The 1,079,721-nt window shown below is 34.2% G+C and overlaps 7 protein-coding genes, 3 long non-coding RNA genes and 1 pseudogene across 27 annotated transcripts; 8 read left to right on the top strand and 3 right to left on the bottom strand.

The window, feature by feature from the left end:
- The first annotated feature begins 6,636 nt into the window (after positions 1 to 6,636).
- On the top strand, positions 6,637 to 12,739 carry LOC109609741 (protein quiver-like). 2 transcript variants are annotated; one of them, XM_025409629.1, is made up of 6 exons: positions 6,637 to 6,963; positions 7,059 to 7,138; positions 8,473 to 8,612; positions 10,710 to 10,757; positions 11,741 to 11,884; positions 12,200 to 12,739. In XM_025409629.1, exons 3-6 carry the CDS (start codon positions 8,588 to 8,590, stop codon positions 12,418 to 12,420), a joined length of 438 nt encoding a protein of 145 aa, XP_025265414.1. In that variant the 5' UTR covers positions 6,637 to 6,963; positions 7,059 to 7,138; positions 8,473 to 8,587; the 3' UTR covers positions 12,421 to 12,739. The 2 variants fall into 2 exon arrangements, with proteins under 2 accessions (XP_025265414.1, XP_019882557.1); XM_020026998.2 differs by having other exon boundaries at positions 6,637 to 7,138.
- Positions 12,740 to 20,857: 8,118 nt separating this feature from the next.
- On the top strand, positions 20,858 to 26,766 carry LOC105249474 (annotated as a pseudogene).
- Positions 26,767 to 33,844: 7,078 nt separating this feature from the next.
- On the bottom strand, positions 33,845 to 48,551 carry LOC105249475 (histidine decarboxylase). 10 transcript variants are annotated; one of them, XM_025408979.1, is made up of 17 exons: positions 42,839 to 43,110; positions 42,570 to 42,654; positions 42,411 to 42,443; positions 41,036 to 41,322; positions 40,290 to 40,544; positions 39,471 to 39,614; positions 38,265 to 38,331; positions 37,990 to 38,152; positions 36,934 to 37,004; positions 36,595 to 36,614; positions 36,270 to 36,368; positions 35,895 to 36,115; positions 35,606 to 35,715; positions 34,990 to 35,160; positions 34,688 to 34,764; positions 34,430 to 34,547; positions 33,845 to 34,363 (listed from the first exon to the last, which is right to left on the bottom strand). In XM_025408979.1, the coding sequence occupies exons 1-17, from the start codon at positions 42,845 to 42,847 to the stop codon at positions 34,029 to 34,031; spliced, it is 2,265 nt and encodes a 754-aa protein (XP_025264764.1). In that variant the 5' UTR covers positions 42,848 to 43,110; the 3' UTR covers positions 33,845 to 34,028. The 10 variants fall into 10 exon arrangements, with proteins under 10 accessions (XP_025264764.1, XP_025264777.1, XP_025264778.1 ...); XM_025408992.1 differs by having other exon boundaries at positions 34,029 to 34,363; positions 42,834 to 43,110; XM_025408993.1 differs by lacking the exons at positions 42,570 to 42,654; positions 42,839 to 43,110 and adding an exon at positions 48,405 to 48,551 and having other exon boundaries at positions 34,029 to 34,363.
- A 13,759-nt stretch (positions 48,552 to 62,310) lies between these two features.
- Positions 62,311 to 157,111, top strand: LOC105249476 (probable nuclear hormone receptor HR3). 3 transcript variants are annotated; one of them, XM_025409727.1, is made up of 10 exons: positions 96,890 to 97,755; positions 103,024 to 103,789; positions 136,164 to 136,391; positions 142,691 to 142,856; positions 143,255 to 143,481; positions 146,922 to 147,284; positions 149,034 to 149,306; positions 149,789 to 150,013; positions 150,280 to 150,623; positions 154,827 to 157,111. In XM_025409727.1, the coding sequence occupies exons 2-9, from the start codon at positions 103,666 to 103,668 to the stop codon at positions 150,537 to 150,539; spliced, it is 1,866 nt and encodes a 621-aa protein (XP_025265512.1). In that variant the 5' UTR covers positions 96,890 to 97,755; positions 103,024 to 103,665; the 3' UTR covers positions 150,540 to 150,623; positions 154,827 to 157,111. The 3 variants fall into 3 exon arrangements, with proteins under 3 accessions (XP_025265516.1, XP_025265512.1, XP_025265509.1); XM_025409731.1 differs by lacking the exons at positions 96,890 to 97,755; positions 103,024 to 103,789 and adding an exon at positions 62,311 to 63,515; XM_025409724.1 differs by lacking the exons at positions 96,890 to 97,755; positions 103,024 to 103,789 and adding an exon at positions 135,261 to 135,653.
- Positions 157,112 to 181,580: 24,469 nt separating this feature from the next.
- On the top strand, positions 181,581 to 183,101 carry LOC105257977 (dynactin subunit 6). Its single transcript, XM_011268957.3, has 5 exons — positions 181,581 to 181,751; positions 182,173 to 182,343; positions 182,417 to 182,544; positions 182,739 to 182,881; positions 182,954 to 183,101. The coding sequence occupies exons 1-5, from the start codon at positions 181,705 to 181,707 to the stop codon at positions 183,053 to 183,055; spliced, it is 591 nt and encodes a 196-aa protein (XP_011267259.1). The 5' UTR covers positions 181,581 to 181,704; the 3' UTR covers positions 183,056 to 183,101.
- An 11,861-nt stretch (positions 183,102 to 194,962) lies between these two features.
- On the top strand, positions 194,963 to 210,378 carry LOC105257975 (homeobox protein GBX-2). Of its 2 annotated transcripts, XM_011268956.3 has the most exons (5): positions 194,963 to 196,811; positions 199,257 to 199,574; positions 208,460 to 208,773; positions 209,117 to 209,620; positions 210,200 to 210,378. In XM_011268956.3, the coding sequence occupies exons 1-4, from the start codon at positions 196,532 to 196,534 to the stop codon at positions 209,585 to 209,587; spliced, it is 1,383 nt and encodes a 460-aa protein (XP_011267258.1). In that variant the 5' UTR covers positions 194,963 to 196,531; the 3' UTR covers positions 209,588 to 209,620; positions 210,200 to 210,378. The 2 variants fall into 2 exon arrangements, with proteins under 2 accessions (XP_011267258.1, XP_025265430.1); XM_025409645.1 differs by having other exon boundaries at positions 209,117 to 210,378.
- A 19,990-nt stretch (positions 210,379 to 230,368) lies between these two features.
- Positions 230,369 to 250,857, top strand: LOC105248297 (ankyrin repeat domain-containing protein 16). Of its 2 annotated transcripts, XM_025409021.1 has the most exons (4): positions 230,369 to 231,047; positions 231,384 to 231,647; positions 232,409 to 232,618; positions 250,778 to 250,857. In XM_025409021.1, exons 1-4 carry the CDS (start codon positions 230,720 to 230,722, stop codon positions 250,810 to 250,812), a joined length of 837 nt encoding a protein of 278 aa, XP_025264806.1. In that variant the 5' UTR covers positions 230,369 to 230,719; the 3' UTR covers positions 250,813 to 250,857. The 2 variants fall into 2 exon arrangements, with proteins under 2 accessions (XP_025264806.1, XP_011251329.2); XM_011253027.3 differs by lacking the exon at positions 250,778 to 250,857 and having other exon boundaries at positions 232,409 to 232,870.
- LOC105248296 (latrophilin Cirl) lies at positions 238,524 to 559,001 on the bottom strand. 3 transcript variants are annotated; one of them, XM_025409009.1, is made up of 18 exons: positions 558,815 to 559,001; positions 484,105 to 484,233; positions 299,759 to 299,806; positions 283,922 to 284,108; positions 263,498 to 263,604; positions 261,419 to 261,605; positions 260,425 to 260,603; positions 258,903 to 259,544; positions 256,876 to 257,287; positions 256,166 to 256,391; positions 255,900 to 256,065; positions 255,595 to 255,809; positions 255,296 to 255,399; positions 253,995 to 254,039; positions 252,081 to 252,249; positions 250,837 to 251,058; positions 243,959 to 244,156; positions 238,524 to 241,603 (listed from the first exon to the last, which is right to left on the bottom strand). In XM_025409009.1, the coding sequence occupies exons 1-18, from the start codon at positions 558,969 to 558,971 to the stop codon at positions 240,782 to 240,784; spliced, it is 4,215 nt and encodes a 1,404-aa protein (XP_025264794.1). In that variant the 5' UTR covers positions 558,972 to 559,001; the 3' UTR covers positions 238,524 to 240,781. The 3 variants fall into 3 exon arrangements, with proteins under 3 accessions (XP_025264794.1, XP_025264795.1, XP_025264798.1); XM_025409010.1 differs by lacking the exon at positions 299,759 to 299,806; XM_025409013.1 differs by lacking the exons at positions 299,759 to 299,806; positions 558,815 to 559,001 and adding an exon at positions 550,861 to 551,525.
- On the top strand, positions 551,691 to 734,763 carry LOC105255345. The gene is made up of 4 exons (XR_889515.2): positions 551,691 to 552,458; positions 552,532 to 552,638; positions 611,616 to 612,092; positions 733,654 to 734,763. It is a non-coding gene; the product is annotated as an uncharacterized LOC105255345 (long non-coding RNA).
- On the bottom strand, positions 694,670 to 812,827 carry LOC105255346. 2 transcript variants are annotated; one of them, XR_889519.3, is made up of 4 exons: positions 812,724 to 812,827; positions 812,034 to 812,234; positions 727,026 to 727,109; positions 694,670 to 695,340 (listed from the first exon to the last, which is right to left on the bottom strand). It is a non-coding gene; the product is annotated as an uncharacterized LOC105255346 (long non-coding RNA). The 2 variants fall into 2 exon arrangements; XR_889518.3 differs by lacking the exon at positions 812,724 to 812,827 and adding an exon at positions 812,520 to 812,600.
- Positions 812,828 to 895,700: 82,873 nt separating this feature from the next.
- Positions 895,701 to 897,299, top strand: LOC109610307. The gene is made up of 3 exons (XR_002192742.2): positions 895,701 to 895,883; positions 896,913 to 896,985; positions 897,274 to 897,299. It is a non-coding gene; the product is annotated as an uncharacterized LOC109610307 (long non-coding RNA).
- Positions 897,300 to 1,079,721: the final 182,422 nt, after the last annotated feature.

Here is a 1,079,721-nt window from a genome sequence, read left to right as displayed (position 1 = left end):
TTCTTCACACCGTCTTTTTCTCTCTCTTTCTCTCTTTATTACAGAGCCTGATTCTTTACCTATGCACTCTTCTCTCGTTTTTTTCTTTCTTTGACAGCACAACTTTCTCGTAGATACTTTGTCCGTTAGTTATTCTAACAAAACATTCTCATATTCAAAGTGACGAGGAAGCGTTGAATCTATGATAGAAGGCGAGCTTGTATTATAGAAAGACTACTATACTTTAGATAGCATGATTGCAGCATGCACATCCAACAGACAGCATTAACAGATGCAGAAAGAAGCGGCCAGGATGAGCAACGAGGATGACATTTTTGAATTCTGGAAGTTATCACAATATATGCGCACGTTTTTCGAAACGGGAATAAGTCTCGTAAAAAAACATTTTCTATCCAAAAATCTTAAAGAATTTCTAATTCATCGACATATCAAAATTATAAAGTTTAGAAGGATTAAAATTTCAATACAGCTACACAAACTCTTTGAAACTTTAAATCGCGAGAAATCTTGAATTTTAGTTCTAAAAATTTAAGAATTGTTTTATATAAAAGTTCGATTTAAAATTTGGAAACTTAAAAAGTCTAAATTTTAAAGATGAAAGATAAATTTCTAAGTATGACACATTTCTAAATCTTCTCTAAAAAAGAGTGCTCAAGACTATAAATCGATATAGTTGAAGAAATATAGATAAAGTTGCAATTAGAAGAAAAGTCGCGTCATAGACAAAAATGAAAATAAGTGCATGGATTGTAGCGTTACAAGGCTGTACGAATTATGGAAAGTCAGCGCAGAAATATTTTATATTTAATCGCAAAAGCTTTAATCATAAATCTGAATTTATTAAATTTGCACATAAAGATTAATATAAAATGTCTCATGTATGTACTTATAATCATATAATTTTGGAGAAGAATGGGCGAGTAGGGAACATACAAAAAAAAGTGAAAGAGGAAAAAATTATTCAAATCCAATTATATAATTATTTTCTTCTTCTAAGAAAAGATATATATTTCTCTTTCTCAATTTCATATAAACGTCTTCTATTTGTGTTTAGAATGTAATGCTTTATAAAATAATTTAACTTAATTGTTAAATAACTATTTCCATTACTATTTCAGATAAGAAATATTAAACTTACGTTTAATTATGATCTAGTATGCAAGGAATAACTTTGTCGTTTGATTTTCACATAACCGTACAGCAACATCTTGCATGAGATTGCATGTCGTTATTATTCTTGCGTGTGAACGAGTATTCCACTTCCACTGATCAATGATGGAAAGCGAACAGCGTTTACGCACTATTATATAAATTCTATTATATAAATTCTATTATATAAATTCTTAAATATTATTATGTACCTTATCAAATTATGTACGCGATTAATGAAATCTAAAAAATTCAAAGTTTTTTTCACGTTCATGCAGATCCGAAAAAATTATACCGCTGTTTCTTTCTACCCATGACTCGTTCGAATGCAATAACAACAAGAACAATAACAGCATTCACAAAAATAACAATTATAACAACTAAATAACCCACGATACCTTCCACCCCGACTGCAACGCAAAACAGACGAAAAGCAAAGCACAACGTGGGCCTTCAGCTTCGTTTGTGTCGCAATTAACGAGCCTATCGCTTCTGATAAAAATCATATTCAGTTGCTAAATCGAGCTTAGTCTCACTCGATCAGATCTCAACTATTCAGCAGAGAAAACTATTGAATCATCTATTCGTGGCGCTCAAATCTACCCATCGATTATGTACAACTTTATTTACATATAACTTAGCTAATATTTGTCGATAAATGATGAAATGTTTATAAAATAATTTTATTTCTTAACGTGTAATAAAACATAATCATGTCAAGTCGTCTTTTCACCGTTAAAAATGTTATGCCAAAGTGCAAAAAATTTAAATGTCACCGATTGCCACTCGATGATGATGCAATCATCCTCTCTGCCGAATGCAAACGTCGATCGTCGAAATCGCTCGAGACTGGCACGGCCAAGCTGAACGCGCATGTCCTCACAGAGAGGCTTTCGAAGCGGAGCCTCTTGCCAAATAAGCTTCGGTGCTTGCTTGACCGATGGCGAGCAGACCGATGTTTCTCTGGCAAGCCATGCGGCTCGTGTCGCGTCATTTGTTCATTGTCGCACGCGCGGCTGCGAGGCTACCCGTTCTATATTTCTCGTCGCGATTTATACCACTCTTATATCTCTTCTCTAACCCTTTAGGTTTCCTCTATTCCTTCAATTAATTTCATCCAGCATCCTTTGATCTCTCAATCTAAACGCTTTATTCATGTCAGATATAAGCACTCTTTGCGCGAGGAAACTGCTCTAGTTGAATTATATTAATTATACATACTTGCTTTTTCAATAACCATACAAAATGATATTATTCTTCTCATATGAAGATGTCTTTGACTTAAATAAAAATTGTTACGTGATATTTAAAGTTTATTTATGGCTATAAATAAATTTATCTGTGTATGGACAAGAATGTTTCTTACATAATCTAAATGTCATTATTTATATACATCTTATTGCAAAATTAAAGATTATACGATTATAATTTATAAAAGAATAATGAAAACTTAAGTTCTACTTAATTAAAGTATTGTTGAAAATAAAATTGATTAATCTTATAACTGATTAATCTTTAATTATAAAGTATTGCTGTCTAGTTTATAAATTCTTTCTTGAATAATTCTGAATCGTAGTCTTAATCAAAATACAGATACACACAGTTTCTTAAAAAACACGTACAATTTTAAATTAATTTTTCAATGAATTCAAAATATTTATCTCTCTGACTAACAATTTTATATATATATACATATATAAAACATGTTTAAAAAGTTAGTAAAGAAATGTTGAAAAACAGTGGAAAGAGCACGTTTCCTCGTTTCCGAGACATGGAAATTTTGATGTCGAATCTCTTGCTGCTTACTATTAATAATCGGTATTAAACCTGGCCTCGCAGCTGAAAAGTATCCACGTGTATAACTAGTAAATTAGTCTATTTGCAATATGGATTATTTAGCATATCAATGATAAACAAAAACAAATATAGATATAAGAAAGAATATTTTAATCCTTTAACTCAATAACTTAAATTTCTAATTTTATGTATTAAAAATGTATTTCTCTTAAAAATTGAGGAAAATACAATTTTGCATAAATCAAGAAGTGAATTCAAATTAACAGTTAAAGGATTAATTTTTGGAATACATTGTATTAATATATTTTACTTCTATACGAACATAAATGTGCGATTGTATAACTGTATAAGTATATATAAGAGATAATTGAAAGAAATAACTTTCATTTTATAATAATATATCATAAAATTATATCATAAAATATGTTAAAATGTGAAGTGACGATAAACATATCCTTCGTTCTCGAATCGTTAAATAATTAATATATTTTACCATATCATACATATATTATATCAAAAGATATAATTACCATATCAATAGGCTTTTAATATACATATATATATATAACTTATGTTACATCTTATTTGTAAATGTAGAAGACCATGAACATTATATACAATATGTTTCTGTTATCGCTTATATTGATAAAATGTAAAATGACGATAAATCCTTTGTCCTCGAATCAAATAATTAATATATCTCGAATTAAATAATTAATGTATTTTACCATATCAATAGGCTTTAATCTATTTTTGTGAATTTCTATAAGAAATATCGACTTAACTCCTATTAGTTAAATCCAGCTAAATCTTATTTTTATATAACAAAGAAAAATTTCTCTTATTCGAACGTATTTGTAGTTTTAATCTCTTTGCTTTTATTATTATGGTATATTCTGTCGCAAATTTGTAAATAGCTTTGCAAGCAAAAAGAAGAAATGTTTGTTAAGTTATATAATAAATTAACGAAAAAAGTGTTAAATATATATGCAAGATTTTGAATTTAATGATTGTAAATATAAAATAATTCTTAGATGAGAGATAATTTATTAATAACTTAATGCTCAATTTTGTATCGTCACTTTTGTAGCGAATAGTTTAAAAAATTATAATATTATACTTCTTGCAAAAAATTTAATGAAAATGTTATATTAAGTTGCTGGATATTGTAGAATTAAATAAATTTTCTTAATTCCAGATATTTTAACAATATATTTACATTGATTATTAATATTAGTATATTTATTTATTATTTATCTTTCTATAAACTTTTAGAGACTATTTTATAATATTATATATTACTTATTAATACTCCTCACAATCCAGATTTAATCAACTTTAAATTAATTTAAAAATAATACGTATATGTATATATGTAATCTAATTTATATATTTTATATCTAGTTGATTTAAATATTATATATATATTGTAGATAAAAGATATAAGAAGAAATGATTACATAGAATATTCTGATTTGTATATATATGTGTTATAAATAAAAGATGTTATGAAAATATTTTTTAATTCCTGTAAATATATCGATCATTTTTAACTTAAAATTTATTAATTTTTTAAAATCTGTATATATATGTATATATGTATATATATAATATTAATTTTTTAATATAATGTTAATTAAAATAAATAAATATTTTTTGCAGAAATTTTTAGACAGATGCATCTACGATACATTAAAACATGAAAATATACTATTTATATGTTTTAATATATATTTCTAGGGTTTTTAATATATATTTCTTACACACACAAAAGGATTAAAAAGTTCGGATAATAATCAATATACATATTATATATTCGGATAATTATCAATATATTAAATATTTTGTCATATGCATTTCAGTATTTGATTTCATACGGTTTTTTTTTAAATATTACATTCTACGCCATTTTGACACACACACACACATACTACAGTATTCAAAATAAAATATTACTTCTTTTTTTATATGTTATTCTTTTAGTACATTCATATAAAGTCAATACTTCAGCGTTTCATAGATTTATTAATTTTAATAAACAATATAATTTTCTCAATTATATATTTTTAAATTAATTAATAAATTTTACAAAATTTATTGATATGTACGCATTTATCAAATCTTTAACTTTTCTTTTTCATTCAGAAGCATTCCCTCCTTCAAAAAATTATAAAATTTAAGATAGATATTTTGTAAAATCGATATTTTTAAGATTTTTTAAACTAATTTTTAAGTTAATCTTTTAATTAGTTACGAGTTCTATTCTATTTTAAGATTTACTTAGTGAGACAATGTAATTTATTCATTATTAATTCCACTTGATATCAGCTAATGATATATTGCAAAAATAATTTTAAATTATTAGATTGTAAAAAGTGGCTTCAAGTGTAATTTGATGTGTAAAATAGTAACATTTTTTATAGAATTCCTTATTACTATGTCTCCTTCCTTACTGTTATGTCTCCTTCATTCCTTTTTCCTTCCCTTTTTCTCGCAAAACTCGAACGGATTTTTAATCATTTATATAGGGCGCGCTGACTACCAATAGCAATTATAGTTTTATTTCTGAGAAAGCCTGCGTTGGCCGAAGGGATAATAACAATGTTAGCACCATTGTTTTTGGCATCAGTACTGATTAATGTATTATCTATTACTATGTAACTAGAACCAATCTTGCGACAGTTATTTTCTCAGATGCTTTGGAATTATCAAATTCCATCCAATTATTATGAGCAAGATTTATTTGTAAAAGTCATATTATAGATCATGCAATGTATCATTTTATAATTATTTATAGTAATCAATATATCATTATCAGAGTCACTTCATCGACATCGGATATTGATTCACACGTCCCAATATATACTTATCTTCTTTCATTAATGGAAGGAGAAGCTTTTCGGAAGGAGAAGCCAAAAGTGGAGCAGCAAATGTATCCTTGAGAAATACACAATATTTATTACATATAATTTTATACAAAGTAACATATAAAAGTTCATTAAATTTTGTACAAAATAATATATAAAAGTTCAATAAATAAAAATAAATAAAAATTAATAATAAATTTAAGGTGAAAATATAATGAAATTTATTTTTAATGAAAGATTTTATTAAAGATTAAATTTATTTATTTAAAAAAACCTACGTAAATAGAAAAAATAGGTAAATAATAAAAATTTGTTTTTTTGTATTATTTTTTATGTGTGTGTGTGTGTATAATTATTCAAAATAATAATAAATTTAATAATCATAAATCTTTCATTTAAATCTATCTAAATTAAAAAAATAATTCGATTGTATAATAGAAGTATAAAATCATATTATTCTCATTATGTTTCCATAGCAAATTATCTTATTTTTTATATTTTTTAATTTTTTATTTATCATTTTTTTATCTTTTATTTAATTTAATAGACTTTAGTAGTACTTAATTTAATAGAGTTCTTAATTCTTTCATTTTTTGGCTTTCAAATTTCTGGAAATCTATATCGCAGAATGCGCAGGCGTTATTCTTCAATGGACGGACCCTCTTACTTTCGTCTATATAGAATTAATCCTGACATTTTCTTTTATTAAATTAACCTGAATAAATTTTTTAATTCATTAATTCTACGGCTGATAAAGAAAAAACTTTTATGATAACTTCCATTTTCCAAGCTTCATATTGAATAGTATCAGCAAAAGTTATTGTGTTACCATGCATGTATCGTGTAGCAGCAAGCTTTGTCGATATAGTTACCGCAATGAGAGTACGTGGCATGGACTGGCATCATATTGATCGACCTGAATTCGCGCTTTAATCGGCGTCGACTCGCTCGCTTGTCAGTTCCCAGAAAGCATCTGTGTACTCCGCTTTTACAGCATAATTGTGGCCTCGCACCATGACATCTGACGAAACTGCATCGTGCTGCATCGTGCCCAGGCGTTAGACTCATTTCGCCATCGCCATGCATCGGTGATGTAGACTCATCAATAGACGCGTTAAGGTGTTCGAGCTTGAAGAGAGTGTACAGAAAGGTGCCAGATATTGTTACAAAGTCGACAATCGAAGATCAAGACAATTCGAAATGACACTAATTAATCAATAAATGAAAATGAATTTTGTGTGTTAGGCATCTTCTAAGAAAAGGATACCAGTGTCTGCCACTTCTGACGAAAATTTAAACTTGGATTTAGTGTTAAAGAAGAAAAAGTATGTGCAAACAAATTTATAAATGCATTAAAAAATCTGTTTTACAGCTTGAATATTAATAACGCAAAAAAATATTTTTTTTCGATTGCATACAATATTAAGATTTTGTACAGCTTTAACCATATGTTTTACTGAATATAATTAACTAAACATTCTTTACCTTATTATTATTAACATAAAATGATACAAAATAATTTTGCATATGAATAATGTATATATTTAAAAAAAGTTACATGAGATTTTATATCTGTTAAATCTCTGTATGTTTTGAAGTGATTAAATAAACAATGTTTAAAACTTTTACTAGAATAGAAATTTTAGTAAAATAAAGAAATAAGGAAAAATTTAACGTGGTACAGGAGAAAATTCTAAAACATTTGTGTTAATTCTAAAACATTTGTGTTAATTCTTATGAAAAAATTACATTATTTGATTTAATTTTTATCAATTCTTTTTTAATTCACATATTTTTTATTAAACAGTAATATTTACCCCAAAAATTTATAATTAGAATATTTTATGTTATAAAATTCACAATCTATTTTAGCAAATAATGTACTCTTTTGATATGTAATTTATCTGATCTTATCTTGATAATGTAATTTAAATGTAAAAGTATTTAAATATTTAATTTACTATTATAGCATGATATTTAAATCACTATTAGCATAATATTTAATATTTAACTCACTATTATCTAACATTAATTTACTGTTATCTACAGAATTATCACGAAATTCCATATTGCTGAGCCTCGTGACTATTTAAACAATTTATTGCGTCATTATCTCATTCAGCTGCTAAATGCCTTAAGTTAAGTACTCAATTATGACAATATGCACGCATATACATTCTCAAATATGCACGCATATACATTTAAAACAGAAAACATAAAAAACACGTAAAATAATAAGAAATTACCAACTAATTTAAAATATTATTTTAACAAAATTTTATGAATTTTTATTTATTAGATATACACATATACATATAATACATATAATAATTTATTATTTTAATATATATAAACATGTACAAAACATATTTATTAAAATATTAATTAAATTATATTAAGTAACAGTAACGAAAAAAACATTTTTTATTAATGCAAAAAAGTCACATTAACAAAATATTCTAATAAATAAATAGAGTAACAACTAATTCACATAATTATTCTAATTACAATTTCACAATCATTACTGTCTTAAAAGCTTACATTAAAATCAATAAAAAATATTTATAAATGATATTCTGACATAAACATCTACATCTACGAATTTTTAAAGATTTGCTTTAAATTTAAATTTTTTTAAGATTGATTTGCGTAATTTCAGCAAGATTATCTGAAATAACGGCCGAATCAACTCGCATTAATCAAGCACTGTTTGATACTTGAGAAAGTCTCTATAACACAAAGCTAGACGAGATATAAAAACATCCGCCGTCAGGATGTGGACAAATCACTTGATAGTGGGTAAGTGCGTCCTCCACGAGCTTTTCATTTAATATTGAAAAACATTTTTCTATATATCTCTCTCAGGAAGAGCATAAAAATAAGCTTCTCATTTGCGCAAGTATTGAAGCATATTTAATGTCTAGTTTCTGTAGTTTAAAATTGAAGAACAACTAAATAATTTTATTGCTTGGAATTTTTAAGACAAAAAATATCATAAGCAAATCTCAAACCATATATTAAAGTTTAGGGTATATTTTTTTGAGTGCAAATTTTTTAAATTGAAGTATAAATAATCGTGATTAATCATACATCAAGACGTCGTTAATTCTGGAAAAGTTTAACTAATAAATTGGTACAACTCTTATTTGCAATTGCTATAAATCTTATTACGAGTCTAGTTCGTAAATGTTACGTATTCGATTAAGCAACACGCGTATGGCCGCTGCTTCAGTGCTGCTAGGTACGTGGACACATACGTACGTAATATCCATGAAAATAATCCACATTTAAAAATAATCTAAAGAACTTTATAAAAGATGGAAATGAATATTATAATATTTCTTAATTACTTATTTAAAAATAATTGTTAAAAAGAATTTATTATAAAAATAATTGTTAAAAAGAATTTATTTTAGAATTTATAATTTAAAATAGATTTTAGAAATTATAATTTTCTATGAATTTTTTATTGAAAAAACGAATTCTTTAGATTTAATCAAATGCGGAAATATATTTTCGGAAAAGTGTGTCAGGCATCTCCCAAGTTTTTTTGTTTATTAATATAAGTACTTTTGATTAGGTATTTTCATCCTATTTTATCCTATTCAATATGAAAAAAACCTACAAAATATATTGTAAAATATAATAACATAATAAATATTTTGCAAATATATTTTAATATTTCTATTTTATTTGTATTTTTATACTTCCACACATCTATCACATTTAATGTTCGATATTTCATATACGAGAAACCTTCCATAGGAAGAACTTATATTTCTCATAAATTATATTGGACTTGATATATATCGAACAATCATCAAAAGTTGTCACGAAAAGAATATTGATTCAATTTATTTACAACGCTATAACGTACTTATAACCATAAATTCGTATTCTATATTAACCAGCAAATTATGAATAAAATCCAATTTTTCCTACTAATTTAAATAATTCCTACACATATATCCTACGGAAGCTTTAACCATTTGCTCTTTTACATTTATTATGCACGCTTATTAAAAGCATGTAAAAGAATAGAACCTGAAAGTTTAATTTCTTTTGCATCGTTCTAGATATATGTTAGATTACACATATATATATATATATATATATATATATATATATATATATATGTGTAATTTTTATTAAAATGTATTAAGATATATCTCTTTCATTATATATATTATATATGAAATCTCTATCTCTTATTATTTCAATCTAATTTTTCAAGATTATTCTATAAACATATAAAACAAAATGTATTTTTCTCTTTTGTGATCGACCAAAAGTGCGATCGAATTTAATCTTTAGAATACAGCACATATTACGCATTATTTATTACGCATTATTTATTACGCATTATTATTCTATACTTTGCTCTATATATTGTATGTTTTGTGTATTCAATTTGTTCCTATACTGTATGAATCATGTCATATTTTATATTCTGTCTTCTCAGTCATTTAGCACTAGAGAGAAATTTTTTATTATATATTAACTCATAAGTTTTATTATATATTAACTCATATAAGTTTTTATTATATATTAACTCATAAGAATAAAAAGCTAGCTTCAAATTATACGATTTAGCAATTCTGGACGTGTCTGCTGCACAATTCTTCTTTGATCAATCGAATGATAGCATTATTAGATAGCACAGCGGTTAACCATCATTAATACCAATACGCTAGAGCCAGTAGTGGTTGTAGTGATAGTCGCAGCCATCGTAGCCTGGCTATATAATAGCGCTATATAATAGTATGGCGATTTATAGATACACATAGATATACATAGATTTATATATACACATATACATCGAATTACTTAAATTGGTAATCTATGTATACACATATACGTATTGCCTAAATGCAATAACCGATCTTTCGTTTTCAGCGTCAATTTTACTCGCAGTTGCCAACGTCTGTCGTGCGAAATGCCAGTGTGAGTGATTAAGACAGCTTACTTTCCTAAGTGTGCCCGTGCCGTGTCGTCAGACTCGTTCGCTAGGGACTAGAGAAGTTCGATGTGTCCGCGCCCAAGTGTCTCTCATCAGAGAATTTAATCCCAAAATATCCTCGTGGGAGTAGCATTCTCCGTCAAAAATTAATCGGCCGAGTTTGTTTTCGCCTAGAACTGGACGAGGAATATGGGAAATTTATTTGTTGCTAAAAATTTGTTACTTGAGGACTATTTTAATAATCGGATGTGTTGAATTTTATTTCCGATAAATTAGAAATAAAATCACAAGTCTCAATCAACATAGTTTAATTATTCTTATCCAATCTCTTATCGAGCACAGCTTCTTTATTGTGCCATGAAAAGCGAACACTGCCTCATATTTATTTTTTAAAGCTTACGCGCGCGCGGGCGCGCGTAAGCTTTAAAAAATCGACATACAAAAAATCTTACATGAGAAGATGTGCACTTGGAAAGCGATGTGTCCGTGGAGTAAAAATCTCTAACCTTTAGATATTTCAATCAGCGAGATGACAAATCGAGATTAAATAATTTATTTAAACTGAATAATTCCTAATCGTGATTTTAAATTTGTTAGCTGATTTAAAATCATTGTTTTTTATTTTTTAGTATTATAACCGCTTATTTAGTGCTAAATATAATTGTTTAGAATAAAGTTTACTACAAATTTATGCATTATATATCGTGTATTATTAATATATATCCTATTTTACAAATATTTGTTATAAATATAATACTAAAAAGCGATATTTAATACTAAACCTGGAGAAAATATATCTATAAATATATCTATAATCAAAATATATCTATAAAAATCTGTAAAAAAATTGAACATTTTTATGAAAAACTGTGGCTGTAGATGAATTATTAAGTTTCGACTTCGTGTACATTCTTTTCCGAGTGCGATAAAGGCGATGTATAATTTCTGAGAATGCCTCTATTCGCAGCTCGCATTGATTGTTACGAGTGCGACTCATGGACGGAGCCTAAATGCAAGGATCCTTTCAACTACACTGCTCTACTCAGGGACCAACCGCCCTTGCTGTCCTGTGAGGGATGCTGCGTAAAAATGGTCCGCTACGAGAAATTATGTAATTGTTAAACTTTTCTATAAAAGATTTGTTCTAGAGAGCATACCATTTTCTATATTAGATTAAATTTTAATTGACTAGATTTCAAGAGATATAATTGAATAGATCTATCAAGAGGAAAATTTAACTAAAGAATCTGACGGATTTTTCACATACTATAAATAATATATAATTATTTTATTATAATAAAAAGTAAAATAAATTTTAAAAACATTAAAGATATATTTTTTATTATATTATCAATTATATGAATATGTTTATGTGAAATCGTGATTATATAAGAAAGAATTTAATGTTTATCATTCTCTTTTGCAGCGTACAAAATCATAAAAAGGACCTGCACCTCGCAACTACAAATGAATTTATTCATGGTGGACCACGTGTGCATGATGGAAAGCGGTCGCGGCACTGGTCACATGTGCTTCTGTGAGGAGAATAAATGCAATCGTGTATCCCCGACCTCGCGCTTAAATCCCGTACTCCTGCTGATCCTGTCGTTTATCCTTGTTCTACGCTCGGCCATCTTAGAAGACTAAGCTTGCTTTATAGAACGTTGCAATGAACACTATTAACTCGATCCATCCATCGCAGTTGCGTCCAATCATATCATTGTGTCCATCCTTCGTAGAGATTCTAGCAAGTCTATAACACGACCACTCATCGGAACGAACGATCGAGTTGGCTTCGATCATGAAGGCTAGACCCTTCGAGATATAAAAGAAAGAAATAGCCAACAGATAGTAAACAGTAGTGGATGATTGACGTTTCGCTGTAGTTATTAAGTTTGTGAACTCACTCTTTCGAACACACGTCATCAATCCATTCACATAATCGCGTGTAGAAATATAAAATATAACATGTATATATAATATATATGTATAATATACATATATATATATAATATATATGTAAACATATATGTATATATAATATATAATATGTATATATATATTATATTTATGATATAAAAATTTTATCAAATTTGCATATCTTGTAATAGATAATAGATGCATAACTGAAAATGCGGATGCTAAGATGAGCTTCATACATATTGAGCAAAAAAGAAAAAAAAATATATATATATATGTTAATTTAACATTATAGTGCATAATAAAATCTTTTATAAGAATACATGAAAAAATAAATATTATTTTTGCTAATAGATCTATTATCCATATATCTGTCTATCTATATATATATAGATAGATAGATAGATAGATAGATAGATATATGGATATATGGATAATAGATCATATCAGCAAAAATAATATTTATTTATGTATTCTTATAACAGATTTTATTATGCATTATAATGTTAAATTAATTTTACATTATATTTTTAGAAAAAAGAATCTGAAAAAAGCTGAAAAGAACTAATATTAATTTGCTTTCTTCGAAACTGGTCGTATTATATAATTGTAATATTAAATTTCATAATATATGATTAACAAAAACAAAACAAGAAATTCAATTTTCTTCAATTATTTGTGATAATTGCACAATTTATGTGCATCGTTCGTTCCGATCATTGGCCTTACAATTAGATAGCATCGAGAATAAGCGTTTCTTGCATAGCAATCATACCGACTGTCCAATCTATTTCTCTGACGAGTTTCAGTCCTTTGTTAGTTGCTCTTTGAGCAGGCACGCATTTTTGCAATGCATTCGTGATATAAGCTCTGAGGAAAGAATTTTATTAAAAAAAAGAGTATATAAAATAAATGCCTAAAATATAAAATATTGAATATACATAATACATCTCTATTGAATATTGAATATTAAATAAGCTTTTTGAATGATAGATCTAAATTACGTTTGTAATATAAAACGCAGATAATAATTTATTAGAGAAAGTATTTTCGATTTTTACAATAATTTTCTGATATATAGCATATTACTCCGAGTTATTTATCTACATAAATTATGTAACTTTGCATTTTTTCCCTATTTAAAGTAAATATTTTTAATGCTTTATATATTTAACTATCATAATGTACTATAAATTTTAATTATATTGCTCAATTTTAGAGTTAAGAAAAAGCATCCTATTTATAAATTAACAAGTAAAATCGAAAGATTGAAAAAATTATCATCAATATTCGCTCAAATTGAACTCCTTCTTCGGCGTTATTGTTGCATGTATTCAACCATCGTCTGAGAACATCGATGATGGATTAAACATTTATCCTAATAGTACTATTACTGAGAGAAAAGCCAATGTTGATACTCTTTTCGATTTTTTATCACAAGAATGCATCCATTGTATTGTTTTTCTCATTCTAATGCGACAATGTTCGACGCGACTAGTCGAGTTGCATACAATGCGAGAACTTATTGAAGACCACAATATAATTGCACGACATTAAATGCCGATCTATAATAAGATATAGAATTTACAAAAATATTTGCATGAGAATATCAAGAAATTTTTAATTTTTAAATAAAATTAGAGAAATGAGTTAAAAGATTATTAATTTAAAATTTATGATTTTTTTTTCATGCAATGATGCAAATTATATATATATATATATATATATATATATATATATATATTTTTTTTTTTTTTTTTTGTTTGAGAAACAAATTACTATAATTCTTCAAGATCTAAAATTAGAATTTTAATGATAAATGCATATAAAACAGAGAAAGAAAATGAATAGACATTTTTTCGAATTATATTTCTATGTTTATGTTGCTTTATACTTCCATAATTTTTTGCTATCTATTTAATAAATTTAGTAATACACAGAGTTTACATCGTATGTACAATATGTTAATCCTTAAATAATTATTACATAGTGATAATGATGATATTGTAAAGAAAAACGGCGCTCATTTAAGCAAATTTAATCAATTAATCAAAAGCTTCCACGATTCCACAATTACAATTCTCACTCATTATTCTTCACAACGTCTTTCTCTCTCTTTCTCTCTTTATCACAGAGCCTGATTAATTATAATTCCTATGCACTCTTCTCTCGTTCTTTTCATTCTTCAACAGCATACTTTCTTGTACTTTGCCCGTTCGTTATTCTAATAAGACATCCTCATACTCAATATGACGAGAAAACATTGAGTCTATGATAGAAGGCGGGCTTGTATTATAGAAAGACTACTTTAGATAGCATGGTTACCGCATGCACATCCAATAGACAGTACCGACAGATGCAGAAAGAATTGACCGAGACGAGCGACGAGGATGACATTTTTGAATTTGAATTTGAAATTATCAAAATATATATATGCGCACGTTTTTTGAAACAGGACTAAGTCTCCTAAAAAAGTGTTCTGTCTAAAAAATCTTAAACAATTTCTAATTCATCGAGACATATAAAAATATAAATTATAAAGTTCAGAAAGTTAAAATTTCAACACTGCTACTCAAAATTTCGAGTTTTAATTCTAAAAATTTAAGAATTGTATCAAGAATATAACAGTTGGAATTTAAAACTTTGACTACTTAAAGAGTCTAGAAATTTCAAAAATAAAAGCAAAATTTTAACAATATAAAAATTTTTTAAATCTTCTAAAAACGGGCGCACACTCAAGGATATAAATCAATATACCCTTTTATAGATATAGATGAAATTACAATTAGAAGAAATATCATGTTATAGACGAAAATGAAATTAAGTGCATGCATTGTAGCATTCACAAGGCTGTACGAATTATGGAAAGTCAGCGCAGAAAAATTTTATTTTTAATCGTAATAGCTTTAATCATAAACCTGAATCTATTAGATTTGCACATAGTAAAAATTAATATAGAAGTTATTTCCAACGATCCTTTAATATAGAAGATTTCATGTGTATATATATGTAATACGTTTTTGGGAAAAGATCGAGAATAGCCATATATAAAAAAAAAAAGAAAAAGAAAAAGGAAAAAGTTACTCGAATCACATTATATAATTGATTTCTTCTCTTTTAAGCAAAGATTCTTCTTTCTCAATTTCATATAAAAATGTCATTTTAATATATTTGTAGGATGTAATGCTTTATAAAATAACTTAATTGTTTAAATAACTGTTTTCATTACTATTTTAGAAAAAAAATATATACAAATATAATTAACTATTTAAATATTATCTAGAGTGCAGGGAACAATTCTGACGCGTTCGACTTTCAAATAACCGCACAGCAACATCTTGCATGAGATTGCATGATCCCGTTATTATTTTTGTGTGTGAACGAGTATGTTCCACTTTCAAAGTCAATGGTCGAAAATGAACAGCATTTATGCATTAAATTCTTAATCTTATTACTATATATGTGCATTATCAAATTTTATACGAGTTATATAGGCGATCAGTAAAATCTAAAAGATTTAAAATTCTCTTCACGCTCATGCAAATCCAAAAGGAACATACTGCTGTTTCTTTCTACCTATGACTCTAAATGCAATAACAACAAAAACAAAAACAGCAAAAATAATAACAACAATTATAACAACTAATTAACCTACGATACCTTCCACTCCGACGAATGCAACGCAAAACAGACAAAAAGCAAAGTACAATGTGGGCCTTCAGCTTCGTTTATGCCGCAATTAAGCTTCTGATAAAAATCATATTCAATTGCTAAATCAAATTTAATCTTATTCGATTAGAATCTCAATAAAGAAAACTGTTGAATCATCGATTCATGACATTTTAATCTAATACATTGATTATATAAACTTTATTTATATATAATATATATAATATTATTCAAAATTTCTTTTATAATAATATTATAATAATTTTATTTTTAAACGGCATGCAAATCACAGTCATGACAAGTCATCTCTTCATAGTTAAAAATATTATGCAAAAGTGAGTGCAAAAAAAATGAGTGAAAAAAAATTATTTAAATATTATTTATTTCAATATCAATTTATTTAAATATTACCAATTCCTACTTGATGATGGTGTAATCGTCGCCTCTGCCAAATGCAACGATTGATCGACAAAATCGCTCGAAACTGGCAAGGCCAAGCTGAATGCGCATGTCCTCACAGAGAGGCTTTCGAAGCGGAGCTTCTTGCCAAATAAGTTTCGATGCTTGCTTGACCTATGGCAAGCAGACCAATGTTTCTCTGGCAAGCCATGCGGCTCGTGTCGCGTCATTTGTTCATTGTCGCACGCGCGGCTGCGAGGCTACCCATTTACATTTCTATCGTGATTTATGTTCTTATATCTCTCCTCTAACCATTTAGGTTTCATCTGTACCTTCAATTAATTTCATCCAGTATTCTTTAATCTCTCAATCTAAGGCGATTTGTTTTATATGTTAGATATAAGCGCCCTTTGCGCGAGAAAACTGCTCGAGTTAAATTATGCTAATTATATTTGATTTTCAATAGCTATCTCACAAATTAATATTGTTCTTATCTTATGAAAATGGGTTTTCTTGATTTAACCAAAAATTGTTACATAATAATTCAAACTTATTTGTATCTATAAGTATATTTATTTATGTATTGATAAGAATGTTTCTTACACATAATATAAATATCACTATTTATATACATCTTATCGCAAAATTAAAAATTATACTTAATTAAGCTTTACTTAATTAAAATATTGTCATTTAGTTTACTAATTCTTCCTTGAATAATTATAATAGTCTTCTAATCTAAAACATACATGAGACTTCCTAAAAATCCATATATATGTATATCAAATTTTAAAATAATTTTCTAATTCAGAATCCAGCTAGTTATCTCTGATTAGCACTTTTTTATCATTCTATCATAATTATAAATATGTTTAAAAAAAATTGAAAAACTGATAAGTATTAAAAAACAAACAAATAAAAAGAACATGATCTCGTTTCGCAACAAAAATTTCGATCAAATTTTCGCTTACTAATAATAATCAGTATTAAACCTGGCCTCGCAGCTGAAAACTATCCACGTATATAAAGTAATAAATTAATCTATTTGCAATATGGATTATTTACATAAGCAACGACACGCAAGAACAAATGTAGAGATATAAGAAATATTATAATATAGAGATATAAGTATATTTTTTAATCCTTTAACCCAATAAGTTAAATCTCTAATTTTTGTTATAAATATGATTAGAAATATATTTAATTTTTTTATAAATTGAAAAAATACAATGTTACATAAATCAAGAAGTTAATTCAAAATAACGGTTAAAGGATTAATTTTTGGAATAATATTCCTATAATATATTGTACTTCTATACGATACATTTTTGTGATAGTATAATTGTATAAGTATATATATATGTGAGGTAATTGAAACAAGTACTTTATTATAATATATTATAAAGTTATGTAACATGTGTTACATCTATAAAGTTATATAACATGTGTTACATCTTATTTGCAAATATAGAAATAAGGGAGACAATATAAATATTATGTATATTTATATATAATTCTGTTATCGTCGATATATATATTGATAAAATGTAAAATAGCGATAAACATGTTTTTCGATTTTAAATCGTTAAATAATTAACATATTTTATCACATCAATAGACTTCAATCTATTCTTTTGTAAATTTCCATGAAAAATATTGACTTGATTCCTATTAATTGAATCCAACTAAATCTTATTTTTCATAGTATAACAAAAAAAAATTTCTTTATTTAAATATATTTATAGTATTAATCTCTTTGCTCTTGTTATTATGGCATATTCTGTCGCAAATTTGTAAAAAATAACTCTGCAAGTAAAAGAGGAAATATTTTTTAAGTTAGATAATTAAATTGACGAAAATGAGTTATATCTGCTATAATTTTGAATTTAATGATTGTAAATATAAAATAATTCTTAAATGAAATGTAATTTATTAATAATTTAATGCACAATTTTGTATCATTACTTGTATGGCAAATAATTCGAAAAAATTATAACATTATACTTCTTGCAGAGTTTAATAGAAATGTTATATCATAAATTGCTGTAGATATTGTAAAATTAAAGAAATTTACTCTCAATTCCAAATATTAACAATACATTTACATCGAATATTATTATATTTATTTGTCTCTTCATCAACTATTAAAAATTATTTCATAATATTATATTGTTTATGTTATATTATTTATGTTATATTATTAGGTATATATCTACGATAAAATATATACTATATATAAAATATATAAAATAAAGTAATATATATAAAATATATACTATTTATTTGTTTTAATATTTTTAGGATCTTACAAAGAATTAAAGACTGCGGATAACAATCAATATACAACATAAGTATTATGTCATATTATGCATTTATTTAATTTTATATGTTTTACAAATATTGCATTCTACATCGTTTTGATCACTACAATTTTTCTGATGAAAATCACAACAATATTGAAAATAAAACATTACTTTTTAAAACATTTCTTTTTTTAACATTTTTATCATGTTAATCTTTTAGTATATTTATATAAAGTTAATACTTTAACACTTTATAGATTTAGTTATTTTAATAAACAATTTTTTTAATTACATATTTTTAAATTGATTAATTAATAACTTTTACAAAATTAATATGTTCCATCTATTCATCAAATTTTTAACTTTTTTTTCTGACACAGAAACATTCCATCCAAAATTGTAAAACACAAAACACGTGTTTTTTAAGGGAGATATTTTAGATCTTTTAATTATATCAAGATTAATCTTCTAATTAATCATAAATTATTCTATTATTTCTAAAACTTAGCAAGAAATGTAATTATTCTTATTACTAATTTCACTTGATATCAGCCAATAATATTGTAAAAATAATTTCAAATTATTAAATTGCAAATGCAAAAAATGGCTTTGAATGCTAATGAATATGTCTTTTAATGTATGAAGAAGTGTAATAAATTACAAAATTTAAATTTGTGACATGTATATTAATAATTACATTTATTACAGAATTTCTTATTGCATTTTTCTCACTTCCCTTTCCTTTCTCTCTCAAGTTCTAAATTATTTTATTATCTGTAGTTATTGTCTTATAGAGTCGATAGCAACTGTAGTTTCATTTCTGGGAAAGCCTACATTGGCCGAAGGGATGATTATCCTGTTATCATCATTGTTTTCAATATCGATATATCGGATATATTGTTTTCAGTATCGGACTAGTGCGTTCAGTATCGTTTACTATTGCTTAACTTAAATTGTTTAACTTGTCTTTTCACAGTTTCTTACATGTTTTGAAATTGTTAGATTCCATCTAATTATTATGAGCAAAGAATTTATATGTAGTACTTATAATATGAATTTTGCAATGTGTCATACTTTATTTTTATTACTTATAATAGCATATACCATTATCAGACTCGCTCAGTTAAGATATTGATTCATATGGCTCGGTGTATTTATTTTCTTTTATTAATGATAATTTGGAAGAAAGAGCCAAAAGTGCAAACTTATCCTTAAAAGACATATGTCCACAATATTATTTATTCAATATATTTTTATATGTATAAAGAGTATTCAACATATATAAAAATAAAAATTAGTAACTTAAATATATCTTATACGAATCAGATTCATATGAGAATTCAATAAAAATTGTTTGCCTGATATTTATGATTTATTTCACGAATATAACGATGTATGGCTAAAATGACAAACACGAAATGATACATCGATTTATAAATATACGAATATTAATTATGAAAAACATGGACATTACGAGTAGATACATATATTTTCTTATTTCTGTAATTTTATTTAATTAGAATATATTCAAAATTCGCATTGTCGAATATACATTTTACACACATATTAACATATCTCTAATAAATATAGTTAGAGTTCATTTCAAATTGCACATAGTACTACTATGCATATTTTGTCAAAAAACAGCAGCTTCGTTGATATAGTTAGCGATAGCACGTGGACTAACGTTATATTGATCGAATCTACTTGAATCGGAGCGTCGACTCGTACGCTTGTCAGTTTCCTAAAGACATCTATGTACCTTGGTATAATCGCGGCTGCGTAGTCGCACCATGGCATCTCACGAAACTGCATCATGCTGCATCGTGCCCTAGTTAGATTCATTTCGCCATCACCATGCACCGGTGATGTAACTCGTCGATAAATGTGCTGTGTCCAAGCTTGAAAAGAAAGGTGCTCGATATCTTTACAAAATTGACAATCGAAAATCAAAACAACCCAAACTTGCGAAGGATGACAGTAACTAGTAGACGAAAATAGATTTTGTGTTAGGCATTTTCTAAGAAAAGAATATCAGTGTTTGCAAGAAAATTGAAACTTCTGGATTCAGTGGTGTAAAAAAGAAGAAGTATGTGCAAATTTAAATCTATAATACATTAAAAAATCTGCTTTATAACCTGAAAACGCGAAAGTTTACGATTACAATACAATATTCTAATTTTGAATAACTTAATTATATGTTTCGCTAAATATAGTTAATTTAACATTTTTTTTATCTATTATTATTAACATAAAATAATACAAGATGACGTTGCATATGATAATATGAATATTTAAAAAGAGTTATATATGACACTTTATAACTATAAAATCTGTATATGTTTTGAAGTGATTAAATAAGTAATTTTTAAATATAAAGAATATAAAGAAATAAATAAGAAAAATTTAATATGGTACAGAAAAAAATTAAGTCTAAAACATTTATTAATTCTTATGAAAGAATTATATTATTTGATTTAATTTTTGTCAATTCTTTTTTAATTCACGTAGTAATTATAGTTTTTACTGAGTGATAATTTTTACAAGTTTACGAGTAAAATATTTTATTGCATAAAATTAAGTTTATTTAACAAATAATGCATTTATTTGATATGTAATTTATTATGATTGATACTATAGTTTAAGTGTAAAAGTATTTATATATGTTTAACATAATATTTAATTTATTATTGTCTAAAATTAATCTACCATTATATACAGAATTATTACAAAATTCCATATTACTGAATAATTATTTGCCTCGTGATTTAAATAATTTATTGCGTTTATCTTATTCAACTAATTGCCTTAAATATTTAATTATAACAGTTCTCTAATATGTGCGCATAAACATTCAAAACAAAAAACGCAAAATAATAAAACATTAATTAATTTAAAATGTTGTTTTAAAAAAAGTTTCATCAATTTTTCTTTATTAGACATATATAATACATACATATATAACACATACATACATGCAATACATATAATAATTCATTATTTTAATATATATACGAAACATATTTATTAAATTAAATTACACTTATTGTTAGTAACAATAAAGAAACACATTTTTTATTATCTTTATCTTTTAATCTTCATCTTTTGCAAAAAATGTCACATGAACAAAATATTTTAATAAATAAGTCGGATAACAATTAATTCACATATTTATTCTAATTTCACAATTATTTCTATTTCAAAAGTTTACATTAAAACAATAAAAAATTTATAATAAAAGTATTTATATTATAAATGATATTCTAACACTAATCTAGATCTACAAATTTTTAAAGACCTGCTTTAAAAATCTAAATTTTTTATTTATATTTTATAAAATTAATTACGTAATTTTTCAGCAAGATTGTTTAAAATAAACGGCCAAATCAACTCATCAAGCACCGTCCGATACTTGAAAAAGTCTCAATATGACACAAAGCTAGACGAGGTATAAAAATATCCGCCGTCAGGATGTGGACAAATCTCTTAATAGTAGGTAGGTGTGTCCTCCACAAACTTTTCATTTAATACCGAAAAACATTTTTCTACGTATCTCTCTCAGGAAGATAGCATTAAAATAAGTCTCTCATTTGCGCAAATATTTAATTATATATTTAATGTCTAGTTTTTATAGTTTGAAGTTGAAGAACAACTAAATAATTTTATTGCTTGAAATTTTTAAAACAAAAAAATATCATAAGCAAATGTCTAACCATATATTAAAATATAGGGTATATTTTTCTTTGGATGCAAATTTTAAATTAAGAACATATAATCTTAATTGATTACATCAAGACGTCGTTAATTTTGGAAAAATTTAATTTAATAAATTTGTATAATTTTTATTTACAATTGTTATAAATCTTATTACAAATCTAGATCATAAATATTATTATGTATTCGATTAATCAACACGCGTATAGTCCCTTCCTCCGTGCTGCTAGGTACATGGTACGTACATCCATGAGAAAAATCCGCTTGAAAATAATCTAAAGGACTGAGTATAAAAGATGGATATATATTAATATTATATTGTTTCTTAATTCGTTAAAAATAATTATATTAAAAAAATAGATGTTAAAATTTATAGTTTTTTACAAACTTTATATTGAAAACGAATTCTTTAGATTTAATCAAATGCGGCGATTTATGTTCTGAAAAGTGTGTCTGTCAGGCATCTCCAAATTTTTCTATTTATTAATTACAAATACTTTTGACTGAATATTTTATTCCATTCAAATGAATTTTTCCATTCCTATGAAAATAACCTGCAAAATATGTATTATAATATATAATAACGTAATAAATATATTTTACAAGTATATTTTAATATTTATAATTTTATTTATAATTTTATTTGTATTTTTATACTTACTTATGTATTCCGGACATCTGTAACATTTTTTATTCCATTTTTAAGAAACTTTTCATATACGAGAAATCTTTATATTATATCTTTCCCACAAATTATGTCAGCTTTGTCATTTCAATATACCAGCCAGAATTTGACAACAGTTATCAAAAGTTGCCAGGATAAGAATATCGATCCAATTCACTCATATTTTTACAATATTTTGCTATAAATCACACTTTATGTTCTATATTAGACAGCAAATGAAATGCAATCTTTCCCATTAATTTAAAAAATTCTTATACATATATCCCACAGAAATTTTTAATAGTTTGCTTTGTTGTATCTAATGTACATGCGTATTAAAAGTATGTAAAAAATATAGAATCCAAAAGTTTAATTACTATATATATATATCAATACATTTTAATAAAAGTTATATATATATATATATATATATATATATATATAACTTTTATTAAAATGTATTGAGATATACCTCTTTATTATATACATTATATATAAAATCTCTATCTCTTATTGTGTCAATCTAATTTTTTAAGATTATTCTATAAGCATATAAAATAAAATGTATTGATCAGCCAAAAATGCGGTTGAATTTAATCTTAAGAATACAGTACACATTATGCATCATTTATTATTCTATACTTTGTTCTATATATGATATGCTTTGTGTTATTCAATTTACATTCCTATATTGTATGCATCATATGCTTTGTGTTATTCAATTTACATTTCTACATATATTATATACATCTTATATATATATCATACTTCATATTCATATATGCCATATTTTTTATCCTTTATATTATATTTTCGGCCATCAAGCACCGGACAGAAATTTTTATATATTTACTCATAAGTGTGTTTTATAAAGAAGTCTAGCAAGCTTCGAATATATTTAGCAAATCTGGACATGTCTGCCGCACAATTCCTCAATCAAGTAATAGCATTATTAGATAGCGCAACTATCAGCGGTTCCCAACATCATTATATATATATATATATATATATATATATATATATATATATACATTAGGGCCGAATAGAGGCAGTAGTGATTGTAGTGATAATCACAGCCACTGTAGCCCGGCTGTATAATAGCGCTAATACTGTCGCTTGTGTTATCAGATTTATATATACACATATACATCGAATTAATTAAACTAGTAATCAGCGTATCAACACACATTGTCTAAATGCAATAACCGATCTTTCGTTTTCAGCGGCAATTTTACTCGCGGTTGCCAACGTCTGTCATGCGGATTGCCAGAGTGAGTTGTTAAGCCAGCTTACTCTCCTAGGAGTGCTCGTATCGTATCGTCGAACTCCGTTAGGCACTCGAAGCTCGATGTGTCGCACCCAAAGACTTTTATCAGAGTATTTATTTTCAGGAAGAAAGACTTTCAGGGAAGAAACATTCTCTGCCGAAAATTAATCGGCCGAGTTTGTTTCCTGAACTGGACGAGGAACGCACAAAATTCATTTATTACTAAAAATCTCTTGACAGGCTATAACAATCGGATGTGTTGAATTCTATTTTCGGTAAACCATAAATAAAATCGCAATTATCAAATCGATAATTTAATCCTATTCTCGTCCAGTTTCATCCAGTTTCGTCCAGCGCATAGCTACGTCAATACTCGCGTTTCTTTTTGTGCTGTGAAAAGCGAACTTTGCCTCATATTTATTTTTTAGAACTTATGCGCACGCGGACGTCCATCGATGCAAAAAATCTTACATGAGATGCACTTGAAAAGTGATGTGTCCACGGAGTAAAAATCTGATATCTCTAGATCTCAATCAGCACGACTAGATAACAAGTCCAGATAAAATAATTTACCTAAATTCTTAATCTATTATAATAATTCTTAATCTTACATATTGATTTAATTTATTACCTAAAATCATTTTTTTAAATCTCTTTTTAATCTATTATAACTACTTATTTAATGCTAAATGTGAGTGTCAATTCAAATTTACATAAATTTGTTTATTATATCATGCCTATGATTAATATGTACTTTATTTTACAAATATATTTATAATAAATATAATAATAAAAAGTGACATTAAATACTATTATGGAGTCAAAAATCTGTAAAAATCTGTAAAGAAAATGAGCATTGTTACAAAAAGTTGTGGATAATCACATAAATGAATCATTAAACTTTGACTTCGTGTACATTCTTTTCCGAGTGCGATAAAAGTGATACGTGATTTTGAAAATGTCTCTATTTGCAGGTCGATCCCTTATCTGTTACGACTGCGACTCAAGATCGGATTCCAGATGCAAAGGTCCTTTCAACGACACTATACGACCCAGTGAACAACTACCCGTGATGAGCTGTAACGGATGCTGCGTGAAAATGGTCAGCAACGTGAATACATGTGAATATTTAACTTTTTGCTATAAAAAATTATTCTAGAAAATATACAAATTTCTATATTATTCTAGGTTTTAGATTAAATTTTTTATTGACTAGATAAATATTTTTATTGACTAAATTTAAAAATTTAATCAAAAGAATCTGATGATTTTTACATGTAATAATTAATAAATAATTATATCTTAATAATATATTTTATTATAATAAAAAATATATTTTATTATAATAAATAATTTATATTATAATGAATCATTAGTAGTATAAATTTCAAAGATATATTAAAGATATATTAAAGATATAGCTTTTATTATATTATAAATTATATAGATGTGTTTATTATGTTGAATCATGATTATATAAGAAGTTAATTGTCGCTTATCGTTCTCTTCTCGCCTACAGCGAATGAAATCGTGAAGAGAACCTGCACCTCGGAATTTGACATAAACTTATTCATGGTAAAGGATGGAACGTGCATGATGGAAAGTACCCGCACTGGTCACATGTGCTTCTGTGAGGCGGATAAGTGCAATCATGTATCCCCGATCTCACGCTCGAATCCCATACTCCTGCTGATCCTATCGACAATCTTTGTTCTACGCTCGGCCGTTTTAGGAGCCTTCAGCTTGCTTTGTAGAACATTGCAATCCTCATACGTGTTGTATATCACTAATTAATTCGATCCACCTAGTGGCGTCCAACCTTATTCTTCGTAGAGATTCTAGCGAATCAACAACACACTCGTCGGAACGAACGATCGAGCAGGCTTCGATCCTAAAGGCTAAACCCTTCGAGATGTAAAAGAAAGAAATAGCCAAAAGAAAGTTAAAAATAGTTGACGTATCACTGTAATTATAATTTTGTGCCTCTTTCAAACGCGCGTTATCGATCCAACCACACACAATCGCGTGTAGAAATATAAAATATATATTTCTATAATATAAATATTTTATCAAAATTACATATCTTACATAAATTTAATAGATAATAGATCCCTAATAGAGACTTTAAATCTTGAAATGAACTTGATACATATTGTACGATACATATTGTACGATACATATTGAAGAAATTATAAATAGATATATATGTATAGTAAATCTCTGCAAAAATAATATTTATTCATCTTATAAGAGATTTTATTATGCATTATAATAAATAATTAAATTAATTTTACATTATATTTATAGCAAATATAATCTGAAAAAGTAGCTGAAAAAGAGCTACATTATTTCCATTCTATGAAACTTGATCGTATATAATTGCAATAATGAATATTATGATATATGATTAACAGAAACAAAATTCAATTTTCTCCTACTGTGAGAGTTGCACAATTTTTGTGCATCGTTCGTTCCGATCATTGGTCTTATTGTTAGATACCATAGGAAATATTTAAACGTTTCTTATGTAGCAATAATCCCGATATTCCAATTGATTTCTCTGACAATTTGGATAAGAGTTCGAGTTCTTTGTTAGTTGCTCTTTGAGCAAGCATGGCTAAGATCTTTGCAATGCATTCGTCATAAGCTATAAAAAAAAAATTTTATTAAAAAAAGATAGAGTATATAAAATAAATGTTTAAAATACGAAGAAAATTGAATATTCATTATATTAACTATTAAATGTACCTCTATTGAACATTAAAAATTAAATCTGTTTAAATGATAGATCTAAACTATATTTGTAATATAAAACGGAGATAATACAATAATCTATTAGAGAAAATATTTTCGATTTTCTGATATATAGTATACAAATTATTCAGAGTTATTTATCTACATAAATTGTGTAACTTTGCATTTTTTTTTTTATTTAAATACAACATTTTTGATGCTTTATATACTTAACTATCATAATGTGTTATAAATTTTAATTACACCTCTCAATTTTAGAATTAAGAGAAACGTTTCATTTATAAATCAATAAGTAAAATCGAAATTCAAACTGAATCATCAATATTCATTGAAATTAGATTCCTTTCTGTATTATTGTTTCATTTATTCAATCGTCATCTGGAAGAACAAAGATAATTAATTAATTTATAATCCTTAATACTACAAAATGATAAACCAATATGGATACTCTAATTTTTTCTCACGAAATTGTACTGTATTGTTTCTCTTATTCTAATGCTATAATGTTCGTGTAATTTAACAAAATATATGCATGAATATTCAAAAAATTTTTAGGATTTAAATAAAATTAAATAAATGAATTAAAGTTTTATGAATTCAAAAATTATAATTTTTTTCACGCAATAATAGAAATAATGTATAAAAATATTAATTATTAAATAAAATATTAAAAATATTTAAAAATAAGCGAATATAATTCTTTGAAATAATTAGAATTTTAGTGATAATATATATATATTATCACTAAAATTCTAATATATATATATATATATATATATATATATATATATATATAACAATATATATATATAACAAAACAGAGAAATAAATTGAATAGACATCTTTCTCAATTATATCTTCGCGTTTATGTTTATTACTTTATATATGCGTTATTTCTTGCAATTGTCTATTTAATAAACTTAGTATCGCACATAAAATATGTTAATCCAAAAATAATTATTATGACGATAACGACGATATTATAAAGAAAAACAGTGCTTATTCGTCAAGAAAATTTAATCAATTTAGCAAAGAGCTTCCTTGTTTCCACTCAATCACAACTCTCACTCACTGTTCTTCACACCGTCTTTTTTTCTCTTTCTCTCTTTCATACAATACACTCTTTTCTCATTCTTTTCATTCTTCACCGGCACAACTTTATGATAGATACTTTGCTCGTTCGTTATTCTAGTAATTTTCATGCTCGAAATGACGAGGAAGCAGAATCTATGATGAAAAGGCAAACTTGTATTATAGAATAACTACTTTAGATAGCATGATTACAGCATGCACATCCAAGACAGCACTGACAGACGCAGAAAGAATCGGCCGGAACAAACTACGAGAATAATGTTTTGAATTTCGGAAATTATCAAAATATATATACAAATGTATATAAATATGTATACATATATACCCATGTTTTTTGGAATTTTTAATACGTCAACATATAGAAAAGTTCAAAAAGATTAAAATTTCAATTCGCTACTCAAAACTCTTTAAAACTTTAAAAATGTTGAAAAATTTCGTATTTTAATTTTAAAAATTTAAGAATTTTTTCAGGTATATAAAAAAGTTGAATTTAAAATTTGGAAACTTAAAAAATCTAAAAATTTAAAAAGTAAAATTCTAACAATATAAAAATTTTCTGAAAACGGACGCATACTCGAGCATAATCGATACAATAATGAAATTGCAACTAGAAGAAAAATTGGATCATAGACGAAAATGAAGTTGAATGCATGGATTGTAGCATTTACAATGCTGTACAAATTATAAAAAGTCAGCGTAGAAAAATTTTATTTTTAATCGCGATGACTTTAATCATAAACTTGAATTTTACATAGTATAGATTAATATAGAGTCTCTCATATATGTACATATCATATATTTTTGAACAAAGATGAAGAATAGAAAACATACAAAAAAAAGAGAAAAGAAAAAATCATATTCAAATTCTGTTATATAATTGATTTCTTCTCTTAAGTAAAGATATTCCTTTTTATCAATTTCATATAAAAATATTTTTTACATATATATTTGTGATGTAATGCTTTATAAAATAGTTTAGTTTAATTGTTTAAATAATTATTTCCATTTCAGATAAAAAATATACTTACGTTTAACTATGATCTATACAAGGAATAGTTTTAACGCATTCGACTTTCAAACAACTGCAACATCTTGCATGAAATTGCATGACCCCGTCGTTATTATTCTTGTGTGTGGATGAGTATTCTACTTCTAGTCAGAGATCAAAAACGAACGACATGCCCACTAAATTCTTAAATCTTATTACATGTACATTATCGAATTATATACAAGTTAGTATAGGCGATCATTGAAATCTAAAAGATTCAAAATTTTGTTCACGCTCGTGCATATCCAAGAATTATATCGCTGTTTTTTTCCTATACGAGTCACCTATGACTCGTTCGATTGCAATCGCAACAAGAATAATAACAGCATTCTTAAAATTAATAGTTGTAACAATTGAATAACCTGTGATAGCTTCCACTGATGAATGCAACATAAAATAGACGAAAAACAAAGCGCAATGTGGGCCTTCAGCTTCGTTTCTACCGCAATTAAGAAGCTTCTGATAAAAATCATACTCAGTTGCTAAATTAAGCTTAATCCTATCGAACAGATCTCAACCATATAAGCAAAGAAAACTATTGAATCATCGACTCGTGGCATTCGAATCCGGTATATTGGTTATATACCGCTTTATTTATATATAATGCAAAATTTTATTTAGCTGGTATTTATCGATTATATGAAATGTATTGGTAAAATAATTTTATTTTTAATCGGGATACAAATCATGGTCATCAAGTCATCTCTTAACAATTAGGAATATCATGCAAAAATGAATACAAAAAATTTCAATGACATCGATTGCCACTCGATGATAATGCAATCCTCGCCTCTACCGAATGCAACCGTCCATCGATGAAATCGCTCAAGACTGGCACGGCCAAGCTGAACGCGCACGACCTCACAGAGAGGCTTCCGAAACGAAGCCTCTTGCCAAATATGCTTCGGTATTTGCTTGATTGATGGCGAGCAGACCGATGTTTCTCTGGCAAGCCATGGGGCTCGTGTCGTGTCATTTGTTCATTGTCGCACGCGCGGCTGCGAGGCTATCTATTTACGTTTCTATTGCGATCTATGCTCCTATATCTCTCCTCTAATCATTTAGGTTTCTTCTGTACCTTCAATTAATTTTATCCAGCATCCTTTGATCTCTCAATCTAAGGTGATTTGTTTTATATATTAAATATAAGCGCCTTCGCGCAAGAAAACTGCTCGAGTTGAATTATGCTAATTATATTTGATTTTCAATAGCTAGTTCAAAAACTGATATTGTTTTTCTTTTACGAGAATGAATTTCATTGAATAAATTTCTTTGAACAAAAATTTCTTTAAAACAAAAATTATTATGTGATATATTGTATTTCAAACTTATTTATATTTGTAAATATATTTATTTATGTAGATTCAAGAATGTTTCTTATACATAAGAAAGTGTTACACTATTCACGTCACATCTTGATAAAAGAATGAGTGCTAAACTAAATAAAGTTTTACCTAATTAAAGTATAGTTATCTAGTTTATTAATTCTCTCTTGAATAATTCTGAATCATAGCTTAGGTTCTTAGCTAATTCTGAATCATGTCAATGTGTCAAAATACATAGGGTATTTCCTAAATATACATATATATATAGATCAAATCTTAAAATAATTTTCCAATGAATTCAGAATCTAGTTATTCAGCTAGTTATTTCTGCTTAACCAGCTAGAGTATTAGAAATTTTTTATCATTCTATCATGATCATAAATATTTTTAAAAAATTAGCTGAGAAATGTTGAAAAACAAATGAGTGAAAGGAGCAGGTTTCCTCGTTTCACATCTGGGTCGCAACGGAAACATGAAAATTCCAGTATCGAATCCTCGCTTACTAGTAATAATCAATATTAAATCTAGCCTCGCAGCTGAAAAGTATCTACGTTATAACTAGTAAATTAGCCTATTTATGATATGAATTATTTAACATAGCAATGTAAGGACAAATATAGATATAAGTAAGAATATTTTAATCCTTTAACTCAATAACTTAAATTTCTAATTTTATGTATTAGAAATTTGATATTTGTCCTACGATAAATGAAACAAAATATAATGTTGCGTAAAATAAGATGTGAACTCAAAATAACAGTTAAAGGATTAATATTTGGAATATATTGTATTCCTATAACATATTGTTCTATGCGCTACACGTATACGATTGTATAATTGTATAAATATATATGTATTAGAAACAAATTAAAAAAGTATATATATATATATATATATATATATATATACTTTCATTTTATTGTAATATATCATAAAGTTGACATGTGTTACATTTTATTTGTAAATGTAGAAATAAAAGGCGATGTGAATATTATATATAATATATTTCTATTATCGCCGATGATAAAATATAAAATAATGATAAACATATCCTTTGTTCTCAAGTGATTAATTAATTAACATATTTTACCACATTAATAGGTCTTAATCTATTTTTATAAATTTCGATAAAAAATATCGATTTAACTCGACTTAAATAATAATTTAAATTTAGCTAAATTTTACTTTTATGAAATAACAAAGAAACGTTTTTCTTATATGTATTTATAATATTAATCTGTTCGCTTTCATTATTACAACATATTCTGTCACAAATTTGTAAATAATTTTGCAAGTAGAAAGAGAAAATACTTTTTAAGTTATATAATAAACGAAAAAGTGTTAAACATACATATATTCCATGATTTTAAATTTAGTAATTGTAAATGTAAAATAAATCTTACAAGAAAATTAAATTAAATTATTCTTAATTTATTAAAAACTTAATATTCAATTTTGTATCATTCCTTATCATATTAATAATTCATCTATATTAAATATTAATATTATTATATTTATTTATTTCTTTATAATTCTTATTAAGTTTAAAAATTATTTTATAATTTTATGTTATATTACTCAATGCCAATCTAAGTTTAATCGATTTTAAATGTTAAATATTAAATTTTAAATTAAATATTAATTTAAAAATGACACATATGCTATAAATATGTGTGTGTGTGTGTGAGTGTGTGTGTGTGTGTAATAATAACTTATATATTTTATATCTAAGTAATTCTCTAATAAATAAATCTAAATATTATGTGTGTGAATGTATATACAAGTGTATATACAATATATATATATATATATATATATATATATATATAGTGTAAACAAAAGGTATAAGTAGACACACGATTACACAGAATGATCTATTTAATTTGTATACATAAATAATGTATACATAAATGTATTATAAATAAATAAATGTTACGAGAATATATTTTTTGTAACTCTTGTAGATATATAATATAATTATTTTTAAATTAATGTTTATTAATTCTTTAAAAATCTTTATATAATAATTAATTAATAATTAATTTTTTTAATGCAACGTTAAATATTTTTGCAGAGACTTTTATGTTTATTTCTACTAATATAAATTAATTTTAATCGCCGTTTAATTTACTTTTCCTTCTAATTTTTAGAATTAGAATAAGATGAAAAGCAAATTAAATCAAGATTAAAATTAATCTACATTGGTAGAAATGATCATTAGTCAGATACATATCTACGATAAAATATGTATTGTTTATTTATATATTTTAATATATTTTTAAAATCTTATACACATAAAGATTAAAGAGAGTGCGGTAATAATTAATATACTATTAAATATTTTGTCATATTATGCATTTATTTGATTTCATACGTTTTTTACAAATATTGCACTCTACGCCATTTTGATCACTACAATTTTTCTAATGAGTAACAAAAACTACAACAATATTATAATCTCCGTTGATGCCTCCGAGATGAATAAAATAAATAATTAAAATAAGTAAAATAAAATAAATAAAATAAAACATAATTTATTTCTTTCATGTTATTCTTTTAGTACATTCATATACGTAAAGTCAACATTTCAACGCTTTATAAATTTAATTATTTTAATAAACAACATAATTCTCAATTAAATTGTTAAACTCAATTAAATTGTTAACTAATTAAAAAATTAATAAATTAAACAAATAACTTTTATAAAATTAACTAATTAAAAAATTAAATAAATAACTTTTAAAAAATTTATTAATATGTATGCATCTATTTATTAAATCTTTAACTTTTCTTTCTCATTCAGAAACATTCTATTTTTCAAAAAATTGTAAAATATGTACGTAATTTTAAGATGTAGGTATTTTTAAGATTTTAATGATTTCGAAGTTAATCTTCTAATTAATCATAAATCATATATTATTCTATTATTTCTAAGATTTACTTAATCAGACAATATAACTTATTCATTACTAATTCCACTTGATATTAGCTAATGATATGTTGCAGAAATAATTTTAAATTATTGCAAATGCATTAAAGTGGCTTCGAGTGCACATAAATATACTTTTTAACGTATGAAGAATAGGTAATGCCGAACTAATTACTGACGTGTAGGGTAGTGACCACATTTTTTACACAATTCCTTGTTGCCATCGTCTTCTTCACTTCCTTTCCCTTTCATCCACTTCTCTCTTAAAACTCGAACAGGTTCTAAATCTGTATAGGGCCGACTACCAATAGCAGCTATAGTTTCACTTCTGGGAAAGCCTACGTTGGCCGAAGGGATGATTACCGTGTTATCATCATTGTTTTCGGCATCAGTACTGACTAGTGCGCCGTTTACTACTACGTAATTCGAACCAGCCTTCGACAGTTTATTCTCGTATGCTTTGGAACTGTCAGATTCCACCCAATTATTATGAGCAAGTGATTTATCTGTAATAATCATATTAGATTACGCATATATCATATTATTTTTATTATTTATAATAATCGATATACCATTATCAGATTCGCTCATTTTCTCGACATCAGATTCGCATGCCCCGGTATATTCATCTTCTTTCATTAACGGTAATTCGGAAGGAGAAGCCAAAAGTGGACGGCTGCAAACATATCCCTAGAAAATACATGTTCACAATATTATTTAGTTATTCAGTATAATTTCATATATATAATTTCATATATATCATATATATTTCATATATGTAAAGTGTTCAACATATAAAAATAAAAATTAGCAATTTAAGTATTAAGTACCTGGACGAGATCCATGCGAGAATCCAATGAAAACTGTTTCCCTGACATAAGTATCCCGCGAATACGACGACGTATGGCTAAAATAACAAACACAAAATAATATGTAGGAATATTATGAAAAAAATATAGACATTACGAATATATGTATATATTTTCTTATTTTTTAATTCTATTTAATTAGAACATTCGAATTGTATTGACGAATATATTTTTACATGCATATTAACATTTCTCTAATAAACACAGTTATTTTATAGTTTTACGGTTCATTTTAAAAATCGTATAATATGTTGAATATTTACCTGGACTATCCTTTGCCTCGATATTAATCTTCCCAAAAGTCTTCATGCATTCTTCAAATACATCGGCTGTGTCATATATGGCAGCAAAGCTACCATTCACAATTTTTGGTGACATCGGTGAATTGGCCAATAATAAGCTCGATCCAAAATTTTCATTCTTCTGTTTCGTATCTTCATGTCATTAAAATTAATTTTATATATTAATTTTATTATATATTTATTTTATAATAAGATATTACTTACTTATTTTAACTTACTTATTTAACTCATTTTACTCATTGTCAGTCATCTTTTATATAGAAAATAATTTTAATTTATCATGCTTTATCACGCAAATGAAACATGCTTTATTAAACAAATATAACATGATATACAATCTTTTTAGACATGCGCATTTATTTTATATATGCATATCGATTCATGATGTTTTTATTTATATCTCTATTTCATCTTAATGCAAATTGCTTTTTTTAAAAGAACACCTTAAAATTATTATTATTATTATTATTATTATTATTATTATTATTATTATTATTATTATTATTATTATTATTATTATTATAGATTTTTGCCTGTGAAGTCTCTTGAAGATATTTGAATCCTAATTTGTTATTACCTGCGAGAGGAACTCTGGCTCGTACCGGTGATTCGGAAGTATCACCTAAAATTTCGTTCGCGGTATTTCGTATTTCCGCCCAATCCCTTACAATATCTTGATTTGTTGTGCTGTAAGAATAAGTTTTTATTTATAAATATATTACGATAAAAACATGCATTAAAATATATATATAAAATATATATATTTATTTAAAAAATAGCATCTACTCAAAAAATACTTGAATTATGAATAGTTTAATCTTAATCCTTGATTTAATGTAATTATATTGAAAAACACAGAGACGTACTTTGTCGAAGTAACTGTAAACCTGATGACATATTTCCCATGCAAGGCGGCTGGTACGCAATGTAATCGACCCCGCGAATTAAGCTTCTTTAACAAACGTTCAGTCAAAGTGTTCTCACCGCGAAGACGGAAGACCACCAAGCCAAGATGTCTTGGAGCAGTAATTTCGAAACGGGCATCAGCAAAGACTAGAGCTTCAAACTTTTGTGCTAATCTCACGCCCTTTGAATTTAATATTTTCAAACTTATATGTATGTAACTTATATACAAAATTAAGAAAACGCTAATCAAATTTAAGGTAATTTTATTTTTTAAACATTTTTTATTAGATTAATTTCTTAATAAGAAATGTATATATTTATTTGATATTATTTACTTCTCTTATATGTTTCTGCAATCCCGTAATTCCGTAATTTCTGATAACGAACCACAGTTTTAGAGCCCTAAATCTCTTGGATAGAGGAATTTGCCAGTGCTAAAATTAATATTGAAATAAAGAATAAGTAACAATTAAAAATTTACATATGTTATTTATTTCTTTTAAAAATAAATTATATAATATCAAAAAGTATTTTATTATATGTATAATATGTACAAATAAAATTCTTGTTAATTTTCCCTTATTTTTTACATATAATCTTTTTTCCTTATTTTATGATAAATTATTATAAAACATTTTTTTATAATATGTTATTGCTTACCATATAATCGATAGCAAGACCTATTAAAGGAAAATTTTATATTAGAATTTTATGTTTAGTATTAAAATACACGTAATTAATATTTAAAAAAAGATAAAGATATTTAATAATATAAATGCTTATTTAATATTTACACATATAATACTATACAAAAAACTTCATATATATATATATATATATATATATATATATGAAAAATAATTATAAATAATATAAATTATAAATAACAAAGATAATAGAGAAGAATAAAAGATTTAAAATAGAGGTATTTTTCTAATAATTTATAATTAATTTTTTGTAGAATATTAAAGTAGAATTTATTAAATTACAAAAATTGACCTGAATTTTCATGTTTCAAATACAGCGGATCCACATTAAAAGTTCTGTGCAGCGCCTGACTGTTTTTTACCCTGAAAATAAAAAAAATATACGTCAAAGAGAAATCAATACCTGATTTTCTCAATTTATGCATATTCATTATATATTCAATAGATGTAAAATGTGCTTTTTTAACTCGCTGTATGCTTTGCTTACATTTTCTAAAGTATATTTTATTTAATCACGTGCGACATTAACGGTTACATTATTTACAAAAACATAGTAATAATAATAATCACAAAAAACATAATAATAATCATCATTTTTTTAAAAAGATTTAATATAATTCTTGATAACCTTATACACATATCTTGGTAACATTCATTATTTGATTCTGGATTGTACAATATATCGGAAATATATTTGAACAGATTTTCCAGATGTAATCATCTTATAATTATTTGCAATCAGATTTTACATTTTACAAATTAAATCATTGTCATCTAGTGAAATAAAATAAACTTTTTACATAACTTATATTGTTTAAGTGAATGAATTTGCGCAAAGAGACTATAATTTAATAAATATATCGCAATTCAAAACGATAAAAAATGTTATTAATTTGTGATTTGAAGCTATCGGCTTTAAACGTAATTCAAATAATATTCCGAAAGATTGTGAACTGCGTTCGATCGTTGAAAGCTTCGAAAGGAAATTGCGGAAGGAACAGAAAAAGATGACCGTACCTCCGCAATTCAACTAATAAAATGAAAATCAAAAAATGGTAGATAATCTCTCAAAGAACGTGACTTACTTTCTTAAATTTAATCATGTATAATTAATTAATGATATATATATATATATATATATATATATATATATATATATAATAAAAAGTGCAAATTTTGATATATTGTGATAATTTTCTTTAGAAATTATAGATAAAAATTTAATTATTTAAACCAAATTTATTATGCAAATATTTAGATTATTAATGCTGGAACAATTAAAAAAATTATTTCGTTTTCATAACATATTTTCACTGAGAAGATAAATACATTATGATATTGCTCGTACCACATGGCTGTGCAATCAAAATGGACCATGAGCCACTTGCTTGGATTGAAAGCAATCGAATCGGTGAGTTCCACCCCTTGAAGCCAACCGCGAAATTCAGGACACACAAAAGCGCTACCTGCATAAGCCGCATCGACGTGTAACCATAAACCGTTTTGTTGACCTATAATAATAGCGTTAAATATTTAAAAATTACTATAACACATTTTTAAAATATTTGTAAAAACAAACTAGTTATAAACATAACTGATACTTTAAGTAAATTTGATACTCACATATTGGTCCAATTTCTTTCAGATTATCGAAAGAACATGCTCCAGTCGTACCTAAAGTTGCGCATACCTATGCAAAGTCATATACATCATGTGCAAAATAGATTTTTTTATATAATTGAGAAGACAATAAATTATTTTTTTTGCAATGTCTAATTTATTTTAAAATTTCTAAAACTTCTTACTTACTTCTTCTTAATAAATTCAAAAACGTATTTCTCAAAATGATACAATTTCAAAATATATATAATAAATATATATAACAGTATCTACTATTTGTTTCAAAATCTATTTTCCTTATCAATTTTAATCATATTATCATTATATTTTGTCTATTTCTTATGATAGAAATAGATATTAAAAGAATTGACTGTTAATCAAACATCTCTTACCAAAAAAACTAAATAAATATAATGATTGACTAAATAAACTCCAGAAAAATATTATTCGGCGAAAAGTCTCGATTATAATAAGTATTTTTATCGTGGGCACTTGTAAAACTCAAATCGGACTAGGAGATTCCTATGGGACTAACTAGCGACGAGCCAGCTTAACTCATGGAACCCACGCTTGTCTGGAGATATAATTGGCGGACTGGCCGAACTATATGTATACTTATACTACTAGTTTGTAAAGGTTTGCGTTCGCGACGCATTAGTAATCGCAGATTTAGTATTTGTTCCGGTATTATTATTAGAATCTGCTATGTTACAATCTACTACGACCTACAAATTTTTAATAAGAAAGTCACATAATAAAATAAATAATAAAATAGAAAAGAAAAATATTATTTGATGAAAATAATAAATTATTTATTAAGTAAATAATAAAATCAAAAACAATAAGTAATCTAATAATCAGAAGATGTTTTATGTTTTTTAATATAGAGAAAGAAATAAAGAAAAGGAGGGAGAATACAGAATAAATATATATATAATATATAATAAAAAAAATTGTTTAATATAAAAATAAGAGTACGTAAATTAATTAATTAATCAATTTGTTATTATTATTATTATATCAAAATTTTAATAATTCAAAACAATCACAAATAAAATAAGATTTTATATTTGATAATTTGATTAATAGATAGATTGTACCAAATATAATTAGTAAACTGTTTGAATACAAATATTAAATATTAAATATATCAAAAATTTTTTAATGCAGCAGAAATATGTAGCAGAAATAGTATTTATAAAAACTTACGAAAAAAGGAAGCAGTCCTTCAGCTTGATCACGCTTTAATGCTTCAATTAAAGCATCTCCTCTCATACTGAATTCACTATCGGATTCGATATATCGCATTCGAACCAGTCCTATAAGTCCAGCTTTTTCCACGCTCGAATGTGCCTATTAAATAAATAACAACAAAAATATAGAATAATTTATAACAAAGTAAATGTCTTTTTAAATTATTAAATCTTTTGTTTAAAGAAATATTCTTTTATAAAAAAAATATTTGATTTATTATTCTGCGCAAAAATTTTGATTAATAAAATTTTGATTTTAATTCCAACTCTTTTCATAAATCAGATTTTAAAGTTATCTTCATAAGAGTTAAAACTCAAATATAATATTTTTATTTAACATTTTAATACTGTTAATAATTTAATGTAGAATTTAAAAACACATTTCAAAAATAATTTTCAAAAAAAACGCTTTTTATTTATTTCACATTTCATTTATTTATTAAAGACAATTTTAAATTGTTTTAATATATTCGAGAGGAAACTTATTTCAATAGTATACATTTCCATCTATCTATGTAATATATCTAAGTGCATTTTAAAGAGCTCTTAAAAGAACACCTTGAGATTTCTTTCTTATGTTATATTTCTTTCTCGCAATATGTAGTATTTATCATTCTCACTGTTATTATTTCTTTTCTCGTTACTTTTATGCGATTATTCCCAACCGTCGCATACATTTAAATAAAGTGTCAGAGAAGAATTTGCGTTCTCTTACTTTGTCTTAGATGCATTTTTATATTTCATAGATTACTTAATCAAGACTGCGACTACAGACCTGATCTGAGCAGTATGCAACTAGTCGCGAATTGATCTCTGTCGCTAAAAGGTCTGGTTCATTTTCCTGCACGTCTCTGATAGCTCTGGTTCTGGCTGCAAGTAAGCACACTAGTGTCGCTTCTGACGCCGTCGTTTGAATGACGCCGCCACCAGAACCGCCAGGTCGATGCAAAAAATCTTCAGGCAGTCCGATCATTTTGCCTAACCAATTCATGACAATCGTTTCTAACTCGGTACACGCTGGACTGGAAGCCTATATAAATAATATCTTATCTTAAATTTAAATCAAGATGATCAAGATGATTAATCATCTCGATATCATTGATATGAATATCATATCAAGACGATTATTTCTTTGAAAGCTTATAGATTTAAATTCTTCTGATATATTAATTCGCACGCAATTACTCTCTATAGTATTAATTAAATAATTAAAACGTATTAATATATTATATGTGAGATAAGCTTTAAACAATTGTACAAAAGACATAAATTATGTGTTTTAAGTCCCGTAATATTTCGTTAAGTATTCCACTCATATATGGCAAATCTTAAATATATTAGATTCTAAATAGAAATAAAAAACCGTATTTTTAAAAAATATTAATCGATCTCTTTATTAATTTAAAAAAATTCGATATACGATTATTGTCAACTATATTTGCGAAATGACAAAAATTGTTATATACTAATTATTTTAAATATAAAAAAATTAAAAAAAAGAAGATACAAAATTGTACTTACCCAGGTGAAACCCAGACAGTTTATTGCATCAGCCAGCATGTCGCCCAACAAACTGGCAGGTGAATTCAGAGCTGGAAAGTAAGCATGCATATGCGGACTCTGCCAATGTGTCACGCCTGGCATAATGCATCTCTCAATGTCAGCAAATATGTTCTCCCAAGACTCGCCGTCTACTGGAGCCGATGCCGGCAAGACATTTCTCAAATATCCAGGCGAAACTGCTGGATAAACGCGTCGATAACGGATATTTTCCAAGTAATCAGCGATGTAATCTACCATTTCCTTTCCTGCAAAATTTTTAAACAACATACAATTATTTTAGAGAAGAGAATTGCAACAAAACTACTAGAATTTAAAATTGTAGTGGTAAGCATTGTAAGCAAACTGTAGAAATTGAGTTTGTGAATCCTCTTCGTTTAAAATTTGATGTATTTGTCATTATCTTGTAGCTAAATGCAATCGAACAGAAACAAAAGATATATTGAGGTATCGAAAAGCTATTCTATGCCAAAGAAAAGCCAAGAATTTTCAAAGGTGACACTATTTCGCACAATCGAAATTCTTTGTTTAAAAAACGTATTTGGAAAACGTAATTGTACGTAATTGTTCTTTTTTATATATAGCGTCTTAAACAAAAGATTGTTAAAATAGACTTTAAGACAAGTATCAGAATAGTTTTTAAAGTTATTTTTTCTCTATCCTTTTACTTACTTTAACTTATATTATGTTATATTTATTTATTAATTTACTCTATTTTTTTATAAGCATTCCAAAAAAAAGATAATTTATTATATTCATTGTTATTGCTAACAATTATCGATAAACACATAATCTTGTATTGTAGTATAAAATGATATGTATTATATTGTCAACTCTAATTTAACAGGACCGATGAACAGAACGATCGACCGAGATTGAAATAACGGGAGAAAAGCGAGTCACGCCAAGTCTCGTAGTTCCGAAGCGGAAGATTTAGATTGTAACGTCATGATGTTGTATTGGAAACAATATCGCACCTATAAAGCCTCTACCAATTCTATCGGTAATCTCTATTTATTGATGCTGTTTCAACGTCGTGTAATCATTGCTCTGAAATGGCTTGATTTATTCATCGCAATAGATCCCATGCATTTGATTCTGATTTATACTGATTCATATTAATAATGAAATCTTTTAATCTTGAAATTTTTTGTAAAATATCACACATATCACTTTAACTTGTTTTTCTTCCAATATCTAAGTGTATTTATAGAATTATACAATTAAATGTCATTTTATATGAATAATCGCTGATAGATAAATTTAAATAATAATCTCATAAATTTTTATTATTTTCAATATTATTATGTATGTTTATGTACATATATTTACTTACCATGTTTGCGATACTCTTCCAAATTCATTCTATCTGCAACAAAAATAATGTAAAAATACAATTAGGATTATTAAAAGTCTTAGATACATATTTTAATATAAGTATGATAATATTGTAGTAAAAAATTAATTTCTTATTTTTAGAAAACACTATAAAGACCTTTTATGTTGCAATTGATTGATGATAACGTTCGAGAAAATACGTAAACAAAGAACTCCGTCCCCCAGAAAAAGTTGGAAACAAACTAAATGTCAGAAGTAACATTTTCTTGGAAAAATATTGTAACGTAGTTCAAAGATAATGATATACGTAATTACAAATAATTTCTATAATAAAAAAATGTAAAAATAAGAATTTACATCAAAATTATGTTTTTCTATGTGATATTTTTTACGTCACTTCCAATTTATTCACTAATCGTACCTTACAGATAACATGTGATGATTCTTTATCAGTTCAGATCACGAAAATTACTGTACACTCGGCAACCAAAATGCCTTAACACCTGAATTTGCCCGTGTTAAGGCATATTCGGACGACGTACTTCCACCCTATTATAATTGCGCATCATGACTATTTAATATCTGGCAACGATGTTTCAAAGCGATTTTACGCAAAATTCAAACTAATGTGTGACATATCTGAAAAAGTGGTTATATGTCAAATATGTCAAAATGTATATGATTAGAAAATAAGTAATGCACATTAATTATATAAAATATTAAAATAAAATACATTAAATATATAAAAAATATAGCATGATATGAATTACACATATTAATGCCAGTTTTTTATTGTGTGTCGCAGATTTGAGGATGAGCGACTGCTGTTCAAATATAAAAACTTAATATGTGTAATTCATATCACACTTTATATTTTTTATATATTTAATATATTTTATTTTAATATTTTATATAATTAATGTGCATTACTTATTTTCTAATCATATACATTTTGACATATTTGACATATGTCAAACCACTTTTTCAGATATGTCACACATTAGTTTGAATTTAAAATCACTTTGAAACATCGTTGCCAGATATTAAATAGTCATGACGCGCAATTATAATAGAGTGGAAGTACGTCGTCCGAATATGCCTTGACACGGGCAAATTCAGGTGTTAAGGCATTTTGGTTGCCGAGTGTACATTGATGGACACGTACTCTTCAACTCTGAAGTGAGCTGATAAGGAAATTAATTGAAACTTTCATTTACTTTCAGAAGATTCAAAGACCCGTAAAATTTACTCGTAATAAGGTGTTTACATGATCATCGTCGACTCACAAGAGAACGAACAACGTTGACATAGCATGAAAATTCGCGATGCAATTTCTACGGATTCATCATCGATCGCGGTAACGTCACATCTGTCGAGCTTCTTTAGGATTTCGTCACGGCCTAAAATCTAGATCAGTCATCATAAAATCTTTATTAATACAACAGTGACGTATTTAAGCATCGTATACAATTACATATACATCAAATACAGTCATATATTTTAGTTAAAATTTAATATGTTTTATATATCTTTGACACTTTCAATTATTTGTTTGAGAACAAATACATCTACTTGTTTATTTTCTCGAGTTAACTATTTTGCGATATTTCTTATTTCAGAAATTGAAAGGAAGCTTTTTATATTTTTAATAATATTAGAAATCTATAAAAAATCGTGATAGACAAGCTCCCTGCAAACTATATTAAAACATAATCTATATAAGTTGTTTCAACTATTGATTGATCATATTGCTTGTTAATCAATACTGAAGAAATGTATACTGAATAAAGGAAAATAACTTTTTATTAGACATAATTATTACAATTTTTTAAATTTATTTAATTTATTTATTCATCGTGTTCTTATGTTAATTTTTTTAATTTAATTGTATAAGATAGATGTGTAGAGATAAATTGAGATCGCATTATGCTTTTGTAAATAATGCTTAATTTTGTTTGATAAAATACAAAATTCTACTTTTATTACTACCAGTGTTCACTATTTGGCAGCTTGTTCGCATTAACATAAATAAATTCGTGAAAGTTTTTAGTCGATTTATTTCATTTATTGATATACAAATAATTCTTAACGATTTATTTACAATCAAATGAGTTATTAAATCATTTTGGTGCCAAAAATCAAATTAATAATTTCACATTTATTTTTTCAAATAATCTGCGCATTAAAAGTCTTATATTTACTAAAAATAGCAGAATTTAATAAAAAATTTATATTGTAAATATTACGTTACACTCTCATGTTATATAATTTATTTAAACATTACGTCCATTTCATGTTATTTTTTTATATTTTGTCACTACATTATTGATAAAGCTTTTCCCACGCAAAATATAAAATATTTCAAAATTATGAATAAGTCATATTTTAAACTCTCTTCCTCTTTCTCTTTTCTTTTTATTTTTTTTTTTTTTATATTTCTCTCTTCTTTTTTTCTCTTTTATATTTATTTTGTATATAGTAATATACGTAGAATAAATAATTAATACAAGTAAAAGATTTTTTAAAAATATACGAAAACACGATCAATCTTTAAAAAATAAAAAAACAAGAATTAAAGTCTTTTTCTGTATTTATCGAAATTTATAATTTATAATTTATGCGCATTTATACATTCACACACACACACACACATATAAAAGAACCATCCACAAAAAAATATATTATCTGTATAATCGAAATCACTAAAGTCATTATGCGGATGTATTTTATTTATACACATCTAATGTATCGTTGTTTACTATCGCACAGCGTGATTTTAATAATACATACATTGACATAACACAATTCGAAAATTACGTTTACTTATTTTTTGCGGTAAAAATAAGATAAATAATAATTTAATAATTTTTGCTTGATATTTAAAAGCAGTAACAATAAAAATAATTATATACATTAATTATTTTTGATTGATTAAATTTTTACATCTTTTAGAAGTTATGAAAAAGACTAATAAATAAGGCTTTATCTAATGAATTGTAAGCATCTACCATGTAATAATTGCAATGAAAAAAATATCTCATACTAGGCAACAACAGATACTACGTAACTTTCCCTAAAACAATATTATAAATAAGATTTATATGCATATAGAGTTAGTATCGATCTTGATTTAGATTCAAAATAACTACGCATGTCGATTATCAAATAAATATTTTTTATAACTTCATAATGTAAGTATTATTTTTACTTTCTATTTCTTATTTTCCATTTTTAATCTTAATATATATAAATTAATAATGATAAATTAATAATTAGAGTATATTCTCAAAAAAGAGAAAAAATAGATAAGAACATTACACAAATACAATCTGTAACTTAAATTATAAAGTTTTTCATGTTTTGCGTTTTCTGAAAATAACATGATTCAAATCATCTTAGATTCTTATTAAATATATTAAATAAATATATTAAATAAATATGTTAAATAATAAATTGAGAAAGCGCTCTTCTGACCATAGGTAAGAGATCGCATCTTTGACGAGACGACCCGCCTCGTAGATGTGGAAAGAATTGCGGGACGAGCGTGGAATAGAAAATCGAACCGGTCGCAGGCAACAGCGAGGATCTAAAGCCAGAATGACGCCCGGCGATATTAAAAGCTCGTCCTTCCTCTGTTTCCGCTTCCGACTTTTGTAATTTCCCGTAGCTTTCACCATCGCAGCGCGGTTTGCCGAGGGATTTATCCGCGACGCCGTCGACCGCCCGCGGATTCTCCTCCAATGATTCGCGATTCAACGCGGAAAATGCTAGTAAGTGCCAGTTAGGCAACGGTACTATCAAATCGCTTCGGTGATAATCGAATAATTTAATGTCAAATTATCAAAGTTTGAGAATATACGCATAAGCCAAGTTATCTTCGTATTTAATTATTAATATAAATTGAATCTTTAGCAAAAAAAAATATATTTTTAATAAATTATGGAAAGTGAAGAGAAATTTATATATATTTTATATACAGAAAGTCCCAGTACAATATTGTTCTTGTATTTATTCTGTTTGCGTCCGTGAGATCTCTGTTTATATCGATTTTATTGCGACTTTGATTTATGTTTTGTTTTTATAATTTTCCGTTAATTTCAAATTTTTTCTGTTAGACATTGATAATGATCCGAACGGGATCGAAACGTACGTCTGTCGTTTTAATTAAGCGATCAACTGATTATTTTTATATGAACATGTGTTGACTTATTATATATTAAAATTTTCTTTTAATTGTAGCTATCATTAATCTAGCGTAGTGGCTTTTTTGCCTGTTTTGCTCTATTCATTTTGTTTAATAAATTATATTCCGGAAATAATATTCCGGAAGTTGTCACGCACTCTGTATATAACACGTATAAAAATGATAACAAATGTATCGCTGTACAATCAAAGATACCTAACAACTTTTACCTTCAGATAAATTTTTCTATTTTTCAAATAAAATGACAATTCATATATATTGAATTATATTTATTATAATTACATTTATATAATAATATTATAATTTATATTTATATTTATATATTATATTTATATATTTATATTTATATAATTACTATTATTATCATTTCCATTTTACTCTGTACAGAGTGTTCGTAAAAGTCGGAGTCAAATTTATATAATGTTTTTTAATGGAGTCTAGTAAATTATATAAATTTGTACATATGTTAAAAAATGAAAAATATTTAAGAAATTAAGAATTATAAGCATTTTCAAAGATTCGTGAACAAAATTATTTTCATAATTTGTTAGATGAAATTGCTGATAATTCTCAGTTTTTATTTACTTACTCGATTTCATATTATATATAATTTCGATTTACGCACATATAGATATCTTTTTTTCAAGATTTAATATAAACAATATAATTATAATATAAACAGCAGAAATTAATCTAAATATTATAAATATATATTAAGCGACGAAGAAGCTAATAAGAATGCAATATAAGATTCTGAACGCCAAAATAAAAACGAGAATAAAATTTTAGAAAATTATATGATAAATATATTTAATAATTTTTTTATGTTAAAATTTTTACTTTTGCTTAATATGTTATTTCTATTTTTGCGTCATTACAACGGAAACCGAGGGAAGTTTCCTTTAAGATACTTTCTAGAGAAAATTTATACTTGATCTTCGCAACAAAAATATATATTTTGCCATGAATGTATACGTATAAGTATTACGATTCGAAGCAATGTTTCTCTGTATACATCCGACGAAGAATGTCACGCCAAATGGCTGTTAAGTATAAAAAAAAGATCTAATCTAAATCTAATCTATGTAAATAAGTGGGTAAATTGCTACGTAAAGATGAAAAATGTTAATGACCTATCGAAATGTGGCTTTACACAGAAAATGATAAAAAAAAGAGGATAAACTAATAGTACGGATATTTACGAACAATACTCGTCTATTACTGCATAAGTAAGCGACATTGCAATAAAAAGTATAAATATATTAATAACAATAAGAAGACATTTACGTATCTATAATGAATATATATAATGAAATATTGAAGCAAAGTAAAAAAAAAATTGCTTGGGCATCAAAAAATATGGAATTGGGATAAGTAATTTTTTCTGATGAAACTTCCTTTTAGGCAAATAATTCTATCACTTAAACTTGATGTAAATAGTTCGACAAATTTGATTGATCTGGACATCTTTATCTCAAGAATATACTATAAAATGAGTGGAAAGTGTCTCAGAGATGCCAGGCAATTATTGATGAAGGCGACTGGACACATTATTAATAATAAAGCATCGCAATTTTAATCAAGTAGTATGCGTGTATTTTTTCCAATTCATTACAATAAATTACTAGTTATGCTAAACACGCTCTTATATAACAGATAAGTATTTTCTTCAACTAATTCGAATTAGACAAAGCTATAAAAACGTTTTGGCAACTTCATATATGCATTCATATTTAGAAAGCACAAGAAAGCTTTTACTATGCGTTAATTTATTTGTGATCGACTGACCTGATCAAAAGTCCCACGTCGATTATTCAAATCGCCGACGAATTGAGCTAGGAATATGACTTGAAGTAGCACAATACAGGAAATACCGTCGTGGTCACCTGTCGGATGCCTCTCTTCTTCGTCCTCGAGCAGAATATATCTGCGACGGAAGCGAATCAGCGGAATGCGTGTCGCTCAACAAGTGGCTGCTTTTATACAGCCGCGCGCTCCGCGCGATTCCGTACGATTCCTCTGATAGCGCAAGCGTAACGAGGAAGCTAGAAACCAAGGAATCCTGCCATATTACTTAGTATTCCTTTAAAATTAATTTATTGCACCTGGAGATTTTACTTATTGCAATAAACATAAGAGTTTTTTTATACACCATTAAAAAAGTTCCAAGAATCAAAAAAATTAACATCTCTCGGCAGATTTACATATAATGTCTCAAAAAGAACATATTTCTCCATGTACTAATACTGAAAATCTTATACTAATATGTAACATTATATCACACATTTAAAATTACAAAAAGATTAAAAAACCTAATATTTACACGCTAATATATAAAGTTTTATAGAAATTTTATATCTTATGACAAAAATTTATTTCATAACTTATTCTATTTTATATCATTAATTAATTGTATTACGTAATATATTATGTAATATATTATGTAATATATTATGTAAATATTATGTAATAGAACGATGATCACATATTGTATGTAAGTTATAAATGTAAAGTTATAAAATAATTTCCTAGATATTTTATATTATATGATATATAAATTTTATTTATAAGATAATCAATATATATGTCAACAAAATTATATTTGTTTCATTTTTATATTCATAATCAATATATTTTTAATTTCATAATAAATATTTAATGCTTTTATCATATTAATTAATTGGCAATTCGCCAATAGTAAGAAAATTGATAAATAGAGAGTACATGACATTTTTCAATTTTAAATTATATTAATATTGTTCTACGCATAAATAACGCTACAATTTTATGTTTAATAAGCAATATTATTTTTAATATGTTAGTATATCATTTTGTACTTTAAAGATAAAAGTGCATATTCTCTTTTTTTAATGAAACTATTGATAAAGTTTTATATCTTAAAATGTTTACGTAAAATTTTATATTATTTATTAAAATTGTACATTTTAATACATAAAGCATTTTACAGAATAATATTTTTATATTTTTATATTTATTCTTATTTTATATGATATTTTGTAATATATAAAATAAAACAAGCGAAATAAAATTGTATATTCGCGTCTTGAATTCTTTTTTTATGCTTATCTTTCTAATTAAAAATTGCATTATTAAATAAAAAAAATTCGAAAAATTAATTTACTACAAAATTATTATATTACAATATATATGTCAATACATCATTTGCTTTGTAAAAATATCCGTACTTTTAATATATATAATTATACATAATTAACATAATAATAACAAAGTGATAATCTTTTAATCGCTTCATTTCGATAAGCGCGCGCTTTTCCGTAAATTGTGCACGTCAATGCGTATTTAAAGTATCGATTGATATAACTTCATGATATAAATAAAAAGTTTTCGAGTTCCCCAAAACCGAGTACAATAAAATATTTTCACTAAATAAAAGATTTCACTAAAGAGTTTTAATAAGAGTTTCACTTGCCTGATTTTTATCTTCTAAAACTCGAGATAAAATTAAAAGAAAAAAACTGATGTAAAGTACAATACAATTGTACAATTACAAACGGTCGTATATATAATTTTTGTATGTTTGGAGAGCAGACATTTACATAGAAATATTAAAGCTTTTGGATATATCATATAATATATATTATAATAAAAAAATAATATATATTGTGGTAAAAAAATTAATAAGTATTTTAATAGAATATTATTCTTAAATATTTTAAATAGAATATTATTTTTAATATTGTTACGCGTCCAAGTCGCTATGGATCCTGTAGTTAAGAAGATTGTTTATCAATAACGACGGTTAGCTAAGTCGAAGAATAGCTGTCAAACTAGCCGGACACGTTTACGTATACATGTCGTTATTGTGTTTATTCCTGTTTTTATTCGTTATTTGTGTGTGTTCCGTGTTTCCTTAAAGTTCTTCATTATTCCTAAGAGTGTCTTATTATTTAATACGGTTCGCGAGTGCCGATTACGTAGTACGCGCTTCGATATATCGAAGTCTTCGCTCTGGGCGTAACAATATATAAAATAGAGAGTTAGAGCTATAATTTTTCTCCAAAAATTACAACAAAATGTATAATAATTATTTTTAAATTATTTTATTTTTTATATTAACTATGCGATACTTCTAGAAAAAACACAAAGAGTAACATATGTAAATATCGATATAAATCGATAAACTGAATCGGATATAAAAGTGTTAAATTATGCATTATATGTAATACGCAATGCAACAGAAAGAAGAAGAAGAGGAATTTGTATCCTAAACACTGCTTTACGGATATGCTTTTACGGATATGCTTTTATTTGGCATCGCTTTGACAAATTAACAAGTGCTTCAAGATCAACAGAAACTTTATACACAAATATATAAGCAAATCGATATCAATCGTTAATAATTATAATTGAGCATAATATTTGATATTATGCAAATGAGATCAAGCTTATCGAACAGCACAATCAAATCAGATATTGTTCCAAATATGTAAAATGATAATTACACCCACCAAAATTCGCGAAATGTCGAACTTTATAGCATTTGATCTGTTTTGACATTGTGTGTGAAACCATATATTTATATATTAATTTTTTTTATTTGCGAATAATGATAATAAAAATAAGAATGTACAAAACAATGCATTATACAATCGAAAATAAGAACAGAATTGATAAGTATGTTAATAAATAAATAAAACTTTATATATTATTCTTTGTAATGCAATATCTCTTAAGAAAATGAAGAGAAAAATAAATATTTCCTTCAAATAGGCACAAACATAATACTATGTGTAATATAATACAGTCGAACAGTATTATAATTTATATTATATATAAGTATAATAATGAATCTTATATGATACAAGTTTTTAGAATTATTCTTTTATAGTTATAATAGTTTTATAGTTTATAATTTATAAAAATTTTGTTAATTATAACAATCATAATAATTTTATTTATATCATTTATGATATAATGATGTGTCATCGAATTTTATCTGATAAACATTTAAAGACACGTGCATGCATACACGCATGCATCATGCACGATAATGTAGTGAAAGGACAAATGGTGCGCGCGTAGCACGTGCAATATTGTGCAATAGTAAATTGTACGTGTGTAACATATTTTTGTTATATAAAAATAATATATATATATATATATATATTAATTTTTAAAAAAATTTTACTTTCTCGAAAACATAAGCGATAAAATGCAAATTAAAAAGTATTTAAAAACAGATATTTATATTTAACAGAAATAATATATTTTATTTATTTTAAGAAATATAATTTAGAAATTATTAATAAAAATACTTTTTGCGTTTTAAATGTTGTGACAATAATATTGAATATAATAAAAACAATTTATTTTCTTTAAAGTCGGTAACATAGCATGTAGAAACACGACAGAAGATAATCGTACTATTACCTTCTCACCGAGTATACCTGGATCTTTCGTTCTTTGCTCGTCGATGGCGCGTCAGTTATGAAACATTCTTTCTTAGAAATTAAAGCCTTATTGATAAAGTCTCATAAATTTTATGAAATGTTTTGTTTAAGATAAATAATATTTATAAACGTTAGATTTTTATACATAAAGAATTTCCAACATTCATTTTATAATAATTAGTTTATATATAAAGCAATTTACTAAAAACATCTGTTGATACATAATTATTATTATTACAATACATAAGTGTTTTCAGGAATATTCTTTTTTCTTTCTTTCTCTCCAAAATCTATGCCATTTTTTATTCTTATTTAAGATATAAAATAACTTTATTAAAGGATCATTCTTTAATATAGATAATATCTTATATCGATTCTTATTCAATAATTTTTACTTATATACATAAGATACAAAATTCAGTGCCATAAAATAATATTTTGCATTATTATATTTGAGAAAGAATTGATATTTTATTTCTGTTTAGTTTTTAAATCCTTTTAAACAGATATAAAAATAAAAAAATTGGAAATTACATCGAAAATCATTCATATACAAAATACAGATTTCTCATAACTTTGCTTCAAACGTATGTTTATTTTTGGGAAAAAAGATATATTTTATAATATTATAATATGTAAAATAATAAAATGTAAAATTGTATATATTTCAGACATTTATATACTTCAAGGTACGATAATATAAAGAAAACACGGCAATTGTAAGGGCACATCCTGATCATACGCGTCCCAACTTTACGAAGAATGAAGTGTGATGTACATAGTACAAGACGTTAGACGATTTACATATTTATGTACAGACTTATTACTCCCCTTCCCTTTGAAGCCAGAGCATATACGGCTGTTCATACTTACAACTGCCGTACGAGGCATTACAAGCGGGTGCGATGTACCGTTGGATCGCCGTGGGCGTCACAGTTCTCCTCTTTCTCTGCTGCTAGTTTCTTCTTATTTCTGTCTCTATCCCAGCATGCGTCCCGTTCGAAACATAATTCTCGGATTCGAAGAATCGAACATCAGTGATGATGCTTAATCATGTCCAAAATTACAGGGCGCACAGTTTGTACGAGCATTTCGATTAGGGTTACAACCGTAATTAGAATCAAATGTATCAATATCTAACTTTTTTTTCGAAACCTGAATGCCGATATTATAAAAAGAAACACGGGATAAAAATATAAAAATTTTTATGTTCAATCAATAGAGAAATAATAAAACATTAAAACAGTGAAGCTTTTTCGAAGTTAATTGAACATATTTGACTTTTGATCGAATATCATCAAAAGGATCAAAAGTGATACATAACATATATTTAAATGAAGGTTGTTTAAAAATATTAGACAGAATTATAAGGTGCATTTTTTTAAAAGGATATTGTTTAAAAGGATATTGTTTGTATTGAACTCTAATGATATCATTAATTTTGCTTGCAATATTTGATAAATTGAAGCAAAAATATCACAAATAGAAAATCCGCTATCGCTGTTTATTATTTTTCAATGGAAACTTTTTATGATGAGAAATAATATAAGTTTAATTAATAGTTTAGTCCGCTAAATTAGTAGCATATAAGATATAACGAAATTTTTAATTGCAAGATGTGATGCAATTATTTCAATCTTTTGTGCAACGATAATTTCATTGCTTTTAGATTTGTAATAATATATATACATAAGTACTGCAATCTCTCTCTCTTATAATTTTATTATTATGTTATATTATAAATAAAAATTTAAATAATTTGATGTTTTAATACAAAGAAATATTTAATAAAAATTTTAAAATGTACGTACATATACAAAATAAAAGAAGCATTCTGTTAAATTTAACTTTATCACTTACAGGCCGACTATTACATGTATAATACTGTGAAACAATTAAAACTGTATAATGAAGAATTCTCAATGAAATGGTCGAAACCGAAAAAAAAACGCGTGAAGCCAATTTAAAAAGCAGTTTTTATTATACGCGTGGAGACGAACGGTCCGTGATGGTGAACGAGCAGGCAACAAACGACCGACCATGAACTTCGCAGATGACGTACGTAAAATGTATGGTCAGTGATACATTTCTTCCAAAAAATGCGATTAGTCATTTTTTTACACGTACTACATCGAACTTGAAGTATGTCAATATATCATGACGTAAAAATCTAAAAAATGACATAATAGCATACATTAATGAGATGTAAGATAGAATGACGAGATTTAGTGACAGAAAATATTGCATAAGTCTTTGAAAATTAAGAAACTATACTCTAAGAAGTTTTATAAATTTCTAGAATTTTCATGAGAAAATAGAAAAAAAATATTATTATACCGACTAAATTAAATTTTGAATGTATTTATTTAAATAATACAACTTTATACGTTTTAAAAATTTTCCCATTTTTTATTACTATAAAAAAAAATTTTATTATCACAATAATTCTTATTACTAAAGTAATGAGGCTATCGCGAGTTGGTACCGGCAACATACAGTTTGATTTACTTGATGATGCCTATAACAAAGTTGTCTCATCAAATTAATATTGGAAATTTGCAAATTGTCGTCAAGAAAATTAATGATTTTATTGAGCTGAGTTAATATCAGTTTAAAAAATATCCAAAGTAAAATTGTAGAGAGAGAGACGAATTAATCATAAACTATGTACTAGCGATAGACATAAATGATCGACTGTAAATTTCAAAGTTAAAAATATCAGAGTTCTTAAGCAACTATAGTGTAAAGACCTTCAAATTTCCGATATCCGAAATACGCGACTTTGCCAACTGTCTTTATTATGATCAACCGTTAAATACATCTTTTTCGATTACGTTAAAACGATGTAGAGCGTTAAAACATATAGAGTGAAAAGATCATCTTTTTAGAAATGCTAAAAGAGTTTCTTGATTTTTAAAAATAAACTGACAGTTATTACGATGCTAAAAAAAGTTAAAAGAAAAATGTATATATATTGCATCAGTATAATATATAAGTCCATAAAATATCGCTTATGTTTTACAATAGTTTTTTATTAAATCAGGAAAAAATGAAAAAATTTTTCGATTCATCTCATATACTTTACAACTATAAAACTTTAGAGATATGGATATGATATGAAGAATTTATATCAGAAGAAAAAAGAGCAAAATAAATATATACATATAATTTGACATTATAAATTTATTAAAACTATAAAATATATAAAACAGTGACATGAATAATGACATAATAATGATAAAAATAATAACAATAAATTATATTTCACAGCAAATCGTCACAATTATACTTTTCAGCTTCTGTAATAAATTTTTTAAAAAATTCTCATTCTACATCTTCATTTTAAATAACGTTTGGAATTAAAAGCTTTAAAATTAAAAATAGCTCAAACAAATATATCTTCAAAATTACTTAAACTTTTAACGTCGTGCTGAAATATGTAGCTAAACAAAACTTCGGTGCTGCTAACATCTGAATCGTTACATCTCGGCGGAGGGAAATAAACAGATTGTTATTGCTTTACGGCGCTCTATAGCGGCGCGATATTATCATAAAATACCGCTTCCCGAGCTATCGGTCACGGTATCCCACGGAAAATTAAAAAACGAGCTCCCCGTACGCGCGCGATAGCCACGAATTACGACTGTCCGTGAACCCCGAGGATGATTTCATCGACGGTGGGGATGCTGTACCGCTATGTGTTACATCGTCGATCTCCACTTCGCGTCCCCCGCCCGCCCTCCTTGCACTCGGTGCCCCCTCTTCTCATCACAATTTTCGCAGTCGGGGGCACAACGGTTACGTTTTACCGTTGCGAGCCGTTCGTTCGCTCGCGCGCGGTATCCGTGCTGCGGTTGCGGCTTGGCGTCCGGTATCTTCGCTCTCCAGCACGCCTACTCGCGCGAGAAGCGTGGTTTTGCGCGCGCCTGATTCAGCGATATAGCTCCCGCGCATATTTCAGCATCGGCAGATTTAAGTCGGATTCGCACTAGACGAAGCAGAACAAAGAGACGATGAAAAAGCGTTAATTATTAAATTTTCCTTCCATTTTTCATCAGATTTCTTATAGAATTATAATTAATTAAATAATGCTTCTTTATTGATATTCGCCTGAACTCGGCTTGAACGTCCATTTGAACCAAAAATTCTCAGACATGCTTCAATCATCTTACTCGAGACTATCGCAAGATGTAAAAAAATGTCATCCATCAAACACATTTGTTTTTCTTCAATTATGATAATTTATTGACGCAATATGCATTTTTTTATTAGGAAAGTTCTTAACGAATTCTTGCGAGCGTTATTCGTATTTAAGCAAATGTAATCTTGTATACATGCTAACTCGAGCACGCAAATTTTTACATAGCACGTCTGAATTTTTCTCAATTAAAGCGCGTAAAAAACTCAGATAAAAATTATAAAAAATGCTCGCTGAAAATTGACGAACATAATTATGCTATTAATAAAATATATATAATTTTCACAGAGAGAAAGCAACTTTATGAAGAGGATATTTCTCTCTGGTAATGCTAACTTCAATAAGCTTCTGTACTATGTTTACGTGTTACGTCAATAAACGTCGACATATTACGTATGATCTTTATTCATTGTTGCACGTAACAGCATCTGTATGGGTCAAGAGAAACGAGCGGCTCCAAGAGAGCGGAATCGAAGAGAAAGAAGACCTTCACCTTCGAGCGACTCGGCGAAGCTTTCCTACGAGAGATCCGCCAATAGCACACTGCCAGCTCGGCTACCGCGGGGTTGCGCGCGACTCGAATCGATCGTCGTTTCCGGTAACATCAACGTCGTACCCTCGTCGGTCGTAGAAAAAAATCAAAAAAGCCATCCATCGTTAGCGTAAAATGTCATTGAACTTGAGAAAACAAAAATCTATCCAAATCTTTTTGATGTCAACGCTTCGCAAAAAAAAAGAGATATATATTATATTAAAATTAATATTTCAATTAAATGAAAAAATATTAACTTTTTAAATTATAATATATAAAAAGTAAGAATTACATTTAAAAATTTCTACATATTTGTATGTATTATTACATATTCTACTCGTCGAATAATCGAAGTAATCAACGATATCAAAAGTCGATCGGTATCAATATATACTCCTATTAAAATAAGCAAAATTGAGGGAAGAAGTAAAGGATCATAGGTAGAACGTGAATGCTCGTACGGCTACAAAATTTATTAAGCCTGTCAGAAATGAAAAAAAAGAACGGTAGAGCATACACGTATACGGATACGAAGATCTCTACAACTAAATACCTGGTAGTAAGCGTTTCACCGAGAGTCGGGCTAGCCTTGGGTTTGGCGCCAAAGACCGGCCTGAGGTCAATGACCATCGGAATATTCACGTTCGACCGGCGGACGATCGCGGGCTCGGTCCAAGCGATTCCTCGAGATTATCGCGCGTTCAAGGGTACGACGAATCGATTTCGCCGAACGGCAAATCTTGATTCTCTCGCCATTGACGTAAAATATCTCCTTTCTTATAATGCTTTTTTGCACTGGCTGTTTCTTTTTTAAATATCCTAGATGAAAAATAAAATCGAAGTTAGTTACTAAAATAAGAAATAAATAATGGGGAAGAGAGGGAGAATTCACAGATCGAACATTTCTTATGCGAATGATATATAGAAAATATTGTAGAGAATTAAATTCTGCCTAAATCTGAATAATAATAAAATAATATTTTAATTTTATTAAAATATTATTTTTTAAATATTATTTTAATTAAATATTGATATAAATATTAATTTATTATATATTAATTATAATTATAATTATATTGCATATTAATATGTAATGTCAATTTGAATATAATGTTCAATATGATTATTACACTGTGATTATTACAATATGATTTACACTTTATTTAACGAAAGTTTTAACTTGAATATAAATCTGAACACACACATTTCATCATAAATTAATATTTTTAAGGAATACATATATTCCTACATTTTGAACTTTATGACAATCTTATTCTACACCTTAACGAAATTAGATGTTATTTAGAATAATGATGATTTCCTAGTAAATAGATATATAGAAATTCCTAGTAGATAGATCATAGTAGGTAGATCCTATTACCTGACCAGTTTTCTCGAGTCTGAATCCACTTGATTATTACCTGTAGAGACATTTTAAAATCTATTATGTATGCAACACGTCCATCGACAATATAAAAAATATTTCATTAACATATGGAGAGAATTGTCGATAAAATTTAGAACTTTATGAACATGTCAATCTCTTTGCAGGTACTTCTTATGCGTAATCTAAAAAAAAATTTTGCAATTTTTAAAGAACTTCTTAAATGTTTTCTTCTTGGTATAATTATTAATTACAATTATTTTTTCATTATTACATATTTAGCATAAATATAATAAGATAAAGTATTCCGCTCTCTACAATATTAATATTACAAATACAAAATTTTAAAAAAATCTGAATTTTTCTTACATTTTTACATATTCCCAATTAAATCTAAAATAGAAAATATAATAGTTAATGGTTACAAATTATTGAAAGGTTATAAATATTTTTTATAATAAATTTAAATTATACAATTAAATTCTTTCTATGCGATCATGTTTTCTCATCGCGAAATAGAATAACAACTGTACGAGAAATCTGCGTGAAACAATTAATTTTTTTTACTAGTGCATGAATGCACTAAGATTTCTTCTGCAATTAATTGACAGCAAGTGTATAATTCAACAACTAACCACGTTTAAAGCAATTCATTAAAAACATTTACTTATGATATAGGTAACTAACTTACACAAATAATTATTCAATTGAGCAAAGAGCTATTTCCAATAGAAACCGAAGCGATAATAAATTTATAATTTATTATTCTATTTTCCGATGTTTTTTAAATAATTCTTTCTTACTTCTTTTTAATACTATATTTGGTATAATACTCTATTTTGAATGTATCTCGCATCGCTTTGAAATTGTCGCTGATGTATTATTTATTTTTGGATTAACAATATGCATTAATGCACAAATAACAGGACTGAGAGATTAAAGTATAATAAGAAATCATATACATTCAATCATTTATTAATAAATAATTTGAAATTCAAGATATAAGGTATAAATATTCTGCATACATATATTTTTTAACGCACTAAATATTTCCATAGCGACAATAACCTTAGGTGTTACTTGATTTTCGCTTATTGTAATACATAGCGCAATAATAATTAAATTCCATCTTGTTATTTCTACCATAAGATTCGAATAACCAATATTATAACAACTCCATCTGTTATAATACTTCTAGACATTTAAATTATTTTTATAACAAATACTAAGAGTCAAACGTAATCAATCTATTACAATTATTTTAATTAACGATAAACGAATCATAAACGTATCAATAAATATAAATGACTATTTATTCAAGCAGATATATTGCGCAATTTATTAATTTGAAATAGGAATCGAAGTAAAAGAATAGAAATTGTGATATTTATATAAATGTCAATTATATTACTTTAACGTTGTTAACTCAAATGTATTGCGTTACGTTTTAAATTTTTCTCCGACATATAATTTGTTATCATTATCATTTCCAAATTAAGAAATAACACACGGATATATAATAATAATCGGATAATAATCGGATCAAATAATTTAAGTAATGAGAAATCATGATATACTGATTCATTTATTATTAATCAATTAAAAATGTGACGAATGAAATATTCAGCGGCAAAATTATAAATATTTATAAAACGTAAAATATTTGATATTAAATAAAAATGCTCCGGAAAAAGAAATCTGTCACATAATACATCGTTATATATTCAAAACCGTCCTGCTATAGCTTATATGGCGAAATGTAATATTGTATTTAAAAAGCGATCGTTTTTTATGAAAATTAAAATTACATAAATTAATTAAAATTATAAAATAAGTGATAATTAATATTAAAATTAATATAATCCTCCAAAAATTACACTTTGATGTTGGAGGGAAGACTTAGTATCTGGAAGGTTTATCCTGAAAGGGACGTTAAGTACTCAAGTTTTTAACATTTTCGATTGATATTGCATTTCGTGTTTTCATTAATTCAAGTGTCGTATAAATGTCGCGTAATTTAAGTTCGGGAGTGCCATGCAAAGTCTCGTGCGTCCGAATTCGGGAGTGTCATTTAAAGTGTCGGGTATGTGAATCAACAAAGTCTGGTGATCTTGACATTTTAAGGAGAGGAGGAAGCTTAGGATACATATCAGACATCGTCAGAGTAATCCTAGGGTAAATAATTTATTACTTGTATATCATTTATTTATTAATCGCGTATAATTTGATATGTTTTCTAGAATGATTTAAACAAAAGAGAAAAAGCTTTTTATATAAAAACTTTTTCTATAATCCCCTTCTTTATAAAATAAATTCTGTTTAATAAGAAGTAAGATCTTATCAGAATTTATAAAATTAATCCATTAATATCTACTTATTAATATAAAATTCAATGCAATAGAATATTAATATTTTGAAATATTAATTATTTTGGACATTACTCCAATTTGAATCTACTATTTATATGTTACAAAACAACGTAGCTTCAATATTTTCAACTCGACTATTGCACATTGGTGAGTGACAAACCTTTATTTTATATTTTAACAAATTTATGGAGATCGTAGATATAAATTGTAGATTATAAATAAACCTGTTACTTTAAAATGGATGGGTTAAAACAGATTAGATTGAGCATTTCATCCTGAATATATGATTTGTCGATTTATCGCGCATACAAGGATGTATTCGCATACGTAAAACGGCAAAAGAGAGCACGTGGTCTCAATATCATTTATATATATGCATATATCATGATTTATATTGATACCAATATTTTATCTTATACGATGAAAAATTAGTTATAAGATATATGCCAATTGATAATTTCTTATGTTTTTTACCAAGCATTCTGTACAATAGAACTTTAATAAAAGCAATTTAAAAAAATAGCATAAAAATCATCATTATCAAAATTGATATCTTTATTTAGACAATATTAATATACAATACAAATTAGACCTGATTAAATTTTCGAATTTGCTTCTTGAATAAAAATCAAAAAATATAAGAACGAGAACATGTAATGTAAAATAAAATTATAACAAGTTTCAAACATGATTTTTTTACATAAAGATTTTATTTAAGTTTCTTCATGTTTATATGAACATTAAAAAAAAGATATTCACGCATATATTTACATATTTTAAATATAGTTTAATGTTTCTCTCTTTCTTTATATAATCTTATTATATGTAATCTAAGGATGAAATATAGAAATTGATGCAAGAAAGTAATACTCACACACAAGTATTTTTTATATTATATTATATATATATATATATATATATATATATATATATATACACACACACAATCAATCTCAATTATCTTTGATTTTGATTATCATCATTGATTTCTTATTTTACTAAACATCGAGACTGCATATCTTTGATTAATCCGCGTACTTAATGTATGACGGATCCGGCAAGATATCAAACTTGAAGAGGGTAGCATACTATGGCGAATAACGGTGAACGGCGCGATCGGGCGACGTATGTCACGGAAGAGAGCGTGCATGGGGAAGCGGAGGCGACAAGACTGTGAAATAAAAAAAACAAAAAACATGGTGAAGCGAATACAGTAGATAGCCAAGGAAGACGAAAGACAAAAAGAAGAAAAAAAAGAATCGATAAGCAAGCGAGAACCATCACAGGAAAAGAATAGAGAGACAGAGTAGGAAGAAAGTCGCAAAAGGAGAAAGAGAGAAGAAAAATATGAGAAAGCGGAACAAGAAAGCGTGAGAAGAAAGTAGGGAGCGAGAGATTCAAGCCAAGAGGACCAACGAAAAAGGAGGAGAGCAAAGACGGAGCAAGAGCGCAAGAAAAATGGAGAAGGATGAAAAACGAAGAAGATGAAGGAGGAAGAGGAGGCAAAACATAAGAGGACCACAGGGAGGAAGACGATCGTTTTGGTGGGGAATGAAGAAAGACCGCTCGCTTATGCTACCGCTCTGGTAGGGGCACGCGAATGACGGCGAACCGGTGGTGGAGGCGGAAGAATGAACTGGTGAACCTACGTAGAAGGGGCAGGGTGATGGTAGCGGCGGCGGCGGCGGTGGCAGCCGACGGTGGTGAGGGCACGACGATGAGCAACACCGTGCGCGAGCACCTGTGGATCACCGTGGTAGAGTCACTCACCAGCTACCACCACCGGACCACCGCCGAACCTCGAGGAGAATAGGTAGAACCGAACGGAAACGGACGCGCAACGGAACGTACGAAGAGACCGCGGCAGAAAAATTCCCGAACAAGAAAGTCTCGCATAAAAAGAAAAAAGGAAACACTCGGCAATTCTTAAATAATGCAAAAATAGTAGGCGATAATCGCGACTAACAGCGCCACGACGATCTTAATAATAGTTCACCATCGAAGAGGCAAAAATCACTTCCTGATCGCGTGTGTGAGGCTTTAGTTTTCTTGAGAAGATAAACGAGAATTGGTTGGTGATTATTTATTACGGAAATAATTCTTTTAGACAAAGGAAGATTAAAGCAGCCGAAATTGTAAAAGAGTACATCAAATACTATGAGTGCAAATTTGGAATTACAGTGATACGCGCGCAAGCGCGTAAGAATACGGCAGTTCATATATACATTGAATGTGACCTCTGAAAGATTAAAGGATTTGATTACAATCTATATTGGATTTTCCATCCCGTGCTGTCGCGATTTATCGATTCTTAATCACGTCAATTCCGGTTTCAAAAGTAGTAGTTGTGGTCAATGACGTCTTGTGGGAACGCATCGTATTCGCAGAGAGCAACGAACTCCAACGATTCGTCATCGAAATTTAATCGATATGAAGCTGATTTTATGCAATTTGTGAGCATTTAATTTATCGAGCTGATTCGAAATATTGTGTGATAGTTAATTAAAAGGATCAATTAAATCTGGAAAGACTGAAAGAGAGATCATAAAATTGAGGCCTATATAGCAAAAACTTATATTCGCATCTTTGAAATTGAAACAGTGCGACAGAAGAAGAAGAAAAAAAAAGAATAAGATCGAATGTACGAGCGACCGAATAGGAATCCAAGAAAGTGGAGGATAAAACTGTGATCGATTCTGGATCGAGCGTCGCGACGCTCGATATCAATATGTGGCGGATACGCGTTCTTTAATCTCTGATCTTAAGGAGAGAAATGTGAATGTAGTTGAATGACCAGTGAGAAACCGATTGAAGGGACGAACCGAAAAGGACGGAATTATTCTTAACGCGAGCAGTGATTAACGGATTTGCTTAAGTGGGTGATAAGTGAGAAAGTCGAGGTGAGATAAGGGCGATTTTTGGGAGAGGCGACGTGGTGAATACCAGGATATGCGAGCTCTACAAGATGCCTAGCACTATAAGAGGTGAGTGACACGTCAGTTTATCAAAATAAAATTTTATACAAGTCTCATACGAGAATGTTTTGTGATATTTTTTGTGAAATGAAGTATTCTTTAATTACAACATGTCAATCTATCAACGATAATTACAATATATTAATTAATTTCGTGCAACGTTATACATAATTATTGCGTAAAATTTTACTTGTTTTCAATAATATCGCGGTAAAATTTATTCCTAAAAAGGCGTAAAAGGTGAAAGACTTCGGAGAATTTCACGATATAAGCAAATCCGAGTGTGTAGATTTAATGGACGCCATCAAAGATTCACACGGCATCGATTCTTTGAGCGCTTTAACCCCTTTTGTTGCGGCCGACTAATCTAACGGAGAAGAGGCTCGCATCTTTTTTGCGAAATACTGACTTGATCACTGTTATAAAAAACATACTATACATCGTCTATTGTGTGTGTGCAACTAACAATGTCATGTTCTCGTAAACATCGCGGTAAATTGATGGAATGAAAGCTTGATGAATCGTTCGTCAAACATCTGCTGATATCTCAGAATTATTGACATAAATTTTTTAGTCGAATCGTCTATAATAGTAATGTTTTTTTCATGATATTTATTTACTTTGCATTATACACGTTTAATTCTTTGTGGCATAATGATCGTATAATTTATCCGTTCATAAATGTTTCTAGCCTTCCTAAACAAATTATTTTACAAACATTGTTGTTTTTTATTAGCTAAATTTTTAATCCTTTATAAGCCGTGTAAAGTTCATGAAATAATATTCATTTTTATATATTGTAAGAAATTATAATGATGTCAAAAAGAGAAAAGACTCTCTATATAATATGTACGGTCTTAAATGATGAAAAATTTTACATCAATGTTCAATTTTTGCATTTTACCTGAATTTATAGACTAGGAAAGATGAATTATAGTTTGAAGTTATAAATTTGCTTTTATCCATTTTGAAGAGATTAATAGTAAATCAATCTAGAATTATTCAAGAGTATAGAGAAACAATAAAATAAAAATATTAAATTATAATGAAAAGGAATACTAATAACAGAGAAATAGGCTCGTTCGCAAAAGGTAGCAGTACGCGATGTTGCGGTCATGATGGCAGGGTCACTCGAGGTCAGTAACATACTGACGACGTGGTCGCGTAATCCGCGACGCTCTTCTGAGATCTATCGAGTATGCGCTCTTTATTTGATCCGCGAGCATCTACTTCTTGAAATTTATTTAGCTTAACAATTATATCAATCTTAATTATGAAAATGGCTAAACTTTTCTTATTTATTTATAAAAATTGAGGATAGCTTATTTCTCATCAATGACAGAATATTCTACCACTACAGTCGCATAATAAATTAATGCGATTTAAAAAATTATTATTATATTAATGACATTTCAGAGATATGAATTGTAAATGATACAGATTTAGAAAATTGATTAAATTTTCACGAAAAATTAATTATGCAATTGCTTGAAAAACGCAAAATCCTAAAAGATACCTTTTTTTCAAACTTATATAATTCTACATTCACGTGCAAATGTCGCAATTGCTATTGATTCTATCCCTTGATAATTACGATATAGCATCATGTGCTGATTGATCCCATATGAATAATTACAATTAATTATAATTTCGAATATCTCCTTTGCAAATACGATAATTTTAGTCAATTCTATTCAAAAATAATTATTTTGCTATGTAATATTTAATATGCGTTCTATTATATCTGAAAAACAGCAGATATAATTAATTTAATAATATCAACTGATCGGATTTAATGCATAAAGATGTATTATAGAAATTTAATACATAGAGATATAGTAATAATACATAGAGATATAGTAATATATGTTATTAACACATTATATTAATAAACCGTCTATTTGTGTGCTGCGTCATAATAAATACGATATGATTAAGTCGATTGGTGATTTTTCTCTTGCCGCAAATTATATTGACATTTTTAACCAATCTTATCAGAATTATAAGAAAATTAAGTAAGAAATATAATAATTTTAATGTTATTTAAAATTTGGATTTGCATTTTCATAATAATTAGCGATTCGTTATAAAGGTTTAAATGCTAAAATGAGATATTAAATGATTTAGGATTAATTTAGAAATATATACTAAAATTATTTAGTTTCCTCTATTATGTGTCGAAATATTTGACTAATATATTATTAATTTATTTCATTAAAGAAAGAATATGTTAACAAATTATAAAGACGAAATAATAAAATAATATAATATATAATGAAATATTTTTTATAAATTAATTAATAATATATGTAATAATATATTAAATTGTATAATAGAAATAATATAAAACAATATAAAATAAATATAAAAAATCTAAGAAAAAATCAGGAAACGAAAATAAAACCACGTAAATCGGATTTTGTACATTCATAGACATAAAAGCTAAAAAACAAGATAGATATGTTGATATTAAATCGAATATATGCAAAAGCAGATATGTACATTAAATTATATTAATTGACTGAAAGCGATGAAGCTATCTAGTCATTATAAAACCTCCATATGAAGATAAAGATAAGCAGACGGAACAAGATATGCACAATACAACTTTAGTACTATAGAAATATTTTTTATAGAGATATTTTTAAAAAACATATCGTGTGAGTAAAAAACAAATAGGTTGCAAAGTATTAAAACGATAACCAATAACTTAAAATTATTAAATAAATCACCAGAATTATTGAAGAAGTAGGTTTAGATTCCAAGAAATATTACGTAATCAAAAACTGAGCAACATGGGAAGAGGAAATAAACGGAATGAGGGGGGAAACCTCGAAAAGGTAGAGAAAGGGTGAGGAAGGAGCGAAGGAAAGGACAGATAATGAAAGGCGAGATTCTCTTTCTGCGACAGGTGGTAAAGACCTTGGTAAACTTAAGGGCGTTGCGATCGATTACCTAACTGGGGACGGCCATGAAGAGGATTTCGGTTCCCGATGCGGCCCAGACCCCGATGAGCCGGCGGCGCCCATCGCCCGCTTGCCGAACTAAGCGTCGACAGGCTTGCTGCTCGGTACACGAACAAAAGCAAGGGTCAATGAACCCTCCAAACGTATACCGCACGCACGCACGCACGCACGCACGCACGTGATCCCACCACGCATTCATGCGCGCCCGCTCTCCGTCTTTGTCCTCGGCACTCTCCCCCATTTTTCTTTATCCTTATCGCAAAATGCGATATGAACGATGTCGTGGAAATTTTGACGTTGGCAAGCCGGAAAAAGATTTATTTTAGTCGGTAAAAATAGGAGTTAAATTATGGATAAGCAAGAGAGCTCCATTATGCGAGATAGGTGAAATTATGACCTAGCTTCATACGATTTTGTATGTTGGCTTTTCATGAGTTGAAATGATACATTTCATGCAAATTACGACAAAAATTCAGAGTTGTCACGTTTTAAAAAACGAACAAAATTATATTGCAATGACGTGCAATCAAATGTAGATATTTAGCATGGAATGTAAAAAAAAATAAATTCGCAAATTTGTGACATACAGCGATTTTTTTTGTATAATTTTCTCTCCATGTATATTTTAATATAATAATTGTAAAATTGAGAAAAAACTAAATAGCCATAAACTTGATTTTTTCGCAAATAAGTAATTAATTTTATATACATAAATTTTTTATTTTTACACTTATCTTTCTATTAGATTTTTCAGTTTATATATATATACTTCAATTTTGTTAGTTTTTTCGGTACTTTCAGATTGTATGAAAATCAAGTCTTGATCAAGTCTGATTGTGATAGACAGAAAACGAAGCGTACGAATACAGTTCATTACTTGTTAAAACAGGATCAATTCTGCTGCTGTAAAATCAATCATCAGAATTTATCTACCTCGCTGTTTGAGATAGTTAGATACATACAAGCCCCTCATCAATGCAAATGTTTTCGTTTTATTGAGTTTTTAATTAATACCACTTCAAAAATAAAAGTACTCCAATAATTAAAAATTAATGATATTTACGAATATAATATTGTTGAATTAATCATTGATCAAATATATTAATTAATTTTATCATTTGTAATTTCAATAATTAAAATAGCGATTGCAATATTTGCTATCATGCTTCTTACATTAGAGAATAATCTTTTTGAATATGAATTGAAAATGAATTAAAAACATCTTAGAGAGCAACTTCTTAAAAAACCGCCAATTTTTTGGATTATGATTTATTCATATTTTATTATAAAGACATATGTATGTATTATATCGATGAACAAACGTACATTCGTCAAATTTGCTATCATTTCAAAGGATCTAAAATCACCCCATTAAGCTACAATCTTCCAGAATGCGTGGGAATGAAAGAGGGCGGTAACCCCGGATATTTATTTATAACGCCGCAAGGCATAAGTACGGTCTAACCGATGTAAAGACATTAACCCAAGCACGTCGCATCGCGCACATCGAAACGCACGGAGGGTATAAGCAGGCGATGAACCAAACCTGTATATGTCGATGAGAGCCTCTACCCAAATTACGCTGCCGTGTACCGTTATGGTAGGCCCATGACCGAGCCACTCTGAGTGATTTCAAGCAAGTCCAAACGATCCTTGCAAGTACTTCTTCCCGTACCTCGAGGAACAATCAAAAGACGCATGCATCACGCAAAAGACTTATTGTAAATCATATTAGGAAAAAGGTATATTTACACTATATAATAGAAAAAGAAAGAAAGGAGATTATTTACTCATTTTATTTAGAAAAAGTGTGTTTGTATGATTTATATTAAATTAAATTTATATTAAATATTAAAATAAATTGATTTTAAAACGTAAATTTCTTTACTATTAAACAGAAATATATAAAGTGATGAGTTACTACTAATTTATCTTAATGATATATAATATAGATTTGATGAATTTGAATTTTTTCCCGAGGTATTAATAAATTAATAACAAATTTAACTCTTTAACTACAGATATGCATTTATACTGTCGTCTATTAAAGTTAAAGGGTTAATTAATAAAACATAACAAAAAACAAATGTTAATTTTGTTAATATAAACCTATCTTTCGCAAAGAGAGCACTAATCTATGTTCATGTTGATATGATAAATCATTTATACCCCAGCAAACGAGGGCTATCATTATAATTTTAGAATTCCCATTACGTGACCCTAAACGTGACTAGAGATACAATCGATACTACGAAACCATTCAAATATTAATAGAAACTGTCTTTTCTTTATTTCGCAGTTTGTGCATCACGAGTCTTTTTTTATTTTAAAAAGTTAAACAACTAATTGTTATCAATCATTATTGAATAAATAAATATTCTATAACAAACTGAAATTGACAATGAACTCTCAAGTAGTTGAATGAAAATTATATTACTTTAATGTGCTTCAATAAATATTTCAAAACTATTTTTAACGATAGCAATTTCGAAAGTGAGGTCGATCGATATTTAAAGGTACCGATATCTTTATCCCTACCAAATGCAGCATCGATACTTTCACTCAAGTTCAAATATCGATATCCCGCGTATCGGAGTAGTAAACCCGCGAGTGACGCGTGCGTACATACATTATGCGAGCATGCGTAGCTACGCGCGTAATTGCGCCACTCGTCGCGCGTCCACCTACCTACCTACCTACCTACCTACCTACCTACCCACCTACCTACCTACCTACCTACCTACCTACCTACCTACCTACCTACCTACCTATCTACCTACCTACCTACCTACCTACCTACCTACCTACCTACCTACCTAACTCAAAACCAGACTCCTTCGCTCCTTAGTTCTCCAGTCATTGAACTCGCGCGACTCGTTCAACCTACCAGCTGTTTCTTACTACTCCACCCCCACCCGCGTCTCGTGTCTCATCTTTCCCTCATCCTTCGCTTCACTCTACTACTACTACTACTAGGATATACCGTTCCATTCTGAGTCGACCCTGGACTGTGTCTCTTTCAACATCTTCACGATGATGTACACTTTCCGACCTACCCTTGTGCGAAAAGTTTAAGAATAAGATACAAATCTCTCTCGTTCTTTCCCCCTCTCTGCATCTTACTCTTACGAAACTTTAAATTCTTTTAGAGATTCAGAATTATTGCCACAAATTTGCAATATATATTTCATAATGTTTATTATAAAATTTATCGTATATTTTTGCGTTAATTACTCCAATATACTTTTATATTATAGGAGCAATAGTATTATCTTTTAATTAAAAAAAAGGGAAAAACATTTTTAGAAACAAAACTACGTGAAAAATAGAATATATAAAAAAATAGAATACATTTTAGTATAAATTAAATTTAAATAAATAATCTTTCTATTGTTGTTTTACCTATCATTTATATCGAGTGCATAATATACATATCTTGATGTATGAGACTACAATAAAAATTTACTTGGATTAAAAATCATACTTAGATTAAAAATCATATATTAATTACTTTCTTTAAAGGATGTAAAAAGTGATGAAAATTCTGCTTCCGATCATGCACTCCAAACAAGTCTTTCGCATCTTGACTATCGAAAAGAAAAGAACATATGCGCGAACTTCCAGATTCTCATTCAATAAGACTCGAACGGGAAAGTCCGTTAGTTCGAGTGTGAGTTCGTTGCCCGTTAATGTTATACCGATCGACAGAGAATTTAGAGATGAAGCGATTCCGATTTCTTTACTATAATTAGCTCTTCCGACAATAATCGATAAATCACGTGGAGATTTATTGGCGTAAAAGAAACTTGTATCAATGTTCAATCAGGATTATAAATTAATTAATTAATTAACTAGCGCTAATGCCAAATAATAATCAAGTGAATTATATATGATTGGCTTTAATATTTCTCTTTTAATATTTCCAACGAACACCGTTATATAAAATGTATCTTATTATGAAGAGAAATATATGTATATATTTACATACGAGTCACTTTAATATCATATTTTTAAAAATCTAGTGTTAGAAAAAACACTTCTTTATCTCAAAAATTCCGATAATTAAAAATAGAAAGAATTTTATTAAGCTATACAAAATCAAAAGCAAAAAAATTTAATTGGAACAGAATTATAGAAATATTTCTTTCCTTTAGAAAAACTGAATTAAAATTTAAAATTCAAAAGAGAAGAGAGACTTTCTCATATGGTTCAAAGCCATTGCAAAACGCATTTGGAGAGAGATGGAACACGCGATAGCAAGAATCGACTCGTAACGAGCTCGGTCACTGCCACGTTCTATCCATGACTCATAGAACGATATCTCCTCTCTTCTGGAGTCAATTCTCATTGCTGTTCGCGCTTAAGGTCGCGAAGGGGAAGGTCGAGCCCACGTTCAACGCCCTTTCACGTACTTTTTTATTCTATCCGATGCACGCAATAGTGATGTAGGGTAACTGAATGATAATGGATATCTAATTAGATATTAATTGTGTTAACAAGACAATTAGGATTTAATAATTTTTCTAAAATAAATTTTTTTAACTATTTCATTTTGAGATTATTTATTTATATATCATATATATTATACATATATTTATATATCTTATATATCATATTTATATTATTAATATTTTATTAATCACGTACGATATATGGGATTATCGGATGGAATCTGGGATATCTTGAATTCGTTTTTATTAGATCATAATGCGCGTTCAAATATATGTATCTATATTTGTTTTTGTGTGTATTTTTCCTTTTTAAATACATAAATTAACACAAGAGAAACAACAATGATATTTTAAATCTTCTCAATTTTTTTAATAACAAAAACTTAGAATACAAAATGGAACAGATTTAATGCCATTAAATCAACTTAAGGTCTTGATAAAAACTTAAGGTGATAAAATAGCGAGACTCTGAGATAATTGAATCATGTATATATCTATGGAAATGCACAAGTCAATGTATAGAACATAATAATTTCTAAATATTGTATATGCGTATCCTAATATTTTAAAATCCATCGTATTTTTATGAGTCATTTATTTTAAAATATTAATAAGTCATTTTTACTAATATTTATAAATATTTATAAGTCATTTTTATAAGTCATTATTACTCATTTTTATAATTATTTTTCTCTCTTTCTGTGTTTTTCTCTCTCATATGTAGATAAAATTTTTTCAAAATTAATCACACACACAGTCGTGCACATAAACATACATAAATTCATTAATTTTTTATAATAATAATTACATTACCATTTATAATTACAATTATTATAATTACATTAACATTTTTTATAATAATAATAATATTCATTTTTTGACGAATGTTAAGAAAAGCCCCTTCTCGAAATAGGTGAGAGTTTGTCGTATCAAAAATCGCGATTCGATTGCCGAATCAAAGCCATCGCGGGCCGAAAGAGCGACGCGAGAGCGAGTCGTCGCGTCGGCAGGTATTCGATAGCACCGCAAGGGTCATTGACCGCAGGTGTTACGCACCCGTTTGCTCGAACCGCTCGGTTTGTCCTCACCACAGCCGAAACTCGCGTTCGCCCGCTCCTATCCGGAAGATCATCGAAATTCGCGGACGCGAACCATGTAATGTACTCCCTTTACGATTTCCTGCAAAGACAAATCTTGCGTTGCTTTAAGAATATCTTCAGGAAGCAAAGATAACATGATAACTAATCATGAAAGAAACCTGTAAATAGTCAATACTGTGGATTATCGGTAAATCAAACACATGAATCAATGAAAAGATTCAGATTAATTTTATTACATTTTAATGAAGCATATTTGAAGATATATGAAATAAATAATTCAAAATATATTTTTATTATCTTTTAATTATGAATTGTTAACGGTTGCATTCTTTTGCGATGATGTAATGAGAAAATTAAATATGGAAAAATGATGTCCGAAAACCTAGACAGATTCTCCATACACACATATTATATTTAATAAACGATTTATAATAAATTGCGAATAAATATATCAATCATAATCTTGTCAACCTTTAGAAATCTAATATTAGCATCAAAACAATGAACGAGGTATAATCTCATATCATAGCCTTCGCAATGAACACGCAAACGCGTTTACCTTCTCATTGTCAGACATTCCCTTTGCCCATCGAAAAAAACTCTAGCAAAGAATGGCCCGGAAGGAAACCCGTAGGCGTTAGTAATTAACCCTTTGTCTTCAATGTATCTACAGAATGATATACTCAACTTTGTATAGTTCTTTGCACGCGTGCCTATTATAGCGCGATGTACAATATACACGACGGCACATCAATCACGAGGGCCTGCGCGTGATGGCTGTCGCGTGATTGAACCGCGAGGGGGGTCGACAAAAATTCCTGACGGTATCTACGCGGAACAAAGAGAAGGATTGCGGCGCGCCTCATAAGACACAAAGAATGAACAGCGGGATGAACGGCGAGAACTTTAGGCAAGTCCGCGGCAAAGTCACCGGCCGTGGCTCACCTCCACGAGTGCTCACCTCCACAAACCTCGTCCAGAGGACGTTGACCCTGTCGTCACCACGTGGCGGGAGAGCGATGTCTCTTCTTCGCGTCGGAGCACCTTACCTGCCTGATTTGAAACAACCACCCGGCCGTCAACCTTCCTAGGGCCGTTCGTTTATCTTCATCTACCTCCCGCTCTTTCTGACTCCTTTCCTCTTTGTCACTCCTTTGTCCAAACTCTTTTGGCATATAAGCCTACTGGTATTCGTGTCTATCTGTACGTAGGCAGGTCACGTAGTTGAGAACAAATTAGCGATGACGTAATAAAATTGATTGTGATTTAAATTAGAAGATATAATGCTTTCTTTTACAAAAAAAGGTTGGCAGTTTAAGGCCATATTAATTCGAAATCGTTATCTCGATTCGATCGCAAGCTATTTATGTTAAATTATATTTACGATCCAGTATTTGTCAAATACAAATCTGGAAAATTTTATTACGAGTAAATTATATAATTAATATACTGAAGAACAAATTGGCATTTATTTAAAATTTTTATAAATTACTAGAAATGAAATATTATAATGTTGAAAAATTTGCTTCAATTTTAATCTAAATATAATAATTAAAAATTATTAAAAAATCCATATTCCAACTATTTAAATTATTATTTATAATAACATTAGTAGAACTAATTTAGAAAGAGAACTAACACACACAATATCAAATATTTATTTTAATCGACTCGATAAGAAAAAAATGTCTCTTGACTTAAATACAAATCATTTATCTCTCATTAGCGACCATTGAATTAGATTGCTCTGTTTGCAAACTGTCGACTTAATAAGAATACTGGATAGCAAAAAACAAAAACTAATTTTACGATGACGAGGCGAATTATACGAGAATATTTCAGTGCAAGTGATGTCAGCAATCCGCGATACAAAAATACTCACGTCATCATTAGTATATCGTGTCGCAGCGATTGCATCTGCATTTTTTCCACTTCCGCGACGCTATTTCCAAGCGTCGCATTCCGTTTAGTACGTGTCAGCGACACGGAGATACTCGGCGGCGTTCGCGCCAGAGAGTATCGAGATGGAGACGAATGACCGGAACCCACGCGTATTCCTTTATCAGGCGAGAATCTTCCGTGGCCTCCCTTACTTCCGCCTTTACACATCGTTTCTATCTCGAGCTGATAGAAGCAGGATCCGCGAGATCGTTGAACGAAACCGAAGGCACCTGCAAAGAATCGAAGAATTATAGATCCAATAATCTCTAAAGAGCATCTATAAAACGAAGATCCATTGGTGGGATCCGTAATACTGTTAATATAAAGACATACTATGAAAGAGATAGCTGGGAGGATTTAATAATTTATACATGTAAGATTCGTGAAATAAGAAATATGTGAATAATCATCGAATCATTTATTGATTCAATGATATCGAAAATAAATTTAAAATAATAATCTATTCTTAGAATCATAAAAATATCTTATCAATAAATATAAATAAATATAAAAACACAGAAAGAGTGAGGCATATATGAAGAAAATGAATAAATTGATATAAGCATTGAGTAAAAAAGCATGCCTGTAAAAAATTAAATAAATTTGTAGAATAAAAAAAATTGTTTATAATAGAGATTCAAGGAAATAAATCAAGTATTTATTTATGCAATCAAATTTGAGATTGATACACTTGAAACTGTTTGTTCTGCAAACATTTTTCTCTAAATCTCATTAAACTTTAATTTAAGAAACGCTTGGATTTTTTTCAGATTGAAATTAATTAAATGCTCCGCCAGATGCAATTCATCAATATTCAACTTGAAATCATTCTGATCGCCGACAAACAAAATTCCACGCTCATTTATGATCGCACGTGATGTAATATGCACCGATCGTTTTCCCTGGCGCGCAACCTGCCGAATTCCGTATGCTAGCTTTGTTTTCTTGCGCTCTTCCCGGGCGCGCAGGGTCGACGATCCTCCGGAGGATGATTATTAAGCGCGGTCGCGTTGCGTGGACCTTTGGTAAACGGCCGCGGTTCGTGCAGCAAAGTGCACTGACCGCAGATAGAAACACGTGGACGCGGACCGCCGGCAGGCAGACGTAGGATGTGGGAAGGAGAGGTCCGGGTCGAGGGGTGGGATGACTGGGCCGGAGGGAGTTGTGGAAGGGCCTGGTGATTTTAACCGAAGCCTTTGCGCCAGCAGAAAGGATCAACAGCGAATTTGCGAAATGTTTAACGAAGCATCGCGTCATTCGTTGACACGTCGCGTCGTTTGATTTTGTACACACGTAAAAGATAATAGTGACTAAGAACAAACGATGTCTCTTGAGCGATAACGGTACATCAATTCGAACGGTAAAAAACATTCTTTGACAATTTATAAATCAACGCAGGAGGAAAAAATATTAAATGGCTAAAAAAATAAGATGTAAAATTATGTAAAAATAATTGAGTATCTTGGAGGTAAATTTTTCAATTACAAATTGATCTGTAAAATAATTAGAAGATTATAAATTACAATATTTTTCGATTGAAAAACTTTGAAAAGTCTATTTCATTCAAAGAATTTTAATTAAATACAAATGTAATCCAAAATATTATTAATATCACATGTTATACATAATATATAACTTTAATATAATTTAATATTTCGTCTACAAGTTTATTACTCCCATTTATAATGAGCTGTGAGTGTTTGCATATAAAACTTGAGAAAATATTAGAAAATAAAATGGAAGGGATTGATGGAAAAAATTTCGTTACCTAGCATAAGGGAAGCGATTCGTTGCACGCGATGAGAACTTATCAGGACACGCATCGGCTCGCATAAAACCAAACATCCGCAAATCGGAATCGTATTCACGCACGCACGCGCGCACGCATGAAAAGCTTAACGGCAAATGGTATAAAACTAGCGGGAATCTATGATTCTAACCCACTCTCCTTGATTCATGCGGAAAGTCAACGGCTGTTTTGGCCCGATTTACTTCTACGAACTCAATCGTGCTAAATGCTAAGCGCATTTCGAAGTCGCACACACGTGTCTACTTTTATTCCTCAAATCAATCTAGATTAAATTTAAGAAATATTAAACTTTAGTTAATCTTCTTTAAAAAATATTTATTTCGTTTTAACAAAATATTATTTTTATTTTAAGAAATGATGGCAATCTTATTTATTGAATCTAATTTAATATGATTTATTAATTTTATTTAAAAGACATTCTTAAAATAATTAATTATACTTAATTTTACTTAATTATACTTAATTTTTATTTTATTTAAATTTCAAATCTATTTAACAATGAATATTTTGTAATATATATTTTTCGACACACACACACACACAAGATCTCTTAATTTATTTCTAGCAAACAATTTACTGCAAATTATAAAAACTTAATTATTTTTTGTTATTAATATTAATATTAACTTATTAATAATAAAATATTAACTTATATTCACCACATTTTAAAATATCTGTCACGATATAAATATTTCGATACTTAAAGTATCTTCAGTGTATTTCCGAAAAATAGATCAAAGCCAAACGTAACAATATGTACCGTTTCGCGACATCGAAGAAATAGAAATAGAATTTCACACACGTTAAGAATACTAATTTAAAACACGCAGAGTTCATCTCCTCACGAGAGAGAAGCGCATTTGTCCTTCCTTTCTCCTTTACCCCTTTCTCTGTCGTCCTTTGTGCGTCTTCCTAACCACGCCAGTTCTCTATCGTTGTGACGTAACATCGCAAGGTCTTACGGTATCTCCGACAAACGGGCCCACATTACGTGAGTATCCGTACACGCGACCCGCATGTACGTAAATATCTGCGTAAAAGAAATTCCGCTAGCCGTCGTTTCTCTTCACGTATCCTTCTAAGAGCGCAAGCGATCTCTTTTATTTATTTAGATATAATATATATTGTATATAGAAAAAAATTACATAAAAAAATCATTAAAAATGTAATTTCTTTATGAATTTAATTTTCCAAACTTAAAGCAATAATTATTTATACATGTATACATTTCGACAGGTGTTAATTTGAATAAAGAATTTATTTTATATTAGAGATACGCAAATCTAAAATTGCCAAAGGGTTTATTTCTGGTACATCTATTTATGACTTACAATGTATAAAAATATAATTTATAATAATTTTTGCCCCAATTTAAAATATAAGTATTCTTAAAGAAAAAAAAATAATATATTCAAGACAGAAGTAAAGGGTTTTTTTCCACAAAGCAAGCTTCTAATGAGATGTATCAATTCTCCTTTGATCAATGGCCGCACCAGCCGCGCGGCGAGTTCATCGGCTGCTGTTATTCGGCGATCGGTGAGCGCGGCTGCCCGACAGGTGAGCGGCACGACGCACACACACGCGTACACACACATATGTGAGATACAGTTAGGAGTACCGTTCTGAAAATGCAACGGCTCTCGCGTCGGGCCTCGATGCGAGCCTCCTCGGGACTCGGAGGAGAGGGATCATTTCGCGCGTGGTTCCCCTCCTTTCGCATCCATCCCGGAGACGGTTTTAATGCGAAACGGACACGCTCGAGTTGCAGATCCGTTCGAAAGGGTGCGCGATAACGCGCGATATGAGGTGATTTGCGAAAACGGAGAGAGAAATGCTCGAAATTAAGAAGATCTGATACTAAAAGATCTTCATTAATCTCTCTTCAACTATAAGCAAAAATAATTTATTTTTAATATATATATATATATATATATATATATATATTAAAAATAAATATATATATATATATATATATATATATATATATATATTGAATAAATATATGTCAAAAACAAATTACTTGTTTATAAATATATCCTCATATTATATAATTTATTTTCAAATTGTTGTAACAATAATATTTTAACTTGACAAGATATTATTAGATATATCTTGCATATGAATTAAAAATTATTTAACAAGAATTTCAATCAGAATTCTTCCAAGATATTATTAAATATATCTTGCATATGAATTAAAAATTATTTAACAAGAATTTCAATCAGAATTCTTCCAATGGTAAAGATATTGCAAATTTCGATACTTTTCGACGAATGCGCTGATGTCGTCCCACTTTGCCTTGTCGATTATTTATTAATAGAAAACCAAGTATTGAATAATACGAAATCGCTGTCGTTTGTATTTGAATCGTGTCCATCACCGAAAGAGAAAATGTCGGTAGCAATGGAGTTTTCGTGGCGGGGGAAACAACAGACAGGCAGTATCGCAGCCTGTCCTATCGTTTATCCGATAAGACTATCCTCCAACGAACTCGGGCTAGTAACGCGATCGAAGGAAGGGTAGCGAAGTCGCGCGGGAGTCGCACATGCGCGAGGGTGCACTACCTCCGAATCGTGCAAAGGCCGCTTTACGCTAGTTGATTCATTCACTAGACCTCCAGCGTGCGATTTAATCCCATAGTAACGCTATTTCAATATATTTGCTATCATATTTTAAATGTAAATATTAATTTATGAAAAATCTATCGCGTTAAAAAAACGTAAGAACATATATAATAAGAATTCTTATATAAATGTGTAGATTATGTGTGATATAAGAAAGTATAAATATAAATATTATATGCATATATTATATTTTATACGAATCCTTGAGAGCAAAAAATCACAGCAATAGATAAAGAATTATAAAGTATATATTCAAACGAAAAATAGAAATCAATTAATGGTATAATGATATAAATAATAATTTTTTTTCTCATTCATTCATTCATTCGATCAATCATTTGTTATACAGTTATATATCGCTGTTTTATTCTATTATTTATCTGCCTTCCTTGTTTCACATCGTAACTTAAATGGTAACGATGCTTTAGCACGAGAAAAATCCTTTCACCTCGCCATAAATATTGCACGGGGGTGAAAATCCTTCGCTATAGCTAGTGTAATCCGGGCGGGGTGGCGATGGCGAGGGTTCCGGGGGCGCAACGGGGCTGCTCGGGGGCGAGTCAAGTTCCCGGATGCCATCTGGTGACGGTCGATGCAAGCACGAGCCACTGGTGCCCCGCAAAGTGCATAACGCCGAAACGAAAGGAAGGCAGGAAGGAAGGAAGATAGGAAGGTTTTGAGCCCGGGACGAGGACTCGACGAGCTCCTTCCTCGACGACGAATCCGGGAGTACACAGAGTCGCTCATCCTGCGCGCGAGTCGCTTGCGATTTCCAACGAAAAACGTAACGTGCCTTTATTCGCGAGCTGCGAGCCTCCGCTTCCATCATCGGTGAACACGACGGACGATGACGTGAAGCCACGAGGCGCTCGAATCAACCCTGAGCCTGTCGCGCTTTCCTGATGTTATCTTCAACAACATCCGAGTGCATCAACTCGCTTCTCCTGGCATCAAGCTTCGCCGATAATCGCACAAGGAGCTAAACATTTGACATCAGATGCGAGCAAGCACCTCGGGGGATGATATTTGTTGATCATCAACGAGAATAACGCATCTCACTAACATTCCGAAGAACTTGGACAGCGAATACCGTCGATGATACCGAAGGATATGCGAGAACGACAAGTGGTTCGCGGTGTGGATGTCCTTGGCAGTGTGGTGATCGATCAAGGATCATGTCAGTGATCGACGAGATTGACGTGACGGCAACTATCGACGGGAGAGGAACATCGCGACACGGATAACCGCGCTCGAGGAACGATCACGAAACAGCGGTGGTAGCGTTTCGTCGCGAGTGCTAAAGTATTTTATCGCGTGCGAGGTTGCTGGTCGAGGTGGTGAGATATCGACCGTAGTCGCCGAATTAATCGTCGAAGGTCGCGAGCCGTCTCGCTCCTTCATCATTCTCCGATCGACGATGTTCTTCGATCAATGATATCCGCAAAGAGCAAGCCAGCAACCGACAACCATGATCGGACATGGATCCTCGAGGGATGCCTGTCGACCTGCCGATCGCGCGAGATCACGAGCGCCTTCGTTGAAGCGGAGCCTCTTGAATTTCTCGAATCGGATCCAACCTATCTCGAGCTACCCGTGATGACATAAATCAAACGATTCCAATAACGAGTTTTGTTAAGACATCACATTTATCACAGTCATCACAATTAACCTGCCGATAAATACGACTTGTAAATGAAGGAAAAAGTGGAAAGGTGAGACTGTCCTGACGTATTCATCTTCTTCAAATATTTCTCTCGTCGAAACTCGCAATAAAAATCAATCAGCTATTCCGTGTGACGCGCTTCGTTGATGCAACTTTATAGAAGCCGCAATCGTTAAAATCGATCGTTGCAATTGTTGTATCGTTAAAGAAAACCGATTTCTACGTGGGAATATAAAAAAAATTGTTATGTATATATGAATAATCGATTGTTCTCGGAGTAAACTATTGTTAAAGATTTCTCGTGTTTCGGCGATAGTATACTTGCACCTCTTCATCTCTCCAGTCGGTTGTACAGATCGAACTCGCGCCGGGTCTAAGAACTTCGACCGCTACGCTCCCTCGCTGTTTCGAGGCTGCGCGTGAAGGAAACGCGTGGTTGAATCGAAGCGACCCTCTCCGAACGAGACCCACTGACCTATCGACTCGACAGGCTGCCACTCGAGGCCGCCCCAACTACCCCTATTTCATACTTTCCTCCCTCATGTTTGTTGTCGTTGCTCCTTCCTTCTTGATCCGAATCTCGATTTCACCTGTCTTCGGATGCATAAAAATATCGCTCGCTTCGTTCACGAGAATGGAAATGACGCTTTCTCCCTTAAGTGCCCGAAATTAAAAATGATGAGAATTTCACTAGTGTACAGTGATACCGAATAATCTTCCGGAATCCGCCTTTCTTAACCTTCGTCAACCATCATCTTTCCTCATTCTTTAAAGCTGATAAATTGATTGGATCTCGAAGATGAGTCGAAACGAATGTTTGGTCGCATTTGCTGAAAAATCGATCGAAAACACATATACCGAGAGCGAAATTCTCCCAGACGATGGCGCATTAAGTCGACACATTGTAAAAGCGTGGCGCACCGATACAAGTCGTTAATGACAATCTAAATGAACATAAGAAAATAGAAGACTATCATAGAAATCAATCAAACACGAGCGACAATGAAAGCTTAACAAGCACGAAAACAACGGAATATCCTGCGCTTCAAGAAGAAAGATTTAAAGAGACCTTGAAATGTTCAGACGACGATTCCAATGGTTTGGAATAGATGTAAATAAATTGATCTAATCTGCAATAATACGCGAATATCCATACATGGACAAGAATATAATGGGATAGAAGCTCAAAGCACTTCGTACTTCCCGGGCAATATCGAAAGCGACTGACTATTCAAACAGTTCACTCATTTCATCTTGTCGCTGGCCTCGACGCAACGCAACAACAACGACGTCTTCGACAATTATCATACGTAGAAATGCCATAATTTGTAGTTTTGCTGGAAGCAAATATTCGCGCGAAAAATGGCTGAAAGCGCTGCGAGTCCGGGTACCGTACACGTTGCTGCAAACAGTCCGCAGCAGCAGCAGCAACAACAGCAGCAAACACAACAACAATCGCAACAACAACAACAACAACAACCGCAACAACAGCAAACGCAACAACCTCCGGATATAAGCAGTTCGCAGCTGACGTCCCCACCGATCACAGGAACAGGTATGAAAATGAATAGAATCGTTAGAATGTTTCTTTAATCTTGATGTTAGCGCTTCATTTTTGAAAAAAGTATGAGGCAATGTTCATTATTTAAACGATGATAAAACAGTAGGAGTGCGATTAGGAATAGTAATAGATAAAAATGTTGATTCAAGAAACGCAAGAAGATATAATGCATGATTGAAGGTTTTACGAAAGTATAATTGATGGTTTGTGTAGATATAATTATTCGATAATTTAAAAGACATAAGGGATATTTGAAAAGCGATGAAGAACCTGTTTGAATATTTCTTAGACATTTACTTTGTCTGGATTATTTTCGGACATGTCGTATTTTGCAACATTAAATTGCTTTTGAAAATTATCGCTTTGACAAGCACCGATTTAAACTTTCATAAAGAAAGAGGAGCCAGATTTCTCCAGCCATTTGCTACTGAAACATATGGTCGGTAAATCATATTTAACTCGAGAGAGAGGACATCTTAGGCTTTCATTATTAATAAAAAGAAGACACCTTCGGCGTTTCGCGATCTGTATTTTAAAATCGATACCGTGCGAGGACTGGAGGCCACGTCGGGTCCACGATTTCGCTCGCGTAACCGCGTAATCGCGTTGGCGTAACGCGGACCATTACCAGCACGCGAATCGCGACGAGACAGAGCGGCTCTCGCCGGTTCTTGTACGGATGACGAGGGACGGCGACGGCGTCGGCGTCGGCGGCGGTGACAGAGAAAGGAGCAGCGCGCGCGCAACAAGCGAGAAGGAGAGAGCCCGAGTCGCTTTAGCGGATCTGTCGGTCGAGTAACGGAACGCCGGCGAGTACCGCTAGCACCGGCTCTGACGCGGTTACCGGACACCGTTACTTTGCCGATGCACGAGTGGCCCCCACGTGCCGCCGCCTCTCCCATCATCCGCGTCGCGCTCACTCTAAGGCTCTCCCTCGCGACCTGACGAGCACGAATACGCAGAGGAAAGGTGAGACCCGGTGGGAAAATTCGACGTACTCTTAGACACTAAAGCAATTTTTCTCCTTTAACGTGTCGTCTTTTTGCTAGCATTTGAATTCTGCGTAAATCCTTATATAGGTAATAGAATATAAATAAATGGGGAAAAAATAGTTTTTTGTCAAAATTGACATGCAATTGCATTTTTATAGCTTTCGTAAAGAAAATATGTTTCATGATTTTACAAGATGCGTGAATTTTCACTAGACACACGCACAATTAATTACTAAATCTGTACGTGTAAAAATAAATTGATATATTTTTTTGGATAAATGTAATGACACTTGTGTAGGAAAATAAGCCGATAATTAGTTGCGACACGTTTTTATAAGAGAAAAAAAATAATTCTAAATTGTTTCTACATAAAAATTGCTAAAATATATGCGAGTGTTTTTGCGAACAATTAAAGCTTCAAAACAAAAGACCTTTGTCTTGTTTTCCTTCTCAAAATTGTGTGATAAAAAAGCAGCTTGTTACGAGTATATTATACTACAACACGATGTAAAATATACAATAGTTCTATATTAAGGCTGAGCAACTTATTGATTTGCTTCTGATATTTTTGATTATTATTAGAATATCATAACCAATGTCTTTTTTCACATTTTTCACATTTTTCATCGATAATAATTAGCAAAAAGTGGATAAATAATATCCTATTTTTTATACAATATTCTTATATTAAATATATATTATGTATTAATTAGTATATTTGATTTAACGTATATTTGACATTTTAACGTATATTTAATACGAAGAAAAAATATTTCAGAAAGAAACTACTACTAGGTTTAATATTAATTTTTTTTAAATATTACATTAACGTGTGTAATCACATTTAAAATGCTGAGTAGCTGAAATACCACTCAACGCAAACAAAATTTCCGGCTGTCAGATATTTGAGGATGATTAACACTTTCTTGACGTTTTTAAGAATTAAATTTATGATATTTACCGCTACGTTTTATGTATGTGTAAAGATTACTTAGCCACTTGTCTATAGGATATTTATAAATAATGATCAGTCATAAGGTTGATATTAAAATATAATAGCTAATACACGCGAGAGATTATAATTATTATAACATTACATCAATAATCGGCAATCTATAGTTCTTACGTGACGCATTAGGAATACGTCAATAAATAGCGCATTGATTTTATATGACGTAGCAATATGTCAATGACACAAAGATAGTTCCACCAACGCTATTTAGCGGTGGTGTAGCTGAACCTTCTCTTTTTCTCCGTCTATATTATAATGAAAATTACGATCCAGGAGGGAGGACAGATCGATTTAAAAACTACAATTAATATTAATTCATGCTGAAACGAACATGGCCAATAATAATACATCAATCGGGAAGACACACTTTAACGGTGTATAATTGTTATCCATCCAACACAATTATCAACACATAAAGAAAATTACCGTTCGCCTCAGTAATCAGAAAGCATCAAACGCGGATAAATCAGCCATTCGATGAAAATAAGTGTCATTAAGTCGAGATTCGCGATCAGGAGAGATTGTGTCACGATCGCTTTTAAGACGATACTTATCATGAAAGCCTGTCTGCGCTCGTTTAATGCACGTCGAGTTTAAGAGACGTTGCACCGGTAGGGGCGTGAATACCGCTTATCCGACATAAATAATTTTTCCCGACAACGGTTTCGACAATCACGACAAGATTCGCGCAACCACTGTCACGCGTCAAAAGCGCCGTCTTGATCGTGTCGCATGCGCCGCGTAAAATTACGCGTAACGGAAAAGATGAGCTGCGAGAAAACGTGATCGCGTGTCCCGCAGGGTCTAGGGGTTAGGAGGTCAGGCTCCTTGTCGTTTTTACCGTTCGTGTCCGGGAGAATTCCCCGGTGCATTCCCCGACGGTATCACTATTATCGTTATTATTATTGTTAGCCTCGACTTCCCTGGCTGAATCAGCCAGCTCCGTTAACGTAACTGATTGCGGGAACGATGCGATTTAAACTCGGTGGTAGCAATGCACGACAAGTTCTTGTTATTATTGCTAGTTTCAATTACCGTCGATGTTATTAGTACTCTCGGAAGAATAGTCATTGTTCTTGATTTTGATTTTCAGTCGTGAGTTTTGCGCACGTGCTTGTTTCAAAAATAATTGCAATTTTCTTTCAATAATGAAATATGCATGGATATTAGAAATTATGACAATTTTATTATGAGCTCATTCTCTTTAGTAAAATATATGCAACATTCGAAATAAAAATTGTCCGAGTTTACCTTGTATAAAAGAGGCAAAATGCATTTCTTTTTACCGGGAAAAAAGGAATTATACGTAATTAGTTTAAAAATATTTTTAAATTTAAAAGTACACAAAGAAGTATGCCATTTCAGATAATCAGTTTAAATTTAAATTTTCTCAGTCTAAATCTCATATTTAAATTACTTATTTAAATACAGATTTAAATTATGATAATAAAATGTGAAACGTATAAATGATAGGGAGGATTTTATTTTCCTGTATATCAAAAGTTTTATTTTAAACGGAGACAGTCACATGTATCAATTTAATGTATCAGTCTGTCGAGGAAAATTTACGTCGGTATATAACGAGCTTATCCGAAGCTTTATGCAGTAATAGTATGTTCGAGCGAAGCCCCGCATTGCGCAAATCGCATGCGACCATGACGTGGTCTTGGCCTCTTCATTCGCGTAAAATTAATATTAACAATAATCTTATTTTTCAAATACATTCGTATAAAAAATACATTTTTTATCCTACCACAATATCATTTTCATTTGAATAGCGCTTTTAATCATTAGTTTATTTTAAGCTTGCAACTAACAAAGCTTTTCAAAAAAATCGAAATTATCTACTTTTCCAACACAAAGCATAAGCTCCTATTTATTTAATAATTAATTTAATTAATTATTAAATTAATTATTATATTAATATAATTATATGAATTCTATTTAATTAATAATTAATTTTATATTTCGTGCTTTTTCCATCAAATATTGAGGTAGATAGTAAAGATTAAATTTCATCCGGAAATGTCGCAAATTTTAACTCCGTCAACAACATATTTTTTTTCTTTATAATACGCATGATGAAGAAACATGTTGCTATTATAATTAACGCTTACTCTAATTTGCCACCTTGTTAAGAGCTCTAGAACTCTTTAATAAATTTTATCGTGCGCGTATCAGATACCGTTTGAAAAAAAAACACGGGGAAAACATTCGAGGAATAAGGAGACTCACGTCCGTCAAGTTGCGAGCGCGTGGCTCGATCCTCTCGCGGATGTCTCCAAGTCATCCCCCTGCTCGTCCTTCTCTTCCTCCAGCGTTCGTCACCTATCCCCACTCGTGTGTACACTCACGTGTTACGTGGCGCACGCGACGACAGTAGGCCAAGGGTTCAATGACCGGCAGCCTTGCAAGGCCGGTCGCCTCGGCTTCGCTCGGCTCGGCTCGGCTCGGATTCGATTCGACTTGATCGGCAGCGCCCGGACGGACTGATAGCGTACCCGATTGCTCGATAGTCGTATCGACCGCCGCGAATTTACCGTCGATTCTCGTTCTTACCGGCAGGACGGCGATGGAGCTCGGACGCGGCCAGTCGCTGGAGATCGCCTGGAAAGAAATTTGACGTGACAATAAAAATGAATTATCAATCATATCATTACATCGTATCATTACATCGTATCATTACATCGTATCAATCGTATCGTTACATTTTTCTCCGAATTCTCAAGGTATTATTTAGACGCAAAGTCCAAAATGACAGCAAAGTGCGAAAATGTCAATAAATATCCTCGCAGGTCTCTTTTAAAAATGTCCTCGAGAAACGCTATAAGAGTAAAGCACTCGTGCAAGGCAGAAATTGTCGAGATAAATATTTTGCATCATAGTCGAGCATGGGACGGCGAGGGGAGAGGAAGGGGGAAGGAGGTTACCTTTTCGCGCCGACGAATCCAACCTAGCATGGATGTTGAGAGAAACGTGAGTTGCTCCAACGGACACGTTCTCGCTTGGCGATTCACACGGCAACCGCGAGTGCGTCGAGTCGGAACGTCGGTTGCGAGACGAAACTTCCGATTGCGACACTCCTCGCCGACAAGGATCCCCGAGAGAAGGATACGCGAGAGAAGATGAGACGAGCGGCGAGATTTGACGTTTGAAAGCGCGCTCGATCGATCGATTCTGTCGGATTGACGCAAATGCTCGGAACGAGGGAAAAAACGATACATGTTTCACTTGACAATTTTTTGCAGTTTCACAGGTTTTTTTGCAGTTTCACAGGTTTTTTTGCAGTTTCACAGGTTTTTTTTTCTATTTATTTTAGTCGCGACTCTGCGGTTTAAAATTTGAAACGTCAAACTGTCAAGGGTTTGTTCTTTTTAGGTGCACTGCTGCACTAGTGCAGTAAGTTGGAAAGAGACAAACATATTTTCTTTCACTCTAATTGCACAGTGCAGCTAAATTGCTAGCAGTGCAATTGCTCTAGTGCAGCTAAAAAAACAGGCCCCAAGTGTCAACTGCGGACTCGTCCGAATGTTGCCGAGGGTCTTTCGGCAATTTCAAACGCATCGCGCTCATGTTGCGCATTTTACATTGCACTTGATTGTGTTCGGATGGATTCGGAAGTCATCGGCTCCGCCGATGTTGGCGCTTTCGGCAGTTTCAAACGGTTCGGACATGATGCGCGTCTTTAGTTATGCTCAAGCATTATTTCGGTAAATTTTCAGTGAATATTGCTTATTTGTGTTGGATTGAATGATTGTGCGCGAGCGTTATTTCGGTAAATTTTCAGTGAGTATTGTCTACTTGTGTTTGATTGAACGTTACTTTGTACTTCTGATACGTCGTACAATTGTGGAAAGAATCAATTCGAATGCCACTCCGGCATCTTACACAATCAATCTAACCTATCTATACTAATTCGCATACTCTTATACGTAAGCTTGATATTACTTCGTTTTACATTACTTTACTTAAACTGTTTAGAAGTTTGATAATCTTTATGAAGTTTTGCCTGACTTGTAAGTGATGTGAGGGAAAGTTAGAAATATTACGTGTTACATTGAACTCTTTAAATAGTTATACATATATTTATATGTACATATTGGACATGTTATATTATATGATTCTGTTTGATTCAGGTTTCATATCTTTTGCGCTGAAATATTTTTCAGTTTATTTATTTATATCTTCGACTGCCGCTATAATTATCTAAAAAATTGTTTTATATATACTTTTATATATATTTAACTTAATTAATTTAACATGTCTAACATTCCGACTGTTTAAATATACATTTTTAAGTTTATGATTTATTTTTATTTTCAGATTTTTAATTTATTTTAACTTATTATAATCGTTCCCGACATCTCTTATATTATTTTTGTAACGTGTTTTATGAGCCTTGCTAACAATTATTTAAATTTAATTTATGTAAAATGCAAGATTGAAATATATGGTTATAATTTTTTGTATTCGATGTAAATTTTAATGTTCTAATATATAATCGCATGTTGTTTTAACAACTTATTTGGCTTTTTTTTATTTTCAATTTGATTTTTTTTTATCATCGAGCCTATATGATCTTTAGTCTAATTTATATTAGATACATTAATAGATTATAAACTATCTTACAATTATATATATACATTGATTTTTTATTAATTATCTTTCTTTTCTACTAAAATTACAAGCAAAATTAATTTTTATTGCAAAGTAATCTCTATAATTAAGCGATAAACCTAGTTTTTTCATTTCATATTAACATGTTTTTTCTTCTATTTCAGGTAAGACCATTACTTTCATGTGTTTATATTCGAGCCACGTACGGCGACTAGTGAGACCAGACTTTGCAGTGAGTACATTCATATATTAACAAATACAGCTCTCTACAAAACATTTAAAATTTTTCTGATATTATTTTCTGAACAATTCTCGTGTGATAAACTATATGAATAAATTTAAGAATTTATAAAGATCAATTTATAAAGATTTAAATTTAGAAATGTATGAAGATTAAGTTACAAAGATCAATTTATAAAGATTTAAATTTAAGAATTTATAAAGACTAATTTATAAAGATTAAATGGTGGAAAGTAATATCAAAAATTGAAATTATCGATGAATAAGCACACATGTAGCTGGAATTTGTAAAAGAGGAGAGCGCATTATTATTCAACTCAGAAAGGATTAAGCAATGTATTACGATAGAAAAGATATATGCTAAAATATAATATAACACACACATACACAGTAAATCAAAACACACCCGCCGGCTTAGCCGATGGCGTTTGAAAATAGATCGAGAAATGATAAAATGCAACCGTGTCGATGAGTATTTGCGCAATAATTGTAGATAGATTTATGCTAGATGGGATCTTGTTGTGAAAACGAACGACTTGCGGATCGCGACGATGTAAAATGTGCCTTGGTAGAAATATCGGTTAATCGGTTGCTTGAATCGCGCGATCTCAAAGTATCGGCTCGACATTGACTGGTCTAGTCACTTTCTATGCTTGTTACGCGCACGATTATTTCTGAAGTGTTATGACGCGACCCCAAAAAGAAACGCGTTGCAAAAGAAACGCTAGTATTTTTTGCGTAAGTTTATTCTATATATTGAAGCAAATCTTAATTCCATTGACATTTTGTTGCCTTCGTTTTTAACAGAAGTTTCTTAAGGCGATCTCTCATTGTGAAGCAACTTAAGACTATTATGTAGACTATTATGTTTTTTAATCATATTTTTATTATATATTTAAATCTTACGAAGATATAATCTAGTAAATTAATATTATCCATTTATTTTACATATTAAAAATTATACATTATTATATTATATCTTGAAGAAAAATGCAAATTAATGCAGATGGCACAACATATATCAATCAGCAAACGCTTCGCAAATAAAAAATTAATTATAGGGGCAAGCAAAAATTATTTAAATTCGTATCTCTTTTTTTGATTATGTTGTTCAAGAATACACGCTCCATTTTTTCTACGAGTTACGCAATCTGTGAAAAAACGAGAGGGGCCTAACTGACAAAAATGGACCCGGGTTGATCGGGCTCCGACCCGGGCCCGGGCCCGGAAATGATTTTGACGCCGCGGGCGGGGAAAGCTCGACTAGCTTGACAGACGTTTCTCTACCTTGCTCTCGCGCCTTCTTCGAAAGCCGGATTTACGCTACTGAGATTGCCACCAGCTAAGCCCCGAGTGTACATCGACAACATAATGAAGGGTGATTGAAATGTCGCGCAATCCGAATATTTATTACTTGCTTGCATGTAGTATATCGTTTATTAGAAAACCATGAAGCTATTTCATGTCAGATAAACTGTTGGAAACGTGCAGTTGATCTACAAATCCATCGTATCTTTATGCACTGCTTTATATTGGTATAAATTTGTTAAATAATTTATACTAAGCGACGTGGGAAAAATTCTTTATAGATTTGCCTTTATATATGATTTTATATGCCATATAAAAATGATAGGAATTATCGACTTTTAATTTCGTATTTTTTCGATATTATGTCATAAAAAATTCCACAATATATTTTTGATCAGCTGCGCAAATCTCTTATTGCATGTTATCTATCATATCTTTCTTTTAAAGACATATGAGACGAATAATATTTAAATTTTACCAAATCTTCTATCAGAGACTGAGAGACAGATAGATTTTTAATGCGATTGATCGAGCGTGCTCCAAGACAACTTGATTCTTAACGTCAAAGATTTTTGATCGCATAATCTTTTGAAAGATCTTTAGTCTACTCGAATCTTTTTTTAATCGCAGAACGTAAAGGGAGGTCGGCGAGATAAAGTTTCATACACATGTATTGCGAATATGTCGTTGACGTTTCAGCAACTGAGAGCGTCTCGAAACGAACGAGAAAGAGAGAGAGAGAAAGACCCAGATTTCATTTTCGTTGATGAGCTTGGCATCGGTCCAGCTCGTCTAAATATATATCCCCTTTTTCTCCATCTTTCTCTCACCTTCTCCTTCTCATTTTCGTCGGAAACGGATCCTTTTCGATTCTCGAAATTATCAAAGAAGGCTGAGAGCACTGGGAATTATCCTAATAATCCTAATAATGAATCGGAATATTGTGGAAATGGAGATTTAGAATTTAAGATATACTGAATCTACAGTAACGCAATTTTTATAAAAGCATAATAATAAAAAAATTTCTTAATTGATTTTGATTTAAATTACTATCAATATACAAATAATATTCAATTACAGATAAATATCAGTAGGTAATGAATGCTGTTAAGTTTTTTCAAAAACTTTATCAACTTTCTCGAAAGTAATTCGGCGAAGGAGTAAAATTTCTCTCAGAAACGTGATTTCGAAAAACAGAAAGAATAGAAAATTGCCGATGTACCGTGACCCATCATCTGCCGATTTCTCCGGATATGGCGAATGTAAAAAATGCATTAAAAAAATAAAGGTTTCAATATTCCGAATTCACTTTGCGTTGAGAGAGGCGGGCGGGTCCGTTTTGTCGGCTCGTACAACGGTATTCGAGAGGACCGCTTGTCAACCGCCTCGTTGTCGTAACGTAATTTACGACGGAATTCGCGTTTGGAAATTTCACCTTACTACTTGTACGCACGTTTACCGCGCTGCGGGTCCCGCCGAAAGAGCGCAATGAACCCGAATGAGAAAGCAGCTCTCTGTCCAACTGTGCGCGCCGATTTTGGTTTTAACATGTTCGTTAGTTCGCAACAAAGCTTGCTGGTCGAAGAAAATACACGACTTGGAGACTTTCGACCTTGAGATACTCGTGCGCGAGTTCGATATGACGGCTTTTTCAATGAGCATGGTTACTGCGCTCCAATAATTTTCGAGTAAACGCGGAAAATATCTCGCGAAACGGGTTTGTGCATTTTCTGTAATTGAACTTTATATGCGGCGTTTTACCTTTGACTCTATAAGTTTGATGGCGACAAATGCTCGATTGAAATGAAGGAAATTGAGTAATTTCGGGAACAATATGTGAGAAAATGAAATTTTTGCCTTGATGAACTTGATGCGTGTTAAATTAAATTGATTCTACCTTTTTTCACTTTCTACTTTTCAACGTAAATTATTCATTGCAATGTGCGCGAAATGAGTTATTTTTATTAATTTATTCTTTTAATATCCATAAAATAATAAATATTTTTGTTCATCTTCTTTTATGAGCGATTCTATTATTTTCATTTAATTTCTGTATTTACTGCCAACCCGTTAAAACATTTAGCTATTTTTGTTCATAAATACTTTGCCCTCGAAGTGAATAAATCTGTCATACGTGTCATACACGTAATCGCTAACACAACAAATGGCAATATTAAACGCTCCAAGCTCGGTCCCAATCGTATGCTGGAAAGTTTCCCTCGGCTCTATTTCAGCAGCATCGCGTCGCAAATTCACGTACTTTCACGGCGCGATTGCGCCATCGCGGCGATTCCACGGCAAGGTTTTCGGCGGCGATTTACAACGACGGGAATGACAATGGCGTCGCAAAAAGTTGGCACGCGCAACAGCCGCGGGTAACGCGATTCTAACGGTACACCCCTGTGCGCTTTCAGCGTGGTCTACCAACCTACTGTGCCTACCTATCTGCCTACCTACTTACCTACCTACATACCTATACACATCCTTCGCTCTTTGTGGTGCCTAGGCCCGCATCGATCCCACTTATATGTATAACGCGTACATGACTATCGATCGCGCCGCCCCGACTTGCCTCGCCTCGCCTTCTTCCCTCTCGCATGGGGAAAAGGTGAAACGAAAAAAGCCCTCGGCCACCCCCGCCCACCTTCCATGTCGATCGCGATGAGGAACGTTAGATCCCGCCACCCTCATGTCACGTTGCACCTCGGTCGCATTATGTTTACATCGGTGTCGCAACGATGCCGGGGGTTGCTACCCTAAGCAGAACGTAAGCTATGTCGTAATATCTAGGCTGCTCATAATGGAGAATATAAGTTATTATTAACGGAGAGAAAATCTTAAATGAATTTTCTGATTTTGAATCGAGAGATTTCTAATCAAGCATATTATTTAAAACATAATTTGATTCGTTTTTTGGCAACGTCAATTGATCGTGAAACAAATACAATATTTACTTCTTATCTTAATTTTTTTAATGAAAAAATATTTCTCGCTAATGATTGATTATACCTTTCTAGGAAATTAATAAGTGTTTTACTATAATATATCCTCTTAACTCAACTGAAGCATCATTAATTTAACTTAAGCCTCAAATGAATAAGCCAATAATTGAAAAAGAAACAACACAATTTTCAGGAAAATTGACTTGTTTCTAAAATAAATAATTATTATTATTTACGATATAATTTTGAACATGAATCAAACTGGTGCGTGGAACTTTAAAAAGCGCCGATAATTATTATTTGGCAGTCCTGCATTTATCTGTTTTTTTTATTTTAATTACAAATTTTGCAGCAACAATTATTTATAATAACTAAATAAAATTATAATAATAAATAATATTAATTCTTAAATGTATAAGTAGAACAATGATAGTATAATAATGATTAGCTCTGCCTCTCGCATCATTTAAATTGTACATATTTTAAGAATTAACATGTCTCTCTCTCTCTCTCTCTCTCTCTCTCTCTCTCTCTCTCTCTCTCTCTCAAATGTTGAAAGGAAACAACATGTATAATAATTTGTACCGGAACCTATAATAACGGAATTTCGTGTTGATAGGCGAAATACTGATGAAACTCTCAATTCCGACTCCGAAACCGCAATGTCCTCGACCGTTCGAGCCATCGCTCTTTTATGTCCGGTTTTAAGCCACATGGGTCATTGACAGTGGATGCGCGTAAATAACTGTAATTTGTCGTTTCCATCGCACAGAGATAACCGGTACAAAATTACGTCACAGTCTTTTACCAAACTCGCGCGATTCCACGCCCATATAATCGGTAAAATGGTGAAAATTCACAATAACAGTATCATGCCATAATAATATATGATTGTCCTATTACGTTACATCATATTATATCATTCTTAATTAATGCATTTATTTAGTTTGCATATTTTAGGAATTTTTACTTAGATTAAGCTTGTGAAAAAATGATAAGACATGTCTTTCTGATGTCATATTTTATGTTAATGAATTGGAAAGCTATGTTTTAATTATTTTTTATTACATACCTTTGTAATGACTATAGAGAAAAAAGCATTCAACTGAAAATGAATTATGGAATCTCTTTAATATTTCGCAACATATTTGCGAAGATTAGACTTGCAATTGTAATAATTCAATTTAACCTGATTCTTTTAATTCAGTCATAATTTCTATAGTAATTTAATATTAATATTTTTTTTAATTACATAACAATTTCAAATGATAAATAGTAAATAGTAAGATAAGAAAAGATTATTTATTTTTTAATTAAAAAAATATAAATGATTGAGAAATTATTGTTTAACTATCCGCATTTATATCTTAAATTTGAATAAATTTCATTCAATTTAGAGCCCCCGTCATTTAAATAATTTCATAATTTGAGATTATGATTGTTATTTAGATAATTCCGGATATTTAGAAATACCATGTTCGATTACATTGAAATTTGAACAATTCGAATCCGAACAATCGATAGTACTTTCGATTCGCGCAGACATAGCACCGGATGGGTTTTATATATCACAATTTCAAGAATTCTGGTTTTACTTTTTTTTAAACCAGATAATGGGGGATCAGATAATGGAGAACTTCTTCTCTTTCGTTCGGTCCGATCGATTCGATCGCGCCGCCGTCTTCCCACGTACCTGCGGAGAATCCGTCGTCTGGAATAATGCGCGAAACGACATAAACTTGAGTGGGAGGGAGTGAACGACCTAACGGTGCGATATCGAGTGTCGGACGCTTTTGTACAATCAAGAAAAGATTCTATATATGTAATTCGATTAGCGAGTGAAGATGAACTGTTATGCCAAAAAATGCTACCATGATTATGCAAATTTAAAATTTTGAATCAAGCTATCGTGCTGAATAAAGTTGCACCAATTGCTTACGATAAAATATAAAATTAGAAACACATATTTTATTCAAATTAAATATTGATTATTGAAATATTAATATGAGAAAACGCATAAAAAACTACACAAATGTGGAAATAGGAAAATTATTGACAGTAATCAGTTGAGAAAGAAAAATAAATAAGCAACAAAATGTTTATTTTGAAAAGAAAAATAATACCAGAGGAGAAAATATGTAAAAAGAAAAGACTGGAGCAAGATCAAAGAAGAGAAATTCTGTGTGGAACGGTGGTTAGAATTTATTTACTGCCATGACGATCGTTAGGTTTCTTTGAGCCATTTACATTATCAATTTATATCTCAGAAACTGTTTCGACTCTCGTTATTAGATTTTGACCACCTCTTTTCTGCCTCCTCTCATATCTCAGCGCATGATTCATTATGTTATAGACAAACGCTCGTTGAAAATATTCCACGCTTTTGCCAAGTTTTCCAGCAATTTTCCTAATTCATTTTCCTAATCATTTTAATTTATTCATAATTAACTTTACTTAAATATTAAAGTCATTAATTCAATTTTAACTCTTCTATTGTTATTACAAAACATTATGAAATTATTCCAAACATTTCTTTCCTGAATTTTAACTTCAAATAAAAATTAATTTTAAATATTCACTTTCATTATGTTACTCTGCGTATGATGTAATATACGTCTCTTCTTTTCAATAAGATGATAATAAAAGATGTATTTAATATCGAAACGCACAAAACTGGTGGAAAACTACTTTAAAGAAAGGAAAAAGATGGTATGATCATTACTCGAAATGAAGGTGAAGATACATTCGAGTGATGTGTTCGATATAATTTATGATCTTTACTCGCATAAATCACTAATGTCTTCTTGAAATTTTCATCAGCGTTTTGTTCCCGATAATCGAACACAGTCGAGTCCCGCTCTCTGCTCTAATGAAATCAAGATTCAGTAGATTAGACTTAATGATAGTAGGAATGACGACGACGACGCCTTTCTATTAAGCGAATAACACCTTGTCGCGGCGACGATGACAGCGGCATCCCTACCGATCGATCGCTTCTGAGATCGATCGTGGCGCGGTGAGTGCGTGCGCCATCCTGTAACCGGCCTCGCTGCTCATAGACAGAAAGTAAACGCTTTTATAACTCCCTCCCTATCTCCCCCTCCACCCCTTTGTCACGCATATGTGTTACATTTACGATGAAATCGTTCTTTATTATATTTATTAGCGCGCGACGAAGAGCTGACATAATCGGGACGCCGAGTAAAAAAACGTGCTTTAGACGAAGTCTTATTAATAATTTTGAAGATTTGCTCGTTACATGATTATTTTAATACATCTCAAAAAGATTGCTTAACTAAAAAAGCTTCATATAAATAATTTGTCTTTAAATTCAAATGAGATTTTATATAATGCATCTTTATGAATGATTCTTGTCAAAAAAAATTTGTAACTAACACGCGAACGTGGAGAGAAGCTTGTTACAATCGCGAAAATAATATTAGCAGCTATAAAGTGATATCAGCAGCTCTTTTTCATGTATGATTACGTTACAACGATGTAATGTAGCATATTGCACGTATCAGAACTTTTCAAGCTGAAGTCTCACTTCAAAAGCTCATATTTTTGTTACAAACATCCTGTCGCAGAGAATCACCCTTTATAATCAGGATCATTAACATCGAAAGGGCTAACACCTCGCGATCAGAGCGTCATCCGCGTCCGTGCGGAAGACTCCGGAAAGTATCGAAGGGAGCATGGGCCGCGGCTAGACCTACCCCAACGTGATCCTGTTTACAGCGACCCTACCACCCTTTTCCTCTCGCATCTCCTCAGTCACGACTTATCTGAAAACCCACCACCTTCCCTTCCGTTCTCACCCTTTCGCCTCATTCTTCCCTCCCGTTATGAGAGTTTCCTTACTCACGACGCGCCTTCTCTTCTTTCCTCCTCCCTCGCATCCCCTCCGCATTCCTTTCACCCTTCCTCACGCCTGTCTCCCACTTTATGCCCTGCGCGCTTAGCCCTCCTTACTATCGCGCTCACGCTTTCTTCGTCCCTCTCGCTCACTCTCTCCTCAACCGGCCCGCAAAACGCGAAAGACAGACAGAGAGACATTGGCAAGGAGGGAGGGAGGGGAAGAGAGAGAGGGAGCGAGAGGGCAAACGGTGGGGCTGGCTCTCTCCGGTCTTGCGCGACGCGCACCAGTCAACCCAGAGCCACGGTCGCGCGACAGCCACGGTGTCCGTTAAAGGGATCGTTCGCGGTCGACACAGTTCGCGATTTCTTTCAAGTGCCTCGCGAAATTTCTCCCTGTCCCTGTCATCCCGCGCAAACGCCCTTCATTCGACCCCTCGTGCGCCCGGTGCGTCTCGGAGTGATCCGCCAAGTGATCTCCCCCCCGATCAGCGCGCGCTGTCCGGCATCCGCGGAGTAACCGGCGTTCGCGAAGCGCAATCTCCCGAGATCCTCCCGCGCGTCGCCCAAGATCGCCGCAGTCACCCCCGCGTCCCCGCGTAAGGGACCGATGGCACGCGGCGAGCCGAGGCCCGTCCTCGCGGCTGCTTGGTCCGCGTGCGACCCTTACGCGCGGATAGTCGGGATGCGGTGGGACTGCTCGTGACTGTCCGCCCGAGAGTGCGCCAGTCGACGACGCCCCGCGTCGTGCACGTCCGGACGGACAGGGTCCATCGGAGTGCTCGTGATCGCCCGTAATCGTCATCTTGGTCTTCGTGTCGCGCGCGCCCCTGGACACTGTCGTGATCGCACGTCGTTCGTAATCCGGCGGTGCCGCGACGAGAGGGAAAAAGAGGAGTATCGACGTTTTCTCGTGCCGGCGCCGGGGTACCACCCCTTGCGCGCGGGAGGACAGTAGCGGCCGGCCCGCCGCGCGGCGCGTCAGTGAAAGTGAGTGATGCGAACGCGTTCGCCAACGTGGAGTAGAGGGAGAAGCGAGTGCGAGCAAGTGTCACCGCGACTTCTTCGGGGTTGCCCCCGCATTATTTTATGATACCTCGAGGCGCGTCCTCGAGGATCGCTGCGACGTTACGGAATTGTTCAGTTCGACGAACGACGACGACAGTGGTGGGTCGCGGGATAAAACGCACCCCTCCGATTCGTTTCGTGCCGATTCACCCTCTCTCTGGGGAGGAGGTGTTTCTCTTGGGAGGAGCAATGCGTCATAACGGTGCCAGACAGCGACGTAGAAATAGATCCTCTGGAGTAGAGTGCATTAGCTTTCGCATCAATGAAAACTTTATGCCATCGAATAGGGTTATACTATCTGTCCTCTGTACGAGAAACCATATCGAACAATCATTTTAGGAATAGAAATCTCAAAAGAGGGAAAACAAATATTTTTAATATTATTTCAATATAGTGATAAAATTAATTTCTTGTCGTATTTCTTATGTTCAGATAATTAACTGAATTGTGCAGATTATTTTGCTATTCACAATTTTATAAATATATATGAGGCCTCTCATATATTTTTGCTAAATATTCATACATTACATATTTTGCTAAACACGAATATCTGACTCTGGTTTGTAAATATTAAATTAACGCTATTACATTTAGCACTGGATAGTAGGACAGCCATATTTAGTACAAGGAATGCAATCAAGGCATAAGATTGATTTTTTTATTACGGGAAGATTCGAAATTTCGTGTAGCATCGTAAAAAAGTGTAATTTATTCCCCAATATCTTATAGAAACATGATGCAAATTCAATTAACGAGTCTTTTCTCTTAAAAAAATTCACTCTCCACTCATGAGAGCTTGTTGACGTTATAAAATATTAATGACGTGTTTTTCATTTTTACGTTATCGATCTCTTCTACGCTTCTCTTATTTTCTCATATCTTCAATCATCCACGGTTTCGCGATGTGTTTGTCTCTCTCGACAGACTCTCGTCTCTTTGCTTCTATCGCTTTTTCTCGCTCTCCCTCCCGTCTTCTCGCCCACTCCAGCATTTACCTCCCGGTTATGAATATTATTAAGTAATACCTACATCGCACGCACAGCGATACAGACGCGCGACTGTATGCATTTACATGTATGCGTGCACGCACACGCGCGCGCGCGTGTTGCACGCAGGCGAACAGAAAAGTGCGGGTTCTCATTCTGCAGATATATTGCATTCGCGAGATAACATAAAGAAATTTATTCCTTTCTGAATACAAATGGATACGAAGAAGAACTAGAAACTCTTGTGATATAATAACGAATTTTGTGTCTTTGTGCGTGTCTTAAATCAGGTGGGAATCAATATTAAAAATATGTGCATAAAAAGGATATCCGGCGCTTTTACGTAACTTTGAATTTTTATTACTTGGCGAATTTAATATCGCTTATCTTCTAAGGAAAATTTTTCATAAACGTTTTAATGTTAATTTTATTCTTCAATACTTTAAAAAAATTTCAATAGATATATTTATGAAATGTTTTTTTAGAAATATTTTTTTACTTTCAACTCTTTTTTTATCAAAAAAATAAAACTCTATTTATATTTTTGCTTTTTCTATCATGCACTTTGGGAAAAAACTCTTTTACATCAAGTCTTGAAAAATAAAGAAAAATTGAGGCCAATAATTGGTTCTTTTTCTTATTATTGATTTTTTAATGTAAATTTTATAAGCATCAGAAAGATTTGTAAGAAAGATCTATATTTAGTATTTTGAAAAGTGCCTGAATCGATATATGCGCAAAATTTATATGCGATATCAGCAGTACACGGAGTAATTTGTATGGTATAATCATAGAATGTATATTAGAAGATAGACTATATATATATATATATTCCCGTTGTTATCTATAACGGTGTCCTCGCGAAACGAGCGGAAGTATTCATGTGACGTGATGGGATGAAGACGATAAGAAACATAAAATTATAAAGTATTTTAAAGTGTTAGCTGACGTTAATGAAATCATGTTTCTTAAATAACGGTTAAACATATTGATGACTAAAATATCATTTAATAATTTAATAATTTTTGTAAATTTTTAATTAGTTTTCATAAATTTTTAGTAGCTTTATTTATTATGCCTTTTTTATCAAGTAAAGATCAGATTTGAAATTAAGCGAAGAATAAGAAATTCATTTATGAATAGTTCAGTTTTAAATAAATCCATAATTGTTCTTGCTTTAATTTGATGCAAATTTTCATAAAACATATTTGTTAATTTGTGAATGCATGTTATATATTTTAATTACCGTTCATATATATTACATGTCATTTGTCATACATGTGTATGATTTTATTTGTATAATTAAAAATGTGCGCGTATTATTTTTATCGTCTTCAAATCGCATGAAATCAATTATTTACATAGGATCAGGTCCGACAACTGTTTGATAGTTGCCTCCGCTGAATGTACGAAACAAGTAAAATACTCAATAAGTCACTTAGATCGAGACAGGTGGGGGATAAATATGAGTCGCGTGCACACGGTCAGGTCACCTGTGCATGTGTTTGTCTCTCTCTCTCTCTCTCTCTCTCTCTTTCTCTTTTTTTCTCTTTCTGTCTCCTTCTCTCTTTCTTGTCTTTTTCTCGTGATAATGGCGATGCCGTAATAACGACGCCGACATACTCGTGCCAGAACCGAAGTATACGCTCGATGTATACGACCTAAATAAGATGCGATGCCCCCCCAGGGCGAAAGTAATTCACACGCGCGAACAAGAGCTCGCACGCCCGCGCGCCGTACTTCACCGACTTTTAGTTCTTATTCGCGCTGCAGTTCTAAGATAATATTTGAAACTTTTCATTAGCATACATTACGACTTAAGTGAAAACAATCACGATCATTACCTCATTTTATTTATTTTGTTATATTAATTTAACATCGCGAAATATTATATATTTTTTATATTATTGAAGAGAAGAAGGTAATTGTAATATAAATATAAATAACATTTTAGAAAAAATAACGTTAATAATATTATTAATAATAATATTTTATCAAGAAAAATATACAATTAAATTTCACCTTGTTCTTCTAATATCTTCATATAATATGCACTATATTTTTCACATATAAAGATAAGTAAAGATAAAAGATACATACAAAGCAAATTAAAATTGTTAGCTATTCGTTGGACATAAAATATATATAATGACATTTATTATTGAAATTATAATTTTTCTGATCATTCAATTTGATCATGATAATTGAAATCATAATAATTGAGAAGCTTGAATGAAAATAAGAATTTATTAAAATAATTTATTAGTTAAAATTATTACGGTAAAATTATACAATAAATCGGATTTAAAGCAGCTTACATCCTTTTGCGATAGATTGGACAACGCGATCTTTTGCTAATCCAGGAAAATACGCGGTAGATCTAAAGCGAAGAACAGATAGAACGAAGGAGATAGAGATTGAGAGGGAGCATCGAGTCAGTAGGCTAGTGGGAACATAAACCGTACGTACGGTACCGCGAGCCCTCTTCCTCTTTCCCTCTATCTCTTGTACTTTCCGCCTTCCTTCCTCTTCTCTCGCAATTTTCTCCTTTCATTGTGGTCAGCGGACATCCACGTTCATATATAACGGTGATTTTAGTATTCTTGAGAATAGCGTTTCCCAAGCGGTTGTAAATCGAGAATTCTCTCTTCACAAGACTCACAAAATTATAATAATAATAATATCTCTTTCTAATTTATGAATAATATATAGCTGTTTAGATCTGCTTATTTCCTTAGATTATTGAACGCTATTACATTAATTATTAACAGCTGGATCTTTTGAGTCTGTAGATAAATCTCTTAAAAAAGTAAATTATATAAGTAAAGTATTTTTAATTTGCATATTTAAATCTTTACATTTTAATCTACTAATCCTCCTGAAATTGTTTGGTTTTCCGTCGTCAAAAATAAAACATTAAACATTTGGAACGTATAAACTGACATATCCTTTCGATAGATTAAAGATTCATTGCATAAAATTTGAATTGCACAAATAAAGTTGAATAAAATCAAGAATCAATCTTCCGATTTCGCTGCACGATCGGCGTGTACATTTTTTTGGGACACCCTGTATGGGTGGGTGGTTGGGAAACAGGCTCGCAAAGCTCGGCCGGTGGTCGCCGAGCTTCGCTCGATAGCGAAGCACGGTTCCCCTCGACGCGAGTTCTCCGCTGCTTGCAACGCGGTTGGGATTAAAGGGGAACCATCACGGTGCATGGAAATGCAGGATCGATGCGCCAGGAGTCGGCCTCTTTTTCACGAGATCGATCGTTCAAGATTAATGACGTGTCGTCAAGTTTTATATACTTGCCACTTAAATTCTTTACTTTTTTCAATCTTAAACAATCCTGTTTCAACTGCCTTTATTTAATAGCTATTTTTATCTTTTATATTTTTTGTAATCGAATGTTTGCAATCTTTAATTTTTAAATGCATTATAATGTGTATCTTTAGTACACATGTATTGATTTCCGAAAGCTTTTTGATTAAAGAATTGGCTATAAAATATTCTTGAAATCTTTATGCTCGAGAAATTGAAACAGAAAACACATATACATATATATATAAGTTGATTTTTGTATTTGCTGTTATTACCTCTTATCTAGATTGCATATCATAAAAGCGATTTTCGATTGCCTTTTTAGAAAGTTGATTCGAAAACTTTCGAAAGTATTACATAACGTCTTACAATTTAAATTTTGTGTCGGTGTTTCTACGAATTGATCATTTTATTCATCTGTAATTCGTCGCAATTTCCTCATGACGTATCTCTAGAGAATTTTCTTTTAATTGTCAATTTTGCGAATGTAGTTCGTTGTCTGGCGAAATTTTAATCTTCCTCCGTTCGAATTGAAATAGCACGAAACGATTCGATGGTGTGTCCGATCAAGCATGAGTTAATCTTATATTTGATGTTTTCAATCCTCTTTCGTTTTTCTCATACACTTATTGAAACTGTGGAAATAAAATGAAATTACATTAAATCAGAGATTTTTGCAACGGAGGTCTGATTATATCGGATTAATCTAAATGCATGTAAAAATATATCATGTTGAATTTTATGGAAAAATAAAATTAATAAAATTAAAGTAAGATAATAGCATAAAAAGAGAGGCAAAAAAATATGTAAAATGGATTAAAAATTAGAAATTCCACACAAAGTTTTTATTTGACATAATTTTTATCTGTATTAATTCCCAAGATCTAATTAATAAATAAATTTCACACAATGTATATAAGTTCATACAATGCAGTAAAGAGTCTGCTAATATTTTTAGTCACTTGCAAATTTCCATTAGCAACAAAATTACAAAGAGGCTATAAAACATCATATGTACGACAACTCTCGCATAATCGGCGCGATGACAACTTCCTTCCAGATCGAGAACTAGAAGGGAAATTCGACGGAGCCATGTCACGTCGTCGGGAGTTCGCGCGATTCCCGATGACAGCAACGACGGTTACGTGGACAACGGTTACGGAAAACGCGTCAACGATCGCGATAACAGCAAACGAAGTGAGCGCAACAACATTAACGACCACGACGAGTACTCGACTCGGCGTGCTACGACTTCGGGGCGATTAAGAGCGAATACCATCGTTACAATCATTAAGCCAACGACGATTTTTACGTACGAGGGGGTGAGTGATAGTACGCGATAAATCGTGTCACGTTGCACTATCATTGGGGTGGCGTGGAGGAGGCGGAGAAGGAGGGGGAGGAACAAGAAGAAGAAGAAGAAGAAGAAACAGAAAAAAGAAAAGGACGGAAATACAAACTTTATGACTGATGAATCGACCAATAGCATAGTAATCGCGAGTGCCGCTTCATAGTAGACAGATCGTCCTTTAAAGAGCAGTGGCGCATCGACCCTGTAACGGGAGCGAGAGGAATCTTCAGGGGGTTAACGCGGTTACGCGACCGCGAATGTTACATCGGGCCGGCAAAGGACGCCCGGTGATTCAACAGGGCATCAGCCTGGCAAACGTCGGCCCACGACACCGTCACCACGGCGTTCAACATGTTCGAGATGTGGAGCGCGGTGAGTTCCAAGCTGGAACACTCCGCGACCTCCTCAGGCTCGCCGTTGCCGTTGACCTCGCACGCGCCCCAAACACCGCACACCTCGTCGGGGAGCATAAAAGGTAAATGACTCGATTGCGAGATTAAAGTGGACGATACGATGGTTTATTTAAAAAATATTTAAACTTGTAAGATTCAGACAAATTACGAGTTAATCGATCGCTAAATGACTTTAATGTTCCTTTTTCCTATTTGCATCATAAATGAGATAATTTAGATGAGAATAGCGATCTGGGAATTATCTAACTTGAAATCTAGAGCTATCAACGGCCGTTAATCTTGATAGATTTTTCACTTAGTTTTAAGAAAATATTAATCAGATCAGATACGTAACATTATTAAAAGTAATGAATATTTATACATGTCTGTAAAATTTATAAAAGTCTGAAATATTTTAATTGATTTAATCTCGGGCATTTGAATTTCTAGATCTTAAAATTATATCGAGGCACAAAAACGAAATATTGGCATATTGAGATATTGGGATACTCGATCTTTACCCTTTATACTCATATATTATCTACATGACGAAATAGAACGCGATGTCTGATCGCTATTCGACGTGATTATAAAATCCCATTAATCACGCGTGCGCCGAACGTTGTAATAAATCTCTCGTTACACATCGCTTTGGCACATCCATTTGTGACTGGATTGTTCGCTTACGTTTTTAATATCCACTTATAAAACAACAGATAGTCAATACCAAATATTATCTCTTGTGAATTAATCAGCATACTAATCTATAACATAAAGTGGTGCGCTCGTCTAATAATATTTAAATTAATCGATGAAAATTATTCTCTAAAACGAAATAATACAAGAAATAAAAATAATAGAATATTAAAAATACAATATATTGTTTTAATATTATTATCACTAAAATATGAATTACATTTATTAATTGTCATCAGTTGCGAACATCGGTGCCAATGCAATTCGCCCGGTTTAAAAATATATTGATGCACGACTATCGTAATCGACACTCTATATGCATACTATTGCATACTATTATTAAGAATCTTGATTAGAATCGTAGCGTACGTATGATGATGCTTCTTTCATGTTTATTTAACTATTCAAATATAAAATAAATTTTGCTCATATATAAAAATTAAAAAAAGAAGGGAGAAAATATTAAATACATTTATTAAATTAATTTTTTTACCTAAATTAATTATTTTAATGCATTTGCTAAACATACAGAAACAAAAAAGTGAAGCAGAAGAGAAGATAGAGAAATTTATAATAGCAATACATTAACTTAATATTCCCATAATATATTTATGTGTATATGAGATTAATATGCTACATATATTTAACATATTAATTTAATATGCTGCGTATTATGATACATTATAACATCAGTATATAGGTTGTAATTAATTTATAATTATTACTATAGCGTGAACCAGTTTTGCAATGAAAATAGATCAGCAGTATTACCGTGAAAATAAATTTTAATCAAAATGTTCTGTAATGTAAATTTTAATCAATTCAGTATTATTTCCCCTTAAAATAGTTATAGAAATAGATTACTTTTATTTACATCTCTCGCTCGAGCGATATTTTGAGGTTGACAGGAGACGTGAAGGATAATAAATCTTAAAATAAATCTATTTATGGGGGCGACGCAAAATCTGCCGACAGACGATTCACCTCCTCTTCGCCAATATTACCAGCTGGCCTCACACGGGTATTCTTCTTACGGGGTTTTGCGCAACCCGTTCTTACGTGGATACTTTCGCTTTGCATAATTCGCTCGGCATCGTGCGTTTCGATCGAGTATTCGTATTCGGGACGACCACGAGGCTCAATATCGTAAACTTCCACACGTCTTTAGACATCTCGTAATAAGTATGAATTGTTCCTCTCTCTCTTTCTTCTTTTTTAGAATTTTTTTATTTCAATAATCTTTTATACATGCACGATCAATCGTGACTTTTTTTAAACTGATCCTCTTCAGAATATTTTGAATATTGAAGTTGCAAATTAAATCTTATATAAAATATTTAAGCAAAGTAAAAAATTCGAAAAAATAATGATTATAAGAAAATGTGGACTGTTGTTTTTACACTTAACGACTTCTTTAATAATATTAGATTATCTTGAATAATATTAGCTCCGTTTTCGTGTTAATTAAATTAACCTACTTTTTGTTTCACGGATTTCCAAAAAAATCAACTCCTGTGTCATAATATCAATATAGAATAATAATAGACAGATGCATAAATTAGGCAGATAGCGCACATAGTAATAATACTGCACTGATTTCATAATTAAAACCTTTGAACCATATGTATTATATATTGTTACCGATAATTATATTGTATATTGTCAATGGCAATTGATAGTAATTGATACAATAATGCGATTATCCAAAGAATATCTCTAATAAGAATGCAAATATATACATTGCATATATATTTCAAATAATATTATACACACAATAATATTATACACATCTCATAGTTTCATCGTCTTTTATTTATAATTGTTGTAAGTAATTATTTTATGAAAAATTTGATGACAATTAATTGATTATAATTAACAAATTTTATTATAATTAATATTAAATATTATTTCCTATATTTATAAACATTTAACATAAATTTTAGGTATGTTTTTAGATAATTTTCAATTTTTAAACTCTTTCGTATGTGTTAAAATAAAATGTATATTTATATGAACTATAAGCTATTTTAGTAATTTGACATTTTATGGAAAATATAAAAAAAGTCAAAAATATTAAAAAATATATTTCAAATTAATCAGAATTGACAGCAATTGCAGAGAATTTAACATAATGTGCGAAAAATATGCTAAAGAATTGAAGCTTTTTATAACTTTTAATGTAGAGAGCTATTTATAATATTTAATACCATCTTTAAAGATTATTTATAATCTTTAACAGAAAGTATAGAAAATCAATTGTGTGTGTAATACCTAAAATTCCATAGATATTAAATAAAAATATAATATAAAACAAATAATATTACTTTTAATAAATTATAATATAAATTATAACATAAAAGTTTTTTGTTAATTGGCTTTAATTATGATACGGACTAGAATTTTTAATTATATTGTGTAAAAAATGTATATTACAATTGTATGTTATAAAAAGCTTTAAAATAGTAAGAAAATCAAATATTTCTAATATTTTTAAAAATTTAAACACACTTTAACAAGAATCATTAAAGCATTCTCGACAAATTAATTCATATTTAATTAACGTAATCAAGATCAAAGCGTAATAGAATTATCAATTAATTAGAAAATTTCTTATACAGATAAATAACAAAAATTATGTTTTTTACTAATATCGCACTGATTTATAATGAACTAATGCTATTTCTAATTAAATGTAGTTAGATATCATGACTCATACTTTTGATCTATATTGAACATGATCACGAAAATCTTATATTCGATGTAAATTGTTACAGTGTGTTTAAATAATTAATCACTTAATACTTGCTTACACAACATTACACATAAATAATGCAAAGTAAAAATATGTTACAACTTTAATATAATATCGAGATATGTTAACTTTATATTATATTTCCATTATATTTTTTTCTTTACATTTGCGATATTTTTTATGAAAGATTTATTAGCGCCTGATATATATTTATCCAGGTATTTAAGAGAACCTTTTTTTTTTGACGAGTACTTTGATATTTATTTGATTCCTTAAGTGGTTAAGACGATGACGCGCGAAATGAGGGATCACGGCGAAACGACGATGGTGTACATCGACGATGATTTCGCAACGAAAAACCTTCGAACCGGTTCGTCCGCTCCGAAAATGCGCGCCACCGTTCACCGCACGAGTGTATCTCACGTGGCCATAGCTTTCACCTGCAAAAAATATCCTGGCCGATACCCGACGACGAAGTCAATCGAAAGTTCGTTGTCGTTGTCGTTGTCATCGATGTCTCACAACAACGCGTCACGTCGTCTTCGTCGAAATGGGGAGAGCGTCCTCCAACTTTTCCCTTTCGCGTCGTTGGGAATTTCAATGTAATGCCATCGTTCGCGAAGGGTTAGACAAACAGATTGATGGCAATTTTACGTGAAATCTAGGACAAGCCCCTTGAGAGCTATAAGTAAGATATTTACATGACTAAAGTGTGGCAATAAGCTATGATAAGTCGTAGAAAAAAAAAAGAAAAAACGATCAAAGAAAGAGAAATGCAAATACAAAGAGTAGCTATGTAGACACTCAAAGCATATAACTCCTTTGGCTTATTTGAGAAGCATCTAAGAGCACAAAGATAGGCCAATTAAAACCAATTAAAATCATTAAATAATAATATTGAAATGATTTTTTAAAATGCCAAATTATTATAAATAATAAATAATGACTGACATTTAATTATCATGAAATCGTTAAAAGTAACAATGTTATCATTGGCAATACCCACACATGCATATATTCATACATATATTATCTCATTTATTCAAACGTTTTAATTATCTCCTTGACCTAATAATTACACAGGCATATTCGCAAATGTACACGTGTACGTTAATTAATTCGTATGTACGTAAACGAATCGTCAATCAGTTAATCTCTCGATCAAAAGGCAGGAGATAACGTGAAGATGCGGATGAAGTTGCATTACGAAATAGGCGAAAGTGATAAAATAGTATTACTGACGGCAAAAAAAAAATAAAGAATGCATTCTTCTCGGTTGGAAGTTGTTTACAGCAATTATCTTGCGTTGCAAGTACTCGATTGCGCGTTTTTTATCTCGTAATAACGCGATGATAATTCGTCCGCGATGCGAAAGTCAATCGGCGACGCGTGGAGCGGAATCGCTCGCTATTATTATTTGAAATTGTACGCTGCTCTGCTAATAAAATATCATGGACTAATTTATTCCTGGAACGGCGCAATGAAATTTATTTCTATGTAACGTCGTCGTGCAAAGTACAATTATTCTCGATATAGCATTCACTGCGTTCTTGTTACCGACTTACGGTGAAATATTTTCTCGTCGTTTATTTTATGTAAGCGCTATTTAATATTTTATTCGCGTTACATTATAGCTGAATTTTCTTTCAGATTTGCGCGCGCAAAAACACCTGAAAGATTTATTTATAAGATAAATCTGCACAGCTCTTTATTTTCTCTTAGTACATCTATTTTTCGTAGTATTCTCTTCTAAAGATATCGTTAAAATCGTTAAGAGGAAAATTGAAAAATTCAACTGCGCTTGCAATTATATAGATAAATAATACGAATAATTGTTAGTGGGAAATAAAAATAAAAGTAAAATAAAAATAAAAATAAAATAGTGAGCTATATATAAATATCATTACAGTAACACAATGACAAGAACTAACTATTCTTTTCTTGTCTTTTTCATTTTATATGTTATCTTTACATATATTAATATAATTTCATGCTTCATCACTATTCATCCATATTTCAATACAGATACAATAACGAGCAATCAATTAATACTAGCATATGACATGATTAGCATATAGAATTACTATGTTGCATTATATAATCTTGCGCAAAAATTAATTTAACGTTCACGAAATCTATTGCATTTACGCATAAAATCTATCGGTTTCTTCCAACAAATTTTATTCCGAATTACGAGAATTATATTTATTTAGAATTGTATTACTTTTTGAGCAGAAAGTCGATGCGTGGTTGAATTAATACACATAATTAAACAGAAAACGACACTGCTAAATAATAACATACACGGGTATAAACAAAAATGGTTTCTCGCGAAATCGCCGATGTAGTCGTTACCGTCGCTGCTACTGCAGCTGCGGCTGCAGTTACGAGGTAGGTGGTAGTGGTGATAGTGATGGTGGTGGTGGTGGTGGTGGTGGTGGTGGTGGTGGTGGCGTCGGCGACGACGGAGGAGGACGGAGGAGGAACGGAAGCGTGGGTTCCCAGATCGATAGTTGCACGGCCGTGCAACCGACGGGCGCTTCTCGTCGTGTCGACGTCGACGACGACGACGGCGACGACGACGACGACGACGACGACGACGATGCCGACGACGATGCCGCCTCCACCGCCACCGTCATCAACGACGGCGAAACGTCGATATGCTCGCACGTGCACCGTTTCCGCATCGTCCGAAAGCACGAGCGTTTCTCTCCGCTGGGAGATAAAAGGCGGGGTAAAGAGGGAAACGAGACGAGAGGGACTGGGAGGAGCAGAGGGAGATGTAAAACAATGCTCTACTGCCGTTTTGTAATATCTCCCATTCGCTGTGACGAGAGAGACGAGGCTTTCCGGCTCGTCGATGCAAACTCTCTGTGTTAATGGAGTGCAAGAATCTCCAGCTCGTGAATAGCATCGGCTTTTCGTAAATATGATGGAACGATAAGGCGAGGAAAAGAAATTGCTGATTTTTAATTTCAGCCTATTATAAACTAACGAGTCGTTACTACGATATTTGTTTCTGGAAAGAGAATACACAATTAAAATTTTTCTTCTAATAGAAACTGAACGAACGCGCATTTAATTTCTATTAAATATCTAGTTTAATTTTTTATACTTTACATTATGTTTCCAGCCTTTTAATATTTCTGTTTACGTTTAATTTATGCAACGCATTATCGTAATCATAAAATAAAAAATGTAATATAGTCGGTTTATTACAATCTCATTTGTTTATGTAATGTGTACACACAAATATTTGAAATATTCAAGAATGGCGGAGAATCAACAATCCTAGTAGCAATCCACTTGCTGAAAATTGTAGCTTTACAGCAAGGCAAAAATTTAGCGGAAGCTTGCAAATCGCGGAATATGATATGGAAAAAGCCCGGTAATGCGCCTTGCGAGACGTGAACGAGTTCAGTATAGTTTTTACTTCCTGTGCTGTCGTGCGTTGAAAATGTGGGGAATCACTGGTATAATGCGTCGACGAGTCTCGAGATCCTCGAGAAGGAAGTTACGGAACGACGTGCATGCGCCTTGGGAGCGAGCGTGAAGCTCCTTAAAGCGGGATATCCCGATATCGCGGTGGCTTTTCGACGGACTTTTACATTTGTGCTACGGGACTCCAACAATGATCAATATTATGATCGCGATCTAAGTAAAGTCTAAGATATATAAGTCTAAGATTAATAGAAAAATTAATAGAAAAATTTTACACTTTATTATTTCTTTATGATATTTTCATCCTCAAACGCAGAGAAATAGCGACATTTATTAAGAGGAATCTAGAGATCTACGCGCGAATTTCCAGGTAATAATATATACGTAATGAAAATATATATGCTCCGCTTGAAATTATTCCGCTAAATGCTCTCATAAATGGAGTCCTCTTGGTATCGATTAAGGGCGAGAAAGGGGAGCGCAGAAAAGGGAAGATCATCGATCGACTGCACGGTCTCTGCGTGCTACGATGCGATCGGATGTAGGACAACATTGCGAGCATCTTGGCTCGTCGACATCGTTACCGATTTAGACCTATCTGTTCGAACATACCTATGCGAGCGTTGTATCATTAGGCTTGTTAGTAACGTCCTTGGAACTGATCGTCGATCTATCTCCAGTAGAGCATTGGGAAAAACCGAGATTGATTGTGCACCGAGCACTTTGCGTGCATAACTTTTCCCTTGGCAGTGCCGCTTCTTTCAGACAGATTAAATGTTAAATAATATGAGGAAAATATTTCAGAAATGATAATTAGATTAAAAATTATTATATAGGATATAGTATAAATCGTGTAAGAATAAATTGTAAATTATTCCTCTATATTACGTGGGAAATAAAATTGTGTGATATTAATTTATAATAATATATAGAATAAAACAATTTTTCGTATCATATTTTTCCCTGCTGAAATACATCAATAATATTGTAACGTTAAAAAATTTAACTAAAGTAAATTTTCAATTTGTTTAAGAAAAAGCTATGATTTTCAGAGATTAAAAGTTTTTGATCTTTTGTTGTATAATTTTTATATTCAAGATTTATTTATTAAGATTTGTAATTATTTACGAGAAAAGATAATCTTGACATAAACTTTTACTAAACAAAACACCGCCGCATTCTTTGAAGAAAATGCTGTTAAAGTTTGATGTAAATCTTACATAACATACATCTACACATACACATACACATATATTGCAAGAGGGAGGCACGGTCGCTTTTACAGAGAGGGTTGCCACCGAGACTGTAGAGGGAAGCGGGAGAGGACGAGGAACGGAAGCAGAGCAGGGCAGGGCAAAGCTTTAAATACCCCATAAGATTGAGAAATCGATCGACTTCATCCGTTTACACGAATGTAGAATTTCTAAAACAAGAGAGATTCTGGAATATATTAAAATAGATAAAATTTGTTTCTCTGTCTAAAATATTATTAGTAAAGTATAATAATAGTAGTATAAATATGCACAGGGCGTTCCAATTTTATAAAAATTATCCTAGTTTAAAGATTTTAAGGACAGTTTTTTTGAAAATCAAATTTAATTTATTATGTCAGTGTAAAAATACAGAAAACTGAAATCATTAAAACTTCAATAATTCAAGAAATATACCCTATATTTTTGCAATATTTAAATGAATTTATATATTTAAATGAAGAAGTTCTATTGAAATTATATAAATATATATATTTATTTATTTATTTATTTATTGCATAAATAAAAATTATATTTCCATGGTATATCGCGATTCAATTAAAGTGAGATAAAAATCAAATAAAACAAAACACTATCAAAGTACTTCCAATTCATTTCTAATGAATAGGAAGTGTTCTCTTTTATAGATGTTATAACTTCATTGAAGAGGGGATCAGTCTCCTAAATCGTTAACACGCACTTTTCACCGCAGCAAAAGCCGGATCGCGCGCGGGGGTGGATTGCGCTTTCAACTGTGCGACGGATGATGCATGCTTGTAACGGAAGTGCGGAGAGGACGGCGCGGAACGGGGGTTGCGCAGGGTGGAGAAATCGATTCCGGGGAGCGTCGTGTTTACTCAACGTCCGCGTCGCGGCGCATTGTGTCGTTGCGATTTCGCGCTCGAGCACGCCAACTTTGTATTTTTCAAGCCTGCGTATACCTGTGTTGCACGCGCCACAAAGAGCGACAGTGGAATAGAAGCGGAATAGAGGATAGAGTTTATTGACTATCTTATATGACTTTTCATTGAGATGTTTCACACAGAGAGAACCTTAAAAGGAATTATTCGTGTTTACAGAAAAGATATAAAAGTGATAAATATAAATGTTTTTTACACACTAAAAAATAAAAATGAAACTTGACGCAAGGTTTATTTTACACTCTTTAATTATATTTGTTACATTTATTAATAAAAAATAGAAATATATGAGATTAAATATCCAGGCCACACAATTATATTGAAATAGCAAAAGTTTAAGATTGAAATAATGTTATAAGAGATTTTCAGTTAATATTAAATGGCTCAAAAATAAAAGAAGAGAAAAATTAATTATGTTTTTCTAATAATACGTAAGAAAAATAAAACTATTAATAGAATATATAAATCTCTTAACATAAACGTAATGAAATAAAATTAATAAAGAAAAAGTATAGAAAAAAAGTAATTTAATTTAAGATGAAATATCTCTATTTAAAGATCTCTCGAATGAGCAGAGAAAAAAGAAAGAGACAAGACCAAGTGAATGGTAGAGGGGATCGAGAGAAAGACTGCTGGTTTATGTAATCGCATCCTGCGTGAATATGATAGTCGGATCTCGTCCCGGCGCTTATTTACGTACAAACTACGCAACGTGACTGTCTTTTTTATCGGGGCCATAGCAGAGGTGTTGCGTAGCAAGGGGACTTTAAACGGTACTATAAAAAAAAACAAGAAAGAGAGAGAGCTCGCGATCGTTATCCCGTTGTTACCGCCGTTAAGCTCCTATCAATAATTATAGCGATTAGCGAAAGCACCGCTTGGACCATTGATCTTTCTGAAGGTAATTCCCATTCTCCAGTGATATTATGTCATTGCGTCTCCCCTGTCACGACCGATGTCCAATGTCATAATACAAATCACTCTGAAATCAGAATAATAATTTCAACACGCTCATCATGATGATTCAAATCGTGTGGAATATAACTTGATATTTCTAACTTTCAACAGATTTTCAAAACTCAAAAGATATTGAAAAAAAGAGGGATTTTTTAAAATTGCAAACTCTTCGATAATCTCCCCCAGGTTCTTTTTAAAGAAAATTTGAGAAATTAAAATAAAGCTCGTGTAATTCAAATAACAATACGCTTTGAGATCTTTGATTGTGTCACAGCTTTTTAACAGTCAACATTAGATCAATACTGTGAAACGAGAACGGTCGTTCTATAACTCGGAGGTGAAAGAACGAATATCCTATATACGTGCATGTTCAACATTTCCTGCCTTCTGCTTGCAAGTATAGAATAGCATCGATTGTTCTCAAATGTCTTGATAATTAGAAGATATTCTCATCTTTTTTTTAGTATCTACCGTTAATAGAAAACACAATTCGTATTTGTAGGACAAGATTATTTTTCCAAACAGTCCATCAAAAATGTCATTTTTATCTTCATTTCGCCTTTTTACGCGCAAAGAACAAAAGATGTAACATGTTGAAAAAAAATATCTATCACAGGAAGATTAAAAAATAGACAAAAAAAATAATTGTCATCTGACCAAAAGGATAGAGATGGAGCAGCCAAATGGAGAATACATAGCGCAGCGTAATACCTGTCGCATAATTCCATCGCTATACCGCAATGACACCTGCCATTTTCGCCTTCGGCTACGTGCAAGAATATTTCGCAACCTAGCGCGACTTGCGATTTCCTTCGTCGTTTCGCGCGGTAAAGAAACAAACTGCGGGGACATATTTTGCTGAATCTAATTAATCGAGTGATAATTCCGTACATGAAAATCGAATTATTATTCGAAGCATTTAAATCAATATATGACAAATGTGACACAACGCAATAATTGTATATACTAATGTAACTGTTGTATCGTAGAGCTATATCGAGTCAATATTTATGATAGGATTATTAGATTAGTAATTTAGGAGAATTTATATTTAATCTCAGTACTTGCGTACACATTGAAATAGTTTTATTTATATAGTATTGTTATTTAGATTACACATTGCGTGATAATGTCCCTCTCTTATCTCTTCATTTTAAATTAATACTATTATACGATACAAAACTGTATCAATTGTTGCCTCGAGTTTATACACATTGAAAAAAAAAATACGCGTTATCCAGAATAAACGTAGATAAAAATTGTATACGACATATATACATTATAAATATTATTACAATATTTCATTTAGTATTTTATTGAATATTAATTTTACATTTCATATTTTACTTATACAAAGATTTTATATTCTATGTTTTATTTGGGCCAAAATTGCATACTTGTTATGCATATTTTCTCGTATAAACGATATAATTTTTCATATAAAAAATATATTTACATTTTTTCATATAAAATATATGATTTTACATTTTATACTTTTTCTCATCTCAATCTCTATGTTTTTTTACATTTTCTTCTATCTTATAATATATCTTATAATATACACCGCGCTAATATATAAAATATCTTAAAGTTCACGTTTCAATGTAAATTTTTAACGCTTCGTTCCATAATTGTAAACAGCGGGAACAATGTCGATGAAAAAGACATCACATCTCAATAACAATAATATCGCAGCTTTCGCCGGCGTGTTGTACGCCGCCGGCGGCGGCTCGATACAAAATCGAACGTGTTGTTGCGAGGAGGAGAGGATCGAGAACCACTGTGCGAGCAGCCTTGGCTGAAGTTGTCGAACCCGCGACCCAGTTACACGCTCGCGCCAACACACGCGCGCGTCTCACCCACACCTCTCGAAGGTGCATGCACTGTGCAGTGCGCGCCGATGCGCGCACGCTGCAGCTCCCCTCGCAAGTGCCCCCTCGCTGTGTCCCCCCCGTCCCCGTCCTCGCTCCCGCCGCGTCCCGCCGCTTTGCGCTCGCTCGCTCGTCCCCCGTCCCACTTTCCGCCTGTCTCTTCTCTCTCTCTTCGCACGCACCGCACACGCACACCACGCGGCATCATCGCCGTCATCGACTTTCCTCCGACTTTCGGCCTCTCCTCCGTATCCGTAGGCGACCGACGCCCCGCGTCGCGTCACTGCGGCTCCCAAAAAGGTGCATCGCATCACCGGGTATCTGATAATGGAAATCGCTACGTCGGTCCTCGGCGCAGCAGCACCGGTTTCGTATTTCGAGGCACGCGTGCGGACCGTTCGATCGCAATTATGTGCAATTTTATATCGGTTTTCGCGATGTCGAGAGAAATATATATTTGTTTCTCTTTGACATAGTTTTACATTTATTCGATGCTATCAGGAATTTTCATTTATTTATGGACATGAGGTAATGATTGTTTTATGAGAATACAAAGTGTAATTAACATAAAAATTAAATTTATTAAGTTGGAGAAAGAGTTTCTTTCTCTTTTGTAATTTAATACATTTTCTTTAATAGTTAATTAATATGTGCTTTCTTTAACTATTCGATCTTTATAAATTGAAAACTCGAGGACTTGACCTGATATTTCCAGATAATAAGACGCTTTTGTATTATCATTTTATCTTGCGTTATAATTTGCTGAAAATAATGAAAAATTTTTAAATTCTTTAAAAGTAAAAATCACTCTCCTTAAAATGAATATGTCGATATTACTAATAATTCTACATCTGTTTATGCGTAATTAGATATTCTTTTTTCTTTCTCTCATATTTTTTCAATAAATTCTTATATCTTTTTTCTAGAAAATATGTTTAATAGTTGAAATTACTAGATAACGCTCTTACTTATGTTTAATGTCTGTACATATTGTGGATGCTCAGTACTGCTGCATAATAAAAGTTTTTTTTTAAGTCTCTTTAACAAGTTACAAGAAATAGCTCATATTTTCTCATATATTTGTGTATTGGATGTTTATTAATGCAATAAATTATCTTTTCCGTAATTTTTGTATAATAGTGTTCTCTCTCTTTATAATTTAGTGTACAAGAATAATAAATTTATATGTCAAAATTCTGAAAAAATTGAGTTTATAAATAAACATACGATACCTAATATCCAAGAAGAATAAAACAATCTTATGCAAATGTAATAATATTTTAAAAATGATAAGATTTTGTCAATTCTTCATTCTGTGCTATTAAATCACTGAATTCTGTCTACGTCACTTTTCTCCTTCCTTGTGTTTCTTTCTTTTCTGTCACAGTTTATCGGACATTTCTTAAATATTAAATAATATTTTAAAAATACATACACAACATCTTTAATGTTTTTTTTTAAATTTTGTAAGTCATAAGTTATCAATATTACGATATCAGTCATCCTATAAAGAGATATTTTTTAGAAGATACGTGATATGAATATATGTGTATGTTACGAATGCATACATATTACATATGTATATGTAATCTGTACATGTTATCTATAACTTTATTATTGCTTTTCATCGTGTATAAATAAAACCCGTGAACACATGTACACAAAATTGCATCTAATGGTATAATAACAAAAATTGTATTAAAGAAAATGAAAACCCATTACCGCATTATTAAGTAGAAATGAACATTGTGTAACACGATTTTTCCACGGCATTCTAGTATAATATTAAAAAGTTAACACTGTATGCGCTCTTCGGAATATAAAATACCTCACTCTGCTTTTTTAACTTCGTGGTTAACCTACATTCTACGGGTAACGAGGGCGTCTACCAATATTAAAGTACATTTATTCGCGTACTTTTTATCGATCGTGAGTTTCGATCGACTTCTCAAGTATATATCTTTACAAGAACGATGCAATGTATCATTTTTGAATGAATTTATATCCTCGATATTTTTATATTTAACATACACCATCTCATTAAAGTAACTCAAATTAAGATATTAAATTCCAAAATGTGAAATTTTCATAGAAATTTTATATCTTCGCAGACTGATATATATTTGCATTCATTAAAATTTATAAATTATGTATATTAAATTTCTCCTCTTGAAAACTATTTATATTATAAGTGTGACACCGCATCGATTATCTCGTATAAAATATTGCTCGGCTTTATTCATTATTGTAAAATATTTGACACGTTTAAATTGAATTTAATCGTCATTTATGTAGTCCATATAAATTTGAGTTGAACAGTTTATGACATTTTTTAATATAGCGATATTCAATTATATTGCTTCTAACCAGCTTTCTAAAAATTTCTTCTAATAAAAGTTACTAATTTTTGGCACAGATGATGTGTTTCAAAATTTACAATGCAATGGTTTATTACATTGTCAACTTGTAATGCTCGTTTTTTATTGTTCGTTTGTTTGTAATCAGGCCTAATGAGGAAAATGTTTAGAGTAGTAATGCATATCACATCGCTGTCAGAGACGTTCGCGCGATCGACCAATTACAACATTGATTACACATGCACGCCCACGCATTTGCACGTAATGCATAAGCCCTGTCATCGGCTTCCCGACAATCACACACACCTTTACAAAATCGTAGCGATCACTCGATAATGAAAGAATTATCGATTAGATATGTCTTCATTCTCTTTGCTCTTTATAAATTTTTTAAACATAAATTATTTTAATGAATGAACTAATTTTTTTCGAAACTTGGCAGAAATATATTATTCTCTCAAATCGTTATTAGTTACACGAATAGAGCCTATTTCAATCATTATTACTTAAACGTATGTAACTTATAAAATCTCATTTTTATAAAATTTATAAAATATATAATATATAAAATATGATTTTTCACATCGCAATTTTAATAAACAACGGACCATTTTTCTTACATCTTCAATATCTGCGAAAAATGCTTGATCGTTTAAGTAAGAAATTGCGCAAGAATGATAGAACATAAAGAAATACGCGTGTATTGGTCATTTCGAGACCTAGTAAAGTTATTAATAGATAATAATGAGGAAAAGGGACGGATTCATTCCGGAAGTTTCTTCTCGTGCCGAATTCCCTGACGGACGATGCGGTTGACGTAGAACGTGAGAGTTCGCAAGTGACGCGTGGGTGGATGCAGGTATGTAGGTACATGAGAAACGGTGTAGGCGAAGCATTGCATTGCCGCCACGTAATATTCAATCGCGCATTTCACCCGCGCATTATGAATCTTTGTTTTGTGACGAAGGCGACGATGCATTAGCGATTCCAATTGAACCTGATCTAACATTAATTATTTCTGATTTTCTATGATAATTAAAGATTTACGATGCATTTAAAGTGTATTTGTAGAATCTACAGTTTGCACAGATAAACTTATGAAGATAAAGACGCGTGATTAATTTTCTACATTGCAAAATAAAGAATATTTATATATCACTAGATAAAAAATATATTTTATATCAAAATTTATCGAGATCATAAATTCATACTAATTTTTATGAGATCTGAAATTCAATAAAGTAAAATTAAATTTACAAGATTCAATAAAATTTACAAGATTCAATTCAATAAAGTAAAATCAAATTTACGGTAATTTTATCAGATGTTATGAATGTTTCAGGGGTTTTTTTATATTGAAATTCGCTCCCTCTCTCTTTCTCTCTCTCGGTTTCTTTTATCTATAAACTTCATTTCTAGATCATTCATAATCTTTTCTTGAGCGAGCTTGATGCGGTTTATTGAAATAAAAATACTGGAATATCGCGTGTTTAATAAAATCCCATACGTATGCCACACGCACAACATACATATACATACATGGCGCTCGCTGCCAACTATTACTGACATAGCCGACGATGCTCGTACCTCGTTATTGCGCATGGAATCGCGATGTGAATGCGAAATCGCCGAGGTCTGTTCCGTGAACACGCGCTTTTCGCAGAACCCAAAGTCGCGTTTTGCCCGAGGCTGCGACGATGCGTTGCGACACGAGTGGAGTACGAAGTTATAATCCGGCGCGGTGTAAAAAGGGGAAAACGTATTCTCCGAGGGGACGGAAACGCGAAACGCGCTTCTCGCGTTACGCAATCCTGGGTCGAGCAACGGCCGACTGTCTTTTTCTACCAGACGCCGAGCGGATTTAGGATGATCGGTCTTGTTGCTCCATTTGTTCTTTCTCTTTCTGAATTGTGGGATGATACAATCGCAGATTTTGTAACATATTCCGCAGGATACATCTCAATTACGTATTTCATTGCGTAAGCTTGTAATTTCCAATCTTTTAATTTTTTATTTACTTATAGTTACTTATAGTTATTTGTAAGTTTGTCTCTTTTTTATCATAGCTTATTTTATGCACAATGGAATATGATAAAATAAAATTAGAAGAAATATTTTGAAAAAAAGATTATTCTATATTTTTATCTTAATAATAAGCTCTATTGTATATATTATATTTCGTTAATAAAAATTAATAGATGATACAATATTAAATTGATTTTGTTTCCACAAATTTAAAATTAATAATAAATGGTTACTATATAAATACTCAAATATTGGTTGTAGCGAATACTCATGTAAAATCGAAATCAGTATTTCTTCAATGTTGTTTTTTATTATTTAACATGTACAATATATTATATTATATTATTTACATGCCTTCAACATTTCATACACCATGACAAATATTTTTCCGAGAAATATTGTTCCAATAATTAACTATGTTTTATTACGGAAAAGTTCTTTTCTTATTTCAATCCAACGTAGAATCATTAGGGATCATTTACTACATGAAAACAACGCCAGGAGGTATCCTAAAAATAAATTTTTCTTGATTGTATTTAATAGAAAATAATGTTCATCTTTTGAAGAGTAGAAAACGCAATTTTTGTTAATTTGATCTTCTCATAATGAGGCTAAATTGTGCGTGAGTACTAATTTACTTCACTGTAGTTTGATTTGCGAATGACAATAGAGCGGACGGCTCTTTGATGGCATAATTCACCTGCGTGCTCATGTACACGTAATATGTATTCAAATATCCCGATTGTGTGCCCAATATTAAATGCACGTGGGTCGCAAGCACGTCGATGCGGGCGTGCTTTCTAAATTTCACCGCGCACATTTCGCACGTCGATCACTCGTGTTATCGTGCAAATGAAAGCGACTTCAGGGTCGCATAAACTGAAAAGACGAAACAAAAAGTTTGCAATCGGTGAACGCTCTCTTGACATTTCGTATATAGGGTATTCCAATAAATCTGTATTTTAAAAGATATTTTAAGATACAGATATTTTGTCGCACATTTATAGACTGAGATAATAAAAATTGTATAGAAGCAAAATACGAAGTTATTTTAAATTGAAAATAAAGTCAAATACATGAAACAAATTAATTAAAAATGCTTTATTTAAAAAAATTATTCTTTTAGATATAATTTTTAAAATATTTAATATTAAAGATATTAAAATTGTGAAGAGGATTTAATTAAATTTTTCTAAGAACAAATTCGTTAAAAAGAATTTTTCAAAATTTGTCAAAGAATTTGTTGTACTTTATTATTATTACACAGTTTCTCTGAGATACCTTGTATAGATTTTTCACTTTTCGAAGGCTCGTTAAATCTACGCAATGTTCGATTTCACTCGACGGAATAAAACTGCATAGTAAATCAAAATAATAAAATATTATCTTTTCGCTTGTATAAAGCTGAAGATGCAGCGACATGTAAGAAGATTACGTTCGAGTCCTTGACACACATAAAAGAAATCGTTGCAAAAGGGTGGAGCGCAAAAAGGCTTTTCACGTCGCGTTTGGAGATCCGATTGAAATCGGAGAACGCGAAGTTCTCAGTGAAGTCGCGTAGATGATAGACCTTGGAGAATTCTGTGGTGCAGAACGCGAAAAGGGGCGCAGATTCAAACAGCAAGAAAATCTGCATGATTATTTCATAACTTAATGCGTTACATAGTTTGTATGTTAGAATATTAATATACGTAAAGAGTCGTACTTCTTCAGAAGATATTTTCTCGATTTTATATTTTCCGACTTTATTTAAGAATACAATATCGTTCATGCAAACTTTGGAGAAATTTGAAAATCCCAATTAAGCCATCATTATATATGAAAGAGGAAGATACAAGAATATGTTTGTTTAGACATTGATAATTAATTGATATATAATTTTACAAAATAATATATATAAAATATATATATTATACATAAGATATACAAGTTTCTAATTTTTACTTTATTCTTAATTAGGAAAAGATCAAATAGTCTCTTTAGATTTGTTCTTAAGAAAAAACAGCTTATGCAAACATACAATTCTAATCGATGGAATCGATGGAATCGATAAATATTTTTATTTATATAAATATATCAAAAAATAATACGAAGAATATCAAATAATAATAAATAAAGCATACTGGTATTATATTATACCATATATTACGATATATAATAACATTCGCCACAATCACGTAAATGCCATATAAATTCGAAATTCAAGTATTTATCGAATTAACATATCAACTGTGAAATCAGCTTAATATATCAAATATTCATTTATTACTATATAACAAGATATATATATATATATATATATATATATATATATATATATTTCTCTTACATAAACAAAATTGCATAAATGTTTCTGCGCTACAAAGTCGGAATGCGAAATAATTAAAATCGATTAATACCCGTTAATAGTTTTAACGACAGTCGGCTGGATTACTTAATAAAGTACTATACCACGTGTGCTATTATTATGACAAATGATTGACATACGATGGATTGCAACAGATAACACGTCCGTCATAAATATTCACATTTTTTTTTCCCTAGAGCTCCAAAGCCTCGGCGTCCATATACGCGTGGATGTCGGGGGGATTAACGTGGCATAAGAAAAAAGAAAAAATTGCGAAGGAAAGGATCGCGCGAGGAGAAGCGCAAAAGGAAGAACGCTCGCGCATCGCCGTCCACGCGGCGAGTAGTGACGGCCAGCAGTAGTAACGGCGATGTGGGTCAGCCGCGGGGCGGCCGCGCGGGGCCCCCTAAGGGGGGCCGCCGAGGATCGACGAGAACGGCCGAGCGGCAATCACGTTGCGCGCATCTGGGTCAGCGGCGTAACGGCGCAGGCGTGATGCAGACTCCCGGTCGTTCACCGTTGACCAAGTTACTAACCTTCCGACACCCGGTCGCCCGCTCGTTTCTCTCCTCGTATTGACCGCCGGAAAAACGTTGACTTTTCGCACGCGGGGGGTGAGGAGGGTACCCGAGGGGGAAGAGGGGAGGGGGAGGGAAAGAACTGGACATCGCTCGCTTTTACGTCCGTTGACGCGACCTGTGCATCTCGCTCTTTCTCACTCTCCTTCTTCTTTTCCGTTCCTCCACTTTTGCCTACCCCCTTTTTCCGCGCTTACATCCGGTAATTGTTCGATATCGATTTCGGGATCGGTTTTCCCTTTCGTCATCCGAGTTGCTCCTCTCTCTGGTACAGAGATGCTTTTTTTCTTTTATCTATTTTGGATGAGTGTAATGGCATAATTGAAAGGGTCTTAGGACTACTATTTATAGAGAAGAAAAGAGATTAATATCTACCCTTTCTTTGCGAATTTAAAATGAATTCGTGATTTCGAAGGCGCGTGTCATTGTTTCGATATGCAATCGAAGTGAGATTTCATCGACATTGAATTGTTACGGCTCGATACCCACCAATGACTCGTTGCATGATTCGTACCGTCTCTATTCGTCGATCGCATGATGATGAGGAATACAATGCAATGACATAAAACACGTGTATAATTGTGTACAATAAAACCCTTTCATTAACGTGAGAAATACATCACATCTCAAATGATTCATATCTATTTTTCACGTCAAAGAGAGAGAATCATTCTTCATTAAATTAATCGAGTCTAACGAAATCTGACCTGACACAGTTTTCATCATTTTTCTTATTCATATAATCTAAATTAAAACTTAAAATAGAAAAATCTATTATTTGAACAAAAAATAACTGAATTTTTGAGCGACAAATGTTAGACAATAATATTCAATAATTGATCAATAATACTTATTTAAAAAATTTTCAAGATATAGTAAAGATAAAGATGATTTTATTAAATTTAAGATTGAGATAAACGATATTATATAAATGCTAAAAATAAAGAGCTTTAGATAAGCTACTTTGCTGGGTATTTCGAGACAAAAAAAAGAAAACTTCAAGAAAAATTCTTCTCTTACGCGATATCTCGACGCTTTTATAAATACTTGCAGTTTTTATAATACTTACAGTATCAATTAGAGTATTGTGTCTTGAAATAATTTTATTTAAAGAAATATAAATCACACTTTTATAATCAGAATTTTATGTCAAGCCTTCAATCATGCTAGAGTTCGAAATTGCGAGATCTAATGTTCTGCAGAAATTGATTGAATTGAAGTTATATTATCTTGTTCTCTTGAAGGAGGGGCTTGAATTTTATATATCCACTTCCTGACTATAGCCTATGCGGCTATCGCAATAGGGCGATGAGAGTACACATAAAGAACAATAGGTACCTATGTCGATGGAATTATGAAATACGTCTTCCTCATTGCACGAAGAGTAGATAATATGAAACTATATTGCGTCGATATATGCCGTCGTCGAAGCAACCGTCGTCTAAAACCGCGAACCGAGTTGTCAATGAGTGCGACGTGGACATACGCTTTATTACAGTATAGTACAGTGAGCCCCCCATACGTTTGTCACTATTGAATTCGTACTAAGATTTGTTGCGCTCTTTTAATTGGCTTTTGTTTATTTGTTTTTATTAATCGAAGTTTTTCTCTCTTCCTCTCTCTCTCTCTCTCTCTTTACAAATTAGCTATGATTTATGTACGTGTCGGACAGATAATTTATATCGCATTCTATAAGATTTTATTTAATTATATGTTTTATTTATAAAAAGTTCATTCGGACAATTTTTTATCCTTATTGATTTTTATTGAAATTTTATATAATTTCGTTTAAAGGTAGAATATAATTTAAGAAATATTTAATGTATGTGTGTGTGTGTGATTTTGTATCAAAGATTTCGAACATTTGTTAAATTTTGTACATTAAACGCGCGATATGGAATGTAGGATTTATTGTGCAAACAAAGGTTTACATAATCCATGATCTGTGAAAAGTAAGGTCTCTGTCGCGCTGGAAATGCTTGGACGAATCAACGACCGATATAATCAAAGTCTTAGCACACGAGAGAACAAAATGCCAAAAAGTAAAGGTCAACGTTCCGCAGATGACGACGCGCTCAGTATAACACAATCTAACACAGTCGTCTCGAGCATTGAAATGCGGCAAGAGCGATTGCTCGCAATAAAATGAAATTTTATTTATATTTTCATCTTGACAATTCTTAAAACTCGATCATATGTTTAATAAATTGCTGCAAAAGTACTTATTATTATTATTTCGCGAAAATCAATAGAATTATATCCTAAGAATGCGTCGATGTATTCAAAAAAATTATGCAGAATATCTTGTATTTATTCTATTGCTTTGTATTCCTTGAGATGTATACATTGTTTTGAATATAAAAATACATCGTCGTTGATACACTTAACGGATAGATTGATTGTGCGTGCATAGCGTTCTCCAGGAAGCTGAACTGAAATAGATTCGCAATATACGTCCGGACACATTCATAACGGTGCTGTTTAGACGCGTGTTCACTACAGTATTATATGAAACAGCTATTCGCGTCTCGCCCGGCCCAAATCCGAAGATCATTTCGAATGCCGGACGATCTTGGCAGCGAGTGATCTTTCGATCGGCTGCGTGTACGTGTATCACTGTGAGACTATCGGTGTCGCAAGCATTACCACATCTGGGGCCTCTCTTAAGGAAACTGTAACAAGTCATTTTTGTTCGCGATCGAGCGAAAGAAAGAAAGATAGATAGGAGAGAGAAGAGAAAGAGCATGAGAGTAATCGTGCTTCGTGTGTCTTCAAAGCTCATCTATTCGATTGCATCTCTCATAAACTGGGGCAAAATCGAGAGAGTTGCATAACTCTCTGAAGATCAGTTATCATTATACCGATCAGTCGGCGTTGAGCTTCTGGCCGGAACCGTTCGCAGAATAATATTATTAACTCTTTGTTTTTCTCTCTACTCATGTCCAATGTTTTTCTCTCTACTCATGTCCAATGTTTTCCGTGAAAAACATGACGCGGTTGCCTGAATTTTTATTTTCTGTGAAAAGTGGTTCTATGAAAAAAAAACATTTTATTAATAATATTTTATAAATATCAAAAAAATGTTTGCAAGATATACAAAATAAAAAGGTGTAATATACAAGAGATATTTTGCTTTTACTTTATTTTATTAAAAGTTAAATAAGTTTAAAAAATTAAAGACAGAAAATGTAAAAGTGATTCTCGAAAGCGGTTAAACATTAATTATTACAAATTATTGCTGTGAAATTTAATTTCGATGAATATTGTATAAACTACTAGAGAGTATCTGAAGAATATATAAAATCTTCATTATTGCATTTAAAAGTGATCTTATCACATTTATTTTTTATATTTCAATAACTTGATAATTTCATCGCTTTAATATTTGAAAATAATTTAAAATATTCTCTCTCTCGCTCTCTTTCTCTCGTTTTCTCTCTCTCTTGATTCAAAAAATTAAATACGTATTATTGGATTTATAATTAACTTCGTTGTAGTAGTCACTTCATGCGTATGTAGCCAAGAGATAATTAAGAAATATAATATTCATTTATTATTACATTTGTTTAATGACATGCATAATTTTATAAACGTCATTTAACTTTATATTATTTGCCACATTACTTTTTTAAGTTCTTGCTTGACAGAATTATAAACGATGAATCTGAAAATTACAAAATTAGCAAATGTAGGTCATTTGATGAGAAAGCTTTAATTCTTGAATCTTAAAATCAAATCAATATTTAAAATCTAGATTTAACTTTGTAATAATCTATACTATAATCTATACTATAATCTATATTATACTAATCTATACTATATTAATGATGAATGTTTATCGGTGTAACTAATCAAAGTTCATCATTTTTATGGTTATATGTCATTATTTATATGTAAAAAACTCGAAAAAGTCATATCCATTAACAAGTTTCGATCTCTAACAATTTATATTAAACAAAGATATTATTTCCAACAGAATCAACGTCTCTCTTGCGAAAGCTTTTTTCTAGAGCATATTACAGAGCTGAATATAATAACAAATGTGTCGATCATTGATATAAAATTGTAATATTACTCTTATTTACAGATTTAACTTTTGAAATTCATCATATTAATAATGTCATCGCAACTTAAAAGAATAACTGGAGCACTTAAAGTTTAATCTCAAAAGCTAATATGCCATTTTTAGTATGCATAGATCTGTGCTCTCATGATTTAATTTTAAACCTCGAATGTCGCTATTACAAGACTTACAAGCATTTGCCATGCTCGATTTCTTGTGTTATAGTACAATTCCTAGAGTGCGATTCATGAAACCAGTGCATGGTCGTAGCGAGTGCACACACACACACACACACACAGACACACATATACACACATAAATATACACACACATACACATACAGTGAATCTCGACCCGAATGTAGGTCAGAACGCGAAGCAATCGGTATGAAAGTAAGTCGTAGTACGCGACAGAGAAAATGTATTTATTTATACATGATAATCCTTTAAGAATATACGTCTCTTGATATATAATCTGTGAACATTATTGTTAACTCATAAAACAAAAGATATACATACTCATAATAATAATATTTGCACACCAATAAATAAAAAAACTTAAACATTATAATATAAAAATTAATAAAATACAAAATGAAAGAAAGAAAAGTAACAATAAAATATGACACATATTCATAGACATTATTTATATGTACAAAAAATTCGAAGAAGTCATAATTTTAGTTTAGTTTCCTGAAATTAATCTGTCTAAGGAAAATCCAAAGTTATAGAAACAACAGGTTATAGAAACAAGTTATAGAAACACAAGTTATAGAAACAACTTACAAGTTAATTAAAAATAAATTATTTTATTATAATTACAATTAATCATATGATCTCTTGAATTAAAGTTTGAGATAATATTGCAGATATTACCTAACAAATAAAAAAAAAACGCATAGTAATATACGGGAACATATTCTACATCGATATATCACTATAATGTATCAATTTTCTCCATCAATTAAATGTATTTAGAATTTTATATGAAAAAGCCCGATGATTATATACTCATGTTACCAATATAATGCGGGACAGAAAAAAATAGCATTATCTGCTGACGTCGAGTTTGCATCAATTATCGTTGCGATGTTATCAATAAATATTCAGAATTGATATCTATTTAGAGGCAAAGCTTCTTTTTCCAATCAAATGAGATAAAATGATATTAATGGATTCGTTTTTTATCGCGTTATAATAATCTCCATATCATATTTGGTGATTAATAGCGGATTGATCCGAACGTTTTAACACATTCAGATGATTTTTCAAGATATTTAATTTCTTATGAAATTCACCTGATTTAAAGAATTTCTATTTAAATTTTCATTCGTGTTTAACGATTTTATATATTATTCAAGTTCCAATTATATATACATCATTTTTAAAATTTAATAAAATAATCTGATATTGGTACATGGTATCGTTGAATTTTTATTAATCATCGTGTTACGGGCACAAACTAGGTCTCTCATTAATAGCCAGAAGAATAGATAAAATGATATTAAAATGCAAATTGATACAAAAATTTAAAAAAATTATATTTTATTTAAAAAAGAGTATGATGAGAAAATACATACAAGAATTTTTTGTTGGATTTAATTAATTAATTTTTATTTATTATTATTTCTAAAGTGACAAAAGCGAAATATCTGTCGTGTCTTGGATCCACCTGAAATCAGATATTTAATTTTATGAGTTACATTTATATATAATATATTATAAATATAATCCACAAAATTATATAATATATAGTAGAATTATATTTTAAAATACAATGTGTACATAAATTATGTACATATATTCTTTCTTCCTCCCTCTATTTAATAGTCGTCTGAAATTTATATTTTCTTGAAAAAAAAATGAAAGAAATTGTATCTTTAGTATGATCAATTTCTACGCGTAGTATTTTACATTCCTACATTCTCTTCCATTTCGTCGCTGAAATGGGTTAACAAGGATAGCAGTTTAGTCATCACGATCTGCGTCGTCGAAATCTCGGCGTATCGCCTACGATCGTTCGCCAAACAATGCGCGTCGCTCGTACGACGGATAATAGCCCGAGAGAGAGTCGTTGAACCTCGCGAGCTTTCCGAGATGACGAGCGTATTGCTATACCGCGGTTACAGCATTACGCGCGGACTTGGCACGAATTACGCGTTCGACGTTTATTATACCGCTCGGAAACGCCTGTCTTAAAGTTCGTCGTCTCGGGACCGGTCAGAAGTGACGTCAGCCCTCTGCGTGTCGCGTGAATGCGAGCGAACGAGCGGCGACGTTAACCCTTTGCACTCGCTCATATCTACGTTACATTCGAATCGTTACGCACCCGACTCTGAAAAATGGTTCCATCTTGTGTTATGCCTCAGTTGTACGACTCAATATTTGTGTAAATTGGGTGACGGAATAATCAAAGTTATTAATTACAAGTGATTGTTTGAGTAATTAGCACGCACACATGGCGCATCGATAACATTTTTATACACTTTTCATACATGATATTTCTTTTTAAATTTTGATATAGTCTATATATACGTGATGTTTACAGACTCTTTACATTGATGACATTAAAGACTTATAAATAACAATATTATGACATTAAAGACTTATAAATAACGATAGATATCTCTTTCTTTCGGTGGCGACTAGAAAACTTGTATTAATCTATGATATTTAAAATACATGCGATATTAAAATCTTTACGATCTTACGTCAAAAATGTATATCAAAGATTTACGATCAAAAAGTAGATCCAGATGCTTTAGATTAATCCAAATTAATTTATTATACGTGAAAAATTTTTAATACCAAATTATTGCGATTGGTAAGCGATAAATTTAATGATAATCGTTATCTCGCCCGTTTCCTAAACAACAAGCAATGTAAATAAACGGAATCAGTATATGCATCAGCCACTGGCACCCATCTCGTTATCAAAAGCTGGCTTATCTACTTTATCCGCGCAATCTTACATGTTGAATTCCACGGCAAGAAAGGCGAACCGACAACAACGACGACGATAGTGACGACGCCTTGCAATCGCCGACTCGCGCGCATGCATATCGTCGTCGCGCGAATATTTATTTGCGAAATGTATTTATAGAGTATTACGCGGCGCAGGTTGGCAACCTCGTGTGCACGGTTATGCAATAAATGAGCGAAGGAGCGAAAGGGACACGGCGAGGGGGAGAGTGGAGGAAATCACTCAGAGTGAGCGGCGAGTGCGAGAAGAGAGAGGACGGGGAGGTGAGCGAGGACAATGGGGAACGATGAGGTAGGAGGAGAACGGCGGTGAGGGAACGAAGAGAGAAGGAAGGAGTAAAATGGCGTGGAAAGAACGGCGCAGTGGGGAGATGGAGGGGATGAAACGCGTGTTCGGGAAAGAATAGAGAGAGAAAGAGAGTCGTAATGAAGGAAAAATGAAAGGAAAGAGGGAAGGGAAATAGTTGCAATGATAAAGTACCGAATAAGGGATGGGATGACCGTGATGTGAACGTAAGTAGAAAGGAATGAAGGATCAGATAATAATGTCAGAAAAAAACCTTCTAATGTATGAAAGAAGAATTTCTGTAGATGCTACTAGTTTACGAAACACGAGAATACAGATGGTGTCACATAAGAAGGATCAGCTGATCGGAACGAAGCGAATTTAATATTTAAAAACAAAAAGAAAATGTATTAAATTGATGAGGAATGTCACTCATTTATACACAATGTGTAAACATGCTGGTAAAATTGATAAAATAATTAGAATTATTTGTATAGTTTATATATATGTATAAAAATGATATTAAATATATAAGAAAAATTTGTCACTTATCTCTCATTTGTTTGTTAAACAATTTGACAAGTAAATAAAAAATAAGGTTCTTCCTTTATTTACAGTCATATTTCGTGTCATTGAATCGAAATAAGGAATCTTTATCACGCATTACGAAAAAAAATTCATTCAAGATATCTTAAAAGAAAGGCAAATACTGTTTATATTCTCATCCCTTGTTTTCGCCGGCAAGTCGCTCGTTCTGAAGAAAAAAAGAAAAAAAAAGAAAAACAAGAATCGCGACGGTATCCCCGCCACGAAAACCCCCAAAATTACGCGAGCCGCGTTTCCGATGCGGGAAACACGATACGCGCATGCATTTAGGTAGCACGCCAGTGACCTTAACAAGGCGCGCTAATAAAGCAAACGCGTCGCACGAGTCGAGATCAGAAAGCGCGCGCTGCACGCTCGTAATCCGGCCGGCGCGGCTTTCGGTCCTTTCCGACGCGGATCGGCCGTCGCCGACAACGTTCGGTAGTCTTCGCGGGGGCGGTGGGGGTCGTTTTGCCGTCAAAAGGGTGGGAGATGGTGTCAGATGGAAAGACGGGGGGGAAGGGGGGTGGAGGGAGCAAAGGGTGAGGCACTCGGCCATCATCAGCGGAGGCGCGTAGTTCAGTGACCCTCCGCGTCGTCGCGTGAAGAAGGGGGGGCGCGGGGAGTTCTGACATATTGTGAGATGCCAGCCCGCTAACGCCGGTCCCCGAAAAACATCTCCCTCCGTCTCCCTCCCTCCCTCTATCTCTCTCTCGCTCTTTCCTTCCTTTGATTCACGCTCGCCCCGTCTCCGTCTCTCTCGTTTTCTCTCTCTCTCTCTCTCTTTCTCTCTTCTGTTCGCGAGGCGCGGGCAAACACGCGCTCTATCTCTCCATCTTTTTCCCTCTCATTCACTCCTTCCTCGTCCGACACGTTTACTGCCGGCGCGGCTCGTCAAAACCCCCGAAATATTCATACCGTCAGTCGTGAACTTTCCGCGAGTTTTTCCAGCCGTGTGCGCGAACGTGAGCGAGGAGGTCGGTGTTCTCTTCGTGAGAGAGAAGGATGCGAGAGAGAGAGAGAGAGAGGACGCTCGCTCGTTTACACGCATTACTCCGGGTGTCTCCCGAAATTCCCGATCGACCGAAGAGAAATGATCGCGGCCGCGAGTGTCTCGATGCCATACGACGCGTGTTAACATATATAATATACGGACATTCTCTCGCCCTCCTCTCCCTTTCCCAGATCTCGTCTCCTCCACTTTGCTTCATCTCCTATTCGTCATTGCACCAGTTTCTCCGAGACACTCTCCGAGATTTTCTCGTCGTTATCATCTCTTTCAGACACGCGGGCAAACGGAAGCGCGATCCATCGACGAGAATCGATTTGCGAAAGTGACCTTCTCTTTGTCTTTTTCCTCTTTTCGTCGATTTTACGTTCTCCATCGGCTCGTCAGATAAAAATCGTGATTACGTACAAGTGTACGCGGCCTGTGCGTGTGCGTGTGCGTGTCATGTGAAACGTATGCGACACAGAGTGTAAACGAGTTGTGCGACTAGAAGGTCTCCAGGTGAAAGATACCGCGAGGAAGAGCGCGTGTGCACGCGTGCATATGCGTGATCCCGTGCTTTTCTGTCGCGCTTGCGCGAGTTGCACGCACTTTGGACGAAAGACTGTTCATCTCTGAGGAGATTCAGGATTCGACGAAAATCAAATTTCACTCTGCAATGGGAAGTTTATGTCCAATATTATTGATGTACTCTACGCGCGATGTGGCATGTGAAATTGTTTCTATTTCATATTGCGTCTATCAATGTGGAAAAACGTGCATAAATTCTATGGTTTTGCGAGAATTTCCAGAAATTTTATCTTCAAGCGTTTATTCGTCTTGATCGACAATTAAGCATAATGATCTTGAAACATATTTTAAAAATGACGGTTTGATGATTTTGTCCGAGATAATTTAAAAAATATAATCTTACACACACATATATATATAGATAATTCTATTTTCCAAAATATGTTCTCGATATCGTAATTATATTATAATAGTTTCCGCGAAAAAGTTACATAAATTAATTTGTAGGAAATTATAATTTATAGGAAATTCATTTATATATCATAAATACACTTGACACTGCATCTCTTAAATTCGGTTGAATAAACCTTATTATAACAAAGAAAGTAGTCGAGTTATAGCTCGAAAAATTAAAATAAAATATATAGATTAACAGCAGAAAATATCTGGAGTAAGACAATCATATGTATATATCACTCATGTAATTAAGATTTACGTATTTCAAAATGCAATTGCATTAAATGTTGAACAATCTGTATATTTAGATCAGATAAAAGAAATCATATAATTACGCTTTATTCAGCTTTAGCACAAATACATATTATATTGTCGTAATAAATAATGTAATTTAAAAAAAGAAACAAAAAATGTCACTACAATATAAAAAAAGCAAAAGATAAATCGAAGAGAAAATCATATCGCTAGACTTATATAAAACTACTAAATAAAAGAAGAATTCCTCGTGGAATTAATTATTTATCATTATTAAACATTATTATCGAGGCAAATTGAAGAAAATAAAGCTTGATGATATAATGCCATATAATTTTCAAAAAGAAATCTCAAAAATACTCCTCGCAAGTAATAGATATAACGAACAAAATCAATTACATGATACGTGCTCCATTTTATTACACTGCTGCGGATATTAAATTCGATACATCGTTCAACGTTATTCTATATCTGCCATAAAGCAAGAGATCATGTGTCGTTTTCGCGTTTATTATTATTATTTAATGGACATTTCATTTAAAAATTATATCGAATAGAAATCTCGATGTGTATCGACGTTATATCGGCGATCGTTTCGATTTCGGGAGTTCCGGGTATAGCGCTGTCCGTTGTGCCGCTGCACTCTCCGCATGACGCACGTCGAAGATGCGAGCGTGCCGGGTGACTGTACTCTGGGTTCATCGTTCTCGGTTATGTAATGTTCGGCCGGGTATACGTATGGTGCAAGCGCCTCGACGCTCTGCTCGTGGCGCTAGAGTTGCCGGACGCGAGAGGCGCGATACATCCAAACGGCCGCGACCGGCCGCACGCACCGAAACCACGCATGCTTCACGCACACGCGTGTGAATCGTCTTATATGCGTATCTCTCGAGCCCGCTCCGTCCGCCCTTTTTTTCGCCTCGCGAAATCGTTTTCCTGTTGCCGCGCGCCACCCGAGTTTCGTGCCTTCGTTTTTTCGACCTCGGGAATCGCCGATTCCCTTGGCAAGTTGAAAGAATAAATCGTGTTGCGAATGGAAAATTTGCTTTCACATTCCTTCGTTTTAATGCGTAAAAGATATACGCTTTATGTTAGAAATATGTGTGAATTCAATTTAAAAAACTGCAGAAACGATTAAAATTTGTCAATATTTAATCAAAAGATTATACTTTCTTTTCGATTTATCGATCATTCGAAAAAGATTTCTCAATTTCTCAATTTGATATTTCAATAACCAAAGAGATGTAGTTTGTGTATTAATATTTACTAAAAAGAATTAAATTATGATAGCACAATGTCTGTCTAGATATTATTATCTTCTTTATTGTTGATAAGCGAACGAAGAATTGGAATCGAATTCTAGCAGATAACGATAATAGACTTTGACACTCGTAAAATTATCTCGCTTATATAGAAATATTATTTTTCGCAAAAACTTAGACACAATATTCAATCTTTTTATATATATATATATATATATATATATATATATATGTGTTCGAAATTATTATTATAATAATCCTCTTATTTTGAATTTATTTATCCTCTTATTTTGAATTTATTTATCCTCTTATTTGAATTTATTATATTCCTCTTATTTTATCTAATTATTTGTCCCCTAAGAATGTATATTCTGACATTTTATAATAAATAAATTAGATTCAGTTAACGAGATAAATACACAATTGAACGTTAAAATATTACATACTAATATATAGAAAAAAAGAACATTCTTCTTTTGAAAATATATTTAATTTTAACATGGAAATGAGATTATATTGCGTTAATTAAAGAAAAATATAATTGCTTGAATAATTACTTCCTTAAATAAAGCCATTTTATATAGTTCAATCAAGAAAAATATATTCTTATGATTTAAGATCTAATTTTCTTGAATGGAAAAGAAACAATATTAGATAGAAAATTACATTTTTAAATCAAAGATTATATATAATTTTCTTAAAGTAGAATTAAATAATTATATATTCTTGAAGTGACAATTACAATATTAAAATAAGACTATAATATTGTTGAAATTTAAAATTATTAAATTTTTCTTCTGAGAAGATTATAAATTGTTGCGTATATACGAAACAAGGAACGCATTAATTTAAGTATATAAGTTTTGATTTGACACTTTTTTTCTGTGTACCAATTTAATTCTGGAAATCTTTTTCATCAATTCCATTTAAAATACTTGATAAAAAAGCAAGTTATCAAACTGCAGCAATTGCTACACTTTTTTTTTTTAGAATACCATACAAAACGCAAATGTGAAATTTAATTGGGTGATTTTGCAAAGACTAATTAAGAAATAATCAAAGACGTCCGTTTGACGGACGACCGATCGCAATCACGTGCGCGGGTCTTCAAAGGGAGAATCGAGCCGCGAAAAATAAATTGTCCCCACGATAAATCGTAAATGAAATCAGCAAGAAAGATCCGTAAATGGAAGGAAGTCTGTCAGGATTTGGCGGGCCTACGTGGGGTGCGGACAGTACGAGTCCTCAATCGACGGAAAGATCGAGAGACAGATCCGCGCAGCCTCCCACCAGCGCTGGCAGCGCGATCCTCGACGATCGTAGATTGCCAGCCAATTCGATACGAGGTAGAATATTAAGGAAAAATAAAATTAGAAAAAAAAACGCAATCAAATTGTTGATTCAAATGCGTAACATATGATACATTTTATCGTGACTTATGAAATACATTGAATTTATTGGAATTTATATTGATTTTAATTCCGAAACACACATAATTTAGAAAATTGTCATTTGCTAAAAAATTTTTTTTACTATCTTATAAAGGAAGAAAAGATACTTTTATTAGATCCTTAAAATAAGGTTTACAATATTTCAATATGTATAATAGAATTTTTTTAAGTTTTATATTAATTAAGCGAAACAAAAAAGAAATGTAAGATTGAAATAAAAAAGAGAGAGGAAGATTATATGCAAATGTAACTCACTGGTTGGTACATCATTAAATACACACGTGTGAATTTTGAAGCTCTCTCGATGTAAAATAAACAGATTGCGACGAGCTGTAAAGTTTTCCACAAGACATCTTGTCGCAGCGGACCTCATAATTAAAATATTCGTTTCTTTTATGATTGCAGCCCAGATCGAGATAATCCCGTGCAAGGTTTGCGGGGACAAGAGCAGTGGCGTGCATTACGGCGTGATCACCTGCGAGGGCTGCAAGGGCTTCTTCAGGCGGTCGCAGTCGTCAGTCGTCAACTATCAATGTCCGCGGAACAAGAATTGTGTGGTCGACCGTGTAAACAGAAACCGGTGCCAGTACTGTCGGTTGCAAAAGTGCCTACGCCTCGGCATGTCAAGAGATGGTGAGTGCTCTCGACTGTTTCTTTCGTCACCTTCTTTCAAAAAAACGAATAGTCTTGTCATTCTGCGTGAATTTTGAATGGCAAGTTTTAGAGACAGGCTCATCGTATAAAAATTATGTCTATTCGATAAAATATTTTATTTTTTCCTTCAGATATTCATACATATACAACTGTTTTTTCGTTTGCAAAAAAAAATCAATCAATAATAGAAAAGATAAGAAAAAACAATCATTATAATATATTTATAACATCAATCTTGGAATAATTTAAAATCGATATTTTTTGCGATTCTCATGTCAATCGGTATCAAATAACAATATATGAGTTTTTTTACGATATATAAGTTCTATGGGGTTCGCGTGAAACATAGTTCAGCGTCACACGAGCTCTTTAAAAAGCTTCTTTGTTTGAAAGACTATCGCGCATGGACGCGATATTGCGACATACGCGAACAACACCGATGCCTGATATTTACTCAACGCAGATAATAACGCAATATAAACGAGTGACGAGAAAAAATCCGCAAAATGTATATAGTATTTTGACGAAGTTAATTTTTTGTCTAATTCAAAAAACTCAATTCTAATTTTACTTAGATTTAAAATCATTTGGAAACATGCTATTCGTGTGTCCTAAACTCAAGTCTTGAAAGCTATACAATTAATCTAGAATTAATTAATTTAGAATTCAATAGCAAAATATTGTATTACAATATTAAGATCTTTAAATTTTTAGTGAATTAAGTAACGAGCAGAAACTGATTGATTCTTAGTTATTGCATAATGCAACGTCAATAAACGGCGCGATCCATTCATGTAAAAAAATCAGAGAAACGTCAACGAATGACGAAGGCAGTTAGATACACGCGGATTGCAACGAGAGACTACGCGTGCCAAACCGGGGTGCACGACCCCTTATCAGGGATTCGTCTTTCCTCCCCGCGGCGAGTCATCGCTGCCTTATCGGAGCGAGCCACGAACTGTCTTCGGCGTGTTAAACCGCCACGTTTGTGTATCCGCTGTCCAAAGCCTATTCTCGAAAGCGGCTACGATATTAATAGACAAGGCCGTCAAGACGAATCGAGAGACGGAAGATACCTCGTGAGTGGACGGATAAAACCTATCGGAACGAAGACATGGTGGTTATCTCAACCAATTGTTATCTCAACAATTCTAGATCTAAGTAACAAAGTCTCATACAAATTTCTATTTTTTTTAATTTACTAATGCCATTAAAGACGACGCAGATATCTTATCGCATTATTTTGTTACCGAAAGACAAATATTAATATAAATAATCTATTACACATTATTATTTTGGAACTGTATTCTAACATCTACATATATTATATTCTGACATCTACATATATTGTTTTTTCTCAGGATAGTTTTACGATCATCTTGCTAAGAGAAGAATTAAATATTTAGTATTTTTTATGTAGTTTTCAAGAAATTTATCTAAAACCGGATTTATCTAAAGTTATAACCGGAAATTTTCACTCTTTACAATGAAATTCAATAAAAATATCAAATAAATCGTAGTACGAAATTGAAATCTTATTATATAAATGATATAATTTATGTCGTAATGGAAGTTATATTTAAAGTTATTATTATTAATTATTATTGTTAATTAAATTCTTATTTCCAGAGTAGAATATACTTCCAATTAAACTCCTCTTTTTAGAAAATATAATAAGTTAAAGTTACAATTAAGTGTTTCTCCAATATTGAAGTTCTATCACCTTTTGTAATAATGACAAAATAGATATCAGTTTTATAAAAAAAATAAATTTAAATAAAACTAAAATAATACAAATATAACAATAAAGATAAACTTATTTTAAGTATCTCAAAATTTATCAAAAATTTTAAAAATAAATTTAAAACTTTGTTAAGGAATTATTATCTTAAGTATGAAATATAAATATAAATTCATATAGCTATAAACAACACAGATATTAGATATCTCTCTCAATCATTTTTGTGATAATCAGCTAAATTGATTAATAAAATGATAAAACGTGAACTTTTATTCGTTGTATTGTAATGATCAAAATCGTTCGCTCGAGATGTATCAGATGCACACAGAGGATGGTACACATGGACATAGAGGAGACGATGAACCGGATTCTTATCAACACGAACACCATTGACATGTGCGCGATTATCACGGCAGATACATATAACGTTTCAAAAGATATACATCAAAAATGGGAATTTATTTTACAGTGTGTTATGAAGTATTATCTATAGACGATGTCAGTTTTACGTGGTTATTCTAGCTATTAGTAGCTATTAGTAATTATTCTAGTTATATTGTTCAAAAAATTTATATAATAAATTTGAAGATAAATCTTAAAATCTTTTAGTCGAAAATAAATGTAATTTTTTTATTGTATTATTATGGAATGCATTTTTTATCACAAAACTAATAATGCACTCATAAAGCTTGTTGCAATGTAATTACAGGGCGATTTAGAAAGTAAAACTGACATTTCCTATTTAAACTTTTGACCCGAGGAAATTTTGATTACAGATATTTTTCAAAACTAGTATTATTTGCCATTTTTTTTATATATATCATCAGCAAAACAATAGTATCGATTGAACAAATTTGTTCTGTTCTTCGATGTCGCCAAGCTTTTCTATACCGCTCGATAAATAAGCTCGATCTGGCTTGCAGAGGTGCGTCATAAATTTTATATATGCGCGAGCTATTTTTGTGGCGTTCGTGATTGTTACTTCCGTGAATTTAAATCGAGCATCAAACGTTCAAAAATTTTTGAAATATCGTAGATTACATTCAATATAGTTTATATAAGAAACTGTTAATAAAAAAAATTATTAGTTACAAATTAAAGAGAAACTGTTAATAAAAAAAAATTATTAATTACAAATTAAAGAACAAGATGAAACAACAACAAAATATGTATTTATTATAATTAAATTAAAAAATCTTTGTTTCAATAGCAATATGACATTATTATTGATTTTTTATGATTAATTTGTTAAATGATTTGTTAATTTGTTTTATGATTAATTTGTTAATTTGTTAAATGATTGCTATTTATTTTAAAATTTAATCAAGAGTTTTAAATTATTTTAAACAAATCTTGATATAATTAATATTCTATTAAATTTATAGAAAATGAAAATGCAGTCAGTTAAAAGATAATATCTCTTATTAATAAAAGTGGCTTTGTGTGATGATGATACATTCTGCATAATTTAAAAATTTATTTCATTTTAATTATATATCTTTTCAATTCTTTTTTTGTATTCTTTTGCATAAATTAAATTTATGTATTGTTTATGTATAATTATAATATGATTAATAATAATTATAATATTTTTGGTATATTATTACATTAACTTTATCATTCATTTTATATTTATTATTATTATAATATTTAATTTTGTGTAATATTAAATAAATAATATCGTCTAGTCAGGTGATATTTAGCCGCGATATTCGGGCGTGACCGCAATTTCCTGCTTTTCGGTCAATTATCATGGCTTTTTTATCTGACTATGGATAAATAATATTGTTGACGGTGGTCAACAACATGTACGATTTATACTTGTTGAAAGGCCAGCTTGTTGAAATTATTTCCCCTTCGAAGATAAAACGAATAAATAATTGATAAAATTTAACGTATAATCAAAAATTATACGTGTTATTTATATTAATTATATAAAAACAAAAAAATACGCTAGATTTTTAACGAATCATTTATTATATACTTGTGAAATTATTGATAATTAAACAGATTATTTAAACAGATTATTATTTTTTAGCATTTCTTTTGGAGATATCTACATATGTGTGTTGAATATAAATAAAAATGTTATTTGCGATAATAGAATACAATGCTTAAAATAAAAAGAAATTTAGACTTCATACAGAAATTTACATTTCTGAATGAAATTACAATATTTGAGATTTATTAAAATGATTTTTATTTATTCTAACAGTTAAAATCTCATATTTAATATTTCAGATTTTAACTATTAATGTATCATTAAATTATTACATAGATATTACATAGATATTATATATATATATATATATATATATATATATATATAGACTTTAATTTTTATTACAGAAATAAATTTATACATATTTTAAATAAATTGAGAATAATTATGATAAATTGCGGAATTATTTCAAATTAGTGATAATTAATTAATTAATTAATTAAATAGTTTCGCTTTAATGTATTTTATTTATTGCCTTTAAATTTGTTATATCATCTAAAATTATGTTGAATCATCTAAAATTAGATTTATTTAAATTTTACCAATTTCGATTTTTGTTTATAATAATGCATAGAGATAAATAGATAGAGAAAAAGAGAAATATGCCTACCCTAACCTTGTGAAAAATTCAAAAACATTTTTTAATAAATAAGAATTCACTGTCAGATTGAAAGGATTAAACTAGAAATCAGTATTGAAGTTTGTCTCGCCATACATTTCAGATTCAGTATCGCTTTATTTACCCTCCGGCGCGATAAGCAGCAAACACATCGTTTCTACTGGACGCGCGCATGTATATAGAATACCAGAAAGTGCATCGTAAGCTACCGGTTGGTGTGCATACTCTTCCTGTTGCCATCTCCGTCTCTCTCTCCTTCGTCTCGTTTTCTCGTTCACACTTTATTCGCGTTCGGTCGATCACCCTCCTCTTCCTCCCTCTCCTCGCCGTGCCTCTGCACGATAGTTGTTCGGTTAGTCAGTCGCTGACGTCGCTATCCCCCTTATCAACCTCTCGGCCTCCGGTCGTCATTCGAACCCTCAACCACCCTCGTGATAAGCACAAGCGTGATTGTATGCACACCGGGATACATTGAAAATGCATTAATATTGTAGATATAACCGAAATATTTTATTTTTTACTAATTATATTAAAGAAAACCCCAGATTATTTTTTCAAATTTTTTTCTTATCAAATCAATTTATTCTGTTTTTTCTGAGCGCTGTTTTTTTACCAATTTTTTATTTAATATTAAATAAAAATATTTCATTGATTGGTATTAAATACAAAAATTTATATATAATATTATATATATGATTTTTTTAATTAAAAAAAAATATTTTGCTATTTATGACAAACTTCTAATTATCAATTGCTTCTAAAAGAAGCAAGCCGGCTCCAGAATTATTACCAAAAGAAAACAAATTTCCAAGATGGTTAAAAATATTAATACGTGAAATATATCTATGCGTAACATTATGGATATCTCTAATATTGTGTTACGCTTTCGAAACGCGCATGTTTGCCCGAACAGTTTGCGTGTGTGACATCATTGGGTGGGTGCGTCGCGACCAGACGATAGCGTCGCCGAAGAAGACGAGGAGGACGCGGCGAGGCTCTTCCGCGTTCCTCGCCGAGCCTTCTTCGCGACGAGGAAGGGACCAACCGGTCTGCCAACCGACAAACAGTGAAGATCGCGTGCGATTTGATCTCGATCGATCCACCCGAAAACAGTCGTTAGATTTTATCGTCTCGTGACAAACTGTCACGTCAGTAGTTCCTCCTATCTGATCTCTATGATTGTAAATAGTGATAATAAATTTGTAAAAATGGAGCGAGAAGGAGGGAAGGAATAGTGGAAAGAGAGATAATCGGAACGGAACATTTGGCGCTATTCGATTATGCATACTTTATCCTATGTAGAAGAATTGTGCGGAATTAAAATAAAATTTTTACATCGCCTGTATAACTTAGTATAATAAGCGTAAAATGGAATAGGAATCAATATCTACAAGGTTGTGGTAAAAAATTTATGCGTAGTATGGTAAGACTGTTTTGATCTATAGAGTGCATTAAAATGTTGAATCATACGTTATTTTTTGCCGAAAATTCTTGCAATAAAATTTATATTTAGAATCCGTATTTTGCTATATTCAATGTAATTAAAATAATCAGGAATCATAATCGACAAGTGAAATAATAGAAAATCGTCAAAGAAGCATTTCATTGTGTAACGATTTTTGTTTAAAGAATCTTAAATCCTATTCAATGTGAGAGAACATAAAACAATGAAGCTTTAAGAGCATTTTACAAAAAGTATTTTTTTTTAATATATAATAATCTGCACACAGATATATATATATCTACAGATATATATATATATATATATATATATATATATATATATATATTTATATAAATGATTATATTTTTAAATTATCTTATTGAATCATCACAAAGAAAAAATCATTATTAATATTCATCTAATTTTGTTTAGTCCGGTAAAATTTTAATGAAACTCTTTGCTTCGTTCACAGCCGTTAAATTTGGGCGCATGTCGAAGAAACAACGGGAGAAGGTCGAAGATGAAGTTAGATTCCACAGGGCACAAATGAGGGCGGCCTCGGAGACGGCACCGGACAGCAGTGTATTCGAGCATCAGACACCAAGCAGTTCGGATCAACACCATCCCTATAATGGCGGGTAAGCACGAGATTGAAACTTTATATTAAAATAATGCGATGTCAAAATTACATCAGATTGCATAATAAAACTTAATTAAACTTTTGCTCATATATCTATGATTTATAAAATTATATATGTGCATAAAATTATTTATATAAATATTTAGAAAATATATAAAATTATTTATAATATTTTTTTATTATTTATAATATTTATAAAATTATAAAAATCTACAATTTATAAAAGAAATATAGAAATAGCTTGACATACTATCATGATATAAATTTAAATATGAATATTATTGAATATTCTTATTGTGAGTTGAATATTCTTATGAATATTCTTATTTTCTTGCACTTCTCGTCACACGACGAGGAGGACGATTCACACGTGGACCCGACATTTGTCTGCGACAGGTACACGTACGGCGGTAGCGAATACACGTCGTCAGGACCCGGCACCGGCGGTTACACGAATTACAATCACCAGGCGATGACGAATTACGAGCTTAGCGCTGACTACGTCGACAGCACGACGACCTACGATCCTAGGCCGACGCAGACACAGGTCGCGGATACCGTCGCGCCCGATACACCTTCGGCTGTCACAGCGACCGGGGTGCTCCCCAGCGTAGTCACCACCGGTAAGTAAAACTTTATCCGCGATTTCCAACACATACGCGGACCAATTAAATCGTTCGTTAATTCCGACACGTCATCATTGGCCTAGATCATCATTGGAATAGATATATAAAAGATATTATCATATGTTTAATTCAATCATGTTAATCAATATGTTTGTGATTATATATTACACATATCTATACGCACATAAAGGCGCATGATAAAATGTAATTTAGAAATAAAAAAAAGTCTTATAAGATAAAAATTAATTTTATTTTTACAACTGAGATTGCAAATTTTTCGATAGTCTGGAAAATGCGGATTTTCCAGAATCACATCATAACTTTTCTTAATTATAAATAGCAAAGAATATAAAAAGAGATGTGATTTTTTTCAACATTAATAAGTTGTTGAAACAGTGGAGATTAAAAGATTTTTTTTGAAATTACATTTTACGAATAATAAAGATAGCTTGTTCTTTAGCTGGTTCCAAGTAAACTTTACTTTAAGGGAATCTTAAATTGGCGCTTAGTTATAAAGGTATTTAATGAGAAAAGTTTCCAAGTTATCAAAAAAGAAATTGTCCAATCAAATTTCCATAAAAGAAATCATTTTTTATTGTACAAAGAATTATTAAAGAAATTCAATTTTTTCTGCAAATAAATATAATAATATTTCTCTTTATAATAAAAATATTACATACATAAATTCATGAAATTCTATTAAAAAGTTTTATTATAATTAAAAATTAAGAGTATTTTTTTATTTTATTTTACTACAAAAATAAAAATACAAAAGACTGATACATATATTAGAATTCTCCCTGATTTATAAAGATTTACTTTTTTGACACACGTTAATCTTTTGCATTATAATATTATTATCATGAAAATGCATAATTTCTTACGTAAAATGATAGGAGGGAATTGCAATAAGATAATCAAACTAAAGAAATGGTAGTTTTGCAAGTTTTCGATACATTTCTCTTTTATGTAAATATTTTATATCATCGTAGATTTATTCGATGCATTATGCAAGGAACGAATTTGGTGCGCATTAGGGTTATGTAAAAGATTATTTTAATAAGTACGCATTAAATTGGATCTTGTATAATGTGGGCGCGACTCTTAAGTTCTCGCTTCGTAACCGGCACGCTAAATGCATTTCGGAGCACTGTCATTAACTCGCAATTAATTGCGTTCACTCCTTTAATATCACAGAGTTCATGCTATCGATCTTATCATCGATAATTATTTCTTAGACAAAACCACATTTCTTATTCAAATATTCTCCGTGTTCCATTATGCGACAAACTTTTTCACAGTATCCACATAAATATTTTCTTCAATGTTTTCATATTATTTTTTTTTAATTTTATTTTGTAATTTTTAGTTATGTGTAATGTAATAATTAACAATAATTTAAAATATATCTATTAACATTATTAATTGTTAATAGTTATAAATATTGTTGCACAAATTCTCTACGTAATAATAATAATATTTTTAATTTATTCACATATTTATGCAATATTAATTTATAGTTTTTGTATTTTACATTACTAGTATTATTATAAATATAACTTAGTTAACACACACATACACACATTATCAAAACACATACACACATTATCAAAACACTTACCATTTTTTATAAATTGACTCATAAAATTATATCTGTAACTTTCGTTAAGATTATAGTTTATGCAAATAATTTATATTAAGCGATTCATTTTTTTATATTTTGTTATCTATTAAAGATATTTTAATCTGGTATATTATATAATTCATTAATGTACTGATAATAATGTGATATTATATTGGGAAATCGTATTTCAAGTTTTCAGTCACAAAATTGATTACGTCTTTCGAGTTAATTTAAATTTAATCAACAAAACTTGTAATGTATTAATTTCATTTAACTCAGAATCTGAATTCGATTCAGTATAGTGACGAAACTTTGCATGAAATCGAAATGAATAAATGATGCAACCGGCTAATACAATATTTATCACTAATTGTCGAATATTTTGAGTAAAGCGAAAAATTAAACTATAAAAATTATATTACGTATATTATAATGATTAATTAAACAGAGAAATTCTTATTTTTCTAATTTAAAAAACAAATTTAACGCGTATGAAAGTTTATAAAGAAATTATATATTTCCTCTTTAAAAGAGATTAAAAAAATTATAACGATTTAAAAAATTACTAAAATATTACTAAAAAATTTATATTTTTTCTGTTGTTACGAGATATTAGTTTTATGCAATTTAATAATATAAAAAATGTTTGAAATAATAAAAATTTAATAAAGAGAATATACTGATTTTACGTTTACAATCGCTTGGTCGTTCGTTGTTAATCTGAATCTTGTTCAGTTTCTTTTTTTGTAACTTTTATTTATTATAAATATTCTTATCACTATCTGTTTATCATCCTTATTACCTAAATCACTAGCTTATACAATATCCTACAACAGTACAGCATCAAATGATCAGTCTTCATATATTTCATAACGTTAAAATCTGTTATTATGTTAAATATTACATGTAAAATTTTCCTAGTTAGAATATTATATAATAAAGTAGAAATTATTACTTAGGACAAAGTTATGTCGCAAAATAGACCACATATCTACTAAAGATAAACATTATCATTAAACATTTAAACGTTATTGTATAATAAAAGAAATAATTTGTTATTGTATAATGTGGATTACGTGTTATTCAGATTTGTCGATGACTATAATATATCATAGTATACTTATCTTTTTTTATTAAGAAACTCATTCCAAACTTCAATCGAAGCTTTATGTGAAGCTTTACAGATGCTTCAATAACAGTTTAAACTTCAGTTCGATTATACCTAGAATAATTATACATAGGACTCATACAACTTTATACTCCAGAAAATTATTAATTATTAACTATTACTATTTAATAGAATTTTATTTATGAAGTTACATCTTTTTTATACGTAAATAGTGACTATTGAAACGACAAACTCTATTTAATATTGATAACTTTGGAATTATAAATAATTAATATGTTCAAATATTCAAAATATTTCTTAAGAAAAATTTGTCAAGTGTCTTAGAAATAATGTTCTTTTCTTTTATTGAAATGTCCCGTAAGAACAGAGCCTATCTTTAGAATTCTGGGAGTTTTAAAAAAGATAAGACCTAAGGGAAACTGTACATATATATTTCTCTTTTTCCCTCTTTTTCTCTATACACTACTTTTAATAAATGGCAAAAAAGGAGACACACTATATTTCCCACAAAACTGCATACTTTACATAAAAGGGAAATAAAACACGTGTCTGGTTTGCCCAGGCGTAAGATAGGCCCTGCATAGGATTCATTCACACAGGGCTGAAATATTTAGACCTATTCGGCCCAAATCCCTCCCGAGACCAATTCAAGCCCTCGTGAACTTTGACTTTTCGGCGCATCAGGCAAGTCTCTGTCCGCCTCGACGACCGGGAGCAGCGCGGGGGGTGGAGGTACCGGCAGTAGCGGCAGCGGTAGTGGTGGTGGTGGTAACGGTGGTGGCGGTACTAGTAGCGGTAGTAATAGTGGTAACAGCGGTTCCACCGCAACTACCGGAGGGGCTGCCGGGGGTGGCAGCGGCTCGCTAAGCGGCGGCGGAATCGTCGCCGTGAAGCAGGAGACCACTGTCGAGCTCGCCGGCCTGGGCCATGGCTCGTACACGATGGTCGACTCGACGACTTTCCTAAGCGGCCAGCAGCAAAGGGTCAGCAACCCATCTGAGGACGACGAAGTGCCGAGTCTGCCCAGTATGTCCCATGCGATGAGATGTGAGGTTACGTTTGTGTCCCTTTGCATGGGCATGCGATCATCCCTTCGATTAGCCTCCCTACTTGCTTGCCAATCCCCTGCAAAAAAGTTCTCGAGGACCGACGAAATTGGGAGAAGATTATGAGATTGTATTTCTAGGAATTTCTGTGTTGGAGGATTTATTTTATTATATGTATCTTTAAATATTCCTTTTTTTTTTGTATTAATGAATGTTTCGGTGAAAACTGTCTTATACAGATATTATATATATTTACTAGATACAAGTCATATATATGAGAAATTGATAGATAAGCTGATTAAAATTTTTAAAAAATTATTAATTTAGATAATATAATATCTATACCGGTTTTTTCATTAAAATTTAATTGAAATTCATTGAAATTTTGAAGTATATTTACATTGAAACATAGCGCATTTTGAAAATTGATAATTTTAAGTAAGATAAATTAATTACATTATAATAAAATCATGAGGAAGGGTGATTCGAAACGAAATGCATTGATCAACATGGAAACTAGTTTAGCCTTATGAAAAATTCATAAAGAGTTGTTTAAAACTGGAGACTTGCTTGCTCTTTTATGTTAAAAGTTGCGGCTATCTGTATCTATCTGTTCATATGATAAAATTTTTAAACGTTTCTGTATTGAGTGTATTGAGTGTTTAAATTACAATTATATGTTAAAAATGTTAGTCCTCTGAAACTTTATCTCGAAACTTGGATTTTTGCATCATGCAATACATTATTATTAAACGTTCAAATATATATGTATATTATTTGTATATATTAATTTGAGATATTTCATGTTTATCCACGCTTTGAATGTTTTGTACATGTTTTTTACAATTATACTCTTGAAGAAAATGTAAATGATTTGGCATTCATAAATCTTTAATTCTTTGTGTGTATATATTGTATATATGTGTACATCTTGCATATATGTATTTATAATTATGTGAATAATTTAAAATTTTTTAAAATTGTATTCTACAAAATTTTGTACATCTCTATTTTACATATCATAATTGTTCAAAATGTAAATTTCATTTTCTTTTCTATTTGTATTTATCTAGAGCTACATTTCTTATTTGAAAATGTTTCTTGATTCAATGTGCATATATACCAAGAGTAAGTAAATGTACTATGATTTTTCTAAAAATGAAAAACATATATTTCGAAATTAATTTCCTATATAAATTTGTTATATAAGTAAATGTCATATATTTTCATAAATATTACATTTTTTCATTATATACATATCTTTGATTTTATTCAAATAGTCATAATATCTAGCAATTATAACTATGTTGTATGAGATCTACACGCATGTCTTCTGCATGAATTGCCTATAAATTATACAAACATCTTTTGCATTATCCTTTACATAAGAGATTATCTAAATCCTTTTGTTCTAACTATCTTACATTATTATGCTTGTAATTAGACTAACTTTATAACCAATTTTACTTTAAAATGTCTTTTTATAAGAAAAATAATAAGTTGCTGTAATATTTAAGAAAATAATTTATCTAATATTGACAAAAAAATAATTAATACGATGATTACATGTAAATAATTTGTATGACAAAGGATTAATATATAACGTACGCTTGCACGCTTAAAATTTCTATTTAAGATCTTTTTTGTTTGCCGAAAAAATATAAATCTTTCTACCATTTCTTTTTTATATATAAAACGTATCTATAAGAAAAGGAACGAATTACGAGCGGGAAATACGTTAAATCTGCAGATCCGGCACAGATCAGCGAGCTTCTCTCGAAAACGATAGCGGACGCGCACGCAAGGACATGCCTAGTATCTACGGACCAGATCCAGGAGTCCTTCCGGAAACCCGCCGACTACAATAAATTGATCTATTATAAAGACATGGGGCACGAGCAGCTCTGGTTGGAATGTGCTCAGAAACTAACCACCGTCATCCAGCAGATCATCGAGTTCGCCAAAATGGTCCCTGGATTCATGAAGCTCTCGCAAGACGACCAGATTGTTTTATTAAAGGCCGGTACGTAACTGCACCTGGTATAAGCCCTTTATCGTCTACTGGCGATAAAGCTTTATTCTTCTTTCGCGTGATTTAACGCGCAAATTTTGTGTAAGAAGAAGGTTAATCTGAAGATTCTATTCTATTTTTAATTCTAAAATGGGATAGGTAAGTAATTGCATTATTACCTCATTACTTGCTTAATGCAATTATGGTAACAATTTTAATATTTTTTTAACGTAAAATCAATATTCATTTCATTAGTGGAAACAATTTAATGTCGATCAAAAGTTTGTTGAGAATTTTCCTTAAATCTTCTTTAATCCCTTAATCTTCTTTAAGCAATGAATTAATAGCAATATTGTAAAATGCTGAATATATAATCGTCTCTTATTTCATTAGAATAATGAAGATAACGTCCTTTCAAAAGGATTAAATAAGTGAAGATAAAGAAAGCGCGATTATGCGCTGGAATATGCTGATATCCTGTTAAAATGTAACAGGTTCCTTCGAGCTGGCTGTGCTACGAATGAGCAGGTACCTCGATCTCCAGCAAAACTGCGTCCTATACGGCGATATCTTGCTGCCGCAAGAGGCATTTTATACGACGGATACGGCGGAAATGAAGCTTGTTTCCTACGTATTCGAGCTGGCCAGAAGTATCGCAGAACTGAAGCTCACCGAAACCGAGTTGGCACTCTATAGCGCGGCTGTTCTACTTAGCCCTGGTAAATGACACATGCGACATACGGAATGTCTCATCGGATAAATTTTATTTTTTTTTTTTAATTATAATCGCAAAATATCATTAAATTCAAATTTCACTGAATTCAATACTCGCATTTATATGTTTGCCCCATCACATGTCTACCTATTTTATTCTATCGAATTTTATATAACTGCGAATAATGCGATAATATCATTTCATATTTCAATTTTTTACTCTATCATTCGAACAGCATCACAGTAGACTGACTTACGATACGTTGCGTAGATCGACCGGGACTCAAGTGTCTGGGGGACATCAATAGGCTGTCACAGGCGGTGATAAGAGCGTTGAGGTCAGAACTTGATCGGAATCACATGACGCCGATCAAGGGCGATGTGACCGTGTGCGACGCGATCCTCGCCAAGATTCCGCAGCTACGGGAGATCTCGCTACTGCACATGGATGCGCTGGCTAAATTCAAGCGATCGCAGCCGCACCTCGAGTTTCCGGCCCTCCACAAGGAGCTCTTCAGCGTCGACAGCTGAACGAGCGACGCGGCACGGAGTGTCATCCCGGCGCTGCCGAGTGGACAGGAGCGCGAGTAGCGTCGCGGATCTTGCTCGGTCAAGGTGAGTCCGACCATCCCGGAAGAGAGATAACCGACGATCTCGCGGCCCGGGGAACCGGAAGTGGCGACGCTTCCTAGGAAGAATCCGCGAGCCGCCTTGAATGAGAACAAACTCGATGATAAAAGGCACGGTGACATGTCGTTGACAGATCGAAAGATCGATCTGTCTCGCCGCGAAGCGATTTAATGGGAGTTATTGCCTCGTGTCGAGAATAGTAACAGAGGCAACGTGAATTATGGCAGTCGCTTACGTTACGTTAGCTTGTTCGATTCCGAACTTTCGGATTCGGAAATATGTGCTTTTAAGACAATTTATTGAGAGCGGGTGCTCGGAAAGGCGAGAAACGATGTCGGCTAATGCTTATCTGGATTCTAGAATTTAGGGTTGAGCTCATTGTCACATTTCACATTTAATATTAAATGTGACTTTACATATTTTACCCCATAACTGTAATAAATATGATCACTAAATAAATTCATTAAATAAATAAAATTTGAATGACCGTATTTAGCATCAAGTTTATTAAATAAATTCAAATTGTAGTTTTTCTCTTTCTCTGCAAGATGGTTATCCAAAATAATCATCCAAAATAAGATCATTTAAAATATATTTGAAGTAAATAATATAAAATAAACAAATTTAAAATTGCTCGTTATTTGCGTTTTGAGAAATGCGCAAAAGTGATTTTAACACAAGGCCTAAAGGGCAAAAAATATAAAAATTTCAACAATTTTGAGATTAATGTGAAATTTCTAAAATATAAAATAATACTGATAGCTATTAATTATTATAACATGTTGAATAAATAGATAAAAGTAGAGAAACGGTATATTTTCAAAATCCAGATAAGAATATAATTTTTTACACTGATTGGTATTTTATGTAGAAAAAAGTAATTTAAATTACACTTATTTATTCAGCAATTTTGTATTAATTTTGTTATGTTTCTAAATACGTATTATAATTTCGAAACTTTTTAAATATATTGAAATATATACGTCTTTTATTTTATCAAAATTAAATTTACTAAAGTTATATTAACGATAAAAATACAAACGGACTTGTATATGAGAAGTTCTAATAAATTGATGAAATTCATTGATGAAATAAAAGACAAAATTAGAACTATCGTGCACACATAAATATCAATGTATGAAAATAATCATGTTTTTTAACGAGATGCGATAACAGGACATTTTTTAAATTTTTTATATATTTTATTTTATATTTATTTAATTTTGTAAATGTTTGCAGAATAAGAAAAGACGAAGAAACATCAAAAACAAATATAAATATAAATATTCTTTTATATGATAACAATATTCAAGATCTTTTATATAATTTATTATATATGTGAGGAAACTAAAAAAATAAATAAGAATAAACATGTTTTTCTTAAGAGTTGATAATATTTTGAACTCTCTTTTTTTATCGTATCAATATACAATATAAAATATACAATATACAATATAAAATATTATCATGAGTTTAATATATTATCATATGAATACACAAGGAAAATATACTATATTTTTCAAATTGTTAATATAACTTTTCATTGCAAATAAATAATTGTTTGACATCGCTTTTTACAAACTCGCTTATTCGAGTACCAATGCAATGAATATTCGAGAGTCTTACATAGTCGTTCTACATTGTGTATATCTTTTTTATTGTTTAAATTACAAAAAATCTTTTAGAAAATAGGAAAAATGGGCGAACTCGTGGGCGCACGTACAAATCTTTTTACAACATTTCAATTTATGCGATAAATATGATATAATAAACAAGAAAAAGAATATTGTGCACGTTTTAACCCTTTAATCGGTAAATTATACTTGTTTAAAATTGGAAAAAGCTAACATTTTTTTATCTAATTTATCTTTGTTTTACAAAGATAAAATATAATATAACATTTGAAAAGTTAAAATTTATAAAAGTTACATTTTCTAAAATATAAATAATCATAATTTATTTTTTTATTATAATTTAATAGTAATAATTAACAACAATTTATCACTTGCTACATAATGTTCTTGAAATTGAGACAAAATGAAACATTACCGTTAAAAGGGTTAAAATTAATATTAATCAATTAGAAAAAAATAATTTGTAAATATGCTTATATATGATTAGCATCAATCTAAAGTAGATCGACTCTGTTTCTCCTTCGCAAACGTCCTCAAATCTTTCATCTGTCAAAAATATGAATTCTTAGCTTCAATACACATTCATATAGTAATATTATACTAGTACATACATCAGTTCTTTAAAAAGAAAATCTTTTTTATAAATATTAAACTCTAATCTAATATTATCTGGACGTCTTGAATGAGAAATCAAAGGGAAATTACAAATATAATAATGGTGAATGAATATGATTAAAGGTTGAATCGGATTTTAATCGTTCATAACACATTAATTTTATAGTTTTACATCAATCTATTTTAGCAATTGTATTTTGATGTGATATTTCGATGAAAAAAGTTATTTGTCACTCATTTTCTCTAGAACACGAATTTTTAATTTGAATCTGATTCATCCTCCTAAATCTTATTTATTCGATTATTCTCTCTAAACCAGTTTGAATGAATTTTAAATGATTAGCCTACCGGATAGCGTATGCGGTTCATAGAGCGAACTAACTTATTTTTGTTTGTTGTTAAATTTTGTCCGAATTTTAATACTGAATATTATGTTAAACTTTATATACGTCTATGTATTTTAAGCTGTTTCTCCGCGCGTTCAAAGTCATTACGATTAATGTATTACGATTGACTCGACGATGTACTCGAATCTAAAGATTATAGTAGATAATGTAAGTAATAATTGTAAAGATATAAATTTGTTTTAATGTCAGTATGAGTTATAATGTCGATAAGTTTATGTTAATATCGATATGAGGAAATTTTACTGCCAGTAATTGGATTTAAAATTACAGAATATCTCAAAAAAATGTATCTAATACTTTTTGATCTTTAAATATGTGATTTTCCATTGATAAAAATTTTATTGTAAAATCTAATTACAAAATTAATTATAATTTTCATTTTTTATTTGAATTAGCCTTGTATAGAACTTATACATCTATAACTGTGAATATTTTATTATAACAAATATTTAATTAAAAGCAATTTTCATTCAAGTTTCTTTCAGTAAATTATTTTATATATTACGACAATCTTTTTTGGGATGTTCTGTATTTTTCGCTCGCATAATAAAATTATGTTCGATATCTAATTTGTTATGTCAATTATATATTGTAGAAAATGATATTGTTATGCAAAATATGTATATTATTCGAGATCGAAACTTTTGGCCTTTAAGTCAAATTAAATGTCCGGTAGGCTTTCAAATATTTGTCACGATAGACTGTCTTTTATTGTTAGATAAATTATTAAATAATGCCTCTCTCGAGAGGCAACCGATTGGTTGCCTATCATCCTTGGTCGGATGATTCTTCCTAGGAAACGTCAAGATGAGCACGCTAAAGGTAAATTTAGGAAAATAGGAAAAATATTATAGTAGAATATCACGCGAGAAAAACACATCGAACTGAATAGAACGCTGGTACATGGTCTCGCCAAAATCGTTGATAGAATTTTATATAATAGCAAAATTTTGCAACTTATAATTTTCTTATTTCAAATTTTATCTACAAATTGACGGAATGAAAAGAATGATAAGATATAATGTGCAATAGATAATTTTTTTGAGATAAAAAATTTAGAATGGTGAATATAGTCTTCGAAACAAATTTTACATGATTAAAGGTAAAAAAGTATTGTAATTCTACTTTTGATGAAAAAATACGTGTCTTACAGAGCTTAATTTTTGCACGATTATTCTTATACAGACATCTTAGGATAAAGTTTAAAAATACAATAGAGTTCAACTTTCGGCATCAATTACAATTTTTTTTTCTTAAGTAAAAGAAAGCAAGAAAAATATGTTTGCCTCAATCTCTTTAAATTTACTTGAAAATTTGATTTTACTTGTTTCCTATTCATATTGTTAGTACATGCTATAACATGATATCCAATCTTAAAATGGAGTATATACTAATTATACTACGTATATACCGCATATTTGGTTACTATTCGTTGTTTCTCTCTTAATTTTTCTTCGAAGAACATGCATTGATAATCTTGAAGCAAAATTGGCGAATTGATTTAAGTTATCACTTTGTCCAATCACGCGTAGATCATCTACTGGTGTCCGGCGTATCGCGAACATCTCATGCGCATCCTTCACGGCGATGACGACGATGACAACGTCAGGAACATATATACAACTTGTCGACTGAATAGTTCTATACTCATACGGTGCTTACGACAGGGAGCAAACCAGGTACAAGCGTTGTTTAATCATATATTCGTCTCCTTTCTGTTGCAGATAATTTCCTTCGTAATGAACGTATTGGGCCTTAAATAAACATAAAAACATTGTTATAAAGTATACATAAAAAGCAACATAAAGTATATACAGAAGAAATATATATATATATATATACATAAATATATATATATAAATATAAATATATAAATATATACATAGTGTGGATGCGTATGTGTATATGCGCGCGCGATACGTCTCACCGACGCAAAGGTGTATACACATACGCACATGTCGTTATAAGATTACATTATATAGATAAAGAAAAAAATTGCGAATATTATATGCGTGCGAAGCGAACGAGCGAGCGAGCGAGCGAAAGCGAGAGAATGTGCGTGTGTAAGCGAGAGAAATGGACGAATACGAGTGAATATGAGAGAGAGCGAGAGAACTGAAATATCGGTTGTTACGATACATACATAAAGTATCTATTGTATTAATTAAAAAAAAAGAAAAAATAGTAGAAAGAAGGAAGAGAGAGGAGGAGAGGGAAACGGTGATTAACCAAGTCCTGCTTAGGCGGTCCTAGGACGAGTATAGAATAATATAATATTATAATTGAGAAAATTGGCATTTTTTTATGGGAAGAAAATCTCGATCGGGCCACTCGTGCGACATAGAGACCGATATTATCACACTGTCGAACAGAGAGCGAGCAAACCCAGCGAATAGCGTCGGCGAAGGGTAGAGCTTAAATTGCTGAAGGCGAGGAACCGTGGAACCGCGTCAAAGTTGGGTGTAATTAAACACGATAATGGCGATAAAATGAGAATGTTTTTATCACGTTTTAGAATTTTCTCTCAACTTTTGCTCAATCATCTCTTACGTCCCAGTTTTATCTCGCCTTTGCCATTAATTGTTATATTTGTATCCTGCTCGTCAATCGCAGACAAAGAGTAAAATTTAGTACAAAAGAAATTTACGCGTGATTGTATTAATAATAAAATATAGATATGCGATAATATGACGTATAAAGGATAACATTTTTTAAAGCGTTAAAAATTAAGAGAAATGTAAAAGAAAACTGTCAAAATTACAAAAAGAGGAAATTTAGAAACGAGCAAGAGAGAAAAGAGGGACAAGAAATTTAAAAGCAAGATACAGAAGTCGAAGGCATAAAGAATCGATAACAAAAAATTAAAAGTATCTTAAGAACTTATGAAAACATGATCATTAATCGCCATTATCGTAGTCAACTTGTACGAGCTGTGAGATGATCAAAGCCTCTTCTCTCCGCTCGTATGCCGGTAAAGGACGCGTCGCTTCGCTAAATATTCAAATAAGTTTTACTAAGTGAAGACATAACTAAAGAAGCAACTATAAAGCACCGTATTCTATTTAAAGATATGACAGAACTAGATCTAGAGCTACCCTTTTAATCACGATCATCTTAACACGTATTATATACATCGTCGATTCGATACTTGAAATTTCTTTTAACTTAGCAAGAATATTCGAATAAACGCGTCCTTACAATTAAGCTTAAATGCAAAAATCGGCAGCGGTCACGCGTTCCGCCGTCGTCGCGACTTCGAGTAGTGATTCGAGTATAGTTCTGAAGCTACTTTATATATAGCATAAATACATATATATAAATAAAAAATATATATATAAATTAATAAATATATAAATATATAAATAATTAAATAAATATATATATAAACACTATACATATGGGAGTATATTTCAAGGAGCGGAACGATCGAGATTCGGCGGCCCTCGCGAGATTAATAAGAATGATAAGCTGTAGACAGAGATTCTTCGTCCCTGGACCAACTTAGCCGGATCCACACGAATAACGATGACACGTAACACGCTCACGAGGATCCACACATACATGCATACATATGCAGATACACGCAGATACAAAGAGAAAGAAAGGGAGTGAAAGAGAGAGAGAATGAAAGTGAGAGCGAGAGAAAAATATTATATGAATTGACGCGCGGATGTGTAACTTTCACGGATGCAGGCGTAGATAGAGCTAATCGACCGCATTATGCGCGCGCATTAAAAACGTTTTTGGTACTGTACGGCACTTGTATGACGCGTCTCTTTATACGTAAATCCGTATACTTCTTATGGATAAAAAAAAACATACAATAGCCCGTCGTCGCGCGCTGAGACACCCTCACGAAGCGTTTATATACGCACCGTCACCGGCTTTCCTCGCTGTCGTCGATCATTGATCGAAGATCAGGATGGAGATTGAGAAGGATTTAATAAGGGCTCGCTGTTATTCATCGACACTTTCGCGACCGCCCGCTTATTTTTTAAAAAATTACATTGTTGGACGCCGGACCGATTAAAATGCATTCATACGCCTTCGCGTCGTTGCTAAGTATAAAATTATGTTGCTAAGAGGCAGGCTGGAATTAAAATAAAGGTATTCGTACGCCATCATCTTTCTGCTATAAATAATAAGAGTATTTGTAAGTCACACCTTGTGCTTTTATTATAAATATTCTTAACTTGATATATGTATATATATACACACCCACGCATATATATATATATATATATATATATATATATATATATATATATATGAGAGATACGAGATATTTAAACTCTTTAAGAATCTTAAAGATATATAGAGAGAGCTTGTAATATATCGGTTTAAAGAATAATGCTATATATATATATATTTAAAATTGCAACACAGTTTGATTTAAGAGTTACTTATAGCGATGACGTGCGAATACTGTGTGTCTCATTCTATGGTGAATTTGTTTAAGGTAAATTATGAATATTGCAGCTAATTATGTAAACCCTAAACGGTATAAGCGGGGTATGACAGATCGTTTTTAATTATAGAAATTATCATTCATAGCGCTATTATTATTTGTTTGTATTTATATAAAGTTTACTAAATATAAATAAATAAAATCTAATTTCTACTCATATAAATCACGAACATCTTTTATTTTTCTGCTGTAGGTGTATATAAGTATTTATTATTATAAAATCTTCGCAGTATGTTGTGTGTTCGTCTGTCGCGTTCGGCCTTTTTTTTTATAATTACGTAAGTAAAATAATCTATACTGTTTAGGGTAACGCAGTCTTCAACAGTTATCAACATATACCCATTATAGTTTCTTTTCGAAAGTTTATATAATGGTGATGAAATAATGTCAGAAAAAAACCAGAGTCAGAGATTTGTACTAAAAATTCTGAATATTTTTTTTGACATTTGACTTGTCTCATAACGATATTAAGATAGTTATACTCCACTTATATTTGTATTTAGTGTAACACACACAATTCTACATAAATATAATATAATAATTGTGATGTTTAATGGGTTGGAAATGTATCGATATGAAAACTGCATAAATTTGTAGTTAAATCAGCGGTTGCGAAAGTGTTAAGAATGTATTGTTATTAGCTCTTTATAGTTCGATTATTATGTATTTATATATTATTATTATTTGCTCGAATGACAGGATTATTAAAACTACACATTAAAACAAATACTTACACTCAGCTTGGATGATAACTTGCAATTTTTAAATATGCAATGACTTCGTAATTTTTATTAAATGAATTATTGTTATTTACGAATGATAACGTGAATTTAATAGTAATTTAATATCATAACAAACATATTAGATTTGCTCATGATAGAATGTATTGATTCCATAGAATGTTAATATTTTATTATCCAATTAAATTTGAAAAAAATTGGAAGGTACTAATCTTGAAAAGAAGATCTCAAATTTTATATTGTGTTTGATGCATATAGTTTTAATATTTTTACATTATAAAATTTTTAATTAATTTCTTCCCTTCTTTGAGTTATTAAATTTTTTGAAATTTTAGTTTTTCTGAATCTTTGATCATTAAGTACATTTTATTCTTTAAATTGTTATATTATTCGTTTCTTGCATTCTCGGATTTTGATTAAAAGAGTTTTTTTTAGTTTTAAAGTCATTACTAGGGCAATAAAAGACGAGGAAATAGATTATTTTGATCTTAATTGGAACACTGCTAATTATTATTTTAGAAACTTGAAATTATTTTAAATGTTTAATATGAAAATGAATAAACAAATATTTGTTGCTGTCTTTAAAATATCATTTTAAGATGGTTTCGAAAATAAGATGAAATTAAGCAATCACAATACGATAAATTGTAATTAGATTATTAAAGGATAACTCTCTCGGATGCATATACAGAGTCAATTTGTTCTAAAATATTATAATTTTTACTTACAATGAAGAATTATATACACTTGCATTCATTTTATTTAAATTACACTATTTGCTAAATCAAATTTTAATTAATAATATAAGTATAAATCTTTGATACGGAAAGTGCATAATTTTCTTTTATTTTTATGAGAGTTAAAAGCGTATAAATATCATAAATGAAAGAAGAAAGGCAGCTCTAGTTATTTTATATTACTTTCATATTAATAAATTTTTAATAGATTAGCAATGTATTTACATTATACAATATTTTTTCCTACAAATGCAAAGACAAAAATTAATTTTTTCAAATTTTAGGAACTTTTTGAGTCAATCTCGCGCTATTGATTAATAAAAAAAAGAATAATTGTTTATTCTTCTCGAATAAGCTTGTGTCTTTTTTAATTTAACACAACATGCAAGAAGAAGACTTAATAATAAAGACTTAATATACATCCGAGAGGCACGAATGCGATTGAAAAAGGATCGACGAGAGCGACGGCGAATCCGTCACGGTGCGCCGACTGACACGCTTTCGGACGGTTGCATATACTTATAGCGAAAAATTACGAGAATGCATATTATTCTGCCGATTAACGAATAAGTGCGTAGGATTCGTTTAATTGTAGATCGAACACGTACACAGTCATGTTACGCGCGAGTGCAAAATGCATACCATCTACGATACCCTTCTTCGCTCACATCTTTATCCCCTTATTCAAGAGCAACACACACATACACACGTGCACACACAACATACACAGACACACATGTACACAGAACGTACGCGTATACGAATACACATAATTACACATACACAAAATACACACGCGTATAATAAGGCGCAACACGTACACGCGCACGCACGTTGCAATTAGACGTTATTATCGCAATTTGGAGTTAAATTTTATAATATATAATATATAAAAAATATATATAATAAATAAAAGTTGACGGATAATATAGAGTTATATTAAATATCTAAACGAAGATACTCGTGTGTTTCTCATGTGTGAATATATTATCCCTTTTGTTGCGCAATCACAATCGAAATTTCCCTTCTCTCTCATATCCTTAGAATAGCTTAAGTAGATAGAATACTATAGTATTTGCACACACCAACAATGTTTTCACTGTACGTTCTTCAATTCTTATCATATTATGGTTAAACTAATTTTTTTTACTTATGTCTTAATAAATATTATTTAATGTCTTAACAAAAAAGTAGTTAACATATTAGATTTATATATTCAATCTAATAAATATCTCACATTGACTTCTGAAATTTATTTATTCAACTCTTACTACGTAAGAGTTATTTATGTGATGAGATATAAAATAACTCAAATATATGTATACTTTTTTCTTTACATTCTTTACATAAAAAGAAATTTATTTCTTTACATAAAAAGAAAGAATAAGTTAGGATTATTTTTATTGTAACTGCTTTTTTAGTTTAATATTTAAGGAAAAGTAGTGAAAAAATCTTAAATTTACTTATTATCTTTATTTATACAAAATTGTAACGATGTTTCAATCTTCTTTTATTGTTCAATACTTTTCAAAAATTATTTTAAAAGTTATCTTTATTTTTATAAAATAAGTAATTCAAGCAATTTCTAAACTACTTAATTATAATCAATATTAATGTATGCAGTGAATAGTAATAGTTGTAACTTGAGAAAATTTTTAATTAGCGACTTATAATAACAATTTTTTAATACAATCACATATTGGCAACAATATCGATATAAATATGTTTAGTCGACTTGTGTGTATTGTTAAAAGTAAATTTTTATTTTATAAATAAAATACATATAGAAGTAGCTATTAATATCACAAATATATTCAATTTTAGTTTTATGCATATTTCATTTATCGACAAATTATCTAATATTATTTTTTGTACAAAAAATTCTTAAGAATTCTTCAAGCAATGTTTTTTTTTAGCGTCAACATTTGAAGAAATTTTTAAATTTTGCGTATCACTATCGAAAAATAACGTGATATATCGATGTATCGATATCAAGCAATTACTTTGCACAGCCAGAGAGAAGACTGATTGTGAAAGGTGTCATGGCCCGCTTTTAGGTGATAGCTGAAAGCGATACGCCCTCTGTTAATCTAAAAAACGAGGACATGAACTACAAAGCCAAAGTCCACGAAAGTTCTCAGAGGGTAACATATATGTGCACAATTTCTGATTCTGTTCCGTGCTATGTAAAAAATACCTGTAGTACACGAAATGCCTATGTACACGAAATGCCATCAGTGCTGTATAGTAAAACGCATATGTATATAAATATAAATAAATTTTTAATTTTAATTTTTTAAATAAATTTTGTGGTCCTCTCTCTCTCCCTCTTTCTCTCTCTTTCTCTCTCTACACATACACAAATAAACACACACACATATAATATATATATGTATATATAGTATGACACTACAACTTTATTCTGAAATATCTGCGTTATGTTTAGAAATATATACATATATATATATATATATATATATATATATATATATATATATATATATATATATATTCAATTTAAAACATTACATGAAATACACGCGCTGGAATTACATACATATATTCTATGTGTACATAAATACAGATATATTATCTCTTTTCGAAAGATATGTTAACATTGAAAAATTTAAATATAATATATATTAAATTAATTGATTCATATCTATTTACGTCATATCACAAAGTAAGAAGTTAAAATTTGACTTCAATCCTGAAAAATACTGTGATCTTTCAATGTAATGTTCAAACATAAAATAAATACTTTTCTATACATTCAATGTCATATTTATATATTTTTATTTACAAAAAAACAAAATGTCTGTTGTGGAATAAAAACCTTTTTAACTGTATTTCTATAAATCTTTTTAATTAGCAGTAAAATAATCTTTGATATTTATCAATCATTTTTTTTAATTACTTAAAAATTTAATTATTAATACATGTATAGAATTTGTTAAAGTAATCACTGATTCTTCTGAAGCTTTTATAATTAAGATTCGAAAAATATAGATGTTGCAAAATATTTTAAATATCTCTTCCTTTATATAAAATATAAAGAATTCATATGTTCTATTCTAATATAGTCAACATTATTTATATACTTTTATTATAATTTTCTTACCAGCATAATATTTTTATGCTTAATATTTTATAATATACTAAATTATAAAATATAATATACTAAATTATAATATAATATACTAAATTATAAAAAACTAAATACTAAATTCCCCAATATTATTTAAACCTACATTTCCTGATTATTTAAAAGATACATAATATATTAATCATATAATAGCCCTAACAATCCTCTACTTTTTGAAAGGAAAGTTAAAAAATCTTAATGATTTAATAACCCTAACAATCCTATTTCTCGATTAAGTGAAATTATTCGAGGAAAGCCTATCTCTAATCACGTATATTTTAATTACATTTTGTACTGGATATACATTCTGCGCGGCCGGCATCACCAAGTGCCACGTTGCACAAGGCGCGAGTACGTCGCAAAAGCAACGATTCGATAAAACATCCCAGTTAGTTGGCGTCGGAAGGAGAGACTCGTTGACAAAAACGAAATTGGGATTTTGAAAACGCGAAAACGCGATAACGCGAGAATGCTATAACGCGAAAACGCGGTTACGAAGCGCAGCCGTCCGCAGCACGTTGACGGCACCGACGACGCGAAAGGGTACTTAGCTTCCCTTTCAAGCACCTTAAGATTTATCATAAATAGAAAAATTTAAGATAAATCTCAAGACACCATCCAAGTACTAAGCCCTCCCACCGCGACAAGGTGTACCCCATGGGAGGGTTATATTATATATAATTTTATATATAATATAAATTTTATATATAATTTTATATATAATTTTATATATAATATAAATTTTATATATAATTTTATATATAATATAATATATACAATTGCAGCATTTATTTTGCAATATAGTATATAAATTTAAATTTGCATAACAAGACCGTAAAACAAAATCATTAGCACGGTATTGTTTATGTCGGATATTATGTTATTCATTGTTGAAATTCATTATTAAAATATAATATAATTTGAAATGTAATACAACATAATTTAACAATTTTTTTTTTTTTTTTTTTTACGTGGGGAAAATGCTCCTTATGCACACCCCGACGGGACCGCTAAATAGGACCTATTTAGCGGTCCCGTCGGGGTAGTGTTGGGCTCTCCCCGCCGCCATTTTAACGGCAGGGACTACCAACTAAAAACCCCACGCGCCTTTCCTTAGTCTTCCAACGCGCAAGTCCCTGGAACCATGTGCATAAGGAGCATTATATGGAGTAGCCCTAACAAACTACTATCCTATTATATGTTCATAATATTCACTATATTCAATATTATATACATTCAATATATATTCACAAATATCTGAAAAAAATAATTATCTTAATATCTTCGATATTAAACTTTAATAATATAAGCTGTTTAGATAAATTTATATAAATAAAATTAATGAAATACAATTAATGAAATTATATATATCTCAAAATATATATAAATATATAAATATATAAATATATAAATTTTATAAAAATTATTATTTAAATTAAAATTTTAAATACATAAATGCACAAACATCTATATATAAGAAAATAAACATATAAATTTTATATAAAAATTATTATTTAAATTAAAACTTTAAATACATAAATACACAAACATCTATATATAAGAAAATAAACATATAAATTTTATATAAAAATTATTATAATTTAAACTAAAACCTTAAATGTATATATAAGTATTAAGTATATAAATTTTGTAAAAATTACTATTTAAATTAAAACCATAAATATATAAATAAATGAATATATAAATTTTCGAAAAGTTATTATTTAAAAATATTATTTAAATTAAAATTTTTTTTGAAATTTTAATAATAAATCTTTTCCTATAAATTCTATTCACTCTTTAATATCTATTCTTTAATATCATTCTTAATTCTATTTTAAATCTTTCAATTTCTATATTTAAAAATAACTTATAAATTCATAAATATACGAAATTTATTATTCATATTACTAAAAAATAGCTTAATATATAAATTTATATTTTAAATTTTAAATTTTTCATATAAAATTTCGTATTACATAAAAATACATAAATTTCGTATTACATAAAAATACATAAAATTTCGCAAAAAAATTTGTATTACTATACAAATTATTGAGTGTTATCAATTTAATTTTCATCCTCATATAAATAAAATACCTATAAAAAAACACTCAAAAAATATTGATCCCTTAAAAATTCTTAATATTAATATTAATATAATTATTGAAATATTTATATTTGTTTTCCCTAATATTATTTAAACCTACATTTCCTGATTCCTTAAAAGATACATAATATAAAATCAGCTAAATTAATCACATAATAGCCCTAACAATCCTCTACTTTTTGAATGGAAAATTAAAAAATCTTAATGATCACCTAATAGCCCTAACAATCCTATTTCTCGATTAAGTGAAATTATTCGAGGAAAACCTATCTCTAATCACGTATATTTTAATTACGTGCCCTAATTACATTCTCTAACCGCATGCCCTAACCGCGTGAATAAATGTCCGACATTACGTACTATTGTACGTAAAACTTTTCTTCAGGCCAGTTGAACTTACTTTTCGTTGATTCTGGCCACTTTCTCGCTCGATCTCTAATCAGAGATCGAAAAAGGAGATAAACACTCCTTCTTTTGCCGATTAATTACCGGCAAATGAGCGTAAATATTTCACACTCATCGTAACGATCGCTCGATTTTACGATCGTTTCTTAAATATTTGAATATAACTTTATTTTAACTCAAATAAAGCCAAATTACTACAAATTTCTATATACTATATTTTCTAATAAAATATAAAATTCATGTATGTGTATAACTTTTATGATATTACAAATTATTTAATTAATTAATCGTTTGGCTTTATTTTAAGTTAAAGTAAAATTTAAAAACAATATCTACAAACAAATTCTACAATGGATGAGCTATGATATAAGAAATTAGAATAAAATAAGTGCGCGTTAGAAGAATAAAGTAGTATCAAAAATTGATAAAATTGTTAAAATTATTAATGCGTGCTCTTGATTTAATAAACTTGTCAAGTCTTTACAAAAAAAATTTCTTTTCTTGATTCTCTTTTTTAAATTAATACTTCAATATATTTTCGCAATAGATGCAAAGCATTTCGAAAGAATTTATTAAAAGTTATTTAATTTAATCTATCCTAGCTCATCCATTTTAAGGCAACGGACTTACTCTACAATTCACAATCTACAATCTACAATCTACAATCTACAATCTACAATCTACAATCTACATCTACAATCTCTACGAATCCGTTACCTTAAAGTTAAATAAAAGTTTTTCTCACTCACCGACACTGATGCGCAACAGCGGAGTTATAATTATCGAAGCTACGTTGTCTGTAACATACAAATATAAAATTCATTTATATTAATGCTCATAAAATGCAATCAATATTTCAAAAAATTTTTATCGCGCGGAATTTTATATCCGATGTGTAAAATAATAAGCAGATAGTCACTCATGGAAAAATTTTATAAATTTTTGAAACTGTTTTTTAAACAGAAATTTTATAATGTGTGGAAAATTTTTATAAAATTTTAAAACTATTTTTTAAGAAAGTTTTTTAAAAAGTTTTATATAACTTTTATAAAAATCTTTCTCTCTAATTTTCTCTTTAATTCATTTAAATAATAAGATCGAATTATTATGCGTACGATTTATAACAATTGATATACAAATAATAAATATTCACCATCAGGTTGCTCCGCCGATGCAAGATGCCTCTCCCAGGCCTCCTCCTCCTCTCATGTTGTTGACGCGCGATACTTTCAACGGCACTCCCGCACTCACGAGCGATATTTTTATATCGCTATTTTCGTTATTTTACGCGCGATACTAAACGGCACTCCCGCACTAATTCGGTACGATTAAAAATTTTGTCGCGCAATGTATATATTTAATATATATATACTTTGTCCGACACTCCCGGTTTCGGTACGAGCGAAAATCCCATTTCATTTCGCGAGAATCAATTTCGAGCCAACAGGTCGGGAATGCAACGATACAACGAGCAAAGATTAGGCCCGAACCGGAAAGAAGACGAAACGATTGACGGAATAGAGGAAAATAAAATTCACCAGCTCTTTTTCGCGCATAATTATCCTATCTCGTATCGAACCTGGACCCGCTAAGCACGATTTCAAGTGACCCGCACGGATGCTATATCACTAGCGCAGTACACAAGGCTGATAGACGGTAAAAGAAGAGAATACCCACATTTTTTAAAAGCTAACATTCAGCAATTTAGAAAATGGGGAGGCAACCCCTTTTAGCGAGCGAAAATCGTGCCTAGGGGAATCCACTCGACTCCTCGACAGGGTTAACACACGCTAGGCGTATGGCTGTAGAGTAGACGAGCAAAGAGAAGGGACCCATTGACGACCATTTCGAACAATCGATCGAGTTCTAACCGATTCGGGCCAAATCAATTGACGAAGCAGAGCGTGTTCATCACTAAGCCGATCGAGCGCGAAGCATCGAACCCGCGCGCCCATGTACATTTTGTACTGGACATACGTTCTGCGCGGCCGGCATCACCAAGTGCCACGTTGCACAAGGCGCGAGTACGTCGCAAAGCAACGACTCGATGAAACATCCCAGTTAGTTGGCGTCGGAAGGAGAGACTCGTTGACAAAAACGAAATTGGGATTTTGAAAACGCGAAAACGCGATAACGCGAGAATGCTATAACGCGAAAACGCGGTTACGAAGCGCAGCCGTCCGCGGCACGTTGACGGCACCGACGAAAGGGTACTTAGCTTCCCTTTCAAGCACCTTAAGATTTATCGTAAATAGAAAAATTTAAGATAAATCTCAAGACACCATCCAAGTACTAAGCCCTCCCACCGCGACAAGGTGTACCCCATGGGAGGGTTATATTATATATAATTTTATATATAATATAAATTTTATATATAATTTTATATATAATTTTATATATAATATAAATTTTATATATAAATTTATATATAATTTTATATATAATATAATATATACAATTGCAGCATTTATTTTGCAATATAGTATATAAATTTAAATTTGCATAACAAGACCGTAAAACAAAATCATTAGCGCGGTATTGTTTATGTCGGATATTATGTTGTCGTTAATTCATTGTTGAAATTTTTAACATATTAATGTATCTCATATATCTAACGTATTAATGTATCGTAAGATTAAAAGATTCAAATAATTATATGTTGTCATACATAACTATTGTTTAATTAAAAAAGATTTAATTACTAAAAAGAATATTTAAAGCATTGATCAAAATGCAGTTAATTCTAATATTGTTAAAGAAATATTATAATAAGCATCAATGATCGATATCATAATATAATTAATTCTCTTATCCACTTTTACGTATCCCATGTTTCAATTTTTGTTCGCAGTAATAATGAATAATTGCGATTCGATAAAGATATCTTTCATATCGCTAATTAATTTCTAATTAATTAATTTTTATTAAATTTAAAGTAAATTATGTTTCGATACTAATCGTAATCGTGTCTAGCAAAAAAATTACAATATACGAAGCGTTTCTTACCACTACTTTATTAGAGCCACCGTACGAATGATGACAAAGCGGCAACGTATAACGCGCTACTGTTTATATTTTATATTGTCAAAGACGAACATTTTGTTGTCGATAATTCGTTACCGAAATATTTTATACATTATAAAATATACAGTAACGTGGAATATTAAATTATGAAAGTATTTAATTTATTGATTAAAATTGATTATTTATCAATCAATTCACGGAGTCTTTTGTTATGCTAATTATTTGCATCTATAATTCGATTGTTTTACTTCGCATTCTCTCACATTCGAAATTATATTTAGATTATCAAGTAGAACGATAAAGTAACACGGATAAAATATATTTATGATTCTAAATATTAAAATATTAATTATTATGCATAAAAATCGCAATTATCGAGGTGATTATTTAATATTTTGGATCTTTATAATTTAATCGATTTTCGATTAACTTGTGTATTTAATTAACAATGATTAAGAAAATTTAACGCATTGGTCGAAATATAGTTAATTCTAATATTGTTAAAGAAATGTTACAATAAGCATCATTGATCGATATCATAACATAATTAATTTTTTTATCCTCTTTTACGTATCCCGTGTTTCAATTTTTGTTTCCAGTAATAAATGATTGCGATACGATAAAGATTTATCGTTGCAATACAGTTTCATGTCGTTAATTAATTTTTAATTATATTTTAAATATATTTTGTATTTCCAAAATCGAACGCCGTATTATCGATAATTTGCTGAAATATTTTATAAATTGTAAAATATACATTAACGCAAAATATTAAGATAATGGAGTATTTTACTGATTAAAATTGATTATATATTAAATAAATTTGTCCGTAAAAATCCCAATTATCAAAGTGATTATTTTATATTTCAGATCCCTATAATTTAATCAATTTTCGATTAAATTGTGTATTTAATTAACAATGATTGAGAAAATTTAAAGCATTGGTCGAAATATATTTAATTCTAATATCATATTCTAATATTATAAAGAAATATTGTAATAAGTTTCGATAATCGAAATATCGCAACATAATCTCTTATCCTCTTTTATGTATAACCTGTTTAACAAGAAAAATTATAATATACGTAGCGTTTCTCACCACAACTTTATTACTCCAGAATCACTGTGCGAATGATGACAATGCGGTAACGTATAGAGCGCTACTGTTTATATTTTATATTACCAAAGTTGAACGCCGTATTATCGATAATTTGCTGAAATATTTTATAAATTGTAAAATATACATTAACGCAGAATCTTAAGTTAATGAAGTATTTTAATTTATTGATTAAAATTGATTATTTATTAAACAATTTATCACGGAGCCTTTCGTTATGCTAATTATTTGTATCTATAATTCGATTGCTTTACTTCGCGTTCTCTCACATCCTAAATTATATTTAGATTATCAAGTAGAACGATAAAGTAATACGAACGAAATATATTTGTGATTCTAAATATTAAAATAATAATTATTGTCCGTAAAAATCCCAATTATCAAAGTGATTATTTCTTATTTCAGATCCCTATAATTTAATCAATTTTCGATTAAATTGTGTATTTAATTAACAATGATTGAGAAAATTTAAAGCATTGGTCTAAATAAATTTAATTCTAATATCATATTCTAATATTATAAAGAAATATTGTAATAAGTTTCGATAATCGAAATATCGCAACATAATCTCTTATCCTCTTTTATGTATAACCTGTTTCAATTTTTGTTCCCAGTAATGAATGATTGCAATACGATAAAGATTTATCGTTGCAATACAGTTTCATATCGTTAATTAATTTTTAATTAATTCACATTTATTAATATTCTTAGCAAATTATGTTTCAAGACTAATCATAATCGTGTTTAACAAAATATTATAATATACGAAGCGTTTCTCACCACAACTTTATTACTCGAGAGTCACTATGCGAATGATGACAAATCAATAACGTATAGAGCGCTGTTGTTTATATTTTATATTGCCAAAGTCGAACGCCGTGTTATCGATAATTTGCTGAAATATTTTATAAATTGTAAAATATAGTACATTAACGCAGAATCTTAAGTTAATGAAGTATTTTAATTTATTGATTAAAATTGATTATTTATTAAACAATTTATCACGGAGCCTTTCGTTATGCTAATTATTTGTATCTATAATTCGATTGCTTTACTTCGCGTTCTCTCACATCCTAAATTATATTTAGATTATCAAGTAGAACGATAAAGTAATACGGACGAAATATATTTGTGATTCTAAATATTAAAATAATAATTATTGTCCGTAACAATCCCAATTATCAAAATGATTATTTCATATTTTAGATCTCTATAATTTAATCAATTTTCGATTATTAAATTGTGTATTTAATTAACAATGATTGAGAAAATTGAAAGCATTGGTCGAAATATATTTAATTCTATTATTATATTCTAATATTATACAGAAATATTGTAATAAGTTTCGATGATCGAAATATCGCAACATAATCTCTTATCCTCTTTTATGTATAACCTATTTCAATTTTTAATCGCAGTAATGAATAATTGCGATACGATGAAGATTTCTCGTTGAAGATTTATCGTTGCAATACAGTTTCATGTCGTTAATTAATTTTTAATTAATTAACATTTATTAATATTCATAGCAAATTATGTTTCAAGACTAATCATAATCGTGTTTAACAAAAAAAATTACATTATACGAAGCGTTTCTCACCACAACTTTATTACTCGAGAGTCACCGTGCGAATGATGACAAAGCGCTAACGTATAAAGCGCTACTGTTTATATTTTATATTGCCAAAGTTGAACGCCGTATTATCGATAATTTGCTGAAATATTTTATAAATTGTGAAATATACATTAACGCAGAATCTTAAGTTAATGAAGTATTTTAATTTATTGATTAAAATTGATTATTTATCGATCAATTCACGGAGTCTTTTGTTATGCTAATTATTTGCATGTATAATTCAATTGTTTTAGTTCGTGTTCTCTCACAATCCAAATTATATTTAGATTTTGAAGAACGATAAAATAACACAGATGAAATATATTTGTGACTCTAAGTATTAAAATAATAATTATTGTCCGTAAAGATCGCATTCATCGAAATGATTATTTAATATCTTGGATTACTATCATTTAATCGATTCTCTATTAAATTGTATATTGTTTAATTAACAAGGATTGAGAAAATTTAAAGCATTGATCGAAATATATTTAAGTTTAATATTATTAAAGAAATAATATAATAAGCATCGATGATCGAAAGATTATGTTTAATTCTCCTATCCCTTTTTATGTATTTTCTGTTTCAATTTTTAATCGCGGTAATGAACGATTCGATAAAGATTTAACTGTATCGTTGCGATACAGTTTCATGTCGTTAATTAATCTTTAATTAATTAATTTTTGTCAATATTTATAGTAAATTATGTTTCGATACTAACCGTAATCGTGTTTAGTAAAAAAATTACAGTATACGAAGCGTTTCTTATCACTACTTTACTCGAGAGTCACCGTGCGAATAATGACAAAGCCGTAATATAGCGCGCTACTGTTTATATTTTACATTGCCAAAACATCGAATTGCTCGAACATCGTGTTATCGATAATTCGTTATCAAAATATTTTATATATATTATAAAATATATTGTACATTAACGTGAAATATTAAATTATAGAAGCATTCTAAGTTATGGATTAAAATTGATTATTTATTAAACAATTTGTCGGGGTCTTATGCTAATTATTTGCATATATTATTTGATTGTTTTACTTCATGTTACTTCATTTTACTCCGTATGTTCCAAACTTCCTTTCTTCTCTTACGTATCTTTCGTTATTTCTTTTTGTGGCATTCACTCACTCACGAAAACACGATTTAATTATAATTAATCAAATACGTGGCGCACTTTGCACGAAATTCAATAATCATACAAAATAATTATACGAAACTTATATACGCACTTAAATGATAAAAGAGCAACATGACCTTTACACGAGATTAAAATCATTCGCTACTTGCTACAGCAATGCGTATGCTACTGATACGCATATTATATGCTGTATAATATACGAATTATAAGAATGAAAATATTAAAATAATAAATAAAGTTGTGATAGCAGTCATTTAATTAATAATTAATTTATGTTCACATTTTAGAAAAATTTGAAGTTTAGTTGTTTGATTGTAACGCAAAATATTAAATTGTAGAAGTTTTTATATGTATAGATTAATTAAATGATTATTTATTATTTAAACAATTAATTAGTATCAGCGTACGAAGCGTTTCGTATCATTATTTATTGCTTGAATATCATCGAGCAAATGATAACAAAACTGTAATATATAAACAATAATAATAAACGCACTACTCTTGCCAAAGTCATGATTTTATTGATAATTCATTGTCGAAATATTTTATGTACTATAAAATACACACGCATAGAATATTGAATTATAGAAGTATTTTAATTGATTGATTAAAATTGATTATTTATTAAACAATTTATTCATTATGGAATCCTTTATGCATAAAATATTTAAATATATTATTGTGAAGCAGTTTATGAAATATTACTATCTATGTAAAAGTGTTAAATAATATAAGAATATTTTATTATTGATATTTTAAGTATATTAAAATAAGATAATCCAGAATATTTTATATATATGTTATACTAATATAATTTAAAAACTTAAATAATTTAGATAATTTACAATGAGAGAGAGAGAGAGAGAGAGAGAGAGGGAGGGAGAGGGAGAGGGGGAGAGGGAAAGAGAGAGAATCGTTATTGAGAAAACATGCAATATATAATATGATCTGAATATAAATGACATATATATATATATATATATATATATATATATATATATATATAATCTGAATATAAATGATAAATATAAATGATAAATAATTTATAAACTATTTACCGGATAATGTTGCTTAGTACGTGGTCCAGTGCTTTTTAGACTTGCTTTTCCTCTCCTTCACTATTTTTTCGTTGCACTCACTTTCTCTCCTGAAAACAATATTAGTTAATTAATATTAGTATACGCAAAAATCGCGAGACATTTTGCACGGCATTCCCGATCGCGTAGTAATTACAATTAAAAGTTTAGCAAGTACTAATTATAATTATCCTAGCGAATTATGTTTTAGTACTAGTCATAATTGTGTTTTATCGTTAGAGAAAAAATTTAATAATATACGAAGTATTTCGCACCTTACTCTTCGAATGTTGCCGTGTGAATGATATCAAGACCGTACATGTAAACACAGCGCGTCATACGCCGCCAAGACCGACCGTGTTATTATCCATTCACTGCTGATATATTTCACGTACTTTAACATATACACGAAATGTTAAAATGTCTAAAAGTTTTAGATTACATGGATTAATTAAATAATATTTGTTAATTTAATGTATCGCAAAGCTTTTTATTATGTTAATTATTTCGATTTATGATTCGATTGTTTTGCTGTGCGTTTTGATTCTAAATTAAATAATTAAATTTTAAATAATTGAAAAATAGAACGAGATAAAGCGTCGCGGGAATTATATTTTATTCTATAAATATTAAAGTAATAATTTCTTCTTGTAAAAATCAATCTTAGATAAACTATAATTTATTATTTTAGATTTCTATTTCTATGATTCTTACTTGATTAAATGAATAAATTACATGAAATATGCGCTTCAAGAACTTTCTGCGATATTTTGCGATATTTATAGGCGCAGTGTAATATTAATTATTTAGGGATAGTATAGGTTCAATGCGATATTTTGAGATATTTTGCGATATTTTGTGATATCTTGGAACGAAGATTATTATTCTGTATTTAGAGGTAATTTAGATTTATTTATATTGCGATATTTTGTGATTTTTATGAGCTCAGTGAAATATTAATTATCTTCGCATTGTAAAGATTTAATTACAATGGTAACACGAAGTAAAACAATCGAATTATAAATGCAAATAATTATGAAATACGCATAACGAAAGACTTCATGATAAATAGTTTAATAAATAATCAATTAATCTTAATCAATAAATTAAAATACTTTTATACTTTAATATTCCTTGCGCAAATATTTTATATTACAGAAAATATTTCTGCAACGAGAAAATTATCTATAACACCGTGTTCGATCTTGATAAACAGCATTGCGCTATTGTTAATATCTTACGTGGCTTATTATCATTCGCACAGTGACCTTCGAGTAGTGACGTAAGAGACGTTTCACATATTATCAAATTCTCTCTCTACATAGTCAACCTTGGCAATATAAACAATACCGCGGTAATGTTGCTGACTTACGATCATTCGGTCAGTGACTCTCGAGCAGTGAGGTAGTGATGTGAGACGTTCCATATATTATCAAATTCTTTCTCTAACCACAATTGCAAGTGCAATGAGGAACTTTTCATGAACGAGTGTAAGTGCAACGAGGAATTCAAATGAATGCAACGAGAATTAGAGTGCCATGAGGACAAAGTGAAACAAAAAAAAAAGAAGGTCTTGAAAATGAATGGATCAATAAGATATGATGTAAGTCATTAATATTTTTATAAGTTATAAAATTTATATAGTATATTATAAAAATAATTATATATTATATATAAAATTATATATAATATAATATAACCCTCCCATGGGGTACACCTTGTCGCGGTGGGAGGGCTTAGTACTTGGTGCCTTGAGGTTTATTTTAAATTTTTCAATTTATGATAAATGTTAAGGTGTCTGAATAGGAAACTAAGTACCCTTTCGCGTCGTCGGTGCCGTCAACGTGCTGCGGACGACAAGCGCTTCGTCAACGCGTTAAGTATATACATATTAGGGAGTGCCATTAAAGGTATATACATATTAAATATATACATCGCGCGATCAAATACAAAATTTTTTTCGCATCGAAATAGTGGGGGAGTGCCGTTCAGTACCACGCGTAAAATAACGAAAATAGCGATATAAAAATATCGCTCGCGAATGCGGGAGTGTCGTTAAAAGTATCGCGCGCCAACAACACGAGAAGAGGAGGAGGCCTGGGAGAAGCATCCTGCACCGGCGGAACAATCTGATGGTAAATATTATTATTTATATATTAATTGTTATAAATCATTAACTTGTTATACATGAATAATTCGATCTTATTATTTAAATGAATTAAAGAGAAAGATTTTTATGAAAGTCATATAAAATTTTCTATTCAAAAAACAGTTTCAAAAATTTATAAAATTTTTTCGTACGTGTTTATCTGCTTATTTTACACATCGGATATAAAATTCCGCGCAATAAAAATTTTTTTAAACATTAATTGCATTTTGTGAGCATTATTATAAATGAATTTTATATTTGTATGTTACAGAAAACTAACTTCGGTAACAACAACTCCGCTGTTGCGCATCAGTGCTGGTGAGTGAAAAAAAATTTTATTTAACTTTAAGGTAACGGATTCGTAGAGATTGCACATGTAGATGTAGACGTAAATTGTAGATTGTAGATAAATCCGTTGCCTTAAAATGGATGAGCTAGGATGAATTAAATTAAATAAATTAAATTAAATAATTAAATTAAATTAAATTAATTAAATTAAATAATTTTAATAAATTTTTTCGAACTTACGCTTTGCATCTATCGCGAAAATATATTGAAATATTAATTTAAAAAAAGAGATCAAGAAAAGATTTTGTTGTAAAGATTTTGTCTAATTTATTAAATAAAGGACATTGCTTTAACAATTATCAATTTTATCCATTTTTGATGCTAATTTATTCTTATAATACGCACTTATTTTCTGTTTGCTCATAGCTCATCCATCGTAGAATTTATTTGTAGATATTGGTTTTAAACTTTATTTTAACTTAATATAAAGCCAAATGATTAATTAATTAAATAATTTGTAATATGATAAATGCACATATTAATTTTATATTTTATTATAAAATATAATTTATAGAAACTTGTAAAAATTTGTAGTAATTTGGCTTTATTTCAATTAAAATAAAGTTATATTCAATATTTAACGAGCGATCATGAAATCGAACGATCGTTACTAAATGAGCGTAAATATTTTACGTTCTTTTAGGTAATTATCCGGCAAAAGAAGGAATAATTGTCTCTGTCTTCGATCTCTGATTAGAGATCGAGAAAGAAAGTGGCCAGGATCAACGAAAGATAGGTTCAACTGGCCTGAAGAGTACGGTTAGAGTATGCGGTTAAGGCACGCGGTTAGGGCACGCGATTAGGGCATGTGACTAAAATATATACAATATATATATACATGATTAGGTGAGGTGATGATTAGAGATAGATTCCTCAAATTTCGAATAATTTTAGTCAGGAAGGATTGTTAAGGCTATTAAGTAAAATTATTAGAATTCTTCTATTGATATTAGGGTTGATAGGGCTCTTAAAATCATTAGAATTCTGTAATAGTAGGATTGTTAGGGCTATAAAGTAAGATTCATTCTTTCTTTTAATATTCAAATAATCCTAATTAAAATTATTTTAATTAAGTTGAATTTATTTTTGAATTTATATATATATATATATATATATAAAGGCATGTGAGGTATATTAATCGTTTAATAAATAATTAATCTGTGTGTGTGACTTTAAAAATATACTTGTATATAAATTCAATTTTCGTATATGTATGTCATAGTACGCGTAAAATATTTCGGCAGCGAGGTGAGTAACACGACGTTCGGCCTTGATGACGTAGCGCTGTATTGTTTTCATAGGCGAAGACCTTGTATCATTCGCACGGCGACATTCCAGTAGTAAAGTAGTGGTACGGAACACTTCGTATTATTGAATTATTTTTCTAACAGTGCGATCGCGATTAATATCGAAATATAATTCCATACGACTATTACAATTAACAATTAATTAACTCTTAATAAATAACATGAAACTATATGGCGATGATACATCCATCGAAACGCGATCCTTCATTATTCCAAATAAAAATTGAAACAAAAGAGGCAAAAATTATAAATACATAGACAACCTTATATTATTCACACGACATTCCAACGGCAAAGTAGTGATACAAAACGCTTCGTATTATTGAATTCTTTTCCTAAACGCGATCGCGATTAGTATTGAAATATAATTCGCTACGACTATTGTAGAGCGAATCGTACTTCATTATCCATTATACGATATATTAATGTGCGTTTCTCGTAATTATTCCGCGATCGGGTGTGCCGTGCAAAAGTCTCGCGATCGTTTCTATAGTATATGACTAAATATAATTAATTGTTTGTTCGCGAGTGAATATGAGTGCTATGAGGAAACAGCAAGGGATGTAGAAGAAAAAAGAAGGACATCTGAAAAAGTATCGAACACTCAGAGAGCAGTGAAGCAGTCAGAGAGATATGCGGTGAGTAATTTCTAAAAATTATTTATTATTATTATTATTAGTGAGTAATTTATAAAAATTATTTATTTATTATTATTATTTATATATGTATTATTTTCAAAATAGCTATATTGGTATTATATATATATATATATGTTAAAGTACGTAAAATATTTCGATGACGATCATATTAAAAATAAATTAACTTATGATAAAGATCATGAAAATGTATCGCAACGATATATCTTTATCGAATCGCAATCATTAATTACTGCGAATAAAAATTGAAAAAGGAAATATAAAAGAGGATAAAGAAATTAATTTGATTATGATCTTTCGATTATTGATGCTTATTATAATAATTTCTCTAACAATACTTATTAAAATTGAATAAATTTCGACCAATGCTTTAAATTTTCTTAATCGACAATCATTCATAGAATATTTCAACGATGTTTTATGACTTACGATCATTCGCACTTTGAACAATAAAGTTGTGACGTTTCATATATTATCAAATTCTCTCTCTACATAATCAATCTTGATCAATCTGGATATAAACAGTACCGCGGTAATGTTTCTGACCTACGATCATTCCCTCAGTGGCCTTCGAACAGTGAGGTAGTGATGTGAGACGTTCCATATATTATCAAATTCTTTCTCTAACAATTATTTTGAACATTGCTTTATATAATAGATTTTTTCTCTTATCTTTTATATTTTTATTTATAGTTTATATTTGCGAATTAAAATTTATATAGTTTATTACAAAATTAATTATATATTACATTATATATAAAATTATATATAATATAATATAACCCTCCCATGGGGTACACCTTGTCGCGATGGGAGGGCTTAATACTTGGATGGTGCCTTGAGGTTTATTTTAAATTTTTCAATTTATGATAAATCTTAAGGTGCCTGAAACTAAGTACCCTTTCGCGTCGTCGGTGTCGTCAACGTGCCGCGGACGACAAGCGCCGTCAACGCGTTAAGTATATACATATTAGGGAGTGCCGTTAAAGGTATATACATATTAAGTATATACATCGCGCGATCAAATATAAAATGTTTAATCGCATCGAAATAGTGCGGGAGTGCCGTTCAGTATCGCGCGTAAAATAACGAAAATAGCGATATAAAAATATCGCTCGCGAGTGCGGGAGTGTCGTTAAAAGTATCGCGCGCCAACAACATGAGAGGAGGAGGAGGCCTGGAAGAGGCATCGTGCACCGGCGGAACAATCTGATGGTAAATATTATTATTTATATATTAATTGTTATAAATCATTAACTTGTTATACATGAATAATTCGATCTTATTATTTAAATGAATTAAAGAGAAAGATTTTTATGAAAGTCATATAAAATATTCTATTCAAAAAACAGTTTCAAAAATTTATAAAATTTTTCCGTACGTGTTTATCTGCTTATTATTTTACACATCGGATATAAAATTCCCCGTAATAAAAATTTTTTTAAACATTAATTGCATTTTGTGAGCATTATTATAAATGAATTTTATATTTGTATGTTACAGAAAACTAACTTCGATAACAACAACTCCGCTGTTGCGCATCAGTGCTGGTGAGTGAAAAAAACTTTTATTTAACTTTAAGGTAACGGATTCGTAGAGATTGCACATGTAGATGTAGACGTAAATTGTAGATTGTAGATAAATCCGTTGCCTTAAAATGGATGAGCTAGGATGAATTAAATTAAATAAATTAAATTAAATAATTAAATTAAATTAAATTAATTAAATTAAATAATTTTAATAAGTTTTTTCGAACTTACGCTTTGCATCTATTGCGAAAATATATTGAAATATTAATTTAAAAAAAGAGATCAAGAAAAGATTTTGTTGTAAAGATTTTGTCTAATTTATTAAATAAAGGACGCGCTTTAACAATTATCAATTTTATCAATTCTTGATGCTAATTTATTCTTATAATACGCACTTATTTTCTGTTTGCTAATAGCTCATCCATCGTAGAATTTATTTGTAGATATTGGTTTTAAACTTTATTTTAACTTAATATAAAGCCAAATGATTAATTAATTAAATAATTTGTAATATGATAAATGCACATATTAATTTTATATTTTATTATAAAATATAATTTATAAAAATTTGTAAAAATTTGTAGTAATTTGGCTTTATTTCAATTAAAATAAAGTTATATTCAATATTTAACGAGCGATCATGAAATCGAACGATCGTTACTAAATGAGCGTAAATATTTTACGCTCTTTTGCCGGTAATTATCCGGCAAAAGAAGGAGTAATTATCTCTGTCTTCGATCTCTGATTAGAGATCGAGAAAGAAAGTGGCCAGGATCAACGAAAGATAGGTTCAACTGGCCTGAAGAGTACGGTTAGAGTATGCGGTTAAGGCACGCGATTAGGGCACGCGATTAGGGCATGTGACTAAAATATATATATATACATGATTAGGTGAGGTGATGATTAGAGATAGATTCCTCAAATTTCGAATAATTTTAGTTAATCAGGAAGGGTTATTAAGGCTATTAAGTAAAATCATTAGAATTCTTCTATTGATATTAGGGTTGATAGGGCTCTTAAAATCATTAGAATTCTGTAATAGTAGGATTGTTAGGGCTATTAAGTAAGATTCATTCTTTCTTTTAATATTCAAATAATCCTAATAAAATCCTAATAATTAAAATTATTTTAATTAAGTTGAATTTATTTTTAAAAACGTTGTAAAAATAAATATAACATGTTTTAAAAATAAAAACGTTTTAAAAGTGAAATTTAAATTCATATCAAAATTATCTTCAGAAATATTAAAGAAATTGCAAATTTGTAATTATTAACGTTTAAGAAATAACATAATATAACATGTTATATTTTATTTTAAAAGTTAAAAATATATGTGTATCAAATCAAATATAATATTAAATTCAAATGTTAATGCTATCAAATTATTATATCGATATTATTAAATATTTGAATAAATAAAATATTATTATTTGATATTGATAGCATCATAAATTTGTAAATATTAAATTGTAAATAGTTATAATTGTAAATAGTTATAATTGTATTTTAATTATAATCTAACATTAATATTTTAATTGTAAAATATAATACAATTATGACTATAATTATATTATATGAAATTGTGTTTACGATTGTAAATTCTTATGCAAATTATACGAAAAATTATCGAAAGTATACATGTAATGATTACATAATAGTAATTAACATAATAGTAATTCATTAAATTAAAGTATTTGTTTCTGAAGTATATATATATTTTTGGAATATTCATAAAAGAGTAACTGTTTGTATTTTCATGTCAAAGAGGCATTAATAAATTCGGAAAATTCAGAAAATATTTCGATAGACTCCATAGGAAGGAATAAGCATGACAAATGATGATAATCCCTAGATTTTAACACCAAGGAATATACAATAAACCATAATAATCCAAGAACTCGAAGAAGAAAATAATAGATAATAGAAATAGATAATAGAAATGCATAATGATTGGAAATGATTAGAAATTAAAAGACAGTATGAATACAACCTATTTATTAATAGTAATACTATTTTGTAATTATATTAAATTTTATAATTTAGTACATTGTATTATATAAAATATTAAGCATAAAAATATTATGCTGATAAGAAAATTATAATAAAAGTATATAAATAATGTTGACTATATTAGAATGGAACATATGAATTCTTTATATTTTATATAAAGGAAGAGATATTTAAAATATTTTGCAACTATATTTTTCGAATCTTAATTATAAAAACTTTAAAACAATCAATGATTAATTTGACAAATTCTATACATGTATTAATAATTAAATAAGTAATAAATAAATAAGTAAATAATTAATAATATAATAACTTTTTTAAATACTTTTTTAAATTTTAATAAATATCAAAGATCAGTTTATTGCTAATTAAGATTTATAGAAATAACGGTTAAAAATGTTTTTATTCCACAGCAGACATTTTGTGTTTTGTAAATAAAATATATAAACATGGCAATGAATATAGAAAAATATTTATTTCATCTTTGAACATTACATTGGAAGATTACAGTATCTTTCGCAATTGCATAATTTATTTACTATCAATTTATATACATGAATGTCTTGTTATACTCTGATGCTACCGGCATTTCATGCACATAGCACGGAACGAAACCAGAAATTGTGCACATGATACCCTCTGAGAACATTCATGGACATTGGCTTTGTAGTTTATGTCCACGTTTTCAATGTCCATAGAGGAAGTATCGCTTTCAGGGATCACCTAAAAGTAGGCCATGACATCTCTCAGTTTTTTCTCTGGCACAGCTTTGCATCACCAGCAGAGAATTGTCATCTGTCATTGGAGTCAAACTGTTATCGTAAATGGATGGGAAAACAACTTCTAATTCTTCCGGCTATCGCCGCGCGAAGTAAGTTTAATAATAATTACATTAATTATATAATATTACAGTAATGAATTTTAATATTTATTAATAGTTATCATTTCATCTTACGACGTTAAATCGTATTTTGAGGTTAGCTTGCTGCTTCCTAACCCGATTACACATATTTATAACAAATCAATATGTAAATATTAAACGTATTAAAAAAAGTTTGAAAATCGATAGGCAGAAATATTTTCATATAAGAATTATATGCAGTGCTTAATATATTAAAGAAACTAAATAAAGAAAAAAAAGAGAACATACTACATATAACTAATTAAAACTACATAAACTAAATAACTATTTTATCAATGAAATTTTTATACAAAAGAAATAATAGAATAAATAATTATATGTTTATAATAATATAATAAATAATTATATGTTTGCAATTATAATTTTATAGCTTGAAAATTGCACCTGGCGCAGTAGTATGCGAAGAAAGTATTCTGAAAGGAGATATTTCCATCGGTGCAAAAACTATAATCCATCCCAGAGCATGCATTCTGGCAGAGGCTGGTCCAATTATCATAGGAGAAGGTAATATAATCGAAGAAATGGCAACTATAGCCAACAGGTATGTTTAATATATTATTATAATATTTATATTCAACATGTAGTTTCCTACTAATATCTTATATACCTTGCAGATCACCTCCTGATGTTCCGGAATCCGCAACAGTACCAGTACAGATAATAGGAAATTATAATGTTTTTGAAACTGATTGTATGTGTGAATCATTTAAAGTTGGAGATAACAATATTTTGGAAGCAAAAGGTATATATAATACTTAGACAATTCATTTTTCAATATATATAAACAAATTGTGCCGATTGTGATATTTAATCATACATATATAAAATAGAACTAATATATTATGTCAGAAAATGATTTAATCACTCAATAAGATTTACAAAAATTTTATATAATTTTTATGTGCATTTTGCAAATAATTTTTTTTTGTTTAAAAGCTCATGTTGGTCGAGAAATTGAATTAACCAATGGATGCGTAATTGGGGCTGCATGTTCTTTGACTGAACGAGAAATTGTACCCGAAAATATGATAGTATATGGAAGTCAGAATCAACGAAGGGAAATGAATGACAAGCCATATGTGAGCATTATATATTATTATTTTTATTATTTCATAACACAACATTTGATCTTTTTCTATTGTATTAATCAGCCTCAGATTGGACAGTTGGATTTTCTGCTAAAAGTGCTCCCAAACTATCATCATTTTCGCAAATCGAACATGAAGCCAAAGCTTGGGGCTAATAATATGTAATATTCAATTTTTTATAATCATAAAACGAGAGAAAGCGAGAGTATAACTTTTGCATCAATTGTATTATATTTATTACACATACTTTATGATTATTCATGATTAATCAAAGAGAAGGGGAAACAAAATATATATGCATATATAAATATATAAATATATATATATATATATATATATATATATATATTTATTTATTTATTTATTTATTTATAAATACTACATAATCTTTTTGTAATAATTTATTATTATAAATATAATATATAAGCACAGTTTAGCAAATTTTGTAGAAAATTAAATATATATTATAAGAAAAAGAAAGGAAAGAGGGAGTTATTAAATATATAAATTAAATATATATACATATTAAATAATTAATGCTGATATTAAAAATAGCTAATTTGTTTTTATCAAAATGAAAACAAATAAAAGATCAATAAATCATAAAAGCATTCCTACAAATTCAATTTCTTCATTAAAGATGGCACTAATATTCAATTCTGTGAACTTTCTGTGGAAATTCTCTATATCAGTTTTTGTTCCTCAACAATTTCTTTTAATATTTATCTTATTACAAATCTGAACTGCTTTATTTAAATTAGAAATATTTGAATTTTTCTATAATGATATATTAATATATATAGTTCAAGATTACAATTAAATTACTTTCTTAAAATGAAGAGAAAAAAAAGTCAATTTAACAATATCTTTTGTCATTCTAATACATTGTATTAATGTATGCAATATTAATACAAGCAAAAAAAGTAACAAATATTATTATTAGTAAATAAATGACTAAAAGTTTTTGTATTTGTTGCTCGATTAGTCATATTGAGCTATTTTCGATTTTCCACACAAAAAAATAAAAAGAACCCTCATTTCTTTTTCACAATGAGCGGAAATACGAATAGAAATATTAGCCACTCCGTCTCTTAACCAACTCTCCAGAGAATTTAACGGCGTAATGCTAAACGCTACATCTATGAATATGAATTAGCATCTCGTCGAGGGGGTTGGTTGCGAATCATTTACCGCTTCCGTCAGCTTAGTGAAACGTGCCAGTGATTATCAAACTCTTCTTCATATTTGAGTTTATACTTACAAAGACATAACGTATTTTGCATTAAAATTGGAAAAATTATAATAGACGATCGAAATTTAACAATGAATCAAAATGTTACATCTTGATAAATCAATAAGCAATTTAATTTTAATATATAGAATATAAATCTTTGAAGTCTTTGAAGTATATTTTTCTAGATTTAAACATAAAAAGAAAAAAATTAATAGAAAAAATTCTTGAAAGCTATATAAATTATTTAATACGAAAGTTTACTTAAGAAAAAAATTGGTAATCATCTTTTCATAATGTTAACAGCTGAAATTTTTTGGAAACAATTCTGGATGTTAATTTTATCAATCACAAAGTCAGACACCGACTTAAGTATTCCGACAAAACAAAGTAGTCACAAGCGCGCCCTTACTTTAATGATCGGCCGCGGCAACCCCCCGTGACGTAACTCTTGTCGCGAAAGTGGTGACTCGAGAGAGCTGTCATATTTTGACGTCCGCAGCGGGCGTCGGAGAAAAGAGAGAAAGGGTGCGAGAAAGAGACATGGAGAAAATGAGAAGAAAAAGATTATTTTCCGAGGGGGTTGAATCCGCAGCCGTGGACAATCGCGAAGAAGAAGCTAACGAGGAAAGAGAACTCTAAATGCTTTCCTGACGAATTTACGTAATCTCTTTTCGCCGGCGTCATTTCATGCTTCTCTTTTACGTTTAATTTATTTAATAATTCGCAAGAAGGAATGCAATATTTTTATTTGATAACATTTTTTAAACAAAAGAATGTCTGCAAAAATTTATTTTTATCAAATAGTATCAGTGGATTCTTTCTTTTTATCACTGATCCAATTTCAATCAATGTAATTTAATAAGACAATACATTAAATGATCAACAGAGTTTAGTAATAAAATTTATTGAAGAAAATATATGTAAGGAAATATTTTGATACTTTAATTGGAAATAAAGATACAAATCATCCGGACAATTACACAGAAGCTAACTACGTGTGTACAAATGAAAATTAAATATAAATTAAATATAAGACAAAAAAATATGAATATGTAAAGTAATCGCGTAAAAATGAACACACATCGCACTTGGAAATAAACTGTGTACATTACTTTTAACTGACATGAGAGATTCGATTGAGGGGTCGAGGTTTGAGCACCGAATTAGGCGTGCTGTCAAAAGTCGCTCGAGCGATTGTCATGATCGCGAGCGGTGCGTGCGAACGATAATAATCGGCGGACAGCCCTTGGGGTGTGTTTTGATTTTGACCACCACGATCGTCGACTGCTGCTATCACACACTTACAGAATATCTGCGCAACTAAACTAGGAGAAAGATAGATAGAGAGAGACTTTTCGAAGGATAGGAAGAGAAAAGAGAAACCGAAACAACCCCCTCTCGCGTCCTGATCTCCTCGACGTTCCAGTCTCGCAAATTGACGTCCGCAGACATGAACCCCGCTCGTCCAATGCCAAACGAGAGTGACGAGCGTTGCGAATCCACGACTCGCTTAACATTTCCATTGTGAGCGCCATCCCCAGGGTTCAAGAGGCGGAAAGAACGGGGGAAGAAGCGGGGAGATGTGTTGAAAGAGAGAAACTCATCGCGCGCGCGCGATGCTGTCGAGGATTATAATAATTGCGAATTAACATCAGTAATCGGCCGCCAAAGTTGATCGATGGATATCGTTAAGCACGGATTGCTCGAGTCATCATACAGAATTTTCGCGTGCAATCGATGAAAACAAATTTTATTAAGAAGCTAGTTGAACTTACTTTTATATAAATAAGTAAATTTTTTTATTAATATCGATGTAATCGATGAATAATATATTATTTTTATTTTTTACAAAAGATTAATTCTATTTAATTAATTTATTGATTTAAATGCTAAATAAATGGATTATTACTCTGGAAATCCGTCGCACATAATTTACAGATATTAATACTAATTTTGGAACATATCTTTATTTATATTTATCATGGGATAATTTTAATAATTTTCTTTCAAAAATACAAATTTATGATAATAAAAAAGTTTTATTTATTATGGTTAAATAAATCAAGAGACAGGCGTGATTTGTTTCAATCAGTTTGTAGACTGTACAAGGGAGACAAAAGGGAAGATGAGAGATGCGTAACAGAGAAATATGTAATCTACATTGGCGCCGACAAAATTTCCCTGACGAATTACACGCGAAAAATTAATAACAGCCCATTAAAGTTAAAACGTAAATATTATTTTTATTTAAAAAAATTATTTTAACTGTATAATAAAAATACATTGCGTTGAATGCATTAATACATGTTATCATATATATAATGCAGTTCTTAACCATGTCAAAAATTTCAATTTGCTTCCAATAAATTAAAAATTCCGGTTTCGATTTCGTCGAAATTCGCGAAAAATGAAGACGTATCATAAGCGACTTTTCCCCATTTTTTGAATATTTTCTACAGATTAAGGGGTGCGAGTGCAATTTTCGCACCCTTTTCTCGCTGCGCCTATGACAGGTCTCGATGCAATGATGAATGATTGGATCGCGACAATGAATAATATTCGACGGGCGACGGTTAAACGCAGGAGCAGATCGGATCGGGCCCGCCTACGAAAAGGTGGAGGAGGCCCAGGACGCGCGGACAAACCATCCGTAAAATCCGAAAGGGAGCCGCCACGGCGCGGAGAGGCACGGGGATGGAAAGGCGGGGGAGGAAGGGGGGCCGCCCGGGTGACTCTGTGACGCGATTATGCTAACGAAGTTGTTCCATTGTAGCGCTGTTTACAGCGACGCGCGCATTAAGGCTACGGAACAATGGGACGACCGCGATGGAGAATCCTCGGAAACCAGGACGCGCCAGGACGAGAGAGTTATCTCGCTAACGAACGACTCGACTTCATCTCGATCATCTTGAGCGAGAGAGAGATAAATCATTTTTATCCTTGTTAAGAGCTGCACTGATAAAGAACGTCAATTTTGTAATTCCTCACAATTATTTTAATTTTCTCAAAAAAAAAGAGAAAAAAGGAAAGAAATATTTTAGACAATTTTGAAAAATATCAATTATAAAATAAAACGCGGTATTCATTTTTGTCCTGGCGCATTCCGAGTCCTTGCAACGAATGCGTTCCTTCACGAATCCGCGAGATAAGCGAGTTTTAACGGCATCAAAATTCTCGGCGGGATTCGCAGATAGAGGTCCAGGAAATCGTCGAAATTCTACGTGGTGTAAGAGGGGGGCCCCCGACTTCATCGCGTCTGGTTACCCCCTACCGAGGCGCCACTTGACTCGTATTTAACTTTCAAATATATTTTATGCCTTTTGCATTTCAATACTCCCGTGTATTCTCCGCGGAATCCGCCGTCCCACTTCTCCTCTTCCACCCTCTTCGCTTAGATTCGGTTGCGTACACATTTACGGACGCTATACATACATATTATAATGAATATATAAGTTATATAGAAATATCAAAGTCGTAATATATTATCGGTATAAATAGAATATATCATTTATTAATTTTTTAAGTCTGAGAGAGAGAGACAATAAAAGAAAAAATAATATAAAAATTCAACTCCATAAGTTTGAAGATAGTATTTTAATTACAATTTTATTTAGACTTATATTAATTAAATTTAAATATCTTAAATAATTCATTCATTGAATCCTATATAAACAGTGTAATGTTATTAACAAGAAAATATATTAAATTTTTCGCTCTTTAACCAAACGATAAATTAACTTATTATACATTTGTATTATTATGTGCATATAAATGTTCAAGAAAACTATTCGTCAAGATTATACACGCATTGGGCGTTTTCCAGCTAGCGACACAGAGAACACAGTGTATCACTTCAACCTTGTTGATTGCCGAATGTAAACAAGGATGAAATGATTCACTGTGTTACACTGTGTCCTCTGTGTCGCTAGCTGGAAAACGCCCATTGTAATTTCTAATAATTAAATCTTTGGTAAGTTCTGAAAAAAATCAATTGATAATCAGAATAAATGTATTTAGATAAATCATGTTGCGGGAGATATATAAAACGATTCATTACGATATTTCTGGGAGAAATAAAGATTGTTAGAGATACAAAAACAACAAAAGGATGTTGTAAATGGATTAAAAAGATTTTCCGACAAGCGATGAAAAAGATAGTCGCTAGAACATTGTCGTCGCGACGACACGAGTAATTCATACTCGAACGAACCCAGCATTTATGTGTCCACCGAAGCGCGACGACATTTCGACGGGATTATTTGTAGGATCTGGCCGCATCCTCGACGTTTCCAACTGATCCTTTGTGCTTGGATGCTTGGCTTTCAACGATCAAGCGAGGGTGCAGGGAGTGATAATTTTACGAGACCTCCTGATTTATATACAAATTGTCATTAACCCGCTAAAGACTATTTTCTTCAAATTATATAGTGAAATTAAAAATCTCAATAATTCCTAAATCGGGCAATATAATTAATTCCTATATAGGGCAATATAATTTAAGAACGGAAATTCTTTAATTTAGAAACAATTGATGAAAATATTTGCTTTTAATTTAACGTTTTAAAAAAAAATTATATTCTTCACTTGCAGCTATTTAGAGATAAAAATTTATTCATATATTAAATATTCACAGAACCAATAATATGACGGTAATTTTATAAAAATATTATCACAAGTCAGATTTAAGAATTTAAAAGACTTCCTTTCTGAAATAAGATATTTATACTATACGTAATTAAAAAAAATCTGAACTGACTGTTTGATAGAAGAACTGAAGTTTTCCGACTTCCGTTTTAAGAGTCTCCGTTCACTAAATAGAATTTTAAATACGGAAGTGTCACGGATCAGTGTCATCCACTTACACCCTCGCTTATTCGAAGATATAAGCACTGAGTGGGCGGATAACGATATTTTTTCCTTGGAAGACACGAAGGGAATGTCGACAGAATTGGTGTGTGTGTGGCTGTCGGTGCACTTCAAAGGGCAACGTGCATTCAGATGCATCGAGCGGACCGAGACTGGACTGCTTCAAGGATAGACTTCTTACCAGATAATCTCCCTCTTTCTCTCACTCATCTTGTGCGTTACCTTCATGTACAGGATGTTTCACGAGAGTAATGTCTCAAAAAAAATTAAAGACATTATCAATTTATTAATATTTTTTTAATGAAAATAAAAGCTTCCCTAATATTTTTGTATATATTTAATATTTCTGAAAGGTACTGCATAGAACATCCTACATGTATTCATATATGTGTAGATTTGTGCGTGTGTAAATTTATACATAAATGAATATTATAGATAAACAACGAAAAAATGAACAAATTGTATTTAAAAAAATTTTTTTCTTATAAATTTTGAAAAGAATCATAGAAAAAAACGAAAAAAAATATATATTATATATATATATATATATATATATATATATATATATATATACGTTTATATTACATGTTTCTGAAAGATATATGTCTAGACTGTTTTTTGTGAAACATCTTATACGCACACACATGCAAATTGATGAAGGATACGAGAAGCGCGTACGTGCACGCATATGTGGTAACACGTACAATGAAGTGCGGGGACGGAGACGTGTAGATGGCATTCTTCTAATTTGCCGGCGGGACTTTGTCGGCTAATCAATCGGTTGCCTGATTACCATGCTTTACAGTAACCACCATAAAAGAGAGAAAGTGCTCGTCTCGAGCTATCTTGCGCCCGAATATAACCGACTACTCGTGCGTGTGGGCTCTTTGTATTTTTAACCGATATCTTGTATGATGTAAAATGGAAAGTTATAGATGAAAAATTTATAAATCCGATAATTTATAGATTAGATTTATAAATTTATAGAAGTGTGTCCGCAAATTTAGTGCAATGAATTCATATATTTTTTTTTATTTTGAAAAGACAAGCGAAAAAGAATATAACCGACTGCTTGTGCGTGTGGGCTCTTTGTATTTTTAACCGATATCTTGTATGGCGTATGATGGAAAGTTATAGATGAAAAATTTATAAATCCGAATTTAGATTAGATTTATAAATAGATTATAAATAGATTTATAAATAGATTATAAATAGATTTATAAATAGATTTATAAATAGAAATTAGATTAGATTTATAAATTTACAGAAGTGTATCCGCAAATTGAGTGCAATGAATTCATATATTTTTTTACTTTGAAAAGACAAGCGAAAAAATATAATCCATCCCCGGAAATAGTTTTTCGATACAAGCATGTTTTTCGATACAAGCATGTTTTTCAAATATAAAGATTTTCCACATTTAATTTTATCTTTTGCTCGACGATCGAATAAAACAGAATATAAATCTGTGAAAAATCAGCTGTAAAACTAGCGCGGACGAGAGCGACCGCTGAAAAATGAAACTTAAAAGCTTTTTGTCAGTAGCAATATCGTTCTCTCAAAGTTTCATGCATTCCGTTACCATGTCGGACGTGTTAATCACCTTATTGCTTTAATACGAAAAAACGACCAGCGACAAAGAGCGACGTCTTTAAATCACCGAAGGCGGTCTCGTGGTTGAAACGCTAAACGGCGTATGCCTAAATCAAGTTAATCGTACGGGGCGCGACTAAACGGGGTGCTATATTGAGACGTGCAAGAAGTACGAGTATCCTCGACGTGAAATGGGACGCGCTTGCGATTACGCGTGAAATGAATGCGGCGATGCATGCGACCATCGCGCGTGCATGCGTGTATATATATATATATATACATGCGTAAACAGCCGTGGAGAGATGCTGGAGCGACGCTTCATTCTTCGCTTTGCCTCAAGTTCATAGTTATTATCGGATTATTAGAAACAGACTCGATCAAAATAGACGACCAAGTAATTTCGGCTTCAACACGCGAATCGCGTGGACGCGTAAAATAGACGGCTCGCTAATTTGCGCGTAACTCGACGAGACTCCCCCCTCATCCCTCGCCCACATCGGCGGCGGATCCGGCGATTTAATCCATTACGCGAGGGAGGGGATGCTTCTCGGTTTTCGCGACGCCCACTAATTTGCTAACCATCGATTTTGACCAGCACGCACATCCGCGCGCACCGCCAATCGCGAACCTGGCCTTTCTCTCTCTCTCGTTTTGCGTCGCTATGTTTAGAAACGCACGCGCGGAATACTCTTTAGCGCTTAACAGTCGGCTAACCGTCGCCTATCTCCGCCCGCGAGTGATGGATTAACGACAGAGCCGGTCATTCACAAGAACCTACCGTGATTTTCAGAGAAACGCGAACTGCTCGTGTGCGACACTCGAAATTATCATATAATTATATGATGGGCAATTTTGAAAAAAATAAAATAAAATTAAGATTTTTATCAAAGTAATTTCCCCTCATTTTCTTCATCCTACAAACTGGATAATAAGTATTAAATTCGCTTAGTCTACATTAATAAACATTTATATTAATTATCACTGTATTTGACATCTAATATAAGAAGCTAAGCATTCTTTCTCAATTTTATATTTAAATTTTAATTTATATATTCGACTTTAAATATGCGTTTCGAGGATAGTGAAAATTAACAGAGACTTTACATTGAAGCAGATCAGAATTAAACATGTTATTTAATAGCATCGCGATTTCGAAATAAAAAAAATGGCCAGGAAACGGGGAGGGCATGAAGACGGATTCTGGCTGCAAGAGAGACGCAAACGGAAGATGCGTGCTGGGACAAATTGGCCGTCGGACGCGATTGGTGGCGGCACCGAAAACCGCAGCAAAAAGCGAGCAAATAGCGCCCAAGAGCACCCAAGAGAGGCGCGCGCGCGCGCATCACCCTTCTCTCCCTCACGCTTCTCGGCCCTCTCGGGCCGCGTAACTAACGGCAGGCAATTAAAACTCGGCCGGCCGCGAGCGTTTAAGCGTCGACATTTCCGTTCACACGTGCGTAACGAGTCGAGCGGGACGCGCACCGACGCCTCCGCCGCGCAAAAAGACGCGGACCGAGCGTCGCTTCGCTCCGCTGTCCGCGAAGCGAGCAGCGAGACGAGATTTAAGGCCGTCTGAGCATTCACGGTCGAAGCGTGTCTCTCCTGCGTTCTTATGTTGTGCGCGAACAGCAGCCGCGCACATGGCGGCTCGTAGAACCCGGGGTTGAACGTTTCTCTTTATTCATGTGATGTATGACGGTCGCACACAATGTAACTGGAGGATTTTCAGTTTTATCGCTAACGAATATGACGGAAATTGCGCACCGGCTGAGATTTAATGCAATTGGAATCTGGCGAGGTTACAAGAATCTATTATAGAAATCTCTCTTTAGACGTGTCAAAATTATTATTACGCTCTGACTTGAATCGTCCATTGAAACGCGCTCATACTCGATATACGTGAGCTTCGATTCTTTTATACGTAACTTTCGAAATTATCTTCCGGGATTCAGCGCGATTTACAGGTACGATTCTTTTTGTAGAGCGCATACTGTTGATTTAATTTATATTGTTTTTTCATTAAATATCTGAAAAAAATATAAAATTATTCTTTGTATTCTGCAGCGCCGACCTGGCGCGTGCCTCGCATTTTCTACTGCGCGACATGGTCTGTCCCAATTTGTCAGTGACTACTTGTAGGGTGAAACTCGTCTGGCCGATTGCCACTCCTTGAAACACAGATGAAATTTATAGTCGTTCGCTCTTTCTCCGGGGATGATGTATCAGATAAAACGTGTTTGTAAAAACAATTTGCTTCTTTGTTCTCCAATATCACAGTAATGTGCATACAATGCGGCGAAATATTTCGATAAGTAGTTTATAGTGAGTTTCCTAAAATTTCCAAAAAATTTCAGCATAATTTATCTGTTGACGTTTATACATATTACATATATATTTTATCGAGATTAATTCTTAAAAGAAGTTTACAAATTCCTATTTCGAGTGATCACTTTGTTCTTAACTGACAGAGGAGGTCGACTACCAGAGCAAACTACGTTAAACACCTTTCATCGCTGGCGTAATTCCTTTATCTCTCTTCCTGCCTCTGTGTGTCCCTTCTCTAATTTTACAAGGCGTTAAGTGCCACTTTGTCGAGCTTTGTGCTCGATTCTTTAGCTTCGCCAATACTCATTTCCGCCTTTCTGTCGCGTAAATGAGTGCAAACGTTTGCCATAAACTTCTCTGACGACAGCTCGTAAAACTACATCCGTTATGTTCGAATTCGTGAAAGAGTATTAATAATCGTAAAATATTGTTACATTATTAAGAAATATCATTCAAATATGTATAAACATCTCTATCTTTGTTAGAGCTAAAATAAATTATTAGATAATAATATATTTAATTTAATTGTAGGTATATGTATACGAGTTTAAATATATGCTTACATCAAAACATTATAAAAATATTTTATTTAAGAGAATACTTTAAATATAATTAGATTCTTTCAGAATTAACAGATCAATATTAATAATAAATGCGGTAAATTAAATGAAAGAAATTAGACATATGATACATATGGACATGAATAAGAATGAATTAAGTATAATCGAATGATATAAATACAATATTTGGGAATAAATATTAGAGAAACATGTATTTTATTAAATGAAGATGTACATATTTCGAAATTTTAAATTTAACCAAAGATATAAATATAAAGACCTATGCGCACGAAAATAATTATATATTAGGTAACTTTAGAATCCAATTAAAGTGACGGCAAGCTAACGAGTATCAAAATAGTGTCGTTATTATAGTGATCCATCGATTAGCCGGCTCAGAGCCACCAACGACGTAAACGATGCGTGGGCGTAATCCATCCTAAAATTCGACGTGTACGCAAATACGCGTGAAGTAACAAGTATAATATTTCTAATGACGTTGCAGCATAATTCATAATTTAATAATTATGGTTTCCCAAATTTATTAGAACAGAATATATCTTTCTGTATGTTAAAATAACGTAATTTTATTAAAGAAGGCGCTTAATAGTTAATCAATATTAAAATTGTAATATTAAAATTATAATATTATAGACAATATTTGTTTTCTAATAAAAAACAACTTATTTTTGCTGAAATAATTAAAAAAGTTTTACATGTATAAAAATTATAGTATGTAGCATATATTAAAATACACAACATATTAAAATATTTAGAAGAAATTAGAAAGGCACAAGACAATTGGAGGACCATGTAATAATGACTTTAAATAATGTTTCACAAATAGGGAAGTCATGTCAATTTTTCTGTGAACAAATGAAGCAAGACACTAATTTTGTGCTTGTTTGAAAATATCTTTTGGGGGATGGCACGAAGGATAACTTAATGGGGAACATGTTGAGGATACAAAATAGACCGTGAAAGAGAGCTCATTAACGTCGATTCATGTCTACGAGAAAGTGCAATTAGTCAATTATCTGTCAAAGTTATTTTCAACTTTGTCATTTATAAGTTACCCTCATAATTTAAATATGTGAGATTTAGTGAAGTTTAGTAATCTGTAAAAATCAATACGTAGTATTATATAAAATATCACATATTACGTATTTATTACTTATGTAATATCTCTATATTTTTATAGATAATCTAAATCAACATTGGCAGATGATTATTTATTAATGCTGGAGAGAAAAATATTTTACTAGAATAGCTTTCTCTCTCGAAAAATGAACACTAAATTTTTTTTTTAAATTGCTCTTCTCACGAACAATTTTCGAGATTTTAATTTTCTGGATGATGCTCTCGAAGATTTCATCTTTTCAATCATTATCCCGGAAATCATGTTTAGTTAGGGAACATTAATTACGTCGTCACAGCGATCACATGACATTTAAAAATGGATCCTATACCACGACTGTCCCGAACTGTCCACCGTTTCCAATCTCGAAGCATCCGAATGCAAGCATCTCGGATCAAAAACCTGGCACCAAGATGGTGGGTCAGCCAACGATAGGCGCGGCCGGACGACTGTTGGTTCGCATGCAACCAATCAGGGTCGAATGAAGGTCGGTACGGCGCAGCTACCCCATCCACCACACCGGAACCGCGCATGCTGGGGGATCACGAATTAAAATACCTTGCTCTATACCCTCGGCAGTCGCCCGTCGACCCGTGTGCCATACGGTTGCCGTCCGATATCGGTATAGTTTCATCTCGGTGCACACATAGTTTCGTGGGTGCCATCATCAACAAGTAGTGCGGAATTGTTTATAGTCGAGAAAGTTGCCAAATGAAAGAGAAGAGAAAAAAATCTAGAAAGATGGACACAAGCAATTCTAGAACTTCTCAACGAGTATTATCATAATTTAAGCCCACCTACAAATTTGTGCTGATGATTAAACTCTGCCAGGTTTTTGCAGATGGTTAACACTATTTTTTATTAGCCTTTGTAATATTGGTTGATAATTTAACGCTTAGTACGAATGTAGCAAGGATCCGATGACAGTTATTCATATTTTATTATTGCCCTAGACAAGTTGAACTAATTATCTATCAGTTTTATTCAAAATCGCCATAATATATGCAAAAGCCAAAAATTACATTTAAATAATAAAGCGCGAAAAGGAGATCACATGAATGCATTTATAGTAATCGAATTCTATGTTTTACATGGCAGATCTTATTTCCAAATACCATCTAATTTTAATTAAATATCACACGTCTAATTTTCACAAACTTGTATTATAATTACAATAATCGATAGTGTTTCTGCAAATCACGAAGACAGCGAAGAGTGTAATAAATTTTTACTTTTTACATAAAATTGTAACCAGTGCCAAAGTACATGTTAAATGTAAATACACATCGGAAATTGTTAAATTGTGAAACATCGATGGTTTTCTCTCACGGAAGATATCGTCAATGAAGGGAAATTATCATTGACGCGTTGACCATGTTGAATTAAAAGACTACGATTTTTTAGTCTCATAATAGATATTTATATGTTACATATATTGTTACATATATTTGGATATTGTGTAGAACAGAAAAGCAAAAAGCAGACAGTTGACAGTAAAGATTATCCACTGTAACTCGCTATAAAATGTGCCATAGCTATTATAATGCAATGCAAGGCAGAATAAAACAGAAAATTATAAAACAATTATTAATACAAATCTATTGATGTACCTTAAGCGCGCCTGAACAATAATTGACAACGCCAAGCTTATATTGAAACGACTCAATACTCACAACTTGAATAAAGCAAATCCGACATTGATGCGGATCTCATTCAGATTCGGCGCATAATTAAATCTACGCGATTCAGCTTCCTAAAACTCGAGACACGAAATTCGTCAGAAGACGGAAAGACGACGCTTTGAGAAGCGGCAATTTCTGCGCACGAAAAAGGAAGATATGCTATCTATGTAACATCGAATCGAGATCGCGGCTCTCGATTTTTCCGACACCCATCGGTTGACAGCATCAGGTCCAGCTCGAGTCATGGACGCAAGTGTGGAGGAAACCGAGCTCGACGTCGGATCGGCGAGCGACGAGCTGGAGTCGTCGGTTGCGGAAGTGAAGCTCGCCCGACGTCCGACGCCGCGACCCTTCACGATCGAGAGTCTGATCGGTGGCGCGCGCGAGGATCACGATGCTGGTATTGTCGTCGCGCGGGATGACCGGACGAACGGCAGCGAGGAGGAAGAGCACCGGGACCGGGAGTATCAGCTCTATCAGAGGCATTACCTGGCGACCGCTACGGCGAATACGCTGCCCTCAGGTGAGTGCTCTCTTTTCCTTCTTTATTCCTCGCCATTGATGGAAATTAATCTGAAAATTTAATTTTATATTTACGAATTTATTCTCTGTGAGAAGGATATTGAATGTAAAAGTGAGTACAATTAATCGAAATGCGAGTACAATTAATCGAAATTTTCCGACGACAAAGTGATTATTCGTTATGACTATTTGAATGAATTATTACTGTAAAATAAGAAAGAAGATTTTGCACTTCAAGAAAAAATTATAAATAGAAATTATAAATGGAAAAAATTGTAAATTAAGATTTTTGCTTTTATTATGTGGAGCATTTTTGTCCTTATATTTCTTAAAGAATCGATTGGAAGCAATTTATAAATTTGAAATTATTTTATAAGTACTCTTCGGACGAAAATAATGCAAAAGAGTGTGCGAAAAGTTAATATCGTGACTGCGGCTTAAAATACAGCGGCTACAAATACATAAAAATGAACGAATCGATAACTGCAGAAAAGAGCGTGTTACCACGTCTGTGTTCCGACAATTCATTCAGTTTTCGTCAATATATTTTCTTCAATGATAAAATTGTTAGGAAACAATTTGAAATCTCACGTCAAATATATGTGTGTATAATTATAAATGTTATTATAAATAAATTATATATAATAAAACTTTTTTTTATTAAAACAGCTAATTTTATAAGAGATATTAAGATTGTGAAATCTTGATATCTGTACAATGGAAGAGCTTATTGATCCACTAAATTTTTAAATGTTTGCATCTTATACTCTTTTAAGTGATATCAGTGTATTATCATTGATAAGTAGTGCTTTCAATTATAAATACGAGTATAGCACTAGAATTACTGATAGCGAATGATTTGCATGTGAAATATTAATCTTCGATGAAATCTTGTCATCGTTTCAATCGATGATATATTCGGTTTAAAAAAATACATATTATGCATATTTTCTATCAATTTTTATTTTAATTACAGACGAACAATGAAACTAATAAATGCCTCAAACATGAAACAATAACATTTATCTATTATAATCTTTAACAAGTCATCGTAAGAATTTTCATTGTGGAAAGAAAAATTCTTCATTCATGCATATGGTGGAATCGTTAAAAATTAAATTATGCAGGATTCTCATACAATCTTTATTACTTTTCCGTCGGGAGAATTATATACCGATTTAGCCAGCAATGGCTGATATCATGAATGATATAAAACGCGAGCAAATATATTAGAAATGCATATGATTAAATATTATGCTTTTTACATATATATATTTGTTAAAAATTAAATACTATGTATATTTGTCAAACATTGCATTTTGCAGTTTGTTGGCTTTGGATGAGATATAACTATTAATATTTTTGATTATTTAATGCAATATACGTGCAGATAGATAATGATACAATCACTATAAGAGATTATTCTATCGAGTCAAAGGCGCCACGATGTCTAAGCGATGCTCCAAAACGTGAAAAGATACCAGGTGCTGGCGACGTTTTGCGGACTATAATCTGCGATCATGGATATGCTTATAATTGAAACCTTTGAAACCTATTGTTTCTTCTTCTATTCAACTTATTGTAGTATGACGCAGTTAACTCTAAGTTATATCATTAAACATTAACTTGTAACCACGAAATTATATATATATATATAATTTCGTTGATACAAAAAAAAATTGAATTGCTATGAATTTAATGAAGAAAAATATATGTCATACAAAGTCATAATTAGTGTTAATTAAAAGAGAGTTACAATATATATATGAAAATCAAAATCTAAAATTACTTTAAAAAATAAAGCAGTTGCATAATTTATAAATAGCAACAATGAATATGTGAATGCAAATATGAATTTAAGAAATAAAAAATATGTTCAAGAAAATAAAAGTTAAATGTAAGAATAAATATTTAGCAAACAAAGAAACATTTTATTAAACATTTGTTAACAAGACTAAAAGTAAAACATGAAATTTGATTAATCCTGCAATTACATTCATTTGTATTAATGGATGTTGGAAAGATCGAAGTCATAAATGAAGACATTGATAGAATATTTAACGAAGAGATATTAAATTTTACATTAAAATAATCAAATTACATGTCTTCGTGATTTGAAATATACTTTCACTATTTAACTCTAAGAAACGAAGAATGCAATAAGAGAAATGCTAAGTAAAAATTTTAAATTGTTATTTTAAATGCGGTTAAAAAACATACTCAAAATATTCGATAATCTATTTTTATACATTTAAATTATTATTAACAGTAATTAACAATCCCATTGAGAATTAAAATTAAAATTATTGAATCAAGTTTGTTCAAAAATAGACCGCTCTGGTTTAGATAGAATCTGAATAAATCTATCGACAATTTACTTCTATATCCATCTACCCGAATCTACCGATCATCTAAACCATCTAAATCCATCAACCCTTCTACGCAGGTTTCGGCGTGCCACTGGGTCTGTACAGTGCCTGGCTACCGATGCGGATGTACGGCGGCAGCGGTGCATCCGGCGTCCCGATGCTGCCGCCGCAACATCCGTCCGCCGGCTATCCGGCTCATCCGGAGCTGCATCAGAGCCGGTTGCCACAGCTCTCCGCGTCAGCGTCCGGTCATCCGCAGGGATACTACCCCTTGGATGGTTGCCGTCGCACGGGGAGTCAGCGTGCCCTCAGTAGCTTCACCGACAGCGAAGACGAGGACGGCAGCATCGGTTCGCCGGCGTCGCCGGCGCACGATCTCTCCAAGTCGCGACACGGTAAGCTACACAGTTTTAACCCTTCCCCTTAACATTCTTTTTTATTTTCATGAAGAAGATTGTAAGCGCGAGAGAGATAAAAGCAAATGATTTGTTTTTAGGAATAATAATTCATAATGCAATAAATGACAAGAAAATTTGCGGGCTGTTTACAAAGTTAAGATGGCAAATAATTTATTTTTAGGAATAATGGTTTTGTAATAAAAACAATATAACGAGAGAATTTGCGGCGGGCCAGAGTGCTGTTTGGATTGGCAGAGTCTTCTTTCAGTGAAGAAATATGTTTGATATAGCATTTCATCTCCCCTTCTCTCAAATTAATCGTCCGCATCTCGGGTTTAAATATATATAATCCAAATAATTTAAATTAAATTAAATTAAATATAGTTTATAATAATCTTATAAATAAGTGAATAAATTTTTTTGTTGTATCATCTTTCAAAAATGGGCGAGATAAAAAGATGCGTGAAAGTTATACATATATATATATATATATATATATATATATATATATATGTGTAGAAAACATAGAACACATGTTAATAACATGCAATGCTGAATATAACTCGCCACAAAGTTAGTAGTAACTTGTTATAAATGCAGAAAGTGCTTTGGAACAGTCTTAGTTTTCTAAGAGAGCACATGTAAGTGCTTTGATTATCTTATAGTGATAGATTATATGGTAATAACACTATGTATATTACATAATTTTAAATCTTTTGATAGTGCGGTAATTTAAAGTTAGCGAAAATATGTCGATCCATATATAAATTCTGAATTCTGACAATTTTCCATCTTGTTCGGCTATTAACTTAATACAACAAATTAATTTTGCATGAGAAGTGTGGTATCTTTACCGTAATATAATTTTAGGAAGAAATATCATTTAAATCGTAATATGATTATTTAATAATTAAGCGATGAATGGTGCAGGAACAAATATTGCCGTCAAAGCAATGGTCTCTAAAGAGGGGCGCAGAATGATCTATGGATCCAATCGCGAAACGGGAGAAATCGGCGGGTTCGACTGTTAAGTGTTTACAAATTCCGATGGCGTGTCTTTGGTCACGATCGCAGTCGCCACGATCGACCGCAAAGGATCGAGATACACGGTAGCGTGCATAAATTATCACGGTCTCGTGGCCTGATCTCTTATGTGTACAGACATATGTGAATGTATGAAATATTATGATACTTCTGAATATCCTGGCCGAATTTTCTCTAATGTATCTTCCATAAATTCCAATCTTCTCGTATTTTTCGGAGATTTTCTAGAAATATAATATTTAATAGATGATCGCAAAGTTAAAATATAGTGAAGAAATACTTTGAATATCTCAAGAATATATATTTTTCGTAAAATAAAACTCAAATGAAAGGGGCGAGAAATAAAATCGGAATAAATAAATATAACTTAAAACGATAACATGCCTAAAGAGTTAGTTTTAAAAAAGGACGGAAAATCATTTTTTCTTTTCAAGAATTTTTAGACAATATCTTGCAGATATAGTTCTTCGAAAAGGCGCCGCTGGATGATCGCCGAAAGTCGAAGGGTACGTGATCGTCGATCACGTATTTTCGTGGGGACAATTCCGATGGTGTACAGGCGCGCGCATTTATTCGTGGCCGGACACACTTTTTATTGATGTACCGCCGACCGGCGGCGATTTCGTATGCGAGACGAAATGACTTCGGGGAACCTGTCATCGGTCATTTATGACGCACCGCGCCGAACCGGTGCGTCCGATCGTCACGATGAGGCGCGATCGCGACGTTCCACGAATTCGTCGCGATCCACCTACGTGTGAGCATTGCATTCTCGTACAATGCGTGGATTACCAATCCTGATCTTGCTCTGATGAGAATCAATGGAATGGGAAAAAATTAAAAAAATAATTCGAATACATTAAATATCAATTTCTGAAACTAATTTTACTACGATTGATATCCCAATATCCTGGAATCAAAAATCAGATATGAATTTAAGAATTAAGATTCTAAATTTGAATAGCAATGTATGAGTCAAGTATTGAAAAATACAAAAAAATCAATAAGTATAAATTAAGAAATAAAAATCTCTGAGACTCAATAAAGTATATAATTTTTCGAAGCAACAAGATAAATGAAGGAAGAAGGAAGAATATTAAAAAAATTAAATTATAGAAAAAATCATGTTGCACTTTGAACAGCTCTGTACTGAAAGAATTTTAATATTTTTCAATGAATTATGTAATTACAATACAATTCAAAAGAATAATTTATTTTTTTTACAAGGCCGTTCCTACTAAATTATAATGTTACTAATTATAATTGTATGTTATAGTGTATCATATGTGAATCTTTAATTTAAAATGCATAAGATAAAATACTATTTAAATTCTGCAAAAAAGAATTGGCACTTCTTTATTTTTGAAATATATAATTTCAATTTTGACTATTCTATTAATTAATCTTTTAATCTTTTAATTAATTCTTTTGATTAATCTTAACTATTAATAGAAACAAATAAATTGGCTTGTAAGAAATGCGTGATAGAATGAACGTTAGTGCCATCAAGCATATGCATTGTGCATGCTTTCTCGATCGGTTTTATTCTTGATGAGCAGTGAATTTTTATACAGTCTACGAACGGACAGTTATTTTAATGCGATCGTCGATCGAGACGATGCGTCATAAATACACAACGGCGCAGCTAAGATTTTATCGATTGTCGGAGCTATTATCCAATATGACGAGAAGTTAAAAATAACTCTTCCTTTTATAATGTCTAAGATCTTCAAATTGTTCGATTATACAATTTCTGCAACTGAGATTGGGAGGTATTGAAATTTTTATTGGAAGGTATTGGAGTATATTGAAAGATAATACTTTTAATAGGGCAGTCTACTAAGTGTCTTCTGGTGTATATTGAATTCTTCTTCTATAAAAATAACTTATGTCGAGTAATCTCTTTCGTATATTATTTTGTTAATTTTAATAAAGTTTGCTTTATATAATTAAATTTTCTTATATAATTAAATTTTCTTATATAATTAAATTTTCTTCAAGAATATTATTTTTCAATATTATATCAATCAGAATTTTTGAATGATACATTTTTAAAATGTGTACACGTTTTATTACTTTAAAAGAAAAATCTCAAAATCCTGGACATACAGATTTGGATTCCATTACTTAGAGATACAAAAATATCGAATCCATCACGTAGATGTATTGAAGATTGGATTAGTAAGACAAGTACTTTGAAATGAGAACAAGTCTCGCGCGCGCGCGCGATATTCAGTAGCGAATTATTTATTGTTGGCCTAGAAAGTGTGTTAACAGCGTTTTCATCGTAAGAACATGAAAATTGACTATGTAAATGGAAATGTGAAAGAGTCAAAAAAACGAAGCTCTTGACTGTTTATAAAAAATTTAGAGTTCCATTCACACGGCGACATGAAACGATTCTATTCTCTATCGCTTCGAAAAATCAAAAAAATCCATGAAAATTTATGTAAATCCCGTTTTTTACTTCGTTGAATTTACTGATAGATTAAATAATTCTTTGCATGATAAATTGGCTTACTTGTCACATAATGTAAAATTTAAACCCAAACTAACTGTTTCTAGATATATCTGTAAGCCACTTACAAAAATATTACTACTACTGCTGAAGAAAAAAATCCGACGAATTGTCTGATTGTGAGGATATTATGATTGGTGACGCTATCAGATTATATCAATATTCTGACGCAATTGTTTTATAATATCTTATAGCAAAATATTATAATAAAATTAATTTTTGTAATTTATCTAGATTATCTGTGAACGATCAAAATTGAAACGTTTTTTACGTGTTACTTATCTTGTCTTTTGTGATTACGATAATCTAAAAGAATTCAAAGTTATGTTTATTGGAAACAGTTTTAAGGTAGCGTTCTGTTAATTTTCCTCTATAGCGAGAATAAGACTAATTAATTAAGTGTAATTACTATAATCGCTCGTTTCCTTTACTCTGTATTCGAATCTAATTTGATGACGTTCAAACAGCACACAAGAAGATAATCATCGAATGTCACTTGAATTTTAATCGCACTCACCGATTTTGCGACGGAATGCCGATTAGCGTATCGTGCATCGGAAGGATCATATTTCGATTTGGCATGCGAGACGAAAGGTCCTTTTAGACCACGTCATTCGTCATTCATAGCCGTCAGGACGACGACTAAGATTATATGAAGGATCGGCTTCGAGCCAGTAACGTGTAACAAAGTGGCTGTCGCGTCGCTATGAATGGAAGCCGTCAATTTTGCCGCGACGTTGAGCATCGTGTGATATTTATAATGCCAGCGTTGCAGAATTAACAACTGGTATAATCCAGGCTATAACTGCCGGCGACTCGGCGACTCGGCGATTCGACAATTATCTAGTGCATAAGAAGCATTTATAGAAAAAATCTGTCGATAAATGTGATGTAACCGAGATTGTGAGAATGAAAAAACTCTCAAAATTATAAAGTGGAATGTACATGCATTATTTAATTGCGACAAATAGTTTCGTGTCATTTTCATCCAGCAAAGACAATCTCTTTCATTTTTTAAAGCATTACATATTACATAGAAGGAAATACATTTTCTTTGAGATGTTCTTGATTGTTTATATTTTATCTTCAAAAATTATTAATTTTAAATTATCTCTTGGGAAATCATTTTACTATCAAAAATTAATTTTAAAATTTTTCGATCTTTTTTTCTTTATCTCTCTGTTTTTTTCTCTGTATGTTAAATATTATGTTACAATTTTATTTTATTTTTTCCTCTGTATGTTAAATATCATATTACAATTTTATTATGTTACAATTATATATATTTTATTCACATGTTCGATTTTCATATTTTACTGTCTAAGAACGCTTGTAATATATTCGCAGCATGCGAATATAATAAATGCAGGAAGAGGAAAGAAGACAAAACGACATTTCGCTATATCGATCGTCGCAACGCTCGGTAACGTCATCATACGGTGCATACTGGCAGAGCGACCGTTAATAAGCCCGATTGAAATTTCATGTCGCGTATCCAAAAATACATTTACTCAGAGTCATACACGAGCGAGCGAATGAGCGCTTCCTACGATCCGATCCTGATAATTGCTTCCGGCGAAGCTCGCCGATCGATCGCGTCGGGCGCTATATCGGGGGCTGCGATCGAGCAAATTATTCTCGAATCAGGTCGCGAATCTCGCCTGTTTCCTTAACGCTTAATCAGCGGATTTATTTCTCACACACGGCTGGAATCATACACGAATATCGAAATCTACCGCTAAGTTGCAAAAATAGGAGAAGTGCAGTGATATAATTAAAAGTGTTCAACGAAAGGATGATAAGATATTTATGTGATGCTATAGATATTATGTCCTGAATCCTTCATATTTGTTTTCATAATAATAATGTTTGCATAATTTTTCAACGATCACGCTAATGCTGAATGTATAAGAAGAAATATGTACATAAGCTACGATTATAATCAAACCCACGCGAGCTCTTTGCATTTTTATCTGTGGAGACCACAGATGCATAAATTGTTTCCTCGACTACTTGGTATCCGCACTTGCAATCGAACGAAAGCACTCGACCCCCGGACATTTTTTTTGCTTTTCCCGCAGTTTTCCTGGTCGGTGAAATTTCGTTATTCATTGCCCGATTGTGGTGAGCCTGCGGCGCGTCCGACACGATATGGGAGGATCGCATCTTGGTCCGTAAAGAACCGCACCATACTTGTCGCGAAAAAAAAGAACGGTACCCCTTGGTAACGACGATACCAAGATTGGCACGATTCTGCCGATCAATTGTGGAACCTTGCATCATTATGCGAGACATTATATAACCGCGGAATAATTGGATTAATTTTATTGTATTTTTAAAAAAATTGAAGAATCGTGAACTCAAAGAATTGTTAACTTTTAAAGGATCAAAGAATTTTAAAATTTTAAAATCAAGAATTTCTCCCTTAAGAAAATACTTTTCAAAAAATTAAAAATTCAAGAATTCTAAAATCATTTAAAATTCAAAACATTTTATTGTTTAAAAAAGATACTTTAATTCTAATATATTTTGAGATATTTTATATGTATCAGAAATTTATAATCAAGATATTTATATCAGGAAAAAATTTTTTAAAGTATGTAAAATATTTTCCTGATAAAAATATTTTCCGTATAAAAAAGAATCAGCTGACGAAGAAATAGTTGAGAGAATGAAAACAATGAAAGTGGGTAAATTGCGAAAATTAACCCGACACAAATAGTCAATGAATTAAGGATAAAGATCTTTAAATGATTTAATTTCCGGCTATTTCATCATTGACAGATTTCAATAATTGCTCTTTACCAATGGTTAAATAAAATATGAGCTCTGATAACGTCAGCTATTTTCGCCGATTATTATTATGTATGACGAATCGATAACATTGTAATATTACGTTAAGTATATAGATATCAGCAGCTTTTCTTAGTGAAATCGATAAAGATGCCGCGACCCAATTAATCTGTTGCGTGTTCGTGTAATTGGCGGGTAAATTTGCAACCTAATCGATCCATGTGAGCAAATTAACCTCTTATAAATAAAATAATATTTCGCTCGTATTATAAAACTTACATAACTTTACATAACTATATACTTAATATCACACAACTATCTACATAACTATATTACATAATTTTATATTTATTAAATTGAATCCATATATATTCTAAAAAAATATTTTTTTTTAGATAAAAATATTTTTTTTTGTGTCTGTATTGTAGGTGCACACATGTATGTATGGAATATTTGACAAATATTTTTTTAAAGATAAATTTTTCTAAAGACAAATATTTTTTACAGATAAATTAACAATTTAATGAAAATAAAAAAAATTGATACAATTTACACTTTAAAAATAACTTATAAACTAGAATAATTTGGAATTTATTTTATTAGAATTGATTTAATGTAAAATGTATTTATACAAACTAAATCATTATTTATACAAACTAAATCTTTTTATTTTTATGTAAAATTTCTTTTCTCTTTCTGTTGGAAAAAGACACATTTAATGATTTTTTCGCGAGTGAATCAATATTGTGTTCATTCACCGATTTCACGTCGCCTTCATCTGTTCGCTACAAGAGCCGAATTGCCAGCTTCAAACAAGCGAAAGCGATTTCATTGTCGTGTTTAAGTTTCGAGTTATAGCCTCGCTCCAATAACTCTATTCGCTAAAGGAGTATGGTCCGCTAAACGAGGATGTAACAATGTCGTGCTTCCAGATCGATTCCGCCGCAAAGTGTAAAGACGGGAAGCAAGGGACAACGCCCGTGTACACTCGCGGAAGCGTATCGTTCGTCTAATCGAAACCTTCTGAATAAGTTAGCGATTGAAGAGTGCATCAAACCGACGGTGGTGGAAAGTTTGCGCGCTCCTGTAAGTGCGCGATCCGCGAACTTCGGGATAAGAAAGACGCGAATCGCGACCGATGAATAACTCAAGCTAACCATAGCCAAGTTGACCGTTGACAACGAACTTTAGCAGGAAATAATGCGCCCGCAAATAACGATCGGCTCTTGATCATGCGACTCGACCATATGGGAAAAGTTGTGCGAATCACGTGCGGTTGCTTACTTGAGAAAATACGACGAGGAGAAAACCTATATGATTCTATTTATACTATTTCTCTCTGAGGGAAATGGACTGCATGTACATAGGTCTTAATACCTATTAATTTATCTATTGGAATATAACTTTAGATCTAATAGAACGTGGGTTCTGATGTTTTGATTTTTCAAATAAAGAGCATAAAATTTTCAATAAAGCATCTATGTAAATTTTAGTTATATTATTTTAGTAAATTTTAATAATTTATCTTTATATTTTTATATTATTTTTAGAAAGCTAAATAAATATTGATTTATTCATCGATCTCTAAAATATTATAGAAAATAAATTGCATAATTTCTTTTTTTTATTAAATTTTTGAAAAATTCTTAATGTATTTTTGATTGGAACTCTGTCTCGTTTCTTCCTTTTATATAAAAAGCCTCTAATTGTTATGTTAATATTAAAGACAACCTTCAAATTGTTTCCTCCGACATCTGTGAATTAATGCGAATTCTGTTTTTTATTCAGTCGACCGTCGATCAGTCAAGCGCAAGCCATTTATACTACTATATAACCACGCTGTAGGAATAATTTTCAATAAATGATAACCCGACGGAGTCATCAAACTCCACAGTAACTTTGTTTCGTATCTCGGTGCATATTGCATGTCGCGCTCGGTTGTCTCGCGGATGAAAGAAAAAAAAACTCTGTACGGGAAATTACGGACGAGAGAACGTTGCCGACGATCGAAGAGCGCAACTTTTATGAAGGAACGACCAATCTGCTCCGCATATTAAATAGCCGCCAGGCTATACATACCGCGGCGATGTACTCTCGATAGCGATAAAGTCCCTTGATGACTTAATATATCTCGAGTTATTGTGGATTATAACCCTTCTATCTAAAAATTGTGCATTTTAAAATCATTTCTTAGGACGATTATATTTTTTGAATGTTGAATATAATTTTTATTTGTTCTTAATAATTCAATTGTGAGTTTATCATAGAAATAATATTTTGATTAAAAAGCATGTTATATTTTCTATTCGTATCTATGCTTGCAACAAATATTTAAACGATGCGCACACATATTGACAGAATATAAAAATATAACGCAAATTAATTTAGTGACAAATTATTTTACCATTAGTTTTAAATTTTTTTGGCACATATATTTCGATGAATTAATTAGATTTAAAATTTTGATATTTTATATAAAAGAAATATGCAATTTGACAGATGCTTCATAATCATCCACGTGTTGCAGGATCCGAGAACGATCGTGTATCAGCTGAGAGCGACGAAGAGGGTGGTGGGGCTGCGGGTTCCGGCGAGGGTCACGACATTTCCGATGGTGGTGTTGGCGGCATCGGCAATGTCACCACAAGTCCCAGCAGGTCCTTAGAGAACGGGCAAAATTCGTCAACGTCGAACACCGGTGGCAACAAGGCCCGACGGCGACGTACCGCGTTCACTTCGGAACAGCTGTTAGAGCTGGAGCGCGAGTTCCACGCAAAGAAGTACCTGAGCCTGACAGAGCGTTCGCATATAGCGCACGCGCTGAAGCTGTCGGAAGTGCAGGTCAGTGCTGAACACGATAAGTCAATGAGCTATACATACAATTAGAATTTGATGTTAAAGAATAATTCATTTAATTAATTAAACATTCAAAATTAAGACTTAAATGTTGAATATAATTCTCGCAATCTGGAGGATATTGAGAATTTATAGAAATGTCAAAAATAATTTATAATACAGAAAACGTATCATCTTGAATGAAATAGCTAAAGTTAATTGCTCTTTAAATACATTTTATAAATATATTTATGTGCATGTGTGTGTTAATTATTTTATTATATGCAATTTGGTTCTTCTCTCTATCGCGAAAGAACTTGCTTTTCAAATCAACATAACTCTGGCGCAGGTGAAGATCTGGTTCCAGAATCGACGTGCCAAGTGGAAGCGGGTGAAGGCCGGGTTGAGCGGCGGCGGCGTCGGCGTCGGTTCGACGGCGACGTCGGCTATAACGCCCTCCGGCGCTTCTGGTCGCCACAATGGTACCGCTGGCCAACACACCGGCTCAGGTACCAGAATCGTAGTGCCGATACCAGTGCACGTGAGCCGTCTGGCTGTCAGATCGCATCATCATCATCTGGAGAAGTGCGCGAGGGCACCGCGAGCGAGGCCAACACCATCATCGGGCGAGAGCGCATCACCGGGAGCGGGGTCGGTGTTGGGTGACACCTTGGGACTAGTAAACTCATCAGTGAACCTGACTGGCCAGGTGCAGCCGCCACTGGGAGCCGGTATGGGAGTAGAGATCGGGGTTGGAGGTGGTTTGAGGGCCTTTGCGGTGCCAGCGCATCGAGCTGGTCTCGGATCCTCCGGGAGGTAGTGAACGTCGTGCGGATGATGAATTGGACTCCTGGTACGTTAAGACGCGAAAGAAAGAGATAGAGGTAAAATGATAATCGGTGTAGAATGTGCGCGCGACAAAATGAAATCGGATGTCCTCGATATGAATACCTATCAATCAAGAGTTAAAAATCAACCACGATAAATGTGAAAAATTACGAAAAGATGAATACTTATATCTTGACAGATATATCTTTCTTTTATAATTTTTGTTATATGTTAATTATTCGCCGAGACAGGAGGATTTTTCATTGAAATTAAATTAAGCATGCATGACTCGCTTGCTAACAATAGAATGGAATTTTTCTATCAAATATTTTCTATCTTTTAAATGTTTCTTTAATTATTTAAATTATTTCTCTACTTAATTCATTTTCTGTCGCATCGGTTTAAATATTCTAAATGCGCAAGAAAGTCATTTCGATCATATTGCTCGAGCGCTCGATATCCTTTTCCGACTTCATAGCGCGCATTGTAAATAGTAAGTCCTAGAAGTTTGTAAATATATACATGTATACCAGGTAGATAGTAATTCCGCATAAACATCGTAGCTCGTATTTGTAGATAGTTTACATTAAGCAGTGGGTTTCAGCCTGGCGAGCAACTATTACGTGGCGGCAATACCGCGTATCGATCAGCCGTGCGATCATCGCAGCTGTATTACAACGACGAAACGTTACAACGAGGCGGAAGCGCACAAAATGTCGGGCTATAGACTTGCATACGTTGTAATATCGTGTCGGCAATAAAACGTGCGACTATAATTCGAAATATCATTTTGCTTTCTACCTTATGCCTACTCGGTGCGCAATTATGTTAATCTAAGAATTAATTAATTAAAAGAGTATCACTTTACTTATCCTCTTGATAATTAAAAATATTTGCATAATAAAAGAAATTTATACATGCGGATTGTTTCATCGCAATAAAATCGAAAGGAGATATCTTCTCCTCTTCCTTAAAGCTATTTTAAGGGTTGGATTGACAATTTATAATATTCTAATTTTATTGAGGACAGATAAAAATCTTTGAAAATCAAGACTTGCAATACTGGATGGTATGAACAATCTTAATTTATTTTAGAATAAATTATAGAATTTTGAGATAACGTCTTGAAGAATCTCTCAAAGTTCTTGACTTTTATATTTACATTTTCCCAGAATTTATCTCGCAGATTTCGATTCAAAAGATCGATTGACAGAGATTGCTAATCGCAAGGGTTCCTGCGTTTGTCTTGTTTTGACAATTTTGTTGCGGTTCTCGAGGGGGCCTCCGGCCGCCCCAGGTCGACTCATCGTCATCGGGTGCTCCCACGGGATCGGATCGTCATCTCAAATCGGTGGATTGCGCATTTTTGCAGGCTGCGTCGCGTGCGGGCCCCGAGTCTCTGAATAGGGCTCCACGGACGAAATCGGGGCCCCCTTCGCTTACCTCGTAGGCGTGACCCCATATGCCAGGTTCGACCGGGCCGCTGCAACTGCAGGACGATGCAAAACACGTCAATGTGTCAGCCGGCTAATTCGATTTAGCCTTCTTTGACTCGGAATAGCCGTGACTTTTGAAACGGAAACGGCGATAAAAATATAAGAGTTTTTCTCAGCGCGCAAATTAATTGAGCATCAACTATTGATCATCAATAATTGATGACAGGTGATTTTATCTTCTTAGGTAAGTAACAAGGGTACATAATAAAGAAGTCTAATTATTAATATTGTATAGTTGCACTCTTTTTAAAATATATCGACATGTTAATTTTTAACAAAAATGTGTTAATTTTTAACAAACATGTTAATTTTTAAATTGCGATAATAATTATTGTAAAAAGGCGTCTTCTTATTTTTATGCATTCCTATTTTTATTTTCTTATTGTGTTTTCTACAACTGATATATAGTACAAATCAATCATAATAATAGCATGAATGTGTATTAAAATCATTGTTCATCAGTGATAAAAAAGTCTATCAAAAACGTTAACCTAAAATAACAACATGTACATGAATTAATCGAACTTGAAGTGAGAGAACAGAAATATGCGCTGTAACAAAGATAGAAATAATTAATCTTGGACGAAATTCTTCGCGCAAAAAAGAAACTAGAAACATCTTTCATAAGTTATAATAATGTCCAACAAGAGAATGTCAAAAAATTGCAGAAGATGACAGGGAAAAAAACGAAAGGTCGCCGGGGTAGTTGAAGGGGGGGCTTGAAGGGGGTCCGAAGAAGTAGAACGGGGGGATCGTATACAGTGTACACAATAGCAAGGCAGAGTGCATTACGGTTAATACACGAAAAGGACCGGCGCGGTCGTTTAGCCAGCGATCTCGGCAGTTACTGCGCCTCGCGCGAGGGATAAATCATCTCTCCCGACGCTGCCACGCCTACCTAGAGGACGCGGAAAGAGCGACTCTCCCCTATAGAGCGTAGTAACGTACGACGGGCGGTGGACGACGACGTTACCACGTTCTTTGCGGTCGATGAGAACGAGCCGACGGTTTCCGGGAGAGGCGGAAAACTAATAATCGTCCGCGGACGCGCTCCGGAAGGCGATACCGAGACTGCGGCGGCGACGCTGACCTCGATTGACATCGTCGTTGCATAGGGCGAGGGTCGAAGTTAGTCGATAGAGAACAGCGAAACCAAATTTAACAATTTTCAGACTCGACCGCTCCCTGTCGTTACATTTCCAACGATTAAAATTGAAAAGCTTTCAACTGTTCTTTTCAATTATTAAAAAAAAACGTATTTTTCAATCAATCTCCCGAGAGATTTAGATGGTTCATAAATTTGTGTAACAAAAGTTATGATAAAAATGTCATTAATATTAATTGTTGAGATACATGATTCGAATGTTTTATTCTGTTCATAACAATGTAGCCATTGAAGAAGGAAAGTATGAAAGAAGCATTTATATTAAGATCTAATTATTGATGATGTTTAAAAATTATAATGTAATTTTTAATTAATTTCCTAAACCTAATCAATAGTGCGCGTTTTTTCTTATTAATATGCCATATATAATTTCCCTATATTGAAAATTGTAAAAAATTTAAAACAGATTGTAGTTAATTATATATAGTACAGATATACAAAAATAAATAATTTAAGTAATTATAAAATTGAACTGCTAAACGAGAGTCACTGTTTATTTCGAAACTAAGAATGTATTGTTAACTACATTAAATGAATCGCTGAATATGGTATAAATATCAATGATATAATGGTATAAATATCAGAGTTTTGATGGGAAGTGTATGAAAGATATTGTGTGTGAAAGAGAGAGAAAGAGAGAGGGAAAGAAGATATCTAATATAAACCTAGTTGCTTTTTTTAATGCGATGCTTTTTTATTACTTTATAAGAAATAAAATTTAAAGTTTTTTCATAAATAATAATAAAACGAGGTTTTTTATTATTTATGAACGAAACAGTTTTCTCGTCAATAATAATAAAACAAAAAATATTCGGTTGGATAAAATGTGTATTTGGACTGATTGTTATTTATCTAATTTATACTGTTACGCGTGTGCAATTTTTCCCACTAATTCAAGACACTACAATTGAATTAAATAATCCTCTATGATCACTCGCTGGAATTTACACTGTTTGTATGATTTAAATACCAGTACCAAAACGTAAGAGTGGAAGGAACGTTTTAATCCGCGCGTTCGCCATGGGCGTGTCAAAGAGTCAACCGCGGGAGAATAACGCGATCTATTTCCCACACTCGTTGCCGCGACTGAGAGAGGAGAAATTTTCCCATTTTTCCCGAAAGGGCCGTGAAATTGGGCGGACAAATCACGGCTCGAGAGAGCGTAGCGAATGCCCGCAATTCGTGTCCTCTCACGCTGTTCCGGACGTCTGTCGAATGGCCTATCTATAGTTGACTCTCATTCTATCCGTATAATTTGTTCTTTTCAGGAAGAGGTCTTCACATTTAATTGCGATAAATTTATTTTAATGCTGAAAATTGGCTCTAACAAATTAATGATTAATTTCGTCAGCGATCAGTAACTCTAATCATAATTTAAAAATAACTTGTTATTTATAAATAATTCTTATTAGTTTGTCGCAAATTATGGACGAGAAATTAATTTCTAATTTAGATTAGATTACCACATTACTATTTTAATAAAATAAATCTGAATAAAGTTCAATTTTCTTTTTCATTTTCTTTGAAGATAAGATTTTAAGAGCGAATATGTCCTTTGTCGGGCATTAAAGTCGCCAAATTCTAACATATGAATCGTGAATTCTGTATTTTCACTTTAAATCTAAAGCCAATATTTATATTATATATTTGATATTATAAACTTAGCCAATAATATGTAATAATTAATTTATAATAATGTGGATACGCGATCCTCAAACTGAAATCGAAAAATTTAAGTTGTTGCAGAAAATAAATTGAATACATGTTTCGTGTAAAATAATTTTAAATATAGAATACATTCTATTTCTAGTTTTATCTGTTTTATTCTTGTATTTTTCTTCATCAAGCGTAGTCATATATATTTTTATGTAATTTAAATAGTCAATAAATGTTTAGATTGTTAATGTCAAGCTTTGTTCAATAACAAATATAAGACGATCTAAGTTTGCTCGTAAAAAATAAATCATATAATTCCTGTTTTTTTAAAATTAGTTTAATTCATGCTTTTTTACTTTTTCTATTTTTATATTGTTTTTCTGGCTTTAATCTATTATTTCCAGACACTCATTTAATTACTAAATATCAAACTGTCAGTATCAAATTTATCCAAGTTAAATGTGCGTTTGCAAGAATTTATGTAAGTACACAGTAAAAAACATTTTGTATTTCTGTTAAAATTTTCTCGTGTAAAAACTTTTGTGTTAAATTTTTAACATACTCTTATGTTAATGTAACATATTATCATTGCGTTATTTTGACATTTCTGTGTTGAGTTAATATTCACCGTTTCTAAGAGTTAAAACAACACAATTAATATGTAAATACACGAATTTTTGATGAAATATGTTAAAATGAACAATTAAGTTGTGTTATTTTTTTCTCTATAACAGTTTTCATATGTTAAACGACATATCTCTTCTGTTATTTATCATAAAAATGTAAGAATAACATTTTCTTTTAATTAAATTTAACATTATAAATATGTTAATTTAACATAAACTTTATTTCTAGATAAAATTTAAATGTTACACTTTTGTGTTATTTTTTTAAACATATTACTTGTGTTATTTATTTACATACTTGCCTTCTGTTAAATTAACATTAAAATTAGAGTGGATAAATTGGGACATGTGAAATATGTTAAATTTAACACAAAATTTTTTACTGTGTAGTCATTTATCAGACTAATTACATTAGCAATACTTGTGTGATATATTTAGTTTAAAAATCTAATTATTCATTCATAAAATAAAAAATTAAGTAAATTTTTAAATTCAAATAGTAATTCAAAGCAGTGTTAATAGTAATTCTAAGTAATGTTATTTTACTTAGAGATATATGCTTTAATAATAAATTAAAAAAAAATTTTTAAATCAATAAAATATAGTAAAAAGAATAAAAGATAATATATTTAACGATTATTAGACAAAATCGATATAATTAAACAAGTAGAACAAATAATAAAAGCCGAAGAACAAGAAGTACAATATAATTAACTCAAAAATTTGATTTTTCCTTCGCAAAATTAGAAAGGTAACCGCGTGCGCAGGGAGGCGCATAAATTAAGTTTCAAACAATTAAAGTAATCTTTGCCGCGGAAAGCTCGAGACTTCCTATGGAAGAAAATCTCGCATTTTTTGCAATATACTGACTTAAAAGTTCTCGCGCACATTTCTTGCTTAAGAATTTCATTTTGTGACTATTTATTATGATCGCTCTACACGTCGTTGCACTTAGCAAAACGATTATGCGACTTCACGAGCGTGCAGCTTTAATTCGTTTTATGATATCGCGCATATATTTATGTCGGGTGCATGAGCTAGCTGGAAATATAAAGCATATCGTAATGACCGATCGCGAAAATTAATTTTGAATTAACAAGCATAATGATTAAGATCAAAATTTATGTGTCTCATGAATAATTGATCTAATAATCGTTTGATACGTAAAAAAAACTAACATTTTTTTGCATATAACAGCATATTTGCACACAATATTATATGAGCTATAATACATTATTAAATAGATTTTTTATATCCAGTAAGATCCGTCACAAATCTTTTTATACAAAATTCAGGAAATGCTATTTATATCATTATTCAACATAATTCAGATAATATATTAAATGATTAAAAGAAAATTGCACAAAATGATGAATATTCTCAACTACTCGTCTACTCCAGCAAACAGCAATTAAAAAAAAAACAAGAGAGACGGAGAAAGAAAAGGAGCGAGAGGAGGAAAGGTGAACGGAGAATGGAAGGAGATCGAGGGGTGACGCGGAGCTGCAGGGAGAGTGGGGGATTCGGGTGAAGGGGAAAAGGGGAAAATTTAATGTTCCCCTCCAGTGGGTGACTCGAGGGTGTAATTGCCGTAGTGGGCGGAACGGAGAGAGCATAGCACCAAGGGGCGTGGTTCGTTGATTACACCACGTTGATACTGATATCCTGGCTACCAACTTCCTCCATCCAGCTCTGTTCGGGCACCGTGCGTCTCCCGTGCTCTCTCCGTACGTCTTACCGCATAGAATCGTCGTGATGATGACGACGACAACGACGTGGTGACAGCTGCTGCTACGAAATCTCGTCGACGCCGCTTAGATGGTTTTCTCTATCTTCTCTTCTCTCGTCGACTTTGGATGGATCTTATCGATTATGTTTCTTGTATGCATTTCATTCGTTTCGATAGAACCTTCGAAATTCTGGAGCAACGTTGCATTTTAATGGCTATTATTAAAATTATATAATTATTAAAACATTTAGAATATTTTGTCTTTAAAATAACTGGAGAGATACATAATTAATGATTCATTATGATTCATTATGATTCTTTTTTTGTCTGTATATATTATATCAACTATAAATATAAATGATTATGGCAAATACGGAATAGTTAAAGCACCAAACATAACAATCTCTTAAATAAAAGATTGCGTTCGCGTGGATTCGCATAAAAAACTTTTATGGAAAAAAACTCTCGGCAACTTGCTGATACAAATACCAATCAAACAAATTATGCCGATAAACGGAGGACGCGAACAGCCAGGGATAAATAAAGAAACGGGCGTTGCGCGATCGAGGGCTGAGAGGCGATCGTCGACTCGACGAACGAGACGTGGCCGTCCGCGCTATCGGCGATCCACGCCCCGCTGACTGGACTGTTTTTTATTACACCACCGCACCCGAAAGATCGACCCGGAGCCGCAGGAAGTTTCCTCTTTCATCGGACGGGGCGAGGGACACACGCGCAAGAGAGGATCTCGCGAGGCGGGGGTGGACGAGTAAGCGCTAGAGTTCTGCGTCCAATCCATCCGGTCGGGTCTGCCGGCGGCTAAATCGAGAGCGCGGAAACGAGGTGGTTGGAAAAGCCACCCCTTCCTTCCTACATATGTGTCTGTAACGACATACTTTTGATCGACGTGGAAACGCTGACTACCTCAATATTAAAAAGTGAATACTGAAATATTTTATTTTGATACTGAAATATTTTATTTCAATACTGAAATACAAGTCCGTACACAAAACCAAGAAAAAAGATACATACATATATCTCGATATGTTTCAAATTGCAATTCTACAACGAGATCTTCGAATGCATCTTTACTTAATGCACGCCGCAAATTATTAGCGGAACGATCTACTGGCCGGATTAAATTCGAATAGGATCGACGAGCGGACTCGTAACTTTTTCACAGTGTCATCGCCAACGCGCTTTCGATTTCCGCCCGGTCATCGAGTCTCATTTAAAGAGGAGGCGATCCTTGTTAAGCGGCAAAACCGAGAGAGATCGACTGCCTGACCCCCCGGGCGATACGCCCACTCGATACCGCGCTTTGATCCACGGACAAATATCTTCTCGTTTGCCATTCAGCTTCTCGCGTTTGCTATTTAATCGAGCCAAACTGCACCATGCAGTGTTACCGCAATACGACATAGATATTCAAATATTTAATGAGTAGATGCTGATAATAAAATTGCTTCTCGCAAAGTAATAGCTCTATTGCTAAATAATTTGTTTAATCTCAATCACTTCTATTGCATGGCAAACAAATAAAGTTATGTAAGAGATGGATGTGTAGTATATGATTTATTTGTTGTCATTTGATAAAATTCAAGAAGCATAAACATTAGTCGCCATAACAAAGTTGTTCTGTCCGACTTCGTATTTTGAGAATGATTTCGCAGCTAAAGAGAATCAAAATTCTTTCGTAAGCAATGCCGCCGCCTCATGAACGCTGTCTGCATATCAAGCCATGCATACGTTACATGTATGTGTGTTATCTTTCTTTTGTACGCACATTGTAAATCTGTCTTAATCTTCAAGCATTCTTGCAAAAATTATTTTTTTTTTAATTTTTAAACTTAATTATTAAGAAACACACACACACACGCACGTATATATATGCATATGATAAATACATTGTGTATTTCTCCTTGTCTTTGTCCAAGTTACACTCTAAATTAATTAAAAATGGATTTAAACATATCATATACATACTGAAAATTATTTGGACACGTGACATTCAACAATCGATACAAGCGACCGAGCATGAAGCGGGCGAATGAATTAATGATGTTAACCGCTGGTGTCTGATTACCGTGCGCTTTCGGACACGCCGGCTCGGTTAAGACGAAGAGGAACAGGGGTGTCGAAGGGGCGAGCATTAGCGCCTCGTTTATTATTCATGTGCGAGAGTTAAGAGAACGCGAACATATATCTACCTACCTATTCGTAATTTTCGTGCGACACGAATTTCGTTTCGACGCGTGCACGCGGGGAAATTGTCGCTCACGCGCTCGCGTTTCACCCCTGGGAGCGTTTCATTTGTGCACCCTGCGGTAAGGTTGTCCACCCGTGCATAGCTTTTGATATTCGTTGAATGGGAACTCGTTGTTGTGAAAGCCTAACGCGAAGATGTAAAAATTTATTGCAAGCGATTTGTGTAGGAAGAGATCGATTTATGTGCAAATTTTACGAGAAGAATAGAATAATAAGTATTGTTTTTAAATAACAGGTTAATGATTTAATAAAGAATGTATAATAATCTAATTTATTATTGTAAAAGTCCACAGATTGTAAATTTAATAAAAAATTTATAGCGAATAAATATAATTTGCAATATAAAAAGATATTTATGAATTGGAAATGTCATTCCAACTTTACACAGTCTGATAATATTAATTTTCTATTTCCAGTATATTATTAAAATAATTTTCTCTATTTTTAAAGCAATTACGAGAAATTGTAAATGCACGCAATCTAATTTTTATTAATTTTAGGAATAATTTGAGAGGGTTAAAATGCATTGAAGTAAAGTGCACATAAAAATGCACGAGGATTCCTTGCGATATACGGGATCTTTGGACCTGGGCGAGAATACCTACACGGGGCGCATTAAAGTAATGGGTGTGACCGCGATGGTATCGTTCGATTTGTTTAAATAATCGAACGTTTCAGGACCGGACAGCATATCTTCATGTCGGCATCTAGCCAGCCAATATGTATGATAATTTTGACATGCCTACACCTCATAATGGAGCCCGACTATGTGCTGCACGTCCTTGGTCTCCGTTGCTTTAGTCTCGTTTTGTGTCTCTACGTCTCCTCTTGTATACAATTAGAAGATCAAAATGAAAATCATAAAATCCTCGAAGAAATCTCGAAAAGAGATGTCAATATATGTGTGTTCTTTATTCTTTTGATTATATAAATTTATAGTATTATTGGCGTCTCTGAACCAATTTGTTCATTGACGAATTGATTAAATTCTTCTTTCTTTTATTGGCAGTATCGTGTGTCAAAACATGTGAATCTTAATTAAAGATATCCTATAATTTTTCAATCAAAAACACATCGAAAAGAATATAAGATGAAAAAATAATTAAAAACAATAAAAATTAATTAGATTATATCTGGAACGTTAAATTCAATTAGTGCAATTTATACAGTTAATGTCTAAATTAATACATGACAAATATGTAATATAAAATTTACAAAAAAGTTATATAGCGAGCTTTATAAATTTTGTTTATATATGCGTTATACATATATGTATAAAAGAAATTTCTTTTTTTTAATTAGGCTATATTTTTTAGGCAAATATAATTTTCTTATTAATTGAGAAGAACATTTATTTTATTTCTTTTTCTCTGTAAAAAATGTTAATTTTAATGAAAATGTATTTATTATTTAATAAATATATGTAATAATTTTATTATAATATAAGTTTTATTTACATATTACATTCAATATACTTTACAATTAATAAATATTTAAAATGAATCAATAATGTATTATCATACATATAAATGAAAAAATTAGCTATTTAATAAGAATTAAACTTATCAATGTGTTGTCAAATTTATTTCTACCTCCTTCCATAATAGATAGCATATACAGCTTGATTAGTGCGAGAAATCATTAGCATTCTTAGTTTATGTATTTATTTTAATTTATAGATTTATGTTAATTTATAGATTAATTAACTTATATTTTAATATTAAAAAAATATAAAATTTGATATATATTTTAAAAACATTAAATGGCATGTTTTCCTTAATATTTGCAGCTGATATGAAAGGTTCCTCCTTTTACTGAAAGTGAATGTGACTAAAGCTTTCTCAACTATACAGTCGGCAAGAGATTTTCACAAGATACACTCCGCTAAATGTAAAAAAAAATTAAATGCGAGTTATAATAATTATTTTTAATTAGTTAGCAATTAATCTATCAATTAACAATTAAATGCACAAAAGTAAAACTGTTTAAGACTTTTATTTTACTTATCAACAAATGAAGAAATTTTATCTTACCAACAAAGGAAAAAATTAAAATATTTTGATAAAATTTATTTAATAGTTCATAAATGTAATACGAAGGGAATCATCAAAAATATATTGAGATATCCTCTACAAAATTAATAATTTTTTCTTTTTAACATTTTATCAAAAAAATTTTAATAATTATAATAAAATTGCTTAATATCGATTAAATAAATATTGATTACGTAATTAAAAAGTACATCAATATGAACTGCAACAAAATATATTTATATTTGATATATTCTTTTAAATGGAAAACAAAATAAAACAAAAGATGAAAATTGTAAATTATAAATTATTATCGTATCATATTTGTTATATTTATTTAATAATCACAGACAATAATAACCCATACAGCATATTATACTAAAAGATAATTTTAAAAAAAAGATGACATAAAAAAGACAATAATATGTGGCACGTGTTCTTCCCCGCTATACAGCGAGCCACTCTTAACTTATCTCGTATTTAATATTTATCACGAAATGTATATAAAGAATTAGTAATTATTATAAGATCTGAAGCATATTTTTGCCTTTTACGAGCAGTAATGCCAGAAAGAGAATACTGCTCGCACGCATCAATCAGAGAGAACCACATCAGAGAGAAGACTGAGAGATGTCATGGCCCGCTTTTAGGTGATCCCTGAAAACGATACTCCGTCTGTGAACATTAAAAACGTGGACATGAACTACAAAACAAATGTCCACGAATGTTTTCAGAAGGTAACATATATGTCCCTCTGATAATATAAATAATATAAATAAAAATATAAATAATTTAATTAATAACAATTTATTATATAAAAATATTATTATGTCTCTCTTTTTACTATTATTTATATTGTATATTTCTATTATATACTTATATTATATATTTATTTATTTATGTGTCTTCTTTTTCTTTTTCTCAACATCATTTATTATTTATTTAGTTCGCTCTAAGTCTTTTAAAATGCAAAACTAAATATTATAAAATTTGACTTCGGAAAAGTACAATAAAACAATCGTAATAATTTCATATTCTATTGTCTAATATTTTCTAATATGTAATATAATAATACGCCGTTAAATTTCTTTTCTATAGATACGATCGTGATCAACATCGGAAAATTATTTATTATAACAATAGATTAATTAATTTTTATAAATAACATAATAATTCATATCTATACATACATATATATATATATATATATATATATATATATATATATATATATAAAGGCATGTGAGATATATATTAATCGTTTAATAAATAATTAATCTGTGTGACTTTAAAAATATACTTGTATATAAATTCAATTTTCGTATATGTACGTCATAGTACGCGTAAAATATTTCGGCAGCGAGGTGAGTAACACGACGTTCGGCCTTGATGACGTAGCGCTGTATTGTTTTCATAGGCGAAGACCTTGTATCATTCGCACGGCGACATTCCAGTAGTAAAGTAGTGGTACGGAACACTTCGTATTATTGAATTATTTTTGTAACAGTGCGATCGCGATTAATATCGAAATATAATTCCATACGACTATTACAATTAACAATTAATTAACTCTTAATAAATAACATGAAACTATATGGCGATGATACATCCATCGAAACGCGATCCTTCATTATTTTAAATAAAAATTGAAACAAAAGAGGCAAAAATTATAAATACATAGACAACCTTATATTATTCACACGATATTCCAACGGCAAAGTAGTGATACAAAACGCTTCGTATTATTGAATTCTTTTCCTAAACGCGATCGCGATTAGTATTGAAATATTAATCGAAATATAATTCGCTACGAAATATAATTCGCTACGACTATTGTAGAGCGAATCGTACTTCATTATCCATTATATGATATATTAATGTGCGTTTCTCGTAATTATTCCGCGATCGGGTGTGCCGTGCAAAAGTCTCGCGATCGTTTCTATAGTATATGACTAAATATAATTAATTGTTTGTTCGCGAGTGAATATGAGTGCTATGAGGAAACAGCAAGGGATGTAGAAGAAAAAAGAAGGACATCTGGAAAAGTATCGAACACTCAGAGAGCAGTGAAGCAGTCAGAGAGATATGCGGTGAGTAATTTCTAAAAATGATTTATTATTATTATTATTAGTGAGTAATTTATAAAAATTATTTATTTATTATTATTATTTATATATGTATTATTTTCAAAATAGCTATATTGCTATTACATATATATATATATATATATATATATATATATATATATGTTAAAGTACGTAAAATATTTCGATGACGATCATATTAAAAATAAATTAACTTATGATAAAGATCATGAAAATGTATCGCAACGATATATCTTTATCGAATCGCAATCATTAATTACTGCGAATAAAAATTGAAAAAGGAAACATAAAAGGGAATAAAGAAATTAATTTGATTATGATCTTTCGATTATTGATGCTTATTATAATAATTTCTCTAACAATACTTATTAAAATTGAATAAATTTCGACCAATGTTTTAAATTTTCTTAATCGACAATCATTCATAGAATATTTCAACGATGTTTTATGACTTACGATCATTCGCACTTTGAACAATAAAGTTGTGACGTTTCATATATTATCAAATTCTCTCTCTACATAATCAATCTTGATCAATCTGGATATAAACAGTACCGCGGTAATGTTTCTGACCTACGATCATTCCCTCAGTGGCCTTCGAACAGTGAGGTAGTGATGTGAGACGTTCCATATATTCAAATTCTTTCTCTAACAATTATTTTGAACATTACTTTATATAATAGATTTTTTCTCTTATCTTTTATATTTTTATTTATAGTTTATATTTGCGAATTAAAATTTATATAGTTTATTACAAAATTAATTATATATTACATTATATATAAAATTATATATAATATAATATAACCCTCCCATGGGGTACACCTTGTCGCGGTGGGAGGGCTTAGTACTTGGATGGTGCCTTGAGGTTTATTTTAAATTTTTCAATTTATGATAAATCTTAAGGTGCCTGAATAGGAAACTAAGTACCCTTTCGCGTCGTCGGTGTCGTCAACGTGCCGCGGACGACAAGCGCTTCGTCAACGCGTTAAGTATATACATATTAGGGAGTGCCGTTAAAGGTATATACATATTAAGTATATACATCGCGCGATCAAATATAAAATTTTTAATCGCATCGAAATAGTGCGGGAGTGCCGTTCAGTATCGCGCGTAAAATAACGAAAATAGCGATATAAAAATATCGCTCGCGAGTGCGGAAGTGTCGTTAAAAGTATCGCGCGCCAACAACATGAGAGGAGGAGGAGGCCTAGGAGAGGCATCTTGCATCGGTGGAGCAACCTGATGGTGAATATTTATTATTTGTATATTAATTAATATCAATTGTACGGATAATAATTCGGTCTTATTATTTAAATGAATTAAAAAAAATAAAGAAAAAGATTTTTATAAAAGTCATATAAAATTTCTGTTTAAAAAACAGTTTCAAAAATTTATAAAATTTTTCCATGCGTGACTATCTGCTTATTATTTTACACATCGGATATTAAATTCCGCGCGATAAAAATTTTTTAAAATATTAATTACATTTTGTGAGCATTATTATAAATGAATTTTATATTTGTATGTTACAGAAAACTAACTTCGATAACAACTCCGCTGTTGCGCATCAATGCTGGTGAGTGAAAAAAACTTTTATTTAACTTTAAGGTAACGGATTCGTAGAGATTGCACATGTAGATGTAGACGTAAATTGTAGATTTTAGATAAATCCGTTGCCTTAAAATGGATGAGCTAGGATGAATTAAATTAAATAAATTAAATTAAATAATTAAATTAAATTAAATTAATTAAATTAAATAATTTTAATAAGTTTTTTCGAACTTACGCTTTGCATCTATCGCGAAAATATATTGAAATATTAATTTAAAAAAAGAGATCAAGAAAAGATTTTGTTGTAAAGATTTTGTCTAATTTATTAAATAAAGGACACGCTTTAACAATTATCAATTTTATCAATTTTTGATGCTAATTTATTCTTATAATACGCACTTATTTTCTGTTTGCTCATAGCTCATCCATCGTAGAATTTATTTGTAGATATTGGTTTTAAACTTTATTTTAACTTAATATAAAGCCAAATGATTAATTAAGTAAATAATTTGTAATATGATAAATGCACATATTAATTTATATTTTATTATAAAATATAATTTATAGAAATTTGTAAAAATTTGTAGTAATTTGGCTTTATTTCAATTAAAATAAAGTTATATTCAATATTTAACGAGCGATCATGAAATCGAACGATCGTTACTAAATGAGCGTAAATATTTTACGCTCTTTTGCCGGTAATTATCCGGCAAAAGAAGGAGTAATTATCTCTTTCTTCGATCTCTGATTAGAGATCGAGAAAGAAAGTGGCCAGGATCAACGAAAGATAGGTTCAACTGGCCTGAAGAGTACGGTTAGAGTATGCGGTTAAGGCACGCAGTTAGGGCACGCGATTAGGGCATGTGACTAAAATATATATATATATATATATATATATATATATATATACATGATTAGGTGAGGTGATGATTAGAGATAGATTCCTCAAATTTCGAATAATTTTAGTTAATCAGGAAGGATTGTTAAGGCTATTAAGTAAAATCATTAGAATTCTTCTATTGATATTAGGGTTGATAGGGCTCTTAAAATCATTAGAATTCTGTAATAGTAGGATTGTTAGGGCTATAAAGTAAGATTCATTCTTTCTTTTAATATTCAAATAATCCTAATTAAAATTATTTTAATTAAGTTGAATTTATTTTTGAATTTATATATATATATATATATATATATATATATATATATATAAAGGCATGTGAGATATATATTAATCGTTTAATAAATAATTAATCTGTGTGACTTTAAAAATATACTTGTATATAAATTCAATTTTCGTATATGTACGTCATTGTACGCGTAAAATATTTCGGCAGCGAGGTCAATAACACGACGTTCGGCCTTGATGACGTAGCGCTGTATTGTTTTCATAGGCGAAGACCTTGTATCATTCGCACGGCGACATTCCAGTAGTAAAGTAGTGGTACGGAACACTTCGTATTATTGAATTATTTTTCTAACAGTGCGATCGCGATTAATATCGAAATATAATTCCATACGATTATTACAATTAACAATTAATTAACTCTTAATAAATAACATGAAACTATATGACGATGATACATTCATCGAAACGCGATCCTTCATTATTCCAAATAAAAATTGAAACAAAAGAGGCAAAAATTATAAATACATAGACAACCTTGTATTATTCACACGACATTCCAACGGCAAAGTAGTGATACAAAACGCTTCGTATTATTGAATTCTTTTCCTAAACGCGATCGCGATTAGTATTGAAATATAATTCGCTACGACTATTGTAGAGCGAATTGTACTTCATTATCCATTATACGATATATTAATGTGCGTTTCTCGTAATTATTCCGCGATCGTGTGCCGTGCAAAAGTCTCGCGATCGTTTCTATAGTATATGATTAAATATAATTAATTGTTTGTTCGCGAGTGAATATGAGTGCTATGAGGAAACAGCAAGGGATGTAGAAGAAAAAAGAAGGACATCTGGAAAAGTATCGAACATTCAGAGAGCAGTGAAGCAGTCAGAGAGATATGCGGTGAGTAATTTTTAAAAATTATTTAGTATTATTATTATTAGTGAGTAATTTATAAAAATTATTTATTTATTATTATTATTTATATATGTATTATTTTCAAAATAGCTATATTGGTATTATATATATATATATATATATATATATATATATATATATATATACATGTTAAAGTACGTAAAATATTTCGATGACGATCATATTAAAAATAAATTAACTTATGATAAAGATCATGAAAATGTATCGCAACGATATATCTTTATCGAATCGCAATCATTAATTACTGCGAATAAAAATTGAAAAAGGAAATATAAAAGAGGATAAAGAAATTAATTTGATTATGATCTTTCGATTATTGATGCTTATTATAATAATTTCTCTAACAATACTTATTAAAATTGAATAAATTTCGACCAATGCTTTAAATTTTCTTAATCGACAATCATTCATAGAATATTTCAACGATGTTTTATGACTTACGATCATTCGCACTTTGAACAATAAAGTTGTGACGTTTCATATATTATCAAATTCTCTCTCTACATAATCAATCTTGATCAATCTGGATATAAACAGTACCGCGGTAATGTTTCTGACCTACGATCATTCCCTCAGTGGCCTTCGAACAGTGAGGTAGTGATGTGAGACGTTCCATATATTCAAATTCTTTCTCTAACAATTATTTTGAACATTGCTTTATATAATAGATTTTTTCTCTTATCTTTTATATTTTTATTTATAGTTTATATTTGCGAATTAAAATTTATATAGTTTATTACAAAATTAATTATATATTACATTATATATAAAATTATATATAATATAATATAACCCTCCCATGGGGTACACCTTGTCGCGGTGGGAGGGCTTAGTACTTGGATGGTGCCTTGAGGTTTATTTTAAATTTTTCAATTTATGATAAATCTTAAGGTGCCTGAATAGGAAACTAAGTACCCTTTCGCGTCATCGGTGGCGTCAACGTGCCGCGGACGACAAGCGCTTCGTCAACGCGTTAAGTATATACATATTAGGGAGTGCCGTTAAAGGTATATACATATTAAGTATATACATCGCGCGATCAAATATAAAATTTTTAATCGCATCGAAATAGTGCGGGAGTGCCGTTCAGTATCGTGCGTAAAATAACGAAAATAGCGATATAAAAATATCGCTCGCGAGTGCGGGAGTGTCGTTAAAAGTATCGCGCGCCAACAACATGAGAGGAGGAGGAGGCCTAGGAGAGGCATCTTGCATCGGCGGAGCAACCTGATGGTGAATATTTATTATTTGTATATTAATTAATATCAATTGTACGGATAATAATTCGGTCTTATTATTTAAATGAATTAAAAAAAATAAAGAAAAAGATTTTTATAAAAGTCATATAAAATTTCTGTTTAAAAAACAGTTTCAAAAATTTATAAAATTTTTCCATGAGTGACTATCTGCTTATTATTTTACACATCGGATATTAAATTCCGCGCGATAAAAATTTTTTAAAATATTAATTACATTTTGTGAGCATTATTATAAATGAATTTTATATTTCTATGTTACAGACAACTAGCTTCGATTACAACAACTCCGCTGTTGCGCATCAGTGCCGGTGAGTGAAAAAAACTTTTATTTAACTTTAAGGTAACGGATTTGTAGAAATTGCAGATGTAGATGTAGATGAAGATTGTAGATTGTAGATAAATCCGTTGCCTTAAAATGGATGAGCTAGGATAGATTAATTAAATAACTTTTAATAAATTCTTTTGAAATGCTTTGCATCTATTGCGAAAATATATTAATTAGAAAAAGAGAATCAAGAGAAGAAAATTTTTTTAAAAATTTTTGTAAAGATTTTGTTTAATTTATTAAATAAAGAACACGTATTAATAATTTTATCAATTTTATCAATTTTTGATGCTACTTTATTTTTATAACACACACTTATTTTATTCTAGTTTCTTATAGCTCATCCATCGTAGAATTTATTTGTAGATATTGTTTTTAAACTTTATTTTAATTTATATAACTAATATAAAGCCAAATAATTAATTAATTAAAAAACTTGTAATATGATAAAAATAATATGATAAAAATTATACACACACATGAATTTTATATTTTATTAGAAAATATAATATACAAAAATTTGTAGTAATTTGGCTTTATTTGAGTTAAAATAAAATTATACTCAAATATTTAACGAACGATCGTAAAATCGAACGATCGTTACGATGAGCGTGAAACGTTTACGCTTATTTGCCGGTAATTAATCGGCAAAAGAAGGAGTGTTTATCTCCTTTTTCGATCTCTGATTAGAGATCGAGCGAGAAAGTGGCCAGGATCAAATCGAAAAAAAAAGTTCAACTGGCCTGAAGAAAAGCCTTACGTACAATAGTACGTAATGTCGGATATTTATTCACGCGGTTAGGGCATGCGGTTAGAGAATGTAAGTGTTAGGGCACGTAATTTAAAATATACGTGATTAGAGATAGGCTCGAATAATTTCACTTAATCGAGAAATAGGATTGTTAGGGCTATCAGATGATTATTAAGATTTTTTAATTTTCCTTTCAAGAAATAGAGGATTGGGGACTATTAGAGGATTTAGGACTATTATGTGATTAATTTAGGTGATTAATATATTACGTATCTTTTAAAGAATCAGGAAATGTAGGTTTAAATAATATTAGGGAAAGCAGATTAATAAATATTTCAATAAATATAATTAATAAAAAAATATAAGACTCGAAACATAAAATTAAACAATTCAGTTTTAATGGCAATACGAGTCAAGTGTCGATCTTATAATACAATTATTTATTATACAATCAAATAAGTATGGAACAAATTATAAAGAAAAGTTACCGAACGTTTCGATCCTATTTTTGGGCCATCTTCAGCGCAAATGTGATGATGTGATAAAAAACAATAACAAAAGATTTTATATCGGAGTCACTTACAAAGTGTACCGTCTAAAGTAATAATAAATGCCTCGGTATCTCATTATTTTGACGATGCCTGTAATAAAATCAGTCAAATTTGTCAAAGAAAAAATTATTTAAAATTAAAAATTAAAAAATGAAATAAATTAAATAAATAATGTAAACTAAAAATAAATTAAAAAATAGAATAATGTGAAAAAAAGGATTGTTAGGGCTATTAGATGATCATCAAAAATAAAATAATGTAAAAAAAAGGGATTATTAGGGCTATTAGGTGATCATTAAAATTTTTTAGGAAGAGACAAGTATGACAAGTGATGATAATGTTAATACAAAGAAATACAATAAACCATAATAATCCAAGAATTCGAAGAAGAGAATATATTGGATAGAAATGCATAGTGATTGGAAACTGAAAAACAGTATGCATACAATCTATTTATTAATAGTAATACTATTTTGTAATTATATTAAATTTTATAATTCAGTACATTATATTATATGAAGTATTAAGCATAAAAGTTATGCTGGTATGAAAATTATAATAAAAATATATAAATAACGTTAGCTATTAGAATGGAATATATGAATTCTTTATACAGTCAAATCTGGTTAAGTGAAATCGCAAGGAACAGTTTATTTCATTCCACTTAAAGAGGTATGTCACTTACTCAATTTCTCAATTATCCAGGTTTAAAACGCGCCTGTCTCACTTATAGAGGTAATTATCAAATAAAAATACGTACATAAATTAAGTGTTCAAATAAACTTTATTATAATAAAATATGCACTATGTCATTACACATATGAAAAAATGTACAATGTAATGCATTGTAAAAAAATTTTATTTAAAAAATATCTGTTATTTTCGATAACGCCATACACAACGTTGCAATGTAAAAACGATAATTCTTATTTACAGAGGTTTTCTATAATATATAATACATATAATATATAATATATATAATATATAAATATATTTTTAATATATATAATATATAAATATATTTTTAGCACTTTAAATTTTTCGCCGATTTAGATGTAATTTGTTAATCATTGTTGGGATGTGCAGTAATAAACAAATTACGGATCGAGGAATTAAAAGAAAAAAAAACAGTATGTATTGATTAACGCTTGAAGATGATCGCAAAAGATATTTCGATAGACACCATAGGAAAGGAGAAGCACAATAAACCCTTACGATTTCAAGACAACGAAATGCGACAGACTACAACATTTATTGTTAATTATAAGATAAATTTCTTTCATTTGAAAACAATTGATATAACCGATTGCTGCTAAATAAGATCACGATGTTCAGATATAAGATTCTCGTGGAAGAACTGCTCTTTCATCGATCGTATATAAGTTTGTATGAGTAGTCGTTTGGTGACAGCACACATTTGTTACTGTCGTTAAATTTTGAAGAACATTTGCTACTACTTGGTGTGTTTACTTCAAATTTTTTGTTTATTTTGTGAAACGCTAATTAAATTAAAAATTCCTATTTTCTTTTTTAACGAAATATGTATAATAATGTTGCTACGGCCGAGCTTCATAACTTGTCGCGCGATTTCCTGCGTGCGTGTCAAAGCGGAGATATCCACAGAGTGGAAACCCTCGTCGACAGATATGGAGTGCGCGATTGGAGCGACTTTTGTCACTCGACATCTGGCGATACCTCGCTGCACGTGGCGGCACGAGCGGGAAAGTTGCATGTTGTGAAATATCTGTGCGAACATTTCGACATGCCAGAATTTATAGTCAATGTCACCAACAAAGATATGAAGAGGCCTTTGCACGAAGCTGCACAATTTGCGCAGGTGGAAGTTTTGAAATATTTATTGGAAAAAGGTATTTTGTTGTATCTTTAATTTTTAATTATTTATTTATCATGTAAATAAATCTTAAAATTTGATCTTAATTAAATACAAACAAAATATGCAAAAGTATTTTATTCGCTCTTAATATTCGATTCATTTATATTTTCTTGCAGAATATAAATTATTAAATTCTCTATTTAGAAATCATACATTCAAAGATTAATTTGTTTTGTATCTTTTTAAGGTCAAATTAATTATTGTAATTTATCATTATATCAATCATTATATTATTATTAAGTTAATTATTATATTAAATTACGGAGAGATATGTTTGACATTAAGTTATACCACCGTTCGATTCATAAAGGTGCATCAGTGGATGCTTTAAAACGCGGCGATTGGACTCCTTTGATGCTGGCATGCACCAAAAATGGTCCAGCTGCCTGTCAGTGCATCACTATCCTTCTAGCCGCTAACGCTAACGCACATTTACGCAATAAAGATGGTTGGACTCCGTTACTTATCGCTTGTCGAACTGGTGATGAGAATGCTATCGATTTATTATTGAAGCATTCGCCAAAGTGCATCGATGATCGAAGCAATAATGGTCGCAGCGCATTGCATATCGCTGGTAATTATACATATATTTATAATATATGTTAGTTTTTAAGTTTATTTTTTTACATTGAATTTATTATAAATAATATATAAATAATGTAATTATTTACACACAACATATACATATATATAAATATTTATATATGAATATTTAGATACAAATATATATAAATATTTTTATAATAGTTTTATAGAGAAGAATATATAATGTTAAAGAATCATGAAAGAGAAATTATGATCGCATGAAATTAAATTTTTTTTAATTTGCTCAAAATTAAGAAATTAAAGTGCTAGATTTACAGAAATCGCGATTATTCTCAGTAGAGAATTTCATATCAAAGGTCGCAGAACCTACAGTAGTTAAATTGCTGGTAAGGCTAGAAATGCTTGATAAGTGAAAAGTTTATCAATCAAACGTGTAATATTTTTATATTTTATTAGCTTTCTTTTTTGGATTATTTTAAGGGGATCTACTTTCTTTAGCTAAATCAAAATCTAAATTGCAACTATAAAATATTATATTAATTTTCTTATCTAAATTTATTCTTCTCTATAAATTTGTTTTTTGCATTTTTAAATATTTGATACATTATTTCTTTAAAAATATCTTAATATTTTTCTTATAATACTCATTTATTATTTTCTAAGAATATAAAAAAAAAACATTTTACTAAATTAAGTGGCAATATTCATTTCGAAATTAGGAATACATAAGACTGCATTGTTATTAATTTCAACGTTTTTATTTCGCTTCTTCAATTGCTTTAATTGTAGCATTTCATGGTCACGAAAGAGTGATTAACTTACTCGTCGCATCATGTGCAAATCTTCTGAACGTACAAGATTCTTCAGGCTCTTTGCCGCTTCACGAGGCAGTAAAACATGGAAATCTGAATATAGCGAAATGCATCATACATCTGGGAGCCAATGTCAATCTCACAGACAACATCGGTCAAACTGTTCTACACATTGCCGCGCTGACTGGTAATTCGGAGATTGTTGAATATATTTTGGAACAAAATTTAATTAACGTGAATCGCGAAGCCTCTTTCGGGATGACACCGTTGATGATAGCTCAAAGGAACAATCAAAGCGACGTTATCAAAATTCTGATTAGACATGGCGCTAAATAAAGTCTTTATTCTGTGTATTTTTCAGTCTCTTGAAAATCAACAGAAATCATATAAGTTAAAAGCATAAGTAAATCAACGTTTTCATCTCTATTTATACTTTCTTGCGTACACCTCTTACGTTATATATAATTGAAATCAATTTTTTTTTTTTGTAAAAAACGTAATTTTTTACATACGTTACTTTTCGTAATCTATTTTCAATAGAAAGATTTTTGGTACATTTATAAATTGCTCGATTCCCGACGGAAATGTCAACTATTGCTCAGGTTGAAGAAAAGACTTAGGCAGGTGGTATTTTATTCAGAGATTGGTACACATTTATTTATCCTTTGTTTTTCCTTGTATCAGACAGTTTTAAAGAAGCATACAAAAATCAAGAAACAGAGGCTCTTATTAGTTCGGAGATACCTAGGCTTTACATTCTTCTTCGTTTTCTACCTTTACCCTTTCTCCTCAGTTTCGTTAAACTTCTTTTTCAGTGTGCGCAGGCAGGCGACGTAGTACAGAAAACTTATACGCTTGCTGTTAAGTGTGTGCGTGCTAAACGAGACTGCGTCGCGTCTCTCTTAAACTCTAGAACGCTAACATAACAATTGACAATTATTATTGACACCTCGCGACACGCGATATCTCGCATATTTTTTTAAGAACTATATAAAAAAACTTTAAAGTAAAATCAATAGCTAAATCAAAAAGCAAAATATAATATCGATGATAATCATTATTTACTGATACAAAATGTATTTATAATAATTATTAAAAAAATAGATCAATTAGCAGAAAATTGACACACGTCTGAGATATCTGTGTCGACGGTCCCGGTTAGCGTTCTAGCGTTAAGTATCACTTACATCGCGAAGGAAAAACGTAAAAAGTAAGATCACAGAATTGTACGAATTCTATGCGATCGCGTAAACTCTAAGGTCAACGATTTCGCGGCTTTCGATTCGAGTGTTACGACGACTTGGGAGAAGGAAATGATAAGGAGCGGTTTATTAAACATTTTTCTCTATTGATATCTCTAAGTATCGGCAACTTTTAACAATCGCATCCATCGTAACGGAGGTACCGACGGTAAGAATGAGAATTAAAGCTACCGTAATCATCGCACCTACCGCAGAGACCGCTATTTTGATGCCTCTTGCGATCACGTGTTGTCGAAAAAATAGAAATCAAAGAGGTTTAAAATAATTTTCGCGCGCTGAATTTTTTCTTTTTCGCATTTCTTCTCGCTATCTTTTACTCTTTCACAGCAAATTACAATATATACAGTGTAGGACGCAAATATTACTTCGCAGGAGGCTCCAAAATGTCTCGAATCGGTCCTGAAAAGCGATAATTCGACGGGAGATAATTTTGGCTTCGCTCGATGCATTTCGTCTCTTTCACTCCGAAACGAAAGCTTATCCGCTAAGTATCTCACAGGACAAAGTTAGGAGATTTACGGGAAAAGAGAGATGAAACATTTGGAGAGGGAGCGAGAAAGTAAAGAATCGTTACCCAGAAAGAAGGAACATCTCAATTGGAACGATCAATTAATCTCGGGCTCTTATTGCAAGAAAACGGACGAGGATAAGGAGAAGGGATAAAAGGATAGTGTGAGCGGGGGAGGTGGAAGATATTTACATTTATAAAACGGCTAAGGATAAAACATGCACTGTACATCGTCTGTCCGTGTCCAATCAACGCCGCACACGTATCTTTTCCTCGTCCTTTGATCCTTTCTCGCGCAGCGATACACATGTGGACGAGTGTGTACGATTACGTTTTGTCTTGTGTTTCTTTTTCTCTTTCTTTTCAGGTTTCATCGAGATATCTGGATCGTAATTCGTAAAATCCAAGATCCGTTAAATTGAATTTAAACGTAAAACTACATTTGCAGCGCAGTCCTTTCTTACGAGATTCGCTTTAAATATAATTTTACATTTAAAAAGCAAACCAGAGCGAAATGGGAAATCGCTTTAGATATAATTTTATACTTAAAACAGATCTTGGGGGAAAAAAGATCGTTTTAAATATAACTTTATATTTAACATAAGTTCTAGCAAAGAGCACACAAAAAGGATCACTTTAAATATAATTCCGCGGACTAAGACGGACTTCGCGAGTTTCGATTCCAGCCGTCTCGTTTATCCTTCCGTCAGTCGACCTACTTTAGTAGAGTTCGTTATAAATATCCAACGATTACTTGGGCTCTTTAATATTTTACTTCCTTCGCTTATTTACACATTAACTAATACGCGTTGAGTCTTAAATTAAGATTCGCCTTGCGCGTCCTCCACGTCGCGTCACCAATAATAATAGCTTGTAATAGCTTCGCTACTTACTAGTAAACTCGCTTAGCCTAAGGTATGCTTTATTTTCGCATCTATCGGTCATCATCTCCGAGTCTCTCGCATCCTCTCAGCTCTCTCTTTCTTTCTCTCTCTCGATCTTTCACGCTCGCGCTCCACTTTACAAGTATTCAACATGTACAAAGCCTTATTTACATTATGTACATACGATTCTCGCATTCGGAGTCATTCGCAACATTGATAACGCTTCGCGTGTCCTCGTGTAATGTCCGTTTCGTGCACGCGATTAAACTTTAGTCGGGAAAATCGGGACACATGGAACAAGAACACGATCTCTCATTCTCATCGCACGTTTCGGACTAAACGTGACTGCTTGTCGCAGATACAGCACTAAGTACGGATGTTTGATTTTCTTCTCGATTCGTCGTGTAGTGCTAAAGATGCGTCGAGAATGCGGACTATTGGTCTCGTCTAACACACTGATCGACTTTCGAACTCGTGGCAGCCAATTCTCTCTTTTTCGAACGTCATTCTCTCTCGCACGAACGTCAAAACGGATGGAATGTGGATGCTTGCTATAATGATCTGGCAATTAGATATTATACGGCTGAGGCTCGCAGTTTTCAATTTTTCAATAGAAAATTATACGTAAGCTTCTTCGAGATTTAATTACGTTCACTGGCAAATCAGTTATGGCAAAACTTAAACTATAAGAGCTCGTAGTCTCGATTCAATCGCAATTTTAAAAAAGGAGAAAGGATAGATCTAACAATGAAACAGTAAATGCTCGATTCATGAAGATATAATGAAGATATATATCATGAAGATATAATTATTACATTAATGATTTTTTTTATAATATTCATGTTAATTTAATTTTCAGAGGCGACCATCTTAATATACGAGATCATCGAGTGCTTTGTTTTTGCTAGGATATGACTGATTAATAATTTTCATTATATATATATATATATATATATATATATATATATATATCATAATATATATATCATAATATATATAATATATAATATATATATAATATATCATAATATATATAATATATCATAATATATATAATATATTATATATATATATATATAAAATCATAATATATATATATAATATATATATATAATCATAATATATATACTATATATATATATATATATATATATATAATAATTTTCGTAATCTATATCTTAGCTTAAGATTTTTTAAATTTCGCGATTTTGTTTCATTTTGAGATTAATAATATTTTTATTAAATAATAATTTGCATTTGTAAAAACTTTTATAACTATTGAACGAAATAACTGTGTTGAATTTTTTCGGGGATTAAATCATTTATTATCTCAGTTTTTTGTGTAAATTAATAATGTAGTCGCCTCTTATATCATTCAGGATGAAATATATATTTTAATTATTCAATTAATCAGATGCAGTTACAAAATTTCTAATATTTTTATAGATAACTTTTACATAATTGGCAAGTCAATGTCTGTAAAGGCCACCGATATGTTGACATTTTTCGTGCTGAGTGCTTCGAAAAATCATCGACACATGTTTTAGAAAACATCGGAAGCGATAATGTACCAAACAGGTCGAAATACATTTATACACACTTAACATAGCTGCTATCTTTAATGCGATTATCACTATTACAATTTTCCTATATGCATATTTCACATGAGCGAGAAATAAATCAAGCAACCACGCTAAAGCAATCGCGACAAAGCGAACAAAGATACGTCGAATCTATTATTTGTTAATTTCTTAGTTAATCGTTAGTTAAATTATTATTTTTTCGCTCTTCGAATGAAACAAAATCCCCGGATCAATAAATAAAAAATATATTAATTATTTTTTATACTTCATTTCAAATTAAAAATATCTGTTGTAAAATAAAATGTATGCAATAAGCAAGATAAATGTTAAAATTTATAAACAAATGTAAACGCGTTCTTAAAAAAAAAATATTTTTATTTCAATTAATTATTACATAAATAATTCAACGTAGTTTCATCCACAATGTGCCATATTAAGAATACTATCAAAGTTCATTTTCGATACTCCTCCTGCCGTCAGAATATTGCGACGAAAATTCTCATGAATTCTGTCAATGGGGGCGACGAGGGATGGTTAGAGAACACAACAAACCATCACTCGACACAGTTTCCGCTCGCGATATAAAAAACACTCGCGGATGATAAAAAATAAATAGCGCGCGCGCGGAATCTTTTAGTTACACGGTTAGCTTAACTCACGCGTTCTCACGTACATACACGATTTTGTTTTAAAAAATAGTAAAAAACAGTGACTAAGTATTTTCGCGCATTTTTCCACGTCGTTCGGGAAATCCGCTTTTATCACTAGTATTTACTTGCCCATGTACGGGCCTTTCTTCCCATTCCTCTCTCACTTTCTCTCTTTCTCTCTCTCTCTCTCTCTCTCTCTCTCTCTCTCTCTCTCTCTCTCTCTCTCTCTCTCTCTCTCTCTCTCTCTCTCTCTCTCTCTCTCTCACAATAATAATATATTGTTACTGTATACATATACATATACATACATATATATATTTATTTATCTTTTAATTTATAAAAATAACGTTCTGGGACTAAAACGCGTAACGTTTCAAAGCGGCGCGCGACGAGGAGCTACCATGTACGACTGATAAAGGCGCTTCAGCTATTGCCCCTCGATTTCTCCTTTGTTCTTCTCGTACGGGAGGAAATCTAATTTCCGGCCATCAACGCCGAGAACGCGCTCGTTATTCGCTCGTCGAAACACAACTCGGTGAAAACTCGCGCGAGGAGCGCACCGAGTGTCAGGACGAAGCCTCGCGCAGAACCGGCTTCAGACAAAGTATAAGTAGGTAGTTGCCTTAAAAGATTGATAAATAAAAAGTGTAATGCCCCAACGTTCGGGCATTTTCCTTGCTGCAGTTTATGTTAAGTCAGAGGTAAAATTACATCTGGATGTGTTTCTCTCATGTTTTTTAAAAGAAATATCTTTGTAGTGAACAATTTTCTATTAAATCTTTAATTTTTTAGTAATTAATTTTGTTGAATTATTTCAAATCGCTAAAGATTAAGTTGATAATTTATGAATGATCAATAATTAATAATCATATCTGTAGGAATGATCGATGATAGAAAATATTGAATGTAATTAGTGATGTAATAATATCTATATATTATTTATAAAAATAAAATAATTAAAAGAGATTCAACAAATTATTTTTCTTTAAGTAAATTTAAGAAAAACTCGCATAAATTGTATGCGTTAAATCGATAATTATAAAATACGTGAATATCCATAAATCTCAATACCAAAAAATAATATAATTTTTATTATATGCTTCAATATTATATTTATAATATATCTTTATTTTTCTCTTTCCTTTTTACATATTAAAAAATAATATTAATTTGTAAATAACTTTTTATGATTATCAGTAATATTTTAAAAAATAAACAAAAAAACAATACTATAGAAGCTCAGAGCGCACATGCCTGAAGCCGATTATTTCTCGCATTTAAAATTGTAAAATAATATGTTTTGTATGTGTTTTGCAAATATTCATAACAAATATTTTGCACAATGCAAATAGCACATTTATCAAGAGGCGTTGAAGTGAAGCAAAGAATATAATTAACGTGCGGTGAGATCGCTTCAACTGCGTTACTTTGTGTCACAATATAAAAAGATTTTTTAATTTCAGTTATATTAAAACAAAAATAATATCATCGATGTTCTCGATTAAATTTTCAGAAATTAACGTCGTAGTTTTCATCTTGGCGTGAAGTTAATATCGCTACAGCGATCCCATCTCACAGGTTAAAATATTCCTTTATCGAGCCGTTGTAATCCCGCATAAGGATCAAGATATCAGCACGTGTCGATCCTCGACTTGACGACGACACCGGCGCATCGTTGACGACGCGTATTCGGCCAGAGGCGATATGTCTAAAAATCTATATTACAATGCCTGTTTTTCTAAGAATTGGGAGCAGCCACGCCGACCACCCACGTTTGGAAAGCTTTGCCTCACCGAATACTTATATAAGAGTCGACGGTGATCGACAAGGCGATTCATTCGTCGCAATGCGGTGATACTCGGCGTGACGTTTAAGCGGCATATTAAACGCAACTCGCCATAGCTAGCTAGATGCAAACGATATGTATATCACCCTGTGATTTACACGTGGTTTACATTCGGCTATACGGTGAACCGCGTTTAATACTACGATCAACGCGACACCTAATATTGCCGGACGAGTGACGACTGAGCCGCCGGTGAATCCACTTACCATACTGAATGCCAGCTTACGATACGCGGTTTGTCGTGTCCCGTAACCCTTCCCGACCCGTTACAATCAATGCGGCGGTGGCGCGGGTCTGGGAAGGGTTGACGCAGATGTGCCGAGTATCGATGATGCTCACGTAATATCTCCTCCCTCGAAGTCCGTCGCGCACGAAGATAGGATCTGTTTCGATCTCGATAACACTAGAATGTTATTGCTGTAGGAAATATATTGGATGAAATGATTTCTAGAAACGATACGGCGCGTATGCTTGCCCGAACAATTCGATATCTATTCAAAAGCTGAATTATATTTTTCTCACAATTCGCAGGATAATTTTAAAACATGCGCGTTTTAACTGGAATCAATAATATAAATATATAAAATCAAATACATAGATATTATTAAAATAAATAAAGAAAATTGATTACTGGGATAAAATCGTAGCAGCGAAAATCTCTTGAAAACAAATATCTTAAATTATCTGAAACGTATTCAACATTATTATAAAAACATATAAAGTTATTACTTTTATAAATTATACATAGCGTATTTATATATTAAGACTCAATTAATATATCTCTCGATTAATCATATGCGATAAATATTATGCCAAAATTTCCACGAGCTGCCTTTAACATCGAGATAACAAAACTTTGGTTCGTTACGCTCGTATGGAATACACAAAAATATGGCGTTTAAATTCAGAATAAATCTTTTCGAGACCTCTGATCATCGTGTCGCTTCGGACTTCGCAAAGCTCCTATCCCATCAGGACTCGTCACGTTCCGATTTTTATCCGCGCACTCAGTTCGCCAATTCCAAACGCCCGGCCACGACGGGCTCGTCGTCGACTTAGCTTAAACGAGAGGTTCTACAATTCTATTATACAGATTCCGCGTCTTGCGGTGGTACGAACTCACGCACGCATCGATACGACGTATCCTAAGAGACGCGGGTGTCGGTTGGACGACGTGGCAGCCTAGTTGGACACCCGTCGATCTCGCATTCGCTCTTTCTCTCGCTCGCTCTCATCCCTTCTTCCCTCTCGTCCCGCTCATTCCGAGGAGACGACCGATCCGAAATTCCACCTGAACGGAGACAAGGGCGGCGCTCCCTAGAACGCTCGCGATACGTCGATTATGGCTAAAACGCGACGACCTGCATCAAAGCACCGTCGCGCTTACGCTTGAGCTAAAAAGCGGCACGTCCGTCTCCCGCGGATTCCCCGGATGGGAATCAACGTGATTGTTCTCTTCAGGAACGAATCGTTATCACCGTCATCACCCTCTTCTCTCCAGCCACTTGATGTAAATCCCGGACGGGACAAACCGTCCAGACGATTCAACGCCGTCACTCGGAGAACGTCCTTCGCGGGAGAACGAGAAAGAAAGGTCCTCGAGCCTCGGATCAGGACCTAACACTCGCTGTAGGACGGCGGCGGCATACCGCGGCCCGTGTACATGTCCGTCTGCGGTTGCAGGTGGCAGACGACGGTGTGACCGTCCAGCACGGCCACCGTCCGCGTGTGGTCCTGCTGCGGCGGCATCCCGTACGCCGCCGGTAGCCGCGGCAGGTCCCCGAGTTCATACCTGGCTTGCTGCCGGCGCAGCTTCTCCCAGCAGGCGTTGAGGGTACGCTCCACCGTCGGCCCATATTCCGTCGAGTCGTAATGCGCGAGATTGGCGCCGGCGTTGCCGCCGCGCTCCGTCATCGTCTGGCCCCCGTAATGCGCCAGGTTGCGATCGGCGGCGGGCGAGTACGGGATCAGGGGTCGATGATCGCCGTAGCTCCTCGAGGACTGCCTGCTCATGTCGCTCTGCCGTCGACCGTCCTCGTCGGACATGTCCGATACCTGGATCTCGCCGGCGCCGACGACGCCGCCGTTTCCGTTGCCGCCGGCGCCGCTTCGCTCGATCTCCTCGTACACCGGGTCGTCCTCGTTGATGAGGCCGCGCGGCAGGTGCACGTGCTGGCCGTGGTGACCGTGCAACTGATGATGCCCGACGCCGCCGTTGCCGCGACCGTCCACGATCTCGGTGTACGTGTGATTGTAGGGCATCGCGGCGCGTCTCCCGCCGCCGGTGGTCCTGGTGCCGGTGTTCATCTCGCCGCCGTCGTTCGGCCCGCGTCTCCTGCCGGAGTGGCCGAGGGTCAGGGTGTTGTGCGTCCGCGGGGAATCCTCCTGTTCGGAGCCGCCGTGTCCGGAGTCGCGGGAGTAGGACTTAAAAGAAATGTTCTGCGCAGAGAGAGTTATTGTTTTGCGTTAGAGCGATGAGAGGATGACAAGTGCGAGGGTGGAAGAGAATGCAGAATGTGAAATGATGGGTTTGACACTTTTGCGCCCATTCAATTCTACGTCAAATGCATTGAAATAATATTGCGTTTGTGCGACATCCTCTAAAAACGTATGACATTTAATAATAATGCATGTCTGACAATGAGTCTAGACTATGTGAGTTAAATTTTATGAATAAAACTATCGATGTACGTTATACAAGGAATAAAAGTGACGTTCGACATTTTTGAAAATTAATATAAAAAGACAGCATTCAATAATTTATTAATTGTGAAATATCACGTTGATAATGATTTAATCATCGGACGCGAAAATGTTAAAGCTACGAGGCTGATGATTTACTTGAAAACTTGCGCAATTGAGCCGTTTATTTCCATGTATATTTTGTCTACAGCACACTTAACTCGCACACTCGGTTAATTTAAATTATATAATATATGCCAATCTTGTGTGGAAATGTCAAAATTGCTACCTCTACCTTACTTCAATTATACTTACACCACTTTCGAGTGAAACGGCTCAATTGATGATCGCGCATGCATGAGAGGAGAAACGAGCGAAAAAATTCCGCTTGTATTGCATATGAAGACCGTATTTCACGGTTAATCATCCTCCTCTCTTCATTGTACACATAGTACAAGAAAAAAAACTAACGTAACATAACGTAAACCAAGGCATACGAGATGAGCCACATACAATTCATGACAGGATAAATGGAGCACTGTGTTCTGATATAAAACGTCATAACCGCATGTATTCGCATTTGTTCTCACGCGGTGGACGCGCATTAGAATAAGAAAAAAAGAGAAAGGGGTAGAGGCAGCAGGGGGAGGTGCCGGAAAGAGCGACATGGCTTATTCCATAACATCTCCGTTTCTTCTGCATTTACTTCAGCCGGTGCTCATCAATCACCATGTTTTGCTACATCCCGGTAATTCACAGCGCGAGCGTCGCCAAAAGTAAAAGTATAAAAGAGATATGCGACAGTACTTACAGTATTTTTGTAAAAGAATTCAAGGATTGCAGAGGTGGAAAGAAAGAATTTTTTTTCATATACACGTCCAGTAAACAAGTCTTTTTCCTTTAGATGGAGAAGTTGATTTATGTCTCCATAATTTATACGGTTTTATTACTCTCTTACATTGCACTTTGAGTAAATAATGTAGGAAAGTTAATTCTCTCTTAATATCATAAATATATGATTTCTTTAAACATGATTTATTTTACATGTTTTGAAATTGAAACAAGTCTTTTCAATTTGGATGTGAAAGATCTGATTCGTTTTATTTCAAAAATATTCAGGAAATAATTTGGGAAAAAATTTAGTTTCTTTAATAGATAAGAGAAGAAAATTGGAGACGAAGAATTATGATACACGCTATGTCGCAAACTTGAAAAATAATCTCACTAAACACGTCGAGACAAAGTGTATCCGCATCTTCATGCTCGAAATTCGGGTCAGACTCACTCCTAGGATGCGTAAAGATGAATAAGTGCTGTGCATGAGTGAAAATTAATACTGCACACCATGCAGAAATAAAAGAGAGAAATAGAGAGACCAAAAGACACACGATGAAAATGGAGACGGCTCTAGTTTTAGCGAAACTCTTGGTAAAGCTATTAATATTATATTTAGTCTCTTGGAAAAATAAGAAACTTAACGAATGTAAAGACGCGCGGATCGCAATTTAATGAAGCTTTCGCAAATATTAGGTTCAAAATTAGGCAAAATCCTCTCACGAGAAATAGTTGAATGCTCGCGAATACGAGGATAACAGTTGCCAAGATATTGCAAATGGACTGTATGCTTGATTAGTGTACTCCTCGCAAATGCAAGATCCTCGCGCATACAAAGACCGCTGGTTCTTGTAAACGGACCGCTTACCAACGTAAAGATCGTACTTAGCGAGGATCTCATCAATGCAGAAGCAGCGGTTTGGCAAATCCTTGCAAACGTACGTATCATAATATTAGCGAACTGAAGCAAATAGGAAGCCATGATCTCGAAGCATTTCAGGAAAACGCTTATAATTTGATGCTGTTTCGCATACATAATGATTGAAGAATAAAATGTATTAAAGTCAATAAGTTTTTAATTATATAGTAAACATTGAAATGCAATTTAAGAGATAAAATTGTGTGTTTTTATAATTCAAAGTAAATAAAATGCTTCATATTTTCCGCTAAGATTTTTTTCATACAAAAGTCTACGCGATCGTTAAAGTTTGCCTTACGATAGAGCCGCCCCCAGAGGGTGAGAAACACAGCGAGCGAGTTTAGCGGTGAATTAGTTACCTTCCACATGAGGTTTTTGTTAAGGTGGCCCCAAGTGGCGGTGGCAGATTTGGGGATATTGGGAGCTGAGGGTAAGAAGGCGTGACGTGCGTACGGCAGGGTGGCCACGATGTGAGCCTCGGTCGAGGCGGATTCATCTGGCACCGGTACTGCCGGCTGCCTATCGACTATCGCCCAGCTTCGACCGGATACCAAGTACTGCAAAAGCAACCAATCCGCCATTCCCCCTTAACCCTTTGTTTACTGATAAGTAGGGTCAGCTCTGTTAATATCGTTCGTGTGTTCAGTGTATGCGTGTAAATGAATGATATATATATATATTCTCTAGATAATTATTCCATGCGTAATCACCACCAGAAAAATTGAAATATCACAAGTATATAATCAGAGAATTTTTAATATTTATATTTTAACATTTAATATTTTATTATAATTAATATTTACATATATTTAATACAGATTGTCGTGTCAGTAAACAAAGAGTTTTGTAACTATTGTGCTGATTTTAAAGGCAACTCTGTTTCACCAGAATCGCAAAGTAGGAAATTAACGAATCCATCTGATGCAAAAATCATCGATTAAATGTTGGACAATAATATTGTTTTTAGAAACATATTTGTGGATCGATATTTCTTGTATCTATTTTAATCTTTTTAACTCTGTGATTCAGTATAATAATATCCATTGTATCTCGTAGATTATATCTTCATCTCAATTTTTTAAGTAGACTTTATTTTAACAAAATGCTGATCCTTGTAGTCCACAAAATTATATAAAAAATCAAGAATTAAAAAACTCTGAAAAGAATAATTGTACAATATTAGCTTCCTCAACTAGCTTCATGATTACGGCTATATCTTGTCCATAAATACACTCAATGTTCCCAATTGAAATCACAGAGCTGGGAAGACCGGAAGACTTAAACTCCTCGATCGATGAAGTAGCGGAACAAGAGACCTCGTGCACCAATTAGGGTACATAATTGTGTGGACACGGGGGAAGAGGAAGGGCGCGTAAATTCCGCACGACACGAGGGAGATATGAGCGCTGTACATATCCAGCGGTATCTCGCGCGACGCGCGGCACCGGAAGCAGAACAGATTTAACCCGTGCGGGAGCGAATCTACGACGTAGCGGTCTGAGATACGCGACGTCGACACGCACCCTGAAGGGCTCTCCCTGGACACATCGCGGCCTCCTTCCCTCCTTCGGCGGACGAGCGTGTTTGTTATACGAGGGACGACACGTGATTGCACTCGTTTCGAGATTCTATAGAGACGGGTCACGCGACCGCTACAGCCGGACTTCCGGTCCTGACGAAACCTACGACCGGCGGCTCTGACACAGATCGAGAAAGAGCGCTGCATCGTCCGCTTGAATTATCTTTCCAATAATGATGAGATTTTGAAGCAGTGGATTAGAAGATCTTTGAAACAAGAGCTAGTCAAAGAAGCTCTTCGCATCCCAAAAATTGAATTATCTGATTATTTGAATTTATATGCATTAATTCATATTTAGAAAGAAATTGAATCGAAAGATGTCCTTTTTTTAGAATCTTCGAATGGCGAAATTTAATTATATTCTTACTTATTAAATTCTCAAAACAGTTGAATTTCTTCATTTTAAATTTCTGTAATTTACAGAATTTCAAAAATTTGAAAGAGGTGATGAAATAATTGCCCATCTAGTTTCATCAATCTGATAGTTTTCTCTAAACTTTACCTCATGGACATGCGTTAATCAGTGAAACATATCTAACGGATAGGAATAGAGAGAAAGAAAAAGAGAGCAAAAGTGGTCGGTGAATGAGCATGTGTGATGCGGTGCAAGTGTGGCAGATGTAATGAATTAATTTTCCTCACCCGATTTTTCTTTTTTTCTTTCATTTTCTGTTAAAGTAATAGTTGATTGTAAGTGAGTGAGTGCCTGTGCGAGCATTTGATTATTTTTAATCCTTCATACTTGAAGCGCAAGATGAAAATACATCGTATTTTTTAATCATTGTTATGACTATTAAATTCAATTTTTAACTGTGCATTTCTTTCTTGCACTTTTACGCAAAAACACTTTAATATATTCAATTTTATAAAAAATAAAAATTGATATTGCACTGAAGAAAATAAATATCATTATAGTGTTTTCTTCTACAAACAAATTAATATTGCTCGCTTAAATTACCATAAATTGATGCGTTAATAAATGTAATTTCAGCATTTTGCGAATCGATTAATAATACTATGCGCGACAAATACAAAGAGATTAAATATGCGTTCGGCGAGCTCGATGGAAAACGCGCTTTTAGGCAAACAGTTGCAAGCGCAATATATAATCGTCATGCGCGTGCATTCGCATCTTCGATAAAGCGTTTTCAATCGATCGCTTGTTCGGGGAGAGGTGAAAAAAAATCACTTAATTATACTTGAAGCGCGTTCAGGCGGAATACGGAAGATCCAATGAGTGCAAGAGAGCAAAACGATGTGAAATGCGATGTGTAAGTGCCTGCATAGAGTGCATCCCTTCGTACTCCGCCCTTCGCGTGTCTAGTTAGAATTAGGGATTCACTAGGGGTACATTACGAATCTTTCTAAACGTATACCTTTCCTATCGCCGACGAGAGTTCGTTTGTTTAAATTCCTTCGTCATGGACCTGATTGATAATGCGAATATAAAAAGAGGATCAATAATTAAGTGAAACTGCAATTTTTACATAATATTGCAATGATAAATCTTTTCAGTTTCAGATTATTTTAACATTTACTTTTACATTTCTTGACATACTTATGCTTTATCAATCTATAAATAGCAGATAAAAATTACACATTTTCCTCGTAGAATTTATATATAACATTATGTGTGCAAAATTTATACATTATATAATAAATGAAATAAATATAATAAATTGATGAAAGTTTAATATAAATCTTATAATTATAAAAAATTTAAGGACACATTATCACAGAAGGTTGCTGCCTCAATTAAAATGAAAAACTATACATATAATCATTTTGCTAATTAAATGAAACTCGTTAAATATATCAAATATATCATGGTGAACGCAAAGATTAACGATAGAAGGAAAGACAAAATGGCAATGAAAATGCAGTGCTAACGATTCTAAGTTATAATTGTTTGCGTGGATGTAACTAAAGTTACGAATTTCCACGATTTTTTAAAAATTATTTCTATGATTGGGCAAAAGGCAGTAATTAATAAATAAAATTTATATTACTTTAGTTCTATCACGCTGCAATGCACATCAACGATTATTTTGATAACGTTATTTTAAAACATTTTTATATTTACGTAACTGTGTAAAATTAGTCAGCAATCAAAAGTTCAGAATTTTATAACTTTTTAAATTTTTAATTACTTTATTTAGTAATCATTTGATATGTTCAAGAATTTAATATACAAATTATTTACTTATTTATTCAATGTTTAATTGCTAAATTTGACTTACCAAATTATTTCAATGGCACAACTCCAACTACCAATCTCTCTGTGTAAAATATCCGTTTTGACGAAATTACATCACTTACTGCCTTTTACCTGATCAGAGATATCATCGATGATCCGGAAAACCTGAAATGAACGACGAATCGCGCGAAATCGCGCTCTTCGAGGTGAGAAAGGGAACGAGCTGAGGTGAGAGGGTACAAAGTAGCCAGCAACCGCGTTACACCAAACCCCGAGAACCAGATAAGAAGCACGGAAATCACCACTGTTAGTAGGAAGTCTTGCGGGCGAGCGTGCTCGCGAGAGTGCAAATTCGAGTATTCGTGCTATGCCTGCCTTCCGCGCATTATTTACAGAATGGGGGACATCGATTGTTATCAAATTGATAATGTGGAAACATCTTCAGTCAAATTAATTTTTTTTAGGAGAAGACAAATATATATTTTATCCAAAATATATTTTAAATACTAAGATTTTTCAAATTAAGATTTCTTCTACAAATTTTTACAAGAGAATTTTATGAATTAATTTTGTGGGAAAAGAATAAATTAAGACGATAAATATATGTACAAAAAAAAGAAAAAAAACATTATAATAATGAAAGTGATGGTATTACTTGTTTAGAAAGTAAAATTAACAATTTACAATTATTTAATTAATTAAATAATTACTAGAAATAAAATTTCATAGTCATATAGAAATAACTATTTTCATTTTTCATTATAAAATCGATAAATGTTTTTATCAATGCAATATATACACAATTCAGGATATCAAAAATCTATTTTTACATTTCTAAATTGTTTGAAACTAATCGATGGTTAAGTGATATGTTTGATTTTATTCGCATTCGATAATTTAATTTTCTTCAAATAATTTAAAACCTATATTTAAGATCCTCAAAAGATTATCATTATTCGTTACTTGATATTTTAAAGAAGAGATGCCAGAATGAGAGAAAGAAAGAGAGAAAGAGATAACCTTAATTAAAAGTATAACGAGGTTCGTATTAATGAGAAATTCAAATTAAATCAAGATTAACAAGAAACGCCGAATTTCCATTAATTTTTTAACGAGTTCTCAATATTAAATAATGACTTATTGAAAAAAATTTTACCTTATTAAAATTGCTACAAACTGAAAAATAAATAGAACAAAATACCAGTTTTGATAAAAAAATATTATGTAATATAATTGCATAGAAAGAAAAAAATGTTAAATCTAAATTTTATTTTTTATTACTCTTTGCAATTTCTTTTTCTTTATAAAAATTTAAACATAAACATAGAAGTACACAATAATTTAATAATAAAAGTTAAAATGAATAAAAATTAAATAGTTTTGCAATCAACAAATTATTTATTTTATAAAAAAAATAATCGTAATTTAAAATTATTATTTTATTTAACGTTGTGTGTAAATTAAAAGGATTTAAAAAGAAACTCGTTTAAACGTTGTGAAACTTCTTACATTCTCAATTATTTTTAACGTTAAAGTTTCGCTCTTGCTGGCGTTTTCCTACAAGCTATCCTATAACAGCGTACACGAGCACGTTCAACCATCTCTTTTAAATACATTTTTTTATCTCGCTAGTTTCTCTGTCTTTCTCTCTCCCTCCCTCTTTTCTTCTCTCCTTCTCGCTCTATTTTTGTCAGCCAATTCTCTTCGACTCTCTGAACGCGATAGAATCGAAAGAGTCGAACGGTTCGTTAAATGCCTTTTAACTCGCCGTTCTGCGAGTCAGTTTTTGAAGTGATTTGCTAACAAAAAAAAGCTTTCAGACATATTTTTCGTTTGGAGCATTAAAGCTAATGTATATAAAATCATTATAAATATAGAGCTCCCAAAGAATAATAATCCGATCTATTTACATGAAGAGTTTCCGTAAATCTATATTTGTATAATATAAGGATTTATTTGCTTTTAAAGAGAAAATTTTTTGTTATATAGCCGTAACCATAGGCAAAGTCGTCCTCAATTCTATGTATAATATATATGTTAGAGAATTTTAGAGTAAAAAAGAAATATATATATATATTTATAGCAAAGTTTTTATACTTGCAATTCACTCTTAAAAAAAAGAAAAAATGTATTTTGAATATATAGTAAGTCTTATTAATAAAGACAATGAAGCAGGACTTGCATGCCTCAAATCCTGCAATACATTTGATGTAAGATATATTAAGATAAGAAAAGGAAATTGTATTTTAATTAAAATTTTGTTGGTCTATTAATTAAATAAATAAGGAGAGATTGAGAACCAAATAATCACATCTAACGCTAAATATAATGGACTAAAATCTATTTACACGCGTTGAGAGAATCGAGAGAGAGATAGACAGAAACCATAATTCACATGAAAAGACTATGACTAGCAACAACCTTTCAATTGTGAAGGGGACAAGCTTAAAGGAAGGCAGGCTTGAGTTCTGAGCGACAGGCAAAAAGTGAGCAATAATAATTAATTACAGACGGATCATACTTGTGTTATTTATAATCATACTGGAAAGAGCAAAGCGAGAAAAGAATATGTAAAGAAAAAAAAGGGAGAAACGCAATTTATCGGTACTCGAGAATCGTTCCCATGAGAGTCCCGCATACAAGTTATTACATATGCTTATCTGATTTTGTCTATACAAAAAAATAGACATTGATTGCGTACTTCATAATAACCAAGTATTGCACCGTCATTGCTATATTATGAAAAAAAGTGAGAGAGGGAGAAGAAAGACGCACGTTCCCCTTTCGGACTCCTACAATTTTAATTTCTTGACTGCTCCACGAAAGAACATGGTAACCAATATTCTTGCGAAAATTTACATGTGTTAATTTTTTCAAATATTACGTGATTCCGCATGTAACATAATTATTGTTGTTAATTGGCAAAGTAAAAGAAAAAGTGATAAATATATCGCTCGGTCAATGATAAAAAATTAAATTTATCTCAACAATTCTCTAATTGTTTAATTAAATAATAATAAAATTAAATTATCAATTTAATTAATTTAATTAACATTTTTACTAAAATCAGATATAAAAAATTACTGCTATTTGATCAACTGCTAGCAACTAATGCTCATAGAATAAATTTAAAAAAATACAAAACGACGCAATATTTGTAAAAATCATGACTTAAATTTTCATAAAAAATATCGGTCACTCTAATTCCGCGGAGCTATGTCTCTACTTCGCCTCGTTATCCGCATTTCGGTTTGGTGTATAAGCGGCATTTGGATACCTTGCTGGGTGAGATGCCTATTGTGGTTGCTAGGTGCCATCATGTGCATCTGGTGTGCCCCGACCGGCGATCTCAGCGACAAATTGTTCAGGTTCACGTTTATCGAAAGATTCGTATTGTTACAGGTGGTGGTCAGGTTGTTGTGATTGTTCGGCGGTGACGTGGTGCTAGCGTTGGTACCCACATTGGTGGCCGCATGGGGTGACAGTCCGGAGCTGTCGGTGGTAGGGGCTGACGGATTCGACGAGGTGTTGTGCGAGGCGAAGTCCTTGCCGCCGTTGGCGCCTCCGGTGCCGCCGCTGCCACCGGTGGAACCGGCCGTGCCGCCCGTAACCGTCTTCGAGCACCTCAGGCATTTCGGCAGCCAGGAATGGCGACGCACGAACTTCCTGTACTCCTTTCTCACCTGCAAGAGCGAAACAGAACCCGCCCGACCCGACAAAACGAGTTTAACGGTGCGTGAAAGAACTAAAGTCCTGTGCGAGACAGTGTGCGAATGCGTCTCTTCGCGTCTGATACATGAGAATTGCAGACAGCTTCGCAAAGAGTAGCACGTTTAAAATTATTGTCGACAAAATAAGAAAAAACTGAACCTTTTTCATATATGTATTATTGAAAATCTATTATCTTTTATTGTCTTTAGGCAAAAAAAATTGAGAGCAAGCTGTCTGCAGTTATTGGGTGAGAATATTGTGCAATATGAATTTGACAATTTGCAATTCTGGTGCCGATTTAACGATAAATGAGTATAACAACGGTGCTTCTCGCGATGACAGAAAAAAAAAGTTAAATTTTTGAGAAAATTATAATAAGCGTACTACGGGTGGCGAAAGTGCGCGAAGTAAACGCACAATAATTTGTATTACCACAACACTTTATTAAACATATCATTTTCTCATCTCCATGTTCTGATATTCGTGAGCAAAATAATACGATGTTGACATGATTATCGTCTCGGCGATCTTAATTAGCATGAATTACGTAATCGATATGTTAAACTTAAGTGTTAAGAAGTTCTTGAATTTTTATATAAAAATTTATACAAAAATGAAAACACACGTGGATTTATAAAGGATCGTTACAACTCTTGCTGCTATTAATCTCATTATAAATAAAAAAAAATGTACACAATTTTTTTCTACAAGCAACGAAGTACGTGTAACATTTATCATTACATCAATCGTTCATCAAAAATATGCGATAAGAATGATCTTATAGGAAGCGTATCGATGCAAAGTTAAGTTACTATTATAAAAAATTGCACGAGACTATTCTTATGCGGTAAAAATTACATATTGCTATCATGTTACATATTTCTCGAATAAATTCGAAGTTTGTTGTCTGTTTTCTCTCTCCGGGAACATTCGGCAATGTTACCAGAACTGTTTAAATCAAGGCGGACTTCTGTGCCCCGACGTATTCCCTTACCTTCTCGTTCTGTACGCAATGGAACACAAAGATAAACAGCCCCTGGAGACTGTTCAATACGGTGAAGATGTACGCCATCACAACGGACTCTTGGTTTAAGTAGAGGAGCCCGAACGTCCAGGTCAGACCTAGTAGAAACACTAGCACGATAGCGCCCCGCAGCCAGGCCCTGATCAAAAGATACAGGATAATAAATTACATCGAAGAACAGCTAGTCCCAGGTTTCTGTTATACAATACAAATCGCGATGGCGGCGCTTAAAGGGGATCAATGTATCGCGTAAAATCTCTGGAATATATATTTCGTCAAAAAATTTCAGTTTTGTATATCTTACATGCATCTCTTCTAAAAGAACTCAGAGTCAATTTTATTGTTATTCAAGTTTTTTTATTATTTATTATTATTTAAATTTTCTTGCAACGATTTAATAAAAAAAAGATTGATACATATAAATTCGATAACTTTCTAAAGAAGAATATGAGAAAGAAAATAAAAAGATATCGTTCCTACAAATGAAAAAATTCGATAAATTCCTTTTTTGCGACATTTTATATTTGTTATAATTAATCTTAAAATATAAAAGTAGAGTCGCAAATACTGCCGCGTTGCACTAAAAATTTCAAAAAATTTCTAAAAAAATTTTCATCTGTTTATTTTAATATACAATAGATAATAAATGTGTTTTTTTAGTTTTTTTTTCTTTTTCTTTCCCGGATTTGCTGTCATAAAAAAATTAAAAGATGATTGCAACCAATCCCGAGTTTCTTCAGTCGATCGCGACACACGGTTTAAATGTTTAAGATTAGTAAATGTGACGTTGAAAAAAAAATAATACTGCTGTCACGTAGCTGTCGTGAGACACGCAACGGGCGACGTTTAAATATTACAACAGTATGCAGAGTCCAACCTTTTTATTTTCGCAGGCACTACTTTAAGCGTCGCCGAAATCGCGACGTCTTATCTAAATCGTTGTGATTAGAACGTGACGTTACACAGGTAGGCGGATATATCTCTACGGTATACTTTCACGTCTATCTACTTGTAAATCAGGCGTAATACCCGAAACTAAGGAAAATACTACATGCAGTGAATCGTTGTGTCTACTCACAGGAAATACAAATGTCATAATAAATATAAGTATAATAATGTACAGTATAATATATAGTTATTATACCAGCCAACTTTAGCTGTTAATATAAAGTTGACATAATCAGTTGATGATATTTTCCTTATAAAACAGTTTAAAAATACAAAGAAATGATTATTTAGAAAAAAATCTTCAATTATAATAACTATTTTATTCAATACTTAAAATTAAATTATATTTACTATAAAATTATGCATTAAAATTGTACATATCATGATGTTATTTACTTAAGCAATATTTTTTCTGTGATTTAACGATAAGCTCTCAATTGAAACAAAAAAAATGCGAGATTTCGAAATGACTTGATAGATCATATGTTGTTATGATTTTTTAATTGCGAAGGATTAAGTGAGGGCACTATATTTTTACAAAAGAGTTTAATTTTTACCAGTTATTTTTTATTTTACTGTAATCATTTAATTTAAAATTGTTAGTCTTCAAATATTATAAATATATTGCATCTTCATACACTTATTCCTTCAATTGTTGTATTAATTACATCATGTGCAGACATAAACATGTTACATATTGGCGCTTTAAATCGCGTTTCCGGTGAGTATCACATTATCACATATGGCGAGTGTTTCGATGTATGATGTGAGAGACTAAAGACTACAGCTACGTTCACAAAATCAATATGAAATGATACTCGAATAGCTTAAAATGAAATGGATTAAAGAAAAAAAAATAATGAAACGAGCGAGATGGTGATCAATGACGATGTTAACTATATGGGTGAATAATAATAAAAATGGTAAATATCTTACAAGTGCGCTTGCAATTTGTTGGGAAGAGCATTCTCTTCCTTTCCACTACCAACCAACCACGCCATGCAGAAGAATGTAGAACAGTGTAGACAGAAGTGGGTAGAAGATTTAATACAAAAATGAAACAAGAGTTAGGTGATTGTTCCGGCACCATTATTTAATTGATTATAATTTACGTTTCGATTTGCAATACTCGATTCGTATTACTTTTTTGCCGAGCACGCAAAGTACTTTTTGCTCGCAAGTAAAATGATGCGATCGTTATGATTAATTATGTCAATTATGCGGATTAAAAAGATCATTGTACGTATTTTAATACTTGTCATCATGAAAGACATTATTTGTAATAATCCGAATCGGGATTGCAATAATTTTTTCATTACCATCACCAAATTGTTTATATGTTTTCACGAAACAGAGACAATTTTTTTTTCATTTATTTTATAATAATTTATAAACATAAATTTTATTTCCGTTCAGTAAATTTGTAAATTAGACATTCAGGCGATATTCAGGGTGCCCCAAGGAACAAATGGATATACAAATAATTTCACACAATTATCTATGATAAAAATTCATAAATGTAACAAACGTTAGTAAAGTTGAAAATTTATGAAATCGTAGCAAAAATCTTTAAAATCTAACATTTACAGATTAAAAAATTTGTATTTTAAATCTCACATTTTCAAATTTTAAAAATTATTATTAATCATTATTAATAAAATTACTAAAAAGTTCTCGTGTTTTTGGATAACACTTAGCATCTGCAGAATTTTTGAAATCTAAAGCATAGAATTTAGTTTGCAAAGCAAAAAGTAAATATGAAACTTTTTTTATTCGAACCGCAAATAGTTTATATAGTTATTTCAGCGATTTTTTTCAATCACCCTGAGTGGTATGGTACACCCTGCATATGACGATCTGTGTGATCAAACGATATACTCGTGTATATCCTAAAATGATATATCGTGTATATCACAGCAATACAGTGGTGTGTCGAACGAGAACGAAATCTGCGGTCATTCCAAACATAGGACTCAAAACCAAAACCAAAAATTCAGCATGGCCGCCAAAAGATGCGTGACAACAAGATCCGCGTTCGGGAGATCTCTTTAAGCAAGTAAAGCTTGCGAACGTGTAAACCGAAAGCATCAAACAAACATCTCGGATACTACGCTTCGACGGGAGGATCAAATCTCGAATATAACGGACAACGGACGGACTCGATTGATATACGGTATATACAGTTCGTAATTTACGGTGATTTACTAGAACAAGCTACTAGGGATCACTGTGCTTACCTTGCGCTAGCCAGTCGGGAGTGCTCTTTACTCTTCATGGCCACGGTGGTGTTTGCGTGCCGACACATCATGTAGATCGCCATTGATAAAAATACCAGATTCGCCTGCGAAAATGACAGTAAAATCGATTATAGCGACGTTTCGATGCCGTCATCGGGAAACTGAAAATCTCAAAAAAATGTCACGTTAATATATACGGAATAGATGCGAGTAAACTTTGTCAACTACTTAATGTGCTTTTCTTTCAGCCGATCAATTGCATTAACGTTTAATTAATTAATAATATACCAGCTAATTACCAATATAACGAGTATCACAGGCCCAACAAAGCTGAAGATGAAATAATTATCCGCTCGTAGCCAACAATACCGATCGGTACCATAACTGAGTGGGTCAATTATGCAGGAAATTGCTACAACCAGCAGCGGTGCGCCATATGCGACCAGATAATACCATCGAAGTCGAGATTTTTCCGCCTCGAAGACTTCGATCAGCATCACGTATAATTGGAATCCTGCGACATGATATAAAATCGAGTAAAAAATAAATGAAAATAGAGCAAGATATATTACAAATTGCGAGCAAGACGATTGAATTAATTAACCTTCGAGGAACATCCAGGCAAACGCGCACAAGAAGAAGAAGTGCAATAAACCGGCCACGATGCCGCAGACGATCCTCTGATTCGTCTGACCGATCCCGCAAACAAAGAGTACCTCGGCTATCAACAGGCACACGCAGAGATTCTTGTGAATCGTCGTCCTATCCGACTGTAAAGAAAATCCGGGGGTGAGGAAAAATTTCATCTCATTGCAATTGAACGCGATCGATATGTGCATTATATATATTTTGCGCAGTTATATATATTACCTTTAGTCCGCGAAATAATTGAAACGTGAGAATGGCCAGAACGAGACAAACGACGGAAATGATGCAGCCTATATACGTAATGATCTGCAGAGCGACTTGATGAGCGATGTCCAGTCTGACGGCGTGCACGTCCATCAGCACGGCAAAGTTCGTCAGGTGATTGCATTCGCACACGGTGTGAGTCTCGTTGGTCTTTTGTATCTGGCATCCCTCGTCCGACCACGCGCTACATGAAATAAGGTACCTCGTGTAGAGGGGACATTCACAATGTTCGTTTTGTTGATCATTTTCCATCCAATATACAGGATGCGTTAAATCCAGCACATAAATTATGGATTTCCGAATATATATATATTTTAAGATTTTTCTTATTAAAGACTTATAATGTTGAAACTTAAGAATTAGATTTTCAAAATGAAGAGATTATTTGAAAAATCTTAACTTTTAATCAATTTTAAAATAACGTCTTTTATCAAATTTATGTATAAAATATCAAACTCCATAATCAAGCTTCAAATAAAAAATAGTAGAAACACGTGAAAACAATAGACAATAAATCAATGATGTATCGTGAGCGATATATGTAGCGCAACAAAGACATGGGAAGAAAACTGAAGATAAGAAGTAAAGAAGAAAAGAGAGAAAAATTTCTCCTCGGTATTCTTAGCATTGTACAAAGTGGAAATAGGATCGGATGAAGGCGAAATTACCTCAAGATGTAATCCCAGAAGACGCAAGTGGGGTTGGTGACATTCTCGACCACCAGATGCCTGAAATACACCCGGACGGGTTCCGAGAGCTGTATGTGCCGGCCTTTTCCCAAGGACGCCGAGATAACTTTGCTGTTGAGAATACGGGTGGTGTTCCTCCGCGACACGGGCTGGGGATCGTCGTTCATGACGACGGATGGCGGCTCGGCTTGCGGCTGCAGTATCTCCTCGAGTCTGTCAAATGCCATGAAGACTAGCCGCACGATGTTGCTGTCGCTGCTATCCACCAAAGCGCCCCTGGTAAGTTCCACACGATCGTTCGAGACGGTCCACTTTTGCTGGACGGCCTCGCTGGGGAAAACTTCCAGCTCGTTGTCGATGTTACGCGTGTCCAGTACGCGAACTTCCATCACTGTAGTGAAGACACGCACGCGACTAATTAAGCGAGTAGGTGTTTCGCTCCCTCGGCGCGGTTAATGCGCTCCGTGAGAATTCTAGTCGTAAATTCGCGGAAGACGCGAATTAAATTACGACAGTACAGCGGTTTTCAAACTTGCACACAGTAAATATTCATTTTAAGTATACTAAACATTTTACCTTTTTTCACACACACATAAATATATGATAAATTAATTAATTAAAATAAACTCGCTGGTGAAGATTGAAATATTTTTGTTGTTTTATAAATAGAGTAAAATATATTATTTTGATACATTTTTATATAAATGTGTAATTTTAAGATATAATTTTTTTTTTCAATTTTAAACATAAAAGCTATTATAACATTAATTAAAGACGAAGATGCATATGTTACAAGTTGAAAACCCCTGCAGAAAGAAATTAATTTTCTTATTTTCTTTGACTTTTATTCCTGCGATCGAGTAAAATTAAAAGGGGCAGATTAATAAGGTAATTTCATTAAAAATTTAATTTAAATATTCATAAAAGAATTTAATTGTCGAAAAAACTGCGATAGTTCTAATACTGCATTTTCGCAAAGTAAACGATTAAAAAATGATCACGGTATTAATCAATAATGCTGTCAGGAAGAAGGATTTATGCGATTTCAATTTTTCTTCTCGAAAAGAGGACGTTACATGGCATCCGACCGGCTGTCGCTCATCATCTTTCCCCCATCTTTCTCCACCACTTTTTGCCCTTCGCCGCGTTATGCAGTTTATCAAGTGTGCATCTGATGACGCTACGATGCACGTACATTGCGGCTCAATCAAACAGCGACGCACTTCCGGGAAGTAAATCAAGTCTCTCTCGTAATTCTACCGCTATTTTGTAATAATAATAGCGCGCGCCCGCCCCATACTTGCCGGATTATGACGTAATCCGGGCGGGTACCGGAGAATTACGATGGATTCAGATCTGTATTTTATCTATACCGAAGATTACCGGGTGTTAGATACGCGAGCGATATAAATCATCCGAATACTCGCGATGAATGCCGAAGGCATATGGAAAGTGCGCGTTCGTTGACTCTTAAAATGCTGGAACGAAAATGGCTATTCCAGAGGGATAACAATTTTACTTCAAGATAAATTACACAATTACATAAATTCTATGTTGTAAGGCTGACAAAAAATATATAGTCAAAATTGTTATTCAAGTTAAATCACTCTCTTTCGTTTCTTTCAACTTTAATATTAATAATTTCTCAAGATTAAATAAACGTATAGCCTCAAGAATACTAAGATATATAATTGTTTTTTAAAATAATATTATGTATTTTTTTTATATTTTGAACTTATGTGTTTGATAAAATGTAAGAAGCTTAGATAAAAATTTCGAATCGCTATTTTACATAACAAATAAAACCAAACGATTTCAAGATTATGTTCTACAATTATCTAGAGGAGAGAGCATTCGTGAGACAGGCTACAAAGAAAAATAATAACCTAATAAAGAAGATATTGAGATTCTTAATGTCCTCCGTCCCTACTAATATGGAAGGATATAATAAATGTATATTTTGTAAATTGCTGCAGCAATTACTAATCATCATTAGCGGTACTCACGTATGTTTTTGCCCTCGTGTATGATGGTCTTATCGTGTCCGAGCGTGTCGGCCAATAAGAAGGCGTTCTCCTCAAGACCGATCAGTAGCGACGTGGCGACCCTCATCTGCTCCTGATGACTGAGATCTTTCCAGGACGCCATTTGCGCCTTGTCGAGTAGATTGCTGCCGGTCCTCACTACGCCCTGCAACAGCTCCGTGACGCTGACCTCCCTCTGACTTAGATCATGGTAAGTCTTTATGTCCAGCGCCATCTTCTCGGCCATGTTTTTGATGATCTTGGTGGTGATCATCATGTCACCGCCGTACAAACCACGACTGTTGTTGGTCACCTGCGAGAGCTCTCTGCTGATGCCCAGGATCACGTCGCCCTCCGTCACTCGATTCTCTAGCGTGGTCAGCCAGACGGACCGACACTCGCTCAAGTCTGGAGTATCGCGATGCCAAAAGGCAGAATCACCGTGGACGAGACATCGCCATCTGGCTAAACCATTGGCACCACCAGGACAGCTTTGCACGGCCACGTCGCCGGCTCTAGTCGTGTTCCAGGATAAGTTCCTGGCTGCCATCGGGGGACACACCTGTCTACCATAATCGTACCATTGACCATTCGAGCTGGACTCTGGGTACAACGTGCTAGGTACTGTAACAATAGCGGTTATGGTTCGGTCAGTTTCGTCATCTTAAATGGCTCTCAGACTATAACGACTATAGTTAACGGCATGGCGTTAATGCGATATCGGCGTCACGACGTCCTCGGGGATGCAGCTCGGTGCGCAACGACGCTCGGAAATGGAATTTCGGTTCTCTCCGGGGGGGATCTTAATGCTTCGTCGCGATTGGAGCAGAAATACGCCGTTTAGCCGCGACAATTTATAGACAACGGAAATGTATTCACGTATTGAAAGAGATAAAAGTAAAAATGAAAGAAATGAAGTAGATAATAGCGATCCGTCTCTAGACACTATGATTATATCAGCTGACTCATAATCTTGGTCATCTATCATGCTTATGGCGCGTTGTCTGATACTAGCGGTTTATCCTCAAAGTCAATTCATAGATTCGTAGATCCATAACCGGGATGTCGGATATAGCTTGTGTAAAGATGTCGTAGCAGTTATCACACAAGGTCCAAATATAATTAATTAATTGACAATTTAAAGGAAAACAAAAACTTCATAAAATCTCAGATTGTCAAAAAAAAAACCTTGTTGTATAAGTATAATAAAATTATAAATCAATTTTTTCAAATACATATTTGTTTCTTAACGAAAATTTTACTTTTAATATTACAAATTAAATATAAAAATTAAACATTACAGTTAAAGTTTGTTGCAAGTAAATAAATATATTAAAACGAGAGCAATTAATGTCATATTAATACACACACATTTTATATTTTTACATATAAAATATTCCTTTTTTCTTTTTCAAAAAATGTTTAATTCAAGGGGTATCAATATTATTATTTAAAATGACGCCTTATTATATAATGTTTCCCAAGAAGGAGAGGAGATACTTACCGGTGGTCCTTCGACTGGTTCTCCAGGGAGCGAAGGTGGACGTTGTCGTAGCTTGAGTGGTCTCAGGTATAATCGGCGTCATTGCCGGGCCATTTGCCGGAGGACCGTTCGCAGGAGGTATTAAGTCCTGATCCTCTTCGTCGACCTCGATGTCGGCGAAGGACCTTGTTGACGTAGGGCTGAAAATGAAAGAGGCTCTTGAAAAGGAGGGGGAGGAAGCGCTCCTCTTCTCCTCGTATACAAACTTTATGACAACCATATAGATTGCGCTTGATATAAATTAATGGCGTGAAAAAAATATTTATTCCCTAATAATGTGCGATCGAATGAAATTAATGACCGATACGCAAGACAAATCTATTTTTTCGTTCACTGTATTTATGTACATACGTGAGATATGTAATATTCGATAATAACAAAATAAATATATTAATACACTGAGGGTAAAACTTTTGAATCAAATAAATTTGTTTTCTTGAAACTTTTGCTCTAAATGGAAGGAATTATTTATTTCATTTAAGCAAAAGCATTTAATTTTAATTAAATATGCATGTTATATTAAGTACATTATTTTGATTTATATATTTTTATATTTAAATACTATTTTCGTAAAATATATACTTTAATTTATTAAATTAAATATATTATTTTTTTTAATTAAAAAATTTAAAATTTTTGGGAACAAAGAATGCATTTTAATAAATATTTTGTAAAATTAAAATAAAAATATTTAATTAAAAATTATATTTTTTTAAGCATATATATTTTTTTAAACATATGTAAATAAATACTTAACTTAAGCAAACAGACGTTTTGAATACAAGTAAATACGTGATTAGTACCCACTGAATAAATAGCTTTCTTGAGTTAACTAAAATTTTTTTATTTCAAGATAATTTTTTCCTCAGTGTATGATTTTAAATTAAAGTCCGAATTTTTCGGTTTTTAGTCTATCAAGCTGCGTATATTTATGAATTATGTTTAGCACACTAACCTCGCCGGCGTTGTTATAGGCATCGCCGGGGTGGACGGCGCCGGTGGCTGCTGCGGGGGCTGTTGCGCTGTCGGTACCGTAATCCTCGAGGGAGGCCTGACGGTCGGCTTAGCGGTACTCCAGACACTCGGCTGCGAAGTTGCGAACCACGGCGGACTCAGCCGAGTCGTCGTCGTGGTGGTGGCTGCTGTAAATGTGTTTCGTCGAGATCGAACTTAATGAGGATGGAAAGATCGGTGCGAAGAAACTACTTTCGTAGAGAGCCGGAGAATCGGGGAGCTCGTCTACGAGCTTATCGGAATAGGAGACTGAGACTATAATTAAGAAGAAAAGTGATTTCAGGGGTGCGGGATATTTAAGGCTTTCGAGAGGTCTCCGACTCAGGAATATCAAACTTGCCCCTCCTCCCTCTCTCTTTCTCTCTCTATCTTTCCACATTTCCCTCCCTCTCAGATTAATACGATGGGAAGCTTATCTTCCTCGTCGAATTTATATCGGATTAATCATTTGATAGAGTTTGAATGAACTGTCTGTACTTTGCGTATATTCCCGATAGGGACTGAAGGGAATGAGATATCCGCGGCTCGGAGATATCGAGATACTCTCGTCTCTGTTTTTCTTGGCTCGCTACGGTGGGAAGAGCTTATCCGCTGTATCGGATTTATATCGGATTCTTGTTAATCGTAATCATTCGATAAAGCTTGAGTAAATCTCCTTTTGCGAAGAGTAGATATGAATATGGTAAATACAATAATATTGGAATTTTATATTAAAATATTTGATGCACTTTACTGATCAAGAAATTTTTGCGCACTAAATTAAATTTCTTTGATAAGATAGAAAATAAATAAAACAATATTAACAAAATAAAAATATATGTATATAAAAATAATCATGTTTACAGTAGACACAATAACTTTTTGACAATCTTATTAAAAGGAATATTATTATTTAAAAGAAATATTATTAAATATATGTAATATCAATTTTACTGAATATTTTTATTAAAATTATTTTGTTTATAAAAAAAATCCATCATTATTTCTTCAATATCAAAGACAGAGAACATGAAAAACCGCTTTTTCTCGGGAGATATATTTTCGGATATCGAGTTTTATAATTATTAAATGGATGTGATAAATGAAAATTTGAAAAATTTCCATTGGTTATTACTTTAAATATAATCCGAGAAGCATTTTGCAAAGATAGGAGATTTTAAAATGTCAAAAAATAGAGAAAGAGACAGAGCACAAAATTAGACAAATTATACGACTCAATAACGCGAGTATAATCGTTGAGAAGAAAATCTTTAATCCAATATAGCTATAATATATTAATCTTAAAATGTAGAAAATAGTTTGTATATTTTGGCATGCTATCTAGAGATTGCCTTTATTGACCGAAAAAGTTAGCAATAAGATAACATATTGGGGGCATCAATATTCGTCGCATCTAAAACTAAAATACATATGTGAGTCAAAGAGAGAAGAGAAGTTGATTTTATCTCTGTCAATGAATTGGGAGATATTAAGAAATTTGGCAATTTGAGGATATATATTGGTGTCGTGAAACTTATATTTAATCTATTGAATCTTCAAGATCCAATGAACGATATATAAAAATCGTTACATAAAAAGGAATACAGAGGATTAAAAGGATTTAGATATTGTTATTAAAAAATATCGATATTTTAAATTAAAACAATGTATTAAAACAATATTAAAAAAAAAAACAATTTAATATATATTTCTTCAATTAAATCAACAACAGTATCGATAATTATTTTAATGTTGAAATTTAGAAATAAAAGAATAAATAATAAATACTATAAAAATAAAGAAATTGAAACAAAAATAATATATTCAAAATATATTCTTAAAATTAATTCTTAAAAAAATTGTTTTGTTTCAGAAGAAAAATAGTTTTTTCTAAAATATTTCTCTGCTTTTCTCTTGAAATCTTTTTTCTTGAAATAATGTTAATAATTTACAATCTTTCTGAAATTTTCGATAAAGTTCAATAATTATTATATAGCTAAGAGGATTAAAGCTAACGTAAAAGTGGAAAAGTTTTACTTACCAGACACACATCGATAGTGCGCTTCGAGATATTTGTGTGTGTTCGGACAAGGATCGCCGAATTGCAGCGTGGACGCAACAATGCTGCAATTTTGCTGTTCGTTGCACCTGGATGGGGATTCGACTCGCGTTTAACAAAATGACCATGGTACACTCTTACCACGTGTACCGCCATGGATCTCGTTCCTTTCATCTCTTCGATTATAGGTGGGAAATAAGAGCAATGCTCTCAGGGAGAGACTTTTTCGTCGAAGTTTATCCATTCCATTCGCGTTGTTTACAATATTAATAATTATGTAATATATTTTGAATGAATTTTTAATTGATAGAAATTGATTAAATTCTTGTTGGCGTAACTTTAATTTTTAATTGAAAATGTGAGTCGTAGAATTTTATGTCTCTTTCGATCAGAAGAGGATATATTCTTTTAGAATATATTCTTACTCTGGTATTTTTCAACTGAATAATTATGTATGATATAGAAAGTAAACCAATCACATACAATTACAAAATAATAAAAAAAAATCAAATTAACTAATAAATTAAAATAATGTAACTTTTTCAAACACCAAGTAAAATTATAAGATAACAAGAATAAAATGGAAAACGAATTAATTACAAAAAAGATTCAAAACTGCATCCTATTTTAACATCAATGATCAATTTAGAAGAGCAAAAAAATACTTTACTCCTCAAAATTATGAAGCTTTTCCGCAGCATCTTGAACGAGAGACGAATCCCTTGAAATTTCTCGGATAAATTCGCGATCGCGAAAATGTCAAAATAAAAAAAAAACATGTGAACCAACCTAAACACTGGTAGTGAGCCTCGATGTACTTTCCGGTCCCAGGACAAGGATCTTCCTCGAAAACGTCGCTGCGCACGTCCACCGAGCAGGAATTACGATGATTGCACCTGCAATCGTCACGTGTGCGAAAACGTCACCCAGCGGAACGACTTTATAGCAATTTCCAAATTCTTCGCGGAATCACCAACTGAGAATCAGATGAACACGATTCTCGCGCATTTTGGTGTCTCGATCTCGTCACTGACATTGCATAAGTATAACTCGAGAATCTCGTTGAATATTTTATATTTTATTTAATAATAAAAATTCAAAATTGTCATTTTGTATCACGAATCTAGTAATGTACGAAATTTCAAGAAATGATGACAATTGAAAAAAATCTTTTTCACTTTTATAAAGTTCGTAAACAATAGAATTTAATATCAATTTTATCAAATTTGAAAACTAAATTTAACTCATTTATTAAACATTACTTATAATATTCACACTTTATGCGATTAATTGATATACATAAAATAAACTCTATTCTCTTCAGAAAAATTTGCGAATGCCTTTAGCAATTTTTGTTCGAGGAATAAAAGCGATTTGTTAGTATCACTGCAATTTTGAAACGAAAACTTGACTCATTTGCTTCGTTGGATCCGTTATATCACGATTGTTCTCGTGTGCGTGTTAATGTGTGACAATAGAACAATGGGTTAGTAATGACACGTTCGAAACAGTTTCAGGTATAAGCACAAGTTAAGCGCTCAAGGTAAGATAGGCGAGGACTCTAGTCCCAAATACCGACACGATGTATGTGCACGAGAAAGTGTGTAGAAGTGTGTTCAGACTCGAATTACAGTCGCTCATAATATATATCCCCCGGTATATATACAAAGATTAACCACATGCAGAGAGAATATACCAAGTTGAATACAGACAAATTATCGTGCAGTTCGCGTTTGCGTCACGAATTTATTTAGTTTCACTTCTTTGTTATTCTTTTTCTCGTCGCTTATTCGAAGTTTGCTCGCGCTAACTGAGAAAATAATTATGGCGAATTTTATTTTATTGCGAGAAAGCAAATTTTTTTTCGCAGACGCGAAATTTTCGCGACGCTTTGAAGGACAGAAAGCGAAAACGGCTCGTCCACTCATCGTTAGGTCGCGGAATTATTTTCTTCCGGAAGAATCTCGGCAATTCGCCGCGTTCTCGTTACTATGGGACTTGAAAATATTTAGTTCGCAGTATTGTAGTAATAAACTTTCCGCCTCGCCGGATTGTCGAGCACGCTCGACGTGGCTCCGCTGCGTTGAGGATTTTATCGTTGGTGAATTTTTAAAGAGGGACTCTTCCGGAAATTTTCCTCGCAAAGTACGATAGAAATAGAGAGTATCTCATCTCGAAACAATCGAGGTATCTTCCAGTTATATCGCGAATATTTTTCTTCGATTTAAATTCCACGATTCTCGAAAAATGTGTGTTAACACGCTCAAAAACAGTGGCTTAAAAAATAATTTACTTTATCGTAATAAATATAAATATAAAGCGTTCTCTGATGTTTCTCACTTCAATGAATTTTATGACAATTCATCTTTTCAGAAATCCTTTTAATATTTAAATCTGATTAATTATTTAATGAATCTTGGGAAAAAAATGGTTCAGGACTTTTCGACTCGGTTTTTAATCAGGAATAACGCTATTTGCTTAGTGGGAGCTTTTTAAGATACAGCCTGTTTAGAAATAATTCAGATTTACGCGAAAGAATAAAAAAAAAACATTAGAGAAAGAAACATTAGAAAGCATCGAAAGAAGCATCGAGGAATAACAATCACAAGATAGATCGCGTATACAGCGTACATTTAAAATTGGCGCGAACCGCCTACGTTACATTTGCCATGTTTACATGTCATCAGTCGCAGCAATTTTCACGCCAGTGGACGGAGCGTCGTATGTCATAATTAAACGGAAATGTCGAGTGCAATGTATTTTATATTTGTGTACCTCGAAAAGCAGAGGATTGTCACGATAGATTATCAGCTGTTCTTCATATTCGGTGAGTGAGCTAACTCCAATTTAGTCTAATTCAATTGTATTATCGAATATATTGCGCGTTATATTGTGCGCGAACTCTATCCAACCTAGAGGCAAAGAAATATCCTCTAGGATTCCTCCAAATTTCCGATTTTAAAATAGACATTTTAAAACAGAAAATTTCGTTAAACTTTATTTGAGATGCTAAAGAAAGAACGAAAAATTTAGAAACGTCATAGATAATTTTTATTGGCATTTTCCAAATGTACATTCGGAAAAGACTTAAATTTTTTATCACTGTTAAAATTTCTGCAAAAATAAAGAGCATTGTTAAATTCTAATGACCCTTATTTGCTCTCGTTCTCAGAATATTTCGGGAAAATTCTCTTTAGCTCTGATGATATTTCGGTCTTCGGAGCATTATCTGCCGCTTGTTATCCCGGGATTGAGTTTTTGCGAGGCTTTGCATATGCCAAGTGTGCTAACTCGAAATTCGATAAAATGTCACGCGACTGCCATGTCGTATAACATGGTGTAATTCCGAAATCCCTGGGTAGCGGAAAATTTACAGGTACCTCGCGACGACAGATGCGCGAGTTATTTCGTCGGAAGAATTATCGGAGAATTAATCAGTGGTCGCGATAGACGGACAAACGGAATGACAAAATTCTTATCATGCTGCAAAAATCGTGATGTCGATATATTGTCATAGTTTGAGCAAAGAATATCGACAGACGCAAAGTCCCCGCTTTTGATGTAATCAGTTCTTGCTCGAAATTAATTACAATTTTGATTTATTACGGTAATATATTCTGTCGCCAATAATAGTTACCAAACTATAGTATTTTGCTGCTATTTTATTGATGTAAAGTGACTCTGTAATATTTATGTTTATTTCGTTTGTTTGCATTTAACTCGGCGAATCGGTGCCAATGACAAGAAAAAGATTGACACCGAAATGCAATATTAAATGCGATTAAAGCCGCAATGATAAATATATCTATGTTATACTCACGGTTTATTAATTATGCATCGAGCGATGTTGCATTATGTCGTTGTAATTATTCATACGATTCGCATAATAGTCCCCGATATCGCGATGGAAATGTGGCCGCATCGGAGGTGTTCCTCTCATCGACAACCGAAATTACAGTGTAACCAATTATAACTGACGCTTTTATTTGTTCAGCAAAACTCATCAATGAACTATCATTTTCAATGCTAAATGATAACATTCGTTTCTTGTAATCGAATTTCTAGCGCGTGATAATAATATTCATTACTCATTAATTTGTTGTTTTGAATCGAACATCTATCTTTAAAGAAAAGCGCAAGTGAAATAAGTCAATTTTGCAGACATTTGATTATTATTTTTGTTAGATGATTGTCAAAGATATTGTGAGTCTCAGTTAATATTTTATCTACATTTATATGTATGTATGTATATTTGATATTTTAACTTCTAATTTTATTCTAAACTGTAATTCAATTCCAGTTAAAAAAAATTAATAAATATATGATTAATTTCATAGAAATGATTTTATTTAAAAAAAAACTATAATAAATATATAATTAATTTCATAGAAATAATTTTATTTCTGCAAAATTAAATACTGATTTATACATGGAAAATGTTTTTACTTATGATAGAAATTAGGAATTTTAAATATTTATTAAGATTTATCTCTATATATGCTAACAATTAATATTGAAATACTTTCACATATTTTTTTAATCTGTCAAAAAGGAAAATTTTTTTAATATGATGTCAAACAATTTCAAAATGCTTGAAACAAAGAAAGATTTCTTAAGATTCTTTTATTAGAAATAACGATATTTAAATTAAGAGAGAGAGTTCACACATATAATATAAAAATCTTGTTACTCGTACAATTTGTAAGTTTTGTGACTGTATTATATTAATGAAAAGCAACCTAGAGATATAACATTTCCTCAAAATAAAGTAACACAAATTTTAATTTCACAAGTCTGGTGTGTGTTATATATAATACATATATCGATTTTTATCTTACTATCGTACACCCTTCTGATTTCATCCTCGTTTGGCTTGCACGGCAAAATATAACGAGAGTAAACGTAATTTCAGACGGGTAAACTACGAACGAGCACGAAAAATCGCCATTTCGCGGATGTTACGTCGTTTATTATTAAGGTAGACTCTCTCCCTCCACGATTCTCCGCCCAGTTCCCTTTGTCTTTCTTTTTTCAAACATATTCGTCGGTAGTTCTACTATAATAATCGATTCGATGATGATTCAGCCCTTCTTCCCGCGGTATTCGTTATTAATATCGACTTTAGACGAGAGTTCACGGTGCGTTTATTATTCGCTTTGTTGCTCCATCACGACATATTTAGTCACTCTAAAAATTTTAAGTTGCGTAAAATAGATATCCAATCTCTATTCATATAATTTTTGCATTCTATATTCTTCATAAGAAATCACAGGAATAAAAGCATTTTACTTTTATTAATTCTATTCAAGCTAAATTACCTCTTATTGTCATAACGAAGTATCCAATATTGACGCGACGAAAGTTTATTTATATATCAATGTGAAAAATTTAATTCAGTAAATTTTTTATTTTCGATTGATCGGTGCTATTTTATTTTACAAATACTGAGCACTTTAAAAATATCCTTCCTGACTAAAATTATCAAATCTATCCCAGATAAATACTCGCGTTTATGGCAAGGAATGGATTAATCGCATAATCCGCGAGTAAAAGCTCGGTCGCATAAGCGGAGCTTAAAAGCGCCTCGCGGGTCGCCGGTAATCCTCGCGATTTAACGAGGCGCGTGTTTACAAACTGTGTCGTATTGTATATCTATGTGCATCTTGCGGGATGCGACTCGCTTCGCGTACTTCGTGTGCCACCAGTAAGAAACTTGTCGTCCCGTAAGCGAGCCACGAAACACTCCGACGGGAGAGCCTCGTAAACTGCAATCGTGTGCATCGCGCGTGGTCTGAACTGTACGGGGCGCAAAACGGTGCCATTAGAACGTCCCCTAAAACGACGCTTTCGGTATCGCGACTACGTGACGGACATAACTCGCGAGTGAAAAGTTTCGTCACGTCGCGATTCTGGGAGAGAACAAATTCGTAGATCCGCGTGACCTAAAAACAGCTACAAATTTTTGCCAACAAAAATTTTCGTTCGTCTCACGTTGTAAAATTTGCATAAATTTTAAAAAGCGCAAGAATACGGAATTTAAAAGCGTTTTGCGATATTGCGATTTAGAGAGATTTCGTCAGCTGTTTATTAAATTACAATGATATTTTGCTTTGCGTGCAATCGTTGCAGAATTTCAACTGGATTAAAAAAGACGTCGCGCTTCCTGGAGATTAAATTTCCGATCCCTTAATCAATAAAATCCAGTCATTAATCGTCAGGTTCGCGTATAACGCGAACGAAAGAACGCGATCTCATGCGGTAACGCGAGCCGGCGCGACGCCTACTATACGGTATCGAGCAGAAAAGGGAAGCCCAAGAGTTTTCCGTTTCAGGCCAGACACGCGGACGAGAAGGAGTGCGACCGAGTCGAGTGACTTTAATCGTCGTAGGAATGTCTTTGTGTTAGCGAAACCTCTCCGTGACTGGCGCGGATTTCGAAAGGATGCACCGCGCTGAAACTTGACGATAGTGTATAGCGGGTAAACAAAAAAGAAAAGAACGAAAACCGGGAATGGGCGGGTGAGAAATGTCGGAAGAATAAAAACGAGAAAACTATTGGGCGTTTACTTTAGAACGCTTATATAAGCATTACAAAATCGCGACACAAGATGCTATCGATATTTGAGATTTTATACAGAGTTACAGAGAATATTTCACGCAAATTATTCATAATAATCTGTCATAAATTATTGCTGCATCTAACGACGATGAAAATATCTAGTAACGAAATAATGTCATTATTTAATTTCCGTTTGAGCTAAATTATCGGCCACATTACTTTCGATATTTTTACATAGAACGGATATTTAAAATATTCAACACTGTGAGCTCTATTCAAAAAATATGACTGCTGAAAAAGTATCGTTTTAAGATTTATTATGGAATAATGAATTTAATTTTTAATTTAATTTGATCGTGTGTCTCGTCTTCTTTCCCGCTTGTAATACTCGTATTAAACGTTATCGATATCTTTTGTCCGACCGAAAATTGCAAGTAGGTTTCACTTTGAGAGTAATCACCGGGTTTGCGAGCGCGGAAAAAGAGCGGGTCGGAAGAGAACGAGAGTGGCGATCGAGCGGAGCACAAACACGATCGGCGATGCGCGCCTGCTGAAATTGGAAATTAATCGGTTTTGTGTTGTTCGCGAGGGTGTATTTCTCGTATGCGAGAATATACCGGCATTTCGCCGGACGAGCAAGCGAACGGTGCTGGCTTCGTTCATTTACGCTTCGATAAATCGAAGCGCCCGGACGCGATTTCGTCGCCGGACCTGCCTGGCGATTTTCGGTGTTTTTAGCGTTTAACGTACAAGTATGCGCGCTTCGTTCGTTCGCGCCAGAATAAATCGAAACGCGATCGTTCGCTCGACCTGCCTCTACCAACCGATTTTTAGTGTTTTCGATGTTTAACATCCTCGCGCGCGTCGATGGCTCGTAGATAGCTCTATTTCGTACGCAAAACCTGGCACGATCGATGTCACAGTCAAGCGGATGAAGATTATAGCGATTTTATCACAATTTTCAAAGCGCGTCACGTAGTATCAATATTTGTGCAGAATCGTAAAAAAATGCTTGAGATAGCAATTTTTAAATACGCATCTCGATAAGTAAATTGATCTCAAATTCAATAAAAGATATTTCTTTTCAAGAAAATACAGTTGATTAGAAAATACAGTTGAATACGCTATATATGATTCCATTCCCCTTTTCTCCAATAATGATCAATTAAAAAAATCTCAATTTAGCCACTAATAATAATCAACGTATAATTTAAATTATATTCTCTATATAAAACTTCTCAATTTTCAAGAATTAAATTGAAATAATTTACTCACTCATAGATACAAATTTTAATCGTCATAAAATTAAATCGCGATAAGTTACAAAAGTTTAAATAATATTTTTCTCTCATTTATTTAAATTAATGTCTTATTTGTTTAAGATATTACTAAAAGAATAAAACGCATGTGTAGGAGTTGAATTGCATAGCAAAAATTGAATATCTCGTTCATGATGTAATAAATATTTCTTTCATTATATAATAAATAATCCATCGTGTATTTTATAAAGATTTATATTATATAGATATTTATATCATAAACATTGATAGCAATTGCGAACATAAAAGCAAACGAAAATGCCGACGAAAAAGCCTCTTTCCCTAGCAGGAATTTCCCGCAGGACAATTCCTTTAGTAGACGAGATTCTGCGCGAGTTTACATAACGGGTAGTCAAAAAGAAGGGCGAAAAGACACAACACAGGAGCATTTCTCCTTGGCATTCCGGGCAGCAAGAGAAAAAGGAAGGATCCATGGCAGCACACGTTTTTTGTGTCTTATACATACATATATATGTATATTTTCTAAATAAGACAAAGCTTTTACACGTGTATCTGTTATAGTAGAGGTGCGTAGAGAAATGTTGGCACAAATTTGAAAAAACAAATCCCAAATTTAAAGCAAAAAAGATTCGTATAAAAAAACGATAAAAAAACTCGTAGAAATGTTTCACGCATTAACTAAAAATATTTAATTGCAACTGTCGATGATAATAATTTGACAAAAATTTAACAAAATTTAAAGAAACATAATATATAAATATAAAATGCAAATCGTGACAAGATTTCTCTTTCGCATATATGCAGTACTCGGTACAGTCACGCTTGTGTATTTAAAATTGTGTATCAAAAACCGAAGCATCTAGAAATTAACATTTTTATCACGATGCTTGATAAAGAAAATGTATATTGTACCGAACTCGTAAATTGGCCGACGAGAACGATACAATAACTCACGCGAATAACACGTATGTGGCTGTACCGAGTAGAGAGAGTGGAAAAACACCGTTTCCTCTTTCTTTTCAATAAGATAATCGTTCATTATATAAAAAGTGATATAAGTTCAATTTTAAAAAATAAGTGCCTTTAAATGATATAAATTAATTCTTTTGTATCCAAATTTTTAAATAAGCTTTTAAATCATAACTTTATATTTTATCAAATAAAATGATCCGATGCAGCATGAAAAATGGATAATACAATCATTTTGTTAAATTTTATAATTATTATAATTCAAAAAATGATAAAAATTAATTTAAGGAAACGAAAAAAAAAATCATATAAAATAAAGAGTTTCTTCAAAATCTCATTATTATATTTACGCAATCTTCAGTTATTTCAATCAAAATTATTTTATTTTAAAACAATATATTAATTTTCTGAAAGATTTTCAAAATTGTAACTAATATCACTTTCGAGATTTCAGAACGATTCATATCTTAAATATTATTATATACTGGTTGCATGCAGTTACGGTAATAATGACTATATGATAGAACAAGATGGAGCAAGAATATCAAACCTTTCATATTGCATAATCGAATACAACAATTTCGAAAATATTTACTTGCACATTTAATGCAAGTATACTGTCCCTTTCATACTAGGATTTGTCCATTATCTTCAATCTCGCTCAAATTCTATCAGTGTTTTGCAACACACCTTGTATAAACATATCAATATATCACAACGGAACATTCACTTTGTTACGATAAAATATTAAAAGAAAACATTACTCTTCATTTCTCCCTCTTTCTATATCTACTCTTTTCTGAGATTTCTTTCCTCCTCTGATTCCTGTGAATTACAAGCAGCAACATAACGACGAGTAAAACATTCAATGAACTTCTACGTACTCGTAATTGAAATACTTTTAAGTATCTAACCGGGTACTCTCTCTTCTTCCTTCGTTCTTTCTTACTGTTACAATATATTATTCTCTTAATCCACTAGAGGATTAAAAGACTTTTATAAAGACAATTTGAGAACATAAGTATATATACACACGCACGTGTATGCAAGATGTGAACTAAATGTGACAAAAGTGTCGTTTGAAATATCTTTTATTTTAATTATAAAAAAAATTTTTCGCGTTCATAGTGATAAACGGCGAGTCAATAAGACTAATTTTCTTTACATACAAGATGCATGTTATCCGAATTATATATCTTTCTTTCTCAAACTTTTTAAATAAATAAATTTTTTAAATAAATAAAGTTTTAAATTTAACCGTTCTTAAAATATCTTATTGGCTTTTTATTAAATTAAAAGGGAGCTTTTCTCTCGTATTATGAAAATAAAATTTTCACATTTAGGAATATATTAATAATCATTAATCAAAAGATTAACGACCTTTCATTTAAATAAATAATAACTTTAAGAATTAGTAATTAATCAGAACATCTCCCAACAATAAGAATAACAATATCAATTCGGTCATCGCTTGTTACTATGCAAGTTTTCCAAGAGATATTTTCAGGATCTTTAGAAATACGAGAGATACTGAGGATGGCGATATTTATTACGCTACTCTCTACCGAAGCAGACGGTAACGAGAGCAGGCGAGATATATTGTGAAAACTTGCAGAAAGATACATTAAAGAAGGGACTTTAAGTTGGAAAAGAGTGAATAGGATAAGAAAGGACTTAGTCGTTAACGAGGGAGGATTCGTAAAATTAAAGCGAGAGAAAAAAACGTACATGAGTAACAAATCGTAGGAAACTTTAACATGATTGAAATCCACACTTGCACTTGGATTAATCTTCTTAATGTGTTATCATGTATTTCAAAAAGTTCAACTTTAATATCTATATATATTATTTGAGATGTGTTAATTTTTTTATGCATACTATTAATATTTAAAAAATATTTATATATATATTATATATATAAAATATTTATATTATATATATTATATATATATAAAATATTTATATATATATATATATATATATATATATATATGTTATCTTTTATATATAAAATATTAATAAATCAATAATAACGTTAATATTAAAAAAAGCAAATAAATGAAATGTGGATTGTGATAGTGAAACATAAAAATTCGTAATCGGTACTTGCAATTTTAGATTATTATTATAGATTAGATTATTACGATAGTTGACAAATCATGATCGACCGAGATAATAAATTTAATCTCTCTCGCATCTCATTAGTTGCAAACAAGAAGGAATCGTAAAACTGATTGATAGGCAAGACTGGATGAGACTATTGACGAGCGAAGGAATAGAAAATCGAAGAGAGATAAAAAGATAGGAATTGCGAGACATCGAAAAAAAACCGCTGCGAAACTTTGTTCGTTGTTTCGACCGTGAATGCTTTTAAACGAAATGACGACCCGGCCAATTTGTCCTAACGCGATTATCGGTAGAATTTTCTGAGATTGCAATTAGATTAGGTTAAATACAGTCGCGAAATACGGCTTTCACACTAAATAAAAATCAATCACAAGCGTTTACAAGGAACTTTAGCGAATTTTCCTCTAAAGAACGCAGACGAAAAATAAAAAAGAAATTAAAAATTAAAACTACACTTTTTTATTTACAAGTTCCAATGATGAGGTAATACTTTATGATATATCTCTATGTATATAAAAGAAAATTTATTGCATATCGATTTCACATAAAATGGTTAAAATATCAATTTGTGCTAAGCATGTATTTAAATCATCCGATACTAATAAGAAATCGAAGTTGTAGCAATTATCAAAAATTTTATAGCTAATAAAAGATAATAAAAGATTCTTGCACATGTTTATTATTTACTTCATTGATTTATTGATTCTTATAACTATTTGAAATTGAAGTGCAAACACATTTTCCAATTCGCAAAAATAAATAATGAGCTTTGTCAATAAAGTATAATTATGTTTTCCATTAATAAAATTACAAGAGAGCTAATTCCGTGTAAAACAATTATAGTGTTTGTATGATTGCGCAAATAAATTTGCAATGTAAGAAATTATTAAAGTCAATGAAAAGTATTTTTTACAAAAAATCATTTTTATTCATCTTAATAAATATTTTGGATAAATTCACATAATACGAATATCGAACCTGATGTAATACACTTAATTAATTATGACAACAATAATAAAAATTACAATAGACTCATCCTGATCGCACGAATGTATACAGAAATAATAAATGTAAAATTATTATTTTATGTATTTCAATAATTTATAGCAAATATTTACGTATCGTACGCTGATGTAGCAAAATTGCAAACAAATTAGTCTGAAAGATTATCTGACAAAAAGCGATTTCCATTCCAATCCATCTTCCAATCAATGCAACAATTTGCAACAAAACCATTGCGGATAATAAAATTTCTCTCAAAAGCTGCATCGCTATTAGCGGATTATCATCATGATTTGAGAAGAGTTATCTTTTGCAAAAAATAATTGCTGTTCCAGCGAGTCTTGCAATCAATGCAAGGATAATTGCAATGAATTATTCCGTGTGTATCGTCGCGCTGATAAAAATTTAAATAAACAAAGCTTTTCCATAAATTATTGACAACGTTGTGCAATTTTGGGGAATTAGTTTGTACCGTTAATGAATGATTACTCTTTTTGAACTCGTTGCATTAATTACAAGGTAAAAAACGTAAAGAAATTAAACTATTTCGATATCTTTTTATATCAGATCATTTGTTATTTATAACAAATCGCGCTCGATGCAACTTCAGTAGAAAAAGAACGCTGAATCGTTAGTAATTCATGGATTAATTCGTCCAATTCGTCAATCTCGTTTCCGGCGTCGATTACTCCAATAAAATATTATGGCCGATGAAAGAAAAGTTCTCTAAACTTTTAATAATAGGGGAGAACATCCTCCATTACAAAAAAATTCTCACTAAAAGATGAAGGATAAACTTGTGTCGGAACGATCATTTTATTAGCAGTTAGTCTCTTCATTCTCTACGTGAAGGATAACTTATTTATTGAGCGGGACAAAAGTTTCGTTACCAATAAACGTCAGTTCACGATAATATTTTATAACGGTATAATTATTGTTTTCCTCTATAATGCGACCCGGGGAATTTGATCAAAAATCCAAATATTATCCAAGATAAATTTAATAATACAAAAATATAAAAATTCTTATGATAATTTAAAAAATATAAATTAGGGGAGCATTGGAATAATTAACATTATATTGACATTTATAATTTAAAATTTTTTGTTTAAATCACTTTTTTAAATTTATTAGGATAATGATTTTTCATCAATTGATCATTAATCAAATATAAAATTGCTCTCATCGGTCATGTAATAAATTATAAAATTATTTAATATCTTTATCTATTTTAATATCTTTAAATTGATTATGTTACTGTATATTGCGACCAGATCGGTTCTATTGCCGATAATAATTATATTCATTTTTTTTAATTTAATAAAAAATTAAAATATATCCAGAATGAAATAAATGATTTCATAATGCATTAAGGTTAATATTGAAAAATTATTTGTTTTTATTATGAAAGTCTGAAAATATGAAACGTTATCAAGTATACGCTTGCAATATATGTAAAAATTATTGTAAAAATATTGTATGTATTATAAATTGTATATATATTCCTTTATATTTTTTAAACAATTTAAAATTAGAAATGATATAAAAATGATATAAAAATATATAGAAATGATATAGAAATGATATAAAAATATATCATTATGTATAGTATAAAAGAATATATATTATTTTAATGCAAAGTTTTTCAATCTATCAGTTTATAATTTTTATTATAATATTAAATTACGTATAAATAATTTACAATAAATATCTCATAAAGCAAAATAAAATTTTATAGTAATTTTGTAGTAATAAGACAAAATATTATCTATTAATAATTTGAAATGTTTTACATTACAAGAGTATAAATATTTTCCACTAGACTATACTCGAAGAGAAAAGAAAAAAAAGATATAACAAAGAGAAATAATCAATATAATTGCAATTTCTATATGTCATATATCACATAATATGATATTATTTCACGGAACAATAAAGGACAAAAAAAGAAAAAAAAAAGTAATTTCAGTGGTCAATCTCAGCGAGAGATTTCATTACAATTAAACCCACATGCCTTATTGCACAAGATATAGTAGAAAAAAATTATTTCTATTATTAGAAAATGATTTCCATCATTTTTCTGTTTATCAATTATCAATTATAGAATTTAAGCGACAATTTCTCTCAGATTAGTATAAGAAATGAATAATAATAACTTATCTCAAATTCGCAAGAATTTATAACAGCGTAATAACTAGAGGTAACGATTATGATTATATATCAATTAATATATCAATTAATGATTATGCCAATTACTAGTTCGATAAAAATATCTAGAAATAGAATTTCGTTTTTATATTGGCTTCACATCAATTCGCGATCAAATGTAATAATTGAAAACAATAATCCTCTTCTTTTATAATGCGCTTAAATATTAACATTTAAAATTACACGGAAACGCATAATATTCAAAGTAATAAATTTTTATTCAAAGTGTGCGTAATTTTAATCTGATTAAGTGCTTCACAAATATCTCGCCTAATTCAAACGTCAGAAGTCGCGTATTCAGAAGATATGACGTTCACATACACACAGTTTCTGACACAGTTTTATTTGATGATTTTAATGACGAATGCACGTATAGCATAATGCAGATGCGTTTTTTACGCTAAATCGCGGTGAACTGAATTTAACAGCAGCGGCGGCGGCGGCTCAGCATCCAATTTCATTAATCGTTCCGCTAAAATCCCCCTCGCTAACCACCCCCTCTCCACCCCGTTATCCACCAATTTCACTTAAATCGTAATCTCGGACGTGAATCCTCTTCTCATACCCGCCTATCGCAGCCTTTACGCTGACACTCCGCACCCTCTTCTCCCTGGCTTTAGCCCGGTTGCAACTAGCAGACGGTTAATCCGCAATTGGTTTCGCTAGCAGCGCGATTAAACGGAATTCCCAAATGATTTTGACCCGTTTCTCTCTCGCTACGTGCTCGATTATTTGCAGGTACAACGCGCAGAAATTTCCTAACCCGGGGTGATCTAAAGTGCAGGATATATCTGTATATTTTTCCTTGATGGTTATGCGTCTGTTATTTTCAAGCGAGCAATTATTTATCTGTATATTCATAGTGAGATTATTCAGTCAGGAAAAGTTAAAAAGAGATTAGTTGGCTGCGGAAATTGCTATTGTTACATACATTAACTATGGAATACACAAGTATGAAAAATAAATGATTGTTTCTAACGTATTTTTGTAAAAATTCTGCGATTACATTGAATCATGAATATCAATGTTTATACTATTAGGAATTATGAAAACATTTCGTAAACATGTAGAAACACATTAAAAGATATTATTTGAAAACTGATCAAATATTTATATAATATAAAGCGAACTATACACATACATATATATAAAGAATATAGAAATACATTAATTGATTTTTTATTTTTGATAGAGAAACAAGCGAAGAATTAAAATAAATATTTAATTTAATTACTAATGTATTGAATACACCAATTAATATATCATTATATAAGTTTGTTTTGAAATATGTTCAAGGATTTCTGTGTATCAATAATGTTAATTAAATATCGATACGCGCTCCAACGAGCAAGAGAAATGTTATATACGAATTGAGGAAAGAAATAATATCAAATGTAACACAATTAGTGTAATAATCATTAAATTAAGCAATTTTAATTAGTTATATAATTATATATAGTTATATAATTAGTTATTTAATTATATTAATCTACAATATATAGCTGTTTGCATTTGATATACTTGCTCCATTTTGTTTATACCTTAACCAATACCATAAAAAATTCTTTTAATTAAATAATTAATATACATACACATAATACATATTTTAATTAATGCATTATAAGCCATTTTATTATATATTTAATATTCTAATTATCAAATATATCTTCTATTTATAGATACTGTACTATTTTTATAATAGTTACCAGTCTGGTAATTATTAGAATCGGCTTACAATGTATTAATACGATTATATTAACTGAATGAGATGAGGATGTTAATAGGATTTTCAGGAGTAACCAGGTAAAACCCAAGCATCTTGCCCCATCAAATGTACAAATAAACAAACATGCTTGCGGAAGGAAAAAATCACTCTGTTTTAAACATCCTGCGTTAAAAAGAGTCGCAAATTGTTAATAACGAGACACAATAAAAAGAAACGAAACAAACGACGAAGTAATATAAACGGAAATATTGTATTCGGCGACAAGTTCAATTTAATTCGGCTCAATCGGATTATCGAATCAGTTCTTCGCAACCCCGAATAATTTAATTCTGATTATTATTGCATCAAGATAAAGATTTGTTTGGATAATTGCAGAATACGATATTGTAATCAAGAATAAAATAATTGTGAAATTTATTACATCTCATAGAATATAATTCTCTTATCATATACGTAGTTTAAAAAATATTACGAGAATAAATTCTTCTTTCATTTTATACTTCTCAAATAACACCGTATATGTCACGTAACAATTTAACAATTATTATAAATTATTCGAAGCATTAATCAACAATCTATAGAATTATTTCGCCAATTAATTTCGACATTATAATATTATCACTCCAAGCTATTGTTATAATAGAAACTTTCAACATGGCGAGATACATATTCTGTAATTATTATTTAAATATTAAGTACAAAAAAAGTTGCGAAAAAACATTAAACTGATGTCGATGATTTCGAATGTCCGATTCGATAAATTTGCTGATTCTCAAATGATTCCGTGAAAAAATGCTGATGTAGGCAAAAGCATCGATTGATCATGCAACAACGATTTTAATAACGAGCGAATCGCGCATTAAATGGGATCGCAACGATAATAATTTATCCCAATATCGATGCGCATGAGGAGGGGAAGAATCATTTCGCGAGAAAATTAAAATTTTCCCGAAATCGAGTTTTCTCTCTTTTTGATGCAGATGAGCATCGAGAGATATCAATAGCGCTTGAAAATCGGATGTGAATATTATGAATTTTTCCGTTACCTCGTCATTAATGAGAAAAATATGACCGATCATATCGTTCATCTTTCCATATCGATTTGAAAAAAATTACTGTGAGATGAGAAAAAGAGAAAGAGGAAAAAAAGAATGTTGGACTCATCATTGAATGAACGATAAGTTAATCCAAATAATGTTTCGTTATTATCTTTTTAAAATAAATCAAATATATGTGAAATATATTGATGTATGAGACAATGTTGTTTAATTACTTTCTGCAAAATGTAATCCAAGAAAGAGATTTCTCTCAATCACTTAAATATATAAAATATCTTCAAAAGCTTCAAAATTTATCAAAAGTTCTTCTTATATATAGATATTGATTATGTTTTAGAGATTATACTAGTAAATTTATATATATATATATATATATATATATATATATATATCAAAAATTTAGCTGAATTAATTATTATAATTAATATAATTCACTGAGAGATTTGTTGCCTCAACTAATATATAATAAATATAGTGAATAATCGCATTATGCATGAAAATTATAGAAATTAATTGCCTATTAATTTATGAATTTATCGAAAGAGGTATTCTTAGAGCTTTCATTAATTAAAATTGATTAATCAAAATTGACATTTTGTTTGTCCTATTAGTGGAAATAAAACTATGAGAATTAAACATGAAATTGTTAAAAGTAGCTTTGTCTATACATCTCTTTCCTCCTCTCACTCTTTCTCATAAATCAATCAATCGATGCTGCTTGCCAATATCATGTTTTAAATAATAAATATTATATATATATATATATATATATATATATATATATATATTTGGTCCATATACCCTGTCACATAATATTCTTATTGCATAATTTATGCTAAATATAATTATCTCTTCTTGTTTAATAAAAAGATTATATTGGATATAATTATGAGATGAATATCTCATCATATAATTTGCATGTGCGTAGATATGGACTGATAAATAATAATAATAAATGAAAAAGATAAAAGTTTGAAAAGTTTGAAGAATATGTCTAATGCGAATATGAGGGGATCTATTACACCTTTTAAATAGATCAACTATTCCACGAAAAAATTGGCTGTAATAATCAGATTAAATTTTATATAAAGTCTAATATTTTTGTATCCTATATATACAGTATACTGCAAAGAGTATACAACAGATTTTAAATTATTATCGAAAAAGATGAAAACGTAAAAAATATCTCGCGTTCTTTAACATGATCATAATATGTATTTTCCATGGAACAGTTGCAATTTTTGTAAAATGATCAGATCCACGAAAATGAAAAAAGTCCGACAATAAATATTAGCGTAACTAGGTGAATGCATAGATATTCCTTTCTAGTTTATTTAACATGTCATCTTATTCTAAAGAGAAGCACATGATAAATATATAAAAGTATAGAAATTAAAGAAATATTCTAATCTAACAAATATGTTATATGTATGTGTGTATATATTAATATAATACACATGAAATTATATTTTATTTTCTTCTCAAACTTTATTTTTCTTTTAATCGATCCTAGTTACGCTTTTCAGAGTATAATCTTTGTATGGAGGTCGATTATCACAATTGGTGAATTTATTTTGCTTTTTTATCATTTTAATAACGATATTGATAAATTTATTTGCATTTTCAACTCTTAAACTAAACATTGTGTAATCGATCTCCAGAATTAATGGATGCGCATATTTTTCATAACAGACCGAGAAACGCGAGGCGGATTCTCGCGAGGACCGTGATAGCGAAGCTATCGCTGATGCTGCGATTCTTCCTAGCCGATCCGTCGTGAGACGCGCTCTTCAATGGTCCAGCAATTGGCCAGTTCACTCGACCATAGAAGCGGTCCGCCACCGACCTCGCGTCTCTCAGCCGATGATTTTATTCCCTTATTCGTTTTTCTTAATTTATGCTCCATTTTGTTGATTTGAAGAAAAAAATAGCAAGATAGATATGGGAATGACGCTCATTAGATCCCTCGCGAAAATATTATTTTGATTCAAAGAATGAATTGATCGATGATGAATGATAGAGATCTGTCTTGTCGTGATGTAATTAAATATATTATATTTAAAATTTAGCGCACATTAAAAAAGATTACTCAATTGCTTTGCCGATCAATGATGTCATTTAATTAATCAATCAATGCGTTTTATAGTTTGAAGCGGATATAGAAATGCTTGAATACAATTTTCATAGGTCAAATGTTGTTCGATAGCACATATGTTCACTCAGCGTATAAAGTTAAATCGGTGTTCGCTATAGATTGTGCGGAGAGATTCCATTCAAGATTAAATATCGCGGGACTGTAGCATAAACGTGCACTCTCGTTAATGAAATATAAAACTAAATATTTCACGATAATGACATGAAATGTCATGTTAAAATTCCGAAAAATTCTCAATAAACTTTTCTATTAGAAAACAGCTGATTGCTCAATAACAAGTCTGATCTATCGATCGCATCAATCTCTTTTAATCGAATACATTACATTGTATATTATTTATTATTCTCTATTTCTTTTAAACATTTGCGAGAGATCGATTAGCGTCTCACAAGCAGAGCTGAATATTATTTTATATTGCAAGATTATATATTCATTATATATTCATTATATCCGATTAATATATTTATTACGTATTATATATTTTATATTAGAAAAAGCGATGGCAACACGACAAAATATATAGCAATTATACATCTTAATTATATCAAGATTTTAAAAAATATTTTATTCTTTAGAGATATTATTCTTTTAAAATGATAAAGAACTTTGAAATGTTTGCCGAGCTTGTCTTCAGATATTGTCTCTTTTTCACAGAGTTCTAAAAACTAATTGAGATCAATTGGCGATATGTAGCCTCAGCAAGAGTTTCTGATAATTATCTCTGCTAGTAATTTCCGTAATTGTAAGAATTTAAAAAATCCATTCTCCGCTTTATGGAACAGTTATCTTGTTAAAAATTGCATTTGCCAATGGAAGAATTAATTAGTCTTTCTACAATTTCTCTCTATTATGAATCTTATATTTGATCGTTAGCAAATATGTAAAAAATTCCTTTTTCAATATTTTATATATATAGTGATTCATATAATGATTTTTCGATTGTCAAAATGATGAATGTACTAATATATACTGAACATTAATTTTGAAAATTAAAAAACGTAGACGTTAAGTACATAATTTATTTTGATACTGATTACTCAGTTTCAATTTAAAAAATAATTTGAAATATGAAGAATTGAGTTATTTATATTTTTTTTACATAAAATTCTCTTTTTTAGGCTTGTGTGTTGCGCATTCTTTCAATATCAATTCTCTTTTGCAATTAAACGGATATGTATTTATCTCTCGCTAAATTATCCCGGTCAGCTCTGCCTGCGGCAATTCCCAGGGGAATAGATCAAAGGGATATGTTGAAGGCAAATCGAATAAAGTCAGTCACAGCAAATATACAGAAATACAAACGTGGCGCGTGCGATACTTACTCGTTGTTTAGCACGCGGAACGATTTGGGCGACATGCAGTTGACGCTCCATTCGGTGTTCCCGTGCTCGTTGCATATCGTGATGGAGAACCTGCCGTAGTTCGCCCGTATCAGGTGGATCAGCTTCCCCTCGCCACACTCGATTTCCAACGTTTTGCCCTCGCAGGCGTATGCGGTGTCGTACCTCTCTGCAACACAAAACGCGTATATTTTTTTTTGTTTCCCAGTTGCTCCAGTCTTTCGGCCGAAGTTCGCGGTAACGCGCATGCAACTGCACGTCGCAATTGCAGCTGCAACTCGCGGCAGACCGAATGTAGAGATTATACGCGCGCGGTCGAGCCTGTCGTACACATGACGTCCGTTGTGGCCGGATCCACATCGTTCCGTTTCCGGAAAACCTCCGCATGCGCGAGAAGCCTAGAGAGGATAGGTGCCGTTGTTACTGATGGGATTACGTTGTTGCGATGTTTAATCTATTCGCACGAGCGCGTTTTTGCGGTTTACATGTTGGTTGGAGGGACTCCTATTTCGAAAAAATTTTCGCATCCGCAGATTATTTTTGCGATGAAAGGAACTTAAAATAAAACACATACTTTATTTCTTTCGCTATGCGAAAGATTCTGTATGGTTCTGGGTTTATATTTAAAATTATAAAGATACGTAAATCAGAAAATTTTTACTACTTTTGATTCAATCTTATATTAATACGATGGAATTTTCGTAAATTCAAGCTTCAAATATTTTTATTCAATTTAATTGAAAAATTGTTGTTTTATGCATCCTAAGAAACATAACTGGTGAAATATGTTTGCTTTTCAAAACTTTTCATGAGTTTCCAAGTTTTAAACACTGAAGTTTAGTTCATCTTTCGTAATATTCTCTCCTTATTAAGATTAATCCCATCATCAGAATTAATCCCAATATCACAGCAGTAAAATAAAAAGCTTCATATTCACGGGAAAAAAAATCCAGCTGTTTATTCTAAAGTGGCTAATGTGAGTTTAGTTTATGAAACCATTTGGCGGGATGCATAATGTAATATATTTCAGCGTGAGATGCGAACGTTTGGACGCCAAATCTGCGAGTAAACTCGCTGAATTTACTGGCGCTATAGTATTTCCGTGGAAAGTCCTAACCGCGGACTAAACCGGCATTATGGCGCGTCGGTACGGAACTAATGAACTCACGACGAGGCTTTCACGGACAGAGTTATTACACCACTCTCCTTGCCTTCTGCTCGTGCAGGCTGTTCCCTTGTCGTTGCTCCCTTCTCGCTGTCTTCTTCTTCCTTCGTTCTTTCTTTCCTCGGATGGTATCATATTATAGCGGCCATCATATCTCCCCTTAAATAAACCTAGACGCAGTTTTACGATCCCATCTCTCCTTCTCTCTCGTTGTCAATGTATTAATCTTTAATTTATTGTATCATAAATGTATCGAATTCACATCGACACGCTAATTTAAACTTTATGTTTTTAAAATTAATAGTTAGAAATTTAGCTCAAGTAAATACATAAATACAAATTAAATCAAAATTGGCATAAGCCACAGCGCAGTTGAAGAAACAACACTTCCTTCTTATTGATTGTTGTTTACTTCAAATTTAAAAACTAAATAAAAAGAACGAACGTTTCGGATCGTCTTTGATCCCTCCTCAGCGCGATTAATAATACAAAAAACAAATTATTATATTGTAAAAAAGAATTAATTTTTATTTATTTATGTTATCAATCTTGCACGACACGTATCTGATACGTTTCAAGTTTGCTTGAAATAACGATTTAAATGATATAAAAATACCGATTGCGATGCATCGAAAGTCTTTACTCGATGATAAGATAAATTTAATGCAATATAAGGACAAATATATTTAATAACAGTATAGGCAACATAGGTAATATAGGCATTCCATTCCCGAAGTCATTAGTTGGCGCATGTCCAGCCGTCATTATCGATCATTACGTAAAGGATCTTGAGGCAAAAAAATAGTCTCGGGCGAGCGTCGACTTGCAGAAAATCCGAGAACAAAGCGATGGCTGAGTAACGACGCGCGTGTTTCGCGGTAAATTACCGCGTGCGTGGAAACGATGGCGTGGGTCAAGGATGCGGCGGGATTACGTGGAGGGCACACGAGAGGAGCATCTCGATTTAACGTCCCATTCGCTCTCTACGTTGGCCGGCACCAACTTGGCGAATGGCGCCATTTTGCGGGCTACGCGCCGCTTCGCGTCGTCGAACAAGATCGCCCTTAAATCCCCGTTGATACTATGAATCCGTAAGGTAAAGAGCCAACGAGAGAGAGAGAGAGAGAGAGAGAGAGAGAGAGAGAGAGCTGCAATCCCGCTCTCTTTAATTCCGTTTAATTCAAAAGCCGAAAGAAAATATCAAGTATTATTTTAATCAACTCTTCGTAACTGAATTCGTATCTTGAATTATGGAATGGAAGCGAAGGATACATTAAAAATGTTTAATGGAAATGTTTGAGAGATAAAAGTTAAAATAAATTTAATCTTACCGTAATCTATCCGTATTTGCAGAATATATACGTATAAATTATACTACGAGAGAAAGTTGAAGGCTAAAAACATATATATTTAATGTAAAGTTTTATCGCACGAAATAAAATGTATCTCGACAGTAAAATAAAGCATCGTTATAAGGTCGACGTATCTTTTTGATAAAAATGGTAGGGAGCTAAGAAAAGAGGAGGCAAGAAGAGAATTTATTAACGCGAAAGCAATTTCTCTCTCTCTCTCTTTCTCTCTCTCTCTCTCTCTCTCTCTCTCTCTCTCTCTCTCTCTCTCTCTCTCTCTCTCTCTCTCTCTCTCTCCCTCTCTTGCTCTCAGTTGCGTCTTTTTGCTCCTCGCATCGCGATTAACGCTCGACTCGCGCCGTTACTCTCGCTGCAGTTTGTTCTCCGTTAATTAAGCGCGTTTCGATAACACCCCGGTAAGCGGCAGATAATCGATATACGGCGTCATCGACATGCTCGATTAACCGGGGATGAGATAGAAGTGTGCACCGAGTGCGATGTGTGTTTCAATCAAAAGGCTACTGCCATAAACGCATCGATTCGCATAAACGATTCGCATGCCTCTCATCAGTGAGCATGTCTACTGAATATACTTGTATCGTTTGAGAAAAGTTCCAATTGTTGCATTTAAGTATGTGCTTATTGAGTTACATTGGAGTTAATTTTTACATTTTATTCTGTAGTCTTTAATTCCATCATTTCTAATTTGAATATTTTTTGTTCATAATTCAAATGTAATTAAATTAATTTGTTATTTAAGAGATAAGATTCTTTTAATAAATAAGATTCTTTTATGTAAAGTTACATCTTCAAAATTAAAATTAATATAAATTTTTAAAAAACTTTATAAATGTATACTTTTGATCATTTTTAATCTTCCGTGCACTTCTCATGTTTAAATTATCATTTAAGTTTTTATGAAAAAGGCGCATCTCACACACACATATATATACAAATATAATTTTTATAAAAAACACATAGAGCTTGTTTGATGATACGTCTGTACATAAGACAAACTATTTCCAACATCGGAGACATCCTTTTTAAAATCTTGAAAAATGTAGCATCTTTTTTTCTAAGGGATAAACATTTGATGCGAGGGGACGGGCCTACGTGACGAAGTTACGAGGAATCAAATAGTTGGCGATATATTTCAGAGACGTCATTACGTCACTTCTCGAGATGTATTCGTAGCGACAAAGTCGTTCAAAGTTGGTCAGCTCGAAGGCATCCCAGGACGAAAGATCTCTTCAGGGTTCGCCGTAGAATTCGCTCCCTTTAAACGCGTTCGGCCCCGGTGTGTGCGGTTACCGCTCGAATGCCGGGAAGACGTCGTCTCCCTTGGGAGCGGTGAGTTTGGAGGGAACCGCGCTGTATATGTATGTAGATGTCCGTGTTTCGAGTCGTTGCGACTAGACCGCGGCGCATGCACTTCGTCAAGTTCGAAGCACCGAAAAGCGAGAGGATTCCCTCTGTCTCTTTCTAGCACTGCCCGTACGTTGCGTATAAATCTTCGGACTCGCGACCGCGTTGGAACTCTCCCGAGAGTCCTTTCAGGCTTTATCGCTTCGCCCTCTGGAGCTCTCGATCGCCGCCGACGCTATGCAACCTCTCGAACCAGCTACTCGTCGAAGTTCTTCGAGCATGATCGACGAGTTCGTAATTTCCTTCGGATTACTGACGTATTAATTGGTCAAGCGATATCTACTCCCTTTAATCCAAGTTTTAATTGTAAGAGATTACATATCGTTTATGTTAAAATAAAGAGATCTTTAACGTTCGAGTGTGTTTTAAATCTAATCTGTGAACTCAAGATGGTAGTAACATATATATTTTTCGCGAGTTGAAGGGTTAATCGGAATTTTAAATCTATAATATCGGAGAACGCAACGAATCTGACGAACTATGCGCAACTTTGCGTAATTCGCTCCGATGTCGAGTTCGCTATGAAAATTACACCCCGGCCAAACAGAACAAACGCATTCGCTGCTCGTTCGGCCGTTGAACGAGAAAATTATTGCACGACCCCGCATCGTTGTCGAAATGCCTTTTTCGCTTGCGCTTGCCCGACGCATCTGCGGCTGACGCGTTATGCGTCATGCGGTCGCTATCCGCGGCCGGACTTATTGCACGCGGATTGCTCGCGGGTTGTAAAACGCGTCGCCGCCGCGTGAAATGGAGCGAATGTAAAGCCCACTCTCGGCATTTAAACCAGAAAAAGTTGTTGCAAACTCGAGCGCCGGACAATGAAATTATTATGCGCCCTTTTAGCCGCATTCCGACGATGCATTCGTTACTAATGCGAATGCAACCGACGCGAGTGCATCATGCGGTCGCGGTTAGGAGACACGCACGATACAACTTTATATGTTGTTTGACCAATGTATCGTTTAAGTACACCGTTCACGTCCATGAGTATCTCGTTGTTTATTTTAATTAATTATTATTGCGCGATATATTAATTTCGAGCATGTTTTATTTGGTTACGATGATTTTTTTTGTGAACGATTGTAAATTCGTTGTTACATTTTTAATATTAAAAATGTTATTACTATACATGAGTATAATAGTGATATAAAAATATTTGATTTTTCTCTAATGTCAAAAGTAATCTTACATCATCATATCGAATACTATGGACCATATTTTCATCTCATCGATTAAAATTATTTGAAAGCAAGAATCGTTAAATAAAAAAATATTGTCAACTCATTCAAATGATATTAACGCGTTGGCTTTAAAAAAAAAACGTTAATTCTACGCAAATGAAGAATTTGATAATTCTATGAACTCTGTATATCCTTCGAGGTTTTCTTCAATGTTTCTAGTCCCGAGATATCGGAGAATCCTTCCTTGCGCGGTTTCCAGTCATCTATCCTCTTAGGAGCTAAGTATAACACCGTGAAATTTCCATTGAAATTACTTACTCGACTTCCCGAGGAGAACAACGGCTGGCTTCGGCAGAAATGAATTTTTCTTATATATCACCGCGCGCGCTTCTCCGCTTTAAAACCGCCTTACATTATTAATGCTCCCCTTCCTAATCAAAAATGCATTATATTTTCAATATCATTATTCCATCGTACTCTACTAGCTCCGTCTCATGAACGTCTTTTTTAAACAGCAGTCTGGCTCGCGGAAATGATGGAGCTAAAATATATTTCTTCTCAACCATTGCATGCGGGAGAATATGAAACACGACGTTATTGTCTTCAACGGCTTGTTAATGCATCACACTTTAGACACAAGAAATGCAATTAATTATAAAAGGAAAATAAGGGGAGTAAAAAATGTATTTCTTAACGTATGTAATAAAAAATATCTGCAAATTTAATAGAAAAATATGTATTTTTTTAGCGCGCAAATTTAATTAAGTGACTTTTTAATTTCGAAATAATATATATGCTTTCCTATATCACACGTGTTCCGATCGATGCTGACATCTCTCTGATGAATTCCACGCGCGGTCGTGCCTTCTAGCATTCTCTACCGGCTCGCGGAGGGGAAAGGGAGGAGAGAATTGCAGTTTACCATTAATGACTTCGGATAATAATATATCGGGGGTCCGCCGCGACTCGTACCTCCCGCTGCCGCGGCGGTCGACTTGAAAGAGCCGACCTAACAGCGGGATGTCGTCAGTCCGATGCGGTCTCAGACCTCGAAACCTTTACTGCTTTACCGCGCGCGCGGCGTGTGTATATATCCGTTGCTTGAAACACTGCGCGGGTATTGTTGTTCGCGTTTACATTCCATTCCCCTCCGCTACTCGTCACTCCTTTCCCTTCCCGTCACTTGGTCGCATCCACCAACCAGGATAAGCCGAGGAACAGTTTCGACCGATTCGAAAGGTCGATCGACGCACGCGTATGAATTGATCGCCGGTTCGGGGAGCCTCGATTCGATATAAAAGCTCGTCAAATATCTCTCGCATACCTTCGCGCCATTTTAGATTTTTTGACAGAACGAAAATGACAATGTTTCATATTTCGCGAATATATTTCGAACGAAACATTTTATGTAACAAAATGAAAAATAAGCTCTCACAAATGTCCCGAATCTATTACGCTTTAAATTTTGCGAATAGAGATTTTAATCTTATTCTTCGTTGTAATTTCAAGCAGATTTTAGCCTTATTCTTCGCTGTAATTTCAAGCAAATTTTATTCCGCCAAAAAGCAGGATTGCTGCGAGAATTAATCATCAAGATAATTAATTAAAATCCAATTAAATTTGTATTAGATTCGACATATGAATATTCTAAGGATGAGATCCTGTTTATTTCATATTTCAAAAATTAATTCTAAAAAAAGTCGAAAAATTCATTTACGTAAAATATCGTCCTTTCCATTTTCTCTGAAAATATTAAATGAGTAGAGGTAACGGGGACGCAGAAATGTGTACATTGTTTGAATAAATTGTCGCCACTCTTCCAGTTGTAGGAAAACCGCGCGACGTCGAAAATTCCACGGGGATATCCGACCCCGCCGATGTCGGATAACGCGATGTCGTGTCGTGTCGTGTCGCGTCCGAGAAAGTACCCGGTTCCGACATTCCGCCAGTCGAGTAATATCGATTCCGTCGAAATTGCCGGCGGCCTGGAGCTTGTAATCGTGGGCGGAGTTAATTGACGCGCGACACGCGAGACGCATCGCCTCCCGTCGAGTTACGATTCAATTTGACGGGGGATGCAATTGCGTCAGGGCGACGATAACCGAAAAGTTGCCCCGTTCCTCCCCGTATTTTAACCCTCTCGCCCTCCCCCTCTCTCTCCCCCTCTCCCAGCCCCGGCTGCACAAACTGGATAACACCTGACGCCCATGCGCGGGGGCTAATGCTCTCTTCTATATCCGCTTCTTATAATTTATTCGACCGTCGTAAATCAGTCAGGGGACTGGGAGCAGGACCAGGGGCAGGGAAGAGGGGGCGGGGAGGACGCGACCGAGACGTGCAACAGGCCGGCGCATGTAAATGCATCGCTGTATGCACTCGTGCAGCTTGTAAACGTACACGCGAACCGCATCGCGCCGCGTCGCGTTTATCCATCCATGAATTGATAATGTAATTAGAGCGACGAAAAAGGATTAGCTTGAATTAGAAATCTTGCCGTCTTGGTCTGGCTTGAAACAAGACAACAGAGAGAGAGAGAGGGGGAGAGAGAAGAAGAGGAATGGGCGCGTAACCGAGGTGAGTCTCCATGGAGGACTTTGATTTATACGTCCCAGGAGCGCCTCACGAAATGCAGCAGCCGTTGCTGCTAAAGATGCATGGCCGAGCGGAAGGTCGAGCAAACTTGCGTTTCCATAATATTACTTCCGATTGATGCAAAACATGAAAAAATTATAGCAAGAATATATAGACGAATTCTCATTTTTAATAAATATCACGAGAAATATTTTTGACAAGTAGCCTCGATACCCTTGATCATGAGATTTAATTAATCACGCACGCTGATAATTTTTATTTATTCGTTGAAAATGATTGCAAGTGATTAACATCTCCAATCATATTTCACGATATATTGTATATATAAAATCTAACTATTTTTATATTATTATAAATTGCATCATATATGTTAGATTATGTGTACACAAGGAAAAATATTCTACTGCCAAGAAAAGCAATTATTCAGTGTTTTACTTTTTTTTTAAATAATTTAAAAAATTTTTTCAATAAAAAATATATTCTTAATAATAATGTTAAAATATACTCATCACAAGTGTTAGAAAATCTCATTATCATGTACTCAAAAGAAGAATTTATTTTCTCTTCAAGAATACTGTAAAGTTGTATAAAAAAAATCAAACTTACTTTATATCAACTTTTTATATAGTAAACAAACCAAATTTTTATTTTAATTTAATATTTTTGATTATAAAGTACTACACTTACTAGACTTCAGAATATATTTCAATTAAATTTAATATTTGTCGTGAATTTGTCTTATGATTCTTAAAACAAATAATATACTTATTTGAATGCAGTATATATTTTTCTCTGTGTGCAATTATCGAACAGCACAAATATTAATTAAAGTAAATTAAAGTAAATATGACAAGATATTTAATGAAATATGAAATGCATAATATATTTAAAGTGTGATTTTATAAAATAGTAAACTTTGATTTTATAAAATACTAATATTTTGAGAGAGTAATTAGTCGGGTGGCATGCGGTCGTAATATTTACTTTTGCGGAATACAATGCACCGCTGTGTACATACAAGACTGCTGTCATTTACGCGGCGAGATCCGAGTCAACAGATAGTAATGCAAATTACTTCGTATCCCATCCTTTGAAATGCATATTCTTTACAAAAACTTAGCAATTATCAGTCAGTGCGATTAATTAATCATTAATAAGGATTCAAAAAATATAAATCAAAAGTAACATTAAAGTAAAAGTACAGTTTAAAGTGTCGCACGTGTGAGTCAACGAAAGTTGACAACTTAATCTGACAATCTCAGAGAAAGAGGAGAGATCTAGAGCATAAAATTTTGCATTTTGAAATTGTGCAAAAAATAATTATTTCATAAAATTATTATGATTATTTTAATCGTTATTTTTATATATAATTTCGAGAAGAACATCAAGCTGAATGAAATTTTTTCGTGTGATTGTTTTTAAATTAATCTTTTCTTAACAAAAAATATGTAATAAATGTTTTATTTTTGACGTATAACAATTTCTCGTAATTTCAAGTATTTCATCTATTTCTAAACTGCATAATTTTTACACACAAAGTATGATATATAAATGAAACTTTAATTTATTATCGTTAATTATATTGAGTTATAAGATAAGATTGCAAAAATATCTTGCAATTGACGGAAAATCAATGAATTTTGTTATTTGTACACGTTGATACATTAAATACGCTTGTGAAATGTACGCGTTTCATCCTGTGAAATCGATCGTTCATTCAAGAGGATGATCCAATGGCCAATGGCTATCGCAAATGCTACGTGCTCTCTCGCACGCCAACGGTCATTTCTCACGCGCACTATTTTTCGTCGCCGCGTTTTGCATGCGAAATAGCGTTTCGCTCGCATACTCGTCCATTACAGAATCGTGATCAAAAGGGGCCCGATTACACCGGTCTGCACCGGCACAATTTTTCCCACGAATGAATGCCATTACGATTACGCATACGAGCTAGCATAATATGTAGCACACCTGCAATATCCTTTTCCACTTTAAAATTTTTTTAAATTTTCTTTAAATTTGATTGAAATCTTTTAAATTGACTGAAAATTTTAAAAATAAATTTTTAGAATTATATATTATATGTTGAGATTATAAAGAAAATACAATACGATAAATTTTAATAAAGGACATAATTTCAAACAACTTATATCTAAAAATACTATATATATCTCATTTTATCATAAATACATTTGTAAAAGCATCAAATGTGTTAACAATCAGATCTCCACCTAAATAAAATTTCTAATATAATGTTTTGCTATTAAATAAAATCTGCTTAATATTAATTGAAGATGAATATTTTATATTACATTCCAAAATTTTATTTTTTCCTTTGAAAAATCCTGATTTTCGATATTAAATAAAATAAAATGACCATGCTGTGATTCTCAAGTTTCTATAGAGGAAACATCAAAGTTTTAGTCAAAGAAAATATTTATCTTCTTACAGTTCGATGCAGGTTTTCCCAGACGTTTTATAAAAATCGACCATTGAAATTCAGTACTTTATTCACGTTTGCCGAAGTGTCCGACGAGCGCTCGCGGCAACGAAAAAAAATTACGTACGAGCAAATGAAACGATGTCCTGTGAAACGTCATTTCTATCGCGCGGGTCATCGATCAGGCGACGTCCGCGGACGCCGATAACCGATATCGACGCGGCGTCAGCATCCGCGACGTTCATCCACGCCGGATGCGCTTTTCCTCTACTTTTTCTGTCTCCGGGTCAGGGAATAACGATTTTTTTGTAATACCAGAACGGCGACCTCGCAATGGTTATCCTCGACGAAAATGAATGCTTCTACAAACTTGCCTATCGCACGAGATATTCCTAATTTTTGAGATCTTCTCGTCACGAGACATGTAGCGAGAAGATTTAAAAAGAAAATCAAAAAGGAAATTTCGCACTCGAGTAGTGTTGAGGCCTAAAGAGAAAGGCACTTACTGATAAATCCGCCGGGAAAAAAAGAAGCCGGGAGAAATAAGAAACCGTTGATAAATCCTATCGCGCGATGACGTCACCTAGGATAGTACCGTGTAACTCGAGCCGATTACTTGGTTGGCCTATTTAATGGCGATCGCGTTTGCCGAGCGAGTGAATGACCCATTCATAATATTTTCATTCCGCGGCAAGTGCGCGATCTCTGGCGATCCAATTACACCGGCAATATTGTCGGTTCTCGTTGGTCGATAGTATCACGTACAGTATGTAGCATATATATTTACATCGCATATCCGCCATACACTTCGATATTCAATGATAGACATGATAATTAATTAAATTTTTTTTACCAGCGTATTGTTTTCGATTATATTTACGTTAATTATCTCCATAAAACCTACAAAATATACAAATCTTAATATTAATAGTAGAATATTAGTACTTTTTTTATCTTTTTTAAAGCTTTTGTAAAATAAAACTTATTGTTTTTTTCAACGTCAAATCTAGACTAGCATTTTATAAAAAGCTTTTTGTAAAATGAGTAAATTTACAAAGAGACATCTGATATGAGATGTAAATCAATGAGAGATATAATCTGCTATTTACTGCATTGCATTACTATCTAGTGCGATTAATTTGGTCGATTTGATAATTTGATTACAATTTGTAACACATATACGCTGATTCATACAATAAATCACGATTGAACGTATTGATGATTCTGATACTTTAATATCAATAATCATAGGTTGATAGTACTGAAACGGAACTGTATCATAAATAAAGGAAAATAACACTAGATCGATATAATTAATTGCATTTAATTATTTTCGCCAAGTTTTTTTCAGTTATATTATTATGATTATTTATTTTATATAAACTCATTTCACAATCAAATTAAGAAAAAGATTGATATTTTGTATTATGCTGTAATTAAATATTTTTTTCTAAAATTCTAGTTAATATTAGACAATAAATATTCAATTATTATTAAACATTATGATATATTACGATATATCGGAAGAATGACGAAAGAGATAACAAAATAATATGCAACGAGCAAATATAACAGTCACGTCCGGCACGAGAAGTTATAAATTACAGATTAATTAGCTACGTCGAAGTATATTTTTACGGCGAATGGCGCTCGCAACAATCCCTCCCCCATTCTCGGTTAAAATTAACCACACCGAAATATCGGTCACCACCGTCGCCATCGTGCCGCCGATAATTCCCGTACTAATTACGTAACGCGCCAGACTACAAAAGCGCGACCTCCGATTACATTATAAATAATGGAATACGTACATAATGCTGTTACGCGACGCCAACGTGAATCAGCTCTACTACCGGCGACGTATGGAAATGACGAGATTAATATGCGCCGGCGCATTCATAAAGTTCGCTAATTAATGCAGCCGCGAGAAGGCAAGAGCGGGCGATCTTCGTGCTAGAAACTATATTTTGTCAAAAACAACGTTAGGCGACAATAACCTACCTACGCACGTAGTTTGTAATATATGTATAATGTGTATCTTTCGATAAATAATTAATAATTTATTTAATTAGTAATAATATATAACGCTCTTCTTTTCCACATTCTCTTTTTGAAATCAATTTTTTATTTTAAATTGAAAAAAAATTCAATTTTATTTGCTTTTTATTTCCTTGAATCTCATTTTCTAAACCATTTTTCCTTAAGTTATTTTAGCTTTCTTAATAAACATATACCGTATACACTTCTCGAGACATAGCTACTACAAATGTTACTCCGGAGAATTGGAAACGAATATACGCCCCAAGTTACAACATGGTATTTCGTACACTGAATCATTAATGGTCTCTGTTGTTACTGAATTTACCTGTTCATAGTATACAGGGTGTTTCTTAATAAGAGCGAAAAATTTTAGGAGATGATTTTAGGAGATTCTTTGTTGAAAATTAAGAAGGAATTTTTCATATAAACATGTACTCCTATATCTCTCCCTGTAAAGTTACACTTCTCCAAAAATGGGGGTAAAAATTAGGATTTTATTTTTTAGGTTTTTATTATAATTTTTCTTTTGTTTCAATTTTTCCGACATTTACTCTAATTTTATTTTTGTTTTAAAATTTAACTTCTCGTAATTCGAAACCTATGCATCGTGCTGTACACGATAACGTATTTCATTTTTTTTCCTTGAAAATTACTGATTTTGAAAAAAATAAAAGAAGTAAAAAAGTTTCTAAATAAATCAAACGTTTTAATGTATATTTTTAGATGATCATATTCCGGCCCATTAAAAAGTTCTAATAAAAAATTGAATAAGGCTTGCTAGTTTCATCCCCTTATAACAATACAGAAAACTTAAAAAGTATTAATAAATAATCTTTTTACTAGCAAAAAATATCCACCTAATTTCATTTCTTTAACTTGTTCCAAATTTGAGAAAAAAAAAATAGAAACCTAATTTTTACTCCCATTTTTGGAGAAGTGTAACTCCATAAGGAGAGATGCAGGAGTATATATTTATATGAAAAACTCCCCTTAATTTTCGACAAAGAATCATCTGCCAAATTTTTTCGCACTTATTAAGAAACACTCTGTATATTCTATCTCTATGCAGAAGAAAAGGTGCGCAGGAAAACAACAAGCAGAGGGGGGGACCATTAATGATTTTCGCGGTAGGAACGGGCCGGAAGAAAACAATCCCTCATGCGACGCTCGCGGCTCAATTATCATCGTTCGAAATCGCCATACTCGCGTTAGTAATGGACATCTGTCACGGCGGGAACACGCGTTATCGCGCGCCGCCGCCTACGAAAAAGCACCGCGACGGAATAATTGATGACGCGCGCGCGAACGCAACGGTAACGGCCGATCAAATATTCACGACGCCGACATCTCTTGATGTATATAATTTTCGCGCGAACTGGCCGCGCGACCGCGTCGCGACGCATCATCCGAATGGACGCGCGCGCCGCCGCCTGGGCAAGTCGTTTCCGTACACTCGCCGCCCCCGGTGTGATTCCGTGAATATTTCAGCCCGTAAATATTGAAACACGACACTGCATCCCCGTGTGTGCGTGTTTATATGTACGTGTGTAAGTGCGCAACCCTCCTATTTCCGCCCCTTCGCTCCTTCTCTTTCGCACTTATCCCTGGAATGTGAATGGCGCGTCGGGTTGATTCGATAGTTTCCGACGAATCGATCATCGGCGGCGTTTCATGATTCTTTCATTACGTGAATCCGCGAACGAACCTGAATTCGATACAATGTTTAATTATTTGGCATTATTAATGCGCTCATCTCTCGCCGGCGACAAATAGATTCTCGTTAACGAGAGACTTCCATTTTAGACTCGCGATCGAGAACGAAATAAAGTTGAACGTGAGAGAAAGTACTTTTTCTGTGTGTGTGGTATAAATTTGATAAAAATCCCGGATATAATTATATAATTCGAAATAGAGTCTATGAAATTATTATCATTACAGAAAAATTCTCGACAGCTTTTTATTTGGATGCAATACGTTACATTTATATGTATCTCACACAAATATCAAGTATTTAAATTTCATATTTTTAAATTTTATATTCGTAAAAAATTCATATATCGATCCAACTTGTTATATTTATATTTATATTATCTTGTTATATTATATTTTTTTCACGATTAAAGAACGGGCGCATTTTTCGGCATCCGTTCCGTTCCGTTGCGTTTTATGGATACAAGAAATTATTTTTACGACACACACAAAATTCAATCTAATCACTGTAGAAACTGTTCATATTCACTTAATATGGAAAATTATTTATTTCTTCCATTTTATATTAAAAATTGAAAAAGAAACAAGAAGAATAAAAATTTTCGAGTCTAGTATCATAAAATATAAAAATAAAAAAATTTAAGAGAACGATCAATAATAAAAAGCATAGTTTATATCAATGTGCATGAAGATAAATATTTCAAAATGCTACTTTTTGACTAGTTATAATTGAAAAAAAAAACACTTAAAAAAGATCATACACTCGTACCGCAGTTTTTCCTTTATTCACGAAGGCAATTTTACTACTACTATCGTTCGATAGACTTTTGTCACAGGTGTTATGCCAATCGTTTTCGATTCTATTACGCGCCCTATCACGATGACCGTTGTTGCCGAAGTAATCGCGAAGCCCTTCGATACGTATATGGAAGAATTGCGTGGGCGGTGGTGCACGAGTAAAAAGTGCGAAGTAACAAACTGAAAACTCATTCGAATCGAAAACTCAGAGTTTCGTGCCGTCCATATCGATTTATCTGTCGGCCATTTTTTACTAGACTGCCTTTAATCCGAAAATAATATACGCGTTATAAAGTGATACACCTTATAAACGGAGAAAACAGTGCATAGTTAAATTTAAAAAATTTAAGCTATCGAGAAAGTCATAGTTTTAAGATTGTATAATTTTTTATATTTAAATTATTGACTGAATTTAAAATTTGGAAAGTAATTCTCAAATTTCAGTAAATTAATTTTAATTAAATTAAATTTTAGTAAATTAAAATTTTCATATATTTAATGAATAAATTTTAAAAATTATAGTTTTACATTTATTTTTTTTCCTAATTTTCTTTTTTAAAAATACGTGTCATTATTATAAGTTTATCTCTTTAAATTTTCTTATAAGTTAAAGAAGCATTTTTAATTTTTATTTATAAATAGTAAAATATTTTAATGATAAACAATCTCTTTGTTTATTGAATTACAATCTCAAGTCATTATGACAATGCTTTCCTTGCTATTACACAAGTCTAGTCCCATTTTACAGTAGTTAACATGGTAGGAACCGTAAATAATTTTGATGTCCCGAGGCGTCGAAACCATAAGAAGGACATTGAACAGAAGGGGGACTTGGTTAGAGAAGTCTGGATCGCGTTTCTTACATATCCACGTTAGGCTCACGGGTGTCCGTTGCGAAGGCACGAAAACGAGACGAGAGAAGAGGCGCAGGTGCTCGGAGAGAGCTGCCCTGTAATTAGGCTAGGGACGCCGAATCTGTCTGTCCGCATCAGGACGGTAGCCCGAGAATTTTGAAGGAAACGTGTCAAATACGCTCCAGGCGTTATTCTTGAGAAGGTTCCTAGAAGAATCTAGCGAAATGCCAAAAGGCGTTATAATCTGTCAAATTGATCCTACCTATCTCGAGTCTGTTTCGATGTGAGAGTGACAGCGACAGCTTCTTACCTGAAACAAAAAAATAAGCAGACATTAATTGTGATTCGTGTGAATGAAAATCTATTTATTATTTCTACAGTTATTTTAATTCTTGTGTGCATTGGTAAAAAACAATTTATCTTATATACATTTTATTAATATAAATAAACATTTCTATTATTTATACTTTTAATGCGTATAACTCATTATTGCAGTTTATTGTTCTCGATATAATCTCTCTCTTATTTTCTTTCTATTTTAAGCATGCATCTTCACATTTATATATATCGCAAAATTTTTTTTCGTTGTACATAACATTTATTACCGCCATATTGTGAAAATGAGTATATTTTCAGGATATAGTAAAATCCTTTATCTCTTTTTCCTCGTCTTCGATCGTTTTTGCTTTCCTCCTTCTTTCTTTCTCTCCCCCTTTCTCTATTAATTTCTAAAGGCCATTTCGAGACATCCGAACGTCCCTAAGCAGTTACCGCGGTCGTAAAAGAAGCGCGGGTGGCTAACGATTTAATTAATTGCGATTTAGAGTCTGTTTTATCGCGCGCTTTAATTTCTATACGCATCTTCTCGCGCGGCGGGAGAGTAAGATGACTCTATTCCTCAAGAGAATACCTGAGAACAAGTGTGTTGTAATCCGACTAGGGGGGACGTCATTTCGGCGCTCTCTTGTGTAATCTTAAAATGGCAACAAACCGCACGAGCAGCAGACTCATAAGTTTGAAGAAGATTAAGATCTGAAAGCACGAAGGGTGCCGCATTTAAAAAAAAGCGTTCTGCATTATTTCAAGAAGTCTTAGAAGCAAGAGGGTGGATTTGGGAGAGAAAGACAAGAGTGAAGAGTTGGAGTAAAAGATTTAATTGCAGAATTAAATCCAAGTTTTCCAAACGGCTTTCCGCTGTTGCTGTCTCTTATTCCTTATTTATGCTCGTTAATGAGCTCAACGGAAGATTTTTAATACGCCTTGTTAAATCGATAAATCAATTAGCTCGCTAAACTTCGTCGTTTCGTTTTCTCGCGATGAAAAAATCATAAAAGTCGATAAGAGCTGTAAAAAACCTATAATATTTTATAATTTAAATATTTAACGTTTTCAATAACTTTGAGAATAAATAATGATAAATATAAAAGAGGTTCCTTGATAAAAGTTTTATTTGTAATTAAAAAGCACTTTTTTATTATACATACATAAACCGAAAGTTTCTCTAGACTTTGTATGCTTAAATCTTGAATAGCTGATAAATCTTTGGAACATTTTGACGGGCGATTCACGTCTCTTTCGATCGTAAGTGACTAGCAACTTTGGCGAGCCTCTTCGCAAAGAGCCGTTACGGCCGTCGTGGGAATGCATCGCGAATAAGGACTACATTGCGACGCGTTCCCTTAAACATTCAGGACTACACCTTCGATAGCGATTCTCCGAGCAGGCGTTAACCGTCGGAATTGGAATCGCCTCCTGTATCAAGCTATCCGCTTCTATCTACTCTGCCCGAAGGAATTAGGAACCGTGGTCGTATCCACGAAATCGAGGAAAACGCGTTTCCCTCGAATTGGAAATTTCTCCCGAGCGAATCGACATTTATCGCGCGCGAATTCTCCAAGTGGTTTCTAGCTCTTGAACGAGCAAGTGGGTCAAGCCGGAGCTGCATCTTTCGAAAAAAAATATATATATATTGATATATATTTTATATTCAATATTTTTTTAAATAATAATATTGAAATATACAATTGAAAAGAATCTAGAGAGATGAATAATCAGAAAAAATTGCAGTAGTTTCGAGATATTTTATGCATATGTAGGGCATTTTTACACCGAATTGTCCGCTTACGAAATTTGCGAAACAAAAATTATAATATCCGTAGTTCCCAAGTAATAAGCCATAAATATTTTATCGTTTATCGATTATTTACAACGAAACTCCCAATTGTAAATGCAACGAAATAAATGCGGATCTTATGAATTTTTCAAGCGAAAGAATATAACAAGCGCAGCTTATACAATTTCAGCGCTGCGAATAATTTTTCACGAAAATAAAATTTGATATTTTTTTAGAACGAGCATCTCTCGAATATTAATCATATTGAATTTTTTGTAAATTAGTGTAAATTATTGAAAGAGAATTTGATTTTTTTTTAAGAAAATCATATAGGACTGCAAATAAGCGATTTTAAATTTTGATCTAAATCCACGTCCGTTTACATCGAAGGACCTTCGAATGAGTTTTCAAGAAATCGCTTCCAAATGCTGCTTGGCGATTCTTGGGGGGAGGCTTCGCTACTTTTGGAGAGAGTTTGCGCTTTCATGGCTCGGCCAGATAGCATCGATCGAAACTCGACTTGAAAGTCAACGACAACGTCGCCAAGAATATCACTCGATGAACATTCAATGTACGTTCTGCTAAATATTCCATTAAAAAGTACTTCAAAACGGCGACTCCAAAGAGAGTGACTCGTCTCTTCTATTTTTAAGTGAATATTTCGCATAAAAGATGCATTCGATTTTATGCGCGCGCATTCGCATTTATTAATTTTTACCTTACCTTTACATTATTATGACAGAATCCACTTAACAATATTAAAGCGATACTTTGTATCAAAATAATGTTATAAAGGAACCCCAAGCCATAAATCATCTAATGGGAGATTCTGCATTTTCAACATAGTTCTTAATATCACTCTTTAAAAAAAAAACATTAAAATTTTTTATTACAAATATCAAATAATTTATGAACCTCTTACAAGTTTATTTATGTTGCTGATGGGCAAGACTTTTAATGTACTGAAAGCTGGTTTTCTTTTCCTACTTGTTTGAACATTTGTATTAATATATCTATGTTATTATTATGCAATATATAATTGTACTTTATAATTCGCAGAAGTAAAATTATAGGCAATATTTATGTATTGAACCAATTTCGTTTAATTGGACATTTTTACGAATTAACACAACTAAAGATGTCGCGATATCGAATATCAATTTGGATTACCTAAAAATAAATGAATTTGCGCATCAATATTTATATAGAATAATATATTTACTTCTAACTTTTAAATTTACACAAATAACTATCTTTCTGATATATATCACTGTAAATCGAATTTTCGAATCGTTAATATTTTGAATTATTTGGGGAAATAAGATTATATGTCACTTACTTTCTAACTATCGACATTTAATTATTAAAGCAATATTTCTTCATCTATCTTTAGTATCTGCAGTTAAAAGATATATCTGAAGGCGTTATTTTTTGATACATTTTATCTTTTTTTTCACTAGACTCTAGTTTTATTCATATTACGTACATTAAAGAATCGCGAAAAATGGGCGTTAATTCTGCATCACCCTGTACGAGATCTCCAGATAAGGTATCCGATGTGAGCGGACGAGGTAAAGCGGCATCGACCCGCGGAACACGCTATATAGCGTTACACCCGCGCCATTGTGCTAGATTTAGTGCCATGCGAATATCAGAGATGCTGCAGTCGAGTGCGCGGAGGACAGACGACAGGACAAGAAGGTGGAGGATGGCGGTGGTGACAATGCGATCTCGAATCCGATACGGGATTGCTGGCGGCTCTTCGCGAAATGAGCATAAGATTCTTGGGTTATTTCGCCGAACGCCGATATCTCGCTTCCTGTAGCCCGAATTGAGCGTTCCAAATATTTTCGCAATCCTTCGCGCCCTCCTCCGCCTTCTCACCTCTCTCGCCTGCGTCTCGACCGTCTTCACACCTCTTGACCCGCACCTCGGCTCTCGTCGTATTTCTCACGTTACGTTTCGGAGTCTCCACCTCCTTCACCTCTTCTCCTCCTTCTCCTTCTCCTCAGCATCGTCCTGGTTCGCTCCAAACGCTCCTACACTCGCGTGAGATCGCGTTTAAGTTATTTGGCTTCCTTACTTGGCGAGGATTTATCGTGCGGAACCCTTGCAGCATCGCGCGGGATGCCAGTCGACTTAAGAGAAGTCGGTCGGTATCTTCGTAGCTGGAGTACCTAATTTCGTTTGATATTATATTTAATATACAGGTCTAATTTATATTGAAATTAGAGCATTTGACATTTTAAGTACGAAGCTACGAAGAAACTTTAACGACTCCAAATAGCGAGTATCATGTAAAAGAAGTCATTTTTTGTGCAATCGTTTTTTGGCAGACTTATATGTCATATTTTTTAAATTATACTTTTTTAATTAAATGTTTCTTTAAATATAATTATATAAAAAATAAAAATTACTTTGATTGTTATCCCGCATTAAATAAAAGATATATTAAATAAAGTACATCACGTTTGTTTTATAACAACAATGACACAATAATTTTTATCGAAATTGAATCATTCGAATTTTATATAAGTCTTAGCAATAGAATTTGATAATCACTTTACTCTACGCTACTCGTAACTCACGATAAATAATCATATCGCTAATAAATTTCGAATAAAATATATATTCGATGCATTAATTTATATCAGCGGGTTTAATTTATAAGACACGGGAATGGTTCGAATTGCAACAGTACATAAAGAAACGTGCGATGTATGGGACAAGGCAAGGCCAAGATAAAGTCTTTCTTTCTTCCCAAGGTCCGCTTGAAAAGCCTGATAAGAGACCAGCAGGTCCCGATTGATTTGCTGCTTCGGGTAGACCGCGATCCCACCGGACAGATTAACCGACGATTACAATTTAATCCGGCAGACTGTAACTCCGTCGAGCCTCTGCTATGCCACATGAATATTTGCGACTGCATGTCACGCCGTTGCATCGCGCGGTCAGGATTATCGCCGGCGATAATATCGTGATAACTCGTATTCGAGATAGAGGAAGCGTTATGTCACACCTTCGTAAAAATGTTTCCGTTACACGATGTATCGATGCGATTAGAATCCAGAATTAGATCCAGTTTCAAATATTATGTATTTCATAAAGTGACATATTGTTACTTTTAAGATATATATATTTATTATGTTATGTTACTGTAGAATATTATATAAGAGAGCAAAAGAAATAGCGTTACATAAAATATTTAAACTCGTGTTTTAATTGAATCTAATTTTAGAGAAAATATGATTTAGAGTTTCATCGCTTCTTTTCATTGTATAATATGTTTTATGAGGTAAAATATTTAATTATTAATATATATATTTTAAAGCAGTTTAATCATCAAATCGGGCGACAAACGGTGCCTTTTTATCGTAATGTTGTAATCACTTTCATCATATGTAATGTATTATTAAATGGATTAGTAAACTGGAATTGATAGAATATGAAACGCAAACACTAAAAAAAAAATAATACGTATATAGGATATAAAATTAAATTGTTCCTTTAATTTGACAATGTCCTATATTTTTCCAAAAAAATATGTATCAAGCTAAAGAAAGAGAAGGAAAAATAATTTTTAAATTATAAGTTTCTAAAAGAGAGAAAAGCGGAAAGATTGAAAAACTGTAATCCGTGAATTAAGTTTCGATTGTGCGAATGACTGGTGAAATATTCATCATAATTTGAAATTGACTTCACTATACTTTTTAATTTAAAAAATTTTAATTTAAAACTTGATTATGAGAATATCAATATTATGGTTACTTCTCTATTTGTCTTATTTAAAAAAAAAATTGATTCCGACTTCACTAAAGAATCAGCAACTAAAAGACAAGATAATAATTAAATATTCTATATAAACTATTTATTTTTAAACGTTCTCTTATTATGCTTTTACATTTTATCATTTTCTTCTCTTATTAAAAATTCGCATTTACAATCACGCGATCAGTCTCATGTATCGCAGTTTACGTAATCAAAATTGGATTAGCACATATTAATAATCTGAATATATAAATATGCGGAAGGAGGAGAGAAGAATAAAAAATAACAAAATGCGACAACGATGATGATAACAATTACGACGCGAATGATTGCGCGACAAACTCGTTAAGGGAACGCATCGATCATTTCTACCTTCATATGAACTCTATGCCATTTCGACGTGGAGCAAACTGCTAAACTTTTTCGTTCAATAAGTTTCCTCTATTTCCTCCCGGGTTCGCATTATCAGGAAAGAATTAAAAAAAAGTGTCGCTGCGTGCTGCTAATGCAGTGCTCTTTCTGAAAAAGAAAAAAGATGACAGCATACGTTATCCCTCGATAATCCCTCGGTTTCTTCTATTCTTTCTCTCGACTTTCTAAAGAGATCGTTTAGGATAGTCACTTTCGGAACGATGGTTGCTATGATCGATGGCCCCCCTGATGATATATAATAATATGAGAATGGACGTAGACGTGCTCTATAAGGATGATGAGTGCTAGTATATCCTGGGAGAGAAACGAGGGAAAATTGGCTAGACGCGAATATAAATATGCAAACAAGAAAGAAAAAGACGAAGACATAAGCGCTAAGAAAAATATAATAACATATAAGTGCAGAGATTTTCTAAATAAAAATATCACAAAAAAGGAGAAGAGATTTCGAACACAAAATGTTACAGATGAAATTTTGATATTAAATTAAATATTAAATTAGAAAAATGTGAACAAAAATAATACGCGAAGATAAAGAAAACGAAGAAGAAAAAATGAATTTAAATATAAGAATAAATGAAGACAAAAATATAAAAATATTAAGATTAGGCTCAAGAAAAAAATAGCAGAAAATATGAAAAGAGAAGGAATTATTGACGGAGACAAAAATCATGTAGCAAAAAAGAAAGAAAAAGGAAAAGAGAGAAGGCGAGAAAGAGAAAGTCTGAGAAGAGATACACGAAAAGATGTGGAAAAAGAAAAGCTGCGGAGGACAAAATAAATTTAAATAAGAAGAAAAGAGAGCGAGAGGAGAAGGAAAGCGAGATAGAGAGAAATCCCAACGCAATCAAAAGTCTGACAATGGCGCGCGCGGAAAAACTTTTCGCCTCGCAGGGGCATCACAGAGAATCCGGCAGGCGAGAGGAGCATAAGCGGGGCAGAAGTAGAAGAGGAAGAGGAAGAAGGCGTACGAGGAAGGAACACTCGGAGGAAAAGATCGAGGTAGGAGTGGAGGAGAAGAAGGCCTGAAACTGCTAGCCGATATTTCATCCGGGGAACAAGCCAGATAACAGCAGGCACGCCCTCCCTTTACGTACAACCCCCTCCGTCCTTCGCAACCCCGTTCCTACTCCCTTCCACCTCGCCATCCGTTTTCCGCTCTCTTCTTCGTACTCTCTACAACATTGTACGAGCCATACTGGCGAGAGAGCTCTGCCCGCAACAGACTCGCGTTCGTTTTAAAATATTATCCACCGCCACCCCCTTACACTCGCCGTTACACCCATTTCGGAGAGAGCGCGCACCCCGAGGAGAGCGGGACGGCCAACTCCCAACGAGATACCACCAGCTCGAACCCTCGTCGGGATTACGTCCCTCCGAAGCGACGTCGCGCACTCAACGTCAGAGACAAATTTTATCCTCGTTCAGCTTCGTGTTTACGCATGGATCAAATAGACCAAATAGGCAAAGTTTGAGGGAGACGAAATTTTTTGTAAAACCAACATAATTTACAAAAAAGATTATGTTGATTATTACTGATGAAAATTTTGATTTTCGGAATCCAATATTTTAGTAATTTAATAACTTGAGAGAATTTCCAAATATCTTCATGTACTAACAACTCAAATTGTTATTTTTTTTTAAATTACAGGAAATTTTTTGATATCTGTAAAATTAAAATTGAGAATATATCAATTACTAAAATCAATTATTCTACAAAAAAAATAAAAAAGGTGTTCTTATAACACGAGATATTAAATTATCTCTATTTCTATTTTGCGAAATATATCATTGAAAATATGTTGATATAAATTTGAGAAAACGGATGAGATCCTTGCTCTTTCTTCCCTAACGACCAGATTGGAATATCATTTCGATGCGATGCTTTTACGACATTTTCAGGAAACGTCACAATTTCATCCAGTACGAGTAGCAGCCAACAAGGGCGGAAAAAGAGCCGCGTGAGAGAAATTTTCGCCTTTAACCCTGCTCTTCATCCTTCGTCGAAGGGTGGCGTAAAGCTCGCGACACGGCCGTGACGTGTTTAATGCGTTCCGCGTGATTTAGGGACGGCGCGCGGAGACTGCAGATGTTGGGGTTTGTGCCAGCTTTTAATTTGGAGATTCATAATTTATATGGGGTGCGTGGTCGCACGCACATTATTCTTAAATCTCGCTTAAACGTGTGTGTGTGTAAATCTCTCTTTTCCCGATTAGATATTCGAAATCCAATAAAGGTTTTATCTTCAATTATAATTCTGACTTTGAAAGATAAACTCAACTCTAATGAATTGCTGAATGAAAATGCTGAAATTTGATGTAGAAAGTGCACTATATGAAAATTAAACATTTATAAAGAAGATAATTAATAAGAATAAAACAAGAATCATTTTAATATAATGGTATTCAATGATTATCAAATTTATTATGTCTTTAAATTATTTTAGATCACTTATATAATCATTATAAAATACTGTTTGAAGTAGTATATACTTGTGCTATGTATCTCTAATTGACCTATAGAATTTTCAACCAGAATTATATGTAATGAATGGGCGAAACTAACGAATAGTTAGCTTCTCGACTTCGTACATAGTCACGGCGGTCATAATTTCGACGTGATTTCAATTCTTTTCTATACTTTCGTTCGTTTCACCCCTTGAGCGGATATAATTTTGAACGCTGTTTTTATCAGGTCATGCAAGAAAACGAAAGAGCGAGAAAATAAGGGAGTACTCCTACAGAGTAAGGAGAGAAATAATAGTCGAAGGATTGAAAGAAATCGTCAGATTTTTACCGAAGTCCGTAAATAAAATGATTTCTATCACGAGACCGGGAAATCATACACGTATAACTGCATTCGCGATCACGCTCGGAAAATACGAATAAATTCCTCTCGATCGCTTTTTTGCGCCATAAAAATATTTTACTTGAAATAATTCTGGTATTTATGCGACTTCGGAGTCGGTCGCTGCAACAGATTACAGGTCGCTGCCGCGATTTTCACGCTTTCGCATGCAGAGCAACGGGCCGAGTGCATCACGCACATGCGTGCATGCACGCACCGTGACGGACAGATCGGCGGCGAGCGAAAGAAGGCGGAGAGAGAACCACACACGCACACAAATGCTCCGTACACGCACACACAAAATCGAATAAGTTCTGCAAGTCGTTTATCATTCTCAAGGTCTTTATGAAATTTCTTAAATTTTATTTTACAATCAATATTTCTTATTTTTCACTATTTTTCAATATATAATATCCACAATTTCGTTAAATTTAAATAAAATGTGAGTGATTATATATATATTAAAGTTTTAAAAAATAAATTATATTCAATTCATACGGATTATGAATTAAAAATTGATTTTAAGATCTGAATATATATCATTTATTTTTATTGCAATTCTAATATTCTAAAAATTGCACTTGCAATATATGTATATATGCAAAATCGTGTCAATATACATCTATAATATATAAGCTCCAATATCCATACAAATGCTGAATAAATTTTTTTTTAATATCTTCATAATTTTCTTTGCTTTTTTCTAATTGTGAAAAATAAAAAAATGCAAAATAAAATCGGCATCTTTTTTAATCCGTTATAAAATGTAATGTTTTTTATTTATCGATGATTTAAAAACTGATGCCACTATAATAGTCATGCTGTTCATACTTAACTATAGTTGTTGAAAGTTAAAAACTTTTAATTGGCAATTTTCCGTCAATAGCAGGTTGAGCACCGCTGACGCGTATCCGCGTACATTCGTACACTATATAAAAGAGTCAAAGTCCGGCTTTCGAATCTAAGTTATCCGATTAAGCGTGACATTCGTGCAATCTACTTCGGTGCACCATACCGAGTCCTCGGAACTTCCATCCAGGGTGTCTTCTCTCTTTTCATCTCTCTCTCTCTTCCATCTCTTCGCCATGATTTGAGCTCCCGTCCCCCGCAATTCTCCCTAAAGCCGCTGAAAATCTCTTCGTATCTTTTACCGAGAGCAGTCAGATTGCCGGACCCCCTTTCACGTGTGTTCGCGTAAGTAAGACGAGCGTGACAAAGCGGCCGCCATGACGCCTTCGGAAGCGTCGAAATACCCCAGACGTCAATTCCGATCGAATCCTGGATTTCACCTGTGACCGAAGCCTGATTCCTGTAATTTTTGATCGGTATATCTAATTTATCCAATATATTGAGTTTCTTCGAAACATTCGAATGAAGAGTATTTATGCAATTGTAGATGTATTTTATATCTGTCCGTGTTTCGAATTTTGCCTTCTCCTTCTATACATTTTTCTTATCAAAGAAATTATTTATCATACTGAATGTTAACATATCAATGAATTAAAAATATATTCATATAAAAATATTTAATAAATTTCACACGTATTAGGAAAAAATTTCAAAATATCAAATCTTGAATATTGAGAGAAAATCTTAGATTCATTTGTTCTAGCATAACAAAACGTATTTAAAAAAAATATCATTAAATTTTATTTCGAGCAGGATATTCCTGAAAATTAAAAAATATATTCATCCATTTTATTTTGCGTATGAATTAATGAATTAATAATACTCGACTAATAATAATTTTGGATCACTAATACACGGTATCACTCGCCGAACAGGTATCGTCTCGCAGACATCGTCGCGTGCTATCGAGAACGAAAAGAGATACAGGCCGGTGTCGGATGAAAGGGGGAGTCCAAAAATGAACGACGATCGCGATGACGAGATGGAAACGAGCGACCGGGACTGCGTATCTCATGAACAACGTAGTGCACTCACCGAACGAGTCTCCCGATAACAGACGCGCTGCCCGTTATATTACCGGGACCATAATTATTATTTGTAAGCCTCCTTCGCGTGCCTCCTTTTCCTATCTCTCTCGCGAGGATCCTCCCACTCTGTCGTTCTCCTCCAAGTCTCGAAATGGGTCTCCTGTTTATCGAGACGAGAGTGGTTTCGACGAGACATCCGTAACTAATGACCCTGATAGCCGACCCAGCTCTCTTTCTCTTCCTTTCTCTCTCTCTCGTTCTTTGTTCTGAGAGGTCTCTCTTCGGGTTCTCTCGCTCCCGCACAAGCACGATTCCTCGTTCATTGTGTCTTCCAAGGTTAAGAATGCCTGGCGAACCCTGGGAGTTACTTAATTAATTTTCCGTTTCGACCTGGGGAGAGAATCGAAAAGCTCGTTATCTCGACTTATTATTCCTCGCATCCTCGCTGTCGCTCTCTCACCTCCCCCTCTCCTCGCCTTGTCCTTCCCCTGCCCGCTCGCCGTCTTATCCTTCATCCCCTTTCTTCGTCGTCTTTCAGTCTTGCCGTCAGGTACGAGGTCCGGGTATTCTTCGATCCCGTGACGTGAATAAATAATACGCGTGACGCCCCACAAAGGGCCACCGACTCTTTATTCACGGCGGGATGTGGCCTATAATCGGAGAATTTGTCGGAGTTATGTGGTCTATCGAGCTATGCGGGCCACTCGAACGTGATGATAGCATTAATTGAAGAATACAGGTCGCGTATAATGTGCCGCAATTGATCTGTCAAAAATGTGTATGAAAATATTATTCTTGATGCGTTTCATGGTTCCATAAGTTATGAGCCAAACGACCCGTAAATAGTGATAAAGGGACCTATCTAAAGTTTAAAATATTTCTAGCAAAATAAATCAAGGCTATAGTACTTTGTAAAGTATTAAAACGCATAAATCATCGGCTCAATCTTTTTTTAATATTTTAATCAATTGCAAAAGATATGCAAATTTTATTATTTTTCGTGAAGAATTTTTTATATTATATTTTTAAATATTAGGAGAGATTACAAAATTTTCGCAATTTTTCTGATTTTTTTTCCTAACACTAGCTCTGATTGTTTTGTGCCGACATCTCTCAATTTTCACACGCAGTTTTTTTACCCAGATTTCTAACAAATTTTCTGAAAAACGTCCGAAAAAATGCATTGTCGCTTCGCGCCGCGCTCAAAACTGTTTTAATTCGTGAATTATTCGTTTGGCACGCGCGAGCTTTTCGTTTCAGCTGATTTCAAGCGCGAAATCCAATGGTCAGAGCTATACAAAGTTGTCATCGGCACAAAGTATCGCCGCTTTGGTGAACATACAGCCACTGGACATGCAGATCCGTTGATCCGTAGCGGAAAAGTTTTCTTTTTTAGTAGCGCTCGTGAACGCGACAGAAATTCGACATAAACGAAATTCCCGCCTTAATTCCCTATGTTTGCCAGATTAGAGCCTAGAGAGCTCGCAAGAGTAAATCCGTTGCCCGCGTCTATATATTCATTTTAATAATCAAAACGTCGGAAAAATGGCGCCTGAGATTTTCCATCAATACAACTGAAAAATCGCGAAATAAATGATACAAATCAGACAACTACAAATCAATATAGATAATAATCAACTAAATTTAAGATGATCAGGAGAAAAATTACTTTGACGTTTTACTAAAAAACATTCGTGTTTTTTTTATGTAAAGTATGCTAAAGTATTTAAAAATATTTTTGTGTAATTATTTTTGAAAAAACTGAGATATAATCGCAAAATAATAAATTATCGATTTTTCGCTCTTTAAATACTTATGTTTTTAAACGTCAAATTATTCCCAGACGCAATTATTTGTAATTACGGTGTGGAATGAACGCGAAACGAACGCTCCATCGTAAGATACTTTCGCAGGCTTTCAAGCGATCATTCTGGAGAAATTCTAAAAGCTTCTTGAAAGCCGAGCGACGAGAAAGAAATTCCTCCATCATTCAATGGATGGCACGAACAAATCGGAATGGGAAACATCGAGATCGCGGCAAGATCGACCTCGTTTTGAGCTCACTGTAGAAATTTCATTATGAATAAAAAGCTACAACTACCTGACAGCAGAAACGTATGAAAAGATGATGAACAGAACCAAGAAAGTATTCTCTGCTATGGAAGCAACTACACGTCTTCGTCGCATACAAATTTCGAGCTGACTGACATCGATATCTAGAAAGTCCAGACAGTTTTATTGAATTTTTTATAAAAGTAGTTGTGCAATTTTGCATATATGACTGATGCAATTTTTAAAATTACAAAAATATTTTGATTTAATAAAAATTCAGATTTTTCGATTTCCTTAATTTATATGAGTTGCATAGTACTTTGAAAATATACAAATTTTTAACTACACAACGAAATTTTTAAACAGTGGAAAATTGAATATTTTAAATTTTTCAAAATGCACAGTATTCGATATCTTTACTTATACTTATACATTTTCATTTTCATGAACTTTACTTTAGCAGTTTGGGACATAAATATTTCAATTTGAGCACATTTGCAGCTTGGAAGATTTAAGCCTCTGAATACTAAAATTTTCAAATATATCTCAAGAGTCGAGTTTTGGAACTTTCTTATCGTGCACATGTTTTAAAGATTATGGAAATTTGATGCATGAGTTTGTCAAGAGGGACAAAAGCAGAGCATTACCTTTTAGCTATTTTTTCCAAATTAATTTTTTATAATTACATTTTAACGTAACAATCGGGCCTACAATTATACCTATTTATTTATATTTTCCTTGCTTATTTCCATGTATTTTTAATTTTCCGATCATTACGTAATAAACACGCGTGCTGCAATTTTTTAGTAAATTCCAAAAGAATATTCAGCGATCGTAATAAATTGTGAAACATCGAGCTCGCTCCTGCAAACCAAGTGTCCGCGTAATCAAGTAGTCGCGAGCGAATTATGAATAATGCAGTCCTTCGGAAAGTACGCAATTAACGGATGACTGCAACTGTAACGGCGCAATTATCATGCCCACGGAAATAAAATCATTCTCACGGCCATTGTGCACGCTCGCCGCACTTTAAGCGCACCATTTCCCTACGAGAGCGTAATTGCTCCTTTTTTCTTTTCCCTCGCGCCGGAACCCTTCGGCTCGTTAGTCCACTGAAAGAAGCCGGGAGTGCTTGGGCGCTTTGTAAGACGAGCGATGGACCGTAAAGTCCCTCGATCGACGCACGCTTTCGCCGATTCATTCCGTTCGTCCCGTTCCCGTTGAAGAAATTCCCGGAGGAATTTCCTCCTTTGGCATTCACCCCTTTTCGTTCACTCCCTTTTTAAACACGCCCCGGAATTTTCAGCGAGAACGATCGCCCCCGCGACTCTCGTTGCGAAAATACAGTTAGTCGCACGGAGATCGTTCGCGGTTCCTGTTAATTGATTACCGATTCGCGAGGAATTTAACGGAATATGCGGCAAACAAAAATTCGAGTTTTTCGAACATTGGGGTGCCTGATAATATATGTAATATATATGTTACGGGAAGAATTAAAAAATGTAATAATCAAATATTTAAATGTCCAAATATCGAAAATTGAAATTCCATAATAGTGCCTCTCTGAAACATTGATTTTCAAGTTTCCGTAAATAAAAAATTCCGCGTCCCATTTATATTTCGCAATGCTTCGCATGAATATAATCTGGGAGAGCGCCAAAGAATGTGAAGTATAAAACATCATTACGTTAAAACATGTGATATTCGTCTCATCGCTTGAATCAGCAATGCATCTCGAGGTCGTAGAGATGTCGGAGGTTTAAATTCCTGTAATCTTTCTGGGGCACGAGGTAATAGGACATTGAGATGGCGCAAGCGCGACGCAGTATCAAGGAGGTACGCCCTGCGGGTAGCAACACGCACATATATATATATGTATATATACGCGATGAAACCGAGATTTGATGCCGATTCGCGTTGCGAATGTCCTGCGAGAGAGCTATTGTCCGCCGAGAGAATAATGCGCGAGATTCGATACCGATTGCGCTATATCGGGGATCGATAGCGAGAAATATTCACGCTGATTTGCGATGCGACACGGAAAACTGGCGATAAAGGCCGATAATGATAACGAAAAAGAAAGGAGCAAAATTTATCGTGTAAAGAATGGAGCGGATTTTTTTGCGTTCCACTATTGTGCCGATTATTGTTGCTTGTTCGGAAGCGAAAAGTTATATTTTTGCAATATAACTTTAAACGTATCCCGTAAAAAAAAAATATCGTTGATTCAGGAAAGAGATAAGCTTCGAAATTTTTATTCGAAATTTTATGAGAATAAAATTTAAAAAGGAATTTAGGTTGAAAAATTGTAATTTTTTGAAATAAAATGTTTGTGAGGAAACTATTTTATACTGTAATAAAATTACTCTAAATACTTTAACAAATCAATATACAGAGCAAAAAAACGTTTTAGCAATAATTGCAAAAAAACATTCATTCGAAAATTTTATGATGCTACTAAAGGAATTAATCATTAATTTGTTATATTAATGTTGAGCCAAAAAATTACAAATTGTATCAAATCATAAAATGAAAATTATGTTTTCGGCCACGTTTCCGAAACATATTGTACGATTATGGCGTTACAACAATTAATATAAACGAAATCAATTATTTTTTTTCTAGATGGTTGAATTAATAAATTCCGATGTGGTTTACGTGAATTCTGCCTTCAGTGAAGGTTCGCTCGCGCGAGCGAGGAGCGGGAGCGATCGAAGAAACATCGAATCGCGTGTTATCGAGCTAGTGTGTCTAAATGCTCCAAGTATGCCCCTAATGCCAGACTACGGGCCCTAATCACCCTATGCAAATCACAGAGCGGCCCGCGGCCACATTCGTATAATCAATAGTCTAACATCGCGATCGATGCCGAAACGAGCCGTACTCACGTATTTTCTGAGCGCACTCTAATTCTCCCTTCCCCGATATTACTTTTTTTCTTGTTTAAGAAAAAAAACCCCCGTAGACGGTAATGTAGCAACGCGGAAATGTCGAATACATATATTTATTTTCTGCTGCAAATATTAAATTTTGCTTTGGAAATATATTAATTTATATTTGCTTTAAAATGAATAAAATAATTTAAAAAGTTTATTTAATTTATGAATAAAATAATTTATACTGACAATATGTACAATGTGCTAAAACTCATCTATAAATTATTTTTTTATTATTCTGTATCGACGTTGTCAAATGACAAAGTTAAAAAACGCGCATTAACACTCATTTTCCTATTAATGCTCAGGTATCCTTAAAAAATAAATTAATAATGAATGTGACTGAAGACTGAAGACAGCATAACGCCGTGACAATCTGTCAAAACATATACTTACTGTCATTCATAAGCCGGTCGGTATATCGCAATACAAAAACGCAGTCGCCGGCCTTGTCGAAACGATGCTCGCTCGCGATGTTTCGTCTTCGAGCGAGGAATAAAGGGAGGAGGAGAGGACGGGGAAGAGACGTATTCTCGCGTCCGAGGAGACTCGTAGTCGGCGAGAGCGAGAGCGGCCTTTGTCGCATAATGGATGACTTCCTAACGACACTTTAAGATAGTTACCCTCGCGTGTCGTCGTCCGGCGTTTTTCTCCCTCAAAGTAACAACGCTACCCGCTCGATTCGCCTCGGAGAAAGACGGAGAAAGTGAAAAATAATAGATTTTTTGGTAGATCCGAACCGCCGCTAAACGACTTAAACATGCGACGCCATTAGAGATCCCAGCATACGATGGCGATGATAGCAGTGGACCGCAGCTGCACCTTAAGATACCTTGATGCTTCCGTAATCTAGATTATAGACCTCTGAACACTCGGCGATCAATCAGCCGGCTCGGGTCTGATATCTTTCCAAATATATTGGATTTCTTTTATAAGGAATTACATATAAATTGGATGTTTTATGAAAAAAAAATCTAGTATAGCAAAAAAGAAAACTCCTGTAATTTTCATCTCATTCGCAAAATAAAAATTTATGATTAAAAAAAATATATTTAATATTTATATCTTTATATATTTGCATTTTTTGAAAAAATATAATAAATTACTAATATCAGAATTTCATATAAAATGTCGCATCCATCATTATTCAATATCAGCGATATGTTAAAAAAAATTGGCGTGAAAAAATTGAGGATATCAGCATAAATTCGAGACGTATTATGTCATAGGTACTATGCAAGCGCTGTCGCTTTGCAAGCATTGTTTTCGTACGGCATCTCGGAAATCTCGGACGACGAAAGTTCGTCGTCCAGGTGGTTTCGCCGCGCGAGTCGACGACGCGTTACGGTATATAAAGTCTCTCCCCGGGAAAAGTTATGGTCCCCGCGCGGGGTTTCTCGCCAGAATACAAAGAGGCGGCATGATCCTTCATTCCCTGCACAATGCACCGGGGCACAGCGTCTTGGTTAGACTGCACTTTGAAACACTCTCAAAACTTGGTAATTGCATCAAATCTGACTTATATTTATCAGTACTCGGGATCTTAGCTTCGCGCGTGAGATGCAACGTCACAAATTTTGCACGACTCGACGGGCTTAAGTTCCATTACGGAGTACAAGAATCTTCAACAAGCGTGACCTCGTTGCAGCGAAAGGTCATCTCTCTCTTAAAAAATTTCTGTCATTTTTTAACTTGTACATGCAATCTCTATAAAATATTTTTTTCACAGAAGCTCAAATAACTATTCTCGAGGAACATAATAAAAATGCAATAATATATTAATGCATTTTATATTTATTTCCATGAAACTATGAAATTCGATTTTATAGCGTTTTAAATAAATAGCTTAACGATTCTCAGATTAATCTATTATATTTATTTTCTCAGATTTATCATGATAGATAAAAAAATGTTTTAATCCAGGTTTAATAACCTGGAATCGATATTTCAATTGATGGCAAGATGAACTATCAAGTTTCGCACGGAATAAATTTTTGATTCAATAACAATTCAATTGTTGGTATCATTACGGTTCCTTATTGTTACTCCCCATGTCCAAGAAAATTCGCCAAAATAATGCTACGACGAGTCAATCACGTTGAAAAACTGTTTTCCCCCGCTTCGTGTCGTTTTCTTGTTTTCAGCGACAATAGCTCGAGCCAATTTACCTGCCCAAACTCCATCATCGACGCTTTTATTAGCACGACATTCAGCGGGGTCGCGGTCGATATCGCCGGATATCGATTTCGAATTAGCTAGATTGCCACCACACTTGTATGCCGGAATGATGAATCGATCAGAAAAAGAATGGATAAGACTAAGAAAATAAGTAGACGCGATATTTTCAACAAAAATTCGAATGTTATATAAATCTTATAGAATCTTATAAAAACAATATTTTGATAAAACATTCAAGCATAATATGTAGTTAATAGAAAAATATAAGCGCAACACATTATTTACACTGTTCAAATAATGCCGAACCACAATATATACTGAAATATATTGTTCATAATTAATTTTTAATTTTTACTTCAAAAATTGACTGCCATAAAATATCTCAATAAAAATATAAAATAATAAAATAATAAAGATATATAATCTTAATAATAATATAAAATATCTTAATAAAACTTTCATAAAGCACTCTGATCTTCGCCTCTGGCATTTTCTGGAAGGCAAAAATAAATTTGCAAGGAAGGGAGGTGTTTCGCGCGACAAAATTGCACGGCTGATTCTAAATTAACCATTGATGTTGGGCGCGGGAAGAAAAGAGGGTGGACCTTCCTTATCGCTACAATAGCACGGCGCGGGGAGCTTTTAATCCGGTAAGAGCACGATAAAATTGCGCAATGGCGGTCGATTATATCGCCGCGTATTATTAGGAACGAGTGAGGGCGCGAGTCGCCGCGAAATTGCAAGGCGCGCCTCGAATCGGATATTAAGCGATCTCGCGCAGGCGAGTTTTGGTGCATCGACGGTCGGAAACTTTTAATCCGCAGGTGGAATGCAAATTTCGGTCGAAAAAACGGGCGAAAGAAATTTGATCGCGATCAGATTTTGCACACGCCGAGAATGAAAAAGAAAGACTGAAAACGCGCTTCTAAACAGATAAAATGCGATAAATGCATTACTTGAAGATTTTCATTTTAAAACTTGAAAAAAAAATGCAGTTTTATGTAATAATAGATGAGCAAAAAATTAAACATAATAATTTATCAATTTTTTATTTGAGGAGAGAGAAAATATATGTGAGTCAAAGATAATATCACGATAGGGTGGACGTAGCAAAATTTTAAGAAACAATTGAATTGTATCGTTGCAAATAAGGTGTATGATTAGAAAAATATGTGAGAAAATGTAGAAGATATTACATTTCATGTTATTAGTTAGAAACTTTGAACTCTCTCTCTCTCTCTTTCTTTCTCTTTCTCTCTCTGTGACGCAGTAAAGCTGCAAAAATCCGCTTGTACATTAGTCTCTGTATTGTGTAATGAAATGTTCTCGGAAATACCGTGCACATTGAAACCTCTTAATTCTATCGTGGAAATTAGTTGAAGATGGTTTTTGCAGGGGTTGTTCATGCGTAATATAGAATTATTACAAAATTCATTAAAACAAAATTTATTAATAAGAAAATCTTCTCGATCTCTCGACAGAATAAAAAGTTTTTTCTATATGTCGGCTTGATGAAAAGCTATAAATTCCGATTAAACTATAAATTCTGAAAATAAACGATGCATTGCAAATGCTCGCAGAATAAATCATGATAAATGTGATAAATGTTCCTGCAGGTGCATTGCTACAATGTAGTAATTGAGAGCTGAAATTAGTCTAAACGAAAATTGTCAAAACGGCTTAAATCGCTTGCATTAAGAGTTTCCATTCTGTTTAGTGTATATCCGTAATAAATATTAAATAAAAATCGACATAAAAATATTGATTATATGAGCCCTGCTTAAATAATTATATGATTTAGTCATTAATTAATTATTACTTATAAAAAATTTGATAACGTTACATTTTAATAACATATAAGCACATATTGACATTTGTATAATATATATATATATATATATATATATATATATATATATATATATGAGTACATAATATTTGTATATGATTTTGTTTTAATTCCGAACCGGATATTAATTAAATAACAACTCTTTCGTCTGCAATTTTCATTATTATTATTTTTGAGTATATTTGTTTTTGTAATTTATTTCTTGAATTTATTAATTATAGGTAATATTGAAGCATTTTATAAATTTTTCTTACTAATGAAAATCAACAGATATAACATGGATGTTATGTTCGGCATTTCTTCACTTTATGATCACGTACGAGGGTAAAAACCTCCACCCTTCGGAATGGAGTAGTAGAAAACTGGATGGAATTGCATAGAGGTGTCTAATTATTAGTTCGTGCGAGGGTGCGGCGCCAGATCGGATCGACGTGCATGTGCGAGCGCAATAACGTGTCTTCTGTGTAGTCTGCCGGGCGTAACCCACGCATAAGCACACATACGAACGACCAATTCTTTTTTTTTCTAACCCTAATAACACGTAGACGCCATTGTTAATTGTTAGCAACAACGATAATCGCCTCGAAGGAAACTTTTTCAAAGTTTTTCATCTTTCTGCTTTATTCATATTTGTTATGGAATTAGTCTTTTATGCGGTTAAAAAAATTTATTAAATGTAAATTTATTGTGTAGTCCATGTATATATGGAAATTATAATTTTAATTATTTCATATATTTATAATAATTTAATAAATATATTTAATATATTTAATAAATTTCTAATAATTTATAATAAATTTATTTCTACATATATTTATAAAAATATTTACGTATAATTTTTAGCGTTTACATAAAATGAAGGGAAAGAAAATTATTATGAAAAAATTTAAAATACTTTTACAAAACTTTTATAAAATATAAATTATAAAAATCTAAGATTCTAATTATAATTTCATCTAATTTCATCTATTCATCTAATTTCAAATTAAGTTTTGTCAAATAACCTCGTCAAAGAGCTTACTAATTTTAAGGATATTAGAATTGTTTTCGAAATTGATAGGATTGCAATAATTATAATTAACAATTGATTGAGATTATTTTTAAACTTAACAAACCGGCATAATAATTTCGGATTTCTCTTAAAATCATTTCCAAATGTTTGTAGCTCGCCGTGCGCTGAAGCTTTTTCCGTGGGAGTTGATTAATTTAAGAGCATCCGGGGCCGCGTAAAAAATTATGGAGTGCCGCGGCGGTACATCGTCGATGCGGCGTAATGTACGATCGCGTGCGCCTCTAAAGTATCGTAAAACTTACAAGGCGAAAGTTTGCTGGAACACCGCAAGTGCTTGACGATCTCTCGAATTTCCGATGGCGATTGCCGAGAAATGGAGTGGTTCCTCGGAACTTTTCCGAGCGACGAGCAATGATTGATTTTGCTCTCAATCATCGCGCGACCAAACATTGTATTTCGCGATCGAACGTTTTATCTTGACAGTGATTTATTCCGAATTTTGAAGATCTCGTTGTTATCGTGTCAATTCGCGCTCGTATCCCGTTTGAATTCATCACGTTTCGGAGCTTGACCTACGCAACTACCGCGATAAACGATTCGATTAGTTATCGCTAACACGTGATTTATAATCCACGGCAAGAGCGATTGCATCGCGCAATTTATCGATTACATAACATTCGAAAAGGTTAAGTAGATTCCCGCGATCATAATTCTCGTGAATGCCATTTACTATTAACGATCGTATGCGTAATCTCATTCGCGATGCTGGTGACAGTAAATTCTACAGGAATACGAATCAAAGAGAGGGATTTTGATAACTACAGAGATTGAATTAACGTTAATAATTGCAATGTACATGGTATTTCGTTTATACAAAATCTCAAAAGAACTTTTCCTAGCCAACTTGGAGATGTTATGCAACGATTTAAATGAGTGATATTTTATTCCGCAGTGTTGGAATTTCTCATGTTGAATACTTCTACAATTCAATTTTGAGTTAAAATTATTTTAAAATTATTTTAAAGTCAAATTCACTAAAGAATAAGATTTTTTTCTACATATCTGTAGAAGTGAGATTTTTTTATTCGCCAAAGTTCTTTAATGTATTACAAGGAAATATAAAGTCCCATTTTTACCTATCTAACACACTAACTGTTCTATCGTCATTAGGAATTAATTGATAAATTAAAGGAATCAAACTTTTTTTTAAAGAATCTTTCCGGATCACAAATCTTTTGCAATTTTGCATAAAGTCTATAAAAAATCTGAAACTCGAGAAGAGAGAGAAAAAAGAACGAGGGACAAAGAATTCAATGTGCTTCGCATAGAATACGAGTACGCGCTTCAAGGAACATTAAAACCGCAATTATGCTATTCTATGGTTCTTCCACTTTTACGACCTTTGTACAGCATCCCACAACCCCTTCTTTTTTCTCTCACCCTTTAAATGCACGTCGGTGCATATACACATTTTGTGTGCCCTGAGGAACTGCTATAGTGGTTTGATATAATTGCGCGTCATACAAGGGACGCACCGGAAAAGCTACTTTCTTCTCAGTGACGCCCCTCGGAACCGACGATTTCCGGGAAAAATATGTTGAGAAAAGGGAGAAATCCTTTCCTTTATATCTCAGAACTGAGATAATCCCGACTTTTCGTGATTTATTTCTGTAGTAACGATCACCGTGCATCTTACACAGACCTTTAAAAAGAAAGAATACAATTGTAATTTATTTATTACAATTTTTATTATAATTTATAAAATTCATATAAATTATAAAAATTAAGAAACGCACTTCTCGGAAAGCGCATAGATTCGATTTTTATTGAATTACTTTGTCGCCTGACGTTGTAATTTTTCATTAAATATCTCAGAGACACGAATGCGATTTAGATTCATGGCGCAGAAAACTATGCATTTGCGCGCTGCAAAGCAGCTCCACAAAGTACATCACGAACAAACAAACCACCTCATTCCATTCGTTCCCCTTTCTCTCCGCGGTAGGAATCCTTTTCGCAAACATTAAGACGATGACACGCTCGCAGCTACGTGCCGAGTTGTGTGTGGTCTTTGCTTTATTTTCTGCTAATATTAATTTCCGCGCAGAAGAACTTCCCGGTGCGCGTTAGTCGGGAATTTTTCAGGAAGCTTAAGGGTACGCGTCACGTATTCCGGCCATCTCGCCGCCTCACCGTTTGTTTCTTCAGCATGTTTATCCTGTCCAGTCGGCGTCTATTTGCATGTAGGAATAAATGCAAATAGCATCGCGCGCGAAATAACGAATGCACTCGCGAGAAGCGACGCGCGCTAAATAAGAACTCGCGGATATACCTGTTTTTCGCTACTGCCGGCTTTCGTCTGCACAATCGCGACTGTGCTTCCCGCTATCTTTAATATGACGGCCGACATGGCTAATTATGCATATTTTGTACGAAGCGAAAATTACGCGAATAATCTCGAGCGTTTTCAACATTATGGATCAAAACATTTGCATTCGTTATGTGTTAATACTAAATACTAAATACTTTAATTCGTGTAAATTTTATTTTCTTAAGAATGCATCTAAAGAGTAGAGATATATCCAAAAAATATAGCATAATTGTAAGCTTTTGAAATAATACAATTATTAATTCTATACAAATAAAAACAATTGTAAGCTTTTGAAATAATACAATTATTAATTCTATACAAATAAAAATAATATTGTGATTATCTATACAATGCCAAAAAACCTATATTGTTTTAAGATAATATATTAGATGTGTAATATAAATAAATAATATAATATATATAAATATACTTAGCTTCTTTTAAATATGTCTTTATACTATAAAAGCTAAGATTAAAAATAGTTTATTTTGCGAAAATTGTCTGAAAGAGAAATCGTGACATTTTTAAAATGCACTTTGCCATCGGTACCGTGAGACCTTTGACTTTTTTCAAGTTATTCTTTTTCTTGGAGCCTTGAACGTCTCGCGTAGGCAGGACGCAGTTAAGTAGTCCTGGCGAACAAGGCTTTCCGGTTACTTTCGGGCTTGTTGTATATGTATGTAAGGTGCACAACAATGGATCTACTTGTAATCCTAAACTGACTGCGAATATTCTATTCTTTAGATTTCTATTTATTCATCGTGTATTATATAAAAAACATTATTAAAAAATATATTCAGAAAAAATAAAAAAATTTAAAAATAAATAAATAAATAAATAAATATAAAGTTTAAATCAAATAAATCCGAAAAAATCTGTTTAATATTTGCAATAAATTTTCATGTTTTCATTTATGTTTAATATTTTATTTTCAAAAATATGAAAAAAAAATAATTATATTTATAAATCTCCCAAAAAATGAATGTAACAGATTACGAGCTTATCTCCTCCTCCCCCTCTTTCTCCCTCTCTCTCTCTCTCTCTCTCTTTCTCTCTCTCTCTCTCTCTCTCTGTTAAAATGTTTAAATGTAAATATTGCATTAAAAAGGATATTATACGCGACAATAAATTATTTAATAAAAATATTGATTACGAGATCGCATTCATCAGTATAAAAATATTTTATCGCAGTCATTACTATTTTCTATATTCCCACGTAGTTAATATTTATTTATCCTGATTACTCGCACGATTAATCACTCCGCATTCCGTGGATGGCTCTAACTCTGATCCTGGTATATCGCTGGCCTTTCGTTGCAGCGATGTCGCGGCGGATGTGCATCGCCATCGATAAAATCATCTTATATACACACGCTCGTTGCGGCTTCTGTGAGTGTCTTCTTGCATGCATACACGCACAGCACCTACACGCATTCCATGCTACTTACGCAAGACGACATTATCTCCTTCGAGAGAGAGTTATATGAAATTTGCAAAACCGCGTAATGCGTTTGAAGGAGAATGATTGTTTCCGTTGGAGTGTCTTGAATCTACCTTTCCTTCTTCGAAGTAATGTTCCAATTTTAATAAAAGAAAATTACTTTAATTAATTTTGAACTAGTAATTTCAAAAAGAGTATATTTTACTTAGATAAATAAAAGAAAAGGATTGAACTTACTTTTGATGATATTCCAAGACTGTATCATCAATAATTAATTTTGGTTTTTTAATAATTTTCAAAATAATTTAGATGGACTTTAATCGTTTCAAATATATTGCTTCTTTAAATATTCGTGATGAAATATCTCGCATTGTCCATTTTGCGTCAATTCCGATATGATTGCATTATTCTCACTGATTATTACGCCACGCATCGTTTATCCGCTTACGATCCATCGAAATTGACAGCGCGCGATGAAAAACAACTTTTAGCATTGCGTTAATTTGAAAGAATATTTTTCGCAATCGATAAGCGCTGCGTTTTTAAAAATAACCCCCGTTGTTCGCGCCGCTTCTGTTAGTTCGATGCAACTACAACGTGCGCATACAACATCGAATCTATTCAACCATTGTGCGGACGTAACATAAAAATATCCTTTTAATAGAATGATCTATTTGTAATTCCAAATGGATATTCGTTTATAATATATATATGTTTCTCATTTAAATTTTTTTGCGTACATGTTGCATATTATCGGCTTTGCTTTCCCTCTTTCTTTAATAATGAAACTTATTTTTTTATCATTTTACATTTATTATTGAAAAAGCTCGTATTGATATTTTTTTCACTTTATATATTATACGTTATGATTCAGCATTGTAACAATTTTCTTTTCAAAACAGACAGCGTTAATAAATAATATTTTTACTCGTAAATTTTATGACAAGATATATTGAACTCTTCTATATAAAACATGCTATTTTTCAAAATATTAGAAAAATTCCATTTTTAATCTTTAGCATTAAATGTTTTAGTAATTAAGATTTTAATTAAATCTCGCTTAAGACAAAATGCAGCTTAAACTAACTGAGGAGAAAACAAAGTTTCCTTATTCAATTACTCTTTTGACGTTGTAATTTCCAACGTTAGGTAACTTCATAATTAAGTGTCTCATCAAATTTTCCCTAACAAAAAATTATATTTCATAGTTGAAGAAAAGCGAGGTAGTTTCTAGACACCCTGTAGACAGGACGGTAAATTTCTTCTAAAAATAACTAAGAGATACTCCGGAGAATAATATATCGTAATTATAACGCAACGCAACCTTTGTTACTTCCGATGACTAATTTCCAATACGATTGCGATAACAAAAATCGAATCTGCAGACGCATCCGAGCGTAGAAGCGGGCGATGATGCACTCGGCGATACGCTCGGCGGAACAAAGTGCATCGTAGCGATAAAAATATGATCCTCCGATGAGATGACTCAATCGAATCGATCGAGGCGCTTTCGCGCTCGAATTGACTCGCTTCTCGCGTAGACGAGACGAGACGAGACGGATGACTCGTGTTCACTTTCATAGATGTATTCGCGAGAAACAGACAGAGAGGTACACGGGGCAAAGACCTACGTACCCACCTACCTACCTACCTACCGTGATTTTCCGAATCGTCAGAAGGGTGTGAAGCATGCATAATGCATCGCGGGTATTATGCGAGGGCGTAGACAGTCCCGGGCCCTATCATTACAGATGTACCTATGCATGCAAACGAATGGGAGATGTCTCCCCTCCCCCACCGCATCTTCTTCATTTAATCTTGGTCGGTGACCCAAATATGGAATTTGCGGCGAATTTCGAATGTTTTAAGCGATTTCACATTAACGTATGCAAATGTGTGTTTTCTCGTGCAATCTTTATGTGTGTGTGATGTTTGAATGCAATATTCATGGCACGAATATCGCTATATATTGCAGAATATATACGTTATATAATGTGTACGATATATAATGTATACGTTAAAAATTAAGTAGTATAATTCGTTGTTATATTTTTAGCCACAAAATAAGGAAATATAATTTCTTTTATAGCCTGTTTTCACAGATCAGCTGATCATTTTCTCTCTTAGCTTGCGTTGTTTGATTAACTTGAAGATTTTCTTCTTAGCGGAAATTTAATAAAAGAAACTATCATATATATTTACTGTAATTTTTATAAAATTTCCAAAAGCTTGATAAATATCTGCAAACAATATTTTTCAGAAATTAGATTTGTTTAAAATTAATTTTAAAAAATGAATTTTATATTCATTAAGTTTTCTTAATGATACGACGTGCGTGGTCTACAAATTTGCATTCTGTTAATCTGTGTAATCATTTATGTGTGTGTATGTGTATATATTTATAACGATATTATATTAAATTATAAAAAGTTTGCGCTTTATTTTCTGTTTATCGTACAAATCATAGGAAATTTCGATCTTTTTCGTTCGTTAAAGACGACCGTAAAGAACGCTAAATGGTTTACGTGGGAGTGCGTTTTACGATCTCATTCTCGCAAATGTGCTCGTGCAGGACACTCGACTCATGGCTCGCATTTTCATGTGCGCGCATTAGGCGAGTGTAAAGTTCGCAGACGAGTTTATACACGAATAGTTGCCGCGCAAATCTGATCCAGGTGGAATTTTCGGACGGTATCATCAGCGGAGAAGTCCGCTCGTAACGCAAAATCATTAGAAAATCTGCCGTTAATTTATTCAGCTTTCGCCATTATCGGAGCAGCCATAAAACGAGACTGGTGAAACCATGTGCGATAACGATGCACTGTAATGTAGTTAGCTTCTGAAATATGGGATACTCGTCACATCAAACGTTCTATGCTTGTTAAAGCACAGTGCATTAAGCAAAAGATACCACAAAATTATTAGATCTTGTTACTTTTTAAATAGTGTTGTTTTACGATATATAATTAACAGGTATATTTAAAAAATATGCATATATTAATCTCTTTTTTAAATATAACTTTTAACTATATATATATCGTGCAATAATTATATATATGCGCTTCTTTTTTTATATATCCGTTATAAAAAAAAAGCGATTAAACCTTCTCTAAAAATATTAATAGAAAATAATTGAAAAATAAAATTTATTAGGCAATTTGAATATTTGAATATTTGAAGATTTTTTTCTTTTTCGAAAGAAATATTGAGATTCCAGGTATCATAATTAAATTAAGAGTAAAGACATGTCGCGCTTGCTAAAAGTAGATTATTGTTTTTCGTCATTTAATTTACAGCTAAAAATTTATTCAAATTTAACAAAAGTAAGCGTGAATATGGTGTATTATTTCCAAATCACTTTAATCAGTAGAATTAACATGCCCTGCTCCAATATTGACGGATGCATTCGAGCGATGTGTTTTTCGTGCGGTGTGTCGTGTCGCGCATTAACGTGGCGAAATAATTCATAAATTCCTGAGTACGGTTAAGCGCAGCCGCGAATCGATGCTCGAAGCGCAGTGACCGTTCGTCATCGAAATAAGCGCGGTCGGTGAATAATTCGAGTCCATATGCAGCGCGATGGAAGTGCATGTTCGAAGAATCGTATGGGATTAAGAGATACAAGTATGAGGCTGCGATAATCAAATAAAAGTCGAAATTAATAATACGATGTAATGCTTTATTGGAATTGATATTTCCTTTGATTCTAGAAGTATGCGATGATATGTCACGTATTCCGATAAATTACACATTATTGCTATAATAATTATTTTACTAGACAGTTTTAATACCGCGAATAATTCTCGAGATATCAGGAAACGATTACGTGAGCTGATTAATATTTAAGAAAGATATTTTAGAGACACAAACTCCTTCTAAAAAATGCATACACGTACGACAACATTAATCGCATTCAGTTAACAGTATCGAAAATGTATCATTATGTACCTCGGCACAACGAAATCTGCGAACACGAAATCACTAACGAAGCTTAACTGCCTCATGGTGATTTGATTTCATTGGAATGGAGGCTGACCGTTCGTATCGACAACAAAGTTATCGCGTGTGTTGACTGCGAAGTTACATCTCGCCGAGTACACTAAATCCCGAAGAAATACGATCGCGTAATTCGCGTTGACTTTTCAATTTTTTAGTGCGTAGGCTGAAGGTCCTCTCTCGCGTCCTCGTCGGCGAATCGGGTTCCATTAGCGCGATTACCGCGATTCATATTGAGATTCGGTCGCGGCTGATCGTCGTGCCGTCTCGCAAATAATTTATGCGACCGTCGAGAGAGAGAAAGAGAAAGAGAGGAGAATCTCCTCTTTCTCTCTCTTCTTGTTTTCTCAATGCATCCCTCTCGCTCGTTTTGCTTTTATTCTATCAGAGTCACGGACGCACCAAGGCGAAACGACTCTCTCTCTCTCTGTCTCTTTCTCTCTCTCTCTCTTTCTCTCTCTCTCTTTTGCGATTTAATTAGCGCGCGGATTAAGCACCGACGTACCGATGTATACCTCTCTCTCGGGGCTGCAGAAAAAGCCGTCTGCGAGGACGATCCGTGACGCGAGAGGGGCGACCTGCTAAATTATGCGCGCGGCCTTTTTCGTTCGTCACACTGCGGTTTCCGTCCGGCAAAAGTGGCGACTTCTCGTTCTCGTCCTCGCGCCGTGAAATTCGCGCGACGAGCATTAGTGCTACCTCGCGCATAAACTTAAATAAAAATTTAAGCATTATAGCCTCTCCCGACCAGTCTGCTATGCCTACTATAAACCAGTGTATTACCTTACGGAATATAACGCAGCAGATCGTGCGCGCATAACCGTTTCAATAATATATTTCTTTATGCAAATCCTAAGTGCGATTACTGTGATTTCGCTTTCATGCGCACGATATATGTTTAAGATACGTATAAATTTCGAACAAGCATCGATCCGATGAAAAAATCTAATTATTAGCATGATATAAGAAACGTATAGGAAGAGAATTGTTTTTAATGGCTTCGTATGTAAATTTTTCGTATCAGTAATACAAAGCTCTTCCTCGATCGTGTTGATTTCAAAGCCACATCATCTGGGAATTAAAGCCGACATCGGAGCTCAACTCGCTGCTCCGACAAGCCTAGGCACAATACCGTTCATTAGTAAATATTTTGAACGCCGCGAAAAAGCCGTATCGAAAAATCGTTACGGCTACCCGCGCGATCGACGGAAAAGCATACGCGCCCGCCGCGTATTTCCCGATTAAAATAAAACAAACGAGCCGCGCGGCGACGATCCGTTCGATATCCTCTAACGAGGATCAGAGTTTCAGCTGGTTATCAATGATATTGGATTTCACGGCGCCCAAAGCCCTCTTCTAATGTAGCGATTTATAAAAAAAAGGCTGATATCCCCACTTCTAGCTGCTACATTTTGCGTAAAACAATAGATCTTTCTATAAATAATGATGAAATTATTGCTTAATATAATATGCAAGATAATGTAAAGAAAGTGAAAAAATATCTTAATTTTTATTTAAATTCTAAATGTTTATAATATTATAGAAATGATTCCTATGATCTATTGGATAGTACTTGAGTAATATCTGTAATAACCTAAGTGATTTTAATTCTATTAAAATACATTAATTTGTATCTTGTTTAAATTTATCGTATTTGAAAATTTGATTTATCCAGTTTGCGAATATAAAATATGATATTATGAATATATATTGCGTCGATTAAATTTATACAATGCCATAACCGCTAAAACGTTTTCTTCGATTTTTCATTTCTGTAAAAATTAATCTTCTATTCTTAAGACAGATAAATTAATGTATAAGATGTAGTAGACATGATTCTTCAATTGGAATTATAGGAACGGAAAGGGTTAACTTATGAAACATAGTTAGACTATCGGGGCCAAGCGAGACGTTGCCCTTTAATTCTACGATAAAGGTGTTCACTATTCACCGCGTCATTCTCACGGGACACTCGTTCGGCTTTCGAATTCCCCGAGTACGACATCGGCGACAACGTAGTGAATCTATAGTCTAGGTAACCGTAGGGATTAGAGGAGAAACCAGGAAGATGAAAGATAGGCAAAGGGCTAACGGCAGGTTCGCTGGAGTCGGGGGACTGACTAGCGCAATTAAACCCGAAGAATCTTTCAGAAGATAAGAGGGCCGCCTGACCAGTCATGAAAGAGAGAGAAAAAGAAAGAAAGAGAGAGAAACAAAGAGAGAAAAGATTCATTGGGTTCTTCGGAAGAAATTCAATAAAAAAAAACCATTGCGCGACTTTAGACTTAATTAATAATATCAGCAATTATTGCGATTGATAACGCACGAATTATGGTTTGCAGAATTTCTAAAATATGTTTTCTCCTTTTTATTTTTATCAAATATATTTGTTTTCAAGTTTTTATAGATTTCTTCAATTTCCTTTTTAGTTGAACGAGAAAATTTGATGTGAAACATTTTATTAGACATTAATAGTGGAAAAACGACTGGTAATATTTGAAAGAGAGAAGAGAACAATAAAATGTTATATTTTAAATTTAATTTCATTTTTACAAAAATACTAAACATAATTCTGGGTTGAAAAAACTGCATATGTGTGATTCTGATTTAATGTACATTAAAAAATATTTTGAATTTAAAAGTAATAATTAAAATTAGTTTATTAAAATTATAATTAGTACTTATAATAAAAAATTTTAATTAATATTTTGAAATTATAATAATAAAATTTTAACTATTTGAACAATAATATAATTTTAGCTACGAATATCAAATGTATATATTTAAACTGTCATTTAATTAATATCAACAGTTTATAACATTAATGATATTATATCAGATTTTAATATTTATAACAGATAATTTGAATAAATTCAGATGCACAATCTTCGAATGACAATGAGACAGAATGTAATCTACTCGACAGATTATTAATCAGATTCAGATTCGCGCGAAGTAATGGCCAACACTGGGGCATGTTTCAGGGTATAGTCCAAAGTTGGTGAACTACCGCCGCAGAAACCCTTCTATGCAACTGCTCTCGCGCTCGTGTTGCTACCAGGGCATTTCGTCTGGCTATACAGTAATTAATCCCGTGTCTCACCCTGCAACTTGACGCACTCGAATTCAAGGGGAATCCCAGGCGTCCCAGGAATTACAACTCGAGACGTGGATTCGTATGCATGCGAGATTTGTGCGTGTAGTCTTTAAAATTACTAACTACCATCTACTACCATCCCTTGATGATACAAAATATCAAAAATTAATTTTCTTCCTTCTCTCGAAGAAAGAGAGAACCAATTCTGAAATATAAATTCTTCTGAAATAGAAATTCTCTTCTCCTCCAAAAATTGTATTATTTTTGCAAAAATCTATACATTTTTCAAATATCTTTATTTTATAAACTGCGGCTTTGCTTTGAAAAATTTATACATCTATGCGAGCGTCGAAAAAAGCGTCAAAAATAAATAATGAAAACATTTTCGAATACATCAGAATATTACGTGACGTAAAGTTGTCAAAACTTATCTAATAAGATGAATTATTTTTTATTCGATGCTTGCATGCGAAAGCGTTAATTTGCGCGATCGTCAGCGAGCAGAGATTTTTTCGAGGCTCCACAGGATTTAATTTCAGCGTTATCAAACCTTGCTCTCGCTCTCGCACGACGCGATCTTCCTCTCCATTCCATTCTATCGATTAGGCCACTCCGCAGACTGCTCCCATGCAAACACACGAGACACGGGGGCGAATACGGTGAAACTGCCGGTATCTGCGATCGTTGCAGGCAGTAACAACGGCAGTTAATGTCCGGAGGCCCGTACCCGGGTACTTCGTAACCCAATGAGCAGATACAATCGGAACATAGATTAACTGCAATATAGACCTCCACCTCTACTGAAGATAGTCCTTAGCTTGCGCGGAGAGGAGCGGCGAGGATGCGTCGATGTACGTCTCTGATTCGTAAAATAACTTGCGAGAAAAATAAATCGCCAAAAAACTCGCTCCCTTGAATTAATATGTCGTTACTAAATTTTCTTATATATTTGTCATATCAATTTTATCAGTCGTCAAGAAGCTACTGTATCTTTTAAGACAGTATTATAAAGATAAATCTATCATTAAAAGAGAGACTGGAAGAAAGAAAGAGAAATTAAAATAAAATGATAACATATGAAATTCGTAAAAAAGCAAAAAATATTTCATTCGAGTCTCGAAAGGGGCAACGAGTCGAAACCAGCTGCTTCGATTCGCCGTGGCACGTCCGCGGAAGAAGGATCAGAAACATGAACCTGTCTGAAACACCGACGGTCACCTGCCACCTGCACGTATTTCCGCGCTTCGGGGCTCGACGGTGTGCTTGGGAAAATATTTGGAAACTTTCGTGGACGTGCGTTTCGGTTCCGGCTGCTTTCAACGACTGGAGAATTGGCTTTTTGCTTTCCTCACCACTTTAGATAAGCGGTAATTAAGCGACCGATAACGAGCCGCATTAGAGCTGACGAACTAGCAAGTTTCTGAAGATGTGTCTGTTGTTTGCAGAGATTATACAAAAAAACTGTTGCGTTTTCAGATCTACATTAATTACGTACGTTCCGATTGATGTAAAGATACGATAAATAATATATATTCGAGAGATGATTGGAGCAATGATTCATGATTATATCAACATGCTATTCGGAAATCTTCATTTGCTATTATTCGTGCATAGCGTATAAAGGTATGTCAGTTTATATCGCGTTATAAACATGAAGACACGCGTTAAATTGCCCGGGTCCCGGAGGAACTGCTTGGCATTCGGCTTGAGATAATAACTTGTCCAGCGGGATGACTAGGCGCCACTCGGTATCCAAGAATGCCGGCTGTCCGTCCGGGTCCTCCTCTTTAATATATATACATTATGCAGGTATCTCCTGCGTTCAAAGTTATTGAAGGTTAAAAAATAGCGATTGTTTCAAGCCGAAATTCTTAAAAATACAAGAATCTTCGAGTTGCATGGATTTAAAATTGAAGAGATTAAACAGAAACTTGTACTTTAGATACATAATATCTTCAACAGATATTTTTTTTCAACAATTTTTACTTTTAAATTTTTACTTGCAGTAAAAATTTAAAAGTAAAAATTGTTGAAAACAAAAATCTGTTGAATAGTTTCTGCAATAACAGAAACTTTCGGAAAAAAAAGAAATAATCTGTAAAAACTGATCTCCGCTTGAATTAAGCTTTAATAGTTAATAAAGCTTTAATAGTTGACAAGAAATCCATTTTTAAAATTATAACAAAATCTACTCGGAAATTTTCATTTCATACACAGTTTCTGAATTATATACGTGTACTCTCTATTATTTTCTTGCGAATCGTATCACTGATTATATGTCAGAGCGAGGAACAATCGAGATTCCGAGCAACGAATTACATTGTTAATTAGGTCAAGCCAGTTGTAAATGGCATTTGACGCGGCGGAAATAAAAGTGTGGAATAAAAGAGAAGGTGGCCGAGTTGCAATTTGAATACGTTGCGACATCCGCCTTCTTGTCAGTGCCGGATCGAGAGAAACGTAGCAATAAAGAAAAACTTTCTTTTGTTCCATTCATACTACTCAGGGAACGTATTTATTAATTGTCTATTATACGATATAGCGTCAAATATTCAAATTTTTTAATGATTCTTTTTCACATCAAATTAAATATATATTTATATTTTCCCTGGTTTTATAAATCTTTTTGAAAATCACTAAAAAATAAGATATTTATTTACTTATAAAACCTCTTTGATGAAAAATTTTCAATATTAATTAATCTTATTATTAAACCTCGGTTTACATTTTTACAAAAATCAAGTTTTCCAAAATTAATACTTTTAAATATCCCGAATTACTAAGCATCTTATTATACTTTTTCAATTAATTTAGAATCAATTTGTAATCAAATGAGAAATTACATAAAATAATTAATTAAAATAAAGTAACTCTCCAATGAGAAAATTTAAAAAATTCTAATTCTTCAAAATGCTTCCATAACAACCAATAATTTTCCTATTAAAAAATCATTTCATCTCACTTGCTCCATTATCTTATTCAAATTAGGTACAAAAACAATCTAATCGACAAGAAAAATACGAGTGCCGGTGCCCCGTTTTACATCCGTTACTGCTTCTTGTCGTCGGTCTTCTGTCCGCCCTCCCCGTGCCATCGACGTCGCATCAAACCCGGATGCAGCTCCTGCATCCGCTGGAATGTGGCGAAATTCCGTGGAGGCTGCGTCCCGCGAGATAAATTTTATTTAACTCTCGGCACGGGGAGTTGATGGGCAGCGGGATCTCCTCGTAGAAAACAGTAGGAACAATGAGAAAAGTGAGAGAAGGGAAGAAAATCGCTGTGTTTTTCGCTCTTTTCTCCGCGGAGAATCGCCAACGCTGTCGATATGAATTCTAGAAAAACCCGATCTTTCATCCTGCACGTCGACGTCTCGACAATGGCGACTTCGATTTATTCGATCGGAGCGAGGTTACAGCCAAACTCTTACATCTCGCGAGATTTCGTTAAGTTTTTCCTAGTAAATTGCCGGTAATAACGAGTTTTTTTTTTCGTTCTAATATTAATCGGTAGATTCGAGAGTTTCTCTATCCAAAGTTACCGTATTTAATCTATGATTGGTATAATTACTTTGTTGCGAACTCATCGAGCGAAATTTCGAAGTAATATAGATTTTATACAGCAAGCGATCGATCGTTTAATTTAAAGTTTCCTTTATCTTACATCTTTATATATTAAATTGTATAAATCTTCGACAAAAGTTTAAGAGTGAAATGAATAAAAAAATTATACATATTGTGCAGGTATTTTCGTGTTGTTCAGGAAGTAGTTCCGAAAGTAAAGATCTTGTCCATATCAATTAAATCCGTCTTCAATGAACGATTGCAACTGACAGCTAGGAACAATACTGCGTTCGTCGTCGAGACGGCCAATTTTCTTGCCGTTTGCGCGGAAATCGCGTTAACCTGGGACTGCCGTCACTTATGCAAATGAAACATTAACAGCGTCTACCAAGTTTTATAGTCTCGAGTTAGCCAACCGTCCGCGCTCTCCGACGTAGCGAATAATGTAGAAGGGATGGTTCTGAGAGGGGCGGTTGTGCAGCAGCCTCCTTCATCGCGTTTAAGAAACGAGCGTGCTTTAACGCTCCCTCTTATGATCCACTCGCTTTTCGAGAAAGCCGCTAACAAAGATGAACCTCCGTTCTACTACCTTTCAACTCTCTTCTTCGAAGAGATCCTTCCTCCTCTTTCATCTCTGAACGCTCTCTCCTTTTTGTTCTCGCGGAGAGCTACTTAATTTTAGCTGTGCATTTAACGTGGTGGCGAGCAATCTATTCTTTCTTCCTTCGACGCCCAGGTTCGTCCTGAAGTAATTATTAATTACGTCACGCTTTCGTGATTCAATTATTATCTATTGTGTTATGCAAGTTATTGGAATATTTCACACTATCAATATTGACGTAATCTTGTTAAATTTATTTTTTTATATTTTATAATATAAATTAGATTTTAATCAGGTAAATCGGATAAGGAAACGCTAAGTTTTCTTTGATGATATAACGAAGTGAAAGATGACTTTTTATCTTTAAAATTGCTAGCCATGCTCGAGTTCGGTGATCGAATTTGAATCACGGTTGTATGGTTTCTCTTTGCAGATGTACATGTTGCTTTTAGCTCGCGTGAATTAGAAATTTATTTTTTTATATTTTATAATATAAATTAGATTTTAATCAAGTAAATCGGATAAGGAAACGCTAAGTTTTCTTTGATGATATAACAAAGTGAAAGATGACTTTTTATCTTTAAAATTGCTAGCCATGCTCGAGTTCGGTGATCGAATTTGAATCACGGTTGTATGGTTTCTTTGCAGATGTACATGTTGCTTTTAGCTCGCGTGAATTAGTTCACCAAGCGTGTAACGCGTGTCGGATGCATAAAAGAACGCCTAACGAACGTCGCATCGCGCCTTCGTGCGTTTGGAAAAGCGCTTCGCGGATTATTCCTCGCGTGAATGTGCATTTCGTTTATTGAACAATTTTTCGCACCGTAAAATACAACCTCGTACATCAGGCGATTAGCGGATTCCGGTGATTTATCGAAATTGTTCGGCCCGCGTAATTGGCGTCCTGAGCGTGCTGCTATAATGTCGGTGTATTTTTGGAGACATCGTTAATCTAATAATTTATTTGTATTTATCGATGCACATGTTTACGATAATAAACGGAAAATTACACTTGCTTTGTATTTCTGTGATATTTTGAGATTTTTAATTTGTGTAATATGCATGAATAATTTCAAATGCATTTGTCATAATTTTCCGAAATACTTTGCGTATTTATGCATCTCATTTGCATAATGTTTTTTGAGAAAAAGTTCAAATATATGAATCGATCAATTGTGTAATTGTAAACATAATGCTTTAAATTGTTATAATCCCTTTTTATGAAATAGAAATAAAAGTCTGATATAAAGAAGAGATTAGTCTACAAATAATAAGAAAAAAAATATTATATACATTATATTTTAAATAAATTGTATCAAATATTTTTTATACTTCGTACATATTTTCAAATCGTATTAATTCCGCAATTGTGCACATAAAAGCACATCGAAAGGGATAAAAGGCATGCGTCGCTTTGACCAGGACGAAATAAATCACATAAATTTTCACGCAGCCTCTCACACGTGCGTGAGCAAATATTTGAAATTCGTCGCGCACCCGTTTGTGTACGCGTGTTACGTGACTTTATTCCCGACGAAATCCGTTTCTAGGATGTTGCAAATAAGTTTCTTTCACGCGATGTGTTAACCTTCGACATCAAAATATATTTTTCATCTTAAAAGGGAGATAATGTCTATATAAAGCTAGCAAAAATGCTAGTGAAATTTTTGATTAAAATATTTGCAGTCTCTTAAAGCGTTCCCCGCAATTATTGTTTTTTGCAAAATTTTTACAATCAGAAATTATGTTCAAAATTAAGTGGAAATTCTATAGATACTTTTCTAATTATATATATAACAAATTTATAATTCATTTGTTCACATATTTATGTATATTTATTCAAAATTTATGTATATTATGTCAAACACATACACACATATTTATGTATATTCATGTATTCCTATGTTTTTGGAGAGACAAAAATAAATATAATTTTATTATATAAATTATATTTATAAATAAAAAGAATTTATGCAAAATAATGGACGTTTACATTTGCAGCCAGATTATTTATAGAGATATTAACTAAAGCTTAATCAGGTGTATCACGTTGCTAAAAATAATTCGGTTATAAATATTTTCATAAATTTAGCTTGACGTAAATCCATATTTACATCGCAAATAATCCGTTTTATAATATTGAATTTAACTCATTCATATGACATATATATTTATAGAGAATTCTTTTTATCAATATAAAATTCAATTAACATAAAAAACGAACTTATGGCAAGTTACAATTTTTATGCTACAAAATATGCCTATCTCATACATATATTTAATCGATTTTATTTAGCCGATAATATTTTATAAAAAGTTACATTAAAATTTTTTTCTAAGCAAAATCGATAATTGAATTATCATACAATATTGGTATAAGTTATTTAAAAATAAAAGATTAAGCTTACGAAATACAAAAAAGTTTATAAAAATATAAAATATAAATTAAAAACAAAAATATAATATAAACCTTTTCACTGCAATTTGATAAAAAGAAAGCGAGATAAAGATTCCAATCTTGAAAGAGGAAAAGATAAACATTACCTGACAAATATTCGCATTCCCAGAAACTAATGCGAATATGTTCGCCGATGCATTCGCGAGACCGAGCGTTTAACGGTGTAAATTTCGCGCGGAAAGACCGGATGTTTCTGAGTGGCCGTGGCTCTTTCGCGGGTACGAGTCCCGTGAGAGCCACCGTCCCCTCCTTACACCTCACGCTATTCCTCTTCTACATCGTTCGTTCCATCTTACAACCCTCTGAATCTCTTAGCCCTCATCTTGCCCGCTTGTTTCTCAACGGTGCTCTTCCCGCATATCCTTCTGAGAACTTTCTCCGTACTATCTTACCGTTTTTTCTCCCATCCTCATCCTTATCCCTCGCCGTCGACCACGCAACCTTCGACTCACACTCCACTACCATGCTTTATTCTCTCCAATGCTACGTCCGTTCTCGCCATTTCTTCAAGCAGTTTTTCCTTCCTCATGTCTCTACCCACGTGAATAATTACTTCCGCGAAAAAAAGCTCTCTCGTCATTCTTTCCAGCATGAGTATTGTTTTACTCCTAACACTTCGAGCTTGCAGAATTAAAGGCGAATAAAACGCTTCAACAGGCAGCAGAATGTTATAGTATAAAGATATTCATAGAAATAGAATATTAATAGAATGATATTAATATTTAAAAAAATAAACTATCGAATAACCAGAGTGCAGCCTGATAATGCAATAAGTAAAAAGAGCATAAGAAATTTTTGAAGAATAAGTTAACTTATCAATTTATAACGTGTATAATAGCTTTGACAAGCTTGAGCAAATAGATGTTTTCAAAATTTTTTTTTATATTTGTTTTAAGATCTTTTACCAGTTAGCATAATATCAATATATATAAGGTGATTATTAGTAGCATTATTTATTATAAAAATTGTAGAGGATGTATTATTTATAATCAAAATTTTTATTTTTAAGAGAGATTTTTATTTTCTATGCTTTTTAGTTATAATATCTAATTACTTACTATTATAATAACCGTAAAATGTTTCTAACGTTTTATAATTCTTATAATTCTTATAATTCTTATAATTCTTTCTTCTTTTAGTATTGCTCCATAATTGCATTTAAAAAAAATCAATTATTTTGAACAATATTCATTCTATAAGAAATGTCAATATTGTTATTTAATATTTTTATGTCCGATAAATACCTTCGCGGATTCTCCATGATTTATTTTGTTCTCGCAGTATCATTAAAAGCCAATAACTGAAATCTACTTCTCGATGAACTCTTTCAGTTTCAAAGTATCGCGCGAATCGTACCGTGATAAAGTGTTACAATTAGTCGCAACGATGAAACATTGTTGCACCGACGATTGTTCGTTATGCTCGTTACAGTCGTTCGACGGAAACGGCGATCATTATTATCCAGTGTTATTGCACTCGGTATATAGTTTATTGCTAATACATACTGCGACGACGCACCTCGCGAACACGTTCTCGAGCAACGTCGGCTTCTGCGCTAACGGCGATAACTACTGTAGTGCTCGATAATGGCGTGGGAAACGCCACTATATAATGCTGCTTCGCGATAGATTGTTAGCGAAATTAATTGTTATTTCCAAAACTAAACGCATTTATTTTTAATATAAAATAACCTGATACGAAACTAGTAATATCAGTTTTGTTAATATGTGTATGAATATACTTCTTTGTAGATAGCTTGCTTTGTAAATAACATCATAACTTTGCTAATTAACATCACATATCTTATTAATTCTTAAGAAAGATGAAAAAAAGATATAATTTTAACAAAATTTATCTCATTAATATGAATAATTATAATTTATATGAATAATTTATAAGTTATTTATAAGTTGATTACAACACAAATTTAATCACAATTAATTTATGAAACTAATAAGTTGTTAATGTTAATTTACATTACTACTACAAATATCTATTTTATCGATTGATGTAATTAAACGGTTGAAGTAATTAATCATTGTAAATATGATTGTCATCGTAATAGCTCAATAATTGAACTATTGTTTCTCAATTTTAAAAGACTTGGCATTTAATTCTAATTTAAAAAAATTCAATACAAGAGAGATTTTTTCCTGAATTTTTTTCTAAAGATTTTTATTTTAATCAGAAGATGCGATCTTCCATGAGATGGATGCAGACGAGCGGATGAATTTGATACGTGCATTAAGCCGCATGAACGTTGATAGCACGATGCACCGCGCGCATTTCCATACTGCGTTCGTACGATGCAATAAGGAAGAACTTTGCGAATATATTCCTAATAAATATGTAGACGCGACGAACGGCGGTAGACGATCCTTGATAACCGTCGAATTATCGAGGATGCCACGCACAGAAGTTATGATTATCCTCATCCCCGCCGTCGAAAATTCTGTAATATTGCACGATAACTCACGGCGATCCCATATACGCCGATCGTCGCACTGATATACCAATTGAATAGAATGATTTGATCGAGATCTATGATCGGTCGATCATCAAGAATTATCGTCATCTGCGGAATGTAATTTTTTTAAGCGCGCCGCACAGAACTTAAAGTAACATACAAAAATCTGCAGAAATTTGTAAACATTTTATATGAATTTATTTTAATTTTTTTTTTAATTTTTAATAAAACTGACGGAGAAAATATATACTCTGCATATTGCAAAACAATGCGATTCGACCTCGGTGAAATAATGAGCGCCTCTTGAAGTTCCGATAACCGCAACGCACATAATGTGTACATAAATGTTTGTTACACGACATAATTCACATAGTTCCAGCTAAAAATTCCGCCTGTCAGTAGACATTATTTCAGTCCGTATTAAACGATACATCGTGGCTTTTCTTTCCTTTTTCCGCGGAAGGCGAACTTCGACGAGACGAAACTAAAAGTATAAATCATGAGACGGATATCAAATAGCGAACGAACAAAATTCCGACGGACGACGAGGACAAACCGATGTCATGTTTCATCTCGCGCGACAAAAAGGAATTTCGCGACTCGTCGATTATCCCGGATTGATGTCTCCCGGATGAGCAATGCGTTCCATAATTCGTAATTCATACCGTCGCATTACGTCGATTCTCGTATAAAACTGTACGTGACCACTTTTTTGTCTCGTCGGATTTTTAATTTCGCCCTGATTTATTAATTTCGTCAGTCAGACAAATTTGATTAATGGTTTAGGTCATGTTTAATTAATTCGTTTATGCTGCCATCAGTTCTATCGTATTATCGATATTTATATATATATATTTTTTAATTTACATGTTATCTCTTCTTAAGTTTTCTTAATAAAATTTATATATAATAGAAAAATATTGATAAATATCAGAGAGAAAACATTCAATATATATAAATAATAAAAAATATTATATTATAAATTTCAAAAAAATGATATTACGTTGTGCAATTTGCTTTATTGAACTGGATATGCGGTTGCAGTGACGATATAATTATCATATTGATCTTATCATATTGCAGCGATGTACGACTTTCACAAACACACCCAAGAGACCCAAGATAGCTTACCTGGAAAAAAATAGACATGTGTGTTAGTTGAGAATGTCGAAAGAGGCAAATACAGCACAAACACATCTTACTTCGACACCTAAATATTTGGCCAGATGTCATACCGTGGCTTTCCCTGAGGGCATTCCCCTCCCTGTTACGTTTACATACATTTGCGACTCCCATGCACATCTGTGTGCGACCGAAAATTGAGAAATCTACGATGCTGGCATGTCAACAAATATGTACATGAACGCTCGGTGGAATATTAAATTGCGAATTTACTCGTACCAAAGTGATAAATTGAAGAACTTGAAGAAAAGAATATTTCGGAAAAATATATGAGACGTAAAACAAGATTGAAAGAATTTTCAATTTATAATAGAAAAAAGCATCTAATTTAAATTTAGATCAAATTAACAAAGCAAAATCTTAACTGTGGTAAAAACATCTAATTAAATTAACAAACAAATTAAATAAACAGTAATTATCAATAACAACACTCGCTCTAATTCGTATTTACGCAATTGAAGCATTGCATAATAGAGATTCATGATTGTAGGAAATTCTTATACATTGCGTTTGAAATTAAATCAAACACTTTTCAAAGAATTTTTTTCTTAAATACGCATTTTCCCAGCGAATTAAGTATAATGTGTTGAGAGAAAGGCTATGTCCAAGAGAATGGCTTTTCCCATCGTTATTAATGGGAACGAGAGAGGGGCGAAGGCACGAGGCATTTTAGCCGGATGATAAATAGCTCCGGTATTCCCAGGTTGATTTTATTTATATCATTTATACGCAACGAGGCTGTCCGCGCTTTGATATATACCGCTGCCTCGTTTATTTCTTCGACTACATTAAGTCACACCCGCCATCATTTTTTCGCTGTTTCCCTCGTATCCGTAGACTCGCCTCTTTTCTTTCGTCGATGGTGAGAATTGATTACTTTGCAGATAGCCGCGAAATATAAGCGATTTTCATATCTGATTTTTCAATATATATAATATCACGTATAATCTGTCGCGACAAAACTTGAATTATTGAAAATGAAACGTGCTATTTGCTCAATTTGTTCAATTGAAAAAGAAGCTTTTGCTCTGATTAAGAGATTTATATATAATTCGATCATAAAAGAGCGGAAAATTCAGAACTGCAGAAATGATAAAGCGTTACATTCCTAGTTAATAAATTTATTAAAAATATATTATTCGTAAACTTTAAATTGCAGATATTTATAATTGAAAACTGAGAAAATTATAAATAATAAAGATACGAGCAATTAAAATCGAAATGTAAAAACATAATACAAGATTGAAAATTTTACAATACAAAATTCACATGAGATAAAAATTTATGACTGGAACATATTACATGATTAAGAATTTATATAGGTGGAAAAATATAATATAGAAAAATTGTGCAATTTTTACTCTTTTAATTTAAAAAACTAAAAAAAAGAAAAATTGATAGCGTGAAACTTTTCTGATCGGCGATGAGAAACATCGTAAATCAGGTCAGTGTTCTCTACGAACGCGATCGATCTTCTTCGGGGATGTGGCTTTCGAGGCAGTCGATGTCAAGTTGAGAGTCACTGATACGTCTTGCACTTATGCTCGTGCTATCGAGATGAAAGATTCGAGCATGATTGAAGACCAATGGTAGACGAATGCGGTAAAGCTTCGAGAAAAGAAGAAAAAGAGAGAGAGAGAGAAAGTACATTGAGATCAGTAAATCGTATGCAAGGCTGCGTCTCTTGAGAACACGAACGTTTACGTGTGCGTCCCTGTGCTTTATTTAAATTAGGATAATTTAAATGCTTGTCTTGCAGTCGTGGGCCACACGATAGTGATCGATGCCAATTTTATTCTTAAGAATCGTGTTTGGATTGGTGCTGATTATTTATTTATCATCATTACTTGCTTGAGCTATTTATATCTGATACAGAGAGAGAATCTTAAATTATATTGATAAAGTACTTTATCTGAACATCAAAATATAGTAGTTTTTCTACCAAGAGTTAAATAAAAATTCAGCATTTAATAATTAGTATCTGAAAAATAAATCAAATAAAAAATTTTTTCGTAAAAAATAAAACCTACAGATTAATAAAATATACAGTTTTATTACATCATTTTTTCGTTTTTCAAATTTAATTTGCAAATCTTTCAACTTTTTACATACATAAAATTATGAATTCTTTTTAGAATGTTTAGCTTGTATTATGAATCATTAATATATATTTTCTGTTTTTTTACCTACATTAATTTGATATTTAGCTCTCTATGCCTATTTGACCACTTTAATTTTGAATTTACAGAGAGCTTTACCTCTTTTTGTTTTTAGAATGTATCTCTAATTTGGATAAACAATTATTATATACTCTAGAATAATTCGATTTTTTTACAATTTTCTCACTTTTCTCACTTTTATAATTTTCAAATGGCAATTTAAATTCGGTCTTGTATTACGTTTCGCAAAAGTTGATTCTTTGCACCCTTTTAGATCTGTGCGCGTCAAATTATAACCGTCCATCCTTTTGTAAATTATCGCGAAGCGGTTGCCGATTATCCCACCCGCTTAATTGGCAGCTCTAACGGCGACAGCGAAATCTTTATGGCAATTTATCGTCATCCGACTGCCGTTTCCACGCTTTTTAACGCATGCCTCTCGTAAAGTCTCCCGAAATAACGACGACGCAGACCGCGACATTGGAAATCATCCGCGCTAATTAGACACGCCCGCAATTCAGTTGGTAGGAATTTCTTAAGCCGACGAACATGAGCGGATTATAATCCAGACATAGCACTGTATTTTTCTTTTCATGACGATGGCAGGTCCTGCCTAAAATTTTCAACATCCACGGTCGAAAATTTAATTCCTCGTCTTCGTAAATTTAAAGACAATAATTTCACATTTATTATAATTAAAGAATATTTTTCTTTTTAATATATCAACAATATTACATATCAATATTTTATTTATCTTGCATTTTTTTAATATGATTGTTTCCCTATTAGTGTTCCCTGACGTTTCTCGAGCTTTTTATATCCGCGACGACAGCTGTTTTCGCGTTTCAGTCACGGTATCATTAACAAGTTTTAAATTCACTTCACTATTTTTCAAACGCAAGTTCTCGGAACGCGAATTCATTCTTAGCGCAATCGGATCCAACTGTACCAAAGTGACGGTTCTTCTATCTAATGGCATGATCGCAAAGTCTTATCGAGAGTCGCGGAAAACGATGAGCACACAGGATGCTGGTGGTCTTTAACCTAAAAACGTCGGATGCATTAGGTAGCCGATAATCGAAAATCAATAATAGCGATAAAGAGCCTAAGAAAAGTAGAACTCGCAGGCGCAAAGTCTCCTGCATAATAAATCTCTTGCACGTATGGATTCAAGTACAAAATATGTTCCTAAGTGCGCGCATGAAAAATGAGTTTCTTAACTTATTATTTCTTCACCGTTATTTTATTTTACTTATTTTATAATTTTATAAAATTAAATTATAATTAAATTATTTTATAATCTTATTAAATTTTATAACTTTAGGATTATCAAAAAATTTAATAAATCATATACATCTCATGAAATGCAACCATTGTATACATTACAGTTATTCCTTAATCTAGAATAATAATAATATTTATTATGTAGATATAATTTTTAAAAAAAAATGTTTTAATTGTGTAATTTTTTATAAATTAGAAATTTTTTTCACGTCAGACACTAAATTATATAAAACGTACATCTTTATAAGCGACCTTTCGGCTCGATCTAATAATCGGTGACCTAATAATCTCGCGAGATCAATTCGAGATCGCTTGATCCAATTTCACGGACATATAAAAAATTTAATAAATCATATACTCTCATGAAACGCAACCATTGGATACATTACAGTTATTCCTTAATCTAGAATAATAATAATATTTATTATGTAGATACAATTTAAAAAAAAAAATTTTTAATTGTGTAATTTTTTATAAATTAGAAATTTTTTTTCACGTCAGACACTAAATTATATAAAACGTACATCTTTATAAGCGACCTTTCGGCTCGATCTAATCATCGGTGACCTAATAATCTCGCGAGATCAATCCGAGATCGCTTGATCCAATTTCACGGACATATATCATGTGAAGCATAAGGAGACTAGCCTTCGATGATGATGAGGAGATATGCGGAGAGTGATTGGCCATATATTCGGTGTGCACATTCGAAAGCTGTGCGTATATACAGCCATGCGCGTGCATATATAGTCTGAAGTATCTACGGTACATAGTCGGAACCGTCGCGTAGAGCCCTTTGGCATTAATATGTCGCTATCTAGAGGCTGGTGGACAGATATATCGAGGAGGGTACATAAACGTGGCGAAGCAATAATCCGTTTCATCTTGCGGCACGGCTGGCGAATCCGGAATACGAGAGCCACACGATCCCTGGATCACGTGCGCACATGATCTATCCGCACGTACGATTCCTCGACATATCTTCCGCGAGTACGTCGTGCCAATGTTCTCGATAGCTCGACGGCGATCGATCTTTTTCGTATCGTACCGCGAATCCTTTCGATTAATCGCCGAACCCTCTCGATCTCGTTTCGCGAAGAAATTTTCACGTTTGCTTTTCTTGGGTCGAATCCGACCACTTTGATAAAATCATTCGTAAATGTATTAAAACTCTAACACATCAAGCGTGCTATGTGATTATTGTAATAAATTTAGAAGCTTGAAACGTGTATGTGGAATTTTAATTGTTTATGTGTACGTTTTTAAAATAGATTAAAATGAATTATTTTTCTCAAATAATGATTATTTAATTTTATCATAATGGCATCTGCTTTAAGAATGTATATAAAAATAGAATTAAAAATTAAGATTCAACACATTAACGTATAACTTTATATATGTAACGTTATAATAAGTCATACATAAAAAATCACATATATTGTTTGAATGGATAAGTAAGTAACGTGAAACTTGTTATCTTCACATCCATTTACAGGTTACAGAAAAACATCGAGCGTTCTAGTTTCATGATATTGATATACTTGTTTGAAAATAGATAGTTATATTCTACAAGAGTAAATGCATAATTGAACAATAGTTTCCCATTACGATATAACACACACACACACCATGGAGCAAACATTTATTTATGTCCACGCATTTCATATTATGTATAATAATATTTATTAGAATAGATATTTAGATGTCTTTTGAAAAACATATAGGTTTTTTAATCATGGAAAGTTTTATCTTTAATATCAAATGTCTTTTAATACCCTCTCTCTTTTTATCCCTTAACATTTAAATATATATCTTGTATTCATCTCGTAATCCAGGCAACGCACACATTTAAAAGACATTCTACAAAGCTTAACAAATACTCTAAACTTTCCGACATTTTCTAGATTTTAATCTTTAACGCTATCATCTCTCGAATAAAACTTCTCAACCTTCCATCTTTGCTATCCTTACTAGAAAGTCGGTTATTTTGGATGCTTGGTCATTAATATTTTATGATTTTCCATTTGCAATCCCCCAGATTTTCTCTTATTATAACCCCGTACCCCGAGAAGGATTATAGGAATAAACGCAACGTATTTAGTCTCGGTCGAAGGGCTCGCGCTGATGTATTTAATTATGCAGCGAATATCACCCTCGCTCTGCGGTCGGTCGCGCTCCATTTAGCCTTCGCAGGGTGAGACGTCTCGACAGCGAGCAGGCAGGAAGATACAGCATCGTTCAAGAGTAACCAGGGAATATGGCGGTTGGTAAGACGAGATCCGTGTTACGGGTCAACGGTGACAACGGAAATGGTTACTCGGTAAAGGTTGAAAGCCTCAGGTTCCTGGATAACGGATGATTACCGGTTCAATCGATATCCGAAGACGGGAAAAACACACGCGCAGAAAGCACTTTAGTTTCCTCGTATCAGTATTACCGGAAAAGTAATCGATCATTTAGACTGCCTGTTTTAAATTCGCTAGACAGATGGTGTAGGAATTTCTTAATAGAGTGGCTTCTCATATTTATATATTTATATCAGAAAGAAAAGAGGAAAAGGATAATTAAATCAATTAAATAAAAAAATGAAAAAGGATAATATAAGATATTTTTTTATCAAAAAGATGTATCGGTTAGAACGTATAGTAATTTATTACATGTTATACTATCTATAAAGTGCGGGTTGAATTATATAAACATATATAAATGTACGAATGATATGCAATTTTTGTATTTTTTTTACTTTTTTTCTCTCCTTCCCTGCAATCAAAGATTGGTACGTATAAATTTTCCTAACAGAAAATTCACTAACCCAGTTTCAATCACAAATTTCTATGTATATTACATTTCTGATTCCCCTAAAAAGCATAAATTTAATGGAAATTTTCTCAAAGATCAAAAGACTGCGCTCACTGCATGGTGCATCGTTCCTACCACACAAAATTGTGTGCGGATGCACCCTGTCTCCTCTTTCCTGATGGTGTTCCCAGTCGGCTCCTTTAAACCCTTTGCCGCTCTTTTTGCGGAAGAAGGGGTTGAGCCGATATTGGACCGCGAATTATTCACGTCGACGCGACTGTGTTTCTTTTGAGGTAGAAGACATCAAAGATAATCCGTACGAATCCGATTAACCCTGTTTCACCGACAACGTCGCAACCATGATGCATCGATCTAAAGACGAATTTACCGATCCGCGGTTGATAATCATTTCGAATGAATCGTTCAAAGTGAGAAAAAAAATGATGAATCACATAAATGAATTTCGACAAGTTGGATATATAATATTTCAAAAATTATTAAAATATTATAAATTATTAAAATATTTTTTCCAATTATTTTTTATATCATTATATAAAAAGATTTGAATAGGTAGAAATTTTTTGCACTAGTTTATGTCTTTCATCATGTTGAATGATATAAATAAAAGTGTTATACCGTTTATATTATTTACAGGAAAAATAATAATATAAAATATATAAACGTATAAACTTTTCTAGATACATTTCCAATGACTGCTCATGATTACGACGTGTTCAAAATTACATATCATAGACAGTTGTCTCAAGCTTTCTCGAAGTATCGCGTAGAAGTCAGTTGTGTGTATTAAAGATGACAACGCAGTCGTAGCTCTCGAACGGAGAACATCCGACGTTTTGCGTCAACTTCCGTCAGCTACTCTTACTGAACGCGCTCGAGCCTCGGCACAGAGGGATATGAAAGTCGAGAATAAAAATCGACGTGACTGCCGAGGGTTTGCCGGTAACTCGGATTTGCGGCAGAGAGCTTCGCCAGAGTCCTTTCTATCCATTACGCTTGCTGAGGGAGAGCTTGCAAGCGCGAAAGTGCTTTAAGCGGAGCTGTCAAACGTTCTTTTTCGATTCGCGAGTGATCTCGGATATTTGACGGATCTAAAAAAGATTGAGCTGATGAAACCGATTAAGATCTAACGTCATGTCAAGATAAAAAGATTTAAAAAATAACGTACAAATGATGTATATTTTCCTAAATGTATGTATATTAAAATATCAATAAGAAAAAAAAGAGAGGAAAAGAATTAAAAGTTTTTATTCCAATTAATTATTCATAAACATTTAATTTTAATTTAAATATAATTATTATATCAGAAAAAATAATTTTAATATTTTAAGCACTATCATCATATCTTAGGTTTAATTTATTTGGAGTTTTTTGTTTCAAGCGATATTTCAAAAATTGATTCGCAAACTATTTATTTCATTATTTTTATTTATTTAATTATTTTTATAATTGTGTAATTATTCATCTAATAAGCAATGAAAAAAATATTAAGTCCTAGAATTATGTCTTTTTCTTGAATTATATTTATTTTGATAATAAATATCTAATTATATTAGTCCATAATTACGAATTTGATTTTTAAATATTCAAAATTAAACATACGTGAAAATTTTAATATTCATCACGTTCTCGGAATCATATATACACATATATAAATCAGTACACATTGTTTCGCATATCCTATCGATCTCCGCTATCAAAGCAAGCACAACTTCCCAACAACGCAGACAATCTATGTACCTCTGTACACACACACCGACGTGCGCACGCTCGCACATACATGCGTATCATTTCCTTGCTATCCTCATCCTCTTGAAGAAACGCGTCACACGAGAACCTCGAAATCAAACAAACCCACCCCCGACAAACGGCGGGTGCGCACTTGTTACGTTCACCTTGTTACTTGCTCCGGAAAACTCGGGGCAGCGAGATTAGTTCCCCTTTCACCGCCATTCCCCTTTCCATCACATTCTCGGCTCCTCCGCCTCCACCCTCTTTTCAGAGTGCAGCTCGTATCCACGACACGTTCAGCGGAGCTACCGCAAACGGGAACAATGTCGCGGTATTGCGATCCTCTGCAAGCAGCCGAGAGCTGTATCAGCTCTAGCATGTTTCCCCTCCCTGTTTCGCTGCCTATCCTCACTCTTCCTGTCCCCCCTCGGTTGTAGTTGTATCGACTGTGCACCCGCTCTGCTGGTGCCCTGCATCCGTCCCCACGTCAGTATTAGCGCTTAGGCGAGTGGCACAATGTATTTGCGCGTATTGTACCCTAAGTGCATACCGACGCGACTATTGGCTGCTAGTCCTACTGTACAGGGTGGCAAGCAAATAATGACGCTGGAATTATCCCCGACCGAATTATCGCCGAGAAGGAATCGTGTCGGATCGCTTATAATGGCACTCTGAGTATCATTCTGTTTACTCGACCCGCAGTTAAGTTATAGCTGCTGTTGGAAATGGAATTTACGATTTCGCATTTAGGTTGAGCACACTTGCAGTAAAATTCTAACCAATTTCTTTAACATTGACAAGATGATACACTACTTCTTACATACATATCAAATAGGCGCATCAATTTTGTCACTTTATAATTGTAATGTAAGCCTGGAACATTCGTTATCATATAATTTTTATTTATTTTAATAGCCAAAAAATAATTTTAAATTTAAAATGTATACAGATTTTTAAAATTTAATTTCAAGCAATTTTAGAATATGCATATAGATTATTATTAATTAATGTTCAAACAAGCTGCGAGATGTAGGAAACAATATTATAGTAATTATGTCAGTAATTATATCAGATTCTGCCACCTCAGTCAGATCATATCATGATAGCAATCCTATCAAATGTCTATTGAATATCTGAGAAGCGGGATGCACTCGCGCTATGAGATATTGGCTGATCATTCATGAAATTGGTGATTGCTAAAATTATCTTCACAGCTGGTATATTTATAGTCCACTCTTATATTGAAGATCGTTTTAAATATGATCTTAAATCGTCTGAAGATTCCATTCAGACAATGTAATAGTCCTATAACACTTCAGACTTTACTTAAGACGATTTTAAATATAAGATTGGAATGAATACTGACCTATGCGAGAGAAAGAGACTTTATACAATTTATATCGATCCACGAAGAACAATTTTTCAGAACGATCATTAACTAATTTCGCAAATTTTCTATAAAATAAAAATTAAAAATTAAAAATTGATTCTCCTAATTTATAGGAATAGATATTTTTCATTTCAAACCCAAGTAAATATTTAAATATCTCTATTCACGTCTTTCAAAGCGTTTACGTGAACGAATGACAGCAAAAGTATGCCTTTTATTTTACCCGTACGACGATATTGCATCGACGTTGGTATTTATATTTAATGCACTAATCGCGCATCGGGGACGGTCGGTGGGGATGGGATCGATTGCGTGTCCCTTTGACGGCGGCGCGTGCGAATGTTGCTGGTGCACGCAACATTGCGCACAATTTGATGGTGTCGTTCGATCAACAGGCACGACATATTACGTCGCACCTAGGCGAGCTCGAATACCGTTCTGTCGAATGCGATAATGACGCGCGTCATCCAAATCGACAATCAACTGGACGATGCACTTCGTGATAGTGTATCTTTAGAGAAAACAAAACCTACTATGTGTGATTGTCACGTTAATTATTCAACAAAAAATATATATATATTTTTTTTTTATTATATCGACATTTCCTTGCGATAAAAGATTTGCCTCTTTAAATGATTAATCGAAATAAGCCGTTAATTATTATATCAAGTAATAATATATTGCTCTCCATGTTTGTGTGAATTATACAGCGTGGAGCGTACGATATATTTCAAAAGTAAAACTTGCACACGATATTATTATCTCAATTTTCATATTAATTCTGAAAATCAATCAGTACCTTGCAAATTATACATACGAATTAAAATTCAATCCTCATCAAAATCTGAACTAAATTCAACAAGAATGAAGCACAGCGTGTAACTTCAGTGCACACACATAGATAAGAAAAGTGCGCATGTAGAAAATTAACTTTTATTACGTAAGTTTAATTTACACATGACTGCAGGATCTTATCACGGAGCGAATGACAGTACTTTCTTATGCGTCAAATGCACTCCGCGTTTCTCGCCAACGCGAGCGACAATCGCTAGGTGGGTGGATAAGCAGGTACATTATATGCGAACGTAGGTAGGCACCTCGAAGATATCTACGGGGTGGTCGACGCGGTTGAGAATCCGTTCAGTTCCCGACGTGACCGGCACGCGTTGCATTGTGACAGGCATCGGGAGCGAGCTCGTTTGCGAATGCAGCGGGACGTTGCAAAGTCGCTCAAACGAGAAGATAATTTATCTTCCGGGATACATCCGCGCGCGCTTTCAGAGCGCGCAGATGCACCTGAAAGCACTCGCGTTCCGTGTCGACTCGGTCGACACATTCATCGGGCATCGGGGCGCGGGAGGGACGCTGCACCGGCGATGCATTCACCAACGCGCATCAGTGAATCCGTGTCGCTGAGCGATTAAGTCGCGCCGAATCACCGGGCGATATTGAATACTTTTCTTTGACATATACACACACACACACACACATATATATACATATATATATATACATATATATATATATATATATATATATATATATATTTGTCACAATGCATCCGAACGCAATACCCGATCAATGTAGTCATGTCAAACGCTCGGGAGTTTAATATTGCAGAACATCCGTAACATAGAAACGCGGAATAAAAAATTAATGGAACTTTTGTAATACGGCGTCCTGTTTATAGCATCGGACATTACTGTGACGATACGTGCGTTACATCATCATTGTCACAAATATTTTATTATCGCGTGAATAAAAGATGCATGAAACGTAGTCACGCAATAATATTTGCATTTGCAACGAGAGGATACCTTCTGCAAACTCTCTAAATAGCTAAAAGCGAATTAAAGATCGAGAAATGTGATCTTGTACGCGGTAGGCGGGAGACAGTCTCCTCTCGACTATTTACAGTTATAGAAAAGAGTGTACCTCGGTATTGAGTTAATCAGAGTTCCAGTCGCATTGGCGCGCGCGGAAGTGGCGGGATAACGTCGTTGAAAGTTCGGACGATGGTAAATCGGCAAACAAGATCATCGAGAGCCCGACGAGTCTCGCGCCCAGCGGCGACGAAGTCAAACCGAGTGGCAAATTACAAAGTCCATTTTCAAGTTTCTCGCCCTGGCGCGGCGTTCAGCTCGAAAATTCGATTTCCGCGACGAAACTTCGGGGCGCCGATCGTCCCGAGGACTTTTTTCTCGCCCTTGACGACCACCCCCGTCCGTTATCCGCGCGCGAGATAGTTTTCGCTCCATCGCTCACGTCGAGGACCCGGTTGCTCTTCCGGTTCCCGAATTGCGCCCCGTTTGATTTCCGCCCGGCCACGTGCTTAATGCCCAGCACGAATATCTGGTCTAGTTGGATTTTCGGTCAAAAAAAGATAATAATCAGCGAAACGAGAATAGCTGAATTATATACTATGTATTTATTATACATATATTTAATGTTTGTCATTTATTGATTTGTAGCAGTTGCACTGAAAAAAAAAGTTGTCAACTTGACAAAACCATTTAACTAAATTATAATTTTTTGAATTGAAATATTTTACTATTTAAATTAAATAATACATATTAAAGCTAACATGACATCTATTTAACTTAAATGTTTAAATATTATATTTCAATTAAAAAATTAGTAATTTAGTAATAAAACAAATGTCAACTACACATTACATATATACAATAAAATATACGTTATAATATATTTCTGAAATTAATTAATATTTCGAAATATAAAAAAGAAGATATATACGATCATCGAACGGTATCTGGAAATCAATTTGAGCGGAAGCAGACGTTTCGATAATGGCAATTATTTGCCGATGATCGTGGCGTAATTTAACGCGCGATGTTGCGGCGATTTATTGCGATTAAACCGGCTTGAGTAATTTTTCAGCGGCCATCGCGTTGCGCCGACTTTCTCAGAGATCAAGACAATTCTCGTAGCGAAGGTCAACCGCGTGTTAATAGAAATAAGACGGGATTAATAAACGCCTTAATGAAACATTCCGCCGGATAGCGAATTAATTGGGAACGGCAGTTCCCCGGGGCGTGAAAGTGACTCACGTAGCGCGTGCTCGTAAAGCGTTTCGACTTTAGCCCTTTGCTAATTTTCTCCGATCAACGTTTATTAAGTCGCTCCCACGTTCTTCTCTCCCTCGCGTTTGTTTCACATAAACCGATATTACATTTACATGAAATTCGAAAACATAATGATTACACGAACACTATTAAGCCACTTTGTTACGATCTGGAGAGCCAATTTATTTTTAATGCGACGAAATATATAATTGACAATTTAAAAAAAAAAGACCAACTATATGTTTTTAAAAGTATTTTATATGTATTTATATTTATATGTATTTTTTATAATTGGTATTATGTAAATATATAATTTTTTATCGACAGTAATTTATGCTTTTAAAAGGAGCAGAAATTTATGGCAAGAAACGGTTTTATTTTTGAAAATAATCTAGAACTACTCTAAATCCTATTTTTAAATAACATTATAATACTATTATCGTATTCTTACAAATTATATATATTTCATGTAAGAAAAATATCTTCAGCAATTTTTTACTCTGAAACAGAACTTTAAATTGTACAGAGACTAAAATATTAGATCTGGCACGTCTTGTATATTAGTGCACTCAAACCGACATGGCCGATTAACGCCGATGGCCGCGTGCCATAAGGAAGAGTAATAAAAATCCTGGAGAAACTGGTAAGAGAGCGTTGAATTTACGCCGGGTGGATTTAAGGTCACACCGACATGGCGCGACTATCTCGCCCCCTTTTCATTGCCTAGAGTCGGGGAATCAGCTTTAACGAGCACAAGCAGCATCACTTTCACAGCCGCCCCGCGTTGTGCATGGATGCGCTCGGCGTGCATGAAAGGTGGTGCCCGTCATCATCGCCCGTGAGATATGGTTAGTATCCATCAGCGTAGAGTGGATGCGCGTAGTTCTGAATGGCTTTCTAATTACGAAGGGCCGCTTGTGCGTGTGAAATATATCCGGCGTGGATTGCGTGTCAGATGACAAAGAAAACACGTCGAACGTCTCACGTTCCGTTCGAGCTCGCGAAGATAAACGAGTCGCGTGCTTTAGAGATTCAGATTCCGACCGATCGCTGACGCTTGCGTTTAATCTCGGATTATCCGAATCGTTCGAATTTTCGACCATCTCTCGGCGCTATGAAACATTAGGCTTATAAGCGACAGCGAGATAAAAATAGTCATGGTAGTCATAGTTGTATAAAAGAGAAGCATTTAAAAAAATTTTAATTCTTCGATAATATCTTAGTAGACAAAAAATCTAAAAAATTAGTTAAGTTAGTTATAATAATATTTTTAATAATATTTTTAATAATATTATTATTTTATTTTTAATATTAATTTATTTTTAATAATAACATTAGTTTTAATAATATTTTTTGTCTGTAACCATTATTGATATCTCTAATATACATATAATGTATTCCCGATAACAATGAAAATAATTAAACTCTTTAAATTGAAGAAAATTTTAATTCTTCTTCCTCAAAATGGCAAAAAATATACATTCTTATCAAACTTGAAAAGAAGAGAATTAAAATTTGTTTCTTCTTTCGTATATGTAACAATTCTGGAATCACAGATCAAGGTATCCGCAATACACCAGCTTTCGCGAGGCATCACGTACGTTTGAAACGTAAGCCGAAGCTGTGATTCCGATCTATAGATGCCTCTCACGGAGATGTACCGTTTCGTCCTTAGCTTATCTCGAATCCAAGAATCGAATAACATCAATCTCCTCTGCGGCTTCGGGCCCTTCCGCCTCTCAAGAGCGCCGTCCGTCCTTGTACCTTGTCGTCGAGTCCCTTTGTCTCCCGCGATCGCGCGCACGGAGTTATAACGCCGAGGCGACGGTGGGAGCGAGGGGAGGATGTGGGCTTTTGCGATTTATTGATTTAAGCCCTTCCACCTTTACCTTGCCCTCGCACATGCCACACCCCACCCCCGCTTTTCCCCGGCGTCGCACTTTTCTTCTCGCGTCGTGCAACGCCGTCGGCGAATCAATTCGAGAGGACGCCGGAAAAAAAGCAGGGCACCTTTTGTCTACGAAATGCCCCTCGATCGAAGCTGGTCACGCCGGAAGAAGGGCACAAAGGGCCTCTGGTTAAGATCATTTTAAGAGATGTTTTCGGTAATCTAAAAGGACTACCGGAACCTCTTCAACTTCGAAGGATTTACTGGAGAAGTCCTCGAGTGCTCCTACGATATCGCTGACAAGAAACAGTGCCGCTTAAAACATCCTGCTGATCCTCCATCTCTCTTCCTTCCGCTCTCTTCTAGTAGAAAAGAAAGATTCAAGTCCACTAAATAATTCGCAATTTTTGTACAATTAAAAGCAATGTTTCTTCGCTCCGGTATTTAAACGTACGATATTATAAATATTGTTTTTTAACTGCTGCAATATTTAAAACTTTTAGTAGATTTAATATTTTCGTTAAATGCAATATTTGCTTTTTAACAAATTTCAGAGCAAACTCTTGAATGTAAATTCTAAAATAACAGTCTGCGTTTATTTCTCTCGTATCCTATGTCATATTTTCAAACATCGAGAATTTCGAAAGAACATAAATGAAATACATAAAACACTCACTTTACTGGATTACATTGTTAATGGATTATTTTTATTTCTCACTGTTCATATCGCATGTATGATGAGGTGCCATTACGACAGCGGGATTATTTTGTGACCGATATACGTCGGAAATCGCATCGATCTGCGGAATATAAGGGCGAGCGTGCGCGAGTGGCCCTTCGACTAATTGGATGCACTCTCTCTTCCACCCTCATCGACGCGCGTCAAATGATAATTAATAACCTCACGCTCGTTGGTATAGACGATAAACAAACAGCGGTAGCAACGCATCGAGAGATCGACGAACATTAAGAGGCTGTGGCCTCTCCACGCAAAGAGCATGTTGCTCTCGCGATGTGTGTTTATTACACACGCTGTATTATTTCACGTCGTTCCTTTTACGCACATGTTTTGGAGTTCTTTATTAATTCATTTATATAATTTCTCAATTCTTAGTATTACATATGTACTTATTTTGATAATTAAACATCAAATATAAAAGTTTTGCTATAAAAGCACTTACTTGAAAATAAAACAGCTAATTAACAATATTCATAAATTTAAGTACATCTGTACATATGCTAATAAAAATTATTGACTAAGAAATCGGACTAAATAAGAATCAATTTTACTTTTAAAAATTATTTAATAAAATTATTATATATAATTTTTTATTTACTTGCTTTATTTATAAATGAAAATATCTTATAGTACCGGTCAAAAATATATCACTTTTTTTTAGGATAACTTCATTAAAAGTGTATACATTTAATAATTAATTTTTCTTAAGTTGCTGTGTTCATTATTTAATGAAAAGTCTATTGTTAAATAATCTATATGTATATGACATAATAAATGAAACAAATATTTTATTTTATTTATATTTTACTTCGATTTTTTTTTTTCTATTTTAAGTTTGCCAGAATTGGAATGATTTTAATAATTTAATGTTCAACGTAATAATTGAGGCGATAATTCAGTCATATCCGAAAATATCAAATTATATCAATGAAATAGAACTTAAACCATTTACTTCTAAAATAGAATTTTGTAGGGATTTTGAGCTGTTAAATATTTTTATGTTTAATATTTTCTAATACTGTCAGAACTACTGTTGCCTCTATAAATAAAGTTTTATCAATATTTAAAAATTACAACTCGTAATTCCAAGTTAAATATTAAATATTAAAGAATTTTCGAAGACTAAGCTAGAGATTGTAACGTCTCCTTATAAAAAATATAACGCTCAAGAAGAATCGCAAAAATCCAACTGCAATTTCTTCGATAACGAGGAACAAGAAAAAAAAGAAAACTCAATCACGTGACACTCGTCGCAATCTTCGACAAGTTTTTCCGGGCTGTCATTGTCGTTGTCATCCCCGTCGACTAATAGATCAAAAAGTAAGTTGACATCGCGTCGTAATGCATTCTGGACGCGCATCACGTCACGACGTCACGTCCCAAGGGCGGCAGTCCGGAAGGAAGCACGTCAGCGTGTTGCTTCAAGGCGATTCGCGAGCATCAACTGCGAAAGGTCTTCCATCTTACCTCCATTCTTTCAAGTGGTCTCTTACGAACTAGTGCCCCAGAAAAGCGGCACGCGACTGGACTAATGACCCAAAGGGCGAGTCGAGTATCTCACACTGACGGTGACCCTTCGTAGAGGGGAAAGACGGCGTGATGAAGGAAGGGAAAAGTGAAAAAGAGAGACTTTTCGCGTATTGAAACATTCATTATCGTAGTTAATGCTCTCGACTAGTTAATGCTCTTGACTGCTCCCCTAGTTCCCTTCGCGGAACTTTGACACAAAACTTCTTTTGCTGGTATTCTTTCTGCTCTACCTTCTTATTCTCCAGGATCTTCTTCTCCTCCTCCTTTTCTTTCATCGCTTCTTGTCGCTTCCTCTCACTTCTTTTCCCTTTCTTTATTTTGCTGCTTTTATTCCTCTTCATCTCGCTTCTTCGCGAAGTGTTCACCTCTCCTTCATTCTTCTTCTTTCATTCTCTTGTTCTTTCTTTCTCCAGGCTCTCCCGCCTCTCTCCCTCTTTATTCTTCTTGCCGGCTAATCAAACCGGTAGATCTACCTTCCCATCTCTCCTCTTTCGTCATCGAGATCTATGAACCAGCGTGATCGCGTTCACCATTTTAAGTTCGTAAAGTTGTGCTCTCAAGATCAAAGATCTAATTTTAAAAAAGTCGTTTAAACAAAATTTACAAGTTGTAGTTGTACGTGTTATTAGTTGTACGAAGTTTGAAAGTGAAATTATATACAAAGGATTCAATCCCAAAAAATTCAGGAACAGAATCAAACGTGAATAAAAGGCAATATTGATTTAATGTTAATTTAGTAAACAACACTTTGAAACTCGCTTCTTTCATGCAAATTTAATATCTTTTAATTCTTTCTTAACTTATATTTTTAGTCTTTAAAAATCTTTATCTTCTCTTTAGTTAGTTTTGTTAACTTTGTAAAATTTTTATTAATATCAATAATATTGTACAAAGAATTTAAATTCTTTATCTCTTTCATATACTAAATAATCATTAAATACTAAATCATATACTAAATAAGCATACTTTTGAGCAATTAAGATAATCTTTGAATCATAAAGTCTCTCTTGTTTAAATTCAAGAAACTCTTTTAGCATTATTAGTATTCTAAGATAGTTGATTATTAGTAACTCACTTTTTGTGTAATCTAGAAAATTCAAATTTTAGTTGAGTATTTGTCGAAATTTCCGATAAGAAGCTTCTCTTAATTCTTAGATCGCCCAATATTTATTAGTCACTCAATCTTATCCCACTAACGCGATAAAAAGTCATCGCCTTTAATTAGGAAGCACGTGAATAAAAAAGCGTTTATACATACGGTCGAAGCGCTTTAGAGCTTAAAGACGCAAAGTACTTTAGGCCGGTAACGAAAATGGGCCCCCGTTTGGGCGTTAATTTCCTTTCGACTGGCTTTAGTGGCAATTAAATCCGGCGATCGTTACCACGTTTATAGATACCAAGTGGTGCCTAATAATACGCGTTGTGCCTGCCTCAGGTCCTTTGAATGGTGAAGCTTTCACCAGGATAATTAGAGATAAACTAAATTTATTCGCCGCGACCTAATTATTCGCGACCAACTTAATTAATGGCCGAACGCGAATTACGCTTGAATTGTCGAACGTAGTCGATCATAAACGGGCATCATCCTAGTGCCATATAAAAGTTTTAAAGGATTAATAAAAGAATTTTAATAAATTTGATAGACCGTTATATTGGAGATTCGATTCGATAAGTATCACGTAACTGCAAAATATCGTAATATTAAATTGTAGGTTTCTGAAAATTTTTTCCGAGTCTTAAAAAGAAATATATTTATTTCTAAAATATTATTGAAAAATTTTGATGGGAGAAGAAAATTTAATTTTTAATTTATATATTAAACAAAATATCACAAAAAGTGTCACAATCAATTTGACTAATGTAAAACTAACTTTGCGTGTTATCGAAATGCTGTTTATTCTTTTTACATATGAGCATTTTAAACACTTCTCGTTTTACGAATAGCATAACTATTCAAACATGCTGCGCATATATTTTGTATTTAGCAAATAAATATACAGATAGATAGAAGCAAAAAGAAATCCGGGGGAGAGCGACACGAATCGCGCTATTCGTTCTTCGTTTGGAAGGAATATTTGCCTTCAAAATAGTGCTTTGAAATAAAATTTAACATTATGTCAGCTTGTCATGCGATAGAAAAGCGAATTAAACTAGAATAACTGACTCGGCTGCGAATCGATTGAGGCTTGCGCAAACGTTATTTATCCCAATCTCATCAAAGCCGATACCGAAAGAATTTGCGCGAATAGACGCAATTAATGGCCAAGTGTGACCGTTTGTGTCGCGGATGTTATACGTATCATAGCTCAAAGCCACCGTTTAAATTACAATGATGAACACTCTACTGGTATGCAAAAGTAATAATAGCCCAACCACGGATAACGAGCGGAATCGTGAGTTTCACGCAAATGATTCTAGTGTATTAAAACATGCGAATTTTAACATTTTGAACAGTGGTGCTGAAATGCTATGATGCATATATTATAATAATAAAAAAAGATATATCATTTTTGAATAATGGACTATCTGATGTAGATATAAAATTATTTTTTTCATTAAAACCCACGATTTAATTTTTTTCAATAATCTTCTTAGTAATTACATTTTTAATAATACAATAACGATACGTTCTTTGTAAAAAATTATATGAATAGACTAGAATATAATATTACACTCGTATAATATTAAATTAATAATTAATAGCATGAAATGTTTATTCTACTTTTCTTATCAGAAATATTCGATAAATATTATGTTTAAAAAAACAACATGTGTATAACATTATAACATATACTTCAATTTTCGACGTTAATCGTTTAGATAATTAAGATGCGAATTAAACTCCTATTAAAAACAAGTGCAAAATTGCTTAAAAGTGAAGTTTCGTAAGCCGAAATCCATTAATTCTCAAAGATTACTTAATATTTCTGTATATTTAGGATTTCCATTAAACTTATATTTAACAAAATCTCAAAAGAGATTTCATTATGAAGGGTTTCAATATTTTATACGGATTTTCGGAACTATTCTATGCAATTTTTCCAATTAAATTTTCCAAGCACAAAATAGCTTACATTGTGCAAGCGTAGACACGTCTTGGCGCATTTCTAATAAAATTCGAGGAACCAAAATTAAAGTTTTTTTTACAATCAAAAACCCAACGGAAATATCATTATCCGTTCGTGCTTTCTTCCCACCTTGACCGTTCGTGGTCAGGGTACCCTATTCCATTTCGACGGTACTTCCGGTTTTATCCCGCAACTCGTGCAGACACCTAATCGGAAAGGAGACGACGGGTTCCCGAAAAAAGGTTCGTATTTTTTTCCCCATCCTGGCGAGAGCCAGAGACGGAGAAACGGTATGCCTATCTAACAGCAAGAAAGGCGAGAGAGGCGATCAGAGGGGGTCAATCAAGCTAGAACACACACAGTGGATTCGGAAACGAAGCAATTTCTCTTCCGACCACGTTGCACACTTTTATTCCCCCTCGCCTCCTTTCCCGATTTCCAACCGACCTCTCCCCATCTCCACGCTTGCCAACCCCCGTTCGCCAGCAATCGACGTGCACGGTGGAATTTCTCTGCGTGGTCGCGGGTGAGAAAAGGAAATTTTCCTCGAGATAATGACCAGAGTCCTTCGAGAGGAATATACTCCGAGGAGGTGGATGAGATAAAGAGAGAGGAAAAAAAGCAAATAGAGTAAGAAAGAGCGGTAAGCGGAGAAACCGAGCATTCGGCAAGAAAGCGAGACGTTCGCCATTAGCGCCTCCCGTTCACGGCGTACAAAGGAGAGGAGAAACATACAACGCGGCGGCGGCAGCCATCGTATCGCGCCGAAGGGCGCACGCGAGAATGCGTGAAACGCATCGGGTCGAGGCACGATGATCCCCAGATGCCTTTGTATGGACCGAGCACGCCACGCGGGACATATCTTGATTTAGGACCAAAGTATGCTAGCGGTGATCGCGACTATAAGCTTTAAACGTGCGGAAATGCGCATGAAACTTGTAGAAAAAAATCAGCTGATGCGGAAATTTCGATTTCATATATATATATATATATATATATATATATATATATATATATATATATAATGAGACTTTCCCATAGAAAATTCGTAAAATAAATTAAATTCGTATAATTAAAAAAATAATTATAAAAAAGATTCGTATAATTAATTAATATACGAACGGCTTTCTTCATAATATAGTGCTTTTAATGATATAAAATTTATTTTTTAATAATATATATAATTTTGATAATATAAAATTATTTATTTATTTTCATTTACTTAATCATATTTAATTTGTGCATCTTATTTAACGCTAATCACATATAAACATATTTAAACATTTATTATAATAAATATTAATTTCTTTAAAAAATAATATAAATTGAATCATTCTCGTTTCCCCTTTGATCTTAAAAATTCATCCATTTTCGACAATAATCTAGCTATACGAGCAAGACTTGATTACATCTATTCTTCACTTTTCTCATACGACAATTTATTTCACTGAGACGCCGTCTTCTCACTAGGAGACACAATCAAATGTGATCGTCGTAGAGAGACGAAATGAGAATTTGGAGGATGAGGATGGTAAAGTGAGATTCAGCATCGTAGCAATCTTCAGCATGTAACCATGAGACACGCTGTCGTACTCTATTGCTTGTGTCACGGATGGCGCGAAAGGTGTAAACAAGAATATACCTGCATTTTTCTGAATGATTAGAACAGAAGGAGAAAAGTTCCGTTTACGTGAAAAATGAGTCAATTTTTCTCATCTATAGTTTTAGTGGATAATACATAATTTTATAAAGTCGTAGTATTTAATTAAACTATATTGCTTAATTAAATTTATAATATTAAACTACAATCATATAAATCAATATAATATAAAGTAATAGAAACTTAAGAGTAACTTAAACTCAATGTTTACTTTCGAGAATAAATAATAATATATATAACGTTAAGAAATATTGGCTGAATATAGACAGAATGAAAAATTATGGCTACGCCAATGTAGGCATGTAAGCTCATTTAGGTACAACTCTTAATTAGCGCCGACTCGCCGCAACGGGAGGTTCAGTTCCGATGACTTACATGGGGCGCGGGAAAAATAACATCGCCGTTAGGTGGACGCTAGGTTCTTTATGAATGACAGTAGTTGTCATATGTGTGTGTGTGTATGTGTGTCATAACTGTATAACGTATTATTATCTGTCTTCACATCACACCTGTCAACTCAACTGAGATACCTACAGACGAGCAATTTATCGTCCATTAGGAAACGAAGTATGCTTGCCGTTTAAATTTTTTAGTATATTTCCTTCCCTTTCATTTATTATAAAAGTAAGCTTTTACAATGAATTGTAATAATGAAGTATGATAAATATTAATTAATAAACTAATAATAAATTGATATATGTAATGAATAAGAAAACCTAACAATAGATTAATTTAATAAAATTATATAAACATGTCGCACCCTTTGAAAGCACCCTGGACCATTTGCAGCAGCCTGCTCGTTTTCACAGCGCGATACATCGCGATCGACTATCGGCGCTGTGAAATTTCCGCGAAATCCCGGTGTAGAATTTTCCGCGTAACTTTTACGCGGCCTGATTGGCGCGGGCGAATATTCGAGGGAGAAAGGGTGGCCGCATTCTCGACGACCACCATTGGAGCCGCGGCTTCCGAAAACTTTCTCGTCGTGTCTGATAAAAAGTTCGAACCGCGAAGTGACGGGAATAAAATTCTCTATGAAATCTGATCCCGTCCGGCCATTATCGCAAATTCGCGCGGATCGAAAAAAACGTGCGCTTTTCGTATACCTTTACTCGTACATGTTTATCTCTTTGGCCAATCGCGGCATCACGTTATTTATCAGATATCATTGAGCTTTTCCTTAATATTTACTATTTACTATTATATATTAATATTGTGCTAAATTATAGCAGATGATATTGCAAACCACGTCATAAATTTCAAGAGTGTTATAATTGAATTGATTAGTAGGGAATCGATGAATCTAATAATTCCAAGAATTAAAACAGCGATCGGAATAGTTTCAAAAGAGATCATAAAATATAGTTTAGATCATAACAATGTAAATCTAAGCAGAATGCATCTATCCGATATTACACAGCACTAATAGAACAATGAATTAAAAGAAATTATTTCTCCACGATATTGCTGTCAAAAATAGTTAAAATATTTTCGTTGATAAAGAATTTTCCTATAAAGTTATTTTTGTTAAAAATAGTTTTGCGAACATAAATATTATATTCATACAATGTATATATGTTCTCTGCTCACAGAGAATGTTGATTGATATTGTTTCTACATGAAAGTATAACACTCGACATATAATACTAGATATAGATAAAATATCTATCGGCGATTTTAATTTAATTGCAATATTCCAAAAATACCAATGCAGAGATATTGCAAATAAAATGACCTCTCATGTATTCCAGAGAATCAATAATACGATCCAGTCTATTATTTTCTTTATTGAAGATAAATTATATTAATTTCATAATTTTCACGTTCTCGATTCTTTTCCAAAAGAATGCTTTTTCTAATTAATCTTAAATCACAATCCCAATGAAACATCCCAGATGATGCATATGTGCTCGCTAGAATCGCAAATCGCGATTTAGCCGCCGCGACGTTTGAGATTTATGCTTTAATAATTATTGCGACATCGGCGCCCGCTTGTGTAAAGCCAATCAATGCAGGTGTGCGTGTGTGTTGTGCCAGACTGCGCGCGGATGGATGAGAACGACCGACAGGTAACCGCAGTATGCGAGGAGAGCGGGGAAGCCCCATGGACGTGTGTAAGGAGGCTCCTCGGGGCCTCCTTAGAAAGGGGGGAGGGACGAGAGGGGGTTATCCCCACCGTTCAAGATGGCCACCTCGCATTCCTTCATCGGTCTGGACATGACCGCACCGCCTCGCGCGAGATCAACCACCGTTCTAGGTTCAGGATTTACGCCACTTTGAGTTACGCGAATGAATCGCGACTGGCCGCATAAACCTCGGACGGATTTCCCGTGCACATAAAATCTTAAATCTTAATAGTCATCGTTATTATTGTCCACGTAATCATCTGCACAATTTTTTTTTTCAGACAAGGAGATAATTGTCTCGAAAGAAATATTTTAATTGTATTTTTAATACAATTAATTGAACGCATTTTATTATTGTATCGAGAAGCTCCAAAGCTCGTTCATATTTTTCTCAAAGATGCGTTCTATATTTATTTGAGATGGAGAGACAATTGTCTCGAAAGAAATATTTTAATTGTATTTTTAATACAATTAATTGAACGCATTTTATTATTGTATCGAGAAGCTCCAAAGCTCGTTCATATTTTTCTCAAAGATGCGTTCTATATTTATTTGAGATAGAGAGATAATCGTTTTGAAAGAAATATTTTAATTGTATTTTTAATACAATTAATTGAACGCATTTTATTATTGTATCGAGAAGTTCCAAAGCTCGTTTATATTTTTCTCAAAGATGCGTTTTATATTTTTTTGAGATAGAGATAATTGTCTCGAAAGAAATATTTTAATTGTATTTTTAATACAATTAATTGAACGCATTTTATTATTGTATCGAGAAGTTCCAAAGCTCGTTTATATTTTTCTCAAAGATGCGTTTTATATTTTTTTGAGATAGAGATAATTGTCTCGAAAGAAATATTTTAATTGTATTTTTAATACAATTAATTGAACGCATTTTATTATTGTATCGAGAAGTTCCAAAGCTCGTTCATATTTTTCTCAAAGATGCGTTTTATATTTTTTTGAGATAGAGATAATTGTCTCGAAAGAAATATTTTAATTGTATTTTTAATACAATTAATTGAACGCATTTTATTATTGTATCGAGAAGTTCCAAAGCTCGTTCATATTTTTCTCAAAGATGCGTTTTATATTTTTTTGAGATAGAGATAATTGTCTCGAAAGAAATATTTTAATTGTATTTTTAATACAATTAATTGAACGCATTTTATTATTGTATCGAGAAGTTCCAAAGCTCGTTCATATTTTTCTCAAAGATGCGTTTTATATTTTTTTGAGATAGAGATAATTGTCTCGAAAGAAATATTTTAATTGTATTTTTAATACAATTAATTGAACGCATTTTATTATTGTATCGAGAAGTTCCAAAGCTCGTTCATATTTTTCTCAAAGATGCGTTTTATATTTTTTTGAGATAGAGATAATTGTCTCGAAAGAAATATTTTAATTGTATTTTTAATACAATTAATTGAACGCATTTTATTATTGTATCGAGAAGTTCCAAAGCTCGTTCATATTTTTCTCAAAGATGCGTTTTATATTTTTTTGAGATAGAGATAATTGTCTCGAAAGAAATATTTTAATTGTATTTTTAATACAATTAATTGAACGCATTTTATTATTGTATCGAGAAGTTCCAAAGCTCGTTCATATTTTTCTCAAAGATGCGTTTTATATTTTTTGAGATAGAGATAATTGTCTCGAAAGAAATATTTTAATTGTATTTTTAATACAATTAATTGAACGCATTTTATTATTGTATCGAGAAGTTCCAAAGCTCGTTCATATTTTTCTCAAAGATGCGTTTTATATTTTTTTGAGATAGAGATAATTGTCTCGAAAGAAATATTTTAATTGTATTTTAATACAATTAATTGAACGCATTTTATTATTGTATCGAGAAGTTCCAAAGCTCGTTCATATTTTTCTCAAAGATGCGTTTTATATTTTTTTGAGATAGAGATAATTGTCTCGAAAGAAATATTTTAATTGTATTTTTAATACAATTAATTGAACGCATTTTATTATTGTATCGAGAAGCTCCAAAGCTCGTGCATATTTTTCTTAAAGATTTTATATATAACATCGATGAATTATTTTTATACCCAGCATCTCAATATATTCAATTTCAGACGCTTGAGCGAATTATGAGAAACTCGCCGGACTTTCCATAAGTTCTCCAGAACAATGCGATCGCAGCTGGGACTTTTCCCGCGTGCGGCGGGTCTGGCAATATCATTAGCAAGTGAAAGAAGTAAATCGTTTAAAGAGCGTCGCCTTGGTCCACGTTCATCTCATTCATGGACGCGAGGTGAAGACATGCGGAAGAGACTCGCGTAAAATTAGACTTTCAAACGGAACGGAGGCTTGGAGCCTCGTGAGAGAGAGAGAGAAAGAAAGAGAGAGTGTGTGTCCCGGGTCAGGAGCGATCTGTTTCGATCACCGCGTCCCCGTAAAATATACGTGCGAACATCGCCGGCGTATTTTTATCCGAGTCGTGAAACTTCTTTACAGCCTCGCCCGAGGAAAGCCCATCGGCGAAACTGCCGCCAAATTCGCCGTAAAACCTTTCTCTCCTCCTCTCGACTAACAAATTAAGAATGTATCCTTCGTAAGTGCGAATATATAGCAGGATTTTCGGAATCTCGAGAAGGAATTCAAATAAACTTTATACCAGTTTCTTTGAATGCTCGCCGAGTTAAAGTAGCGGTTGAAACATCTTTAATTGGAGTTTAACTTCCTTCTCCGTTTCGAAAAGTAGAGAAATTGACTTGAGAAAGTGTATTTCTTCATCTTTAGAAACAGGAGCGGGGTTATCGTGTAGCGCATGCACCTTAATGTTAACAGATTATCCCGGCGAGACGCCTCGATTTTGTCCGATTTTTACTGTTGCCACGCTTTATTGAAAAATGAGAATGACCGCTAATATGACAGCTGTGACATAATTCTCCGAATTTTGGAGCTTCCACATTTCGTACTCTATATCGTAGTCTATCTGAGAATGGGAAAGTGCATCGCATGTTCACTGGCTGCTTTTAGTGTCTCGTCGAACAGGCGAATATTGTATAGCGCGCCACAAAATTATCCTCACTAATGGGGAAGTGCGTTAGACATTATCAACGTCGTAAGCGTCGTCGCGATTCTAGTCTGTCTTGATTATGCTCTCGTGCAAAGATGCTCGAAAGTGCACTCACACGCGTTATTAAAATTAATCTTTTAAGGAACGCATTTTTATTTACTCCTATATTCTTTTAATTCGTGTTATCTTGTAATATTCACTGAAGGAAATACATATTTTAAACTGACTTTGAGAAAATATCAGCAACTTGCCTCTGCTTAATGTTATCAGCTATATGCACACATTCTCACGAGTATCAAAAACCGATAAAGTTTGCATCATAAGACATCGGTGTATCGAGAACATCGGAATAATTTACGGTGGTTGGTGTGTTGTCAAGAAGCGATCCAAAGTATCGACATTTCTGAAGAAAATATCGGACAATATCGATATACTTTCAAGCGTTTCTAATTCGACGTCACCCGCTGCCACCGAGATGCTTGCGTATTTCAAACGTGAATATTATTCTCGAGTATGGCAGAATATCGATAAACCACTTCCCCATCGCCCTTATGTCTTACGAAGAAGGTGGGTTTCTGCGTGAAATGTTTTATATGCGAGGCAGAGAGACTTTTCTCCTCGATAAGAAAGAAAATATTTATCAATCTCTCTTTTGTCAATCAGTTCTCGCTTTGCGAATGTATTTACAATAACTTGGTCATGTGTATTTCTAAATGTCAGAAGAATGACGTAAAATTCATCATTCAAAATTAAATTAATTTATAATACAAGCAATTAATTATACAAAATCGAATTTATTTATTTCGGAAAATCAAAATTGGGAAAATATATGAAAAAATGTAACAGCAAATAGAGTTACAAATTAATAATATTCATTAGAATAGAAAATATAAGTAACAACACATGAGAACATTGAGAGCGATTTTCATTAGCGCAGTATTATTTCGGCAAACAAAGGGATATAAAATAAAGTTTTTATTTAATGAGAGTAGGACGTATGTTTTTTCGACAGATATTATTGCACGTGCAAAAACCTCAATTTAATTAAATCCAATTATTAATTATTTCAGCTCAGATGTGCACGTAATACACATGCTTTGACGTATGCATAAAATAAGTTTCCTACTCAATCAAAACGACATGACAAAATATAAAATGGAATCTGAATAAACCATTAAGAGAAATATCTCGTATGCATTTTTAAAATAAATTGAAGTGTTCTCTTCGATGAGAGAGAAACACGACAGACTCTTACCCGAAAATTTCAAATTTTAAGTTATACAATTCCTTACGGGAGTTTATGGCTGATTCTACCCCTTTCATGAGATATCCAAAATACAGCGGATATTTGGATAATAACGATCCCAAGTTACGGTGACATCTTAGAGCATGCACCATCCGCCAATCATTGGTTCTAATGAGCCACCATTCGCATTACGTACCATAGACGCATATGTTACACGCGCTGCCATTAGACGCACATGGGACCGACGCAAATGGAACAGAAAGATATAGAGTAGAGTTTATTATATATACTGTAATATAAGTATCCAGTGTACCGTGGCTAGAATATAAAGGAAAAAAAGCAATGAGGTCTATAAATAAGAATGGATATAGAGTGATAAAAAAAATAATAAACTACAATAACGAAGATAAGAAAAGTAACGAAAGAAATAAAAATAAGAAAAAAATTAATACAATAAAACAAAAGAAAAAAATTAATACAATAAACTATTATATAGCATTATACATATAACAAAACAAGTGTAGAAAATAGTGATGGAAAATACGCAAGAAAAATTAATAAATATAACTGTAATTACAAAAATTTTCTTGTGAAGAGAGACACAATATTATAAATAACTGGGTATAAAACAATCGTATTATCTTCATCGTTGACGAGTGATTTATTCATTTAAACAGGCCAATAATAAACCCTCATTACAGATTCATATCTCCTGTCAATTACACGTAATCCACATATCTCTCCCAAGGCATCCTGCCGCGCCTTCGTTTTTTCCGCCCTACAGATTTATTCACGTTTCACTCGCTGCGCAAACACACAGGATTAAACGAGCCCTTCTCGTATTCCTGTCGATGCTTATATCTGTCGGTTGCACAACACCCGCAACCTGCAGTGGCTGGGAAATTACATCCTGACCCCCGTCGCGGTCATCCCCGTCCCCTCCGTCGTGATAATGCATCCGATTGAATATTCGAGGGTGCAGCGACGAAGGAGGAATGTCGACCACCCCATATTCGAGGCAACCCGCAAGGGTCCCAGGACGTTAAGGTCGATCCTCCCGAGAAACAACGACCCCGCACGCTCATGGGGCGGTCCATTTTAAATGCACGGCAATGGGGAGACGGAGGAAAACGGCGGTTAGAGAGAGGGGAGGGAGGATGGGTGATAGTCATGCCGCTCGGATTATCGTTTATTGGTGTACTCTACGCCGCTCTCATCTCTCCCTACGATCTAGACGCGTACAGATATATCTAGAGCCGTGCAGCGTATACATTCTACGTGGTTAAGCACACGTGCCCCCGATATTCGAGCGCGATCCCCCAATCTCTTCCCCCTCCCTCGTTTCCCCTTTAGCGTTCTCCACCAACGGTGCACCAGGGCAAACATTCTAACGCGAAATTGGTTTTTGAAAATATTGAATGGTTAGTCGTTTGGGGGAGGAGGAGATCGACGGGCATGTTTTTTCACGCAAGAGCGCGAACAGATTTTCGGGAGGGCAATTTTTGCTGGAAAAAAAATGGTAAGAGTTTCTCCTCTTCCTCCTCCTCTTTCCATGTCGCACGTATGCCGTACGTGGAGAACGCCCGATAACGCACGCGGAATCGGCGCGGTGATTGATATTACGGGTCGCTAGGTATGCCCTATCGCGTTTTGTTCTTGTAAGGTGTCGTCGCGTAAATTGCAGCCACATGCCCCCATCTCTCTTCGCTCACCAACCGATATTAATCAGGTTTCGCGTGCAAGGCGAATTCTTTCGTCGGCGAAATTTCGAGAGCGAGCTATGAACTTAAAATATGCGTTCGGGTGTCTTGCAACCGGGTTGCTTTAACGGTAAGGATCTGCTCTCCGGCGATAAAAATAGGAGATAAGAGAGGCAGAGAGAAAGGCAGGAGCACTTCGATCTCTTTTGAGAGAATTGTAATTTGCATCTTAAAAGTACATGTGTTATAAAAAAGAAATCTTAATACGATAAATTAAAAAATAGAGAAACAGATAAATTTATATCTCGCGTCCTCGATGATAAATATAGTATTTACTAATAACCCAGTTTTATAGCTTTTGTTAACTATAAATATAACTTTCACTCCTAAAATCTGAACCGATAAAATTTTAATTGGCATTGATAATTTTGATATAAATATACACTTTGCTTGAAATATGTCAGTGGAGCATTGATTTTAAATTAAACTCTCGATCTCAAGATATAAAAGAAGATAAAACATGTATCTCAAGCACAAAATATTAATGTAGATATTCCTTGCCATCGATTATTATCGAAGAATAATTCGCAAGATTATTTTAATGTGATTCGAGGGATTGGAAGAGGGTGTGGAAAGTCACATTGTAAAATCGATCGCGGCGAAATTCGAGTCAGGGTTGGCTCTCTCCGATCGTATCTCTCCGTGAAATGCGGTGATTTATGGACGTATTGTGTATCTAGTATGGAAATTTTCGAGGCGAGAAAGCGGAGCGTCAGGGATGTATATCACCAGCGAGGGAACCTGGCGCGAAATGACACCAGCAAACTAGCAAACGCGAATTGCAAACGCGAGGAAAGCGCCAATAAAATCTTTATGACTTAAGCCAACTGTCAGTCGAAAAATGCGTGAGTTAAACGCACGATTTTAAAGCGAGAATTGAGATAGGGAGGCTTCATTGATATTAATATCAAACCTAGAACATCCTTGTATTAATTCCAAGCATGGGAGAAATTGATTTAATTATACTAATATTATTGATTTTATAGTAATATAAATACGTGGGAAATATAGATCGGTTTGTGCGTAATGATAGAATTTCTCGGCGGAAATTGAAGATCGATCGATTTCATCGAGATCTCGTAATTTCTTAGATGCTCGATCGACAAACTACCGACTTTTTCTGAGCGTTTCTTCTAGCCGTGATCGTGCTAGCGAACGGAAGAAGGGAAAAAAGAAGACGAGGGATTTCGACGTTTCTTATTGCGCGAATTCCTCGCGAACCGGTTAAGGATCTCGGGATTTATATACCCGCGTATATAGAGGGATGCGTCCCGCGACGGAAGAACGCAAGTAAGAAAATGCAGAAGCGCCAAAACGAGTCGAGTGTCACGCAACTGCTCACACTATCCATGTAATTTAATTCTTTTTTTTTCAATGTGTTATATTTTCAACTCAAAACAAATGAATATTCAATTTATTTCATTTCTATATATATTACTTTTTTCTAATATTTATTTAAAAATATAGATTTAAATATATTTTTTAAAAAATATATTTAAAATATATTTTTTTTTAAATCGCTTTTTATATTATAACTTTTATTAATTTATTATTATTTCATTATATTAAAAAATTGAATTGAATTGAAATTTATGTACAAAGAGCGGTTTTTAAAAATTTAATAAATATTATAAAAAAAATAATGTACAGAAACAAAATAAATTGAATATTCATTTATTTTTAGTAAAGATTGTAAAATTTGTTTTAGAAAATATGTATTATATACCTATTTTCTAAAACAAATATGTATTATACACATATTTTCCAGGAAAGAAAACAAAATGTATTCCATCAAGTATGAATGTTTTATCGGTCGGGATTTTGAACTGTCTCCGGCACTGATCGATGTTCATTCAGATCTACATTCTGTCTCTTGAAATCCATTGAATCTCCTGTATTATGCCGATTGAACACTGACCCAGATTTAATTCGATCGTGTCGTCATTACATGCGTAACGCGGTGGCCGCTGCATTTAATAATGCCATCCAGAGATCTCTGGGAGCCTCGCGACCAATTGAGATCCCTTACACACGATGTATTCTCACAAAGGAGTATCCGGTCATCTCGCGCCTCATCAGAAGGCACCTCCCTGACGGTCGAGAGCAGGTTGATGCTTGATCGCCGACCGAATCGGCCCGTCCGATAGATCGGCCGATCGATCGATGGATCGCTCGGTCGGCGAACGGACGGATGGGGCCTCGATCCTAGGCTGTAATCTTACGCGCGATGCCGAAGGGAGAGGAGAAGAGGATGCATAATTCACACCCCCGTGGCTGCGTGGTGAGAGGATGAGGGGAGTGACCGAAAGAGGAATATCAAGGCGGTTGTAGAAGACCGCAGGGATGGCTAACAGACGTCAGAGGCCCTATATCTAAATTTTCATTTATCGTATAACACTTCTAATTCTCGATCGTCGCATTAGTAATTTTTCTTTCCCCATCCTTGACACTTAAGAAAAAATCTTTAATATTTATGACATGCTTTGAACTGGATTTACATGATATTGCATGATAATTTTGTTTCATAACAGTTATGCAGATAACATTTCTCAGATATCGCAAGTTAACATTAATATTAATAGGAAAAAATTACTAAATATTAAAAATGTAAAGTAGGACAGTAGGATTATTACATGATATTACTTATAAATGATAAAGAATTTCTTGCGATCATTATGCGACATCATGTTTCTGTATAATCAGATGATTGCAAAGAAATTGAGAGAAATGAAAAAACGAACTAGATTCGATAAAATATTGCGTTCAGTTTAATGAAAGAGAAAACAATATTAGTTTACGTGCAAGTCTGATACGTGCAGTTTTTTTTCGTGTTTAATCAAAACATTTTATATAATTTAGAAAGCAAGAGAGATTAAATAACGTAATCTTAAATATTAAAAGCGACATTAATTAATTAATAGTAAGAAAATAATAAAAAGATCTGCCAATAATATTATTCATCAGTGCTCATTATGTTTGGTGTAATTGGACAATGATCATTTGCATAATTTGGTCTTTAATTTATATAATTATAATAATGATACATATGTGAGTGTAATATTTCAGATTTTGTGAGTGTAATAATTAAGTTAAATAATTAAACACGCATACGAAAACTCTAACATCAAAATACGCACGACATAATCGATTTAATTCACGACTAATATAAATCCATTTGTGACATTATCTTACATCGACATAAGCATGTAACAGTTGTTAAACGTCAACGATATCGCAACACGAAAAAACATCAATGGCAAAATTGACTCAATGTAAATGACAGCAAATCTCCTTTCACGCACCATCGAATGTCGAAAACCACTTTAAGTACGAGCTACCAGTTTCTCCTCGTATGCCAACGATCTTTATCCAGTTCGGGCTCGTGAGTCCCTTGACATCATGGCCGGTGGATGATCCAGGCCTGGAAGAGATAGGAAGGAGAGAGTCGAGGTGAGAGAAAGGAGTACAGGGAGGGAGAAAGAGCCAAAGTGGAGAGAAAGAGAGACGAGGAGAAGACAGCGAGATGCTAAGCGAGAGGAAGGAGGAGGAGAGGAAGGATTCTAGTCGGGAGAAGAGAGATGAAACGGGGTTTACTTTGGTTTAGGCGATGGCCTGTAGTGACCTCGAGCCGACTTGGATCGACTGCTCGGTTCGAACAGGAGAGAGACCGAGTGACCGAGAGTGAGAGAGAAAGGATGATCAGCCAAGGAACCGGTTCTATCCTTCTTGCAAGCTGCGGCGGCTGCTACACCTCGGAGACATTGCATTTAGCGTCCTCCGAAGGGACCGTTTGGGCCTGTTCGCTTTCAACGATACGACCTTGCACTTTTGACAGCCAATACCGCTCTTAGAACGTCATGTCGCGAATATACATATGTGTAACGAAATGCTAGTTTTAACAACAAGAAGAAATAAATCGATTAATTCTGTCTAATCTGCATTTTTTTATAATTAATGTACAAATATGTCTAAGAATTTTTTATGCAATAATATGTATATTAGTGTCTTATTTAAAATTTATATTATTTAAATTAAATGTTTTATTTTCTTTTATTTTTTTTTAATCTTTATAATGAGTTATTTAATTTATATGATATTAAAGATAAGCTTTTGATAAAAGAAAAGTAATATATTCAAGACTAAATTGCTCAAAAATTAATTCGGCTATTATTTTTAAGGCAAGATTTAATTTAAAAATTTTATAAAAGTCATACGAATATTTGGTGACTAAATGATTATTACTCGCAATTTTTATTTCTGTATATCAAAATACGTGAATGATTAAATGTCTAAATTTCTACATCGCGCTCGGAACTTTTAATTAAATGTGCATTTAACATGAAGACGTTGTGAGATTGTTCGGTCCTCGAGAAACATAATATTAACGTGCTTGGGTTCTCTATAGAACGTGTGATATCTTAGATTGTCGACGTGTGAAAAATCGAATAAAAGCAACTGTGGCTCTAAGCAAACAATTACGCCGCAAATAATGCAAAAATCAAAATACTAAAACCGACAAATTTTTTTCCCCCTTTAAAAGTTACGAGCAATATAAATTTATATTACGAATAAGAAGTTTCGATAGAGCTAAACAAATGTTAAAAGAAACGTGCGACGTAACGCGGAAGCCATAAACGGGAGAGGATGGCGAATTGATATTTAAATTAGCGATCGACGTGGAATGTCGGCGCGATGATTTACCATCCGGAAGCGCGGTCGGGGATCGGGGGGGGGGGGGCAAACATCCAAGACGGCGAGGAGGAGCGGATAGTAACGGACCGGTCGGGTATGCTCGAGGACGACCTTAACCCTTTAAACCTCGAGTGTACGTGTGTTATGGAGCTTTCGCGGAAAACTTGAAACGTGAGAAACTGGTTTCTCGCACAGCAAGGGACCGCTCGCGTCACTGTTTCTTTCGCGCGCGGCCGCGAAGCGGAAAGTCGAGATCTCGGAGGCGATGCGTCGATATCGCGTTTCCGAAAACGTCGCCAACAGTTAGAATTTCCGCATTTGTACGTCAAACAGAGAGTATTGTTCTTAATGTTGGAACAATAGAATCAAGTTACAAGATATTGTCGCGATATGCTCCATTATAAACATCTTGTTATAAAAATATCTTCAATTTTGTGTCTGCAGTAAATTTAAATTAAATTAATATAGCAATGCGCATTAAATTGGAAAAATATAATATAAAATTAAATAAAATTAAATAAATAAAATTAAATAAAATTAAATGAATAAAATTAAATAAAATTAAATGAATAAAATTAAATTAAATTAAATAAATAAAATTAAATTAAATTAAATAAATAAATAATAATATAAAAATAAATAAGAATTCTGGAATTGCGAATTTCGATAAATGAGGCGCTATCATTTTGATATCCCGCGATCTATGACTTATTTCTGAGCAATATGCGGGCTATTACAAATTTGGAGAGTTGTGAAAGCGCATAATTAATTCAACGACAACGTCGTTCGCAGATACGCCGATCGATTGGCGAAAGCCGACATTGCCACTAACGGAATTGGCTGTAAGAGGAACGGAGGTACAACGAGAAGAACTCACTCAGAAACGAAGACGCGGAAATGCGCGTTGCCCTACGACCATTGTGTTGTAAATCGCGGATTTCTACGTATGCGATTATTGGCTGCAAAATATCATCGTTGGTTATACGTCGACGTGAACTTCTCTCTTTCGTGGCCGACTATGCGGTATAATATCTTCCAATACCTGTTCAACGTGAACTTTCCATTCCGGCCGAATGCAGCTCTTCCCACGATGATAGAGCATATGTACATAGTATCCTTTCAGTCACCAATTTTCTGATGAAGCTCGTCGATTTTCTCTTTACAAAAATTTGACGGTTCGCAATCAATTCGATTCTCCATTTGGATACGTACACAACTAAAACTGTTTTCCCTTAGACTTTTATCAAAATCACTGAAATTGCTACAATTAATTTGTTAGAGTTCAATTTTCCTCTATTTATGATTACGGATTTTATTATATTATAATAGAATCAATCTCGTAATTAATTAAGAAAATATATGAGGATAAAAATTTAAATTTTAATACTACTTACAAGATAAATCTTTCATAAAGTGCGAGCAATATTTCTTTATTTTTAAATATAATAATCTTTTTAAAATCTCTCTTTTTTTATCTAAAGCAATAACTCCCTTTATATTCGATTTAATTTTTCCTCAATTTCTCTCTCTCTCTCTCTCTCTCTCGCAAACAAGTCGGAGATTTAAACACCAGAAATTCCTGGCGGGGCGCGAGCATCGATCGCCGCTTAATCAGACCCGCGATTGTTAATCTTGCCGACAATGGACGCACGACGGTGTCGAATGCAATCGCGCGTCCGGGACACGGCACTGCAACAATCGCGGTCCGCGATAAAAAGGAACTCCGCGGAGACCGAGAGGGAGAGAGAGAGGGAGAAAAAGAGAAACGGAGGGGCGAGGAGGGGGAGGCCGATAGGGGGACGGGGAAATATACGCGCGCTGCCCTTCGCTCCGCCGTGTTATAAATCGCGGATTTCTACGTAGGTGACTGCCGGCCGCGTGTGTACCGTACGTCGGACACGTTGGATGATCCATTTAATGCCGCGCGCCGCCATGCGGCATAAATCACGCGCGCGTTATACCAACGTGTAATATAACCGACGCCGCGTGTGCGCGCAGCATCCCGGCTTGCAGCTTGCAACACGCCGGACGAAAAGCGACTATGCCGTACTATGCCGTGCCGTGCCGTGCAGTGCCACGCCGCACCGTGTTGTGCCGTGCCGTGCCGTGCCGTGTCGTGCCGTGCCGTGGTACACCGTGCTGTGCCCTGCCGTGCAGCCTATGCGCTTTTATCGTTGCATCGCGCGCCCGCGGTCGAACGACGTGACGGAAGGCGCGTCGACGCGTTCCAGCTGTTCCGTCGGGAATTTGGAAACGCGCCTGTCCCCCCATCGCTTTCTCTCGCGAGAAAGAAATACTGTAAGATATATATGCCTGTAGCTCGTATTGTCGTTACTAGAGAAAAAAAGCGATGCGAGATATTACTATTCCCAAGGTTTTATTATGAGAATTAGATTTGATTGTATATATGAAAATTTGAAAGCGAGATAAAATATCTCTGCATATTAATATTTCTTAATTCTATAAAATACATATAATAATTTATGATCTAAAAAATACGTATAATAATGTAAAAATTATTACACTTTTAGACTTTTACTTTTAGAACTAAAAAAGACGCTTTTTTAATTTTTTAGTGCACCATCATTATGACATTTCTCGTTTTAAATGTCATTACCATACGCCTGCGTGACCTTATTGAGGCAATCTAAATGGCATTACTAATTAAAATCGATTCGACGCGGTTTGCGGCGAGGATTGCGATCTGTCTCGCCGATCGCGTTCATTAAAAGAGCGGAAGAGCTCCTAATCGAGGCGTAATCGCTGAAATTATCCCACGAGTGCCTAATCGTCGCCAATTTCATCGAGATCGCCGCGAGTCGTCGTGCAAAGCGCGTTATACCTACCGATATGTTCGCCGACGTCATAAATTTAACGGCGTATCCTGGCATTCCCTCCCCTCTCCTCCTCTTCTCTCGCGTATTCGTCCTCATTCCCCGTATAATTAACGTCAGATGAGTCGGCAGGGGTGAGAGGTGAAAATCCATCAGCGCGGAACGTCGTGCGTGTATGTGGAAGGCCGAAGTGAAATTAACCCCATACACGACCGCCGTCGGTTTTTTTTATCGGACACGAGTCGTGGTAAAGTAGGAATGGGGAAAAGAGGAAGTAGAAGAAGAAGCAGAGATGCGTGTAAAAAGGTGTGTGTTATCATTCTTGCGACCCCCATTATAAGTTCTTGAATTTCCAATTTTATAAAATTATTCGCGATTCAATTAATTCAAATATGTCTTATTATTAAAGTAAAGAATGTTATCGTTATTTTATCACATACCATGCTTCGTCAGGAATTTATAATCTTTGCATAGTTAATTCATCCATGACAACTTACCTAGAAAAAAAGAGAAACAAATAATTATTGTACATAATATATATACATAATATATACATATACGCTAAATTATATTTTAATGTATCTAAGAAATTAGATTAAATTTTACATATTTCATTCTAAAGATGAGATAAAATAAGAATGAGAGAATTGGAATTTATCGCCATATTTTTGTGTCCATAATTTTCTTAAATATAATTCGAAACAAAATATCAAAGAGAAAGGCAGAAAGCAAATGAGAAAATAAGACAAGGCTATGTTTTAAATAACCATTTGCTAACGAGTTAAAGGAAGGAACGTATGTATTCAATGAATTAATTAGCGTGTAAATAAATCGTATAATTTATATCCTTATTATACTTCTCTTTTGTACAATAATTATATTTAGTTATATTTAATTTCGCCTATTAAACAAGCCTGAGAAAGAAAGTTAATTAAGATTGAATGACAAAAGAAAAAGAATATTTATAGCGAAACATAATGGCAAAGAGCAAACTACATCATAGTCAAAAATGAAATACATATAATATATATATATATATATATATATATATATATATACAATATATATATATATATATTATATGCATATTTATGGTTAAAACTAAAATATTAAACTAAAATTAAATTAAATAATTAATTAAATAAATTAAATTCATACAAAATGCTTCATTATATAATTCTACAGAGATCAAAGAAAAAAAAATTTGTTACGAATAATAAATTTTTTTCCATCTTTAAATAATCATATTAATTATAATTAATTTGCCCAACAAAATGTTTTGAGTGTTGTACAATTGCGATTATTAATCGAGAGTATTATACAAATGCGTTACTCAATTCAGATTTATAAAACGATCCCGAGGTCTCGTTTCATTTTAGCGATGCGGTGTGGTCGTGGGACGAGCAATAATAGTATAACACCAGCAGGATCTCATTTTGCAAGACATGTTTCCCCCTGCCCTGGAAACCGAAGTTTGACCTCGAACACCCGAAAGTGAGGGCGAAGAGAGCGCCGCGACGCTTTAGGGCGCGTGAAGGCAACGGGGAGAGAGTGGTTATATCGTCACTCACATAAATAACGAAAGTAACACCGGCAACCCCCGCAGCGTCAACTCCCAAACCCTCTATCAGCAGTATCGTTGCTGCTGCCGCCGATTCTGCTGGTGGGAACTAGTGAAAAACGGCCAACGAACTGAAATGCCCATGGCTCTCGTAAGCCTGCAAAAGCGATTTTTGTCATTTCCGGGTGGGAATTGTGAGATTCGAGCGAGATCGAGTCGTGAATCGTTCGAGACGATAGAATAAATAATTGGTTTATCGAAAAAAGAAAAACGTAATTTTTTCGCAAAGACTTTTCAGTTATAATGAACAACAGTAGAATGGAATATTTATTGAATTTTTATTAAAAAAATCTAAAATCTAAAATTTTTCAAAATCTTTTTTGAACATATAATCGAAAAAAATAAATTTCATAGAGTTAATTGTGATTGTAATTATTTTTTATTAATATTAATTAATTTCGTAAATTTTAATACATCCTACAAATATATATACAGATATATATTATACAGATTTACGGAAACTAACACTTATAAATATCAAAAGAAACCCTGAAAATTCAAGAATTATTAAATAAATAAATTTTATAAAACTCACATATTTATATAAAATTTGGAATATGTGTAAGCTCAGTGCAATAAATATTTGTAAAATATTACTTCTCTGGAATCTAGAGATTACCACAGATAACATTCGTAAATCCAATGATCTATTTCAATTCAAGAAATCTCTCATGTGTGTGCAGTATATGAAATAAAGTATCTTCATATACATATCTTTCTCTCGTTTTCTCTCTGAAAAATTATAAAATTGAAAATTGTCTTAAAGTTGCATCGCGTTTAATAATTTAATAACTAAAATCAATTATTAAGGAAATTATATCAAGTTCGTTTTATTATTCGCTCTTCACTATAAAAAAATGTGTCGCAATAAATCGTTCACTGTAAACCATCAAATGGTGTGAATTAACCAGCGATCTTTATGTAAGTTTCTTTAATTTAAATCGCTTACCATTCCGCCGCTTTCATTTGAGCAAACAAGATAAAAGGAAACAAATGCGCGCAGGTAACGTGAGTAAAAAAAAGATTACGAAAAGAGGATCAGGGAGAAAGAGAGAACAGCCGGAATCAAGTTTAACATAGAAAGCATTGCTTTCCTATAGCCGGGCTCATTAAGAGTGCACGCAGATTACTGAGAAGATGACCTCGAGACTGCAGTTGTCGTACTCTTATACCGGTATGAGCATCCGCCATGTGTCCCGTAAGCTAATTAAGACGACAAAAGTCCACGTTAATCCGAGAAACACTCGTCTCGATACTCGTCTCGATAGAGGTTTCCTCAAGTGGAGGAAACGGTCTTCCTTGAAGGATAGAAAGGCCGTTGAGAATCTATTAGAGTACGAATTAAATGCCTGGGAAAGACAGATATTGTCGTTTCAAGATATATATTTTAGTTACTGAACTGATTAAATTTCGTATAGCCGAAAGATAGTGTTTTATATTAGCCCTTCAAAGAGCGAGATAATAGTTTCCCTTCCGGTTGGACAGATGCAAATCGATGATAGGCTGGTAATAGAGTAGCTTTTATGCAGGACTTTAAGTCGTGGCTGTGGCAATAAAAATGCGGAACGCTTCGGGCGGAATAATACACGCCGGCTTCGCTTTGTCTCGTGTGTTGCTCCTTCGCCTCTTTTTTCCCCGATCTTTTCTCCGCTCGCCCCTTCTTCCCGCTAATTGTCTCTTCTCGATCCATACCTTGCACGGGCGCACGCGGGCGTTTGTCTTCGACATGCATAAATGCACATTTTTACGACGATGTTAAATATGATTACGCCGGTTTTTCGCGGTGCCCTCGTACAACCGAGGGTTTTTTCGTCCCGATCCATGAGTACCGTGACCGTTATGAGCACGTTTATGGACAGCTGCGAAGAGTTAAACCGAATTCAAACGACGCATTTTGGATGCATTCCGGAAGAGTTGTTTATAGCGAGACAAAAGTGAATCGTATAAAGTGTTTGATTTTTTAATTCTTATTATGTGAATGAATGAACGATATTTGAAATAAGATAATATTGTGAATTATAGATAAAACGAAATATTTAGAATGACTTAATAACTTTTTTACATATATTCTTTCTTTAAAAAAATTATAAAGAAAAAGTAGGATATTTATATATTATTAATAATTATTAAAGATGATTGGAAAAATATATTCTTTCTTAAAAAAAATTATAAAGAAAAAATAAGATATTAAAAGATGATTGGAAAAATATATTCTTTCTTTAAAAAAATTATAAAGAAAACATAGGATATTAATAATTATTAAAGATGATTGAAAAAATATTAGATTCCAAATATTTTTGAACAAGACGACAGAAATATTAGAGTTTGAATTGTATTTGCAAAAAATGATGCATTTCGCCGCAATTTATGCCTTCTGGAAAACATCCAAAAGATGTCCTGTAAATATCTTGATCAAATTCAGATTGAAATGTTTACTTCCTCGGGCAGCAAAGTCATGTTACTATGTAACAGGAGCCGGAATCAACAGCGCCAGAGCGGTGCTCGAATTTCTCCGAAAGGAACGCTACTGGTCCATCCGGTTCGAAGTAAAATATAGTAGTTTGCCCTCGAAAAACAGGAGAATCGACCTACTTTTCATTGAATTTGCACGCCTTCACGAATCCTTGCCAGAATACTGCATATCCGATTCTCACGACAGACGACTCGATGCTATCGATCATTTCTCGGTGAATCTCGATTCTTAGTTCATCGACTTTCCATTCCATTTTCCCCAAAGCCTTTATCACATTGTGTTGAAAAATATGAATGATGGGAGAAATTTAAAATATCAGATGAATTTTCGAAATGTACGCTTCTCATATTTCTTGGATATCTTCCATGAAAATTAAACATATAAATGTACATATGTCCAAATCAGATGAATGAAAATAGCTTGAAATTTCAGAATTAAAATAAGCATACATATATTTCCAGAAACATTCTTCCCTTTCGAAACTTTCAAAAGAATTAAAATTTCAATAACTTCAGTTTTAATCGTTAAGCAAATTTCAAAATACAAGCATGGTTATAATAAAGATTATAAATTTAATATAAGAAAAACGAAATAAATTCAATACTAAATTCAGAAATGAAAGTCTCTTGGCATAGATTTTCTGACCAGCTCGAGATCCTATCAGTCGCAAACCGATGCGCGATCAATTAACGGTATGTGGTATAAACTTTTGTTAGAATAATGACAAAGGTGAACGGGGCCTTCTTCGGGTTTCTTTTTTTTTTCGCTCTATCGTCGCGGGACCCGCCGAGAGCACACGAGTATAAAGGCATAGAATGTAAATATCAGCTCGTTTGATCTCGGGGGCCTCATGAAAATGACTTGTAATGGCGGGGCCCCGCGTACTTTACAGGCCGCATTCGAAATAAATATTTCGAGTTTACGGCCCCTCGAAAGGCGGACGGCCCCCACTGTATCGCCGCGGGATGGGGATCGATGTCAGTGACGGACATTAAAACAGAGTCCCATGAAGGGTGCCATTACAACGATTCTCCACGAATTATAATTCGCCCCCCTGCTTGCGTCCGCATTTTCTACATCGGAGCGACTCGGTTATTTATCATCTCTCTCCGATTAGATTTAATTTAATCGAAAAATGCAGCGATTAGATAGTGTCTGATTTTTTTTACATAACAATTGTATCATCGTACTGAAAATTAGAATTGATGAGAACGAATTTCAAGCTTCTACATTAATGGTTAAAATAATTAAAAATTATTTAATGGTTAAAATAATTAAAAATTATTTTTATTTCTACATTATATTTTTCCTTCTTTTACATATTAAATAATTATTAATTCCTAAAAGTCACATGCGATGTTGAAATATAGCACAGAGTTCATTTATTAGAGAAATAGATATCTATGAGAACCTATAAACATATTAGGATATTAAAAAAAAGATATATTTATTTTATTTAAATTGAAATAAGTTATACGGCAATAATAAATGTTTACGATTCTCAGCCTGTCACGTTTTCGCCTCATACTTGTGGTGTGCAAAAATTGCGGAATAAGCGAGTTTACAAAAGGCTGTCAGCAAAGAGAGATGCGCGCCCTTTCACGTGCGGTAATACTCGCTTCAAGGACGCGCTCGGAAATATTTATATGCATCTTAAGCCGTGGCGAGAGGGATGGGGAGAACGAGCAGCCGTCGAAAAAGATTATTATTAACGTCGCCCGACGGATCCACTCCAGCATGGTCGGAACCGATAAGGGTCTTACGTCGAGTCTTCCTCGAGTCAGAAGGGGAGGTAGTTGAAAAGGGATGCGAGAGAGACGCGTGCCAGCCTCGATAAGTCGCGACCTAATGACGAACATCCGCGGGGATGTTGACGAATGACGTAAACGGAAGGGTGGCGTCATGTGGAGGGGTTGATGATCCGATCGCAATTAAGTCACCGCGTGATCCATTACTGCTATGATTGATGTGTCTGGCAGATTGATATTAGACGCTGGTAGATATTTATTAGGCGTAAATCGCAAGCGATGGTTTAATTAATGACGCGATGGATAGGTCCTTATGGAATTAACCTCCATTAAAGCGGACCAACTATGACATTTTCGTTAAATCTCCATTATCATAAAATATCAAAGAGGAAGTAAACTGAAAAAGTAGTTAAATATTTTATACATCTTCATTTTATATATCAATCTTTCGTGTATAATTTGTAACGATTGTATTTGCAGAAATTTCAATTTATATAATTGATACAAATAATATAAATTGATATAAATAGATGATATTGATATAAATTGATGAAAAAATTAATCTTCTGTCCTTTTGTTATTTTGTGCGTATGTAATATCCTGTGAGGATTTAGTGCATTAATTAAATTTAATAAATATTAGGAAGACAAATTATCTGCATTACTCTTCATCTTAAAACTTTAAATCTTTCTTAAGAAAGCGCCAATTAAATACAGAGATTATTGAGTCCATGCAAATATTAATAAAAATTATCATACATATTAATTATTTTCAAATATAAAAATTTGTAATTTCGAAAAAATTTCCCGAAATTATACATGAAAATTTTTTATTAAAATTATAAAATATATATATTATATAAATATTTTTTTTATATAAATATGTATTATATAAATTTTTTTATTAAACAATAAAAATTGCAGAAAATAGTTAAAATTAATTGATAACTTTTTTCTTTTCAATTGATACACGCGTTTACACCATCATCCTGCTCTTCGCGAAAAAGAATTCGTTCGATTTTATGTAGATTCCGTAAGGATCGCTGAGAAACTCGGACAATACTTATTATTAGACGACAAGGGACAAGATATTTGTCTTCGGGACATATTAGACAGCGCGTTAAGCGTTACTCTTGCTGAATGAGTTGGTCGATATCGAGTGCACATTCTCCTCGATATTCCGCCACCTCTCATGGCACCGACCTCGGGCATCGGGAAACCGTCTCGAGGATAATACTTTAAACGCTTCTCCCCTGCCCGTTCGAACGTTCGAGACGTCAGAAACTTCCGACGGAGAATTAATCCTCCGTTTCCGCGGGATATTCCCGGAGCAAAGTCGGGGGGCAAAGTTTCGTCAGACTCGGCCGACGTCGGACGTACGTGCTGTCTTTCTCGTCTTTCTCTATCTCCCAATGCTCTTCCGGTCCTCTCTTTCTCTCGCTCATCCCTCCGTGCTCTCACGTGGAAGTAAACCGCGAAACGGGCGTATCGCACACGTCTCGTTTTTTCGCCCGTTTCCGATATTCCCGTGTCGGCGCTGTCAAGCGATAACATTGTAAAAGGATTACAGAGACGGTTGATTTTGCCGGCTTTTCCTATATCCGGTATCTAGTTCACTTTGTCATAACTACATGCATACCTGTATAGGATATATATATCCACGACGAAGCTGTACCGCGAGTTACTTCATTTAAGGAGCGATTATGCAAAGCGAATCGTAGATCCGCCTTTTGAAAATAGGTTAAATGAAAAATGTAATTTTTAAGGCAAATAAATTATGCTTCCGCGTTATAAATAGATAAAACTTCTTTTTCGGAAAATTTAAAAAGTAGGATTTACTTTTGAATAAAGTTTTAATATCAGACTTAATTGCTGAGATATTGAAAGTTCAAAATTAAAAAGTTGCAGTAAAAGACTTTAATCAGAATTCCGCCGAGGAAAATCAATTCTGATTCGGTTAAAAGATTTAGATAAAAGAAACTGTGAGAGGAATATAAAACATTCTGTGAAAATCTTGAGATTAAATTAAGATTTATGTAAAATTTCTCTTAGGAAAATTAAAACAATTTATAAAACCAATTAGACTATATAATTTATTTACTATTTCAATGTTTGTTTCAATAAATTTTCTTTTATATTTTAACACTTTATATTTATATAATGGAGCGCTTAATTAGACATATATTTACACAAACTCAAATCAGAGCATTAAACAAAAGTAGTCTAAAAGAAACATGTATGCATTATATATTTCATCTCAATTTATCGTTAGATTAAATTGATTAGATTTAATCGTTATAAACAAATGATTATTTCAATTTTTACAGATTATTATATTTATGTAATCCATTGTATAAACACATATCGAAAACTAAACAGTTACATTTAATACTCTAAATATTCGGTGGAAATAGCATGAATGAAAGGGGACGATAAATGTGTCTGTAGATCGATCCCGGGTCGTCATGGATCAACCACAATTCGGCCACGATATTGAAATTAAAATATCGGAGAATAATATCGGCAGATGAGAAAGTACGCCTTTTTTTGCGCGCGATCAGAAACGAGTAGGTGGAAACAAGATGGCTGCTTTGAAATCATGCCAAGTAAAAAGCGAGCAGAGTATAACATGCACGTTCATAAATATATACGACTTCTATCCGCTCTTATGATGGCCGCGGGCAATGCTCCGGAAAAACGCACTTTTTTCTATCAAACCAGAAATACTTTCAGATATCGATAGTCTCGTTCGATACTTGCGAATATGAAACGTAGACTAAAATTTTGCGTATCCAATAATTAAATTCAGGTTTATGTACGTGTGTGCATTAAATAGGAATCAGTCAGTTAATAAATAATGTAATGCTGTGTTACATTATTAAGTTAACAGTAGTAAATTAATGCAGTATAGTAAATTAATAATAGCGTTTGAATGGTTTATGTTTATAATTATCTTTGTCAAAAGAAATTTATATAAATAAATTTTCTTTTTCTTTTTATTTATATTTTTATTCTTCCACGTTTCAACTTTTTTTATCATGATATTTTTTACATGTTGATATTCATCTAATTATTCTTGCACCTACAAAAACCCTCCAGCTCTGTAAAATATAACACGAATAGGGAGATAAAATCTTAAAAGCGTGGGCAGCCAATTTCCGTTCTGCTCTAACATATTCGCATTTTACATCGCTCGGATAAAAGTTTCATACAGATTCACATTCGTAGAAATTATACTTTTATCGTCAATAGTGATCTAAACAGCACCTGGAACGTTATTTTAACAATCGGACGGGCGATCAAATTTAACGATTCCTTGCAAGACACATTTCTGTCTGCAGAAATTCAAACTTTCATAACGCGGCGAGATCAAACTCGGTAAATATCCGGCGCATAATGTAGAATAAACCAAAGTAAACTATCGCTTTAGTATGCCCCACACACGTGTAACTCGCGTCAATGTGCAGGAAACAGAAGGTGGACGTCGCGCGCGCGCGCTTGAAATTCCGCTCTGGTCGTTCTCCGACGTTCGCGCGATCTCGCCGAGAAGAGGAGAACGAGAGGGCGAAAGGAAGGGAAGAGGGAATGAATAAAGAGAGCAAATCGAGCAAAGCGTGGGCGGAGAAAGCGAGCAAGGTACTCTTACGAATTCCACGAGCGAGCGTCTCTTTTACGGCTACTTAAGACAGTAGAGATGCTAGTTCCGGCCGAAAAGGAAGTCGGACGGCGGGGGAGGGTAAAACGAGGGGTTGGGAATATAACGGTCGAAGCCGGAGACGAAAAAAAAAGGCGGGAGGGCGAAAAGACTGCGAGAGGGTGGATCGCCAAGAGGGAGGGGGTTCGGCGGGGAATCGAGCCAATCTTGGCCCAGGGCACGCGCGTGAAATATCGGCGTACGGGGAAATTACTCCCCGACGTGAAATTTCGCCCCGGGGCGAATTTCGCCGCGCGCACGTGGAAAAATACGTTACGGCGTGATTAGTATATTAAAAGTAACGGCGGTGCATTAAAGGTGAGGCCGCGAGGGCGAGCGAGCGGGTTACCAAGCTGCGAGATTTATCTCGCAAGTGGACCCGCCGCCGCGTCAGACAATTTCGTTTCGTTTCTTTGCCCTGCTTCTTTATGAATCCGAAGTGATGATTTAATTCCTTGTGTCGTATTTTTAACGCGGATCAATGTCGAAGATTCTGAGAATATCCCGGGAAATTGAACAATCGATGAAATATTCTGTGCGACAATCTCAAAGTCCAAATTACCAACGGTCCATTTAACCAATGATTTTGAGGGTTCAACGACATAGATTTAAAAAAAAAAGATTTGAAATGCTAAAATTATTCCAATTCCAGGAACGAAAGATTTGAATATCGTTTTTAAGAGAATACTATCTGACTATATATATTTTGTTTTTCCAAATAAAATACGAAGATTCCAATCATATTTAAGAGGTCGTGTAGACTGCAGTAAATATTTGTTTGTACGAAAATTTATCCTAGGAATCTGTACAATTTTGTTCGTGAAATGAAGTCAGTTGCATTGTATGAATATTTTGGCGAAATGTTTTAGTTTTAATTCGCGAACGTAAAGCAGTGTTATCTTCTGGATAATTCATTGTTGTTGAGAAAATTAACAAATGCGAGAGGAAATGTTTTCAGTCTGTTGACGGGGGAAAAAGAATATTATATTTTATTCTAATAACTCTTGAATGTTCCTGTCAAATTGTCGGAATGTTTCAAAATCGTTGCTGTCATACTTCTCTGCATTCTAAATGGAATTATAATTAAAGCTTTTAAAATCCGGCACATTTTCACATCCATGATCATCTTTGGCAGAAAAATGTAAACATTTGAAACGCGCTGAAAATATAAATCAGATTAAATCCATTTCCAAAAATCAGATTAAGATTCAGTGTTTAAATAATAACTTTGTACATATATGTGTATAATGACTTTTTGATCAAACACCATTAGACATTGGATAAAATAGTTGCAATTAAAACTATAATATTAACACTTAAATCTCAAAAGCCAGTTTGATCAAATATTAATTATCATTCAAATATATCGCAGAAATTAACGTAGGGTATATACGACACGGAGGCGTTATCAAAAATATTAACGCTGTAGTAGACAGCAACAAAATCTAACGGCGTCGTAAAGTTTCGTTGTCGGCGCAAGAGTTATCGCGTTCATTTCCCGGCGCCCTTCGATGGCGGAACGGTCGGAAAAACGGACAGAGCCGACGATAGAGCCCGTCGTTTCTCTCTCTTCTCCTAAGGGATAATGCCGGAGCCCATATCCAGCTGGAACGTGCGAATCTCGCGACACCTGCGCCGCCTCGCACGGACGAACGCCGCAATCATCCAGGAACGACGATTACCGACACGCTCTCCCTCATCGGACCCTCGTCCTGGCTTCTAGGAAGGCCAGACGCTGTCACTCTCGCGGCCTGGGCACGAACGCGAATGGAGAACGAAGTACTACCACGGAGGAGTTGGACGAAACGCGTCCACCATCTGTGCACACCGATCTTCTGCAATAGCCGTTCCTCCTTGTCCTACTAGATACGACGGTCAAAGCTGTGGAAACCAGTGGGTCGGAAAATTCAAAGTCCGATTCCGAAACTCAACTCGAATGGCTTGATATTCGTCCAGAAGGAACTATGAATTCGAATATCGAAAAATCTCGCCGAAACGCATCTACCGTGAATTTCAAAGTCAAGAATAAAAGGATCCTAAAATTTAAATGCTGCTCCCAAAATCTATTCTGGAACGTGAAAAATCTAGATTATATTATATTTATTCAAAAGAGACTCGAAAAAAGAGCTTTGTATATTCAAGAATTTTATCAAAAATAACAAGTTATGGATTTGATGATCAAAGAGTAGCAAAAAATATAAATTTTAAAAGATATCAAATATACAGGGTTCTTAATAAATGCGAAAAATTTTAGGAGATAATTCTTTGTCGAAAATTAAGGGGAGTTTTTCAACGTTAAAAAGTTCTAATAAAAAATTAAATAGGGGTTGCTTAGTTTCATCCCCTTATAACAATATGGAAGGCTGAAAAAAATAATAAATAACCTTTTTACGTAAAAAAATAATAAATAACCTTTTTTAGTAAAAAATATCCACCTAATTTCATTTCTTTAACATGTTCCCAATTTGAGAAAAAAATAAAAAATCTAATTTTTGCCTCATTTTTTAAGGAGGATTTATGTTTATATGAAAAACCATTCTTAATTTTCGACAAAGAATCATCTCCTAAAATTTTTCGCACTTATTAAGAAACACCCTGTATAATTGATTAATTTTCTTTTATAATGAATTTTTTTATAGTATACATTTATAATAAATTTAAGATTTGCAATATTCGAGATGATTTTAGATCACGAGGATTCGAGAATGTAAGACTGCAAAAAAATATTAAATACAAAAGATGCATGAAAGTTTCATCGAATTAACACAAACGGTACAATCTCTTAAAGTGAATTTCCGTCATTTAGATTCGGACAAAGAAAAACGGTGCTACTTAAGATTGAAAAGATTGGCCTGAATTTTTTTCCGAGCTTCTTCATTCCCCGCGCGCTTCTCGCGCGACGTGTAAGAGGGTTGGAATGAGACTCAAATTAAAAACTATAAATCAGACACAGAGATTACTCGCAACCGTCAGACTCGTCTGGAATAGAAACGGGACAAGTCGAAAGTAGAGAGAAAGAATAGAAGCGAAGAAAAATCAATAAAAGTTTTAAACTTTAACGCTTCTGTCTCGTTTCGTAAGTTAACATTGCACTAATATTAATTCCACTTTACTTTTGAAATCGTTAACAAACTAAAGTCTAAAAGATAATTTTCAGCAGTAAGCTCTAATTTTTTATAGAGAAAACTTTCCATATCGAATCTATGCGACTAAAAAAAATATAGAAATTCTTTTAGAAAAGATTCCTTCAAATTACAAGTCATTGTTAAATAGCATGCAATAGATTTGTAATCAAAAATAATTAAGAGGTAAATAAGAATTGAAGAGATTGAAGTTAAAAATAAATTATTTTCTAAAATTAGTCTTTTCTTATTCTTCTTAAATAAATAAAGAAAAAAAGATCGATATGATTTTCGAGATAAATAAAGATTACTCAGGCATTAGCGCCAATATTTTTCGCTCTCTCAAGGATGGAGGAATCCGTCGCGTGACCTCGCGCGGAAAATTGCTTCACCCAGGATCAGATTTCCTACGACTCGAAAGAGATTATAGAGCACCCGCAGCACGTAGCGAGAATTAGGTCAATTTGCGGGGGCAATAAGGAGCTGGGGCGAATTGCAGCTCGCGCGAAACAGCCTCTCTTTCTCTCTCTTTATCTCTCTCTCTCTCTCTCTCGCCCATTTTCTTGTTCCTCGCCTCTCTCTTCCTCTTAGAAAATAAAAACGCGGAGCGACACCGATGCTACGCAAAAAGTACCCAAACGGCGCTCGTAAAACGTGGTACTCTACTGCCACTTTTGCAATCAATGGCTCAATTACGGTCGGCGAAGCTGCAGTTTTCGATCTCCGTCGAAAGGAAGGCCGGCACTTTGTTCGCGTTCCGTATCTTCCGGTGAAAGAAATGATGCAGCGTGCACATGTGTCTCGAGAAAGCTCATTGAAATGGGCGAATAAAATATAATAGACAGAGAACTCAAAATTTATTAATTTAAGTTGATTAATTTATTTTCGAAATCACTGAAAAATTCATTAATATTTTATATAAATCTCGGATATAAATATATCTGACACCAATTTCTAAACATATTTCTCTCGTATATTGTATCATTTTATAGATATGGACTCATATTATAAATATAGACTCAATATTTGATGCTCATATAAAATTAGTTTTGAAATATTATTAAAGAATTATAAAGCAGCACATTTCCAAAAGGTGAAAAAATAATATTGTTTCCAGAAGCTAAAATAAATTTTTAAATAAAAGTTTTTAAATAAAAAATATAATACATACAATTGCGTCGCGCACATAAAATATTTACAAGGAGTGAATTTATATAAACATGTCAATGAATTCACGGTAAAATTTTGTTCAACAGCAATGCAATTTGCAAAACCAATCAAACTCACTTTCCGCTCGCACAAAATTGTACTCTCCGCATCAAGCGCGTTCTATTTATGCGGGTCGCGATAGGAGTCCTGGCCAATCGCGCAAATCGAAAATTGTTTCTATCCTTGCATCGATGTTGTTTCGAGGAAGCGCGACAACGGAACGCGGGAAAAATTGATTCCGCAGGTTTTTACGAGCGATTCTCGGTTGCGAGTGCATCCCGTTGCCACTAAAATGTCCTCGGATAAATGCACTCGGTCGTCGTCCCAGGCGTGATCTCGCGAGAAGATGGGATCCGTAAACGCGGAAGCCGATCGAGTCGGATCGCGAGAGCGAAGGCGCTGGATTCTCGGGCGAAGCAAAGAGAAGGAGGGCAGAGCAGAGGGAGAAAGAGGGACAGAGGAAACGGGAAAACTTTTGTTGCAACACTTGTGTATGGCGTGTAACGAACAAGCCGAAAAGCAATAATGATACGGCAAGCGGAGTTGGCGGGTCGCGCATGTAAATCCGGTGGAGGTAAAATAAGAGCACAACGCGGGGAGAAAGTTTCCGCGCGGGTCGCATTCCGCGTAGCGCACTGCGGAGAGTTTCCGCAACCCGGCGGAATTCCGTTGTTGCGCCCCAACTCGAATGAATGTTAAAATAACGTCCGTGTATTGTTGTCTCTCGTGTGGTTTTCAGCAATTTCGCAGTTTCGCACGTTTATTCGAGTATATTTTGTAATTCGTTATACAGGGTGTTTCTTAATAAGCGCGCCAAATTTTAGGAGAAGATTCTTTGTCGAAAATTAAGAGGGGTTTTCATATAAACGTATACTCCTAGATCCCTCTCTGTGGAGTTACACTCCTCCAAAAATGGGGGTAAAAATTAGATTTTTATTTCTAATTTTTCCAACATTTACTCTAATCTTATTTTTATTTTAAAATTTAACTTCTCGTAATTCGAAACCTATGCTATTTAGCATCGCGCTGCATAACGTATTTTTTTTTCTTGAAGACTATTGATTTTATGAAAAAATAAAAGAAAGAAAAAAGTTTCTAAATCAAACGTTTTAATGCATATTTTTAGATCATATTCCGGCCCATTAAAAAATTCTAATAAAAAATTGAATAGGAGTTGCTAGTTTCATCCCGTTACAACAATACGGGAGGCTGAAAAAAATTAATAAATAACCTTTTTATTAGTAAAAAATATCCACCTAATTTCATTTCTTTAACTTGTTCCAAATTTGGGAAAAAAATAAAAACCTAATCTTTATTCCCATTTTTGGAGGAGGATTTATGTTTATATGAAAAACCACCCTTAATTTTCGACAAAGAATCATCTCCTAAAATTTTTCGCACTTATTAAGAAACACCTTGTATATTTTCACAGAGTGCAAAATACCGACACAATAATTTGCCGATACCTTGATGAAAGATCATCGTATTCTCGAGAAGAGCGCGATTGCGTTAATCATATTTCTAGTAATTAGCATAATTGTACCGCGAGAGATCTAAGCAAGAAACGCGACTGAAATGTGTCACGCTTTTAATACGAAAACGAAAGATATTAACAACTTTGTTTATTCTTCAACCGCGCGACGTTCCCTTAATTTTCCGCCAGGAAGTTGGTTATTCACAAATTAATGGTGTCGCGCGCCCATTTACCGACGTCGCCACACATGACCGCAATAAGCCGCGCACAGAAAACACACACACACCACACACATGCACGCTCGACCGCAGGGTCTAGGAGCGGCGGTGCGTGTCGCTGGAAGTAGAATATCCCGTCCATCGAGAAGGGCGTCTCACGCCAGGATAACCGCCTTGCCCGACGGCGCATCCCCGACGATGCCGCAGAATAATATATCGCGGCGGTCCCGTATTAATCACTTTTATTAGGTTATTATAATACCCGACCGACTGGCTCTTGGTTAAGGCGCAATTTATCTCCCGAACGATGCATATTTAACGCGAAGCGCCACTCTTCGTTCGCTATCATTCACGTGCGGCAATCTCGCGTTCTCTCGCGCAAGGAGAGGCTGAGGAAAAAAAAGGGGATGAGAAGACAAGGAGGCGAGAGAAGATAGAGAGAGAGGAGAGACGCGTATCTCGAGCTATCATGGAGAGTTCTTCTCGTATCGCTACCGCGATCTGCCTTATTGCTAACTACGTTGCTTCTTCTCCGCTTATCCCTCCTTCTCTTCTCCAACTTGTTCGTTCCTCCGTATTATATACATATATATATATATAGGCGCGTTTGCTCCGATCAACTATTAATTACTTAGCCGGCTCCTGCAAACTCGATCTGCCGGAATACGCGCGCAGGTAAAACTGCTTTCCCTCTTTTTTTCTCCCTTTTTCCGTCTCGCGACGAAGATTGCGCGATCTCGAAACTTTGTGTCGTGTAACAAAATGCAGTTGAGAGAAGAAGAGGAAAAGAGATACATTTGCCCGGAGAGAGAGGATGCACGAGTCGTTTTTTTCTCGACTTTGGTTTGCTTCGCGCAGAGACATCGGAGAAGGTATCTATTTTCCGTAATTTGCGGATACGTGTTTTATTAAATACCTAACGCCTGTGCATATTGAAAAAAAAAAACTGGTTTCCTCCGCTCGAGATAGTTTGCGAAAAAATTATAAATACTCCGGATAATCCCAAGATGAATACTTCGTATTAGGGTGCACTATCTGCGGTTTTTATGACATTTAATCGCGCGTACTCTAAATGTATATATTTCTCCAGTTATTTTCTCCAAAGCATTGTGGAAAACGCATTAGCGTTACGCGATCTTCCCTAGTGTTTTATACCACATTTAATTCAGTTCTAGCCCATTAAGTTAAATTCTAAAAAAATATCTCTCTCTGTTTGCGCGTCAACTTTTATAGAAGGTATGAATAGGAAAGGTAAATATCTATATATTTAAACATTTTCTTTAATTATGTTTTCCAAAGCCGATTGTAAAAGATACGAATAACTTTATTATTGTGCATACATTCTCTTTATAATATTTTTCAGTAGTATTGTAGAAAATGCATCAACGTTACACGATCTTTTTATGCTACATTTAATTATGTTCTAGCCCATTAAGTTAAATCCTAAAAAATTTCTCTCTCTATCTGTGTGCAGTCTTTTATGGAAGATATGAATAATTAAAACATACATCTTCGTTTTTCCTTTTATATTGTAATAATTTTTTACGCAATGAGATATCGCGAAGAGAATCTCTCTCGACATTTTCTCTAACAATTTATTTTCTATTTTATTTCTCTTTTTATATTACTGTGTTAAATCCTAGAAAATTCTTCTTATCCGTCTCGGACGGATAAGAAAAATTTTGTACAAGAAAAATTCCAATATTATACGCATTACAACTTTTTCACATTATAGTTTATCGATTATTTATCTTATTATTTATTTTATCCATTTCTTTTCTTCTCATCTTATATTTTATTTCTCGCGATACTAAATTAAATTTTTAAAATATTAATTTGTAGAAAATATTGCATGTAAAATAAAAAATAATTAACATACTATCATTTCTACTTCTAAAATTCATAGATTAATATCTTAAGACTTGATATTCTATCCTTAATATCTATTCTCTATGTTATAGTCTAACATTTCAATCTATGTTTCAGTTTCATCTATGTTTTGGTGCTTCTCTCTATATAATCTACTAAATTAAATTATATTAAACAATATTTATCTAAAGAGAGTATCTTAAATACTGAGTTTTCCCTCTATATATTTTTGTAAATTATTATACTTGATCAATCAGCTAGAAAATGTGTAAATAACTCTCTTCAACATGTATGCGCATTGGGAAAACAATTACGAGAAGAACAAAAATCCACGAGCGAGATCATGAAAGGAACATTGCCAACCTGAAGACTATCCCGCAACGATACTTATTGTTAGACAGCAATTTTATTAGCGAAGTTGCGGGACTTTCTAGCATAACGTTATTAAATTTGTTCGAAACTTTCAAAACGGCCGTTTTTCTTGCCTCTCAAAGGATTATACCACCGCAATGGCTTCTTTACTTCCTTTTCGATTCATAATTAATTATCCACATATGTGATTTTGATATCCGAATTACGAGAGAGCTTACGCGAATGGTAATCTTCTTCACTTAATGTACTTCATTAAAATTTGTCAGCCAGAATATTCGTGTCCACTTCGGTTTTTTGCATTTAATGAGAAGCATTTAATGAGTTTTTTGCATTTAATGATATAAATAAATCAACTTATTTTATGATTAAAAAATTGTATATAATAAAAAAGCCAAAATGATTTAAACGTTCCGTTATTTAATTTTCTAACATTAAAATATTTCATACTAAATGTCAAAAAATTGCAAACGACAATCTCGAATAAACTTGTCTAAGAAAAAAAAATTGATTTTATATTTATAAAAAAACACTTTTAATATAAATCTTTTTTATTTTATATATTGCAGAAACAGAGAAAGAGAAAGAAGGAAAAAACAGGGAAAGAGAAAGAAGATAAAACAGGGAATTTTTTTTAATTTAATTAGATGACAATGCTAATTCAATGAAGGATTACTAGCTGATTAAATCGAGTCACGGAGAAACGCGCTCGGGCAAAAGAATGATCTCCAGCGTGCGTCGTTAAAACTTTGTCAGGGAATAGCGCAATGTGACGGCGCGAGGATGCCGAGGAGGCAACGAGGAGGCAACGACGAGGCAACGAGGAGGCTCGTTTTCCCGAGTCGAGTCGAGTCGGGCTCGTTGGTATGCGCGAGACACGCCGCGCGAAAGATCGACTATCGATCGCGCTGTCCGCAGCAGCACGCGAGACTGCGATTTGCGGCGCGCATAATTTTCGCGGCGAAGCGCGGCAGGTGCGAGGCGCAACTGCGAAATTTCAGATTCCGATAGTAAGGCAAGTAGTACGTTCTACGATAATGGCGCGCGTAATGCGATTCGTTTAGTGTGAGCGCGTAAAGCCGTCGACGAGGCGCATTAACCGGCTCGATCGCGAACATGTAATGATCTTTGTTGCGACTCGTCTATTTTTGTTTCTGGTAACACGATTAAAATTCAATAAAAAAATCAAGGTTTAATAATAAATTTTTGTTACGCGAAATATGACAAGAAATTGAGCTATTGTTAATATATACACTCTTTTTAATGTTTTAAGACAAAATTATTATTCATTTGCAACTGCATCTGAATTGAATTTGCTGTATTATATATTATATAATATGTTATCATGTATATATGTCATCATGTATATATGTCATCAAAATGTAATTTTATAATTTTAAATATCTGAAAACTTTGTCAATTATTTATGAGAATCTAAAAGACGTGACTCTACAAATTAAGTATCGAAATATTTCGGGAACTTGACAGCTTATATGCTACGATTGTGATATTTAACACTGTATTGTAGCAAAAGTCAAAAATATTATAGAAAAGTAGCGAAAGGATTCCTGAATGAAAGGATCCCTTTCATTCTTCAAGGTCGCTGTCAATCCTGTCACTCGGATCAAACATGATTTCCGACGTGCTAGTAACTCGTCTTGTCGGTTCGATTTTTTCTCCTTGGCGTTATAGAGACGCGTCTTGCATCGATAAACAATCTCGAGACCTTGGCCACCGGCCTTACTCGCAAGATGGACAGACTACGAATTGAGATCCACGAATAAACAAAGAAGAATTATAGTCACCGAGTTATATCGACCCAAAGTGTGTATATTTTTACTTTAATTATAGTAATTTTTATTTAAAAGGAATTTATTTCAGACGATGTAATCAACAAATTTCGATTAATGGAATCCGATAAAGCGCTAATTAAGTATTATCCTACCTTACTTAAGCGACGTTACAGCTTTTACAAAATAAATGGATCACAGTAACTTACCTGAAACAGAAACAAATCGAATTAAAAATGATATCATGGTTTTTATATGGATAAAATATAAAATATAAATAAAATATAATGTTTATATGAATATTTTTCATGAAAAAAATTCGAGGTAAAAATGAAAGTTACAGGTAATAATTTTCTATCTTCTTATTAATTTGTAAAAGATATGACAGTAGAAGATATTCAGGGAATATATATATATATATATATATATATATATATATATATATATATATACCCCGATGCTCTTCTGATCAAGAAAAACGTTTAAGATGTTAGGTATAAAGAGATGCGGAGAACTTTTTATTTTAAGAAATCCAATAACGTTAATCAATATGAAAATAATAACAAGTAAATAATCGTGACGTTAGTCGCAACAAACAGATATCACATTTATTTAATATGTAAAAATATAAAATTGTAAATTTGAATCTTTTGAATATTATTCATATCGAAATAAAAATGTAAATTTGAATCACGAATATCATTCTATAAAAAGAATTTATTTATCTTTCGGATATAAGAAATAAAAATGTCTAAAATAAATCTGTTAAAATATGAATCTTCGTCACGGAAACTTATAATATAAAGTTTTATTAAATCTCTGTAAAAGCTGAAAGTAAATACATTTAATGGAATCATATATTGCTATAATTTTTTGATTCCTAAATCTATCCAATTTTAAAAAGAGAGACATGAAATTTACAAAATCACGCGATCACAATCGTCAGGCTACGATCCTCGGCAAAAGCTTCGTGGAATAATAAATCTGTACTGTTATTCCAATTGAATCTTTATCGCGTATGTTCGATTATCGCGGTGCATTTCGTCCTGTCGACGAGCTCTTTTCGATCTAACGAGGAGTCGCGCGACAGGTCCGTAATCGAGACGGTCGAATAATTCCGGACCCGTAAACCAAGCACGAGAAACGTTCCTTTGCCTATCGGGGGCCGATAGCGGTTCCACGGCGGGTGGTAGCGTAATTTATTGCGCGGCTCGCCCTTAAATCTTAATGGGATTCGATTAAAGGCGACGTTTTCCCGGCGACACGGAGAGAAACCGCCGGCGAGTCGTCCAAGACCTTCTCTCTTTTCTCACCGTGGCCGAGTCTCGATCGTATTTTCGAAGTCGAGTTCCGTCAAGAAGGAGAGACCTTCCTTTTTCACGACGTGTTCCTGGCCGATGCATTACGCGTATTTGAATTTCGTTTCGCATTCCCTTAGTACTAGTTTTCCCGCGATGTTTTCCGACGTAACGAGCCGCACGGAGCTCCTTTTCTTGCGCCTTTCACCGTGTGTCGTTTGGGAAATGGAAGCCGAACGTTCGTTTTTTGCACAGGTATTTCAATGTCGTGATTTCCGCTCGCGATAATGGTGAATTACGATTGCGATGCAAGAGAAGTTATTTCTCCACAATATATACAATTTTTATATAACATCCTGAATATTTTGCCGATTCAAATATCGTAGTTTCAGAGGATCGTAGCCTGACGATTGTGAGCGCGATTTTATAAATTTCATGTCTCTCTCTTTTTAAAAATAAACAAATCAATGTTAATGGCAAATTCTCTTTTTAAAATTTGATAGATTTAGAAATAAAAAAAATGATAGCAATATATGACTCCACTATGTTTAATTCCAACTTTTATACAGATTTAAAACTTTATATTATAAGTTTCCGTGATGAAGATTCATATTTTAACAGATTTATTTTAGACATTTTTATTTCTTATATTCGAAAGATAAATAAATTCTTTTTACAGAATGATTCTACGAGTTGCTAGAAAAAATAATCTGGCTATTTAGATTATTCTTTCGAAATATTCTTTGATTTTCGCAATAATAAAAAGGCCGAAAATCGATCGGCAAAAAATCGTCTGGAGAATTTCGCGAGAGTTTTTCGAGATCACACGGATTGCATAATGGCGTGGTCGGCATGGAAACGCGCGATTACATCCGTCGCCATCGGAGCTTAATCTCGAGAGATCGTCCGTATCCCGAAGAAATCTCCGGGGCGATGCCGCCGAAATGGCATCTGCCGAATGCCGGTCACGCAACCGAGCCCACCCTCAAATTAGCGCGCTTCGATTCGCGCTCGGTCGCTCGCGCCTCATGTTTCGCTGATTTTGCGCGAAAATGTTTGCCGAACGCCAGTTCGGAACGGAGGAGGTTTCCGCTAATTCGGCGAAAACTCGCCGAATCTCGACGTGTCGAGAGACGAAGCGTTGATTACCGATGCTCTCGACGAATTGACTTTAGACTCGATTCTAGCATAATTTGATTTCCATCGCAGTAGTATTAATTTCTCTATTATTTTATGAGACAGGTTTTAAAATATTTTTTTCACAGAATACTCTTCATATTTGTTTGCAACTTGACACAATAATCTACTCGCGTATCGACTATTATTTGATAACCTGGATTGTAAACAATACGTTTATCTTTGGATTCTCGAGCTGAAATTATTTCATTGACCCAATATATTTTTGATAGTGGTGCAATCCGAAGTTGCTTGCGAAACCTCAAATAAATCTTTGGTGATTGTTCTCCAATGTCAGCGCACTCGCGATCGGAACCAACCCGGCAGATTCGCCATTGTCGCTATTGTCCGGCCGTCCTTTCCAGAACAACGTACCAATTAACGCGTGACCATTTATAGGCGGCATACCGACTGACATCGAATTTCAGCGAAAATGAAAAAGTTGGTGAAAAGGAAGCACAATGAGAGAGTGTGGTATGCTGTTGATAAATACGCAGCCACCCGAGAGAGCGTGCAAGACGAGGGGCAGCCAAGAATTGAGGAGGGAGCGGGGGAGGGTCGCGATCATTCTTTTAAAAGACAAGCCATTGATTCGCTTGCTCGTTCATTGTTCGTCCCGAGAACACACGTGCGATTGTACGCGTATATGCCCGCGCGATCACCCACACATCTTGAAAGAACAAAAAGAACAAAAGGGGTGAGATGGCGTTGAATATCGCTAATTAACGATGACTGTGCCTCGCTGCACATTATTGTCCCTTGCCGTATAGCCCACTTGCTGCGTGTGCTGAAGCACTCGACTGCTTACGCATGCGAAATATTAAATGACATAAACGCGAGTGACAGGAAAGAGTAAGAAGATGGAAGGGATAATTGCGATAATGGATTCAGGAACAGATTAATTTTCATAATTCGTGACATTTCGTCGTGCACTTTAATACAGTTTTTATGACAGCTTCAACATTTAAGGATGTTTTGTATGTATAATCCCAGCAAAAAGTAGCTGAAAATCAATATTAACAAATATATATCCACTTTTGATGTATTTTGAATGAGATGAGAAATTGTGTAAAATATTACAATCTTAGCTACAGTGCAGAGATGTATTTTTTAATATTTATTGCGTTTTTTACTGAAATATTCCGAATTTTGTTAATCGAAATGATTAACTTTTGGTCTGAATTTCGCCTTGTGACAGATACATGGCTAATTTCGTTGAAGTATATTTAATATCTTTTTAATCAGTTAGTAAGGTAAATGGCTATAACTTCGTCAGTGGATATAATTTCGTCAAGCCTTCTTAAAATTAAATAAATTAAGTAAAATTAAATAATTTGAAACGATTTGAACATCAGGAAATAAAATTTCAAATCGGGAAATATAGTCGATATCCGCGAGATTACTTAATTTATTTAATTTTAAGAAGGCTTGACGAAATTATATCCGCTGACGAAGTTATAGCCATTTACCTTATTTATATAATATTATTTGACCAAATATTCCTCTGTATCTAAACTTTTGCAAATTTTAAACAAATTCTGAATATTATTTCCATGTGTTTTTGTCATTTGAATCGATGTGGTTATACGTTTCTCATAAGAACACATGTTAATTCGGTGCAAATTAAAATCCTTATAACTTGTGAACGTTTTAGTGAATCGATTTAAAAATTGTACTAAAGATTCTAAACATATGTAAGGACATTCTGTACAATTTTCATTAAATTTCAATATTCTGAAAATAGGTACAAAACATCCTTAATCTTGCATCTTTGAAATGAGGTTGCAATGGCAATTTAAAAAGTCTCGATCAAAGCCTTTTAAATATTAATTATAATCAGTAAATAGTTTCTTATCAGTTATAATAGTATCGATAAAATTATAAAATATTACTATAATATATGTATTAATAAGAATTTATCATGAAAATATTGTTCAAATTGTTGAAAAAAGGAGATTGATATCAAAATTTAATTCAATAAAATAATGAAAAAATTATATTCTCAACTTTAACAGTCTAATTAAAAATAAAATTCACGTGTATCATAGAATCACGATGATTCCAAGCTTTACCTCTTAAATCTTGTTAAAGTGAAATACGATGTCTCTCTCCAGACATTACGAGCGGGCTGTGTCTGGTCACGCATTGACGTAATTCGGGTTAGAGCACCGCTATAGAGAAAGAGAGAGAGAGAGAGAGAGGAAGAGAGAGAGAGAATACAGAGGAGAGACGATCTCTCGGAATTCCGTGCGCGTCGCGGATAAACGCCAACGATTCGTCAAGCGCTGCCGCTGGCTGACTCCTCGCGCTCCTCTGTTGTGAAACCGACGGAAACGGATGGCTTCCGCTTCGGGCGGACAGGCGGACAACCGTCGAGAGCCTGAGGAGCGGATTCGTTGATTGGCCGCGCTATCGTACGGATAAACCCGACAGTAGCAACAGCAGTTTCCTTCTAGTTGCAGCCGTCGTCCCTCGCCCTCCCCGTCTCTCTCTCTCCCCCCCCCCTCCCCCTCCTCCCGGGAATCTCGCTCCTCTCTGACGGCGATATACTACGTACAGTTTGTATACCCCTTCCGCGAAGGTGACTTCCAAATAAGACACGTACAAGACGCTCCAATTTCGGCTGACACCTGCGCTTCGCGCCCGCCCGTCAGGCGTTTTCAAACCTTTCTCCTTCAACGTCCCGCTCGACGAAGGTATGCTCGATGTGCATGTGTGCGCGGACATGTGTGAATCTATCAGATTTTGTCCGTCGCAATCATGCAATCGCACACACACATGCATGATAGATCCTTTCACCATTAAAAATATTATACTAGAGATCCAAATTTAAATCAACGAAAAAAATGATTTAAATTTAGATACCGATATATTTATTATTAAAGATTTAAAAGGCTACTATTACATAAAATTTATGAAAAATGTTTATGTATAGAAAAATTGTTTAGCGCACAGAAAAAAAGGACATTCTTGTTTTGACAATATATTTACTTTTAACATGGAAATCTTGAAATGAGATTATATTGCGTTAATTAAAGAAAAATATAATTGCTTATTTGAATGAAGTCATTTTATATAGTTCAATGAAGAAAAATATATTCTTACGATTTAATTTTCTTGAATAGAAAATAAACAATGTTAGATAGAAAATAACATTTTTAAATCACAGATTATAGTTTTCTTAAAGCAGAATTAAATAATTGTATATTCTTGAGGTGACAATTACAATATTAAAATAAGACTATAATATTGTTGACATTTAAAATTATTAAATTCTTCTAAGAAGATTAAAAATTGTTGCGTATATACGAAACAATGAACGCGTTAATTTAAGTATATAAGTTTTGATTTGATACTTATTTTTTTCTGTGCGACATCCATTAATCTCTTTAAAAATCTTTAAAATAAAATTGTCTAAAATAAACGTATAACATTGTCGCGCAATTAAATTATCGATATCGAATCTTAAAATCAAATGACTGCTTTGTTAAAGCAACATTCATTCTAAACTCGTCTAAGAATTTATGGTCAAAGAATACCCGGTAGAGGAGGACTCGGGCACTTTGTATAAATGTATAGTCGTGCGGCCTAGCTTAATCGCACTAGGATTTAACGATCCCGGCCGGTGCGGAGACCTTTAATTCCGATGATCGCGCCGACACGTCTCTATCTCGTTTCGCCGGGTGAAAGGTGCGCGTTCGATGAATATACCTGAATTCGCGAGACAGAGACCGCGGCAGGTAGATGCCTCGTTATGCCAGGAACGCCGAGATTGTATGTCCGTTCCTGCGATTGCGACACAAATTATTTTCCATTTGGCGGACGACAAAACTATGCAACATTTACACAAACGAGATACAAAATATCTATTCGTGTCACCCCAAACTTCCCTGAAATTTCAGTACTTGATTTTATATATTTATTCAGTACTTGATTTTATATATTTATTTTTAATTCTCGACATCTAGTTTCAGTACTTGATTTTATATATTTATTTTTAATTCTCGAACATCTAGTTTTTAGCTCCAGGGTATCCAATTAAAAAGTGCACACTTTTCACGTTTGAATAATAATCGATACATTTTATCCAACTAATCTCATCAACTCTGAAAATTGCTTTCGTACGAAAACAGGAAGCTGGGCTGTTGTCGAAAGGGAATCTTGTACCAATGTACCTTCCATCATATATCGTCGAGTCAATCGATACGCGAACATCGTCCATGCCTGATCGTGGCTGTCGTTGATAATTCACATGGCGCGGTATCGGCTGCTTTAAATCACGTTAAACAGAAGGCAACTAACGGAGGATGCACCTATCGTCGGGGCTTTAATCCTCGATAGAGCGTTACCGATGGAAGGATATAACCCGAGTGACTTCCCCAACCGATCGATCGCGCGCGGCCACCGCATCGCGCGACGCCGGAAGTCGAAAGATTTACGAACCGTCGATTTATCGATGCACGCGAGAGCACCGGTTGGTCCTCCGTGGAACACGAGACACACAGATCAGCGCTCGCTCGCACGTAACGCATTGATAACGAGAACTAATGGAGCGAGCCGAAGCGACCTGTCGCATGTTCCCGACTAACGGAATTTGTAAGTAGATAATGTCCCCCCTCCTTTTCCCCCCCTGCGTGTGTCGTTTTTCGCGTTAGAGAGGCAGAGATGGTACACTGAGAAAAATCGTTTGATTGTACCAACAAGACATATATGATTGAAGGCATTTTGGTTAAATCAAACAAGAATTTCTAGTTATCATGATAAGACTCGATTTTTTATAACTAGAACGTTTAATAGATTTTACTATAAGGATTTGATCAGTATTTTCTGGTTGGATCTATAAAATTTCTTGTTACGATATTAATTTTTTTGCTTGCCACTCTTAACTCGTATTCAATATTTGCCGTGAAATGCATATAAAGAGACTAGTATTAACATTAAATCCAAAGTATATTTTTTTCTCTTACGAGCAGTAGTGCCAGAAAGAGAACGCTAGCTCTCTGATTGTGTGTGTCTTTGAGCTGCATCCTCTTCTTGCATCACTATTTATCAGTTTAATTTCTAACAAACTGAATTTAAAATAATTTATTCAATAATCTGGATTGAATTTATCCAATAATCTTGTTGGAATTCAGAATATTAAACAGACTTTTGAGATTAGATGGAAACAATTTTAGACAACTTGGTGCTGGCGAGTTTAATATTATTAAAGAAAATTTGGTAAATTTAACAGGAAGAAATTAATCAGATTCATCTGGTAATTCCTACAAGAATTCTGGTTCGTCCATTTTCCAACGGACATAATGAATCTACCAGAATTCTAATTAATGCAACCAGATTTTTTTTCTCAGTGTAGAATTTAATTTTTTTTATCGCGCATGTATAAAATTAAACGTTCAATAATATCGATAGAAAAATGATTATTCTTCACTTCGTGCCAAGTTATCGTATTCGGCGAATGAAAGAAAGATGATGAAATGACACTTTAGTTCGATTATGGCGTGGGGATCGTTGTGGGAATTAATTATCTCCGAAGCCGTCCCGCGTAATTCTATATGCAACGTCAAAGCGATACACGCAGCTTCAGCTCGTTCGCACGTAACGCATTGATAACGAGAGCTAATGTAGCGAGACGCCGGGTTCTCGCTACCGTTTCGAATCGTCGAAGGCCGCACGAGGAATCGGATTATTCTCGTTGGCGCAATGAAACGTGTCCGGCCGGGACCATATTTTATGCAAACCTGCGGCTCCGGGATAATGCGCCGAGTGCAGCGTGACGTTCCGCAGCGCGGAGTCATTGTATATGGTCTCCCTTACTCTCTTTCTCCACCGGCTGTGCCCAATAACCGTTTCCCTCCCATTCTCGCATAACTGCCACCTTTGTCTAACCTTCACTTGGAAGGACCTCGATCCCGTTCGCGCGGTCAAGTACGTCGAATGTTGCAACAACTCGACTATGCATCGATTCTTAACGGTGCAGGTGCACCAACTGCAGCATCGGGCAGCGTTCTTTCGCGATCGAGACGATGCGAGGCACGCTCGGGATTTCTCAAATCGCCAGCGGTCACGAATCATCTCGCGCTTCTCGGCAATCGTGTAATCTATATGATGATCGCTCTATCCTCGCGCGATAAATCGCACCGCGCGGCTTTAAAGGGCTCCGTTTTGTTGCGCGATGTTTAAAGCGTTAGAAATGTTAAAGGAAGCGAAATTCGCGCGACGCCTACTGTCGCTTTTATAGTCGAAAAACGCCATTAAAATCGTTGAACGATACAACGAGGGGAACATTTGGGTGGGGTCTCGATGGGGGGACATAACATATGTACTCTCGAGGAGAAGCCTCTTTTGTTTCGTCCTGCCGCTTTCCTTTCAAAGGGATGTCGTTATCGGCGCGTTCCTGCGGCTTGCGCGATAATAATCCCCTTGTTGGTAATAGAAAATGCAGCACGATCCTTCTTATGTTTGCCGGATATTACGGATCCGTTCTGTTGTGTGCAAGGAAACGTATCCCTGTCTGATCAGATACGCCGAAACATTTCGTCGTTTTCGCTTTTGATCGATAAGTAAGATTGACAGGGGGGAACACGAAGGCTGCTCAAACGCAGGAACTTTCGAACGTGGATCAAAGGAAACTAGAGAGAGGGAAGAAAAAATACAGTTTCCTTTTAATTCACCCTCGATATTCATGCTAGTAATTATTCGCGAAGATTGCATTCGATCGCCTACACTGCTCGTCCTTTGATTACCAACTAAAATATCGTAGGTACTTGTATACGTGTGTCTATTGACATTTGCCTTACACAACAAAGTGTCAAAGATCAACAAGAGTAATCATTTTCGACTCTAGTTTAGAGTCGGAATTGTAATTCAGTTATACGATTCGATCTGAATTTAAAATTATAAAATATAGGAGAGCATTAGAATTACAATTAGAATTGGTCATTACATGGAAGAGAGGTGGCATCAATTACTTGTGATATATATACGGGTCTTTCGCAACGAGAGATATTTCGGCGAGGAAAATGGCATTTACTCATTTACTGTCTTGTTTCCCCTTTTTCGACCCGCGTCTCTTCTCGAGAACCTCTTATTACGGGACTTTTCGTGGTTCTATTGCAGCCATTAGTCTCGCACCGTCTGCGCGTTCGGGGCGCGTACATGCACACGTGAAAGGGGTGGTTCAGCAGACAGGATTAAAGAGACAGGTGGCCTAGACTAGACTATTTATACGCGCACGCGTTCGTTCATGAAGCGTGTCTGCGGAATTCGCGCGCGAGTGCCAAGCCGCGTCTAGCCCGTTCATTCATTCCGTCGAGCACGGACCAATCTATGAATAGACGCTATTTAAAGGACGAGTGCAATGGCTCGAAAGAGTCGGTCCGACCGTCCACCCGGAATTTTCTCCGACACATTCCGAGGTACCTTTCCTCACAGAGGCTCTCTATGGCTCAATGTAACTTCACCCAAGAGAATTTTAGTTAATTATAGCAAATTTTCTAAATCCTAGGTAGTCGAGAAATTCGCAAAACCTTTTATTGCAACTATAAAAAATATATATTCAGAATTTTCATCAATAAAATCTCTTTTTTTTTAATAAATCTTGATATACACGTAGAAAGATCGATACTAGCAAAATAGATATTAATATTAATAAAATATATAAATGCACACAACTTAACATTACATATGAAGATACGTGAGAAAATGAATTTTTCAATTATAAAATCTCGTATGAAGAAAATAAGTAAAGTAACTGAAATAATTTATTTAAATGCGTTTGATGTTTTCGGAAATTATATATGTAAATCGTCGATATGAGAGGTTTATTTCATGTGTAATAACTGTTCCGAGACGTACCCTCAGCAGCATAAGCAAATAGGAAAGTCAACCTCCTCTCTCTCTGTGGTTGAAAACATGCTGGTTCGAGACTGCGTGACGCCGTCTATGATTATCACGTGTTTTCGAGCAGTCTGTGTTTTCCTTTGGTTTATGTTTCTCTCGGTTTCTCCTTGCGTGCTTTAGACCTGTGTTAATCTTATTGCAATCGACGAGTTAAACCCGTAAGAAATTCTGTAGCTAGGCAAAAATTGGCAAAAATCTTCTTCCCCTTTCGTGACGTGTAACGTTTATAAGGTAATAAAATAATTATGATAAAATAAATATAAATTAAAGAGCGATGATAAACTTTACGAAATATTCGGGAAAAGGGAAACACTCTTTCTGTACTTCAAAATATAGATGATTACAAGATAAATCTCAAGCCCTCGAAGTTTAAATAACTAATTCCGTACTCCTGTCAAGTGCAGAATTAGTTATTTAAACTTCAAGGGCTCGAGGATAAGTCGTACAAGTATCACTCGTTGTTCCGTTAGGCAATCGAAGGAAGAGAAAGCCACGTTCGCGCAGTTGGCTCGCTTTTTCCGGATATAACGTTAGTAAAACCCGTTGTTAAAAGTCTGACAAGTCTCATTCGCTGAACTTCGCCCCGACGTAAACAGCGAATCGTTGATTTTCACGCGCGTTGCACGTCTAGTTAGCTCGCGCGAGTCGTCGGCGAGAGATTCGCGAGAAGGGTATAATTTACCGGGTGAAAGGAGAACGCGAGGGGGGAGGGGGGCAAGAGCGAGGGGGAAGCGCCCGCTTCGCTCGCGCCGAGCGCGATGTATTATCTCGTTCTCGGTACAATGGGCTTTGTTTGCAAAAGTTTTGAAACGCGGAATCAAGTCGAACGACCACCTACTTCCCGAGCCGGTTGCAGCGGCAGTTCAAAAGGGCCGGGGGGAAACGGTAGGAGGGGGAGGGCTCGAAATTCGCGCGAAGGTGTATATTCTCGGATGCGGCGATACATCGCTCAAAAGCGAAAGGGCAAAAGGAAGCGCGCGAAAACGCACGCGAAGGGAGAAAGATGGAGAGCGGGAGGCCCTTTTACATAATGCGGCGTGTGTTATGCGCGAGTTACACGGCGACGAGGGAAATAAATGCGCGATGAAGCGGAGAATGAGGGAAACTGGCGAGATTGATGTGACGTGCAATTTTGGCGAACTGTTAAATGGTACTCTTCTTCTCCTCTTCCCCTCATCCCTCCCCCTTTCAGGTCGGAAAATTAAGAGGGATTTTTCATATAAATATATACTCCTACATCCTTTCCTGTGAAGTTACACTCCTCCAAAAATGGCAGTATAGATTAGGTTTTTATTTTTTTCACAAATTTGGAGCAAGTTAAAGAAATAAAATTAGATGGATATATGTTCTATTAGTAAAAAGATTATTTATTAATATTTTTCAGCCTCCTGTATTGTTATAAGAGGATGAAACTAAGCAGTCCCTATTCAATTTTTTATTTCGTTTTTTAATGGATCGGAAAATGATCATCTAAAAATATGCATTAAAAAGTTTGATTTATTTAGAAACTTTTTTATTTCTTTTATTTCTTTCATAAAATCAGTAGTTTTCAAGAAAAGAAAATAAAATACATTATCATGCATAGAACGACGCTAAATAGCATAGGTTTCGAATTACGAGAAGTTAATTTTAAAATAAAAATAAAATTAGAGTAAATGTTGGGAAAATTAGAACAAAAACAAAAAATTATAATAAAAATCTAAAAAATAAAAACCTAATTTTTATCCTCATTTTTAGAAGAGTGTAACTCTACAGGAAAGGAGTATACGTTTATATGAAAAATCCCCCTTAATTTTTGACAAAGAATCATCTAAAATTTTTCGCACTTATTAAGAAACATCCTATATATATCTGTCTATAATAGTAAACAATATACTTTAAATGTCTAAGGTAATAAATGTTGTAATATCCTCTCTCGTCTCTTAATAAAATTTCAAGTAAAATTCTTTTCATATTGCTACGATTTTATATTACGTATACATTTTCAGTGTTTATACTCCGGAATAGGCAAATAATCCGTATCTGTAGAAATCCCATCGTAAGGAATCTGTATTATAAAATTTCTATCCTGCGAAAATTTCGTTTCGCAAAAGTGCATCAGCTCGTATCATAAAGCTCTCGTATTATCGCGCTAGTGTGCCCGAACCCGTAAGAATTGCCCCGTCGTATAAAAGGCCCGGAGCATGAAAATCTGGTATTACAAAAATTTCGTGCAAAATCTCTCGAATTGGAACCGAAAGTCTCGCGATGGAAAGCGGGTCGAGAGTCGAAAAGCTCGCAAAGACGCGATTTAACAATGCCAGAGCGCCGGCGTCCCTCGATAACGGTAATGGCGCGTATTCTGGCTGCCTCGTAAGAAACGGACTTTATCGGAGAACGGGACCGGGGAGAGTTACCGGTAACGTTCGTAACGTCCGTAATGTTTGGAAGATACCGATCCACGAAGCGGGGATCGTGTAAGCGATCCTTTACTTCTTCGACTTGCCGGCGTTCGTGCTGCAAATTCTCCGTCGTACTTCGTTTCGTCGAGCTTACATGATGTTCCCTCAGGATAACAACTGACTGGCAGAGGGAATAATCGGCGAGGAAAACCATTTCACGTTTTAACTTCCCGCATATCCCCGGATACAGTTATCTGACCTACTTTTTGTAATGGCAAGGGTATATCAATTTCACGAAAAAGATATAGACATACGCATTCCATCGGGATATTCTCACATTTACAAGGGAATTTGGAATGCAGAAGGCTACGAATGCATCGCATAGAATACTACATCGTCGATTGTATTAATGTATTAATGCATTAATTCGGAGAACTAGCATTCATAAAGACTTGACGATATCGGCGATTCGCTAACTCTTTTCATTCTGAGGATAAAGCAATTGAACTACATAATTCATTATGTAGAAAAATTATGAGAAAAAAGATATGCTTCTTTTGAAGTATTTTGTTAAAAACTGGAACGATCCATCCTTGACAAAAAGAGATATCGATAAATTATGATTTACAAATGATAAACGAGAGTTTTATAAATTTTATGTTTCATTAATAATTTTTTATAGTTTCTATTAAAATATGTTATATCGATATAAGCAAGATTTATTTAAAATATACATTTTTTCTCAAATTTGGAACACGTTAAAAAAATGAAATTAGGTGGATATTTTTTACTAGTAAAAAGGTTATTAATATTTTTTTCAGCCTCCCGTATTGTTATAAAGGGAAAATTAGTAACCCCTATTCAATGTTTTGCAAAACTTTTTAATGTTTATATAGAAAACTCCCTTAATTTTCAACAAAAAATCATCTAAAATTTTTCGCACTTATTAAGAAGCACCCTCTATGTTACAAAATAATATTAGATGTGTAAAAAACATTCACATCATATTTCATATTATAACGATTCTGAAATTATAAAATAAATTCTTACAACATATATAGCATATGTCAGGTAACACATCGATACCATTGCATTAATACCATTTATTCCAAATTATAATCACGAGTGATATCAGATATGTGTCTGTGCCAGTGCCGTTTCTCGTGACGATTGATTCAAGTTACAATGATATTGACAATCGCTAGAGAAAGAGCGAACGTGTACAGATCCCCCGATTAAGGATAAGTATCCTCGGCCCTCCTGTTCGCCGCTTGCGCGTTTAATTAGGGCGTCGACAACGAGTTTGCCGGGACTAGGGGCCAGTATAGATGGAACTTCCGCGGAAAACGGAAGGAAATCTGATGGGTCGACGTTGGCGGCGCGCCGGTAGAGCGGCGCGAAATGTATGGGCGTAGCCCCGTCGTAATATCGTGCGCGAACTGCTCTGCACCGGAGTCGACTCTCTCTCCCCAGCTATTTGTCATCGGCGTGTACATCATGGATGGCCCTTTCTATCTGCGCGATTCCACCATCACCCCCGTCCATTCTACCCTTCACTGTTCTCCGCGCTCTCTCTTTCTCTCCCTCTCTCTCTGTCTCTCTCTCTGCGCTTCCGCGGTCTTTGCGAAGATTTGCATTACAAATATGCGCCGACCGGAATGCATGTACGTCAATATGACGTTTCTCTCTCCCTCTCTCTCTAAATATATATATATATATATATATATATATATATTTTTTTTTTCTATCTTCCTCTTTTGCTGCGTACGACTCTTCTCTTTCCCTCGTTATGATAATAATGTCGATATTATAAAAAGCGTAATGCGGTGGAATTTTTGCCGTGAAATTTCATGATTGTGACATCTGTGTAGAGCAACTTCAACATGCCTCAATCATCATTTTTGCAATTTTAAGTATCTCTTAATATTAAACCCGACATTTAAAAAACCAATCTCATTTTTATTCAATTTAATTTTCAATCATTAAACTCTACCGGTTATTCGATCTTGTAAAATATGAATAGTGGAAATGTTTTTTGAAATATTTTACAATTATTAATTACTTTAATAGAGAGTAGAATCGATAGCTCTAATGAACGTGATTAAACGAAAATCGGCGAAACGAAATACTGGCGAAATACAAATACAACTATATGAGTTCGTTGACTGCTTTTTCAAGCGGCGTACAAATTCAATTTTCGGACACTTTATTTCCTCGATAATCATCGAAGGGCGAATTGTCAAAGCGTTTAAAATCTGGACGAAGCAAAAAAGCCAGGCGCCCCTTTAGAACTTCGTCTTTCAAGCTCGTATCTCGAGCAATCAGCAGAGAGACAGAGAGAGCTTTGTCTCCCCCGAGAAAGAGGGGAAGGCTTTTCGTACGAAGTAGAAATGCTGTTCATAGGCGAATTATAAATAATCCAACAGGTTAGTCAATATTCTCGATGCCTGTCGAAGAAAAAGAGCTTTCACACGGTTCGCCTTTCGCTTTCCGCGACGCTTCATTTGTTTCCTGATCAGCGCGCCGCGACACACGGAAAATGAAGCGAGCGCGTTCTAAAAACCGACAAAAGACGGTCGCGGGGGTGGTGTGGCTAAATGCACGCCCGGCGTATTGTCAAAGAGGTGAGCATCGCGCTTACGGCGATCGCTCAAAGCACCCCTTCGAAAGAAGAAGCGGAAGCAAGGGGCTGCTGGCGTGGGTCGGTTCGAGTTTCGTAGAACGCGCCGACGAAGGATCCTCTTTTATCTTTCACCCCTTTTTCCGGCCGTCCGAGAAAAGAGGTGGGCTCGGCTATATCGTCGTCTTTCTCTCGGCCACCTCGAATCAGCCGAGCAAAGGACCGCCAGCGGGGTGCCGGCGAGCCGACAGAGGGATTTATTATCGTCTACGATAAAACTCTTAAGATGAACATGCGCGAAGTGAAATAAAGCATGCCGTGGAAACGAGAGTTTCGCAGCTAGATTATGATAGCCGGTCGTAATTTGTGTTGAGATGTTATATAATGCTTAAATTCACTATGGTTTTTCTTTTATCCAAGTATTCTGTGGTTAATTTCAGGACTATTTCTTAACAAAAACGGCTTCAATATAAAGATATTAAATCTCTAATAACAGATGATTTAATAGTTAATTTTAGATTATATAAAAATATTTATTATTTATGAAATATTGTATAAATATATTATATTATATAAAAATCCACCATAATCCACCATGATCTAATTAAAAAAATATTATATAATAATTGATCGATTAATAAATGGCAAAATTTTTTTAAAAGAATAAAAGTTAAATTTTATAATACTATATCTGTCGTTTTTCCGGGAAAAGAACTTGATTCTATCCTATAAAGCTCCTGTAATCCTTCTTTGATGTAAAATTAAATAAAGTACGATTTTAAAATTTATTAGCTCTCTAGAAATAAAATTAGTGGAGGTATTAGTAGAAATAGACTTAATTCATGCTCTTTGTTTTTCTCTCCTTGCAGACAAATATATTCAAATTATTATTCTTTTGGAATTCAGTTTGCTATCTGACAAAAGAATTAATTTTCTATTCAGTTCATATTAGGCATAACCAATTTTTCATAAAGTTAAACAAAGGTAGAAAGAGAGATTTTTACATTTTCACTATACAGAATAAAAATAATAGTACAACAATAAAATTATATCATTAGGCATAGACGCAACAGATGACCGAATAAAATGTGGAAGTTGACGCGACGCACTTAACTGCCTCAACAAATTTCTTAAAGCTTCCAAAATAAACGAGCGCCACTCCTCGGACTAGAATTAATATCAAGTTACTCCAAGTTCAAAGCATATCTCATCCGTCTTGGCAGTTCCTCGGCGGTCAGGTGGCGAATGCCGCCGAAAGAACGAGATGGAGAGGGTGAGACGCGCGCGGGCAGCACAGAGGGACCCGTGTTCTCCAAGACGGAGCTGCGGTTATGCACATGTAGTCACGCGCCGTCGTGCACAAAGATGCCGGCCCGCTAATATGTCGCGTGCAGTCTGCGCACCGCGTGGCCACTTCGCCACGCTCGGCTATATCGAGAGCTCGTGTTCTCCGAGCGCGCATTTTCTCGTTTTTTCACCCTTACGCACTGCGCGACGCATTGTTGCACGCGCATAGACACCCGCTTGTCCGGCATACAGAGCACTCGGAGTCTGCGATTTCGAAGAAAATTCATAAAAAACAAAATTTTTTTGACACTCTCTCGCTGAAGTACAAGATCTAATCATCAAGTCTAAAATTGATATATTAATGAATTATTAAATTGATATATTAATAAATTGATATATTAAATTGATATATTAATGAATTAATAAATTGATATATTAATAATTATATAAAAAAATAAATAAATAATAAATTGATATATTAATAATTATATAAAAAAATAAAGAGTATATAGGCAGAGCGAGACATATTATGAAAAACGTATTTCTAATAAACACACAGGAAATTTCAATTTTATGCGCATTAGTTCCATTATTTTATCGTTCATCCACGCGTTCTTCCTTCCTCGATGTCTCTTTATTATATACTTGACGTTCATACTGTCCTTTAATCCGTTATGCGACGCCTGACGTTTCGCAGCTGTTGCTATAGCACGCGAATGGTTTTCACCTCCTTGCCTTGTGTTTATAAAAAAAAAGCGTCGAGTGACGCAAAAACTTAATGTTATAAAATAAGAAAAGTATGCGTTTCACATCGCACAAGAGAAACATCCATTGACTTATTTCTCTTGTTTACCCGTTATTCGTTTAATAAATATAGTTAATGCACCATGCATTGTAGATAATCCATGTATTTTGAATTAGCCTGCTAAATTTTTTTTTAAACGAGATATATGTTACGTCTTTCAAAATTCTAGAAAGTCGCATTATGTTTCTTTATCATTTTTATCACATTTTATATCAATTTTTACGATATCTTAATGCAGAATATTGTGAAGTATATTTTTCCGCAGTTGGAAATCTTTCAGTTTAATTTATTTTCGCAGCACAATGCGGTTCACGCTAGAATTAACATCATTGTATTATTCCTTCAATACGGCTTGTAAAAAAACTTGTCGCTATATGGGCGTAAACTTTAATCCCGACCGTGAAATGCAACAGCAACTTTATATTCGGAAAAGCGGTGAATAATCTGTAACGGCGCTCACGCGCGCGTAACTATGCATAACAAGCGGTTTTAATCAACGGAATTACCGGAGCACTCTCGTAATAAAAAGTTTCTCAATCTCGCGTCATTAGAGAGCTTTCTGACAAAATGAGACTCGTTATTCCGAGGAAACAATCGCGAACGCCAATACAACGAGTGTGTTTCGACTTCGACTGCGTTGCTTCAAATTTTTAATCACCGAAAATCCGCGCTAACATCAATGAAAGAGTTTATGCTTTTTTTTCCCCAAGTGTCCTCCAGACAATCATCAACCAATTCGTCCCACGAGAGTTTATTTTTTAAATTTTGTTTCATCGATTTCTTTTTTTTTTTTTTAGCCATATAATTGTATTTATTTACTAAAAGTTATAAATTCGTTGATAAAATATAATACTCTCCACTCAAGCTTTTTATTGATTTTTGTTTCAGAGTGCCATTTATTAATAAAAACAGGCTCAGTGTTTAAATATCTGTCGGACGCACAATTTATCATTTCAAATAATAATAAAAAATAGAGTTTAAAAATAATAAGGGGACAAGAAAAGCGCGATTTTCTCATTCAAGCCGGCGATGAAAAATTCATACTTGTCGACGTTTCAATCGTGATTGCTAATTATTGGATATCGTTTGTAATTTAGCGAGAGAGAGAAAAGAAGAAGCAAAAGCGCGTTCGCAAAGTTCACCAATTACGCCAAAATACGCGACGATTGCGCTTCGTTACTTCCGCGACGGCGGAAACACAGCGTGTGGTCGCATGATTAATTCCGCCAAGTTTTCGCGAGCTGCGGTGTGTTTTCGCGAACATAACTCGGCGCTCTTGCCGTCTCGCGGTCTGCTCGGAGCGAGAAATCGATGCGGTCGTACTTCGCCGCCATCTGGAGCACTTTCTGCGCCTGGCAAGAGTACACGTGCTTCCGAAATAATTCCACGCGATTGCAGCAAAATTCCATGCGATTGTAGCAAGCTCGTTACCGCAGTTTGCCATCGATTGTCGAGGATAACGTGCTCGCCAGTCCGGTGCAAGATAATTTTTTTTTCCTGCATTTTATATTAATATATTAGAGGGAAATCTCCCTTATATCTATACCTCATTAATATGTATTTTAAATTATATACACGCACATCATATTATTATATCTGTAATTAATGTCAACTAATATATTTATTGAATTATTAATTCACATAAACATTGCTTACTCATATTGTCACGCATTGTCAATGCAAGATGAGAATGAGATAGCCACGTTCGGCATTAAATGAGCGCGGTGAGACACCGGTGAATTTATTGACGCGTATTATCTCCTCTTGTTCATCTCGACTGCCCGTCACAGCTGTCGCATGAACCACTAAGCACGCGATTCTCGTTCCTGTTTTGTCATATTAATAGAAAAAAAAAAAAGAAATTCAAAGTGCCGTCACACCTATCGGCCATTCGATTGCCGGCTATTTCGACTCGCGCTTGACCGATAAAAACGAGCAATCCCATCAATTAGCGCGGTGCAGTCCAGCTACTGACAAGATGCACTCCGTCAAACGAATGCACTTTCCAGCGCAACGCGATGGACATGGACAGTCCATTTTTCACGACGCGAAAATCATCTTTAAAAATAGGGTGACGGAAATTAATTTCTGATTAGGTGCTTCGTAAAAAATCGAATGTAAGATAATTTTTTATGTAGCACAATTATATCTCGCGTTGAAGAGGACTCTCACATTAGAAATATGCAAAGTGTGCTTCTTGTATATTTTATTTACGAAAATATTTCGATAAATAATCGTTTATCATATCTTGTATAAATATAATTATATTATATTATATAATTAATATCTTTATAATTAATATCCCGCTGGGAGAAAATATAAAAATTCAAGAATTCCACATCTGTGTTGAAGAATAATGGCGATTCATTTTCCGAAATTATGTAAATTTAGGAAGAGAGGAGATGGCGTCAAATTGCTTGACGGACGGGGTGAAAACGAGACACAATGTGACGCGTAGCACAGTGTACATTAATAGCTTCGCGTGGATCATGATCTCATCGGTCTGGCGGCTCCTTTTGTCTCAGATCTCTATTAGGTGAATGAGCTAGGATTCAACGTCCGGAATCATGCCACGGAAGATACAGTCTACTAACCTTGTAACAGATGCTACAAAAGCACGATCTAACGTCATGAGAAATTACGTCTGCAGCTACGCTGCGATACATTCTCATTGTCGGTGTAATAACAGTCGCCAAATTTGATGCATAAATTCGTTCCATTCATTTCAGGACATATAATCGCAGCCTTCGCTAAACGACAAAAATGCGCGGGTACGCTCCGAGACGAGCAATTGGCTGAAAAACCAATCGCGCGCTTACTAATCGCACGTTAACTCTTTCATAGTCGTCCATAACTGATCGCCATTACATCAATTTTTGATGCGATATTAATTAGAAAAAAAAGTAACGATAGCGCATTAATGAAGGATGCGGGAGCTAATCGAGGGATATCGAGACGAGTATCGAGCGTACCTGATTACTCCGCGAATGCTATTGCGAATTAACATCCAATCGACCGGTCGCCCGGTCCATCATCATCCCGTGCCCCCCCCCCTCCCCCTCCTCCCCCATCGATCCCGCGATCCCTGCGGCCGGATCTCCTCGCCGGCAAGTCAATTATTTTTCACGGACATTGTCGGATATAGAATATTAAGGCGGCGTCGGTAACGGAGAGAAATGGGTTGCGCTCGGCGAGAGCTCCAAGTTTTAACTATTTCCGGAGACCGAGTCTACAATAATCCCCGAGCCCGGCTAGTCGGGTTTCGTCGATTTAAGCGAAGCGACGAAGAAAGAAGATAAAGTACCGTGGGATAAGAACGGGATAGACGGATAAAAGAAAGGGCAGAGGCAAAGACGCGGGGAAGAAGTAATAAAGTGCCGTTGGCGCGCGGATAAGAGACGCCCGAAACGAGTAAATTTGCGCTATCTCGCTTCGGTCGCGATCGAACAATCCCGGCGATCGAGGGGAATCGCGAATTTCCGATGTAAAAGGTAGGAACGCGCGAGAACGCGAGAGGCAATTCTAACTTGACAAAAGCTGCAGCGTACCAAGTATACTCACCAATAACGATAATAATAAATATAATAATAATAATGAAAACAAGTTTGAACGCAATATTAAAAGTATAAGGGTGAAAAAAAAAAAAGAAAACATACGAGGACCGCGATGTCACGTGTAAATAATTTCTCAATCCGTATATAACAATTAGCCGCGAGTTAATTAGCACAGAGAGGACTAATACGGTGTCCACGGTAACGGAAGAATTCCTGCTGCACCTCCGCTTCCTAATTATCCGTCCTGCGATTAATAAACCGCGCGGCACATTGTTCGCTCCGATCGGGAGCGAAGGCGCATAATTAACGAGCCACGGTAATTCGTTTCTCGCTCCATGCATCCTCCCCTGGCTGTGGCGCTGCCTGCGTGATCGCGATACAACGGCGTTGCGTATATTTCGCGGGTCGAATCCGCCGGAGAGAAATCTGATAATAACCACCGGGCCGGATGGACGGGCCCCGGGGTGAAAGCGGGCGCGGGGGGCGGGGGCGGGCGGTATCTATCCGATTTGCTTGCCAAGTAACAATTAGAGTTCCGCGCAGTTTCTGCACGCAGTTATTGCGGTTAACGAGACGGCGGAACAAGGGAGCCTCGTGCCCGCACATCCGACCTCGCTCTCGCATCAAGACGCACATCCAGAGGGAGAGAGAGAGAGAGGGAGGGAGGGGGGAGGTGAAGGGAGCCCCATAAAGTTTCTCGCCGAGGAGCACCCTCGAGTAAATGGAACAAACACACCGTTGCCGGTCCACGGCCGCTCTGGGGATTATTATGATTCGGATCCAGCTGAATAAACAGCGCTGGTCATTATACGGGATGCGCGATGACTTTACGTCATAATCCCGCGATCTTATTTCTAAAGTGATTTCGAATTGAAGGCGAATGTTAACGATACGATTATCGTTTTGTTTCACGGTAGAGGGACCTGTCAATAATATCCTAGGTAATTGGAAAGTGTTAAGGGAAGACAGTTTTTTTTTTATAGAAACTTTAATCTATGATCTGAAAATATTATAAAATATATATATTCCGAGAAGAATTATTTCTGAATATGAATTTTAATTATACTATGATTTAAATCTAATGAATTATAATTATGCTATAATGTGATTAATAAAATTAGCAAATTTTTCTAATAATAACTCTCATGAAAATTTGACACTTAAAGTTTCTTGCCGACTATCTGCCCCTGTTCCCCTTTTATTATGTCGCTTTTTTGTTTCATCGATGGCATCGTAAAAGCTCATCAGCAGGTTAATCGCGATACCGCAGTTGTTATTGCTCGAGAATGCTGAGTTATCGCTAAAAGATTCTCTCTCTCTCTGTCTCTCTCTCTCTTTTCGCGGGATTATAAAAAGGAGATGGAGGCAGGAGGGATTTCGCATTCTGAAAACCAGTGCGATTTGGCGGTATCGAGCGAGCGGATTACCGATGTCCGGTTTCTTAAGCCATCGCTGCGATTTAAAAGCCCCCGGCGAGAGGTACGCTTCGCAAAATAAAACTAAGTTTCGATGAGCGAGCGAGCGAGCGAGCGACTATTCGTCTCGCTCGGATTTTATTCCGGATCTCGAGTAATCGTAAAATCGAAAGACGAAGAGGGAGGGAAGGTAACACAGAAGTAAATTTTATTGCGCTCTAAAGGATCGAGTTCCACTCGGTCGGTGGATGCGACGTATTTTCTGATTCCTCGTGATGAATCTCCCGCTTGAGTTCCATGCTGCAAATGTTGGTATTGTGTATTTGTGGATTTAATTACGTAAATTGCTCGAGTATAAATAGAAAAAGCAATAAAAATATATGCATATAATTTTCTTAAACTAAGCATCACTGATTAATATTATTATATATTTGAATAATATATAATTTTCCATGAATGAAACACATTGAATTAAGAGAATTTATATAATATACTTTAAACAATGAACTACAAAAATTAAAGGAAAAAATATTGTGCAAAATTAAACATTCCAAATGTTTAGATTGCAGAAGAAATCATATATTAAAATATTAAATTCTCTTTATTTACTCTTTATTTTTCATCTTTAATTATTTTACATTATTACATTATACTACTTTTAATTATCATCAATTATTCTTGTTTTACGCGAGACGGACACAATTTATTATTACGCGTTCAAGGTGACGGCGATATTTAATCATGGTGTTCCGCATCTGGCAAAATGCATTCGCGCGATCACATTTTTACGAAAGAACCCGTTCGCGTAATTGTAAAGTGCGACAGCCGGTCAAACGAGAATCCACATCATTATCGTCATCGTTTTCGAATAGCTGTGTATATCGGTTCCCAATAGAATTTTTCGCGGGGGTAATTTCCTATAAAACGCGATCACTACACATGGGATCTCGACTATTATCATCGGTGCTTCCGTACGCATCTTCCTGCATTAATCGCACGAAGCACTAATCTCTTTTTAATTGTATCGCGTACACAGTTGCGATAAGCACGATCGGATAACGCCAACACGGAATTTCGTGCGCAACACTAATTTATTTCGGACTATTACTGTTATTCGAATTACAGAAGCTTCCTATGATAAAAAATTGCCTTTTTTGATAATTTGTTTCCACAATAATCTTCTTCCTATTTTTCTGAATATGGTCTCAACATGGTAAAATTGATATTTAAAATACCAAGCAATAATACGTTAGCGTGACATTGTAATCTTTCCATCAATCAAAAGCTTCTGGGAAGTAAAATGTGTAATTACAAACATAAAAGCATTTTTAATAAATTGTAATCAGTCAAAAGCAACATTCATCAATTAAAACAATCAATTAAATCAATTAAGTAAACTCTGTGCATATAAAAATTGTAGTAAATGTGTGTGTGATAAAATATGCATGTAATTATTGCTAAAGTGTATATGTATTTTAAATAAATATAAATTTAAATATATATATATATATATATATATATATACTTTTAAATTATTTTAAAAATTATTTTAAAAATATAGTGTCTTTTAAATTTATAAAAGTTTATTAGTTTGACGCATTCATGCACACCGCTCCATATATGATATGTAAAATATATCAAATCTTAGTAAACTGAGATATTTAAAATTGACATTTAAATTGACATTTAAATTGACATTAAAAATTATACATATAATAAAAGAATTGTGCGTAGCTCTCGTGGCGAACGAGGAATTTCCAGCGCAATCTTCCCCACAATTTCGCAATAAAAATATCACCCTGAAAGGGTTGCGCGAGTCGAAAAAAAAAATACCTTAAACGAGAGCATTGAACGCATTCACCTCGAACGATTCATCCGAGATGATCGGCGAGAGCCCCGTAAATTCGCCCCGAGTCGGCAGGCAAGAACGGTCGCTCGAGAATTGAGACGTCGCGACGCATTGTGTAACGCGTTTGCCCAAACAGAGAATAGAAATTATTGAGACCGGTGCACGCGCGCGTATGTATATGTGCGTGCACGCGCAAGAGAGAGAGAGAGATAGAGGGAAAACGAGATATCGTCAAGAGAGAAGGAGAGCGTAACGCGTAGCTTTGTCGGGAATGTCGGACGCCATTGTCCCGTGCGCCATAAATTTCCCAACCGTTGGGAAATGCATTTTTCCACCGCGCACCGGGCCGCTGTGGTGCGGGTGCAGGTAGTCGGACGACTACATCGGGCAACAGCAGCCGAGGAGATACGAGGGAGGTGGAGGGAGGTGGAGGGAGGTGGAGGGAGATGGAGGAAGGCCCTATTGCCCCCCTTCTATACGGCTTTCTGCACCTTTTATCGCGCGATTCGCCCCTAAATTTCTCTCTCTCCTTGTCACCTTGTATACGTTGCACGCGGATCGGCTTGATACATCCCGCTGTGAGACGTAACGGTTTCGAGGTATTAGTCGCTTCCGGGGATAATGCCTGAGATTTATCAGAATCGCTTGCTGTCTATCAAGTCTGTTCAATACGTGAGCGGTAATAATAGGAACTGCAAAAAATTGACTGACAGGGAATTAATCCTAAAGCGTGTCCTTTGCAGTATTACTATTAATTCTCGATTGATATCAATCGCTGATATGCAATAGTGAGAATTATCATTATAATATTGAGTTATTGAGATTTTTTAAAACTTCTCTGTCTGTTAAAATCTTTCTTTCTTGTCTGAATTTACTTTGGCACGTTTTAATAATTTAATAATTCATCTACATTCTATTCATTTCAAATTTCATTGAGACTATTATATATGAATGAAGAAAAGTCTGAAAAAAAAGCTTGTCGAAAGAACGTCAATAATATTTTTCAGCTTTCCAAGATAAAATCTATCTGTATAAATATCCACAATATTAATTTTTATTGCTTGCACGAAAAAAAAGAAGACGGAGATTAATTATTATATAACCTCGTGTAATTTAACTTCAGTTCATAGTTTCCTCCTTAAAATTTCAATTATTTATACTTTTATATTTTTGTATTTTAACATATCGATTTAATTTCTATAAAGTTTTGCATTAAATTCGTAATTTAATTCTGCCAAAATATTATTTATAAAAAGAACAATCTTTTAATTAATTAATTAAAATTCCTGGTCCAATGATTCATCTTCTTTAATCATTCGGTACATTTCGTGGCTTTATTTCAGGTAAGACAATTACCAGAAATCATTCAAGATGTACATACTTGGAGTGCATTGCCAACAGGACAATCGCAATTTTATCGATATTGTCAGGCGGAAGAAGAGAAACGTGAGCGCGGTCGTCAGGGCCGTCAATCTGAGATTTACGCGCAACGAGATGATGCCGTTTCCGCGTTGCTCGCTCGAGCCGCGGTTGTTACGACCGCATCAAACGCCATATGGATTACGGAATTTCGCGAAACGGACGTATGTTTTTTTTCGGACCGTCGAATTTATAGGCACGCCGAAATTGAGCGCGGAATTGTGAAATATTCGTGCGGATTCACAAGCGTAACTTGATGATCGTGCGCACGAATTGTCAGAGAGAGAAAAGGAGAGAACAATTTTCCGATCTTCTATTTTCATTCCCTTTACGTGATTTGGTTAGATTTTATTATACGAGACATAAGCACGCGGAATCCTCTTCTATATGAATGGTATACCCTGAAAATGGGCCACCGAATAATTTAATCGCTGTGTTGTATTAATTTTTTTTATTAATTGATTTTAATTTAAATTGATACGTTGTCAAAATGAACGATCGCTGATTCATTCGTTTAAATTGAGCTTTCTCAAACATTTCAATCTCGCACATCGCTTTTTAATATTATAGAAAATTCTCATTCGCTTTTTCATTAAGAAAAATTAAACACAGGAGAATAATAATAAAAAAATATGATTAAATAATATATGATTTTTAACACTATTTTTGATTAAATAAGTAAGTGCACTTTACCTTGTCTCGTTGATAGTGCGTATTATTGCCATGAAAATAAAATAAACTCAGGTAACTCACCTGCAACAGAAAGAATATCAGAATATTAGAAAAAAATCTCTAGATACGAAACATAAAAATTCATTGAAAAATCAGTTTATCTTAATGTAAGCAAAAACGTCCTTAGTTACATCCTCATATTTCACGAAATCTTTGAAAGGAAAAGTGGTCTAAGCGCAATTTCAGGCACAACAAAAAGCCATCATTCATTGTGATCGAATAATGAGCAGAGAATAAGGGGAAGAAAGGAGGGGAAAGGTGAAGGAACCCAGGATAAATGACTGAGAAAGCGCGTAAAACGAGGGAAAGTGAACGATAAATATGCTCGTCGTTGCTTAATGCGCCTCACGACGTCGCCACAATTCCGTCGAAATTCAGGCATTCAGAATTACCGTGTCGCACGGCCGGAAGGGCACAAACTAACTTCCGCCTGGGAAATCGTTCTACTCTACTGTCGTCGCCTTCGCCAGCAGGAATGTACCCGCATCATCGTGTATGTCGCGTTCGCCGTTGACGACTACGCATAATGGCTAATAGTAAACTATGCAAAATTTCCAGACACGTAACGAAAGTCCGTGTCAGCAGGACTTATTCTTCTTGCATTCGGATTTACTCGAGAAACCATGAGGTGTATAAAGGATTTTCTTTGTCATACGAAAGTATTTAACATTAAATGATTAGACAATGAAAAGTGTGTATTTTAGAATTTAAATGTGTGTTATAATATAAAAATGTCAAAAATATATATTAAATTATGAAGGAACTCGTCTCATATTTTTATGTTTATTGAATAATTGTTTTACAATTAATCTTATCTATTATCTGTCTATCTCTCTCTTTCTATAAATATATATATATATGTGTGTGTGTGTGTGTTATAGAGACAATATATGTCTATCTTCATAAATATAAAATTATTTGAAACATTTAGACTGCGTCTTATTCATGTAAACTTTACATCTGTAAAAATACCTCTGATTTTTATTAATTTAAAAATACTCAAATCAGCAAATCATTAGATATCGAGCCAAATCTAGGTCGATCTAAGTAAGCTCAGGAGAGAAAAATCAAGTATACAATAAATACTCGAAGCTAGCGAGCGAAAATGTATGGATACTCAATTGGAACCCCTTACATAACACGATGCACGTACTCGAGTACACTCGGTAGGTCACGTACGAGTCACGTAGCGACTCAAGAAGGTGAAAGGAGACGCGCCGTGATAGAGCAGAAGGCAAAGAAGATGATAACTTAGTAGTAGAGAGAGAAAGAGAGAAGGGAGGGGGGGGGCTAGACGAGACGAGAGGCTGGTTTATAGATGGTGAGGATGAGCGGAGCTCGCAATCGATTTCTCACATCTATTGTATTACCCGATCACGTTTTACGCGCGTGTTGGATCGATCTCTCTCATCCGCGCGCACAAGCGCCCCGACGACTCTTCTCCCCCTCCTTCCCTCCCGCCGCCTCTTCTCTCCTCTCGTCCCGTATCGTATCCCCGAGATTCCGCCGCGCGGATAACGCGAAGGGCCAGGCCCTTCGTTCGCTCGCGCGACACCGTCATGCGCCAGCCCGAATGGACTTTCGCTACGTGACTGGAAATCTCCGCCGAGTTTACGATTACTCGTTACGTGACGGGGACGCGGCCGTGACGCATACACACACGCGCGCGCGACACAATGACGGGCAGCGACGGGAACGATGATGAGAGCGAAATATCAGAGGGAGAGATCGCGAGCGACACGGAGCTCGGAAAGATGCGATAAGGATGCACGATGTGGGATACGGCGGAAGTCCGGTCGTTATTTCAGGGGATCATTGGGCCGATTTGATCCGTAATACGGGCAACGAGCTGAGGTTTGAATAGTGGTATCCTTGCAATTTTCTCTCAGCTCTCAAGTGCATCTATATAAATACAGATCTACGTGAATGGTAAAAGTTTTCAGGCACTCTACGAATAAATGAGGACAAACGTTCTCTCATATATATGAACTTGAATATTTAAGAATTAAATATTAAATATTTCAATGAAATTAAAATATTTAAGAATTAATTTCTTTTAGAGGAATCTCCCTCTGAAGCATATGTTGGAATACGCTGCGTCATTTTTGGATAATTTAAATATGTAAGTAGGGGACCGAGGGTGAAGGAGCGTGTTTTATACGCTTTTATTATTAAAAGGATATGGATATCGTATCGGAAATCTCGCGTCTTTTCGACTTCTCGATAGAAATCCGCGAGAAAATCATTACCGAACCTTTTGCTCCCGCGGCGAGATGCAAGTGGCAATAATTGATTTTTCAGCTATAAGTACGAGCTTTATCTGGCAATCTACTCAAACTCGTTCCCTGCCGTGGATCTTATCTCCTCGCGATCATCCTTGTATCAGCGTTTCGTATCGGTATCGCGCCAACTTGGCTAGGAAGAAAGCGGCTGATTGCCGCGTAAGCGTTCGAGAGAGGCCACGTAATGGCATGGTTGAACGGGATGCACGGAAGGAAGGGCAAAATTGTAGAAAATAATCGGTTCTCCTGTCATAAGCGCGCGCGCACGTGCACATCACACATACACACACACACACGCGCGCGCACACATCTCGGCTCCGTCCAACGCCGCGAGGAAAGTTTAGTCGCGCGACGTTATTTTTGAGAACGGAAGTCTGCTCGACGCTATTTTTAGTTCTCATCGAGAAATTTAAATTTATTCGACGATTAAATTCGCTCCTAACGAGCTTGGCTTAATGAGCATTTTCGTAACACGATGGTTATGACGAAACGACGAATTACGGCATGCATAAATCGATGAGATTTCGCTCTTAAGACCGCCGTGATCTTTAGGTGTCCTGAATTAACGTTAATTGATACATTATCCAGAGAAATTATCCGTACACGTAATAATTTAATACGAGCAATTTTCGCGATGCACACGATTCGATTTTATATAATATATGCGTGAAGTTAAAAATATTAAAAAAGACTGAATTATAATTAAGCATATTCCGCACATGTCTTGTTCCCTGCAAAAACAACGCAGAAAATCAAGAAAAATAAGCATTCAGCTTTCTACGGACCATGAAAAAATTAAATTCACGTTAAAATTAATGTATAACCGTATGCAACTTTGATGAAATGCTTTTGTACGCTATAAAAGAGAGAGAAGGAAAATTTATGCGAAGAAAGCGCGAGATCTTGGTATAAAAGTCTCGATCGCGAATCGGCCTTCGTGTCGCTTCGGCTTTTTCTTCCAACGTGATTCCGTCTACATGTGCAAACGGGTTACAAATGTTACGTGCACATAATGATTCGCTGCGTTGGCCGTTCAAAAGTGTTGATATCGGCCGACGATCTTTCGAAGAGCCGGCGTGTCAAAGAGTGTCAAAAAGTGTGTCACGCGAGACTGGGAAAGGAGTAAAAGAAACCGCCGTCACGTCAGCAATGCTTTGCTCCTTTTTCGGAATTCGATCCGCATAAAACGCTTTGATGATTTATATCGCGGATTTTTTTGCGTACACAACTTGATGCTTAAAAAAAAAAGAAAAAGCATTGTTACCTAAAAATTACATGATCAATAGAATTTTGAGAGTCGATTTTATTGAATTAGAAATATAAATTACAAGACGCAAAAATGTGTGTATGATATAAATAAAAATAAAGAATCTTATTATAAAGATAATATAAGAGAAATAATATTTCTGGGAGGGAAATCTATCATTAATTTTAATAAAGGATAAGGGGAATAACAGAGAAATCTTGTCTTTCGCTCTTTGAACTTTATTTTTTTCACGAGAAAGACTTAAAGGACACACGCAGAGAGTTCCTTTCGTCCGTTTATTTTTTCTCCCATAATCGTTTCACGAGATGTATTATAATGCGAGAGCTACTTGGTCCAGCACAAACGTTAATTGGTACAGCAATAGTGCCCGCAGGTATAATAAAAAAAAAAAAGAAAGGGCGAGGCAGTATGTTAAAGTTTTATCGCGTTTTTCTAATAAAGTACGGTATAAAAAGAACAACAATGCTTTTATGCTAACACGAAGCAACTGCGGGTAGTTTTCATGTAAAGAACTTTTTTGCGGCGAAATTCGAATCGCTTTCGTTCGTACTTCTGTTATAAAAACTTGTAAGACAAATACATATTATGCTGTGACAATGTAAACGTGTGTGTATATGTCGGTGGATCCAGCCATTTCTTAAATTAAAAGCAGCTCATAAAAAGTTTTAATACAGATGTAAAACTTGATACTAATTAACGTTCATGTTTTCGATGACACATTTACATCCGTACATTTAGCGAGCAAAATTTTCAAAGAAAATTCTAAAAAAGGAAATTAATAATTTAATTAATAAAATTAATAAATTAATTATAATATATTAATTATCAAATTAATTAAATTAATTATTAAATTGCACTGATAAATGTACAAACTTTTAAAAAAAATAAATTTATACAATTATTAAATTTATATTCGTAGGAAAAAAGTAAAAAATTGTCAAAATGTTTCATGCAATTAAAATTGTAAAAAATCGCAGAGAGACGAGGTGCTTGCGACGAGAATTATCGCATGAGTAACGTCCAACATTATACAACGACTAAGCTACGCGCGATTAAGGGGGTCAGAGCGCGAGAATATCTCGCTCTGAATAGCGAGGTCGGAATTGCGGCCGGAAGAAGCATGCGGTAATTTGAGAGACGACGAGTGGGCGAGCGCAATTTTTCGCGGAGCTCCTAAATCGCGGCCTCGTCTCGAGAAGGATGCGCGACGCGCTGCCGCGCGACTGCGGCCTTATTCCGCTTTCATTAACGGGACCGTTTACACCCCCGCGGCTCGCCGCGGCGTGGAAAACGTTCCCGGGCCGCCGCGTCGGGACAAATAGCGGACGGCATTATAATATTTCTCAGAGGTGATTCTGGAAGTGGTATTAGACAACCGGAGAAAAGAGGGAGCGCAGCGAGTCTCGCCTCGGGCTTCCCTTAAAACGCGAGCGAGAGGGCCGCGCCTCCGCTTCCATTCTCCGTTTCTCCCCCATCCTCCCCCACTCCCTTTCGTCCTCCCTTGCCTCGTTTAGTCATCGCCGCGGGACAACGACGTGGCGGCAGCTTACCATGTGCATTTTAATTACGATATTAAGTCCAGGCTTCGTTTCGAGGCGCAGCATTCGAGTGCGAATGCGCACGAGAAGAAAAGGCTTCGGGAGAAGGAGAGAAGGAGAACGAAATGGCGAATAAACGGACCGGAGGTCAGGGAGCAGCCGCTTATCGCCCTTCTAGTCACCCGGATAGCGTTGCGGATAAAACGGGATAATATTATGAAGCGGCCCGGAAAACTCGGCTGTTATCCGCTTACGGGATCGATATGTGAAATCGAGGAAACGAGACATGTCGCTGATAAGAATCGGCAAAAAGGTAATTATAATTAGATTTTCAAGCACCTCAAATTAATTTTTTTTTTCAAGGTAATTTCTTTCTCCGATCCGGAAGGCGTAGATTATTTTGTGACGCGTTTAATGCTCTCGATCGTCACATCTTGCGAATCAATTATATCGGAATAAGTAAATGCACTTTGATTTAAAAAAATTGTATAAAAAAAATTGGAGAAAGAAGCACGGTTTACGGCTGGCCGAGATCGCGGTTCCCTCGAAAGAAAATGTCGACTCCCGACCATAATTCATACAGTAAACATAAAAGGGAAGATCGAGCGAGTGAAGTTTTCAAATAAGAACAGCCAAATTGATTTCGCGCGCGTGCGAAGGGAACGTGCGCGCGAGGGTTGGTCATGGAGGGTGTTGGCGAGGGCGGAGAACCAATTACGGGCGATACCATCTCTCGCAGGTATTTACAGCTAATGTATACGCAAAAGCCGTTAAGCTCGACAAAATTATACTTGCAAATAGTAAACAAGAGCATCCGAATGCGCGGCGGCCAATAAAAATCTCCGGGCAAAAGACGCGCCGCGGGAAAATAAAAATCCGGCGATAGGAAAGCCGGAGGTAGGGACCGACGACGATGCCTCGAACGAGTCCATTTCCGGCGGTCGACCGAAAACTTTCGACGAGGGGAACGCTCGGATTTTCAACTTTCCGACGACTTTCTCTCCGGAGCGAGTTAAAATGCGCGCGCGTCGCCGCGCGGCGAATCGGAAAGTCTTTCTTCCTTTCCGTTGCCGGAAATTGCGGCACTTTATGGGGCCGCTGGTGTACGGATTCGCTTCTATCCGTCTTCGTTCAATCGCAAAGAGCAAGACGGAATGGATCGCGGCCTAAAGAAAAAAGGGAATAGAATGGAATGGACCGATGGTCTACTGAAAAAAGATGAGTTTAAATTATATTTATTGCACGTTCGAGGGTATTTTAGAGGAAGAGAAATTTCTCTCCTCCAAAGCCCTTATAAATACAATTTATTCTCATGAAATTCTCATTTTTAATTTTAACGACTTTGGCACTCGGCAATTTAAAATTAATATTTTCAGAAAAATGATCAAACAAAAATGTTTTCCATGATTGATTTTTCAATTAATTTTAAATGAACTTTCCTTTAATTAATTTTGAATTAATTTTAAGCAAGCTTATTAACGGAATGTTGACATAAAGTTTGACTGCAAATATATGAAAAAATTAAGTTAAATAAACGATAATCTTCCTCGCGCGAGGATATTTTCGCTAATATTCAATATGTATTCATTGAGGAATTTATTTTTAAAATTAAAAAAAAAACGCAAAAAAGCTTTTGCTGTAAACAAAAAAGTAATCAGAGAAGTAAAGTAATTAAAGGAGTGAAAAAATGAGCTAAAAATGGATAATATAAAATGCACAAAGGGACAAAAAAGATGTCAAAAATGCAGTTTTGATGCGAAACAAATTGGGGCAAAGTGCAAAAAGCATCGAAATTATGGCATCGCAAGATTAAGTGGCAAACCGACATCGTAGCCGTGGGACTCGAGAAATTTTGCGAGGGGCTACCGCTGTCGCGTATGCAGATTTTCTTGCTTCGCGCGAGTGTATTATATGCCGCGATATTATCTTAAGCCTCGACGGCTAATACGATGGCGGCGTAACGGCACGTATGAATTTTTCATACACGAGTCTTTTTTCTTCCCTTTAATTTTTTTTCAGCGCCTTCTCATGCTCCCTTACGCGCGAACTTTAATATCGGACGAGAGCGATGTCGCGCGGGTTCTTGCACGAAAATACGAGCGGAATTTCTCTACCGGACGCTCGAGGGTCTTGGTCCTTGGAAGCGCTTGGTCGAACAGCGATATCTTTGCCCGGGCTCTTCGGAGATCTCTTTCTCCGCGACTTCAAAGCAGCACGTTTTACTCCTTTTTCGCATTTATGTCCAGAATTGTTCTGCACCGCCGAGCATTGTGCACGCGATCTATCTATCTCTAAAAATACAAAACTCGGAAAAAAAAGTCAAACAAATGTCAATTTCTGTTGCTAATCTAATTTTCAATAGAATCAATATTGATTTTTAAGAAGAAAACTCGGTCAAGAGAAAGAGATAAAGATAATACTTGTCGACTTACATCAATCATATTTCTCATTTTGTACTATTAAATAATTCATAAAAGAAAGTTTTAAAATATACTACGACTCAGATATATATTTAAAAATCTAGAAATATTTCAATTCTCGTATGTATTTCATTTTATAACGTAACATTTGATACATAAGCAGCATATCTATTTTATGACATAATTTGTGACTTTTTTTTAAATAATGAAGATTTGAAAACGACATATTTTTTTTTAAAAAATCTCTTTAAAAATTAGCACTCGTGAACAATTCTTTATTTAATCTTTATCATCTCTTTTGTTTAATCTCATTGTCAGTTATTTTCGCCTATTTTCAAAACTTGCAGCGGAATACAAGCTGTTTCATAATTCATGTCGAATATTTCGCAACAGAATGCGTAGCTGCGAATCGCAAGCAGCCTAATGCGCGAAATTATGAGCGCAATGAAAGCCGAAGAGAAAGCGGCGGAAACAGACAGACGGGAAAAGGAGGAGGCAGTGACTATGAAAGCGGGGAACGATTTGGATGGCCATTGAGTTTGCATCACGCGGGTTAGCTTCCTTGTAATTTCGTTTACGTCGGAAAACAACTGTCTCGCTCGCATTTTTCCCTTTTTCCCCCCTCGTTTCTCCTCCGTACATTCTCGTTCGCTCTTTAACTTTATCTCCATCCTGCTATGTTCCCTCTTTCTCTCACTTCTCTCTCGCTACAATTACAAATTATCTACAATTTCGTCTGTCCCCGGGCGTTCGTATCCCTCTTTCCTTTTCTAAAAAACCGCGCCTTTGAAAATAATATTTTCTTTTGACCCCGCCAGCATGATGTTATGATACGTATTATTACTTACACAAATAGTATATTGATAATTATGGATAATTATCGATAAATTTTTGACTGCAGATTAATATGATAATTAACAATAATTTATTAATTAATGAAAATGTTTGGGACGAATGTTTCTAAAAAAATAATAAAAATAATAAAATAATAATAAAAATAATGAAATAATAAAAAATAATAAAATAATAATAAAAATAATAAAAAGTAAATATTTTTAAGTGTGAAAACAATTCATGATACTTAATTCTGTACTTAAAGTAGAATAGCATATTTAGGTTCCAAAGGTAAAATAAATCATACGAAAAAGATACATGTCGTATAACAAATTCTTGAAATAATCTCTTTTGCAACATATGTTGTGCGATGAGAAGAAATGTGGACTGAATAATAAAGCATTCTCCAAAAAGCACGTAATTCAAAAGAAATCACTTTTGCGAGTCGCAATATAGTTTCTTCTCTCGCGCCGTTTCTATGTTAAGTTCCGCTTAATGAGCTTCTTGTGAGCCAAACCGCGTTAACTGCTAAGTGATATGCCGAGTGTATCGTATCGTATGATGTTATTATGTAGCTTTTTAGTACCGAGAGCTATAAAATCGCCTCATGTGGGAAAGTGCGTGATCGGTCTAGACAACATTGTAACGAAAGCCGGCTTTCGCTTCTCTCTCTCTCTTTCTTTCTCATCCTTTCTATCTCTATCTTTCTTTCTTTTTTCTACGTCGAACGAAAAAGCGACCAACAAGCTCGAAGATAGATAACCGGACATAATGAAGAATAAAGCTCGCGCCGCGCGCGTATGCTGAACTGAAAACTCTTTTAAAAAATTATCTCCCATGTACGCGACTGGACCACCTAGGTAGCAAAAGGAACGCGCAGGTACGCATTCTCGGCAGGTGAGTCGGGCGGCGCTCATCCTCGAGATCGGGCTGTCTTGGCGAGAATCGACAAGAGTCCATAGTAAATCAGAATCTCGTAGTGCGCGATTCTGAGGAAAAAAATGTTTATGCAGATTAAGATGTTCTCAAGTTTCTTAAAATATTGATTTTACAGATCTTTATTAAAATAAAATTTTTTATTAAAATAAAGATATATATGTGGGTAAGAACACTTTTATACTTAAAATTTCCCCTTGAGATATTCCCTCTCAGACAACTCTTTTTAAATTAAAAAATTCAGACACACGATTAAATCTTATGGGATAACGATTTTTCGAGAAATAAGGTAATTTCTACGTCTAATCTGAAATTAATCTTTCTGAAATATTCAATAATCTAAAAGTACTGATCAAATTCTTATATAAAATGCATATGAAATATTATATTTCAATCTTATAATATTTATAGACTAAAACTTTTTATAAGAATATCATTGCAATTTTTATAATATCTCGTGTAATATGAGACATAACATTACTACTTTTAAAATATGAATTTTATATCAGAATCTTTATTCTTGATGTTAATACATTAATACTTTGTCTCTGAGACTACGTTGACTCAAATAACAAGACATTATTTAAAATAACAATTTGTATATATAACTAAAGTATCCCAAGTTCCGGAAAACATCACAAGCGACTTGTCTTTCATTGTTTAAAAGACACAATCATGGCAAAAATTAAAATGCCTATATTATAGAAACGTCCATAATTGTGTCTAAATTAAATAAACATAAGCTGACGATTCAATTTGAGATCAATCCTAATAGTAATAACGTGTAAATTATGAGTCAACAAAAAAGAAGATGTATCAGAGGAAAAGATGCGAAAAATAAATAGAAATTAAATAGAGATTAAGAAGCAATAAAGTCGAAGCATAGAGTTGCGCTGATCCATGAAATTGTTGGATAATCTATTATCTGAATTGAAATCACATACACACAAATAATAAAAAAATAAATAATAAAGATAAATAATTTAGATAAAAAGACGCGGCTTACTTATCTCTCGTGCGTATTTTTTATAATCACACGAATGAGTGTGCAAGATCACGCTATACTTTTTGCTCCGAGCAATTATGATTGACTGGAATGACAAGCCATTACATGCATTTACGTGCGTATTCTCTTCAAACCGAATCGTCTTTTTATTTCTCTTTTTCTATCGCGGTTGAAATGCGAATCCAATAATGTGAATATATCGTTTGTGATGGAGTGCAATCCTATAAATATGAAAGTAATAATAATTGATGTACTTTACTCAAGAAGTTATATAAATTTTTTAAAATAATGCGCCGTTTTTATTCTGAGGTTCTTTGATGCCCGTAGATTCTAAATTAATAGTCCCATTATCTCGTCCTATACCTGTTACTCTATCGCTTTACGTGGTTACTTGCTTCATGTAATCTGGAAAACGCCATTTGCGCGATTATCCATGATAATTTGCACAAGGGATAAAGTAGAGGAATGATGCAGAAAGAAAAAGAGCAAGAACGGGTCGTTCGTGCTTAGCTTACCCTGGTGATCTATTTTTCCTTTTCGTAATGATGGGATCAATATCCTCTTTTTTTAAATTGAAAAAGCAAGAGATACGTGCATGTAAAAATATTTTTTCATCTAAGGATTTTCATATCAATTTTCAAATATTCTTTATCCAAATTTTCTGTAAAGAAATAATACCGTCAAATTTGTCGGAGAATTCAAAGTAATGATAAAATATGCGCAGAATTTGAAATACTAGTTGCATGTATGCAAATGATGAATTATTTGATAAAAAATAATTCAGAAAAAAAAGAGAAAGATTGAAGGTTTGTTTTTTTTTTCTTTTTTAATCCAATAGAGATTTACGAGATATGATAAGCGATGTCACTGATTTGCCAAAGTATTTGCGCGACAAAAGGGAAATTTAGTACGCGAAGCGAAAAGCGAAGAGGGAAAAGCACGTCGAGGAGCGAAGTATTTTGTACCCCTCCCCCCCCTCTTCCCGTCATCGCGGTAACTGTTTAATTATGTAATCGCGAATTTACATAATTGGGCTGGGCGCCCACTCGTTCGACCCCGAGGGAAAGAGCAAGGGATGCCTAACCGAGCACAAAAGAAATATTAAAGCTGAATTTCCATCCGCGTTGGCGTCAGGCTTCCAACAAGCATTCTATTGTATAATTTCGGTCCCACCTCCCGTGCGCAACGCTGCAGAATTTTCACTCCCAGGTTTTTTATTTGTCGTCCATATTTACTGACACTTGTCGGATTAAACAAACTCGTCCCCTCGACCATTCCCTCTACCGACTTTTGCAAATTCGTCTGTCTGTCTCTCCCTCTCTCCCCCTTCTCTCTCACGTGCATCTATATTTTTTTTTATTTTAATCATATTTTGTTCGAGAGTTGAATGTTTCATTACGTTTAATATAAATATTATGCAACCCACCGTTATTGCAGTTTGCAGGTAAAATTTTACAAAATTGATTAATACATTTAATATCGTTTTATTTTTGTTCTCATGCGATCAACAATCTAGCCCATACGCAGCACATACGCATTGAATATTATCAATTTGATATAATATCAAATTACTGCCGGTTCGAATCTTGAAAATCGCGCTTTGATCTTTGATTGAATGATGCTGAACAACAATCAATTGTCAAATGAAATTGTCATTATCTCGTAATCTTTTCAGAATGTATGCGTATATGTGAATCCGAGCAAGTTAAATTATTATTTTTTTTTTAATACAAAAATATTAAAGCTGTCTTTTCGACTCTCTCATGGCGATGATATCATATAAAATGCTTGATAAAAATCCACGTGGAATCTCTGCGTTTCTCCGTAGAATGGATTTAATTTATATCACCTTTAACATAATGCAAGTAACGCTAATCAGTCCTCGCGGCGTCCAAGCGTGCGATAAAGAACACATTTAGAGCAAAGTTTCTTCTCGCTTCTTGGTCGCTGCGGCTAATTATTTAATTAAAGGACTCTCAGAAAGTATCGCTCGGGCGTCTTTCCTTTCATTATCATTATTAACGTTAATTTCGTGCAGTGGAATGTATATTGTTATTATCACAGTTAGTCGTCTCCGATTTTTTTACAATGTCTCAAAATATCAATTTGTCAATGTTATTAGAAAGCAGTTGTTCGTATTTTTTTGTATAAAAATCATTATTTTTCCCAGAATATAACTGTGTATATTTAATAAAAATTTACAGCCCACCATACAAGATGTAAATATCAAAATCAAAATAATTCGGCGATGCGGGATGCTTGCCAAACGAAGATTGGCGCCGCATATATACATAGCTCGTAGTTTATTTATTTAGTTGATGCAAACAGGTTAATACAGCTAGCATTACATTTCCCGACTCGTCAAACGCCACTTTTAGCCGGAACCGCATAAAAAGCGGGTAAAATAGAGGAAAATACGTAGCGGAAACAAAACTGCTGCGGACGATCCACGCAAAACGAGAAAAACCGCGAGAAAGGGAAGAAAGAGAAGAAAGAGAGCGAAACAAAGCCTGAAGCGAAACGAGATCGCCGAATTTCTCTCTCGGTTCTCTCGCGCTCGCTTCGAAGGTCGATCCCGGGCTTCGATTTCGAGCGCCCCGAGACTCCCCGAGGCGAACGGTAGCACTCTCCGAGGAAATGGACAGATGGTTCGCGGGCCGCTCGATTTCACCTCGAGCGGAATCAGGATATAGCCGCGGGTTCGTTCCCGCTCGAAAGAAAAGCCAGGGCGGCCGCGCATTCCCCTTCATCCCCCTACAGTGGAAAATGCACAGAGGGAAATCCAGCCGACCATGCTGCGCGGTCCATTCCCCAACTGCACGTGAAGTGTGCAGTTCCAAAGAGAGAGAGAGAGAGAGAGAGAGACGCGCCCGAAATTGAGTTCCTCTTAAAGGGAAAATTCGAAAAGACAGCGTGTCTCTTTACGTTTGCGAAAATAAGCATGAAATAATGAAGATGAATATTTGCAATTAATTCGTAATTTTTATTCGTAATTAAGGAAACCCCGTTTCTAAAGAGATTGAAACACGATGCAATTTCTTTACGATAATTCTACGTTGATGTTTAAGAAATTACCGTTATTATTTTTACATTGATTCGATATCAAAATCTTTGTAATTATAGATTCCATATAAAAATAATTATTTTAGAAGATGATTTCTTTTCGCGATACACGTGTCTACATCCAGACACCCTCCTGTGGTTCGGCGCCTGGCGTCGTTTCCTGAATTAATAACGCGGCTTTTACCGCCGTTAGGGAGAGAGGATGGAGAAGGTGGGACGGAAGGTGATCGAGCAGGTCCGTTTCTTTTGGTACGAGGTTAGAGTTCCGGCTCGGGGGTCGGCCGGTGGAGGACAGATACAAATGGAATACACGGAATTCCGGTGCCATTAATGCGGCCAATGATAAATCGCCGACGATACTTTAAACGATAGCTGCCGGGGCCGCGTTCGTTCTTGTTCGTATTTTTGCCAGTTGCGCCTCGCTCAAGTCAGTCAAGAAAGACGTCCCCCGCCTTCGGCACGAGCTCCACCCTAAGAGAATTCTACCACGAGCTCTCTCGTGAGTGTGCTATGCTAATTCCACCTCGTGTCACTCGCACACGTTCCCGCGAACACGCGAGTGCGAGCGTCAGTTGCGGCGATTCGCGCTTTGATTTATCGTCTTACAATGACGGGTAAGCGCTCCTTTGATTTTCGGTGCTTCGAGAAAGATGTATCGATCTCGAGAGACCTGTAAATCACGCGCTTGCGGATAAGCATTCGGACGTAAATAAGATGTCTACTTTCGGATACTTCGCGATCTTTAATATTAATTTAAGATATAAAAATAATAATGATAAAAATAAATTTAAGAAATAAAAATAATAAAAAAATAAGATGAAATGAAAATTTATTATATACTCTTGATTATGGCTAATTATATATTTTATTGCTGCTCTAAATGCAAGGAATTCTAAGAGTGGCGTTTCGGAAATGCAATACGTCACGCGATATAATTATGCTGTCAAGAAATTGTGTGTACGTTTTCTCGATACAAATTTCGGATTTGCATTCCAACAGATAAGGCGTTGCAAGGGAGGTACAGGGTGGAAGATGATAAACCTCGACAGTTTCATTGCATCCTGTCGCGCCAGGTATCATTTGCATAGCATCCTAAATCATCGGCGTTTGAATCTGGGTTATTGCAATGTCCACCGAAATGATCTATGGGACTTATTAACATAAGTAATGTCACATTTGAGATTCCTCCTCTCTCATCTTTTACAACGATTCCTCTCATTGACGATTGTTCGTCATTGAATGCAAAATATATCCTCAATCATATGAATGTAAATTGAGGTACGAGACAACAAGAAATTCACGAAGATTGAGAGGGAAAAAATATGTCGCAGAAATGTCGTGAGAAATGATAAAGCGGTAAGACGGAAAATTGGGAAGTATAACCGGGTCGAAAAATCAGGTGATTTATAATCGAAAAAAGCGACGACTTGAAATCTATCCAATTATTTTCGCAAGAGCGTTGATGCATCTTCAATGTGATATATCACAACCGTTTTGAAAGGCATTAGATTTTTGGCGACAAGCCAAACCAAGCCAGCATGTTTCGTGCCTGCCCCGCGATGTTCTCCAAGACAAAGATATACGTTTCAAATAAATAGCGTTTTCAACGAGAGGAACGAATTATCTAAAAAACATTTAAATTGTAAATATATCAAAGGCAAAGAAATCAATATTTCTCTGTATACGATTTTTAAAATATTAAGATAAGAATATTAAATAAATGAATATGTATTCGTCTCTCTTATTAATTTTTATTATTCTTTGTGCAAAAATATTATAATTTTAAAAAATATTACAATTATATTCTAAAAAATATAATTAATATCTTTCAAAAAAAAATATTTTGCGCAAAAAAATGTGAGAATAAGGCAATATTTATAGATCTGAAATCCACAAATATTTTTAATATATAACGAGTAAATAAATGTTTGAGAGAAATTATCAAATAATATCGCGACAAGCGCACAAAGTGCTATGACAGGAAACGGATTGGGAGAAAGAAAGGGGATCTCTGAAACTCCATAAGAAAGCTCCTCCGATTTACAATCCATCGGGCGAAGTGCCCAAACGAAAACGTAATTCCCCTTCCGTATCCTCGACAAGATTTAGTACGACGTTAACAGCTCCGTAGCCGCGCGTCGCCGCGTGGAAGACGTTATTTCGGCTCTCGTGACTCGCGAAGGGAGGGTAAACAAGGGATGAGAGAGAATCGTAATCTCTTTCGCCAGGTCGAGTCGAGAGTCTGTGTTGGGTCGTCCCGCCGGACGACGCCCTTAGGAATTTCTCTTACAGGGCAACGGTCTGATAATCAGTGCACATCAGTGCACCTAATTATAGTCTAACAAATATAGAGTTAAATCACTAACCAAAATAAAGGATAAATATCTAAATATCGGACATGCTGGCCATTTATTAAATCAATTATGTATTTTTTTATATTTTAGCTTCTTACAATTATTTCATATTTTTGTTAAGAAGTCGAGATACGAGTATAATTTTTAATATATTAAAATATGATTATCAGAAATATTATATTTTTACGTATTTCATTCAGTTTGTTTTTTTTTCTAGTTATTCGCAATGTATAAATATTGCTAACTAATTTTCAAAAAATTAATTATATCCAACAAGCAATATTATGTGTTGCATGATATAAAATATAAGCTGCAAGGCGTACTAATTGGCGTTTATTCATATGCGAGATAAAAGCGATAGGAATGAGACAACCCCACGGATACAAGGTCTTCCCAATTCCAGGAGTCAATACAAGCGGATATTGCAGCCATTTGAAGCCCCTTTCCGTCTGAACGAAAGAGACGGGGTGAGGACGAAGGATCGAGGGTCTAGCAGGGTAGGAAGAGCGTCGATGTCACATCCAATAAAATCGTCCGGGCGCCCCTCGAGGCAACCCACCCTCGAGGAATAAAATGCAGTATCGGCCTGCACTGGGTACCGATTGTAAAATCAGGGCGACGAGGGTAAGACGAGGAGGAAAGGGAACCGAATGCAATATAGAGACGGGACAGTTCCGTTTCGTTTTCGCTCTTTTTCTCCCGTTCTTGCAATACACTCGGTTTGCGAGACTCTGTACTGCTCTCATAACACCGGAGACACACGGTATATATTTACGATCGTGGATAAAACGCGCGGAACAAAAAAAAACGTCGCGAATAAACGATATACTTTCGAAGCGAAGCAAAATGTCCAAGATTGAAGGATTGAAATAATCCTTTGCTATTCGGATGCGATATAATGATTTGTTCTCGATACTTATTATAATTTTAGAAATGTTGCTTAACTAGATGCGATTCGAAATTTGATACGCTTAATAAGTGATACAATGATATTAAATAATAGAATAAAAATATGAAAAAATTTATTTTTGTTAGAAAAATGCGATGAAATGTTTTTTGAAAAAAGATACTGATAATAAGCTCATGATAACTAATATAAACCTAAGCTAAGAAATTTTATTAATTTTCTAATGTTGTAACTATATAATACTAAAAAAATTGATCTAAAAATGATTTAAAAATTTGGTCTAAACTGATTTAAGAATTTGGTCTAAAAAGTTTGTGATATAATTTTGATATAAATGTTCAACCGTGACAACATGTATCGAATGAAATACATTTTTTGTAAATAAAAATGTTTTTTTATTGTTAAAAGTAAAAGAAAATACTATTCAATATTTTTTATTAAGATTTATAAGATATTAATATGTATATATTTTTATATTTTTAATATTTTTAATATGTAATATTAATTATTTTTTCATGATTTTTTTCTTCAATTACTTTTTTTTTATATCATAAGATTATACATTTCTAATGTTGCTTATATAGAATGAAAGATCTAGTATACATCACAATTATTGATTTTGAAATGCACCGAGCGACCTGTTGGAAGTGGAAGAGAAACGACGTCACAAATCATCTTTTTTTGCGAACATCTTTTTTCCCTTTCCTTTCTCATCGATGCAGACAAAAAAACTATGATGCCTTATTTTCCCCGATATCTCAAGACTGTCGACAAAACTGAAGAAAAAGTAGTTTCGGTCGGCAAAATGTTTTATTCGTGAATCATATAATTTCGTGTCACAATAGAATCGGATAATATAATGAATTATATATAACACGCGTCAATATTCGACAGATAGAAATCAGTTTTCAACGCGCTACTTTGTTCATCTTCTCCGACAAAATATGTCTTAAGTCAAAAAATTGAATTATCTCCAATTATGAAGCCCTAGCGGAAGTGTTCTAAAAATATTTTCGCGAGAATGTTCTTTTGCTTTAATTTTATTTTTCATCACTATTTTATCGTTGAACCTTTATATCGCTATTTCAAGATTACGATTTAATAAAAAATCATTATACTTCGATAAAAAGCATTGAATTCACATTTACTCCTGTCAAGTCGCGGAATATTTTCAAAAGATTAAATTTGCGAAGGAAAAGATGATTTGGCAAATCGATTCGAATCAGTGTTTGCTCCGCTATAGGAAAAGAATCGTTGAAGACTCTGTGTCACGGACGAATCCCGAGGGAAATTCATTAACGCTTCGACCATGTCCTACTTAAGTACTCCAATCGCGAAGCTACTCAAGAACGAGTTCGTCGCGGACGCAGCGGAGGCGGCCGAGGCACTTCGAGGTCGGCAAATGGAGTGGCCAAAGTCTGTCCCGAAAGTCCTTCTCCCGAGACGAGACTGCCGTCAACTATCGTGATGAAGGGGATGCCGAAATAGGTATGGGATTTGGTTCAAGTGTCCTGTAATTGTCGCATTCGCACGATTGCTCACGACTTATATAGGCGTCTATCAAACGCAAAATTGAAATAACAATCCTTCAATTTTACGGTGTATTACAATGTATCTCTAGATATGAAAAAGATTTATCCAGAATTTTTTACATTCTTTTTATTCTTATCCACACGGCTGATAATCTTATCAATTTTTGTTATTTAATATAATAATTATATTTATTATAAAATAAAATAATATTAATATTAATTGAAAGTCATATTTTTTCCCTCGTGCTATTTTTCTCGAATTAAATCAATCAAGATCGAGCTATATTATAAGTATCGAATAAATTGTCAACTATGACTCTTGCACGAAAGACTGACTTTTCAGCAAGATAATGAATCTTATTTGATCGCAAGCTACTCTTTTGTCGTAACTAAAATCGAATTGAGATTCCTTTATTCTCTTCGTGCGGCATCTTGAAATATACTTAAATTATCGCCCCGATTAATAAACGTGAAGCGAGGTATCGAAAGGCTTCTCGAGATCAAATCGGAGTCGTAGGTACTGACCGGAGGATTAATCGCGGAGGGGAAGATACGAGAAGAGAAGAACGACGGGAGACCGTCCCCACTTACTTCTTTGCACCTTCGTGACCACACTCGTGCGCTGCATCGCGCTGCACTCGGTCGAGAGAGAGAGAGAGAGAAAGAGAGAGAGAGAGAGAAGAGAAAAAGAAAGGGAAGAGGAGAAAGGGGTAGACGTCCGTTGGCAGCAGCCCTGTTTTACATGGCCGATTGCATCTCCTCTCTCCGACACACGTCTCCCGCACCGCATGCCGGACGATACAATTTTCTAACGGACGGCCCTCGTGTCCCTCGAAGGGACGCTGTGCCGGGCCGATCGCGTCCTAGATCTCGACCGCCGCAATTAGGATACCCTTTAAAGGAATCGTGTCTGCCATGCAAGTTATCGGAATGACATTTCTATGTCTAAAAGCCAAACTCTCTCAAGTGTCAAAAAAAGATTAGAAGCTTTAATGTTATTACGTATTTTATCAGATGCGTGATTACGTGTTACAAAAGCTCCTAAGGAATATTTTTTTTCATTAAATTTTTAAATTTTTTTATGATTAACAAGATTTGTATTTTTTTTAAATGCAATTTTTAAAAGCGATAGCGATTGAAAAAATTTGCGTTTAGAAATATAATTAAAGCAATAAACGCGAAATAATTTAATATCGCATGTAAAATTTAAAAAGATAATTTTAACCATAATTAAATTTATACTAATTATAATTTTACCTAACCATAATTATAAAAATTGATAAATAAATAAATATATCAATTTTTCTTACCGCATTTTGAGAGAAAAGTTATCTGGATCTTATCTGTATATGCGAGAAGAGCAGCAAAGTGGACTTACCTAGAACAGAAAAAATATATACACATTAGATTTATACTATGTAAATAGTTATTTTCTTTAAATCTAAAAATATATATTATTTTTATTAAAAATATTTTAAATACATTTGATTAAAAATTTTTACTAAAAAATCTATCTTAATATAATAATTCTAGATATTTTATAATAATTTTTTAAATAATTTCAATAATAATTTTCTTCCATTTTGATTTTTTTTCTTGATATAATAATATTACTTTGTCATCATATTTGTAATATATCTAATATCATATTTGTAATATATATTAACCACGAATGTAGCCAAAAGATTAATCGTTTAATCGATTACTTTCGAAGAGATAAGATCAGAATAAAAATGATGTTGCCGATTCGGAACTGATGATCCCTCATTGCTTGTCCCTTTTACTCCGCAAGCACATGCCATTTTACCCCGTCGCGGACTTTGATTTTAATCTGACCGTTCGTGTCCCGAGTTTGCGGTAACACAAGAGGGTTTGAAACGAGAATGAAGGGGTGGAGTGTTTCGCACGAAACACGGCTGCATTAGGTGCTGTGCATTAGGCGCGCCAGACGACGGCTCGTGCACACGATTGGCCGGTAATGCGACGAGAATTTCCAACCCTTAACTACAGTTACAGATGTTACCTCTTGCGAATCGACGATGTACTGGAAACACATTCCAGAAATGCGTCGTTTCGCCGGCACTTCCGATCCCTTTCTTATTCGTAAACACGCTGCGAGAATTTCCTCGATGAACAAGAAACCGTTAAAATTAAAGGGAGATCAAATCAATTAATTTTACTTATATCTTCGAGCTTTAAAGGAAAATTTTTTTACAGACACCAAAATCGAATAGTTAATAAATTAATTTGTTACGAATAATATTGCAAAATATATTCAAACATAATTGAAAACATAGTAAGTTATTGATCCATGTATCACTGAATTTTTATCGAATTCTTACAGAATAATAATTATATATAATAATTTATTCAATTATATTATTAAAAAGCAATTATACATAATTAAAAGTTTCAATTTTTCATGTAATGATAGAAAATAAAAAAGAAAGAAAGTATAATAAAAAATCTCATAATCCTCTCATCTCATTAGATATAATATTAATAATTGCTAAATACACATCGCTATTAGTATTTTATTAATTTTATTAATCTCATTTCATCAGCGATAAAGTGCATATGTGTGTTATATAGTGAGCAAAAAATATTTACTACTTCTGCTTAAAGAAGAGCATATCAATGTTAAACAGAAAATCTTGAAAGCAGGAGCCTGGAAAACCAAGAATAAATAATCAGGAAATACGCAAACGACAAATACGCATGAATGTTGCGTTATTTATGACGGTAATCTCTTTGTAAACGGAGATTCCCTTCGTGTTTTCTCTTTATATATTTATATATTTATTTATTTATCTCTTTTCTTCTCGCACACGCCACCCCATCTTACCCGCGCCGGCGTCTCTCGGTGCATTGTTAATGTTTCAAGATAAATACCAGATACAGACTACAATGCAGCTCTCTCTCTCCGTACTTTGTAGGTAATTAATTACCAACCATTGTCCGTCACCCACAGTAACGTATACATTATATCAGCTGGCCGTCAACGGTCGTCGCTGCTGCCGCCATCGCCGTTATCGCTACGCGAGATTCCATTGTCCTTAACTATTATTCCTGCCGGCAGCAATATCGTACATGGACGATAATACCGCGGCTGAACCCCAAATCACCGCGAGCCACCACTCCTGCGGTCTCTTTTCACACGTTAAATCTTTCATTTTCAAATGTCACTCACATTCCGCCATAAGTGTGTGAAATGAATATTTTCAATTTTATCTCTCATCGTTTAATGTTGATCTCTTATTAAGGGATTTTATTACGATGGTAATATTTAGCACGATTATAAAATAAATATAAGATTATATGAAAAATATTCTCATAAAATTAATAATAAAAGAGAATGCAAGGCAGAAAAACTGGAGGAGCCAAAATTTTTTATTATTTATGAGCGAAGAATTTGAAACATCACGTTTAAGGGTTCGCAAAAACACTCTTGACTCCTTTCACGCGAGAAACAGAAGCGTCTAAACATATTATATAGAGCGCCTAATTAGTTAAGACGCTCACGCTGCGGCAATTAAGAAGCAGCGTCATCACATGTTGTCGACTTTGTTGATCCGGTCGTCGACATCCGCGTGACAGTGCGTATTATTAATACCATGTCAATGAACCGCCCAGATGTTTATAAGCGCCGCGATGTTCCAGATGGGGCTTACAAAAGAACACTAGTACTAGATTTTTACGCTTTTCAGAATCTTCGAAAATGGGTTCCATTTTCTTACGATTCTCACAATTATAATCAGCTGTTTAAACGAATATATTAGAAAAACACAAGCCACAATTAGTAAAGTAAAAAGATTTGCTGGTGCTTTTTTAATTACTAGAACATTACAAAGCGATTACAGAGCCATTTAATTCCCTTTAATATGTAATATAATCTCAGGGAAAAAAATATATATAAGTAATATATAATTAACTAATGTAAAAAGAAATCAATGCAAAAGATATTCTTTATATATATATATATCCCCATATTTCTTTATTTCTAAATATTTTCACAAAATGATAACAATAAATTTCGAGATTTTTTAATATCGAGATAGCTTTTTTAGAGAGAATCTAAAATCGTTACATTTCTAAATTATTATTTTTTAAAATCTTTAGATTGAAAATAAACACAAATATGAACAAATATTTGAATAAATATAATATCTATCATACAAGTTTTAAAAAAACACGATAAATAGATTTATTTGAAAAATTATACAAAAAGCAAAATATATATAATTGAAAATTTTATTTTTTGTATAAATAAATAAATAACATCAACATTCTTGTCATTAAATAAATTTTATCATGCAATTTCTGTTTTATATAAAAATTCCTCGTAGCATTTTTGAAGTATTTTGATGCGAAAAGATCGTCAAGAGTATTTTCACCTTGTATCAATTCGAGAAACACTCTCAGCATATGTATTGAAAAAGATTCTGATATATCGCGATGGTTTACAGTTTACACAACTCTCATCATATATATTGCCAATTCCAATGTTTGTGAAAACACTCTTTGCATTTCACGTTTATTTTTCAATTTAATAAGAAAGATACATCAGCAAATATTTATTGCATTACAATTTAAAATCGTTTCAAATATTAGCTTTTAAAATCTCTAATTATATTTGCAATGTAAAAATTAAATAAATTATATTTTATATCTTGATATTAAAATTATTTTTTATAAGTCTAAATATAAGCAAATGTTTATATTCATAAATTCTTTAACAATAAATTCTATCTAGTTTTAGATACAAATATATTTTTTCACATAGATAACCCTTTATAAATCAATCGAAAAAAGATGTATATATATATCTAGTTAGATATGTAATGTATCAATTTAAAAATTAAATAAAATTAGTAGGAAAAATTGAATATGATAAAGCCATTAGCTGGATCGCTTTTAAAATTTCGGCGTTTATCTTGTATGTTTCATGATAATAAAGTGGTAATTAAATTCCGTAGAATCGTTTAATGGCCCATAAATCTCTCTTCCGGTATATAAGTGAGAAAAGCGGCGGTTGCGCTAGTAGAGAGAACCAGGGATCGTCTTAAATCCGTTAATGGGTTTACAAACGTGTGAAGTTGCACGAACACTGCAGGGCTGGATTACTCGTTAATTGCGACAAAAAATGACCTTATAAGTAGTTAAAAAATAATTTTAAAAAATTTAAGCCGCGTAAGAATAAATATTTTTCAATAGAGAAAATTCAATAGAAAATTCTGACAATGTGTTATTTGATAATTTTTGATTTTTGTAAAATTAGAAGCAAGTAAAAATTATTACAAAATCCAGATTAAAATTCAATAATAGAAAATCTATGAAAAGATATTTTAATGATATGATAATTGTCCTATTTTCTTCTCATTTTAGAAATATTAAAATCAGAATTAAAAAAGTCAAATTTAACAACGTTTATCTGAGAAGACAATTTAAATTGTCATGCTTCCCGTATATTAATAATGAATAAAAATATCATCGGGTGCAGTGACATTAAAAAAGAAAAAACTCGAAAACACCATCTCCGAGGACCATAGTCGCTTTAATGCGGGCCTGGTCACGTCGGAGAAACATATTTTCTTGGGTGCCGAATGATTTGTGGCGGCGAAAATAGGCGGGCAAAAGTAATGCCGGCGGACACACACGCTTCCTCCCGCTTCACGTCCACGCTCCGACGTTCGCTTCTCATATTACTGACGATTTGTCGGGCTACGGAGATCTATGGAATCTAAAATCAAAGAGGTGTGCTCGTGCCTCCAAAGTAATTCAGATTCCGTCGGCGGATATAAATCCGACCATCGAGCTCAGCCGATGTCTGCTTTACGGACTGCGAGAGTGTTTTCGCCGAGAGGAGTAAATCGTACGGATTGAAGAATTACGATTCTGTCAATATCTTCGATCAAAAAGGCGAAAATACAACGCGAGAATTGTTATGAAAGCAATTTCACGTTGAATAAATTGTAGAGATATACAGGAAATTATAAAGTCGTTATCATTTTTACAACGTCATCATAAACAGCTTCCTTTAACAACGAATATAGTTCTCATCCTAAAAAATGTTAAATAAAAAAAAAATAAATAAAAAAAAAAAAAATTAATAACACAAAACTGAAAAATTGAATTTATTAAAAAAATTAAGTTTCTTTTATCATATTCGAATAGTTCAAACATCGAAAGTTACAGGAAACTATTTGGACCTTGTAGCTTACGAGACACATGATTGTAAAGAATTTCTCCAAGTCGCTCAGCCGTTTTTATCGAATACGGCTTCCTATCCATTCTCTCTCCTTCGATATTTCTGCGTCGAAACATTTTCCGCACGACGGAGTACCGACATACTTTACAGGCGCTCTATGGACTTAAATTTTCTTTGGAGCCACTCTTTGCAAGAAAGAAAAATCCTCCACGAAGTCGCGCCGCGCCCCGTGCGCCGTAAGAAAATGCAGAGACAGTCCAAGAGGAGGGAAAACAGCGAGGGGATGGAGAAGCACGGAAAGAAGAAACGAGGGATGGGGCACGGGGAGTTGAGCGATCGAGTGGATAAATCAGTCGGAAAGCGCTTCGTTTAGCCGCGATATCGCGGTATCCTGGAGGATCCTGTTGGCGGAAGGGATTCTATTGCGTTCCAGCAGCATCCAGTAGCGTCAGCAAAGGCGCGCCTCGAATCTCGATCTACTTATTCCGGGACCGGGGGTGCGGTGGTTCGGGATGAGGTTTGTCGGAGACCACCCCTTACGCGGCGCGGAGGAATTTAGAGGCAAATTTCTTTTCCGTCTCCCACATAACGCCGTGCTCGCTCGCTCGCTCGCTTTTTATTGCATCGCCGCCTCCCTCGCGATCATCGATATCCGACGCAAACAGCTGTAAACTTCCATCAAGCCTCCTTTCTCGTCTCCTCCGGCTCCTCTTGCCACTCCTTCACAGTGCTTTGCGTAGGATCGCACGTCGCGGTCCTCGACCAACCTCGATCGCTCCGGGATAAACCGTCCTCAGTCGCGAAATTATTTTGAGAGCCCGCCAGAAATTTCGAGGATTATCCTGTGCGTCGATATTTATTTGCGAGGCAATCGAGAAGGAATATTCCTCATGTCGCGATATGTACCAGATTTCATAAATGCAATTTATAAGAAAAATCGATTTCTTGTCGAAATCTTGATATTGATTATATTCGCGATACATTAATTTTCTCTCTTGAGGGGTATTTAATTTCGAGGGTGGATGCGAGCAAAGAAATCTTGGCGAATTCGTAAAATTTTGTAGGCGCGATTCATTCGGATTCTTGCAGCGTTATGATCTCGAATAAGCAACGCTTAACCTTAGTAACCTTTCTAATTTTTAAAAGTCATGAGAAGATTGAGGGATCTGTCCATTGAAAATGAAACGGATTTTCTGTAACGGCTGTAAAACCGTTTCGTACTTGATAATGAAAAGATAAAAAAAAGGCGCTTAGTCTTTTTATGGTCTCGGATGGAATACTCCGCTTCGTCGAGCAGTAATTGAGCGCTATGTTCGAGACAAAAGCAAATTCAAATAAGAAGCTTCCTTAACAGAGAATCTCTAAATGGCGACAGACTTTTGATTGAGATCGTTCTATCAGAACATTTTCCGTCTATCAGTAAATGAGACGCATTCTCGACAAGGCATTAGTGAGAAGAATCAGAAAATCAGCTTGCCGAGATGTCTTTTTTTAAGAATGCATGTGTGATATATAAAATGCGATAAAATGTTTTCTTTAGAGAAAATATATTTAAGAAAAATATTACTCAAATCTGTCAATTTGTGATTTCATGTATAAATATGAAAAATTACAATAAAATAATTGATAAAATATTTGATTAAATCTCAAAAATTTTATAATATTCCGTTACAAATTTTTCTGAAATATACATTCAAAATTTTAACAATCGTTCCTTCTTAATGTTTACAAAAACTAATAAAATAAATATATTTTTGAAATTAAATAAAAATAAAATATTTATATAAATATAACAAAGATTTAAAAATTTCAAAAATTCCACAAAATTTCAATAATGAAAATATGTAATCAGCAGTTTGCATTATCATTACACACATTTGTGACATTATAACGAACTCAATCCTGCGATTAATTTCTCTCTCTTACATCAGAGTTTTAGCGAAAACAAGCTCTTTGAATGTTATAGTCCTTTGCATAAGTGCTTGATACTTCGTTTTCACAAGAGCAAAATCTCGAGTTTCTGATATAGAGAATGTGCTTTCGAATTACTTCTTCGTAATTCCCTTTTAGCAAATTTATTAACTGTATTTACTAACTGTCTCAATTACACGCGTGTATTGGATACATAAAAGGCGTATGCTCGCGTGTATTTAGCGGAGAATCACGTCCGAAGCGATTGCTATGCTGACAGAATTTTACATATTATATGTATAAAGCATGCAAGAGATGATTTAGTTAATAATTTTCGACATACATAACACACAAATTGCATGTCTCTAAATATATTTTATAATCCAAACAAATTTTACGCAAAATAAATTATAAATATAATAAAACTTCATTTAATAAACTTCTCATTTAACAAAAAAAATCTCAATTCTCACTTATTAAAAAAATTTATTTTAACAACAAATTTATATTATATTTTTCAAACAATTTGTTATGTATTTAATCTAGTTTTTCAGTTTATTAAAATTATTCCTATTAATTTTGTATTTTATTTTGTTATTTGTTGCTTCCAAATGATATAATTTTATGCATACATCATGTGGATGTCATAATTAATTTATAAATGAAATACTATTATTAAGAATAATTTCTTTTATTATTACTCCTTTTTAATCTTAGAACATATTGCATTGTGTGTTTCTGTTATTCTTCAAGTATTGAAGTAGAATGATTTGATATTTTTATGTGATTGAAAGACTGAATTTATATTTGTTAAAATATAAAACGTCCTTTTATTAATAGAGCCTCATTTCAAACATTATCGTGTATATTATTATTTATTATACATTTCTATATAATAAAAAATGTAACTTTTATATTATAAATTTACAGCTTCGATACATTTTATTTTGTTCTCACGCAAAATGGAAGTCCAAATCGCCACACGGTTCAGTTTCAAATTAATTTCAAGTCGAAATTTTTTTCGATATCGAATGTGTTGCATTTATATCGCAAACATCGTGTTGATTGGTCGGCGAGGTCACGAGAGAGCTGCAGTTTTTATTATTAATATCCATATCAATTGTTCGTACATCCACATGACATTGCATAATACATGCACAGTGTTGTTCAACGCTTACATGGAATGCTATGTTTTTTTCATTCATTCATTAGCAAATGGGGCCAATTTTAAACGGGAATAGAACCACATATACAACTGCGTATGAAACCATTATTGTTAACCTTTGAGATAGATGTCTTAATTTGTTTGTCATATTGATAAACATCTAAATTGTCTTTCCAATAGGTCAAATTATTTTTAATTTCCATTTTTTAAATCAATTGAAGGTAATAAAGATCATGTCAGTTATTCTTATGTGCTGTTTATTTTATACTATTATTAAATAAAAAATATTTATATCCTAGATTTTATAATTTAACCGGATTAATTAACAAATTTAAGTACGTTTGGCTCGCGCATTTGAAGCTCAACATTTTGCATTAAATTAAGATAATTTTAATAAAAGTATAGGTGTTTATATATAAATGTTTTTACTGATTGTTGTTTTAAATTCTACTTTTTTAGTACTCATGTCATGGCGAAAAAGGTATAATTGTTATTCCTCCGTTCGCGTACCGTAACTAGATAATAAACGTAACGTGTTTGAATATCTGTTTCTTGCTCACAAACTTGCAAACGTTGCGCATAAACGCGCGCATCTAATGCGCGTAAACATAATGCGGTCCTGTAATGCATCTGCATACGCTCACATGCACATCTATATAATATTAACCAAGCGAATAAACACAGCTTATCGATGTAATACGCATCACACGTACACTGCTATGCACTCGAATGCGTCTAGTAGCGCAACATTCCTTTGTTCATATATACAATATACCGTTGCATTAAGCAATGTATGCATACGTTCGTATGTGGATAGGCGTGGACACATACATTAATTGAGACACACATATACGTATACAATATAAGGAGTAACAACGCCTGAGAGGTCAATAGGTGCATCGCGAATAGGGATGATTCACTTGTACAAGCATCGAGGTGTGCGTTGATAGGTGTACTTCACGTGTGTTCACGAAAATTCACGCATGTATACGCAATGTGTACAAGCAAAATGGCGGAGTCAAGTACGGGTAACGTTTGTGAAACACGAACTCGCGATCCTGTATCGCGTGTAACGTCATCATAAGGAATGTTATTACTTCTATTACGTCCCTCGCTTCCAGGGATAAGCTTGTGCTGCGATTCTATTCCGTCATGAGTGAGCCAGAGACGCGCGTGTGTCGAATACGCGAGTGCGCCAAGTAATGGAACCCGACTTGAGAGCAATTGTGTCACTACTATTCGATACTCTCTCTTCGACTATAGTTCCATATAATTATACTATCGCATAATTATATAACTGTAATGAAATTAGACATGGACTAGATAATGAGAAGTGAATAGATGAGCAAACCGCTTATCCTCCCCCTCCCTCTGGAAACGATTAGTGAATATTAAATACATATGTTTGGATGAGAATGTTAAATATATATGTTGTTCAAAAAAAATTTGAATTAATTCCGAATATTTCGTTTCATACATTAATATTTTTCTGCCATTTTTATATGAAATAAATGCCCAAATATAATTTAAAAAAATATTTTTCTTCGCGATGTCGTCACCCATGAAAAGTGATACGACGTGCGGAAAAACGAGAAGATATCAAACGGCGTGCGAAGTGATAGCCCGACATGTGTGTGCTACGTTTATGAAGCATGTGCTCCGATGGTTACGGTATACTATGATACAAGGGAGCGCAACGCAACCGACCATCATTCTCCGCGATGAAGGGGGATGTGTCTTATCCTGGCGGCGGATCGTATTGTCTGCGGACGAGATGTATGACGAACACCACGGAAACGCGATACGAGACGGACTAAAGCTCGTAAAAGCTCGATCTCCGGGTGTCCCTTTCCCCCCCGGATTCGCTTATCATTCTCTTTCCCTCCCTCGCGATTCGCATGATCTTATCGATAACGGTGTATAATCTTTATCACTTTTATCACTGCCATCTCTCTGCTCGTAATTAACAAAATCGGCAACGGATTTGATATAAGGTATATGTATGATGTATAATTTCTTTCATCGCGTTTTGATTATCATGACGCATACGATTAAATAATATAATCGTAGATTTAATAATTGAAAGTGATAGAGTCAACACATCAGTTGTGGCATTAACGAAATAATGTTGCTATTAAAATATAATTAAAAAAATATCTCGATATTTAATATAAAAAATGTGTAATTTATATTACAAATTTTTTATAAAAAATCTAGCCTTGCGATAAATAGAAATAATAAATCTGGATAAAATCATTCTTTGCAGGTATATCACTCGCAATCTTTTTATGATTATACATCTCTGTATTTTTATTTTATTTTTCCGGAAATCATATAATCGTAGATTTAATAATTGAAAGTGATAGAGCCAACACATCAGTTGTGGCATTAACGAAATACTGTTGCTATTAAAATATAATTAAAAAAATATTTCGATATTTAATATAAAAAATGTGTAATTTATATTACAAATTTTTTATAAAAAATCTAGCCTTGCGATAAATAGAAATAATAAATCTGGATAAAATCATTCTTTGCAGGTATATCACTCGCAATCTTTTTATGATTATACATCTCTGTATTTTTATTTTATTTTTCCGGAAATCATATAATCGTAGATTTAATAATTGAAAGTGATAGAGCCAACACATCAGTTGTGGCATTAACGAAATACTGTTGCTATTAAAATATAATTAAAAAAATATTTCGATATTTAATATAAAAAATGTGTAATTTATATTACAAATTTTTTATAAAAAATCTAGCCTTGCGATAAATAGAAATAATAAATCTGGATAAAATCATTCTTTGCAGGTATATCACTCGCAATCTTTTTATGATTATACATCTCTGTATTTTTATTTTATTTTTCCGGAATCATATAATCGTAGATTTAATAATTGAAAGTGATAGAGCCAACACATCAGTTGTGGCATTACTGTTGCTATTAACATATAATTAAAAAAATATCTCGATATTTAAATATAAAAAATGTAATTTATATTACAAATTTTTTATAAACAATCTAGCCTTGCGATAAATAGAAATAATAAATCTGGATAAAATCATTCTTTGCAGGTATATCACTCGCAATCTTTTTATGATTATACATCTCTGTATTTTTATTTTATTTTTCCGGAAATCATATAATCGTAGATTTAATAATTGAAAGTGATAGAGCCAACACATCAGTTGTGGCATTACTGTTGCTATTAACATATAATTAAAAAAATATCTCGATATTTAAATATAAAAAATGTAATTTATATTACAAATTTTTTATAAACAATCTAGCCTTGCGATAAATAGAAATAATAAATCTACAGATAAAAATCATTCTTTGCAGGTATATCACTCGCAATCTTTTTATGATTATACATCTCTGTATTTTTATTTTATTTTTCCGGAAAAAAAAAATCAAACGTCTTATCCTCTCAAGGCTTCTATTTCATTCCACATTTCTTTATGAAACAAAACCGCCAGCCGTATGCAAAAAACTGAGGTTTCATCTCGCTATCGACGATTCAGTCTGGGTTGTCGCGCGATTGAGCGAGTAGAATGAAGGGAAAGCACGGACGCGCATCGTTTGTCCTACCGTGAAACGCTTGTGTGGCTTCGAGGATGCTACAATTTTCAGGGGTGCTTTCGGGTGACACTCGACAACGCGGGTCGCCCTATTCACGTGAGCGCGTACCGGTGCGTCTCTTTTCTGTAGAGAGACTTCGGTAAGTCGTTTGTACTCGACGAGAGGGGAAAAAAAATCCCACTCCCGTTCGACCATCGGGGCGGCCATTGGCGTGCTCGGGAAGAGCGGAAACGATTTTGGTTAGAAAGAAAGGAAGCGCGAAACATACTGCGCCTTCCTTTTGCTTTGCCGGAACTTTACTCACCGCAATTGCAAGCTGAGCGACTCTTTCGTGCTCGTCCATGCAATTTCAAGTTAATGGCGGCAAGTCCTCGCGACGATGAAGACGTTTTGTTGCGGGGGAAAAAAGAATCTAACAACTTGATGCTTACTCATAGTGGCTACACGGAATGTCTCAAAAACATACACTTTAATTTTAAGATATCGAAAGAAAGATAGAAGATTTCGTAATTAAATTGATTCTATTTTTTTATGGGATTATCGATAGTTTTTGAACATTTTCGGCTTCGCTCTTTGAAGAATATTATTATTGCTTACCGCAAGTGTCTTCATTTACGAGTGGAAAAATTTTGGTGCAAGGAACGAAACGCAAGAAATGCCCCCCTCTGTAAACGTCTCAATCTTCTTACGGCTTTTCCCGTTGTTTGTTTGCTCGCTCGGTGGGTCCCATGGGTAACATCGTCTAGATTACTGAGTGGAGTCAGCTAACCTCTCCGCGAGAATCTCCCCAAGCACGAGGACATTGTAATTATGTATTCCCGTTGCTCACATCTGGGACCTTTCGCCAGCAAGTTGCGTCCCCATGTATGCTTATTACGTTCTCTATTGTGTGTTATATCTTTTTGTTCCAATATATATGTATATACGCTTACGTGTTAGTCTTCCAATATCCCTTTTTGCACCATCAACCGCAGCATCAATTCTGCCTCTCACCCTCCGCAATATCCCTTTCTGTCATTTGCCTTGATCGAGGTTTCTCTACTTCTTACAAGGAGTGAATCGTTTTGCAAATTTTTCCATTGCGTGATAATTTTTTTTTTTGACGCTTGCCATTTAATATCACGTCATCTTGTAATCAAATTGTATTTCTGAGTTCGAAAATACGACTATATGTTTAAAAGTATGCAAAAATCGCACGCGCATATGCACAAGAAAGAAATCGAGGTTACAAGAAGTACGCCATGCGAAGAATATCATGGAGATTATATCATTTTGCACGAGCGAACGACCAAAGGTGTCTTGACCTCATCCACCCTTCGAAGGGTGCATTGGAGCTTCGATCCATGCAACTGCAAGTCGCTTACATAATCTACACATTTATCTCGTGTCACATACGTCAAGCGTAGTTGCGTCACTTTTTCTTTATATATAACTTTTTAAAAAAATAATTAAATATAACTATTAAAGCCACACTAAGTATAAATAGAATATTAATTATATTATGTTTTTTTTTAATTTTTATAAATATAACAAATATAAAATTTGCCAATATAAATAGATATATAATACATAATTTTGCAAAAGTATTTAATCGCCACTTTTAATTTCTGAATTAAATCCTTTGTTTCTAAATTAATATTGTGTTCAATTAATTGCACTGAATAGCTATAAAATCACTTTATAAAGAAGAGAAAATATTAATAAATGCTAAGAATGGCAATTCGAGCAAGCAAAGCGAGCAAGATTGGAATCCGCGATAATCGGTCATGATATACACGCTCAGGCGAGTAACAAGGCGTGAATGAAAATACAATGTGAATGCTCTCTAGAAAACTATCGGCCGCGATTCCAGCCAAGTGAATTGAAATATAATAATACGCTGATAGGCGAAACGTGCCGTATGCTATCGGCATGAGCCGAGGAGGAAGATGAGAGAAAGAAGGAGGGAGGAAGACGAAAGACGAAAGGGGAGCGGTCGTTCGATCGATCCATCCGCGTCGTCCTCGCGGAAACAAGTATCGCCTCGTAAAACGGGGCTTATCCGCAAAATTCTAATATTTATTCATACCCGACGCGGCGGCGGTGGCGGCGGCGACGGTCGACCGGGTGGAAAAGCGATCTCGAAATCCCCCGGGGGACGAAAAGTGGATGGCGGGATTACTCTTTTCTATAAGGCGAAAACGGCAGGCAACGTATAACATATATCTATAACATATATACGCAGAGTGACTTTTTTCGGAGCATAGCTCCGAATTTTTTACTATTGCAAGTGGAGCAAATTATTGATAAAAAAAGTCGCTATAAATATGTAATAAATTTATTGTTCATATGAATTAATTATATATCGAATAGAATATTTCTGGCAGGGAAGAAAGAATATTTTAAAAATCATATCACAGCTCTCTAACACAAAAAAGCGGTTTTAAAAGAAATCAATAATAAGTAAAAAAATTATTTCTTATTTTTAAAAATTCCTTTTAGTTTCTTTGCATTACTCAATCTTCCGATATTAACCGTGAAATGAAATGCTCTTCGACAGATTTATATTGGCGTTATGATATTTCTGACAGATTTATGTCTCTTTCGCGTCCTTTCTTTCTCTTTCTCTCTTAATGCGAGTTTCATGGCATCATAAAAAATATAATGAAAAAGGAGTAGAAGGAAAGAAGGATACAAATTGACGTCTTTCGTAGCCGAGTAAATCTTGGAATTAGCTCCCCGCACTTTTATTAAAAAGCGGGTTAATCGGTGCGTGTGAAGAAACACTCTATAGCAAGACGAAGGGGACGAATTCGCGCAGGAAGAAGACCGGAAAAAAGGTCCAAGTGACGAGGCGAGCCTGCTAAGTGGCTCCACCGGAGTCTATCGGGAACGCCGATGGCTCGAGACCACTTTCCTCCCCTTGTCTCTCGCACTATCTAGCCGTTCTCATCCCAATTCTCCATCTCGCCAACCCCGACTCGCTTTATTCATCTCCACGACTCAGCAATATCCGCGAGCGAGAGGGATAGGGTAAGGGTTGGAGGGAGAGAAAGAAAGAACGGCCGTATCCCCGTAATAAACTTCCGGCCGTCCACAGGGGTGTCGCGTCGACACCATCCGGGACACATCGACCGCCTCCTCCCCCGTCTCCTTTGTCATTTTCTATCGAGAATATGGCGGGCGAGAAGAGACGACACGAAGGCCTCGCGAGACCATTTTCAACACGGGGAGAACTACCAAATTGCTCGACTACCCAGCTTTCTATTTTCATGAATTCCAACGAACGTCTGCACGGAATCACAATCAGCCCTCACCTTTCAACTGTTGCCTACGCCCCTCGGTCGCTTATTATGGATTGTTAGTCGTGAAAATAACGATCGCGACGAGGCTGATGAAATGGAGCCTTCATGTTCAACGTTATCTACGTCCCATTCCGAAAAGTGTCGTTGAAATATTAGCGTTCATTTATAAAGTAATATAATATGTCAAATATTACTGAAAAAATTCTGTTCCAAAACATTAGGATATTTTCATGTACGAGAAAATGTCGACGACATTTCCTCTCATTTCGCTCGATTCTCATTAAACGATAAATATTAATACAATATAATTATCAATATAATAATAAGAAATAATTTCTCGGGGAAATTTTTCCTTCAACGAAAATATGAGAGAGATGGAATATAATACGGGAAAAAAAAATGTGTAGAAAAAAGAAACTGACATGTTCATCTTAACGTTATGAGAAAAGCCGAAGATGCATCGATTCTAAAGATTAAGTCACAAAAACGTAGAGAAAAGAAGCCATCAAAGTCTTCTCATCTATCCATGTGATACATGAAAGATGCCGCGGTATGAAATAACACACCGCACAATGCATCACGGGTGCAACAACGAACAGGAAACTACATCGGTCTCGATATCGAGCGACATGGCAATCCGTCTGTTCGCTTCTCGCGCGACACACTCATTAGATTCGCGGAAGCATCTAATTTATCGAATGGGGGAGAGAGAGAGATTCTCGATATCCTTGGAAAAGGGCGACGCGTATTCTCCGGATTTAATGATGTCCGAGACACCCTCGTCACGGACACGACGGGGATGATTTCCGAGCCATTGCGCGCGATCGCGATTCAAGAGCACCTCGTTTTTAATTGGGCGGAAAGAGCCGATAAGCGACGGTCCTGTCTCATTATGAGACTCCTCAGTCCGAAGAAATATCGAGTCTCGAGAATGTCCAAGCTGTAGAGCACGAATGAAAAGTGACACACGACCTGGTACCCCTTCATTTCTCCCTCCCTCCTCCTCTCTTCTCTCGCTCGCTCTTTCTTTCTCTCTCTAGAGAGCTTCTTCGTATTTCTTCTCTGAAAGTGCTCATCATAATTTTCATAACTAGTCTTTTCATTCTTCGTCTCTTTCAAGTGATAATAAAATGAAAAGTAGTAATTACATAATTTTATGCAAAATAGAATTGATTTACCATAAATTTTGAATTCTGAATGCGTTTCTAAAGTTTAAATAGTAAAAAGTGGAATATTTGTTTTCACTAAATCAGACGATTTCTCGTTATCTAATCTAACTTTGAGAATAATATAATTTTTCTGTGATAATGCTTGATAAACTTTTGAATTTTTCCAAAAGTTTATTTCTTTTTTTATATAGTTCACGTTAAAAATTATTAAAATTATTAAGGTATTTTATACAATATTTATTTTTTCTATCTTCCAAGTTGTTATAAAATCTCATTCTTATCATAATTTCAATTTGCGCACGTTATGGTAAGTAAAATAGTTATATTTTATGCATCCACTCTTTTCACTTATTCGACGAATTTTAGTATGATAAATGTTTCTTCGACAAGAGGTGAGAGGCCGAGTCTGTTGTCGCGAAAAATTTAGCAGCATGACACGCTATAGTAATTAACTATCAAACTTCTTTCGCTCATCATATCCGTAGAGAAAAATGAACGGAGAGAAAGAGAAAATTTACAATTATAAAGTTTTCAATCTTTATTGAATCGAGGAACGCAATTCGAAAATTTTCTCACTTTAATATTTTGAAGGAATTTTAAAAGTGATATACACAAATATTACGTTAAAATGTTTTTCTATAAAAAAGTTTTAAGCACATATATTACATTTAATCAAAAAATTACATCGTTTTTATCGTTAACGTTTACTTGTTTCTTTTTCTTTTTTCCTTCGATTCTACATATTTATTTATGCAACTAAGAAACTAATGTGTTTTTAATTATTCATGAGTAACAATCTACAGATAAAATAAGAATCCTATAATCTTCTCGTAATTTTTGATGAAAAAAAGAAGTTAAGAAATTTGCGTCTTCCTAAGAATGCGATAAGGATGACTTGACCGATTTCGAACTTGATTGCATAAATCTCCATCCACGCGCGAGATGAGGCGTCTCAAGGTGAGAAGTTTTATCGCCGCAAAACTTCGGTCACGCCGAAGCCGGCAATTATCATTAAAGCCGATGGATGTGCCATCTCAATGGTGATGGTGTGTCCCAAGGAGCGGTCCTGCGCGAGGAATGCCGTTCTCGGAGGATCCCTGTGATGAATTAGAAATCGATCGAGACCGTCGGTCAATTAAGCAAGCGGATAATCGCCTGGAATCTTTCATAAATCATCGTCCGAGATAGGGAAGGGCTCACCGGTGTTTAATTCGGTCGGCCGCGGAATTTTTCGAAAATTTATAAGGAACGTCCACGGGAAGCGATTGCGATGTAAAGGCGGATAGGGGGACGTGACGACGAAGGAGTTTCGCGGATTAAGCTCTTCGTCCCGAGTTAATTGCATCCTACGCGCTCTTCGTGCCTCCCTTTATTCGCCATCCACGCGAGACGCCGCCATTTCGGAGCACAATGCGACGTGTTTCGAGAAGGAAAGAATGGTACGAGGGAGGAAAGGAAAAGAAAAGAGACGAGGAATGGAAAAGGAACAAGAGTTTGGGGCGAAATAAAGCGTCGTACCATGCGAAGACCCTTTTTTACAGGCAACCACTTTGGCTTGACCCATGCAACCTTTCTCTCCTTCTTCGCGAAGGCTCTAGTGTCTCTCAATCGTGTTATAAGACGTCCTTAAATGAGGTCAATTGTTCGGAAAGTAACTGGGACTTAAGGTACATATTCGCACTGGCTTCGCCGAAGCTCGTGTGAAAATTAGCAGGTCGTCGAAAAATGATTGATTATTTTTATAGCGATTATACTGAGGATGATTATGTTGACTCTCTTGGGTCGAATATATGAATTCTGAGAACTGTTGCTTGTTATTCTCGTTAATCATATCAATGTTCAAAATATTAGTCTTTATTAATGTACGTATTCTTCCTTTTATGTGATAATTTAAAGAAAAACACGATATCATTTTTTTCTAAATGTATATCACATTTTTATTATCTATTATATTTTATTATATTTGTTAAATATATATTTACACTTTTTTGTAGAGAATAGTTTAACGACGAATAAACTTCGTCGTAAAATTTCAAGAGAAATTAAGTTATTTGACACGTACTAAAATTCAAACATGATCAAATTTTGTAAGCCGACATTATATAATTCAATACATTTTTACGATCCACAAAACTATTCGGTAATATTCGATAATAATTTACGACAATACGACGTAAAATGGCTGTTGATTTTCCACGTGTATAAGTGAATGTATAGAAATTTGCTGCACAGTCCACATGCACATGTTCCATGCCGAATTATTAATTTCTCGTGCTGGAAGCGTCGACAAATAGTAAACAATACGCTCGCACAATTAATTCTCTACCAGGATTGCTGCATTTTTTTTTTAATTAAAACGCTTCCCTCCTTCCCTCCTGCTCGATTTCTCTCTTTTCTAGTTCCGCGCATAACAGGAAAACACGCAATAAACTTGGATGCTGTATACTAATTTAGAAAAATGAAATTTATCCTCATTATTAATATTGCTCTATGCAACAGCTGGTACTTTCCTTTTTCTTTTTTTAAGAATCGCGTTGGAATCTAATACAACAAAGACAAAGCGCGGGTCTTCTTTCTTTCCTACGTGAATAAATGCATATGCGTGAATAAATGCTGTTCAATTTTACCTTTTTACTCAATTCTTTTTTAATGTACACCGCTTCATTCAACCCTTATATTAAATTCAAGGTAGCCCACCTATTTTGCAATGTTAAAATTTCGATTTAATCTTAAAATTCATGAATCATTAATGTCTATGGATTTGTTTTACATCAAGAATTAAAGAGTGTTTTGACTTTATAATAGTTATTTACTTTATTAACTTTTATTCATAAAGGTTTTATTTTTGTTTTTTTCCTCATTTTAGTTAAAATAAATTTTTCTAAGGGATTTTGTGTACAATTTGAAAAAAAATAAATAAAAAATTCAAATACAACCAAAATAAAATATATCTGTATATAAATATTGATGTTGGCAAAAAATATGCTTATCATTATAAGAAATTTTTAATAAATTTATTTTATTGTAAAAAGAGAGAGAAAGTCGGTTTTTCTTGTTCCGCGATCTGCTCGCGAATAATTTTTGATCACGGAATAAATATTGATTCGGCACAGAAATTGATAAGGCATTATCTTTTGGCATCGTGCATCCGTTCGATTCGGTTGGCCGATTGTTTTCCGTTCTTTTCTCCTTTTTTCCACATACGCGAAGTGAACAAACAACCGAGCGAAAGCGTCCATTCGAGAGGCACTGCTCGCAAGCCAAATGGCGTTCGTTAGTAAAAGCCACGTCGTTTCCGAGACTCGCCCTCTTTTCCGTTCAATTATCCACATTCGACTGTCCACTATCGCTGCCGATCGTAATGGTCTTTTCCGGAGCGACGAATTTACTTCGGACCAAAACGTCACGTCTTTATGACTTCGAGTACTCGAGCCATCGAAATTTTTTAAAGGTCGCGTCTATTAAAAAATATAAACTAATGTATAAAAATAAAAGTGCTGTTAAAATAAAAGTGCAATATGAGAGAGAATAATTTAATTCAAAATAATTGGAGTTTCTAATACATATATGAGCCACATATACGTGTTTAAATAATTGTAGTAACTAGACAAATATATATATTATAGAACCGTAACAAAATATATAAATAAAAAATTAATTAATTTAATAATTTATGACTTTATGTAAGACGATGGGTGCATCAGATATTTTTGGGGAAAATGTTTTTTAGAGAAAAACGCGTTTCGAAGGCACAGAAGAAATCGTTAAAAATTGGAAGCTGCACAAGCGATGAAATAAATCATGCGGAAGAATTGCGTAGGAAGAAAAGATTTTCGCCAGAGAACGCGCTTGCATATTTGACCGTTATAAGCACCAATACTAGCATATGAACGCGCCATTATGCGACATTCAGCTTCGACATGCCACCTTTGAACACAGAGCTTTTAGGCGAATTTTGTCGGCTCGTTTGCCATGATGCTCTCTCTCTCTTTTTCTTTACGTCATATTTCTCTTTGTTTCTTCTTTATTGCAAACTACATTGAAACTCTTTTCGTTTAACGGCGCAAACGAATGCAGCACATGCACGTGTGTGTGTATGTAAATCGGTATATTCAAGTTCAGCACATGCAACTCCCAGGTGAACTTTCTTTTAGGCAAAACGCAAAAAGTTGCCAAAAAATCAAGATCCTCTTTCATCGCTCATGTTATTTGCTATTCTTTCACGCAGCCATAACGCAATATTTTTCAAGTAAAAAAAGATTCAAGAACAATCATATTTCCACAGAAAATAAAAATTATATAAACGTAATGACGCTGATAATTGCAATTATCGTAAATTATCAAAAATGTGGATTCAAATCACTTATCAAAATGTTGCTCGCAAAATTTAAAGTCCACTTTTCATTTTTCTTTCGGCGCCGAAATCAAATCTCAAATTAAAATTTCGTATCAAATGACGTACAAAGATTACTGATTAATCTGTGATAGTTTTATTACCGTCTTGGTATAGTAGAAGGGTTAACGACGAGTCGACGATTTGCTCGCTCAACTGAAACGAACGCGACATCCGTATGCAGTCTGCCAAAGGGGGGAGAAAAAAAAAAGAGAGAAATCGCGGTGCAAGGTGTCGGCCTCGTTTATAGCCCCGTGCAGCGGCGCGCGAAAACAAAAAAGGAGAACTCCGACACGACGCCGGGGTCCCCTCCGGTAGTTTCGAGAGGCGGTTTCTCGTCGAATCCGGCCGAAACGCGGAAGCCGACCTCACAAACGAGTGTCATTTAACAATCCGGTCGGTGGGCTAAACCGAAGGCCCGATTTTTCCGGATCTCATTAGCCGCGCGGCTGCACGCGCGCCGCCATTATAATCCCCCGACCAGCCGACGTTGACTGCACTAATTGCGTTTGAAGTATAAAAAAAAAGTACGCGAAAGCGTGGGCGAACAGAGAGGGTGGCGGAGGACGAACAAATATATCAGACGGGTGGAGGGGAGCGGGGGAGCGGGAGGGAAAGGACGATGCGCGCGTTTTTAAGCGCGACCGGCGACGCTCAAAGCTGATTGGCGAAAATTCGCACTCCATTATCACGCTCGTAAATTAGTTGTTATTACGAATGCCCGGCGGCGCGTCATCTCTCTCGTTTGCGAGGAGATTGAATTTGTAATCCTTTATGGCGCGCCGGCTTCATTAAAATTGTTTCGTGCGTAATTTGCGCGATCCGATGCGCCTGCGATGCGCGCGTTTTTGTTTTTTCGGCGTCATTATCGCTGATTTTCCGCGAACGCGCCGAGAGGAATCGATCGAACGACCGGAATGACAATTACGTTGTACATATAATCGAAATTTCACATTCGAGCACGGGTGTAACGTAATGAACCACTGTAATATCGCGCGTTAGTAATCCCAACTCGCTTATTCCCGAAATACGCAAAGGGAACGTATTATTAGAAACGGGCAAGGATTAACCATACTCGCGTTCAACATGATAGTTTTCATGTGTTTTTATTCTTATTTATATTCCTTTCTCTTGTGCAATGATTACGTAAACTGCAAATTGCGAATTAAACGTTCAGTTTTAAATTAGGAGAAAAAAAATTGTATGGCCGAGAGTTAGAATTGAGAGCTGAAAAAATACAATTAAAAATTAAATGAATTTAGAGTTAATAATTAGTAATTAAGAATAGACACAATCGAGCTGCAAAATTAATATTGATATTTATCTTCTTGCGAAGATATGTTAGAAAAATTATTACATAGATTTCGTTCGAATCGTCCCTCTTACAAGCCTTCTATTAAACCTTCTATTAATTGTAGCTTTCGATGAATATAACTATATTTGTTCAATATACACGTAAATTCCAAAGCATGAGCTGTACGCGGCGCACGCGTCATGTAATAAATCACGCAACATAATGCTCAAATGTTTGCTTATATGTAAGCTCAGTATAATGGGTGGGTTAATAATTTCGTGGCCTAAAGTTGACGCAAGCTCCAACGGCAATTAATTGTTCATTCTGGACACATATGCACATGCATAAACGCAAGCGTATGGTCGACGAGATCTAATGAAAAACTGCCGTTTTCCCTGGATTCGCGAACTGTTGATTGAGTATAATTGAAACTTTCGCGGAGATAAATAATCCGATTCCGACACAAAGTACGCTTCTATTCCGGAGTAATTCTCACTTGGCAAGTACGAGCTAAAAACGATTGCACGTTGAATAGGTCGAGCAATAAGATGCATTTTGACAGAATAGAGCGCGGACAAAAAGAAAAGTAGAAACAATAAGTGAAGCTAAAGAAGAAGGTGAGATAACAACATTCACGTCTACAAGTCAAATAGAATAAAATTACGATTAGAAAAAAAAGGGGAATGAGAAGCAGAAGGAGCAGAGAAAAGCGCAAAATACCGAGGGAAGTTGGTGTATTGCATGTGATGTTTTGTACATCTAAAGTGAGGCGTTGTACCAACCTGTTTCTCTCACCCATTCTGCCCTTCCACCTTCATCCTGTTTCACCATGCCTCCTTCGTACGTACAAGCACGTAGTAAGGATTGAAAAAAGAAAATAATAATGACTTCGGTTCCTGTAATTGTTTCGAGGAAATAATACTTTCGACAACCGACTCGCTCGTTACAGGAAAGGTATGACTCGATCTTTTCACGAATCAATCTCAGAAAAATCAATTAATTAAAGAGACGGATTTTTTCATCAAGACTGATTAAACAAATTATTAATAAATACTATTAAAAATTATTTATGCTATTTAAAAAAATTGCGTCTTAATTCATATAATTATATCATATCTTGCCGCGCAATTATAAGAATGTTATGATCAAAGTGCAGCCGTCATAATCAATCTAAAACCGCAAAATCGAGCAACGAAAGATGCTGCGTCATCGAAAGAAACAATTTCACAAATATCATTTCCGGATATAATTCCACGATCGGAGACTTGCGGTCCAACGAATCCGTTATCCGCACCATCGCAATAATCGGTCATTACCCGTCATTCTCATATTAAAGATAAAATTCTTGCACGGAAACAAAACAATATTTAATTAAACAATTAAAACAATATATTTAAACAATGAAAATAAAACAATATATGAAAATGAAACAATATATTTAAACAATGAAAATATAATAAACAATTAAATAATTTAATTTAATTGTTCAATTCATTGTCAAAGAAGACATCCAATCTCATTTTTTGTACGCACATATATTTTTCCTGTACATAAAAAATATTACTTTATAATAAATACATCTAAAAAAATTCCATCTTTTTAATAAACCATTTTTTGATTAATAAATAAATACAACATGCAATACATTTTGATTACTAAATAAATACAATATCGGATAAGATTTGCGTGTATAAAATAGTAAACCGCTTTTTTTCATTGATATCATTATTTCTTTTATCTAAGCATTATCTTAGAATCATTTCTTAATGTCTAAAAGTTAGAAAGTTATTTATTATAAGCTTCATATGTGCGTGTAGCATGCAATTATCCCCGGTATGCGGCCAAAAAATGTATTCATGTTACCGTTTCAGGTTTAAAAAATGCAAAGTCATCGAAGGTAACGCGATTTCAGGTATATCATTTCCGGAAGTGTGCCCTGCGAGCCGAGTCTTGCGGTCCGGCGAGTCCGTTATCCGCGTCATCGGCCATAATCGGCCGTTGCCCGATAAATATATAACGCTCGTTCGCCTCGCAATAAAGATAACATTCCTGCGCTCGCTATCGGAGGCAGCGCTGCTCTCCCTTTCGGCGCGGAGAGTAAGTCGGCTCCTTAAGATTTTTATAGCAGCAGCTCCTTGCAGGTCCGAGTCGTTAACCCGCTCTCTTCGTGGATTCGCCGTGTTTTTTTTTTCCTCCTTTTTTTTCCACTGTCGCTTATTATACGCCGAGAAAGCGCCGCGAGTGAGTTGACCCGCCCGTTCGCTCTCTTCGCGGATGCAAGCGAAGCGACGTTTATAACTTCCGCGCGCAATGTTTATTACGTGGCCGCAACCGTGGCACGCTGTCTAAAGTCTGTATCGTATAGCGAATCTCTCTTGGGAAGATTAGATATTAATTTGAAAGAAATAATATGCTTACATTTTTAGATTCTGCTTTATAAAAAATAAAATTATGCGCCAATTTTCTGAGGAATCTTGACAGTAATATCTTCTTACATCCTCAATTTTAGAGAATCTGCCAAAATTGAAAATCATTCCTCGCACTTATTAATTTAAATCCAATTCATTCAATTCTCTAACTGTTTGCATGTCAAAGATGAATTATAAGAGAAACATCGAATTTTGAAAATGTGAAAATATTTATAATTTTAATTAAAAATATTATATGATTAAATATGTGCATATTCTCTCTCTTTTATAAACCTAGATATATTTTATTTTCAAAATGGTTCGAAACAGCATGCCTCGATCCCAAAATGTTCAAAATCCACTATTGCAACTTGCAATGCAATTTGCATCTGCAATGGGTAATGCGGAGTCTTAACAAGTCTTATGTGGGTTCTCAAGGCAACTTAATTGCGCAGAAATATCGGTCGGGCATAATAAAGAAGCTCATAGTGAGGGAGAAGAAAACACATCGAGGAACTTGGCAATTCGGCCGATGGCGATTGCATTACAATCGGCTGTTTAGAGCGCGAATGGCCGCACGTCATTACTTCGGAAATCGTGGCCAACATTTAATTGGCGCAATGAAGACATCTGCACGTGTGCATGCAGAAGCCACGAAATCGCCGAGCATGCATAAAGAACGATCGCGATGTGAGTTGGTATCAAGCCTCGCGGAAACAATGCGCCGGCTCCTAATTAAGGATACGCCGGCCCGTGTTACTCGTGTCATCCCGTCTTAAAAGTTCGGTTAAAACGAACCCGCTGTTATCTCGGTCGAGTGGTTTTAATGGATGCAACGGCGACGTTTCCGGACCAAAATTGCACCCAATTTAAAGCCGTCCTCTTTAATGAAATGAAAATGGAACGCTTATATATGCACATATGTAATCAATTTCCTTTTCTAAAATCTTGTAGAAAATTGCCGTACTGTATATTTTCGTTTTCTATCGATTAAAACTTTGTCCTCGTTACGTTCATGATGCAAAATATAATTTTAATTAATTTAGAATTGAGAGAAAACTGAATGTTCGAGCTTCCTTTCTACCGATTTGTTAATCATTCTTTTTCGCGAAGGAAGTGCATAGGTTTCTGCAATTTCTCACCGTGTCCTCTCCGGATGAGAAATACAAGCACTCGCGATTTGATAAACGGCGTTGCCCTAATTTGGTCTACTCTCGTCTCGAGAAGGAACGACTCGCGTCCCTCAACGCGAGAGTTGCGAACACGCCTAACCGCGCCGCGGGTTATTCTTCTCGAGAACAATATATACGGCTTTAATTGCACCGGCTCCGACAACCTCTCGCTTGCTCCCGGCAGCCAGGAATCCGCGCAATGCACCGTCGTTGTTCGAGCTACAAACTCTCGTCCGCTTGACATATCCGCTTACATACCTTTCGATGCATGATAAAACTGTCTTGTTTAGTAAAAAGTAATAGGGAAGAAGGCAATTTAATTTTAGCAAGATTCTAGCTAGCTGGATCCTAGATGTAGACTAATAAAATCGTACTCGTAAACTCATTTAAACACATTTTTGTTCATATTTTGAAAATAGTAACATAATATATAACATTTATAGTAATATAATAGTAATATAATATGCGATATGTAATATTTACAGCAATGTTCATAAATTGTAAATCTCTCTTTCTCGGTGAAAAAGAAATAATTGTAAATTATTATTATAATCCTGTGCTAAAATAGAACGGGAAGAAATTTATTACACATCCAAAGTATCCTTTCCTTTTATCGCATTTGTGGCCATTGCATTTTTCCATGTTAAACGGATGAGCGAATAACTAAATAAATGAGGTTGATATTTTCGCAAGCGCACGTGTGCTCGACAACGCATTTCGACTGTTCGTGTAATATTTCGAGTTATTATTACCGCAAATGTGTTGCGGACGGTGATCCTCTTTTTGCGGAAAACTTTTAATGAAACATTGCCGCTTGTGTTTTGATAACGAGCACGATAGCAAACTCTGTTAATGTATTTTGATAACGAATTTAATAGCATGTGCGCTGGTCTCCCTTGTGCACGAACGCAGAGAGGAGAGAGGAGAGAACGCATGGTGATTGCAGTTGAGCCGATTGTAAGGGAGCCTGAGCATACGATAGTTTAATAAATAAATAAAAAAAAAATCTAATCGGAAAAGAGAGGCAGGTCAAAATATATTTTGGTAGATTTCCCAAGTGTGATCGTTACATTTGGGAAAATGCTCGGTGGAGAAAATATTAATATACATCTAGTTTCTTTTTTCTTTACAATACACACACACACGCGCGCGCGCGCGCGCGCGCATTGTAACTCTATGCAAATTGAACCAACTCTAAGAAAGAGGGACGACACACCGATAGAGCGGTTGAAAAACAATTACCCACATCGCGCATTTAACGTTTCAACCTGACGTAGCACGTAGACTTTAATAAACTTCATAAATCAAGTAGTAGCAACGTGGTAGTTTCTTTGCAGACCTCCTGGAAACAATGCACACCGTTCGGACTAACGCGCGCGCACGATGGTAATTATCAGAAAAAAAAAGCAAGCAACCCGACAGCGAAGAAAGCGGAGTTTCGCGTGAAACTCCGCAGGATAATCTTTCACGTTGCGTCCGGCGGAAGTGCATAATTCGGGCTGTTCGCGAATTATGTAAACGAGTTACCGAAATGCAAGACTCGAGGAGAAAAATAGCTGCTTGTGCAATTTATCGAAATGCTAATTAATCAAGCGCGTATGATTATTAAATAATAAAAAGCAGAATTTGACACTTTTAATGAATGTTATTTATTTGACGTCGAGTTCTTTCGGGAAAGGATATTGCGCTGAAAATAATCGGCTTCCTTGCGGAAGCATGCGATTTGTTAGGACACGTTGAACTCCTCGAGCGATCCGAGGAGAATAGCGTTTTTGAGTTCGAACTCTTTCTCCACTAAACCGTCGAATTACTGGCGCTCCGATCTCGCGAATCAATTTCACAGTGCGAGAAGTCGAGCCATTTGGACGATGAGTATTATACGATAATGTTTCGCACCTTCAGCTTCGCATACCTTCGACACACGTACACGTACAAGCGGACGACCACAATAAAATCGCAATTGTTATTACGCTGCAGTTACCGGAAGAATCTCTGTCGTCTCCGTATTATCGTCGATGGCGTAAATGAGACGCCAACCGATTCCCCCATAAAGTCCCGCGATCGAACAATATTACCGTGAAATGATAGCGCCCAATGAAACTCGGCGGGAATAACTTTCGCGGATTTATCTCTCGGTCTAACGGTGCAATCGCGAACGGACGATATACGTTTTGATGATCTCCCGGAGATGCTGCTGCTGGCTTATCCGCCTGTGATATCGCGTTTATGATATTAAATCGCCCTACGATGTTATATAACATTAAAAGTATCTCGCTATAAATCTCATCGCGCAAAATAATCTAAAAAAGATGTCATTCTATCTTAGGTCTTTATAACTGCGTTATTTTTTAAAGGACTTATCTTCTGAACAAGGGATTATCCTAGATGATATTTTTTTATGATATTAAATTCTTATTTCACGATCCATTCCACAATTACGTCCCACGTTATAAAATATAATGACATCTCTGAGTTTGTAAAAAAAAAAATATTTATTTCTCAATTAGATTATTTCCGAAGCAGTCAGCTGAATAAATGAAGAATAAATTTCAAACGACGTTGAGTAATTAAAATGTATAACTCGAAACGTGTCCGTAAACTGGGTTAATAATACCGAGTGACTCTGCAATTATATGTTTGCATATCGTAAATAAAGAAAAAGTACACTCATGATTAAGGACGCTGCAGGGAAAAGGGTTAATGTAACTCGCACGACTGCCATTTAATCTGATCCCGAGTCACAATTGTATGTAGCAAGCCGGCATGCTGTGTTTTACACAATTTGAAGTCAGATACGACTTGACCGATAAGCGTTATTCATTGGGTCACACTCTAACGTGTGCGTTGGCACTAACTCCAGGTATTCGAGTCTATCACGCGCCTACTTCGTCGTCGAACGTTGTTGTGCCCCGATCTACGGCTTCATAGTGTTTCATGTTATTTAATGTACCGTAAAGTGGGGTTACTTTGTGGTCGCGCTGCTACCATGGGACGATTTTGCCCGAGAGAGAAGCGAGCGGCTTGGCGTGTCGATAAATACAACGAAGAACTTGCAATTAATACTACATCTAGCTACATAATGTCAAACACAACTAATGTCAAGCTCAGTTTATGTTAAATTTAGCTAATAACAAATATAGCTTCTGCTATATTTAGTCAACATCAAATATAATGACAAATATTATGATAATCTAATTGTAATTGTGTATTTGTCCTGAGAGTATATTTGCGAATTCAAACAGATTAGATGCTTTTTCCAAAATTTATTCTCTTGTACAAAAGGACGTTAAATAAAATTCACACAGTATCCTAATTTATCAACGAATTAAATTCGAGAAAATATTTTTGAAAAATTTCTATTATATAAAAATTCGTTGGGTAATTTTCAAGAGAAAAATAATTAAAAATAAATGTCAAGCCTCTCTTAAGCTGAGAATAGAAAATGGCAAACATTTCAAAACAAAAAAATGTTAAGATCGAAAAACTAAATATTTTACAATAAATAAAAATTTGTGCATCCTTGTTGCGAGAAATGTCACGAATGTAAACAGGATAAAAAAGCAAAGGTTAATGGAGCTCGTTGCATATTTAATGGATGATTTCCCACTAGGAAACGCCAGCAAATAATTTCCACACTTTAGCAATTTTCCGTGCATTTTTCTCTTGTTTGACGAGCGTAACCTTCACTTTATTCGTCGCGAACTTGGAATCGGGATGTTTCGATACATTCAGACAGGGGCAATATCGTGTAATACGCCGCGATACTTTAGCGAGGCGCTTTATACTCGCTCGAGCAAGCAACACCGGAGTTTACAAAGCGGTTTAAAGTTCCGCAACGATGAAGAAACTCCGGTTTAATTTGGCGCGCATTAATGCGCCCGCGAGAACTTCACCAAGAACTTCCGTCATAGCCAGGTCACGCTTTTTCTTCGCGCTTCTCTCCATCGATCAAATGGAGAAGAGAAAAGAAATTTCTCGAACAGACCATCGATAGAGAAACCGTTGAAAGAATTTATCCTTTGACCGCGCGAAAATATCATTAATGTTTTCAAACGCTGCGATGTTAGAGACTGGAATTGGATTTTATTACATTAGATACCATTATAATTTGGAGAAAATTTAATGTTAAATTATTAATCTTGTTAAATAAAATCGAAACTTTGATAAAATAATTAAAGAGTCAACGATTAAACCGGCCAAACTGGTACTCTTATTTTGTGTCATGTCTCTAACAAAGTTTCCTGTTGAATATAAATTCAATGTAACGCTTGAATGTTTGTTCTAACACACATATATTTCGATGAATTAATATCTATCGCAGTATCGGATCGGAAATCGATTCCGATACAGGCAATTCTGGTTCACCGACGACGGAGCAGCTCTCGGATTTCAATCCAAGTCCGCGTCGTGGACGAACGCGCAGCCGAACGTCGAGGGAACGTCGGAACGAGCACGTACACGGGAGCGGTGCTTATACGCGGATTTAGCCTCCGAAAAGCTTCCATGCGAACCGTACACGAATATGAACAAACCGACGCGCCACGTCGGGAAAAAATCCGAGGTTGGCGGTTATCCCCAGAGACGAAAGAGAAGGATAAGTGAGAACGGGCGATGGTTTTAGCTTCTTTTTCTCCCGGCGAAGGATGAGTTGACTTAACAAAAAGATCTCGAGCAGCGCTCGTATGAATGTTAACGAGGACGCAATCGGGGAAAAAAGGAGCGGCAGGGTACGAGAAGGGAGGTGAAACGGATGGAAGACGATTTCGAGCGACGCGGATATGCGAATAAATCGGGTCAAGAGCGCGAAGACGAGGCGAGGCGAGGAGCTCTAAGAGGGCAGATGGAGTGGCAAGATGGGTGTGGAGAGGAAAGCGCTTTTCAGGGAACCGGAGGAAAGCTCGGTGGAAGGAGGATAGAGCATTAGAAGAAACAATGGAACGATCGGCCCGAGTTGCACGGGAAAGATCGTTTTATTATCGCGACTCGCTCCCATTCGCGTCTTAATAAAGCCGGGTCCACATTTTTCTCGCTTTTTAGCGAAAAGTTACCCGGCCAAGCCGCGCTTTCCTTCCTCTCTGTCTCTCTAAACCCTCCATTATCCTCTTTTTATCGCCCGCGTCTCGACCCATCCCATGGAAGCGGCTAACACAAGCCCAATAGAGCCGAATGTAATCTATTAAATAGATAACGCCAACCCCCTCCCCCTTTCCCATCGGAACCCGCCGTCTTATTCTACGTTTTACGGTGCTTTTCGCAGGATGCATACGATGGAATCAGCTTGAATAAAGAAGGCGAAATCCGTGCATTTACTAGATAATATTTCAAGTTTAGATTTCCTTACGAAAACTTGTTTAGATCATCTTACATACGTAAAAGAAATAAAAAATTACCTCAATACTCATATACTTAGATACTTAACATACTGGCAGAAATATCATGGCGGAGAGAAGAGAGCGAAAAACGGTGTCAGTGGCTTATTTCAGAGTTATTTTTCATGGAATGTTGAAAAATTGCCGTCACTCTCTGAAATCGGAAATCGATTATGCTGGCTGTTTCGAGATGCGTGGGGGGGGAGGGGGGGGCGGAAACTGATGGCGCTTCTAGCCCGCTCGCCGACGAAAGCCGCCATCGGCTTCTCTCTTCGGGATGGGAGAGGGATGGATCTTCGCTTCTTGACAAGAGATTGACGATAGATGGAATCGTACATAAATTGCAGCCGCGCGAGAGCCGGATGACGACGAAACGAATTAATTCGCGCGGATAAAGATCTTTCACGAGCTAAAAAAACCAAAAGATCCCGCCCATAATTCGATATTACTCGCGTGATTCGCGATCCGAGAACGAACACACTACCGTTTGATCCCGACGCTGTTTGATAAGTGATTTAATATGCATAGCTAACTCATTGCGGTTCGCAAAGTGCATATAGAATAAGCGCGAGATATCGTTCGCTAAAAGAAATATGAAAAGAAAACCGCGCTTTGTATGCTTTTCGTGTTTTATATGTGCGTTTAATTTCCACACTGGCATATAGAAGAATAATATGCAGTTTATAAAAAAGGAAATTAAAACATAAGTAATGAGAAAAAGCGACAAATTGTACAAAAAAGAAATTAGTGATGAAGTCATGCTTATTGGATTTTCATGTTCTACAGAAATAAGAGTCTTGCCAAAAGGGACGTTACATATAACACAATTTAATTGTTCAATAAACGAAATAATATCTTTATAATTCACAAAATCTATAAATCACTAATTATATTATTAAATAAATAAATTAGCACGTTAAAATTTAATTATGTAAAAAATAATTTTTTTAATACATGTATTTGAATATATTAGGTAAAAAAATTTTTTGTTATAAATATATATTTGATAGAGATATTACAGTATGAATAATTTATAATATCGTTACAACATATTAAAATAAAATATGTATCACAATTTTCATATATTTTAATGAAAATAAAAATTATTATTATATTACTAAAAACAAAATGTCTAATATACATTATGTAAAAATAAAAATTTGATTATAGATGATCACGACAAGAATTGCTTTATGATTATTCGGGAAAGTTTCGTACGCATTAATTATATTATAGTGTATGCAGACTTTACACATATTGCGCCTATAGAGCCGAATTATTAAACTCGGAAGTGAATTACGTTTCACTTTCTTTATGGTGCATATAGTTCTTTTACTATTATAACGCAGTGTTATTATCTTATATACTTCAATCAAGCATCCAACCAATTGACATTTAAACTGACGCCAGGAAATGATTGAAAATATGTAGCATTGACTAAAATCTAAGATATTATATGTGAAAAAATAGTATGTGTGTGCAAATTTAATTACTTATCCATATTTAATTATTTACCCATGATAATAGCACAACAAGAAATATTTAGTAGGACATAATAGTCCAAATCAGGCAATAATAATTTTCGGATACAATCGTTGTTCTATTAAACATTAATAATAAATTAATATATCGATAAATTATTTATTTTGTCACGAGTATTTATATAATCACGATTTTATAACAAAACAAAAAATTAAAATTGCGTCATTTAAAATTATGTAAGTAAGTTACATCACAAAAGTCGCGCTGAAAATTTTATAAGCCGCATATGTAAACGTACGGAAGTGTGACAGAAAAGGGGGCGGTAATATACATACGAGAAAAGCTAGATTTTCAATTACATTCAAAAACACCGTTAGTGTCATGAGGCGAATAAGAAATAGGCGAGAATCGCGTAGCTCGGTGTCAGCACCCATTTTTGGGGGTCTTTACGAAACTGGGTCACGTACGCCGGAAATGAACGTCACCCGCATTAGAAGTCTTCTCACCGCTCGTCACCGATGGAATTCGCGCAAAAAGAAGCAAGAAAATATTCCATTCTATCGATGTTAGAATCGCCTGTGAGTTAAAAGTAACTGTACTATAATTTGTGTATGCATATTATTTACTGTATCTATTGTATTATATTATACTTATATTTTTATATCATTCGATATATTTAGCGAATAAGAAAATTTGAATAAAAAAATTTAAATAATAAAAGAAATCATAATTTATGTAATATTTTAAAGTACAATCTCACATAAATAAAGAATATTAAACTATTTTATGAAATATAATTATTTAGCAATCTCATTCTTCATAGTTTTGCTACCGAGTTGAAAATGCGAAGATAGATACACAAAAATATAAGTCTAGTATAAAGAAAATTGTATTCTATCAAAACGTCTGAATTCTCGTCGATTAAAATATATATATTTCTGTACATATAAAGTTATATGCAATATCGGTCCCGAAAGACACTCGTACTTGCTTCGATTCACTTGAAAATTGAAATCACGATTGGTGCGAAGGCCATCGGTGAGAGTAGTCGCGACGCGCGAAGAAGATCACGACAATCTCTTATTTTCCGCGCGACCGATCCATTTGGCGCGAATTGGAAAACGCGAGCGGCAAGAGAACGAAATTCTCGCTTGAGGGAGGACGCGGAGTTCCGTTTGGCCGCGTTCCATCAATCTAAAAGACATTTTTCATATGGAAAAAACGACACATGGTGCATCGACACGGTCACCGGTAGAGATGTTGGATTTATCCGAGGGTATCCGACACAACTTTAACATTTCAAGATTTTCACTTTTAAATTGATATTAAAAAACACTATGTAAAATATCGGAAACGTAAACGTAATAAATTAATGCAAAAGAAATACGAAAAAAATCATACGTGGATATAACTATTATAGATTGCAATTGAAAACTATCTTGGCTATTATCGATAATAGGATATTATCGATATAGTAGTCTATAGAAATAATTATAGCTGTTTACTACGATGATGTGTCAAGTTTCTAAAAATACAGGATAAAAATAATCGTGGGATTTATTTCGCTCTCGCAAGCTATCAAAATGTGAGGTCAAAGCACTTTATCGATTGCTGTTATTCTCGATGTTATTTAACATCGCGCTCACCATTTCGATGACCGATACATCGCGATACGGACGCGTCATTCGACCGCTCTTTCAATTGTCTAAATTTAGACGGGTGGCGTCGCGCCCGAATGCGTGAAACTCGTTGAACCCGATGAGAATGGTGAGAGGGTTAAAACATGTCAAAGGGAAATGAGAAAGAGATGCAGCCCGTGAGTGGGAAATCAGATTAGTCACGTAGCAGCGGTTACGAACAAGGAATAACGCGAGAGGGTGATCGCCGCCGTTTGTACACGTTGGTTTCGAGGATGTGCACAGCAAAGGACACAGAGGGATGATGGGTAAATTTTGGCTAGAGAAGGCAAGAGGAAAATTATGTGCTGTCGATAAATATAAAATTAGAAGTAAAACAGGAAGATGAGCGTAAATAAAAAATAAATAAAAGAAGTACGAGAGACAGCTGAAAAAAGCAAATGAAAGAAGAAAAAATTAAAAGAAATTAGAAAAAAGAATAAAGTCGTATAATGAAGAAAATAAAGAAAAAAACTGACAGCGAAAATAAAAAATAATTAAATAGCATATTAGAAGAAGAAGAAAACACAGAAATAAAATAATAAAAATAAAGAGAAAGATGAAGGTGACAAAATTGGAATTCAAGTAAGCAGGAAAAGGAAAGAAATAGAAGCTCGGAGGTAAAGAAAATCGCGCAACCGTCGGTGTACGAATCGGAAAAGGAAAAAGAAAATGGCGCGAGAGGCGCAAGGAGAGGTGGATAACGCTGGTGGAGGAGAACGCGAGGCGAAGAGGCGAATGGGCGAGGTAATGCGCGGTAAATTGGGGCCGCCGCGTGTTACCGATGTGCCACAAATCTTCGGCATCGAGGTCCTTTTCGAGTTAGGTGAACGAGATGGACGAGAAGAGAAGCCATCGATTCGCGAACGGGAACGAATGCGGGTCGCGAAAGTTGTTCGGTCGATCGTTCGCCGGCGAAACGATTGTCGAGATAACAATGAAACGCGGAAATTATTGTACTTATTTCGTCGACCTTACGCATTTCACGTATCCAAGATACTTTACACGCGCAGCGACTGGATGCCTCGTGCCAATTTCGTTATCACTTCTTCGAGGCGACTGGAATCAAAGTCGTATGTCACGAAACGGTGAAAATAACGTCGCGCTCGATATTTCATTCATATTTCAGTACGCCAGAATTAGAACAGGCGTTGTAGATTGTTAGCTGGAGACAAATGTCCTATCTCTGAATACATAACATCGTTTTCTCTATTCTTCAAAATTATTATCTGATATGGTAGTTTCAATTCAAAGATATTGACTTAATTAAAAATTACTCCATAATTGACTCAACTCACTGTTGAATCTCTCATTTGCAGTACATTTGTGTTTTCTTCGATTTTAATTTCATCAATACGTCATTAGTACGTGTATTCAATAATGCTACTTTATATGTATACACATATAAAATGTAATAAACTGTAACAAATTTATTTCGATAATGGAACATGTATTTAATTCTCCTCTGTGCATTTTAATATTGCATTAATATTTAATTGCAATATTAGTCTTGTGCAGCTCTTGTTAAATTTATTTAAATTAAAAATACATATTTTTATTATGGTTTTCCAGTCAACTCCATTTTTATGGAGTTTAAAAAATTGCATAACGATGAATATTATTATTATTAAATTTTAATTACATTTGATTAGTTGTGTACAGCCGCAACAACTGTTGAAGCAACTAGGGATAAATAAAATATCATTTAAAACAAAAAAGGAAGAAAAACAAATTATTCATTTTTTACATTATATCTGTCAGTAATAAATATGACGCTCTTTGTGTAATGAAATAAACAATCTAAAACAGACTTGTATCAACTAACAAACTACAAACTACAAACTTGTATCTGTTAAATGTGATCTCGAACGTATAACATCTTCTAGATTTTCCTATTTTCTAACATATCATCGAACGATGCTAGCTTCTCCATCAAGGTTGCTGGAGAAGCGTGAGAATTTTTCCTCGAGGAATCTTATCTCGCGAGGAGAAACTCGGTCCGCCTCGGGGACGCGGCACTCTGTAATCATGCGCTGTCCACGATGCTTATTACCTCGATATTGTGCCCAGTGTATAATAGGATTACCTATCTAAATACTAATTGCTCAGAATCCGGCGCGGCGTAAGTGGTGACTGTAAATTTTCCAACGGCGCCTCCCCTTTACCACGCTCATAAATCCTCGTCAGAAATTAACGATAGGAAAGGAACGAGAGATGTGATTTTCATAATATGTGTCCCAGATAGTTTAATAGTGAATTGCCAGGTTGTGAATAATTTTGTGGAGAATTTTTAACGTTGACGTATATGCTTGTAACTATGATCAATAATCATTATTAATAATTCTACGGAAAACATCAAACGGATAATTTCGAATGTCCAACTGATTTTAGCCATAAAGAGAGAAATATTATTCTTGCAGACCGAATCACTCATTTTCTATCATATATTATATATATGCCAGACACTCTATAAACAAAACTAACGTACCGTGCAACATGTACGAGCGATTAAAATTTGATCGACGATTCCATGTGATAATCCAATTGGGGGTCTAACGACTGAGCGTTCTGCAGTAAAAGCCACGGGATCGTGTTGCTTTTATTCTCGATCGGTAAAAGCCGGAAATTCTGCCCTTCGTAAAAATGTTAGCGGCGCGAGTAATTGCGAAGGAGTAGCCACGAGTGAACGACGTCTTTCGGCGCCGCTCCGATGCCGATAGCCGCCATTGCGAATTTTATCGCGCATTATTCGCCAGGTCAGCCCGATTGAGATCATCCCGCCTGCCGTTAACTAACGTTTTACGACAGTCATCAGGGTAGATTACAAAGTGGTAGCTATCAAGGTTTTATGTAATTTTTCGAAGCGCCGGTATATTTATACGCCCGCTAAGAAAAATCATTTTCGGTTTTATGACAGGATAATAAAAAACTAATTGCTGAATAACTGAAAGAACGCGCGTACGCTTGGTTAAAATGTAGAAGAAAGAAATTGCGAATGTGGCAAAGGCGCAGGGACGTTAACACTAATTCTAAAATAAAATCTTTAACCGGACGGTTTTAAAAATATACTAAATGTAATTCTTTTTAAACAATTCAATTTTATTATAAAATAGTAATATAATAGCTTATTTATTCTTACATTTATAGAATAAGATTTTCAATATATATATTCTGTGATAAAATTAATACGATTTCAACAATAATACTTTACGTTATATGTAACTTTATTAATTTATCATCGTTTTATTTCTATCTTTTATGTTCACCTTTGTTAATCATGTACATAATCAATACACATGTTGATTAAAATAAAAATTCTCTACAATTACGTGTGCATACATATCTATTAATATCTTTTCCTCAATTATTAAAAATATAATAGTAAAAATAATAAAAATATAAATATACATTTTAATAAAGATATAAATAATAATAAAAGGAAAAATGTTTTATTATAAATATGATAATGAAAAATATTGCTGCGTATCGCACAATCGTCTCTTCGCAATTGCTTTCTTCAAACGCGAAAGTCTGATTCGACATAAAATGAGCGCCACCAATTCTACTTGACTCGTATATCGCTACTTTGCAATTCTACGCGGAAACGCAGTCGCAAGCGAAATCGAATCCACACGACGTCCTAAATCTCTATCCACCTTTGAGAACATACAAAGCCCTGTCTGAGCCTCGCCGGCACCGAGCATACAATACGATTTTGATTTATCTGTCGTTAGGTTACTGCGGTTCTTCCGCGCGCGCGCGTATGTGTCTGCATGTGCGAGTATGCGTATGCATATGCATAGCATTCGTATGCGTACGTATGTGTATGCTTATAACCGGAAAGGGAATGCGTAGCTAGAAGGGATTGGAAGCAGAACATTGGAAACGCAACACTACAATAGCTGGGTTGGCTGGGTGGATTGAGGGCACCCGGGTGTATGATAATTGTAAAGGAATAAGCGAGGACACGCGTCGTCTCTCTCCAATCCTCCAGGGGTTCTCGTCGTTCCTCCTCCTGATTCCTGAGTGTCTTAGCCTCGACCCTTTCTGAACACGTCGGCCTGAAATCGCTTCTCGAGACTCAACCGCTCGTTAAATCTCGCGTGTATTCAATGCGTCGCTGCATTTTAACCCTATCGGGCGCTAGACCAGCCCTCCCGTCCTTTCTACCTTCCCTTCTCCTTCGCTTCCCCGTCTTCCTTTGTTTTCACAGACCTGATATATTACATCTGTCTTAATTAAAACTAGGAAGCCGTTTAATAAATTACCACTATAAGCCAGTGAATCGGCATAAATTAGCATACAAAAGTCTGAAAACTGATTCTATTTAAATTTTTCTTTAACCGAATATTTTTTGCTCAAATATTGTAAAGGACAATTTAATATCTTTCCGAGAAAATAGTCATAAGAAAGATGATGTCACTGACACTCAAACATTGTTTTTCGTTTTCGTTTTCGTTTTCTGTCAAAAAGCGGTGGATTTATGAACAGAAAATAACGCGTCTGATTGCACCGGCTGGCGTAGCTGGCAATGCAGGTTTTCTTCAACTTCCGCGATCAATTACACGTCGGAGATTGCAGCTGGGCGCGCAGTCAAGCTAATATGCGAGCGCGGAAATGGTCCCGGGAGAAATTTGTAGGCGCCGCCGTCAGCACCCGAGCGGAATTTCTTTCCGGCCAAGCTTCGGGAAAGCATTGCGGCAACAGAGTGACAAAAAATACGGATGTGCTTCAAGTTATAAGAACATATATATGAATGTAAATCGGGCGGTTTAGAGTCGCGTTATAAGGCTAAGAAATGTCGTGGAAATGGTAAAATTTAAATATAATAAATAAATATAAAAAGTGTTTGTTATTACTCAAGAAACTAGATAATTATTATATTAAAGTTAATTAAGTATAATAAATGCGTTGTAAATATTATTAGTAAATATAATTTGTCAAAATTTTAAACCGCAAATTTTATATATAAATATTAACGCTAAAAACACACAATAAAAGATAATTATATAGATAAAAACATCAAAAAATATCTTTCATTGTATATAAAATCTTTTCGAAATAACAAGATAAAATGTATATTTTTCTGATTTATGTCGGAAAGATATTAAGAAGATATTTGCCAAATTCGTAGCTCGTTGCTGAGACTTTATCAAGAACTGTGCCACGTTAGCAATATACACATACGCACACATTGACGGGATCTCCTAAATCAATTAGCACGAGAACGGTTTAATTCTACGAGCGTGCTACGGTATGTTCCTGGACTTAACATGCCGGCCGAAACCATCCCATCCATCTAGCGGGGTTTTCTGGGGTTTACGGCAACAACGATCTTCCGCCCCCTGCATATACACGTCACGCGCGCTTCCGCTTCCGTCGTTATTAATCTTTTCAAAGAGATTTTTGTATCGTTTAAAATTTATAAGTGAACATAATGTATCGTCTTCGTTAAAGTTGCGTTAAATTTTATTTGAAAACGAATTAAAATCTCTCTTTATATCCTTTCTTAATTTTATACCATTTAATTTATTATCATTTCATTAATGCCTCATGATATATACTGACGTTTCACTAAGAAACAAAGAAAACCTTTTTAAAAAAATCTCGTCTGCCATTAAGTTTCTTAAACAAAAGCCGACTTGACAGCCGGCATAATTTTTGCGGCAACGAATGCGCACCAATTGCAGCATCGACGTGACAATTCAAGGCGCGCTCGCTGCGAGGTTAAAGAGAACACGCGAAAGGTGCCGAGATGCAAAACTGGCTTCTGCTTGCGGCGAGTCGCGCCTTCGCGACTCGAGGTTGCACCGGATACGTCACGCGTAAATATCCGCGCACGTTGTAGCCGGCCCCTTAATTGGCGCGAAGTTCTGCGAGAAGGGGAATGGAGAAAGAGAGAGAGAGAGAGAGAGAGAGAGAAAGGGGATTTACTCGTGGCATGAAACCGCGGTCCAAAATCGTAAATACCTCCTCGTACTCACCTATATTTCGCGCGACGACGGCGCAGCCGTTGGTTAAGAGCCATGCAAGCAGCAGCCCGACGAGGATCGGCGCTTCTTTCCGTCGACCCTTGCGGCACTCCATCGTGAGGTTCCGAGCTCCGACTACGCCTGAAAGCAGAAAAAGGAACGATCACGTGCCGTGCATCAGCGAACCGCTCCCGATGTGCTCGCATGTCGCGCGAGCTACGCGCTCATCCCCAAGTGCATCGCGATTTCCGAGAACGCACGCATGCGTTCGATGCACGGGGATCCGACGCCGCGTTATGTGTTATTGCGTTTACTTAAATCTTGCACTTTGCCGGGGGGGACCGCTCCTATTTTTTCTCTCGCGCCCGAGACGCCGACTTATACCGACTTATAGTCGCGATTACATGGAAATCGCGACGCTCGCGGCCAGCGAGAACGAATTCGCGATGCATGCGGTGAACGTCGTAAATAGATAAAAGAAATAGATTGTAATATAAATGAAGCATGTATATATAAAACAAGTATATATGCTTGCTGTGTTAGCATTAATATAAGACTTGAAACTGGTATTATGATTTTCCTTTACAATAAATGTCTATTTTTATTTTTTTTATCAAGTAATTGGTTATATTCTTCTGATTAGTTGCATCGAAATAATTTTGTTCGATTAATGTGTGTGTGTGTGTTATACTTTATGCTACTTTTTAAACGCATGACGAGCGCCTTGTGATTTTTAGAATCACCATCCTATAATTCGTCTTGTTCCGCCCCGTTGCCACGCACGCTGTTTTTATTCGATGGCATCGCATTGTGTTCGTGCGGTCTGCAAATTCCGAAACGCTGACGCCGAAATTGTTTTTCTTTTTCGCCTTCGTTAACCCACATTCACGCGAACGTGCACACACACCCCAACCCCCTTCGTTTCGCTCGACGCGGATTAAGCTGATTTATAGTATTTACCGACGATGCTCGCTCGATTTTTCCCGCAACATCGCGCATGCGTGCCATCGATCTATTAGTTTATTGCCAAAAAATAAAAAAGCGCAATATGAAATTTGTGCGACAAAAAAGAATGAACATGTCAAGTCAAAGAAAGTACCGACATGATTGAAACTAATTTCTCGATAAAAGAGGCACGAATAAAAATGTGAAAAACTTCCGCGAGATCTAACAATAAATGCTTGTTCAATTGCTAAAGTATTTCGCTCAATGCAATAAGTCATAGATTGAGAAGAATCTGTATGACTACGATTGATTAGAATTAACAAGACGAGTAATGGCGACAACAAAAAGGAAATATTTAAAAAAAAAGTTAAAGAGTTTCTTCCCCACAATATATCTCAAAAGCTTGGAAATATCCCGTATTAAATTTGCAAAATGCAATTAAAAATTAAAAATATTTAGAAGTTTTTCAAAAGAGAAAAAAAGAATTTATATATACATTTAAAAAATACCAAATTCGAAAGAAAATTATATAAATTAATATTTGAGAAAATTAATTAAATTATTAGCACATGTTGTGTTAATATAAATATAAATATAATTAATATCTAAATAGAAATATAAATATTAAAACAAATATATTAATATCAATATTATATTACTATTATAGTTAATATAAATATTACATTAATATTATAATATCAATAATGAATTCTCCTTTCATGTTTCAATATAAATCGAAATATTTTCTTGTTTTGCACCGCAAAATTCTGTTTTCCGGAAAAGAATGCATCCATCAATCGTACAAGCATTGTGAAAGGAGAGTCTTGGCAATCCCTCAATACATTTTAAATTTCAAATCGCAACTTTTCCTGAAAAATTCGTCGAAAATGCTCGGAGATCCTAGAATGAAGCTCGTACCATCTCGATTATAGCCGAGAGAGAGGAAGTTTATCGAGCCGTGACCACTGCCGCGTGTATCACGACGGACCACTCCGCAGATTGCATCGCATCGGCCGGATCGCAGCGGCATTTATCCGCGACTGCGGAAGAGCAGCGGCGCGACGCGGGCATTTGGAGCCTTGCCAATTCGTTTCGAGTGGGTCGCGTTAATTTTTCCGACGAATCTAATTAAGTGCTCCCTCCTCCCGCCCCCGTCTCCTTTCTCCCTTTATACTCTTTTCTCCCGGCTCCCCCATCTCGCTCTTTCTCTCCCGCTTGAATGCCGCCGGCATTCGAGCCTTACGACGAATGTGGAAGTCGCCTAGCAATGCGATTATCACCGAAACATCTGTAAAGTCCCGGAGTAACGACGATAATTGAATGCGTTGCTTATTCCCTTCCGCTCTCCGTTCGAACAAATGCATCCTCGCGCACGTCCCATGCATTACGCATAATTAATCCTGCGATGCTATCTCATTTAACCTTGTAGCCGCGCGTTCGTCGCGCGAATAGAATCGACGATGCGCGATTCTCCTTTTATCAGCTTTCCTTTTCCCTTCTACGATGCTCCGCGATGCTGCGCACGATGTGCATGCATGCACTTCTACGATGCACCGCACGCTGCGATAATCGCGATAAGCTCGATGACAACGCGATTCCCATCTCCGAGGTCGGTCGGCGCGGCGAGGAGAGAGAAAGATCATTTATTAAAAAGGGGAATCTAAAGAGGAGGGGGCTTAGGAGCAGAAAAGAGGATGTATGCGAGCGTATGCGCTTGGATGCAGTCGAACGAGTAGTAATCTCCCAGCAACCATTTTTTTTTTCTTGCCTTTAGTACTATTCCGCGCCGCGGATTTTTCAGATCGGTAATCGAACATCTTTGGAGAGAATCCTCGACGCAATTCGCGATATAGCTTCTTCCGCTTTTATCGAGCCGAACTATCGCAATGTTCTTGAATCAATCTCTAAAAAAATATATATTTTCATTGACGTTATACATTTAATGTCCAAATTGTATTTAGACCAAAATGATAAAAATGATTGATAAAAATGATTGATAAAAATGATTGATAAAAATAAATAATAAATGAAGTAAATAATAAATAATAAAAATGATTGATAAAAATAAATAATAAATAAAGTAAATAATGATAAATGAAGTAAATAATGATAAAAATAAATAATAAATGAAATAAATAATAAAATGTATCAACTAATAAAAATAAAAACATAAAACGGATACTTTTCTAAAAAAAAATATCAATGATATGGACAGTTTGATTTTCAAGATAATTCTCTTAGAACTTTATCACATTATATTGATTATCTTTAAATAATACATTTTAATGCTCTATATTTAACTTTTATAACTCCAAATAATATTACATTTTTGTAGCATTATCAGCTGACAAGAAATCTGTTAAAGTTCAGTTTCGAAAGTTTGAAATACTTTCGAAAATATTTCCATGACCCAATATTGATCGAGTAGAATTTTATTACAGTACATTTGATTTACAGAGTCTATTTGATTTATTCCATTTCAATATGAAGATTTATAACGTTACAATTATCTATTTTTTTTTTGTTCTCAATATTAACTCTGCAAACAGCTGACAAGCTCATAAATCTTCGAGGACTTTTCTATTTTTTCATTGCACGGTAAAATTAATTAAAAGTGCAATCGATTGTTAAATTGATATAACTTGATTTCCTCGTTTTAACAATACGTTAACTGCTTCAAGAAACGCAATACAATTTTAGGTGATTTTGGATGATATCTTGCAACATATACATGAAATATTAGAAATGGAAAATGCATTAACGAATAGTGTTTTACTGAACAAAGTAACTTTTTGGAAAACATCCAATTCTATGATTAATGTAAGAACCACCTAATATCGATTTTTTGATTTAACAATCAAGTATATCTTTTTTGTTATTTATTTGAGCGGTGGTCTTATTCAATTTAGTTCTCCAATTTACTATTTTTGTTTCTTATGGAATAATCATAATAAATATCGTCTAGAATCCGCAAACATGTTATCTCACAAATAAAATCACCACTAAAATATATAGTCCACAAATAACTTATTTCATTATTGATATTCTCTTTCAATGATTAAATTTCCTTAATAAAGATGTTGCTTATTCTATTCTCATTTTAGTATTACTACAGAATTCCTATAAGATATAGTACGATAATATATTCCTAGTACCATAAAATGTCAGAAATAATTCTCCACCATTTAATTATATTTTGTCGAGAATAATTGCAGCATTAAAGTTGACATTTAATAGTGTTTAAAATTTACAATTAATAGCATCATTTTTTTTAAACTTTAATGAACGAAGAAGGTATATCGCGCCGATACTTAGAATGTAATAAATAATTCAATAATAATTTTCACATGCTGTCGAACTGCGTCGGAGGGGGAGAAGTGACGCGCCGCCGCCGCTGTCCGGATGAAAACATAAATCTACATATTATTAAAGCAGCGGCGATCAAAGCGATCGAAATAATGCAGATTATCAGAAAACGCCGGTGCCGCGGCAATTTCTGCAGGCACTTAAAATCATTTCGACGCCTCTTGTCAATGAATATTGAACAGCCACGCACCTGCCGGTCGCCTCTCCTCCTTTTCCAATCCGTTCCCTCTTCCTCCCCTTCCCATCTCGCCTACCATCTCCCCCCCTTTTCCCTTCGCAATGATTTCAAGCACGAACTCGTTTATCATTGACGACTCCCGCGCAAAATCACGCTCTCAATAAATTGGAGGGAGGAATTACGAGCAATGAATAAAAGGGAAAAGGGGGAGAAATAAAAATTATTTGTTGAAAATCACATTATATCGAATCGATGGAAGTACAGTGTACACGACCACGATCTCTCGCGAGTTTCAATTTTATACCCAGGCGCATTTTAATGCACATCGCGCAAAGCTCGGGGCTCCAATCGGCACACAATTAAAAATAATTGACAATGACAACGAGCCGATGTTAGGGACCGGAGGCGATCACACGGGAAATTAACTCGCAATTTTCCCCGCGGAAAATCTACCGTGAATCTGGTTCGTCAAAAACGAGAGAATTTACAGAAACGTGCACAGCATAGCTAGGTTCTGTCGTTAGTTTTCGGTAAATAATATTACAAATAATTAAAAATTGAAACTTAGAAATTATTGTTATCTAGACTTTGCGAGTTTTATTATATCGATCTTACAGTTACAATTCCCTGCACATATTGTATGCATTGCGCAGCGTTTCTGCCTATAAAACGTGTCACATTTCGCATACATTCGTTATTCGCAATTGAAGTTTATGCAGCGTTCCATCTTTGCGATAACTCACTTAGAGTCGAAATCGACGTCGCGACGTCGAGATGATTCTTGCCGAGTCGCCGATTTAAGGAGATATCTTCAAGTGTCGATATATCCTGCTATTTCGATCGCAAGAACTTTGAAGAAGCAAGCAGCTTGGAAATGGATGAGAATGAAGGAGGGGGAGATGGTAGAAGAAGAGAGCCGCAGGAAGCTGCAACTCGGCTGGCTATATACACACTGCATGCGAAAATGTCGGCTGCAATTTCTGAAATTCCGCCGTGTCGCTTTCTCGTGCCACTCGAATGCCATTGCACTCGTCCTCCCCTCCCCCCCCCCTCTTCGAGCAGCTTCGAGAGACCTTTCTTCCGTTTCGCCCTCTTCGAAGCCTGCCTCTGTCTTGTTTCTACCGGAGTTCATCGCGAACAGACATCCACGGTGTGACGCGACATGGAGCTGACACGGTGCTTTGAAAATTTCACCAGCCGATATCAGACTTCGCAATTCTGACAGAAGCCAAGTAACATGGATGATTTTCAATTTCGTTTCGGTCTGTCTTTGTCAAATAGAGACTTCGTAAGTAAATTCATTAACAATTAAAGAATTGAATGATTTAAACGATACATTACTATTTTTAAGTAATAATTGTCACTCATGTTACTCTTATTCTTTTATAAATTCTTGTTTTAAATCATCATAACCGAAAAATGACAAATTTCTTCATCATATAGTAGTGTTCACAACTTGGAAGTGATTGCGTGTGTGTATAATAAAAAATTATTCACGAAATGCTTCGTTTATTCAAATTAAATAAGTTAAATAAGTTATTTAAATTAAATTAAATTAAATTAAATTAATTAATTAAGAATATCGCCATTATTTTTTACCAATTTGGCATAGCATTTTAATAAGTTGTATTATTAGAAAACTAGGCTACGACCTAAATTGATCGATAAAATTTACATATATGTTTAATATTGGAATCGGAGTCGAAATATAGAGTCATCGTTGCGAGAATCGCGGTTTCCACGACTTGTCTGGAAAATGCAAATTCAGTATCTACGAAGAAAATGCAAATGCAAAAAAATGCAAATTCGATATCTCCGACTTTGGGAAAGATTCTCAGGGCAGAAGTGCTTACTGAAATCCAAGCAATCAGAAATCGAATATTATTGCAAGCATGACACGAATAAGATTATCGAATGAATAATGTGGTGCAATCTTTTATTGCTTTCGTGCTTTTTAGGACACATGCACCACATGAACTCTCAATCCACTTTCGAACTATCACAATAATATCTGCACGTCATAAAATTTAAAATTACTTCGATATACCACAACTGTATTTCAAAAATAAGAACTCGTGTCGAATTATAATATATAATATTCTATTTTAATATTGTATTATTAATGTAATTAATATACATCATGTACACAATACGTGTTAAAATATATTATAAAATTTCGTACCTTGTTAAAATATAAAAAAACTTTGTGAATAAATCATGTCAAAATTATCGTACGAATAAATATTAACTTTATTCATTGAAAGAAAGAGTAAAAAAATAAAATGAAATAAACTTATATTTGTATTTAAATTTACCTAACGTGACTTGACAGTAATGAGATGGAAATGATATTACATTTCCGTTAAATTTCGATTACACGGAGTCATATTAAAATTGCGCAAAAACGGTATTTCTCGACAAAATATTTAGAAAACTGTAAAATGAGTAATGCATATTTATCGTTTAAGTAACCTCGCACAGTACAAGTTAAATTTCATTAAAAGTGGTATTTCGGTGAGGCATAAAACAATTATGAGCAAGTACCGTACAACATCTTTAAATTCAAAGGAAGTTGGAGAGCCATCAGTAAGCACTGAGAACGAAAAAACGTAGCCAAAAGATAATTTTTGCCATACAAGCAATGGTATGGAGATGTCCGTGGGTAGATTTTACGACTTTTTGCTTAAAAACTTCCATTAATAAAATTAACGTTAACCATTTAATTTTAACGTCAATTTATATAAAATATGCGAAAAATTGTTTCAATATATTAAAATACTATAATTAATATATAAATTAATCGATCGAAATAATAAGGTATGAATTCTTTTTCATTGGCCAACAAAATTAAATATATAAAATGCGAGGCATCTGACAACATGTTTAAATATAATTTTTTATCATTTAAAATTTTGTCATTATTACTTTCAGCAAACTTAAAAAAAAAAAAGATTAAAGAAGTTTTCTCCTTTCTTTTGTAATATTTTCAAAAATTAAAAACAATAAAATTTCACGCACGAATTTGCAATATTTGCAAATACAATACTTTATACTTGGAAACAAGATTAATAGCAAACAAAAAAAAATACCTTATAACAAAATATAATTTTTTTACATGCTTAAAAGTCGCAGTTGTCAATTTGCGAAAGAGATAAACAGCCATCAAGTTACGTATCAAAGTCGAGGAAAATCGCATCACGATAAAGGAAAAATTACGCGAACGCTGCGGGTAACGATTATATTATTCGCCCCCTTCGGAAAACTTGATCCCCACTGCGTGTTCCGCGTGCACGATCCCGGCTTAGAGGTGCTCCACGGAACGAGGGCTCACTTTTCACTTAAGGACTGGCAGGGTCGAAGGCCCGTCTAACTGCCCCGCATTATTCGTTATTACGACGTGCATGATGCACGAGGGTGGGGTGGGTGGTATCACTGGGGTAAATCTGGAAGGAAGAGGAAAAGGAAGACGAGAAAAATGCGATTTATTCATAATCCGGAGATACTTTAAAGATATATATAAAATGGTAACCATTTAAAGTTCCTGTGCTTGATGTGTGCGATATTTGAGTGAAACTCTACTTTTGTAGGATTTTTATAAATCTAAACTTCTTATATAAATTGCTATACTGATATGAAATCTGAAAGAGACAATTTTTCTCAGGCAGATAAAAGTAATAGAATCAAAATCACTTAAAATAATTTTCGCAATTGCGTGTCACGGTTAAATATTAAATTGGAAATATCCCTATTAATTTAACGCGAATCAATTTGCTTAAATAGAAATTTATATAAAAAAAAATAAAAGAAATGAAAAACAAAGATTTAGTGACGATCACGGATTCATCGGTTTATATCGGTATCTCAGCTCAGTCCTTGTAAGATTTCCGCGAGATCTCAGTCACCGGAAGCCGTCTACGATGCCTAGCAGTTGAACGTAGAGAAAAGAAAAAGAAGTGCTTCAGTGACGCGAGTAGTCGTTTGCTCCGACGACAACGAGAATAACGCAAGTTAAGCCAACTCCAAGCCGTCTCCGCTTGTTCCTCTCACGTTTTCCAGAGAAACTGGCGAGTTACTAACCACGAGACGGTCGTCTTCGAATTATTTTCTCCTTATTTACCTTCCCTGCTTGGCTTTTTCTTCTCTTATCTCCGCTCTCATTTCGTCACATCCTCTCATTTGACACACAGACAATAATAATGCGCGAATGAAGAAAAGAAAGAGAAAAGTTTTCAAGTAAAATCGGATTTCTTTTTTTAAAAAAGTTTAACTCAAAAGCAATTGTGTATCCTTTAATCGAGTGCATCCAGTCGCTGCGATTGAATCCCCAGCCACCATTATTATTATTCTTAAATATTTTTAATTTAAATTTTTAGTTAATCGGGGGATTCTTCATTTAAAGTCAATGTTTAAAGTTAATGTTATTTTAAAATTATTTTAAAACTTTGTTAATCCAATAATATCTTTCTAAATTACAACTCTTTTAATCTAAAATATTTTTATAAGAATTCACACATTCCTTCAATTCTTATATTTTCTCAACTAAAATTTTAAATCTTTAATAAAGTTGCGCAAAGCGATAAAGAATAAATAATTATCAATGATTTTTGCAAATCTAGAAATTTCAAAAAAATTTCTATTATTTTAAAATTATTTCTATTATTATATCTTAAAGTAATATCATATAATAAATATTTGTTATATTGGTGCAAAATAGCTGGCATTATTAGTTTATATGAGCGAACGGGCGTACATAAATCCGCCCGCTAATCGCACAACGATAACAATAATCGAACGAGATAATCGTTTGATATTAATATCAACGGACCGGTTCATAATCCGGCATTTCAACTCCGAATTAAATCGCTTGGTGTGTAATGAGCTCTCGTATCGCGAGCGAATTCTATGATGAAAGTCTCACCATTGCCTTTCCGCCACAACGCGCCGAAATTATTTATCAGAAATAAACGCGAAATTATTCAACCGAAAATAATCGCGAACCCACTTCTCAGGTTTATCAATTATTGAATCAATTTTGATTATCAACTGGACAACTTCAACGAATGATTCTTTCTATCTTCGTTCCACTATCTTACGTTAAGTAGTTTATAAAAAAAATTAAAAAAAATATGAATTTATATTTTCTCTCAACACATACATATATTTGTACTTGATGTAAAAATTGAGGGTAAATTTGGAAGCCTCTAAGCGAGATTTATAAACACATCTTATAATTAAAACATTTTAATTAAATATTTTAGCCGTTAATACAACAAAACTTCTTATAATACAAAAAAATTTGAATTTTTCTTATTTTATTATATTATTACTATATTATTTTTCTTATTTATTTAAGACACGCAATATATCACTTGTATCAATGAAAATTTCTAATGCTATGTAAATCGAATGTAATGCAAATCATCTGATTTCCATCATGGAACAGAGCTTTACAATTTGGCACTAATAAATAGGCGAGTGCAGCTGCGAAATTTCTCTATTTCCAAGCCAATAAATCTCAGCCCATCGGTGTCTACTTCGTGTTACATCTAATGATTCCGGTTCGCCGCTTCGAATTTCCCCTCTCATTCTGCGCGCGACATTAACCCCGGCAACAACGTCGTACGGCATGTCTGAATGGCACGGTAACGATTCCCTTAAAACAATTTATGCGCATTGATTAATAGGATAAAGCTCCAGATCGCGCCTCCCTCGCGAACAAGAGGGTAGGCTTCGTCCGAGCGGGAGGGGGAGATACGAAGTACCTAAGCGCGAAATGCAAGGGACCGTGAAGCCATCAATTTAAACGCGCATTGGCGCCGGATCGCTAGAGCTCTTAAATTTGGTAGAATCGACAGCTGGCATTCGCTCGAGGCGAACTGACGATATCGCGCGAATAAGGAAAGTTCTTTATTCGACAGATCCTTTACTTGAAACACGATTAATTCTGTCGATCGAGAGGAAGAATTTATTATCAACACATTTCTAATTTTTCGATGATCTTTAAAGAGTCTAAAACTTACATTATCGCACTGCAAATATTTAATTCGTGCAATTTTTATGCAAAATAGTTTCAGTCGTTTTAGGGAATTTTTACAATGTTAGATTTTTAAATATGTAATTTTTATTCTATTTTATTATTTCTTTATTTTACATTAATGCGACAAGTTTTAAATTATTCTGTAGATAACGTGGGAAAAGACAAAGTTTTATATATATATATATATATATATATATATATATATATATATATACAAAAAATGCAAGTCCTTCTTTAGGAATAGTTTAACAATATATTCTACAGAATAATATTGCAAATTATATCCTATAAATTATAGTAATTTCTACATATTCCTAATATATACGATTATTCAAGATTATCGGAAAACACAAATTGATATATAAATTAAAAAATATACATTAAATCGATTGTCTCTCACTCTTCTTATTAATTATGTATATAAATTTTGAAATATATAATAAATCTCTTTAACTAGAAAGAAAACTTTTTCTCCACATTATAAGGTAAAGATTGTAAAAAGATTCGAAAAGATTTTTGAAAACGTTAATGTAATGTTAACGTTACAAGATGTATATCGTTTATCGATCGAAAGTGTCATAATTTATGAGTTTGCGAATTTCTTTCTTTTTTTGCCTCCAGGAGAAAAATGATAAATTCGCGTATATAATAATAATTGGCCAAATTCGTATTCTATATTTGCGATATATTATTAAAGGTTGAGAGAAAGCAGCGATTTTTGTGTGATTTATGTATGATACTTATATGCATCTTGTATGAAAGCGCAAAAAAAGTAGAACTGCATTATTACTGCGCCAGCGGTGACTGCAGTTGCAATTACTGTGCTCTGGATAATGTCGCTCTTGCGTTAAACCGTTATCATTTTACGAAGCCCGTCGCACGATTACGCTTTCATTTTAATCTCTTAATTGCGTTCCGCCGATATCTCTCGAGCGGCGCTCGAAACAGGAAAGGCAAATTCCCCTTTCAACAGAGTCTCAAAAAATGGGAACCGGTGGCCGCGAGTGCCTTTAATGGATAGCTCCTCCTGATTCTCCCCCATTCGTGTCCGTCTTTCACCCTCCTACCGACGTTTTTTTATTATCCTGCCAGCCCGGAGATCGAGCAGCCGATTCGAACGAGTTTCTCGCCTCCCCCGTTTTGATCTCTTCATTTCAATTCGCTCCGCAATCCTTCCTGCGAGAAATACTGACAGATGTCTTCCTCAACCCTATCTAAATTTCTTTTCGAATTATTTTGTAAAATAATGTAAGGAAAAATTTTGAGGATTTTATGCAAATGTATGTACGTATATAAAATATTTTTGCGTTTGTTCGTTAAAAGTATAATACTATTGCCATTAACGAAAAAAACGCGGAGCGAGAAAATTTTTTTTATTATTTCCATGTTACAGTCACATATATATATGTATGTATATACTTTCAAAATTATCGAATTAGTAGAATCGAATAGTATAAATTGCATATAATTATAATTAATAATTTTCTTACAGTAAATTACATTTAATTGTAATTACTATAATTATAATAAAATTATAAAATGTGAATATAAAATAAACGAATATGAGATAGCTTCAAATTTTGCATTCCTATAAGAAACATTTGGCACAGCTGCGTAATTTGAAATATTAATTCCGCGGTAATAAATATCGAATGTTATAGTAAAAACAAAATAACCATAAATTATATCAAACAAAATTAATAAATAATAAGTAAATATAAAAATAAACAGATGACAACTTATGCATTTCAACTTTTAAATTTATACTTTGATATGGCAAATGAAATGTGTAAGCAGACATCGCGACGGTATCAAACGTGATGTCTAGGGATGCACGATCTTCGAACTTTTTTCGTCGAGTTTTATGCTTCACGGGGAGACATAAATTTCCGCATTTTACGGTTTTCAGTACATCACCATCTTGTTTAATTACGAGTGGGGCTGTTGTCGTATCGATGATTATTTATATCGTGTGCTCGAGACATTTATTACTCTCGTCGCCCGGTTACTTATATGCACCCGCCGCTCCCGAGGGTGCAGAAACTTAATGATGTCCTATGGTCGGCAAAAAGACTCAGCATGATTTACATGTCAATCCCCGACAGTGTACGCAGCAAGAAGCCGGCGCAAGAAGAATCGCGTTGCATATTTATTAGATCACGCAGTAGGATGTTCAGATTTTTTAATTGCCACAAAAAAGGACAAGATCTATTTCAGACTCTCGTAGTTCGGAAAACATTTCTTCTACAAAGACATAACCGATGTGATATAATCAAATTATGTATTTTTACATAATTAATTTATTATTATCACTTTTTCTTGTTTTATATTTTTTTTAGTGTAACATCTGCATAATTCTTAATCTGGGAATTTAAAACGTTATAATATGCGAAAGGTAAATATTGTTTTCTGTTTGCAAGATTTCAAAGTATCTCATGCCCAAAACAACTGATGCTGATCGATATTACGACGAGTAAGTAAGAAGTATAGCGAAATACTGAAATATAGAGAAAATCGCCCGATAAACCGTCGCAGTTCGATGGAATCCAGCGCGATTAAAACGGTTATTCTCGCACTTCAATTCTCTTGTTTTGCGCTCGCTTCTTCTACCAGAAGCGAGAAGCGCGCGAACTTGCGAGCGAAATAACGTCGTTAAACGTGAGGACTGCGGGCGGCAAGAAGCAGGCAAATTCGCGTTGAAATTGATTTGATTACCTCCGGCTTCCTGCCGCGATGCAGTTTTTACTTGACTGCTGAGTTGAACTCGCGCGGACCAAAAGGGATCAAGAGCCCGAGCGAGCGAGAGACGAGACTTCGAATTCGCATGAGTGCGAATCAGTCGTTCGATTATAATATCGAGATTCGACGCCGCGGGGAGGAGGACGCGTGATTCCATTTGCCGGTCGCAAATCGAAACCGCAACCCTGTGCAAACCGCAACGATAGATATATATTACGTCGATCGGGGCGAGCTAAATTGGCTGCGCACTCGTCCCCTGCGCGCTTTAAAATCTAAACGTCCCAACGCAACCAATCCTTCCTATCCCGTCCACTCGGCATATCGCGATCTGCGTTTTCCATCGCGGATTTTGTTCGCTAAATATTTCGCTCTCACCACGATTCTATGCCTGCCTTTGGATTTGGATTCTAAATTGGATTTTATTATATTTTTTCTCACTCTCTTGTCGACGGATATGTCAACAAAGCAAATTAATCTTTTCTTTTTCATTTGGAACATTTTCTTATATTATTAAATATTACTCATTCAGGAATATTATTAAATATTACTACAGATAACGAATATAAAGAATTAATATAATATAGGAAATTATTTGTAAAAACAGCCGAAAGATTTATCAATATTAATTTTCTCATTGGAGTATCGAATAATCTATTTATAAAAATTATCTATTTAAAAATCAATGTTATTGATTAATTTTGTATCGCAATATTCTCAATTCTTTCTATTTCAAAAATATTGAGAAATTTCTTTTTCCCCTGTTATCGATTATATGTGCATATATATATTTTCCAGATAATTTATTTAAAATAGATATCTGTACAGAATACACAATATCATATAATATCTATGGCTGTTGCTAATATCTTGGAAAATATGTTTCACTTTTTGAGTGCAAAGTTAAAATGCACGGATTGATACGGATCGTTGATAGCAAAACAGCAAGACCGCGGGATAATAATGAATGGTAGAAATTTCGTTTTCCCTCGTCGAGAAATCACGAGGGTCGGCGGCAACGGAAGTGGAGTTCGCCGGAAAACACGAAGTAACTAGAGACCGCCGACCACTTTGCGTAATTACCAACCGCCCGACCAGGATCGTACTATTTAATCGGACTAAAGTGCAAGAGGTCCACACTCGCTCTCTAACCCCTTTTTTCCACACCCCGATCTCCGAGTGGGATACGCGCCGAAAAAAGGAGCGATGTGAGGTCGAAACGCAACCAAGCGAAAAGACGAGATCCAGCAAGGATGCCCAAATATTTGAGCGAGCAAATGATATCTCTCGGTTAGACGGACCGCGGCAAAGTAATCCGCGAGTTTCATCCCGCCTATGTTTTCACCCTTCGCTTCATGATTTTCCTATTTGCGTAAAAGATCATATTTTTAGTCGGTGGTACCTTATGTAAGCAGGAAGAGATAATTGAGAGAGAATCGTCTTCTCTGACTTTTCAATATTTCATAAAAATATTGAAATAATACGGAATGATTATAAAAAAGAATATAAATGTGGAGTAAATCTATGTATTTTCTTTTCAAAAAGATATTTCAAAATTTAATATAATTATAAAATATAAAAAGATAATCTCGCATTAAAGATTCTCTTGTTCCGTTATATAATACATTACATTTTTCTTAAAAATATGTATTGCAAAGTGACAAATAATATTTTTCTAATAATCTTTGAGATAAAATTATAGAATTCTTTTCTTTTAATCATATATTGCACCATAAAATTCAATAAATACAACTCAAAAATACTACAATACTACATTTAAAATCTAAAAATATATAGAAATCTTGAAATTTGCTGCCCAACATCAATTCAAATATGTGAGATTCAGTATTTATATAAGTAAAATCTTCTAAAATTAAACTTATTATGAAATTATTATAAAAAAGGATTTATATATAATTAATAGAAATACTTTTCATTGCTTTTCGAGATGTATAAATCTTACTTTTCGTTTCGATTTTTCATATAGCTGTCATATCGGATATTTATGAGCGAGAATATATTGCATTTAATTTTGCATTTCTTGATCGTCAAGAGGTGAAGGCGGCATATTGCATATTGATGGCAGTTTCTGCATATTTACGGAAACGTTCTCATTATGCGGCCGAGATTTTATACGGTACAATTTCTTAAACTGTCAGAGACACAGTTTCATTTTGCAATTTCCGTACTGTATTTTTCCCATTTCCGTTTCTAAATAAACCTGCTAGATTACTCTATTATTAAACATTCGAATTTATAAACTAAATCGTCGTACACGCAATCGTTATATAAAATATTATATTTAATAAATTTAGCTAATTAATGTTATTGAACATAAATTATTTTATATCGTATTATTGAGAGAATATTATTTATGTGAGAGAGAGAGAGAGAGAGAGAGAGAGGGATACTTTATATATATTAAATTATTATTTAATATATATTACTACTACTTTAATATGCTATGTTACTTAATTACTATATTATTATACTATATAAATAAACAATTTATTATTAAATTAAATATAAATGCACATTAAATTGTACATATATTTTGAAATTTTTATATCAAGTAGAATATTCTTTATGTTGTTAAATTGATGCTATCAAAATTGTTATATTTATGCCATTAAAAATTAAAGCGGCTTGGCATACGAAAAGGTTAAAGGACTACAACTTGCCATATGACTCGCAATACGAAGGAAGGATTAAAGGACGACTCGGGGAACCATGTCTAAATTTCAAAAGCCGACTTTTAACGTCATTCTGCCGTTTAGCTCAATTCTCGCCGCGGCGGAAATTCACGGAGTTACCTTTCGCGGATGAGAAATTCGAGCTCGTTTTCCAGTCCCGCTCTCGTCGCCGTCCGCGCCCCCGGAACCCCTATTTCACCACCCCTGTCCTATCATCGGCGGGGCCTTCATCGCATTTTCATGTCGCCGCGTGCTTCGTTCCTCCCTCATATTTATGCAACGGCTGCACGACCGGACACGGATCTCGCCAGAGAAACGTTTTCCAAGCTCGCTCTTCCCGCCCACTCGACGCTGACTCGTCCTTACTCGAAGACAGCTGTCCTGTTCAAACTCGGTTGAAATTTAATCGCAAAAAAATAGCAAAAAGTATCATTCAAGATAGTGAATGTTCTTGCCGTTAATAATGACGTATGCACCCCATATTTCTCATATTATTTATCTGTAATCGTTAAAATGAACAAATGCAATTATAAATTTTAATTCCAATAATTATAATTTTATACCAACTAATATCGAAACTAAGAAAGAAAATATAAAAAGAGATCGAAATTAAATTTTAGCTATAAAATCGTCTTCAAATTCTCCGAGGAATCTGCCTCGGCAAACGGAGTCGAGCGATTTCTGATACCGTCTGTATACAAAATTCTACGTAGAAAGTCCCCGAGATCATGCGGTATCAGAGGATAAAAAGAAGGCGAGCAACGATGCGAGTCTGCCAACATACGCAGAGGAATCAGAGGTAAAAAAAAAAGAGAAAGAAAGAGAGGAAAAGGACGAAGAAGAGAAGCTCGACCTCTAACCATAATCTAGCATTATGTCGAGTGGTCTCTCTACGCTCGGAAGAAGCGCTTCGAAACGAGTTTGTTCGTTTCGGCGGATTATCCTTCCTGCGCGCACGTCGGGACCGCGTACAAAGAGTGCGAGCATATTTTCACGGTTAAAATTCACGGTCGGAATCCATGGGGCGACGTTACGTCAGCTTACCAGCGCGGTGTGTATTCGTTTAATCTATTCAACGGTCGATGTATGTTGATGCAAATGGTGAGAGTTGAAAAATGGCGGAAAGAAGAGCTCAGGGAGAGTTGGATTCCACGATCGAGCCGAACAGCCAAACGTTAATGAATTCCCGCGAATTCCCGCATATATTCCTAAGGACTTTCATCATTCGCTGGTTTGTTCCGCACCTGTCATTGCCAAGCAGCGGCCACGTTGTTCTCTCGCTTTCTCTTATTAATAAAAAAAATTATGAGATATAAGATTTTATTATATCAATCATAATAGCATGTTAATAAGTTTTCTCATTATTCAATAGACTTACAATTATTACGTTCTTTATATCTATCCGTAAAATGTTTAGTTCTAAATTTAATGAATTATTCATCATTTATCTTTATTACTTTTCTCCTTTTTTTACATGATAAATTCTTCATGTTTAAAAAAAATAATTTTTTCTCTTTCTTTCGTAGCTATTTTCTCGTTTCTATGACTGCATTTAATTATATCTAATAATTATTTTTTATCATCATTAGAGTTGACTATTATTATTTCCTTTTGTTCATAAAAAATGCAATTCCAATTGATGCAATAAAATTGATTTCTTTTTTTGTCTTCTGCACTACTTCCCTTCCTTTCTCATTTTCTCGCTTGTTGTGGCTTCCTTAAATATAATCCAGTTCGAAATATCGCGTTCCTTCGGGCAATTTTTGAGCGATATTTGATAGCCGGGAAATCGTACAACCGTTTCTCGAAGAATTCACTGTGAAAGCAAGTCTGTGAAATATTATGCCAACATCGATTAAATAACGCGCAATGACGAACTTTAAGCAGAGTTCAACAATTTCTTTATGCAATCAAAAAAAAATTAATCCCGGTACACAGTTGTAATTCAATCAAATATGACAATTATAACGTACAAATTTATAACGAATTCTTATTAAAATTTATGATTGTAAAATAATTCAATGTGCAATAAAAAAATCGAATTAATTAGAGAACATAAATGAATGAACATGTACAAAAATTTTTAAATAAAAAATATAATATTCTCTTATGCGATGTTTTAGTAAAATTTACAAACAGTTTTTGTGCTGAATGTTTATCAGAAATAATAGCACATTTAAACTTATCCGCAAAAACAATTTTGATTATCAAAATTTAAAAATTTTAATCATTAAAAATTAGAAATTTAGAAGAAGGTAGAAAATTAATAAAGAAAAGCGCAAAAATGTTTTATTTAATGTTTTAATTAAACGAAATTATAGATTTTTCAATGATCACAATAGGCATTGTTAGTATATCTTTAATTAATAAATTAATTAATGTCCAGTATGATTGATTGAACTTTTTCTTATTTCATATTGGAGACTTTTTCAATGCTCTGTAACCATTCGAGTCTTTTTACAGTTTAGTTACATTTTAAAGTGTAACTTATTTTATAGAACTTTTTACATGTCTTTTTCTTGATCTCCGTAAAATGTAATAAAATTTTAACTTTTATTTTAAACTTTACATAAATTTAAATTACTAAAATTTTTGGTCTTTTTTACTTTCCAATCCATCCAATCCAATAATATTTTTGGTATCTTTAAATCAATAAATAGTATATATAAAATATTATTGCAAAAATTGAAATTTTATTTTTTTAATTTTTTGTAATTATTTTAATAATTAAAATAATTCTGTTAAAATAAAAGCCATTTGAAATTGTTTGACGTTCTATTGGTTTATTCTGGTTGCAAAATATACGCGCTATAAATGTACTTTTCGTCCATGGAGCAACGATGCGATAAAATTGATTCTCAAACGAATACACAGCACTGACTTTTAGGTTCATTAAACATAACGTGCACAGTATCGCTTGCAATTAATAATTGCAATAATATCTCGGAAAAAGTTATTGCTAACTCATGCACTTTCACATTCATATTGGAGTTGACAAAAAGAAAATAGAGAAACAAAAACAATAATAAAAATATATATATTTATTTCTTTACTTATAAGCTGAAATCTCTTTGAATTTTTTTAGATAATTTGATGCTAGATTTGCGTTGAAAGAAAACATGATTCGAGACTTTTCTTATCAAAATCTCAACATTTAATATATCTTTACAACTAGAAACTTCAAACTATAGGCTTGTTAAATCTGAAACTTTATATTACTTAAATCGATGCATATCAGATCGCATTTTTAAGTCTCTTCTCTTACGACCCTTGCGAGTTTTTTCCACATAATGAATAATTCTCGCTGTAAATTAAATTGCATGAGATGGACGGTGTCCGATTATTTTTAAAATAACACGCATAGATGTGGGAAAAGCATTTTGCTGGGAAAATGCAGCTTTTCGACGATAAATTACGCATCGTATGAGTTTCAAGTCTTTGTTAAGGGATACAAGGATAATCGCAATTCAAAGTAAGCCACGTAAAGCGTTGGTATAAAGTAAGTAGCGCGTAATGCAACCTCATGTTTCATGACCATGTAAAAGTGCAAATCCATTAATCTGCGGACTAACGCGTTATGATAGGCAGGTGCGCGTCAAGATAAAGATAATCAAGTTTCTCGCACAATCGCGAGCTGATTGTTGCTTCTAAAAATAACCACTTACTTCTCGCTAAAAGTGCGGAGACTAAAGCAATAAAAAGAAGATAAGACAATCGGAGAGATCTGCTTCAGCTCGATCGTGCGATCTAATAAGCAGAATCGTCGATTTATCAGTTCGTCTCGATTTGCAAGTCGCACGATATTCAAGAAAAATAAGATGGAAGGGAAAAGGAAAAGAGGAAATGAGATAAAGAAACGTAGACGCGTGATTGGAGAATAACTACAGATTGCATACGCAGAAATAATAATGTCAGAATAATAAAAGAGATATACGTATAGATAAAAAAGATAATCAAAGTTAATGTAAAATCGATGATATCAGAGACAGGAATTTGCCATATAAAAAGAATTTTGAACAATATAGCGAAAAAATGCAGATAATGTAAAAAAGCAAAAGAGTAATTAAAAACAAAAGAAAAAGAGAGAGAGAATTGAATATCTAAATTACAAAAAATAAGCACACAATTTTTTAATTACTTAATATTAATATTAATTGTGTCTAAAATCGAATTATTAATAGAAATTTAAAAAATGTATGCTCATTTATTTACTAAGCAACTTGAATAATTTAATAAACAAGAATATTTTGTACATCTCTATTCAAGCATACATTTGAAGAAATATTTAAAAAAATAACAAAAAGAGAAATAAAAAGAGAACGACAGAGAGAAAGAAAAGGAAGAAAAGAGAAAAAGAAAAAGATAGAGCTGTGGAGGAAACTGCGAGGGTCACCATGTTAGCGGACTCTAGATGAAATGATTAAGAGTGATTCACAGCACGCTCGGGACAGATGGCGGTTGCTCCTCTAATGAGTTGTAATTAATGGTTCGGGTATGCGTATATACGCGTGAGCGCGCGCGACTCGTCGCATACGTTCTCGGAAAGCTCATGGTCGCATCGGACAAGAAGTCTAGAAGAAGTCAGGTCGATTAATAATTGACAGCAGGAAGCCGACTGTCGCGGAATGTCGTAAAGCGTTATCAATCACTCGCGCCTGATCTTTATATCCCATAACGATATTCTTAAATGATGATACTATTTTTGAATAAAGATGCCATCCGCCATCGACACGGACACATCTTGGGTGAATTTTTATCTTTCAGAGTTCAAACCAAACCTATATCTTTTCGAGAATTATGCGTCTCTTCAAAGTTTATGATTCAATCTTCTCTATTTTTCATAATGTTCTTGAAGATGGTTATATACTTTGGAGATAAAGATATGCGAAATAATTTTTAAATGCTTTATTTTAATAAATAATGTAATTTTTGTAATTCGATATCTTGAAATATATGTTCGTATGAATATATTTGACAAGTTTTAATACATTATTTATCATTTAAAAGTAAGAAAATTTTTAAATATGGCGTGTAAAATATGTTCTATCCATAAAATTTAGAAAGAATGCGATATATAAAAAAAATGTTATATATTTTTGAGATGATGTTGCAAAATTGTTCCAATCATATTTTAGTTTCGAATACGAATTTTATATATATATATATATATATATATATATATATATATATATATAATTTGTAATACGTAACACGTTTCTAATGCTTCTCTAATTTCTAGATTTTCCTTTTCAAGACTTCATACTGTGTATATCACTAGTTTACTCTCGTATGAAACTTAACGAGCACTGTGGAAACGAGGAAAACATCACGTGGGAATTTTTCATCGCACGAGGTTGCGACAAATCTGTGGAAGAAACGAAGGTAGCACGTACCGACTGACCTTCGCAATAAATTAGTCTCGTTTCTTTTTAAAGAGTCGCGTACGACCCGATTTCTCTTCGTCATGAGAATGACAATGTATGAATCATTTCATTGAAAAAATGTGTGTAAAGTATGTACGGACTAATTCGTATTTTTTAACTAATTAGAAAAAGAGAGAATGAAAAATATGATTTAATGATTAAAAAAAAAATTAAAAATGTCAATTTACGTTTGTGTATATGTGTGCATCTTTTTGATGTATTTTATTAAGCTCTGCATCCGCTAAATATTGCTGAATTTTACAGATTATGATATTATTATAATATTTTGTCTGACAATAAGTGTCGTCATAAAAACTGATGTCTACGCATTTCATGATTCACACCTATTTGTCTCGATCTTCACGTGATCGAACACAGTTGCTAGTTTTTTTACTGTCGATGCCGTGAGAAGATGTCGTTGGACGCGAGACATTCATCGTGTAGTAAAAGCGATCCGATGAAAAAGAATGGAAACTTTTATCCGCAGCATACAATAGTTGAAATAATCATTGAGAAAAAGATAGGTCGTGTTTTATTTTCCGCGTGCATGCACAAAGTCCATTCTTTGTACATCGTACATCAGACACGCGGTGTAATTCTTCAACTATAGATGCTGGCATGCAAACTTTGGAGAATTATAGTCATTTCAGAGTCGAGAAACGAGTTTTGCAAACAATTGAAAATTAAAAAGTATTGAATTAAAATGTCAAGGATTAAGATATATTAAGAAACCTCATCCTCTGCCTAATAATTGCTAATCGACTGCATATGTGTTATGATAAAAATATATAATTAATTTACAATAATATATGAAAATTCCCTTGCGCCAAAAATTTCTTCATTTTTATAATATATCTTTCATACGCTCTGATACAGTTGACGAGAGTCAAATTAAAAACTTTGAATTAAAAAAACATTAGTCCTCCATGCAAATACTTTAAAGCTCGCGCTTGACTATCGGTTCTCATGTTGAGATCTTGTACGCCAGTCTCGCGTTGGACATAATTACACGTCAGGCGAAATGAAATTAACCGACAAATTATACGGCGGCGCGAAGGTGACGTCGGGATATACGTCAGCAACACCCACTTCCAAGTAAATAGGAGGCCGTAGGGCCGCGACGTTAAGCATCGAAATGGCGTAAATAATCGTCGGATTTTTTCCAGCTCGTCATGCTCGCAGGACCTTGGCCGGGCTAACGTTTCGCTACGATACGGATAAAAAAAATTGGTTTTTTAGCCAAGCCAAAGGTACGAAAGACGATATAAAAACGATATATATTAATGACTTATCGGTGCATTTTTTATTCCGACTTTCGATTATTTCCATTCCCTCGTCAATTCGGATCCAAGTCATTGAAGCTTGCAATATTTAAAGAAGATACTTTTCTTTAAAAAAATTTGATTTAAAAAATATATTTTTTTTTGAGAAATTGGTACCGATTTTTAATATCGCAAATATTATATATTTCCGAAATATTATGCAGCTGTAGCCCCCAAAAATTTTTGAGAGCATCATGACATCATAATATTCTTAAGAATTTAGTTTTAAATTTTAAGCACTGTTTTGAAAACTTTCAATGTGTTGCGAAATATGCAGCGAACACACGTTGTATCGGTATCACTAATGTAACATTCTGTACGAGAAACCGGATGGCCGATGGCACGAACGAGGTCGTTATTTAAAGGCCATTAAAAGCTTTCGTGCCGCGGGAAAGGGCACCGGGCCCCGAAGTCGAAAAATGAATTTGTAGGAAGCCCGCGGGGACCTGGAGCGTGAGTGGTAAAGCGTGTCTTTTTACCGGCGTCGATCAGCCGATGATTTACGCGAGGAAGGACGCACGCGGCAGGTTCTCCTCTTAACGTCGCCGGTAATTAAGTTTCGCCGAGACCTCGGAACCGACAAATGAAAACTTTTAAGAGAGTCTTTAAACCGCGCCCGATTCGAGATCGTTGTCTATCGTGAATAGATACCGGCGAGAGGATCCGGACGCTCAATTAGATCAATCTTTCTCGATCGATCGATTTCCTTTCCTCCCGTCGTCGAGCTGGAAAACAGCTTGCCTTCCTTTGGTTATTTCATTGCGCGGCTGGTACAGTTCGTTAACCGCATCAGCCCGACTCGATCTCGAGAGTACTAACTTCTTCCAACGAGAACAAAGTTACGGTTTTGTTCCTCTTTGCCTCCCGTTGTCTAGCAATACAACTGAAGAAATTTTGCTCCACAGGATTTCCACTTGCAAATCTTTAAAAGTGAATACAACGCCGATAAAATGTGCTCGATTTATTCCGTTTGTTTAAAAATCTCCTTTTATTTTCCGCAATATAAATTCAGTTTGAAAATGGCATAAATTAAAAAAAGATAACAATAAATGCATGTGACCCTCCAAACATAAATTCTATAACTCGGCATTTGTAAAGTAAACGATTGCAAAATAGTAAACGTTCGCTCGTGGAAAATGGACAATTAATCCACCGCTTGTCTGATATAAACGCTCGTCGTCGGCGACATCAATCGATCGACCATTAAGCGAAGGAAAAATCAGGACGTTTTCAAAGCGACGAACAAGACAAATGTGATCCAAGGAACATAAATCGCGGGCCTTTCCGCGTCACTAGAAATGGCTCTTAATGAAGTACGGACGATAGAGTAGATTAGATCCGGTCGAGTTACTTTTGGTACAGAAAATGTCTTTCCCTCCTCGAGAAGGGCCGAGACGTTGACGTGGCGCTAACCAAGGCACGTCCATTAAACGGCCGTATATGGGTGAATGACTTTCAGGGGTGCAGTTTTTACGCGTCATTCTCGAGAGGGGAAAAAGAGGGAACGACACATTCTAATTCGATGGTTAGAACAAAGAAGTACCTATGTCGATGAATAGAAACAGTTTTGTGGCTTCGAATGCATACCCGTGATGCAATAGATCCTATATAGATCCCTACCTAAATGGAAATTGGACGGATCAATGTCTCGTTTACTTTGCTCTTCTCGGGTTTCACGTTCCAAAATTACGGTTCTCAATCATTCGTATCTCACGATTCAGTGATTTGAAGGGATCGTTTAAGAGAAGAGTGAATGAAACTTTTCATTTTCCTAAAGAAAATATTTTCTTAATTTTCGATTTAAATTTACAACGAGAGTACCATTACTGTGATTTAAATTCTTAAAAAGTTCAATAATAGCACTCTGTCTTCTTAAGCTCTATTTATAATTAAAAGCTAGAGAAAAACAATATGTATCGTTATTTAAATTAAGTTAAAAATTAAATTATATTTCAAAAAGAACGAAAAAAAAATCTACTTTTACAATTTGTCAAAATTTCAATAATGAAAAATAATAAAATATTTTTAAAAATTGTATGTAGAGTGTTTAATGTCGAGCGTCATGAATCAAAAAGCGTTGCAAGAGGATCAAAGTAAGGAAGAAACAAGGCGAGCGGATCGATTAGTGCCTCCCGGAAGAACTTAAATATAATCTTCCGGCCCACATAATTCCCACCCGTACTTCTATCTCTCACAATCTTCCTCTTTCTTCGGCAAACGATCCGGCTCCCTTAGTCGATGTTCTCCATTTTTACGCGACGTGGCATTTTTTAATTAATCCCAGAGTATTTTTTATGAGAATTCCACACCGCGATCGTGTCAGGGATCCGTCCGCTTTACACATACACAGACACACGCAGCTATGCTCGCGACACACAAGGCAACCCTTAGGTTGCGGGTACCTCACGGCATAGGTACGGTCTCGTTAGACCCTCGGGGGTCGGTAAGGGGCTGAAAGGAGGTAAATAACGCGAAGGGGCGAGGGTACGTCAACCTAGTATGATTAATATCGTTGCGGCATGCAATCAGATCGGACATATATATGTATGTACCACGGGCGGCCATTCGAATTATGTCCGGTAGGAGGAGAGAACGCGTTGTTTTACCCCTCTCTTTCTGGTCCCTCTTTCGTATTGCGCTTTTTTTACTCTTTAAACAACGGGCTTTTTCAAAAACAAATAATTGTACGTGTTTACCATTGAATTCAATTGCTTGCTTTTCTGAATTTTTTATATTCCAATATTTTATATTTTTTTTTACATGCAATATAAGAATTTTATTTAAAAAAATTATATATCTCCCTATTTAATATTAAACGTCTGAATATAATTAAATTATTTTTGTATTCACTGCATTTTATTTAATTTTTTTACGTGTATATATAATGACCTCTTGTATTAATTAAATATATTATCTTTTGACAAATTCTTTTAATTTTATTCATTTATTTTTTTTCTTCTCTCTCTTTCTCTCTTTGCTTTCTTCATTTTAGAATATAATATTAAATAATGAATATTAAATAATGAATAGAATATAATATTAAAAATTTGCCAAATGTCTTTGCTTCATTAAATCTGTATTTTTATTCGTCCCTACAATTCTTGTCCATATTATCTAAAAGAAAATTCGCACAACATGTTTTAGATTGTAAATATTTTTCTTATCTACCCCTTTTCTTATCTCTGAAGTGGTTGTAACTAGGAAATATATGACACACCCTCTCTCCTCCGATGATCCCGAAACTCCGACGAGAAATTAATTTCGCGTTCGACGACTACGGATCCCTAATTAATCCTAATTTAATTTTAATTAGCCGGTTTCATTAGCGACCGTCGAGCCGGTTCTCCCTGCTTTCTCAGGGTTATTTCGCGCGCCGGGGGTGACGACTCGTGTGGAAAATTCGTTTCTATGTGCGGAAACCGAAAGAAAAAATATTCATTGCGTATTCCTAAGAGGATATGAAATTCTTTTAATGAAATCAAAAAATTAATTTTAAAATTCTTTTATAATGTTATAGTAATACAATTTTTATTTTGTAAATAAGTATGAAAACAATGTTATTCCCCTCTCTCTATAAATTGCATTTATAAGATTATTAATATTTTAAATCGTATTTATATATTCTATTTAATTTTCTTTCTATATAAAGAATGTGTAATATTTTATCACTTATTACCAAATATAAAATATATATCTAAAATATATGTCTACCATTAAAAATATTGTATATATCTAAGATTCATAATTTACTGAATTTCATATTTCTGTTACATAATACGCCATATATTATGTAAAAACATCGACATCATTAATGCACTTTAACCTAATCGATTCCAAAAAATAGCTTTCATTTTTGCAGCCCTCCAAGCGGAACTTATTATGCAAGCTGATTGTTACATCAGTGACAATGACCGTTCCGCACGAGCGGAATCGTTCGATCGTGCAATTAACTCGTAAGTTAATGTATATGGGCGATAAAGTCAATGCAATTCGCATTGAGATTGGCCAAGCGTGAACGCGAAAAAACATGTGCTGCACGTCGTGCGAATAAATATGATTCAAGAATGTAGCGGAAGGCCGAGAGAGAAATTATATTAATCGTGACCTCTATTAAGCTAGCAGGACCAAATTAGCAAAATCAAATCAAACCTATCAGATTATTTAGTACCTATTTTGTACTAATTTGTACCACTAATAATAATTTTGTACTCTGTGCAGTTTCAAAAAAAACCGTGACACTGCCACCTTAATATTAAGTCAGCAGGGCCACAATAAAAAAAAATTAAAAAATAAAATCAAGTACCGAATTATAACAGGCTGAATTTGTACTAATTTGTACCACTAATAATAATTTTGTATCTTGCGAAATTTCGAAAAAAACCGTGACACTGCTAGCTTAATATTAAGCCAGCAGAACCACAATATGAAAAAAAAACAAAAAAAGAAAATCAAGTACAGAAATATAGACTGAATTTGTACTAATTTGTACCATCAAAAAAAACTTAATATATTCATCCCTTCGGCTTCAAACAACCCCCAATTGAAGTTCGCCTTATCAGTCTCAAGAATAAAGTACTCTACCCCATCGGCAGAATCAATCGCTATTTACACACTCGACGCGGCATAATTTGTACCACCAAAATATAAAATTTCAGATTTTGTACCCCAGCCGATTACTCAAAAACTACCCTTGACCCCGATCAGTCTCAAGAATAAAGTACTCTACCCCATCGGCAGAATCAATCGCTACTTGTACGCTCGACGCGGCATAATTTGTACCACCAAAATATAAAATTTCAGATTTTGTACCCCAGCCGATTACTCAAAAACTACCCTTGACCCCGATCAGTCTCAAGAATAAAGTACTCTACCCCATCGGCAGAATCAATCGCTACTTGTACACTCGACGCGGCATAATTTGTACCACCAAAATATAAAATTTCAGATTTTGTACCCCAGCCGATTATTCAAAAACTATTTTCGACCTCCATATAAAGTTTCAATTTTTATAAAAATATAAAGTTCCATTTTTTGTACTAAACTGTTCTTTTTTAAAATTACATTTAGGAAGAGAATTTATTCTTTTTTATGATTCTATATATACAAATATCAATTAAACATATATATGTATGAGTGAAACTAAGAACCATATTAATATCCACGTTAAAATACAGTTACCCCATATATTAACTTCTCAATAAAATTATAACAGTAATGGTTAGGAATGTAAAAACAACAATTTCGAATTTTTATATTAGAAACAAATTAAATTTATTGAAAGACATGAGAAAAGAATCTTAACTCTATCACAATTTCTTGAGACTGATCGGGGTCGGGGGTAGTTTTTGAGTAATCGGCTGGGGTACAAAATCTGAAATTTTATATTTTGGTGGTACAAATTATGCCGCGTCGAGTGTGTAAGTAGCGATTGATTCTGCCGATGGGGTAGAGTACTTTATTCTTGAGACTGATAAGGCGAACTTCAATTGGGGGTTGTTTGAAGCCGAAGGGATGAATATATTAAGTTTTTTTTGATGGTACAAATTAGTACAAATTCAGTCTGCTATATTTCTGTACTTGATTTTCTTTTTTTGTTTTTTTTTCATATTGTGGTTCTGCTGGCTTAATATTAAGCTAGCAGTGTCACGGTTTTTTTCGAAATTTCGCAAGATACAAAATTATTATTAGTGGTACAAATTAGTACAAATTCAGCCTGTTATAATTCGGTACTTGATTTTATTTTTTAATTTTTTTTTATTGTGGCCCTGCTGACTTAATATTAAGGTGGCAGTGTCACGGTTTTTTTTGAAACTGCACAGAGTACAAAATTATTATTAGTGGTACAAATTAGTACAAAATAGGTACTAAATAATCTGATAGGTTTGATTTGATTTTGCTAATTTGGTCCTGCTAGCTTAATAGAGGTTTAATCGTGTCGCAGTTCTGCAAAATAATGAATATAAAATGCGCTATAACGCATAAAATTATAAAAAGATCCGCGTCTTTAAATTACTGTTAATATTTTGTAGAATTTTGAATATTTTCTACAATTAAAAATGATGTGTGCCTGTGAAAAATATGTATATATATATATATATATATATATATATATATATATACATATATATTTAAATATTTGCATATTTCAACGTTTTCATATTTCATAAAAATATATCTCATAACATTTCATGCAAATTTCCTAAAAATATATTTCTCTAAATAATTTAATTCTCAGATCTTTCCGCCAATAACGCCAACAATTAAATTTCGAATTTCACATTTACATTCTTTCTTTGTTGTCACTTCTCCGAAATTGATTTTACGTAATATTCGATTACATCGCGTCACTTTGTTTATTTCGGACCGATTATCGCAATTGCACAAATATTTCTCGGTAGACGCGTTCTCCTCTGTGTCACTGATTTCGTCTAAATCCACTAGTGATGAATGCAATAACTCCGACACACGCGCGCGTCGGATTACAAGCTCGACTGGCGTGAAAGGGTTACGAGGAGCGGCCCGATCGCCGCTCAACTCCGAGCAACGATCCGAATATTATTAATACGACGTAGGTCGCGGCGAATGTTTACGATATAAACACGACTACCGCGCATTGCCGGTACAAGAGCGGTTATGTATTGAAGCGGCGCAAATATATGCCGAGCACCGTCACTCCGTGTGTACACACGGCGGCTCAGATGTTCATATGCCGAAAGTGTTCCGTCATCGCACGATGTAAACCATCTCACAATTGATTCAAGCGAAAATAAAATAGCGAAAATAATAAAAATTAATTATATGCGTAGGATTAATTATTTATTTATTATTTAATGCATAGAATTTGTATAATTATTTGTTTAATTAATTGTAAGTATTGAAAGTATGAGAATCTTTTTATAGCATACACAGCCTGCACAATAATTTAAGCGCACAAATAGATACATATATGTAAATATGATTAAATAGAATATTACTTTTAGAATTATATAAATTTTTAATTTAATTTTTGATGATATGAAAACTGCAAATTTATAATAAATCGCACTCATGGATATTTAAATTCCTATATATTCTTGAAGAGAAGAGATATATCGTTCTATATATCAAGCGGCAAAGCTTTCACTAGCCTAATCTTAGAGCCAAAAAGAAGGAACAAAGGGGAGACGGACTTCCATCGGAAGATATTAATCGCCAGCGCGAACTCGAGCGAGCGCGCGAGATTTATGCGCGAGAGGCGTGCATACGCGAGTGTCTCTATTATTAAAAGCTGCGTAATAACCGGTGGAGTGACAGGGAGGGATAAGGGGTGCATCCCTCGTCCGTGGAGCAGACGGAACGATCGTGAATCATCGGCGAATTGGACGACATGTTAATCTTGTTTCGAATACGAGGTTCGGCATTATCAGCGCGCATTTAGCGCTTAAATGCAGCTCGCATAATTCTAAATTTCATTCAGATAATTGAGCATGCAAATTCCGCGCATAAATTGATGAATTGTAACGAAAAATATTTAGCATTAAAATAACTAAATTTAACATTTATTCGTACAATATTTTTTATCGCGATCATAATATACTCGAGAGTAAGTACAAATCCGTATTTAATTTAGCACTAAAAAAATATTAAAATTAAGGACATATAAAATTTGATTAAATTAAACATTAACGTAACAATGTTATTTAATTTATACAAAAATTGTGTTCTAATTTATCATATTAACTATATGTTTAGTGTTAAATATGCGGCGTGAATGCGGGCCTAAGGCAACACCTCGATCGTTCGCTGTAATGTTACACGGTGATATGAAATTACACGGAGTAGCGGAATATCCGGCTTTTGTGCGTGGGATTATCGCTTGACGGTGTAATTCGGCGTCGTGCAAAGTATGAAAAGCACTATTGCGGAATAACTAAATTATCCGCTGTATGATGCGCGGAATGCGCGGTAGTGTGTTAATAAAGATTAATACGTGTTTGTACATATCCGACTACGCGTGTAACACACGCGTGGAAATAGTTTCTGCTTTTAGGAATAATTAATCACGAAGACACAAACAGCCATTAAATTTCCTACATCATTAACGCACTGTTACATGATTTAATAGCGTTGTAAATTCGGATGGGCGTGTACGTTCCCGCGAAGACATCGTGCCATGACTTATTGATGATTCCAGATTAGTCCCAAAGTTACGGCACCACATCGTGTGACGTAAACTTTTACAAATGATTCAATTGACTTTACAGATATTCACTTCTTCATACGTGTCTTTATAGTTCTACAAATCAATCCGAATTCTCTAGTATATATTAATCTGTAGTTAGCATATATTAACATTTAATTTCCTTGTGTTTTCTGCAAAACAACATTAATTTATTTTGTGAAAAGAAAATTAATTTATAATTTCTTTAGAAAATTAAACAAATTTATATTAATATTCTAAAATTATTTTTACTTGCATTATTGTTCATAAAATTTAAGACTTAAAAATATTTAATATTTTCTAACAAAAAGATCAAGATAAATTACGCAACTAATTTTTTTATTAGCTCGTATGAAGGTGTTAAATACGCGAAGATAAGAAAGACGTGGGAGAAGTATATTCGATTCGTTTCGTGCGCCGATTTCGAGAAGAATTCAATTAAAGGTCTCTTTATGCGTGCACGCGTAATGGAGAAAAAAAAATCGCGAGAAACGAGGCGGATGTTTTTCCTGACCCCGACGAAGGCGCGCGAGGACACGTATCGCATCGCGGGAATCGTATCCGAAGGGTACACGCGCGTATTCGCCGATCGACATTCCAGAGGGTCGAGGAAGCTCGCTCTCGCTCGCGCGCTCGTGCGCGCACGCACCCGCGTATGTACGTACGTGCGTAGCAACGCGTAAAATGCACCGTGATGCTCTATTTACGAGTGTACGCGTATGTGCATGCACGTACACAGGCAGCGATGTATTCGAGTATCGTCGAGCCGCGCGCGATTCGAGCGTATACCTGTAATTTCGATGTCGCCATTGTTCGCCGGCCGCGACGATTAACGTCCCTTTAATACCCATGCCGACGATCGACGCGCGGGCCCCGATCAAGAACGCGGCTGGCTCCGGCTTTCGGTCTAGCACCGGCCCCTGCAAACATCGCTCGCAAACATTGTTCGAGAGCGGCTCGCGGATTTTGATTGCGAATAGTTGGAATACATTCGGCGCGGTGTAGTTGGCCCGATCGATTCTCGCGTCTGCATTTTCTCGGATCAATTAATTTGTGGCATCACATTGAAATCGGTCAGAGAATTGGAGAGACGACGTGTTTATGAAGAGATCAATTTTTGACGCTATGAGAAAAGAGGATAACAGCAAATGTGTGAATATCGAAATAGAAAATAATTGAATTATTTCATTTCCAAAATGGAAAATCAGTAATGATAAGAAATTAATTGACAGTAACAACTGAGTTGAAAACTGACTAATTATATCTCCAACAATCTCTCCTTATTTTTCGCTGAAATAAAGAAAATCGTGAATTTAAAGTCGAAAGAAAGAATCGCGTAAATTAAAAGTTTTAGAAGGGACCGCTCGAAAATGAGAATTAGCAGTAAAATAATATATTCAGTAATCACACTACGCATAAATTGAACGTCTTAACGATCGATACATTCGCGAGTTTAAGACCTTTTAATTTTCTTCAAACGTACATGCGCGATTATCGCTAATTAATTTTAATTTCATCCGGCACTAAAACAAAAACTTGGTCGCGTAGTTGGTTGGAATTTCTCATATTATGGCACATAGTCATCGAAATTTAATCTCGCAAATTTCATCCGAGGTAATAACGAAAGCAGCAAACAGAAATAATTATTCAGAATATTAGCTGGCGCTCGCTAGCTAAAAGTAAATATCAGGCTCGTGGAGTTAACAGTGGGATACGCACACATCTCGCATTCCGAGATTTATACGTCGCCGGTATCCGTACGTCGTCGCGTCGCACCGGTGAAATTAATTCCGCGATTTGTTCAGCTGTCGACGTGGTAAGATCGGCTTTCGGGAACTAAAAGCGGGAATGACGCGACTCGCTCGTACATTCCACTAGTGTCTACATTTTCGAGGCCGGCTTATCCGTAATGGAAAGCATTAAAAAAGTCGAAACGATCGCTCGCGGACGGGGAGGGGGCGAGTGGCTTAGCCGAGAAATCGTCATTTAGATACTTGCTAAAAGCGATTCGCCATAAAAGTGAGAGCCGGACTCGCTCAGTCTTCCGCGATAGCGAGTCTAATGGGCCTCGTGGCCTTCCACTCGCCGTAGCCGTAGAAATAACTTTCGTGACGTTTATGCAAAATGCAGCGCGAGATCCGACGACAACGAGACAGGGTTTTCCTTCGTATCAATCCCCGACAACGAAAAAATAATACGAGAAATTTCACGAAGCTGCGGAAACGATGCTTGCGGGAACGTCAAATGTAATCGATGTTCATTTTCAACTATGAATATTAACAACAGGAAACGACAGCATTCCTTTTCGTCCTTTATAACTTTAACCTTTTAGCAATTCGACGAACTAGCATTACAGAGAGAATTAATATTATCGTTAATTACATATAATTATTTTTATAATAAAATATCTTATCGTTGACACTACCTTTGACACTAAAATTGAGATAAAGTAGAATTACTATGCATTAATGTAACGGAATGTTATATTGAAATAACTTCAACAGATATTTTTTACTAAATAATGTTATATCTCCGACGGTTTTTCTCAATAAATCGAAGAGAATTTTTTTGAAAGAAGACGAGAGAGAGCCTTTCTTTTCGTACCCTCGACGTGACCCCGAGGGAAACCGTATTCCATGCCTATACCGATGCCTTCCCGAAAGCCATGCGCTCGCGACGGCAGCAGGATTACCTGAAATCTACCTGAGAATTCTCTCGTCGGCACGTCAGCATGTGAAGTCCCACGGGAGAGCCCGTAGCTTTGTTTGCCGGACGTCGGCGCTGGTTAGAGCTAAGCGGATTTATACTCGGTAGTTTCTGAACCATGCCCACTACACACCCGGTACTATCTATTTTTGTATCGCTATCACCTGCGGCTTAATAACGTGGAAACGCGTTCTCGCGATCGTGCAACGCGTTAAAATCGCCATGCGAGAAAGTTGCGTTTAATCAAATCTGTTGAGCGCTATTTTTAGCTCTGGCTTAGATTATAATTAAATTACAGATTAGATAATAAAGCAATAAAAAAAGATTCATTCAAATCTCAGTATTAATCCATATAAGAATTCTAAAAGCAACGTTTTAATGAAATAACAATACTTATACGTATAAATTTATGAAATTCTCTCGAATAATTCACGAAAAAAAAAATAAATTATTGTATATACCCATCAATTCATTTTAAATTTGAAAAATACAAGAGAAAATTAATTTTCGTTCGATTTAAATTTGATTAGTTTAAAAAAATATTTTCAGAGGAAGCGTGTCAGTATTATACTTGGATCCATTATTACCAGGTGTTTGTTTTCGACATGGCACGTCGAAAAAGAGACAATATTTCGTATCAGCCATGTTTGTCTGTGAGCAAGCAATTCGTGAGCAGCAACGCGGCTGTCTTTAATAAGACGCTTCCTTATTCTCCTGGTCATAAAGCAAACATAAATTACGAAAGGGCACGCCGAGGCCACGGTAAAGGAGAGAGACGGCACTGACCGGAACACACAACGCACCGGCCCCACCCTGCGCTTTCCATCTCCCTACTCTGTCTCTTTCTATCTTTCTCTCTTTCTCTTTCTTTCTTCCTTCATCGTTCGTTTTGCTTCTTCCTGTCCCCCTTCCATGTTCTTCTTGCGTCGTGGGGGACGGTAACGCGAGAATGGCGTGTCCTTCTCGTAACGACGAGGGTGGCCCGTTAAAGCCACGTTAATACTGGACGAAAGTGCGGCAGAAACGGATGTACGCTACTCGATGACCGATATCGTGTTTATGGAGTATCCTTTCCGACAATTTTCATTGACCTGGTAATTATACTTCGAACGTAGAAATTATGCAAAACACATGATGAATAATAAAGTTGATATTACTTTTTAAAGCCTTTCCCATTTTATTCCATCATATGATATTTAATACTTCCTATATCGTGACTTGAGTTTTGAATTAAAGGTATAAACAAAAAACTTTAGATCTTTAAATATAAATTGAACTCATTATATCTAAAAATAATATACTACTAAATGTTAAGATTTCAAAATATACTGATATAATATTTATATTTTAACGAAAATAAAATAACTAATAAATTTTTAAAACAAATAATTTTGGTTATAAAAAGCTAATGAATGAAGAGAACTATTCGAGTCAATTCGAATTAGAAAAAATACAATTGCGTTCCAAACATAAATGTATCCCTCTTTCGTTGTGCGATCAAGAATCGCGTTTACGCACGATTGAAATGCGGAAGTGTGAGATGCACATTAATAGTGATGTCCACAAATACACGCGTAGATACGACAATTACGCACAAGTAACAATCCATTTGAGGGGCGCAGTCAAGATTTAGAAGCCACTTCCGCTTTGACAGTGACGACCACCAGGATCGTTGCAGGCATACCGGACGCGAGACCAAAGAAGAAGGATACGATGCGAGCCCATTCGCTTCCATTTACGCGCGTCTTACGACGCGTAAAGTGATGGCGTCGTTATTCGAGAAAGCGATCATTTCGCGAGAAGTTGGTGATTTGACAGACTACGAGCCTCGCGAAACGATTTTCGTGATTTTCGAAAATATATGTGATACGACAAAAATGCTGATTCTAATTTTTAAACCGATAAAATGTGAATTCAAGTCCATGTTTTTCGGAACAAAATGAAAAATTCGTAACTTTCAAAGGAACTCAACACAAAAGTATTATCAATTCAGATATTAATATGATAAACAATGTGCTCCAAATACATGTCAATAATTAATTTTCATAAATATATTAAAATCAAAGTATCATATTTTAATTATTAATTTCATCAAACGTGAGATCTCATGATTGATCGTTAATAATTCGAAAGCACAATATGGAGCTATACCGAACAATATTGTTTTGTTGTCGACACAACAATAGATGTCTATCGTTTCAAGGAAGTTAATTGATTTCTTTAGCCAAATCTAACTTTTTATTCGGATATAATGTCCGCCTGTCTTTTACGTCGAGAACCGGATGGACGACACGCAGTGCGACATAACGGAAAAGCTTCCGAGCAACTCTGAGAACTGAAAAGGGCGAGTGGCGTCGCATCGTCGGGGGTATCGTAAATGTGCTTTATTGCTCGTAGAATACAGCTCGTCGAGCGAGAACTCGCGTGAAACCGGGATACGCGAAGGCTTTATTAACCCGCATCTTGATTTAAGATGTATCGTTTCACCGAGAATTTCAGACGTCATAACCCTGAGAACTGACTATGGATATTCCCTGTTGCGTCGGGAACGCTTCGCGACTGCGCTAATGGTGTGTAACAATCGTAAACGCAAAACATCTTTATGTTACTACTCCTGTTTGCTAGAAATGACGATCAAAGTTGCAATAAGAGAACTGCAATCACATCGCGTAATAATTGTTACGATTAATTCGGCAAATTGATTAAATCACGACACGTATTATATTTTGAAACTTATCATATCAATCTATGTGATTTATATTTAGAAGCGGAAAGAAAGTTAAGTGGAATGTAGATTGTTTTATTTTGCATAATTTGATTAATAAAAATAATATATGTCTTTATATAAACAGATGTACATAAAGACGTACAGGAAATTTATAAAATTGAAGAGAATATTATTCAGTGAAATAGAAAATTGTATTTCTTAATATCCTGTAACTTGGTTTTTATTATCAATTACCATGAAATGAGAAGCAAATATAACTTTAATGAGTTCTCTGAATCTTTTACGATTATTTTTCATCACATCGTCGTTGACATTGTACTTATGTATTATGTTTTCTTTTTATTTTCGAGCGAAAAAGAAAAAAATAATATCTCATGATTCAACATTCTCATGATTTATGATACGTCTATTTATGTAAATTACAAATATATTTAGAGATTTCGCAATTTTATATGCATAGATATCAAAGTATTGATTCAAAAAACATTCATGTAACATGCTCTTTTTAGACGGAAGAAAATAATGAAATGACATTTTAGCACGCAAATATGATCCATTTTGAAGTAATATACCGTTAAAAATAAAAACAGCTTTCACATTTTTTTGCACGTTTCTTTTATGACCAACGTTTTTTCTGAAATGTGGTAACGCATGTGGTCGTTGAGTAATTTTACAGTGCCATGTGAAGCCGAGATGCAACGATGTATTCTGAGATTTAACAGCCTGGCAGAAAAAAATGCAGTTTCACAGCATCACAATAAAAAAAAACACTCTAAACGAACGAAAGTTGCATGCAATCGCAATTTTTCACATCGTAACAAAATGAAGTCATTTGTACAGGATGATAAATTAATTGTTAATACAGATTTTTAATTAATTATGTACTTTTTTTAAATTATTAATTATATTAAATTAATATAACGCAAAATTTTTTTTGCAATTATTTGTGTTTGTAATTATGTTTTGATCAAATAATAGTAAATAATAGCTTGTTCACAATCGAAAATTAAATTTTCTAACATTTAAGAATTAAATTATACACGCATCACTAACATGACTGAAAATCGCACAACGTGCTAAAATAATATTGCACCAGAGGATTAAATTCTCATGAAATCGTGTGTCCATCATACGCGCAGCTTCAATGACTTCAAGTAAGAGCAAGACGAATCAACGTAATATCAGGGGCTGACACGCACGGACGAACCGATTATATCTATAATAGGATCCCCCGAAGGATCGATCTTTCCTTTATTGTCATCAGAAACCCGTCATCCTTCGCGATAAACGCATTTTACGAGATTAAAATGAAAACTAAAGTTAATTCGAACGGAAATGCTTCGTTTATTCCAGCTGCAAGTTACACTGTCAGTCTCAAAAACTCGACATGCCATAAAGGAAACAATCACAGATCGATTTTTATAATCTGCGTGCCGAGTGGACTCCGAATAGAAAAACATGACGTAGAATAATAGGATCCAAGGTGGATGACTCCATCGCCACAAGGGTGACACACTCGACCAGGGTGGGCGATCATATCAATAATAGCTCCCTGGAGAGGATCGGGAGGGGGCCGTCGATCTCTACAACCCTGTCACCTCATCTGCTTGATTTCAGCCCCGTTAAAGATATCTCGAAGTGATTTCGCGAGTTCCGCAATTTACATTCTAATACCGGTGCGACACCGATATCGGATGCATCTCGCGCTTTATGGCCTTCATTTATCGCGATCTTAATGAAATTGTTTTTATGCTCGAGTAGCGTGATGCACTGTCAACCTTCATCTCGATCTACTGTGCTACTGCACCCTTTCATTTCCTCGACTCTGTTTTCACGCAGCACGTGCGAGGATACTTTCATCTGATGAAAAGGGTATATTTTAATATGATGAATCGTTCAATAAGGCATCTATACTACATTTTCTACATGTCTTCCAATCTATTATTATGGCTCCTGTTTGATTTTTAACGCGCTCTAGAAAAAATGCATTAAAACAAGAAAAATAAAATATAATTTTGCATCGTTATTTAATCGCTTGTAAAAATAATCTTTCCAGAAAACTATGCTAATAATTAAATTTCAACATTTCACACTTCGCGAGATTATTTATAAAAGTTAATCGCGATGTTTTTCATACAGCCTGCGTCATGTCAGATCAATTATGTTAAGTATGTTTCGGCGTAAAAAATTGTAAAGGGTTAAAATTCCTTGATGGTCCGTCCAGTGTGAAAAAGTGCAACGCGTAAGCGTATCCGAGAACGCTGACGTAGTATTCCTGCGATCGTTTGCATAAAAGTCATCCCATCGCAATAACGGGAAAGGGATAAAAGATCCCCAACGTCCCTTATTTTTATCACGTTATTCATCGCGATATACCCTCGCCCCGTGAGAGTCCTATGAGCTTCAGATCTTTGTCCCGTAAAAAAGGTGCGAGGGGACGAAGGATTATTCGTGCTAGGGCGTCGCCATTTTGTAAAATAATTTCGCGACGCGCTTTCTCGAGTAGATATCGCAAAACTTGATAAATTTATATCCAATCACAATCGAAGCTTAGTATTTTATTAAAATACTTTTATCAGACAGGTCTTTTTAGAAATTAAGACATATTTCATTTAATTATAATTCAGAAACAATTGTATTTTTCACAAGAAGCTTTCCGGTAAAGATTTCGCTGCTATTTGTGTTACGTATTCCGTCGAGAACTAGCCGGTTTGTTTTGAGGACGAAAAACGTCCGAGAGTTTGTTTGCCATCGCCCTCGTTCAAGCAAGTTTTCCGCCAAGCGGAGCCGATTGCAGCATTTCTCGATTCGTTCTTCGAGAAAGCGTCTCGAAAAGGACGATTGTGATTGTACACGAGACGAGACGAGCCGATCGGCATCGGCTTTCGCGCCTCGTTTTCCACAACTTTCGAGTTCTCGAAACTCTCCGCGATTCTTTGCAAACTCGAGCCGGCTCGTCTCTTCGACTTCGCGCTCAGTACATTCGACCACATGCCCGTTTGGCTCTCGGCCAGTAAAGTGTTTTTCCTAGCTCGGAAAAAGTTTCATCGACTCGGCAGAAAAATATTTTCGAAACGGCTAAATCGCCATCATGCAGCGGGAGTGACCGGTTTGTTGTGTACGATTGGCCGTGTTCAGTGCCTAAGTAAACTGCCCGCGAGATGCTCGATGATGCAGGTATAAAAGTACCACTTGATCTTCAAATCGCATATAAAGTGGGATAGAGAGTTCACGATACATTCTATGATGCACGAGAAGGATTGCTATGATTAAGTTGAAAACTATATCATTTAATTGATCGATAAAAATTTAAAGTAAATGGAATTTTCAGAGATTTAAATATCTAAAATCTGTTACATTCATTTTTTATCATGAATCTGAGAAATTTATAAATTGTAAAATCTTATATTTTATAAATTTAAGACTCTTGTGCAACTTTCTAGAATCTTAAAGTCTTTATATTTTTAAATTATAATCGAGATAAATTTTGAAATAAAATTCTGAAAAGGAAAACATTAATTATAAATCTACAAATTTAAAAATTTTATTCAGGAATGCAATAAATATCTCTTTTTATAAATAAATATATCTTTTAATTAAAAAAACACATTTAAATAAATTTAATATTTATAAAATAATGAATGTTTTTCAGAAGAAGTTGATTGATTGAATGTTGAGTGAATCGTTATATTAAGAAAACTGCGAAAAAATTCGACGTCATTGAAACTTGCATGTACATATTCTAATGAGTTCCTGTAAATTATAAGCTTGCAAAAGCGCACGAGGTTTATAAAGATAAAAATAGATAAAAATGTGTGTTTTTGTAATCAATTATTCTGAATCTATCTATTTATGAAATGTAAGGTCTCGACTAAGTTGACGCCGAATAAATCGCAATCGCGGAGAATCGGATGATAGTGGATCGGTATCAAAAACTCGACGCGTCGTTGGAACCCAGGGCTATATCCCATACAAACCCGTACTTATCCCCAGATGTGAAGGGAGCCGCTCTCTGCTATTGCCGCGGCGGGGCACCGAAGGCCAATGAAAGCGGATAATGGCGAAGAGAGGTATGAGTAAGAACGAAGAGAAGGAAAAAAGAGTAGGGAGAGATCTCCCCAACTGAATAGAGGAGGAAAGGAGGATTGCGATGAACAGGCGGGGCGGAGGGATTCTGTGCGTTAGTGAGAAGGATGGGCGGTCGACCTGCGGAGCAGGATAAAAAAATAAAAAGAAGAATAAGAGGAAAAGACTGGGCAAAACATAAAGAATTGAAGAATTCAGGCAGAAAAAGAATTGAGAAAAAGATGGAATAGAGAATGGAATAAAGAAGGAAGAATCAAGGTGAAAGTGAAAGAAAGCGGTAATAGAGACAAATAAGTTCGGTGTTAAATTCACGTTAAAAAGTTGCACAGCGAACGAAAAAGCGATAAGAAGAAAAGAAAAATTCATTAAAAAACTCGAAATCATAATTCGCGATTCTCAAATTGATGGTTCAGAGAAGAATTCGATATTGTACATCTAATAAAATTTTAAAAAATAAAATTATTTAATCATAACGTTAGTATTATACAAGTCAAACACTTATAAAATTAAAAATAACTACAGAGAAACGATGTTGACCTTTATTAAGAATTAAAAAGACAAAGAAGGACGAAGAGAAAAAACTATAAAATTATTCTCAAAACGAGAGAAAGAGAGAGCTTTTTTAAAAAAAGGGGAGAGAGGAAAATGCCAAATTCTTTCCCTTTTACTAGAATCAAAGTGGGGGGAAGGACAGAGGCAAAGAGAAACGCGTACCAGAAGAAAGAAGGCATCTAGAAGAGGAAAGGGAAGAGAAGGGAATAGGGAGGGAGGGGGCAGAGCACTTGCGTGAGATGGACCTGGGTGCGCCCCGGGGGCACATCCTGTTCCCCTTCGAGGCTCCCGATAAATCAAACGTGGCCGAATGCATAATACGCTAATTATCGAACACGTCATTGCCCGCTTTCTCCGTCCCTCTTTCTCTCCCTCGCGCCTTTCTTCCCCACCGTTCCCCTCGATCAAACCGCTCTAAGATCCGCTCTTACGCCCCCGCTCGATATCGAGAAACGGCTAATTGTCCGTCGTCGTTATCGATCGATGCGATCTCCAATACGGTTCGCTGAAGGAGAATTTCGCTAGTCGAGAGATCGATTTTTGCGATGCGACCGAGATAACGACGCGGTGCCACGGCTTTGAGCGCGATCGGTATCGGCCGACTCATATTCCCCGACCGTTGTTAACTTTCACGAAAGGCTGATTATTTACTACGGTTTTATAAACATTCGCGAGGCAGTAAATCGCATAAATCACAATCGTAAATCTCGCATTGCGAATCATATGCACTGTAAATCTTGTGCTGTTAGAACAATTTACATATTGCTGCCTTCATGAAAAATTATCATTTCTCATTTGCTTGTACAGACAATAGAGGAATTTATTTTCCTTAGCGAATCTCGTGATCTGCCTCGTGCAATAGCACATACATTATTAATCGATATTGAAATATTATGAGAGAATGTTTAGAAAACGGAAACGATATAAATCAAACATTGAATAGATTGTACAATTCTTCAAATAAGCATACTTCTCTAATGCTTTGGTATATTGCGACGTGTGTACTTTTTGCATACATACATATGCAAATGTCTAAAAAAATCTTCCGTAAATTTTCGATAAAAAGGATGATTTATAACGTCTTTAATCTGTTTTTTTTTTCGCTTTATAAATAAATTTCCATAGGCGAAATGTGAAGAGATCTAGGATTTCAAACAAAGCATTTCGCATTTTTCAGGTGCGCTAAGAAAAAGTGCGAGGCTGGACATACAGGATTAACGAGGAAATCCGAGAGAGAAATAAATCCCCGAGGAGAGAAAAGTCGGGTGGAACCCCGATGAATGTACGTGACGCATTCTTGATTCATCGCGCTCCAAGTTAGCTTAAACTATCCTCTCGCTGCTTCCGGAACTTCTTCCCGAAGTCAAACTTCGCCCAACTTACGATACCCTCTATTACACGGCGACTGTCATTAGTCTCATCTTCCAGTACCGCGCGGAGACCGAGTTTATTGTAAAGATATCGTCAGTGATTAAAGTGCTGCGATTTCGGATGCTTTGATTCTTTATGATATGAAAATCCGTCTGTAAATAAATCCGCGAGAATGAAAGAATTCAGAATGAAAATAGAAACGAGAGAGGTACGGAATGAATGCAAACTGTGTCACATTAATAAATCGAGAATTTGAAAAAAATTTACCTAAATTTACAAGACTCTATTCTTTAAATCTTTATTAATTACTCAAATATTTAAGTGCTCAACTTTTGATACTAATTTGTACTTTTCTTATAAATAGGATATGACAAATAGAGGGAAGGAAAGATATGTACACATTCCTGTGGACGGATAAGAAACTTGGCAAACAACACTGCCAAAATTACGTCACGTTAGCGAATCTCTCGCGAGATTTAGAATTATTAATTTTCATTAATAAATAACTTTTTTATCTTCGCGATTTTGTCGATACAAAGTTAGTCTCATATTATGGTCCATGTGCGGATGAAAATACGTTCAGCCACGCGTTCACAACCCTAGGAACTATACAGTAACCCTGCAGGGACGAACGTAAAACCTGTTTCAAGTAGAAGACCGAAATTACACGTCCCGTAGCTCAAGTTTAGATCGCGATCGCGCAAGCACTGCGGGTATAAAACGGAAACAACCGTCCCTTGAAGGAGCTACCGAGATGAACGATGTGTTCGCACGTCCAATGTCTTCTCGCATATGTCATTGTCTGGCAGGAAATATTATTTTGCGCATAAAAATGCGATAGAAATTACCGCTGGAAAAACTAGCGATTTCGAGAGCGTTAATAAATTTTATTTATTATTTCTCAGTTTGAATAATAAACTATTTACCCAAAATTAATACACATAAGTAGAAGCTGTTTTGAAGAAATAAAATTCGCCTTCTTTTTCTTTTATCAAGAAATTATAACATGAACTTTGAAACATGCAATATTGATACTTAGTCGCGTTAATAACATTCTCAAATTATTAAATTGACAATGAGCAATAAGCCTCGCGAATAGCGTGAAGCCTTTATCGCAGTGATTTTATCCACTGGCAGGAAAAGGGACAAATAATATGTCAATCAATTCGATCGCGGCTGATTTTGCTGCGGGAGAGACCGTGATATTCTCAACGCTCGTTCGTTCGCTTGCTTACTAATAACGACGGTAATAACAATAACGATCACAATAGTAATGGGCCGTCTTTTTATTGCCATCGCGCGCGAACAAAGACGAAGGGTTTCCGAGCGCACCGGCCCAGCTTTACGGCCTAACTTAAAGGGGCAGAGGAACCACGGGGGAAGGGGCAGAGTTCGCGGAGAAAGGAGCATAATAATAACGACGGGCAGATCCCGTCGGTGAGATACGCGACGCGAGCGTAATTCGAAAAACGCGATGTGTGAGCGAGTAGCAGCAACAGCAGCAGGGGAATTAAGAACTCTGCATGACGGAATTAAAAATGGCCGTGGCGAGAAAATGCGCGAGTACCTACGTGTTTCTCCGATCGCGCAGATATCTCTCCGCCGGTCGAGCTCGATCGGGCAATAAATATCTGATCGTTATTACCGTCATTATTCGGATAAAAATCTCGCGGCTTTTTTTTTTTCTTCTTACCGGATAAAATAATTCGCAATTAACACATTAATAATCTGGTACAAATAATCGACGTTTGCACGGACTGTTATTAAAACGTGTATAAAAAGATATTTATGTGTTTCGTAAAAGATTTAAGCAAATGGAATCAATTAAAGTCGCTGCAATTTTCGACAATTTTAATTTTTACATGCATATTTTTGTGCCGCGTAATTTTTGTGCGACGTTAGAACATTTTGGCAGACGCGGACTGGACAAATATAAATATATTTATAAATAACTGTAAGCTTGCTACACACAAGTTTTTAAATTAAAATTCTCTACACATATTATACCGAGTTTCTTTTCAAACTGTGCATATTTGCATTCAGAAGTTGCATGCTACACTTTTATGCAAATCTTATAAAAATTAAAGTCAAAACATTTATTCATATTTCTGTCTAACATTGTTGTGTCCCTTTGTACTAATATGCAATGTTAATCGAACCGCGGAACCGTGTCGCGACAGAGAATACAAATTAATATCGTTCCTTTGAGAAACGACGCGAGATATCTTCCGAAAGAATTATGATCGAATGCATTACATGCTGCCAGTACAAACACAACTTACGTTTGAATTAAATTTCCGCCTGACGACACTCATCGTTGAAAAGAAAGAAAACGAATAAACTTGTACTCGTTGTTTTAAAACGGCAGAAAAAGGGAAAAGGGTTGGCAAAATTCCACATTTTTTTTAAATAAAATTCAATGGTAAAAATCGGTATTTTTGGAAAAAAATTAATTATATTAATATTCGTCAATTGAGAGATTGTTTTCTAATTTAAGTCTTATCCAAAATAAAAAATTCGTTAATATTGTACATAGATCAGAAATTGCTGTAACAAATAAATTAATTTTTTTCGTTAAATGTTGAAAGATAAATGCGAATCAAACCTATGTTGATAACAATTTTTAATTCTGTTACTATATTTTTTTATTACGCTAAAAATTAATATAAAATTTAATAATATTTATATCTTCAAAATACACGTTTTGTGTTAAAAATTTCACACATATTAATTAAAAAAAACTTTATTATTATATTAATTTAATTTTTCTAAATTATTGTGACTAATATAATTTATTAAATAGAAAAAGTAAAAATTATACAATTACATATTTGCAAATATTAAAAGAATAAATAATTTCAAGCTTTTTTTATTTAAATGCTAAAAGCATAATACGAAATTTTAAGCTATATCGTATTATGGCGAATGTCATAAAGCTCGATTGCACAAAACGGTATCGATTATTACGAGATCAAATGTCATTCGTTGATTTGTTGCTTATCATGCATGAGCTCGTAAGCTTTTTTGACTTCTATTGCAACATCATCGACGCATTTTCTTCATAGGAAAATTATCGCGAACGATTTATGCAAATTATAGCTCCGAGAGTTATCCATAATACTTGTCTCGCTACTTCGGCAGCAGGTACGATTAAAAAGAGAAGGAAAAAACCCTGTACTGGTGTCTGATATAGAAATAAAAAGTAAAACACGACATGAATAATATTAAAAATTAGCGACAAAATTGATAATACCCAAAACAAGTAATAGAACGTATTTTACATGAAAGCTCTACAAGAAAAATCTTATATATGAGACTGTAAAAATTTAAAATCAAAATTTAGAATTAATAGATAAAATATAACGCCGTAAATTTTCCGAACATGAACGTGTAGTTTTTTCAAAGCGGAATTGCTTGGTCACGCGCGATTTTCGTCGCAATCACAATCGCGTTGCTTCGAGACAGCATCGTGCGGTTTGACGCTTGTAATATGGTACCATTACATCTCTTCACACCACACCCCTCGGCAGATGTCATGTGAGTCTCAAAGGACCCTCTTGCGTTTCAGGATCGTTATCTCCGATCGCGCTTGCAGTCGCGCGTTGGGACATGCGTCTCTGTATACGTATAAATGTGTGTAGGATATGTATAGCACTGTGTTAATCGAAATATGTGATATCTGATATCTCTGACCATTTGTGTGATTTTTGGCGCGCATGAGTCTCCTAAAATTTTTAAATAATTCGAATTCTCTTAAGCTATTATTAAACTATTTTTTTCAGTATTGTTTCATATTTAGCACAAAAGGTTTCCATTAGTCGTTGAATTATATAGTACTATTGAATTGCACACTCAATTTGTATTTTTTAATGACGTAAACTAAGAAATACAAATTAGATTTGCAGTTCAGGTAGAATTGCAATTTAATTGTATAATTTTCTATAAAAAAAGAATATTGTTGTACTCAAAAAATTCATGTGCAGACTTCATTTCTTTAATTTCTTCTTTTATGTTAAAAAACTCGAAATATATACAATATTCTATAATCTGTAGAAAATTTTTAATTAAAAACTGCTCAAAGTCGGTATCGTGTCAATCGACTTACTAATACATAATAGATTCCAATTAATTTCTAACTTCGCAATAATTCCTTCTCCAAGTAATTACAAAATCTCTTAAATCGTCAGGACAGGAATTAAAAGATACATCGAGTAAACATAATGGCGTGAAAGCGTCACGAGGGATGAGAAAGTAGGTTCGTGGAGGGATACAGAAATATACAGAAGGGGTAGCCAAGGGGACATCAAGAGTCGCCGAATGCGAAACGTGGCGAATCGTGCGAATTGCGGCTATAATACGAAATTCAGGATTATCCCTCGGACGACAGGGGCGATCCTCGAAAAAACAGCGTCACTGTGTGCCGCAGTGCGTCGTAACAGTACCATTACAACAATAACGATTAAAAGCGGGGGTGTGGGCGCGATGCTTTCGCGCAGATGGCGAGAGAGGGGAGCGGGAAGGAGCAACGGGAAGAAGGGGATGTCTCTTACAGAAGAAACGCCTCTCGGCCGAACAGAGAGAATGCAGGAAACAAGCTCTCGAGGAGTTTTCTTCGAGCCGTCACCGACTTATGGTTTATTGCCCGTCTACGCGCCGGAGGATCCTCGGGGAGGCAAAGAAACGAGCGCACAGATGTTCCTTCCGCGATATTTCCCAGGACAGGAGCGAACAAAGTTCCCGCCGGCGGCGGCCTCACCCCGCCGCCCCCTTTCCACTCCGCGAGATACGATCGTTAGGCGTGTAAACACGTTTGTTGATCGGGAAAATCGTCGGACCCTTCTCCGCTGATCCTGTTCTTCGGAAAACCGCGATACGAAAATTATGGCCAGCTTACATTGCAGTGCGATAGATGTAATAGTGGAAGTATTCTGTTAATAATAGTATGCGTGATGGAAAATATTTTTCGCGATATAAAATAACCAAAACACACATATTTAATATTTATATTATATTAAGATATTTAAAATAAACATATTTTAATTAAATATATTTAAAATAATTAAATAATATGAAATAATAATTAAATATATTTAAAATAAATATATTATAATTAAATATATTCGAGAGGATTTTTCATATAATTTTTAAATCAAATGTTCTTTTTTCTCTTTTTTTTTGTTATTAACACATATACACATCTACTAATTACATCTTTACTTTTTAGCGATACCATCTAATACAGAAAAGTTTCGCAGAGTTGTAGCGAATTCACGACACGCGCGATCCTTAAGGGGTTGAACCCCCTAAACACGCTTTGCGTAACCCGTCGGAGTTTACGTGACGCAGAGCAAATGGAGGGGACGCTTAGTAAACGCTAATTTTATTTAGAAACGACCGTGCGTTACCGTGCTCGTTACGCTAAGCAATAAAACGGGACTCGGAGCTTGTAGGCATACAATCTATACCGTGTTTTCGACTAATTAACGTTGCCAGCATCAGAAACAGCTACACGTACAATTTTAATATCGTCGAGTCTTTTCACTAGCGAATTTGAGAATTGTGTTTACAACACGTTCCTTGCCTTTTTTAAAATTCAGTTAACTAAAGCACGCGATTCTCAATATTATTAAGACTATTATTACTTTCATCAAGATCTTTTTGTTAATTCATCAGTTGCATACCCATACGTTTCAAATTCATATATTTTTGTAAATATTTAATATATTTAAAAAAAATTAATTGTTTTATATATTTCAGAGGACAAAAAATATGTAATTCTTCTGTGATTTCACAAGAAAATGTTGAATTTTGAAAATTTCTATCCACAGAAGAAAAATTCGAATTTCTATAGTTTTATAGTTCTATAGTCATTTCTATAGTTTAACATTTAATTATATTCTATGACAAATTAATATTCAGAAATTTAGGATCCTTTAAATTATGTTTTCATTTGGCTTGAATTCATTATTTAATTTATTTTGGAATCAATATATATAAATGTGTGTGTGTGTGTGTTGTGTGTGTAGTTTTAACAAGAACAATAAAATTGAAGATAAGAATAAAACAACAATTTAATTACAACAGATCACTTCTCGTAATAATTGAGATCTTTTTTTCTCCCGTGAAACTCCTAATTTTTAACGATTCTCTAAAATAAACTTCGAAAATTGTAAAATTCGGATAAAAAAAAATTTAAATTTATATTAACTGGGTATCGAGCGAGGCCGTTTTGTGCGTTGTGCCCGGCATTGAATCTTTCATTAGTTTATTCGTACGCGGGAATGAAATAACAATTATATCGTAATTGCTGACCGTGTTCGCAACACAATTACGCGAATTTATTAGTGATTCGTTAAATTGAAGGTTTCATCGTGACTGTTGTGCATATACATGCTGGCTTAATGATACAAACAATAATAAACAGCAGTGGCAATAATATCCGGTCGCTTTTGTTTAAGAATATAATTAATTTGTTATAGATTATTACATTTTCATGTAGCAAATAAACCCGTTTAGCAATATAGAAATATTTATTATCGTATCGTTCCGCAATCAAATGCCGCGATCTGCAGAATAACAATATAATCATTCTTTTAATACATACATACATACATATATATATATATATATATATATATATATATATATATATATATATGCTTGTGAATAATCGGTTTTTTTTCAAGAAATATCATTATTTTTCAGGAATAAATTGGAAGCTAATTTTGTAATAAGCAAAATAAGCTTTCAAATAAAAATAAATACATTTTATTAGTTTAGAAAGCGTCAACAAAATAAATTAATATTGATAGTTTTATTTATCTAAAGATTTCAAAACCAATTTTTGATGCTTGATTGAATAAAGCATATTACTGTCCAAGTATCTATTATTGGAAATCTGTCAGTATAAGAAAAAGGACATCTTATATATTTATCTTTCTCTCCTCAATTCCTTTTTCTATATCGATATATCCGATGCATCAAACTCGTTATATGCAACCGATCGGCGATAAATAAGAATTTATCGTTATAAACAAATGCACTGCGGCTATTTTTCTTCTCATTAAGCATATCCGCGTGAGATCATTTAAAATTGAAATAAATTTCACTTCATCGTCGGCGCGCGATTATCTCATCAGGATAAAGGGAACGTCGACGATATAAATATATCTTCTTTTGCATCATTATTTTTGCGGAATCTCGCTAAGAAAAACACCTGTCGTCCTTGGATCAAGGAAACCGCCGTTCTCGAATATTAACTATTTCCGTTAACGATCATGGTCATTTAAGTATTAGTCATATAAATCATTTATTACAATAACATTAATTAAAAATGCATACTTCATACACTTCTAATTAATAGAAATTTAATCAAAATAATATGTTCTTATTTTAGGAAGCGATCGAATGAAAAACATTAAGAACAGATATCGTGATTATAGGTGATTCTATTGAACTTTCAAATATGGCATTTTTTTTTAATTAAGTAATTGTATTTTTAGAGTTAACGGATGTCATCAGGCATTCGTTCTTTTTTTTAATTTAGGGATTAGCACATATCGTAGGTGGTTGGAGAGTACATCTAAATCTACATTGAATCGGCAATCCTCTGATGACTTTTACCTGTCGGCGAGTGAAAGGGCGAAAGAAAGAACAAGGGGCGAAAGGCGGCTCTCCCGCTATTAGGGGTTGCGCGCACTTCTGTCGGACGCACGTTTAATGTAAAGCCGGTCTTATCTTTTACGCGATTTAAGGGGCTTGTAACTGCACGTAATCACGCAGCACGCGTTCCTTCCCTGCGGAATCCGTTGAAATGTCCGTTTTTTTTTCTAGCTCGAACTTAACCTACGCCCTGCAATCACCCCAACTATCGGCGTGGATACACACGACCCTTTTATTACCTCTTTACATTTTCATGAGTCACATTATGGAAATGTAACTCTATCGACATTTTTCATATTTTTAGTTGCATTTTTATAAATGTAGATCAAATTAATCGACCATAATAAAAGGATTGAATTGGCAAATAAAACGTCAAATAAACGTCACGATTTATCTCCGTGTGCTTTTTCGTTCTTATTCCACCTTAATCGTGAGATTACTATACCTTTACTAGGAATATTTATTCATTAATTTTCAGAGGAATCGAACGAATATTTTGCGAAGGACACAGAGAACACGATATCAAACTTTGCGCAATCTAGAACTGGAACGATTTCCTCGAAAGGTGTGTAAATGCCGACTTCAGCTATACTAAACAAGGAATGTTAGCGGTTTGGGGTACAGACGTATAGACGTCTACGTTTCAGCTCGTGCGAATTAGCGATCTCCGGATCGAAGAGGGATTTGTGTGGTGAAATTCGCGTGGTCCGCGCTTAACAACTACCAAGCGCGCGTTGACAGTTTGGTAATGGAACCAGCGAGTTTCGCGCAAGATTCAACGACGACGACGTCTGCTGTGGACGTATCTCGCCAGTCGATATTGCCTTTCGGCGTTTCTGAAAGAGCGTGTTGGCGTGTCGGTGCGCGCGGAAAACGCCGAAGGTTGTGTGCCGCTCGCTTGGTGCAGTTGTATTCACGTCGAAAGCCACTTTGCCATAAGGGCGCGGTGGCGTTTGCAACGTAAAGTGTGGGTGCTAGGGTGTGTTATCGCGCAGTACGCAATACCGCGCAACTTCTCTCAAACTAGAGTAAAATCAATCTTTTCTCTGCTTAATGAAACGTGCGCTTGATGCGAGTGCAAATTACGATTAAACTGGCACTACGCGAAACTGAATTTATAAAGGATAACATTTTTATGCTGCTTTACATTACATTGTAGAAGCTTGACATTTTAGAAACGATTTATTATAATATATATAAAATATGGTATATTTTTAATTAACATTTATTAGGAATTAAAGTTTATGAAATTTTATTTTTTATATATTGAGAATTATTAAATTCTTCTCTTTCTACAAAACATCCCAAAACAAGTCTAGATGAAAATTTTATTAATAACGTGTAAAATTTCATACATCTCGATGAACAATTTAAAAAGATCAACCACATAAAGGCACCCACAAAAGCCTCTCAAATACATTTTTTGACGCGCGTTTTTAATTACACTCGTCTAGAAAAAACTAGATTTTTTTACTGCATTTAATTCGAGCAGGATCTATCGCGCCATGTAGCTCGCTTTTGATAGGATTCATTGCGCGCAAATGCACTTGTATATGTCGGAGAATCCTGAGTTTACTAGACGTTACTCGTATTGGCAGGCGCAACAGATCTGTCAATCCAATACTCGAGGATTAAAACCTTTGACGCACGATTCGATGACATATTGCCGCGATTAGCGCGTAGCTTATCGCGCGTGAACCTGATCAAATCCATTGAATATAGCATTCCGAGCGTACTCGATTATCAATATGTTACACTACTCTATCAGTGATTGCAATCTATTTTGATCCTACAAAACTTCGCATCGAAAAATCTCTACCCGGAATAGAGAAATATCGCTCTAAAATACACGCACCGATAATCAGATCACGATTATTCACGCAACGGATAACGCATCTTTCGCGAGATTTTTCAGGACTTCTCTCTTCCATCTAAAGTAACATTTTACATCGATCGATGTTGAAGAGATAGAAAAATGGCGGATTACGACAATGACCCAAAAACATGGCGCATGTCCGATGATCTCGTCCCCGTGAATTACTCTATCCATTTTTGCAACTTTTTACTGTCTCTCCGTCTTATCTCCTTTTTTCCTACATCACTAGGGAATTCGAAATCGCAGATAGTCATTGGAGACGCGCGCGAAAAGAATTGCCATTGTGAAAAGAAGAGAGAGAGAGGGAGAGAAGCAAAAAGAGAAGAGGAAAAAAAGGTAGAGAGAAAGCCAAAGTGAACGGGATAACCTGGCCAAAGGATGCAAAACTTCCGAAAAGAAGCATCAGGAAAGCGTGAAGTGCGCCAATCACAGAGCCGTTATTGGCGGCAATTATGATAATAGCATACCTCGAGCGAGAGCGATCGTGCGCGTGCACTCAGCACACGTGTGTGAGCGCAGCGTGCGCATACATATGCGTATATACGGGATGTTCAACAATTATCTACTACTACTTTTTATCAACAGCTCGCTAAACGAATCAGATATCGATTTTACTTTAATAAAAGGGAAGGTGAAAGGCTTCATTTTATACAATGATATTTAAATTAGAAACAGCCTCGACACAAACTTGACATCAGGAACATAATAAATATTTTCTTTATCTTTAAGTAGACTATTTCGAAATATGTAATACTGAAAAATAAAAGCTAATGAAAAATGTCCGTTTTAATATAAATTATGCAGAATTAAAAAATTTAAATATTTAATTTATCTTCAAAAAATTTCGTTTTAATTCTCTAATTCATTTTAAGTATGACGGCACGTGTTTGATATAATTTTCTTATCACAGAGATACAACTTGAAAAAAATATTTCACAAAAATACTACTTTTAATTATTTTCTGCTGCACACTCACAATTTTTTTTATTATTCCGCTCTGCAAAAGCAATGTATAAAATTGTAGCAATTCCAAATTGCATCAAGTACATTTTATTAATAAAATTAAAATTACAAATTTAAAAAGCAGAAAGCGCTTTTTGCAGGCCACTCAGTATACACGATGCAGCAGCGAGATGCTTGGAGAAGAGAAGAGCGCCGTAGGCTCGCGAAATACCGGCCTCTATTAATCATGTAAACGGTTTATCGCGGGTAGGAATATTACTGGCCGCGATAATTACGCGTAAATTATGCTTACGAAAAAGCGCGGAATACGTGATCGTCGCACCCTCGCGAGAATGACGAAAACATGCACGCTTTCACACGAATATGCTGCTTTTTTAAAGATAAGATTAGAATGGGTGAGCATTTTATTGTGTCACCCCTCCTGTAATGAATCGATAAGCGCACAAATGAATAGATTAGGGAGACATGCGCGAGTTTGTGTAAAACAACTGTAGATAAATGTAATCGCGAGGGGGATCAAGAGAAAAAGTAATCGCGACGTAATTTAACGGAAATAAATTCTTGTAGCAGTAAGATATTTCTCGCTTTGACTTCTATGCAAATAATTATTTCATTGTGCATTTGCAGAGGCTCTTATTTCTTTAATATTAATCATTATTTTTAATTTCGTATGCCACAGTAATATATTAATGACGTGTAACTCGTTTTATCATTGTTTCATGAAACAAAACTGATGAGATAAATGACAATTATCATTATTTATCATTATTTATGTTTTATAATGTTTTGCTATTATATATTTGAATTCACACATTCTTTATAAATTCCTAATATTTTATACATACATATATATATATATATATATATATATATATATATATATATTATTTTCGCTTTTTCCGCATGTATTTATTTGTCAACAAACTTACTGTGACACAACAATACACGTATAATAATATGACATTTTACAAATATTTTACACAACGCAAAGTTCACAAAAATATCTCAGTATTTGACTTTCTGCCGTGTGTTCTCTCTCCTCTCCCACTGCAAAATAAACGACACCAATGTATCACAGCGGACAGTTCGCGACAAGCCATTCGCGGATAATCGCGGGCTTCACGAAATCTTGGGCACATCCAACGCCGAGTTAATTACACGTCACGCGGGGCACTATCGCGAATAGTTTCGTGCTTCTAATTGGACACGTGTAGTTATTTGCTCGACGAACGCCGGGCGTACGTGCGGCCGTTACAAAGTGTACACGTACACGCACGCAAGTTACAACAGACGTCGCGAGGCGATTGCGCGGTCCTCTCTACATGCGCCTACAGGCGCTCCATAAAAGCGCGCGGATACCATAACTTTGCGGACACGCCACCCACACACTTGCACCGATAAAAGAGAGAGAGAGAGAGAGGAAGAGAGATGCACGCGTTGTATACGACAAGCGTGCGCCAGCGTGCACATACGTATCACACGCACACGCATGCATATCGTAATCGACCGAGGCTAACCCCTCAAAGTTGTAGCGAAAGGTTTTGTATTAGATATGCAGAAACGCGGGCACGCCGCTTTACTGCGGTTTACCGGGCGATTTACCTGCGATCACTCCGTCGCGACTTCCACATAAGAAAGCTAATTAATTAAGCCGTTTGCTCCGAAAGTGCTGATCTGAGAAGCAGGCAATTTAAATGAGATAAGCAAGGAAAAATATCGATTTGATATGTAGTCACCGCGAGAATTCCCAAGATATGGTTTGCATCTCTCACTTTAATTTATATTATTGCTCTTCCTAAGCCACTTTATTTCTTTGATGATTTTTTTTCATTGCTTTGTATATAAGCTTGCGATATTTCTCGTGTACGAAATTAATAATTCTATAGAAAGTATAAAAAAGAACTTAAAAAAATGAAAGAAGAGTTGTAACGTTTTATTATCTATAACGCAAATCTATTCTCATATTAACTTAAGCTTACCAGTCTTGCCAGAGAGACTATAAAATCTTGCAAATGCAAGAAATATCAAGCAAACATAAAAATAGCGTGTACGTTAAAAATGTAAATGCGTTCAATGTAAAAATATGCTATAATCTAAGATTGATCTATCTTGCACGACATCTTGTATACCCTTCAGCGCATTTGCTGCGAGTTGCATGCCACGCAGTTGAATTTCTACCATGTATACCGAATGTAAGTTTTCTAAACATCGGTCAAGGACATACAAATATTCCTGAGAGTTATTTCAAGCATAACATGCAACGATCCCTCTATAAAGTTTTATTTACATCTAATTATAAAGAATCTATCTGTGATTAAAAAATTTTGACATTTGAAAAATAATGAAAGATATTAATATTTTACATTTTATATCAATGTTTACAACAAAATGTATATCATGCATTGCCAATACTTACAGTGACAATAAGTATCGATCATCCGAAGTGCTTTAATAACGAATGGCGCGAAAAATTTTCTCGCGAGATAAGCTATCTCGGCAATAATTCTGAGCGATGTTGAATAAAAGTTCGATAACATCACGATACACTGAAGCACCATTAAACAACATGTATAATTCGATGTGGTAGATTGTTAAGATATTCTCGTTGCAATCCTTGCGATTGCGTGAAAGTAAATACGAATTAGAAATGATTTATTGTCGCTTTATTATAGCTCCAATAGGATTATTTTATACTGCGAGATACGTATATTTTGCAAGTACGAATGGATTTCTCGATGTAATCTCTATATTATATATTTGACATTTGTTTTTTTGGGGGCAAAATTTTAAATAGAATTATATAATTCATTATATAATTATCTAATTTGGATATTTATTGATTATAAGGTAAATTTTATTAAAAATATAAGAATATAAAAGTGCTTATAAGATAGCAATCAAATAAAATAGAGAAAGAAAGGCAAAAAAACCACAGCGTTAGGTTAATGGTAGCTACAATTAAAAGTAAAAGAATTTTTAATATATAATAAGTCAACACATGTTCACATAAAAATAATCAGTTGACGCTTAATTAAAACGACAGATGTACGTTTCGATCCCATTCGGATCATTATCAATGTCTAACAAAGGAAAAATTCAAATTAACGGAAATTAATAAAAACAAAACATAGATCAAAGTCGCAATAAAGTCGATATAAACAGAGAGCTCACGGACGCAAACAGAATAAGAAATAGATACAAGAACAATATAAGATTATAAAAGAAAAAATGGATATAATAAAAGGCGCGCGCGTAATTATAAAGAATGAAAATTAAATAGATATCTCCTGTATGCGAAACGATATGTGACCTCTATTAAGCTAGCAGGACCAAATTAGCAAAATCAAATCAAACCTATCAGATTATTTAGTACCTATTTTGTACTAATTTGTACCACTAATAATAATTTTGTACTCTGTGCAGTTTCAAAAAAAACCGTGACACTGCCACCTTAATATTAAGTCAGCAGGGCCACAATAAAAAAAAATTAAAAAATAAAATCAAGTACCGAATTATAACAGGCTGAATTTGTACTAATTTGTACCACTAATAATAATTTTGTATCTTGCGAAATTTCGAAAAAAACCGTGACACTGCTAGCTTAATATTAAGCCAGCAGAACCACAATATGAAAAAAAAAACAAAAAAAGAAAATCAAGTACAGAAATATAGCAGACTGAATTTGTACTAATTTGTACCATCAAAAAAAACTTAATATATTCATCCCTTCGGCTTCAAACAACCCCCAATTGAAGTTCGCCTTATCAGTCTCAAGAATAAAGTACTCTACCCCATCGGCAGAATCAATCGCTACTTACACACTCGACGCGGCATAATTTGTACCACCAAAATATAAAATTTCAGATTTTGTACCCCAGCCGATTACTCAAAAACTACCCTTGACCCCGATCAGTCTCAAGAATAAAGTACTCTACTCCATCGGCAGAATCAATCGCTACTTGTACGCTCGACGCGGCATAATTTGTACCACCAAAATATAAAATTTCAGATTTTGTACCCCAGCCGATTACTCAAAAACTACCCTTGACCCCGATCAGTCTCAAGAATAAAGTACTCTACCCCATCGGCAGAATCAATCGCTACTTGTACACTCGACGCGGCATAATTTGTACCACCAAAATATAAAATTTCAGATTTTGTACCCCAGCCGATTATTCAAAAACTATTTTCGACCTCCATATAAAGTTTCAATTTTTTATAAAAATATAAAGTTCCATTTTTTGTACTAAACTGTTCTTTTTTAAAATTACATTTAGGAAGAGAATTTATTCTTTTTTATGATTCTATATATACAAATATCAATTAAACATATATATGTATGCGTGAAACTAAGAACCATATTAATATCCACGTTAAAATACAGTTACCCCATATATTAACTTCTCAATAAAATTATAACAGTAATGGTTAGGAATGTAAAAACAACAATTTCGAATTTTTATATTAGAAACAAATTAAATTTATTGAAAGACATGAGAAAAGAATCTTAACTCTATCACAATTTCTTGAGACTGATCGGGGTCGGGGGTAGTTTTTGAGTAATCGGCTGGGGTACAAAATCTGAAATTTTATATTTTGGTGGTACAAATTATGCCGCGTCGAGTGTGTAAGTAGCGATTGATTCTGCCGATGGGGTAGAGTACTTTATTCTTGAGACTGATAAGGCGAACTTCAATTGGGGGTTGTTTGAAGCCGAAGGGATGAATATATTAAGTTTTTTTTGATGGTACAAATTAGTACAAATTCAGTCTGCTATATTTCTGTACTTGATTTTCTTTTTTTGTTTTTTTTTCATATTGTGGTTCTGCTGGCTTAATATTAAGCTAGCAGTGTCACGGTTTTTTTCGAAATTTCGCAAGATACAAAATTATTATTAGTGGTACAAATTAGTACAAATTCAGCCTGTTATAATTCGGTACTTGATTTTATTTTTTAATTTTTTTTTTATTGTGGCCCTGCTGACTTAATATTAAGGTGGCAGTGTCACGGTTTTTTTTGAAACTGCACAGAGTACAAAATTATTATTAGTGGTACAAATTAGTACAAAATAGGTACTAAATAATCTGATAGGTTTGATTTGATTTTGCTAATTTGGTCCTGCTAGCTTAATAGAGGTCGATATGTGCTGCTCACCTGCCAGCCTTACCCTGCACATATCGCCGTTTCGCGTACAGGAGATATCTATTTAATTTTCATTCTTTATAATTACGCGCGCGCCTTTTATTATATCCATTTTTTCTTTTATAATCTTATATTGTTCTTGTATTTCTTATTCTGTTTGCGTCCGTGAGATCTCTGTTTATATCGACTTTATTGCGACTTTTTGATCTATGTTTTATTTTTATAATTTCTGTTAATTTGAATTTTTCCTTTGTTAGACAGTGATAATGATCCGAATGGGATCGAAACGTATGTCTGTCGTTTTAGTTAAGCGTCAACTGATTATTTTTATATGAACATGTGTTGACTTATTATATATTAAAAATTCTTTCACTTTTAATTGTAGCTACCATTAACCTAGCGCTGTGGTTTTTTTGCCTTCTTTTCTCTATTTAAATTTTATTAAGTTAAATTTTAAAAATTTTGACATCTTAATATTTAATCATATATATGTATATATAAAATTTATGATTAAAAAAAAAGAGATTACATTAATATGTATGAATATGATAAATATTTCATTTCATTTCACTGTAAATATTTTTATCCTCACTTGATGAGACTACAAATTTAAAAATATCCGATAGAGTTGAAAAATAACAAAATAAACACTTCTCTTCCAGCAGAAAAGCTCTTTCCACATGTCTTTCTCTTTCTTCATTATTATCGCAACGTATACTGTACTCGCAACGGTTTCTTCGCAAGGTGAGTAAATTGTTCTAAAACATCATAAATCACCCAGCCATCATCTCGTAACGCCAAGCTGCAAATTACACGACCAGAAACGGGAGAAAGTCGATATTGATTGTGATAATATAAATGCGCGCGGAACGACGTATCGCGCGAAAAATATTTCTGGATCCGCTGTGATCATGGGAATTAATTCACAGACCGGAGAGATTTTATTATCGAACTTGTAATTTCGCGAAAATTTCCGCGATTCGACGCACGGTTTTTTCTACACTCGCGCCTTTATTTCCGGTTCAACGATGTTCTCGCGAGACGTAAATATAAAATATAATATAAATAAAATCTAATAAAAGCATATAATCCCATTCACATGTTTAAATGTTTTTCTTTTATACTATTCTTTCGATTTTGTACTATAAATTTCCGGATATATTACAGTATATTCTAAGACTTAATAAAATACCGAAATTGTCGCACATAACTAGATTTCAAAAAATATTAATTTATTGATACACACATATATTATGAACGTTGATTATTAATATTCTATGCATTCTATTGATTTATATATTATTGATAACACAAAACTAAATAAAAACTATAAACCTATAAAACCAATTTTAATAGCTAATAATAAATATGATGACAAAATAAACGAAGTAAATTTATCAAATTTTCACAAAAAGTAAATATTTACTAATAAATTTTCGCTTATTATATTTGTTCTATAAAAAATTCATAAAAGCTGGTTTACCAGCTAAAATGTTGATAACTATGCCACCATCAACCTTTCCTTCGCTTCTTATCCTTAGACAGTAAACTGCTTCGATGTTCCCATGAACAGATAGATGCGAAGTAGAGGGAAGGAAAAGAAGAAGGGAGGAGGGCAGCAATTACGCGTAATTCGCAGGTGTTGTGAGAAAATGGCGGTCGCTGGATGTGTTTTCGACCTTAATCGCGGCAATTTTTCTGCCATTACTAAGTTTATCGGCACGGCTCTCGTTTGCCCGACACGATCGGCGGCCAACGCGCGATCTTCGTTTTCTTTTTTTATTACGGTCGTGCTCGATCTTGCCTGATCTGCGGAAGAATAGAAAAGACGCGCAAGAAACAGCAGTTGTGGCGTCGTTGCACTCATTAATCTCGGAGGCAAAGAAAGAACCGCTAAGCACAGTAAGCCCGCTCGTTACTGAGAACGACGAAATTCGCAATAATCCAATTGGAGAGGCTATAATATCGCAGCTCTCTATACCGACAATAAATTTCTTATCTATTTATTTATCCGATTTACGATATCCGGTTCCACAATATACAGTATAAAATTTTTATTTCTACGCTATTATCGCAAATAACAAAAAGATTCACAAATAATCTCATTTAACGTATGAAGCTCGGAATATGGTAAAAAAATGTGTTCCATATCGCATAAAATACGCACCATTTTTACTCTGATATCATATATCTGAAAGTAAACAAAATAGAAAATAAAGAACATAAAATTAAACTCAAAATTATATACATGTGTATGTGCGTGTGCTTTAAATATAATAGAAGAATATTTAAATAATTGTTTTAATCATATTAATGATCTATATACGCATTAATTTTCATAATTTGAAGTATAATCCAATCTCTATGAAAATAATAAAATTTTTTCTAATTTGTATTAATCAAGTTTTTTAATTTGCAAACTTATATAAAAAATATTTAATATAATTTTCCAATTATTTAAATTATGATCAATATATATTTCTTTAACAATAAAAGCGAATCATCTTGTTTTTTTCATAATTAATTCTTTACTAATCCTTTATTAATCTCTATACGCTTACATTTTTCTTTCTATCGTTGATTTATTGATCGAAGGATCGTGTCAGGACGGTATTAAAACGTTATCCGTTTCTCGGACAATGAAGTAAATATGTCGAAGACGATGTAGAAATACGATCAGCTGAACCTACGTCTTAGTATTTTTCGTTTCCTCATATATCTTGCCACCTGCACCCGTTTCTCAACTTTTTCATCGGAATGTCCTTTGCATGTTTCATAAGGATTCCGCGCAAAAGTGCAAAAACCAGAGTCTGCAATGGATCCGCGGATAAATGAAGCAATAAAGTAAAATCCGCGACGTGACAGTCTCAACAACGCGACAAATGAAAATTTTAGAAAACTCGACATAATTGGAACGAAAAATAAAATGAAATACATTACTGTATATGGAGTTACAATTAAACAAATTAATACATTTATTTAAATACATTTATATTTAAATTTATATTTTTTATTAAATTTTATTTTATTCTTGTTTCAAATATATCACTCATGCCTTAAATTTTCAATACTTCAATTAAAATTGTTGAGATGTTTTCTCATTTCTTTCTTTTTTTTGTTTTTAGTACCGAGGGACTCGCGGATGATGTATTGTTTCGAATGAAATATTAATTAGGAGTCGCCACATTGTATGCCAAACTATTCTTTCCTTTATACGAAAATATTCATTATGATTCATTAGCAACGTCCCGTGTTTCGCTAGCATATTATTTATCATGCGTATCTCGTTGACTGACATTAATTAACGAAAGCTGTACTAAAGAAAGCGAAAAGTGTCGACAATATATAATAGTACATGTTTCGCCTCGAAAAAAATTTTCGTAAAATATTTGAGAACTCTGTTAAAAAATTGGACTACAGCTTTGTTTACGCAGCTCTTTGCTCGCGCGAACAAAAGTTATTATATATCATTTTTTCCATTATAAAAGCACTGCAAAAAATTGTTTTTTTTTCGTAAACCACGTAAATTCCACTTTCTTGAAAAAAAATAGCTTATCAAAGTCAGTCTCAAACTACATAGTTAATTCGTGCTTTTATAAACAACTAACTCTGTATATGTATACGATTATAAATTAATAAATTGCACGCGCGCGCAAAAAAAAAAAAAAATATAAAAAAATTATAATAAAAATTAAATTAAATGGATATGGATAAAAAAATATAAAAAAAAAAAAAAAAAAAAAAAAAAAAAAAAACGTTTATCGATATATCACATTAATAATTTTTCTAAATAATCGGCTTTAAAAATCCTTTGATGATAAAGTTTCATCAAGTATTATTCCAATATATTTAATATATTGTGAATATATTTTCAATTTAGTTTTTATCCGCGTGTAAATATACTTGATTAAATGTTTGAACTTTTGGATCGTATAATATTCAATCGTATTTGGATCGTAACAATATTCTTTTTCAGAAACCAGAAGCTACACAAACAAAAAAGATTAAAAGTTGCCAGAAAATCAAAAAAACGTCATTAATATTCTTATGAGATAATAGAAAAATCAAAGTGCTCGCAAGATTTATGGAAAAGGGAATCGCGGTTTATTGATGTACATTTATATAACACATTTTATAAAATATTCTCATCTTTGTAAATGATAATTTATCTCATTATTATTATATGAATCAATTAATTGCATATTTTTCAAAATACACTCATTGCTCATTCTATTCAGTCAGTCATCAGTGACAAAACTTGCGAGAATGATTTTGCATCTTTCTAGTACATCATATAAACGTATGCCATATGGCATATGTGTTCTTTTCTGTCCCCTCTTTTTTCTAAATGATATCAGAAAAGGGTGACTAGTTAGGGGGCTGAAAAACTCAAGGGACATTTACGTATTTCTTTCATAACTATCGCAAAATTGTTCCCGAATACTCAAGCAAAATTCAATTGAGATGATAAATGACTTTGATAGCTTAGAGTAAATTCTTTGCTCTAGAAAATACATAATACAATTTCAAAAAATAATCGAGTTGACTTAATATTGGTTAAACTACTACGGTATTTCGAAATTTTACTGCATTGAAGTCATATATTTTTAATAAAAACATTTATTCCGAGAAATTTATTTAAAAAATTATACAAAGCATGTTTTAATGTAAAAATAAAAAATCTGTATAAAAAACAGACATCATCGAGTTTAAAACTGTCTCATCTACTTTAATTCTTAACTTAATCATTCTGTTGAAGCGACAAATTGCACCAGATATAATATATAAATAACAGAATAAATGTATTCATAATTTTTTAAATAAATAAATGAAACAAAATTATATTTATATATATTATAAATAATTAAGTTTTCTGGATACATAGATATTTTGTCATACATTTTTATTAAAATAAACTATAAAACGTTGCTAAAACGTTTTCTTGCCTTTTGTATTTTTTAAAAAAAACATTCTTCTCTTCGTGTTAATTTGATATTATTTTCAACGCATAAAAGTACATCTCATTAAATGAGATATGCATTACCAAAAGATGCAATCATGATACGACAAGATATATGTCTTCTCATTGCATTGTGTCTTCAACAATTAGCCGAGGATTACGAGACGACGGGCGTCAGAATGACGTCGACAAGCCGCAAAGTGTTACGCAAGCGATGAGTGCGTACGTTGCGTGTCCGACGGATGACAACGCAACGGTACGAGCTCTAATCGCTCCGCGCCCACCCAATATTGATATAAATGAATCATCAGGCGTGCTCCCCTCAATCACGCGACCGGCACTTAAATTTCAAAGAACTTTGTTCCAAGTTCCGTTACGCGGCAGCGATAACTTATTCGGCGCGATGCCGCGATGTTCCTTTAAGTTTCACCACCAACTTCAACGTTTGATCTATCCCGCATACACGCATACGTATCCCGAATTATAGCGTATCCGAACATGGATTCCCCAACACTAATCAGATTACATCCTTCGCCTCTCTGTCACTAGAGAATTAAGCGGGTCTTGTCTGTATGTTTATAATTTTAATTAATTCCAAATTTATGCAAATATTTATTCTATTTCCTTTTTGCATTTAAAAATTATGATATTAATTTTAATATGGAAAAAATATATATTTTCTTTATACGATCATAGCCACATTAGAGTCGATTAAACTTCATCGTGATAAGTTATTTCTAGTTTCGTTTTTTCATTTTTAATTTTACATAAAAAGCGTTATATTTTAAGAAAAGGAGACGGATAATTTCAGTAAATACCTTCGATGTACGTTTAATTCATTCATAACATACATATCTCATGTGCTACAAAAATCTCATTCAAGAAGAATACCTCCATTTCATGAGATTTCCGTGACAGACAAGATCATTATATACACATAATTAAAAAACGTATTATTTATGTCAGCATTTTATAAAGAATTCTCATTTTTCCTACCTTCAATTTTACGCGCATTCAATTTAAAACTTTTTTCAGTTATTTAACTGCCATCTTCTCGCAATCAATGCTTTTTTTCGACATCATATTATCCAAAAAAACGGTAAAATGTAAACGAGAAATTATTTACGAGCGGGCTAGGAGCTGATGGCCGCGGACTTTCGTGTAAACAGACTAGTTTGTATTCTCGGGGCAACGTGCACGCGCGCTTTGAGCATTGACTTGTAAAACGAGACCAAACAGGAGGTCTTCCCGCGGGACACGTCAAAGCGAGCCTTCCGTCGCTCCCAGTAATCTTTGGCTTAATGACACGACATCGCGTCTCTTGCATCGTCTCACGAATTATCCTTAGAAATTCCAAGTAGCTCGGCAGCACAAATTTAAATCTCCAAATGCGCAAGTTTCACTCGCCGTCTGTGCGCGATCTAGATCTTTGCAAACTTAAAATAAGTTTTTCGATACGGGAAAGATACGTCTCTTTTATAGCATCTACCTGAGATATAAGATATATTTAAATATTTTCAAAAACCGGATTACGTTCCACAAGAATGAATTTTTATACGAGAAATATTAAATGTGCGTGCGTTAAGGCATGCGTTTGGCACATTTTTTTATTGCAGTCATGTTTTGATGATTATGTACTTTGGTAAACTTTGAAAACAATGATACGATATTTAATTTTTAACAATGCAGTCCATTATTAACGAACCACAGTGACACGTACTTCGTTGTTAATTACGCACCTCGCGAGTGACACGCACTTCTTTTCTAATTGCATACATCATAGTCGATGACAAGAGTTTCTAATTAAAAGCTGTCATCAAAACAATATTGCAATAAATCACGATATTGTAAAACGAGAGCCGAGTGAGTAAAATCAACTATTAAGAATCGAGCGAGTGCGCGTGACTACATCGTTTTTCTCGAATTGACATTTCCCTTCTATTTTCATTGGTGATAAATCAAATTTCAATGCGAGAAGTTGCTGATTGAAAATCAAAGGCCGCATTTCCGCGCCGCTACCGAGATTTCCCTCTGTCGCAAAAGTTGCGAAAACGAAGCACGGATTTATTCACGCGTAGAAAGTAAACCCAGCAATTCGTAGTAGCACTTGGATTAGAATTGATTTCGATATTTTGCATTGTAAATTTGTGGAAAAGTCACTAATGGAAAATCGAGGATTGCATTATTTCGTTTCGAGTTTTCTCGCGTTTTTTTTCTTCTTTTCTATTAAATGGAAAAGGACGCAAATATATCAGATTGCTATACAAATATCGTACACATATATCGCACAGTTCATATTTGTAATATTATAATATTCCACGTATTAACGCGATGTATCACTCGTGTAAGTTTTGCTTACGCGACACAAAAACAAAGAGCCAACGCTCGTATTTATGGAGTAAACGAAATTAAATTTGCGTAATTAGCATTTTTCAGATTTGATTTCCATGCTTGTTGGTTGCAGCATATTCAAGCTTATATCGATATTATGCAATTTGCATGTTTCTCGCAATTTGATATATATCTTTAAAAATTATTTACACGAGTTATATTTATATAACATTAAAAGTCTACCTTTTACATCTTCTGGATATTATAATGTGTATTGAAATTTAATTGTTTATGCACAAAATTAAAAAAGTGAGAACGTTAAAAAGTTTGTACGTTTAAAAATATTATTCTCTTTATGCGTTTGTTATTATTTATATCGATTTCATCTAAAAAATATATCACATGTTTAAAAATAAACTTAAAAGATATTTAAAAATATACTAGCTAATGTTTTCACACAGTTTCTAATTAGATTAGTGCTCACTTATTTTTCACAAATTTTTCTCGAAATATGTAATTTTAATTAATGTGAATAGAGTTCGATTATGAAATAGCATTTTCGTGCAAAAAAGCGAAATGAAAACATTATAAACACACATCTGCGATTGGAACAGTTTAATCCTCGGACATGATGCACGAAATTTGTTTATAATCCTATGTATATATTTTCATTGCTGATTACAGAATTAAATTGAACACACACGATTGTTATTACGAATTTTCACCAACCTAATTCTCACACACGATTGTCATGCAACAATTTTCGGGGTATAAAATTTGCATCACAAATGCATGTAAATAACAATAATTTCCATGTTTGCGTTATATCCGCGTGCGTTTCACTTATAATACAAGATTTCATAAACGTGAACGAAAATAATCGCAAAAGCCAGAGTGCATTTGCACGATTCGTGATTAAAAAATTCCTCGATTTTCCATCAATAAGATTCCTCGATTTTCCACCAATAAGATTTCCCTGCCGATGCATCTCTTTCCCGAAAAAATGACAATCCGCATCATTGCGAAATGACATCGGCAACAGATTTCTCACTTGGATTACTCCATCGATTAATTCACATCTGAGATTCGAAGACAAACACGAAAAAAATCGACGGTTGTACTTCGGCGATCGGGATCGGAATCGAAATTTTTTCGAACGAACGCACCGGCGAGTTCACAAGTGAACGAATTAATTTTCAATCAACGCACTCCGACTTCGAATAGCGCTTTCGCATTTTTTTCACTTTCATCACACATTCACAGAATACAAAAATTTGGCGCGTTCGATATTTGAAACCGCCGCATTCCGTTCCGTCGCTCCAAATTGAAGCTCCCTTCAATCTCGATCGGTATCGGTATCGACGCGATGGTAAATTTGGATACCCTCGCATCTCCGAAATCGAATCGCGGAATCGAACGAAAAATGGGAGGAGCGATCGCGGAAGTACAGCCGTACGATCGGTAATGCTCGTTGACTGTTGTAGTACTTACGAGACAGAAGATACGGAGAACGGTGGGACGGTAGCACATCGCACAAAAAATGACAAATCGAAACAAAACCAAACTGTCACTGTCACACGAAACACACTGTCGAGGTCCGGGCCTCGTTTATATATCCCGCCGGGAGCTCCGGGAAAATTCGGAGCCGAGCGATCCTTGACACAGATATCGGTCGAGTGAACTTGAGGCACGTCCTGCCGACGGCTGCAATCTCCGGCTGCGTATTCCGTTAACTTCTCCTCTATCGGTTCCTCGCCTCGGAGGAGGATTTCCTCCAACGGATTCCAGGAACGAATCAGATCCCGGGGCGATCGAGTTACGCTCCGACCACTTGGCGATATCGTGCAATTGAGATTTCGCGGCGCGCCGGAAAGACGCTGGTTTCACTGCGTCTCGTACACACTGAAATTGATCGCGCGATAGCGCTCGTGGCGCTTCACCGGGTCGCACGAAAGTTGCGAGTCTCCATAGCGAAGTATCGCGGCGGCGATCGGCGAGAGCACGTCTAAGAGCGTAATTAAGCGTCTTGGGAACGCGAGTGATAACACCCGTCGCGACACTATTGCGAAGGGAACGACACGGCGCGACGATACGCTCCCTTGCAACGGCAACACACTCCCTACGGCGGCGACGGAGGAACTGAGTGAGCGCAGTGAACAAGCGAGCGTCTCCCCCCCACCACGCCCGCCGACGGCGGCGGCTTTCCCCACCACCGCGCGATCGGCCGTTCTCGGCTCGCCTCGTCCTGCGTCCCCTACCGTCCGCGCGCCGAACCCCGCCGCGTCCCGTGCTCACCTTCAAGTTGGTGAAGTGCTCTCTCTTCGCGCGCGCGTCTCCTTCTCTCTCTCTCTCTCGCGCTCTATCTCCGACTACGCGTTTCGTATAAACGCATTTCGTGGAATTTTCGTCGCGGCTGACTTGAAAGTCAGTTTCACCGTTTACGATTGTGTTATTCCTGCGCGATCGAGCTCACGAGTCCTCGCGACGATACGCAATACGTGTTAGATGATTGGTTATCTAACAATCCGAGTCGCGTCGATAATCCGACGAGGCGGAAAATTTATAGGTTAACTCGACACACTCTCGCGCGAGACGGAAGACGGATTCTCGAAACAAGTACGATATTATGAGATCTTGTAATGCTTTCTCGCGTCTCCTTTTTTCTTTTCTCCTTGAATCTGTTCGAGAAATCTTCGTCGAAAAAGATCCGTCTTTAAATTAAAGGTGAGATATCATTTACACCATGAAAAATTCCAAACTCCAAATTCCACTGTAATCATTACGATATACATCTAGCGCAGTAGATGGCCTTTCGGCGCTTTTAAACATTAACGGTTATTGAAACTTATAAGATAGCTATTTGAAAGTTGCGATAAAGTTCGAAATTGCACAATACCGCAAAGTTTTCGATGAAACGACTGAATTCGTAGTTATCGCTTCGAGAGTGTGTTGCGGTTCACGTTCGAAATGTTTCGATATCACGTGCGCGATTTACAACGCTTGGAATCGTAACTTCGTTTTCGATTCGTGTCAAATGGGACTGCTTTGGCTCGAAATTTGTTTTCTTCGATTTGAGGTAGGAAAAATATGTAAGTAAATTCTTATCGTCCCTACTGCTACGTAAAATAAATGTAAGCTTTACGTTTATTATTTGTTTGGCAGCGAGCAACACCAGGTCATGAGGACAGTACACTCGCACGTCATCTGTAAACATACGCAACTTGTGTGCTCTGTTTTGCATTCCTTCAGTATTATATCATCAAAACAATGTGAGTACCATTGTTAATCATAAATTAAAGAGGAAAATAATGAAATGTATAAATAATAAATATTATATATATTCATATTTAATTAATAATTGATAATAAAAATAATGCAAACAAAAATACATTAAAATTATTATATATATATATATATATATATATATATATAACAGAGATTAAAAAATGGATAATAATTCTTTGATGTAATACGATTTATTTGCTTATTCGAAAAAAATAGCGTAAAATACATGATACATGATATAAAAAATACTTTTAATATTTATCATTGTTTTGAATTTTTAAATTATCTTTTCTATGCTTTATTAATAGCATATCCAGGATATTTTAGATTCTCAAATATTCTGTTTTTGTATATTGTATATAGTGTATATAATATTTATTATTTATAAAAAAAATAAAGAGATAAAATTGGCTAACATATTGAACTTAACAATATCTATATCGAAACTTTACAATGATATGCATGAAAAATGAACGCTTCTCATAATGACACTGTAAAATTGAAATTTTAAATTAATTTATGACAAAAAAATTCTTTCATAAAATATTGAATACAAACTTCTACTTTTTATCTAGCTATTATTTATAGATATTGTTTTTAATTTAATATATCGTTTACAAAATCAAAACAACGTAGCTGTATACTACTTCAATCATGCGAATGCGAAACGAAGTATTGTTTCCATTGCGAAAATATTTGCCTCTCATATATATACACGATATATTTTATTTAAATAACGTGAGTTATATACATACATTTATAAGTTTTTATTGTTTTCAACAATCTTACTCTTTATGCTCAATTTAATAATTCAAACTTAAAATATCGAAATCGTTTACAAAATAAAATAAAAAGACAAGTTTAAGTAGTAAGTTTTATAATGCCCAAGTTTTCCTAAATAGATAAATCCAATGTAAAATAACTAATATGATTATATCATAATACAAAGTTGAAATCCTTCTTTTCCGAAAATGTAATTTAATAGATAGCATTCTTGTCTCAATTTCAACATTTGATATTAAATATTTTCTTGATCTTAGATTAAAATTCTATTGAAATGAGGAAATCCAAAATTCATCGGAAATAAGATTTCATCTTATTAACATTCATAACAACGTATAATTTCCAAAATGTTTCAATTGTGTGTGTATATGTGTGGCATTTATTTTCAATTAATAAAAAGTATTAATGTTACAATACAGATACACACATTGTTCAGAAAAGCGCGATTTGAGAAATACTTACATTGTGTGTGCAAACAGCTTCGAGAGTGAATCATTTTAGTTATGTGTATCAATGTTAAAGAATGAATGTTTCTTTAATGATCATCGCATCTTTCTGGCGATGAGCAATACGCGGGCGAGGTACGATTTTCGCTAATTTACACTTCCGTAATGAATCGTTAACGCCGCGATGGAACACGCTTCCGTGTCTGTTCGTCCGTCCGTTCGCTGCCGTATCTGGAAAATCGTTTAAACCGGCGCGTCCGCCTTCGCGTTTACAATAAATTACCGCGCGAGGTGCAAGTGGCAGACGGGAAATTATCCACGACGAAGGAAAACAATCCAAGGGAGAGGTCGCAAACTCTCGCATTTAAACGCACGCCTGTCTCGAAAACTACGGAAAACATCGGGAAGTTTCTGCTGACGTGTACTATGCTTCACCTTCACTTTTCTCATCTTTAGTTATCTATCTTTTGAATGTACTAATGAAAATTATCTCTGTTATTTTAACAAATTATTTCGATATCAATCGAAATATAATGAATGGCATTAAAGAGAATTAAAGCGCACATAATTAAATATAACGATGATAAAATATAATAGATAAGAAATATGATGATTTTTTTGACAAACAGAATTATTTATATATTAAGAACAAATATTCCTTTATGCTTGTTTCGAAGTGCATAACTCGAGAAGAGTACTGACATACATAAATATTATATAGATATCGCGTAACTTCATGTATGATTCTGCTTTTCGAATATTCGTACATCTTAAATCGATAAGTACATCAAGCGGTTTACGATGCGTCTGTATCTTGAAAATCGTGCATGACGAAGGAGAGCTTGTAAAATCCATGCGAAACCGCAGCCGGGTGCAAGATATAGCGCCGTCATCCCCAAAATTCATTCGACGGTATCTCCCTGCGAGAATCAACCGCGGACAAAAGAGCACCCCTTACGCGAGAGTATCGCATAAACAAGGTAGATCGCGATCTACATCGCGAGAAGGGAGAGGGTCGCCTCTCGTTCTCGTCGCCTAGGTGTTTCGTAACCGAGTTTACAAAAGAGATGCTCTCGTGCACGAAGGTTACTTTGCTCCCTCGCCCCCGCTAATCCCAAAAGTCCATAAATACTGGAAGGGAGTTTATTCTCCGAAGGGTCGTTCGCAGGATCGCAGTTGTACTTCTGTGACACGATACCGCGATGACGCTTTAATCCAACGGCGACTCGAAAACGCGCCTTGAAATATCGTGCAGAATTTGTGGCGTCGTTCGTACAGCTGATAACACCTCGATAACCGCGGTCGTCAAAATTTACGCGATGAATCAAGGGAGACTCAAGCCCCTCAGGAGAATTCAGATTCTAAAGTCTAATCAATTTTAAATAAAAATAGAATAAGCGCAGGAAAATTATTTTGCAGGAAAATTTAACAATCTATAAGAAATATACTTGTAAGAATAGAAAAAAGAATTATGGTTAAAGAAAAAAAGGATTAAAAAAATTTAGATGAAATATGAAATTCAAAAAAAAAATAATACATTTATATATTTAATATAAAATAATAAAAGGAGATACGAAAAAGGTAAATTAATGATTTGTAGAAAAAGTAAAAATTGATAATGGAAACAATTTATAAGTCTTGACTCTATTATTATCTTCCGAAATAATTTTACAACTTAATAAATTAAATCTTTAATAAGACGCCCTTGTCGGATATAAATCCTCGGCGTGTGTCTCTCATGATTTACTTCCATTGTTGCTTAATTAACCGAACAACCAAATCCTTGTCACGGTTCTCCCCTCTATATCCATGTATATAACCATTTTATCCCGTTTCTATCTCGATGTAAACGATTCGTGCCGGCGATTCCGGACAACACCAGGCCCGGTGGCAAATGTCAACAGTCGAGGATGCAACATAAACCTGGACAGAATCGCTCGTGGCATGTTCCCTAGCGCGCTTTACAATTCACGAGACCATGACAATTGCCGGCGCGTTACAGTCAGTTCCGCAGCATTAGGGCAGCTGGTCCGGTCGAGATTCCGGAGTATACTCGAAAAGGGACGATAGAAAAAGAGGGAGTGAAAAAGCGAGCGGGGGCGTAAGGGACCGTAGGTGGCCTATTGTCGAGCCGAGGTCTGCATTTTCCTTTAACCTTCCGTACCGCCATTGACTGTCTCACCGACAACGAGAAAACGAGCAGGATTTCACGTCTAACAAATAATGGAATGATTGAGGATATTTTCTGTGAAATCGTTGAATGCTTCCACTCCGATTTATTGACTCGTCATATTTGAGTGTTGTCTTTTACGCTGTATCATAAGATGACAGTGATTGCAAAGGATGATGATCTTATTAATCGTATGTCGCATGCACGATTATTTTGATAAATATATGATTTTATTTTTTTACGTTATAAATTGCTAATTTTCTTCTTAATTTTCAAGTATATATGTAATATAATATAATTGTATCTATTATATATATATAAAAGATTAAAAATACAATTAATCTTGCATTTTTTTACACGTTATTAGAATTCTTTATTGTCAAATGCAATATGCATATGTTATTATATAATTTGTAAAATTATTTGTATATATAAAATTGTTTATATAAGTCAATATTTAATAATTTTCTTATAGATATTGGATACAAATATAGCATTTGACAATAAAGAATTTTAACAACATGTAATTCAAGATTAATCTTACAAATAAATATAAAAATATACATAACTTTGCGTGGCGCAAGATATTTATGTAACATGACTTTTATATGTGACGAGTATTAATTTCTTTTATATATTATTATCTCTTCCCAGCTTATATTCCCTAAATAAATAACGATAAGAATGTCAGCCGATATGTCAGACGGTTTATTTCAAAAACAAAGTTAACCAAGCTTAAAAAGCTAGAACGATTTATGTTATTATTAGCTTCTTAATTTTATTTAAAAATATTAAATTCGAACTTCCGATGTAAAATGATGCTTATAATGTCATGATAAAAATATTTTGAAAACAAAAGATTAACTCTTTTATGAAAAGAGATATCGCTTTAGCTGTCAACATCAATTTTGGATACCTAGAGTTGGTATAATCTGAAAACTTCAGCATAATATTCGAATGAATGGTAAAACTTCGAACATTCATTTAACCGAAACTTTAGCCATGCTTCTAATAAATGGTCAAAAAAATCAAGGAAGAAGGAATAAAATTATAAAATAATGCACTTGCATAAAATTAAAGTATAAAGTATATAAAAAAGTGGAGTGCAGTATGTATTGTATTAACTTTGCTCTTCAATATTCATATTATAAATGATAATAATTTTCACAATAAATTTTTATTTATCAATTAGAACTATTAATTATATAAATTAAATATGAGTTTAATTTTTAAATTATAAATTGAGAATATCAAAATATAAAATATATCTTTATTTTAATTTTTTACTTTTTCTCTAAATATTGTAGAATTGATATATTTAATTATATCTGATTCATTTTTATAATGAATCATTTATATAAACTACATCTTTTGAATTTATAATGATTAATGATCTTTTGAATTTTCGAATAATTAATGATTTTGCGGTAACATATCTATCCCCGCAAATCGAATTTTATCCATATATTTTGATATTCAAAAATTTATTGTATGTTCAGAATTATTATTATAAAAGTGCATAAATCCATTGCTTAATAAAGTTTTTCTTTTCACGCTAAACATACTAAATGCGTTTGAAAACACGATATGAAAAACTCTTATCGATAAGATGTTTCAGTAATGCATAATTTTATTATAGTATATTAATCCATAGCATCATTGAAATTAAAATCAAAATTATGCTGCTATTATATTAGCATGTTTTTTAAATTACAAAAATCTAAATAGCATGAAATTATATGTAGCAGTAAATAAATAAATTCATTTATTCAATGAAAAATGCGATAAAAAGAGAGATAGGGAAAGTTAATCACAAAATTTATTTTTCAAATAAAAATATTTCTGAACAAAATTATTTTATGAGATTTCTTGATGACTTAAACTGAAATTTTATTTCTAACAAATTTGTTTCTGAAAGAAGAGGAATATTTGATGTAGTCATTTAGTGTACACTCGCGTTTATCAATTTTGTTGTGTGTGTATATGTGTGTTAGATATTAAAGTTATTGAACCAATTTTCTACAATTCTATAAAAAATGTGACGATATTTATGATCAATTTCTCAAGATTCAGAATATCACAGAATATGAAGACGACAGAATATAATTCATCATGCAGTTCATCATACACTGCTTATGAACAAATAACTTGAACAAAATATATAGAACAAGTTTATAATTTTTAAATTGAATACTTCTCCTAATGAATTTTATTATCTTGAAACTTGGCAATATTTCAAAAACCTTTTTAAAAAGATTGTCGAGATATTGATATTTTTTTGCTGGATGAAAAAGGAAGATTTTAAATTATCGCGAAATCTCTCGGTTCATATTTCAAAGCATAGTAAAATTCAAATCTTTGTATCTAATGTTTCCATCTTATATATGATATTTTAAAGTTGATTAAAATATTGATAATATTAAAATAATAATATTATAAATAATATTTTATCGCTAATTTATTAAAGAAAAGAATAAATGTTTCCGCAAATGTTTTATATACGTCGTTCATGTGAGTTATTCTATTTCTTAGTACACTCGCAGGTACGATTTCGCATGATACAGGCGTGGGAAGAATTTTCTTTGTTCAAGGATTTTATGCGTGTGTAACACATAACTGCAGTGTTTCTTTGTCAAAGAGGCGAGAGAGGGAGATAATATCAGATCTATGGTATAGGCGAGTAACGTTATCCAGCTATCAGTTATCGACTAATTAGCAGACATATATATATATATATCTTTTTTGTATAGTGCATACTTACGTAATTTTTCCACGTTGTCGTCCTTTTTCCGCAAACTTGACACGTATCTGTAACACAAAACAACAAGCGTTAACACAGTGTAAAGTGGATCGAAGCTTGCATTTGTATACTTATCATACGAACGTGTACATGTGGTTTTGAAAATAAAATCGTCCATTCAGCTATAGTCACACGACACATACACACAATAACGGCGATTCATTTAAATATATTCCCTTAATCGTCTGCATTTATTTCATTATAATCCTACCGCGTGGACGGTGGTATATCGCGCTATTTGCATTAACTGCTCGTATTACATTTGTACTTGCAAAGATATAAACCTTTGATCGGGCAAACATACTAGCGAATAGATAGTATCGTACGATAGGTGGAAAGAAAAAATACGAAAAGAAAAGAGAAAGAGAAATAGTGGTGATTTTTTCATGCATATTTGCAGCGTATATTTTGCCAGATAAGAATTCGTACCTATAATTGTTGTGTCGGGATAACGAAGCTATAAAATAAATCGGGACAATGAATCGAGCACAATAATAAAAAAAAGTATGAATGCTACATAATCGATATTTATATGAATTTACATAAACATTATAAAATTGGTTAATTGCATTTTATAAAATAAAATAATATAAAATTAAAATTTTTTTAGCAGCCTTTATTTACTAAAATTTATCTCTCCTAATTAGAATCTTTAAAATTTAAAAAGAAAGAAAATTGGAGAAAAATAAAAGAAGAGGAAATTGAAAAAAGAAAAATCTTTAGCTTTAAACAGTAATTTAATAATCTTTAATTTTAAATTTCGTAACGCTTTATATAAATAAATGATAATTATATAAAATAATATCATTAATTAACATCCTTAGAAAAAGAAAATTAATCGAATGTCAAGATGCAATACGCTCGTTTGTTCGCTGTGATTCGCATCGAAGATGCGGGCATGTTGTACAGATTATAGAATAAGCTTTTGCATTCGAGGGATTTCGCTAATCCCTTCTCTATACGTAATTCCATTATCGGGCATTTTCCTTATGCTGCGAGTATTGCGCGCACATTGGCAACCATGTACAATCTTTGATGCTATGAAGCCGTCGAGAATATATACAATACTATACAATCATAATGCTTATAGGAATACTATTAAACTATTGATGATGTATATGATTTGTAAAAAAAATTGATAAAAAATTATTTTGAATTCTACATATTATATAAGTAAGTTTTGATTTGTATATTTTATTTAGTCAATGAATTTAAATTAATATTGTCAAGTATACAAAAGATTTAGAGGATATATTTGAGAAATATTTTTTGATTTTTCATTATATTATTTTACTTTTTGAAAATATAATGGCGGTATTTTTCTGTTTCTGAAATTTCTTTGTAGGTTATTTTTTAATAATTTATTAATTGATTAGCCTATATTTCACAAAGCTTTCGGTTATACAAAATAAAATATTTTCTCTGCCAAGAGAAAATAAAATCTCGGTCAGGTGTTTCGCGTACACACATTATCATGAATTTCGTATGCTTGCGAAGATTACAGCTCGAATCTTGACAAATAATTACCATTTTTTTAAAGATTAATGTCGAAAACAACCTTCTAAAAGCGAGCTATAGTAATTTTAGTGGAAGGTACAAAATTCCTCCTTACATCCCCAATCGATTGTAATAACATCCTCGGCCATGCCCTCGCGACATTCGTACACGCGTGAAATATGAACACGTGCGTGCAGCAGGTCAGGCCGCGTGTTTCTGCAGCCATCGCGCGCATCAACGCGGTGACACGGATCGAACACGTTGATTCTGCATAGTTTACATCTCACTCGCCCTGCCACACGAACTTGCATACCTGCCTGCGCGCGTGTGTAATAGGGCCCCAAGGGATCCAGGGTCCTTTCGGAGACCCTCTCTATGTGCGGCACCGGAATCAACTCGAATTAAAGGGGAACGACCTGGTAGTAGTGCCAACTTAATGAGGGACCACCTAGCTTTAACTGTTTGTTTTTCAAAGGACCAGGCCTCGCCAGACAGAGAAAATATTCGGCCCGGACCCCGTCGGAGACCTACATACATATATATATACGAGCGTTCACGGTCAGGCAATTCCGTTTATGGCTTGTATCGCCAGCCCTATTGCCATAACTTCCGCGATTTGGGCGTGAAATTACACGCGCAGAAATCGGTACGAGAGGCTCCTCGATAGTTCGATAAAGGTGTTCGATCCCTTGCCCTCCTTCAGTCGCTATCCTTTTTGTCCACGTTTCCATTCTACTCTCGATCAGGCCCGATGCCGAGCAATTTGTTACGTTATCTGGTGTGCGTGTGTGATTTACAACAGCGTGATACACGCTGTTTTTCGCACCAGAGAAAATTATTCGACTGATTTATTTCGATAGTACATTTTCAGGCTATTTATTTTCAGAAAAATAATTATCAGTGTACTAAATTTCATATAATGTATTTCATTCGGATAAAAATGGACACTATTATAATATAAAAAATTATTATATAAAAAATTTTTTATTTCATTTTCTAAATTATTTTAAGATGAACATGTGATTAAATTATCAGTTTATTACCGTATATTCGGCATTTTATTAATTAGCAATTATTTCATATTTTATAACAAGTCCAATATTCTCTAACAAACAGAAATTGTCTGCTATAAAGATAGATATCTTTAAAAGCAAACAACTATATTTATCGCGAGACATTGATCTATCTATTTTTCTCTCGAAAGGTTATTTCCTATTTATATTATGAGACATACAATATATATGTGCTGTCGAAATAAAAGATGTATAACAGGTTTTCACTGATGCACAAAACAGAGGGAATTGTTTGATTGATATTTCGATACGTGAAAATTTAAACAGTGGAGGACAGTGCATAATAAACTTGGTCCGATAAAAGAGAGAGCGACGCGGAGGACGTTTCGGCGACCGTGTGGAGGCTATGGGTCATTATTTATCGGAGGATGAGCTGTCGCCCTAAGGCGAAATTAAAATCCAAGAGTCTCCGATAAGGCGAAGAGACGATGGAACGCGAAGCAAAACGAAGAAGCAGAGAAAGAGAGAGATACAAGAGTCGCTCAAGCATATACGATAACACTCTTCGTGAAAAATACGTACGTGGTACTCGACCACGATTTAATTTATCGTCGACAGGCGGTACAGAAAAAGGCGTAACGATACAATGAACATTGTGTTCATATTGCGTTGTTCATATCCGCTGCAGGCGTCCGGCGACACTTTTGCGCGAGAAATTTTGTCGGAAGTGTAAAAAGAAAAATCGGGAGATATGATTGATGAGTATCCACCTGTGCATTTATTACTGCGAGAGCACTTTCCTTCATCTCTTTCCAGCTTATTATATTAATCATGCGTGTCTTCTTATACCTTCCTATACCTTCTTTCACATGTGTCTTTACTTCGATAATTTTTCGTAAGGTAAAATTTGAATTTTCCTTCTCGAAGCTATTCCGCGTGTTCCATTGTTCAAATAATAGTAGTTTTTCCCTCAAGCGGAATATCCTGCTTATTATACATCAACTCATATGCGTACACGCACCTACTTTCATTCTGCACACGCGTCTACTTGTACAATTTCTCGCAAGATTAAACTCGAATCTTCTCTCGATAGTCACGCACGATCGAGCGAGGCGCAGCGGGGCGTACACGGGAGTGCTCCTTCAAACGAATATATTTCTATTAGCGTGTCCCGCGCTCCGTTCGAATCTTCTGCGAGCCGAAACATGAAATGTCACTTACTCGAACACATCGCTCAATGCATACAAGCGTCTCGGTCGATCGAAAGTCCCCATGTCTAGCTCACAGTACGCGAATACAACAGAAAATTTATTATTGTGAAGATAGCATAAAGAAAAATTTCTGTCGTATATATATCTTCTATCGATATGAAATTGGAATCGTGCAATTGCTTTTGTATCTTTGTTACGATAAATATCGTAACAAAATTTAGCGATTTAGCAATAAACGTTAGAATCTTCTCGGAGTCGTGCAAAGAGCTGAGCTTACATTTCAATTTATATTTAAATAAGCATTGCAGTTTTGATAGGGTTAATACTAATCTCGCCGATGAAAAAGATTGCGTTATAAATTATCCGACGCGTCCAACCGGATTTAAAGCGTCCGAAGAGAGAAAGGGTTGTCCCGACAAAAGAAAACGGACGACGGAAACGTTAACAAGGGTGCCTCTCTCCGATGTCACCGATTCGTCTCCGTTGCGAGTTTGCGAGGGGGTAGGGGAGGCTACGAATGGCAGACGACTCTTCTTTATGCGCGTTCGCCGAACGTATCGTACATTTTTATTAAGCCCAAATAATTGACGCGAAATCTGAGATCGCCGCCGGCGTTTCGTTGCCGCACCTTTTCAAACTCACTGGCCTGTTTGAGGCCATATGCCGAACTTGAATAACTTCGACTGACGAATCGTTGTCGCCAATTTATTTTCGGAACTTTCGAATCGGACAATTAAATTAATTGTACTTTCGGGGCCACGTATTATGTATTTCGAAAATCTTTGACATGAAGTATTTAAAAAAATTATTTGGAGAAATATTTAATGTGCGTAAAAATTAGGTTTTTATTACAATTTTGTTTTTGTTCCAATTTTTCCAACACATTTACTCTAATTTTATTTTTATTTTAAAATTTAACTTTTCGTATTTCTTCGAAACCTATGCTATTTAGCATAGGTTGTGCTATGCACGATAACGTATTTTATTTTTTTTCTTAAAATCTACTAATTTTATGAAAAAAATAAAAGAAATAAAAAAGTTTCTAAATAAATCAAACTTTTTAATGCATATTTTTGATCATATTCCGGCTCATTAAAAAGTTCTGATAAAAAATTGAATAGGGATTGCTAGTTTCATCCCCTTATAACAATACGGGAGACTGAAACAAATATTAATAAATAACTTGTACTTTAACTTGTTTCAAATTTGAGAAAAAAATAAAAACCTAATTTTTACCCCCATTATTTATAGGAGTGTAATTTCACAGGAAGGGATGTAGGAGTATGTATTTATGTGAAAAACCCCCCTTAATTTTCGACAATTATTTCCTAAAATTTTTCGCACTATTAAGAAACACCCTGTATATATATATATATATATATATATATATATATATATATATTATAAATCTTTGTTATCTTTCTTTCTCTTGCTCGCTCGCTCTCTGTGTGGGTGCGTATTTGAAACCTTTTGACGCCAAAGACGTTGTGATCAAAATTTAATTTTCGCAAATATGCGACAGCATGCATGCAAGCGAACCTCGGTTCGCAGGGAGACGGATAAAGTGGAGAGAAACATTATAGCAACACATATATAGTTGACGTTGGCGGGGGGGAAGCGCGCGGAAGCGATTTTAATTAATATATACTTAATTAAGTCTCTCCCCGTCGAAGAGGCGTTGTCGCTGCGCTATGGGTCGTTATCTATGCCATGCAGTGCGCGGGTGATTTACTAATAGAAACTGTGCAGGAATAGTTCGTCTAGTTAAGCCCCTTCGAATACACATCGGTTTATTGTACGTCCGGGCGATGCGGCACTGTGAAACACATCCGACCCTTCTCCCCCTTTCCCTCCCCCCTTCTCTCCTCGCTATACATATTATATATACATATACGCAACCTCCATTAAAGCCTCGTTGGTGTACTTTGCCGGCGAACGCGTTCAAGCGAGACCGCGCTGATGTATCGATAATGCACATCCGCGAAGTCGCGATGAGAGCGATTTCTCTCCCTTGATTAATTCAATATCTTGACACGAGAGAACGACTGATGTCATAATGTGAAGCGCGTGAAAATCATCGAACACGGGATATTCGTTCTTTTTGTCTTTGAATCGCGAAACGTCGTTTTGTTGTTCTTGATTCGAAATATCGATTCTCAAATCGAATTATCACGCTCGTCTTTTCCTGTGATATTTTTTTTAATTTTTTTCAGTATATTACCGATATTACTTTAGCTTTCAATTACTCGAAAATTGTTATAGATCGACTGCCAATAAATTCGCACAGATTTGGAGCATTGCCATGAATGTCATGTATTTTTATGTCTGTTATTGATAGTTAGCTGCGTTCTTTTACACTTCCGATTCCCGAAAGTTTCGATGAATACGAATCGATACGCGGGTTGCTTCATGAATATATTCACAAACCAGGAATACGAGACAAAGATGTTAACCGGTGATTGGGGAAACGCTTTCCTTCTTTAAAGATCGTCTTGTTAACGCCACAGCGTGCGGCGCCGCAATGCCCACCCATCGAAATCCCTTCGACTTTAATGTCTTCACTAACTGACCGTAAAAGAAATATGCGTCCACGTGCAAGAGGCGCTTCTTTTTTTTATGCAAAATAAGAAGCAGCCGTTGGTATTGTGGCGCACGATAAGAAGCCATTGTCCTTCTATCTATAAACTGCTTCATTTGGAAGAATTTTTTAACAGTAATTCGTTTCATGTATTGGTATGTTTTTGTATCAGAGAGGAATAATTATATATAAATATTTGAGATAAAGCAGATAATGGATTGTTAATTTGGAAATAGAAATGATTTGAATTGTAAAGTAATTTTAGAAGTATTCACACGACACATGTGATTATATTATTATACATAGGGGTTTAAGAATAAGAAATATGTTGAATTCTTTTAAAATTATTTTACATTCAAATTACTTCTATTTTCAAATTAACGCTCGAAATGATCTCTTCCATCTCAAATAATTATTTCTAATTGTTTTTATATTATAGATTGTAAGAATTTATATATTAATAGAAAAAATTATATATATTAATAGAATTTATATATATTAATAGAATTTATATATATTAATAGAATTTATATATATTTATATATATTAATAGAATTTTTTGCAAAATTTAATAATACGGAAATAAGAGAATTCTTTAACTACAAGAAATTTGAATATTCTCAATTTTCTTTTTACATTGGCGTTGTATAACTTTCGGGGAAAACAAAAAAATCGCCAGCCGAATTACAACCGCGGATGACAGCCCGAGCGGAATTTCAACGCATTATTTTGCATCGTAAATGCCACCGCCGTCGGAATTTTCGTAAATTTGGTAGCCCGACGTCGTGTGCAAACTGCATATATGAGAGCGTGAATGCAATCGTCAACGCGACGTAAACAACCAACAAGAGCACTAATTTTTAATTGGCCCATTATCGTAAACGATCGATAGATGTCAATTAACCATAATTCTGTCAATCGTATTATTATTCCTCACTGCTCGTTCGTGTTTTATTAATGCGAGAGACGGAGGAAAAGAGAAAGGGAGAGAGGAGGAAAATTATTCTGTCGGTCTGGGCTTGATTTATTTTCATCAAAAACGCGCAACTGTATCATTTGCTTTCTATCTTGTATTATCTTGATTTGAAATCAACTCCTCTTTCCTCTTTTGCCGCTAACGAAATTCTTCTGTATCGAAAATCACTTTTCGTATCCGCCAGTTTTGCTGATAATCAAAATCATTCTCTGATATCGATAGCATTAGGAAATGCCGGATATTAAACATTGTGACAAACAATTCTCTCTTTATTTTTTATCTTATCATTTACTTATACTTGTAATGTTTACTTTAAAAAGTATCCATTCATTATGTATCAATAAAACACAAAACATATAAACATTTTTCTATTTGATACAAAAGATAATTATACCCATTAGAATATTTGCCGGTAAAGCTGTCAGTTCTTCGTCCTTTAGGAGTTTTTACAACGATTCCGAAATGACTGGGGAATTATTTGTTCAACTGTGAACAATATATTTATCTGCTGCAGCTGCAGCCACGAGGCGATCTTATCTTTGTGGTCGAGATAACTGTTGATATCGAGTATTAGCTGATCGATCACTTCTATTTCGGTAACAATCAACGACAGTTTGATATCGACATTCGTTTCATGAAATCTCATTGAACAAGAATTAAAAAGTTTATGACGAGGATCTGATAAGAGTGTATCAATTATGACATCACTTTATTATAAATGATCTTATTACTTATTAATTTGTAATAATCGTCAATTATTGAACGAAATTTCCGATTCAATGTTTTCGGCAGAGTTATTAAAATGAATTGGTAATAATACATTAATACACTTTCTTATGTAAACTATTAATAAATTATACAAAAAGAAAATATTTTATGCAAAATCATCATATATCAAAATTGATCTTATACATTAATACACACACACATTTGCGAAAATTGATCTTTCTCTGAAATAATTTAAATACTAATTGAAAATATATGTGTATTAAAATTCTTGTATACTAAATCTAAGATAAATCATATTAAAATGAAATTGCAAAATAAAAAATTTATGATCAAAAACTCATGTATTTGAAGTTTTACAAGTATCGCGTAAATTTCAGAATCCCAAATTCATATTCATAAATTTACTTACTTCTCGGAAGTAATAAATCTCAAGATGGGCCTATTAATCAGAGATATTATATAGTAAAAACCTTTCTAGTATAATAAATCTCAAAGTCTTAAGTTCGTGATCTTACCTACTTAAAAGCTTGTTAGTATGATAAATCTGAAAGTTAAATTCATGTTCGCGAACTAGCAAAAGCTCTAGTAATTCGCCAGTTACCAGAAATCTCTTCAAATCTCGAATGCAAAGCGAAATTTCGAATTGTCGACGGTACGATTTAAGAGAGTAACGTTGTATGTCTTATGGGAAAGCACTCTTATCCAGCTCTTTCATTGATACATTGCATTGATTTCTTTCTCGGACGTCGCTCTCAAGAATGGACGATAAAGTTTTATCGGTCCTGTTGTCAGTCTCAAAACGGTACACGACCGCTTCACACTTACACATAAACGTCTCTCCGATGTTTCAATATTGACGCATCGTCGTTTCATCCACACTATCCGAACTGATTCTTTCTCACATTCTTCAACGCTTCTGAAATAGCGGTCGCTAATTTCTTTTCTCGAATGTTTGACACGAATACTTTTTTAATCGTTAATTCGATTTCTAATTTACCTTTCAAATAGCGTTTAGAAATTATACGTGCACGCGTTAAGTCATATATTTAATTTGTAGCATTAATTGTTTTTAAATTCTGTGTTAATTATATTATCGAATTACTCAGGATATATAATTTCACGAAAAAACTTTCTGCGGAGAAAAAGTTATATATTTTTTTGAAATTTTAATTAATCGAATCGTAATCAAATATTTAATTTTATTCGTTTTATTTAAATGTTATTTTATTTAAATGTTATTTTTGTATAAATAATAAATTCAATAAGTTCTTGAGGTGACAATTTATACACTATTTATATAAATTGTACTTTAGAATATATTTTATTTTAAATTGTACAAAAAGTAATGTGTCGTATATACTTTAAAGTAAACCAGTATAAATAGCATCATTGTATGCTTTATAAACTAATTTGCAAAAGTCACTTAACATTAAAATTCATGTTAGTAAACCGTAAAAACATTTTATGGAATACTACGAAAAGAAACATGAGAGATTTTAATAATAGTTCATGCAAAAGGTTAATCTAAGTTAGGAATATTATATACACATAATTTTAATTTATCTTTTCGCTGATGATAATGTTTTACAAGAAGTATATATTATACAGACATATCTTTTTGGCTACATCTTATTTCTATTCGTGCATAGGTATTGAAGTTAAAATGTCATAGAAAACATATGACTGGAAGGATGCGAATTATATTGATAAAAATAAATATAGAAAGAAAGAAATAAAAAAAAAATGATAAAAACGAATAAAAAAAAAAAGAAGTATCAGGACGGACACTAACCGTGTTGCATTCTCGATCCCTGTAATAACGCGGCAACCTCATTAATTCCGCTATGTCTTCATAAGTATAAAGTATACGTGCCTATTGCCGGCACGCCTATCTCGTCCGTCCCTCGTAGCTCCTGCCAGACCCCATAGAGACTATGCGTATCAGCATCTGCCGGTGCGTAGACCGGAAACGCGTCGTTTACGTGCCTGTCATACTCGTCATCGGGCACAAAGCCCCGCACGAAATAGTTTCAACCCTCCGCAAGTATACGAGACGATTCTCGCTATCGCGTTTTTCTCGAGCCGTTCTTCCCCGCGCTGGTAATGCGAGCCTCTCCGGGCTCGACAATGACGAAGGAAACCATAATTGGCTCCTGGTAGCTGTTCCCCCGACACGAAAGATACGGAAACTCGATCGTCAGCAAATATATCGGGGTTCTCGATTTCTTCGCGTTCGACGGTGTAATTAGGCCTCCTACGTTCGTCGCAGTTTCAATTTTAACAAACGTCTTTCTTCAACGCGAGAATGATCATTTCGCGTATTTTAAATTGGCATGCGATCATCAAATCTTTATTATAAATAATAAAAGCAATAATAACACAATTATTTTTATATAGAATTAATTATTTCTTAATTTTTATATATCAACAAAAAATTAAATTTGTTTTAAGGAAGCCTCAACTAACGTCTAATTTTAGTTGGATAAATTTATAATCGATAAAAATCCGTTGATTGACGTTTGCGGGTTGGCCGAGAATAATAATACGCACCGGTTTATAATTCATTGTAATATTTTGCGGATGTGTATATACGTGCACTTTCATCTACCGCATGCGCATTGTTAATCGTGCAGAAGTGTGTAGGGCGGGTTGGTCGGAAGAAAGATATATTTACAACCTAGATGAATCAAATTAACCCGTTGCCATATATCACGCTGCTTGGGAATACGTCGGCATTTGCAATTTAATTCGGAGAATTATCGCGACGTATAGCACGCTGCGTGTTCGCCGAATGTAACATCATCTTGCGAGCAAAATGCATTATGCAATAGAAACGAAATAGCGGTAATAGGTTTCTCTCGAAGCGAATGTTAGAACATTAATAATGAATCATTTTGCATTGCGTATGCACAGAAATTTTTGTGTTTTCATATTTTCCAGAAATTATCATTTAGCTATGCCGGAGATATTTCTTTTGGAGAGAGAATTTATTTGAATTAAACAGACAGCTTAAATTTTGTATATATATATATATAATTTGAAGAATATATTTATTTATCAGGCAAACGAGAGAGAAGGAGGAAAGAGCATTTTTAAAGTTTAATTTATCGAGAATAAATATTTATTACGTACTCTATTTGCTATATCCCATTTATGATTATTCTTTCATTAAAATTTGTTAAAATGGAAGAGATTTGAATCTGGAAAATATATCGTTTATAAATAAAATAAATCTCAAAGTGTAAAAAATTTAACTTTAATTTAACTTTAATTACTTAAATCCTTTTTCGAGAGAAATTTCCAAATAATTACTTAACTTAAAGATAACTGTTTAATTTTCGTTGTATTAATTACCACATAAATAGATAAAGAATTTGCACTCATGATGAAATTTTCTTCCGGAAATTCCGTTGACCCCTTCTAGTGGCATAAACCCATCGACGACTCATAATCGACGGGGGTGTCTGATTACGGCTTAAAATATTTGTTAACAAACGTCCGGGAAACGGAACTCCCGGCGCGGCGCACCTGGGTCGCAACATGGTGCCGCAACCGTACGCGTACGCAGAAAGTGCGTAACCAGCCAGCCGGGCCCCCGGTACGCTTTTCTCCTTCTCTCTCTCCCTCCCGGTCGGTCTAATAATTCGCGCCGGAATTATTATAATTTAATACGATACCGGAGAGCGTGCACACACACGCATATATGTATGCCGCCCGCTCCGCCGCACGAAGCCACGGCCATTATTCGGCGTGTTTGTAACCCGCGGCGACGCGTAATAAGCCGGCTTATGCCTGCGTATCTCTCTTTGTCGTGTACATGCACGCACGTAACGCGGCCGCGACACGCCTACCTTATTCTTCCCCTCGGCTGCACCGGCGCGACGTTGTACGTAGATCCGCCGCATCTGCCGGTGCAGCCGAGGTCGTGGAATCCGAGAGGCTCCGGCCCTTCCTACTCGCCTCTTTTTCGACACCTTCGTCCTTCTCCGTGCCCGTTGTTATACTGTCGCCGTTGTCGTCATCGCCGTTGTTATCGTCGTTGTCGCGTCGACGGATAAAGACCAGTTTAAATTGATAAATTCAAGTGTATAGTTTGATACACTTGAATTTAGCAACATATTTTTTACGTATCTAGATACGAGTACATCGGTCTTCCTGCCACGACGTTTTTCAATACAGAGATCACACGAACCGATAAAAGTATTAAATTCTCGTTACAATGATTTTTTTATATTGAAAATAATAATACATGTGCTATGCTTTTAATGTCCGATCAAATGAAGAGTATTAAGTTATTCATTTTTTATTTGATTTAAAAATAATTTTTAGACCTTCGTTTTATAAATACATATAATTTTTATTAGTTTTTAAATAAACTTTGATTATTTGCGAAATATATTCTTCGTAAGTAAAAAACTTAATTATCTTAAATTTATATCTTGATAATTTAGTATATAAAATCGTTATATTCGCAATTATTCGAAAAATTATTTTAATATAGCTAAACATTATAATACTAAATTAATATTATTGTTTTTATTAGCGCTTTATGTGTTAATCAATTTTAAGTTCAATTTGTAATTTCCTCTTATATAGAATACAGATTTTAATATAACCTTAGAATCGCAACAAATTTGCAAAATGTTTGCAAATTCAAAACATAGATATTTTGACGTATGTAATACATGTATAAATAAAAGGAAAAGAGAAAAGAGGATATGCGGATTTTATTCTCCAAGCATTACTTCGCAGTTTTAGCTGTAGCAATGAAATAAAGTAATACCTGTATATATCACGGGAATATATGTGTATCAGGAGGATAATCTTGCGCGGCGATCAAGGGGGAAAGAAATTCCTGTTTTGGATTTTATTATCGATCGCCGAGGAGCACTCATCGATTTCCCCGTTACACCGTAATCATGTAATAACAATCATGGCGATTCTACTAAGGTGATCGTGCGCGCGGTAGCGTCGAAGAAAAAATTGATAAATCCTTCAAGTAGGCGATGGAAGCGAATTAAATTTTTATGAACGCTTGAATAGAGCGCGAGGGATTTATTATCGATCATTTCAATTCTCAACGATCTCTATCTGTTGAATTATAACGATCATCTCCGACCAAGGACTGGGAGCGAACGTGTTATAAGGGAAATATAAGCGGGATATATACAAGGTTCATAAATAACCGTTTTATTTGCGCGTTAACTTATAATTATTTTGTAGTTTTTAAACATTTCCATCATTAGTTCAATGATGAATGTCATTAGGAAGCTGACATAATGAGTTTACGATTTTAAATCCTATTATAATTTGTATCGAAACTTTAGTATTAATGGATAATTAATTTATACACGATTAATTTATATATGATATTAATGGAAACATTGATAATGTTTTTAGATACGATGATTTTGCGTATAATCTGCGAGTTTCGATATTCATTATAATATGTAACCGCTAAAAAATTAACGAAAATTGTTATTTTTTTTGTAAGTTATTGTAATAATTAAATTTGCAATATTCACAGATTATATTTTTACTTTTTTTTTATTCGTTACTCTTGAAATATTGATATAAAGTTTGACGATACGTTCTTGTCGAAATAATTTTTAATGTATATATCGATTTATCTATACGTTTGTGTCTATGCGACGAGAATAAATTTCATCGCATGATAATACTCTCCGTCGTTCTTCACTGTTTTCTCCGCATTTCCGCTGTAGCATATGGAATGCATAATTATTACAGTATGTCTCTCCATGCCTATTACGGTATTAATATTCATAAGGAGTCGATTTATCAAAACGACTCCTTTTCTCCCTCATCTTATGCTTTGCTCATACTCGTTTAAAATAAATTAGGCATCGATATTAAGTTTATGTATATATTTTATCTCAATCTATATATATCATCCAAATATATATTTCTATTTAATAATACATATAACAATTATACAACAGATATTTTGCAGTAAAATTGACAATAGTGAATTGACAACGAAATATTTTGATAAGAAAGTGCACACTATATAATATTGTATTCGTTTATGCAAACTCTTATTTATTTTACACGTAAAATCACCAAATATTGCTGGCAATGCTTGCTCGGAATTAGCCTGAAAGTTTGTATTGAATCGCTTGAAATCTATAGTAAGCCAACATAGCGTTTCAATTCAGATCCGCCCGAACGCGGCGAAGCGGTCTGTAAAATCTAAAATCGACACCCTTCGTTACGAATCGGGCGAGAAATACGGCGGTGGCATCTTCGATATTCCCATAGTAGCAGCCGAGAGGCAGCGGACTGGGAAACAGATTGTATGGCTCAAAATCAATAGGCACCTGATTTATTCCCATGCGCGTACCCCAGAATCCTGCGCGCCGAAGCGTCCTGAGTGAATTTATACGTATACAGAAGTACACGCGATGTACATCGCGATGTCTATACTAGAACTTTACTTCTTCCTCGCAACGTTGTGCTCCAAAGTATTAATAAAACTTTAATACTTTAATACTACAGAAATATCGCTGGCTTATTAATCATAACATATTATTTTAAAGATACACATTTTTACTTTAAAAACATAATTACTAATCCAATTAAAATTATGGAGAACTTGATGACTCATTTTAAGAGACTTTTATGCAATTTGATATTTTCTTTGCAATCGAAAGAGAGTTTCTTTTTGTGAATCTAAATTCATTCAAAAAAAAAAATAATAAAAATCACGATCATGGAAAAAAATAATGACAACAATAATATAATTAAAATATATGATATAAAATAATATATAATAATTCTATATATGTGAAAAATGTTTTTATAATTTTTTCTTACTTACCGATTTTCTACAAAAGCATTTAAACATTGCGATATAATCAAAAGACAACTTCATTGCTGTCTCATTAAATTTAATTAATCAATTTAACATTAATAATTTTATTATCGCGACTTCACATTTCTTCGATGCGAAGAAAGGCCGACGGAGCGAGACATCGCAGCTTCTTTTATCCGCGAGATTCCTTATTTTCAGCGGCTACTCCGGCGGATCGCATGCTTCGGCCATTAATTGAAAGCTCCGCCGGAACAAAAGACCAACAGCGCGTCGAGCTTTGCCCGCCGCCACCGACGCTGGCGGTGGAAGAAAGCTCGTTTCAGGTGAAACGAAACACTCATTGTCGAAGTCGGAACTTCGGGCGATTCAATTATTCCTTCTGTTAGGCAGTCGGCGTCCTTTAAACAGATGCTACCTCTCTTCTCTCTCTCTCTCTCTCTCACTTTCCCTTGTTCGAGATAATTAATCGCAATTATTTCTAATTGGTGGAAATTAAAACGCCGCGTTCTCTGATTCTTCTCTGTTCGTTTCCTTGTCGCGGTTTAAAGAGACGGACTGGAAAAAGGAAGTTATTTATCGGTCGAAGGCCCGAGGCGATGGACAATCGCCGTTAGAAGGGGACTGTCGCGGTAAATATACTCTCGGTTGCTCATTATCGAATGTCGCTGACGGAATGCAAATTATTAAGATTGCAGATTGCCTCGTCGCCGGAATTCCGCGGCACGTTCTCCTTATTTCGAAGATTTGAGTGATAAGCCGAATCAGTACGTTTACAAATATTCATTTTCGACAAAGCACATTGATTTTAATGTAAAGAGTGAATACTATTATGCTAACTTTTAAAAATATTTATTATATTGACTCTTGTTGAAGATGAAATAAAAATTAGCAATCTTTATTTTTATATAGTTGATATAAATTATAAAAAGTTTTCCCAAGTTGTGTTTTCATGTTTAAATATTTAATTTAGTATTATTTATTTTCTTTTCAACAAAATATTTTTGAGAAAACTTATATTTAGTATATTTATTAAAATATAGGAATATAAAAAAATTTATATAGAAATTATATAAAAATTCAAATTAGTTAGGCTAATGTGAATAAGTTCATTTTTTGCGATTAAAATTAAACGCTACAAGTGATTTCTTATTTGATAAAAATTGCAAATTAAACCATCGAATAATCGTTATCAACATTGATTTCCATTTTTGAAGATATGTGATATAGAATAAATATGGAATCCACGTTTAAGAAAATAGATTGGATAATAATATTATGAATCTTTTAAATAAAATTAAGATATGTCATCGCTTATCAATTTTCAGAAGTAATTTATAGAAAATGGGTTACTTCATAATGAATTAATAAATGAAATTAACCAATAGATGAGATATCACATTTAGTAATAATATATAAATTCTATCCAATAATCAATTATTCATCAATTCGCCAATTTAAATAGAAATTTACTTAGTATAATAATAATAATATCATTTAGTATGATAATTTTACGAATTAATATTATCCATTTGCTACTACCATTGAATATACAGTCTCTTGAATATATAAATATGTATAATATTCTAAAAAAAATATTGTTATATAAAAAGGTAATTTATGAATCGTCGTGAATTAATATAATTAAATGAAATTATTATTTATTATTTATTAATTATTACTTATTATTTATATCTAAATTTTTTAAATTTTGATTTCAACAGCGCGTATTTAATAATAAACATTATTATATACGTATTATTATAACGTGATATTTTTACGTGATTTTACGATATTTTTTTCATTCTTATAATTATTAAGGATCTTGTTTTCTTTCAAGTTATTTTTCAATAGAATTACTAAGCAGTTCTTTCAATAATATGTCCAACATATATTCACCTTGAGTATCTAAGCGTGAAACTTCTATTAGTCGATACCATCAAAGAATTTTAATTCGTCCCGAAAATTATGGCACGAGTATGCGCCCATTTGCGCCGTCGCTTTTGCTATTCTCTTTTCGCCGGCCACTCATTATCCTTATACCTGATCATTTTTTCCCTCGCCTAATCGCTTCTCACGGCCAAGTCACGCGTAAGTCGCGAGGCTTCACTGCGTAAGGCAGTAAAATGCCTGTAGGTTGCATAGATACATCAGCAGCACTATTGTGTCCTAGAAAGCTCAGAATTTCAATTACTGTAAATTTCTAATCAATCTTGATTTTACTTTCTCACCGCAGAAAACAATTATCTAAGATTGCTATGGAGATGAATAATGCAAACAATTATCATTTAGATAAATATAAAAAATACAAAGATCATATTTCGAAAAAAAGAAATTTATTTACATATTTTTCAAAAAAATTTTGAAAGCTTAAGAATTATTGAAAATGCTATAATTATTACAATCAATATTATTATCAGGGAGCTTAAAGGCTCCTACTATTAATTTGAAAATCCTCACTTTTTCTAACAGAAAACGAGTAGTTGTTATTTTATATAATTTATCTTTCAAGAAATGTAAAGATATATTATCTAAGATAATATATTTTTATGCAAATGACAATAACACGTTTATTTTAAGAGGTTACAAAAATAAATGCAGTAAGCGATACTATTATGATTTGTTTGACCTCAATATAGACGTGTGTAACATCCATCTTAGCAACAGATGGATAAACTGACACCGGGATCTGGAATCCTGTCCGAGAGATAGATGAGTAAGCCGAACAGTAATATTAAAGATGTTTCGAGTAATAAAAAACTACAGTGAATGCTGCCAACGTTTTATATTTCCGTAATTTCAGATCCATGAAATAAATCATAGTTTTGTATCCGTATATCATCCGCAAGAGATTAATACATACACACTACATCTTTAGATTTTTATATTTTTATTATCTTCATAAATGTATCTTTTTTTAAATAAATTATATATAATATCAAGTATTAATAAATTTTCCATATTTTCATTAAATTCAGTTAAGAGAAATAATCCCTTTTCCAATACATTTACCTATAATAAATATATTTACATGGCAACTATAAAAATATACAGAGAAAAAGAAAGAGAGAGAATATTTATTTTACAATTAAATAACAAAAATGTAAATAATGTAATATAATATATTCAAATAAAGCATACATTCAATATAATCAATATCGTCAGAATCAATAAAAATTGCATACAATTTAGACAGTCGTACTAATTACTCGATGACTTATAGTCGATCTATCCTCGAATTACCATAATCGTGATTATCTAAGCTAAGATTTGATGACAAAATAATTACGCAGAATCGTAACGCGACCCGGACGCGCTTCGGGCGACGATTACCCCGAGGATTCGAGGGGGCCTGTGATCGTCGAGAGCTTCTAATGGCTTGGGATATTATCGAGTAGCCACCTAAGGCCACGATCACGAGACTCGGTAGCCCCGTGTCGGCGTACAGATTGAAATCCACCCCTTCGACTTCTTTGTTCTCGTTGTTATCGCCGCTCGTGCACGGCACGAAGCCGCTGGTTATTAATACAGCATGGCTCGGGCAACTTTGAAAAATGGCCACCGGCCGCCGATGATTCAGAGTTTTGCGCGGGACTAGGCGGGTGTCGTGCTAACGTGTGTGTACGGTCTTGAGGAATATACGCCGTTAAACAGGTGCGCGTTCGCACAGAACATGCACCTCACGACGCTCGACGTCGGGACGCGGAAAGATACGCGGATCGTTGATCGATGGGTCGAATGCATTAATCAGGGGATGATGAAAAAAACAACTTAAATATTCAGCGGGTCGTATCGGGACGTAAAGTATGATGTATCCTTGCTATAGCGCTCTTTAACCAAGCGGAAACACGCTATTGCGACAGAAATTCACCCTCTATTGTCTATCAATATTTAAATTTTTTATTAATATTTAAATTATTTTTTCGGATATCGAATAGACTGTTGGATAATCAAATACACTTTTAATGCGATTAGAATACGATTTTATCTTTCTGTAATCTAAATCTATTTCAAGCTTAAAAGCATTTTGTTAATAAAGAATATATTTAACAGTTCAGAATATTACTTAGATTCTGGAACACAACACATGCACGCTTATAAATTTATATTCTCCGATTCGCGTGCGCAGTATTTTTTGATACCCCCATCGTCCCACGACAATCGATGTCGATGCCGCGTGCCTCTTTCGTTTCGTGCGCCCGTTGCCAATATTTCACTCACGCTCTATTTATTTAGTCCCGATAGTGCAAAAGTTCTCATACAATTTCCCAACATACTCGTCGCATCCGCCCGCGACACGCTTTCTCCCATCTCGGAAAGAAGTTCTGAAAGACCTTCTACCTTCTCCGAGTGGAATATATAGAGCGTTTCAATAGGGCGTTTTTAAAAGTTTTATTTATTTTTAAGTTTTATTTCTTGATACGTATATAGTATACGATATTTAACGTAATTAAAAGCCGGATTTTCCTGGATAAGATGATGTGTTGCAGGGATCTAAGGATCTACGCTCTTGCGTAAGACTCTCTTGCTCGAGCAACTTTCATCTCCCATTTCTCTCATGGATAGACAATCTTTCCGCCATAGAATATCTTTAAAACATTTAGTATTTTTTTAACACGATATATTTCGAAACTTTCCATCGGTACATCTCGTCTGTCCAATCAATATAACTTCATAGATTGTTATTTATATCAGAAACAGAGATACAATATTCCGTTTGATGTCTTTTTCTTTCGGTATTATCCTGTGAAGGCGGTTAACGGGGATGACTATGTTAGAGGCCGAGAATAGAGAGGGGACACAAGGGGCACGACTAAAAGAGAGCGGGGTGTAGGAAACGACGGATTACAAGAAACATCTCAGGCGCCTCTAAGCTCGGTAATGCGAAAGCTGGAGAACGAGGGCTCTTTGATAAATGCGAAATGTACCATTCGAGTTTGTTATGGTCTCGGCAATCCACTATTTACGGCGTTTTCTTTGAACTTCCGGGATAAAGACGCGCCTACCGTCGTCGGGCTCTAAACGATGCGGTTGCTACTTGAATTACGGACTCTTGAGAAAAACACAGGAGGAAAAATATCGTGAATCAAATACGACGATTTGTAGAATCTCCTTAGATCTTTACTCAGATTCAACGAATTCGATAACGAAATAAACTAATTAAGAATTATATTTTCATATGAATTCTAAATTAATAATGTATGATTATAACTTTTGCTTAGAAATAGAAGAAAAAAAATAAAACTTTCTGAGATATTTTAACTTTATTTTATAATTTATTATATTCTTTGATATAAAACATTGATTTGACCCCTATAAAACAAATGTGATTTTTCAAGATTGTGAAAAAGAAATTATATATAAATTTTTGTCAAGTATAACACACACATATTTTAGCTTCCGTAAACTTATTCAGTCTTCGTGACAAAAATCATTCGAGACGTTACTCGATCATCAGCCAATCGATCATCGATCCAACGTTAAGAAAGAATGTTATTTTTGAAGATCAAACATTTTTTATTTCACACAATTCTCTTTTTTCGCAATCAAATAAATTACATTTCTTTAAAGAGTCTCGATCAAATTTTACAGTCTTTTACAAATAAATGACGCGATTCATTTTCTTAAAAATTTTTTGTTTTCTTGAAAAAATGTAAAGTAAAAGAAATTAAAATAAAATAAAGATTTCATGGAGAATTTTAATATAAATAATGGTAATGACTAAGCAGATATTGTGTTATAAATGTGTAATAAATGTATATAAAGATAATGAGACATGCATGAATAATTATTTTTCTGAACCATTTAAATACATATTATATAATACACATTCACAATAAATTACAATCTGAATGAAAATATTAATATGCAATTATATGCGCATATCTGCGATTATTTTAACTTTAATTTAATTTAATTTCATTGATGGTAAATCGAATCAAACTTAACCAATGTAATAGAAATTCTTCATAAATACACAGTATGATTCTCTCATGTAAAAATATCCGACATATTTGAAAATAGAATTATCAATAATCATTAAATATTTAAATATTAGATCGAAAGAACGTATAAAAATATTTTTCTTCGAACATATACTTTTCTTAGATGAATACATTAATTGTTTTAATATATATATATATATATATATATATATATATATATTTCTCAAATATAATAATTTTTATTTAAAACCAAATGCTGCATTTTTTACGTAAAATATCGTAATTTGTATTAATATACAGTAGGCACTTATTCTTACTTAAGAAACTTCTAATTAATATTTAATTGCGCAATGTTATCTTTTCCTAGACATTTATTTTACCGCAGGTGAATGGACAGTGATGAAGTATTACACTGTCGTGCGTAGTAAGATTTATTATTTTCATACGAAAAACAGCGCGGACATTCCCGGTATCGTGCTAGTCATATAGTCGCATGGGAATGCGAAGGGTTAATAATGGTAGCGTTAAGTTATATGTACATTGTTTCTCGTTATCGTCAGAAATACATTTTCTTTTTTAAGCACACGCAATCGGCCCATTTGAGGGCGCGATCTTCAGTTTTATTCATCCAATATGCTATCATATTGGCTTGGTATTCTGCGAACAATTTGTAAGCTGTTTTTTATCGAAATCCTTTGGTTGCACAAATTTGTAATTAACAAAGGATCAATTATTTACTTTGTCGTTATTCAGTAATTATGCGAGGGAATATATGTCACAATTATAACAAATAACAAATACTTATGTAGACTTTATTGTCAATGTGCTTTGCAATTTGCATAATATGCAATTTATATAATTTATATAATTTGTATAATGCTGCATATTTAGACTTTTAGAATATTAACAAAGTATTAAATTGCAACTGCATTTTTATATTATTAATTATTTAACACAATAATTTCAATAATTAGGTTATATGGATTATGTAGAAAACAATTAATCACATAAATTTTAAAAATGCTCATGTATAAAGTAGATAAATGGCACCAAAATTAATCGAAAATATATTCCCGAACAATTTTGAAGAATTTATCCGATCAAAGTGTACAATTGGTATGTTTGCTACATTTCATTTCTGGTTGCAACTCTGATTACAGTTTTTTTTCGTGTACACGACTATTCCGTATCTTCGTCGAATGACGATTCCGTGCCAACTGCAATTATAATAAAAGCCACGCAGTTGCCAATCGAATCAGCAAAGTCCGCCGGTCAATTTCCGTACGGGATAAAACTGTGCCGTTTTAATCGGGATTCCAGGAGAATTACATGCACTTCGCGATCACCCTCATTCACTTGCCCGTCCGGAAAATTTGCATGCAAGTTCTTTTTTGCACCGGAGTGCTGCCGTGCGATCTTGTGCATTCTGCGGCGCCGTGCGACACCGGCAATCAATCATTGCCCAGAATCGCGAATGCATCGCGGATTTGATAATTTCCTGTTTCCTTTTTTTCGTCTTTTTCGAACGACGTACACGACGAGAATCAGATTATTAATTGCAGTTTTGCATTCGATGCCGAGATCGATCCATTTATTCTCGCGACGTAATGTACTTTTCTGGAAATTTGTGTGCACGTTTTTTTACACTGTGGAGAAAGAGGAAAGAAGAGAGGGAGAATTTCTATATAACTTAAAAAGCAATGAAAAAAAGTGAATTATTGATTTTAATAATTTTTTTCTTACATAGTTGATTTAAACTACGTTGAAATATTTACGAGTATGATTATTATCAATTTCTAATTATTTAATTTTTATGTTAAAGACTTTTAAAATTGATCTTAAAAAATATGAATACCAATTTACTAGATTCTTTATAAATCTCATCTTAAGAATAAAGAGATTATGTAGTTAAATAAAAACCGTTTAAAACCGATTTTTACAAAACATTTACCACAATTTACTAGATTCTTTATAAATCTTATTTAAGAGGAAGAGAGAAATGCATTAAATGCAGATATCGGATTATAATTTTAGATTACAACGTTATTACATCAAAGTAAGTGTGTGTGTGTGTGTGTATGTAATAATTTTTCAAAATATAAAATCTCAAATTAATATTTTATACAAAGTAGAAACCACGAGTTCATATGTAATAGCATCGCCTCGCAAAAATTTATTGCGTGATACATGAAAATGGACGTTACTTTCATAATCAGCGCTCCTGTGTTATATGAAATTAATGATGAAGAAAGCTTTTATATATAAAAGTTTTCATTTTGCTACAGAGCCGTGTAATCTGTGCGAGGCGATTTGGTACGCTCCGCTTTGCCCTCTGTCGTTATCGCTATCGAGCTTTTCAGCGAGCTTTACATTCGTTTCATGACACTCTTCAAGGCTCACGAAAGCGCGGGCAGCTGAGCACACGAAACCAACGACGACGATGACGACGACGGCACGTTATATCCGTCGCAGCACGACGATATGTATACCCACCGTGCTGAGTACACCGGGTATTAATTACGCCACGTCGAAAAACGTGTATCAAGATAATGTAATCCCACTTTCCGCAGAACGCAAGTGGAAACGAACGTTGCTAAACAGACCATGGCGTCTCTGCGTGCAGAAATTAATGTATACGTGTAAAAATTAACGGCATGTGAATAATTGCGTCGCCAACGATAAACTTGGAGAAAAAAGATATTGCGGAGTAAAATTTTACAATGTGTTGGTAAATATATATATATATACAGTGTAAAGTGTGTAAGATGGAATATATACGTCTCCGTTTCAATTATGTGTATTTAGCAACGATTATGTTCGCAATCTGTGTGCCGCTAAAGCTAGCTTGACCAAATATAATCTCAATAAAATGTTTATTTGATACTGTTTTAGAAAATTTTGAAGAATTTTATGTAGGCATATATAGCGCTGTCTGAGAAAATCTTTTTATATATCTATTTATATATTTTTTTAAATTATATAAAATATTATTGAACCGCAATAAAGATTTTAAACAGATTAAAGTTGATAAAAAATTGTTTAATTTGCATAAAGTTAATAAAAATATTTATATATATCTATATAAATTAAATATTTTTTAATTGACTCTAATTTATTTCAAATCAAAATTTAAATTTCAGAGTTTTCAAAGTTTGAAAATACTTTATATAGAAATATATAAAAAGAAAATACTTTATATAAATATATAAAAAGAAAATACTTTATATAGAAATATATAAAAAGATTCTCAGGCAACGCTATGTATAATAGTTAAAATGAAATTCCTGTAAAATGAAGTTCCTGTAAAATAAAATTCATGAAAATTGTATAAAGTAATTGATTCACACAAATGAATATTTTATTAGAATTATATTTGGATTGTCAAGGTAGTTTCAGTGGCATACAGAGATTGCAAGTAACATAATCGCTGCTAGTAACATTTTCGCTTCATTGTGAGTATTCGTTTGCGAAACTATTTTCATTTCTGGAATGTCTTTTCTATTCCTGACAGCGAAGCAACGTTCCGGTTATGCCGTCATAAAACCTAGCACGTCGTCTTCATCCCGTTTAACAGATTTGCTCGCGAAATGTGTGTCAGAAAAATATTCCGCTATTGCCGAGCGAACATTTTGCTGAATATACATCAGCCAGGTGTTTATATCTTTCGGACCTCCAATATAGTATCAAATATTCCCGAATCTATCGAACGCGAGAGCTCGTTTATTTATATAAATGTTGCTTTGTTTCGATGAAACTTTTTTTATCGTCTGTTTTAATCCGATCTCTGTATATAAATACATATTATAATGGCTCGAATAAAATCCGTTTTGTCGAACGAAATCATTATCGGTCTTCAATAAACAAAGTCGGAAAATTGCATGAAATATTCGAAAATTATTCGCTTTTTCTACGATCCAAATCCAATTTAAATTTACTGATGCACGAAATCTGAATTTTAAACATTCAATACAAAAACGAGCTTTGTCCATTAACAAAGCTTTCAATGATATATTCTTATACAAGAATTGTTAGGTTTTTTTAAAAGACTGCTTTTTATTTTCCGCAGAGAGATTTCAAAGCAACCGTAAACTATATTAGTAACGCATCCTAAGTTTCAGAGACCTTTTAACAAAATATCGTTCATATGGATGCATTATTGTCTTCACAAATAAAATATAAAATTACATCATCCAAGGATATATACGAGAATATAATAATATGATATAAACTGTATTTTCTTTCAAGTACTTTAAGTACTTTATTGCAATGAAAAAGATGTAACAGAATTTCAACATACAAATTAGAATTGACGTTTTGTCGATGGCTGTTAAAGTCGACAGTTTTCTTAAATACAAATGCATTTAGTTTTTACTTTGAACGCGTAAACACAACTAATAAAAGCAACTAACATTGATTAAGAGCGACAGTTACCAGTTTCAACATCAAGATTTATTTTCAGATCGCCAGCGAATAGCGTCAGCGAATGTGATAGGACGACATTTAGATAAATCCGTACGGACAAGGAGATGTAGCGTGCACACGATTATCGATCAGATTTCACGTCCTTCGCGGATCTATCTCCCGTATTTAAATCGACGCGGAAGAATCGTTAGCGGCTTTCGCCAAGCACGACCGTACTGTTAGAGACAAACAGGATCTCCTGTTCGTCTAATTAACTAATCGTAGATCTCATCAGTCTAATCCTTTACAGTCGTCGTGATCGGAATCGGGTATATCTGCAAACAAAATCGCCGCGAAGGGAAGCGTTTTTGCGCTCAACTCGAGAGAGAACCCGTTATCAAAACTTGCGTTTTATATTGGTTTCCGCTTTATTGAACATCAAACAGGTTTATCCGCGCTATTGCAAAAACCTCGAAGAAGATTATCCGAACAGGAGTCAGGGATTTCTCATTAATTGCTTGATATCTCGTGAAAAATAGAAAGGAATTTTTGCAAAATGAGAAGCCTGACAAAAATACATTACAAAGTCCTCTATAAAATGTCGTCTAAAAAGTCTTATCGATAAATTTTTTTAAATTCGCAATTTCAGTTACCTGAATCTCGTTGTATCAAGAACATCGACAATTCTCTTTGATGCAGTTATTGCCACGTGTGACAAGAGTAGCTATTGCTTGCAATATATTGTCGACATTTGACATTCTCTAACCGTCTATGAACAAAAAGGCAAGAAAACGGAACGCACGTGACGCGATGTAAAATACTTCCGTGAATTCGACATAAATTTCCGGGCTGCTCCACGTGTTTTCACGATAGCATCCGCTGCGGGCAACTCGCCTGGCAATCATCTTCTAGACACGATAGGTACGTAACCATGTACGTGTGGGTAGCGGACGAAGAGGAGGAGAGGGAGAGAAGGAGGGTAGCAGATCGGGACACACAGGGGTGCTGGACGGAAGAGGTGCTCGAGGTGCCACCGAGGCGCGGCAAGAGCAAAGAGACATGAATATGTATGCACCGGGTGGCAGCCGAGCGCTAAGATACGAGCACTATCGCGCTTATTCATGCGCCTTTTAATATTTAACTCGCCGGTTTACCTGCCCCTTCGCGAACACATTACTTTTCTAATGCGCCCTACGCTCGTTCATCAAATCTAAATTTCACGTAGAAGAGGAGTCTAGAGCGAAGAACCATTCGAGGATGTGTACAAATTATAATCGATTCTGAAATTTTAATTCAGCTCAAGTGAGTTTATTTGAAAATCATATTTTTTGTGTGCATTAAATTTTTATTTTAAATTTTACAAATTTTAGTCTGTCATATAAACTTTTCGCATGCCCTTGTTTTGGAGTCATTTTCACAGAAAGTACAAATATTCTGATTTTATATTATGTTACGATTTTATGCTTGTTTGAAATGCGAATGGACATGTTTTTCGTGTACATACTTATCACTAGGGGACATAAATCATCATTAGAGATTATACGAATTCAGCAAAATACTGCAATTACTTTCAGATGACATCTTTTCCTCTCGGAGAAGATTTCTCGAGGCGCCTTTGCGTCGCGACGCACCGGCTCTTTCTTTCTTCCGAGCGATGCGCAAAAGACCGCGGCGGCTAACATCGTTGACCCGCGATTAGTAACGGCGAGTAAGAAACGTACAAGCGATCCTAATCAGTCGTCACGCCTGTGCGTACGTAACGACATCGTTATCGGTGTCTCTGTATACTTCTGAATCACACATCTTTCCCTCCCCGCGCACCTTGTTATACACGTTTATACGGCTCGCACCGTCTCGTTCTCTCTCTGTCTCTCCTTCTTTCGTTCATTTTCTCTCTCTGTCACTCTTTTGACAATGATTACGGTCGTTTGTCGACACAGAGATTGCTTCGTCACCCGCTCATACCCGCGCGAGAGCGTGTTTGACAGCGCTTTAGTCGTGTCGCTTTTGAATCACGGAGAGAACTCGACAGAAAGCGACGTGCGAGGAGAGAAACTCGCGCGAGAACAAGTTGAGAATAGAGAGGGTCCCCCAGGTAAGTCGTTAGATCGGGATAAACGCCGAGCACAAAAGTTGTAGGTACCGTATCTGCCATACGCTCTCGCGAGAGTTAAAAAATATTGACGCAATATTCACAACGCGCGAAGTGCACAGGTTTTGCTTTGAGATCGGTATGTTATGTTTTGTATCGAGATGACATATGAAGGAAGGTAGGGGTTAAGATACTGCATTTTCGCGTGGAATGTGCATTATTCGGATAATTGCAACTTCAAAGAAACTACACGAGTCTAATAATATTTATTACTTATACAAACTTAAATAATATTTATCTCTCCAGCCTAATTAATATTTATAACTCTTTTAAATCTTGGTTCAAAAATTTAATTATAAAAATAATTTATATATATATAATATCATATATAAATTTAATTACAGGAAAAAATATAAATAAACAAGTTTTTTAGACCTACTTCTAAATAATATCTCTCAAACTATGATCTCTCTATATATTTAATATCTCACAGATTGCAATAGTAGTGTTCGATTCTGATTCGGATAATTGCAACTTCAAAGAAACTACACGAGTCTAACAATATTTATTACTTATACAAACTTAAATAATATTTATCTCAAGCCTAATTAATATTTATAACTCTTTTAAATCTTGGTTCAACAAATTTAATTATAAAAATAATTTATATATAGATATATATTATTATATATAAATTTAATTATAGAAATTTAATTATAGAAAAAAATGTAGGTAAACAAATTTTTTAAACCTACTTCTAAATAATGTCTCTCAAACTATGATCTCTCTATACATTTAATATCTCACAGATTGCAATAGCAGCGTTCAATTCTGGCATTCTTATTGCTGCGTTAACCTTTTCGCTTTATCACGCGATGATTTACCGACAGATATGTGTGGATGGCATATGCGTATGTATTGTATACGCTTTGCATCATCCTAACGTTGCATCGCAATGCTTGCAGACTATGTTGCAACGGGACGCTAAACAATGCTGCGATGTTCGACAACGAACACATGTCCGTTTGCTCTTATGTATTATATAGGTTGATACGTATATATCCGAGAGGGAAAGTGCAATATGTAGGTTGCAAAGCGTTAGCGCACATGTCAGGTTTAAATTAATTTAAGACACAAGTTTTTTTTTCTCTTTAAAATTTGATGAGATTTTAGAATATTCTATATATTTTTGACACTTATATTATTGATCTTGATAAAAATATTATAATTTTATTATATTTCTGAAGTTCTGGCAACCAGAAATATATTTGAAATATTCTAATTTGATAAGTGTATTTTCTATAAAAATTGTCACAATTTAAAAGAAAAATCTAAACTCATATATAGAATCTACAAATTAATAAAAGAATCTACAATAAATAAATTATCTATAAAAAATAATTAATAAAAGAAGTTGCTCCAACAATATAATAGATTTTGTTTTACGATGTTTTATAAGAGGGGAGATACGAAGCGGTTAGGCAGACACGAACCTTTACAACTAGCCCTAAAGATGTACGACGTACGGTCTCCGCAAAACGCAGACACTGCTGCATCGTTGCACCACGATGCGGTGGAGATCGTGTGTGACAAGCTAACCACGTGCACGCGGGCAACCTATGTGTAAGTATGTGTATGTCGTGTGGGCAGGACAATGTTTTCATTAACTGAATACATGGTACAGCGGGTCGACGGCCCGTTCAACATCGTTATACCGACAAATAAAGGACGCGGAAGGAGCTTTTCGAAATTTCCGAGCGAAATCCGCGCGGGAAAATCCAACGCCGCGTGTTCGCGTATAATTGAATTGTTCCTCGTCTTTCTCACTGGGAAACTATGTATGTCGAGAATTTTCACTTGATTACGTCTGTTATGAAGATGTTCAAGAGCAAAACTTTGTTCTGCCGAAAACTTATATTAACAGTAATTTACATAAACTGATGGAGAGATTTGCATTTTAATTTGATTTAAAATAATTTTTTTGGAAGAATTCATAAGTCGCAGAAATAAAGCTGTACGGCACTTGTTCGTTGCAATTTTGTTTCGATATTGAAACAAGGCTCATTATCGCATAGCGTTATATCATGCGTCATATTTGATCGAACTTTCCCATAAAATCGCGCTAGTTTATCATTTTGTCTTCCATTCTTCGATGGAATGTCATGCACGGGTTTATCGCTCGTCGTCTGACAATACGCGTGTGTAACCAAATACTTGCGCGTGCGGAAACAGCGCGATACCGCTTGCGCGAAATCCTCGCGATCACGTTTCTTCTTTTTAATAAACCGAACGCGAGCACGCGCCGACTCGGCTAACTAAGACGCGAACGTGCCGCTGCGACGATGCACCGCGTTATCAAGCGACTCGCTCGCCGGCATCCAACATGCAAGAGGTAATTATGCTTGCTCGGTGTAAAAATAAAAATGTGCTCTATTATTGAAGTACGTTCCTTTATCTGAATATGTATCAAACTCGATGCGTTGAATTTAATTTAATTATATCATACAAGATGCGTAAGATTTGACGTGTAAAATCGTACTCACAATTTTCCTCACATATTTCATTTCGAATAATTTATCGCTTGATGCGGATGAAAGAAATAGAAAATAGATTGTTTATCATCGTTTAGCAAATAATCGTTTTTAGAAGGATGCCGTTTGATTTACTTTATTTTGTGATTCAAAAGATACGACTATCGCATAATAAAATTGCATAAAGTGGCCTTAAAGTCGCAGCGAATTTACACGACCAAGAACTCGCAATACGACGGCCAGTCGCGGCTCGGGGACCGCAAATTTCTGACGGCGAATAAAAACGCGGGAAAAGTGGAGCATGCAAATATATTCAGGCGAACGCGCGCAATCCCTAAAAGTTTTGCGCATCGGGGAGGTTAGTGGCGGCAGAGCGAGAGGTAGGTTGCTGGGAGGATGGAAAAACGACAGACATGTATATGCACGGGTAAATTAAATATACATGTTGTGCAAATAAGACCGTCTAGCGACTCGTTTTATCGTCTTCTTCTGCTCTAGTCTAGGCTTCTTGCTCTAACTTTGTCAGCGTCGCCACGTCGCTGGATGTTTTAAACGGAAATCCTATGTGGATTTCGTCAATCTATTGTAAAAAATTTCAAACATGACGAATCATTAATTATCATATTTACACTTGAGAAAGTATCTATCTATGTACATAGCAAATTATTTTGTACATTCTGTAATGCACAATTTTTAAGAGAATAATATACATATTCGTTTAATATGTAGCCATCTTATTTTGACTGGCTTCTTCTTAGTTTATTTATTTGCTTCGAATGATTGAAGAGAATTCAAATGTACAATTGTGTACATTGTACAATGTATAAAAATGTGACAAAGTTATGGATATTTTAGTATATTACATTTATATAAAATAATTAATATATAATAATAATTAATTATAATAATTTGTGTAATAAAATGTTATTAATTTCGGGATTTATTTATGATATATGTATATGAGGATAAAATTCAAGGTGATTTAAGTCATTGTATCGCGAACTGTTTCATGTTGCGATAATGGTATAGATTTTGGCCTAGCGTAAGTCTAAATGCGCCGAGATCGTAATTTGTGGCAGCCATTAGAGGGATCGACCCCTCGTAAAAGTAATGATCTTAACCGAAGAACATCGTAAATGGGGTACAACGTTGATTGAATGAAAATATACTTGGGTCAATCAAGTTCTATTTCGAATTGTGCATCTAGATTCTATCTGCGAACTACGGACTCCCCTCAGAATCCTTCATGTCAATCGTTCATTATAGGTCATGTAACCGTATTTCGTGCAATATGCACAATAGTATTTGCTTAACATAGTTACCCAAAAGCTTAAGTCTTCAGAAAGAGATAGCGTAACAGCACAGTAATGAAGCGCGCGTGTTTCTGCAGGTTGAGAAGTGATTTTCCCTCTTTTCCATACCTAAAAAAAAAATATATAACTGCATGAATATTGTATTTTTCGTTACAACTTATCAACTAATTTTTAACTAAAGTAAATTATGTCTGTTTTACATCTTTTTAGATATATAAATTCACTCGCGTTATTTGTTATTATAAATTGAAGTGTTATACTGTTCAGACAAAATAATGACAGACATATAAAAATTGAAACATCTCCTAGGCAATAAAATCAATTATATTTTTATGACATAAAGAAAAAATGGATGATAAAATTTCAATCATAATTAAAATGGGAAATATTCTTCCAATATCGTGACTGTGATAAATTAATAAAAACGACATTGATCTGTGTGTTATGTGTATGTTTCATACAGAACAAATTTATTTATAAAATTGTATCATATCATGCTTTTTTTGAATATTTTGTTTTTGAAATTGCTATCATAATTGCTTTTATATAAAAAAAACATGTTAAAATTGTGCTGCATTCTAAATATAGCACAACAGTCGTTACCGACTTTATAATTACTAAGCCATCTATATCACAATTAAATCAAAAAATTAAATTCAAGATAAATAGTAATTAAAACAGTTAACTTCAATTGTTTCAATTAAATTAGCGATATGTAAAGAAAATTATTTTTTTATACACACTTGGTTTTGTCGGTGAATGAAAAGAACAATAAAATCCTAAATGTTTTTTATTAAATCATTTATTGTAAAATTACATTAATATATTTAATAGATTAAATCTATTGTAAAATTACATTAATATATTTAATAGATTAAATCTCTAATGTGGCAATTGACTGATTTAAATATCGGTATATAAAAGAATGTGATATATTAAATACAGAATTTGTGATATATTGAAGATATTAATATTTATTATATAAGAAATGACATCTCTAATTTCGATAACAATCTTTGAGTGTATATGTATGCGCCCGTGTATGTATGTGTGTATAATATTTCTATATAAAAAATTTCTATATAAAATAAAACTAGTCGATTTTAATTTAACTTTTCTTTTTCTGGAACATAAATAAATAAATATATATATATATATATATATATATATATATATATTTGAATGCGGAAATTACGTGAAATAAAATAAATTTAATAACTAAAATTATTTCTAATCTATAAATAAATTGAAATAAATATTTTATTTCAAAATCAAATATTTTATATAAACTAGAGAGGGAAAAATTATATTAAAGTAACTTTCAATTGATACAATTGATTAAATTAATTAATAACCTGATTTCGATGTAGATAATACTTTATTATATGAATTTAAAACATAATTGTAATTAAAGTATGATTCAATTTTTTAATGAAACTATATAAATACATTTATATGATTTATAAAGGAAAAAAATCGATCGAAAAGATATTTGAAGTGAGAGTTTTAATTATTTTCTAATTTAGATATTTTTGATAAATATCTAAAATCAAGAATATCTTTGGTAATTATGTTTACGTTAATACTTATTAAAGCCTATTTGGAGTATGTAAGCTCATGATATATTCAATGACGAAGGACTAATATTGCTATACTGGGCAATTACTGAATATATCCTCAATGATTAAGGGGGAATCATTGACATAATAATTGACATATACCTATGTAACTATTGGGTATGTATCTATTATTGGATAGAACCAAACATTTTGCAATATTCACATGTAAAATTATATCCAAAATTATATATTAGTGTATTTCAAAAGTATAATACTTTAGTTTACAAAGATTTCTTAAAAGCTACATGAAAATGGTTAAAATAAATCTTCGTCACGTTTTCGAATTATCTATTAATGCTAAATTTTTGATGGAATTGATTTTATTCATGATATTTTTATTCGTGCTGATGCATTACAGATATTGCATTTTTTATATAACAAATATTTTTTTATATGCATGCCGAATTTTGTATGAGATTATTTTAAAAAGTGAACTTTTATGTAAAAAATAAATCGTGTCTCGATTTTAAAACAGGTTGGATAAAAAAATTTCAGACAGACGAAGATAAAATTTCAACTAGCTGTCGTGGCGAAACACATGATGATTCATGATAGGGATTTATCGGTCAAAGCGCCAGTTGTATTACTTTTGTTCACTGATATTCTCTACCCAATACATACATTTAACCTTTTTACATGATTATATTTATAAAATGGGAAATAAAAATGAATATTTTGAACAATATACATACATACATACATATATAAATTTGTATTTAAACATATTTATTTTGTTGAAGAACAAACTGAGATTTTAATCAAAGGATTTTGTGTGATTGATTGATGAAAATTTATGTTTGGGAGTTTGGTAAGTTATGGAAATATATATCCCATATATAACATATAAAGTTAGAACCTCTTACATATTTTAATGTATTAATATATTACTTTAACATGTGTTATTTATACGAAAAGAAGGAAGAAATAATTATATAATAGAAATTTTTATTATTAACATACTCATCATATCAATTATTTTTCTTGTATTGGTAATTTTCCCGGCAGGAAGTTAAACATCGATAAATAATGATTTCGTTCTGTCGAGAGAGATTGGAAATATTCGGATTGAAGGTCTCAATCACTGATAATCGGGTCGATGAACCTGGAGGGGGCGCCTCGTGTCGTTTCATAAATCCTATTCGGAAACCATCTAGGGAGAGAAAGAGAAAGAGAGAAGGAAAGAGGGAGAAGGAACAATCGAAAATACCAGAGATAATAAAGAATTTCACGTTTTTGCGAAATTGCCGTCAATTGGAGACATCGTCTCCCTCCTCATCCTTCTCTCATTCGGAATATCGTTTCGAACAGACATGATGGTCTTTGCATCTTGGCAGCTCCATTATCTGCGCCATCAATCGGAAATTCTTCTCCCTTTGCATCATCGCGAGGGATAGGGAGCAGAGTGAAGAGGGGAAAGACCGAGGGGGTTTGAGAGGGAAATGGTTTCATTAAAACAATCTCGCTGGTTCGCGTAGCTCGATCGAAACCCCGTGTACAGAATAATGAGCGTGTGTCATTGACGTGCGCCGACTACAGTGCTTTTCAGAGATGGTGATTCGTATCGCTAATAATATTAACATGCATAAGGGGAAGGAATGATTTTAATATTATATAAATTTATAATTACGCTACTCTTATAAAACATCAATATAAAATATTTACAAATTATTTCTTTACATATCTTTCGAATGGCATTAATTATTCAATTATGTATATGCATATAAATTATTATTCTTTAATTATTATTTTTAATATATTTATAAAGTAAAGAAAAGATATAAAAAATTGTGAGATTGTGATGTCCAATTTGATAAAGCATTTTTATCAAAACTTTATGCAATATCGATAATTCTTGATATTTGTTTACATTATATTCGATATACATACATGTATAATAATTCTGGAGTTCTGTATTTTATAATGTGTACAGTGTTTCATTCATTATTGGTGAGCCACGCTATATTCGACTCATGCATACGGTCGACGCACGGTGCGCGTGGCATCGTGGCAGTGAAATGCGTGTATCTGAACAATTAGATTTCAGGCCACCCTCAGTCCGACATGGCAGTCGCGCAGCCCCCCCGCCCCCCGCGATAATATGTACTAGAAACTCTCGTGTTTTCTGTTAACGTATCGCGAAAACATGAGGAATAACGTTTCCCATTGCCGTGCCGTGACAATGTCGCCTGCCGCCCCCCGACCTAATCGCGAAAAGATATTTCCAGCCGGCGTACGGAGGCGGGCAGCGCGTGCAAAAAGCGCGTTCGCTCACGAGAGGAATGTCAACTCACGCTCGCGCGGCCGTATTCGCGCGGCGATAAACGTCGCGGGGGTAGTTTCCAAGGTATTCGCCATGGACGATTAATTCGCGCGATTAACGATAGTTGAGTAGAATTCCTCAGATAGCGCACGCCGCCCTCCCAGATAATCCCTCCCGGTGCATACGCGAGTGTGGGGCGACGAAATTGACTCGTTACGAGCTACACCGAACAATTCAGTGATAAGTCATTATCGGTAACCAGATGCTAGATTCACAGTGAAAACATCGATAAAAGATAACCGATAAAGGTGGTACTTTGATATTGATTACGATGCTCGATTTATAAATTTTACGATAATCTTCATTTCTTATGGGAAAAAATTATACGTACATATGTAAAAGTGGATGATTTTTTTCAAATAAAATTAACAAAATGTAAGACTATTTTTATAACAATCTTTTTGTGTCAATAAAAAGAGCACGTTCTTTTTTGAAAATAATTATTTAAAAAATTTTTTTTAAATAATTATTTTTAATTTCTCATGGTGCTACCACTCTGACACCAATTAATTTTTTTATGTGATAATTATAGAAGAGATTTTTTGTTGTAGCGTATTTAATTTATTGCATGTTTTTTAAATTTTATTAAAATTTCATTAATCTAACTTTTATTTTAGAAACTGAATTAGCTGTTTATATATAAATAAATATACGTATGTTTTACAGCAAAAAATGTCTTTAAATTAATAATATTCCGTTGAAGATGCAGTTTGAAAAAAAATTTTATTTTTTTGAATAATGAGCAAAGAAATAAAAATAAATCGTATATATAATTCTTCATTTATTCAGATAAATAAGATTTATTCCGATATTTAGATAGTTATCTGAGATCAGTTAAAAGAGGAAGTAATAGAACTTGCATCTATTGTTTAACTAAAATGCCTGGAAGCTATGCCCGGAAAAATGAGCAATTATCACGACAATGCCTGGTAAAAGTGAACAGATAACAGTGTAGCGTGCATTTATGTTTCCGTCGAAACGATAAAGTATGCGCGTCGTCGCTCGTTAAGGGCTAGGTCCTCTCTCTTTCTCTCTTTCTGACGGTAGAACCTATCTCGGAAATATTATATTCCTGCCACGACAGCGGGGCAAAAATAATTTGATTAATGAAGGTTACTGCAATTAAGTCGGAGCACAAAATCTGCGCAGCGACAACTTAGCAACGCTTACAAAACAAAGCGGTAGATATTTTTCCATGAAGCATCTCAATTCTTTGATATGTATATTTCTTTCTAATCTTTTATTTATAATTTTTTTAAATAAAAAGCAAAAAAAATATCAATGCATAATAATCTATCAAGAATTAATTATCTTAACTTAGACTTTGAACTATAATTATAATTACAGACGTGTATATTTGTAAAAAATTTATAAAGATAGCTAAAAATAAACTTAAAGATATACGATTATCTTTGACTGAATTTTATAAAAACAATTATTATTGCATTAATACAAAATTTGAACGCTATTTCTTTTTATTATAATCTCTCTCTCTCTTTCTCTCTCATAAATTGATCTGTTTTCGTTTTTATATATACAAAAATTTTTCACAGAGTTGCTAAAAGAATTTTTGCAAACAAGAATTATTTATTATATTATTATAAATGAAGCATAATATATAAAGAACAAATTCGCTGAATATATTCTAAAGCTTAAATATATATCAGATTACGTTTTGTATCGTTTAAGACATAAGAACATGACGTGGACTTTTGGAAATGAAATGAACGGATCATTTAATAAACATTATATCGATTGGCTCGAAACGCTTTAACTAGGAATTATTTCCATCATCCTTTATACAAGGTCGTAATAAGGGTTGAAAGCTATTATTCGACATTAAAAAGATTACAGTTCATGGTAGGCATCGGGTAGGCGCTCGTTACATGCAAATGCGTGAACCAGAGAAAGAATGAAAACAAGAGAGATAGAGAAACTGTCCTGCATTGAGGACCATTGGGATTATAAATTATAAATAGAGCCACCGACGAGGCTGTTGCTGATACTCGGTTGATTCAAATGATCAATTAAAGCGAGTGGTCTTGTGTTTTCGAGTTATTATTTTTCTGTAACAATAGAATCGTTAAATCTCCCTCCTCTTACTTTGATTTCCGGAATCCTTTTAAAACAAATTTCTTAATCACAATCGAAGCATATCGATGCTTTCGTATCACGGAATCGAGTTTTTTCATTTCTATAGATTATCTAAAGAGAATGTAAGTAGTGTATGTGTGTAATGTATACACATACTGATCCATTATATTAAGCGGTGTTAAAAGATATAATACCGCGTGACAGTGAAATGCTCGAAACTCTCATGTCATATTCGTACTGCTTTATCTACCTATCTACTGCTTAAAAATTCCGACCGTCATCGTCATCGGGTGACAGCTTCGGATTTCATTTCAAAAACAGCGCCCCTCGAATGGCCTCTTTAAATATACATATACGGCGTGCCGTATTACTGGAACACGAACGCGATGGGAACGGCTGTTTACCGAGCTTGTTTTGGTTAAGTCACGTCTGGAAAACAAACCTCACAGGGTGAAGTGTGTATAGGATCCTGCTCTGCGATAAGTCCTGACGAATGCCATCCTGCGCGAGAGAAAAGTTTAATACAATTATTTTTTATGTTGCAATGCATTTCTTTAATAAATTATTCTGTTTTACTTTAATTTTAATTTTATTTTTTAGTAGAAACCACATTAAAGAGATGAATTTAATTTTTAGTTTAAACTTTTCTGAAAGGCGAGAATTACAGATTTAAAAGTTGTGTAATATGATAAACTTTGGTAATTTAGACGAGTTAATTTTAATATATAATTAATAGTAATAAATTTTAATAAAAAGAAAATCTTGATGATAAATTATCTGTAAAAAAAAATGATAAATTTTCTTTATATTATTTTTGTTGCTTTTCCTTTATTATTGTTTTTATTATATAACATGATGATGAAAATTATTTAATTGATTTAATGCCAGGCAGCCTCTTATTTTCTTATACGAAATATCCCATTATTAAATATGAGAAGTCAACTTTTGTTTTGCATGTAAATGCAAAATACGAAATGTAAATATCAGTTTTAGAAAAATATTGATTTTTAATAACTGACGTGAGTTTTCGTTTAAATAATAGCAATGAAGAATAACGCTATTTCTTTTTTTATTTATAAATCCAATGCAAATTGATACATGTACATACATTCTTCCCCTCTGCTCTACATTTGCCAAAACATGTTTTTGACCATTTTATTGAATTTCCTTCCGATAGACGGGCGTTTGATGGTTCAAAAGAGGCCGTTAAAAACGAATATAAAGCGCATTCGGCTTGTTGGGCGAAATTTGTAAAGCGAAATGCGGTAACATTTCCTTCTCCGGAGAAGCAACGTTAAGATCGGACTTCGGAAACTTGCGGGAAATCGAAATGCACTTCCGACGGAAGCTATTTTTAAAGCGACTTGCTTCTTCTCCTTGCTGTGGCGAAATTGCACTTACCTTCAAACTTCCTTTACTACTTTCTAAAATAGATGCGTTTACAGCAAGAGATTCAGGGAACACAAACGTATATTTTAACTACTATCTTACGAATAAGCAAAAAAATACACTATATCTTACATATTCATTTTTAAAAAAATATTTTAAACTAATAAGTACTATAATTGAAGTAAGATTCTCTCTTTCTCTCTCTCGTTTTCTCTCTTCCTTTATATATATATTATTCTAAAGTTATATTAATATTTAAATTAATAATTTTAAATAATATACTGTTCCAAAATGTATACAATAGAAAGCAAAAATTTGATTTTAATCATATACAAGTAAATTTTATTATATTAGAAGTCAAATGGTAGATTTTAAATTATCAAAATAATATTCAAAATTTGTAAATGCAACACATATAATATACATTTTATTAAATTTACATAGGTATTAAATTATGGCAAGTAAAAATAAATTTGATAAACTTGGAAAAATTTTTCATATCCTGACTATACGTTACACGTATAAAATTTTATTTATAGCGTATTTAGTAAGTCGACTTTATTGACATTTTGGTGCAACTTTTCATTAAATATTATTTATTAAAACAACCGCCGTAAAAGTACATTTTAACTTGATATTTAATCGTTAATAATACATTATGTTATTGTAATCACTATCGAGCGAGCATGAGACAATGGGAGGAGGCCATGTTGACGCATGAAGGGACGATTGCTGTGATTTTCGCGTAGCGTTAGGGAAATTCGCCGGCTCGCATTTCATTACGGCTCGATAAGACAAAGAAATCCCTTTCGGAGGGAGGGAACAGCCTCGTAAAGTGAATTGAAAAGCGCTGTTTCCCCTCTCTCTTTTCCGCTTCCCTTATAGAATTCTCTTTCAGTCGTCTTTTGGGGCTCTTCCTGAGCCGACAAACTGAGAAATCGGAGAAAATGGTTTGCGTAATCGGAGAAAGAGAGGCAGCATCTTGCTTGAGATATTAATAAAGATTTATAAGTAAGCGCACGCGTTGCTCCGGTCTGTCAAGTCTGTCCCATTTCCGGCGCGATACGAGACGAAAGCCTACAACACATAGATCGTTCCTCTCCATTAAAGAAACATCCGGCCGCGGCGAAATTATCTCGATATCGCTTTCGTGCGCAAGAGAGCGCGACGAATTAAACGCGATACTGCGTTAAATATTCGATGCTGCAATTTCGTAATAGCGGACCGGAACAGTTACGTCTAACAGTTCGCGATTATAACGAGAAAATATAAAAATTCAGGATATTTCTCTATCCCCAAAAAACAGATGATTCATTTGACTGTCCGATTTACTCTCTGATGCATTTGAAGATCATAATTATTCAGTATTATTCGCTTTATAAATTTTTTTTCTGCAATACACATAATGTTATATATATATTGAAATTTTTTAATATTTTACTTTTATGTTTTATTGTTATATTTATCATATATTGCGAATAAAATATTGGATAATCATATATTTAAAATTTTATTGCACATAATTAACTAATTTTAGATTAAATGGAAATTAAATGCATCATTAGAAAATTAATATTATCAAAGTTATTACTTATTGAAATAATATTATTATAATTTCATGATTTTGTTATTAAAAGATTCAATTATTGTATATATTATTATATATATTATTGATGAATTACAGTATATATTATTAATAAGAGATTATTAATCTATAGCAGCATGTTTTGTCATGTAATTTTTCGAGGAATTTATCCGAAAAATCCTAATGTTGAATTAGATAAGCGCAATTATTTATAATCTATCGATTAATTATTCTCATTCATTAGAATCATTGATATAATATATAGACGCACATTTAATAGATTAATAATCTATTTGCATGAAAATAACAATATATATCATATAACAAATCATTATCGATGAAACAATCTTTTTTCGTTGCATCCCTTTTCCATTCCATCTTGAGAAAACATTGGATATGTAATATCTTGCATCGATTTGAAAAATGGACGAGCCATGATGAAGGGAGAGCGTGTAAAAGCGAGATGTCGAGTGCCGTCTCGACGGTTGGGCAAGAGCAACGAAGAAGAAGAGACAACGAGAGAAGGAGGGATCGAGAAAGAGAGAAAGATCATTTTCGAGCGAGCAGATAGCATCCTAAAAGATTTAGAGGGTCAGCGCTGCAATTAGCGATGTTTAGAAGCGAATTATGAGATCGTATATCTTTCACTCGCTATTTCTCTCGTAGACCACCTTCTCTCTTTCTCTTCACGGCTCGTTCTCGCTGTTCCTTTTCTCTCTGACACGGATAAACCTCTCTCTCAGTCACCCTTCTTCGCGTTATACCTCGCGAGTACAAGCGAGCGATAGGTGAAGCCGGTCGCTATCTACGTTTCGTGAACTGTCGCTGTATTTTTCTCCCGGACCACCCTCCTGCGTCGTTCGAGCCCCTCAATAACCCTTGACCGCAGGTCAGCCGCTTTCCACCTGCGAGAACTCGCTACACAGTGTCCGATTTATCCTCGCGAGAAAGTGTTACGATCATATTTTGATTACATCGACACTGCAATGGATAAACATTTTTGTTGTGTGAATGTAAATTTTTCACACGTGTAATTCTCTGAGAAATATCTTGAAATTTTATTTTAAATTTGAAAAGTTTCCCAAACATAAATATATTGCTATATATGATGTTATATATTAATTTTGTGTAATTGAAGTGTGATATGAGAATATTATTTATATTAGTTTATGATAAAATTTATACAAGCTTATACAAATTTAAATATAAATGAGCTTATTTATATATCACTATGCCATATTATTATAACCTGGAGATGAAAAACAGAAAATGTAAAAAAGTTATAATGTTATTGGTTGGAATTTTTGTTGTTTCAATATATTCTCACATTGAGAGATATTTTCTTTCCCTAGAATCGAGATTGGACTAACTTTATGTATAGATGTAAAAGCGTAATATCAGAAATTCACCAGCTATTTTTAATAAAAGAAAACATAACTAAGCATTTCATATCTGCGTTTCGTGTACTGTCGCTGTATTTTTTCCGCACTTCTTATTTACTGTACCTCCCATTTAATTTACACACTAAAAATCAGAAATCTCGTTTCAAACTTCAAAGGATTAACGGATGAATGCGTTAATATTTCATTTCATTAGAAATTCAATAATACGATTCGCTGTTTTCTTAGAAAATTATCTAAATGAAATAAAAAATTGTAAAGCTTTATTGATAAGAATTTTGTATGATAGAAACCAGAGTACTCGAGATCATTGAATCAACTGAAAGTATGAAGAAAATCGAAAGAAATAATAACGTAACATTAAAATACGAAAATATTAATATATTTTTCAATTTTTAATGTTTTTTGCATAGAATCTTTTTTATAATTTTTTAATGTTTTATATTAAATTATTGTACTTTGTTTGTTCAAAAATATATAATATTCTTGTTTTTTTTCGACAAAAATTAACATATTTTATACAATATAAGGTATTCTCTGTTCTTATTTAAAAATTATATTCTACAATAAATATAATATAAAATTATATTCTACATAAATTACATATATACAGAGAGAAAGTATAAAAAATTTACCACTAAATTTTATAAGAGAAACTGTGTAGATATTTCTTTCTCTTTTCTTTTTGTACAAGAAAAGCATAGTCAGTTCCATCAAGATATTCACAGGAACACGCATGTGTTTGATCGCTCCGCGGTCTTGGAACTACTCGATCGTATCCGTTGTGGCCGTCTTCGTGTTCAAGAACCCGGTTTGTTACCCGCGCTACGTTCATCTTCCATCGACCGTCATATTTTCCCGGTCCATTTTTGCCGCGCGAGGAGAATATAAAATGCGGTGGAAGAAAGGAAAATAAACATACAGGTGAACTACGGTTGGTATAAGCAGAACCACTTGTCCTTATTTTGGACAAGTTTGCTGTCGATTTTGCAAACAATCGCTCGACAACTTCCGATACGCGTTTCGTCTATTTCTATTTTCTTTCGGCTATGTCTTTTTTTCTCAACATTAATCCGTGAATCTGCAACATATCGAGCATAATAAACGCAAAAAAGAGAGTAAATTATTTTAATATATTTATATAATACATATAATACATATATTTATATAATACATTATTTTATCAACAATCTTTCCCAAGACATTTACTAGACTCTTTCAGAGTCTATTAAATATTATATTTTCTGTTTCAATATTTACCTCACGCAAGCTCGATGATTCTTAAATTAATTTACTTTAGAGAGAAAAAGAGAGAAACTTATTTGAATCCACTGAATTATATTAAGATGAATTATATAAGTCATATAAATAACTGCAAATGGTAGATGTGCATTTGTTGGTTGAATAAGCAAGATGCATCTCCGAAAGTACGACTTGGCATCACCTTCTTATTCTTCGTGATTCCATGATTGGAAGACGCAGAGTAGATTCGCGAAAGAGCGAAAACGACGATGAAGATACATCGCTGATGTTCTCATCTTCGTGCACCGCAGCTTCGCACGAGCTACATTTTTCCCATGTTTGCCAACGTTTTTACCTTTGTGAGACTCTTGATATTTTTCCGTGTTAGGCGAAAATTCAAGTCGAAACAAATGCATGCAAGTCTTCTTTGTACGTTATTACACTTGGCAAAATAATGTCAAAAATATGAAAAATTGAAATACATACGAGAAAATCAAATTATATTAAAAAATATAAGTTTTAACAGAGTTTATGGAATATAAACAATAAACAATATATAATGCAATTATTAATGCTATAAAATTTTAAACATCAAATTAGAAATTGATATGTGTGCATATAATAGTTTAAATAATTTATATCAATTTTAATATAAATATAAATAATCATTAATATATCGCATCATTCTTTATATATAACTGCTACAAGACTCGATGCTAATCAATAGTTTAAGACTTGCAGCTGCAATATATGTGTACATTGTAATATTTTTATACTATATAAAAAGAATAAAAAGCAAAGACTAATCGATAAATGCACAATAAAACATAGGTATATTATAACATAATTATTATCATAATCTAGACAATGTATAATATATGGATATATTATACAGGATATGCAAAATGCATCATTTAATAATTCCGTTTGATGTACAAGTATCCATTTCTAATTCAAACAATTATTTAATATATGCCTCTCATGCGCATCATTTTCTAAAAATGTTTGTCCCTTGTTTTTAAATATTTAAAAATAAATGATCAATGTATTAAGCGGCATCATCAGCGAAAATATTACCTGTAAATTCTTCACACTTGTCGAAGTTTACACAATACGAAGCCGGACAAAAAGTCACGCAAATATGAAATGTTTTTTGACTCGTGAAGTTGGGTCGGCTGAGAATGCGCCAATTCGTCGCTCAGTTTTCGACTGTGTAACGTCGAATGACGTCGTCCACCGCGACGGCGGGCGCATTCGGAGGCCGGACCGCAACGTTTGGTAAATTTGGCCACCCAGAGGTAAAGCAACGATAATAAATGAGCGGCGAGTGAGAGAGCATTGCCAGCGCCGTTCCAGGTCCAATTTCCCAAGAGGATGCGAGAGAGATAGAGGAGAGCGAGGGAGAGGAAGGGAGAGGGACCGGGGCAAAACCACAGCCTAAAAACAATATCCTACCACCGTGAACCAGTGACAGTGCCCGATAGCTACCCTCACCGCGGGTAAGTTATCGCCGCTCGTCTAATATATCCGAGTGGTAATAAGCCGCGCCGCCATCGATAAGCAACTCGATGAGATTTCAACGAAACTCGCGGAGTAAAATTATGAACGTTATTATATCACGTGAAATATATATATACATTATAGATATGTATCTTTTTTATTACGTCATATGCGATATGATTAATTTTATTATTACAGTAATTAATTACTATTACATCATAGATTTTATTGCTATTATTATTTGACAAGTTATCGCACTATTCTATTATACGATCTCTTATTTCACTAATAAATGACGGTGATTATTTTCTGCCATATAATTCATTGTCATGTGACAAATTCATTCGATATCGGCAAATCAAACATGTCTAACTGTTTCATTTTAATCGTACAACAACTCAAGGATTCGTCGCGAGCTCGAGGGTCACGCGAAACAAATCGCACTCTCCCACGCATAGAAATAGAATCGATATGGGGAAGGAAAGGGACGACGGTGTCCAAACAAGGAAAGCTGTCGAGGAAGTTTATGAATGACATAATCCGCTGGTTTTGCAGCGAGCCGCCATAGTTCCATTGCTTGATTATGGCCGGAAAGAAAATACACGTCTCATTGTTCGTGGCTCGGCATCTCCAGGAAACACGATCCGATCGTTAGTGGATCGGCTTTATGATTACGTCGTTATAAATTGACAATGATCCCGGTTTCCATCGGGCTGTCGTCGGGAAACTTCTCAACCAGCCGATATAATGACCGCACATTGAGGCTTTCGTTTTTTGGCGTATCTTCGCCTTTTTGCTTATCAATTTTTCGCTGATCAATCAGATAATTTTCTGATAGGGTAACTTTGTATTATGTAATAATTGCTTTTACTTTCATTAAGATGAATAAATATGACGTACATTTCATAGATAAAGACTACAATAATTTGCTCTTTTTTTCCTAAATATTAGTCAACAGTTATTAAGATTCAATTATTTTTATATCTTTATATATTCTGCTCTTTTAACCTTATATATTTATGAAAAAAAAACAAATCTACTTGTTTACAAGGGATATCATTTTAAGTAAGAAATTTGTGTAAAGAATGCGTAAAAGGAAAAATACTTTTTTTAGCATATCTGTGATTGAAGGTGTATAATTACTGAATTATAAATTCGTTATAGTTCAATCTTTATACGAGGCAAAGGACTTACAAAATACATACAACGCTTTATTAACGGGAATAGAAACCTGATTACGTTCCAATACTCGCGATATGTGTTAATGACAACAAATGTGCACGTGTGCACAATAGTTATTAATTAGCAGTGAAACTCGGCAATTTAATTACGTATGCTGCATTATCGAGTATGGAATTAAACATATCCATCGGGACCGACTTGAGGCGAGTGCAATCAGCGTAGCCATATGCGGTCGTGCAACCGTATAATTTACGGCCAATCGCGATCGAGAAGACACCACCCAACATATAATACATAATCGCTGACGTTGCGCGAGATATATACGTATTGTATCGCCGCTAAAAATCATCCACGAGAATACGGCGTGTTGTCAAGCATGAATTATACCTGCATCTTATATCTTAATCGAACGTTTTAATTATTTTTCGGCAAGAGGTGGAACGTCCAAGTAAATTTATATTCCAGGTAGAAGGTCGACCCGAAAATCTTGGTGCATTAATAAAATTCGAAAGATAAAATGCATCGTTTTCACCTTTTAAAACGTATATATGTCATAAAATCAATATCATGTCATACAATAAATAACTATTGTAATCAGCTGTTGCAGTGTTTGAGTCCAATTTTATGATCAATTATATTTATTAGAGTTATTTAACAATTCTTTCTACTTTTTTTTCACTCTTATTTAAAAATCATTTAAAAATTATTACGCTCTACATTAAAACTGTGAGTTAATTTTGGAATTAAAAAAAATATTTCTGAATATAGCAAGAAAAATATTTCTCTGATATACTCGACATTAACTGTTTTTATTTTACACAACGAGATTTACTTTATAATGATTTTAAATTGATGTAACAGAAAACAATTAGAAGATTTAATTTTATTCTTACTAATAAACATCGAAACTAATAAAATTTCGCAATTTGAATCTTGTATTTATAAACTAGAAATTTAAGCATATAATTTTTAGCAAAATGTGATCTTTTTTATTGACATGCAAATTGTAATGAGACGCAGTATCATAAAACAACGACGTTGTCATGTGTGATAAATAAACGTGATATTTCTCAGTATTTTTGGAAATTGGTATCGCATAATAACTCGCATCATTATACTAGAATAACGACGACAACTGTTATATTGCTTGATATTATACAGTTGAAAATTGAATTAATTTACTACGCCAAATTAGAAAGAAAAAAGTCACAAAATGTTAAAATATCTACAAATTATATGACGAAAATGTAAAACTCTGTGTGCTTTATTTAATGACAAGTGAGCTTTCCTGAGCTGTGGTCAGAATAATAGATCAGGCAATAGATAAAATCGTCCTGATAAATAAAATTAACAGAGCTTACTGTATTTTCGTATAATTTATAAAGATATTTTAATTTTTAACATCTTTCTTTTTTATTTTTCTCCGTTAATCCACAATTTTTATAATAAATATTTAGGGAGTATTGTATGTGTATCAAATTGTTGAAGGGACGATACAGCAGTTGAATGAATATGAACTAAATCATAAATATATCTATTATATACAAAGGAAATTAAACATTTCTGCAAAATTATTTTTACAATTGTGTTACATAAGATAATGGCAACTGTAGTAGAAATTGTTACGATAATTCAATGGAAAACGAAAATTGAGAAGAGATACTTTTTTCTCGATTTATTTGCCTCCAAACCTCAATTAGGAAGGTCAGTTTGAAATAATCGATAATCGTAATCGTATATTGCCGTAGCATAATTCGAGGAATGAGATGGAGAACAGCGTAATATGTGTAGTAATTAGCCAATTCTCGAAATTAATTGAATCGGATGCAGGAGGAATTTATAGTGAATACGATTACATTGCACTATAACGCGATAAATAATGATTTAAAGTAGTAATTAAGGTGAGCTATGTTCATCATAAATTGTCGAATCCAAAAATCGTTTATATAATTATCGTCCTGCGAGCGATTTCATTTTCAGCCGTAGCCGGGAGCGCTAGTTAATCCCCGGAGCTCATATTTTTTTCTTTTTTTTTTTTCGAGTTGATTCATCGAAATTCATTGTTTCTTGTGTACCGAATGATGCTAGCAAAAACGAGATTTGCATGCTCGCAATATACATCGGCGAATTATTTTTTCACACCTCGCTGCTCGCGATCGTGCTTTTTTTAAACTGGACTTATCGGTCCTCGATGTCATATTTTGATCCGGTTTGCTCTTTTATTAAATAAAAGCGATGTGGATCTCTAAAATTAATTGATCAGTCGCGTATTAAATGCTTCATACAAAACCCGTGGTCGATTAGCGAAAATTCCCGATCTGCGATCGTTGTCGAATAATTCGAGTATTATTTGCCGGAGAGCACAAACGAAATATCTATTTATGAAAAAAAAGTTACACAGGCAATTATTCCTGCGCAAAAGCAAGTGACTATTATTTAATGCAAATAAAACAGCAATATTTCCCAAAAACTGAACAATTATTGTTTCCCATAGAAATGGAAATGAAATATCATATTTTTGTAAAAAAACAATTCGACTCGTATTTTTGCATTCATTCTATGTTGACACAATAAAGCCTACTTGATTGAATTAAATTTAAGTTAAATAAAATTAAATATAAATTTCTCTTCTGATTGAGAATAATTTAAAGCCACCTTAAGTGTATGTACTAAATAAGAAAATTCATATCTTTCTTATTTGAGCTAAAAATATATTGATCACAAAATTCATAAAAAAATACATAACCGAAGGAAACTTCCATAGCGTATACTCTATATACATTGGATCTTTATCTTTCACATCCATATCAAGAATCTACGATAATAATTTTCTTATCATGAATTTACCGTGGAAAAACAAGATAAGCAGCTTCAAAACTTGTCTTAAAGAAGCATCAAGGCGAACGATGCAGGGGTGCAATTCTAAGCGGTGGCATGGTGGATGCAAGCGATCGTGAAGAATTCGCTTTTACGAGATTCCGCCGGAAAGTCCTGAAATCGCACGAAATGAACGCCAAGAGCGCGTCGAGCGCAGTCGGAATCTTGTAGATGCATATCAATGCAGACGGGAATTTTCATTTACGGATCGAGAGATCGCGCGCGATCACTCGCTGGATTCACGCGTTCTGCGTTCCACTGAAAACGCACCGGATTTTCTCCGCACGTTTCTAGTGTCAAGCTGTTAATGCGTGCGAACAAAATAATACTGTACGGATACTTTTTTCAAAAGCAAAAAATGTATATTTTTTTGGCACGCTAAATCTCTCTCTTTTCCTTTCCAATTCTAATAAAATTATATTTAGAAAGATAATTTTTTTAATTATATGTGAAATAAACATTAACACTTTGAATAAGAAAAACGTACGTATAATGTTCTATCCTTAGATTCTGTGGCGATATAATTAATTGCATAGTTATTCATATCGCCTGACTAAATACTCCTAAATAACGATCGAGTAAAATTAATAGCGTTGGAAATGTGAATCGAAAAATAATATATGCGTCAAAGAGGGAAGTTACAAACTAATGTAATATCGTAGAATTATAAAACGTATGCGCACATACAATATCTTTGAATCTCTCAGCGGCGCGATTAATTGCGAATCAATTTGCATCGCGAACGATACCGCTGAATAGATCAGCAGTAACAGCCGGCTCTTACTTCGCTTCATCTTGCAGCACGGAATTTTAAAACGATCTATACGAGATTATATTAATGGCAAGGTACGAGTTATAGCGTCCGCGCCGTGGAAGCATGCCTTTCAATACTGTAAACGTTCATTGCGATCACTTCATACGTGATTGAAGCCATCGGCGTAGCTCGCCGCTTCATCATTGAAATCTTATCGCAGTTTCTGCAGGATCTCGATTCGCGTCATGGCTTCCCGCGCCACTGGTGTATAAGTTGGTACGGAAAATCGATAGCAATCGCGATTAAATAAGTTCCCTCGGAGAACTTTTTTCTGCGACGATATACTCGCACACGTTGGTTACAAACCTCTACGATTCTCGTTACGAGAGAACCTATTGGAGAGATGTAGGTATAATGAGAGCAAGCAATACATCTTGACAGACATTTAGAAATATGAAATGCAATACATTTTAAAAGACATTTTTAGAAATATGAAATGCATATCAAGAAAGATCATTTTTAAATTTATAGAAAGGATCTCTGATTAAAGCACGCGAGTGTCTTTATTTATAGAAATGTTTGAGTCTTCTGTAGTCTTCTGTCGTCTGTCAAAATTGGTTGAAACAGGTGAAATCTCATATACCAACCGCTGTACGTCCTTGTAGCAATTTTATTTGCCGAATTTGTTTCTCACGTCGCGGACGTCATATTAAATAAAATCGAAACCCAAATATCGGTGTTAAATATTTTTCGAAATAATATTGTCACGATAGGATGCGCTCCGGGTTTGCGGCCGCCGCCGCCGTTATAGATCGAACGGAGTACACTTAAATGTGTGCATTAGGGAGGACATCGAAAGAAAACATTTGCTTTGCACCCTCACGAGTCCGGTCCAATGGGTCACAAATTTCCTGCGTAAGCATTAGGGTCTATCTGACTGAACGATAGCGAGTCGTGAGCTCGTTTTTCTCGTATTTGCGTCTATCCTACGACGTCAGCGAACCGCCGATTCCCTTTATCCCCGATCTGCTACTATCGTTTCGTTGATGGCTATATAAGTCATCCTCACGGAGGGACATTTAAATTCGCACCAAACTTTATCGATGCAATGCATAACCCCCATGTGTCTGTGAACACTTTGAAAAAAAATCTGCAACTGATAAAAATAAAATTCGATATTCTTAAAGTGAATTTCTTAATTATACGCATTATAAGGTATGCATCGTAGATCTGCATCGTAGTTAACAGTTATCGGAGATAATGATCAATCGATTTGTAAAATGATTGCAAATTGCAGATTCAATAATTCATGCAATCATTATATATTAATTTGTCAAATATCGATATATTTGTTAATTTTTTATTTTGACATTTTAATATTTTAATCAGTCTGCATTAATATTGCTTCGTTGAACGGAAGAAATACATCATTATTATTAATATTTGCATCGCGATAACGTATTTATATAATGCAAATTATACACATACGTATTATATATTGGATTTTATCGCAAAAAATTATATCTTTATATTAATTTTTTCCATCAAAAATAGCAGAGATCTTTTTTCTGCAAGATATTAAATTACACTCGGATCTCGCGCATAAGATATAATGATGTAAATAATATTCTCACATATGCCGTTCCTCGATCTGCTCGATTTTATCATTTTCGCGATACTGCACGGTCGCTTTACAGAATCCTTGAAGAATCTATTTATGGATCCGTAACTATCGATTGGCATGCACGGTCGGCTCAATACGCGGATAATCATTTCCTCCGTAATCATATTTACGGGGATTACGGTACCGCGCTAATCAGTGGCGCGTAATTCCGCTAGAATCAGTCACCGGCACACATTACTAATTACTTCGCGATCGGCTTATTACAGGCGACGCGAATTATTATCAGGTATCGATCAAATGATTTGCTATTCGACCGAAACAAACTCGATGCAATGCGTCTTTTGCAAATAGACTAGCGGGTTATTCGATCCTCCTTTTTATCTCGTTACTAGTTCCGGTTTTTTAGCTGCACTTTTTACGTTCGTTTATACGAATCGTGAATGTATATACACTTGTTTCATCTTATGTACAAGCAGAAAAGTTCATTAATATAAAATCCATGTTCATTTTTTCGCTCTACACGTGATTAGCTTTAAACAGAAAAATTAGCTTGAAATTGAAATTAATATATTGTAATTACAATTGAAATAAAATGTGCGACGTTGCGTTCCTCCAACTTTCGCATTTGTTGAAGAAGTTTGGGTATTAATTTCGCCTCAGGCTGTGCAAGTGCATTGCTACATTCCCGCCCAGGGAAGAACGCATCTGCTCGCGATGATATTTCATTCAAATGGTCACAGTGAAAAGTATTGATGATTTCGAGAGACTTATCGCATCATCTGCGCAAACTTATGAGCACCGGACGATCTGCAAACGACGTCCCGACGTCGTTTCCAATGTCGAAACTTGCAAATCGATGACGTTTGCATGCATGACGGAATATATTAAGAGAACCGACTCTATACTGAATTAATGATTCATTACGAATATATGAACAAACTCTTGATTGGACGCGTCAGAGAAATAAATTTAACGCAGATGCAATTGCGTGAGAAAACTCGAGAGAAAATTTACAAAATTCTTCTCAAATTATACAAAATGGAGCCCATAATTAGAAATGAAATGTCTTGATAGCTTCTTGATAGATTATTCAAAGGAACTCGCACATTGTTGAAATGGACGATAGATTTTCGCAAAAACCTTGTTTAGGCAAGTCAGTTATCCTTCAGCCTGAACGACTTATCTAAGGACAACCGTGAGTTGTGTAAACTCGCCTGTACACACATACTATTGTGATTCGTATCATAGGCAGTCGAACGGGCAGGTGCGTCCTGCGCGGGACACTTCTGGATCCGTCGTTCGCGAATCGGATCGAGTTTCGACACGAAAACTATCGCGGTCCGATCGTGTATCCAATTACCGAGACATTGCTATGCGGAATATTTCGTGTATGAGCGTTCGACAGGATGATATCGATAAGGCATTCGTTGTGACATCGGGCTCGAGCCGTCGACCCAGGAATATTTTGTCCCCTGCTACCCCCTTCCCCCCCCTTTCCCCTCTCTGCTTGCCATTTATATATCTCTCCGAGCCCCTGTTCGCTCACCGTCTGATCGATGCGACTCGATTTTTACGAGTCATAACCGCCGCGTTCGAGCTGGACCGGTTTAATCTACCGGTCGCGATCTAATTTATCTGTGGGAGTAATTGAAAGCCTTGAATTTCGGATAGTTTCGATGCGACATCTTTTCCCTGGGAATTGGCATGACTGAATAATAAAGTGTTTGAATCGGAATTTACCTTTTTTTGCAAATTATTTAAACTTTTTTTTCGAAGCGTAAGGTAGAGAAGATTATCTTAAATCATGTAAAAAAACTGAAATTAATCACAATTTCGTTAGCAAGCGTACCCTGTTAATAATTACCAAAAACAATCTTCTTAATCGTATACAAAATATAAGCAGCTGAAATATAATAATAAGTCATGAAACATTCAATTGTTATCTTTTTTCTTATAATTCGTATTTCGTAATACATTACTAAACGATATTTATATGTACATAATATTGTTTATGTGTTTAGACATTCATAAATTATTAATGTGACACATGTGTTATTTCAGCTCAATAAAAAAAATTGTACAAAGTGCAATTCTTTTGATGAAAGAGAGCACTGTGCGAAGATGTCATACGAAGTTTCAAACGAATGTGCGATGGGCGGAAGAAAAATATTAGCGTCATATCGCTTCCTGGCTACAGGGATGGCCGATAGGTTGATACCAGCACAATATTACAACAGTAACAGCGGCCGTTGATCGTGCGGCTCTCGAAGTGGCTATGCAAATTAACGCGGGCTCTATCGAGCGAGATTGCCCAGAGAGAGCCTCGGCGAAAGAGAGCGAAGGATAGATACGAATAATCAAAGAAGGACGGTAGAGATGAATAGAAAGAGTGATGTATAGAAGGGAAAGAGGAACAGAGAGGAAAAGCCGCAGGGCAAGGGAATCCGAGAGGGCAAGCATCGGAGAGAGTGAACGTGAATAAAGGTAGAAGAGGAACGTCGACCGAGGATCGTAGAAAAGGATAGCAGACGAACGCGGGTGAGTTGATTTTATCTTATTCAGAATTCTTCGAAGGACAATTTCGCGATGCAGGGATTTTAGGCTAAATCATCGACACGCGAGTGATGAGATATATGTATTATTAACGCTAATTCTATTAATAATAATTTATGTCTAATATATTTAATTATATTTCGTATATTCGTTGCATGAAGGATTAAACCGTTAAATTTCTGGGCGCATAAATACATAATATTTGTGAAAATCACGTGGCAAGGAACGATCTGCATGCTTCATATCACGACAAACGCAAAAAAACGTTTCGAGATATCGGGAAAGTCACTCGCACGTCAGGCGCTCCTAAACCGCTCCGCGCGGAAAACTGACGTTCTCTTTTTTTATTTTCAACCGACTGGCTCGTCCCGGCTCGCACTGCTCGGCAAGAAGTCGCCGAGCGAAATTGGAAAAATGATCATGACCCGAGTTCATTTGTCTCCGCCGCGAACATCGCTTGGCGCGACCGCAAAAAGCGACGGTGCGCGACGCGCGATCGATTCGCACGCGCGCGTTGGAGGCTGCGATCTATATTCGCGACGCGCGCAAAAAGCGCGCTGAATTATTGCCGAAGTTCCCCCTCACGGAATAGCAGAGAGAGAAGGACACGGGGAAAGAGAGACAGAGAGAGAAAGAGAAAGAGCGAGGTGGCGTCTGCCGTCGATTGCAGAGGTTATTTCCGAATGTATATTATAGATATTATCAATTCAATGCTCCTGCTGTATGTGGTTACTAGTGAATTAGTTGAAATATCATAGCTCTGCGTACGATATTAAATCGATACGCCATGATTGTTGCATGAAATGTTGTTTGCGATATGGAAGAGGATGACATTTTATTGAATTTTGTGACGGTACCGCAAAATCTTCTGCATTTTACAATTGAAATTTTGATGTCATGCACACACGCATTTATCGTGGTTTACGATAAACGTCATTTAATTCTACATTGGCACAATTTAATCGCAATTAATAATCGTTAATAGATATTACGCACACATACGCACATGCCAATATACATATATAAATATCCCTTACATATATTTCACAAGTCCACTTCGAAATGCAATGACGTTTACGTAAATGTCATTGCATTATTATTATATTAATATCGTGGTTAAATTGATGAGAAAATACAATTGATCATTGATAATATTTTTTTCAGAGAGAGATACGATATACCATCTCGAAATTTCTTACTCGGTATTATTCCTCCAATGTCTTTGTGAAAATTTGCAAGTATAAAAGACAGGTGTGGAATCAAATAAAAAAGTTCACTGAAAACAATGTCCCGCGCGTTCATAATTCTAGTGATCTCACTGTTCCATTGAATTTTCCTCTCGCGGAAAACACGATCCAAACACGGGGAATTCTGACCTCGTCGCGATGCACGTCCGTTTCGGTTATATACTGTGAAACAAAAAATGAACATGGAGAAAAGAATGAGAGAAAATATGTGAGTCTAGGAAGGTAAGAAAAGTAGTAAAGAAGGGAATGCATTTTCTGAAGCGAAACGTACGAAATGTATGCCAAGAGAGCAGTGAGTTCTCTCTTTCTCTCTCTCCTTCTCCCCCCCCCCTCTCTCTCATTCTGTCTATGTGGATTTGTCGATTTATTATTCGAAGATAGATAGTTTACTCGAAGTTTGAACACGAAATGATTTCGGAGTTACGGGTGTGGCAAGTGTTCGTTGCTTCTCTTCTACATCCCTCTCTTTTTCTCATCTTGCTTTGACAGATCCTCCTCGTCCCTCTCTCTATTTCTCTTTCTCCAATTTCGGAGGCAGTCGAGTTCGTCAAATGGAGAGGCTCCGCGAAGATCGGGTTGTATTTCATAAAGTGAGAAACCAAGTTCAGCGCGGCCTGCAAGTTTACCGGGTCCAATCCTGACGTGCACTTTAATACAAGTTTTCTATTCGCTTCTCTCTCCTCTTCCCGCTCTACCGTCCTCTCCCTCTCTTTCGCTTAATATTCCTCTTGCTCTTAGTTTATTAACTAGCGCCGGGAATCTGGCGCCGGTGCCAGGAATATGACGATGCGTCGTCGCAGGTCGCCGCAAAAACGTGCCTGAAACGAAGTCCATGTAGCGAGAAGACGTTATGTGACACCCGCGCAGAAAGTGTTATTTACGGGCGTTTCTAGGGAGCGGAGCGCAAGCCGGTGAGTTAACGTCGCCCGAGGAAAAACAAACATTTTAATGCGCCATCCACTGTAATGCAGCCGTTGTGCGCGCCGGAGTGCATCTTTGCTGAAAAGAAAGGAGCCGCGCGATTTTTGCGAACGATTAAACCCTTCGGGGCCGCATTAAAAGTGTCTTCATTAAAAGAACAATTTAAATATTTTACGAATCATATTTTTATTACGAGAATTTTTGGAATATTTTTGAAAGAGTTAGGCGTTCTGCTTTTTAACAAGTTTTTCCAGTGAACTTTAATCGTGTTTCAAGCGCAAAAGACTTTTTATGTTTCATGTACTTAAGGAAAAATAAAATGGTTATTATATTAAAATCGTATTATTTATGAATTTTGAAATTAGTTAGTAAATATATTTCTTTCCGTGGAGTTAGTAAAATCAACATTATACACAAGTTGTTAATTAACTTGCGTGCGTAATTACATTTTAAACAGCGAAAGTAAAAATATGTTTCACGATTGCATTTCGACTAGTTTATTTTGAAAAGAGATAGTCGTGACATAATTACAAGATTGCATTGTAAATATTGTAAATTAAAATGTTTCAATAAATTAAAATACACGTATACAATAGTACAAAAAATACCATTAATCCCAAGCGTAACGACTTGTGAACATGTTATAAAATATTTAAAAATACTAATTATAAAAATTTATAGAAAAATATGTTATTAATTAGCTCAATGTTTATAATTTTAATAACTCTTATTTTTATTATTTGCGAAGAAATATGATAAGAAACATCACAGGAGAAATAGTTTCTCCTAGAAAAACATTAAACGTTGATTAGAATCCATCGCTTAATTACATACGTGAACGATCCAAGAAATCAGGTCATCTCAAGCAACTTCTGGTCTAAAGTCACCACTTACGGTAATAAATTAATTAAACTGACTAAAATTTCCGAAAGGTTACACGAACACCGAGTTTTCCGGCTTAAGTAAAGCATAAATTCTCGACGGTATTGCGTCCCGAAAAAATAGAGACGCGGGAGCTGCCGAGAAAAATGGAAGCGAGCTTTTGTACACAATACTCGGCGGCATCATAAAACATTCGCGGAGGTTATAATTTCGAACAGTTTTCCTAACAGAGCACACGGGTAGCGACCAACTATCCATTACCAACATACGTTGTACACATACGTGTACGCACATATACGCAAACTGTTTTGTCCTATAATTATCTCGCAATTTGTTTTTTGTCTTGATAATGAAAAATTATCCCTAAACAACTGCTTCCATTTTCGTTCTTCCCTTCTTTACTTTATATTCCACATTCTTCTTTTTCGATACTTCGCAAAGAATTGCAATCAAACTGGCAAAGCGCGGCAATTAGTCATTCCGTGGGGTCTCTAAAACACTAAAATAGCTTTCCTCCATCTCTCATTCCTCTCTCTCCTTCTCGAGCTCGCATAATTAGAGCGCATAATTTCTGAAACCGTTAAGAATTACTACGGTCCGTCTGAACCTCTTGAGCTGATATTCTTTTCTTAAACTGGTTCATCAGTACTTGCATAAGAAAGCCGAGAGAAAGATAGTAGTCTGAATTTTAAAGACACGTTCCATGAGAAAGAAATCTGTTTCGTATTTTGCGCGAACACAAGTAAGAGTTATAATACACGTTATTTTTCTATATGAGCAGAGTTTCTTTTAGGTATCTAATTTCTAGTCTGTAATATTTAAAAATCTTTTAAAATTTCAATTTTACTTTTCATATTAATTTTGCTCGATATTATTGTTAAGTTAAATATGGTGTTAAATCTGTAGTATCTTCCGAAATAAATAACTAGACGAGAGGTGTTGGTTCGGTCGAGCCCTCGAAATAGATGGTACGCTGGCAGCATAATTTCAGTTGCAAAAACAAAGGGAGTTAAGCAGGAATATATATGGAGGACGATAATTAACGTAATCTGTTTCCATTGGACGCGGTGGAACGACGGCTGACATTCACGGCGGGAATATCCAGTTGCAAACTCGAATCCGCGAACGTGAATAAATGTTTTCGGTGGGAGTGGCCGTAATTAAATTATAAATTGCGAGCAATTTTATACTAATTACCAGAGGTACACATTAACAGAGCCATTAAGTCTCGCCGCACAGACACTTCGCGATTCGTCGTACGGACTTTCTTGCCGCGAAATACGTTTACACGAGTATAGTGCACATGACAATAACATATTCTTAACCACCAACGAGATATGAGAGCTGTAATTGGTCAGAAAATCTACATATATTTCGCCGCGAAAATTGCAGCGCATTAACATTAATTCGCCGACAAAACGCAAAAACTTGCATCGCTACAATCAATTTTAAAGAAAATATATGTGTGTATTTTTCGCTTCAGGAACAACATTAATTCTTGCAAATGAGATTAAAACAACGTTATCCCAAGCATAATTAATGTATTTTTAAAACCTTACTATATATGTTATGAATGAAGATAAAATATCTTTATTCGTATTTCAGCAGGGAAAATTATAGTCGCGTCACGAACAAAGACCGAAGTAAATGTTCTTTAATCATTTGTATAATTAAAGCCGGTGATAATTACAATTAAAACAATTATTAATTTCAAAGAATCTTTTTACTCGGTTCGTATAAAAATATCTACAATCTTATCAAAGACTGAGTAGGTCTTACTGAAAATCGGAAACCTCGGCAAATCCTCTTTACTTGTTTTCTCTCATTTTCTTGTGCTTATTAGGAAACTCTTCATTCCCGCTCCTTTCCTTTTCCGCTGCTGCAGATAGATATAATGTGTCCCATAAGTTGACCAATCGTATACTTCTTGAGCGGCTTATCCTAGAGGCGCTCTCTCGTAAAGATAATAGGAATATGACGACCAATCAAAGACGAGTGTTTGGCTTACGTCGTGCGCTTAGAACGAACTTGAGCGATCGATCAAAAAACAATTCGGTTCTACGCGACTTTCGTGTGGATTCGATTTCTTCCGTTAAGTACCGAGGTTCGATCGTAGATATTTTAAGGGGGCAACATCCTTAATAAGTTTCGAGCAATTAATTCTAGGAAGTTCCGCGAATTTAAAAGAGTAGGATTTAAATAAACGAGAATTGCGATTCAAGTTTTAATCTTAGACCCACATTATTTGTCTGCGTACATATGAACGTGTATTTAAGTGTATTTTTTGCGTCATTATGGCGCGCATTAGTAAAAAGTGCCGACCGCAGAGCACTCTCTCGCGCGACATTATCTAAAATAATTTTGCGAACCGCGCTGCGTGTCCGCGAAAGTGCTGCTAAATTCATAAACGCGCGCCTGGCCTATCATTATCGTCTTAACCAGCTTATCGTGGCGTATAATTATGCGGCCTATTACATCCCACTTTCTCATTTGAATGCGCCAGCGCATTTTTGCGAGCAATAATTTGTGACATCGTTTCGGTCGACTGTTTATCGGTCGCGACACAAGAAAAATGGTCCCAGCCAACGTTATTCCGGGCGATTTTATCTTACTCGACCGAGACTCATCGATACCGCGACCGCGTGTCGAACCTACGAACGTTAAACCTGTTCCAGAACTCGTATCTTCGCATCGCTAAGGGTCGCCACTTCCTCTAATCACGTAAAGACACTCCTTTTCGAGTTCAGCCAATATGCTGTTTACAGTCGAGATAGATCATTTCAGGGACAATCATGCAAAACAGGCTAATATTATTATACAATTTTGATACCATTAACCGGACTGTTTCAATGAAATTAATTAATTTTATTAAAGTAATTTTGTTAGGTAATATTTTTTATATACTACAGTATATATATATTTTTTTTTCTATGTGTGATTTTAATCAGGATATAATATAATAAACAAATATTGCTTTATACAAAAATAAATAACAGAATTTGGAAAAACGTTTAAATTTTATTTTGGACAAAATAAATATCGAATCAATTTAGATGCATATAATTGAAACTTGTTACTTGGTAGTTGTATGCAAGTTTTGATTAAAATATAACTAATAATTTGTTATAATCTACTATTACAAGATCCTGAATTAAGAAAATATTTTAAAACAATCATACAAAACGAACTAATACAATATAATGTAATACAATATAATATATGATTCCAGTCAGAATACAATATAATAAACAAACATCACTTTTTACAAAAATAAATAACAGCATTTGGAAAAATATTTTTTTTTTATTTTACGGACCAAATTTTAAAATTGTTATTTTAATTTATAAGATATATTACTGGTGCAGGTAGGAGCGACTTATAAAATTATTCGCGGTTTGTTTAAAATTCGCGAATATTTCCCTTATAATATCGCGATAATTCCAAAAATCAGGGATGCACGACGATAATTTAGCATAGAACTCCCTCTAATGATGCTGACGTGCTTTAACGTCACCAAGCAGCGACACCATACTATGAAACGAGCTTGCAGGGTTGCGTTATCCCACAACAAGTTTATACATACGAATTGCAACTGATAGAGAAACAAGTTACAGCGGATTGCCAATTGGATTGCAGTTAGCGTCGAGCGGATAGTTTATTCGCGGGCCGCCGATAATCTCGTCGGCGCGTGTGTGTTCAAGCATATCATAAACATATATGCATTCATATATATGCCTGCGAAACACGCGAGCACCATTTGGCGCGCATGTTAATTCAATCAAATCAACCGGCGGCGCGCACTCGAAAAAGCCGACGCTGCAAATAAATCATTCAAATGTGGCTCGATGTCCCGTATTACGCGAAAAAGAATCGACACGGAGAAATCAATTATTTCGCAACCGACGCTATATTTTTTTGCAATAGATTTCCAATTATTTTAATCGCGTGTACGCGCGGCTGTCACTTCTGCAATTTTATTTTTTCTGGAATTGTTTTCTCTCTTTCAAATGTTCTTTTTTTATATTCACAAAAGCTGCTCGCTGACACTACATGGAAATGTGAGTGGTTGTAACAAGAATTGACGAGCTTCTCTATGCTTTTTATTGAGTTACTTATGACATATTATGATAAAAGATGAGAATATAATTAGCTTTAGTAATTTATCTTGAGAAAAATCTTAATTAAGAAGTTATTAATAGAAACAATTTTAATAAATTCTTACAAATTAAATTCGGAAATGTAAATAAATAAAACTTTCTGATTTTAGAGATTTTACACTTTTATTATTTAATTTCATAAGACCTTGATAATTATTATAATATTAAAGATTAATTCTTGATAATTATAATATTAAATATTAATATTAAATATTGAAAAACTGCGACAAAAAGATAATTTCTCATTAAATTTTTTTAAAAGAAAAATTAATATTTATTAAAAAATTTGCTTTTAAAGAAATCTAATGCTGTAAAAATGAATTCTCGTCCTTATCAAAATGAAGATTATAAAAGATTAAATCATCGAAAGACCGCGAATGATATAAATGTTATTTACTTGTAATAATTTCCAAGATACATATTCTTTGTCTTGTTTATTCATATTGCAGCTTTGTATTAAATTTTCGAAGAATATCAATGTACAATGGAGAGAATTCAAAATTTTAAGTCGTATATTTTATCGCGAAGAGATGAGATAGAGTCGCGTGTGCGCTAAATGTGTAATTTTTTCATAAACATATCTCAATTTATAAGCGCTAGAGTTCTGTATTCTAATCGAATATTTACACTCATCTAGATCGTTTCAATCCACGATAGGGTGATCGAACAAGTCCAGGATCTGATGGGCCTCTGAAAAAAGAGAGAGAGAGAGAGAGAGAAAGAGAGCAAATGCGTAATAAGAACGCATTTCGCGTTCGAGTAATGCTTTCGAGTATTTAAGTCCCGGGGAACGCGGCCGGATATTTTGTTTCTGCCGAGGAACTGTGCGCCTCCTCCCTTTATCTTAATCCCTGAAACGTATCTTGCCCTTAGTCGTTCTCCAGGATCTTTCGGGTTTAATCCTCTCTCCTCGCCTACCCCTTCTTCCCACCTCTTTTGCTCGCGATTGCCACTTCTGCGCGGCTCCCTAATAAAGATCCATTTCTCAGCGTTACGACAGGCCGATAAGCAAGGCCACAATTTCAATTACGGCGTTAAGCCAGGTAAGATCGCCGAACCGTAAAAACTGCGAGACTATAAGCCAGATACTAAGCAAGTAAAAATCGACGATACGTCCCGCGGGCTTGCCCCTTCGTCTCTCCCGTTCGCATCCCTCTCTTGCCTGCATCATGGCCGGTGCGTTTCTTTTCCGTTCTTTGTCGTCCTTGTTTGAGGGAGAAGAGCGTGGGGCTGAGGTTTGACTCGTTAATATATCAGATTATGCTGGAACAGCAAGTCTAATTTATACCACAGTAAACTGCGGGCTGCACCTCAGGCTTCACTACCGCCTGCTATTTTTAATACGTCCTTAAAGCGTCGCGTCTTTTGAAAGATTTTTCGTCCCCACCTTTACGTCGAGAAAGTCGTCCATTCTTCCTTGCTGTCCTTCATTTCTCTCTTTCTCTCATATTCCGCTTGGTCTGCAATGACATGCTGCCCGCCTCCAGTAAAAATCTTTCTGCATTTTTTCTACGTTTTGAGCCAAGTACGATAATGCGCTTAACCGAGTAACGAAATAGCGACAGTATTTTCGCGTCATGTCTTGCGCTCGAAATTATCTTTATCGCGTTTTTATTATCGCTCTTGTATTTAACAATCTTCTCTTTTACTCAGATTTATGATTTAAGCTTTATTAAATATTAGCGATAATGTGCTTTGCTATAAAGCTAGTATTGCGACATTTCCTATTTTTATAGTACAATTTCCTCGATGCATACTTGGTGAATAATTGTAAATAATCAGAAACGATTCTTAAAATTTTTTACAATCTTATTTATTTTAATTAATTTATATTTTTATATTAAAAAAATATTTAATTCGGCTTTTTGACGAGAATGCATGTTATCGGAAATTGTCTTGTCTTTTTAATAGATTCACCTCAAATTCTTTAAACGATGCTTTCACTGTTATTGGCATCGATCATTTTCGGTCCCGTGATAATGGGCTTAGCTTTAGATAGTGTCTCGGCCTATTTTTGTATAGTTTTCTCAGTACATATTCTGGCGAACGTACTTGGCCATTATATTACATTCCGAGGAAACATCTGTCGCGAATAAACGCATGCATCGTGACTGCCGAGGGAACTATATAATTCAGCGAGGGCGAACGCGCTTTGAAATACGAGGCTTCATAAAAGCAATATCTAATTATCTGGATTATGAATGAGAGAAATGATCATTTTCTCGCCAGTACAAAGGAGTCACGTAATTATTCGCCGCTAAACAGATTACATCGGAGACGAGGGAATTTATTCTGGAACCTCTCTCCACCTATCGTCTTACTTCGCTTGAGCGCAATCGATGAATGGTAATGAAGATTGCGTAAAAGCATAATGTGCCCGCTATAGTGAGAAAGAAGTTGCCTCATTATGATTTATTTGTCGCGGTCAATTAGAGCCGGACCTTCCATCTCTCTTTCCCTCTTCCTTCTCTTTCTCGGGTTTTTGGCCGTGGCACTGAAGAAGAAGGCGATGAAGGAATTACGGGCTCTTGTAAAACAACTTAACGGTTCTTTCAGAAGAGAAAAGAGAAAGACAAGGCGACAGAGAAAGAGGATATCGAGTACGAGTTAAGTAGCTAAAAAAATTGTTATGCTTGAACGGAGCTCTGGAGAGATGCGTTTTTCTCAAGACAATTCGTCAAACCGATCGTTACAAAAACTGTGCTGCTTGTTTTTGAACACTACATCTAAATCGTTCTACCAATTTATCAATATAGACAATGCCCATAATGTCAGAAATAGACAATGTCCATAATGTAAGAATGCTAAATACACGACATCAACATAAAACACATATGGCTCGTTTATTTGTGTCATCATCATTCGAGATATGATGTAATAAAACCCAAGAATAGAAAATTCAGTATAAAGTAATTTAGTAAATAATACATATATTGCAATAATTCAGAATATATTTATAACGACATTTGTATTTATTGTATGATATTTTAATGTCCTTGCTATTCTTGGCTGTAGCTCTTCGAATTTTCATCGAGTAACATATATATATATATATATAATATAATATTTATATAATATAATACATATATATAATATAATATTTCTCTCTCTCTTTCTCTTTGTCTTTTGATCTGAATATTCTAAAAATAAAAGATCATAAAATGTATCTTGTTTCGTAAGCCACGTTACAAAAAGCCAATGCTTTATTTATCACATTCTACTGCGAGTAATCAAGACTACTCGTACCCGTGATTCGCAAAAATTCTCGCTTTCAGTACATCATTGCGGGCAATTAATTATGCGCGATCGCGCATCATTATAATCGTTATAAACGATTGCGGACATACATCGGATGCGTGCGCGTATGCCTCGGTGTGATTGCACGGTCAATTTATAACGCTCCATATTTGCGGCCGTGATTAAACATTGTTGCGAGGTGATTACCCAGAAACGACGATCCCGGCTCCGAAGAAGAAGACGGCCTTGGTCGATAAATCCCTAGCGAGAGCTCGATTTCTCGCGCCCGATCCCGCCGCTGCCGCCGGAGTTAACTCGCGAGAGAGGTATCTTAAGCGCGATTAAATCGCCGTGAAAAAGTGGCGCTGTGTAGGCTCGATAATTTACTAAAGAATAATTATTGTCTATTCACAGCGCGCGGCTCTTTCAAGGAGAGGCACTCGGCGCGATGCGGTGCAATGCGGCGCGGCACGTTGGCTCTCGCCTCTCTCGCACCCGGATCATCAGGCGGACCTTGTCCCTAATTATAAATCTCATTAATGGAGATTGATTTCAAATTCAACGTCTGTAATAAGCGTCGATTCATGGCGCGGCACGTAATCACGCGCCCCCGCCCTGCTATTAATTTCTGTTAGAGGTCGTTATCAGAGGTGTTTTCTGTCTTGTCGCGAATCGCAATTACTTAATCGCGGAATATCGCCTCGTCGCCTATATATCAATGAAACCATTCGCGCGACTATCTCTACCGTATCATTTTTGTGTATCGTCGTTAGATTCCGCTCGATCCGCGCATCCTTTATTTATATACAATTCGCTACGAAATTCTAATAATGCCAAAAATATTCGAGTTTATCTCGCTTTTCGCAGCGATGCCATACTTAACATTTTTAATGACGTGCTTCCAGTAAAAAATTTGAAACATCTTTTATTTAATTTTACATTATTTTATGCTAATAATGAGAAAGCATCAAGAATAAATAAAATTAAATAGAAGTGAATTAAATAGAATATAAATTAAATAGATGTGAATTAAATAGAATATTTCATGTAACAATATTTACACTAAATGAATATTGGTAATTTTAAAATTTATAATTTTTGTCATGATTCCTGATTAAGATATTCTGTTATTTACTTTAATATATTAAATATTGAAACATATTTATTATGCGATGTAATAATAAGTACATGTTGCTTGTATGTAACAAAATCATATGTAACTTAATATTACTATCGCTATGATGTGAATATATTAAAATATTTAATTTATATTGCAATAATAAAACAGCTTAATCTACGAAAATATATATATCGAGAAAATATTATAATCTTTGCTTCATTGCATAAGGACATTTCATTATAGCTTACCTATTAAATGACAAAATTAGAAGACGGTAAAGAAAAAGACAATATCGATGACTTATATGCTATTTAATATCAGGGACCCAGTTTAATTAAATCAAATAGTGAGGATAACACACACTTTTAACTCTTTCACAGACGAGAGGTGCGGTTAAAAACGCGACGACGTTGCCGAAAGTTCGTTACACAAAGCCCATTATGCTTATCGGGATAATTTTCCTTAATTAGTTTAATACCCATACGATTTAACTTGCCGCTTTACTTAAGATAGAACAAAAGTACAGTCGGTAATTTAAACTTTTCAGACTGAGAGTGTTTACATTAGAAAGCGCTGGTAGAAGGCAAAAGGCCCTCATCTTTGAGGATTTCTGTCCTAATTATGCCTGAATTGTGAAAGTATAAAAAAGGAAAATTTAATGCACATTATCTTTTGTATGAATGTATGCAAACATGCATGATTTAATGCAGAAATAAAAAAATAGCTTTGGCAAACTTTACGAATCATTTATCCAATAGAAATGTCGGTATTACCCGCTGCATTCGAACGATTGAAAGGTTTTTACTAAAACAATAGCGGTTTCAAAAAGGATTTTGAGTTTTATTGATTATTTTTATATAGTTCATTGTTAGAGTTTATTCAACTAAAAAGTATCATAGGTCAATGAAATTTACGGACGAATGGCAGTTAGCCATTTTCATGAAAGCAATTGTAAGTTTAATCCTTTTTATTCTGAAATACATTATGTATACTCGTATATATATATATATATATATATATATATATATATATGTATATATATATATATATATATGTATATATATTTTCCTAAAGATTAATTTCACAATCAAAATTAGAGTTATTTTTATCTTTTAGAATTTTTTTATTTTTTATCTATTGGGTATAAAAAAACTGCCATTAGACTTATTTATCTACGTGAATATATAGAATAACTGGCTTTATAGAATAATTGGATTTATGGAATAATTGGCTAATGCAAAATTTGAGAACTCTATTAGAAAATACAAGAGAAGACGAAGACAACGCAGGACAAATACGCCGAGTCGTCTAACAGATTAAATTAATTCAAACATTTGCGAGACCGGACGGGCGTTTACGTCCGATTCCATCTCGCGATGTATCCATATCCTAATTTTCTTCCTACGTTGCGGTATGTAGCATAAGGGTCGTGGGCCGTTTGCCTACGCGGCGGAACAAAGGGCGCGGCCCTTGGACGAAAGGAATAAAGAGATCGCATATGTATACAGTGTGCATCAGAAATTTGCGCTCTTTCTTTCGACTCATGATTCTTGGCTTAATATGAAATTATGCTTCCTCTGATGGAAATTTCGTCGAACACGTTGTTAATTGCAACTTTCCTAACTTTTGGCATTGAATATCTCGAGTAATTAAATAGAACTTCTGTTAAAATGAAGTGTACTTAACATTGAGTGAACGAGGAACAAACCTACACTTATAATCTTGAAACTTAATTCGTCGAATTCTCTTAATGTTCGAGTAACTATGTCATTTATTAAATTCCTTCTGAAGAAAACTTTGAAATTCCTTGAAAATACTAAAGAAATATAAATTGCAAATATCATATATACAGACACATACATACATCTTGCGTTATTGAATCGATTCAACGATTTTCTATGTAACTGACTTTTCCCGAAGAACAATGACATTGTATTTCATTTTCATTCGCCCTAATTATTTAATGTACAATATTCCTCGTAATTGAAACTTTAATTAAAATTTGATTCGATCATAATTTATCAGATATTTTATATGTTTATATCTTGGTACTGTAAATTAATACTGTAAACTTCACGAGCTTAATTCATTAATAGATACGAAAGGGAAAGATCTATTCGAAGAGTTTGTGAGCCAATCTCTTGAAAGAATCTAGTTGGAGAAAGTGTATGATCTTTGACACACCCAGTATACACGTTTGTAAACCGTAATTGGACGCGGACGAGATCGTGCGTTGAAATTCTCAGTCGCGTGGGCGTCCTCAGGGAACTATTAGTGTCCGATTAGAACCAAAGAAGAGGGAAAAGGGAATACGATGAAAGTCCGAAAGGGTCAGTTGGCGGATTCCTCTTCCAAGCATTCCCCCGCATCGAGATAAGGAGAAATCGAGTTTTCTTCGCGGAAAGTATCGTCGGCTAGGCTCGCCGAATCGGACCATTTCCACAAGTAGAGATGGCTTCGATTTTAGCGTACAGCCATTCATTTTGCGCACAGATAACCGCCGTAGCAGATAAGCCGCATTGCGGTCGCATTGAGACGTTAAGTTTTCCACGCTTTGACCCTTTAAAAATACCTTATATTCGATACCGCAAACTAGATGGGATTATTTTGTTTGGAAACCTACGAATTTAAAAGCTGACAAGATTTTTCAAACATTACACAAAACGTCGAGAAACATGCAAAATAGAGATATATTAAAAATGACAGAGCGCTAAAAGTGTATATGACATTTATTTTCTCTAAAACAAACTTAATAAATTCGGGCCATGAAAATATATTTAAAATTTATTTAAAATATACGATACATAAGAATGAAATCACAATCTTATATTAATACTTTATGCTATAACAATATTAATATTAAGGAGACACAAATTTATCACGAGCAATAGAAAACATTGTTTTTGTTGTGCACAAGTGGCATCGAAAAAATAAAGTGGCAAACGCGTCGCCTGCCCGCTCAAAGGATGCGTTTTACATCCATCGCCATGTTATCTCGCAGTTCGCTTAAAAGTTTAAATTAACCCAATTCGGTAGTCAATTCGATATACTTGTATTCGCGCTATCGCGCCTAACGATCTGCCGCCGTATCGAAATCGCCAAATGTTTCTCCAATATACGGTCGGTTAATACAAGGTTTCCTTAATCTCGTCCATGTCGAGATTGCAAAAAGCCGACGAGTGAAAAAGAAACGGCAGAAAAAGGGGAACGCGAGGAGCATCGACGGAGGAGGAGGGGGATGAGAGGGAGGGAGAGGGGGCGACAGAGGCGTAACGCCGAGGGGAAAAAAAAAGGGGAAGAAGAGGAACGGAAAGTGCACGTGAATGGGAGATGAAGGCAATGGGTGAAGGAGAGGAGAGAGAAAAGGAGGAGAAACTCGCTGCGGACCGAATCGATTGGAAATAAGCCGATTGCTACCTGCACGGAGGTCCGCGTGCAAATCTCGGCCCGTTCGTTCTGACACTCGAGACCCGCAAAAAAACGCCGTGGAACGCGAAAAACGAACGAGCGACCGCTTTCTTTCGCCTGTCGGAACGCCAGGCGCGCCGCGTTCGCCGCGTCGCGCCAAGCCAAGGTGCAACGAAGCGCGATCCGCACTTCCATTATCTGTGAGTGAAGGATGCGGTCGCGCGAAGCTCCTCGTACGAGAGGCGCGATAAAAGGGATACGCGGGAAAAGGCAGAGAAAGGGAGCTACGGCGGCTACGCGTCTTAAATTTCATATCGTTTCATTTCGGCTTTAAAAGCAAGCACGACGTACAAAAGAGTGGACACAAATTAATATTATGTGATATGAAAGAGAGATGGCAAGTTTTTAGCAGCGTATTAAAATGGGCAAAATTGTTAAGTTTGAAGGACGAAATTAGAGGTATACTTCATAGACTTGAGGAATACTATTTATATAAAAACTATGAGAATATATAAACTTGACGTTTTCAAATTTTATATAATTATATATTTTTTTAATTTTATTTTACAAAAAGTTTTGAAGGCATCTTGTTTGATAAAAAATGAGACGACGAGTTCAAGAGCTTCAAGTCGATTACCTTGATGGAATGAATGCGACTCGCATAATGTAATGAAAAAGCAAAAAGAATGTGTAACGTGTGAAGTCAAGGGAAGAGCGAGAGGAAAGTTTTTTTTTTTTTTTTCAATTTTCTAATTAACATTATGAAGTGAACAGAACCTGAAATAGGTGTCGACATTACACGTGCGGAAATGAGGTGGACGTGTCTTTCGTCGTGCGAAGAATGGCCGATGTAACAAAGACGAAGGAAGGGTTGCGCGGATACGGTGGAACGGAATCGAGAGAGGAAGCGCGGGTGATCGAGTCCGATGACGGACGGCGCAAAAGGAACGAGTGTGTATGTGTGTGTATGTGTGTCGAGTGCACTTCTACTTATTCTGAGAAACGGCTCCATTAACGAAACGGCCGGACAAACGAATCCGGCGCGGTATCGAAGAAACGATCGGTTATCTCCTCGCCGATGCGGCAGCGGAAGAAGGAGAATGAGAAGCGGAGAAGAGTGGAATTCCGTAGTCTAGTGGCAGGTGAGGTCTCCGCGAAACAACCGGAGAGAAAGGAACCGAGACTCGACGTTTCAAGTACGCGCGCTCAACTAAATGACGTGTTTCACACTTTTATCTCTCTCCTGTTATCCGATAAAATTAAGATGAGCGAAAAGAAAATTTACTCTAGAGATTTGAATAAATTTTAAAAAAATTATCACACAAGTGGGATTTTTAAAAAAGCCTTTGAGCAAATCATATCTTTATTCGCGAGTTGAATTTCATAAATTTAACAGTGTTACTCAAAATTAAACGATTGGAAAGCAGTATTTGAGAAAAATAATTTTAAATTTGCACGCAGTCTTTCAGACATCTTTCTATCTTGCGATTTGGCAACCCTCGCTCAAAACATTTCACGAACAAGAGTTTCAGTATTTTATACGCATCTGGCTCTTTACAAAAATATTCCCATTGATTTATGCCATTATTATTTAAAATCAAACTATTGCAATACGACGCATGTCTCAACTGTACAGGATTTCTAAGACGATCCAGAGCGACATAGGGCTGCTAATTGATGGCAGGATGCGACAAGGTTGCGAAACGTAACGACAAGCCATTAGACAGACGATCTATGCTCGTGCTTTGGTGCAAATAACACGTCTGCAGTGTACGCGCGTGTAGCTACCGATCGCACGCGGGTTATTCGAGACGCTTGTCGCAAGGAAATCCTCGTTAACGTCAATACCCGTCACCATTATAATCCAACGTTACCTACCACGTCGTTCTTTCCTCCTCCGTTGTCTTCTTTTCATTGCACGCGTACGCTCCGCGAACTTTCTATAGTTGACTTGTTCGCGGATAATGGGGATGTGCTACGCTTCACTCCGTAAATATGGCTCGCGAGGAGGTAAAAGTCAAATGATCAAAATAACCGGGACGCGCGAAGAATGGAGAACGGAAACAAGATTGACGAGCGAGCTCTCTTTCATTATGCAAATCATGTGAATATTTTTGCCTAATGGAGTATATTATTACAAGCGCGTAATATAAATGCCTAATCGAAAACACATGTTTGAAATGAGATATTTCATATCTGTGCTCTTTCGCATTGCCTTTTTTCTTATTATCATAGATAGGAAATAATACACATGTATGTGCACTCATGTGTGTGCATTATTCTTTATAATAAAAAAGGCAATGCAAAAGAGAACTGATATATGATACATGAAATGTCTTGCTCTTCAAACACATGCCTTCTTATAAATGAAAATTCGAATATACTCATGTGCAGGATTCGATATTAGGAATAATAGATAGCTTAAAAGAAAGAAGTAAATAACTATGTAAAAGTAGAGATAACTATGTGTGAAATTGCGTAACAAATTTTTTTAGAGACTCTCTTATTATATTTAATCAATTAAAACGATCTATGTAGTTTCATATATATACACGTGTCGATGCGAGTTATAATTTTCTTTACATTTCCAAAAATATCAACGACAAATCAATAGTAAAATTGCACATGTGAAGTTCTCTTGGCACAGTACTGTTTTTACTTCTATTATTTATTATTAAATTACGTTTATTATCCGCTACTGTCATATTATCGCTATTTTATTAGCTGAAACATTTATATAAAAAATCGATATGCGAGACTGTATCTAATGCATCGATAAATAGGAAATCGATCTTTAAGTTATTTTTGCTCGGATGTATCATTGAAAAAAATTATTCTAATAATAAAGAAACTAAGCACAAAAACGCATAGTACGATCGCTGATGAATAGCGGCTGGAAAATTGCATTAGAAAACGGTCGGAATAGAACGGGAGGATGGCACGGTACAAGAGACGACTGGCAAAAAGGTCTCTACGTTTCGCTTCGACTCGGAAAATTGCCGTGGCGCGGATTAAGAAGTGAAATAGCTTTTATTACAGCGGAACGGTAGCTTCGCATTCTGCCATGCCGAATGAAAAAAGGCCGGGAGCGCAACGGATGGATAATAATGCCCGTAACTTGCGCGTTTCGCGCTAAACGCGCCCGCGTATGGTTAACTATAGGTATATTACGTGCTTTTAATAGCCGGCTTAACATTCTCTTTCTCCTTCTCTTTCTACGCCTCTGGTAAAACTTGGTAGAGTGCTGAAGCTGCTCGTTTTTTAATAGAGTGATTGGACAGGCAATTTTTATCCTCATTGTCATAACGTGCGATTAAACGCAATTTAGATTTGCGGTTGACTATACACCGGAATAAAAAAAGAAAAATTGCGAAATCAATTATATGATTTACATGATATGATTCTCTTGATTTTTATACATGTGCAGAAAAATGCAATGAATGCAATAAAAATTATAAATTTTTATTAATTTTATCCTAATTTTTATTTAAATATTAAAAAGAATAGAGTTCGTTATTAGATTATTTATTAGATTATTTAAATTTGTATTCATTATTGTATCCTTAATTATCAATTGGTGAAATCTGATTTTATATATCTCATAAATATATACGAAATAAATTTTCATGTAAAATAAAGCGAAATAAAAGGAGAAAAAAAATAAAAGAATAAAAATGTAATCCGTTAGTTGTAATGCCATTAATAATATTCATCTTATTATGAGAATTCACTTTTTTGTAGAAAGCATGGCTTTTATAATATGAAAAGATTAACGAAGTGCATAATACTTTTTTTTTAAAAAGCTCGTTTTTAACGCGCTGCGGGGCATCGATGCAATGCAAAAGACAAGCAATAAAAGTCTGGATGCAATTCTGGACGCTTTTTGCGTCAACCCATGTTCGGAGGCAGGGCTTGATTGTTTGCGTTACGTGCGAACGTTCACTCTATGATATTCTTTACAAAACGGAGAAAGGGATGTGAAATAAAAAAATAAAGATAGAATGATGAAAATGCAAATGGGCGTTTCTTTCACGCTATTGGCGCGTTTTTCATTCTCGTAAGATGCAATTTTTATTAAAAATTACAAACACTAATCTTTCCTTTGAAGTTAACCGCATAAACGTAATCCGAAGAAATTACCGAAGAAAGAAATTTCGTCGGCGAAAGATATTTTCTTTTACTAACAACCGATCATACTTTTTAATCGTAATAGCAGCGAACGATTTTTCATCCGTGCGGTTATTTCACTAATGGAAGCATTCCTCGTGCAAGGGGATTTCCGTTCGTTTCGCGTATTAATGTGCTAACAGTGTAACACGTACCGTTACTCCGTTTGCGTTTTGGTGCGATGCCTGTAGTTTATCATTCTGTTACTCGTCTGCAATAGCGAAACGAACCGAACCGTATGTGAGTGGCACGACGAATCGTCGAAATCTCAAAGCCTTTAACTCAGTACGTGATATGTAATTCATCCGTTTTTAATGAGTTGGCTTTATCAAAGAGCGCGAAAATCGACGATGATGAGCCGACATTAATTTAGCTTAATAGAGATCGAAGATATCACCGATCAAAATATTAGCGTATCATAATTTTTTATTCATTTAACATAATATTTCGATATTGATATCGTTACTTACTTTTATCCAAATTCTTAATAATGCAAAGATATTTATGTCGCGCTCCGACTAAGTATTTACTAAATTCTTATGCTTTCTCTTCAAGAAAAAAAAAACATCTCACTATCCCGGACAATTTTTTTATATCCTCCAAAAATTATATGACGACGACACGTGCGATTCGTATGTAAACGTGGTGTTCATGCGCGTCGAGGGATTCGAAGAATACTCAGGGTGACGCGGTTCCCTTGCAAACATCCTTCCGGACTGGTGTACGTATCATAGATTTATGCGACGACGCGAGTGTCGCAGATAAATCACTGTGCTTAAAGTGTGGGTGCAAAAGTTCGTCTGTTCGGGGGAGCGAAAAGGTTGCGCAACGTGCGTAATGCGAGCAATTTATTCGTTACAGCCGGGTCCCGATTCAAGTTGAACGCGACGCGACCGCACGGTCCCCGATGCCCTCTTATTCAAATCGTATCTTCCAGGAGCAATTTTCGATCACAACAACGGTATTGACAAAACCGCTCCCCTCATGCAAAATGCATGAGGACGGATTTTTTTTTCTTTTCTGCCCGACAACCTTTCGCCGCGACGGAGGCGTAGCAGCCCGTAATCTTGAAGCCCGCGAATCCCGAGGACGTCAACGGGAACGTTTCTCGTCTCCGCGAGGAAAAATGCTCCCGTTGCGTCGTCCTTCGTCGAGAACCGCACGCGTCTCAGGTTAACACGTGGCTTTTGCGACGCTATAGTAACATAAAAGGATATTTTGAGAATTGAATGGCTTCTCGTGGATTCAGAGAGAGAGAAAATGGTAAACGTTTTGGACAGCATTACATTAAATTGCAGGTCTCCTTTCAATGATTGCTGTTATTTAACAGTAAAATCTAATATTATACTTAGCGTTGCCACGAATTTGAGATTTTTTGTAGCAATTATGTTTGGCGCAACATGATGTTTACCTTCGTGTATTTTCCGATACTTGGCCCGTATCTTTTTAAGGGAAGAAAAGGCGTGCAATTTACATTCGTTGCAACTAAGTGTGAAAAATTCAGAGATGGAATGATGCAACTATAGGAATAATATCCGCAAACAATGGCTTATTATCGGGCATCCAAATCGCAATCGCATGTACTTTAAACACTTCTCGGCATCGCCGCAATTATGCCGGCGCATCATCAACGTCATTACACATAGTTGCGCACACCTTCTCTCCCTCGTATCGCCGATCAAAGATACACGCAACGTATAATTTCCTCACATTCGTCGTCGCTCAAAGAAGAGTTAGCCCTTCGAAACGTTTCGCGTGACTTTCGTTTCGATGGCATTTATACGAAAGACACCAAGCTATATCATAATTGAGAATATAGACATCTGGAGTATTTTGTAAAGGACAATGTAGGGTAGTATTTTGTTTTTTTTTTCATAAGAATCAAAAGCGATTGTGCAGCTCGCACCAAATATATAATAAAAAAGTATATCCTTTTGCAAAAGTTATATTATTATATTATTAAATTATATTATTATTTAATTATATTTTATTGTAATATATATGTTGCATTCCGTGGAAAAAATTATTTTACAGGATAAATTTATAATACACACACGTTTATATAACATAAATCTTAATCTTAATTTTAATCAGAATTAGCAATTAAACTTACAATGTAATAGTCGAAAGATTAACTATATAATAATAATAATGAATCCATATATTTTTATACTGATATAAATAGATAGCATAAATAAACAAGAAATACATCAATTCACTCGTCTCTATATTTAATAATATAATTGCAAAAGAAGAATATATAACATTTTACCTTTTGGATAAATATTTTAAAAGCATACATGTATTCTCAAAACATATTCGATTTAAAATTAACACAAAATTTAAAACCAGTTTGCTTCTTCTCGTAGAAAAAGTCATTCATTTATTGGTCCGCTTGCGTCGCGTGTGCTAATAGAGTTCGCTTTTTTAATATCCCGCGAACGCAATTCTCGATATTCGTTATTTCATCGGTCTCCATTTCGATTGACCGATTCGGTCTCGCAAACTCAAAGCGTGAGCTAAACTATTTCGAATCGCAATTACCACTTCTGAAATTCAAGATAATATGCTTGATGCACTTTTCGGAGGTAAACCATATCACACTTAGGAGAATTTTTCAAAAATATTTCTATTAAAACGTATATAATATTATTCTTATACGTTTTTTTAACAATATATAATATATAATAATATAATATATAATATATAACAATATATAATATGATTATTTATACAGAAAATTAAGGAGCTAAAGAGACAGCAGTGATAAGAAATCGATCTCGGAGGATGCTAGTTTTCAATTTGATACTATGAAAGTTTTTAGATCCGCCCCTGGGCGAGACTCGTTTTTACAATCGCGGTGCCCTCGCGACTCCCGCCGGCAATTATCGTATATCCGGTGCTTAGAGCCCGCAACATTTAAGAGAGTGCCCGTACACGAGTTGCAACTTGAAGAGGATAAGAATGCACCGCGCGCGGCCAATTACGGTGCAGCCGAGAGCGGCTCGCTTCTCACAGGACGATACTTCGTGTTTTGCATACTATATCGCTCCTCGTCTTCTTCTCGTCTCTATATCTCCCGGCCTTGCCTCCGCGTTTACTTTTCCTTTCGAACGACGAGCAACTTGCTTCGACACGCTTCAATACGCTTATGAGTCGCGAGCTATCACCTACGGCAGCCATTTCGAAATTTACATTTATCATACTCACCGTCTTTAAACTACTTACGAATAGTGTGTAAAGGAGTAATATAAATAAAATTATAAAATTTAATAAATTATAAAATTTAGATTAATTAAAGATCGAGAATAAAAATTTAATTTAAGTTAAGGAAAGAGTAAATCTATAAATAAATAAAATATTAATAAATAGTGTATAAATAGTGATAAATAGTGTATGAAAAGTGTATAAAAGAGTAATATCGTCAATCATGTAACGTTAATTTATTCAATAAATAGGAAAACAATTTTCATACGATGGCTCATGAAATATTTTTAATAATTTACTATAGACCAGTAGTCACTTTTAATTTAAGAAAATTAACTATGACAATTATACATAGCTCTCACTAAATTATTAAAGATTATATATATTTTTTTTTATTTTAAACATTACAATGCAAAGCAATAACCTTGTCTTTTTAGTTTCATATTTATTTTCATATAAACTTAATTTGAGATTTAATTTGGAGCATTTAACTTGTAAATGAATCTCTGATCAAATATCCGAAGAATGATCGATTTCAATTTCGAAGGGTAAATTCATAAAAGAGAACGCTATAGTTTTGAAACGGTTTGTATGTGCATAAAAAAAATATCATGTAAAAAACAATATACCCCTACGATCGAGAGCGTGAAACGAACGAATTGAGATGCGAGAGTAGTCACAGCGAGTCCAGGCCTCCCCGAGAGCGTGGCGGACGTTACTCTCACAGTTATTATTCACTCTTTCACCTCCCACGCTCGGCTTTTATTCGAATACGAGTGCGCCGTCCGGGGCGTCATAACTGCACTCGATCACTCGCCAGACGCTGCCGCCACGTATTTTTCTTTCGCCGAACAATGCGCGAATATCTCGTGGTACATCCTGACATTCTTATGCTAAAGGAACCGTCGACGCCGTTGCTTTGGGTTGACACGGATTTTCCACGTGCGGCCGACTGCCGATTTGTGCAAGTTGACAGTAACTCGTTGTTATTTCTTGTAAAATGCGTCTCTTATTGCCCTCTTCGTCGCTGCTATTATACGATACCGTCTCTCTTATGTCTTATTATATTTCTTAAAATAAATTCCAAAAATATTCCATGATTTATATAAGAATATTGAAAATTATTATATGTAGAAAATTATTACAGAAATTATTATATGTAGAAAATTATTACAGAATATTGAAAAATTTCCCCATGTTGTTGCGAGCGTTTTTTGCAACAGCGAGGGTTTTATAATAAAAATGCAAACTTTTTGGTAAGCGATTTTCATCATTCACGCAACCATACAACCATGGCGTTACAATTACCTGTGCAACTATTGAAGGGTTAACGAACGAGCCGCTGTTAAATTGCGCGAGCTAGCTACTCTGCCTTTCTTCTCTCGCAAACACAACAACACGATGTAAATGCAATCGCGCGAGAGTGTGAGTGAATGAGTGTATGCGATGCGATGCGTGCGTCGGACACGGTTCTATTTTATGCCGAGTTAACTCCTGTGAGAAAAATCCGCATTCAAGGCCGCGTGGTGCTTAACCCTTCGACAGCGCTTCGGCGCATCTTCGTCAATTTTATTTCGACGATATGAGAAGAAAGTTTGATCCTCGAACGAAAGGAACACAATTATCTTTGAGATTCTTCTCCTTTTAAGTTGAATTATTTGCGAATTTATTATGGCGTTTACGTTGGCTATTCACGACCACAATGATAAGGAACAAAAATGTATGGATAGGAAAGCTTTTACATAAAAAATGTTATCTTTAATTGCTATACAAAAATGCAAACTAGTTCTTCTATTTTACACGTCAAATCCATGGCATGGCTTGTCCATATAATAATTTTTATTTGATGCTCTTTAATTTCGACCTTCTCTTGATCCATTATTAGAAACGTCAAATAAAGATCATTACATTTCTATTATCTAAAAGTTATCGGTTTTCAAATAAAAAACTAATAATATGTATTATGTGATTCGATTTGAAATATAGTTTATTCATCGATAATTCATCAATTATGATAAATGTTATTCGGCGGTTTTCAATTGATAATATTCATAAAAGGATGTAATGTCGTTATGCTAATCGATGGTATGCATGACTCGGTGAGGAAGAACAATTTATGACTATAAGCCATACATTGTTATACCATATACAGTTTAAGAGCGTGACATATAGACCTCTTCCATTCACTTGCCCTCTCAATCACTATTCACGCGATAGATCCCCGGCGCGTTAAACAATGGGAAATAATTTATCCATGGGAATAACTCAAGCTAAGAATCCGACTTGACTTTCATCTGCTCACGTCTTATGAGATTAATATATATATATATATATATATATATATATATATATATATATATGGGCTAGATCTTTCAACGACCAATACCCGACGGTGGTATAAAGCGCACACTACACTTAACACGATAACGCACGCGTCCGTCCTGCCGACTGACAGGTGAGGCTACATTCAATTTTTGTAATCGAGCCCGGGAGGGCTCTCTCGCGCTTTCTCACCCTCTCGCTCCTCGTATGGATTCGGCAGTTTCGACCCCCTTTGTATCTGACAGTTAAACCGCAGCCATTATTCTCCCCCACCCCCTCTCGCTCTTTTCGTCTTGTTCTGTCGTGCTCGCTCTCCATTTCTCTCTCTCTCTCTTCGACAGTATCCTTTCTGCAAGCAGCAGCAGTGGTACAAAGTCCAGTCGTGCGCTTCGATAGCAGTAGATAACCGACACGAGCAGAGTACAGAGCGAAGCACCAATTAGGAATTAGATTTCTCCGGGATGCCGGATCTCTTTATTTGCTCTCTTGGCGTGCCTGTATGTTCCCCGCTGCGATCTCTTCGCCACCACCGGTAGAGACACACGTATGTACATGTACGTAATGTGTACCGGTTGCTCCGCGAGCGACCTTCGCATCGCGCAACCAGGGCTGCATCCGCTAAATCGTTTCAGAGATGATGCATCCACTTTGCCTGAATGAGACGCGCAAGCGAGTCTCTACTGCAGCGTGATAGCTTCTCATGGAGAATTTATTCGTTTCGTTTCATTAGTGTGCAGTAAAATTATTTAAGATATTGTTAAAAGTTCCTTGTTTATTTAGAATAGTAAATCATCGCGATTAATTAGAGGTTTGTCTTTGCGGCATCACATAATTTCATCGACGTAATTTCCGATCTTTGTGAAGAAATAATTGATAATTGAAATAAAGAATAATTGATTTTCGCGTAACATGTTCAATTTCGTGAGACGTTAATAATGTCACCGAGATGGTCAGTTCGCGTTGCAGCTGCAGATGCATTAAAGGGATTTCGTTGCGGCCCTGCGTGCAAGTACGAGTCCGGCAGTAAGTGTCGCGCGAGCGCAACGAGAATACACGCGTACGGAGACCCGCAGCTCTAATGAACGCTGAAAATTAGCCGCTATCTATTCATCTGCCTTGGTAGCTGCATCCTGCGGTGAGAAAGACTCGGGAAGGGAGGCGGAGCAGAGGCGAGAGGGGGGAAAGAAGGAAGAGGAAAGAAAGGCATGCGAAAGCTACTGCATTCTGTCGTGTGGCACGTAGCTTCTGCGAGATTAAACTCGATCGCTCCTCGGACGAGGCATTAAGAGTTAAATAATGCCGCTCGTTGGAGAATCCTGCGAGATCAATCGCATCTAATAGATGTCCTTTGCGTATCTTTGCGCGAGGTTACCGCCTCTTTGCGTGCAGCTACAGGCTGTTCCCCTAGACGATTAACCTGCTGATTAGTGTATCTTCGAGCTCGACGCTTTTGAAAAACGATGGGTCCATTATCTTGATTGCAAACGGTAGCGCGAAAAATTGAGATTTATTTATAAATATCTTTTTATATATATATGCTAAAACTTGCGAAGAAATATTCTTTTTCTTTTTCTTAAATAAATAAAAGCTTCAACTAAACGAAAATTATTTGTTCTTGTATAGATGTGCGAAAAAAAAATAGACTCGGCAAATTCATTTATGCAATTTCGTTTGTATGGGTTCGTTTTCAGCTCTGCTACGTGCAATGTCAGTATTAGTTTCGTTTAATTAGGTAGATAACGGGCCGGGTAGCAACAGAATTGGATCGGCCAGCGTGTAGAACGTAATCCGAGAGATCCCGATTGATCGAAGCAGAAACTCTCGTATAGTCTCTGTTTGTGATAATAACATCTACACGTCGCACGAATGTCGCGCATTTTATCGCAGAATCATTGATTGTCAAATAAAGTACGAATTATGACGCATTTATATGTTAAATGCTTGCAGATTCTGAATCGTAGAAAAAATTATTACATTTATATTTTTTAAATTATATATATTAATTATTTTAGAAATTAAAATTCAAATATTTCTTGTTCGATCAAAGAAAAAAAGCTTGTAATCACATAACAAATTGCAACAATAATATTCTGCATTGTATAATTCTGCGAAAGTATACTTATATTCTTCGCTCTAATTATGAATTTTTTTTATTATAAAAAAATTGATTTTCCTTCAGTTAACAAATAATTTATTTAATACTTTAATATATTTAATATATTTTTACAACTTTGCATGTACATTTTTACCATGTTATGTTTATAAAACGCTAGAAATTTTTGGTAAAATTATAAAAACGTAACGTGTAAAGTGTAAAGTATGAGTAAAAAATGCACTTCTGATGTATACTGATATGCAGATACGTTCACGAAATATTAAAGTGATATGAGAAGTGAATATCTCAGAAATGATGCTCAGAAAGATCAAAGGAAACGGCGAGCTTGCTCGGCCATCATTTGCATTTGCCCCAAGAGTCCACCAAACCTTGTATATGCGTGACCCGTCGCCGCAATTTGCGCGCTCGCAGTGACCCTTGATACCTTTGCGAAAGCACCCGCAAAGATTACAAACCAAGCACCCTTCATGTCTGCGAAACTATGCCAAAAATAAACACGTCTTGCGAGAAACGAAGTAACGAGAAAGAAGAAAAGTAGATCGGATGGGACGATTTTACAAACCAAACCTGTGCAGAGCGATGCGAAGTAACATTTTGAAAGAGTGCGAGGTCGACGGTATAAATGGCAAAAGATCAAAATGTTGCCTGCTGTTTCGATAGTTATCTCGGATAAAATTTGCTGAGGAAAACATATATATTTTCCCGTTCCAAGGAAACATCACTTTTCTTTCCGATAAAAATGACGAGAAGGCGAACTGCGCCAACAATATAGTGATCGAATTAATAAATAATCATTTTTAAAGAATTATTTCAAACATAGTTATTGGAATGAGTTTCAACAATAAGATTAACATTATTTAGCGGAACGTTATTTGTGAAAAATTCTTCTTTCATTTTAGAAACTTCGTCTAGGATAATTGTCGACAAGTGATCGTGATTTGTCTTAACGTTTACGCGAACGTGTAACATGATGAAGGAAGGAGTCGTGTACACCTTCAGGCGATGAAATAATATTACAGGAATCTAGCAATATAGAGTACATTATGCCCTACGAATTAATTGTTCATTATCTTAACACTGGTATGTGGCTTCATAATTATAGTAAAATTAATGATCCATTAATATACGGTTTTGGCGCATCGCGACATACATCGCATAAATGCATTAAATTGAAGTAATTCTCTGAATTATTCTTCCGAAGAAAAATAAATTTTAATATTTACAATAGCGACAATATATATTATTTTAAGAGAGTCCATAAAAACATAGTAACTCTCTTCTTTTTCTTGACGCATATATCATCCCAGATTTCGATCCTACATATCATTCCAGCTTTAAGAATAGTATCGGGGGAATCTAAAATTAAAAACAACTTTTATTAATATTTACCGTAGCAACGTTGCGGGAAAATAGAGAGGATTGAATGTTTCCTTCTCAGACAGCGAATCGCGAAGCATGGAATATCGCTAGACGGCTAAGAGAAGGAAAAGGAAGAAAAAGAGCGATGTCGACTACTATAGTTTGGCGCTTCCTTTTTTTTTCTTTCTCGCTTTCTCTCTGTCTTCCACCGTGATGCAGTCGATTTCCATTCGGCTGCCATGCGTTATGCATGGCGGCGGTGTAATTCGCCCGGCGGTTGCGGACGTACATATCAAAATTAACGCGCCCTTGGCGATGCGGAATTTCCATCCCTCTCGAACGGCTGAAAAGGCAGCGAGCGCATCGGTATCTCTGAAAATCCACGCTGCCAAAGCCGGCCGGTCGGCCAGCCGGTGTGGAATTTGCATTACTAATGCGCAAACTGCGTCAAACGAAATACACCAAAGTGTTTTACGACGTATGAACGAACGCGCGCTGAATAGAGGCCAAACGCGTATATATATATATATATACCTTGTTTATGCGTGTGTGTCTGTGTGTGTGTGTGTGTGTCTGTGTGTCTTGGTATGCGACGCGCCCAGTGAGCGTACAAGGCCCAATCATTCAATTAACTCTGTCCTATACGATCCTCTTGATGCGATTTTATTTAATAAAGCTAATGCCGCTTATGGTCCCGCAATGACCACGACTGCGCCTTCATTAACCCTTTCGCCGCGACATGGTCTAGCTGAAAACCAGCTTGCGTGGCATTATTAAGGGTATACTGCAATTATATAATCGCGATATTATAATCTCATCCCGCAACAACGTGCGCGATATTATAATTATTCTATATGATTGAAATATAAATCATAATTTTTTATTTTATTATCTTTTTATCGCAGAAGACTGTCGAGATTATCGATGGATTATTTTCGCTCCTGTTGGTGACATGAATGAATGATGTATTTGTTGATTCAAACTTAATGCAACGGTTAAAATTCGATAATGAATTAAAATTGCGTATGGCATTGATATTCAATTAGAGATTGATGAATTTAATATCGATTTTAAAATTCCTTTGATGGCATTAATGGAAACCGATGATCTTGATGGAATGGAAATGTCTATTAGAATGCTTAAGACTCGATTATAAAGTAGATTTTATAATGAAATTATAATGTTGATTAAGCAAAGTCGAAGTCATTTAAAGTATATTCATCTAGCTTAATTGCTAAAGTTTGAATAGTAGCGTATAACGACATTCATAGACATTTTTCGAAACAATTCTTAAATATATCTTATCTTCTATGTTCAAGCGAATAAACTCGAGGCATCGCATAAAGCAATTTAAAGACGTCCATAATAAAAATTTTAAATTGATTACCTCATGTGTAAATGTAATATATGTAACTAATTCCATCTAACGATTAGGCGCGGTCGACTGTTTTTAATTGCATGGCTATTAACATTCAAGTAGGTCGTAACATTCAAGTAGGTTTCGTTATGACACGAAAAAATATCGCCGATATGGCATCGCTAATGTTTCTTGTCATGTCAGCGCAATTTCATAATTATTTGCACATTGAATTCATCATGTACCATTGTTGCAATTGAAATATGTATAAATTCTGTGGGGCAGAAAATATACATAAAATATTTTTTTTTAAATTAGATTATTTATCATTCAGATTCATTTTTTTTTCAATGAATAAAGATAAACGTGTACAAATAAATACATCAAATAGCGACTGTATTTAAATCGCAGGAATAAGTCGATCTTTTATGAAATGTTGCACGAAGTTGATAAATAATATGGAAATGTTATTTGGTAAATAATATGGAAATGTCATATTTTCCAAGAAATTCATAGTTTTAAAAATACTATAATGAAATGACACTCAGAATTTAAAGAGAAAATACTTTTCATTTAAATTCAATTCATATCACGATAGAGATGGCACTTTATTCTCGTCCACCGTTATTCCCATGCGATCATCAAACATTCCTATTGCAGTCTTATAAGCTCGCAAGAGCAACAATATACTGTACATTAAGTTTAAAAATGTTCACTAATTCCACATAAATTTCGGAAAATTATTTAAAAACATAGAAAAGCTACTCTGTTTCTATTCTAACTTTTTACTATTATTTCCAAAATTAATTAAATACTATTGTTTCCAAGATTTTACGTGATTCATTTTTATCTTCCGATGAAATTTTATCATTAATCCAACAACATAGAATGGAAAATTCATTAAGAGTCCGCTAATTATTACCACAAAACGTCAGCAGATCGAAATACTCTTGAAACGATCGAGATAGGAGACTCGTCACTCAATCGGTGCAAAGGCTAATAATTCGACGACCGGCCCATTGTTCGACAGTATGCGTGGAAGTGATTCACCGATAGACACGCGACAATGCTTTCTTAATATTAGTTTGCAGGGCGCGACTATTGCACCAGCGGATCATCGTAATGAGAGTTCCTGAAGTATCTAGTTACTCTCGCGACCTGACCCCGGCTGGTCGCTCTCTTTGCTATATGATAGAGATAGCTTCCCGGCTTCGAATGACTTTCATCCCAGTAAACTCATCTTTGTTATGCGCGCCCACATCGCCCTTTTGAAAAAAGATTGTCGAGAATCGGGGGATACGAGCACGTTCTTTACGTGCCGCTTGATGAGGTGACATGTAACAAAATGTACGCGCGCACGCGACATTCGAATTGTAAATTAAGATTCTGCTTATAGAAAAGGAGGTTACTTGAAATTACAATGAAAGTACAAAATCTCATTAATAAATTAATAATTATGTTTTATTAAAGATGCTAGAGATTCGCTACTGTTTATACTAAAATTTAATTAATGATAATTCGATAATGTGACATATTTAATATTATTTTATAATGTGATTCTAAGTACGTCTTATAAATAATTTATGCATACGTTATATGCATACAGAACTTAGCTTTGTATTTATGTATTTATGTCAAACAAAATATGCATTATGAAGATTTATATCAAAGTTTATATATAGAAGCATATTATTCTTTCTGCATATGTCAACCAAGTATTTTTCCTTGATAAAAATTTAACTGGATATTCTCTCTTTCTGTTCCAATTCTGTTTCAATTTTCAAACTTTAAAGTATCTTTATTAATTGTGTGCAAAGATTAAAATTATATTAAAGTAATATTTATGGATTTGAAAAATCTTGTGACCTGTATTTTGATTTATCATATTTTGTCACTATCCGAGAAAATAGCTTGTACAATCAAATGTAGGCCATTATATATATAATGCTTTCCAGAAATATATGATTTAAAAACACCTTTTTATCAATGAAAAATATTTATTTAAAATCATCTGCGCGTTACACACATTTTTATAACCCGCGATTGAAATAGCGCTGTCTACTTAACATCGATGATTATTCACGTACTGAAATAAATATACCACATGAATTACGTTTGCATTATTGAAATATGCACCAATTGAGTACGATTCATAAATCGAGTGGCACATTACATTTCTATCAATTTTGATTCAAACGCCATCATCGATTTGGAATCATTAATTATCCACGCGATGCAATTAATTTCTCGAACCGCGATGACTCCATCCCATTAATCCCAGTATACAAAATTAATTTTTTTCTATGTACATATATATAATATAAATGAACGATAACTACATGGAATTAAAAAATCATGTCAAGTTAAACAAGAGTAAACAAGAGTATCAACAATTACTACACTTTATTTTTTATTTTATATTTATGTTAAAGTGTCTCAATAAAATATTTCATATTTGAAATATTTCTTAAATCTTAACAAGCCAATAAATTAATTCGTAATGTAATGCATTTATATAATTTAATAATTTATTTTTTTATTTTATATATGTATTATGTATTTCTTAAGATTAAAATGTATCTCTTTCATGTTATTCGTAGAATCACACATTGAAAAGATAGTAAAAATCATCAGCAATAGATATTTCATCTAAAAATACACTCTTGTAAATATCGGCAAATCTCGAATAATCTTTTTGTACCCATATTTATTAATTTATTCAGCAGAGAAATTGTCGTTTTTATGAAATAAATTCTTCGCGCTAATTGCGACAATTAAATATAGCCACCAGCTATATATCGTGCCAGCTAAATTGCGTTTATGCGTTTTTCGCGAACTCTCGCCATGCGTACGTTATCCGGTTTATGGGTGTGTAAGCCACGATGCGCTGAAAAGCGAAAACGTTCAGAAAGTGAAAACGGACAGGGAGACTCAGCCGGCGATCCAATGAGTCAGACGAGACGGCCGAACGTGCCTACTTTTGAATATTTATACGCGCGCCGCCCACTCGCGAATATTAATTTACCGGCGCGCAAAGTACCGAACCGCGTTTGTCTGCTATTGCTCGTGATGGTGCGCACGTCATGGTTTCACGCGTGCACGCATACGCGAAATGCAGTCATGCTAGGCGACAATAAAAATAAACGAGAATATCATTGTCACTTTAATTAGCTCGTTAATATAAATTGCGTGCAATTTTGTGCAATTTTGTGCAATTTTGCGGAATCTTTGATTCGTATCAAGATAATACTCCAATTTTTAATTCTGATATAATTTTTAATTTCCTTTCTTAATTCATGATCGAGTTTTGAGTTTCTGTACCTTTCATTATTCTGCTCACGCAATCGTCCCTTTATTCGCAGAACTTTAATTAGTACGTTTATGTGAATGTTATTACTTTATTATTCAGTGCGATAATTATTTTTTTCACTTTTTATTTAATACAGTTTTAATGTGTTTTATTTATATTTCACAAAGCTTATAAAAAGCTTATATATATATCTTTTTCTTTCTTTATATTGCACTCTTCAGTTCTCGATTCTGTCTAAATTTTCACGACTCTGTAGTAACACTACAGGATATCTGAAAATGATTATAGATTTTATGCAAGCACTTATTTCATGAAACACCTGGGAGTGACTTAGCGCATGCAATTCCAGCAAACTGGCTGCGCAAGATTACAAGGGAATGAAACTTGACGAGATTCGCGCAGTAGTATTCATCGTTCACCATTACCCGTTTATATTGTTTCCAGATTCCACGTCGATCAAACGTTCTCCAACCGAACAATTACACGTCTCTGCCTTTTTTCCCGAGCGCAACATTTCCAAAAGGTCAGAGTCGGTACATTAAAATAGGTCGTCCGGTCCTATCTCTTCTCATCATCAATTCTACGTATCGCTCTCTCTCTCTCCTTCCTCGCCTCTCCCCCCTTCCCCCGCGGGAAGCGATGGCGCGATTCGAAGATAACCGAGCGACTCACGTCATAATAAAATTAAATTCATATCTCGGATCAGGGCAACGCGATAGCTACCGCGACATGACCTCCCGCTTATTGTAAGCAAACACGTATGTCCTCCCTCCTTCTGTCCCTGTCCGCCTCCTCCCGTCACGAATAGTTTTGATTCATGAGACGGCTGGGCGTGCGTGTCGCGTGTGTAGACGCATATACGTGTACACGCTCTCCTACGTGTGAGTTCCTCTCTGCGCGATCCCCCCTCGCTCTCTCTCGAGGAACACGGCGAAATCCGACACTGCATACCAGTAACCCGACTTCCAGGCCTCCTCCCAGGTTCCCTCCTCGCTTCTTTCCGCGCGAGCTCGCGCGCCCGTAACGTTTGAACACGTGTCAACATGTCGGTTGACATAGATTTTTCGCCGAGATAGAGAACCCGAAGAATAAGACGAGCGGGTCCCGGCTCGAGCGAGAGGCTTGATCGACTCCGCTCCGGCGTGTGAGAAAGAGAATGAGGGGGCGGGGAGATCGGCGATGAGCACGCGGGGCAGCGAGGACGAAGGCATAGGAGGCAAGAGACGGCGTCGCTCTTCCGAAACCAGTTTGTACCTCTGTGGACGAGAGGTGGGCTCGTCTTTGGTCTTCTCCGGAGAGAAAAAGAGAGAGAGAGAGCATGGTGCTCCGGGCGCATTTAACACCGGGAGGCATAGCATCGTTGCATTGTCGGACCCGATCGCGCAGCGGCATCGTTGCGTCACGTTTCCGCTTAATTAATGCCTCTTTCCGGAGAGCGTTACGGTCAGGACGTAATTAAATGTAAGAGTAAGATGCGAGAGGAGACAATTTGAAAATCTATGCATCGAATCGAGCATGCTGGGCTATGAAAATCCTATAATTTATATACGGTTTTGAAAAATATTTATGACATCGAAAAAGAGAAAATGGCAATTTAATTTACTATAAATATCAGATTTATGTCATACATTATCGAGAGAGAGAAATACTGCCAATTAACGTAATTGTAGAATATATGGGAGATATTTTTGAATGTGATGAATAATGATCGTACAATCGTTAAAGACATAATATGGTCGTTTATATAATAAATAACATAAATAATTGAGAATAATGACTGCCAATTTTATTGACTACAGTCTAAACTACAAGCTTTCTAACCAAAGAGTATTGCAGAAACAGTAATTGTGTTGTATTCGTGCAATTATATCACGATCATATAAGAGAAAGAAGTAAGAATTGCGATGTCGACTAACATAGTATTAAATAGCATATAAAATAGCAATAAAACTTAAGGAATAATATTACAGGCGAATAGTCACAATCTGAAACATTATAGCATTTCCTCAAGTATTGATTTAATATCGTTGACATTTGCGATATTATTAGAGATATTTTCTATTTTATTATCTATTCTTTATTATCTATTTTATTATATCTTTATACTTTTTAGTGATTTTATTTTTTAAAAATAGCCTTTGGAGAGAAAAGTGATATATTATGTGATAGATTAACGAATTTTGCTGTCGCTAATCGATATCGGTCGATATCAAAATTATGCTTGATAATTCTCCGCTTCTTATTTTTGCAATAACTCGGGCAAATCATTTACGTCGAGGCGTATTATCTACTATTATGCATGTACATGCGCGAGTGCGCGTTATAGGGCGGAAGTTGCGATATATCCGTTATAATTTCGTACCGAACGGATGGGTACACGGAGGTGCGTATTGCTTCCACATGTAGGGACCATTTGTTCCGGAAAATGGCGCATTTTTGTCTCTCCGGCGCAACGCCGGAACAAGTGTAATACCTTCGCGACCGTAATTTAAGCGGCGGGCCTTCACGTGCCGCCTTATATTTATTCAGGGACTTATATGTATAAGCGGGAACTCTTATACGTAAGACTTTTACGTCCTGCAATTTCTATTATATATTTAGCAAGCTTTTTGTCGAGAGATATTTAGAATATCAGATATGTACGCGCTCGGCAGGACGTTTCTTCAAAATAATTTGATATATATAATTGTTATACAAAGGAATAAAGTGTATTATAAAAATTACGATGACTGAAATTAATGATATTTGTTCTTCGAAAGAATTATCCTGTAATATCTAATAGCGCGATCATCTTGTAATAAAAGTCTCGAATAAAATTATTACGCTTTCACGGGGGTCAGAATTCGAGCAATGCTCGGAAATCTCTCGTACGCGATATCAGATTGAATGAAAGAGACCTATATATATGATGATCAACCTGGATAGCGCGTCAGAGTTATAACCTAACGAGGTCCTTGCACATGCAACGCCTCGGGCGGTTTCCTAGTTCATCCCTAACATAGATTCGCCTCTGAGTCGCACACAAACAAGTACGTGGCATGTGAACTAACATTCGTAGTTGGTAATTATTCTGCTATTATTTGCGCAATTCATCACAGTTACCTCTGGATTTCATTTTCAAATAAATATAGTCTTTAAATATATTCTTATCACATAGATTTCCTAAAAATTACACAATATATAATAGCAACATGATAGTATAAATAGGTCATAATAATATCGAATTTTTCGAATAAACAATTTATTTACGGTTGTCAAAATAAATTTCTAAAGCGCACGATAATCCTTTGTTTACAAAACAAATGAAAAACCGTCGAAAACATCATCTTTATTGTTTCGCCAAAATTAAAAGAAAAAAAGGCGAACTATACTGGAACTATGGTTTCAATCGCGTTTCTTATCATAGTGGTGGTAGTCATATCCCGTCGTTGCAGGACTAAAAGAACTCACCTTCGCGCGTTGCACCGGCAGTCCTCGGCACGGCCGGCGAGATCCGAGAGGGGGGAAAAAAATCGACGAGCAGGAAGAAATCAAGATCCCTCGCGCGCCGCGGGCTCTCTGATTCTCTCGGAGGGGCGAGTGCGTGCGTGCGTGCGTGCCTGCGTGCGTGTTCGGGGTCTCTCTCGCGTGCGGCGTGAGAACTCTTTTTCGGGCCTTCGCGAAACGATAAAAAGTAGACGTGAAAGAGGAGGGCGAAGTAGCACCGGGAGTCTCTTTCTTTCTCCGTTCGTCTGCCTTTCCTTTCTGTCCGCGACTCCTTGTCTCTCTTCCTTCTTATCGTTCTCACTCTCTTTCTCGATCTCGCTTTCCTCCTCTCTCTACCGATCGCTTCCCTTATTATGCGAAACGGCGCACGAATCTCAATGGCTTTGCGTGATTATTAATTAAGATGTTCCTCGTCAAACGATTCGTCAATGAAGATGTCCCCGTTGCGCGTTTTCGCTATCTCGCGGCTGTCCTTAGATCGTCCTAATTATAGATGTAGATAAACAGCACGCTGCGTTTATTCCTAAATCGCGTTTCGATCGTACGCAAATGTGTCACACGTGCGAGGACAAGATGTTGTCAAAGGCCAAAAGGTCGTGTACACTATGGCACATAGAGTTAATTAGTCTGATTAATCAGAGCCTGAACTTGGCAGTCACCGCGTCTGTTTTGGTCCTTTGAAGAGAGAGCGGCAGTTGCGAGTGATATGTTATTCAGTATAATTTGTATTAGCATTTATGAGACTATTAGCGATCGTGCGACGATTCATTAACTAAAATCTAGGTCTTAATCGCACTCGTGTGTCCTAATTCTTTCGGTTTTGATCGAGACGTGAATCATTAATTATTCTTATTAGCTATCAGCTAATTAGCTATCGGCTTATCCTTCAGATGTACTGTTCAATACTGGTCTTTCGACGTATCCTTTGTCGACGATTGAAACACATGCAATTTTACGAATTAGTTCAAGCAGCATTAATTAATGTTAATGAATATTAATGAGTTGCAGCGATGCACGAGTTCTAGTCACTTGTCAAACGTTCCTTTGATGTAGCACATAGCGTACATTCTTCGTCCTATCGATACTTTCACAGAAGCGTAATTCTTGATACGTGTTAATTATCTAGATATTAATTAATCACTTTCACAATTATCATTTCTGTCACTGTGCGATTCATTTTTTAATCGTTCCTTTATTATAATACTTCGAAGAGCTATCATTTCGAAGAGTAGAGAGAGAATCGCACTCGCGCAATCTGTTAATGGTTATAACACACTGTTATCCTGACAATTAATCGTTGCAATCATTCGCATTTATCAAATAATTCATCCATCAAACATGTAAACTTTCTATGTTTGATCGTCTATTCAATATTCCAGTTCGACGTTCACGATCATCTTCCAAAGGAAGATCCTCTTGTCAAGAAACCACGTTCATACAACATTCATGCCACTGTCGACAAATGAAAATCCTTAATGCATCGGTCTTGTTTACGATCGAAAATCAGTTCGGAACTTTCGCAATCTGAAATCTTCTCTCGGAAGAAACAAAACGAAAGCAACAATCAAGTATTTCTCGTATTTCCCGTTTCTTTTTATAGTCAACTAATCAACACTTTCATTTATAATCAATTTTTTCCTCGACTTGTACATGCTATCTCGAAGCTTGCTTATACTCGCTACGCATTAAACATCATTGGCGTGTCCTTGAAATATTCATCCGCGAAATAACGATCGACCCCCTTGCGTTTCTTCTGCTTTAAAAATTCATTCGCAAAGTGAGTAATCGACGCAAACGCTTGTCGGCGCTTTCAGGGTCGTCGATTAATTAGAATGGGTGATCCGATATTTAATTGTCATCGGATATTTCTCAGGAATCGAAAAGCGATAGTTTCGATATATATTGAATCAAATTTTACCTTGCGTTCTAGAATCTTTCTTTATGAGCGGAGCCATCGATTTTAGAATAATCCCTTTAAATACTCATTTTTCACACGAACGATCCTTTATAAATCAGAATGCGAACTGATAATTCTGTGAAAGAATAAATGAATTGAAACAAATAGAATAAAGCCAATGCGCTCCCCTAAGTTAAATTAAACTTCGTGTCCTATCCAAGAGAATCGCTTTATTGAATAAAGTTACGAAGTTTGAATGAGCGTGTAAAAAATAGAAGAAGATAAAGATTTATTTAAAATAAAATCCTTCCTCCAGTTTTTCTTAGATCACTGTTCCTGTAGAACAGGAATTTCGTATCGTGTTCTGTAAAAGTAACGGCAATGTAGACTCGTATGTTAAGTCAGACTTCACTTTCCATTTCCGATTCACTGACGAATTGGGACACAGAGTTTGAACGTTCCCTCGGGAAGTAGTAATCGAATTGAAATAAATTTTTCGTTCTTAGCCTCGGTTCACTAGCTCACTTTTTAACCAAGAGTTTCGAATTGTCTCATAAAGAATACAAAAGTGACAAACAGGCAGTGTTAATCACTATTTATAACGTGTCAAGTCAAATTTAATTCTTAATCTTCAAATCGCTCTTAAGTTTTTTTAATTTATTCATCATTCTCTGATCATTATTTATGATCTACAATTTTTAGATAAATAAAGTAATCATCTGTTCGATTAGGTCGTATCTCATTTTCCGTCTTCCTTATTACTCTTTCGAATTCAGGATCCTCTCGTCAGCTTTTCACAGGGTCACTAATTTACGAACCTGGAGGGCAAGGGTCGTCTCGGCGGAAACAAGGTCGCCGACGAGCGAGACAAGTTGGATTAACTATATCGGTGGATTAATCAGTAGCCGGAATTCGTTCGGCCAAGCAGATCGCAGCAGTGGATGCTGCGCTATCGCGATCATTCGTGGTGACCGCACCGCTGGACGCATCTCTCGGGGGCATTCGCACGCAGGCTTCCGGTTGGCCGGAAGTGGGCACGCACTTAAGAGTTCTAATCTCGCATTCTCCCTCTCCCCTTTCCCCGCGAATGCACTCCTGTCGCACTCTCACCCGCTGGATCACGTTCGGTAGCGCGCGCCACCGAACAGCACTTGCGACTCAATCAACACACAAACAGATGACACTTACAAACACGCGCGATACACACATATATCAATACGTACGAGAACTATCCAACGTCCTCGTGCGTCCTGCGAGAAGATCCGTCTCTAGAATTCGTCGAAAGGATCGAGCGCGCCGGTTGATCCCCTTCAGGAGAGTCACGTGACTAGTTCACCGTCCCGATGTTGTCACGACGATAACATTGCGAGTCAATATCGGCATAATAATCCCAGATCATAATCTCGAACGTCAACTGCAAAGATTCACGAGTAAATTTTGTCGGTCACGATCTTTCCCCGCTCGCGGAATGACGTAACGCGGCGGTAATGATCGATCAAGGGAATCGATTTGCGCGACCGGGCCTGCTCGGATGGACCACCGTGATCCGGCCTCGGAACACACGCTCGTTGAACTGTCGTTCGGAGCAGCTCGGGCCGCGGTTTAGTATCAACGTCCGTTCTTGGCTGGCGTCGCGCCCCTCCCGGGACGCCGGTCGACGCCAATCGAGTGCGCGTATACCTACGTGCACGTACCTGCGAGCCTGCAAGAGGTGAACCCACCTCTGCCTTCCCGGCCTGAATCTCGACTGCGCGCGCGCGCGCGCACGCACATCCCTGTCCGTGTGTTTGTACGTGCGTGTGTCAGTGAGGGTGAGGTACGTATATGCACGCGCATTTGTCCTTGACAGAGGGGAAAGGGGTAGCGTTTGTTGAAAACTTGCAACTTGGCGATTTTGGGAGAACTCTGTCGCGAAACTTATAATAAAATTAAATCCGCGGAAATAATCAACATGTAAGAGGATCATTGGTATAAAAATCACATAAAATATCGTTTAACGATTTATATACATAACAGCAAAATATGTAAATGACAGGAAACTCATTTTTCCTAAGTGTCTGTCGATGAAACGATTTCTTCACTAATTATTAGTGAAGAAATCGTTTCATCTGACAGACACTTAGGAAAAATGAGTTTCCTGTCATTTACATATTTTGCTGTTATGTATATAAATCGTTAAACGATATTTTATGTGATTTTTATACCAATGATCCTCTTACATGTTGATTATTTCCGCGGATTTAATTTTATTATAAACAATTGATTGGATTAAATTTCATCAATCGCTTTTAAAATTTTTTTCAATTTATTTCAATCGTTTTATCGTTATTCACTTTGACAAGAAAAAATAAACACCTGTCATTGTACAAAATTCCTTAACGACCAAAAAAAAACCATACTTTATTTTGCATGAACTTAAAAATTCTATTTCTACCGCATCTTTTCCAGCAATAATACGGCGGATTAGTCAAATTGATCCGAATAGCACATTCGATGGAATCGTACGCGTCGTTTCGATTTTACGCCTGCTCTAATTGGTAGACACCAATCTAAGCGCTTTTAAGCATTCGTTTAACGACTAGTCTGGCATTATTCCCGGCTGTCCCTTTCTCTTCGTTGGTCTCTCCTCTTGCCTCCCCGCTCGACCCGAGAACGGATCGATAGGATGAAAATGGGTTAACGTTTTACGATCCTCGCTTCGCGCCGCTAATTTCGTGCATATTCGGATTAGCAGATACGAGGTGAGATATCCAAAACCGGAATAACTGCAGATTTCTTTGTTGTATTTTTTTCTCTGTTTTCCTCTTTTTATTCCCTACTCAGTGAGATATAAAAATGTAGAATTACATAAATGTGTTCTTATCGAGAACGTTACCTATGCTTCCCGCATGCACTTGCTTGCATGGATGTTATCGGATGTCGTACACGACATATGGATGAATATGCACCGTTTTGTACGCTTCGTTATCCTGCGAATGCACATGCCTTCACGGGATTCTTCGTATTTGTGAATACTTTTTGTGAGCGCATCGTATCTAGCATCCAAAAGTGTGTCGCGGTGTATATCTATCAGCTGTATGCAGCTTTTACAAGTAGCTGTCACACCGAGTGAACAGAAGCACTAGCAATGGATAAGCACGCACGTGAAAAACTTGACAGCTGACACTTTTGATGAAAATTACTTGCCACACAGAAGCGTTCAGACTCTCTGTAAAGCTTAAAATGTATTTGAATCGGATATAAATAATATTAGTACTAGATTATCAGTACTGTCAATATATATTTCAAGCCTCATTTTCAACCGGTAAAATTATTAAATTCGCTCGTGAACTTTTTAATTAATAAATAATGATTTTAAGCATTAATTGTTTACGAATAAAAATATCTCTCTCGCTAGAATATCTACTTATTTTAAATTAAATTATCGACTTTTTATATACATATATGAGTGTGTGTTTCTTATAAATATAAAATATTATTTTACTTCATCAAATGAATATCATCGCATCACAAATATTATTTTTCAAATATTGCTTGAAATATTTTATTTATATACAATATATATAAATTAGAAACAGAAAAAACTTTCATGCATATATAATAGTTACTTTATTTTTGTACAAAATAAAAAAATTCTCACGTATGTTCAAAGATATTAAACTTTACAGAAATATGTAAAATTGCAAAATTATGATATTGACAATTTTAGAAAAAAAAAATGTAAAAAATGATTTAATATATTAGATTTCACAGTTACATTATTTATTAATAAAATAATATTTGCGTACACATAATAAATTGATGGTAAAAATATCGTTAAAAATATCGTAAAGGTGATTGTACCATTTTGCACATTTATATTAAGTAAAATTGCATGATTTCTCACAGGTTTATATTTTCTCGTTTATACTACACTTCGGTGTGCTTTGGGATTATTTATTTTTCGCCAATGCGATGTATTTTACTTTCTGATCGTGGCCTTTTCTACCCCGCGTACTCGAAAGAAAACGCTGAAAGTGTCGTTGGAAGAACGCTCGAAAGTTTCGAGCACTCAGTCTCACCATTATTGTTGGTAGTTCACCAGAGAGAGAACTGCGGAGGGAAGCGCCTACGCGTGCGTATGAGTATGCGGCTATGTGCGTGCCTCTGCGTGCTGAGTGTGTGCGAAGGACGGATTTCATAGTCCATGTAGTTTGGCATCAATGCGAAATCTGGGGTTGGTTTCAAACGCACGATAAAGCCATTTCAAATTGAATAACAGATTTCTGGGCGCACAACAAAATGCACTTGCCGCGGAGGTTTCCGAAGCCTAGAAAGGGGATTTAATGCTATGTCTGTGCTTCTCTGAAGCACACGCGTGTATGCGAATGCGTCTTCAGTTATTCGACTTTGTTCCCGTAAAGAAAGAGATTTATTTTTCCAATTATTTATCAATTATTATATTTTAAATAAATAAAGAGGAACTTTACAGAAATAATTTCCTGAAAATTATCACACTAAGCAATTTTTACAAGATTGTACTATTTATTTTTTCTCACGATTCACAATTCTTGTTAATTACGAAAAAATAATGAACGCATTAAAATTTCTGTGTAAATAAATGATAGTCATTATTTCAGAACTTTATATATTGAGCGATTTGCAGTTTCGTGATCTTAAATCGAGTCCATAATTTTCATGTGAAGGAAGATGACTCGCTTTTGCCTAATTAGTCTTCCAGCTTCGTTACATACTCATTGCCGTTCCAGAAACGATTCCAGGTAAATCCGAACTCGGAATTCGGTTGCCAACCACAAACGGATTCGGCTTGTGTGTTCCGCTGACTATATCTTTAGGAATGTTTAAAAAGACTGGCAGGAAACCATTAATTAAAAGTGTTACTGTGTCATCGACCAATAATTTTCAGTCCAGAAGAGGAAAAAATTGTTTCCTGCTTATCTGAATTCTGATTCAGATACGTACATATTGACACAAATTATTCAACATGATAAGTTTTTTATATCTTATTTTTAGTAATCTTATTTTTAGTAATGTTTTTTTCTAAATCGTACTTATATTAAATTACTTATAATAGATTATTATTAATTTTAATGTTTTTCTTTTTAATGATTCAACGAATGTCGACATGTAACATATAATTTTTTTACTTGCAATTTAACATCCATAAGTCTTGTCGAGTTAAGAACTTACATTTGTATTTTTCCTTTATTTCCTGCTTTGAAATTTCTTTTCGCAATACTATTAATTCCCATTATATCATCGAGATTCGAAATCGTTGGTAAAAATTCAGCGAACCTTTGACACCTGTCTGAAATAAAGAGGAAAGAGTTGGCGATACCGCATTACAATACATTACAATTTTAAAGCGACGTCAGCCAGAGAGTGAACTCGCTTGCCAGGCGAGCGGTATACATTCTAGCTCACAAGCTCACACTCGCTTCTCGATTAAGCCGCGCGATTAGGACGGGCACCATATTACAGAAGTCCGTTTGATCGTGACGCTTTGATCAGCGTTGTTACGAAAACAGAATTACCATTCGTTCGTGCGCGCGCGTCACCGTGCTCGCCAGTAACGTAGTCAATTTCGGACAGTTTCCAACTTCCGGCGTTTGCCTACGGAACTAATATTTCGAAACTTTTCGCGTCTATGACACGATCTTTTATCTCTCTCTCTCTCTCTCCCCATCGCTCTCTTTCCCGGTTGCGACTCTCGCGAGAGTTTTATGACGCGAGTTCCTCGCGTCTGAAACGAAATAAACTTTGAATGCGAGCGGATTCGAGTGGCCACGTGTTATGTAGATGTCTACGTACGGACTGGTACAGCTTCCGGAATCCGAGAGCTTTTGTTGCGCGAGATTAGCATGCTCTCCTGATGGAAGATTGGATTTATTCATGTACAATTTAAACCGGCCTACCAACGCCGCCCTTTGTTGCGCGTCTTGCTTCGCGAAAAAGCTCAACAATCGTTGAAGATTAAATAATGACGCATTATGATACATAAAACGAGAAATCAGTATCATATTCTCTATTTTATCGGTGCATATTATATCATCTGCTAATCTACAAAAATAACAGGAATATATAATTTATACGAGTAGAATACTTTTTTCAGCTGCAAGAGTCTTAATTGATACAACCGCTTCAACAATAATAAGCAATACCATTTTTCCAACATGAGATTAATCAATCATAATTTAGTTATTTGGAATTTTATTAAAAACTTGAACGATGAGTGTATCGCATCTCTTTCTTAATCAGTGCGTTTAGCTCGATAAGCGGAAAGTGCGGAATAAAGAAAATGATGCTTCCGCTTTCTTATTCGCATGGCGATGCAATTTGCCCCGGCAACGTCGTTATCTCGCGACACTTTAACGTCGTTATCGGCAGTGGATGAATATTATCCGAAAATTCAATTCCTTTCACTCTGACAACAATCGAGTAAAGCGGAACGGAACGCGAGCCGCCGGAGTTACTTTATGCCCGGCGCGACGTCAGAAAGGAATCCCGATAGACTGCATTAATCGTTCGGTCGTTCGTTATCGCATAAATTGCGCATTCTCGTCGCGAAATAAATTTCCCGTGCTTCCTAATCGAGCAGAAGTGATTTAATGACGTATTTAATCGCCGAATAACGCTGTGCGATAAAGCGATTCTTGTTATATATCGAAACACGAGAAAGAGGATGATAAGAAACGAGATGTTATGAAGGTATCAAAGATAATGTCCTTACGATTAATGATGACAAAATTACATCTTTTATTCACATATGTATGTCGATTAATTAAAAAGGTACAGTGGAAAAGAAATTAAAACGTCAAGCTGTTTTTTTTTAATTTAATTTATTATCGTGTGAAACGAAAGATTAAGACATATTTTTTAAAAATATTGTGCAGATTAAAATATGTAAAATTTAAAATTTCTACGGAATAGCAGATTTATTTTAGAATAAATGCTTTTCCGATTACGAGAGACAATTTTCTCAAAGAGCAGGAGAATTAAGCATCGTGAATTCGCAAAGATATCACGTCTACAATTAACAGAGAAATATACTTCGCAACCCTCTCCTTTTCCCATGTAGCGACGAAATAGGAACAACACGTGTCACGTGTGCGCGTTCTCACAGAATCAGCCTGGAGTAGCATTTACGTACAACAGCAAACACGTGTCGCGCCTTACTAAAGTATGCATTACACCGGAGTAACGGTAACATTAATTGCTCGAGAATTAGTTCCGATGTAAAACTCGAACGGTACAACATGCTAGCCGAATTCGCTAAGTATAAAGACATCAAGCGTCCATAATATATCCTACAGCATGATAACTTAATGTATTCGTTAATATGTTATTAATTATTGTCAATCAACATTCGAGAGGTCAACATTCACGCGAATGATACCTTCTTTCCTCTTTTTTCTCTCCATCTTAGGATGATATACTTTAAGATTAAACTATATTTAATCTTAGATTAGATAAATTGCTTGTCTCTCGCAATCTGAAGAACATGAAAAACTCAGGATAGCCTAATCTACATCCCTGCCATAACGAGAAAAGTTTAAGCAGAATTTAATGGGTAATAAAAGAAATATATATTCATTCTTTGGTTTTAAAATTCCAACAGATTTCTTTTATCTATAAGATAAATGCGTTAATCTCTTCTTATCAAGACTCGATAATATGAATATTTACACGAAAAATGACTAATGTATTAATTTTCTTAAAATCTAAGCATACAGAAATAAAAGTATGGTAGTTTTTAATTAAATTTATTTAAATTTAATTAAATTATTAAAATAGAAAGGCATATTAATTTTTATAATTTTATCTTTTAAAAATAACGATAGATATTAAAGAAGATTTTCGATATTAAGGAAACAAATTACAGAAAATCGCAAACTGAACAAATTTCGAGATTGCGACGATAAAATATAAACAACTAGTTTCTTTTAGGATTTTCTCGCAAAAGGAATGGCGAGAATCTTTTAACAATGCGAAATTCCAAGGTGCGTGCATTCGCTTCTTAATCCTCGGCAATGTAATTGCTTCGAGGACTTACGCTTTTATGGCGAGAGCGCGGTCGGCTATCCAAATCAGTTTTTTTAATTCCGTCGTTTCATCGCTTTGCTTAATGTAACTTACCCGCGGGAATCGTAAAGCTACAGACGGCAATTCCCATGGTGAAATGAAATTTTCATTGACGAAAGCGCAGACCCGCTTAAGAACGAACGGGGACATCGTGCTCGTTCTAAATCTTAAAGCAGCTACATGCTTTAATGGCCGCGCCGCTGAAAAAGAACATACGCCGAACGAATAATGGCTGACATGAAAACAGCGTATCCCGTATTCCACCGTTTATTCAATGCTGTGTTTTATTTCACGCCGCTCCACCTTTATTATCCCTCTCTTAGTTTTTCGTATAAAACATGTAGACGTCGTTTTCTCATGCTGAGAGCATCTCACAGAGAGTCCTTCTTCTATTAGTCACAAAAGGTGATGGAAATAGTTCTTTATACTATAATTTTGTGGAGATTATATCTCGCGCGACACAATTTTATGTTTACTATGCAGATCAGCGGTTTCCAAACTTTTTATTTACTTCAGTCATCCTTTTAATATTGAAATCCTATTGGCGTAGAGTTTTAAGCCTTATATTATTATAACGTAAAGTTATAATGACACGTATAAAAATGCTTATGTATCTTTTTATTCTAAAGGATAAACTTTAGAAACTTATGTTTTAACACAAGAATGACACAAAGGACGCTTGATTACATTTTCATAAAGTCGTCCCCGTAGCTTGGGAATATAAAGGTCAAGCATGGGAAGCTGTCAAACTTCAAAAAGTGAAAATGCTAATCGATTACATGCGTATATCGCTTGAAATTAAAAACTAGCGAAATATAAGACTTTTAATTTCGCGTTAATAAATTAAGCGGCGAATATATGCGTCAACTTGCTGCATAGAAGAAGTCTTAAAGACGATCCGGATGCACCTTTATTCTCGGCAAACACCTTCGTGCGCCACCGACTCACGAGTGTAGCTTCTCGCGACCGGCCCGATAATTATCTCCGACCGGAGGTGTACTATTAGTGATTGCGGTTTGACGTGTACGGTGGGTTCTTATCATCCCTCCTCGTGTACACGTTTCTCTCCCTCCCCCCCCCCTCCGCGCCACGTCCTCCCCCCCTAATCCCGCGTCCACCGGAGCGACATGCCGCGCCACGCTTTTGCATCCTTTCGCGCCATTAAGAGCCGTCCACCTCACCCGGTCTCACCGCCATTACTATACTTGCACGATGCGTTTCACGATAATTAATACATCAGTTAAAGTAAGAGGGAGAAGGAAAACGAAGGGGAACACGCCAGTGCACTTACGTATACTCACGATCGGGGGCTCGCGAATGAGTAAGCCGATGGTTCCATGCGAGTTCCATCAAGTGTCCTTGAGTACATTGTAGTAATTTACTTGCAATGGTATTTCTCTCCGCCATTCCAACGGCATCATTAATTTTTATACGTGCGACCTCTATTCTGTGCATATAAACTTGAAGATCCATCTATGGTTTACTTTAGATTAATTTAATTAATTACAGTGATTAGGCTAACGAAATGCAAAATTATATACAATATATCCAAGATAAGTTTTCCAACGACGGAAATTAATTTGGAATGATTAAAAAAAATGCGTTCCCTTAGAAAATTAATTCCTTGTGAAGCGATCGGCTTGTCGATCTCCCGCATAGCTTTTGATCCTGGCGACGACGTGCATGTTCATATAAACTGAAAAGCGCTTTGTGATTAGCCCTACCGCCGAAATCGCTTTCATCTTGTCGACGCAGGCGTCGGAAGAAAAATATGTTAAATTGAAATTGTCAAAAGCTTATATAGGCGTTTGAAGTTTGAAGCGCAAAGTGATTCCAATTTAAATTTGTTTAGCCAACAATTACAAAATGATCAATTCTAATAGAACTTTTTAAATTGATTAACACACTATACAGTACAGAAAGAAAGAGAAAAGAGCTAAACATTAATGCTCTGTAAGTGATAAGAAAAATTGTGTTATATTTTTTCACTATTAAAGATAAAAATATGAGATTTTTAAGTGGCTATTTATATTGACATCAAACACAAATGTATTTAAAAACTTTTTGTTTAAGTTGAAACAAACAGATATATAACTTATAAATAAATTATATTCAAATATATACATATAAGTTAATTAAATTCCTGCTCGTTTAAATAATATTATTTAATTCATCAAACAATGATATTTTCCAGCCAAGAAAATTACTTTTATTAACCTTGATTTTTTGCTAATTAATAAATCTGAATTATATACAAAATTGCTAATGATGGAGTCCGAAACAGTGAAATAACGATTCGGATTTTCGAAAGAGACTAGAGATTAGGGAAATTCGCAAAAACACAGAGGTTGAAAGGCATGAAAAAAAGATGATGTAGGAAGAATCGCCATCGCGTGCTATGAGCCGGTTCTATACCTGTAAGTGATAAAAACGGACAACAAGATCGACCGGTTCATGTGGTTGTCTCAATAAATGTAAATACAAGCATGCAATTATGAAAGAAGGACCTCCTTATAAATTAATTTTTTGTGCGAGATAATGCACATTTTTAAAATGATTTCTCTTGTACATATGTAAATTGGCATGTCATTGATAGATCTAAATACAAATAAGATAATATCCGCCACTAAAAAAATTAATAAGATTTATCCTCTTGCATGTATGATAATTTATTAACAAATTACACATGTTTTTTACACACATTATCGCACGATTCTAGACATTCTTTAGTAACATTTTGCGCGAATCACACAATAATGAAAATAATTGACCATTAAAAGTTCTAGCAAAAATTTCGTTATTTTTATTTATAAAGTATTTATCTAATTTCTCTTTCTTTCGTCATATCTATGTATTGCAAATATACTTGCCTAAAATTCTGGAGATTCATCAATCGCGTCGAAAAAATCGCGTGGGCGAAAAACGAACGACATTCCTCGATATTCTGCAAAATGACTTTCCCGAAACGTGATTTGTCAGAATCTTCCGGCGGAAATACAGAAACGATCAACTCTATTCGACTTTCAGTGCGACGAATTCGCGAGGAATTCGCGGAATGTTGCGACGATCGGCACTCGCTCCACAAACTTTACGAAACAGAAAAATTAGATATCCGTTGTCTGTCGTCGAGATTCGGGACTATGCCGTGAATTTCCTAGGTGAAATGACGACACACTAGGGGAACGGCGAGAAGAGAGAGAGAGAGAGGAGAAGAGCGTCGTATGATGTATGGGAGTCTAAATCGAATTTTCGTTCGTTTGTAAACTTTGTTTGCCCGAAGAGGTAGCGGGCTTAAAAGGATCTTCCAGTGCCGGGGGGGTGATATTTTCTCGTTATTCGAGAAAAATTTAACAGGAAAGTTATCTTTTTAGCTCGTTTGTCACAAGTTGTTGGCAAAAATGGATACGTAATTATAAATTTTTGAATTTACTACTTACACAGATTATTTTTGATCCAGTAGATTTTATAGCGCTTATGTACTTCAAAGTGTTTAAATATTTTGAAAAGATAGAAGCCAATTTAATTCTTTTCTTTTCGAAAAACTTTTCTCTCATTTTCTCGAGAAAGATTTGTGAGTGTGTTTAACAAAATTAGGTTCTTAAAAAAATCTGGAAATTTAAATATTTTCGTTTCAATCTTGTTCTTTTATTTTCTAAAAATCCATCGTAAAATGTAGTCATATAATTTTTGAGATTAGTATCAATAAACACAAAAAGATAAGTTACTTTAAAACTATAATACATAAATATAAAAAATTGCACTAAAGAAAAATATAACATGTATATCATATTAATTTTTTTATCAATCATTCATTATTACTTAAGATATGTTTTTACAATGCAAAAATTATATATTACTGTAACATGTAGCTGTGCGTAGCAAGTTTCGCAATACAAAGAAAGGATTCCCTCCTAAAGATCATTAACCGCATTAATCGAGAATTACTCGCGATAAAAGGAAAATCAGCGTTATTATCTCCGTCTGGCCTATTCTCGCGTAAACGTAAGCAATGATTGATCCCGGTGTCGTCGACTCTCCGAGTCCTCGGTCTCTCCCTCTTTTTCTCGTCCTCTAAAGAGCCTCTTCTTGCGGCATGCTGGTATCCGTGCATCCGGGTGACAGTGATCGAGCACTGTCATTCGAGCGGATGGCGCATGCCTTACAAGATTCTGTTCGCGTTGGCAATTACGCTATCTCGGGAATGCCTTGTATCGCTCGATTCTCGCTTTTCGCGGCATTAACAAAAGTGTTACATATCGCCATCGGCTACTGAAAACACCGGCCAAACGATATTCCTTCTCGGCAAAATTGCAATAATCGAGACAAAGTAATGGTATTCGATATTGAGAAGAAAACTTTATGCATTATATTATACTATCGCGAAAGACTTACAAAGATTTTTAATTTCAAATGATACACAGATTGTGTATGCACACAACGAACACGTAGATAGATGTATGTCAAATATCGCGCAAAAAAGTACAGGGACTTTTAATTTTAAATGATACATTGCATATACATACAACGCACCACGCATACAGATGTCAAGTATTGCGCAAACTACTAAATATATTGGCATTTTTATTTTATTAAAATGTATAAATATTTTTGATGGAAAGTCTCTCTGGAATTTTGATGTCAAAGCACTTTTGTTGCATTATAAATATATTGAATTACTTTATTAAAATTATAAAACAATTACTCATTTATGACAATGTTTTATAAAAGTATAAATTTATCAAAAAAGAGAAGTTTTGAAATCTAGAAATTTCATATTTATTTTATCGTATTGTATGGTTCAAGCATATATAAACTGAAATTAACAATTTTATATATTAAAAACATTCATACATTTGATAGAAAAGTGTAACATTATACATTAAAAAACTGTTCAAATATATATTTGAAAAAATAGTATATTTAATCAGTTTGGCGTTTTATGTATTACATGTACTCAATTTTTTTCAATCATTTGCAATCAAACAAGAGTTAAAACGTAATTAAAAGTTGTAGTTAAGTTGGAGATGCAATTATAAAAATGAAATTTGCAGTGTCGTTTATCGCCTTAAGCATTATTTCAATTTATTTGAATTTATTTTTCCTTACATGATAGAAACACGTCATTGTGACGATTAAATTTTTTAATGCATGTTACACATGTTACTTTCTAATATTCATCCATTAAATAATGTATAATACATGTACAAGTTTATAATTAGATAGAGAGAGAAAAAGAGTTTTCCAACATTTTTCTAAAGAATAAAAAACATTTAATTAAAATTATCACTCATAAATAATTTGTTACATTTGTTTAATAACACAATAAATTTAATTATTTGGAAAATATTTGCGTTTGATATCTAGAAAACAATATTTTTTTCATATATTATTTTGTTATTCTAAATTTAATATATTGTAAAAATCGTTCGTTTGGCAGAGTTATAAGACTCGATTCAATCATACAGGAAGATTAATAAGTTCGCTAGCATTAGGATAGTTGAACCCTTTTATTTCTTCATAAAAAGATCGATGCGAGCATTACGACTTTTTCACGAAGCCGCTGCTCTTAAGAAATCCATAAAGGCTCACCGTATCGGGCCCTCGTGCACCCTTTCCACAATTTCGCGCACGTGCTCGTCTAGTAAGCGTCCCTTTTTACGAGAGAACTACGTTTTACGCAAGCATAAAGCGCGCGGTGAATTGTCTCTAGCGATATATGCACTAGCGGCGTTTACAATCGTACGATAATTGTAGCATTTGTATTATAATTTTACGATTCCGTGATCTATATAAATTACAATAAATTTGAATAATTGAAATATAATTTTTGATAGCCAATAACTTTTGATACTGCTATCTTTCTATGATGGAAACTTTATTATTTCCTTTACTTTTCTTTTAAATTTCAGATAGCTATTTTTAACAGCTGTCGAATTTATGTTTGTCAGTCTTCAACATTACAAGGGATTTCGATTTAACTGTAACTTGGTTTCGTCATGCCAGAATTTCATTTAAGAAAGATGACGACGCGTAGAAGATCGACCAGCGACTTTCGATGAACGCTTGCGGTCGGTCACTGTCAATCTTTATGAGATCCCGTGGTCGATGGGCATAATTTAGGACGATGCGAACGTTTCCAGCGATTTACCGCGCACGCTTTGTTACGACGTCGCTCCAAGTACTCGTGTTTCGCGACTGCTCCGACGGAATTGTGCAACGACGAAGCGGGAACCGCAGGAGAGAACATCGTGATTGTTCGTGAACTATGCGCCGTTCTGTCATCCTTTTTAACTAGATTTTTTTTTTAATATATAACATACTAAAACATTAAATATTTTAATTAAAATTTAACATGCAAAATGTGAATATTTTTATTAAAAGGTTTCCTGATACTCCGAGACTTTAAATCGTTGAAATGCTTTGCTATTACAGTTTTATTGGAAAAAAATATCTGCGCATTGGAGATAAATATTTGCGTCGCGACAGAATTGTATCGCATAAATTGTATTATGATAATTCTGATGAATCGGCGAGTCAATAATAACTAGCGATGAAAAATATTAACTAAATATGACTAATTAATTATTAATAGATATTGAATTATACTCTAAATCAAATTATTTATACATATATTTGAAATGCAAGGGAAAGAGGGACACGTATTATAATGCATTTATATAATCAATATAATTACATAATATTTATATAATCTAATTAATACAGTCACAGCACAGTTCAACCAAAGAGGCAAAGCAATAAATATAAAATAATATTTTACGGTAATAAATATTTAATTGTAATATATATTTTGTACATTAATAGAGTCTCCACTTGATGTCCATAACATATTAACTATCAAAAAAAATCCCTAACGAGGAATTTTACGTGAATTGACTAGTACAGTACTTTACATCGAACAATACTGTTGAAAGTACAAATCTTGGAAACACGATGAGGAAGGGGGAGAGGGTCTAAAATAAATGAGGCGGTTTAAATTTCAGATACAGTATCTGCAGGCCGCGCCGGATGTTGTATGCACATCCTGCTAGCGCTCAATTTTGCAGGTGCTCTGCTATATTTGCTCGCAAACACGTCTATGTACACGTTAAGGCTGCGCAGTTTACTCGTCTTACACTCGCCTTGCTGGTTCTGCTCATCGATCCGCCTTGCCTGGTGTTTACAAGCGCGCGTCATTTGCCGACAGATCAGCAATTTGTGAATGTTCGCACAGCTATCATGTAAGAACATCGGGTGTGGCAATCCGACAATCGTTTCAATTAAGCTTTTCATTGATAAAATTTTATATCTCGATCTTTTCTATATAATTTATGTCATTTTATATAATCCAATATTGAATATATATCAAAAATTTTAATAGAGAGGGCGAACATAATATCAGATAAATATTTAAGCCGTTATATCAAAAAATAACACGAGAGACAATTTCGACATTATATTTAAAAAATATATCCAAGTTATACTCGGCCAATTTCCTTATCTCTTCCTAACGACAAAAAAATTTTGTATACTTATATCATACATCCAATAATTGAACGCTTATGCGAACGATCACTCGATTAAAGTCTCGTATATTGCATCGTTGCTCGTTTGCCTCATCTTATCGATCGTGCTACGAAGGGAACATTGTTATACTCGCTCCATACTGTTTATCATTTATCGTCCGCAAACTTCGCTCGAACGAAGACAGGAGAATACAGGAGAATACATTTACCATGTTGCGTATCGATTTTCCAATACAAACGAACGGAACTTATTTTTCGAGCAGCGACATGAAACGCGGCAGCCGCATCGTCCTCGTCATTTCGCGATCTCGTCGAGTTGTGCATTGTTTTTACAGACGCGAAATTGGAACGTCTCCTAATTGCGCGCGATTATTCCAATTACCATCGCGAGAATGCTAAAGAGAGAGTGGGAGAGAAGGGACGACTGGGGTGATTCCTCCGCGTACTTCCGATATAAATTCTCACGAAAGTGTAACGGAAGCGATTTGCAGCGCGCAACGACCCGGCCGGAGGCAGTTATGATCCGTTGCCAATAGCTAATGCAGAAATGGCGTGCAAATCGACGTAGACGGAACATAATTCAGTTGACTCGAACTTGGCGCGGTCTGCCCTGCCGATCGATGCAGTGATATCTTCGCATAAACCGAAATGCCGCAATCGGTGCGTCTGTCGTTGCGCTTCTCTCTCAATCGCAACTTGCCAATATGCGAGACAGAAGAAAAATGAAGTATGGATATTTTATTCCATTTCAAAAATAGCAACCATCTATAGCTGTTCCAAGAAGATACAGCGATATCGCTTTACTCGATTGTCTGATATTTAGCCCTTTTCGTGATATCTTCTTCAATATATTTCTTCTCCAAATTATTATACATTTTTGAGAAGTGTGTTAAAAATTTAATAGGGTTAAAACTTACTAGAAAAATTCAGAGATTGTAAAATACATATAATAAAAGTTTTAACATGGATTGATCTAAAACAATCGGCTTGATTGGAATTCTATCATGCGGCCAGAATTAAATAATATAACAATAGTACGGATTTAATGCAGGAAAATAATATACAGAACGAGAATAATAATAAAATGACGGAAAAATTAACAATAAAAATATATGCAGAGTTAGATTAAGTTAGGTTTGTGGCAGGGTGTTTCTTAACAAGTTCTAAAAATTTTAGGAGATAATTCTTTGTCGAAAATTAAGGGGTGTTTTTCATATAAACATATACTCCTACATCTCTCCCTGTGGAGTCACACTCCTCCAAAAATGGAATTAAAAATTAGGTTTTTATTTTTTTCTCAAATTTGAAACAAATTAAAGAAATAAAATTAGGATATATTTTATTAATAAAAAGGTTGTTTATGAATATTTTTTTCAGCCTCCCGTATTATTATAAGGGAATGAAACTAGCAACCTCTATTCAATGTTTTATTAGAACTTTTTAATATTCATGTGAAAAACCCCCCTTAATTTTCGACAAAGAATCATCTCTTAAATTTTTCGCCCTTATTAAGAAACATCCTGTATATCTGCTGATGCAAAAATCAAGATTCCCTAAACAAACGTAAAAAACTAGAAGAAATTAAATTGTAGGAGCAGTATAAATCTAACGACGAAAGTACGAGGGGGCATCAATTCTCCCCAATCCTGGGGAAAGTAAGCGCTATCGGTCTCGCGAGGAATAATCGCGGGACAACACACATTGGGATGCGTCCCGCGAGAACGTTGCGCGATCGCTTTCGTATCTCGCGTGCCGTAACAGGTGTCACGTTTCGCGATAAAACGCACGAATTCCGCGTACGCCCGGCATTTATCAGCCGCGATTCGGGGCACGTAAACGCGCGGGCGTTTCGCGATTCCGCTCGGCGTGTTACAATGCGCAATATTATGCGCCGGCATTCAGCCGTGAAACAATTATATGCGTTTCCTAGTGAATCGACGTGCGCCTCGTAAATCTATTTTCGCGCGCTATTGTTTGGCGCGCATATTAACTCGTTACCCGGATTCTAAATGGGCGATATGAGCTCGCTGGCAATAATTGCGCGATCGCATTTCTAAGCGGACGTGTTTGCCGATCGATCCGCTATTTCCTTCTCTGTCTCTCTCGCTCCCTCTCCCCCTGTTTCTCCGTAGTAAATGGATTTCTCTCGGTCCTACTCTCCTTCTCCCTCGCGATTCGTCTACCTTTACGCTCGATCGATCCCCATAGAAGCGTTACCTCGTAGTGTTTAACGATCGGCGTGCAACAATGTGCTATTCTGCCGTGGATATTATAGTTTTACGCGAAGTGTGTAATAGGAGCCTGGAGCAAAGATCGGGCGGGATACAATATTACTTTAACGCCTATTTGGATTTTACAATTTATCGGTAGTAATTCTTGAGGGAAATTATTCAATTTGAGTTAGCGACAGCTTCAGCAGTCTGTCACTGTTTGGGTCAAAAAATACATATAATGCTCATAATTATAAAGTAATTATAATTAAGAGAGAGTAAGTGATTTTTTTTTATAATATTTTGTTACTTAATAAAGTCGCAGTTTTAAATATATTTCTAATTTGCTCGTATATAAATTTTATATTATATATGTTATATTTACTTTTTCGCGACCTCTTCGATCGAGCATCGAAATTTTCTTTCCGGTTCGCATCTCGGTCCGTATTGGCGATCATAAAGTCCCGGACATTCGTTTCATCGACGCTATATTCGGCGAGCAAGAGCCGAGAAAAACGTGGCGACACGTGGCGAATGTATAACTCGTTGTATATTGCCACGAGTCACTACCGGGCTGCCTTTATGCCTTCCTAGATCATCATCGGCGCCTTGGGCCCTTCGGTATCGACAACTTGACCATTGTCCATGGTGCGAAAAGAGACGCGCGGGAAATATCCTATTCCGGGCAAAGAAAGCTCGTCTCTGGCGACGACGATAAAATCCAGCCGGATACTTGCTGGCGAAATCGCGCGCCTGATTGTCAGAGCGCATATAAATATATAAATAATGGTAACGTCGTCGCGTCGCCTACATATTCCGTTGACAGATTCTATTCATATTCCTATATCACATGTGAACGTACGAGCGCGATTCCAACTTCTTTGCGAAGACAATTATTAAAATAGCCGTGGTTTATTACACCTCTTTTCATTAATTAATTATCTTCATGGAAATAACAATGCGACGTTATAATTTTGTCCCATCACTCTCTCTTTTATCCTTTAATCAGATGCCTCTCTTACAAAGAATTTATTTGTTAACAATTTACCTCTGCGGTGCTGATGCGGGAGAGAATTTCGGTATTACCGAACCAATCTGCATGTGCGAGCATGCAGAGGACTGCGGCAGCTGCGGCTATGGTCCTGCAGAATCACCCTGATTCGCTGACTCGAGCAGTTCCAACACGTGTCTCGGCTCGTCTTTGTGCTCGAATTCGCGACAAAATAGACGGCGCACCTACGGCGCCTTGCCAGGATTTCCCACGTGTCACCGGGCCACTCTATTTTCTCGTAACGACTCCGGCCTCCTTTTTCCTTTATTTTCTCTTCAGCGCATCCTCCTCCTGCATCCTTTGCGCGACCGACTCGCCGCGAGGCCGCTTTCGTCCTTCTCTCGTCCGTTCGCATCCCGCTATTCTTCTTCTTTTCCTTCTCCTTCGTCTTTTTTCTTCCTTCACATATCCTTCTTTTTCTTCTTACCACCGTGTTGGATGCTGTTCAGGTCCAATCCGAGAGACGCGACACGACTCCGACATTTCCCTGGAGGTGGCTAGAGGCAGGGTCGATCACTGATTTCGGTAAATCATGTATATACGACGCTGTGACTCGAGACAAAGGAACTTTGCTGCACCGGTTGACCGCTTGTCACATTTGGAAGCTAATTTTAAATCGAGAATGATATGTGATGAAATCTTACATGTATATTATGACGGCATGAATGTCAAGCAGATGCAAGAAATGCTTTTCTAGAGAGTAGTTCTTAAAATAGAGAAAAAGATATTAAAATAGAAGACTAAAATTATACCAGGTACCTTTTTCTATTTTATTTATATAAAACATCAATTTTATGATGTTTGACCGCGATGAAAGCATAAGAGAATTTAACATTTCTATAAATATAAAAATAAATGCGAGAGAAAAAGATCACCGATATTTAAAATATATAATATTTACATTGAATTAAAAAAATATGAATGTGATTTTTGCAACACAACTATTAATTGGGTTACTAAAATTATGTTAATGTTTTTTAAATGGAAGAAAAATCAAAACAATATGATATATTATTTTGCTCCCCAGGTGGATTGATTGTGCGCTATTAGTAAGATTTTTATCTACTTTATCACGTAACTAAGAGCTGAAGTAATCGCGCGTGTGTGTAATAAATAAAGCAACCATCTACGTAATTTTATGAAAATTCCGCCGTTAATCCCGCCTTGCAGCAAACAACCGCGGTAGTTAAAACGTCTTGTAATTCACGGCAAGGGAATATTTCGCAGTAATACTATGCCACATAATATTCCTTTCTACGGTACGTATACGTATATACAGGGTGTTATAATAGCATTTCCTTTCAACGCTAGATACTACACGACAATTATGATGAAATGCTTGAAAGCAATTACGATTTTAATGCTTCCGAACGGCACGCATACCGTTTGGACAAATTCATAATCACACACGCCATTTTAACGTGATTGCTTAAGCACCATCGGTGCGAATAAAAGATAGCACGTACTCTTTTTATATATCTTTTATTTTAATTACCTTTCCATTAAAGTACCACTTCTCCTATGACATGTGATTGAGCATCAAATAATCTTATCTTTCATTCAACTATCAAAGTCCTAACGTTAGCTCGCTTTCCCTCCAGTTGCTGCTGTCATCGCAAGAAAGTGTATTTGCGCACAGACACTCTGTATTCGTATCTCGAATATACGCGAACAGTCAGTCTCACGTGCGCGCGTTTGCATCCTTTGAATCGCGCCAGGCCAGGTGGGATTATGGACGTTGTCCACTTTGATGTTCGAACAGACGCCATAGGATTGTTTGGGCCATGTCGATGGATTTCCACAAAGTAAATGTCGGCGGCAGGTGGCCGTGGCCGACCGGCGCGGAGCGTCGGAATTCCCCGCGTGAGCGGCAATCGTCGGCGGTGGCGTAATCGCGGCCCCCTGACCGGCCTTTGCCGCGCGCCGCGGCCCCCGCCCCCGTCCCCGCACCCCGTCCCTGCCGCGCCGCGGGGGGCTGCGCGTTTACGCCGCGTTTGCGATGACGACGGGCGTATTCGCGCTTGTCGGATAGAGAGTTACGCGTCAACGCGTAAACGCGAGAGAACAGTTTCTCGACGCTATCCGTACAATTCCCCTGGTAATTTGCAATTGCCAATCGTATCAGTCGCTGATAATTAAATATCAAGAAGAGCGCTCTTTCGTAATAGATTCTGCGGAAACGTTAAACATGTACACACATATGTAGCAGATTGTTAAATTCAACAAGTGCTCCTACTTTAGTTGATTGATTGTACTTAACCACGCGGTCTGTAGAATCTAATTATATATATTTTTTAGATTAATTAACTTTGAAATTCTGTTTAAAAAAGATTTCCGGAAAATTAAACGAAAGAGTAAAAAATTATATTTTCTGTTTTTTTTATCTTCAAAAGCAGATAAAATATTTATAGAAAAAGACGAATAAACATATATGGGTACAGATAAAAATTTGTTAATGTGACACCTTGTCGTGTCGATTAATAAAATTGTTAATAATTAATTTGCTCTCTTTTATCGTCGGAACGTTTCACTGTGCGACGATATTCAAGAAATTGAATAAAACAAAACGCGATAAAATATTGAGTTTCAGCGATGTAGAATAACGTATTAATAAACAATAAATTAATTACAATCGATTCCATAAGATCGATATCTATTTCCTGCGGAGAACTCTTTTTATCCAACCGTCCGTTTAATCTGCCGATGTTTGAACAGAAGTTAATTTTCACCCGTTTCCGTAGCGGATGTTTGCCAGTAAAAGGATGAACTTTCCATATTCTGTTTTCACTCTGAGTAGACTATATTAATTTTTTTATGAGTGACGTTGCTAATTACTTTTACCTTAACATAATACTTTTACTATACTTTCCGCGTATGACCTGCTTTAATATTTAATATTGAGAATACAGAAAAGAAGAAAAAGAGAGAAAGAGTGGAATCCTTGAATCTTTATATATTATATTTGATATATATATTATCAAATGTGGAAATTGTAAAAACGCTATCGAATAGTCAATTTTAATAACTTTATTGATATTCTAACATCTTTCTTTTTAAAAGTAGGACGCCAATTTTGTTTAAATTAGAACAAATGTGTCATATTTGGATCACATCCCAATCTAAGTAATATTTTACTCTACATATATATGAATACTATAATTTAAGAGATTTGTCCAATAATTTGTCTAATAATTATGACAATGATGACAATATATATAATTTGTCGATTATTGGTAATATTCAAGGACCTTAAATTAGGACCTTAAATTACTACTTCAAAGAATTTATATATCTCTCATTATTTAATTAGATTATTGCCGATCTTACAAAGACGCGATTATTCAGCGTTCGCAAACTGAAACAAAGCATTCGTTCAGCGAAATGCTCATCAAAATGATGTCGCGATGATCCTGCGCATCGATTGCACCGCGTGTGGTCACTAACAATGAAACAAAGTCTACATTACTTGGCGAAATGCAACGTAACTCTTTACAAATTTGTCATCATGATCGTTATTATTACGATGATTATGTGTACTATCATCATACGGCCAAATTACGGGATATTCAATCAATCTATCGCCATCAATCTGTAAATGCGATTAGATCGACAGACGTATTCGCACGTATCGAAGGAGATATAGAGATCGACAGTATGGAGCTTGTCAAGCACATGGAGCGTTTCCTGATTTCCTGACTGTCATTCTGTTCCTCTCGTTCCCTCGGCCGATCTCAGCAAGGTAGTTATGGCAGGACAATTGGGCAATTTGAGTTTGCATAGACGTCACTGTAGTGATCGCGAATGTGCATTGCCTCAAATGTCATCCGATGACGAAGGCGTCGGGTATATACAATAGCAATTGACATATTGATGTGAATTATAGCAATTGTGTTTTTGCGATTAATTTGTAAGATGTCCCAGATTTATTCGTATTTTTTTCTAGCTATAGATGTTTAATGTATACTCAAAACTTTATTCCTTACATTTAATATTTCGAATTTTTTAATTTTAATAAGATTTTATTTCGATAATTAATTACACAGATATTAAAAAACGTACATTAAAAAGAAAATATGTCTATCAGATTTTCGATAAAAATAAAAAAAATAATGACCTAGAGCTATTGAAAAAGTTTATATATAAAAAGAAAAAGAACAATATAATTGTGTGCTTAATCGATTTTTACTATGATTTTCAATAATGATATTAGGCAACAATATTAGGCATAGTTAAATGTTTTAATATTAATAACTAGAAAACATAAATAGATGGAATATATTTTATCAAATATTTTCTGAGCGAGCTTATGTTACATTTTGATGATTATAGAAAATTTTGCATGTCATTTTAGATGCTAGTTTTATTGATGGTAACTATTAATCGAAAAAAGATAATCGACAAGTCTACCTGGGTGTTGCACGTTCATATAAACCGTACGATCGATGAACGGGCATAATTCGATCATAACTTTAAATACATACATAGCGATCGATACGGTAAAAGCACAGGCTGCTGCATGTAAATACGAACATTTGACGAGCGCATCAGCCACTTCCTGTGTCTAGCTCATACATATAATCTGATTCAATAAGTAATTTGCAAAATATACACAACATCGCATTCTATCAGTTTTTTAATTTAAAGCTGACAAGAGTTGCTTATATTTGTCACATGTTTATTTATAAATAATCGTATTATTTGATAAAATCATTGCTCATATAAATATTTATATGAATAAAATGAAATTCTTACTAGTATCACGTAAGGTAAATTATTTATGTCGCACAATTAGTGAATATTATTATGGAATATGTGTGTGTAGAAATAATTTCTTTTTATTAATTTTGAAATTTAATATGTATTTTAATTGATACTAGATAAATGTAATTGAAAAATAGCTCGATAGAAGATAATAATTCACATCTATTCTAAATTATTTGAATGAGTCTTACAGTTACAAAATTTAATACTAATTTTAAGCTAATATTACTTCATGTTTATTTAGAAATATAAATTCATAAAAAAATTATTTATCGCTTATTATACTTTCATTAGCTAATATCTTTTTTCATATTTTTAGTTATATATGTATATGTTATATATATAAGTATATTTTCAGAAATGAATTTGCATTCTATAATACTCGATACCAGAGGAACAATCGAAAATACGGAGAGTTCGCAAGTAATCGGTGACAAAAAATGAAAATGTAGATGCGCTTGACTGATACGAATGTATCGTCCAATCTATGACACCGACACGATCCGATTGTAGTTTCAAATGTATATATGAAGATTGATGTGTTAGCGAGAGGAGAAAGAGTGAGAGAGGGAGGGAGGGAGGGAGGAAGAGAGACACAGAGAGAGGAGTGAAGGACTGAGGATATGCGAATGCACGGACACCTGTCAAATACATTGAACATTTCAGCTTCCTGTCTGTTCCGTTCATACTCTCGATAAAATAAGGCGCGATTCAATAAGTAATCCAACGTATTTGCATATTATCCATGAATACAATCTCTTTACCACAGAATATTATTCAGCTTAAAAAATTAATCGCGATTTTATTTTGCATCTTAACTAGAGATAATGATTAGAATACTAAATGTTAATTTAAGTCTCAAGGTCATGCATTTAATACGCGCATTTGTGTATTATATATACTTTCCATTATTAATTTTAAATAATTCATTAATAATAAATTAATTTTTTGGATTGAACATTTCAAGTATTATATTGCTGAGTTCATAGTCAAGAGAATCTTTATTTAATCTTTATTTAGGTATAGATTTTTTTAGCAATAAATCTACGGCAGCGATATATTTGATCTCATATGTCTACATATATATGTCTGGAGCTTGCAATATGGGATGTACAGATTGATGCATTGAAAGTGAAGGACTGTCTGTCTATGAATAGCTGGCACCTGTCAAGTACATCAGACAGCTTGCTGTCTGTTCCCTTTCTACTCTCGATACTCACGACACTGTTCGATAAGTAATTTGAAGCGCGCGTAAGCGGATAGAGTGAAAGTACATCGTAATCTTGTAAATTGCTGACTATGCTCGGGCCACACATTATCCAAGTTTTAATCAAACTAGTTGGACTGTTTTCCCAATGTATATCTCTTATAGATTCGTATTATGTACATATTTTCGATTGTATCCAAGTTTCTATATTTAATTTCGATTATTAAAAATTAAAAATTTGTTTTATTCAATATGAATATTTATATATCTGAAATTTTTGATTGCAATTGTAAAACTTTCGTTTTTTGAGTACAATTAAATTAAGATATGAATAAAAGAATGCGCACAGGAATGTGATGCGAAAACTACTTCACATGATTTTATTATGTATTTATAAACAGCATACGGTGGACTTCTATTCTCCTATAAGTACTTTAAACAATAACGAGAAGGAGGTGCTTACGTATCGACTCGATTATACGATTTACGTATAGACATTGATTGCATACATCTTAAACATATATATAGCGATTGATGTATTAGCAACGAAGAGCTGTCTGTCTGTGAATACGCGAACACCTGTCAAGAACATCGGACATTTCTACTTCCCTTCTATGGGCCACTATTCTCCGTAAGCACAATTCCATAAGTAGTACGGGCATTATAGGAGACAGGGAACAGAGTTACTGTCAGGAGGCCATCATGGCCTATAGAAATAGGATAATAATCAACCGACCATAGATTCGATACAAAGACAATTTTAACCGACCAGTGAAAGTGGACAGACATACACAAACGCGACCCCGCTATCTGTAAAGGTGTTTCTATATATTTGATTACTAATTATACTTGCTTTCAGCATGTCAGATGCAAATAAATATAAAAAATTTAATCCGAATAGTGCACATGAATAAACTCTGTAATGCAATTGAATGAAGTTTATTCAATGTTTGATATTGAAATTCACTAAATATATAATAAAACACAATAACATACATATATATAAAATGTTACATCTAGAAAATTGATGTATTCTTCAATATCTAAAAATTATTTATAAAATGTATTTAATTATTATCAATAAACATTACATTATATATATATTTTTCGCGGAAGATTTTTATTTAAAAATTATATAATATAAAAGAAATTGGTTAATAAAAACAGGTATTAATAATATTACAAGTAATAGAAATATTACGAATAATAGAAATATAAACTTTTTAATATATATACTCTCTCTTTCTCTCCCCTCCTCCTCTCTCTCTCTCTTATATATTTTTTATATAATTTGTTTAATTATAAAACAAAGAGATTATATATATATATATATTTATTTAAACACAATAATTGACGTAAATAATTTGCTTTTTTAACAATAAAAATTTTTACAATCTCTTTATTAAAGCTTAAAGCAAATTAATTATTAATGCTAATTGGCATTTCTTTCGAAAGTCAAATGTCATCGATATTGAGCTTGTCAGAGAGACAGCGATTAGCAATATTTCCATCGAATATATAACTCGAACAGCGAATGCGAAAACCGAATTCGTGCCACTTCGCCATTCGTTTCGCTTCGTCAAATATGGACAATGGTTCGTCGATCAAATCGATTTTACATATGCGCGCGTATATGGGCTTGTATATGCTGCATCGTGTCGCTGGATACGCCGTTATTCATTAAACCGACATCCTTATACTTTAGTTGGTCAAACGATAATCGATACAGGTGCCGTTGGGCGTGATCAAATTCTATATACAATATATTTTATATTAGAATTCACACACAAAATTATATGTACATCCAATAGCAAGCGATAACAAGAATCGATTTGAACATTAAAATAATCCAATGAAAAATTGATGAATACAAATTAATTAATTATCGCAATCTAATATTTAAACTTTGGTGGCAGCTGTAATATTACAAATTTGTTAATAAATATTAAGCGGAAATTATAATATTGGATGTATCACGAAATTTTAAACATATCTTATTATGATAACTCCAGTCTGTATAAAATTGAAATTTCAATATATATAATAACATTTTCGAGTTAATTTCCTATGAATTTTATCGCAGAAATAAATGAAAAAAAAACTTCTCACGATATTTTGATCCTAGCAAGAATAAGAAACGACTCAAAAATTATTTGAAATTATCAAATTAATTTTACACACACATAATTCATTCCACTTAAATAAATAAAATACTTATAATATATAATTTGATAAATATAATAAAATATGAATTATAATCTGAATTATAAAACATTTATACGGAATATAGAACAAAATTTTGAATTATACAATCTGTCTGACACGCACACATACGTATAAAGATTTTATAATTATAATATTACCAAGGTAAAGTGATTCTTTCCCAATTTTTCAATCTTTTCTTAATGACTTTTAAATTTTGAACACTTAATATCAATTTTATTTAGATTATATATAATATTATTTTTTACACTTTCCTCTATTATAAACGTTTTATAATTGACGAGTTCTACGTTTCAAAACCCGCTACTTTCATCAATAATTTTCAGACAAACCAGGTAATTTTCTGATTGTTTCATCGGTAACGGTTCGCAGGGTGCATCGGAAAAGGCGTGGTACGCGAGAATCTTCGCGCTTTCGCGCTTTAGATAACGCGCGTCGATCCGATCCGCCTCGCTCGCACGCATTCGCGCAAAGCGCAAATCTGCGAACTATTCGCGAGGCTAACGGTCTTCGGGATGAAAATTGCGAATCGATTGGCGAATCGGTGCCTCGAGGATCGAGAAGATCGGGAGGATCGGGACAATCGTACCAGACGATCGCGCGCGTAAGCATTCGCCTTTTATCGGCTCGTATCGATCCCGCAATTAATCGGGACCGATCGCACGCGCGGCTCTATCCTTGTAAATTATAATACACGCCTACTAAACGATACACTTCCTACTCGCTTAATGAAGTACGATCGCTAACGGGATTCCGATGGCGGCCTCAAAAGGTCGGCCTGGATGATCGCGGTTAGAGGCATCGGCATTGTTCGTCGATTTGCACGTCGATTCTCGACGAGGAAGGTGTATTTCATCGGCCGCGTGGGATCGGCAATATATATAATTTTCGCCGTATCTATTATTAAAGACTAAATTTTCACCGGAGATTATACATAACGGGGAACGATAATAAATGTTGATCTATTTAAACAATGTGGCGAAGAAACGCGTGTATAATCATTATTTAGTAATAATTACAAACCCAAAATATATATATTGTTAACCTCGCGCTCAATTATGAAATATTAATTATTCGATTTCGCGAAAATTTCGAAAGTGTTTAATTATTATTATAACCGCAGAGAGAATTGCTATTTGAAAAACTACACACATTGCGAAACGATGAGCCGCGCACGTTACATTAATCATATCCACTCATATTATACTACATAAACGCATATAAGATAAACACAAAAATTTGCGATAAAAATCCTAAATTATTCGAGTTGTGCACAAATTGCATTCGCTACGCGCTCTCACCGCGCATTCCAGCGTTATCGTCACCGAGCGAGTGATACCCCGGCTCTCCGCGGACGATCTCGCTTATGAGAGAGATGTCCTTGCTATTCCAGTTATTTATCTCCTTTTCTTCTCGTATTCCCCGCTCGTATGGGCATTCCTGTTCGCTTATGCGGCGCGCACTCACGTGCTCCTCCCGCGCGATATCAAAACACGCTCTCGCCACCGAGTCAAGATCCTGGTATGCGCCGCGCTCCTCGAGCCGAGTGCCTCGCGGCGTGCTTAGAGAGTACATACTTGCGCGGTATTGACGCGTTGCATGGATGCTGCGACGGCCGATGCAACGCGCGAGGGCGTCGCGAGTAACGGTGACTAATGAAAACACGCATTCCCTCTCGTATCGCGGACGCGTGGGACGCGTCTCATTGTGCCTTTTTTTTCCCCCCTTCATCCCCTTTCCGTTCTCTCCTTTCGCCGCGTATCGCAATCGATGCGGCCATATACGCGGCGAGAAATCGACGATACCGCGACCGATGTCACGGCGCCGTGATTCCGTAATGCGTTGTCAGTATAATTGCGCGTGTTGTAACGCGTTTCCCACGTCGCGAACGTCCGTTACCTTAATTATGATGGATGCGTTAAATTATGATGAATATGGAAATTCGGATTCGTAGGCTTCGAGTGTTGAAGGTTTTGGGGAAAAACCGAATTCCAACATGCTTTTCTCATTTTTTTAATTTAATTATCCTTTTTGAACTTTATATCGTAAATCATATTTCTTTTTTCACCTCTTTTTGCCATAAAAAATCAAAATTTTTGAATATCGCAATTTTTGCATTACGAATATTAGAATTTTTAGATTTCTAAAACATAAAATATAGAATAACTTTATATCGCCTACATCTTTGCATCGAAGATTGTGAATTTTCAGTCTTTCATGATTTTTTAAAAAATCTCTTGGTTTAAATCTTTGAATTTTGAATACTTTTAAATCATATTGGAGAATTTTAAAATGTTCTTCGGAAGCTTTCCTCAATATGCAAAAATATATTTGCTTAGCCTCATTACTTATAATTATACATATATAATGTGCTGTTTATTCTCTCTTAATAATTTTTTTCTCTCTAATAAGTTTTTTCGCTCTTAATAATTTTTTAATGTCAGAAATGAAAGATGGATCTAGGTACATTCCCGTGAAAATGTTTTCTTATTTCTGCAGTCCATGTAGGAGACAAATTTCTAAAAGTGATAAACTTTCTGTATATATATATAGAAAAATATAGAAGGGAAATGTACACACATACGCGTTTGCACATACGATACATGCCCAGCAGGCAGACAAGCAACGGTGCATTTGCACGGTATAGTGCGGTGCATCGCACCACTCGCGCGTTGAAAATAACGGTGACTAACGAAAACAGGCATTTCCTCATCTCTCCTACGTCGGCGTACGCGATAAGCTTTTACGTCTTCACCTTCGTGAGAAAGAGATAGAGAATGTAAAGGCAGCGTGGTATATTACGTTGAATTTTGCAAATTATGCGATGCAACACTTCCGAGATCGGTCACCCGTGATCGACGGGAACGTTACTCGAAATTGTATGCAAACTGGGTCTTTATAGATTACCTTGCGAGATATCGCCTTCGCGAAGCTATGGACGTGACGAATGGAGCACGTCAAATATTCGAGATGAAATATTGATTAAAATCTTTTGATAATTTTAGAATTTATACAGTTGTCTAATATTACACAATTCAATTATATCATTTATAGTACACAACTTTTTTGTTCCTAAAATAATACAATAAAATGCAAAATGTTTGCTTTAATTTCACGATATTTTCACTATAGAAATAATATATAAAATTGCTGTTTTACAATCCTTTCATTTTAAAAATTCAGGATTAGAGATATCAAACCGGATTGCATGGTTATTCAATTTAATAAAAAATTATTGCTTAAAATAATTACAATGAATATGTTATGTATGTGTAGCATACACAATTTTTGTAATAAAAAATAATTAGTAAATCCAATTACGCGCGTTGATATTTCATTTTGATCAGAGCATTAGTCTATGTATATAAAAATAAAAAAAAAACTCATGGTGATTAGATAGCTGATATTTTCTATCCTATAACAAGTAATTTATCTTCATTGAAAGAGTATTGAGATAAACCAGTCAATATTGATCGTTGCGATGAATTTTTAAACTCCCTATGCTTTATTGACCTGCTTAGATATACATTCCAGTTTGCGAGAAATGCGAAAATATCATTGACATTAATCTCGTCATCAAATCTATTAAGTGACATCTGCAAAATGAAATTTCTCGAAAGAGAACTATTTAACAAAATAAAACGTCTTCATTTTTAATGAAGAAAATCAACTTTTGACATTTACTTATATTTTTTATAGATAATTCATTTAGGATTTTATCAAATTAGGAAACAGTGAGAATTACCGAGACTTTTATATAGAAGCTATATAATTAAAAATTCGAATTAAAAATCGATCTCGAAAGAGAGAGCTAAAAGATAAAAGAATTTATAATTGTTTTAATATATTCCGTACTTGACGTTTATTAAGTTACACTTTAAGTGGTATATGGTATTTAAGTGGTAGTTGATTATGAGTTTAATTAATATTTACCTATTAGCTATCAAAAATATTCAAAGGAAATTAAGGATGCTTTGTATGTACAATCCCAGCAAAAAGTAGCTGGAAATCAATATTGACGAATATATCTACTTTTGGTGTATTTTGAGTATGAGAAATTGCGTTTTTATTGAAATATTCTGAATTTTGTTAATCGAAATGATTAACTTTTGGCAGAGAATTTCGCCTTGTGTCAGATACATGGCTAATTTCATTGAATTATATTTAATATCTTTTTAACCAGTTAGTACTTGTATAATATTATTTGACCAAATATTTCCTCTATATCCGAACTACACTTTTGCAAATTTTAAACAAATTCTGAATATTATTTCCATGTGTTTTTGTCATCGACGTGTTATACACGCGTATAACACGCGTCGATGACAAAAACACATGGAAATAATATTCCATGAATTGCTTAAAATTTGCAAAAGTGTAGTTACATATGTAAGGACAGTCTATACAATTTTCATTAAATTCTCAATATTCTGAAAATAAGTACGAAACATCCTTAACTTGTTTCCTTTTGAAAGTAGTAGTTTATTTCAATAACATATTAAAGATACACTAGCTGTATTAACTTGTTTTGATTACGCTATACTTAAAATGTCTCGATCGATTGCTAGACATTAGTTGTTCCAGTTTAAGGCGTCGAGGTGTTTTTCCCGCCAGGTAGACCCGGCGGCGAACTTTGAGCAACGACAAAACTTTCGCGGGCGGCGAAAGTTTCGATCGATCTCAGGTCCGCCGCCGCGACGGCGGCCACCACCCCGCCCGCGCAATAAATTGCCGATATCACAATGAGCGCGTATTGAGCCGTCGGCCGCGCGATGTAATGGCGCAATGAATCATGCGAGAACTTATCGCGCGCGCGTCTAGGAGATGAGGGAACGCATGTTTTCATTAGTCACCGTTATTCGCGGCTGCGCGCCTCGGGGACGCGAACGAATAAAGCGCGCTCCGTATTCCGCGTTTATCCGGCCATCGGTGATCCATCAGGTCCCGCGATTGGCCCGAGGATCCTAGGACGAGCAGAGTGAATAAAGCCGCCGGATTCATTAACAAAAATACGAAAGTAAAATCGCGAAGGTAATAATAAGAACTTGTTTGCGCGCCGTTGTTTTCCACACGAGAACGATTTGCAGAATTTGTACAACGCAACAAATATTTTATTTTGCATCAATATATGTAATATAAAAAATTTATAATATAATCACATATTTTGAAAAGTGTTTGGCGGAAGAAATATTAATATTCTAAACTATTTGATTGTGTTGACGTGAAAAACGTGATACTTTCCCAAGTGTGAGTGAAAAGTATAATATAATATAATCATTGTGTAAAAAATATTTTAATATTCCACAGTTCTATTAATTTGATAATTCATACATGTGGATTAATTATTAAATATATAATCTGTAGTTTTATTTTAAATGTAGAATTTCCTTCTCTTCTTCTTTCTTGCTCTAGATTGCGAATATCTTATAATTATATCTTTTTTCTTGTATTCGTATATATCTTGAGAATTTTATAAGTGATCATTTTTTAGAAAGTAAAATTTATATATATGTGCATGTATATATTTTAATTTTACAATATATGTTAAATTTTATATGTCATGTACTGTTTCGAGAGATTAATTTTAGCACCAATAAAGATTGAATAAGGAATTATAAATACATATATCAATCAATATTGTATAATAATTATTATTATCATAAGATTTAAATTCTTAGTTTTTAAATTTTAAATTTTCATGTGTAAAAGTAGGTTTCTTAAATAGATATTATATCTTTGTAATATTATTTTTTATGATATATTCTTATCTCGATTTTCCGTCGACGATATTTGTACACGTGAACTCGCGGACATACACATACACGCTTTTGTCTGTGTGGCGTATCTTTTCTGTCTTGCGCGTAAAACATGTACTTTATGTGACACATAGTCCCCGATCTTAAGAAGATTTATATGGCGGATCGTAGATCCTATTATTCGTCGCGTTGGCGAAGTTACCGAGAACAAGCATTTCGTTCCTCACGAAAATCGCGAAATAAAGTCGCGAGACGGTATGACTATATTCTTTTATGACTGCAAGCGCGCCCACCATATTTAAAATCCGTCGAGATATAATTCAAAGAAACAATGAGTTAAATAATTTTTCGGCCAACGAATAAACATTACTTCTAAAATTTCTTGCATTATTTGATTCGACCATATTTCGCCGACACTGCGAATATTCTTCCACAATGAAATATCTTCGGATTCAATATCCGTTACTGTCGTTATTAATCTCGATTTGTTGAACCTATCAAAGTGTTATATCTTACGTTCTTGCTACATCTGCATTGATTCAAGGTAATCTTCTTTTAAGTAAATGACTGAAAATCCTTCTTAGCTTCGAATGATATATTTATAGCGATGTCTAATCATTTTTTTCTGATATATTTCCTTGACAAAAAGTAAACAACTTATTTTTGGAAATCAATTATGTACTCGTGACGAAAGTGTAATAAGCATAAGCGAGTCATGCACGATATTAGCTTAACAAGAATTGCTAATCTATCGTACGTGCTCCGTTCAGTGCGGTTTCAAATATGAGTCATGAGATAGTATTAAGAGGAATATAACGGCTTTTCTGAGAACCGGAAGGGAGAGGATCTATTTATCAAAACGGGATAATTATAAATGAATCAGGAAATACATTATTCTCTTCTGTATAAAAATACTTATAAGAATAAAACCGCAATAAGAGATTACATAATTATAAGGATTTATATATAAACGATTAATAAATGAAAAATGCGAGATTAACTATAAAATAAGTAACATACAGGTGGATATAGACAGAATCATGATTATAAAAATGATTATGATCATGAAAATTATTACATAGATATTAAAAATAATTAGTAATAGATTAATTTATACTCGCTTATTGATTAGAATAAAACGCTGCATGCTTATTAATTGAAACAAAAATGAATAGACGAGAAGAATATATAACTGATGATTCAACACATGATTGAAAAAAATTTTTCTTTAAATAAATTTAAATAAAAAAACTAGATATTATGCATCAACACTTTCAAGGAAAATGGCTCTCCAGATAATAGTCTAATATTATTAAATTCGCAATTGTATGTGTGTATGTATATGTTGTCCTTGCAACTGCTCTCGCTCACCTTGTACAACAGATACATATCTGCTTCAGAAACTCGCAGAGCAGTTAATCTATCCCCTCTGGTATATATCTATCAATTATCAATTATACATACCGGCTATAATGATTTTTATAGTCGCGCCGTACCGTGTTGGATCGCAATTGCGATCGCGCAAAATGCTCTACGAAGAAAGGTCGTCGGTTCGAGCGTGGCGGCGTTCCGAAACGTGCTACGGGGATCTCACGTGTTCGCTGAACTATATGGACCGCGATTTACTACGTGCGCTTTTCGATGGGAATGACTCTAGCAAGCAAAGTATCTCGATGGGACAAAATATTTAAGAAAATAATTTTACAAAATTAAAAAGAATTATATATATCATCGGATACAAAATATAAATAAATATCTAATAAAATATTTGATTAAAAAGTGAAAGAAACAATTTTTTAATAACTTTCCACTCTCTATAAATTGGAAGCATCCTCTATAAATTGTTTAATTAAACAAAACTGTAATATTCTGAGAAATATTTTTTATAATTAATGAATTACGGATACATTTCAAAAGAAAATTGCAATTTATATTCATATATACATAGATATACATGTATAATATATTCATATATAAAGGAAGTAACATTTTAATAGCGATGCGATGCTATTAAATGCGATGCATTATTCTATCAGCAGTTTGCCTGAAACATTTATTCCCATGTTAATGTTAGCTTCTACATCAAACTGCAATTGCGGTTTCCTGATATCGCGATGCGTTATTTTATCGAGTGGCTGCGACGCAAAGCGTCGCGATGACTCCATGTTCGTCGATCGGGAATTATCGTTGTAATTACGCCGATCGCCGGACAGCAGCCGTTAGCCGGTTCCTACTGCGATCCCTCGGTCTTTTCACGAGTTACCTGACGGTGATGTAACGTAATGATGTAACGTCGGCTGCGTCGAACTTTAAAGAGACTAGTTGGAAAGGCACGATGATGATTAATATCCCGTAACGACGTTAGAAATTAGTCTCTTGCGAAACTCGCATTTAAATGTAACCAACTCGTACCACCCATGATGCCCCCGAAAAAAATCTATAATAGAGTAATATTTTTAAAGAGAGATTATTCCGTAACTATGATTATGGAATTATTATTATAGGACTTTAGATTTCTCTTAAGAGCTTGTATCGCAAATTGGATGCCGTGAATTATAGGAGTTGTATCAGAGAAATTGAGAGTATTATTATCAGGGAGTACCAGAGATTTCAATGTATCTCACACTTATAATATTAAATCGTGTATCTTTTATGAATGATCTTTTTTTCTTGATCAAAATTTGGAATCCACTTTTTGAATGGATTAACAAAAATAACAATAATTCTTAGGTTATAAAATAGGAGCCTTATTCCTTTCGTTAATTTCATATTTTTGTAATAAATAAGAATTAAACATAAAAGTTTTACAATAAATATCGATTCAAGATTCATAAGTAAAATGAAAGAAGCATTGTTTCCTTATTGTATAATTAATCAGATATCGAGTGCATAAATCAATTCATTTGATACTATTCATCCTCGGTATGTGTTGTGATTGTCGCGTTAGGAAATGCGACAAAAGATGCGTTTATAAAAGAAGCCTTAATGACGTGCCCACGCGAGCGCGCCGAAAATGACGGGTGGTATTGTTGAAGCTTCGTCGCCGCGCCCAAAAATTTCGCCTCCTCGCGGCGCGTTGGTTCCGCGTGCGCTAATGACGATGGTTATTAGGAGACGCGTGCGGATTGCATGCGCGTCATTAAGGCACGCGTGTATGTGCGCTCGCGAAAAAAGAAGACGCGTGGAGAAGGAGCAGAAGAGGAAGAAATAGCGGTAGAAGAAAAAGAGAACGAGGAAAGACGAGGGAGAAGAAAGAAAGGCGAGTCTTCTCTCTTGACAAATATACGAAAGAAATATACAGGGCGGAGAATATACAAGTAATAAGAAAGAAGCAATGTATTATAAATAAATGCACCGAGTGTAGTAATGCAGAGATAAGTCTGGAATGGATAAATAACGCAAATCAAATTATAAATTAATGAGCGACTACATGCAAAACATTTCGATCTTTCAAGGAGAAATCACTGATTGCGAGGTGTGCCATATTTATTTTATTTTATCAAAATAAAATATTTATTTATTTTATTTTAATATTTATTTTAATACGATGTACAATTAATAGACGACGATATAAAAAGGTGAAAGACAGGAGAAGAAAGACAGGAGAAAGAGCAGGAGAGAGAGGGGAAAGGAATTGTTGAAACAGGAAAAGGAAGAGAGGAGGAAAGGCACATGAGAGGAGAAGGGTCATTATCGACGATGACTGGCAGTGAGGTCATCGTCGCCGGTAAGTTTAACTCTCTTTTGTGGACGGGCCCTTATGATGTATGTGGCCGGTGTGTACAAACCTTGCCGAAATCATTAACGCATGCTTCTTCGCGTAACTTACCGCCTCTACCCTCTCCTTCGTGCCCTTCGCGCATCTTCGCGACTTCCGTCATTGTAAAACGCGTGTAATCGCGTCGCGCCGGACATCGACGATCATGCGGTGATGATTGTACTGTTGTCGAGTCAACGGCACGTACATCGTTGTATCGTTGTCGAGTCGCTATTTGAGTAATTTGTAGGTAGCGCGGCGTGGATTACCGCTACGAGATTGATCTTCGGACGCTGCAGCGCGGTTGCTAAGTGACAGAAGGATAAATTCATTCCTTTAGGAATTAACTCTGTACGGTACTCAACAGGAAGCATATAAGTCAAAGTGTTTTACTCTTTTCCGGATAGTCGAAACATAATTTATATCTGCGATGATAGGCAATATGTCATTTTTCTGATGAGCTAGTTATTGGAATTCTTTCTCGATATCGCTTATTCCATATGTGTCATTAAATTGTGAAATTAGAATTTAAGAGAAAAATTTCATAACTGATATTTGAAAAATAATCATTCGAATATTAAGTTTATCCACATAGATAATGATTTCTCTCTTTTAACGTGACTTGAGCACGTAAAAGATTTGAATAAATTAATCTCGGATAAAAAATAGACATTAAAGTCTACTAATATAAATCACATGGCTCTAGATATTAATAATTTTAAAATTGCGCAATGTATTATTGTATTATTATTTTTTAACAATTTTACAATTTTAGAAAAAAATAAAACCTACAAAACATTTCGCATCTCCTCGCAGAAATTCTACGAATATAGTATCTTCCGTGCGAGTCTTTACAGTTAAGTACGACGATAGGAAGATCAGGCTTCCGGTGGTGCGATTATCCAAGGGTAAAACTGATCACGTACGCCCAGACGGCTCGCACAATGGCGAACTTCATCCAACTTAAGGGCTATTAGTGCCAACCCCTTGCGCCCTGTCCGCGTCCCTTCAGGATCCACGAGCGGCCATGTCGGCTCGAAGAGATAACCGGACGGAAGTCCCTCGTCGTCTTCCAATAAAGTTACACGATTCCGGAGTACGTGAGCGGTCGTCGAATATATCCATCGGCGCGGATTGCATTATGACCCGATTACTATACCGGGCACGACGCCCGCGCTTACATTTTAGAAATTGTAACTGCGTGCAACGATGTAACAGCGCATAATTTCGCGTAGAGTTCGCGTGTCCCGGCCATGTAATTTCTCGACGCTATTGTGAGATGTTGATTTTTAAACGCCTGCATAATTAAGTTCACGATTCTCAGGTCCTGCGAATATCAAATTCTTGCGTTGGGTTAATTTTCTATCGTTGTTGGATTTTATCTCGCGTGAGCCTTTGGAAAAAAAAATTTCCAAATTCCGGCATTTATTCTCCCCTCTCACGTAATCGATCGGATCGATTACACGATTGCTTAACACACGAGCGAGTGGCCGCTATATCCAATCGCAGATTACATTATGATCCGATTACTATACCGTGCACGGCGCATATATGCGCGCAGTTACATCCCAGAGATTGCAACTGCGTATGGAGCGACGTCGCGCTGTGATAATTTCTAGATGGTACGTGATACGCTCGTCCGAGGAAATTGCAAGCGATATTGGTCATATCAACACTGCCTGCACCTATGATAATTACTTTTACATATATCGCATAATAATGTTACGATGTAAAATTGTAATTGAAAATTTTAATAATCTAACACATTAAATTAAACAATTGCAAATTGATTTTTCCGCATGTCATGATGTCATCATGTGTTTATATAATTTTACATAATTATTACATGTTCATATAATTATTTTTTTTTTCAACTAAAACATGGAACATGTATAATGACATGTTATTTTTAAAAGTTAATACGTTTTAATCTCTAATGCGTAATTTTAAATGTATTTTTTTTCATCTTGCAAAATCGAATATGTGAATAAATGAAACGATTAATAAATTCTTTTGTCGGAATAAAATCTAATTATAAAATAAAATCGATGTCTTTCTATCATTTATAAGATTGTAATGTCTGATAATAATCAAGAACGATGAATTCTTGTTTTACATCTTTTAATTCTTGAGAGGAATTTATCTCTCGCTCTGACGCTTTCCTCGCCCGGAAGGGCTCGAAATTTGTACATCGGGCTTTCGAGCATAAGACGCGGGTTATACATAAATACGCGTGTAAGCCCGTCTTGTTTCGAACAAGGTGAGAGGACGGCAGACATGGCGGTGAGAGAGAGGATCTATGGTTTCCTTGTGGAACCTGAAGCAGCATCGTGGATTATGCTCACGATGGAAAAGGAGAAGCTAAGGGCGGCGACAAGATTAATCGCCATTTCTCTCGTCGAATCATTGCTCGTGCTTGTAGCATCGATTTCATGCTAAACAAAAATTCGTCGTGTCTAAAAAGGCGCGAACGCCGTTACAACTCTATTACAACTACAAAAATAAGTTCCAAATGAAGTCTACGAAAAATACTATATTCTCAAAATATTATTTTTCTTATACAACAAATTCTGTATATAAGAGCAGCAATACTGCATGAAAAAAATATTTTATTCAGAAATATTATATTATAAATAAAATAATATTTGTACTTTGTTTTTAAAAAAAAAAGTCTTATTCATATTAAATTTCCCTTTATTATTCGTAACACAAATATTAATTTTGAGATTTATTCTAGGTGATAAATATTGACGCATGTATTTTTGACGTAAAAAAGATGCGCAAATCATTATGATGAAACGCAGCTGAACGGATTTAAAAACCCAAGCGTGCCGGAATAATTTAATTCCGCGCAGTAAGTTACTTCATTGCAATTAAATATTTTACCTCGGCAAATACAGTGTATAAAACGGCAAATTCGTCGAACCGGAATTCATTACGCGCAAAAATAAACCGATACCGCGTCGCGTCGGTTCGAGAAATGTTTGTCGAAATAATATGCCTGGGAAATTATGACGGTCTCATTGGTCCTTTGGAAATTTTGCAATGGAAGAGGAGCGATGTCCCGAGTCGAAATTGCAACAACGTCGTTTATGGCAGATGCGCGAGTAAATTCACGGATGATGATGCGCGTTGCAAAATATCATCGATCTGCTTAACGTGCTAAACAGCGAAATGCACGCAAGCCGATTATACAATTATCTAGGCAATAAATCGATATTAGGATCGATATACAATTAGTTTCGCCATGTTGTTGGACTTTATGAGAAGTTCAATAACCGTTTGAATTAGTAAATATTGTAGAGCAGTATCTATCTAACAAGTATCTACGAAAACATTCAAGAATCCTCTTTGAAAAAGATTTTACACAAAATGCAAGAACGACGTACTAAATTATTTAACAAATAAATGTTTGCTTAATTAAATATCGATAATCTGAGAATAATTGTTAGAAGAGAGTAAAAAAGCGAGGTAAAAGTATATAAATATTTTTTATAACACTTTTTACATATTTTCGATAAACTAAGATAATAACTAAATTACCTATCACTTTTGCAAGATATAAATTTTCTATAAAACAGTGAAAAAACATGTCACGAGAGGTACAAAAATAAAATCAGCAGTATAATCTTATTTGCGCAAAATTAAGGTAGAAATCGCGGAAATAAGTATTTGTCTTGAACATCGTTGGGGGGGAAATGTATTAGTTACGATAAAATAAAACGCATTTAGCGAAGAATACAGGGATATGCGTGTGCGTTCAAGCGTGGATATTTGCACCAGCGTAACTTCGATGCTGCAGCCTCGAGATTCCTTCAGCACCTTTCAGCGCGTAATCCTTAAGGTGCAACTTAGGGAGAACGCGAGCGCGAAATTTACTCGTGTCGAATCCGATACGCTCGGCGCGTATCGCGCCAAAACGCGTATCTCTCGACTGCGATATAAGTGCACTTCACCATCGTCTTTGCGAGCGTTGCTACAATAACGGTAACGATCATCGAAATAACAAGAAAAACAGCATCGATAGAGATCAGCTCGATAAATACGATGCGCAACCAGCCGTATACATCGAAATCGTCGATGAAAGAAAGTGCAAGTGCAACGCGCATATGCGACTCCGCGGAATATTAATACCGATAAACAGCTGATCTACGATAATTATCGCGTACATTATTTTCATTATTAAAGACGAGGAAATTAATAACGCGAATATTAATTAGTATTATATATGATCGTTTCAAATAGTCTCATTTTCGAATTAATCAAATACGCGGTTAGATAAGTTTTAATTAACAATTTAATTTAACCTATTAAAATATTTAATATTAGATTTATTTTAATATAGAAAATCTATCAATATCGACGATTTAACATTGATATTAATCGAGATTATATAATTTTCCAGCGATGGGCAGATTTTGCATATTAAATATATTAAAATTTAATCTTATTCGCGCGTTGACAAAGCACTTATTTATAACATACATGTATAAAACAACTGCTCACGTATACAATCCTTTCGACGGAAAGAAAAGTGTTAGGTATTAATTCGAAATTTCGTTACTGGAAACTCACGCGGAAATCCGATTTATTGGGAGCTTCAGTTTGCCGAATGTCGGCAGCTTTGGTCGGAAATTCGCGAGCGCGCTTCTCGCTGATGTTTGTCGCGTGCGAACCGTCCATCCGTGCAATAATCGCGGATCTTATACGCGCGCTTTCGAAACGCGTCTGCAGCCGTGCGAAACGGCTCGGTCGGGTGCATCCGAGCGTAAGCAATAATTAGCTTAATTAATCCGGTTGGTCTGGCGCGGCGACTGATAATTCGGTACAATATTAAAGCGACATTAGTCGATACACGATCCTGACGGCTCGACCCTTCTCCGTTCCAGAGATGTTGCCGCTCCTAATATCCTAGTGGCGCCTGGAAGTCGTCCAATTAAACGCAGCTTCTGCGCGACGCCGTCCCATAATTGCGTCTAGATTCGCTCTTCTCTCTCTCTCTTCTCGTCGGGAAAACGGATATTTCTAACTTTCGAACAAGACGCTGCGTGTACGCTAATGCGCTTGTAAGTTCCGGTCTGCCCGAGAGAAAGAAAGGGAGAAAGGCGACGATTATACGCGCGTTAGACGGGAACAGGAAATAATTGTGATCGATGGAATTTACAGAAATTTTGAAATTTTCTTGCACAATAGATTGTCAAATAATACAATGATAAATAATAAGATTGACTCAAAAGAAAAAACTGATTTTTCGATCCGCGAAATGAATAAGTTTTCATAAATATAAGTTCTTCCCAAAAGTAATTTTGTTCTTTTTTTAATTGTTTGCAAACGAAATTTGAATCTGAAAAAAGAGATTAACATCGGAATATTACCATTAAATGTGATATTTATTTTTTCGAAAAAAAATCACGATAGTTATTCGCTCTAAATTGGAAGCTCTGAAGTGGAAGCATGATTCGCATGGAGCTTCAACTACCGACTCCGTTCTTTGCTCTTGGCGTTAGATCCGATTTGATCCCCGCGTCATAAGTACGCGAACCGAAAGGATACCCCTCTGGGAGACAAGTATTCAATTACAATAATAACGTCGATTTACAAAAGAATCGACTTCAAAGGCTTTACTTGGCGACGCGCGTCGTCGTTGCTCGTGAGGCAATGAAAAGAAAGAGACGAGGGAAAAGACAGGAGTGAGCAAGCAAAAAAGAAATAAAGAGAGAGGCATAGATAGAATAAACGTGGATCAAGGGAACGAGAACAAGGAAAGATCATGGTGTGACGAGAGCGCGAAAGATTCTCTCTTAAGGCAAATTTATACGATTCACTCTGGATGATCATTCCGGATGAGTCTTTCTTGCAGCGAAAGAAAGTGAATCGTGGAAAAATAGCATTTCCGCAAAAATGTTTAAAATTCCATTTTTGCTCGTATTTAAATAATGACCCGATGATCGTGCAAAAAGTAAAACACACATAAGCTGGAAACTATTTCCTGAAGTATGTGAGAACACAATATTATGCAAAATATTTTACAATTTTTTATAAATCTTAATGTTAAAGAATACGGGTTAATTTAATATATCATAATCTTGAGAGATATTAAAAAATTATCGCAAACGTAGTTTAATAGAATAGATATTCTAGAGTAATATATCAATGATTAGTATTATCATTTAATGTAATACGTTTTAAAAAGAAAGTAGCCACGTGTCCTCGTCACTTTGCATCTTTTTTAAAGTCAAGAATAAAAATGCATCGGATTACATCAGGTAATTTAATATGGTTTGAATAAAAAATTTGATCATCAGGAATGTAAATCGTGTAAATTCGCTTTTAGAACCGATAAGTCAGAAAGAAAGGAGAAGGAAAAAGAAAGACACGTTCTTCGAGGGAAGGTGAGATCCTGGCGAGAGCGAATGGGTGAAAGAAAAGAGGGGGAGGGCGATATGCGTCCGTTTTTTGTGTTGGTCGCGTCGATGCCTCTGGGATTATATACGACGTCCAGTGACAATACGTTTCTCAGATCACTATCGGGCCGCTATTGTCGGCCATTAAAAATACCTCTTCAACATTTATTCGGCAAATAAATCTTAACCCGATGGAATGCGGCCCCACTGTCCTCTCCCGGTTCGATAGGCTCCCTTGTCATCCGGCCGTTTATACTCGACCGTATGCAACCGGAAACAAACGGCCGCGTCGTGTCAACCACCTGGGCGGAAATTAATTTTATTATACGATCGGTCGCGTGCTAATCATCGAAAGAAATCCTCGTTCGATGCATCCGCTATAACTTTTTTTCTCTTTCCGCGTATTCCTCTAGTAACAAGATGTTATTACGATGCATCATTTATTACTTTTTTATAGCTTCAAAATTAAGGAATACATGTAAGATTTTTATACACATAAAATTAATATTAGTGGTTTATATAAATATTATATTAGTGGTTTTGATCATAAATGCTACATTTAAAACTTGGGAAATTATTATTTCCTCAAAATATATTTGTCAAATTCTACCCTGCTTTCGAAAAGTATGCACCCTGCTTTAAATGGACTTTAAATGGATTCGCAATTACCGCCAGTATTACGTGCAAAATAATGTCAAGTGCCGAGCTTCGAGATGCCAGGAGGAGAGAAGAGAGAACAGAGGGAGGAAGGTAGTCACGTTTTCTCACGTTAATAACGTTAGCAACGCTCCGGCGTTGCTTGTAGCAATCATAACTGTATCCTCGCGAGCAGGATGTGTGCGGTGCCTCGCGCGGCCGCGGCTTCATCAATAATCTGCCAACCTTATAGTACCCGCATGCAGACAGTGTAATATCGGCCTAAGTAGCTGCGCAAGTATGTGTGCGTCTTTCGTGTAGCTTTGGCGGACGATAAACGCCGGGTGTGTGAAGGAACGGCGGTCCGACAGCATTGTGGAAATAGGAAATTTGCTCGTGTGGATTCCACGAGGATTCTGCAGCCGAGCATTCCGAGCGAACTCTTGAGTCACGTGCGTTCCTCTAGTGCTGTTTTTCTCGCAAGAATAAATTTCGCTAACCAGACTATACGCGATGATACAAACACAAGGACGTTACTTGTATATATCCCCTAGCTTTTTAACGCTTGATTTGAATAAAATTTTTGCTCATTTTTAAAAATAATATCTCATTTTGTAAGCATAAAATTATCGAGAATATTATTACAGATATTTCAGATTATTTAATTACATCATCTTTTATATACGATTCATATGACAAACAAAAATTTTACACATATAATACATATACATGATTAAATATATAAAATAAATCCTGCAATATACAACATATGCATGCATCACTTGTAGAATAATCAAGTTTATTTTTTCATAAACGACATTTATTTTCGTATGCACTTGAAATAAGATAACAAATAGCTTTTAAAGATAGAAAGACAAAAGGGAAAAAGTGTATATTATCTAAATAGTCTAAAAAGAAAAGTGCATATTATCTAAATAGTCTAGAAAGAAAAGTGCATATTATCTAAATAGTCTAGAAAGAAAAGTGCATATTATCTAAATAGTCTAGAAAGAAAATACACAAAGTGCTGAAAAGATTCATTACGAAAAAGATATGTCCAATTTCTTTCGCGTACTTTTTTCCCGGAGTTAAAGACTAGAAATGGCCTGTCAAAGAGAGTGAGGTCAGTCGATGGATCGTCGCGACCTCATCCGCAGCTGGGATCCACGACGGGCGTTTAAAAGATGCGATAAAAAAGATGGCCTACTTCGTGAGATCTCTTCGTGCCGCTTGACGCCGTGAAATTCGATCGAACTCGTGGTGTTACAAGATCAGACGGTAGGCGTGTTCGACAGGGAGAGGGACGCTGGCAAAGGCAAGGCTCCTTCGATCCAGCGGTTCCCAAACTTTTCGGCCTCCTTTGAATCTTTTGGAAGAATTGATCCTTTCCCGTCATTTTCAGCTGATCAATACAAAGTAGCATTCGGAATCTATGGCAGAAAAGATTTATGATTGTATTTCATTTTACATTTATATATCGTATAGCAATTTTTTATAGTGCTTCATGTATAATATAGTGATTTTTTAAATATCAAAGTTTTGTGCAAATATGTATGTAAAATTCTTTTCAATCGATAAGTAATGCAGACTCTGCAATTAATCTGCTGAAGTTATTCTGTTAAACATGATGTAGGAATTATATTGGGTATGCAAGTTACTTTATTAAATTAAAATTATTCGAATGGTATGTTTGATTGGTTTTTTTATTCTCTCGCAGGAACAGTAAAGTAGTTTCTCATTCTCTTCGATCACAACACCTGCTCGCGCGCCTCCGCATGTATTTCAGCTCGATCATGACCGAATTTGATCCGGCGATTTAAATGATTTTACACACCTGTCGGCGCGCGACGAGTTACGCCTTACGGGCGTGAAAAGTCGGTTTTTTCCCTGGTGCCTGTTGCTCTCGTTCACCGGCCATTATTATTTTACATTGAAAAAATGATGCCAAAGGGGCTTCCGATGTAATCGTATACGTCAGTACGTTGAAGAAACTTGTAAACAGGAAGATACAGCCAAAAGAAAGACTTGTCCTATTATTACATTTATGCTAATTATCACATTTTTTTTCTAATTAATTTTTTTTATCAAATCTTTAACGCGATTATAATTTTTTTTAACGAAAATTTGACCCAACTTAAATCCTCAAATTTATGAATCGTAATTAGATATATGTTGGATGTATCATAATCGATAAACACATCTCTGCGTCATCAATTTTTTGTCGATTTGATCGAAGGTTTTCGGATTCGTTGCAGAGTTTTTCGGCGCGAGGTGTGACATGAAGAATTCATGACGGGTTTTTCGAACGGCGTTATCGGCGATTCTGACGTCTCGATCGTTACGAAGATCTCGGGACGGATCCTACGGCTTCCTCCGAATAATCGGACCGCATTCCTGCACCGACGTTGCTCGCCCGCGAGGATAGGTAATGCGAAACAAACACGATTATGCCGATTTCGTGCGCATACCTCCCGCAGAATCAAATTCCACAAATCGGGAATGGAATGAAATCCGGCCAAGAATTTCACGTAAAATAATGCCCATTTAATCGAATTCGACGAAACGTATATATTCTTATTGATATGCCTTTGTAATATGCATATTGATTTTACCGTGATCTCTCTAATGTGATTTGAAAATAATATCTCGCACTAAATTCTTTTAATTTAAAAGGAAATTGTAATATAAAATAATTTTCAAAAATACATACATATTAAAAAAAAATGGACAAAATATGTTTATTTCTACATATTATTAAAGAAATTTTGATAAACTGATGACATGATTTCAATTTTACTGAAGAATTTTTATAAAAAAAAATACATAATATTAGAAATTCTAATAGTAATAAAAATGATTCACGATTAAAAATTGAATCAAGAATACACGTCGTTTTTAAGTCACGTTGGCTATAGTTACTTATTCTCTCTCTTGGCATTTCTCGTCGGTTACGTTTCACTTCTCCGCCATGGTACAACTTCCATTGTATTCAGAAAAAGCACGACGTCCATTCCCTCGGCGCAATGACCGACACTTTTAATGGCAGGCAATTGTCACTTATTAGCGTCGCGGCGTCACAAGTAGGGTTCCCTACGCCACGAAGGGTCCCGATTGGCCCTTCCCAACACATCGGGGCCCAACACTACATCGTCCTACAACGGCGCGCGACGAGCACGTCGCCCGAGGCTTCTCGGTGGTGCCTTTGTTCGTCCCATAATGAATTCAGTAAGTTTTGTTGAGGGTGGTAGTTTCCTGCTGGCACCCTCAAAATTGAGATCGTTGCGCCGTGGATGAGGTGGAAGGGGAGAGAGAAGGACATGGAAGGGGAGGGGGCAATTTATGAACCGACGCTTCCTTTATGAGGGGGCGGCTGCGGGCCGCGACTGAATTTTAACCATCGCTTTAGATGCGCGATACTTATCCGTCGCCACATTTCTGCAAAATAAGATAGACGGCGATCGTTTCGCAAAACTGTTGTTGCCCGATCGCTTTTGAGGTGTGAACGCATAAAATGAGCATTATAAAGCCTTTGAATCTCCGTGAACTTGTCGCGGCATTAATAGCAAAATTAAAGAGCTCTATTTATTTCCTCAATTTTTATTTACTCACCATGTGGGAATTTTTATTAATGCACTAAAGATTATTAGATAATACTTGAATTTTGCATAAAATGCAAATAATTGAAATTATCTTCCTTATTGAATGAATGTGCTCAAAGCTGCCCCTCTAGCATCTAGGATTATTCAAACTATCGTCGAATATATCAACAGTCATTGGGCATATCCGCATAGCTACCGCTGATATATTAGATGGCCAAAGGGGGCTAATGTTGGAACAATGGGCAATCGCTGGATATACATACCCCCAATGATTGTAGCCATCGTTGATGTAACAATTGACATGCATTTCCAGCGAATGAGCACATGTGCGATTGGAAATGAGCCGAACATAATGATATTCCCACGGAAACATTTTAACAAAGGGCACCTCCTCCGCTCGCCGATGGCTCTGTTTAAAGATACATATGCTTGCTTGCACTGAATTCTTGTAAGTGCAAAATACTGCGGGAATCTGTCGAGTATCCGGCGAACGAGGAGAGGCTTCACGTGGACCGCGTTCATGTCAGTCCGGTGCAACGAACTCTGGCGTTGCACGAGTAACGCGCGGCGAGAAAGCACCTTTCTTCCCCCGAGAGCCGGATGCCGCGCACACGTGTGTGCGTGTGTCCCTCGTCCCCGTCCTTCCCGCCTCGTCTTCTTTTCTTTTCGCGGGAAGAAGAGCCGGTGCGGGGCTGTAAATCAATCGCCGCGAGACAGAGGAGAGCGAACGAGCGCGCGGAAATCGCACGGTGGGCCGGGCTTAATGCCGGTTCGGCTCGCGTGTTAAACACCAGTTATCTTGCCGATCGGTGAGTTTTACGTTTGCCCTTAGCCCAACTGGTCGCGTGCTGGCTGGTGGTTTCAGATCTTCATTGGTGGACCCTGGGCTCCTGCGGAACGGGCGGAGCTTGGGCTTCGATATCTCGATACGCAACGCCGGCCGTTTAACCGCTGCCGTTTCCCCTCATCCTCATCTTCGCTGCTTTTCGTGCTGGATGGCATTATCAGTCGAGGAGGAATCGTCCTGTCGATCCTCGGCAATGTTCGATGTGGATGCGATCGATCGGTGCAAGTTGCATCCGCGTCACGAGATACATATGAGGATTCTTTTTCCCACGACCATTTAAAATACACACACACAGCAAAAAAAGGACATTCTTGTTTTGAAAATATATTTATTTTTAACATGGAAATCTTGAAATGAGATTATATTGCGTTAATTAAAGAAAAATATAATTGCTTGAATAATTGCCTACTTGAACGAAGCCATTTTATATAGTTCAATCAAGAAAAATATATTCTTATGATTTAAGATTTAATTTTATCTTTTTGTGATTTATTTTTTTGCGATTTTGTACTTTCATTAGGGATAAATAATAGTGTATATTATAAAAAATGAAAGAGAAATCATAGGATTTCATACACAGAAAAAAGGACATTTTTGTCTTGAAAATATATTTAGTTTTAACGTGGAAATCTTGAAATGAGATTATATTGCGTTAATTAAAGAAAAATATAATTGCTTGAATAATTGCCTACTTGAACGAAGCCATTTTATATAGTTCAATCAAGAAAAATATATTTTTATGATTTAAGATTTAATTTTCTTGGAATGGAAAAGAAACAATGTTAGATAGAAAATAAATTATTTTTAAATCAAAGATTATAATTTTCTTAAAGTAGAATTAAATAATTATATATTCTCGAGGTGACAATTACAATATTAAAATAAGACTATAATATTGTTGAAATTTAAAATTTTGATTTGACACTTGTTTTTTTTTTCTGTGCACAGATGCAGGTTTATTGTGGGAATAATTTTGGTCGCGTATCAGTTATCGACATGGTCATGAGAAAATTATCATATTTTTGGAGCCACTTAGGCATTTACTTGTAAGGGATCAGAGTGATTAAATATTTTTAGATTTTATTAAATTAAATCGATTTAACAAGTAAGACAACGTATGAAAGAAACAAGTGCTTCTTCCTGGTCGGTTGCAACATTACGTTTATGTTTGGTCTCTTTCTGTAAGGCTCTCTGCGATTTTGCCTAATGCATGACATTTCTCGGCGAGCGGGGTTTTCTGATTAGGATATTAAGAATTCAAAGGAAACGAATGCCGACGTTCGTTCCGTCGTGACATTACCGTCCCGCTGCTGATCGTCCTTATCTAAGCTCGTCATTGCACTCGCAGATAAGATTCGTAAAAGTCCCGAACGGACTTTAATTAGTCGGTGGCCTGTTAATTAAGCTACATTCGAAAACATCGTAAAAACAGATAAACATCACCAAGGGAAGCCAAGAAACTTAACGCAAGAAGTACATTGATCGAAATTAAAGCGTTATTGGAAATAATCAGACGCGATAATGAGAGAAATTTATTTTATATCTTACAAATGGCATTTCATGCCATTGAATTGTAATACATTGTGAATATATTTTAGAAATTGCATATTTTTTATTCTTTCTGTTTTAATACTTTTTTCTGATTGCATAAAAAATAATATTATCTTGTACATAAAAATTTCTAAAAACTTTTATCCATTTTACATGATTTTATCGTTATATATAAGTGTTCTATTTTCATCACATATTTAAATGTCCTAATTTCCTTGCCGTGCATAACTGATCAACAAGATTCACACGTTTAGCTTAAATCGGATTGTTCGTGCACATTGTGCAAATTTTAAATTAAACTGCAAATGCGATCGTCCTTTATGAGGGCAACAAAGCAGGTTTATGGTAATCCGCGTTGTTAGCGTCTACGTGCACTTCAGTTAACAAACAACAAGTGTGCAACAACTGTGTCAGTAGTATACTTAATTTAGCGGTCTATCGGTTGTCGTAACAAGATAGTTACGCTTCTGCTAACGGAATAGTTAGAGTTACACAGCTTGTAGTCGATAATAACATGACCGACTATTCAATGAAAATACACTTGTACGTCACAAAAATTCATAAAACCGAAGAAAATAATGAAATTTTAATTTTAATTTTAATTCTTGTTAGAATTTATAATCCAACAATAGTAATTGCTAATTATATAAATCAATACATTAATTGAAAGATAATATATTTGTGTTTTAACTTTTGCGAACATAATAAAAATATAATTTAGTGATTAAGTTAAATTTATTTAGATATATTTTGAAGCTGACCTTTAAATTTAATAAATATATTATTTTTAATTATATTTTCAAACTGAAATTTACTGTTAAAAATAATGCATGATTAATAGAGAAAAATTTATATAATGTATAAAAATAGAAAGTTATTTAATGCAGCAATATAAAATTGCAGGAAAAAGCAAAAAGAGAGCGGAAAAGCAAGAAAGAGAGAAAAAAAATTCGAAAAAAGTAACATCGCGAAATCTTTCTATTTAAATTATCGCGCGATATTTTTGCTACTCGCGCGAAATTAAATTGCGCAATGACCGAATTGATATGTGCATAGTATGTACATATATAGTATATTTATATATTTATATTTACTATTATATATTTACTATTATATATTTATATTTACTATTTATATTTACTATTATATATTTATATTTACTATTCATATTTATATAAAATGCGTTTTTGAGATTGACACTAGGAAAGGAGGGGGGATGAGTAATGGCAGACAATTGCATTGCTTTCGATTTCCGCGAAAACGAAATGCATGTCGAAATACCAGGATGGCGCGTTCACTTCGCACCCGCAGTGCGGAGGCGACCGAAAATTGCTTTTTGATGAGTTCTTCATTTTCGATATATCCTCGGTCGCAGTAGATACGGTCAGAAAAAAATATTTCAGAAATGTCATATTTCAACACATCGCGAGACACTGCATTTTCGCCATTGTCTCTGACGTGTATCCTTTCCAAATATCCCTAAACTATATTTTTATTTATTGCCGTTAGCAACTCGCAAATATTCGTAGCACAAAATGCACAGGCACACAAATGTTTATTTATTCTCTTATTTATTGTTTATATTCGACAAGCGATAATACAGCATTTGCGGAAGCCAAACGTGTGTTTTTTTTCTACCTGAAAACGTATGTCGATACAACATTAAGAGCTATATTGTTTTTCGCAGCTTAAACAAATTTTGAGCACTCTGTAACCATGAAATTTTCGAACGGATTTTTTCCGCATCGCTTTTGACGAGACTGGTAATTTTAATCGATTTCTCGCGTCGCTCGCAGCTATTTTGGCACTCAAAGGTTTAATTCAATTGTGAAAAATACATTACGAAATATATAAGCCTCTTCACATTCGTTTTTAGTTATTATATCTACAAAAGAGGGTTTAAAAAAATAGATACCGCTTTGCACAAATAATATGATTTATATTTTAAATGTTCTAGCTGAATGTGTATGCGCATTTTATAATGTAGAATTTATTATAGCGTTGCCGCATACATTATCATTACAAAATTTAAAATTTAAAAGTTTTTAATCCATTTTCCATGCTTCTTAATTTATAGAACGAACACTTTAAATCAATTTTTATTGCAAATGTTTATTAAAATAGAAGAAAAATAAAATGCTATGATACAAATTACTGGACAGATAACATAATTTGGTGGTATTAATAGATAAAAAACATATAGATAAAAAAATATTTGATCTTATTAATTGTACTTCATGATTTTAAATATATTTGTTTAAAAGAATAATATTTATAAATGATAAATATATGATCATAAATTAAATTAAAACACAATATACATAAATATGACAATTTCGTAGTCAAGCAATAATAAATAATTATAAAAACGGAAGTTATAAAAACAAAAGCTAATTGAAATTATAAAAAGACACTTTTATATAAAATATTCACAATTTCTATTATAAATGACATGAGAACAAACGATATATTAAAAGAGACTCATCATTAAAGTATTAAAGGAATGTTCTTTTTTTGATATATCGAATCTTCTAGCTTCGTTTCCTTCGCCAGAAAGCAATCGGGAATATAAATCAGTGTCGTAACAGGTAATCAATCAAGGTAATTTATCGAGAATTGAAGAAAAACTCACATGCTCCTGGTCGATAAATAAGGACAAATAGAATCACGAGGTTGTAAGAAGTCGTCACGATATTTCACGCATGAATATTTTATTTTATTTTCAGATTATATATATATAATACATTATTATTTACAGAAAATTGCGTCTGTGAAAGATGATTTTTAATTTAATTATGTTTATATATTTTTTTCATTATTGGCTAAAAATCTTTTATTAATATGCATTTATAAAAGATGTGTGTGTGTGTGTGTGTGAACATTTTTTTATTAAAACTCAATATAATATGTTAATATATATGTTACAACTCAATAAATAGTACAACATACATTTGCGAAGCATGATAGACAGTGCAAAGATAATCCTGTGTTTGTCAGAAAAAGCACGTGGCGTTCCTGTAGATGCTATTCAACTATATGTGTACAGCTGCATGTGCGCGGATTCGAGACGGTGAGTTGCCGATACACGACACGTACGACGTACTCCTTTTTTCTTCCGCGCGAAAGAAGCCGGACTCGCGGCTGGATTTACGGAGTATCAAGCGATCCACGGATAGCGAAAACATTACGATTGAGTTGTCGATGAAGCGAAGTTAAAGATGCCGAACGCGTGTCGAAATGCACCTGTATAAATATTAAACTACTGCTTGTTTTTTTATTACCATTCTGCTAAAGAAAAAGATTGGACGAATTTTTATTAAATTTTTTTTTGTAGATGTTATAGATAATTTGATTTAAAATATTAGCTCTGTGTGTATGTGTGTGTATGTGTACGATTTAAATATAAAATTTAATCATTTTTATCATTTTATGATGTACATGTAACAACAAAGCTCGCTTTTTTAATTAAATATTATTAATGACTTAAAAGACAATTTTGTACTAAACCGAGAATTGCGCGCATTTCGCTTTTTTCAATATTAATTAAATTCAGTTAAATATAATTATAACTATCCAGGTTACTGGAAAATAAAAAAATTGTTGACAGAGCTAGAAAATATGAGCGCGTAATTTTGTACATACAATGCCAGTCTTTTTAATATTAAACAAATATATAAAATTATATAATATTGACAAAAATTCTTTTTTCTCGTGAAAGAAAATGTATTATCGGTCTGTATTTGCAATATCGATTACTTGATACACTCGAGATTTATACAATCAAATTGTGGATAGAATATATCCTGATATCGAGAGAAAATCGCGAATGTATTTTCGAGACACGTTTAATGTACGTTTCTAATTTTTCCTGACTTTCCGTGAAAGAAATTCGTCGTGTGTGGATTTCAATCACGTTACTGGTGAACAATAGTTACATGAAAATTAAAATATCCGTGAGCGATAATAAACTCGCGTGCATATTTTATATTGTATGTCAAAATCATTAATAAAGCAAACAACGTCAGCGTTGCTCGCACATGTTTGTTATTAATATAAAAAGTATATAGAATAAATATATTACACATGTTTATTACTAATATAAAAAGTATATAGTATAAATATTACAACTAAATATTTCAAACACAAAAATGTGTTCTTAAGAAAAAGTTATTTGTGAAACAAATTTGCAAATCGATATAAAACTTAATTTTAAATCAAAGTTCAACTTTTATTTAAAAATGCGAAGTTTCTTTGAGAAATTGAAAATTTAATTTTCCTTGTACTTTTTTCGTAATACACTAATTAATAATGAGCAAAAAAATTAAAATAAAATTATCAAAATGTTAATCGACAACGTGATTAACTGATTCTATTAAATATCTACTTCTCAATTTATGACAGTTCATGTGATTTATGTCCAGTCCGTTATCGAAATGCAGTGCAGTTTACAAAACTCAAGTCTTTCTTGCGCGTGGCGTGTGTCGCGCATCTCGGTATGACGGATGATGAAGTCCCGACACTATCGCGACAGAGCTTCGATCGCACGATCGTCGCGACAAAAACGCCCGGCCCGCTACACGAGGAGCATGCTGTCCGGGGTCTCACGGCCGACAATCGCCCATAAAACCCGACTTTGAGCCGGGGTCGGTATCGTGATCCAATCACAAATCAATTTACCTGCCATTCCGCGCGGGCATGATAAAAAAATTTCGCTACCGAGATATTCGTCCCCTGAATATCCGCGATACGCCGATATATCCCTGCTCTCGCGTATTAAAAATCGATAACATCGCATGTGCAATCGCCGTTTATAATTTTCGAAAGGTACAATTAAAAACGAGAAAAGGTACAATTAAACCCGGGTTGCCACGGAAAGACAGCCGAAATTAATAGCCGGTGCTTTGATTTACGATGAAAAATTATGCTGGTTTGGATGACTCGGTTAAAAACCGAATGGTTGGTTCAAAAGTAAAAATAGCATCGAAAAGAATTAGATTTCATCCAATATCAACTTTTTTACACTCTCGATAATGCGCTCATATTTGTAATATATTGTACATTAAATTGATCTGAAATAGAGCTGTTCTCTTTCGTATATAATTTATCTTTCTGAATAAATAAATATAAGTCACTCGTAATTTAAACAAGATATTACAAGAACATAATACATAAATCACATAAAGGAAATTATTAAATCTTCAAAAAAATATTAGAAATGAAATCTCCTATAATATTTAAAATAAAAACGGTAAAATCTGAATATTATGAAATGACAAACTATTTTGGAATCGCTTTCTTGTCGATTTGACTGTTTGACGCGACGTCAATGACGACGACGTCTCGAAGATATCTTACGGTGGTATCATCGGAGATTATGGTATCCGTAGGATCTTGATTAGCTCTCCGACGATGTCTCGAAACTTTCGTCGTTAGCTAATTGGCGCTTTCGTGGAACCGCGTTGTTTGCAAAACCACGACGTTGCAAATGCCGCATACCTGACATTCAATGCCATGCGTCGCGTCACCTCGTGTGATCCACGCCATCATCCACGGCGTTGCAAATTTAAAAAAAAAATCTTAATTTGCCTGAATAATTTTCCAATCTTTCCATTCTTGAATATCTAATGATAAGAAACGTAATAGTTTGACTTCTTCTTGCTAAATATCCTTTTCGAGCACTAGATTCTAATTTCGATTCACTTTATGATGTTATTTTGCCAATCTACTCATTATTCTTAGGTTTTATTCTGTACAAAGAAAAGAATTATTTTGTATGTGATAAAATTCTTTTCTCTCTTTACACGTAAAAAATTTTTAAGTTTATCAAAAACTTTCGTAGAAAATAATTTTACATAAATGTTATAATAGAAAAATAAAATACATTGTACATTAGTTAAGTTCGTAAAATGAACATAACATAATTTTTAAGATTTTTATGTTTATAAAATGTTAATACTTTTATATCATATTTTTATAACATTAAAAAAAATAAAATAATTTTAATTTTATTTTCTCTTTTTCTCTTTGCGCAACATGTTGTATAATTTTATTTTTTATAATGCTCTCGAGATATTATCTCGATTTAATACCCTCAAGATTATCGTATAAATCAGCAATTTTATATAGAAAATTTATGCGAATTTTGTGAAGAAATATCCCAAGGGAATCAATTTCACGAATTATTTCCTAATAGAGGCAATCGTCTAGATGTCGATACAAGCACATGATACATTTTCTGCGCAACGATTGCTTGCAAGTTTACGAACAAAGAAGCAAACTGTCGTCTCGATAATGGAACTGTCATTAGGGCGCGTGGGTGGCCGGCCGAGTCAAAGGCCGCTATTATTCGCGGCGTACGCGTTCTCCACTACGAGATATGGTACGTCATCCGTAGTTATTAAAAATTAAAGGAGCCTAAGTACACGCGCGCGTTACAGATAGCCATGTGCACCCACACTCACGATAATACTAACGTATGATCATGTATCGATTGTATGCAACCGCCGCAAAGTTTATCGTTCCGCGAAACTTGCCTCGCGATGAAAACGCTTGCATTTCCAATGTAAAAACACTATCCCGCGTTCTCGTTATCGGAAGTGTCAGTACAAAAAGAAAATTAGAAGCAAGCTAAAGACGATTAATATTTAAACATCGAGTGTCGCGGAAAATAATATAGACAGGAGAAATACGCGATCAATTGTCTTCGATCATAAATTATTTTGCAAAAATTGATATGACACGTTAAACTCAAAGGAAAAAATGATCAGATGAATAAATTATGGATTTTTTAAAAAGTCAAAATTGCAATTAAGAATTATAATTAATTTTTCGCGATTTTTGTAAATGATTTTAGAAATAATATCGTGAAGAAATAATTAAAATAATAAATTTAATTTGTAAATATAGAGAGAACTCGCATTGAAAAAAGTATACCTATTGTATAATTGTCATCTGTATATGAATTATATCAATAACTATATAAGCAGGTATGCGCATAAAATCAATTTACATAGCTCATTAAATGCGGACTATCAAGAAGTAGTCTCCAAAGGCATCAATATAAAAAAAAAAGTGTTGTTTACATGCAAACGCCCACTGTTCTCGATCTAAATTTATGACGGCATATTGACAACGCAGGAAGGACATTCTGAAATTCAGATTTCAATTGCTTATCTTAAAGTTTATTTCGCATCGACACGGTCGCCATAGTATCGGCGCCATCAGCAAGCCCATATACATCACCCGGCGATTGCATCACCGCGTGTGCGGGCGAACTTCATTCGTCATACGCGCCGATTTTTCTGCGATAGCGCCGGCTCCGCGCCCCGAGAACCGAGGGAAAGGGGGACGGAAAGAGGCGCAGATTGCATCTGCACGGTCGTGTCGCATGTTGCACCGGCCGAGACGGGCGGTGCAGCGCGCGACTCCGTCCGTCCGTCCGTCCGTTCGTCCGGTCATTATCGGCGAGTTATTATTATTCTACGGTCGGCCACACGCTCTCTCGCAGCGCGCGTCTTTCACGTACCGCGATTCGCCCCGGATGAGGAGGAGGCGGAGGACGTGGATGCCGCAGGAACGCGGGACACCCGGGAGAAAAGAAAGAGCGGCGTGCTGACCCGCGCGGGTCATTGACAGAGAAAGAAAAAAAATTAGATGCCGCGGAGAAGGAGGGAGAGAGAGAAAGAAAAATTGCCGAGAATAAATGCACGGCGGGTTTCGAACGCCAGCTAAAACATTCAGCGGATATTCGAGAGATTTCTCTTCTCGGATAGCTCTTACTTTTTCTCTTGTATGACGTTTAAAAGAGGAATATCGATAATATTTAATATTGGATCGTCAAACTTTGCGTTGATATTTTTCATATTAATTTCTGACCAGTTTTGGAGCTTTAATTTTTATTATGATTATTGTGATTGATTTAAATATGATCGCGTAATCGAATAAGAGATTCTTTTGACTATTTAATATTTGTGACTTTTAATATCGGAAAATTTAAGCTAGAAATTAATTTCAATATCAATCAATGTCAATCATGTGAAATACATTTTTAGAATTTATAAGCATCTATATTTAAGTATGTTTATAGACAACTATAAATATTTTAAATCAATTTTTTTAATTTATGTAAAATTCAAATTAAAAATTACGGATGAACTTAAAGATTGTAATATTAATGGATTATACTTTTATCATTAATACAGACAAAAATAGAATTTTTCTATTTGTTAAAATAATGAAATAAAATTTTTTAAAGTAAATAATGGAAATTGGTTTTAGTGATTCTAAATTGCATAATTTTACATTCCTGAATGATCAATTTATTCAACCGTGAATTATGTTAATTTATATTAAAAATGAAAAGGATTAGTTCTACATTAAAGTTATTACTGATATATGACTAATATGAATATAATATGAATATTATGGATAAGCGAAGCGACTCATAAATGTTTTCGATATGTCTTTGCAGCAAGTGACACAAAGCCGGATTAAAGTGACTGTAGAGTTTGACTAGGCGACTACACACGTTGGCCTCGTCTTCATAATTCATAGATATGCAAAGCAAACTATGCGCGCGTCTCTCATCCTTTTTTTTTTTTGCCTCATGCCTGTTGCATCGAGTATATTTGCATATCGATATTGATCGAGATTTTATATTTCATCGACACTTTACCAATTCGACGGCGTAGTATGTTTGTTGAATTTTTCTTGCAAATTTATGCTTTGTTACCAAAATGTTTTGAGTATATCAAAAACATAAAAGTTATCAAAATATTAAAAACTTTATATGTATCATATAAATTGTGTATTGAATGTATGCATGCATTAGGGAATTAAAAAACATTTTATAAGATATTAAGATATTATTAAAATTATTGATAAATGTGCATATTTGATAATTCATTACATAATAATTACAAAATGAAAACTTTATTTCGTAAACATAAAACCGATCATGTACAACAAATAATTATTAAGTGTAACGGATAAACTCATTCATTTTGATTTATTATTTCTTGGGAGGGGCTGTTTGTTCGGTAATTTACGTATCTTTATATTTAACATGTTTAAGATATCCGAACATAAATAGGAACGTGCACTCAGCCTTTTTGATTATTCAGAAACACCAAGGGGCATGTTTCCCTTTTCTATTGAACACGCTTCCAGCTTTTCACACACGTCCAATATGTACATATATTTGTGTAAATTTTACTCAAATAATTAACAAAACAATTTGCACTTTACGTATTAAACTTTTGCGGTTTTGTTAAATAACTTAATTTTCAATATATATTCATATTACACAATTAATACAACATTAGAGACGTTAAATAATTATTATCAAAAATAGGATTAATTGCGAAAACAAATATGACGTTTTTTATTTTTATTTTTTTAATATAGACTCAAAGGGCACATAAAATTTGATTTGGTGCCTTTTGGCGTCAAGTACACATATTGTCTGGAAATGGCATTTGATACGTTTTACTCGAATTTATTTTAACAACGAATTCCCATACGTATTACACAAATAAGCGCCTATCACATACAGCACTGAGTGACCTTTTCTTTTTCCGTAAAAATGAATGAATGTGAGGGTGCCTTTTGGGAGCGAGCCCTGTTGTAGAATATCACAACGCCACATATACAATTCATAATGTCGCAATTTCATTTTGCTTTTTATCGCATCATATTTCAACGGACGTTGTAGAAATTCTGCTATCAATCAGCCGTGAAATACATATAGCCCGGTATCTCGATTCGGCGGGCTATGGAATGCAAACCGAATGCAGCGGAATATCTCGCGGGCTCCGAATAGAATTTCGAGGAATTTTTTTTTCGCCGACCCGTTACTCGACACTGCGTAATCCGTTATTTTTATTCGGGTAATACGCCCGGAAATAAAACAGCGCGCCGGGCGTGCAACATTCGACGCGCGTGGATCGTGCGACCGTACGATCGATCGCTCGATCCATCGGCCGAGGCTCGTGGCGGCCACGGAACGGGCCTGATTGATATTTGGCGGCCGGCATGAAAATAATCTCGCGACGATAGGCCACGCCGGCACGAGGTTAAACACTTAAAGAATTGCAGGCATGATATCGGGCCCGATAAAATTTATGATCCTTGTGGTACCCGATGGGGCCCCAGGTCGCCTCCCGCGGCGTGGACCAAGGTTCCTGTTGCTACATCAATAAGACACCGCATCGAAATAAATTCGCTGTTTTGACGGCATTTAATAATAATTCGCCGATTCCGCACGGATGTCGGGCAGAACGGCCGGGGATCCCGTTAGGAATAATCGAGCTTCTGAATCCTCATACTTCCTCGTATGACCAGGAAGTACCCGAGTTTATTAATAATATTATATATTCTTGTGTCATTATAGAATCAAAATTGAATATTAGAAACAATACTCACTTGCTCGGATCCTTGCAGAATTATTGCGAAGTGCACAGAGAAAAATATTCTACTGCCAAGAAAAACGATTAATTTATTTTTCTTTTTTTTAAGTAGTATAGTTTTTTTTTAACAAAGAATATATTCTTGATAATAGTCTTAAAATATGCTCATCGCAAGTGTTAGAAAATCTCATTATCATGTATTCAAAAGAGGAATTTATTTTCTCTTCAAGAATATTGTAAAGTTGTATCAAAGAAAAATCAAACTTATTTTATGCCAACTCTATGTAATCAGCAAACCAAATTTTTGTTTTAATTTAATATTCTTGACTAAAATATTTACTAAAATTCAAAATATATTTAATTGAATGCTGCTAATAAATATATTAAATTGAATGCTTGTGGTAAACTTATGATATATTTGGAGATACACAAACTTATGATATACACTTAAAATAAATAATATTTACTTTTGAACTTCAGAGTACATTTTTGTCTCTGTGGAAACTTTCCGTCGAATTGTTGAACACTGTCCGAGTGACTTGCTTGCATAACTTGTTAAGTTAACACATCCATCTCTTGGACATTAAAGTGCATCGGTCGAGAGCCCGGTGTTTCCATACGTTACACTGCGGGCACTGTAAGTTCGTGCAGTATATATTCGCGGCTCCATCGCCGGCTTCACGACAGAAATTTCCGTGGACGATACCCACGAGGAAGGTAACGGTAACGGAAATGCTAATGCGCGTCGTCCTGGCTCCAGAAAATGCCCCGCCAAAGGAACGCATCCCTCGGCGAGCGAGGAGATATTCGTAAACTGCGCGCCCTCGAACACTATCTCATCCCCCAACCATGTACTCCGATGACGGTAGCGATGGTGAAATTGGTGTCTCGTTATTAAACGACGTCGAACCATGAAATTCCTCGGAATAAAGAGTTAAACGTGCCTTAATTTAACAATAGCCCGATTTATTGCACCAAAATAACTATATTTTCTTACATATTGTTGTCAAAGATAATTTCGCTTAATTGTCTTCCTCACTTTACTCACTGTCTGTAGAGAAGGTATATCATAATTAATTTATAAGAAAATAGAGTGAAAATTTATATTATTAACTTCTTTTATATAATAATTAAAAAATTGAAAATTTTGATTTTTCTATAAAAACAAATTTTACAGAAGCAAAGTCTGCTTGAAATTATAATTCAAGAATGTTTTATTTTTTTTACTTTACTCCCATTAAATCTTTACTTTATTAAATCTCAATTCAAACAAACTCCGCTCTATATATTTTTTTCTCAAATATTAATTCTAATTGCAAATGTATCGATGCGATACTTGTGTTGAAGCAAAATTCGATACTATATCGGGAGGCGAAAAAGCCTATCATTAAAATCTTAATACAGTAGAAGTGGGCGATATCTTGTATATCGAAACTTAACGTACCTCGCGGCCACTTGTTCTCTTTAGTTTAGCGACTGTCATTAACTTTCGCTGTTTGTGCCATATGTGCGCTGCTATAATTATACTGTAAGAGTAGCCTGATTGAAAGGCAGTGTTAGACTCCTTTTGCGTCGAGCATACGAATACACGTTCTAGACAGATGGAATAATGAGCAGCTGTTCGCGAACGGTCGATCTCCTCTTAAGCTTTAGGTAAGTTCTGTACTGTAGGCGTCATCTAACACTCAAACCGATTAAATCGAAACATCCCTGCATTAGGGACATCCCTGTTCATTATATACATGTCTGATACATCGCATTTAATCGTGAAATATATACATTTATCATATTCTGCTTCAACGCACTAAACATGTCTGTATATTTTCTTATCTGAAAATAAATTATTTTAAATGAAAAAAATCAAATGAATATCAGAAGATATTTTTGAAAATTTAGTATATAATTTAAACGATTTATGATACAATTTATATATATATTTATATATTAATATTTAATGAAGTGATCTAATCGACTTTCGAGAAAGATAAACAGGTTTTTATAATGTAATTAAAATCTCCAAGAACATAAATAACAGTGTTTTCTGGAAATAACATCCTTTTTCAGGCTCAACCCAATTTTAAAAATCCATAAAATATATCTGGCGAGTCGTGTTAGATTATATCATATCACGATCTCGTGAAAGAAAATTACAAATTAACAGTAACTAGATTCGATTAGCGAGAATATGTGAATCGTATAAATTGGCCTCTCTGCTGATAATGATAATCATTAACTCTCGAAGCGCTGAGAAACGATACTACTTGCCGGTCCTTATCTAAAAGCGATGATTACTCCTTTTGTAATTAGATGGTGGCAGCTCGTTTAAACGGACAGCCAACATGTTGTACACAACATGTAACGTCGAAACAATGTGCTCGACAATAGTTTGTTTAATGAATCAATGTATATACATATATATATATATTATTTGTTTATGAAACGATGTCATTTGCATAATGCACGAAAATCAAGCATGTTTAATGTCGAATGGCATCGCTAATGGAATAAATATGTCGAGCGCTTTTACACGCTCCGTACCTTTGACACAAATTCCGTAGATTCGTATGCATCAACGAATAATGTTGTCGATAGCGAGAGTTTTCTCGTGCGGTTTACATAATTCGATTTACTGAAATATGCATCTAACAAGTTCGTCGTCGCGATACTATGACGTTTTTCCGTGACCAGCACATACAAGTTAATTTACCGCTCCATTCAAGGAATTTTTAATCTTTCCTTTGTATTAATAGATACTTATAATTAATTTTTTTCTCTTTCCGTCTATATTATCCTTGCGATCTACAAAAGAGAGACAGAAAATCAACTGAAGTAGTGATAAATTTAGGACACAAATTAATTCACTTTCGAAGGATCATTCATACACAGAAAAAAAATAAGTGTCAAATCAAAACTTACATACTTAAACTAACGCGTTTATCGTTTCGTATATACGCAACAATTTATAATCTTCTTAGAAGAGTTTAAAAATTTTAAATTTCAACAATATTATAGTCTTATTTTAATATTGTAATCACTTCAAGAATATATAATTATTTAATTCTACTTTAAGAAAATTATAATCTTTGGTTTAAAAATGTTATTTTCTATCTAACATTATTTCTTTTTCATTCAAAATTAAATCTTAAATCATAAAAATTTATTTTTCTTGATATATAAAATAGCCTCATTCAAGTAAGCAATTATTCAAGCAATTATATTTTTCTTTAATTAACGTAATATAATCTCATTTTTCAAGATTTCCATGTTAAAAATAAATATATTTTCAAAACAAGAATATCCTTTTTTTCTATGTATGAAATCCTATGATTTCTCTTTCATTTTTTATATGAACTATTAATTATTCCTAAAGTACAAAGTACAAAGTCGCAAAAAATAAATCACGAAAAGATGAATCGCCAAAAAATTGGAGCAAATTGTATTTTTAAATACAAGTCTCAAGCTGTCCAACTCTGTCCCGAGGAAACTACCGCATGTTAATACGCGGTGTAGCTCGCTGCCGCCGCAGTAATGGCATTCGTCTGAATGCCATTACTGCGGCGGTGACGGCGTCGATTTGCCCCAAGATTTACAGCTAGTACTAAATATCCGCGGCTCGGTGTTATTATCGGCTTTATTACACGCCCCGGATGCGCCTCCGCGACCCGCGCGATAGGGTTAACAGAAAGAGCGAACGCTATTTCGCGTCTACGCGTCGTATTTCATCCCCGAGAACGCCATTGATTCTGCGCGCGTATTATGTATTCACGCGCGTGTGTGGATGGATGCACACGCGTGCCCGGCGTACGCATGCCGGCAGACAATGCGTCTGGTAGGTAGAATACAGACCGTTGTCTCCTTCCTCTCGAGGCTTTCCTCGATTTTCCCGCTGCGCGACGTTTCTTATCTCGGCTGTCGTGGGCTGCGACGCGATTCATAGTCGCTTGACTGACATTTCTTTAACCCTTTCAAAATCTATCGTGCTCTCGCGCCAACGTGTACCGTCACTATTAGCGAATGGTCGCAATTTACGACGAGAAGAGGAGAGAGATCGCTCCTTGGGATATAAAGATTCTCTAAAAATCATTACACATTTTAAATAACTGCTATGCATTTTTTGACATCCTATATAAACACTGTGACGCGTTTCGTATCTTTTTGCGAGGAAATTTAAAAAGCTCATCACGCAGAACAATGGTCCCGCGAGAGAATCCTATCAGCGGAACGTCAGAATCGCAAATAGAACAGCGCAAGATCACGTTCAAGCTATGAAATCCTTTTTTATTACGTATCGTCGTGCAAGTCATTAGTTTAAAACGACGAGCAAAAGATTTTTTCACGCCGACGTAGCTAATCGAGAATAAACGAGTACGTAATTAAAACGTGACTTGTATGTGTCAAGTATCGCGATAAGTGCAAAAAACAAGCATCGGGACGTGATCGAGCGAGCTGACAGGCGCGGGCAATTATGCTGCTATTTTTTTTCGTGCGATTTAAAGAAAAAAAAAACATTATCACGTTTACCACGCAATTTTTCTTCCGTCCCTATCATAAATTACCTACTAATCACGAATCCATTTAAAATCTTGAATCGAAATATCGGGCGTATTCTCTATTTTTCGATCCCAGCGACGAAAAGCCTCCCTCCTAGCCTTCTCTCGCGGAAGAGGGAGGGGAGTCAAAATTACCAAAAGGCAGGAATGCAACTCCGCGACAAATTCGTCGCGAGCGACTATGCATTCGTTTATCGGCGGCTGTATGCACGACATTCGGTCGGGCAGCAGCTATCAACCGGCGGTCGGCCGCGAAAGACGCCCCTTTTTGATTATTCATCGACGATGGCAAAGGAGAAACCGCAGGGACGGGGACTGGGCCCGAAATGATTTTCGCGCGCCGAGCAAGGGGACAAGGAGCCGGACGGGGAGGCGCGAAGCGAGGAGAAGCGAGGAAGCGAGAAAGAGAAAGAGGCGCCAAGAACGAAGTGAAATTTATTCGCGTACACAAACGGATGTAAATTTATTTAAATTGCGCGATTTCGGGAGTGGACGGGAGTGGGGGGGGGCGAGAGCGGGGGCGGGAGGGCAGGGGAGGGAGGAGGGGGTGGTGGAGTTTATTGCGGCACGACGGCAGCGGCTCTATTTGCTTTATCACTGCGCGGGACAAGGGATGGGCGTGGAGCGCGCTGGCGCGCGTGAGAAGAACTCTATTTTGCGGGAAATTAAAAAGTCGGCCGTCTCTCTTCTCTTTCGCGCGCGTTTAGGTTGCGTTTTTTTTTTTTTTTTTTTTTTTGGAGAACCAAGCGAGGACCGATACCGCGCCGCGTGTCCCTCGATATCGTACCAAATCATGATCAAATATCGCGCTGTCATGGTGGAGATGAACGCTGACGACTTTAGCGTGCTTGTATTAATGTAACGTTAAGCTCTACTATGTTAGAATATTCTTTTATTCGCAGAAATTTCGAGCATTCTCGGCTATGAAGTCAATAATGAATTAGTCATACTGATATTTTCATTGAAATATTTCAATCATATAGTGGAACAGCACATTTGAGAGTCCATTCGGGTAAAGGATATTTATAATGCCTAATAATACCTAAGTCTATATTTTTCGTGCGTAGAGCTGGCTTTTAGAGATCTGACCGGACAACGCAATCTCTTTGATAAGTACTAGCAATTATTCGCGATTATTGGCACGTTATGTACGCGTAAAGATATCGAGATAAAAAAATGCGAAAAAGTAACGGGTTATTGGTTTCCCCGTAAATCTCGATTCGCTTCACTTTCACGGAAGGCGATAGGATTGCGTAACCGGTTTCGTGTGTCGATTAATTTCGATTCGATCGCTGGGTTAGAGAGCTCGATATTTGCTATATTCCCATGATACGTGACGCAACATTTTGCTAGTAGTACATCTTGACATACTGGTTGAATAATTATCGTATCGTAAGTGTAAACATATATACGAATGTCGCTCTTATAAATATTTCATTTAAAATATTAAAAAAATAATGATATTATTTTTAATAAAATTAAAAATAAATATGAATATAAATAATTCCAAGATTTTCGAGTTCTTTGTTAATATCTGACATATTTCTATCTCTTTATTTCAATGTTTTTTAATTAATAATGGTTTGAATTTTTAAATATTTATGCACTTATTTCATAGGGGAGCATTATTTAGTTATTCCAACTTTTTATACTTTGTGTACTTCTTGGTATTATAATTGCAAAATAATTTATATATGAGAGACAATAAAAACTTATAAAAATTTTCTATTTTTCGCATCCCCATAAATTTAATATTTTCGAAACTGTATTGATATACATGCATAATTTTGATATTCCTGAATATTTATTATTTTTAATACGGAAATTTAAAGAACCTCGGAAAAAAAATATATATATATATACATATGCTTGCTCTGCGTCCGCACGCTCTATTCCGATCTTAATTAGATCGGTTGTATAGAAGCGGTTCGTACGTCTTTAAATACTTTGCGCGCGTAACGAGATAAGTTCTCGAGCTCGCAAACCGGACGTGCAATCGAGGCCGCTTGATTATCTCGTTACTCAACGCACCATGGACGTGCACTTTTGCCGAAAGACATTGATATGCGCACGGGTGCATTGACATTACTAATGTATGACCAAGTCGCCAACATTGTACGTTTCTCTTCGCCAGAAGTCTTGTCATAGGAATAATAATAATATTATTATAGCGAATATATATACATATACATAAACGAGACGCGAGCAACTTGATTCTTATTTTGTCGCGCCATTAAAAGAACTGGTAATTCGAGTTCCCGGCAGAATCCATTTCCATGCGAGCACTTGGCGAACGATTTCGTATTAATTGACGTCAGTTCTTGATGGAGTGCTCACGACGTATTATGTTAATATCTCGTAAAGCGAGAACCTTGCACGAGTTTTATCTGAGGGAAGCTAATGAAATATAGAAAGCTAATGAAATATAGAAAGTAATAAGTATTAGCACATTAACGGACATTTGAAAAATTGCGAGAGTCGTAAATAAGACATTTATGTTTAGATGGGAATGTGGAATAATTAATGGCATTTTAAAGCAATAAACGTAACGAGATGAATTGATTTCAAGGAAATATGCATTAAACCGGATATTTAAGGATTCATCTTATTCCAAATCGATCATTCTTGATTGCAAATATTTAGCATAAGTATTTTTATAAAATTATGAATAAAATTCATAATAAAATTTGAAAAACTTACTTGATTATAAAATTAATAACTATCTACAATAATTTATAATAAATTTTGATTTGTAAAAAGATAAATATAATTGTCATATAGACGTTCGGGAAACATCCAGATGTAAGCATTCTTTAGATTCGATTTTTCGATGTCGAAACGACCGGTCCGGCTGTCTTCAAGATCGGTGAAATCAAAGGACCATCTCGCGGATTGGCAACCCGGCAAAGAATAACGATTCCTTCGGCCTTGCCAAACGTGCCCTTCCACGTGCCCTCCTCCTCCTCCTCCTCCTTTCTCATCCTTATACCCCTTCGTCGTGGTGCATCGACGGGCTCCAGATAGGTTGTCACTGCAGTAGCCTCGAAGTAAATGCGCTCCTCTTATTATTCGGACAGAAGATTTAAACGCGGCTCGCTCACGCATGAGTTATGCTCAAAAATTGAGGTTACCGCAGAGAGGGAGCTATCTTCTCGACCCGGCCATCTTCTTTCCCCCCAATCTCGCCCGTCCTCTCTTTCATCTTCTCAACCCTTTCCTCGTCCTCGCCGGCTTCGCTCTCCGTCTTTACTCATACGAAGGAAGGCTCATCTTGTTTTTGTTTCGACGATATATTTTCTCTTCGTATCAGGAGAGAGAACCCTCCTCTTCGGCTTCTCGCCCCCACTCGCTCCCTCCTCTCTCTATCAGCCGCTTCGATCCCGTCCGTAGCGCGGAGGATAACCCGCGGAATCTTCTCTTCGGGATTTCGTGGATTATAATAAATGCGTATGCAGTAGCCGGAGGTATAGACCGTCGAGTAATCCTTCTTTTATTCCTTGTTTCTCCTTCTCCTTCTCCTCCTCCTCATCATTCTCCTTTGCTGCCATCGGTGGCTTCCAATACGTCCGTTCGGAGAAGGACGACGACGGTGGCATGAAATAATTCAATCCAACGAGCAACGTTTCGTTTCAAACCAACTCGTTTCTTCTTAAGGATGAAACACGGTGAGGTCTCGCCGCGATAATCCTTTGCGAACATACATTGTTTTCGAACCATAAAAATCTTCAAAGAAATTTTAAGTTTTAAAATCTTGACAAAATTCTAGAGAAAATAAATGTAATATACATGTAAAAAAAGCAGAAAACATTTTTTAATTAATATAATAATGATGAAAAATAAATAACATGATAAATAAATTTTTATAATTCCTGCAAATTTAAAAAAAAAATTATTTCTAGCATTGAATTTGTGTATTGGTAGAAAAATATCATGTAAAATCACACACAAGAAAGTCATTAATCTGCCAATTCTAACCACGGACTTTTAATAAGCTTTATATCACTCTTTTAAGCTATCTAACCTTTCGGTAAAACATATTGTTTTTCCGAATCAGATTCTATCCGCGAGAATTCAGTGACGTGATGAAATCGAAATCAATTTATACCTCTGTTCCGCCATGTTCCCGTGGGGACCAATTATTTCTTTATCGTCGTGCTTTTGCACCGTTCACTGTCATGTAAAAAGAATCACATCAGAGCGAACTCGCGTGAAGAAATACGAGAAAAGGGAGGAAAAAGCAAGAGGGCAGATGGTCCAACTCTGTAAATATTGTTTGTATAATGGTTTTATCGGCTATTTCAGAACTTCGCTAATTAATTCGAAAATAGTTTAGTACTCCATTTGCACGCCTTTCTTTTTCACCTATGCAATTTCTATCGACAGCAACCAAAATAACGTTAGATTATCCAGTTGTATCTGTCACTAACAAACACTAAAATAATAAAATATAATATATCGGATATTCTTTTCAATCATATTTAATTTAAAAAAATCATCAATCAATATTAACGTAATATATCTCTATGCAATCTAATAAGATTCCACGATGATGAATGATATAACATCGCGTGGAAATTTAGTTGATAATTTAATGCAAAGAAGTATACATTATGATATATAAAGAGAAAGCTATTTAAGAAAATGTTTAAAGGGGCTAAATTCTCAGGAACACAATCTAATATAAAATAATTGTTTTATTCAAAAATAATCAGAGTGATTTAAATTTTTATCAAAATTCGAAAGTCAGTTTTAATTCCGTTGCACGTAACATATCATGCAGGTGCTTCTATTAATTCACTTCGTCAAGTTATCAGATACCGGTTTCACAAAATAATCTATATCAAGTCATCTTGTATCATTTAACATACGCGTACAACGACTCAATCAACAAAACAAGCAAATGGCTAACCGACCATAACTAGTGAAATTCCGACGCGTACAATCGGCGACACGCTCGATCTCGGGATCAGTCGCGGCCGATAGACAGATCGACGTCTCTGCAAAGCGGCGATTTATTTTCGCGGCGAAAAACGCGGCCATTAATCTTTAGCGGTGGGCTCAAACCAGGCGTTACTCTTACCTACCTATCAACCTGGCCTCTCTCCGCGGTGACCCCGCACGTCCACCATCGGGCACACCTCGACAACTCGAAAGAGAAGACGGCGGAAATGCTTTTTGTCAGCGACCGGCGGTGCGATTAAAACTTTTATAACAACGATCGATTTCTCTCGCTTCCGCGCACGTACACGTAATTTACCGCAATAACTGCTCCCTTGTTTTATGTTTTCTTTCGCTATTGTCAAGCGGCCTTGTCAAGAAGCCGATCGTCTTATGCCCTTCAAAGTGATCAATAATCACCGTTTCCGGTATTCCGCGAAATTTATTTCGCAATCGATAATTAACGTGTCGTAATCCCTGTCTTTGGAAATATACGACGGATAAATGTCTTCGATTATAACTGATTTATTAAAGTTATTTTTTGCAAATGTAACATTTATCTTATTTTCGCGAATGCTCAATAATTCTTAACAAATTATTAACGAGACCACAATTAGTCAATTTAAGCAATTGCAAGCTTGCATTATGATTCGTTTAGACACTTTTATTTCTCATCATTTTGAAAATGAATCATATTTAAAGAATGCATTGCTTAAATAAATTTTTATTTATACTTCTATCATCAAACTATTTAATAAATGTAAATTTACTCTTTAATTTTTGCATTTAAATTATATTCCACAAACGTGTTCGATAAAATAATAAATGTCCTCGATATGTCACTTATAATGATACCTGGTTTTTACATTATTTCGATGGAAAAACTAATTATTAATGCTCTAATGTACACTATTGATCGACCAAGGAGAGAATTAAGAAATTCATCAAAATATTAATAAATAATAATATATAATAATAGTTTTATAGTCAATTTTATAATTTTATAGTTTAATAATTAATTTCATAATTTTATAATTTATTCTACCGTTAAGTATAGTTTATCCTAGTAATAAATTTAGAGACTTTTTAAAGTAGTGTTTGAGAAAATGTTTTATTTTGAGTTATATTTTTTGTTCTGAATAAGATTCAACTTCTTCATTAGTCGAAATATCTTTGATACCCATTATATTTAATTTATTATGTTTAATTTATATCATTACATTCAATTTATGTCATTTTATCTTTAAGTGTATTTCATCAATGCATGCGAGTAATGCATGTTGATGTTGCACAACTCATCGCTACTTGATTGCATCGATCGACATCAACAATCGTGCACTACGATAATTTACAATCGATTCGATCGGTTGTTCACGAGATTATTGACGTATCAGTGATATTGTTGATTATCTATAATTAAATCGATAATTAAAAATGAACAACAATGATGAAATAGCGATTACTGTATGTTAGTCTCGATCTTGATTTTATCGCGCAGAAATTACACCATTTGAGATTAATCTCGTAATCGCCGACGGCATAATCGCAATGTCGTTCCTCCGATATTATTACGAAAGAGATTGAACTCGGTCCTTTGCCAAAATCCGTCGGAATCGCAGTCTCTCAATTCCGCGACATAAATCGAATGGTTTTATCGCGCATCAGAAATTATCGTCTTCTTCTGCAGCGGCAGCTTCATACGAAGCCGAAGATCACGTCCAAGATTCTCGCGTGAGAAACGCAAACTGCAATTACGGCAGGGCGTGTGCGCACGACATTTTACATCTTCGATCTCACTCTTTCCGTTACTCCCTTCTCGCTCTCCTTTTCTCTTTCTCTCTCTTTCTTTTTCCTTCTTTCCGACAGCAATAGCACGAGAAAGTTACAGCGGCACGTATGAACATGCATTTATAATGCGCGTTTACATACATACGCGCTCCGCCACTTGCGGATGCGTACACGTCGCATGATCATCTCTCTAACGGTAGAAGGATGAAGATGCCTGAAATTGATTACACATTTTTTCAAATGACTTTATCTTTAAATTCCATTACGCGTCAAAAATTTCGAGAAAAACTAGACAGTTATTGTTTATATAATTGTTATATTATTTATATAATCGTTGAGAAATAAAATATCTAAAAATACAATGAGATAAGAGTTTGAAAGATTAAGATTTTTTAATACCATGAAAATTCTAGGCTTCGAAGATTACTATATATGTTTCCAATTTTAGAGTTCTAGAAAAAAGCATATGTGTGTATTTTGCGTGCGTGTACGAGAAGTACACAAATTATTATAAATTCTCCAAAAATTAAATATTCTTGCTCTCTTGGACTTTACGAATAAAATATATAATTCTTGAAAAAAATAAGAATTCTAATAATTAAAAATCATTATTCTTATCATTTTAAATCTAAACATGATACTATTTCTTTCGGATAATTTTCTATTATCTGAACAGTTAATCGAGCTGAAATTTGACCGCTATGCTAAACACATTGATATATAATTAGCCAAAAACTTCGAGGATTTATTCATCGCTGCGGCCTATACCCGGCTCATACATTCCCACACGTACGCACACATGCAGACGAATCATGTATCGCTCCGCGGGCGGCTGGTCGCAGACATGGGCGCTACAAATGGGCGGGCCAGCCCGTGGTGCCCTCGGGTCACGGGGAGAAAACGCACGGCCCTGCCGAGACCCTCCGGATGCGAGAAGGACGCGTGAGAGGAAGAGTGAGGGAACAAGGGATAGGGGGAGAAGGAATAAGTGGCGGGGAGAGGAGGGGGAGGCGAGACGTTGGGGAACGGGATCCGATGGTAGAAGCTAGCAACGGTGGGATCTCGAGGGCGAGGGCGGGGGGGGAGGGGGGGAGAAAAGGAAGAGGGCCCCGAGGTAAAGGAGGCCCTATCAAGGTGAACCACTTACACTATACCGACCGGATTACACTAAGCGATCGAACCCGAGGCCTGGCACAGGGTCCCGGTTGCGTGCAATCGTCGACGCTGGGAAACCGACCGACCGAGCCGGGCCCGGTCTGGCAAATGCGGCCGCCACGGACCAAGGTGGAAGGCCGTTGCCCATCAGCTGATGCCGGCCGATTGTTTGCGCGGAATTCTTATCCAACGTTGCGCAGAGAGAGAGATGGGAGATTAAATAGTTTATTACTTAATCGTTCGGAACCGCCGCAATCGTCGATTCACGTAATGCCCGACACGGGCTAACGTTAAAGGATAATAATATCAAAGCCGCTCTGTCAACTATCGTCCTGAATGACTGTGCGCTTTACATTGAGAGTCGAGAGTCCGAAAGATCCTGCGAGGTCGAAATAATGGACTCGATGTTATATGATGTAATCTTGCACTATCGTCTTAAATATATTATATATGTTTGATGAGTGCTTAAATATATCATTTCTCTCTTATTTCTTATAATTTTATAATTTTAAAACATCAATATCTTGTCATCAATTATGTATTGAATAATAAAATCTAATTTTTTTTAAACGGTAACAATTGCGGAGGGATAATTTTATTCTTAAGTTTCTAATTTAAATATAATAATAAAGATCGTTTATTTAAATAATTAAAATTGTTTAGTCAATTTTTTCAATTTTAATCATTTCATATTTTGATACTTTTGAGTCTTTATGCGCGATGAAAATCAATGTTTATCAATGGAAGAGTAAGATCGGTGTTAAGATAGATCGATATAGCGGGATAGGCTTTTTATCTTTACTATGCCCTTCTCGTTTAGTTTATACGATGGCAGGAACGGATCATGGGAAATCTCACGATGTTTTATGAGCGGACCAATAGTAATCTTGTACAATGTCACAACGTGTAGAATCGGAAAATTAGATGTCGCCGAGTGACATTATTTTGGGATATACCATGTCTTTAATAAAAAAAAATTAATTTTTATTTATTCTACTAGGTTTTATATCGTACACATATACTGTTATGTATTTACTTTAACAATATCAATTATTTTATATACATATATATATTTTTTTAAATCATATAAAATATTATATATTCAAATTTGAAGATTTTTTAAAATTATATAATCAGATCTTAATAAACGGCTATTGTCGCTAAAACTCCTTTTATGCAATAAGATATACCTATTATCCGCTTTTCACACACATTGATCTCTTTATACATTCATTTTTACTGTATTCCATTTATCAATTCGAAAAGAATCTTCTTTTTCAGTTATCGCATCTCGATAGCTCGTTGAGATCGTTTGAAAGCGGAAATACGAGCATCCGAGATCTCGTTCGCGCCGCAGTTTAAAACGAAATTCGCATCCGAATCGATTCCCATCCCGACTATCGGTGATTCACTATAAATTCCGCAAACGGTCGAGCTCCGGTAATTTAAGAAACGGATAAACAGATGCATCCGTTTCGTTCAACGAGCTCTAATCTGGATAAGGATGAAAATCCAATTCTCATCGTGTTTAAATTATTTTAAAAAAGAAAGAACGCGAAAACGAAAAAAAAATACAATTTGATAAGCAAACTAAAGATACTTAAGTACAATAAGAAATCAATTTATATACTATATATATATATACTATATATATATAACTATGCAATAAAATAGCAAATTGTTACATGTACTATATACTTATGTTTAGGAAAAACAGAGTTCATTATTAACCTAACGTTGAATTGTAAGTGTTTCTTTGTAAAGAAATTTGCACTAGAAACAACACATCAAGGATTCATCAAATCAGATTACGTTGCGGTATATTTTTACTGAGGCGAAAGTTAAACAGTTGCCAATTAACGTAGTACAACTGATTTATATAACCGACGGATGTATTTGTTCACATCGGAAGCGAGCTTCGACGTTGCAAATACATGCAAGCAAACCGCGAAATCTTGTAGCAAGGCGGCATCGCAAATAGGAATCCACGGAGCGTATGCAGACGTAATTTATCTTCCAGAAATTGCCGGCACAACATTCCGCTTGATGAATCTGCAGCAAGTCGCTATTCGTGTAAAGGCTCGTCTACAATAAATACAGGACATAGGACAGCAAACAAATGCATGCCGCATATGCGAATCTCGGATACAAATTACGATAAACGCGGAAATATTATAAAAATGATGATCGCAGAATTCTGCTTTGTAATTATTATATTATAATAAGCTCATTGTATTTGAAAAAAATACCAAGTGCATTTAATTAATTAATTTAAATATTTATGTAGAAATTTAAATATTTCTCAAATAATGTATGTATATAAAGCATAAATTTATCGTATAATAATTTATTTTAAATTTTAATAATTTATATTTTTCATATATATTCTCCAGAATGTAATTTGACAAATGTAATTTGACAAATATAAAGTGTGATTTTGCAAAGATTAATTAAAATTTCGAGTTTTTTGCAATAAATGTTACATTTTTAAATATGTATGTGAAAGGGATAATATTTGTAATCGTATGTATCTCTCTAAAAGACATTTGAAATTATCCTGCATGATAAATTTTTCAAAATCTCTTCATATCAATTTGAATTTCATTTACAACAGTTGATTGATTTGAGCGATATTCAAACTGTTTCACCATTTCTGTTTAATTCTTCATCGCTTTGCTAAGTTCACGATTAAATTTGTGCTTGCAATCTCAATTCTGATCCGTGAATCGCGGATAAAAGTAATAAGCATGCGAACAAAATCGAAATGCGAATAAAAAAAAAAGAGAATGTTTGTAAAATGATAATATTTTGAATTTTGTCAATTATCTTTAGATAATAATAATATTGCTCTTTTAGCAAACAAATGTCAAGATTTTTTAAAATTAGATTCTATATCATATATTTTTAGCACACACACAAATAAAGTACATGATAAAAGTTTTTCCTCGACTTAAACATTCTTGATTATTTTCATAATTGAAAATTTGTTACATTATATTATTCATCATTTATACTAGTTTTTTTAAGATTCAATCATATTTCTTTATATCATCGGCAGATTTTAATCATAAACATTTATAAAATGATGCAACACACTAGGCATTAGTGTCACAGGTGTTATATGAAGTATAATCGAGAGCAAGATATAGACGCGACAGCAGTGGGATCATGAAGTCGTCTTTTCTTTTTGCAGCCGCTTATTTCTCACGTTATATGTCAGCATACTCTTTTTTCCCAACTTACTATCAAGATAACATGTCTTTCGATTGATCATTCGACGCACAGAAAACGAGTTTTCCATGCTTGAACAGAAACCTCGAATGAATACGGAACCATTGCTCGAGAAACTTATAGAGAAGTTCGAGAAGTCAATTTTTTATTTACAACATACGCATTCGATTTTCCTTTATACTTATATATTCTGTCCCATATGATCGTGATATATTTTTAAACTATCTTTTCGTAGCGATAGATTGATGTTGTGATCTTGAGAGATAGTTTTAGTATTTTAAATAAATTCAAGTTTTTTGGAAACTTGAGATTAAGAAAATATAAAAATTGATAACTTTTAAATAAATAATAGTAAATAATAATAAAAAAATGAATAATAGAAATTTTATACATATATTTCTCATTAAATTATATATTATGTAAAATAATTCGATAGGAAATATGAAATCTGTGGAAATGTGTGATATCTTGATCTGTATATGTATAATCTAGATTATTTTCTAAAATTTTAATGTTATCCATTCTTAATGTTTCGCCATATATATTTAATGTTCCATAAATGTTGTGACTTATATTTCTGAATTTATGTGTCACGTAAAAATCCTCACATTTGGTCATAAATTCGAAAAACCATACTGTATTTCGAGACAATAAAAATTGATTGCACAAAAGATCTTCATTTTTTAATCAATAAAGATTTAAGAAAACGATGGTCTAAATCTTATAGAAATTTTACTATCAATTTAATAATATCTCATCAATTTATATTTTATTATTATCTGAGGTTTGATAACTAATGTAAGTTATCTTGTTTATGTGGAGAATTCGAGTATCGAAAACATTAATTTACGAAATTACAGCAACGTGTGTAGATCTGAGTTTCGCTTGAATATTCGACGAAATCTAGAACACGGTAGTAAACGGCATTCGGAGCAAATGTTTCAAGAAGCAACTTGAGTGCTGCAGTGGAAATGAAACAACTTAAATGAAGTCAAAAGTTTTTGTGGGCGAAAGAAGATTTACTCGTAAATTGAACTTTAAAATACTTACTTATGCAGTATGTGAGTTCGATGACAGTTTGCAAAGTACGGCTTATATATATGCCAATTCAAACGCTCTAGATGTCCCAAGAATCTGTAAAAAGATTTTTTCTTAGATTAATTAATAACTTTTCAGAAATTCTTTAAAATTTATGTAAACAACTATATAATACTTTCGCTTTTCTTATTAAATTGTATATTTTTTTAAATAATTATTGAATAGTAATATCAGTATACATTGTAATATTCTTAATTATGATTATTTAAAAATCGCGATAAGAAGAAGAATGTTGATTAGAATTCCAAAAACGCTAATATAAATGCAAAAATATTTCTGATAACGCGATAGTCATAAGAACATTTAATTCACTTTTTGAATGTTCTTCAATGATATTTTTTTCTTACAATAATTATTTAACAGCAAAAATTACGCATATAAATAAGCTACTATACAATATTGAAAAACAATTTATTCAATACAATTAGAGTAATAATTTTGCATCTTTGAAATTATCAGAATATTTAAAGTAAAAGTATTTTCACTAATTATAGTAAATCTGATTTAATAATAGATCATGTGTATTGCAAGGAACATAAATTAATGACCATGAAAATTATTTCGCAATAACAACTCTTTGAGATTATTTTAGCCCTTGGGCAGGAATGCTAAGTAATTGAATAAATAAATGACATGGTCCTCAAGGCAAGATAAAATTGTCCGACGTAAAATGATTTCTTTAACGATTCTCTCTTTTCTCTTCCGCAACGATATCTTCGATCAGAGTGCGTGCCGACGCGTGCGTCAGTTCAGGCCGCATCAAAGCGCATAATTGTCATCATCATTAGAATACATCTGACAATTAAGTCTCTTGTCTCGCATGTATTTTACACACATGGATGCAAACGGCCGGCCGGACTCGATCTCGTGTAATTTCTGTAAAAAAAAATATGCTGATCGACCGGCCAGGCGGAATATTGCACAAAAATCGCCAGTATGTTAGCGTAATTACGCGGTACTTAAGTTATTTAATCGTCGGTAATAATAATAAAAACGCGCTCTTTATAGCGGTTGAACGAACGCCGTGTGATCATGTCACGCGTAGCGAACTCTTGCGCGCCCTAAAATATCACGTATCGTTTTCTTTAATATGATGAAGCTGGGAAAAACACAGGATATCTTCGGTCTCAACCTCACTTCCTATGAACCGAGCTGCATTAAAAACAGACTCCTAAAATTATTTATTCTTGGATAAAAAGTAATTAAATAAGCAAATATCGTATATGTGTATGTGTATGTATATTAAATATATTTATAGCAATATTATAATTCTGTATAAAATATAATAATTTTGCTGCTTATTATATGTATAATATAATAAGCAGCAAATAATAGTTTCTTGCAATTATTTATTTTTCATATAATGACATAATTGTAATTAAATGAACTATAATATTAGTAAAACGTGTTATTAAAAATAGACTTCCATCTCATTATCTAACCATTTTGCATGGTTTTAGCAAGTCAATGCGATAGCATAATCGTGCACGTATTTAAATAAGCATGCATAAATTCCTGGATTCAGAATGAAGAGAATGAAAAATATAATAAGATGCATGCAAAGCGCAGGTTATCTGAGATTAATCGCTCGATTCCTATGATGATCCAGCACGATGTGTGTGTAAGAATTTCCGTTTCTCGATTTCATCCTTAATTTATCGGATATATCTCGGCATACAATGTTGAAGAAAAAACTGTTGCTCGAAATGCCATCGCGATGCTACGCGGTGTTCAAGATTATTTCTGTTGGTAATCACGTAATCATGGGCCACACGATAATTAAACCGGGTGCCGCGGGTCGTTTTCCCGGGCCAAGGTTAATGGAATTAAAATCTACCATCGCGCATGAGATCACTTTCGTTGTCCGGAAATCGTTTCTCAGTGGAAGGCATCGTGTAAGATCTGTGATTCCCACGCTGAAACATTTCGCAACGAACGATTGCCTTTGTTTCACGGTGAAACTTACATATATTCATTAATTTTCATAATTTGTATTCATTACAATGTCTTACTTTCCTATTCCTTTTATTGACATTTTTTATTATATAATTTAATATGACAGTAATAGTGCATCTTGATATTTTACATTATTAAAATCATATTAGAAAGTATCAATTATATTTCCGCATCATTAAGTAAATATATTATCAGCCTTCTATTAATTAAAGCAAAAAATATATATCACCCTCCAGTGTGTTTGGTATTTGATTTAAAATAAATTCTTTGTTATTTTATCCGTTACTTTAGCATTTTAATAAGACAGATTTATTATCATTTTCAATTTGTTTATTATTCTTCGTTTGCTGAATTGCTAATAAGCTCATTCTATTGTGCTTTCCGATGATCGAGAGGAGAATGAATCATGCTTACCGTTGATCCTACCGTGCGAAGGGAACGCGACCGTCCACGTGGATGATACAAATATTGGGGCCGTATACATTCAATGTGTCATACAACACACAAGTGTAGATCAATACGCCAGTATGTATGTCTGTTGCACGTTGCGTCGACCATGGATGCTACACGCACGTGCGGCGTGCGTGTGCACGGATACAAAGCACGATGCAGAAGCACGCCAAACATTTATACCTCTATTCATCTCTGTCCAGTTGAGAATCGACCCTGACGGATGTCGCTTTCCGCCGTTTAAACCGCTTCGTCGTTTTCGTTATGCTTTGAAAGCGAACGAAATTTGCGGAATCTCCCCCACACAATAGTCACGAGAAAATTTAAGATCTCTCATGTTGTCTCAATATGAGTTGGAATAATAATAATATCGTATCAAATTCTGAAAAACGTATAATTTAAACTAGTGTAAACACTGAGAAAAAAATCGAATATTTTATTAAGATTTAAAATTCGATGCATTGTTGATGTATTAAAAGTAGTCGGTATGAATTAATTTAATCACGCACTTTCTCAGCGACATTATAGAATATATATGAAACATTGGAAAATATTCAATTTGTAATACATTGTTCATTTTTATAGCGGATTCACTTTATGATTTCGATTTCTTTTTATTATTTTTTCGATTGCGATCCAACACAGCGCGATAGTGCTCTACACATTGCTATTCTAGTTACCGCTTTTACAACCCTTCACGATTTTTTTCTATTTCCGTACCACTCGTCTCGTCTCTCCTCACCTCTTATCCCGTTGCGTTTCAAGTGCTCGTAATTTACGATAACATTCGTATTGTTTCACGAATACAATCGCGACTCGTGTTCCGTGTAATAGGATCTGGCTTCTTCTCTCTATCTCTCTCTCTGTTTCTTCGTTGCTCTCCTGTCATACATCAAAATAATAGTAACGATTAGACCGGAAGATATTATACCAACAAAGTAGCGAGCGATGCGTTCGACCGGGCTCGATGAATTATACGATTATTTATGACGGTGCTAAACCAGGTGTGTGCCAAGAAATAGCATTGACGTAGAAAAATCGGGCAGATTTTTGTAATACGAATCCCTTTCCTGCCACGTGGCGCGCGGGGACGTGTTTGTAAATTGCTTCCGATGCGAGGGGGGAGGACCAACAAGAGAGCCGCGTGCGTGCGTGCGTACGTGCATACGTGCAGTCTGCTTTGAATTTATGACAGTTTGCTCGACAGTTCTGTCTTTTTAGCCGACGTTTCGCGGACTTTTAGTGCGCCGCAAATAAGCGTTGCGTGAAATTTGAAAAATATCCTGCGTGCTCTCCTTAATGCTCGAGTTAGTTTAGTAATTATGCGTATCTCTATAATGGTCTGCGTATTTTCCTGCGTTGTCATAAATTATTTCGTGCATATTCGGGAGTAGACGATTATGATTTTCCGAAATGGGAAATAATGCTAATAATAATAGCTTTAATTACCTTCGATTCGGTATGACTATGTCTCTTAATAATTTCATTATAATCCATTTTATGCGTACGTAAATGTAATTTATTATGATTTTCATCCGATTTGTATAAATTGATTAACAATTTTCGACGAAAGAGAGAGAGAAAGAGAGAGAGAGAGAGAGTCGCGCAGTGAAATAAATCACCTACTAGTGTGGTCCAAAAAAGTGCGTATGCACGCTCGTGGGTGTCCTTTCCATCGCACGCTCTATAAGACCGTATGTTGAATTGCTTCCGATTGCCAGACAGGGCGGCACGCGTGCTAACGGACTGTCTTAAATTTACGATGATTTTTTCGATCCTCGCGCCGAGTCTCCAGACTCGTCTCTCCACTTGTTCCGTAAACGCGAACCGTTAAACCTCTCCCCCTCTGCAACACTTTAGCGTCTCGACGCCTCTCGACTCTACGCCGTTTCAGGATGGTCCCTTTCTCATTCGTTCTTTTTCTCTCGTTTGCTTTTTCACGTGTCGCCGGTTTGTTTTGTCTCCTGAGAAGAAGCGCGCCGATTTATGAGAAGAGGACGACGTTCGAAATTCTCATAAATTTCGAAAAACACTCGATATTTGTTTTTCCGCTACTAAAGACAACTGGGATTTCTTTGCGGTTAAGTGCTAAGAGAACGGAAGCACAATCAAATGGATTAATGGTTGACGTGGTGATGTCACTTCGAATAGCATTACTGATATATATTCATACACATGTATACACATATGTACATAATGTGAATTAAAGATCATCAGAAAAGAATTGTCACATAAGAAAAAAAGTTTACAATATTCCTACTTTGATATATCTCCTTTTATTTATATTCATATTATCTGATTTGTTGTAAAAATATTTATTTTATAGAAATAATCTTTGTATTTATTTATATTGTTCGATAAATCATGAAATATTTTACAAATATTTGTTTCTATCTTTTTTATTATTTTATTTTATATTAAATGTTATTTTATTATACAAATTTTTCCTATAAATTTTACTCACATATGACACTCCCATATTTTAATAAATTTTATTTATTTTATTTTATAAATTTTTTTTTTAATTTGACAATAGGAACGTATTAATGAGAATATATTTTTTACGATAAATACTTAAAAGTATTTGAGTAACTTATAACTGAAAAGACGAAGAAATCTACTTAAGTAAAATTTAATCATTCCACACACATTGAAAAATTATTAGTACTAACTGGCACTCTGACAAACATTCTCAAGCACGCATCAAGGAATGCATTTTTGAACGGGGATCAGAGGAGACATCGTTGTGGGTCGAGCTCCGTAGGCGGCCGAGAATAATTTCTATTTGGATCATTAGAAGACAAAACGTGTCCGCGTATGTTCGGCGATGCTATCGCAACAACAAGATCGGTAAGGGACCGGAACGGTGTGTTGCTCATGTAAACGGTAGACGAACAGAGGAGTCCACTACGAAGAATCGGTGGACCAACCAGTAGAGCTGGTTCTCTCGAACCTCTGAAGAGAACGAGAGCGAGAAAAGGCAGGGAGGGAGAGGACGAAGGACAAAGGAAAAAAAGAGATCGAGAGAGTTATTACGGACAGAGGTTACGTGCTCGTAACTGCGGAATATCGACTGTGTTGTGTTGGGATGCATTTCGCCAAACTGAAATGGACTCCCATGTATTACAAAGTCGCTTTGTGATGTTTTTTACTGTGATTTTCTCTGCCGGGTTTATAGAGAACGCGCGGTTCCCTCTGCGCGGCATGAGTTTGCGTGAATGTGGGAAACCGTTTTCGTGTGTGGTTTTGCAAGATTTGAAAGAGTCATTACGCGGTTGATTCGGTAACATGACCATTCTTTACTGTTTTAATCAAAGTTAAGAACTTTGTGGCGTAGGAAATGATTCACGAATTTATTAAGACATATATGTATTTTTGTTAAACTGCCCGAAAGAACGTAACTTTGAAGCCTTTTGGAAGCTATAAAAAATGATTTATTATGTTGAAAGGATTATGCGATTAATTAGTACACGTGTGTATGTATTTTGCATTAGCGGATAAAAAATAAAAATTATTCTGTTCTCTCCAATTTTTATAGAGATTTAATGCTTCAATAAATATGTTCGTCATATTTGTTAATAGCTCGACATACTTAAGTAATTACAAAGTTAATAATAGTCTTTAATCACATCATTGACGACTAGATAATGACGAAAGTTTCTATTCATATCTAAAATGACAACTCGTACATCAGACACTTTAACTACCCATCATCGCATATTCCTAGACTGCATGTCTCATACTTGAATGACTAACCTTTGAAGATTATGCATAATTATCTCATCTTTCGTTATAAAGCAATTAGTACATGACATAAATGGCATTGCATTCAACTCGAAATATAAAGTCTAAGATCAGTAGTTTAGTGAAGCAATTCATGTTCTAAATATAAATCCTGTTGTTACACGTATATAAAGAGATCCATTTAAAATTAAAAAATATAATCAAAGTAAAAAAAAACTGGAAGATATATCTAAAAAAAAATAAATTTTATTTTAGTAGAAGAAATTTTATTTTATTTTATTTTAATTAAAAATTTTAATTTTTAAAATGCTTAAAAATAAAAATTTATAAGACATTATTTCCATTATTTTTTAATCTCTAAAGTATGCTAGAATATTAATGTAAGGATTAAAATTGCGTATAACAAAAGGAAAATTATTTATGATTACAGAGAATGCACGCCGTCAACGTCACTGTCGCTGCCTAGTCACTGACGTCATCGAAGAACGATTCCAATTATGGATGTCGGAGGTAGCCGCAGGGTTTGATCGCGCGTTGGAGAGAGGCGTTTCTTGTCACTAAGAGAGATTCCGACAGGTTGTGTGTATGTGTGAACATTCATACATATATTATGATTGGCGCGTCGATACGTGCCGTTAGATTCGTCGAGTTAGAATCGTGAATCTGATGCATTCTGACAGGCATGCCGGCGATTTTGCGTAAGCACGGTAGTTCTGAAGGATATATCTTCTTCGTGACGTATACAAATGATCAGGATCGCGTCAAACAAGAATGTATTTTTCCGATAAAATTAAATAAATTGAAGCGAAGACAAAATTAAGCAGTTATTAAAACACGGATTAATTAAAATATTTTGGCGTATTATTCGATCACATTTTTTTCTTTTTCTTTTGAGAGACCCAGCCAACGCACGAAAAGATCGAAGAGGCAAGATAGGAATATATAAACGTAGATTTAGCGGATCGTATCGCAGAATCTGCCGAGTTTACCTTTTGTCTCTCGCAATCTCTAAAGCATCTACTCTTCTCTCTCTATCTTTATTTGTCTCTCTCTTCCCTCTACGATTTCCTCCGCCCGTTGTATCGAGAATTCACCAGTTTCTTATTATTCTCCCATCGTGCGCCATTGTGCACATCGGACAAAGCGCCATGGAGACGGCTCTGCTGCCTTATCTGCCAGAGATATTTGGCAATATCCGAATGAACGGTCGACCGAAGAGACAACCTAAGAAAGAACACGATGAGAGAAGGTAGGATGAATTAAAAAGGAACGTGCGGGAGAGATTGCGTACGCGCAGGGACGTGGAACACCAGATTCTCGTCTGATCCTGGTCGTTTTGAATGCGCCTGTCTACTCCCGTCGACTCTCTCTGGAACTCCATGTAACGATCTCAGAAATTAGTCGTCGTGTCATGTGGATCGTTCCGACAAGAAAAATTAGACGCGATCTTGTATTCAACACACATTTAAGTCTTTCGGACGCCAAGTTTACTAGCTCTTAATTTTAAAGAAGTAAAATCCGCACTAAACAAATTTACATACATGTGAATATTTTAATAAAATTTAAATTAAATATTTTAATACAATTTAATTTAATTTTCTGGATATTATTTAACTAAAATCAAATTTAAAATCCGAAAAATATGTACCTATACTATTATACTGTATATATATATATTTTTTAAATAGATTTTTAAATAATAATTTTATAGTTGTTTCTTTCTTGTTCTTTTCCCCTTTCTTTTTATCTTTCTCGCGAAATACAATCGTCGGCGAACGACGAGGCAAGAAGGCAAAGGGGACAGATTAGGGTGCAACCATCGAGTCCAACTGAGGGCGGGTACCGGCCTCCGCGCAGCACGAAAGGCGAAAAGTCATTCGAGGGAATGACGGAGATCTCGGAGGATGATTGCACGCTGAGGGACGCGTGTACGTGTCCGTGCGCGAGCGAGCGGTGTCTAATGAGGGCAGACCGCCCTGCAGGCGAAATGCAGGCGGGCCCAAACTCCAGCGGGGTCCCTCTCTCCGGCAAGCTTGGGCCAGGTAAACAGACAGAAGCCGACGCACGTACTTACATATGCAAGAATCCGTTTTTGACTTCTTACGAGCAAGTTGTAAATAGTTATTTGGAATGACAGTTGAATTTTGTTTGAGAGACCGGTAAAATTCGTCGTCGTCGCGGGAGAGCGAGAAGGCTCTTCGTTCCGAACTCGCAGAATTGTTCTCTTGTTGACGATTCGCGAAATGCACAAGGATCACAAGATCTAGCAAAACGTGTAGCGATATATATTCGAATTTGTTCCGATATCGCAAGATATATATTAGAAATGCATTCTTCTCTTGAATTTCTAAATATTATAAAAAAACTCTATTTTTTAATATTCAAAATAAAATATATTCAATTACAATCTATCTCAATACATGTATATATAATATTGATTTTAATATATCTAGACAAACATATAAATTATATTTATTTATGTATATTATAATCAGTATTATTATCTGCAACAGAGGTATCAACAACAACAAGAGATTATCTGCGACAGAGAATCAATTAAATATTATTTAACTAATCGACATCAATACAGTCTACGCTATATTACTCGTATATTGAAACAATAATAGGAAACATGGCGCATCAGTAACTATTAAATACATTGAAATAGTTATTCGTGTTCATTTCCACATATATATATATCTATATATTATTAAACTAGAAAGATGCATAAATATGTATAATAAATGTTACATAACATATATCGACTATTCATATAATGAGCAGTTTACATATTAATTAAAGTTATTTTCTCCATAAATAAATTCTCCATAATTAAAGTTATTTTCTCCATAAATAAATATCCAACAAACGACATGTACTAACCAACTTAAATTAAAAGCGAACGATGAATGCAAGTAAATAACATATTTGTTTATTGGCGTATGTATAATAATGAAATATTTAAAGTTCGTTGTAAAAAGGGTGAGAGCGGTTTGTCGTGAAATTAACTGATTATTTCATTGCTGAAACATGTAACAGCGTGTGGAGAGAGAATGACTCTGCATTCGTCGTTCTGATCGTTGCAATTATTATGGTGGAGACCAGGCGGATGAGAGAAAAGCCCAGAGAAAAGAGAAAGGATGTATGTGCTTCAAAAAGAAAACGACGTCTTAAATATCTCCACCGGCAATTATATTTCGCGAGAATACTGAGGATATTACCGGGTTGATGCGCTTTTCATAAGAATGACGCCATCATAACCAGTACTCAACAAACAAATCGTTAATTAAGAGAACAAACTTTTAAAAACGCTATTGCGTTAGTCGCATCTTATTCTGTACAACATTAAACTAACATATATTATTTGACAAAAAAAAAAGGATGTTACATTAATTTCATTATAAAAAATGATACATATAAATATTTAACTAATACAGTTTGATATATCGCAATATTTGTTTGATATAAAAGCAAATAATAATTAAATATTATTACTATAGTTTTCAAATGCATATGAAACATTATCTACAGTAACACCATGTCGATTGTCAACAACGGATTAACCTTATGATATTTAAGAATTATCAATGCATGAGTGAATAAATATTCAAAGTACAGATTCATATATTCAATACACAATACACAAATATGCATATATTGGCATAATAAACATTGCATACTTTTAATTTCGAACTCATTCGCGAAGGGTACGAGCTCGAATCCACGTAGTTAATTCGCGATTAATCATCGATGAGACGCGTATTTGCGAACCAAATACTCACGGAATAGGTGCACATTTTTTTCTTTCTAGAGATTATACCGAGGTGTAACAGTACTGAGAGAATAAGAGAGTGATGGGATACGTATGTCCTTTATAAAATTCAAATCGTGGAAACGTGGTCTCTTTCTATAAAATCGTAAAATAATTCCAGGTATAAAAAACCTCCGATGCTGTTGCTTTAAATCCACAATGCTAGCTTTTCCCTCCTCCGCGAAAAATATCCCTTTCTCCGGAGTAAAATAATTGTCGAAATAATTGAGGCCCACGTATCCCGTTCACACAATCTCATTATGATTTTATTACGTTTTGCGAGCTGATTTTATCTGGTTCGACAATTTATATATCGCAGGATGCACTTTAATAGATGCAATACATTTCCGTCAGACTCGATAAATTTATTATTATTATACATCTCGATGCGATTTGTAAAAAAGGAAACGGATATGGATGATCTATAAGTATTAGATATTTAGCAGAGAATCTATGAATGAGACAATCCGTAAAACAGTACATTATTTCTTTTCCACTTAAAAAATTTAGTGTCTATTAATTTTTAAATATAATTTTTAAATATACAAAATATTTTGTTTTCAAACACCTAGTATTGTATTTTTGTTTACTATGAAATTTTATCATTATATGCATAATTGAAGAAAATAAAAAATATAAGATTTCTTTTCAAATATTTCTGTTGATGCGATTGCATGAAAATTACTAATTTAATTTTACTAAATTATATATATAATTTTTCTCTTATACAATATTCTATTTTTAACAAATGATGATTTCCGAAATTATGTCCTTCCTTTCATCGTTTAACAATTAGTAATAAAAGGATAAAGATAAAAAAAGAAAATAGGAAAATGATTCGTCCATCTATAAGAACAAGCCTCAAATGGGTTGACCGTTAATTAAAAAGTAATAAGCTCAATCCGCAAGCTTATCGATGGCACATTTAAACTATGGCCGACGTTGTTTTTCTTTAATTCCACCCAGTTTTAGACTAGAGCATAATAATAATGTCCTGCAAAACTTTCCTGCTAGATAAGTGAGATTTACGATCGGTTATCTACAACAGAAGTTGCAAAATAAAAAAACGTTTCGAGTTGAAATCAGGTAATGAATAAGATCTCTCTTCACGGAAACGATTCTAATACGTTGACGAACAATTACGAAAATTAAATGGAAAAGCACTACATTTAACAGTATTTTATTTCATATAACTTTTTTGTTAGAATGTGAATAAAATTTGAAATGTTCTCAAATGCTTAAGGTCTTTCCACGACTGAAAATTAAAAATACATAGCAGTAACCAACTTATTATTATTATTAAAAACGAACATAATCGGATATACGAATTTCGCAGAATGAATTTTAACATGACAGTTATACCTGTCACTGTACGTCGACATGTTAGCTTTTTGTTATAACTTGTTAATTATGACAGAGTTCGAGATTCTCCGCTTTATTTAATTTATAATTTAACTAACTAAAGCCGTGCAATTCACAGTTACGATTGTAAAACTCGAACTGACACTGCTAGAATATTAAATAATTTCTGTGGATTACATATCAAGCTTTTAATAAAGCATGGAATTTTTAATAAATATTCAACGATAAAATGTGTATTTAGAAAAAACTTAATTTCGAAAAGTAAAATCCATCAAGGAAATAAATCTTCTAAGAAGTCAAAAAAGTTTAGCACGCTTGAAACGTCCTCTATCCGGAAATTACGTGGCTCAAAAAAAAGAAAAATAAATTTATGAGTTCCTCGAATAATCTCCATAAGGTCTCAGAAACCGACAAAGAAGAAGGGCTAAGGAAAAGGGGGAGGAAGAGGAAAGAGGAGAGAGAAGAACGAAATCGTCCGGTATGCAGTCTCGTCCATCGTTCGTCGTTCGTTAAAGGTGACATGGCGGCTTCTCCGGAGGATTCTGCGGGCACGAGGGAGAGCTAAAGTCCTGGTTTGATGAAATGGTAGCCGAGTAATTGAAATCTCGTGTTCCTTACCGAGTCGATACGACGTTCGGGGCCCTCATTCCTACCGCCTCTCTCTTTCTCTCCCCCTTTCACCCCTTTCTCGTGTTCTCTCTCCTTCTTCATCTCTTCCTCTCTCTCTCTCTCTCCCTTTCTCTCCCTTATCTCCTTCTCTAACTCTTCCTCTTACTTATTCTCCTGGAAAGATATCCGGACCGTTCACGTGTCAAGTTGGTGGAATACGAATGCGAACAGGTAGGGTCCGATCCTAAGTTACCGGCTCGAGACTATAAGCCGATTATATCTTCCCAAATATTGAGACATGCCTTCCGTGGACCGAAGCCAGCTTGACTCCGGGAATCTCGGTAACCTCTGGGATCATTGAAATTGGGAGAGACTGAAACGAGTGGAATAGCGAATAATTATTGGAGAAAGGTACACGTTTGAGAAAAGAATAATTCTATTAACAGTCGATTTTATATTAGAAACTGGAATATTTTCAGCATAAACATTATTATATGTGTGATTTTATTTTATATTTGATGGATATATTTTTCTATACATTTTAATGTTGAAAATTCAAGTTACGACTTCCAAAGAAAATTAAAAGAGATTTGTTCTTTTTCACAATCTTTTAACATATTGATATAATCTTTTTGCACTTAATAGAGAGAGTATTATATAAAACTATCTTTATTTCCTAAATTATTATACGAATTATTAAAATATACTACATAAATAATTCCTGGAAATGCCAGAAATGACTCGAACATTGTTTGTTCTCTTATTGTTAGTTTAACTTCACGTTGTCTTCGACAATATTTTCGTTTGTATTCTACAATTGTATTTTGCTCAATATCGACATGCAAATCAATGCACCTGGATTTTAATGTGGGATCGAATCCGCGGAAAGTTCACTTTTCTTGGATTTTCCTCGACCGATATCGCGCATTAATTATAAATCTCGATTTATTTAGCACAAAGATAGCGTCACAACAGGATTTTATCTCTTTCAGTGCAGATAGTTGGAATTGCGATGTAGCAGATTACCGGAAAATTCACCGGAAACGTACAAACAATGACAAAATGCCCACGCATCTCTTTAATTAGTATCACTAGACATTAATGACTTCCAGGAAGTTGATAAGGACCGTTGCTTCTGATACTTTCTAGTTTGCTAGGGAGGGTAAGAGCGGTGAAGACGTTTCGCACCGCGGCGGATATAAACCGCAATCGTATCTACACTCTTTTTTTTTACAAGTAACCACGAGATACCGAAGCTCCTATGCGGAAGACCGGTCTTACAAAGCATGCAGAAACATTCTGATCGGCGCCGGAAGCGGAGTAACAGCTTGCGTACTGCAGAGATATTGTAGAGACAATAAATAAAAGGAGTATATCTGAAAAGATTCATCATTTCATGAATGGCTCTGACAGAAATAATACATGCTTCACAGCAAGATAGCGAGGAGAGAAAAAGAGAGTATCTTATGTTACAATCACGAAATAATGATATAACAATGCATAAAAGTAGCAGTAGCAGTAATATATAAATATCTTCATATAGTAATTTTATAATAAATATTATATTGCATCTGGTTATTATTATAAGGACACGGGTGCCTCTAATCTATTTGATTTTAATAAAGAGCAGAAATTTTTATGATATACGTTGTTATTTGAGAGATAAAATGCTGTTTCTTATCACAAGTGCTTTTACAGAAAATTGCTTTATGAATTGAAATGATTAGAGTAATGTTGAAAAATGCATTTTTCTCTGAAATATCAAGGAAAGAAAAAAAAGTATTTAAAAAAATTGTAGTTTTTTTTTAAATAATATCATTACAAAATATTCTCTTCTTTTTGCAGTCTTTTAAACGACTCCTGTCAATTAAATTTCATGCGTAGAAAATTTCAAAAATATAACTACTTAAAATTGGTTCAACAGTATAATTCTCATTATATCAAGATTTTTCAAGATGACATGATAATACGTATCTGACAAGATGGTGCAGCATATATTTATCGAGCATACATCGATCTCTTTCTCTAGTGATATAGTGAACGGAATAATACAATATCTATTAATTCGAAAAGCTCTTCATGATAACATAAATCATAATAAAATTTATTTATTTATGATTAGGTAATAATAAAATTTATTTATTGTAATCAGTTTTCAAGATATATTAATATTTATTGCAGTATCTATTATATTTCAGTGTAAAAATTTAAAACCTTTGTATTTTTTATTTTTATTTTTTAAACGCTACTTTTATATATTAAAATTTATTAAAATATTTTATGTATTCTTCTTGTAGTCAAGATTATATGTATGATTAAGTATATGATTTAATGCACATGTAATACAAAAAATATCTTTGCAAAAATATATATTGAAAATTGTAACACATTTCAAACATGTAAATTTGAAGTTAATTAATCGATTACTAACTATTTATTACTAGCTATAAATTCATCGACAGTAAATAAGCAATGAGCTGCAAACATGCGAATCTAATAAATAAAAATAGATAAAAATGTACTAGATAAATGGACTAGATAAGTCGCGGGAAATTTACTAAATCTAGGCGAACATAGCGGAGTTTTAGAGGCTCGGCGCTTAAACACTGCGGCGTTACATAATCCCGTAGGATTAGCCGTGTTCCCATGAGATTGATGAACTCTCGGAGACGGATGGACTGTGCGAGTCACTCTTCGAGTTGGCTCTTGACCGGCTAAAAATATTAAATTACGCATTTCCGAGCATCAGCTTATTATATTTTCCTATTTTGAAATGAAATGGTCGAACCACACCGTCGAAGGATTCTCACGTTATATATGTGTGATGAAGGTCATTTCCTCGTCAGCGTGGAAAAATCGCTATTTTTATTACCAACAGAACGTTGATTAACTTACGTTGAAGTCCCGCGATCGGTATGCGCCAGGAAAATTATCCGAGATAGCGATCGTTAATTAAGGTTTATTAGCCGCGGCGAATGTGGAAATCGAGCTGCCCAGCGAACAATCTCGCGTCCTGTCAATCCGTTTTAATTAATTTACATGTACACAATATTGGAGTAAATTCCTGACGTAATAACTTTGCCATACAATACTGTATTGATACAGCATTAAGATAATTTACGTAATTTATCGTGTGCGTCGTAATGTAGCTTCGCAATTTAGAATTGTAATTAGTTATGAATTATTGCTACATCATTGTTATTTTATTTTCTCATTTAATTTTTTTCATTATTAATTATGCAATGACACTTGTATCAATCATTACTTGCTTTCAAAATAGAGAACAAAAAAATGACCACATTATAAAATTATTAAAATGTCACAGAAAAATAATAAATTAAATTATGAAAATGAGATCATCTCCCCTTTGTTAAAAATATTTATTCTAATAATTAAGACTAATTTCTCTCATACGATAATTGAAAGGTGACGTTAAAAATCTTGCTTGTTCAAAAGTCTTTCTTATGTATTCTATAAGCGAATAGAGAGTGTGATGAGCTGCATTTTCGAAAGCACGATTTTCTCAAACTTAAGATGACAATCCCCGTAAGAGAAGACCCTTGGGCTTCAATTCCCCGGGCATCTCCCATTTACCAGAACTTTACCGTTTCTCCTCTCGCGACGTTCATTCGCAAACGTAACGACGTTAGTCCAGGGCGTAGCCGACGTCCCTTATCGGGACCGCGTCCGCTTTCTCCTCGTAAGGACGACGATCACGCACGCATAAAATAAATGGTTCGTAATGGAATTTCGATCCGGCGAAAAAAGGGCAGAAAAACGGGGACCGTTCGCTCTCGTGGTGATAGCGGTTAATTATATCGGCGGCAGGAAAAGACAAGTGGGGAGAAGTGGAAGAGGATGTGTTACGAGTGTATTTTATCTGTGCGGGTGAGAGCGGGACTGGGTAAAAGCCTGAGTGAGCCTTGGCCAGATAAGCGGCTGAAAGCTTGCCCCATTAAAGGTATCTAGATACCTCGGGCATTCTTCTCTCGAGGATATCCGAATAATTATCCGACGTGTCGCCGAGATTACGATTTTGTCGCTCCGACGTTCTTCGCGCGAGCGAGCCAGCGAGTCAATGTGACGTCCGCGTGACTTTACGATCCCTTCGTTTGTACGTCCATAAAGTAAATGGGCTGCTCAAATCTCCGAAAACGAAAGATGTAATGTAAGACAAAAATATATTGACGTCACATTTCTTCGCCGTATATAAAATCTTAATGGTAAATTCTTCGTCGAATTCAAGTGTTTCTTTACAGACGTTCGATTCTTCATCTTGTTACTGTAGTTTATTAGATTAGAAAAAAATATGTTATATAATGTTTTTCTAAAGTATTTTTACAATGTCAGTATGTTATTCACAAATAAAGTTAGCGAATAAACTTCTTTGCTCTAATTTTCTATTAATCTTCTTAATTGATCTAATTCGATCCAATCGTTAATAAAGATTTTAAAAATCGTTTTTTTATTTTACAAAAATATAACATATGAAATAAAATGTAGCGTACGGATGATACATTTTTGTAGAAATATACGAGTTCATTGAATAAATAACGTTTCTTTTTTGGCGGCTGTTCTTTGTCTCGTTCTTTAATCACGAGTATTTCCATTTAAGCCGGTCTGACGTATTCTGATCCGGCGAACGGTGATCGGAATTTTACGATATCGTTCGTTAAGTATTGACCATCGAGACTTAACGTGCGCGAATGGTGACCATAGACAAGAGTGTGGGTAAGAGCCACACGCGACGTGACTTGAATGGAGATGCAAATTTCCAGAGACGCCTTTTATACATATATCGTTCTCGAATCGCGCTGGCCTGTCGTTAATTAAATATCAAGTCTGAGTGCCACGCGGGTAAAAGTGGAAACGTGATGATGGAATTCCGACGATATCGTGAAATAAGTCAATGGGAAGGGCCGCAAGGTGAATGTTCATCGATGCACGTCAAAGGATACATATGTCCCGTTGAGATTCGAATATCTCAGCTGTCAATCGTAAATTACATGAGATACGTCTTCAAAAATATGAGTTTTTCGAGAGGCTTTCAGAAGGATGCTTTCGTGTCTTCTTGAAAGAGATATTTAGTTTGTCACATAATTTCTTTTAATGAGAAATTTAAACTGCATGCACTGAGGCATGTGGAGATAAAATTCTAAAATTAAGAAGGAATTTTTACGTGTTTGTGTGTATGTACATATATTCTGAAGTAAATTTTTTAAGGAAAATTTCAGCAACTAAAATTTAAGAACTTAAAATTAGAGAACCACACACAAACAAAGTCTTCTAAGTACGTATAATTGTATATATAATTACTATTAGAATTATCGACAATGGAACAAAGCGAGAATCAATCGAGAAAAGGTCTCATTCAGGTATGTAAACAATTAATAAATAAATCCGCCTCTCGTAATTATCAAGCGCTTCTCCTCTGTTCGACAATCAATCGAAGCCAATTAAAATGCTGTGCAAACACATCTCGACACGCTCAAAATTAAAATTAAAATACCACGAGAGCGAACGATGATATGCTATTAAAATTATGTTGGACGTATAAAGATAAAAGATGCGTTAGTTGGAAGAATTGACGTCTTCTAAGAAATCATCATAATAATTCTTTCGGCTCGATATTTCCGTTTTTAGGACATCATGCGGATTCGTAAGATTCCTTTTTTTCTACTCCGGATTGTGTTGTATACAAGTCAATCTGACGTGAATATTAATATTGTATTATTATACTTTCAAACATTGCACGAAACGCGAAAATGTAATCTCGTTTATAAATTTAAATTAAACTTTTCGGTAATTAAATTAATCTTAAAGTATTAAATTTGTGCATAGATTCTTATATTATTATTATTATTATTTGGTTATTTATAATGTATAATTAAATTAATATTATTTGATTATTTATAATATATAATTATTATTATTTTGATTATTTATAATATAAATTAATATTATTTGATTATTTATAATGTATAATTAAATTAATAATAATAATGTACAATTAAAAATTATAATCTTTTCAAATTAGCCATTATTAGGTTTCGGAAATTTATGAAATTTTATGACAAGTTTCTCAAAATATTAAGGAGTGGGATCTGAAATTCGAGAAGTTCCGCATAACGCAAGTTCCCCGTCGTTTCGCTTCGCTCGGCCGTGCAAGGCCGCGCCAAAAGCGGTTTATCGAAGAATCGTCGCGCGACGAAATCTCGGGACGACACGGGGATAGCCGGGTGTATCCGCGGACGTCCTCAGGCCAGTTATCGAGAGCGCATCGTGACAGTCCATAATTTCCCGAGGATCGGCGCTCTTGGCGATCGGCGCGTGATAACCGCGTAGGAAGAACGGCGGCCATTGTGTTATCGCTCGTGGTAACGATGCGTCTTGGCAGCGGTCGCAGCAGCTGTCGTTTGCCAGAAGGGCGAAGGAGAAAGGGAGAGAGAGGAGAGAGACGCGCACCAAAGTCTTCTGCGATTTTTTCGAGAGATCGCAGTCGGTCAGCCCACGAAAGGAATATCAATTTTGAATCCGATCGGTGGATACGCTTGGCCGTTCCATCTCTTCGCGACCGGTCCTAAACTGGTTCTCTTTTCTCCTCCCGAGTTCGTCTTTCTCTCTCTTTCTCTCTTTCTTTCTCCGATGATACCTCGCGGCGGACATCGACGGACGATTCGTTATGATCCCACTATCTAGATGCAAGCGGGGAAAAAGAAAAGCCGCCGAAAAGGAACCGCCGCTAATTGGTGATCGAACGCGGCGTCGAACACGTCGTTGTCCTCTTCCTCGTTTATTCACTCCACTTTGGTCACAGTATTCTACTTACATTAATCGATATAATTAATTTCGAGAACCTAATTCACACACGATGAATGAAGTGTGAACTAAATATCTGCAGTAGTTAGTAAATATAATCGACAAAGAAGATATCTCTTACTAATTAGTTATAAAAAATTACATCATATGTGTTATATATATTTAGTAATATTTAATTATCTTTCGAGAGAGATATCATTTCAAGCATACAATTTTTAGATATTACTTGAATATCCAATAAATTGAAAGACACCGATAATCGAGTCAGATTTTAATGTCGAATGCAAATTTACCGCTCGACTTTATAAGATATCCGTCCATGTATTGTGCCATGTTTATCCTTCGATTCATTTATATCTGCTTTTGTATAAAGGATATAAAGTAGCGCAACGCGACCGTTTACAAAGATCGCTATATTTAATTGGCTTTGCCTTTAAAGCGCAAGAGTCGCGACAAGTAGCTCTCGCGAGCTAGTTGAGCCCCGGTTGACGATTTAAAACGAGAACTTGGCTTATAGCCGACGACCGTAATTAACCACTTGTCCCCGGCGAATTCGTTCCACGTCCCTGTTTCCGCATCCTCGGCCGAGTTCGTCCCGTCTTCATTTCTTCCGCCAATTCGAACGCCTTAATGGAAAACCATTCTCGCGGCTGATGAAAAGTCGAAGAAAACACGAGCTTCGTGCACCGACAACGACGAGGACCCATCCATCGTTTCTCGCAGATCCTGGCCACGCGGAGAACCTTGATCCTTATTTATCCTCCGGGTGCTCCCTCGGGAAAAGAAGCGTCGCTTCAGTTCGTTTACTCGCGCCAGTCGGTGGCGTTCTCACTTTGCAATTTGTAAGGCGCGTCGGGGATGTAACTTGATTGGTTTTGTTTGTCCTGACGTTTGTGCGTGCGCAAAGTTCGTCCGCGACGTCTATATTTTTTCTCTATATTCGATTATCCCTTTCCGATATGTTCGTCGTCTAAAAATGTTTTATTTTTGTTCTGTAAAACAGAGTTATTTATAGTTTGTTATCGTTAAGTCCCAGGTTGACGTGTATTTGCACTTTTAATAGCGGAGAGATCAGAACGTGCATTCACTATCTGTGCATATATGTGGCTTTGTAATTGGAGATTTATAATTGTGAAAATCAAGGACGAGAATTAACGAAAGAGTTAAACTTTCAACAATTCAAAAAATAGTTTCGAAAAGGGCTTCTTATTATTATGATATATTATCTTATTATGATATATCTATTATGATATACTATCTTATGATATACTAATTATCATTTATTATTTAGTCTTCAACATATAAATGACTGATTTAAAACTGACAAACTCATTCGAGAGAAAAAGATAGATAGAAAGAGATATTTATATATTTTAATCTTTCTTTTAAGTTTACGGTTACTAGTAATTATTTTGACTGGCATTTTTTATATTTTAAAGCATTTTTTATATTTTATTCATTCGAGCTAACATGTACAGAGTATAAAGTATTTTCTTTATTTTATATTCGTATTTTGTTTTTTCTTTTTAGTATCTAGGAATATGTTACACAGATAAGCATAAGAAAGCAAAAAATTTAAAGATCAAATTCTCTAAAAATTCATATCTTAGTTTTAATAAAATTTATAACTTAGTTTCATTTCGGGAATCGGGAATGTTTTAATGAATCTAATTTCCTCTTACTAATTAACATAAAAATATTTTTTACTATTAAATTTCAAAATGTTTTCGCGAAGCATTATACATACATTATATATACAATTATTTAAATATACTCTTTAGACTATCTAAACCTTTCATTCAAAATATGACAAAAGTCAGTCAACTGTAAAGTTAAAAATTGACACATGAAATTCGTCGGAAGCTTAAGGATTGATAGACGTGAAAAGGATAAGCTTTGATCTCATCAAAAAATTGACACCTGCCATTATCTGCACCCGTACAAAGCCTCGCTAACAAGGACTAAGTTTCTCCCCTTCACGAAATCCTTCGTTGTCTTCGCCGTTGTAATATCGCGTAAATCGCGGAGACAAGGAGAATCTCATTAGGCTACGAGACAATCCGTGATCTTTGTTCAAATAGAAAGGCATCTGCCTCCTCCTTATCCTCCGTCTCCTGTCCAGCGAGGACACGTTGATTCAGGGGAAACGATTCTGATTGACGGGCGTCGGCCTCGAGAGTGACCTTAGTCGTCCAGAAGCGATGTCGTCGTCGGGGATCATCAAACACTGGCAGCCAGCTTTAAAGCCGCAGCAGAGCTCGCTGACGAACCATCCGTAAACATGGCAGATGCACACAAGGGAAAGCTAAAATGACGTATCAGCTGACGCGTCACTTCGATTAAAAGTTATTAGAGCGCATTTTCAACCATCTTGAAGTTGCATATTGTATTAAAACATTGTTAAACAATTGCGGCAAATGAAAATTTGGTCTGTCGTACGAGCATATATATGTATTGCATATGAGAAGAATTATGATTTTTCTCTGTACTTATATTTTTAATGCAGAAAAAGAAAAAGAGAGCTTTTATATGTGTAAATTTTATGTAAATTATTATAAGTTAATCTTGATGTTTTTCATGTTAAATTTTAATAGAATAATTTTGCTTGTATGTTTTATGAGTGTAAAAAAATTATTTGAGCAAATTTATAAATAGTATATATTAATTTTTATAAATACAATTATAGGATAGAAATTAAATATTTTATTTTAATAACTAATGATACTGGATAATATGCTATAAAGAATGACATACGCTGAATGATGTATGATGCTATCACAAAATTAATGAATTCCGCATTTAACATGACAATTCTTGGAAACTACTTCTTGAATAAATTTCACATAATCGCGTTTTTCACCGGCCGATATCTTATCAAAATGCAAGACGGCTGCATCTATCGTTTTATATCCTAAACTTCAGTTTTCCGCGAACTGAAAGAAGATTAAAGTTTCGGAACAGAGTTAAAGCGATTTTCGCGCAAGTTGGAAAGTGTGACGCGACGCTTTCTTTCGTAATTCTCTAAATCCTCTTATATTAATCTGAAAATAGCCTTTAATTATATGCCACGGACAGTTATTTAAGTATCACCAAACATCACTGTGCTAAGGAAGAAGCTCTCGTTTTTCTAACAAATTTCAATTTCATAATTACTATGTAACGCTTGCAAAAAATAAAATTAGATATTACTGAACATATTTAATGCTGTAGTAAATGTTACAATTGCATTTTCAATTTTAACTATAATATATATTATTACGCGATAATAGAACGCGGAAGCAACTAATCAATTATTGAAAGTTATTTCAAATGATAATCGTGATAAATGAATGAATTAAAAAAAATATTTAAAAAAATATTTTGTAAAAAAGACTTTTTAATATATAAAAAATAATTAATAATATTGCATATATATAATACATAAATTTTATGTACTATGCAGTAGTCTGTATGTGTACAATAAAAGTCAAATAATGATTTTGTTTGAAACTTTCCGACTTCAATTATGCAATTAATATTTTATCGAATATGTTATTTTAATTTTCACAGGAGTCAGAATGTTTAAACACGATTCCATTTAAAATCGATGATTCGCTCGTATGTGTTGCGCTTTTGAAAGACGCGGCATATTCCAACGTTCTGCAGTAATTCGTGGGCGGATATCGCGCGAATTTCAGTAAATTTATTACTGCCGCCATTGTATTGGCGCTTTTATCGGAAATTTGTTATTAACAGTCCGCGCGGCAAGATCGATTAATGCTCGTTCGCATCGACATTTATTCGCAAAATTACCGTTTCTTTTAATTCGCCGCATAACGAAGTATCATGTTTAGCATTCTTCAAACTAAATATGTTAAATTGTGAAAAGCGGCGCAACGAGCCGGGCGTTTTAATTAAATAAATGAACGATGACCGGTTTTAAAGGGATTTAATGCATCTCAATGTTTAAAACGCACTAGCCGTATACCACCCGTCCGCGTTTTATTAATTCCGATGGCCCCCGTATTATTACGTCAGATCAAATAAATAATTAAATTTTCGTACAGGCACATTCGGCGCGTCGACATTAAATTGAGACTCTCGGGCTGTCGATTATTACCGAGAAAGATTTATTGCAAAGTATCGCGCGGTAATCATTTTCGACGTCGAATTTATATATCGCGATCTCGCTCGGTCGATAGGAATTATTTTTCCATCCTCTTCTCCTTTTGTATTAATTATTTATTTCGACCGTTATTAGCTTCTTTTTCTATCAATATCAATCCATGCTGTTTCGCAAACTCGTCAAAAAATATGATCAAGTAAAAATATATAAAAAATATATAGAGAAAAAAGATTATCAATACAAAAAAAGTTATAATATCCAAATATATTACAAGCTTAATTTTAAAAGAAAATTAATTTTATATACCATTTATCGAAAAATACAATATCAGAAAAAAAGAGCAAAAAAGGTACTCAAGAATATTTCTTCCAAATATAATTAAGAGCAACTTAACAACTGTTAAAGTTGCATTATTAAATGATGGTCATCTATCATTCCTTAAAAAAATTCGATCGATTTTTTTCTACGTTACACTATTATTATAATACTATTTTATTCTATATAAATATATAAAATATGAAATATTGCAAAACAGAGAAATTTTAAATAATTGTACAACGCATTCATTTTATTTTGCATGCTATATATTATCAAACTCAATAAAGCGCTGTTACTATTATTATTATTATATTATTATATTATATTATATTATTATTATGTATCTCTCGGCTATCGCCATTATATCTGATCCAATTAACAATACACATTCAATTTACTTTTACCGTTACAATAAACAATTATTTTTCTGCTGAGCTTGCAAATTATTTTGTTTTTACCTATATAGAAAACTCGCTCATGATTGTCGGTAATATTTTCGCAGACACAATATAGGTTAATTAAATTTATTATTTTCAAATTATGTCTAGATATTGATTCAATCCCTTTATATATCCCTTTTTTAAATTAGATTATAAAAATATAATAAAAATTTGCCTATTTTTTAAAAATTATTTTAATTTTTTATCAAATATTTATAATATTTGTAATATTTTGTCGCAAAATCATTTGCTACTATACTAATTTAGATCTTTCTTTAGGAATCCACAGAGATCTCAAGCGAACAAAAAGATTATGATCCACTTTATATTTAAACAAAACATCAATATTTTCTACAATTTATTCCCATTACTTATGGGAATAAATAGTAATTAGATAGCGAAAGCTTAGTTAAGAAGCGATCAACTTCGTGTTAATGATCGCAGATTCTAAGAGCTACGCGGTAGTAGTGATTGTAGCATTATAGAAACATTGAGGAAACATTGTTTCGTAAATTGAATGCTTCTTATTTTCACGCATTCAATTTCGTTCTTTCATGATTCTTTTTAGCTACGTATACGTTCGCTATTGCCGTTATTACGCGAATTTCCGCGGCCAATTCGGCATGCTATGAATTGCTCATAGTTTGCGATCGCGAACGCTACCGCGTACAGAACGACACGTCGCTATGAATTATGTAACGGACAATTAATTAAAGTACTCGCTGATTAAAATGGCAATAAAGCGCGTCGAGGTATTTGCGCGCCAGCGCAGAGCTAGAATAATTTCCATTACTAACGAACAAGCGGAATTAATAGAACATTCGACGAGAGGAGACGCGTGCGAGAGGGAAAAGGGAAAGTGAGAGAGAAACTCTCTTCTCGTCGCTTCTTCTCTTCCGCCGTTCCTGGCATCGTCCACTGCCGCTTCGAGATCGATGCGATCTGTTTTAATCCAATGGTCCTCGTTGCAACCCTCAAGGCGCCTCGACGAAGCACCGCGTGACAAACGTCCGGCATCTTTGCCGATGCGCGCACTTATTTAAGAGGGATTAAGAAGTCCTCGGCGTTGCCGTCGGAGGATACCTTGAGAGGCGCTTTTCCTTACCGCCCCTGATCGTGTCTTAAGCTAAACGGTAGCTTAATGGAATCGGATAATGATTGGGCGAGGGAAGGTTTACGGATGGACGGCGCACCCTTCTTGTCGACATTCTCAAGCAATGAAAAGGAGAAGCAAGAAAATTGTTTATTAAGGGTTTCATTTCAGTTCTTCTCTCCGATATTCGCGACAATTACAAATTTGGCAAAAAGATTGATGTTAACATCATTAAAAAAAGAATGCTTAAGAATTGAATAAAATTATGATAGAAAGAGCAAACAATAAAATATTATTATAAAAGTTAAGAAACTCGCGGAAATGTAAAGATATTTTATACGCGAAAAAAGTAAAGAATAAAATATTGTACATTATTAAGAATTCAATTTCTTAAGATTCTTCTGAATACACGTGTAATTTGTGTATCAAACATCCGACGAGGAATAGAGATAATGTTGACATTGTTAAAAAAGTATGATTTCATTTGAAGAGGAGGAAAATAGATGAAGGCTAAAAAAGACGCACAAGAAAAAATGACGATGCTGGTAAAATTAGTGTATTCTTCGCTAGTCGTCGGTTGTTGGTGCTCGTTGCAGCAACGGAAGCAATCGCTATTCCATGAATAACAAAAATTTACTACACAGCCGAGCGCGCCTATCTTCCACTCTCCTTGTCATTGCCTGCTCATGCTCGATCTCCATCTCCTTTCCCGCGGCGGAAAACACGAAAAGAGAAGCGAAAAAGCACATTTTGCGTATCCCCTTCGAGACATGCCGTATCGTCGGCTAGAAGAGATTCTTGCTAACAAATGCATCATAAATGCATTAAAATACATTCCCGTCATGTATGATTGTGTGTATTCACTTACGATTTATTTGCGGCACGAGCACGTAAGAAAATTGCTGAGTCGTAATTTTGAGAAGAAATATACGCGAGGAATATTCTTGTTTAAATAATATAAAAGAAAAGTCTATCAGATAACAAATATATGACAAACATAATATGTACCGACTGTTATTAAGAGATAATAAAAATGTTACGTGCATTGATGCACGTCTTCATTTTTAAAATCTCTCTCTATCGCAGATAGAAATAAATAATCTTAATCTATTAGACTTGATGTAAGAAAAATGAAAAGAACAAATATCTTTTAATCGTTCAATAAACAAATTTTTTCTTTAAACAAGGCTAATTCAACGCGCAATAAAATATTAAGATTAAATCTTTCTAATTGTAAATAAGCCAGAGTTCTGTTTTCAATCATTTATTGAGAGCTCGTCTAAGAGTTCAGTTAAGAACTTTACTTAAAGCTTATATGCGAGTTATTTTTAACCGCTATGTAAAATGACAGCGAGTCGAAGGTGCGCTCGTACAAGGCCAAAGTGCACATGAGAGAAGTAATTATTTACCAAGCGACCACTAATTCCGTCAGGCCTTTATTCCGCCGTCCGCAATTCCTTATAATTAGCATAGCGAGTAATCTTGATCGGCGAGGCGGCATACCGCTCGCACGCGGAGAGCCCTCCACGTCCGGTTAATGCCGGCACTCCGCATGGCTAATAACTTAACGTCGTCCGAGAGGTCCTCGTAAATGAAAATGGCACTGCGAGAGCGGAGGAAGGGGAGGAAGAGCGAAAGGGAGAAAGGACGAGTCGGGTTACGGAGGTGGATGCCGTCGTCGCCGCGGCGACACGTCGCCTCGTCCCCAAGGATAATGCGCGCGACGTACTCTCGACTACGTTGGAAAGCCCCGGGAAACTTTCCCTCAATTCTCATTAAAAGCCCACGCGCACCCCCATCCCGTAAAACGGCACCCCCTTTCGAGGTGAATTTTCACGATCCTCGAGGACGGTTAGATCAAGCGGGAGAAATGCCGACGAAGAGAGAGGAGGAGAGGGAATCGTATAAATATAATTATAATCGTAAATAAGGCCAAACGCGCAATACACGTTCATGTAATTATGATTGCTAATGATAATAAGAAAGTAGAAATTCCTCTGTTTAATTGCTAATTATTATTTTATAATCACACGACTATTAAATAAATTATTAATTAATGTGTATTAGTTTAAAAAATAAACAAAATCCTTCTGCGTGCGTTTCTACAAATAAAACGTTCATCGATCTGTTCTCTCTTTGTTCTCACCAGTTTTGAGAACAATCAATAATATTACTGCAACGAAAATGTAAATTTCGATGACAGTTCTTGCCACATATTTCTCATGTTTTAAATTTCGCTCTACTTTCTAACGATATTTCACCGCGAAAATGAGCGGCGCGATGTTGAAGCGTATTGTTCGTTAAACACATTTCGATGCTCGTGATTTATTTTATTCGAACGGAAGTGTCATGACGGAAGCGCGCGATGCATATTTTATCGTGACAGCTCGATACTGTGCCAGGCATGGTAAAATGGAAATGTAATTCGACTGACGCATCTATTGAGCGTCATATTGTGTGTATGCGATAAAATAAAAGATTACTCATTAAAATCGTAGGGCACAGATTTATCTCTTTTCAAATGTTTATCTTTACAAGTTTCATCAATCGTAATAGCAATTTATTTACATCACGCAATATATCATTATAAGTAATAAAAATCTAATTCAAACAAACATACATCCAACACAATTCTGACAAAAAAAAATAAAAATTCATGACATCACTTTGTAATATTCAAAAAATATAGTTATTATTTTTATATTCATTAATTTTTTTATATTATTATATATTTTCATTCGCAGAAAATATTAAAATTATAGCTATTATATCTCTTCGATTAATATTCGAGTACTTAAACGATATAAATTCTGCTGCCGAAAGAAGAATCGTTACTTTCGTTTTATATATATGACTTTTCTCTCCATCACAAGGTAATCGCGCATCTGAAATTCATAAAGACTCGTTGCAGCATACAAACACCGTCGTTTACGCCGGCACTTCGGCCACGGAAACACAGTTCTCTGGTTGAGAAATAACTCGAAAGAAGTTCCATTACAAGTCGCGCAAGGTTTGTAAACAGCACATCAGGGCTCGATGGAAGGTGTCGAAGGTGATTCGAGGGATGGAAACAGCGTGACGCGACCGGGATGAGAAAAGGGTGTGGGCAGAGGGGAGTAGACGCGTCGTCCCGGAGAGTCCCTTTGGTAGCTCAACTTTTGAAAACAGTGAAAGTCATTTAAAGTTTGCTCCGCGCGTTCACCGCGTCACCTCCCTCTCTCATTTTCCGTACCCTCGGACCACTCGTATTCTCCACCACCACCGCGACATCCTTTTTCCCATCCCGGCTTCCATCTTCCCCTGCACCCCTGCCATCAGGATCAAGCGTGCACGACCCGACCCCGACGCGCTCAATCGCTAAATCCTACCTCGTGAGAGGGGAAGAGACAAAGTGAAAGGGAGAGAGAGAAAGAAAGAATGAGAGTTGCCCCCGAAATTTCACATTCGACTTGGCTTTTTGCTCGAGCGGGCTCTCACGCGATAGATCGACTCCTCGCTCGATGGCGTGAGGCTTGCGAAATGCGAGAACGTGGGCGCGCGGCCGCGTGTAAGAACTTGGTCCTTACATTTCGAATACATTTGCTTGGCTTTGAAGGAGAGCTTTAGTTTCGTGGGCGAAATTCAACGCAAGACGAGCTTCAATCAGATTCTCGCCATGTTGGCTGTTACGCGAAATAATTAAATACAGAAACCGGTGTAATTTCGACGAGTTCAAATTTCGATATCGCAAACTCACCAAACTAGTATCTACGCGACACTGGGAACGTGACATATTTATGTAACTATAACATTGAAAATAGAAGCCGTACAAATATTTCGCATTACTAACAAATCTTGAAATATCAAGATTAAAAATTATAACTTTAATATTTGTTATAAATTATATGCACCGTCGAGAATAATATTTTAGTATAAATATGAAACAAATTTCCTTATAAAAAATTGGCAACTAAAAACAAATATAAAAGAGACTATCAAATATTAACTTGAGCTATTTATATTGAGAATGACATTTTAAGAATAGATAATACAATTAAATTTGTATTATATTTTATATTTGTAAATATTTTAATTTATTACCAGGCAATGACTCTTTCATTCGGTAAATGATACTGTTTTATATATTTAAAAGCTAGTTATACATGTATCACACATATAAAATATAAATATATATTAATAACTCATAATTTCTAATTTTACTATAAAAAGTGGAAAGATTATTCTTTTGCATATTAAACGATGGTAAATATATAAATTTTAATTAGCGCAAAGTTATTTTACAATAATCGTGCAATAAAATTTATATTAATGTCAATCGTTGTTAAACGTAAGTTATGAGATGTAATAGTGCGATATAAGCAAATTACTTCATTTTATTTTGATATTTATGGTCCAACACGATAATTGCTATTAAATTAATATAAATCGAAATATTTGTACAAATTTGGCATAGACAATATCGTTATGGGACATTCATTTACCAATAAATTTTCTGTAGTCAGTTAACATGCATTTGCGCTCAAAACGTGCATGCGCATTTTTGCACTGTAATTTGCTGAATATTCCGAGGGTGTCGCGAAACAAGCATTGAAGGGACTAAGCTGAAGAGACCATCGGTAACCATTATCATCCTCTTGCTTTCTTTCCCTCTGTTTCTCTCTTTTACAGTTTGCATTTGCACATCACGCTGTTAAAATATTAATATAAATGGAATGTACAATCGCAAGCATTGCGTCACGATGATGATATTGATTTTAACAACTGTGCAATTTTTGTGCCAATGATGACAATTTCTCATTTTTTTCAAATAATATAAAAATACAAAGGACATACAAAAAGCGTCTGAAAATTTAAAAATAAATGCTCTCTAATGCAAAAACTTTAATAATTTAATTTTTAAACAAGAATTAATACAAAATGCCCTCAAATTCTTTTTCAATACGCTTTTATCAAAAGCAATCAAGAGCAACGATTCTTTTTCCATTATTTCAACAGAGCTAAAATGGATAAAATTCAAAATTTACATCAACATTTTAAATTAAATTATCCTCCTTCTGATACTATATAAAATACATATACATATATATAAAATACTTATATATGTTACATTTATAATATATTTACTTTGTATTTTAGTACGATGAGAAAGGCACAACGAAATGCATACGTTCTCCCGATTCGAGCAACCAAATACATTAAGATTCGACGGCTATTGATGTTGAAATGAAGTCTATATCGATACCCCACCCTTTCCGGCAGACTTTCGTCTTCCCCATCTTTGTCTTCCATCGACGGCTATCGTCCGGATTCTAGGAGGAGACGCGCCATTTGAATACAAAATTCGAATATGCTGACGAACCGCGCATACATCAGTCTACGTCTGTTTGAACTGGCCCTTGTATGGTAATAGGCCCGGCGCGGCGCACTGGAAACGCATTGACTCGACTCGATGCGTAAGCCGGATCGAAATGACTCCGGTCGGCCGTTTCGCCTCGAGATACTTCCGCTTGAAGGGTTTTAATATTAAACCGCTCTCCCTCTCTCCCCCTTGCCTAACTCACATCCCCCGATTACGTCCGAGCGGGATGGAAACGCGGGAACGTCAGTGTGGTGTATTTGCGAAGAGTATTTCATCGATTTATACCTTTTTTTTGTAAAGTATTGCTAGGGGTACTTTGTAATATGTTTACTTTCCCTCATAAAGCATTATTCAGGGAGAAATGAGATATGTAATAAAAGTGAAAAACTAAAATAAATTAAAATCTCACATCAAGATTGATATAAAGGTCGTTGATATTAAGTTCTCAATATATTTTTACTTATAACTTATATATAAAATTATAAAATATCTCCACCCTCACCTAACAAACTTTCAACGATTTATTATTCCGTTTGAAATTTTTTCCCTTTCTTTCCGGATCGACATCGATTATTCATAAGAAATAACCGCGAAATTTACTGCGGCAACGCGCGTGATGCAATTATTTGCAGCATTTTTCGGGGATAATTTTAGAGCGCGTTGGGAAAAAGGAAAGCGCGTTAAACTCCGGAAGTTACTTTTCGGAAGCCGTTCCGGTCCACATAACGAACGCCCGTCGAGGTCAGCCGCGGTATAACTAACAGAAAACTATTCCGCTGTCTCCTTCCTCTCTTTCACGCCTCGAGTCCGAAGGAAGCCCTTGCGAACTTTGTTGAGAACTTGCCACTGCGTTCTTCAACCCCCTTCAATCCCCGCGCTGTTCCTCTTCGCCCCTCTCTCCCCCTTCTCCCGCTTTATTCTTCTTAACCCCCTTTACACCAGAGGTGGCACGAGCCCAGCGAACGGTGGCTCGCGTTAAACTTTATCTTCGTGCGAGCAAGAGTCTTAAAGTTCACTTTATTAAAGACTCCCACGACTACTCGAAGAACCAGAGGTTGGTCGGATGGGGCGAGAAAGAAGGTTCCACGGGAGGAAGTGGAGAAGTGGAAGGGACGAGAATCGCTTCCCTGCGGTTCCGCTACGACTCTCCTGACATATACGTTCACCGCGGAATTAAAAGCTCGTGGAGTTCCCGCGTGTATCCGTCTCGAGCTTTATTAATGGACTCAATGTCGGCCCGTAAACAGAGAGAGAAAGAGAGAGGGTGAAGGAGGGTGAAAGCTGTTGAGGGGGTGGTGACAAGAAAGTAGGAGGGAAGTCTCCGCGGAAATGGAGTAGGTACCTGCGGTATATCCGGACTGCACCAAGTTGGATGGAACGCGTGGAAAGCACGGGGATATTGATGGAGACTGTTGGGCGCTGCGTGGAATTTGAATGGCAGTTGATTAAAGGCTCCCCGCCTAACTCACACGTCAGTGAGGCGTCACTGTCGTGTCAGTGCGGTCCACCTGGTCCCACTGATAGTCCTATTAAAGCTGAGTCGGGCCAATACCGTTAGTGCATCGAAATGCGATAGATTACGTTGCACGAAAGGTATGTGCAATACAACATAAACTACCGAGACAGTGATGTGTATTTATTTGATTCGATTGTACAAATTTTTAAACGTGATAATAATTATATAATACTTTTTAACTATTTAAATATTTAAAATACTTATATCCGACGAACAAAATGTCGAAATTCCGAGACCATCAATAACGAGATGAATCCGATAGACGAAAGGGATAAAAATCAGAGAAAGAGCGGTCTAAGAAGATATGCGAGGGAGGACAAATCGAGTAGGCGAGAGCTGCTTATCCGTATTCCGAGTCATCGGACCATGCTTAGGGGCACCGTTACAGCTCATTATAGTAATCTGCCCTTCCTGAGTAACGCATCGATGAAAATGTATAACAATATCTAGCTCGGTTGGGAATATCTGAGATACACGATATAATTCTGTCAATCGAGCCGAGATAATTATGCGCGTCGTCAAGACGATCGCCCATCAGCGATTCCATGAAATGCTATCTTCAGTATTTTAGTAGCATAATGTATAATGTAGAAATAAAAAGCATTTTATCTTCCTAAGTGTAAAATAGAATTCATTAAAGGCAAAAATTTATTTAGAATTTAGATACTTAAAAATTAGATACTTAATACCCAACTTTTAAAGGCTCGATTGAAGAACAAAATATTATTTCTTCATTTTTAAAGTACGACTCAACATTCTAGTTACATTAGAGACTACTATTACTTATTAAAAAAAATTAGAAAGAAAAGTAGACAGCTGAAGAAAAATACTTACAAATGTGTATCAATTTTTACGACATTCACGCCTCGGTTATAAGTCGTATATTACGAGTTAAGCATGATCTGAAAGGAGAGCGGCGGAATTCCACAGCGTCGGAAAGTCGAAGGATGTGCCGGATGCTGGATATCCTTGGTTGAGACGCGGGAGAAAACGGGGTGCTAATGCACGTCGATGAAATATCGATGCGCAGCTATAAAGAGAGTGCATCGGCGTTCGCCGAGGAAATAGCGTGACGGTCAATTCCTCTAGAGGCTAAATGTACGTGTACGTATATAGTACATGGACGGTACCCGATACGTGGGATCCGACCGGATGTGCGCGAGGGCTCGCACGTGTTTCAGGAAAAGGTATGATTCGACATGCGTGTCTGAATTCCGTGATAAGCGAGCGGCATCGGGCATAATCAAAGAGAGCGACCTGCTTTCAATTATTTAACTCTTTGTGTAGCAAAATTCCTCTTTGAAATAATTAAATGTTGCTAAGAAAATGAGAGAGAATGGTAGAAAATATTAAGAACGAGAGGAATGGAATAATATGAAAAAGTACATATAATGTGAAATTATATGCAATTGAAGAAAATATCAAACTTCTAAAGGTTCAATTCTGGCCGAATTCAGTTAATAATTTTTACCGTTTAATTATACTGTTTATTAACGTTGTAGTAATATACTATGATGTGCTATGAGCAAAAATTTTTCAATGTGATTTTCATATAAATAATGTGTCACAATGATGAGGAAAATAATAAAAATAAAGAAATTATAAGAAAAAGAGAGGTTCTATTATTAACTTCAAATAAACGTCTTATTTTCTTGCAGTAGAAAGATAATTTATGTAAAACAATGATATTCCGAGTATGTATCAATCGAAATTCCTATAGTTTGGAACAAACGCATCACATTACCGGGAAGTAACAAGTATACAACAAGTATATTGCCTCCGTCTGCAAGACGGATATTGAGACGACCTTCTTCTTCGGCCAAAAAATTTTATTGCGCTTATCCGTGATACAAAATACGTTTCTCATGCAAGAGTTTTCGAACAAAAATCCTTCCCGTCGACCGATATTATTCTCGCTATGTAAGGGAGGCGCTCAGGTTTCCCACTTTATGTCGCTTCCATTTCTATTTTTATGCTACCACCCTTTGCCACCCTTTCCACGGACTTATCCGACTTACTTCCGTGTAAAGAGACGTACGCGCTTTTATGGATATCCATTTAAGTTTCTCGACGAACGCATAAAACGATCAGTATAAAAAAGCTATTGCGGAGTTAATAAAATATTTGTGCGACCTCTCATGAACATGGCATTACTTCTGCGACTTTTATCATTTTAAATAACGTCGTAAAAATTAACTCCAATGTTGAAAATATTTATATGTGATATACGTGAGAAAAAAACTAAAATTATATTATATGAGAGATATGACAATATAAAAATGTTAAAACCTGTACTATTCATTTTATATTTTTGATTATAAATTTCTGAGATTTTTTTATTTCGATTATAAAACAGATTTTAATTATGACAATAAATATTTAGAAATATAACACAGAAATCACAGGAATCTCTCGTTGAATCGATCTACTAAAAATACTATGAGAAATGTGCGAAGTGCATTATTAGTCCTTAAAGTATAATTTTAGGGCTGAGAACAATACCAACATGATCCGAGCGCAATCGTCGTGTCCGGGAACGAGCAGTTCTACCGCACGTAAATCATCTGGAAGGCCGCGTTTTCCTGAATTGGCCCCGCGTACACTCGGTAGATCTCATCGTTTGAATATGTGTTTAATGTTCCTGTCTATTGTTAGCACAAACGAGCGTTGCGGACAACACAATGGCTGAAACTTTACCTTGCGCATTTCGCGTTCCGAAAAGCAGGACTATATACTCGCGGACTTTATAATAATTGGAATTATGCATCCTGAAGGGAGAAGAATTAACAGTGTCGGAATGCGGGATATTATTGGCAATTTACCAAAATCTTTCTACCGAAGTTTATTACATTTCATGCATAAGAAACTCGATAGTGTTTTAATGATTATTAAAAGACAAAATTTTGTTGAAATTAATATATATATATGATTATAAACAATTATATTTTGTGTATATATAACAAATATAACAAAATATATAAAATTAATTCAATTATAGATCAGCTGTATAATATTCATGATTATAATTCGAATGTAACCGAATTATCATATTACGCAATATTCAGTCATATCTCTCGAGAATTTTTCATTAAATTTATTGCTGGCAATAATAAGTTGAGTTTTCATTCTCGTCTTCTGGAAAAGTTGCGTGTAGTTTTAAATAAGGCAAACTACAACCCGGAAATGTCATTGCTGCATCTAAGCTCGTAGTTATTTGCCTAGTATGTGACAATTGCGAATTACGTTTACGAACTTTTGTTCGCACGCTACGAAACCTTCGCGTAGATACGTGAGCTTACGAATTTTCACCGACACGCGAAACGCGAGTGAAAAACAATGAAACATGCACGCACGATTACGGAGCACGTTCGTGTGCACGTGGAACTTTTCCGTCGCGCTCACGACTTTTCGAGCATCCGGCGGCTCCCACGGTGTCACCGAATGTATACTCGCTTGAATCTATTGTCGGAGCGGGAAACATACACATACAATGTGCCACTGGCGGAACTTGGCAAAGCCGAAAGGATCTATGTACTGAAGTTAAATGATCGTGCGTATATCCATTGACCTTTTCCCCCTTAGGTTGAATTGATTTCCCTCTTGTGCTCTTCCATCCCCTTGTTGTTGTTACAAAAATATAGAATAAAATTATATCTTTTATTATGTATATTATACATATAAAGAATAAAATTATATCTTTTATTATGTATATTATACATATTAATTAAATAATTAATTAATTAAATGTATATTTATAAAGAAAATTAATATTTTAATATTATAAAGCGATGAATAAAATAATATTATGAATAAAAATATAAAGTATATACATAATATTATACAAAATATAGAATTATTACTATAGAAATTAATACATAATACATATATATATATATATATATATATAATATTATGATTAATATATATTATGATTAATATATTTAAAAAGTTGAATGTGAATAAATTTATTGAAAAAATGTGATATATTATTCTTTAAGTAAAACGAAACAACGTTGGAAAAATATAAATATTTATTTGCATCTTTTGAAATACGGAAATATATAACATTTCATTAAAAATATCACATTGCATAATAATATTAAGCTTAATTAAAGCTCATTTAGATATTATATTTCAAATCCTATTATTTATTTTACCGTCGGGACACATTTTTCTCACGTACGTCCCTTTGCGATCATAACTTTACACGCTATCTTCATATATTTCAACCGAGCAACGTCTCGTGCATTTCTCTTCACCGCGAAAAACCTATCTCTCTGTATAAAAACAGTATGATAAAACGTCTCGCGGACGAAGAAACAGCCGGAGAGAAAAGCGGTACGGAATTGCGTCGAAATCTCGGATCGTCTCGCAGAAAAATATGGTAAAACGGATCGACGGAGAAACAAAATACAAGTGAAATGATAACGTACAAAATCGATCGGGTTATTTTGGGCCGTTGCCACAAACTGAAAATTACCGAACGAAATTTCACGCAAAAACTACCAGACGAATCATCATTATCTTGGTGAATATCAAAATAGCCACTTACGATGTAACAATCACTATTATACTTACTTACTATATCTACTTAATAAGAATTGATAAATATTTCATACTTTTGCGCTATAATTATAATTATTTATACGTCATCACGATGAAGTCATTTTGATAACAAGAGAAACATCTCTCCAAGCAATTTCAATTTCTTCTAAAAAAATAACGTAATACTACAAACTTTGGATAGTGAATAAGTATCTTAAAATGTAAGTACTTGTGAAAGTATCTTTGATATCATACATGTCGTGCCAGTTCTTTGCAACTTCAGTCTTTTCACAAAAAAAAAATCTCTTCACTAAAATTTTTTATAAAAAGCCGGTTTACTTTGGTACTTTACAAAAAGATTAAAAACCTTTTTGTAAGAGATTAATATTTTATAACAGAAAAATTTAACTTTCAAGAAATATAAAATTTAATTTTTATAAGATTAAATTAAAATTAAAATTAAATTAAGGTTCAAATTAAAATTTTTATAAGAATTACCCATTTTAAAAATAAAAAAAATTATAATAAATACAATTTACAATTTGTTAAAAATTTTAGTACGTATTAAAAGTATAAGAGTTTTCACACAAATGTAAATACATAAATAAATGCCGTTATATCAAAAAGTAACGTAAAACAAAGTTATGAATTGAGTTAACTATATATTTGCTTTCAGGAAGTAAAATGTCTTTTTTTATTCATACGTTTCTATAGCGTTTGTCTAAGAGTGTACTTACAAAAACAAACTTTAACTTCGAATTATAACTTTGAACATATGTTCTAACAATTTAACAGAAATTTTAGATTCATATTCCATATACACACATAGTCCTTAAATACTGTAGCAATTATGTATAATAAAAAGTCATAAATCTTGTCTGCTTGAAACGTTATGTATTGAAGTCCATTGATTTGTTTTTTTATTCCCAAATGAAACTTAATTGATCCAGAAATTATCATCAAAAGTTAATTATGTAAATTCAGCGTAAAACAACATATAATTTTGTGAGTGTTCTTGTAGCGGGCCATTTTTACCTCTAGAGTATGAATCTATCCTTATTTCTCTCATGCCGTTCCAGAAAGCGAGATTCGAGATTTAGTACGTGCTTTACGTGCAGCTTAATCCTTTCTTACATCCTGCTGGGTACGCAAATTCGGTGGAGAAATGCAAGTCGACACGAATGGCTCAGCATAGCAATGGTAATAAGAATGTTTATGAGAGCCATGGTTTCTTAATCCTCTTCGTGATAGTTATTATTATACCGCGCGAATTGTTTGCCATACTTGATACTTTACTCTTGACATTTATTATAAAATATATATAATAAAGGCTTCTTAAACATTTTATGCAATATAAGATATAGTCACAAAATAAAGCGTGATAGAGTACAAATTAAAAATTAACTAAAATTAATTATAGATAACTACAAATGTATTTCGAAATTTCTAAAATATTTATATAAATAAAAAACTTCGACTTTTTTATTAGCATCTCCTTCATGTTTGCAGCTTATCGACAGTGATTTACCAAAATTCCCACACTAATAATATCCCAATTCATTTTTCGTTCTCGAAGATGCTTTCGCAAAGAAAGAACCGAAAATGGTCATCCGGGAGAGATCGACTCCGATAAAAATTCCCGCGAGCCAATAAAACGAAATTAGCAAGACGACGCGCACCATCGCCGTCGTCATTCGCGGCCGGGCTATATTTTAATTTATCTCTGTTGTCCACCGTGTAGATTACAAGCGGAGGAAACCTCGCGGGCCGGTTAATGGCCCGGCGGTCTCGTGGGGGCAGCGCGAAGTCTTGGGGCCCGCGAGAGAAGGCAAGGGACGGGAAGAGAGCGAATGATCCCACGTGTGTGAAAGTATGCCCGGCTTTAACGATCAACAACGGGAACGTGGGTGTATATTAGCCGTGCTAGAGAGAGGTGAAAGGAGCGCGGAGATGGAGGAGGATGAGGAAAAAGGAAGGAGCGAGACAGGCAAATAACGCCGGGCGTAAAAAGAAAGCAAGAGGGACAAGAACTGCGCCGAGTGATCTCTTGGAGGCCTCCAGAGGGAGCGAGGACTCCGCGGGAACCACCCATGGTGTCCGTTATTGGAGGACATTAAGTCATTATTGATTACCCCTTCGCGTACGGGCATCCACCGTGCACGGAAAAGCGAAGAAAACGAACCGAGAGAGAAGTTACCGGTGCAAGCTGATCGTTCGTTCTCTCGCGGCTTTTCTGTTTCTCTTTCTCTCTTTCTCTCCCCGCCCCCCTCACTCGCTCGTGCACGATCCGTCGACTCACCTGAAGGATATTGCAATAATTTGTTATTTTTCACTACCGTGCCTCTTCCGTCATAAGTCACTCTTGGAGCGAGCCCGTAATGAATCACCGAAAGTAAACATTCCTTACGGCCCATCGTGCTCAACATCGCGTTGCTCGTCTTATGCTTACGGTCGTCTTAGGGAGTCTGGATGAGAAGCTACTTCGCATCGAGAATAAGCACGAAAAAATATCGGTGCATTGGCGAGTCTTAGATCGATGATATAAATCGCGTTGTACTGTCATGTCGAATCGCGTTTCCTCCTCTGCGGATGCATTCGTGCTTCGATTAATTTTAATATCAACGATAAATTAATTATAAAGCAAGGATTTTTTTCAAATTTTTCAAGAATTTCGACAATATTTGATACATGTACATCAAATATTAAATTTTGAACTATACATATCTCCTTCATCCTACAGATATTTTTTTCACGCGAATAAAAAAAACATATGTTTCTCAAGTCTCTAAAGTATGAAAATGCGCTTTTCGGGTAAAATATATTTCAATCATGTCGTGTATTTTACTCTTATTCTTCTCTTTCTTAAAAATTGACAATCGCAAAGTAAAATAATTTTCTACTATTTTAATATTAAAAATAATATTAAAAAATAATATTACATTTTATTATAATAAAAAAATATAATATATAATTATATAAATAAGAAACTCTTGTAATGCAGAGATAGTTTTATCTCTGTGCGCAGCGACTTGCAAAAATGCAAAAAATATACTCACACCTATAATCGCCTTTATAAGACCATCGAGTGACCACATAAGTGTGCAACGTAGACGCACGCACATGCAGATATGAATAAAAACGTCTTCGTGGAACCGCCAGGATACGCATACTGATGCACGGACACGCGTGATTGAAGGTAGTCAGGCTTTGGAAGTGACACGCTCCGGCTAAAATCCTCGTAAACCCGGCATTACGGAGTCGGTGTCGCGACGAACTGGGCGCCGACCGTATTAATTAAAGCCTATCAATTCGAGGCGTATTGCCGTTATCCTGATGCAAAACCGATGCGGAATATCTCGCTAAGCTCGGTATACACGTGGCCGTCGCGACGCCGATGACGACTATTTACACAATACACGTGTAATACGGCATATGTACGATCACGTGCGAAATTATTGCGCGAGTGTTCGTAAATTCATGTCCAAAAAAATATTAAAATCGACGTTAATCTCTCAATAGTTATAATAGTTTCTTGCCATAAAGTTTTCCTATCGTTGCTGTAAAATATCTTATTTTATACATTGCACAAGGAATTAATATTTCAAAATATATATGATTATATTTTTTTCATTATTGATTGTGATTTTCTAAATTACTCCAAATTATAAAAGATGTGCGTGTGTACGTGCGTGAGTGAGTAGAGCATTTAATTTTGTTTTATATAAATATCTCGTGAGAGAGCTCTTGAAATATGTTCAACGCGAAATAATTAAAACTGACGCTGAACTTTTTATTTGTGTAAAATAAAAAAAAAAATATTCGCTCGCTATATAGGACGTCCAAAATATTCCGCAGGCGGTTATAACCACGCCATGTTGGTACGATATTCGCCTGATGCGGCGCATTGTTGCTCGCTCTTCCTGTTTTACCTTTCTCCCCTCGTGCCCGGTTTCTCCGGTTCTCGAAGGGCCCCGTAACCTCGAGGCTATTAGGGCGGTCCAAGTATTTGAACCTCACACCTCGATCCCTTGGCCAGGAGAAAGGCACCTGCTCTTTTGGGACTGGGCGGTTCGTAATTACCTACCCTATGCTTCGCCCACCGGGCCCCGCGCGTAGATATAATCAAAACGAATGATTTGAAAACTCAATTACCCTCATTACGTCTATTAAAGTGTCTATCTGGCGCGGCTGTTCTTTCACTCTCTGTTTTTTTTTTCTGCTCACTCTGACATGAGGGATGTGGAGGACTTCCCGATCAGTTTTTATAAAACTCACGTACTCGTATGTACGTCACACTTTTTCCATACATTTCTCGTATCCACGGTCATATTTTACAGTTATTCGAATTTTCTCATCGTATTAAACCTGGTCAGATCAAATCATAAAAACTCCTCTAACTTCTACTCAATAATTGTCATCCAATGTCATTCCTATTCTCATAATTTGAAATTTTTGAAGAGAAATTACAACTCTATCTATGCCTGCGATTTAATAATACGAGGGCATATAACTTTTTATTTCATATAATCTTTAATTTACATAATCTAACAGGTATCTTTGCATATAAAATTTTACAATTTTTAATCTCCACAATGTGTATAATAATGCGTTTTTGAGGAACTTATTTCCAGACTCTGCAATAAATAATATTTCTCTTTCTTTTCTGATCCTCTGTCTGTCCTTGTCTCCATCTTCTTTGCGCGTGTGAAAAGGGGGGAAGCAAGGTGAACGAAGGGGTGCAATCCGCCCTGCTGTGCGGCGCTAATTGTCACGTGCACCTCGCTCGTCATCTATATCTGTCTCCCAAGAGAATCAAACGCGCGGCCGTAAACACAGCTCTCACCTCTCGTGGGCACGATTTTGATTGATTCGCATGTTGCGCCTCGCAGTGAGCTCTTAATCGTTATTGTAATTCTCGCATTTGCATTTTGGCACCGCGCGATCCGCGTATGCAGGAAACACCATCGGCGATTATAATCAAATTTATCGCTTGTCCAAAAAAAGCGACTCGCTCGGACTTATTATCGCGATAGAGCCATTCCGTTCAAGAACATCCTTTTATTGATTGAAGCCCTTGAAAATTCGCCAATAAAAAACATTGATTGCGAGAAAAAATGGGTAATTCTAAACAAAAATATAATATATAAAATAGAGCTTGACGAATGTGTGTTGAGTAAGCCATCTCAAACAATCCGTAACACAAACACATGGAACATCAAAAATAAATTTTCAATCTGAGTTGAAAGTTATTAAAAATATCAATTTATTATTTATTACAGTTTTTTTATTCTTGACGTAAAAAATCTTAAATAAAGAATTTTCTTAACACTTTACAGACTAGAGTTACAAATACTGTAATATTAAAGGGTTAATATCCCTATTGCGGGCAATAAGACAGCCATGCTTTCACGGCCATATTATGTTAATCTGAATACGTTCCTGGCTGTTTCAAGAAACCCCGCACGCGCGTTCTTTACAACGTATTAGGCAAACAAAACGAGTTCACTGTTTTTTCCGCTTCTGTTTTCTTCCGAGCTTGTCTGCTTAGCATTATATGAGTGTACATCTTTATTTGCGATTGCACGCAAGTTTTAGATGCCAAGAACTACAAGAATAATTAGATAGTTTAATCATTAGATTTTTTTAAATTAATCGTAATATTAGTCTTGTAATTTCTTTTCTTGTTTATTCTTTGCTTGCGTAAATTGATGTTGGCTTAATTCTTTAACTTCTTCAAGTAGATTCATAGAATTACCTTCGAAATTTTTAGAAATTGATATATACATGTATATAATATGATTCTATATACATATTTCATACGGTAAATTGTGAATGTAATTAATTTACGAATTTATATTTAACTTTCTTAGACATTTTTTCGAGAAAATTATATTTTCATAAAGCTTTCGTTTAATAAAATTTTGAACTTACATGTCACACTTAAAATATATATAAAATATATATATAAATATAAAAATATATACATATATCGAAATAAAAGTAATAATTCTGAATTATTTTTTCTTGTCATTTAATTTATTAAAAATTTCATGAAATCTGCCAACAAATTTTACAATGCAATTCCGCGTATAATCGTTTCCCTCACTTCTTACACCGGGAAGGCGTTTATTTGCGAGCGATCGCTGAACTTATAATGAGCGATTCAATGCGATTATTGTAAAGCACGCGGTAGCCTCGTCGCAATGTCCGCCTTCGACTAACCGATCCCGCAATCGCTTTCAACTCGGCACAAGAAACAGGAAATCGTAATTAGCCGCCTGGTTATTACGGCACGTCGCGGTAGGTATTAAGACATTTCTATCGCGATTATCTCTCAGCGGTATTCTCGTCCAGAGCGATCTCACGCGCCAGCGTAGAAGTAATTAGCTCCTCGCTAATTAGAACCAACGTTTTTTTCGGCAGTATTCGGCTTTTTGCCGACGTCGCATCGCGACGAAGGAAGGATTTGTGCAGCCTCTCGAGAGACGACAACAACCGAGACGAGCTTCGCCGAGCTTGCGGAATTTTAACGCGCCCATTTTATAATTTGCAAGTAAATTTAAATCGAAATTTCTATTTCCCCTCCCGAACTTCCCTAACTCCTTTACATACGCAAGATTGCTAGAGAACATCCTCAAAAGCTCAGTAATTTATACATGAAAATATAATTTGGTACTAATGGCAATCGAAGGAATTGTGCGTTTTGTAAACGTCTCATATTTGTGCTCGCGGATTTATATTGTTTTTCTTTTTAACGCGAAATTGTCGCGCGGTCGCGGCTACGCAAGGATCAACGGAGAAAAATTCCGTTTAGTTTTTATTGTCCTCGTAAAATTCCTCGTATGGAATATGTGCGCGCGGTTGGGTTCGAGCGCGTATTTTGGCGTATCTACGCGAGCGCGCGCGCACGTGCGATATTTTATGACGCAAAACTTGCAAAATCGCTTTGAAAACTGGGACGGTCGCGTAACCGGCGATTCATGCCGTTGTCGACGTTCTTGTACGAGCGGGGTCCGCGGAGTCGAACACGATTCTTAAGTTTCTCGAGACTTGTAAAGCCAATTTCCCGAGTATTCTAAAGTTTCCCCGACGTCATAACTAAAAATTAGTCTTTATATTTTCTACGCAACTTTCCTTCTGATCGTTCCATCATGTACCATACTTTCATAATTTCTTTCTCTTGTTCTGTACTTTTTATTGTTATTCATAATTAAATAACTTTGGTAAGTTAATCTTACGTTTCTAAATTGTTACAATATGAGAATAGTTGGCAGATATTACTCCGAGAATACTTGGTGACAAATGACAACTGAAAGTATCCTTAAAGACACTTAAGGAATATTTCTCTTAAGTATAATATTAAGAACGCGTGAACAACATTCTAAGGATATCTCTTTCCTCCAATATTAGTATCGAACTCTGTGGTTTCGCAATATAATATAATCGCACACAATTACAAGTTACTACTTTTATTTCCTGGATAAATAAAAGGCATTACTTTCGTATCAATCATAGCAAAATTTCTCGAATAACGATTACTACGATAAAGACGATGGTAAAACGTGAAAATCGGCAGCATTCACGAGTCTTCTCACTCACGCGAACCCTTACGATCTTTTACTTCGTCGAAGCTTTTACGTATTACCCTCGTAATTCGTTCGGCCATATTGCGCTCGCGCGCTCGTTAAAGCGCTCGAAAATGCTCTTAACACCTGCAGCACGTCACACATTCCGAAGCTGCATTAAATTCGGCTTGGCGCGACGTTAATGTCCCGAGAGATCGAATAGGAAGTAGAAGAGAGAAAGAGAGAGGAAGAGAAACCCCGGTCGACCGAGCAACCCTTTCGATCGCCTCAAAGTGTCACCCTCCACGAGATCGTGACGTATGCATCGCTCACGTGCATCGGGATATCCACGTCAGGTGAGACAATGAATTGTGACTGGTTTTAAAGCACGATTAAGCCTCATTTTTATGCCCATGTATACATGTGTGTGTCGCGTTTATCATTTCATGCGCAGTCGTAGTTATGAAGGGATTAAGAAGGTCGCATGAACGGATTAGAAACGATTAAATCGGCTTGAACACGTTGCAATCTACAATCTAAAATTGTAAAAAATAAAAAGCTATGATTGTGCAAAATTTACAAAAGTCGCTATTTATCTATTTAGATTTTCTCAAAGATCGATAAGCAATGCGGTTGTATGATTAGAGGAGTACATCGTTGAACTTTAAAAAAGTTGGAGATAAGTCACTCGAACGATTCTAAAAATATTTGAGCGAATGATGGATGACTGCGCGCACACACACATTTTCATTCGCGTCGTAAATACTCAATGAATATTTGGGATGCATTTTATAAACACAACGCATGCGAACGCAGCTTATCAGTTATGCATTCGGTGGTTCTGAATACAGACGCATCGCTTTGACGCGCGCGTGGTCGTCGCTTTTTTGATTCTGCCGTTGCGGCATCGGTATTTCATGAAGGACCCTGTTTTGGTCCTGGCTGGCTTTTTCTCCGATTTAACGTTTCGGCATTTATTCTCGGTTACCGGATGCGCGCGCGTTTCTGCAACGCCCGGGATTTATCATTTCTCGCGTCGCGGGAATATATCTCGCGAGCAGAGGCGCGTGTTAGGTTTGTGATTTGTGGCGCGTTGGGTCGGTCTGGATGCGCAAAAAACGGGAATACCGCACGGGAGATATCCCTTTAATAATTACGAATTTTTTTAAGCGAGCATCGCGGGGAATAAAGTTGTTGAAGATCCGTGAAAGATGAAAATAGTCACGTCTTGTACACGCGTGATATTTATAGAGGATAAATTAATAAGTAATAAATTCATCCTACACCGGTAGATATTTCAGAAATGTATCTCATTAGTCTTTCACCTCTCCTCCGAACGAACGCGTTTTCATGCGCGCTCGTCGTGTACGTGTTAATATGGTGATTTAAAGCGCGCGCTCGTACTTTCCGAGACGAAGTCGTGCGTGCGTGAATGGTCGGATGCGAGATGCGTGGTAAGACAGCGGGGTGACAAAGCATTAATTAAGTCGTACATGTTTATCGGATATTTCAGCGACGGGCTTATAACTCGCGATGCAGGTACATACCGATCTGGCCAAGAAAATTACTCGGTATAACGCGACGCGGACGATGAAATATGTCGAGCGTTACTAGCGGCGTTGTCTCGTAAAATTCGGCCAGATTAACCCATGAATGTTCGCGATATCCGAGCACCGACTTCGGATAAAAACTTGCCCTCTCCTCGTGAGGAACGATTGTACGAAATCATCCTGTGTAACTTTGTGCGCTTTCCTTCTCAATCTTTTAAAATACTCAACGTACTTTGGGATAAATGTATCAGCGAGCATAACGATGTTTTTTTTTAAAAAAATAGACACAAGTTGTTAACAAATAAAATTTAATTTTCCAAATTAAAAATTTAATGATAGAAATCAAATTTCCGTAGAGAAAAAATTGACTCCAAATTGATCAAAGAATCTGCGGATGTGAGGTTTCTAAAGAACATTATTCAGTTACATGCTGTGCGGCACTAATAAATTGTGAAAAAAATAGTTTGTTGGATAGAAAAAAAGAGGTGGATGAACGATGCTTTATAGACGCGAATATAAAGGGTTCTGATATGCATGTGTAACTGTAGAAGCGATATTACGTTGTCACGAAGCTCTTCGAAATTGCGTTGCAACGAAGATGAGATAGGCGTCGGCTTAATGCGACAAAGATCCGCATATTAACGAACGTACGCCAATTAGCAGCGAGCTTCGCGTCCTTTGTATCCTGATTTTGCGTGATTGGCCGTTTCCTTCCTTGGCATTCTGATTCGCCACTTCGATTGCGACACATTCCTCTGCATTAATTTTGCGAAGAATTTTCATTTGTCGTCCGAAAATGATATTTAGCGAATCTGTTGCGACGATTATTAATATATATTCCTGATAAAAAAATTTGTAACATACAACACGTTAAGTAAATTTACACGAAATTATAAAATTCGAATCTAAAACTGTATTTGGTTTAATTATGCATCATAAAAATGTTAAGCTAAATATAAATAAAAAGTATCAATTTTATTGCATTTTTTCAGTCGGGTACTCTGTGTTAATAGTATTAATTACTGGTTTTCAAACGGCAAATAATTATTTATGCAGACAACTTTTGTATCACTCGTTGCTGTATGCATTGATTAAAATCAAGGTTTCAATTTCAAATCGCTCTGAGGTACTTTTCATTTCTTGAAATTTGAATGTTTCCCGGAACCGGCAGTTATTACTGTTGAAATACGAACGGCACAGTAATGACGTCGTTAAAACAAACACCGGGAGATCACGAAAGATAAATTCGACCAGCGCGCAAGTTTCATTCTTTTCCGAAATGGCTACCGGCTTTCCCAGTCTCGCCGTAATTCAATTCTTAAGGGTATCAAACACACAACCCTTTCATTAGGCGGACCCCTTCATCAGCGTAAAGAGACGCGCGGGAGTAAGATGAGGGGACAAGGGGAATGAAGTAACGGGATGGTGCTTGATGTCGAACGGACAACGAAGTTACGTCGTAGAAGTGCTTAAAGCGAAAATTCCACGGCTCGATAGCGGGATGTCGTCGTTGCCCTTGAAAATAAACGTCGATGGTTCAAATTAAAATTATTCACAGCAAAAAAAAACACATTTTATAGGGTATAAAATTAATGATGCAATATCTTAAGAATTCATTTCTAGAAAATTATAAAATAAAAAATTACAGTTTCTAAATATCATTTTCCACATATGAGATAATTTTGAAAATTCTATATTATTTTCTAAACATCGTGTTTCGTTCATTGTTCCTTTTAAATCTCGAAAAGTGATGTCCGAAATTCTGGTCTGCGCCAGTCGCATCACATCGTTGCTCTTAAACCAAGTCTTAAACGCTTTCACCGGTAGCCATAATTCAATGATATTACAACAGCGTGTGTGTGGCAAAACGTTCTGAAATACATACAAACGAGATCCTTCACAAGGTGATGCTGCGCAAAGCGGTTCATCCGAAACGAGCCTAACTGCTCCGGCTGTCTACAATTTGTCGACTGCAGTTTGCAATCCGCGCATTCGCACCGGAATAATACGTCTCCGCGGGCGCTCTTCCAAGTGAACGAGAGAAACAATTTGGCGTATTCGAGAAAGGAAAAAAAAAATGGGCGTCGGGGCGCAAATAATTCATTGTAATGTATTCCGTGTTCGCGCGAGCGCGAGCGCGAGCGCGCGCGCGCGCGCGCGTGCACGAGAGGGGAGGGTGAGAGAGTATCTCTCGCAGGCGTATCATTAATGCCTTTTTCCGATGCAACAAAAAGGTGACGGTCGTGACACGCCGCAATATTCAACCGGACCGATACCTCGCGACCGGGCGCATTCGGCTCGCTCGCCGGCCACGCGAGAAATCACGCGATCATTGGCGGCGACGGCGAGCGCGCACCGTCCTTCTACCGCCGACTCGCAGATGCCGGCGCGCGCTGGGTGGCGGCGGTAATTGCATGTAATTTTCACTATAGATTAAGAGAATCGAACCGAGGCCTTTTTTTCCCGCGGGGCGCAAAAATTGAACGCCGCGTTACACGAAACGCAGGAAAGGCGTGGAGCGAGACGTGAGCGCGCCGATTGCGCGCGAACGGACCTTTCTGTCTTCTGTTGTGTTGCTCGCCGCATGGGCGGCGCAAAACGGTGGTTTTCTCTTTTTCCTTTCTTTTTCTTTTCCTAGAGGTGGCGAGATTCCGACCGAATGAGCTACCGATAGTTTCAACGATCAATCGGCCAATCATACAATCCTTAATAGCTCCTTCTGTTGTCGCCTCTTTCTCAGGCAAAGTATAAAAGTCTAAGAATGAGTCTCGCGCGAAGGGATAAGTATTTAACCATATAATTAAATAGTAACTTTAATACAATTAAGTAGTAATTTTTGATATAATTAAATAGTAATTTAATAGCAACTTTAAATATAATTAAACATTTTGTTATTTATAAATTTAACATTACTTATATCATGTGAATAAATAATAGAAAAATAAGCAAAATAAATTATTTTTCAAAATTAATATACAATATAAATGTGTAAACGAATTTATCAGCTTTATAATAAAAAAAATTGACAAATGATAACGATTTATGAAAAAAAATGTTCTCATACATTATTATTGGAAAACACAAAAACATTTCGACGCGTAATGTGCGTCTTGTGCGATTAATTAGTACAAGCATACAATTCTATCATATTAATATATTTTGGCCATGTTGATTCGTCTTACATCGTTTTTCATATTTTCTTTATGGATGTTGTAAGAAATATTTGCATATCGTGTCGAGATATTATTATCGCTCATAGTTACACGTCACGCCGGTTTGCGACCGAAAGGCTAATTCCACGAAATGAATATAAAATGTCCCAATGGTGTCCTCATTAGCGTTTCATGATATTGCACCGTTTTTATGATTTACGGCGACCGTGCGTGGTCGCTTGTTCCCGACTCGTGTAGCCCCTGCAATTTTTTAAATCTGCGCGTCGCCGCGGCGCCGCGTGATGCGTACACGCGCTTATACCGCGGCCGTGAATATTTAAATATTCTGACGTGACGAATAATTAATGTCACGCTAATAAAGCGTGCGACGCGACGCGAAACGTCGCGCGAACGCGCGAGAAGCGATAACGAGACTACATAAAACAATCGAACATTCACGGTTTCCAGTTATAGTCTCGGCTCCGCCATGAATTGCACGCGTGGATCCTATAGAGAGATTTATAGACGAAGATATTTCCAAAATTGAGAGCAATATGTTGGGGAATGTTGTATGGTCAAAAAAACGAATATAAAGCTTTACTGGTTTTCATCACTTGTTGTAGAATGTTAGTTTAGCATTTCGTATCTACTATAAATTGTTTACGCGTATTTTTTTCTCTGCGTACAAAGATTAAATTGTCTATTAAAAAAAAAAAGACTGAAATAAAATGAAAAATACCTTACTGCCTATTTTTCGAGTATCACGTATTGATACTTATAACAATGTCAATTGATGTTAATGCCGAAAAGAGTATCGAACGCCGAAATTTAAAATTTCAAAAAAGAGGCTTCTCTGTACTTGGCCGTAAGAAATTTCGCAAGGTTCAATTATCAACAGCAATCAGTAATGACTATGTTTACGGAGGGTAAGTCGCGGCACGGCGGAGGCGTCGCGACGCCCGCACGGAAGTGAAAAAATTCGCGGAATCGCAAAATTTCGTAGGCGTGTTTAGGGACCATCAAGTCGCACGCTCACCTGCTCAGGCGCTCGCGAAAGAGCCAGGCTCTCTCATTTGCTAGCGGATTGTACCCGGGCGCGTTAATGCATCGCTCGCACGCCATCGTCGAGGGAGGTTCGCTCGCCGAACGAGACATTGTGCGCTCAACTCGCGCGAAAAGTGCACGCTGATTGAATGTCGAATCCGCGCCGTGAGCTTTGCGAGGCCCCCGGAGCTCGCGTCGGTATCGTTAATGATACCTTCATCGGGATTCGTTGTACCCAGAAGATTTTGCAATCATTGTACATACACAAAGTTCAATTGTCAAATTGAGGATACAAAATGTACAAAAAACATTACAATTCATTATCATTATACAATAATTTAATTTAATAATTTTAATATTTTAAATTTTAAATTTTTAAATTTAAATTTAAATTTAATATTTTAAATTAAACATTTTAAAACTTAAATATGTATAAAATTAAATAAAGCTTATATAAAATAAGTGAGAACAAAATCTCGACTCCAAAGTTGTTATGCATTGATACACAAATCCTACATACATTTTATTGCCTTGCGAATGAAAGAATAACCAGGACTACATGTGGTTAATACCTTAATAAGAACTTAGTTCTTACACGCGCTAATAGAATGGAACAGCAGCGACTCGTGCCTCAAACAGAGTTGGATTACGGGGACGCACGTGACAGCATCACGGACCGGATAGATTTAAATTTACAATAGGTTTACACCGGTGACTTCTCGGTGATTCCGCGTAATCCCACGGCGTAAGTCACTGCGGTCCATCTAGACAACCCGGCTCTTACTACTAGGTCGCATGCCATAACCAGATTAATCCCTTTACCCGCGCGTCCTTCGCCTGTCAACCGTCCTTTGCATCTGCCACTTTCAACCGCGGTCTGCGCGATCGCTATGAGCACCCGCCGATCCCCTGGGGAAGTGCGTTCGCCCTCGGATAAACCCCTCTCACGATCGGATCTACAAAGTGATTGAGCGAGGACGCGACACGGCAGCGTTTTGTAAGGGTTTGTGTTATTATCTTCATGGTTAATTCACAGCTTGGTATACGAACAAAATTCGACGAATAGGTCAAACAAGTTTTGTTTTTCAGAATACAATAAAACGTTGTAAATAGATGAGATGAGAAAATTATTTATGTTATTTTTAATGGGTCATTATTAATCTTAACATTTAATGTTAAGATGTAAATCTTAATATTTAATCTACTTGAAAGAAAAGCACACATACAATAAAAGAAAAAAAATACAATAAAAGAGAGATATATATTTTATATAGAAAAAGATTCAGTTTTTTGAGATTTCCAAGTACCTCGATAAGATATTCTGCGATGTTTCCTACAGTACTTTATTTTCTCGTGTTTTTCCTCTCTCATAACTGCCAAGAAATTGCTGGCAGACATTCTGCTCTCTCGCCTGACGTGTTACGTATATGCTAAATTACAAATACAGAAAATATCTGATTTTAAATCTTGCTATTTTTTTCTTAGAAATTCTACTGTTTTTTGTTATTTATTTAATATCGTATAATTTATAACAAACAATGAATGATCAACATTGTAACATAATATTAAAATTTTGAGATTTATTTCTTTTTTTACTTTGTTTTAGATTTAAGAAATTTTTGCTCTGTTCGTTTTTTTTAATAAATAGAATGTGGAATAATACACAGTCGACAATAATGCCAAATTATTAACGTGAATAAATATACATCATTTGCGATTAATTAGCAAAGATTATACAAAAATTGAAACGACAATTTGCATGTATTAATTAAGCAGAGAAATTTAACAAATTAAACACGAAGAGAAAGACACAGAAATAATCAAAGATACGTAAGAAATTTAATTAAATATATTCAAGCAAGGAAAAAAATACAGCGACGTAATCGGATGCAGTTAGTGCCAAAGAGAGATAATTTCGTTAGCTCGGATGAAGATGGTATATGCGAGGTAAAATATTTCGAATCCCGTCTTAAAGAAAATATGCCACGAAGATACCACAAAGATGCCACGAAGCTGCTTTTCAACGCTACGCGAACACACCGGAATCGCCTGGGTATTTTTGTCCAAGAATTTGGTCTTGCATATGAGAATTCTCGCGTCGATCGCACACGGTGAGAGCATTATAAGGATAAAAAATACATAATAAATGGAACTAATAAAAGAACAGAACGCAGTGGCAAGTCTACCTCGACTCTTTTGCGTCAGCGCCAATTTTATGAAATTATTAAAAATGCAAATCAAATATGATAGCTATCATTATTTCGAGTTTATAGAAATTTGTGGAAATTCTTTCTCTTATTATTTCTCTTTTTATAAAAATTTTCATGTAGCTTTCACAAATTCACAATTCAATTCAATTCAAATATATTGAAAATAATACGAAATAATTAAATAATTGATTTTGAAATTAAATAAACAAAATCCAGAAATGATTATTTAAAAAAAAATATATAGGCATATCTTGATATATTATTTTCAACGAGATATTTGAAATCTGACTTATGTTACTTTCGAAATTAAGGATTAACTAGAAGAAATATGATTCTTTCGCGAAAAGTAAAAGATCATAAAATGAAAAGATAACATCATAAGTAAAAAAAATTAAAGAGATTCTTCGTGTAAGTTGTCGGATCTACAGGTCTTTGGTGCCACGTTCGTAATTCTTCTTTTACATGGGCTATATTATTATTGTAAGTGCAGCTTCACCGTGTCTTTATCAGTGCGGCGTGATCGCGATTGTTCTCTTCATCGGACACACTCGCGCGGCCTTCGATTTTTCTTTCGACGGGCGTGTATTATCCTTCCTTTTTTCGCTCCGTCGCGAATAAAATACCGTTGGTACTACTTACAAAGTAAGTAATGGCCTGCCTTATAAATGAATACCTTCGGCGCGGACAAAAGTCGCCGCTCGCGCCGAGAGGTACCGAGGAAATTAATGTGTATTTCGTCGAAGACGGTTATGCCGGAGATTAATACGCGAGGAAAGGATTAAATTATGTTTTAAGCGGCGCGCGACTAATTTGCATAACGCTTAATAATTTTACGCGACCGCAGTCCACCTTAACATTTGATGTCATTCTTAATCTCCCCCGTCTCGCGAGCATTTCAGTAATAATATGTAATTAAACTTCGCTCCACGTACGATTAGTATTAAAATATTTCGCGTTTCACTCGATATTTAGTTTTATAATATTCTCGAAAAAATATTCGGTGAACCTTGTATTACACGATATTTAAGCAATGCTTATGAAAGCCTGAAATTTTACTTTGTTTTTCATATTTCACTATTTTTGGGTAATTGTAGACATACCAGGACTATGACAAATTTTTATCTGGTTTAAAAGTAATATGTAATTTTCAACTAGAATGAACAATTTTTTTCAGGTGTACTACATCTCTAAATTATTAGACATTTTCCTTAATTTTCAAATCATTCTTAGTCGTGAATAAATTATAAGTGTAGCTTTTACATATTATCTTTTGTTTTAATTTACAGCAGCTTTTTTCGTCAGCAAAAAGTGTCGACGACGAAGTCTTTTCGTTACGTGCTATGTTAACAACAAAAGTACACGCGCCTAATTGATTTATGCTCCGGCGTTGTGACGACCTCGCGCTTTGTCGCAATTAGTATCAGGCACCGTTTGTGTACTGTTTCACTAATCCACGAATAATAACGTGCGTTCTGTCAAAACTTTTACGTCGCGATGGTAACGACAATGTCAACACAAAATTAAAATACAATTGCCATATGCATGTGTATCCAATATATAAATTTTTGTTTATTCAATTTAATTCATTTTTCTATATTGATGTTTGACACTTTCAAACATTTAATTCAACTTTTTTTACATCTCAACATTTTCAGATAAAAATATTATCTACGTGCGTGTAATTCTTTTGTAATTCTTTTGACTTATCAGTTTTACATTTTATTAATTTCATCGTGCGTGATTTATTTATAACCACTCAATCCCGCGCATCATTCATAGAAATTATTATCCATGCTTCATATCTTTGATGAAATTCAAGTATCACCAGACGAGACAATGCGCGTATCAAACGCGAACAATGTGTCGCTTAATAATTGTCGGTGCTTGTTATTGATACACTATGAGAGAAACCACGACATCGGATAATTTTTCTGCGTTTTCCCTGAATAAAGACGAGCATGTCCTCCGCTACTTTCATCGAAACCTTTCACAATAGTCGATAGATTGTAATCGAATCGAGTTTATATTAATTTATTGTCGATGTCGCGCGTTTTCGACACACGTCACAGACGAGAAGCCAATCTATTGATCACGTAACTTTCATAAAAGTAACGATTCTCGCACGAATGTGTTGTGCATAGATAATTTTTCTCAATGTAACAATTCCATTAACGTGAACAATACAATGTGAAAAGTCGAGTGATTTTTCAAATAGATTCAACTGTCAGGTCAGATCAAAACAGTTCGAAGATGACAAAGTTAAAAAGTAGCAAAGTTCAACGATTCCACAGACCTAAGGATTGTAAATTTCAAACTTTTCACACAAACCAAGTTTTCTAGACTTTTAAACTAGGAGAGCCCAAGGTTGGAAATTTTGGAGCATTTAAAAGTACATAGATGTAAGATGTCTTTCTACAGGATTTGTTGGTTCGGAAAAGATTGTGTTTAAATAAAAGTAAAAATATAAATATATTGCTCCATGAAGAATGTTCGAAAATATATTTTCTTCCAAATATATTCATTGATAAATCTAATTTACGAAATTTTTGATACGTTTTTTGTTTCAAATCACAATAGATTTAATGCTGTGTGTGAATACATGCAGATATTAATAATATTTTTATGCAGTTATTAAAATTGAGAACTCAGAAATATATCAAATATTAAAAATTTCATATCAATCGTAAAGTATCTCGAAACGACTCCTCACGAGCCAATTATACGAGGAAAATTTTGATCGACAAAAAAGAAGTAAAAAAAAAATTAAAGAGAAAGAGCAAGATAAAAGGAGTAGGAGTAAGAAAGCGTGACGAGAACCACGAAGGGCCTCGCATACGGTCGCGTGAGATAGCCGCATCATTCCTTGGCAGACAATTAATTACTGACATTATGTTTTAGAATGCTTACTTGCGCCGGCTACCAACCACTGATCTGTAGATTTGTGGCCGTGCACTCGGTACGCTATATCCTCCGATGCATTCGCTCGCACGCACGCGCGCAATGCGTTTGCCATCGCAGCGGGACGGTGCATTGCCCGTTTTACCTCTTTCCCTCTTCATCCTCTAAAGTAGTACAATCAATCACAGATTTTTCATAGTAATATACAGTAGATCGCTAAAATCAACGAAATGTAAATGACAAATGTAAGTGGCAACTGTAGAAATGTGTTATAGAAAACGAAAATTATATTTATACATATATATTGATATGAAAATGCTCAGATTTATTTTATTTCTTTCAGTTATATATAAATATATATATATATATATATATATATATATATATAATGCATGACATATATAATGCATGACATATATAGCGTAAGTAGTATGAAATAATTAAAGGTAGAATAATTAAAATGTGTTTGTCTTTGTATTTCTTTATGATTAAATTTTCAAAATCTCCGCGATGCTTAGAAACTTTTTCCAATCAAGAAAGGAAGTCGAAAAGGGCACGATAACGCTTTTTTTAACGCTTTTAGGCGGCGTGTTGGCCGATTAAACGGTGGAATTGTAATTAAGATTGATGACGCGAAACGCGCGGTGATTAGAATTATTGATGGGTCCGACGGGTGTTATTAATGACTTACGTGGAATTTTAATTCCCAGCTTAATTTGGTAATTATGGTAATTAATTGATACCGTTTTGAGTGACGGTTGATGCTGCAGATGGTACTTCGATGATCAATAATACGTAATAAGAGAAATCATATTCTTTCTAGATCGTTGAGATTTATTATTCCATGTTAGTTGGATTATTGATAATTATTTATAAAAATGATCTCTTCCTAAAATGCATCGAATAACATTTTACTTACCAAGTTCATGTAAAAAAACTTCCACATCTTCGCGAATATAATTAGATCAAATAGTTACGTGATAATCTTGTTAAGCGACGAATTCATTTCATGCATGCAAGACGGAATGAAATTTACGAGAAAACACACACGCTTTCCCCAAGAATCTCAATACAAGGATCGTCGTCCTCTCATTAATTATGCAGCCGAGAATCGCAAAGTCAAAATGCACTCACGTGTTTTCGGACGGATGCCAGTCGGCTGTCGTGATATTTCAAGCCAGACCATTGTGTAATTTGATAATCATTTTGCCGTCGAAGTCGCCCGCTCATTAGCATATTTAATTATGAATATTTAAGATTTTTGGCGCAGCGGGACAGCGCGTCCCGGCCCGAAAAGAGAGAGAAAGAGAGAAAGGGGTCCTGCCTGACGTATTAAAATAAAGCCCGAGTGGTACGCGAGACTCCGTCGTAAATTTCGTCGGACACACGAGGACTGGTTGGTTGTTGCTCCGATCATGCAGCGAGGGACGCGAACAAAAAGGAGATCGCGAGAAAGACAGGCGTGTACGATACGTATTACGACTAGCGTTGTGTGCATCGCGAGGATGCATCTATCGCATTTCTCCCGAATTCTTATTGTTAATTTCCTCTGTTGGATCGCTTTATGTGTTGCACAATCATTTCTTATCAAAAATTATCGAGACATCTAATTTGTGACGAATACTAGCTACACACACAAAATAAAACATATAAATATTGTAATTGATAAATTGAACGAGACATATTTCGATCATTTTAACTATGTTTCATCTTGAGTCGATTCACGTACATTCCGCCTAAAATTAACAAAGTTTCGAAAAAAATACAATTCGATGAAACATTCGGTTACTTGTAAACAACTCGTCAGGCCCCATACAGAGTGTTAATTACTCGTTACGTATGAATAAACGTTCCTGGAATTCGCAATTTCGCGGTGTCGCCGGCCGCTAAGAGTCGTTAAGAAATCGAGCTACGTATCGAGCTGCGTACCTCTTCCCAGACCGTTTACACGTTTCGTGCATGGCCCTTTGTTGCTCGATGGTACAAAGAGTGTTTTTTCTCGCTGGCGAGTATTGTTACCTCACGTCAGTATTAGCGGAAGAGAGCGAACAGCGCGCGAGGCGAGGCCTTTTCTGCTCGGGCGCGGATTCTCGGGGTCCGTTGTTCCTTTTACGCGTCCTGCTTTTTCTCCCTTACGCGACCCACGCATTATAATAGCGGCACTTTTCGAGAAGCGCGAAGGATGAATACGGCCATCGTACAGCGGGCCCTAACACCTGCAGCCTATTATAATGAGAGAGAGAGAGAGGAAGGGGGCAGGGACGAGGAGGCCCAAACGCCTTCTTTTTTAAATAATATGTAATGGGCCCTAATAATTAGTCGGCGGAGTGTGTACCTAATGTCCTGCGAAAGGCCCGAAATCATTTACATGACCAGCCAGTTGTTCCCTTCTGTTCTCTTTAATTGCCCGCCACTCTTCACACTCCTCCTTTCTCCCAGTCACTCTCGATCATTCTTGATCCGCGGCTATTATCGTTTAGCGATTTAATAGTGACTGACAAGCCATATATAAAAGAGTGCGCGCGACATATGTATGTCAGGAATTTTTAAATAAATTCTAAATATATTATAAAGTAATATTACAATTGTTATATTTAATAAAATTTTAAATATTTTATTCTGTTTTACTATTAAAAATAATGATATATTGTTAAATAATTACAAGGTTATTTTTACATTTTATTTAAATGTTATTTGAATATAAATAGCCGGCTAAAAATTATTCTTGACATTATGCATACGTAAAGTTTATGTAACATAAAATATATCTCTATCTAATTTAACGTTCAGCAAAGATTCAAAAAAGATACAGAGAAAATTACGGATCCTTAAAGCTTCTAATTCGCAATAGATAACTCTTTAGAGAAACTGCAAATTAATTACATCGTGGCATAAAACGTGCATGTGTTGGCAAGATAATTTTTCGACGATGTTTAATAGTCTGTAAAATCGCGGAGTTGCAAAGTCCATAGGTAAACGCGTTTGTGCTGATAGCGATTACGTATATTTCTTATATGACGCACAATAAAAAAAATTCGCAGTGGTCGAATGGTTAGCATCGGGAATCGGGAGATATTAAAGAGCCTCATCATCCCTGTATCACAATCCGGAATATTAGGGTTGAGGATAAAGGAGCACGACGACGTCCGCGCGAAATGGCGAAAAATAAAAGGCTCGCGCGATTTTAACAGGCCCCGAGTCCTTTATTTAGCAAACTGCCCGCGCGAGCAGCATCCGTCCCGCGGGTCCCGAAATGAAAGGTCGCTTTTTACTGCAATTACGGCAGAATCGCGTCCTCGAAATATATCGCCGCGGGGGGTGCTGACTTAGTGCGGTAGTTAAATAAATATCACCATAGGCATCCCATTCGTTTCTTCGGAGGAGGTTGCAGGCGAGGACGTGCCTTTTTCGCCCTTCGCGCTCGTCTGAAGTCCAATCGCGTTAAAAGCTTATTCTCTCTTGACGTTAGGCGTCATTAATAGTAACAACATTGATTAAAATTACAATATAAAATATATAATATTGTCAGAAAAAAAATCATTATAATGTTATAATAATAGCTATTTTTTATCAATAATTCGTACCATTTAATATATGCGTATGTGTAAAGAGAAAACACATGTGTATGCATACATGTAATTTCATGCGTATAGAAGGGAATGAATAAATTCGCAGAATTTATTCATCGTTCGCATTAATCAAAATTTTCCAATACGAAAAAGTACCTCGTGACGGCGATGTAATGAGTCCGGCAGCGACTCGGGCGGTCATTTTGATAATGCGTGGGCATGCCACGGGCAAAATGACCATAACGGAAGACACGAATTACATGATGTAAACGCGCCACCTACAGCGAGACGCGCGGTCAGGATTGAATTTAATACTAATTAAAAGTAATAAATCGACGAGCGAATCATCTCTTGGCACGCCGCGAGCGGCGGCATGGCAGTCCTATTCCCGGGACCCGTCACGAGGCCCAACCCGTCTCGTTGCTGGGCCCATTGCGCATATGCCGAATTAAGTCGGACGGTATCTTTTTCTGACTTTAGCACGAGAGAAATGCAATTAAAGGCGGACATCGCAAGGGGGCCACCTCGCGTCCGTCTGAATTATGACGGCGGCACGAAAATGTTTCTGGCCAGGCGGACAGAAAGCTTCCACACTTTATATACGGTGTCGCGGATTGAATAAATCGTAGAAGAGCGGGACGGCAGATATGTGTTTTTAAATTTGTTCACTCTCTTATACGTATACGTAAACCACTTTGCGAACTGTTTTGCACCACTCGATTTGCACATCGCTCGAATATCTCCGGATCCGGGTGATGGCATCGTTATTTTTTTCTCGCTTTGTCCGATAAATTGCCGATGTAAAAATTCCATCGATATAATCTTCGAAATCTTATATATATGTATATATAAATATATCACATTTTATCATGCATATTTAAGATATTATATTATTAAATTTTCATCAATAATACAGAAGAGAATTTTTGTTTCTCTTATTTTACAGTTTTAAAAAATTTAATGACAAGAAACGCTTGCGCACATCGATCCCCTTAATATTTTATAATCAAAACTTCTCTTACTCCGCAAAGAGATCTTCAATATTCCATATACAGTAGTTAATGTTCTGTACTTCAATATGACGCGAATAAAAAAAATGAATGAAAAATGCAGGAACAAGTCAAAATTAATATTTCGAAAATTCATGCGAACGCTGATAATAATTGAAGGTAGCAACGCGAAAATAACGTTGACTTGGCCTGGGTCAATTACGGAAAGTATCGCCGCTCCACGAAGCCGCCGCCGCTACATTATAAAAATGAGATGCATCCACGGCATGATGCACATTCTTGCACGCCGGTAGCATGGTACCCTTTTCTCGCTCCCACGTGACTAATTTATTAGGTGCATACCGGCGTCAGAAATTCACTACACCGTGGGACGAAACGGCAACGCTGCGTTCTGGGCTGCAATCCAAAGGACGCGACTTCCTCGTTTTAAATTGTAACCTTGGCGTATCAGTTGTGATAATCGGTCATTACACGTGCAATTTCATTATTCCCATGAATTTCTCACACCTCGTAACATATGTATTCGCTTTAGGAGGAATAGCGAGTGATTTATCGCGACACTCAATACCGAGAACATTATCAGATAACTGTGGTTATATAACTCAATTATTCTAATTCGAAGGAGTGATGTAATTATTATTTAAAACCGTTAATAATGCCTAAATATAATTTAAGAAAGATAAAACTCATATCCTGGAAATACAATGTTTGAATAATTTAAATCAGCATTATTATAAATTCTGGTAAGATCAAATAATGATCAGGAAATATGATAAGATAATGTTAAGAAAATAGAAAATATATTTACACTAATGCGAAGAATATATGAATATAAAAAAGAATAACACGTACGTGTTTTAAGATAAAATTTTTCCAAAGTGTCATCATCAGTCAAATAAGGAAATATAAATCGAAAATAAATCGAAATTATCATATATATAAATTAGTATACAATCATACTCGATAAAAAGAAAAACAATGAATTGCATTCTTACGATGCTTTAACATTGGAATTAATTATCTATTGAACCGCCAAGCATAATATTAAATCCCATAAATTTAATAATTCATTGATATTGTATCTACTTAGTCATGCAAACGATTTTCTGTGGCTCTCAATAATCCTCACATAAAATAATAATTTATTATCAAAGATTACAGAGGATAGTAGTTAAATTACTCTTTAAATCCTTTAAGAAGATACTAGAAGAACATAAGAGAATATGGTTTCTCCGTAAAACAAAAATAAAATTATCATTCTAATCTATAAATTATAAATTGGAAATTCGATACGAAATAAAAATTTGCAACATTTCTCATATCTTTTATATTCTTTACATTTTTCATTTTAAATCCTACGTACATATATTTTTATTATACACATTTCAATTCCACTGTTAATTGAGTATACTTTCTATTTTCTGTCTATAATAAATATTTAATTATAGAAAATGTCATCCTTCTCTTCCTTTCTTAATTTATTAAAAATAAATATTAAATTTGTGCCATTTATTAACGTCTTGCTTTCCATATCAAATTAAGAAAAAACTATCTTTATAATGTCACGTCACGTTGTTAAAATCGACTAATAGCGCTATATATTATCACATTCAACTGTATATTTTAGGAAACTGTATATTTTTCTAATCCAGTGACATTATGTCAACTCATTATGCTATTTGTAGAAGATTCTCTATAACATCATTGCGCAAAAAATAATTATTGAAGATCGCAAAATAAATTTAAAATCGCTTTTTATTTCAAGCCGCTCTTAGCATTATGCGATTATTTGTGGACGAAATTTTTTTCTACCTTTTATTTATTGTCTTATTTATATTTTATTTGGTGCCCATCAAAATATTCCAAAATTGGCAGCCACGTTGAAACCGGGTTTCATGGTCCATTTTGTAGCTGTACGTCTTTCGAAAGAAAATGAAATGAGAGACACTAGGAATATCACATATTTTTACATATGCACGCATATGTAAAATTGAGAAAAATTTTTATTCCCGTATAAAAATAACTTTTCTAGAAAAAAAATAATTTTTTTTATCAAAAGCTGATGTTCGCTCGTCATCTCTTTTGATCTTCTATTTGAGAGAATCGAGTTGAATTGTAAGTTGAATTATTATACAATTATTCCATTTCGCAGATAAAGAAAAACTGATATTTTATATTTATTTTTTTAGAATTTATATTTCTTTTCCATGAATGAAGAAAAACGACAGTACAAATAACGTATTTAAATGCACAACGTCTTCTAGTTATAAGTTTTTTGAATGTCTCGCGATTCTCCAAAGCATCGTCTTTATCTGTTATCGCATTTTAAAAGCAGGCACGTGTGCGGTAATTGTAAAGGTGAGATACGACTGATGGGTAACCCGACACTGAAACTCCATTATTAATTTAGCCAATCATAACGTAATGCCGAGCGCGCGTTGCGAGTTATCGGATTAAAGAGAGTACGGTTTGCTGTAAATTTCAAGCAGTCCTCATCGGCGTTTTTTTTTCGACGGCCGCGGCAAGATGTGATACACGTGACTTAAATCAGACTTAAGCCTCTATCGTAGGATAAATACTTGTCGTGTATTCTCAAAAGAATTCAAGGCTGAACGCTTTAGGAATATCACCGTTTAATCTTCAAATATATCGAGTTATTTGATTCTATCGCGAGATATTTATCGTGCAATGTCTTAAACGTCAATGACACAATAAATAGTTAATTAATACATGACAAAGACTATTGTATTTAAATAAAAATCCTCGACACTTGAAAAATATTATTTCAATTAAAAATATTTTTACGTCTGTACAATTTCAATTTTTAATTAGATCAATATATATATTATGTTTATTATTTCAACCAAGTAAATTAATAATAATAATAATAATATAAATTTATGTAATGTCAAATGTATAATTAACATGAGATAAATAATTTACAATATAAAACTGTATAACATGTTCACGTATACATCACTGCGTTTTATCTATTCGTATGCGCGAGTTTTACGACGTTCATACCAACCAGCATTACTCGCCGCCAAATCCCACAACATTGTAAAAATTAAGTACAAAAGCAAGCTCGTCTGCCTTGCGCAGAGGCAAGAGCAAAAAGGCGACGCGCATCTACGACACCCGGGACTTAAATCTGATTTAAGTCATATACCGTGTCGCGATGTTTCTGTTGAGGAAAAAGGGGAAGAAAGAAACGCGACGAGAATCCCTCCCGTGAGCTACCTTAAATTTACATCAAACTATACGCGCTTTAATCCGGGGAATGCGGTCCCTCTCGAACGGACGCTCCATCCGCGAGAGCCTATAACATATCTCGCCACTTAATCTTATTACCGCACGGAAGAGATACGAACGAAATAAGGATCATTTTCATTTTCGCCAATTTATCACTTTCCACAAACTTTCAGCGCGGATTTAACGCAAATTTTCATGCCAGAAAGACACGTGAAAAGATTTTTCATAACATATACAATATGTACAATATTCAAGATAATCGATATATATATATATATATATATATATATATATATATATTACAATTTATGGATTGATCACTATGGAGATATTGATGTTTTAAAAGTATAGATTCTTTTCAATCTCATTAATATTTTATTAAAATCATCGTCTCTAAAGTCACTATTTACAACCACAATTTTTTTATCCCAAATTCAACGCGTTATGTTATATAAATCAATTAATCAAATTCGATTTTTAATTCTGTCACATATATACAGATGATGATTTTATTGGCATTATAAAATCCAAAGGCGCGACATGCATTTTATGCGAGAATAATCGGACATTCGCTCTTCGGCGTCGTCGCGTTCAATATCGCGGCGAAACGGGATTCGTCTCAGACTGATCCCGTGGGGTACGAAGAGGCGAAAGAGCGCGTATCTATATATGGTGACATGTATCTCGAAGCAGTAGCAACAACAGTAACAGCAACCGAAGGCGTCAGGCTTAAGGCCTTAAAGTCCGCGCAAAAAGGTCGTAAAACAAGGAGGGAGGCCCTATTTAATAAGATTATCGCGTCTCGAGAAGATTGTGTTGCCCGACTCATCGAGTATCGGATAACGTAAGCTTCTCAGGAGCGGGAGAGAGAGACAAAGGGGGTTGGATCGTCGCGAAACACCCTCGTTGCCCACCGAATTTTTCAGCGTTCCCGAGAGTTACGTCGCGATTAACTCCCGTGAAAACTTCTCCATCGCGAGGAGATTCCGTTACCTTACGTCGCGACGACAAAATGTGATAAAGCGACTCGAAAGTGATAAAAAATACTGCACCCGAAGAGGATAAGAGCAGACGTCCATTTTGGAACGAATAATTTGATAAGAGAGCATCTCTAGCGTACCTTTCAGGAGATTTTTAAGAGAAATGTTTATATTAAATTCCCGTTTTTTCCGAGAGGAGAAATTTTTTGTTAATCGCTACCGATAAGAAATGTCGAGATGATTTTATAAATGCAGAAAAAAAATAATTGACATTTAAAATGAGAAATTGCATGAAGAAATTTTTCTTATAAAATTTTATGAAAAAATTCTTCCACATGTGGGAATATCTAAAGGTACCAAATAAATTAGATATTAGATACTTGTTGGATACTAAATAAAGAGGATTGAATATTTTCAAAATAAATTATGAATTATCGCGATAGCTAATTTAACAAAAAGAGCGTATTATAAAAATTCAACGAAGCTAAAAGCTCATTGAAGAGCCTCACGATACGATGCACGAAACACAATGTTGTACGATACAGTCGTGTATTCAAATATTATGAGATCGGAGATGCGAGAAAGAAAGAGAAGAGACGGAAGGGAGAGAGCAAATTCTTCCGAAACGGTCCAAACCGCTCTATCGCGGGAGCTTAACTGACTGGTTTCGGTCAACAGGTTTGACACGGCGGGCCCGCCGTGAGGATAAAGATGATTCCCGCGGACAAAAACGACAACGGGCCGCCTGCCGGCGCGACGTCGTTGCGGCCGCATCCTTGTTACAAGCGGGCAGGGAATGCGAACCTTTTTTTGTTGCCGAGCTCGGAGTCCGGCGCGATGCCCGGCCAGTCGTCGAAGACGTTAATGGACACGTTGGGCCGCGCCGGGCGGACAGCAACATTTCCGGGCAATGTTTTATCACTTAAGGCCCGATCCGTCCGTGGCTTCACGCTTTAACTGCGCCGAGATCGATAACAACGTCGGATATCGATGCGAAACCTTGTTGCAAGTCGAGCTCGAGCCTTCTCTCTTTCCGTCTCTCTCTCGTTTCTCTCTTCCTTTTTTTATGCTGTGCACCCGCAACCGAAGTGGATGTTAATGGACGCGCGCGCGATAACAAGCGAGCCGCGCGACTTAAGTCGAGTGAGTAAGGGTACAATTTGTTGCATCGACGATCGGCTTTCGGCCCGACACCGTCGAAACGTCTTTATAGGGAAAGGAGCAAACGGATCCCGCGACCTGTTTCCATCTCTAATGAGTCGATCGATGTTAACCGTGGAAAAGTAATGTTCGGTGCGAGTAATGTAGTACGTGGGATACATCACGCTCCAGCAGAAATTGCTCTTGATGTATTTTTGCGATACGCAAAACACGCGAAAGATTCATTACGAGAGTAGAATAGTAGATTGTAATGATTAAAAAATTACCTGCATTGTTACGTGTGTACGTATCTACGTTATTTGCGTCCACAGTTACTTCGTTTAATCATAAAATTAAAAATGAGACAGAGTCAAGAGGCAAATAACCGAAGATCGGAGAGTCAAAAGCGATCGATTGGCCATCGAAATGGTCTAATCTCCGCCGAATTGAATCTGATTCACGTCGCTTCATCTCTCACACGAGCGAATATCGAGAGGAGGTTCCGGTTCGAAGCCATCACTGCTTGCATCTAGTCCGTTGCTACATTTAATCCCATCCGTTACACTTTACAACTCGAGAAGGCCCTTTCCCTTCTCCTTTCCCCACGTCGGCTGCTTCTCGACAGTCGGAGGAGGAAACGGTCCGAGGAGTCGCATCGCTTCTCAATCCGTTTACACGACGGGATTCTTATCCCGGATTAATCGGTCGTTTGCGACGCTCCCGCGACAGATACGACAAGCTTAATGCATCCAGGGGATACACCGTCCGTTTGCAACGTGTCGTTCAGTCGCATCTCTCATCCCTCTCATCCCTCCTCTTCCCTTCCCTTCCGGAAATCTCGCCGTTACCCGCGCGAGAGCCGCATGCGAAATAAGTTAAGGCGCGAAGGATCACGAGGGGGAAGATCACTACCGAATGATAAAACACTGACCAAAAACTGCGGTCCGTTTCGACACGCGGCCATTAACGCCCTCGACGATTGGCGGGACCTGCGGAGTTCGTGCACCATTGCACGCAATCGATTATTCGACGAGATCGCTGGCGGGTGATAGCGCGAACCCCATTAGCGACGATGTAACGGGCAACGATGTAAACATTCCGAGGATCGTCCACGAGTAAACTGCGGAGAACGAGGATTTAGCGGGTAAACGGAAGTCCGACGGCTATCCGTCTCCCCCGTTCCTGCGGTCGAGCGGCAGCTGCATCCGGATGGCTTATTGGCCCTTTGCAATGTGATACCGTTGAGTTACGGTCGAAGCTTGCGAAGGATTTCATCCTCTCGCTGCTGAAGGAAGATGCGCGGAGAGAGTTTCAAACTTTCGAAAAGTAGGGCAAAGCGTGCTGATTTATTGGTCATTTCAAAGATTTGTTTCTAATTGTGAAATATCCAGAAAGCCAAAATTGTCTAACGACAGTTTATATATATCGTCTGCTAACTTAATAATATAAGCATGCCAGAAAAAAGGAGAGAGGGAGCAAAACAATTCTACTAATATTATGAGAAATACGGATCTCTCTTATGCTAAAATTGAACTGGTTTAAAAAAAATACATTCCCTCGAGCAGTGCTATTTATATTTCCAACCTAACGTAAAATATGTTTTTGCTAAAAATAGACAAAATTATATAAAATTCTCTCTAGAGAAAGTTTTATAATTTTATAATAAATTAACGTGTGTGTGTAAATTTATTTTTACGACATAATATATATGTATATTTAAATTGCAAAAAATCGCAATTTTTATATGAAATATATGTGAAAAGCAAGCTCAATCCGAGTAGTTCGATATTATAGATATGAAAAAAAAGTTTTCATGCGCATACAGGTGCATTACGTAACGAATAATGACGCGAATCAAAATATAGCGTGTAAACGTGGTTATTATTTTTCACGTGTAATCATTGGCTGTCTCGCCGTTTTTCTCTCCCAGACGCTTTGAAATCCGTACCGAAATACGAAAAGAAGTAAAAAAATATTTCGTTTCCTACGTCTGCGCAGGATAATTAAACCACGAGGTTGTGAGTTCCATTATGTTTTTTTAACGTTCGCCACACAAATTATTTTTTTGTATCATATCGCATATCAAAACACAGCCGCGAAAATACATGCGACATGTAATAAATTTATTAAATGAGAGATTGGAGCGTAGAAAAATTTTATCAATTATTTACATAGAATAAGCTCTAATATAAAGTTATTATTAGTTTACAAGCAATTTTGTAAATCTTCTATATATCTCAAGAAACTCGCAATCTTGTTGGTTAATTTTATCGCAAATTCATAATCCTGAAAATGTATATAAAAACTGGATGTATTATTCTCTTCAATGTGAGTCCATCAAACTTTGACAGTTTAGTTAACGGGTGATCCCATTTGCTCGGCGTGACGCGACTTTTAAGGAACGGAAAGAGACGTAGCGAGGGAGCAGAGGCCCTTGCATGCATACGGCGCATCTATCCGAACGAAGAGAGAAGGTGGAGGGAGAGAGGAGAATGAAAAGGGATGAGGGTGATGAAGGGCGCGAACAACCTTAAATACGTCGTATTCACGGCACGTTGATGAACCGCTGCAACGGGGCCGTGCAAAGCCGCGTGTACGCGTTCGTACGTGTGAATCACGCGGAATGAAAATTTATCATACGGTATTTATCACCGTAGACGCGATAGTCGGCTCGAATCACGTTTGAGACGCACGCTCGATTTTCCGCGCGGCGGCGATTTATGCGCCCGCCGAAAGATCGAAGAGTCGCGCCGCCGATGATCAAAGACGCGTATTAAGATCGACAGCTGCGCTCGTGGCGTCGAGACGCCGTCGAGACGGAGATGAAGGATTACTAATGTCAGCCGAGCTCACCGTTTTTATATCGAGTAATTGCGAAATACAAACGTTCTACTACACACGTTATTACATTTTCCCGTGCGCTCACTTTATATATGCATATCGTAATTTAAGCATCTTTTAGATGCAGTGTGATATACGTGAGATATACAAGTAATCGTATTCCCATAAAAATCATCGTAATTCAATTAAGTCTGTACGTGGCAAAGAAAGATGTATATCTATTAGAACAAAATATTAAAAAATTATATTATTAGAAAAATAAAAAATTATATCAAAATTATATTATATAATATAATTATATTATATTATATTATATAATTATATTATATTATATAAAAAAATTATATTATATCTTTTTAAAATATATTATGCAGAATATACGTACATCTTTTTTTTATTTTTTATATCTCTTTTTATTTATAATTACGTATATTTCTTTCTATTTTTTTTAAATTATTAAATTGAATCTTTTTAATTTCTAAAATATTCAAATTCTCTTATATTATCTATTAAAGTAAATATACATCATTTTTTTCTATATTTAAAGTCTCAATGCATTTTTATGTGATTTTTGTTGCAAAATTTTCTGCATTATTTTGAATAAAAATTTGAGATTTTGACTTCTAATGAATTTTGATTCTGACTGACATATATATATTTGATACAGGTTCAAATAGAATCAATATTCAAAGAGTGAAATGGATATAAATCGCGTCGCATATTGAGCTAAATAGTCAATAATTCAACGATCACTACTAAAACTTGAGTAGATGAAAACAATAATTCTGTCTACGGCCGTCTATACAATTCTTTCGACGACTCGTATTATTGGAAGAAATCCGCGGGAAAGAGAAGCGTCGAAAGTTCGACTTTCCCTCAGCGGCGACCCCGTCATTCCTTTTTACGTGAGTAGAACGCTTTCTGAAATAAATCTCATTTCGGAGCGTCGCGTGGGCGACGCGTTGGCTGCTTCGATTCCTTCTGACAACGTTACCGAGAGACAGAGTAGGGGCCTATCTCGTCTGAAGCTATCGATCATCGATACCGGATTCAATTACCTTATTGTATCTCCGGAGCACGCATGTGTGTCTTACTTGAAAGAGGCCGCGACAGTTTCCTGCCTATACTAGATCGCTTCTCCCGTCGTTTTCATTAACAAAAACCTGTCTATCGAAATCATCACTTGATGATCCAAATCGTTATCGAGATTCCGAGAGTTTAATTCGTAATAATAATAATAATAATAATAATAATAATAAACAGAAAAAACGAATCCCGATGAACGATAGAACAAAGAAAGTTAGGGGAACAGGGAGGATTGTCGCGCTGATATGATCCTTGTAAATACATGTCTGTGCAAAGATTATTCGTCGGAGGGAATGTAGACGTGGCAGGAATTACCGGGATTTAATCACGTAATACCGCAAACGCGGGTATGCGTATACGCATGTGCAACGATCTCGGGCTGCGCTGAATGGACCTCAAACCTCGGTATGTTCATCTAGATATACATGCTCTACGACGGCGAATTGCTTGTTAAACGGACTACGATTACAGGCTGACTCAACGCTCCTCATTCCGCTGGATAAGGAAGTTCCTCTTCGTTAAAATGAAATTCGCAATGAACTCCTGGTAAAATTATATTATGTTGTAATCGATAACGTCTGCGAGTTCACTATTATTGCAAAGTAGGTATGTGTCATTAGAATATAAATTTTACCATTTATTCTAGAACGAGACAGAAGTAAAAAAAGATATATCTTAAATGCAATTTTCAATTATGTAAGGAAAGAATTTATGCAAGAGAAATTTAATGAGATAAATATTTTATTAGATTAGTATTTTAATTCTTCCATAAATTAACACATTTAAACAATAAAATTTGAAATTAATATTAAACATCAATATGGCATGGTTCTATTTCTAATTTAACAAACCTCTACGCCATCATTAGTCGCACAACCACATATCTCGAAAATCATTATAATATAATATTCTATTACACACATATATATGCGTTATTTCAATTATTCTTGCGTTTACTTGTCTCACAATTATCCTGCCTTTAGTTTACCGATATCATGTGTTGCGTTATTATCATACCGTACTATTATTAGAGAAACGTTAATTAACAGTGATAATTATTATGGCTCCAAACACGACCTAAATATTAATGCAAGCTAAATATATCTTTTCGTCGCGCATCCTGGATGACAATATAATTTGGAACGACGTGTAACATGAACAAGGGGACTGTCGCCGGACATTGTCGATGCATCTTAGACGCTCGGCGAACCACTTCGACCGCCGCTGTTCATTTCGCGCGGACCGTATCCGGAGCTAGCTGCAGACACTTGAGATTCCCAGATTGCTATCTATACGAATACTGTCAGCGTACAATTGCGTTCGCCAACATCACCGGAATAGCAGTCGTAGTCGCACCGATCGGTGCACCGACTACGATCAGCGATAATGCCTCGCAATGATGTCGTTCGGTATGAAAATCGGACAACTTAGTCTACCGATAAGGGTGATATCGAGTCTTTTGTCACGGAAACTTTCTACTAAAACATGTATCTAATTTAATCGCGGATTAAAGTGTCTTCGAACTGCATGACATTTTATTTTGCGAAAAAAATTGCATATGGCGTCCAACACAAACTTCAATCTTTGCTACAATTTTTACACGAACAAAATGTTTTATCGATACTAATGACTTGAATGATCACGATTTAACGAAAGACCTAGTTGTCCTAAGCTGCACTGCTTATGATCCGAGGTTTCAGGCGCATCGGAAGAATGATCTCTTATCAAGGTGTCTGTATCGCAGCGATTAACGTGGGACAAAACGGAGGAGTGAATGTTTAATTAAGACAATTCACACCGGGATAATGAAAGGCTCGATATTTGCCAAGATCGTGTCGTCTATTTATGGTAAGAACAAATCGCGCGCGATAAACGATGACTATAACAAAGTCTGTGAAAATTGCGAGGTACGACGCATCACAAAAAGTTCCATCAGCCTCGATGATCGTGCCGCTTCTATACATACGTGTCGATTTATCTCTCTCTTTCTTTCCTTCCCTTTCATTCTCGTTTCATCTCTCTCACGAATGATAATCGTGCCGATGCGATTCGCGCCGAGTCATGCCGGTAACACCGATGTACCACTTTGTAACAGATCGCTGATTGTATCCTGACTCATTGCGCTATATCGCGATGATATTTGCATTATACAAGGTGTTCAGAAAAAAAAACTATGTGGCAATAGCAATCAATGCAATGCTATTTGTATGTATGTTCGACAATTGAGCAAGTAATCATAAATAATAATTAATCTGTTAAAACGGATTAATTACAAATTGAATTAAATATATACGTTTTAATATATTTAATGTACAAATATCATGTCGTAAAAAATATTATCGGTACTCGTGCGTTTTTGTGATCTTCAATGAGCTTTAAATACACGTAAAACGTAAGCTATCAGAGCTTGTATCGTCCTTCGATCGATGAGAGACTATTGATGAGAGATTATATCACGTTATCGGCAATCGGATTGCAATTGCAATCGAAGCTTACGCGTATATCCAGCAGATCGACTCATCGGAATCGGCTGGCGTGTTTTGCCGGCATCGCAAACACGCGGACCATACTTAAACGACAATTTGGCCGGGCCGGCGTTTAACTAACGTGTATTTTAATTTCATCGATTTTGCGCGCGCTAAATCACCACTTACATTAGCCGGCAGAGTGGGCTGATTACCTTCATCGTCGGCCCTTTAAGCTAGCCTCGCACGCCGCTCGATTAGCGGCAACTTTCGACAGAGTTGCGCTCGATTAATCCGCTCCAATTTTCGCGCGAGCCCGATCGAGATCTCCGTTAGACAGTTCGCCAATTTTCATAGTATACAGTACGCTAAATTGCAAGTTAAACGGTACCAAAGGTGAATTAATCGATATTTGATAGAGGAAGTTATCGACACAAATGCTCAAAGTAATAAATATGAAACACTGATATATGTTTGTATTGATGTTATTATGAAAGAAAATATGAAATTGAAATTTCTTTAGAAAAAGAAGCTAATTTAATAATATTCTTTATATATATATATATATATATATATATATATATATATATATAATCATTTTCTTTATCAATGAATCTATATATGTGAAAGATAAACAATCTGTATTATAAAGGCAAGTTTTATATGTTAATTAAAACCATTTCAATTAAATTAATTTCATGTTTTTTTCTAGATAATAGTATTAATTAATAAAGAAATAAAATGATATAAAACGAGATATTCTTGCAAGATTAAAGTTTATCGTGAAACGAAAGTCTCCCTGAACAAGGTAATATTTTTATCAATAATTAATATTCTTTATTATATAATTATATTATATAATTATATAATATTCTTTATTATATATATTATACAATTATATTTATTAACAATAAACCTTAGTTTTTTCAATATCTTATAAATTCTAAGAACACTGAGCAAAAATTTCAATCACGATTACTCTCCAAAGACGTTTGAGACAGTTGAATTATTTACTTTTATATATTCAGCTATTAACAGTTTAATCACAATTTCATAATATTTTTCACTGAGATTTCTTATGAGATCGAAAGCGAGATATAACTTCTTTAATTGCTTCAATAAATCGATCGTTCATTTCCGTGGTTGAACTCACGATTATACGTGATATGAGATCGATAAATTACGAGGCCGCGATAATTGCTTCTCGCGTCGATGTGCGAGCTCCAACAAACACGGTGTCGTTCCGCGACCTTCGCTCTGTTTATCCCGCTAAATAAGCGCGGACGCACAGCGATCGAGAATCGCCGGTCGATTCCCAGGGATTTATCGAATTTGTGGCGATAAGAGGAGCAACCGGTTCGCCGACTCACGGCGGCTCTGACAGAGGAGGCGGGAGCGAAGAACCGGAATGCCTATCTCCCGTGCTGTCTTAGCTACAAAGTTGCGGCGTGTGGCTCGACTCGTTTGTAAGGACGCCGGACGCTATATATGCCGGACTAATACGTAATCCTCGGAACGGAGGCACATTCCAGAGGAACGAAGGCAGATGGTGAACACGAATGTGCATTCGTCGGCTGCCTGAATGACAAGTATCTGTGACGTGCGATCGATACTTTGAAATATTGACATTTTTTATCGCATTTCGACATTTGTTATCGTACAGATCTTCATTAGAAGATGAATATAGATAAAGCTTTCATTATTACTTAATTAAAGAAGTAAACTCAAGAGCAAATATCTTTTTCGAATAGGAATAATAAAATGCATATTTGAAATACAAGCGAGAGATTTTTACTTCTAAAGTAAAATTTCTAATATAAACGTGTAACGTCGACTGACTTTTAAACGCAAACATCAACTTCACGAAAGTGGAATTCGTCTAACTCATACACGTCTCGATTAAATATTTTTCCTGCTAAAAATAACAAAATCTTCCGAAAGTGTATCGCGTATAAGTTCTTGAAGAAGCGAAAATTAAGTCCCAAATCAAAGTTTTCTACTCTGCCATCGCCTAATTAATGAAACACGTCAAATTCCGCCAACACGCGACATCAACCGAGCTTCCAAACGCGAGGGCTAACTTTTAACGCGGACGTAAAACACTCGCCCAACTCACGTACGGCCTTAAATCGTAAAATCGCTTCGACGAAGCGAAACGCGTGCATACCTCGCACACTCGCACGGCTTCTTATTATTAACCCCGCAGCTCGCGTAATTACGAGCGTTCTAATAAACCGCCGACCAATCGGGGATCGAGCGACGACGTTACCTCTCAGAAACGGGAGCATAATTTTCCCATTTCTCAAAGCGGTGACGCGATAATCGCGGCGTGGGCTTTCCACGTGTTATGTTCATCTATCTACGCGAGCAAACGTGTATACGTGTACAAAGCGACGAATTAACGCCATGTGTGCCACGCCAGAGAACCTACCCCAATTCACGATTTTTACGGCTCATCGGGGGTTACCGTGTTATAGAAACACGGGATAGAGACATTTGTTAACGCGGATCGAGACCCGCATATTGCTCCTCGTGTCTCCTTCTTTCCCTCGCAGCCCCTTCGTATTGCATTGCGTGCATTCTCTCTCTTTTTCTTTCTCATTTCTCAACACCCCTGGCGAACCCTCGTGATTTATTATGTCGATTGTCATTATAATCGAAGCCGGCTGTCGAGCATTGCATCAACGATTTTCTGGGCAAACGCACTTTCGTTAGGATTCGTACGCCTTCGTGAAATAATATATGACTTTATTGAAAAAAAATTATAAGTAAATAATCGACGTTATCCTAAATCAATAAAGATTTGACATTTAAACGAATGATCCTCTCGACTGGCAATTACTTTTTATTTGATGATTATATACGTATATATAAAATTATAATTTTCATTTTAGATAAACAAAGAATTATACATTTTCTTGTACCATATTATATATATTATACATGAAATTAATTGCTGATTTTTTGAATGATTTTTTATTTTTAATTATTATGCATATTTTAATGGAGAAAAAATATATTAGAAACATATAGGTATTTAGTAAAAAATATATTTATCGTCTCGCATCTTAATCTTACGTAATCATTAATAATTATATAGTATTGAAAAATTTGAAAAGTTGCAAATGCATTTCTAAGAAGAGAGATTCTTGAGAAACAATTCTATTAATAACATTTGAGAAAATGGCGAGGCATCTATTTATTTTCTCGAACAAAATCACAGAATCGCGTTGTAATATCCGTGCTTCATTTAACTCTCTCTTTAGTTCTCTCATTCTCGTTTGTTGCGCGAGGAAAAGTTGATCCTTAAACGAAAAGAAATCGCGTTCCTTCCTAGCCTGTTTCTGAAATAGTTGAATTGATATCCAGATCTTGGCAAATGTCGAGAATGTCTAAAACAGCGGAACTTCAAATGCTCTCGATGTATTTTCCCCAAGTTTTATCTCGACGCTTCTGCAGAAATCACGACACACAATTCTCTGCAATATCATTTTTATTTCTGTTTATATGCACATAGGTATGATTCAATTTTTAATATTCCTCGCGTGGAACTTTCATAATGTCAATTTTGTCACTTTACATATTAAGAACAGCAATTTTCGTGAAGAATTATTTTTCCGTTTTATTAAGAATGTAATAGTATAACAAAATGCATTTTAGAAAATATATGTCACGTTATATTGCCACGCAAACAATTTTTAATCAGATAAAGGCATTTAAGATTGAAAAGCTAATCGGATTGCGTGTGAAGTTATTAATTTTATATGCATTTCTATACTTGTACATACAAATAAAACGGAAGCTTTACCACGAAAAAATAATAGAAACTGAATTTACTTTCAAAAGTGAGAAAAATATTACATACAGTATAGTATTAATTTTATTTCTCTAAATTTTCTCTAAATAAAAGTCTGAAATTGTAAGAAATAATGTGTATCGACAAAAAGACACAATATTTTTTCTGTTTTCTATATTTAAAAAAATATAGTTAGCGATATAGAAATGAGTAAAGTCACATAATTAATTTTATTTAATTTCATTATGTCATGAGCTATCTGTCATTCATCAGAGTACCTTCGCCATCGTGGAGATAATTTTGCGACTCCCTCACCCTTATGTAGATACACGCGAACATGACAGGACGGCGGTATGGGGAGAAAATGTCCCTCGGCAGCAATAAACTGATGTCTTGTTGCGCGCAGTTGCTAACAACGCCCGACAGGACAATAAACGCACGTTTTCGCGACCGCTTCTACACATAATGCGTGCACTGATGTGTGTACTAACACATGATAAGTAATATAAAATTGTTACTACTTAAAATAACGATCCGAAAAGCATAAATTAAAGAAAGAATAAAAATTGATCGAAAAAAATAATTAATTCTCAATATTTCTAGTCATACATTTTTAATATTATTTATTTCCTATATTTGACATAAATAAATCTATGGCAAAGGTATGTGACACTTGTATTATATTCTTTTATCCGAGAAAAAAATAATTACATTTAAAAAAATAATTTATAACTATTTAAAATTTAACTATTCTGTACATCTGATAGCAGATTGTAATTACGTTTGACGTATAAATTAGATCTAATCGCGCGTAGGGAGTAAAATGGTAATGCGAATTTTTTTCCACGAAATTCTCGCTAAAATATCCCGTAGTTCAAGATAGATCGTAATCGGTCGACGTCTAACGTTTTTATTATCAAGTAAGAGAATGAGAATTATTATTTCTCGTGAGTTACAGTGAATGAAACGATGCAATTACGTGCAAAGGCTTCTTAATAAAATCCTCGTCGTAAAGCTGACTCGCAAAATTTACTTAACGCCTTTCTTGCATCGTAGCTGCTGCTACTGCTATTGCTACAGCTACGACATTGCACGACGAGCTGCGTCGATGACCAAGTTCGCTAATCAGCTCCAAGTTCCACGCGGCAATGCAAACTTTCTTACGAGCGACGTATAAAGCGCGCGCTACCAGCGACGATTACACGTTCCTGCATAATCGCTCGCTGGTTCTCGATCGGAGCCGTCCATGAATAACCTTCGTCCATGAGGTGAACACGTGGCGAGTATAAAAAATCATATAACAATGTAATCGAAATCTTGACACATTCTTGCCATTATCGCAAATCTTTGGCATTATGGCTAGCAAAGTGGATAACACCGCTATTCATATAAACATAGTATAATTTTAAAACATAGTAAAATTTTAAGTGTACTTATATACGTTCAACAATATATAAAATAAACATTAGATTTTTTTAAATAAAATTGGAAGAATATGAGAATCTTTCCATGATATATACTTAAATAATAAACTAGCACACAAAATTTACGCCTCGCTAGCATCGGCAAGAAATTCTTGGCAAATTTTATACAAGATAAATTTTGATCGCTTAAGTACGCTTATGCGTTAGTCGTATTCCTTTTTGAACATTTTCATAATTTATTTACGTGATTAAAATCTTCTTATAAAAATATCGCGGTATAAATTCGACGATATTAAAAATCCTAAGCTCCAGCGGACGTATGCGATGATGCGAAGTCGAGTTCGCACCAAAGTTACTCGTTACGCTTATAGCTTTTAACGTATAAGCGAAAGTATCGTTAAGAGGCTTCCGCTTTTTGCGCGCCAAGCCTGATATGGTGTTAGTCTGCAAATATGCAACATTTGCATCCGACTAACGCGTGCCAAGTGGTTTTGTAATACGACGTGAGGACGCGCCGGCATTCCGAAGGAAGCTGTTAAATCGATGGAATCCTCATTTCCTTGTTTCTTGCCGCGCGCCAGGAGCGAACCGTAATGAAAATTTCAGTACCCTGTCGAAATGCATAAAATACCGGCCGTGTCGAAATGCAACCCCCTGCAGGTGGAACGCAAACAGAATCTATTGACCTCCGTATTTATTTACGTCGAGGGTATTTTCACTCGTATATTTTCCATCTATCATATCCCAGCGAGGTAGCAGCCCGATATTTTTTTTAGGATTTTTAAATATATTTTTATATCTTACTGTGTGTATATAAAATTTTAAACTTTTATACTTCTTTCCAAAAGAGAATTATCTTTATTAATTATAATTTTAACAAGACGCGATGCTAAAAATGCACTTTATCCGACATATCTATACCAACAATAAGCCACGATTAATTTTGTATTTTTGTATATAATATATATAATAAAAATATACGTACTTATAACGACATAAATGAGAAAACTGTTTTGTAGGTCGTCACAAAAAACTTTTATAACTTTCCAAAAGAGAACTATCTTTATTAATTACAATTTTAACAAGACGCGATAGTAAAAATGCACTTTATCTGACATATCTATACTACCAATAAGCCACGTATAATTTTGTATTTTTGTATACAATATATATAATAAAAATATACATACTTATAACGACATAAATGAGAAAACTGTTTTGTAAGTCGTCACAAAAAACTTTTATAACTTTCCAAAAGAGAACTATCTTTATTAATTACAATTTTAACAAGACGCGATGCTAAAAATGCACTTTATCCGACATATCTATACCAACAATAAGCCACGATTAATTTTGTATTTTTGTATACAATATATATAATAAAAATATACATACTTATAACGACATAAATGAGAAAACTGTCTTGTAGGTCGTCACAAAAAATTTATGGGCACTTTTCCTTCTCATGGAATATTTTATAAGGAGATTTATACAATCTTTCCTTTTCCAAAAGCAAAACTTTTTATTCATAAAAACATAAAAAAAGTTATTATTTTGTAATATAAAAACTTTTCCTAATTACAACGATTAATCGTGGAAACCGTGATGTAGCGGTTCTACTCACGCGCTCTATCTTGACGCACCGGGTATAAATTCCGCTCTGCGTTCTTCTTCGGGTCCTACGTACGCATTCTTTCCCCACAGGCCCTTTCCCAATTCAGCGAGACTTACGGCGGAATCGGCAAATGGTAAAACGCTGAATTGCGACTTCATTAGCCGCACGACTTTACGCTCGCCGTAATTCCGGCGCGTTCCTCTTATTTTTTTTCCATCTGCGTGAGCGTCGCGTCGCGCCGCGCCACCCCCGCGCCACGAAGAACGGCAACGAAAGGAGGAACGGAAGAGATTCGACAAAAGAATGGCCGGGTACACGCACGTGAGGCAGGGGGCCAAGGGAAAAAGGCGAAGGGGAAAGACTCGAGCGAGACGGAACGTTGGTCGGACGATCGGTGCGGAGAAAAAGGACGAGAGGCAGGAGAGAAGATGAAGAGCACGCATGCGGCGACTTTCGACGGGGACAGAAGGCGAAAGAGAGACGGTGGGGCCCACCGGGGGCACGGGAGGCAGGAATGAAAAAGGATGGAAAAAAATCGGCCGTTCTATAGATCGCACGCCATGGGACGACTGGCCTCTGTCTCACTTTTCTTTTCTCTCTTCCGCTTCTTCTTTCCCTTCTTCCACTTGGCTGTCGCTCCTTTTTTTTTTTACTTCTTTCGATGTACAGTGCGTACAGTGCGCGTCGCAAACAGAAAACATGTCATGATTTCTCGCAGTTCTTATCGTCTGTTTTCTTGTTCCAACATACGTTGCGCAAAACGCGTCGGAGTGAGATAGATTTTTATAGAATGTTGATGGGAAATTAATTAATTAATATTAGTAAATTATTGTATATCATACAACAATCTCAAATATGCCATTTTTATTACTCAATGATGTAGTTTCTATAAATGATTGTCAGCCATTTCAAGATTATTTGAATTTTCGTACGTGAAGAATATTTGTAGCAGATTGAAAATATGAAAATTGATTCTGAAAATGTTCATATAATTGTTCTCCTTACAAATGTATTTGTAATGAATGCTCAAAATGTTCTCCATTCTAATGCAATATAAGTGTACGCCATTTACATTACTTTAAATCTTTTTATCAATGCAATACATTCGATGCCAATGTTTAATTCATTGCGTGAGTACGAGAAACGCAATTAAAGAAACCTCTCTCTCCCAATCCCTCGATCCTTCCGTTTGATTGAAATACGCAACCTTTCGCGAACGACCGAGTTTGTCCAAGTACTAAGGCGTCTCGAAAATCGCTCCGGACCTCCCGTCCGTTCTGAGAGGGGCACTCATTATTTACATAGTGTCTCGCAAGCGAGATCTCGAGAACGCGAGACACGAAAAACGCGGGATCCAATCGTCGCCGCCGTTGTTATTTCCAAGTTTCCGCGGGCGAGATAATGGCGGCTAGCACAATGCGCCAGCACGGATTCCACAAGTTCCTCCGAATGCGGAGAGAGCGCCTTTTCATTATCTCGACTGTACCCAGGTACAGTTTGTATCGAGGGAACCCGCGGACGAGAGGGATGGATGGATTGCCATCGGCCGAATCGGCCAAGGGACCAGAGCAAGCGGGGGAGGGAAGGGACAGAGTCGGGAGGAGGAAAAAGGACCGAGACTCGGAGAGCTCCAAGGGATCCCGACAAGAGCACGAGAAAAGACGAAGAAACGACGAGGAGACAAGAGGAGAAGTGCGCACTAAAGGACGGACCGATCAGCCGTGGGCCTGGCTCATTATAAATTTTATGACTGGTCATTTGGTCCGCCCGAAGCTTTAACGCGGATGCCGACATGCAAAGGGCGCATCACCGTCACGGCCGAGACGGGTCTATCTGCGGAAGTGTTCGTCGCATTTAAATCCGCGACTCGTTGCGGCATCGCGGAAGTGGATTAAGTTAGTTAGCGGCGTGTGTGTGGAGTTTTGCACAAATACACCGGAGATTTTATACTTTAGAAACGCGACGCTTACATAACGCTATTTGAAAATAAAAGGATGAATATCACGTGTTAAAAAATTGTTTTTAAAAACTCGGAAATTTCTTCTCTTTTAATATGTTTATTTTAATTATTTTCCACCAAATATCTGACAAATTTGCATTCTTTAATTTGTAATTATTAAAATCTGATATAAAATACATTGAGAAACTAATAATTGAATATTGTATACATCTCACAAAATTGAAATTATTAACTTTCATATAAATAAATCTTAGGAAACTAAAAAAAATCTATTCAATTTAATGATACTTTTATATCGATAAATATTACGTTATATTTTTATAAAGCGGTGTGCAACACACAATCTCACGTTAACATGTAACGATATGATAATAATTAATATACGTTATAATAAAAAAATAATTTTTAATATAGTTGACGAAAAAAATCGTATTTAAAGCGGAACCATCGGTGTTAATTGATCTCATCAAGGTATAATGACCGCCGATTCTTCCCTAACGCTTTTTCCCAGTTCCATTGACCGACCTCGCTTCTTGCTTCCCGGGGACCGCTCGTAATAACCGTCTAATTTAATAACTCTAACCGAGAAACCGCGTGCACCCACGTTCGCGTTTGCTCGCGGAAAATTTCATTCCGATTTGCGTGATAGGTAGTAGAGGAATGCCGCATATGAGGAATTGAAGGCCTCCCACTGCTTTCACCCGCCCCCGCGGGTCCTGATGCAGCGCTGTTCTCCTTTGCCACCGCCGTGGAATCTGAAGCTAAATTAACCACTACCTTAGACGAAACAATTTCACGTAGCTACTTTCCGCCGTAAATTGACTTGCACGTACAACGCGTATGTAATAGAGCCGAGCGAGGCCTGAGATGCGAGGGTTCAGGGCCGCGTGTATCATATAGTGTAGTTCGTTGAAAAAAGAATAGGCCGCTATAATTGTGTGTTGCACACCGCTTTATAAAAATATAATTTTATATCGCGACAAAATCTTAAAATTTTAAAGAAATCATTCAAATTCAATTTTAATAAATATTTCCTACCTAAAGATTGTATACTCGAAAATGAATTATCCTGTACAATCGACGACAAATTTAAAAATTTCGAAAAATCTTCTTTAAAATTTTACGCGAAGAAAATTTCTATAAAATTAAAGAATGAGAAAATCCCTCCATGTATTAAGACTCTAGAAATTTCATTCTTGAATGAGTTAAGAATCTTTACAGTATCTACTATTTGTATCATCAAAGGTATCGTTAAACTTTCTACAAAAGAAAATTGATTTTGATCTCAAGTAATTTCATTATCAAGCTGACGCAATAAGAACTTGAGCACTATACAGCGATATGTATATCAATTAAAAGCTCTTTTTGTCACATATACAAAAATTACATAAAGTTAACACTGATTATTGATGTTGGATTTTTTATATAGAAAAATTTTATAGGCCTTTCTTGCAATCCTTTAAACACGCGGCCCTGCGCGACGAACGTATTCCCCTTCGTTCAGCCAATCGCACCACGGCAGATTACTCGATCTTTTATGCCTCAATTATCATACCAAGCCGTTATTAAACTCGCGCCGAGCGTACCTACTGTTCCTTGTTGTGTTCCTTCCGCTTCCAACAACATTCGGCAGCGGCCGCATCCATGTGTATGCGGGAGGAAAACTGGACACGAATGTTTTTCGCGCGCGAATTATCAATACAATCGATTTAAAAATTTAAGAAATCTAAATAATTGCACAAATATCAGGATGATAATAAATAAATATACAAGCGCACTTAACTTTCCCGACATTTTTTTTTTTTTTTAATTTATAATCGATAATATGTCACAAATTCTTCGCGAGAACATTAACGTCGCAAGCTAGGAGATTGTTTTTAGTTTTAGTCGATGCGGAAAAAAAATCCTTATCGAGGATCGATGTTACACGCGAGAAATAGGAAAAAGGCTCTCATGAGGGCTGAGAGCTTTTTTTCTGGTCGATCGATTAGAATATTGTTCATTTGCTCCCTTTGTCTTCATGCGACACTCCTTTCTCTGTTATTTATAGAACGAGCTTTGCTACCTGTCTGAGTTTGCGCGCGCATAATAAAGGAACAAAAAGCGAATGAAAAAAATGATGAGATGGTTTATCATAGGCAGACTTGAGGCTGACATCGATTAGCTACGAAATAAAAGAGTAATGCTTCATGCTATTGCTGTTTCAGATTTCTAAAATCGATATTATAAATCTTTGAGAACAAAGTCTCGCTTAAAAAATATTTGATTCATTTTTTATTCAGTCTTTCCCATAAGATTATTTTAATAATACAGCGTATTGTATATGAATACATGAATATGAAATGTATACGAAATATATATAAAAATGATTTTATATATTTCGATATAAAAAAATATTAAATGATATATATATAATATTAATATATGCGTGAAAAATAATGATAAATTTTTGAAACCTCGCATTATATATTGTGAACAGCTTTGAAAAAATTATGTAAAACAAGAGGGGAAAACTTTTACTTTACCAGCAAATTACCGTATGAAATTGCTATCGAGACTGAAGCAAAGTATCATCATTTACGCCGCGTTAAATAGCATGTATTCTGCGTGCGTGAACTTGTCGCGGACTATAAAATTTCAAAGAGTGCACAAAGATGCGCCAGGAATGTAGCTGAGTATCGTTACGATCGATTGACCGTATAAAAGGCTCTCCCCATTCTCTTCAATGAACTCATCTATTGACCTAGTTTCCCTTTTCACGAGAAAAAAGTTAAATCAGAAGGGAACAATTAGCCGAGATATTTGCAACATGTCGCGATGAAATATTTATCTATCTTAAGATTTGCTTAGATATGTAGAAAATATACGCATAAATATACATGATATATAAACTTAGAAATATTTATTTTATATTTGTCCTAGTGTTATATTATATTCCCATATGGTATAATTATAAATAAACGCATCGTTATCACTTATATCAGTTCTTTTGTGCGAATATTTTTTCCAGGTTTTTGTCGCAAATCTTTACCACACTCACACGCGCACGCACACGTGTTCGTGATTGAACGATAGCCCCTTCGTTGCTTTTTTTTTGCTCCCCTTCTTCACCTGTCCAATCTTTTTCCTCGAGATAGAAAAATCGAGATCGTTACCGCGGCGTATCGGGAACGAATTGATCTCGGCTCCTTTTTTTGCATCTTAGGTTGGCCACTTAACCCTTTCCTCCAAAGAAGAATTGACGCGTTTGAGAATTTCGGGACACAGAAGAGCTTATCATACATGGAGAATATAAAGTGGCGAAGATTCGCTCAGGTATCTTCCAAGATCTTCGACCGATAGAAAAACGAAGCTAATATAATATAGATAATATCTACTTTTACTTAGAATTATAAGTCTGTTAATTATTTCTTAATTAATTGAATTGCTAATATTAGTTATTTTGATCTTTACTAGAATCTAATTAGAATTAAAACAAAATATAAAAATACAAAATTAAGTTGATTTCATTGACGAAAATATGTATAAGTATAAAATTCATATTTAATATTAATGAGAAATTCCCTGTGACTACTTGGAAGATACCTCTTTTTATTCTCAAACGCAATCAATGCCAATTAATACTTATTTCACGTGATCAATCATAATATTTTCAATATTTTCTATCTTTATCTCAATATTAATTTGGCAAGTGTAATTTTTGCAATGAATAATTTTTAAACTATCCACGCTAATTATGCGCATTATGCTCGATATCATGACAAACATTATCAATATATTTGTTGTATTGAATAAGTCAGAAAATGCATTATTTAAGTGATCATGTTGTCGTGACAATCTCTTATATTTTGTTAATTAGCTATTATTTTTAATTATTGTAAAATTTTTTGCCTATCATTCTGCAGCTTGAAAGAAAATAAAATATACATGCTTTATATGTAAAATAATTTTTTAGATAAATTATATATGTAAATATGTTGAATTTTTACAACTCAAAGTATTGTGAAAAAAATTAGAAGCAATAAAATTTATTTATAATACCTGTAATAACTTAATCATTTATAAATTTTACGTTTTTACGCTTTTAATTATCATTTTTAAATTATCTTAAATTATTTTAAATTTTCAATAATCTTACAGATATTTACAAATTTAGTATTACAGATTTACTGCAGATGCCTTGATATTGATAATGGCTGAGTTTATTTTTATATTCATTACAGGATTACGTTAGAAATGATAGAAAATAATTGTCGCATATAAATTAAAATGTGAGAATAATTTCTCTCTGAAAAATGAAAATTAATCTCTCTTCATTTTATTTATGATCACGTTTTAAAATTACCATGAAAAATTCTCAAAAAATTTTTAGTTATATAGGAATAATCCATAAAAAATAAACTGAAAATTGTTCATTGTATATTTATCTTTTTTTATCTGAACGTTCGTAAAAGTTATTGAATGGAAATTGTCGCTTTTAATATAAATGAAGGTTTAGTGTACTCTCTGAAAGAGACTTAAACAACGTGAGTTGGCATCGAAATGCAAATAATCGCGACACATCAGCCTGAATTCGATACGACATCGTTATGAGTGCCAATGTGATTGCAAATATTCATGTCTATATCAAAATGATTTTCGCGTGCGGATAGCTCGCGCACAAAACTCGCGGTTTCCGCCTGTTCGACATATTTCGGAATTACAGCATCAAGGGCTGATGTGGTAGGATGGCAGTGTTGTAATTCGATTATAGATTCCATTGACGTCGAGTGTTATTAACGTTGTTATGCAAGCAATATGGTCGCATTACGGGCGATTCGTGATACCGAGTGGAATTATTAAATAGCCAGCCCATTGCTCCGTTCCCTACCGTGTAAGTGTTTTATTTCTTCAATTGTTTCCGTTAACAGTAATTTTGCGGAGAACAACAGGTTACACCAGCATGCATAATTTAAGTATCAAACAAAAGGGGACTACAAATTAATTAATAATTACTCGGGAATGAACATTTTCGTGTAGAGATATTTTAATTCATATTCCATTATTGATATCGATAATTGTGCTCGATTTGTAATCGACTTTTTATTCAAATAAAATATAATTGGAATGAATCGACGCTACAAATAATTGCACAAAGTACACGAAATCATCGCGAAATGTATACGCGATAATGTAAAATGGATCATTATTGCGGAGATAAAAATAAACAAATGTTTCACAGATAATAAATAAATTATAACTTGTGTTGTAAGATGTAAAATCTAATTTGCACTCACCTTATGGTTGCTTTGACGATGCCACATCGAGCCTTCTCCTCGTCCTTCTCCTCCTCCTCTCTTGTTCATCCTTTCTTCCTTCACTCACGAAAGCACAAAACTACGATCACACACGCACTAAATCAATAGAATAAGACGATCACACGACGCTTTACAAGGCACTTTCGATATTAATCTCGATGTATACTTCACACGTTACCACTGAAACAATAAGAGAAATATGTTAGTTATTATATATTATTTATATTATGATTTATTAGATTAAGTCAGGTTAGAATTGACGCAGCCAATAACTAACATAATATCCGCTCTAGTTTCAAAACAATTACTGTATTACACTAAAATGTAACAGAAGACTGAATATATAAGTTACAATTAAAGATAAAAATCCGGATAATGCAAAATATCTTTGCTTCATGCGCGTTAGATTTCGATGAAAATGAAATCGAGTTAGGTTAAATCAAGTAAAATGCTTTATGATATTACATCAAAATAAGCGCGATTCGAGTTGATGCCCATTTAAGACGATGTATCCTTTAAAAACATATACAATAAATGTTCGATATAAATCGCGTGCCTTATAAAATAGTTGCCTTGAGATGCTCGTGAATCGCCGCGAAGGTTGATAAATGGATAAGGTAGGTAAAACTAACAACGAGACTCGCGTAATTGTTCGGCCGCGTTTGATACCTTCTAGTATTTATCTCGTACTGATCGTATTTCGAAAGATAATACGACACGTCTCCCTCTCCTCCAGCCCTTCCGCTCTTTCTTTCGCGCGCGTGACGCACTAACTTTCCCGGAATTTCCCGCACGAGTGACAAGGTCGCGGCGTATGACGTCACAACATTGGTATGCGCCGTGAAAAAAACAGCAACGTCGCGCGGCGTAACACAACGCCCCCTCTCTCGCCCGCCACGAAATATTTTATACCCTGCGAAGTGAATTTATATTCTAGGGATATACTGTGTTCTTAAACTTGACATCACACACAATTATTAAGTTGATGTATCGCGACTTTTCATTACCGAAGTTTTCGATCTGTGTATTCTTCTTTCGTGTAGTATCTCTTTCGTTTCTTTCTCACGTTCTTTCGATACGAGTGATTTTATTTTATCGTAATCTTCATGGCTAATAACTACTTCCGTATAAATATTATATAAGTATAAATATTATATAATATATAGTATATAATATATAGTATAAATATTATATTATATATTTCGTATAAATATAAACTTGTGGAATCCAATAATATATTTCAGCTTGTACTTTGCACGCGATTTATATCGAACATTTATTGTATATATTTTTAAAGGATACATCGTCTTAAATGGGCATCAATTCGTTTTCGTCGATTTAATATACTTTCCTTTTTTAGATTGAGACAGCGAGAGAGAGAGAGAGAGGGAGGGAAGAGAGGGAGAGAGAGCGAGGGAGAGAGAGAGGGAGAGAAAGAGTTCAGTAATACACAAATCGTAGAATCGAAACATTTCATTTCTAAAAAGGGCTTATGATATGTCAAGCTTATTGAGAATTAATAGAAAGTTTAATAGAAAACAAAGAATGTTTCGTGTAAATTTATTTTCTAATATATAAAATATCTTGCGACGACGGAGCCAGTTGTATCGTTATTTGATATTTATTTTGCGCGCGTGTTTATGTGACGTCATTCGGGCGACGAGACTCAAGCAGAAGGTTAGTACAGTGGCTGAGTGAAGTGCGTCGCTGCTCGCATTACTTCTTGAATTACGGTCACGATAAGTACTCGAAGACGTTGAACGCGATCGTTTCTCACGAATAATTAGAGATTCTCAATCCAAACGATTGATTAACTTTCACGATTGACGAAGTATATTGAGACGTCGGTTCGATTTATCGGAGCAGGTATTTTCTCACAATTTGTACCCGAATTTCAGTTATGTATTTTTTAATGGCGCAGTCTCGAATGATCTCAATAACGGAAAGTCGTGATATTGCTTAGTAATAATTGATATAAGATATAAAGTTCAGAAATATATAATATATATCGTATAAATTTACTTTGTAATGTATAAAATAATGATGGGCAAGGCAGGGGGAGGAGAGGGGCAATATATTGTGTTCTTTTTTTAAATAATTATTTATTTGGATCGTTTGCTGTTGCACGGTATCAAAGTACAATCTAATCATTAACAACAACATACAATAAAAATTGATTTTGAATCACGAGCGTCATTTTAATACTTAATTAGCAAGTAAAATCACACACTAGTAAAAGTTAACAAAAACATATACCTTGTTCATTCTTCATATATAATTGTAAAAGGCAAAATTTTGAATAATTTATATTTTGAAGTGACAGTCTCTTTTTGTAGTAAATTGCTTGGAATTTTACCCTTCACAATTTTCATTGGATTGGTGAAATATAAATTTTTGTCAACTTTTATCGTCATATTTAATTACAAATTATAATATTTATCGATTGCGTAGAACATAATTGACATTTGTACATTAATAATTTGTTACAATATGTATATTACATGATTTATTTGATGAGAATCTCTATTGCGGGAATATTTTCGATTATTTTCGATTATTATTATATTATATAGATATTTACATATATCTTTGATTTTTTAATTTACATATTTATTCACACACATACTTACGCTTTAATATAATATAATAATTGCCCTAAAACGCGTGTATTAATTATTTAAAATTATTCTTAAATTATTTTAAAATCCAATTAATTATATTAATTATATTTTAAAATCTTTCAATTTTCTAGTACTGATCGGATCGTAATTTCGTGAGAATGTATTGTTCTTATTGCAACATAATAAAATGCAAACATAATCGCGTGTGTAATATCGGGAGTGCCGTGCAAAATATACCTCGCGATTATCAAATTCTATTAACGCGCGTAATCGTAATTGACTATGTTTTTCGGAGTGTTTTTGTGTGTAAGTGCCATAACAAAAGAGAGAGACAGAGGACAAAGGACACGAAGGGAAGAAGGAGAACCAAGGACTTTGAGATGACATCGTGCATCGATGGAGCAGCTGGTAAGTACAATTGTAACCTATTTATGAAATTAATTATTTATTTATCTCTGTGGATCGCTCTAGAATTTATCGTCACATACATATAATTATTATCTAAATACACTCAGAAAATGAGACACAAATGATAATTTTCTCGAATAAATTCGCACACAATTTCTGCATTTCAAAACATATAAAATATGTAAATTTAAAAAAATCATGAGGTGATTTCTGAACTTTTATTGATATTCATCGATTTAGATTTTTATTCATCATATTTTATATATAAAATTTTATATATAAAACAGTGTACAAAAAATCATATTTAAATCAAATAACTATAAAACAATGTTCATAATAATTATATATATATATATATATATATATATATTTAAATGAAATAATTATTTATTATACATAATGAATTTATCGTGACATTCTTTAAAGAAAAATTTCATAAATTTAATAAAATAATAGTAATACATTTCTTGAAAATAATTTTTTGTATATAAACTTATAAGTTTATAATAGTAATACATTTAAACTTATAAGTTTATATACAAAAAATTATTTTCAAGAAATGTATTACTATTATTTTATTAAATTTATGAAATTTTTCTTTAAAGAATGTCACGATAAATTCATTATGTATAATAATTATTTCATTTAAATATTATTATGAACATTGTTTTATAATTATTTGATTTAAATATGATTTTTTGTACACTGTTTTATATATTTAATTTTAATCATTCAATTATATTTGTTTGGAGAAATGGTTGGCCAAAAACTCGAGCCGAAATAAACTTTATTTACAAGTTCGCAATAAAAGTGCACAATTAAAATAATTAAATTTAAAAAAACCTTGCTCGCGCTTTTTGTTTTATATGAAAATATTTTGTTAAAAAATTTCATTTTTTATTTTCTAAAAACAATTTGCTTAATTAATTATATTATTTTTTTATTTTTGATTTCGCACAATGTGAAATTGATTTCATAGATGAGCTATATAATAATTATTAAAGATAACACACGAACCACATACACATAATTTTGTTATGGCTTTATATACAAATATTTTGATCTGCTTAATAAAAACAAATTTTAAATTTTTAAAAATGTTCTATACCTTAACAAAGTAATAATAATTGTCAAACATTTTACAAAACATTACAATTATCAAAAAATCGTGAAAAAAAAAATTGATTACACGTTATTAAATAAGAGCATATTAAGAGATAAATAAAAAATTAATCCTACAAATAATTGGTAACTGATATATTGGCACATAAACGCGATACTTGCGATGTTGTTTTATAATCCGTCAGTTTTAACATTAAGAGGTTCGTTATTATTCCTAGTTATTAGTCATCGGAGCTGCGAAGTGCAGTCAAATTCATCATAAATTACAGTCAATGTGAATGATTATTTATAGCCGGCTCATGCATACGTATGATGTACATTTCATGATGCACATTTGCGATCCAGCTTCCGCGAATGACTCTCATAATCATAAAATTCTAATCAGGCAATTATTGACGCAATATTTTCATGCCAAATTACGTTAAACCTAAAGCACACTCGCGAACTCTTGCATCGTAAACCGAGTATAATCGTTAAATCGAAAACATATTTGCTTAGATTTTTTTCGTCTTGAATGCGCTTCTTTATGCCTAAGTTCGCTAAAAATAAATTCAAGATATTTAATCGTTGTAATATAATATCGGAACGCTTATAAATTCAGTTTTAATACGTGTAAAACGTAAATTTGCATAAAAAATCTGAAAAACGTGTAATTTTTAAATTAATTGTGTAAATATTGGTTTATTTAACTAATAAAACATTTTTTTAAATCGTACGGTAAATCAACATTAGGAAAATTTTCCACGTGAAATTAAATTCTCCCGCGAAACGGTGAACGATCTGGATCACCTGTAAAAAAAAAATGATTAACGGCGGAATCCGACAAGGTTGAAAAGAAAGGCAGCTTGTTTCGCGCGAGATAAGCGTTAGAGCGGCACGAAATAAACGCCTTTCCGTAGATGATAGCGATTTCGAGCGAACGAACTATCGCGAAGGGAGCATTAACGGGTGGAAAGCGTGGGAAGAAAAGCGGAAGGAGCGAGGCTGTGTGTGTATGTGCAGTAAAAGAGACATCAGGAACCTATTTCGAAGTGGCGCGGCACGATTTTCTACACTTACTCGTCCATCACGCTGATGAGTTCGCAGGCGGCACAATGCCTCGTAAGAACTCGACGAGATAAGACTGAAAAACCTTTGCGAGCAATCTCTAATCCGCGCGATAAATATTTCGTATGTATGTACGTGTTTTGCAGTGGACACGAGAGAAGAGATTCGCATGAGCGTACACATTAATCGTTGACTACACGTTACTTTACTCTTTGTTTCCTTACGTTTTATTTTATCCCATTTATCTCCCTCTCTTTGTCTCGTATATTGTTCTTCTCAAACTTTTTAACGTCCAGTCATTTTTAACGACAACTGAAAATTATGTTGGTCAAATATTTCGTTTCTTATATAATACAATTGTTTCAAATGTGTATGTTTCTTTTAAATAAAAATATACATCGGAAAATTTATGTTATTCAGAATAAAAAGAAAAAGAAAAATCAGTATATTGTCCCTCACATCGAGAATGAAATAAAGGAAGAACGAAATATTTACACGCGTCGATAATTTCGAATGTGTGTATATGTGTGTGAATCACGCTTTTTTTTTATTTTTATCGCACTATTATAGTTCTTGGTTATGCTCCACTTTCGCTTTCGATGCAAATTTTTACCCTTAGGCATGATATTAAGGATTCGCTAGTAAATGGCATCTTTTAATATTGAGAACAGTTGCCAGATCACGTTCCATGAATGTTTTTACATTGATGGCTGACAATTGCAAGTATATCAAAGTTTTTCGATATTATTTTTATGATGTAAAAAGTTATACAAAATAATATTTTCCATAAATAACATTTAAAAATTACTACGTTGCAGAGAAATATGAATAACTGGTAATAATAATTTTATTTATTTCTCTTTAATACAAAAATTTTGAAAGCACATATTATACAACACAACATTGTGATATTTGTATATATATAATTGCCTTTTCTTAAAATTCTCTTTTTCAATATTGTAAGTATATAATTTATTATAACTCTAATTTTCCTTATAAATATAATAACTATAATATAATTAATATATTTAATTAATTTCACTTTTTAAATAAATATCTTATGCGCCAATTGCAACATTAGCAAATTTAATCAAAGACGCATAATTGCAATTTTCTAAACATCAGACACACGAAATTCTATAATTCATATTTCTCTATTTTACGTTGAATACAAAATATTCTCTCATATTTCTTCGAAAGTCGCGTCTTATTGTCGCGACCAAACCGGTCCGCTTCCGTTGTTTAAGAGACACTCAGTCTGCAAACAGTCAATCATAGGTCCGAGGGTAACTTCTGGGGTGGAAGACAATTCGCACAGCCACTGAATATTATCCTCTCTCATTGTACCGCGCTGCACGTCGTCATCTCCGCCGAAAAGCAAGACGCTCCCCTGCCAATTTATCGCCGCGATACCCGCCGTTGTTTTCCTTTCTGAAGAATACCTCGACAGGGGTAGCGAACGCGACGAATGAATTCTCCCCCTTTTGCGCCTTTATCTTTCAACAAACAATCGGTCGCAAAAATCTCCTATCGATATAATACTACTCTGCCATCGTTATCGATTAAAAATGTGGACTCTGACAAATTGATTTATATTAGACAGGAATTATATACGGCCAAAATCAGTTTACGGATTTTGCATAATAATTTCAAACGTTAAAATTTGATGCATTTCGCGCTGCAGATGAAACTTATCGCGTTACGATTATTCGTTCGGTCAATGGGCTACAGCGGGAAGCAATCTTAGACGACGAAGATCTGCTGTTTTCAAGGATAATTAAGGATCTTCCGAGCGCCTGCGACCCTCTGATACGAGACAGAAGTCAATTAATAATCCTTTGTGGAGAAGCCAGTTTGATCCTCCTTATAGGCGACTGTATAATATCCTGACGCCGACGACGGCAGCCGCCGCCATTCAGGATCGGCATCAGGACAATGGTCCCTTAATCCTGAAATTTTTTCCAATTATCCCGGTACGCGGAAACTGCCGCAAGCTAATTAAACTTATTCCGAAATTCGCCGCAATTTCTTTCGCAAACATTATTCATTGTTAAACGGTTGGCCACTGGATGGACCAACGAAGTTCCGTTGTTCCGTAGGAACTTAAATCGAGAGATCGGAAAATCCTTTCGTCCTAAGTAGATTCTCGCTTCCTTTATGATTCAAAGTGAAGAAGGTCGCATCTCTGCACTGTATGGCTGTTTTCCTATCAGGGATTTACGCAACTTAAATGAAAATATGATTTTTGAGCAATTCATTATTTCATAATTATTTATATTTTCTGAATAATATGCAGAATATTGTATAACATTAATTTATTCCATTAATAATAAAACAAATTACAAAAGAGAAGGAAAATAGAATTAAAAATATAATTAATTGCAAAGTAAAATTGTTCAGCAATAAATATTTCACTTCCTTTATAATTTTGAATTTCGAGGAACTACAAAAGGAGTATTTTACTTATTATATTTTGAAAAATAAACGAGACTTTTATAATGCTACTTGGTGTATGGGAAACTTTTCTAAGTAATGGAAAATAATTTCAAGAACATACTGCACTTCTGCAATTGAATTAAGGATACGTTGAATTAAAAGTACGCTAACAAGCTGCTCTCTCGCGATAAAGTTAAAAAATTGTACCGTTTAAATAAAAAAATAAGGGGAAAAAAAAGAGATGAGCTTCCGAGCCTTTAAGGACCTTTTTATCTGTCATGCAGTAGATCCTGATGGCCGTCGAATAAGCGTTTCGTTTCGTAATAATTTCAGGGGCGTCGAACCGGGTAATTCCCGAGTGCGTCGAGGCGCCAAACGCGATTATGTAGCGCAGCCGGAACTGGATATTCCGCGATAATAAAAATTGAATGGCCGGCGCCTGGCCGTCGAAGATACGAGCGTAATTACGACGAGCACTCAATTCCAAATCGTCGTGTGCATACGCGTGCGCGAGTGTGTGTCAACAATCGCTTACCCTTCTACTCGCGATAAGCACCATATCGTGCATAACAATTTCACGCATTAATTAGCAGACTCCGTGGCAAAAACATTTTTTTTCGAAAAGATATAACGAACGCGGAAATTAACTGCTTTTTGCTTAGTTGTTTATATTGACTAGAGTAATCTTTTGAGTGGCTGTTAATTGAATTTTGTTCATGTATATTGCGAAGGTAACGGGAAACCGGATTGATTAAAAGCATCAAACTTTAATATATTTAAAAATGTACAATATTTAAAACAAATTATATAACGATTTTATATATAAAAAGCAGACATTTTCTAATATTAAGAAAATTATGAATCAATAATATCATTATCCATCGACAATAATTTTGAATTAAATCTCTAGTTGTCGCCTGAACTAAAATTCTATCAGAATACTTCTCATAATTGGTTGTTTATTTATTCATGACCAAAATACCGCTTTTCGCGATTTGCAACAAACCGAAAGTGACAAATTAGTATTGATTCAAATCGAGAATGAAATAGTTCGGAAACGAACTGGTTGTAATTGTACGGCGTTCATTAACGTCACCAATTAACACGCCAATAATTTCGAGCTGCAATGAGCAAATTGGTTTTCAAATTTTTAATCTTAATTACGAGTTACCTTTATAAAATGCAATAGTATCAGTTATTTCGTTGATATTATTTGTTTTTATAAAAAATGGTAAATGTTTATCGTATTTATAATTTAACGTTATACTTTTCTTTATATATATATTATTTTGCTATTATATAGTAATATTGGAAATAATTTTATATGTATAATATAATAAACAATTTATACATACGTAATATAAAAAAAATATATTTTTTGTGTATTTCAGGATAATTAGAGATGAAAAAAAATTGAAAAATAACTAAATATATTTAATAAAATAGAAGACAAAGAAAAAGAAAAAAATCTTCAGTAATTGAATAAAATAACAGCATAGTAGAGAGGTAGTTATTCAATTTGCATTAATTTTTCTCAATCTTGTTTAGCAATCGTAACAATATTACAGTAATGTAATAATTTCAAATGTTTTAATTATGTAATTTAATTATTTTAATAGAGAGAGAAAATTTTGATTGTCTAAGACTTTTGCATAAAAGGCAGTTGTTTAATCGACAGAGTAAAAAGCAGTCGAAAGCGCGTCTGTCTTTTCCGTAATAAGTAATTTCGCGACTTACAACGCATTCTGGCTGACTAAAGCTAAATTGCATTCGTTACGGCGTCGTAGACGTGCGTCACCCTAAAGTTTTCTACGACGGGCCACTTACAACTTTGTTACAACTTCCTCTGCGGACGAGGAGTAATTTTTCGAATTTACTGACTCCCCGCGCTATTTCTGATTGCCGTCACGTGTACTCGTCAAGAAAAAAAAATTTCGGAAGATTATCTCAGTCAGTGCCAAATGGCACACGACACATAGAGGAATCTAAAAGTTTTAACCCAATACGTAAAATTAGAGAAATCAATACTAATGAAACACAGAGCTAATCAGAAATTTTTTATAAAGAATCTTTCATCAAATTCGTTGAGATCAAATAGACATCAAAGTTATTAAAATACATTTTTTATATCTAATATATTTCGAATTTATTACATTAAATATATATGAGACAATATACATATATATATATATATATATATATATATTTATATAATATATAAAAAAATATACATAATTATATCTTTTTTATAAAATTAAATAATTTTTATGAAAAAGAGGATATAAGTTTGTAAAAAAGAATTAATATATATTTTTATAATAAAAGACATTATATATATATATATATATATATATATATATATATCTTCTTTTTTTATAAAATTTATTTCAATTTTTTGGAGATCAATTTATAAAACTAAATAAAAAACTAAGTACATTATGCTATACTTCGTTATATTTGTATAAGATAAATAAATTCTCACTATAGAAAATTCATTAAAAATGTTATTAAAATTAAAAATATTAAAACACCGTTCCATTTATAATGCAATGAAATATAAAACAATACATAGAATGGTGCATTATTTCATTACATCTTTTTATGTTAGCATGTAACTTTATAGATATTATCACCCTACGTCCTGCAATCGCGTCCAGTTTCTAAACTCTAATGGAAAAAGGAATTTTCTTAAAAGGTTACCGTGCACGACGGTCTTCAATTGGTCGATCGTACGGTGGTATTTCGCGTCGGTAAACTTTTCTCGATACTCGAAGGCAACGCGACAGATTAAGGGCGGCCAGTAAACATGCTCGGCAAATATCAAGCCATGCGTCTCGGCCTTAAAAATAACAGACTTTTCTGAAAGCTCGACAGGCATGTCGGCGCGTCAGCCACTCGAATATGAAAGGGAGACACACTGGGAGGAACGCACTACTATCCTGTGCTTTGGATGCTGTGCAGGTGTTATGATACCGTGCGTTTACGTGTTTGCTTTCTCATGCCGAGTAAAAAATCACGTTCGCGATGGCCGCCACGAAATTGACGACTCACTGCGATGCCAATGCAAATATTACTATTAATTAATTATGTATAAGGCCTATTAATGCATCGTTTTTTCGTCTCAGTATACTTCTTATTAACATAATTAAAAACTTTTAACGAAAAGTACTATATTATTGCAGAAAATAAATTTTAATAACGAGTAAAATTAACACGATAAATACTGAGTCATTTAATTTAATTATTTAAAATTATAATTGTCTCATAAAGTTGATGGTTACATTTAGTTTAAAAAAAACGTAATTGTTGCAGTTTTAGGAAAATATGTTAATGCGAGAAAAAGAATATATTTGTAATTAGATTTATAAACATCATCAATTTTCATTCACAGTTTTATTAAAGTATCAAACAAATCCACCTTGATGAAGGCTATAGAAATTTTATTGATTCAACTCTGAAAGTTGAATCAATAAAAGTCGTTCCCGGGTTGATATGAAACGAGTTTTTTTCCTTGACACAGATTTAAAATCCTTGATTGCGATATTTTCAGTTTTAACAATGATTTACATTCACTTGTATTATTTGAATCTTTTCTGTACACTTTGTGCTAATGTAACAAAATTATATACTTTCTTACACTTCGCAAACTCATGTCGATTACATCGTCGAAGCTTTCGATTACATGAGAAAAAGCTCCGTCTCTTAACGCAACCGAAATTAAAACCATAATGCGGAGAGATACAAATTGTAGATTCAACAGAAATTGCTGTATATCTTACCAAGTTTCGCAAGACGAGTCTGAGGAGCGAAGTGTGCATGCATATAAAGTGCGGCGAGGATACGCGAGGGTTGGTGGCGTACCTTGCTTGCCAGAAATTGTGTTTATACCAGCGCATAAAGAACGTTACGAAATGCGCGGGTGGAGGCGGTCGCGTCGCGAAAATTTAAAGTAACAAAAAGGTAAGGTAGAAATAACGAGAAATAGAAATGCCGAAACGAATGGGCGTTTTTATTTCGCCATGGAGAAATATACACATTGTCTCATAATTTGCATGTTTTCTTTAGTCAAAAAATTTATTTAGCACACTTTCAAATAATTTTTTTTGGTTAACATAAAGATATCTAAATATCATTAACTTTAGATTACAAGTTCGAGAATACAAACTGATAAAAAGGTGGTTTAATTTTTAATTATTTTAATAAAATTTAAGTGAAGATTTTAGTAATAAAAATAAAATTTAATATTATGAAAAGATTAAATCAAATTTTTGCTAAAAATATGTTAATTCTAAATTGTTGAAAAAATGTTTCAACAAAATTAAGATCAAAGATTTATGATATTCAATATAATAAAAAAAACCGTAAAACACTAATAGATTTTTATTGAATTTTAATTTACTGAATAGGCAAAAATATAATTTACGAGCATATCAGAACAAGATAAAAATATAATGAATAACAGACTTAGAAAAGTTAGAATTAATATAGATACATGTCCCGATCTATTTTACAAAATTAAAGACTTTTATTATTAAGATTTTATTACATAAGAGAAATAATTTACAATCATATTCGTAAAGCAAAAATAGAAAAAGACTCAATATAATATATAATAGCACAAGCAACCGAATATGTCAATTTATAACTTTACTCATATTTTATAATAATTTCATACATACATTTCTCGTATTAACATAATAGGTTATAGTTTCTTGAAACCGATTATATATAGATTTTTCAAATAAAAAGTTTCAAATCATATCTATCATATATAAATATATAAATGTAATATTTAAGTATAATGTGTGCATCTATATAAATATAATTATATTATAAATATTATATATGTATATTTGCATATGTATTATTTTTAAATATAGCTTCCAAAATAACTAGGAAAATTTAATTATAAAGCGAGTAAATAAAATATTTAAAAATAATGTATAATTTTATAAAGATCCATCAATCTCAATTTATAATATGTTATAATTTTCTGCTACATAATAACTTTAGATAAATTTTCATGGAAAATTATTTTCTAATTTTTATTCAGAAGAATATAAATGCACACACATGTTTGATATTTACGAGGATGGAAAAAATTTTAGAAAGAAAATAAATATAAAATTAAATAAAAATTATATTAATGTAATGATATCCATTTTCTTTTTTAAATTATATTTGCATACAAATATTATAGAATATTATGAAACGAAAGATACTGTTTTTTAATGAGACACATAAATGAAATACTAGTAAAACAGATAAAACCCATATGTTAAAAATTAATATAGATATTACAAATTTATTGAATAAATATCGCGTATAAAATTCATATAACGACCCACGTTAATGCAGCAAGAGTTCTTAATGAGAAAGCACAGCACATGCATTAGAAATATCGAGGCCGATAAAAGACTAGTATTTATAGAAGCGCTAATGGCGCAATAATCCGACATTAGATTTCCAAAATGAGATAAAGCGAAATTTTAACCGTCGTACGCGCTCGCAACTACATTAAGATTTTTAAAATTTATTTTTGTATTTCTTTCTAATCGGGTACTATTAATATTAATATGATAATATTCTGTTTCAAAAATAAAAATAATCAGTCCAAAATCGATCCAAATCTATAAACAATTAGAGTTTCTTATATAAATATAGAATTATTTGTGTAATTATAGTGTAATTATTGTTTCTTATATGAATTTAGAATTATTTACGTAGGTAAACATTTTTTAATCTGTATAGACGGGAATTCATAAGAAATGTAAATCAGGTTATATATTTCTACCGTATTGCATGTCTTGTATCTTATCCTGACCAGCCGAGCATTAGTCGTTGCAAACCGACAATTTTCGTCAGAAATGCGGCAGGCGCGTGAAATAAAGTACGAACACATAACTGCGAAAATATTGCTCGATACGTCGCCGGTGATATACGAGGAACCGGCGCGTGACGCGCGTTCTTACAGCCGAGGCACGTGAACGGGCGTGATTAAGCTTCCACGGGCACGCATCCTACAACGGAATAAAAAATTCAACGATTGGGGAGGAAGAGAGACGGGGGAACCGGGAGGGGAGGGAGCGGCAAGTCGTTTCGGAGCGCGCACAACAATTTCATTACGACCGCGCTTTTAAACTTTTAATATCGCCCGGCGGTCGCCTTTATTGCGTAGCTCCTTCCAGGAGCGCGATCCTAGCTTTCGCGCATTCGTCCTTTCCGCTCGTGCTCAATCTAAGACCCGAGACGGAATTAATGCGCGACTTTTATGAACGCTTCGAGTAATCAGCGTATTTCAAGTCGCGCGCGTGTTTATTCACGAGCTTCTGATCGCCGCTCTTCTATTATAAAAGGTCCTATTTCTCAGTATATCTGTCTTTGTCTTGCGAAATTTATTATGAAATTAAATCCAGTCATTAAATCAAATATTATAAAATAAAATAAAATAAAATAAAATAAAATGAGATAAAATAAATTTGCTTTTTTTAAAGGATTAATATAAAAGGAAAAGGCAAATACATTTTTTTCTTAATTATTTTGTTACGAATAAGCTCTTATTTTACTGAAACTTTTCTGTTTAAATCTTGAAAAATATAGACCAGTGATTTAGTCATTTAAAATAATTATTTATGTCTGTGTTTTATGACAAAATTTCCATAGAATTGCATTTTTCAAGGACTCGTGTGAAAGATGATATTGCAAATCGCCTTTCAAAGTAAATTAGCGTATTGTGGGCATGCAATTTTCCAACGCCGCACCCATTGTGACTTAAAAGATTGCACGGAAACGATGTGAGTTTAATTCAAGTTTACGACTTGGCGCACTTGCGTTCCTAGTATAATTAAAATTTAAGTATATCTTTATATCCGCAAAAAGCTCTCCAAACTATTAAAGCTATAAAATTTAACACTACTAATTGCATTAGTAGTAATTATTCCTACTTTATATTATTAGCTTTATTAAAATATATTACATATAATATGAAATATGAAATATGAAGAAAATTTATTTTAATATTTCAATTTTTTATTGAAAAATTTATTTATTATTTTATCAGACAGACGAAATTAGTATTGATGCCGGTCATCCTTAAAATATTAACCGACTGTATATTTTACTTAATACCAGTCAAATTCGCCTCGTGAAATATTTATCGCAAGCGGAGGACTCGGCAGTAACGTATCATAAAGATTTAATTAAGAGTAAAATAGTTTCTGCGATGTAGTAAATATAGAGTGATAACCTCCGGCACAGGTTATTAAATGCGAAACGTTATGATCGCACTTTAACAGTTTACTGTCAGTGCGGCTCACGAACCGTATTGTTACTGCATCAACGGTATACGTTCTAATTACCCTCGTATCAACCAACTCATAAGTCGTTATGAAATGCAATTACTCGGTGCCGGATTGCCCGCTATTTGTAATACTGTCGTACTGAATATATAATAACATATGGCTTAATATAAATACCAGGAGAGAAATAACTTCATTGTTACTAAAATCATTATAATTATCGGATTAAGAAACTCGACTACTATATTAATGGTAATTGATGATAGACTGAGCAAGAAGTAATGAAAATGTAAGCTTTAAATTCAAAAATGGAAAATGATGCTGATCGTAAAATTATATAAATGTCAATATAAAGTATGTATATATGTTACTATAATTCTTGCAAAATAGATTTTTTAATCAATCTTACATAGCTGAATAGTCGAAGAAAGAATATTGCATATTTTTAAAACAATGCTTTAAATTGTTTATGCTTATTTTTTAAAAGTGAAAAATTTTATATGTAGCATTGCCACAAAAGGCAAAACATGCGATGCTTTAGGCCCTTTTTGTTTTAGTCTTACTGCATTGCAAGAATAAATGAGTTAGCAACGCATGAGTGTTAACATAATTGACATGATCGATACTTTGTTTCTTTGATCACTTTATTATAGAATCAGAACCGGTCTTTTATATTCTTCTGCTTCTGCGCATAATATTCTCATCTCGCCGATGCTCTATTACTTGATCAAAGCATTTTCTCATACATGTTACAAAGAAAATTTCACACGCATATAGTTTCAGTGAAATTTTAACTTGTCCAGGCTACACGAAGTGATATTACTCAACGTGAAAATTTCGTAATAAATAACTTTATTCCAGTCAATTCCACGCAATTTACATATTTTGATGAACAGAAATTACAATTAAATAATTCACGCAGTAACGCGTGCCGTTAATTTACATGTTAAATTACTTGCGTTAAACAGGTATATCGCGACTATCACAGATTATTTTTTTAACAAAATAAGAAGTTAATGCAAAATTAAGAATATCTATATGGCTGTAAAAGTAAATATAAATGTGTTTTTTTGCTATATTAGGTGGAAAATTTAATATACATGATTAAATGTAATATAAATTTCTCCTGTTTTATCTTTGTTAGCAATGTAATGTGATTTGTAATATTTCAAAACTTGATCAAGAATAAATACATAGGCATAGTCTTCTCTGTTTCTTTCTCTTTTTTTTATTCATATTAATTTTTATATTGTTTCAATATATAATGTGACTATAGATTTTACGTAAGCGCTTTCTTCGAACAGAAAGTAAAGAAGAGTACAGGCTGCTTGTTAGAATTTTCTCGCCCCACGTTTATTCTGACTAACTTGTAATTTCTGTTTCACATGTATGAGATGGGGGCGCTAATTAATTCCGCGATCATTAGAAGACCGGTCGCATTGTCGTGAAAACAGCTCGCCGCAGAACGTCCGGCTGGAACGTGTCACTTTCATCCCGCCTTGTTGCCGGCACAGGAGCCGGATCCCGTAATTAAAGCCGGTAAACAGAGTTATCCGAAATTCGGGAACGAGCACCGTGGCCCGAGGCTAAGCCGTCTAATTGACCCATTTTCGCGGTAATAGATCATCAGCTACCTGTGCACGGGATATATCCATTACGCGACGCCACGAAACGGAAAGAAGAGCTACCGCGAAACTGTTGGCGAGCTCGTTACCGATATATGTATATAGGGGGATCCTTGAATTTTATACGCAAAACGTCATTTAATTTTAGATTAATTGTTGCCTCCCTAAGCACCGGAATATACGTTATCTTCCTCAGAAATTTTCGATTTCATAAACCGTAAAGTATAATTTATTTGTTTACATTAATACTCTTGCCAACTTGCATTTGAAAAAGTATCTCATTAAAACACGTATTTTTTAGAAAAAAAAGAGTCAGTTTTATATATTATTTTATATTTCTCATAAAAATGTATAAAAGTAAAATATTATAAAATTAGATTAAAAAATTTTTAAAAGTTCAAAAAAATATGATATTAAATAGAAAAATTCTCAAGAATAAAGAAGTAATTAAAAATAATTAATACTTTGAGTGACTTTATAAATTTTTGTTAAGGTACTATGTATTAAATAATATTCATTTAACTTTCTAGATAAAATTTATTTCTGCAAACAGCCAGAGAAAAACTAAAAGATCTCTCTGTTATTTTATATCAACAGCAATATTAAATTATTTTTACTTTTAACGAGTTAATAAAAAATTATTACTCCATTCCCAACATCCGTTAACGAGATTCAGTAAAATTTGCGCCCGTTGTAAAAAATTCTAGAAATCTCTACACGGATTTCAAAACATTTCAACCCATATAATCGGATATGGGATCCGTATCTGGACTACAGTTCGCACGATAGAGTGATATAGTTTTAATAAATGTTGACAGAGTTTCCACGTGCGCATCTCGAAATCCTAATGTCACTCCGTTCCACACAATGTACAATGCAATGGTAATCTATAATTAAACGAAGAGATATCGCTTTGTTCTTCATATATATTATATTAAATATCGTGAGAACCGATTCTCCGCATAATGTCTTGCGAATAGTTTTCGCCGCAAACATGTCCCCGACCGCAAAATATTCTGGCTTATCGCGATTTATTTAAGGATTATTACTCCGATTAGATACATTTCATGCTAAAGGCATTTCATTATAGTTAATACTTGTTACATTTTCATATAGCTTCGATAAGTCTGAAATTATATCACGATAATTTATGCTTCTGTCTTAGTATTTCGCAAGTAAGTAATTTCGTAAGTTGCGTAATTATTTCAGACATGGATTACGAATTATAATTTTTAAATTATGATATATAATTTACGAAAGTTTTCTACGATAAAAATAAACAGAATGTGTCGATGAATGTATTGTATAAAATAAAATCGTTTCATATCTTTTATTAATATTTATTTTGTTTTGATTTTTCAAATCTTTAATCTTAATCTAACCATTTTTTTTCGAAGTGGCGCAGCGGATGTATGTTTTAAATATAAAAATAATTAACGGCGGATTTTATGAACAAAAAAAAATTGAATATTTATAACCGCTGGACAGAACTCAAAGTATTTTTTCGTTCTTTAACAAGAGGTGTCGAAAAACAAAATAGAGATCAAAAGTAGTAAGACTTGCACTTTAAAATGTCATCTTGAATTACACATAATTAAACTAAATTTTAAACATTCATAATTATGTGCGTAGAAATATAATTTTTAAATTATATACATTATTGTAATAAAGTTTTTTATTTATATTGAATATTGTGTGCCAATAATTTTATATAAACACTTGACATTACATTCACATAATTAACTTGAAATACAATATATTTATATCATGTTTACGTTTATCACAATTCTTCGTTGTTATCCTTGAGAACAGCGTGTTGCCAGATATTTTTTTAACATGCACACACGACCGTAATTCGGACGGCGAGAATGACGAAGAGACGGAGCGAAAACCGGCCGATGATACGAATCGGGGAAACCTAATACTCTGAGATCTTAACTGCGAAGGTAGCTACTTCCATGGAGCAGGAATCCCATGGCGCATATGCGTGCATGCACGCGGCACGACCCACTGCGACAGCATTAAATCTGCGATCCGCCATACGATTATCTGCCTTCAGACGGCGTGTTTTCTCTCGCCAAAAGACACCTTTGTTCCTATCCCGCAAATACTGGGGCGACAATTTCGTGGAAGGATTCGCGCGTGTTATTGCTCGTCCTCGGGTAGTATCGGGTGTCCTAGGACAGAACAGCTTGCCAAGTCTACCAAATTTTTCGTCTTGCTCCGGTATTTCCGTAAATAAAAATAATGCAGATATTTTTATATCTTCGTATTTTCCAGACTTTTATATATATTTTTTATAGATTTAAATTGATCATCAATCAAAATTCATTATTATTTATAATGAATAATCAATCTCAGTTGATTATCGCTTGAGTTGCTGCTTAATATGTTTGTATACATCTAATATCATGTTTTCCCAAGACCGAGCAAATTAGAGCGAAATTTGTGAATACATGTATGCGAGGCAAAATTTTTTTAAAAATAAATAGAAAATGATAAAGGAGAGTAATAGTACTTAATAATATGATTTATATACATACACACGAAACAAGAAAGCGAAAAGAGATTTTTCCTAAATATTGATAATACCTCAATCTTCAGAAAACATAGAAATTCAGATGAGAAAATCTGCAAATTTTTAAATTGTAAAATTTTTCCCCGACACATCTTGTTTTTTTCCGCGAGGGAAAAGCGAGGATGGTTAAGTGAGCAAATTAGAGCGAAATTTGTGGGCGAGCGCGAACGGGATACAAATTAAAAAAGAATCAGACAAAGAACGGCGGGGAGAAGAGAAATCTCCTAATTACTAACGAAGAATGCACGCACACGAGAATAGAGAAGCAAAGTAGAAAAAAGAGAAACGCTCATGCGGTGGGGGGTGGTCGGTCCTGCGATATTCATGTTTCTAGATTATTTATGATCCCGCGGTCGCACACGCGCTACGAGAAACGCAATTCGTGCGCCTAACGCGTACATTATAAAGAATGAAGGGGTAGAAGAAAAAATAAAAACCACCCCCAAAGACGACTACTTAACCGCACCGATATACACCTGAGGTAATATCATTTGCATTCGAAAATGAAGTAGGTCACCTATATATTATAACCTTTATAGTTCCAGAAATTTTAATATTCAATTGTGCGTGTAATCAGGGGAGGAGTTACAATTTTACCGATATTCAAATTTTATTAAATCATAGCGTTTTTTGACTGACAAGAAATAATCCCTTTCTTTTGTCGTGCATCGTTTATAGCTTAGGTGACATTTTTGTGTTCCTACATCGCATGGGAAATATTAAACAACCTATATGAAAATTTTCGGGTATTTTATCTGAAAATAAATTTTCGATATTGTTGGCAACGTTGAAATACGTGGGGTGGTTTATGCGCGGTGATAAAGCGATGCTCGGCAGATAGGATACCATGTATAAGGGGATGAGAGGTGTGGCGTCGGCGGCACGCGTTATACGCATAATTCACCTGGCCTGGGGAGACGTACACGTGTACGAATGTACGTTTTATCGTCGCGATTCCGATAAGGAAGACGCGAGGCTGACGCGCGTATGCACGATATGCGCGGTGCTCTCGCATCCGGGAATCGATATTTAATGAAGCTGCCCCGACCCGCTCGTGCCGGCAAATAATAAAGCTCGCGCTCGCGGAAGGAGCTTATCGCCCGACGCGCATTGACGAGTTCATCCTGAAAGCACTGTTACTCCCCCGTCAAGCTCATTTATTACGAAAACAGACAACGCTTGCCTCAACCAAACTGCTGATTGGTCGATATGATATGACCAGAGGATTCTCTAACACTGTATATTTGTCTTACGGGCAATCATGGGTTTTTAAACATTATTATTTTTAAGAAATATGCTGTTTTTTTAAGCTTGAAAAGATTGCTTTTTTTATACGATTTATTGGCTTTATCTTTTGTGTATTTGAACAATTTTCAAGAGTGACTATCTCTTTCTAAGGAATATATTATAAAAAAGAAGAGAAAAATGTTTGTATTCTAGGATCGAGATTTTTGAACCGAATGATAAACTACATAATTTTGAAAAACATAATTGTAGTTAATAAAAGATAAATTATGAAAGTTATGAATAAGAGAAAAATAGATCATATTAAAATCTAATTAATTCCCTTCGTTCTAGATACATCTCGAAAGAGAAAAAAGTGACTTAAATGTAAATGCAAAGGGAATGCACAGAGTAATCGCTTTTGCGGTGTCGAAATATTGTGATTGATTAACTGCTCGGAGATTCACTCGCCGCATCGCAGACATAGTGCAGTTTATCAATTATTTTCTGCAGCCGATAAATCGGAACTTTCAATAACGGATCTTGACAGGAAAGAAATAGGAGGTTTCGATAAGAATTTTTCGTAATCGGCAATTTAATGCTCTTCCCTATCGATCAATCTGACCATTTGCTATTAAATTTCGTCAGACATTTTAGCAATCAATCAGTATGTGCCACAATCGAGACGAACGATCCGCACTCGGCATAAATATATTTACAGCTATCTTGTCTCACAACTTTTCGAAAATTAATTAATTATCTTTTCAAGCATGAAATTGTATATACTCTATTTTCTTATATTAATTTATATTAAAATATTAAAAATTTATTTATATATTAAATAATTCATAGTATTATTTATATATATTACAAAGAATTTATAATAATAAATTTATATTATTATTTTCTAAACCGTTTCTAATTATGATAAAACGTAAAATTAGATTCTTCCAGATGCAATCTAGCTGCATCATGTGGTATTCGAAATTTTAGTTATGACCAACATTTGACGATCAAAGCTATGATATAAAAGTTCACCGCATATTCGGCGTGTATTAGCCACGCCGATCATTATTGGCACCATTTGTAAGCGGCGTGTGTAAACAACGGGCGGCTGCATTATTAATTTATTTACGGGCTCGAGCGTGCTCCGGGAATCAATTAATATTGCCGTGCATTTTCCGTCTCCGCGGAAGGTTCAAACAAAATCACGAGCGGCGATCGGGCGAACGCGCGAACCACACTGGCCATGGAAAATGTATGCAAACAGATGGCTTAAATATTCTGCTTCGAAATGGTCATCGCGTTTGTTCGGGTATCAAGGGAGAAAATACGCGAACCGATTTCCCCAGCGTAGACCTTGATAACATTTACAGGATATGAATCTGAAGGTGCGAAAATATAAGGATATTTAATGAGAGAACTTTACGCGCGTGGATTATCTAGATTCATCTGATTATCCAGAAAATCGAATGGGAATCAAAATTTTATTTTCTTAAAAACTCTCTATCTCTCTCTCTTTTTCTTCCTCGACACCAATATTTTTAAAGTTACAAACGAATGAAAATGTGTTATCTGAAGTAAATAATAATCATTTTAATTTCCTGTTTAATTTCATTTTTTTCGTCCTGTTAAATTTAATTTTAACAGGATTCGTGTTCATAGTTTAATTATTAAAATATTTAATGTTAAGAAAATATAAAGAATATGTATAATATATATTAAAAGTGGCGTTGTGTGCGTGCGAGAAGAACAAATTTTAGAAAAGCGAGAATAGTGGAACTTTGTGTATGCATGCGTTTTTTGATCAAAAAATCCATATATATGAGGACTTTCGAAATTACCACATAAGATGCGTTTCTTGGTAACGCACGAAATAAAAAAGAAGCCGATATATTCTTAGAATTAAGAGACTAAATGACGGAGTATCGGAGGCGGCGCGTGCTTTTGCGCCCGCGGAAACTGCATCGCGCGGTGCATTAAAGACGCCGCGCACCTTGCACCTTCATCATGCGAGGGGACGTGGCACGATGTATCGACACCGCCGATGGCGTATAAACGCGAACAAGAAAGTGACCGTGGTGCCTGGAGGATGCGAGAGGCAGCTCGGTTGCTAGATAATTTCACCGACACGTTGAAAATATTCGCGCAGCGAGACAGTTTCGCAGATACGCTCTCCGGAATATCCAGAGCGGACAGACAGGATTCTCGTATCTTTTCGTTCCTATTTTCTCATACTGGTGTGTTGTTATTCTCCTTTCTTTTCGTTTACCTCCTCAAGTGCGTTCTCTCTCTTGTTTTACCTATGTTTATATTTTGTTTTTCCTTCTTATGTAGTTCTGCATAGTATCTTACCTCGCTGCTGTATTCTGGTTTCTCTCAATCGTTTTCCAATTTAAAATACGCTTTACTCTTTTTCTTAAATTTATACATTACTGTCTTATATTCTCTATTATATTACTCGCATCATTTTCGATTATTGAAAGTAATTTATTTTCGGTTCTTTTGTTTCTCGATGTTTATTCGTGAATTCATATTTCTCAAAGCGTATTTATGTGTATCTTTATATCATGTATTTTTTGCAAAAGATCTTTTTCTTCATTTCTCATACAAATTCTTTTGCAATATTTCAATAAAATATTTTTATAATAAAATTTTATGATTATATATTATTTGAGATAAATTGAGAATATATTTTAGATGGAAAGACTTGGCTTTCTTTCCATATTCGCTCAAGTAATTTTTCAAAACTTGAGTTAAATTTGTTTCATATAATATCTAATTAAAACGATGTATACGTGCATTTTTTCGAGTACACTTTTTCTAACAGCGTTGTAATTTTACGATGTGCATGGTGACCACTAAGGGTTACCTAGTTCTCTTAATTAACCATGAGTACGTGAATACACGAATGTAATGCAACCGCGAGATAAGATAACTTTACCGTACTTTTTCGCGCGTGTTTTTATGCAACGCACGAAAGTGATAGTTTTTTTTATATCCGAGAGCCGCGCATCTCTTGCAATAATCTTAAATCCCGCGTACGCTCGGCTACACTAAATAAATTCCGCCTAATTACCTTGTCCTCTCTACATTATTCTCTCTATGTGAACACAAGATTTACGATAATGTTTAAGGACGAACCAGGTTCCAACTTAAGGTCGCAAGAGCAAGGATCCTATATTAAAAAAAAAAATAGATAACAAAGTGTCTTACAAAAGAACGCTTAAGTACTTATCAATTACTAGATTGTACAATAATTTTTAAGATATGAATTATCATATAATTTGAATTATTAATGTTATCACGAAAAAATTAAAACTTTAAGATTTATTTGTTAAAGTTTAATTATATTTCATAAGTGATAATATGTCGAGTATTAATAAATTGCAACAAATAATGGATTTCCTTGAAACTCTTTCCATATAAAAAAAGTTGATTTTAAATTCAATATAACCGGCCGCTAAAATATTTCAGGTAAATCACATTACAAAGTCCTTTCTATAACAAAAGAATATTAATGGCCATAGTATCGCACATTAAAAATTCACAAAATAATTGCTACACTGGATAATGCATCTTTCTTTACATACATACAAAGTTACAAGCGGTAGATGCAGGCTTTCTCATATACTGATTTAATTATTATTTTATAACGCGCTTCGTGATAATACCAAATAGAAAGCACTCAAACGGAAGTGAAGGGGGCGGTTCGGTAAAGCCGGTAATAAAAGTACCTTCACACGAGTATGGATATATCTTACCCTGAAATTATGAGGGAAGGGAGCAGGTCATATAAGGTTAAATTCTCGTTCTTTTCGCATGGCATCACGAATTTACTCCTGTTTCTCATACTTTTTCATCGGTAAATCGTAATTTCGTAATTTCTATTTAAATTAATCGCATTTAAATTAAACATTTTATCGAATAACTTTTTATTTTAATATATAAGGGAACTAACGCATTCAAAAATAGAGATTAAAGATTTGCAAACTCTAAAGAAACATGCAATTGCAAAATGCATATGTTACAAATGTTTTAAATATTCAATGTAAATATATATACACAAATTTAAATTTATTTCAACTTTATTTGTAAAATTAAAAATGTAAGTTTTAAAATTTATTTTTGTAACTCTATATTTTTGGAAATAACATTAAATTTCATAGAGTTCAACCGCGGCATTCGCAGGACACCAAATTCGCTTGTCCATGGAATGGGTACCCCAGGTAGCCGACGTCTCGAGAGAGAACATTCGTATTAGGCACTGAAACAAATTGCGCTCCCGACAATCTCTACGGACGATCTATCCTTGAGTCCGAACGGGATAGGCAAGAATCATGTTTCTTCGAGAACATAGGTCCCTCTTCAAAAGCGAAAGAGAGAAAAAAAAAGAGAGAGAGAAACGGAAATTAGATTTGAACTAAAATATCATCATTCGTTCAATTAAAGAAACTGGGTTGATTTTAATGATACTCTTATTAATTATCAATGGAAAATTCAGCTCATGATAACATGTTTAATGATTTGTTATTTTGAATTCTGTATAAAGCTTTCTTTTGCTGAAATATTGCAATGATTATAAATTTATCAGATAGAATTCAAAAAGTATTAAATAATAATAGAAGATTTAAATCTCAAAATAACAGATTCCAAAAATATCAAAAAAATATATACGTTTAACATATTTAGCAACAAGAGCTTCAAAACTAATAATATAATAAATAAAATATAGTAATTACAATAATAATAATAATAATAATAATAACAAATGACGGATTTTCTAAAGATTTCTATTTACTCTTCCATTTTACAATTTTTCATATTTTATCATAAAAAATGTCGATATGTGTATTACATTTTTATGAAATAATCTCGAATAAATTTGTCCATCGCGGATCACGCACGCGATAAAATTGCGTAATGTGATAAAGTCCATGGATCAGCTAACAATAAGCAGGTTCTTTGTAATCAAACAACAGGGCTTAGCTTGGATGATTATAAGCAAGAACCGAGCAGTTGTCTCGATTGTACTAAACAGTAGTCCTATTTGCTCAATGAATGACCAGCTGTTGCGGGATAATCACCCACAATCCACGAAGAAGTCTCCATCGGATAAACACCAAGTAGATGTAGGTCGCGCTTAAATTTGAACAGTCGAGCAAGAGATCGACAAGTAAATTAATACAAAATAATTTATACAAGAGTATAATATGAAATATCGTTATAATAATGCAACAGAAACACGCCCGCTTAATTCTTCCCGCAAATGCTCCGCGTTGATATTTTATCGGCATCATAAAGAAGGTCCTGAGCAGAGAGTCGCCGCATTTACGAAGTTTCGTATTCACGGCCCGATACCGCACCATAATTTGCGGAAGCCGCGTATGGCCGGAACGCGAAACCGTAATTGATAACCACGCGACTCGCAAGTAAACGATGAACTGAGTGCATCATCGAAGCGCGGGATTGTAGCGGGTATCACTGATGACGGCGAATCAAACGGCGCTCCGGGGTAAACCGCAGTTCCGGACGTTTTCGTGATTGGCGCCGGGGCAAGTCGCGAGTGATGCTCGGGCGGGCAAGCGAGCCGCGCTCGCCCGGGGATGATGGAATTTAATAAAGAGAGTGATTACGCCGGCCGCAAATCAGCATCGAAACGCATTGACGTGACGCTGATGAATCGCAAAGCCCCGCGGCATCGCCACGATCGGGCGCGCTCTCTTCTCCCTCTTCCCTCTTCTCGCTCTCGCGGGGCCGGCAAGATAAACCAATTCAATTACGCGCCCCCGTGAAACGCGCATCGCATCCTGCGCGCACGCGGGGCTCGTTCGGCGCGGATCGGCGATAGCGGGCATAGAAATTAAATGAAATACGACAATGACCGAGCGTGCGAGCTTCCGAGGGTGGTGTGTAATAATTATACCGCGCACGGTTATTATAAGCTGGTTATTATAAGCGATGCGCGCTCGCGTAACGTGGACTTTCTGTTGCAATTTATGCGACGTGATGGTATAAAATTGTACATCAGTATGCATGACATGTCGCGAATGGGAATTCTGCGTCGTGCATATCGGCCAAAGATTCATTGATCCAGCGATAGCATTTTTTCGTTTTTTCATCTATTCTGAAAAATTTTTGGATCATTTACAATAAATATTTTTTTTTTTTCAAAATTGCATCAATATTAAAACGTCTAGCACTTGAACTCTTCGTATAAATATCCACGCGCATGAAATTAATATTTAATTATTAAAGACTTGAAACACTTGAATTCTGTAAAAAAACTTGGCATTATATGAAACCCTCGAGTCTTGAGGTCCAAACAACCAAGAATCTTACGGGCCGAAAATTCGAGTCGGCCGACCAAACATATTTCATGGTTCAGAAGTACAAGATGTTACACGATAAAATCGAACCCTTGTAAAACTTTGATTCAGGGATCGCTTGTCCGACATAGATGAAGCCCACCGTCGAGTTGGATCGGTCGATCCAGTGGCGCGATCAACGAACAGCGCGGCGCAATGTGGCGTCTAATAATGACATCGGACACCGGACAAAGACAAAGACGATCCGCAAAGAGCTTCATCGTTCTTCCCTCGAATGAACGAACGAAAAGGGCAGCGCTCGATGAAGAGAACGACGTAAAGAAATATAGCGAAGTGAGGCATCATTGCATGTTATATCAGCGCGCATGCGAGACAACAATTAGCGGAACGTTTAAAGACTCACTGAATCACGGGAGCTTGAAACACGATCCAGATAAAGCGAGAACCTCGAAGGAGCCTCGAACGAGAAGGGAAGATATTTGTTACTGATTCTTCTGTAGCACGAAGATCCGCGAGGCGATAATCGCGGAGGAAAAAAAGAAGAGAGAAGAGAGGAAATATTTTTTATTATATGCTTTAAAAATATATGTACAAAATTCCTTAAAAAGGTACTAGAGTGCTACATATAAAAGCTAATTGACATACATGCATAGGTCAAAAAGTACAATGACTTTTAATTTGGATACAAGAATCTGATATAAAAAAATCAAGAAATGGAAGAATACAAAAACGTTAAAAACTTCAGAGTCCAAGATGATTAATAAAAAATATTGAACGCACTGCATTGTAAAAGAATAAAGCAATATAATCAAGATTATGAAAAGAAGTATTGAATCACAAAAGCTAGGAAAATAGAGATCAAGTATACAGTACATTATATATCAATTCGCGAATGTATATAGATTCGCGCATTCTTATTTCCGCGTTCCTTTTTCCGCTCTCATATCACTGAGTCATAGATTGAAAAAGTTCATGTCAAAGGGCGAATGCCACGAATACGTGCAAGAGATACAAGAATGAAGAGAGAATACTCCGGCAGATCAAAAGAAGCGCGTTTATATTTTCGATATTTCTTGAATCTTGAGTAAAGAATTGATCTTAAACGTGATTTTAATTAGTAAGTCATTATGATGTACAAATTTCACTTTATTGATTGTTCAAAAAAGATGATAATTATGAAAAAAATACGGATGTAGTTTGAATTTTTAAGAGAACTGAAATATAAAATTTATATAAGAATTTAAATATAATTTAATTAAATTAATTAAAAATATAATTTCAATAATTCAATAAGCTTATACATATAGGCTTAATAAGAGTTCTCATTGAATTATTATATTTAATTAATATATGATTTTATATATATACATATATATTATTGCGTAAAAAAATAATATATAAAGTAAAAAATTAAATTTGATGAAGCGTGGAAATTTATACACATCGTTTCGCAAATAATCTCTTTGTATATATTCGTCAAATCCTGGGAACACGAAATAATAACTCAGAGGTATATACTTGTTTCATCACAAGTCTCTTGTAAAATGCAAAAAGTCAAGAAGTCTAATGTACCCATATGCTTGTTTATTACACGGCAGATATAATTGACTGCGATATTCTTCAAGCCCCATTGAAAATCTGCAAGAAAAAGTCATCCTCATTCTCGGTTGCATCTCTGTTCAAGTAAGCGAGAAAAAGGAAATGAAAAATAGTCAATCTCATGAGTCTGCATATTATTCTTGCTTTCCGCGAAATAAAATCTTTTTCGTATACAATTGCTATTTATATTATAAAACAGAAAAAATTAGAAAATTGGTATAAGTGTGATGCAAAATAAGAGATCATGTTAAAATGCTCGTATTAAAAAAAAGAAACGCATTCGAAATATCTCTTGTTTCGTGAAATCGCTCGCATCAAATGTTTTGAAAAAGACATTGTGCATTAATCGAGGAAGCTTAACTATCTTGCGATTCGCAAGCTTCTGAGAAAAACTTCTGTATCAGGAAGCGCGCAAATGTTTGCCGAAGACGCGGGGAGTTTTCTTTTTCTCTCTTTCACGTTTAGCGTGTTTTTATTTCTGTTTGTGTCGTGTTGTTGGCGAATGTGTAGCACCTCGAGGAGATGCATTGTACGACTGCAGTTATTTCTTTTGAGAGAAAGTCAGGATATAAGATAGGATACGAGATTTGCGGGGTGTGAGAGGGAGAGAGGGAAGAAACAAGGCGGGAGGGCGGTTCTGCACACTGAAAAATGGAGACACACGAACAAAAAGTAGGTCGCAGTAAACGCTCCTTTTATTTGAATCGGTATTTTTCTCGAACTGCATTTTTGTGCAGCATCTCGCGCATTAACGATGCGGAATCGTGGGCTCAATGTATAAGGTGTTCCTCGAATACTTTAATTTCTGTCGTTATTTTTCGCTTAGTTGACAAAATACTTGTGCATTAAAAATACTTTTTTCGATCTCTCTCAATATTTTATACATCTTCAATTTCGACCGTTTACTTATAAAAATATTAATACCTTATTCCTTATCATTCGTTATAAAATTCATATTTAACATTAATATTCAATTAATTACAATTAATCAGCTGATATTCATTAGAAATTTAAATTTTCTCGTTTGCATTCTTTATGCCAACATGTACATGACATGCGGAAAACATTGTTGCATTTCATTTAATTTTTTTTTATTTCCTGAAACAGCTTGACACACTCTAAGATAGGATAATATTAATTCGAAATGTGTTTTGCGACTCGAAATAATAAAGATTTTAGTGAGTTAATAGTACATTACATTTTTTTGGAGTTAATACGATCTGTAAGGGAAAACTTTGTTAAATTGACGATCCGAGAAATCATAGGGAAATTAATCAGAGCGATCGACATTATACGCGAACGGGACCCAAGACAGAGAAAGTAGGAGAGAAAATGACGGAGATGCAACTTACACGCTATCTCGAGGAGCCGCGAGCGTGCACATTTAGCACGTAGTCGATGTTTATCACCGACTACGAAACCACCACTCGATAGGCCGAGCGTAGAAAGAAACGCGCGTCGTCTCAGAAGGGATCAGGACCGGGAGGGAAGGAAGACCGCGTCTTCCCTCGGAGAAGCGCATCGTAGCAGAAGTAATGGACCGGCCGAAATCGTATGCACCGTTCTCGCCCGACTCGTTTTCGCGCGCCACACGTAAGTGCAGTCCGAGTCGCAAACGACATCACAGTAATTCATGCCTCTCCACCCCCTTCTCGTTCTCGTCCTCGGATCGCTGATAATATCGATCCCCCGAAAGCACATCGCGTCTCACTCTAGCGAGATTTAGTGCGCCCCGCCCAGTGCACCTAACATATAGGGTCATGAATGTATGTGCCTAAATTGGACCACCTAAGAAAAAGTATTTATTTCAGTAGTTCATTTTTAGTAAAACCTAGTTTTCAAAAAGCACACTAATAAAAAAAATGGCCAAAATATGAAGATCAATATATAGGAAGAATATCAAAAAATTGATGACAGAATTTGATTGAAATATTTTATTTGCCAGAATAATCGTAGTAGAAAAGAAAAAAAAATTCTGCTTAGAAATCTCTCGTTTTACAATTAATTACCTTCAGTTTCAGTACCTCTTACGTCTTTTAATTCGTTGACTTTTTATTCGTGTGTGTGTATTATTCCGTGCTAAGGAGACCTCTCGCCTCCATTACGTTTATTAAATAATGTAACGTTCTTGTAACGTCATAAATTTCTTGAAATTCGCGCTTAAATAGCGCTAAATGGTAACTGCCGGAGCGTGATAACGCTCTCAGTAAATTGACTTTAAATCATCGAAAGAAGTGCGCTTCATTAGCGGAAGAACCGGCAGCGTCGGAAGAGAATCTCCGAGTGGGTTAAAGTCGTTTGCGTAGAACGATCGAGCTCGCGAATTCTCTGTCCTTAAACACTTTGTCCTTAATACGTGGCATTTATTCTAGTAGACGCAATGCACGGGGCCTCTCGTATGAAGTGCATTTCATTGTGCGTTGCGTCTTCGCATGAAAATTGCAAGTGGAATTTCTCACTGAAGCTCTCATAGTTTTATATTTAATAGAGCTCGAGAGATTCCGTGTCATATTTTTTTGTGAATTCCAATGTACGAAGAATTTTTGCATTTAGAATATTTGGAAAATAAATAGTGATAAATATACAGAGAGAGAAACGCGCATGAAAATATACAATGGAATGTTTATTATTTTGATGGAATATTTACCTTAGAATTGATCTTTGCATTCACATTTAAGCAAAAATTATTCTATTGTAACAGCAAATGCAATTTATATTCACGCGCGTATAGATACATGTAATTGATTGAAAAATATTTTTCACACAATAACTGATACTTTAAAAATGACATAAGAATGACTTAGCATCGTTTTAAAATCAGGTGTCAAAGACAATGTAACTGATTCTTTAAAATGGAATTTTAAATAAGATATATATGCATATCCATAGTGTTTAAATGGAATTTAAAAGGGATTTAAAAGCGTTATGTATTTATGAACTCGCTTCCACGTGTGCTCACGGGATCACGCTAGCTGCATCGTCGCTATACTTGATGCAACCATGCGCCGGTGCATTACCATTGTCGGTCCGCCGAGAATTGCATTTGTAAAATTTCCCGAGCAACGGGAAGTTCCTTCCGCAGGAAGGAATCGTTACGGAATAAATTCAGCTCCGCGTATTCATGATTTGTCGAAGCGTGAAAAATGCTCCTCAACGAAAATTAAAAGTAACTCACAACTGATGAAACTGCGCTCGCAATTAAATTATTTTCCACAACGCTGAAAACTCATTGATTAATTTCTTAGATAAAGCTAATAAACTGAAGTGTGTATAGAATAATATTTTACAAAATTATATTTCAACAAACAATTTTTCTCTACATGCTATTCTTGCAGAAAGGAAAACTTTGCATTCCAACATTCAAGATAATTCTATAGAATTTTGTTTTAATTTTACGTATCGCGATGCATTCAGCAACGTTGTAAATAGGATCGCCGACAGAAAACGAGGGAGAATACTGCTCGCGCCAGTTCGTTTTTATGTCGGATATGCAGATGTAGCCGGCGAGGGTGGTTCGGTGAACGAGGAAACTTTTTATTTCCTTTTAAATAGCAGTAGACGGTGTCGATCGCTCAGGATATCTGCGGCGTTATTTTCTCATCTCGCCGACAATGGTCCTACGAAGTAGGGAAGGGGAGAACGAATAAGCGATTCACTTCCTCGGGACGCGCGGTTGTCCACTTGCGATAGCTGCATCGACTCGTATTGAACACAAAGGGGATTTTTTCGGAGCGAGAGTGCGGCGCGGCGACCCGAAAGTATTATTGGAGAAGTTCGGGAAGCGCCGCGACGATTTCTTATCCGATCGGTGATATGAGGTCAAATGCTTTCGCGACAAAAAGAGCGACTCTGTTCGCATTCTCATCCCGGATGTCGTCTCACAATTGTACAATCGCGATTGGTGTTTTTAGCGAGACTCGAAGCGAAATTGCGACGAGTTTGCTGTTTTCGCGGTTGGAAATTATATGCCAAGCGTCGTCACCGCTAGTATAAAGGTTGCAACGGAATGTAATCAAAACCGAAAGGATAGCTCGAAAGTTTTATATTGAAAAACATTAGCCCCGGTGATATGAAGTTAGAATCGTAATTGCATGAATGGAGAAACTTCTGATTTCGCGGAAATCAGTTAAACTTTTTAGATGCATTGTATAACGCGCAATCCACCTGCTTATATATATTATATTATTACACGTAATTATTAATTACATTTATATATAATTATTAATTACATTTATATCTATGTATCATTTATATTATCGTATAAATATTTTTATATAAATGTAAATAAATACAACTATATATCAAAGATGGAATAATTATAAAAAGAAAGTAGATAGATAAATAGATAAATAAGTAGATAAATAGATAATACAATAGTACCGCATAATATTATAATATATGTATAAAATGTATAAAACCTATGTAGCAATTAACACTATTGTTACACAGATACGCAGAACCGGTACAAGACGAAAAAATGCTTAGGGAGGCAAGAATGCGACATAGAATGAAGGGTGTCTTTAGCGATCAAAAGAGAGGGCAGGCAGGAATCGCGTCGCTTCCGGGCACGGCATTCGGTTAATCGTGCGTAATACTTAATCAAAGCACAGACGCGTCCACCTCCTCCGGGATTGAGATACGCGACGATCGCTCCGGTTCCTCCGCTCTCCTCTCCTGCGGGACACGAGAAGGGAGGGCGGACAAGCCGCGCCACGGAGGGGCCGGAAGGGCCCGGAACGAGAAGAAGATGATGGGAGGAGGAGGAGGAGGACGTGTAGCCGGCAGTGACGCATAAATCTGCCGCGCGATGCGTTCGGCTACGCGCGCGCGCATTTAATTGCAGTGCAGTCGCAGCGACCGGACCGCCTCGTTGCGCTTGCGGCCCAAGTGCATCACGGTCGCCGCGACGCGTCCTCTCGGCGAGTCGCAGATATTTTAGATAAAAAACGTGGAAGCCCGGCCGTGTGCGATCCGATCGAAACTAATAGCGCCCCCGTTTTACGACGCCGATGCGGCGCGACGGCCCGACCAGTCCGGAGGCGTCGATGAGGGCAGACGAGAATTTCATAATTAGCGGCGATTTATCAGTGCCAACATGTCGTTTGACGCTCTCGATTGTACGGCGCATTTATTTTTTCAGCAGATACGTTCGGAAGATTGCTTAAGGATGTGCATACGGGAGAGGGCTTTATAATTTAATGCCTTTATAAGACTTCTAAAGACTTGCAAGAATTATAGATGCTTATTTTATGAAAGCTCGGAAATTTTCTTCCATCGGAAGATTTCTTCTCATTTCTTAAAGATATGTCGTTGTATTATTAAGAAGATTTATTTTGCATTTTTTTAAACTGAAATGTCTACTTTTTAAATGTTCGTAGATAAAAAAAATTGCATTTATAATATAATTGCAAAATAATTATTAGAGATGAATATAACTATAACATATGTCGTTGTATTATTAAGATTTATTTTGCATTTTTTAAACTAAAATGCCTATGTTTCAAATGTTCATAGATAAAAAAATTGCATTTATAATGTAATTGCAAAATAATTATTAGAGATGAATATAACTGGTCAATATTTGCTTGAAATATGTTTCTATGTTTGTGATATTTTTCCATATTTTTCTTTATTAAATGATACTTTAATAATGAAAAAAAAAAACAGAAAATTATCAACATTTTATTTAATTGATTCAAATAACAAAAATTTCGCAAATTTGTATCATTATCCATCAAGATTATATTTTACAAAGCGTTTAAACCTCCTCGATAATTTATCGAAGCACACACGTGGCGCGCGGAATACTCGCTCACGCGCGGATATATCACATTCGCATTGTGGCCGATCGTCCCGATCCGGTTACGATAGAAGGAACGATCGGGCGCGATGGTTATTTAGTGTACCTGGTAATCAGCGGCCATAAAAATGATCATAAACCGACACGTTTCATACCGGTTAAAGTGATGCGGGCGCGCACTAGCTCGCTCGCACGCTCGCGAGAACGTGAACGCGTGCTCTACTCGTTTGATAGCAATGAAACCTTAAGTTCCGCCAATAAAGCCTAAGTGCCAACTCACATGGTTTACGACATTCTTTTTTCGCGAAGGTTTCATGAAGACGAACAACGCTAAATCGAATTTAGGGACTCGGGCGGCCGCGATCGAGGCCGCTTTCAGCGCGAAAAAAAAAAAAAACGCGTGACGCGTATTTTCGATTCATTTTGTGCGTGCATGTTTATGTACGTGCGTAATGACATAACAAAAATATCGGCGTAAATATAACGTTGCGAATATATTGCAGTCTTTAATCGCATTCGATGCATGCATATTTAACGTGCATGTTTCATTGCTTTGCAAATTTTCGCGATCCGCCTATTTTCCCTCCAAGAAAAATAGTTGAAAAGATCACGATTCAAATATTGCTAACATAGCAGATTTAAAAACACATGGAAGAAATACTGTAGATTTTCTATTGTACATCAGATGGCTAGCACGCTATAATTTCTTGCAATGTAAAAAATGGCGCGGGGATGCTAATCCGAGTTACCATTTGTAATATAAGAACTCTTGCATGGGCAAGGGAGATTAAAATTAGATGTACGCCCACTTGCACGAATAAACTGCTACTATACAGGCTACATGATAATTAATGATACACACATACAGAGAGCTTATTAATTATTGATATGGATTAAGAAGTCTTATACGAGCAATATTTTTTTCAAAAAATGTAAATTGAGTTATGATTTTAAAAAGTTATGATTACAATGAAAAATAATGATAAATGTGTAAGATCAAAATAATAATGAAAGTCTTTGTTTAAATTATAAGCATACAATTATTAGACAGATATAGATAAAAATGCATATTTATATCTATATTTATATTATTATTATTATTCATATTTTATATTCTTATTATTTATTATATTATTTTATATTCTTATATTCTTATTTATTTATTATATTATTTTATATTGTATTATTTTATATTATTTCTTATTGTATAGAAAAGAGAGAGAGGGGGAGTGTTTTATTTGTTTGATGGAAACAAACGGAACTGAGAATCAAATAACTTGATATGTGATTCTATGTAACTGGGTGCACCGAGAAACGGCTGTCTTCTTGCCTTCGTTATTATTTTTTCCCCCCAAGCTCTTTTAGCCGGCCTTTGCCTGAAGCCATGTAGTAAGATGATACGTCCCGCCGTGGCCACGGGCACCAGGCCATAAGGGACGAGATAAGACAAGATAGGACTGCGGGATACGAGAGGATCCGTATTAACTTCCTTCTTTCTTCGAAAGTGGGAAAGGAGACGGTCTGGAAAAGGGGGGAGGGAGAAACTCTTAGCACACTAATCGCCGTGCCCTGTCGCCGCGGGTTATCGCGGCTTCTCGTGTATTTTGCTCGCACCAGTCGTGCAACGTCAAGCCAAATGAGCCTGCTTTCCGTGAAAGGATCCGCGAGAGCATCTCGGTGAGGTGAGGTGATGACGAGGTGTGCAAAAGTCGAACGATCTAGGGCGTTATTGGAACACGCTACACATTTTAGTTTTACGATATTTTACTTAGGAAGATAGCATTTTAATTCTTCAATAATTATAATAATGTAATTTTAATATTTCGATATAATTTTAACAGAATTTTATTTCATTAATTTCCTATCAATTATTTTCATGTAACAATTTTATTATGCAATATATTTATTATATACGTACATTTTCTAGAGAAAAATATGGTATAAAATTATATCAAAAATATAATTACGATGGATCATACAGAATAATATAGTATCACATTTAATATTGAAATGAAAAGTTATATTTCTTTTTTAAGAGAAATTTGATTCATAATTTAATTTCGGATATTTAATTAAGCAATAAATTAAATTCACTCATAAAAGCGTATTTTTATTCAACGTAAAAATATCTAATGATATTTTAGCCCTATCTGTAATGCATGACAATGCGATCGTTTATTACAATGAAATACCTGAATCTTGAATTCCGCAAGACGTAGGGGATGAAATCAGACTGTCGTTTTCGGACAAAGGGACAGAAGGTTCCGCTTTGTACTTGGAGATCCTTAAATCATCGATCAAACTGTCGTTAATTACGCGACAGGAACGCCAGTGATCTCCGCAACTCGGAACACTACGGCTAATTCCCTCTTGAGCGGTCGACTAAGATCAGGATCATTACAGGCCGATTAGATCTTAAGGAATTAATTCGGCTATTGTCTGCGGGATTTCTGTCCGCGCCATAAACCCTTTTCATCAAATGTGCGTCGGAGGTCCCGCCGACTATTTCGATCGCTCTCAACCCCTTTCTCGTATTAGTTCATTTATTTCCTCGCTGGTAGAAAGAGAGAGAAAGAGAGAGAAAGTTCTGATCTCTGGTTGCGTGACCGATTACCCTCCCTTTCTCAATCCTCTCTCGCCCTCCTATCGTCGATTACCATGAGGATACCGCGAATTAATCTTTAAATCTCTATCACGCAATAAAGCTATCAGAGCAAGATTTCTACCGATTCCCACTGTCTTTTGTTACGCCTCTTGAAAACGATTGTTACTTCAGCCGAAAAGGGGGAATTAATTGCTTCACTTATATCTTATATACAGTTACAAATATATACATGAACAGAATAAAAGAAATTGAAAGACCTGGAAAGAAGCAATAAAAATTTGTCTGCGCGCAATAAAGCATTTTAGAAACGAATAATATTCTCACATCAACAGAAATAATTATATTTTATTAGAATTAAAAATCTTGTATTATATTTTATTAAAATTTTATATTTAAAAAATATTTTTATAATTATTCTAATAGTTTGGGATTCAAACAGCCTAAATTTTTATTTTTGTAAACAAGAAATAACAAACACTATGCAAAAAAATTGCATTCAGATAAGAGGATATTTTTTCTCCGTTTCAAGATTATAAAATGTAATTGATGCAACAGTTCAACAACACATTGGCGCTTATAAAAAAATTAAGATATAAGAAATTAAAATTTTAATAGCAGATAAGAAAAAAAATTAAAAATTTTGACGCAGGTCAGAAATGTCATTTGATTGAATCGTAAACTTGAGACTTTAACTTACACAATGATAAGACGGACTGAAAATCTTGAATGCAAAAAGCGTGCGGCTCCCTAAAGAGGCATAAGCAAAAGTATCGGTCGCTACCCTCGATGTGTCGGGAAAGTGCAAAATCGTGGCTACCCTTAAACGAAGACCCTGAAAGAAAGGTTCGATCCCTGGAGAATGATGAAAGAACCACATTTCGTAAGCGGAAAACCTTCACGACTGCTTGGAGATGCGGAACGGCAATGTGGGAAGTTCTTAAAGTGGAAAGCAACGAGCTACTCTCGCAGGGTGACCCTCTATACAAAAATCTGCACGAATCAACCGACTAAATCAGCATTGCCCATCTTTACTGAATCATTGCGGAAGAAAGACGCAAATTAAATCGCATTTTTTGGCATTTGTTATGATTTTATAATTTATTATCGGAAAAGTAGCATCTTAATTGATCGATAAAAGTTTGCAGATAAAAAAAGTGATATTTGTATGTAAATCATATAATAACACATGGTGCGACAGAACAGTTCGGAAAATTGTGAGATGATATTTCATTCTCTCAAAATACCGCGTGAACTTTTATTTTAATACTTCACAAAAGAGGCATCAAATGCTTTTCTCGCGTCACGAGGAAGAGCGGAAGGGAGGAGAGCAATGCGGAGGTGGCATTGTGACATCGAGTGGCGTTGTCTTGGTTGTGCGCGAGGTCTCGATAACGAAAATCACGACTGGTTGCACGACCGTCGTCACCAGAATCCCCGAGGGATTCGATCGGCCGCGAGCGCGACCAACAGGCTTTCAAAAACGAATCGTGCGACCCTTCAAATTAGGTTTATCCTACTCCTACGCTCGAAGGGTTGATACGGCGCCGCGAGTTTGTATAGCCATTCATTGCTGCGACAAACTTTCTCGCACCCTCGCACCTTCTCAATGCCGCCCCCGAAGTGTTCCCTTTGAAAGAGGCCCTCCGTTAGGAACTCGGCGTAGGGAATGATGCGTAGATATTAAATTTATATCCCATCGTTTAATGAAAATATATAGAACGCGCCGAGGGAATATATTTAAGGTTTATTTGTTTCGGAAATTAAATATTCTATATTATTAATTTATTAAATATTCTATATTAAATTATTAAATATTCTATATTATATATTAAATGCTAATTTATCAGTCAAATCTGATTTTTAATAAATTATTTGATAGGATCTCATAAATTAAATTAAAAGTTTCATAATAAAAATGACTTATTAACTTTTACTATTTATAAAACTTTTAATATTATTTAAAAAAATGAATTTTTTTATTAAAAAAAAATTTATTATATTTTATGCTTTATTTATTTACAGAATAATTGTGATTTCTATAATACTTTTAAATTATTTTAGTACACATTACACTTTACATTTTATTCTGTAGTGATGTTTCGAAGTAATTGATAACATTTTCAAAGTGACGTAATTTAAACTTTAAATATCTAATTGAAAAAGGGTATATATTTTACATCTCTTTGTGCCGTAACGTAGCTTAAATTTAGTAATTCAAAATTTGACTAATGCCACTTTCAAAATAAACGCCTCGATTAACTGCTTTTAACATGTAGATTGCGAATCGCAATACGATTATAACTAAATACGTCGACATGTTTAAAGTGATTCCATTATCGTACATGCTATATAAAAAAATGCAAAATAAAAGTGCTTTATGACTGCATAGAGGGTAATAAATGTAATTTATCATAATCAAATTATCAAAATATAAAACTGCTTTACAACAAAGAGCTGTTGAACGCAATTTCCACCGTAAGTCATTTGAAGAAACAATCTTATGCATATAAAAAAATAAGATCAACTCAAAATAAGTTTATAATTTATTCACTTATATACGTTAAAAATATGTGAGGCCAATCAAAATTCGTTGAAATAGATGTAATGAAATTTTTCGTTAAATGAAAATTTAATTCTGCCATAGAGTGTATGTAGTTGAACGGACAGACAGTTAATCTAGAATCTAGAACATCCTGTAATATTATATATATAATCCCTCATGGGAGCAGAACTAAAAATTAACAAAGCTTCCGTCGTTGAGCACTCGACGTGGCGATCAGCGTCAAGATGAAATGATTAGAAAAGGGAGAGGAAGAATGTGATCGGACAAAAATCTGCGAACATTTGTTCGGCAAGGTTCGTTTTGAAAAAGATTCGCAAGGAATTCAATTCCTTTGATTCTCGTTATCGGAAGCACGAAAAGAGGTATAGTAAAGTGTAGACGGAGGACAATGCCGTTACCTTCCACGAGACGCCTCGTGACAATGGCATTCTATCCTCTCTCAAGCCGCAAAGTGCGCGCACAAAAGTTGCTTCTCGTCGCGATGCCGGTGCAGGCGCATCTCCGTAACGACTTTGTCGCACGACAAACGATCGTTGTGCACTGGGACGCGGCTTAGCGTCGCTTCGCAATAACCTAACGTAACCTCGATGCAGATTCTCGCAAGTAATTGATTGCTTTCCGATGTGATGATTGTTTAATGAAAGTGCGCGCTGTTTCTAAGAGAGATTTTCGACAAAGACATGTGCAGCATACGTAACGTTGTATTAAACAGCTGTGCAAGTATTTATAGTGTATTAAAAAACTAATTTTATAAATAATATATATATTTTCGAGTTTCTAGTAAAAAAAAATCCCCTCAAGTAATATCATTAAAGGTGTGTATCTTTGCAATAATTTTATTTTTTATTCTTGATACTGATATCATTTATCGATTTATGTTGAAGAAATTATTAGGATATCAGAAAATAAATCTTGTATCTTTCTATAATCAATGTATGTGTGATGTGTAATAAAAGCAATTGCAACTGTTACGATTTTGTCGCGTAAATACGTAGGAGACGCAGAGAAGTGACTTTTGACACGCTCGCCGCAAATTTCGGCACTGCGTTAGCGATTTCCTTCGACCGCGACAACGCATACTCTACACGACGTGTACTCGTGTAGCAGTCCACTTACGTGTAATCTATTACACGTCGCTCCATCGCCGTCATAGTCGGTAGTGCCACGTTCAAAAGTTATACGCCGGGCAATGTCGCCAAATTGGTGAAAGGGTTGGTTGCAAACTGAAATGGAGAGGGCTCCGCTTTCTCTCTCTCTTGTCGGGGCTACGTCGTAAGGGCGGAAGGGCACACGGGGCGCTTCTGGGCTGCCGTGAGCCCTTGGCCGGGGCCACCGGTGTACTTGGCAGAGAGTGCTTTTCATCTCCGTAAATGGACCGGCGGTAAAGCAATTTTGGTACATTACCTATACCTGCTTCGTTCTCTCTTCTCTCTTACCCCCTCCTTTACTATCCCGCGTCGGCAGTATATCCAACCTCGACCCACCCTCGTCTTTCATCTTGCAGGTCGGCTGCTACTCGATCGTGGCAAGCGCTTGATTTCGATAGAAAGCGCTTGGTAGAAGCCAGACACAGAGACTGATTTTGACATCTCGAAAGATAATGGTAGCATTCGCTTTGATCGCGAATAAAATCATGGGGCGGTTGAAATTGTCTCGATCGTCTTTGTAGCTTTGAATCGGTGAGATTGTTGCATTTTTGGATGTTTGAGGATGTATGTTTCTAAATTTTTATCATTTTTGCATTTTTAATTTCTGGAGTTTTACTTTCTTGAATATCAAAAGTTTTAGATTTATATGTAAAGCTTAATCATTTTTAACATGTCTAGATATATTTACATTTTATTTGTATATTTTTAATCTTTGTACATTTCTAAATTATTGAATTCTAATTATGTCTATTAAATGCAATTAAATATATTTATAAAATTAGAAATATTGAATAAAAATATATGATAAATATATATGAGAAAATTTAATAAGAAGAATAGCAAAATTTTTATTGATTGAACTTTAGAATTATTATAAAATATTATAATCAATAATATGTAATTAAATCTTAATTGAAGAAAAAAAATAAGTTATGTTTTCTGTAGATAAAAAAATAAAAAAATAAAAAAAAATAATAATAAGCTTAGAGCGTCATGCGTTATAAGAAACAATCAATTTCATCGGAGAATGGGAAGTCGTGTAAACGCGACGAAAAACGCTCATACGGTGCTTCATGGCGCGGAAGAACTCGATGGAAATGTTAAGTGGAACATGCTTGCTTGAACGCACCAGCGAAACGGGGGTGGAAGAAAATGACCGAAGAGCAACAGAGAGATGCTCGGTAAATCGAGATAGACGGGCGACGTCTCTCCACTTCCTCGAGAAATCTCTCGCATCTCCCGTTTGGCTTCACCCTAATCGACCCTTGGACCCTCTGGAATTCGATCCAATCCATTTCCGGGGGGTAGTTTCGCGTTCGGTACACCTGATCTCGACCGACGAATCGCTCTCGATCTCGCGACGCAACGATCATTATTTAGACGCCACAGTGTCATTGTTTAAGGACCATTTCGCGAACTGCGAGATAACTCTTCGCTTCCCTAACAAATAGCTTGGATCGACACTGAAGGAGTCGCGTGTTATTTTTATTAAAATGTCAATAGAAAGATTTATCTTATTCTTCGAGTCATTTATTTCAACAGAATGGTACAAATGGTACAAAGTTATTAAAGAATAAGTTATTTACTGATAATTGTATCGTTGTTTTATCAATTTCATTAAAGTAAAAGTACGTTTTAATTTTTTTTTAAACTTTTATTATTAAATACAAATTCGGATATTTTATATTTAATACTTGGCGTTTTTAATAATGCAGCATAAAGCTACATATTATAATAATTTTATTTAATGAAAATAATTAAATAATGACTTCTTTTTTGCGAACAAATTATTTATCAAATATATTTCTTGCATGACAAGGGGTATTTCCCCGCTCGCAATAAGCAGCAAACAATTCCCTGAGTCATTCACATCCACTGTCTAATCAATGACTCGTCCGTTACACGTTTATGATGCTGGGAATGATGCATGAGCGTGCATTCGACTGATACAACGAACGGATCGCGATTCCCTTGGGTGTTCTATCGCGTCGACGTCTAGCGTCGGTTTCGAAACAGCGCTGTAACTGATGGACCTTTTATTTAATTATGCGTCGCGTACGCATCTGCGTATTTCCTTCTCTCTTCTTCGTCTTCTCGTCGGGTTCATACATTCGAAACTACTAGCGCCATGGGTATTCACCCTCCTTCTCCTTATAGATGATGTTGCAATCATACATGAGAGATATAATTGCAACAGTTCTAAAGTTTCTCGTGAAAACGTGTAAAATCTAACGAGATAATAGCGATTATTAAGACACAATAATTTAAATAGAAATAATTTTTAATTCTGCTAAGACAAAACTTCTGGAATTTGTTTATTTAATTAATTCATTTTCCGAAGACAAATATTTCATTATATTTAATAACTGAGTGTAATTTACATTTTTTACTCTACTCGTCAACTCGTTTCGATGTTAATAATTTTATTTTTAATCTTGTTATTATTATTAAAGACAAGGAAAAAGTTAACACGTATTACAAGATTATTTCGAGTTAAATAACTGATTCCTTTTTTTACCGAACATAAATAATCTTATCGTAAAGCTTTCCTGAATAGCGTTGACTATAAAAATAAAAACTTTTCTAGGGCATTTGAGATTTCTGATAAATATTTTATCCTTTTCAGCAGTTTCTCTTTAATAGAAAAAGGAAATCCTGTTTAATAAAACATACAATAATTCTGTCGGGAAACAGAATCGTGCTAAGTCAATATATGATTGAAACTATATGATCAACGATCGACACGCAAGGTCGATCAGACCGTATACGAGCAATAGAGATGAGAAGAGACTACATCGGCAAGGTTTGACAAATCGGATACAACCGGTACACCACAGACCATGAAATTTAATTTCATAAATGACAATCTGGGATACACACGGTGCGTGTTTGTTCATATCCTTGCATGTACAAACATCGGTGGTAACGTAATATGTATTTACGCACCCTCTCTGTGCAATAACCCTCTCTGCCGTGAATTCGATCGCGGAATCGGCATTGTGTTTCCTCATGATAGCATCGCGATACAACACTCTTCCACAATAATTCCTCACGTTCGGCAATCATCTAATGGACGAGAGTCAATCGCGATCGGCGGCAAGATTTTTTCTGTCGGTCATGCGCCGCAAGCGAACAAGGGACGATGGTCATGCTATCGAATAAAGCGAATTTTTTTACATTCGAGAGACTTCCACAAATGAAATCAAATTTGGTCACGATTTGCTCAGGAAGAAGCAATTGTGACGTAAGTATATGAAGAGGGATATCTGAAAAGATAGGAATTGATAGGGGAAAGTATTCTTTGATGTATATGCAAGATATTTTTTATATTATTGTGTATTTATAAATAATATGGTTATGATTTTATATCATAAATAAAAATATTTTATAATAAATTCAACTTTATATAAATTTATATAAATATTTATATAAATATTTAAATAATAATAATAAATATAATAATAATAATAATAATAATAATAATAATAAATATTTGTATAAATATTTAAATTAAAAAATACATAGGACACACATAATACAAAAAAATTTTTATTTATAAAAAAATTCTTTCTGAAGTAAGATTATATTAGAATGCAACATATACTTTGCACTTTGTAACTTTTGAAAAACTATATCGGTACATTGATCATGTAGTGATAAAAAATGAACTTAATTAATTACGAGCATCTTATAATTTTTCAACAGCGACGAAGCAATAGAATTTGTGACAATTTTCACGGTGCGAGGCCGAATCCAAACTCGACATGAAGCTCGGTCGTTTGATTTATAGATAAAAATGATAGCACGACGTGGTTGGCATGCGTGCACCTTTTTTTTACAACACAGATCCGATTGGAGAGTGGGAAAACACGGTGCGTAATTCACGTGTGCGATCAGATTTATTTACGGCGAGATAAAAATGTCGCGCGATATTGTAATTTCGTTGGCGGCGCGATTTGTAATAACAAATAATTGAAACGCGCCAGTTCCGTGCTGTGTTTATTCGCATGACAGTGGGGTGATTTCGTGATTGATCGACGCGACGGAAAGTACCACGCGTAATGGTATCGATGGATTAACGTCTTCTCGTCGGAGTTACGAGCCATCAGAGGTGCTTTAGAGATTCTCACAATGCTCTGCTAAAAATAGAACGTTGAATAAGCCGCCGCATCGAAAGCTTTAATATTACGAAGGTTTGTTTTAATGGTGTTATTCGCCACGTTATATTTTCTCATATATCGAGAGATAAACTTTCATTCTTGCACATACTATTCACTTTTATTTAAACGTAAATTTTTTTCTTAAATAATCACCTAGAAATATCGAAAAATCTTTACGGTAAATTTTAATAACTTGTATTGTAAAAAATATAAAAGAAATAATTCTTTGAAATTTGAGCTCTAAATTCACGTTGTTACGGTCTCGAGGCAAATATAAGCCATCATAATTCATGCGTGCTCATCTACGAAATCCTAACGCATTTAAGAAACCCTTCACACGGTCAGTAAGGTCCTGACAAACGCTCTCGGCGACACTATCGTGCACGTCAATCTGGCCACACCGGCCACTTTCATTTCGTCGCGGTTGCAGAACCAGTTCAGAACCCATATGCCGACGACCGCGAAATTTCACGCTTGTTATAAACAATTTAGAGCTGCGATAAAAAAAGCTCATTTTTCAAACAAATGGAGAATTGCGATTTTGCGACGCTTGATCCGTCGATGAAAGAAAGAGTAAAAAATTGCATGAATTAGCATTTTTATCATTTTTATCATTTTTCTTCTTCGCATTTCTTGTATCATAATGGAAATCATTAAGGTTGTTCAAAAAATAATTGCATTCTTGATTTAATAAATCAAGGATTTTATTACCTCTAGGATCTTAAAGCCTATTAATTTTTAATATATCAAATACGAGAATTTTGTCAAAAACGAAGAGTTTTCTTATTAAAATGAATCAAATCTGTGACTGAGCGACTGCTCGTGCGAATTATAAAAATCGAGATAGTAATTTCACAATCTGCGTGGATCATCCGGATAAACGGGATAATCATTATTTACAAGGGGATGCGCAAAAAATGACGCTTCCTTAATCCGAGTATATTGTCCTGAGTAAGTCCTCGAGGGCACTATTGTAACTGTGGTTGTTTCGTATGATCGCAATTTTGGATCATTGAGAGAATGATTGTGGCTTCCGAAGTTAATCGGAGTTAAGTTGACGACAAAGCATTGTCGATTAATTCACAGTTTATTTAGAAAGACAGAAATTATTAATTTAATAAAATCGAAAATAACACTTAAATGTTAAATTTATTATTATTAAATTTATGATTTAAATTAATATTGCACTAATAATACTTGTATAATTTATTTATGTTTTTGTCTACATGGGATAAAATTGCTTTGTAAATAAAATTTTTAATTATATTGCAGATTCTTTAATTTTCAATTAAATATTGCAAACGTCATTTTATAGAGATGTATAAAAATACAAATTTTCATAATTTTAATGTTTTCTAAACTAAAACATTCAAATATTAAAAAAAAATTAATTATTTATGTATTGTAATTATTTTCATATGGAATAATTATTTTACAGTAAAAATATGATAAACTGACATGTTGAAAATGCTTTACTGATTTTTAACATAAATTATATATTTTCAAAAAGTTACATTCTAAATTTATTAATAAATTTAAACATTAATTTGCGTGACTAAACATTTGTATTCTGTGCTTTTATTTTAATTACAACTTTGATTTTTCATGCCAATCATATTTTTTAGCATGATATAAGAAATTGTTTGGTTTGTTATTGTCATATTTGCACAGAATCATGGAGTCCAATTATCTAGGGGCGCTGGAGAAAATATCGAAGTCCGAGGGGAAGAGGGAGGGAAGTCCGAAATGCCCGCAGGGCTGTTATTTTACTGGAAAGCATCATATCTAGAGATCTTTGAGAGCGCCATGGCAACTGTTATGGTCACCCTACCGAAACCTTGCAATAATATTTATGGGCACGGACCTACATATTAGACAAGTAAATTGTTTTTCTTCGTCTATACGAAATACACTGTTTCGCTCCAAATGTAAAGAATTCGTCCATGTGTATAAACGTAAATTCACCATTATCTCTTATACCTAAAGACATAAAAAATATTAACCATGTTAGCAAAATAGAAAAAGGAAATGAGTCAAGAAGAAAATACGTGATGATAAAATATTTATCTTTATAATATATGATAAAATATTTATCTTTATAAAAATTTGTTTCTTTCTCTTTATCATATTTTTAGAAAGATGTTTTAAATTAATAAACGTTTTAAAAAACGTTTATATATAATTATTATTAGTTCACCCTTATTCTTAATTTTTTATTTAACGAAGGGGAACATATAAATTTGTTCACAATTGGAAATTTTACATTTACTTCATTTTTTTTTGTCAGTTATTTACGCTATACTTTTTTCGATGAAACACATCAATTGTGAAAAAAAATTATTGTGTTATTTATATCCTATTACAACAGAAGTACTATTTTCTACCGTGCAATAATTCTCCAATATCTACACGATCCTTTTTCGATACAGCTACTTGTATGGCAATATTAATTACGATCCAAATGGGAACTGCAACGTAAGGGTGTAAGTGGATTCGATATAAAAGCGCAAAAGGGGGAAACAAAGGGATCGGAGTGTGCTGCAGCACGAACATAAAAATCTATCACCAGACCCTTCTACAGAAGAACATAGAAGAAATAAAATATTGAACACAAGACCGATCTTTATAAGAAATCTAACTAAAAAAGAGAGAGAAGGAGATCCAATATTATTCGGAAATTTTCAGAATTAATTATTCTTGCATAAACGACAAAAATTAAAAAAATATTTAAAACAACTAAACTTTATATAAAATGACTAGTAAAAGTATTTTTTTAATAAATTTTTATAAATGTTAACATGTTATTTAACACGGCATTCATATTATTTTATTATCATGTTATTTTATTTTGTTTTATTTATGAAGACAAACAAAAATTTCTGAATATATTCTATTAATAATTTAATAATCAAATAATAATGGCAGTAATATACAAAAATATACCGATATAATTATGATTTGGCTGAATTTAAAGAACGAAAAAAATTATAAATGATCAGAATTCACTAAATCTCAGAACTTCTGAATGTATTTTGTATCTCATGATTTAATCGTCTTCGATCATTATTCTTGCACATCCCCCTTCATTGCAATCTTTACCGCTCAACGCTACTTACATAATATCTTTAATCAAAACTTGAGCGAAAGACGGAAACAAAAGGTCTCGGTGATTTCGGCGTCGCACACCATCGCCCGAACGTAAAAATCCATCAACAGCCCTTCTCTCGTAGCTAGAGAAGGAAGAGGGGAAGTATGAGAGGCAGCCGCGGGCGAGACGGCGACCCTCTTTTCATCCCCTTTTCTAGCCCCTCATGCCCCGTCCGCAACAAGCGGTATTGACGAAATTGATTGCGGAGGGTGTATAAGCAAGCGCGGTCCCGCGTGGGGTAGTAGCCCGCGCGGGGGTGGGGATGGCATGCTCTACTCACCCCCTGCCCATCCGCTCCTTCTCTTGCCGCTAAAACGCAAAGGGGTGAGAAAACATTGTTACTAGCAGTTACTCTTGCGCGAGTCCCGACCACCTTTTCAACTTCCCCCGTCTCCGGATTTCTCAACCCCCCCGCTCCTGTAGCCGTCGCCTTCGAATCCACCCTCGCGATCCACCCGCACGTGTTACGCAGCCTCGAGGGATGAACGGGAGAATTGAACGGATGTAGAAAAACGAAAAGAGAGAAAGAGAGAGGTGATGGAGGACGTGGCTGAAGCCTCAAGGGTTCCGCATCGCGAGGCAGACAGCTCCGTTCTTTCATTTCTATCTCCCCGCACCTCCATTCGAACGGGGATGCACTCCTCGTCGATGTGGTTTAACTTTTCGATGTGAAATATCAACGAATACCTTGAGGGGAGAAGCGCTCGTTATTTTCTGAAAATATATTTTTTTTTCGTTAACGCGCTATTTGCTTTTCAATATGTATAGTCGATTTTTGTAGATTTTTATTACTCGGTTTTCTGGCTTCCGCTACATTTTAAAATTATTTTTAATTGTTTAGTTTTTCCCGTAAACAATTATATTATATTATCTAATCAAACAGATAATAAACATCTGAATAATGTCGTCGTATGAATAAAATGAACGGATATATTTCAGTCATTTTTGAAGTATTTTTTGAAGTTGAATGTCCATTTGAAAAATCAATATCTAAACTGAACCGAGTTCTAATGATGTCAATCGTCGTCGCGAGAAGATCTCACGAAGAGTCGTCGCGTTCCATTTAGTGGAGGAAAGAGACACGTCTCGAAGGGGATATTTTCGAATCCGACGGACGTCACCTCATTACGCTTTAATCGTTCCTCGGAGAGGAGTGGCGTAACGACAGAGACGAATTCGCGTTGCTTTCTGTAATTACAATCTGCATTATTTAATCCTACCGGGCAAGTTTGTGAAATATTGCCGCACTGAGTCTGCCGTCTCTCTCTTTCTCTCTCACTGTCTATTCCTTTCCTGCGCTCTCTTTCATCCTTTCCTTGCAATCGCCGTCGTCTGTCAACCCATAAATCCGCCTTCGCCGTTTGTCCTCAAAACAGAGTAGGGAAAACTATGGTGAGCGTGAATCCAGTTTGACAGTAACGTGAAAGCTTCCAGAGACTAAAACCCAGGTCGCGGATATTGACATTTCATTAAACGGGATTCCTGGGTCGCGTGCATACACGCGTCTTGTTACGAGCGGTTCGCCAAATGAAATCGGGGCTTGTCAAAATTTAAGCCATACGCAGTTCAAAAACGGTAATCTCCTTTTCTTGCACTGAAATTTTTCAGAGCATTTTTCTGTGATTTTAACTATTATTTTAATTACATTATACAATAAAATTATTATAAAATTACAATAAAACAAGTGTTCGATTTGTAATAAAAAATAGCATTGAGAGAAAGAAAAACTTGAAACAATAAGGAGAAAAACTTGATCAGATTATCTTATATTTCTCTATAATCTTATATTTCTGTATTATATGGATTTATTAGCATTTCACACATGAATAAATTAATATTTTGATATTAATCAGAAGAAATTGTAAAATGATTTTTTCATAAAACTTCCGCTTTCCACTTTCGACGTAGAAACTCATGGAATGTCGATTGACAAATATAAAAATAATTTATAAAAATACTTTTTAATATTATCAATTTATAATAATGTCATCGCTGAAATTCATTTAAATGGCTTTCACGTTCAATTCTCGTCGCAAGTCTTGCTTGCAATTTATATCTTCACATACAAGTAGCACAAATGTTCGCTGTTAAATCTCCGTAGATAGTCTTCAATGCTGCAGTCGCATGCGATCAATAAAGGTACTTCCACGAGACGGAGATGTTCGTTCAACTTTCCTTGCGCTAAGTTAGTTTCGAGAGCTGCTTAGCATCCGTTTACCCATCGAATTTTTCACGACGAGCGTGGGCGGATTCCATAGATCACTAGCCATAAATATGAGAACGGCTGTGAAAGAAAAAGAGATAGGGAGAAAGAGAAAGAGAGAGAAAGCAAGAAAGTGAGCAGTCCTTCTTTAATGTAGTGCCCACTTCCGAAACCCATAACCTCCGATCCTGCTGCAGAAATATTGCGAGAAAAATGCGCGCCAGGGGCGGCTGGCTTCGCGGAAAAGCCTCGGAATATAATATGTAACAGAGTATCGCAGGCAATACGTTATCTCGAAACGCAATGTGATAATAAAAGAAATAGATATGCGCTGCGAATAAAATTCGTGACTTGATCGAGGGGAGCAGCGTAATTGCTTTTAACCCTCGAATAGAGATATCGGAACAATGATACTTGAATAAATATGCGGAAATCTTTTAACGTAAAAATTCAGAAAAAAATACACGTACCAGCAAAATATTGTGATATTGTAATTTAATAATATATTAAAATAGAAAATAAAGCATAGCAACGGGAAAACAAGATGAAAATAGCATTCCAAGATAATAAAAGCAATGCAATTTATATTTAATTTTATTCCTTATTTTGTTATATTTATTTTTCAACGATACGTTTAACAATTAATTAAATATATCGTTTATTATTGAATTTTGAGACAAATTAATTTTCCATCAAAATTTCTCTTTCGCTATCTTTCAAATAAATTGTTATTTAAAGGTCAGTAATGTAAATAAAATTTATTGTTTTGTTTTTGATGCTCTGTAATATATTTATAACTTGTTTTCTTATATTCTCACATATTAATATTCGAATATCAATTTCTGGCTGAATCGTTACTTTTATTTATGTATGTTCTGGATTAAATTCCCATATATAGATATGTTTAGATACAAAATAATTGCTATAAATAGCATTATATTGATATAAAATAAATTCAAACAATATATCATTTGCAGACATTGGTTAAACAGGTTAAACAGGACCAAATTTGTGGATATAATCAGTGGAATTTCAGCTGGCCCGTATTAATTCGGCCGAAAGATCCATTTTTCAAAATTTGTGTACCACGATGCGATCGTATAACCGATCATTTTCTGCTCTGACTTATATATTGGATATTGTACATCGGAAATTTAATGGATCATTAGCATTGGTGACCTAATTGTGCGAATACAGACGATTAAACGTCAGAAAAATGTGATTTTACGGTAATTGAGGGCGCATTTGCGAACACGACCTATCAGCCATCCATTGTGTATTTAATTTCTCGAATGCACATTTATAACGCGATTCGCTAACTAAAATACACAATAATGAAATCCGAAAAAGTCACAAATGGTCTACAATCATCGCTATGCAATAATACCTGCGAAAAACGCTTTCTCATCTATTGTCGCGCTAATGTATCATCATCTTTTATGAAAGTATCAATCAGGGATATTAGCCTGGAATGGCTCTCGCTCCTTTCGCCGCAAGTGTTAACGTCACCTCACAATTTTCATCGCGACGAAGTATCCCGTGTACATTACTGTCTGTAAGTATAAAGTATAAACCGGCTGCGACGTTGATAAATGTGTTTGACTAGCCCAATGAGCTTTACAGCTTGCCCGCACGGACAAAAGCTTTCGAAATACGCGCAGCATAAATACCGAAAGGAGGACAGCAGGAACTTTCGGGGCGGGGGGGGGGAGGGGTGGAGGAAGGAAAGGAAGCTTAAAGCTTTCTCTCTCCGGAGACGCGCCGAGCGAGTTTCAAGTTTTAATACTGTACAAACACACGTATACAACAGCGAATCTCGGGTATTGGAAGACGGCCACCTTCCAGACGAATTCTCAAGGGCTTCCTCGGCAGCATAGCGACAACAACTTAAGCATCGAAATTGCCGTTCTCCTTCTTTCGAACACCCGTTACCACCGTCGCATTATCGTTACTCGCTCTCGAAAAAGTTTCCCAAGCCGAAGAACGGCTTATAAACCGACCCGCGTACCGATACTCGCATTATGGCGAATTGCACGATTCAAATGGTGCTCAATATAAAGAGGAGTTTAAAAGTACTTAAGAGAGTCGAAAGTCGCGCCAAGTCGATTGATAAGAAAGGAGCGCGGTCTGTCCTTTTGTTGTTTCCAGAGGAAAACATTTTAAGTTTGCACGATCCAGTATGTGTAATAAATATACGGTGAAATAAAGAAATTAGATTGCAGCAACAATCCTATTGGATGAAAAAATATCGTCAAGTAAGAAATTGAAGTATCGAGATATAATTTCGGCAAATGAAAAATAAATATTAAACTACGTCTCGTATATCAAAAATCAAGGAATTACAGCGAAAATAATAATTTAAAAAATATAGAAAATATGTAAATAGCTTACATCATTTTATCACACAAAATTATTAATATTATTAAAAATGTACATTATTTAAAAAGAATGTAAAACTTACGATAAATATTAAAAATTTACGAATATACTATAATATAAGATAAATCTTACAATTTTTTATCATATATAAGAGCCACATAAAGCAGTCGAGAATAAGTTGGCCTACCAATTTCTTGACGCGATCATAGATAGCAATCATTCGTCTTCGAAGTTAAAACGAGACTGGGAAGACGATTCGTCGGGGGGTCGTCGAAAAAGAAGGCCATAAGCGTCGTCCGAGAGGAGAAAAGTTCGCTCACTCTGCTCTCCTCTCGCTCTCCGGCCGAGTCCATAAATTCTAGCAATTTCAGGAGTGCTCCGGCCTTGGCGGCGGTGGCGGGAATAATAACGTGACGACGGAGGGCCCAATTGTCCCCTAATGCCGCGAAGTTTCCATTCAGAGCGTCTTTTTGTGCGTTACCGGAGCGGCGGGAGCGAGAGACGTATCTTGCCTCGGTGGCGGCTGAGAAACCAACCTCGCAATTCAGCCACAGAGCAATGTAGGAGGATTGCCAACTCTGCCATATGATAATGGACTCGCGATAGAATGCTTATACTCGATGTTATGTACTGTCTACGTATTAGATGTACATATCTTTGTTCACCGCCATAATTGAAATCGATCTCGCTTTCGAATTAGGAACCGAATAGGAGACGTAATTTTAATTTTGTCTTTCTATAAAATATTCTACCATACCTGCTTCGATTCTAAATTTAATTTAAAAAGATAATGCAATTTATTATATACAAAACAGCAATGTTTATTACGTGCAATTTTAACGAATGCAATAAAGTTTTTTTATAAAATCATATTTAAAAAGATTTATTTCATATATCATGGAATTTATTTAAAAAAATATTTATAGGAATTTATTTTTTTTTTAAATTAATTTTTTATTAATTTTTTAAATTAATTTTTTCATTGTATTTCTCTCTGTCAAATTATTGACTTTAGTAATAATTAAATAACATACGTTACAAAATAAATATTGCTTTAATTCGAAATATTGCTACTTTTATAATAATAAACTCCAATATAATAATATTTAATTATAATATAATTAATTTGTATATTCCTGTTGCTAAATTTATAATAACAATAATCGAATGAATAAAAAGGTACTTGGGGCATTGTGATCGATATAATTAGCGCAGAATTGGAACGAATTTGACAAGGCAATTAAAATTCTATTAAATCATTAGAGATTACTGTTTAAATATACATACGATAGATGTGACAAATTTAATGCTAATAAATTTTGAACATCTCGTATCGTACGATTATTTGTGAGATTCAGTGGTGGCAACGCAAATATTTGTTGGAAACTAGAAATTGTAATTTCAATATATGTGTATGTGTGCTTATACATGTGTATACATAAGTTATTCACTATCATAACATATTACTTGCGTAAAATCATTGCATTAACATATGATTGATGAAAAAAAGAGACTACAACTTTTTTAAAACAAATCTAATTTTTACAATTGTCTGTCACCGCGTGTGTTTCGCAACAACTACTGTGCAACTACGAGTACTGTGCAAAACTGTCAAATGAATAATGGATTTTTATTTCGATAAAGCGGGATTTGAGCGAAATGTTGTACGTTTATCCAGATGAAACAAGTGCTTTATCACAAGTACAAACTGTTAAAAATCTGTAAACAACCTTGTCACTATATTATAGCTATATTATGGGGCATAATTTTTGCAGGCAACTGACCAATTGTTTCCCTTTGATAATCTGATTATTATCGATTTCGGCATTTATTAAATTTATTATTACTGTTAGATGCGCGAAAAAAGCAATAGTAGCAAAGTAAAATAAAAGTAGTGTTTTACGAGATTTTCTAGCCGTTTTTCGATTTAAATGCTAATGGAAAATTTACACAAAAAAGCACGACAATAGGGCGATTAACGGGAAGTTTATAGTCTCGATAATTGTTTCACGATTATGCATTTCACGATGAGTATATACTAGGTGGAAATTATAATTTACCATTTAAAATTTCATCTATATACAAAATGCAAATCAGTAGCATCCAAATATTTTATTCAAATAACTTTTAATTCGTAATATTATTATATATTAATAATATTATTATATGTCAATATATCAATAATATTATTGTTAATATTATTATACATCAATAATATTCAACTTTACGTATAAAATAGATATTAATAATAATATTAAATATTACAATGTATATACAATATATATTTTTTCATTTCATTTTTAGTTTCATTTTTATTTTCATTTTTATCGAGTCCAATTAGAGTATAATCACATCTATTTAAGAAACTGAATAGATCGGCATGTCAAACGAAACTAATTCTCGGATATTACGTATAGTTCGACACATCACCCTCCTTTTCCTTGACAAACATACTTAATTAGAAAAGCGTTAACTGTAGACGACGATAGCAGCGGCGATAGTTAATCAGCCAATAAAGTCGCACGATCTCTTCCAGGCTGACAGCAGCCAACAATAGGAAGATCCCGCGGGCGCCGATCGAGCCTAGAATAATGTATTTGATTTTGGTTTTCAAAGGCTGGCGCGCACACAAACGATCACGTCCCACCCTTCGTGACCACGTAAACGGGGCCACGTGTCTAATTTAAACAGAGAACGCGTTTCTCCCGTCGTTCGTTCGCGCGCGCTACCGTTCGGCTTCGAGCTCGTCGATCCCGAAGCCGAGAGTGCGCCGAACCGTAAGGTATTGTCGTCGGCTTCAGAGGGTTGGCGACCACCCCTCTGGCTCGTTGCCTTCCCTAAACCCTCGCCCGACATCCCTGTCGGCCGGAGGGGCCGCGGATTATTTCGCCCAGTTTTCGAGCGGCCCATTAAAAGCCGGCTTGTTGGGGCGATAAACGCTGATTCGGCCCGGGAGCTCGATTCTCCTCTCGTTGCCGTTGTTCGCTCGTTCTACGATCCGTGTTCTCCTCGTTGACTCGCTCGCAAAAATTCCCAGTGGGAGATTCTTCCTCCCAGAAACCAGCAAATGCGATCGATGCTGGATGCAAATGGTTTTGTTTAGCAATAGATGAGTTAGATGATTTTCTCGTTATTTTAGTTAACTTCATTAATCGAAAACTTGCCAAATTTACTTACGAATAAATAAATACATCAAATGATGAATATTTAATACATAATGAATATTTTAAGAATTATTTAGTTATTTAAGAAATATTGTTTGTTTGTATTGCAAAAATTTAAAAAACAAAGACATTTCTTCATAGCCATATATATGATAGATTCATTGACAGCAAGGCAATCTTTTTAGCACATCGCTCGTAGTCTACCATAATTGACGATCGTACTTTCTTTCAACAGCACGCCGTTCAAGGGGAGGGAAAGGCGGAAGGGGAAGCTCGTTCCTTTATTTTATCGAGTACTTCTATCTTTCCGCTTCAGCCGGATCGAACTCCGAGCTAACTCCTGTGATATACCGACATCGTCGGTTTCAACTTCGGAAAACAAATACTGTGAAAAAGAGCGACGTCGGGGGAGGAAGGGGGTACGAATGGCCACGAAAATTTATTTCGACCATCCAATTGTATTTTCCTAAGTGGAGGATCGCGCGCCGCCGATAGCTCATCCAGCGGCTTCTCTTATCTCCGGTTAACCGGGTGATGAATGTCGATCTTTTCTTCCACGATTCCTCGCGCTCATTCCTCGAACCCCTGAGAATAGAAGCGCGTTATACGTAGTAAGAACTGCGTAAGGAGCAACGGCGAATAAATCTACCGCGGGCGATCCCGCGAAGTCCGTCTTCGCCGCCCTTCACGCAGATCAGAAGGGATACATATAAAAGGTGGAAGCGAATGGAAAAGGCATCCCTCTCTGAATCACCTCGGGATACTCGTGATGGAAGCTTCTTCGAGATAGAAGGTTTCTATTCCGCGAGATCAATGCTTCTGGTATGTTGGCGATGCTATCGACTACTCTTTACATAGATCGCTATTAATAATATTTGATTTTCACATTTCAAAATTTTATCGTTTTAGAATACTATCAATATCTTAGAAATTGTGTTACGTCGACGTATATGTTGTGTACATTTGGTGTTTTGAAATATCAAACATTCTTTATTATATACTCTGGAATTTTATATAAAACTTTACTCTTTTCGTGGTCTTTGTCTTTTATCACAATATTTGCAGATTTTCATAAAGTTTGTTACATTTGTCGTATTTGAAAATAATAAAATTTTATATTATATTAATTTTCATTTTATATTTTCTTCTAATTAAAGTTTGAATGCTTCATGAGATTGAAATTTTAAAATATCTCTATTAAAATTTTGTTGATAATAAAATTATGAGATATAATTTATATAAAGTATACATATAATATGATAAATTAAAATATCTTATTGTAATTTCTCAAATGAATTATTATTCCAAATTTGATTACTTTTATAATATGTATCAGAACATGCGATTTTGATATATATTTGTTATTTTCTATCCGCTATTGTGAGATATTTCATTCTATAGTTTATAAAATTCTATTGTTTGATCAATTATTTGTTTCTCTACATGGCCCCTTTTCATATTTTAATATTCTGGTGCATTTTTTAGCCACAATATGTACGATTTCAACAATGTACTTCTATTTAAATACACCGCTGTATTTCTGCTGCTTTGTTATTTCGCGAATGTTTTCGTAAAATATTCGAGAACGCGTGAGGAACTTTCGAATGGAAAACAGTTTTAAGTAGAATGAATGTCAAAATTATCGGAGAGGAGCCAAGTATAATCCTCCTTGGCTACCGCGATAAGCTTGACAAGGGGGAGTTTTGGAACTATCATTCTAAACCAGGTCATGATAGCAGTCTATTACCGCGCAGCTGAGACAGTTCTGGCACACTCTAGTTGTTTGCCACTATAAAGCCGCCATCCACTATGAATACAGCAGTCGACTGCCACGCAGATGCGAATAATACATCATGGATATTTGTGCCATAATTTTTCCGAGAGTTTGTAACAAACATACATCTCGTCCATTATGTCGGACGATTTAAAATATTAAAGGTTTTAATGTTGTAAATGCTTTTGTTTTGTCAATAAAACTAAAGTTTGAAAGTTTTAAATATCTTCCAGAGCTATTATGTTGATTTAAATATATCATAATTTTATTAAATATACCATAATTTTATTAAGGAACTAACAATAAATTTCTTATAAAAATGAGAAAGTAATTAAAAGAAGAAATTAGGAAAAAAATCGCTTTATGAAATCAAATTTGATAAAAAATCATTATTGAATATTTTGATTGAATACAAGGATCTAAATGAATTTCTTTCTCTATCAAATAATGTATTTTCTTCATTATATATTACATAATCTTAAATTACAAATTTAATTATTTAAATATAGCGGCATAAAATGCATGAGAAAAAGTAAAAACTTGATTTATGCCGTAATTCGGTTATATTCACTCGTGTAGGATCATGGATATAGCAAAGAGAAAATCCCTTCTGGATCAGCGCGGTAGATAGAGGAGAGATTCTCCCAGTGGGCCTTCAGAATTCTTGAAAAAGGGGCTCACTGTCGATACTGTGCATATAGGTTTTTTTTTTAATTTCTATTCTCTCCTACAGCTACAGATATTCTGGAAAAGCGTATTAAAAACATTAATAACATTTGATAATCTCGTGACGCATAGTTGTGTGATCATCAATGACTTTATAATTTTTAATTCGATGGATAAATATGAATGATTAATATACAAAAAGTGTTTATAACAAATTATTATATATAATTATTATATTATTATATAATATAATATAATATAATATAATATAATATAATATAATTATATTATATTATATAAAAATTATAAAAGAATTTTTTAAAGGTAAAATATCATTTAATCACATTTAATTTTATTCGTAATTTTTTTAACTGTAACTTGTGTAAAACAAATAGTATTTATATCGAGGAAGGATAAATAAAATATTTTTAGAAAAAAATATAAAATATATTTACAATATTAATAATACATACATCTTATAAATATAATTATGGTAACACTGAGAAAAATGAGAGAAATGTCCGATGAAAAGGTAACGAACGGATACCAATCACTTTAATCGGATATCTGATCGGAAAGTTCCGAATTTTGAACTTTCTAATCAGATATCCGATCGATCAATATTTTCTGATTGGATATCTGATCGGTTTCTTTTTTTCCGATTAAAGTGATCGGTATAATATCCGTTCGTTACCTTTTCATCGTTTTTTTTCCTCAGTGTACGTATAAAAAAATACAAAGCTTTTTAAAGATATGAATATTATTATTTTGTTTTATCAATAAAAGAATATTTCATTAATAAATTATATACGTTTTCCAACATAACAATTATTTAATTTTATCTATCTGTATCTATCGTTGTCTAAAATAACTGTTGGTACGTCACATTGACACTAAAGTAGCTAAGTCTGACACATAGTTGACACTGATTGGCGCGCTTGTAATCGAGCAGGAAGAAAGGGACGAGAGTGGGACTTCTTAACAATTCGTCACACAGTTTTCCGAGGGCGTAAAAGGGACCGTACGTTCCGGTACATGCTCAGCAAATCCCTACGCAAGGGCTGCACTTGATCAAGCAGATCTCCAGGGAGTATCGATTGTCTGACAAAGGGGAAGAGGACATCAACTTGAGTCACTATGGTCCTATTCCTGCAGGACACGCGTGCCTCCGTTTCTGTCGGTCGTCGCTTCCCTTATTGCATCTTTTCTATCCGCAGTTCGGTTGGTGGCTCGTTTGCATCGATCGCTCTCGAGCAAACCGCCGGGTCCATTCCATGCGAATCGAGTTGCCACTACGAGCGATTGCTCCTCAAAGGCCATTTGCTCTTTTCCGGAACCGTTTAGATCTCTATTCTGCAATCTTAGCGAATCCGCTTGCAAAGGAATAAAACCTCATCAAAAAGAAGAATTGTAAGCGTGTCTGCTATCAAAAATAATTTTATGGCAACGAATAATTTTTCGCTCATAAACGTTATCAAACAATTTAGAAAAAGATAAACTTTCTTTCGAGAAATATATGGTTAAATAAATATAAATTGAAGATATTTAACATCAAAATTTTGTGTAGACAATGAAATTGAAATCTCTTTAAATTATTATTATAGAAAAAAATATTGAAATACAAGATGCATTAGGAATTACATTTGACAGAACGTAGAGTCAAATCTTCAGAGTTATTTAGAGAATTTTTCTAGCGCTATATTTATATCGACTACAATCTTATCGATTTATCGATTTTGACAATAGTAAATATTTTCGTTCGTATCAGTAAAACGAACCGAAGACGGCGCCAGAACGGCGAACGGTATTCACGAGAAGGAAAAAGCGCTGCTAAGTACCGGCTAAAGGATTGTCAATACTCCTCTCGCTCTTTTCTGCACCATCTACCCTTCTGTCGACGGAAACGTAACTTCCTGGAGAAAGAAAGAGAAAACGAGGAAGGAATCGGGGAGGGAAGAGCGAATTCCTCGTTTTTTTCCTTTCCGCCGTGTCACTCTTCCCTCTACCTATCTATCGTCCTCCACCTTTCTCGTCCATTTTCCTTACTCTGTCGTACTTCCTCCCCTCTCGAGATTAATTATTCGACCTTCTTCTCGCATCATTACACGCCGGCTGCAAATAATCAAGGAACCCGGTTCGGACTTTTTTCGAAAAGCGACCGTCACTTAGCGTTTCGCTTGCGCGATCCTCGAAGTAAGTCCTCGTTAAAACCGGCAGGAGAAATCGAAAGGCGGGTCACGAACCGAATTGAAATTGTCATGAAATTGAAATCTTGTAAACGAAGGGGATTAATAGAAAATTGTCTTGTATAAAATATTGATTGAACGAAATTTCATCAATGAAATGTGCCGATACAATAAATATAACACTGACGAGTTAAATGAATAATCAAAAAGTTATTAAACCACTTCAATTAATTATACTTACTTTGTTAAATATGAACTAAATGGAATTATATTAGTTACAGCGAGAAATATATTCAAAAATCGATATCAACAATATCAATACATCAGAAAGACAAAAATAAATTCTTCGCATGTTTTTTTTTTGTACTTTCAAGCATACGATTTCTTTTGGATATTCTGAATACTTTTCACGAGTTGCGACTATACCCGATGGATGATCCAACCTGATCAGGGGTGAGTGGCAAAGGGGATGGGGGCCCCCGCGAATGCAGGCAGTGCCGTATGAATAATACATTGAGCCTCGCGCGTATCGGCGCGCAACGGGGGAAACTCGTACGTATATATATCCGAGCCGGTTCTTGGCCTATTTTACAATTCCTTTGATATCCGGAACGCGCTCCGGTCTCCCTATATAACTGAACCGAATGCCGACGATCAACAAACGGACGGACGAAGCCATCTTTCGGTGCAATTTGCCGTGCGGTCTATCTTTGATTAGTCATCGCGGATTTCTTTATCGTAGTAACGGCGATAGCCGAATGGAATTGAATCGCGTTTTCTAAATCGAAATTTCGCTCACTGGCTTTCTTGTTACTGATTTTTCAAAAATCCAACAGAGGTTGGAAGCTATTGCTTTAGAATTTTGCAAGAAAGGCAACTTTCCAATCCGCTACTTTAAAGCTACTTTAAATCAGGTTGCCTCCGACAACGTAAAATCGATTTTCGATTTTAGAAGGCATAAAAATCTAGAGGTAGACTACATATACATCATTTTTACAGGACATTCTACGACGCTAATATTCCAAGAAAATTGTGTACAAAATTGAAAAACGTTCAAGTTGTCAATAATTTTACAGCGTTGAAAGACGATTATTCTACACAAATACCACGTAAACGAATGCAATCTACAGCGCAAGTTTGTCGGTGCATACGACAAAATCCAGAAGAATGACGAGAGTTCTCGAGAGTTGCGTTACTGTAAGTCGGCTAAGGTGTTGTCGTTATTTTTTATCCTTTAGAATGAAGACGAATTTAAAGTGTTCTATTTAAATGCGCATTAATTGCATTAATTGCACATATGTGTGCATGGCCATTCGCGATACACACTTGACGAGCAAAAAGACGTTGATTATACATTTTACATTTCATTACATTTTACATTTGACGTTGTTAATTAAAGGCTCCATAAGAAAGATAAGCGTAGCCGATATTATGGTAAATACAAATTTGCATCTTCTCAAGAAATAATAGATGCAGAAAAATTGAGTTATACAATATTTTGAAATGAATTACACGCTTGTCTGTACATTTTGATCGTTACAGAAAGGAATTTTGATGCATTTTTCTATGACCTAGAATATACCAAAGAAAAGTTGGTTGTCTCTCATTCCTACGAAAGCTATTTCCACGTTGGTCAACCGCGACATGTGTTGCACGCCATGCAAAAATTCACTACAACTTTATTTCCTGTCTATTAACAATTCATCGGATGAGAGTAATTAACTATTTCTCGCTCTCGACAGCTATCGATCATTAAAACTAAAAGTTAATTAATCACGGAAGAGAAATAGCAAGACTAAATAAGTAATCTTTATAAATTGATGTTTCGCAGAGAACTTTTTAATAAGATATAAGGTTGAAAAGATAAAATATAACGCATTGTGCATTTTTCATAAATTTAAATTTTAATATTAAACATTGTTTAAACATTTTTGCCATAATATTTTCTTCATTCATGGCTGCCATATCGACATTTCAGTTTCATATGGTAGTCGAGATACAATGTGGAATTTTTTAATGATTAATATTGAAAGAGACTCCAACCCCCAATTACGTGTATCTGGTCGGGAAATGGAAAAATTGATATGGGCGGATATCTCGAATATTATACATATAATAATACCTGTCTGTTTTTTAATTAGCTCGCCATGCTCCGAAAATTATGCACAGCAGAAATTAAATCTCACGGTTTTTATTTAACGAACAATTAGAGAAAACGCGCGCTTCTCATGGACGTATTTAAAATTTCCGCTGTCGAATAAATCACTATTCGAGATATTTATCTTATTCAAAATAGTGCCCATTTGGAAACATTGTTTAATGTTGTTTAACATTATTTTACAAGTTTTCGACGATGAATATTATTAATAAATGCATCTACATATTTAATTTAAAATATATATTTAAGAACATATATTTTATAAAAAAATTATTTTTAGAAATATTTCGATTAATTCGTAGAATGATATGAGATCAACATATATGAAAGAGTTAACGTAAATAAATTATCACTTCGCAACGGATTAAACGAACAAGCGTGTTAATGAGCTTTTTGTGGGTGAATTTGTTCCAGGACATGCATTTAATGTGCAGAACCAACACCATCTATAGTGACATGCACATGACGCGAGCGTATATATCTTTTGTCAGAATGCACGAAAATAAAATATATTAATATCGCACATTGATGCTTGATTCGCAAAAAAACGAGTTATTATCGTGTTTGCCGAATATTATTATTTATTCAATATTATCTCGAATATTTTGAGTACACAATAATTGATATTTAGTTCCGAATAACCAAGAGCATCGCGAGTTTTACAATTCTGATTTAAGAAATGCATATAGAAGATAAAATATTATTTTCACTTTTATATCAACTAAAATATAATTAGCTGAAATAATCATTTTTATAAAATAATATTATTTTAAAATTAGAGAATTAGTGACATAAAAACACACAATATTATTTATGTTATTATTATAATGTCATAAAGTATAAAATACTGAAGGAAGTTTAAAAGCAAGAATAATTCTAAAGTTGTTAACTTTCTTCAATTTTTGTGAGAATTAAAAAAAATATTAGTATAAAAATTTTAAAATATTAAATAAATAGGTGCAAAATTTAATTTAAACGAAAAAGCAGCAATTACTACAGCGTTTAATTTCATGGAACCAATCTTTGAATTGTCGCGGAGTCTGTCAATTTACCTTCGCTCTCAATCGCTCAAAACAACGAGGCGGCCCTCACGCCTCAACGAGCATGTTAAGGGCGGCAAGAGTGCAGCGCGTAATGCACATTGACGAACATCACGTAGGGGTGAATCGGTAAACACGGGTGCATACAACAAAGTGTGCTCGCGCTCTTCGGGAATCCCTTTCTAGTGGCTCATTTTAACGCCCATATGCCCATGTTTTTAACAATGCGTGTTCTTCTCTTCCAATTGCTTTTTTGTTCTCTATTCCGATAAATATATATATTTTTTTCATTATCTTTCATTTCATTATCTGTTATTTTGTTTCATCACACTATGCTGTTTGCGCGAGAAATCAATCCTCGAGATTCTCGCGCTTTATTAGGATGAATTGATTAATAGTGATTAATGACTAATTCGTTTTTATTTTACTTGGCTCAGGATAAATAATTAATAGTGAACACATCGCGCAATTGATATATATATATATATATATATATATATATATATATATGAATTAATTAGGACATAAACTGTGTCACGTCCATTTATATCTTCAGAGAATGTTATCAGGTATAAAACAACGTCTATGAAATCTGAAAAAATTATACATTTTATATTTATAATTTTACATTGTATATTTTGTCGCATATATATGTGACAAAATTAATATCATATATATAATTAGCTAAAGGATATAAAATCGCCTGGAAAGCAAAAGCTAAATTAAATTCTCGATGGCTCGCTATATTTATAATTGCAATAAAAATGTTTTTTATTAGTTGGAATTTTATCGAAATTACTTAAATAATATCACGTGCAGTTGCAGCGTAATCATATAAAATTAACGTTACATTTTTGAAGTAGAATTATATTTGCTACAAATATAATTATTTATTCTCCTTTTTGACGAAATTATTTTACCGTTAACGAAAATTTAATGAAATGTCACATTACATGCAATTTTTCGCGTTAAATATCTCAATCTCTGAAAAATCCATTACGCGAGAAGGTATATACGCAGAATTTTTTTCCTTGCCTAGAAATATCTCCGTTCGAAATTGAAGATATCCGTAAACGTGACACGCGAATCGCGCGCAATTCGACGAGGAATAAAACCGCGAGAAGCTTCTCGCACGCGGACGAGCAGGTTAATTTCGGCGGCGAATTTCATATTCGGTGCGTCACGGGCAAACGATTCTGCCAGTAGCGTATCACCACAGTGTTCAAGAGGTGGCCCTGACAGTGACACGCGGTCGCGGCGGAAAAGCGTAAAACTCGCGCGAAAATCCGCGCTTGATCGCGAGCGAGCGCCGTGTTGGGCGGCAATCACGTCGCCGCAGTTGAAATTGGCATTTTGATTGGACGAGACAAAAATTGCGGTCGCTCGAGGATACACATCGCTGTTGAAACGCGTTCTTCAGCGTCGACATTTCGCTTCAAATGCAGATCTCCGGTTAGGCTGGTACGATCCGCGTGACTTTCGGCCTCGGCGCGTATCAAAAGCAGACGGTGCTTCGCGCTGAAGAGCAGAGATCGCTATGACACTGAGCGTGTCAGTCTGGCGTGTGGTTTAGATCACTATACTTTGGAAAACAACCGATATATTGATCGACAGTTTAAACGAGATTTGGATTTATTGCGTACGTTGACATTTAATTATTTAAAAAAAAAATCAAGCTTTTATTTTCTTTTTCGATTTTTTTATCGCTTTTAATATAATTTATTTAGATAACGCATAATTGTCATCCGGATCATCTTTTATTATTTGAAATTTTGCGTATAATATGTATATTACGATATAATTTGGGAGATTGGGGACGCATTTACCCCGTCGATCCCGCGGGACGCGATAACGAAGCGTCTGCTTTCATCGAGAGCTCGCACCTTTCTCGGATTCGAAAATCGTTCGACTGCATCGACAATCGGCACAGCTGAATTCGAGTTGAAACCAGGATCGCCCGAAGGCATTTTGTCGGGAAGCCGACGAACGAGTTGTCGTATGTCGTTCGTTCGCGAACGTCGATTGCCCGCCGCGACGCACGTTGATTCGAGACTCTTTCGGGGCTTTTCATCGCGACACTTTCGTCTGAGGCTCTTTGTGCGATTTAAGGGGAACCTTGCGCGACCCGAGGCAATTCCCTCCGAAGGCGGTTTCGAATTTCACCTCCCTCTTCGCGTCTATGAGATGCCCGGCTCGCCCCCGATCCTATCCGAAATCCGTTTCCTCCACGAGAATCGAGGGCGCTACTCAAAGGCAATCCGACCTTCATCGATTGCCGGGAAAAGTTGATCTGAGTTTTTCCTCCTTTGAAAACGAGCGATATCCTACTGCGGTTGTCAACACTGTGTTGAGTAAACCAGAATATTATTCTTTGCACAAGGCATTTTTTGACGACTTTGGCGATTTCCCGAAGAATGAATACCGATGACTTAAGATACATTTTTACGTTACGTCAGAAAGAAAAAACAAATTAAGAATTGAATCTGCTCAGACAAATCAAACACCCAAACTTGGTAATTAATTAACAGCTTTTTATCGTAATATTGAACGAGATTAATTAACGTTAAGGAATTGGAGAATTTTGAAGAAAATATTTATTATTTCAGATTTAAATGATAAGGGGATGAAAAAGACAATGTCTCGCGTCTTGAAATCAAGGCTGCGGATGATATCAAAAGCGAGACTTCTTGTATTTATACGAAAGAGGAAAGATCAGAGCTGGTTAACTAGGCTAACTGTCGGAGACAGGAGGATATCCCACGATATCGTAGCGGCCCCTGCAGCGCTTCAATTAACGAGACTGGCAATTATCCGTTATTTAAATGAGATCCTCAGACCTTTCAAAAACGAATGTGTTTTAGGCTCTGATTATAACGCAAAAAATAAGAATAAACTAAGAATTTATTTTGCATTATAAAATGTGAGATAATTGAGACTATAAGTGAAAATTAATACAATTATTTTAATAAAATAATAAAATTACATAATATTTTCTTATAATAAAATTCGTTTATTGGAAGTTTGAAATTATTAATAGATATACGTACTTCTCTTATTTTTTTAATGAAAAAATTTTTGTAAAATCTTAAATTATATTGGCTCTTGCAATTGGCAATACATGGGGATAATTCTTTCAAACTTTTTTAAATATATTATTTTTTATATTGACTGCCATAATCAATATTATGTATAAAATTGTTTAAAAAAAAGCAAAAATGCGAAATTAATATATATGCAATTTCTCTAAACAATGCATATATCAAGAAATATGGTAGTGTCTCGAGCCAAGTATATATACAGAGTGTCTCACAATCTCCAGGCAATGCTTTAATAACTTATTGCTTAGAATCAAGCATGTAACTCCTGCCTTTTATTTAAAGTTTTATATTTATTTCTTCTTGAAAAAAATTTAATTTTACAAGACGATATATATACAACTTTGTATAACTGTGACATAAGATGCAATTTCGAATGTAGTGTTCATGATGCAAATGCTCACGACTTAAAACATCCGGCTTTATATCAAGAGTGAAAATCCTCGGGCGACGAAATAACCCTTCTAATCGTTGACGACGCCGCCTCTCGCGAGGTATCCGGGATTTTACCTTCCCCAGTGTCTGCTGCGACTACATCCGGGCGCAAAGACGGAGAGACGCAAGGGCCTCATTTAAATAACAGATAATTGCTAGTCCTGTTAATTGAAGCGCCGCGGGGATCGTCGGGGCAGAAGAGTTACCCAAGATTTCGCGCGCCGTCTTTCCGCCCCCATCGTTGTTCTCCTCTTCCTCCGTCATCGCCGTCGCCATCGCCGTCGTCGTCGTCGTATCTTTCGTTGCGCGCTCAAGTTAGTTAATGCGGGGCTCGTTTTACGACGACGAGTGTATCGCTTTTGTCGTCAGCTGCAACGCGTTTCGGTACTCATTACGTCGCCTCGACTTCGTCTCAAAGCACCGTCATCGCCAACCGTGCCGCGATCGAGAAGCCCGGACGTAATAACAACGCAAATCGACTTACGCCGTTATTGCACGAGATAATTTTTTAGGATCTTTGAATACGTTTGGCCATTATTTGGTTACTGCAAGATTCCATTTCATATAATTCTGCTTTTACATAGAAGATTCACGAAAGAATATTTTTTCTGTGTAATAAATAATTATATTTAATAATATTACATAATTCATGGAAGGATATTGTATAATTGTATATACACTTATCAAAAGAGGATAAATATAATATTATTTTTTTGGCAATTACATATATTTCTTGTTATTTCAATAAAATGATTTTTTGAACTGTAATGAAAATTCTGCCATTCAGATCTTTGCAGTAATTATTGTAACGTCAATCAGTTTAATTATATATCTTCTTTATGGAGAGATAGACAGTAAATTATTGATCAATGTAATGAACACGTCATTGTGACGTTTTATAATATTACGCACTTTAATGTATTTAACTATGCATTATTACCTGTTTAATATGCAATAAATCGACTTACATAATCTCTACGGAGAAAATTAATTATCTTTTATCTTAATATTTTATTACTTTATAAAGACGAGAAAGATGAGAAAATATCAAGAAAAAAACTATACTTTTAGGATTTTCTGAATAAATAATGAAAGAAGCTATTATGATTATAATAAATATCGTAGTGCACTTCTATTTGAATCTCTACTCGAGCGAACGAATTGAAGAGCAGGTAAAAGACACGACTGGAATCAGTATCCTTGCTACCCCTTCCAATCGTCGTCGTTCTCATCGCCGACGTTCTTACATCCTACACCCCGGACCGCCACTTTCATGAACCATCTTCGTCCACTCTTCCCTCAACTACTCTTCCCCTAACCTGCTGCCGTCGTAGATTCCGAAGAGGGTTGACAGCATAAGCTCTGATCTAGCAAGCTCGGTTCCGACAGCAGTTCCCAAACGCATGAATTTTTAATAAAATTACCTACGCCAGACACTGCATGTTCTCTATTTCTTCGTCTCTCTCTCTCTTTATTTATCCATCTAAAGCGTCTTATATAGAACTGACAGTCTTAACTGTAAAAATAATTCACTCTTTTACGATTGTTAACTCATCGCGTACTTTTGGATAATAATTTTAATCATGCTCAATAAATTAACTGCGATATCAAAATTCATTTTTTTAAATAAATTTACAAATGTCCTCACATTTTATGACTAATTAATGATATATTTTAATTGGGTGATTGTTACTTATATTATTTATATTATTACTTATAATAAAATTGTTGCAAGAGAGGATGAAATCGTTAGAACTTTGATTATATTGGGACATATAAGTACATCTGAATTATTATTTATAATGTTTATAAGTATTCTGTTCACTCGCTATTACGCTATTACGGTAAGATTACACCGGCTTTTATTTGCCTACATCAAATTGCTGCAAAATCTTGTTTTTATTCTTTGAAAATTAATAATGCAAGTGTTAAAATTTTAGTAGGAAATTTAGAAATATATTTATTCAATGATATTTATTTTAAAATATATATAATTCTCAAAGTTTGTATTTAAAAACTGATTATAATTGGCTGTTCTCTTGCTTTCAATTTAGTTAAAGATAGCTTGAAGTTCTCAACAGCTTCAGTATTACTCATGAAAAAATAATTAGCAATCAGAAAAATGATACTGTCAGATTTAATAAATCGGATTTGTCTTCTAGAGGATTTTAGAATCTAAAGACTTTCCTTTGAAGGATTAGAAATTCAAAACTTACTTTACGATGTTTCCTATTGTATTATATATATATATATATATATATATATATATATATATATATATATGAAATTTTACTTATATTAAGTGGAATATATTTTATCAAGAATATCGCGTTCTATTACAATATTATGAATATTAGATTCATTTATAAATATTATTATATATTTAATAAGTTATAAATATTATGAGTTATAACGCGTTGTAAATTATTCATTTTTTGTAATTTTTAGGCTATACGTTTTTTATATAAATTCTTATAAAAATTATAAACTGATTTATGATATTTAAAAGCGCAATTTATGTGGTATTTACAGTGCAATCGTGTATTGCCTGAGGCCGCATTTAAATTCACTTTGATATCGACACGTTGGCTCCTTCGATGCTCGAGTCCGATACATCACGTCATGCCACATTGTAATTAAATTTCGATGCATTTGCAATTGTAATGCAATAATATGCAGCAACAATCAGCACGCTATAACACCCAATGACGTAACGCGACGTTGCATTTCCCTCCCAGAATTGATATCGTTCATGTTTCGATGGTCATGCGGTATATGTTGTTCCTATTATCATAATTGTGGCTAAGTTGTAAACAAACAAATACATTATTTAGATCGTGTTACAACACGCATACATTTTGCGCGATTTCAGGAAATATAATTACATTCTTCATCATTACATTTAATTATAATTTTGTTATTCTTAATTAGATTTATTTTATGATGTGTTTAATTACAAACTTGTTTAATTATACTTGTGGAAAATCATCATTTGTCATCGTTATGGTATCTGGATGTTTAGCTGGACGTATGCAGAACGCAATTTAATTAATTTCTCCTTAGTTTAATGAATATCCGAAAAAAATTAACATACACGAACTTAAAATAAAATATTTATTTTATTTTATAAATATTTCATTAATAAGACGTATTTGAAATTGAATGGAAAAATATATTTTCATTATTTTATTCTCTGTAGATGTTATTATTCTATCTAAATTTTAAATACCTCTCTCATTAAAATTCCATATCAAATTTTCGCTGGAAAAAAACTAATTTCAAGTATGCCAAATAATATATAATAAAAATTCTAATATTCTATATTAAAACTGCACCATCCTATATATTCTGACAGCTTTGTGTAATAAAATTCTTGTCGCGCACGTTTACGTAAATATAATACAAATGGAGCATGATAAAAAAATGTAGTAAATCCATGAAACAAGAGAAGAGATACGTGTACGAAATATAAAATATAGCTTCTCGTACAGTAGATCAATTCTAGCAACCAGAGATGGTAAGAAATATAACGCGAATCGAGAGGTTAAAAGGTGCCACATATCGTCGAGTTTATTTCACGAACAAGAAATCGATTTTATCGTATGCGCGATATTCCTTAAGTTTCCAGAAACAACCGTCGCGGTTTTCCTTTTTTTTTCGTCCACGACAAGCATCAACTAGGAAAATGGCGAAAAAAGATCACGAGGGGTGAAAGAGGGAAGGATATGGGGGAGAGCCAAAGTTTTGCAGCGAGCGAGCTCTCGTCTGCGATTCATGGACTCAGCGCGATCTCATCTTAAAGATTACATCGAGCAGACTATAACGAACCGACCCTTTTTTTCTCGTTGGGACTGGTTCAATTCCCTGCCCTACCCTTTATGATATCGCTTTTTCCGTCATCCCCGCCTTAACCCGTCTGCCTGCAAAAGGCCGAGGGGGAAAAGTTCGAACTGCTCTTTGATGACGATGCGTCGCCAAGTTGCCGTGCTGCAGCTTTATTTTATGGGTATCCCCTAATGTAGATATTGATTGAGATTCTTTGTTCCTCCTAAAAACTAATAAAGAAGAAGAGGGAGAAAATCTAGCTTTCATTTGGTTGTTTTGAGAGATTTAAATTTTGATCCTGTTTGATGTAATTTTTTTTATAAATAATATAAACCAGTATTTATAAATATGCTTCTTTTTGCATAAAAGAATCTTAGTTTTACTAGTTCAAATACGAAAAAATTTGAAATTATTAAAGATATAGACTCGTAATATACATATATATAAAGAAAAACAGAGCGGCAACATACCGATGTTACATACGTTATTATCGATTTTACGAGCGGCTGAAGAAGAAGAAGTCGGAAAAGCAACGGAAAAACGCGGAAATTCAATCTCGGCATTTTCGGGCAGGGTTATACGGGCGCATTTCCGCGGCGGGACGGCCGATTTCACGTTAGCAAGAGGAGTGCACCGCGCTTCCGAATCAATCCCGACGAGTCGTACTCGAGTTTTATTCATGCGGGTGCACTCGTACACGCGTTGGAGTAATAAACCTGTCGCTCACAAGGTAAATCAATGTACCCGTCCTGTCGGGACGACACGGGAACGGAGAGCGCATCGATTTTGGCGCGAGATTAAAGTTGCTAGACCCGAAGACGGAGGAGGAACCAATTTCCACTTGCAGCAAAGGTGCAAAGCGCGCGATTTCGCTTTCGTGTTCGATGGGAGACGAGCAAGACGAGCGGAATGGTATTCTGTAATGGAATCCGGAAGGATCCGATGGGATTTCGGATCTTTGGAAAGATCCATACACCCGATAATCTGCACTTCCGCAAATCACAGATTTACGTAAGATGTAACAGAAAATGGCATATGTATATAACATTTTAACGAAGTTAAATTCTCTCTATTTCTCTTTTTTTGCCACTCATGTGGAGGCAAATTTAAGTAATTGTAAAAATATTGTTATTGATTTTTTACTAAAAAGTTTCACTGCCGAATTCATTATATTGTACGTACTTAAAATTATAATTATCTCTACTTTTTTTCTGTGAATCTTTCTTTTATGAATATCCATATTTAATGCCTCAAAAAATTCTCTAAATATATAAAAGAAAATTTGAAGATAATTAACGAAAAGATATGTTTAATAAAAGTGATATAAATTTTATATAAGTTTTATAAAAAATTTATAGAAATTTATATTACTTAAATCTGTACATTTTACAAATTATTAAAGATTACTGCAGATTGAACAACCTTTATTTTAAAAGCTGCACAAGCATATCTATGACAAGCTGGAGCAAATTGTAACAGCATCGTGAAACGCTGACCTGGGGCGAAGCCACACGCATGCTACGAGCATTGTATTCATTCTAAGGGTGTCCCATTACAACGGTCTCACTTGACCGAATATTTCGGATAAAATTCGTACGCATCGGTCATTGATCCTCCGCGTTATCGTATTTCAATGTTTGCGAATCAATCCGCATTTATCGGATAAAAAAAGGAGATTCGCATTTAAATTATATAATATCAATATTCGACAGTTTTCAAATATACCCATGCAATAAACATGAAATATATAATTAAAAAATTCTGTAATTACACATTTATTTATGTATGTAATGCGAATATTCAAATACGAGAAATTGACTTAATTAAATAGCTTTAACATTATAAGTTTGTTAAAAATAATCAAGCTCAGGATTTACATGCATATATAAATATATTATAGCCTTTTTATAAAGCACAAAATCTTGGTAAATTATAGCTCCATAAAAAAAATTAGCAATTTTAAGCTTATAGAACAGATAAATTTAGAAAGAATCTGCAACATATGTACATTCAATTTCTTCACGCCGGAAAATAAAATCGAGAGTATTTATCATCCACCCTTTTAACTTGCCGTATAATTTTGAAAGCGCGCTTTCGGACCGCACCAGGTATGGAAGCTGGAAAGATCTCATCGGCAATTTCCAGGCATAAACGGCAGACTAAGCGGTAGCGGACGGTATCTATTAGACGTATATCAATATAAGATCTTGTAGAAATCGCGAGCTAATGGCCATATCGGCATGCGCGGCGTATGGCGGCTAAACGCATCTCGAATCTTTCTTACGGCGCAAACGAAGTAGCGGGAAGAATGGAAGCAAAGGCAGGAGGACGGGATCTAGAGAAGATGATTGTGATGGAGCAGCGTGTATACGCGAGTACGTGCTCTCTTGATACGAGCGCTTATGGGAGTGCGTGGTATTATGGTCCCGCCATTATTATATCGTCCGCATGCACACAGAGCGGTATATATAATCATACGGATATGCGCACATTCGCGTAATTTATTATAATAAAACGCGCGATGGAAGGCCGTGTCGTTTGCGTTTTTTTTTTTAAATCGGCGATTTAGCATCACGATGCCGCGCCTTCATCGAGAAACGCTCGTAGCATCTCTCTCTAACTATATGCTTTCTTAAACACTTTTATCAAGCAGCGAATGCTTTCGAATTGTATAAATTTTGTAGAATTTACGCGACTTGAAACCGTTTATTTCTGTCGAAAGTATGTAAAAAATGTGATAAGTTTTATTTGCATACTTGATACAATAATTAAATTTTAACATTGTATACATAAAGTAACTGATGAGAGAAGAATGAAATAAAAATCTCAGCAAGTCGATAACTTTTATATAAAGTGTACACAAAAATTCATGTTGATTTGTCCCCACGATGCAAATAGAAAATTAACGACCGAGACGTTCGTTGTTTTTTTTTTATTCGTCAGATATCGAGCGGAGGCTTTAACGAGCAAAGTTTGGGGGCGTACTGAAAGAAGAGACGAAGAAAAGAATCGCGAGCGCGCGAATGTATGCACTTTGGAAATTTCGGGGTGTATGACTAGTTTGGCCCATCCTGCCGGCGGTTATGAAGTTGGAAGCTGCGCGACCCTGCAGCTGGCGCCACGTGGGCGCCAGCAGCCCCTTACCCCCTTGTTCCGTCTCACCCCGCGCCCAACTTTCCTCATTTACGATAATGTATGACCGCCCATTAAGAACGGGGCCTAGCCGGGGCTTAGCAAAGGGCAGGTAACGCAGATCTGTGCAAGGTGTCTCCGTTTTCGAGGAAGAAATTAGCGGGGACTCGCACCGCGCTCGGTTTCATGGCTCGCAATCCCATAATCCAACTTCGAGTGCAAATAAATCATGTGAAATTAGATGAAATGGAAATAAAGTGGAAAAAAGAGGACGAGGTTCAAAAGAATGTAGGTAATGGGGACTTGAATTCTTATTTGTATGAAGAATGAACAGGTGTCAAAGAGTCGAGAATCTCTAATATTTCCCCAGAATATTCGTGCGAGCTTCTAAATGTTTCTGCAAGCGTATTATATAATTGGTCAATAATAAATTTTAATTAGTATAGCTTGCTCTAAAATACTTAAATCACTAAATTTTGTATCATCTATATGATATTTTTATGATATTTAAACGATACATATAATCGTTTAAATATTATAGAAATATTTTAAAATTTATGACGTGTCATAAAAAAATTAAATATTTAAATTTCGTATCATTTAAATGTCATAAAAAATATTTTGTGACTACAAAATAAAATTTAAAAAATGCACATTTAACAATTTAAGAATCATGCATATTTTCTCATAGTTTATTGGATATTTTCTAATGAATTCATTCTCACATATATCTGATATCTGCATGATTGTAATTGTGAAGTCTTGAAACAATTGCAACGCTAATCAGGACTCTGATTTATCGCGTACATGCCTACATGTTATCGATCCAAAGTTTCCAAGAAATGCAAGGGCGAATCCCTAAGGGATGGCTCGCCGGACGTAATAACCTCGGGGATCTCCCGGAAGAGGCAGTACGAAATTTACGATAATCAGCTGCCGTGATATCGTACAAGCTCTCGGATGTGTTGCAATGAGGATTCTTGTGCATGGGAAGTTTCAACTCGGCCAATGGGATGAGAGATTGATTATCAACGGATAGAGCGTAATAATCAGCAATTAGAGGAATCCGCCAAATAGGATTTCTCAGATCACGAAGATCAAGACAGAACATAATGCATCCATTAATCTATGTGAAGTAATTATTATATAAGATCTAAAAAGTTTTATAAAGTTAAATATCTATTGAAACTTGTTTTTACACATATGTACATGCAAATCATTTCTTTTAAATTATTACCTTATTGAATATTTGATAATACATATAATTCTTGAATATTCAGTAAACATCAAAAGACTCATAAACTACAAAAAAATATTGTCAAGTTTAATAAACATCAATATATATATTCACAATAAATATCATATAATTATAAAACTATATATAAATTAAATAAGACTTTAAATGCTTACATTAATTTTTAATTATGCCAACTGAAATTTAGCTCAGGGAATCGAAAAAATACGTTATAAATCGAAATAATAAACGTTATTATAAATATAAATAATTATAAATCGAGAAATTTTCATAGTTAATCTTCATTAATATTCTTTTTTCGTAGTGTAATAAAACTCTTATTTAATCATATTTATTTCGTTTACTGACGAAGTGTTTCTATCTTTTTTACACATGTTTCGTCTCGTTTCGCCTTCTACGGACGATTTCGCTCAGCATCCTCCTCTACAGTTCGTGTCCCATGGGTATCATTCAAGCAGAACAGTTACACTTGTTCTCCACGACCAAGGAGTTCGACCGGCTAAATAATTAGGTTAACCCTTGTTGGCTCGTCGCTTCGTTTTGTCGTCGCAATAACACACGGTGGGAAAAAGGCAAAAATCAACTATCAAACAAAGTGCTCCCTTTCTGAGTTTATCTTGATAATCAATGAGACGAGCCGTACTTGTCGTTGACAAACTATGAAAATAAAATTGAGCAAAAATATTTTCTAAATTAATATTATACAATCTTATTCAACAAAAGTGATGATAATAGAATATGATAATAGAAAGAAGATACTTTTGTATTTTATAAGAATTCTATAGAAAATGCACTTAAGCAATGATCTGTATTCTGATCTATAAAGTATTGTTATAAATATTAAAATATATTAGGAGCTATAATATTATGTGAAAATATTTTTCATTAAATTTTAATCGAGTTTTCTTGTAGTTGTTCGATTCATCCAGATATCTGAGAAATTAAAATTAATTAAAAATGAGTCAATTCAAAACAAGTCATTTCTGGCGGACTTGTTGATCTCTCATGGTGACCAACTAATTTCTCTGCAACAAGTTTGGTATTCTGCAGCCCTGAGGAAACTAGACGCTAACGCGCAATTTATTAAAGCTCTCTTACGGCACCTCTATTTTTCTCTCTCTCTTTCTCGCTCCCTCTCTTTCCCGACTGACCTCGTAAATTGTTGCAGATGGGTTGGAGATAGACTGCGGCTTGCAAATATAGCTTGTCGGCACGGTTAATAGAAAATTAGCGGAGCTAATAGCGCGTCGGCGTCGACCGAAGAACATGGGGTGCCGTCATTTGTGCCGGAAAATCGAGTCGCCCGGTTAAAGTGCCTTTTAACGCGATTCCATGATCGAATTCGGGGGCCGGCATGGCGAAACCTACTTTCGACATGATTGTCTCGCTGGCCGAGTATGGCCTTGTCGAAAGAATTATTAAATCGCTGTTCGTCATTTAACAGGGAGCGCGTCGGAGAACGTGTTATCTTGAAAGGTTGCAAATTATTATTGTCCCGCGCATGATTTTATTCAATCGTGGTCACTGTTGCATTGAAAAACTCGTCTCGCAGAAAATTTAGTATTCAAGAGAGTATACACTTTGCGACGTGCGATAACTATACGTACACAGAGCGTCATTACTACATAAATAAAATTATTAAAGCGTTCGCGAGCGAAGATAAATTCATGTGATTAATATTTTTTTTATGATAAAAATATCCGAGATTTTTAATTGCGAAGATATTTAATATCGGAAGAAATCTACGTAATGAGAACATAAAAGTTATAAAAAAATAATCTACGTAGAAATAATATAACAATCTACATTGCTATTATTAATATAACAATTTATACTAAAATATTATTCAAATATGTATAATCTCATCGTAAATAAATTATATAACTATCTCGATATACATAGAAATACACACATATAAATAAATTTCTCTCTCTCTCTCTCTCTTTCACTTTAAATTAATATTTTCCTAGATATAATAAAATAAAGAGTAAAAATAAAAATTAAAAATTCAATGCAATTTTTTCTTTCCATAATAATTGATATTATAAGTAGTTTTGTACACACACATGACGTGGGTCATGTTTGCATACTTGATGACCAGTTCGCTTAACGTTCTTGGCGGATGAAGTTTAGGGACAGTTAGGCACTTGAGTACACGAAGCCTACTAATTCCGTCGCTTGTAAACGGCTTTATCGTTCTAACTTCTCACGGTGTTGCCTGGAATATCCCTTGTATTATGCACAACTAGATGCAATAATTATATCACTAAGTATATATTAACGAGATAGATTAGCCATTCTAGCGCGCTTCTCCTTCGCATATGCGCACGTTAATATTGCAGGACCCCTGGATCCTGAAATTGTACGACGGATTTGCCAGGAATTGTTCGACATGATTCATAATTTACAATTCTTAAAGTGTTACGATAAAAGCGAAAAATTGCCTTTAATTTTTCGTTGGCTTTATTTTATTTTCACAAAGTTAAGTATCATTTGGCAAATTAATTGCAAATTAGACGTCACGAAAATAATTTATCACAAGTTTTTCTGTAAAAATATATAACAGCTTCTTTAATAATTCTTCTACATAATTAAAATAAAAGATTCTGTATTTAGACTAACACAAGTAAATAATATAATCAAGAATAATACTTCACATGCTTATATTGAAGCGATTTTTGATAATAAAAGTATACCTTTAACCTGCAAATCGCAAATAAATAAAGCATAAAAGCGATCGCTCCCAGAAAATATCGCACAACGAAAGAAAGAATGAAAGAATTCGGAGACGCATTGGCAGAGACGTAGGGTGCGGGTGGCGCATCGCGGTGCAAATGCAAAGTGCATCGAGTCGAGGATGACTATGGGAAAGAAAGAAGGAGCGCGGCGCGAGAGCTGAGCGCTCGCGTGGAACGATGATATTTGATTTATGCGCGTCGTGGGCCGCGGGCCGCAAAAGAAATTATTGTAACCAAGATTTATTTCGAGCTCTTTACTGTCACAACACCGACTTACCGGCGGTAATATCCCGGCCCGCCCAGGCCCGTTACGAACGCTAAGTACAAGCTCGTTGGATAAAAGTCCATTATTGAATGGGGACCAGTCCCACCGAAGGCGATGGCGATTATTTAATGCCACGGAGTCGGGTGTTAAATTGGAATAGATTGCGCCGCTCTCTCGCTTTCTCACCCCTTCCTCTCTTTCTTCGCGATCTTTAATAACCGACCGACGATGCGTTTGTGTCGCGTTCGGCCAAGTTAGAACGACGATGCGCCAAGACGGTCTTTTCGGGATATCGAGACGATTTATAAAGGATCGAATGCAAGACGATGCGTCTAATATAGATTATAATTTAATATTAATGTGATTTTTTGACACGATAAATGTTTGTTAATGATTCAGAACAAAGTGTGGCGCCTTTTTAATTTTAAAGAATTAGATATTGAAGGAGACAACGAGAGAAAAAAACGAAAGAACAAAGATAACAAGAAAAAAATAAAATAAAAATAAAGAAATTATTAAATATAGGAATTATTAATAAAGAAAATATTCAAGCTAGAAATAGCTAAAATTATATTTTGCATAACTATTTCCTAAGAAAAAAGTAACATTCTTAGTAACATTTGTTAATTTTCCATATAGGTTTTTACTTGATATTTATTTTAAAAAATTATTTGTGCAATTTATACAATATTAAAATATTAATTTTATATTCAATATGAAATTTTTTTTATATGTCTCATCAATATCTCTTACACACATATAGTATGCAAGCAATAAATAAATAAATTATATATATATATATATATATATATATATATATATAAAGATTTAGTTATATAGTCTCTCAACTTAATCTATGTATAATTTTAGACAAGATATACTAAAGACTTAGTCTCGGTTGTACTATAATTATAGTATATATACACCTTACTATCATACAATTTTAACATCTCTACCTTTTCCTTCCTAACTATTAACATGTATCTCTTATATATAAACGCTCCCACGATGAAAGTGCGAACGAATAACCGAGCGGTGAAAGGTCGACGATGAGTTTTCATTAAAAGGCGCTATCTAATCCCGTAACATTACGCGATCGGCACGACCAGGGCAATTAACGAAATGATAAAGTGCGTTCGGCCGTACGCAAGGAACCGGCGGGCACGCAAATCCGGAAGAAAATGTATCGATGTAGCAATTTACGTTACGACGTAACGGCGAATCGCGTAATATCATGAGCTACAATCGACGTGTTAGAACTTACGGATAATGCGTACGTATTCACGATTCGCCGTACATGATCATCGGCCGCATATTCGCGGTAAACCCTTCGGGTCTCGACTTTTACGTGTCCGGAATTCCCAAGACGAATCCGCGCTAAGAACTTCCAACAGCTGGATACATATACCGGGTGAAACAATCTGAAGCGCGAATCTATAGATATTTTATGAAAATTTTATTAATATTAATATAATTGTAATTTTTATTAATACTAATACTAATTAATACTGTGTTCAATGTATTAATGCTTTTAAAATTATGTAATATTAAAAAATTAATACATTTCTACTACATTTATATATTATTGGATAAATTAAATTAACGTGAGAGTTATTGCGCACATATAAGTGGTATACATACATACACATACGCATACAAGTGAGATTTAATAATTTTAATTAAAAATTATTGCGTGTAATTTTATCTGAATAAATATCTCTATAAATCTAATTTATGTATTTTCCGCCTGTAAATGTTCACTGGCTCGCAAAATTTGGAGAATGCGATAAATTAAAATACTTGCAGTTGAATTAAATTTCACGGGCTCGTCGAGATTTGTTAATTATGAAAGTCGAGCAATTCTAATTTTTTGCAAAAAATGGTAACGAACGAAAGTAATATTGCAAACGGCAATTTTAATAGGTCCGTGTCCGTGCCAAAGGTCTCCGCGTTTTCCTCTTTTAACAAAGTCGGAACAAGGTTTCTAGTTAGTGCGAAGAGCAGCTGCGATTCCTCGGACGACCATTTCAGATCGCGAGCCAATTTTCTTCGCGAGCTTAGTCAAGATTAAATTAGACCATCCGTTTCGCCGATTGGCCCTTGTCTGCTCCTTCCCTCCATTTCCGGCTGTGCATTTCGGTATCAATCTAAACGCTATTCGACAAATCTACCCTATCATGCCACAAAGCGTCTGTGTAACGTACAATGTAGTAACTACATTTTGCCAATATTGCTAGGTATTTATTAGTGATAACATTCAAAAACATTTGATTTCTAAACTATTTAACAAATATTTTAGCGAAAAATTTTATGAAGAATGTTGGATTTCAATATTGCGATAAATAAAAATAATTTGCTTTAGAAATATTTATTAACATATAAGAAAATATTTATTAATCATTTAATTAATACTTATAATTACCTTTATTATTATTTTCTCGAAAAAAACTCAAATTTTATAAAAAAGTTGATAATTAAATAATTAAATTCACGTGTGAACAATTAAAAAGAAATAACACAAAAATTTATAAAAAAGTTATCCCCAAAAATCTACACGTTTATCTGTAAAATAATAAAATAATAAAACGATGAATCAATTTGTATCAAATAAACAATGCTATAATGTTATCAAATTTTCAGACAATGAATTTCAAAATTTTAATTAATGAGCAATGCAAAAATAATTTTAAAATAATCAAGCTTTCTTGGATATTTCAAAACAAACATAACATCCATGTATTCCTTCTTCTCTCTTCTCTTTCAATCTCTCCTCTTTTATATTCCCTCTCTCCCATATTTTTTTTCTTAATAAAGTGAGCATTTGTCGTTAATAAATATATCTTGACGAGTTCCGCGAGACTGCGTTGCAACCGCAATCTTTCCTAATCCCACAAAGCGTGGAGAAAAAAATCCAAGCCCGCGACGGCAACGCAGAAAAATCCCGCGTGAATTTGCAATGCTGCATTAAGAGCTTATGACGAAACCGTTTCGCGCAAAAGGAGGGGAAGCAAAATGGACTTGCGCGCAAAACAAATTTAAAGCTTATAAGCTCCGACACGAGCATGCGCGCGCGCGCGTACTTGCTCTGTTACGTTACTTTTATTCCGGCAACCGCGCGCCTCAACCATCCGTATCGAATTTGCATATTATTACTGTAGTCACTAGAGACGTCAACCAGTGTAATTCGAGTCCCTGCCTTTCTTTTATCATAGGCTCGCGGTATATTTCGTATGTAAAAGCAGCAGCAATGTGCAAAAGATTTATGTAATAATTATTAATACGATAATCGTATAAATAATATAATTTAATATATATATTAAAATTTAATAATTATTAAATTTTTAATACCTTAATTCAATCATTTATAAAATTTGTTTTTATTCAAAAGAAAAATTTATATTGTAATTATTGAATTTTGTAATTGTTATGAAATAATAAAACTCTTTTTTTTTTAATTATTTTAATAACAACGATATTTAAGGAATTTATTTATTTCATACATAATGTAAAATTTATAAAATTTCAGTAACAAAAATAATGATAATTTTAATGTGAATTTAAAGAATTTCACCATTCCATTCAAAAAAGATTAAATCTAATTTTATACATATTTAAAATTGAAAAATAAAATCTTTTTTTTACATATCAAAATAAAAATTATATTTACTATATTATCTTAAAATTATATTTACTTAAAATTATAGTTATTATATATTATCTTTCTTTTTTAAATTTTTATTTTATCAAAAAAAATTGCGAAATTTTATTATATAAACAATAGAGTGTTATAACGAATAGTGCATGTGATCTTAGCCTTGCGTAAACATCCAGCGAATCATATTTTTCGTATTGCCCTTTGATAATAAAGTGCATATCTCGTATGATTTTCGCGATCGGGAGTACCGTAAAAAGTGTTCTCGTATATAACTAATCGTAATTAATTGTGTGTTCCAGGTAAATATAAAAGTTACAGCAAAGGATCAAGAAGACAAGAAGAAGTGAAAAGGAGATCTAGAAAAGCATTTGATGACATATGCGGGACAACGATATATATGTGGTAAGTAATTTATAAATTATCGTATAATAACTTTATATATAAACTGCATATATTATATATGCAGTTTATATATAAAGTTTTATTTTAAAATATTAAAAATGTTTAAAAAGCATATATATTATAAAAAAATATGTTTATATAGATAGTTTAATATTTTATAAAATATTTTATAATAATAATTATTTAGATATTTTATATATACGAATTAGAACGTGTATATGTGTGTATGTATGTTTTATTGATTATATTTTTTAAAATATTAAAACACTTTTCAGTAATTACGCAATTTATAATAAATAATACTTATTTATTATATTATTAATAATACTTATTTAAATACTTATTTAAAAAACAAATAAAAATATCGATAGAGCGTAAAAATTATTTTAGATATATTAAATAATACGTAGTTAAAATATCGCGACGATAGCTCTCGAAGCATATTCGATGTGACGTATTTATTTAATCAACTAACAATAAAAATCGAAATATGTGTGACGGAAATCAAAATTACCATTTTATTGTAATTCTTATGAGAAATAATTATTTCTCTATTGATATTTAAAGTTAAAGATATGTCATTGCTTTATCGTTTGACAATTTGATGATCTAATATAATTCAAATTGAGAATGTGCAGTAAAATGAATCGCAGAATTGCAATTAATATAATGATGAGCTTCCTGAGACTTAAACAGTTAAATATACAATTTTTACTTTAAAATGCTTGTATAATTTAATACTCCGCGTTATACATATACATTAAAATGCGTGAAATATTTGAGTGATGACGTCATCAATAACACGATGTGTGGCCTTGACCCAGTGATGCTAGATTCCGGCCTTCGGTAGCAGGAGGAGGGGGTAAGTACAAAACATTTGTCTATTACCCCCTCCATGCTACCGAAAGGAATCTGGCATCGCGGCCTTGACGGCGTAGCATGCTATTGTTAATATGATGTGGCCGTGTTATCATTCGCGCGGCGATAGTCGGGCAGTAAAGTAGTATTGCGAAATGCTTCGTATATTATTGAATTCCTCTTCAAAACGCGAATAGTATCGAAATATAATTCTCGCTACAATTATTACAATGATTCAATAATATATACAATAATAATGATTATCAAAAACTTTTGATAAACGACAAGAAACTGCGATGTATATTATACGATAAACTTTATCAAAGCGCGATCATGTATGTATTATTGCAAAAATCAAAGCGCGTTCGCGACAGGAATAAAAAATATATAAATATAAATTATCTTTTCGTTATGATTATTGGATTATCGATTAATAGTTGCACGAATAATTATTTATTTAATTATGTTATATATATAATCAAATACATATTTTGTTCGATCATAATTGTTCTAAAATACGATCATAAATTAATTAAACAATTGATATATGATTTTTTAATTACTTTAATCTTTTGATCTTACGATTCATATTATTGTGTACCTTATTGCATACGCAATAATTATTGTATATATTATTGGATCATTGTGTATATTACTGAATCGTGTTTTTCTCTAAAACGATATAATAAAGTGCGTATTTTTTGTAATTGTTCCACGATCGGGAGTATCATGCAAAGTGTTATTTGGACTAGTCATATTTAAGATATAATTAAAGTATTTTCGCGAGTGAATATAAGTGCCATGAAGAAATAATAAAAGATAAACAAGAAAGAAGAAAAGGATTCAGGAAAATACCAGATGACGAACGAAGCAACAGTACATATAGTGGTAAATAATTTATATTAGTACATATATATATATATATATATATATATACTTATTATTTATATTACTTTCAAAATACACACATTACTTGTTTATTTTTCATTTTCTCAATAACATGATCAATTCAATATTTTTTATTGTATATAATATATTGTATTCTATTGTATATAATATATTATATATCAAAAATATTTCAAGTTTTAATTTAAATATCTCTACGTAATAAAATATTTTTATATTAATTAATATTTTTATACACAAATAATTTAATATTTTTCAATAAAATATTTTACAATAATATAATTTCCTTTAGATATTTTTTATATATAAATTAAATTTTTTCATTATATTTTTTTGAAATTCATATCCCAAAAAAATTTTTTTGATATTTATGCAATTTATAGTATTAAATACTTATTTAAAAAACTAATAAAAAATTTGGTCGCAATACTTAATGGGTCACAATAATTAATTGTTCAAAATCAGTTATTTTGTCGCAATACTTAAAATTTGGTCGCAATACTTAATGGGTCACAATAATTAATTGTTCAAAATCAGTTATTTTGTTTTATACATTTATAGATCTATTTAATATTAATAATAAATAACAAATCAATAATCAACTATAATCAGTATTTGTCTATTATTTATTTGTAATTATATATATATATATATATATATATATATATAAAATTTATTATAATTTCATGCACAAAATTCAAATTGAACAATTAATCGCGTAATTTAATTTTATATTTACGCATGATTTAAATAAGAGAGAATTGAATAAAGAATTGGGTTTTTTTACAAAAACTAATTTTGTAAAGCTTTTATATAAAGTTATTAGAAAATTATTAATAATGTTCTTTTTTCACAAAATATATAGAATTATTTTCTTAATCTGCTTATTATTACGTGCATGGAATATAAAACTCAATGCGTACAATAATAATTTTTTGAAATATTAATTAATTTGAAATATTAATATTGTGAACGCTATTATAATTTGGATCTTTTATTCGTATGTTATAGATCGACGCAACAACTCCGATGATCTGAGAGGAGGCCTAGGAGAGGCATCGGGCATCAGCGGAGCAACTATAAAGTGAGTATTATTATTTGTATATTAATTATCATAAATCGCATTAATTCAGTTCATTTATTTAAATGATTTAAACAAGAGAGACTCAAAGAGAGAAAGACTTTTATACAAATCTTATAAAAATGTTTCTATTCAAAAAATAGTTTCTTTAAGATTTATAGAGAACTACTTTTTATTTACTTATTAATGTACGCATCGAATATAAAATTCGATACATACAATAATGATTTCTTGAAATATTAATTATTTTAAACACTGCTATAATTTAGATTTTATATTTGTATGTTACAGACAACGTAGCTTCTTAATATCAACAACTCCGCTGTTGCGCATCAGTGTCGGTGAGTGATAAAATTTTATTTAATTGTAAGGTAACGGATCTGTAGAGATTATAAATGTAGATTGTAGATAGATCCATTACCTTAAAAAATGGGCTAGAACAAATTAAACAAATTAATTATAACTTTTAACAATTTCTTTCAATATACATTAAAATATATTACAAATAAATGCAAATTAAAATATAATTAAAGGAGTATAAAAATTTCACTTCATCATTCTAATCATTTATTTATCAATTATTTAGGTTATTTAATAAAGAACATATTAAAATAATTTTATTAATTGTGATGTATATGTGATGTGATAAGTTATTTTTATAATGCGAGCTAAACTTATTCTGATTTGTTATAGCCCATACATCTATATATATTAAATATTTTAATTATAAATAATATATTTTAAACTTGTTTAATAAAAACTGTTCTTATATTTTGCTTTAACTAATTTAAAGTCAATAACTAATTAATTGAATTATTTATAATATAATAATAAATAAAACAAATATTAATTAATTTTATTTTATTATAAATTATGTATTATCATAAAAATTTTAATTAATTAATTTTGATTGATAGCTTGACTTTATCTTAGTTAAAGTAAAATTATATTAAAATAAAAATCGAATTAATTTTACAAATAATAGTAATGATTAATTTTAAACGAAAAATTAGGCTATTAACAAAGTGAATGATCATATGTTAAAAGCGTTAAAGTGAATTTACGGCTACGGAGTGTTTTGCCGCAGGAAATTTTCGGAGCGTATCGGAACACGTCTCCGACTTAAACGGATCCTTAGAAACGATCCGTAACCGTCCGCGCCGTTGACGAAGGCTCGAGTTCTGGTGGCGCGTGAATGACAGGTTAGGAAATTAGATCTTCCAGCCGTTGTCTAGGAATTAGAAAGTGTCGCCGAAGACACGTCGAGACATATCTTTCCATCGTCCGATGGATATGAATAATTGTAAGCTTGTGCCATGCCGCCGAGTGTCGGACATTTAAAGCACAAATTTTAACGTCAAACTCTCGGATGACTTTTAAAAAATACAAAAAATTTTTCCTCTTCAACGAAGAATACGGAGATAAATTTTAATATTTAAAAAATTTACGGAGAAATTTTTAAATTAAATTATTATGAAATACGTACATTTCTCATAATTGTTGCTTATTATCTGCAACAAATGTATGTAGATTATTGTCATTAGAGATTCACGATAATAATTTATAATAAAGCAAAGCGTTTAAATACTTTCTTTTTAAAATATAAAAATAAAATACGCAAAAAATCATTTTTGATACTCATAATTTTATTCAAAATGTGTAGGAAGAAAATATACGTTCGCATTTAATTATCAAATATGTATTTAGTTCAGCAGATGTAAAAAGTACAAACATACATAATTCCGATAAAAGAAGATGTCTCGCCATCATATAAATATATCATATAAATAAGCAAAAAAACACTCTAATACGACATTCGTGGCTTTATTTGGATTTATTTCTATCATAATTTGCGACTGACATTTAAATTAAATCACTGTAAATGTTTTTCGTATTTGAAATTCATCGCTTAAATAAGACGAAAATCAGACATATTTATTCGATTAGATATGTTGTGTGTATTCCTCATAATTCGTGATTTTTGATTCACGTTGACCTCGTTTCGTATATCGAATATACATTTGTTTTAGAGTTTTTTTATGACTTTTTTTTTCGACGAATTATTTTGTTCAAATTGTTTACATAATAAAAGATAACATGTTTTAATTTTATTTGATTAAGAAAAATCTACAAAAATATCCACATCGCGAATTAGCATTAATGATATTTGAAATCTATTTGAAAAAAATAGCATCAAAATATTGAAATCATTAATTGTTGGTTTTAAAGATTATAGAGATTAAATCGCGAGGTACACACATTAATAATAAAATCATACTTAATAAAATTTATCGAATTATGTGATGGTATCCCAAACATGAATTACAGAAATTAGCCGCTAGCAATAACAAACTCCCATCCGTTCGACCGATGCCCACTCTTTAAACTAGACCAAACTAATTTGTTATTGTCACGGGTGTCGTGTCAGCGGCTCGAAGGGCCATCAGATTCTCTCGCTCTAAAACGAGGAGATTCGAAAAACACTCGAAAACACTCGGGCGGGATGGCTACAACAAGTAGTCAAGGCGAAGGGTCGTCGCGCAGACGAGCGTCTTGTTTCCAGCTCGAACGAAGGTCCGTTCGCGGCGCAAAAACGTAGAGCCAGACACAAATTAAACGGCTGTTAGGGACCCGGGGTTATCCATCGTCCTGGCAGCAAATCCAACGCGGAGGGTAAGGGAAAAAAAGGAGAAAAAGGCTGACGCGCGCAGTCTATTAGCGAAGGCATGCGGCAAGATTGTCTTGCGGCAGCGACGGCGACGGTAGTTCGGATGCGGAAAACACTCCAATACGGCTTTTCCCCATTTCTCTCCCGCTCGACAAACGTTTCTTCCGAACGTTCTTTCCGCGACTATAGATCGTCTTTTACTTCAGTCGCGCAATACTATTTGGGTGGAAAACGAGCTTTTATCCTCGTCACGAACTACAAATTTCATGTCAGTCCTTTTCTAAAGATAAATTTAGATTTGAACATATCAAATGTTTAAAATGAGATGCTGAACTAATTTTTTACAAACAAAATGTTAGTTTGGAATATTCTGTCGCTTATAATTGTCGCTATTAGCATGAATCATTCATGTAACAAACATTGACTAAAACAGTATTGTATCAGCCTGATATACATGGTACGAGAATGAAAATCACTTGACTCTATTAATATATTAAAAGTAGAGTTAAACGTTAAATTTAGTTCGCGAATTACGCAGCGATGTTAAATGTCTCGTTATAAAGCTGACTACGAACCATTGTAGCTGTCAGACATTCGGTATACAAATTCCGAGAGCTGAATAAATAAATCCGAATATTGTCGGACCGACACGCGGACAACAGCTCGCGGCTTTTCCTTCGGGCGTGCTTTTCTTTCCCGTCGCAAAAGGGACCTTCATTTTTAATGCGGTTGCACTTCCTACCCCGCCGCGCTTGTTCATATATTATCGTAATATACCGGTAATGCAGAGACGCATGTCGCGCTACAGCCGGAGAGAATATATCGGGACCGAACGCGGAGTAATCTATTTTTGATGCGACGAGGGTGCAGTGCGCGCAGCAGCGTCAGACAGGGGGTGCCTGTACTAATGCAGTTAAAAAGTGATTAAGCAAACCCTTTCTCGCGAGCCTTGCCACACGAGTTTCTGCTAGTTTAAACGTCGTGCGAGGAGTCGTAAATGATTGCCTCTAATCTAACGTCATTGACCAACGTATGACGTTGTAAGTTTCCTTCGTAAATCTTTACACTCCATGCTATTTCAAACATTTCTTGTATGAAGAAAATAAAAGAGAAAATAAAAGATGAGTCTCTTGCGACAAAAAATCGTGACGTTTGGAAAAATCTTTAAAATACATTAATTTTTTCCAAATTTTTAAAACATTTATTTTCTAGAAATATTATTTTTTTATATTCATATCTAGATTGGATAGAATAGTTAGATAATTCATATTGAGAGATTTAAAATTTAATATCCTTTATTTTACATTCATTTAGTTGACTGATAGGATCATTCATTGAGTGAATTAAAATTTATTTAATTACGTCATGTTTTTTAAAATTAATACAATTTAACATCAAGAAATCTTTATAGTCGTAGAAATTTTCTTTCCATTCGAACTCTGCTAAAATAAATTTTGCCCTTTTGTTTGCTCATTACTTGATGCTTTCACGATGACATAAGCCGCTGCTCAAATTACGATTGTCGCATCGAGACTCCATTTGCGCGACATGGAATTCGCACGAAATTACGTAATTTTCACAGTACGAACGGCAAGTACGTTTCGCTCTAATGATAAAAAGATCGCAATGGTAAATTACGCGAAATTGGATCACCCTGTCTTCATGCCAAGTGAATGAAGAAAATAAGAATGTCTCATTTGAAAAAATTCGTATCCTCGTTATCCTTGTGAAGAATGGCAAATTGTGATTACATTATTTTTCATAACTGTATCTATCATAATATAAGTAGCTTTAATTTATTATTTTTTAAGAAGACAAAAATAAAATTATTTCAATTTTTTTGAAATCTGAAAGAGATCCGAAAACAATATAATCGAAAAAAAAGAAATTATTCATATACTTCTCTAATTTTTTTTTATATTTCAAATATTGTATGTTCTCTGTCATTACACATACATTTAGAAGGGAAAAACTTTAAATATTTTTAAATTTTACAAATCAAGATATTGTAAAATCTATCTAACACATACTCTTATTGATGTTTTAAAGCTTTAATTAATTTTCGTCATTTTTTAAAATTAAAAATTAAAATTTTCGATTATGCTACGCCAGTGTGATGCGAAAGGCTGACAAGAGCAACATCAGTAGTAACTCGAGATACATGTCGCATCGCGTAGCATCACGGGCTTTTGTACGCTCGTCTTTTCATAGTATTGTTCATGTCCCGCAAACGGCAACAGTCTTCATTACGAGACAGTCGAATATTAGAAAATCACGGTTGCAACCGTGAAAGCGCAACGAGAATTACACAAGTATGTCGATGCTTTTGCGTGGAACAGACATTTGCCAGACTTCAGACGATTTTTTTCAAATCTTGACAAAGACGCGAATGGAAAGAGTCGTGCCAAATAATGGAAAAAAATACAAATGTAGCTTCTGAAACTAAGGGATGCATTCTTAGAATTCCTTTAAAAGTGCATTGATGAAGTACGATCTCACAGCTATTCTTTCGGAAGATTCAGCAGGATGTGCAAAATAATTGCTGAGACGATGCGCGACGATGATTACAACGGTAGGCATCAATGATTCACGGCATGGACGTTGGAATATTTCATTTAATGGCGCGTTTAAAACTCTGCAAGGAGCGCCGAGAGGGCAAGTTCGTATTACCAACTGCGATAATGGTGGGGTGTTCCCGTCTTTCGACCACCTCGTAAAATTCGTCCCCCGGGAAGGAAGCGCGCATCGTACGAAACGTAAAACGACGTTCCAACTTTTTGTCTTAATTTAAATTTGTAAGGAAACTCCAAATGAAAAATTGTCGGCTCGTTTCGCTCTGCTTCTTTTCTTTCTTGATGAAAATATTGCCTTGCCAAAAAGATCTATTTTAATTATATTCGTAAATTGTATTCAATTTTAAATAAATTGTAAAGGGAAACTCACGGCAATTAATTTATCTTGTTTATTTGCGAGCTCTATATTACAGTAGAAAGAAAAAGAAGGAGAGAGAAAATTTTTACACTATGATAAAGATATCTTGTTTAAAGTACACGATATATGTAGCAAATATTTGATATAATCATCGAATATTTGTTTTGTAAAAAGCTTATTTCACAAAATTTGCGTTTCTAAAATCGAACGTTCCACGTGAAACGACTTGGTAATTCGGCGCTATTGCTCAGTCAGATCTCGACAGAATCGAGCTCTCGTTCTACCGAGGCGTCTTCGACGCGTGTTTGCGTATGTGTACGTGATTGTGTACGCGTCTCTCTTCGTCGCGCACAAGCAAACTCGGAAACGCGCGCTTCCAAGGGAAACCGAAGCACTACCCTTAATGACTCCGACGACACAACCTCCTCCGCACTTACCTTGCCTCCCTTTATTTATAGACACAGTTAGTAAAGAAGCAGAAGAAACGAAGGAGAAGATCGAGTGAACTTGTGTCTGCGAAACGCATCTCGCGCTATCATTCTAGAAAATGAAAAATATTTGATACTCTGGATATGTTCGTCCATTCGTCTATAGCATCCAGCACGCGATATCACGGCGATCCTGTATCGCGTATAAAGAGTACTCTCAGTGTACTTAGAAAACGAGCGTAATGTTGAAAAAGTATTATAGGTTTCGTATAGAAATTGAGATCGGTGTAATTTAAATGAGAGAAAGAAAATTTCGGAGCCATAGAATTAATAAAAATATACACACTTTTATTAATTATATAATAATAATGAGGTCTTAATTTTATTTATACATATATATACATATTAATAAAAATTTTAATGTAATTTTATGAACGTCGAAACTCTTTCCACATTACATCTTTTTCTATTATATAGTAATTAATTTTTTTAAAGACTCTGTTGATACAATATATGCAGCAACATTTATTTCATAAGAACATGTTTACTATTTGAAAATCATTTAAAAATCTACCTACAAATCTCTCACCTACAAATTGACAAAATCAGCCCTCGGGCGGCAGTTCAGTCTTAATTAATCGATTATACGAAGTGCCAGACATTAATCTTCTCCAATAATATCAACGTGAAAGTGACAGAATGGCGAAATCTCGGTAATCGGAAGATTAGTCATGTTATTTCTACCAATTTCTCTGCAAACCCAAGGAAACGGAAGAGAAAAATAGATAGAAAGAGAAAGTGGATAGGTTACGGGAAGGTCAGTTAACGCTTTCACGCAATGAGGGCTTATCTTTTCGTCGATTTCTTGTTAAATGTCAAGTCATTTCGCTTTTACAAGCCAGTTTTGCTAATAAATATCACGTAACTTATCGTGCCAAGTCGACAAACTTCCGCAAAACGCACGATGCATTTCTCTGCAAACAAACGAGGCGCGACTTCATCGTGTGTATGTGTGTGTGTTTGCGCATGTTTATGAGAGAATTTTCAAATTTACATAGAGAAAAGAAATAAATGAGATATCTAATAAAAAGTTAGGTCTTCTCATGTACATACATTATGTTCTAAATTAGAAGTGTGTGCATCTCATTGTCACAAAAATAATAATTATGCATTGTGTTTCTCCTTTTATATTTGCACATTTTTTAAACAAGAAGATCAAAATGATATTTCCGGTCGCTCACATGTTGTATATCTGATTTCTTACGTTAATTTCAATTTTTTCGTGCTAGAACGGAAACGTGTATTAAGAAAACTGCATGCAGTCCGCGTGTCGTTTGGCTCGTTAAGTGCATCAGAATTAATTGCTCATCACGTAAACGCGCAATATATCGCGCCATACGTTATTTCGCGAGAATCTCGATGCCACGCCATTATCACCACCGTCATCATCATTATCATCATCATCATTACCACCATCGCCCGCGTTTTCATCGACATGGAAAACGCGGCTCTCTGGCCGCTCGTTAAAAACGCGCGCTAGATCGGAGGGCATTACGGTGAGCGGTTCGCGGTAACGAGTGATTTACGATCGAGCTTCCCGCGGGCAGGAAATTCGTTAGGGCAATCTCTGGGATTCGAGAGATGGGCTACCGCACGCACCGCATTACAACCCCGAAGATAATGTTAACGAGTCCGCGTCCGAGACGAACGAGCGTACTAGTTCGCGCGTCCGACTCCTCCTTAATAACCGCATGCCGTGACTTTTCACTCGAGCTTTTCGATAAAGCGCGATGGATGCGTTCAGCACTTTACATACGGGATATAAATTCAACGGACGAACCCTTTGACCCTTTTTTTCAAAGCAGACTTTTCTTCTTTATAAAATTATCAATAATAATCTTCAAATAATAAGTACCTCCGAATGTAAATAATTGGAAAATTTTCACAAATTAAATATCAATTTTATAAAAATTAATTTTATAAAATTTTATAAAAATTAATTTTGTAAAATTTTATAAAATTAATGAAAAATTGTGTCGATTAAAAATTGCGTTTTGATCTTCACCATGTGTACTTTTAGTAGCATTTATTTCGAACCATCGGGTTTTCGGTCTTTATATACATCATTTCTTTTCCATCGCGTGTTACATAGAGAAAACAGTAGACTTGTCATGTCTTTATATCAAACAATTCGTATCAAGCTGCTCGTAATACTTTATAACACGGAAGCTTTGCCTGCTTTAGCCGAGGGATTGCAAGATAAGAGTCATTGAAAAGCGCTCGATCATGAATTCGTCGAGAAATTTATTCCCGCCAGATTCAGTCGTGGTGTTACGGTGGAAAATCCTTAAACTTTTCGCCGCTTCTTTTCTCGTTTCTCATTCCTCGTGTCTGTCATAAGCATTATTCGCATACGAACTATATACCGCACGAGAAGAGAATTTTTCTTTCACAATATTGACATGTATAAAAATACACGTATAAAAATACTAAACATTTTTCATCTGCATCAATAACTCTCGAAATGTAAGCATTCTAATTAATAAGTTTCCGCAAATTAAGATTGAAAGTGGCAAATGAAGAGAATGAGATGCTAATGAAGTCTTGTTCAATTAATTTCAATTAAATGAATTTTACTCAAATAATTAATTTAATTAAATTAAATTAAATTAAATTAATTTAAATAGATTTTACTTTAGTGACATATCTAAAAATTATCAAAAATTTAATAAGTTAAAATATTTAAAGGTATAAAAAAAGCTCGGACATTTAACATATGTTTTATTTATTACGCAGTATAACATTTATATACGAAACTACTTGTATTTCAAAAACCTGCACCTGTTGTACAATACACACATACACAGACGTGAAATAACCATCATACTTTTTGAGATTTATCCTAATATCTGTAATTCAAAGAAACGATGACAGTTCATGAACATCGTGCCTTGAATATAGCTGAAAATTCTACTATAAACTCGGGATATTATCCGAAGAACAGCGCGATACTAGAAGATCTTATTGTCAGAAATACGACGATGATGGAAAGATATTTCTCTAATAATGTATTCAGTGAGATTAGCTTTCGAATAAATTGATTTGCTGTTAACTAACCCAGTTTAACTGACGCAAATTACACGATAAGTAATCGCAAATCGTTATCCATCCTATCGTATCGTACGTCCCCGTATCGCTGGCTCGTACGAATTCTGTGACGTTACGAAAGCTGACAGAGATTTATTGCATCTGCCAGTATAAAATCGCCAATCCACGCGGCACTGGGACGGAAATTCAAGTGTAAACGTCATCGACGAACGCGGAAATGGCAGCGGTGAGCGTCGATGCGTGGAAATTCGGAATTTCAATGGAAAATAGAACGAAAATAGGGCCGCGCTATTAGATATTCTCCAAAAATGCTGTCATTCTAATTTTCCTCTCGCAGGGAAAAGGAATTTGAGAAAATCGAAATTTGCAAGATTCTTTAGAGATTTATCAGAATTTGATCAGAATTTTCTCGAAAAATCACATCTACATGAAAAGTGTGAAAAAAGGTAGAAATATCTATAAAGTTTCGCGTAAAGAAAAGAATTATGTAAGTTTTCATCAATTTTGAACGCTCCCTTATATTATACCCTGTGTGCATGTTTTTCGAAAGAATGATGAACAAACAAAAATCCATTATTCATGAACATTTCACGAGCCCGTTTTCTTTTGTTGTTTAAAGAACCGACAACATAATGGACAAACAGGCCGCGCAGCGTGGCGCCCGATGGAGCGCGCGATATTTATTAATGCAACGGGGAATTATGTGCGACGAACAATTGTAATTTATTGACCAGCGGCACGAACGGGCGCGAAAACTGCGATTGCAATTTTGCACGGTGCGATGCACCGTACGTTGCACGCATTATTTAAAATATACGGCGCGCGAACAACGAGTCCGGAATAATGACAAATATATTATTAGGCCATGCGCAAAATGACACGCGGATGGCGAATAAAACAGTCATCATGACAGTAATTAATATGTAATCCTATACGTTTCAGTTATACAATACATGCATTTTTTGAACTCGATTTGCTAGTGATTTCCATTACAAATATTTTTTATGTATTTACGAGTATCTATATATCCGACAGAAATATCCGCATATAAATCGTTATATGACGAAACTATCTTTATGGATAAAAGGTGGAAAAACAATAAAAAAATAAAAAAATTAGTATGTAATTAATATAACTAATTAATGTATAATTAGTGTGTATATCTATCACATATTATGCTACATTTAAGTAAAAATTATTAAAAGTGTAGAGACATTTTTTTGTTGGAAAACATATTGAATGACTTCATGTACATATGTTTCTTATCTTTAATATGGATTATATAAAGTCATTGAATAACTCTCGTTTTTAACAGAAAGTATATCTAAAAGATACAAGATAAAATTTCGATATGGAAAGATGAAAATTCGAAACATGTAGCAATTTCTCTGGCTGTCGACTAGTATACGTCAGTGTGCTCTGTATACGTCATTGCCATCGCGCGCTTTTCCTCCGGAATATGACGAGAACGTTACTAATTTGATTAAGCTCATCGCCTCTTGCGTACTCAGGACCTTTTGCCTTCTTCCCCCCTCCTCTCCTCTTTACCGCATGAATACTCCGACGAGTAGATATGTATGTGTGTGTGTGAGTGTACGCATTAATGTAACATCGTATGTGATTTTCTGGGTTCGAACTATCGAAGCGTGGAGGTCGCTGCACGACTAAAGGGAATGCCACCGTTGTTGCAGGTGCGCGACAGTGCCCGGTAAAGTTTTGACACCGGTTAACCCGTCGGGGGTGAATCCGCGAAGCGCAATAATTTCTCGGCAACGAATCCGCCGTCCCATCCCCGCCGGAAGTGGAACGCGCATCCGCTCTCCGATAGCCCGACCCCTCGTTAAGATGTTTCTCTCGCCCCTTCTCGAAATTCGCGGAGGTCGCAGCGATAAATTTTCCGAAATTTCTCTGGCATCGTGTATCCCCCTTTCGTGCCCACTCTCCCCCTTCCCTCCGTCTTAGCAGCGCGTTAACGCCCGATTATCGCCGGCGGAAAACACGGCAATTGATACGGACTTCGAGAAAAGTTGTAGCATTCCGTTAAATTCCACAGCGAAACAGTAAAGAGAATAGAAAAGAAAACAGACGTCTGTATATTTTAAGTCTCGTGAAAGTTAAGTGCGAGCTTTAGTAAAGTTTCTCAAAGTTTCAGATATTCGAATTGCGATAAATTACATTAAATAGATAACACTTAAGATTAAATATCGAAAATTGAAAATTATTATAAAAATTGAATAGAATAAAGAATTGTATGGTGCTGAATTGACAATCGGTAATTTCCGTATTACTCACTCTGCGTAAATTATGAAGTTGATGGGAATCAAGAATATAAATTTTTTCCCTCCAATAAAAATAATCAAACTATATCCTATAACTATAATTATAATCAAAAATTTAAATAATTATATTGTATATAATTTTTAAATAAGCGTAGTTCTATGCACTTTTAAAGAATGTAACATTTTTTTGTAAATACTTTTTTTTTTTTAAATATACATACGATATTGAGAACAAAAGGACTAAGATAAAACTTACGTCTATAAGCGCGGTCATAGAATATATCTTGCGAGACCTGTAGATCTTTTGCGTGATTATAATCTTTACGAATTACGAAGCAGTTTCTCTTCGTATTATCCTCTACCGAACTGACCGTCGTCTCGACGGCGGAACAAGGCAGCAGAGTGAGTAAACTTAATTAATAGAATAAATTTAGCAAGGACCGTAATCTCGCCAACATTTACCTTCTTGCCGCGCGAAAGAGGAAGTCCGGGAAGCGGTAGAATTGAAACCGGGTGCTGCAAGGCGAAAACTCCATGGCACAACGCGTAAATGTGGAATTCCGGGGGTGATTTACGTGAGTGGCCGCGATCACGACTAACGAGAGCCAATGTCAGCTATACTTTCGCTACCCGAAAATTCCGACGAACGGCAGAGAGAAAAAAAAAAAGCGGTAAAAAAAGGCCGAATAGTCGACGACGCGATAGAAGCCACTCCCGGCGTCGCTCTCTTTAATTGCGCGATCCTGCGGCGAAAATGAGTGACACTAGCGAGGCTAATGAGTTTCGCGAAGTTTCCTCAATTACGGCATCGCGGTCGACACTCGGCGAGATGGTCGTTTCTTGTAATCGAAAAATTCTTCGCGAAAAGTACGAATTTTTTAAATATTTTTCATATTTTCATTTTTCATTTTTGTTATTACACAGCTGAGCATTACAAAAGTTTAGAGAGAGTCATCCAGATAATTATCAACATATTTTTACGTTACATGAGCAATTTATCCATGCATATTAATGATTCACTATTATCATTATTAATTTAATCATCCCTTATAATTGATTAATTTCAATAGATTGTTACTATGTCCATGTAAAGATATAAAATTGTCTTACTATAAATAATTTTATATCTTCTCACTAAATATATATTTATTAATTTTTCAGTTATTGCTTAACTCTCTCATTTCTTTTTCCTCACATTTTCATTCATTATATCTTTCATTTATTATATATTAAACAAGTAAAATTGGAAAAAAGCAATAACAGCTAAATATGTGATGAGAATAATATCTAAAGTAAAAAGAACCAATGTTCTTTTTCGTTTCCAACACCTGTTCAAAGCAAGATTAACTCGCGAAAGGTGATAGAAAGCGGTATGGCAAGTCTGAAATTTAACGCGGAACGAGAAAAGTGAAAATTGTTGGAATCATTAAAGATTACGAGATACCCTCTGAACCCGACGTGGTGGTACTTGACATTACGACGACCGACTTACCGGGATTATCAATTCTCTGTGCCGACGAGAAAGTACGATTTTATTTATCACGTAGAGTAAGTTCCACACTTTTCCGACAGCCTCTTGTACGTGCCTCGTTTTCTTTCGTTTTTCTTCTCGGCGTTTTAATTCGCGCTCGCAACGTGAATGTTTTAAATTGACATTTATTTCTTAAATCAAATCTTATATATATATTTAAGATTATATATAACATTTGATAAAAAAGTAAATAAATAAATGCAATTTATAATATTATAAATTAATTTATTTTTTAAAATTAAGTCTCTTATTTTTTATGCAAAATTCATAACTTTCTACATACCAGTGCATATGTGTGCAGAATATTTATATCACCAATGAAATAACAAAATTTTATTTTGGCATTCACGACATAGAGAAGAATTAAAAGTCGAGAAAAATACTTGCAGCACTGATCGAGAGGAGATCATCGGCGAGAAGCACGTGAGAATCGTGTAAAAAACCTCGTAGAATGTAATTAGGAGTATACTGAAGGAATATATTATTTTTCTGAAGGATATTGTACGATAGGTAAAAAGCGGGTTTTATCTTTACGATACGCTGCGCACGTAAAGCATCGCGGAAAGAGCCATTACAGGAAGAAGTGCGACGCTCTCTTTCCGGCGGATACTTGGCGCGCTCGATTCACTCGCTTCTTTATTCATTATTTCACTGGCGATAGCGCCCCACATTGGTACGTCATCCCGATCCCCTCGCGCTCCGGTATCTCTAGTTTTACTATTCGCTTTCTACACCACGCTTATATGTGCCTTACACAACGCAGTCATGGGACGATGAAACGCGTCCGGCCTTTATGCCTGTCAACTATTTCGTCTTTCTGAACGCGAGCTGTATGGTGGACGTTAAACCGTAAGGGTCGCGGCCATAACGGCTTCGTATATCTTAAACTTTACGCCCGCACTTACGTTACGTGGCGAGAGAAATGCCCTGATTATCTTCGAGTTTTTTGCGCGAAACGCGATAGAGTTACTCGATTTTTAATTCTGTTAATTAAGTTTTAAATAAATAAAATGCTGAAAAAAATAATAATATAAATAATAATATAAATTATATTCAGAAAATATGTTAAATTCTTGTAATAAGAAAGAGAGAATTATTATAAAATCATGCATTATTTATAAATTTTAATATTAGCATCAATTCACCACAAATAATGAAATATTTAAATGATTTGTATGCCTTTCTTTATCTAGAAATATCAGCGTAATACAAATTACAAATTGTTGCAATTTTTATAGTTTGTTATGTTAGCTTGCGCGCTAATAAATATCGGCAACTATTGATTTTCTTCGCCATGTAACGTGAGAAAACGCCATTTCCGCGACGACGCATGATATTCCCGCCTGACCCACCGTCTTTGTTCCTTTATTTGCCATAACTCAAGCCGCGAGAGAGAAAAAAATCGGCATCGAGGGAGAAAGAAACGAAAAAATTCTCGCGTGGTATATGTATACATGTAGGAAGATCTTTCTCAAAGTGATTTATTTAGTTTAGAAAGCGCGAGTATGCGCCTTCCCGTTCAAACTTGACGAATTTTTCATAGGCTAATCTGAAGAAGCACAAGCGTTTAACGTTCGCCAAGATGTTATTAATCACTCAGGTAGGAGCGAGGTCTCTGTTTAACGTCACTTTTACACGAGTTTCCCCGTAGGCGATCGCCTACTGAGATGAAATGCATCTCGTTACAACCGAAGTTGCATTAGACTCACTAAACTAAATCTGAATAGCGGTATAATATATTGTATAATAAATTCTATTCGAAGACTATTAAAGAGTGTTGCGCAATTTAAGGCTTCCTTCCTTCGTCTTGCGCTTCAAAAGCTATAGTACCGTAATTTAATTAACTTGCGGAAAATAGAGGCGAAATGGTGCGTTGGTGTAAAGTTGATCAGTTTTGTGTGTATGTGTGCCAGTGTTATTCTGATAAATTACAAGCCCGTAATGCGCAGTTATTAATCATTCGCTGTCGCAAAAGGAAAATAAGTTGGAGGAAGAGAGCAGGTAATATAAAATGGAAGTGTCTAGCATCGACTTGTACATGTCAATACTCTACTGCAAGTTATCTGAGAAATATTATACAAATATAATACTATCTTATATATAATTGTATTAAGAATATATATATATATATATATATATATATATATATAATTATTAGATATAATTCACATCGTTTCAAGATACATTAATAATATATTAGGTATAGATTTAGTTTAATTGTAATATATTTTAATAATAAATATTGGGATCTCTATTATAACTTGGCAAATTGATATACTGATGCAACAGAAAACAATAATTATATAACGCGTGAAATAAGCTTATTATAATATGTATCAAAATACGTCAAATAAGTTATATCGGGAAGTCTAAAAGTTCTATTAAATATTTAAAAAATATATCATCGATAATAAAATTACTCTACAATAAGATTAGCTTGACTGATCCATTATTAGCATATACATGTTAGAAAAAAATAATAAATAAAATATTAAATTCTCTCTTCTACATATAACTTGGAATTACGAACCTTGCTTACGAGCTCGCAAATGAAAATATCGATTTTACTTTTTTAGAAGCGATAAAATACATTTTTGACTCTCATATTACCTAGATATAGAATTTTCGAATTCGAAAGGTACGATTCAAAAAGGTATAATTAGAATTTATATAAGCAATCGTGTACGCGAGAGCGTAACTCAAATTGAAATTTACCGGCGCGCGAACAATAAATAACTGGCACAGCAGATGAAAGGATTGATTGAAGTTAATTTAAAACGTCGTTCGCTACTAGCGCGATTCATTGTGATCGACGTTGGCTCGAATGGGTAGCCTTAATTTTTACGATAAAAAAAAATATATATATAGAATATATATCTAGTTTTATAATGGTTTCTTTTATCTATAGAATCTCTGGTAGATTGGAATCGTTTTTCGCATAGCAAAAATTCCATAAAGCATGATATTTTTCACAATTTTTTCATTTTTTAATCTTTAAATACCTTTTTTTTTATAATAGTTCAATTCAATATATTTTTATATTAACTTTAAATTAAAACTATATTAAAGTAGTATTTCAATTAAAAATTAACAACAGTTAGAGTTATTTGGAGCACAAAGCCGATTCCAATAGTTTACTTGTAGAAAGATATATTTCACGTTGATCGAGATTCGTAAAATACGTGATTTATTTCGTCAGATCGATTCACATCTCGTCGCGCGAATATTTATTTCCGCGTTGCATGCTATATTTTTCCCTTTTTCTCCCTCGTGTTTACGCGTATTTTCTCTTTCATTTTCGCTCCAGTTCGCGACGTAATAACATTTTAACGCGTATCGAGCGCTAAACATCAGCCGTATGGGACACATTCTCGCCGAATTGAACAACGAATACATATAATGCGCGAAGTGTTGGACATCCGATTTACGTATGATAGAAAACATATCATGACGCGTTCGGCATCGATTCCATTTATCCGCGTAATTAATTTGCTTATCTTGTCGCGCGTTAAAGCCACAACATATCAAACAATGCGATTTCTTGTAATTTACTATAAATGAGTTATCTCGCGCAACTTCATATCATAAAGCTTAAAAAATACTTTTTTTAACAATTTTTTTTGAGCTGCTCGGAAGCTTCCTATGCTGCACTTTTCATGACCGGTCCATTAAGCGATGACATCAACAATTGTGTCGTACAAAAGAGCCGCCTCATTCCACCCACGTACAAAGCACACGAGAGGTGTTATTTCATTTACTATCTATTGATCGCTCAACGAGAAAACGGGATGATAGTCGTGATAACCATCTCCGCATAATCGAATTATTTCTCTGGAAATGGACAAGTTCTTTCTCATTTATTTATATATTACTTATCAACTGCATGACGGACGTTATTATTCAACGTTGCAATGATCTATATCTACACGATACGTTCATTAGGGGGTTCGAAACAAATTAAATCGAATTATCAAAACCAATTATACGATTTTCATGTTGATTGGCACGCATTAACGGATTTCACACTGAAATATAAAATATATGATAAGTAATAAACCTGTAGTATAAAATATATACCTGTTACTATCGCAGATAATTATTCCTAGCCTGATAAAAGCTTTGAGAATATTCTTAATCTCAATTTGAATTTCAGTCTCAAATTTTCCAATGGCTACTTTAAACTTCTTAATCTTAATTTAAATTTAATTCTCAAATTTTCCAATGGTTACTTTAAAACTTGGTATATTTTTTAAATAAAATGCTATACAAAGTGAGATGGAGTACCTATTGAGATTATACATACACACAAGTGATCTAGAATAATATACAAGTGGATATGCCATTAGAAAAACGCGAGTCGCAAAGTCGAATAATTCATTTCGCTCGCGCGAACTTTCATAACGCGGCCAAAATGCAGATGTGTGAGAAGAATTATTGAGGGAATTTCATGGGAAGTTTCGCGACTTGCATCGGCATCGAGAATAAGAAGCGGTCGTGCAGATACGGAGGGGGTGCAGGAAGGGGTTTCGGGAGAGGAAAGGGATAAAAGTGGGCGGGGTACGAAAGGATCCTTGAGATTCCCCAGAAATCCGCATAGCGAGGTTTTAGTGGTTGAATAATGTAACGGGCATCGGCTGAATGATTTAAAAGTAAAAGTCTTGAGCGACGTCACGAAGAGAGAAAGAGCGCGGGCGGGAGGGGGTGGCTCGGGCGAAACGAAAAGTTTTATGTTATTTCATGGCGGGGGACGAGCCCGTTGGGGCACCCTGAGAGAGATTAACACGAAAAGTTTCAACGTTGCCGAAGCTTGCCGTTAAGTACCGGCACGACAAAGGAGTCGGTATCGTTTTTTGTCCGACCAAAGACGAAGAAACATCTTTCTTCATCCAACGAAAAGCGTATCACTTTTATATTTATTAGCATTCTTACAAAAGTTTTTTTTTCTTATCACAATATAATTTTCTTTAGGTAGTTTGCTATTCTCGATATCTTATAATTCATATTATAAAAACTATTATTATAGACAATAATATAATATTCTGATCATATTGTCTTAAAAATTCTGACGCATCTTCACAATATTGTCTTATTGTCTAAAAATTTAAATTAAATATAAACTCTAATTATTGTATTTTTCGTAAAAAATTAAATATTAAAAATTAGGAATATATTTAAAAATTTATATGAATTATATATATATATATATATATATATATATATATAAATTAAAAATTCAGAAAATACGTGATCGATTGATATTTCCATATTTGATATAAATTTATATTATATAATGTTGGCGTATATCACGCGAGAATAAACCTGATGCAATGCATAATACTTGGCAGCTTTAGAAGCTGAACCATTGCGTTTTTTTCGAAACTGATGTTGAAACGTATGTCTCACGTCATAACGATCATATCAATCAGCATCGAGAGTGTCAGAGCGTGCGGAGAGACAGATGAACAAAAACGCGAGAAATTGTTGTCGATCTGCGTCGCGTTGAGGACGTGTTTTCGGCGTCGACGAGCTATCACCGTCACGATCGCCGGAAATATCCTCTTATCCCTCGAGTTGGTTCTGGGTCGCTTCTCAGGTGACGTTAATAACCCATAAATAGCGTAGCATATATATGTTTCTTTACACGCCAGCGCGAAACTGAGTGGGTATGCGTGTGTGTAAACGTGCACACGAATGCATGGACATCGGCACTCGCAAGGAATTCATTTCACCGGCCGACACGAGGGATAAGGAACGGTGTCTTGACCTGCCCGACCGTTTCACGCCTAAACACGATGCGAGAGAGATACCATGTAATAATAAACGCGGCGAACGGGCGCTGCACACATGACTCTCGTAGTCACGAGACCGCGCCCCCGACGTCGATTTGTTGGGATCACCGTGTAACACGTACGCCTTATTGATACTCGGTTATCAATCTGCGACGCGATCCGCGAGACCGCATTAGATGGGTTGGGTGGGTGGGTGGCATTAGAGCGGTCCAACCAAGTGTTCTCAGTCGTAGCGATTAATTCTACAAGTAGACTGATTAATGGAATCAATTTCCCCCGCGACGAGAAAATTATTTCGCACTCCTAAACTGCCAGTATTATACAAGAGAGGTCTCATATTTCTAGAATTTAAAGCTTTCGATATTAACGGCGTCGAATTTGAACCTGCATTACTCATCGATATTTTAGCTCGAGATACGAGAAGGTGAACAAATCATTAAATATAAATGAGTTAACCAGAGTGAGACTGATTCAGGGGTGTTAAAACATCGCGGTTTCGTAAAAAAGAGGATGACGAATTTTGCGTCGCGTTACACATTCGATCGGTGTCTAATAACAGAGCGCACAATCAAAATCGAGGAGCAAAAAAGAGGCAAATGTGTGTGTGTGTATACATGTGCATACACAAAGTATAGTTAAGCTACGCCGCCAATATTCCAGTGAACGTGACATTTGATGGCATTAAAAAAAATTTGGTTCTCTAACTGGCGTGGTTCGCGATCATATGTGCGTATATTTTGCGTATTTGTATGTGAGGTATTTCATATACAGGGAAAAAAATCCAACGGCCGACTTTATTCGTGGAAAAAAAATATTATCGATACGAACCGACCAATGCATATGAGTTAATTGAGCATACACGATCGGAAACAAAGACTTTCGCTGGCATTCGTTAACATAACTAGAAGCCGACATGAACTATGAATGCATCCGTGAATAGAGTTGGCCTCTTTTTCCATTTTTATTCCCTTTCGACACGCATTGTACTTTTGCACGTGTAAGTTGCACTTAATGAGTTCATGCTTCAATGGATCAACGGTTATTTCGCGTGTTTAAGATGTTATCGATTATGAGAATAAATGGTAGAAATAGAGAGCGATGCATTTCTTCAAAGGGGATATAAATGCATGAGGTTCATTGGTTTGACAGCAAATACATTAATTAGATAATCGGGTTTTGTTGACTGACAAATGGAAAAATTTTACTAATCGATGATATTCCAATGAAAAAAGAAACGATTGTTACAGCGAGAAACTAGTGCGATGTTATAAATAATGGAGTAAAGGGTTAATATTTTTAATGATCCTTCGCAAAGTGATAGGGCAAAAAGTGATAAAATAAAAAAGCTGTCATGCGGCTTACGACGAAAACCTTTATATAGACGCGAGATGAGAATTATTATTTTATCCTATCGAGAACACACATTGCTGTGTCACACACGAATATCAGAAACTTCTTCAAAGTTTAATTCACTTCAATCAAGCACGTGCCAGTACGTAATATAAAATGCATGCATGTGATAAAAAAAATTTGTGTGTGTATATGTATGCATGTAGGGTACAATTTATATAGTATATGCGTATGTGTGATCGTCTAATCAGAGCTCTGACAATGTGATACGATAAAAATCTACGCGGACTCGAAATATGTGGTTGTCGCCGATTGGCGGGTACTATTCAAGGCATGATGTATTCCGTCCTCCCGCGTTATTTAAATCGCGCCCCAATTTCACTGCAAAACCGCTCTGTTTTTCGCGCAATAATAGATAATACGTCAAAGTGTTTTTCATTCACCTAGATGTACGAAGCGAGGCGATAAATAATAATATATATTTATTGTAATTTATAAAATATATTTCTCTTTATACGAAAATTATCAAACGATAACGGAGGTGAGAAACTGCGTGATATTAATTTGTTGAAATGCAAATTCATAAATTTACAACAACATAATGTCAAGATATCATTGTATTTATTTTATATAACCGTGATATTTTATTAAAATATTATGTAATCATGATACGATTACGATAATTGCCTTTTACTATCCCTGTAATATTTAACCGTGCATTTAAATGACATTTCAATGGCATCTCGTGTAAGATACAAAGCGAACTTATCGCAACAAATGGCGTTGAAAATTTAAACTTTCGGTCAGAGATCATACGTCACATTTAGAATATTCATATGTTCAAAGTTGTATTACATACGAGCGAATAAATTTTAATCGTAAGGAGCTCAAGAGAGAAAGAGAGAGAGGGAGTCAGTTTTCTGCGCGAATAATTTTCCGGCGAATCGAATTAGTACTCATGCGCGCGGAACTCCCGCGACGCGCATAAATCTCGATTAAACGTCCATTATATTCCTTCTTTTTCTACCGCGTTTGGTGAGTTATGAACGCGAGCGTAGTCGGTCTACATATTAGGCAACTGCAACGGGGAATAAATTACGATTGGTCGACGCATACACTTGATACGTGCACGGCGATCCGTCGAGAAAGTCGAGTGCAGCGCGAGACGAGGCGTATATACGTACGCTTAGACGCGTGCAAGGCTCGCATCGCCGGAGATAAAGTAATCTCTATTGTCTAAAGCGACAATGAATGATTCGTAGGTAGACGATAACCGCGCTCAAAGCCTTCTCTTCTCTCTTCTCTCTCCCTTTCCCTTCCTCCGCGACGACCTCCCTAGCTGCGAGATTTCATGGGGAAAGTCCACGAGACGCCTTTAAATGTCCTCTCGGAAATCCAGAAGGGACACAGATGCGGGACACACGCGTCAAGCGAGCGAGAATGGGAGAAAAGCGACACGTGTTGCATTTTCATTAATCATTTCGATACCTCGGAATTACATAGAATAAAGTGTTGGTCTATGATGCGGGAACAGAGAGAAGATTTCCTACTTGTACAAAATGCATGTCACAATAACGGATATTAAAAATTATAATTGGAAACTATTCCAAAGCCATCAAAAGAATTATTAGTTACAATAGAAATTAATGGATAAGATTAATTTATTTAATTAAACTTTTTAACAGATATTAAAAGGTACATTCTATTTGATCAATAAAAATACAAAATTATAGAGATGTATACATTTTGATGAAAGAAATTATTAGCTATGATAATATAAAAATGTATGATGTAACGTAAACAAAGTGTGATATAATCATCTGTCTCGAAACCTTTTTTTTTTATTTCGCGTTAATTATTTATTACTTCTGATTACGGAGACATTATCTCTACAAGTGTATATGATCATTTACCTCAACATTCCATTCAGCATGTGCGATTATAAAATTAACAAACAGTTATGACATAAAGAAATATTATTACATTGAGCAAATCGATTATTCGACGTTCCGAGAGAGAAACGAGACATTCAAGTTCTCGTCGGAATACATAAATGTCGACTTTCTAATTGTCGTATGTACATCTCCCCGCCAATCGGAGACACGTACACAACGTAAATGCGTTTTCCCAGACACTCCTTGTGCCGACCTGGCCAAGATCTGATAGCGGCTAACTACAATCGGAATTTTCTCTGATCGCCGCTATTGCTTACCATTATAACGTGTAGGCGCACATGCATGTAATGTATCGATATATGTGCCGAACGGATTAAAATGGGCATACAAATAACGTGAAAGCCGCATATAATCCTCAAAGCGCCCACGCCACGTTGCTGGGCAATAATTTAAGGACCAATTATTAAAATGTAGTTAAGATACTTGCAGTTAAATAAATAAATTAATATCTCTAAATATGAATTTTAATGTTTAATTATGCAAACGTGTAAGCAAGAAATAATTAATAATCCTGTATTTGAATAATAATGTTTATTTTAAATACCCCATTTTTAATAATTAATTAGAAAATATATTTGTATTAATCAATAATTGGGGAAATAATATTCTAATAATCTATTATAATTAAGATTATCACATCGAAGATTTCAAAATTATCCCAAGTTTTCAGCTTTCTGAAAACTACTTTTATTCGAGGCACATCGATCGATATCATGGGAAATATTTACATATTTACAATTTATTACACTTGTCTGAGAAAACAAGAATAGTTCCGTGCTTTTTTCGATATGTGTACAGTGGGGCCTAATCAAAATCGGATCTAATTGTAAGAGACGTCAGCTATATTGGTGATAGTTTAGATACGAATCCCGACCGAGACACGGGATATAGCGGACTGTGCAGTCTCGCGGGGTCACGATTACGACACATTGGATCAACCGCATACCTTTTGAGCATGCTCTACGGCTCATTCATCTTGAAGGGAGCAGGGGGGGGGGAACCGGGGTCCTGCCTCTCCAATCTCCGCGTGATTATGTATTACATTAATATGTAAGTCGACCTACCCACGTACGGATATTATATCCATCTCAGAAAGCCGGGCTCGTTCGTGATATGCGTTTCCATGTAGGCTTCGGAGATTGGAGGGAGATGTGCTTCGAGTAATAGCGAGACTAGAAGCGAGCCCATTATCTCGAAAAGGAAGCATACCGAATGTAAGGAAACGTACGGGAACGAAGTGTCCCAAATTACTAAATCCCTGTGGAGATCAGTTTACATTTTTTTCTTTACAAATATATGTAAAAGATGTATGTTATATCATAAAAATTTTTCTGAATATTTATAGGAATGGAGAATTAATCAACAGTGTAAATTAATATCCAGTGTTATTATAAGATAATGCAAAGTGTGAAAAATTTACATAATTATAACTTGCACACGCGAAAACTTGCATACTTACCTCTGCCATGCAAATGCATAAAATATGCGAGTATTTCTAATTGAATATTGGAGAGAGAAAATGAAAGAGAAATAATAATCAGACAATAGGTTATTATTTCGAAAACTCATTATCTCGGAAAAGAAGCATAAAAATACAATAAGTAATCACAATATGCGGAAGAAAAATATTATAAGAGTATTAAAATTAATATGTCAAAATTAAGTTATAAAATTCTCTCGAGATACTATATAAATAAAAAGATATAAAATATTTTATTAGTTTATTATATTATCAATAATTTGATAATATATGATCATTATAATCATTATGATCGAAAGTAGATTTATCATCAGAATTTTACATTCATTATTGTATATGGATCTCTTTCTAAAATAATTCATTGTATCAAATATATTCCATAATTTGCAAAAGCACTACTTGGCATTACAGATGAGCTTAAAATATTTAATAATATATTAGATCTATATATTTTAAAAAAGAAAATATATTTCAAGAATTTTTATTTAAATATGCATTATATGAATTTAAAAATTTCGCAGAATAGTTATGAAATAATTATTACGTGTCCTATTTTGATTATCACAAAGAGCTCCAAGAGACAGGTATATCTCTGATATCAAAGTGCGTATCAAAGCAGAAATGCATATAAAAATCGCGAGAGAGTTGCCTACAGTATGCAACGCAATGCACTATGTTGCTTTTGTCATCATTGAATATTTTGAAGCACAGAAAACGTTTCATCTCAAAATACGATACATTAATATGTAAATGGGATATGCCCACATACATACATACATACATACATCATAACCATTCGAGATGGAAGCCTCCGTTCTCGCGATGCGTGTTTTCAAGAAGATTCTCAAAAATGAACGGAAGATGTAGCATTAAAGCGAGCACGAGGTACGCGTGTCGATTGATCGTATGCTGGACCACGTTGCATCTCATGCAACAAATTGCATCTCATGCGTAATATATCGCAGATGATTTCTCGAATCATTCATCCATTTGTCTAACTATTATCGTCTAGCTAGTTCTTTCGCAGGAGAAATTCTACTTGAAATTTATAAAAAATCATATCATTTAATAATGAATGTCAAATATTTAGTATATCATCATTATTTTTGTAAAGCTTTAAATGACTAAACGAAAAATTAATTTAAATTTTCTTCAAAAGAATAGCAATTGTTTAGGCAAATTGTTTAAAACAGAAATAAATCCGTCGAAACATCCGTTTGAAAAATTTAAAATAATAAGTCGAATAATTTATAAATTAAAAATAAAAATGTGCATTTGCTATCCGACACTGAATAAAATAATAATAAGTAAATAAGTAAAATAAATTATATGATTTAAAAATTAACTGCCAGGTCTGCAGGTCCTCAATAACGACGAACCGTCAGTCGCATTCATCTATTTAAAAATTAATTTCATTAGCTATTCATGAGAATATTTTTACTCGATATCCATATTATTCGTCACAAGTTCAGCCCGACGTTTTTCACGTAAGTGGTCGCGTACTCCATAAATATCGCGCGGAATTGAAACGTATGATATATGGCGCGATATACATAAATATCAACGGCAAAGCAGCAATAAACCGGAGCAGAAATCAACGTGCCTATAACTCACGCTTATTCAGACCAACAAATGCTTTTCCGTTAACCGCAACCGACGTATAAATAATTACAGGTCAAAACAAGCGATCATTAGCGAGACTTAATATCACACAAAACAATTATTGCTTTTCTGCGATGGCGTTTCTCTTTCCTCCCGCGATTTATTCAATTGCGAGTGCATATTAACATTCCGACCTTTCCGGAAATGTAAAAAAAGAAGATAATAGCCACCTGTTCGTAATTTCAGGTATACTACTAGTATGAAATTACGAACAGGTGCAAAAAAGCTATACTCGCAAATTTCGAGCTCGGCTACTGTTGCACAATATCTGCGAATTATTGCGCCAATTCATTAGATAGGCACTTTCATCTTGGAAATATTAATGTTCTCACACAATTAACGTTTCATGTTTCCTTCACGATGATAAATCAATCAGTGAGTATCATCGCATAATTTTCTTGTTGATACATGACTCTGTAATTGGGTATAATAATGCAACAGGAAATTCATTTCAACGTTTTGTCTTCCGTTTAAAATAATTTTAGTAGATATTGTACAGTCACATATTTCTAGAGACATTCACACAAGTGTAAAAAAGCAACAGCGTTGGATTTTTCTCTAATGCAATTTTAATGAAACTTACCTAGAGTTCTTTTTCAGAATATTTATGTAATTTTTTCATTAGTGTGTTTATGTAATTATCATTTTTTTCTATTAAATATTTACAATTCTATAATTATTTTACGTAAAGAAAACTCTACAAAGTGCGTACTTCCATGAGAAAAGAAAAAAAAATCTCTAATGTACAATATATTTTACAATCTTGTTTTGCAAAATATATCTCAGAACATATGAATGCACATATTCCACTGACGTCGAGAAGTTTAATGACTTGTAAAATTGCAATTTCATGTACAATTAACGTAGGCATAGGTTTTGCGCAATGTTGCATCGCGTTCGCAATTGCGAAAAAATTGCATACACATTCCCGCTCGTCGAAATTCAACATGCCGTTCGATCTCGTCCGAGATGATATCGTCAATAAGTAATGAATCGCAGAAACGCGACGGGCCCTTCTTTTCGCGAGCATTACAAGCACGAGAGCAAGTGCAGTTGGTTTGCGCGGCGATATGTCCCGTGATGCATCGACGATGCAGACAAAGAGCGAGGAGGGAGGGAGGGATAGCGGGGTGCGGTATGCAACCTGACCAGCGGGAGACAATCGGAATCGACTCATATCGAGGCTTATCTACTTAATCTAGTTGCGTGCGATATACTACGTCTATAAATACGATCGGCAGCCCCAGGCAAGCAAGCAAGCAAGCAGGTATCGCATATGAGTTGAGAATGCAACGTTGCAGCGCATCGCACATATACAACGTTGCGCAACATTATTCCTAGATGCGATATTGCGGGCGGCTTTTACATTTAGGAAAAAAAAAACAAGTTGTTGTTCGTGCATTAAAAATAATGGAAGGTAAATAAACTTTTAAAGTCTTCTCTATAAAAAAGAATCCACGTCTCTTGTGTGTGTGATATTTGAATAATTTATAAATTCCATATTCAAACGAACCAAAATAGACTAGAATTTAATTTGTTCATTGTGTTAACAGAAACTTTCCGAAATAAAAATATATTGCCTAGATACACTCATATATGTATATATTACATATCCTGGTAGTATGTTTTACACGTGGACATATACCTGCATTTTATGTAATTCTGACCGATGGTTATTAAACTTCATCTCGTCTGAACATACAAAAGCAAAAGTAAGCTCGGTTCTAGTTTGCATTGGTAGTTGGGTAACTACGTCCATTTGAAATTCTACGCTTTCGAAGTCGCGCCGTGCAATTTATTCTTGCATAATAATACATCCAAATGAAGAGAAAACTCCGACTTTAAAAAACGATCTCTAGAACGTATTCTGGGATTAAAAATACGCGAAATAAATTCGCGGATTGTAAAAGTAGAACTACGAACTCTGAATAAACGTAACGTGGTCCTATAAATCAGTGGCTCAATGTCATGTGATGGACAAAATAAATGCGGGGGAAATATTTTTTCGCTATCTTACTTTTTAACAAAAAATATATACCGTTTAGTAAACAGCAGCTTTTATCTAATTGTAAGATTTTTATCTCCACCACTTACAGACCCCTCCGATCCCTTTACTAGACGCGTTCAATTTGATCCGATGAAAAATACAAGAAATAAAATTGCGAAAGTGAAGTTATGGAGTCTCGCGGACCAAGCTGTAAATCAGCGCCTCCCTCGGTGTCATTACATGATGTAGCTTATATTCTTCGGCAACCACGTTGTCCACGTACGTATCCAAACACTCGTATGCATATCTGCACACACGTGCGAAAGTCTCATATCGACTCTCAAGCCTCGTTCACTTTCTAATGTTTCCTTTTATACCGCGAATGATCTTTAAATACTCGCTTCGTCGAGCTCGTTTTACGCCTCGTCTTCATTGTCCGGGGAAAATGCATAATGCATAATATCCCGCGATTCTCTCGTCAAATAATCGTCATTAAATATATCGATATGACAATTAATGCAATGGAAAATCAAATTGTTTAAAATTCATAGAAACTTTCTATTCGAGCTTGATTCTTTCCACAAAATAACGTAGAGAGTATATAAATAAAAATTTTGAAATAGTCTAAAAAAATATAACAAAATTCTAATTTTTTTCTAAATTTTCAATATTTTTCTAATCAAAGAAACAAATCTCGCATGCAAGGAAAGTGTTTTACTCGTTTAAATTTTAAAACTAAACTCTTGTTTCAACTCTTGTTTAAGTAAATTTAATTATAACTTGATCAATTTTGACATTCAAAGGAAGATTATAGATGCTATGTCATAAACTTCCATAATTTGAAAGTTTGAAAGCCTCAGAGTTCGAAACTCCTTTGAGACTCATTCCCCTATTTCATGTGTAAACTATTAAGCTCGTCAAAAAGAAGAGAAAAATAGATAATACTTATCCTGGAAAACAATCGACACATCATCTGTGCGATAAAAATATTCGGTAGCATAGAAATTAGACTCCTAAATTACAGAGAAGTTCCATAATCGAAGGTTTATGTAAGATCTTTGGCGCAAACGCCGATATTCCCAGCCTGCGGCAGAGGTCGGCATTTTCCAGCCTCGATTCGGTGGACCGATCGGCTGGCACCACGGTGTATAACAAGTACGTGTAGCAACGTATATCTACCGACGTAATTACCGCGTACGCGCTCTCATAGAAACGCGCATATACCATGCCTAACCCAATTAAATGGGCAATCAGATGTCCGATATCGAGCGGTTAATTAACTGCGCATTCTTATACATGCACCTCGGCAATCTCGTTAGATGTATATGCATACGTATGCACGCATACAAGCGGAGATCTACTTATCATTGTACAGAATGTCCTGGTAAGAGGAGAGAGAGAGAGAGAGAGAGAGAGAGAGAGGAGAAGAAAGAGAGAGCCCGGGCGTCTCTCGGGTAAGTTTTCAAAGTAAGCTCATAAATATGCGACTTGTTATTCCCCCGCCGTCGCTTTTTATCCCCCGTATAATCGTTCCTTTCTCGCGGCGACGCAGCGATTGAAAATTCAGCCTGACTCCAGAAGACTCGCCAACGCCATCGATGAGGGTGTTTATATTAAACTGATGTTTCACGCGAGAGACCGCGTTGAGGCGGACACCCAACACGCACGCGAGAAACACGTCGACAATGTTTTCGCGCGCAGACTTCTGACGAGTGATGGACGTCCGAATAGATGACGGGCATTGTGAGCGACGTATGAAGAATTTTTTTTTTATTGGAAATGTGGGACACCAACGACGAAGAATTTGAATTCCTTTCAAGCTGCTGAAAAATGGAAAAACTGTGTTCTTATTTTAATACGTGACATTTTTTTTCCGCGACAACTTCGTGGATTAATATAATCGATATAACGCGCCCAGTTGATCTTCCTTTCTTGTAATCCGTCTTTTATTTTCTCGATTCACGGCCCCACGATTAATCTCCCATTTTCGCTCGCGATAGCCTTATTTTAATTTCTCGGATCACAAACAGAAAGCGATTGCAATTTAACGGTGATCAATTCGCACCCCGCTACGACGAGCAATCTCAGGATCGGCATACCCAAGAAACGGGATTCAACCACACTTGCAGTTAGTTCTCGACCCGATGCCGCTCGCCTCGCTCGTAATCCGACTGCAATTTCCAAGTACATAACACGCGCGCATATAGCCCCGCGACCACCGTAGAGGAAATCGGGTCGCGCGGTTTATGGCGAAAACCGAGCCGGCGATCGAATCGATCATTCGGAGCCGAGATTTCGAAGCCGCGCGCGATCGTCGAAAAGATCGTCCGGGAATCGCGCCGAGAAATCACGTTTCATCCGTACTAATTATCCGTCCGCGAGCGGAATAGAAACGTCGGTGCGGCTGCACGTATACGACTTACGTTACTTAGGATAACGTACGTGCGATTCCGAACGAGGACGAGATCGAGCCGCGCAAAGTTCATGTGAAAGGGGAACCAATGAGCATGAAACATGCAACAAATATATATATATATATATATATATATATATATATATGTAGATTTATACGTGATATGTCTACCCACATATAGATAAACTCACGTGACTGTACACACACACATGGCTGAAGAACTCTCGTGCTAAATTCAAGGATAATCTCTTCTTGCATTTCCCAGCTCTTTCTCTATGTGCAACGCAGTTTCGCAATTATTCGTTTTTAATAATAATACTGGGAAGAAATGAACGTGCTTTACACTTATGTGCGGTCTTTATTCTGCATTTTTTGCGTCTAAAGTAAAACTCTTTACGTTCTTTTTCCTTTGAATGAACTCTTTGAAGAAAGACAATTTTTTTAATGCAGATTTAATTAAAGAAGAGATCCACATTATGCGTTTGAGAAAAAATTCAATTCAATTCCCTCTCTAACCGGAGAACGATAATGTGTGACAAGTGATTTAAACTTTATATAAATGTTATAGTCCTGAATCACGAAAAATTACGATTGGAAATTTGATGTCAAGGATATTAAGAGATCCAATTTCGAGATACTGTAATTTCGACGGAATAAAAATCCGATCGTCGAGAAGCCTTTAAATTCGCGTAATTCAATAACGCCGATATTCTCTCGTATAAAATGAAGAAGAATTCATTTTATACGAAGGGCGAAAGCGCCCGACCTTAGCAATTATTATTATCCTCCGTGATCCCTTCTCCGACACGTATCCCCGTCCACTTGCCCGCGTCCGCGTTAAAAACCGTGCTACCTTACACTTTACAACGTTTCGCAGTAAGGCTACATTCCCATTATACATACCGCCGTAAAGATCTCGAATTTAATTACGCGATCGACAAATTGCGCTATTAGATACAACAAGATTAAAAAGTTACAAAATGATCATCTCTTTATCTTATTCGAATCACGAACGACAAAGCGATTATCCTACGTTTGCCACATGTAACTCTCTCTCGCATTTTTGTTTCATCATTTATATAAAATTCCTGATAACTTTTTCGATAAAAAAGTTTGGCGAATGCATTCTTTATGTATAAATGACATTCGATCCATATATTCAGTCTGGTATTAAATTAAATTATGCTTTCAACGGGCGGATAATGATCGGCCCTGTTAAAGAGGTAAACGGGGTGCGTTCGTGTTTTACCTGTCGCGTAGCGAAGCACGCTATTTACAGAAAAAAATGCTGGCTCGCGCTTTTTCGCGGTGGTTTGCCATTGTGCGATGGAAAAAACCAATTTTTCCGGTGACACGCGAGAATAAAAAAAAAAGGGAAAAAGAGGGGAGGGGGAAGAAAAAATGTTATACAAACGTGCTATTTCATGAAATTGGACGGACGGATGAACGTGCCGGGATAGAGGGAGAACAAATATGCCCCAATTGGACACTTTGGCTAATGCGCCCGGCTAATTCGTCCTTTCATTTTAAGTACGTGAATCGCCGACATGAATCAAACGGCGTCCTCTCGTTGCCTTAATATAATTAAACGGCAAACACGCGCTCCGAACGACATCGAGTTCGCGCAACCATAAATGCAAAGCCCGCCCGTTAGCTTCAAAGTGCGGACCGACGGAAACTAAATTTTACACGGCAGCGAAAAGCTATTTCTACCTCTGCGGCGGATTTTTTGCGGTTTCCAACTCGTTCGATAGCGGCAATTCCCTCCGCTCAGGCGCGAGCGATGCTTATCAAATTTTATCGACTACATTCTGCAGCTGTGGAAAGCTGTCCTCGTGTGATTTTTATTTTCTTTATTTCGCTCGGTTTTGCGGAAAATGGAGTCGCGCGAATTGTTCGTTTTTGCGACCGTGTGTATTTTTTTCGATCATTATCGTTGTCAATACAAGTGTCGGTGTTTTGGTATCCATGTCACACTCTTGCGGACAAACAGTGCTATCTATGAAGAAGTATAATTTGAATCATAGCTCGATGCGAGTGTATTTTTATACAAAAAAAAAAAAAGAAAAGTGAAAAGCTAAAATATTTAAAGTAACAAGAAAATGTTTCACGAGGCAGACGGAAATTTCCTTTTCTCGCTTAATAAAAAAGCCCCTTAAAAAAATGATACATTGCGTACACTTGGAGCAAGTGAAAGGCGTCGAAGGACGAAAGAGAGAACGACAAGGACGGCAGAGAGGAGCGAAGAAGTTTGCGGGGAGGGAGAGAGAGAGAGAGAGAGAGAGCGAAGGAGACGAGAAAGAAAACGAGGGGGAGAGGAGGGGAGAGACAGGCAGGGAGGTTTCGCGGAGGGCTTCGGCATGCACGATGCACGTAGCGAGATAACTGGTTTCGCAGAGCCTGCTATCATGGCACTCTAATTACCAGCCATTACACCCGGCGAGCCCCTCTGAATTGTTGCGTTCTCTACCTACACTCGTACTAACCGCTCGACCACCGAGACCGGCGTGCCCCGACCACAGCTTTAAACGCGGAATTAATATACCGGCCGGCACTCATTTTGCGCGCCGGCGTTGTTGTTACGCGCGGTTTCTGCCTCCCCCTCCCCCCGCCCTCCTCGCGCACTCTTCGTCATCTTTGCCGATGACGTTCGGTACCGTGAACGTGTACTGTATGGCACATTTAGACCGCAAGTGCACGGGGTAAAAAAGCGAATCCCGACGACCATCTTTAAATCGACCAACAGGTCCGCTAGAATTTTAAATTCTAGGGCAAGCCTACATTAATTTTTCAGCCGGGGAGATAAAAGAGAAGCTAGAGGTTGAGTAGAAAATTAAGATAGCACGGTATTCAAGTACGTGTAATAATCTTGTTCTATAATTATTATGTTCGAAATGTACCGATGTTATTTTTAATCGTTTTAAATGTATGTTATACGGTAAGCGTGTTTGAGGAATACAAAATGTACGTCTACGAGCATTTTTCCAGCCAGCTGAAAATGCAATGAATTTCTTACGAGAATTCAAGTAATCACATAAATTTCATAAAAGCATTTCAATTTCGCTTTATTTTATCTCTCTAGTTTTTAACGCGTTACGGAGAACTCGCTGCGAAAATTCTCTCTGTCCCGTTTTTGTTTAATACGACAATTCTCGTAGCTCGTTAGCAATGTTAAGAATTAACTCCCTCGCTCATTTATTTATGCACGGCCCTTAATTAACATCTCCCATCCTCGCTTTTAATTACCATCTATTTATTCCTACGGGACGCATGTTTAATTCCTAAAGACGATTATAGCCGCGGACTCCTGACAGTGTCATAAATATCGGCTGCGATTTATATAACAGTTTCTGGTTTAAACAATAAAAAACTTACCAACATATCAGTGCAGCGGTTTCGCGAATTTTAGTGTGACAATAACACCAACCGCAATAGGAATAAAAATGTAACACACAGTCGAAAAATATAACATACATTCTACTATGCAAACAGTCATCTATAACGAACGATGCCGTGATTGAACCTCTGCACTCAATTAAAAGCCAAGTTGCAGGCATTTCGTATACATAAAAATTTCTACTACTTTCACCATCAATTTTGTATAAATGTTTTTGTCGAGTTGAAATTTGAATTTTTTTTTTTAAATTTGAAACAATTTATGTAATTTTTTTTAAATTCTCCATATTAATATTTGTGAATTCATTTTATAATATTTTTATAATTAAAATGAAAAATTCTATTAAAAAAAATATATATATATATGTATAAGAAATATTTAATTTAAAATATTTTCTCGATAAAAGAGAGTTTATTGTAAAACTTTATTCAAAAGTTAAGTTAAGAAATGTATTTCGCCTGCTTGAGTCGAAAACAAAAATTACTTTGAAAAATAACAATAATAAAGCGGATTTTCATATTCTTATCTAAGTTAATGTTCAAGTCCATTGAATCACAGGAGAACAATAAAATAAAATAAAAAAATTACCGTAAAGTATGCCAACAAATAAGGTAATAGCTTATAAGAATGTATTAAAGAATTGTATTAAAGAATTTATCAAGTATATCAATAGCTTATAAAATGCATTAAAGGATTGGCAATATCAAAGATTATTAACCAGACCCTTTCACTGTCCATTAGCCAAATAGCCCGCACGAATTTTATGCGCGTCGTCCTTGAAAAGTATTTCTTGACCATCGTGGACAGAAAGATATACGAGGCGCCCGAGACTCGACCGAAAAGCGATCGTAATTTTTAACTTCGCATCGCTCCGATAAAACTCGATTCGCGATACTGCCAACAAGTTAGATGTAAATGCTTCGGAAATGCATAAAAGCAATTTCTCCCGTAATTATGGGCAATCGATCCAACGTTGAGGAAACGAAAGATTTCGTGGAATCATTACACAAAACCGACTAAGATTGAAGTGTACGATTACAACTACTAATTAAATTGCAGAATTAAATTAATTTAGAAAAACAAGAAAAAGGATCCATTTTAAATTAAGAAAGTAATTTAACTTTTAAACTTTGACCTCTCTCTCAAACTTTTTATATTTCGGTACTTGTGTGTATGTGTGTGTGTGTGAGTGTGTACTGGTTCCATTTAACAATTATAAATCCCGGAAAGGCAATAACTTAATAAATCGGAGAGTCAGTCACGATCTCACCACAATTATTGAATCTAATTGTGCAGATAACGCGGCGATATTTGCTGCTTAAATTCAGCGCTCGACGCCAATGTCTCGCGGCATTCTCGTAAATAGTTGCAAAATCATCGATAAATGATTTAACGGAACGAGAAAGTGATTCGGCCGACGTGATTGCGCAATGCGCGACTACCATCGAGATAAGCATCGAGCGAGAGCTTGTATGCACGGGGTCTTCGAGAGGAGTCTCATCCATGCCTCTCACGACTTCTCGCGATTGCTTTTCTCCGTGTCTGATTGTTTCCCTTATGAGAAAACGCGCGGCCGTATTATCTGCGAATCTGACGTCGGCGCGTTGGGTAACGACACGTAAATCCATTCGCGAAAATAAAGATCAGAGAAACCACCGCGGTGGAATTAATATAACTTGGATAACGCGCTAACCTTTTCGTGAGATGGCTTGAAGAAGAAACCTCGTTAACGGGGACTCAATCAAAGGCTAGCAGAGAGCATTAAGAGTAATTTCTAAAAAAAAAAAAACGCGTTATTTCATAGATTAATATGCTCATATAGAGAAGGAGAGAAATGCATAGTAAATGCAGGAAAAATTGTACCAAAAATAAGATACTTTTTATAATCTCCATTTAATAGTTAAGAATTAATTAAATTTATTATCAATATTATTCACATACTGTATTTTCTTATGTATATATAATCAATTAATAATTTAATACATTTAAAATTTGCTTGATAATTTAACATTAATATGAATTTCAATTTATATGTAATACGTTGTTTATATATAAAATAATAATTTATCGTCGACGTTATAAGCGTTAGGAGAGAGAAGAGGGGGAGAGATAACAATGAGGGGAGATAATATAGACACTTTCCTGTGCAATTTCATTTTGAGTCCCTACTAGGCGCAGGACACAGTCCGTCGTAATCGGTTTTCGGAAGGGCTTCGATCGTTCAGAGGATAAAAAGGCGCCTTTTCTCTACTTCCTTTCCCTCTCTACCACTTTCCTTCAGCCGCACTTATCGCGGACGCAGCACTTTTAACGTCCGACCATTTCGTCACGAGAAGAAGGAAAACGAGAACGTGAACAATCGCAGGCATGTCAAGACGAACATTCGCGACTTGTCCATAAAGGCATCGAAATGGATCTAGTCTGAGAGAGGATGTTATGACGGCCATTCGGACACGATCGATTGTCATCCATCGAGAGTTTCGCTTCGATATTTCAACGAGAGTACTAACAGAAGGATTGCAAAGATAAAATAATAAATAAGATAAAATAATATGCCTTTTTTAATGTTAATTGCTCCACGAAATATACACACACACACACACACACACACACATATATATATATATATATATATATATAATAAATATATATATATAAAATATATATATAAAATATATATATATAATAATTAAAAAATATATAATATAATAATAATATAATAATATATATATAATAATATAATATATATAATAATATAATAATAATATAATAATAATAAAATATATTACCATAATCAGCCACTATAAATTGACATAATTTAGAAAGTGCAAAGAGCCATTTTATCTTAATGGTCGAAATTTACTTAGCAATATGTATTTTTATCACGGACATTAAATGGCTCGTAATGTCTCTTGGAAAATTGATACATGCGATAAGAATGTGTTATGTCGTAGGGATTGAATATTTCATGACAACGAAGAGTGTGAAAGGTAAATGTCACCTGATGAATTTCTAAAATCCTTGTGAGCGTAGGAGGTCCCGATAAATCACGATACGACGAATCATTTAGAGTGGCCCGGCTCAACTTGATAACCACTGCCCATGTATCAGCTCCCGCTGTTATATGCGTTCGATAAATTAAGTGTGTCCGATTACTTATGGTCCCATAATATTGACTGAACTCAGAAATATTTAAAGACTTTTAAGATTGATAAAAGAAAACGGTTTCATATCGTGTTAATTAATATCAATACCTACCATTATGTCAATCTTTAAATGCATTTTTTAATATTATTATTATTTCGTTTAATAAAATAACACAACATAATGCACAAAAATAAAAAAAAATAGGAGAAAGTATATAAATACGCACACATACAAATAATTAAAAAAAAATATACATATATAACTATGAAATTACGAAAAAATTGTAACTTACAGATACAGTAATAAAAAAGTTGCGTATCCATTCTTTATTTAATAAAAAGATTATTATATTCATAACAAAAAAATTTCGATTAAAAAATCTTAGATTATCTAGATTTGAAATTGTATCGATATATTGAACATTCAAAGAAAATATATATAGAAGTTTAAAAATTGTACTTATATAGAAAATGTTTAATCGAAAGCGAACTCTTTAGAAGGCGCAAAAAGGAAGCGATTGCAAACTTAAGAAAGTTGTGAGTATAGCAAAGTTAGATAGGAAACATCCGTAAGCCCAACTTTAATTTGGTGCAAACACGAAATAGCTAACAATAAAACGCGTTGCAACCGTATTTGTTTGTGATACAGCGAAATGTTAAGAGAAGAGAAATAACTACTCTGGACCTGAGTACGGATTTACATATATCTCTTATTTCCATTTTAATAAACAATTTAAATAATAGCAAAATATTTGAAATGATTATTTAATAAAATCTAAAATTCGCGACTTTAAAAAATTTACAATTGTACGTACATAAAATATAAACAAAAAAATATTAATAATATAAAACAAGTTTATTTCAAAATGACATAAAAACAGTTGGATTACATTATACATTTATTATATTCATATGTAATATTATTAAACATATATATATATATATATATATATATATATATATTTATATATTTATAATTTATAATTAGCACTACAAATTATGATTCTAATCTCATATTTGTAAAATTCACATAGGGCAAATAAAATCCGAATATATGTATTTAATGTTAAATACTCGAGAAAATAATCCAAATATATTTAAAATTTATAATATTGATCAAATGACAACAAAATGTCAAAGTTTTAAAGAAATATATTTAAAATATATTTAAATTCCAAATATATGTAAAATTTATAATATTGATCAAATGACAACAAAACGTCAAAGTTTTAAAGAATAAAAATATAATCTCTTGTAAATAAAAAATAAGAAAAGAATGAGGAACAGAAAAAAATTAGTATATTCAAGTACAAGATGCAAAATATTTGGATTCTGAGAATGATCGCATGTAAATGAAATTGAAAGCGTTTTTAAATATCGCGTCCCTCACGACGTCCTCGCTTGTAATTAGCATTATTATCTCGAGACTGTTGCCGGCGAGAAAGATCGTTCCAAACGAGCTGCGTGACTAAACGCTGAGAAAAAGAAACACTTTAATCGCATCTTGACCGAATCCTCATTCATCTACGAACGTGTTTGTAAGTGATATTTACATATTATTCAATTCAGTTCTGTTTTGAATAAAATAATCTTGCCGATGAATAATGAACGTGATAAAAAAGAATAGGTGCAAGGAATTAATTTCTCTGTTGAACTATTGTGATAACATGAATGTGTAATTATATATTTTTAAGAATAATATTAATTTGTTTATTAATGTGTGTCTTGAAGTTGATATATCAGAATTCATCAGGAGTACCTCTCGATCTTAGCATTATGCATTTCCCACTTATTTCTTCATTTTATCAATTTCATTTCATCGGAAACGTACAATTTCTTCTCCCTTTTCTTCGAAAATATATTTAAACTAGTATAGATTAACTGAGCCATTACTAAAAGCCATCGGCAAACGAAATGGAAAATTAGTCCGTATCGTGGTGGACGGAAGTCGGTCTCCGCTCATTAGTGTGTTGTCTTTGTGCTGTCGGCGCGAATAACAAGTTCGAATTAACCGGACGTTGCGAAGAGGGCTGGTTTTTGCGCAAATGAAGAACGGAACGACGAATAAGAAAAGCAAGACGAGAAGAAAGCTAAAAAGGACGAGGAAGCAGAGAAGCAGGTGACGAAGGGGGCGGGTTAATCAGCCGCCAGTATTCGAGAAGCATTCTTTTCGCGCACTTTTCCGTCTGAATTGCAGGACGAGATTCAAAGGGCGGAGAAGCGTTAAAAAATGCGGCAATAAGACGGTCAACACGAATGGAAACAATCGCGTGATGCGCACGAAACTGTGGCAGCCTGGATACTTCGTTCCTGGAACGAGGGCCATGTAAATGGAAATTAACTCTTTCTTTCTTCTTTTCTCCCTCGCATCGCATGATGCCAGATGCGGTGTTTCCCGTCGCGTCTTAATCCACAGTGATATCATTAACACATGAGGTTATACCAAGGCTACTGCACGAACGTGATACAACATGCACCGTGGAAATGGGATGCCGATTCGTTAAAATTGGTGCTTAAGGCTTAAAGCTATTATGTGCATTCGTTATTTTTATTATAGACTTTTAAACAAATTAAAACGATCCACTGAAACGGAAATAATATTAATTAACTATCACGTTGAGAAAAATTTTATTTCTCTGTTTTTCATTAAAAAATGTGCTACAAATATTTTCAGTAGAAAATAACAGGAAAAAAATGGTAAATAATTGATATTTATAAAACTTTATTTTTATCAAATTCAAATATTAATTATATTCTGATATTTAAGATAACGTTATTACTAGAATTGTATCATGATTATATTATTGTATTTTTTAAAAAGATATTCTTGCCGATATATTAAGCAAATACTAAAATGTCATCTTAAATATATTACTTCCGTTCTAGCGACTGACTGAAATTTCTCGCCTTTACATTCGTCGAGATTGAATGACATAATAATAATGCAACGTCGGTAGAAATGTCCTGCTGTGCTCTACATTTCTGAAAGCCAACTTCCTGCTCTCGATTACCCTCTTTTCCGTCCATTTTCATTATTCTTATTCAGACGATAGCACTTGCTTCATTCTCTCGTAATTACTCGTAGCGAAACATAGAAATGTTACTAATAAGCGCATACTTGTTTATAATACTTACCTGGTCGTGCATGTAATTGTTGCACTCTGTCTTTTGTTCTTTACACTCGTCCTCTCATTATCTCCCTATTTATTGTTACCTCTTTTTTGATAAGATATATTTTTTTGCGAAATACAGTTATTGACAAATTAATATGATATTCTAATTGAAATCGCGCATTTTAAAATGTTATATTACAAGATTTTAATTTTATAAAGCATTAATTAAATCAAGAATTCCATTCAAGAAAATTAAATCTTAAATCATAAGAATATCTTTTTCTTGATTGAACTATATAAAATCACTTCATTCAAGCAAGCAATTATATTTTTTTTAATTAACGCAATATAACCTCATTTCAAAATTTCCACGTTAAAACTAAAGATATTTTCAAAACAAGAATTTTTTCTGTGTATATGCTAGTAGACTTTACAAGTTCCAATTAGTAAATTTGTTGCGTATCGATTATCTCGATGGGAGGAAAATTCGCGGAAAAAGGAAAAAAATCATTTTTTGCCTATTTATATGCACAATCGAATGTACCGGAAATCGGATCACACCGGCTGTTGCGCAAAACTGTGCAACCAGTGCATTTCAATCCGATTGGAAAAATTTTTTTCCTACGTTTTTTACAAAACACAGTATCGTAACAACGTGTCGTCATCAATGTAGCAAAGCGATCTGACAGGTGATAATAATGGTTGTCGTGGAGAATGATCTGTGCAATGATCTTTATATCATGAGTGACGTTACAGTGAAATTGCGAATGCAACACTATATATCTTTGTACGTCAACAAAACTAAATAAAAGATTCTTATATCACCACATAACTTTATAGAACTATATAAAACGGCCCTCGTAGAAACACTGTCATATTTCACGTATATAAAAATCTGATATCTAAAAATTTAAAAAAAAGAAAAGATTTGAAAAAAATCACGAAAGAGAAAGAATATTTGTAAAATATATTTATAATTAACCGTATTGTTTTTGCCGAATATAAACATATTTAAAATAAAACGTCACTCAAACGTGAAATCATGTTGAAAACGATATTAATACTTGATGCCGCACGACATTTTGATCATGTCATATTGAAAATACAATTTCGCAATTCACTGCAGATGAAGAATAGATCGTTAAAGTTGTTGAATATATAATTTCAATTTACTTATTTTAAGACGATAATTCTATGAAAAATCGAATTAAATCTGATAAAATAAATAACTGTCCAAATATTTGAAATATTAAAAATGTTTAAAATAAATATCCACATTTGATTCATGATTTAATATGACAATGTAGTTGTCACTTATACAAGATGAATGCGCGCGAAAAATCTCGTCACGAGTGAGATTAATTCAATTGTCATGCAATTATCCCTGCAGCGTATCGGGGAATAATAATTTGCCAAATCCAAGATGTCTTCAGAAATAATAGGTTACATAAATAATATGTATGCAGCGCGTTTATATATTGTAAAATGTATATATATTTCTCCTAATCCTGCGCATGCAATGCAAGTGATTTCTATCGCGCGATGAGAAAATCGCACTTTCTCCCGCGTGACGGGCACCTAACCCGAGGTGTAAGATTTACATCGGTGATTACGGATGATCGGTCTCTTCCGGGAAAACTCTATGAACGATTCGTTCAGTCAAGTATTTCGCGATAATAAAAATCAAAAATTATATGGCGATGTCAAGAATATTCCAGAGGGAAGGAACGGCATTTGACGAATAATTTTGCGACGATAAAAAAAACTTGGAAAAATATAAATACAAATATAACGTACAATTATTTCTTTAAAAATTCAATATACAATTTAGGAGTCTACAATCTTAAAAAAAAAAATCTCTCTATACCTAAATTACATTTCACACAGAGACAAAAATCTATCGTATGTATTTTGATTCGAATTAACTTTCTAAAGAATTTAATAAAATTTTTATTCTCGCGAGCGTGAAATAGCATGTGCTTGACACGTTATACGTTCGGATTCCTGTAAATACAGACATCAATAGGACGTTTTTCAATTAGCCCCTTAAAAGAACGATGCACCGCTCATGCGATCGCGCATGCTCGGTCTTAATTTAATCGATGAACCCCGCGCATTTGACCTGTGCTTCGTTATGCAGAAACGATGCACAACGCATCTCGGCCTTGCGTTGCCAGTAAACAAGTGCACTCATCGACCGCGAAAGGGTACGACGGCCACGACAGCGGTCGCAATCGACGCATTACACGCGCATTACCTGCCAATCAGTAATCGATTTGACTGCCATGGCAACAGGGCTGCTTTTTTCCCCGCTCCGATAATCAGACTCGGGGGAAAGCCGACCAGGGGAGAGAAAGGGAGAGAGTTTGGCCGGAGCGTGCACTCGGTATTAACTCGATTCGCGCTCGATGCCCCGTCCGAACGGCTAAACGAATTAACCGCGACGAAATGGGAATCGGCGCCCGTAAACAGCCAGTTGGGGCAGTTTTTTGCGGTTAATATTTAACGATCGGACGACGCTCGATATAAGTAGAGAATCGTCAACGCGCCGTTTTCAAGCATGTTTCCTCGACGCATGACGGTTTATAAAGCATTCGCTTCTCCCGTGCGCGTAATTTCGTCGCACGCACCTCCATGCACATGTATTTTATTTTCCACGCGTACTTCGCAGGATCCAAGAATACGCTTTATTCACTTTTAAAAGGCACCATCCCGCGAGAATCGCGACATTGACGTGAAAATAGATTTATCCATATCCGCGGCGATGCATGCGCGACGCAGCGCATTTTGCAGAGCATTTCGCAGCTCATGCATTCGCGAACTCTGTGATTTCCTCGGTATTTCACTTTGAAATCGAACGAGAAAGAGAATCCGGAGATATGTCTGCGCAGAGAGCGGAGAGAAAAATCCCTCGGTGAGGGAGCTCGCTCGCAAGCAAACTCCCCGTTTCCCTTTAAAGATGCGCGACCGCGAAATCGCTGAGCACGACGCCGCAGGAAAACGTAAACCGCAGAATCGTACAGCTAAGCGAGCCGATACTGGTATTCCGATGCTGATCATAACCGTTCGCATGACTCGCGCAAATACGCGTCCACCCGCCTGGCATAATTTCGCGTAGCGAGATCCTCGAGGATTCCGGAAATCCGTCAAGCATTCCTCCCGAGGGAGTATAATTGACCTACAATTGGCCGTCAATCTCAAGCATTGCATTGTAATAAGACAATAATTTAATCGATTTTGTGAAGCTTGGAAAATAAATGCAAAATTTAAATGTAATGATAAAAATAAATATAAATGTATTTCGAGTAAGGAATTAATTTTTGCGATTTTATAGGAATGCAAACAACACGTTTAAACGCGATTGAACGATAGGAAATAAAGAACGTCGATGATCGGTCAAAGGAGCTTCGACTAATTACCCTCCGCCTCTCTCCCTCCCTCTCATTCTCCTGTTGCCCGATTGAAACGACCGGCATTCGATTATGATTAAGCTAATTCGAGTTTGATCCGTGTCAGGTGGATATAATGGAGGTCCCGGTAATTACATATAAATCAAATTATACTTCGCGCGAGCGAGCGTATCCGTTTGATAAATGCTGGCGTGTCATGTCAAGCGATCAAGTCAATTACGACACGCGTCCTGCGAAATTTTATCTCTCGCGATGGCATCATGCGGCGTAATATTCACGATGCGAAAGCGACATTCACGTCAGAGAGTTCCACATACTCTCATATCTAAGGCTTCATTTAACGGGACACCAAAGATGACAGCCCGATTCCGAATTTTACTTGTCTAATAGAAAGAATGTTTATGCAATGTGTATCGCTATGAAACGAGAATATGTATCTATTTTTAAATATTATATCAGAGAGAGAGAGAGAGAGAGAGAGAGAGAGAGAGAGAGACATACGTGAATTGTATATTTAATATGTTAAAATCGCGTCATATGTCAAAGAGAATTAGACAGTTGCGTTCGGCGCGTTAAATGTGTGTACGCGACACGAATACGAACCAAAGTATTCGCGTGGGATCCGAAGTTCAAAGACGAGAGTCGCTGAACTTCGATCGAAATTAACCGCGTCGATTTCGCTGAAAGCACCAAGTTCCGTCGCGAACTTCGACCAAAGTCGGCGGATTGATTAATTAAAATTCATGGCACGACGTGGCCGATAGAGTTGGCTCTTCTAATGAATTCGTTCCCGCCGAGTGCACGAGATTATGAAGCCGTAACTTGAGTGTAAAATAAAGCTTAAATAAACATAAAAAGATAAATCTAGGTGTCACTTTGAAGAAAAATTATCGTAAAACTAAACCGAGCGGGTTAATTACACGCTATAGGTCTTTCAATCTACATAATCTGTGCTAATTAAAAATTCAAATAAATGATATATAAAATTAATTGTACGATACATAAGAAAGAATAGTTTCAGCTTGAATAATTTCTAAAAAAATGAAAAAATCTATTTTTAACAAGTTTGATTACGAATAGAATCGTAGTTTCAGCCGAGCTAGAATTTACGCGCAACGTGGAAGGGATAAAACACCATGAAGGAATTAAAAGGCCGGGTCCCACATGTGTGTGGCCGCAACGTTTCCCGCAGTGGAGCGCGTCCGCAATTAGACGCGCCATCGGCCAGGAAGTAGTAGAGCCGTGTAAGATCGGTCGGCACGCCTTTGGGCGACGAGCGATTTCGTGCCGGTCGGCGCATCGGGCCGAGATCTCTTTCTAAATGCGCCGCAGATCCGACGCCGATAAAAAGGTACCAACGCGATGTAACCCGCCGCCACTTTGCGTGCCCCGGGATGCCGCCCGTCGCATTTCCGACAACGTCTCGATCTCTTATCGATCTTCAGGTATCCGCGCGAAATTTTACTCGTGAGAAAAAAGGATATTTTCCAAGCAGGCAGCGTTTAATTACAAAAATACGGCAGAGCTCGAAAGAAAAAAAAAATATATATATATATATATATGTATTAAAATTATATTTTACAATTGTGCAGAATTATAATAGAATCGTAAAATTATATTTCGTGTTCCCCCGAAAGAAATCTTGACTAGCTTGACTACAATGATAGCAGCGATGCAAGGAACCGCAGGAACGCGCAATACGAAATGATGCGCTATAACATTCCGAATGCTAAACATTCTCGTGCGTCTGCATCGCATCGCGGATTTATCCAAGAAAATGCCCGGGGTTGTAAGAAATCTGCATTTAAAGACGATAAATCATATATGTACGCGCGCGGGCGAAACGGGCGCAATTTCGGTTTCCTGCCCGTTCATCTCGCTGGATTCCGTTCCCTCTGGCTATTCGAAAACATGCCGCGAGAAACTGTCGATTTGTCGTATTCTTCATCGGAGAGAAGCCTCCGGCAATACGCAACGTATCCAACAGATATGTAAGAAAGAGAGGAAGAGAGAGGGAGGGAAGGGGAGAAAGAAAGGGAGGAAACGCACAGGTGTGTGGCTCGTAATAGACGTCCGATATCATCATGATATCGTTCGGATCTTCAGGGCGTATCTCCTCTGCTCATTACAGGAAGCAGTGAGATATCTTGACTTTTTCGAGCGAGACGTAGTACTCGCTACGCAAAATATGCCAATCTTCTGTGACCACCCAGAATTATAGAGTACATCGCGTAATTTAGACCTCTAATTTTGCCATATATCAATATGTTTCCTCTTAACTCATAACTGACATAATCATTTCGCGATAGTCACTTATTTATCGGAATCAACGTTTCCGTTCTCAGAAGGCTCGACTCAACTTACAAAGTTAAGGATGTTTTCCTTTGTACCTATTTTCAAAATATTGAGAATTTAATGAAAATTGAGAACAGAATGTCCTTACATATGTTTAGAATCTTCAGTAGAATTTTTAAATCGATTCACTAAAGCGTTCACAAGTTATAAGGATTTTAATTTGCACCGAATTAACATGTGTTCTTATGGGAAACGTATAATCACGTCGATTCAAATGACAAAAACACATGGAAATAATATTCAGAATTTGTTTAAAATTTTCAAAAGTTTAGATACAGAGGAAATATTTGTCAAATAATATTTTACAAGTGTTAACTGGTTAAAAAGATATTAAATATAATTGAATGAAGTTAGCCATGTATCTGTCACGAGGCGAAATTCTCTGCCAAAGTTAATCATTTTGATTAACAAAATTCGGAATATTTTAGTAAAAATGCAATAAATATTAAAAAATACATCTCTGCACTGTAGCTAAGATCAAATTATAATATTCCACACAATTTCTCATACTCAAAATACACCAAAAATGGATATTCGTCAATATTGATTTTCAGCTACTTTTGCTGGGATTATACATACAAAACATCCTTAATATATATCGCAAGCTTGATAAATATTTCCCCAACACCTATAAACATTTTTATCGAGACAGAAGAATTAAATTAATAAATTTCTCGAAGAATATTAAATTACGTATAAATTAATCAATTACCACACGAAAAAATAATGAAGAAGAAATAAAAGAAAATTCCATTTGAGTATGCCTTAAAAGGAAAACATACAATATGTAAGTACATACATGCATTTTTTCTTTTCAAAATTTGCAGCTTGCTAATTCATATATTTCATTAATATTATTACCTTTTTCTTCTTACATTATTTCATAAGTTTATTTTTGCAATCAATTTCCTCTTTGTTTTATGTCCGATAGTCTGGGGGAAAAAAATAGAACAAGACTTTGATTCATACGGCGTACCCTTGACTCCACAAACGTGCATGAAAGAGCGGAAAAAGAGATACGCCGAAAATCTTGAAATTGCGCCCGATTCGTGTAATGCGCGTTAATGCGAGCCGAAGAACCTCACATTACCAGTGATCCCTGAGCGAAGAAGAGATAATACCCGAGGGGGAAGGGAAGAAGAGATGCAAGCAAAGGGCGCGAATGAATAGTTCGGAGATGCGCAACCGTTAAGAGCAATCTCTCTGTCGAAATTATCCCTTCCGTACGTTTTGCGGATGGTATTTCGTGTGGTCTACAGTATATATTCGTACATATCCGTATCGATGAGTAATAATTAGACGATGCAGGAATCACGAAAAATTTTATGGAAACGAAGATCGAATTTGGGGTTTCTCCGTAAAAGCAGTAAACAATCCTTTTCTTCTACCTCTAATCGATTATATGCGTTTCTCTCGCAAAAAATTCATTCAATAAAACATGTATAATCAAGGAAATATTCGCACCAATAAATCTTTAAAATATTATATCTATTAAATATATATCTATTTAATTAATTTAAAGCAATCTAATTTTTATCATACGAGAATTAATCGCAATCAATAGCATCATATGTTGTAAGTTTGCGTAGAAAAATGCATTCTGTGATATAAAACTGTGCGCTGCGTGTCCTCCGGATTGCTATATACATGGCTTAATTAAATACATCCACGTAAGATGATACTCTATTCGCGTGAAAGTCATGGCTTCTCACGTGGAAATGTGCTCGCGCCGATAATGCAAGCATCGTAAAAGTTATTGTACAATTATCGTGCTATACACCCATATCGCTGACATTTATCGGCCACCAACATTTTTATAGCCTTCAACCCTCACCGGATCATAATGAGCATGCGTATATGTGTTCCTGTACACGCGTATACACGTGAAAAACACTTCTATAAGCGTGAAAATATGTATCCTTCTTTGTACGTTCATTCATCGATAGTGTGGGATATAGGATGTTCAAAGAAATGTGACATATTTATATAATGGACTTATAAGAAAAAGTGTATAATTTTATAAAAAATGTATAATTTTAATGTATTTTAATGACATTTGAAAATAATATTAAATTTTTTTGTAGATTGGTAAATATCAAAATTTTCTGAAACAGAAAGTTGTATTGGAGGATACTAAAATTTACAATGTTCACATACAAATGAAATTTATTTTATGTATAAAAAGACATACACATACAAAACGCAAGCAAATATATATATGTATACAAATATATTATTATATAAATAATTATGCATACATGAAAATGTATAATCTTTTCTCTGCGTTTAAATAATCACAGGTTGCATTCATGTATGTATACATACATGATAAAAAGATATTTTTCAATCTGACAACAATTTGTTTCACTAAACATTGAACGCTAATATAATTTGACGAAATTAAAAGATTCAATACGATCGCTATTTCAAGCACACCCTATACATCCATACGTCAACAGCCACGCAGGATCTACCGGACATACTTGTCCGTTAATCGTGCACGCCTATAGAACCGCATTCTCGAGTTACCCGGATAATATATTAGCGCCAGAACTAATTTAATGAAGAATAGATTGCTATTATTCAAGTAATCCGATGCCAAATAAGACGAAGTCACGATGCTCCCCGGAACGTAATAGTTACATGGAAATTACAGCTAAGATAAAAATCTTTAAATACACGACTGCTACAATTTCTACTTCCGGTACAAATCATCATACATCTTAAATAATATATCTTAATTTTTCACAGAATACTGGCACTTTATTTTATGATTAATTAATGAAAACTGTTGGCATACAAATGATGTTAGAGAGAATTAATTCAATTGATATATTATTTCAACATTCGGGAAAAAAGACATTAGAACAAATAAAAATTATTTTCTAGACAAAACTTAATATTCTGCTTTTCACATGTGTTTAATAAAAAATGTGATTAAAAAGACAATTTAAAAAGTGTGATTATTTTAAAATATGATTGTTAAAATGATTAAAAATTGACGATTGAATTATTATTTGTTTATATTTCGATATTTTAATCAATAAAATATAATCATATACCAACATACGAAGATCATTATGTACGTAGCATAATTTCCGGAGAGAGAGACATCGAGAGAAAGAGAACCATCAACGATTTAACGTTCGTTAACTATCCATATTCTTCGTTAACTAACCATATCTCGAACGGAACTGGCGCGATCATTACGTGATCGCTAAGAATTATTAAGGAATACGATAATAAGGCAATAAATAGTCGATGTAATAATGAATTAAAAGGTATTAGCGCACTAGGCTTAAGGGCTCAACCATTTATTGCTCTAACGATCGCAATTTATAGGATGTAGCGGAATAGCTAGCACGATCTCATAAAAGAAATAGATTATTTTTACAAAACAACTATTAGCATTTAATTGACATTAATTACGACTAATCAACGTCATAAAAAGTGTTTCAACAAAAATAATATGTGTGTGTTTTTTTTATATAAGTTTTAATTTCTATTTTCCTTAATGAAAGTTTGATTTCCTGTGACAATGAAAGTTTTAATAATCCTTTCATTGTCTTTTCTCATATATATTTGTGACTTAATTTAAAAATTAATTGAAATAATATATGCTTAAAAAAATGAGATTTGAAACTCTAAATATTCAACAGAAATGATATATTTTATGAATTATATATATACATATATATAATAATAACTCTGATATTATATTTCGCGGGAAAGTCCGATTATTTTCAGAAATATAAATATTATTAATTTTAACGCATAAAGTCGCACGACAAATTTCACCTACACCTTCAACCATATGCATCTTAAAACATATTGAAATACGAATAAGCATTCAATTATTCCACAATAAATTCTCCTTCTTTCGTTATCATCGATCCTTGTATTTTACAATGATTTATTATACAATATATATCGTCGATAACATTATAATCTTGTCATTAATCATATGTTAAGGAACTTCGTCTTAAGATTCACGCGAAAACGGTTGAATGAATTCCTACGCTCGCAATATCGCGAAATTGCGGGCGAGACGGCGCGCGAGTTTCTGTTTTCCGTCTCGATTCATCCGATCTGATTTACATCGCAACAAGTTACTCTGCGCCACGCCATTTCCGCGTGTACACACGCGTTGATTTATCGCGCACCAAAGTTTCGCGGCCTCGCTGATACATTATTTATCGACTTCGCAAAACTGTGTGTATCGTATATCGTATATCCAAGACTGTGAAAAGTTTCGCGGGGGCATGTAATAGTTAGGTAAAATTTGATTTTAAACAGTCAATTTTCCTTTAACTGCTTTTTTCATCTTCCCCTTCGCCGCCACAATTCTTTCTAATATTCGGTTTTACCCGATTTTACACGAGGTTATTTTCATTAAAATGAATGACATGGATATCAAATTTGATAACAATACCGTGGCCGTTTTTTCATGTTTAACTAATGAAGCAGACATTTAAAAAATAATTATAACTCTGACATACATGTGACCAATATTCCTCCTTTTGCATAAAAATCCAAGCATGAATACTTAAAAAAAAATCTATCTTTCTGATCAATATATTCTTATTTAGTTCTTTTTCAACTACAGGATTCATCATATTAATTTCTAAACAATTACTCAAAAATAAGTATACTAATCAAATCAAGGCGCATTCACATTAAATGGATATCAGAGCCCAAGACTCCGCTACATTCAATGATAGATCTGAAGAATAATTATCTCTTTTAGAGAAGAAAAGAGAGAGATCCTCAAAATCAAGAGAATAGGATTCCAAAACCTTCATATTTTTCAAATTTAGAAAAGCAGTCAGCAAATACGTGAATAATTAACGTCTCCGTGCAAAAGATTTAATTGCATTCACTCTATCTTTTTACACTTTTTGTAAAGGTACAATATTATAAGAAATGTTGAGCTATGGGATCAATCAATCCTTAAAAGTTTAAAAAAAAAATCTTTTTAAAATCATTTAACAGATTTAATCGAAAAATTATCAAAACAGAGAATCAAGTTTTTTTCCCGGAAAGAGTATGTGTTAATATCTCCTTTGAATGTGCAAATGTCAATTTTAGATCTGACAATATATATTTTATAAAATTAAAATTGCTATAAATTTTCACGAACAAATATAATCATAATAATTGATAAACAATAAATATTTGAGTTGGCGTATAAAAATTATTAGGCGAAAAAACGATAAAAATACTTATAACATATTTCACCGGAAATTTAATTTTAATTTTAATGATTGAAAAAATTTTAAATTGAATTTGTGTAATATTAAATATAGTTACAAAAATTGTTTTTGCTCTCCACTCAGAATTTTTTTTATTTTATAACGTATTGAATTTCCTCCATAAAAATTTTGTACATTGCGTATCATCCAATAATGATTGCAGTCTATCTAAATCAACCAATTTGGTCTTGCCATAGCCATTTTCCCACGACGATGGAATGCATTGCGCGGACCTTCAAAGGGAACGTACGGAAACACATTTAATTAGGCGGCACACGAAAATGCGTAACGGAAAAGCATGGAACGAGCGAGCAAACACAGGGAAACGGAGCTTCGTAAATACCAGAAGCGAAAAGTCGACGGGGAATAATTTATCCGGCTCGTCCGTGGCCGTCCGCGAAACGCGAGATTTATTGCGAGAGAGCTCATAATGTGGCCTCAAAGGACTATAATAGCGGATATTTCGATAACTGGATCGGCGGATTAATACAGTAGTAGCTTCCCCAGCTTTTAATAAAAATACGCGCGAATAACAATTTGGCCGGCATGAAACCGACACAAATGATAAAAAAATCATACGCTTGCTCTTCATAAGCCAAGGTGTAAAGACTGATTCACGATCTGTATGATAAGCATGCAAATATAGATAAATGCTTATATTTACACACACATATAGATAAATATTTATATTTACACACACATACTTACATTCAGATTAAAAAAAAATTGTACACTAAGTTTTCCAATTTTATTAAATTATATATTGTGTGTACAAAAAAATCTCGATATGAAATTATGGTTTAAATATAAATTACAATAAATTGTATGATATACGTATTACATACATATATTTGAGATACGTCTAATTGAGACACGCTTTGCGTGTGTAAATGTGAAATGATCTTCACGCTCGAAATTACGACGATACCGCGGACAAAGGGTTGAAAGAGAAGCGCATTTCGATGGAAACCTTAATAATGGGAATCCAATAGTCGCCCAGACGTATAATCTCTTTGAATCGCAATTACACAATTGCACATGTGCAGCGTGCGTATGAAGTATATATCGTGCGTGCGATGCATACGAAAAATCAAATTTATGATCTTTAAGTGCGAGCTTTATCACAAGAAACGTAATATTATCATTGCGGTGGGAACTGACTTTAATATTTTACTGAATATTTTTGTAAATTCATTATTTATTATATTATTACATTATTATTGTAACTTTATGCTTAATTTCGCGAACTGTTGAAAAATTATATGAAAAAAGAGAGATTATATATCATTATTTATAGACAATTTTACGTAAATTTTCACTAATAAATAAGCAATGGCACCACGATTAATGAAAAAAACATATTTAAGAAAATCAAATACTGCAACAAAATTATATTATATTTTGAAGATCAATTTCGGTCACTAAATGATAGATGCACATACATTTTGATGCATCTCGTGTTTTTACACATTGTAATATATACGAATATTGCGGATTAGAGCTTCTTCAAAGAATGGGAGCAATATCGGAGATGACGGAAGCAAGATGGATAAGCGAGGGGCGATAAGTCGATAATACGCACACAAAGTTACACATTGTTGTTTTTGTTTATAGAAGACGGATGAGCGGCGAGTGTCTCGTAATCCTTATTTTATCCCTCATATTGCCATAATCATAATTGCAAAATTTCTCTTTATCCATTGCACCTTTATTGATTCGTTAAATTATATTACATTGTACCGGTTACGTGTATTTCAAAATTAAATAGTAATATTTGATGAAATTGCCTAACTCAAATATTATCAAACATTTTAAATAAATTTTATGTTTACTGCAGTAATGGAAATTTGTTCTAGATCGAATCATGTTCCAATTATAAACTGTTTCAAAATGCAATTTTAGTACTTTTTTGAATACGTGGTAAAATAATAAAGATAACAAATATTAAAACTCGTATACATATGTTATAGTAATTTTAATACAGCTGACTGTTTATGCAGCAGCAGCAATATTAATGATCGAAATTTTTTAATTTTTAATTTTTTTTACCTACAATAAACTTTGATTAAATTACGACAACATGAAACAATATTAAAATAATAGACTGATTGACAGAAATCAAAACAAGAAGCAATTCAACGATAGTTTTAATAATATTTTCATTATGTATGTTTATCCCTTGCTATCCATCTTTTTTATATTAATATATATTAAGGAGTGCATAAATATAAATTTTATATGTATATATCAATTTTAATCATATATTAATATTTTTTTGTCTACTGAAATAATTATAAAATTTATAAAAAGATAACATATTTTTTTCAATATACTTATAAAAAAATGCATATTTTTTATAGAAAATTAATATCAATAATATAATACTGATGAAACATCGTCACGTATTTTTCGATATTATTAGCAATTGTCTCTAGCAATTGTCATGGAACATGCATCGATAGTTTTGGGACGTTGTGTATTCAGCCGTAGCTACTCTCAATCGGCTAAATATTCACGTTAACCACTTGATTCCCGATCCAACGTATTGCGTAACATCGTTTGCCGCGATTGGAATCGTCTCGAAATCCCAGACATAGCACTGCTTGTTTACGTGACTCGGTTAAGAGCGGCGCCGGGCCCGACGACGACATGTGCTAATTGGTTAATTAAATCTAGGAAATTACTATTCCCTCGCCACATAGCGTCGACTACGCCGTCGGCATACGGCATCCGAATCTAAGAATCCCGGCTGATTAGCCCGGAAATCGGAAGCATCGCGCCGTGGTGGAGATATTTGAGAAATGATCTCGAGCGAATTGTTACAAGCGGTTTTGCTGGAAATTAGCCTTGCGCTTGTATTTATTCATATATGACTGAAATCTTATAATATTTATAATTATTATAAGTTACATATTTGCCCGACTTTAAAATATAATCTTCAGATCTATTTCTTTTACGATTAAGAAAAACGAAAAATATATATAAAGTTTATAAATATAATATTAAAGGATAAATGTTTATTAAAAATTTAATATGACGTCGAAAGACCTGCTTACTGATATATTGGATGCGATATATGCAAGTTTAAGAAAGAATTTCAAGCAACTGTTATTTGCAGGAACTATTGCAGCGATGATGAGACTATTGTACGCGAGTCGTGCTCTGTTTTACAAGTTGTGATAAAAGCGACATAAACTTTATGCAGCAGGGCGAGATGATAGACTTATGATGGTGGTATACATTATACGAGCATTTTTCCATGTTCTACAACATGTCGTACGAGACAGATATTGCTGACGGCCATTTTTTCTCATATTTATATTTCGTTTATATAAGTCTCTCCAGCTAGAAAGTTAGAGCGAAGAAATGAGTGGTGCGTAAAGAGAGTTATATTCATTTTAATCTGCTTTTTGCGCAGAAAGTAAGTTGACAGGTCAAGCAGAGCGTAAAAGATCTATCGTTTTTTCCTTATATTCATCCTGATCTCAAGGATACACATTGCGCACAGCCATCGTTATAGCACTTAGCCTATCGTTTCCGGTTTTCCTCCGAGCGCATGAAGCTTATTTCTCGAAACTAAATTGGGGGATTTCGAAGGATTGCCGATTTATGGTCCGGAATGATTCGAGATAGTCGCGTTTGATGTGGAACGTGATTTACTTGAGGCTACTTGTAATTTGTTCAAACAATTCTAGACAGATCGCACGGTGAAGGTTGCAATATCGTTTACATTCCTGCTGCACATGTTGCACATTAGTTTACAAATGCGGAAGAATTGAATTATATTTTGAGAAAAAAATATAAATTTACAAAATTCCTAATGGTTTGTTGAATCATGTTTAAATAAAATACCTAATGCTTTTCAATAATATTGTTAATGAAAGAGAGAAAAAAATAGACTGCCGATGCAAATATCATGAAATTTATATTACATTAAATGTTAAATTAATTAAATGTAAATTAATTAAATTAATTAAATGTAAATTAATTAAATGTTAAAATTTACTAAATTTATTTAATCCCTTTCTAAATTAACTGAATATCACAACAATATTAAATTGTGTGCAAAGAGGTTTATTTTATCTTAACAACGTTAAATATTTTAACAGTGAAATAATTAGAACTCATGCTGTAGAATTTAAACTCGTCTTTAACAAGGTTAAAGAAATGAAAGTAAAAAGAGCACGAACCAAAAGTACCGTAAATGGAGAGATCTATTTTGAAGAATAGAGGAAAGGAATTATTCCGCAAGCAAAAAGAAGAGCGCGGTAAAGGAAGCATTAATCGAGTAACACGATACGACATATTCATCATAAACCATAACGCGAGCATTCACGGCCCGTCAGCAGTCTTTAAAGAATATTCAATGACAAAGAAAAAGAGAGAGAGAGAGAGAGAGAGAGAGAGAGAGAGAGAGAGAGAGAGAGAGAGAGAGAGAGAGAGAGAGAGAGAGAAAAAGGGAAGCGCTTCTGCGCTTCTATTATTTTCAAGCTCATAGAGAGACCGCTCTGTGTTCTCCTATTATATCTGAAGATGTAGAAAAATGGAACCTGGCGATCGCTCGATCCCGCGATATAGGTGGAAACGAGATACGAGGTTACTCCGACCAAGACGTAATCGGAGATGACCTGGAAAAAGCAGGATATTTCCGCTCCAGAAGCAGGATATTTTCGAAATCTTCAAGTAGTCATACAAATATCGAAAAATCCATCTTAAAAAATAATAATTAAAACAATCATTCATGTTGCTAAAAAAAAGTTAGCAATTGCATTTCGTTTCAATTTTTGATTCGTTCTACTTAAATACGTCAACTCTGATTTAAATGATTTATCAAACAGTTTCGGACGAATATTTATATCACGTTTGACCGAGGCGACGAGTATATTACATACATATTTTTTGAGTTTCGTATTTCTCTGGGATATTTCCAGAGGGATATCGACAACTCGGTCATCTGGAGATGGCGGCTACCCTCGACTCGCCTCGATAAGGGCTTTGATATGCTAAGTTCGAATGACTCGAGACTCGACCACACGTCGTCGCAATTGGACCTCGAGGACTTCGGAATGGCAGGACGAAAATAAGGGACAGCTGTGTACGTTAATCGAAAATCGCCATCAAGGACTTACAGAAAGAACGTGATTTGAATCGTAAAAATACGCCATTTTTTCGTTCGCTAATTAAAAGCAAGAATAGTCGATATGACTGTTTGATGCACGGATTTCATCTTAATAAATTATAAAAATAATTTTCAATATTATAAAAAATATGAAATAAGAGAATATAAATAAGAAAAAAGATAATTTTAAAAAATGTGTAAGATTTTTTTATTATTTATTCATACTGCTAAAGATTTTAGTGCAATGACACTTATACAAAGATTCTTAATCATGAAATAAATATTATTTTATTATAACAATAGTAATAAAGGATTAAGCAAATCTCCGAAACATGCCGTTTCTCATTTGAGGAGGACAAACTCGAAACAGAACATAATCTAGCTCAGTTCAACGTCCTTAATACGATCTACATAACCATGAAGTTCGTTATCTTTTAATTACCCGCTTGGTAATAATTTTCGTTGACATTGAAACGCATTTAGCTGCAAATCATACAATAACTAGATTCTTTCCCTCAACAATATAGCTATTAATTCTTCCCGTGATTCCGCATGTCTCATGGTGAGAAGCAAAATTGCATCGTACAGATTAGAATATTATTTTGCCACTCTTGATAAACAACAATTTCAGTGCAAAAAGTTATTAACATTAATATAATAATAAAATGCAATAACGATATATTATATTAAATATTTTTAACTTAATTTATTAATCTAATAAATATGCACTCCGTTAATTAATCTATAATAAAAGAATTTGTCTGGTGAATCAAGTAAATAATTGATTCCGATCTATTTATATATATATGTTTAGAGAATATGTTTATATGAAACAAAAAAGGTTTAAAATTTTTGCGAAGAATGATGATAAATACAGATAATTCATATTTTTCGTCATATCCTATTTTTATCGAAATTCAAGCGAATGATCTCAATTAACGATATCTCTACTTCAATCGTGCAAGTAAATTCGTACGTGTTTACCGACTTAACCGGTTAAAACGTTTGATCATGTCTAAAGAAAAAAACTCAGCCAGGCGTTCGTATCAATTGCCGTGCAAACGATTTATCGACGTGGATATCGGAGCCATACTTTGATTTCAAAACGTGTTCTCTCTCGGCCCCGTTACTTCGGGGCTGCCGACCAAATTTTCCGCGCGTACGTCAACAAAAAATTTATAAAACGAAGATCATTAAGAAACTCTCGCATTCGTTGCTAAATCTGCCGTTGGCGACTCCGTAAAATCCGTTTTTCCGCGAGAAATAATTTCCGTTAATTCCGCTCAAACGAATGCAAAAGTAACGAATTCTTGTAACTTATAGACAAACAATGTTCATCGAGCGATTCAATCAAAAGTCAATCAATTCAAGCACAATTTGAAGGTTCTTTGGTAAAATGACTCACACGTTCGAAAATACAGTATACATAGAAAATATTTCAATTATAATACAAAAATATTATTAGAGCGGTAACTAAAATTAAAATTAAAAAATATAAAAATATAAAAATGTGTTTTATAATTGATTGCGAAACAATCATACTTAAAATAATTTGAGTTTTAATAAATGTACAAAAAGCATTTAGCGTATAATTACAATTTATAAAAATATTCAAGCGCTAATGTATTTATAAATTGAATAATATCGTTTAAAATACTTTCGCAAGTTTTTACATATATTATGATATATAACGAGTATTTTATATCATTTTTTCGATTTACTTAAATTATTTTTCTCGATATTGCATGAAATCTATTTCGATTTATACTCAACGTTTCAAATTGAAAATAAATTTACACAAATTTGCGTTTCGATACTCATCGTAGTTTGAAAACATTGATTTTTCAGTAAATATTATAATGTTCGTATCTAAGCAGTAGTTCGAGGGTGTCGTGAAAATTATATTGGGAGAGATGCAACAGGATGTCCATGGATTTAATGACGGTAATCGCGACGCACAGGCAGGCATAATGTCTTTGTTTGAGCGTTCCACGGAATATGAAAATATGACAACAGAGAAGATGAGATGAGAGCATCAAATCACCGACGATACTCTATCATTATTTCCTTAATAAACAATTGTAAGACTTTCGGTATAAAATCATCTTCTCGAACAATTTAATGTAGGTTTTATGTTGGTTATTATGTTGGCTATATATATATATTTTCCGATTATGAGATTTCGACTCTTAAATTATTTTGAATTAAGAAATTTTCTTTACGATTCGTAAAAAAAAATTTATGCTGAAACGCTAATGTATGAAAAAAATCCAATTTTCATATAATATTTTCAAAAAATTTTTTACTTTTTAGTTGATCATTAGTGGCAAATATTAGTGGCTTCGTGTACATTGCTTTCATATATATGTAAAATATATATATACATTAAAATAAAAAAAAGACAATGAGACGAGGAAGACGGAAGGGTTAAACCCTAAATAAAGGTAATAAAGGATGAAATGTAAAGGACGAGGAGCATTGCCATGTATGATTATACACCGTCATATACGATTATGGTCGCTTTCCTATGCGAGATCCGTACATTACAAGTTTATCGTAGGCGTATATGGTGTTCGCTAAATTGAGATAAAGCAGGGGGACAAATCTATGATGATATGGGTCAAATTTTGAGAGATATGATGGCAATTACTGCGTCTATCTATTATCTCCATTCTAGTATAATATCTCTATTCGATATATCAAATAGATAAAGATCCAATGTATTTGTGAATTTATATATGAAAATTACTTTTAATAATATATTAAAAATATTGTTATTAAAATATTTTATTTTTAATGATTCTCTAAATATACAAGAAACTTGTTTATTTTAAGATAATCTATATTTTATTGATAAACTTGCGATTTATATCCAGAAAAAAGCTATGCTAAAAAAATTATATGTAGATAGAATTATATTATAGGTTTTCAAATTTTGTAACACGCTACATGAAAAAATATATTTTTCTGAGAATATCCTTACAAATATATACAAGTAAATTCAAATTCAAAATAAATTCAATTTAAATTTGTTTTACTTTCCTAATTCAAATTAAATAATAATTACATCACTAATGAAAATTACATCAATATTGAAAAGTGAAAGATAGGAATAAATATTAGCAAACAAGACAGAGAAAACGTAGAATTAAAGTAAACATAGAATGAAAATTGTATTTAAATTTGACATTTTATGAGACACATTTAGCATTTTTCAATTTATATACTCTTCGTTCTCATCGTTATACCACATATAAACTTATTTTTGATTTTCTAATAGAATTTCTGATTGAAAATTTTATCGATGAGACAGTAGTGGAAATAGATAAATCTACGTTGTCTCTGCAAACGAGGAAGAATAGACCGTGAAAGGGGTTGGAATCCTAATTAACAGCATTGATCCGCGCTCATTTGCATGCGTAAACAGAGGGTTCAGTAGGCGCACTCAGATTCTTGGTAAATCCAAGAGCGACTCTAACACACACGATAACACCCGTCACTTTCCGCAGAATGCAACAAAGTACAAAGAAATGTGACTTTACGTACGCGAAAACAATATGAATCTTTATATTCTCTGATCACATATCATACTTTACGTAGAAAATAGCAAAAGATGAAACGCAGACTTGCGTTGCAAAATATCAGTAAAAATTAAATTGAAATTGTATTATGGAATATAAATTCTTTTCTATTATAACATTCGTTTAGCATTTTAATTATACAATATTATGCAATATAAGACATAAGCCACAATTCAGGATTTAATCCACGATGTTTGAAACTTCCAAAAGATGAATGAAGAGCAGAATGAAGTGAACGACCAATAGATTCCTATGCAATCTCGCAAAATTTTACTTAAGTATCGTCGACGGATCACATTGTTTCCGGAAAAGATTATCTCCTCGCGAGCGGAAAACGCGTGATGGAATTCGCCCTGGGTGCGGACCAGACACCGGGGGATTTATCGATTATTATCGGTGCGTCTTGGGTAGCGCCAAATCAAACACGTGGCTTGATTGAAGTGCACTTTCCCGGAAGGGGTAAGGGGGCAGGGAAGAGCGTGGTAGGGGGCTCTCCGGTCTCTCATCACCGGGGATTAAACTGTTATTGCAAACTCTCCGCAACGAAGAGAGCGCCCGCGTCGACGACGTCGGAGGCGACGACGACGGCATATTGAGCGTCGCAAAATTAAAATACAGGGCGAAAGTTTGCACATTGGATAACGCAGGCGCGCGCACGCGGCTCTCCGCAACCGTCAATATTGAAATCCGGAAATTGTGACAGCCGTCCGACAGTCCTCCTCTCTCTCTGTCTCTCGTCGCGGATTTCGCATGATTTTGGATTTTGGCGCCGCGGATTCCCCTGCCAATGCAAGATCAAACTTGACATGTAATATGCACTTCGATGCAGCTGCGCAAAATACAGTCGGATATTGATGAACGAATACGTTTACGTTGTGACTGTCGTGACGTTAGAATAAGCGCGAAAAATTGTTCGGATTTGCAAATAGATTAACAGAGAGAGAAAGTTGATTGTGGTATTTTCCAAATCATATAGAGCCGAAGATATTTGATAAAAATTAATAAGATTTCCTTCTTTCTTTACCCCTACTTATTCTATTTTATACTTTAATTTTTTAAAAAGTTGAAAAAGTTTGGTAAGAAAAATCTCGACAATTACTGAATATAAAAAACATTTAGATGTATAAATTTTTTATTCAGTAACTATTTTTTCAATGTAACAAATTTACCGCCCGTGAAACTTTTTCCGAGATTATCCTTGTGGCTCTTTCGTTTCGCGAAGCGCTATTTATAATTCAGGAAATATGGCGCGAAAAAAGCGGCCGCAACGTCGGCATCAATCTGAATCGGTTGCGTGCAGGATGCGCGTAAGGGGATGCTGCTCTTACGAAAAATTGCTTTCCTTCCTGGTTCCCGAGAAAAACGCACCGGTTGTCCGCGGGCGGTGATCGAGGATGTGCATTAAACTTCCTTCGGCAAATTGTTACGTTCATTCTTCGTCGACGCGAGCGTGTAAACTGCCGGCGCAGTGCGATGAGTTTGATCACGGCACAGGTGTATTACGAGAATCGATACTCGGACTATTCGTGGCATCCATCAAAATTAATGGCCGTTCTCGACAATGCTGTAAGATATTATTTTTGTCTCCAAGAAATGCAGGGTGAATTTCTTTCTTATAGTGCGAATTAAAAAAGGATGTGTTTAGGATTATATTTATTAATATAAATAATAAGAATAGAATTATTGTTTAATAAAATACATTATTCCAATTTGAATAAATTCAAATAAATTTTAATGAAACGAATGTATTCTGTTATACTTGGCAAATATGTTCCACTTCTCTATTATATTATACGTTTTAAAACTTTTAAACTAGACCATAGTAGAAAATAAAATTATATTGTAAATTAGCAGTCATATGTTCTAAATAATAATTATATTCACTTTTTCAAAGTAAAAACAGAAATAAAATAAAAATATGAAAAAACACAAAAATCAGAAAAAATAAAAAATATAAAAACACAAAAAAAGATTTTAAAAAGTAGAAATAAAAATATTGATATAAAAGAGATTTTTAGAGACATTATTTACATTCGTATTCGTAACTGACAAAAAAAAACATTTTATATCTATTGTGATAAAGAATCAATTATAATTATGATAAAGAGAGAGAGAGAGAGACTCTTTCTTGTTGTAACATGTAGGAAAGAGCAGGTATTGACGACTCATCAGCTTGGTCGAGAGTGAGTTTCTCGGACTCAATGATTACATAGAAGAGAACGAGGGGGTATGTTGGATACATCGCGTCGACACATACACGGACACACCTCGATCGAGCTGGCAGAAATGAAAATGACACCCAGCATGTAATGGGCGAGTCGCGTCGAGATTGAGATTGCACTCTCTTCCCGTCTTTTCACCCCCGTGTAAACTTCCACCCCCGCGAGTGCCCTTTCGACACCTTCCATTAGCCGGTGGCTACGAAATGGGAAGGTTTCGTCGTCAAAGTTAACCATAGAAGCTTAGAATGGATGATTTTCCGAGATTCTCGAAATTCTCGATTTCTATCTCACAGTATCTCTTAACTATATAAAATAAGTCGAGAGAAAAGAATAATTTAGTATGTGCATACGAATTAAAATTACATATATTTAGAAAAATGATAATATTAAGTAAAATGAATAATAATAATACAATTTATTAAAATTATTTAATTGTATAATTCATAACGAAAAATAATATTAATCTTAATATCCAGAAAATTTTAATAGAACTACTATTGCGATACTGTTTACTAAATTTTCTAACTAGAATCATAATAAAAAAATAAAAATTTTTAAAAAGTTTTTAAGTTTGCACCTAATTATAATTCTACAAAGTACTAAATAAATATTAAAAATTACGAAATAATTCGTAATAAAATTGTATGTTTTATAACATTTTTTATATTTCAATTATGTAATTTTAAGAACTGCTATTAAGACTGCTATAAATCAGTCAAATACAGAAAATGATCTGAAATTCAATGATCACTAGGTAACGAATACAAGCTAAATTAGAAGCAGTTCAACAATCCTCGTGAGAGTCGAATACCGGGGATGAGCCCTTGTACGTGAGTACGTCCCACCCTAGAGCCACCCAGCGTCCTTTCCCGATAGGGAACGTGAGTCTCGTTCCAAGTCCTGTCGGCCTCGCCAAATCTCGAACAGATTTGGGGTGTAGCCATCGCGACGCGCGCGAGCCATTCGTCTTTCGGCGCCATCGGTATGTCGTGCACGACGCGCCTCTCAATTCTGGGACCGAAAATCATGAGCCGATATATCGAGTCGTATATAGTCGTGATGCGTTTATTGCGGTGCACTCTCGTGACTGCCAAATATCCTTGCCTTTCATTCCAGCGAGCCACTACTCACCCATAAATTTCATCTTGCATGGTGTATGAGAAAAGCCGTAATAGTAATATAACCGCGAAAGCGATGGGATTCTTATACAATGTGTGACAAAAAATGCGAAATTATTTATATTAATAAATATATTAATTATTTATATTAATATATATATATATATATATATATATATATATATAAAAATAATAAAATTATTTTTTAATACGTGAATCTTTTTTAAGAGATATTTAAGGGATATTTAATTAATCAAATTTTATTACGGATAAAAATATTATTTATTATTTTAGTTATTATTATATTAATTATTTATTGTACAATAATATTAATTGTTTGCCCACTCCTATTACCATCTGAAAGCTTAGTTTAAACATGCAGAGTGCCTAGATGCATGTATATAGTTTGTCTAGACATTATAGATAGGCCCTGCGGAAAGCCTTGTACTTTCGCCCCGTCATTGCGGGCGGCTATCTGTCTGTCCAGTGAGGCATACGTGCCTCGAGACGGAGAAGGAAGACGGCTCTCACCCCCGCATAATGGACCGCGGAGCCCGTAATGCCTCCGGATCCCGTTTCATTATTTTATGGTAATAACGTCCCGCCTCCCGGAGGCTTCGTTCCGTCTGCAGATCGCGCGGAAATAAGCGCGAAAGGATCTTCCTTTGGACCACCGTGGCTCTTAAAGAAGAAAATCGAAAAAAATCTTATCGTTCGCTTACCTATCATTCAATGAATTTTATTTGAATATCATATTTTTCTCTCTGGAGAATTCCCATTTTTTATATTGATAAATATTTTCTAATTTGGAAATTTGATTTATTAAATTTTGACTAGGACATTCAACGATGAATGTAAGAAAGGTGGAACAAAAAAATTTCGTTTTGATTAATAAGTCGATTCTAAATTAGTGAAAAAAATGTATCAGAAATTTGGGATACGCTGCATATTTTTAAACTTAATTATTCTTTTTCAGTAAAAATAAATAAAAATTTTCAAAAGGTAATATTTTAAAAATATTCCAATTTATATTTAAATGAACATATACCCTCTGTTTTCTCTAGAGATTTTCAAAACCTCTCATCAAGATATATATTAGCCTGCTTTTCAAATACATAACTTTTTCCATTATATTTTAAATGTAGAATCATTACATGTGTGTGAGCGCTCATAATTAGACTTGTCCAAGATACATAAACTTCTACTGCGTTAATAGCCTAGCCTAATTTATTCGATAAAGCACATTAGTCGCCGCAAATGCGCTCTCCGCGACGTAAAGACTTCCCAACGTCATTCTATGGCGTTTGCGACAACCATAAAAGGAATGACAAAGAGCGACCCGCCGTGCTCCCGACAAGCAAGCAGGCGGGAAGAAAGGACAGCCGGGCAGACCTTTATGAGGCGAAACACTAGCTGCGAGAGATATACCGAGTTTCGCGGCCGCCCCCACCGATTTCGATATCTTTCGATTTAAACATTTGTCTCGCGTCAAATAACGCGTGTTATTTCGCCTAAGAGACAATAAAGTGCACATGTTAAGTCTCGTCGAACCCCCTGCACGAGATCCGGCCTAAACGGAAACCTAAACGAATGGTTTTTTTTCCAACGATATCCAACCGAATCTACCGCGTTTCCAGTTGTCTTGCCGACGTTGGGAACGCTACTGTTCGGCGAGAGGAGATCGAGAAGGGTGCTGCGAAAGATTCGTGTACTTGGGGGAGCATAAACGTCTTGATGTATCGTTCGATAGGGAGACTTTGGCACTGGCTTGGTAAGGATCATGAATGATAGGAGAGAGGGTTTGGGATATTCCAGCCGCTCAGAAAAAAGAGATTCAAATTTTATATGATATTGTGATAATTGTGAATATGTAGTACAAATAGCATATGTTATAATAATGAAAGCTATTACGCAGAAATAAAATAATAAAATAATAGCGTTCGCGAAGATGGCACTTTTAAAAATAACCACTGTGTTGGCTCTTGCCATTAATTGCGCGTAACAATGACTCGTATGCGTCGAATGGCAATGTACGGGCGTGAACATTTATCACTTCGTGCGTCACGCTCGTTTCCTACCACCGTGACGTCCATTTGGCATCCCCTAGTTCTCGTCAACTTGGAAGCTCGATCGAAAGTGTCTCGCTGACACGTGACACGAGAAATCCCCGAGGATATTCTCCGTGTTTCCCGAGACCTCGCACGGTCTTATCTCAACATTCGAAGACGGTTGTTTCTGTTAATGAAAGTTAAGGCAATAAATGCCAATGTATGTCGAATGTATTTCTGAAATTTTCGCAATTTTCAAGCAACTCTTTTCGTTTTCCTAGCGCAGCTTTAACATGAGAAATGCATAAACATATTAATTATCATTTTGTTCTTTTTTTCTAAAAATTGTTTGTATGATATTATAATGTTGAAAAAATTGAAGATTTATTATATATATACGAGTGTATTATATATACAATGTATATTTGTAATTTACCCATTATAATCACATAAAATATAAAATTTATTCTGCTTGCAACACGGGATGGGAAGGGAAATGATATATATTCTCGCGGCACAGCGAAAATGCCCTGCTGATTAAATCTATTTTGGGTAATCGACGATGTATGAATGATGGCGCGCTCGTAAGGGGTGCGTCGGATCTGGCGTCCGAGAAAATACGAGCTTATCGGGTTATAACGGCACGAACTTCCTCAGTATTTCACGGAGACATTCGTTGTTTGTTCCCGAGTTTGCCTACGGGAGCGAAATCCGGCGATCCCTCGCAATTAACGCCGAAAGTATCAGACTTCTTCTAGTCATATCGGACATTTTTTTTTTTAACTAGAGAAATATAAAGAGAAGACATTTTACAATGTATATTACAAAATACATATCATATTAAGTCAGAGTATATATAATTGTTTTAGTATCTGAATCATCATTAAATATAAAGTAGTTATATTTCATTTAAAAAATCATGTTTCTTATTTTGGAAATAAAATATGTATATAGTTATTATTTCAAGTGTATGTGTGTGTGTGTTGCACTTTAAAGTATGAAATTATACGAAATATGACAAGCGGCTGTTTTGCAAATTAAAGTAATTTTAAATTGCAATTATCTTTGGAAATAAAACAAAAATTATTTTTGTTAATTGATTAACAAAAAACGAATGTGTATGCTTGAGAATACGTCTATGAGAGTGGATGATGTACTCCTATATGCGTAGGTCGATCGAAGTGAACGGGATTGCCGAATGTACCGATGTTCCATTCGGTTGGCATATAGATAAGCTGTAAGCCGATAGTTTCTAGGATCGGAGACCATTATCGTGTACGTACAGGTGATGACGTTTGCGTATATCAGAGCGTGTACGCATTGTGCGAACGCAATTACGGGTTTCGAGATTGACGGATATCGACTTTATGCTTAACTGAAAATGATCAGGATTCCTCTTTTGTTCAAGAACCATTCAGCGCTTCGAAACTTAATAGGTTTCGATTGCGCAAGTATTGTTAGAGTCTACAAACAAATGACTGAGACAGATTTGGAAAAAAATCAAGACTGTTTTACGATGTTAAAAATATAGATTTGTTTCGCCTGACATTAACAAAGATTTAAGATTCTGAATTTGTTATAATTTGTTATAACTTTTTTAAATTAACATTACAATGTTGTCTGGATTATCGAAAAACTCTGAATTGCCTTGAAATATTTAAGATATTCAATCGTATTCGTTTACGTGTGAATTTTTTGAAATTTAGGAATCCGAAGAAGAATAACTAATGTATCGCGTTAACAGATCGAATTTCGAGCTCTATTTGACAGGTGTTACAATTTCTACCTTAAAACGTTGGTTCTCTTTGACGCGCGTTGTTGGTTTTCAAAGTCAAACGTGTAGCGTCGATGATTGAATGTTTAGCATGTTACATGGTTTGCGTGGTATGAAATTACAGAGTCGATGCTCGTGCTACTCTTCGACGAGACAACGTGTATATCGCCGATACTAGTTAGGGTCACCGAGGGTTGTTCCGCGAGGGGAAAAAATGGCTGGGCCGAACAATGTGGTGCATGTATTTTTTTACAATTTGCCTGAGAATAACCTTCAATTTCTCGCTGCGCCGAAAACTCCGGCACACCACTTGCCATGACTTGATTTTCTCACATAGATGCGAGCGTCTGTGTATTAGTATCGGTGTAATCAACTCGCCAATTTTCGCCAGTTCTCGCGCTTTATACTTGCATGGGACTTTTAATTCGTTATGCCACGGGTTAAATTTAAAGATCAATATGAGAACAAAAAGCTCATTTTACTAAGCGTAAGAATAATTAACATCAGAGAATGAAAGCAGGAGAAGATTATTACTAATTTAAATAATTTCATTCTATTCGGATAATGTGTTGCATAAATAGAATGCCCTAAATCTTGTACGTTAAAAGATATGTTAAATATTACATTCACATTCCTAATAATTGTTTAATGAAATTGGAACACCACAAAAAAATTCTACTAAAAAATTTTGTATTTTAAAAATTACAGTAATAATTATAACGTTTGAAAGCTGTTTAATAAAAATTTGCATATCTATTCATTTTTTTCTCTCTTAATTTCAAAGATAAAAAATGGATAAAAAAATATGTACGTACAATAGAAAATAAATATTTCTACGTTTGCGTTAACAATAAAAAGAGGAAAACCAAAAATAATCGAAAGCCACAGTTGCAATTGTCATTAACCGCTTAATAACCGCGTAATCTCTTTCGACGCATCCGTTGTCTCTCTTTCCCAGATAGAGATTTCCTTTGGCAGCGCACAGACATAATGCGTTTCCGCAAAGAGCGTACACACAGTGGCAATGGATTTGCGTGCTCAATCGACGCCGTAGAAACGCGCGGTTGATTTAGATACGCAGAGAGACGAGCAAACGGGAGTGCGAGCGCGCGCGCGCCCTTACCGGGGATGAACTCTGAGTCACCCCTCGCGTTTCGGGGATGTAGTCTGCCACCCAACCGCCCCGTCTACCCCCGAGCAACCTCCCGATGGCTCGCCTGGCCCCGAGCTACGCACGCAATTACCATCCCTGATTGGATTAGGCGGCGTCTTGATTTGAGCCCGGCGTCGACAATCTCGCTCTCGAACGCGTTTACGCTGTCTGTCGGTAAAGCTACCGGAATTCGTTCTGCGTAGAATAATAATAACCGAGGTCGAAAGGAGACGACGCTTCTGCTGTATAAAACACGAAGCGGTGTTAAGGAAATAATTGTGTGCGTAATTAGTCTTTAATGCGTAATATGTTGACTTCTTTCCACAAACTATTGATCGAAATCATTTAAGTCAATTAACTTTATTAGTTAATACAATTAGATAAAAGGTTATAAGATGCCAGAAATTTTGATTATAATACATTATCCAATAATAATAATTGAAAAGCACTACTTATTGATGACTTAACAATTTAAGGAGATTTACTTAAAATTGAAATAAACTAGAAAAAAAAAGTTAAATTACTTATTAATACAATAACATTGAATAAGTTAAGTAAAACGAGTCACTTAAAATTGAAATCAACGCGAAAGATGGGAAAAAAGTGGAGTAATCGTGGCTACAATGTTTTTCTCACCGCGTGATCAATATTTTAGCGTATGAATTGAACTTTAAAGCGTCGCGAGAGAGGCAATGCACGCGCGCGTGCCTAATGATGCACGTAACAGCCGCTTATTTTCTATTTCTTACACGCAATTACAGTTGTAACCGTCGACTGCGACCTGCCGGCCGCTGATTCGATTAGCGATTTCTAACACTCGCGCCGACTTAATGGCCGGCAATTAGGGTCGCTCGGAAAGCGGCGGGATGTCACGCACGGTCGTTCGTTTGCGAAACGCGACGCATTTAGACGCATGCACCGGGCTGCGGTAGATACGCTTATGGCAGGGCACTTATGTCGGTCGACGAGCACGCTCGTCGTTTTCGGCGCGTACACTTTTTATGCGGACTTTTTTCCAAATTTACTTTTTGCCACGCATCCCTATAATTCAATTTTCACCGCATAAAGTGTCATATATTTTCTCGTAAAGGTTGTCAAAAATCTACAAGAAGAATCGCTTCTCGCGAATCAAGCTACAAATATAATATATTAATTAATTAATAATATATTAATAAATATTTTAGACGTTAGATTGCTATATACATATATATATATTTAATTTATTAAAATAAAAAAATTAAAATTTTTTCCTATCTATCTATATATATATATATATATATATATATATATATATATATATATACACATTTACAATTCAATTATTAATTTCTTTATACTGTTACATTCTACATTTGTTTTTGCATAAAAGATATTTCGCACAAAAAATTTGCAAATAGAGATGCGGTATGTGTACACGTGTAAAATACAAAAAGCAGGCAAATTGTACAAATAAAATGGGTTAATGAGGCGTTCCATTAACACGCTCGATATACGTAATAATTTTAATCACGGCTAACGCGACAAACCATACAATACAATTTCGCATAAAACTCTCGCGAATAGTCTGCGCGTGAATAACATCAGAATTAATGGATACGAATTATTACTGGTCATTCTGTGGACATAGGGATTATTACGAGAGTAACAATAACTCGGCGAGAGCGACACAAGTGTAACGTGTAGCATATATGTATGTGTATTAACCCGTTTATTGTCATGTTATAATTGACTTCTCAATTGCATTTTCATCGTCGTTTCAATTATTTATTGGGTACAAATGAAATCGATTTGCTTAATCGAACTTTGCGTCTTTAAGAGTCGCGTATTCGTATTGGCTAAAGAAATAAATAAACTTTTCCAAATGTACCAAGAATTTTATCATTTGCTTTTTAATTGAGAATAAATCACGATAAATCTGGACTTTTTTATGCGATTAATAATCAAATTTTATTAATACTAAATGGTTTATTTTGGTATAAATGATTGCGATTTAAAAATCTTTAATTTACATTTTGATGCGTGTATCTCATTTAAATTGTAAAATCGTTTCTAAAGCTTTAGATATATCGTGTTTGTCACATCTAATACATAAAATGGCCCTGCTTAATGAATGCATACCGGTGAACGCAATGCGAGTGCGTGACATCGAGTCGTTCTCGAAGCTTTAATTACACGACTATTAGAAAATGAGTGTTAGAAACGGCGGATCGATTGAGGGAAGATTGAACCTGTAGAGTAAGAAACGAGCGTTCTCCAGTATCGTATGAGAGAATTAAGTGTTATTAAACAAACTTCACCTGCAGTGCAGTGTTTCTCAGAAGGTATAACTACCATTTTACGTGCACATTTTCAATCGCAAGTACGCCGTGTCTTTGTTAAGGCAGAATCAATCATGAAGAACTCGTATAAAAAATACAATAAAATACGAGTCGAATCTCCCTTTCGTTCTCTCGATCCCATTCATAACGAATCGATCATGACGAATTGGTGAGATCGGCGGCATATGCACCCGTGCGAACGCAAACACACGAGACTCCCGCTGCGCCGATATTAAACTGCATCGATACGTCATCAAAATCGTGCGGAACAACGGATGCATTATATATGAGTATTTCTATATTAATACAAAGGCGGGCGTTCCGCTCACCTCGGGGGTCAACTGAATATCCCGTCGTTATTAAATGGTAGTACAGACACGTATTGATAAGTTACCGGAATTGTGGAGCATGCGGCGAGTGATGCTATTTAATTGTAATAATAGCCATTCCAATTACGGTGGAATTATTAAATGCATCGACATGTCATCGAAATCGCCATTAGTGCAGAACAACGTGCATGATCATGCCGCAATTAGTTGTAATCTCATGCTGCATAATTATACCCAACTGCAAAATCTATGAGACTTTAAAGGTCGACGTGTAGCTTACAAAAAATTTCCACTTTTAGTATACATATTTTATTATATACATCAATTTTGTTGGAAGCCAAAATATGTCTTATCGTCAATCTTATATAAATAGAAATATTTATAAATAAGAAATATATATCTATAAAATATCTATGTATATTATACAAATATCTATAAATAGAAAATATATATATCTTTTTTTGTATATTCACTACATATCACTATATTAACAGTTATCCAACAAATAATTAAAATTTTAATAAAAGAAAAATTTGCCGCTTTTAGTATACATATTTTATTATATAAATCAATTTTGTTGGAAGCCAAAATATATTTTATCGTCAATCTTATATAAATAGAAATATTTATAAATAAGAAATATATATCTATAAAATATCTATATTATACAAATATCTATAAATAGAAAATATACATCTTTTTTCATATATTGATTATATATCAATATATTAACAGTTATACAACAAATAACTAATATTTTAATAAAACATATGTACAATATTAAAGCAACATTAATTGGATATTCTATTTTAATTCCGATAAAATCATCGAGCTGGAGAACTGCTGGCAAAGCAGTTACAATATTACGATCATCGTTCGATGTAATAGATATTCGCGGAAGTTCTAAAATATCGATTATATCGATATGAAGTATAATTTGATCATGATACGATAAAATCACTCTACATTATTGAACGATACGTCTTCGAGATATTCAAAATCAAAGTAAAAGGCAGTATGAAAGATTGCAAAAATTTTTCACGATTTGCACGCTTCGCACAATTCTTACGATTGTGAAAAAGCTTCCTTAAAAGAATTGTACAGGTGCAAATCAAGGCGGCGTGTTTGATCCAAAAATCCTCCGCACAAAACGCAAGCTTTGCGCCTTCCACATGCGTGCGTCGTATACGAACTTACGACGGCGGAAACGAACAGTTTCGCACCACGTAATGATTTTCGGCGCTCATGCGTGAGCAAGCAGGCGTGTATGCGTAAACTAAAACGATTAGGAAGGTGAGAGCTAACGCCGTTTCGCCCTCGCAACGGCAGACGTAGCGGCAAAGAAGAGAAGGGTGAAACGCACGGCAACTACTCGGCACGGAACTGAATTACGCATAATTGGCCTGGCGAGTTTAAAATATATTTTCGGTGATATGTGATTTCGCCTCTTTCTCCCTCTCTCCTTCTCTTTCTCTCTTAGAGAAACAGCCATTAGTCCAGGCCGCTCGTTATGTTCCAAGCCGACGATGGCAATCCCATTTTCGTAATCCGAGTCCACCATTGTCTCGGCCGATACGCAGGGTGATTAAGGACATGTGCGAACTTTCGAGAGTTTAGAGCGAGGGAAATCCTTGAAAGCCGCCGCGCATTCTTCTCCCGTAATTGAAGCGTTTTCTGGGACTAAACACGCTTACGAAGAGAGGCTGGTCTATAAAATCGCATACATACCGATACAAGAACACTGCGTTTTTCCATAAATAATATAATTTTATACGAAAGAACGTGGTCCACGCGAACCAAGCTTTATCAAGTTGAAATCTATTATGATAAAATATTTATACGATTGTATTCGATCGTGGATAAATATTCGTAATTTAATTAATTTTAGCAAATAATAATAATTCACGTGATATACGTACATACATCCGAAAGAGTCTTGTACAATTTTTTGCTCGTTCAGTAAAATATACGTCTGTATATTTTTTGCAGTTCCAATATTACGCGAACGGTTGAATAATTCTCTTTTGTATATTATTAAATTTGTAACTCGATTTTGTATTAAAAGAACATCAACGGCAAGAGCTTGGAAAAAAATTTCATGGTTTATATCAAATTTCATGTAGAATTAAATTTAAAATAATCACGAATTCCGTCGTTTTTTTTTGTAGTTTTCTTTTATAACATAGCTCCCATAAAGCATAGATTTTCACGCACTGTTATGTATGAATGTACAATAAGTATTATTACCATTAATATTATTACTATATTAGTATATGCAAACTTATTTTAAATCATGAATCGTATAAGAATAAAGATAATAAATTTTCATAACAAGGAAAAAATTGTTTTCAAAAATGTCAATTTTACATTTTATCAAATGCACCTTGTACCATGGAAAGATGTAACAATCGCGAACAAAATAAATAACTTATCCTTCCATCCGGAAGAAAAAGGAAGGACTCTTGCAAAGATGACTAACGCGTGGGATACAAGCGTGCCGCACAATTATCGATCAACAATTCCGCGGGGGACGTCGATCGGCATAGTTCCCTGATAAATGTCCGACGGGGTTATTGCGAGCTCGCCAATAAAATAGTTATTCCCCGGGAATGAATGGGCCTCGGCCGTGAAGTTAACTACTGGCCCCGAGTATCCCCCGCGCAGAAACTATCAGAGAACAATTCCGGAACCGCCTACTTTGCAATGGTACCCGCGGGATGCGAAGTAGAACGACGGCCACTCTGTTGTTGCTGAGGATGACGTTCCGTGGTACACAGAGGAAATAAAGACAAAAAAAAAAGAAATCCCGATAAGAAGATAAGAACACAAGAAAAATAACAGAAAGCGAAAAAAACAAAAGGATAAAAGTAAATAAAGGCAATAATATGAAAAATAAAAATTAGAGAGTAAAAAAATGAAGAATTAAGCAAAGGAAAGGAGAGACAGGGAGAAGAACAATATGAAAAGGAAACAGATAAAACGAGAAATTAAACATGGAAGAAATGACAAGGATTGAAAGAAGTAAATTACAGAAGAAGTTGTAATAGTAACCAGAAAAAAAAACGAGAAAGACAAGAAACCGGGAAATGAGAAAAATGTAAGTGGTAATCAGAAAACAGCCGAAGAGTGGAAAAGTATCAGGGACAGGGAAAGGAGGAAAGGAAAGGAAATAGACACTGGACAAGAAAAGACGAGAGAGGAGGAAGAGGAGATCGCGAGGCCCGATGAGTGGAAAGAGTAATAGACAAAGAGGACGAAAGGGGATGGACGGACGATGGTGGTCGGGAGGGCTGTCGGAGCCCCCTATTATCGGGAAATTAAAGGCAGTAACTCATCTCGGGACTTCTATTAGACTTTCCCTGGTCAGGGCGGTCGATATTACTTTCGATATGAACGAGCCACTAAATTAATATCCACAATGCACTGGCAATTATGAACGGCCCTTATTCCACCCCTTCCTCAGTCGACGATGTCGAGGGTGCGTCGATTATACGCGCCAACACTACGATTTTCAGAACGCGCTCACAAGATATTGCGCGACCGATCGTTCAATAACTGACGATTAAAGTAAAGTAAGATCATTAATATTCGCGGTTATAAACGTGTAAAGTTTCTTGCGTGATACACGAGTCAACAAATTGAAAATGAACAAATGTCAATTATTAACGGGTTATGTAAACATAGAATAATAACATTTAATCATGAAAAGATAAAATATTCTTACAGATATGCGTAATATTAAAAAAAAAATTCCATTAATATAATATAATGTCTTATATGAATGCAACAATATAAATTCTATAATTTATCTCTCCAAAATAAAAAGAATGAATTTAATAAAAGAAACTTTAGATTTTTTGGAAATTTGTACAAAAGTTTTGTCCGCATTTGATATTGGTAAATATCCTGTAACAGAAAAATAATCTCGACGTCATCCGTTATCAGGGGTTATCCTTCCTTGCGAATCGACAAAGCGAAAGCTCTCGTAGCACTATGACAGCGCGTCTTCCGATAACGCGCACGTGCTAGTCGAGGAAGAGACAGAACGCGGCACGCGCGCTGGACCAAAAGAGAGGATGATTCTGCGACGTCAGCGTGACCACGCGGGATGACCGTGGGTCTCCCTGCAGATTTATGTGGATAAGCGGAAAGCAACGCAGCTTTTTCTAATTCGATAAAGCCCCGACGGCCTATCCGCAAAATTGGCCGCGCATGTTCGCTCGACCATGGGCGCCGCAAGAATGATGTAAGACTCGCATCTGCGAATTGAGCAAAATTTTAATAATTGCACGTTAAAAATCATGGGATTTATGATGCACCGTTTAGAATAAATGAGATATTTATTACGCAAGAGCACAATGTATTAAGATAATTATAAAATAACGCTTACGCGCATTTTAAAGAGATGAAGAAGGATATATTTTTTATCGGAGAGGAAGAAAAGTTTGATGAAAAAATATTGTTTCATGAATTAAGATTTTTTCTTAAATAATAATTATTTCATCAAATACACCTAAGTTTGATAATATTAATTGTTTAGACTACGTGTGTAAAAGTGTATATGAAATTTTTTTGGCGGCGCTTATGTACTCAATTCGGCTTTTTTTTGATACGTCACGCTTGTTTCGCACAAAACAACGATCAATGACGATTCCAAGGATTTCCGGTAATTGTGCCGAGGGATAACATCTGCGACTGACACGTTTACACGACGCGTTTTTCGTTAGTCATGATTATTGATTTCGTTCCCAAAGCATCGAATTTTTATATCGTCCGTGATAACCGCTATCGTCATTATTTATTATTACATTTCTAGGATATAATTAATTTTATATATATTAAAGATGCAGAAAATAAGAATCGAAAATAAACTTCATAAAATCAAAACAATAATAGAAGCACAGATATAAATATCGCAAATTATTTACATATATAATTGTATAATTTCTTTTTAATATTCTCCCACAAATAAAAATCTAGTTGAATGTAACCTGTAAATGTGATCATGAATATAAGGCATAACAGAATTAGACGTATCTTTTGTATATATATCTCACAATATTTAGGTACATGTTATCTTAATCATTGTACGTGTAAGTGTTGCGTATCAAAAAGGCCGTGTTAGCTTTTAAAGAAACTAAAATGTTTTCGTACATTTCGTGTCATAGAGTGCTGAAGACAGTATCTCGACCGGTATTCGAGGGTTTCCAATTACGTGGCAGCACTTTGTATCTCGCGTTGCTTCTCTTCTAACGGAATGACTTTCGTCGAAATGAAAAAGAAACGTGGCATGAAGTGGAAAGACGCGGAATCAGGCGAGAACCTTGTTCGGCAGGCCGTCAGATATTTAGCGGGGCGTATGAGACGTGAATGCAACGCGAAATGTTGCATCGAGCTGTATTAATTACGATGTTTCACAAAGGATTCTTTTCAAAGCAGTACGGAACAATAAAACCGCGTGATGTCGCTTGCAAACAAACGCGAATATACCTTCTAAGAAAGCGAAAGAGAAGAAAAAAAAGAAAGAAAAACTTGTTCAAACCGTCAATTTTGCATTCGAAATTATATATTTATTTTAAAATTAATTAATTGATAATATTATATTGGCATTTTACATATATATATAACACTTTAGAATTGATGATAATTGCATCGCTTTGATAGCATCGCGTTAATTATAATCGAAAAAAATCTATTCAAAGTCCTTCAAAGCAAATTCTCGATGCTGCAGTTGTGGTAAATGCACGAAAATGACAACGGATCTTCTTATTATTTTAATCGGGCATAAAATATGAATTTATGATGCTCGTGACGAGTTTAAATAATTTGCATGTTTGCGCAAAATGAATCGCTTCGATCAAGCTTATCGTGAATGGCAGACGATTTCCGCGAGCTATGAACGTGAGGTATCTCATTAGTCCCTTTTTGTTCATTCCAAAGGACGATTTCCCATGTTGTCTCTCGGAACGGAAATGTTCCCTTATCGTGATTTCTTCCTGCTCACGTAAACCAACCGTGGTAACTACGATGCAATCCTCCGAAGTTATATTGCTCATCTCTTCGAAATGCGACTCCTGACATATTATATAAATACCAATGCAAAAATAAACGCCTGACACTAAATATGCATGAATTATTAATGAATCATTATGAAATTATTTAGAAAAATTGACCTGAAGTTTTTCCTGTACCTTTACCTAAATTTTTAAAAGTATAATAATAAATATATTTTCTTTAATAATTTAATAATTATTGGAACGATATGCAATATTATTCAGATAATCCTTAATATAAATAAATTTGAAGATATTGGATGAAATGAATTTTTCAATTATATATCCGTAAAAATAGTCTTTATAACATTTTTGCATATTTATGCGAATGATGAATACTTTGACAATAACAGTCGCAAATTTTTAATAACAATGCATATTTCGCATTTTTATGATCTCTTTAGCGAAGAAAGGTCAATTCATCTATTTCAAACATGATGATTCAGAAACGAACGGCGAGTTCTACGGTGCAAACCGCACAAGAGCTATTGGAATTTGTGACCTTCGGCGAAGAGCGAGGTGGAGCTTGTAATGCATCGTACTTTTGTGTCCATGCGTGGGCGACGAAGGTGCGTGCCGTCGCGAGCGTGTCGGGGCAGTTACGAAAATAAATTCATTTACCGAGACGGGATGAGTTACGTATCGGAGAGAGGGTATTACGAAATGCTAAATTAATTTTCAAAGTTGAAAAAACCGCACGAGAGAGTACCAGACAAAAATAACATCATTTATTTTTATTTATAATTACTTCGGCAAATAAATAATTTTTTTACATTAATACCTTTCTTTCTCAATTATCTGAATATTTTAAAATATAAAGTATCTGAAAAGTATAGTTTTTGATGCAATTTTCTTCTCGAAGAAAAATTTTATTGTGCTAACACAGTTTATGAGATATAAAGTGATCTATGTAAAGGACGAATATTTCTTGAAAAATATTTTATTGTTATATATTAAATAGACACGTAGATGAATGAAATATAGTACTATAGAATAGATACGTATACTTATTAATTTGCAGTTAGCGTCAAGTTGCTTGCTTTCTGTTACTATGTCGCTGCAATATGCAACTCGATGCAACCGAAGTCGAGAAAATATATCCATTCGAATCATTTGAAATGCCGATGTGTCACGAGCAAAGTCACGCCGCGTCATAAATTCATCGGTATTATGTCCGATTAGCATACCAAGAGGGTCATGGTTCGTTGTCGTTTTCATGTGCCTACCAGCAGCGAGATTTAAGGCTTTGAACAGATCTTTTGTCAGATTACAATTGATAACTTCGCGACGCGACCAATAACTACACACAAAGCGATGCAGCTATCATCAATGAAATTCCAAACTGTTGAAATGTCAATATAATATTAAATCTTCCCTTCTTATCTCTGTATTACAAAATCTCGTTAAGTTAAAAAATTTAAAAAGCGCATAGATTTATATAAATTTTTAAATAACATTAATTATATTTGTCCTGTGTATGAGAGGTGAATATGTAAGGATCTAAGTATATAAGTGTGTGAATATATTTAATTAATTTCTCGAGAAGAAATCATTATACATATGAAATTATCAAAAATTAAACGAGAATGAGAATGAAGAAAATTATCAAAAAGATATTTAATTATAAATGTGCCAAATCATCCAAACGTCGCGGAAGAAAAATTATACTTCGATAAAGAAAAAGATTCATTAACTTAATTAAAAGCGTAATTGCAAATTTATGGTAAATAAATCTTACTTGGAAGTGCTCTCTTAAGAATTTTTAACTGTGTACAGGAAATAAATGTCGGCCTGTAGGGGAACGTCGCATAAATCTATGTACGAAGCGGATTCCTGTCTGGAAAGCAAGACGCTCGCAATCCGCAACACTGGCACCGTGCGAAATTCATTGCGAGGGGGAGACAAATCAGGCGCGCGAAATTAACAACGCGCATGCATAATTAACGTTGCTCGCGCAGTCACGCACACGCAATTCCACGTGCGTCAAATCGAATCGAATCTATCTTACCGAGCTCGCAGTTCGAATCTTATCTGCCAAAAGCCGTCGACATTTTTTCGATTAAATATCATCGTGTCATATCAATATCAATTAAAATTAATAAAAATTTCTCCTATGAATTCGTCAAAAATCTCTACTCAATTCTATCTTTTTGTGAGCACGCTTTTCATATTTCATATTCATAATTGATATTTTAAAAATATTTATTGTATATATGTATTAGTAATTAAAATATGTTCTGTAAATATTGATTTTGTCGGAGCCAATCATTTTGGTAATTTATTTAAAAAAAAAAGCTCGACGCGTTCGTGTATTAATTTTTTCGGATTTATTTAATTTTTTATTTATGTATGTGTAAAGAAAAAGTGAGGTTTCTTTTGTATGATTATAACAATTATCAACTCTTGACTGCAAAATTGCGTCTGCCGGTTGGGAAGACAAGGGAGGGTAAGTTGTAATTGCGCAGTTACACGTGGAAATTGCGAAGCTGCAAATCTGGCGTCTGCCATACAGTTGAGTGGCGTAAAGGACTTAGCCGCGACGACGGCGTCGACTGGTGCGAATGCAATTAACCCTTAACCTGCGATGCGAAATTTTGATGCGGTTATCTATAACGCGATTAATTAACAAACTTGCGTAATTCGGCCGCGCCGTGCTCGACTGCGACGCGTAACACGCCAGAATCGAAATTAACAAATCACGAGAAGGATACGTAACAATTTTCATCCTAACACAAATCGCTAATTATGCTTTCATATTTAGTATTAATCATGTTACAAATTAATCACAATGCACGATGGTGATCTTATATTTTTTTTTTAAAACTTATATATATTTTGCCTATTTTTGCATTTATCATCGTATCATGTCGGAAAAAGATATCATACAAAATATTCCAGACTAAACTAACAGCTTATGGATTTTACATCTCCAATTTCTTTCACCAGCAATTCCATTTAATGAATAATAATAGATTGAAATTCCCTTCATATTTTTATATTCAATAATTTGTTAAGGCGTATAATCACGAGCGTTCGCTCGTGATTAAATCCCTAGGAAAATCAGCCGCGAAATAAAGTCAGATAGAACGGGATATTTTTCGTCGAGAACGCTCTTAATATCGCTACAACCGAAACTGCAAATTCAGCGCTGGCACTCGACGCTGGAAACAGCGACGCCACTTATTTATCCGTGGACGCAATGCCCGATACTCGCGCGCGGATCGGGAAAATTTCGGCAGTCCGTTAATGGTCGTTATCGACGACACATGTGTGCGGCCGCTGTGCCACGTGCGTGGAAAATCCGCAACGCGCCAAGGGGAAAAGTTCGACATCTGTCCGCAACGCGGTCGCAGTAATGCGTGCGTATTTCGTCGCGCCTGATAAACGCGATGCTCGTGACGTCTTTATGACGCATGTCGTTATACGCATATTGGACGTCCGCAATATTGAGACGAATGGACATTTATGCCGCGTCTGTATATTTTATTACGCAAGGACTCGTATCATTATTCCCCGTTCGCCGATAATGATCGGAAATTTATCATACCGTTAAAATTAATCGCACTAATTAATATACTACTGTCATGTGCGTTTGCGTTGATCGTTAATAATAAATATTAATTTTTAATAATAAATATTAACTTTTACATAAACCGATATATGAAATATTTATGAGAGAAATCGATTTAAAATGTATATTAAAAACCTTGTAATACCTATTTAGTTTGCGTGTTTATCGAGAGGAAATCTCTTAATGATAAAATCTTTACACGTCAAAAAACTGTTCGTCCTTAATGTACACGAAAGCAAATTCACCGTAAAAAAATCCTGAACGAATCCACCGAATAATAAATTCGCTCCCTTCATTTTATGGACGATCTGTTCCATTAATAAACAAACAACGACGCATAAAGGGGTTAATGGTTCCTCTCGTGTACCGCAATAAAACTCATCTCTCTTACACATCACGATTCGAGCGCGCTATGAAGAAGTGCTCGCTGAGATCCATCGCGGAAGAAAGCGCAGAAGAAGAAGCGAACGTGCAAAGGAAGGAGAAAAAGATATCGAAGGGAGAGAAGGGAAAGGGGAAGGAGGAGGGTAGACCGAGCGGAGCAACGAAGAGCGCCGTGTATATCTCGCAATACAGTAGCCACGCCGAAGGTGTATCATAGCGGGGCCCAAAGTGTTGGATGCTCGTGGGACGTTCGGGCCCCTTGCAGAAACACGATGGAGACGGTAGGATAGGAGAGAGCGTGAGGAGGAGGAGGACAAGGGATCGGGAGGGAGAGTCGGCGTTCCGTCTTACCTTGTAATTTACTCACCGCGGGCCTCGGGCTATCCATCTCGTGGCATAACTCAGGGATGGGCCTGTCGGGCCCCCGGAGTGTCGTTTCGCGCAAGACGCTGCTGCGACTTTTCACGAACGCGATTTCTTGAACTTGTTCGATTTTCTCTGTAATCTCTCACCTTTTCTCTCGAAGGATTTCGACACGATCTCAAGAATCGCAAGAGAGATCGGTAATATTCTGAATATTTCTTTTTAATATTTTATATATCTTTGTAATAAGATATGTATATCAGTGTCATAATTTATGTTATGCTTTACATAAATGTGGTATAATATGGATTTTTTAAAATAAATAAACTTATAAATTAATTAAAATATTTCTTGCATAGTTTTAACGATTTGTTTTTCTCAGTACACGTAATTTTGCGATAATAATTGTGAATTTTTAGCTAATTTTTTAAAATACAAAATTAATGATTAAACTCAAAGAATGAGAAAAATTAGTATAAGATAATTGTATTAAAAAGACACTTATGTATATTTGTGTTTTAGGATTAAATGATTCAATGAAAGTGGTGGTATTTGATAATTGAAATGATATCTTATATTGCACATAATGTATTAATTAATTACAGGAAAGCTATGTACTACAAATGATTATAATGGAATTGAAACTATATTAATTATGAATTAATTTGAAAATTAATATCACGATTATGAAAACGAGACTGTTTTCCAAACAGAATCTAATTTCCAAACGATCGATGATCCGCATATTCAGGAAAATTCGAGTATGGAATTCTATTTCTCTTTTTAGATGGAACAGGTATGTAAAATTTATATAAAAACACTTGTCGTGCCTGACTTTAGAAATATAGCGCAGAAGCCGATACTGGAATTAATTTTAATTAACCGTCAGGATCAATTTAAATATATTGGTCATTCGTTTATATAGGCAAAGTAAATTTCGACGAAAATGAGGAGTTACATATTCATTTTTATTCTGGCTAAAAAACAATTTAATGAACAAAAATCAGCAAGAATAAATTGTATTCTTGCATTAAATATTAAATGCTTGAAATTTACGAAAAATCTTGCAAAACCATAATTGTAACTCTCATCTAATACTCTCATCTTTATTTAAATGGCATTCGACAAAACATAATTTACATATTTCATTTACAATTTACTTCTTTTTAATTGTTCCATAAAATTATTTTTATCTTAATATTTCTATCAAGTATTTACATACAGTAATTAAGGATTTTGCATATTACACAATTTGCATATATTGCATTTCGATAGCGGCGATCTGGACAATGAATAGTCAGATGGGTTGCGCGAATTACGAGGATTAGTAGTCGCGACGCGTAATTGAGTGATTGCGGATGCTACGAAGAAAAACGGCGGTTGTCAACGGGCGGAACGGCGTCGCGGAAACAATAGACGCGGAGATATAACGCGATCGTAAATTCTATTATCTTCAATGGCACTATTTGTCACGTTCGATCGACCAGAGCCATCTCTACTTCAATATACAGGGTGCTTCAGGCAAAGCGCGTTTCCTTATGGGCTATAAAGGCTAAAGGTTTAATTTTAAGAGAAATCGAGTATATATCAAGAATGTAATATTAAAAATATATATACATAAATAAAATATATACATAAATAAAATATATATACATAAATAAAATATATACATAAATAAAATATATATACATAAATATATACACAAATAAAAATCTGAAATTTCAAATCTATCAAGAAAGAAATTAGACACATTTAATTCGATAAATCGTTACGATCAATCAATATCATTCTTTTAAAAAAAAATCTCGGGATTTAAAATGTCAAAATAATAAATGTCAAAGATTTTTCATCGGATCTACAGCGTGAAAATACTTTTCTATAACTAAACTCTCGTGAAAATAATTTTTAATATTTTTAAACAAACTAATTCAAAATAAAATTCAAAATAATTCCAAGATGCGCTCTCTTCGAACGTAATTGCCTTATGACGGGCATGATCAATAAAGCGCATTTCTTAGCACGTCCCTGCGCTTGAAGGCGAGCTTCAATACAACGCTGCATACGTTTAGCTAAATTACACTCTATATACACCGTTATTATTTCACGGATGCCGCTGATGCGCCCTCTCACGTCTGACGCCTTTTTCTCATCTCCCTCGCTCTCCCTGGACCCCTTCGTCTTCGTGGGCCCGAAGCCCTTGCCGTGGCCCGACGAAAAAGCGGCGGATCACGTACCGCGGTAGGTAGGTAGATAGGTAGGTAGATACGTACCTGCTCGTATCACTTCTTGATTGCGCGCAACGTGGGTGAAAAAATGCGCGCATGCGAGCGCCGATGCATGCATAAGGCGGTGACGAGTAAATATTATCGTATAGCTCGCATACATACGTGATTCACGCACGGTATGCCGTTAACCCTCCCAAAAAAGTGGTCGTATTTGGATCGGCGTACACATTTTATTTCTTTCTTTTAAAAACACATATTCATACGTGCGTGCGTAAAAAGGTATTGCCGTTTAATCTTTTCAAAGTAGCTTAACGTTAAATTTTCAAAGTATTTTGACTTAAATTTAAATTATAAGATGATTTCGTTTTTGTGATTTCTTTCGACTTTGCAGATAATAGCGTTTTAGAAATTAGTTTATAATATTTTTATTTTGTATTCAAATAGAATGTGTGTATCTGACAATTAAAAAGATTTCAATATTCAATATAATTCATCGATATTAATAAAATATTTTGTCAATTTTGTACAATATAAAAATTTTCTTCTATATAAAAAAATACACTCTGTTAAAAAAACACTCTGTTAAATAAACGAAATATTGCTAGAAAGAGTAATAAAAAGATTAAACTGCTTAGAAAGATTAAACTGTTGTACAAAAGATTACTACGATCATGCGATACAAAGAAAGGAGAAAATATACGAAAGAGAAAAATATAAATTCGAAAGAGAGAAAAAGAGAATGTCAGGAAAAATGTAAAGAGTTACACTATGCAAAAATTATCTTTATTAATGGGTGAAAGTTTGCAGAAATTATACTGCAACGCCGACTAAGAATGCAATACCCGAGCGCATTTTTCTTCAAAAAAGTTTTACTACGTGAATTATATTTAACGCGAAGACTTCCGCAGAAATTGTTGCTTCGTGAAAATTACTTTGTTTCTTTGGATTTTTTTTCAAGAAATATATCTAAATGTATAATAGTGCAATAATATATTCATGTAATATAATTTCTTTAAGTAACTTCTGGAGCTGTCCTAAAAAGTGAACAAGTTTATTGAAAAATTTAATTAATAATTTAATTATCACAATTATAATAACATAGTAATTTTAATAATTAAAGCTCATTAATGATTCATTAGTCGACTAAGAAATGCCTTTTCGAAATCAAGGTATTAAATCATGCATTCACCAGAAGGATACATGATAATATATCAGAGGCAATGTACATGTTTATATTTCAACCCGATGATTAAACCTCATCAGGATAACACCGATTAACAGGCTGAATTCTTTCAGCCAGTCCTCGGACTTTTTATCTTCGGAATGGGATGTACCTCGATGCCACTGCATAAATTAACCATAATTACAGTTTATACATATTATCATTATATTGCATCGAATTACACTTTATTAGTATTATTATTTCGCGAGTTTCTCTCGTTCTGCCGACGCCTTATTCCTGCCGACAGTAAAAAGTACAGATCATCACGACCTCTCTCATGCTAATTTAAATGCATTTTTTTGTTGCATTTCCTGCATTGTGAACATTTATTTTGATTTTTTTTAAATGGAATGTGAAATTAATTCAGAAATGTGTTACAGATTTTAATGATTGCACGATATTAATTTACGTCGCCGAAGTTTTTAAATTTTTATGCGTTTTATTCGCGTGTACCAATTAATCGTTAGCTCGTAAATTCGCTATGTTTATGCAAATAAGTTGCTATTTATCTCCTCACTATCGTTCACGCAGGATGGAGCTGCTACATTCTTCGCGAAGTGTATAATCTTCGATCGCGGCGATAAAAAACAGCTAACAAATCAGGGGGCGCGCGAGCGGCATCGGATTAGACAGATCTTTCTGGTCTATTATTCATCGAAGTATATCACACCGCCGCGTTGCACCGGGCGCATAAATATGCGCCGGCATCTCGACCAGAGAATTTGTATCTCCCTGCAGTATGCTATCCGCGCTAATCGATAGATTTGAAAGTCATGGCGCGCGCGTCGTCCATTTGAATTTCAGATGCGAAATCGCGAAGGCAATATGACAACCTTAGCCGGTGGTTTTCAACCCCATCCCCGGCTCCGAGTCCGGAAGGCCCGGTAAAGGAGGAAGCAAGAAAATGACTAACACACAAACGGGTGAACGGACAGACAGTAGCACCTTATCATCGGACGTTGTGATAACTTCCGCAAGCGCATTCTGCTGACTTGTAAATCTCTGCCGATCGACTTGGCTGTTAACCAGGAATCATGCGATCTTGGAATACACGTTGAGAATTAACCCATTTACGATCAGTGGATCATGATTTTTACGGAAACAAATAAATGAAGATTTATATTTCAAAAAATATTTTTAAAAATTCTGTGAATTTTGCGAGTGAAAAAAATTTTTATATATGTGAATGGAATATTTTGCTGAAAATTACTTTCGATAATGAAATTATTAGATCAATATTTATGATCATATTTGATTATTGAATTGTTTGATCACATATTGCACTTCGATATTCAGCTAATGAATCTAAAAAAAAAACTAGTTATATATCTCCAGAAAGAGACCGCAACGGTTGCTGGATCATCAAATGAGTATCCAAAAATATCATCGAAATCGAACGACGGTTTGATTAAAGCGATGAGAAAAAAGGAACTTCGGTTGGAAGTTCAAGAAGACGAAGGAGATGAGAGGAGCAGAAGGGTACAAAAGAAGAATTTTGCATGTCTGATTACTTAGAACGGAGGAGGCCTTTTGTAACGTTCAGAACGTTGCTTCCTCAAGGAATCATTCGATGTCCCAGCGTGCCTTTATTGGAAGACCGCGTCGAGATCTTTGTTATGATATCGCGAACAAATGGAACAAAGATGAAAATAATCTTTTATGAATATTGAAAATCTCTATACATATTGGAAATATCAAAGCATTATTTTTTAATTTGATTTGAAATGAGTAAAAGGAAGTTTTTTATATTCAAAATCCAACTATAAAAGTCGACTCTGTGTGAAAAATATCTTCACAATCCTACAAATAATATTATATTTATAAGTCGTACTTGAAAAAAATCTAGAAAAGAGAAGGATATCATGGTTATTTATTCTCAATAAACCCTTTATAGTCTGCCATTAATATTTTATAATGCACAACAATTAATAAATAGTAATGGTGAGCTCGTTTATGAAACATCGGACATTATTGGGTCGCACGCGAGTTTCCGCTTTAAAAAGATTTATTTATCGGCCGCCATGCGAACCGGCAATTAATTATCTCGTCCTGGGTAACGACCGGCGGAATGAGAGGGCGAAATTAATTCAATTTAATACACGCGCGAGGATTCGCGATCGCCCTCTTGCTCTTTCACTCCTTCTCTCTTCTCGCGACGTCAAAAGAGAAACAAACGGCCACCGGGCCACTTATGCGCAACGCGCGCGCGGCCTGCTGCAATTAAAACTAAGTAACAATTAGACCTAAGGAGCGAAGTTCCGGCCGAATACGTGACCCTCTAAAGCGCGAGTGCAAGCGCGAATCCGCGAGCCTCTTCTCCCCTTTTTTTTCTCCTTCTTAATCCTCTCGCCCGTTCTCTCAAGCCACCTTTCTTCTCTCTCTTCTCCACCAATTCTTCTTTCTTTTTATTTTTTTCCTTTTTAGTCGTGAAACATTGAACTCTTAAACGTGCACGCAACGCCTGCGCGTGAAAAATAGTTTAATTTCCGGATAATTATGTCACCCCAATTAGCTCGCTCTTTTATTCATTCCGTAAAATATGACTTAAATACAGGATGTATTTGTTAGAATTCGATTAAGAACTCGTCAAATGAATATTAAATTGATTATACCTTAGAGAAAATTTGAAGCTTTGAAGTATAAAAAAATAATTGGAGGAAAAAGTAATAAATTATAAACACGTGCACACAAAATCATAATATCAGCTGGTGATCGAAATGTCATCAGAATAAAATTTCATATGCAATCCAATTTTCTGGAATACAAAACAATAAAACGAATCGAATGCATAAGCAATAATTCATTATAAGCTAAAATGAAAAATCGTACTTTACTTTGCGAGCCCGACTGTCAGAATAAAAATTCGATGTTCATCGTAATTTCGTTCCACGGAATGTAAACAACTAGTTGTGACTTAAGGGATTGAAAATTTTCGAGCATAATTTTGCACGTAAGAATGAAAGGAACGTGCACGGCTTTTAATTTTAAGGAGGTAAAAATAAAGAAAAACTATACTTTACATTTGATTAGTTTTTTAATAAATCGAAAATCTAACATATCTAAAAGATCTCTAGTAAATTTAGTACATATAAATAATATATACAGAGATCTCTCTCTAGTAAATAAAAAATTAATACGCGCGAATATATAAATCTGAGTAAGTAATAAGTTAATCTTTCTCCAGAAATCCAGAAGATTTTTTTATCTAACGGAACAGTAAAGTTTCGATTATTATAATTATTCCTCTAAAAGGATATAAGCTTTGTGTTCATCAGAGTGTAAAACAGAATATTTTAGGTGAATGAAAAACAATAAAGGACTGTGTGAAAAGCTCAGTTAAATAAAATTAATAATCATTTTTTTATATTTTAAAATATTAACTGAATGCGGTTTTAAATAGAAATTAAAAATAAATAATTCAAAAGTATTTTATATATATATTGACGTGTGAAATAATAATTATTTTTTTATTCAAGTTTGTTTACTTTTAATCGAAGAATTATGATAAATAATTCGTTCGACCAGAATTTAGAGACAGATATAAATTAATGTTTGTTTTAATTAATGCTTTCGGTGTGTGTAACGAATTGATAGGAACGATTAAAACTGCGCTCGGCTTTTATGTTCACAGAAAATTATTAATAATTATTTGAAGTTCACAATCGTTATCTCCGCATATTAATTTCGTCGGCATTCGAATGGCGGATATCTCTCGCTACATGTCATTGCGATTGACGTCGTGGCCCGTCATTCTCTCCCGTATTTTCAATGAGCGTGTCTTATAATTATTAATTACGATAAATATATAATACATACCCTTTTCCAACTCCTGTCCATCAATGTTTACACGTAAACGTCATTGGATGTTATATGAAATAATTACGTGGAATATATTCGCATAAAAATTTATTTGATTGCAGAATGAAAAGTCGACGTTTGTAATATCTCTGCAAAATCAATTATCTTTTCGCTACTACTAATGTAATAATTCTATTGACTGGTGATTGATGTTGATACATGACGTGTACAAAATTAAAAATTATAAATTACATATAAATAAATTAGAATAACGAGAAATATTTTTATCATATATGACAATTATTATATATAAAATATGTGTATGAAGAAATGGAATTGTAATATTTGAGCAAACAATGTCATCCTTGGTAGAAAAATAATATACTAGAATAATCTTAATTATAATTTATACAAGATATAGTACGAAGAAATTTTTTTATACAAGATATAGTAAGAAGATATTGAAAATACATTGGTACAAAAATTGCTAGAATTATAAAGTTTTGTTTTAGAGAAGACGTTTTTTAATATTTCGTGCTCTCTGAATAATTACGTAACTGTGAAAAATCGAAATTATATCGCGTACCTGCCGAGTGCATTGTTGCATCCGGAGCGATTCGTTCAAAACTGCCACGCGAAAGCGAACTATTTGATAGTTCGGTATACGCACGTCGGCACTCGAGCCGCGAGCCCATCGCGAAATCTGTCGATAACATTCGCGCTTGGCTTACTTCCAGTCTCGAGGACGAACAAAAACGACGAGGAGCGTGTAAAAAGCGGCGTAAAGAGCGTCAGCGACTAGCGCGATCGGGACTTTCTGTAACTTTAATTAGTGGTTTCCGATTCGTTAGTGGTGCGATACGTGAGCGGAATTTTTGTTCGGCGAAAAAATTAGCATTTTGCCCACCGTTGCCTTTCAGCTAATTCGCCAAGACATGCCCCTTGATAGCGCGCGTAACGGAAAAAACCTCGATAGTTGTAACGAGTTAACTGTGGAATTTTAATTTCGAGACGTAGAGAAAATTCAGTTGCTAATAAATCGATTCACATTTGTTGTTCCAGAATATATGCATTTCCTCTCCCTTCGTCCTCCGTTATTATCAGTAATTTAAATAGAAATATTACGAAGCAATTTTTCATTATATAATTTCCGACTCTGTGAAAATACAAATGGGAAAATTTAGGTAATCCAACAGGTAACAAAATAGTCTCGATAGTGTTATTAAAACAGTAGAAGATAGTAGCAAATTTCCGATATACACTTTTAAAAAGTTAATACGGGAGAAAGATAGATGAAGAGGAGGATTCTGTGCACGTACAGGATCTCAGAAAATGAAAAATAACAGCAATACGACCCCCCGGGAGCCGATCCTTTCGTTCCTCTAATTTCGGAGAGTTACGCTTCTGACCGCGCGTAATCGAATAACATGGAATTGCGCAGAACTTATACTACTGCAAGCGAAATTGCGGAATATAATCGTGGACTAGTAGAGTTGCTTCCGAGAAAGTTGTATGAGCGATCTACCTCCCCGTGTGTCTTTCAGTTTAACTAAATTCCGGTTCCTCGCATTTAATCAACCACCTTATTTTTAATTTTTTTTTGCTTCAAAATTATTGTATGCGTAACGTAAAAAAAATTGATATACTTGATGAAAGAAAAAATGTCATTTTTATATAAAATCTATGAATAATTCGAAACTATTATTCTCATCATATAATATATAATTAATAGATAGATATTTAAAATTAAATATAATTAAATATATTTAAAATTATAATCGAAAGAGAGAAGGCATACAAATGTAAATAATTATAATAGATATATAATTGTGATAATTATAAATTAAATTAAATGATAAAATATAATGTGTGATAACAAAATATTTCATTTCTTTTTTTTTAATTATATTTTTTATATATACTTTAATCGTTTTTTATTATAATTTTATTATAATTTAAGTATAATATTAATTAATCTTATTAAATTGATCTGTATAATATTAATAATATTTATTAATATTTTAATTATCCGCATTAATAAAATTTATTCAAATTATTATAAATTTTCCTAAGAAAGATGCAATGAAATACATATATATTTATATGTATATATCATAAAATAAAAAATCTGTTGTTTTTTCTAATTTTTTTAAAAGATTATTTATATTCGTCTCTAATCTTTGCAGTAAAATGTTTTCAGAGACATCTAAGAAAATGATTTATACAGTAAATTTATCGTATAAATCATACGGCGAAAAACCGTAAAAGTAAGTCACACATCTTCCTTAAAAACAGATTTTGCGATGAGACCAACGTAGGAAAGCAGAAAGAACAGAAAACGCATTAGACGCGTTTCGTATAATGAAGGTAAAAGCATGGTGGCAAGAGATCATCAGTGAATTTTTTAGGGTCAACTCGTCAAAATTAATTACACTTTCGTCTTGAAGGAGCGCTGAAAAATTCTCCTGCAAAAGATATATCTCTCTCTTTTGCGAGAAAGAACTTTATTATGCCGGAGTTTAAAAGTCAAAAGCTCTTTGCTCGGTTTCATAACGATTTATTTTAATTAAAGTATCTTTAAAACGATTACGGAGAAGCTGGTTTCTGAAGAACATTTGATTCTATATAACGGTATCGAGCTTTCTTTTGGATGTTTTATGATTTCAACTTACAAACGTTTTATTTTCTCAGTGATAAGCGGTATTGTTTCTGACTGTTTCTATTTTAAAAGTAACAAGAGTTTAAAAGTAACAAGAGTTTTTTAAGACGATAGATACAATTTGGTATAACAAAAGATAGTAAGATGATAATTAGATAAGATTGCAATAGCAAAAATAATTTTATAGTGTTCAAATATATTCCTCCTATTTAATTAATTAAAACTTCCGGAAAGATCAAACGTACCTTGTCATTGCAGCTATTCATCAGTGAAGTCTTGAAGATTAGTATCGTAATAGTATACCTTTGGCTAAACTAAGGGACACTAATTACTCACGTACTTTTGAAATGCATTATAGTTTCACGTAGTACATACGATTCACCGGCCTCTCATCGGTACTCGATTTTATCAAGGCAATCATTAAGCACGATCTTGCACAAGGCTCTTGATCAAGAGAAATTGTTGCGATAGACATCGAATTTTAAACAAGATTATCCGTTATAAGATTAATGAGCAGAAATAAAATTTGATTTGGGAACGATGGTCGCATCGCTGTATCGCGAGATAATTCGGCCATTCTGCAACATGTTCCATGTGTCATTACGAGCTCGTACACACGAGTAATTTGATGCCTTTCATGCGGTTTCCCCTTTGTTACCTCTACCGGACACAACGTCATTATTTGAAAAAGAGTATGATTGATCAAAACGTAACGAGATAGTACGTATCACTTTCAGGAACTACAACTAACGAGGTACATTTTGTATTTCGGAAAATCGCCATTTGTTAGTATCCACTCAATTTTATCGATCCCGAATTTGCACAACCGAGAATATTAAAGAAGCGAGATTGCGCGAATTTATATAGTTTATATGTCAGAATTATTGCACCGGAGAAAAACACATTCATTCAAATTCTTAGAAAATCCTCGATTTGATTTAGTCGGAATAAATCAATTTCATTACGACAATTAACGACAATTTAAGATCTATAGGGACTATTATCCCATTTTGAAAACGTAGACATTGTCGTATTTTCACCAAGACAAGCACGAACATCCCTTTAAATGTCAATCCGTGCATTTTCAAGACATCTCGTACACAAGAGAATTGCTTAACACATGCAACTCGACATAAAAGCGAAGTGTCTCACGCGCTTCGAGGGGTGGAAACCGTCCCCGGTGAAGGGTCCTTCAGTTTGCCGAAAAGGAAAGGACTCGAGGAAAGGGACCGCGGTTGAGGGATCGCGAGAGAACGAAAAGTGACCCTCCATGTATTATTCCGTTCGAACGTCATTTCAAAAACGGCTTATCCGCCGCGAGACTATTAACGTCAGGGGTGGACGCGTAAACGAAGGGCGAGAGTCCGCGTGGGAGGATTCGATACGTCGTCGAGCAGGGTTCCTGATTTCGAGCCCGGCGGGCTCTGAATCCTTACATCGCGCGACGAGTTCAACGTCGTTCGTAACGAAGCTGACGTTGAATTTAACGTGACAGCCGGCGTGAAGTGTCGGGGCGCGAACGGCATCGCCATTATTATTATTAACGCGAAGGGAAGAAATGCATCCTGAACTGATCCCGGTGAAAAAAAAAACGATTGAGGGAAAGTCATCAATGCTTTGAATCGTTTTATTGATTTAATTATAATGTTGATAAGAAAAAAATTATGATTACAACTTATTCAGTAAATCGATTAATTGATCATATTGTATTAAAATTAATTTATTTTATACAATAGTTTGTAGAATTCTTTTATCTGAAATTATCGCATTTTTTATTATTTTTAAATACATTTTGCGAGATCAATAATACATTATATATAATTATTAAATAAAAATGTGCTTTAAATTTATAAAATTGAAAGATTAATTAATTTCTGTTAAATTTAACGAGTTCATTAGCGTTTATAAAATAATTTCATCATTGCAATATTACAAAGGATCTTTCGTTGTCTAGTAATTTTTCTTTAATAGTATTGATATTTTCGTGCACATCCTAAGATCGTTCGGAATTCTTTTTGTTTAAAGATTTTTATTCTTTCAAAAGATCTACAGTAAAGTATTAATATTTAATTTCGGATGAATATTCCTTACTCAAGTTTCAAAATGTGATATTTGCATCTACATTAAAAATATATCTCGTGATATCTTAAATAATATGATGAAGTATATCATCTTTCAACGTCGAAATGAGCACTAAAAAGTTAAAAATTTAATATTAGTTTAAAAATATTTTTATCTCAAGCTCATTTATCTCTTTAGCTTTTTGAAATATAGCAAGGAATTAGCCTGTATTCTGTCATATACATCTCATGCTATATATATATTCTCCGTATCTATTCTCCTTATTTCACATTCTATAATTCGTGAAATGAGAAACGTTAAAGCGGTGTTATAATTACATTCAGCAAAAAGACGATTGTTTCTCCGAGCAGGACGGATTGAGCGATGAAATGGCGGTCGCTTCTTCAACGACCATGACGCCTGGCTTCATAACAAAAGACGTTATACATCCCGGAAAATCTTTATCCTGATGCAGCGACGGATCGCGAGCGGATAAAAGCGATGTACAGGCGACGACGAAACACGCGTCTCGCGTATAAACTCGTAAAAAGCGACATCGTGTATTCGCGATTGCATATTTGCTTGTGACATTTCGCGTGCCGTATTTTGTTACAAAATAACTCTCGTCTCGCGTAGACAGTGATAATCATAAAATCTGACATCTAAATTTTTTCCTAGCTCGAGCGAGCGAGCTAGCATCCGTCAAAGAGAGGAGTGACATATATAGGAATCTTAATGCAAGAAAAGCGAATTAGAATTTTTAATGTTGAAAGCAAATCATGATTGACGAGATAAATATGACAGAAATAAGTATTAATATAATTTTGATAAGATGTATTTTAGTTATTTGATATATTGGATAAATATGTATTTGATCAGAAGTGAACTTATAAAAATAGGCGGAACAGTCAATATAAATAATTATCATTTTATGAATTATTATTGCATTAAAGCTTGAATCCGTCAAAAATAATGGACGCGTACAGATCAACGAAGAATAATTCTTAAAAATAACTTTTAAATTAAATAAATCAATTTCTGGTGCAAAGTGAATTTTAAGATGGAATATTCTAACTATCCATCTATTTAATTTCGGAATTCTAATTTGTATATTTATTTGTTTTATATTTATATATATATTGCTTATTTATAATTATTTTTATTTTTAACAGCGAAAGAAAAATATGCACACATAGAATATAGATAGGAGTAGAAATTCGCTGAACGAATCATCGACGAAACGATAACCGTGCAAAATAAAGCCGCGCGCAGAGACGCGCGCCGCGCGTTTTCCTCTATTCCGGAGGATTAGAACGTGGCGTTGCATTGTCGCCATGAATATCTCCCTCGGTCTTTTTTTGTCGGACTACGACTTCATAAACGTTCTCATAAATTTCTGCCGACTGCCACGCAAGTGTATGTACATATATGTATGTGTGTATGTGCGCGCTCGCGTGCGCGTTTGGTATCGCTGCCGTAAAACTCGCCGGACTATTTTCCTGAGGATGGTTATGCGTTATCCAGCAGATTGTCTGCAACGGACGTTCCTATCGCGGGCAACGAATAAAAATGCATCGCCTACCGATATCGAAAAATCGTTAGGAGATATAACGCCGAGATATACGTGGGGTATCCCGCCGTGTGTCTCGCGCGCATGTAAACGCATACCCTTCGTTCTCCCTCTCTCGATATGCTCGTTGCTGTCATTTCAATTATTCTTCGTTATTGTCCCGTACCTGCGAAATTGTGGTAGCTTCGCGCGAATTAATAGAACTGAAAGCTATCAAGATATATCGGCTTTAATACGTTGATTTTGATCTAAGACATTTGCACCTCGTTGAAATTGTTAGAGCACATGTTCATGCATTTATGATGGAAATGTAAATAATCATATACATAATCATATACGCAAATATCATTATATATATTATTTTTATTAAAATTCTTAAATAATAAATATATGTATGAGTGCAACTAAAGACTAAAGAGTAAAGAATTTCGATCGATCTTAGGATGTGCAGGAAAACGATGCCTGGTCGACTGTAAGCATCAGCTGCTGTTTTAGTATTTCGCTTCTTTTTATCGTGTGTGTTTTGCATATATTGGCATGCACGGCATCCGAAAAAAAACCGCTAAGACAATAAAAGCGCGTCATATATAAAGGAGAGAGAAAGAAGAAAGCCCGATACGCCCACCGACAGACAGTCCTCTCGAGACGTTTTTATTATGACAATCGTAAAGTAAAAAATCAACGATCACCTGCGGTTGGTTAACCGAATTTACGGCAGCGTCTTTCCGCGCACGAATTTTGCGTGAAACGAGTGCACGGTAAGTCTTCTCGATGAAATTTTGACGAGGATATTCACCGCTTTTTTTCTCTCACATTAGAGGTTTTTCGGGAGATATTCGTATATAAAATTTTAATCAATCAAATAAAACTTCCAACACGTTTAGTAAATATCCTTTTTAAAATTCTATGCGAGTGAAAATTTAACACAGTAAAGAAGCATCTATATATTATAGTGTATTAACATACAAGACGAAAAATGTATAAAAATCTTTAGAAGAAAAATGTATAAAAATCTTTAGAAGAATCCTGTTAAGTAAACTTATCAGTTGAGAAAGATATTGTTTATGTGCTTATCATATACATATACACAAATATCATCATATATATATTATTTTTATTAAAATTCTTAAATAATAAAAGACAGAGATTGTAAAATATAAAAAATTTGATGCATGAAAACAATAACTTGAATTTATTAATTAAAAAATATAAGATATATTCTCTGCAAAAATAATAGAACAATTTATTTATAATAAATAAAATGATTGCTATATTCGTTGCTTCATTATAACTGTTTCATTAAATACAAAGATTTTTTATACAAGAACTAGATAGACAGGAGATTATAATTTCAGTGAATGAAACTACAATTATACTTTTATCGAGACGCAAGAAGAAATATACACTTTTATTAATTAAAGACTTAATTCCAACTATAATATTTTAACACCGAATTTTTCTTTTTTAACCTATCAAGCTACAGAAAATCGCTGTCCATTTAAAATTTACACTTTACTTTTGAATGATTTCAATTTACTTACTTTCCTTTCGCAAATGGATGTTAATATTTAATTTGAAGAACATCCATTTATTAAATTCAAACGAATCTGAATATTTAATACCGAAATATCTAATAAATTAATACTATACATTCTTCATTATATTATATTCGCATAAATTTTAAGCAAGAGACATTTTGAATAGTACATAATTAGCATATAGTTAAAAAACTTTCTCTTCATATTGTTTCTCTAACATTTAACTTATTAAAAGTTCAGCTTTCATTTAACTTTCTAGGTCGCTGTAATAAAGAATAAAAAAGTGTATAGAGATTCTTTCCATTCCTAGGTTTGATTAAATTTTTCTATTTTTTTAATCGATGATTGCAATTTCGTAAGAATAAATTATTATTATTACCCATATTGTACCACTTATATCCTTTAAAATATAATTTCCATTAATGTTAAAAAAAATTTCAAGAGAAAAGCAAATATGGGAAAGTTTATCGACTCATAAACAGAATACAAGACAACAAATCTATGAAAATTATCTCCTGATATTCTAAGGAATGAATAAAGTCATATCGCGAAATTGCAGCAGAATTGAGACTTGTCTACCGGGTGAGATCGGACATCTGGATCGGTGGCGATCGTAAACGCACGTCTGCCTTATATTAACGATACAGAACTCGCATACTGACATTTACCGCCTTGCCAACGCCGACTTCTCAGAAGTTATGAACTTTTCAGGAATTATGAACCGACTGGACGAACGTGTGGGAGTGAAACGTGTTCCGAACCGAAATTCTCGCAACGTGGACGAAGCAATATCGCGAAAGAGCAACGGCGAAAAGATATAAGACGATCCCCTTCTTTCTTGAGGCGTTAGCTATAGCTCGAGAAAGAAGAAAACAGTAGATTGTGTGTCTGCGCTCTTCTACTGTCCAAAGGTGGCCCAAAGAGAATAGACCTGTCGCGGAAAAAATGCGGAAGAAAACGCAGTATTCCGGGTGAAATTTGAAAAAGATGATCTCCAAGATGATGACGAGGACGATGCGTCATCTGTTAAAAGAGGAAGGGGTCGAAATATTGGATTCTACAATTGTAAATCGTCCAATTGCAAATACTATCTAAGACAATAGGAAAAAACAGTATCGAATATAAGAAAATCAACTTGTGTTTTATTTTAAATATCAGAACTCTCTCTTTTTGAAAAAAAGAGTTTTTGAGAAAATTTCTCTTAGTTGTTATTAATATAAAAGTTGAATTGAATACCAATATGATAATTTTTAAATTAATGTTACAGATTGCAAATTCATTCTTAGACATCCTGAAAGACATAAGATAATATCGTATATACATATATAACGTTTTCATATACTATTTGCGAATGCGTGATGTATTTAACCATAAAATTTTGATAGAAATTAACAAAATTAATAAAATTAAAAACTAAAGAAGTCTTTTATTTATAAAGTAAATTTAAATTTGAAATAATAATTTTAGGAAATAATAAATATTAATGTATCTCGTATAGGAAATTTTTAAAAATTTCATATCTATATGATCTTTATTTGATTATGTAAATTAAATACATTGACGCATTATTATTTTTTGAATTATTTATTAAAAAGTTAAGTGAAAATGTGATAATTTGATAGCTGTTGCATTCTATATGTAAGCATTTTTATATGCAAAATTATATTCTCGAAAATTTTTTCTCTCTCCAATTTTTATTTTATTTAATTATAAAATTGAACTAGAATTAGCACACAGATCAAAGTGAATTTTTGTCGCAGATGATTAATTTACTGTGTCATTGCTATGGCATAAGAATAATGTTAACAATTATCCTAATGGTATGCTGCCATGCAGAGCTCCATTCTCTGAAGCGACTTTGCAGCTTTTCACTTTGCGCTCTTTCTCTCTTTGTCTCCTTTCCCAACTTGTTATCTATAACAAGGTAGACTCATAAAGGCAAAACGCAAGATGGAAAGCTGCAAGACAGTTTCGCGAAATAATGCATAGCTCGGCACGGTGCACCATCCCGAGTGCAACCGCGTTAATTTCCAGTCGTCGCCGAATTCATAACTTTTCGCGACTGAATTTCGGATTTGTTGCAGTTGCAGCGACATTTTTTTGTTTATTATTAAAATTACGAGCACAATAAACACCGTAGGTGAAAACCACGTAAATGATAAAACAAGAGACACAATCAAAATGTAAAAAATCAAAACGAATTTAGTTTTAGATTCTTTTTTATAATGGCAAATTTTTCTAATTATTTTCGAGTGTATTTTGATTGCTTCCGCAATTACATTTGTATAATTTCCATTTCTATTCGTTTTTCCTTCGGATACTTCCTAAATGAAAGTGACAAATAGAGTTATCTGCTTTAATGCATATATTTAGGTCAGATGGCACATCTGCCTTTCTCCTTCGTGACAGCCTGTGTGTTATCAGGGTGAGAAGGCTTTGATATATAGGATCATGCGGCATATACGACGGAACGTGTGGATCTCGGGGGGCAAGAGGGGTAGCGAATATTGACGCGAATCCATAAAAAAAAACATACGAGCGGGATCGTATGCATTTTTAAGGGCACTAACTCTGTCAATGGTCCTTACTAGGACTTAGTGCTCAGACTTTGCGCTTTATGGCACCTTTCGCGTATTTCGAAGAGGCTATCCGATTTTGTGGGGCTGTTAGGTTAATGGGTTACGTCATGGTTTTTTATCCTCCGGTGTGTATCGTTTCTCTGATCTTGGCTTGGTGCAATTTATGGCTGAATTTTGTCGCGCAATTACAAATTTATTTAATTTAATTTGTTATCACGAGTTCCAATGTTATATCGATTTACTCAAGCTTCTATCGATTTATTGAACACAAGCATTTTTAATATTTTATTTCTTATATTATTTTTGATCATATCAGAAACACAACAGTTGCAAACAAAGTGTTTATTACAATTCTTAATTATAGTGAATAAAACAAGAGACAAATGGAATATAGTTATTATAGTATTGAATATAAAATGCTTGATCATTTTTGTTCGACGTAATTATTATTATTATAAAAATTTATAAGTACCAATAAGTACAATATTTCTCACTTTAATTATTCGAAATCGACGAGTAGCCGACGTCAATCAGAGGCATTTAAAAAAAAAGAAACAAACGTCTCCATTTGAAGGACATTTAAATGTAATGGGCGCGATGCGTCAAATGGTCTGACAGCTTAAGAGCAGATCAGACTCAGATTTATGACACCGCGATGCGAAATGAACGATAAATTTTAATTCGTTCACGAACGCCCATTGGAATCTCCATGCGAATCCGGATCAATTGCAGTTGCTGTTGCAACACTGAATGAACGCGAAACGTTGCGGAATAATTTAAGACGCCGATGTAAATAAAGCTCATCGGAAAATTTCGCGCGCGATTTATCGTTATTCGTGATGTATGCCGTTCGAGTTAGCATTGATTTATGCTTACGTGTTTCAATAAATAGACACGAGACGATAAATCAATATTTTATAGGGGGATCAATCAAAAAGGAAAGGTAAAGAGAATAAAGAGAATAACGATTGTCCGTTTACAAATTAATTCAAACTATCGCTCAGAAATTATCAGTTTAATCGACAGATTATGTAAAATAATTTCAAAATTGTTGCAAGATTTAATTATAATCCTCTCTACGCTTGATATAACTCTCTTTGAGCATATACAAGAATATTCGAAATAAAATTTTAACAAGGTATAAAGTTGCAAATTATTATGATATTATAGAGAAATGTATTTATAGGAAATTATATCTACATATTTCTCTGTGACATTTTAAAAGCATATTTTTACGAAATTAGTCCTTGTACATCGGCGAGCGTACATCATATTCAATTATGTCGATAAATCCGGTACATTCCCGACATAATTAGCCGTGCTAGAGTTCTTGTAGTAATTATGGCCGAGTGCGCCCCTCCGGTTGTTACATTAACCCTGGTGGCACCATCGACTAGGGAACACGGGGAAACACGCGTAATATCGTGCAGTCGCATCGTAATACCGCGACGAGATATCGATCGTCGTCGTCCACACGAACGAACAATCGCGATGCGCGAATTTTCTCCGAAATCCGCATCGCGCGGAATTGCATCGCTCGCAGACGTAGCTGATATTGTTCGGGATCGCGTGGTCAAATTTAATTACCAGCTTCGTAAATTCGCGCGCACATCCATCGACCAATTAATCGGATTTATACGGTGAAACGATGAAGCCGGAAGTTTTCGACGAGGTTTAGCCTTATTTTTTCTCCGGATTATTAGAGGGAATTCTCACCCTTAAATATATTTTTACAAAAATAAATCTCGTCATCTGTGCTTTTTCATCGTATTAATTAACAAGTTTTATGACTCGATTATATAATATTTTTTCTGTTTTTTATTTTTTAAAAACTCGTATTTTTGTATATATATATTTTTAATGTTGTTATATATGTCTTAGCTTTTTTCCTTTTTTTAAAAAACTCATCTGCATAAAAATCCTTTGCATGTACGATTTAATGCTATTAAAGGACTTTGTCGGGAGTGGGGGGGTGAGAAGAGAGAAACATTGTTCTAATTTTAAATTGATTTGCAGTTGTTTTTGTTGCGTGGAGTTAAACAGTTTCCTGAATGGATAATAAAGCTTGGTGTTGAGTTAAACACGCTGCGAGGTTTCGCGTCACACGAAGCTAGCGACTGTGCATGCAATTGATATCGTGAAGTATATTTTACTTTAGGGAAACCTTTCTTTGATTGTTTTACCAAAGCTAGAATTTAAAAAACATTCTTGGAAAATAGCATCGAATCTACTCTGGAAATCTGAGCGAGATTCGAAACGCACACTTACTTTACATTCGATTTCAAAAATAACTAGCTAATATTTCGTGACTTAATACTAATTTTTATTTACAGATAAAGAAATAAAAAAATAAGTTACGTAATAAATAATATGTAGAAACAATATATGTATATTAACATTGATAATGTATAAATTTTCAACGATAATGTAATATAAATAATTCTTTATACGATATCTCAAGTGCGATTGTCGATCTTTTATGCGATCGTTAAATTTAGTGAATGAGACTATGGTGGTTGTCTTTCGATGATGTTTCGCACCATGTTCTTATATTCTCGAATAATTCCTGATACCCGCGGTTTTTTACTGCGCTGTAAAACTTCTCGGTGCCTTAGCATGCTTTATATCGTACGACCATATTTCAAATGTGCGAACAAAAAGGGGAAAGGGATACTTCCTGCCATTATAATACGCGAATCCGATTCTTTTCCCTCCCTCTTTTTCTCTCTCGTAACTAGAATAACATTATTCATCTAATTTTCCGATTTTCGATTATTGTGATTAATTCGAACAATGCTATGATTATCGATTCATTTTTAAACCAAATCTAACTCGTTACAATTTTTAATTTTTAGCATAAAAATGCGTATATCATATAGATAAATATATATACATATATATATCATATTATATGTATATATATATCATAATTAAATATATCATGATTAAAAATAGTAGATTAATAAGTATTAAAAATAGAGAATTGAGTAATTTCTACAGTTTCCATAATACAATATAAATATATATATTTTTTACTATTAATTTCATAAATAAATGAAATGTAATTGAAAGATTGTGTTTCTCTCTCACACACAAATATAAATAAATTATACAGAAATCAAATAGAAAACTAGATCGAGAGGACAGCTTACAGTTTGCGAAAGAAAATGCGTCGTATCGACTGGATTTAATGCCAAGAGGGTTTGGCCAGCGCGCGTGATTCCCCCCTACCACAAATCAATAACGGGCCGATTACCGTCGGTCTAGAACCCATTTCGTGGAGCAAAAAAAGAGCGAGGAAGGTGCAAGGAACTCCATCCGCACCGCAGCGCAACCCCGAGAAGGAAGCGAGACAGGTGGAAGACATTAATTTCTAAGCTTTATGCGGTCCTTATTAGAATCTCCCCGCGCCGGCGCAGCTGTCCCCAAAAATATGACTCTATTTTTCGTTCCGAGTTCGCTACGACTTATTTGCAATCCCTATCCGACTGGAAATAACCGTCTAACAGTTGCATCTAATAGTTCGTAATTCGTATATGACGTCTGCTTTTAGCTACCCCGATCGATTTCAGAGACGTTTCGTTTTCTATCTTTCGCTGAGATCTATATATATTGAAGCTATAAACGTTGATATAAATCTTATTATTATTTTATTATTATTACGAAAATTGTTTCTTTATTGGAATATTCAAATAATAACTGATTTTTAATTTTAATTTACAATACAACGTGTAGCGAATAATTAATTTCTAGTGACACAATTTTTATTCCTTTTTTTTAATAAGTCTTTCTTTTTTATAAGTAATTTTAAGCCATGACTCTGTATTAAAAAAAAAAAAAGATTTGAATGTTATTAACGTTAATAAAATCTATGTTATTAACGTTAATTTTCTGCATATATGATAATTAATTTCACTCGGGTTTTATAATAATCTTATAAAAATTGACGATGACAAATTTGACAACGTTATGTCAAAGCGTGGCAGCCTGTCGCTGAGACGTGATTTTTCATGACGCGGCTATTCGATCGGATTGAAGCGACAGGTAACGTTCCACTATACTCCATTATGCGCAGCTGCGAATTTCGCCATGCTGATTTTCCGGGGTTCGCGACCCTCCATTGTTCGGCTAAACGGGACGTTCCTCGCGGCCGAATTTATGACGACGTGGCGAACTTTTCATCCGCGAGATGCCACCGAGACGCCCACCGCCGTTCAGCCCCCGGGGGGCCCGAATTAAATTCCGCCGTATAGAAATACTCTATTACTGCGGAAACGGTGCGATGCGGAATTTCATATGATCCAACGTACACGCTCGACTGACTACCAATACCGAGACAGAAAAGGTAAAAGAGAAAGAGAGAGAGAGAGAGAGATTGGTGATGATGAAAGGAGGATGAGAAGTGAGGAAGAATTAAAAACGCGACGAAACCCCTTCGCTCGTATAAGCGTGATCCTCGATATTAAATATTTCCTCCAAATCCAGGCGAACCAAAAAATTATCGCGAACTTTCCTCTTTTCTTCATTCCCTATGCGCACCCTTTTTTGTTCTCCATTATCCCGTAAAAAGGATTAACATATACAGATTTTTTTATACTTATAGGTTTCCCATATGCTCGTTCACTATAGACTGTGTGTATAATCGCCATCATTGCATATTCAATTTTATATATTTTATATATTTGCAATAAGTTTTCTTTAATTAAAGTTTCATTAAAATAAAATGTAATTAAAAGTAAGATTCTGTGATTTTTGATGCCATAAAAAATTGTGAAATGCGTTAAATGCATTCTGTGTTTTATTGGGATAACGATATTTTGTGTAAACTCGTGCTCAATTTCGAATTTTATATGGAATTGTCATTACCATCGCGTATGCAATGATTATGTAAGGAGTGGAGCGCGCGCGACAAAAAGTTACGTCGACGCATTTAATTAAGCCGTGCCCGTTTTATGTCAGTTTTGTGACATTTTATTTTTGCTCCGCCAACGCGATACTGGACGGGGGATTTTAATACACTATCCGCCAGTCGATATACCGCGTGGTATTTATGGTCGTACTATAAAACTGCGTTCACGTGACATACGAAGAAAAACGAGCGATGTGATCCTGGCTGAACAGAAGAAAATCTTGAGGTGATGGATACGGATAATTATGTCTCAAATAATACCGTAAAACATTACGTTGATCCGTAAGAACATCTTTGCTCAAAATCGAAAAACTATTTCGAGAGATTCCGCTAATTTTTACTCAGCAAGAACTTAAAATATTCTTTGTGCTGCAGAGTTATTTTATAAATATCTCTTGTTTTCCTGCACATCATTTTCTTCTTTTATAATTTTAAAAATATAAACTCTCGAGAATTATTGATATAAAATCCGTGACATATAAATATGAAAAATATCTGAATAATTTTTAATTATGATTTATTATCTTCTCTAAATAATTTAAAACAAGTCTTTTATTTTGCATTTCGATAAATATCTCAGTATCTATAGCTCTACTTTAATATACTTTCATATTATAACACAATGTTAGTTTCGGATTTAATGTAATTCGACAGAAACAAAAATGAGCTTATGAACGAGATGCAAGAAAAAAATCCGATTAAACAGGCGAGACTTGTCTTGGTGAACGCGTGTCTTGTTTAACTTATAAAAGCATACAAACAATGGCAAACGGAAGCAGTACCGTAGGCGGAGTAATAAAATAAGCACAAGAGATTATTTACGCTTGTTGCACTTACATCCAATAAAGAACAGGTATTGGACGACATCACCGTACCCGGAATCCAATATGTTCTCTTATATTAGATACAAGTGCAGTGGGCACGAATACAAATAGCGGCGGATACTGCGAGCGAACCAGAAAAGAGAGACAGAGAGGGAGACAGAGAAAGTGAAATGTGTGGAGAAATATGAAGAGAGAGAGAAACTGAACCTTTAAATTGAGTTCGAGAAAAATTGATATTTTTGCTTATATTCCGCGCACTCGCCCTCTTCCGTAGAGAGGTAATAAAATGCAATAAAGCTCATTTATATGGTGTACAACGCGAATATGGTGAATCCGTCGGACCGGAAACTCCGAAGATCGGTGGATGAAGAACCGCAGAGATCTAGATGCAAGAGATAAGAGGCAAGTCTCTTCTTGATATCGACAAAGAAATTTCAAGCACACGCAGATGAATATACATATAAATAAAGTTGCTAGAAAGATAAATTATTTTGGTGCAATACGGCCGCGATTATTACGTCTTACAAGTTAGGGACAAAATAAACGGAATCAATTATATATTTTATTTGTTGCTCGTTTGTTGCTAAAAAGTTGCCAAGGAAAAAAATTTGTTGTTTAGGCTAACTTATAAGACAGTAAGTTCGAAATGTAGCCACGAAATATTTTTGTATCACAAATTATAACTTTTAAACAGATATAATAACTAATCATAAAAAATAACGTCATATCTTAAATAAAATGCTGTATAAGTCTGTTAGATCTTAAATAAAATGCATATTCTTATGATATGAAATAAAAAACTCGATTAAATAATTAATTAAATTAAAGAAAACTTGTTATATTAAATATTCGATCTTTATATATTATGTATTTCCTAAGTCATAATGCGTTTAATTGGCATGCACATTTATTTGACACAATAATTTATGTCCCTTTAACTAGATTGCCTGTGTAATAATGTGCATTATTCTAATATGAAGCAACTAGGTTATCGCTAAAAGAGCTAGCCTTTGGAATTATACAAAATTGTAAAGAATAAAGCATTATTCTCTATTAAATATCTCATAATGTAAGCTAATGCAGTTATCTAATACAAAATATCATAGTACTTTAGTGAATTAATTCTGAGAAATAGATAATTTCTTTTTCCAATTCTGAAATTTTACGATGAGAGAGAAAGAGAGAGATAAAATCTTACGTTGAAATTAAATTATTGAAATGTAAAATCTCTAAAAACAGATAAACGGATAAAAGATATACACTTATTATATATTTCTCAAAGAATATATTCCATTATTTTATGTACTTTTCGGCCTTTTAGAGTAAAAAAGGATTTATAAGACACGGAGCGAACGAAAAATTATAAAGGAGGAAAGATCGGGCGAAGTTTGACTCGCTCCGCCATTGTGCGATTTTTCTCTGGCAAACTTTTTCACGCAGTAGCTCCGGCGAAATGGCCGTAATGCTTAACAATATCAGCCGGTTTCACCGGCAAAGAAACAACCGGCGGGGCTTAGAACGGCAGTGCTCGTGGCAAATCCAGCAGCCATTGTGCCGGCATGACGAAGGTCCAGGCTTTAAACAAAAGGCAGTGCCATTTGGCGGGCGATTTTTCAAAACTGGCGGAGTCGGTGGCTCATCATAAAGCCGGCCGGTACTTTCGGCCCCGTACACTGCCTGCAAGTAGCGTAAAGAAGGGCGATATTTTAGCGAGACGAGAGTACCATCGGTATTTTGGATGGTCTCACAAAAATGGTAGCGTTAATGCAAGATTTACACGAGAAATTGACAAATAAAGGAATAATAAAAAATATATGATAATACAAAGAATGATGTAAATTAAGATAATAATAAGTATAATGTAAATTTATGAAAAAAAAATGAATATAAAGTTACAGTTAGTCTTTTCGAGAAGAGTTTCATTAATCATCAAATTAAAGAATGAGTAAAAACTTAAGATGTCGATATAAAGGTTGTAAATTTACAAATGTAAATTGCGCTATGCTTTTCTGATTAATTATTTTCGCTTTGTTCCGTGAAGCAACATCGCGATACAGTAGGAGAATGAAGTGGATAAACGAGACGCGGAGTTTAGAATGCGATTCTCGAGATCTATGAAGATCGGGGAGAGCTCGATATCCCGAAGACGTCGGTTATCCATCTCCTGAGCGAGGAGACGGGCTACTCTACCTTCATATCCATCCATCTCTAACTTCATCTCCCTCTCCCCAACATTGTTTCCACCTGCGTCTCCTTGTAATCCGCGAGCAAGGGTTCACTCGATCGAATTGACTGAGATCGGTATCGCTCGGCTCGAGATTTGATCGTCAATTAGAGACTTGTCGAGAATAGGCAAGTGAAAAAGGAAAATAGTTTTGCAAATGATATCTCTCACGGTTGTATAAATAACGACAATCTTGGAAAAATTGAGATTTTCCAGATGAATTTTGTTATCGGAAAATGATAAGGTAATTTTTGCAATCGTATTGAACAAATCAACAATATAATTATTGATAATATAATTCAATTCACATATTTACACTGTGTCCATTAAGCTGAAAATTATTTATACATCTACAAATGATATATAATTCTTTACGTTGTAAAAATATAATTAATAAGTGTCTGTTAATTTTTCCGTTTCATTTTTCTTTATGAAAAATAATAAAAATAAAATCTTTTTTATATTTTACCTTTTTCGGATTTTTTTCGAACAATCTTTTATTCTTAGAATATTATAAGATTTAAAAAAGATTTATCATATTTCAAAGAAAAAAAAATTATTTTTTTTAAATGTGTATGCATATATAAAAGATTGGCTGCAATATTTCTCGCCGGAGAAGGAAATAAATGCATGCTTTACATAGCGGTGGAAGGGCGCGGAAGTAAGACGGGAAGACGGAGAGGCCCTCTTTACAGCCAAGAAAGGAGAAACGAAGGTGGGCACACCGAATCTAAGAGCGCTTTTAAATCAGCGTAACGCAACGTATCGCTCGCGGCGTTCACCTGTGGTAATGGCTGCATAAACTGCCGGCTTCGAGGAAGGGAGGGAGGGGTTCCCGTCGGTCCTTTTTCCGTTCTGCCAAGAGTTATTCGGCCGTGCGCACCTTTCTCCTCGCCTTTCTCACCTTTTCCGGCCTCCTACCCCTCTCTTGCATTTCAATTTATATCTTTTCGTTTATTAAATCTACGTAAGGTAATCTCCAAAATGTAGCCTTTCTATGTAATCCTTGTGAAATAAATTTTTTGAGCCAAATATTTTTCGGAAAAGTTATTAATAAAAATAAAAATATTACAGAAAAAAAGAAAAAGATGTTTTATAAATAGAAAATATTGTTTGTTATATGTAATAATTTTTTATACATATGAGCAAAAAAATTTCCTCGTGCAATTATATCCTATAGTTTATTATTCCAAATTCCATTATCATTAATTAATATCAAAAAGTAAAAATCTATATATCGTTAATTCTCCAAGGTATGATTGTACGTTATTCAGGAATTTACTCGACCATTTCCCAACGTTGTTTTCGAAAGACACAAACCACATTTACACACAGGGGGACCGTGAACATGCTCGAGAACGTTGCTCGAGGGGGTCGTCAAGATTAACTTTGCTGGCCGAGAGGCTTATATCAAACATTCGCCCTAGATGCTCAAGTGCGAATTACATAGATACTTCCGGTGCTGAAAGCAAATAGATTCCCAGAGGAAAAACTATGTTCCAGTACATTTGCAGAACGATAAATAATTTCGTGAGATTAAAAGATCCGTATTTATTACATGATAAAATAAAGAAAAATTTAATTATTATTTTATTTCTTTTATAAAAATATGAGTAAAGAGAAAAGTCGAACACATAATTTATCATAAGGAAGACAGAAAAAGATTTTATAAGATACAAAATTACAATAAACATTAAAGAGAGCTTAATTATTACGTACATAAAACGTTACATAAAAATTTATATAAATATGCAATTGTAAAAAATATTACACAGTCTATATATGTATCAGATATAGAAATGACACATCCAATATAATACCTATAACGTCCAATATAACTAAACATCCAATATAATAAAACATCCAAATGAATTACATTCGAAGCGATAAAATTGTGTCAATACATTTCTCTCTCAGCACTTTTGGAATAATATAAAAAATGGCTATCGTTTCGTGCGAATCAAGTGAGATTATGGTAACACAACTATGCGATATACAGAATAAAGATCGTACCTAGTTCGATCCAACCCCGAAGAATCTAATGGCTTCTAAGCCGCGGGGGGATATACGTAACTTGGCGGACACCGATATTAGTTTATTACCGCGAGTAATAAGTAGATTATTAGACTATTAGATTGCAACTTCCGCGGGAGGCGTTTACGCCCTTTAGTTCGAGCAAAAGTTTCCTCGATATTTATGTCTAAGTTCCGACGTAGGGGATGAAGAAAGTTCGTAACTCCATTAAATGATTCAGTTACATAGGCAAATTGCCCGAGTAACCGCGAGTATGATAATATCGACTTTTGTTAATTAACTAAGTATTATAAGCATAATTATACGAAACTAAGCTCTTATTTCTTTGCCCTTCATTATTGCCGGCTATTCGTCGAATATGAATGTATTTTTACAATTGAAATAATTAGATAAAGTTAAAGACAAAACATTAGCACATGAAATCGAGAAAAGATATTTAACAAACATTTATAAAATACAAGAATAAAAGGCAGTAAAAGCCAGCGCGGTTAAAAATAGAGCATATAAATTTATTGAAAAATAAAGTATTAATCAAAATAAAAATGCCAACGTTTCGATTTCCTTCTCTTTCGATTATCCTTAAATGATTCGATTTATATAAAACATTAAACAAAACTTTAAAAATTAAAAATTTTAATTTATAAATCTATAGTTTACGGATTAATTGAGCTCAATTCAAGAGTTCAAATTGATATTTAGAAAATAGTATTGCTCCAATTATTATTAACAAGGTTCATTAATTATATAGTAAAAGAAGATAATATCGTAAATCGAAAACGAAAATATATATCGCCATTTTTCACAAAATAATGACAAACTGCACGCAAGAAAAAAATACATTGTAATTTATAATCGATATTGCGAACAAAATGTAAATTTACACTACACTCTGCGTCGTCCTATAACACATACTCATCCTAACAAGACGAACTCGTTAATATAATGTATTTTTTTTTAATATGCTTATAAATGCAGGCCATCGTTCAAAACGAGTTCAATAATTGCATTAGTCGCGAAACAATGAGAACTAGATAACGAGTGTTACATTAATAGGACATAATTGCGAAATTAGCCGAAAAGCTCTCGATGAATGAATCTGGTTTTTCTACACAAAATATTTTGCGGTTTCTCTGTGATTTTTCACGAGAATGCATAACAAATCACCATATGCTCTATCGTTTTAGCACTAAAATATCCCAAATATTAAACGCACTATGAGAAGATTAAACACTTTTATTTCGAATATTTCTCTCAAAGAGAGAAATTGATCACAAAATCATAATTTTCTCTCCTCTCTTCGACTTGTTATAACTTATATATTTATTAGGTAAATCAATTCGTTTAAAAATTTGATAATTTTATAATATTAAATAAAAATTAAATAAATAAAAAAGATAACACGTCAGCAATTTTTCGTCAGAATACTAAAATATTAATTTTTTCCTCCTTTATCTATCTTTCTATTCAGAGATCACAGAGTGATTTGTGAGAAATGATAAACGATAATTCGGAATATGAACCCAAACAACGATGTTGATTCTGAAATTACACACTAACATATTAGTTATAAGTGAAGAAAGCCCATAATTGGGAATGCGCTGACAGCGAAAGGCTTAATGTTTCAATAACGTTTTCAATGGCGTCCCTTCTCGCGTCGAAAGCTTGTCTCCTCTACGGGAAACAACATGAACGCACGCGAAATCGCCGGGCGGCGAACATATTACGCACGATTACGATGATTATTTTCTTTAATGTATAGCCGGCGGTGGCCAGGTCGCATTATTAATACGAACGAAAGCACGGATATCTCCCGCTGGGGTCCTCACGATACGCCATGGGCAAGGCCATGACCCTGGGGGCTCCAGGAACGGCTTATGGTTCTTACGCGCGCACATCACGAGCAAAAGATTCAACCAATGCGGTTTGTCGATTTTTCTCTCTTTCTACATCTTCCATTGTCGATTTTCGTCGCCGTGCGAACAACGCGATGAATTCTAAAATATTCCGCTCGTTTTTGTGATGTGTCCAACTCAGTAGAAAATGTCAGGAACTTGAAGTCAAAAATAAAAATAAAAATTAGAAAGTCAAAAATAAAAATAAAAATTATGACTCTAACCAACTCAACATGCGCGACACATTTGTGATGCATTTTTATTACATTCTATTATTAGCCACGCTTGTATCGATCAAAATACATTGTTCATTGCAAGAAAATCGTGAAGATCGTTGCATGATAAAAAAGACGCAAGTTTTGCACGTAGAGATAGATACATGAATGCGAGATATAAATAAGAGGGATTGTTCGGCGCTTAATAAGACACTAATTGTGATTATATATAGTGCGTAGAGAGGGCTTGAATTTTACACTTATACAACATTTATTGCCTTCAAGCAGCTTAGCTACCGATCGATCAGCGAGGAAAGTTTCAACTGATGAAAAAATTTGCGACATTCAGAAATTTATAATAACAAGGAGGATTTATCGGCCGTTGTTCGCCTTATAAATGATCCAATATACCGGTTCGCCTCTTTACTTAATAATTAATTCGGAGATCGAGTATTCTTGCCGCGAGAATTTCATTTAAACAACAATCTTCAATATTCTCTTCGCAATATTTTCTATTTTAAATGCGATGTTTTCTATTTTAATTCTCTTTTAAAACAGATACTGCAGTTGTGTTCTTCGTGAAAAGAAAAAGAAAAAGGAGGAACGAAACTTTCGTTTGAAGAAAAAAAAACATTCTCTTTTTTGAAATTTCTCCACTTTGAGATTTCTCCATTACACTTTTCGCGTGCGACAAACGAGGGCATAAAGTTTGTTGAAATCGTCGACACGCCGCGTATGCAAATCGTTCTCGGAACACATTTTTCGCGCGTTGCGCTCAAATGCGCACGGATCGCGAACGTGCGGCCGCGACTATGCGCACAATTAATTACGGACGTGATCGTCATACCGCGCCGAATCCACGGCATTCCCGTCGATCTTGGTCAAGGCTTAAACCGCATATGGCTGGATCCGACTGGAGATCGATTCGCGTATCCGGAAACAAAAGTGCGGCATGCGATTGCGCGATTAAACAATGCAAAATTGCTTACCAAATTTCCACATCATTTATTGGAGAAAGGAAATGGTTTCTGCGAATATCTCGAAATTTAATAAATACATTCATAGTATTTTTATTTTAATGTTTCGTGCCTGACACATCATGGGGATGTAAATGGTTCTATAATTTTCATCTATTAAAAATTCTTATAGAAAATTTAATTAAGTTTTATTAAGTTTAGATTAATATTCCATGTATTGCGTATATTTTTCTCTCAATTCGAATCGCACACCAAATGATGTTACATTTTTTCGTGAGACGTCTTCGAGAAGGATGTTCATAAGAGTAGTACAATTCTTGTAGAATGCCGAAGAATATGAAAAGTATCCGGCTTGAGATGGATTTCGATGAATCACATCGAGGGTTCTGCACATACGAGAATCACGTGAGCGAAGTGCACGCGCGTGCCCATTCACGTATGTGAACATGCGCGCGCATGTGTTATATGTATATAAAAATACGTCTTCGCGGGACCGGGATCGTGCATGTAACAGGGGGACTTGGAGCGAATCGTGAGTATCCTAGAGCCAACACGGCGTTGGAATTTCTCGACAAATAGGCGAATATGCACATAAATACATAACAAAGCCCGACGACCGCGGATCGCATAAGGACATCGTGAAGTTGTCGGTAATTTTGCAAGAGCGGCTCTAAATCGTTAATCCTTTAGTGCAATTCAGGCTCGTTTATCATTACTTTGACAAATAATCGAATTCTATTATACTTTCTAGAGAAAATAAATAATTATACAAATTATACAATGTTTGAATCGAACTTCAAAAGCATGGCAGCTAAAAATAAAATTATTATTTTAACTGAAAAAATCTATGAGAGAATATTTATAGGCATTAAATTCAAAGAAGATATGATAACAAATTATATCCATATTAAACAGTTCATATTTTCTAATATAATCATTCATACTATCTAATCATCGAATTCTATTACACTTTCTAGAGAAAATAAATAATTATACAAAATGTTTGAAACGAACTTCAAAAGCGCGCGTGAGAACTAAAAATAAAATTGTTCTTCTAACTGAAAAAATCCATAAGAAAATATTTTACAGACAAATACGAGTATATTACCAAATATATTAATTCAAAGAAGATATGATAACAAATTCATTATATCTAAACGGTTCATATTTTTTAATAATTCATGATTATCTAATATAATGATTCTTTTTATAAACACATGATTGAGTTTAAGTACAGCATTAAAAGAAAAAAAATGTTATACATGCTGTCTGGGACTTTGCTTGGAATAAGTCACTCTATATTACAGAAATCTTTTGAAGAAAATGAATTATGGAAGATATATCGAGAAAAGAGAAGGCTTACATCACACGAAAGTATCAGATTGTAATTTCATATATTAATAATATTTCATATATTAATAATATTATAAAGGAATAATATTAACCTGCATTCATTTGCATTCTGGATTGTTAATGTTAACAATTTGCACGAAAATTCAATTTCAAAGATCATAAATGACCATTATGACCAATTTCAAAAGTCAAATGATGATAAAGATTTATAACTGAATATTAATTATGAATTATGATTTTTATTGTATTATTTATTAATCTAAATTTAATAATCTATAGTTTGTTAATTATAAGATATATTGTTAAAGACATAAATTAAATTACACAAAAAAGATTCACTTGAGTGATGGATATCTCATATTAAATAAATAATTAGGTTGCTATAACATGTTAGTCACGAACAACAATACTTAATGCATACATTAATAATAGTATTAAGTATAATTGCGCTCCGAAAACAACATCAGGTGTATTTGAGGGCTATTCAATTTGCGATCGATACACGATTATGATAAATTAATGGAATTCAAATCAAAGTTGATAAAATTAAACGCGGGACTTTAGATTAATCTCTCGAAATTATTAAAGCTTGCTTGAAATATTACTACACGACGATATATAATTAAATTATAATTCTACAGTAAATAAAATTTAATCTCAAAAATGTATCTTAAAGCTTAATTATTAAAAATATTAAACGATACAAGAAAACTATATAAAACTATATAATTTATTCTAGTTGTTTTTTATTAATCCGTCCTTTATAAATCTCATAATTGTCTTTTGTTACTTCATTTTTGGAAAAAAAATATAATATTTCAAATATTTGTAAATATCTTTGAAAATATTTTCCGACGATAATAAAATTTTTTGTAGATATAATAATTGACGCAAATATTTTTTAAGCTCATGTATCGACGTTTTCTCCACTTTAAATGTTACTTTACCAAAGTATTAATAAGTGCGAGCGGTCACGTGCGAAAAATCGGGATGAGAGGCACGATGGTCAGCGCGAGCAATTACAATGGCAATTAAGACTTGTAATCCGCGTATCAAAACGCAGCGGCACGCACTCCTTACGTGGCCATGATTGCAGGAACGAACAATTTATCGCGGGCAATAATTGCGCCACAACTACAAATATACCGATTGCTAGTAATAGAGCGATATGTTATTCCGGGCGGACATATGGAAATGTTTATCGCCAGACCGACCGATCGTGAATAGTTAATAATAATTTACGACAATACAATCACACACGCGATATTATTAATGTAATGAATACCTACCGCGGGTCGCGCGCTAATTTCGCAATTTCATCGTAGAGAGGGTTTATAGTTTGGAATAGTTACATAGAATGACATCAATTGTTATCGTGTTGAGATATTGATAACATTTTGGTCGGTTCAGATTCGTTGACAATTTTCGAGTCGATTCTGATTTTAGCAACGTTTCGATTTTAATAGGTATAGATTTAATACTTAAGAGCATTGTCAAAATGTACAACTGTTATTCTGAAATAAATGATGGAAAATTTAAATGTCCATACGTATAATATTTAACAAATAAATATCTAACATTGTAGAGCTATAAAAAGGCAACAATTTTTAAATTTATGTGCCAAGTAAAAATATAGCTGCAGAGTAGTCTTATTTCCTAAAACGAGGAGGAGGAGGAGGAGGAGGAGGAGGTAAAAGAAAGAGAAAACAGTTTTTATAAAAAATGCTTAATGCGGCATAAAATCAATTGCTATCATCTCATGAATATCCCGCGTACGAAATTCGAGCAAACGATATCAAAGGTCGCGTGGTAGATTTCAAACGATAAAACCGAGCGGTTAATTGAGCGAGGTATTTCCGGGAATATATTCAGTACATCGATATCTATTATGTGATGGGATTCGTCATGCTTTCGAGGCGCGCGATATGCGATGCTGGCGCATCGCGCGATCACTTCATAGCGCCAGCAATTCATAGGCGTTCCGCTTCGTAATTACCATATAGCGTCGTCCCTCCGTGCGCTTTATTGCGCGCGATTGTCCATAAAGATAAACCAACTTATACATATTGTCCGGTGTGCGGCTATAATTGAACCGGGAGGGATGCAAGTGCAAGGAACGCGACGGATCGCGAGCGCGTCGACTACAGCCGGATCTGATACGAGAGAAATTGAATCGGCGAGAGATCGTGGTGATCGTCTGTGAAATAACCGAGAAAGGCACGATTTATGAAGGAACATTATTTGTCGCTTCAACTTGTTATTACAGATTTAAAAATAAAAATTGATAAAGTATTTTTTTATTAATAAAATACTAAACCATTATCTCCTTACGCGACGTTGTTACCACGGAGAATTAATTTGTCACGTCGAATTTATTCGCGCGTATTATTTGTCGCTTCAACTTGTTATTACAAATTTAAAAATAAAAATTGATAAAGTATTTTTTTTATTAATAAAATACTAAACCATTATCTCCTTACGCGACGTTGTTACCACGAAGAATTAATTTGTCACGTCGAATTTATTCGCGCGTATACAATACACAATCAAGAAAATTAAATAATTTTCCATTAAAGAGAACGAATTGAGAAGAACGCGATCGGAGAAAAAGCGCGTCGAATTTGTTTACCCCGTAATATTCGATCGATTCACAGTCCGTGGATCTCCTGGACGTAATGCAAATCGCGAAGAAGGAGCCGCCCATCAATTCACGACGAGAGAGCGCATTATGCGAGCATGAGGGGGAGCAAACACGCGATGTCTTCCACGCGGTAGTCGCGTTCGCCATTGAATGAATACGCGAATCGGACTTTGAATTGTCGCTGCGACGAGTGACTTGGTCGTTTCCGCGTTTTCCGAATGCGCGATATAAAGCTACCGACGAGGGAACAACTGCAACGACGACGACGACGTGCGGAAGAACACGCTCGTCGTGCACACTCTTCATCCAGGCCCTTCGCCGTCGATAAACTGTCTCCGTTATTATGTATATACGCATATACATGCGCTGTGTCCTCCGTAATAAAGTATTCATCGCGGAATCAAGCTGGCTCTGCGTCGCGTTACCGCAGTTGCATAATTTTTGCATGTCGTCCGCCTCTCCAAGTCGACTTGCGCTGCATAAACGTCGCGGCGTCCGATATAAACGCGGAGTCGCTTTTGTTTAAGAGAGACGAGCGCGCGCATATTCTCGGCTCTCGAGAAATTTGCATGCGTTATTATTCAGGCGGCGTGAGGAATTCGCTTCATTTCACGCGAAAATGCACCGAAGAATAATTATTATTCGCGTTTCGCGACATTAAAACGGCGTCGAAATGCGCGAAGGAGCGAACGGATCGGTTTGTTTCACTTAACAGCATCGATTATTATAATTGCGATCGGGGGCTGGGTTTTACATCAGGGCGAAACGTTTTGTTCACCGTTGGGAAATAACGCTCTCGTCGCAACGATAATCGCATTAATCGCCGTTAAACGCGACGCATTACGTATGAATCTTCCCCGGTCGGCGGGGGCGAGAGGTGATTTAATAAGGCTATATTTCGCATCGATTCATAAATACATCTCGCGAACGGTCGGAGAGCGCGCGGGCGGGGGCGGGGGCGCTCATGAGAGAGTATCATTAGGCGATTGATAGCCGTGCAATTTGTAATCGATAAATCTGGGGAACGAGCGCGCGGCGTCATGCCGTGCCGAGGAAACCGGACCGGAGGATTTTTCACGTGTCCGTGGACACGGCCCTGACGGTTATTTACAGCCGGGGAAACGAAGAACGGACAACGCTTGTCCGATTCGTTTCAGGATTCAAAATCGTTTCAAATAACGTATATACAGTTATATTGAAATCCTCTGAAATTCACTTCTTTATTTTATTCCTCACAGTTAGAAATAAAATAATATTTAAAATTATATTTTGTAAAATAATATAGTTTCCTTTTCCTTTTTAAATTTGTATTATTACTATACGGATCGTTAACCTTCTCATTTTTAAAATAATATTCTTCACAGTTATAAATAAAAAATGGCTTCGTATGTACATTTTCTCGATTTTATTATAAAGACTTTTTATGGTGTGTATGATCGAAATAGCAGATTCGAAAATACGTAAGAGATTCGGAATAAAATATAGAGCAAGTGCATATTTTATCTAGTTTCCTTCTGCTCTCGCTGTTACCTTATACGTGAATAGAATTTAGTTTCATTTATAGAAAAAGATATAATATTCTCAGAATGACTGAAAATGGCCGAGAGATCTGATGCATTTTATATAAAATGCATGCCAATTTTGAAACAGTGAAAAAAATAGAGTACAAATGGAAGTTGCTGGGCCAAGCGTGCAACGTGGGAGAACTCATAAACGCGAGCACGCACGTCGAAGATAAACATTACCTACGGCGCTGTCGGGCCGGAAATTGTGTCGGGAAAAATATGCAATAAATTCGTTTCGCCCGCGGTAGCAAATCACGCAGGCGGTAGCCAATCACGAGCGGTTAAGCATCACGACCGTCGGCATAACCCGTTATACTTTGCCCCGCCGACGAAAATAAATCCGTGGCTTTACTCTATGGTTTACATCACAGTGTGTGCCGCGGAATCATAGCGCTCTCGATGGTCGTTGAATTTTACATGGGCCTTCTTGAACGAAAGAACAACGCGTCTCAGTAAAACGACAATTTTAATTTTTCAAAATGATAAGGACTCGTGCATGATTTATTGCCAATCAATAAATACTGATAATTATGTGAGCATTGTAAATTAATTTGAAAGAATGCACCTATATTTTACATAAAGAAATTTTCCATATTTTTATATGAAGAGAAAAATATTTAATTATTCTTCAATACAAACATACATGTGTGTGTATGTATATAATTTTATATATATATTTACATATTTTTCATGTAATAAATATATATTTTATGTCATTATTATGTATTATTTTTATTATAAAATCTTATAAATACAAAAGAAGGGGAAGAATTATAAGAATATAAAATTATTATTTAATAATATTGTGAAAATTAATAAATATAGAGCTATTTCATAACCGGGAAACATATCAGACGTATAATCTATGCATGTCTCATATAATTGTCTCATTAATATACAAATACTGAAAGCCCCCAAAATATCGCGGTACATGCGAGACTTATTACTTATGTAAACATATGTATATTTATCTAGTTAGATTCATTTTATTCGAGTTATCGAGACCGCAGCTTTGCAAAATATCGATCGAATGTCATTAAACTTTGTCAACTTCCCAATTACTCGACTGTTCGTTCGCGCTCTCTTATTGCCTGCAAATCACTAATTTCTCGTCGTTCGTTCTCAATCTTCCTCGGCCCGAAGACCCTTTGGAGATATCCTTCGCGTGCGGCGAAAGACTTTCCGGAAGTCATCGGCAGGACCGATAGTGACGGACTTAGATTAACTTAGGAGCGCGTAGCGCGTAGGAACTTCAAAGAGACGCCCCCGCGGCTGCCGCGAAGTATTCGAAGAACGGAGATTCGGCGGAAGCAATCTGATTCCGGCGAGGCTGATGATGAGGAGGGAATTGGAGGAGGGTATGTCGACGCGACGCGACGGCGTCGCGAGCGAAACTTAACAAATTTGCGCGCCGCAGGAAACAGGAAAATACCGGGGGAACCAGGGCATATACAACCCGGTTGTGTCGAAAGTTCCCCCTATCGACCCTGTCGGTGACATTGAGTAAGTGCGCGACTTTCGTATCGATTAGGCGGGATTAGAGCGAGACCCAACGACGACGACGACCATGTCGGTTCGTGCGTCATCGTTACATCTCGCCGTTTTACATTATTCGAGCTTGCTTTGCTTTCCCCGTTTAATTTCGTTTAATTCCGCGACGAATAACGTATTCTTGCGGCGCAAAGAAGCGTCGGGAAATATACGGAATCGTGACGACGTTAATCGAGATTAATGCTCGATCGTATATTTGAAAAGAAAGTATTTTGTGAAGATTTCGCAAACATGTGTGCCTGCACGATATTTTGTTCATGTATCGCAGTTTAAATTTTAATTTCCACTATCGTTATCCACTATTACCTTAGTATCCTAAGTTTTAATAAATTATAAAAATTTGAATTTTTAGTAAGAATGCTAAAATAATATTATGGGACGAGAAGAGAGAGACTCTGTAGAATTTTATATAAAATTTAAATAATATAAAATTTTTTAAATTTTATATTTAGTTGGGAGGATTATTAATTTTTTAAAACTTTATAAGTAGTAATAAACATTAATTTATGAAAATTTAAGAATAAAATTTATTAAATCGATTTTAGTAAAATTAATTACCTTAGGGATAACAGCGTAATATTTTTATAAAGATCATATTAATAAAAATGATTGTGACCTCGATGTTGAATTAAAATAAAAATTAAATGGAGCAGTTTAATATTTTATAATCTGTTCTATTAAAATTTTACATGATTTGAATTTAGATCGATGTGAGTCAGTTCGAATTCTATATACAATAGAGTGAAAATAATTTTGTACGAAAGGACTAAAGTGATTTTTTTATAATTAATTGGGAAATTAATTGGAAAAAGCATAGAATTTGATTATCTATTAATTATGTATATCTAGTTATTTTTATATGCCCCGATTCTAAAATACTTTTCTTAGAAATATATAACGTTGCGAAATTATAAATTGCCAAATTGGAATTATTTCGTCATCGAGTTTCTTGCGAAACCTTTCTTGATAAATTTTAAATATGCGATAAAAAAAAATAATATTAACACTAATTCCGAAATACTTGATAAATATATACAATAAATATGCGATCGAAATAACATAATTCCGAAGTAGTTTACTTGATAATTATACGTTATACCGAGTACTAATTCAAAATCGTTAATGTCTCCGACAAAATTAACATTCACGAAAAAGTCATACCGAAATCTATCCGAGGGTAAACACGAAACGGTTGGAAGGGCGAGTACAGGTACAGTGGCATACATGCGCGACAATGGCCCCGGGAAAGGGTGCGCGGCCTAGAACCGGGGAAGGATGATTAAGGTACTGAATACAGGGTAACTGGGATAATTATTTCCGTGGCCGGTCGGGCGCCCCATTTAACCTATAAAATTTGCATACACACGGCCAGCACCCTCGCGCAAACGCGCGCGCAAACGTCAGCTAACTCTCTCTACCCTGTTCACCGCCTTGCGTTTTAATCAGGGTCGCGCCGTCGACTGCACGATACTAAATTACGTCTACGTGATGTTTACCTAGACTTTTTCTTACGCAAACTGTAAACTATGGAAGTTGCGCGAAAGACAAACGAGGCGGTTCTTATTTCTGCATTTCGCTCTTTGTAAGAAAATACATACTAATCTTGCTCTGGATGATTGCTCTTATGAGCGGACGTTTTAAATGAAAGACAGAAGAGAGGATACGAAAATCGTCAGTTTAATATAATTGAGAAAATCTGATAAAATAATAGGATATCTTTGGTACATGTAAGTTAATTCACATAATTCTTTAAATGAGACGAAAAAAGTATAAATGGAAAACGTAGAAGCAAGAATAGACATGACACGATAAAACATGAATAGCTTTTGATTTTTCAATTGAGAAACAAGTTCGAGCGTTTTATCTATTGAATTAAAAAATTTAACAATGAAAAAGCAAAAATTTGCAAAACTGTTTTTATGAAATTATTTTTAAAAATATATTTATACGTTTATGTTTTTAATATTTGTCGCGTTTATATTTTATCCTTGCGTCCAAGCTTATCAAATTAAAATCAATTTATTCGAATGAACGTTTCGTTTCACAAACAAATAGAACAATCATCATAAGCACAATATACACAAACTACGATATATCGCATGTTTGCACAAATTACGTGAAGACAGTTTGCACAGTATGGACTTGCACGTTTACTACGCGTAAACGTTCAAGATCGGTTTTAATGAAAACTTGCACCTGGTGGATCGCACCACATATACACACACACATACACACGTCCTGCGAAAATTTATTTTCACGGTCCGATCGTAACCGCACGAAATATTACGGCGCAAGGCTGACATATGTTTCTTTAATCGCACTGGCGTTAATTCCGGCTTGTTTTCGCCGGGAATTCGAATGATAACGGTCGCTTGATTAATTACGGAGAACCAACCACCTTGGGAATCTACGGCTTGCTTAGATAATTAAAATAATAAATTTACGAAAAGATGTTTTTTCGTTTTTCTCTCCCCGATGAATTTTCTGTATGTAATAAACAAATTAATAATCAAAAAAATTACCTACTATAACAGTTATAATATTACATATAATTTTTTTACAACTCCACAATACTTAGAACACAATGATCGTTCAATATTTTGCGTAGCAATCTCGCAATATTAATCAAACATGAAAATTGTAGTTACATGAAGCTGCGATCTATTCGGCGCTAGCAAAAACACGTGGCCAAATTTACACAATGCTATCTATATTGCTAACAACTGTGCACATTTTACACTTTATCTTCCATTATAATACTGATTATAATTTTAATTATAAATTAAAATTAAAGATAAATATACTTCAACAATGTAATATCTACGATTAATGCGCGCAAGAGACTGTAATTAACTATGTTTTTACAAGTGATCATAAGAAATTACGAAGAGTAAAGGGCAAAAGAGAAAATAAGAAATCAAATTCGATATGTGGAATAATTAATCGAGTAATTTATTGTCACTTTGTTGTCCGAATTTACTGCTCCTATCAATTAGCTAAATAGATTTTTTTGCATCGTGTCGAAAACACTTCTATACTTGCGATATTTGACGATTACTTGAACAGTTTTAGTGGGGCGAACACACGACACGCGTATTGTTTAGTCCCCGAGAAGGTGCACCGCCGATTTTTCCGGTAGCGCATCGAAATTCCTCTTGATTGAATTTCGATTATTCGCGACCGCTGCTGCGGCAGAATGATCGGCCACGGTTGCCGCGAATGAAATTGCTACGCAAACACGGTCGTCCGCAATTCGCTGGTTTTCGGAAATAAACGTCCACGTTTACGCGAAATGGAAATCGCGCACGATGCACCAAGTGCATCGCGGCACGTGCGTGGAAAGTTTCCCTTTCCATTTTTTGTTGCATTTTTCCTCGCGAGTGACTTGATCCTAAATAATGTATAAAATAGAAATGAATTTTTGTTTCGACAAATCTAAAGAGAACTTTTCTCGAAATTATTATTTATCAGAAAAAATGCAATCATTTAAATTCATATAGTTATTATATTTTATCATAGAAAATAAATTTTAATATTCTTAATTATTTCAAGAATGAAGAATAAGTAGAAATAACTTTTGAGAAAATATTCTTCAAAGAATACATTCGCATGTATTTTATAATGAATCAGATTTGTGTCTTATAATTATTTAAAAAAATTATAAATCTCAAAAAAATTGCGATTAATATGATGGTGCCATTCATAATTAACAACAAAATGGTAATTCGTAGGTGACCATAATAAATCATCGAGGGACCTTCGCATGATGTATGCATCAGAAGGGCGGACTTACGTTTCGCGGTGCCGGCTTTGCTCGATTTTAATAATAATGCGGTAATGTGTTTCGGGCTTATGGCCCTGTGCACCTTAATTGCGAATTCTAAGTCCATTTTGGCGAGCGGTCATCCTCCGCGTAAATAATTCAGTGCGCACATGCGACCATAGCCCGCTCGTGCATGGATGTATGCGGGCCGTAACTAGTTTACTGATTATTAAATGGACCACCCCCGCTGTACCGCGTGTGCATCCTTTCAGCGCCAACACGTGCTACGACTTTGGCACACTAGTATGTTTCGGCCCAGGCCGAAGAATTTATTCAAGACGTTTAATGCGAGAGAGCTTCTGCTTCGAATTTCGCCGCATCTAAACTCGCTGAGCATTAATAAATGGCGTACAGTTTTTCATAAATCTTTCGACCATTGCAAATCGGTAAACAAATAACTTTATTATAAAAAGCAATCCTCTATGCATGTTTAAAAATATTTTAATATCTTAGTAAACATGAGAAATCAAATGAAATAAAAATGTTATTAAATTAGAAATAGTGTCTTATTGTTTGTGTTTATATTTCATTAGTGCCGAAAAAGACTCGAATCTCAAAATAAATAATTTTCAAAAATTACTGATACTTCAGTATAATTGGAATTATTTTTAATCTTTTTTAAATATATATTAATTGGTTATTTTTGATACAATATATGAAAGAAACGCGTAACTTTCGATACGTTCCATGGAATATTGACGGAGGGAGCTTGCTTTAAATTGTCGATAAAGCTCTCTTATGCAAACCAAGTAAAGACAACTGGGGATGAACAATAAAAAGAAAGATTCCCGCGGGAACGATAAGGTAACCAATACTTTTGTCTCGGCAGTTTTCTTTCAGACCTCATTACGTTTCCCTCAAACGATCGTGCCGATAAACACTCGACGGGCAAATTGCTCGTCGTTAACCAGTGCTCGATATTCCCAGCCGACAAATTACACGGAAGAAACAATTTGATGAGCTCGTGAAAAAAGGAGAGAAAAAAACGTAATAAATTTGTCAATTTTAAATACGATTATGATATCTGGAAACTCTCGTCGCCATGCCATTATATTAATCACATCTCTGTACAAATAGTAAAATAAATTTCTCTCTTTTACGAAGGTAGAGACAAAAATAAAGAAAGTGAAAACTAATTATTCGGAATATTAAACAAAAATTGATTTGTGCGTGAATTAAAATGTCTCTTTGATATGTTTGTATATATTATTTTTTATTTTAGGAAATTAAAGATAAGATTGAAAAAATTGTAAAATCACTTATTTTAAAAGATTATAATATATTTTCTTTCTTATTTTTTTCTTTATCACGATTCTTTCTGATTTATTCTCTCATCACTTGATTCCTTCAAACTTTAACTTATATTTCTTTTAACTACTCGACGAATTCAAAAAGTCTCCATCAACATAGGAAATATTGTGATAACTTAATTCCGTCTATTGCTCCGAAAGCGTCGTCGCAGTCGCTTGAAGTGTATGCCGGAGGAACTAAATAATTAAATAAACCAGAAGAGAGAGGCCGACGACGTCAATTTATTTCTCGTTGTTTTAATTCAAACTTCCGCGGAGCACATCTCGCATCCCGTGCAGTTCTCCGTCATCTAAGATGATTCATTCGTACAAAAAGACTTATGACTACTACGTATTTTTTGCCGCTTACGCTACGTGCCATCTCGACTAAGGATACGAGAAGAAAGTGTGTAGTTGTGCCAAATGGTAGTTAGCAGCGCATAACTAGTCTCGATTCGCGTCGCATTGCATCGGCACATTGCATGGTACGATGGTTTTCTTCGACGGAGCGTTTCTTGACTCTCCGCCGATCCATTAATAACTGTGATGTATGTGGGAATTTCTCGTTATGGGACGTTACGCGCGCCGCAACCAACACCGCCCAAGAATTGACAGTTTCCCTCAGGGCCTCCGCAATAACTTCCGGGGCGCAAATTAACGAATGAGTTGCAGTTTGTAGAGTGTTTGCGAAGTGACTAGTCGCGTACTAGTTTCACCGCGCTTTGACAAGTTCTAACAGATTCTCTCTCGTCGTCATCGTCGCGACTCGTGTCTCGATTATGTTTGCTCACTATCGGCCACTCTCGAAATGTCAGCAATTCCTCAAATTTACTTTTACTACGAAGCGAAACCTCAATCTCTCACAACTGTTAATTTCCCGATTCGTCCTATACAAAAAAATTTATAATAGTAAGAAGATCGAAATAAGCAGAAGAGCGACATAGATTTGAATTTGAACAATAGATGAATCGGTAGCGAATGCTTTTTGAAAATATCTCAGAGAAATTTTCCTGTGAGTTCTCTTTCTGCGCCGAGCCATCAAGCCGCGAATACGTATTTTAATATAATTGCTATTGAAACAAGTTAAAAAACAAGTTAATTATTATTTATACGTTATCAATTGGATAGTCAGCTAATAAATCACGAATTGCTTAAAACAGCGAAGTATTCGAAACTTGAAATTTGTCAGCGAAAATATTTATGTGTAGCTAAAATTATGCAGGTATTCATTGTGTTCCGTTGGAGAACACTACGTTGATGATAAATCTTTTTATCGAAGGTGGCCGAAAGTATTCCGGAAAGACAGTAAAGCGAATTCATTTGACGTGCCAAGCCTTCGTTTCGTTAATTGTCACCCAACGTAATCCGAGTGAATGTCGCAGCGCTTGTAAGTACGGGAGACAAAAGACCAAACAGCGGGAATGGCGAGACAAACAAATACGGAAAATACGTCGGGAACGACGAAGGTCTCGTTTGTGTACCGTTGTTCAGGTCTGCTGTTTTGTACGACTTTCCGTATGCCGGCCATACGAACGAACGAACAGTTAACGACGATCACGAGGAGCGGATTGCGGGAAAGCACATTGGGAAAATTCCCTTGCGGGACACGTGGATTATTCCAATAGCTTGCAATGAGAACAATCAACGTCATTCTGTGATTTGACGGATAAAGGGACGAATTTCCGACACATCGGCGCATGCAACGTTCTCTTTCAACCGTCACTAATCTAGAAAATGATATTAATTGTCCTTCCATTAAGGCACCAGTGACTTAATTAATATCGTAATTATCGGATGCTTACATTCAATAAACGTTAATTGAACGTTAATTGGCCGATGGAGAGAGTCTGAATTTTATTTATTTTATATCACAAGATGATTTATATATTTCATGTCTTTTAATAGTATCGTTAAATATTATATCATTTATTTCTCTTTTTCTTTCACTCAATTAATTTCATATACATCTCGAACGAATTTTCTCGATGATAAATACTTCGAATATAGGAGAGAGGGATAATTTCGATTCTTCAGATTCCGACGTTTCCGCGCGCTTAAACGCGACCCTGGTGGAGCTTTCCGGAAAACTTGTGGGGAGACACGAGGGCGAGAGTAATCGTTCCCGTAGGAAAAAAACGCCACCGGGGGTAGCAATCTCCTCGGCTTTCTTGCCATGAAAGTTCGGCCGCGTTACCACGCGCGTTGCCCCGGTCGATTTAAGCGGAAGTAAAACGCGAAAGAGTTCCGAGTAACACAGATGCGTTTACCCTCCCGTACTGCTCAACGAGTTAAACCGCAAACTCAATTGGACGTCAGAAAGAAACTCTGCAACAAATGGCCGAAGTCTGGCGCGGACGCGGACCCCGGCCTCAGTCATTTGACGCCTCATTTCTGCTGCCGCAAAAAGCGAGGTAACGACCAGAAACGACTGCCACGACCCGCGCGAGTATCGACGTTTACCCGGGTCGAGTATCGCACGATGACACGAACGTATGTATATCAAGTCCACGAAATTCAGTCGCAATAACGCTGCTTTGCAAAACAAATTTTCACCCATGTTGCAGCAAAAGCGTCATGTCGACTTGGTATCATTTATCAAAAAAAAAAAAAAAGGCAAAGAAGCTTAAGATGAAAATAAAAAAGTAAATATTATAATGAAAACGTTGAAAAACCTTAATTTAACTTTATCATAGTATCGATTATATTCATATTTCTATGGAGGAATCCTTTTGTTTTATATTCTTGAAGTATATCCAAGTTAATCACAATTTTTTCTCCCTTTTTAAATTTATGGTATCTATATTTAAGCGACTTGAATTATACTTCACTTAATTATATATTTATTTGTGCCGACTGCTTGCGTTCCTTGTTTATTTTTTTAATTTTGTACATGTAGCTCTTTTTTGAGCTACCTTCATTTACCTCTGATTCGAATGTCTGACTTTTATACTTGTTTGAATTTATGACATTCAGAAAAATGTTGAGGAGAATATTACGTTTGCTATAACATTTTCCGCTAATTTTAATCTTTTGTGAATTTCGTCTTTCTGTATTAATAATTGTATTAAATTTAATACAATTATAATATAAATGTCTCTAAAGAAAATAATTTCATTAAGTTGCTTTAATCTATTTTTATAAAGACGAAATGGGATAAAAACTGAGATTTATCAAAATATAACAGCACTTCTCTGTTTTGATAGCGATTATTTTGCAAATAAAGGCGGTAAAAAGCTTTCGGTTTTGGCCATTTTTACAGACAAATCGAAACAAGTTAATCACGAGATAAATATAACTTGCTCATCAAACGCACTCGTCGATATAACTCACTGTACCAGCAATGAGCTCAAAATTAATGTCAGGCTCATTAAGCAACTTAATACCTACAAATCAGACCGGCAATGACGTTTATTCGCTGGCGAATGTTCGCGGTGGCCACCTGCCGCCCATGTTTATTCGGTCGGTTAATAAAATGACACTTCTGTGGTTCAACAAGCTATGAAAGAAAACAAAGTTTGTTAAAACAAGTGTGAACGATGAATTTAAAAAAAGTTTGATGTACGATATACGATAACCGATCAATCACACAAATCATTCAACACAAACAATGTACTTTCATCAGTATTAAATATAGACAGAATATCTAGATTTCGTGTAATTTAGCTTACGGAAACGCGTAAGAGGTCTAATATAAAAATTTGTTAGCCTAGAATAGAATAAAAGAAATACAAAATAGAGAAATAAAAATTTAATAAATTATAAACAAATAAAATATTTATTATGCAAAAAGTTATATAAAAGTTCCAATTAACAATTAATTAAAAAAAATTTATGACAGAAATCAATGAGCGTGTAGCAAGTGTAGTGAGGAAATTAGTATTTTATCTGCTCTCCCTCTTCTGTCGATTCACCCCAAAATTCACGTAATCTCTTTGGCTCGAGCTTTAATATGTAAATCCACTGGTGCAACGACCGGTTGGTTTGAATGTTATTATCGATCGGCACGTTTCGGCATAGTAAATCAGTTCTAATCATACCAGCGGTATTGCTCATTTATTAATGGTGGAAATAAATCGACCTGATATCGCAAACCGTAATAGAACTCTGTCATATTTGTGATAAGAAATATAAAATATATCAATACCAGTCGAATTAATCTTACATCCACAAGCAAGAAAGGATTTGAAATCGTCTAACATTTCAAACAGAAAATTGGAAAATAAACAAACATGAAAAACATAAAGAACGTAAAAGAAACGATATTTTAAACGTTGAATCTAATTCATATGTTTCTAAAAGATGTATAATTATAGATTTTAATAAAGAAATTTTCCATTTTGTTGTTAAAAATAAATACAATAAATAAAATCATGCATTATAAATCATTGATAATTGCACAATAGAATAATAAAATAAATTTTATTGAAAACGTTTTTTTATTTGTTGCAAAGCGATTATCGATTAAAGATTAAATCGAAAATCTCGAGGGCCCAATTGTAACTAGTTTTCTTATCTCCAAAAAAATCGATGGTGCGAAAGCAACAAAGATTGTTGAAATTGTCTCAAAGATCTCGGTTGTGCAATCGATTTTCGCAATTCGAGGGATTGAAGTTGCGAGCATCGAGATCAAGGGAGTCGAAGAGAATAGGAGATACTGAAAGGGGGAAAATAAATAAATTTAAAGGGACGACAGTTTTCTCTGGAGGAAGAAAAAGGGTACAGCTTCATCCCCGCGGGCGGAAAGTGCAAGACGGCGGGATGCTATCAAAGCACAAAGGGTGGTTCAGCAGCAGTTCACGCCGAAGACACTCGCGATTTCCTTCGTCGCGACTACACACTTTTGGTTGGTTCTGGGCTTTGTTTCCCCTCGCTTCTCTCAGTGGATTCACTCAAGCACATGAGACGTACGCATTTTCACTATTCCGCTATATCTCTTCGTTGATTTTTCTGCGTGCGAATGCCGCGAGCGAACTGTACGAAAATGCAGGCGATGCACTACTGAGATGCATCGACAAGTAGGCGTCGCGTTGTGGGAATACGTCGCGAGCAAAGCGAATATTATGCCTGCGAGAAGTACGCAGGAGACAAGAATAGAGGCTGTCAGGCGGAATTTTCGAAAATTCCAATACAAGAAGGGATTTTTATGATCGCTCTTCTTTCAACGATCAGAAAGTGATTCGCGATTGCTACCATTATTTTTACCAGTTTTCTTTTTTATTAATGTGGATACTAAATTTTTTTTCTTGAATAATTCATTTTTCTTATAATCTATTTACTTTATTCTATTTATTTAATTTAATAATCTATTTTTCTAACGTTATGCTTCTTTTATGATTTTTTATTTTTTGTAAGCTGATAAAAGTCACCGATTTATACATGAGGCATTTTATAAATATGTGAATCCCGGTTTTTTTGGTACAATTTAATAGTTACTTCGTTATTAAAATATAACTTTGATATCATTTAAAATATACATGTCTATATCTGTGAAATAAAATTTAAAATTTAATGTTTCATGTAAATATATATAATATATTTTTAATTCACAATATCACTCTAGATATCAGATCCTTAAAAAGAAAATATATCTCCACGAGACATTTTACAAAAATAAAACATAATATTAAAATCTATATAGTAACAAGCGCATGATGAAACAAAAAAAAAGTATTTTCTTATTAAATATTAGATTATTAATGTTAAATAAACTTTGGTTTTATTACAGTTTATTAGTCTATAATGACCATTTCCGGAATCACGATGTGATTAATCAAATTAGCATTGCTATTTACCTCGTGGTTACGCTATTTTCGATAGCCGACAGTTATTATGCAACCTAATATATCGATCCAGATGATTATACGCTTTCAGTGAGAAAATTAATTCAATTCAATTAACGGCAATTAATCCACGCTATATCGTTTCGTTTAAGGTCGATCGATTTAAATCTCTCTTGCTGTTGCGTCAAGAATGACCCGATTTCGTTTGATGTATACCGATCGGCTGCACAAAGCGCGAAGCCGATAGAACTTATTCCAGGTGGAATTTATTTATCGTAGCGGGATGCGTATTTTTACGATACCGGCATATTCGGTTATCTTTTCCGTCTCACGGCAATGCCGGCGGTTTTCACAGAGCAAGACGCCCGCTTACTTTCTAAATTCTTCCGATGACGCAGGTGAGCGAACAATTTACGTGTCACACGTGCGTGGCGGTATACGTCTGATATCGGAAAAATATAGAGTATTTGAAAAAAGGAAAAAATCAGAGAGATATGTGATAGATTCCGCTGCTTAAATTTCACGTTTCAACGCTATACTTCCACTTAAAAGTGGGTTTTAACTTTAGTAGAGTAATTTTCTTGATTTAATGTATCAATTAGTATTAATTTTGGAAATCATATATAATTTCTTTTTTTACATTTGCATAATTGTTTAATATTATTTTTCAACAGCTACTTAATTACAAATTAAAGCATGTCGTGTCTCGATTGATAGACATATTACGGATATTCGTATGCACAGGAGAGAGTGACAGTAACGTCACGAATCGAGGATTACGACGGTTTATGGTCGTAATAATAAAATGAAGCAAAGCAATAATATTTCTATATTCTCAGTGCTTCCCTTCTGAAATAACTGTAGATATATGTGTCCTCGGAGCTGTGAGCGAGTGATCGTGAAATAACGAGCGGAACGTTGTTTGAATTTTCCTCGGTGGCTGACATTTGCATAAAACCGACACATGTTATATTGCGAAAAACGATATAGCATTCCGGTCACGTTGATTAGCCATAAGCATCAACTGCTTATTCTGAAAATACCACAAGGGCGACCTTTTAACGACGAAAAATTTCAAACAAGATACATTTGATTTATGTTGAGAAGAAAAAAGGAGAGAGGAAAAATATTCGACTTTTATTTTTAGAATATTACTGGCCTTGGCATATATATAGGGCTTTGTTTTCAATGAAAAGGCTTCACAATTAATCTCAATTAATGCGAATACGCAAGGCGTCATCCCTTGATAGGATTTTTGCCGAACGAACACGCTCACGAACGCGCCTCGATCGTTATTTCGCTTTTTAATTAGCCTGAACGAAGAAAGCTCGCACGCTTAACATTCGAATGAACTACTTCTGTGCGCCGGCCGATAATTAAGATTGATGGCGAATACGAATGCGTAATTGCGCGGGACGCGGCGCTTTTTTTCGCGCAGCGTGCGCGCGCGCTTCATCAATCACCAAGCATTTTTTCAGCTCTCGGCCGTACCCGTGTCGGAGCAACGCATTCTGCGCGCACCTTACGCATCCGGCTTTGCTATATCAAGACAATACTCGATATTAGTACTACAGAAAAGTATTGATGCTGCCTGACATTTATGTGTATTTTGTTTTTTTTTTTTTTTTTTTTTTTTTTTTTTTTTTTTTCTGATATTTTTATTTCTGTTATTTTAATATAGCTTAGCTCGACGCTTAACATTCGAATGAACTACTTCTGTGCGCCGGCCGATAATTAAGATTGATGGCGAATACGAATGCGTAATTGCGCGGGACGCGGCGCTTTTTTTCGCGCAGCGTGCGCGCGCGCTTCATCAATCACAAGCATTTTCAGCTCTCGCCGTACCCGTGTCGGAGCAACGCATTCTGCGCGCACCTTACGCATCCGGCTTTGCTATATCAAGACAATACTCGATATTAGTACTACAGAAAAGTATTGATGCTGCCTGACATTTATGTGTATTGTGTATTTTATTATGTTGCGTTAAAATTTCTGATATTTTATTCTGATATAATTTATAACGAGTATCACAAATTACGTTGAAATTGCTACATCAGCAATCATTTATATTAAAAACTTCATATCTACTTATTCATTAATTTAATTTAATAATGAAGTTACACTTGGATTAATAAAGCAAAAGTAATATTTTTTAGAGAAGAAAAGACAGTAGGAGTTTGATTATTTGAATGAATTTTTCGTGACGAAGGTGCCAGATTAATGGTACATATAAGTGAAAATATGTCGTCATATCAACAGATTTAAAGAATAACGATTTAAGCAAATTTTATAAATGTATAACGTTTTATAAATGTTGCTTAAAAATAATGTAATGACAAATTCGTTGTTTTATATTTGGTAAATTGTTTTATAATGATTTAGCAAATTTAATACAAATTATATTATAAATTAACAATGTAGTTTTATTTCGAAAAATTAAGAATCGATGAAGACAATTATTGCAGGAATAAATCAAATATATATCAAATATCAATTAAGCTATAATTATGTGCGTTTATAGTTTTTGTATTCTTTCTACTTATCCGTCATTATTTCAATATTGTGGAGCAATTAGTTGAATAACGCGAGTTTGTGTGGAATCTTGCGAGGTGCATTTATAAATCAATGTGAAATATGACCTTAGGCTCATATTTAATTCAGGGCCATTTTAAATCAATTTTTATCCTCTCCCCACTCACCTACTTCTCACTTTTAAAATGGAAAGATTCACATGTATCACATTGTGGCGATTAATGTGCGATCGTGATGTGCATTATTTATCTCCAGATGTTTTACACTCGGGCCGAAAATAATATCATCGTAAATATATAACGTGTAAACAATGATTATTTTGCGAGAAAAAAAATTGAAATTATTTTTAATTAATATTAATTTCAAATATTTATTTCAATTAATATTAATTATATTTTTTGTATAAAATATTTCACATCTTAAGGTTACTGATAAACAAATAAATTTACATAGATAATTAATTATCAAATGTGCATTTAATTTATATAAAAAGTAACTTTTCTATTATTTAAGCTTCTGTTATTGTCAAAAAAATTAATTAATTAAAAATTGTTACAAATGATTCTGTCTGCATCTAACAATAAGTTGAGGTTAGCAAAAATCAGGAAGATTAATAAATAAAAGTTTCTTTCTAGTAATTTTATTACTTTTATTGGATTTAATTATTTATTATTTTTGCAATTTTAAATGTCTACAGTCTCTGTACTATCAATCATTAACATCTTTATATGATATGCTAGCCTTCAAATCAATTCTTAAATAATGTTCCAATTGACAGTTAATTAATACCAACAAACTAATTGATATTTCGAAGTAGAGAGATAAATGCTCTCGCGATATACGGTATATTTTATTAATCGCGTCTAATTTCACTTTGCATGTTAATTAGAGAATTCCAATATCTTTTCACATTTCGAATATTATTTTAAATCGCTAAGGCTTAAAATCATATCTATTGTAAATGTTTAAAATTTGATTATTTAAAAGAAAATTTGTACTAAGCATTGGCAAGAATTGTAAATGTGACAATATCACTAAAGTGCATATAAAATATACAAGAAAAGGGAAGAGAAAATAAATGAAATACATAGAAGAAAAAGACGAAAGGTAACAATCGATTCTTCGGAGGCTGCAGCTTGGCACGATTTTTCGCCGAGATCGCTATGCCAGGAGTCGACTCCTCACCAACGACAGAGTTGCCGATAGAAAATGAAAAAAGACTTGAATCGAGTACTGAGAGGACGACGAAAACGATGACGAGCAAAAACTGCGTCAAAAGCACACTACCTTGATGCATTTATCCGTCTACCTCGAAGTGCGAAATAGAAATTTCTCTCGACCAAAGTAGAAATTCCACTGGTTCGAAAATCTCATTCCTGTTGCAGGCTTGCCTCTGTTACAATATCGCTTTTAACACTATTAGAGTTGCACAATACATAAAATGTTATTGTTTTATTATTGTTTTGTTATTCTTTTATTGTATTGTATGTCATAGACACATGTGCAAAACGAAAAGAATCTTTTATATAATACATTTCGATATATTTTCATATAATTTTTAATCACTTTCACATCGCCAGACAATATATGTAATTTTTCCTAATTGAAATAAAACTAATATATATGTATGTGTGTCTGCTGCATGTAAATGAATTTTTATACATTCATAATTATAAAGATATGTAATAATTTTCATGAGACAATGTTTCAAATTTTTTTACGTAAATTTTTGACTTACGTAATAACAAATTTTTTAAAGAAAAAGATATTCTTTTTTTTATGCTTCATAAATAAAAAATAGATTTTCCTCCATTATATATATTATATATAAAATCACAAAAGAATTGTGTACAATTTAATTTTATTAGAGGCTATATTTCAACGCTAAATATTAAAACGTTTCCTCTGATCGAAATGCTAAGTCCATTCGATCACGATCAAGCTCAAGTGCAATCAATAATATAATCAGAAAAAAACCGCACTTCATTTTTATCTGATATCTCTCGGCCGAAATCGCTCATTAGGTGTCATTTGCATTCGCTCGCATTAGGCGCGTCCAAGTGAGTGCCCGATCTAATTAGCCGACGAACTGAACGGATCGTTAGCATATCGTGCATCTTCGTCGCGTATATTATGCAGTTGGCCGCAGTTTTTAATAACCGGATTCGAATTGATCACGAATAAAAAAAAAGCGACGCAAATAATGCTCGTCGCTGTTTATGCAGCAAGCAGAGTCTTCAGTTTGAGTGAATCATAATTTATTTTTTATTCATAACAATTAATTAATAATCAACATAGTCTACGATTTAATATTTAAAATTATTTAAAGTTTATAAGACTCACATGTAACGTTGAATGATGTTTAATTTAATTAAATTATATTCTTAGATTGATTAAAGTTATCATGGTATATTATATTGCAATCAAGATGCAAATTGCTGTAATTATTGATATATCACAAAAGATAATTCACTGTAAAAGCGAGAAAAGGACAGGTAATTTTGTTCTTAGACCGATTTTCGCGAGGGCGAAAAAGCGCGACCGCTTCGTTTTGACAAAGCGACTTTCCGGCGAACGAAAAGCGCTTCTGAAAAATTCAATGCGAGTTCCACGGAGACTCCTCGAACATTCTCACGGCTGTTCCTTCGGTTTTAAGATTTCGACACTCTTCGCACTTCCGGCCCTCGCGGGGAAATTGTGGTGAATGCACAAGGAAGGGAAGAACTTGCGCGCGCCCTTTGAGAGACGGACGCGGCTTTTAGGACAATAGTACTCGGCCTGCTACGAGTGCATCGCCTATTCTTCTAACCGGTGGCGGACATTATACGCCAAGAGGGGCCTTCTTTCCGACTCACGCCGGATGCCGTAAAGTGGCGGGAAAAAAGCGCCCTTTCTATGTATCATCATGAAAGAGATTCCGGGCTCGCCGCGACGAGAAATTCCTCGTCGAGCTGCGAATTAAATGTCACAGATTCATTTGTAACTCTCTATGAATTAATCTCGTCTTCAAACCGACGTATTCCGAGTATTCGTTTCTTCTCGACGTATTAAATATGTCTGTCTGCAATTAATTCCGACTAATATCCTTTTATTATCTGTCATAATTATTTCTGAACAATTATCTGCATAATATCATTAGTGCAAAAAAGGCAATTTAAAAGAAAATTCATATCTAAATAATTTCACAAAATTACTTGTAAATAAATGTCAAAAATTTAATGCTGCTACAGTTATGTATACGTTCACCCTTTTTCCATGTTTATAGAATTGCTGACTCACTTTTTACATTCTTTGTAAACTCGTAGGCGTATTTGTTTCATCACATCGAGAGCGTTATGATTTTCCGGGATGATTCCGGGAGGGTAACGTGGTGCAACGCGGTGTACCCTCACAGATGCGAACATACCAAAAAGTTCCGGGCGACGATGAAGCATTCCCAGCATCCCTCTCAACATTCCACCGTCTGTCGCGTTATTCACGGAGATTGCTCGTATCTGGTATCGCGCGCTCGGGCTACTATAAAAGCATCCGCGACGCGAGTCAGAGTTGTTTAGCGGTAGTTTTACGACATACCTGGGCGAATAGGATGCAACACAGAAAGGCTACATCGTGACATGACACGATGCATCAAGGTATCGCTTCGCGTCGCTACTGTAACAGTGTCACTATACTTTCAAAATGAAAAGTTCGTATAATACTGTCAGAGAAAATTCAAGAGTGGCTAACAAGGCAACTTTTGGATCTCGATTATTTGCAATGTATATACAATTATCTTCTTTATTAATAATTTAAATAAATTAAAATATAGATGTAATTAAAAATATTAATTTTATAATATAAATTTAATATTAATTTTATAATACAAACATCGCGAGGAAAGATTATAAATCATTGATATTTTGTGGATTTTGCAAGAAAAAAAAGAGAGCAAAATCGTATCTGCGGGCTGCAACTATCAAAAAGGCTCAAAATCGCGATGTAAGAAATTAAGCGCGCTTAGTAAAGTGTTGATAAAGGAAAAGATGCCGCGAAGCAACTCCGAAACCGCGACATCCGCCAAATTTTTGGAGGAAGCGACGAAGAAAGCCGATTGTGAGAAAGAGCTGGCGGCTTGGTAATGTTGCGGAAGCGTACCAGCTACGCAGGAGAGAGATTAAACCAGTAAAATGCAAGTGCCCATAAAACCGGTAAACGCCATGCCTTCATCTCCAGGGCGCCAGGACGTCGGTTTAATGACGAGAATAATTTCGCTCGCGACCTGACCAAGAACGGTCGACAAACCGGTCTCGCTACCGCGATACGTCAATAATATGCCTCTCAACAAAATGTCGAAACGTTCTTCGTTAAGTTTGCGATCTCGCACATCTCTAAAAAAATTTCAAACGATCATAGGAATACGTACAAATTTTTTCTTGTAATAAATTCGAAATAAATATCTGATGGATTTAAATTAAATAAAATAAATATCTGATACGTTTTTTAATTAAATACTCTACATTCATTATATTTGAAACTTTTTAATTTTCGTGTACGTATGTCATTTCAATTGCATTTCAATTAGAATAAAGATATAGTTTATGAGCATAGTAGTTCATCCAGCATGTATCTGCGCGAGGTTTGATAGTTCGTCATAATTCGACCGCCAATCAAACTCCGGCGAATCGTCGTTGTGAGGCTTGCATCAGAATCCATCATTCAGTTCGCAAAAATCGGTTATCTCAGAGATAGCGCAAGCGGAACGTCCATAAATTTCCTCGAGGGAACCATTCTGATAAATCGAGAATCGGTGCTCAGCTTCAGAGATTATGAAGTACTTTGTCGGCATTCATAAATACTAACGATATATCCACGTATTGTAGAAATAAAAAGGTCATCAATTATTTTTTGTTATTAATATAATAACATTAATATCGATTAAAATCATTGCACGTAAATATATCATTTTGCTTGAATCAAAACTTTAATTAATTTCATTAATGCTACCAGTTAATCGAAAATAATACTGCTTATAAGTTACGGTTTTTTTTACTGATTTAATATTTTAATAAAATAAATTTTTTAATCGTAATCCCTTACTTAATGAATGAAATTATCATTTTTTACGTCAATACTTTCCTTGCGATAATTCTCGATATTTATTTTTGATAGTGATATAAAGTATCGATTTGACTACTTTATTAATACCTTGCTTGATATAGCGATTCTATCTACGTCAACTCGAACATTGGTATCGAAATTGGACCGTTGGACGCCGCTCTCAGCCGTTCTGTAAATACGTACACCTCTATGCACGCATGTACCCTCGGCAAACATCAATCGGCGTATGCAACGCTTATATACGATGGTTCCCTCAGACATTGACATCGATGTGTAATACCGAGAGAAGCGCATTAGACCCAACGCGACGTAGGGCCGCAATTGTACGCATGATACCTATTGCTTTGTCGTGAAAAGATAGAAATTATTACATTATAATATCAATAAATCAATCATTTTTTAAGAATCTAACATTTCTTTAGGAGCGCTTTCTATTAATATTATATTAAAGTATATCGATTTATATCAAGAAGCTTTTGCTGCCGTTTTTTCCGCGCATTAAAATAATATATTCCAAATAATAAAAAAATATATGTATTATATACTATATATTACATACTACATATGTTGCGCGCAACACGATACGCAGATAAAATAATTTGCAGATAGAATTTTCACTTTGCAAGAGGCAAATAAAAACATCGATAAATAAGTCTTCCTATAAATTTTATAGAGGCACTATTTAAACAAAAATATTTATATTGCAAAATGATTTGCCAAACATCGCTGGAAGGTTGTGAGAAAAGAAATATGTTTTCAATATATCTTTGGCTCTTCCACAATTTTTTTTTCGAAATGCCCGTTTTATTTGTCGCAGGCTATAAGTCATGAAACGCAATCTTTCAAACGCGATATCATTTTATCGTAGCGAGAAACGTCTTCCGAGAAGCCGGCTCTGAGCGTGCATCTAACTAGCATTAATGTACAAAGCGGGGGATCATAACAACCTATCGATATTACTAGGTAAATCATTCGCTCTCGTCTCGTTGCGTAGCAGAATGTTGCTGCCACTCGGTCACTCGCTGTGCAGCAAGTAGCTATTGCCGCTCATTTGTCAGCCGCGGTTGAAATATCGCGTTCTGGAGCGTTGCACTCGCCGTATTGCACTTCCGTTGCAATTTACCTTGTGCACAAGCGCATCACACGATCCTTATATCCCACAACGGATATTCATTTCTTTCGTATTCAATTTTTTATAGTTATTAAATTGCTATATTTGACAAGTGTCTTTATGTGTTTTCATCGATATATTTTTGTCATAAATAATAAATTATGTGTTTTAAGATAATAATGAATATAACGATGTTAAAAATTATTTTTTTGATAAATATTTATATTTAAAAAATGACCATTAATATTTATAATATTTATATTTAAAAGAATTAAATAGAATATGATACTTTATCCTGTATTTTAAGCTTACAGTTTTCCCCTGCTTGCTGTCTTTGTCTTATTTTTCTCATCGTTTCTCGGAATCGCGCGTACGTTCCGAGTGCCCCCTGTACTTTGAACCTATTTCGAGTGAGTCCTCGGTAAATCTCTAATCCTTAGACAACTCTCCATACCACTCGACATTGAAGAGGCTGAAGGATTCAAGGATCCAACTTGTATAAGTGGGCTGGAAGAGCGAGAGGAGAGAAACGCGGGAAAGAAGGACGGAGGGGATCGTAATGTCGAGTAGGAACCATTAGGACATTCTCTAAGAGATACATCCGAAAAAGTATCTAAATGCCTGCGCGTTTAATCCACCAGGTGTGCCGGCTATCGCTCCTCGACTTTTGCCAGGAGGCGATATTCGCTGAAGGATAATGTCGAGAGCAATACAGAACATTAGTGAAAGCCGGGCTCGGTATGAATTAGTCTGAATTACTCTTGATACTTTTGCAGGATAGTCCTCACGCAGTGAATCAAGATAAAACTGCTAGATTGACAAGAATACTTTTTTGAAATCTTTGTCAATTTATTTCACTCCTAAATGAAATTTTTTCAAGTATCCTTACAAAAGAGAATATATAAACACGAGTAATTCTTAATAAAATCATGAAAAAATAAATGCTTTACAATTCCTTCAAGTTAATAAGTTCGTAAACAATAACTAATCTCCGTTAGTTCCCTCATTAATTTTTTACATATTTTATGTAGATCTATTTTTACACAAAATAAATGTTAGATTTTCGGCCAAATACTCGAATTTCAGTTTTAAAAGTTTTTCAGGCAGTGTAATAATCTTCAACTGCAAGAATAAAAACATTTGAGAATCATTCTTTTTATTTCACGGATATCGCAGAATTTTTGCCGTTAAAAATTACTTTTAAGAGTATAAAGGATATCGATATGCATCGAGGTTACTATATGATTCTTCGTTTTAGCATAGCGAGCCGGGCAATAAAGCGAATGATTACCTCGCGATGAGATATCGATCCATCGATCACTGCCGCGTTTCACGAAGGCGTCAATGTCTCGGGAATTGTAGTAAATGCGCTACTTCGACATCGAAGCCGAAGAATCGACTTCGTTACTCTGGCCGGCGAATCCGATTTCATGGCCGAGCGAGCCGATCTTATTGCGACGATAAAAACGACGTTCATTAGCCCCGGCGAAACACTTTCGAGCTCAAAAGGGAAACGCGCCGCGCCGTGGCACGTATGTACACGACGAGAAATTCAGGACGATATTCTGCAAGATAAACGAGCGACCATGTTGCACAGCTCGCTGTCCGTACCCTGATTGGTATTGGATCAAACGAGGCGGCCGATCGATCATGTCCCGCGCTTTACGAGGCTGTTGACACTACCCCCGCATATGCGTATGTATGCTATACGATGGACGTCGTATAATTCAGGATGCCCGATGAAGAAACAGCGACGTTATCCATTCGCAAAACACAAACTCGCCCCTCGATCGGCGAATAGTAGGAGGGTTTGCATTTTACGACGATCCTGATCCGCTTTCGACGATTTTGCATCGAAACTGCCGCGTCGAAACACTGATAATTCGTTATCTGGCAAATGTTTCGCGTCGAAATCTGGAAATCGCAACGGAATAATAGTCGCCTATAAATCTGATACACGTGATAATTTTACAGCGAGAGCATAAAAAGCGTTTGCAGATTTATCTATGCGTATTTATGATTCATACGCGTACCTTTTATCAAAATATTTTAAACAAATATTTTTAATAATTTTCCTTCTAGAAAAATTCAACATTTTTGCAAATATTATTCCAATAGAAATACAAAAATTCACTTACGCGGCGCACATTAGTTTTATAAATATTCATATTCATAATTTGTAAAAGACAATTTATGAGGATTTACATACAAAAGTAATTAATGAATATATACTGGTATGTGAAAATTATGATATATATCCCAAAAATATTACAGTGTGTTTTTAGTAAATAGATAATAAATAATTTTCGAGAATGGCAGCGGTAAATTTTGCCAAACTTATCATAAATTATCAGCATGTATAATATTATCAATTTCGTTGTCGACAGAATTTAATCGTGCACGTACTGAATATAAAAAGGATATTCTTGCTAAAAAAAAAACTTTTATAACGTCGAAAAATATAATTCGGTAAAATAAAAACATACGGCTCTTTTAAAGCATTGCAGTTCAAAAGAATTTCTAGAGATGCGAATCGATATAAAATATCTTTTTTTTTCGTTGTCATTGAGTGAATAATATATCATTTTTGAGCTCGCATAATAAAATTTCAAATAATGACATAATATCTATTTTTACTTATATGTAATCTACACATATTATTTTGTTTTCTAAGACCATGACTGACTGAGAGATACTTACATCTCGTCATGAGAAATTCGCATTAAAAACTTGTAGAGAATTTAACGTGGGATGCAAATATGCAAAGATACGCCGCCACAATCTCTTCTCGCGATAGCAAACACTCCCGTCGAACAATCACGTCTCTCATCAACATTTACTTTCGGTTTTACATCCTTGTAATCCACGAACAATTAACCCCCTCTCTTCCTATTCGACGGAGAATTCTCCCCGGCGCGTACAATTTTTCTTTGCGCTAATCCGGTTACCTTGATCGCAGATCTTTCTGGCTTTTCCTCGGCGCCTCATACCGGGGATTGATAATTCAATTAGACGGTTCACACAGTTGATTTAACTGCCGGGTCTTTCCGTACTGCCGCTCTCCGGCATTGGGATTCACAATTCAATTAGAAGTTAAACGCCAGTAGCTCTGTACAAGGTATCCGAGTTATCCTCTACATCTCTACAACGCACCCACTTTCTCGCTTTCATGCCTCTCTCTTCCCTATGTGTTCCACCTGTTCTTTCTCTTTCTCTCTGTCTCTAGAACATCGAACAGGGTTGAGTTTATCTCATAATTTAGCCGGTCCATGCTTGTTCTATTTTAATAAAGTATACAGTTTGAATAAACAATAAAGTACGATAACATTTAAACGAAAAAAATTCTTTCATAATTATTTTAATCAGAGCATCGCTCTGATCACGTCGATTTTTCCTATTAAGACTTTCCGATTTATGGTATAATATACAAAAATAAAAATTGCATATCGGAAAATTGAATAGAAGAAAGTAAACAATTTTATCAAAAAATATAGGAAATTTTTAATTTTCTTGAAATTAATCTTCAAAATCTTTATATATTCACACCTGCATATACTTGTATATACTTTCATATATATATTTGCTATTAGTAGAAAATATACTTATTTACATATTTCTTTTTTATACTTATTTAAAAATGAAGCAGGAATTAAGAAAAAAATATTTACAATTATTGCATCGAAAAAAGGTTAATATTTACATCGCATCAAAAAAGTAATGCAATTATCGTTCGACGTACGTAAAATCGCTTTCACTTTCTCTCTGCTACCATCCCTAGAAAATAAAAATTAAAAACCAAATAAAATAAGTGACCGTTTGTGGACTACTTTATACGCTTCGACAGGCTTCATTACGCGGCAAAATTTATTTCTTTTTAAATTTAATATGGTAGGCATCACCGCAAACAGTCCATAAATCAATGGGCACTCCCAGACAGACGGGATAACGCATTTAACGCCGCTCTGCGGTCGGCCAGCCTTGCGATTAGCGCGCTGAAAACACGTACGGGATCCGGCCGGCCAGGACGACGCATCTCGGCGCACCGCCGCCGTGCGTGTTTAAGATTTATTTTAATGAAACTTTCGGCTTCTCTCCTCCTTCTTTCCTCTCGCGATCGCGCATTCCACCGTTGCGCCGTGACCCCTAGACTAGCGGTACTCGGCCCAGGGCTCCGTAATGTCCGTTTCGCGACGTTTCCCTGTAACAAACGACTTTGAACTATGTCGCCGCGGAATTCCGCATCGCGAGCTATCATTGATCGTAAACGCCGGAATGTCGAAATCAATTGGCGATTTAGCGTCGATTGTCTTTTGACACAGAGAGAGGAACCGCGACGAGTGAAAGCATGCTTTTTTTAACGGCATTTCTCATTTATCTTTGGTACGTCACTTGTTTTTTTCAATTCGAGTGGAAGGACGATGGGTAAAATAATCCGAGTTTGGCGATGAAACCTTTCTTATACATTTTTCCTTATATTTTTTAATGTATTTTTAATGAATCATTATCAAACTTTAATTTCATCATGATATGATGGGAAAATAACGAAAAATCATATTCAAATTAAGCAAATTTGTAGAAAAACTCAAGAATATTCAGCATCTTTTTACCCTTTCTTAGAAGAGGAATCTCTCCGATTCCTAGTTAGGGACTCTCCTTTCTCCTCTCGTCCTCCTTTGCCCCTGAACAGAGGAAACTGATCCATTTCGGAAATAAATAACCGACAGAGTAACCTCCCTGAGCTTACCATATCATTATTACATCCATTTTCGAATCGGAAGAGAGGCCCCTATCCGCGAATGTTGCTGGGGTGTCGAGTTTGGAGAGATCCAGGGAATCACAATCATTTTGGGGAGACCAAGGGATTCTTCTTTGTCCGAGTATCCTTGGGCCGATCTTGGTCCTGGCTCCGGGAAAGGGGCAGAAGTCCTTATTTCTAGGGTTTACGCATTTGGAAGCTCAAGGTCCGCGCAAAGCAAACATTCGAGCTTCCGCAGCGGAAGCAGGTCATGTGACACTGGTTTTTTGTTTTTTTTTTTTTTTTTTGCGAGAGAGGAGGAAAATGCCTTTGCGTACATCCGGATCCCCATAGGTCCGGGTAGTGTTGGACCCGGCCATTACCAACTCAAAACCTCCTCTCTTAGCGACCATCCGGTAATGGCTGGACTCCCGGTACCCGCTTACGAATTACCTGCCCGGAAGGACATTGATTGCTTCCCGAAGTAATACGAAAGAGAATCCTCTCTCTCTCTCTTCTCTATCTCTCTCTCTCTCTGAAAAAAAGTACCGGGAGGTGGATTGGGGAATTATTTAAAAAGAAAGGTGATGATAAGTTAAATGAGAATTAAGGAGGATGGAAAATAGTAGAAAAAAGAATAAGATGTTATATATTCTTGAGTTTTTGTTTTTAAATTCATGCAAATCAAATTTATACAAATCTACTATTTTGAATGCCATTTTCGCTATTTTTTCATATCAAATCAATGTTCAAATTAATGTTAATTAGTAAATCAAAAAATATAAAAAAACGTGCATAAGAGAAATGCCATTATCAAAATCAATGCCAAAATCAGATTATTTTACCCATCGTCTCTTGTACGATATTTATCCATACAGTGTAACACAAAGGCGATGTTGCATTTTATGATTTTTTGAGAATTTTGATTTTTCCATGAAATCGTGAACTGTCGAATATTAAACTTGTATTCACATTTACATCTTACTAATTGTGAAAAAATATTTCTCGCGATTTTTATATAAGTTTCTTAGACTTCAATTACTCGATTTTCTTGCAGTTTATTAAAGTTTTGTGAGTTGTGTGTACTTGCTCAGCACGTTATGCAATACCACGACAAAATTACGTTAACCTTTATTCGTGCGCGTAACAATAACTTAGTTGTTGACTGCAGCCGAGAGTTTTTTACAGATATTTCCAAGTATACATTTTGTAAAGGTTTTAAAGTCGAAAGAGCGCGTGCCGTCGACATTTACGATGACATTGCGAGCGAGAGAACTTTTGGCCACGGCAAAATTAGAAAGCACCTCTTGCGGTCCGGAGTTTACGCCCGTGTTTTTGCGCGGATAGAGTAGATTGCGGTGTAATAGGGAATACAAGTAGGTCGAGTATTTCATTGCTGCAGAAAATATGTTGCGAAAAAATTGCGCTCGATGATTAAAAGCACCGCCGAGTTGCACCTGTTCTTGCATTACGCGACAATCTGCGACCGAATCTTTTTGCATAATTTAACGTGCGTTTCTGCAAAAAGTTGAGTCATCGCAAATTTGTTACCATAATCTCATCGTATAAAGTTATTTATATATATATTATATTATATTTATTTATATTTATAAGTTATTTATATATATATATATATATATATAATATTATATTTATATGTATATATATTATATGGATAAAAACTAAAATAATATTAGAGATCAAATCTGGCAAATCTCTGTGTTTAGAAATTAAATTCTTTGAAAATTAAATATGCTCTCTTATGGAATCCAAATTTTTTTGAAACAAAATTTTTTAATGCAAATCTTTTATCTTAAAAACAAAACATTCTTAGAGACAAAATCTCTGAAAGTTATATTGCGGTCGAAATTTTTTAAAGACGACAATTATACGCAATTAAAAATTAATAGCGGAAAACATCTGAGATACTTTATATGATGAGATTTGTTACCATAATCTAAGAGAGCATATTTGATTTTCAAAGAATTTAGTTTCTAAACACAGAGATTTGCCAGATTTGATCTCTAATATTATTTTAGTTTTTACCCATATAATTCGACAATTTTTGCCGAGATTAATGATTCCTCGCTAGATTCATTATTGTATTGCAGTTATAAATGATCGCGATAATGGTCTTGACTTTCGCTCACGTGAATACGGTTGTTAGTCGCGATGCCGATGATAGCATCTCATGTCGAGGCATGCGTGGAAAGTAATGCACAATGCATTCCGTGGAAATTGACAATCGAGTCCGGCGTGCACTTAATTATGCTTTGCGTCGCTATAGACGCTTGTAACAAGGCAAGTTAATCAAAATCATTTGTGTCACTGCACAAATGGCTTTCATCCGCGAGCCTGTACGACCGGTTTACTGTCAATAGGAAACTTCCTGAAACACCGCGTGATCCGTCTGTGAAGCTTTAATGGTTGGCGTACCGCACTCGCGGAATTTGCAAATTGCTAATGCATCTCTCGTAACATAAATCACTACCTTTCTTCGATGCATTTAAAGTAATAATAGATACACATGTTTTATTAGTAATAACTCTTATTGATTTTTGTTTGTTGTCATTTAAATGTATGCTTCTTTTTTATCAAACTACTTAATTAAAAAATTACAAGACTAATTAATTAAAGTTAAAAATTTAAGCTTAAAATGCAAATAGAAAAATATTTTATTTTTTTCCTATTTTAATTAAATATAGTCTTATTTTATACGAGTATATTTGATGAGTGGATAGATAAGTCAGTATTTCACCAAATACCCGGTTCTGATTCCGGTGCAAAGGTGCCGGGATGCAAGGATTGAGGGCGAGAGGGAGGGGAAAAAAGAAGGGGAAAGGAGTTAGCGAAGATCTGCCGTCTCAAGGCATCGTCAAGTGATTTACGCGCGCGGATGTGGCATAGGTACGATAATTAAGCGAGAAGCCGCCTGTGCTGCTTCGATCGGGCCTCTTTTCACTCCTCTCGGCTGTTCTGCCGCGTGGGCGGTCTCTCTCAGGGCCCCATCCGAATTTGACACGCGTATCATAACCCTTCGCAACGTTGCCCGCCGCGATCGGTCATTAAAATATAATATGCCAGTGGTGAGATATCTACAGTGTCGGGAAACGTAGATTTTTAAATTATTATTTTAATTCTTAGACAGAACATGTCTTTTTCGAATGCATTGATTGTCTTATTGCTTAATTTTTTACAGCAGATCCATTGCTTTATATAAGAAGTAGTGCATAGTATTTTTATAATCTTACGTATTTAAAAAGATTTCATCGGAATTTTAATAATTTCTGATTTATTATTATTATTTTAAGTATATATTATTATTATTATTATTATATATTATTATATTATTATATATTATTATTATTTTAAGTATTATTATTTTAAGACAAAGTTTTAATCTGCACACGACATATGCTATTATCTTTAATAAATAATAATGCATGGAAAGAGAGAACGTGGAGCATTGGCTGAGAATCCTGTATAATCTACCTCGAATAAGGCTTCTGTAGAAGAAGAGACGAGTTTAGGCGAAGATTATTATCGCGAGCTTCGAAACGAGAGGAACACGAAGAAACTCGATAATAATGTAGAGATGAATCTCGATGATTGTCACGTTTCCTCATTTGTACCTGCCGCAACCGGTAAACGGGGTCCCGAAATCCGCGCCGGATCCATTCCTTTGCGTCCAGGTAAGAATGTCGCGACGGCATCTCGTTCAATGGAATTCCACCGTCGGATTCTCGGTCGGCAATTTGCCAGTTGCATTCGAATTTCGCGAATTCCTAGCCCGTGTATCGGGGCCCCGTGCGCTAATCGTCGCGGTCGATAGACGCAAAAACGATTGCATAGACGCACGGACCACCCCATGTGATCATTCATCGCTCATTCGTCTTTAAGAGCTGCCTTAATGCTTTATATTTATTGCAAAAATAATTCATCTGGACGTCGTAACTTTCCTTTATATTTAAAGCCGTGTATCCTATTGGTCGATTTCTGTATCAAGTCTTAATTTGAATCGATCGATCGATTTGATTTTGAAATACTTACTCAGCAAAAACAGTAGACAGATATAAATAAGTAAACCTAAAATTGGACAGCATCATAATTGAACTGAAAATTGGGTAGAATCGTAGACATCATAATTTGAATCACGTTTATATATATATATATATATATATATATATATATATATATATATCGAATAAATAAAATTTTAAAATTGTGTGACTCATGTAATATTTGCGAATTCAAAAGCAATTGAAATTTGTGAAAGAATGATGAATACGTGTAAAAAATTTGCAATTAAAAAAAATAATATGACAATTTATATTGCATGTTTATGCATCTCTAATTATATAGTAAGATTATATTTTGCAAGTTAATAATATTGCAATAAATATGGAATATCATTTTTGTATATGTACAGTTACAATCATCTGTTTACAGAGGAATTTATATTTTTGTTGCCATTTTTTTTTAGTACGAATCCATGGAGATACCGTTCAAAGATGCATCAAGCGATTAGTTTGTCGCCCCGATTGGCGATTACGAGCAGTTTGCAAATCGATCGAGAAGTGTAGCGGAAACAAAAATGCGAGGACAAATTTAATCAGTTTTACGATCGGATGCGCGCAAGATGGACGGGCGGATTGTAGTTTGCGAGCGAAGTCCTGATTGGAATTGGATCAAACAAGACGGACGATCGATCACACGTGGCGTTGCTTTATGAGAGCCTGTGCGCGTTCGACTGTATCCAGCACGTGCGTAGATGCATAGTTCGGGTCTACGGCAGTCGGATCGACGACGAAATCGATGGAGTTATACGCGCTGACAATTTACGACGGATATTCCAGTATTCGCGAGATAAACTCGACGTGAATTGAACACCAAAATGGCAAAAGCTTGCCCTCCCTCTCCATCGTCCTCGAAAATTATTTATTATCTATTTACCGAGAACTGAACGCTAATATTTTCGCGCCTTGTTTTTTTACTTGGTCCACGTATCTTCTTTTGGAGAGAAGGCTCCCCGCAGAATTCGTCTCCATCTGGGTCTGAAATACGACGGGCCTCGCAATTAATACGGCATTTAATCGGCGATGTATGGGCACAATATCGTGGCATGGGAAGGATGTGCAAGCGCACCTTGCGTGCACGCACTCGGGTACGCATCGGCTTCAAAGCTAATTATGAAATATCGCATGGCCATTGGCAGAGACCACCACGTGTTCGCGCGCCCGCGTGTGTCACGTGCGTGACCTCCTCGGGTCGTTCTCTGCTCAAGGAGGGGGTCCGAATACATGTTCGCAAACGAACGACCGAGGACCTCGCTTTTGACGCAATGCCAAGTATCGGAGATGCGATCCCGCGCGTTTGTGCATCCAATATAAACGTATTGATGACAAAATATTATGATGCCTGACACATAAAATATGCGTTTGTACACGTATCTTCACATTCGAGAACATGACTTTCGATGTATCTTTAAATATATTGAGATATATAATCACAAAATAGCTCTATATAAAGATATCATTATAAAAATATCAATACTGCACAGATAAAATACGTTTTCGCACGCAAGCAAGAGAATATAATGCAATTTCAATTGATTATCATCATATGAAGATATCGATGCAAAAAAATATATATTTTATACACTCATACATATATATGTGTATAATATATATTTTATACATATATACATACATATAAAATACATCTGAAATACAATAATAACATATATAAATAAATCTAAACTCTTATTTTAGCAGAGAAAATTTTTCTTTTTTAAATCATAACGATTTAATTATAGCGGTAGGAATTAAATTATCAATTAATTGTTAGTTAATTATAAAATTAACAAAATTAACAAAATTATCAGTAAATTATAAATTAATTGATAATTTCACATTGTAATCTACATTATATTTAAGACATCGATTGATAAAAATGACAATACAAAAGATAATCGTCGAATATCTCGCATGTTTAATCGAGCCATTACTTCTATCGGTACAATATACGATTAACACCGCGCTCTAATTAAACGATCGAAATGGTCGTCTATTTACACACCGAAGATTTCTGCGCGCGAGAACCGGCTGTGGGACGCGAAATAACGGACGCAAAATAAAAAGGCGACGCGGCTTAATGACGGGAATGAAGTTGCAACGCGGACCCGGAGGCTGCACATAGCGTATGCATCTCGCCGGGTGCATACGATGTTACGGATGGTAAAAACAGCTCGCCGCGCGCGAGCTCTGCGGCCATTAATACGCGCTCGGTCGCTGTTTAAACGGCGTCGCGACGATGTTCTGGTATCACGCACGATGTGCATTTTGCGCAAACGAGACAAAAAAAAAACAAAAGAGAAAAGGGAGACGAGAGATGTTAATTATTAATAGTCTTTTTAGCGCTTGGTATAAATAGGTGTAGAATGCCTTAGAATTATTTTTTCAAAAAAAGGTGAAAGAGAATTTTGCACATATTTATCGTAAATTATAAAATATGAAATATCAACCAGACTTATACATATGTAGAGATATAAAAACACTTAAATGAAACTTATTACACTTATGTAATAAATAAAAAAAATATTAAAAGGAGATTAAAGACTAAAGACGATAAAAACGAAGAAGCTGTAAAGAGATAGAAAACGTGCAAAGAGATAAAGAGATGAAAAAAAGAACGAGGCGCATCTCGTGAGCACCATGTTGCTTGGAGCCTTGGGTCGCGTATTGGATATTTTCTGACAAGTTTTTGTCGACATTAAACGAGCAAAACGAGCCGTCCGAATGTTTATGAGCGCGGCATTTTGCGCGTACCGAGCGTGTACATTAAAGCGATGCGTCCTGTTATTAGCTCACCGAAGCTTGCAATTGGCGAAATTGTCGGTAAAGTTAATCGTATCGCGGCTTCGTTTATATCTAAGGCAATGCAACGTCGTTTATCATCGCTATGTGAGGAAAATTAAATTCCGCAGCTATAATGGATAAAATATAGCGCGACATTTGAGAATTTTTGCGTTTTATCATGTTTCACTGTCATTAAATCTTACTTTGTTATCCTTTTTATCATTATTAAATTTTAATTCACTATACTTTGTCCGCAATACGTTTTTAAAAAATTGGAATATTTTTATCCTCTGTTAAAAATCAGATGCTCAATATACTATACTCAATATCCTTCGTGTTGACATTAAATATAGTTGACATAGTAGTAAGTATAGTTGACATTAAATATAGTTTTGACATAGTTTTTGTATTTCCATTGTTCAAAGATGTTGTAACAATCATTATTCTCAATATTTTTAATTCAGAAACATATTTTTGAAAAGAATTTAAATTCAATTTAATCTCTTTCTGTAGATGGAGATTTTATACATATATATGTATATCTAGATGAACACTTTATTTCCCAAGAATCGCCACTCATTGTCAGTGTTGGCGAATTAAAGCAACAATTCCGCAATCGAGAAACACAAGTCTGCATTTGTAGCGGCAAATTCATGTCCCGAAAAAAAGCCAAGTGCAAGCAAAAAATGCAAGTTCTGTTCTACACGATTCCCGACATCAAAGGGCCAACGCGCGTAATGAATTGGCCGACGAGTTATCGGAACGCGCGGACTGCGAGATAAGCGAGAAGAAACCAGCCGTTTTTCTTTTTTATTATTTTTTCCCCGCCATTCCATTACAGCGTTATTTCGTTGGCGACGGTAGTCCTACCGAGGACAGCGAGAATTCGCATTAAGAAGCATCATCGAGCGACCACCACCCCGTCCCAGTCGATACGCACGAGCAATGGCGTATTTATTCCATGTGTGTGGATACAGAATTTTTATTTGATATTGTTATTTAATCAGCCTCTTTCTTTCTATCTATTAAATTAGTGTGTATTGTATTTTCAGAGTTTATTCAGAAGATATTTTCTTTCAAATGCACATTTTATGAATAATATTTAATTTTAAGAAATAAATAAAAAATAATAAAAAGTTCTATTTTTTGCTCGACAATATTATATTGCTAATGTGTTATATTTATTCATATATTTTTCTATTCGAATATTGATTAATTTTCGTTATACGCAATGTGACATTATATTATATATTTATGTCAATATATCTCGTGAGAACATTTATTAAGAAAAAAACAGAATTTTAATTTTTTAAATCGGTATCGACGAATAGGTAAAGCTGCGAAACGCGCAGATGCGCCATTGCGCGCTCGCTCCCTTATCCGGCTTTATCCTCGAAAGCTCGCCGGGACCCATAAAGCGCGGGCCAGGACCAAGTTAAATCAAATTCGTTCCGCGAAACGGGTCCTCCCTGGGAAGTGCGTTTCGCGCACGCAAACGAGATTCCGCGGCGACATTCCCAATCACTCTTCCATACGGTGTGCGAAGGGTTATAAGGCCGGTCTCTCGTATATCTCGCGAGCGTGCACGTGTAGCCGAAATATCTCGACGTGTCGGCCCAAGGTAAAAGGAGAGACGCGAGGCTTTAACCCTTGCACTCTCAAAAGCGGATCGTGATATACCTTGTGAGCTGCTTAATACGTATTATAAGAACTTATCACTTTGTTGAAAGAGTTGTCTCGATAAAAATGAAGCGTTACAAGAGATATAGATTTAAAATATATAGAATAAAATTACGAAATAAGCGAATAAAACTTTTTAAAATTCTCTATTAATCGAACGATTAATTTTTAAATTAATTTTGGCTACATAAGTCTTTTAACGCAACATCCATTATTCAATAATATCAGATATAGATATTACTTGCTTCTCTCCTCTCTTTTCAAGAAGTGAAGGAATTTCATCTTCTTTTCGAACGAGTCTATTTTCTCCGAAATATTCCACAAGCTTGAACGATTCCGATCTAAATGCAAGAGACGACGTCGTTCAGACGCTCGGATCTTAATGGCCAATCTCTAATAGTAACGAGAGATTTACTAGTAAAGCGTGACTTTGCTGTTTTTGAGTTCTATCGCGATTTATCCGCGCTGCATTACCAATCGCTCGATAAACTCTTTTTCTTTTTTTAGCGATACACTGAATAAGAGATGGGTAGTCTTGAACCCTATCAACTTTACATTCTTGTCCCGATAAAAATAATTAAAAAAACAATTCAATGAAAGATATTTTATTTTACAAAACATGTGCAAAAAATTTTTATAAAATATTCATGAAAATACAAATAAAATTTTTCTCACTTTTTAAAAAATACTTGTAATAAAGAAGAATAATAAAAAGAGAAAATAATCCGAAACTATTTTGATCCTATAATTCATAAATAATTTAAATATGTAAAATTAATTAATGAGCAATCAAAAGAAAAAATATATTTAGTTTTCAATATATAAATATAAAATTAATAAAAATATAAATAAAATTGTTCTCACTTTTCCAAAAATACTTGTAATACAAAAGAATAATAAAAAAAGGGAAAAAATAATCCGAAATTATTTTGATCTTATAATTTATAAATAAGATATATAAAATTAATTAATGAGCTGTCAAAAAAATATATTTAGCCTTTAATATAATTTTCTTTATAAAACGGAACGAAGCTAAAAAATTTGACAAAATTGACAAAATCTTCGAAAGATTGTGAACAATCTTATGCGAAAGAATAAGATAAATGAAGAAGAATAAAGACAAGTACGAAAAAAGAGCGTTAACAAAAAAAAATCAGTAAAAAAAAACAGTGATAACAAAGGTTGCACTCTGCAATAGAGTTCCCGTAGTTACCCTCCGCTACACGCGCGATATTCTTTAACCGCTTACGACGTTGCGTGCAAAAATATCAGCAAGCTTCTAACTTCGTGAGCGTCCAAGTGTAAGCACTTTTTTTATCTTGCTTTGCGCCTTTAAACGGACGCTTTTAAATGAAATTTACTTTAGCCTCTCCGCAATAGCATGGAGTCAAAAGAGACACTAACATTTTTATTTTAACACGAAGAAAACATTTTAGAAAATACAACAAAATAGTTTGCGCTAAATTCGTATTATTGAGAATTTTGATACGTGTATTGTTTTAAAATTAATGGGAGAAAATATTTCAACAAAATTGCAAGTGAAGAAACTATAAGCAAAAGAAATTTTGCTGATATTAATGAAATTGGTACTATTAATCAAGATAGTCATCATATATATAATTCACAAAATATGCATAATATATAAGTAATTTCCTAATTGAAAACATGAAATTGAAATATTAATGTCATTAGAGTTATAAAAGAATTAGCTTACGAGCGTTTGCATTTCTCGCTACGCGGGGGGTTCTGTGAATCCCTAATTCCGCGTGCAAGACATTGTCCGCTTTAATTACCGACGTCGTCGTCGGTGGCCGCGAAGGGGAAGGAGTGAAGGGATGACGAAAAGGATCTGCTTGACGGTCATCTTTCAAGAGAGAGAGAGAAAGAGCGCAAGTTTCTTTCGCGTCAAGAGAATGGATGAGGTTATACTATATTACGGTGGGTTGCACAACGCGGTGGACCATCTCCCACTCTTTTCTGTCTTGTCTCTCTCTCTCTCTCTCTTAGCATGTGAGAATGAAGAAAAAACAAATTACTTAGTAATACTCTTCACCGAAAATTTTCTGCGTCACCCTGTGGTTTTGCGGTACAACTTGACAAACGAACGCCCGGTACCGCTCGTGGTTTCATGCATGTAACATTTGGCTGGAGTACTATATGTGTTGGTATCATAAACATATAATGCAAATAAATTAAATATGTTTTATATTTTAACATTCTTGAAAACAGAAAAATTTGTTAAATCCGAGAAATCGATCTTCTCAGATGTATTAAAGATTGCGCGAACAATCAAAAGAATTATTAATCCTCCTTAATAAACCTTTTAAAAGCTTTATTATATATTTATATATAACTATTTTTTTTCTGAATGATGACTGTTTTTTTTATAATTCATCATGAGTACGAGCTTGTCGTCTCCTTGAAAATTTTTCGCATTCTATCGCTTCATTATAAGGGCTAGTCCTTTCGTATTCGACTCCCGGATCCGAAGGATCAATGCTGCCCATGAAATCGAATCACGCCGTTCTCTTAGAATGTAGGAACCTGTTTTCGGTTCCTTTTACATTTCTTCGGAGATGGCACTCCGCCTCTGTCCTTTCCAAATGTATCATTCCCTTTTCATTGCCTATGTCTGCCCGTTTTTATTTCAACAGTTGACGTAATAAAAATTAACGCCATTTTAATTTGGTAAAATTCGTGTAAAATATATTTCATATAAATATGTTTTTTTTAGAATACTTTTTTCTTGTATTTTTTTTTAGTTTTTTTACATAAAGTTTTAAAACAATACGAAGGATTTTTTTGTAATAAAATAATTGTAAAATTTACATTAAAAATAATATTGGATCAAACCGATGCACGTTACGCATTTTAGAATCAGAGTGAGCTCGCCCTTATTATATTCTATCATTTTAATAAGTTATAGATATCTGCATTATTTATTATTCACATCGATATATAGTTAATTTTATGTGAAATAAGTATATAATAATCTATTAATTTTTAATCATATTTTTAAGAAATTTATTTTAAATATATATTTTTTTAAACAGAGAAAAACTATTCAAAACTAATTTTACATTCGATTATTATTTTTCATGTTATAAGCTTTAATATTCACTTCAGTATTATTTCGAAGCTGTTCAAGAAATAATATTGTTTGAATGAATACTCAATTGCCCAACAAATTTTTTTGCATGCATGTTTTATGCTCGATCATAATGTCTTAAGTTTTTATCTTTTTTTAGATAGATAAGTTTTTAAGAATTGAAAAAAAATTATGCGAAAAGTATAAGTTTGGAGACATCTTGGTGCAATTACGTAAGGAATATGAAATGTTTTGCATCGAGTTTGAACAAAATATAGCGGTTAATAAATAAATGAGTTCGATTAATCGAGAAATTCGGCATATGAATTTTGCAAAGCAGATTTTTTCTCTTTAATTTCAAGTTGAGTTTTTTAAAAATATTTTACATCGTTATAGATTTTTATTTTATTAAATAATTAAAACATTTAAAATATAAATGATTAAAATTAACAATAATAAATAGATTTTTTTTAACAATTCGGAATATCGAGTATTATTGAGTTTATAGTTTTAATATTACTTGAAAAAAAAAAATGCATATAAAAAAATAAAATATATAATATAAAAAAAAAATAATAAGATTTAAAAAAATTGATAGCAAAATTATAAAAATTAAAATAAAATTAATATGAGTTGAATATGAATAATTTAATTACTTCAAATCAGTTTCGATTTCTATTTATATATTATTGGCATTTTTTATTATTTATAATAATTGCTATACATTTGTATATATATAATTAAAATAAGATATTAGAAATGTTTAATGTGTTTTTGTGTTCAGAATTAATAACAATTTTTGTAAGATCTCTATCGTGAATCTATGTTTTATGTGAAGACACATTTCTGATCATTACGTACTCCCCTCACGAATGCCTATTACGTTTTATGTCTTTATTCCGCATCGATGTCAATGGAGATGGAAACATCAAAGTAATGTGATGTGCAACCGAGTTCTATGAGTTTCTATCAATTTCTACCATATATTCCGATTTATTTTTTCGATCGATGCGTAATTGCAAGAAAAATGAATATATGATGGATTAATTGATAATACTTGTGCTTTTCAGAACCTCGTTTCTTTATGAATTAAGAAACGAGAAAATTACAATGCGATAATTAATGCAAAAAAATTTACACTCAATAGAATTAGAATAATATAAAAGTATAAAAAATTTTACCTTTATTGATCTGCAAATCTCAGAAAATTCAATAAAATATCATTTACAATAATTTAGCACTTTTTTTATAGATTCGTGTTTCTTAAAATTTATGCCACACACGTAAGGATAATGCTTTAATATTATAAATTATTAATATTATTATTAATATTATAAATTTAACTTTTATGTTTTTTCGGATAGTATTAAATTTCTTTACTAATTATACCATTAATTGAAATTAAAGCAAAATTTGATTAAAATTCATTAATCTAATAAAGATTAATTATAAGAAAAAATATGTTACTTGTTCTTATCACTGAGATATATTAAATTTATCACATATTATATTTATTTTATTAATGAATTATCACCAATATTAGTCTTATATAATAAAGTTAGAATTTTGTTAAACATATGTTAAACAGTAAATTTTATTTATAAATCCAAAAAAAATTTCTTTACTTTTCAAACATTCTAATATTCAGATATGAAAAATTGTATATACAAAATCATATATATAATATCATATATATATATAAATCATGTTTTTATTTATAGCATGAGAGATTTGGATTTGTTGAAATTATATTTGTTTTAAAATCCAAATAATAAAAATTTTGATTATGATCCATGAAAAAATCGTAGACGATCGTTTTGCATATGAAATGTCGAGCAATAATTTCACGCTTTACGCTTCGCACGCACGCGAAAGGAAAAGAAAGATAGCTTTTTTATCCTGCAGAAGGTTACCGAAGATGATCGCGGATGACGAGTGATGTTCGCACGAAAAGAGGGGGGGGAGGGGGCCGAAGTGGATGGGGCTTAGGGCCAACGGGGACGTTGAGGCATTCATAGAAGACGATTTGCGGATCGCGGTCTTGGATCTTCGGTATCTTTTTACCCTTTTCCCTCGGCGGCACCGCGACTGGGTGGGGGCGCGAAGGACGAGGGGAAGCGAGGAAGAACGAAGGACCGGAAGGGCCGGGAGTGTTATTAGCGAGTCGACCCTGGCGGCTGCCACGACGGACCACACACATCGTCGCGCCGCGAAAAGGGAGAAGCAGAAAGATAGCGAGAAGTAGGAAGATAGACGGAGAAAAGGGAAGACGGTGAGGGATAATAGAAGTGAAAAAAGAAGAGAGAAGAAACAAACAATGTGAGGAATAAGCAAAGGACAGAATAAGCTCTGACAGTCTTCTCTATCTTTATCAAGAAAATTAATAGTATAATACGGATATAAGATTATATATATTGCATTTTTTTATTTATTCCTTTTTTGGAAACGTAACAATATATTATGAATATATAATGTCTATTGTTAGAGGACAAAAACTATAATGAATATTACAAAAAAATAAAAAAGTAATTTTTTTTATATCCGAAAGAAGACAGAAAAAGACGATGATAGATTCTTAGTTTAAATATAATGCTCTAGAGAGAGCATTGCAATTTATTTAAACAATTTTTTTAAATTTCTTATCGGCTTTGGATTATACAGGAATGATTACTGTTATTCCGATAGATCGCGTTCAGGAGAATCTGGATATAGAAAGGGAGGAAGAAACAAGATTTCACAAGGCTACACGCAAACGATCGTCTATCTTATGCATCTAATTGTCACTCGGTTTCTACTTGCATGCAATAAATTACGGATCATACATGTCGGCTTCTTGAAAGTGTTTTGCTGCATTGGTCTAACATGCGTTTGACTAAAACGGTACCGTTATGATATACGCGCCTTTTGTCGCATCGTGGGAAACGCACGTTGCAAACGTGTGCACGCGCGATGTTAAACCAAGCGAGACAGTCGCACTTTTATTTTTCTTTTTTCGACATACGGGGTGCTTCAAGAAAAAATTCCAGAATATATTAATTTTATCGAATATATCGCTATTGTGCTTGATGAAAGTAGCGTTAAATTATAAAAAGAGATTATTACGTGTAAAAACTGTAAAATCCTAAAAAAAATAAGCATTGCCTATTGATCACGTTTGTAAATATTACATATGATTTTAAATAATTTTTTAATAGGATGCAAGGGCAATCTTCCGTAAAGTAACTCTACAAATAAAACATATGTTTTTTTAAACCAAAAATATCGATTCTGCGTCTATTGTTTTGAAGACTTGATATCGAATTATTTAGTTAGACACACCCTATAGATTTGTGCATTTGCTTGCTTGCTTATTTGCGGGGAAGAACATATGACTTTGTGCAGCGTCGGCACAGTCAGATGCGTGTATAAGAGGCACCATTGTCTTCGATGACTGGTGATATTATTTTGCTCCGATCGAAGCCTCGTCGAAGAGTCATGATCGTTTTTGACTCCACTGTCGATTGGTTTAAATGCTCGATCAAGAGACCGACTGATCTCAAAAGAATTGCATTATCGAGATTATAGATTAAGAATATATATAATTTACAATTCGCGCAGTTTATTTCAATATTTTATATCCCAGATTTACAAAGATTTTTCATGAGAAAAAATTTTTTTCTTACAATACATTATCTTATAATATAGCCAAAAAAAATGATAAGAATATAGCAAAAAATGATTAATTTATATTATAAATTTTTTTATACATTATAAATATTTTTATCTTTGTCTGGACAGAAATTTAGATGATACAAGTTATTTATACAAAACATTAAAAAGAACTCGCTTCAAATTTTATATTAAATCAAATAAAACTAACGTTTATACGTAATATATAATAAAAAATAATAAGGGGATATAATTATGTGCAACGTCTTCTCATTCAGAATTTAAGGTTTAAAATTTCGCGAGTATAAAGTTCTTGGAAACAATATCCCGTGTTAAATACTTTTTGCAAGATATTCGAGAAGGTGGGCTGTACAATGTTGAGGTGTGCGACGAATTTTTCTTTGTGCATTCGGATTTATCGTTTGGTAATCTCTTGTCGTAAAACGTACGGCGGAACGAAAAACGGAAGTTTAAAGACCCGATAAATCATAGTTTTTGGGGCTCTAAATTTCGGGTTTAGGATTTTGCGTTCGTGGTCGTATGCATTTCGTCTTCCATGTTTTGTTGCATGGACGCCACTTTAAGGACAAAGGGAGACGACTCGTAAAGCGAACGTAAATTTTCGACATTTAAACCGACCGACAATCGATTATTACTTTGTGCTCGCACAGATGCTCCAGCAAAACGATAAAGTACAATGGTCCTCGCGAAGTGACGCTTTTTAAAGCGCTATAATTCATTCTCGCTCTCTCAAAATGATAGAATATAAATATATTTGTACTGAATAAATAAAATGTGATGCAACAAATTAAATTATGTACGAACGAATCGTAATAAAAGATTTAAAGATACGAAAAATATTTAAAAATATGGCTTCTATATAAAAGGTTAGAGATAATAACAAAAAAAAATAATAATAAATGCGTCCCAATTTCTATTCAATTTCCATACACCGATTCAATCGAGCCATTTCGTAAAAAAGATCGAGAAGAAGGAAAACGTAGGAAAACGCGTGTGAAGGGTGCAATCTCGTGGAAGGCATGAACTGCGAAATAAATGCGCGCGTCTCTGAATTTTCAAGCCAGCTTTTGTCAAACTGGTCACGTAGGATACGAAACTCGGCATATGAACTATCGGCTGACATCAAGCAGCTCGCCAGGCACCCGTAACTCCCACCAAAATCACCCCCCTCCTCCCACATATACGCGCACACAGATACATCCTCCACCCCGCGGCATTTTGCTCTCGAGGATATAAGCGGACGAAACGAGTTTCACCCTCAAAACGCTCGAGGATAAGAACGGGGCAGGCAAATCCGCGATTCCACGTAAACCGAGGAAACTTAAACGAGATAAGTCCCCTCGGCCGCTATTTCTCCGGAAGGAACGAAACTAATAGCACTCGCAAAAAGTTATTTACACGAGCTGCGACGAAAAATCGCGTGGTCAATAATTATAATTGTATATATTATTTGATAATACAGATGTTAAAATATGATAAAACAGTAATTATTTATAGGAAATATATGATATCACCTCATCACCTTTCAAGCGTATAATCTACAATTTTTTCACCATAGTTTATTTAAAATTGAAGTAATTTAGAAAAGATGGACATATTAAGATTGCAATCGTAACATCTTGACCAACTATGATTATGAAAGGTTATTACTCATGAAGAAATCAGATATTAAATTATTTTTTAAAGTAAACACAAAGCTAACACCCACACACACAATTAAATATATAGAAAATATCAAAATGCGTGAACTCATTTCATAATTTTAATTTTGATATTATTTTCTTCACTCTTTCTTCTATTTATATTTTCAATAAAATATTTTCTTTTTTCATTTAATTGTTTACATAAAAACATAAAAAATAGCAGATAGTCTTCAGAAAACTTCCGTGAAAATTCTGACTTATCTGAAGATTATTGGAACCTTCCCCATTTAATGCGAGAAGGTAGATCATCCTGCAGTTTTTAGCCGGTAAGAATCCGACATAACACGCACCCTCTTGCCAGAGGCAGTGGATTCAAAGGTTTCACACGTAAAAAAAAAGAGAGATAGTCGAAAACTTCTACTATTTTTGCTAAAAAAACATCAATTTTTTTGCTAGAAAAAAAACATCGATTCTCAAATCGTTAAAATTCCAATTCAGATAAAAAAAAAAACATTTCTACAAACGTTGCAAATTTTTGGCATCGAAGCTTCAAGTCAATCAAAACACACAAGAGAGAGAAAGAGGTGTCGGAATTCGCGTGACAATATTCGCATTTGGTAAATATTATAGTAATCAAATCGAGAAGATCCACCTAAAGGACAAAGATGGATAAATAGAAAGGGACAGAAAAGAAGCCTCAGATTCCCAAGCTCATTTTGGAAAAGCTTTAATGCAATCTAAACTGGGATCAGCGCGCATTTCGCTCGGTGCATTCAACGATTCCTCGTCCTTCTCGTCGTCGTCATGGTCGTCGTCTTCGTCTCTGCATCCGTTTGACAGAAGCCGATGCATTCCGCGCGACATCGCGACTGTCGTCCCGCTCTGTGCTCGTCTTGTCTCGTCTCTCTTATTTATTGCCGCGGGATCCCGAGTGAACCGGACAAACGGATCGATGGCCGATGAAAGGGCCCCTCCGCAAGTATCTCTCCCGCGCACCCCGATACGTACATTTGGCATGTACGTATTCAAATCCGTCTCCGCGACCATTCGCGGTACGCTGCGGCAGACGACTATCTCGCGACATTGATTGAATTAAAAATAACTGGCAGGATCCCGCAGCCCACTCGATTGTCGCGATTGCACGCTATTCACGGGCTCCCAAATCTTTAAATCAGGCCGCCCCTGAAAATGTTCTCTCCAACATTTTTTAAAGAAAGTAATTAGACCCAATAAAAGCCACATTGATAATTCTTGATATGAATTTTTAATTTTTTTATAACAGATTATAAGGATTCATACTTTCTTGAAAAAATTTAAAATATATACCTAATATCGTATTTCGTACAATACAGAAAAAAATGCGAATTTATGCAATAAATAAAATAGGCGGACAAAAATAATTAAGATGTATCGAAATTTAAAATTTAAAAATGTAGTATGTATTCTTGATTGTATTTTACGATTTCAATCTTACATCGATATGGAACAAATATGTGTTCCTGAACAGATTCGGACAATTTTACAAGTGTTTGTAGTAATTAAAAATTGTATTTTTATATGTAAATTTTCTATAAATTTTTTTATATAAATGAATTGAAAAGTGAAAAATTTAATTTACGTCTTGATATTTGATAACCTCGATTTTATAAATGTTAATGTATCTTTATAAATTCCTTAATTTTCTCTTTTGATACAAAACTTAAAAATTATCCCTTATGTTAAATGTTATTATTAATAATCACATCATCTGCATCATTTTGCATCAGTTTAAAAAAAATAAATGAGGTTTTTCTCTCGATGTTTTATAATAATTTTTACAATAATTCAAGCAATTCAACTAAAAATGGAAAACAAAGGGCTTAAATTAATTTTTTTTAATGTGTTAAAGATCCTAAAAATTGATAAACAATAATTTTACTTTTCTATTTATCTTCACGAACAAATTAAATTTTATTCGACTCATTGAAACACGTACATATGTGTAACAGATCAATAGGAACGCAAATATGTCCTAACAACATACCATATATTTAACAAAGTATTATCCGCATTGTTAATTATTCAATCGAATATTATTATATATACAAACGTAAATCCTATTTCGTGTTGGTGCAAGTTAGCGAGCTAAATACGTCGTCTAGACGGATTGTTTCTCTCGTTTCCGTATGCGGTTAAAATACTTTCACGGGCGCCAACGTATCGTTCGTTCATTGAAGTTTACCTTCCACGCCGGATCCGGATTTGATTAATTACCCGGAAGCGTGAGAGTTGTTACCACGGCAAGCCGCTTACACTCGACTTTCGATCCTAGAACTTTGTTTCACAGCGAGTGTCTAACAGTTTGTAGTGCCACGATATAAATCGCGACGATAGTTATCAATAATTGTTGGTATTAGTTATTTATCGCATAATTAAAATTGAAAGTTGAAAAATTTAATTTATGTCTTGATATTTGATTGAGTGTCAATTTCATAAATGTTAATGTTAATGTTAATCTTTATAAATTTCTTTACATTTTCTTTTTTTAGACAGAACTTAAAAATTATCCCTTATGCTAAATGTTAATATTTACATTACCTGGATCATTTTGCAGTTCAGTTTAAATAAAGATCATTTTTTAACAATCCTTGTAAATATTATGGGGAAAAAAATTAAACATAGCTTGTGCGCTAGTTTGCATATTTTCATAACAAAATTTCAACAAATTTGCTTATATCTTGCAAGAGAGAGAAAAGAGAGAGAGAGAGAGAGAGAGATTAAATAATTTCTAATTAAACAAATGTTTCTTAATCCGCAATTTCCGATTGAGGGGATGCTTGCTGATCAAAATGAATTTATGACTCGTCGATTTTTACGGCGGTACTTGTAGTTACGCGTCCAATCGAAAATACCGGGAACGTGGAAATTCAGAAATCGGCGTTAACGAGCGGATATTGCGGCAATCAAGGAATTAGTTTCATTACGCCGTCTAAGGGCACTTCTCTGATCAATTCGAAAACTGACACGTTCGGACAAACACGTTCGAGTAGTTGCGTCGACTGTATTTCGATGTTTAAAAGAAGAAGAACGAGAAAACGCGAGAAGAAGAGAGGCGAGTGCGCGAAGAGGAAAAGAGATCAAGTCCCGATAATTTAATTATCCCGACGCCGGACATGATAGATGTAGGCGGATCCTCGTTGCTCGCGACAACGCGAAATTGACTGGCTCCGGAATTTCCGCTTCGAGCTTTCAACACTCGGAACGCGTCGGAATTTATTTTCCTCCCCGTAGATTGTACATTGTTACCGATGATCGCCGAGGGCTCTGAACCCAACAACGAGCGCGTTTCTCGACAGCGTCTGATACCTTGAAAACGATGAAAAAGGTGCTAATTTTTATTTGGAATTTTCATTGATATTTTATTTAATCATTTTTAACTCTTTTCTCATTGTATCTATATACATATTCTATTTTCGCAATATTATTATAAAAATAGAACCTGATTAATCAATCATATTGACAAATTTAATGTAACTATATAGTTAATGCAGTTAAATTAATTATAATATATAAGTAAGCATATATAATATTGCATATGGTATCATACATGATACCATATGTAAGCATATATACTTGTAAATATTTTTTGTATTTTTGTTTAGAATTTAATATTTGATTAAATTTACATTAAGATGAATATGCAATAAAAATACAAATTAGCTTTATCGTTAAATTAAAATTTGATTTCTTGAACAAAATAAACGATAAAACAAAGATAATGTCTTTATAACATAATTGTGGAAACACAGCAGTTTATATGCATATGCAAAAAAAATATATATATATTTTATTATATAAAAGAAATATAAATTTGATCTTCATATAACTGGAAAAAAAATATCTATATATGTACAAACTCGCAATAATGTATAAATATATTTTGCAACAAGATGGATAATGATTGTATAACGAATAACATATGGAAAGTAATTTGCTTAATGAATATCATAATTAATAATATGCAATATGCAGCAAAATTTTATAAACTTTAAGCTGATTAATATATTTCTTTGTGTTTTTCAAACTGCTTAGACTTTTCAATTAAAATTAAAATGTCTTTTTTAAATGTGTAAATTTGTGTTAATTATATTTTATAATTATTTCATTCGAAAGTTCAAAACTTATGAAACAAGAATATCGCATAATTATTTTAAATATATCTTAATTTTAGTTTTAATTTTATGCGTTCCGCATTTATATAATGTATACTCATTATTTGCGCGCGCTTTTAAATAAGAATCCTTAACATGTGTGAAGCTTCATATTTAAATTTATGCTGCAATATCATTATTCGCAACATCGAGAGAGAAAAGGGAGAAGCGGAATGATGACATTATCGGCCGCGCCCGAATAATAAACGAACCGCGAAAATATGTTTATCCCACAGGCAATTCCCCTGCGATCTGAACTTTCTAACAACTTTTTTTATTGTTTATCCGGTGTAAACTTTGCCGGAGGGTTGGAGAAAGACCGTTCGCCAACAAGTAGTTCGTTTGTCCTTTGAGATCGAGCATCAAGGGACTTTCGAAATGTCTTATATCAACCGCTAGATTAACTGTCATGTGTTTCACGATGTCACCTGTGCAAGGGGAGAAAATTTCACAAGACCTATGAATGTAATCGCAATGATTTACATGTAGAATGACACGAATGTTCTCATAATGATCTCGCTCAACACGAATTTCACTTGTCGATGAACAACGAATTCGATTTCCAATATTGAATCGATTAAAATGAAAAAATATTGTGAATTATAAAGCAATTATTTAGATTGTTATTATTGACTTATAGCTTGAAAAAATATAGTCCTGTAATTCTTAATATTAATTATATAAAACATGGAATAAAATTTTATATGTTCGATAATTAGAAATTTGAAAAGTATGAAAAATAAATTATTACATATATCAGGATTATCTTATAATTTATAATTAATAAAATCATATCTAATTAATGTTGTCATATAATAGTAACTCTGTCACAATATGTTTTAAATATCTGATCAATATAAGTAAATCTCTAAAAATTAATTTAATTATAAAAACTACTACTTCTCCCTTGAAAATTGCTACGAATTCTTCTCTTTCTCGATTTCCACAGATAATGATACGAGGCTGAGAAAAATTCTGAGGACGGTGATTTAATTCGCGGGCAAAAGGCTCGGGAAACTACTTGCGAATATTGGAACGCAGAAACGGACTTTTCTCGGCAGGTTCAAAGACCGCGTCCTTCCATTTGTTACGGTCTATCCAGCGTTTTATAAGGAATTTAATATGTCCGTCCGGGAATTTCCCTCCTGAGATGGGATAATAACTGCGGGTGTCTGGACCGCGGGTACACTTACAGATATAAATTGTAAGATTGCAACAGCGCGACGCGGATATAATAAACGGCGCATCTGAAGCCGCGCGTTTGCATTTTCCTCGTCGTAAAATTCGTTATATTCTTTAAATCACGTGCTTTCCTCTCGTTCATAGGAATATTTCTTTTCTTTACAAAAGAGATCATTATTTCATTACTCTGATTGATGCGCGAGTTCGCTTTTATTATACATAAAAAACGTCATTCGACATAAGTCATCTTAATACTAATTGTACATTAATATCATATATACATATGTAATGTATAATGTATAGTAGTGTAATAAATGTGTATAATAAAATTATCAAAATATTTTATATTGTATATTATAATGTATATATATATATATATATATATATATATATATATATATATATATATACAGGGTCTACCAAAAGTGTGGAAACCCTAAATATCTCGGAAAATATACGTTTTACAGAAAAGTGTTTCCAACAAAAGTTGTAGGGTTTAAGAAGATCTATATACTGATTCTATCAGTTTGACCTTGGATGGCGTCGTCAAGGTCAGGTCAAGGTCACATTGACTTTTTTAAATGACACCCCCTACATTTGATTGCATATTCTTATAGCTTAATTCAAGAGCTTTCCAAAACACTATAATAATGTTCATTTTTATTAAGTACTTTGCGAGTTATGAGGGTTGAAATAATTTCTTAATTTTACATAAACCATAAAATATCTAGTAAACCATTCATTTTTCGATTATCTTACCTTCATACTTTTATGTACAAATTAATGAGAGGAATCAATTGGTGTAAAGAAAACACATAGTTGTTTCTAAGAAAAAATATGTAATTTGCAATTAACAATTCCATATTTTTTCTTAAAAACAACTGTATGTTTTCTTTACACCAATTGATTCCTTTCATTATTTTGTACATAAAAGTATGAAGGTAAGATAATCGAAAAATGAATGGTTTACTAGATATTTTATGGTTTATGTAAAATTAAGAAATTATTTCAACCCTCATAACTCGCAAAGTACTTAATAAAAATGAACATTATTATAGTGTTTGGAAAGCTCTTGAATTAAGCTATAAGAATATGCAATCAAATGTAGGGGGTGTCATTTAAAAAAGTCAATGTGACCTTGACCTGACCTTGACGACGCCATCCAAGGTCAAACTGATAGAATCAGTATATAGATCTTCTTAAACCCTACAACTTTTGTTGGAAACACTTTTCTGTAAAACGTATATTTTCCGAGATATTTAGGGGTTTCCACACTTTTGGTAGACCCTGTATATTGTATATTCATGTGAATAGAATAAAATGAAATAAAAATTAATTTTTCTGTAAAGATATCAAATATACTTTTTTTTATCAATTTATTTTAAATAAGAAAATTCAGTATAATCATAAGGAATAATATTTAAATATTTTTTCTCATAAGAAATTAAAATGAAACAATAACATATCATATATTACATACAAAGAATACATTAAAATAGGGTAAAATAGGGTAAAATAAATGAATTATGAAATGACATTCATAGTTGAAATTTTAATATTCTATATTCATTCGTATCACAGCGTAAATTATCAGTGATTTATGCTCTGATGAAATGTATCACGTAAATGGAATTATTACACGAGGATGATTGAGTTCGTATTTTCACGGTACGATTCGCAATGATTTCATAAAATTAGCAAAACACTAATGAGAGAACGTTTCGTATTTCTTTCTTTTGCACAATTTCAAATTTTGGATCTCTATATGAATGATTCTCTTGATTATCATTTACAGGATGTTTATCCTGTAGAGAAATTCCTGTAGAGAAATTAATTTTCTTTATGAATGTTCCATTTTTGTTTAAAATATCAAGTAAAAAGAATATTTTATTTTTATTAAAAATTTTTTTGGTGCGACTTCTTCTAAATTTCTTTATCGTATATTTTTTCATGTTTTTTATTCATATGAAAGAAAAATATAGAGCATCTTAAAGTTTCAAAATGCTAGATTTATATTGGAAAAAACTTAATATCTCCTATAAGATAAGCCTTTTTATTTAAATAAAAATTTAATTTTTTTAATTATTAAAAATTACAAGAAAGAATATTGTACTGCATATTCAATATTTTATAGTCATTAAATATACAAACGAATATATATTTATACGTTAAACATATAAGCTTCATTATGTGGCTTGCCAACTGTTTACAATATGGGAGAAAATTATCAGAATTTTTTAAAAACTTTCTATATATATAAATAATAAAATTTCATGAAAATTCCTCAATTTTTCCAAATACAAAAGAAATATCTGAAAAAATCCTGAATCTCCCATGTTTTTTTAGAAAATAGATCTTCTAACTTAGAATATTAAATATCACAAATATAAAGCAACTTAAATGTCAGTTTTTTTATTAATAATGACGCATTTACGAGAAGTTACGGAGAGCAAAACTGGTATTCTTACATCACGATGGAAATGAAAGGAGGGTGGACGCAAGGTGCGACGATCCACATTCTACGCGATGGCATTTTTGAAAATGTCAGGGGAAAGAAGGAGAGAATGGCCAGACCGATCGAGAACTCCCGTACACATCGCGCTCGTTAAGCGGCGCAACGCGATTCCTCGAGATATCGTGCCGGTCTTAAATCAAGTCCCTCTGCCTCAGACTTCGTGACTGACTTTGAGCCGAGTCCGTACACACGTAAAACAAAAGAATCGTTAACGTCCGCCGGACCCGGTTGGCGCGGTGCGACGCGACATTCGCATTCAAATGAGCTATTGCCTATTGAAAAAAATGACGACGAGACGAAACAAGCAAGCGCGATCAATGTCCCCGCGCTCGGAGAAATAAGGGACCGGTTTGACGATCGCGAGACCGCCTCTGCGCGAATTCCGCGAAGCAAATTACGATTCAGATCACGATAAAGCGAAAATATGGAAAATTGATCGATCTTTAAAGTGCGAGATTGCGAATGAATTTTGGGAAGTATACGAAAACTGAAATACACATATATTTATCATGAGACGAAAATTAAATCCTGAAATTATAATTCGATAGATGAAATTTATTTCACATTTAACCGTTTAACGGGTCTATCCATAGTATATTTATTTTATTAAATACGTAGACTTGAGATAACATAACAAACAAAACCAATGAAATTGGTCAATAAACGATCACAACACAGCATATCTTAAAATTGCTTATTGACGATGACTGTAGTTAAAGAATTAGTGGACAAAAATATTTTAGGCGAATTGAATAAAATTTTAGTACTACATTGAAAAATATTATAATAAATGTTTGATCCATTTGAGAACATCTTTAATATAAACAATTGCCATAGAAATAGAAAAGGTAATATGGGATGACAATATAGAAATAGAAAAGTTAATATGGGATGATAAGATAGACAAAAAAGAGGAAAAGTATTAAGGAAACTTTGGAGGAAGAGAAATTTCATTTTTAAGTGTAGAGAATGGTAAGATTGAACAAATTAGTAATAGAAAAATGATAGTGTAGAAGATGGATGTATGTAGTTAAGAAATTGTAAACTAAGTCCATTTCTTAGCAATATATAAAACTGAAAGTAAGGAATATATTGCTATTAATATAAATAACTACTAAAGAATACACAAACAAAAAAATTACAAACATTCTATGCATGGTTACAAACAGGAACACGAGAACATAAAAAATAAAAGGCCCCGGAATAAAAAACCTCTATACCGATGACAATCGAATTGGAAGCTTCAAAACTATATATATAGTTTAATTCTGGAATCTTGTTTTTTTTCCCCCGAGGGGAAAATGCACTTTATGCACATCCCCACCAGCGACTGAGTCCTGAAAGACTAACGAGACTTCCAATTATAATACTTGCCGATAGGGGAGGGGGGTAGTGTTGAGCTTTCCTGATCATCATAAAGCAACGATCGGTCCTATCAACCAAAAACCCCTCGTTGGCCATCCTTGCCCGCTGGTATTCGGACGTGGATACCGTTTTCATCTACTATCAGGACCAGCTGTAAAATTATAAGCATAAAACAATCTTCATATACAATTCCAATATGGTTAAGAAACACAGGAGATGCTTATGATAATGCAACAAAAAATCAAGAAAAATAACACTTAAAAAAGAGTTTTTTGATTAAATATAAAAATAAAGGTTTGAAAATATAAAATGACAATTTTACGTTAATTTATTTATAAGATATGATAATTTTAATATTATGCAAATTAGCCAATTAACGTTTTCAATAAGAACAAATTTAAATCTTAATACTTTATGTAATTGTTAAAAATACCAAAATATTAATATTAAGTTAGAATTAGCAACAATTTATTAGTTATAATAAATTCACACAGAATATATATTTTAATTATTTATTAAGGATAGGAGAAACTGTCTTCGATACAAAAACAGATAATAATTAATTATTTATAAGATTAGTGCAAGGAACAACATGGAGAAGAAAGGAAACACATAAGATAAAATATATATATATACATTTTGAAAATAAATATTAAAATATTTTTTAAATAATATATAACTCGCAAGACAAACACTCGAATGACTCGATCGCGCGAAACGATGGCCTGCGGGTTAAAGCTCGCGGTAGACGCGTTCGCATAATCCAGTGGGCAGATCGAGGCGATGGTTCCTCGTCAGATTTGCCACTCCCGATTAATCATACTGGTCATAGATGTTATTAGTTATTTGAGATATTTAAAAAATGTTACACCATCCCAAAAAAACTTAAAGAACATTAAAAAAAGTAATTATAATTATTTTCTAAGCCTTATTTCTAAGTTATATGATGGTGAGACGTGCGGTGCACTAGAATGAAATGCGAAATGAAAATTCAAGTGTCCGCTGTAAAGCGCCGGTATAGAACAGGTAGGTAGAGTTAATAGTTCTAGCTGGTGAAAATCTAGAATATCTTTCGATCTTTACTTCGGGGACCGGATCCTTTGGAAAATTTACCCCTTCTCCGTTAACTAAAGGAGAGGGTAAAAGTGTGAGAGATTGATCAGTTTTAATATATCAACGTTGTTATCAATATAAATCTGTCTCCAACGAGAAACACAAAATAAAATTATCAAAATAAATTGCAAAAATGTGTATATCTAATCTGATATATAATTTGTTAATATAATATATTCGACATTTTAAAAAAATATATAAAATATTATAAATATAATAGTATTATTATACCATTATCAGTATAATTATACCATTTAATAAAAATAACTTTGACAGTATTGGAAAGATTTTATATTTATTGCCTGAGACAAACTTATTTATGTATATGATTTTGAGATGCGCTTGGGACACTAGAATGGAATGCGTAAGCAAAGCCTGGGTCGGCAACAAAGCGTATAGAACATCCCGAAAGCGAAGGATTTTAGCAAATAAAAATCCGACATACCTTTCGATCTTTACCCCGGAAACCAAGACTTATGCAAGGTTTCTTCTCATTAATAAAAAGGGAAGAAAAGTAAGATATTGGTCAATTTTAATGTGTCTACAGCGCCTATCAGTGCTACATTTGTTTTCAATGAGTAACTTAAAATAACATAAAACATTGCAAAAAATCTACAGCTTTTCTAATCAGATATAAAATTTGTTATAAAAAACTAAAATTAAATATTGAGCGTTCAACTAGCGCGTTATTTGTATTGTTAATATATTTGAAGCTGTATGAACTTTTAAAATATTAAAATATTCTTTTTTATATCAAATTTTTAATATGCTTTAACTGCTTGATGTTGAAGAAAAAATATAATGAATAAAGAAATATAATTAATCAAATGTGGAAAGCATTTGCCAATATAACAGTTTACGTTTCAAGTATATGTAACTGTGTTTATGGAGTCAATTTCAATAAGTAATTTAAATAAAATATATAAATAATTTAAATATAAAATATAATTTAAATAATTAAAATTAAAGAATTACAAAGTCAAGCAACATGCTACCTAAATTTTAATAAAATTTTTGCAAATTTTTGTAACTCTGGAAAACGTTGACAATTGTGTTAATTAAAAAAGGGAAAAAGAAAGTAAGAGGGTAAGCGCGCTAAAGTTGAAAGCGTTCTCTAGCGATCCATCCGCTATTATCTAAAACGATTCGGGTTGATCTATTTAATTTAATCCACGCAATCGTCGACGTTCGCGAATTACTAGAACGGATAAAAAGGGTGATGGTCAAATGGACGATTCGCGTTTCTCTGCATCATGTGCGGAGAGCTCGGGATAAAATAGTAGTAGTAATAGTAATAGTAGTAGTAGCAGTCGTCGATGGCACGGCACGGAATTGGCCGGTGCTCATCTCCGCCTGGAAGCCAAGCTCCTCCGAATATGATTAGCATATGCATGAGTCGACCGACCGACCGACCGACCAACCGATCGACCAACCGACCGACCAACCAACCCCCTTTCCACTGACCAAGCGCATATCAGCGTCAGTACTCTCTAACCACCATCCCTCATCGTTAGTATATGAGCGTGGGGCCGCCCTCGCGTGCCCATAAACCCCTAATCAAAGTTGATCTCTTTGTGAACTAGAGAAAGAGAGATAGAGACATCGTCTAAAAAGACTTAGCAAGTATTTTACATAATGAGGCAGTAAAATTTACATTATTTTAAGTATAAATATATAAGTATTATATATTATATTTTAAAAGTAATATAAAACTTTTTAAATACTTTTTTTTACAGAATAAAGTAAATTTATGATACTATCTGAATTTTGATATTATGCAAGTAAAAATATAAGAAGAAACAAAATACAGTTATTTAATCATTTTTGTACTTTCAACTCTAGAAAAATATATATTTGTATATTTTATCAGAGAGTATAATTAAAAAAATTTAATAAAGAAACTTAGACCAATATAAAAACAAATCCTAATGTATTATAATTGATTTTTTTATTCGAGTACTATATATTTTTCATTATGTCAGCTAACTTAATAAAGTCAAGACTCCTTTATTTTGAACATAATTTCTACTAAATGGCTTAAGTAACAAAATCTGGACTATACAGCAACAAATTAGCATATAATTAGCAATTAATTCTAAATGTGATTTTATTTGACTCTAATGATAGCTTAATATGAGCACTAATTTCATATTACAACATTTTTCATACATCATATAATCTGATATATAAGGAGGACAGAAATTAATAAATTTACAATCTTACGCGATATTTTGCGAAAAGCATCACGTAATTTGATTATAAAATATCTTTCGAAGTCATTGTATTTAGATCTGCGATGATTACGTTTAAATTCATGGACTTATTAAATCAGAGATCACGACTGTATTATTTTCTAAATCATATTGATTGTTAATTTCAATTAAATAAAAATATTTTCTAATTGTATTAAAAAGAAGAGACTTGCATTTTTTTTTTACAAAATCATACGCATACGGCAGAAATGTGTAGAAGGATCCACGTGAAGACACGTGAGAAAGTTCTCGGTACAATCGCGGCCGACCTCCCGCTTCTAAGTGCATTATGCAACCGAGAAAGAGCGATTCTCTAAAAGTTTTATCGAGCGTGTGCGATCTCTCAAGCTACATCGTAGAAATGCATACGTACCGTATTTTGCGGAGGAAGAATAACGATCTCGTACATCGTATACCAGACATTCAATGAATTTCCGCTTTTCTTCTTATTCTGAAATTAGTTGTTGAAGAAACAACATTTGTGTGGAAAATTTCGTACTCTATTTCGCTACTCATATTTAGAATATAAATTACATTTATCCCATAATTTAAATCTATTGCATTTTCGATCAAATACTTTGGCATTCGATAAATTGACTTTTAATTCAGATGAAATGATTAATTATAATTAAAGGAGACAAATGTTTAAATTTTATATGTATCGTATGCATACGTACACGTTTAGAAATGTTTATAGTTTTTAAACATTCTTTATTATTAAATTATCGCTAAATGGAGATTTATCGATCATTTCTCAATGAAGATCTGTCTGTTATATCGAGGTGACCGTCACCTGGTACAGGGCGGTATCCCTATACCCTACGGTTAGGCCACGTCACGTCGGGCGAGGGTATTCTCGCGACGTTAATTATGCGGCGGCGTAATTAAATAGGAGGTAATTGAGGGACGTGGAACGTATTATTGAAGTTTCTGATGGCGGCGGGACTCGTTGTTTGCGCGCTGGTGTTTGTAAGTGGCATACGTGAAACGACGCCATGTGCAGCCGCAGGGTGCAAGAGGGGTGCAAATAGAAATTTTTGATCTACTTTTTAAAGTTAATTTAAATAAAATAAACTCAGATTACACACACACACACATATATATATATATATATATATATATATATATATATAGCGTTTATTAATTAAATCAATTTTGAAATTATATATATTGTAACGAGAAAATATTTAATATTTTTAAAGTGTTTGATAATTAAATTAAATATAACAAGATTCTTTATAAACGGAGCGTGTACGATGATCGCGATTAATGCGGCGCGCGCTGCGAGCGAAGATTGATTAAAAATCGAAACGCATAATGAATTCTGGGAACGGTAGCGGCACGCAACTGCATTACTAGACAGCTAGCGCATATAATGTGGTTGAAAATTAGCGAGGGCGGCCTCGTAATGAGAAACGATTGGCCTTTAATTGCCCGCATCTGATCGGAAACGAGCGCTCCCTGCGCTATTTCGATAAGGCAATAATGGAAAGCAACTATTGATTATTATTATTATTATAATTAACATTTTCAAAGCTTAAACGAATGTTTTTGACTTTTATACTAAAAAAAAAAGTAATTTTTAGGCAAAAACAATGAAGATATTAAGATATCAGATTAAATGCAAATAATTTTATTATTAATAACAGTTTTAAATTTACTGTAATTTTATTATAAATAACAGTTTTAAATTTACTGTACGAAACACATATGGTTCACGAAGGTACGAGGGGAAATTATTTCGACATTATCAGGACTAATAGATCGAAACTGTAAGAATCTGCCTCTCTGATTCTACGGTCCATATTTAATTTAGCGGAGTAGTAAACTTCTCGCTTATAACGGGTTGCGCGGGAATATCGTTACAAGAAAATCCCGTGAGCGTGACAAATGAGAAGTCGTGCCCGGGCGTAAGACAATCATATTAGAGGCTTACATGCGCGCCGATGCGCGGAGTTTGCGCTCGTTGTAACTACGACCGCGTGTGTCTACAGCGATCGGTTTACCCGCTGGCTACGTAACTCTATTCGCGCCGATTTATAGTTTCACGTACTTGAAATTGGGAATTAGCGTCGCGAACTTCAGAAGTATACCTGAGAAACGCGCCCGCGATCGCGTAAAATCACGATCGTGTGATTTAGAAAGACATCATTTCCCTCGATGTCTCCCGAAATGCCACTTTTGAACGTAAAGCATAAAATTAAATACGGAAGATCTCTGAGAGAGATAAATATGAGATATATTATAAGATAATATAATCATAATATTATTAGACAATTCGGTTATGTTGTCCAATTTTTTTTAATTTTAGCAAATTTTTACTGTTCATGTTTTTCGAGCTTTTATTCGTTAGAATGTCTATCAAGGAAATGATTCTTTTGATAGTGACTTAAGGTTCCTAAATAGTCACCACAGTCATATTGAAAATCATGATGTCAGGAGCGAGAAATGACACGCTGAGAATTCTTGCGTGCCATTTTCAAATAAAAAGATATTTAAAAAAATAACACTATAGATCACTTAGCACACTTGCAAAATATTCTGAAAATTAAGTTTTTCCTCTGATAGTTAATAAATAGCTTTAAAATGAGTATCAAAGTAAACGAGAAAACATATGGTTTGACGACTTGAAAAGAGTGAAAATGTTTTTTTACATAATATATTTCTTACTAACTTAGTTTTCGAAACATTTTATGGATTTCAAAAAACACGTTACACATCACAGCATTAGTAAAAAGGGAATAATAATAAAATGGCACACAAGAATAATTTATTTCAATGACCACATATCACAAATTTTCATGCTGCGCCTCACGCTGCAAAATGACAAACTATAAGATGTGTCAAAACGTCACTTTCGATATGTGGTCATTTGTTAGGTTTTATAATTTTATTTAAAAATGTAATAATTAAATGTAACAATTATTTAAATTTTTATTTAAAAAAGAATTAAATGTTTTCTGTAGGCTATATATAATTTGTTAATATTATTATATAATTAATCACTAGAATTTATATTACATAAATATTATAATATATATTATATATATTATATTCGTATTATTTTACATATGCGTCTTTGCCAAGAAAAGCTTGCGAATAACAAATCGTCATTTAGTCATTAAGTAGTGCTCGTAAATTCCGCATTGGGCTTACTTCTCGTTCGATGACTTAATTGCGGAGCAGCACTTAGGAAGTAATTAAACGTCCGATGATTATCTATTTCCTGCATCGTCCTCCATCTCCCCTCCCCCTCTCCTCGCCCCTGCCTTTGCACAATGACGATGCACCGCCAGTCGAACCGGAAATTACCACGGAATCGAGGCTTGCGCGCGCGAATACACTACGCACAAACGCAATGTGTACTTAACGCGTGTGTACCGTACGTATTGATGAGGGATGCGGAAGAGGAGAGAGTGAGGAAGGTGGTAGGCGCGATACCTGCACGGTAAATTAATGCGAACTAGGAAGGAGGGTGTAAACCCTTTCAAATGTGGCGCACCCGACTCATGCTCGCCATCAGACACACAAACGATGCTTATCGTGGTGCGAGCGGTTTGATCACAGTGTGGAACTTAAGTTCTATGCGTTCGACAGTCGCTCAAGTATATCGATGTTGTTAGAGGACGAGCACGAGCCAGAGGTTTCAAGGGTGGTTGTCGGCCAGTGAACGATTTTTTGAACTCTCAATTTCTCCTCGCATCATTGACTTGACTAGAGCTCTTACGTGTATAAAGCTGCATAAAAGATCAGATGTTTAAAAAGAGAGACTTTAATATTATACTTTTGATACAATTAACAAGCAACTTGTTTGAAGATATATAAAATAATCCTAAATTATAGAAACAACACGCTGTAATAGAGAGTCTTATTTAACATTAATTAATCATCTAAATCAATTTGAAGCTTATTAATATTGAAGCTTATTAATAATGCTTAATACAATGTTATTCTCAAGACGGGCATTTATTTTGAAATCATGTAAATATGTGAGTTTATTGTGAAAAATCTTTGAACTTTGTAATTATTCTCTAAAAGTTATAATGTTATGAGAAAGGATTTACCCTACTTTGAAGACGAACGCGATTCGTATCTCCTTGTGCTTTCACAAATGAAAGCGTTTCGATATTAGCTACTGAGTTTCCTCAACTTCATTTACGACTTCATCCGCCGATCCTCGTTATTAAATTAATCTCCCTACATCAAGGAAGGGATCTAAGATCGAGCCACGCAATCTATTCCGTAATCCGGAATTTCGCGAGGGGTGAAATATCCGGTGAGTGTACACGGGATGAATTATTCAGCGCGACGTCGATATTTAAAAGTTCTCTTCTCTGTTTTCTCTCTCTTTCTCTTTTCGTGTTTGGCTTTTCGGAAAAAATCGAATCGAACGTGGCGAGAATCCCAGTGCGCCGACGGCCTGGTCCCTTTTTTTCATCCTCGGGCAAGCTCGCAAACTTGTTCTTTAACTCGCGGTCGGAACAGACGGACGTGAGGGAGAATTTAAGCGGTCGATCTTTTGCTGTGTATTGCACAATGGAAATCGCTAATTCGAATACATAAAAGAAAGTAAAATTTGATTTATCAGTGCACGTCAAAATGTATAATTTTTATCTCATGATATAAAAATAAAAATTAAATTACATAAAATTATAAAAATTTAATTGCAGAAATTATTATCAACGAAGAAAAAATAATGCAAGATAGACTTGAGTTAATGTATGGATATAAATTCAGATCTATTATAAATCCATAATGTATAAATCATCATGAGTTAATATATAATTCAGATCTATTATAAATGCATAAGGTAAATGGCTATAACTTCGTCAACGGATATAATTTCGTCAAACCTTCTTAAAATTAAATAAATTAAGCAATCTCGCGTATATCAATTATATTTATTCGATGTTCAAATCGGGAAATATAGTCGATATACGCGAGATTGCTTAATTTATTTAATTTTAAGAAAGTTTGACGAAATTATATCCGCTGACGAAGTTATAGCCATTTACCTTAATGTCGAAAGAAATAAACTAAATGATATTGTTATCTGAAAACTATGTTGCATTATTATGTTATAACTTGTGTTTAAAAAAATAATTATATATATAAGAATATTAACACGATATTTTTACAAATTATATAAAGCGAGCTATTAATCTATCTATGCTGTTTGCCTTTCGAAAAAGATATTGATATGTATCATTATAAAAGTACGCGAGCTCGTATATTAATTCTCCAACGTGGATATGGAAAATGAAAGGAAATCGGCAAATATTTTGGCGTGCACCGTAGAGATACATCGGTGGAATTCATCGGCCGACAAAAACTATGATACGCGTTTCAGATTAAATGCACAATGCGCCAGCGTAGCCAAAGGCATAGATTTTTCCAAACGTTTGTTTTTTTTGTCAGATATAATCCAACGTGCTTTTATGAAATGCCTCTGATGCATTTCGAATCCGCACAGTCGCTGAAAGAAGCGGCGGGTTCGTTGCGCGAGTTTTGTGTTGTAATTTTTGCGAATCATACAGATCTTGCAAACCGATATACATTTTAAAAGATGAGTCTGAACAGTTCCCGCATAATATTCCTATAATACGCTTGTAGATCTATATAAATTGAAAATAAAAAAACAAGGTGATAATTTCAGAATTGATTTCGAAATATATATATAAAATCTAAGATTTTGTAATGTAAGTGCATATTTATAATTAATCATTATATAAAATTAATCGAATTATTTAATTTTTCAATATTTCTTAATAAAAAAAGATAAAATTTGTTTTTATATATCTTTTATACAAGATGACAAAAACATTGTATTATTCAAAGACATATTGCTTACCATTTTTTATATCTTTATAATTATAAAATTGCCTCATGCGTATGCACAGAACATTATCAGACACATATGATAATATATTATAAATATGAGGAAACACACCAGATATAATGCTGCATATATAAGAAGAATCCAAAAAATCCATAACATAAAACTTTGCGAATCATTTTTCAATAAGTGAAAGAGCAGTTTGATAGTTTGATACATAATTTTGCAATATTTTCACAATATAACGTTCTTCGATCCGTTCAAGATAAATCGAGGTTACGTAATGTACCGAGAAAAACAAATGCAGTAGCATAGAAACAGGAATGCTCACGAATATGTAATTGTAACTATTATAATTGAACCATTGTAAATTATTTTGCTAATTATATGCGTAATTTTATATTTTAATTTTTTGTATACAAAACTTTTCACGCGTTTTTTTTTAACACTTCAACTCCTTTTTATCACTTTTAATTTTAAAAAAAACTTCAGAAACAAAATGTATACATAAAAGGTAAATTATATTTTAATCAATATATTTTAATTTATTTTAATAATCTAACTCTTTTTCAAATGACAAACTAATACACAAATTTATATTTTTTTTTGTTTGTAACTGACACGTAAAAAAAATTTGATGATATTGTCAATATAATGGATTTTTAATATAAAGACAGCGCGTTTGAATTGCACAACATTGCTCTTCCATGTAAAGCCATGTTTTTGTCTCGCAAATGCAGAATTCACGCGTGTGTATTTTTGTTAAAATCACAATTTCGAATTAAGTCACGCACCGCCGGTGCGAGAAACGATGGTGTAAAATTCTATATTTACAGCATACATTGGAGTTTCGAAAAATCAATAGTTGCGTTATCGCGATATAGTTGATGAGAGGAAAAGAGAAAGAGAGAGAAGGGTTGCTTTTTTGGGGGGGAAATTGTATGCCAATCTCGCGAGACAATTACTACGAGTGTAGCCAGGTCAAAACGGTATCTTTGCGTATTCCGTCAATCGATAGTCCATCAAAGTGGTTAAGCTACTACTCTTCAATCAGTTTTTCATTTGCATCGACAGTGCTTTTGCCGGACAACGGGATAAATTACTTTTTCAGGTGGCCTTCGATAATGATAAGAGAACATTCGATTCGGAGTCACATGCGAAAATGATCGAAAATTTAATATTCTTTAATTGTGTAAAAAAAGTCACAAGTAATCCTAAATTTGCAAGTGAGATTATAATACCACTATGTTGTCTTAGAGATTATATTATTTATCTACATTTTTTATGTATTTTATATCGAAATACATTTTATATTTTGAAAAAAAATATTATTTCTTTAATTACTTAGTTTCAGCTAAGTTTTTTAATAATTCTTTGTATACATATACATATATTTGCATTTTGTTCTATATATAATCTTCTAAAGATGGCACGACAGAGAGAGAGAGCAAGATCTTAATATCAAATAAAATATTAGGAAATAATTAACTGGAGGAATTAATTAACTGGACATTATCTTAAATTAAGAGAGAGAGAAAAATGTTCGATGTACGAAGTAAAACAAAGCGCGTATGCAAAGCGTAGAAAGTAATGTTTAGGAGAATGCTTGCGTAAATCAAGCTCTTCCCTTGTTCCGACTTAGAACTGATCGATAACGTAAGCCTGTAACACGATGCACTGTAAATGGCGGACATGGGTTTTAATGGCAGATTTAATCCGCAAGAGAACGAGAAGAAGAAATGCAGCGAGATGACTGCGCTTGTCGCGCGCACGAGATATCTCGCATGTTGGACCATATGCCGCTACGGATTAGAAGCGCGCGCATTACGTGCAAAGTGTTATTACGAACGGCTGGAAGCGCCTTAATTAGTATTATTATCGAGATAATAATATGCGCACACGCGAGAACACCAACACCTGGAGTCCGACGTTCTCACGATGTCTCGTAATCGAGCAGTAATAAGCAGGAATAATCGGCGGGATACTCTCTAGCAGAATATTGAAATACAATTTTAATTATACTCCTGGAAATGTTCCTGTATCGCAATTACAAAATAATGACAATTTACGATATTCTAAAATTGTCAACATGAATCTTAAGCTTGAATGAGGGTTACATATACATATATAAATAGATTCCATTAAATTCCGCTTGGTTTTTTTTACGACACATACTTTTCTTTCATAGAAATGAGTGAAGTATTTGTAGAATTATTTGAGGAAAATTTGAAAAGAAAGAATAATTCCGGAAAAATGAAATAAAAGATTGATAAGATCAATATTTAAGAAAGAAAAAATCAATGAGGAAAAGAACTACGAAAGAGTTACACTGATGGATACAGCAAAATATATGCAAACATCTTGAACGAAAGGCTGTAGAAGGAAACTGAGAAGATATTACAGAAAGGACAGTTTGGTTTCAAAACGGGAAGAGAAAGGAATCTATCCGATATATGATATACATTTTTCATTCTCTCGTAATTCAATATTCTTGTCTTACATTTGCTTTAACTTTAAGAGAATCTGTCATTTTTCCATTATGTAGGATTTTGCATTTATAATTCTCATGTAGTTTTTGTTTATTAATTTATTTATTTGGTATGTCAAAGATTTAATTAGATTGCGAAAAATTTAATTAAATTATACCTGCTTATTACTAAAATTAAAATTATTAATATTATAATATTATAACTTAAAATTACTAATAGTATTAATATTATAATATTAAAATTATTAATATTAAAATTTTATGGAAAGTCATGAATTTTTTAGATTTAAAATTTATTCTCTTTCATCAGATAATGCTAGAATAAAATGATTAACAATCGATTAGGATTAAGAATTTTTCATTCCGCCGATATAATCGTGGATATGCAGAGCGGTAATTCCGGTTGTTTGAGGTAGCAAGGGGAGAAAGGAGATGTGTTCGTGACATGCCAACTGACCATTATGCAGATTTTCAACGATTAGATATATCGGATATTTTGCCAACCGAATGAACCGAATGTAACGTGCTGTGAAAGGAATGAACAGGACGAAAGGGGAGGAGGATATTCTCTTCTCGTCCATCTTTCACCCCGCCTTAATTTTCGTTATCTTGACTAACGACCTCTTTTCTTCGTTCCTTCTTCTCTCCAAAGTGTGGAGAGATAAAAAAGAGTAAAACGAAAAGCAGAAAACGGATTTTTTACCGTTGTCAAAGCACGAAAAGAAATAACAATATTACCGAATAGACATCTGATTGGACCCAGAGGAAAAGAAAAAGAGGCAGGTCAAAAATAATCTGGCGAAGAATTGTTAAAGCAGCAATTAAAAAACGAATAAAATATGAAAGATAATCAAAGCACTTGCACAAAACAGAGGAAAGCTCCTTGAGAACATGCAAGTGTCTGAAAAATGTTCTCATCCGTAATTGACCGACAATACAGACTGACGATCGCGCGAAGATGCGACATGAATACTGCAAAATTTTAACTGTTTGTGAAACTGCTCGCTCATTATTCTAAATTATCGCAAAACAGTAATAGCAAAATCTGAGCATGAACGTTAGCACGAGACCACTTTTGTCAGGTACAATTTGTAGGAATATCTGTTGAAACTATATACAAGAATCGGAGAGCACGCGGCTGCTCGATCAGCTGATTGACGATGTCATCAAACAAATTAATAATGTTCGTATCGCCAAGTCCATACATAACTGCTTGTTCTGTTTATTCACGTTATTTATTCACTACATACTATCAGAAATACTTTGAAGCGTATAATTCAGAGTTAATAATTATGTTAATAATTAATTATATTAGGGTCTTCTCTCTGTAAACTTCTGTTGTTATAGCATTTTCGACTTGTCGGCTTCAATCGCTTCAGGTTAATTTACTAGACGTTATTAATCAATCACAGCCATTCTGTTGAAGAATGTAACCATATATTCTTCAGAAGAATAACTGTGATTGATCAATAACGTCTAGCAAACTACCGGAGCGATTGAACCCGACAAGTCGAAAACGCTATTAGAATCTGTATTAACGTTAGTAACATCATCTAGCTTGCTTTCAGATAATATGAACTATCTTTCGAAAAAATCAATATGCTAGATTACTAGTATACAATAACTAGTGTTAAACAGTGTTAATTAACATTATAATTGACAACAATATATTGCAACACGTGTCCTCAAGCGTATTTGATCTATCGTATTTTGAGCCATCATATTGATTTTTTCGGAAGATAGTTTATATCTGAAGACAGACTTCTAGATGACGTTATTAACGCAGGTATAAATTTTAACAAAAGAGTTTACTGACTTATGATAAATATTAACATAATTATTAACGAAAAATAAAGCTTACATTATTTTCATGTACTTATGCACGGATATAGAAAATAAATAATAATTTTATTTAATTTTCTATAATGTTTACTTTTTTATAACAATTTTTTATTATAGAAAAATATAAAGAAAAATTTATAAAGAAAAATTTACAAAAATAAAAGAATGCAAGAGATAACGCAACTTAGACACAAGATTAAATATATATAAAAAATTAAACTCGCTCAAATATTCAATTCATGTGATAATATTCAATAAATCAACAGAAAAATAAAATTATAATAATACACAATACCGACAACGATATTATTTGTTTATATCTATATCATATTATTTAATTTAGTTAAGTTGACCTTTGATACTGTAATAATTATGCTTGGTAAATACATTTCTATAATAAAGAATTATTTTCTATATCTGTATATAAGTGTATGAGAATAATGTAAGCTTTATCTTTCGTTAATAATTATGTATCGCGTATTTCATGTTTAACATCGTGCTTTTCTCTATCTCTATTGTAACTTTTGC

This window comes from Camponotus floridanus, unplaced genomic scaffold, assembly GCF_003227725.1.
Source record: "Camponotus floridanus strain SB8 unplaced genomic scaffold, Cflo_v7.5 scaffold10, whole genome shotgun sequence".
NCBI classification, from domain to species: domain Eukaryota; kingdom Metazoa; phylum Arthropoda; class Insecta; order Hymenoptera; family Formicidae; genus Camponotus; species Camponotus floridanus.
The sequence above is the reverse complement of the archived record's forward strand: the minus strand, read 5'-3'. Positions and strand labels throughout refer to the sequence as shown.

What these genes read in the sequence shown, in the direction of transcription:
- LOC109609741 (XM_025409629.1), top strand. Translation starts at nt 8,588, where the DNA reads ATGTGGACAAATCACTTGATAGTGG. An exon ending in CTGTCGTGCGAAATGCCAGT is followed by an intron (nt 10,758 to 11,740) that starts GTGAGTGATTAA and finishes CTCTATTCGCAG; the next exon opens with CTCGCATTGATTGTTACGAG. An exon ending in GGTCCGCTACGAGAAATTAT is followed by an intron (nt 11,885 to 12,199) that starts GTAATTGTTAAA and finishes TCTCTTTTGCAG; the next exon opens with CGTACAAAATCATAAAAAGG.
- LOC105249475 (XM_025408979.1), bottom strand. An exon ending in TGCAGAAACATATAAGAGAA is followed by an intron (nt 36,116 to 36,269) that starts GTAAATAATATC and finishes TTAAATTCAAAG; the next exon opens with GGCGTGAGATTAGCACAAAA. An exon ending in AATGAGCGAATCTGATAATG is followed by an intron (nt 34,364 to 34,429) that starts GTATATCGATTA and finishes TGATTATTACAG; the next exon opens with ATAAATCACTTGCTCATAAT.
- LOC105249476 (XM_025409724.1), top strand. Translation starts at nt 135,494, where the DNA reads ATGGAAGGAAGTCTGTCAGGATTTGGCGGGCCTACGTGGGGTGCGGAC. An exon ending in GATTGTTTTATTAAAGGCCG is followed by an intron (nt 149,307 to 149,788) that starts GTACGTAACTGC and finishes AAAATGTAACAG; the next exon opens with GTTCCTTCGAGCTGGCTGTG. An exon ending in GGCTGTTCTACTTAGCCCTG is followed by an intron (nt 150,014 to 150,279) that starts GTAAATGACACA and finishes TACGTTGCGTAG; the next exon opens with ATCGACCGGGACTCAAGTGT.
- LOC105257977 (XM_011268957.3), top strand. Translation starts at nt 181,705, where the DNA reads ATGGATGGGAAAACAACTTCTAATTCTTCCGGCTATCGCCGCGCGAA. An exon ending in TCCGGCTATCGCCGCGCGAA is followed by an intron (nt 181,752 to 182,172) that starts GTAAGTTTAATA and finishes ATAATTTTATAG; the next exon opens with CTTGAAAATTGCACCTGGCG. An exon ending in CAATATTTTGGAAGCAAAAG is followed by an intron (nt 182,545 to 182,738) that starts GTATATATAATA and finishes TTTGTTTAAAAG; the next exon opens with CTCATGTTGGTCGAGAAATT.
- LOC105257975 (XM_011268956.3), top strand. Translation starts at nt 196,532, where the DNA reads ATGGACGCAAGTGTGGAGGAAACCGAGCTCGACGTCGGATCGGCGAGC. An exon ending in GGCGAATACGCTGCCCTCAG is followed by an intron (nt 196,812 to 199,256) that starts GTGAGTGCTCTC and finishes CCTTCTACGCAG; the next exon opens with GTTTCGGCGTGCCACTGGGT. An exon ending in TCTCTCCAAGTCGCGACACG is followed by an intron (nt 199,575 to 208,459) that starts GTAAGCTACACA and finishes CACGTGTTGCAG; the next exon opens with GATCCGAGAACGATCGTGTA.
- LOC105248297 (XM_011253027.3), top strand. Translation starts at nt 230,720, where the DNA reads ATGTATAATAATGTTGCTACGGCCGAGCTTCATAACTTGTCGCGCGAT. An exon ending in GAAATATTTATTGGAAAAAG is followed by an intron (nt 231,048 to 231,383) that starts GTATTTTGTTGT and finishes CGATTCATAAAG; the next exon opens with GTGCATCAGTGGATGCTTTA. An exon ending in CAGCGCATTGCATATCGCTG is followed by an intron (nt 231,648 to 232,408) that starts GTAATTATACAT and finishes CTTTAATTGTAG; the next exon opens with CATTTCATGGTCACGAAAGA.
- LOC105248296 (XM_025409009.1), bottom strand. Translation starts at nt 558,971, where the DNA reads ATGGACGATTTTATTTTCAAAACCACATGTACACGTTCGTATGATAAG. An exon ending in CGACAACGTGGAAAAATTAC is followed by an intron (nt 484,234 to 558,814) that starts GTAAGTATGCAC and finishes TTCTGCTTTCAG; the next exon opens with GCGTAGTCGGAGCTCGGAAC. An exon ending in ACACGAGGGCAAAAACATAC is followed by an intron (nt 257,288 to 258,902) that starts GTGAGTACCGCT and finishes TCTTCACTACAG; the next exon opens with TGATGGAAGTTCGCGTACTG.